The sequence below is a fragment of the Tenrec ecaudatus genome, chromosome 16 (assembly GCF_050624435.1).
Source record: "Tenrec ecaudatus isolate mTenEca1 chromosome 16, mTenEca1.hap1, whole genome shotgun sequence".
Classification (NCBI taxonomy): Eukaryota; Metazoa; Chordata; class Mammalia; order Afrosoricida; family Tenrecidae; genus Tenrec; species Tenrec ecaudatus.
This window is the reverse complement of record NC_134545.1, coordinates 91,148,141-92,301,573: the sequence shown is the minus strand read 5'-3', so window position 1 is coordinate 92,301,573 and position 1,153,433 is coordinate 91,148,141. Positions and strand designations below refer to the sequence as shown.

At 42.2% G+C, this 1,153,433-nt stretch overlaps 1 protein-coding gene, 2 non-coding genes and 2 pseudogenes across 6 annotated transcripts; 2 read left to right on the top strand and 3 right to left on the bottom strand.

Moving 5' to 3' along the window:
* Nucleotides 1–44, bottom strand: part of LOC142429930 (5S ribosomal RNA) — a 118-nt pseudogene extending 74 nt beyond the window's left edge.
* Nucleotides 45–391,584: 391,540 nt separating this feature from the next.
* LOC142429676 (ubiquitin-conjugating enzyme E2 D2 pseudogene) lies at nucleotides 391,585–392,025 on the bottom strand (annotated as a pseudogene).
* A 12,769-nt stretch (nucleotides 392,026–404,794) lies between these two features.
* SORCS1 (sortilin related VPS10 domain containing receptor 1) lies at nucleotides 404,795–1,035,759 on the top strand. 4 transcript variants are annotated; one of them, XM_075534299.1, is made up of 27 exons: nucleotides 404,795–405,352; nucleotides 636,833–636,900; nucleotides 729,435–729,534; nucleotides 799,007–799,165; nucleotides 822,281–822,354; nucleotides 859,880–859,944; nucleotides 875,982–876,100; nucleotides 877,096–877,185; nucleotides 883,947–884,126; nucleotides 895,693–895,839; nucleotides 910,824–910,926; nucleotides 911,174–911,250; nucleotides 913,660–913,751; nucleotides 915,149–915,256; nucleotides 916,944–917,061; nucleotides 918,671–918,801; nucleotides 922,523–922,636; nucleotides 939,382–939,553; nucleotides 967,521–967,707; nucleotides 975,869–976,002; nucleotides 978,050–978,173; nucleotides 983,350–983,462; nucleotides 993,130–993,261; nucleotides 1,010,543–1,010,642; nucleotides 1,030,570–1,030,675; nucleotides 1,030,798–1,030,940; nucleotides 1,035,680–1,035,759. In XM_075534299.1, exons 1-27 carry the CDS (start codon nucleotides 404,795–404,797, stop codon nucleotides 1,035,757–1,035,759), a joined length of 3,594 nt encoding a protein of 1,197 aa, XP_075390414.1. The 4 variants fall into 4 exon arrangements, with proteins under 4 accessions (XP_075390414.1, XP_075390415.1, XP_075390417.1 ...); XM_075534300.1 differs by lacking the exon at nucleotides 1,035,680–1,035,759 and adding an exon at nucleotides 1,032,748–1,032,812; XM_075534302.1 differs by lacking the exons at nucleotides 1,030,798–1,030,940; nucleotides 1,035,680–1,035,759 and adding an exon at nucleotides 1,032,748–1,032,769.
* Nucleotides 956,742–956,885, top strand: LOC142430116 (small nucleolar RNA SNORA48). Its single transcript, XR_012780587.1, has one exon. It is a non-coding gene; the product is annotated as a small nucleolar RNA SNORA48 (small nucleolar RNA).
* On the bottom strand, nucleotides 961,768–961,874 carry LOC142430025 (U6 spliceosomal RNA). The gene has a single exon (XR_012780516.1). It is a non-coding gene; the product is annotated as a U6 spliceosomal RNA (small nuclear RNA).
* Nucleotides 1,035,760–1,153,433: the final 117,674 nt, after the last annotated feature.

Sequence of the window (1,153,433 nt, the reverse complement as noted above, 5' to 3'; positions counted from 1 at the left end):
GATCAGATGAGATCAGGCGTGTTCATGGTGGTATGGCTGTAGACCCACCTCTACTTTTATCTCTTTTTAAAAATGAAATAATCTATAACGTACCCAAAAAATCAAATACCAATTACAAGGAGGGCTTAAACCCAAATATCCCTATTCTACCTTCTGTTGAGAATTTGGATTTCCACCCCAGAAAAAGTCAAGGCTTTCTTCATGCTTGAAAACCCACCGAGCAGGTCTACTGAACTCAGTGACAGTAAGTACCCCAGATGCCCTAATCAGATTCTACATCTTCACAAGTTTCCCCAAATGACATTTACACAGATGTAACTCTCACCGGGGATCCTGTAGAAATGTAGATTCGCATCCATCCTAGCTATGGCAGTCCACGGCAAGGAATGTGGAATATGCCGTGGAGGCATGGAGGCATGGAGAATGCATAAATCTGTACTGGAAGAAGTACAGTCATATTCCATAGAAGCCATGGTGGCAAGACTAGTGGGCATTCTTAGGAGAAGAACATCACACATGCTAAAGTAGAGGATCAGTGAGAGAAAAAAAAAAAAAGGAAGACCACCCCCCAAGAGGAATGAACACAGTGGCCATAACAATGAGCGCGGCCATGGCTGTGATTGCGAGGGGCTCCAAGACCAGACAGGGCTTTGCTCTGCTGTGCACACGGCTGCTGTGGGTCAGAACCATCCCACTGGTTCTGACCCACCAACCCTGAACACTGAGCATGAACTGAAGTTCCTGCTCTGCATAAACTCATCTGATACTCAAAAAGACTATTATATCACTACACCTATTTTACAGAGGACAAAATAATAGAGTTATGCAGAGATAAACTTTAATCACCAAGAAAGAGCAAAAGCCACCTGAACAAGATGAAGTAAACAACTCTGGAACCTATACTCCTATACGCCACACTACACGATCCTTGACGATGAACCTGATGGCAATACCTAATCCTATTTAAACTTCCAGCATTGAAGGACTCACCAACCCACTTCACTAGTTGTTGTCTCCTAACCAAGACCGAAGTTTCTTCTAGGCCTAGACTACTTAGAGGCACAAATCGAGTTCTCAGATATGTTTTTGATGGTACTTGATTTTGATCACCATCAATACAAAACTCCCAGCGTGTAGGCGCGGTGGGGTGGAGTGGGGTGCAGAGGGGTTCTTGCTAAGCTCCACGTTGGTTTCCTAGGATGAAGAAACTTAAAGTAATTTCTCTGAGCTTTGGATGAACTGGCAATGATTGGCCAGCCATCAAAGTCTAGGTTTTATTCTGCAGCAATTAGCACTTTCATTAGCTGGAAGCGTGATTATGTGGCTCATTGATTTCTTCTGAAGAGCAATTTGCCTAAGACATTTGATTCTGCTGCCGTTCCTGATAATAATGCGTATTTCGCACAGTCAGTAATGATGGTTATTGTAGAATGCGCTCAGTGTCCGTGGGTTTGGTTTTGCTGTTACTATATGGCCATGCCAGTACCCCTAAATTCCCTCCCTCCCTCAACAAGAGCACTCTATGGTGAGAGTCTTAGCACCTGCTTCATCCATCATAAGATGTTGGTATTTTTGAACCACTTTTACTGAAAGACGGGACTAAAATATTATATGGTCCCTACTAATAACAAACACAAAAAATGCACCCATTGCCATCGAGTCAATGCTGACTCATAGTGACCCCTAAGGACAGAGGAGAACTGCCCTGTGGTTTTCCAAGAGTGCAACTCTGCACAGGAGTAGACTGTCCCCGCTGACTCTACAGGAGTTTTGAAGTGCCACCTGGAAGTCAGCAGCCCGCTGCGTGACCTCTAGGCCCCTGGGTCTCCCGTTATTCCTTTTAAGTAATCGGTTCATGTTTGAACGGGGGCCCTGAGCCATTCTTCGTTCCTTCTTCTCTTTATTTACTACCTTGGAACAGGGTCACCTGGGCGCTTTTCAGATTGCTTGGTTTCTAAGTAATGGGCTTATACATGGATTTTAAAAGAAAAAAAAAGGGGAAAGAAAATTGGCTCTTTTTTCCCATTTATCCCTTCTAGGTAAATGAAAAAAAAAAGTCAAAGTTTGTCCTTTTTTATACAGAATATCCTCTCTGAACCTGGCTCCCCTACTGCTGAACCGAGAGGAGGCCTTTACTTTGATGGTCAGGATGGTCTGGCCTGAGAATGGAGAGGACAGGGCCCACCGGCCTATGCTGAATGTTTTCATCCAAGAGCAAAACATATACAAAATTCTCCGCAGCTGCAGAGTTGTTATAGTCTCTAGAACTGTTGCTATTGATATTGTTGATTTTCTCATTAGATAGAGGCACATATGCTATACAAATATTACGCCTGAGTCTTAAGAGCCATTGAAGCATGGGAGTGGGGACTTTTTCTTTAACCGAGACAAATCGTTGCAATGTAGAAATGAAGAACTAATAAACCTTAGCCTTCTTGCATTTACACTTCATTGAATGCTGTGAATTCTGTACGTTTCCCTGGCTTTCTGCTGTTTTGTCTTATTTCAAATTCGTCGGGCTTTATGTGATGACAGCAAATTAGCCAGCAAAGCAGTTTAACTCTCATGGGCTGCCTCTCCTCCACCTTTTCCCACCGTGCTCACATTCTCATTCATCTCACCATTGCAATTCAAAAGTGGCCTGTGGTGATAATTCTGGGGGACCCTGGACTCTTAAAAGATATGGTGGAAAGTGCCCCAAACCTTTCCAATAACAACCTGTTGATTTTGCTGTTATGCAGTAAGCTGCCCCTTCAGCCAAGGAAGTGCTTACTGTGGCATGCATCCAGCTAGAGTCAAGAACCGTGGGGTGGTAGAAAAGGGACTAGAAAGACTTTCAGATCATGGCAAGAATAAGATTAACCTGGACTTAATTTCTGGCACTACCAATTGCTCAGTTTTCAAAATTTTTAATAATTTATTGTTAATTGGGAGTTAATATATCATTCCATACTTCAGTCGTGTCAAGCCAAATTAAACAATTGCTAGCACAATATCCTCCAAAGTCACAATTTTCTGAGTTAAATTTCCATATCTAAACCAGTGTCATTGTGACGCCATTCCTGCACAAGTTCGTGTGTGAGAATAAAGTACATCGCTCAGCACAGTCCCTGGCACTCAGTGTGCCCCCTCAAATTCATGGCTAGTACAACAGGGTCATGTGCTTAGTAGCTGCAATTAGTAATAATGTTAATTGCCATGATCAAATATCTTTGTTCTGGGTGCTCAGGTAGTTCCTACCTTTTACTTCTTCTTAAAACATCCTAATCCTGTTTAGTTTCTCATCAAATGTCACTGGAATTTCTCTTGGTGATTTCTGAAGGTCAAAACCTGCCCTGTTGGGACCTACCCTCTTCCAGGAGTCAGGAAATTCTGATAGTATGAGCTTGGCTCAGATCAGTAAGGGTAAATCTCATCAGCAGCAAACTCAGAAAAGCTGTCCCTGCAGAGATGCTGCCTGGATGAGGGTCTCTGCCGAGGGAACCCCCGTCTTGTTTTGTTCAAACAAGAGCTTCCTCATAACTGCTTAGGTCCCCAAACACCTCCATCATCCACCACCCTGATTTAATAAAACACCCTGTTAACTAAAACAATGATGTTCACAAAGGTTATTGATTCTCACTTCCGTCTGGTGACAAGGTAATTTCTTCTGAAAAGGGATTTCCGTAGGACAAAATGAGCAGAACATCCCAGTAGTTCACTTCCCGGCTCATCTAAAGCACAGTGACGCTGGTGCTCGCAGCAACCAGACATTGATGACTTAAACACCAGCAAGGAAACTACTCCTCCAGAGACTTCTGCAGCAAAGACAATGAACACATCTCCAAGCCTGTGGCTCGTTGGAACCCACATTTCTCTAGCGCTTCACTTACTGACATGCGTGGTTGAACGAGAAAAGGAGTCACGATGAGTCAGAATCTGTGACTGTATACAACACCAACAAGCAAAACATAATTCACTGCCATAAAGTCCATTCTGACTCATAGCAACCCGAGGGAACTGGTAGAGCTACCCCGGAACTCTTTCCAAGAGTAGAAAGTCTCATCTTGCTCCTGCCGAGATGCTGGTGATTTTGAACTACTGGCCTTGTGGTTAGCAGGCCAATGCACAACACACTATGCCACCAGGGCTTCATGTGGCAATAGCAGGGCTTCTAAAATGTGGCTCAAAGGCAAATACAACAGACACCTCAGAATTGGATGACAGTGGAGGTCAATGGTGAAAAGTAAAATGCATCAACTGTTACACAGAATTCATTGAGGGAAAACGTCTGTACATTTAGACTAGGAATCTTTTTAAAATAAGCTTAACACCTGACAGGTTTGTCAAGTGCTCTTGGAGAAGTGAGGATGTACCCTTCCCTGTAGTGGATGATTGATTGCTATAATTTTGACTTGTTTTCTATCCTTTTCCTCTCTCCACCTGGGACACATGAAATAAAATGCCGCCTGGGAAATTTACAAAGAATAAGTCTTGCTTTGTGTAGTGGTTACGCATTGGGCTACAAATAGCAAAGTCCGCAGTTTGAAACCACCAGCAATTCTGTGGGAGATAAAGCTGTCTACTCCATAAACAGTTAGTTTCAGAGACCCACAGAGGCTGTTCAACTCTGTTCTATAGAGTCTCTATGGAATTAACTCTATGACAGTGCGTTTATTTCTGTTGTTGTTGCTGCTGAACTCCATTTTCAACTCCTTAGGAAAAAATTTCCTGTGTGGAAAACTGTTGTCTGGTCTTCTACAAGAAAGTTGTTTTTGATTGTTTCTGTTCAGGACATTCCAACTCAAAGTGATGAAGTGTGTGTGTGCAGAAAAATCTAGTGCTTTGTAGAGTTTTCTGTGTCTCTGTTTTCATTTTGAATAATCAATACTTTGGTTAACAATATTTTCCCAGCTATACCACCAGAGACTCTCTGGAAAGGTTACCTTGATCCAAAGTGAATGTTTCATCAGTGCTATACTGCACCCTGACTGGCTCATCTCTTCCCTGTGACCCCTCTGTGAGGGGATGCCCAATTGTCTACAGAGAGGCATTGGGTCTCCACTCCATGCCCTTCCCCTAATTCCAATTCACCTTGGGTATGATTTTGCTCTGGGTCTTGGATGTCTGATACCTGAACCCATTGACACCTCATGATCACACATGCTGGTGTGCTTCTTCCATGTGGGCTTTGTTGCTTCTGAGCTAGATGGCCATTTGTTTATCCTCAAGCCTTTAAGACCCAAGATGCTATATCTTTTGATAGCCAGGCACCATCAGCTTTCTTCACCACACTTGCTTATGTGCCCATTTTGTCTTCAGTGATTGAGTCAAGTTCTTTGGGGCTTCCTTCCACCAGTTATCATGACCTCAAATAGGATTAGGACAGGACATTCACACTGCTACAGATAAGAGCCCACACACAAGGAATCCAGGACAGATAAGCCCCTCAGGGTAAAGATACCAGGAGAATTAGGGGAGGGTCGGGGGACAAAGGAAGAATTGATCACAAGGATCAACATATAACCCCCTTCCAGGGGGACAAACAACAGAAAAATGGGCGAGGGGTGATGGATGACAATGTAAGATATGAAAATAATAATTGAGATAGTTAAGATTTATTATGATATACTGGCCAATAAACACATTTAGGATTAATTGAAGGGTAAAGATAAATGGCTCAGTGATTTTCACCTTTGTAGTTCTCGGGCCTCTTGCTTTCTAATGGTCAGACCAGGGTGCCACTGCCTTAGCCAGTTCCCTGCTTCAGCTGGCAATGCTCACTTCCTGCAAGACATCCCTGAGGAGAAGCCACATATATGGACTTGTTTCTCTAATGTACCCAGACTGACACAATCATCTATAACTTATCAAGGGTTTGTGAGGGAGTGCAGGCAGAGGATGGAGGGGGGAAATGGGGAGCGGATATTAGGGGCTCCAGTGGGAAGAGAATGCTTTGAAAATGATGATGGCGGCACAGGTGCAATAGTGCTTGACACATTGGAGGAATGTGTGGATTGTGATGAGATGTAAGAGCCCCTAATAAAAGTAAAAAAAATAGTGAATGGATCATGCCTTTTTAATTCTTCAATTGATATTTCTGGGATCCTTGGTTACAATCATCATGTTATTATAATTAAGTCATATCTGGTGGCTTAACTTGTTATCGTAGGTAATATTTGAAGCTCCTGTCTGTCTTACACTTGTTTTCTCAGTTCATTCAGCATACATGGTGAGTATTGTTTGCTGCGCTGATCAAAGCCTCTAACAATTTTATTGGCCTTTTTTCTGCTCTCTTCCATGTTTAGTCATCATAGATGATTAATCTTTAAAAAATATTACATATTTCCTTTTATCTGTCCACTTTGAGCCTGTTTCCATTGGTTGGAGAAGCAATTATTTTCAGTGCCCGGCGAGGAAGTATGAATTCAGGGCTTTGTCATTTTTTCTAAAAGGATCATGAATTGCCTTTCTCTAGTATCTGTTCTCCTTTGGCCCAGCTTATTTCTCCACCTCTCTCTCTCCCCTCTTCTCTCTGTCCACACACACACACACACACACACAAAAACCTTTTTCCATATGTGTCCATTTTTAAATTTTCAAGTTGGAAGATGATCGATCTTTTTATTATATCGAATTTATTATTGAAAGCTAAGAGGAATTGAAACACCTTCTGTTGAAAATCAAGGGTTGTAGCCTTTGGTGTGGATTACAATTCAATGCAAGAAGACCAAAATCCTCACAAATGGACCAATAGGTAACATCATAATAAATGGAGAAAAGATTGCCATTGCCAAGGATTTTGACTTGCTTAGACTCGTAGGCGATGCTCATGGAAGCAGCAGTCAAAAGATCACAAGACGTGTTGCATTGGATAAGTCAGCTGCACAGTTTTGAAAAGCAAGGATCGTACTTTGAGGACTAACTTGTGCCTGCCCCAAGCCATGGTATTTTCTATGGACTCATGCATGTGAACGTTAGGCATTGAATAAAATAGACTGAAAAGAACTGATGGTTTGAATTATGCTGGTGAAAATATTCATATAACATGGGCTGCTAAAAGGACAACCAATCTGTCTTAGAAAAAGTAGGGTCAGAGTGTTTCTTAGACTAGGCAAGACAGGCAAGGCTTCATTCTACACACTTGGGGCCTGTTGTCAGGGGAGGCTGGTCCCTGGAGAAAGACTTCATGCTTGGTTAAGTGGAGGGGCAGGGAAGGAGAGGAAGGCCCTCATGAGATGGACTGACCCAGTGGCTGCAGCAATGGGCTCAAGCATAGGAACCACTGTGAGGATGACGCTGGACCGAGTAGTGTTTCTTTCTGTTAGCAGTGGCTTGATATGGGTTGACACCGACTCGATGGCACCCAACAACAACAACAATATGTATTTATTTATGTGAAAGTAGGAGACCCTCAGGACACCTCCTCTAACCCAACCACGGGACATGGTGCAGGCAGGGAAAGCACTTCTTTTAGGGCTCTGAACAAAGAAAAGTCCTTTCATGGAGTTTTTTTCTTTCCCTCAAACAATCAGGTGCGTTAACATCTGGGAGCGCCAGAATGAACGCATGGAAGGTGGAAACAGGTCACAGAAGGAAAACGCAATCAAAACCTTAGCTAGAACAATGGAAAGCCTGCACCCTGTCAAAGGCAGACAACTGTGAGACCCGGAATAACAACAGTCCTCTGGCTCCCGGATCTCACAGATCTCCCTGGACTTGCTCCTTCTACTCATTTCCCACACGACATTACTTGCAAGTTCTTGAAAAGTAAGTAAGTGGTTCACATGTCTTCTTCTAATCACTAAATTCTCAATTTTCGAAAGACAATAAACATGCTATGTTTTGCTTTTAATCTCTTGAGAATTTAGCACAAATGGCAGGCAAAGAGTAGGTGTGTGATGAAGGTGTACTTGAAGTGCCATTCCTTGAAACCTCTGACCATTGCTATTTTCAATCATGAAAGTAATATATAACATTGTAGAAAATTGAAGAAATAGAAAAATTAGAAGAAAAGGCCCATTATATCATACTTGCTGTCATATTTTAACCCAGTAAGAAAAAACTTGGGGAAATAGAATTTTATATAAATAAATGTTACCATAATGTGAGCATTCCTAAATGTTATAACCAACATGAAAGTAAACAAAAATTAAATATCTGAGTTATTCTTTGATACATTTACTTATAAATATTTGATCATTTCCAATTGATTTTAAGACTACACTAAGGCTCTTTATGTAAAATGGCTTTTTGAAGTTAAGAAAAGCATTCTTTTAGAATTTATGTCATACTGAATGGCTGGGTTAAACGATACTAATTAAAAAATTATATTTGTGAACGCGTTGCACATTTGTAGCAACTGTATTTCCTATTACTTTGATGAACACTTCGTCACATTTGAGTATGTATACATAAACTAATTATGCAAATCTTTGCATATTTTAAGGATAATTTTTAAGTTTTCATTCGAGATCAGCCAATTCCTTATGCAACTTGATAGTCTATATACAACACAGATTCTCCTGAGTGAAGAGGGAAGTAGGAGGTACGGTGTTGTCATGCTACACTAGCTGGGCAATTTACGTTAGGCGACCTCTGCCCAGAGAGGCTCCTTTTTCAAATCGATGTGGGTGTACCTTGAAAAATCAAAAGACAAGGGAAGAACGGATACATTTGAATTGTATCGCTGGACAATGTTGAATCTATCATAGAGGGCTCTAAGAGCAGGCAAACCAGTCTTAGAAGGAAAACAACCAGAATACATTTTTATCATGCTCTTACAGATATAACAATCCTTAATTCAATTAGATCAAGCCTAATTGTACAATTGCTGCCACCATCACTTACAGCACATTTTCTTTATTCTTGAGCTCTTTGATATCACCTCCTCTTTATCCCCTCATTCTCCCACCCCACCCTCCAGGACCCCTGAGACAAACAATGATTTGACTAAGCTATAGATAGACTCCTTTCTTCTTTGCTTCTACCATCTTTTCCTTCCCCTTTTCAGTAGATCAGTGTCCATTGAGCACCTATACATTTCAAGATCCAGAGATATTAAGGAATCGTGATTATTTATATATACACCATATCTTACACCAACTAGTGGATCCATTCACCTACAATTCTATTCTTCATATGTGTAAGGTTGGTGAGGCAGCATCTTGATTATTGCAGACACTTCATCAGGGAAGACCATCACTTTCAGTAGAGCATCAAGGAAAGTAAGAGAAACCGTTGAGTTTCTGAAATGATACAATAGCCACAAACATGAACCCAAACTTACCGAAGATCATGAAAATGGCATGAACTGGACAGTGTTTCATTCTGTTATACGTGGGGTCACCATGGCTCAGAGTTTACTCAAAGGCAAACTAACAAGAACAATGTCTTCATAAAACCACTTAACAATCTACTAGAGGAAATGCATTTTTTCCAGTAAGTACAAATATTTATTAACCATACATGTCCTAACCAAGATTATTGAGGCCAGTGGGTATATTTGAATCCTTGTTTTCTCTGTAACTAATACTGTCTGGGTAAAGGAGAAGTGCCCTTAGGGATAAGGGCTGGAGTCAGATACGTTCAGAGGCTGGATAAGAAGAATCTCTCAAGACTGGCTAACCTAGCATTTGGAGGCAGTCTAAAGTGACCTATTCAACCTCATCCTTTATTCTCGTAGATCTGAACTTCCCAACATAGAAGATTATGTCAACTACCCCCTTTGGGCTGATTCCTTCACTCTGCTTCCCTCCTCTGCGTCGCTTTGCCTATCCTTTTTGAAATCGTCCCCATCGCAGGAGAACTGTTTAGCTCTATACTTGACTCATTAGGAGACAATTTCCTATGAATATCCTCCTTTAGTTCTGCATGTCTGTGTTTTCAAGGATGCTTGTATAGTGAACATACTTGGAAGAGAGACAGAGTATCTCCCTCCATGTCAAAGGGTAAGTTGAGTTACAACCTTGGAAAATAAAGTTATGATCTCTCTCCAGAACAAAAGCATAGGTTGGCTTACTGGAATTCTAAAATGTTTGTGTTCTTTACCCTTAGAAGTGTTCTTCTTTAATGAAATATGTGACTATCCGAGATGGGAAATGAATGGGATTTGTGATACTCTTGCAGCTGCTATTGCTGTGACTAATAAAATGGTCCATTGTCTCAGGCTCAGGACTTTTCTGTCTTCAGTAAGTACACATGATTTACTACGGTTAAAGTAAGGTGACATCCTGTATCCTTCACAGTTCTTGACAGGGCTATGAAATTTTCTCTGATCATTACTGTTCTTAATTATCAACGACCTTCTCCTCCTTTAATGTCACAACACTTATATTTTTGACAATTATATTAGATAGTGGAGTGAATGTCCAACCTCTGGAACCAGATAGGGTGGAAAACATCTTACATCACTTATGCACTGTGAGGCATGGAAGCATCTTGAAATGTTTTAGATGCCTGCTTCATGATCTCTGAAATGATAATGAAAAGGTGATAGGAAGAAGTAAAAAGCTAATATTATCACTGCAGTGCAGTTAAGTATTGTTGCTGTTCATTTGCTATTGTTGCTGACGTTTCTTTTTAGTGTCTTGGACCGTGCTGTGCTGAAGGAACTGTATGTTGATGGAGGAGAGAGTTTTTCTTGCAGTTCTTTCCTTCCCCTTCTCGCTGTTTCTGTCTCCCTTGAATTCTTATCAGCCTCTGCTCAAGGAGGACACTACGGATTTCTAAAACACACAGTCATATACATGGGAAAACATTGATTTGACTAAGCTGTAGAAAGACCCCTTTCTTCTTTGCTTCTACTGTCTTTTGCTTCCCTTTTTCGGCAGATCAGTGTTCATTGAGCACCTGTATATCTCAAGATTCAGAGGGATTAAGGAATCATGATCAGATCTCAGGAACAAACACAAGCAAGGCCAACAACAGATGCTTGGAATGAGATGAGAACCGTGCTGAGGCGTGGCCTCACAGGGGCTCTGAGCACAGAAGGAGTGCACCTGACCTAGATGAAACCAAGGGAAATGTATGTACGCAGAAGTGGAACAGAGGTGAGAATTGCAGTTATCCTGTACTGTGCCCTTGTTGTACCTATCTGTGGTTGATGCTAGGTGCCACGGTGTCAGATCCAACCCCTAGTGACCCATGTACACCAGAATGAAACACCGCTTTGTCCTGGGTCATCACCACAATAGTTTCAGTGTGTTGGCGCTCATTGTTGTAGCTACTTTGTCAGTCTAGTTTATTGACGGTCTTCATGGTTAACTCTACCGACTCAACACTGTACTGAGCATGATGTCCCTTACCAGGGACTAGTCTCTCCAGATAACATGTCCAAAGTGGGTGAGACAATGTCTTATAATTCTCACTTCGAAGAAACATTCTGGCTGTACTTCTCAGGCAGATCCATTTGTTCTGGAAGTCCACAAGACTTTCAATATTCTTTGCCAACACCGGAATTCAAAAGCATCAATTCCGCTGTCTTTCTTATTCATTGTCCATCTTTCTAATATAAAGTGATTGAAAATAACATGACTTGGAGCAGATGCACCTTAATCCTCAAAGTGTTCTTCAACCTTTTTAAAAGAGGTCTGGTGCAGCAGATCTGTCCAGTGTAATACACTGTTAGATTTCTTGACTGCTGATTCCATGAAAATTGATGGTGGATCTATGTACCTATCTATGACTAACAAATATAGGAAAGGTGACATTCAATAACTTGGAAACAACTCTGATTGGTAGTGAAAACTAAGGCAGAATTGACAGTGTTTCTTGCACACAGAAGGGCTTAGATGTACTCAACTTGTAGTAATGGTGTTTTCCTTGTGCAGATGCATATCCTAAGGGAAAGCAAAGTAACCAAAGTAATGTTTTGCACATGGTTGAAATTCTCATCAACTTTCACCACAGTGAAATAAAATATATGGGAATGTATTCACAAATATTTTAACTGAGCCTAACACTTTTCTTTCATGTCTGTCTTACAAGAACAAGCAATAGGCCACTTGTGGCATAATTACTGGTTCATATTAAAACATAACAATTTAATGGTAATTAGTGTTATAATAATTTATTCATAAAATGCTAGTACATGTGTTAATTTCCTACAATCCGTTTCTTCCCACCTAGTACTATGTGTGGCCCATTAAATTGTAAACTCCCAGGTCATTACCCTACACTTCTACTAATGATCAGGTTTTTAAATTGTATTTTGTTTTGTTCTTTGGCTAATGTTGAATTGTTAACCATCTTAGGTGATTTATCTTCAGGTATTTATTTTCTGCGTGTCCATCTAAAGGCCACGACTATGGCTAATTCAACATATTTGACCTGCTCAGAAAACAGTTGCTTATGACTCTCTGGTGAGGATCCAGATCGTGTCAGGCCTCTTTAACTTTCAGTTGCCATCATCATTATCTCTGGCTATTTGCAATGCTGAGATCCCAGTAAACATCTGCGTACTTTTAAGTTACGCTATTCATGTTTTAGGGGCCTTTACCAAAAGCTTGTGAAATGTGAAAAGGTATATAAAGGTAGACATGAAAAAGGAAAAATACTACGCTTCCCCCCATGAATTCAGTATAATGTTGGGGTGTCTGTAGTAGTGATGTGGGACTTCACAGCAAGTAGCCTGACAGGAGGGGAGAATCTGTGTTTCGTGAGCACAGAGTGCACACCCCCTGGTCTCTGCCAACCATTGAGTTATTTGTTTGAGAAGGTATGAATGATTCATTCTTAACCCAATGCCACTGCTGACAGAATGACTGTATGGTGGGTAGAACAGAAGTGAAACCCAATTTATTCAGAATCTTCTAGCAATTTATCAGGAAATAATGAGCTAGGGGCTTTCACATCCATGAGCTCAGGGAAAAATCCATGATTCTGCAAAAGATGTATCATTACAAACACTATTTTATAAAGAGAGAGAAACAGATGTGTGTGTAAAAGATAACTTAGGTGGTGGAATCCCAATATAATTTTTAAGGATTCCAAACCTCCATACAGTATATCACACTTTGTTATTCCTCCTTAGCATCATGATATAGAGAACTGTCAATAGTCCAGGAACTATTTATTCTGTTCATGAATTAACCATGTTTGGCCATTTACTTTTCTATTTCTTTTTCTTGATTTCCTCTTCTAAGTGTGAATTAGGTGCGCCTCAAGTAGAGAAAGTGAGAGCAGTGTATTGTGTGTGTTGATTGTGTCACTTCGATCCCCCTTTCAGGACAAAGGCAGTTATTCATTCACATGCAAGGGATGTTGCTGAGGATGGATTCCAACTGCGTTGTCTCCAGAATGGCCTGTTATGTCTCCATTCTCAGGACAGTCCTGGTCTATGGCTAGATTGATTTAGAGGTATAAGTTCATGCCAATGGCCTCAGTGGATTCCTGTTGTGATTGGGTCATCATTGATTTTCTCCCTCTGCAGAGAGGCATTGGAAATTCCCTAGTTGATAGAGTAGGAAACAGGTTGGTCTAGAGGAGTGCAGCAATGCTATATGCTAAAAGTTCACAAGTGTTGACATGGAATGGAATATTTGTGAAAGAGAATGCTCTGGATCACTCAATAGTTCTGCTGATGATAAACTGTCATTGTAGGACAGTGGAATAAGGTGGCTCTCTAGGGTGGATTACTGTATGGAGAGATCACTGTATGGAGAGAGATAATACCATTCTGAGGGTGATGAGTCAGTCACCAGTTAAGGACATAACTCATTCCTTTCAAGCCCCTGCTGAGAATTTACCTTTCCACCCTAGATATACTGCACCACATCGCAATAGGACCTTCTGTGTAGCTAAGGAGTAGCTTAAGTTCTTGTAAAACTATAGATTCTGATACATTATTTCTGGGTGGAACGACAAATTCTTAGAAGTGGTGCAATCAGAATGAATTGGTTTGAAGCCTGCTTTCAAACAAGGGTTGTGTTGGTCTTCCATTCAAAGAACAGAAAGAGCTTACGATCAAATCAAGTACTTAATTATAAGGGTAGCAGAACCCAAAGAAGACTGATTCTCAAAAATGTCCAGTCTCTGGCAAAGGCAAAGTCCTGACCCCATGAGACTTGGGGTGGGGTCATCTAGAATCTCCACAAGTCCCTCAGAAATGGAGTACCACACTAGCTGTGGTACTCCACACTAGCTGTCCTCTGCAGGCCATGTCCAATGGTAGGAGGTGTTCTGCTGGATGAAATTTCACAACAGCGATGTATGGTAGGACTCCAAATGAATGGGAGCCATTGGCAGTTGATAAATATCAGCAAGTGGGCAGAATTACTCTAATGAGTGGTAAGCCAGGCGGACAGCCAGAAAGCCCAACCGCAGTTATAGAAAAAGCTGCCCAGGCAGCATTTCTTTAGGCCAGAAACATGAATAGGTAATAAGAGTATTCTTCAATCTATACAATAAAAATAGATCAAAGGGAAATTAAACTGTGGAAATCCACCCTAATAGTCAAGTCACAATCTTTTGCCCAGTTGATTCACTGAGCCAGTTTTCATTATGTATTTACTGGTAAAGAGAATATATTACTGTTAGGAAGGAATTCTCTCTCTCTCTCTCTCTCTCTCTCTCTCTCTCTCTCTCTCTCTCTCTCTCTCACACACACACACACACACATACACATACATGCACACACACATAGAGAAAGAGATATAGATTTATACATATATAAAAACATATATTCACAGACACTATATATAGAGGCAATATACATGTGTGTACACATACACACAAATATATATGTAATGCCCTAAACAGACATAATTTTAAAAAAACCACTGCCCTCAAGTTGATGCTGACTCATCATGACCCTCAGGGCAGGACAGAACCACTCCTGTGGGTTTTGGAGACTGTAACTCTTTAATGGAGTAGAATGCCCTGTCTTTCTCCAATGGAGTGGCTTGTGGTTTTGAACTGTTTACCTTGTGGGTCACAGTCTAAATATATATATATTTATATATGAATGGTTATTATAGATAATAACCATTATATATTATATAATATAATATGTTATAATATAACATATAATATAACCATTCATATACATGTGTGTATGTATGTGTCCCACTCTATATGCATGTGTCCCACTATATATGTGTGTATGCATGTGTCCCACTCTATATGTGTGTATGTATGTGTCCCACTATATATGTGTGTGTGTGTATGTGTCCCACTATATATGCATGTGTGTATGTATGTGTCCCACTTTATATGCATGTGTCCCACTCTATATGCATGTGTGTATGTATGTGTCCCACTCTATATGAGTGTGTATGCATGTGTCCCACTATATGTGTGTATGCATGTATCCCACTATATATGCATGTGTGTATGCATGTGTCCCACTCTATATGTGTGTGTATGTATGTGTCCCACTTTATATGCATGTGTGTATGCATGTGTCCCACTCTATATATGTGTGTGTATGTATGTGTCTGTGTCCCACTCTATATGTGTGTGTATGTATGTGTCTCACTCTATATGTGTGTATGTATATGTCCCACTCTATATGTGTGTGTATGTGTCCCACTCTATATGTGTGTGTATGTGTCCCACTCTATATGCGTGTATGTGTCCCACTCTATATGTATGTGTATATATGTGTCCCACTCTATATGCATGTGTGTATGTATGTGTCCCACTCTATATGCATGTGTGTATGTGTATGGTGTCCCTTGTTTCTAAACAAACCTAATATATAGAAATCCCCTTGTTGCTAAATAGACCTAAGATGATTTGAATAATCATTTATTTTGTAAGGGAGAATATGAAGACATTTTGAAGAATGACAGACACATGATCTGATTAAATATGGAAATCCTGGGTCCAGAAATATCATTATCGTACCATCAGAGTACCATAATTTGGACCATATACTATATAAAACACTATCCCAGATCCAGATCCTGGTGGATCCATTAGTTGCTGGGACACACCCAATGATTATGTCCCTGATCCCAAGTACATGGGTAAAATAAGCAAAGATGGTCCTTAGCTGGATGTTCATAGTGGCCGCTGGGCCTATGGCAGTAGGGCTGTCACGGTGCAGAAAGCCAAGTGGATTATAAGATTTTAGATAAAAAACTGTTGCATCCTGAGCAGCACAGAGACTTAAATGAAGCAAGTTGTTGGGACCTAATATGTATAATTTAAGAAAACACAGGGTCATGCACTCTATTTCCGGCTCTGATGGATGCATTTTTGTTCCAGTGGTGCTCACACAACATTAAGTTGTTTATTTGTTGTTGTTGTTGAGTTAAAGTGCAAAAATCTGACTTTTAAAAAATGCTCTCACTTGGTATTCACTTGGCATTATTTAACTCCAACCTTAGGTACTTTGGTAGAATTTCAATTAAGCAACATAATTGCAGGACGTGACAGACCCAATCTGCTGTTTTTGTTTTTGTTTTTTTCTCTTAGCCTTGCTCTCTTCTGACTTCAGGGGGGGAAAAGCAGAGAAAAAGGAAAATATATTTGCCACCTGCCTTGAACTGCTCTAGTCACTTCATGTGCAATTTAGACAAATGCAGGCAGCTGTTGTTAGAACCATTTTAAAGATGAGGAAATAGAAGTTCAGAGGCATCTGAATGGTTTCCAGGGTCCTGGAGCTGTAGATGGGAGAGCCTTTTGGATTCCAAGTCACGTGCTCCCTCGACTCTGCTCTCGGTGGAAACACAGAGCAGCTGGCTCCGTGTGAGCAGCAGGAGGCTTGCAGCTCCTGCACTAGCCAAATTTATTTTCTTTTTTCGTACATACTAGTAAATAAACTGCCTTTTGTATATTGAGAAAGTCATTTGTTGCATGTTGCTGCTTACTTCCCAGGTGAATGGGAAGCAGTATTTTGTGGCAGAATGAAAGTCCTAACCATTTCCAATATCTGGTTCTGACCTTTGTCTCTGCGTTGTAGTTAATAACCAGATACAGTCCTCTTACGGGTGTGATCTAGCTTTGCACTTTGCTCCCCTCGTTAGCGTTGCCTGATCTACATTTATCCTTTCACTTGTTCAGTCTTTCCAGGACTAACTATCGGCCAGCTCTCTGCTTCTTCTGGGAAATACGGAGAGAGACTAAGCATGCTTTGTGCCCTTTCTATGTGAGATGGAGGTGGAGACCGAAAGTGGCCAGAGAAAGTAGAAGAGGTTTATAATCTATATCTTTGTGTGTAAGATCCAAGCACAAAATAAGGAGGGCCTCCTCGGAAGAAGGGACAGTAAAATCATGTTGGATTACCCAATCAGCAAGGTAACAAAAAATAAGTAAATCTGCTAAATCACTGCCATTGAGCCAATATGGATACAGCGACCCTACAGGACAGGGTAAACTGCCCCTGTGAGTTTCTGAGACTGAGACTCAATGGGAATAGAAAGCCCAGGGATTTCAAACTGCTGACTTTGCGTGTAGGAGTCCAGCAGGAAGGGCTAACTCTGTTTACTTGTGTTGACTGACTTGTCTGCAGTGAACCATTTCACATTTTTCTCCACGTCAATGATTCTGTGTCTGGGTTATCGGTGGCACCTGCCTCTCTTCCAACCTCACAACACCTATCTACAGAAGAAGCAAAGTCTCTTGTCAAATTTACAGTCCCTTACAGGAATGGAATACGCAAGAAACAAGGTTGGCACCACGTTTTTGCACTTAGAAGTGAAAATGCTCACTAAGAAGTTCAAGGCAGCAAAAGATTGCTTTGCTTATTGGGTAGTGTGCCCCTGAGGAAGAGGTACTGTGTGATTCAGAATGGCTGGCATACATCGGAGGGGGGTGAGGAGCGGTGGGGAGGGGGAGGGGGCCGGTGAAATTGAGAAGGCAAGAAAGGATCTGATAATAAAAAAAAACCTGTGAATGTCAAAGGATTTGGACTTTAATCAATAATTAATGAGGTATGGTGGAAGAGGTTTACCTAAGTTGCTCTATAGTGCCTATGATTAGCAGTTGATGTGTTTGGGCCCCGGGGGAAAGCCATACTCCTCTAGGGCACAGTAGAGCTGCTGTACAGTAGGCATAGACATGTGATGGCCCTGGTTATGTATGACCACAAGCCTGTGCATTTTAAATTAAAATGGTTGGTAAGGGTCTGGGGAATGGCTCCGTTGGGTCTTTTAGTGTTTAACTACAAGGGCGATTGAATTATGTTACTGACTCCGTGACATTTTGTGCAGCCGAGTCCATGGCAATTGAATCTGATCTGCATCTGTCTGGCGACAAAGTTTGACCACCTAATGATGTTGCAGTGACCCTGACCGAGTTTTTGGGCATAAGATTGCATGAGTCTGTGGAGCTGTTCCTTCGGGGCGTCCTCACACACAGAGCTGGTGTTTGTAGCACCACAGTGTGTAACAAGTGGAGCTTGTCTGCAATGTGTGCTGGACATCAGAATCTCCTGGCAGCTTCCAAAGCTTTGAACCACAAGCCACGCCCATTTTTAAGCAAATTACAATATCTGGAAAGGGAACCAAGGCATTCGTAGTCCTCCCACCTGAATTTCCCCAGACATCTGACTTTATGGTCTTCAGCTATATGTCATTTTATCTGTGTAAAATCCGCACTATAGGTATTAACTCTGTTCTTGCTAAACACCCAGCATGATGTCAAGTAGTGATTTAGACAATAAAGGACAAGAGAGTCTCTGCCTCTGGGAGATGACAGTTTAGATAGAGATCACAGTCAAGTAGCAGAAATAGTTAAATAAAAAATTGAGACATTTTAGTATTACACGGTTCCATGTACATATGTCCACAGGAAGTATATTCTATGAAAAGATGACTACACTTCAAGATTTGTCAAGAGGAGGTCTTGGTTTACAATGGGTTTTGTTCGACAGTTATTAGTTATCATTTATTTTCAAATATCCTAGGGTGGCTGATAAATTGTATGTTCACTTTAAACATTAAAGACACTCACTCCTCACAAATCAACATTTTTAAATTACAAAGACCGTGTGTTACCAAAATTGGTGTTATTTAAAAATGACCACATCAAGTAAAAAAATGGAGATGGCCATATCATTATATAACTGCCAAATTATTTCACGCATGTCCAGTTGTATAATTACACAACTGACAAAATACTGAGAAGCATGGCCCAGGCAAACTGGGCCCAGCCTCAACCCTCACAGCCAACTTCAATTACTCTTTCCGTGGAGCTCAGAGTTTATTAACTACTACACCTATATTCTTAATGCACTAGATGGTTGGAAAATAGTTTTATAACTATTGTTGTAAATATGAATGTCAGGTAATGAGAAAGTCAATAATTGAGTAGCAATTGTAACACAGCAATGGACAATCATAAAATGATATTGTTAAGAGATTCTGTGTAAGAGCTAGGCTTTGATGGAATCTGTGAAGGGATTGAATGAGAAATTGTTGTTGAGAGAGGCTGTCAAGTTGGTTCCCACCGTATGTACAGCAGCACAGAAAACATCCTAGTCTTGCCCCTCCTGGGGGCAGTTATGAGGGGTTACCCACCCCACACACATACATACAGACACACACACACACAAAACCATTAAAAAGCTCCAGTAGACAAAACTTTCATAGTACACATTTTTCCCAGCTAGGTGAGCACCAAGCAACTCCCTCTGAGTGAGTCCACTCAGTGGTGTCACCTGGGAAAGTTCTCTCTGGTCACAGTGAATGTTTTCATAAAAGCAGCTTCACTCAAACCTTGTTTTATGTGATCACCAATTTCAGAGAACAGCATGTAGCTGTGAAATTTTGTTTCCTGCTACAGAAAAATGCGACAGAAACTGTTGTGATGCTGAACCCCACTGAAAAGGGCAGGATTATGGGAGAAACTCAAGTATTTGCTTAGTTTTCTCGTTTCAAAGTAGGTGAAATGTTGATTGATTAAAAACTTCATTCTGGTCATCCATCAACTTTCCTAAACAAATGAAAATGTTGATGTATCATACATTTGGAGTTCATTCCACCAGGTCAGACTGTTAATCAAGCTTTCGATTTAGAGGTTCTGAAAAGATTGTATAACAGCATGAGACAAAAAAGGGCCCTATTTGTGGCAGATGGGGGACTGGTTTGGCCACCACGACAGTGCACCTGCTCACATAGCCATCTCAGTGCCCCAGTTTGTGGCAAAAATCAAAACAAAGCCACATGCCTCTCTTGCCCCACACACTCCTAACTCACCTGACCTCGCTCTTGTGGCTTCCTTTTCTTTCCCTGAAGGAAGAGAGAGCTGAAAGGACAGTGATTTGACAATGTAAAAGAGGTGAAGAAAAAACAGAGGGAGGTGCTGTCAGCGATCCAAATAGATGGGTTTGAAAAATGTTTCCACGAATGGAATCTCAGATTTGACAAATGTATTAAGTGTAATAATATTAAATGGAGAGTACTTTGAAGTTGATACTTTTTTTGTTAAAAAAATTAATACATAGGTTTGAAAAAAATCCGGATTTTGGGGGGGTACCTTCACACATTTTTATGCTTGAGCCCATTGTTTCTATTTTTCTAAGCATGATGACCTCCTCTGGCCCATGTCTCTGACATGACTAACCATTCATTCATCTGTCATTCCATGTATGTATCACCTATCCGGCCATCTGTCTATCCAGTATGTTGGAAGGGGTTTTTCTCGTGGAAAAAGTACGTTGTGAGAAGCTGGTTACCACTTATGTCCACTGAACCTAACTGTAGGGTTTCCACATTAACCCATTATTCTTTCATTTTACTCCATGCAATCCAGGGCATTCTGTCCCCTAGCCTGCGCTTCTCATTCTCTATCGTCCTCATCAATTTTCCTGCCACAATTTTTCAAGCTAACTTTTTCACATCCTTCAAATATTAGTTTAAATGAATCATTTTCTTTTTCTTAATCATTTTATTGGGGGCTCATACAACTCTTATCATAATCCATACATCCATCCATGTGTCAAGCACATTTGTACATTTGTTGCCATCATCCTTCTCAAAACATTTGCTTTCTGCTTGAGCCCGTGGCATCTGCTCCTCATTTTCCCCTCCCTCCCCGTTCCCCCCTCGCATGAACCCTTGCTAATTTATAAATTATTATTATTTTTGTCATATCTTACACTGTCTGATATCTCCCTTCACCCACTTTTCTGTTATCCACCCCCCAGGGAGGGGGTTATATGTACATCCTTGTAATAGGTTCCCCTTTCCAGCCCACCCTCCCTCCATCCTCCCCATATGGCTATTCTCACCACTGGTCCTGAAGGGATCATCTGTCCTGAATTCCTTGTGTTTCCAGTTCCTATCTGTACCAGTGTACATCCTCTGGTCTAGCCAGATTTGTAAGGTAGAAATGGGATCATGATAGTGGGGGTGGGGGAAAGCATTTAGGAACGAGAGGAAAGTTGTATGTTTCATCGTTGCTACACTGCACCCTGACTGGCTAATCTCCTCCCCGTTTCCCCTCCGTAAGGGGATATCCAGCTGCCTACAGATGGATCTTGGTCCCCAATCTGCACTCCTCCTCATTCACAATGATATGATGTTTTGTTCTTTGATGCCTGATACCTGATCCCTTCGACACTTTGTGATCGCACAGGCTGGCATGCTTCTTCCATGTGGGTTTTGTTGCTGTTGAGCTAGATGGTGGCTTGTTTACCTTCAATGGACATTTTCCAGGAGACTGTCACCAACTTCCAGATCAGGGTCTGTCTGTGAGGAGCTAGGACTGAATCTGAGAATTGACCTGAAAAAGTATCCAATCTAAGCTAGGAAACATGTAGTTAATCTCTCTCCGTTCCTTTCATGCCTTCTTGCCATGGTGGAAAAGTAGGAAAAGTTCAGTTAAGACACAGTTTGAGTGGCTCTTTCAAAACAAAAACATTAAAAATATGGCAACCATTAGAATTATCTTTCATTTTCAGAGCAGTCAGAATTCATGGTGCATAAATGAGAGAGCAGATTTGACTTCGGCGTAGCATTTTGTCTCCCTACCTCTAGTAACTGCCTCTCAGTGAGGGTGCCACTTCCCTCTCGTTGCCCACAGCTACCCTGGATTCCTGTTTGGCTTTACTCAGTATTGATTGGTTCACCGTGGCTTTTAGGGGATGTTTTGGGTAATGAGATTGTCAAGCCTGAACTAGTGTGATTTATTGAGAGATTCCCAGCTCCATCACTGACGATACAAGGGCCACCTCAGGAACCAGTGGCATCCGTCACTGATTTACACACAGTATTCTTCAGAGGAAGTGTATAGATGAAAAAGTAATCATTTACAAATGACATATTTTCAGGACCAGTGCCTCTTTCTTATAGTGCCAAGGCCACTATGTGGAGTTAATTCATTCATGATTCTGAAATACCGTTGGCGTGTTCAGCTTGGCGCTCCATTCTAAGCACACAACATGAACGTCGGCTCCGCGCGCTCTTTGACGTTATTGTGAGTGGTCACACATCCTAAACAGAGTGGCCTAAGTGGATGTGACCCATAAATCATTCAACTAAGAAGAGCTTTTCTACTCTTTGCCGCTTCTACCTCGCTCCACAGGCCCCAGCATCAACAGTTGGCCTGACAGGAAGCCATTAAGAGATGTTGCAACCTCCTGAGGAGGGTTGGGAAGGGGGAACCGAGTCCAAGGATCTGCATGTGCCCGCCTCCCTGGGGGACGGACACCAGAAAAGTGTGTGAAAGGAGACGTCGGTCGGCAAGATATGACAAAATAATAATTTATAACTTATCAAGGGTTCATGAGGGAGGGGGAAGCGGGGAGGAAGGGGGAAAAAAGAGGACCTGATGCCAGGGGCTTTAACTGGAGAGCAAATGTTTTGAGAATAATGAGAGCAATGAATGTACAAATGTGCTTTACACAATTGATGTATGTTTGGATTGTGATAAGAGTTGTATGAGCCCCTAATAAAATGATTAATAAAACTGCAGATTTATGGTATTTACATATGGAAACATTCTTACATAATTTATTCAACCCATGAGCTTGTGGCCAAGGACAATGTCTATGTTGATATAGGCAAGAAGGCTGAATGAAACCATACACTTCAGTCTGTCTGGAATTGGTATGTCTGGCAGGTGAAAAAAGTCTACAACCAAAGGAAATAAAGTGTTATTGGAAATACCTTGTCTTGGCAAGTCTTCCAATTAGTATAGAATAGGAGTATCAGCATCATAATCCTATAGAAGTCATGTAATCATGATCTCTCAAAAGCTCACTGCCATTGAGTCACTGTTAACTGCCGCACACGCCCTGTGGGTTTCTGGAACTGCAACTATTTACAGGAGTAGACAGCCTAGTCTCCTAGGGAGTGGCTGGTGGTTTCAAACTGCTGACTGTGTGGAGGATCACAGACCAATGTTTAACCACTATGCCACCAGGGCTGATAGGCCATAGTTTCTAACTTCCTATAGGATTGTGGGTTTTAACCTGGGACCCTCTTCAGCTTTGGAATTTTCTAAGGCTCTAAATCTCCTCTACTATCTCTTTTTCTTTGGCATAAATGATTAATTCAGCTGTTAGAGACAAAGCTAGACATTGATCACTGAGAGCAAGCAGGAGGACACATACAAGTGGCAAATGAATAAATAACCCTATTTCCAGCCTAATTCCTCCCCTCTCCCTGAAATACAGACCTGTTGGTGGCCACCTCAGGGTACCGTTTAATGAATGTCTGCAGCAGCATATTACTCCATAAGAAGCAGGCAATGTTCATCCCTGGAGGCCTTCTTTCAGGGAGGAGCTGCTTTTAAGGCTCTTTCTTCTTTGGATGGAGTTAGACAGTCAAACTTTATTATGATTTTGGTGCCTGGTGACAGTAACAAAGCATCCACTCTACAACACCAGCAGCATGGGCAAATGGAACAGCATGACTCCTTCTGCTGGACACTGATTTTGAAAGTGTATGAGAATAATAGAGAAATTTAAATTATAACAACAATTGTTCTATATTTTGGAACCCCTCTCGAGGCAAAAGATAAGCCCTTCATGTAGACAGAGCAGCTGGAGTGTAAGCTATCTCACCATTGCTCAGGGCTGTTTTAATATGGAAGGAACCATGGTGGTGTATTGTGGTAACTGCCGCATTTGCTGCCCCGATTCCTTTCCTTTTACTGGTTCTGATTCTTTGGGAGAGATGCTCGATGCATCCCGCTGGGCCTGGCAGGTCTGGACGCAGTGATTAGAACAGAAGCCCACGCACGCATGCGTGATTTACGTGCAGACTTAGAGTCATGGTCTCCGTGGGTTTCTGCTGACGGTCCTTCTGCCTTTTGGATTATGAAGTGCGAAATCGTGACTTGGAGGTTTCAGCAGTCACTTTTTTATCATGTTGAAAATAAAGGTATCTATAGTCTGAGAGGAAGAGGCCAATATACAGAGAGAAATATAGTCAATTAGAACAGATAGATACATAGGTAGATAGATGATAGATGGATAGATACATAGCTATATGATAGATACATAGATGATAGATGGATGATGGATGGATGGATGGATAGATAGATAGATAGATAGATAGATAGATAGATAGATAGATAGATAGATAGATAGATATAGATGATCTAGCTGATGGAATGGTTAGTCCCAATGGTGTCAGTGTATCAATTAAATCAATGTGTCCCTGAAACTCATATACCTGTGGACCTGCAACAAGGGAAGCCACTGAATTTTCAATTTTGATTAAGCTACCTGAATCAGATTTTATTCACTTGAAGAAGTCAGATATTTCCTATCAGAAGACTGACCTGTGGGGTGAAGTGCCTCTGAGTACTTAATTAGGGTAATTGGCTTTGCTGGATATAAGTGCCTTTCTTGGAGCCACCTATAGCAGAGTGGTTTGCCCTCAGAACATTTGTTGACAACCTTAAAAAGAGTTTTGTAACATCATCCTTACAAGGCAGAGGCGAGGCCAAGAAGCTGCAGTCGAGAGAGAGGTCTGTCTGGAGGCAAGACAGGAGAAATCGTTCTGGCCAAAGAACTGTGTCCTGAGCATCTCTCACCTGTGTTGCACACTGGAATTATACTTTGGTAACGTCCCTAGAGATCCTCACTGTTGTGAGGATCGTCTGTGGTTTGGTGGGGCTCTTTCAACTCATTCATTACAGAGCCAAGCTAACAAGCAGAGGATGCCTAGGGAAGGATGGTTGGAGCATGGCTGACCTGGGCCTCATAGAAATCAGCCTTGGGCATTGCCGATGTGGAGTTTGATTTTTCCTTTTTACAGCAAGTCAATTAACCTCACTGTACTCTCTCGGCTCCTTATAGATTTCATGAGGCGGATGCGATGGAAAGGGGTTGTTATAGTCCTAAAGGCAAGATAACCTAAAAAATTTAGAAAACCAAGAGGCCACAAAAGAAAGCCATTGGTATATTGGAGTACATAAAAGATGAAACATTTCATGTATCAAAAGGCAACATAATCCACAGAAACAATGTCCCACATTATTTGTTGAGTAGCAAGTTAGTTCTTAAAAGCTACTGAGTGGCCATTGAACCCACAGCCATCAAGTCAATACTGACTCATAGTGATCCCTCATGGGGTTCTGAGACCACAATTGTTTACAGGACTAGAAAGCCCAGTCTTTCTCCGGCAGAGCTGCTGGTGGTTTTTAACTACTTACTATATGGATCAATGGCCAACTCGAGTGGCCATCGAAGGTGGAAACCGTTGCCTCTCCCTGTTTGGAGGAAAGAAGAGTGATGAAACTCCAAGACAAATGGAAACAATGTGTCCAAAGGTCTGATGCACCACGTGAACATCTGTCTCTATAACCCTAAGATCAAAAGCAGATGGATCCTCGCTCTTCAAAGGATCATAACAGAAGGTCCCTGAGACAGTGAAAGAAAATGTGCAGCAAAGTTCAGAATCATTAAACAGAATATGATTACTGTTTAGATACAAGCTGAAGTCTCAAGACGATGGCCCTTAGTTATCCTTCTGGTATAGCAATAGGTTCTCAACTGCGCCTCAAGTTTTAGCAAAATAATGTCTTTGTGGGGAACAGCAACACTAGTGAGGTGCACGCTCCACAGAATAAACCATTTGCTATTTAAAAGGGGCACCTCCAGCCACCACTCCTCATTGTGCTGTGTTATCATAATGATCTCGACAGCTGCGGCCTTTTAGAGGGCGTTCTGTGCTCTGCTGATGGAGAGGATTCGAGTGGGGTCAAGACCTGACTTTGGTAGGGGGAGGAGCTTGGGGGTGGGGAGGGTTATGAATTGGGCCAATGAATGAAAAGGTAAGCCGTTCAAAGCACCCATCACTCTGGTAGAAAGACCGCGCTTTCTACTCCCATAAACAGTTACCATCTCAGAATGCCACAAGGGCAGTTTTACCCTGTCCTATAGGGTCACTATGAGTTGGCATTGACTAGATGGCAGTGAGTTGGGTTTGGGTCTGGTTTAGTAGAGCGTATGAACCAAGTTACATACTTTTCCCCAGGACATCTTTAGGACTACTTTACTAGCAGGTGTGGCTTAAGAAATCATTCTTTGCCTTCCTTGGATAAGGTATATGCTGGTACCACAGTACAATTCTTCCATCCACCAACTGGAAAACATACCTCTTTTTCCTTACTGAGTGTTGGTCGAAGCAAGAAAACCTGCCATGACTTTCGGACTTTTAGTCTTCTGGTCCTGAATCTTGCCTTTGGGACACCTATGTTTGACCCTCTGATTTGGGACAAAATATTACCCAGCACCAGTGACATTTCCTTAACATTTCGGTTGAATTTGAAGAGAATAGCAGGCCCAAGGAACAAGAGGGCGGAGTGGGAGAATCATGGAGCAGGAAAGCATATCAAAAGAGTGGGCCATCTTTATTCCCAAACTCCTTGGAATCTGATGCTGGTACTTGCCATCTAGGCAGTTCAAATTCATAGCAGCATGGCGTACAACAGAACGAAGCACTACCCCATCTGCACCATCCTCTTAATTGTTATGTTTGAGACCACTGTTACAGCTACTGTATAAATTCATATCGCCAAAGGTCATCTTTTTTCTCCCTGCCCCTATACTTTGCCAAGCATGATATCTTTCTCTAGGGACTGGTCTCTTATGATAACATGTTCAAACTATTTGAGACAATGTCTCATCATCCTTGCCTCTCAGGAGCATATTGGTTATATTCTACTTTTTAAAAACCATTTTACTGGGGGCTCATACAACTCTTATCACAATCCATACTTAGATCCATTGTGTCATGCATATTTGTTGCTATCATCATTCTCAAAACATTTGCTTTCTACTTGAGTCCTTAATATCAGCTCCTCATTTTCCCCTCCTGTCCCACTCTCCCCTCCCTTATAAACCCTTGATAATTTATAAATTATTATAGTTTGTCATATCTTACACTGTTCGATGTCTCCCTTCACCTACTTTACTGTTGTCCATCCCCGAGGTAGGAGGTATATGTAGATCCTTGTGGTAGTTTCCCCCTTTGTACCCCATCCTCCCTCCACCCTCCTGGTATCACCACTCTCACCACTGGTCCTGAAGGGATCATGTGTCCTGGATTCCCTGTGTTCTCCGTTTCAGGCTATATTCTTCAGCAGTGTGATAAATCAAGTATATTGCTTCTTCTTTCGTTTTCCTTGCGTCAGTGTCAAACTTTCACATGCACCTGAGGCGATTGAAAATGCCATGGCTTGGGTTAAATGCACCTTAGTTTTCCAAGTAAGAGCTTTGTTTTTAACTGCTTTAAAATGCCTTCTGCAACAGATTTCCCCAGTGCAATGGGTCCTTGGATCTCTTGACTGCTGCTTCCCTGAGCATTGATTGTGCAGCTAAGCAAGGTGAAATCCTTGACAACATCTGCTTTGTTTGTTTTTCTCTGCTTATCATGATGGAAAAGCAGATGAATAAACTGAATCTGTTGATCTAGTGGTAAGGATTTTGGTCCTTTTTCCATCGAGTCATAGTCAGTACTGAAGACTGCAATCCCTGGTCATCACCAACAAGTGCTTTGAACCCTCCTTTTGGTCAGTAAACAAGGGAGGGTCATTTCTATATTGAAGTTTGTTAATTAACCTTCCTCCAATCCTGATACTGCAGTCTTCCTTATATAATTCATATTCTCCGATTATTTGCTCAGCGTACACATTGAGTAAGCATGAGAGGGAAAGCCCTGACACACACCATGCAGTATTCCCTTGTTCTGTGCATACAACTGTCTCTTCATCTATGTACAGGTTCCACATAAGCACAGTTAAGTGTTCTGAAATTCCCATTCTTCTCAATGCTATCCATGGTTTGTTATTGTCCACACAGTCAACAAATCACAAGGAAACATCTTTCTGGCATCCCCTACTCTGAGCCAACATCCATCTGATGACAGCAATCATTTCCCTTGTTTCACATGCTCATCTGAATCTGGCCTGAACCTCTGGCAGCTCCTTGTCAATGTACTGCTGCAACCTCTGTTGAATGATCATCAGCAAAACTTTACTTGCACATGATACCAATGATAATGTTCTGTAATTTGAACATTCTGTTGGATCACCTTTCTTAGGAATGGGTACACATAGAAATCTCTTCCAGTAAACTGGGCAAGCAGTGGTCCTTCAACTCTCTTGGCATAGATTGGTGAGTGTTTCCGGTGTTTCTTCAGCTTGTTGGAAGATTTCATTTGATCTTCTATCAACCCCTGGAGTCTTGTTTTTGGTTAACGCCCTCAGGGTAGCTTGGACTTCTCCTTTCAATACCATTCGTTCTTGCTCATATGCTACTTTTGAAATGGCTGAACTCTTTCCTTTTGGTACAGCGACTGTGTAATTTCATCTTCTGTGGACGCCTCCTGCATCATTTAATATTTTTTCCATAGACTCTTTCAATATTTCAAATCAGAGCTTAATCTTTTGCCAGAGTTCTTTCAGTTGAAGATATACTAAGAATGACCTTCCCTTTTTGTAAATTTTCTAAATCTAAGTCTAAACACATGTGATTATAATAGTTTAGTTTGTCTTCAAAGGTGCCTTTTTAAATTTCTGTTCATATCTTTTATTTTATCATTTCTTCCATTTGCCTCAGATGTTCTACAACGGAAAGCAAATTTCAGAGATTTTTCTAAACATCCACTTTGATCTTTGCTTTCTATCCTATTTTTAATGGCTCTAAATATGTGATATTCTTGATGTCATCCCACAGCTCATCAGTTCTTCTGTCATTGGTATTTAACTGATCAAATCTGTTCTTGAATTCAGGTCAAATGTTAGCTCTTATGGACTTTTTATTCTGCTTCAACCTGAACTTACAAATGAGCAATGCATGGTCTTTTCCACAGTCAGCTCCTGGTCTCATTTTAGCTGCTAATCGTGAGCTGCTCCATCATCTCTTCCCACAGATGTAGTCAATTTTATTTCTATGAAGTCCATCTGGAGAAATCTGGCTGTATAGTTGCCTTTTGCATTGTCAGACAAAGGCATCGGGATTGAAAAAGTCGTTAGTTGTTTGAAGTTCTATCATGGACTCCCCAGCTTCTTTTCTATCTCCAATATCATTGTTTCCAACTACTGTTCTTTCCTCTTTGTTTCTACATTTTATATTCCAATCATCAAAAATTGTCAATGCATTTTGATGACATGTTTAATCAATTTCAAACTATAGACAGTAGTAAAATTCTTTAATTTCTGCATCACTAGCCTAAGTGGTCAGTGCATCACTTTGGATAATAAATGTATTTACTGGGTTTCCTTAATATTGGTAGATACTATCCTATCACAGACCGCATTGGATTTCAAATATAGATCTTGAAGTGTCCATTTCGATGATGACTGTGAGGCCTTCCCTCTTGAACTGGTTATCTCAACTAGTGAACCAGGGGACTGTCTGACTCAAAACCACTAATGTCCGTCCATTTCATCTCACTGTATTCGTCTGCGTAGACTTGAGGATTAAATCTGCAGAAGCTCATATGTATAAGAGAGAGTTTTATATAAAGGGTAAGTGTACAGTAAGAAAGAATCCCAACCCAGTCTAGTCCAAGCCCATAAGTCCTCCATTAGTCCATGTGTCTGACACCAATCTACAAAGTCCTCCTCCATCTCACAAAACACACGCAATGATGCTGACTGCAGGAGGAAAGCTGAATCGGTGAGCATGTAAGCATCACAGCGCTGGCAGGGGTCTTCACACAGCTGCTCCAGCACCCAGGGCTGCATTGGGGTAGGTCCATGTGGCAGGTCCATGTAGCTTCTCCTCAGGGATATCTCACAGGAAGTGAGCCTTGCCAGCTGAGGCAGAGAATTAGCTAAGGCAGCTACACACTGGTCTGACCATCTGAAAGCGAGAGACAAGAAAGGCCAGGCTCACTAAGCTATTTATCTCTCTGCCCTTCAATTAATCCCACATGTGTTCACTGGCCAGATTGGCACAATAAACCTATTACACTCACTTTTGATGACTTCATATTTTTCTAGATTTATATTTTGTACATTCCAATTTCCAATTATTAATAGATGTTTGCATTGTGACCTGTGCCCCATCCATAATTGCAGGTCCCAAAGACTGTATTCCTGAAGACATTACTCAGCCCATACTATTATGGTTGACTCTCCTTTGAGATGGCAGCTCTTCCTCAGTTATATGTTGAGTGCCTTCTGACCTGGGGGGGACTCATCTTCTGGGACTAGCTCTGACAATTGGGATTAATCTGGTATTAATTCTTTGAAAATAAATTATTACCGCATCTACTACCCCTCCCTAAATACCACTGAAAAGATAAAAATAGTCACAAAGATGAAAGCAGGAGCTGAGATTGTTAATAAAAAGGGGAGGTCAAGTTGAGAAAGCAACATGCTGACTCTTCCAAGGAAAACTGGAATGTGGTCTGACTGGGCAAGATTTGGGTCAGATAACTTATAGCAGGGGTCCTCAAACTTTTTAAACAGGGGGCTGGTTCACTATCCCTCAGACCCATTGGAGGGCCAGACAATAGTTTTAAAAAAAACTATGAAGAAATTCCTATGCACAGTGCACATATCCTATTTTGAATTAAAAAACAAACGGGGCAAAAACACCCGGCAGGCTGGATAAATGTCCTCAGCGGGCTGCATGTATCCCGCGGGCCATAGTTTGAAGACGTCTGTATAGAGTATTTCTTAGAACATGAGGATTCATTTGGTCAGTCAACAAGAAAACAAAATTACCCTTTGTAAGATTATGGAGATTTACTATTACAGGAAAATGAAATCAAACCTGAAGGCGATTTTGTATTAATTTACTTTCCAATTGCATATCCTTATCTTATTCATTCTATAATTCAATAATAAGATTTGAGTTCTCACCCATGTGCAATATACACTTTCTTCCTTTGTTCTGCCCCTTTATTTTTTCATACCTTAGGGTGCAAACGAATTACAATAGACATTTGTTTACTAGAGAAGATTGTTTATTATTATACTTTATACATGACAGGAATTATGTGGGATTATTTTAGATGTATGTGTTTTCCATATTTGCAAATTCTAGGGTCCAGTTCCACTGTAAGATGCAAATCTTTTGCACTATTTGGCTTCTGGCAAATTATTAACACTTGAAAAACATTGATAATATAAAGTTTGCTATGTTGCTCATATAAACACCAAGCCATTTTGTAGGGAATTTTGTTAGTATCTTTGAAAATGTTATATACATAGTAATAGAGATTATAGCAGTTTTTTCTTCTTTTTTATAAATAATTTTATTGGGGATTCATACAAGTCTTATCCAAATCCATACATACTTCCATTGTGTCAAGCACATTTGTACATTGGTTGCCTTCATCATTCTCAAAACATTTTCTTTCTTCTTAAATCCTTGGTATCAGCTCCTCATTTTTCCCTCCCCACCCTCCCTCACGAACACTTGATAATATATAAATTATTATTATTTTCTCATGTCTTACACTGTCCAACGTCTCCCTTCACCCACTTTTCTATTGTCCGTCCTCCAGGGAGGGGGTTATACGTAGATCCTTGTAATCGGTTCCCCGTTTCCAACCACCTTCCTGTTTCTCTCCTGGTATCTCTACTCTTATTATTGGTCCTGAGGGGTTTTTCTGTCCTGGATTCCCTGTGTTTCCAGCTCTTATCTGTACCAGTGTACATCCTCTGGCCTAGCCAGATTTGTAAGGTAGGATTGGGATCATGAGAGTGGGGGGGGGAAGCATTAAAGAACTACAGGAAAGTTGTATGTTTCAAAGTAGCAATATAGCTTTAAAGGAGCACATCTTTCTTGGAAGAAGCACAGCCAACATACACCCTAGAAGTGACGGGAGACTTCATCTCTCAAACCCGGGAAATGTTATCAGGAGGGACTAGTCTCTAGAAGAAGGACATCATTGTCAAGGGCAAGCACTGACCTTGTGGGTTTCTGAAACTATGACTCCTTATGAGAGTAGAATGGCAGGTTCCAGCTGCCGCTCTTGTGGTTAGTGGCCCAATGTGTAACTGTTATGCCACCAGGACTCCTTGAGAACGCTATAAACCAGAAGATGTTGGCTGTAGAATATTCACAGCTATATGGCGGGCAGAAAGGGCTAGCCCTCTTGATTGCTCATTCCATGGGCCCCTCCGAGTCATCAGGGAAGGAGTACAGCATGAAGTATCTCCTCTTCATGCCACTGGAGATCACAGAGGGGGTGTAAATGTCATGACCAGCTTCGTTATTTATTTATTTGCTCTTTTCTGGAGGGGTGGTATTAGGAGCAGGTGCAAAACAGAAGCCTGTCTATAAATAATGACCTAGGATCAGGAGGAGAATCGCTTCTCTGTACATGGATAGTTTGCTTTGCTTCGATAAATATATGATCTGTTTTCTTCTTGATATTTTATTAATAATGTAAGTGAAAATATGGATCTACTTATACTTTTGGTTGTTTGTGGTTGGGTTTTGTGATCAGTAGTGCTGGCTGCTGGCAAGATATGGGGGCATCAGGAAATCGAATAAGTGACATAGTCTTTGCGAAGTCATTTAGACTTGTCCTTGCTCTTCCCCTCACGTGCCAAGCATTACTCAGGCCTTCAATTACACATCACCCATAGATCAGGATCCAGCACTCCCTTGTTTGTTCAGGAAAGCCCTTCACCCACCTGTCTTTTCAGCATAGGTATTAAGAGCACCCTATTTTATGCTTAAAGAAGCAATGGCCACGCATCATTAGAAGCAGAGAAAATGTAGATGTTGTAAAGGATTTTATTGTACTTGATCCACAATGAATATTCATGGAACCAGCAGTCAAAAAAAATCAAATAAAACATTGAATTTGGTAAATCTGTTGCACAAGATCTCTTTAAAGTGCAAAGAACAAGCATGTCACTTTAAGGACCAAGGTAGGCTTAACCCAAGCCTTGGTGTTTTCAGTGGATTCATATGGATATGCAAACTGGACATGGACTAAAGAAGGCCAAGGTAGGATGGACGCATTTGAATTATGATGTAAGGAAAGAGTAGTAAATATACCATGGGCTTCCAGAAGAACAAACAAATTTGCTTTGGAAGAAGTCCAGCCAGCATGCTCCTTTGAAGTGCACATGGGGACTTTGTCTGGTGTGCTTTGGACATGTGATCAGGAGAGTTTCTGGAAAAGGATAGAATGCTTGGTAAAGTAGAGGATGAGAAAAATAAAATCTTAAAGGACCCCCTATTTTGTAATTATTGGCCCTGCTTTGTTTCTAATTTTAACATTCCAATCACCAACAATTTTCAACACAATTGGGTTGCTTGGAGGAGCTGGTAAAAATCATCAGATTCTTCATCTCTTGCATTACTTGTTGGCATATAGCTTTGAATAATAGTCATAATAACTGGTTTTCCTTAGAGGTGTGTGGATATTTCCTTATGACTGGCAGCTCAGTACTTCAGGATAGATCTTGAAATGTTCTTTTAGTCAATAAATGGGTCTCTATTCATCTTATTATTATTCCAGGCATCACAGTCTATATGACTGTCTGTTTCAAAATAGGCAATCCCAATCCATTTCAGCTCACTAATGCCTCAGATTTCTATCATTACTGCCTTGCAGATTGAGGAACTGGGACAGAAGGGGAGACGGCAGCAGTCTTCTATGACAGTGGAGGCCACTTGCTAGTGGTGATGCAAGATGTAGGCTCAGCTCCCTCTCCACCTCCCCCTGTTCAACCAGACTCTGAAACCAAATATTCCTGCTAAAGCCGAGGAGCTTGGCTTGATGCCCAGCAGGTGGCCTAGCACTTTTGGGTATCACTGCCATCACCGGGCAGTAGGTGGCATGTTGTTCTGTCCTTCTGCCACCTTGCGAGGCTTCTGGACAAGAGCCCTGAGCATTTGCTTTGCTCCATTTGGAGACTGGGAGGCAGCAGAGACTGTGGGTTTGGAGTGTGGGGAGTCTCTGAGGAGCTGCCTTCAGGGGATGAAGAGAAGTAAGCACCAGGAAATCAATGCATTTTGAGGTTCGCCAGCTTAATGACATGGTAAATTTTGGAGAAAGAAAACAATTAACATAGCAAGCTGTTTTATTCCTACCCCTAGATCCTGAAAGGACCGTTTCTACTTATAGGAAGGAACATGACTAAATTAAATTAATAGGTTTGGGTTGCCTAGGACCAGGGAAAATGTCCAACAGTATTTTCTAAGGAAAATTTGTTTGTTTTAATGATACGGATGTCCCACTTCCCTTTGAGGATGTTCTCCTAATAATGGGGATGTGTTTGCATGAGACAGTCTATATGTTCTGATTGAATTTCTCTGTGATGATGAGAAGTGTATGGAGCTGGGCACTGTCTTTGGAAGGAAGGAACGTTGTGCGGCTTAAATAAGGATGATATTCTTCCCCCAAGGTTTACAGGGTTTCATTTTCTGCCTAAAGGTTTAACACAATGCTTGAAGGTCAAGTCCCTACAGAAAGACATCTTGCTTGGTACAGCCGAGGGTCAGTGAAAAATAAAAGACCTTCGAAGAGAAGAGAATCCAACAGACTCAAATGTACCACTGACTATGAGGACACAGGACCAGCAGGGTTTTACTCTGTGGTCCATCCGTAACGTCTGAATTGGAAGCAATACCATGGCAACTAGCAAATCATAGATTGGCAAATGTCCACAAGTAAAAGTACACCTAGCGCTTCTTTCCTCACCTTTGTTAATGTTGTTTAAACAGCTGCATTGATGGACCTCTTTAACTCTTTTCATCTTCAAGCCTAATCCTCATAACAGACATTGTCCAAGCCCTCCCGACAAAGCAGGTCTTTGTGTTTGGGAATGAGTGTCTCCAGATAGGTTCTTCCAGCCCGAGAAAGGAGAACAACTGCACCGCCCTCTGCTGCTTTACGTCGTGTCTCTCTACACAGTGGTGTTGGGGATCCTGAACACTCTCTCTGCCCCTCTGCCCCAAGTCTTCTGAACATATAGCAATCCAGTGGCTCTACCAAGGGTGACATTACAAGGTGCACAGACCCTATTTCTTAGATTTTCCATCTCATCCTATTAGACAATGAAAGAGCCTGTCACTTGCGCTGAATCTCATTTTGGCCATGACAGCTAGACCCAGGATATATCTAGCTGTGGTTCTTAGCACATGGTTAAAAGCAAGAGGACATTGTATTTGTTTTCAGAGGCAATGAAGGGAGTAGCTGTTGGGCTCCCCATAGGTAAATTGCAAGGTAAAGGCTAACAAAGCTCTTACAAGAATACCTGACTCACGAGGTCCAAGAAGAAACACACATTTTGAACTGATTCATGCATAATCAATCTGCTTCCAACTTGCTCTTTTGTATGAACTCACGCAAATTATTTTTTGTGCCTGAGCCTCTGTTTACCGATTCATGAAATGGACATAAATTTTTAGGAAATTTACCTATTAATGTTGTTCACGGAAGGCTGAAGAAAGCTACAGCTGGAAGTGCATCCCTAGCAGCAGTGTATTGACGTGGTTCCAGTCAGTGTGTAGGGCGCAGTGCACGTGGTCTTTGACATCTGGCTTTGGTTGCACGTGGTCTTTGACATCTGGCTTTGGTTTCCTTTACAGATCCACTTACTAATTCTTGTCTGGGGGATACATCCTGCCACTGATTATCTGCTTTCCCCCCAGGGACCACGAATTTTCCCAGTACCTTTAGAAAAATCCCACCTACATTCACCAAATATTTGCAACGAGGGAAGGAAAAGTGTCTGATTGTTTATTTCAATAAACATCTTCCAAAGAAGAGTTTTGATGATAGCTGGCATGGCATCTTCTTGTACTATGGTTTAAAAGAACTCCAAAAGAACACCTCTTGTTCAACATGATTATATAATCCATGTCTTATGATTCGTACTTTGTTCAAGCACATCATGTACATTTCTTCATTTGTTCATCATGGTAGCAAAGCCATTATTTCACTTTCTAGATTAAGGACATTCCATTCAGAGAGGTTATGACTCACCAACAGCAAATCTAACATTAGAGCTCCAGTATTCTCAGCCCTAGCCTTGTGCTCTTTTCTTTTTATCACGTTATTTTTCCATCAATTACATGACTCCTCAGAATCGGGTGATAGTGATGAAGAAAATGATGATAATGAGATGTCTTCAAAGTATTTATGTCTGACCTTCATGTTTCTGATCCTTAAAAAAAAGGTTTTCCTTTATGTTGAAAGAAATTAGAGGTCCTGTATTTCTTGATTTAGAGCAAAACACTTGCTCTCCCAATTTCTCTACAGGCTTTTCCCCCCACATATAATTTTTTTCAATACTGTTTTCTTAACTGTAAATAAGGCCACAAGAAGAAGTATTCAACCAAACCATTATAATTGGCTACAAATATAATCCAATAACCTCATTTCTCCCCTATTATTAAAGGAGATAATTGGACCTACACAACCTCCTAAATATATTGCTGTGTGCAAACAGTGAAGCTGCTTTTCACCATAAGCACCTCGGTACAAAACCAGGGCATCTAGGAGGGCGTGAGAGAGGATTCTGGGGTATAAGTCTCTAAGATCATTCATTCGTTCCAATTGTCTTATCATGTCGGTTTAGAAACAAGGTAAGGGGTGGGGTGCATGTACAGTCATCCATCGGTATCTTTAGAAGATTGGCTCTAGGACCCCAGTAAACACTAAAAGCAGAAGATGCTCAATCCTTTATATGAAATGGCAGATAATTCATTTACATCTTCCAGTGTTGTTAACATGACCCCCACTTTACTTGTAATACCTAATGAAATGTAACTGCTCTACAGAGAGCACTTTACACTCTCCCTTCACATTTAAGGGACAGTTTTGATCACTTAATTGAATTTCTCAGCCCCCCCCCCAAAAAAATACAAACAAAATACAATCACAACACAACCAATGAAGAAGATGCCAACAAAGTGCTGGAGACAGACTGAGAATCATGAAATGATGGGAAGCTGCAGAAACATCTGCCTACCTATCACTTAGTTTCTGTAGAGACAGCACCTTGCTGCGGCAGCAGATTCAAGTCGGACTGTTTGAAATTTTCTGGAACTCCATTGGCCCTCCAACCCCTGCAACATGTTCGACTCAATGTTTGGTTGAATCTTCTAACATAAAACCCATGGTTGGGCAGGACCAGCTGTATTTTTATATGGATGGACGGATGTTTATATTTATCTACCTGGACACGACCTATCTTATGTACTCATCTACTTAGGGTCTCTATGTTTTTTCAGTTGAAGTAGTTAAACAATTTTTTTTTTAAAAAAAACCTGACTTTTACATTGCAGTGAAGCTCCTCCAAATCAACAGAAAAAGGTAACTCCTCTCTTTTGGCCTAGGCATCACCAGAACATTACACCTAAAATTTATCCAAATCCTCTTGAAAGAAATGAAGGGAGTTTTCATGCAGTTATTTCCCCTGTGAGCATATCATTATCTGTGTCTTTTTTCTCATTAAAAGTGAGAATATAGTAAAATGTTGTAACTTTTTATATCTTACAGACTTAGAAATATTGCCATCTATGTCCATAGTGCCTCATCAGAGATATTAAAAGAATCTTGTGTGTCTGGATTTTGGTCACATTGTGCTGTCTCATTCATAGCTGGGGTAAGTCAGGAAGCAGTGTTGCCTTCAAATTGTTTGCCTCCGAAAGATAGGATTAAAGGTGGATCCATTCTTGAAATGTGAAGTAAACAGAGATGTGAGAAAATAGTCAACACTCAGTTCAACCAGTTAAAATATAGGCAAATTAATGCAAGATTTTCTTACTTATGGAAGCCACTTGCTTCATTCTCACTTGGAACATAAACTATATTCCAATGATGAGTTTGCCAATGAAACCTCTTCTTAGTCAGGCCATTCAGGAAGGCCTCTCCCTTGATTGTTTTCTGATAACACTTTGTTAATTCAGATGCTTAATTATGACTCCTAAATACACTTTATAATTGAAGCTCTCCCCAAATTTAAGTTGATGGCCATTTCACCTATTCCAAATGAGCTCCCTCCCTCCCATTCGATTTCATTCATTTTCTTTGTTGAAATTAAAAAATCACAGAACTCAGATTTTGTGCAAAAGCATAAACTCCATCTCCTTTCTAGAGAACAATTAAGTTTCTCTCTGTAAATTTCATTAAAGATGTCTTCTCTTCAGACGTGTATCAATGAAACAGATTTGTGCTCACCTTCTTTTCCTGATAACTTAGACAGGAGAACATATTTTTACAAAGTGGGTGGAGTGGTTGGCATGGGACCTGTATAAGCACATGTGCAGGAAGAGTCATTCCTATCTGCGTTTGGCTTTGTATTTTGGATACACTAAGCAGGAAAATATGATGTGATTTCTAAATAAAAAGTATTTTAACAGTTCCACGAAGATTGGACCCAAATCATATTTCTACAGAAATTGAAAATTGGTATGGAAACATTTTATTGCAGAAGGAAATGAACTCATAGTGCAAACAGAATGCTCATAGCTAGAAAAATTATGCCTAGACTGATCTGGTCATGGCCCAAGGCCTCTATAAGCAGAGGATGCCCTCCCCAAAGGTGGTGAAACCAGGCTATGGTAGTTTATATGTAGGGAAAAGCAATCAGTAGGAAAGTTACTACACAATTTGTAAATACTTTCACAAAGTAGAATACAACTTAGTTTGACATTTCAGAGATGAAAGAATCCACTTTATCTATGAATGAGATATGGATACAGCAGGCTAGCTGAATATGGAACTAAGAGAGGATGGCCTTACTCAGGACATAGCAATTCTTTAGTATCAGAGTTAGCTATAAATACAGCAGCCTCATTGGGTGGTTGGTAAATGGGTGATATATGAAGTTCCTCATCCTATCAACCACTTATTTTGTAGGCAGGTGGGAAATGCCGTTGAAAACACAATCTCTGCCTCTTATTGAGTATAATTTCTTTCCACCCTCTAAACGGTAGTTTGCTCTTCATTTTCTTTATCCACATTATGGAAATAGCATTCTAGTCTCGTTCACCTTAGTGTTGCCTCCTTAGTCTTAGTAAGCAGAGCTGTATTTCCAAATCACAACACATGGGAGACATAGTCTAGCTCTACTCTCAGACTTCCTGAATTCATATTCAAAAGACTACTGCCATTTAATGATACCAGCTCATAGCAACTGTATAGGACAAGGTAGCACTGCCCCTGTGAGATTCCCACCTGTAATTCTTAAGGGATGTAGATAGCTTTGTTTTTGATTGTGGATTGGCTGGTGGTTTGGAGCAGCTGAACTTGCCGGTAGCAACCACCAGGGCTGTGGTAGTTGCGGTAGAGTATGTCATTTTGCTACTTGCAATAGGTTGGGTGTTGGCTCAAAGTGGGAGATTTCTATGTATCTTCAGGTGATGAAAACAATATCCACTGCAGAGAATCCATCTGAATATGGCTTTCTGTTCTAACTCCAGTAAAGCAATTTCCACACAGGTTTTCTATTTTTCTTTTAGTAAATCTCCATTGTCGGCATGGTCCTCACTGCCACCACGACACCAAAAGATAATTATGAAGAGTTACATTTGGAACATGTGCCTCAGGGCACATAGACATTTGTTGAGTGGAAGAGGGGCCAGGAACTTGCTATTGATTGTTTGGTGCTGAAATTTTACATTCATTCTCACAATAACTCTGCGAGGGAGCTCATTTAATAAAATAGGAGAGGGAGGCTCAAAGAAGTTAAATAAATCGCCTCAGGACACACAGCTGGTGTGTTACAGAGCCGGGATTCATTCTAGACTCTCTAGTGCTCCAGAGTTCTTCTAGCTTGCGTCATGGAAACAACAGAAGCGAAAGGGGGAAATGAGGGAGTGATCACCGTTGGGATTGTGCATAGCTATGCCTAGTTTCCCGTCTCTTGAACTTTACCTGCTTCATCATTCTTTCTCTCCTGCTTAGCTGCTATCTCTATGCACCTCTCAGTCATTTCACCTCTTGTAAAGGTAATTCCAACTAGAGGTAGTGACATAGGGATTTTATGCTAACAGAAATACTATGATGAGTTTATGGTTTGCTTACTGGTGATGCCCCTAGTGAAGATGAGGGCTTCTTTTCAGGTATCTTCTTCTATTTTCTTGTTTTAATTTATACATCTTCTAACACATTTTTCTTGTTCTTTTAACTTTTGATGGCAAATTGGGTGAAAGATTATATAGGAAATCTGTTTTCCATTCAATAATTCATATGTATTTTGTTACCGTCATTGATTGCAATCTCCACAGTGGAGCTTCATTCACCCCACTTTCTCTCTGTGTTTCCCATTTCTGTTTCTCCTTTCCCATACCTTCTTGCCTTCTGAACTTCATCCTTGTGCAAATGATGCCCTGTTGATCTTGAACGGTTGATTATTCTAAAAAGTGCAGGCCTCCCTGGCACTATCGTTTACCTTATAGACCTGGCTTTGCCAGCACCACCATTTGAATGCATCAATTCTTCTGTCTTCCTTGCTCACTGTCCAATTTTCACACGTATATGAGGCCATTTAAAATACCATGACTTGGGCTAGGCACACCTTAGTCCTCAGAGTAACGTTCTTGCATTTCAACATGTTAAAGAGGTCTTGTGCAACAGATTCCCACAATGTAGGTGTTATTTGCATATCGCTTTGGATTATAGTGCTTATGAAGAATACTGAAAGTACCATGGACTTTCAAAAGAACAAACTGATCTGTCTTGGAAGACAGCCAGCCAGGATTCTCCATAAAAGTAAGGATGGTGAGAGTTAGTTTGATGTATTTTGGACATGTTATCAGGAGAGACCAGTCACTGGAAAAGGACATCATGCTTGATAGAATAACCAGAAGAGGAAGATCCTTGTGGATTGGCACAGTGGCTGCAATCATGAGTTCAAACATAAGAATAATTGTAGAGATTATGCAAGCTGAACAATGTTGTACATAGAAGCTTTATAGTCAGAACCGATTAATAACAGCAATAGACCTGTCTATTGTATGATTTAACATTGAGCCATGGGGATAAGTTTAGTTACATGGCTGAAGGATGACTAAGGGTTAGAGTTGAGGGGCTTCTATCAGTCTTTGTTATATCGAGAATTTTGGTCATTTTAATAATTTTGGGTTTTGGTCAGCATTTTTCTCACACTCATCCAAGACCCTTTATTGTGATCCCATTCAGGGTGGTCAACAGTTATAGCCAGGTACCATTGAGTGCCTTTAGTTTCAGGGGCATGGAGGCTTAAGTTCACATGGTCAGTTGGACTAATTGTTTCCATGCATCTTCAATCTTTTTCCTCTGGATCGGGGGGACCAAGTGTGGCACCTTAAACGTCCCTCATGAACCCATCAAAGTAGAATGAAGAGTGTTGTCTTTGTGAACTATCTTATGCCATTTGATCTCCGGGCTCTCTCAGACTGTGGTCCTGAGCCTTCTAGAAATGCTTTGTTTTGGTTTTAATGCAGTTTCACATAGGCTATCCAAACCATGCTTGCTCCCATTGAGTTGGTTCCCAATCAGAGCAACCCCACATATGATAGAACAAAGCACTGCTTGCTCCTGTGCGGTTCTCACAACTTTTCTGATGTTTAAGCTTATTGTTGCAGCCACTGTCTCAATCAAGCTTGTTGAAGACCTTCCTCTTTTTTGCCACCCATCTACTTTACCAAGCATGATGCCTTTCTCCAGAGACCGATCTCTCCTGATACCATATCTACCATATTTGAGATGAAGTCTTGCCATTCCTGCTTTGTTCTGGCTGTAATTCTTCCAAGACAGATGTTTGTTCTTTTGGTAGTCCATGGTAATTTCAATATTCTTCACCAGCACCATAATTCAAATGTATTGATCCTTCTTTAGTGTTCCTTATTCAATGTCCAACTTTTACATACATATGAGGAATTGAAAATATCATGGCAAGTAACCATAAGCCTCAAAATAATATCCTTGCTTTGGGTGCTTGCCTTAGCATAGTGGGTTACTTATTGGTATGCTATTCACAAGGTCAGCAGTTTAAAACCACTAGCCGCTCCTCAAGAGAAAGATGAGGATTTCTACTCCAATAAAGAGTTGCAGTCTTAGAAACCGACCGGAGCAGTTCTAATCTGTCCTACGGATCACTGTGTGTCGGAGCCAGCCGACAAGTCAAACAGTCCTGAAAGAGGGAGTGAGGATTAAGGGAAAAAAGAGAGGCAGAAAGTATTGGGAGGGCAACAGTGATTAGTGAAGCCCCAAGTTTAATCCACATACTTCTTTTATCCATGCAGAAACAACCCGGGGTTATAATTATCTCACTGTTAAGCAAGCACATTTGATACACAACAGCAACTCTATCTTCTGCCAAGCCAGACATCCTTGAGAGAATTAAACCACTTTTTTCCCAGACCCTACTTGCTTTCTTGTTCTTGTTCTTAATACTCTGTTCAAAACATTAAGCCGCAGAAGAAATCAGCAAATACTGACACATACATAGGTCATGAGACTTCTCAGCCATTTCAAGTCTGAGTCGTAATGGCCTTCAACAACTGTGTGTTAGAACAGACTTGATAACAGTGAGTTAAAAGTATATGAATATATATATATATATATATATATATATATATATAATGCCAGAACTCCAAATTCACTGCCATTGAGTCCATTCAGACCCATAGCTACCACTACAGGGCAAAGTAGAATAGCCGCTCTGGGTTCCAGGGACTGTAAATCTTTATGGGGGTTAAAACCTCATCTTCCTTCTGAAAAGGATCCAGTGGTTTTAAATTGCTGAAATTCAAACCCAACACATAACTCACTGCACCACTTGGGTTCCTGAATATAAATATCTTATTGTGTGTATATATAATGCATACATATATATCACATACACATATATCACACACATATGTACATATATAAACTATATAACCATTGTTATATATACTATGTGTATGATTGTATTTATCTTTAGAGAAATTATTGATGCATTGACTTTAGTTCCAGTGTTCAGAATCAGAATTAGGTAGGTGTGTGTGTGTGTGTGTGTGTGTGTGTGTGTGTGTGTGTGTGTGTGATATGTCTGCTTGGATTTATGTGTATATTTTGGCATGGCTCCTACTTTCTTAACTGGATAATTATGGTTAAAAATAAAACAGCAGCTTAGAGAATGAGGTTCTAAAGACTGTCTAAACAGTGTTCAGTTTCATCAGATAAACCTCATTTTTATCTCTCTCTCTCTCTCTCTCTCTCTCTCTCTCTCTCTCTCTCTCTCTCTCTCTCTCTCTCCACCACTTCTCCCCACCTCAGCCTCCATATAGGTCTTGTTAGAGTCCTTTGCCAGATCGTGGTGAGCTCGCAAAGGGTGTCCGAGGAGAGACAGTAAAGTCAAACAGAACTAACCTGAGTCGGCTGCGGATTTTGAAACACTGCATTGTGCACTAAGCAAATAACTCCTCTGGGTAAATGCTGTTACCCTGAAATATGATCTCAGAAGGTGGATATTTGAAAATGAGCCTACGGTACAGGGCTATGAACAGTGCAGTGAGCTTGCGCTACAACCAGAAAATTAGCAGGAGGAATAAACATGTCAATGGCTGGGGAGCCCAAGATGCCATCTATCAAGGCACAGTTCTATCCATATTAGTGTATTAAGCAGAAGAGTAAATACTAAAACATTCATGAGGAGATGACAGCAAGAAAGCTGAGTTACAACCTGCAGCTCTAGTTTGATGAATGCTCTCCTGACAGGATAAAGAAAGACAAAGAAATGGGCATGTTCACAAGCAAATCTCTGCGTTAATCCCCCCCCCCATTCTTTTATAACAATCTCTTATAAAATGAGAATACCTAAAATCATGAATACAAACACACAGTCTTCTTAAAAACATGGGCTTCTGGTAGTTACATAATAGGATGTCAATTTGGGACTTCAGAGGATTAAGAATGAAGAGGTAGAATCTAGTCTGTCAATCTGGTTGTAGCCCATGAGGCCTCTGTGTGAGCATGGCCTTTTCCTGAGAATTCTGGGAATTCCTGATTTTCCTCCTTGGAGGTGGGAGACACTTTCTCTCTCAGCTTACTTTCTGTGAGACATCCCTGAGGAGAAGCCACGTGGACCTACTCTGATGCAGTCCTGGTACCTGAGGAGCCACATGAAGACCCCTACCAGCCCTGAGATGCTTTCTACCCAGCTTCGTTGGTTCATTGTAACTTCCTGTGGATAGGAAGGCATTAGATGAGAGCTTTCTGAATTTCTCCCCAAAGTGTAGATAATGTATTTTTGCATACATCACAGGGGAAGGTATTGTTAGTAGTTAATTCAGTAAGAGAGGGAGTAGAGTGACCTCCAAGCTGATGGTGGAAATTGATGTCAGCCCAGCATTATTACCTGATAGCGTTGCTCCTTCAATGCACTCATGAGCAGTACATAGACAACATTGTCCCGAAAGGAACAAAGTAGGTGAGATACACTATTCACAGATGTGCCAGCAATGCCAGGGGAGAAAGTTTGGTGAGGGACCAGGCTAAAGCATCCACAGAAGCTAACCCTTTGATTAGACATAGATATCTGTAATTTTCTCCTTGCTTTGAAGATCTTTCATTTCCTATAAGGGAGTTGAGGGCACAGTAACTATGTAAGATATAATAAATGCACTGATTAAGTTGCCAAGAAAAACACCAGGCAAGTACTATTGTAGTCTTTATTATGAAGATATATGGAAGAGACAATGCATTGTGCGTGGTAATATAAACCGCCTGGCATGCTGAAAGGGCTCATTGAGCATTTACTTAATCGAGGTATGGCAGGGAAGTGAGTTGTTTTCTATTGCATATGCTTTGCTTTTGCATCTAAAGTAGGACCGTTTGAGTTACCTTCAGTGAGTTTTATGCAATGGCAAAAAATACCATTCATTTTTACTCCAGAGTCACAAAATCTTAAGTTAAAGATGAAACTATCCAACACATCTAGGCCATAAGACTCTTCAGCAAATGAATCAACTGAGGGAGAGAAGAACATTGAAAATGAAGTAGGAGTCTATTTGGACTTTTACTGTAAAGTGTAACTCACTCTGCATACGTGCAGGGTTAATTATAGAAGCCTGGTGTGCCATAATAAAATGTATGATGCTAAAGCCGAAACATGTAAATACGAACACCTGTTAATGCACACTAATACTTTAATTAGGATGAGCCAGCATTCTGTTATCACATGATCGGCCTTTAAGGACAGAAGTGTGACTAATGAATTCACTCACTGTTTTTTCGGTTGTAGACTTGTTCTCTCCTGGTGACATGCTTGGGGCTTCAAATAGTTCTTGGAAAATGAGATAGGAATATCATGGAGTTTGTGCACGAACATTTTGAAGCTCCTTGTATTTAGGATGCATTTAAGGCTTGGGGGTGAGTGTTCACCTAGCCTGTCTATACTTTTCGTTTGTGAGAGTCTTCAGTTTGTGGGTTGGGAGTCTGTTTGGTTTTAGCATATTGTGATGCATGGATTCTTGGTTGGTTGAAAATGCTTAGAATCGCCTGCTCTTACCTTCTATATTAAATAGAACTGTATTGCTATATTTCCCCAGTTGTCTCCAACTCTGCTTCTAACTATCACCCAGGCCTTGGGATGCCTGTCAGGCGTTCTCCCTCTTTCTGACCACACTGCAGCTGCTTGGATGCAGACTGAAGCTTATCATCATCGTGCATGAAGTTATGGGAGACCGCAGTCCTCATTGCTTTTGCTCATGAGATTCACCACAAGCATGTGGAGATTCAAATTTGTAGTCAACCACTTACTAGTGTGCAAAACTTAATTTTCATTCTTTTTGGAATGTTTCTTCATATCATTTTATTTTAAAAGTAAGGAATAAAGAAGGGACAGAGAAGAAAGAAAGAAGGGGAAAAAAGGGATGGTGAACGAGAGGAAGAAAGGAGGGAAGAGAGAAAAAGAGAAACAGTTCCCATCTCCCTCTCCTTTGTGATTTTGCCCGTTGTAAAGACCATTACCAAATGTCCTCCTCATCTCCCCCCACCCACAGAGCTCTCTAACCCCCAACAAGGCAAAGGAGGATGGATCTAGCTGCTGTGACTTGTTTACTCAGTTCCCTTTGAAGAAAACCCCAGTTTTAAGGTTGAAATTAGCTCGTACATCATTTCGGTGGTGGAAGACAGGTGCTGTGGCTGCTTGTCAAGCCTTCTAGACACGCTACAAGGTGACAGATGCCCCAGCTGTGGCGGAGAAGTGAAGACAGTCTACTCCCTTCCGCTGTGTACTCATCATTGACAATACCTGCCAGCTTCCCTGAGCCTTCCCTTTGGCTTTCCGAGCGGTTTGTTTTCCGCGTGGTCATGCTGGTTTCCCTCCAGGGCTCCGTTTCCTGTGTTTCCACCTGCCTGGCTCTAAATAGCTTTACACACAAACGAGTCTTAGCGGAGGTGTTATGTACACTCAGGAAGGCAGCCGATTATATTTATTTATTTATTTTGTGATAAAATCTGGGGGGGCAGATGGCATTGACTGCACCGGCTGCGTGGGACTGGAGCAAAAACACCACACTAGAGGGTCTCAGCCCTGCTCTCTGCTGCTCATCTCGGCCACAAGCTTTCCCTGGAGATACCGTCCCTTTGTGCCATGGAGTAGTCCCACATATTTTAATTTTCTTTAAAACCTCATTTATCAGAAATCCAAGGTTTCAAAGAGAAGAGAAGATTCCAATGATAGCCAATCCCCTGAAGAGAAGAACCAGTATCGAGAACAGTTCCCATAACTTTCAGCATCCAATAATTCAGTGCAAGGCTTGTGAAAATGTTGCCAATGATATGTCCCCTCCTTCCTTCACTGCCTGCTTGCCCTTCGCCTGACGCATTCTGCAGTTCTCAGATGCAAAGAAACCACAAGGCAGAAACTCTTGGGCCTGAGCTGAGCCTCTCATTGCTTTGGACTCTCTGAGACATAAGTGACCTCGAATGATCTGCATTACATTCTAGAAAGTTCTTAATCCAGATACACCAACACCAAATGGATTTGAAAATGCCATGTTATTTACTGGAAGTATACTTTGGATGTAAAAATAACTTTCCAATCTATGTTCCTCCTCCTCCGCCTCGTTTTCCTTTGCACATGATATTATCGATTGGAGGTGCCCCACTGGCAGTGGGGTCATGCTTTGGGCTGCTAACTACAAGGTCAGTAGTTCAAAATCCTCACCCTAAGTCAGCATTGACTCGAAGAGAGTGAGTTTTTTGTTACTGTCGACACACCTTGAGTTACCAGTTTTCATTCTTAGAACTTGGATTCTAGAGCCGGTATTCTGCAATTAAGGACTGTCTTCAGGAAGTTTTATCTGACACTTTTTTTCCATGAGAATCCAATGATGCATAGGAATGCATCTGGACCTTAATAATAGTAATCATTATTATAGTATTAATAATTATAATTATATAGCATTTGTTGAGGATTTGAAATTTGCCAGACCCTGTGGTAAGTACTTCTAATCTCATAACAACCCCTCAAAACTCATATTTACACAAACACATATATACATAGAGATGCTTACATATACATACATGTACATACAAGGGAGATTGAAAAAGTGTGCAAAAATTGTCTTTTAACCAGTTTTTTCATCAATTTTTTGAAGTCTCCTTGAATATGTATACATACTTGAAACTCACTGCCGTTGAGTCAGTTCTGACTCATAGGGACCCTCTAGGACAGGGTAGAACTTCCCTTGTGAGTTTCCAAGACTGTAACTTTTTATGGGTGTAGGAAGTCTCATCTTTCTCTCTCAGAGTGGCTGGTGGTTTTGAACTGCTGACCTTGTGGATAGCAGCCCAAGACATAACCTCTACACCCCCAGAATATATGTATAAATATACATGATATACTGCTAAATATATACACTTATATTGTCGGGTAGATATGTACGCATACACTACATATACACACTTACATGTACACGTAAATGTATACATACACATACGAGCATATGTGCACATGTACAGATGTATATGTTAATACACACTCATACATATACAAGTCAATTAAATAAAATTTTTAACTTCTAGAACTTCTGCCAGTTATTTTGTTCTATAGTTTTCATGTGTTCCTCTTACATTTTCTATATCACGAGGGATATTTTTCCTCTGGCAGCCTTACACTATGTATTCATTAAATCCACAGGGTGCAATGTGTAAGATAGAAACAAAAACAGAAGCCTTCATGAATCACACCTAAATCTTAAATTTTAGCTTAGTTACTATTGCTCTTTGAAGGAGCCCAGCAGTGTACTGGTGAAGCATTCAACTGTGAACCACAAGGTTGGAGGTTCAAATTCAACAGTTTCTCTCCAGGAGAATAATGTGGCTCTTTGCTTCCATAACAGTTGTACCTACTCTTCACTTAGAGATTGGTTGGATTCCAAAAGCCAAGCCATTATGCCAAATAGCATTATATGAAAATGGGGGATGGCTACATCATGACATAACTGTCAGACCCCTCAGCACCATGGGCCAGGCAATTTGAAACATGCCCTCAGCCATCACAGCATTGAGCATTGCTCCGTTTCACACCTTGGCGAGTGTAACTGCCAGGCACGTGTTGTTAATGTGCAAAATTGCCAAATATATTTTTCACTATTGTCCTAACTGCAAAATGTTTCATAATGGAGATAGTCAATAAGTGAGACATTCCACTCGCACCTATGAAGCCACAATGAATCAGAATTGGCCCAATACCAATGAGTTTTAGTTGCATACAAAGAAACTGAAAGGTGATACAACTTGGGCTTGAGAGAATAATAGGTTCAAAGTGATCCTGCTCACTCTGAGTGCAGGTGTTTCATAGTCCAGTGGCTCCACAGGGTTTTCAAAGACTACAATCTTGCAGGCAGAGAACACGAGGCATTTCTTATTGGGTGCTACTGCTTGGATTCCAGCTCCAGACGATTGGTTAGTGGCAGAGGACACAACCTGTATATGGGCGTACATGTATGTGGCACCAAGGGACACGCAATTAATTATGGGTTACATGAGGAGATCCCATGGATTCAGATGGATTGAGTGTACAAAATATCCATAAGGTATGGAAACACAAACAGATACACTTTATCTCACCAAGTCCATGTTCCAAACGAATGTGGAGCTTGTAAATTCTGCTGGTGAACTCAGCTCGCTTCCTTAGAAAATTTTAATTGTTGCACCTTGTGAAGGTCAACATCAAGAGAACGATTATTACAGTACTGTTTGTCTCTTTGTATTTGTTTCTAGAAATTTTGACACTTTTCATATTCAACAACCGCTTAGCAAAATGTCACCATGTTTTATAATAAGGAGAAAATATAGAGTTTATAATAAGAAAAATTAAACATCAACTAACACCCAGGAGGTCCCATAAACTATACAATAAGGTGTTTTGAGAAAGATTGAACATAGGAAGAAAATGTGTACTCCCAGAAGGCAAAATGTTGCTGACATTTTGAATAATAATGAAACCCAAAACCTCAATCCATTTTGCATGTCAAAGAATAAGTTGCATTTAATTTGTTTATATTACTTGGTTATGTTTTGAATTTCTTATGGAATCAGTTAAAGACTACTGAAGGTAAAAGTAAAATCTAAAGGATTATAAAGGGACAAATGATGGTTTGATTTTTAACCATACTTCAAAGGAAACATGAGAGATATTTATGTAAGAAGTGCATTCTTTCCTTGTACTTAGAAAATTACAAATCTGTTTCATTTCAGAAGACAAAAAGAAAGGCAAAGATCAGTCAGCTTGAATTTATAGGTTGTATTATTCCCCTGGATATGCTCAAAATAAACGAGTTTGTTCTTATTTCTTTTCCTAACTGGTAAGGTTTAACTAATTGTAATGTATCTAACTTTCCCTCAAGAGAATTTTCCAGAACATTGAGTCCTGACGTTTTGAGATTGACTAACACGTAATTGAATCACTTTCCTGTGGAATGAGGTGAGGAGATAGGGTTGTTATCCCCAGGTCATGTGAGAGTTGACATGGTCCCTGCAATTATTCAATTGATGAAAATATTGAAAGAACATACTAATAATTAAGAATAATATTCTGACATTAATATGCTTGCATTAGGCATTCAATAAGCAAAAGGTTATTATTATGATTAAACAGTTGATATGGTTAGAGAGGCAAATATTCCATAAACTTTCATATGTTAATGAATATCATAATTCGTTCTTACTTTATGAAGGGCGCTGAGAGATTTTTAAGCTTAAAACATTATTTTGATTTAAACAGAAAACATGAAGAAGAAATAGTGGGAAAAAGAAAACTTAGTTTCACTATTAAAGGAGAGAGAAATGAGTTTGACAAGATCTTACATCTCATAAACACACACACATACACCTTTGAAGCTCCCTTGTATATCTCAAAATATTTGTCATTTTAACACTTTTCACATGTACAAATTCAAGATCAAGCTGAAAACCAGGCTGTCCTCCTTACCCTTTGGCCATACTACAGAAGGTCCCTGTAGTGAATGAAATGAGAGTAGAAAGCAGAAATTGAGTGGTATTATTTTATTAAATTCCATTGTAATAAATCATTTTACTGAGGCTATTACAGCTCTTACTTATAACAATCCATACATCAATTTTGTCAAGCGTATTTGTACATATGTTGCCATTATCATTTCCTGAAACATTTTCTTTCTACCTGAGCCCTTGGTATCAGCTCCTCTTTTTTTTTCCCCACCATCCCACCTCGTGAACCCTTGATAATTCATAAATTATTTTAAATTTCATACCTTACATCATCCACTATTTCCTTTCACCCACATTTCTGTTCTTCATCCCCATGTAGGGGTGTGTATGCTGATCATTGTGATCAGTTCCCCCTTGCTCCCCCTTCTCCCCACACCTTCCCCTTACTGGGTAGTTACCCTCATGGTACCACTACTCGCGTTACTGGTCTTGGAAGGGATTATCTGTCCTTGATTCATTGTGAATAGTATTCTTTATCTCCTAAAAGTCGGAGGTGAAGATCTATCCATTTAATCCAAGTAATATCAAATTCAGCTGACACTGGAGAGGGGAGTAAGTATCCCAAACACTGCTGAACAGGTTTCCTGGTGCCTACAAGCAAATACCTGCAATGCAATCTATGGAAAAGGAGGAAATGAAGCACACAGTAGGTTACACACAAACGTTCTAGAGAAGGAAAAGGAGGAGAGGGGGGAGGAGAGGAAGCAGAATCAGAAGATGAGGAAGAAGAGAAGGGGAGGGGGAGGAAGAAGAGAAGGGGAGGGGGAGGAAGAGGAGAAGGAAGGCCAAATCTGTTTTGTGTAATTTGGCTTGAGTTCTACAAATAGATTTTCAAGAAATGTCCATTTTACACAGTCTTTGCTAAATGTTCAGTAGGTGCCAGATTTGTTGCACTGTTAATATCTCATATTAAATAGGCCTCATTATAAAATGATTTTTCATGTATTCTGGTATTATCATTAACTGCTTGGATCAACAATCATTTGACTCTGTAGACCATAATAAACTTTGGATAGCCTTGAGAAGATTGGGAATTCCAGACACTTCATTGTGCCCATGAGGAACTTTTGCATGGATCAAGAGGCAGTTGCGCAAACATAACAAGGGACTACTGCATGATTTAAGATCAGAAAAGGGGTGCATCAGGGTTGTATCCCCTCACCATACTTGTTCAATCTATGTGCTGAGCAAATAATCAAAGAAGCTGGTGCATATGAAGAAAAATGTGGCATCTGGATGAGTTGAAGTCTTCTTAACAGCCGGTAATATGCAAATGACACAACATTGCTTGCTGAAAGGGAGGGGGATTGACGCTTTTGCTGAGGAAGATCAAGAATTGCAGCCTTCAGTATGGTTTAGAACTCGGTGTGCAGAAGACCCACATCCTCGCCACTACACCAATAGGGAACATCATGAGAACTGGAGAAAGATTGAAGCTGTCAAGGACTTCACCTTGCTTGGATCTGCAATCAATGCTCATGGAAGCAGCAGTCAAGAGATCAAAAGACATATTACATTAGATAAATCTGCTGCACAGGACATGATTTTTAGAGTATTGAAAAGCCAGGTTGTGTTTTTGAGGATTAAGGTGTGTCTAACCCAAACCAGGGGATTTTCCGCTGCCCCGTATGTATGGGAAAGTTGGACATTGAATAAGGAAGACCATAGAAGAATAGATGCCTCTGCATCATGGTGCTGGAGAAGAATATAGAATGTACCAGAATTGCTGTCAAAACAAACTGGCCTCTCTCGAAAGTATGGTCAGAGTGCTCCTTAGAGGCAAGAATGGCAAGGCTTCATCTGACATCCTTTGGACATCTGGAGGAGAACGTCAAGCCTGGTAACGTGGAGGGGCGGCCCAAACGAGGAAGGCCCTCAAGGGCACGAATTGCCACCATGGCTGCAAAACGGGCTCAGAAGAACAATTGCAAAGATGGCATAAAACTGGGCAGTGTTTTGTTTTGTGCAGAGGGCAGTTTAGGGCAAAACCGACTCCACGGCATCTAACAACAACAGCAATATTAGACAAGTTTCTACCTTGGTAAATTCATGATGAATAACACGATGGACCTTGGGATCCAGTTCCAGAACACGAATCATTGGAAAGCACAGCATATGTCAACCTACTTTTTGATGTAAATAATCTGTCTTATCAACGTGACGGTACTGAAATGTATAGTATTCCAATTCTTTGTTGTGTGATCCTGTGCTTCTTAGCAACATGTGTGTCCTTTACCTCTTAGATGTCACTAGCAACTCCTCTAGGCATTTGTGGAAACCAAAAATTCCTCCAGACATGGCCCAGGCAACATGAAGACAGCAGAACTACTCAGAACTAGACTAATAGCAACAGCAGGAGAAGTGGTAAAAACATTGAAGCTGTCGAAATTTCAGCTTATTGGGGTTGATAATCAATGTCCATGGAAGCAGCAGTCAAGACATTTGCTGCTGCACAAAACTCTCACAGCGTGTTAGCCAAGACATCCCCTGGAGAACTAAGAGATGCCAGACCCAAGCCATGCTACTTTCAAGCACCTAATATACACGCAAAAGCTAGATCATGAATAATAAAGACTGGAGAGAATCGATGCATTTGAATTATGGTGTTCGTAAAGCATATGCCATGTGTCATGGATTTCTGGAGAAAATAAATGTCTTGTTGGAAGCACAGAACAAATGTCCCTTTCTCACAAGGATGGGAAGGCATCGTTTCATGGACTTGGGACGTGTTCTGAAGAGGGGCCAGTCGTTGGAGAAGGACGGACACCTGGAAAACTGTGGGTTAGCCACAAAGTGGAAGACCTCTAACCAGATTGATTCCGACAGTGGCTGCAGCAATGAGCTCAAGCAATGCGCTCAAGCGTGATTGTGAGGGTGGCCGAGGCCTGGGAACTGTTTTGTTCTTTGGGTCACCATGAGGTGGAACTGACTCCTCCATGGCACTAATCAGCGCCATGTGTCCAAACAGAGATATGTTAGATGTGTTTTGTTCAGTAAATTCAAAACCCAATCACCCCATCAAGTCCATTCCATGTCACGGTGGTCTTACAGGACAGGGCAGAATCGCCCTTGTGGATTCTGAGGCGGTTATTCTTTATGGGAGCAACAGCTTCATCTTGCTCCCATTCTGTCTGATGATAAAAATGTAATCTAGCAATGATCAGAGAGATTTATAGGGAGGAAAATTCATTTCACAATAAGGAAAAAGGCTATATTATCCTTGCTGATTCCTTTTTATTTCTCAATATATTTTTGGTTCTCCAGGAGAAGAATCATATATACTCCTTGTTCCCTGTCATATTAATCCCTTGGCTGGCAGAATGCCTGCTAAGTAATAAATTTTTAATTACATAAATATATAAGTGAATAAGTTTAGGACTTTCCAGATATAAAAGAAATGGGCCCCCAATCACTGTACATATTTTAACACTGCCCAAATAATTATAAAATGCAGCTCTCAGGGTAGCGATTCAGGCATCAGTAAAAGGCTAAGATATATGGCCTGTGGTACTATTCGGCTTTATTTAGCATGATCTGCTTCTCACTGCCACCTGGTCGATTCCAAGTCATAGTGACCCTCTAGGACAGTGTAGGACTGTCCCAGTGGGTGTGTGAGAATGTCACTCTCTAAACAGTATGAAACCTTGTCTTTCTCCCATCGAGCTGCTCATGGTTTTGAACTGCTGACCTTGAGGCTAACTGCCCAAAACATAAGCAAGAGTTTATCATTCAAGTCAAGTACCTGTTTGGTCTACCTGTGAGCCTCTGTCTCCACTCCATGGAAAGCTTTCCCAAGAGAAGCGGGTCCTGGGGCTACAGTGAGGTGAGGGTGCTGGATCTTTCATTCGTATCTCATGCTCTGAATGTCTTATTATGGTTCAAAGACATGAAAAGATCCTGTGCTTTATCCTCTTTCCATAGCTTCTCAGCTCAATTGCCCCTGCACCCCATTTCCTCCCATTCAGATTGTGCATGTTTGCAGGGTCTGTAGTAGAAGCTTCCTTGACTAGAGGCTGCGTGAATACAAATGCAGTTGTCAATGGCGGCTGGTTATGGAGCGTCTTTGGAGAGTTCCTCAGGGAATTCAGGCCATGATCGATGAAACTTAAGGTATGAAATGTTCCTGCAGTGTCGTTCCAGAGTGCCGTACACATAGTAGCTGATGCGCTGTGCTCCCTTCCTGTGGGTGCCGCACAAGAACCAGTAAAGAGCAATAACTGCAACTTTGGGGTGTTTCAGATCCTGTGGAACTTTTTCTGGGGACAAATTACAAATTTACACCAATTGAGATAAATTTTTCTGGTGGAAACATTTTGTTTTTGGAAGACATCCCAGAAGCAGCGTCACCGGTTGCCACAGAAGAGCATCTTTGTTTTAAAAATAGCACCTGCTGAGATTTTCTTAATCTTCTTGGAAATGATTGTGTGTCATTTGGGCCTTTGCCCATTCACTTCATCTCTCATGCACATATTGTTCAACAGAAATGCAATTTACTGTTTTCATTTTTTCTTAATTTAAAAATATTATTAGCTTCTGTGAGGAAATAGAGATAACAATTAGCAGAAAATACAGCGGCAGAATACTGTTGCATGCCAGGGGAACGTAGTAGATTGAATAAATAGCCACAGCTTTTTGCCTCCCCTCCTATTAGAAGAAGCAATCTGTATCTCCAGCTCTTTGGAACGCTGAGGGCATTTTGTCTTCCTTTATGTTAGATGTGACCTTGCTCGGGTTCTGAGACTACGTCGTGCAGTTTCCACGATGGATGCTTTGGGGTTTTTCCACCACGTGTGTGAGAAGTGTAGACCCAATTTGCAGGCCCAATTTCTGCCGCAGATGACAGTCTAGCACATGTCAGATATGAGCATCAGTCCATCCTAAGCCATGCAGCCACCGGTCAAGCTGCCAGTGACTACAGACTTCCAATGGACCAGCTGAGATCACGGTGAGACCCTCTCCAGCTGGCCTCCCCAATTGTGGATTCAATAGATGGCTGTTGTTTTAAACCACCAAATTCTGATGTCTTTGGACAGAAAGCATTAGATAGAAGTCAGGTACTGTGGTGACAGATTCACATCTTGCATCTTTCACATCCTGTCTGCTTCCCTGGCTAGAGTAAAAGCACTTACTTGAACTCCCTGCTCAGTGCTGTCTGCTCGACACCTAGAACAGTGCATGGGACAGAGCAAGTCATCCTCAAGAACTTGTTGACTAAATAAAGAGGTAATGTAGCTAATTTAGTAACAAATACCTTTTGTAGGTAAAAGTGCCTTAGTTGTGTTAGAACTGCCCTCCCTTTTAAAGGAGCCCTGGTGGCGTGGTGCTTACACATTGGGTTAACAACTTGCAAGATGAGCGGTTCAAAACCACCAAGGCACCTCTGGGTGGCTATGAGTTGGCATTGACTCAATGGCAGTGAGTTTTTGTTGCTGTTTTGTGTGTGTTGCTTGCTTGTTTGTTTTTGTCCCAAGACACCAAACCATTATCAAAGATCCTGTCTCCATCCAAGGCAACCCCACAGCTCTCCCTGGTAAGTAGTTAGAAGTGTCCTCTCCTCTTAAAACCCAGAACTAAGGAAAGAATGATGTGCTCTCTCCTCTGCTCCTGCCCTTGCCTGTCCCCGCCCTCTCTTTCCCAGTCCTCCCTCCCCTCCCCGTTCCCTTTGTTCTGTTTCTCCAACACACTTTTCCTTTTCTTCTTTTTATATGTAAAGAAGAAATGAACTTCCAAGAGGACTTGCCCAGATGGTCAGTCAGTCCCAGGAAACTGGTGACAATTGGGATTTCTCTAAAATGGAAATATGATGGTAATGAGAGATCTAGTTCTCAGTTGTAGCTTAAAAATAATTGTTTATGAGCAAGAATAATACAACAGCACCTTTAGAGATTAAATTACTCTTGAGAGGCTGTGTTAAGCAGGAAGAAGTGTATATTTTCTTGGTTTGGTGTGGCCAAAATCGCAAAATATCTTTGCACATTCAGAGAATGCCACATCATCCAATAGAAACTCTACAGACAGACAACCCTGACAAGTCTCAAACTAGCATCACATATATCAATGTGTATGAAAGGAAAGAAAAACATCATGAAAGGAAAGCAAGGAACAGGATCAACTCTGGAGAGAAAGAATGAAAAGTTCTAACTTAGACCTTAACACGATGCTGAATTTTTAAATTTTGAGAATGATTCATTACAGACCACAGTTGGCTAATTCAAGTTATAACCTATTACGTATGAAGTAGGGAAATCACACTTCATTGTGTTCTAAAACTTTGTCATATGTTTTGAAATCAAGAAGTGTCAGTCCTCCAATTTTGTTTCAGTGTTGTGTCTATTTTGGATGTTGTGCATTTCCTTAGGGTGCCTGGTGGCTTAGTGATTGCATGTTGGGCTCCTAACCCAAGTTTCAAACCACCAGCGGCTCCACAGGCATATGTGGGTCTGTGTGTAAGTAGGGTTTTTACTCCCTTAAATAGTAATAGTCTCAGAAACCCACAAGAGCCTTCCTATAGGGCCATCATGATGAGGTATGGACTTAATGGCAGTGAATTTGGTTTGGGTTGCATTTCCATATGTATATTAGGCTCAGGCTATCAGTCTCTGCAGATACGCAATTAGGATATTATTAGTTATTGCTTTGAGTTTCTGGATTTGTTAACAATAATAAGCCTTAATATTAAATCTTCCATTCTATATATGTAGAATATCTCTCCATTGCCTTGGGGTGCTTTTAATTTTCTGGTTTTGAGTTATAGGTGGAAAGGTTTGGGGTTCCTTTTGTTCTATTGATTTAAAATATTTTGAATTTTTCATGTTTCACGTAAGAGTTGATTACTTCAAATATCATTTCCTTATTGCTCATTGTTAAGATAGACATTTAATTTTTTAAATTGAATTTAAAACTTTTTATTGAATTCCATGCATTGACTTTGTATCGTGAAACCTTATTTATTAGGTCTCACTAGTGTTTATTATGTGAGCTCTCTAAAACCCACATGTCTCAGATTTGCCTTTCAAGTTTCTGTATACCAATCAGTGTGGCCACTACTTCAAGTAGTCACAATGTTTAGCCACTGCCTATGATTGCCACAAACTCTTTGGGGAGATAAGATTTTTCTGTAAGTCCTACATTGGTAAATAAAGGCAAGGCTTGTGAATGGCAGTGTTGTCGAGAGTTTCCAAACAAGGCTAGGCGAGGGCATTCCATGAAGTTGTGCATTTGAGGAAGCACACGACTGAACGTAAGGAGCTTGGTGGCACATTGGTGAAGCATCTGGCTGCTACACAAAGAGTTGGCCGTTTGAGTCCACCTAGCACATCTAGGGGAGAAAGACATGACAACCCCTTCCCATGAATGGTCTCTCGGTGGGGCAGTTCTGCTCTGTCCTGTGGAGGCTGTGAGTCAGGAATGACTTGGCAGCACCTAAGAACAACAGCCAACCTTAAGTGTCCTGCATAGTGATTACCAGCGTTCACCAATGCCAGGGGTCTGTGGTTAGCAGTTTTCAAGACTCCTTTGGACCTGGGGGAGAGATAGAAGAATAAGGCAAATTTAACTGTTACACAGCATGCAGGTCTTACTCTCTAATTTCACTTTTTTAAAAATCATTTTATTGAGGGCTTTTACAGCTCTTATCAAAATATATACATGCATACACATATTGTGTCAAAACATTTGTACATATGTTGCCATCATCATTTTCAAAATATTTTCTTTCTACTTGAGCCCTTGAGATCAGCTCATTTCCCCTCTTCCCCCTCCCTCATGAAACCTTGAAAATTTATATATATATATACTTTTTTCCCATGGATTACACTGATCAATGCCTCACTGTACCCAGTTTTCTGTTGTCCATCCCCCTGGGCAGGGATTATATGTAGATTATTGTGATTGGTCCCTCCTCTCTCAACCTTCCCCTTACCCTCCAGGTAGGGCTCCTCTCAATACTGGTCATGAGGGGTTTATCTGTTCTGGATTCCTGGTGTTTCCAGCTCTTATCTGTACCAGAGTACTTGCTCTGACCTAACCAGATTTTTAAGATAGAACTGTGGTCATGATAATTGGGGGGGAGGGGAGAGGAAGCATTAAAGAACTAGAGAAATGTTGTATGTTTCATTGGTGCTATATTGCACCCTGACTGTCTCGTCTCTTCCTTGTGGCCCTTCTGTGAGAGGATGTCCAATTGTCTATAGAAAGGCTTTGGATCTCCACTCCACACTTCCCATCATTCACATTGATATGATTTTTTTGTTCTGGGTCTTTCATGCCTGATACCTGATCCCAACGACACTTCATGATCAGACAGGCTGGTGTGCTTGTTTCATGTGAGCTTTGTTAATTCTCAGGTAGATGGATTGTTTATCTTCAAGTCTTTAAGACCCCAACCATTATATCTTTTGATAGTTGGTCTCCATCAGCTTCTTTCACCACATTTGCTGATGCACCCATTTTGTCTTCATCAATTGTGTTGGGAAATAGAGCATCAGAGAGTGCCTGGTTATTAGAACAAAGTGTTCTTGCATTGAGGGAGTACTTGAGTAGAGGCCCAATATCCATCTGCTACCCTAATACTCAACATATAAATATATATATAGATCTATTTCCCTATCATTATATATAAATATATTTACATATCTACATGTCTGTGTTTAGATCTCTATGAACAGAGGACCTATGAAAAGGTCCTTTGTCTCCTGGTTCTTTATTCTATTTCCTTTTACTTTCCTCTTGTCCCACTCTAATGTTCGGCTTTCATTCAGGTTTCAGTAATTCTTCTGGACAACGTTGCCCTTCATCAAGCCCCACCCCGCATCCTATGCCCTCCTTGCCATCGATTTTAGATCACTTGTTGTTCCCTTATCCCTAGGTTGGTTGACACCCCTCTTCCTTTCCTCCATTGTTTTCTCCTCCAGATTGTTTATCTTGCCTGTCTTATCTAGATAGACATGCAGAGACAATAATAAGCACCTGAACAAGACACAGCAAAACAGAACAACGAAGAAAACAAAACAATAGCAAACTAATGACAGAAAAACAAAAGCCTATAAATAGTTTCAAGTCTGTTTGTTGGCTTTTAGGAGTGTCTTCTGGTCCAGACTGATGGGGTCCCACACCCTGGCTCCAAAGTCTATTTTTTGGTATTTCACAGGGATGTCATTGCATTGCTCCCCTTGCTGCTCTATTGCACCCCCTTAGTGTTTCGCCCTTGTGAGGTGGGGTCAGATTGGGCACAATACCCACACTATGTCTCCAGTGTTGTCCCACACAGTGCTCTGGGTTAGTGAAGGAGGTCGTGTCTCGTGGTGTGGCCAGCCCTATGGTCCTCTGCGCATTGACTGCTCTGAGCAGGAACACCATCCTCGGGGCTTGGTGGTCCAGAATGTGTTCCACTGTCTCGCCTTCCCTCTTCATTTGCTCTTGTCTGTTAAGAAGAACACCTTGAGTTGTTAAAAGGCTTTGGTTAATTTTCAGAGTTCTGATACCAATCTATAAATTCCTCTTCAGTCTCACGAAACACGTTCAATGAAGCCAAATGCAGGATGATCACAGGCCAGTGAGTAGAAAGTATTTGGATCCAGTGGTGTTATGGGCATCTCAGCACTGGCAGAGGTCTCTCTGTGGCTTCTCCAGCTTCCGAGGTCTGGGTGTGTCCATATGACTTGTCTTCTGCAATGTCTCCTAGGGTGTGAGCAAAGAGAGATAGGAGTCTCTGCCTCCAAGGAGGAAGTACCAGATTTCCCAGAATTCTCAGGAGAAAGCCATGGCCACAGAAGTCTCATTGGCTATCTCTAGATTGACAACCTGGACTCCACCCCTACACTCTTAATCCTTAAACTGACACCAGATTAGGTGACTACCCCACCAACCCATCATGATGATGAACAACGGAACAACACACTGCACAGCCTTGTGCCATCCTCACAGTTGTCCCTACACCTAAGCCCATGGATGCAGCTGCTGTAGTCAAGCCATCTTTTCAGAGGCTTTCCCCTTCTTCACTGACCTTCCAGTTCACCAAACTTTTCCAGGGACTGACAATATGTCCGAGCTATGTAAAATGAAGTCTTGCCATTCTTGCGTCTAAGAAACACGCCGGCTATACTTCTTCCAAGAGATCTGTTTGTCTTTTTAACAGTCATGGTGCAGTCAACATTCTTCCCCAGCATCAAAATTCAAATGCATCTATTCTTTGGTTTGCCTTGTTCGATATCCAATGTTAATATATGTATGAGGCAATGGAAAAATACGATGGCTTGGATTAGGCACTTGTAAGTCCTCAAAGTAACATCTGTACTTTTCAATACTCTAAAGAAGTTTTATGCAGGAGATTTATATAATGCAATCCATCTTCTGAACTCTTGACTGCTGCTTCCGTGAACATTGATTGTGGAGCTAAGCAAGATGAAATCCGTGACAACTTCAACCTTTGCTCCGTTTATCATGATGTTACCTATTAGTCCAGTTGTGAGGATGTTGAAAATTGAAAGTCTTCCAAAATGAAATGGAACACATAAAAGTCTACATGTTTTATGTTAGTGAGCTGAAATTGGCTGGTACTGGCCATTTTAAATCAGAAAATCACATGGATTTCTATGCCAGGAGTGACCCAATCAAGAGGAATGTCATTGCATTCATCCTCAAAAAGGGCACTTCAAAGTCTACCATGAAGTACTTATTTTTGTCTTGTTTGTAATGACAGAAGATGTGAAGTCTGTGGAACGACATCAAGAACCTCACTCATGAAGAAAGCAAAGTTCATTTAAAAGACAGAAAGAAAGAAAAGATCAAAGTGGATGTCAGAAGAGACTGAAAATAGCTCTTAATCATAAGAGTAACTAAGGCAAATGGAAAAAAATGAGGAAGTCAAAGAGCGGAACAGAAATTTTTAGAGGGCAGCTCCAGAACACAACGGTAAATAGTAGAATGAAATGGGCAAAGACCTAGAGTGACCCGGAGTCACTGTACCAAAAAGAACTATTTGACATACAACCATTTTGAGAGGTAGCACGTGAGCAAGAACCAATGGTATTGAAGGAAGAAGTTCAAATGGCACTTAATGTGTTAACCAAAAACAGGCTCCTGGGATTGATAGAATGACCATGGAAATGTTTCAGCAAACTGAAGACGTATTGGAAGCGCTCATTAGTCTACATCAGGAAATTTGGGAAATAGCTACGTGGCTAACTGACTTGAAGAGTCCATATTTGTGCCTATTCCAAAGAAAATTGAGCCAACAGAAAGCTCAAGTTATAAAATACTATCATTGATATCACATGTAAGTAACATTTTACTGAAGACCATCCAACAACAGTGGCAGCACTACATTGACAGGAAGCTGCCCAAAGTTCAAACTGATTTCAGAAGAGGACGAGGTATCAGATGCATCTTGGCTGAAAGCTGAGAATACTAGAAAGACGTGTCCTTGTGTTCTATTAGGTATGTTAAGGCATCCACCTCTGTGGAGCATAACAAAGTATGCATAACCTTGAGGAGACTGGAAATCTCAGAACGCTTGATTTGTGCTCATGAAGAACTTGTTCATGGTTCAAGAAGCAGTTGTACAAAATGGATGAGGTTTAAAATAATCAAAGAAGCTGAATTAAATTAAGAAAAGTGTCGCTCCAGGATAGGAGGAAGATTTATTAAGAACCTGGGCTATGCAGATGACACAACCTTGCTTGCTGAAAGTGAGGATGACTTCAAGCACATGCTGATGAAGATAAAGGATTGGAGCCTTGAACATAGATTACAACTAAATGTAAAACAGACCAAAATCCTCACAAGCGGACCGATGAGTAACATCTTGATAAATGGGGAAAGGATTGACGTTGTCAAGAGTTTTATCTTGCTTGGGTCCATAATCAGTGCTCATGGATGCATCAGTCAATATATCAAAGGATGCATTGCATGGGGTAAGTCTGCTTCACAAGCCCTCTTGAGAGTTTTCAAATGCAAGAATATTACTTTGAGGACTAAGGTGTGCCTAACCAAAGCCATGTTGTTTTCAATTGTTTCATACGAATGCAGTTGTTTAAGCAAGTGTCATACAGAGCTGCTCAATTCTACAGTCCCACCATCAGTGTAAAAATATTCAGATTTCTCCACATCCTTTCCAGCATTATTATTCACCGTTTTCCTGAATTTTGCTAAAAGTGCCAGTATGAGTTAGTATCTAGTTATTGTTTTAATTTGTTTTCCTCTGATTGTTAATAATCTCAGCCATTTCTTCATAGTGTTGGCTGGTTGTCATCTTTGGTAAATTGTCTCTTCATGTCTTGTGCCCAGTTATTGATTGTGCTATTTTTATATAGATGCTTCCCTTTTATCTTAAATTGTTGATTATTAAAACACGGGATAGGGGGAAGGATGGGGGAGCTCATTTTGAGACCTGAAGTGTAACTAAAGGCCATAGTTGTGCGGGTCCCACCAGTCACTATCAGACCAATTAGCCCGGTCTCTTGTATGATTTTGAGTTTTATTTCACAATTGTTCTCATTCTATTGAACATCTTGTACTACGATCCTTTTCTGAGCAGTTAGCAATGATACCCAGACCATCTGGTTATTCTGGTCTCAGGGTTGTGTAGACTTACATTCGCATTGAGTTTTAAACCCTTAATAATACCTTTAGTTTTAAATAACATGACTTATAAGAGTGACTAAATTACCTACCAATAAGGACCAGAACTTCTAAAATAGGTAAAGGAGAAGGGAAAAAAATCTTATTTTAGAGGAAGGCTTATACATATTCTACCAGGAGACTTTGGGGTAAATTTCAGAAAGAAATAGAAACAAATATTCTGAATTACCAGTCTAACTTAAGTACACTGCAGCAGGAAGCTGGCTGCTTAACCTGTGGCCTTGCAACCATGGATCCCTGGTAGTGTAATGGTTACAAGTTGAGCTACTAATCACAAGGCCAGCTGTTCAAAACCACAAGCCTCTCTGCAGGTGAAAGGTCAGGAGTTATAGTCTCAGAAAACCACTGGGCAGTTTTACCCTGTCTAATGGGGTTGCTATAAGTCAGAATAGACTTGGTTGCAGTGAACTTTCAGAGTTTTGATGCAAGTATTAAAATGACAATATGTATCTATACTTTTAGACATGGAAAGAGGTAGTATCTTATTCATTGGATTTGTGTCTGGGTGTTTGTGTCATAAAACCATCTTATGGCATCTCTAACTTGTTTAAAAATATCTGTACAAATGCATAGATAAATTTTGTCACAATAAATAACTGGATATTAGCAGTGGTTATAGTTACTCAATGACCGCATATATGAATTTTCTCTTTTTAAATGTCGTATGTTTTATATTATTTTTTCCTTACAGTGAACCTAGATGCCATTTGTAAAAGAAAAAAGTGTTGACACATACATTTTGAAACAGAGCTTCCCATCCCTTTTCCCCGATATGTTGCAGATATTTTACAGATGGTCACAGGCATGTCCCGGGGGGTCCAAGAACAGGAACGAAGTTTCAGGAGCAGAGAAGCATGACTGTGAAAATATTTGAGAAGCAAAGATACTGTCTGCTTTCCCCAATGCAGACATGTTGGCTTGTCATTGGGATGGTTATAAGAATGCTGTTGGGGGAAAGGACTTTTAGAATTATATTTAATTAGTTTCAGTGGCTTTTAGCTACTTTAACCCTTTTTTCTTATGATGGTTGTCAGGAAGGTTGAATCTTGTGGTACACCTTACATAGAACAGGTTTTTAATTCATGCTTATTTTTCTTTTTTCTTTTTATTCTGCTCCGCCCCCCCCCCCTCACACACACACACACATACCCACACCGACAATCACTAGGAAGATAATAGATTAGGTTACTGTTTTGCTATTGTATGATATATTATTTTAGCAGTGCATACAAGACACTAATAAAGAGAAAATTCAATAGTATTGGCATGATAAAGTGAAAACTATTAACAAGAAGAAAGAGTTCATCATACTCATTAGATTTGAGTGTATTGGAAAGAAGCACAGTATGTTCAGGGTTGATGAAATTGCATTATAAAGTCATTCCATTTCTATATGGGATATTTTTTAGTGAGTAATTAGTATAAATAATTCTTACTGGTTTAAAAGCCATGTATACTGACAAAAATAAAAGAGTAGATGACGGGAAGCAGATGGATCATTTAATTTATTTCTCAATTACAGATGACACATCGGGCAAGAATTCTGAAAGTCATCGATTTCTTTATGGCCCATTTTGCAGCTGTGTTTATTGTGACAGTAAATAAATACATTATCCCATTAGTGGAGCAGCAAATAATTTTTATCACAAAGGAACATACTTGCATAGGCTGTACATATTCCAAAGAGAACACCCAGAGGAGATAATATTTACCCAAGTGGGTGCAGTGGAAAGCTAGGCCTGTGTGGGGTGGAGGCGGCAGTAAACCAGCGTAGTCACAGCAGAGGGTAACCTGTGACGTGTTGTTGTTAGGTGCTGTCACGTCAGTTCCACCTCATAGTAACCCTGTGTCAATTCATCTTGTCCAGGGTTTTCCTCTTTTTTCATTGTCCCTCTACTTTACCAAGCATGATGTCCTTCCCCAGGGACTAATCTCTCCCAATCATATTTCCAAAGTACGTGAGTGAGACAAAGCCCTTGTCCCTAAGCAACATTCTTGCAGTACTTCTCCCAGGACAAATTTCTTTGTACTTTTGGCAGTCCGTGGTACTTTAATATTCTTTGCCAGTGCCATATTTCAAATGGTGTGGTTTTTTTCAATAGTCTTCCTTATTCAATGACCAACTTTCATTCAATGCCCATGAGGTTTTCAAAAATACTATGGGTTGGGGTAGGCACACCTTCATCCTTGAGGTAACACCCTTGCTATTCAACACCTGAAACACTTTAAAGGTGGTCTTAGGAGACTTACCCGATGCAATGCGTGCTTTGATCTTTTCACTGCCGCTTCCATGAGCATGGATGGTGGGTCCAAGCAAGAGGACATCCTTGACAACTTCAATCTTCTCTCCGTTTATCACTTCTGGTACCTGCTGGTACACTGGTGAGGATTCCCCCCCACACACACATCCACATTGAATTATAAACCATACTGAAGGCTGCGATCTTTGATCTTCAACAGCAATTGCTTAAAGTCCTCCTCACTTTCAGCAAGCAGGGTTGCATCATCTGCATATTGAAGGTTGTTCGTAAGCCTTCCTCTAATCCTGATGCGGCATTCTTCATTTGATACTTCAGATATCGCCTCTGAATTATTGGAACAATTTCCTTCTCAAAGAGGTAAACTATCAGAGTCATACTTAGAAACCCACGTCCATATCCCAGTTGATGATTATTGGAATTGAGATTTCAGATGCAGATGGGTCATAAAGTTTCTTACACTCCATTTCAGGCTTTCTCTTCAGCTACCTGTGCCAGAAAGACAGGGGAACTACCAGAGCCCTCCTCTCAAGCTGCTCTTAAATTCGTAAAAGCATCACTCAGTAGATCAGGAGCAGAATGGGCTTTAGTCTCAAGGGACTAGCTGGCCTATTATATTCTAACAGCTTCCCAATTAGAAATTGTATCTGGGGTGGAGACCTGGGAAGAAGGGAGGGAGCTAAAATGGGATCACTAGCCTCATGTTTCTACTGTCATGGACCAGAGTCTCCCTCAAGGAGCCATCTCCAGGGCTCCATTGTCAGTCCTGCAAACCCTTTGTCCTTGATCCAGGAGCTTTCTCTGACCTCTGGGCCTGGTGAGTCCCCAAGGCTCAGGCCTGCGAGGCCACTATCAGCCTGATCAGGCCTAGTTCAGCTCACTTTGGGATTCCAATAACCTGGCAGGCCATTCTTCCAAACATCGTCCACTCGAGGTTGCTTCTTTCTTTCCTTCCTATACCACAGCAATTTGGAGCTGAAGGGCCTCCGAGGGCTGCTGGAGGAGATCTCCAGAACAATCGCTGAGTACAGCACCCCTGCCACCAAGAAAGAGGGTTGACTGTCTTCCTGGAGGCCACCCAGAAACCTTCCTAGAGTGAGGGGGCCCTTTGCAGCCCTTTCCTCTATGCTCACCATCAAAATAAGTGGCGTGTAAATAAATACCTTACTGTTTTCTTAATGCAAAATGGCAGGTAATGAGATAGGCAATAGGTGAGGAGTGGGTATTTTCCAAACTAAAGGAAAAGTCCACAGGAACAGAGAATAGAGACGCTAACTAAGCCAGGGAAAGAAGATGGAGTCTATATCCTGAGCTGTCTGGTGACTAAAGAGACCTTCAGAAGGAAGGAAACCGATGTAGTACAACAGGTTGGTTTCTGTGTGGTTCATGATGTTCTGAATAGTTTTGTTGTGCCCCTAAGTCTTGAGTGAAGTAAAAAGATTTTCCATGAGTAAACTGAGTGTGCTGTTAGGATGCAGAAGGGAAACAGAATGAAGGACTGAGTTTTATGGGCATCCAGGTCCAAGAGATAAGTAAGTATATTAGAATTCAAGATGCAAAGGTGGCCAGGTGATCTAAAGTCACCATGGAAGCACATAGAACTACTGTGGGGCTTTATAGACCTAGTTTCTATCTCAAGTCAGAGTTGGGAGTGGACATGAATTTAGTGGAATGTAGGTTTCAAAGATAGTCTTTGTAAGAGTATTAGAATCACCTGCTATAGTAGTCAGTGTTTTCCTGAACATAGATCTTAACATGAATGACAACTTAATTCCAGCAAAGGACATGCCATGGCATTGAGAATTACTTTGAATTTACAGCAATTGTGCCTAGATCTTGAAGCTCACAAGCTCCAAAAAAACAGCTGGTTTATAGATATTGCTTTCTGTCCTTTTTTTTAATGGCCTCCTTTGCTAGAGACGGATGGACAATTGCTCTCCTGCTATTGGACACTTACTTAAAAGTGGTGCCCAGGATGACTCTCCAGGTACCATAGGTTGTTTTTTTTTTTTTTTTTCAAGAATGTATCCATCTACCTTGTTATTTACACTTCCTGGGGCTACTAAGTCAACAAAAAGTCAGGACTTGCCACCAAAGCCTTTCCATAACTCTGCCGTATGAGGTGCCAGAAACATTTTCCCAAGGATTATGCACACTGAAATAACAGTATGAAATAGTGGCTAGTAATCTTAAGCTGTTGCTTAGTGTGATCCTTAGCTCCTGCATCAATTTGGCTAGGCCAGGATTCTCAGTAGTTGGCTGTAGAGGCCTCCCACAAGATGCTCCCTAACATCATGTAAACAACCCCCTGATGGGATCTATTGTGAGCAGCCAAGCACATGTGGGTGGAAAGAAGCTCCTTAGGTCATGGTCTTGCGGTCTTGAGGGTGTGGTCTAGTATAGATAGATAGATAGATAGATAGATAGATAGATAGATAGATAGATAGATAGATAGATAGATAATGTGGAAATTTTTCTCACTTCTTGCAAGTCTGCATAATGCATTGGGCTCAGCAACCTGAGATTCTTTGAACTTAAGTCAATGGTCTGTCATCTTATCTGCCAATCCTGAGAGCACTCATAAGTCATTGGGTGACCTACTCTTATCTACTACTGCATCCATAAGCTTTGGTCTTCTTGTTCATCTTCTTGCTTCCAGGTTCATCAACCCCAGCAGCTATGTGAGTCGGAAAACGTCTCCATTTTTATATTTGACCCATGGACTTGAACCAGACTGGGCTTACTAGTTTCTACAACTGAGAAAGCCACTTCCTTGAAATAAATGCCTTTTTTATATATGATTTCATATCACCAAGTGTTATTTCTCTCGAGAACTCAACTTAAATCACCTAGTATAAAATGGCTGATCACAAGGAAGCCACAGGTCAGTGGTCCTGGGAGAATTATACTGTGCTGTTAGTGATTGTGTACACTGCTGTTTAAGGATAATACACCAAGAGTTTTCAAAGGCATCTTATAATGTATGGGTTCCCTGGTGATGCAGTGGTTACATGCTGGGTTGCTAAAAGCATGGTCAGCAGTTCAAAATCACCAGCTTCTCCTCAGCAGAAACATGAGGCTTTTTAAAAACAAGTTTCATTGGTACTTCATCCATATATCATACAATTCAACAGTCTAATCACATCAAGAACAGTTGCACAATCTTTACCACAGTCAATTTTAGAACATTTTAAATTAATAAATCTTTTGCGGCTCGTACAACTCTTATCACAATCCATACATACATCAGTTGAGCAAAGCACCCTTATACATTCGTTGCCCTTGTCATTCTCAAAATTCGCCTTCCACTTGGGTTCCTGCAATCAGCTCGGTTTCCTTTTTCCCTCCTTCCCCTCCCTCCCCACTCCCCCCTTCCCCATGGTCCCTTAATAGTTTATAAATAATTATTTTATCTTATCTTAAACTGCCCGGCATCTCCCCTCACCCACCTTCCAATTACCCATCTCCCAGAGAGGAGGTTACACATAGATCTCCAAGATCGGTTCTCCCTTTCTACACCCCCTTCCCTCCCGGTGTCGCCACTCCCACCGCTGGTGTTGAGGGGTTCGTGCATCCTAGATTCCTTGTGTTTCCAGATCCCTACTGCACCGCTGTACATCCTCTGGTCTAACCAGGTCCTCAAGGTAGAATTGGGGTCATGATAATTGGGAGGGGAGGAAGCGTTCAGGCACTAGAGGAAGGCTTTGTGTTTCATTGTTGCTACATGAACCCTGAGTGACTCATCTCCTCCCCACTACCCCTCTGCAAGGGATGTCCAGCTGTCTACAGATGGGCATTGGGTCCCCATCACGCACTCCCCTCATTCACGGTGACGTGATTCCCACTCCCCGCCTTTGTTGTTTGAGACCTGGTCTCCTCTGCCCTTCACGATCACCCATGTTCATGTGCTGCTTCCATGTGGGCTTTGTTTCTTCTGGGCTAGATGGCTGCTTGTTTGCTTTCAAGCCTTTAAGTCCCCAGACACTATATCTCTCAGTAGCTGGGCAACATCAACCTTCTTCACCACACTTACTTATGTACACTTTCATCTTCAGCGATTATGTGAGGAAGGTGATCACACAATGATTGTTTTTGTTCCTTGGTGTCTGCTACATGGTCCATTCAACACCTTGTATTCGCTTAGGCTGTGTGCTTCTTCTCTGTGGGCTTTGTTGCTTCTGAGCTAGATGGCCGCTTGTTTGCCTTCAAGCCTTTAAGACCCCAGACGCTATATCTTTTTGATAGCCGGGCACCATCAGCTTTCTTCACCACGTTTGCTTACACACATGGCTGTCTTCAGTGATCATGTCGGGAAGGTGGGTATCATGCAATGACTGTTTAGCAGGGTGAGGTGCTATTGTATTGTGGGAATATGCGTGAGGAGGCCCAATGTCCATCTGCTACCCTACTACTGAACCTATAAATATATGCACATAAGTCTATTTCCCCAAAAATCATAAATATATTTACATCTGTACATGTCTGTATTTAGGCTTCTCTGTATGCACTTTGCCTCCTACTCCTTTCCTCTATTTTCTTTCGCTTTCCTCCCATCCCTCTACCATGTTCAGCCTTCATTCTGGTTTCAGTAATTCCTTTCAGTTACCTTGCCCTTGGTCACTCCCTATGAGTCCTCCCCTCTACTCCCTCCTCTCGCTGTTCCCTTGTCCCTGTGTTGGCCAACACTTCCTCCCTTCCCCTACCTCCCATGCTCTCATGTCCCTCCAGGACCATTGGTCCCGTTATTTTCTTCTCTCATTGTTTGTCCAGCCTAGCTTATCTAGGTGGACCTGCTGATATAGTAATATGTGCATACAAATGCAGATGACTTTGACAGAGCCCAAGTGGCACATATGAACATGGCTTTGACAGCAGCAACACCGACACGCTGATAAACAGAAAAGTCACTAACATACAAAATTTACAAGGTTAAAAAAAAGACAAAAAAAGATAGCAAAAAAATTGCTAGTAGTTCAAGGTCTGTTTGTTGGCCGTTAGGAGTGTTTTCCAGATGAAACTTGTGTGGTGCTATGTCCTGGCCCCAAAGTCCATCCTTTATACTCCCTCGGGATCTCTTTGCTCTGCTTCCCCCGCTGCTCCATTGCACGCCCCCAGTGTTTGCCTCAGTGTGGTGGGGTCAGCTCAGTCGCACATCCCCCACTGTGTCTCAAGTTCTGTCCCGTGTAGGGCCATGGGTTGGTGCAGGATGTCGCATCTCACAGTGTGGCCAGCTGTATGGTCCTCTCTGTATGATGGGCCCTTCGAGCTGGGCTATCGTCCTGCGGGCTTGGTGGGCCCAGGTGTACTCCACTACGTCCTTTCTCCTTCTTTTGTTTCAGCTACCTTCTGGATGTGGTGTGGTGGGTCAGTTCCTTTCCCACACCAGACGATCTATTTTCATTTTCTGTGGTATTCCCTTCGAATGTGGGAGTCGCGCTATTTCTGGTTTGGTCCAGCCTCTTTGTGTAGTCCTCCGTACTTTACGTTGCCCTCCTTGTTTGGTGTGTCATATGCATGTGGTCTGTATGCATGTTCCTGTTCTGTGGGGACACAACCAATACTCTCCCCCTGGTGGGCTAGTACCCTGTTCCCCGCCCCCCCATACCATCCACTCGGATTCTCCCCATCCCGGTTCTCCCTCTCCCTGCCCCACTTCTCCTTCTTTATGCTGGGCCAATTTTAGAACATTTTCTGATTCCCTGTACTCATTGTTATTCATGCATTTCCTTTAAATTTGGGGCAACAGTATAAAGCGACATTCTAATAAAGTGTGACAATTTCAGAAACCTGCAAGGGACAGTTCTCACCTGTCCTATAGGGTTGTTGTGAATCAGAATCAATTCAATGGTTTTTATTATAATTAATAAGGTAGAGTGGAGTGGATTATAAAAGGGCCATCACTCCATCCACTCAGTGGTTAAGTGCTGAGCTGTCAACGGAACGGTATGTGGCTTGAACCCACCGACAGCTCTGCAGAAAAACACTCCTGCCAGTCGGTTCCCTGAAAGATTCCAGCCGTGGAAGCCGCTCTGCCCCATTGAGGCACGGTGATTTCGAATTGACTTGACATCATCATTCGAGCTATTCTTATTTGGGGCTCAATGTTAGTGTTTAGGGCTGCAACCCTTGGGTTGCATCTGGCACGAGTGAGTTTTCCTGACTCTTCACTTACCTGCATGTCCTTGACATCAGAAGGAAGCAGAACCACATGAAACTCCCCAAACAGCCTGCTGCACAAGCTCCATCCCTGCCACACTCTAGGCTAGACCTATTAAAGGTGTCTCTGATTCTTAAAACAATCCTACCAAGCAATTATGATTAACCTCATTGTACACACAAGGAAAGAGATGCAGCATGGCTAAGTAAAATACTCTTGTTAACCTTATGTTTTCTCAGCCAAAGACTTACCAATAACAGTGTGTGTGTGTGTGTGTGTGTGTATAATTCACAAACATGTATACATAAGTATATGTACATAAATGAGAAAAGAATATATACCTTCCTAATATTAATGGGAGGGTTCACGTGTCTTTGTATTTCTCCATTTCTACCAAACTAAATGTGTATTACTGTGATTAGAAAATCCTTTCCTGACTCACATAGCTTAGGTTGATAAACTAGGTAACAGTAAGACAAAGCAGAAAGGCCAAGGCTGGTGGATGCAGAAGTGGGAAAATACTTTTAAAAAAATGTTCACATCCTTTAAAGTTCATCTAAAAGTTGTTATCTTTGTAAATAAAATATTTCTTGATGAGACAACTCAACTGAGACCATTAATATCAATGAATTGTATATGTGGAAAATTCTGATTGGTAAATCTTCTGCATATATGAGGGGGTAGCCCCCCAAAAACAGATGCTTTTTATGTATAAAATTTTTTTGGAAAAAGAACCTTATCACCTTCAAAGTGGTTTCCATTACACTTAAGATATTTATCAAATATGAGATTCCATTCTTGAAAACATTTTTCAAACAAATCTGTTTGGATTGCTGACAGCACCTCTTCTATGTCATCAAATTGTCCTTTCATGTCCCTTTTTAATCACCAAAACAAAACTAAAAAAAGATGCACAGAGCTCAGTCATGTGAGTAAGGCATGCTGGGTTTTGGGGTTTTTTGTTGTTGTTTTTGCCCCAAACTGACACACTGAGCTGGCTATGTGCACAGGTGCATTGTCATGGTGGTAAAGCCAATGCCCCATCAGCTACAAATCAGGCCTTTTTTGGTCCCACCCTGTTATCTTTTCAGAACCTCTTAATAGAAAGCTTGATTAACAATCTGACCTGGTGGACCTAACTCCAAATGTACTATCAAAAAACAAATAAACATCATCTCGATTTCTTTGATTTCACTTAAGGAGCTTTTTTGTGTGTGAGGTGAATTGATGTTTGCTTTCGAGGTCATACGAATGGAGCCATTCTCATCACCAGTAATGACCTTGGAATAAAAAGCCTGGGTCACTTCTGAGCTATTCTTTCAAAGCACAGCATGTTTTCAGTTGATGCTCTTTTTGTTGGTCAGTCAGAACCAAAGGCACAAATTTCACAGTGACCCTTCTCATTCCCAAATCTTCCATTACAATTCACTGAACTGAGCTCCAGGATAGTCCAGATAACTTCACCATCACTTCAATGGTCCATCGTTGGCCTTTGAGCACCAAAGTCAAATTTTGTCAACATCTTTGTTCAGGAAGTTGATAGACATCCAGAATCAATTGACATTTCACTTTTTTGAGTTTTTCCCATAATGCTGTCCTTGAAAGCTGTGTTCAACATCACAATCGTTTCTGCCACATTTTTCCTGAGCAGGAAATAAAATTTCACAGCTACATGTTGTTTTCTTAAATCAATCATCACACAAAAAAAATAGTTTTTTAGCTAAACTTCTTTTACAAAAAACTTCACTGTCGCTAGAAAGAACCTTCCCAGGCAACACCATGGGGTGCCCTAACTGATAGCAGTCGCTGGATGCTTTCCTATTGGGAAATATGTATACTACCAAAGCTCCACCCAGCAGAGCTTTGTACAGGGTTTTGTTTGTTTTTTTTTTTTTTGCTGGGGGTTTGGTGTGTGTGTGTGTCTGTGTACAACAAAAAAAGAAAATATATTTTTTCTGTTCTCTAAGCTGTTGCTACTCTTCCTCTTTTGAAATATACTCCCTAGGCACTGGGAAATGTAAGATAAAACCATAATTTACAAATTATCAAGGGTTCTTGAGAGAGTGGGGAGTGGGGAGGGAGGGGGAGGAGAAAAAGAAAATGAGGAGCTGATTCCAGGAACCCAAGTGGAAAATGAGTTTTGAGAATGATGAGGACAACGAATGTATAAGTGTGCTTTACATAATTGATGTATGTGTGGATTGAGATAAAGTTGTATGAGCCCCAATAAAATGGTTTATTAAAAAAGGAAATATACTCCCTTTCCCCGGCACATTCTATCTTCTTGGGTCATAACACTGTTTTCCTTTGTCTTCTGTGTAATCGCGGTCTCTTGGGTTCCTCCAGACTAGCAGGGAAGAGCCAGGGAGGCAGTTCACACACAGTCATGGAACTGCCTTTACCCTGCCACTGTATTGTGAGAGGCACGGGCTTTTGTTGCCTCCATCTCATCCTGGACTTGTCTCCTCCGGACCCTTGTGACTCAGCTGTACCCTCGCTGCTCCCATTATATGCGGCATCAAGTCTGTTTTCAGTAGTATTTGCCTTTCTGCGTGGTTCCCCCTTGCCTATCACGTGGTAGTGGGATGTTGCTATTAGATACCATCACATTGATTGTGACTCATGGTGACTTCACGTGACAGTGCAACAGGGTTTTCCATGGCAGCCAGGTCTTTCTCTCCTGGAGCTGCTGGGTGAGTTCACTTAGCGGCTCAACCAAGCACTTAATTCTGACCCTACCGGGGAGCCTTGGGAGTAGGTGAAGCCCCTTTATTCTTTCAGGCCCTAGTTGGTTCTAACTCTCTCTTGCCTCTTCTTCATTTTGCTGAAGTAATAAAAGGACCCATCACTGCACCCAGGATGTCCTTTCCCCCATGCTCTTTCTTCATTTGTGGCAAACCTTTGCTGTGGTAACTCTTAGGTTCTGCCATGTGAGTTTTTCCTTCCGTTTCTTTCAGCATCTCCTCCCTAGTTCCCTTGCCGACAGGAACTTCGTTTAAGGCTAGGTCAGGAGTGAGATCAATTGGACCACTCCTTCCCTTTCTTCCCTTTAGCAACAGCAAGCGGGGGGGGGGGGAGCACTATTTCATTCCCTTCCCTCTGGGAAAATGAGGGATCAAGGTGTGACTTTGTCCCATAGTTTATTCAAGCAGTTTATTCTCTCTCCTGGGCAGCCTGTCTGTTTATACCTGTCCAGGCAATCTCTCTTTCAGAACGCCATGCTTTGTACCTGACCCTAATACTTCAGATAGCCACCAACTCGAGTCCTTCTGTCAACTGTATCTGATTCTAAGACTCTCCATTAGCAGAAGCAGCCAATTCCTCCTCCTCGTCTCCTTTTTCTTCTTCTCCCCCATCTCCTTCTCCATCATTTCATTATATTTACTAAACAGAATGGAGTTCTTCCTCACATCTCTTCTTTTTCCTCCTCCTCCTCCTCTTCCTTATTCCTTTCTCTCTCTCTCATATCTCCGAACCAAAAGCCTGTTACCACTGAGTCATTCTAATCCAGTGGTGCTCAACCTTCCTGATGCCACCACCCTTTCATACACTTCCTCATGTGGTGGTGACCCCCAACTATAAAATTATTTTCATTTCTACTTCATCACTGTAATTTTGCTACTGTTATGAATCAGGTGACCCCTGTGAAAGGGTTGTTTGACACCCCCCCCCAAGGGGGTCGCGACCCACAGCTTGAGAACAGCTATTCAAACTTATAGCAACCCTCTAGGGACTTCACGGCTATGTATTTTTATAGGAAGGAAGCCCATCTTCTTCTAACGGAGCAGCTGTGGAGTGTAAGTCTTAGACTCTGTGATTAGCAGGCCAATGCTTACCTAACAGTGCCGGTAGGAACCTTAAAAAAAAAAAACCCATGCTATTTGTTTGTTTGTTTTGCCTTCTCCTCATTCTTTCAATGTTCGTGGAAACAGCAGTCAAGAAAATAAATGAGGGGTGGCATGGGAAAATCTATTTTACAAGAGGTCTTTAAAGTGTTGAGGAGCAAGGACGTCAGTGTGAGGGCTAAGGCACCCCTCACTCATGCTCCAGTGTGTATAGTGAGCTATGCACTGCTCCACTCAACAGCTGCAGTTCCAGCCATGACTTGGGGAGTGGGGAAAGATGGAGCTGTCTGTCCCAGTAAAGTTTTGAAGACGAGGCACTCACGTGGGCTATTTTACCCTGTCCTATAGGGTAAAATGACTCAATGGCCATGAGATTTTTGTTTCATTGTTTTGTTTGTTGGTTCTGTTGTGTTCATATGCCTGTGAAAGTTAGCTGTTGAATGAGGAAAATTGAAGAAGCATCAAGCATTTGCATTGTGGTCCAGGTGAAGAATTGTGAACGTCCTGTGGACCACCAAGCAAATCCATCTTGGAAGTGCATGCAGACTGCTGCTGAGAAGGGCGCATAGCAACATGGTGTCTCGGGTCCTTGGGACGTGTTATCAGGAGAAACCAGTTCTAAGAAAAGGACATCATGCTTGTCCATCATAAAGTAGAAGGTCAGCGAAAAGTAGGAACATCTTCAAGGAGATGGCTTGAAACAGTGGCTGTGACAGTGGCCTCAGACTTAACATTGAATGTGAGGATGGCACGTGGCTGGGCAGTGTTTTACTCTCTTGTACATAGGGTTCTTATAAGTGGCAACTGAGCTGATGGCACCTAACAACAAGAAATGTCCCATGCCAGTTTGTGTCTACTCTCTAGGGATAGAGTTAGTGTTGTCAAGGCATTCCGAGCTGAGAGTGGTCAACCCAGATCTGCCATGTGATTGTGATCATGAGCTTGCCACACTCTGGTGGGGTGGAGCAGCTCTTGTTTTAAACAGCCTCCAAGAAAGAATCACCATAGCAGTGACTGCTTCTGTGGAGATAACTTCACAGAAAATGGTTTGTCCTTGGTCACGTGAGAGAGAATGCAGCTCACCCCACATCTTAGAAGCTCCGCCTTTGAAAGCTCTGAGCATTTATACCTGCTACCCTTTGCCATCAAGTGGAGTCTGACTCAGAGCACGAAGGAGGCGTGAGTGAAAGGGCCCCCATGGGGTTCCCAAGGTGGCAGTCTTTATGGAAGCAGTTGATCACCTCTTTCTACTGGGGAGAAAATGGTGTATTTGAACTTCTAAATTTTGGGTTAGCAGCTAAGGCCTTTAACCACTGGGCCACCGAGACCCCTTCACCCCTTATAAAGCTCAATTTCTTTGAGTTTACAGCTCCCCTTGTTGGCAAGCGCCAAAGCAAGCTTCACTCTCCTGATCCAGCTCCACGGGGGCCTAGTGTGAATCTCAGTGGCGGCAGCAGGAAGGCAGCCTGGAGCCCAAGGGGAGGAGAGCTGGAGGCGTCAGCAATGGCTTCCAGGAGTGTGAAGGGCTGTGTGGGCTTTCTCTAAGATACCAGTTCCCTGAGTCTCAGTAGGTAGCATTTGGAAGAGTAAATAGAGAAACAGGGGAATTTTAATTGTGGGCTTTGGTCACAATTACAGTAGAATATGGGTGTCAGGCAGTTACTGGTCCCCCACAGTGCTTTCAAAGCTCATTAAATTTCTGTTTTAAATGGATGCAACTGGCCATCGGGCAGGGTAATGCTGAAGCTAAAACAGACCCGGCTGTTTCCAGGCCAGTGGTGCTTCCTTCCACACATCACATCTTATCTCCTCCAGTGCGAACAGAGATTTGGCCCACGTGTGTGTGCTGAAAGGCCGCTGTCTGGGTGAGAGGCGAGAACTTGAAATGCATGGCATAGCGGTCCGTGGGCATTCCTCCATTATCGAATTTAACACAAGTGATCGCTTAATCCCAGCAAGGAACAGGATATGATTATAATGTATTCACAGAAATGTATCTGGAGCCCTGTGATGAGTTAGTTTGGGACCAAAAGAGAAGCATTTTCTGTTTGCTACTGTAGTTATTTACTGACTTGTGATCCCATCAAAATGATTAGTGTAAACAATATTTTAGGTGGTATTGGATCTTGATGTCATTAGATGGCACATAGCAGCAAAAGTTTTATAATGACTTAGCCAAATAGTGGATGATACTCCTCATGTACTAAGAGTCCAAACCTAGATAACACGAGGCTGGTACAGGAGGGCAGAACCAAGCTTCTGTCTTCCTGTACTGTAGCATTCGGCTTTCATTTTCAACTTGCAAGAGGGCTTCCCCTCCCTGACACTTATGCCAGCACTGCTGGCAAGGAAAATAAAATCTAAACCAGCGAGGGGACAGGATGGGGATGTTTTCACTGAAGAAGCAAATGTTTTATCAAAATCTCAAGTAGACTCTTATGTATATTTCACTGGCATACACCAGGTCCTTTGGCATCTTTTAGCTGCAAACTAGGAAATTTAATATGTTAGTTGGGTGCATTGCTAGCTAAAACCAACTAAGGATGGCATTCTAGGGAAGGAGCCATGGTGGTGCAATGGTTAACACACTTGGCTGCTCACCAGAAGGTCAGCAGTCCAAACCCAGCAGGGGAAAGACGTAGCCGTGTGCTGCCGTAAAGACTGAAGGGAACTGTGAGGGCACTTCAGCTTTGTCCTGCAGGGTCACTGTGGGCCTAAATGAACTCAGTGGCAGCAGGTTTTTGTCAGTCGGGAAATGTATTAGAAACAATGTTGGGAGCGTAACCAGGGGTTTCTGTGATACCATGGATGATCTCCTGCAGAAAGCATTGACTAGGGATATAATCAGTAGAGCAAAATAATCTCACTTCTACTCATTCATCTACTGCTTTGGCAAATGCTGGCTGAGTTAACAATGAGGAAGTCAAGGCACGGTGTAGCCTCTTCGAGGCACCATAAGAGTGCAGGGAAAGAAACAGACGCTATGAGAGAGGAGCCTGTCATCTCTCTGGCAATGCACAGGAAAAGCCACCTTACCTTGGAAGGAAGCAGCAGAAGGGATTCCAAATGCAGTGTTGCTAAAGAAGCGATTGCACACGACATTTCAAGGGGTGGCCTGGCAGATACTGCAAACTGAAAGATAGGTAGAAATGTTCAAAGCTGGTGGGTCACTTATTGGTGTGATCGTGGGCAAATTGTTTACTCTTTTTGAGCCTGGTTGTCTGGTGTACTGCTTTTCCCAAAGCCGTGGGGCTGATATGAAGATCAAATGAGGTGTCGGATTTATACACATCACTAAATAAGTGTTGGTTGGAAGAACCCCTGAATTCAGATTCTGTTGCTATGTTCATTTCACAGGTGAGAGCATCGACGTTAAGAAAGGCAGGCAGATTTTAGCAGTCAACTGCTAGTCAGTGACCAGACAGAGACCCTAATGCAGGGCATCTGGCTCCAAATCCCATCTGCTCATACTTAGTGTTTCTTAGAAGTTGTACTTCCTGAGAGTGGATGGACTACGTTGGCCAATTTTTATCCATGATGAACAGACCAGAAACTTGATTGCTTTCCTTTGAGGGAATGCAATGTCCAACAATAGAACATGTGGTTCCAGCAAATGTCATTAAAGTCACCTTCATCCATGCTGCAGATGTTTTCGAAGAAGCAACAGAAAAATAAGAAACAGGTTAAATCATAAAACGTTTTGGGGGAGGTCAGTTGGGTTACAGATCTTGCTTAGCACCCCACGTGAAAGGGGATTCTATGTCACTTAGCTTCGCACACTTGAAGTGATTTCTGGCAGAGCTTCGGTAATATTTAGGAAACTGGAAATTTTAAAATGGCATAGAAGTTATCACTTCTTTTAATGTTTTGTTCGCCTGATGTTCACAAGACTTTATAATTTGTTTAACATGTTAAACTGTGGTGTTTACCTGTGGTACAGTGAATCACTTAATCTGGCACTTCTAGCTGCAGGTCCCAATGTTATGATATATTGTAAATCCTACCCTCTGAACCTGTGGTTATGGTCTCACTTCTGAGTGAGTTGCAATTATGCAAATAAGGCAGGACATGGGTGGGATCTATCTTGAGTCACCACCTTCCCAGAGACAGTGACTCAAGTCACTACCCTTCGTTTCCTAAGGGCTGTGGTCCATATCCAATGCATGGGAGTTCTCTGACAAAATTTACTCTCTTAATCTGGACCCTGCGTTTGGTTCTTCTTTGTCTGGCCTCCGAGTCTCAGGACTGGAGACAGCAACCCATCATCTGATCTAATTTACCTTTTGGCACAGCCTTGAAGCTGGTGGCTTGTCACCTGACCCACTGATTTAGGGTATTTAAGCTGTAAAGCCACGGTTCTCCACCTGTTGGTTGAATGACCCTTTCACAGGTGTCACCCGATTCATAACAGTAGCAAAATTGCAGTTATGCAGTAGCAATGAAAATAATGTTATGGTTAGGGGGCCGCCACAACATGAGGAGCTGTATTAGGAAGGTTGAGCACCACTGCTCGGCAGTCATAGATGGAACAGGATTCGTGATCAATGAATTTGAAGTGTGACCCTCCACAACTATGTGAGTCATTTCCCTGGTGGCTTGTGAGTTCCATGAGAAGTTGAAGCAATTACCCTTTCCAATGAGGGGAAAGAGAGTACTGAATGGAGGAAAATTGGTTGATGTCAGAGGTGATCATCAAGTTGGAATAGAGCATCAATTTGGAAAAGCTGGACATTTGGAAAATCTTTAACCTTCATGTCATAAGAACCAGTTTTGTGTTGATCCTTCTAAAATAAATTATTCATGCATTTGCTGATCTCATAGTGTTCTTACATTGAACACTACTGACCGAAGACCAGGTCAGTTGTGAGAGTCCAACAAGAGCATCATTCATGAAGAAAGCAAAGATCATTACAAAGACAGAAAACCTCTAAGTGGGTGGTAGACGAGACGCTTGAACTTGCTGTTAATCATAGAGTGGCTAAATGAATGAAAGAAGTGATGAAGATGAAGAACTAAATAGAAAAGTGTAGTGGGAAGCTTGAGAAGACAAAATAAAATATTGTACAAACAAGGTGCAGAGACTTAGAGCTAGAAAAGCAAAATAGAACATACCCAGAATATCTTAAACTAAAATAAAAAAAGAAACTAAAAGAAAAACTCCAAAGATTCTATGGGCAAAATATTGAATGATGGAGGAAGCATTAAAAGAAGATGGAAAGAACTCAGAGCCATGGTATCAAAAAGAACTAACAGGCATCTAGTCATTCCAGAAGGTACCTTGTAGTAAAGAACCAACGGTACTGAAGGAAGAAATCCAAGCTGCACTGAAAACATTAGCCAAAGACAAGGCTCCAGGAATCGATGGATATTGAAATGTTTCAACAACCCGATGAAACCCTGGAAGCACTCACTAATCTAGGCTAGGAAAATTGGAAGACAACTGCTTGCCCAACTGACTGAAATAGATCCATATTTGTACGCATTCCAAAGAAAGGTGTTCCGAAAGAATATCCAAAATAAATGTTATCTCATGAAAGTAAAATTTTACCCAAGATCATTCAACAATATTTGCAGCAGGACATGGACAGTTAAGAGGCCAGACATCCAGGCTGGATTCAGAGAGGACATAGAATAAGGATTATCATTGCTGACATGAGATGAATCTTGGCTGAAAGCAGAGAATAGCATATAAATAGTGATTTTTGTTTCATTGATTATGTAAAGGCTTTTGACTGTGTGGATCATAATAAACTATGGATAGCCTTAAGAAGAATGGAACTTCCAGATACTTCACTGTGCTCGGGAAGAACCTGGGCATGGATAAAGAGGCAGCTGGACAAACAGAACAAGGGGAAACTGCATGGTTTAAAATTAAGAAAGATGTATGTAGGATGGTACCCTCTCACCATATATATTCAATCTATATGCTGAGCAAATAATCAGAGAAGTTTGCCTACATTGAATAGGAAGCCTTAAGTAACAGCCTATAGTGTTGTTAAAGAACACAGTACCATGGATGACCAAAAGAAACAATAAATCTTGGAAGAAGGACAGCCAGAATATAGCTTAGAAGCAAGGATGCTGAGACACTATCTCATGTATCTTAGACAGGTTATCAGAGACCAATTCCTGGAAAAAGACATCATGCTTGGTAAAGTAGAGGGACAGCAAAAGAGAGGGAGACCTTTGACAAGATGAACGGACACAGTGGCTGCAACAGTGGGCTCAAACATAACTCAAATGAAGAGCATGGCTCAGGGCCAGGTGCTGCTTTGTTCTGTTGCTCATAGGGGCTCTCTCAGTCAGAGTTGACTCAACATCACCGAACAACAACAAAGAGGGAACTCCGTGTGGTCCATTGATTACTTATAGCCCATAGGTTCCTAAACTTATATGGCCTATAATCCCTTTTCAGAAAAAAAAAAAGTTAGTGCCCCTTTGGCAGTTAAAAACTTTGTACTCTAGACCACAAAGTACAGGATAAAGTCTAAGGGTAAAGGATAAAGTATAGGTGTATGCTTTTCCAGGCCCCTGGATGTGTCAAATGCCTCTCAGTGTATTTGACTCTACTTTGGGTAATACTGAATTTTTCTGATATTTCTAAAATAAGACACAATTCCATTATGGAAAATAATATAAAAGCATATTTGTTCCTGAGAACATGGCCTGCTCAAGGGAAGCTATGGGTCTGTCATTAGTAAATCATCGCCCACAAATGCACCCTGTCCCATGGGGTGGGCTGCTGTTCCTGCTGACAGCCCCCATTACTTAATTACTTTCATCACAAAGTTCAAACACAGTGTCTTTCAAAATGCCTTCTCTTTTAATTAATTGAACAAGATCAATTTGCATCAATTTCATGCAGTACAGAATCTGGCAATATTTAGCTTAAAATGTTAAGAAGGACATAGTAGGGAATGAAAGTATTGTTCTTGCCAATTAAATAAAAGATGTCCAACCGATTCTCAGTTTTGCTGAAGTAGCTGTTATGAATATTAACTTTTAAAAACTTACCTATCTTTATGTTATCATTCATCATATGTGAAAAATAAGGTCTCAATCCCAAAATCAGTTGTTGTGGTGGTGGTGGTGATTGTTGTTGGGTGTCATCAAATCATTTCGGACTCACAACAACCAGATGTAAAAGGAAACACCACCCAGTCCTGCACCACCTTCACAATTGTTTTTCATGTGTGAGCCCATTGTCCTGGCAACTGTGTCAGTCCATGTTGGTGAGTGCCTTTCTCTCCTTCAACACCCTCCATTATCAAGCATTATGTCTTTCTCTAGGAAATGGCGTCCCCTGGCAACATGTTATAAGCACACGAGACAAAGTCTCACCATTCTTGTCTGTTAGGTATTTTCTAGTTGTGCTTCTTCCAAGACAGATCTACTTGTTCTTTTGGTACTTTCAGTATTCTTTAATAACACTGTAGTTTAAGTGCATTGAATTTCTTCATTTTTCCTTATTCAATATCCAACTTTCACATGCATAGAGGTGATTGAAAATGACATGGCTGGAGTCAGGCATACCTCAAAGTAACTGCCTTGCTTTTCAACATATAAAGAAGTCTGTGCAACAGGTTTACCTAATGCAATATATCCTTCGACCGCTTGACTTCTGCTGCCATGAGCATTGATTGTGGATCCAGTAAGATGAAATCCTTAACAACTTCAATAATTTCTCCATTTATCATGATGTTGGCTGTACTGGTCCAGTGGTGAGGAATGTGGTTTTCTTTACCTTGAGTTTAATCCAAAAGGAACGTTGAAATCCTTGATCTTCATCATCAAGTGCTTCAACTCTTCCTCACTTTCAGTAAGCAAGATTGTGTCATCTGCATATCACAGGTTGTTCATGAGTTTTCCTCCAGCCCTGAAGCCACATTCTGCTTCATATAATCCAGCATCTATGATGATTTACTCAGTATACAGATTGAGTAAGTATAGTGAGAGGATACATCCCTGACATACACCTTTCCTGATTTTGAAATATGCAATATTTCTTTATTCTGTGTACCCAACTTCTTCTTCCTCCATGTACAGGTTCTGCATGAGCCCAATCAAGTGTTCTGGAATGCCCATTCTCCTCAGGGCTCACTTTAGTTTGTTATGGCCCAGAGTTGAATGTCTTCACGTAGTCAGTGAAACACAAGTTAACATTTATCTTGTATTCTCTGCTTTCACGCAAGATCCATCTGACATCAGCAATGATACTTGTCCCATGTGCTCTTCTGAATCCAGCCAGAACCTCTGAAGCTCCTTGTCAATGCACTGCAACCACCGTTGTTGGACAATGTCAGGGAAAATTTTATTTGTATGTAATATTAATGATATTGTTCTAGAATTTGATCATTTTGTTGGGTCACCTTTTTTTGGAATGGGTGCAAATATGGACCTCTTCCAGTCAATTGGCCAACTAGCTGCCTCCACAATTTCTTAGCATAGATAAGAGAATGTGTCTTCAGCTTGTACAAACATGTCCATTGGCATTCCATCATCTCCTAGACTCATTTTTGGCTAATGCCTTTGATGCAACTTGGGTTTTTTTCCTTGCGCACCATTGGTTCTTGGTCACATGCTACTCTTGAAATGTGGGACGTGGGCTAGTTCTTTTCGGCACAATTGTTTTTTATTATTTCCACATCCTTTTGATCATTCCGGCATCGTTCAATATTTTGTTGATAGGATCTTTCAATACTGCAACCTGAGGCTTGAATTTTCACGTTTGCTCTTTGAATTTAAGATGTGCTACGTATGTTCTTCCTTTTTGATTGTTAACTCTAGGTTTGCACATTTTATTATAAAATTTTACTTTGTCTTCTCTAATTTCCCTTTGGCATGTTCTACTGAACTCCTTGACTTCATCATTTTCTCACCTGTACTCGCTGCTCTACTTTTAGGGGCGAGTTTCAGAGTCTCTTCTGACAAGCACTTAGATTCCCCCCCCCCCGACTTTTTAATAACCTCTTGCTTTGTTCATGAATGATGTTGTCAATGTCATTTCACAGTTCATCAGGTCTTAGTGTTTAATGCATCAGGTATGTTCTTGAGATGTTACTAAACTCAAATTCATACTTGGCTTGCATGAATTTGTTTTGAGTTTCTTCAACTTCAACCTATGATGTCTATGAAGATAGATCTTATGGTATCATATTCAGCATTGTATCTCAAAATTGATCTCGCTATGTCCTTTCAAAGGATGAAGGCAATACCATTCTTCTTTACTGTGTCATTTCCAGCATAGCTAAACCTCTTGGTTTTCTGATTCAAAATAGCCAGTGTCAGTTCATTTCAGCTCACTAATGCCCAGAATATCAATCTTTAAGCATTCCATTTCATTTTAACGACTTTTAACTTTCCTAGATTCTTATTTCTACATTCCAAGTTCCAATTAGGATTTGATGGTTACAGCTGTTTATTCTCATTTTGAGTCATGCTCTATTGGCAAGTGAAGGTCCTCAAGGATCTCCCCCCTCCCCAACCAGGGTTACTCCACCTGTGTCTTTGTGGTAGACTCCACTCGTCCTTGGTCATATTTTGGGTGCCTTTATCCCTGAAGCATACATCTTCTGGCACTATCTCTGACAATGTTCTGCTTCTTTCCATGAGATTTTCCATTTCAGACAATGTATCAATGCTATCCATAGGATTTTCAGGAGTTAATTCCCTTTAATTAGACAGCCAATTATTTCCTTGTTGGTTATTCTTAATCTGGAAGCTCAGCTGAAACCTGTTCTCTTGAGGTGACCCTGCTGGTATTTGAAATACCAGTGACATAGCTGTCAGCATCACAGCAACTCACAAGACAAACTGAGAGCCCAGTGATGGTAGTAGCCTGTGGTGCTAAATATTTAACGGAAGATTAAATAAATGATAACAATGCATTAAACAAATGTTTAGTGTATAAATGCACATGGTGCGTAGAATTCATTAAGCATTGGCAAAATATCCATATTGTGAGGTTTTATCTAAAGTATCATGAGGTTTTGTAAGCATTGAAAAGATGTTTTGCTCTGGAAAACATGGAGGGGAAAAATCCTTCATTTGAGTTATTTAGTAGTCTTTTCACAATTAGTACTAAAAATAGTCCCAGTGTCTTCTTTCATTTCAGATTAGAACTGTGAGCAAATCATCGCTAGGACATCCTTTAAGCCATAGCCATGACTGCCTGTCCCCCGGGAGGACATATAAGGACAAGGAATGGCTGCCTCTTTTAACAAAATACTTTTTAGAATTTTCATTTTAGAAAATTGTTTTAGGAAAAAATACAGCCCCCTCAGGACCAGTAATGTGTGTAGCTATTCCAGGAGGATAAGAAGAAGGTGGGGGATAATGGGAGAACTGATCACAAAGATCTACACATAACCCCTCCCAGGGGGAGCAGACAACAAAAAAGACGGTGAAGGGAGGCATCAGACAGTGTAAGACATGACAAAATAATAATTATTTATAAATTACCAAGGGTTCATGAGGGAGGGAGGATGGGAAAGGGAGTGGCGGGAATGAGGAGCTGATACCAAGGGCTCAAGTAGAAAGAAAATGTTTGGAGAATGATGATGACAACAAACATACAACCCTGGTTGATACAATGGATGGTATGGATTGTGATAAGAGTTGTACGAGTTCCCAATAAAATGATTTTAAAAGAAAAGAAATACCTGTCTCTGTCAGATATGAATGATTCCTTTATAAGTTTCAGAAGTTTTTCCAGTGGGAAAATTTTAAATTGAATCTTCAAAGACACTGTGGTTCTACTACAGAGCCCTGTATCTCAGTAGTTAAAGTCCTGGGTGGCTAGCAGAAAGATAAGTGATTCAAACACAGGCGTGTCTGTCCTCGTGGGAAAGATGTGATGATCTGATTCTATCAAGGTTAAAGTCTTCACAACACTGTGAGCCAGTTTAACTCTGGCCTTCCTACAAAGACCCTGAGTCAGAAATGGCCCAATTGCAATGGGTTTTTGTGGTTTTATTAACACTGATTTCAAAAGCAAAAAAAAAAAAAAAAAGGAGTATATCTGTGATCGAGATTCAAAATCAATCTTATTTCAATGTCAACTGGTCGGTCACTTGCATAGAATAAAATTAGTCTGGTTTTTAAAACAACAAGCAATATCTAATAGAGAGCAAAGTTGAGATGGCTTTTAAAGCAAGACAGCATCATTGCCTAGCTGGCAGAACAACAGAAGAAAATGTTCAGCTCATCTTTGCTAAATTATTAATCTAGCTCCTTTGTACACAATTCATAATGTTTATCACCAAAAAAGGGGGGCTTCAAAGAACCACTTCTATATTCAGCAGCCAGGTCGAAGAATGGAATTCCATTGCCTTCAGAGACATTATATTTGCATTAGTTCAATAAAAGATTTATTTTTCATTAAGAATAAATTTTTGTATGAGAGATATAGCAAGAAATTTAATTAACTTCGAGCTTCTTTTTGTGCTATTTTCAAATCTTCAGCTTTCTTTTCAGATGAGTCATAATAAGTTAAAGAATCCAGAGTCCCTTCCCATTGCTCTGCCATTAACAACAGACGTTGGTGGATTAATGATCATCTGCAGGCACCATATGTGCTAGCAACTGGACCTCTATGGGAACGTGGGCTTTCAGATGTTTGTTAAGTAGTTACTGAAAGCATCAAATGTGAGACGTGGTCATTTTCTAAGTCTAGAAAATGGTAAATCAGGAGTAGAATGTTCACATTCCATGTAGGAGTCCAGGGTTTGTTTCTGACCAATATCCTTATGTGCACTCACCACTTATCTGTCACCGTGAGCAGTGGCATCTCTGCTGCTCTCTTGCCAAACACACACGATTTCAATTAAATGCTTGAAATATCCTACTCTTTGTAAAATTTTTAATTCCTGCTTTTATTGGTAACTTATATTTGGGCAATCTTAAATGGCCCATGTGGATATGCGGGTGTGCTTTGGGTAAATAAATAAGCAAATAAGTAAAACAGAGCAGGCAAAAATCTATGAACGTGGGGCCACCTCTGTTATCTGTATCACCAAAGCAAGACAAGTCTCCCTTGCTTATCAGCAACTTCTTAACATGGCTCTATCTCAACTGTGAAGATACAGGGTATTTGTAGTTGCCATTCAAACCCATTACTCTGTGCAGTTTTGAAAACGAAACCGTCCTTGATACATCCCAGTGTGGTGTCGTGGTGTCTTGTGCAATCTCCATCTTCTCTTTCTGTGGTGTGTGTGTGTGTGTGTGTGTGTGTGTGTGTGTGTGTGTGTGTGTGTGTGTGTTGGGGTCGGAGCATCTTTGATTAGAAATAGATTCGGCCTGTTCTCTCTTGTCTCAAAAATGAGCATCAGTAGCAAGCTGAGGGTGACAAGAAAATAACAACAGTAGGGTCTCTTTCATTAGTGTGATCCTTTGATGTGTTAGATTTCTCTTATGTCAAAGAAATGAGGGAGGGGTGCACTTGCTTCTAATTGGGAAGAATAATGAAGAGCCATACAATGAACTCTGTAGGCCCTGAAACAACTTAAAGAGAACGTTGTGATGATTTTTTTTCATGGTTAAGACCAGTGTCAGAAGGTAAGAAATGGGGTAGGAAGCAGATCCTCATAGTGTTGGCCCCTACAGTCCGTATCTGTAGATGGCAAGAAAGACTAGTCAAGTTCACCAAGGTCCAGGCAAAAATCAGCTGCTCCTGGAAACTCTTTACTCAGGACATCCTCGGTTCCTCATGCTCCCACTTTACTTGCCTGAGCACTCACTGCCCAGAGACCACGTGCACTAGGAGGAGATGGTCAAGAGTGTCATAGATGCACCAGGACCTACGCAGTATCTATGTAGTCTCAGATAATCTAGATGCTGAAACAGAAGCAGCTTTGTGATTAACAGAGACGTCTTGTGGCCAAATTCAGGGCAGCAGGAAGTAACAGAAAAGGATAGAAGTTTGGCACTTAAGTGTTTAAGGTTCAAATCCTGACTCGACCACTACCTACTGTGATGTAATTATCAAAACCAGGGTGTCAGTTTCCTCGTTTCCACAACACCTACCATGCAGAATTCGTGTAAGGATTAAAGGAAGTAATATATTATACATAAAAAGCACACAGTAATGTTCAATAAATTACAGCAATTGTTATAGCAACCCAAATTATGACAACTGGAAGCTGCAGATTCAGGAGTACTGCATGATGGCAGGCTCAGGGCAGGTGTGATTTTCATTGTGTTTTGCATAAAGAATTCTCTGTGTTAGAATGGCAGCACTGGGTATAGAGCCAGATGTGGGAAGCGCATCCTTCCGTGGTAAAAGGTGATGGTGGTGTGATTTTCTAAGCAGCCTATCATTGTTGAGGTTTTGATTAATCTGTGAACAACATTTTCTTTTCTGAATTATGCATCTTATTTTCTTCATTTCCATTTTTCCCATAAAGTTCATTGTTGTGAGTTAATTGTAATCACTTTATAATTACTGTATTACAGCATTAATCGATGTCACATTGAGTCATTAATGATCTTATTTCATATAAAACTCATCAAGCCTTAATGATAAACCGTGCCTGTCGTAGACAATCTCTCTTCTTGGGCTTTTTTGTCTGTTGGGTTTTTTTAATTCTAAAAGAATTGAAAAGATTTGGGGGTATAATAAATGCTCTTTAATCCGACCTGTTGGTAATGCACTGCATCCACAAATCCACCACTGTCTTGTGGAGACTTCTAACTCTCTTCCTCACAGATTAATGTGTTCTTTTTTCCTTCTACCAGCTTAAACTCATTATTTTTCTCTCCAACCAAATAACATCACAAAAGAAGTGTCAGTGTCAGAACCCCCATGCTGTTTCATGAACTCTCTTTGGACTGGCTTCTTGCTACCAAATGTCATTGCTCATGTTTGTCATTCAACTCTTATAACTTTCCTATCTGTGTCTAGATGTGTCTTTGCATGCGTTAGGTCACTACTCTGCTAGAAGAACATTTTAAAACAAAGATGATAGGACTGTCTTCAAGGAGAATTTGATTTCCCTGCAAGGTCGGATCTATGTGAGATCTTTAGTAAGTTCCTCTACTTCCTTTGGGTCTTAGTCTTCTCATCAACACAATGTGGAAACTGGACAGGAGAGCAGTCAAGCCCCATTATTGCTCTATTTTGTTCTATTTAATTCCTTTAGATTTGAATAGACTTATATTTTGTTTTCATACTTATAATGTATGCGCCCCACCATATATCATATATACCAAAACAAAACAAACTCTCTGAGACTCTATAGGGTGAGGGAGAAATGCCCTGTGGTTTTCCAAAACTGTACATCATTAGGGAAGTCAAAAGTCTCGTCTTTCTTCAGAGGAGCCACTGTGGGGTTCACACTTCTAACCTTGAGATGCTCAGCCCACTGTGCAGCCACTAGGCAGCCAGCACTCCTGCAGGTGCACCCACACACGTTCTGGACAGAAAGATGATAGTCACACTGAGTGTGTGTCTGTCCCTTGTAAGGGAAATGTGGGACTGGGGAGAGTGTTCTTTTTTGAGGACCCGTGATGTGGTTCTGAGTGGGCGCTCAATAGAGAGCACCGAAGAATGAACAGATTTTTTAATGCAAATAAGATATTCTAAAGATATACAGCATGCAGTTTAACAGCTGCGTGTGGTGTCCCCATTTAAATATACACACGTTTGACAAAAATATCCGTGACCTTTGTGTTAATTCTGACTCATAGGAGCTGCCTATTTTACAGTGGAGAGTTGTTCCGTTAGTCAGATGGCAGGAATCCTAGAGCTCTGGTAGCACCCTGGCTATGTGGTCCGCAGCTGACCGAAACTTCAGCAAATGCAACCTACGTGTCTCTATGTGGGAGAAAGACATGACAGTCCACTTCCATAAGGTGGAAAAACCCAACCCTCTGCCATCAAGTCAGTTGAATTCCCAAAGTTGTCAATCTTCTACGGGTGCTGAGAGCATCAACTTTTTTTCCTGGGAAGCAGCTGGTTGGTTGTCCGGCACTTCGCCTGCAGTTCCAGTCAGTTAACTTTGGAAACTCTGAGACCACACACCTCCTGTAAGGTTGCAATCAGTCAGAATCGAATTGACTTGTCACCAGTGGGCTAAATCATACTGCCGGGTGGGTTGGAAATATCACTCTTGGAGATAGTACCTGAGGGATTCAATCTCTTGGATGTCCCTAGGAACCCATGTTGTGGGCAGAGGTGAGAAAACAGCTGTCAATCGCTCACATTTTAGCATCATCATACATAGCCATAGACACAGGAACTGAAAAGTCAGTGGCATATTCATGATCACCTCTATTTAAATCCCTTCTGTCTCTCTCATCTTCATTTTGTTCTTAAAAGACTTTATACACCTTGCAGAGCATAATAATTAATAGTGACAATGATGTTGATAAAAATCATAATAGATCTTCAGTCATATAGAAGATTTAGTATTATCCCAAGCACTTTCACGACATATTCCTCTGCGATTTATCTCAATAATAAATTGTACGAGTCCCTTCAAATTTTCCCAGGGGAAAACTACTGCACCGTTAAAATGGCTGGGGTGTTTTCTTTGGAAAGGGAGGCAAAAAATGTTCTGAATGTTTTTAAAAATCAAACGCATAAAATTAAGCCTGCACTTGCTCGTGGTGACTGACATAAATGAAAAGAAACTTAAATCAATTTTGATATTCTTATTGAGCTGCAAACTTTGTTATTGCCCCTCTAGCACGATACTGTCAGACACCACATCGAAGTAGGCAGAGGAAATTGCCTCCATTGGATTCTTTCAGTTGGATGAGGTATGGCATGAGGTTTCTCTGTTCTACATTATTTTAATGTATTTAATGCACTTTATTTTAATGTATTCTTTATAATAGCTTTAAAAAACTCATCTCAAAAACCAAGCAAAAGGAATTAATTTCTAAAGCAATGGTATATTTTAAAAATTCATCCAACATGTTCTTAGTCAAGACCTTTAAATATTCTACTTGAATTAGTTTTTTAAATGTATTTAATTGCATTGTAATTATATGGGGTTTTATAATGGTGGAACGCATGTGATTGCAAGTTTTCAAGGCCCATTTCCAGGCGTATAATCACAAGAATTAACAGGACGTTTACCAAAAAGAGAAGACTTCAGGAAGCAAACTGTCAAAGATTTAGGAAGATGCAAACTTCTACAGATCAAGAAAAAGAAAGTAAATGTAATTAAATACAAGAAAGCGAGTGTGTGAGATAAGAAGCAGAAATTCTAATTTACAAGCAGTGTATTGGGGAATAAATAATCTGGTGAAATAAGGTGCCAGGTTCCTAATTTTCATATTTATGGTAAATCCTCATTTTTGATGCCTTCCTTTTGATGGGCTGGGTAGTCTGCCAGGGAAAGGAGAGAAGGGGGTATTTGGGGCATAGCAGTGACAGAATGAAATGTCATTTCTGGATCTGCGTCACTGTAATGATAAAAGTGATTGATCCCCTTAATGAGTGTCCTGAGCAAGGACAGCAGTAGTCCAGTAGGGTATACATTTTCCCTTGGGGGAATTTCTTAGGTGAAGTAAGCCTATCCTGTCTTACTAGGAAAATGTCCAAATTCTCCCCTGAAAGGGTATTGGGAAAAAAAATCTTAGGAAAGGCCTGAAAACTGATGGTCATTGACCTAGGATGAGTCTCAAGTCCAAATTAGGTCAATATAGAAAGGATTAAGAGAAATGGAAAATTAATTAACACTCAGTGTTGGATACTGTTCTAAGTATACACAAGCAGGGGCGATTCTCATTATTCATGGGGATTGTGTTCTATAAAAGGAATGTTGGATGATGGCACTGTTGAGTAAGTGTTGGCTTCCTAACTACAATGTTAGTGGCTTACACTTACCAACTTCTCACAGGAAAGATGAGGTTATTGGTAAAAGCTTTACAGCCTCTGAAACACTGTAGAGGGTTGCCAGAGTTAGAATCAACTGGATGGCAATGGGTATGTTCTAGAAAGACGCCATTGACACTGAGTTCGTACAGACTGAACTACTGCTCCCGAAGTAGCACAGTGAGTGCTGAGCTGGGATGCTCACATCAAAGTCAGCTATTCGAATCCACCAGGCACTCTGTGGGAGAAAAATTAGGCTTTCTGTTGACCTAAAACCCTAAGGAGCAATTATACTCCCTTGTAGGGTCACTGTGTATCAGAATCAACCCCATGACAGTGAGGTTTTTTGTTTGTGTTTTTTGGCTTTGAACCAGCCCTCCTAGGGGAAATACATGGTGTGGCTCCTGCAAAACTCAGGTTATAACGTTTTGTCAATAAATAAATAACTTTCTTTTATGTGCATTCTTTTTCAAAGACATTGCAAATAGCACCTATTATTGATTAATGAACATTGAATTCATGTCCAGCAAGAGTATAAAACAAAGCTTTTCAAACATGGGTAGTTTTTCTATAAGATACCACATAGCCTTGCATTTAAGAATACCAGACAGCACTCAAGCATTTAAACAGACTCCCAAGAGGGTGCATGTTTACAGAGTGAGAAATGAAACAGAAAGGCAGAGCCTTGTTTGAATTCAGGAGTTTAAAAGTCACTACTGGATCACAGGGGGGCTTCATACAAACATCAGATGCCGCCTCCATAGCAGAGACCATGTGGTCCATGAGAAAGTAAACACCCTGGCTGGTAGAGGTCACTGAAAAGTCTGTTGACTTTTATGGGTGGCATAACTGGGAGATAAGACCAAGCTAATTTCTATTTTACAAAAACAGTGTACACCTGCTTATCTCTGGGCTGTGGAAGCATGGAGCATCAGGTACCCATCAGGACACCTGATTCCCAGACTCCTGTATAGTCAAATGAAAAGGCAATTTCTATTTGCTGGACTGAGTGAAGGCACTTCTCAGAGGCAGTGGACCTTGGTCGGAAATTGAAAAGCAGACAAGGATTAATTAAGACAGAGAAGAAGCAAGTTTTATTTCATGGAGATGGAGCAATATGACCATAGCTCAACTGTTGATAGAAGACTGAGTCTGAAAATGCCAGTAAGTGGGTGAAGGGAGATGTCAGCCAGTGTCAGACATGACAAAATTATAATAATTTATAAATTATCAAGGTTTTGTTAGAGAGAGAGATGGGGGAGGAGGGAAGGGGAAAATTGAGGAGCTGATACCAATTAGGCCATCCAAAGGCCTAATTTTGCCTAATAGAGTCTGTCTAATGTCATGCACACTCTGGCATTGAGTGCCACCCTTTGGGGATGTTTTTGGTTGAGTTAGGTTTCCAGATGCCTTGCTTATGAATCTACATTTTCTTTGATCAGGGAATATGTAAATAAACCTTGATTTTTACAGTGGCAAATTCTGTACAAGCATGGTCCTTAATCAGCCACTGGACCAATTTTTTGCCCTATAGTTACATATGCCCAAGAGGGGATTTGTCATAGTCAGATAATGAAATTTAGGCCTGCCTTTTGAAAACCTCAGATTTTTTTCTTGTAAGCAATGTAAAACCACCCTGAGAAATATGTGGTTAGTATTTTTTCCCTCATTGTAATAGTTTAAGTAATACTTCCATGTTCTGTAGGGATCTGGATTCTGGATTTGTTTTCCAGCAGATGCTTGTAGACTGAAATATAAGGGGAAATGTGGAAGACATGTAGGTATAGGGGGCTGATGATCCTGCTTGTCAAGTTACAAGAAGCAGACTAAATTGAGAGCACTGGAACTTACCTGTAAAGGTTTGTGTTTCCCTCTATGTGTGTAGAGGCGGGCCTCTCCTTGAGCCCCATTAGTTCTTTGAATGCAAATTAAGCCTTTCGTTTGAGTGTACCTGTAACTTTAGAAACAGGTAGAGCCACGAAGAAGACACAGCCATGAAATGCACCCCCATCTCATATGTCTACATGCTACGCATGCAATGCTTACATACTTAGGTCCACCTCTCACTTCCTCCTCATTTCATATCCCTAACCCGAATCGCTGCACGCCAAGCATGGGGTTTTGTCAAAATACCTTATTCATTCCAAATTAATTTTACATCTGTAAGACAAATTAATTTTCCACCATTATCACTAAACAATCCAAAATATTATAATAAGAAAGTGCTCTTGTGGAAGGAGTCACCTTGTGTCCTCTAATGTCAGTGCGCCACAAAGCGGTTCCGGTGATCTGAAGAGATAGCCAGATAGAAAACCGAATACAGCACCAGATATATATATATATTCAATATATATTCAATATAGCCATGCTATTGATTTAATCTCCAGAGAATAGGCCACAAAAATATCTATTTCAGCATGACTTTATTGTAAGAAATAAGGGAATCTGAACTTTTCATCAGAGGAAGCCTTCATTGAATCTAATGTACCTCCATTAGACCTTTTTTTTCTGAAGTGTTTTTTTTTTCTGGTTAGGAAGATATGTAGTATAATTTCATTCTACCAAGATACGTGCATTCACAACTTCAGAAATCAATGTCATGCTGAAGTTAAAGGACAACTCTGAGAATTTTGAGACCAGGTATCTCCTGAAACCAGTACTTGCCAGAGTGACCACCAATGACTTCGCACATCTCCGCGTTACAAGATGCACGCCTTTAGGGCATCATTACATAGACCTTTGTTCTGTAGTCTTAACAAGGCCAGACAGCACTCTGGTGCCTAATGCCATTTGTAGCCATTCCATGTAAGTCAGCTGAAAGAGTAATCAAGTTTCAGTGACTAAAGCTATTGCCTTGCAGGTTCAGAAAGCATTCTCTTCTCCCATGGCACATTATTATATAATTTTCGGAGATATTGTTCAAGCTGGAACAAAATTGCTAAATTACGCAAGGCAGCTCTTAACTCCATATAGGTCACATCGAAGACTTCTGGAAACTTCCAAGTACCTCGCTTGTCTCTACTCCTTCTCCGAAAACAACCTTGGAAATTGTTTACTTTTATTCTTTTAAACTTCCCCTTAGCAACTGGCATTTTTATTTCTCATGAACTATTACTTCAATCCAAATAATGAACAGAAGCCAAATGCTCTAATTGAAGATCCAAATTTTCCTCTTAGCTTCTCTGGTTTCTAAAAATGTAAAATTGAAAAGTCACTTAACTTTTCTGTCTCGCTTATTTTTAATCTTTGACTGGGAGTCATAAAACCTGTCTAGCTTCATAGAGTGCTTGTGAGTAATTTATGTGACAGTACTCTGAATATTAAAAATACCACATGATGCTAAGATTTGGGGAGATGGGAATGTAAGCGCTCAAAGTAGCATGTTTTTGAATAGCAGATTGAGTTTTAAAACAGAAGCATTTTACAAATTGAGAGAAGGAAATATTTTCTGTACTTTGCCTGAAGACTTCTAAATGTTCTTCATTAACCAAGGAGAACCCTTGGCATATCCACAGGTAAAAGAGAGGAGCCCCAAGTCACCTTGTTGGCAAATGTCAGGGAGGAGCACCAGTGCTGGAGCAGAGACAAGGGGCAACTCCAAAAGCTTCCTGTGATTGCGATGAAGCAACACATTTCCCACACCCCAGAGGCAAGTGTGGTGCTTCCTGATGTCCCACATCTATGTCCTGCCGTAAAGCCAAGGGTCTCTGATCTATTTGCAAACATTCTGCAGCTCATAGCAATAATCCAAATGGTGCCAAAGGAGAGGTGGTGACAATAGCACTTCTGTGTGGCAGTCTTGCCCCTAAAATTGTGATGGCTCTTGAAGATATTGGCCTTGTGTCTATCTTTGGAATCAGCAGAAAACAACCGCTTTCCATTCTGAGGCTGGCACAATGACTGATTGGAGTAGGTGTAAAAATCACTTTCTGCTTTATGATGTGTGGATTAATGAAAGTATTAAACCATTCTAATGATAGATAAGGAAATTATTTCCACTGTAGCTGAGAGAAATAAAGCTGTTCCATCTTAAATTAAAGAGGTCTAAAAGTTTGCAAGCTCATCAAAAGTGCATGAGAAACAAAGAGGTACCAGTTTATAACCCATTCCAGAGCACCTTAATTTCCGAACATCCATCATTTTTCTGCTTCATTACTGTTGCTGTGCCTCTCAAAAGCTTCTGGGAAAGCTAATTTTTTGCAGAAAAGAATCATAAATACAAGTCAGGCTAATATCTTCTTTTTATGGGGAATACTGGGATTCCCCCACATTTTATTAGTATAATACACTGTTAATTTTATTTCATCGACATTGCTGCCTTTGTAGCAGTTGTGCCTTGAGCTTGCATGACATGATTTACTCCTCAAATATTAAATCTGGCCTTGGAGAAATCCTGGCAATATCATTCCTGGGAAGAATACAACTTGAGTGCATGTGCCCTCAAAATAGTGAGGTTTGGGTGAGTCTGATTGATAGAATCAGCATAAATCTATTGCGGAAAACAAGATCCATATCTGTTCTCTTCCTCCAAAAGACCACTTCTCTACTTACTGATCTCCTTGCATGACAAGGCCAATATGACTAACTGCAGCTGAAGCTTTAGTGCTTGCTGGCACTCACATTGGATCTTCTCTTCCGGATGAGCCAACCGTCACAGTTTATTGGAGACCAAGGGAGTCCCTCGGAAGTAGGGCTGTCACATCTCACAACTGAAATAGTCTTACACAAACCGGAGCAAGTCGATGCCCCGCCCCTGGTGATGGCACTCCTAATGGAGAAGCATCTCAGGGTTCACAGGCACATAAAGGACAAATGTTCCAGTGATTCACGAGGAGTGATGGGAACATAGTCACTCCCATCTTTACCCCTTAGATTCCAGGCCCCTGTCTGGTACCTATTGGAGCTATCGTACCATATACTAGTTTAAGTTTCAAAATAGTCTATGATATGCACAGAATACCAACTCCAGCTATTATCCTAGCTGTGTCTTCAAGAAGCAGTGATTATTATAGCTTGTTATACTAACACCGCACATTTCGTCTTTTGAAGATATACACGGTTTGTCACCAACTTAAAGGCCTTTTTCTATGAATCGGAGTTAGATTCGACCACAAGTGGAGCCTAGCAGTGTAAGAATTGGACTCCACCACATGCTTCCCTCCTGCTTTATACAGAACAGTTGCAGGAATCCATTAAGTTATGCAGATTTTTTGTGAAAACTTAAAAGTTCAAGGGAATTCAAATTATACGGGCAGGTCCTTGGCCCACCAGGACAGGAGTCAGTAGGTGAATATTCTCCTTTCCCATTCTTGGCACACACAAGAGTAAGCCAAAAAGTATCACTGCTAAGACTCCAGTTCATACAAGCGCAGCTTTATTCCAAATGGCTGTGATCAGTGCGTTGTTGCGGACAAGTTCTCTCAATAATCCGCTTCTTTGGATCTCCTTTAGGAAGCCTTGCTGGCTGTAGTGGATATGCCTGGGGCTGTGATCTGCATGGTGGCAGCTTGAAACCACCAGCAGCTCCTTAGGAGAAAAGGCTGTCTCTTCATGTAAAATCCTCAGAGTGCTTTCAAATAAAGGGTCCGATCAAAACAATGGCTGCAGAGGCATCTACTGGGGCGATTAAATCCAAGGTAGAATGATTAGCTCAGAAGGTTATGCTGATGATTTAGGAGGATTTCAAAGGGACAATCTAGGCCGGGGGGGGGGGGGTGGAGGTTTCAGGGCATTGCATGATCATGGGAATTTAATAGGAAGAAGTTTTCAGAAAATTGAAATTTTCTTTGGTGAGAAAGAGCCAGGAAAGTTACATAAAGGAAATCTTTTCAATTATGACAATGCACCACCTTATTGTTCGAGGGTAGCAGGCGCTGGCCTACGTGAGCCAACTCTATTTATAGCACTGATTTTGCCCCTTTAAGTATCTCTCTGTTTCCAAAACGCAAGAACCTGATTTGAGTCTTTTAAGGAAGTCACGAGTCCTTAGGAAATGGTTGAAAGATGCAAACCCTGCCTTCAGACGTGTGCAAATGTCGATGAGCCCAGAAACAGTATCTTCACATTTTGCTATTTTTGTTTAATAAAAGTTTATATGATTTTGCGATAGTTTTTTACTTACCTTCAGAAATCCTGAGGTTTATTATTATAAATGGCTTTTCACAAAGACTTTCTGGATTTATCTCCAATTGTTTATAGAGGTCGTAAATTTGGCAACACAGTATTAAATTAGTCTCCCCTCTTCCTTGTTTCAATCTTCCCTAGTTCCCCACTTGTATTTCTTGGGATTACGTTTAAAATAAATGATTTGCTCACAGGTTTGGCTTCAGGTGATACTTTCTTGCCGAGCCCAAGACCAGTGCCTTGATATTTTTTGTATATCACATCTCTTTCTGCTAAGGGAAATAAATCTAACCCAGATCATTTAACACACCCTGTGCCTTTTTGACTCAATTAGATAGCAAGCCCCAGTAAGTCTGACTGTGGGGGGACAGGAACCTGTGGGCAGCCTCAGAGGGTTTACTTTGCATTTGGCTCCTTTGCATCTCTCCCGTGTGTTTCTTTTCCATCATGACTTTAGTTTGAAGCCACATTCATGTAGGATGGACCTGAACAGCCACACATTTCTATCACAAAATAGTTTCATATCATTACAAAGAGATGTTTCTTTCATGACAAAGAGTTTCACGTTGGATCTCATTGGCTCACTGTCTTCTGTAAGCCTGAATTGCGTCTGCTCCAGAGAGAATCACACCAGGTCCCAAGAAAATGGGATGCTCCAGTTAGCTGACTCTGAGTTATCTTTCAAGCCTGGGAACTGAGGAAAGATGCTACATTTCACTTCCACACGATGGTTTAGTATTAAGGAAGGGGCGGTTCTCCAGGGGAAATCAGAGAGCATTTGCCATTAAAGTAGGAATGTGTATTGGCCAGACAAAAACAAATGTCCACTACACATGCCAGTCTGAGTATGTCTTACCTCAGCTTTGGAATATAAAGCATTTGAACTTAATATTCATTGTTTACCTTAAACTCTCTCCCTAAAAAAAGTACACCCCCTTTGTTGTTAAAAGCTGCACTTCTCTTCCCTGATCTTCCAGTAACATATAGCCCTTGACATCCCTTCCATTTGTTCTTATACTTACCTCAGTGTTCTCCTGGATCCCATAGGGCCTCAAGGTCTGCTGACACAGCTTCAGGACTGACACTCTGTGGATTTCTTTACAAGGTCATCATTCAGAAAAAAGCCACTCACTTCATCAATATGCTTTAAAACCTTGTGTGTGTGTGTGTGTGTGTGTGTGTGTGTGTATGCACGCGCTCGCTCAAGCAGCATCGGAGGCCTTCTGAGGTCATCAGCATCTCACTGATGTATTTTGTCAAGTACCCGGGACTCTCCACAATAAAGGGAAAATCATGGAACATAGAAGACCTATCAGGCAGGGTGATGGAGGATGTGCTGGAGGGAGAGCAAATGCATCCTACTAAAAATGTATTCGGAGCTTCTTAATTTGTTGTACTTCCTACAGAATTGGAAGTCAAGGAGGCTTAGGGTGTCAGGGTTTCGTGCGACAGTGCCTGGTTTCCAAAGGAAAGACAGTGTCTCTGCCAACTCTGCTGCTTGTTGATTGTGACGTGGGAAAAACCCCGCTCTCTGCGAGACAGTTAGTTGTTGTGTTTTAATCTCTGCCCATCAAAAAATAAAAACAACAGAACACCAAGTTAACTGCCATTGAGTCCGTTCACCCTTATAGCAATCCAAGTAAGAGTAGAACTTCTCCATATAATTTTTAAGGGTGTAAGACATGACAGAGGAAGACTGCGACATCCTCCGCCCGCCCCCCACCCCCCCAGCCCCATGAAGAAGCTGGCGTGCTTGACCAATGTGCTTTGGGTTATCAGCCGGGTGTTTAATCACCACACCGCCTCAGCTCCTCGCATGGTCAAAAGGACTGCGCATGTTGCCTGAAATGTCCGATGAAGTTGACACGCTTGGTCCTGAAGTGTAACATCTACACTAAAGGTACTATCCGTTTAAGTTTACTCTGCGTCCTGGCAACATAAATCCTGAACAATCATTGCACAAAATTGCATCAATTTGTTACAACATGGCTAAAGAGAAAGAGCACATTTATGACAGTGCATAAGGCTTCTCCCTGCTGGAAAGGCAACTCAAGACATGTAATCAATTCATAATGAGCTCAGGAATTTGTTTTCAGGGTAACGAACACCTAGCAACTTGGACATAATTCATATGTGGATAGGTGAGTAGCGCTGCTGTAGAGGGTTGGACGGGTTTCCTATCCTGCTGTGTACAGAGATGGATGCCTAGAAGACTTGAAGGCACTTGTCTTAGTTTCCATCCCAGCTCCCTTCAGGTTCTTCATTAAATGGTTCTATGAAAAGGATGCTATCAATCGTCAGTCATTTTGTCAGACTGTTCCGACTTGTGTTATATAGGTCATGCTGGAAACTACAGCACAGGTGTTTCAAATACCACCTCGGTCACCCAGGGTGAACAGGTTTCAGCAGAGCTTCAAAGCTAAGAGCAGACTTCAAAGAAGGAATGGGCTGTCTGATTCTGAGGGGTCTGTTAAGGAAAACCTTATGAATAACAAGAGAACATTGCCAGATACCATGTTGAAATACATGCCCTTCAGGGTCAGAGAGACTCAAGATATAATAAAAGAGTTGCCTCCTCAAATGAGAGTCAAGTTTATTGTTGTGGATGGAGTGAAGCTTTCATGACTTTTATGTGCAGGAGGCACCTCTTAAAATTAGAAAAAACAGCTCCACACATCTATTAACAATCAAAACATTGAAAGTATGAATCTAGGAAAATTATAAGTTGTCAGTGAATAAATTGAATGCATAAAAATATTGTAGACATTAATTGGCTTTAATTGATGGATACTGGCTATCTCAAATTGGCCAATCGTATGATTTACTGTGCTGGAGATGATAAACCCAGGAGGAATGATGTAACATCCATCATCAAAAAGAGCATTTCAGGATGTATGTATCTTGTAGTGCTGTCTGTGATAGATAATTCTTATATGCCTACAAGAAAATCCAGTGAAGACAGCTATTATTCGAATTTAGTCATCAACCACTAAAATTCATGGTAAAATTGAAGAACTCTACAAACATCTTTAACATGGAAATAACCAAACATACAACAAAATAATAATTACTAATGCTGATTGGAATGTTAAAGTTGAAAAAACAGAAAATATCAGAAATTGGAAAATATGGTAATAGAACTAGTTTGGATATCAAAGGATAGACTTTTTCAAAGCCAACAACTTCTTCATCAAAAATACCTTTTTTTAAAATATTGAGTAATTTTAGATGAAATACACAGGAATCAAATTGACTCTAACTGTAGGAAGAAATATTAGAGAATCACTTTATGATCAGGCAAAACAAGGCCAGGGGCCAACTATTAAACAGATCAATACCTATTTCTATGAAAGTTCATTGTAAAGCTGAAGCAAATTGAAATATATCCAGCAGAGCTAAAAAAGTAACTTGAGTGTATCCCACCTGAATTTTCAGAGCATCTCAGGAACAGCTTTGGCACATTGGTCATTAATGTCTAAATAGCAGATGAGTTGTGGGTTGGTGAACATGCCTGGTGAATATGAATAATCATCAGTCAGATAATATTTGCATAAACAAAAGATGATTACAAAGATAAAAAAGAGATAAAGTGGATGTCAGAAGAGACTCCGATACATGTGCTAGGATATAAAACAACTAAAGCAAAAGGAAGAAGTGTTGAAATAAAAGAGTTAGATGGGGAATTCAAAGGGCAGCTCCAGAGGACAAAATTAAGTAATATAATGAAATGTGTAAAGACCAGGAATTAGAATACCAGAAAAGAAGAATACACTCAGAATAACTCATGCTAAAAGAATTTAATAAATTCATGCCTCAACTTGCTATGTGCCAAAAATATTGAAGGATGCTAGAAGCATCGAAAGAAGATGGGAGGTGTATGAAGAAATGTTCAAGATCACTGGCCATCCAGGAACTACAAATTAAAGCAATGATGAAATACCACCTTACATAAACTCATCCAGCAACAATTACAACAGCACATTGACACGGAACTGCCAGAAGTTCTCAGGGCAGATTTAGAACATGACGTGGAACAAGGAATATTCTTGTTGATGCCAGATGGATCTTGGCTGCAAGCAGAGGTTATCTGCACAAAGTTTGCTTGTGTTTCATTGACTCTGCAAAGGTATTTGGCTACATGGACTGTAATAAACTGTGTAATAAACCTTGAGAAGAATGGGATTTCCAGACCACTTCATTGTTCTCATTCAGAACCTGTACATGACTCAAGAGGCAGTTATGAGAACAGGACAAGGGAATTCCATTTGCTGTAAAATCTGGAAAGGTGTGCATCAGAGTTGTATCTTTCATCATACTTGTTCAATCATCAGAGAAAATCATCAAAGAAGCTGGATTTTATGAAGAAGAGTATGGCATCAGGATTGGAGGGGGCTTTTTAAAATCCTTCTGTATACAGGTTCCACAACCTTACTGGCAATGAGGAGGAATTGAAGCACTTGCTGATGAAGATCAAGAACTGTAGCCCTCAGTATGGAGTACAATTCACTGTAAGGAAGACCAAGAGCCTCACAACTGGACCAACAGCTAACATCATGATAATGGAGAAAAGGTGGAAGTTGTCAAGGATTTTGTCTTACTTGGATCCACAATCAATAATCATGGAAGCAGGGGGGGGGGCAGGGGCGGGGAATGAGGAGCTGATACCAAGGGCTCAAGTAGAAAGAAAATGTTTTGAGAATGATGATGGCAACAAATGTACAAATGTGCTTGACACAGCAGATGTGTGTATGTATTGTAAGAGTTGTATGAGCCTCCTAATAAAATGATTTTAAAAAGAGAGAGAGAAATCAAAAGACATATTGCATTGGGTAAATATGCTACAACACGATCTCTTTAGAGTGTGGAAGAGCAAGAGTGTTACTTTGAGGTCTAATGTGCTCCTGGCAGAAGCCAGGATGCTCTACATTGCATCACATGCATGTGAAATTTGGAGACTGAAAATGGAAGACAGTAGGAACCGTGATGCCTTTGCATTGTGGTGCTGGAGAAGAATATTGAAGTACCATTGACTGCCAAAAGGACAAACCAATCTGGATTGGGAGAAGTAAGGTCAGAGTGCTCCTTGGGGGCAAGAACCATCAGACTTTGTCTTACATACTTTGGAAATAATGTCAGGAGTCCCTGGACCAGTTCCTGGAAAAGAACATCACATTTGGTCAGCTGGTTGTTGGGGAGGGGTGGCTGGCAAAGAAGAGGAAAGGCCTCGATGAGATGGATTGACACCTTAGCTGCATCGATGATTCCAGGCATAGAAGCAATTGTGAAGCTGTCGCAGGACTGTGCAGTGTTTCATTGAGTTTTGCACGGGGTCTCTGTGGTGCGAAGCCAACCTGATGGTACCTAACAACAACAACCAACAATGATGGCCAGAACCCCCTGAATGCAAGAGAGGATGGGGAGAGACTGGGGCCCTCAGACCCTGCTGGCAGGACTGTAAATATGCACAACCACTGTGGAAAGTGAGACGGTGCTGCCTCAAACATCTAGGAATAAAATTTCCCCAAGACGATGGACTCCCAAAGAAATAAGCACCATTGAACAAATAGATACCCGCGTGCCCATGTTCATTGAAGTCCTGTGTACAATAACAAGAACATTAGAACAGCATAAAAGTGGATGAAGGGAGACAGTGGTTGGTGTAAGACATGAACAAAATAATGCTCTATAAATTATCAAGGGCTCGGGAGGGAGGGAGAGAAATGAGCTAATACCAAAGGCTCAAGTAGAAAGAAAATGTTTTGAAAATGAAGAGGGCAAAATATGTACAAATGTGCTTGACACGATGGATGGATGGATTGTGATAAGAGCTGTAAGAGCCCCCAATAAAATGGTTTTTTAAAAAGAAAAAGAGAGAAAGAAGAGTCATGGAACAAATTGCCATCGGCATGGCCGTGTTCATCGAAGCACTGTTTACAATAACAAGAAGATGGAAACAACCTAAATGCCCATCAGTAGAAAGGATAAAGAAACATTGGTGTACACACACACCCACAATGGGAAACAATGCGTCACTTAAAACAAAGAGAAAGGTGAAACTGGAGCACTTCATAGTATTGATCAACCCAGAGAACATTAGGCTGAATGAAATTAATCAATTGCAAAAGGATAAATATTGTACGTGACCAATATTATAAAGAAAACAAACCAAGACAAATTTTCATATCAAAGGAAATAGATTTTGGAGGTTACCATTGGGTGAGGACAAATGAGAGAATATTAAACGACATCCTAGAAGGTTGCCAGATAATAATAACTGGGTGAGGGAGAAGAGAGTGATTCACAAGACAGGAGCAAGAAATCTTAGTAGGGGGTTAGGGTAAGCTTGGGCCCGGGGGGGCTGATAAAAAATTTAAACTGTTGAATACAAAATTTAAATGTAAATCCGCACCTAATATACAATGAAAATTTGTTTCAAAAAAGATGTAAGGTATAAAACAGAATCACCGAGCCCAAAGAATTTGTTGATGTTTAACCTTGTCAAGGGGTAGAATGTAGCCACACTCGATGCTTTTAAAGGAAGACATCCAAGCTGCAATGAAGGCATTAGTGAATATCAAGGCTTCGGATATCGATGGAATACTATTTATAATTGCTCAACAAGCTGATGAAGTATTGGAAGCGCTCCTTCTTCTAGACCAAGAAATTTGGAAGACAGGTACCTGATCAACTGACTAGAAGAGGTTTATATTTGCACCCCTTCCAAAAAGGTGACCTGTCAGAATGCAGAATTTAAAGAACAATATTATAAATATCTCATGTAAGTAAAAGTGTTTTGAAGATAATTCAGAACTTTTGCAGCAGTATGTTGGCAGGGAGCTGCCAGAAATTCAGGCTAGATTCAGAAGAGGAGGTCAAATGATGCCAGACAGATCTGGACTGAAAGCATAGAGTATCAGAAAAGGTTTACTTGTATTTTATTGACTTGTGTTGATAATTTTTTAAAATATGGATAATATTGAGAAGAACTGGAAGTCAAGAACACCTCATTGTGCGCACATGAAACCTGTATGCGGCAAAAAGGCAGTTGTTCAGACAGAACCAGGAGATACTGCCTGGTTTATAATTGGGATGGTGTGTTTCAGAGTGTGATAGTTGGGTTTTATGTCAACTTGGGTGAGCGAGGATTCTCCCATGATGTGATCGAACATTGTGCGGTTAACTCCATGATGGGCTCGTCTGTGAAACAGCCAAGCAGTTGTAGCAAGAACAGGGTAGGGTGCCACCTGCTTAATCTGGTCACAGTCTTGATAAAGTTCAGAGAGGGTCCAATGGGACGTGGCCTACATTGAGTAGGAAATGACAGTATGTGCAAGCAAGCTTATTTCTACTGCTGGATCTGGATCCTGCATCTGGTTAGTTGACCACCCGCCTATCCTGGGACCCATTGGCTGACTGTGGAACTTGGATTCATGCCGCTCTGAACGAGTCAGCCAGCCTGTGGTGCTCCTGCTTCACCCTTCTAGAGGTCAGCTTGCTTGCTACCACTGGCCGGCAGAATCTGACACACAACTTGAATAGGTGCCACAGAGCCAAACAGTAGAAATAGCTCGGCGACGATGTAAGATAGCCAATGGCTACAGCCTTTCTCAAAGATACACATTGGACTCTACAATTTCTGCCTCAGTGAAGGAGAATTTGATAGTTTTAATGATATTGAACAAAGCACTTTGGGATCTCTAACCACAAGGAAAATCAGGAGAAGACTAATATTTTCTGCAAAACATCCGAAATGAGTGTTGTCCTACTTTGTCTTATTCAGAAATATCAAAGTGTGTCAAGAGTTGGGAAGAGATGCATTTTTCAACAACCAAACATCATTTATTTAACTTGCATTTCTGGTTTATGATTTCTTATATAGGAGCAATTTCACATTCTGCTGCTTTCCAGGGAGCCGCTACCTCCCTTTTTTCCCATCCTTCAACTTTTCTGTCCCTTCACCAGTTAGTCAAGCGTCTGGTTGTTACTCAGTCCCCTTGACTCCCTCATCATATTCCAGCTCAGAGGGATACCATTCTAACTCTCAACTGGGTAAGTTATAGGTGACCTAAAAAATTATCTTTTAAAGGGGTTTATACAATTTTGAGACCTCCAAGGAAGGATATTTCTAATCTTCACACCAAAACAAAAAGCAGTGGCTTGCCTGTCTTCTCACCTTAAATGGAAGTAACCTTTATTCCTTGACTCCAGTTTCTCCTGGTCATAACTTACACTAATAAAAGCTGATATCATAGGTAGAAGGGAGGTAAATTTGAGTTTATAATGAGGATGCTCCTTTATCATTCCGACAGTTCTTGTGCTCTGTGCAGGCAATAATTAGATAAGGATCTCAGAACTCATAAAATCATAAATAAGCTTCCAAGGAACAGATCTTCATTGAAACTAGACCGAGGCTGAGCCCAGAATAATTACAGAGGCTTTCTCATCAAGATACTGTTTGGAGGAGATAAAGTGAAGTATGTTGAGGTCCCTGCTGATGGCCATTTCTGCTCTCAAGCACCCTCAGAAATGTCAAGCAGTCTGGAGGGAGCTATCAGAGGGATTAAAGAAGGGCAAGTGGGTTTCTGGAAAAGGCCTTAGACTCAATGTGAAGGTCTTTTACATAGAATTCAAGGTTCAGTTACAGAATGTTATGGATTAAATGACGCCTTCCCCTCAAAAAAATGGGTTGAAATCTGAACCTCTATGTCTCTGATTTTAATCCCATTTCTGAATACTTGTCCTTGCTCTGTTATTTAGGTAGGAATAGTATAGGGCGTATCTTGAGTCAAAAGCTTTTTGAGGTAGAAAAAGATTGAATAATGGAACAGAGGTGACTTGGTAAGACAAATGCCATGACACATGGCAATCTTTGAGGAACCAGAAGAAAAAGCAGAGTTGATACTCTGAATTCAGAGTTTTAGCCTCCTAAATGGTGACCAAATAAGTGTCTTTATTAAAGCTAGCCCTTATGGTTATATATATACTAGATAATTAAAACACTAGGCATAATAAATGTTAAATTCTATGAAAGAGGAGTGAGCTAACCATGCATCCAGATGATGTTAAACTCGCTGCCATCATGTTGATTCTGACTTATAGTGATCCTATAGGCCTATAGGACAGGGTCGAACTGCCTCTGTGGGTTTCCAAGATTGTAATCATTTGTGAGAGTAGATAGCCTCATCTATCTCCCAAGGAGTTGCTGGTGGTTTTGAACTAATAACCTTGCTGTCAAGCAAAAACCAAATTCATTGCCACCAAGTCAATTCAGATTCATAGTAACTTTCCTAAGTAGGCTTACCTTAAGACTTCAGAATGGAATCTGAAAGGCGGTACTTGAAGATCCATAGTTCCATTTCTGGATAGGACATATTCTCTCTCGTGGTCAAAATTCTACAATATCTTCACACAATTACTACTTGTTACAGAAACCAGAGGCTAAAGCACGTGTGTAAAGAGAAGGTATGAGAAGGAACAGATCATTTCCTTCTGCTGCTGCTTATAGTCAATGGCACAGAGGAAGAGACAGAGATGGGGAGAATGAGCAAGAGGGAGAGAATGAATAGATGAAAGGGTGGAAGAATACACTAACGAATGCACAGCAAACAAGGGAAAGCCATGACACGAGGGAAGGAACCGCAAGAGCACACGCGAGAGCAGGAGTGATACAATCAGTTGAAATGGGCGTCTGTAGTGTTGAAGGAACAAAAAGATCAGGAAATCAAGACAAAGGTCAGCCTGGGAACTAGAACACCTGGTCCCTAGGGGACAGGAGGGTTCCACAAAAGCTGGCTGCCCTCATGAATTCTCAGTGTCGAGGATGACTCAGAATCAGAAGTTACTGATCTTCTTTTGAGCATGAAAATAAAATTTAATGTTCTAAATTTTACAACAAAGATAATTTGACATATACTTAATGACATGCATAATAATTTTTAAATTATCTGTTTATTTACTTATTTAAAATCATTTTATTAGGGGCTCATACAACTCTTTTCACAATCCATACATACATCATTTGTGTCCAGCACATTCGTACATATGTTGCCATCATCATTCTCAAAGCACCTGCTTTCTACTTGAGCCCTTGGTATCACCTCCTCATTTTCCCCTCCCTCCCCAGTCCCCCCACCCCCTGAACCCTTGATAATTTATAAATGATTATTATTTTATCATATCTCATACCATCCGACATCTTCCTCACCCAGTTCTCTGCTGTCCGTACTCCAGGGAGGAGGTTATATGTAGACCTTGTCATCTGTTCCCCCTTTTTTCCTTCATCCTCCCTCCACCTTCCCAATATCGCCACTTTCACCACTTACCCTGAGGGGTTCACCGTTCCTGGATTCCCTAGTTTTCCAGTTCCTATCTGTGCCAGTGTACAGCCTCGGGTCCAGCCAAATATGTTAAGTAGAATTGGGATCATGATAGCAGGGGGAGGGAAGCATTTAAGAACTAGAGGAAAATTGTATGTTTCATGGTTGCTACACTGGCTCATCTCCTCCCCACAGCCCTTCTGCAAAGGGATGTCCAATTTCCCCCAGATGGGCCCTGGGTCCCCATTCTGCACTCCCACCCCACCCCATTCACAATGCTATGATTTTGTTGTTGTTGTTGTTGTTTTGATGCCTAATAGTTGATCCCTTCGGTGCCTTGTCATCTCACAGGCTGGTGTGCATTTTCCATGTGGGCTTTGTTGTTTCTCAGTTAGATGGCACCTTGTTTATCTTCCAGCCTCTGGGACCCCAGATTTTATTTATTTTTGATGACTGGGCACCATCAGCTTTCTTCACCACATTTGCCTATGTACCCGCTTTGTCTTTAGCGTTTGTGTTGTGGTAGGCTGGTGTGCTTCTTCTGTGTGGGCTTTGTTGTTTCTTAGAAAGATGGCCACCTTATTGTCTTCAAGCCTTTAAGACCCCTGATGCTATGTCATTTGATAGCTGGGCACCATCAGCTTTCTTCACACACAACTTTTGCTTATGCACCCACTTTGTCCTCAGCGATCGAGTTGGGACAGGTCGGTGTGCTTCTTCCATGTGGATTTTGTTGTCTCTCAGCTAAATGGTTGCTTGTTTATCTTCAGGTCTTTAAGACTTCAAGTGCTATATCTTTTGGTATCTGGGCGCTATCAGCTTTCTTCACCACATTTGCTTGTGTACCCATTGTCATGAGCGATAGTGCCAGGCAGGTGAGCAACCCAGACTGCCGAATTGTTAGAACAGAGTGTTCTTGTGTTGAGGGAGTACTTGAGCAGGGGCCCACTGTCCATCTGTTTCCTTAATACTAAACCTATAAATATATGTACATAGATCTGTTTCCCCCTCATTGTATATTCACAGGTGATATGATTTTATATATGGAAAAATCCTAAAAGTTCCACAAGAGGAGTACTGGAAGCAATAGTGGAATATGGCAGAGTGGCAGGATACAAGATCAACAAACAGAAGTCTATTGCACTACTATACACATCGGACAAGGACACAGAAGAGGGGATCAAAAAGGGGTACCCTTCACAATAGCCAAACACAAAGGGAAATATCTAGGGATATACCTGACTCAAAAAAACAAAAGATCTCTATGAGGAAAACTGCAAAACTCTATTAAAAGAAACCAAGGGTGACCTCAACAAATGGAAGGAGATCCTATGCTCGTGGATTGGAAGTTACTGATTTTTAAGTTTTCATAAAGTTTAATAAACACAATAAGCATTAAGGTAACTATTTTTTTAAGCAGAGGAGCACAGTTTAGTGATACATACTAGTACATTCTAAACGTACCAGCTTATTTTCAAAATCTTATAAAAATCCAAAGTTTACCATCACACAATAAATAATACAAAATTTAGTTTGCCCTAGTTTGCTTATTTTTGGTTAGGGCTGGGGATTGCTTATTGCCTGTACAAGTCTTTGATTCCCTTTGTATCTGTTGGAAGCATCTCCATTTTCTTTGCTTTTATCCCCATTCTCCTCTCTCTTGAATTAATGTATCAGATCATATCATTGTGAAAGTGTTGACGGGTCCAAGTACCCCAGTTTAACACTTGCTGAATGTGGCTGGAAAATCAGCGAGGAAGTAAAAAATTATTGCAAGTGATATGGAATGCAACAGACTTGAGTGAGCTGGCTTGCTTTGCCATCTACAAATTTAGTGGCCTTGACTAGTTTCTTATACACCTTGAGACTCAGTTTCCTCATCTTGAAAATGTGAATAAATGCATTAATCTTAAGATGATACAAAGAATGACATAAAAAAGCACTAAAAATACCCAAGGGACATACGGAAATGGTGGTTTGATACTATTAAGTGTCAGTGGATGATGCCATCACCTAAGACCATGAATGTATGTCGTTCAGACACCAAAAGAAGCAATTCAGAGCTGGCAGATGCCGTTGTTGCGGTGATTGTGTGCTACCAAGCTGGTTCCGACTCATAACGACCCTATGTACAACAGAGGAATCACTGCTAGGCTCCCCCAGTTGTCGTGCTTGAACCCCATGTTGCAGCCGCAGTTTAATCCATTTCACCGAGAGTCTTCTTCCTTTTCCTTCCCTCCTGCTTTACCAAGCATGATGTCCATCTCCAGGGTCTACCCTTTCTTGATAACACATCCAAAGTGCATGAAACGAAGTCTCACCATCCTCACTTCCAAGGAGCATCCTGCTATATAAGAAAGAGTTGCCTGCACGGGGAGAAAGTTGCACAAGGCCCACAAGTTCTCACTCTTCAAAGGACGCTCTCTACATGGCAGCATTTCTCATTGTTTGTTCTCAGGAAGTGAAGGGAGACAGACTTGCTGAAGAAAGGAGATGACCCACAGATACGGTTAGGGAGGATGACAGTCCCCTGTCACTCGGGCAAATGAGGCAGTCGAGACCCTTCCAGCTCTCTTTGCGTATTGATATTTCCCTTCACAAAATCTTTACTCGCTTCCCTTAGAGCTAAGCATTCTGTGGGATACCGAGTGAGAGAACCTTTCCCATCACATTCTGTTCAAATCACGAACCGTAGCCAGAGCGTATGCGCCAAATTCCAGTCACTTACAGTAAACCCTAAATTAATCCTCTAATTATCAGTATTGAGTGTTAATCAACCTTCCCGTTAGTGGGAGAATACATACAGGAGTCCATCTCCACTCATTCGGCGAACAGCCAGCTGACATGCTTCCTCCCACCACCCAAGTTGCACAGATCAATTCTGCTGTCATTTTTATGGCAGAATCCATATAAAACTGAAACTTTTTATTATTTTAGCACTTGCATTGATGAATTTCCAAAATGAGTTAATTTTAAGGTCCTGTAAATCACCACACTGGGGTAATGACGAAGGAGGGTCGCTGACAGAGAATGAGCTTAGCAAATGCTACTGAAACATCAGTCAATCTTTGCTCTCCTTCTGACCACTTTTCCTCCTGTTTAATTTCCTACTTGAGCTGCAAATCAGTATTTTATCAGCCCAGGGATGCCCAAAGATATGTTTCAGGAACTGGGATAGGCTAATAGTGGTAGTCAGACTATGTGTTGAGAAGGATTCTGAGTCCTTGTGTAGACTATATAGAAAGAGTGCTAGAAGCCGTATTATTGACTCTCATGGAATAGGAAAGGATGCCTACATGTGTGTCATTCGTCACCCACTCAGATGCTTTCAAAAGACACTACATATCCAAACAAGGTTTTTTAAACCAGTACTAGAGCTCAGATATCACGGAATCCAGGGCTGGGCGGATGCCTTGGTTTCCATACTAGAATGACACCATATGGAATATGAATTATATCATATGGAATATGGCTGACCCTCAGAACTTTGTCCACAGCTCTTAATCAACTTTTGATGCCAAGTACAATTCTAAGGACACGCATTCTTTAGTCTCCCCCTTTCTCTTTAAACACCTCATGAATTAATTAGAGAATACTATTATAACTTATTTACAGATCAGGAAGCTGTTGCTAGGGAAAGACACTAACATGGCTAGTTAAACAGGAAATATTGGGGCTAAGTCTGTAGGCCTGGCATCTTGAGTCTCATGGCCTTCCCTGTGCTACAGCAGGCCCAGCACACAGGGAAATGACACGGAGTGGTGGATGCAGGACAATCAAGTGGGCACCTTCATTAACCCAATAGCATGCTCCTTTACACCAGCTTCATGACTAGCTTTCTTTTTCACTTTCCTCACTGCCTCTTTTAGGATGCGTATGACACGAAACAGAATTGGGTACGTTCTGTCTCACAGTGACCACACATGTCAGCATAGAACTGCACTCCATGGAGTTTCAGGGGCTGTGAGCGTATGGAGGTAGATTGCCAGGCCTTCTCCCCAAAGCACTGTTGCACAGGCTCAAACCGATGAAATGGGGTAGGGTGATGGCTCCTGAAGACGAATCGTCAAGGTTGTTTGCAAAGAGCCAAGATTATGGTTATCGCATCCACGGGATAAGCTAAATAACGGTCTATCTCATCCTACCGTTAGTAACTTTTGGAGAAGATGAGGAGAAACAGGGAGTCATGTTCATTTGCAAGTCTCTGATACATTTAAACAGTTTTTTTAAGGGGTCAGGTTAAGGAAAAATCCTGGCTGCGGTGGAGTGCTATATTTCTGCATATTTATTGTCACATAGTATCAAATCACTTCATTGCAGGTAAATATTTTATCAACTCATTTGTGTTTATAATTCATTGTGTATCTCATTTCCTTCCTGTCAGTTACTTGTGGTTTATTTGAAAGGGCAAAAAAAAATACGTGAAGATTACAATATTAGCCAAAAAATACATGAAGATTACAACATTAGCAAAACCGTCCATCAGCTGCTTCCTTCTCCCCTAAGTGATTTGTATCCAGAGAATCGGTTTCAGGTTGATTTATTTTTATCAGACCTTTGATTTGAAATGAACCTTTTCTACTTGTGACTAGTGTGGATAAATCTTGGTCTGTTTATCCTTAGCTCATTGCTAGGCAACTTCACATAGACAGTCAAGCATTCACACAAGTAGGCAACAGACCATGTAAACAGCCTTCAAATTATTACTGGCACGTCTTCATAATGAAGCCAGAATTCTGCATAAGGGCTGGCTAGCCATGTCCACCGCCACACTGGTCCTCTTAAGAACAGGTCACAACCCGGTGTCAGCCTGGAATGGTGTGACTGTCTCAGTGGAGAGGCACCAAGCATCCAAAGGAGAGGTCAGAAAAAGGATTGTCAGAAAAAGGATTGTCAATTGTCAGAAAAAGGATTCATTTCCTGCCCCAAATTTCCTGAGCCGGAAAAGATTTCTTTATGAGAAGTGACAGAAAAGGCAAAATGGCAGGTTGCCAATGGAATGCTGGGACAGTACATCTGAACCAAACAAAAGACAAGGGCAGAAGCCCCCATAAAAAGAAGCAAGTCCAAGAAAACAGCCAACCCACGGCCGTTATGTCGAGTCTGACTCACAGCTAGCCAATACTCCTAGTTGATTTACAGCCTTGACTCATAGTTTCCAAGTCTGTCAATCTTTTCTGCAGCTGACCACCTCATCTCTTTCTCGTCAATTGATGGGCGGGTTTGAACTGCCAACCTTGGGCGTAGCAGCCCCAAAGTTTAACTGTGTACTGTACTGCCAGACAATTTTGAAGGAAGCATGGATTTGTGGCAAATACAGAGCCAGGAGCAGACACACTGTACCAGTTCTCATCTGTGAGATGCTGGGCAGGTAGCTTACTATTGCTTTGTTGATTCGATCATACATGATAATACAGAAATGTTCATGATCTTAGTTAATTAGCCCTCGTTCTCCAGGAGGAAGCATGTGACACAAGTGCTGGCTAATGAAAGTTTTCACTGTGGTTTCTATTAAAATTAAGCTTCAAAGGAGATTGTTTTTCCTTCTGAGAGGGTGGACCGGGGATCAACATATGGAAAGTATTTGTCAAAAAGAACCTAACACATGAATGAAGAGGGGAGCGAGGAAATTTGTGTGGTAGAACTCTCATACTTTTATTTATTATTGAATCATTTTATTGGGGGCTTTTATAACTCTTATCACAAACCATCCCTCCATCCCTCCATCCATCCATCCATCCATCCATCCCTCCATTCATCCATCCATCCATCCATGTGTCAAGCACATTTGCACACTTGTTGCCGTCAAAAATCTCAAAACATTTGCTTTCTACTTGAGCCCTTCTTTTCTCACTATCCCCATCCCTCACCCTTCTTCTCACATGAGCCCTTGATAACTTATCATTTTTTTTCATGTGTTACACTGACTGATGTCTCCCTTCACCCACTTTTCTATTGTCCATCCCCCTGGGAGGGGGTTATAGATAGATCCTTGTGATCCGTTCCCGCTTTCTCCCCCACCTCCCCCTTTCCCTCCTGGTACCTCTACTCTCATTATTGGTCCTGAGGGGTTCATTGTCCTGGATCCATGGTGTTTCCAACTCTGATCTGCACCCACATACATCCTCTGGTCTAGCTGGATTTGTGAGGTACAATTATTAAGATCATGATCGTGCAGGGGAGGAAGTATTAAAGAACTAGGGGAAGCTGTCTGCACCCGACCGGCTCATCTCCTCCCACTTGCTTATTTTTAGCTCCTTACCCCTGAACTAAAGGGACCTGGGGGCATGGTGGTTACTGGCTGGGCTGCAGAGCTACCAATCCACTTTGCGGGAGAAAGAAAAGACTTTTTCTCCTGTAAAGCTCCAGTCTCAAAAACCCACAGGGACAGTTCTAGTCTGCCTTGTAGAGTCACTGTGAATCAGTGCGTTTGGGTTTTTGTTTTTATTTTACCCCTTAACTGTGAACGTGGCTGATGTAAAAATGCAAACGAGTGCAGGTAATAAGGTTCCATGTTGCTGAGCAGGGAGAGCTAGATTATCTGCATAATAAACCAGTTTTTAAAATGTTATATTATGTATACATTGACAACAATTCAAACGCCTCTTTTAAAGAAAAGAGGAAAGTGTCACAAAATCTTAATGGGGAAAATAAAAGGGTAATAGCGTTTACTATCAGGAGAATAATTCCAATATCCAACTAGACTTAGTCAAGCATGTTTCCTTCATACAAAACTGTCTTTCAACTGACTCCTCAGCCAGTCTATACTTTAGTCTCTCCTCCCATGCCATGTCTCTTTATTCCTTTAATCTGTTCCATAACACTAACTCCAGAAACCTAGTGGGAAACGCTCCTCATAGAAGCCCAGCCCAACAAGTTCATCTTTGCTTCCGTCAGTGATTTCACAATTAGTTACCAAATGGAATTCAATTAATATTTAGTAAGTGGATGAATAAATTAATATTAATTGAAGTCCACATGGAAAATGCACACCAGCCTGTGAGATGACAAAGCAACGAAGGGATCAGGTATCAGGCATCAAAGACAAAAAAAAATCATAGCATTGTGAATGAGGGGGAGTGCAGTGTGGGGACCCAGGGCCCATCTGGGGGAAATTAGACATCCCCTTGCAGAAGGGTTGTGGGGAGGTGATGAACCAGTCAGAGTGTAGTATAGTAATGATGAAACATACAATTTTCCTCTGGTTCTTGAATGCTTCCTCCCCCTGCCCCCCACTATCATAATCCCAATTCTACCTTACATAACCAGCTTGACCAGGAGATGTACACTGGCATGGATAGGAACTGGAAATATGGAGAATCCAAGACAGATGAGCCCCTCAGGACCAGTGGTGAGAGTGAAATATTGGGAAGGTGGAGGGATTGTGAGGGAGAAACGGAAACAGATAACAAGGTCTACATGTAACCTCCTCCCTGGAGGACGGACAGTGGAGAACTGGATGAGGAAGATATCAGATGATAAAGTAATAATTATTTATAAATTATCAAGGTTTTGGGGGGTGGGGGAGTGGGGAGGAGACAATGAGGAGCTGATGCCTGGGGTTCAGATGGATAGTGGGTGTTTTGTGAATGATGATGGCAGTTTATTTTAAAAATTAATATTAATTGGACATGCTATGACTCATTTATTTCATTTATTTAATGAGTAGTTATTGACAAAACAAAACTCAAAGCAATCCCATTGCCACTGAGTCCATCACCACTCAGAATGACCCTTTGAAAGGGTTTCCAAGCTTATAAAGCTTCACCTTGCTGCCCGGGTGTGACAGGTGAGTTTGAATCATGAACCTTGTGGTTAGCAGCCCAATGCCTACTCCACAGAGCCACGAGGGCTCCTTTTGGTACAGTGGGAATAGAGAAAGAAGAGTCAACCCTTGTCCTCCAGGAGCTCACACCAATGGCTTACCAGGGAACGTTTCACAGAGAGCGCGGTCTGTGGTTCTACGTTTCTAGGTTTCGCTTGTTTATCTTGAGAAGGACAGGAAATATCTAAGACGTGACTGAATACTAGTGGACATACAGTATTCATTCTGTGCCCTGTGAAATAGAAAACAAATTCTCTGTATTGCAGGAGAGGTTCTAAACGTGGGATGATGCCTGTTATAAAACTGAGCCAAATGTGTTGGAGGGACCTTACCTTCATCCTCTTGAAGAGCTCACTAAGGACGCGAGTGCTGTAGCAAAGGATGGTGAAGAAACCACCTGGTGTCCAGCCATGTGATCCAAGGATTGTAAATTATAAAATCCAAATCAAAAGGAGGGAATAGTATCAGAACTTATATTCTGAACACCCAGTTTTCAGAAGTCTATGGATGTCAGTGAATGCCCCAAATCCATTGCAGTGTCCCACGTAGGCTAAGCTTACAATGAATCTCCGCTGACAACATTCCGGGAGTGTGTCTAGCCTTGCTGTGGGACAGAGAGCATTGTAAAGTGCATCATAACAGACATAGTCAGGTTAAAATGTAACACCTTAACATTTGGTCTTCCTTTTGACTCATTTTAAAGTTGCTTCAGTTTTTAATATTGTCTGCTTTCTCATTGATTGTGATTTGTCCGTTTTATCATTATCTTTAGGGTTATTTTGTTGTTGTTGTTTAGTTGGTTGCTTTTCGTATGTTCTCTGTGTATGAAATCTTGAGTGCGTGGGCCTATGGAGACAGTAAACAGGATTCATGGTTACCCGTGGCATGGCAGTGGACACAGGGTGGGGTGGGGGTGGAAATGAAGAGTTAATAATAACGAGTACAAGAAGAAGATGTTCTGAAATGCATTGTGTGCATAAGACTGAACCATTAAAATGGATGATATGTGAATTATATGCCAATAAAACTATGTTGTATAAGTATTGCAGGGCCCTAAAGACAACGATCTGTTCACAATCAAGTTTTCAGTCCCTTCTCACTACAGAGCTAGAGCCGCTCTTAGATCTGGACTCTTGGCCGGGGCTAGTGTTATAGTGCAAAGGGAGCACTGATAATGGCATCATAATATAAATAGCACGGGCAAATATTGATATATTTATAGAATGTTAGTTACACCTCTAGCTTAAATGAGGGATGATGTAAAGTTGGGAGAAGGAAGAATTTTTACTTTCAAGAAAATTAATCTTTAATTCTAAATTGTAAATTACCCTGACATTAGTAGACTCACCTGAGTCATAATTCATAAATCAAACTTGATCAGCCTTGAATATTTTAACTGAATCTGAGTCGGCATGATATGTTCATTACTACATTATGAGATATTTTAATATTATAATTTTTCTGTTTGTGGTGGCTTTTGTGTTTCTATTTCTTCTGAGACAGTGCATGGTAATGAAGTCGATGCCTGGTGAGACATTTCTATCCTCCTTTCCCAGCTGCAAAGGAGCCCTGACAGCATACTGGGCTGTGAAGAAGGCTGCTAACTGCAAGGTCAGCAGCTGACCCCAATTACTCTGTGGAAGAAAGAGAAGGCTCTCTGCTCCCATGAAGATATGCCGTCGTGGCAGCCCCAGGGAGAAGTTCTACTCTCTAGGGGGTATTTGGGTTTGAGTCAACACTTGGGCCGATGGCTTTTAAGTGAGTAGAAATATGTAGTTTCACTGGTCCTCGATCACATCATCTAGATTTGGGGGTAATACGTGTTATATTAACCACAGCCCGACCAAAAAAGTATTTTTTCTTGTTGTCTTGGTTTTTAGGATAAATAACCTGGGGGTTATTTGGAATGCTGATTCAGAACTGTTGCACTATATTGTCACTGTTATGTTATACTAATTTATTAATTTATCATCCCAGTTTTAAATATGGGAAGAATTCAGATCCACCGGTTGCAGGATAAAACAAAAGTGATAAGAAATATTTTGAAAACAAATGAGATATTAAGGGACTTCAAAGGGAATCTGTATATGGACTCATGGTGGCTAGTTGGTTATTCAATAAGCTGTCGGTCATAAGGTCCATGGTTCAAACCCACTGTTCACTCTGCAGTCTTTGAAAGATTTAAATGTTTGGAAACACAAAGGAGCAGTTCTTCTCTGTCCTATAGGGCCACTGTGAGTTTGAGTCAATTAGGTGGCAGTGAGTTCTTCTTTTCGATACGAGAGGCTGTGCCATATACACAGAGACCAGAGGTTGGATGTGGCAAAGTCAGAACACAACTTGAGAGGAGTGGAAAATAAAAAACAAAAATCGAAAAGACATATGTGTGGAAGGAATAAGGGCAACTTACAGTGTCAAAAATTTGACTTCATAGAAATATTCATCAATATGTGTGAGAATTAAATATTTTTTCAAATTAGGCAGTAAACATTTCATAGCACTTTTTAATATACAGAAGTCAATAGATAGCTTAAGTGTTAAATGCTTCAGAGGTGAGATAGACTCAAAACTGATTATTGTTTTTGTACTCATTTTACTGGGGTCTCATACAATTCTTATCTCAATCCATAAATTCATCCATTGTGTCAAGCCCATTTATACATATGTTGCCAACATAATTCTCAAAATATTTTCTTTCTACTTGAGCCCATGGTATCAGCTCCTCATTTCCCCCCTCCTTCCCTACCCCCTCCCTCACGACCCCTTGATAATTTATAAATTATTGTTATTCTGTCCGACATCTTCAAAGCTTATTTATATTAAAAAATCTAACTTTTTTTAAGAGTTTCTATGCACAGGTGAAGTTGTGCCACCTTATAACAATATTGGATTATTTTGATTTAATAACAGACCTATTTGGGGATTCAGAATATTTTAAATTCTATTTATTGTGCCAAACTTACTACCAGTCAATTCTGATTGATATTAACCTTATAGCACAGAGTGGAACTTCCAGGGGGCTGTGAGGCTGCTAATCTTTATGGGAGCAGAAGGTGTTATCTGCCTCCTGCAGAGAAGTTAGTAGGCTCAAATAGCTAAATACATGGACAGTAGTCGACACATCGCTACGCCATCTGAGCTCCTTGTTTATTGCACAATAGAACTCTGTGCTACTCACTCCTAATAAAGGTGAGGTGGCACTTGGGGACAATTCCAAATTCATGTCCTTCGCACTGCTTAAATAGATCTTTGGATCAAAAAAAACCCATGTGAAGGATAACTTGGCTTCAATATTTAGTACAATACAGACTACTTTAAATAAAGCCCGGATGCAATTCCTCTATCTCAGGTAACTAATACTTCATTAAAATATCCTGATTTTTTTCAAATGGGTGAGCAGAGTAAAGAATTGTATAGGGTATATTTTCTGTACCTGAGAAAACTAAAGCCGATAAGGGGAAACTGTTGTAATTTTTTGGAATCAGCAAGTCAAATATATTTGAGGGACCAAAATATATGTTGACAAGTGAGCTTATTGAAAATCTTGTATCTGTGGGGTGATGACTTCCTGCCTGAATCCCTCTCGGACACATTCTCTTTCCTATGTGTTGAGTGCTAAGACATACTCTTCCCGTGTTGTGTGTTCTTACAAGATTTTGCAGTCATTAAGAACAAAACCTAACTCATTCTAGTCACAGCACACAGTAGGGACTCCGGTAATGTATTTGAATGAGGAAGAAGAAAATGCTACAGAATAATGTACTTATTCCTTTACCGTTCAACAAACACGAGTAGGAAAAAGTGGCATATAAGCATCTGGTGTATTTTATGATTTACAGGCAACAAGACAGGGTGATTTCAGCTTCAGACCTCCTTAGTGTATTTCCCTCACTGCCCTCCTTGTGTCCTGTTCCTAAAAGAGCAGTCTGTGAACAGAGTGTCCAGTCTTCTTCAGATGGACATCCTTGGGATCCAAAGCATTGTGGTGTAACTCCTTTGTTTCTTGGGTACTCTGGAGAAAAGAGAACCAAATAGGCAAAAAGGGAATGGTTTGAAGATGATTTGAGTATCCCACAGTAATTTCTCTGATGTGTGCTTGCTGCCAGTATATGTCATCAGGAGTCCATGATGTTCTGGAAAAGACACCCACCCCCAATGTGTGACGGCAAAGGGCTAAAGAGCTCGAGATGAGTAAGACAACGACAAGTTTATGAAGAGAGTAAATCCACAATCCCAGATCATGGTTGTGACTGCAGAGGCAAATGAATCCAAGGTCAGCAGGACAGATGGCAGGCCTGTGATGCCTCCCAGGATAGGTAGGCCACTCAGCAGGTCCTTGCTTCAAGTCCAAAGAATTTGAGGTCTACAGCCAGATACAGGAATCAGACCCAGTAAACAAGCAAGCTTCTCTACACTGTCCACTTACATAGGAGGCAGGCCACTTCTTCCATGAGGTAAATGCCTTTCTATGTTTGGCTGATCATAGTAGATTTCATTATTGAGGTGACTACATTGTGTTAGATCTCATCATGGAGGATTACTATGTCTTAACAGATAAATCATGGAGAATCCTGGCCCAGAGGTGTTTACACAAAACCTTAACGATCACAGGAGTCAAATTTGAATTCTATTCACCATTTTATAAAGGCCAATCCTATCAATCATAATCCATAATGTGACTGTGTCTGTCTTTCTTAAGTTTTTTGCTGGTAGGAGTAGGGTTGTCTTCATTTTAGAATCAAAGTCAAGACCTTACCATCTTCTAGCCTTCCCTGCTACCTCCTAGAATCCAGTCTTGGCAATAACGGTGTTTCAGGAGTTATTCTCAACTGGATTTCACAGTCCTGATAGAAGGCTCCTGTTTCGATAGATGTTAAGAAATGTGGATTGTTCCTTAACTAAGGACTACCTTTGAGAATTGGGACAAGGATTTTCAATCACTCAATACCCTTTCCAAATACATTTAATTGCTCTTTCAAGCAATGCGATCTTGAAGATAAGTGCTTTCTCTACTCTGGGAATTCATAATGGGCAGTAACTAATTACAGGTTAAGAAAATAAAACAGGGAATAGAGTAGTAGTTTTAAAGTTCTGAAAAGAGAAAGTCAAAGGTTGAAACTAAACTAATTGGTTTCCTGATAAAGTTTTCCTCCAGAGGCCCTGAAAGACCTTTTATTTTAATGACTATTTGCGAAGATTAGAGGTTTCTCGAAGGTATCACCATAGACGTTGTATGAAGAGAGTCTAAAGAGTCTACACTCTGGAACAGGCTCCAAGTTTTTCTGAATTTAAATGGAGGCTCATTGTAGAAATCACACTGTGGTGTGAGGTTCATTAGTGTAGCCCTTTCTATACCCCAACCTGAGGGACTTTATTCACATTTAATGAATAGTGTACAGTTGAGACTCAGAGGGGATGGAATTTACTGTGTCAATAACTCCTGGATTAGGATAGAATTCAGAAGTCCTGACCTTTAACTTTGAGCCTTTACCTAGAGCCCCACCCAGATTGGCAATTTAAAATTCACAATGTTTTATCAATTATGGAAATTTCTATTTTAATTATTGACCCACTGACCATTTACCTGTTACTTTGTTGTAGTGTGATTAGGGAAGACATGGCTCTAATATTTTAAATCCCAGGGAGTCAAACAAGGTGGATTAGTTTCAACAGAGATTCTAGATCAACAGTTCTCAACCTGTGGGTCACAATCTCTTTAGGGTCAATGACCCTTTCACAGGGGTCATCCAATTCATCACAGTAGCCAAATGACAGTTATGAAGTAGCAATGAAAATAATTTTATGGTTGGGTGTCACCACAAGACGAGGAACTGTATTCAAGGGTCATGGCATGAGGAAGGTTGAGAACCACTGTTCTTGATGAATATAGACTAGGACATAGAACCTGGTGATTTCCTTCTCAAACACTGGCCAATGAAAGCCTTAGAGATAGCAGTGAAACATTTTCTGATAGAGTGTAGAAGATGAGCCTTTCAGGTTGAAAAACCAATCCGAAGCTCACTACTGTCAAGTTATTTCTGTCAAGTTAATTCTGACTCATAGTGACCCCATTTGATTGATTACAATTGTCCTCATAGGGTTTCCAAGGGTATACATCTTAATAGGAGCTGATTGTCAGGTGTTTATTCTATGGAGCAGCTGTTCGGTTCAAATCAATGATCTTTTGGTTAGCAGTTGAGTGCTTTTAATTACGATCCCACTATGGTTCCTGTAAAAATATGACCAAGGTTGATATTAACCATGTATCTAGAGTAAACCTTCCAGGGACTTCATTAGATAATGTGGTCGGACTCAACGTGAACATGATTGGATCTGTAAAGGGTCATTGAAAAGACGAGGGTGCTCAAGGTGATCGACTGATACCATGCATCATCAGATTTGAACATAGCAACAACTCTGAGGAAGACATAGGACCAGGCTGTATGGTGTTCCACTTTATGTACATTGTTGATGAACAGAAACTCTGAGTGTATAAACCACTAAACAATGAGAAAGGCAGGTGGTTCGAACCTATCAAGAATCGTCTTAGAAAACAGGCCTGGGGACCTGCTTCTGAAGCATCACTATTTTGAAAAATGTAAGAAGAAGTTCTACTTGCACACACTGTGTTGCCAAAATTAAAATGGACTCTTCATCAACTAACAATAATAATTAATTATTGATATAATTAATGACCTATTATTAGTCATTGAATTAGTTGATCAGATGCTCTTACCCTTGAGGGCCTTACTGTCTCTCGCTAGCTGAGTGGATATGGCACATGCTTTCAAAATAATACTTATTGAAGAGAGTAGCTCTGACATTACCTGGGTCTGCCGTGATAAATGCCCAGAAGTGAAGTGACAGTTACCTGTGATGTTGAAACAAAGGGGACTGAGATGCGTAGATAATTAGGGTAATCATGGGAACTGATATATTTATTAACACAGAATGTGAAATGATCCAAAGGTTTGTTTGTGGGTGTAATGATTTTAAACCATGTTCACAAATGGCCTTCTTAGCCAATCCTATGTCATCAGCAAGGGAAACACATTGGGCATCTTCAGTGGGGCTTGTTTTTGTTTCCAGCGAGGCTGTGCAGATCATGAGTTGAAAAGAGGTGGCCAAGGCCAGGTAACAAAAGTACTGGAAAGCTCCAATGATTCACAAATAGCTCAGTACACAAAAGCCCTAAAAATAGAAGTGGTAGAGATGAAGATTGGGAGATCAACGTTTCACTATAAAGAATAGTCCCGGTTTAACACGTGGCCTCTCAAGGTTTTTCTGCCTTGTTTACTCATCCCCATGGGGCTAATTTATAAATAGATTGGTACACAACAAAATAAAAAAATGTAGTTTTAAAAGTTTATTGATTAATAGAAGAACTTGGTCTTATTTTGGCATTCATGATTTAATGAAATTTAAAAATCAAGTAACCTCTATGGGACTAGTTTTCCTTTGTTGAAATTGAGTTAATGTTATCATTCTAACAGCCTTATTACATGCATTTAATTTTTCTTTTAAACTTCTCCCTAAGCATTTATGTCAATATCTTTGGCTTCTGCTATATTTTATATATACAAATACTTTTAAGCATGGGTTTCATCCTAATCTATTCATGAAATAAATGGAGACTAGTATCCCCACCTGAATGGAGCTCTGGTGGTATAGTGGTTAAGCATTGGGCTACAATCCAAATGATTGGCAGTTCAAAACTACCTGCAGGTCCTCAGGAGAAGGATTGGACTTTCTACTCCTGAAAACAGGTATAGTCTCAGAAATCCACAGGGGTCACTATGAGTCAGCATTGACTCAATGGCAGTGAGTGAGTGAGAGAGAGCGAGAAAGGTCCTCACCTGACATCTCCATCTGAATGATCTTAGACAACTCTAAACCAACTTGTCAAAGGTGAAATTGGTCACCGGCCTATTTTGAATTACTCCACCATCACAAACAGTTTTCAAAATTTATTTCCAAGGAACCTTAACTTAATCGAAAGGATGAAAATTTAACTGATGAAAGGTGGCTCCAGTGAGAGGCTATCAGGAAGTAAATGTTTGATTTGGGGAACTAAATGGAACCACTTATATTTCCTTCTAGCATAGTCGCCTATCTCTTCAAACCAAAGTGCTGGAACATAGTAAGTAAATAATACGCATGAATTATAAAGCGTCTAACGTACATAATCACGTGAACAACTCTGACAGCTTAAAGACACATATGCAGCTCTGCTTTGGAACATCTATACTGTGTCGTGGGCTGTGCAGTGGGCAGTTAAACCTTGTCCTGTAGGCTCGCAAGGAGTCCAAATGGACTCAATCACAATGAGTTTTTAGAGTGATTACTAAGAGTTGCTTTCAAAAACGAACAAGGAAAAGGAAATAAAGTGTATAATCAGGATGCTACATGACACTATCAACTGACTAGGCAAGTTTTGATGACTGTAAAGGTATTTTATCTTTTTGCCAAACCCTCTCTTCATTCTCTTTCTTCAGAAGGCACATCACATGCACAGAATGATGAGCACTCCAATTACATTTACCACAGAGGATTCTGAAAAATAATCATTTTTGTTCTATTTGATGAAAAAAATCGATGACAGAATTTAGTCCATTGTTCAGCATCATAGTGTGCATGTGTCCTATATAAAGTTTTGTCTCATTGCCATCAAGTTCATTCCAACACATAATGACCTTCTAATCAGACAGTAAAATTGCTATTATTTTCCCCTGACTTTGATTCCAAAGAGAACTTGGAGAGACATTTTGGGTCTTACTAAGTTCCCTCTTTATCTTTAAAGCTTTGTCACTCTGATATCCTTTATCAAGGAGAACTCTTACCTGGACTTGAAATCAATGTCAATTAAGATAACAGCCATGACACGAACTTCCCTTCTAGTTCTGCATAACTGAGCTTTCACCCAGAATGGACTGTAAGCCTTCTTTTAAATAACAAGAATGTGGATGAGACTGCAGTCCCTCATTCTAGATGTTGTCTCAACGTCATTGGGATGGAGAGTTTTGAAGGGTACCACTTGCCCTCCTCCGTAACAAATCAAACCCGGTGCAGTGGAGTGGCCTCTGACTCATGACTATCCAAAGTACCGTTTCCACAGCTGTAAATATTTGATGAACAGACAACCTGACCTTTCTCCCAAGGAGCAGAAGGTAGTTTATAACCACCAGCCTTCAGGTTAGCAGCAGCCCAACATCTGAGGCAATGTGCCCCCTGGGATCATTGTTCTCCTTAGTAGCTAGTGGTTCAAAAACCCATTGCTGTGGAATCAATTTTAACTCATAATGATGCCATTTGGAGTTTCCAAAACTGTGGATCTTATTGGAGCAGATAACCTCCTTCCTCACACATAGCTAGTGGGTTTCAAGCATCAACCTTGCAATCAGCGATCCAGCACTCAATAGGGCCACCAGCGCTATTTCCTTCTAAATCTGTGTGTTTCTGAGACGGAGACTCTTTTCAGAAGAACAAAGTCTTGTCTTTTTCCCTTGGAGCAGCTAGTGGCTTTGAATTCCTACTCTGTGATGAGCACTCTAACTCTTAACCACTACACAGCTGGGGCTCTTTTCTTCTTCTTAGTTGTCACTATATTGTTTAGCATCCTAGACTCATTTACATAAACTGGATTTGAGAAAGCTGAGGCCTAAGTTTACTGAATGTGATTGGAGAAGTTAAACTGATAGAAAAGCATAAACCAAACTCCAGTCTGCTTGAGACTAGAGGTGGTTGGGACTACCAAAGGCACCAACTGTTTTCAACAAGCACAGACGTGTGTGTGTGTGTGTGTGTGTGTGATCTATGTGTAATGATGTAGATGTGCATGTGCATTAAATGAGTAGGATATAAGGAGAATTGATTCCTTTGAATTTTGGTGCCGATGAAGAATATTGAAAAGTCCCCTGGACTGCCAAAAGAACAAACAAACAAATCTGTCTTGGAAGATGTACAGCCTGAATGCTCCTTAAAGAGATGATGAGGAAACTTCTCACACACTTTGACTATTATCAGGACCTAACAATCCCTGGACAAAGACAACATAGCTGGAAAACTAGAAGGACAGCAGGACAGAAAATACTTTCTGTGGGATGAATTGACATACTGGTTTCAAGAATAACAACCACTGTGAGGGTAGCATGGGATGAGGCAGCTCTTCCTTCAGGTTACGTGAAGCAGAATGGATTTGTTGGCCTAACAACAAGTGTGGATGGAATAAAATCTCAGCAATGCATTTTTTGATGGGACATGATTCAAAAAGATGCAATTTTATCCCCCACCCATCCAAGGGAGATGAACAACAGAAACGTGGGTGAGGAGAGACAGCTGTTGGTGTAAGACATGAAAACAACAATAATTTATAAGCTATCAAGGGGTCACTAGGGTGACAGGGAAAGAGGAAGGGAGGAAAAAAGAGGAGCTGATACCAAGTGCTCAAGAAAGTAAATGATTATGAAATGATGATGGCAACATATGTACAAATACTTTTGAAACAATTGATGTATGGAATGTTTTTGGAGCTATAAGAGCCCCCATTAAAATGACCTAAAGTCAAAAGAAAAAAAAAAGGAAGCTGCCGGAATTCAGGCTGGTTTCAGAAGAGCACATGAAATTAAAGATATCATTTATAGCATCAGCAGGATCATGGCTGAAAGCAGTGACTGCCAGAAAAGTGTTTCCTTGTGTTTCCTTGACTAGGAGAAGGCATTTGACCGTGTGGATCATAACAAAGTATGGATAACATTAAGGAAAATGGGAACTTCAGAACACTGCAGTATGATCATATAGAATCTGTACATCTAAATCATCTGTGGTTGTTGCATAATCTGGTGTCAATTTGAGACTTGAGAGGATTAAGAGTGCAGGGGTAGAGTCTAGCCTGTCAATCAGGATACAGCCAGTGAGGCCTTTGTGTGGACATGGACTTATCCTGAGAATTCTGGGAACTGCTCTTGTATATAAACCTTTTTCTTATATACATAAGCATTTCTGTGGATTTGTTTCTCTAGTCTACCCAGACTAACACAATATCTAAGAGGCAGTTGTGTCAAAAGAACAAGGAGATATAGTGTAGTTTAAAATCAGTTCAATCCATTTGAGCATTTTTTCAACTATCTCACACTGTGTAACAAGGAGAAACTTGTTTATATTACACAATATACAAGGGTAAAGGTCAGTGCTTTAAACTCCCCAGTCACTCTGCAGGGTAAGGATGAGGCTGTCTTCTTCTATAAAGGAAGAAGATGTTTTGACACTGATGGTGGTAGCAATTGTGTAATACTGCTTGATGTGACTGAATAGTGGAATGTTGTACTATCTGTAAGAGCTGCCAATAAAACATTAAAAATAAAATATAAATAAAATCTTGGACACCCCCCCAAAAGACACAATCATTAATAATCAGAATATGAAATATGTGAAGTATAACTAAGAAAATTGAAAATTGCTGAGTTAGTTTATTGTGCCAACTTAGCCAAAAAACACATGGGGTTAATGGAAGGGCAGAGGGATAAATGGCTCGGTGAGCCTCGCCTTTCTAGTTCTCAGGTCTCTTGCTTTGTGATGGTTGCACCAGGGTGCAGCTGCCTTAGCAGTTCCCTGCTTCAGCTTGCAAGGCTGACTTCTTACAAGACATCGCCAAGGAGAAGCCACATGGACCTGCCCCGATGCAGCCCTGGGTGCTGGAGCACCCGTGTGGAGACCCCTGCCAGCGCTGAGATGCTTACACATTCACTGACCCAGTTTTCCACCTGCAGTCAGCCTCATTGCATCCATTTTGTGAGATGGAGGAGGATTTTGTGGATTGGTGTTGGATATATGAGTTAATGGGTTAATGTTGGACTTGTGGGCTTGGGCAGCACTGGGTTGGGATGTTTTCTTGATGCTCACTTAACCTTTATATAAAACCCTCTCTTATACAAGAGTTTCTGTGGATTTGTTTCTCTAAAGCACCTAGACTAACACAATTGTCAAAAGAGAAATTGACCACCTAAAGATAAATCTCATGGGCATTAATGAGCTGGAGTGAATGATATTGGCCATTTTTCAGTAGACAAGATCCTGGCGTACAATGCTGAGAAAGACAACTTCAAGAGGAATGGGTGCTCCATTGTTATCAAAAAGAACATTTCACGATCTGTCTTGAAGTACAGTACTGTCTGTAATAGGATTATATCTACATACCTACTGGGAATCCAGTTAAAATAACTATTATTCAAATGTATGCACCCACCAATAAAGCTAGTGATGAAGATATTAAGGAATTCTTTAGACTTAAATTGATCAAGCATGACATCGAGAGGCATGGACAGTTACTGGTTTGGGAATGTGAAAGCTGGAAGGAACAAAGAGCAAGGAGCAGTAGTTGGAAAGTAACAGGCCCGGTGATCAAAACAAAGCTAGACTTGAAGAAAAAAGTCAAACCTACAATTGCAATAATGATGACATGATAGAATTTTGCAGGATCAATAACTTATTCATTGCGAATATATATATTTTTCAATGAAACATAAAGGCAACTGTGCACACAGACCTTACCAGAAGGAACACAGCTGAATTAAATTGACTCCAACTGTGGGAAGAGCATATGGAGACACTCCATACCCACACCCGCGTCAACGGTGGAGCAGACCATCAATTCCTCCTGTGGAAGTTCGGTTCGAGGCTGAAGAAAATCAAATCAAGAGCACGAGAACCTAAAGGTTTCCTCGACTGTACTTCCCCCACCCCATATTCAAAGAACATATCAAGGACAGAGTGGGTGCGCTGAGCGTTACGGCATAAGACCTGACAAACTGGGATGGCATGGAGGGCATCATACATGACACAAGCGAAAGGTCCTTTTAAAAATAAAATAGAGAACAAAGATCAGAGTGGATGTCAGGAGAGACCCTGAGACTTGCTCTTGACTACAGAGTGGCTAAGGCAAATGAAAGCAATGATACAGTAAATGAGGTGAACTGAACATCGCAAATGGCAGCTCAAGAAAAGACCCAACGTGTTAGAATGAGCTGTCCAGAGTTCCAGAGTTAGATCGTCGAAAAGGGACAACATGCTCAGCAAAGCCCAAGCTGAAAGAACTGAAGAAAAACTTCCAACCTACCCTTGCAATAACGCTGGCCCACGGGGCACAATATTGAATGAAGCAGGACGCAGAAAACAATGGAAAGAAGGCACAGACTCACTGTTCAAAACAAACCCAGAACAGCTGGCAGACATTTAACTATTTCAAGAGGTAACATGTGAACAACTACAATGTACCACAAAAAATAAATAAATAAATAAAGAAGTGTGAGCTATACTGAAAGCATTCGTGAGAAACCAGGATCCGCGATCCGGTGGAATGGCAATTGAATTGTTTCAATAAACTGACGACGCACTGAAAGCATAGACATTTGTCTGTGCCAAGAAATCGGGAAGCCAGCTACCTGACCAACCACCTTCAAGAGGGCCATATTTCTGCTCATTCCAAAGGAAAATGACTCAATATAAACCTATAATTTTCAAGCAATATTATTAATATAATATGCAAGTAAATTGCTCCTGATGATCATTGGGTAATCGTTGCAGCAATACATCAAAAGAGAGCTAGCAGAAAGTCAACCTGGACTCAAAAGGGGGTATGACATGAGACCTGGGCCTGGCCAGAGAGCAGGGAATACTCCAACGATGTTTATTTGTGTTTCATTAACTGTGCCAAGGCATTCAACTATGTAGATCAAAACAAATTATGGATATCCTTCAAAGAAATGAGAATTACGGGCGAGTTCATTGTATTTGGGTGGAATGCATACACGGACCGAGAAGCATTCTTGCAAGCAGAGCAAGGGAATGCTGCCTGGTTTTAAAATCAGGAATGGTGTGCATCAGGATTGGCGCCTTTTGCCATATTTTGTCAACCTGTATGCTGAGCAAAAAAAAAAATCTGACAAACTTGACCCGAGGAAGGAGAAGCAGCATTAGGACTAGAGGAATGAGCCTGAATTCACAGCTTGAGATGTGCAGATGACACAAACTTCCCTGCCCAAAGAGAGGAGGACCAAGGGTTGCAGCCTTCAGTCTGGACCACACCTAAAATAAAGTCCAAACACTCCTACTTGGATTAGTAGGCAATATCATGGTAAACAGAGAACGATTACATTTATCAAGGATTTATGTTACATGATCCGCAATCTATTCTCCTGTAAGCAGGAGTCAAGACATCAAATGCTGTATTGCACTCGGCAAATCTGCTGCACAGACTTCTTTAAAGTGTTGAAAAGCAAGAATGTCATTTTGAGGGTTCAGATGCCGACCTGACCCAGATCCTGGCGTTTTCATTCACAACCTGTGACAGCTGGACGATGAATGAGAACGACCTGAGGAGAAGGGAGGCATTGAAAATGCGGTGTTGGGAAGAATATTGACAGTATACTAGACTGTCAGAAGAACAAACAATTTTCTTTGGGATTAAGTACAGATAAATGCTCTTGAGCGGTGAAGATGGGGATACTTTGGCTCATGTGCTTTGGATACATCAGGAGAGAACCATCTCTGGGAAAGGACATTATGCATGGAAAATAGAGGGTCGGGAGAAAGTGGAATTCCTAAGTGAGAGGAATTGCCGTGGCTCCTACAATGGACACGGACATAACAATTATGAGGAAGGTGCAGGACTGGGCAGTGTTTCGTGTGTATGTCAGCTTGCTAGAAGTATGAGCCATCTGAACAGCCAGCTAACGGCATCAGCTGTGTTAGTGAGGATCTTCATCTTCATTCTCTACTGACGAACTAAGAAGGACATGTCCCAAGCATCATCCTGACAGAACATCCTTTAAGAAAGAGATAATGTTTTGAATCATTTATAAATGAACGTTGTTTTCTTTTACTTTGGGGAAACAGACAGCCTGACCAGTGATGTGTTAGAGACAGCTCTTTTTAGCTTATGGGAGCCAATTATACATATCTCTTTCTATGTCCAGCAGCATCGGGTTCATAGCTTGAAATTGGTAAAAAATAGAGCATTTTCAGTGTAGAAATTGGTGAAAACTACAAACCCAGGCTTTATTGGTCCCCTTTGCAGAGTCAGTTGATAAGTATGACCAGCATTACCTACTTCAATGGCTTAAAATAAGATTGTATTTATCTGTGAACACAAGAAAATACAAGGTGAACTACACCATTATTTGACTCAAGGCTTTGTAGAATAGCATCCATTCAATCTCTCTCTCAAATTAGGCCCCATTTTCTTCCCTGTGTTAGTTCTATTGAAGAAGCATAACCCTCTCTTGGTCTTCCACAACATGTGCTAAGATTAGTTCTGTCTACTTTTATTTCCTAAATATCCGGGTATCCAATTGTATGGCTTAACGAAAAGCTCAGACCTGAGTGTAAACCTCCCTCGGGAGCTGGAAGTGGAGTGTGCCCCGACCAAAGCGCACAATTTGAGATCTGGGGTGCGGCCGCTTGGAAGCATTCCTGGTGGACAGTGGCTAAACCACTCATCTGCAAAGAACATACTGGCTGGTTTAATAAACCTCCTGCTGCTCCCTGGGGAGGGGGCAGGGTGGGAAACATGGCAGTCTGCTTCTGTAAAGGTTTATAGCATTGGGAATCTTATGGGATGCTTCTACTCTATCCTGTGTGGTTCCTATGAATCAGAATTAACTTTATAGCAAGAAGTTTACTTTTAAGCTTTCGGTAGTTCCTTGAAGGGAAAGGCGAGCATTCTTTTCTGAAGGAGAGCGATTCCATGTTGCCTGGCTAAGTGAAAATCGAGCATCCATAATGCCCAGCACATATATGAATAGGTTAAACAATGTTATTTTTTTAAATCATGCTATTGTCTTTAGAATAATATGCATCATAAGGCCAATAATACCTTTTCTCCATCATGGAGACTTTGGCCTTGTACCACATGAAGGTCATATATGTCCACCAGAAGCCTCACCCACAAAACAAACACCTTCTTGGCCACCAAGCCGTTTGACTAAGATCTCAAGCAAATTCCTTAGCAGCCCAGTCTTGTCCAGAGAGTACCTCATGTTCTCTGTGCTTGTGCCATCTGTCATGATCCCAGAGCAGGGTGAATGGATGAAACTGACCCAGTTAAAGGATGAAAACGAAAAGGCAAAACTTTATTTCTCTAATGTTACAAGGCTATAAAAGAAGAACACGAGTTTAATCTTCTGTGGGCTTTTGCAGCGATCCAGGATTTAGCATAAGAAATATTAAACACAATCTGAAGCCTTGAGAAAGAACGTGATTCTATAGTTTAGTCTTATTTAAAATGAATGAGACTGCCAGTTCCCATTTCAGCAACAATATTTTATAAAGCTGCGCCTTGCAGGTTGATCCTGCTGCACACACGGATTACCGGAGAGGGCTGCTCTGGTTTCCAGCACAGACGCATGGCCCCTCGGGGTACAGCTAAAGAGATGAGCAGAGACAGGCAAATCTCTGGCTTTCAACATTTTTCTTTTCCCCTTTTCACACTTCCCACCTTCTCTTTGAACAGGATTGCGTTGATGTCACAAATGATTCCTGCTGCCGCGGATGTGTTTTCCACCTTTTGCACAAAGTGACGCTGGCCCACACATCTTTAATCCAGAGCCTTTCCTGGGGAGACAAGGCTGCTGGTCAAATGCCTAGTCAGATTTTACCAGAAAGACATCCGCTTTCTCTGTGCCTGGTCTCCTTCTTGGCTAAAACACAACAACACTTTTTGACATTGAGGATCTCAGGCATTATTACTATCAATTTGGGGGTGACCTAGCAAAACGAGGGCCCTCTTTCTCTTCAGTCTGCCCATTCAATTATCTATCAGTCTACATACTCCCACTTCCTCCACCTTTATTCATATTGTCCCCTTTTAAAAAAAAAAACCAATGTCACTGCCATCAAGTCAATGCTGACCCATAGTTTCTGAGACTGTCACTATTTATGGGAGTAGAAACTCCATCTTTCTCCCCTGAAGCTACTGGTAGTTTCAAACTGCTGACCATGTGGATTGCAGCCCAGTATGTAACCACTACACCACCAGGGTTCCTTCTTACGGCCCACAAAATGTGATCCTTTTGTCTTGATCCCTTTTTTAAAATCTGACCATATTTGAAGGCCTACCTCACTATCACATTCTCTCCTCCTCAACCCATTATCATCTACACTACTTGGCCTCTTTCTGAAAGCCAACAGCACCAGTTTTCAGCATAATTCATTTTATAGTTATATTCAGTCATACAAGTTCTTATTTTCTCACATATTTTGTTTGTTTGTAGCCAGTACAACCTGTATACTACTAAACTGCTAGTCCTACACCTTGTATTCCTCATATATCTAGTTTATAAATAACCTATTCCTAGAATGATCTCATTTCTTTCTCTAGCTCAACAACCATTCATAAACGATTTCATTTCTCCATCTTTGATTTCTTCATTCTCAAGCTTTAGTACAATTCCATACTATCCAGGGCATCTGCAGAAGAGAAAACAAATGAATGAAGGAAGGCGGAAAGAAGGAACTTAGGAAGGAAAGATGAGACATCCTCAGACCCACTCCACAGGTGATGACAAACGGTCCTTCAGAAGTTTGGGGATTTTGCTTTTCTTTTTATAAAATGAACCCACACTGATGTGAGGCAGATGAGGCAGGAGACCTATGTAAGACAGCTTACACCAACTCTCCAGGGCGGTGCTGAGGCAGTCATAGTAATGTTTTTAAAAATGAAAACCTTTATGCTCTTCACACAACCATATTGTTGTTGGTAGGTGCTGCTGAGTCGGTGCCGATCCACAGCAACTCTGTTCTCAGAAGAACAAAGCACTGCGCAGTCCTGCACCATCTTTACAGTTGTTCCCCTGCCTGTACCCATTTTGCAGCCATGGGTCAATCCACGTCATTGGTGCCTTTCTCTTGTTCTCTGCCCCTCCACTTCACCACGCATGACGTCCCTCTCCAGGGACTGGTCTTCCCTGGCAATATGTTCAAAGTATGTACGTCAAAGTCTTGCCATACTTGCCTCTAACGAACACTCTGACCATACTTCTTCCAAGACATGTTGGTTTGTCCTTTCGGCAGTTTATGGTATGTACATATTAAGAATTCAAATGCATCTATTCTTCAGCCTTCCTTATTCAGTGTCCAACTTTCACATGCATGTGAGGCAATGGAGAATATTATGGTTTGGGTCAGGCACATGCTAGCCCTCAAAGTAACATGCTTGTTCTTCAATACTCTAAAGAAGTCTTGTGCAGCAGATTTACCCAATGCAAAGTGTCTTCTGGTCTCTTAACTACTGCTTCCATGTGCATTGATTGTGGGCCAAAGGAAGATAAAATCCTTGATAATTTCAATCTTTTCTCTGTTTATTATGATGCTATCTACTGATCCAGTAGTGAGGATTTGTATCTTCTCTACATTGAGTTGTGATCCATAGTGAAGGCTGCAATCCTTGATCTTCATCGGCTAATGCTTCAGTCCCTCCTCACTTTCACCAAGCTAGGTTATGTCATCTGCATATCACAGGTTGTTAATAACATAACCACACAGCCAACAAAATCATCAACATCAAAAATATTAAGACAAAAGAAAAGGGATTGTTGTAGAGAACTGGAACCTTGAAGACAGCTGGACCCCTTGGGACTTACAGCCTGCTTTCTCTCACAGGAGATTTTTCCCAATTAATAAGTCAGTAGAGGAAAGACTTTCTCTTGGTGGCCAATCAGTTTTATAAGAATTTTCAAAGGAAAGTAACTTGAATATAAGACTATTAATTTATCTAACAAATCTTGTAATCTCATTCTCTAAAGTTTTATTCTTTATCAGATAGTGTTGTTAATTGGTCAAAAGCATCCAATCCTCCTCTACTCAAGTACTCCCTCAACACAGAAACACTTTGTTCTATTAGCCTGGTATTCCATGATGCTCACCTTCCAAACATGATCACTGAAGACAAAGTGGGTGCATAAAGCAAATTTAAAGAAAACTGATGGTATCTGGCTATCAAAAGATATAGTATCTGGGGTCTTAACAACTTGAAGGTAAACAAGAGGTCATCTAAATGAGAAGCAACAAAGCCCATATAGAAGAAGCACACCAGCCTGTGTGAACATGAGGTGTCGATGGGATCAGGTATCAGGCATCAAAGACACCGAACAAAAAAAAATTCATATCATTGTGAATGTGGGGGAGTGCAGAGTGGAGATCAAAGCCCATCTGTAGGCAACTGAACATCCCCTTACAGAAGGACCACAGGGAGGAGATGAGCCAGTCAGAGTGCAGTGTAGCACCAGTGAAACACAGATTTCCTCTAATTCTTTAATGTTTCCTCCCCACCCCCCAACTATCAAGATCCCAATTCTACCTTACAAATCCAACTAGACAAAAGCATGTACATGGGTACAGATAAGATCTGGAAGCACAGGGAATCCAGCACAGATAAACCCCTCAGGACCAATATTGAGAGTAGCCATACTAGGAGGGGAAGGGGAAGGTTGGGGGAGAAAGAGGGAACCTATTACAATGATCTACATATAACCCCTTCCCAAGGGGATGGACAACAGAAAAGTGAGTAAAGGGAGACATTGATCAGTGTAAGACATGAAAAATAGTAATGATTTATAAATTATCAAGAACTCATGAGGGAGGGGGGGGGATGAAAAGCTAATATCAAAGCCTCAAGTAGACAGAAAATGTTTTGAGAATGATGATGACAATAAATGTGACTGACACAGTGGATAGATGGATGGATTGTGATAAGAGTTGTATAAGCCCAGAATAAAATGATTTTTAAAATATCCAATCATGCTCATAGTCCAACATAAGTGTCATCTCATGGAGGACTGGGATGTTGACGTGTTTCTGTAACTTACCAAGTGCTCTCCAGGCATGAATGGGGCTTCCCCTTGTGAAGCTTCAGAAACTCAGGGGAAGGGAGTCACATGAGACGCAGAAGTGCAGCAAGGTGACAAGGTGACACAATAGCAGGAATCTCACATTAGTTCCAGAAGACATGGCTTCCCGTGCTCAGTGTGCACAAAATAATGAGAACTGGCTTTATTAAACACGCTGCTAAACATTCCCATTAATGTTCTCATGTAGGCTTCCCAGTGATGTTACACTATCCATGTTGCAGATGAAGTAATTATGTCTCAGAAATATCAAACACTTTGCCTAATGGTGCAGAGCAAGTAAATGGTCAAGTGAAGACTTATGGTAAAAGGGCTGGCTCTAGAGACCATTCCAAACTACCACAATACTGTGCTATTCCTTTATACGCTGTTGTTAAGTGCAGTCCACTTGGCTCTGACTCTTAGCAACTCTGTATATAACAGAACAAAACACTTCTCTATCCTCCACCATCCTTATAGTGGTTGTTAGGATTGATCTCATTGTTGCTACCATTTTGTCGATCCATCTTTTTCCACTGACTCTTTGCTTTAGCAAGCCTTGCGTCCTTCTGCAGGGACTGGTCTCATCTGATAACATGAGACAAACTCTTCCCTCATAGCTTCTAGGGAGCATTCTGCTTGAACCTCCTTCAAGACAGATTTATTTGTTCTTGGGGCAGTTCCTGGCACTTTTGCTACTCTTTGCCAACACTGTATTTCAAAGGCATCATTTTCCCCCTGTCTTTCCTATTCAAAGTCCAGTCTTGGCATGCACATGAGGTCATCGAAAATATTGTATCCTGGGTCAGGGATACCTTTGCCTTCAAAGTAATTTATTTGGTCTTTAACATATCAAACAGATCATGTGCAGAAAATGTATTCAGTGTAACACACTGATTTCCTGTCTGCTGCTTCCATGAGCATTGATTGTGGATCCAAGTAAGATAAAACCTTTGACAACTTCCCTTTTTATGATGTTGTCATTCAATTTTATATCTTTTATATTAAGCTGTAATCCATACCAAAGACTATATATAGTCTTTTATCTTCATCAGTACAAATGCTTTTAAGTGTTCTTCACCTTCAGCAAACATGTCGGAGGTTTTTAGTGAATGTTCTCCAAAACTGATGTCACATTCTACTTTATATAGTGCAGGCTCTTGGATTATTTGTTCACCATATGAATTAAATAAATATAGTGCAAAGATAAAACCCTAACACTTCTCCTGCTTTGAATCATGTATTGCCTCCCTGTTCCAGTTGAAATACTGCCCCTTGGTCTGTGTATAGCTTTTGCATGAGCACAATGGAATGTTCTGGAATTACCATTTTCTCTACGTTATCTGCAGTTTATTATGAACCAAATGGCCAGATGCCTAAGCAGAGTTAATAAAAAGCACAAATAATCATCTTTCTGATATCCTCTGCTTTCAGTCCAGATACATCTGATGTCAATGAGCAAAATTATCCCTTGTTCTGTGTCTTCTTCTGATTCCAGCTTGAATTTCTGGCAGGTTCTTGTCAAGCAGCTGCAGCTGGTTTTTGATTAAAAAACAAAATCTTAATTGCATGTATTATTAATGATGTTGTTTGATAAGAGGAAGAAATGTACTCCAAGATCACCCTTCTTTAGAATGCTCAGGCATACAGATCTCTTCCAATTGGTTGGCCAGAGAATTGCCTTCCAAATTTCTCAGCATCGTGAGTGTTTTCTGTGCTGCATCAGTTTGCTTAAATGTTTTCATCGGTATCTGGTCAATTCCTGGACCCTTGTTTTTCACCAATGCCTTCAGTGAAGCTTGGACTTCGTGCTTCAGTATCATTGGTTCTTTATAATATGCTACTTCTTGAGATGGTTGAGTATCTACCAATTCTTTTTTGAACAGTGTATCCTTAACATGTCAGAGACTTAAAATAACTTATATACATCTGTAGGAGTTCTGGTGGCATAGTGGTTACACTTTGAGCTGCTAACTGCAAGATTGGTGGTTCAAAACCACTAGCTGCTCCTTGGGAGTAAGAGGAGACTTTCTTATCCCATAAAACATTATATTCTTAGAAACCCAGAGGGGCAGTTCTATCCTGTGGGCCACTATGAGTCATAATTGACTCAATGGTAGTGAATTTATATATGTGTGTTTGTGTGTGCTAACTCTGCTTATTTCATAGGATAAATCTATAATTAAACTTCATAAATATGTATATGCATATGTATCATATCTATATATAAAAAACCCAGTGCCATCAAGTAAATTCCAACTCATGGTGCCACTAAAGAACACACATTGCCTATGTTGTTTTTCTCTTTTTTGAGCCTGCTAATGTTTGTGGAAGCAATATCTCTCAGGGTTGGGTTTTTTTTTTTCTCCCGACAGTAGTATGTGACTTTTGAAGATCAACTAATAATATATAGTCTATGGTAAATAGCAAGGAGCCCATGTGGCACAGGGTTAACTGTTTGCTGCTAACTGAAAGGTCAGCAGTTGAAACCCACTATCTCCTCCGTGGGAAAAGAGGTGATGGTGTACTTCCATAAAACCGTATACCCTTGGGAACCCACTGGTGCAGTTCTACTCTGTTCTATAGGTAATGGGTCACATGAGTCACAAGTGATTTGATGACAATAGCTTCATTTTCGTATGGGAGATCGAGAAATGCATCTGCAGGCTTTTTACCTGAGTCATATGCATCATGCACATGTAATTTCCTGAGGAAAGCGGCCTTTTTCCTGAAAAGCAGAAGGAAATCTCTTAGCCTAGACGGCCTCAGAGGCCTTACCTCTAAAGTGCATTCGTGCATCCTGCACCCTCTGTTTTTTCAGTGCCATTAATTTTGTCGAAATTCTGACTCATTTGAGTTGTATGTGAAAAATCATAGTTTTGAGGGGGAGCATTTTAGGTATGGAAATTTCGTACATGAAAAAAACCTGAGATGCCTAATACAAAGTTTAAAGACATTAACTTTCATGTTAGAGGATGAAGGCATTTGGATAATTTATTAGAAAATTCAAAATAAAAGCAAGTTACCAGGCACTTGGAAGTACAAGGCAACTGCAACTCTGGCCATAGGAACCAATTTGGCAAGTGGAGTAAGCAAGAGGCTGGGAGGAGAAGGCCTGGGCTTCTGGGCTTCGGTCAAAATGTGTCACCCTAAAGGAGAGAACGCTCGGCCAGATAGGATACCTATTTTCAAATAAATGGAGGTATTTCCGATGGGAAAATAAGTTAAATATGTTTCACATGTTCACAAGGGGTAGAATTAGTATTGATAAATGGGAGATACTGAGACCCACTTTCATTTAGGTTGATGGGACATGCTTCCCATTCTTGTCACAGATCTGTTTCAAGGCATGATAAGTTCACTGTCACAGCAGACATGTCGAGAGGAACACATTTGGGGCTGTGGAAAGAGAGATCTGGACATTAAAAGGCAGTATGGAAGAGGCCTTGGCTCATCAGCATCAACAGTAAGTCTTTTGAAAATATAAATGTAGGATTTTGATTCACTTGTTGTCCCTAGGTGCCTTCCCATGTACACCAGCTCCTGAGGGCCCATATGTATGGAGGAGGAGAATTCCTTGGGCTAACTGAAGGGGCGCAAGGCAGGTTTCGTGAGGCACTTTGACTACTGTCTAAAGGCATTAGTTCAAACCACTCGTCTTTGAAGGAGCAGTTAGGGACTTACATTTTTGCATCTGAGGATTGGTGTTTGGGGCAAGGTAACCCCAGATAATGGGTTGCACAACCACCTGCCAGTAGAACCAGGTGACTAAGTTCTCCTAAAGGCCTCCATCACTCTTTCAGTTTCGAGTATTTTCAAAAGAATAGATATTCATTAATATATATATAATTGTATATAAACATATATAATTATATATTAGCGTGCATTTTCACATAACCCATGCATGCCTTAACATGTAATATTAACGTGTAAATAATATATACCAGGTATAATAAACATATTTATGTTCTTTTAGGTGTTATCTATGTTGTTTTTATATGATAGGTGTGTGTGTGTGTGTGTGTGAATTGAGCACACACTGTTTATTCATTTTATTCCTTGTCTTTTCTAATGCTTGACCCATGTCATAGGAATGCGATTTGTTTTTTATAAATGAGAAAGTTATTTCTTGCTCATCTGAACTTAGAACCCTAGAGACTTTTGTAGAAAAAAAGCTAGTTGAGCAGGAATGTGGTGAATATGTAAAGCAAACCCAAGAACATCAACCCAATCAGGGTGGCCTGCCTTGAAGAGTCAGTGCTCACTGTGAAGGTGATGTGAATTTCAGTCTCCCAGACCTTCATAGCTGTAGCACGGCCCTCTCTGTATTTGGTTTTCCTCCAGCATAGGGTAGTCTAAATAATAAAGTCTGTCTGTTTCATTTCAAAGCAGACCAATTTTTGCTAAATTAAAATCATCTCTGGATATGTTGAGTCAGTCTGGTCTTGAATCAATTTTTTTTTCTTAACAACAAATCAACATCCAACATTGTTGCTATCAGGTTTCTTTTATCAGGGAAGTTGAGATGCCATCAGCAGGGCCACTAGGCTTGCACGACTGTGCCGGAGCCATAAATACAGAAGCAAGAGCCAATTATGGCTTAGTGCAAAAAAATTGCCTTTGCTTTTCACTTAATAGTGGTACAAATTTATTTTCCTGCCCTAAATCTGAACTATTTACACGAGAGAAAATGACTTCTCTGGAAGTAACAATGAGACTATTATATCAGTGGAATTCTGCATATTCAGAAGTTTTGGCTACTTCAGCTCTAAGACTAGTAACAATTGACAGTCTCAGAATGACCTCTCGGATGTGGCAGTTCTTTCTCACCAGGAAGTTTGGGAACAAAACATTAAGAAAGGGCTATCAAAAGAGGATGCCTTCATATGTCACCAACCAGTATTATCTGGACAGCATTTATTATAAACTAAAGGTAATCTGGATGATAGAGGAAGAAATGAGTAGCAGCTTCTTTATAAATTAGCACTAGTTTCTTTATAAAGAGATAACGTACATGTAGTTTTAAATACAAGGGGATTTCAAAAGTCCATGGGAAAACTCCATTATCTTTCAATTCCAATTTTCCAGTACTTTTGAAGCACCCTCAGAAACATAACTCCAAGAGACTTGTGCCTTTGACACTATCAGACAGATAACATTACTCAATACATGTTTGTTTAATTTATTTGAATATGCAGTGTCATTGGACATAAAAATTAGAGATGATTATGCAGCATAAAGCCTACATCAGAAATAAGTCAAGTACTCCATTGGGACCAGTAGCTGACTGTGTTTGTAAATAAAGTTTTATTGAAGCTCAGCAATGTCTATTTCCTTACCTAGTTTCTATGGCTGCTTTTGTGTTACAACAGCAGGGTTGAGAAGACAAAGGCCTTATCGCCTAAAGCTTTTAAGGTTAAGATATGTATTCTCAAAACTTTTGCTGGTTTCCATGATGTGTAACTGTGATGGTGATACTAAGAAACACAGGAGGAGGCATAGTTTTGGAGATCAGTAAGCCCAAATCCAAACCATTCTATGATTATACAATTTGATTTGCCCAATTGGTTTTTTCGATGCTTTTATTTCTATAAAAAGAAAGATGCATAAATGTTACCAACATGTTATCCAAAGTTGGTCTATATTTAAGAGCGTGGAGCTTATTGTTGTTATTGACATCTCACTCACTAACTGTCATTACACTGAAACAGACTCACAACAACCCGATAGAACAGGGTAGAACTGCCACTGTGGGTTTCTGAGGCTATACATCGTTCTCACCAAAAGATAAGATTTATTTTATTCATTGAATTATAATATGATCTGTAATTTTAAAGAATTTGTTGCAGATAGTATTCCAAATTTAACTCTTTGGGACTCTTTTAGTTTCATCAGTTCCCATTCAGTCTATATCTATCATTTTTAATTGTATTTGCGTATTTAATGACACTGCAAGCTGTTCTGTGATTATCATATTTTCTCTTTGGAATCAAGCTTTGTATCAGGGAGTTTGGAGAAGGTATCTCTCAGGAGTGGGATAATACTTCTCTGTAGTAATCATTGCTCAACAATTCTTCATAGTCAGGGTGCTATACCAAAGACCCTGTTTACCTGTTGAGATTGGCAGAGGGGGTTGTCCAGCTGAACTGGTGCTAGTGTGGGGACACATGAGGAGACACAAAGAAATGGCTGGGTCACAGCCCCTTTTTTGAACTGCTCCTGAGAGGGATAGAAGACAAGAGAACCCAGTGCCTTGTCCCCGTCCCTCTGGTGCTGTTCTTCTATTACTAGAACCTAAAAGGAAGCCATCTGTAAAAGAGACAGCTGTTTGGCTACTTCAACCCTAACATCATATTGCAAATCATAAAGAAGCATAGGCAATTAAGAGATAATGGCTTATTACTATAATATAGATGCGCTTATAAAATACTTAATGCCATATTTGACCTAATTTTAAAATAAAATTTATAAGGAATATATCAGCTCAAGTTCAAAGAAAAGAAAGAAGATGTGAATGGAGTCTAGGAGTTTGTAGCAGCTGAGAGAGAACATACATAAATATAATCATGCGTCTATCAGGTACTCCATATGCATAGGCATAATATGTTTATCAGAATGTTTTTATTCCTTATTATACTAGTTAAAAGGAAACCTGGGTTCATGTGTGTTGATATGCCTCTGTGTGTGTGTGTGTCAGAGCTCAGGTATACATATGCATGTGTGTTCTTTTTTAAAAAAAAAAAACTCCCCTCCCTCCCCACTCCCATCTCCCTCATGAACGCTTCATAATTCATAAATTTTTTTTCATATATTACACTGTCAGACGTCTTCCCCTGCCCTCTTCTCTGCTGTCCATCCCCCAGGGAGGAGGCTCTATGTAGATTCTTGTAATTGGTTCCCCCTTTTCACTTCACATTCCCTCCACCCTCCAGACATCGCCACTCTCACCACTGGTCCTGAAGGGGTCATCTGTCCTGGATTCCCTGTGTCTTTTTGTGTTCTTATCTTTCCTATGGTATTTAAGCTTAAACAGTGAGTTTAACTTCTATGCCTATTTGCCGCAAATTAATTTAATCCCCATTAATTTTGTAATAAAATTATCTTATTACGTATAAGTGAGAGCATTATAAAAACTATTATGGAAAATATCTCAATTAAATATAAAACCTAAATAAATGAGGTAATAAGGGCTTATTGAAATTACCTCATACAAGGCTTCCCTTTTCAAAATGGATCATCTCTCATCATGAGTGTATGGAGAAACTCAAACGCAAAAAGCCCTGTTTTCTGTTGAGTAATAAAAGTAAAAACGTTCAGAATGCCTCAGAGTGTCCCATTCCTTTGTGTGTATAAGGCCACAAAAATAGAAGATGGTAAAATATTACTCTCTCTATAGAAAATGAAAGGAAAAGATGGGTTTTTATAGTTAACTATTTTATATAAACCATGTTCATTGAAATAAAGACAAATAAGGAAAGTAGGTTGTACTGAAAAGATTTTAAGAAAAATAAATAAGAAGGAAAACAAAGAGTTAGATTTTAAAAACCAATCTGCACCTTGGCAGGCAGAGATTCTGGACTTCTCTCAAGCTCCTGTATCTATAAATAAATGTGCCGCCAGTTGCCAGATAACCCAACGCAATCAAGAAGAATCGTCACTGAAATCATTTAGATTCAAAAGCAGAGATTTATGAAAATGAGCTTTATTGTACTGAAAAATCCTGCTGGGAAGTTTGGAGTTTGAGTATATTGTTAAATTCAACCCCATCAATGTATTGATTGATGAGCAAGTTCAGGGGATTTGAATAAGAAATAAAAGATAGGGGAAAACAATCTTCTCTACAAATTGCAGACACTGCCTCAAGGTTAAAGAGCATATTTTTAACATAGGAAATTATGATCTTTCTAGAAAGAGTAATGTGGTCAAAGTAATAAATAATTGATTTGAACTCCTGTATGTTTAAGATGGTGAATGGATCTCACTTCTACGTTTGTTGTCCTTAGACATTTAGAAAAATTGTCAGGTTCAACAGAAGTATGGCCATCACATTTTCATCAGATATTGATCATCATAACTTCATATAGTCTCTGAAAAATTTGCTTTCTCGGTGTTAAGATTTTCCACAATAAATGAACCTCTGCAGGATTTCTCCAGTAACAGTGGGTTTGTAATCTATTGAATGGTTTAGAATCAGTCAGCTGTCTTTAGGTTGAGCCAAGGTTTGACTGGACCACAGTTGTGTGTATCCAAGGTCCTTTGGATGCCTAAGTTACCAGCTCCAGCGCTGGTCAGTTTTCAGCTGGCAGGATATGTCCTGGAAGCTGATTGAGTAAATAACTCCACTGAGCCAAGAAATTTCAATCCCATAGCAACACTCATATCTATGGCTACACATCCTCATGCCTCCTAAATCTGAGTCCTAACATTTCATAACTTTACACAAAAGAAGCTCTCATGCACTGAACATCGACAGTGGACCAGACACTGACCCTGGGGATTCATAGTTGAATTAGGCACAGTTCCTGCCCCTATTGTTCTTTTCAGGAGCCAAGGATATTCCAGGCCGGCCCTTCACCAGCTGCAACACAGTGAGATGTGTAGAAGAGCGAGCAATAGTTTATGCTTGTCATTTCAGGCCACTGATTTTTGCCTTTGTTTACGAATATATCAATAACTGACCAATAAAATGATATTTAATTGAAAATTATGTTCGTAGTTTAAGAATGTAATAGAAGACAATAAGAAAATTAGTTCTCAGATATTGTTAGTAACATTTAATATTCAATTATGTGAGGTATACAAGAATCTGATAAATACTTATGACCTGTTGCTGTGTCTTGTTGTTCGAGAATGAGTAAAATTAGCCATCAGAATAAAAAAAGAGCTGTTTTCTGTAAGCCGAATCAATCGTCTCTTAGATGGATTGCGATGCAGACCACTGGAAGCGGCCGTGTGAAGGCAGTCTCCCTCCTCACGCTCAGTATCATTGTGGCTCAGAAAAGGGCCCCTTCACTTTGGATTTTTTCTGCTGTTTTAGACTTTATATAAGCTCGTGGGGTGCTTTTTCTTTATTTTAATGGGATACTTACTCCGTAAAGAAGAGCAAATATATTCAGATAAATTTCCATCAAAATAGGCATAAAAGAATGAGAGTGGATTCATCTGCATCATGAGTCCCCATCCCCTTCAACATTCCTTACAAAAGGCGGGGATCCTGATAAAAGTTATTCCTGAGATCATCAGCTGCTGCTCTAGGGAGCCCAGTGGAACAGAATGAAGGGCGGCAATTTATGCGCAGCTTGACACCCTTTGTTTTAAAACTTTTGGGACACATCTGAGCGATTAAGACATGCATGAACAAGAAAAAGACCCTCCGCAAGATGGACAGGCCCATCCACACGTGGCTGCAAGGAGGGACTCCAACATGATCATAATTCTGAGGATGGTGGGAAGACGCGGCGGGGTTCATTCTGTTGTACGGCGGCTTTCTATGGATCTGAACGGACTTGATGGCGCCTAACGACAGCATTGTTCAAAGTTTCTGAGATCCAACTTTACTAACGTATACCCACGTCTGGCTGACAACACTAATGAAATGAGCAAATTTTTGTAAAGTCACTTAACTTAAGGGACATGTACTTATCAAAATGGATTGACGCTGTGGCTGCAACAATGACACAATCATAGGGATAATTGGGAGGATGGCAAATGATTCGATGGCACCTACAGCAACGTATTCTAAATATTATTTCGTGTTCCCCTGGTGGCCTTTTGTGTCCCGAGGGCAACTCAAAGCCTCTAACATATGCAATCACAAATGACTGGATTTCAGGAAGCAAACATGTGACAACAGGTTGAAACTAACAGTTAAAAAAATCCCTAAGTACCCCCAGTCCAAAATTAAAATGTTAACATGCACAACCAAACCAAAATATTTTGTAAAGTCATTGGCATTCAGGAAAAAAAAGAATGATCAGAAAGACAGATAACAAGAAGTGTTGGGAAGGTAATGGAGAAATTGGAAATCTCTCAGACTGCTGCTGAGAATACACAATTATACAGCCATTTTGGAAAACAATTTAGAAGTTCCTCAAATTTTTATATAGTCATAAGACCCAGTAATTCTACTTTTAGGGATATGCCAAAGAAAAAGTGAAAACAGAATGATAATGAGACCTCTCAACTGAGCCAGAGACATATATAAGCCATAGAGAGGCAAATGGATTGGGGGCTCACGCTTGATTCTAGCCCCAAACTAGGAACAGTTGGTTCTTAGGACATGGTCCTGCTCAATGCCAGCCCCCATGGAGAGGTCAATGAAGATATGGGTGCTGCAGCAAAGTGCGGTGAAAAAGCATAGGGTGCCCAGCTATCAAAAATAATAGCATTTGTGGTCTTAGCCTTGTCTTCAAGCAAGCAGCCATCTAAGTGAGGTGTCAGCCACATGGAAGTAGCACACCTGTCTATGTGATACAAGCATGTAAGTAATAAAGTTCAAATCCAAAGGAAGGAGTGGTATCACAGCTGAAATGGTAAACACCCAATTTGCAGAATTTGCATGGATTAAGCCTCTGAATTTGAATGTATTAAACCTCTGGAAACTCCCTCTGACCATAGTTGATGGATTTGAATGGCCTTCTTATCAGACAGAGGAAATTGTAAACATGATCATGGAATATGCAATTGATTTGTAATGTGATACCTGATCATGTGATCTCCCTTTTGACCCATGATAAATTTGTTCTACTTTTTAATACTTCCTGGTTATTTTCTTGATTGGAGTTTTTCTCTGGTTTATTTTGATGTTGTGGGTCTTTTTTTAAAAAAAAAACATATTCCAGTATGGACAAAATGTAGATTAATCATGGTCTAGAAATGGAGAGAAGGTATAGAGAGATTTCTAGTGATGACTGGAAGATTCTTTCTTGGGGCAAAGAAAATTTCTAGAATTGATTGTGGTGATGCCTACACAAGTCTAATATACTAAAAATATAGAATTATCCATTTAACAAAAATAAAGTGAAACAAACATACTGCCATTTAGTCCATTCCTACTCTTAGGGGTTTCTGAGGCTTTGTAAATCTTTATAGGAGTAAGCAGCCTTGTCTTTCGCCTGAAGAGAGGCTATGGATTTGAACAGCCAACCTTGTGGTCAGCTGTTCAATGCAAAACCAACAGTAACACCATGAAAATCTAATTAGTCCTCCAGAAAGCTGTTTTTAAATGACAACAAAAGGGATTTAAGTTTTTAGAATATTCATTGCAGGTTTCCCTTATATGATGAATTACCATAGTGAATTAATTACCTTTAATGGCTATCAGTTTATAAAACCTGTTACTCTGCTATAAAACAAGATCTCCCCATGGGAGAATAGGATGGAATGCCGTACCACTTGCAGCCCAATGAGAGCTTTTCTGCTCTAAAAGAAAAATCCAGTAAGACTGTTAGCTTTTTCCTCCTCCAGGTTGATCCAGTATGAGACTAATGGATAGCTCTGGAAGCATTTCTGACAATTACCTCTCTCTCCGGGAGTCAGCCTTTTTTAGCTGCTCACTCACCCATAATAGTTCTTGATAGAGGTGAAATTATTAAACACAACAAATGCCATGTCACCCTGGGGGCTAAGCACGCCCTACTGCACCTGCAAGCGGGTGTTGTCTTTAGCTGTTAGTGCTTCTTCTAAGAATTCATTTGGTTGCTCTTTTATAAAAGAAGGAGATTGTCCCTATCATATAAGGTGTACAGTCTTAAAATGACATCATCACCTTCAGAAAAAACAGTGTGTGTCCTTGTTGGGCATCAGGTAAGGATGGCAGCAGGAGGGTGAGGGAAGTAGTTCCAATCTGGTTTAGGGCTTTGAAGCCCATTATTTTAATCCCAGTGAAGCAAGAAAAGAGTTAACTGATCTTTCTTTTTAGTTGCCAAGGAAAGTTTGGCTTCAGCTAATATTGGGCTTTAAAATAGAAACATCTTGCCGTTGATGGGTTACTGGAAATTACACCTATTTACTTCAATATTGGGTTACTTCGGCCTCCATATCTGGTACATTAAGTAATATGGATTATATGGACCCTTGGTGTTCCAGGAAACACTTTAGCTAAGTATCTTAACTCAAGAATCAGAATTTATTTAGGAGCCTTTGGTCAATTGAGCCACTACCTGTAGATGATTCTTTTTCTGATATCAAGCAACTGTCCGCAGAGTCATCCCTCATTTCTCTTTCGAAAAAATCCACCTACCTAGTACTGCAGTCTGACCTGACATAGGATCACTGGGTGCCCTTCCTGAACTTAGGAAGTCTATAGACTCTATTTGTGTATGTGTGTGTGTATGTGTGTGTGTGAAAGTGAGAGAGAAGGTGGGGAGAGGGAGAGGGAGGGAAATTGAAAGAGAGAGCGTGCACGCAAAAAGGAAAGGAGAAAGAGAGAGAGTGTGTTGGGAACCCTTGTGAGGATGGCAGAGTACCGTGGAACCAACTCAAGACACCTACCACCTAGCACCATGCTGCAGTGAATAACCTGAGATAGACACATTTTCCTCTTGTTGGAGGTGTGATTTCAGAGTTCACCTAGAAGTAAAATTTCTGAGTTAAAAGATGAACATATTCAGAATTTTGTTAAATATTGTAAATGTATCTCCACAAGGATCTCTACAATGTAAAAAGAATATATAACAAAGTGTATTGTCCTATTTTTTTAATTTTTCCAATCTATGAGATATGGTATCTCCATGTAGTTTACTTCCTATTTTTCTTCACTATAAAAATTGACTCTCTTTTTATATCCTTTTGATAAGTAATATTTATGCCTTTTGCCTATTTTTCTATCAAGTTTTTAATATGTTTCCACTCACATTTTAAGAGCTAGGTTAAATTATGAATACTGATTTTTTCATCTCTGATACATATTGAGAATTTTAGATTTTCAGTTTTCTTTTGAATCTGTGTATGAAATTATTTTTTCATGCAGTTAATTTATGTAGTACAAGATATTCACCTTTTACTTTATTGTCATTTGAAACAGAACAGAGTTCAGTGGTTATAACTATGATCTTATTTAATAGATGATAAAATTAACCCCCTGAGACTGAATTGTCATTTTTTTAAAAAGTATGTGTGTGTGTGTGTGTATATAACACTCACACACACACACACACACATCTCACACAGGTGAGCACATATATTTATTTGTGTTTAAAATGTATGCATGCTTACTAGTTTCTTGGGATTCACTGGTGAGAATAATTAAGGAGAGTTTTACAAATATTAATCAAGAAAATATCTTATTTTAAGAGAGGTATTATTACAGCACATAATAGAAATGATTGACCCCATCAGGAAGGTTATTTTGAATATTTCAAAAGAAATAAGAATTGAGTTGGATTATGGGGAAGGTGATAGTGATAGAGAAGAGTGTGTATTGGAAAGAAAGCTGAGGTCAGAAGGTGAACGTGAGCAGCAGTTTTGTGCAAAGGGTGTAGTTACAGTCAAGAGAGAAAGGGAAGATGTGGGGGGGAACTGGGACTGGAGAGATAGAGGCTAATTGGTGTTCTTGAAAGTTATCGTTTTAAATTTATTTAAGCTAGGAAAGGGGAGATTGCATGATAATATGTGGTTTTGTCAAGCAATCAATTAAGCAATGAAAAGGGAAATTATTATAATGGGGCTAATTTGGATTGAAAATTGCAATTAGGGTACTCTTACAGATTTTTACTAGATATATATGTTAAAGGCTCTTTAACTCAAAAGTTCCTTATAGATTCCCTACTATACAATAAGCTCTGTGTTAGGTCAAAGCTGGAAATTGAAAGAGATGGGTAAACAAGAATACTCTTTAAGACAGAAAATAGGCAGCACATAGTAAAAGATTGAATATAAAGTATAAAGGGCTATGTTAAGAATTAACACCAGATTTCTGGCTGTTAAAAAAGGAAATTCACAATGCTATGGTGGTGTTGTTTTTTTGGTTCTTTGATGCCTGGTACCTGATCCCTTTGACGCCTTGTGATCTCACAGACTGATGTGCTGCTTCCATGTGGGCTTTGTTGTTTCTTGGTTAGATGGCCCCTTGTTTACCTTCCAGCCTATAGGACCCCAGAGTCTATATCTTTTGACAGTTGGGCACCAGGAACTTTCTTCACCGCATTTGCTTATGTATCCGCTTTGTCTTCAGCTATGTGTCAGGGTAGACTGGTGTGCTCCTTCCATGTGGACTTTGTTGTTTCTTGACTAGTTGGCCGCCTATTTATTTTCAAGCCTTTAAGACCCCAGATACTGTATCTTTTGATAGCCAGGCACCATTAGATTTCTTCACCACTTTTGCTTATGGACCCACTTTTTCCTCAGGGATTGAGTCAGGACAGGCTGGTGTGCTTCTTCCATGTGAGTTTTGTTGTTTCTCAACTAGATGGCCACTTGTTTATCTTCAGGCCTTTAGAATTTTAGATGATATATCTTTTGGTAGCTGGGCACCATCAGCTTTCTTCACCACATTTGCTTGTACACCCATTGTCTTCAGTGTTTGTGCCAGGAAGGTGAACATCTCAGACTGCCAAATTGTTAGAACAAAGTGTACTTGTGTTCAGGGAGTACTTGAGCAGGCCCCCTGTCCATCGGTTTCCTTAATACTAAGCCTATAAATATATGTACATAGATCTATTTCCTCCTCATCGTATATAAATACATTTACATCTGTATATTCCTGTATTTAGATCTCTATAACTACCCTTAGCCTCCCAGTTTTTTCCTCTATTTCTTTGCACTTTCCTCTTGTCCCAATAGCATGTTCAGCCTTCATTTGGGTTTTAGGAATTTCTCTCGGTTACATTGCCCTACATATAAACTCCTCCCTGGGGGGTGGACAATGGAGAAATGAGTGAAGGGAGATGTTGCATGGTGTAAGATATGATAAAATAATAATTTATAAATGATCAAGGGTTCATGGGGGAGGGGAGCAGGGAGGGAGGGGGAAATGAGGAGCTGATACCTAGGGCTCAAGTAGAAAGCAAATGTTTTGAGAATGATGATGTATACAAATGTGCTTGATTCAATGAATGGATTGTGATAAGAGTTGTACAAGCCACCAATAAAATGATTTTTTAATGAAATTTGTGGTGATTTTTGTGGTTTAAGATGAAGCCTATTGGTGGGGAAAAAATGCATGCCTTTGAAATGGACACCGAAAATGTGTGAGCCTTGGAGACAGTTGAGGGGAGACACCAAAAGAAGCTCAGCTGGCAAGCTTGTGCAGAGCTCCAGGAAATGTCAGCACATCAGAGAAGCTTGTGAGTTTCCCAAAAATATATGGCACGTACTTTTGATGACATCCTTTAGGGATCGTGGATAAAAGGAGGAAAGAGAGCACCCTGGTGCTGATCATTCCTTTCCATCAAAAAGTGTTAACTTGTTCCTTGATGCTTGATACCTGATCCCTTCGACAGCTCATGGTCACACTGACTGGTGTGTTTCTTCCATGTGGGCTTTGTTGCTTTTTAGCTAGATGGCTACTTGGTTATCTTCAAACCTTTAAGACCCAGACTCTATATCTTTTGATAGCTGGGCACCATCAGCTTTCTTCACCACATTTGCTTATGCACACATTTGTCTTCATTGATCATATCAGGGAGGTGGGCACCCATTGATATGATTTTTAGTTCTCTGATGTCTGTTAACCGGTCCCTTCTGCACCTTGTGGTCAGACAGGCTAGTTTGCTTCTTCCATGTGGGCTTTGATGCTTCTCAGCTAGATGGCTGCTTGTTTATCTTCTATGATCCCCCAATAAAATGATTTTTTTTAATCTTGAAAAATGGATATATATAAAAAAAATGTTAACTTGGCAAGCAAGAAAGAAGAAAATAGGTTGTTAGCAATGGTGGATAAAACTAGGCTGCATTTTTTTTTAGAAGAGGCAAGGACAGTGTGAATACTTCCAATAAGTCAGTAAATGACTAATCACATCCTTTGCGGTTAGTGACTTGGAACTCATTCTTGATTTCCTGAGACCTCTTCAGGTAGAGAGTTGGGGCCCTACCTGCAGCAGAGACTGCTAGAGAGCAGAGAAGTGGGAGAGACTGGTTGGAGACAGCTGGCTCTCAAGAGGAAAGACAAGATTAATAGAGGGATACACTTGCAACAAAAATATGAACCTTTCCTCTGGGTCTAAGCTTCTAAAGTATTCCCTTGCGAATGCACACCTCAGCACGCCACATTGTGCAGATCCGGGGTTGACAGAGCCACAACCCCGGTTAGGAGGCACACTGTGGTTCTGAAGTGTACCAAACGATCCCACCCTGAGCACATTAGCTCAGGGAATAAGTGCCCAGGTCGTTGTTTGGGGGATTCCCAAGATGAAAAGATAACAGTTGACAACCAGCATATGGATTTTATCTTTATCCACTGAAATGCAGCTCCGGGGAACATCTCGACATGAATAGATGGTGTCTTTGCTAATGCAGCCAGCATTCAAAAGCAACAAATCCACAGCTTGAGATGGCAAGCAACGTGACAGGTCTGTTTTCCTAAATAATCTGTCTCATTAACTGAAGCTGTCTCTTTCCTTGGCATTAACTCACTTAATCCTGCCACTTGGATAAACACAAACTGTCTGAAACCCATATGTGTTTTTTATGATCCCCCAGTCCCTACTTTTCTATGGCTTCTATTGTTTTCATTGAGTGACTTTTATGGTGGTAAAAAGGTTGCAAATGAGACCTGTCACTTTCTGCTGGCAATTATTTACCATCTAATGAGCATAACTCATAACCCTGGAGATATGCTTTGGCTCAGGACAGGGGAGAGGCGGTGGGGGGAGAAGGGGGAGGGGGAGCAGATGAGACTGATGCTGAGAGAATGTATGTGGCTCAGACACGGCAGTGAGCATGAGGAAATGTTCTCCAGGGTGCGCATGAGCAGGAAGAAAGAAAGAGAACACAGGAATCAAATTATTAAAAGATGTTACACTAAAGAGGGGCCATTGATGTCATGGCAGTAATGTTAATAAAATAATAATTATAATTCTGATAATAGCCCTCATTTATCAAGTGCCATAAGCTGTAGCCTCTATTGTACACTGCACTTAGGACTTTATAAGCTTAACTCATTTCATTACTGCCTTATGAACTGTGCAAATAATATTCACTTCTCAGAACTTCTATTAATAAATCTGAAATTTTGAAATAAAAATATTGACTGAAGTCACAAAGCAAGCTTCAAGTCATACAGATACATTTTAAACTCAGGTTCACTGATGAAGCTTATCATTGAATTAGTGATGAGGATGTTGCAAAGCAACTATATAACTCAGTAAAAGAGATTAAGTAATGTGCTCTGAGTTCCAACATAAATAAAAGAAGGACATTGAACTAAATAAATTGTCTCACCCTATCTAGGGTTAATAATTTATACTTCACATTGCTAGATACTTCTGTAGCGAGGCTGTCTCTGAAATTTGTACTTCTGCCACTATGTAAAGTACAACTTAAATAATGCCTCCCGACTGAAGACGAGGGTGCATGAACTAAGTATCATGCAGGTGAATGAATGAATGATCCAAAGCTGACAATAATGACACTGTTGTAGATGCTGTAGAGATACCTTGACATATGAGCACTACTTCTCTCTGATGTCTCTGGCCTAATAAGCTTTCTTATATAAGAACTTTTTTTAACCTAATAAATTATTTGATTTTTTTTAATTTAAAGATAGTTTTACAAGATTTTTAAAAATTTTATTGGCATATAATTCACAGATCATATGTCAGTCATTCAGTCATATTAAAAGGATTATGCAATCTGCATCACATTCAATTTTGGAACATTTCTTCTTTCTTGTACTCATGGTTAGTAACTTGCCATTTCCTCCCAACCTCCTCTGTCCTGACCCTAAGAAACTATTAATCCAATTACTCTCTAAGGATTTACCTATCTTGGATATCTTATACAGAAAACATACAAAATTGAAAGTCCAAACCACCACCAATAGGAAAACTTTGATCTTTCTTTTTGAAAGCAAAAAATTATTAAGAACTGGAATAAATTTCAAATGAATAAAAAGGGAGATAAAATGATAAGATGTTACATTTTTAACCTATTTGTATCTGCAATAATCCACTTTCCATTGTACATCCCTGGTCTATGGTCAGAGGCTTAATTCATGTGGTACTCTGCAAATGCATTCGGGCTTTCACTGTCATCTCTAGCTTTCTGTAAACAGGATGCTCAGCATTGAAGCTCTGATATCATTCTCTCCGCCTGGTCTTAGACTTTATTACTTATAACCCTTGAATTATAAATAAATATGGGCTGGAGTGCTTCTTATGTGTGGATTTTAGCTGGCACCTGCATATTCAGATCATCAAAAGAATCCATCCCTAACATTTCTGATGCAATGAATAACTTCTTTTGAGATTTCCCATTTGGTTTTCCACCATGTAATGTCTCTGGAGACCAGAATATATGTACATTAGAGAGTAAACATGGATGTCATGATTGTGTGAATATTGGTCCAAACTGATGATTTCTTCCATTTGCCTTAGCTACTCTACAATTAAGAGCAAGATTCTGAGTCTCTTCTGACATCCATGGTGATTTTTTCTTGTTTTTCTTTCATGTCTTTTTAATTACTTTTCGCTGCCTTCATATGCGTTGTTCTTGAAGTCCTGTATCTCACCAGGTCTTCTGCCCTTAGTGCATCCAAATATATTCTTGAGATTTTCTAGAAACTCAGGTGGGCCATGCTCAAGATGTACTCACCATACTTACCGAATATTTATGCTGAGCAAATCATCAGAGAGGCTGGATTATATGAAGGACAATGTGACATCAGGATTAAAGAAGTCTTAATAACAGCCTGTAATATGGAGATAACACAACCTTGCTTGCTAAACGTAAGGAAGACTTGAAGCACTTGCTGATGAAGAGCAAAGGTTGTAGCCTTCAGTATGGATTACAACTCAATGGAAAGAAAATAAAAATCCTCACAACTGGACCAACAAGTAACATCACAATAAGTGGAGAAAAGATTGAAGTTGTCAAGGATTTTGTCTTGCTTGAAGCCACACCAACGCTACAGGAAGCAGCAGTCAAGATGAAAACCAGGTTGCATTAGTTAAGTCTGCTGCATAAGACCTCTTTAGAGTACAAAATATCATATCACTGAGGGCTCACCTCCCAGATACAATCACTGAAGATAAATGGGTGCATAAGCAAATGTGGTGAAGAAAGCTGATGGTGCCTGGCTATCAAAGATATAGCATCTGGGGTCTTAAAGGTTTGAAGGTAAACAAGCGGCCATCTAGCTCAGAATCAACAAAGCCCACATGGAAGAAGCACACCAGCCTGTGTGATCATGAGGTGTCAAAGGGATAAATTATCAGGCATCAGAGAACAAAAAAATCATAAAATTGTGTGCTCACCTCCCAGATACGATCACTGAAGACAAATGGGTGCATAAGCAAATGTGGTGAAGAAAGCTGATGATGCTCAGAAGCAACAAAGTCCACACGGAAGAAGCATACCAGCTTGTGTGATCATGAGGTGCTGAAGGTATCAGTTATCAAGCATCAAAGAACAAAAAAATCATATCATTGTGAGTTAGGGGGAGTGCAGAGAGGGGACCCAAAGCCCAACTATAGGCAACTGGATATTCCCTTACAGAAGGGTCATGGGGAGGAAATGAGCCAGTGAGGGTGTGCTGTGTAGCAACGATGAAACATACAACTTTCCTGTAGGTCTTAAATATTTCCTTCCCCCTCCCCCCACTATCATGACCCCAATTCTACCTTACAAATCTGGCTAGACCAGAGGATGTACACTGGTACAGATAGGAACTGGAAACACGGGGAATCCAGGACAGATGATCCCTTCAGGACCAGTGGTGAGTGCGGTGATACTGGGAGGATGGAGGGAGGGTGAGGTAGAGAGGGAGAACCAATTATAAGGATCTACATATAACCTCCTTCCTGGGGGACGGACAACAGAAAAGTGGGTAAAGGGAGATGTCAGACAGTGTAAGATATGACAGAATAATAATTTATAAGTTATCAAGGGTTCATGAGGCAGGGGAGAGCAGGGAGGGAGGGGGAAAAATGAGGAGCTGATGCCAGGGGCTTACACGGAGAATAAATATTTTGAGAATGATAAGGGTAATGAATGTACAAATGTGCTTTATACAATTGATGTATGTATGGATTGCGATGAGTTGTATGAGCCCCCAATAAAATTATATATGTATATATATGTATATATAATTATATATGTATGTATATATATACATATATCGGTAACACAGTTAAAAAATAAAATATACCTCTTTAGAGTATTGAAAAATAAGGAATAATTGTGAAGATGGTGCAGGAGAGGGCCATGTTTCATTCTATTGTACATAGTACCATTATGGGTCGGAACTTACTCGACGACACTGGACAACATGCTCAAAATCAGATTTTTCCTCTCCATCAACATTGTTTTAATTTTCTTCAACTTCACCCGAACTTACATGTGAGTAATTGATGGCCTGATCTATAGTCAGTCCCTGGCCTGGTTTTAGCAACTGATGTTGAGCCTCTCTATCATCTCTTCCCACAAGCAAAGCTAATTTGATTTCTATGTAATCCATTTGGAGATGTCCACGTGCCTTCTGTGTTACCTTCTGTGTTGTTCAAAAAAAAGGTATTTTTAATGAGTCCTGCAAAATTCTATCATGCAATCTCCAGTTTCGTTTCCATCAGCAAAGCCATATTTTCCAAACTACTATTTCTGTTGTTTCTAACTTCTGTATTCCAATTGCCAATAATGAGCAATACAACTTCATTGTGTGTTTTATCAATTTCATACTGAAGATGCTGGTACAATTCTTCAATTTCTGCATCACTAGCTTTAGTGGTTGGCATATAAATTTGGATAATAGTTGTATTGATTGGATTTCCTTCTCTGAGGATAGATATTATCCTATAAAAGACTCCATTATACTTCAAGATAGATCTTGATGTGTTTTTTGACCATGTATGTAAAGCCATTCTTCTGCATTGTGTCATTGATTCAAAATGGCTAATACTAGTCCATTTTAGCTCATCAGCATCTATAATATCAATCCTTATAGGTTCCATCTCAGTTTTTACCACTTCTAATTTTCCTATATTGATACTTTCATCCTATTGACTATTATTACTCATTAGATAGTTTTCATTAGCCTAGTTTTCATTTGTTTAATATAGTTGTCTTTTATTTTGTCAGCTTTTAATATTAGCTTTGAAACGTTTTCTTTAATAAACTATGTTTTACTCATAGTTTAATAAACTATGTTTTAGGCGATCTCTTTATTTTATTATTCTCAGGATTAATATTTCTCTCAGAATATTCTTCAGTTCAAGAAAATTTATCTATGATCTATTGGATATTGACATTCCTTCATTCTATTAGCTAAATTTATGGAAATCTGGTTTGATGGATCTTAAACTCTTTCTAACCTAAATGTCTCCATTTACAGATTTTATATTCCTAAGATATGGGTGGTTATCACTTTTAGCTTTTAATAAAGTTTTTAGTACATACACCACATACACACACACGTATTCACACATTTTTTAGCTCACTTTCCCAAAATTACCCCCACCCAACCCCTTTATTCTCACCCTCCCCACACACACCCCTGGAGCTGTTCCATGCATTAATGCAGCTCTACTGAGAAAGTTCACGATTTCTTCTACCAAGAATCCAGGAATCCTGGAAGAGTTTCATGTTAAAATCTCAAATAGAAATTTCACACACACACACACACAAAAAAAAAAGAAATTTCACACATATGAAGCTCATGAAAAGTTGAGTCCCAAGTCATATGTGTGTCAGTCATGGGTAGGACTTTCTCAAATAATTATTGTCAAAGCTCTTTCTATCCAAATACTATTAAAATACTAGTTATTTCAGCAGCTACTAAGATAGGTATTCATTCATCACTTTGCCAAAGAGAAAAGACAAATGTTTGAAAAAAGTAAATTAGCCTTGCACTGTTAACCTCAAGGCCAGCAGCCCCAAACCACCAGCTGCTTCATGGGAGACAAACGAGGCTTTCTCCTCCCATAATGAGTTGCAGTCTAGGATGGCTACCTCTGCAGTTTGATGGGTCCTCAGAGTCAGAATCAACTTGATAGCAGTAAGTGTTTAAGTCTGATTCATCATCTGGTAAAGGAATTTAAATGAAAGTTTTGTGTTATGTATACTGTCTCTGATTATGTTAAAATTTTAAGTCAGTATTGTGGATAAGTAACGACAGACTTAAATATGATATAGAATGAAAGGAAAAATAATTAGCTTTGTTCACTCTTTACTTACCAAATTGAAATTTTAATTTAAATATGTTTCACATATTTTATGCAATCATTCCACACTAGTAATTTATTCTAAAGATTTCAGTAGAGAGGTATGCAAAGATATAAACATAAGAGTGTTCATTAAACAGATGTGCAAAGGAAAATGAGATCATCCATAAAAGTATGTAGAAGTTTGATGGAGGCTATTTCTATATACATCCACAAATATGCCCATAAATATAGTCGCACATATAGGATGCACAATTTTGAAAACATTTAACCACAGTCAAACACCTCATGGGGATGAGTCCCTGGTCCTCTAGGCTTAGTGCTGTGTTTCAGATGACATTAGGTTCCATTCCATAACATAGTCCACAAAAACAATGCTCTACATTCTACTTTGGTGAATCATGACCAGGACCTTAACTGCTCAAGATCAACCATCTAAGATGCAACTCTTGGTCCCTTTCTATCCAGAGCAAAGAGGGAAGAAAAACAAAGATGCATGGAAACAATTAGTCCAGTGGAGTAATCAGTCAGGGTCAGTATTCCTGACCCTGAAAACATACAAACTAGATGATGGCACATCCACCACTACCTGTTGCTCTGAAAGGGAACGCATAGAAGCTCTCTATGAAAGTGAAAGAAAAATATGAAACATATTTCAGACTCAGAGGAAGACCAGATGTATCAGTCAGACATAGACTGGTGGATATGCCAAGACTTTATGACCTTTAATTATCCCTCAGGTTTGAAGATGACCTCAGCCCTCACACACATATGCCTCCACACTCCCTACTCCCAGGGCTCAACTTTCAACTGAATAATACGCAAGTCTATCAGGAGAACAATAACATTAGGAAAGGATATGCTTCTCCGAATAAGACAATCTGGGACCAATGGGATAATATTTTCCCAAGAAGAAAATTAAGAATGGTTATGAAAGAAAAAGGAATGGAAACAGGAAACATAGGAACAAAGTGTGATAAATGATGTTTCACTCAGCGAATTGCCTTTTTGAATTGCAATCAATGACATGACACAAAATGTGTATGAATTCTTAAGTGGAAAATTGATTTGTTCTTTAAACTTCAATTCATAATAAAAACAAAAAATGCCCATCACAACTCTGTCTACTTGAAGGATCTTCAAAAAGTTAGTGGTAAAATGGAATTAAAAGATAGAGGAATTTCCCCAGGAACTTTAAGAAGCCCTCTTGTATCTGTATCAAACTATAAACAGTCTTGTAACATCAATAGACAACTATTAATTATTTATACAAATTGTGATATATCTATGTAATAGAATATAGTATAGCTACTAAAATTATGTTTATTGAGATAAAATATTTTATAATAAATTGAAATAATGTTGGAATCTTTAGAGACAATTTTATCTCAAACAAAAAATTAAAAATTGCTATAAAAATATAAAATATCATTACAAATGTTTATTTTGAAAGAAAAAGTTAGAGATAGAAAATACATCGAGGCCATACAGATCAAATTTCTCAAAAGTTATTTTTAGGTAGTAGGTTGGAAATAAATTTTATTTTCTTCTTCATAATTATCTTGAGTATTTTATTTTTCCTTAATTAATATATAACTGAAGTAATAAAATAATTGAAAAAGAAAGTACATATTAATAGAGATTTAGAACATTTAAAATATTTTCCACAAGTTTTTCTGGCCTTATTGGTTATAATTGGCTAATAGATATAAAATTTAGGCTTTTCTAACCAAGAGCAAATTAGTCAAGCTAACATCCAGCTGTCAGAGTTAAAATGTGATCATCTGAGTAATTCGAAAATCAATTTTTGTGTATGTGATTTCCTGCTGGGGTCATGTACCCACCCATAGGCTGAACAAAATTGGAGAGAAACTAGATGGAATGACAACTGCCATCTTCCTTCTCATCCGGAGTCTTTCTGCACCCACTCAGGCAAAGGAACACTAAAAGACTCCTGCTGTGAGATTCTGATCGCAGGGAGTGAAAAACCTTCCCCTGAAACCTGCTTCGCCATCAAATATCACCTGGCCACGCAGCGGAGGAAAACCAGCTGTGACTTACTCCCAGAGAACAAGCCCCTTGCCAAAATGGAGGCTGTGTGGCCTCAGGGCTCAGAGTCAGCCTGTCCCACTGTTGGCATCACTGTGCAAGAGGACTTGCCTAGGAGCCATTACTCCACTTCTGTTAAGTTTCTGGAATGGTTTTCCCGGTTCTTGCTTCTCAACACTGGAAGAATTCACGTAGCAGATGCACTTTTGTTATGCAAGTAACTTTTAGGAGGGACGGGGAAGTTCCAGGCAATGCCATCTCAGAGAGTACACGCCATCCCTGAAAAGCATGCAAGGCCGCGTGGCAGGGGGGCCCCAGGAGAGTTGGAAAATGGCTGCTGCAGGGCAGTGTGAAAACACATATGGAAAATGATGATTAAGAGCAATCCACAGAAACGCAAGAGGAGCATGGATCTGCAGAAGGAACCCGAGAGAGAGAGAGAGAGAGAGAGAGAGAGAGAGAGAGAGAGAGAGAGAGAGAGAGAGAGAGAGAGAGAGAGAGAGAGAAGAAGAAGAAGGAGGAGGAGGAGGAGGAGGAGGAGGAGGAGGAGGAGGAGGAGGAGGAGAGGAAGAGAGGAGGAGAGGAGGAGAGGAGGAGAGGAGGAGAGGAGAGAGAGAGGAAGCAGAGAGAGATTGCCCTGAGAGGGTGGGTGTGTGCATACCACGCACACAGGAGATCCCACCCTGGACCTGAGAGAGGGGCCTCCCCTCAGTCGCGGCTATTTATCCCATCCTAGCCCCACGTGGGAGGGACGGGGGAGTGGGGGGAGTTCAAGGTATTGGCTATTCTTGAATGCCCAGCTTTGGATCGTCCCCATATGTGTCTAATGTGTGACCGATTTCTTGTGACATGGCAGCTAATTTTTGTTTAGCGTAGACATTGAGTAGAGACTCTTATTCCTAATCTTCCTACCTGTCATTTCTACTGATCTAAGGCATGCTCAATGTCATGAATCAGCCGATACATTAACTTAAAGTGAATCATTCAATAATGGTGAGAAGGCTGGGACCTTAAAACACTCTAACTGTTCGCCCCAATCTCCCTTTTTTACCTTCTGTCTCATAAATCTCTTGTCTCGGGGCATTTATGTCTTCTGTTCTTGCCCATTTACTTGTGCTATTTGTTCCACTTAGACTGGCTTTCCTTTTTTCATATTGATTATTTACATCATATCCAGTAAAAGTGTTACCTCCTAAAAATATGACTTGATTAGTTTTCCCCTAACAAGTGGGCAAAAATTGTTTCCCTAGACAAAGGAATGCCTATGTCTATCACAAATATACAAGGGTCACCCCCTCCCCACACACAAAAAAACAGATTTTGTCAAAGCTATATATTTAATTTTTTTTAATACAGCAACCTTATCACCTTCAAAGTACTCTCCATTACACTTAATACATTCGTCAAATCTGCGATTCCATTCTTGGAAACATTTCTCAAACTCATCTGTGTGATGGCTGACAGCACCTCCTTCTTTTTTTCTTTACCTCTTCTGTGTTGTCAAATCACGTCCTTTCATGTCCCTCTGCATTCGTGGAAACAAAAAGAAGTCACATAGAAGGAGGTCAGGAGAGTCAGGTATGTGGTGCAAAAAAGGCATGCTGTTTTTTGCCAAAAACATGCAAATCGAGATGACTGTGTGAACAGATGCATTGTCTTAGTGGCAAAAGCAGTCCCCATCTGCCACAAATCAGGCCTTTTTATGTCTGACCCGTTATGCAATCTTTCCAGAACCTCTAAATAGAAAGTTTAATTAATAGTCTGACCTGGTGGAAAGAACTCCAAATGCACTATGAGTTGACATTTTTGCCTGTTCAGGAAGTAGACAAATGTCCAGAACGAGCTTTGCCATCAATCAATATTTCATCTTTTTGAAATGAGAAAAACACTCATACGCTTGAGTTTTTCCCATAGCACTGTCCTAGTAAACTGTGTTCAACATCACAACATTTTTCCCAAGCAGGAAATGCTGTTCTTTTACATTGTCCATCACAATAACATGAGTTTCAAATGAAACTGCTTTCAAGAAAAACTTTATTGTAACAAGAGAGAACTTCACAGGCGACACCACTGGGTGCACTAACTGAGAGCGAGTTACTGGATGCTCGCCTAGGGGGAAAAATGCATACTAGAAAAGCTTCATCCGATGTAGCTTTCCTACATCCCCCAACTTTTGGGGGGGAGGGGGGAGTTATCCCCTTGTAGAATGTAAGGTGGAACCTAATTGGTATCGGTTAAACCAATGCAACAGTGTTTGAATTCAATCATATACAACTTGTGTGTTTTCCATGTCTTATTATTTATTTAGGATACACATTTTATTTCTTATTTGATACTAATTGAGTTGAGGCCAGGGACTGTGTCCTTGATACCTTATAATTTGCCTCTTTCTATAATAGCAACTGGCAAGTTCTTTGCATAGATTAAGAATTCAATGCACATTGATTAGATGCAAGATCTTATAACTTAATGAATAAACCAATTTCCAGGATGCATGTTCTACACCATCCATGTGACACTGTTCCAATATTTCCATGTACTATTTGTCAGTCTTTTCCCTGGTATGGAATAGTAAATAAATTGAAGAGACAGGCTCTATCTTCTGCAGATTTGTGCATGCTTTGCTCGTTGATACTTTTTGATAAAGAACGAGCATCACACACTCATTCATTATTTGTTGAAAAAATATTGGCATAAATAGACTCCCAAACACAGCGAATATATATATATATATATTCTCTGTGTATCTCAAGCACTCAGTTCAGACCTGCTAAAAGTCAAATATGCTTACATATATGCGTATGTGCCCAAAGAGATTGTCATTATTTAGAGAGGACACGTGTTGGAAAATTTCTAGTCATCTTGAAAGGAGAAAAGTATCCACAGACTGTTTTCCTGCCTTGATAATGATGATCAAACATGTGAAGATGATGTTGCTGAAACCTGAGATTCCTGAAAAATAGCCTGGGAGTCTTTGAAACGAACCCAGACATCAGGTCCCCAGTACACATCCAGATAAAAGGTTTCCCAGCCTTGATGTGTTGGAAAAGTAGAGAATTAGAAGTGTGTGGTCCAGGAAAGCAATCTATTTGGGAGGTTCTGGTAGTAGGGAGAAATCTGAAACCGACCTTATTCCAGAAGCGAAGTCAGGTGGTTGATTCTTCTGAGGAGTGTGTACCTCCCCAGGGCTCTATTCACCATGTAGAACATGCTATTATTTGGCTGACACTTGAGTTGCTCGAGGTGAGTCCATGTCCAGAAAAAAGTCACTGAGGGCCATAATCTTGGGGGTTCAACAAGTTTCTATTAAACTAGTAAGTTGGGTCTAATTAATGATTTTGAGTTTTGCTCCGCAGAAAACCAATTTGTTCTGTAAATCAGACAAAAATGTGTTTAATAGACAAAAATTTATATAGGTAAGAAGATGTAAAATCAGTTAGCATTTCATTCAGCGTTTTTACCTAGAGGAAGTACAGAATTTCAAGCCTCTTGAAATTCATGCCCTGCCAGCAAGAAAAATGTCATGTGCGGTACCAAGTTAAGACAAGAGTCGGGAAAAAAAGGTTTGAACAGAAAAGGAGAATTTATTGAAGAGGGTAGATTGGAAAAGAACACCAAATAGACCCTTAGCTAGTCTAAAAGGTCTGAGAAAATGTAATGTTTGACTTTATATTAGCTATTGGTGGATTTTCCTCCAACGGATTGCTTTCTAGTGAGTCTCCTGCTAGTGGCTGGTCATCTCTCATGTCCGGTCTCCTTTTAGGTATGCATATTCTGCCGCCCCATCAACCCAGTACCCCAGGCTTCATGCTGTGCTCCTGTCCACACCCAAGGCAACGCAAGAGTCTATTCTGTCATTGTGTGGGTGTGTGAACAACCTGGTTTTCTTCCCTGGGCCATTTCATTATCTCGGATAGCTCTGGTCTTTTTTCATTGATAACCTTTTCTCCTCTACCCTTCATATTTCTTTTGAGTTGCAGACATGGGGGGTGCTGTCTCCCCTCTTTTGCATTTAAGATTCCTGCCAGTTTCCTTCCACTTAGCACCTCTTCTGCCCTGGCCTTTTTCTGACTAGCTAAGAGCATCAGGGACCACAGCATCGGGCTAGTCTTAAGGTAGAGTTTCATGTTCCAGGATGAATCTTTCCAGGCTAATGCAAGTGAAAATCAAATCTTTGATTTTATTGTGAATCCAATAGTGGATAATTCAGCAGGAAATAAGTTAAGCACTAGGGACATTGATTGTGTCCTGTTGAGAGAATGGGGACTCAAGTTTAAGCTGGCTCATGAGCAAATATATTGAGTCTCTGATGTGCTGAAAAGCTTATTGTGAGGTTGTTCTTAAAGAGAGAGGTAGGCAGATTGTAGGGGGCAATATACTGCGTCCAGCTAGAGTTTACTTGTCCCAAGTACTATAGCACTTGGTGTCACCTTACAAAAGGTCCATGCTCCTTTCTTAAATAATATCAGAGCCCAGGGGAAATGAAATACTCTGAAAAGCCTCATTAGTAACGCAGAATAGAAGGGCCCTTCCCTTCTAGCTCCTGTCTTCAGCTCTCCCTTAAACCATCTGAGTGGCATTCTGATGGTGTTTCTCTGAATCTCTTGTAGTGAGGTCTCAGGGGGTGGGGGATGCTTCCCAGAACACTTAGCTATTGAATGTCTATCTTCTTTACTGGATGGTTTTAATCCCCTTGAGGGCATCACGGATAGTGCCTGCCTTATTCACTTGTTTTTCTATGAATCCTGACATAAACCGTGACAGAGATGGTGGTGGTGTAAGAGGCGTTATGAAGCAAAGGGTGTCACTGAGAGCCTGGGATAGACAATCTGGCAGACCTCAAGTGGAATTAGCTGCTGGGAAGATGAGCTGTTAGTTAAAGGGTGGATGCTCACAGTCTGAAGTAATAGGAAGAAACATTGAGCCTATAAGGGACCAAGACAGAAAAAGTGATCATGGCAGTGGAGAATGATGTTGGGTTTCTGGGGTGGTTGACCTCAGTTCTTGCTTCTCGGCGCTGAAAGAATCCACGCGGCAGAAGCGTTTTTGTAAATCCAAGCAACTCTTATGAGGGAATGGGAAGTTTCTGGTATTACAGTCTCAAAGTACACGCTATCTCTGCAAAGCATGGAGGCCACATGGGAGAGTTCACAACTGAAGAGGGCCTCTTCCGGGGAGCGTGTGCTCGTGAGATGAATACTGGAACAGGAGCGGTAAAACCGAGCGAGGAGAACTAAGAGGAGAAAATCCCAATAGAGCGTCCTGAGAGGCCTGAGAGACACAAGAGCGAGAGAGAGAGCCCAGAGTGGGTACAGAGGCCGTGTGCACCCCTGCCCGCCAACCTGCAAGAAAGCATCCAAACAAGAGAAGAAAGTGGCTTTCCCGCAGTCTGGTGTTTACCCCCTCCTATCCCCGCTGGCTGGGGGGTGGGGGTATGGTTGAGGGCATTGGCCAATCTTACTGGCTGCGTTTAAGTGTACCTGTGTGATGTAATATTGCTACTGCACAGTATTGTGCCCAGGCTTCCTGTCACCTGGGCCTAGGTGACTTGTGACTTGGGTCCGAGCATGCCCAGCTTTGGATTTTCCCATAGATGACTAAATAATGTGCCTTATTTCCTTCCACCCCCTTTAATTAATGAATTAACTTGTTTGTTTTAATAAATCATTTTATTGGGGGCCCTTACAGTTCTTATAACAATCTATACATCAGTTGTATCAAGCATATTTGGACATATATTGCCATCATCATTTTCAAAATATTTTCTTTCTTTTTGAACCCTTGGTATCGGCTCCTCTTTTTTCCCTCCCTCAACCTCCCACCCTCATGGACCCCGATGAATTATAAATTATTTTCATATTTTGTACTGCTCGTTGTCCCCCTACACCCATGTTACTGCTCATCCTACTAGGAAGTGGAGGGTTATACATTGGCCACTTCCCCGTCTCTCCCCCTCCTCCCAGATCTTCCCTATTACTACTCCCATTGTTACGTCCATCGCTGTTCCTGAGGGGGTTATCTGGCCTGGGGTCCATGTGTCCAGAGCTCTTATCTGTACTAGTATGCATACTGAAGTCTAGCCAGATTTGTGAGGTAGAGCTGGAGTCATGATAGTAGAGGGGAAGAATTGTTAAAGAACCAAAGGAATGGGGTGTGTTCTGTCGTGCTGTGCTGCAGCCTGTCTCTCACGTTCTTTCCTTGTGACTCTTCTGCGAGGGAATGTCCAATTGTCTACAGATGGGCTTTGGGTCTCCACTCAGCCCCAACTGCATCATTTGCATCAATATATTTGTTTGTTTGGGGTCTTCTGATGCCTGATACCATATCCCTTCAACACCTCTTGATAATACAGGCTGGTGTGTTTATTCCTTGTGAGCTTTGTTGCTTCCCTGCTAGATGGCCGTTTGTTTAACTTCATGCCTTTAAGACCCAAGACACTATATATTTTAATAGCCGAGCACCATCAACTTTCTTCACCACATTTGCTTATGCACCCATTTTAACTTCACCAATCATGTCTGGAAGGTAAGCATCACAGAATGCCGGGTTATTAGAACAAAGTGTTCTTTCATATAGTGAGTAATTGAGTAAAGACCCAATGCCCATCTGCTACCTTAATGCTTAACATTTAAATATATGTACCTAGACCTATATACCTATCATTATATATTAATGTATTTACATATATGCATGCCTATATTTATATCTCAATAAATGACTTTTGCCTCTTTCCTCTATTTCTTTTTACTTTCCTCCTGTCCCATTATCATGTTCAACCTTCATTCAACTCTCAGGACTTTCTCTCACTTGAGCAAACCCCATCAGGCATTCTACACCCTCCTCACCATCAATTTTAGGTCTCATTTTTCCCTTGTCCCTGGGTTTGTTGGCTCCTCCCTCTCTTTCCTCCACCTCCTTCTCACCCATGCCTCCCCAGAACCCTTTCCCCCAATGTTTTCTCCTCAGGATCAGTTATCCTGCATATCCTATATGGATAGACATGAGAAAAAGAAAGAAAAAGGTGGGAAAGAGGAAGAAAAAACCCTATAAATAGTTTCAGGTTTGTCTGTTGACTCTTCTGACTGTTTTCCAGTCTGATCTGGTGAAGTGTCATGACCTGCCCACCCATTCTGGGGTCTATTTTTGGGATTCCTCAGGTATTTCATTGTTTTGTTCTCTTTGCTGCTCTGCTGTGCTCTGGTGTGCGGGGATCAGACTGGGCGCAATTCCCACTGTGTTTACAGTACTGTCCCATGTAGCCCTCTGAGTCAGTGAGGGGGTGTCATGTCTCATTGTGGGGTCAGTCCTATGGTCCTCTCTGTGCATTGGCTGCTCTAAGAAAGAACGTCATCCTCAATGCTTTGTGGGCCAGGTTGAAGTCCTCTCTCTTGCTCTCTCTGAGTTTACTCCCTTGAGGTCTGGGCAGACCCACTACTCTCACCAGGCTGTATCTTCAGTGCTGTCCTCTGTAGTGAATTCTTCTGGGGAGGGGTCAACATAGCTGGGACTGGGGCTGGCCCGGCAGACCTTTCTGTTAGTATGCTGCTTCATGCCCTTATGTTGCCCTTAAGACTTGACACCAAAGGTTGATGCCTGGTCCCTTTCTCACTGTTCACTGTAGGCATGAAAAATATCCTCCCCCTGGGTGGGTCATTGCACTGTTCCCCCCCATCCACTATCTCCTCACGCTCCCCTTTCTTTCCCTCCTTTTTAGTTGGCTGCCATATGCATCCATAAGTTGGGTCCAACCCTAACTAGAGTGCCTGAACCTCTTCCCGGGAATTGATGCACTTGGTGGATTTTCCACCATGCCCCTTGTGCTTTTTCTATTATTTATATTTTAATCATTTTATTAGGGGCTCATACAACTCTTATCACAATCCATACTTACATCTATTGTATCAGCACATTTGTACATATGTTGCCATCATTGTTTTCAAAGCATTTTCTTTCTACTTGAGCCTTTGGTATCAGCTCCTCCTTTTTCCTCCTCCCTTCACATCCTCCCTTCTTCATCACAGCCTCATCACATTTCTTATCACATTCCTTATCTTTCGTTACTGGTTTGGGGGAGCATACTGAATTTCCTGATTCAGTTTGACTCACACCTGCACAAACTTGAACTCCTTCCTTACTTCTGCTTGGGTCTGCCTAACCATTCCAGTTTTGTTTGCATAAAAGCAACAATCTTCTCTTAGGGCCATGCATAAGCTACCTTGTTTGCCTGTAACAAGGATGGAGGCACCTAGGGCGGAGGAACCCATCATCCCTAGACCTATTAAAAGGTCTAGGAGCGATTCTGCGATACTGTCTGCTTCCAGTGATTATGCCCAGGTGTTCTCTTCCTTCTGCCCCCCTACTTAGGTACACTTGGAGGAATACATGAACAATAAGCACAGTTCAGTAATTGTTTTAGTTGAAAATAGGGACATATAGACAAGAGGTGAGTCCAGAGGTACAAGCAAACTGGGTGGTAGCGAGGCTTTAAATTGGGTACAATGGATGCATAACAATGTTAAAGACAGGAGAGCCACTTACCCAGTGCCAGTCTCTGGAGTTAATTTAGTTAAAGTCTGTTTTAGGGTACAATTCATCCTTTCAACTTGCCCTGAGCTCTGAGGGTGATAGGAGCCGTGTAATTTCTAATTTGTGCTTACATTTTTCTTTAATGTTTGTATAGTTTTAGCAACAAATCAGGGTCCATTGTCTGACTCAATGGTGTCAGGCACCCTCTACCGAGGGACCATCTCATCTAATAACCTTTACCTACTACCTGAGCAGTTTCTTTCTTTTGTTAGGGAATGGTTCTACTAAACCTGAAAAAGTGTCTACAAAATCTAACAAAAACCTATAATTCCATTGTCCTGGTTTAATCTCTGTAAAATCTACTTCCCAATGCTTTCCTACCTCACATCCTCATTCTCTAGTCCCAACAGGGTGTGGTGCACAGGTAGGTTGAATGTTAACTTGCAGGCAACTCTTGGAGGCAGTCACTACTTCTTCTGCTGTTTTGGTGAGCTGGGGGCCCAATAAACTAATTTGACGAGTTCTGCCAGTTGGCAAGAACCTAGATGAGTATAGGCATGCAGCTGCTCTACCAGCCTTTTGCTTTCACTTTCTGCTTAGCTATGTTGACAGTCAGGTAGCCAGTACCAGGTCCATTCTTAAAACTGCAGCTCAAGCCGCTTCATCTGCCTTTTGGTTGCCTAGGGCCACTGGGTCTGTTCCTTTTTGATGGCCAGCACTATGCATAGCAGACACTTTATTGAGCATCCAGACAGCTTGTAACAACTTCAAAATTTCTTCTTTATTTTTATTTTAGTCCCTTCTGAAGTCAGTAAACTCATTTCTTCATCTTTAAAGGGGGCATGGCACTGATGGATTGCCACTGGGCTTGCTCTGGGTTTTAGCTGAACTGCACACAACTGGAGGCATGTGGGCTGCAAGCCCCAGGGGTTATCTTCTGCCCAAACTCCCGGGACTTCAGTCAATAGTCTTCCCTCATATATACGAGAGGAAGGCTCAGTGACTGTCACTAGATAACAGTCATGCGAGAGAAGACTCAGAGACCTGCCAGGGTGCTTCTTCTTTGGGCCCACCCAGTGCTCTTTGGGTATCTGGTTGAAAGCTGATCACCCCCTTAAGCTTAATCCAAGAGACAGTTTCTAATTTGCCTGTTGCTCCTTAAATGGTAGTCTTCAGTGGGTTGACCCTGTGTCTGCAAGGAACAGGCCTGTCCCCCACTTTCAGGGTTATCATGGGCTTCAGGAGAACAGCAGTGCTCTGATGTCCTCATTTCATTTCTAAGACTGGAATGGGTGGAGTTTGCCTTGTAAGGCTGGTATCTGCACTGAGGTCATTTGGGGAAATTGGACTTTCAAAGTCCCTCTTCTTTGCAGTAGGCACAATGGTTCTGGCCTAGTAGATTGCATGTATTCTGTCTGTTCTGCCTGCCTGACCCTGGACGGGGTTCTGTTCTCCTTACGGTCATGGCGAGAATTCTGGACTTTGCTTTGACTTACTTCTCTTCTGGTGGTTTCTATTATTATGTCTTTTCTACTATTTCTAATAATTCACTAATATTTTCCCCCTGAAAACCCTTCTAGTTTCTGTAACTTTTTCTTAATGTCTGGTGTGGCTTGGGACACAAAAGTTACATCAATGGCCTTGCAATATTCTGTTGCCTGCTGGTTATTTGGGTATAGTCGGTAGGCATCAAACAGCCTCTCTAAATAAACTCCTGGGCTCTCATCCTTTCCCAGAATTATACTAGTTACTTTGGACAAATTAATGGAATGATGTGCTGCCTTCAGAGACCACTCATCTGAGTTCAGTGGTAGGCCAGGAGACACTTCCTATCTTTAGGGTGGTTTGGGTCCCGACCAGGGCAGCTCAAGGGGAAAGGAGATTTTAACTCCTGGGAGCAGTCTCCAGTTGCCAGTCTGCTCCAAAGACCTGTTTCTCTCTCTCCCTGTGAATGTGATTGCGCTCCTGGCTGTCCACGATGTCAATCCACAGGGTGATATAGATGAGTCGGTCTGAATATCTGGCTTTTCCACGTATTTGACCTAAAATGAAAGCTCAAACTGGGTAACAGAGAGAGAAATTAAAATTTCTTCAGAGGGTCATCCAAAGTCAAACGTTCCTGGGAGGCCCGAATGAGCACAGATATGGGTGATACACAAAGGACAGTGATGCTGGCACAATAAGCATTGAAGATGTGATACTAAATGGAAAATAGGCTTATCTGGGGACCAGTACTAAGTCGAGGTACAGCATTAACAATATAACAGAGAATCAGAGACAATATTTAAAGCAAAAGGGTTGTTATTTATAATGACTACCGGGGATAGGGGGAATAATCTCAGTCAAAATCGTATGCCCTTCATTTTTCAACTTCACATCATCAATTTCATATTCATGTAGAGAAGCACAGCCTTTTCCAAAATTTTCTCAGGAGACATCCTTTCAAGGTATGGCATGCGAGCTGCATGCATCAGTGCCTACATGGGCCACAAATCCACCATGCAGCTTCTCCCTGACGCCAAGCCTTTTCCACATTATCTTCAGCTCTAACCCAAGTCTTGTCATCAAAGGTGCCTTCATTTGGAAACCAGGCACTAAACTCCTGGATTACTTTCAAACAGTCAATAATCCTATTTCTAGAAACAGAACCCCATGGCTTTTTAACATATGGTAGATAAGTCCAGGGAAAGCCCCTCACTTTCTTTGGGAATTCCCCATGGAGTCAGTACTCCACAATCCCTCACCTTAGGGAAGTCGTCACTCCTTTAAAAAATTCCAGGTGTCTGATAGCCTTGCCAAGTCCCTGTTCCGGGCGCCATATGTACCCCCGTCCACCAGCATGGACCTGCAGTGAGTGATAACCTGAAGAAAAGAGTGGCCAGTGGACTGATGATCCAAAGGCAAATTTTACTTTCAAAGTATAGCTTTATAGAATAATGAGGCAAGGGTACATAGCATGCACAGTGTAACAATAATATTGTCATAAATGTTCTCTAAGCACACACATTCCTTTGGACTAACCTTATTTTAACAAATGCAGCTGTGTTTTCAGTGTACACAGGGCATCTCGGACTATGGGAGAACATCATAAGGACACAGTGTCTCCAAACACCCCAGAGAGTCACCTATACACTTCAGTTAAAACTCAGTGACTCTCTATACACTGTATGTATGTACCGGAGGTTTTTAATCCATTCAACGGTTGATGGACATTTAGGCTATTTTCACCTTCTGCCATTGTGAATTGCACTGCAACGAACATGGGAACATAGATGTGTGGTCACGGGTTGGTTCTTACTTCTTCTGAGTCCATGACAAGTAAGGGGATTGCTGGGCGATATGGTACCTCAATTTCCATTTGTTTTAGGTATTGCCATGTGGATTTCCATAAAGGCTGCACATGCCTACAGGACCACCAACAGTGGATAAGCGTGTCTATCTCACTACATCCCCTCCAACACTTGTGGCTTTCTATATATTTTTTTATCATTCGGTTATCTTTGAGGGTGTTAGGTGGTATCTCATAGTGTGCCAATGTTCTTAGGATTGTGCCAATTTCCTAATTGATGCCCCTAATAGTTTGGGGTGTTACCCCAAGGTCTGTGATCCACCTTGAGTTTATTCTCATGCATGGAGTGAGGTAAGGGTTTTGCTTCAGTTTTCTCAGGTAGAGATCCATTTTTTCTAGCACCACTTGTTGAAGAGGGCATCTGCTTCCAATTTGATATTTTGGGGGCCCTTGTTATAGATCAGTTGTCTGTATGCTGATGATTTCATATCTGGGTTTTCAGTCCTTTCCCACTGGTATGAAGACCTGTCATTATGCCAGTACCACGCTATTTTGACCACTGTGGCTGTATCGTAGGTGCCAAAGTCAAGTAAAGCAAGTCCTTCAACTCTGTCCCTCTTTACGAGTTCTCTACTAACTCTGGGATTTTTCCCTCTCCATAGAAAGTTGGCAATTTGTCCAGTTTTTTGAAGGACATTGGTATTTGTATCAGGATAGCATTAAATTTGTATAGTGCTTTGAGAAAGACTGACACCTTAACTATATTGAGTCTTCCAGTCTACTAGCATGGGATGTTCTTCCATTTATTGAGGTCACTCTTTGTTTATTCTAATAGTGTTCTGTAAATCTCTTCATACAAATCTTATGGGATTTTTTGGTCAGGATATCCCTAGATATTTCAATTTGTGCTTGGCTATTGTGAAGGGTACTACCTTGTTTATCTCCTCTTCCATGGATTTGCCCAAAGTATATAGCAGTCTGATAGACTTGTTTGTTGATCTTGTGTCCTGCCACTCTGTCATATTCCTCTATCACTTCCAGTACTCCTTTTGTGGAGCTTTTGGGGTTTTCCATATATAAAATCATATCATCTACAAATAATGATGATTTCATGTCTGCTTCCCCAAAACAAATGCCTTTGATGTCTTTTCTTTGCCTTGTGCTGTTAGCTAGGACCTTCACTATGATGTTAAATAGAAGTGTTGACATGGGGCGTCCTTGTCTGGTCCCCTTTTTCAGTGGGATTGTTTTCTTTTCCTCATTGACTATCAACTTGGCTTTTCGTATATAGCTCGTGTTGTATTGAGGAATGCTCTTTCCATGTCTATCTTGAGAGTTTTTTGTTCAATAGGAATGGGTGTTGGATGTTGTCGAATGCTTTTTCTATGTCTGTTGATATTATCGTGTGTTTTTAATCCTTTTCTTATCAGTGTGCCAAATAATGGTGAAGGAATTTGGGATGTTGAATCATTCCTGCATCCCTGGAATGAATCACACATGATCATGGTGAATTATTCGTTTTATAAATTTTGTATTGTTTTGGCGGGTATTTTGTTAAAAATTATTGCATCATTAGAGACATCAGTCTGTGGGTCTCAATTCTTGTGGGATCCTCGCCCCCTTTTAGGTATCAGTGTTATGCTAGCTTCATAGAAAGGGTTTGGGAGTTTGTTTTCTTCTGTGCTCTGGAAGAGATTGTGAAGGATTGGTGTCAGATCTTCCTTAAATGCTTCGTAGAATTCTCCAGTGAAGCCATTTGGCCTGGGGGAAATTTTAATTGGTGTTTCATTGATAAACTTGTCTATTTCCTCCATTGCAATGGGCTGTTGAGTTGCTTGATATCCATCTGGGATAGTGTAGGGAGCGATTGTTTTTCCAAGTATTTTTCCATGTCTTCCAAGTTGGGGAATTCTTTGGAGTACAGGACTTTGTATTATTGTATAATTAGTATTTTAATTTAATCAGGGTCCATTGTAATTTCCCATTTCATCCTTCATCTTGACTATTGATATGTATTCTTTTCTTTCTTTGGCTAGGTTTGCCAGCAGTTTATTAATTTCGGTAATCCTTTCAAAGAACCAACTTTTTGCTGCCTTGATTTTCTTGCATTCTTTTTTGCTTTCCCACTCATTTCTTGCTGCCCTAATTTTTATTATTTCCTTTCTTTTGCTATTCATCAGACTGTCCCATTGATTCTGCTCTAATTGCTGGGGGGTTGGTGTCAGCATATCAATCATAAGTCTCTCCTTTTTCATGTGTGCATACATCGCTACCAAACTTCCTCTGATAACTGCCTTTGCTGTGTCTCAAAGGTGTTGGTACGTCATGTTCTCATTCCCATTGGTTTCTAGAAGCTTCCTTATTCCACCTCTGATCTGGGTCAATACCCTCACATTTTTCCATTGCTTTCCCTTTCTTTCTTAATCCTCATTTTGCTGATTTCCATTCTTATGGAGTAGTGGTCTGAGAGGTAACTCTGAGCGACCTCTGTGTGCTTGAATTATGGTCTATCTTCAAATATGTGCCATGTGAGCTTGAAAAATGTGATTTTTTTTTGCATTTGGGTGAAGAACTCTGAAAATGTCTATCAAGTAAAGTCTCTTAATTGTAGAGTTTAGTTCTGTAGCTTCCTTATTAGCTTATTTCCCTGTGATCTATCTTTCTCAGAGAGTAGTATTTGTATGTCACCAACTATGAAGCTGAGCCTGTGGTTTCTCTTTTCATCTTTCAGAGCATTTGATTGACAAGTATTAGAGGTCTCTTTTTGGGTGTGTAGATGTTGATTATGCTTACTGGTTCTTGGTCTACTGATCCCTTGAGAATTATATAGCACCCCTCCTTGTCTCTTTTAATGGCTTGCACCTTGATATCAATTTTGTCAGAGATTAGGATTGCAAACCCTGCTTTTTAAAATTGCCATTCACTTGGTTTTTTTTTTTTTTTTGCTCCAGCCTTCAGTTCTCAGCCCATTTCTGTGTGTATGGTTGAGATATGTTTCTTGAAAGTACCAGATCAATGGTTCTGTTTTCTAAGCCAGTCAACTAGTCTATGTCTTTTAATGAATGAATTCAGTCCTTTGATATTCAGAGTTGTAACATCCAACAATTAGCTCTGTAATTTCAACCCATAATTTTTGTGTTGGGTGTTTTCCTGTCTTCCTTATCAGTGCATTGAGCAAATAAGTGTGTGGTTCATTCTTGCCTTCTTTTCACCGTTTAGACCGTGTTATTTTGGTGCCTGTTTTCAATGTGCTGACCTCTGAATGGAGCTGCCCTGTGTGGTGATCTCCTATTTGTGCTCGGTGCAAGTTGTTCTTCTGACCACAATGGGTCAGAGGAGTTTTTTAGAGCTGGGTTTCTTTTAACATATTCATTGAGTTTTTTCTTGGTCAAGAAGACTCTTACTTCACCATCTATCTATCTTGATAGTTAATTTGGCTGGACAGAGGATTCTTGGGTTTGCATTGTCTTCTTTCAAATTTCAGAAGATGTTACTCCACTCTCTCCTCTTCTTCATGTTGTCTCCTAATAAGTCCAAGCAAATTGTTATTTGGGTACCTTTATAGGTGACTGTGTTATTTTCCCACCTAGCTGCTCTCATGATTTTCTCCTCTCCTTCAAAGTTGGATAGTTTAATTATTATATGCCTTGGAGAATTCTTCCTTGAATTCTGTCTAGCTGGTGTCTTTTCTGCTTCCTGGATGATTGCCTGTCCTCATTAATTAAACTGAGGAAATTTTATTCTGGGAATTCCCTTGCTGCTTTTGCTGTTGACTTCTTTGTTGTGTCTTGTTCTAGTAGTCTAATTATTTATAGTTTTCAGGCATTCTTCAGTTTCTTTTATCATATTGTTTGATTGTCTTTCCTGTTTGTTGGAGTCTGCCTGGTTATCTTGAAGGTCACCATACAATTCACAGCTTCTTCTAATTTGTTGTCAAAGCTTGTTAATTTGGTTATTGTTACCTCATCTCTTAACTCTTCTCTATCCCTTTGGTACTCATTCCTTAAATAGTTCCCTTTGGTAAGTGTCCTTTTCACCTCTATCATCTCATTCTTTTTCTGTAATGCTTCCCTCATGTCCAGCTCCAAACAGCATTCTGAAGATTTCTTTCTGTAGTACCTCAACTGCTTCTCCTATGCCTGTCGCTAGATTCAAGGCTTCCTTTGACAATACATCTTGTTTCCCCTATTTTTTGTTGAGTTTCTTGTGGGTGGTTGCGGTCTTCATTTCTATTCTGGAGGAGCTAGGTGCCATTTTCCATGAGTCTAAGTGCTTGGGCTTTCTCTTTTGGGGACTGGTAGGAATGTGTCTGTGGTTGGTGTGAAGATGAAGCAGAGCATCAGTGTTTTTATCTTAATTAACTTAATTTTAGTACAGAAATTTTTGTGAGTGACACAAAAATGTAAGACAGAAAGAGACTCTAACTTAAATCAACCCAGTGTTATATGGTTACTCATAGACTCATTGGTAGTCTCCTTCCCCTCTCCTTTTCATTTATGTTTTCCGACTACTCTTTCTCTATCTTATTGTCATCTCTTCTTTTCCTGTTAACCCACTCTTTAAGTAACTAAAGTTTTATTTAGAATGAGTGAAAATGAAATTGCTTCAGGGCTCAGACCATGTAGGACAAGCTTCCCCTGGAGACAATATTTACAGCTAAGTGATAAATTGGGATTGTTATCAAGAGGTTGACAGTCTGTTAACAAAAACAGGGCTGGACATAGTGCCATAAGAATCACTGACAATGGCAGAGTAAATGCTTAATGGCTCCTGCAGTAAACTATATTGGTCAACAGCAACCGACACTCTAGGACAGTGGTTCTCAACCTGTGGATTGTGACACCTTTGGGGGTTGAATGATTCTTTCACAGGGGTTGCCTGATTCATAACAGTAGCAAAATTACAGTTATGAAGTAGCAATTAAAATAATTGTATGGTTGGCGGGTCATCACAACATGAGCAACTCTATCAAAGGATTGTGGCATTAGGAAGTTTGAGGACCACTTCTCTAGGAGTTACTCTGGTCAGTTTGGAGATGAGTCTGTTAAAACTCTCACCTGGCCTGAAGACTTGATCACTGGGACTGATTAGGTCTGCTTATGTACTAGGCTATCCAATGGGTCTGAGAGCTACTCCCTGCCTAGGTAGTAATCAAGTGCTTTATTTACGGCTATCAGAATGTCCTATCTTGATGTACTGGAACCACAATAGAGATTGAAAACAAATAGCTCAGTTCTTAGACTAAGCCATAGATTTCCCCCCCACTCCCCCCCAATTGAATCCCAGTGAATCAACAGGAAGCCTGTTGTTAGAGTCAATGAATGAAGCTCAAGTAACTCCTGATTTCAAAGATGAACTACATTTCCCACTCTTCCTTCCAATCAGATTTTGTCATTCACCTGTGTTCTGACTAAAGAAAAATAGGTAGAAGTCATTCATATACACACTTCCCATGTAGTCACACAAAAATGTACTGCTGCATTTCCAGTCCTCCATATTTTTTACAACAGGCCTATTATGAACTAATAATAGAAGAAGGTTGAAACTCTGAGTTACCCCTTGAAGAAAAGTAATTCAGGGTGGGGAGACAAAAAGCATGTAATTGTGTGTACATACAAACCTAATTACAAGCACCAAGAAAACTTGACAGGCTGTAGATTAAGAAATAAGTACAAATTTCATGGCAGTATGTTTATGAATATATTAAACACTGTGTTTTTTGTTATAGAAATCATTATGTTAAGCAGGGTTTTCTAGAGAAACAACACCAGGACTTATTATAATAGATAGGTAGATAGAAAGATAGATACAGCATGAAGGAATATAACAGTTAATTAGTCCACACAGCAGTACAGAGGGCTCAGTTCAACTCACTTCCATGGAACAGTTAATATACTGGAAGTCTTTCAACTCATGAGGGCTGCTGGGTCCAAGATCAAGGAAGCAGACAGCTGAGTCCTCCCTTGGGCAATGTAGGCAGAGTCTGACCACAGGCAGCAACAGCAAGGCAGGTCACCAACAGTCAGCAGCTTAGGAGCTTAGTGAAGCAGGTCTGGATGGGATATCAAACTCAAGAAATTCAAGGTGACAGTGTCCAACAGCTTTAAGCTTAAGCAATGTATACACCAGCAGTGTGGCGGAGCAGTTCTCAAAGGAACCTCAGGCTCCAGTGACAAGATCCAGAGGTCGACTGTTCCAAAGTTAATGTAGCTCACAAATTGAGACCAAGAACTCACCAAAGCAGCCACACACTGCTCTGATTCCCAGAGAGAAAGAGAGGGAGGGACAGGCCTTGCTGAGTCATGTATCTCTTTACAATCAACCTGTGACCTGATTAATCCCACATGCTTTTATGGACCAGGTTGGCACAATAAACCTACCTATCACATGCATATTGTTATTCTATGACCAATCCACAGAATTCTTTTTTTAGTAAAAGTCTGAAGTCATCCATCTATTCTTCACCCAAGTCAAGTTTTTCCTGTGATGATTTTGCCAGTGGGATCTCTCTGAAATCTTAAACTCTTTCCTTTGTTGAAAAATTCTTTCTTAACTGCTCTCTAATGTGCCTCTATTCCACTCAAATTTCACCATTCACTGTTAATATTATCTTTTTTAATTCTGTATTCATGTAAACAAGAGGAATCTGTTGTGGCCCAGGGTGTCTACTCACTGCCACCTACATGAGCCTACCCTTTCCAAATGCCATGGTTTTGCTCAACTTATTCCTGCTTTCAGAGTGTCATTTTCTTCTCTATTGTTCAGGCCAATGTATTCATCTCATGAAGTCCAACGTGTTTCCCTATAAATGGCACTCCTCCATCATAACCCACTCCAATTTTTCTGTTTGAGTTTTTAGCAATTGTTTCAGTATTATTTAAACAATTTGCTGGAAAATTTATCATAAACAGAGATTCCTGTGACATTATGAACTTATTGTTAACATATATTCATGTCTCATTACACTATCTATGCTGCCTGCTCTTGTAGGTTCAGAATTCTATTTTATTTTTTGTCACCTACATTATCTAGACAGAAAAACTGGTGAGCTGAATGATTACTACTGGACTAATAGGTGACATCACAATAAATGGAGAAAAGATTGACATTGTCAAGGATTTTGTCTGGCTTGACCAATGCTCATGGAAGCAGCAGTTAAGTGAACCAAGGATGGATTACATTGAATAAATCTGCTGCACAAGACCTCTGAACAGTAACAATGTTACTTTGTGATCTAAAGTGAGCCTATTCAAGTCCTGGGATTTCCAATAGCCTCATATGCATGTAGAAGTTGAACATTGAATGAAGTTGAACATTGAATAACAAAGACTGAAAAAACATCGTTACTGTTGAAGAATAGCAGAAGTACTATGTATTGCCAAAAGAAAAAAGCAGATCTGTGTGGTAGAAGTACAGCCAGAATATGTTAGGTAGCAAGTAACAGGGATGTCTAAGGGGCATGCTCCAAATTCAGACCCTTGAGCCAGGGAGGTGGTACACATGGGTGGGTCCAAATGAGGCCAGGTGGGCTTAATTCAGCCAATGGGGTCAACCAATACTGTTGACCACACCTCCCAGCCAGAGGTCCTAAAGGCTGGAACCTGGAGACCACTGTCTCCCCCATCTCCCCACCGCTGCTTCTCCTCTTTCTACTCAGTGATGCCATGGTCTCTCTCTCTCTGGCCTCAGCTCGCCACATTTGGGTGTGCAGTCCCATGAGCTTGCCTGTGTTCACTGACTAAAACCTGAAACTTTTTCCATCCTTTATCAAAAGCTACTTGGATCACATACCAGGCTTCAATGTGAATTATTTCTCATGCAAAGTCATGAACCAAGGTATTTCCCACCCAAGAAACCTAACAAATGCTTCTTACAGTTACCTTCTCTAGGTCTTCATTTTGTCGTATCTTGAATTATGTCAGTTGTCCAAAAGTACCTAATAGAAAAGATGGTGGAATTGAGCTTTGGCCTCAGACAGTCTTACTGCAAAGCACACATTTTAAACTATACTTCATATTGCTCCTCGGTTCTTAGTTATTCCTGTGTTTCCTTACACAGAATTGGTATTCAGTAAGAGAATTTTTAGGAACAGAGTAACTGCTTCCGCCATGCCCTTCCCCCCTCTGCTCAGCTCCATGCCTGCCAGTGTGAGTAACAACAGATAATTGGACACTAATATGCTGCAAATAGAGGGCCCCTAGGATATTTACATGACATTTAGTATAGATTCCCGGAGCACAGCCTGTGGAGCTGTGCAGGAGGGAACCTGGATGACATATAAGGGCAGCTGGAGCATTTCAGAACCAGTGGGTCCCAAACACACTCAGCTAATCTTATCCTCCTTTCCTGGAGACAGTGCAGTCCAGCCCCAATACCAGGGCACCCTACAAGACCATTATTTAAAAAACCGAAAAAAATGCTTTAAATCTAAGGCTGTGTTCCTTTGAGTACTTTAAATGCAAGCCACCAGAAAACTGTCCATTAACATAGGTTTAACATAACAAAAACGGCAGACAGAAAATCCCCTGAGTACTGCTTACTGAGTTTTAACATAACAAAAGAGAAAAGCCAGCAGGAGCTGAAAGCTCAAGGCCTGTTCACTTCTAGCATGTGGGAAGCCCCAGGTCTTGAGGTACCCCCACCAGGCCACCCCTGGACCTACAGCTATACAGTCAACCCTACCTAGATTGGCATCCCAGTCTCAATCCAACCCTCACCCCCACCCTGAGGCCTCCCTCTGATGCTCTTCACCAAACCATGTCAGCTCCTGGCCTGATCAGCCTACATAGTGCCACCCTCATGACCTGTAACCATCTAGCCAGAATACCCTGAGAGGACCATCCAACCCAACCTCCAAACAACAGAATAGGCTGGAGTGAGAGGGAGACCCCAGAGGGACAAAGGCCAGAGGGACAAAGCCAATGCCTGACCCCCAGGGCAGTTCAGAATAATTCCTACCAACAGAAGAATTCCTACCAACTTCCCAAAGAGAGCACCCAAGGCTCATTGATTCTTGGGAATATGGTGCTGAGCTCCTCCTAACATGCAGACAGCAAACTGTCTCAACAACATCAACGAAAAATCAGGAGAAAGAAAAAGCCATGTTGGAGGAAGTCTTGAACCTAACATTCTTAGAAGAAGCAGATGTTGGTCGGCCACAGAAAGAAATCTTTAGAATGCTGTTTGGGGTCATACAGGATATGAGGGAAGCAATGCAAAAGAAGGAAGAAATGGCAGAGGAGATAAAGGTGACACACCAAAGGGAAATTCAAGAGGTATGGGATGAGACCAGATGGCTTCACAAAATAATTCAATCAAGCATTCAGGGAAGCTGACACCAATTCTACACAAACTCTCCCAGAGCACAGAAAAAGATGACAAATTCCCAAACTCTTTCTAGGAAACTAGTATAACACTGATACCTAAAGTGGGCTAGGGTCCCGTAAGAATGGAAAAGTACAGACCAATCTAATGAGCATCAATACAAAAATCATTAACAAAACACTGGCCAATAGAATACAAAAGTTTATAAAATGAATAACTCACCATGATCATGTGGAATTCATTCCAGGGATGCAGGGATGGTTCAATATCTGAAAGTCCATCAGCATTCTTCACCACATTGACAAGAAAAAGGATAAGTACCACATGATAATATCAGTAGATACAGAAAAAAACTATTTGACAATATCCAACACACATTCCTGTTTAAGACACTCAAAAAATGGAATGGAAGGAAAATTCCTCAACATAATACAAGCTATATATGAAAAACCAACAGCCAATATAGTGGTCAATGGAGAAAAGACTAAAACAATCCCACTGAAAAAAGACCAGACAAGGATGTCCCTTGTCCCTACTTTTATTTAACATCGTACTAGAGGTCCTAGCTAACAACATAAGGCAATGGAAAGACATCAAAGGTATTCTGGAAAAAGAAGAGGTGAAACTATCATATGATTTTATATATGGAAAACCCCAAAAGCTCCACAAAAGGAGTGCTGGAAGTGATAGTGGAATATGGCAGAGTGGCAAGACACAAGATCAATAAACAGAGGTCTAAGAGACTGCTGTATACATCGAATGAGACCACAGAAATGGAGATGAAAGAAGGTAGTATAACATGAAGACAGCAAATAGCCTTCATAATAGCCAAGCACAAAGTGAAATATTTAGGGATATACCTGTGTTAGTCTGGGTGACTGGAAAAACAAATTCATAGATACTCATATGTATAAGAAAGATATTTATATAAAGAGTAATTATATGCTAGGAAAATATCCCAGCCTAGTTTGGATCAAGTCCTAAGTCTGATATTTGCTCATATGTCTGCGACAAGTCTATAAATTCTTCTTCAGGCTCACATAGCACATGCAATGACACCAAATGCAGGAAGATCACAGGCCAGTGGGTGGAAAATCTTGTGGCTCCAGGGGCAGTGAAGCACCTCAGTGCTGGCAGGATCTCCAGGTGGCTCCTCTAGCTCCAGGGCTCTGCCTCCATTAGTATAGCTCCATGAGGCTTGTAAACAGGTATGTCTCATAGAGAGAGAGTGTGTGTCCTGCCTCCAGGGAGGAAGACAGGAGTTCCCAGACTCCTCAGGAGAAAGCCATGCCCTCACCAAGACCTCATTGCCTGTGACCTGATTGACAGGCTAGATTCCACCCCTCCGCAAGTTAACAGGAGATTATGTAACTGCCACAATACCTAACCAAAAAAAAAGTAAAAGATTTGTATGAGGAAAACTACAGACACTATTATAAGAACCCAAGAATGACCTCCACAAATGGAAGAATATCACATGCCCTTGGGTCAGAAGACTTCATACAGTAAAGATGTCAGTCCTACCTAAGGCACTGTATAAGTTTAACACTATCCCAACACAAATACCAACATCTTTTTTCAAAGAATTGGAAACTCTGACTACCAACGTCATATGGAGAGAGGAAAAGCCCAGAATTAGTAGAAAGCTCCCCAAGAAGGACAAAGTAGAACTTGCTTTTTCTGATTTTAGCACCTATTATAAAGCCACAGTATTCAAACCAGTGAGTTACTAGTATAATGACAAATATTCATACCAGTGGGAAAGGACTCAAAATTCAGAAATTAAATCATCAGCCTACAGACAACTGATCTTTGTTTAAGAGCCCCTAAAACATCAAATGAGAACAAGATGCCCTCTTCAAGAAGTGGTGCTGGAAAAAATGTATATCTACCTGCAGAAAAAAAAAATGAACCAAGACCCTTCCTTACCTCACTCCATGCATGAGAATAAACTCAAGGTGGATCAGAGACTTGGAGGTAAACTTTGAAACTAATAGGACCATTAATGAAGGATTTAGGACAACCTCAAGAACTTTGGCACAGGGAAGACATAGGCTATCAGAAATAGGGAAGGACACAAACACAGAGGAAGCACAAATTGACAAATGCGATATACTGAAGGTAAAAAACCTGTGTACGTCGAAAAACTTTGCCAAGAGAGTAACAAGAGAGCTCGCAGACTGGGAAAACACCTTAGGTGATGACATACCAGACAAAGACCTTATTCCTAAAATCTACAATACTCTACTAGCCTACAATATGAAAAAAAAACACATAGCCCATTGAGAAGATGGGCAAAGGAACTGAACACAAGTTTCAAAAGGACAGAAATCCGAATGGCCAATAAACATATGTGAAAAAGTTCACAATCATTAACCATAAGGGAAATTCAAATTAAAAATCTATGAAATACTACCTAACACCATGAAGGATAGCTGACTTCAAAATATCAGAAAGCCACAGTGTTAGAGGGGATATAATGAGGTAGGCACTTTCATGCTCTGCTGGTGGACCTGTAGGTATGTGCAGCCGTTATGGAGCTCGATTTTGCAATACCTAAACCAAATGGAAATTGAGCTACCATATGGCCCAGCAATCCCTCTAATAGGCATATACCCAGAAGAGGAAAGAAACAGATCACAGGCAAACATCTGCCTTCCAATTTTCATCAAAGCACAGTTCACAGTCACAAAGATTTGGATATAACTTAAGTTTCCATCAACAGATGAATGGATTGAAAAACTCTGGTACATACATACAAGGGAGTACTATATACCCCTAAAAACCAGTGATTAACACATGAAGCACATGGACGCATAGGAAGAGTTGGAGGAAAGTATGCTAATTGAAGTAAACCAAGTACTAAAGGGCAAGTGCAATATTGTCTATTGAGGTAAGCTTAAAAAGCACAAGGGGCATAGGGGAAAAGCCACTAAAATCATAAATACCTAGGGCAAGGCCTAGGCACCCTGGTAGGAGTCAGACCCAAAGTAGGGATGCATATGATGGCCAACTAAAACGGAGGGGGTAGGGAGGAAAGGTTGTGGATAGTGGGAGGAAAGGACACTAACATACCCACAGGGAGGGTATTGTTTATGTTTCCACTGGAAAGGGAGAGAGGGACCAGACCTCAACCTGGTATGCCAAGCAACATGGGCAACATACCGGCATGAATCAGCAAACTAACAGAGAGGTCTGCAAGGCTGGCCCCAATCCCTGCTAGGTCAGCGCCCTCCCAGGAGATTTCACTACAGAGCACAGCATGAAAGATACAGCCCAGGGAGAGTGGTGGGTCTGCCCATACAACATGGAAGCAAACTTAGAGGTGGAGGTGGGGGTAGGGGAAGAGAGAACTGCACCCTGGCCCACCAAGCCCCAAGGACGACGCTCCTGCTCGGAGCAGCCAAGGCACAGAGAGAACCGTAGGGCTGGCTCCACCAGGAGGCACGACGTCTCACTGACCTACAGTGCTGCAGGGCACAGCACTGGAGGCACAGTGCAGGAATTGTGCCTGCTCTCACCCCCTCTCCCCTACAGCAGGATGAAACATGAAGGGAGCCAACAGAGCAGCAAGGGGAGCAAAACCATGAAATCCCCAAGGAATCCTGAAAATAGTCTTCAGACTCAAATGGCAGGACCTGGCACTTCACCAGATGCATTCGGAAAACATACATAAGGGTCAGCAGACAGACCTGGAACTATTTAGGCTACTGCCTCCTCCTCTTCTTCCTCCTCCTTCTCATTCTTCTTTTTCATGTCTATCTATATAACATAGGCAAGATAAACAATCCCAAGGAGAAAACAATGGACCAATGGTTCCCAGGGGAGATGTGGAGGTGGGGGAAAAAGAGGGAGAAGCCAACAAACCAAGGGACAAGGGAACAACAGGAGACATAAAGCTGATGGCTAGGAGGGTATAGAAAGCCTTGTGGTGCTTGAACAAGTGCAATGTAACCAAGAGAGCTGAATGAAAATCAAAACGATAGTGGGACAGGAGGTAAGTAAAAGGAAATAAAGGAAATTACTAGGATGTAAAAGACATCTATAGAGGTATAAATATAGGCATGCATATGTACAAATATATTAATATATAGTGACAAGAATATAGGTCTATGTACATATGTTTATATATTAAGTATCAAGTTAGCAGACAGACATTGGTCCTCTACTCAAGTACTCCCTCAATGCAAGAACACTTTGTTCTAGTAACCTGGCATTCTGTGATGCTCACGTCCCCCACATGATCTCTGAAGTCAAAATGGGTGCATAAGCAATTGTGGTGAAGAAAGCTGATGGTGCTGGTTTATTAAAATATATAGTGTCTGGGGTCTTAAATGCGTGAAGTTAAACAAGAATTCATCTAGCAGGGAAGCAACAAAGTCCACATGGATGAAGCACACCAGCTTGTGTGATCATGAGGTGTTGACAGGAACAGGTATCAGGCATCAGAAGACCCAAGACAAACAATCATATTGATGCAAGTGATGGGGTTCAGGTTGGAGTAGAGACCCAAAGTCCATCTGTAGATAATTGGATATCCCCTCACAGAAGAATCGCAAGGAAGGGACAAGCCAGCCAGGGTTCAGCATATCACCGACAAAACACACAACATTCCTCTAGTTCTTTAGTGCTTGAGAAAGCATTAAATATCATGACTCCAGTTCTACTTTACAAGTCTGACTAGACTGGAACATGTACACGGGTACAGATAAGAGCTCTGGACACACAGAATCCAGGCCAGATAAACCCCTCAGGAACAGTAATGTGTAGCCATACCTTGAAGATGGGGAAGGTGGGGGGACAAGGGGGAGAAAGGAGGAAATGATCACAATGATTGATGTATAGTTCTCCCCCACCCCACCCCCACTCCAAGGGGGACAAACAACAGAAGATAAGGTGAAGGGAGACAGAGGTCGGTATAAGATATGAAAATAATAATCTATTATTTATCAAGGGATCATGAGGGTGGGAGAGTGGAGGAGGGAGGGAAAAAAAGAGGATCTGATATCAAGGGCTCAAGTAGAAAAAAAGTTTTGAGAATTATGGTGGCAACATATGTACAAATGTGCTTGATGCAATGGATGTACGCATTGTTATAAGATTTGTAAGAGCCCTCCATAAAATGATTTTTAAAAGAGAGAGAGAGAGTTTTGTTGTTGGTAATAATAGAAATTGGTGAAATGTGTAGTTGTTAGTTGCCTTTGGGCCAGCTCATGGCATGGTGTGCAGTGTAGAACGGCACCATCAGGGTTTTCAAGATTGTAACTTTTGGTAAGCAGATTCCCAGGCCTGGTTTCCAAACCACTTCTGGCTGGAGTCAAGTGTCTCACGGTCTGGACCACCAGGGACTCTAAGCCAATGCCCTGGAGAACAGCTTTCTCAACTTGATTTCTGGAGTGTAGCTGTATTCTCACCGAGGGTCTCTAACTCCATTTAGTGCTGTCATATCTACAAAGAAAAAATTATATCAAAACACATCTACTTTTAAACCTGCTCCCACAAGTTTAGCCCAGAATCCCCTTTCCAAATTATGCAAAACACGCATACTCCAACAAAGTTAGTAGAATCTCATTTCCCATGCCAGTTCCCTTCTCACCATAATAAGCCAGCTGGCAAATTTCCCCCGAGCATGCTTAAAACATATATTTTTATCTGTAATAGAAATGCCACTTGCCCTACAATCCCCTTAAGCAGCAGGAGGGAGAATGCACAGCCTTGCTTTAAGCCTAGTTAATTCTTCCTGGGAAAAGAAGGGTGTAAGAGAGACAAGATTCTTCTGTTAAATGAACTCTGCTTTTAAAATGTAGGACACTTTCTGCTGCCCCCACCCAAATAAATAGATTAAATTCTGAGAAGATTTTGGATTCTTAGCCCATGCAAAACAATTTTTAATCACTTGCAAAATTCCGTTAGTCTTGGCTTATCTGGTATTCAGGACCGCATTTTGGAAAAGTAGAAAAGAAGGGTGGGAGGGAGAAAGTATTTTGTTGTTGTTTGCTATAAAATGTCAAAGGTCTTTGCTACTGAAGCTCTTGAGGGGCAATGTTGTAACTCACTTCCCTCAGCAGGGGCAGCGTGGCCAAAGACTCCTTTGTGAACGTAACAAAGGACAAGCCAAAAGTACCTATTGCTGTGTCTTCTGTGTCAGCCCACTGGAAGTCAATCGGTATTTTGCAGCCTGGAGATTCAGAACTGAAGAAGTCCTCGTGATTTCAAAGAATGATCCACTCACTGCCATCAATTCAGTGACAACTCATCTGGACACTGTAGGACAGAGTAGAACGGTCCCAGGAGTCTCTGGACCATGACTCTTTATGGGAGTGGACAGGCTTGTCTTTCTCCCATGGAGCATCTGGCATTTCCCAACTGCTGACCTTGCAGCAGCCCAATGCGTAACCACGGCGACATTAGGACTCCTCTCAAAGAATGACAGGGTGAGAAAAAAGGACTGACAAGATGAGCTTTTCTGAAGTTACCTTAAACTCTTACCTGAGTGCCCTCTTATAGCTCAGAACCAACCACATCTCCTCGTGTGTCTCTATTCTCCCTCAAGTTTATTTCATTAAACCAGATATTTTTGGATGATTTCTACTCATCTTTCAAATCTCAGCTCAGACATTGCTATATCTGTCCTTCATTCATGATATTGGCCACCACTTAGTCTGCGTCAAGCACTGCCCGAGTTACCTGTAGAGCAGACAACAGTTCCGAGTGTGTGGTCTTGTAGAGAAAGTTATTAAACAAAGAAGCAAATACATATATATTCTTTTGGGGGTTGAGAAGTTCTTTGAAGAACAAAAAGTCAAAGATAAAGGGCAATAAAGGAGGCGGCGATTGGGTCACTAAGGAAGACTTCTTTGATAAAGTGAGATTAGAATTGAGATCTGAAAAAAGTGAGCACTTGAGCCAGGCTGATGTCTGGATGTTAGGTGCTCAGTGCAAACAGATTAGCAATCAGAAAGGCCTCAGGGCCGGGGCATTTTTGGTGGTTTGAGAACAGAAGGAATGTAGTGTAGCCAAAGGGAAGGGGCTAATAGAAAGGGGTACCAGATAAATCAGAGCAAAAGTGGGACAGCAGAACCCCGGTACTCTACCACATTCGTACTTGGCATAATTGAATTTCGATGACAAATGTTGAGAAATTTTTGCATCGGAGCTCGAACAAAACCTTTTAATCTGACCTGGCACACGTGCTTTTTATAACCAAAAGCAGTTCACGTTTCGGTCACTCAGCATGAGTTGGTGTTGTTAGTACGAGTTGCTTAAACCTTTTGCAGCTGTGTTCCAAGTGTTTTGCTATAATTTTCTTAGTTTTTGTGGCTTTTTGTACTGTTTGTAGATTGAAAACATGGCTCCTGAGAAAGTTTTTGAAAAGAATCATCATAAGGAACCGGTCAAGATTGTTGATGATAATTTAGTAAACCCTTTTAGATAGCAGTTAAGGAAATGCCAACAGCAGACCACAGGAGACAGATTTTTTTTTTTTTTAAAGAGAAAACCAGCCAGGTCCTAGTGAAGAAAGGCAGCAAAGGGAAAAAACTCCTGAAAAGCAGCTTTCCCCTTCCAAGGACTCTCTCTCCATCCCTCCTCTCCACGTCCGCGTCCACAGATCCACATCCTCATCAGTCTCAAGGTATGCCATCCTGTAGTTGTTAAAGACTTTTTAATGTTGTGTTTCTTATTTAAATTATATTAGTTAACTCTGAACTTAGTTACTTTGAAATTTCTTTGTTATGTTTTGTACAAAAAGGCAAGGTTAGGGTAAAAACTTGGTGGTTGAGAAGGGATCCATCCATTTTCGGTTCTTTTTTTTTAACAGTTGTCGAGTCGTTTATTGAGAGGGAATGTCCATTTCGGTTATTTCTTATGGGAAAAATTGATTCAGAATTCGACTGCATTGCATCTCCGTGCTCCTTCTAGAACGGATTAGCATGGAGGCCTGGGGTTCTACTGGAAACAGATTATAAAGAGACCTGCAGACTATGATAAAATCTTTAGTTATCATTCTGATTTGAAATGGGAAATCATTTGCACTTTATGAGGAGAGATGTGGTGTAATCTTTGTGAGATACTGTGAGGATCAGAGCTGGGCTAACCATAAGGTCGGCCGTTTTGTGGGAGAAAGATGAGACTCTGCTCCCACAATGGTTACGAATTGATATAGGATCTCTGTGAGTCAGGATGGACTCAATGGCAGTAGGTTGCTGATGTGGTGCGTCAAGTGGGTTGACTCTTGATTACATGGTTACAAAGAAATCATTGTTATAGCATTGGAATAATACAGGTGAGAGAGGCAGCTAACCTAATCGGGGGAGTAGAGGTGGTGGTATTATGAAATGATTATATTTTGTGATAAATATTCAGTTCCTGCAATAATCAGTTTCTATGTGTAATGTAAGAAATGGAGAGGAATAGGAGCAATTTAATGATTATGACCTATGTAAATGAAATATTTTATAAAAACCTTAAAATGGTGATTTATTGAGCTGGGAAAGAATATCAGTAATGGTGGGTTGGAGTGGAAAATCACAATTTCAATTTTAAAACTATTGAGGATCTGAGAGTTAATAGATACCTAATTAAAAGGTAGCCCCATTGGTTATTTATATTGTGACAGTTTATTAAATAGAATTCTGTAATGAATATATGCTTGGAGTAAATGTTACCTTTCTGTGAGCTGTAAACAGCATAGTTTTCTCCAGAGGTTTCCAAACCTGTTTGTCCATAATATCCCTCAGGGGATGCTGTCCATCAGGTGGTCAGTGGATAATTCCTCAGAAGTGGACAACTTATTCCTTCTTCCCAGTCTTTCTGAATCATGAAGTTCCACTGAAATCAGTTGATTTTAGTGAACCAGCTGGTATTTGAAATATCAGTGACATAGCTTCCAGCATCACGGCAACACACAAACCACCACAGTGTGACAAATGACTGACAAGTGGTGAAAAAGGTTGGCATTCTTAGTAAAGTAGTGGGGCAGTGCAAAAAGACAAGACCCTCGAAAGATGGACTAACACAGTGGCTACAGCAATGAGCTCAATCATAGGAACAACTGTGACAACTGCACAAGACCAGACTGTGTTCCGTTCTGTTGTACGTAGATAGGGTCACTATGACTCGAAGCCAATTTGATGGCACCTAACAACATATTTTTATCTGGGCCAACAATTCTGACATCCCTTGTTTCAGCATGCCACATTGTCTACACATTTTGGATCTTCAGGGCTAATGATATTGAGCATATAAATGAACAGATAACCAATATTTTTTAGAGTATGGATACAAAGTCAGCTACGTAAGAAAAATATATCAACCAGAATTTGGAGGAGCCCATGTACAGGATCCTCATGCTTACCTGCAGGAGTCATGGAGACCACAATCTCCAGCCAGTAGTGAAACACAGCATACACCTTGGCATTCTGACCACAGAGGCCCATTTAGGACACAGGCCCTTGGGTTTAACTGTAGATTGGTCACACAGATACAATGACAAGCTAGAGTAATTCAAACTCCAACATCTTAGAAGGAACAAAGGTGCTCTGTGACCCAGGAGGATTCAAATCCACATTCTTAGCCATCAGCCAAAGGCCAGATCTGTAAACAGACCCTTCTTAAGAGCAGGTCGGCTATGTTTGCTGACTACATCTTCCAGGACGCTGGCCTTGATACAGCTATCACAAGGAATGCAGTGGAACTTGGTTCTTAAGCGATTTACAGCTAAGTGTAATGACCATCCAGTTTGGGAACAACTGATTGGCAAAGTTCAACTGTAACGGCCTCTCCAAACAGTAACACACTTGGAGACAGAGCCGGGGATCCAGTTGTGCTCTCCATGGATTAACTACACGCGTAAGGTCTTAGGCACGTCATGTCACCACTCAGTTTCATCAGCTATAAGAGGGTGAGTTAGATCATCTCAACCTACATCTCACCTCTGACATCTTTGATCAAAAGAGAAGAAAGATATATAATATCAAAACAAACTGAATAGTCATCTTTGTTAATAGCCTTCCACACCCTCTCCTCTCACTTGAAAGCAAATCCTGTTTTTTCTCTCTCTCTCTCTCTCTCTCACTCACTCACTCACTCACTCGGTCGTTGGCTCGCTCGCTCACTCTCCTTCTATACCTGGGCATACCTAACTGAAGAATGCTGCAGGATCAAGAGAAGCTAAAACTGTTTTTTTGGTTTTTTTAATAACAGATTTCCTCCCTACATTAGTGTCACAAGTGACAAGGCAGGCTTGCAGTGGAAAGTGTAAATGTACTTGTTATGTGGGAATGAAAGAGAAAGATTAAAACTTGAAGAGCCACAAGAGCCTTTTGGGGAATTTTAAAGACAAGCTTCCCCCAAGACAATTCTACAGATAAATCTGGCATTTCCAGGGAGAGCTCTGTAGCCTCCTTTCCATCTGTAATCTTTTGTGGCATTTATGAGAAAACTGGGACTCTCTGGTACAGAGCAGAAGTGACTACGATGAAATCAGAAGCGAGAGTTTGTCACGTTCTCAGATATTTCAGAGATCTTGAAGCGAAGACTTTCCTTTTACATTTAAGGTTTACAAAGAAATTGACTAGGCCAAAGCCATCCAGCTACAAAGGGGTGTGTTAGAATGGCTAAAATTGATAGCATCACTGGCAGATTAACCCTTTAATAATGGGCCCGATTGCCAGTAATTATAGAAGAGAAGGCAAATGCTCTGAAAATTCTGTTCCCAGAAAATGTTTGCCCTCCATTTACCCTTCCTTTCTTCTGCCATCTCAAATTTTTTCTTATCAAGGTACAAAAATATGTTCATATTTGTAATTACAAAACAATGTCTTCGGGATCAACATTCACCTCACTCCATTTCCTTGCTTTTCTTAGTTGTGAACATTTTTGAGGGAGTCCTGTAATATGTCAGCTCCACTTGTGACTAACCTACTTCCAAATGGAATGTCTTCCCTGGAGCACCCAGGAAAACCTCCTTGTTATGTAAATACACAACCTCCATGTTGTTTGACCAATGCAGTTTGCATATTATTCACTTTTTGTTACCACACTCAACACAATTCACCATCACTAGCTCCTGCGACACTATAACCCCAAACCAAGCTTTGCTCATTGCTAACAAATCAATTCCGACTCCTAACAACCCTGTAGGACAGAGGTGAACTGCCCAGTTTCCAAGACTTAAATCCTTCTAGAAGCCAATTGTTAACATCTTTCTCCCACAGAGCGGCCAGTGGTTTTTAAACACTGATATTTGGTTAGCAGCTGAGTTATTAATCATTGTGCTACCAGTGTTTCTTTCTGATACTATAGTCCCCCAATTTTTCTTATCATGCATAGGCCACTCCCACTCAGTTATGTACATAGCTGTACACACACACATATGTATATAGAGAGTGGAATAAAATGTATAAGCTCACAAATTGAATTTTTCAGTTCATTGAATTTGCACTTTACTGTACACTCATGTAACGACTGCTCAGGAAAGATGGACTATTTTCACATCTTCCTTAGGCCACTTCCTAGTCATCACCCTATTGCCGAAGGAGTAAATGATATAGTGACATCTGCAAACATATATCAGGGTTCCCAATCGCAGTAAGAGATGATCTATTCATGCGTGCTTCTGTGAGACACGATTTTCTAATATATAATTGGCTAAGTCAAGTAACAGAGCCAGGCTAGAGTATAAGAATGAGAAAAGATCAGCAAGATCATCAAGCTCTTGCAGAGAGAGCTGCTGCCATATGAAGGCATCCTCTCACATTTGCTAGTTCAGTGCATGTGCAGATGAGCTCTGTGTGTAGGGAGCAAAGCCCCCTACAATCCTCCATGGGTGCATGAATCAATCACAGATGCATACATACATACATACATGTATGATAAATATTTACTTATATGTTTCTCGGCATTTACTACCACCGGAAGCATAAAATACATCATATCATATCAGGGTCCAAACTCACTTTGTTCACCAGCCGTTCTCTAGTTCTCAGTCCATGGACTACAACCTGCTGTTGTGCTTGGTAGGTACCTTTGAATTGATCCTAATATATAGAAACCATCCATACAAGGGAGTTAGAATAATTTGTGGAAAATGGAATGAAAAGATAATGGAATTTTTCCATACGGTGTTTGGAGCCCTCTCATACAACTGAAAGAAGCTCTTGTCAAGTCCTGAACTGTCCTTAAGTGTAGCATAGTACGTACATAATAAATAACTTGTTATGAATTGAATTATGCCCCCCCAAATTATGTTGTAGAGCATAACTCCTATATTTGTGGTTATAATCTCACTTGTGAATGAGGCAGTATTAGTGTAGGATCTCTCTATATATTTTAAACTTTTTGCTGTGAATTAGGTAATTGTTGACAGAGCAGGTCATCAGGTTTACCTTTAACACTTTATATATATTTTTGTTTCAACTAATTCATTGCAATCATCTTAATGAACTAACACTTATAATTGTTCCTCCCTGTGTTTCCTGTTTCCAGCCCCACTTCTTTCCTAACACTTTGAACTCTATCCTTGGGTAAATGCTACCCTTTTGATCTTAATTATCGATTATTGTAACATGAACAGTAGCTCACTTCGAGAACTGATGGTTGACTAAGGGCCATAGTCTTGGTGGGGGTTGGGTCTCATCAATCTCTATGCAGTCAGTGAGTCTGGTCTCTAATATGATTTTGGGTTCTGCTTCACAGTCTATCCCTAACTCTGCAAGGCCTTTAATGCAATTATTTTCAGAGCATTTGGCAGTGGTAGCCAGACACTGTCCAGTTCTGGTCTCAGTGTTGTGGAGACATGTTGTGAAGACTGAGGAATGTATGGAGACTAATGATTAGTCCATTGGACTAATTGTTTCCATGTGCCCTTCAATTTTCATCACTCTTCTATCTTCCACATGGAGAAAGATGGCTGCTCACTAACTGTGTTAGTCCAGATAGACTAGAGACACAAATTCATAGACACACCCATATGTGTATACGAAAGAGGTTTATACAAAAGAGCAGTTAACGATTGAGAAAAACATCCCAGTCCAGTCCAGATCAAGTCCATACGTCCAATATTAACCCATAGGTCCGATACCAATCTATAAAGTCCTCTTCAGATTCATGAAACATATACAATGACACCAAATACAGGAAGATCGTAGGCCAGTGGGTGTGAAGTCTTGTGGATCCAGTGGTGTTGTAAGCATCTCAACACTGGCAGGGGTCTCCATTTGGCTTTCCCAGCTCAAGGCACTAATGTAGTTCCATGTGTTTTGTTAGCTGCTATATTTCCCAGTGAGTAGTAGAAAGAGTTTGTCTCCTGCTTCCAAGAAAGAATATAGGAATTCCCAGAATTCTCAGGAAAAGGCTATGCCTATACAGAGGCCTCATTGGCCATGACTTAATTGACTGACTAGTCTTCACCCTTTCACTCTTAATCCTCTCAAATCCCAAATTGACACCATATTATGTAACTACCACAATAACCTTGAAGGTCACAGCCACTACTCTTCAAAGTAGGATGTAGAACATTGACTTTATGAACTATGTTATGCCAATTGACTTCAGTGTCCCCCAGAAATATGGTTCTGATCCCCTTGGCTCAACAATTCTTTCCCTCAAGATGTCTGATTATGTCAAAGAACTTTCCAGACACTTGCTTTCTGGATGCTCCACCATATTCATGGATATACTTATAAAAAGGTAAATGCACATATGCAAATATCCTATTAAGCACATATATGTGTGTACAAACACACGCACACAGAGGCATACTCCCTTTTTCCCTCCCCCTCATACACCTATTAGTCAGAATATCTATCCAAGCATCTCCTTATAAATCACTACTATTGTAGGTTTGTGTACATAATGGTGATTACTTCTATCGCCTTTAACTCTTGCAAACCTCCCAATGTCTTCCCTGACATCAATAAATGTTTGCTAAGTTCTCCTTTTACCAATTGTCTTCCCCTTCAACCATGTTCAACCTTACCCTTCCCCTCTCACTCAGGATTTCCCTCTTACCCAGGTTACCATCGAAGAATATTCTTTTTAGTGTAAAAGGTTTTTCTCTTGATTTTTTTATAATAGCAGTCTCACATGACTAATGTTAACTAATTTCACTCAATGGAATGTTCTCTAGGTTCATCCATGTTATTCAGTGTTTCATAGATTCATCAGTATTCTTTTACATTGCAGAATATTCAATTGTGTGTATGTAACTAAAGTTTATTTATTCATTCTTCATGTAGGATGTATGTTAAATCAGTGTACAAAGTTTGAAACTTGTCTCCAGTATACCTAGCATGTACTTAACTAGTTATGGTTGCAATTTTTCTAGTAGTATAGATATTAACAATGTTAATAGAAATACAGTGCCATGTCTAATTTTGAAAAATAATTTATAATTATAAAATTTTATTTAAAAACACTTGCTATGAAGTTGATCCTGCCCCATGGTGGCCCTGTGTATGTCAGACCAGAGCTGTGTTCCATTGGTTTTCAGTGGCTGATTTTTACAGAGTTGATCACCAGCCCTTTCTTCCAAGGGACCTCTTCTGGACTTGTACCTTCAAACTTTTGGTTACTATGGGAAAGTTTAACCATTTGCTGAAAGACCCAAAGGATCTTCTTAAAATGTTATGTATGCTACCCTGACAATCATTTCCCTTCCTCAGTGCTAACAAATTAGTAGCAGATGAATTAGTAACAAGAGCCTGAGAATGCAGTTGGTAGTGCATCCATTTTATTATTGTTAAAGCTAGACTATGTCTGGTCTGTGTCCTCAGACCTTGATTTAAATTTACCTGTAAGTCACAGTTGAAGAGATTAGGGCATTGACTCACCCCATTGTGGGGTGAGGACACAGAGAAGCTCTGGTCTGGAAGGCTCAGTCATACTCAGTGTGTGCTCAACATTCCTGGGTGCCTGCAGACATCAGAGTGAGTTTGAGAGAAAGGAGAGTCAGGTAAACAGATAAGATGGACCCACCTGCCACTATAGTCCACCCTTCCCATTTGAAATAACCCAATTGATGGCAGATTCAAACCAATTTCCATTATCAGATTAGAAAATTCAATCTTTTCAGAGATATAGAGGGAGAGAATTGGCAAGAGAAAAATTTAAATTCATTCAGTAATGCCTAATTTTGAGTGTGTGTATATGAAGTTTTTTAGAGAGAGCTGAAGTAAAAATATTCTTTCAGAGACATGCAGTATCAGAAATTAATTGCTAACCTCTACCCTAGCACATACTTATACATCCTTACTTAGGAAAGAGTGGAGCTCCCTTATCCAAGATGAGGTAAAGGATACTGAATAGAGGACGGGGTTGTAAGAGGTGATAGTTACTTAGATAAGTGTTGTTCCATCTTTTTCACAGAACATTAGTTTTATAGAACATTAGTATTTTGTCCCTGAAGAAAAAAACTAGAGAAGAAAAAACTGAGGGATTCAATGTGTTAAAATATATAAAAAGCCATTAGTATTGTATTAAAGGATATGGCAAGTCCAATATTTAAAGCAAAGCCAACATTTTTTAACATAACTATTAAAAACCTATTTCCACACAGTAAACATATTGATATATCTTGATCTAGTGTCTGAGAAAACACAGGCTACCATTTACAGTTGTTCAAGTTGTGCATTGCACCACTCTGGACGTGCTTTTCGCTCTCATAGATTTGGGTAGCTGTTATTCCAATTCCCCGGCAGATGGCAATCACGTTTCCTAAAGAAGGAATATCTTTCCCCCACAAAAAATTCTCACACATTTACCCTTAACAGATGCTAGGGAAATGCCATGGTGCATCTCAGAAGCCATGCTCTTCAGTGGCACTGGGGGGAGATTCTGCAAACCATGACAAAGTTCTTGTACAGTAATAAGCTGAATTGCATTCCTTCTGGGTTTTTTGCAAGACATAAAATTGGTGTTCCAAGAAGCATTAAAATTCAATTGCCCTTGGATATCCCTACACCTTCCACTGGAGACATGTTTATTTTAGTCCTCCCACCCCCACTTCAGGACTTAATAAAACCAGTCAGCAAACAAATGGGTTTTGTCTTTGACCTGGGACAATGAGCCATGCCAAACACCCACAGTTCTTTTCCCCAAGGCAGTGAGAGTTCTAGACTTTATTAGTCCAAGGAGTCCAGTTATCTATGGATTTATAGAAGTCACCTGATGCGTTGATTAGATACTGGGCTGGTCAACAGGGCCTCTTGGTTCTAATTCTGCCTTGGTTGGTCATGTGATTTGCCTGCATACATTTGACCCAGAAAATAAAAATTGTGAAATACCTTTATAATCCAGAACATATTATAATAATATTAGAATCATTTCAATTTTATCTTTCAAACAGAGATCACAAACTCTGCTTTCTTAAGGGCCTGGTAAGTAGATGTTGCTATTTCATTTCCAACCTCCTTTTTTGGTGAGGTTTGGGACTTGAACTCTGAAAGCAGCATTTCTGCTTAGTCAACTTAGGCTTTTCTTATGGGTGGGGAGCGGGGGCAGGAGGGTTAGTGGGATCCTGGAAGGCTAAGTTCCGATCCATTCTTGTGCCTGTGAAACTTTGGAGCCTCTTCCGCTCTGTTCCTATATGTAGCGTTCTGTTTCTATCATTCTGGTGGCTCTGTGGATTAGAAGTTAGGTTGCTGGCCACACGATTGACTGTTAAAATCAGCCAGCAACTCTGAGAGTAAAAGAGATCCCCAAAGAATAGATTGGGAATGACTTGATGGCAGTGGGTTTAGTTTTTGAGATGCTCTTATCGGTGTACCAACAGCAACATCCCTTCAGCCCAGCAACAGAATCAGAAGTTGATTTCTATTTTCAGTTTGTCCAACTATCACTGAGTAAACCTCATGACGACTACGCAAAGACAACTCCCCGGCCTGTGTCCCTTCCCACAAAGGGTTTGAGTTGTAACTTCACAGAGGACCTTATCCGAGGTTGACTTGGGCATTGCAACATGTACCTCACAGACCTTCAAATTTTAACAAGCATCATGAGCTCATCTCTGGTTCCTCCCACCAGCCCCGAAGATAATAGCTGGTTCTTGCTTCCTCCGTGTTATCTTCGTGTTCTGTTGTGTACATGTGTTTTCAATTCTTCAATACCCAACTCTCAATTTTTGGGTATTCAATTCTCTGTGTTAAAATAACTAGTACAATTGTTATTATCTCACTTGTTCCTGATTGGTACAAAAATAGAAATTAGTGATGCAGGAATGGTATATGTTTCCCTACATGATTATGGTGCAAGACTGGCCAATGTTTCATTCTGTTCAACATAAAATTGTCCCTGAGTTGAACCGACTTGACAACAGCAATTACTAACAACAGCAAAGTCCATGCCTGGTTCAGTAACCCAAAACACACTGCCATTGAGTCAATTCTGAGTCATAAAGAAAACATGTAACTGTCTTCCTTTCCACGGGGCTACCCCCACCCCACCCCGCTTCCTCCATTCCTCTCTCCTTTGATTGATTTTCTCACATTATCTGATGAACATGTTATTTTCTCTTAACATTAATGTATCAATTAAGCACAATTGCAATGAGAAAGACTATCTTCTCTAAGCCTTGATACTGAGGAATAACAGAGAGGGGTGGGGAATGGACAACTGGAAAAGAAATGCTAAAAAATGAGCCTGACTCACTTGCACCTGATTGATACAAGGGAAGAAGGTGAACCTGGCCTTTCTGATTCCCAAATTGTTTACAATAATAAAATCTTCACAATTTTGTACTGTGACTTTGAATATTGACAACTAACTGGATAGAGATATCAAAGACTGTGCTGGCTAACGTCATACAGACCAAGCAAAATCCAGCTATGGGTCACATGTGGCCCAGCCATTGGTAACTACAGCATCTAAATACTGTTTCTGTCAGCGTGATTTTAATGCATATCCTCATAACAAGGGATGCACGTATCATAGCATAGCTTAGAACAGATTCTTTCTGGTTCAACCCTCTGCTAAAAATTTGAATTTCCACCTCAGATATGCTGAATCAAGAATCTAAGTTTTAATAAAATCCTTAAGTGAGTCCTATTTTCCTAACATGCACCTAGGGATCTGAGAGAACTCTCTATTTGGATTCAGAATATCTGGGGTGGGAATGCACATTTTTAGTAGAGCGATGAATCTAAATGGGCCCATTCAAAGTCCTGGTTACAAAAGGAGAAGAACACATTCCTAAGACCAAGCAGAATACTTAGTTATCAATAGAAGCAATAAATCACATAATCATGATTTCAGAAAGATCTATTAAGGAATACATGTTCTCTCTTAAAACAATTTAGAAAAGACTTGCTGTTGAAAGGCTTTAAGAGATAGACACAGAATTGGATGGAGAACCTTCTAAATTACTATTTTTAAATCACTTAAATATAACTGGCACGTTCTTCAAAATACAAACCTCAGAGTAATAATAGCACAGTCCAGACCCTAGTGAGATAGCAGTTATAAAGTCCAGAATCACTTCTGTTTCGTGGGGGAACTGTGACAGAATTTGATAAATGTTGATGGCAAAATATCATTTTCAGTACCATATTATTTTTGAGTTTTTAATGGTAGTCAATTGAGACCAATTTGGATTATGCAGCATTCTTGTATATGATAGTAGACTGTGAGCACAGTATTTACATTGGGAACATTCCACATTTTGCTTTGAATCCATTAATTTATTAGCAAAACCATTTGTGGAGCAGGACTCTTACTGTGACTTAATTGAGAAATGGTGCAGACGGTTTTGCTCCTTGGCCTTCATTGTGTTTTAAGCTCTTTCAGTTGCCTACAGTCCCTCCCTGCCTTATCCCATTTCCACTTGTCAGCGCGTTACTTCCTGTTCACTGCTTAGCTCCGTAGCGAACGTTTTAATTTCCCTCATAAATCCTATTTAAAAATGGATTTCCCCTTCTTTCCTCCCCTGACAAGTTCCTCATATAGTTGGCTTCCGTGTTTCCATAACTCTTTCTTTTCAGAAATGTTAAAATGAGGCTTTCTCTCTGTGCACCCTCATCTGGGCAGCTTTCCTCACTTTCCTTTATTTAATTATAGGCTATGGACTGACAGCTACAACTTCTTGACCCCTAGAGATCTTCAGCGGACTGTCAAATAGGTGACTCCACTGCAGGGTGATGGTCACAGGTCCTATTATCTTGTCTAAATAAAGGTTTCCGTTGTCCATTGAATCCTACCATCTACCTCAGGCCATAACATGCCTCTACCCTTTCCCTTAGCCCTAAGAGTAAACAGAACACAAAACAACTCAACCCTATGGGGCTTTTGAGAGAAAGAAAGAAGGGGAAAGAGAAGCAATAGAAGCAGAAGAAAGAAAGAAGCAGAGTAGAAGCAAGAAACCACCTAAAATTGCTGTCTGGTACGTGTGTTCTGTGTGGCAATTGCTATCGGTTACTAAGCCCTACAGAGAAGTACACTCATAATTGTTTCCAGTGCTTATTCAGCATGTTGAAACATTTCAATTGATATTCTGTCATTTGCTCTTTTTTTTTTTTTTTTTTGCTAATGCCTTCAGCGCAGCTTAGACATCTTCCTTCGGTAACATCAGTTTCAACAAGCTGATGAAACATTGGAAGCACTCACTAGTCTATGCCAAAAAAAATTGGAAAACAGTTACCTCACCAACTGACTAAAAGAGAGACATATTTGTAGCCATTCCAAAGAAAGGTGACTGCAAAGAATGTGGAAAATATCGACCAATAGCATTAATATCGCAGGCTAGTAAATTTTGCTGAAGATCATTCAAAATGATTGCAGTAGTATATTGACAAGAGATCAGCCAGATATTCAAGCCAGATTCAGAGGAGCAGTTGGAACAAGGGTTAAATAAATTAATTGCTGATAGATGGATCTTGGCGCAAAGCAGTGAATACCAGAAATATTTTTAACTTGTGCTTTATTTATTATGCAAAGATATTGGATGGTGTAGATCATAACATCTATAGATAACATTGAGAAGAAGAGGAACTCCAGAACCCTCCATTGGGTTCATGAAAAGCCTGCTCATAGATCAAGAGGCAGTTATTCAAACAGAACACGGAAAAACCACCTGATTTAAAATCAGGAAAGGTGTCTATCAGGCTTATATCTCCTAACTACATTTATTCTATACTTAACAATTGCAATTTATGTGAACTCCTGCACCATAGTTCTATAATCCTATGGACATATTCCCCGACCTCTGAAAATTTGTAAACTAGCCACTTTATGCCTTTATTCCACCAGTTTGGGTTATCCAATTTCTATACTGCCCACTTATATCAACCCAGGCCTCTGAGAAGACAAGGATGTTATTTTATGCAAAAAATCTTCATTCTAGTTGGAACCTTGTGAGTCTGCATCCATAAGCAAAGTCAAATCAGGACCGGTCCTCCATAAAGTCAGCAGCAATATGCACCAATTTACAGGATAAAAAATCTTATCTTCTTGTGCTCCGTGTTCTAGTCAATTCAATGTGGGCTGCCTCACTTAGCCTTACCAGGGTGCCCATTGGTTGCCTTGCCCTTCTACCATGGCCCCATCACAAATTTTTACTATCTTTATCTCTCTTGGGCTAGGTCATAAACTTCAGACCAGGCAACCTGATCTAATCTTCTCCTCTAGTCCTTGTGAACCAGATCCATGAGTGTTAGTGACCAGACTCAACTCAATCTCTCTATTGCTGCTTTTATCCCACTTCCACTCAATAAGTGGTTCCTGGTGGTCACCTAGCAAGCATTTAAGGCTGCCCACAGGCTCCTTTGACAATCAGTCCTAGAGAGGAGAGTTCTTTTGTGGATCCAGATTTTGCCAGCTGCAGGCACTAGTTAAAATTTAAAAAGCCAAAAGGTTCCTTTTTCTACTTCAGTCTGTTAATAGCTCCCTAGACAAGACTCTTTAATGCAAATGTCCTGAGCATTCAAACCACTAGGTGGGCTTATCTTTTCAAAGTCTTCTTTGCAGGCATACCCTAACCCATTTAAAGATTCAAATTAATGACTGACGATAGTAAGCTTACAAACTATCTATTTTCATATTCCCTAATAATCATTTCTGTCACACATTATATCAATAACAATAGGCAGAAGAAAGCAGTACAAACCTAGTACACCCAAATCCTAAATGCAATTCTTAAAATGGATTCAGTCTGCATCTATCTTGTCATAATTCTTATCTAAGCTAGTCCATTAATATGAAATATGGCCTTCGACCTCTGATTGCATCAAGCCTGCGCTGGGTCTTCTATCGGCCATTTTGACCTTCTATCGGCCATTTTGACCTTCTGTCAGCCATTTTGGCAAAACAGCATGGTCCCAGCGGAAAAGTTCAAGTTGCGATTTCTCTCCCTTAGCACAAAATTGACATTTATCACATTCATTTTGGCCATTTGAAACAGGAATAACCAAAGACAACAACCAAGGAAAAGAATCAAAACTTTAACTTCCCATGTCCTCCCCGAAAACAGCCCAGTAAACTGCATGGCCATGCTGACCTCCACCTAGCCAGAGAAGACAGACTGCCATGAAGCAGAGGTCAGACCACTCACCGTCTTCACAATTTGTTATCTAGTACCCCACTCCCAAGGTACCATTATGTGTTAGACTGGATTGACTAGAACCAAATCCAAAGACAATTTTATGTGTGTAAGAGAGAAGAACTTTATATCAAACAGCAATTGTATATTGAGAAAACATCCTAGTCCAGATCAAGTCCATTAGTATGATATTAGCTTATAAGTCTAATACTAGTTCATAAATACCTCTTCAGATGCACTCAGTCACATTCATTGATGCAAAATTCAGGACTATCATAGGTCAGTGGGTGCAAAGTGTTGTGGATCCACTGGTGGTGGAAGCATCTCAGTGCTGGCGTGGATCTCCACGTGGTTCCTCTAGCTTTCCAAGTGTGGCTCTTCAACAGGAAGATGAAGCAGAGAGAGGGGCTCTTGCAGGTGTCAGCAAGTCTCCTCATGGCTTGTCAGTGGGAAGGCGAAGGCAGAGATAGATGGGGGCTAACCTCCAGTAAGCTATTTATCTCTGTCATGCCTTCAAATGAGATCATCAAGCTATGACCCGATTGACAGGTTAAACTCCACTCCTTCACTCTTAATACCCTTAAGTTGACATGAGATTGTGAAACTATCACAATTATTTATTTAATTAATCTTTTATAGACTTCCTTTCTTGCATTCATAGCATAAAAATTATAAATTTGCTTACAGTTTTTACATTGAGAGGTGGGACGTCATAAACAGTATACATACCTGCCAATTCACCTAGTAGGTAGATATTGTATGAAGCTCTATTGAGAAGATTTTCAAATTTGGGAATCACTGGGGGGGAGGGATACAATCATTAATTATTCAATCTTCTCTGAACAAGAAATCATTGATCACAACTGCTAGAGCCAAAGGGGGTGAACAAGTAAATGTGGTGAAGAAAGCTGATGGTGCCCGGCTATCAAAAGAGATAGTGACTGGGGTCTTAAAGGCTTGAAGATAAACAAGCGGCCATCTAGCTCAGAAGCAACAAAGTCCACATGGAAGAACATACCAGCCTGTGTGATCGAGTGGTCCCGAAGGGATTAGTTACCAGGCATCAAAGAACAAAAAATCATATCATTGACTGCACACCTCCATGATAGGATCGCTGAAGACAAATGGGTCCATAAGCAAATGTGGTGAAGAAAGCTGATGGTGCCTGGCTATCAAAAGAGATAGTGTCTGGGGTCTTAAAGGCTTGAAGGTGAACAAGCGGCCATCTAGCTCAGAAGCAAAAAAGCCCACATGGAAGAAGCACACCAGCCAGTGCGATCATGAGGTGCCAAGGGACCAGGTATAAGGCATCATGCAAAAAAAAAAAAAGATATATGTGTGTATGTGTATATATGTGTGTGTGTGTATGTATGTGTATATGTATATATGTGTGTGTGTGTATATATATATATATATATATACCATATTAAATGAAGGGGAAAGTGCAGAGTGGAGCCCCAAGGCCCAAGTGTCGGCCAATGGAGAGCCCCTCATAGAGGGATTTAGGAGAGGAGATGGGTTAATTAGGGTGCGAGGTAGTACCGATGAAGAACACAGCTTTCCCCCAGATCCTGGATGCTTCCTCCCCCCAAATACCATGATCCGAATTCTACCTTGTAGGGCTAGATAGGGCAGAGGCTGTACACTGGTACATATGAGGGCTGAAGGCACAGGGAATCCAGGGTGGATGATACCTTCAGGACCAAGGGTATGAGGGGTGATGCTGGGAGAGTGGGTTGGAAAGGGGGAACTGATTACAAGGATCCACATGTGACCTCCTCCCAGGGAGATGGACGGCAGAGAAGGGGGGGAAGGGAGACTCCGGATAGGGCAAGATATGACAAAATAATGATGTATAAATTACCAAGGGCACATGAGGGAGGGGGGAGCGGGGAGGGAGGGGAAAAAAAAAGAGAACCTGATGCAAAGGGCTTAAGTGGAGAGCAAATACTTTGAGAATGATTGGGGCAGGGAATGTATGGATGTGCTTTATACAATTGATGTATGTATATGTATGGATTGTGATAAGAGTTGTATGAGTCCCTAATAAAATGTAAAAAAAGAAAAGAGGAGAAAAAAATAATTAGGGCAAAGAATGTACAGATGTGCTTTATACCATTGATGTATGTATATGTATGGACTGTGATAAGAGTTGTATGAGCCCCTAATGAATTGTTTAAAAAAAAAGAAATCATTGATCACACTCTTATATTCCCTAGACAAGATTTGAAGGCTTGGATGGATCATGCTTTTTCTGAGCACTTGCAACACCATGTAAGGCACTGTGTTACAACTCTTATATACAAGGGGCCTTCAAGAAATTAATGAGAAATTGAAGGTTAAGAATAATAGAATTTTTTCATGAGCCTGTTGAAGCCCCTTTTTATAATATTTAGTCTCACAACTCTTCTATGTAGAACATACGCCAGGTTTTTCAAAGGAGAAGAATTATATTGTTAAGTTAATATTTTATACAAAGTTGCATGGCAAATGGCAAATGGTTATGCAGTATTACAATCGTGCCCTCCACCTCTAAAGCCCATATTTCTTTCAGAAATGCATACTACCTTCAATATTTATAGAATTAAATAAACTGAGGGGAATATCTAACATGTATGTGTCAGATATTGTGACATTATGAGAGGAAGGTATTAGCCCTGTACTCAAGGAGTTCCTCAACTAGGTGTAAGAAAATGTAACAGAAAACATAACTGGTAAAAATGCTAAGAGTATTAAAATCTTACCCTACTCTACATCCTGATAGTTCGGGGAAAACCCGTGAGAGAAAAAAGAAAGGCAGGTAAGGCTGCAATGCTGGTAATATGTGTGCATATGCTGTATTGTCTCCCTTGGCGAGTCTATTGCTACTCATTCAGATAAATCTCTCTCCTTGGTTTTAGAAAAACGGAGCACCATATGTCCACCGAGGAGCCCTGGGGCATAGTGGGCTACACGGTGGACTGCTAGCACCAGCCACAAGAAGGGAGAAGAGGAAACTCTACTCTCATAAAGATTGACAAGCTTGTAAACCCACTGGGATTCCACTCTATCCCAGAGGGGCTCTATGAGCTGGAATCAACTCAGTGCCAGTGAATTTTTTAGGTTTTAGGGATTTGTTTCTTTGTTCCTGTCCAACAGGCCTGACTATTTGTGCCATCTTTTAGCTTGCCCTTACTGAGGGCAAGAATGATGGAAATGCTCTCCCTGATTATCCCTTAAAGGCCCCTGACCGAACAAGCCTTGGCCGTCTTCTGTACAGGACAAGATCAAAAAAGGCAGAGGCTGGAAACTAGATAAAAAAATGAGTGTCATCGAACAGATTTAACTGTGATTAATAATAATAATAATACCTCTCCTTAATTTGACCCAAATGGCGGAGAAAGCACTTTAAATTTTCAACTAGGGAACAACCTGAGGCAGATTTTGTGACAGGTAAGGTCTGTGCTACAAAACTAATCCTGAGCACTCTTAGTTATTACTTATATTTAGCAGCAATATTAGTTATCTACTTTGGAGGATCCCTGGTGGCATAGTGGGGTATGCATTTGGCTGCTAACCACCAGGTCAGCAATTCAAAACCACCAGCTGCTCTATGGGAGAAAAATGAGGCTTTCTACTCCCACAAAGGGTTAGTCTCAGAAACCCCCAGGGCAGTTTCACCCTGGCCGACAGGGTTGCAGTAGTTTGGTGTGGACAAGATTGCAGTAGGTTTGGTTTGGGGTTTTGATGGAGTAAGAGTCTTATAAACATACCATGATAGCATGGTAGGGGCAGACTTGGGGGAAGGGTATTATTTTAGCAACTCTTCTCTAAATGTAAAATTATTCCAAACTAAAAAGTTTATTTAAACATGTATGATACATTCTCTAAGTGTGCCCTAGGGAACCCTGGTGGGCTGCTGACCACAAGAGGGATAGTTTAACTCACCAGTCACTGCTCTGGAGAAAGATGAGACTCTCTTCTCTCACAGAGATTTAGTCTTGGAAACCACCTATGGGGTCTTTATGAGTCAGAATTGACTTGCTGGTAGCAGGTGTGGGGTAACAAAGGATGCCTGATACTCAGGGAGAGTATTCAAGAGCAGTTGATATCATAGCTGAAAGATTTTTTTAAAAGGAGTAAATTACATGGGCAGAGGTAGGGACGAATAGTTGTAATAACCCAATCTGTCAGTATCTCTATGAGTCAGAGCCAACTCAACAACACCTACGAATATCTTTCTCTGTTACTAAATAAATATCTGTACCATTTTTACTGGGTGTATAGTAGTTCTGGTAATGGAGTGAGTTACTCATTGGGCTATTAATTGCAAGGTTAGCAGTTTGAAACCACCAGCAGATCTGTGGCAGAAAGATAAGTCTTTCTACTCCTATAAAAAGTTAGTCTCAGAAACCCATAGGAGCAGTTCTGCCCTGTCCTGTAGGGTCACTATCGGTCAGAATGGACTTGATGGTAGTGAGATGATTTTTTATTGTTGGTACAGTGGTTCATAGAACACATTTAACAATATTTATTAATTCTCTATTAAATTAGCATTTATATTCATTCATTATATTTGCATACTATGTATGTTTCCATTTGTGTAACCAAATCTATGAGAACTTATATTATTTCTACATAGAATTCACTGCATGTTCAATTTTCTCCCACTAAACTATAAGCTGTCTAAGACCAAGAGCTATGATTATATTGTTTCACATTTTTAGCTTTAGTTCCCAGTGCATTTTTGATGGATAATATGATATTCAGTTTGCTATTTGTTTGTGAATTTGTTATACCATAGTGACTTACTTGTTGGTGCCATCCTGGAAGCTGGGCCACTAATATTTCAAATGTCAGTAGAGTCACCATGGTAGAGAGGTTTCAGCCGAACTTCCAGATTAAGATAGATCCATAAAAAAATCCATAAAAAAATGCAGACTACTTCTGACCAATTACTCACTGCAAACCTTATAAGCAACACCAGAACATTGTATAGTTCAGTGAAAAATCATTTTTTACATAGAACGGAAGAAGAAATCCTAGAAACCAGGAACAATTTTACGCTACAAAGTAGAGTTGCCCTTAATGCCATGGATGGAGCAAACTGCCAAAAGAAAAACAAAGTTTGTCTTGGAAGAAATACAATCAGAATATTCCTTAGAGGAAGGGATGGTGAAACTTCGTCTCACATAGTTTTTTGCATGTTGTCAGGAGAGGACTTCAACTTGGTTGGATGATCAATCGATGTTTATAGAAGCAGCAATCAAGAAATCAAAGGACTTGTTACATTGGGTAAATGTCTCACACAAGATCTCTTTAAAGTATTGAAGAGCAAAAATGTCATGTCGAAGACTAAGGTGTGCCTCACTCAAGCCATGATATTTTCTATCACATCATATGCATGTGAAAAGTGGACATTAAATAAAGAAGACCAAAGGGGACCAATTGATGTCTTTTAATTATGCTAGTGCAAAATAGTGGAAAAGTATGATGATTACCAAAAGAACAGATCAACCTTGAACGAAGTACAGCCACAATGCTACTTAGAAAAAAGGCTAGGAAGATTTCATCTAATATATTTTAGATATGTTATCAAGAGAGACCAGTGCCTACATAGGACATCATGCTTAACAAAGTGGAGGGGCAGTAAAAAGAGAAAGGCTCTCAACCAGATAGAGTGCCCCAGTGGCTGCATCAATGGGCTCAAACAAAAGAACAATTATGAGGGTGGGACTGGACTGGGCAGTGTTTCATGCTGTTATACATAGGGAACCAACGATGGCACATAACAATAAGTAAGCTGAAATGAACCAGTTTGGACCATTTGCATTAGACAAGCATATGATTTACTATGCCAGGAATGATAAATTCAAGAGAAATAGAATCACATTCACATAAAAAATTCAATCTTAATCTTGGCAACATTATCAGTAGTAGGATAATATCCGTAAGCCCAGAAAGAATAGCAATTAATACAGCGGCTATTCAAATGTACGCATCAACCACTGAAGAATTCTACCAACTTCCTCAGTGTGATATTGATCAAACATGCAATTTAGACAGATTGAGAATTATTAGTATTTGGAATAGAAAAGGTGAAAACAAAGAGGAAGAATTAGTAGTTGGAAAACAAAGCCTTGGTGACAGAAATGACTTTAAGATCACATGATAGAATTTTGCAAGATCAATGGCTAGATTCATGGAAAATACCTGTTTTCAATAACATAAACTCTGTATCTTTACCTTGCCACATAGACTACACAAAAAATCATATCAACTTCATATATGGAAAGACAGGATGGAGAAACTCAATAACACATGATCCAAAAATAAGGCCAAGGCCGACTGTGGAAGAGACCACCAATTGCTCATATGCAAGATCAAGCTGAAGGTGAAGAAACTAAAATCAAATGAGTATATCTGACCCAAATTTAGAGACCATTCCTAGAAATGGCATTAAGAACACCAGAGTGCAATATTCATTAAAAAGCTCAGAAAGAAAAGACCAAAAGAGTTGTCAGAAGAAACTTTGAAGCTTGTTCTTGAATGTAGAGAAGGTAAAGGAATTAGAAGAATTGATGAAGTAGAAGGCTTAAACAGAAAATTTCAAACGGCAGCTCGAGAAGACAAAGTACTAAAAAGAATACACAACACAAGGAGCTTGAAAGCCAAACGAAAAGAACATGCTCAGTATTCACAAGCCAAAAAAAAAGGAAAGAACAATGCAAGGTTCAAGTTGCAATATTGAATGATTTTGTTGGCAATATATTGAAAGCTGTGCAAAATACATTATCAAAAGATGGAAGGAATACACAGAATCCCTCTACCAAATAGAATTGATTGGTGCCGAACCATTTTAAACTCTAGTATATGATCAAGAACCAATGGTATTGAAGAAAGAAGTCCATTAGTGAAAAATAAAGCTCTAGGAATACTATTTGAAAATTTTAAACAAATTACTACAATGCTGGAAGTACCCACTACACTATGCCAAGAAATGTGTAGGAGAACTCCCCTGGCCATATAGGAGCTATCTATATATCTACCCAATCCAAAGAAAAGTGATCAGAGCAATTTGGAAATTATCGATTAATATCATGTGTAAATAACATTTTGCTGAAAGTAATTTTAAAATAGTTGCAGCAGTATACTGACAGGGACTATCAATAAATTTATGCTGAATTCAGAAGAGGATCTAGAATGAGGAATTTCATTACTGTTGTCAGGTATATTCCAGATCAAAGTAGAGATGACCGGAAAGATATTTACTTATGGTGGTAGTTACAAAATTTTGTGTCAACTTGATAAATTATAGGGTGAAGTCTAACCTGTCTGATGGTGCCTCCTTGTGGGCATGGCTTTCCATAAAGAGGATGCTGGGAACTTTCTCTAGGAGACCAGCCAGAGCACTGAGATGCTTCCAGTGTCATTGGAACTACAAGACTTTTTACCAATCCACAGGTGATGTTCCTGCCTTCTGTGGCTTCAAGTGTCTGAAGGGTGACTTAGAAACTAATATCAGACTTATGGACTAGTATTGGACTGAAGTTGGACTAAGCTTTTATGCTTTCTTGCTATATAATGACTTCTTGATTTATTTTCTCATACATGATGATCATCTCTGGATTTGTTTCTCTAGTCAACATGGCCTAGAACACTTATGTAAAGACATCTCACTGTATAGATTATAACAAACTATAGGCAATGTTGCATTTCAATTGCGGTGCTAGAAACTGCGTGTGTGTGTATCTGTAGATATACTCTCATACTCCTGCCTGTACCTGTTCAGCCAATATGTCTGCTCAAGCACCTAATAGTATGTCACCACTATTGCAGAATTGTGTATTTAACAGTAATTTCCTTTGTTGCCTTTAACTTGCAAAACTGCCAGTTTCTTCCCCTGCCTCCATCCTTTTTTGCCAAGTGCATTTAAAAAAATCATTTAATTGGGGGCTCATGCAACTCTTATCACAATCCATACATACATCAATTGTGTCAATCACATTTGTACATCCATTGCCCTCATCATTCTCACAATATTTGCTTTCCACTTAAGCCCTTGGTATTAGTTCATAGCCACCTCCCAAGATAGTCTTCTTAATGTGTGTCTTATACGAACAAGAAAACTGATGGTTTAACTATAAGAGAAAAGTTGAACACTGTAAAGGAATGGACAAAAAACAGAACTCTTTTTTTAATTGTACATTGACTTCCTCTTCACCCAAATCAACACTTGTTTTCTCTCTAGTATTTAAAGTATTTTCAGTAAGATCTTAGAAATGCTTGTCATGGTTATTCTGTACAGAGAGGCCATATCAGCAAACAGAAGTTCAGGGAGAAGTGTGTTGTACCACTCAGGGAAGAAATGAGCACACCCAGGAAATCAGTGCTAGTAGAAGGAGTAGTGAGGTTAGGAGAGGATGAACTATAGTAGCTGCTGACAAAGGGGATTCAAGGTGAATTCAAGTCTTCTTAGTGTTATCTCTAGGAGAGACTAGTTGAACCCACAGAGTTGGTAGTGGTGACTCTGGGACTTCTAGGTGAAGGTGCCCTGTAATGCACTGTTCACTAAAAGGAAAGTTCTGAGCTGAGTATTTAAAAACTAAAATAAATAGTATATGAGTAGCTATTGATTTTTAAAAGCATATCTTCACTCCTTTCCTGTGTTAGTCTGGGTAGAGAAACAAATCCATGGACACACATATGTGTATAAGAAAGATATTTATATACCAAAGCAATTGAACTTAAGAAAATATCCCAGCCCAGTCTAGATCAAGTCCATAAGTCCGATATTAGCCCATATGTCTGACACCAATCTATAAAGTCCTCTTCAGACTCACAAAACACATGCAATGACGCTGAATGTAGAAGGTCACAGGCCAGTGGGTGGGAAGTCTGTATCCAGTGGCATTGGAAACATCTCGGCGCTGGCAGGCATCTCTGCATAGCTTCTCCAGAACCCAGGACTGCATCAGGTTGAGTCCATGTGTCTTGTCAGCTGCTATGTCTCCCAGGGTGTGAGCCCCTAGAGTCTCCCACCTCCAAGGAGGAAATACTGGAATTCCTAGAATCCTTAGGGGAAGGCTTTGCCCACCTGATTGACAGGCTAGACTCTACCCTACATGCTTAATCCTTAAATTGACAATTATATAACTACTGCTTTCCCTGCATAAAACATTGTAAATGAGACTTCTAGAGGAGACTGAGGAGAGAAAGGCAGATCCAGAGTGGACGTTGGTAGCTCAGCATTTGCCATGGAGAAAGATGAGTAGGAGAGGATGCACATGTGCAAGTTGTGATCAGAAAGAGAAGGCTAGAGGATAAGCACGGCCCAGGAGAGTCTACAGAGACAAGTAGAGTCTCAAAGGGGTGCAAATGGTGTGCATTCAACGACTATCAAAATTTGATGGTTCAGATTCAGCAGCATCACAAATAAAAGTCCTGAAGAGCACGTTCCAGAAATCACACAAATGCAAAACAAGCAAAAACAAAAAAAAAACCTATGGAGCAATTCTCCTCTGTAGCATATGATGTCCTCATGGGTTGACATGAACTCGGTGGCAACTTTTCTGTTTGATTTCTTTTGTAGGTGCTTCCCCCCTTTCACACACACACACACACACACACACAACTTTTTTTTTTTAATGAGTACATTTTGGGAACGAAGAGATTTGCATTCACCACTATCAGGTCCAACTGAGTGGCCAAGAAAAAAGCCCCACCAAAAGTAAAAGGTTGGGTTTGTGATTAGGAACACCCCCCCCCCGCCCATAACCTTATTTAGATAAATAGCAGACACTTAGCTGACTACTTTCCATGGATAATTGCATTTAATTCATAGAGCAGTCGATGAAGCAGGTAACATAATCTTAATTTTACAGATGAAGAAACAGTAACTTAAGTAACTGACTCATCCTCATACAACTGGTTAGCCAGCGCTGCCAGATTCAGTCCTGGACAAACGCTTGGGAGGAAGTGCGCTCTGAGCAGCTAAGCTCTACTGTGCCACCCACTGACAGACACTGTGCCACCCACTGACAGACACTGTGCCACCCACTGACAGACACTGTGCCACCCACTGACACTGTGCCACCCACTGACACTGTGCCATCCACTGACACTGTGCCACCCACTGACACTGTGCCACCCACTGACAGACACTGTGCCACCCACTGACACTGTGCCACCCACAGACACTGCGCCACCCACTGACAGACACTGTGCTACCCACTGACACTGTGCCACCCACTGACAGACACTGTGCCACGCACTGACACTGTGCCACGCACTGACACTGTGCCAACCACTGACACTGTGCCACCCACTGACACTGTGCCACCCACTGACAGACACTGTACCACCCACTGACAGACACTGTGCCACCCACTGACACTGTGCCACCCACTGACAGACACTGTGCCACCCACTGACACTCTGCCACCCACTGACACTGTGCCACCCACTGACAGACACTGTGCCACCCACTGACACTGTGCCACCCACTGACAGACACTGTGCCACCCACTGACAGACACTGTGCCACCCACTGACAGACACTATGCCACCCACTGACACTGTGCCACCCACTGACAGACACTGTGCCACCCACTGACAGACACTATGCCACCCACTGACACTGTGCCACCCACTGACAGACACTGTGTCACCCACTGACAGACACTGTGCCACCCACTGACACTCTGCCACCCACTGACAGACACTGTGCCACCCACTGACACTGTGCCACCCACTGACAGACACTGTGCCACCCACTGACAGACACTGTGCCACCCACTGACACTGTGCCACCCACTAACACTGTGCCACCCACTGACAGACACTGTGCCACCCACTGACACTGTGCCACCCACTGACACTTCCAATGACTTTCCGTTCAGGACTTGATAGCTTGGAGTTTGGTTTTATCCTCTCTTTTCCTCATATACACAGATATTAATTCTCCACGGCTATTATAAAGCCTCCCGAGGGATGACTCATATCGTCTGCCTCTCTCTGTTACCTCAAGTACTGAGCCCAAACCACATACCTGTGGGGGTTTTCTAAATCCCATTCAATGAGTGATGGGAAGAAAGTCATGAATAGTTGGTGCGGTCTGTCGAGTAAATGCGGACCGGCCTGCTTAGCTTCCAATGACCCATGCAGCAGATTGCGGTCGGCACAGAATGACAGAGTGCGCGCCCTGGGTCAGAGCACTAGATTCCTGTGCTTTTCTTATAATTTACAGTTGAAGTTCGAAGGCTGTGAGACTAAGCCGTACACACACCTTCATCGAACCAGAGGGGGTTAGGAGCGCTTACTCAATCCACAATGCCCGAGAAGGCAGATGACAGAAATATTCACACAAACGGGGAGGGAGGCTCACATTCTCTGTTTGGCCATTGCTCTGAGCGTGGAGGTGGGAACAAACTATTGTGGAGGCAGAACGGCTTTCATCTTCCGGCTAATAAATAACTCTGCGGTGTTTTGTATTTTAACACATCTGAACAGCACCCCAGGGCTCCATGAAAGTTCCATTCTCCACTTCCACGGGCACGCGAGCCACGCTCTTCATTGTGCATTTAATCGCCCACACGAGCGGTGCCAGGGAGTCTGCCTCCTTTGAAACGTGGGCACCGTAGCTGTGTTTTGCATAAAAGCGGCTGCCGTGGTGCAATTAGAAGGGAGATCAATCTTACTATCTTGATGACCGCCTGCACAACCGGATATAGATGGCTCTGAGAGAATGTATTCTTTGACAGTGTTATTATTATGCACTGTCGGCTTATTCGACTGTTTCATAAAAATCACGTTATACTTCACACAGATATTACTTCTGCCATCAGATATCACTTTGGGAAATGTTAATAATTTAGAAACTTCTATATTAAACATGGCTAATTTAACAAGCGCATGAGGTGCCGTAATCTGAGAGTGCTCCCAACGTGAACGTCTTCTTGGCATGCTTCAGCCCCGAGGAGGGCAGCTGAGGGCACGAGGGGGAGGCACCAAGGAGCACCTGTGTGGGGCTGAGAGGACAGGGAGTCAACACCTCATATAGAAATGACTCAAGAAAAGGATGCAGGGTTTTTTTGGGTTTGGTTTTTTTAGGAATTATTTTTAGGAAGCAGTTTTCCTCCATGGAAAGAGTCTTGTAGTTTATTACAGGCTAATCTTTTAAACCAAGAACTCCAGTGACATAGTAGTTACAGGTTGGACTGCTAACTTCAAAGTCAGCAGTTGAAAACCATCAGCCGTTCCTAGGGAACAAGAAGAGGCTTTCTACTCTCATCCAGGGTTAGAGTCTCAGAACCGCATCAAGGCAGTTCTCCCCTGTCCTACAGGGCCACTGGGAGTCAGAATTGACTTGATGGCAGTGAGTTTGCATTTGAGAATTTTTGAAAACAGAAATTGGTCATTTCATCTTGTGAAGTCGTAGGCCTTTGTGCTAAAGTTCACTGGCGATAGAAATGGTATGTTTCCCTTTCATTCAATTGACATTGTGTTACGTGAAATTCATTCTTTCTGGTGTATAGTATTGTGAGGTTTGACAGACACATTTGGTCTTGTAGCACCAGCACAATCAAAGAACACAACGATTCTAGCACTGTCCCTCCACTGACAGCACCTGCCCTTGTGCTGTCCCCCTAAATTTTCCTCCTTTCCCCACCCCCTGGCAGCCCTGGACCTATAGTTTTGCTTTCTACCCCATCTTATAAATGTAAGTATAGTTTTGCTTTCTACCCCGTCTTATAAATGTAAGTATAGTTTTGCTTTCTATCCTGTCTTATAAATATAAGTATAGTTTTCTTTCTACCCCATCTTATACATGTAAGTATAGTTTTGCTTTCTACCCTGTCTTATAAATGGAATCACACACAGAGCAGGTTTGGGGCCCCAGATTATTTCCATAGCATAGTGCATTTGGAATTCATCCACGTTGTTGTGAATCAATAGCCGTATTACATCCTATGGTGGGCGGCAGCTTGTTTATCTTGAAAAATTCATTTGTGATGCTGTGGTGACAGTGACTGTGTGAAGGATTGCTATGTCGAGCATGATTCTAATCAATGTGCACATAAAACGTGTACATATACTAGTTGCAACCACAGTAGAAAGAGGATGCTGTCTTTCTCCATGAAGATTTAGCCTTGGAAATCCCAAGGAAGAGTTGCATTTGTCCAATAGGGCTACTCTGAATTGACTTGATGGAGGTGGGTCTGGAGTAGTTATTGGACCTAGTTGATTCCAAGTGTCCGCATAGAATTTTACTGCCGAAGGCTCTCACCCGCTGATTTTTTAGAAGTAAATTGCCAGGATTTTCTCCCAAACTGCCCCGGGAGGGCTGAAATCACCAGCCTTGGCAGCCACGTCTGTTAACCATCTGCACTACCCAAGACTCCACTGTGATATAACTTACCATTACTTTGCTGTAGTATAACACCATTCTTCCATTTTGTAGAAGAGAAAACTGAGATAATGATATATGAAATAACCTTCCTAGAATTCTAAAGTTCATATAACTTGCATCACTGCCTATATGAATTTGGGTGGGTCTCAATTCAGAGCTTGCCTTTGTAATCCCTATGTTTTACTGCTTCCCTGTAATAGATACCAATTATGGAGTATTCGCCCTTGAGCTCTGTGACAAGCATTTGTTGAATGCATTTCTGCAACCAAACAGTAGGTTGAAAAAAAATGGAGATGACGGTGATTGCACAACTTCCCTGTAATATGCCCGATAAAATATGAATTTTCAACCAATTCAAGAAACCCGGGCCTCAATGCCCAGGTTTTTCATTTTGCTCAATTACTGAGTTTCTATTATTCTTGCTTCCTCCTCTGACACTGCACTTCCAGTTCATCTCAGCATGCACAGAGCCTATTGCAGCTGGAGTAACTTGGTGGGCATTGGGACAAATCTTCCAGATTTGAAGATTAGATAAGGAAGTGTATTTGGTACAAAAGAGACCTTGTCTCTATCTTGATTTATCCCTGCCTGTAGCAAATTGAAAGGTTGAAAATAAATCTACTGACTTGAATAAAATTGCATGGAGTTGACAGGTGGGATGGGAGGGAGGAGGAATTATATTCATTTCAACTTCTGGTTGTTCCTCAAGAGGTTAAACATTTGTTCCAGAATGAAGATAAAAATAAATCTTGATTCTAGATTGGTGTTGTGTCACCTTATCATGTGCTCTGTAGAATTGGAAGTAACTATCTCCAGTCAAGTTTTCTAAAAGGAGGATGTGGTTTTATTTTCAATTGTACTTATAGTAATAATACTGTACTCAGTTCATATCTTTTAGAAATTGGCCTTGGAATACTTTACATATTTTAATTAACCCTCACTGTATTCAGGATGTTCATTCATATTACATCGATTTTATTGAGGCAGAGAATGTGGAAAACAAATTTGAGGTCCTAAGGTTGAAGTCATACCACGCTGGTAATAATAATCTTTCATAGTGGAGGCAGATCTGTGAAAACAAAGGCTAAGAAGCTACACCAGCAAATGCCTGACCATCTCCGCAGCCAGTAAGCTTCTCATATCCCAGGCAATCTTGTAGAGTATTAATTTCTCAATAAGTCTCTAACAGAAACATATCCTGAATAGTCTTCCCTATCCTCTTTCCTGGGATCCATTTTTTTGGGATGTGAGCTTGGAACAGAAGGATACATGAAACAAAGAGGCAGCATCTCCTCATTGAATGGTTCTAAATATTCTGGTCACATATTAAACACTCGTTCATTAAATATATGGGCACCGATTGAGGTGATCCCACATACGTTGAGCTCCATACAGGAGCTGTCCAATGAGACAAAGCTATGTACTGAGATAGACCTGTACCATTACTTGTCTTCAAAAGGAGATAGTAGTAAATTTCAGGAGTTTGCAAACTTCAGCTTAACAAAATGAGAAAATCATTTAATTGGAGCTTTCCAGAACAGATGAACTTGCCTTGAAGGCAGCGTAGTTAAGAAGAGGCTGTTCCTGCATCCAAGGAGACCCCTGCATCCATTTTGAACAACTAACTAGCATGTTGTTTAAAGTTTATAGGTATAAAGTTTAGGAATTGAGTATCTCAAAGTACTCTTGGTTCCAATGGTGTTCATTCTATTACCAATTATAGATATGAACTCATATACCAAATTTTACCTCTCCTCGCAAGCTTTTCTATATCATAAAAACAATCAACTATTGAACTTACTCTCTGACACTGTGCCAAACATATTTTACTATATTATTTAATTTTCATATATAATCACATAGCCATGATTATATGTAATACACCATTATATTTGATATAATTATGTGAAATACAGTGTTATATGCTATTGTCATATATTCATATATAACAAGTAATAACTTCTTTGATAATTCTCCCTATATGGATACCTTACTTTCCTGTCTCGCTTTCTCATTCCTCTATTTGTGTTTCCTAGGATCACCTCCCAAATATATTTGAACCACAGTTCTTGTCTCAAGTCATCTTTGGTGATAAACAGCCTAAGAGAAGCACCTAATCACTTAATTCTAGTAGATGAAATCTTGAACGAAGAGTTTACTGAATGAACCTACCATAGCTCTTGTGCAGTTAGTTATTGATGGTATTACTAGTCTCATTGTTAAATTCATCCTATGGTGTGAAACAATGATTCATAAACCTTTACTAGCCCCCACCCCACCCCCACCCCACTGCTCTTCTGCCAGAGGGAGACACTAGATGAGTAGTGGACCCTGCAAACTGAGCATCTCACGCTTGGCAGACTGAGCAGCTTTGGGCCATTTTCTCCACGGGTACTAACAAATAAAGGAGCTGTGTCTGAGAGGCTCATTTCCCACCCTCCCTGTTTTCTCTTCTAGTCATTGAAAGATGAGACCTAGTTAAAAATTGTAACCACAAAGCTGGAATTTATGCTGTGCGGGTAGAAAGAGTGTGTGACCGTACTGAGGATGATTCTTGGACAGCAGTGAGTGAGGGAATGTTTTTTTCTGTTGGAGAGCCCCACTTTAAAGACTGGTCTCCTAATGATGAAGGCAATGATTGTACAAATGTGTTTTACACAATTGGTGGATGGATGGATTGTGATAAGAGTTGTATGAGCCCCCAATAAAATGATTTAAGAAGAAAGAGTTTAAAAAAAAGACTGGTCTGAGAATGGGTAGGGAGAGAATGAGTCCTACTTGCAGGAGAATATGGAAAGCAAAAAAATGTTCTAAAACATGGTGGCAAGGATTTTGCAAATCTTCTTGATATGATTGTACTATTGAGTACTATGGATGAAGAATGGAAAAAAAAAGAAGTGTGTTCAATGGCTGTCTGACAGCAACCTCTGAACAATTCAAAGTCAAATTAAAGTTTCCTCATCTTTGTCCTCCTTGTAATTCACCCATGATCAGGTCAAATGCATTCTTCCCTCTTCTGTTTCCATTGCCTTCTGCCCTGACTTCTGCCACAATACGTACTAGCACTCTACATTAAACTTCCCTCTTTTTTCTTCTTTTCTGGGATCCAGATCAATGTTTGGCATAGGCCCATACATAGAGTTTTAATACTCAAGAGCAACTCTGTCTATGTCAGGAATTCAGGGGGACGACTTGACATTATTGTTCCACCAGCACTGTGCTGGGCACGGTAAGACATGCTTTCAAATGTCAATTCACTCAGTCTTTCAGCCATGCTCTCATTTACCTTTTGCTGAAAAACAAACCATTAAAAACCAAGTTACTTACAACACAAGCATGTGTTGTGCTTCAAAGTCTGTGAGTTAGCTCCATGTTTCTGTTGATCCAGAGCAGGGGGTTGATGACAGTAGGTTGCTCGTTTCTGAGAACACCCAACATAGTGACTAGTCTAGGAGAACCTTACTTACCTACTTGGTGTTTGAAAGGCTGTCAGCTGAAATGAAAGGGTGACTGAGTCACACATGGCTCTTAATCCAGTTTGTTAACCTGAGCTTGTTCTGACAGAAGTAGAAGGGTTGCTATTCCTTCTACTAAAATTCAGTCATGCAAGACTTCTTGAAGTTTAAACTTTGAACTAGGAAAGGCCCACTCTCCACCATTCTCTTGGCCTCTTAAAGTTACTAAGTAAGTCCAACTTGACAGAGTTTAGATAGAGCCCACCAGCTAGTGGTAAATATGATGAAATCTCATGACCAAAGGCATGTTTCATGGTTGGGGCCCAATTCTATTTTCTAGGCTTCATTATTCTCAACTTCTCCCCTTTTCTCTCTGCTCCACTCGAAAGGCTCCCCACTCTCGTCTTTGTCCTTTGCTGTAATCCATTCATTCTGACAGGACTCATAGATGAGCAGCTAGCTCAGCTTGCCACCTGTCCGTACAAAGTTGTCTTTAAGCACTTAGATCAATATCTGTGACGTAGTACAATTTGGTAGCAGTTTGGCCTCTTTTCTCCCTTTAAAATTGTGTGGGTGATTTCTACCTGTGCCACGATGATATGACTCCCACCAAGAAAAAGCAATAAAAACTCATTGCTATGGAGTCAATGTCAACTCAGAGTGACCCTGCAGGGTAGCATTGCCCCTGTGGGTTACTGAGATTGTACCTTTTTATGAGCCTGGAAAGCCTCATCTGTCTACCTTGGAGTAGCCGTTGATTTCAAACTACTGACCCTGTGGTTAGCAACCAAATGAGACTGGTATGATTTAAACCATCCTGTGTGTATGTGCATTTTATAACCACTTTATGGGATATTATTTATATACCACACAAACCATTCATTTAAAATGTATATTGACAGAAGTGTGAAATGATCACTGTTAAATCATTTTAATCAATTTTAATTCTATTTCACCACCCCATTAGCAGTCACTTCTCATTTCCTCATAATTCCACACTACCTACCACCTGAGAGCTACTCACTAATCTTCTGTCTCTGTAGATTTTCCCACACTAGATATTGCATGTAAATGGAATCATACAAAAGGTTGTTTTTTTTATTTCTGTGTTTGTGTCAGTCTTCTTAAGTTGTTCTTTATCATGATGTCTTTGTCTGGTTTCCAGTATCAGGATAAAACTGATCTCAAAAAATAAGTTGGTAGAGACCCCTCTGCTGCTGCAGCTGCTTCATTTTATCTTAAGAGTTTATGAGAAAATAGTATTCACTATTTAAATATTTGATATAACTCACCAGTGAAGCAATCTAGGTCTGGGTTGTTGTAAGTTGATTTTTTTTGTTTTTATTTTTGATGTGTTTTGTTTTGCTTATATTTGTTTCTAGTTATGAATGCCCCACTAAATACTGCTTAAGGAACCTTGGTGCCGTAGTGGGATATGCATTGATCTGCTAACTGAAATGTCAGAACAGAACAAGGAACCCCTGCCTGTTTCAATCAGGAAAAGTGTGTGTCAAGGCTCTATCCTCCCACCATACTCATTCAATCTGTCTGTGGAGCGAAGGAGCAAAGGCCCTGGCATGTGGCTTCAGGATGGGAGACAGGGTTGTTAACGCGTGATATGCAGATAGCATGGTGGGTGGATACCATGGTTGCAACAATGAGCTCAAACAGAGGAAAAATGGTGAGGGTGGCAGAGAAAGGGCGGCATTCTGTTCTGTTATATATATAGGGTCCTGCTGAATCAGAACTGACAACAAAATAGCAGCCGTGTTCTATCTCGATAGTGTTCCTAAGACTTATCACAGCTCACCCCTTGACATATGAATGCTTGTAACAGTAGGTCCTAGTGAATGGCTCCCAGATTAGCATCATCAGTAGTAGTGGGGCAAAACACGCACAGAATGCATTTAGGTGTGAAATATACTCTACCGAATATTGGCAGAAATCCACAATGGACTTAGGAACACAGAACAGAGCCATCTACCATCCGTATGCTCTGTGTCACTCTGTTTCTCCCCATCCTCCCTTGAAGAGCATTACTCTCGCATGGTGCTAGACAACAGCATTTCTCCTCCTTATCTAGACTTTAACAAAAAGAACCCTACAGATCCATATTTTGCCGAAAGGCCATCTGATGGCCACTCCCAAGGCCATGCAGCTTTCTTGGCTGCATTCAACTTGCCCACTTTCTTCCCTGGATCATATGCTACATGAGAACAGACACTTATCTGCTGTTTACTTATCCATGGGTTCCCCAAAATGTGTCTGCACATAGTGCAGACATTGTTTTATAGAGTAAAGAGATGAAAGATGCAAAATTAATAAAGAATGAAGGCAGCATGCATCTGTGGAAGTGACTAGAGTTTTTCTCTGGTTAATATCTCAATCATTTCATTCAATGGATGAAGGAAAAGATCAGTAAAGTTAATGAGACCTGGGAAGGGAGCATGGCATGTTCCCAGAAAGAAAATCGTGATCACCTAGATTAATATCTCTATTGGGGGAAATATGAGAACTAAATTTTATGTTTATAGTCTTGTGTACTCCTGTGGAAGATTGTCCTATAAGTTGTTTGTTGTTGATAACTTCTATAACTCCAATATATAGCAACATTATGTATAACAGAATGAAATGCTGTCCATTCCTGTGTCGTCTTTATGATCATTGGTGTGTTCCAGGTATTGTGTCAATTCATTTTCTTGAGAGTTTCCCTTATTTATGCTCACCTTCTACTTTACCAACTATGATGTCCTTTCTAGTTCCTGACCTCTGCATCCAAAGTAAGCAAGCGGAAGTCTCACCAGCATTGCTTCTAAGGAACCTTCTGGAGGTTTTCTTCTTAGACTGATTTTTCTTCCGTGTGTGTGTGTGTGTGTGTGTAAATTATATGCCCTAACTACTTTTGGTGGCTAACCATGAGGTCAGCTGTTTGAAACCACCAGCTGCTGCCTGAGAGAAAAATGAGGCTTTCTATTCCTGGGAAGAGCTACAGTCTCAAAAACCCACAAGGGCAGTTCTATTGTGCCCTGTAGGGTCACCATGGTCAGAATTGGCTTGATGGCAGTGAGTTTGTTGTTCTTAAACTACCTTTGGACGTTGGGAGAGGAAAGAAGATTGAATGACATGAAATGCCAGAAGCGTAAGTACATGTGTCTCACAAACGTACCGTTAGAAGGCTTCTTAGAAACAAGCAGAGTGAGACTTCGGCACTATCACTGATGTGGGCTGACATCATGGCTGTCACCAGGGGTTCAGACGCAGCAGACAATGTGACAGCGGTGCAGGAACGGGCAGCGGTGCACGTACTGTGAGCATGAGCTCCGAGGGACGCTACAGGATGGTATTCTGTTTGAAAGATCAGAAAATAGGCTCAACAAAGCCAGCTTCTCATGTTGACCAAATGAGGGAGGAACAGAGCTGTGGTACATTTCAGATCTCCTGGCTCCACGGGCAGTAAAATGCAAGGTTGCCCAATGTTTGGAAAGTGATTAGGTCCTAAGGTGGCCTTCTCTTTCCTGAAGGGTAGGAGGAGGAGTTCAGAGAAGAAACTAGGAGGTCCAGACTCCACGCAGACCACACACAGAAATGCCCATCGCTCAGTCTGACTCCACCCAGACCACACTCAGAAATGCCCATCGCTCAGTCCAAGACTCTACCCAGACCACACTCACAAATGCCCATCGCTTAGTCCAAGACTCCACCCAGACCACACTCACAAATGTCCAGTGCTCAGTCCAAGACTCCACCCAGACCACACTCACAAATGCCCATCGCTTAGTCCAAGACTCCACCCAGACCACAGTCACAAATGCCCATCACTGAGTCCAAGACTCCACCCAGACCACACTCACAAATGCCCATCGTTGAGTCCAAGACTCCACCCAGACCACACTCAGAAATGCCCATCTCTCAGTCCAAGACTCCACCCAGACCACACTCACAAATGCCCATCTCTCAGTCTAAGCTGAGCGGACAGAGCTTATGGCGCCTATGGAGCCCAGCCTTCTAGGGCAGGTGAACTCGGAGGGCCATCTAATCTCTGGCAGTATCTCTTTCCTCTCGGTTATGAGTAGTTTCTCAGAGAAATCACAGCAGGGGTTGTCAAGGTGGGAAATGAAAATTCTATCCCCAAGCCTGGAAGAAAATGCCATTTTGTCACATAAATATGTCCTTAACAACACTCTAGGCTGGATCTCTGCTCATGTTTTTGGGTCTATGAGTTTCCTACTTGGCTTCTCGCTAGGCGGAGGACCCCAGAATACAGTTACAAAGGAGAGAAGGGGAGAAGTGAGGAACGAGAGGGGATGGGAAATGCACGAGATGGAAGAGGGAGGAAGAGTAGCACACACACACACACACACACACACACACACACGGCTGGGGATGTGATGGCGTCAGTTGTATGGACACACACGAAGCCACTGTCTCTGGGAGTCAGGCATGGGGATCAGGGTGAGGGGACCCACATGTAAGGGGGGTGACAGGAGAATCTTGGAGTTCCTAAAAATTAGACGGAGCTTTTGATGTAGGGAAGGTAAGAAAAACTCAGCAGAAGTTGGACTTTAGAAGCTTCGTAGCCAAGTTGGCTTGGTGGAAGCCCTCGTGAGGCTCTTTCTTTCCTTGTTTCTGGAGGTACTGAACATTCCTGGCTTCTCCCTGACGCGGGAGAGAGCTGTCTTTCTGTCAGCTGAGCGCTTCTCTGAAGATGAGAAATGGACCTCTACACTAACATTGTCTGATGGGAGAGATGGGCTAGGAATGGAGAATGTGGCTCCTAGTTTAGTTCCAGTAAATAATTACACTATTTAGGAACACAGTGGAAATAATTTTAATGGCATAACATTCCAATGTTTTTTTCATGATATTTCCAATGATCTAGACACTGGCCTAAACTATTTTTATCAACTACCATTAATTGTAACCATTTACTTTTTTAGTAAATGTCAAGCTCATCTTGTTTATCAGTAAAAGAATTCAAGGACGAAAGAACTGAGGTGACTTGTTTAAGATCACAAAGCTCAGACACTATTGAGTTGGAATTATGATCCTGATTTATACACCTCTGAAATCTTAACTCACTCCATTGTACACGAAGGTGAAAATTTCATTAACTGAAATAGTCAAAGGCCACTGTTATAGAAGATACTTTTCTAGGTCTCAGGGAAACACAACATTCTGTGTCCTGGTTCCCGGTTGTGAGTTATTGAGGCTTTTGTGTTTTGGCTGGATTTCCCCCACCCCCTAATGATATGTCTGATTAATTTTAGGATTTGTTTCCAAAAACAGGGGCATACATAGCAAAAATGTTATATAGTCATTCCCATCAGATGAGTTAATAAAAATTTAAGCAACTTTTTTTTGTTGCTATTTTAGTATTGATCTGTAAATTTCTAAAAACTATTTCAGTTTACAAAACTTCCCTTTCTCGTGTGTAAGAGGCACGACATTCACAGAGCAAACATAGTCGCGTCAAAGAAAGAGCCCAACACGAACAGAAACATACCAACTGGAGCCGCTTTGCCTCCATAATCAAAGGGGCAATGGATAATTTAATGTGACTCTTCTCCCACCAAATGACCCTTGCCTGCTAGGGTCTGGGTTAGAATGGCGGAAGAGAGCAGTGGCAGGATTCACCTATTGCTGAGTTATTCCAAAGACGGTACGTTGTGGCGGTCTCCCTGCTGCATATCAAGTGAGCCCTCTGAGAAGCAGCTGCGGGGTTAACCGTGCCAGCAGAGCCAGCAGCGGAGCAGGTCCTCGGGACTCTGCCGTCCGCGTGCAACAAGCCTCCTTGGTCAAGACAGCTGCGAGAGCGAAGGAGCAGCAGCAGCCGAGTGATTTGGTGCGTAGCCTGGCTTTTGCAGTGAGATGCCCATGGGCACTAAATTGGTGAATCTGGGCTTGCTGACATTGCAGTGGCTTACTGGAGTGGGGTGCCTCCGGGAGCTGGGTTTGCTGGCCCACAGAACGTGAGCTGAATGCTTTCAGGTTGAGACTTATAGCGGAGTGATATGCCCTTTGGGCATTTATTAGTAGCCCTAAGAGAACTTCTTATAATACCCTCTAAAAAGCTCATCTGGATCCTGAACATTTCTCACGTGCTTTGTAACTTATGATCTGCTTTAATAAGCTGTATAATCATGGATATTGTCATGGGTTCTGTGTAGCCCCTGTCATGAACATTAGAACCTAAAGAAACAAAGTAGAGCGTGTTATTCGAGAAATGCTGTCATGGAAAAGTCACTACATTGGCTCTTTATGTTTTTTTGTGGAGGAGGCAGTCTAGAGAGTGGCGATGAGGAATGATCAAGCGTCTTTGGACAGGGGATTGGGAGACCCGGGATGTAGCCCTAAACCCTTCATTGCTCCCCTAGCTGGCTTTGTGGGGACGTTTTCCCCTCTGGGCCTCTGATGAGTCCCATCCAAAAGAAATAGTTGGTTAATTGACATTTACATCTATTTAAAATTCATTAAAAAGTGCTAGCAAACTTAAATCCTTATTTGAAAAAGCCAAGTACAAATGCATATGAATATAAATGTAAAACAAAATATATGCAAACCCTGTAAGGATTGGGATCTCATTTGCAGGAGTCACCAGTTGGTAAAGGAGCTTTGAGTACAAAATTAAATGTTAGTAAGGAAGGAAATATCCGTAATGACTTCAGCTCCTAAAAGGAATGGGCTGGTCTTGGCAGTAAATTATTAATCATCACTTAGCATAGATTTCCCTTTGAAATATAGTCTGACTACTGCAGAGTTCACATTGTTTTAATACTCTGTATTCAAAATATTAGAATATTAATAAATCAAAGCTAGGAGGCACTGCATGGAAGCCCAGTTAGTTGCACAGACTTCAGAATTGTAGCAGTGTTATCGCTGAGGGTGCTATGAACCTACACAAGATGTTACAGGATGTTAAGGTTGTCAGCACACATGAATATTCAGAATCAATATATTGTATCCCAAACAGTCCTGTTAGCACAGATCACACTTATAGGAATCTAACCACTTCTCTGGTTACAAAGGCAAAATTCATTTAGAATCTGTGTCTAAAATCCAGAGGCTCTAATGAGTTGGGGAGGCTCCCTGGTAGCTTCGTGGTTATGTGCTCAAATTCTCACCTTAGGATCCATGGTTCGACCTCGCTAGCAGGCTCTACAAGAGAAAAAACCCAGCAATGTAATCCTGTAAAAATTATACTTTAGGAAACCCCCACCCCCCCGGACAGTTCAACTCTGTCTTCTAGGGTGGTTCTGTGTGAGAATAAACTCCTGCCATACAATAGGAAGAGCAGGCAGTTGTGGGTTCAGGGGAAGTAATACATAAACCTCAAATACATGGTCAGCCGTAGAATCATAGTGACTTAGGTCAAGCAGCTATTGTGGAAGAATAGTAATTCTTTAGGCCTACAGCGAGCCAGAGTCTCTGCCTTTAGATAGACACCAAGGTTTTCTTAAGGACATTAACACATATTGCGGCACAATTCACAATCACAAAGGATTGGAAACATCCTAAATTGCCATGGATAGACGAGTGGATTAGAAAATGCTGGCATGTACACACAATGGAGAACCACACATGCTAAAAAGCACTGATGGTCACATGAAGCGCATCGTCTCATGGGAAGAGTTGGAGGAAAATATGCTAAGAGAAGTTAGGCAATACAAAAGGACAAGTACAACATGAGCCCACAGAGTTAAGTATAATCAGCAGAACAGTTATTGAAGAGAAGCCACTTATCCCACACTATGCGGGTTGAGGTACAGGCAATCCGGTGGGCAACAGATCAAACCCAAGGGTGTGTATGTCATTCCAGCACAAAGAAGGGGATGGAGGAAGGGGAAAGTGGGAGAAAAGGGAAGAAAACAAAGAAGAGGGAGAAGATGGCACTGGGGAGCAGGACACTAATCCACCTAAGGGAGGGTATTGTTTATGCCTCCACAGAAATGGGAGGGTGAGTGCAGACCCCATCACAGCGTACTAAACCCTGAGAGCAACATGACCACATGGAGCAACTCATGAACGGAGAAGGCTTCAGGGTCAGCCCTCAGCAGAACCAAACTGACCCTCTCCCTAGAAGGATCTGCTACAGAGGACAATACCCAACCTACAGGTTGGGGGGAGGGGCCAGCTTGCCACCTTCACAGAAGCAAACCTAGAAAGAAAAAAAGAGAGTGAGGGACCAGACCCCATACTGGCACATCTGAGCCATGAGGACGACATCTCTATGCGGAGCTGCTAAGGCACAGAGAGGCCTGTAGGGCTGACAACAGCTTGAGGCATGATGTCCCCTCCCTGGAACTTACCATGAAGAGGACAATACTGGGGGCACAGTGTGGGGCATGTGTATCCTCTGACACCCCCCCAACACACACACACAAACACAGTGGGGTAAACCTAGAAGGGAACATACCAGAGCAGCAACGATAGCAAAGCAAAGACGCAAAGCCCTTGAGAATCCCCCAAAATAGACTTCAGGCTAGAAGGGGCAGTTTCCAGAACTCCCCAACCCCGGGACCGGTGGGGAGATAGTCATGAAGGTCAAGAATTATGCATGCTTTTTTTGGGGGGGGGATGTTTGCTAGTTATTCCCCGCTTCTCTTTTTATCCAATCTTTTGTCTTCTTTTTGTTTGTCTTCCTTATTGTTGTATTGCCTGCCTATATAAGATGGGCATGGGAAGCAAGCCCTAGAAGGCAACAGACCGTTGGTTTGGAGAGGGGAGGAGGCAGGGGAAGGGAGTGGTTAGCAAACAATGACATAGACAGGGGAACAACTAGGGAATTAAGATCAACAACAAGGAGGACATAGAAATCCCAGTAGTGTTGGAGCAACAGCAATCTAGCTGACAGGAATTACTAAGAGGCAGAAGAAGGGCAAGGGTGATGGTGGGGTAAGAGAAAGGTACAAGGAAACAAAGGAAATATCTAGGAAGCAAACTATAGATAGAGGTATAAACATAGGTGTGTATCTATGTAAATATATTAATTCATAAAAATAGAGGTATTGGCATAGGTACATATATTTATATGGTACTACATTGATGAAGATGACAGACTTTGGCCCTCTGCTCAAGCCCTTCCTCAATGCAAGAACACTTTGTTCTAACTTCCTGGCTTCTGTGATGCTCACCCTCCCTACATGATTGCTGAAGACAAAACGGCTGCATAAGTAAATGTGATGAAGAAAGTGGGTGGTGCCCACCTATTAAAAGATACAGCATCTGGGGTATTAAAGGCTTAAACTTAAACAAGCAGCCATCTAGCAGTGAAGCAACAAGCCCGTATGGAAGACGCACACCAGCCTATGCAATCATGAGGTGTCTATGGAATCAGGTAACAGGCAGCGGAAGACCCAAAACAAAAAATACGTATTGTTGAGAATGAGGGGTGTAAGAGCAGAGACCCAAAGCACATCTGTAGACAGTAGGACATCCCCTCACAGAAGGGGCACAAGGAAGCAATCAGTTAGTCAGGGAGCAGTATAGCACCAATGAGACACACAATATTCCTCTGGTTGCTTGAGGTTTCCTCACACCTCACTATCATGACCCCAGTCCTGCCTTTCAGTTCTGGCTAGACCAGAGCTTGTACACCTTTACAGATAAGCACTCATGACACAGGAATCCAGGTCAGACACACCCTCAGGAACAGTAATGGGAGTAGCAATACCAGGAGGCAAGGAGAAGATGGAGGGTAGAGGGAAGTAAGGGGGAACTGATCAGAATGATCAACACATAGCACACCCTCCCCTGAGGGGAGGAACAACAGAAATGTGAGTGAAGAGAGGCAGTGGTTGGTGTAAGATATGAAAATAATCATAATTTCTCAAGGCGTCATGAGGGTGGGAGGGGAGTTTAGGGTGGGATAAAAGAGGAGCCGATACCAAGGGCTCAAATAGAAAGAAAATCTTTAGAAAATTAAAATGGCAACATATGTACAAATATGCTTAATTCAATTGATGTATAGATTGTTATAAAATCTGTAAGAACCCCAATAAAATGATCTTTAAAAAATATATAAAGTACATATGAGATAAAAACAGAGAGCTGAATAAACCAATTGATTTCTTATTAGTTAAGAAAGTGGAAAGTAAATGCATGTCCACTTGATTTGTTCAATGAGCAAAAAATATATAAATTGTGATAGTTTCTGTTAATACCATTAAAAAAGAAGAAGAACCTATCTGTAAAATGAAGAAGCAGCTTAAGAAAGAGTATACATATAGGTTTTTCTTGGGGACCTGGCTAAAGATGACAGAGATCATGGGGGTGAAACATGAAGAAGAGGAAGAAAGAATAAAGCCGAAGGGAGTCTTCATTTGTATTGTTAATTATCATTTATTTCCAGAATGCAAAGGAATCTACTAACTTAGTAATTTTACTCATTTTTGAGATTTGTTATTTCAAATAACCCTTAAAACAATCTGAAATCCTGCATCAGGCATATTTTTCATGTAATGTGTGTTGATTAAGTATTAGTGATAAGCCCAAAAACAAACCCACTGCTTTAAGTTGATTCTGACTTTTAGCAAAGTTTGAAGATGAATGACTGCCTCGTAAGGTTTCCCAAAGCTGAAGTCTTTACAGAATCCCACTGTCACATCTTGTGCCTGCAGAACAGCCGGTTGGCTTAGAGTACACGTGGAGAGTAGTTGACCACTTACCCATTGTGCTTCCAGCACAACTAGTGCCACTCAGGGGAACAGCATTACTCAGTTATTATGATTATATTTATACCTAATTTTCTACTGAGAGAAATTTCTTTAAATAAGAAAATATGGTGTCAGACCAGAGCAGATCCTATTATACTGAGACTAAATAATTTATTGTATGAGGGCCTTATTTCATTGGCAAACATTAATGAGGGACTATAAAGATGACATTCACTTTCCAAGTAAAGGAAGGACTAGCACTAAGGAGGTACCTATCCATTCTGATCTTGCTTAATTGAACTGTGTGTTTTAAGCACCATTATCTCTTTTTGAGAATGATTACTACTGACCTCACTGAGTACCTCTGAGCCCTATGACCGCTGGTGATTGTTATTGTTGTTTTACGATTAGCTCACCATGATAGTAACCATCTTCAAACATGAAACCCAGTCATGTAGCTTATTTAAGGGGAGGAAGCTTATTTTCTCTCTGCCCTGTAACTATCCCATTTGACCATCATCCAGGGTCTAAAGCATGTTCCTTTGAAGTGTTCTTGGAGATCAGGGAAGAAAAATAAGCATATAGGGAAAATGCGGGGGCTGTAGGTTAAATAGCATGTGATTTCCCCATGACATTCTCCTAGGTAGCCCTCACTGCCCTCAAAGAACGCGTACATGCATAGCCTTGATGGAAAAATTCCTCAGTGTAATTGTCCTGGTCTTTTCCCAATCATTGCAGTTTTCCATTTTCTTAAAATCTCTTTATAATAAATCCCAGAGTCATCCTAAGTTTTCAAGAAAATCTATCAATATTACACTTGTGAACTTCCAAACAAACCTTCACCATAAACTACTGAGCTTTCCTCTCCCAGTCGATCCCCTAGAAAGTACGTGAAGTGTGACCGAGGGGGAGTGGCTTTCTCAACGTCGAGTCTGCTATGGGGACATGAATGGAGTAAAGCCCGTGGGAGTGGGACCTTTAGGACCATCATTTGCTGATGAGGCATAACTCAAAGTGGGAAGAAGCAGCTGTAAAATCTACTAATAATCAGAACTTGGAATGTAGGGAGTATTGATGTAGGAAGTGTTGTAGTCATCAAAAATGAAATAGAACACATAACGATCAATATCCTGGGTGTCAGTGAGCTGAAGTGGACTGATATTGGTCATTTTGAATTGGATAATCCTGTGGTTTACTATGCCAGAATGACAGAGTCGAGAGGAACGGTGTTGCATTGATCATCCAAAAGGACATTTCTAGATCGATCTTGAAAAGCAGCACTGTCTGCGATTGTCTACATTCAAGAAAATCCAATCAATGTAATTATTATTCTAATTTATGCATCAAACACACAAGTGTGTGATAAAAAAAGAAGAATCCTCTGAATGTTTTCAGTTTCAAAGTGATTAAATATGCCATCAAGATGCATTGTAATTATTGATGATTAATTTTCAAGAGTTTAGAAACAAAGAAGAAAGCACAGTAGCTGGACAATATGGCATTGGTGATAGAAATGAAGCTGGAGATCCAGTGAAATAATTTTGCAAGATGAACAACTTTTTCAAAGCAAATACCCTTTGTCAACAACACAAATTGCAACAATACACATGGGCTCGTCCATATGAAATACAATAGAATTCACATAGACTCTTCTGTGGGAAGAAGAGTGAACAGGAGCTAACTGTGGAACAAACCATCAATTGCTCATGCGTAAGTTCAGGTTGAAGCAGAAGAAAATTAAAACAAATCCATGAGAGCCTAAATACAACCTCGAGTCTACACCAACTGAATATCCAGAACATCTCAGGAACAAATTTGATGCATTGAACATTAATGTCAGAAGCTCTTATGAGCTGTGGGAGGACATCAAGAATATCATTCATACGAAGAAATCCAAGGGTCATGAAAAGATATGAAAGACAGAAATTACCAAAGTGTATTTCGGAAGAGACTAAAACTCTCTCTTAATTGAGGAGTAGCTAAGGCAAATAAAAGAATTAATGATCTCAAAGAGCTGAGCTAAATTTCAAAAGGCAGCTCGAGAAGATAAAGTCAATCATTATAAAGAAATGGACAAAGACGTAGAGTTGGAAAACCCAAAGAGAAGAACATATGCAGCATATCATAAACAACACACTAAAGAAAAAAATCCAAACTTTAAGCCGTTCTTGTCTAAAGAGCAAGGTTACTCACCTCCCTGGAGTGTGGCCAAAAGCGATGAAACGAAACTTCAATCCAGGCAGGGAAGCTGCAAGTGGATTTTGGAGTTGCAGTTTACCCATCTCCTTCTGGGACCTTCTCTTCTGAGTTTAAGCGCTTATGCTGTGGTTCCCCACTATGGATTTGGATTTTATTATTTACAATCCTTAGCTCGCACAGGCTGGTGCGCTTTTTCTGTGTGGGCTTAACTCAAGCCTCACTTTGATGGCTGCTTGTTCTGAGACAACCCTTTACGAGCACAAACTATGTTTTCCGGTATGCTGACATCACTGATTTCTGCACCACACTTTTACACAATTGCCTTTGATCCCTGCATAAGTGCTGCATGTGCATCACTGTTTCAGAATTGTCATTCTTCTCAAGGTTATCTGTGATCCACGTAGTTGAAGGACTTTGCTTAACAAATAAAACGTAAATAAACATCTTTCTGGTATTCTGTTTTCAGCCAAGTTCCATGTGATATCTCCCTTTTCCACATCTTCCGAAACCAACCTGGATCTCTGAGAGCTCCCTGTCAATGTCATTGCTGCAGCTGTCATTGGGTCACCTTCAACAACATGTTACTTGTCTGTGATACTGATATTATTCTATAACTTGGGCATTCTGTGGGGTCACCTTTCTTTAGAATAGGTACAAATATAGATCTATTCTAGTCAGTTGGCCAAATACGGTAATTATCTTCTGACTTTCAAGGCCATATTTTCTACTGTTCTTTATATGTGTTTCTAATTTTTTCACTCCAATCACCAATAATCCTCAATGCATTTTGATAGCATGGTCAATCAATTTTCAACTGACCTCACTGATAACATGATTCCGTTTCCACACCACTTCCTTCAGTTGTGTGTGCATTCATTTGACTAGAGGTTGGATTTCCTTGCATGTAGATAGATATTACCATATCACAGATCTTGAGATGTCCATTTTTTATGATGAATATGATATCATTTCTATGGAATTAGCCATTCCCAGTGCAGGAAACAATAGAATTGTCTGAATGAAAATAGACTGTACCAGTCCGTTTCAGTTCACTATCGTTTAGGATATCAATTTTTATGCTTTCCATTTCATTTTAAATCATTTCCAATTTTGCTAGATTCAAGCTTCATACATTCCAAGCTTCAATTATTAACTGATGTTTTCAGCTGTTTCTTCTCATTTCTAGTCATTCCCTACCAGCAAATTAAGGTCTCAAAGGCTTTACTCCATCTACATCATTACAGTCAACTCTACTTTGACAAGCCAGCTCTTTTTCAGTCACATTCTGAGCGCTTTCTGACCTGAGGACTTCATATTTGGGCACTGTCGCTGACACTGTTCCGCTGCCATTCATATGGTTTTCAGTAGCTAATTCCTCAGAATTAGCTGGACAGCCTATTCCTGCTTTGTGGTCTGATCTTAGTTTGGACACTGCTGAAACCGCTTCACCCTGGGTGACCCTAATGGTGTAGAAAAGCCAGTGGCACAGCTTCCAGCGTCACGACAACGTGCAAGCCATCAATCAGTACAATAAGCTGACAGATAAGTTGTGGTTAGGCATTGCATCCTCTTATAGAATTCATTTTTATCAGGCAGTCTTATGAACACATACAAGGAGAAACGAGCATAAATTGGAGTCCTGGTGGCTTAGTGTGTTACACGTTCGGCTGCTAATTACCACTTTAGCAGTTCAAACTGACCCACTGCTCTTCAGAAGAGAGATGAAGCTTTTGCTTCTGTAAAGATTTAGTCTCAAAAATCCACGGAGACAGTTCTGCTATATCCTGTAAGGTACTTCAAGTCATAACCTATTCGACGGAAGTGAGCATGGATAAATGGAGTGATTTAGTTGAGGTCACCCAGATGGCCAGTGTGTGATATCAGAAACACAAAGAGAGAGCGGATGGAATTCATTGAATACATTTGTTGCCAAAGTCTAAATAACAGGCAGCCATTTCTTATAATCTATGTAATGCTGATGAGGAAAACAAATCTACCAGTTAAACCAAATAGGGAGGAATATGCAATATATGTTTTTCAAGATGTCCATCATCATTAAGCAGCAGTCATAAAGCCCTGCAACAAATAACAGCAACAATACCTCTAACATTAAATACATATTAGACATTTGGAGTGCAGCAGAAATTGCTTAATATTACTTACATATCGTCCTCTCACATGCTAATTCCTCTGAAATAATACATATCGGTGTTGAATTCTGCTTCACATGTTTATAGATTGCCAAAGGAGGATGTGACCTTAGAGATCTTTTCATCTAAATGTTTCTTATTACTCAGAAATAAAAGTGAGGTCTAGTTGAGGTTAAAAATCCACGTTAAATAATACATTTATAGCAGGACTGAGATGAGACCCTTGGTCTCCATATTTTCACAGCAAAATCTTCCAATTTTGTGTATGTATTTTTAACATGCCTTATCACTAGAGATGGCTTACACTCTACCACATTTTATTCTGATTTAAACTTCCATTGGGTTCTTCATAATACAGAATGATACTAAAACAACATAACTTATCCTTTCCAAACAGCCTTGGTCCTTATTCAGCATAGCCAGACAGTGAGAGGCTAGGGTGAGCTGTGGGGAATAGTTACGCAAGACCCATCAGCCATGGATTCTTGTTTTAAGAAATAATTCAATGTAACAATGCTCCTCCCATTTCAAAGGAATCTACAAATGTCATCTGAGCCACAAAGCATAAATAAGAGCAGAAAACACAAGCCATGTGACCATGATCTAGCTCAGAACAAAAGAATGGCAGATGGCAGGGTTAGCCTTTCCTTATACTGCAGGGAGAAAGGAAACAGTGAGGTTCCTCTTGTTGTTCTAATTGACTGTAGGAGAAAGGGGAGCTCCTCAGTGGCTGGACCATTTGTCTCTGGACAAGCTTGCTATCATCATAAAGGCTTTTAACAGGAAGAACCAGCTTAGCTCCATCATAACTGACTGCAACTGCTTTATCATCCTTCCTTTTGCTTTCAGGAGAATCCAAGTGACACAGCCCAGCATGCAGAGGCTTCACCTTGCTCTTTATAAGTATGCTAAAATGACATTAAAATCAACATATAATACAGCTCTAGAAAATGGTCTGTACAAACTCAGTGAGTTTCCAAAATGGACACACCCATGCAGTCATGTTTGATTGTTTCCTAATGCTCTTGTCCTCTTGCTATTTGGGTTGCTTATATATTTGAGCATCCCTTAATCTATTCAGTTTTTCAAGGCATTTTCTTCCATGTGAATCATTTTACCAATTAAGTCATTAGTCGACAAACTCAGGATTTTGCAATGTTCTGAATATCTACAATTGGTGTGCTCAACACTATGCTAAGAGTCTTGGGGGACCCTGGAGAAGACAAGACCACATTCTTTGCCTATGAAGGGCTTGTGATCTATGGGGCAGGAGATAAGTTGTAGCAGTCAATTATGTAAAATATCTTTTTGTCTTAGAAACCTTGTAAGGAAAATGATATTCTATAAGGTAACAATGAGTTGCAATCCACTCAATGAAATGGATTTGGCCTATGGGGAGAAATATACACAGGGATTTCAAAAAAAGTTCATGGAAAAATAGAATTAAAAAATGGGATTTTTCTATGACTTTTTAAAGGTCCTTGTAAGAGTAGCAATCAAGTCAAGACTCAGTAAAGGGCTGATTATAAACTCTGAGCAAGTGTTAAAAATTTAGAGTCCTGACTGCATTAGGACTAATTTTTAATTTTCAATGAATCTTTTTCCACCCCTGGATTTAGATGGTCCTCATAAAGAAAAGCTAGACTCATTGCCATCGATTCATTGCTGATTTATAGCACCCCCCTCTGGGTTTCTGAAACTATAATGGTTTATGGGATTAGAAAGTCCACTCTTTCTCCCTTGGAGCTGCTGGTGGTTTGCAACTGCCAAGCATCGATTGCAGGCCAACTTGTGAACACTACACCACTAGGGCCCCTTCGGGTCCTAAGACAATTGGTTTTGTTCATTCATCAAACCTAGTCCGAAGTCAAGTAAAGAGAATAGTTAGGCAAAAAGAGGTGAACGCTAACACCTACTCAGTTTCTGGTTTAATTTGAGGGGAAAGATCTCCTTTATGATTTTTTTTTAAGAATGGTCAAAAAGCAAGATAGTCAACATTGTTTATTTACAAATATTTCAAGGCCATCTGAAGAAAGACATTGCTCTCTGAAGCTATACTGCATTTGACTTCCCCTTGCATACACATTTGCAGCAACTGATATTTGGATTGTTGGGCCCCTTTGTGTAACTGAGAAACCTTCATATCCCTGTGCCATATGGAAGAGAAGGCAGTGATGAAATACGAAGATGATATTGCTAAGACACTTTGGGAGATGACAAGTCATCAAGGAAAAACCAGACCACATTCTTATTATTGTTAGTGCTGCTCCGTCATTTCCCACTCACGGTGACCAGATGGACCACACGACACTGCCTAGTCCTGCTCTGTCCCCACAGAGGTGGCTGTAGGTGAGCCCATCTTTACAGAAACTGTGTCGATCCATCCCTTTGAGGGTCTTCCTCTTCTTCGACGTTTTACTACTACACCAAGCATGATGCCTTTCTCGGAGGACTGGCCTGCCATGACAAAATGTCCACGGTAGGTGAAATGAATTCTGACCATCTGTGCTTCCAAGGAACATTCTGGCTTAATTTCTTCCAAAACGGTTCTTCTGGCAGCCCATAGTACTTTCACAATTCTTTATTGTTACCAAATTCAGATGCATAGCTTCTTTGTCTGTCTTCCTTATTCAATTTTCACATGCATATGAAGTGACTGAAAAGGATTGGGGTAGGGGGAGACCAACCCAGGGACAAGGAATCAACAAGTGAAATAAAATCAGTGGAAGGAAGGTCATAGGGTGGCTAGTGGGGCTTAATCAAGGGCAATGTAGCAGTGAGGAATTACTAAACCTGAATGAAGGCCGAACATGTTGATGGGACAAGAGGAAAATAAAAAGAAATAGAGGAAAGAACCAGGAGGCAAAGGACATTTTGAGAGGCCTAAATATAGACATGTATACATGCAAATATATGTAAACAAGAGGGGAAAAAACTATGTACTCATATCTATATGTCAAGAATTAAGGTTGCAGATGGACATTGGGTCTTGACTTAAGTGCTCCCTCAAGAAAAGAGCGCAGTGTTCTGACAATCTGGCATTGTGTGATGCTCACCTTCCTGACAGGATCACTGAAGACAAAGCAGGTGCATAAGCAAATGTGGTCAATAAAGCTGATGGTGCTCAGCTAACAAAAGATATAGCATCTGGGGTCTTAAAGGCTTGAAGATAAACAAGTAGCCATCTAGCTGAGAAGCAACAAAGCCCACATGGAAGAAGCACACCAGCCTGTGTGATCATGAGATGTTGATGGAATCAGGTATCAGTCATCTAAGACCAAGAACAAAATCATACCCACTGTGAATGGGGGGATGGGGCATGGAGTGGAGATCCAATGCCCATCTGTAGACAATTGGGGATCTCCTCACACAGGGGTTCACAGGGAAGAGATGAGCCAGTCAGGATGCAGTAGAGCACAGATGAAACACACATCTTTCCTCTCGTTCTTTGGTGCTTCCTTCACCCCACTATCATGACCCTAATTGTGCCTTACAAATCTGATTAGACCAGAGCATGCACACTGCTACAGATAAGAGCCCGCAACACAGGGAATCCAGGACAGACAACCCCCTCAGAGACAACAATGAGAGTAGAGATACTAGGAGGATTGGGGAGGATGGGGGTAGAAGGGTAAATCGATCACAAGGATCAATATATAAGCCCCTCCCAGGTAGATGAATAACACAAAAGTGGGTGAGGGACAACAGAGGATGATGTAAGATATGGAAATCATAATCTATAACTTATCAAGTGTTCATGAGGGAGGGTGGGCAGGGTAGGGAGGAGATGAAATGGGGAGCTGATATCAGGGGCTCAAGTGAGAAGAGAATGCTTTGAAAATGATGATGGCAGCATATGTGCAAATGTGCTTCATGAACTGAATGAATGTATGCATTGTGGTAAGAGATGTAAGAGCCCCCAGTAAAAGTATTTGAAAAAAAGAAAGAAAGAAAAGAAAATACCATGGCTTGGGTCATGTGCACCTTAGTCCTCAAAGTGATGTCGTTGCTCTCAGCACTGTAAATAAGCCTTGTTCAGAAGATTTACTCAATGCAATGTGTCATTTTGATTTCATGACTGCTGCTTCCATGAGCATTGATTGTGCTGCTAAGCAAAATAAAGTACTTAACTTCAATCATTTCTCTATTGTCAGGATGCTACCCATTGACCCAATTGTGACCCAATTTTGTTTTCTTTACCTTGAGGATTGAAAGTTGCAATCCTTAACCTTCACCAAATACTTCAGGTCTTCCTCACTTCCAGCAAGCCACGTTGTATCAGCTGCATGACCCAGGTTGTTAATAAACCTTCCTCTAAGCCCAATATCGTATCCTTCATACCATCCGGCTTCTCAGAATAAATGCTCAGCACCCATATGGTGAAAATGATAAAACTCTCATGAACACCTTTCCTGATTTAAAACCATGCAGCATTTCCTTGTTCTGTTTATACAACTGCCTCTTGATCCAGGTACAGGTTCCACATGAGCATGAATGTGTTCTGGAATTCCCATTCCTCTCAATGTTGTCCATAGTTTGTTATGATACATGCAATTGAATGCCTCTGTGCAATCAATAAAATACAAGTAAATATCTTTCTGGAATTCTCTGCTTTGGATCAAGATCCACTGAACTGCAGCAATGTTATCTATTTTTCCATGTCCTCTTTTGAGCCCAGCATTAGTCTCTGACTGTTCCCCCATAAATGTGCTGCTACATCCATTTTAAAATGATCTTCAACAAAAATGTACTTGCATGCTACATTATTGATGTTTCTATATAATTTCTGATTCTCTAGGGTTGCCTATCTTTGGCATGGGTACAAATATGAATCTATTCCAGTCAGTTGACCAGGCAGCTATCTTCCAAATTTCTTGGCATGGGTGTGTGGGTGCATCATAAGTTTGTTGAAACATTTCCAGTGGAACTCCATGCATCCCTGGAGCATTGTTTTTTTGCTAATTCTTTCAGTGCTGCTGGGACGTCTTCCTTCAGTGCCATCAGGCCGTGATCATACGCTGCCTCTTGAAACAGTTCAATGTTGATATGACTCAATGTGTTCCACCAATAGTCTTAAAATAGTTTGCTGGGACATAAACCACACATATCAGACAATCAATAATGCAATCACATCAAGAAGATTTGTACAATCATTAGCATAATTTTCTTCTTTCTTGTACTAGCTCCTCATTTAGATACTTCCTACGTCATTCAGTATCTTGCCCATAGAATCTGTCAGTATTTCAACTCAAGACTTGAATTTTTTTTCATATTATTCAGCTAACTGTGTTCCTCCTGTGAGAGTTTCTAAATGTAGGTCTTTCCATATTTTATTATAATACATTATTTAATCTTTTTGAATTTTCCCTTGAAATGTTCTGTTCAGCTCTTTGACTTCACCATTTTTTGGTCTCATCGCATTAGCTACTCTGCAATAAAGAGAATATTTCAAAGCATCTTCTGACATCCACTTTTATCTTTTTCTTTCTTCCTGTTTTTTTAAATTATTTTATTACGGGCTCATATGACTCATCATAATCCATACATACATACATTGAGTCAGGCACATTTGTACATTTGTTGCCATCATCATTCTCAAAACATTAGCTTTCTACTTGAGCCCTTGGTATTAGCCCTTGGTATTAGTGCCTCATTTTTCCCCTCCCTACTTCCTCTCTCTTGAACCCTTGATAATTTATAAATTATTATTATTTTGTCATGTTTACGCTGTCCATCATCTTCATTCACCCACTTTTTTGTTATCTCTCCCCCAGGTAGGGGGCTATATGTAGATCCTTGCAATCAGTTCTTCCTTTCTACCCTGCCTTCCCTCCATCCTCCCCGTATCACCACTCACCATTGGTGCTGAAGGGATCATCCGCCCTGGATTCCCTGTGTTTTCAGTTCCTGTCTGTACCAGTATACATCCTCTGGTCTAATCGGATTTGTAAGGTAGAATTGGGATCATTATAGTGGGGGGGGGGGTGAGGACACATTTAAGAACTAGAGGAAAGTTGTATGTTTCATCATTGCTACATTGCACCCTGACTGGCTCTTCTCCTCCCCGCAACCCTTCTGTAAGGGGATGTTAGTTGTCTACAGATGGGCTTTGGGTCCCCACTCTGCACTGTCCCTCATTCTCAGTGATGCTCATCTTCCCAACATGAGCACTGAAGGCAAATCAGCTGCATAAGCAAATGTGGTGAACAAAGCTAATGGTGTCCGGCTATCAAACTATATAGCATCTGGGTCTTAAAGGTTTGAAGGTAAACAAGCAGCCATCAAGCTCAGAAGCAACAAAGTCCACATGGAAGGAAGCACACCAGCCTGTGTGATCACGAGGTGTCGAAGGGATCAGGGATCAGGCATCAAAGAACAAAAAATCATAGAACAAAAAATCATATCATTCTTCCTGTCTTTTTAATGATCCTTTTCTTTTTTTCATGTATGGTGTTTTGATGTCATCCTATAGCTTGTCATTACTGTCCTGAAATGTTCTCTAAATACAGGTGTGATACACTCAAGGTTCTATTTTAGTTTTCATGAACTTGTCTTAATTTTCTTTAACTTTAACTTGAGATTCCATGAGCAATTCGTGGTCTATTCCACAGTCATCTGCTGGCTCATTTTGGCTGCTGAAAAGAAACTTCTTCATTATCTTTCCTCACACATGTAGTCAATTTGATTTCTTTCTATTGCATCAGGGGAATCTCACGTGTATAGTGACTGTTTATTAAGGATATGGAAACCTATGGGGGTTTTGGGTAAGTGAGTTGTGGCATTGGAGTTCTTGATCAGTTGGTCTGCACAGAAGAGGGTCATTTGGAACACAAAACTCAAGGAAAGCACAAACTCCTAAATATACACATAGCCATCACCACGCAGGATGTAGGTTTTGCTCCAGAGCCAGTTTATTGTCTTACTTCAAATAGAAGTTTTACTCAAACTGTGAATGAATTGAGATTTCAGCAGGTAGAATTCATTGAGTAAAATCGCTTTGTGCAATGATATATGATTTATTCATTCACATCCCTGAGCTATTTAGAGGAAATTATCCATGGAATTGTATCATTAGTTTAAAAGCTGCTGCAATTGTTTTTCTGTCAGTATAATTTTAAAACATGTTAGAGCATTACTTTGGAAAATATATTTGAAAAGGCATATAACTCTTACCATACTGCCAAAAGTGGGATTTCAAAAAGTATTTCATTCTTCGTTTGGAAACAGTTGCATGAATGAGATTGAGAACAAACAGTCCCCTCCCACAAGTAACACAAGATATCATTTCCCCTGAGTCCCCCATAGGATCTCCTTAGAGCTTGGTAGAATGATAATATAGCACCATGAAAAAAGTTGCCAAGTTCCTAACTCAAAAGCTGCTCTATGATTGGTCATTTGCATATATGAGTTTCTGAGTTCTATATGAAGGTCAGCTGCTACACCAAACTCCATATGGAACTCCAAGTATCCAAGTTATGAAATGTTTCCTAGACAAATATAAAAATTCATATTTATGAGGAAGGCATTACAAGTACTTGAGAAGTAAGATCGACGAGTTATATATACCTGTGACCTGGGTTTTTACAACGGGGGATTTTTTAAAAGTGCATCAAAGAAACACACGAATAAATGAAAGATTCCTGAAAGAAAAGTAATCACACCTTATTATGTAAAATCAAGTAAAGGTTCTTTTTTAGTTTCAAATAAGCAAAATTTTTATTATATTTATTTTCATTTGTGTTCTGTTGCTTTTTTCTGAAAGGTGAATCTATGTGGTTAGATGGTGAGTATGTAGACATTTTTGCGTTCTTTGCTTATTGCTATGAAGTCATCGTCTTTGGAAATACTATGTTTTCCATACAATGAAAATATCCTAGGTTAATTATTTTATGGTCAGTGACACTTCTTGGAATTCTTTCAAAAATTTTAAATTGCTCATTGTATGGTTGGTTGGTAAATGTTTTATGTAAACTTGAAAAGATTATAAATGTTTTATTTTATCATAAATGCTCTATATTTGTTATTAATTATAACTTGTTTCTATATATATACTTAGAGTTCTATGTGTTAAATTTTCTCCTATTTTCATTAACAGTTGAGTATGTTAGTCATAATTTATTATAAAGTTTTCTAATTTCCTTTTCATTGTATCAAGTATATATGTATAAAATACAAACATGGAGAGAAAGAGAGAAGCTTTGGTATGTTGTTGAGTACCAACACATTTGTTATTGTAACATTTCCCCATAGTTTTTAGGATGTCTTAGCGTTACCTATTTTGTCTCACTGGGTTCTGCTATCCATTGCAATGACTACACATAACTCACAGATAAAATTCATGATTAAAGGCTTTATTAAGGAAGTTAACAATTTGCAATACCAGTGAGAAATGCTTAGTGATAAGTTGTTTTTCAGGTCACCATACAAAATTCTTTCAGATCAGCTAATAAATGCTTAAAGGTGTATACCATTCAACAGTAAACTTCAACTTGAAGAAATTCAGTAAACCCAGCTCCCCGAATTAAGTGCCCAGAGGCACCCCCACTTCAAGAAGCTTTATCCCAAAGGCACTTAGCTCCACTTCTGTGAGTCAGCAAGACAAACTTCTCCAATTAAACACCCATAGATGCTTTACTCTGCAACCTAGCCTCCTGTATAAAAGAACTCAGCTTTTGATGGTGCCCGGCTATCAAAAGAGATAGTGTCTGGGGTCTTAAAGTCTTGAAGGTGAACAAGCGGCCATCTAGCTCAGAAGCAAAAAAGCCCACATGGAAGAAGCACACCGGCCAGTGCAATCACAAGGTGCCAAAGGGCATCATGCAAAAAAAAAAAAGAAATATGTGTGTATATGTATATATATATATGTATGTGTGTATGTATGTGTATATGTATGCATGTATATATATATATATATATATACCATATTGAATGAAGGGGGAAGTGCAGAGTGGAGACCCAAGGCCCAAGTGTCGGCCACTGGAGATCCCCTCTTAGAGGGGTTTAGGAGAGGAGATGGGTTAATTAGGGTGCGAGGTAGTACCGATGAAGAACACAGCTTTCCCCCAGATCCTGGATGCTTCCTCCCCCCAACTACCATGATCCGAATTCTACCTTGCAGGGCTGGATAGGGCAGAGGTTGTACACTGGTACATATGAGGGCTGAAGGCACAGGGAATCCAGGGGTGGATGATACCTTCAGGACCAAGAGTGTGAGGGGCGATGCTGGGAGAGTGGAGGGTGAGTGGGTTGGAAAGGGGGAACTGATTACAAGGATCCTCATGTGACCTCCTCCCTGGGAGAGGGACGGCAGAGAAGGGGGGGAAGGGAGACTCCGGATAGGGCAAGATATGACAAAATAACGATGTATAAATTATCAAGGGCACATGAGGGAGGAGGGAGCGGGGAGGGAGGGGGAAAAAAAAAAGAGGACCTGATGCAAAGGGCTTAAGTGGAGAGCAAATGCTTTGAGAATGATTGTGGCAGGGAATGTATGGATGTGCTTTATACAATTGATGTATGTGTAAGTATGGATTGTGATAAGAGTTGTATGAGTCCCTAATAAAATGTAAAAAAAGAAAAGAGGAGAAAAAAAAAGAAAATGATTAGGGCAAAGAATGTACAGATGTGCTTTATACAATTGATGTATGTATATGTATGGACTAATAAGAGTTGTATGAGCCCCTAATAAATTGTTTAAAAAAAAAGAACTCAGCTTGACATACTTCATGGGTTGAGAAGTTCACCGCTCTGTCCCATGCTTTTGCATCTGTTTCTGCTATCTGTTGCTCCTCTGATGTTGTAAGTATCTTCTGGATCCTGGAGGCTCACTGCGCTGCGATTTGGGGTCCAGAGAACAGGCTCCCCTATTGGCTCTTGCTGCTAATGAGATCCCTTCTCCTGCTTCTCAGAGGCTCATTTTATACACTTCAAGTTGGAATCTCAGAGAATCCTATTCACAATTACTCACAGGTGAATCCTATCAATATCTTTGCCCCACCTTCTTACCAAACCCATGCAGGGAAAGTGGAGAGAATTGAACCGTATTAAAGAATTCCCTGCCCCTGCAATATGAGATGATTTTCATTACGGATGCCTACTTGTCTGTCAATGTACCATACTGTGGTGACTTGCGTGTTGCTGTTTTTTCTAGAAACTATGTCATCAGCTTTTTTACATACCATCCGAGTCACTGCTGGTCAACAGATTTCATTGAAGTTTCAAATTAGGAACAATTGAAACCCTTAACAGCAGCAGAATGCTATATGATATTGTATCAGAATATGATACCCTTAAAGGGACTGAGCATGATAGTGGGACAGGAGGAAAGTCAAGGGAAATAGAAGAAAGAGCTGGTAGGCAAAGGGCATTTACAGATGTGCAGATAAAGACATGTACACATGCAAATAAATTTATATATGAGGATGGGGATGTAGCTCTATGTGCATATATTTATAGGTTTAGTATTAAAGTAGCAAAAGGACATTGGGCCTCCACTCAAGTACTCCCTCAAATGCAAGAATGCTTTGTTCTATTAAACTGGCATTCCATGATGCTCACCTTCCCAACACAATCACTGAAGACAAAGCGGGTGCATAAGCAAATGTGGTGAAGATGGTGCCTGGCTATCAAGAGATAGAACATCTGGGGTCTTAAAGGCTTTAAGGCAAACAAGCAGTCATCTAGATCAGAAGCAACAAAAACCTGCATGGAAGAAGCACTCCAGTCTGTGCAATCACTAGGTGTAGAAGGGATCAGGTATCAGGCATCATCAGAACAAAAAAAACCTTATCATAGTGAATGGTGGGGGGAAGTGCGCAGTGAAGACCCAAAGCCCATTTGTAGGCCACTGGACATCCCCTTCCAGAAGGGTCTCAGGGAGGAGACAAGCCAGTCAGGTTGTGATGTGGCAACTATGAAAAATACAACTTTCTTCTAGTTCCTAAATGGTTCCTCTCCTCCCACTATCATGATCCCAATTCTACCTTGTAAGTCTGGCTAGACCAGAGGATGGTCACTGGTACAAATAGAAACTGGAAACAGAGGGAATCCAGGGTGGATGCTCCCTTCAGGACCAGTGGTGTAAGTGGCGATACTTGGAGGGTAGAGAGAGGGTGGGTTAGAAAGGGGAAACCGAATATTAGGATCTACATGTGACCGCCCTGGGGGAGGGACAACAGAAAAGTGAGTGAAGAGTCATCAGATAGGTCAAGATATGACAAAATAATAATTTATACATTATCAAGAGTTCATGAAGAATGGGGGAGCGGGGAGGGAGGTGGGAAATGAGGGCCTGATGACAGGGGCTTAAATGGAGAGCAAATGTTTTGAGAATGATGAGGGCAATGAATGTACAAAAGTGCTTTACACAATTGATATATGTATATATTGTGATAAGAGTTGTATGAGCCCCTAATAAAATGATTAAAAAAAGATGATACCCTTTGATTAGAAGGCACTTCAAATACAATAAAAGAGCTGCCTCTCAAAGAACAGTTGACACTTGATGTAGAGCTTAAAGGATCTTCATTTTCTGATGGGGAACCACTCAAAATAAGAAGAGACAACTACAAATAACCATTAATATGTGATAGTAGGAAATATCACTCAAAGAAAATGGAATAATTGAAACAAAATAGAACACATAAAGAATCGATTGGTACTGGTCATTTTGAATCAGACAACTTATGGTTTATTTTGGCAAATTCAAAAGGAATTGCATCTCATTCTGTAAAGATAAAAATCTTAGGAGCTATCCTGTAGTGTAAAGATGCCCACAATAATGTAATATGTATAGGCCTACAAGGAATTCCAATTAATAAAGCTAATATTCAAATTCACACACTTCTAGAGTCAATTATGAAGATATTGAAGAATTCTACCAACTTCTCCAGTTTGAATTCATTTAAACGTGCACTCAAGATGTATTCATAATTACTGTCGACTTAAACGGCAAAGTTGGAAATAAAGAGGAAGAGTTAGTTGTTGGAAAGTATGTATGGGCTTGTTTGCAGAAACAAAGCTAGAGATCGCATGGTAGAATTTTGCACAACTACTTCTTCATCTCAAGTACCATTTTCAATAACATAAACTGTTTCTATTCACTTGAACCTCACAAGATTGAATGCACAGGAATCAAATTGGCTACATCTGTAGGAAGAGATGATGAAGGAGCTCAACATCATCATTAAACCAATGTAACTCACCATTTCTTCTTGATTCTTACTGTATAAATACCGTGTTTTGATTATTTGTTGGATGTTTGTAATTGTTTCTTCATATTATGAGTCATGGTGTATCCGCAACAAAAGAGATAAAACGTTTTCTCCATCCACATCATTAACATTGGGGTTATTTCCAGGAATCAGTTCCTCTTCAGTCGTATTTTGAGTGCCTTCCAACCTGAGGGGTAATCTTCAGGACATGTATATCACAGTCATCGGATATTCATGAGGGTTTCCATATCTGACAATGTTCAACTGCTAAGCATAAGGTTTTCAGTGGCTAACTCCTCAAAGTGACAGCCTATTCCTTCTTCATAGTCTTCTCTTAGTCTGGAAGCTCTGCTGAAACCTGTTCAGTATAGGTGACTCTCCTGGTATTTGAAACACCAGTGACATAGCTTTGAGAATCAGGGTAACAGAAAGCCATCAGGCAAACTGACAAACAAGATGTAGATGGAATATATATACACATTTATGCACATATTTAAGTACTAAACCAGAAAAAAAACATTAAAATAAAAACGGATGCTTAAAATTTTCATGGAGCAAGAACTGTCTTTTATTTGGAAAGGAACATTTGATAATTGCTTTGGATAGATGGGAATAGTAGGTGCCAAATTGTCAAGATATCAGAAAGAGATTAAATTGTTCTGCATTATAGACCAAGAAGAATTTTAAACTCTGGGACTAATCCAGGATAAAATAGACAAAAATGCAGAATTGATAAAGAAGAGCCAGCAATATTATAGAATGATGTGCAGTACATAACGTTCATCATCTCCCATTCAGGCTTATTCTGGCACTCAAAAAATCCTCAAAAACTTCTTCCATATTCACAAGAAGGGCCTGAGTTTCACGTTGAGTTGATAGTTGTTAGGGAATGAGGGGACACAAAGAGAAGCAGAAATCTGAAGGTTCACAATGTTCTGTTGGTAAAATCCGCATGGCACCATATAGTTAGCTTGAAGAAGGGCTCAGATCGCCAATGAGTAGAGGTATGAATTAGTTTAACCTAACTCTTTACGACCACCACTTGTCTGTCAGTTTGTTCTACTGTGTTCCTGTGATGCAGAAAACTATGCCACTGATATTTCAAAGACCAGAAGGGTCACCTTAAGAGAACAGGTTTCACCTGAGAGGCCAGACTGGAAACAGACTATGAAGAAGAAATAGCCACTGAAAGCCCTATAGAAACACTGTGAGTTTAGAAGTGGTTCATCTATGGAAATGTATGATATATGAATATTATATCAAGAAAACTACTGAAAGAAAGAAACCAATCTTGACCTGTGGATACCATTGGTGAAGGAAAGAGAGTTTGCTTTGGGGGCATTGAGTTCATTTCCATGGTGATGGAACCATTTGGAGAGGGAGAACAATAATGGTTGTACAACATGAAGAGTATTATCAATGGCACTGAATTATACACATAGAAGTTGTCAAATTGGTAAATGTTGCAAATATTTTGCCAAAATTGAAAAAAATTATATTAACAAGGAGCATGAGGGAAAAGCATGTGTTCTAAAATTAATGGTAAAAATGATGCACTCTTCTTGATATGGCTTAGCTATTCAATTGTATGATATGTGGATGAAATCCCAATAAAATTGGTTAGAAAAGAAATATTATCAGTTACTGAAAATCTGACAAGCAGAAGCAGAACAGAGTTAGAAATAGTTCCAGAAGATGAGCTGCTTAGGTCAGAAAGTACTCAAGATATGACCGTGGAAGAGCTGTGGTCCATAATGACAGAGATGGAATAAAACATGTAGGAGTAAAACCTTTGTGACCTTCATTTGCTGAAGAGGAGAAACAGCTGAAAATGTAAATTATTCATTGGAACCTGAAAGGTACTATGTATAAATCTAGGAAAATTGGAATGCATCAGAAACTAAATGGGAAGCACAATGATCAATATTCTAGGCCTCAGTAAGTGAAAATGGACGGACATTGGCTATTTTGAGTCTAAAATCATATAGTTTACTATGCTGAGAATGACACTTTCAAGAAGAATTATATTTCATTCATCCAGAAAAAGGACATCTATCAAGATCTGTTGTGAAATACAATGCTATCTGTGATAAGATAATGTCTCTTTCCATAAAGGAAATCCAACCAATACAATTATTATTCTAAGTTATGTACCAAACACCAAAGCTAGTGATGTGGAAATTGAAAGAATTCTACCAAAATCTTCCATCTGAAATTAGCTAAGTATACAAACAAGATTATTAATTATTATTAGCGATTGGAATGGGAAAGTTGCAAACAAAGAAAGAAAAATTGGAAAATATGGTTTTAGTGACAGAAATGAAGCTGGAAATTGCATGATAAAATTTTTCAGGACCAAGACTTGTTTGTTGAAAATACATTTTTCAACCACACAAAAGGCTACTATGCATACAAACCTCTCCATATAAATTATCTGGAGACAGAAGCTGAACAGTAGCAGCTAAAACTAGGCCAAGGGAGGACTGTGGGATATATTATCATTGTTCATATGTAGGTTCATGTTGAAATTGAAGAAAATTAAGCCAAACCCACAAAAGCCAAACAAAACCTTGAGGATATCCCACTCAAATTTCTAGAACATCTCGAGAACAGATTTGATACATTAGATGTTAATGACAAAAGACCAGATTAGCGTTAGATAATGTCAAGAGCATCATACATGAAGATAGCTTAGGTCATTAAAAAGGCAGGGGAAATAAAGAAAAGAAAAGACCAAAGTGGATGCCAGAAGAAACTCTGAAATTTGCTCTTAATTTTAACGTAGCTAAGGCATATGGAGGACATGATGGAGTCAAAGCTGAACAGAAAATTTCAAAGGGCAGCTAGAGAAGGCAGTGTAAAATATTATAGTAAAATGTACAAAATCTTAGAATTAGAAAACAAAAAAGAAATAACACACTCAGCACACCTTAACCTGAAAGAACTAAAGAAATAATTCAAGCCTCATAGTCCAATATTGAAAAATTCTGTGGGCAAGATATTGAATGATGTGGGGAGCAGTAGACGAAGATGAGAAGTAAAAGATGATTTTAGAAAACCTAGGCTACATTCAACCATCTCAAGAGGTGATCTATGAGCAAGAACCACTGGTAACAAAGGAAGAGTCCAAGCTGCACCAAAAGAATGAGCTAAAACACAAGGCTCCAGGAATTAATGGGATTCTCACTGAAATGTTTCAACAAGCTGATGAAGCACTGGAAGCACCCACTCATCTATCCTAGAAATATGGAAAGCAACCACTCAGCCAACTGATGGTAAGAGATTAACGCACCAATTATAGAACAATATCATCGAGATCACATGCAAGTAAAATTGTGCTGAAGATCACCCAACAATGATAGCAGTCGTCCATTGGCAGGGAGCTGCCAGGGGTGTGGGTCGGATTCAAAAAGGGTTGTAGAACAAAGTATATCATTGTTGATATCAGATGAATCTTGATGAAAAGCAGAGAATACAAGATGTTTCCTTGTGTTGCATGGAGTATACAGAGGCATTCAACTCTGTGGATCATAACACACTATGGATAGTCTTAAAAAGAATAGGAGTTCTACAACAGTTCATTGTGCTCATTTGGAACCTGCACCTGGATCAGGAGGCCATTGTTCAACAGAGTAAGGGAATACTGTGTGGTTTAAAATCAGAAAGGTGTGCATCGAAATGGAATCTTCTCACCATATTTATTCAATCTGTATAATGAGCAAATAATCAGACAAGGTGGAATATATGAAGAAGAATGTGACGTATAGCTTATTAATGGCCTGTTATATGCAGATTTCAAATCGTGCTTGCTGAAAGTGAGGAGGAATTGATGTACTTGAAGGAGATCAAGGATTGCAGCCTTCAGTATGGATTAAAACACAATGTAAAGAAAACAAAAATTCTCTCAATGGAAACAATAGGTGATGTGATAATTGAAGAAAAATGAAGTTATAAAGGATATCATCATGCTTGGGTCTACAATCAACACTGATTGAAGCAGCAGTCAGGAAATCAGATGACTCATTTCATTGAGCAAATCAGCTACATATGATCTCTTTAAGGTGCTGAACAAGGATGATACTTGGAGCACAAAGGTGCTATTTTAGGCTGGGTTTGCTAGAGAAAAAAAAGTCCAATGACACTCATATATGCCTAAGGAGCTTTATATAAAAATATTTATATATTAAGAAGGCCCATTCCAACACCAGTCTATATGTCTGACGCTAGTCCGTAAGTCCTTTGTCAGACTCACGAAGCTGCAGGCATTGATGCAGAAAGGTGAGGCAGAATGCAGCAAGATCACAGCCTGTTAGTACAGAGTTCTGTGCATCCAACATAGCTGGAAATATGGCAGGGTACAGAGTCCCAGCAAGCAGGAAGGAAACGGGACTGAGAGAGATTGTCTCTGGGACTGAGAGAGATTGTCTCTGTCCCTCTTGTCCTTATAAAAAGTCTTCCAACATCATGGAGGTGTCATCGGGAAATGTCTTGATTGGCAGGATTGACTCCAGTCCTTGCCAAGAGTGTCTAGTTAACACTAATTCCTAACTCCCACAAGTGCACCTACCTAAACCATGGGATTTTCAGTCACCTCGTGTGCATGTGAAAGTTGGACACTGGAAGACTGAAAAATTGGTGTTTTTGAACTTTGATGTTGGTAAAGAATATTGAAAGTACCATGGACTTCCAAAAGAACAAACAGATCTCTCTTCAAACAAGCGCTGTCAGAATGCTCCTTCGAGGCAAGGATGGTGAGGCTTTGTCTCATGTACTTTGGACATTTTATCAGGAAAAACCATTCCCTGGCAAAGGACATCATGCTTGGTAAAGTGAAGGGGCGGTCCCAAAGAACAAAACCCTCAGCAAGACAGAGTGACACAGTGTCTACAGCAATTGGCTCCAACATTGGGATAATTGTGAAGATAGTGTGGGATCAGGTAGTATTTCATTCTGTCATACATAGGGTCGCTATAAGATGTCACTGACTACATGGCGCCTAACAACAACAAGCTAGTGAGGAACCGGGAAGCCCTGGGATAATATTTCTATTACAACAATCAGCAAGAGGAACATAGCTCTACATAGAAGTAACATATGTAAACTTACTTAAAAACGAGCTCAAGGAAGGTATTGCCTCTTCTCCCAAACAGTGATGCTCTCAGAGCAATGTGCATGGAAACATGTGCAGCTGAGTTCATTACAATAAGTTACAGTGACTTTCAGGGGGATTCCAAAGAGCTAAGGTTGATAGAATGTATCAAGTGACTTAGGAAAAAAAAATCGTAGAAATTAATGATGAAGATTTTTTTATGCACAACTGCATTGATGAGGAAAAAAACCTGAACATTTACACCAAGGAAAAATTTTCCCCCCAAATCAGGACAATATATCTGCTCATTCTATGAAATAGCCAAGGCTGCCCTGTGATCATTTCACTGGGACACCTCACTCCCTAACCCTGATCTTGCCCTATTCACAATTACTTGTATGCTCCAAACTCAAGGAACATTTCAAAGGAACATTGATGAGGCGTAAATGGAAAAGCACAGAACTCGGGGGTCAAGGATCAGAGAGAGGGAAACCCCGCCTTCTCAACAATATAATACTCTGGTTCACATTGGAGACCTTTGTTTAATAAAGGTTGGTTATGTGGCAGCAATTTTTTGACTTATCCTTGTTTTCCAGTCTCTAAGTATATTTGGCTTAGTGGTTAAGAGTTATCAGCCAAAGCCATGAGTTGGAAACCACAAGTTGCTTCGTGGAGAAAGATGAGGTTTTCTACTCTTGCAGAGTGAAAGTCAGAGAAACAGAAGTCCTCCTCTTTCCCGTAGGGACACTGTGAGTCAGAATCGTCTCTATGGCAGTGAACTTGAGCGTTTGAGAAGCACATCAGGCTGGGAGAGCTTACTGAAATACACTGCAGCATGCATAACAAGCAGAAGTGACGTTTCAGGAAGGACTATTCCAACAACAAAAAAGGGGGTCAATGACAAACCCAAAAAACCTCAAAACAGTCCGTACTTATCATTAATTGCCAAACACTAAAAGCATATCAGACGAGAAATAAATCAAATGTGTAAGTGGCACTTGGTGTAGGCGCCCTTTGAACAACCTAATCTGAAATCCTCAGTCCTGCTAGGAGACAGTCATCAGTCCGTTTCTTTTCTCTTGTCTACAATGATCTCTTATTTTTCTTTCGAATTGTCAAAAATGCATTAAAAAGAAGAAAATGTTGTTAACACATTTATAACTTCAATTTTAGTAAAGAGAAACACAGCAATGTTTTATTCTGCGTCGCGCCCCCCCCACCCCCGCCCCTCTAATTTTGTCCTCATTTGCTTTGTTCAGCTCTAAAGGCACCACAAGAGGGTCTCTTAATATTGTCGTAATTAATTCATGCTGGATAATGTCTCATTTTACTCAATGCATGCTCATAGTGCACTGCCAAAATGCAATAAAAGAAAATTAAAATAACCAGGGAGGCATAATTTATGGCCCTTTTTTCCTGAAGCATGCTTTTAAATAACATTCAGTGGGAGCGGTGTCATCCACGGCATTTAGGGACTGCACGTTGTCTTATTAAACGGCTCGGTTAAGGTGAATTGTGTAAGCTCCTGCTTCATTGCAAAATGGGAGAAGAATGGCTGCTTGGAGGAACGGTGTGAAGCAGCCCTTGTCTGTCACCACAGGAAGCCATAGAAGCTGATAGAAAAGAGATGTTGGAAATAAAGCTGACAAATTGTAGGGAAGGATCCCATATTCAAATGGACACTGCTGGGAGGGTTGAGGGGGGTCTTAGCAATGATTGGGGTGGAGGGTAGAACCCTAAATGTCCACAGCTTCCATTTATTTTAGGAGATGTTATGATTACAAAAATCCTGTAGGGTTGGATTAATTATCTGTCCCTCCAGCAACCCTGTCCAAGAATACCGATGCCTTCTCTGTGTGTTCTTATTCTTGTCTCTTTTAGTGTCAGGAAATATTTGTCCTTTTGTGTTTGACTTATTTCACTCACTCAGCATAATGCCTTCCAGATTCATCTGTATAATAAAACCTTTCATGGCCTCATCACTATTTGTCATTACGCAGAATTCCAGTGTTTGTGTACCATCGTTTTGTTTATTTGCTTATCCATTGGTGGGCACTTATGTTGCTTCTATCATTTTGCTATTGTGAATTATGTTGCCATCAGCAAGGATGTATATAAGTCTATTTGTTCTACTATTTTTATATCTCTAGGATATAAACCTAGGAATTGTATGAACGTTTTGATCGAATATTCTAACACAAAATTGGTATTTCCCTTCCCTTACATTTTGGCACGTACAATGATTTTGTAGTAGTATCATGTTATAGTTTTACTTGGCATTCCTTTGATGATAAATGAAATTCAGCACTTTTTTGTAGTTTTATTGGCCATTTGGATATCTTATTTTGTGAAGTGTCTAATCATCCTTACGGCTTATTTTTCCGTTGAACTATCTCTGTATATTTCTTATTGAGTTTTAGGAATTAATGAGAAGCATGATTATTCTGTCCAATATACCACAAATATCCTCTCACTCCCTGCAGGCTGCAGTTTTCTCTCTTTAATGGAGTCTTTTAATTAACTGAAGTTCTTAATTTTAATATAGAACAATTTATCTCTTCCTTCATTTTGACCTAAAGCTTTATTTGTCCTAAGAAATTGTAGCCAATCCCAAGGTCATAAGGATTTTTCTCATTTTCTTTCCTGTAATGCTTTTATTTTTCTTTCCATGTTTAGATCCAAAATTAACTGCCCCATCATTCAAAAGAACATCCTTTACCATAAAGTAGAATCTGTGATAAATCGGGTTAGTTAGCAAGAAATGTGGGTCAATTTTGAGAATCTTTACTCTTTTTTTTCACTTTTTTAGTTTTACTTATTCTTATCTCCGGACAAGGCTGCATTATTTTCTATATTTTGATATCTCTGCATTTCATTTTTCTTCACCAAGATTGTCTTAGCTCTACTTACTTAACCTTTAGTATTTGAATATAAATTTTTTTTAAAACCTATTAGAATTCTAGAAAATTACTAGAATTTTTAGAAGATTGCATTGACTATGAATTCCATGTGAATATGAATTAATTTGAGATTTTTTCTTTTAGAACCTAGCCTTCTAATCTTTGAATTACATATCTATAATTGTATTTCTATCTTAATTAATTTTCCCTATGGTGGTTTATAATTTTTCTCTATATTGATTTATATTTAAATGAGGGGATCTTGTATATTTTTTTAGGAGAGTTATTCCCACGTGATTGAATTTTTAGTACTAAAATAAAGGTGACCTAGGGCAAATCAAGATATGCTTGAATAGATAACTGAATGAACAAAAAATGACACACCCATTCAATTAAGTATTTCTCAGCAATTAAAGCAAACAAACAAACAAACATCCATATGAACTATTACCCATAAATATGGACAAATCTTAAGTGCATATTGCCCAGTAAAAGACATACTGAAGAAGGCCTAACACCAGCAATAAGTCGCTGGAGAATGACATCTGCTTGGTAAAGTAGAGAGACAGATAAAAAGAAGAATTCTTCAACAAGATGGGTTGAGGTACTGGCTGCGTTGATGGGCGCAATCATAAGAACAATGGTGAGGACACGGCACAGGAATGGGCGGTGTTTGGTCAGCTGTACACAGCGTCACTCTGAGCCTGCACCAACTAGATGGCTCTGAACAACAACATAGCAATAAGCTGTCAATACGCATTCATAATCAGAAGGTGGTGTGTACAGATTATGAATAAAGGAAAATTGGATGCTGTCAAAAATGAAATCCAATAAATAAAAATCAGTACACTAGACATTGCTGAGATGAAATGGATACTGGTATTGTCCAATCAGACAGTCATATGGTTTGCTATGCTTTGAATGACAAAATCAAGAGAAATTGCATCACATTCATCATAACAAAGAACATTTAAAAATCTTTCTTGAAAATAGGCTGTCTGTGATAGCATAATATTGATATGCATACAAATAAGTCCAATTAATACAACCATTATTCAAATGTACACACCAAACACTAAAGCTAGTGATAAAGAAGGTGAATTCTACCAACATCTTCAGTCTGAAGTTGATCAAACATGCAACCGAGATGTACTGATAATTACTATTGATTGGACTTTGAAAGTTGGAAACAAGGAGGAACAGTAGTTGGAAAATGTGTCCTTGGTAAAAAACATTAAATTGGAGATGCCATGACAGAAATTTGCAAGACCAATGAGTTCTTGACTTCAAATACCGTACATACTCAAGTATAAGCTCACCCAAATATCAGCAGAGGCACCTAATTGTACCACAAAACTACATAAAAATGTACTGAAAAACTCGTCTTGTACATGAGTATGTATGGTACCTTTTCTTATCAACCTAAAATGCCACTATATATATGGTCTTCACCACATGGAACACACTGGAATCAACTTGACTGTGTTTGTCTCCCCATCCTTGCTTGGAAAGAACACTCTAGCTGTCCTTTTTCCAAAACAGATTTATTTGTTCTTCTGGAAATCAATGCTACTTTTACTTTTCTTCAAGAGCACAATTCAAATGCATCAATTATTCTTCTACTTGTCTTATTCAATGTCCAGCTTTCAAATGCATATGAGGTGATTGAAATTATCATGGTTTGAGTCAGGCACACCCTCGTCCTGAAACTAACAGCCTTGTTCTTCAACACTTTAAAGTGATGTTGTGCATCAGCTGATTTCTTTTTGCTTGCTTGTTTTAATCATTTTATTGGGGACTCCTACAACTCTTATAAGAATCCATTCATACATCCATTGTGTGAAGCACATTTGTACATATGTTGCCATCATCATTTTCAAAACATTTTCTTTCTACTTGAGCTCTTGGTATCAGTTCCTCATTTTTCCCTTCCCTCCCCCATCCTCCCTCCCTCATGAACCCTTGATAATTTATGAGTTATATTTTTTCATGTCTTATACTTACTGATGTCTCCCTTCGCCCACTTTTCTGTTGTCCATCCCTCTGGGAAGGGGTTATATGTAGATTATTGTGATCGGTTCCCCCTATCGATCCCCACCTTCCCCTTCCCCTCCTGGTATGACTACTCTCAATATTGGTCCTGAGGGGTTTATCTGTCCTGATTTTCTGTGTTTCCAGCTCTTATCTGTACCCATGTACCTGTTCTGGCCTAGCTAGAATTGTAAGGTAGAAATGGGGTCATGAGAGTAGTGGGGGTGGTGGTTGTTGTAGAAACCTTAAAGAACTAGAGGAAAATTGTATGATTCATTGGTGAAATACTGCACATTGATTGACTCGTCTCCTCCCTACGACCCTTCTGTAAGGGGATGTCCAGTTGCCTACAGATGGGCTTTGGGTCCCCACTCTGCACTCCCCCTCATTCACAATGATATGCTTTTTTGTTCTGGGTCTTTGATGCCTGATACCTGATCCTATCGACATCTCATGATCACACAGGCTGGTGTGCTTCTTCCATGTGGGCTTTGTTGCTTCTCAACTAGATGACTGCTTGTTTATCTTCAAGCCTTTAAGACACCAGATGCTATACCTTTTGATAGCCGAACACCATCAGCTTTCTTCACCACATTTGCTTATGCACCTGCTTTGTTTTCAGCAATTATGTCTGAAAGGTAAGCATCATGTAATGCCAGGTTAATAGAACAAAGTGTTCTTGCTTTGAGGGAGTACTTGAGTAGAGGCCCAATGTCCATCTGCTACCTTAATACTGAACTTATAAATACATAGATCTATTTCTTCATTGTCATATATAAATATATTTACATATGTACATGCCTGTATTTAGATCTCTATAAATAGAGTACCTCGTAGTTCTTTCCTCTATTTCCTTTAATTTTCTTCTTGGCCCACTATCATGTTCAGCATTCATTTGGGTTTCAGTATTCCTCTCAGTTACATGATCTTTGATCAAGCTCTATTAAGCCTCCTACACCCTCCTCACCATTAGTTTTAGAACACTTGTTTAGCTCTTGTCCCTGGGTTTGTTAATACCCACTTCCTTCTCCCCCCCCCCCCCCCCCCGCCTTCCCCTTTCCCATCCCTCCCAGGAACTGTTGGTCCTGTTGTTTTCTCCTCCAGAATGTTTATCTAGCCTATCTTATCTGAGTAGATATGCAGAGATCAGCTGATTTCTTAACCACTGCTTCCATAAGCACTGATCATGGATGCAAGCAGCCTGAAATCCTTGGCAATTCCAGTCATTTCTCCATTTATCATGATGTTACCCATTGGTTGACATATGCAGACTTTCACTTTCGTTACACTGCGTTGGAATCCATATTGAAGGATATAATTTTTGATCTTCATCTGCAAGTGTTTCAAATCCTCCCTATGTTCTTCAGGCCTTCAGGCAAGGTTGCGTCATCTCCATATCACAGATTGTTAAGAAGACTTTCTCCAATCGTGATGCCATCGTCTTCTTCATATAGTACAACTTTTGTATTGTTTGTTCAACATGCATTTTCATAGGAGGATCTATTCCAGACACACACTTACCCTGCTGTTGACCAGGCCATATTTCCTTGTTCCACTTGAATTATTGACTCTTGATCCATGGACAGATTTTTCATGCGCACAAGGAAGTGTTCTGGGATTTCCATTTTCTCAAGGTTATCCATAGTTGGTCTCATTGGGTAATAATTCTGATATAATTATACATAGTCACCAAAATATACAAATTAGGTAAATAGGTGGTGGATAACCTGAACCAGGTTTCTTACTTTTGAAATAATAGTTTACAGATAAGCAAAGAATATAGTTAGAATATTTCATATGGCAATGAATAAATGTTAGAAGCAGCTATATCAAGTAAATTTCATTTAACGTAAATAAAACATGTTTACATGTTTGTACATATGTGTACATATATGAGTTAGTATACACAAATACATATATTTCCTTTTTCTATTAGCTGAAAGGGTTTTGAAGCTACAAAAATATCATAGAAACTAGCACATCTAATGCCAAGAATTTGGTTTCTGATACTATTGTTCAATATAAAGAATTAGGGTACCTTGGACAAATGACATATGCTAAGACTGGAGCAAGAAAGATGTAGGTGAATTTGGAATATTTGTTATAACTAATTATTTTTTAATAAACATAATGCTGGTAGTCATATTTTAAAGAGGCAACAGCACCAACTGAAAAAGTATCCAATTGCTAAAGCTAGAACGACTTAAACAGCAAAATAAACATTGGATCAAACCCAACTTATAAATATCCCTTAGTTCATATGTATGTGTTTACATAAATTTCTGAATAAATTAAAAATAGGAAGATGCACATATCCCATCTGCTCTCAATGTGGGCCGCCTACAGTATGGAAAGGTGTGAAGGGGTAGGGCAGGAGATTAAGTTTACAGTAGAGAACTCTAAGGAACACTACATGAAATAGGCGTTCAAGGTCAACCTCAAAAGTAATATCATGTTGATAGTATGTACTCTTGATATGTGATCATCTCTGCTCGCCTTTCTCACCCAAACCTGGAGTCTAATTATGAGAGAAAGATAATTAAAATTCAAGTTTTGAGGCATTTTACAAAATCAGTATCCTCAAACTTGTCAGGCTCATTAAAAAAAACAAAAATTAGAGAGTTCTGGGAAATGCCATAGAATAAATGAAACAGCCTACGGAGTCATGGTAACTATACCCCAAACCAAGCTCACAGCCATGTAGTCAATTCCTAGTGACCCTATAGGACAGGGTGTAATTGCCCCTATGTTTCCAAGACTGTAAACCTTTATGAGAGAAGAGAGCCTCATTCTTCTACCATGGAGCACTTGGAAGCCAAATGCTTAATCCACTTTGCCACCACAGCCCCAGTAATGTGAAATTCTGGATTGGATCCTGGAACAGAAAAAGTACACGAACTTAAGAAAACACAACAATATGAATTTTGGTGAATAGTAATGTATTAGTGTTATAAGAAATGGATGAACAAATTTAGATGAATATATTTAATATGGGTATTACAAAATCATATAAGAGTAAGTTGTAACTGCGGCAGACACAGCTGTATGCCATTTGAGCACTCTCCAGACTATCTTTGTAATTTTTATAAATCTAAAATGGTTCAATAACAAGTTTATATTGAGTATATTTGTGTACTATTCATATATATATGTTAAGGAATATATAAGTTGTAATATATTTATATACCAACCATGTTCTAGGCCAATTTAAATTCAATTCTACATTTTAAATTATTTTTTCATTTTCTTGCTACAAATATAAAATCACTTGAGAGTAATGATGTCTTACTTCCTCAGTTTCCAACACCTAACACTTCTGTTTTATGCATGTCTTGTGACAGTGGTTAGCATTTGCAAGCCGGGGTGTGATTTCCCCTCTTGTCATATCCTCAGTATATTTTAGATTTCAGGTTATGGTGGACTCAGAAAATATATCATTGGGAATTTGTCCTACTATTTCTATTATCTTGAAAAGTTTTCTTTCAAAAATGATGATATTGTTTTGAAAATAATTTTTTTAACTTCTCCAATAAAGTCATATGAATTTGAGGCTTTGTAGGGAGATGTTTATTTGAAAACATTGCTTTATTTATTTTTATTCCGATTTGGTCAGGTTTTTGCTTTGTTTACTTTGTTTTAGAATTTTTCCAATAAATATATTAAATATATTGGCCTTAATTTCTCCACAACATAAGGATTTTCTATTCTTTGGTATTTTTTATTTTGTATTCCTGTATGTATCATACATATTTTTTGAACTTAAAGAATAGAAATGTGGGAAAGAATAACCACTGAAGGATATAATATAGAGGTATAAATATACATGGGGTATCCCCCCAAAATAGATTTTTTACAAAGCTATGTATTAAAATTTTATACAAAACAACCTTTCACCTTCAAAGTACTCTCTGTTACACTAAATACATGTATCAGTTCTATGATTCCATTCTTAGAAACATTTTTCAAACTCATCTGTTTGGATAGCTGATAACACCTCCCTCATTTTTTTCTTCACCTCTTCTAAGTTGTCAAATCAATGTCCTTTCATGTCCCTCTTTACTCAAGGAAACAAAAGGAAGTTGCAAGATCAGGTGAGTTAGTTGTGTGGGGCAGCAAAGGCATGCTGTTTTTGCCAAAAACTGGCACACTGAGATGGCTGCATGAGCAGGTGCAATGTCATATGGACAAAACCAGTCCCCCATCTGCCACAAATGAGGCCTTTTTGTTGCACACTGTTACACTATCTTTTAAAAACCTCTAAATAGCAAGCTTGGTTAACGATCTGACCTGGTGGAATTAACTCCAAATCTATTATCTCCCTCACATCAAAAACCAAAAAAATGAGCATCATCTTGATCTTTGATTTAACTTGGGGAGCTTTTTTGGGCAAGGTGATGATGCATCTTCCACTGGCTTGATTGACATCTGATCTTGTGGTTGTAAGAATAGCATCATGTGTCTCATCACCGGTAATGGCCTTTGGGGGAACATCTGGTTTGCTTCAAAACTGTTCTTTCAAAGCCCAACATGTCTCTACTCAATGCTCTTTTTTCTGGTCAGTCAGAACAAAAGGCAAAAATTTTGCATTGACTTTCCTATTCCCAATATCCCATTAAAATTCAATGAACCAATCTCCAAGATAGTCTAAATAACTTCCCCATTTCTTCAATGGTCCATTGTCATCGGTCTTTGGGCACAAGTGCAAACATTTTCCCCACGTTTTCACCTGTTCAGGATGTCCAGAATGAGATTTGTCTTCAATTGAAATTTCACCTTTTTTGAAACAAGAAAACCACTCACACACTTGAGTTTTTCCCATTGTGATGTCCTTGTAAGCTGTGTTCAGATTCACAACCGTTTCTGCACCATTTTTCCCAAACTGGAAACAAAAGTTCACAGTCGCACACAAGCTGTTCTCTTAAATCGGCCATCACAAAAAATGAGGTTTGAGCAAAACTGCTTTAATGAAAAGATTCACTGTGACCAGAGAGAACCTTTCAAGGTGATGCCATTGGGTTCACTAACTGCGAGTGAGTTTGCTGGATGCTTGCCTAGTGGGAAAATTTGTACTATGAAAGCTCCACCCCCCTCCACCATATTGACTATCACACAAAACAAGCAGCTATATCTTCATTAAATTGTATCATCTGCAGAAATAAAATAAAATACAATAGGAAATGAAAATATAACATTGTCAGACTTTCAAACTATTTGGAAAGTGATAAACTTACTAATAAAAGAGATCAGTAATAAAGGAGATAAGTTAAAGATGGACCTTTTTTTGTTATTTATATAACCCAGGAAAAGAAATACTAAAATAATTAAATCTAATAAGTTAAATAAAAGAAAATATAAAAATGAATTCATAGAAGAATAACAAAATAGTAGGACAATGTACATAATAGCAAACAAGTCAGTATTGACGTTATTTGTAAAGGAAATAAAAACTCCAATTTAAAAGGAGAAATGTCAGAATGAAATAAATATGTGTTTTGAATAAATTAATCATGCTGACAGGTAAAACACAAAACTCAAATTCACTCTCATTAAGTCATGGACCCTATAAGAATTGGGTAGAACTGCCCAAGTAGGTTTCTGAGATTGTAATTCTTTGTGAAAGAAGAAAGCCTCATCTTTCTCCATCGCAGTAGCTGGTGGGTTTGAACGTTGATCTTGCAGTTCGCAGTCCAATGCAAAACAATAACACCAGGTTAGAGTTAAAAAAGAAGAGCTTTGGTGCACAATGATGGAAGCATTCATCTGCCAATAAAAAGGACGATGGCTTCAACTCACGAGCTCCTCCATAGGACAGAGATGTGGCCGTTGCTAAAATAAATACAATATAAAGTATTCTATGGAAAATAAAGCAGAATTCAGACTCTCTACAAAGCAATATTCCTAATATCCTGCACTAAAGTACAGCCCAAAATTGATAAAAAATGATGTCTTGAGAGTCAAGTAGACAAATTCTAATATAAACTAGATCCTCCTCTAGTCACAGATTTTAAAGAAGCAGTTTAGTTAAACTCAATCAAATAGGGAGAAGACACCTGAAATAAAAGATAAATCTTAGTAGATAGTAACTATGAAAAGAAGCCAAATGGACTTTTGAAAACTGAAAATAACTGAAACATAAACCATTGTTGTATGGGATTAATCAGAATGAAATGACAGATGAAAGATGCAGTGAAATTGAGTCCGAGGTAACTTTTATTCTCTGATCAGTGGACCAGAAGGAAAAGGTTTCACAGAAAGAGATGGTCAGAAATCTACAGAGGTATGCAGTGAGTCTTTATTTTTTATAAGAAAATGACCCAATTGCAGGTAAAGAGTGCTGGAATAGACCAGGGAGAACAATCTGTGAAGGTCACGTGGCACTCCATCAGCCTCAATCGGAAAACACTCCTAAAGTCAACAAACAGACCTTGAACTATTAAAAATCAAAACAAAACAAAAAACCCTGAGTAAGACAAATCAGACATTGAGTAGAATCCTCAAAAGTGTATTATGTAAAGCAGAGGAACCAAATTAGCATTAGATTAAGGCTGCATTAGACCTGCCTAAATAATTTAAAAGAATGTCTGTCTCAAACTGGGTTCACTAGAGAAGCAAAAGCTGTGAATCTTATATAGTCACATCAAAACCAGTGAACCATACATAAATATCAAGAAAATAGGTCATATAATTGTAGAAGCAGGCTGCAGAAGAAGTCCAGGACCAGGCAGGCTGCAAGTCTGTGGGTAAGATATCAGTCTGGAGTCATCCCCTGATTTGAGTTGAGCAGGCCTGATGAAATGCGAAATCAACAGGGAGACCACAGGCTGGTGGATGCAGAGGCAAAGGAATCCAAGGTAGACAGGTCAGGTGTTCAGGCTGACTCCCAGGATCAGCAGACATTAAGCAAGCATTTGGCTCAAGTCCAAAATCAAAAGGTCCATCAGTCAGAGGCAGGATCTAGGTAAAGTGAAAAGCCAGCATGCTTTTCCACAGGGCCCTCTTATATTGGAAGTATTGCATCATGTCTGTGACTTGAGTATAAGGCTATGAGGTGCACCCTCCTTAATTTTCTAACAACTATCTATGATTGCATTGTGCTAGTTCAGGTCAGGGGGATTAACTGCCAAACCACCAATGACCCTGGCCCGGGAAATTTGACATAAAATCTATCTATCATACCTCGAAAAGTATTGAAATACTTCCTGATAACTTAAATGCATCCCAGATATTTTTTAAAGTATTCAAAGTATATACTGTATCCAAATACATAATATCAATAAAAAGTCCAATACTCAAAATTATAAAATCCACTGAGTGGGAAAATCAACTTGATAGTAGTTTGTGGATTTGAATTGCATAAAAATTATGCATCTATGCAAAAATGGTGGTGGTGGGGATTAAGAAGAAAAATCTAATTAGGAACACATTCAGAAATGACTCAGATATAGAATCTATAGATACAAATAAATATGAGCATTTTACTGAGTGAAAAAGCCAGTAGTAAACATAGATTACCTCTGAGAAAATACTATATCTTACAGCAAGCTATATGTAGAATATATAATTTTCAAATTAATTAGAAAAAAGAAGCAAACCAAATATAACATAAGAAATTTTAAACAAGCTGTTTACAAAAGAAGATAGCCTAATATCTGGTAAATTTATATAAAGTCACAATATAATTACTTATTATGGCAATGCAACATGCTAGCATAACACAATACTACTACATAAAAATCATAATGCTGTCAAGAATGGGAACAACTGAATTCTGCATATGTATATATTGCTAGTGGGAATGTAAATCTTAAAAAACTTGGGAAATCTACTTAATAGCATTTCCTAATGTTAATCATATGCCAAACTGTAGTTCAGTATTTCCACTCCTAGGAATGTACCCAAGAGAAATATGTTCACCAATCCATCATAATATCTTCATAAATTTACTCATAATGGCTACAAACCAGAAATACTACACATATCCATAAACCATCGATTCTATCATTTGCTGTATATTCACAGAAAGAGTGAATTATTGATTGGTGCAACATAGAAGATACAAACTTTATATTCAGCAAAAGAAGCCAGACACAAAAATAGTAGTGGTTGGCATATGATTCTATTTAGAGGATACTCAAGAACAACTTAGAAGCATCCACGGTGTTGGATGTTCTAAATCAAGCTACCTTGCATGAAGTATTGATGTAAAGTGAACCTTCTGGGAGTTTTGAAACAGTTTATTTCTTGTTCTTGTTGCTATAGTCTTGTTGCCATGGATATAAGAACATGTTATTGATCTGAGCACATATGATTAGTGTTCTATTTGTGTTAGGCTAAGAAATGCATTGCGTTTCGTGGCTAGTGACTATTGCCCCAGGAATTCCCCTTCATAACTCAGTGAACTTGGAACAGTCACTAAACATCTCCAGATAGCATTTCTTTCACTGGAAAATAAACTCAATGGTATTATCTTGGCATTCTATAAGCAATTTTTTCTATTTTTCTACAAAGGATTGAAAATTTATGCTTCTTCCCTCTTCCCTCTGTTCCTCCCAGGCATGGCCTCTGTGCCACATCAATTTCAAATGTATTATACAAATTATATTTTAGTCAGGTTACTATGGTAATCAGTGAAACTCAAATCCTTACATAGAAGTGCTGGATTTTCTTCCCATAATAAATAATACTTATTGTTCTCACCGCATCTTGTAGGAGAAACCAGAGTGTTGATGGCTGATGAGAATCTGCACACCAGCTAAGATTCTCTGCAGGGGAGGCACAGGAGACACCAAACTGGGGACAATGTATAGTTCTGGGGTGGGAACAAGAATGCAAATGCTATCACAAGAGATTAGTTAAGTATGGATTTGGGGGTGAGGGGAGAACCAAAGTAATTTTTAAGGGGGAAAAATAAGCACACATATTTTCATCACTGATAACTAACCCCTACTGGATATTGCTCTTTGCCTTGAGTTTATTGTTTGTTAAAATGAAAAACAATGCATGTTTAATACATAGATTTCAAATTATGTGGAAAGGTACAGAGAAGTTAAAAAAAGCATCCCATATAACAGCATGCAGAAAGAGCTCTTTGTTATGGTCGCAGTGGTGGTGGTTAGCTCTTGTGGATTAGATTTGGACTCACACTGGTTGACCCACTGACCAATGGGAAAATCAAGTCCTGCTAAGACCAGCACCAGCTCCCAGAACAGTTGCAAATATGATGACTGTGAACCATAGGGTTTTCATAGTACACACAAAAGTCTTTGTTACAAGTGTATATGAAGGAAAGTGTAGGTAGTTACACAGGCTTTTTTAAAAATACTGCTTCATACTGTAACAAAAACCAAACTCACTGCCATCTAGTTGATGCCTACTCATCGCAACCTTATGTGACAGGATAGAAGTGCCCCTATGAGTAGCCAAGACTGTAACTCCTTAGGGGATTAGAAAGTTCTACCTTTCTCCTGAGAACTGGCTGGTGCTTTTGAATTTGACCTTGCATTTAGCAGTCCAACAGTAATTAGGATGCTTCATTTCACACTGTAGGTAATACGCTTTTTTGTGTTTAGTTTTATTTAAATTAATAAGATGAAATTAAGTATAAACGTTATTGACTTTAAAACATTACCAATGAGATTCTCAAGGAAACTTTAAAAAGTACTATTGTCTTTTAATTCCATTTTTGATGAACTTTTTGAAGCCTCATCCTATTTCCTACATTATGATTTAAAGATAAGGTGGAAAAATAATTATGAAGATAAAGATAGCGTGTTTCTTTATACCTCTCAATTTCATATAATACATTTGTATTATACAACCAAAAATCACTCTAGTAAAGGATGAGGACAGAAGACCTCTCACATTTGTTCCTTCCGTTTCCCCCCATTCCACCCGATTTTTAAGTTGAGCTGTTAATTTGCAGTCTATTCTGTAAGCATTACTATAACAATGTGTTCTGTAAGCATAATGTGATTTATTTATATGTATCAATTAATGAACAACTCACCATCAGTTTCCATTTTTATTGCTCTTCTGTTCCTGGGGAATTTTTAAAAAATCATTTTATTAGGGCCTCATACAATTCTTATCACAATCCATACATACATCCATTGTCTCAAGAACATATGTACATTTGTTGCCATCATCGTTCTCAACCCTTTGCCTTCTGCTTGAGCCCTTAATATCTGCTGCTCTTTCCTCTCTCCCTCCTCACTCCCCCCTACCTCATGAACCCTTCATCATTTATAAATTATTATTGTTTTATCATAAATTACAATGTCCAATGTCTCCCCCCACCTTCTTCTTTGCTGTCCCTCCCCCAGGGATGAGGCTATATGTAGATTCTTGTAATCAGTTTCCCCTTTCTACCCCATATTCTCTCTACCCTCCAGGCATCGCCACTCTCACCACTGGTCCTGGAGGAGTCATCTGTCCTAGATTTCCTGTGTTTCCAGTTGCTATCTCTGCCTATGTACATCCTCTGGTTTAGCCAGATTTGTAAGGTAGAATTGAGATCATGATAGTAGGGGCAGGGGGAGAGGGTATTTAAGAACTAGAGGAAAGTTATATGTTTCATCATTGCTACCCTGCACTGTGCCTGGTTCATCTCCTCCCCACAACCCTTGAATAAGGGGTGTCTGGTTGGCTACCATTGGGCTTTGAGTCTCCAATCTGCACTCACCCACATTTTCAATGATATATGATTTTATGTTCCTTGATGCTTGATACCTGATCCCTTCAACAGCTCGTGGTCACACAGGCTGGTGTGTTTCTTCCATGTGGGCTTTGTTGCTTCTGAGCTAGATAGCCGCTTGTTTATCTTTAAGCCTTTAAGACCCCATATGCTCTATCTTTTGATAGCCGGGCACCATTAGCTTTCTTCACCACATTTGCTTATGCACACATATTTCTTCAGCAATTGAGTCAGGAAGGTGTGCATCCTGGAATGCCAATTTAATAGAACAAAGTGTTCTTGCATTGAGTAAGTGCTTGAGTGGAGGCCCAGTGTCCATCTGTTGCCTTAGTACTAAACCTATAAATATATGCACATAGATCTGTTTCCCTACACTCATATAAATTTATTTACATATGTACATTCCAGTCTTTGGACCTCTATAAATACCCTTTGTCACCTAGTTCTTTCCTCTAGTTCCTTTTACTTTCCTCTTGTCCCACTATCATGCTCAGCCTTCATTTGGGTTTCAGTAATTCTCTAGGTTACCTTGCTCTTGCCGAATTCCTACCGGGCCACTCACACCCTCCTTGCTACTGATTTTGGATCACTTATTGCTCCCCTGTCCCTGGCTTGGTCAGCACCACCTCCTTGCCCCTTCTCGTCCTGGGGAATTAAAATATATATATAAATTACAGTATTTTATTATCTAGTGTTTAAAAATGTATCTTAAGTCACAGAATGATTTGTTTTGCTTTGCTTTGCTTTCAAGGGAATAGTCATGGGCATTTTGAGTCCATCTAAAGATTCCTGTGAGCAGATTTTGCCATTTACTTCTGAACAGAGTAGTCATGAAAATCCTGGGGACCTACCTAACAATATGCATTGGAATCAATTTGACAGAAACAGATTTTTTTGTTTTATTTTAATTTCCTGAGTAATTTCGTATTTCAGACTGCATCAATACTGCTGTAGAAACCTGTTGCACAAGACCCCTTTAAAGTGATGGAATCAAGGATATTATTTTGAGGACTAAAGTACACCTGATCCGAGTAATTGTATTTTTAGGCACCTCATGTGCACATGAAAATTGGACATTGAATAAGGAGGACAAAAAAACCCCACCTTGTCCATTTGAACTTTGGTATTGGTGAAGAATATTGAAAGTTTCATGAACTGACAAAAGAACAAACAAATATATCTTGAAAGATATATTTGGTGAGACTTGGTGAGATTTCCTCTCACATACTTGAGACATGTCTGAAGAGGTAAGTCCCTGGAAAAGTATTTCAAAGTAGAGAGGCAACAAAACAGAGAAAGACCCTGGACAAGATGGATCCAGCAAGTGGCTGCAACAATAGGCTCAAACATCAGAAGGCTTGTGAGAATGGTGCAAGACCCAGCAGTATTTCATTCTGTAGGGAATCTCTGCACAAGAAATGAATCCAAGGCATTTAAGACCGCAGGCAAGTTTGGGAACCATTGCAATAGTCTTTTAATTCTTCTTAATAACTCATTTGTTGATAAAAGGATAACCTTTATTTGAGTTAATAAAGGACTAGAATTCTGAAAATATGTATAACCCTCGTGTCCTTAGAATAGTCTGCATTTTGTAATGTTGCTAATTGAATCACATTTCCCTCTCATCAGCCCCAAAATATGTATTGAAGTCATGTCCCCTATACTGATGGATGATATCCTCTTTGGATATAAGATTTATCTTTGTTATGTTAATGAGGGCACACCAGAGAAAGTTGTGTCTTAAGCCTCATCAGCTCATATTTATAAAAAGAATAGATTATGCACAGACATACTTTACAGAAGATGCTGTGATAGGTAGGTTTATTGTGCCAAATTGGCTAATAGGAACATTTGGGATTAATAAGGTCACATTTTGACTGGCGGCAAAGAAATAAATGGCTCGGCAAGGCCTGTCCCTCTCTCTTGTGCTCTCTGGTGATCCAACCTGTATGTGGCTGCTTTAGCTAGTTCCCTACCTCAACTTGTGAGTTACACTACCTGTGGGACAGCTAACCCATGGATCATGTTGCAAGAGCTTGAGTTCCTTCAAGACCTGCTTCACCATGCTGCTGGTGTGTATATCACTTGAGTTTGAGGCTAGTGGATCCTGTCATCTTACATTGCTTGAGTTCAATATCCTATCTGTGCCTGCTTTGCTAAGCTCCTGAGCTGCTGACTGTTGGTGACCCACCCTGCTGTTTGCTGCCTGTGCCATAAGGAAGACTCAGCTGCATGCTTCTTTGACCTTTGGACCCAGCAGCCCTCATGAGTTGAAGGACTTCCAGTATATTAACTGTTCCACAGAAGTGAGTTCAGCTGAGCCCTCTGTACTGCTGTGTGGACTAATTAGTTCTTATATTCCTTCGTGCTGTACATATATAAACATATAATATATATTTACATATACATACATAGATATATATTTTCATAAGTGTCTTGGTTTTTTTTTTCTTTTGAGAACCCTGACTAACACAGATGCCATATGAAAATAGATACAAAACCACAGGTGTATCTCCAAACCCAAGACTTCAAGAATTGGGAGGGATATTAGAAGTTGAATTAGACAAAGAAAAACTTTTCCAAGAACCACTTGCTGAATTCAGACTTTTGCCTTTTGGCATGTGGAAAACTAAATTTTTATTATTTTAATCCACCTACATGTGATACTCTTTTCTGTTGCAGCAGCACCGGGTCACCAAATGCTCTTCATCTCAGTGCCATATTTTACCTCCATTTTCCATGAAAATTCCAATGCAGATGTTTGTGATTTTGAGGTCTTCCGGAGTAATTTTTCTCAAAGTGGTGACTCAGAGAATGAGACTCTTCCAGGGTGGGGTTGCACCGCATTCAACATATGCTTTAAGAACATCATGGTCCCATCCACCTGACAAATGAGCAAGTAGAGAGAGGGTCAAGAAAGCATACTGACTACGTGTGCCTAAAAGAGGTTTTATGTCGCTGAAGACAGAAGACCAAAACGGGGAAGTATGAAAGATCTTCCAAACGCTCATGGTAAATGAATTTTACAAAAAAGCCATGTGTGGATTTCAAAATTGTTTACAGCACCATAAATGTACAAACTCGTTAGAGCAAACATCAGTTTGGAAAGAATCCCTGTCAGAAAACTATGGATTCTGCTAAAATTGAAGAATACATGTCAAATTTATGTTGCAGCTTGGGTGGAAGAAGGGTGAAATCACTGATACTTCATGAAAGGCTTATGGGGACACTTTCAAAGCAATAAGCAGTTGCAGGTGGCCGACTTGTTTAAGGATATATAGGAAGGCGCTGAAGATGAATCCCATAGCAGGAGATCATCCATATCACTTTTCAAGGAGTCTTGTTCCTGCCCTAATTTAAAAGGGATGATAATTAATCAAATAATAAAAGACAGCATCACAGACATCTCCATTGATTCTGTTTACACAATTCTGACTGTAAAATTAGAGTTGAACAAAAGATTTGCTCAAAGGTTGCCGAAATGGTTGTGCCCAGATCCTTGCAGACAAGATCAGGACTTTTGATGGAAATTTTAAACAAGCAAGATCCTGACTCTGAACGAGCTGAAACATGGCTTTACCAGTATAGCCCTGGAGGCAAAATACAATGAAAGCAGAGGCTACCAAGAGGTGGAAGTAGTCCATTGAAAGCAAATTGGTCAAAGACAAAGTTCATGTCAATGGTTTTTTGAGAAGCTCAAGGAATTTTGCTTATTGACTTTCTGCAGGAAAAAAGAACACTAGCAGCCGCTTGTTATGAGCATGCTTTGAGAAAGATAGCCGAAGCTTTAGCAGAGAAATGCCCAAGAAAGAGTCCTTGTCCACCATGACAACACTCCTGCCCATTACTCTCCTCAAATGACAGTTTTGCAAGAATTTCCATGGGAAATTTCTAGGCATCTACTTTACAGCCCTAATTTGACTCCTTGTGGCTTCTTTTTTGTGTCTTATTCTTAAAAAAAATCTTTAAAGGGCACGCATTTTCTTTAGTTAATCATGCAATAAAGATCACATACATGGTTAAAGTCTTACCACCCACAGTTCTTTAGGGATGAACTCAATGGCTGATATCATTATTAATGAAAGTGACTTGACCTTGAGAGAGCTATATTAAGGAAATAAAGCTAATATTTTATAGTAATATTTTAATTCCATTTTCCATGAATTTTTTGAAGTTCCTTAATATGTTTGATGAGCAACCAACCAGCCTCTGCCACACAGAATCTCGTATCTTCATCTTTTTCCACAACAAGTATTCAGGTATTAATGTTATTTGCTGTAACTTAATTTCATTTTGAAAGGAAAAAATACTTAATAACTTTGACAACATTTTGATTTTGTGGCCATAAAAAGATCAGGCAGACTTAAAAAATGAGTGTTTTAAAAATGAAACTAGTAGAGGCTTTGGTAATACAAACCAAACTAGAAGCATGTAGCTATGCCGCTAAAGGAGCTTGAACTGAAATGTATAATTGGCAACAAAAGTCACAGAGGTTATGAGCAGCGGTGGAAGCATTGTGCAGCATGTTGGCCTGAGTTAAAGGGCACAAAATTAGACAAGGTCAATGCCAAATTGCCCAAAGATATTAGAAAATCATAGTACGTATGCAGAAGCCAGCGCTCTTCCTGTCCCAATTTAGTCACAACTTACTGGCAGAGCAAGTCATTGTAACAATCTGCTTTCTGTGTTTCCAAACAATGTTCTTGACCTCTAAATTCCAAAGGAAAAAGTACAAATGTTTACAGGAACAGAAAAAAACATCTAGAAATCAAACTGCCGCATCTCAACAAGTTACCCCATCGTTTGTGGAAAGAATAAAATGGAACAAGAACCCATGTAATTTAGGAAAGACGAAGAGGGCTCTTTTTTCTAGGCAGGTATTTTCAACATGACTTAGTCTCTTGAAACACAGCCTGAGCTGACAATATTACCCAGAGCTTCTATCTCAGAGGAAACTGGTTAAGCTGCTGTGTTCAGTGGGATCAACTCTTGTTCATCCCTGCCATGTACAGGCAGTGCAGAAAACTCGGTTCTGGAGAATGTTGTCATGTGACTTGCAAACTGGGAGCATGATGGGCCCCAGGCCTGAGCACCAGCTCCAGAACTGGCACAGTGGACTCAGCCTCTCTGGCCAGAGGAAGACAGTTGAAATCAATATGATGGTTGCCTTTCTTCCTACCCCCTCAGCTTCCTCTTCCCCATAGGTAGATTCCCATGATATTTCTTTCACGTGGTAGGGGCAGTGTTTTCTAATGATTCTCCTTAATAAATGACTTCTTAAGTTTGCACAAAGACCCTATGTAGTCTAGCTGCAAACCATAACGATTTGGAGCTGTTTTTAGCTGACTTCATCAGAACTGATTCTTGCCTTGTGACAGCACTACAGGTGGGTTAGCCTTGTATCTTCTCATCCTGTCTAGGTTGGAAGCAACATTTGGTGTATCCATCATTTTATGAGACATTTTCTTGCCAACGTTCCCTATGGACGTTTCATGGTTTAACAAGATGTCAGAACAGTGGTTGGTAGGTTGTTTTGGGTTGTTGGTTGTTTTTTTCACTGAAGGCTTAATTAATGCATAATTAGAGTTCAAGTGAGAGCAGGGTATCTTAGTTCTCTTAGTCATGTCAAGGATAATATTAATATTAACCTATTTGAAAAAATTTAGAAGATCTGCTTTCTAAAGTGATCACTTAACATTCATTGGTTTACTTAGATCTTACTTACCATTAGCCTATGAAGTGGTTTTTATTACACTCATTCCAGGCTGAAATCCATGGAAATGTGAGTTTAGATTGCTTGGTAGTATACTGTGCTTGTCATATTGGTGATAAGGTGGTTAGAATTGGGGACCACATTTCTATTACTCTAACATCCAATATCATCTACAAGTTCACTTTAGAATTGCAGTAATACTTCATTGAACTTATGTTTGTGGTATGTGCTGGATTGAAAAAAAAGGAGTCACTGTCTATTATCATTTCCTTTGTACCCAAATGTACAATGATTAGTAGTATGATAGTAGTGAATCTGTCAGAAAACTTCTTTGAGTTCCAGTTGATTCAGCTATAGAGTAAAATTTAACACTCTCTCTCTCTCTCTCTCTCTCTCTCTCTCTCTCTCTTTCTCTCTCTCTTCTTGATTGGACTCCTTCTGAAAAGGTCAGTTTGTCTTAATCAATCATTCCTTAAAAATATTCAATTCAGTAAGTGTCAATAACCTTTCAAATTGTTGGGATAAATGGAAACTAAAGCAATTACTCTCATTTCAATTATATTCTGGTTGGGGAATTTGATACAGAAGACGGGGACAGAGAGTGTCAAGGGGGTACACTTCAATATAAAAGAACATACCCTCTAAGTCAATGACATATAAGCAGAGACCTGAGGCATAAGGGAAGAAACCCTGCTAAGCTTCTGGGCAAGAACATTCCAAAAGAAGTAAGTACAAATTTGAGAGTCATAGGAGACGATGAGTTTGGTATACCTAAGAAACATTGAGTTTAATTAAAACTATAGATACAAAAATATCTTACCATTTATTTCATTTTATTTATTCTGAATTACAGTTAATTTTGGTGGGGGGGGGGAGTGGGAAAATGAACAAGAGACTTATCTCTGAATTCTATATGAAATTGAAACACTAGCAAGAAGGGCATAGGATCCCTGGGGACTAATCCAGGGCAATGTAACCTAGAGGAATTATTGAAACCAATATGAAGGCTGAACATGATAGTGGGACAAGAGGAAAGTAAAAGGAAATAGAGGAAAAATCTAGGAGGCAAAGGATATTTATAGAGGTTTAAAGACAGGCACATACATATGTACATATATTTATATGTAATTATAAGGAAATATATCCATGTACATATGTTTATATGTTATATATTAAGGTAGCAGACAGACATTGGGCCTCTACTCAAGAACTCCCTCAGTGCACAAACACTTAGTTCTAATAACCTGGCATTCGCGATGCTCACCTTCCTGACGCAATCGCTGAAGAAAAAATGGGTACATAAGCAAATGTGGTGAAGAAAGCTGATGGTGCCTGGCTATCACAATATATAGTATCTGGGGCCTTAAGGGTTGAAGATAAACAAGTGACTATCTAGCTGAGAAGCAACAAAGCCCACATGGAAGTAACACACTAGCCTGTGTAATCATGAGGTATTGATATCAGGCATCAAAGACCCAGAACAAGAAATCATATTGATGTGAATGAGGGGAAGGGCAGAGTGGGGACCCAAAGTCCATCCATAGACAATCCATCCTCCCCTTACAGAAGGGTCACAGGAAGAGACAAGCCAGTCAGTGTGCAATATAGCACCAATGAAATATACAACTTTCCTCTAGTTCTTTAATGTATCCTCTCTCCCTCTGTCATGACCTCCAAGTCTACCTTACAAATTTTGCTCGATCAGAGCATGTACACTGGTACAGATAAGAGCTGACCACACAGGGAATCCAGGACAGACAAACCCCTTACAATCTATAATGATTGTAGTGATACTAGGAGGGTAAGAATAAGGTGGGAGGAGAAAAGGGGAACTGGTCACAATGATCTACATGTAACCCCCTCCCAGGGGGATGGACAATAGAAAAGTGGTGAAGGGAGACATCAGTCAGTGTAAGACACTCAAAAATATAATAATGTATGATTTATCCAGGGTTCATTAAGGAGGGAGGGATGGGGGTAAGAATGGAAAGAAGGGCTCAGGTGGAAAGAAAATGTTTGGAAAATGATGACGGCAAAATATGTGCAAAGGTGTTGGCACAATGGGTGTGTGTATGGATTGTGATAAGAGCTGTTAGAGCCCCCAGTAAAATGGTTCTAAATAAATAAAATTAAACTGCAATACCTCAATAAGTAAAAGATGCACAACCCAATTAAAAAGTGGAATAGGGACATGAAAAGACAGTTCTTGAGATGTAAGAGCATTTAAAATAGGCGCAGGGTGTACTACTGGATTTATGGCTTGAGCTATTAAGTGCAAAGTTGATTATCTGAAATGTAAACTCCTACCTAATTTACAATAAAAATTATTTTAAAAATAAAAATGTATTATAAATGACCAATGTATTCAATACCATGAAGTGAAATAAATGACTGTATATTCACTTTAGGGAGAAAAAACTATAGAGGAAATTCCTGGGTTTTCCTGTGGACTAGCAAGTCAGAGTGATTATTTTGCTGATGGTGACTTTGATGTCCTTCAGAATAACACTTTCTTAATAGGAAGACCAAGAACACCCTAGTCAGTGATAGAAGAATGGGATTGGGGGGCACAGTGTGGTTATGAAAAGCAAGGATGCTAGATGGTCCTGTGGGATAAACCTTTGGGCTGCTAACTGAAAGATTGGCAGTTCAAAACCCTCAACAGAACTACCATCCACAGAATAAAGATGAGCTGTCTGCTCTTGTAAAGACTTACAGAGTCTGCAAACCCTACGAAGCAGTTCTACTCCATCCTATAAGGTGGCTATGAGTCAAAATTAACTCAATGAATCTTGGACGAGACTCAGGGAAAGATGCTAAGATTGCTCTTGTGTATTTGGTGCGGTGCTGCTGGTGTGTGTGTGTGTGTGTGTGTGCAAGTGTTTTGTTAGATGGCAGGTCTCTATAATTTCCTATGTAACTTTGGACAACTCTGGAGTATAGCTGTTCTTCGGGGGTTCCTAAAATCCAGACATTCTGTGGTCCTGTCATTTTGCAATTTATCATTAATCTACCTCAGAGTCCATATATGCACAAAAAGAAATTAAAAGAAGAGTCAAAACTCACTATACCACTGGTATTTCAAATGCCAGCAGGCTCACTCTTGGTGATCAGGTTTCAAGGAAGCTTCTAGCGTAAGGCAGACAAGAAAGAAGGAAGTACCAATCTACTTTCTTTAAAAAGGTTGGGAGGGACATTGTAAGCATTAGAAACAGCAGTGGAACCTTGCTGACTGTGTGCTAGAGGAGGGTCCCCTCCCCTCGAGTTGGAAGGGGTTCAGACGATGGCTGGAGAAGAGCAGCCTCCTCAAAGTCGATTCTTGATGTTAGGGGATGTCAACATCATTCCAAGTCAAAATGACCCTGCGTACAACAGTGTGGTTCTGCACCGTCCTCACACTTGTGATTATGTTAGAGCCTATTGGTACAGCCACTGTGTCAATCCAGTGCCAATGTACAGCTAACTTTAAGGATGTGGATGGAGTAAAGATTTGGGGACCTTCATTTGCTGCTATGGCAGGACTCAAAGGAAAAAAATAACAGCTACAAATATCTATTAATAATCAGACAGTAGACTGTATGAAGTATGGACATAGGAAGTGTGAAAGGCATCAAAAATGAAAGTGATACATAAAGATAAATAGTGGCTGGAAATGAACTGGAATTGGCCATTGTAAATAAGACAAGCATGTTTTACTATGCCGTGAATAACAAGTGGAAGAGAAATGGCTTCAAATTTATGATCAAAAAGTCGTTTCAAGATCTATTTTGAAATACAGTGTTGTTAGTGATGGAATAAACTTTCTATGCTTACCAGGAAGACCAGTTACTATTCACTCTCACTCTCACGGAGTCAATTCTGACTCAGCGACCCTATAGGACAGAGCAGCTATTCAAATTTATGTACGAGCAACCAATCCCAAATATGAAAAAAGTGAAGATTTTACCAACTTCTGGAGTGTTAAACTGATCAAACGTGAAATCAAGATGCATAGATAACTGTTAATGTTTGGAAAGCAAAAGTTGGAAAAAGGAAAGATCAGCATTTACAAAAGATTGAAATGACTGCAGAGATCACATGATAGCATTTTGCAAGACCAGTAACATAGCAAATACCTTGTTTACATAACATAAACGATGACCATACATGTAGACCACCCCAGGTGTAACATATAGGAGCCAAATCTACTAGGTTGAGAAAAGAAAAAAATAAAACCGATGGAGAAATTCAATATTAGTCAGAACAAAAATAGAGACCAACTTCAGAAGAGACCAAAGAACAATTGCTCAGGTGAGAGTTTAAATTAAAACTGTAGAAAATGAAAACTAGTCCATGAGAGCCAACGTATGATCTTGAGTATATTCCCGCTGAATTTCGAGAACATATCCAGAATAGATTTCATTATGGAATGACATTAAGGGTATCATATACTCAGAAAGAAACAGGACATTTAAAATACAGGAAATGAAGAAGAGACAAAATGGCATGTCTGAAGGAACTCTGATATGTGCTCTTGAAGATATGGAAGTGGAAACAATGGAAAAATGAGGAAATAAAAGATCTAAATAAAAGATATGCAAGGATATCTCAAGACAAAATAAATTAATAGAAGGAAATATGCAAAAACCTGGAGTTAGAAAACCAAGAGGAAGAAGAGGCTCAGCATTTCTCAAGCTGAAAATACCTGAACAGGAAAAAAAACCTCAAACCTAGAGTTGGAATATTGAAGGATTTTGTGGGTGAAATATTGCTTGATACAGGAAGCATCAGGGAAGATGGAAGAAATGAACAGTCAGGGTAGCAAAAAGAATGGGTAAACAATGAACCCTGAGAAGGCGTGGCATATGCTCAAGGACAGATGACTTTGAAGATGAAGGAATGAGTCAAGCTGCACAGAAAATAATCATGAAAAGCTAAGTTCTATTCCAATAATGGAATAAAATGCTGGAAGTGCTTACTTGCTATTCTAAGAAATTTGGAAGACAGCTACCTGTGTTATATTTGTGCCCATTCCATAAAAAGGTGATCCAGTAGAATATGCTAATTATTAAACCATATCATTTCTATCACACATAAAATTTTTCCCCATGAAAATCAAAAGCAGTTACAGCAATACATTGGCAAGGAACTTCCAGAAATCCAAACCAGCTTCAAAAGCAGGACGTTAAGTTAGGATTCTCTTGCCTATGCCAGATAAGTGTGAGTTTAAAGCAGCGAAAACCAGAATGATGTCTACCTGTGTTTGTTGACTCTGAAAAGGCATTCGACTGTGTGGACCCCAACAAATTATGGAAGACGGTGCAAAACAATGGGCATTCCAGAGCATTGACTGTGTTCAAGCCGAAGCGTCCACAGACCAAGGGGCAACCATTCAAGCAGAACAAAGCGATGTCTGTGCCTTGAAATCATAAAAAGGTCTGTGTGATGGTTGGATTCTTTCAGCATGCTCACTCAATATGTATGCTAGGCAAATATTCCTAAAATTATACGATATGGACGAGAATGTAGCATCAGGAATGGAGGAAAACCAATTACCCCATTTCCCCGAAAATAAGACAGTGTCATATTAATTTTTGTTCCCAAAGATGTACTAGGTCTTATTTTCAGGGTATGTCTTATTTTTCCAAGAAGAAGAATATGGTACACATTTATTCTTTTATTAAAAGAGACCTTGCACTTTCTATTTGCTCCGGCTGCGCTGCGGCCAACAGTGAGCTGCGTAGCAGCGCCCACTGCTACGGTCCAGAGTTCAGAGTTACAGGTAGCTTCAAGGAGGCCTTATTTTTGGGGGGTATGCCTTATATTTCATGGAGAGGAAAAACTATAAGTAGGTCTTATTTTCGGGGGATGTCTTACTTTTGGGGAAACAGGGGAGTAGCCAGATGACACAACTTTTCTTGCTAAAAGTGAAGTGAATCTGAAGTACTTACTGATGGAGATCAAAGACTACAACCTCCAATATAGATGAAACCTGAACACAAAGAAAACAAAATTCTCTCAACTGGATCAGTAAGTAACATCATGATAATTACAGATATTATTGAATTTTTATGGATTTCAGTATACTTAGAACCATAATCAGTGCCCATGGAAGCAGCAGTCAGGAAGTCCATTGATGTGTTGCATTAGGAAAATCTGCTATAAAGGACATCTGTAAAGCATTAAATAACAAAGTTATCACTTTGAGGACCTGATCCAAGTCACAGTATTTTCAATTGTTTCATATGCATGAAAAAGCTGGACAACAAGTAAGGAAGACCAAAGAAAAAGCGATGCTTTTTAGTTACGGTTTTGGAGAGCACTTTGGATACATAGTGGACTGCCAATGGAATGAACCCATATGTCTTGTAAAAATATCCACCAGGATTCTCCTTAGAGTAGAGAATGGGAGGTAGTTGAGTGTACATTGTAGTCCAATGTAGTCTAGGGTACATCAGATATATTATCAAGAGGGATCAGCCCCTGGAGAAGGACATCATTTTTGGTATAATAGACGGTCAGTAAAAAAGAGGAAGACCTTCAATGGCATAATGGCTGGGCTCAAACGCAGCAATGATTGTGAGGATCACATAGAACCAGACAGTGTTCTGTTTTGTTGTACATAAGGTAGCCACGAGCCTACTCAATATCACCTAGCATCAACAACGCATCATCTTTAACCTATCTCAGCAAGATTTAATGATATCTACAACGGACTCATCCATTTCCATTGACATGATTATAGACAACCTTGAAATAATGTTTAGCTTTAAGCTCATCTGAAGTGGTCATTCATTGGTGTATACTGACAATGGAACACTTAGATGAGACGTGCTATATCCTGGTTAGGCTGAGACCCAAACAGCCAACATATTAACATTATTTTGATGGAGAGTTTGAGTTATTAATGATTAAATTAACTGTTTTATCACATTGTTATGACAGATATATTTAGGTTTTGACAGATATATTTAGGTTTTATATGCAGAAGTAACTAATTGTTGATTGTAGCTCAGAAAAATGGGAGCTGAAGTTGTGATCTTCAGCATTAGAATGTGCTGTTTTCCGCTCACTTCTTACCTTCCAGTTGGCTATTACCAGGACCATTAGCAAGCAGGCCAGGGTGTCGTCATCTTTTTCCCAGGCCAGTTCAATGCCCTCCATGTCCACGCAGTATTACAGTCAGATCAGTGCCTCTGGAAACCGTTCATGCTTCCACACAGAATCCAAAAGGAAATGGTTTCAAGTGTTCTGACTCATGGTGGCCCCAGGGGCATCCAAGTCGACCTTTGCTCCATACGGTTTGCAATGACTGATTTTTCAGAAACACATCACCACCAGTCCTTTCTTGTGAGGCACCTCCAAGTGGACAGGAATCTTTATACTTAAGGTTAGTAATAGCCAAGTAGTTCAATATTTGAGTCAATCAAAGACTGTATATATACACACACCCCATATCCATCTCACTACCTTTTGGTCTATTCTGACTCAGTGACTCTATAAGACAAAGTAGAACTGCTCCCAAGAGTTTCTGAGGCTGCAATCAGACTGCTTCATCTTTCCCCCTCAGTGAGGTTAGATGGGTCAAGCTACTGATCTCTCAGTTAGCAGTCCAGTGCTGAACACACAGTAGGCCTCTCCGATCATTGCTCATAAGTAGAACCACCTATGGTTGACCCACATGAGTCATTCTGACTTAATTCCTTGTCTGTTCACTGCTGTCTTCTCTTAGATGGGTGGTAGTTGGAAAACACTAATAGTTTTCCTACAGTGGACTGGTCTTCCTGCACTTTTGTTACCAAGAACGAGGAGAGGATATTTAAAGAATACGGCTCACCTAGCTTATTCCCATCCTTCCCTATGCCACAGAATAGAACTGCCCATGGATTTCCAAGTCTGCAACTCTTTTTTATTTTTTAAAACATTTTATTGGGGGCTCATACAACTCTCATCACAATCTAAATATCCATCCATTGTATGTCAAGCACATTTGTACATTTGTTGCCCTCATCATTCTCAAAACATTTGCTTTCTTAAGGCCTTGGTATCAGCTCCTCATTTTTACCCCTTCCCCCCCTGCTCCCTCTCCCTCATGAACCCTTGATAGTTTACAAAAATTATTTGTCATGTCTTTCACTGTCTGATGTCTCCCTCCCTTCACCCACTTTTCTGTTGTCTGTCCCGGAGGGAGGAGGTGATACGTAGATCCTTGAAATTGTTTCCCCCTTTCTACACCCTCTTCCCTCCATCCTCTCCATATTACTACTCTCACCACTGGTCATAAAGGAATCATCTGTCCTGGATTCCCTGTGTTTCCAGTTCCTATCTGTGCCAGTGTATATCCTCTGATCTAGCCAGACTTGTAATTTAGAATTGGGATCACGATAGTGGGGGAGAGGAAGCATTTAAGAATTAGAGGAAAGTTGTGTTTCATCATCGATACACTGCACCCTGACTGGCTTGTCTTCTCCATGCAACCCTTCTGTAAGGGGATGTCCCATTACCTACGGATGGGCTTTGGGTCCCAATCTGCACTCCCCCTCATTTACAATGAGTTTTTGTTCTTCGGGCCTGATACCTGATCCCTTCGACACCTCATGATCACACAGGCTGGTGTGCTTCTTCAATGTAGGCTTTGTTGTTTCTGAGCTAGATGGCCACGTGTTTACCTTTAAGCCTTTAAGACCCCAGACACTATATCTTTTGATAGCCAGGCACCATCAGCTATTTTCACCACATTTGCTTATGTACACATTTGTCTTCAACGATCATGGCAGGAAGGTGAGCATCATGGAGTGGCAATTTAAGAGAATAAAGTGTTCTTGCATTGAGGAAGTACTTGAGTGGAGGCCCAATATCCATCTGTTGTCTTGATACTAAACCTATAAATATATGCACTTAGATCTAATTCCCCATGATTGTATAAATATATTTACACATGTGCATGCCTGTATTTAGACTTCTATAAATGCCCTTTGCCTCCTAGCTCTTTCCTCTATTCCTTTGACTTTCCTCTTGTCCCCCTAACATGCTCAGTCTTCATTTGGGTTTCAGTAATTTCTCTTGGTTACATTGCCCTTGATGAATCCTGACCAGGCTTCTCACACCTTCCTTGCCACTAATTTTGGATCAATTCTTGTTCCCTTGTCCCTGGTCAACACCACCTCCTTTCCCTTCCCTCCCCTTCTCCCATGTTCCTCCAGAACCATCAGTCCTGTTGTTTTCTCCTCTAGACTGTTCATCCAGTCTATTTTATCTACAGAGACCTGAAGAGATAATAATATGCACACACAAAAAAGACAAGACAACAAAATAAAACAAAAACACAATGAGGACAACAAAAAAACCAATGACCAAATAAATAAATAAACTATAATAATTCAAAGTTTGTTTGTTGACTTCTGGGAGTGTCCTCCATTTGGGGCATGCCTGGCCCCAAAGTCTTTCCTTTGCACTCCCTAGGGACTCCTCTGTTCTGCTCCCCCCCACTGATCTGCCACAAGCCCTTAGTGTTTTGCTTCAGTGTGATGTGGTCAGACTGGGCCAATTCTGACACTGAGTCTCCAATGTTGTCTCCTATAGGGCCATGGGTCAGCAAAGGATGTCATGTCTCATAGTGGGGTCAGCCATCTGGTCTACTCTATGCATTGGTTGTTCTGAACGGTGGCTGCAACTCTTTACAGGAGTAGAAAGCCATCTCTTTCTGCCTCAGTGTGGCTGGTGGTTTTGAATTGCTCCTTGAAGTTAGCAGCCAAATGTATAATCCAATATGCTACAAGGCTCTTCCTGTACTTACAGGTCTGAAAAATTAGGAATGAATGGATTCACTGCAAATTCATAGAGTAGTGCCAAGAATATAATAAGTCAAGAAATGTTTGTTGTTGATACTAATATTGTCAATTTTGATGCTGATTACATTTTGTTCCCTCCTTACCTCTCTGTCTCATTTACCTTCCTGCCTTGCTTTCTCCTTTCTACCATCACGCGTTTCTGTCTCTCACGCTCGCTACAATACACAGAGTGCATTTCTTTCTCCTTGAAATGCACTTTCTTCTGAGGTTTGGAAGAAGTTGACATTCACAGTTCGTGGTCAGTATTATACTTCAAATTAGCTGGACACTTGGAATACACGAAGCAACTTAAAGTGTTGGGATATTTGAAGGCGCTAAAGCTAATTGTTCGAACTGGAATTTATCCAGAACAGCGATGGAAAATGCATCGTGAAGATTTTATTGACTATAAGTGGCAAGGACCTTGATTTTATGTGTCCTCTAAATGACAACGCCTCCCTTCTCTCAGTTGTCTGCAGAAGTAAGGGAAGGTAGATTCTAGCCACATGACTGAGCTAACTTGAACCTAAAGAGTCACAAACCAAATTTTTTCAGGGGTAACCCATGTCTGTTGAGTTGATTCTGACTCATAGTGGCCCAACAGAGAACGATGTACAGAGTAGAATTGCTCCACAGTATTTCAGTGGCTGTAAAACACCCACACTTCTGAGAAGCGGCTGGTGGGTTTGACCCCTTGACTTTGTGATTAGCAACCCAATCTGAACCTACAGTGTCACCAGAGCCACTCTTTCTCAGGGTTCCCAGTAAATGTATACGTGTGTAGGAGGCTTGGTGGTGGAAACTCTGAGTCTTGTTATTTCTTACTTAATTTCCCATCTGCTAATGACTAGCTGTTCAGCTTGGGCAAATGTTATCACTCCAGTGTTTCAGCTGAGGAAACCGAGGCTCAGAATGGGACTGCACATGCCTACATGGCAGTGATGCTCGGAGCAGTAAAATAAGAACCATGGTTTCTGTGCCATGCCAGCCAGGCTCCTTCCTGTTTCAGCCCAGCGGGCAGTTGTTAGTTTAATTCACCTGATTTTAAAAGCTCCTCTCGTTATTTTCAGATTTCACTTTGGCAAGAATCTGTGTGACTAAGTAAGCTCTTTTCTATGTCACAATTCAAGCACCAAAGGAACAAACAATATCCCTGAATGTGAGCAGCAGTTCAAAATGTTCGCTTTTCAAGTATTTCCTCCTGCTGGTGAGAGACTCTTATTGGATGCTGAATAAGTTTCCATTTATTTGACTGATATTTTAGAAAGGCTAGTAACACCTACTCTGGGTAAGGCAAGAAAGAGTCCTGATGGTGTAGTGGGCTACACATTAAGGTGTTCATCTCTAGGTCAGCAATTCAAGCCAACAAATTGTTCCTCAGGAGAAAGATTCTATTCCCCAGAAGTTCAAAGTCTTGAGACCCTGGAATGTTTCTGTTCTGCCTTAGACAGTCCTGTGAGTTGGGATTGACTCCAGGGTAGTGATATATGTTTGGGGGGAGGAAGGGCGGGTTTATGGGTAAGGCAGAGTCCCTGTGTGGTCCAACTACTTGGCTGCTAACTGAAAGGTGTAGGTACTAGTTCACCCAGAGATACTTCAAGAGAAATTCGTGCTGATCTTCTTCTAAAAAAATTAGCCACTAAAAGTCCTAGAGAGCACAGGTCTACTCTGACCCACATGGGTCCCCATGACTAAGTGACTATTACTTGTTTTGAGGGGCAGTGGTGGGGCATCAAGCATTGTTCTAAGAGCCAAGTAGGATGATCAAGGATTCTGATTTCACAGGGCTCTTATCCTCCTGATGGAGGGTCAGAACAACTAAACAACTAGGATAATTAATATCAGCAAAGCAATGAGTAAACTAAAGCCAAGAGCCATGACAGATAATGTCTATGTAGAGATGCAAGCTAATTTATTGATCACTCTGATTAAAACTTGAACAATTTCTAAATGATTAAAATGATGTAGCTTTGTGACAAGCTCTGGGCACGGGGGAAAATGAGTTCAAGGACTTGAAGAGAGATTGAGTTTAGAATATTAAAAGACTAGAAACGAGGTCAGTGACCCTGAGAGAGTATTTGGCAAGGAGCTGGAGAAAGAAAGCAAGAGGCAGGTCTGTCGGACCTTGAGACCAGAAGTCAAATTTGAGTTTTATTCCACATGCAATAGGAAGCTACTGAAAGATTTTACGCAGAGGAAGACTTGGGTCTGGACTGCCCTGATAATCTCAAGCGATCCTTTGCCTGTGAATGGGGAAAAGGCTAAGATTTCTGAGAAGAGAGTAGGCTAATAGATCTTTTGCCCCAAATTTCTCATTTTAATAAATTTTGACAGAATTGAAGCCCAGCAAGAAGTAAAGTAGGATCTGAACACATAGCTCGAGCCCCTTAGCTGGTGTTCTCTTCTTCCTAGGGACCTGGGCTCTGCGTAATCTCACCAAAGTCCTCAAGGCCACCTCTTTATAAGAAAGTAAAGTAGATCAAATATGCCCTCAGAGCCCTTTTTACCCCACCCTCCCTGAAATTTCCAAGAATGTCTCCGTTTTCCGCAGTCTATGAGCATTCTTCTCTGTTCTACACTTTCTCTTCAGTTCTGTCTTAGGACAGTTGTAAGGAAAATATTGCTGGGTCTCTGCTCAAGTCCCCCCTCAATCCAAGAACACTTTGTTCTAATAACCTGGCATTCCAAAATTCTCACCTTCCCAACACGATCGCTGAAGACAAAATGGGTACATAGCAAATGTGTTGAAGAAAACTGATGGCATCCGTCTATCAGAAGATATAGCATCTGGGGTGTTAAAGGCCTGAAGATAAACAAGCAGCCATGTAACTGAGGAGCAACAAAGTCCACATGGAAGAAGCACACCATCCTGTGTGAGCATGAGATATTGATGGATCAGGGACCAGGCCTCAAAGACCCAGAACAAAAAAATCATATTGATGTGAATGAGGGGGAAGGCGGAATAGAGACTTACAGCCCATCTGCAGACAATTGGACACCCCTTTGCCGATGGGTCACAAGGAATTGACCAGCCAGTCAGGGTGCAGTATAGCATCAAAGAAACATACAACTTTCCTCTAGTTCTTGAATTCTTCCTCCCCTCACCCTACTATCATGACCCCAATTCTGCCTTACAAATTTGGATAGACCAGAGCATGTACACGGGTACAGATCAGAGCTAGAAACACAGGGAATCCAGGACAGATAAACTCCCTCAGGACCAATAATGAGAGTAGCGATACCAGGAGGGGGAGGGGAAGTTGGGAGGAGAAAGGGGAAACAGATCACAATGATGTACATATAACCCCCTCCCTGGGGGGCGGACAACAGAAAAGTGGGTGAAGAGAGACATTGGTCAGTGTAAGATGTGAAAAAATAATAATAATTTATAAATTATCAAGGGTTCCTTAGGGAGCGAGGGTGGGGTAGGGAGAGTGAAAATGAGGAGCTAATACCAAGGGTTCCAGTAGAAAGAAAATATTTTGAAAATGATGATGGCAACAAATGTACAAATGTGCTTATATATTGTGAAATGAGCTGTATGAACCCCCAATAAATTGACTTTTTTAAAGGAAGTTAATATTTTGTAATACCAGTTGGGGGGGGGGGGGTGGAGAATACCCATGTCTAGAGTGCCAGTTCTCCGTGCTCTGAAGAGGTCACAGGCTCTGAAGAGGTCACAGGCTTACCCCGCATTGTTAGGGAAAATGGTCCTTTCCAACTGCACACAGCATTTTTTCCTATAGGTCCCAAATTGATGCTGCTCATACCAGCAAACCCCCTTAAAAGTAGCTGACTCACTGTCTCCTGGACTCTCTCCCCCTGGGACCAAAATCGGATAATGCAGTTGGGCAGGGATATGCATCATTCGTTTCCTTCTGCGCTCTCCTTGGTGTTTTCCTGCCTCTAAAACAATCAGATCAATCAGCAATCAAATCAAAGCTTAACCAGACAAAAACCTGCATGTTTCAGTTTATACCATCAGGTAGGGTTTTCACAGAGCACACCTCTGGATCCCCTCCAGGTCACTTACGCGACTCACTGATAAATAAGCATGGAGGGATGCGTGACTGCTAAACTTACGTTGCTGATCCTCCCCAAAAGTCATCCTGGCTGTGGCTTTAGGAGTAACCTTGCTTTCCAGGGAGGTGTCGTTTCAGCAAAGGACTGCCCTGTATTTCTCTGTGACTTGAACAATACGATTATTGCCCAGAGGATGGTGAGAGCAGGGATTTACTGCTTGAAATACTTCTTAATAAGTCACTGGCTTCAGCAAAGGTGTTTCTCCTTAATTTATGGAAGCAATCAATCACTAGAAAATACATCCAGCCCATTAAGTGAGCTGCTGGCCTCCAGCCTAGCCCAGCCCGCTGAACTGGAGAGTCCAGGCCAAGAGCTCCTGGGATGGCCATTGGTTTTTAGGACACAATGCTGAGCTTGGTCATTTCTTCAAACAAAGGAAGACCTGTAAAGGTTCTGGAATTTGGAAAACAGGTTTGTGGGGTCAGACAGGAGGAGAGTGGAGGTCGATGTTTCAAGGGACCTGGACGGAAGTGTCCATGAATTAGTGACTCGTACCCATAGCCAAGAACCTGGTCTTGCAGTAATTAAAGTGCTCAGCTTCTAACTGTCTGGTTGGTGATTCAAACTCACCAGCTGTTCGAAGGTACAATGATGTGGAAGCTTCTGGCTAGCTTCCATAAAGATTACCGTCTCGTAAATTTTATGGTACAATTCTACTCTGTCCTATAGGGCTGTTATGGGACAGAATTGATTCACCAGCAATGGGTTTGATTTGGTATCCCCAGAGCCAGTGATCCTCTGTAAGATTTGGAACTTTGAGGCTGTTTTGGATCCAACTAAGGAATGTGAGATATACACTAACATTTGATTGTCACACATAAAGCTTTTGTGGAATAGGGGAATGGAGCAAGAGGGAAATTTCAGGAAACAATTTATAACCCCCCCCCCCCAAAAAGAGGAATTTGAAAGAAAAATACAAAAGGAGAGAAATCCAGAAATCCAAAATATGTTAGGCAGGGTATCTGTGGAAGCAAAATCAGCGGCATAAATATGAACAAATTTTTGAATTAAATGTGTGTGTATGTGTGTGTGTAAAATATGACTCAGACAGTTGTAGAAACATTTCAGATCAGTTTGGTTAAAGAACTGGAGTCAGATGTTAAGGGGGAGGCTTCCTGGCTCAAGTACCTGCAAGGGCTAACAAACCAGGAAGCAGGAAGACAAACCAATAATCAAGGTGATCACAGGCTGGTGAAAGCAGAGGTAACTGAATCCGAAGTCAGGCACATGGCTGCAGAATAGAATGAATCCAAACATAGCAGGCAAAATGGGAGGCTTCTGATTGATCCCAGGGGCAGCAGGCAACACAGTGGATCCCTAAGCTAGATACAAGTTTTGGACCAACAAGAAGAAAAAGGAAACCTTCCTACCAAGTCTGTTTAAATAGTGAACACGTTTCCGAAAAAACGTCTTTCATTTACACCAGAGCTATGACCTGAGTCAGGAGGCTGCACTCCTTCCTAATCCTCTTACAACAGCTTTACTACCTAGGCTGGATCCCATTATGGAGTTCCTCACATTGTATTAGATCACATGATGGGGAAGACCTCAACTGCCAAACTACGAAGAGATCTGGCCCAGCCAAGTTGACACAAAACCTAACTATTACACCAAGGGGAACAGGAAGTTGATATCTAGGACTAGAATTGGTCTGCAATTGCTCAGTAGACTGGGTAACAGCCCAAACGGAATGTCATTTCTGTTTGCAAATGCTCATGAGCTCTCAGATGCCTGTTTCCTGTCTCATATAATTATGAAAGTAGAAGTCCTATACCCATAGCAGCTCTGCAGTCTGTGTCCCACTGGCCTAGCTTCTTAATGGGTCTTGTGACCACATAGAGGCAGCTGGGGCCATTGCTTCCTGATTCTCCATGAGGGGAGAAAGCTTCAGCAGAATGGAGTGAGTAGGGTCTATCCCACGCTCCTGCTCCCACAGAGGCATAGCAATGAGGGGCACTCTGGACAGAAGTGTGCCATCACCCTCAAGGTCCCTCTCTGAGCCTTTCAGTCAGAGTCCTCATAGCAAAATGTATCCACTCTTCACCCAGTACACCCATGTATTGCCATGCAGTGTCTACCTACCTCAGTGGTTCTCAACCTGTGGGTTACGACTCCTTTGGGGGCCGAACGACCCTTTTACAGGAGTCTCCCAATTCATAACACTAGCAACATTACAGTTATGCAGTAGCAACGAAAATAATTTTATGGTTGGGGGGTCACCACAACGTGAGGAACTGCATTAAAGGGTCATGGCATTAGGAAGGTTGAGAACCACTGACCTACATAAGCATTGCCATCAAGTCCTAAGACCCAAATAATGAATTGCTAAGAGTGGACATTTGGTTAATAGTCAGTCGCATGAGTAGCTGTAATCATCTGGACCTCAGTGAAATCCTTCTTGATATGGCCTATGACCCAATGGGTCTGCCCCTGCCTAGGTATCTCACATGTACGGAGGTTCTAACAAGCATGACCCCCTCTCATCAGCCACAGGATCTTTGCACATGCTCTTCTTTGGTCAGGGACTCTCTTCTACAATGGCACATAGTTAAGTCCACCTTAGTCTCTTCCCTTATGTTACTCGCTCATGGAAGTCTTCCTGGACTTCTTGACTTGGGAAGCATCCCTCCAGGAAGCCACCTCTGCACCAGCTCCTAGGCCTTCCTGCACTGATCACAAATTCTTTGTATCACCTGGCCAGCGGGCAGTTCCTCTGAACACTGCAAGCGGCAGAAAGGCCATCTTAACAACCCTGAGGTAAGAACAATTTTGACATGATAATAGTTTGTTGGTGTGGCTTATGCCCTCACAGAGGCAACTTGGGCCACTGTTCCCTGATTCTCCCTGAAGGGAAGAGGGCGTTAGCTGAACGGAGTGATTGGGAGAGATTCCACCCTCATGCTCTACAGAGGCATTGATGTGAGTGTCAGTCCGAACACAAGCAGAGGGAGCCCATGTGGCTGTACCATGAACAAGAAACAGGAAGGCCAGGAGACGAGAGCAGAGAAGAAGACAGAGACAGTTCATGTAGAAAGGTACCTTAAGAACCGTTCAGGACTTATAGCTAAGAAAATGTTTATGAAAAAATTGTATTTTTATTTTTTAATTTAATAAATCATTTTATTGGGGCTCGTACAACTCTTATCACAATCCATACACACATCAATTGAGTAAAGCACCCTTATACATTCGTTTCCCTCATCATTCTCAAAATTCGCCTTCCACTTGGGTTCCTGGAATCAGCTCATTTTCCTTTTTTTCCCTTCTCCCTCCCTCCACGCTCCCCCTCCCCCATGAACCCTTAATAGTTTATAAATTATTATTTTATCCTATCTTACACTGCCCAGTGTCTCCCCTCACCCACCTTCCCATTGCCCATCCCCCAGAGAAGAGGTTACACATAGATCTCCGAGATCGGTTCTCCCTTTCTATACCCCTTCCCTCCTGGTGTCGCCACTCCCACCGCTGGTCCTGAGGGGTTTATCCGTCCTAGATTCCCTGTGTTTCCAGATCCCTACTGCACCACTGTACATCCTCTGGTCTAACCAGGTCCACAAAGTAGAATTGGGATCATGATAACTGGGAGGGGAGGAAGCGTTCAAGAACTAGAGGCAGATTTTGAGTTTCATTGTTGCTACACTGAACCTATATGGATTATTTTTGTTTTTAGAAATAACTTGAGTCTTATGTTGCGAAGACAATATAGAACATTTCTATAAATTACTCACCTAGTTTTCCCAATGCTGTTAAACACAAGGTCAGTAGTTCTACCTGTAACATGTGCACTGGGAGAAAGGTAAGTCTGTCTTCTCCCATAAAGATTTGCAGTCTCAGGAATTCTGAAGGGTTCTACTCTGTCCTATAAGGTTGCAATGAATTGTGTGACAATGGTTTTTCCACAGATAACAACTTACACAAGAATAATATTAAAACCAAGAAATCGACATTGGTCTGATAAAATTACCTAGACGCCAGAACGTATTAGTATTTCACTACTTTGTACATGCATGCCTATGGTGTATATATGTGTGTGTGCCCTGTGAAGTCAGCATGTGCATATGATTCATTGAATCATGACTCCAAGCAGGATCTAGAACTGTTACGTGATGATAAGAAAACTCCCGCATGCTGCTCCTCTATAGCTTTGGCTACTGAGATACTATCCATCGCTATAATCCTGTCATTTGGAGAGTGTTATACAAATGAAATCATATATCATGTAACCTTTAAAACTGTTTTTTTTCACTCAGCATCATACCCTTGTATTGTACTCCCCTTATAAAGACAAATGAACTTCCCCTCAAAACTTCGGTTCAGATGTTGAAATTAATAAGACCACAAAAGCACCCAGAGGGTTTGTCATTTATTGCTTACATGATGTAAGCTTCTGGGAAGTAGGTCCGGACACCACTGGCAGCTGGCTTTGGCTTTTATTGTGTTTACGGAGTGGGACGGGAGTGAGAGTTTTCTCAGGGAGAACAGGGTTGAATTGTTTAAACTTCCAGGGATTGTTATTGATGAAAGGAGAAGAGGGAAAGAAGGAGTGGTGGGATCAGATCTCAAAAACAGAGTCAGGCTTGTTGTTATAACTTGAGATCCTTCCCACCCATTGTGCTTGTCCCTTCTTTTTCTTGCTGACTGGTCTCCCATGGTGTGGATGTGCCCCAGTTGGTGTCAATGTTGCAGACCCTCGCCCACCAGTAGTGACTTCAAGTTGGCTCATGAGGTTCCCAGTCAGCTTCTGTTTGTCTGCTTCTCCTCTGGAATGATCAAGTCTGTTAGACATCCACTTGTTTCTTTTGGCTTCATCCTGTACATATTTAATTTCAGGCCATGATTACGGCACAATGTTGCATTTTGTAGTTCATACTGGTTATGTTTTTTTGTTTATTACTATGTAGATACTCTGCCTACTTTTATGATACCTTTGGGGAGATTTCAAAGTGATATCATTCTGCTTAAGCTCAATTTTTTATTAGATTATACTATTATATATTATTTAATATTTTAACAATCTTTTGAACTATTATAATTACTGCTATTTGCATGTTATGATGGAGTAGATGAAATCTCTAGTGGTTAGACAAACTTAAAAGTTTGTACTCTCCTAAGAGAAAAATTTCAGAAATGAAATTAGACCTTTTTTCTGTAGATATTATTAACTACACTGACTGGCCAAGTGCAATTGACACTGAATCAGAGGGCTATGCAGGAATTGAACAAGTCAAGAATAGCAAAAATCCATGCGTGTTCCATGTTAAGAGTAAGGATGGTTCAAAGCTCTAATATTTAGCGTCTGAGAAATTGATAGAAGACCACAATGACCAGAGCCTGAGGTATCATGAGAGAGCCATAAGAGTACAGATGAGAGATGCACAGGGCTCAATGATGATAAAGATCATGTAACATAGGTAAGCATTTGTATTTTATGGAAAGTCACCAAGTGTTTTTAAAAGTGTGCAAAAGGGGCCTAAGATCTTAGAAACCAAGGTAAATTAGATATTTTGGACTCTCAATCGTTTGTGGATTATTCAAAATGTCAAGGGCCTGGAAATAGGCACACATTCATAAATCCATCAAACAAATCAAATCCACATCAAATAGATTACAACTCTTAGAGACCTTGGAGGGGAGAATAGAATTACTCCCACAGGGTTTCCAACCTTGTCAGTCTTTAGGGAAGCAGACTGCCACATCTTTCTCTCCTGATGGGAGTGGTTGATGGATTCAAATCCCTGAACCACTTAGAAGTGGAATTGTGAATCACTGAGCTAGCAGGGCTCTTATTAATGGATCAGTAGGTGGTAATCCATAAGTCAAAGAGGAGAAAAGAGTTTATTTCTAGACAGAAGTTAGTCTGCTGCTAATGAGCTAATGAGACTGGAATTAAAGTGATACCCAATAAGGGGAAGAACCACAGGAAGTGAAGTTCAATAGTGAAGGCAAAATGAAGTCCGTGCTTGATTAGGAACTCATGGGAACAATGTCTTTGCCGGCACATCACTTGCTGTACAGAGGAGAAGCAACATGGGAACCACAGAGCCATGAGGTATAATCAGGAAGTAAAGAAAACTGCCGCTGCTGTCCTGTAAATAAGAAAACACTTTTTTCTTCCTTTAAAAAAAAATAAGGCTACATAATCTTTTATAATTCTTAGAGCCCTGACCTCCGAGGTTAGTAGCCTTTGAGTGCGGCCTGCCTCAGCTCTAGAACAGTCACTGGGCCTTTGTGAGTGGCTATTGTACTGTTGCTTACAATGTTTGTACTTCTTTCATTATCATTCAATGGAGTAAATATGTCAGGGGAAACACGTGGAGAAGATACCTGCGACACTAATCTTTATTTTTATGTGCATTCAAATGAGTAAGGATATTTAAATGTGGGTAATGTGGTTTTTATGACACTTAATATACAGCATCATTGAAATATCAATTAGTCAAGTAAAGTCAATGTCACCCTACACCCTCCATTGATCCTTTGCTTCAATAGAAGTTTCGTGTTTCCTTTTAAACTCTGCCTTATATTTCTTTTCTTTCTCTTTTTGCTTCTCTCTCTCTCTCTCTCTCTCTCTCTCTCTCTCTCTCTCTCTCTCTCTCTCTCTCTGCATATAGGTACTGAGATAGTTAAGGTTCATTGTGCCAACACATGTGGGAGATTAATTGAAGAGTGGAGGGATAAATGGCTCGGTGAGCCTCACCTTTCTAGTTCTCGGGTCTCTTGGTTTCCGACCGTTGGACCAGGGTGTAGTTGCCTTAGCCAGTTCTCTGCTTCAGCTTGCAAGGTTGACTTCCTGCAAGACATCCCCAAGGAGAAGCCACATGGGCTTACTCCAATGCAGCCCTGGGTGCTGGAGCAGCTTATGCGCTCACTGATTCATCTTTCTGCCTGCAGTCAGCATCAATGTGTGTGTGTGTGTGTGTGTGTGTGTGTGTGTGTGTTGTGAGATGGAGGAGGACTGTAGATCAGTGTCAGACATCTGGGTTAATGTTGGACTTATGGACTTGGGCAGCACTGGGTTGGAATGCTTCCTAATGTGCATTTACCCTTTATATAAAACTGTCATACATGTGAGTTTCTGTGGATTTCCCCTAGTTGACCCAGACTCACACAGGTGCTATGCACTAGGTATTGCGCTCATAACCAGAAGGTTGATCATTAGAACCCACCAGCCATAATTTTACCTTCATGAACAGATCACTGAAGATATGGGTGCTATTTAAAATTTTGGCAAAGAATTTAGGTGATACCTGGCTATTAGAAAGCATAACATCTGGGACCTTAAAGATTTGTATTCAAACGCACAGCCATCTGAGTCATTAACTGGGCCCACATGGAGAACCGTACAAGGCTGTGACATCCAAGGATTGTGAATTGTAAAATCCAAATTAGAAGGAGGGAATTGTATCAAATCTAAAATTGTGACCATCAGTTTTAAGAAAGCTATAGAGGGTCGGAGCCCCAAATCCACAAATGTATTAAGCCACTGGTGAATCCTTTCTGATCATTGACCAGTGATGTAAATTGTGTTGTTTTCATGCAGAATGCAGTGTTTTTTTTTCTGTACTTTTCTGTTTATGAATTCCAGGATTGAGCAAGCTCTAGAGATAGTGTCTGCATTGATGGTTTCTTTGGGGTATGTTTGTGGGGAGGTGGGGAGCTGGTGACAATGAAAGAAATAAATGTTCTGAAATTGTGGAGATGATACAACTCTTTATAATATGAATGGATTATTGAATCATATTGTTTGTGAAATATATGCCAATAAAAATAAAACATACCAACCATGCAGTCAGAGAAATGAGGCTCTCTTCTCTTATAAAGATGGGTAGCTTCAGAAATTCTAAGAAGCATTTCTACTCTATTGCTTCTCAATCGGGTCACTGTGAGTCAAAGTTGACATTATGGCAGGGGGATATCTGGTAAAAGTCATGTGGCAATTTGATGCAGATCCAGAACATTATTACTTTTAAATTGTCAGTTTTTCAGCAATATTTTGAGTACCTATTTTTATAAAGCCTTATATTATCCTGAGTCATCTCATCACTTCCATGAGCTGAGTGATTATGTCTTATTAAGCTTTACATATTGAACTACGTAGGGTAGACAATAAGGCTCTACAATTATAGATCATAATTGGTATGCAGAGAGATTGTAAGGGTAGAAAATTAGCTCTATGGTTGTCCTAAAAGTATGGGCATCTTTGGACACCCGCTTGATACAAATGCTTTTCTTGATATTAGTGGCAATCAAGATGATGAAGATGTTAAACTCGTCCTTTGTGAGTGCATGTAGTCTCTGGGATTTTGTAAGCAACATTAGATAAATCAAATAACTTGGTGTTGGCTCTAAAGATGTCCAAATCATCGGTAGGAAAGTTAGGTTTTGTTGAAGCTTGGCTTGAGCAGGATCCTCTGTAGCTTGACAATATACCCCCCTCTCCCCACCCCACCCCTGCTAATGTCCTTTGACATAATGCAGCAAGCAATTGTGGGAAGACGTGAGGGTGGTGTCCAACCCTTTTCTCAGGTCATAGAACCAGTGTTTTTGTCTGTTTGAAATGTGGCCTACAATAATCTATATTATCTTATTGCTGGTGACCTGAATCCTGCCTGCATCTGGCATCTTGGGACCTGACGCAGCCCTAAGAGAGACTGAAGCCTCGCCATGTTGCCTGTTGACACTGGGAGTTATCAGAGCCTAGCATCTGACCGGCCAACGTCTCTGCCTTCAGTAGCAGTGGTTTTCCAGCTTCACGGTCCTGCCTCATCCTCCTTCCTGCCTCCTGATTTTACTCTTTCCTTCTAGGAAGGGCCTCCAGCTTAGCATCTGACCCATAGGCTTGAGCTGAACTAGGTTTAGCCACTCTGAAGCTATGTGGACCACGCTCTTGATATAAAAGTTCTTTCTTAGACATATATAAGGGTCACTGATTTGCTTCTCTAGAAAACCCAGGTTAATACATTCTTTGAAGGTCCCGATGCATCTTTTAAAGTTCCTAGACTTTAAAATACTCTTCTTAATATTGTTCAAGCAGACACCTTATTGAATAAACAAAGAAAAACAAGATATAAAGGTTTAGCAATGTTTTGAAAGATATATGGAATATTCAAAATGACAATTCAGGAAAAAAAATTAATATTAATTTACCCGTATTAAACTTTTAAAGACAATATTAGAAGAAATTTTGTAGTTTCATTTCTTGTGGATCTTCTAATCTTATTGAAAATTATCAAAAATAAGCAATTTAGAATGAAATATTTCTAGAATTTCTTTTATTATAAATATGAAAACACTTGGTAATGTAAAAAGTGTTGAAAAGGGCTGAAGGTACAGATTGCTGTTTGGTCATGCATTTCTGCAATCATACAACTTATTCTTTGACAATCAAGTCTAATGTTATCTTGGTTATCTAATGCTGCTACAATAGAAATATCACAAGGAGATGATTTTAACAAGCAGAAACTTATTTTCTCAAAGTTGATTGTTTTTGTTGATGATGTTAATTGCAGTGAAGTAGGCTATGGCTCATGTACAACAGAATGAACCACTACCAAGTCCTGCATCAGCCTCACAGTTTAGGTGGGCAGAAGTCTGAGTTCAGGTACTGCTCTGAATTCAGGAAATGCTTTCTTTCTCTGTTGGCTCTGGAGGAAGGTCTTCATCTCTTTTTCTGTTTGTTTGGTTTTTAATTATTTTTAAAATTTTTCCTATTCCCTTTGAGATTTCCATGTGGTCTAGCATCTATATTCTCCCATCTCAATTGCTTAATCTGCCCCTTATTACATTTGGTATGAGATTAATTCAAGTCATACCCTATATTGTGTCTCATTAATATAACAGTGGTGAATCATTCCCAGGGCATAAAGTTTAAGATTTATATCACATATTTTGGGGAACACAATTCAATGCATAATATAAATGTTGGGCATCAGGTAGTTATATGCAAAGGGAAATACTCAGTACGCAACAAGTTTTTACTTTCAAATCATTTATGTTATAATTCAGTCATGATGTTTAATTTGCTACAGCATTTTGAAAATATTCTGTCCCTATCATTAATAATCATAAGATCTCACGAGGTATCAGAAAGTTCACCCTTTATTGCTTTATCCCTTTGTTACTTAGCAATGATAGTTTTGCTTTCAGGTCCCTCTCTTTTAGTACTGGTGATTTAAAGCACTTTATTAATGCTTTTCTACAAAGTGAACTTTTCTTTAAAATACTAATAAAGGAAATCTCCTCTTTTAATTTGTAGCAATTGGTAGGAGTGACAGGGCCAGGGTTTTGCATCGTGTGTTTTTTCTACTACCCAGTTAAAATTCTCTAGTCTCCATAGACAGTAAATGATCCCTTTACTCTTTTGTGCATTGTAACATTTCTCCATCAACCAATTTTACGAATTCCCACCCCATGTTAAATAATTTATTTAATGCCACTGTTGTGTTTCTTGTCAGTTCCAAGGCCGTCCTCTTCATGTAGAATTCTCCTTCAAGTGTCTTCTGTTTAATCAGTGAGACTTCAAGGCTCTGGTTATAGTGGTCTCATTGTTTTTTTGTTTGTTTGTTTGTTTTCTGATCTTCCCGACTGCCATTGGGGAAAATATGGGCAGCCTGGCAGTAGAGAGAACAAGGCAAAGGAAAACTTCACTAATTACCTTTTCTGATTTCCTATCAGTCATTTTAGGGAAGATTAAGGCAAAGGTGATTGCAGGTTTTGTGGTCTTGGAGCATAAGACAATACAATTTTTTAAAGCTCATTTTATTGGCAGCTCTTATAGATCTTATAGCAATCCATAAATCAATTGTATCAAGCTTATATGTACATATGTTGCCATAATTATTTTCTAAACATTTACATTCTATTTGAACCCTTGGTATCAGCTCTTCTTTTTACCCTCCCTCCCTCCCTCCCACCCTCATGATCCATTAAAATTACAAATTACTATTATTTTCATATCTTATACCAACTGCTGTCTCTTTTCCCCTGCAGTTTCTTACCCCCTCCTCTCTCCACTTTTCCCCTACCCTCCTGATTTCGATGTTCCCATTTCTGTTCATGAGGGGTTTATTGGACATGGATTCTCTGTGTCCTGAACTCTTATCTGTACCTGTGTACATGCTCTGGCCTAGCCAACAGTGAAAGGTAGGATGGAGTCATCGGTGCTCTACAGCACCCTGGTTGACTCATCCTTCCTTTCAACCCTTCTGTGGGGGGGGATGGCTCATTGTCTACAGATGGGTTTGTGGTCTCTGCTCTGACCTGCCTCCTTCTCAATAAAATGGTTTTTTGTTTGTTTGTGGTCTTCTGATGCCTGTTACCTGATCCTGTCGATACCTCGTGATCTCACAGGCTGATGTACTTCTTCCATGTGGGCTTGTTGTTTTTCTGCTACATGACCATTTGTTTAACTTCAGGAGCTATATCTTTGGATAGCCAGACACCATCCACTTTCTTCACCACATTTGCTTGTGCATCCCTTTTGACTTCAGCAATTCTGCTGGGAGGGCGAGCATCACAGAATGCCAGGTTGTTAGAAGAGAGTGTTCTTGTGTTGAAAGAGGGTTTGAGCAGAGACCCAAAGTCTGTCTACTTCCTCAATGTATTGCCATATAACAATAGCTTCAACTGCCCTGGTAAAGTGGCAGGTGTGTTTGAGCTGTCAACCTGTGGCTAGAACAAAACTGATCATAAGTGGGCTTTCTGGATTCATGACATATTTCCCTTCACTGTCTCCAGCTTTTTCATAAGATTTAGAGCTTTCTTTTCTTCTTTGCCCTTGTAACTTATTTCCATTTTATTCTTAAACTACTTTAAGAAGTATCACTATAATTAGAAGCCAAATGTTACCAATGGATCTAGAAAGAGCTTACTCAGGGCAGTGTTATATATTAGATTCCCAACAGGTCTAGCATCACAAGAGGTGAGCAAGGTGAGGCTATATATGACTCTTTCGGGTTTTTCTAGGTTAGAAGCCCTAAAAGAGGACCCATATGAGATCCTACTCTGGTGGACAATTTATTTCATCATCACATTAGTATGTGTTACAAAATATTAGTAAAGACCACCAACAAATGTGGGAATAATTCAGTATACCACCACTCTACCTCCAGAGAAACAACTTCAAGTATATGCCTTCTCCTGGTGGCACTGACTTGCTAAGTATCCACTAGGTGCCTTCTTTCTGAGTCTAGATTTAACCCCTGGGCTTCAGAATCATTGGTTTTGAGTGTGTGTAAAGAAAGAAGAATAAATCAAAGAAGCTGAAAGAATTTATTTTGTAAACAAAGTTGATTTTACAGATATAAATGGTATATGTGCCCCACACTGTTGGGGAGGGTTGGGGCCCAAATCACTTACTGAGAGACAGAGGCACCACCCATTTCACTTCTGCCTTATACGAATGAGACCTTTTTCTTAATCAGAACTATTCTATGGATAGAAACATGAATCCTAGATTTCTCCACACACAGCAGGACAGTCCTCGTACATATGTCTTATACCAGATGGACTACAGTGTTCCCCACTGTGCATCCAGGTGTTAAGCCCAGCCACTCTGTAAAATGAAAAATCAGAAGGTGGCTCCCCAAAGTCTCCTTTCCTCTCAGGTTTTCAGCATTACTTATTTTAGAAAGAGTCAGGATTTAATCTGACGCACACAACTTACTACTTATCTTACATTTGCAAATTACTCAACTTTGTTAAGCCTCATGTGTGAACCATATGAAATAATGCAGCTCCAGGTGGCTGTTGTGCCTAGTATGAGAGATTAAAACATTCTCAGCACAGTGTTTCAAAAACAGTAGAACTTGCTTTTACCTCCCTTCCTATTTTCTCTGACCTTGTCTTGCTACAGAAATACTATACACAGGTGCACCAGGGCTGAGACATCATTTTTAGGAGAAAATAAAAGGCATTTCCTCTTGACATTTTAATGTCCATTGATCTTTATATTTGTTTCTTCCAGGTCCATTCTGTATGATAGCTGATCCACAATTCTCAAGGGTTTTCTAGATTCCTTGCCATGTGTCCATAGTACATTAGTGCCAGAAATGCTTTGAAGTTATTCATGATGCCGATGAAGAAATAGACACTTAAATGATGAGATGTCTTGCTCAAGACCATTCAGCTAGGTAATATCGGAACTAAGATTGGAATCTATTCTAGTCTGCCTTGTGCTTCACCATCCAACCCAATTTCTTAAAAATGAAATAATAAATTTCCATGAGCTGTTTCCTGTTAATTTTCTAGAGAAAAACAATAGTTACAAAAATAATAATGGGAAATCTCTGTTTTCTCCCTCACTTCTTAAATACAGATTATTTGCTTATATATTATACACAAATGGGAGGCAGAAACACCAGTAACTATGAGTAGATTTCAGAAACAGTGTGAACTAAACAAGTTCATAGAGTACATATATTTCTAAAAATCAATCATCTTTGAAGGGGCCTCCCCAGGATCCCCAAAAAAGAACCCAAGAGCTCTCCCCGAACACCCACAAAGCTGAGGATCCAGGAACTTCCAGCAGGAAACCAACAGAAATGATGACCCAGAAAAATATGTAATTAAAGCAAACACCAGTGAACAAACAGACCTCCTGTATCACCAAAACCTGGTATTAGTTCCAAACAAATATAATGGTAGAATCGGGTCAGGGAAGAGGGGAGGAGGAGGATAAAGAATGAAAAAGAAGATGGTATTGCTTTAGTTTTTAGTAAAAGTACCATGTTATGGTTATATGAGAGTAAATCCAAAATTATTACTGTAATGCCGTAGACATCACTATTAAAAATATCGAAATCTGGATAACCTATTCTGCATCTAGGTCTATCCACTTCTGAAGGCAATGTTTCCACCTCTCTTACTCTTCCACAAGATTTCAGTGCTCTGCAGTTTACTCGATATCAAAACAGGATTTGGGCATGCTAAAGAAGCACAAAAATGCGTTCCCTTTCAATGTCATTTGTGTTTGGAGACTAAAAAGAAGTCTGAAGGGGCAAGGTCAGGGTTGTAGGGTAGATGGATTAATTAGCTGTTGTATTCCTTCTTACTATATAAACCTATTCATACACACACACACACACAATCATTAAGTGTCCTGGTTTTGTTTCTCTAGAGAACCCTGCCTAACACAGTGATCGAAATGCAAAAGTTGAAGACCAAAAAGGTGACAGGTATAATTGTAAATATGTTCCAAGAATTTCATGAAACATTCACTTACTTACACACAGTTCTTGGGTGTCATTTTCATATAAAAAGAGTAAAGCTTTCTTTCCATAAAAGGACTCATCTTCTGATTGCAAAGTATTTTAGCCATTACCTTGAGGTCAACTTATTTCTCTCTCTCTCTCTCATAAATATACACTGCTTTATAGAGGATTGCAGACAGCCTTTCTAAACCCAACAGTATAATATGTAAGTATTGTGGCATTGAGGTAGATCGGCGACACTGTCCTTTAGCACTGTAGACCCAAGGAAAGGTAATGTAGCTTTTTATGACAACAGTGAGTGAGAGGAAAACATAGCTCATACTTCCCTCGGACTTTAAAAGAATTCATTATGTCCTCATAAGCCAACGATGCAATGGGACTAGCTCCTATAGTTTATTGGTCTCTGTGGTTGACAAAAAAAAAAGTACCCTATCTCAAAGATGCACACCTTCTAGTCCCTGGAACCTCTGATTAAATTGAGGATGTTGAGATGACCTGATAGGCACACCTTAAAATAATATTTTTTATGCTGAATCAGTACCTACTTATCCACTCTCAATCAAGTGTTACCAGATCTCTTAAACTTTACACCACCAGGATGAAGAAGTTCATCCTCCTAATTCTCCTGGTGATCATTTTACAGGGCCCTCTTGTTTTGTTTTGGGCTCCATTCCTAAGGACCCCACCTCAGTATGAACAGGACAGGGCTCTTAAAGCCATTGCCATGTGCTTTGAGAAAACATGTGGAGGGTTACAACAGTTGATTGTTCTTAAGTGACCAAAGGAGACAGGAAATTTGTACAATTGCACTGTCCTGAGCCCGAGCTATTGCAACTGATTCCTTCCTTTTTCAATCACAGCTAGCTAACAAAACCCTGGCCTAAGAGAGGGCAAGTGCAATCCATGTAAACTGGTAGGTAGGAAATGAAACTATGTGTACTGCGCTCAGAAGAATAGTGTCTCAATAATAAAGTTAGTTAGACTTCTACTCGATTGCCCCTCTACATTCAGTCCTCATCTCTCCCTGATAGGAAGGGCTCTGTTGTCACCTGTCCAAATCATTCTGGTGTCCCTAATCTTCTCCATCTCCATTTTTCCACTTAACAATCCATGTATTGTTGGGATCTGACTTCCTATTTTTTTTAACACAGATTCATTTCAGGAAAGAAAAATAGATCAAAGAACTACTTCTCTCAATTTTTGTTTTGTTGCTCTTTGCTGTCATGGTTCCCTGAGAAAAAGCATGCCTTTGTAGAAAACAGCTGCCTCCATAAGCACAGCCAACAGAGCTGGCATCTCAAATGCCAGGGCAGAGTGATCCAACAAACAACACTCTTTGGATTCACTAAAAGGTGCCAATAGATAGAATATTTAAAGTTACTCAAGCCCACTGTAAATAGTGGCAATGTTGCTATTGGTTCCATAGAATTGATTATGACTCGTGGTGACTATATGTACAACAGAGCCAAACACCCCTGCACTGTCCTTACAATTGCTATGTTTGAGAACGCTTGAGCAGACAATGTCAATCTATCTTATTAACGGTCTTCCTTGGTTTTGCTTACCCTCCGCTTTACCAAGCAAGGTGTCTTTAGAAATAAGTATAATTAAAAACATTATGATAATACTACAGTATTATTTTTATTATTTCCTATGCTAGATGCTATAAAAGGAACATTAGCCCATATTCTTATTCAGTAGTCACATAAGTCCCAATATTTATTAGTATTCCTATTTGTTTTACATGAGTAATGTGAACTTTAAATAAATTAAGTATGTTTCTGAAAACACATCTAATGACGCATGAGTAAAACATGTAAGATGTGTAAGAAGTAAGGTATAAATGACTGTATCTTGTACCACAAGTTGGCAGGTTGAGAACACATTATGAGATCTAGATTTCATAGCTGATAATATTTTGAGCCATGTGTGTCTGATTCCCTTCTGCCACACAATCTCCACCTAGACTAGCAAGGAATGTAAACAGGTTAATCATGGTGGAATGAGTATATAGCATTTGTATGAGAACGGACAAGGGAAATGGAGAAGTGGGCATTATAGAAGTAAATTGTGGCATTATAGAAGTCAAATGGCATTATAGAAGTAAATTGTGTGGAGATCCAGTAACCTAACCAGAATCAATGTACTCAAATAGTCTAGCCAGTCTACATTAGAACGTCAAAAGTTAGTGGGAAGTGGAATTAAAAGACAAAAACATAAACTTTATTTCTCAACATGATTCCATACAATTCCAGACACTTTGGCGAGCAGTGATGTCAGCTGTTAAGTGTGTCCCTAAACAACTATGGCTCCTGAGAATTTAAGCAGGCTCAGTGTACTCATCTTTGGCTTAGTCACTGAGGAACATAGGTGCCCTTTAAAGACTACTTAAAGAATGAAAAGGAAAAAATCAGGAGTCATATCAGGGCTGTAAGGTGGATGCTTAATCATTTCCCATAGAAATTCTTGCAAAATTGTCCTCATTTATGAGAGGAATGGGCAGGAGCATAATTGTGTTAGATAGGGCTCTAGAGTAGCTTTTCTGGGCATTTTTCCCCTGCTAAAGTTTTGGTTACCTTTATTAAGACACCTTCATAATAGACAGATGTTATCATTCTCTGACTTTCAAGGTCAACAAATAAAATGTCTTGAGGACCACCTCAATTCTTCAAAAATTTCTTCAGAAATGGGGTCCCACTTGCTTACTGCAGCTAATCTGGCACAATCGTTTTGTCACCTGTCAAGCCAAAAGTGTGCCCAACTTTAATTTTTTAGTCAGAATTTTGTAAGCTACACCATTTGAAATATCTATAGTGTTTACTATTTTTTTCTGCTGTTAATCAGTCTTCTGATTTCTGTTAATCAGTCTGTTATTTTTTTCTATTAATTAGTCTCCTTCAATTAGGGAATAAACAAGGTTAAATATTTCCTTGAAAATTGATGTAGATAGTCTACTGTGGTGGCTTCAACTTCCACATTGTCTCATACTTTCAGAACTAGTTTTCATCAGTAGAATGCATATTTCTTTGAGACGGTGTGTCCATAAACTTCTCATAAAACCTAAATGATTTCACCATATATTCACCCAAGCATCAACACAAGTTTGATGTTTATTCTTGCTTCAATTTTAACAAATTTTTGTTGCTCAGATACGAGTTCTTTTCAAACTCTCATATCTGTCTTACTTCTCCCAAATAGATTCTGTTCAGATATTTTGTAAAAATTTTTGGTACGATTTATTTTGGTACATATTTTTAAATATATGATAGTAGTTTGTTCGTTTTTAAAATCATTGTATTAGGGGCTCATACAACTCTTATCACAATCCATACGTACATCAATCGTGTAAAGCACATTTGTACATTCATTGCACTCATCATTCTCAAAACATTTGCTCTTCACTAAAGCCCCTGGCATCAGCTCCTCATTTTTGCCTCCTCTCTCTCCACTCCCCAATCCTTCATGAACCCTTGATAATTTACAAATTATTATTTTGTCATTTCTCACACTGTCCAACGTCTCCCTTCACCCACTTTTAGTTTTTTGTTTTTTAATATGTGTATTCCTGGAATTTTTGAAGCCCTTTTATAAGTTCCAGGTAGATTGTCAATATTGGGAAATTCCCAATCTGACAGGTGGTGACAAAGATATTTCCCATCTTACCAAGCTTTTTTTTTCCTTTTTGAATAATAGGTCTTAAATTCACATCTAAATAATTTCAGTTGACATCTATAAAAATAAAGGCAAAATTAATCATTTATAAACCATTATAAAATTATATACCACTGGCTATATGTCAGGAGCTAAGATGGTAGTCATTGAGGATAAATGAACTATATTCCTGACTGTGTCTTTAAGCATTAAAGTAGAATTTGTAGGTGAGTTAGAACCGGTGCATAGGATTCTTGAGTCTTAGTGCAAGACAAAACTTGAAGCATTTTCCATGATTCAAAAGATGCATGTAGAGCAGTTGAAGGTGATTGTGAAGTATTTGTTCCAAGTAGAAGTTGATTCAACTGTTTCAAAGTGGCAGCAAATTTACATTATGATCTGTATTCTGAATGAGGCCCTGGAGTTGTAGTGGGTTACAGGTTGGCCTGCTAACCACACGGTTAGTAGTTCAAAACCACCAGCCGCTCCACAACAGAGAGATGAGGCTTTCTAGTCCAAAATTTTACCCTTCATAAAGGGTCATTATGAGTCAGATTCAACTCAGTGGCCATGAGTTTGTGATTTTTGAAGACCTGGGGGAGTAGTTGATTAAACGCTGGGCTGCTAACCACAAGGGCAGCACTTCAAACCCACCAGTTACTCTGGGGAGAGAAGTAATGAGTACTTCTGCACCTTCAAAATTTCACAACCTCAAAAACACCTGGGAGAAATCCTGCTCAGCTCAATAGTATCTCTGTGCATTACAGTTAACTCAACGGCTCTGGATTGGTTTGTTTGTTTCTGAAGAATTGTCTAAGTAATGTTCTAAAAAGGGTCTGGCTTATATGCAAAACAGAATCTCTTTAAACAAAAATTCACATTCAAGAGTGAATAATTAGGATTATCTTTTAATAATTAAAAAACTCATATTCTAGATAGGAAAATGAAAACACACTTATAATACACAATGGAAATGGTACAGGGCAGTGCATGACAGAATTTCAAGTCATCCTATGGGAGAGTTAACCAATTCATCCTGATGGAAAAAGAGACAGGTAGGGAGGGCTAAGTGCTGTCTTGGAGATCTCTGCCAAGCAGACGAGGCAGGCAAAGCATCGAGGATAGCAAAGGATTATAAAAGATCAGTGTTTGGAATACAGCAAACCTTTCTGTACATGTCTGTGTAGGTAGGCTACGTTGAAGTGGAAGTTAACAGATATTGAGTTACCAAAAGAGCCAGGGACCCAATTACAGGTATTGTTGATTGTATTAACTCTCCCACAGAAAAACAATGATAAAAACACATATATAAGCTGCACAAGCACATGCCATTCAAATTTGCACATATACACATAGCCATATGTAATATGTATGGTTATATTGTTTACATTATAAAGCAGCTAGCTCATAATCTGAAAGGTTGAAATTTTTGAGATAAGGACAATATAAAAGATGTGTTACATATTTTTCAAAATTCCTTATTCTGAGAGGATTCTCCAGTATGCCTTGCATGGAAATTCTCTATTAGATAGTAGAAATTTTCCTGGACTAAAGAGCCTATGAGTCAGAAAACAAACTCTAAGATCAAACTCAACTCATAACCACGGAGTTGTTATTGACTCTGATGATCCCTGTGAAGGTTTCGGAGACGGGAAAGCTTTTGAGGAGCAGATGGCGGGCTTCATCTGTCCCCTACTTAGCTTCGGGTGGGTTGGAACGACTGACCATGGCGCTAGCAGTCCAACCATTGCCAACAGCACCACGAGGCTCCTGCAGGAGCAATAGGAGAGCAGACATCTGAGTGACAGCATCTCTGAAAAGTATTCACAGAAAAATTAGACCCACAATCTGGCGATCCCTAAATATTTATGTGTCAAAGGAAAAACAAACAAACACTAAATGAAACTCGGCAGCAAACATAAGCTGGGAAAGGAACACTGCTCTGAGTTTTCCACAGCCACTCAGTGTTGGAAAATGGAAGTTGGAATTCAGACGCCACCAAGAGGTGCTTTGATAAGCACATTGGGATTTCTGTTGAGCCCCCACAGAGCTTGGCCTAATGGTAAGGGCCTTTACTTAGGAGTAAACCAAAACTGAGATAGATCAATAAAGTCTAGATGATTCTTAAGAGGATAAAACCTACTTGTGGCAACACTAGCTTCCTGACAAGAAAAGGTAAGCAACTTCGCAGGAAGAAAACATCATTGAGCCCCCTTTTTTTAAATTCACAAATTCATTATTTACTCAGTTATTTTTGATGCATAGTAAAATCAAGAATAAGTTATTACAATCGATAGGAAAAATGAAGAAGAAAAAGGCCCAAATTAATCAGAACACTCATATCAGTCACTGTATAATCATTCACTGTATAATGTGGTACACAATCACTCACTACAATCACACAATTGCTCACTACAATCGACCCTACAGCACAGAATGGAAAAGCCCCATGGGTTTCTGAAACATTAAATCTTTACAGAACTAGAAAGCCCCATATCTCTCCATCAAAGAGGCTGGTGGTTTCAAACTGCTGATCTTGCCATTAGCAGTCCCACGCATAACCCATTATGGCATCAGGGCTCCTAGGAACTTTAAAATAATCATAATTGATATATAAAATAGAGAGAAGGTGGGGAGATTCTAGGAAAGAAAAAAATTATGTAATATGCACATCTTAAACTAAATATCATGCAATTAAATACATTGAGTATAATATAAGGTTTTAAAAAGAATATCTGTAGAAAATATCCAAGTTAAAAGTAGAGACCAAAATGGAAAGTGACAAGAAATTGTGGGAAAATATTCCTATAATTTCTTGTCATTTTCCTTGGTTGGAATTATGGGAATATATATGTTATATGTATATTACATATATAAATTATGGGAATGTATAAATTATATATATTATGAGAATATATATTCTTATAATTTCTTAAAATTTTCTTTTTTTTTAAAACATTTTATTCGGGGCTCATACAACTCTTATCACAATCCATACATATACATACATCAATTGTATAAAGCACATCTGTACATTCTTTGCCAGAATCATTTTCTTTTTTTCCCCCTTCTTTTCTCTTTTTACATTTTATTAGGGGCTCATACAACTCTTACCGCAATCCATACAGAAACATACATCAATTGTATAAAGCACATCCGCACATTCCCTGCCCCCATCATTCTCAAAGCATTTGCTCTCCATTTAAGCCCTTTGCATCAGGTCCTCTTTTTTTTCCACCTCCCTCCCCACTCCCCCCTCCCTCATGTGCCCTTGGTAATTTATATATTGTTATTTTGACATATCTTGTCCTATCCGGAGTCTCCCTTCCCCCACTTCTCTGCCGTCCATCTCCCAGGGAGGAGGTCACATGTGGATCCTGGTAGTCAGTTCCCCATTTCCAACCCACTCACCCTCCACTCTCCCAGCATCACCCCTCACACCCTTGGTCCTGAAGGTATCATCCACCTTGGATTCCCTGTGCCTCAAGCCCCCATATGTACCAGTGTACAACCTCTGCTCTATCCAGTCCTGCAAGGTAGAATTCGTATCATGGTAGTTGGGGGGAGGAAGCATCCAGGATCTGGGGGAAAGCTGTGTTCTTCATCGATACTACCTCGCACCCTGACTGATCCATCTCCTCTCCTAAACCCCTCTAAGAGGGGATCTCCAGTGGCCAACACTTGGGCCTTGGGTCTCCACTCTGCACTGCCCCCTTCATTCAATATGGTATACACACACACACACACACACATATATATATATATATATATATATATATATATATATATATATATATATGTTTTTTTGCATGATGCCTTGTACCTGGTCCCTTTGGTACCTCGTGATCACACTGGCTGGTGTGCTTCTTCCATGTGGGCTTTTTTGCTTCTGAGCTAGATGGCTGCTTGTTCACCTTCAAGCCTTTAAGACCCCAGACACTATCCCTTTTGATAGCAGGGCATCATCAGCTTTCTTCGTCATATTTGCTTATGCACCCATTTGTCCTCGGCGATCGTATCATGGAGGTGTGCAGTCAATGATATTATTTTTTGTTCTTTGATGCCTGATAACTGATCCCTTTGGGACCACTTGACCACACAGGCTGTTGTGTTCTTCCATGTGGACTTTGTTGCTTCTGAGCTAGATGGCCGCTTATTTATCTTCAAGCCTGTAAGACCCCATTCACTATCTCTTTTGATAGCCGGGCACCATCAGCTTTCTTCACCACATTTACTTGTTCACCCACTTAGGCTTCAGCAGTTGTGTCGGGAGAGTGAGCATCATAGAGTTCCAATTTAATAAAAGAAGGTATTCATGCATTGAGGGAGTGTTTGAGTAGAGGCCCAAGGTCCTTCCGCCACCTTAATACTTGACCTATAAATATAGACACATAGATCTATTTCCCCATCCTCATATATATATATTTGCATGTACATGTCTTTGTACAGACCTCCATAAATGCCCTTTGACTCCTAGCTCTTTCCTCCATCTCCCTTGACTTTCCTCCTGCCCTACTACCATGCTAATATGTTTTTATAATTTCTTAACATTTTCCTTAGAACCTCGATAAAATAAAAATTTAGGGAAATACTAGTGATGTTTTTTTAACTAACAGTATTCAAGAGACCTTAAGAATACCATGGAACTTTAAAAATAAAGAAAACCATTGCTAAAGAAGACATAAATAAACAAATGTTAAAAACAATGTTAAAAACTTAAGAACATCCAGGGACAAGAGGGAGATGCATTACCTTCAATAAAATAGCTGTACATTTTGGTTGACTTCCCAAATGTGAATGATGAAAACACCAAAACAAGTGAATGACATATTTATAGGTTTAAACAATAGAATCTACTATAGGGAGAAGAAAAATCATCCCAAATGGAATTGTATCAAAGTATGAAGGGTACAGAGATATAAAGATAGAACAGTTAAGCTTTCTAAGAGACAGACAGGACGTTCACTGGGTAGTCATCTCAGAATGGGCTACTCTGGGGAATGAAAGAAGCAGGAAGTATAGGAAGAAATTTGGATGCTGTAACATAAAAACCCTACTTTTCTCCCAGTTTGTAGTACTGTGGTGGCTTGCATGTTGCTGTGATCCTGGACGCTATACCACCAGTATTTCAAATATAAGCAGCATCGTTCAGGACAGACCAGGAAGAAAAAATAAGTAGTCCAATTCTGAGGGCTTAGTCAGTGAAACTTGCGATTAGAGGTGAAGTTGTCTGATAGAGCACCAGAAGATGACTCACTCAGGTTAGCGGGCACTCAAAATACGGCTAGGAGAGCTATCTTTGAGGACAAAGTAGAATCAACCTTCCTGTCGTAGATAGAGCAAAACTGTCAGGACCTTAATTTGCTAATGGGATTGTCAAAATGAGAAGAAACAGCTGTAGCATCCACTAGTAATCTAACCATTCAAGGGACAAAGGATGAACCAGATGATAATATGGCTTATTACGATGAAAATATTAAGTCCAGTAGAAATGGCATTACATTCGTTGTAAAATAAAATAAAATAACATTACAAAGAAGAAAAGTTAATAACATTATTTTTCAAATTTACAAGTCAAAGAAATTTAAGAATGCTAACTTTTTTAGTCTGATTTGATCAAACATACAATTAAAATGTATGTTAAAAGTCATTGGTTATTGAAATGCAGAAGTTGGAAACGGAGGAAAGATTAGTAGTGGGGAGGTAAGACTTGATGATAGCTGACAGATTTTTGAAAGACCAATGATTTCATCATGGCAACTTCACTTTGTCAGTACTATATCTGCTGAGCATAGACAGGGAAATCACCAGATGGAATAAGACCGGCTACATCTGTAGCGACAGACAGTGGAGAAGCTTAATATCAAAAAAAAAAAAAAAAGAAGCTTACTATCATCAGACAAAGCAAGGTCGAGGGTTGACTATGGAGCGAATCATGGGTTGCTCATTCACAAGTTCAGGGTGACTGTGGATTGACGTCAACACCATAATTAATGAAGAAGACAAAAGGTCATTAAAAAGACAAGAGAGGAAGAAAAGACCAGAGTGGATATCCGAAGTAATAAAGTTACTAAAGTAAATAGGAGAAATGATGAAATAAAGAGCTGAACAGAAAATGTCGATAGGCAGCTCGAGAAGACACAGAAAAGCATCTTAATGAAGTGTGATGCACGTGGAAGTAGAAGACCAAAAGGGAAGAACACGCTTGGCATCTTTTCAACTGAAAGAACGGAAGAGAAATACAAGCTTCATGTAAAAATTCTATAGAATTCTGTAGACAAAATAAAGAATGACTCAGAAAGTGCTGAAAAATTGACAGGCGGTGGAGAATAATTTTACCAAAAATAATTGGTTCAAGTTTAAACATTTTAAGTGGCAGCACATGATCCAGGACCTGCTCCAAAGGCCATACCAGAGGGGTCCGAGGTGGAAACCCCACTGGGTAAACTGAACTCTAGCTCCAATGCACCTGAGGACTTCAGACTGAAGCTACAAGGTGCATGAAAATAGTTAAAGACAGTTATAACAAGAGTATCTAACCGTCAGCGGGCAGGCCAACATTTGCCTAGGACATCAATGCCCTCCTTGCTGTATTAAGATATGTCTTATTCTGGCAGACCTGTGATTGACATTGTCAGAGGATATTATTGTAAGTTTTGCCTGACCATCAACTCCCATTGTTTGTGCAAATAGTGTCCAGCCACATACGGATTCCAGTGGACAATCCAGGTATTGCAATATGTTGTGAACGTATACTTGTTCAATCTCCCTTTCTCAATAGTGTTTTAAAAATGAGTACCATGGCCTAATCAATGACACAGAAGATCCTTATGCTCCAGGGAGATAATCGATATGATTCTCTACCATAAATTAACATGGATGTCTCTAAAGTGAGTCAGAAACAGATGAAAATGCAAATTCAGGAATGGATTGAGGGTTCAGATTTAATCCTAGCTCCAATCTAAGGATAATTTGGTCTACGACATGGCCCTGCTCCATAATCAGCCTCATGAAGAATACGTAGAAGATACGGGTACTATGGCAAAGTGCGAAGCAAAAATTAGATGGTGCCCAGCGATCAGATAGAATAGCATCTGGGGTCTTAGAGGCTTAAAGGCTTGTTTTCAAGCAAGTAACTTTGTAAGTGCGATGTCAACCAAGTCCACATGGAAGAAGCACACCAGCATCTGTAATCCAAGGATTGTAAATCATATACCATGTACACTCGTGTATATACCGAGTTTTTAAGTGCATTTTATATAGTTTTTGTGGTAACATTAGGTGCCTAGGCTGTATTCAGGTTGGCTTATATTGAGTGTATACTGTGACCCAAATCTGAAGCAGGGAATAGTATCAGAGTTTAAGCTGTGAGATTTAGGTGTGACGAAGGTTATGAATTACAGTGAAAGTCCATCAGGGAATAAACCGCCAGTGATTTCCCTTCAAACATAATTGAAGGATGGTAATAAACTGAAATCAGATAGAAAGTATTGGAGAAATGACAAGAGTTGGTTAAAATGCTATGTTTTATTTGAATGGTTAAATCTTGTAACTTGATCTTCCCTCTGATACACTTTGGACTTGATGTGTTTAATATTTCCTCTGGGATTTTTTCATATTGGGTTCTATCCCTATTGTATTTTGTCATTGTAAGTAGTGTTCTTAAATCTTTTTAATGTGTTTTTCCTATATTTTCAGCATATGAAAACCAGGATTGGTGAAACTATAGAGATAACAACTAGAATAAGGATTCTTGGGGCGGGATAGGATCCATGCAATATGAACACTACTCTTTCCATCGAGTCACTTCTGACTCACAGTGACCCTTTAGGACAAAACAGGACTGCTCATTTGGTGTTCTGGGACTTTATATATTTAGAGATTTTATATATTGGGAGGTGGGTAATGGGTAGTTGACATCAAAGAGTTCAAGAAGGAAGAAAATGTTTGAAACGGATTTTGGTAGCAATTGTACACTACAGCTTAATGTGTTTACTATGGAATGGTATGATGTCTGGATTAGCTCCCAATAAAATGGTTGTGGGAGAAAAAAAGAACCTCTGATAACAAAGGAACAAGTTCAATCTGTACTGAAGGCATTAGCAAAAACAAGGCTCCAGAAATTGATAGGCTACAAATTGAAGTGTTCCCAAAATGACGTATAGCTGGAAGCACTCATTAATCTAGGCCTAGAAATTTGGAAAATAGCTACCTGGCCAACTGTTTGGAAGAGACATATATGTGTCCATTCCAAAGAAAGGTGATCAAACAGAATGCAGAAATTACCAAACAGTACTGTTCCTAACTCCTGGAAGTCAGTCTGCTGAGGATAATTCAGTACTGATTACAGTAGTGCTGCCAGAAATCACAGCTCCGTCCAGATGAGGATGTGGAACTGGCGTTATTCGTAGATGGAGCTTGGCTCAAAGCGGAGACTCCTAGAAAATTGCTTAGTTGTGTTTCATTAACTATGCAAAGTCATTCAACTGTTTATATTATTAAAAAACGATGGATAACACTGAAAATAATGGGAATTCCAGAACAATTCATTGTGCCCATGCAGAATCTGTACATAGACCCAAAAGGCAGACATTTGAAACAGAAAGGTGTGGTGCATGGAAGTTGTGCTTTTTCCCATACTTGTTCAACCTATAGGCTAAGCAAGTCATCTTAGAAGTTGGGGGGATATGAAGATCTTATCAAGAGGGCTCAACAATATGAAGCGAATGCAGCCTTCCTTGCAGAGGCCTCTCGCACATACTGATGGAGATCGGACTGCAGCCTCCGTGGTAGATTAAAAATCCATGCAATATGCATGCTGCTCACTTCCATTGAATTGATTCCAACTCACGGTGACCCCAAAGGAGAGACAGGACTGCACATTTGGAGTCCTGGGACTTGTTTTATTTAGAGAAGTAGAAAATGGACTGTTGGGTTTGAACTGGTCGCCTGTTCCTAGGAGTTCAATGTGTAGCCGGATGTATTCTCTAGAAAATAACATTATCTTCCAATTGAGTGGCACGCTGCTACTTGGAGATCAAGACTTCTGGAGTTGCAGAGTGTCAGAAATAAGGAAGCAGGGGTTCTTTCTCTCAGGTAGATTGAGTCATTTTGATACTGAGGTGATGGTAGGGATGATAGCTTTTCATGCAATCTGTGTACACAGCCTCCGTGACCTAATGATGAAATTAATTGTTCCAGCCTCCTTTAAGGAAGGAGGGAATGAATATTTCTCATTTCTTCCATCTCAGTGTGAATATTAGAAAGAACAACCGAAGCTGCAAAGCTTTGCAGTCGTTGGAAGAATGGCAGAATACATTACCGTCTCGGAGCTGAAGAGCGCCACATAAAAGTTGCATGAACGTGAGATGTTTGCCACAACAGCTCGTTTCCTTGACAAGGCTCTGCTTCTTCCTGAGATTTCCAGGTTCCAGCTTGACTCCCATGACAAGATCTGCTATTTACCAATGCGCATCAAGACTAATGTGAAAAGAAAATCAATAAGCTGTCCATCCAAAGCCTGATGCTAATGGTATTTGCCTTCAGGTTTATCCACCTCCTCTGCACTGCATGCTCCTGTTGCCTTGCTGCTAGAGACTATTACATCTTCACTTTTCATTTTGGGTGTGTGGTGAGGAAAGTCAAGATTACTTGTTTTCCTCTAATTCATGCATGTTCTCATTTCTAGATCCTGCGTACAGCACATTATTTATTCAATACTGTGTGAAGAATGGCAAGAGGGCAGAATTTGGGATTAGTTTATTTTAGTTCAAGTATCATATACTTCAGAACATTAGGCCCTCATCTTTAAAATAAAGGGGTTAGATTGAAATATTTTCTATTTATCTTTAAGCTAAAAATACTGTCATCTAGGATCACAGATAGTTCAGGGATTCTCATTTCCCAAAGTTTGGCAAAAAGAACTATGTGCTTTAAGTAATTCAGAAACATCCCAAAGTTGAAATAGGCTTGGTTCATTGCTACTAATTTTGTCACATGGAACCTGTTTGATCCAATCTGGAATATAAATATACTAAAAGGTTTGAGTCACCAGCTTCAAGCGCCATAATAAATTTAAATGATATTGAATGAGAGGAACATGGAACTAAGTATAAGGTTAACAATGTGCCACCTGAGTGACCTTACTTAAAACTCATCTTCCTTATCAACAAATAAGAATTGTTATCTCCCTCATGAGTTTTCTATAAGTTTGTCAAAAAAGGCAAATCACAGCCATAATGAACAATCAATGTTAGACGTTTATCATCATCCTGTGTCCCCATTGCCTGGGGCTTCATTGTTGACAAAGATTACAAAACTAACCTTCTTCTCTTTTTGACTAACCAGTCTCATAAAGCAGTGCTTAGAGGGAGTGGTATGGTTTTAAACAGCTATGTTTAAAAATAAGAAAACTTAGCAGTAAATAGCCTACCATTATAGCTTGAAGAATTTTTTTAAAAAGAGGAAAAAAAGCACAAAACCACCAGAAGGAAAAAAAAAATAGTAAACAACCAAGCAGAGAGCAGTGAAATTCAACATGAAATTTTAAAAGACATAGAATCAAGGAAAAGATCATTTGATATTTTTAAGATCAATAAATTTGAAAAATATTTAAATTAATGATAAAAAGGGAAAAAGATGCCTAAAGTCAAAAATAATAGTGGGACATTATAACTGATCATACAGAAATAAATATGATAATATGAGAATACTATGAACACTATGTGCCCACAAAATAGACAAGATGGACAAATTCCTAGAAAAACATAAACTTTAGACAATTGAAGAGCTCAACAGAATTGTTCTTTCATATGTTCTTTCATTCAAATTAAAAACATGAACTAGTAATCAAAATAAAATATTCCAAGAAAGAAAATTCCCAGAGCAGATGGTCCCGCTGGGGAATCCTGAGAAACATTTAGGGGAAAAGTACCTACAACTTTTACTTTTTCCAAAATACACAAGAGGAAGGAATACTTCCTAACTCATCTATGAGACTAGCATTACTCTAAAACCAAGTGAGAGAAATACAGTCCAAAAAAGTAAACTACAGCGCCCTAAACAATCCAGAGGAAAAACAAAGGGACCGACAGTTCAGGGGAACACAGGAGAGGGGGACAGCAGGGAAAGGAAGCGGGTGTTAACAAACTGAGGGAAAAAGGAACAAGTTATCTAAATGATAGTGAGGAGGGTGTAGGAGGCCTAGTAGGTCTTGAACAAGGGCAATGAAACCTAAATGAAGTTTGAGCATGTTGGTGGGACAAGAGGAAATTAAAAGTAAATAGGGGAAGGAACTAGGAGGCAAAGAGCATTTGCAGAGATCTAAATACAGGCATGTAAATATGTAAATAAATTTATATATAATGATAGGGAAATATATATGTACATTTATTTGTAGGTTTAGTATTAAGGCAGCAAACGGACGTTGGAATCTACTCAAGTACTCCCTCACTGCAAGAACACTTTGTTCTAACCACCAGGCATTGTGTGAAGCTCGCCTTCCCGCCATGATCACTGAAGACAAAGTGGGTGCATAAGCAAATGTGATGAAGAAAGCTGATGGTGCCTGGCTATCAAAAGATATAGGCTCTTAAAAGGTTCTTAAAGGTTTGAAGATAAACAAGCCGCCATCTAACTGAGAAGCAACAAAGTCCACATGGAAGAAGCACACCAGTCTGTGTGATCATGAAGTTTTGATGGGATCAGGTATGAGGCATCAATGACCCAGAACAAAAAAATCATATCATTGTGAATCAGGGGAAGTATGGAGAGGAAACCCAAAGCCCATCTGTAGACAATTGGACATCACCTTACAGAAGGGTCACAAGGAAGAGATGAGCTAGTCCGGGTGCAGTATAGCACCAAAAAACCACACAACTTTCCTCTCGTTCTTTAATGCTTCCTTCCCCCACCCCATACCCCCTGCTATCATGACCCCAATTCTACCTGACAAATCCAAATAGACCAGACCATGTACACTGGTACAAATAAGAGCTGGAAACACAGGGAACCCAGAACAAATAAACACCTCAGAATTGCTATTGAGACTAGTGATTCCAGGAGGGGTAGGAGAAGGTGAGGGGAGAAAGGGAGAACTGACCACAATGATCTACATATAACCCCCTCCCAGCAGGATGGTCAACAGAAAAGTGGGTGAAGGGAGACGTTGGATGGTGTATGATATAAAAAATAATAGTAATTTATAAATTACCAAGGTTTCGTGAGGGAGGGAGGGAGGGAGGGAGGGGAAATGAGGAGCTGATACCAAGGGCTCAAGTAGAAAGCAAATGTTTTGAGAATGATGATGGCAACAAATGTACAAATGTGCTTGACACAATGGATGGATGGATTGTGATAAGAGTTGAATGAGCCCCCAATGAAATGTATTTTTAAGTAATAATAATAATTTAATGACTTGTAACAATTTTTAAAAGAACCCCCTGGGAATCTTATGAAAACTCAGATGCTTATTGAGTATTTCTTGGGTAGCAATGTAACTTCTAAGATAATAAACCTGTTTGCAGCCCTGATGAGAAATATGCTGTAGCTCTGAAGATGAAGGAGCAGTTCTTTAGAACTGAGGGAAATCTCATGATTCCTGAGAACTGTTAGCATGGATCTTGGCTGGAGTATCAATTTTCTGGAAGATACAGTTATCAGATAGTGTGGTATTTTAAGGGTTAGATTTTATTTTTATAGATTTTTTTAAGGTCTAACATGCCCTCAGGGGTCGTTGGAATGATCCTCACTCTCACATTTAGTTAATTCCAACTCAAAGCGAAAAGTGACCGTATGATCCATAGGGGCTGAAAAAGCAGATACTGACACTTCTTTCTGGAGTTTTTTCTTTCTTTTAAAAAAATTGTTTTACTAGGGGCTCATACAACTCTTATCACAATCCATCCATCCATCAATTGTGTAAAGCCCATTTGTATATTCATTGCCCTCATCATTCTCAAAACATTTGCTCTCCACCTCAGCCCTTGGCATCAGCTCCTCATTTTCACCTCCCTCCCCGCTTCCCCCTCCCTCATGAACCCTTGATAATTTATAAATTATTATTTTGTCATATCTTGCACTGTCTGACGGCTCCCTTCACCCACTTTTCTGTTGTCTGTCCCCCAGGGAGAAGGTTATATGTAGATCCTTATAATCAGTTCCCCTTTTCAATTCCACCCCTCCTTCCACCCTCCTGGTATCGCCACTCTCACCACTGGTCCTGAAGGGATCATCTGCCCTGCATTCCCTGTGTTTCCAATTCCTGTCTGTACCAGTGTACATCCTCTGGTCTAGCCAGATTTGTAAGGTAGAATTGGGATCATTTAGGAACTAGAGGAAAGTTATGCATTTCATCATTGCTACACTGCACCCTGACTGGCTCCTCTCCTCCCCATGACCCTTCTATAAGGTGATGTCCAGTTGCTTACAGATTGACTTTGAGTCTCCACTCCACACTCCCCCTCATTCACAATAATATGATTTTTTGTTCTGATGATGCCTGATCTAAGGTGACCAGACGTCCTGCTTTTGGTGGGAAAGTCCCAATTTTTAACAATTTTTCTAAAGTCCCATGGCATTTTTAAAAAGTCCCGATTTTGGGAAAGAATGCACGACAAGCTAGGGTATACGGTTTTTGGCTGCCATGTGGCTATTTTTCCAGGACATGAGTTTTATCAATGGTGTCCTGCTGGCATCCCACTTTACCAGTCTTAAAATCTGGTCACCTTACTGATACCTGATCCCTTCGACACCTCGTGATCGCACAGGCTGGTGTGCTTCTTCCATGTGGGCTTTGTTGCTTCTGAGCTAGATGGCCACTTGTTTACCTTCAAGCCTGTAAGACCCCAGATGCTATATCTTTTGATAGCCAGGCATCATCAACTTTCTTCACCATCTTTGCTTATGCACCAATTTGTCCTCAGCGATCATATCAGAGAAGTGAGTACACAATGATATAATGTTTTGTTCTTTGATGTCAGATAACTGATCCCTTCGGCACCTCATGATCACACAGGCTGGTGTGTTTCTTCCATGTGGGCTTTGTTGCTTCTGAGCTAGATGACCGCTTGTTTACCTTCAAGCCTTTAAGACCCTACATACTATATCTTTTGATAGCTGGGCACCGTCAGCTTTATCATATTTGCTTATGCACCCTCTTTGTCTACAGCAATTGTGTCAGGAAAGTGAGCATCATGGAATGCCAGTTTAATAGAACAAAGTATTCTTGCATTGAGGGAGTACTTGAGTGGAAGACCAATGTCTACCTGCTACCTTAATACTAAACCTATACATGCATGCACATAGATCTATTTCCCTTTCCTCATATATAAATATATTTACATATGTGTATGCCTTTATTTAGACCTCTACAAATGTCCTCTTCCTCCTAGTTCTTTCCTCTATTTCCTTCGACTTTCCTCTTGTCCCACTATCATGTTCAGCCTTCATTAGGGTTTCAGTAATTCCTCTTGTTACATTACCCTTGGTCACATCCCACCACACCGCCTACAACCTCCTCACCACTGATTTGGATCAATTACTGTTCTCTTGTCCCTGGGTTTCTTAACACCACTTCCTCTATTCTTGATTTTTTCATTGCCATAGGTGGATTGAATTTTCTTTCTTTCTTTTTTGTTTTTCTGAAAAAGGGCCCTTAGGTACCTGGGTTCTAAATGATACTATGGTATCTAACATCAGATCAAAAATTAATTTCCCAAGCTTGATCCCCAAACAACAAAAATCAGTTATAGAATTATTGATATTGGAAGATTTTAATCTGATAGTGTTTATTTACAGATGAAACGCTTTCGGCCCACAATGACCAATTAGTGATAAAACTATATTTCAAATTAATGCTTGCAAAATCAAACTATTGTCCCCTATCATGTACTACTTTAATATTAGTTTAAAACAGTGGATTTTGTTTACTGAAAGTGAACTGTACTAGAGTACTGCTTTATGGTTCTGTTAGGTTTCTGGAGTGCCTAATACCGAACTAAGTTCTTTGCTTCAAACATTGAAAGAATTAATGCAGAAGCAAGTAGTGTGATCCAAGTAGGTTTTTATGAAAACAAGACATATTTCAGGATGTATGGTCTGAAAGGGGTTAAAAACCAAACACAACCACATAGAAAAGAGCACCCACACATGTGGAACTGGGGGGAGGGAGGGGAATCCCCAGATACCAGAAGCCCAAGAACCCTAGAGGCTAAGAGCATGTGGGCCTAGAGGCTGTGGGCCCCTAGTACACCCGGAGCCAGTGCATGTGTACCAGCACAGGGGAGGGAGATCCTGCCTCTTCACCTCCATCTGACCAGGAGCAGGGTAAGAGCCTGGGGCCTTCCAACAGCCAGGATAGTTCAAGCCTCTGGCTGGAAAGGTGAGGTTTATGGTATTGGTTGACCCCAATAGCTGAGTTAAACCCACCTGGGTGATGTCATGAGCCTAGGCCTAGTTTGGGAGCTCAGAACGCTCCCACCTGGCTCGAGGGCTTGATTATGAGCATGCACAATGTGAGGTCTTCATAAGTGTTTAATGGCTGCCTAATGTATTTCCAACCTTTTTTATGGGGGCCTTTTCAGGCATGGGAGGGACAACACCCTGGATTATAAGCTGGCTACCTAATAGTTCCTTTTCTGAAGTAGAGGATAATCCACAAATGGGATTATATTTGACTATATGTTTATCAAATCAGTATTGGGTAAAATTCTTCTTTATCCTAGATTATTTGAGATATTAAAAGTATACATGAAATTGTTTTTCCTATCTCACTAAGTTAATATTTGATCTCATAAATGGCATATGAGACATGTGTTAGGTATTCCTTGACTTAAAAGAGAGAATTTTGCAACATAACAGGATTAATTGTCCATTGCACAAAAATAATGGTCAGGTGCAGCTCATATATTTAAACCTACATCTTACATTTAGTAATTCTTTGACCTTGTGCAGGCTAGTGGATCACAGTTATCATCCAAAGCATTTGGGGTCACAATGATTTGGAATTGACTAGACAGCAACTGGAACTAGTGTATCAATTATATCAGTTGTTGAGGATATCCACCTGCAAATGAAGAATATACTGTTTTTAAGCTGCCTCACTGGACCCAATTGGAAAACACTCATCAGGATCAGCAAACAGACTTAGCAATATCTATCTTTTTTTGTTGTTGTCTTTCTTTATTTTTCCACCCTATGTCTAACTATGTAAGATAGGCTGGACAAGCAAAGGGACTAGCGGCTCCAGGGAGTAGGGTGGGGGACATGGGAGAGGACAGGGTGGAGAGGGGGCAGTGGGGAATCCAACAAACTCAGGGATAAGGGAACAACAAAAGATCTAAAACTGATGGTGAGGAGGCCTGGTAGGGTTTGATCAAGTGCAATGTATCAAAGAGGAATCCCTGAAAGCCAAATGGAGGGTGAGCATAACAGTGGGGCAGGAGGAAGGTGAATAGAAATAGAGGAAATAAGTAGGAACCAAAAGGTGTTTATAGAGGTATTGCTATATATATATATATATATATATAAATTTATAATGAAAGGAATAGAGGACGATGTACATATATTTATATGTTAAAGTATTAAGAGAGAGGACAGACTTCAGGCCTCTACTTGAGCCTCCCGAAACACAAGGGCACGTTGTTCTAATAACCTGCCACTCTTTGATACTCACCTTCCCAGTATGATCACTGATGACAAACTGAGTGCATCAGCAAATGCAGCTAAGGAAGTGGATGGTGCCTGAATATCAAAAGATACAGGGTCTGGGACCTTAAAGGCTTGAAATTAATCAAGTAACCATTTATTAGGGGAGCAAATAAGCCCACATGGAAGAAGCACACCAGCCTGTGTGATCATGAGGAATCAACTGGATCAGCTATCAGGTATCAAAAGATCCCAAACAAACAATTGTATTGATGTGAATGAGGGGTGTTGGAGTTGAGACCCAAAGCCCACCTGTAGATAATTGACATCCACCCACAGAAGGGTTACAAGGAAGGAAAAATTCAACCAGGGTAGGAAGATAGGCTGGATAAACAATCTGGAGGAGAAAACAATGGGATCGACAGTTCTGGGGGGACATGAGATAGGGGGAGGTGGGGGAAAGGAAGTGGTGTTAACAAACCCAAGGAGAAGGGAACAAGTGATCTAAATTGGTGGTGAGGTGGGTGTGGGAGGCCTGGTAAGACATGATCAAGGGTAATATAACAAAGAGATATTGCTGAAACCCAGATGGGGATGGAGCATGATAGTAAGACAGGAGGAAAGTCAAGGGAAATAGAGGAAAGAGCTGTGAGGCAAAGGGCATTTATAGAGGTCTAGATAAAGACATGTACATATGCAAATATATTTATGTATAAGGATGGGGAAATAGATCTATGTGCCTATATTTATAGGTTTAGTAGTAGAGGGACATTGAACCTCCACTCAAGTACTCCCTCAATGCAAGAATACTTTCTTCTATTAAATTGGCATTCTATGATGCTCACCCTCCCAAAACAACAGCTGAAGACAAAGCGGGTAAATAAGCAAATGTGGTGGAAAAAAATAATGGTGCCCGGCTATCAAAAGATATAGAGTCTGGGGTCTTAAAGGCTTAAAGATAAACAAGCAGACATCTAGCTCAGAAGCAAAAAAGCCCATATGGAAGAAGCACACCAGCCTGTGTGATCATGAGGTTCTGAAGGGATCAGTTATCAGGCATCAAAGAACAAAAATTCATATCATTGGGTGCACACCTCCATGATATGATTGCTGAGGACAAATGGGTGCATAAGCAAATGTGGCAAAGAAAGCTGATGATGCCTGGCTATCAAAAGGTATAGCATCTGGGGTCTTAAAGGTTTGAAGGTAAACAAGCGGCCATCTAGCTCAGACGCAACAAAGCCCACATGGAAGAAGCACACCAATCTGTGCAATCATGAGGTATCGAAGGGATCGCATATAAGGCATCATCAGAACAAAATAATTTTACCATAGTGAATGAAGTGGGGAATGTAGAGTGGAGACCCAAAGCCCATTTGTCAGCCACTTGAGATCCCCTTGAAGAGGGGTTTAGGGGAGGAGATGAGACAGTCAAGGTGCGATGTAGCACCGATGAAAAATACTACTTTCCTCTACTTCCAAAATGCTTCTCAACCACCACCCTCCCCTACTATCATGATCCAAATTCTACCTTGCATGTCTGGCTAGACCAGAGGATGTACACTGGTACAGATAGGAACTGGAAACACAGGGAATCCAGATCAGATGATACCTTCAGGACCAGAGGTGTGAGTTGCGATACTGGGAGGGTAGAGGGAGAGTAGGTTGGAAAGAGGGAGCCAATTACAAGGATTTACATGTGACCACCTCCCTGGGGGACTGACAACAGAAAAGTGGGTGAAGGGAGACGTTTGACAGGGAAAGATATGACAAAATAATAATTTATAAATTATCATGGGCTCATGAGGGAGGGGAGAGCAGGAAGGGAGCAGAAAAAAAGAGGACCTGATGCCAGGGGCTTAAGTGGAGAGCAAATGTTTTGATAATGATGAGGGCAATGAATATACAGATGTGCTTTACACAATTGATATATGTATGGATTGTGATGAGTTGTCTGAGCCCCTAATAAAATGATTTTTGAAAAGATAAGGTACTACACTAACAATTACTTTAAGACCCTTAGTTCACAAAAAAAATTCAGTGTGATTTTGATGATGGTACAGAAAAGTGCAATATGCCACTTTATTAGCATATAAACGTATAATAAAATATTGTAGGGGGAAAAAAGAAACATATATCATTCTTCTAGTTCCTGAATGCTCCCCACACACACACAGTACCACAACTCAGTTCTACCTTACAAATCCAGCTAGACCAGAGTACACACATTGATAAAGATAAGGGCTCCCAACACATGGAACTCAGGGCAGATAAAACCCCCAGGAACAGTACTGGGAGTAGCAATATCTTGAGGGTAGGAGATGGTTGGGGTGGGGCGGGTGGTAAGTGGAAGAAAGGGGGAACCCATCACAAGGTTGGATATATAGCCCATCGCCCAGAGGGGAGGATGAATAACAGAAATGTGGGTGAAAGGAGACAATGGACAGAGTAAGACAAGAAATAACAATACTATATAATTGACCAAGATTTCACAAGGGTAGGGTAGGGAGGGGTAAAAAGAGGAGCTAATACCAAAGGCTCCAGTAGAAAGAAATTGTTTTGGAAATGTTGATAGTAACATATGTACAAGTATGCTTAATACAATAGAGTGATGGATTGTCATAAGATTTGTAAGAGCCCCTTCAATAAATGTCTAAAATAAAGGTAAAACAAAAATATGAATTGTTTACTAATTTATTTCCTCTTATACTTTCTCTTCCATCACCATTGTAACCTTTGTCCCTTCTTTAGGATATTTGTTCACAGGTAACATTTAACTAAGAAGTCGCTAAAAATTATCTGTCTAATATGATAATTTTGACGAAGACCCTGGATTTCAGTTTAAAGTAACCTTTCACACTGATCACAAGCTTAAGATTCTTTATTATAAAAGAATTAAATTTGGCTCAAATCATTCATAAAATTGGATTTTCTATATTTATGAAAATATTATAATCATGTAGTCACCATGCTGCCTCTGATTATTTTTAGACACAACATTCTAGATTTTCAGATGGATGCCATCTCTGGTTTTGACTTGCTTTCAATTGGTTTGAGTAAGTGGTGCATTATGCTGATTCCAAGAAGTCATTCTTTTCATCAAGGGAGATCCTATTCATGTGGTTGAAAGGACTGGGTCAGCAATGATTCCTGAGTATGAAACAAGTTGGCTTGGAAGCCCTTTTTCAGCTTGGGTAATTATTGCAGGAACAAATAAATGAAGAGTCAGCTGCAAAGACAGGAATACATTTATTCCCTTCAGGCTAGTTCTCATTTCTCATGTGAAATTCTTTCTCCCAGAGGATGACTTGGTGTTCTGTTACTGAAAAAAATAATTTTGGGTAAGCAGCAGTCCTCTGGCTTATCATTGTGTTTCGGTGCTGTTGAGTTGGTTCCAACTCATATTGACTCTACGCATATCAGAAAAAGACACTGCTCAGTCTTTTGCCATCTTCATTTTTGCTCCTGTGTTTGAGCCACTGTGTCAATCCATCTTCTCAAGGACCTTTCTATTCACTATCCTTCTACTTTACCCCAAACTATGTCTTTTTCCAGGGATTGGTATCACCTGATAACATGTCCAAACTATCTGAGACAGTCTCATGGCTCACTTCTGAGGAGCATTCTGGCTGTATTTCTTCCAACTCAAATATTTTTATTCTCCATGATAGTTTCAGTATTTGTCACCAGCACCGTAATTCAAGTACACCAATTCTTCTTCATTCTCCCTTATTCCATGTTCAACTTTCCCATGCATTTTAGATGGTCAAAAATAGTATGGCTTGGGTCAGGCACACCTCAGTTCTCAAAGTGACATCATTGCTCTTCAACAGTATCAAGAGGTCTGGTGCAGCAGATGTGCCCAATGCAATGCGTTGTTTCTTTCCTTGACTGTAGCTTTTATGTACATTGATTGTAGTTCAAGCAAGATAAAATGCTTCACAACTTCAATCTTTTCTCAGTTTATCCTTTTCTTTTAAAAATTATTTATGGTATCCTTGAAATAATTTTTAATTAAGGGCTTGTGTCCATATTGATAATCACTTGTAAATAAATTGGTCTTCCTAGGGCTTTAATGCCTTCCGACTTGCTCCACAGCTATAGATGGCCTTCTGATGTAAGCTTTCTGTCATTTCTTTGCTCTTATTATGTGCATGTACTACCAGGTACCCCAACTAGAAAGAATTTCTTCTTGACCCTCATAAGCTCTTCCTCTGTGTGAGAGAGCCGCGGAAGAAAAGGTGACAAAGATTTCTCCATAACTCCAGAAGCAGAATGATCATTCAGAGGCAGTGTCCTGGCACTTGTCAACCTCCATTAATCCTCACAAAAACAGGCCTTCTTCCTAAATGGAAAACATAGTTGTTTACTGCTGCTGGAGCAAGTCTTGCAATTATAAATGTAATTATTAAGAGAAAAAAATGAAAATGATAAAATTCCAAATGGAGTTTTTCAACAGCTTATTGTCAGCAAGCAAGTAGAATAGCTGTCATAAACCCTGAGAACTGGTTATGACATGGTCTGTTTTGTTTGAAACTGGAGAAATAGTCCCTGAATGATGTTGTCCTAACTTCATCAATCCATGAAGAGCATGCGGTGAGTTCAAGTATTCATTTACCATTTAATTGCCAGTAGGTTTTGTTGTTGTTGTTGTTTTGGGAGGTAGGGTGGTCTGCTTCAAGCAGAGATATTCTGGTTATGAGTTTAGGGTATGCAATTATAATCCCAGGGAGACCAGAAATTAAAACTAAACACAACTCAGCATCTAGGATGATTTATATTCTCTTAGAAGCTTTTACAAATAAATCTTATTTTATGTTAAAACACATAGATGTTTTGTAAATTCAAATAAAAAATTCAAATTTCATGAGTTTGAAAAAAATAAAAGTCCCGGTTACAAGGAAATGTGCTGATTGCATTACAATGCTTAGACTAAGCCCCAAACCCACAAGTGTTTACTTTTCTGCTGTTCTGCCTTAGAAATCTCAATGAGGCCCAGGATTAGCTGCCACCTTACTAAAGGACCTTGTCCAGGCCATACAGTGTCTGTTAGCAAAACTAGAGCTGAGTGTCCTTTCCCCTGACTCACATTTGGGTGGAGAGGTGGTATCAGTGCTGAGGGAGAGATACACCCTTGTATTACTGGTACCCAAACATCTTCCAACAGCCAGGCTCCATCCCTGTCCACACAGTTCTGCAACAATCTAGCCTAAAGTAGAATTGAGTTTCCCTTTTCTATGCACAGATCGCTTTAATGAGAACTCATACATTCATCCCTCATTCATTCATTTTTGCACCACAAATGTTTTAAAATAACCTAGTACATATATATCATGTGCCATTAAATCATGTGCCACTTTACAATATATACATGAGAACCTGGGACATAGAACCCCCAAACACACGTAAGAAATGTTCATAGCAGCTTTATTATAGCATCCCATAATTCAATGTGGCTCAAACATCTCTCAAGCCTAAGAATATGCTTATTGATGTAGATACATAGTGGAACCCATATGGTATCTCTTACCTAAGGACGCTTAAGGCTACTCGAACAATAGAGGGAGTGAATGCACATGTTTGCTAAGCACACACTTCTTTCCTGAACTTATTCCCCAATGGAGGTGGTACTTTCTTTTGGGTTAGTATACACTGAGAAACGCCATACATAAAATGAGGTGCCACTGCCATCAAGTCCACGCCGGCTTGTAGCGACCCTATAGAACAGGAGAGATCTGCCTCTGTGGGTTTCCGAAGCTGTAACTCTTTACGGGATTGGAAAGCCTGGTCTTTCTCCTGCAGAGTGGCTGGTGGTTTTGAACTGCTGAACTTGCAGCCATCTGCCCAACATGTAGCTCAATGTTGTTGTTGTTTTTAAGTTAGTAAAGGATACTTTTAATACATTTAAGGCTCTCTGAGCCCCTTCTCTGCTCAAAATCATAGCTAGATTTCACCATTATTTTTATTTACATCATCATAGACAAGTGTGGCCTGTTTTTCCTCTTCTTTTATATTATTTGTTTTAATAGACTGGATTCTTTGATTAATAAGTCACTCGAGTGTTAGTTCATTTTTACGGATTATATAGTATTTTTAGGGTTCCTAGTGGTGTAGTGGGCTACACTGATAACCTACAAAGTCAGGAAGTTCAAATTCACCACTGGCTCCACAGCTAAAGCTGCGTGTTCCCATACAGTGTTAAAATGTGGTGACTCCAAAGGGGCTTTCCCCCTGCTGCTGACTCCACGCGATGGCGGTGAGGTTGCTTTGAGCAGCTGAGCTGAAGGGCTTGGGTTCTTCTGCCTCGAGAAGCTGGTGAGCAACTTGGAATTTTTCATGCAGGTGATATTTGTCTCATTGAGAGACCACCACACCTGTTCGTGTATAGAGACTGTAATTTCGTTCAGGCAGCGCTTTCTCTCTCTTTTTCATTTCGCCATAATAATAGAATTTTTATTATTAAAAGATCATTTTATTGGTGCTCTTACAATTCTTGTTACAATCCGTACATTGATTGCATCGGGCATGTTTGTACATATGTTGCCTTCATTCATTTCTAGATATTTACTTCCTATTGAATCCTTGGCATGAGCCCCTCATCCCCCCAGCCACCTTCATGCCCACTTGATAGATTATAAATGATTATTCTCATATCTTACACCGACCACTGGCTCCTTTCCCCTTGTTTTCTGTTGTTCCTCGCAGAGCTTTACGACACATCAGAATACTCTTGCAACAACTCTACAAGAGAGAAAACAGACATACCATTATCATCATCTGACAGAGATGTAAACTTACTCAGTATTTACTGAGTGTCCCTTATGTGTCATCTTGCTTCTGAATGCTGTAAGCACTGAGGTTGAGTACAGCACATTTTCTTCTCTCAGGAAATTAATAGTCTGTTTCATAATGGCATATAAGCAAAGACTGAAATGCAAAGTACTATATAACACCAATAACGCTATATCATTTTACATGCATGATAATAATAAAGGGTATAATTTATCATTATTATTCTTCATGAAATTTAAAAATTAATTTTACATCGAGAAATCAAAGGGAATGTGAATTAGAAGCAAAAATTGAGAGAAAGGGAGACATTTCCAGTAAGACCTGGGCAGCAGAGGAATGTAAGTATTTTTCATAGAGATAATAGCTTGTACAGAGACTTGGATACATCACTTTTGCACCCTCAGCAAGGAAGGGTGACTTGTCCAATGTCATGCAACAATTTAATGACAAAGCACAGACTTAAATCCACTATCACTCCACTGATGATTGCAATATGATGAGCATAGTGATACGATGACCTTAAATTCTGAACACTGGGTTTGCAGAGGCTAAGGCTTGTAAAGGAGTCAAATATCTACTTTGAGCCTCCACATAGATTCAGCCTCAACTGAATTCTCTCAGACAATTTAGTTGCAATTTTAAAAGCTTTGTCCTGAAGCAGAGTGTGTTTGTTTCCCTCCCTCCTGCCCAGCCCAGGGATCAGTAGTCATGCCCCCAAGAAGTTTCCTGGATGTGCTCTTGATGAGAATTGGGGTGCTAGGGCTGTATGGTCCTGAGTGATACCCCAGACATAGTGGATGGAGGGCTCTGAACCAATCTTGTAAACTTGTCTTATCTGCAATTGTGTAAGTCTGGGTACATTACAGAAACAAATCCACAAAAACTCATGTATAAAAGAGAGTTTTATAAAAGAGTAAGTGCACATCAAGAAAACATCCCTACCCAGTGCTGCCCAAGCCCACAAATCCAACATTAGCCCATATGTCTGACACCAATCCACAAAATTCTCCTCCTTCTCACAAAACACACGCAATGACGCCGACTGCAGGAGGAAAGCTGAGTCAGTGAACATGTAAGCATCTCAGCGCTGGCAGGGGTCTCCACATGGGTGCTCCAGCACCCAGGGCTGCATCGGGGTAGGTACATGTGGCTTCTGCTCAGGAATGTCTTACAGGAAGTGAGCCTTGCCATCTGAAGCAGGGAACTGGCTAAGGTGACTGCATCTGGTCTGACCATCAGAAAGCAAGAGACCCGAGAACTAGAAAGGGGAGGCTCACTGAGCCATTTATCTCTCCACCCTTAAATTGACCCTACATGGTGTTTATCAGCTAGGTTGGCACAATAAATGTTAACTATCTCAGGATTGTACAAATATCCCAATAATCCCTTTCCTGTTTCTGTGGTCCTACTTGTGAGAGTGGAGTTGATCTTATGTCAATCATAATTTTGTGGTGAATTTCCTTTGTTTCCCATGACTTTTAATTTAGCTTATTGGGTGTGAGTTTTTTTACATCATATGTCCTCAGACTCATTTTCTCCCTCTTCCAGATGTTTCATTTTTGTCTTTGTCCTGCTTAAGATTTAATAAACAGGGTCCCTATACCATATTTCAATCCGGGTCTCTTTTCCCCCTGTACATTCTAATTATGAGAATCAAGACCTTAACCAGCACAATGCTTTGGATTCCCTGAAGGAAATGCTGCCTGACCAATGGTGTTTTAAATGGATGCTCAGAGCAAATCATCATGGCATTCTTGATTTTAAGCCATATAACTTTTTAGAAGAAACCATTCTATACTAGCAAATTGCAACTGTTATGATCATAGTAATAACATAACAAGCATAAGAAAATGTAATTAAAATGAAAATGCATCAGTTCAAGCTTGGCTGTGGTTCTTTGGTGTCTTTTATAATTTCTTGGAAACTGGTAGATTGGCCTCTACAAGTGGATGTGTTTGGAAATTCATGTCCTCAGCCTTACAACCTACACAGTGCCATCTGATCATATAAAACTAAGGTAGGGCTAGGGAGATAAGGACTGAGATATATATGCTTATTATTATCATCAGAAATTCCGATGATAATATTCAGCAATTATTTGCACAACAATTGGACCATTTTATCACTTCCTTAATGATGCTATCAGATAATAGACTCTTTCCTAGTGTTGAGGGTCCCCTTCTGGCTGTTTGGGTCATATTTTTGTGATTTTGGTTAGTGAAGATTTTTATTACTTACATTCCACAAAAAGAGAAGCGGGGTGTGGGGTTAGAAAGGAAAGGTGGCACAGCAATTTTTAAGTGCTCAGCTGGTAACACAAGTGGTGGCGATTCAAACCACGTGCTGCACTGCATGAGAAAACTCACTGCCTGCGAGTCGATGCTGACTCATAGCGAACCCGTGTGGCTTTCTGAGACTGTAACTCTTTACAGGGGTAGAAAGCTCAGTCTCTACCCCGTGGAGTTGCTGGTGGTCTTGAACTACCGACCATGCAGAGCATAGCCCAACTTGTAACCACTACAGCCAGACATACTAATTTGTTCTCCTAAAGATTAAAACCTAGGAAACGCTATCGGGCAATGCTACTCTGTCATATAGGGCCACTATGAGTCATAATCAGCGTGTGAGCACGCAACAATGGGGTTGGATGGGGCTCTAGGGTTTATTAGAAAGCTGCATTATTATTATTCAGATTGAAAGGAAAGAGGAGAGCATTTGGATCTCCTAGATAACTCCTGAGAATCACCAATGCTTTCAACCCAAGTGTCCTGTTTTCCATTGTAAATAGGCCGCTCCCAAGGGCTTTGTAAACATGTGGACTGTGGGCATGTCCAGTAAATAACCAAATGAAGGAAGACTAAGTGTTCCTGGGACACCTCACAATTACAAACCAGGACTTAAAATCTCCCTCCTTGGATTCCCACTTTTCATTTGTCCATACAGAGAGCATAAAAGAACTTTGTCCTATCCCTTTTCCATTTAAGGCCAAGCATATAAACCTGAAAACCCGCTCAGTCAACAATTTTCTCCAGTAGAGAAATACACCTGTGAGCACAAGGTTGAGAGTTTTCTATAGAGGACCACCTGTCATTTCCTGATGGGAATAATAATGAATCCACCCTGATTTGCCTAAGTAACTGTTACATCAGGTGTGATTTTAGGTGCCCTATTCCAACCCTGTTGTTAGGAACCTTCGTGGTGTGGTGTTTACGTGGTGGGCTGGGATTCCCTGCATGGTCAGCATTGGAAACCACCAAACCATCTATATTGGAGGATGACTGGGCTTTCTACTTCTGTGAAGAGTTACAGTCTCAGACACCCACAGAGGGTTGCTATCACTCAGCCTTGACTCAGTGGCAGTGAGAGACAGAGAGATTCCACTTGTTAGCCATTTATGGGCCTTGGGCCCGAAATCTAGCCAAGCAATTATATTAATGTGTGTTGTTATTTGTTTACATTTTAAGCACAAATACAGAATTTATTATGGTGCAAAGCATTTAAAATAAAGCTTTGGGTATAAATTGAGGTCCTCCATACATCCTTAATTCTTAGGTTAAAGGGTATGTTTACAACATTTTATCACTTTACTTTTGGTTTTCTACCAAACCTGTCTCATGGTTCACCATTTTGAATTTCAGATTATGTGGACTCACTGTGTTTTTCCTAACTGGCCATTAAATTTTTGAAGTGCACTTTTGCTTTTTTTTTCTCTTTAGACTCCCATGTGAAAAAATCTGGAATAATGGCTTATTAATGTCCCAAGGTTGATTATTGATTGGCTATGATCCACTGTCATCAAGTTGACGTGGCCTCATTGCCTCCTTACATAGGGTGTCTCAGATGGTCCAGCTCTACAGGAGCAGCGTCTCGTCTTCTCGTAAAGCGGACGTTGAGGTTGGCAGACGAACATCTAATCAGGGTTCCTTTCCTGAGTATGTAGGATAACAATTAACCACTGATGTGTGCTCTTTCAAAGAAATTCACCATTTGAATGAGATAATTAACTTTGCAGCACAGTAAATTAGAATCTAAAAACATAACTCTAACAGTTATTTAAAGAATATCTCATCGTAATTTTATGTTGGCATCAACACTGCCATCTATTGGCATCAGAATTGTCTAAGTTGTTAGGTGCCATCGAATTGGCTCCCACCCATAGCAACCCAAGGCACAATAGAACGAAACACTCCACAGTTCTGTGCCAGACTCACTCACAATTATTCCTGTGCCTGAGCCCATTGACGCAGCCCCTGTGTCCATCCATGCCATCAAAACCCTTCCTCTTTTTCACTACCTCCTCCACTTTACCGAACTCCATGTCCTTCTCCAGGGCAATATGACCTTCTCTCCAGACAATATGTCCAAAGAATGTAAAATGAAGTTTGGCCATCATTGTCTCCAAGGAGCTTTGCCTCTCTGGCCTTAATTCTTCACATACAGATTGGTTTGTCCTATTAGCAGTCCATGGGACTTTCAAGATTCTTCTACATCCTCAGTTCAAATGCATCATGTTTTTACTGTCTTTCCTATTCAATGTCCAACTTTTACCTGCATGTGATGCAATCATGAAGAGCATGGATTGGGTCAGGCGCACCTTAGTCCTCCAAGTAACATTCTTGCTCTTCAATTCTCTAAAGAGGCCTTGTGCAGCAGATTCATCCAATGCAATACGTCGTTTGATTTCTTGACTCCTGCTCCCATGAACATTAATTGTACATCCAAGCAAGACAAAATCCTTGACTTCAAGTTTTTCTCCATGTACCATGATGTTACCTATTGGTCCAACTGTGAGGATTTTCATCTTCTTTACAATGAGTTGTAAGCCCTACTGAAGGCTATAATCCTTGATCTTCATCAGCAAGTGCTTCAATTCCTCCTTACTTTCAGAAAACAAGGTGTGTCATCTGCATACCTCGTGTTGTTAATAAGCCTTCCTTCAATTCTGATACCACATTCTTCTTCATATAGTCCAGCGTCTCTGATGATCTGCTCAGCGTATTGATTGAATAGTATGGTGAGATGATACAACGCTGACACACACCTTTCCTGATTTCAAACCGCTCAGTATTCCCTTGTTCTGTGTGCACAACTGCCTCTTTATCCATGCACACGTTCCTGATGAGCACATGGAAAGGTTCTGGAATTCCCATCCTTCTCAAGGTTATCCACAGGTTACAATGGTCCACAGAGTTGAATGCCTTTGCAGAGTCAATTCAACACAAGTAAATACCTTTCTAGTATTCTCTGCTTTGAACCAAGATCCATCGATATCAGCAATGATAGCCTATGTCCCACGTCCTCTTCTGAATCTGGCCTTAGTCTCTGGCAGTTCCCTGTCAGTGCACCCGCTGCAATTGTTGTGGGATGATCTTCAGCAACATTTTACTTGTGGGTGAAATCAAAGTTATTGCTTTATAGTTTGAGCATTCTGTTGGGTCACTGTTCGTTGGAATGGGAGGGAGCAAATGTGGATCTCTTCCAGTCAGTGGGCCAAGCAGCTGTGTGCAGCTGTGCTGACACCTGTGCACATTGGGTGACCCTGCTGACATTTGATAAACCAGTGACCTAGCTCCCAGCATCACAGCATCACACAAGCCACCACAGTACGACAGACTGATGGGCAAGTGGTGAGAAATTGTCCAAGAAAGACTTAAATTAATTTTATTATATAGGTCCTCAGCTTTGGAGTGATATCTTTGTTTCTTACTTGTTTCCTCATATGTTCTGACCACTTTTAAGTACTTTCTAATTAGTAGGACTAATACAGTTAAAACAAGAGGCTAGCCCTCTAGCCAACAAAATTGATTAGGTTCAGAAGAAATGTTCCGTATGTTGTCTTATATGTTGCAATTGTGTGTTGCATTTTAGAAAATTGTGACTAGATGTTCTTAATTTGTTATTGTTGCTGTTTGCTTCAGCTGTTTGATTCACGAGGTAGTGTTTTCAGTCTTAGAGAAACTGCATATTGTGCCCAGACATTTTGAAACACTGTAATATACATTGATATATTTGAAAAATATGCTAAAAGGAATAGTTTCTCTAAAAAATCATATAAAACATGATAGATAAGGCTGTAAGAAAAGGACAGTATCCTATATCCAGATGGTATTATATAATTAGATTGTAGCATTCTTTCAAATAATTTATTCTGATTATTTTAGTGTCAAATAGGTCCTTATATAAGTTTAAAGGTCCAAATATTTCCAAAAATGAATGAAGGTAAATTTTACCTGACAATGATATTTTTGGTCTACAATAAAGTAAAAACCATTTTAAGTTATTTAATCTAAATTAACTATTCAGAATATTTTTAAGTTAGTAATTTTGTCCTAAAATTACTTGCTTGAAGTTCATAAAAGAGGGGGAAATAGACAGGTGGAAGGTTTGAGAAAATCTGAATATAAAGATATTTTAAAAGAAAGATTAAGCTCATGCCATGGAGAAAAACTATGTGCACATATATTGGTCTAATAATGATTTTCTATTTAAATAGTTACTCTATAAGAAATATATAGCAGACAAGATTTTAAAAATTGTGGAACATTGTTTGATATAAGCAAGGGTTTATGTATTATGACAAAAGGCTTGATATGAAAAATCTGAGGATTTTACCTTTAAAAATGTTTCATTTAAAATAACCCCCGTATTATCTCTCAGTGATCTATATTGAACTCCTGGCCACTTCACATTTTAGAAAGCCACAGAAAATGTCCTTGTTTAATAAAAAAGAAAAATTCAAAAAAGTTTTATTCTGTATGTTATGAATTACATACAAAGTTATATCAAAAGTGAAAATTTTTCTGAGTTAATATTTATAATCAAGATTTTAAACAATACTCCTATGATATTATGCCATAATTTGATTATTTCAATTGCTAACTTGATTTCGACCTACAAAAAAATCCAAACTCACTGCCATCAAATCAGTTCTGACCCATAGTGAACCTATAGGAGAGTAGGTTTCCTGTGGGTGTCCAAGATTGTACATTTTTACAGAAGTAGAGAGTCTCATCTTCCTCCTGAGAAGAGTTTGATGGTTTTGAACTACTGACCTTGGAATTATCAATCCAATGTGTAAACCACTACACTTCCTGTTCTCATAATTTCTTTTAGATATAGCATCATAAAAGTTGATCATTTTAACTGGATAATTTATTTTTTATGCATATAATATTTATCACCATATAAATGTTTAGAACTTAATATTCTTCATATATCCTGGCTATATTATACTATGTTTCAGGATTGTTATGTATTTATTATATATAAATCTCTTTGGAAATCAGATTAATCATCATGGCTAGAGATATATTTTTTTTTGTTCCGACCCCAGCCCACTCGGCTAGAGATATTTTTTTCCTAAAGATTTATTGAACATTATTTGACTTTGTATTATTTTTGTAGTCAATTTTTTATAGTTTTATAGTTAGATTTTATTATATTAGAGGTGTCTTTAAAAATTTTAAGAATTACTATTATAAGATAATCATTATTTTAAGCCTATTATTCATAGATAAATTTTGCTGATTTATTGAAATCCACAAGAATAGACAATATCAGACTCCTAAGTAAGACTATACTATGTCAGACATGTATATGAGTATATTAAATCAAGGTGTTTGTTTCATTAAAAAAAACCTTATGTAAAAACTAAGGAAATGCCTCAAATCACTGCCCATCCATAATGGCCTCGATTCAAAGCTAACTACATCGAATTAAGTGAACTGAAGGGGTTTCCATAAGAATTTTATGAAAATATAACTAGTATTTACTATTCTAATTCTAGATATAGAAAATATTATATTTTCCTTTTCCTCTTAATATAAGAATCAGTTATTTAACTAATAAAATTGCATTGTTTACAGAATATCCTATGAGTTTAAATATGTTATGGCCCAAATTAATGTTCTCACCAAAATATATTCAGCAGTGCTATAGACTCCAATAAGTGCATCTTGAAATGGTTGTAATGAAAGTAGTTGTGCCGACTTATGTCAACTCTCGTGTGGTTAAACATCACTAACCTTTATTCTAAAATTATAAAGAATGTTTTTATATGCTAAAAATCATTTAACGACCCAAAACCAAAATTCCAAAATCTGTGTGATATTTTTTCCAGGGGACTAAATACATTAGAAGACACCTCGGCTAAAGAATTTCCCTAAAGTTCAACGGAAAGGATTTCCTCTTTCACCTTTGTCCCGGTGCCACAGAGTTGTCAGGGTTAAGAGAGCTCTGATGGATCTATCCTCGTTAAAAATGCTGAAACATTCCACGGCCACAAAAAGTTACAGCCTTGGGAAACAGTAGGGTAACTTGACCCTGTCCTCGAGGGTCGATATGTGTCAGAATTGACTTGTGGCCATGAGCTTGTTTTTTGTTTTTGTTTGGAGTTAAAGGAAGATCCAGGTCCTAGATGGAACTTAAATTCAAACTGTGCAAGAATAAGGATAAGCTTACATCTGGTCAGAGAGCTTCTTTCCCATGATCTCCAGACTTGACCTGAAACTACCTTTGCATTAAAATTAACAGGGAAAAAATTGCTATATTTATCAGTTAGGGTCTTTGAAATAGTTATTTAAATAAGAACTTTAACTCTTTTTGTATTTTGTCTAGTCAACAGAATGTTCGAGTGTGTGTATTTCAGTGTGTGGGTATTTTAATATATATAATAATCTATCTTGTCTGTAGTCTCCCCTTTGATCATTAGGACTGTTTTTATTTAATTTGAATTCATAAGGTATATGGAAACTTTTGAAATCCTTTGACAAATATCCATTGCCTTTGGAAAACTTTTGCTCTATGAACTCAAGCTTTTAAAATGATAGAAACTTAACAGTACCAGCATTAAGAATTTATTTTCTCATTATCCAAATTATTTTCTGTATTGTCACCAAACTCCAGCTGTGGGGTATTATTTCTGGTTTGGGTATGATTCGTCTTCCCCTGTTAACCCATCTCTCTTTAAATAAATTCTGCTTTTTGAAAATAGTTCTATTTCTTTAGCCGGCCTGGGATTAGAGCCCATGTTAGTTCTTTTGTTTTGGGTTTCTTGCACCCTTTGTAATTATGTCCTTTTTGATGGTCTGTTGGAGCCCTTGTGGTGTAGTGGGTCACACATTGGGCTGCAAAGCACAAGGTCAGCAGTTCAAAACCACCAGATGCTCTGGGGGACAAAGACCAGACTCTCTACTCTGTAAAAAGTTACCATTTTGAAAGCCCATGGGGGTACTTCTTATCTGCCCTCTAGGGTCACTATGAGTCAGAATTGACTCAATGGCATTGGGTTTATAGTCTAGTCCCACTTCCCTGCTAATGCCAATCTTAGATCAATTTAGGAAAAAACATGACTTATGGAAGAATGTTCTTTTTGTTTTAAGCATTTTATCGTATTTACTTCTGATTACTTAGTGACCCTTTTGTTCTTTATTCCCGTCATTTTCAAAGTGAATTTTGTATGAACAATCATTCATACATTAGTGGCTCTTGCTGTGTTTCTCTCCTGAGACGCTCTTCTTCATTGTTCTGTTCACGCTTCTGCTCTTTGCAGTCCCAGTTCAGTCCTGCTATAACTTGTCTAATTAGCTCAAGTGGTAACTAAACTGGCTAACTCCAAATGTTGAATTTGTCATTCTGCTCCTCAGTTCTACATAGCAATTATGAACCACTGGTCTTGACCATTCTGAATTATAGAAGAGGAGGTGCAAGAGCTTTCGTAGGCACATTTTCCTGCTAGGCGAGAATTCAGCAACTCGCTCTGAGTTAGTGCACCCAGTGCCTTCACCTGGAAAGGTTCTCTCTAGTCACAGTGAATTTTTCTGTAAAAGCAGTTTCACTGGAACCTCATTTTTAGTGAAGCGTGATCTAAGAGAACAGCATGTGGCTGTGAGATTTTATTTCCTACTCAGGAAAAGTGCCGCAGAAACTGTTGTGATGTTGAATACAGCTTACAAGGACAGTGCTATGGGAAAAACTCAAGTGTATGAGTGATCTTTCTCATTTCAAAAAAGGTGAAATATCAATTGATGGCAAACCTTTTTCTTGATGTTGATGGACAAAAAGTACACAAAATCCGTGCACTAGTGCTCTAAGAGAGACGACGGACCATTGAAGAGATGGGGAAGTGATCTGGATGATCTTGGAGCTTGGTTCAGTCAATTTTGACAAAAGATTTGGGAATGGGAAGGTCCCTGTGAAAGTTGTGCCTCAGGTTCTGACTGACCAGGACCAAGAGTGTCAAGTGGAAATGTGCCGTGCTTTGAAGAACAGCTCCAAAGCAACCCGGACTTCAGCGTCATTACTGGTTCTGGGACATGGTGTTAGTCTTACAAGCCTGAAAGCAAACCTCCATCAAGCCAGTGCAAGTCGCAGTCTAGACCTTGCCCAAAATCAAAGCTCAAGACCATGCTCTGGTTTGTTTGTTTATTTTTTAATGTGAGGGGGATAGTGCATTTAGAGTTCATCCTACCTGATCAGACTGTTCATCAAACTTTCTATTTTAGAGGTTCTGAAAAGACTGCATAACAGGGTGGGACCAAAAAAAGGCCTTATTTGTGGCTAATGGGGACTCGTTTTGCCACCATGACAATGCACCAGCTCACACAGCCATCTATCTGTGCACCAGGTTTTGTCCCAAAACAGCATGCCTCTCTTGCCCCACACATATTACTCATCTGACTTCACCCCGTGTGATTTCTGTTTTCATAAATAAAGAGGGACATGAAAGGACAACGATTTGACAACATAGAAGATATGAAAAGGGGCGAGGGGTGAGGGGAGGTGCTGTCAGTGAACCAAACAGATGTGTTTGAAAAATGTTTCCAAGAATGGAATCGCAGGTTTGACAAAGGTACGAAGTGTAATGGCGATAGTTTTGAACATGATAAGGATTTTTGTAAAAAAAAAATTTTAATGCATACCTTTGAAAAATAAATCCACTTTTTTGGGTGGGGGTACTGCCCAGTATTCATCTTCCCATTTTCACGGTTAGCTCTAGCACCACTGTCAAGGGGCAGTGCACATCTCGCTATGATGATTCTCCAGCTCTCTTAGTGTTCCTGCAGTGCTTTGTTCCTATCTTCGTCGGGTACTTATCAGGCCTGATGGAATTACGAGAAAGTAACCCCCCCCACCACCACCCCGCTCCTGCCTTTCTCTTTGCCAATAGTGACAGATACCATGAAAACTTAATAAGTAATTTTGACAATAACGGGCCACCAATTCCAGTTTTTTTCTAATTATTCAAGTGCCTGCTTTTTCGCAATAGCTCTCACACAAACATGTGACTTAGAGAAGCCCAGCCAGATTATTCTCTGTGAGGGAGAACGTGACTAATATCCTTTACACATGTGTTCTTATGTAGATCATCAGATTACTTAAAGATAAAGCTAAGACTAAGCCTCTCAGGAGGCCTGATCATATTTAAATGGAGGCAATCTCATTAAGGACAACCAAGTGACAGAATTCTCATTGGTAAGAGTCCTTATTGGGAGTTTATACAGATAGTGTATCATTCCATAGTTCAGTCGCTTCATGCAGTATTGCACAATTGCTACTACCACAATCAGTTTGAAAACATGATTTTCCTTCCTGAAATACCTCCACCCCCACCCCCACTGTACTCTCCTGCCCAGAATCCCTATTCTGCTTGCAGTCCCTTAGGTTCATCAATCCTTGGCTTCATATACTGAAAAATAGAAATACATATAACAAAACTTCAAGATATTGACCCCAATTACATAATACATCGGAGATAAACAAACAAATGTAAACAAACAAATAAAACAAAATACAGAAAATGTGAAAACCAGATGAGGCTTAATGTGCACCAGAGGGGGAATCAACTGACAGATTTTAACTGTTCGAGTCAGGTTTATCTTCTGGAATCATCTCTCCAATGCACTCTGTTCAGTAACCACTTAGCTCGCTTCCTCTATTAAGGATTGAGGGAAATCACCAGAGGCTTCTTTCCTTTGTAGATCCTACAAATGTTTCTTGGGACCTCACTATTATTCATCGCCTTCTGTAACCTGCATTTTGACAATTTAGGCTCTGATACTATTCCCTTCTTCGCTTTCGGATTTTATGATTTTCAATCCTCCGGTGATTTATGTTGGTGGCCTTCGTCCCTATGGACTTAGTTGACATCTCACTTAGTTGGTTGCTAGTTTGGAATTAAGTCTTTCATACCTCTAGGCATTATTTTATCTGATAGCATTTTATACCATATTAACAAACCATTAGAAACCTCCTGGACACCATGGGACAAATAGCAGCTAATGTGGCTAACACTGTAGCTGTTCACAAAGCAAATCCTTAAGTTAATCTGGTGAACCACACTAAATAATACAATTACCTTAGATGTTCTCCTCGCCCAACTGAAAAGTGTCTGAGCCATTTCTCATCTTTATTGTACTTGACTAAATACCTTAGAAGAAGTGGAACAAATGATTGCCTAATTGTGCCAGAAGACCACCCAGGCCATTTCTGACTTTCTTCTTTTCAACATTGTTAATCAGTTGCCTAAAGAAATAAGATCTTGAGTTAGATCACCTTTGTTCATGAGAATAATTATTGTCATATTAAGTAGTACTGATTTTGAAATAATTAGATATGACATCAAATGCATAACTAATGTGGTTACTAAAAAACCAACAGTATAACAAAGCACTATGCATATTAACTCTCCTCAATTTTGTATTTGGATGAAGAGTATTCCCATCCTAGATTAGCCTTTTGAATAGCCCAGTTGTTCTGTTGTGGGCTGCTCCCTCATGTCCAATCACCGCAGCAGTCTGTCCAGCCATCACATGATAAAGGGATTGGTAAAGCCCAGCTACTATAGATACAACCCAGGGACTACAAGGCAGCTTCTCAGAATGGTGGACGATCAAACAAACAAGGAATGTCTGATATCTTAAAACTTTCACCAAATAAGAGAAATATTGCAAAAATAAATAAATAAAAGAATACTGCTACCCAAATCCATGCTAAAGAAAGTCTTCTTGTCGAGATGATAAGATATTCATAGAAATCCTTGATCAAAAGGAGGCAATGATCAAGAGCATTTAAAATAAAGTATGTGGCATAAGTAAAATGATTCATTTAGAACTGGGGAGTAGGCGCATTTTTGCTTCTACTAAGTAAGAAAGTGACCGTGCAAATATAGTATGCCATATCTTATTCCCAGAATGGGTTAGGGCATAACTGATTATCTGAAACCTCCTTATGAGGAATATTTTCAGAAAATGTGTTTCTATAAGCAGTTATTGTCAATGTATCTTACTATATTAAAACAGTGCAGTAAGATCTGTGTATAATATTCTTTTTAAAATGCCTAAAGGAAGGGCTCAAGTAGAAAGAAACTGTTTTGAGAATGATGATGGCAACAAATGTACTTGACACAATGGATGGATGGATGTGATGAGAGCTGTATGAGCCCCCAATAAAATGATTTTTTAAAATGCCTACAGGACATAATCTCAGGAAAATCTCTGTGTGAAATTGACCAATGTCTATTTGCAATCTGATTTCAGAGCAAGTCCTATCCTGACATTGTCCTGTCACCTGTCTCCTGATCTAGCTGTCAATAAGTATATCCTTTAATCCCATGGCTGACACCTGCACTTTGAGAAAGCCGACTTCTACTTTTGAGTATTATATATCATGTTCTTTCTCAAACTCTATAAGCTTCTATATGATTATGGTGCCTCAGATTCATTTTCATGGATCACAAAGTGCCCAATTTGAATAATTTGTTAAGTGTGTAATAAAGCTCTCTATTTTACCTTCATTCAAGTTTTTTCTACAACAAAAGAAAGCAGAGTATATTATAAGGATACAGTGATAATTCACAGATGCTACATGGAAGCTGTCTTTGAAAGATGCTGAAATGAGGCATTACTGCCTGGGGAATTTAGCTAACTCCAGTGCCTGTTTTAAATAAAGCTTATTGGAACACATATATACCCATTCATTATGACCCGAGACAAAGTTGAGTAATGGAGACCACATGCAATCTGAAAAGTCTAAAATATTTACTAGTAATTTACAGAATAAACTTTTCCTATGTTCTACTCTAATAAATTGGGGGCCCAATAGGCTGCTTTCTGCTATTTATAGAACAAAGTAATCATCGGTATTCAAATTTTAGGAAATTTATTTTCATTACACTTCAAAGGAATCAAAGAAAGAATTGAAGGTTATTAATCCATTAAATTAACTCTGTCTTTAGTCAAGGGTGATACAAATCAATGATTTGTATTATCATTCTTATCATCAATTTTTATTTTAAACATCTATTTCCTATATGAATATCACTATACAGACACCTTACAGATGATACCTTATATAATCCCCACATCAACTTTTTGAGACAGAATCTGTTATTATGCCCAATGCACAGATGAGGAAATGGAACACAGCTGTGTTGTATAACTTACACATCACACACTCCCACAAGAATGATAGCCAAAGCCAGAGTCTGAGTCTTCCTGACCCAAAGGGGTGATTTTAACCACAGTGATTAAAAAGTCATATAGACTTCACTACCTTTACTATAATGAAGTTAATGTTTATTTGAATTTCCTACTTACCCAAGGTTCTTTGGTAAACACTGAGGGATTCAGGACCATGAGTAAGATACAGTTAAATCTTTAGGGAGTTCATTCTTGGGCTAGTATGTACACTCCTTTTAAGAGTAAATATTTCCTAAATGCTAAAGCTTCTTTCCTACCGTCAGCTGGAACCTTTTGAAGAGTTTGCTTTCTTCTATCCCTTAGCTGATTAAACTGCTTTGGATGGAGCTGGAAATGACTCATAGCTCTCGCACTTTCCAAGTATGCTTAGGGAATGCAAATTTGGCTATTTGGAAGGTGAAAAGATATGGTTTGGGGTTGAGGCACATCACCATTTTAGCAGAAGGATAGCACATGGATCTGGGCTTGTGGAAAACAGTGTGAGTGCCCTGGGAGACTGTAAAGGAGATCATGAGAGCTCAGAGAAGACCAAGATATTGAACTGGGAGGCCCTTATCTGCAACCTTGACTCCTGGGCAGGATAATCAAAATCGAAGTGTATGCGTACGCTGAGGTTGAATGGGCACAAGCAGCAGTTTTAAGTATTTCTACCCTGTTTGTCTGTGTTTTGAGAGTCCTACTAGTTAGGGGATCACGACAGGCCCTGAATACCACTCTGTACTGTAAGTCATGTAACTGAGATTGCAGAGGAAGGTCACAGAGTGCTACTTTCAGGGAGCCCTTGCCGGGGCAGTCTGGAGAAGCGATGCTCTGGGTGCGTGAATGTCTGCCTTCCAAGTGGGGAAATGTATCTCCTCCTCAGCCTTCCTGGCATTACGTTGGGGCAGAGTTCACAGATTAGTACCCCCACCCCCAATCTCAGCCACAGTGAGGCCATCGCTGGGTCTGGAATTTTCCCAAGCTTCCTAATTAGAGACTTTCAAATTCTTTAAGGGGAAACACATTCCCTTCTGTTAGGGTGCCAGACTTCATTTGTCTGATGTCTTTGCCGCTAGTGTCCCGGGTCTCATCTGAAGATGCCAATCTGAAAATAAAGGCTCAGAAGCCAGCATGACCTTCTTTAAAATTAATGGAAGGGGGCAGGGGATCCTCCTAGTCAGAATGGGTACGATACGAAGCCATCAAGAAAAATGAAGACTGACAGTTTAATTTCACTAACTACTGTAAGAGAGAGGATGTCAGCTACAATGGCTGATGGGCCTGCCCTAGGGGACAGTCATTGACTAAACTGGGGAAAATTAAGAGTTATTTAAAAAATATTTTCAAGATTTCAGATGGTAATGAAATCTTTAAAAAATCAAATCAAATTTTGAGTGTGATGCCTTTGAGTAAGGACTTCGGGATATAATTTGCCCCGATTTCAGTGCAAATTTCCTCAGATTTTAATGTCTTCCATGCAGGCTGAATTAGATTGTTTGTATTGATGCATGCACAAAAATCCAGAATGCCTCTTATTGCTCATGTGAGTAGTCTCTTGTTCAAGTGGGGTGTCCACCCTGTGACATCAGCTCACAGTCTGCGTGGATGATGGTCCAGGTTTCTCCCTTCTTCTCAGTTTAGAATGCGATGTGCGAGAGATTTAACATTGTTGAAATGGGGAAGCAATGCATAGAGATAGGGTCTGCAATCTTGGAGTGAACTGCAGAGAGCAAGTGAACTCAGTGGAGAAAATAGGGCCAGAGCAGGATATAGAAAAGTGGGGTCCTCATAGTGGGGAGGCAAGGATCAGGTTAGAAAATTCAGAATGTTTTGGATCTGTGGCCAAGTAAGTCGCAGAATACATTGAGGATGTTAGTTCCAAAGGGTCGATCATGTAGTTTGGGGAGGGGAACAGAACCTGCAGGAAAGTTTTGAACCTGGGCTTTTGGGGTCAACCCCTGTGGGAGAAGGGAAGAGAGGAGAATTGACTGGAGCAGGCTGCACTTTGCTGCCATCACAGCCAGGAATCCAGTAATTCAGTGGCTCTCCTGCAGAACTTGGAGCCTGGGCTGACCCTGAACAGTTGTCCTAAAAGGAGGTGAAAGAGCCAAAACTTCATAGTCCACATTGACCTCCAGGGAAGTGGATATAACATTAAACCAGGTGTTCAATGTTCACCCCATAGTAATAGCCGAAAGGGCTCACAATCTTCCAAATATGAATCCCCCATCCCTCCCCCCTAACCCCCGAGAGCAACAAGAGTATTAGCTCTGATGTGGAAAAATGAGGACAGAGGGAGGGAGATACAGAATTCACCCTTGTCTTCCTCCCAAGTCCTCCAAGTCACTGATACCACTTGCTTCGTACCTGTTTTGGAACTTACCGCATCAGGGTTTGGATGGACACTATCCTTTATTTAAAAAATTACAAAAGAGCATGCGAGAAATAAATAAACCCAGCCTCTGGAGAATGTGAGCTTTTTAAAGTCTTCATAGGCTAATGCTGATTGAGGGTGATCAGAAATAAGCTACCTCAGGAGGCCTGGTAGAGCACGATCAAGGGTAATATAACCAAGAGGAATTACTGAAACCCAAATGATGGCTGAACATGATAGTGGGACAAGAGGAAAGTCAAAGGAAATAGAGGAAAGAGTTAGGAGGCAAAGGGCATTTATAGAGGTCTAAATAAAGGCATGGACATATGTAAATGTATTTATATATGGGATGGGGAAATAGATCTACGTGCATCTATTTATAGATTTAGTATTAAGGTAGCAGATGGACATTGGGCCTCCACTCAAGTACTCCCTCAATGCAAGAATACTTTGTTCTATTAAATTGGCATTCTATGATGCTCACCTTTCCGACACAACCACTGAGACAAATGGGTGAATAAGCAAATGTGGTGAAGAAAGCTGTTGGTGCCCAACTATCAAAATATATAGCATCTGGGGTCTTAAAGGCTTGAAGGTAAACAAGCGGCCATCTAGTTCAGAAGCAACAAAGCCCACATGGAAGAAGCACACCAGACAGTGTGATCACGAAGTGTTGAAGGGATCAGGTATCAGGCATCATCAGAACAAAAAATCATATCATAGTGATTGAGGGGGGATTGCGGAGAGGAGACCCAAAGCCTATTTGTAGGCCACTGGACATCCCTTACAGAAGGGTCTCAGGGAGGAGACGAGCCAGTCAAGGTGTGATGTAGCAATGATGAAACATACAACTTTCCTCTAGTTCCTAAAGCTTCCTCCTCCCCCAGTCTCATGATCCCAATTCACCTTAAAAATCTGGCTAGACCAGAGGATGTACACTGGTACAGAGAGGAACTGGAAACACAGGGAATCCAGGGCAGATGATCCCTTCAGGACCAGTAGTGTGAGTGGTGATACTGGGAAGGCAGAGGGAGGGTGGTTGGAAAGGGGTAACCGATTACAAGGATCTGCATATAACCTCTTCCCTGGGAGATGGACAACAGAAAAGTGGGTGAAGGGAGACATCAGACAGTGAAAGAAATAACAAAATAATAATTTGTAAATTTTCAAGGGTTCATGAGAGAAGGGTTAGTGGGGAGGGAGGTGTATAAATGAGGAGCTGATGCCAGGGTCTTAGGTGGAGAGCAAATGTTTTGAGAATGATGAGGGAAATGAATGTACAAATGGGCTTTACATAATTTATGTATGGATGGATTGTGATAAGAGTTGTATGAGCCCCTAATAAACCGATTTTAAAAAAATATACTACCTCCAGAAATTATTTAAAAGGTCTATCAGGGCCTCTTCTTCTTCTATCAGCAAATTGTCAAATAATGAAAAGAAGATATATAATTCTACCCACATTTTCTTCTTTCCTTTCACATAATGGTAGCTGTTATGAGATGCAATAGTTGTCATTTATTTTGGAAATGATGTTTTGTCATGTCTTGCTGGATATCTAAAAAAGTGCTCTACTATCATAAGTTAATGAATATTTATTTGCTTTTTCCTTAGACTCTCTGAAGTGCATGGACTTGACTAAGTTCTACTGGGTACTTGTCACTTTTTCCTCATCTGATCTGATCAGCATAATACCATCCATGAGTTGACAACTGTGATGTTTGTGGGCTGTCAAGATGGGCTCAGCATCTTCAGTCTCCAGGTAACACAGAACAGCAGAAGGCAGTGACTTCTAAGCTTCTCTGTGGGGATGTTTCTCAATCACCAGCACTTTACTGATTCATTTACCAATTAATGCTTTGGTACATGGATAATCTTGCATATCTTCTCAAGAAAATTTATTCCTCTGATGAATTTTCCCAGCCTAATGTGGTCTACTACAGTGTGGTTCTTAACCTTCCTAATGCCACAATCCTTTAATATAGTTCCTCATGTTGGGGCGATCCCCTACTATAAAACTATATTCGTTGCTACTTCATCACTGGCATTTTGCTACTGTTATGAATCAGGCAACCCCTGTGAAAGGGTCCTTAGATCCCCCAAAGGGGTCGCGACCCACAGGTTGAGAACCGCTGGTCTCTGGCATTCACTTCTTAGAGCCTTTTCATTTGAATCCCCACCTTGCACCACAAGACACCGGTGGCAATGCAATCTTCCCCCAGTCCAAAGTCACCCGTTCCCAGCTCTTATGCGTGGAGTCTCATAATTGATTTGATGTTTGTCTGTTTGTTTTGGAAATCTCAGAAATTAGTTTCATACCATCTTTCCCTACTTACACCAACATATGCCTGCTAGACCTTGCAGGTCTCTTAGAGCACTGCTCTTCTCCTTCCTCTGGAGGCTCAGCCTGAAGGGCTCCGCTGGGCATTAACCCTCGTTACTGGTTTAGTGCCCAAGAGAAGATGGGCAGGCGACTAAGTCAGAGACTTCTGTATAATCTTCGAGGATGGGAAGTGGTAGCTCTTCATAAAGAGATAGGGTACGCTTCTGTAGGCTCAGAGAGTGCAGGGGAATCTGAGGACTCTGTAGCATTTAGTACATCAACCTAATTCCATGACTCGATGTCCCATTCCTTCCTGCACTAACCTTAACATATCCACTACGTCTGAGGACCCAGCCTCCTCTCCAGTGCTCTTCATCTTTTGAGTGCATCCTAAATTGGGGGTTGCCCTCCTCTTTTCCTGCCCCCAGCTGTAGAAAAGGTGAATCTCTTTTTAAATGCTGACAAGGAGGTCCTCTGACTCGCATACTTAGCTTTTAATTGCTGCATAACTAATCCTCAGTCTTTCGTTATCTTTATTCAAAGTATCGCTTGCTTCTAGAGAAAGCGCCCTTCTAGGTCCTGTTCCGAGTGTGTCTCCATTTTCGAATATATTGTACTTGCCAGTCAGGGATGGATTGCCCAGTAAGCAAGGTAAGCACAGGCATACTTGTGCTTACTCACTAATCAGCAGTGAAAAGTTTCACAGATACAGTGAAAATATGTGAAACCATTCACTACAAATAGGTAAGCCTGTACTTACCTTGTTTGCCGGGTACCCTGACCTAGTGAGGAATTATCAAGTTGAAATGAAGCTCTCATTCTATAGGAAGGCACTGTGGGGTTAGGAGAAAGACCACAGATATCAGTCTTACCTAGAAGCAGAAACTTTGATGTGGCAAAAAGGTGTGAAATTATTCACTGTAGATTAGTAAGCACAAATAAACCCATGCTTACCTCATTTATTAGATGATCTGACTTTTCTGACAATCACAGGTATTTTCTTTCACCTCAACTCACCACAGATTAATGTTTTAAAATTTGTTTGAGAACCCATATATGCTCCTCGTACCTCCAGTGCTCGAGTCCTGATAGCTTGCTAGTGAGTTGGCCGTTCGCCTTAGAAATATCATTTTAGAACCTGCTCATTAAAGGCACTCCCAGCCATAACTGTTTGGATTCTGTTCCTGGAGACAAGGTTCTGAAGAGAAGACTAGATGCAGAGGAAGATTAGATGCAAGAAATTTACTGTGCAGGGATCTTGTACTCCAGCCCTGTGGGTAAAGGAAGGAAGTGAAGCTGGAGGGAGAATTTGGGCTGCCCTGCAGTCAAAACAAAGGCTGCAGAAACTCCTCCAGGAGACCTGGACCTTGGAAGAACCTTTTAAATTATTCAAAAATGAAGCAATTGACTTGACTTTCATACCTCACATCACCCATCATTGTAAGAGAAGATACCCTGGGAAGGGCAATGAAATTTAGGCATACCAAACCCAAGCCCATTGCCACAGGTAGATTCCCACTTGCAGGTGCCCTAGACAGGGCTCCTGAGGCAGTGACAACCAGGCAAGGCAACCTCTGGAGGCTACTCACTCGGTTCTGCCTTGGAGGGATTGAGTGCATCAATTCTTTAAAAAAGGAATCTAGGTAAATGAACTATAGCATTCAACATTGCAGTAGAAACATCTCTCAGGGAATGAGAATGTATTGGGATCATACTAGGGTAAAGCTAGTAAGACTTTAGATCAAAATACAAAATTTAAGAGGATGTTAAAAGAAGTAATTGATCAAGGGAAGTTATATTTTAAATGATCAAAATCAATGCAAAAATATATGGAAGAATATAAAATCAAAGTTTAAAATTTTTTAAATCCTTAAAATATAACAAATTTGTTACAAAAATATAACAAATTGTTCATTAACTTTGGGAATAGTATACCTCTTAATAAAAACAGGCATTTGCTGTGGGTCATTTTTTTCCCAAGAAGAGTTGTACAATCTTTACCACAATCCATTTTTGAACATATTCTCCCCCCATACTTATTGTTATTCATGTAATTTCGCAGCAAACATTCACCAATATGACAACTTCTGCATGTTCGTCCTCTACTGTTCCAAGCATCATGTCCTTCTCAGGGACGGGGTTCTCCAGGTAACATGTTAAAAAGATCTGAGCCAAACTCTTGCCATCTTATAGTGTATTTTTTTTAAAGCATTTTATGGAGTCTCATACAACTCATCACAATCCACACATCCATCCATTGTGTCAAGCCCATTTGTACATTTGTTGCCATCATCACTTTCAAAATATTTTCTTTCTGCTTGAGCCCTTGGTATCATATCCTCATTTTGATCCCCTCCCTCCCTCCTTCCGTCATGAACACTTGATGATTTATAAATTATTATTGTTTCATGTCTTACACTGATCGATGTCTCCTTTCACCCACTTTTCTGTTGTCCATCCCCCAGGGAGAGGGTTATATGTCGATCAATGTGATCAGTTTTTCTTTTCTCCCCCCACCCTCCCTTACCCTTACCCTCCTGGTTTCACTACTTCAACATTGGTACTGAGGGATTTTATCTGTCCTGTATTCCCTCTGTTTCCAGCTCTTATCTGTACCTGTGTACATGCTTAAATGGTGCTATACTGCACCCTGACTGGTTTGTCTCCTTCCCATGACCCTTCTGTCAGAGGATGTCCAGTTGCCTACAAATGGAATTTGGGTCTCCACTCTGCCCTCACCCTCATTCACAGTGATACGTTTTTTTTTGTTCTAAGTCTTTGATGCCTGATATCTGATCTTATCAACACCTCATGATCACACAAGCTGGTGTGCTTCTACCATGTGGACTTTATTGTTTCTTAGACAGATAGCCACTTGTTTATCTTCAAGATTTTAAGATCCCAGATGCTATATCTTTTGCTAGCCAAGCACCATCAGCTTTCTTAACCACATTTACTTATGTACCCACTTTGTCTTCAGCGATTGTGTCAGGAAGGTGAGTATCATGGAATGCCAGGTTATTAGAGCAGTGTTCTTGCATTGGGGGAGTACTTGTGGAGAGGCCCAATGTCCATCTTCTACCTTAATACTAAACCTATAAATATATGTACATAGATCTATTTCCCTATCATCATATATAAATATATTTACATATGTACATGTCTGTATTTAGACATCTATAAGTGGCCTTTGCCTCCTACTTCTTTCCTTTATTTCCTTTCACTTGCCACTTGTCCTGTTAACATGCTCAGCCATTATTTGGGTTTCAGTAATTCCTCTCGGTTACATTGCCCTTGATCAAACCCTATCAGGCCTCCTGCTCCCTTCTCGCCGTTGATTTTAGATCACTTGTTTCCTCATCCCTAGGTTTGTTAACACCAGCTTCTTTTTCCCTGCCTCCCCCTCTCCTATGTCCCACTGGAACTGTTGATCCCGTTGGTTTCTCTTCCAGATTATTCATCCCACGTATCTTATTTAGATAGACATGCAGAGACAATAATAAGCACAAAAACAAGACAGAGCAAAAAAAAGCAACAAAAAAAAAAAAACCCAAACCAACAAAACCAACAATAAAAAAAGAAAAGCCCATAAATAGTTCAAGGTCTGTTTGTTGACCTTCAGGAGTGTTTTCTGATCGAATCTGATGGGATGCCTTGTCCTGGCCCCACAGTCTATTTTTGGTATTCCCAGGGGACTTCATTGGTCTGCTTCCCTTGTTGTTCTGTTGCACACCCGTAGTCTTTTTCCTGAGTGTGGTGGGTCAGATTGGATGCAATTCCTGTACTGTGTCTCCAGTGTTTTCCCCCGTAGAACTGTGGGTCAGTGAGAGATGTTGTGTCTTGTAGTAGGGCCAGTCTTATGGTCCTCTCTGTGCTTTGGCTGCTCTGAGCAGGGATATCATTCTCAAGGCTTGGTGGGCCAGGATATGCTCTACTCTCTCTTCCTCCCCCTTCATTTGCTCCTGGGTGCCCTGATAAGACATGTCTCTCTCCCTGAGCTGTAGCTTCTATACTGTCATCTGAAGTGAATTCTTCTGCGAGGAGGAGGGTCTGTCCAAGTAGTTGGGATTGGGGCCTGGCCCTCAGGCCTCTCCAATGGGTTTGCTGCTGATCTTTTATACTGAGATAGGGCTTTTGTAAAACACAAGCAGTAACATTTGCAAGACCGGTGCTATTATTTCCATTTTACAAGAGGAGGTAGGGACAATCCACAAGATGCAGAATGCTTATACATAAGAGATATTCATTTTTAAAACATGGCCTATGTTTTAAAATAAATGTCATTGTTTTATAATCACACTGAAAATTGCAGAATGACTCAAAACCTTGATAAAATTTCATACCAGCTTTCACAAAATACCAGGTACAAATAAGCATCATGCTTTTTACTTGAAAGGTGATGAAGCGTGCACTAACAACTCTCAAGGCCTTTGCTAGACTTGATCTCGGGGAAAGAAAGTGCTGTGGGAGTCAAGGCCCGTATTAAATGCTCTGCTCCAAGCACCCTTCAGGCATTCCACAACCACTAGGTAAAGTCCGTCTCTTCATCTTTTCAGTAACCTTCATTAGAGCACTTTTTACACAATGTCCAGGATGAGCATTACCAAAGGGCATGGACCTTTTTCTCTATTAGCTTGCGAACTCCCAGAAAGTAGAGAATGGCTCGCTTATCTTTATCCTCAATATGCCTTAGAGAACCAAGGGGATATGTTGAAATTTAGTGAAACAATAAATGCATTGAAGGGCATATATCCCTGTCTCCTGTCTGCTACTTTCCCCCCTCGGTCTCTCTGTGCTTTCTCTTGTTTTCCCTCTCTCTCCTTGTGTGTATAGATACACACAGACAACACACACGTGCACACACATATTCAGAATGTTCACCTGCGATCACTTCAGAGTCAAAGAAGTCACTCGGTACTTTTTACCCTGTCCGGGCTCTGTTTGCGACCTGCACAGAAAGAAGACACGTTGTTGGAAAAAGAAGGTTCCAAAGGAAGAACTGCCTTTGCATTTTCCAGCCAAATATGATTTTTTTAAACATACAATTTTTAAACATCTTCCTGGAAGTGTTAATTAAAGAGGTGTGAAAACATTTAAATAAAGATTGTGTGTGTGTGTGTGTGTTGTTCCCCGGCAGCAGTCCGTAAGATGAAGATTCGTGTTCACAAAATTTACTAAGGACATGCTCCCAGGAGATATCAAGGAGAGAGGAAGGAATACTATCCAGATGGAGAAGGTGTGAGTACCGGCAGAGACCCAGCGTCAGTGTGATTCCTTAGGGCTCCCTGGGCCACAAATGTACAAGTTAGAGTTGACTCCACCTACCTGCAAAGGAGTTGGGGTTTCACACTCCCAGCAGCCAGTGCTACGGGCTGCGGGCTGTGAGTGACAACAAAGAACTGCTGGTTTTCTCATCCTTCAGGTGAATACATTCCAGTAGTCCAAGCTCAGTTCTCTGAGAAAGGTGCATTCATGTGCCACGAGAAGTCACACACAGAGAAGTATATAAAGGGAGTTGTAGAGGAGGGAGTTGCAATACATTACAAGGGATTCAAGGGCATGGAGCAAGACACCATCAGCACCCACTACGAGCCCACGTGTGCCACTGAAATATACTCACCGCTCATATAAAATCCCCTGGCTTCCTCGTGATACAATTGGTCAGTCTGTGGAGACGTTTCAAGAGGTTTACCAAGATGAGATTCGCCCTTATTGCTGCACCCAGTCACAAGCATTAATCTCCTCCAGTGACCCTCCCATTCCAGATTTCACTTTCCTCGACCTTATATTTTGGTTATTAGTCTAGTTGACTTGCCAGTTGATGATACCCAAAACTTAATTGCTGAGGGATCTAAATTCAGGTTACCATTTGCCTTTCTATCGGTGTGTACTATAAATTTCTGTACTAGAAAACACCTAAATGATTGCCCTCTCTCATTTCTGAGAGTATTATGTGTCGAGAAACTCTTGTGGCTCAGTGAGGTAAGTATTGACTTGGTAACAGAAAGGTTATAGGTTCAAGCTTACCCATTTCTCCATGGGAGACATATGAGGCAGTCTGCATCATAAAGATTTATAGCCTAAGAATCGCAAAAAAGCAGTTCTATTCTATCCTATAGGGTTGCTCTGAGTTGGCATCTACACAATGCCGATGGGCTTGGTTTTTGTTTGATTTATGATTTTTTGTTTGTTTTTGTTTGCTTTATGAAGCATAGGTCAGACTAGCCTGCTTCATTTCTCGCTGATACTTTTTACTTTTCTCTTCCCCCACCCCCCACTTTTATGGTCTGTCTTTTTCAAGGGACCCTGGTGGTACTGTCTAAGAAGTGTTGGATTGCTAGCCATAAAGTCAACAGTTCAAATCTACTAGCTACACCGTAGGAGAAAAATGAGACTGTACGCTCCCATAAAAATGTACATCTCCAAAATTCCTATATAGGGTCACTATCAATTCAGTAGCAGTGTTTTATTCTGCACTATCTGACTTGTTGTTTATTACCCAATGAGTTTTTTGCTTTAGGATAGATATGATATTTCTATCCAGATGAACAAAAAACATAGAATTTTCAGCTTTAACCTGAACTTACATATGAGAAATTGATGGTTTGTTTCACAGTCGGCCCCTGGCCTCCTTTCAGCTGCTGACATTAAGCTTCTCCATATATGATGGAGAAATACAGTCAATTTGATTTCTGTGTATTCCATCTCAAGAAGTCCACATGTATAGTCACTTTTTGTGTTATTGAGAAAAGGTTTTTGCTATGAAGAAGTCATTGGTATTGCAAAATTCTGTCATGCTATCTCCAGCCTCATTTATATTATCAAGAGTACATTTGCCAACTATTGTTCCTTGCTCTTTGTTTCCCACTCTTTGTGATCAACTTCTGCATTCCACTGGCTAATATTTATCAATGCATCTTGATTGCAATTTTGATCCATTCCCAACTGAAAACAATCACGCATTCCTTTCTTTTGTCACCATTTACTTCAGCGATGCATAAATTTGAATAATAGCTCAAAGGCAGATACATATAATCCTATCACAGACAACACTGTACTTCAAAAGAGAACTCGAAATGTTCTTTTTGATGATGAGAGCAGTGTCATTCCTTTTTATTGTGTCATTTCTCACATAATAAACCATGTATTTTATTTACAATGGCCAATACCTGTCCATTTCAGCTCACTGACACCTTTGTCCAATCCTTTCCATTTTTAATGACTTCCAATTTTTCCAGATTCTTCCTTCCTACATTCTCAGTCTTGATTCTTAATGCGTGAAACTGCTTCTTCTCGTGTTGAGGGATGCCCATCCGCAAAGGAAAGTCACACAGGCTTTGCTCCCCTCACATCATTATAGTAGAGTCTCCTTTGAGGGAGCAGCTCTTTCTTCGTCATATTTTAAGTCCCTTCCAGCCCGAGGGGCTCATCTTCCGGCATGATCTCTGGCAATGTGCTGCTTCTGTTGATGAGGTTTTCAGTAACTGACCATGCTTTGAAGCTGGCCATGGGTTTTTCAGTGGCTAATTCCTCGGAAGTAGACAGCCTGTTCCTTCTACATAGTCTGATCCTAGTCTGGATGCTCCGCTGAAGCCTGCTCACTCTGGGTGACCCTGCTGGCATTTGAAATGCCAGTGGCATCACGGCGTCATGCACAGCACTACAGTACAGCAAGGTGACAGACACGTGGTGGACCTGGACTGTAGACTTTGTCTTTTTGAAGTATCCAACGTTTTTCACAAACCACATCAAAATTAGATAATTTTGGAACCCCAGTAAAGGAATGAGACTGTACCATGAACACATCTGTTGCAGACCAAAGGAACGGAAATGCTCCTTTGCATTGAAAACTGGAATACCCCATGTATGAAAATCAAAGCAAACTTAGTACCATCGAATTGATGCCGGCAGACTCACAGTGACCTTATAGGACCAGATAGAACCGCCCCTCTGAGTCTCTGAGACTATAAGTCTTTAGGGGCATAGCAAGTTCCATCTTTCTCTCCGGGAGCTGCTGGTGGTTTTGAACTGTGAGTCTTTGGTTAGCAGCCCAATGTGTAATCACTATGGCACTAAAGCACCTTCTTCTTCTTCTTTTTTGTTAATCATTTTATTGGGGGTTTGTACAACTCTTGTCACAATCCATACATCCATCCATTGCATGTCAAGCAAATTTGTACATTTGTTGCCATCATCATTCTCAAAACATTTTCTTTCTACTTGAGCCCTTGGGATCAGTTCCTCATTCTCCCCCTTCCCTCCACACTCCCCCCTCCCTCATGAACCCTTGATAAATTATTATTATTATTTTGTCATGTCTTACACTGTCTGATGTCTCCTTTCACCCACTTTTCTGTTGTCCATCCCCCATGGGGGAAGTTATATGTTGATCCTAATAATCGATTTCCCCTTTCTAGCCCACCTTCCCTCTACCCTCCCAGTATCACCACTGTCACCACTGGTCCTGAAGGGATCATCTGTCCTGGATTCCCTGTGTCTCCAGTTCCTATCTGTACCAGTGTACATCTTCTGTTCTAGCGGGTTCGTAAGGTAGAATTGGGATCATGATAGTTTGGAGGGGAGGAAGCATTTAAGAACTAGAGTAAAGTTGTATGTTTCATTGTTGAAACGTCGTACCCTGACTGGCTTGTCCAGCGCCTTCTATTGTGAACAGAAGCAGAAGGTGGCCATTCTAAGCTTGTCATTGTGGAATTGCTTTTAAGGTTTCCCAATAGTTGACAACTTAAGACTACCATATGGTGGTTCCGTGGTTATGCAGGGGCTATGATCTATATGGTCAGCAGTTCCAAACCACCAAGAGCTCCCAGTAGAAAGACTAGACTTTCTACTCCCGTAAACAGTTACAGTCTCAGAAACCCAGTGCGGGTCCCATGAGTCACCACTGACTGTGTGGCTGTGAGAGATATGCTTGCTCTGGTCATACTCTTTTCTTTTTGTAACATGTCTCAGTCCCACAGGCATACTTTTGCCTTAATGAACGATCGTGATTACAATTTTTGCCTTGTGTCTAACCCTCGTTGCTTTTTAAAACAATGTTCCGTTATTTAAGTATTTAACCCAAATAAGTGAATATCCCATGTATTTTAGCCTTAAAACCTTTCCTATATATGTATTTTTTCCTTTTCTCAATAGTACTTTACAGGCTTTATCATTGACCAGATTAATATCACTATTATTAGAATTGCCAAATGACTCGTGGCAGTTTCTTAGATTATTTCTCAGTTCCTTGGTAATGCTTCCCCTAAAGTAGACCAGAGCTAGAGCTCCTTGGCGTTATGACAGGGATGTTGGAGGGCCTGCATTGGTAACACTCCTGTTGCTCTCCATCAGGACTGCTTACCTCAGTAGTAGCTTAGAATCACAATAGTTTATCATTTGCTGCGTTGTTAACCTTGGTGTGGCTGAAATTTGAGTATTCCAGGAAATCTCCGTGGTCAGTTTGCACATGTGGGTAATTATGATAGGAATCACTGGAAAGAAAATTCCAAAGTTCCCTTGAATTTGACTTCTTTCTCCCCTACAAATGGCTGTCTTAGAGCATAAAGCTTTATTTTCTCTCTCTTCTAGCTTTCACTGGAGTTGGGTACTGGAAGAGAAAGAAAGGAGGTATAAGATGCATGAAATGCTTTTAATCTTTGATAAAACACTTTGCTCAAAGTCAGAGCAAAAACTCCAATCAATCTTTTAAGTCTCAGTAATTTTTTCCCCTCCTGACAATAAACAGCAATTAACTACCTTCTGAGACGTTATGGTAATGCTGAGGGAAAATTGAATACCCACACACAATAATTAATGGGGTGACATGCTTTATTTGATTCAAACTCTCCATTACATAAGATAGAGTTTGGCATGCAGTGGGGGCTCAATAGCTGGATAATAAATAACTGACTGAATATGTTATTAGTGATTTTAATGAGTCTTCTCTTTCTCCAATTGGGAATATGTCTGATCCTCACAACCATTTTTGTAGTGTTTGTTAGATTATGGGTAATGTGAATTATTCATAGTGTTTTATTTTTTCTATGTTTTAAGAAGCCAATTTACCACTTCCATAAATAAACATTAAAAGTCCTTACCCCAGAAGCACAGGGGATGCAGGTGAAACTTACTCAAAGACAGAAATGTGACTGCATGGACAGATTATTTATTGATAAAATTCAGTTTTCCTACTGGATCTTAAAATTCTGTTAATAAAGAATTAAAAGTTTCCCTTTACATGGTACTTTGATTTGGACTGATCTGGTCTCCCTGATTCCAACTCTCACACATAGATTGTTGGACAAGGATTTGGCACATGAAGCAAGTTGAATTAATAGAATAGAGGGGAGGAATATAAAATGTTATAGCTATGAAAAATACAAACCTCCATGAAGCAAGATTCCCAAGCCTACACACACATTTTTAAATGCAAATAGTCCTGGTCCCAGGATGTCAGAGTCCTTGTTTATAGTAGAGTACAGCAGACAATGCCCACCCCTGTTCCCATCGTGGATCCCCCAGTTCTGGGGGGAACACTTCCTGTGACAGGAGTCGGACTTCATTTGGGGAAAACAAAATATATACTAGGAGAAAACCCAAAGCACCTTCCACAGGATCCAGTCCCCATGGGTGAAACTTTTTTGGGGGTGCTGGGAGGAGGGATGCTGAAACCATGGAACCCACAAATTGATTCACCTAACCTAGGCATCATCTGGAAACCTTTAAAAACCTACCACTGTGGCGCTGATTCTGACTCATGGCAACCCTTGAGGACAGAATAGAAATGCCCATGGAGCTCACAGTTCATAAAGCTGAGACACTTTCTGGAAGCGGACTGTTATCTTTTCCCTGGGGGGATGGCTGGTGGTTTCGAATTACACTTTTACTTAGCAGATGCGCCCTTTATCCACATTGCCATTGAAGATCTCTTTTAGTGTCATACCTTTATTGCTTGACCCTGGAAGCAACTTGGCATATCTTCCGTCTGATAAATCTGTGTTTGGTTTCTTCATGTGAGGTGAGCAGATTAGTCCAGCTCCTGCCCCCTGATTCAAGTCTGTGGTTCAGATGGGAAGCTGGAGGAATTTTCAGACTTACATAGCACTGGGGGCTCTTGAACCCCAGATGGGTAGCTGCAGAGATGATGAATCCAAAGCCATCAGGCCATGCATGTTTGTGACAGGAGAGGAGAATGTATCCAAAGTTGTCCAGTCAGATCATAAGCCTCTGACAGCTCCCAGGATCACCTGGCAATATAACGGACCATTGGTTCAAGTCCAAAGAACCAGAGGTCAATGAATCAGATGCAGGGCCCAGACCCAGAAACCAAGGAAACAAGCTTTTCCGAAATGTCCCTTTTTAGCAAAAGTATGTTACACCTCCATGACCACCAACGACCTCGGGGCTGTGACCTGCATAAGGGGGGTACATTCCACACTTATCCTAGAAAAGTACCAATAGGATTGGCTGTGATTACTTTATGGGAGATAAAGTAACAGGTAAGGGAATGACTAGATGTTAACCGCCAAACAACTGAGAAACCCGTATCACTTAAGTTGATACAAACCTTAACTATCACCGAGGGAAATGTGGGAGGAGCATTGAGAGTTGGAGAGCCATCATTCTACAACCACTGTAGTAAAGATTGAATATGCCAACCATCATTAACATATACTAAAACCTAAAGAGAAATTGTGATGAGACCAGTGTACATGCATCTTCGTAAAGCATCTCCCCAAATGATATTTATTCCTTGAAAAAAATTATACTTCACAAAAATCACACCACCATGCCTTAGTAATCAAAATTTATGTCAGGGAGGGAGCTTCATGTTTCCAGATATGATGTCCTGAGATGCACTCACCTTTGTAGTATTTTGGCACAGAACAGATATCATGAATGCGTCATTGATAAGCACATGACAGGAGTGCACGATTAAAGGAAGAAGGGGAATATTTTATTCCAAAATGTAAATGCTCCTAGAGACAAAGGTCTGGTCGTGAAAATGTTCTTGTTTCTTTAAAAGACATGACAATTAAATGTAATAATTGACTGTACCCTGAGTCCTTTATTAGAAGAGAAAGATCTATCCAAATGACATTTCAGATCAGCGGATAGGATTGGAGGGCAAACAGTACTAGGTGACAGTACTGTACTTAGGTGAAATTTACGGAAGTTGATAACTGTTGTGATTATGTAAATGAACCATCATTATTATCCCTTTTTTATTGAACATACCCTGCACAGAAAGCCCTGCATGTGTTATCGCCTTCAATCCTCACCAAAACCGGGCGAGAAAGCCAATTCCAACAGAGGTTTGTCCTGGTAAAGATGTTCCAGTGTGGAACCTCTGGGATTTCAGCCAGTGGGTTATTAAACTGAATGAGGAAAAAGCCTCTGTATTGTGAAATCTGGTTTGATTCTGTTTGAAAACAAATTCTGTCTTCAGACCAAGCACCTCAGGGAGCAGTTACTAAGCCCAAGGCAACAGGCTCCAAAGGATAGACTTTGTGTTCACATGAAGGGGGCCTGGGGACGGGTCACAGAAAGCTGGCGCTGAGGATGTGGTTCCTTGGTTACATGAGGAGAAAGGCAGTGTGGGATAGTCAAAAGCACAACAGAAACCATGAGATGTGATCCAGAGCCGGCTTTGCCACTAATCTGATTTCTTGTATCCCCTCTTGGGGAAGTCACTGGACTGTCGGGGCTAGAAATTTTGTGAATAGATGAAAGAGAGACAAGGAGCAGAGGAGGAAGGAATAGAGGGAGGAGGGAGAGTGAGAAAGCACGTAGCCTAAGATATGAAGTGGGATGACATTGTAGAAGTAGTCTAGAAAAGTTGTGAAGCCAATTTACTTTCCAGAACTTATTTCAAAAGATTAAATCATCCTCACAACTCCTGATTCTGACCTATCCCCTGACGAGTGGCTGCTCTGTGGCCATGTACTTTACCTGCCCAAACATCCAGAGCACGCCCAAGCTGGGTTATGCGTACATCCTGCTTCTAAATAATCATTCTGTTCCAATCCCCCATCGAGGATGCGCCCTTCCACCCCGTGACACTGATTCAGATTCTATAGTTTAACAAGATCACCTAGTGATTCTTATAGATCACCAGGCAATCCTTCAGTGTCTTGTTAAAATGTAAATTGTTTTGTGTGGGGGTAGAAATGCAAATTCTGCACAGAAGAAAGAACCAGAATGAACTAGTTTGAAGGCTTCCTTTTAAGCAACAGGCTAGCATTTAATTGACATAATCAGAAGCTTTAACTTAAAAAAAAAAAACAAGCAATAAAAACTAGTTGTAACCAAGTGAAAGTAGCAAGAGTACCTCTCTGTCATTAAATCAAGTAAGAGCATTATAAAAATGATAGCTTTTAGAAGAAAATTCTGATTGTTTCTATTATTGCCCTTATTATTTTAATTACAATATTTTTGAAAATCATTAAGTATACAGGTTTCTAGAATTAAAGGCACAGCAAGATATAGAAAAGATATTGCTGTTGCCTGAGTTTTATGAAGCTGATATCAATCTTTTGTTTCATAAACTTCAGACTGGTTATTACCTGGAACACAGGCTTTGATGCATTACAAGTGACATTGACAGGAATACAAATGAGAGCATTCCCAATGATTATGAATCAGTGGGGCTGGGTAAGGACTGATGTCCTCACATCCCTAGGGAATGGAATGCAGGGAGGGTCAAACATCAGCCAGACCGGACATAATATTGAGCTCAACTGACTCAATGAAGGTCTCAGACTCAGATGTTCTCTCTTGTTTTTTTGTTATTTACCTCCCAGTGAGAGGAGAAAGTGCAAAGGCTTTGATTGAGATTCAAGCAGCAAACTGGGCGGTGGTGCAGTTGCAAGTGTCCAGAAGAAAACCCTATCATTTCACTTAGACTTGCTTCCATTAGTCATGTGATGCTGGACAAGCCATTCAACTCCCTGGGCCTCAGAGTTATTTCCATTTGGTTCAATTTGATTTGGTTTGGGCCAGTGTGTTTTCCATGCAACCTTTTTCTGATTTCAGAAATGAACAACCCCATCCCCCGCAAAGTAAAAAAAATCATTGCCCTCGAATCAATAGCGATTCATTGTGACCCTATAGGACCCGAACTACCCCTGTGAGTTTCTGAGCCTGTAACTGTTTACGTGAGTAGAAAGCCCCGTCTTTCTCAGAGTACCTGGTGGTTTCCAGCGCAGACCTTGAGGCTTGCAGTCCAACAGGCAACGACTGTGCCACGGGGCTCCTCTATGAAATGGCACTACTGAATACATTCTCAAACATCATCTGGCTTACAGCTTTTATGGGTTTACAGCACAGTACTGAATGGTCTACTGCTAACCAAGATGTCAGTAGTTCAAACCCACCTGCTGCTCTAGGACAGACAGACAAGGCAGATGCCTGCTGTGATCATTATAGCCTTAGAAACCCTGCAGAGCAGTTGTTCTTTGCCCTGTAGTGTCACCTTGAGCAGTAGTAATTGACTTGACAGCAGTGAGGTTATGCAGTATTTTCTATTAGTGAAATGCTTCCGCTCACAGTCCTGAAAAGAATGAATGGGAGATGTAATTATCTCAACTTTACAAATGGCTAAGCCAAAGCTAATCTAAGATATGGACTCATAACAAACCACAAGTTGAAGATTCTGGTTTTTGACCCTTTATCTCTGGGCCTCTAGGCATGCACCTTTCTACTCAACCCACACTCCCTTTCAACAAGAACGATTGTAAGTGAACCTTCAAGGAAACTGGGAAACTGTCTGCTTGGTCACAGGATGATACTCAAATACAGAGGGTGGAAAATATAGTCTGTGATGGGACGTCCCATGTTTGAAAATGGTGCTAATTATGTGTCAATAAACAGTTAGCCGCATAGGGGACAAAAGATACCCCAAATCTCAAATATAAAAAGAATGTTCATGAAGTCTTAAAGATGACAGAGACAAGACAAAATCAAAAAAGTATATCATCCCGATGAGTTAGATCCTAATGGCTTCCAAGGATTTACAGAGACATGACTATTTAACTAGGACATGAGGGGTGGGCGTGGGGGTGGAGAGAGCAAAGGAAGCTGTCACGAAGCATGATTAGCAGAATATTAATACATCACAATTGCAGGTAGGCCTACAAAACTGGGAATAAACCATGATGAGTGCACATATATTATGCCAGATAGAAAAATGTATAAAATTGGTTCAGGGCCCTCTAACCAAGGCAGCGTATGACTCATAACCATGTGATGCTAGCTAGCACCCATATTTCCACTAAGGACACAACCAGGCAAGGGCCTAAGGGCTAGGCTGCCCCTCCCTGAACAGACTAGGCTAGTGGATATAATTCAATGGAGGCTGACTTTATGTGGATAATCATAAATAGATTTGGGGATTCCACTGTAAGCTATCTAGTACTCCAACCTGGCTGCCAGAAAGTCAATTCTGATTCATAGCAACCCTATAGAACAGAGTTGATCTGTCCCTGTGTGTGTTTCCCCAAGACTGTAACAAGAGTAGAAAGTCAGGTCTTTCTCCCAAGGAGTGGCAGATGGGTTAAAATGCTGACCTTGTGGTTAGCAACCCAACACGTACAAACTCAGTGCTCAGAAAACTTAGCTTTAATGCAGCACACCAAAGGCTTTTAAACAAAGAGGTATAATTGGGATAGATAGCTATCAAAGATACTTAAAATATTACTGTGTATATTTAACATTCCTCAAAGCAACTAAATCTGGAAATATACTACATAAGAAGAACATATATATAATAAAAATATAATATAGAAATCAGAGAATACCCACTTTAGGCAGTTGATAAGCAACGTGATCTGTGGGAGCTTGTCCGATCATTGAAGGAAGGTCAAGATGGTCTGAGGAGAGCTGGGCCTCAAATAATGGACAGGATTAGAGAGTAGATCATGACCTATAATTTTTGCTTTCTCTTTAGAAGGACATTCTGTAAAATTTCCTTTAAAAAGAATCAGTGAGAGCTCCCTTAGGAACAAGCAGCTTGATTTTCTGTAATAGACCAGGAAGATTGAGGATTGCTACCTCAGGATGGATTACAACTCAATGTAAAGAAGACCAACATCCTCACAGTGGGACCAGCAGGTGACACCACGATAAAGGAATAAAGGGCTGAAGTTATCCACGATTGCATCTTGCTCGGATCCACAATCGACGTCCGTGGAAGCAGCAGTCAAGAGATCAAATGCATTGCAATGGGTAAGTCTACTGCACAAGACCTCTTTAAGGTGCTGACGTCACTCCGAGGATGAAGCCACGTCTGACCCAAGCCGTGGTGTTTTCAATGCCTCATATGCATGGGAAAGCTGGGCGTGGCATAAGGAAGAACAGCAAAAACAACAACAACAACAAATCAACACATTTGTGTTGATGAAGAAAATGGAAAGTCTCATGGACTGTCAAAAGAATAAACACCGCTGTCTTAGAAGTACAGCCAGAATGTTCCTTAGAAGCAAGGATGGCAGAATTTCATGTTTCATTTAGTACATCTCACATATAATCAGGAGAGGGCAGTCCCTAGAGAGAGACGGCATGCCTGGTCAAGTCGGTGAGCAGAGTCAAAAAAGAAAGCCTTGGATGAAATGGACTGACACAGTGGCTGAGAAAATGAGCTCAAACACAAGACAAGCAGAGAGGATGGCAAGGGCTGGGCGGTGATTTGTTCTGCTCGACTTAGAGCAAGTCTGAATCAGAACCAACGGGATAGCACCTGACAACAGAGATGGGAGGGGGCCAGGGGGCGGGGATGTAGGATTAGGCATGGGTGTTTCTTAGATGCACCCATTTGGAAAAGTATTTACCGCTCTTTGTTTACATTCCATACTTAAAACTCAGGCCTTGTTCCACCAATGGTCTCACTCACACTCTCTGCGTATTCACCATGTTCTTCTGAAGACACAGAGTCCTAACAGATTATGTCCATTTCCTTGCACCTTCAGTTCTACAGAGAGCACAGTTCCCTTCGCACAGCCTACCTGCAGCAGCACAGAGTTGGCGGTCCTTCCTGCAGGAGGGTTTCCTGGTTGAGAGTTTGGAAGAGTACTTGGAAGGTAGTTGATTTTGCCTCCTTTACAACTCTTGAAAGGAACTCAGAATTATTTATCTTTCCATTGGTATCAGAAAATAAGGGAACTATTTTATGCAACAGGACTTCAAGAAATTATTTCATTGCCCACAATTTTTTTTTAAACCCTAATGTTTGACTTGGTTTCCAGAGCCTCCAGTCATCTGAAATTTTCAGTCTCGTCTTCTCTTCCTGCCCTCCGACATCAAGTCTTCATGTTCTGAGATCAGATTTTCCCCAACTATTTTCTTTCAAAAAACATTACCTGGTTTTAATAATTGGATATTCTCCCGATCCCCACCCCCTTGCTTTCTTACACTCTCTCTTATAAATATTCCCTTCTGTATTATAATCAATTCTGAACTTACCTTACTATCCCTATCGAGACATATCCTACTTCAAATGAGAGGGATTTGGACTCCATAAGACATGATATTGGCACATCAAAATAATTTTATGTATACCTCCAAGATGCCAGAAGACCCAAATGGCGTAGTGGCTAAACAGATATGATTGACTAATTAAGAATCTATAATAATAAGTGCTCAGAAGCATTTACTGAATTTTATCTGAATAAATAACTGATGAAATGATTATTTAAGGCAAGTTTAACATTAAAACTCATTTACTGTGTAATGTATTTAATTAAAATTCTGAATACTAGATATATGTTATTTGATACTGTATTAATTTCCTGTTGCTCTTGTCACTAAGCACCATAAACTTTGTTGCTTAAAACATAACAAATTCATTATTTTTACAGCTTTGATATTGATGTGTGAAATGAGTTTCAGTGAACTCAACTTAAGGTGTTGTCAGGTCTAGGTTTCTTCTGAGGACTCTAGAAGAGAAAACATGCTTGCTTTTTCCAGCTTCTGAAACTCAAACTCAAATTCCCAGCCACTGAGTTGATCTCTGCTCCTAGCAACCCCATGGGACAGACAAGTGCTGGCTCTGAGGTTTCCTGAGACTGAAATCTTAATGGAGTAGACAACCTCATCCTTCTCCAGCGAGCAGTCGGTGGTGTCGAACATGAGCAGCCAGCCTAATGCCTAACCCACGACACCACCAGGGCTCCTTATCCAGGTGCTAGGCTGCCTGAATTCTATAGCTTGTGGCTTTTACTTCATGTTCAAGCCCTCAGCATAGTATCTTCAAAACTCTCTCTAACGATGACCCCAGTTCCCATCATCATGCCTTCTTCCTGCCCCTGATCCTCCTGTCTTCTTCTTATAAGGCATTATATTGGCATTGCATTCATATGACTCACTTGGACGATTTACGCATAGCATCTCATCTCATTGCATTCATTTAATCACGTCTACAAGGATGCCTTTTGTAATATAAGATAACAAATATCCTAGGGATTAAGATGTGGACATCTTGGAAAACATCATTCTGTCTACAATGTATGGTCTGGTTAAATATTTTTAATCAGAAGTTAAACAGAATTTCCTTCCAATTAAAAAGACACACACACACACACACACATATATATTGCCTAAAATTTTCCCAGTAATATCAAAGAAGTACTTACCTCTTCGGTATTGCTGGCAAGACTTTAGGTGTGGTTGAAGACATATGTAATAAGATATACTTTGTGAAATATTTTCAAAGTCTCCAGATAAAGACAAAAGGAAAAAGATAAAAGGAATTTTTATATTTTGTGGCTGTAAAACATTTTCAGCTGCCTGCTAAAACACACTTAATCATGGTACATTTATAAAGCTATGAAATATTTACAATCCAATGCCTAAGGCAGATGTCATATAGTGTATTCATTCCACAGTTCAGTAAATTATAGACACAAATGCTCAAATTGATGCTTTAAAGTATGTTAGTAAAAGCAAACCTTTCCTTAAAAGTTGACTTTTTATTGGGGAATTCTAACTTCTCAATCTGAAACATGCTGTTTGCTAGACACTTCTAAGGTGGCATAAATACACTTAGCCTATACAATTCCCCTTGAGCCAACATTCATTTGGTTCTGTCATTTCTGCACAGATAAGATATTATAGATGCTTTTGAACAGAATACAGTTGTACCATGACATAATTAAATTAGATAATTTAAAAAAATATGCTCAGATACATAGAATGACCTAAAAAATAAAGGAAAATTATTTTTCCTCAATTGTTTTCATTAGACAGAGTTCCACATAATTCTCCATTACTGAATTGGTTCAAAGGAAATTCTGGCTGTTTATTATAATAGTTGCACATACCAAAACAAACAACCAAATTAAAAAGGAGGTGGTCATGCAAAGAATCTCTCCTTTATAAATATTGAAACTGTCTTATGAATTTTTACCTTTATATGTTCACCTCTTTACATTATACTGATTCTACTAAATGTTTTCACAATCATTTTCTTTTATAGCAATCGAGAGATTAAAAAGCATTGCATTAGATAAATCTGCTGCACAAGATCTTTTGAAAGTATTGAAAAGCTTGAAGATAAGCAAGCAGCAATCTAACTGAGAAGCAACAATGCTCACATGGAAGAAGCACACAACCCTGTGTGATCACAAGGTGCCGAAGGGATCAGGTATCAGGCATCAAAGACCCAGAACAAAAAATCAAATCATTATGAATGAGGGGAGTGCAGAGTGGAAACCCAAATCCCATCTGTAGACAATTGGACATCCCCTTACAGAAGGGTCATAAGGAAGAGACGAACCAGTCAGGGTGCAGTATAGCACCGTTGAAACATAAAACTTTCTGCTGGTTCTTTAATGCTTCTCCCCCACCCCACTTTCATGACCCCAATTATATCTTACAAATCCGACTAAATCAGAGCATGTACATGGGTACAGATAAGAGTTGGAATCACAGGGAATCCAGGACAGATAAAACCCTCAGGACCAATATTGAGAGTAGTGATACCAGGAAGGTAAGGGAAGAAAGAGGAAACTGGTCATAATAATCTACATATATCTCCCTCAGAGGGGGATGTACAACCGTAAAGTGGGTGAAGGGAGACATCGGTCAGTGTAGGACATTAAATAATAATAATAACTTATAAATTATCAAGGGTTCACGAGGGAGGGTGGGGAGGGGAGAAGTAAGGAGCTTATACCAAGTGCTCAAGCAGAGAAAAAATGTTAATGTTTTGAGAATGATGAGGGCAGCAAATGCACAAATATGCTTGACACAATGGATGGATGGATGGAATGTGATTAGAGTTATATGAACCCCCAATAAAATGATTTTTTTAAGTATTGAAAAGCAAGGATGTTACTTTAAGGACTAAACTATATCTGACCCAAGCTATGGTACTTTTCACTGCCTCATGGGCAGGTGAAAGCTGTATATTGAATAAGGAAGACTGAAGAGGAATCAATGCACTTGAATTGTGGTGCTGGAGAAGAGTATTAAAAATATCATGAACTGCTAAAAGCACAAACTGATCTGTCTTGGAAGAAGTACAGTCAGAGTGCTCCTGAGAGACAAGAATGGCATGATTTTGTCTTACATACTTAGGACATAATGTCAAGAGAGACCAGTCCCTGGAGAAGGACATCATGCTTAGTAAAGTGGAGAGGCAGCAAACATGAGGAAATCCCTGAACAAGATAGGCTGAAACAATGGGCTCAGACATAGGAACAATTGTGAGGGTGGCTGTGTAGTGTTTCATTCTGTTATATTTAGGGTCTCTACAGATCAAAACTAACTCAATGGTACCCAACAACAGCATACATTTAGTTAGGTGTGTGTGTGTGTGTGTGTGTGTACATATACAAAACTTGCTGCCTTTGAGACAGTGCGACTCATAGTGACCCTACAGGAAAATGTGGGAGTCCACGTGGTACAGTGGTTAGGTGTTGGGTTGCAATCAGAAGACTTGGTGGCCGTTTGGAAGCACCAGAAAGACAGGGCTTTCTGCTCCCATAAACAGTTACAGTCTCAGAAACCCATGCGGGTGTCATATGAGTTGGCATAGACTTGATAGCAGTGACTTTGGTTTTGGGGGACAAGCTAGAACTACCCTGTGAATTTCCAAGACTATAACTCTTCACAGAAGAGAGTCCAGTCTTTCTCCCAAGGAGCGGCTGGTGGACCCAACTGCTGACCTAACGTTTAGCCACCCGATGTGTAACCACTCTGCCACCAGGGCTTGTGTGTGTGTGTGTATCTGTATATACATATATTTATAAACAGATATAGACATACATATATTTATATATATTTAAATGCATATTTTACCAATGTATTTCAATTATATATATGGAACCTACTGAATGCCCAATATTGTGCCAGTTACTAAGGTTACAGTATTCGGGGAAGAAATACACATTGCTTCAACCCTCATGGAGCTTTAAGTCTGGTCGGAGAAATAGGCAGTCAAATAATCACAGAAGTCAGCAGACACTTAAGATGTGATAACTACTAAGAAGAACCATAAGATGAAATGAGAGCTTATGACAGAGGGCTCTTGTGCTAGTCAGGAAAGTCTGGGAGAGGTACTCTGGAACCATGTACTTCAGCTAAGACTTAAAATAGGAAGCAGCCAAGTCAAGAAGAGAGGAACTAGATATTCCAGGCAGCATGAAAAGCATGTGTGAGAAGCTTTCAGCAGCAAAACTAAGGTTTGGGAGATCTAAGCAATGAGACGTAGGGTATAATAAGAATTAAGTGTTGAGAAGAAGGGCAACATTAGGTCATAAGTCCCTTAAATCCATGTTGTTGTAGTTAGGTGCCAGTGAGTCAATTCTGACTCGTAGTGATCCTAAGTACAGCCACCTGGCCCAGTCCTGCACCATCTTCTACGTTTGAACTCATTCTTTTTTTTCTTGCTGAAATAATTTTTTAAAATCATTTTATTGGGGCTCACACAGCTCTTATAATAATCCATACATATATCAATTGTGTAAAGCACACTTATACATTCATTGCCCTCATCATTCTCAAAATTCGCCTTCCTCTTGGGTTCCTGGAATCAGCTCCTCATTTTCCTTTTTCCCTCCCCATCCTTCTCTGCTCCCCCTCCCTCATGAATCCTTAATAATTGATAAATTATTATTTTATCTTATCTTACATTGTCCGGCATCTCCCTTCACCTACTTTTCTGTTGCCCATCCCCCAAAGAGGAGGTTATATGTAGATCTCCGTGATCGGTACCCCCTTTCTACCCACCCTTCCCTCCCGGTATCGCCACTCTCACTATTGGTCTTAAGGAGTTCATCTGTCCTAGATTCCCTGTGCTTACAGATCCCATCTGTACCGCTGTGCATCCTCTGGTCTAACCAGGTTTGCAAGGTAGAATTGGGATCATGATAGTTGGGGGAGGAAGCGTTTAAGAACTAGAGGAAGGTTGGGAGTTTCATGCTGCTACACTGAACCCTGAGTGACTCATCCCCTCCCCACTACTCCTCTGCGAGGGATGTCCAGTTGTCTACAGGTGGGCATTGGGTCTCCATCATGCACTCCCCGCATTCACAATGATATGATTTTTTTTACTCTGCCTTTGGTGCTTGAAACCTGATCCCCTCAGCCCTTCATGATCACACATGTTGGTGTGCTACTTCCGTGTGGGCTTTGTTGCTGCTGAAATCATTTTTTAAAAATGGTATCAGCTTCTCATTTTTACCCCTCCCTCCCTGAACTCATTTTTGAAATCACTTGTCCATCCACATTACTGGGTTTTTTTCTAAGAGCCATTGAAAGCCAAGGTAAGCATTGGAATGATATGATTGTTTTGATATATTACAAAGTCAATGTTTTATATTTCAAACCCAACACAGCTATTTTTGAAGACCATGGTACAAAGGAAGAAAGGCCAAAAAAAAAAACAACTACGTTGTCAGAAAATGGAAATACTACTATGAACAGTATTTCATTTATCTCTTAGCATGAGCCAGCTATCATGCTAAAATTTCAAATCCTAAAGAAGAACCTCTTTCAAATTAATTCTTAGTTTATTCATAGCAGTTCAACCTCTCATAAGGAATTTATGGCCTTTAGAGATATTATCTTTACAGTGAAAATGATGGCAATAAGATCATAATTATGGACCCAGACATTTAAAACTGTGATGCTTATGTCAATGATCATATTTCATAAAGTTTCAGATGAAGACTAGACCTTACAGGCTATCTGGTTGCATGTTTCTTGGCCCCATGGACTGACCAGTTTCACTTTATTGTCAAGTTCCAGAATCTCTGCACATATGACAGGCTATGTTGCAAGAGGATACACTCGTAGGATAACATCATGCCTACAGAATCTCAAAGCAAGGACTCATTGAGCATAGTCAACTCCATTACCTTTATGTACAGAAAATATTAGCCTAATTGCTCAATGTTTAAGCCATTGATATCATAGTAACAGAATTCTGAACTCTTCGTTCAGGCTACTGAATGATCTGATGATGTGTTATGTAACTTGACAAATAAGGATTTTTACCTACTTATGACTTTAATCCCCATCTTATAGTTTCTGAGACTGATGTTTAAATTGTAATTTAGTTATGAGTACTAAGTACCAAAGGCATTCAGATTAAATATTTGAGTCTATTACTCTTAATTTCTGTCTTCCTAATTACATTGATTAGACCATCTCTTGAAGAAGGTACTCCATTGTTTGCCAGCTCTGCTATGTTTCTGAATTCACATACTACTTGTTATCTTTGCTTTCTTCCCAATTGAAATCTCATTCCTACATCAAGGTCATGACTCAGTCTTTGACTCTTCTTTGAATACCACTCCCTCAGTGGCTATGATGTCTTCCGCCCCCCCCCCCACCCATTTTCCCCTGTTCCCGCTGAATCTTTAAATCTTGCTAGATCTCCGTTATAAATTGTGATATGCTGCCTTTTATGTCAAATCCTTAAAGGTAGATATTTTGCCCCCCAAAGTACTTAGCACAGTTGTACATGCTCAATACATTCAATGAGTTTGGGGTTAATAGTGGCAGGAACTTCTCACCCATCAGCTAGAAAGCCACCCTCTGAGACAGCTGCTAGAAGGAGACTGTGCCTTTGCGTTTTCCTTAACTGTGAGACTGTATAGTGCTCATGTTAACACTGAGATCGGTCTTATAACGGCCTACCAAATAATAAACATGAACTCAAACTTCTCAACTGAAAGTTTTTCAGCAGAAACAATTTCAATCCCAAGTGTGAAAATAGCCAAAAATAACAATGAATGTCAATTACTGTATATAAAGTATTTCTTTTTTCTTTCTTATTTTTTTTAACAGTTACTTGTTCTTGCAGAAAATAGTAGGAGGGAAAGCAAGGGTTGCTTTTGTTTGTCTGTTTGTTTCATTACTTTCATAAGAAAAATTTTTACTCTCTAATGTAGCAGCTACTATGGAAAATTGAGCAAAGGTACTGTCATGTACACCTTTCAAGTTCACAGTAGATAAAGATTCTCTGAATTGATCAGTTTCTTAAAAGAGGTGTTATGAATATCTCTTTGCTATGTCAGGCCCTGTGGATGTTCTTTTTAAAATGTGAACTATTTCCATAGTACTTAATATACAGAGGGAGCCCTGGTGGTAAAGGAATTATGCATTGGGCTGAAATTCACATGGTCCTCAGTTGGAAACCACCAGCAGCTCCTCAGGACAAACACTGGGCTTTCTACTGCTGTAAACAGTTACAATCTCAGAAACCCACAGGTGGTGACAGGGGTCACTATGAGTCAGCACTGACTCAATGGCAGTTAAGTTTGGATATATATATATATATAATTTTAATTCTCTAAGAACATTGTGAATATCAATCTGTTTTTACTCCCATGGTATTAACTGAACTATACTATAAAGGCATTGGGCAACTTTCAAAGGCTATGCAGCAGATAAATGGCGGAACTAAGGTATGGTATTAAACAGACCAAAGACTTACATTACACTATTTTTTAAAATTTGAAATATTTCAAAAGAAGCAACAGAAAATCAATTCAAAAAACTTTGGTGAACCATTGCTCCAAGACATGGAATCAAGAGTGTAATAAAATTTTAGGGTACAGTTATCAGTGTGGGTGAAACAGGAGTATTGGGAAATCCCTTTAACTGATGTCAATAATATGAACTTGAATTAGACTTTAAAAGAAAATGAGGATGTAGCTCATCAGAGGGCAGAAATAAGGTCACTTCAGCTAGACAGAGATAAAGAAGATTAGAAATTTGGTAAGGCCAAATCTTGTTAGATGAAGAAACTGCTCTTGTGTGGATGTAGAGGTCATAGGAAATCCTCTGAGCAAAGAGGGGAGAGGAGTTTAATTGGTTAATTCTTTCAGTAGATAGGTTAGTAGATATCTATGAAGAAGAAGAAGACATTTTTTCCACAACGTTTTTGAAGCCTCCTTATATAACACACAAGACACTCAGGACCTATATATTTTTAACTTGCTGTTTATATATAACTGGAGTATTTGTGCTGAACATCAGGTCTTACACTGACTGACTCTATAGTGCAATAATTTAGTCACTAAACCCTGAATTCTTGCCAGTATCAGAAATGTAAATTCCCATAGATTGAGACTTAAGATTAAATTTAACTTCAAGCTTAACTCACTTTTTCTGTCTTTATTATGCTTATGCAATAAAAATTCTCATCACTAATATACTTCCAACAAAGCAAATGGAAGCATCAAATGTGTGAAAGGTGTAGATTATTATAGACGACTTATTGTCTCCCTCTGCATTCCTCTATAGTGCTTAGCTCCTCCTTTTTTTAAGACAGTATTTTCATACCTTACACAATGTTTTGTTTCTCCTTCTCTGGGCACATTTGTGAGTATCTGAGGTTATCTTCAAGGTGTGTTTCTGTTCGCACCTTTCTCTTTCGAATGACAGCTCCATGGAGCAATGGTACCCACTATGGCCCTTAGATTCCCTGAGCTCTGATAACAGCCAAGAACTTCAGGGCTGAAAGGAAAAATAGTAAGAACAATCGTCTCCTCAGCCTGGAGTCCCAGATCCGCGTGAATGACCATGGCTAGTGATACATTTGGGCCAAGTTCATGCCATTCAGAGAGCAGCAGCATCACCGACCAGTCAAAACAAGGCAAGAAAGCATTAAGCAAAACAAATAAAGATGAACATTAGGAACCTAGGAGCCCTGGTGGAGCAGCGGTGATGCAGTGGACTACAATCCACATGGTCCACAATGGAAACCGCCAGCAGCTCCTCCTGAGAAAGACTGCACTTTCCACTCCAGCAACAGTTACAGCCTCCGAAATTCAGAGGGGCTCACCATGAGTCAGCACTGACTCGATGGCAGGAAGAGCTGTATCTTTATATGCTACAGGTCACAATGCTGAAAGCACTGAACAATTATATTATTCGATGTAGATATGCCAAAAATATAATATTAAAAATAATTTTAACCAATTACCAAATGACATGAATATCAGAAGAGACTTTGAAGTTTCCTCTTGATTATAAAATAGCCAAAGCAACTAGAAGAAATGAAAAGAACTGAAGAAAAAATTTGGAAAGGCAATTCAAGAAGACCAAGTAGGTATTCTAACGAAATGCAAAGATCTGGAATTAGGAAACCAAAAGGAAGACAGTCTGAAAGAACGATGAGAGGCCAATGGCGGTGCTCTACCTGCCAGAGTTGAGTGGAATTTGCTCCTATAAATGCACTAATCACATATGGAATAGCAGTTGGAAAGGGAATCCCACTTCCTTGGGTTTATGAAAATCCCAGTTGTTCTTGAATATGCACTTGAATTTCAGGCAGCAGTCCCTGCTCTAGGACCAGGAGAACCACAGGAAGGACACAGGAGAAAGAAGACCTACCGAAGGTGTCTCGAACCCGCTGGGAAGCCCTCACAGCAGCAGGCAACTCAAATTTCTGAGAAGGGGGTGCTGCTGTGTCCCAGAGGGATTTTTTCCCTGAAAAAAGGGCTGGTGCACCAAATAAGTCTGGGGTCCTAATGAATGCTAATTCCAAAATAGAAGGTAAAGGCATCCACATTTGGCTCCATAATGCTGTATCCCATTTTATCTTTAAGGAGTCGCATTAAAAGCTACTAGAATCCATTCCGAAGTACATTCTCCAGTTAATTAGCAAAATCTTGAAAAGTTTTTTATAGTACTCACTGCTTTCCCCAAGATCATATTTTGCGCATATTCTCATAGAGGATTCTTAGATATGAGTCTATGGAATATAGAAGCCGTATGGATTGGTTTTATGGTTGAACTTTAGAAAAAGCATATTCCTGTAAGGAACATCCACCCCTGTGGAGTTATTACAACATCTTCAACCAAAATATGTTTAAGCTCTTTCAACACAAAGTGTAAGCTATCTCCATTAGCAAAAGAGGCACAAAATAATTTGAGAATTCAAGATCTTTGGCTGCATCTGAATCTACAAAGATATCCTCAATCCAAAAATTCCAGCTCCGACATTCTCATTGAATAACCTAATATTCATATTGATTTTGGCAAATCTGCGAATGCAACATAAGCTGTGATCTTGCAGCCAACACCATTAACATTTGCTTTTCCACTTATTGGGCTTGAAATGGTAGTTATAAAAAAAATAACAGTTTTTAAGGGGCACCTTAGGACCATTCAGTTCCTCAGCTGTGACCTGAGCTTCTCATATCTTTCCATAAATTCCTGAGCACACTGAGAAGCAGTCACCCCACCCCAAAGTCCTAACTCTTATCATGACTCCTACGGCAAACACAACAAACGCTTCATTTCCCAAAGCCCTGGCTCAGAGGTCCCTCTCTCACAAATGGCCATCACCATATCACTAATGTCATAACCTTTCCATTCCTATTTCAAGAAACAGCACAGCATTCAAATCCAAAGGTATGGATCCTAAAATCCCATTTTCCATCATTTTTCCCCTGAGACTACCCACTTGAATTTCAGGCAGCAGCCCTCCCCTCTAGGACCAGGAGAACCACAGGAAGGACACAGGAGAAAGAAGACCTACCGAAGGGAGGAGGATCCCTGGTGTCTCAAACAAGCTGGGAAGCTCTCACAGCAGCAGGGAACTCAATTTTCTGAGAAGGGGATGCTGGTGTCTCCCAGAGGGTTTTCTCCTGTGTCTTAGAGGGACAGTATGAACCAGTAACCAGAACCTGCTCCTGAGACAGGAGCGAGTCCCCACCGCTCGGATAAAGAACAGTTTCTGGAAGGAAACAAGTAGTCTCTCACTCACTGGTGTTGAGACAGAGGACAGAGCAGAACTTCGCCTTTGGGTCTCCAAAACTGTACGTCTTTACAGAAAGAGATGGCCTCATCTTTGTCTCAGCGACTGCTGCTGAGTTTGAACAGCTGATGTTGTGGTCAGCAGCCAAACACTCAGACCCCTCAAACGCAGTCAAAGGAAGCACACTGCCGTGGAGTCAATGCTGACTCATATCTACCTGCTTATGGGAGTAGAAAGCTCAGTCTTTCTCCAGAGGACTTGCTGGTGGTTTGGAACTACTGACCACAGAAACTCACGAACCTTTTTCATTCACCAGTCTTTCCGGTACCATTGAGCACCCTTCTATTGATCAAGACTCAGGGGCCACGGTGTTGTAGTGTTTAGGGATCAGATTGCTAACCTCAAAGTCAGCATTTTGAAACCACCAGCTGCTCCACTGGAGAAAGAGACAGCTTTCTACTCCCCACAAAGGTCATGCACCAGGGATGTGAATAGGCTTGCTCACACACAGAGAGCAAGGGAAAGGAGATTGTTGCATATTCAGCCAGGTTAAACTTGACCACCCTGTCTTGACCTCCCTGATGATCCATTTAAATTTGCTCTAGATTTTGTTTCCTTCTTTCTTTTTGATTGAGGTGTTTATGTTTTACTTGTTATTTTTGTTAGCTGGTTGTTTTACTTGCTTTGGGGGGTTTGTTTGTTTTTTTTATGTTTTTTCTGTCTATGAAATCCATGACTGATAAATTTATAGAGATAATAGCCAGATTAATGGTTCCTTGGGGGTGGATGGGGGGGTTGCGGGGAAGTTTGGGGGGAAACGGGAAACTAGTAAGGGTGAGTACAAGAACAAAGACAGTGTTCTAAAATTGATTGTGGTGATGAATGTAAAACTCATCCTGCTATAACAGGACTATTGAATTGGATGTTATATGTATGACATACTAATAAAACTGTTGGGTGTGGAGGACCAGCCTCCCACAACCAAATGGGTCCAAGAGGCAGTGCATAATTGAGGGTTAAATTAAAGAGACATCAGACAAAATCAAGCATGCACGGGCTCACTTTCTTCCACGAGGACTTCAACCTGAATGAGACTGTCCTTTATTCTCTCACAGACTTCTATAATCTCAAGCAAACAAGCCACAGTAAATTCATACGTATCTGGAAGGGGGTGTATTAAAAACACACATAACGAGCTAGGGGTCTATGCGAAATAGGAAGGGGTTATACTAGGGGCATACATGTGACAGGAAGGAACATACATAACAAGATGGGTGGGTTTTAAAGTCCAGGTGGCAACCTAATCTTGGTTGTCTGAATTGGCTTGAACTTAGGTGTTTTTGACTGCTTCTCCAGGGGAACAATTTATGATCCTTTTCAGAAGAGAGTGGGACCTATTTAAGGTGGGACAGACAATAGGGTCTGCTTGCTTTTTGATGGCAGACAGCCTTCAGGTAGATAGCCTATAAGTAGCTGACTTTGTGTTTGCAAATGGCACCTTAAATTTGGCATTATTATGCGGGGACATTGAAGGGAATGACTTTTACATAGGAAACATGAGTGGGACATATATCCAAGCCACAAACATGAAGGTTTTCTCCATGAAAGCCCTGGCCTCCCAGACTCCTTGACGTATAGACTTGGCGAATTTGTCCACATACACTCTCTTCCCGATTGTATTTCCCACACAGTTGGGGAGTGAAAAAAAAAGAGAGAGAGAGAGAGAGAATCTCAGTCCTGGAAAACCACAGGGGCAGTTCTAAACTGTCCTATAGGGTCACTACAAGTCAGAATCTATTCGGTGGCAGTGAGTTTGGTTTGGTTTGGCTTATTGGTCAAAACAGGTGCCTTGGTGGTGTAGTGGGTTAAACACTGGGCGGTTGGGAATCAAAAAGTGATGGTCATTGAAAAGCCTCTCCTACAAGAAAACCAGGCATTCTGCTCCCGTGCAGAGCAAGAACCCTGGAAATTAGATAGAATACTTTGACTCTTATACAGTTACCACGAATAAGAATCAATTTGACTGTAGCTACATTCAGCAAACAAAATGTAACTTACATTCCCGAAAGTCCAAAGTCACATGACAAAGTATATGAAGGGGCTTCAAAAATATTTTCCTATGGACTTTTTGAACTCCCTTATTAGAAGGATAGTTTGTGGTTGTTGTTTTTTTTAAATCATTTTATTGGGGGCTCAGGCAACTCTTATCACAATCCATCCATCCATTCCTTGTGTCAAGCACATTTGTATATTTGTTGCCATCATCATTCTCAAAACATCTGCTTTCAACTTTAGCCCTTGGTATCAGCTCCTCATTTTCCCCTCCCTTCCTACTACACCATCCCTCATGAGCCCTTGATAATTTATAAATTATTTTTTTTCATGTCTTAAACTGACTGATGTCTCCCTTCACCCACTTTTCTGTCGTCCATCCCCCAGGGAGGGGGTTATATGTAGATCCTTGCAATTGGTTCCCCCTCTCTATTCCACCTTTCACCCTCCCGGTATCAGCACTATCACCACTGATCCTGACGGGTTCATCTGTCCTGGATTCCCTGTGTTTCCAGTTCCTGTCTGTACCAGTGTACAAGAAGGACAGGTTCTAAGAGAAGGACCACTAACTGCATAATCAGTACAAACTGAATAACTCAAATAATTTCAGCAACAAAACAAATTGCAGAATACCTAAAACCAAGAATAACAACTGTCCATTGGCTTTAGTGCAAAACTTATCTAATGTGGGAAAGTTGTGCATATTAATATGTAGAAATTTTTTCTTAAACTTTATGATAACCACCAAAAATAAAATAATTATGTGCTTTTTAAAGAAGTCTATTCCTATTCAAATGAAATGAATTTCGTTGTAATAAAAACCATGAGATTCTAGATTTGTGACTAAGAATATATACTGAATTTGTGAGTGTACTGTATTTAAGAAAAACATATACCATCTGGACGAGGAGAAGAGTGAGCTGTGGAGGCAGACACGGGTTCTCTGGATTACCTTGAGAGTTCCTCCCGCCACTCAGTACCAGTGTGATATGCATACACAGACAAACATGTATACATACTTCTATATGTAGACATAAATGGTTATTTCACATCATTTAAAATATCTTGATTGCCACCATAACCTTTATTTGCTTAGTATGTTGAATTTTCTAAAATGTTCATGCTTGTAATCGTTTTCTGTGGCAGCCATAATGTATGATCCCAGAGTTAGGAGGTTAAGCAATACAAATTTATTTTGGGAGTTCAGGAGCATAATTGTGATTTGGTGGTTGAAGATGAAACATCAGCAGGGCTGTGCTCTTTGTCAAGATGCTAAGGGAGCCCTGGTGGTTCTGGGCGTTGGGCATTGGACTGTTCAAACCTAGCAGTCACTGTGAGGAAGGAAGGTGAGGTCATCAGCTCCCAGGAAGAGTTGCAGACTCAGAAACCATGTGTAAGGTCGTGATGAGTCAGAAGCCACAAGACCGATGGCAGAGGGTTTGGTGTGAGCTTAGAAGTGGCTATCCAAGGAGATGCAAAGGTTCCACCAACACGTACTTGCCTGCTAATTGAAACACTGGTGATTCAAAGCCACACGATGATGACACAAAAGAATGACCTGGCGATCCCCTCCCAACAAGGTTACGCAAACCAAACCAGATGGAATACCATGGAATTGATTCTCATAGGGACCCTGGAGGACAGGGTAGAGCTGGCCCTGGGGATTTCCAAGACTGTAACTCTTTAAAGAAGTAGAAAGCCATGTCTTTCTCAATGGAGTGGCTGCTGGTTTCTAACACTGACCTTGAGGTACTTAATAGTCCAACCCTTAATCATTATGCCACCAATCTGGGAGAGTTTTATTCTTTCACCTACAGTCACAATAAGTCAAAAATCAACAGCAGAACCCAATAACACTAAGTGGCTGTGGTCAAGTCAAATATCTTACATGGGTCTTCTCTTTATTTTTCTATAATTTTCACCATATGATATAGTGGTACCATACAAATACGTAAGGTATAGAGCAGTGGTTCTCAACCTTCCTAATGTCATGACCCTTTCATGCAGTTCCTCATGGTGTGGAGACTCCCAAAACATAAATTTTTTTGTTGGCACTTCATAACTGTAATTTTGCGAGCTATGAATTGGGGATCACCCTGTGAAAGTGTTGTTAGACCCCCAGAGGGGCTGTGACTCACAGATTGAAAACCACTGGTACAGAGGTTTCTAACATAGAAATTGGTCACTTTTGCTGGTCTAACATAGAAATTGGTCACTTTATATTCCCTTGGATATAAGAATGAGGCATTCCAGAAGTAGGAAGAGAGAATTCCCAGGACCAACAAGGAAGAAGAGCCACCCACAGAAGTAAGGTGAGGGAAAGAGAGACACTTGGTTGCTGACTTAGGAGGGGTGCTTTTATAGACCAAGGACTGTATCCACAATGCTTTATGATCTTGACTTTTAGTAACCTATGAATTTCCCTAATAAACATCTATAATCTTGAGTATGGTCTGTGACATCCTTGGGGGCATTGCAAGGGGTTACTGAACCCAGTAGAGAAGAGGAGTGCTGTGGGGAGAACAATTGATGTCAGACAGGGAGAAACAAAGACGTCTGGCCTCTACCGCCCGGCCATGGGCCCGAGGCTAGTGTAGAGATGGATTTGCTTTTCCCTTTATGTTGCAAGAGGAGGTCAGATATGGCTCCCAGGTCATGTTCTCAGATTCTATCCAAATCCCTTTGGCTGAATGGTCCCCTTGCTCAGCAGCTCTGTACCACTCTTACCAATCCAGCCTTCCTTGAACAGGGCCAAGCATGATTCTTTGGTCTTAAGACCAACCTGCCTGAGTAAACGAGACCCACCTGCATAGCCTGGAATAATCTCTTCAACTCACCGTTTTCAGCTTCATCCCACGTGCAAGGTCCAGCTCCTTTGTAAGGAGACATGTCCACAGGGTCCAGTCATGAACTTGTAGACATCTTTGGGAGCTATTATTGTTTTTTAAACCCACAACACTACGCTTCTTTTCCAGCTGCATAGCCGCCTTTTCGGCCTGCAAGGCAAGCATCTTAGGACAAGGAATTTCAAGTTCATGGCAGGAGTCTGAACTCAAGGCACCTTTCACACATTAGTTTGTTTTGATAATGATGTCACAATATCATAGATGGCCACCATTTATAATGATGCTGCCCAGTTTTTTATTATGTTTAAAAAAAAAACCCAAAAGGAAACTGCGTTCTAAGAAACAGGCATCGCATGCTCGTGAAAGGAAGAGTTCCTACTCCACGGATCAGAAAGAGCAGCCGAAAAATCTACATGTGAGATTCAGAATTGCTCCACATCTCTACAAAGTAACGTAAGCTTGAAATTCACAGTCAATGTTTCTCGCACATCTGGGCATATGCTCTTCGGTGGACTTGCTATGGGACAGGCTTCCCATGCACAGAGCTGGTTCCGTTCTCACTTTCAGAAGTTCTGGACTTGAACCAAACTGTTTAAGATGAATATGTGTGTAACCAATATGTTGAGCAAGCACGACTCCTGACATAATCAAAACACAATTTTATTTTTGTCTCTCACCATCTTTCATAAAGAAATGTGTTCTGTTCTTATAATGTTTCCTGGATAAAAACACCAAGCCTGTGATATGTTTGCTCACTACTGTAGGTAATAGAATATCCTACAGTCATGTTAAGAACCAACTGAAAACCAAGGCCAATTTGTTGGCCACTGGAGATCCCCTTGAAGAGGGGTCTAGGGGAGGAGATGATCAATCTAGTTAAGGTATGATGTAGCACCAATGAAAAATACAAATTTTCTCTAGTTCTTAAATGCTTCTCCACCCCCCTACCCCCCGCCACTTTCATGGTCTGAATTCTTCCTTGAAAGTCTGGCTAGCCCAGAGGATGTACACTGGTGCAGATAGGAGCTGGAGGCACAGGGAATCCAGGGCGGATGATACCTTCAGGACCAGTGGTGTGAGTGGCGATACTGGGAGGAAAGAGGGAGAGTGGGTTGGAAAAAGGGAACCGATTATAAGGATCTACGTGTGACCTCCTTCCTGGGGGACGGACAACAGAAAATGGGGGAAGGAAGACGTTGGACAGGGCAAGATATAACAAAATAATAATTTATAAATTACCAAGGGCTCATGAGGAAGGGGATAGTGGGGAGGGAGCGGGAAAAAAAGAGGACCTGATACAAAGGGCTTAAGTGGAGAGCAAATGCTTTGAAAATGATGAGGGCAAAGAATGTACAGATGTGCTTTACACAATTGATGTATGCATGGATTGTGATAAGAGTTGTATGAGCCCCTAATAAAATGTTTAAAAAAAAGAAACCGACTGGATGGAATCCATGAATTAGAATGTCCAGTGTGGTAGTGACATTTTATGTCAACTTGCACTTGTGGAGGGATGCAGAAGTCCCACCTGTCAATCAGGTCACGTAGTCTTTTGATGGCTCCTGGGAGGTGTCGTCCCTTTATTATAAGAGAACTTCAGACCACTCCCCTCTCTCTGCTCCTTGGCCTTCCTGCTAGCTGGGACTCTGCCTGCCTCCAGGGGCAGCCTCATAAGGACTACCTGACCCTGAGAGCTGTCATGTTTCCACCAACCTTGGATCCACACAACTCTCCTCCTACCAGCCTGTGTTCCTCCTGCAGCCCATTTCACCTCTCTGCATCACTGGCATGCAGCTCCGTGAGTCTGAGGGGGGATCTTGCAAGCATTGAACCCATGGGCTGAGTGGGATTGGGCTGGGATGTTTTCTTGATAGGAATTTGCTTCTTAAGATAACGTTCCTTCTTATAGATGTATGAGTTTCATTGGTTTTGTTTCTCTAGACAACCCAGCCTCACACACCGTTTAAGATAGTAACAGGCTGTCTGGATCTCATTTCACATTAACTGACTCTCTTCTCTCTAGAAACTTGCAATGGAAAGAGGCCATGATTGAGATCTTCTTCTATTTCATTACTGCGTTCTGTCCCCCCCTCCATCCCACCTTGCTAGAAAGTTTCTGTCTACTACATATTTGGAGCATAGGAAAAGGCGGTAGAAACAAAAAGTGAAATTGTTCCCATAAATGGTAGTCTCATTATCTGGTTTTGTGTTCTATTCCTTAGTGACTGTTAGGTACTTAGACTTTCTCTTTGGGTACTGGAAAATACCTTTGAAAAGTTTCTTTCTTGAGTCCCTATGTGGATAGTCCCCATACTCTGGCCAAGGAAAAACATTTGTTCCTTAGTGATAGTAACCCCCTGGATATCCAGGCTGGAACCTTTTGTTCCTGAGACCAGGTTGCATATATGACCTTTCTGTGGTCCGAGAGAAAGATGACCTTGTCCTCAGTCCTGACCCACACTTGGAGAGCAGCTCTATTACAAGGTGACAGCACTTGCCTGGATTTGTTACCACGTCAAGCCTTCACTTGCCGTCTATATTTCATCAAGGGGAACTGGACCGTGAGCTTCGATGACAACATCTTCATAGTTAAGACTTATGTGTTATCTCTCAGCTATTTCTTGGGACTCTCTAACACAATTGGGATGTTGGAATTTGTGTATACCTCTTCAAGAGTTGGCAGGGAAAAATCATAGCCTGTCATCAGCTTTTAAGACATATTTCCCTAAAGAGCTTCCTTACAACACACACTTACACGTGTATGAGGGTCTACAAAACCATTATGAAAAATTCCATTCTCTTTTCATTCTATTTTTCACAAATGTTTTGAACATCCCTCATATATGTGTAAATTATTTAGCTGAAAGTTCCAAGAGTTATATAGCTAGTTTAAAGGATGTCCTTGAAATATCTCTATACAACAATTAGGAAATTTAATTCAGAATTTCCTACCCCTTTGTGTCTTGGTGCCTAGTTGAAATATCACCAATAATGAACCTTCTCATGTGATTCACTGTGAACATACTGAAAGACATATCTGAGAGGAATAGCTCTAAAGTTTGGTTCGTGTCAGCACTCCCGATGAGTCTGGAATAACATCGTCTCTGGTGCAGTCAGTGCGAGGTAGACAGCAATCATTTTCATTGTCCGCAGTTACTCAGGTGGTGCATATGCTGCCACCCTGCTTTGAGACCCACTACTGCTGGGCCGCAGTGTTCACGCTGTAGGTATCTCTTTGGATTTGCTTAGAATGTGGGAGATATGGAAAATTCCTCGGCGTGAAATGATTAAATGAGTGTAGGTAAGCCCTTTTTCTATCACTCTAAGTCCAGTGTTGAATCTAAAGATGAGGCTTCACCTCCAAATCATGGATGACTAACTCTCCGCATGCCTTTGTTTTATCAAGGAATTTCATTATTGTATTGTTTAACAAGCGTTTAGTGGGTAACTATTTTGTGACATGCTTGGGCCATTGTTCCTTAGAGTGTGCTCTCTGGACCCTCAGTAGCAGCAGTGGTTCTCAACTTTTGCATGAATCCAACTCATTGAGAGAGCTTGTTGAGCACATTGAGTTCATCTCCCAGAGTCCGATCCCTAAGAAGGCTAGGTTGGCACAAGACTTTTCATATCTAACAAGTTCCCACTTTTGGTTGAACAAATGCAAGTATCTAAGGCAGGTAGACACTTCTAAATGCTGTTGCATGTTAAGCATTTCTGCTTATTATTTTCAGTTCCTAAAAGTAGGGAAAAGCAATGTCTTTCTTTAAAACTGAACATCTTGATCAGAAGAAAGCACATGGGGGCCACATCTGCTTTCTCCAGCTTCAGTAAGTAAAAGGAGAATCCAAATTCACATCAGCCCATGGTTGATTGCCACCGGGAGGAGGTCAACCATTCTTCCATTCTCCATCCGTCTTGATCCTGTTCTGACACCAGGTGTCCCTCCCATTACTCTGCTTCTCAGTTGGGTTTGAAAATTCATTTGAATGGCCACAAAGAATTCATACAATACTCTTGATTCTGGGGATTTATTGCAGATGTTATTAGGCGACCTCAAATCAGGATTAAAAAAATTATTAAGATCCAGACCTCTTGTTCATAACTCTGCCTCTTCTCGGCCATGCTGGAAGACAGGTCTCTTTCTGGTCTTCTGTCCATCTCTGGCCCTCAGCCTTTTTTCCACACAACTGCTTTGCCTGTTCCCTTTACAAATTTCGTTTAGTGCTGATAAATCCTCAAAGGACACCCTACTCTACAAGGCAGCATCCTGACTGAAAGCACTGAGCTTTATTTCTTGACGTGCTGGGACGTCTACCTCTCATCTCATAGTCTCGTCTTCTGCTGCCTCTGCTGCCTCTGCCACTTCAGGCAGATGTCTTGCACATTCTCAGCTAGTGGCTCTTCTTTCTGAATGATGTTGGAATTCCTCTGTTTCTGCTTCTCAGACGGGTTACTCTGACACCCAGCGGAATGCCCGCACTGACCAGTCCCCACGTGAAAGTCCTGCACACTGTATTTGCATGCGCCCACACATTCACTGGGTGGGAGTTACAAAGGCTATGGGTGGCGTCGGTGCTGGGTGTCATCATGTTGGTTCCAGCCCAGAGCAATCCTGTGCCCAACAGAAGGAGACAATGCCCAGCCCTGCATCATCTCACAATTGTTCCTATCTGAGTTCATTGTCGCAGCATCACTGGCAAATCATCTCATTGAGAGCCTCCCGCTTTTTCACCGCCCCTTTTACCAAGCACGAGGTCCTTCTCCAGGGACTGGTCTCTCCTGACATGTCCAAAGGATGTATGATGAAGGCTTGCCATCCTGGCTTCTAAGCAGCACGCTGGCTGTACTTTTCCCAAGATCAATCTGTTTGTACTTTCGGCAGTCATGGTATTTTCAGTATTCTGCACAAGCACCACAATTCAAATGACATCATTAATTTTTCTGTCTTCCTTATTCAATGTCCAACTTTCACCTGCATATGAGGTTATGAAAATGGGTTGGGTCAGGCACACTTAAGCCATCAAAATCCCATCTTTGCTTTTCAATATGCTGCAGAGATCTCGTGCAGGAAATTCACCCTTTGCAATGCATCCTTTGATCTCTTGACTGCTGCTTCCATGAGCATTGATTGTGGATCCAAGCAAGACAACATTCTTGACAACGTCAACCTTTTCGCCATCTATCCTGATGTTACCTATTGGTCTAAATGTGAGGATTTAGGTCTTCTTTACATTGAGTTGTAATCCTTACTGAAAGCTGCAATTCTTGATCATCATCAGCAAGTGCTTGAATTCCTTATTTTCAGCAGCAAGGTGTGTCATTTGCATATGGTGGTTTGTTAACTAGCCTTCCTCCAATCGTGACACCATGCATTCTTTTTCATATAATTCACCTTCGGTGATGACTTGTTCAGCACCTATATTGAATAAGTGTGGTGAGAAGATACAACTTGCTACACCTTTCCTGATTCTAAATTAGACATTATTTTTTGTTCTGTTGGCACAACTGCCTCATGATCCATGTACACGTTCCTCATGAGGACAATGGAATGCTCTGTAATCCCCATAGTTTGCTTTGATCCAAGAGACACATGCCTGAGCACAGTGAGTAAAACACAAGTAACTATCTCTCTAGCATTCCCCACTTTTAGCCAAGATTTATTGTACATGAGCAATAATATCACATGTTCCATGTCCTCATAAATCTAGCCTGAGGTTCTGACAGCTTCATGTCAATGCACTGTTACAGGAATTGTTGAATCATTTTCATCAAGATTTTACTTGTATGTGATATTAAGGCTATTCTTCTATACTTCGAATGCACTTTGGGGTCACCCTTTCTTGGAACAGGTACAAATATAAATCTTCCAGTCAGGTGACCAAGTAGCTGTCTTCCAAATTTGCTGACATAGACGAGTAAGTGCTTCTAGTGTTTCAACTTCAATTGTTATCCCATCAACTCCTGAAGCCTGTTTTTTGGATAATGTTTTCTGTGCAGCTTGAATTTCTTCCTTCAACACCATTGGTTCTTACTCATGTGCTACCTGTCTCCTGAAATGGTGGAATGTCGACTAGTTCTTTTTGGTACAGTGGCTCCGTATATTCTATCTTCTTTAGATGATACTTGCATCATCCCATATTTTGCTCATCGAACTTTTAATATTGCAACTCAAGGCTTGAAGTCTTGAATTTCTCCTTGAATTATTTCAGTTTAAGATATGCTGAGCCTATTCTTCCTTTCAGGTTTTCTAAGGAGGCTTTTGCAATTTCAATAGAATATTGCACTTTGTCTTCTCAAAATCTTCTATTAAATTCTTTGACTTTATTATTTCTTCCATTTACTTTAGCTATTCTATGATTAAAAGCAAGTTGTGGAGTCTCGTCTGACATTCACTTTGATCTCTTCTTTCTTTCCATACACAAAGTAAAATTTGGCTCTCCTGGACTTGTTTAAATTTTCTTCAGCTTTAAACTGAACTTATATATGTGCAATTGATGCTCTGTTCCACAGTCAACCCCTGGCCTGATTTTAGCTACTGACATTGAGCTTCTCCATCTTCTCTATCCACAAATATAATTATTTTAATTTCTGTCTGTTCCATCTGAAGAAGTGTGTATAGTTGTCTTTTGTGTTGTTGATAAAAGGTATTTGCTGTGAATAAGTAGTTGGTCTTACAAAATTCTATCATGTGACCTTCAGCTTTGTTTCTATCACCAACTCCATATTTTCCAAGGGTTCCTTCCTCTTTGTTTTCAACTTTTAAATTCCAATTGCCAATAATTATCAATGCATCTGGATTGCATGTTTGATCAATTTCTGATTGACGTCATTGGTAAAATTCTCCAATTTCTTCATTACTATTTGTTGTGGTTGGTGAATTATTTTGAATAATCATTGTATTGAATGGGTTTCCTTGAGGTGGCTAGATAAAATCTTATCACAGACAACATAGTATTTCATGATTGATTTTGCAATGTTCTTTTTGTCAATGAATGCCATACCCTTTCTCATGATTGTGTTATTTTTGGTAAAGTAAATCATATGACTTTCTGATTTGAAATGCCCAGTACCAGTCCATTACACCTCACTACTGCCTAGGACATTGATCTTTATGTGTTCCATTTAATTTTTACAACTTCCAATTTTCCTAGATTCATATTTTGCACATTCCAAGTTCCAATTTAGCAGATTTCTGCAGTTGATTCTCTTGACCTCGAGTCACATGAAGAGCCTGATTTCTCTGCTGCCACAGGCTTAACCCAATTTATGTCAGTCACCATGGTAGACTCCACTCCGTGAAATCAGGTTTTTCTCAGTCACATTTTGAGTGCTTTTGGCCTCAAGGATTTCATTCTCTGGCACTATCTACCACAATGTCTGCTTCCAGTCATTAGGCCTTAAGTTTCTGATATTATTTCCAAACTCTACATATGATCTTCAGTGACTCCTTGCTCTAAGGTGGGGAGCAGAATTCTTCTTTGTTGTCTGTTCTCAGTGTGGAAGCTCCCCGGAAACCTGCTCACTCTGGGTGGCCTTGCTGGCATTTGAGACACCGGTGATGTAGCGGCCAGCATCACAACAACACACAGAACACCACCGTCTGATAAACTGACCTAGAAGTGATTGAACAGTGTGGACAGAAGAGCAATATTAAGCAATTTCACTTTACTACACCATCTAAAACGTATTGAATTTTTTTGCCAACTGAAGGAAATGGGGCAATATTTTTAGTGGCACATAGCATACCATTATTAATGAAGAAAAGCTATTAGTATAATTCACAGATCATTATATTTGAAATCTCTTTCTCATTATTCCCCTTCTCCGATTAGCTCATTCGGAGTCCAGTTAAGAGCTCTGGGTCACCATGATGAATAAGAATTTTGATCATCTTGTCAATTCAAATAAATCCTAAGCAGAAAGATATCACATTTTTATTGGCATTAACAGAAACTCAGTTGTTCAAATTCACTCACTACCATCACATACACCCTAAAAGACAGGGTGGAACTGCTCTGTGGGTTTCTGAGACCAGCACTTTACTGGAGTAGAAAGTTTCATCTTGGAAATACCAAAATAAAAGAGCATTCTGATACCTTGGACTTCTGGTTATTGCTAAGATATAACATCTTGAATCTGTAATCCTGCTTAAGAGGACTGGAAAGACATAATTTAATATTCTAAAAACCTGGGACATGAAATATGAGTACAGAACACCAGAGACTATAATTCATAGAAAAAGTTGAATTCCATATTCCTCTAGTTTTTTTGGATTTTCTTCCTGGGCCCATTCATACTGGGCTAAGGACACAGAGGCTGGAGTTCAGCGTGACTGAAAAAGCTAATGCTTCCGGAGCAAAATGTTATAGACAAAGTAAACACGAAAAGTGAGTTTTAAAAATATGGCAGGCAAACTCCCTGTGAGTTGATTGCAATTCTTTATTTGCACCCTGCAAGATAAGACGTCAGGAGCAGCAGCGAACAAATGAAGGATGGAATTGCACGGTGCTTTCCTTCGCCATATAGTTCTAGGAAAAGAGAAGTCAGAGTACAAGGTTACTTAAAGTGAAGTAGTGCCTTCCATGGCCCTCAAAACCATAACTTCATAGTAATTAGGACAAAACTCTTAGGACAAAGTACACTTTTCTCAAACTCCGAAACGAAACATTCAGATAAAGACTCTAAATTTTAGGCACCCTAAAGACGACATGTTTATACACCACTGACGATGAGAACATCCTTCCCAACCCATGCTCTAGCTCTCTTTTCCTTGGGTCCTTGCGAAAGCCCAAGGCCTGCAAAGGAAGAGGGCCAAAAGAAAGAGAGGAAATGGGACAAAGGGCGGATAAAGAGAGCAAGAGTTTTCAGAAACAGACTCCTAGATCATTACCATAGAAGTACTTTAGAATAATGTTGACTATTAGGGCCAAGAAAATAGAGGGTAGATTAAGAAGCCTGTATGCCATAAAAATCATCAATTACCAATTTCAAAATGGAAAACAATTAAATTCTGACACTAAGAAGTTCATAAGGGTAATGGACCAGAGTATCCTTTATCTGGATAGTATGTTGTTGTTCTTCTTCTAAAGAGCCGTAGCTACCTTAAGCACCAAACAAAAGACTCCCGGGTCCTGTGTCCTCCTTACAAGGGTTCTCATACTTGAACCCATTTCTGTCGCCACGGTGTCAATCCATCCTACGAGAGTCTTCTTCTTCTTCTTCTTTGCCCCTCTACTTTAGCAAACTTTATATCCTTTTCCAGGACTGGTCTCTCCGGACAACTTGTCCAAAGTACATGGCATGAAGTCCTCCTGTCCTTGCTTTGAAGTTTAGCTATACTTCTTCAAAAAACAGATCTGCTTGCTCTTTTGTCAGTCTGTGGAACTTTTAAGATTCTTCGCCAGCCAGCACCATCTCTCAAATGCATCAATTTTTCTTTGGTCTTCCTTATTCAATACCCAATTTTAATATACTTGCGAGGATCTTATACTAGACTCTAATAAATAGGTTGATGTTCTGAGGGGGAAAAGCATGGGAAGTGCAGGAAGGTACACAAGAAATAGGTAGAATATGATAAAAATTTAAATAAACTTGCAATTACAGTTCAGAAAGAGATGAGAGAATTATTCAGAAGTCATATTTGAAGATACACTGGTCAATACTTTCCACAATCTGGTATAATAATCAAATGCAGTACCAAGGACAAATTCATACAGAAGACTCAAGACTTTGATCTTCATCAGAATATGTTTCCAGTCCTCTTGGCTTGCAGCAAGCAAGGTTCTGTCCACTGCACACCGCAGGCTGTCAGTAAGCCTTCTCCAATCGATGCTGTGTTCTTCTCTGGTGTCTCAGATGCTTTCCTCAGCTTACAGAATGAATTAAGCATGGCGAGAGGATGAAACCCTGACACACACATTTCCTGATTTTAGTTGTATTTATTTTTTTGTCGCTTTCAGAGTTCCCATATCTTTATGTCTACAGAGTTCCCAATGATGTCTTTAATCACATTGCATACTTCTGAGTCCATTCCCAAGCTATTCTGTTGTACTTTTCTCTGTCACTTTCATAGATCTTAGCAGTCTCGGGCACACGCAGATCAGCTGAATTGGAATCACACAACAGAGATCAGATGGACAGAATCACCTTGGAGTCAATGGTGCCAGAGACCACTGGGACAGCCGAATATCAGGATAAATGTTGCCACTATTGTTAAGTTTTGGATGGTATAATTTTGAAGCAAATGCAACCATAGGTGGTTGGAAGGGGTAAACTGTCTGGAAATGAATTGTCAAGAAAAATCCTCCACTCTGGTAGGCACTGTCATTTGACACCATTATGGTAACTTGCTCATGGAACACATCATTTCAAAAAGAACCCACTGAACACAGCTGGGTGGTCCCGTCCCAGGACGTTCACTTACTTGTGGATTCTCTTCATAGTCATTGGGGGAGGCGGTTTGCAGGCTCCTCCTGGGGTGGGGATGGGGTGAGGAAAGGTACAAAGGGATGCAAAGCTCATGATATGGGGGCTCCAGAACCTGGGCTGGGGCCCACTGAAACAGAGGCATACCCAACTCCTGACCTGATGCATCCGTCATCTACTCACTCCATGGCTGCCCCTTTCTACACCTTTCCTGGGTGTAAGCCATGCAGTAACCCTTTGTTCTGTAACAATCACTGCATATTGCTCTCTGTACAAGCCCCACCTGAGTACGCTTAAGGGCTCGGGACTCCCATTTTTGACAATACTAACCATAGTTTGTTAAGACCAATACAATCAAATGCCTCTGCTTTGTCAATAAAACACATGTAAATATCTTTCTTAAATTATCTGCTGCTAGCCAAGATCCTGCTGATATCCCTTGTACCATGTCCTTTTTTTAATCCAACTTGATTCTGGCAGCTCCCGGTCAGTATTGCTGAAATCGTTTTAGAATTATTTTCAGTAAAATTGTATTTGGATGTGATACTAATAATAACTCATGACATCACTACCCTGAACACACCCAGTCTTGTTTGATATTAGTGATATTGTCTAATAATTTCTGCATTCTGTCAGGGGACCTCTCTTTGGAATGGACACAAGTATGTCTCTTCCAGTTAGTTGGCCAGGCCCCTGTTTTCCAAATTTCTAGGCATAGACTAGTGAGTTCTTCTAGTTCTGCATCATATATTTTCTTTTTTTATTAGTCATTTTATTGTGAGATCTTGCAGATATTATAACAATCCATAATTCAATTAGATCAAGCATAACTATAGAATTGCTACCAGTTTCCAAACATTTTCTTTCCTTTTGAACTTTCCTGTCAGTTCCCCTTTATCCTTCCCTCCTTCCCCTCCCCCAAGGAGCTTATTATATTATAAGAACTTATTATTCTTCTTATATATCTTTATTCTTCTTATTATTTTTTTCCTTATCTTACTCTATCTAATATAGCCATTCACCTACAATTCTGTTATTTGCTCCCCTTGAGTGGGGCTATACAGCCATCCTTGCTAGCAGCTCCCACTTGTCCCCCCTACTCCCACCCCCATAGTCCCATAATCTCAGGAAATCATTACTCCTGTTACTATTTCTGAAGGGTTATCTATCTTGGTATTCATGTATCAAAAAATCTTCGTTATATAAATTAATCCATGCAGGTCAAACAAGACTAATGATGTAAAACAAAGGCCATAATAGAAGGGGAGGAAATATTAAATAGCTGAAGAATGGTTATATGTCTCATCAGTGCCATACCACAACCTGGATGTAGCATCCCTTCCATGTGGCCCTTCTATGAGGGATTGCCAAATTTTCTAACAGGTGGGTTGTGGGTCTCCACTTTGTCCATACTCATTCTCATCAATCTGATTTCTTGATTTTGAACTTCTGGAACCCTATTCCTATAAGCACCTAATGATCACACTACTAGTGTGCTTCTTCCATGTGGGCTTTGTTGCTTTCTTGCTAGATGGCCACTTGTTTAACTCCAATGCTTTAAGACCCAAGATGCTATGTCTTTTGATAGTCAGGCACCATCAACTTTTTTCACCACATTTGCTTATGCACCCATTTTGTTTTCATTAATCCTGTCAGGAAGATGAGTACTGTACAGAGCCACTTTATGAGAACAAACCGTTCTTGTACTAAGGTAAGATTTAAGTAGAGCCCCAAAGTACTTCTGCTTCTCTTTTGTATTTACACATATATCTACATATATATAGATACACTTATAGTTATATATTTACATATATACATATCTATATTTATTCCTATGTATACTTTCTTTTTATTTACTCTTTTTCTTTACTCCTGTCCCACTATCATATTTACCTATCGTTCCCCTCTCAGTAATTCCTCTTACCACATTTCAATTGATCCAACACTACCCGTAACACTACACCCTCCTCATTGTCAATTTTAGAGCCCTTGCTGGTCCCCTGTCCCTATTGTTATTGGTTCAGCCCTGTGTTCGTCTGGGTAGACTAGAGAAACAGATAGATAGAAATTCATATGTGTATAAGAGAGAGTTTTATATCAAGGGTAATTATACATTAGAGAGCATCTCAACCTAGTTCAGCCCAAGCCCATAAGTCTGATATTAGCCCATATGTCTGATACCAATGTATAAAGGCCTTTTCAAACTCATGAAACGCATGCAGTAAATGCTGAATGCAGGACAATCACAGGCCCAGTGTGTAGAAAGTCTTTAGATCTAGTGACATTGTAACCGTCTCAGCACAGGAAGGGGTCTCTTTGTGGCTTCTCCAGCTTCAGAAGTATGGTTGCATCAGGGTAGATCCATGTGGCTTCTCCAGCTCAGGGCACTATAGTAGTTCCTTGTGTCTTGTCAGCTGAAATGTCTCTCAGGGAGTCAACAGAGAAAGAGTGTGTCTTCTGCCTCCAAGGAGGAAATCCCAGCTTTCCCAGAATTCTCTGGAGAAAGCCATGCCCACACAGAGGCCTCATTGGCTATGATCCGATTGACAGACTAGACGCCACCCCTTCACTCCTAATCCTGTCAAGTTCCAAATTGACACCAGATGATGTAACTACCACAACCCATCACCTCCTCCTGCCTCCCTTCCATGACATTCCTCCCCAACCATGTATGCTTGGGATTGCTTATCCTGCCTATCCTATATAAATAGACACCAATAGAAGAAGAAGAAGAAGAAGAAGAAGAAGAAGAAGAAGAAGAAGAAGAAGAAGAAGAAGAAGAAGAAGAAGAAGAAGAAGAAGAAGAAGAAGAACAACAACAACAACAACAACAACAACAACAACAACAACAACAACAACAGAAGAAGAAGAAGAAGACCATATAAATAGTTCCAAGTTTAGCTGGTATCCTGACCAAGCACAGATGAATATCTCTCTGTTAAATTGCTAGCAGGACCTGTTGTAATCCATGAGCCCAATGTCCTTTTCTTTCAGGGTTCAATATCCCGGGTTCCGCTTACCTAACAGCACTTATACCCTTTTAGTTTGCAGGCTTTGTGTCTGAAAGGTGTGCATCCTACAAGTCCCCATTGCTCTTTGTGCCATCAGGGATGCAGACTAATGTCCCCCCACACCCCTTACACCTTTTGGCTTTCAGTGTGGCCCCCTTATGAGTAACCCCCAACCAGTTCAGATACGGTGCCAAGTGCTGCCCCCGGAGTCAGAAGTTAAATCGGGATTCTTCAGGAAGTCGGTGGTTTTGTTCCCATTACTGGTCTGTTACACTCCCTTCTTGGTTTTCCCCCATGTGGGCAGGTCAGACCGGCTGTTCTCAGAGCTGTATCTTCAGGGCCAGCCTTAGTGGGACTGTCATCTGGAGAGGGGACGTCATGTCTCGAGCTGAATGTTTTCTCTGTGAATGAGCTTCTCCCGCAGAATTTGTGCACTGGAATGAGCTCTACTCTTTCTCTCCCATCCCTGTGCCCACATAAACAATACCCTCCCCTTGGGTGGATCAGTGCCCTGTCCCTCATTGCCATCTGTCCCCACCCCAAACACACACACACACACACACACACACACACACACACGGTGGCCCTTAAAGTCACATGAAGGGCAAGCAAGGGCAGGCAAAGATGTTTTCCAGCACAGATGTTGTCTGCACCCTTCACATTTTTAAAAATTTATTTATTGATGGCATATCTGCATCAATGTTTGAAACATTTCCATTGCTATTCTGTCATTTTCTATAACCTTGTTTTTGCTAATGCCTCCAGGGCAGCATGGATTTTTTACTTCAATATCGTCAGTTTTTGATGACGTGCTGCTACCTCTTGAAATGGGTGACCGTAACTCGTGCTTTTTGGTAAAATGACTGTATGTCTTCCATCCTTTTTAGAAGCTTCCTAATCTTTCAATGTGTTGCTCACAGAATCCTTCAATATTGCACCTGGAGGCTTTGTCTCTTTTCTTCAGCTCGAGGCAGGAGGAATATATTCTTCCTTTTAATTTTCTAACTCCAGATCACTGCACCTCTTTTTATAACGTGTTACACTTTGTCTTCTTGAGATGGCTTTGTCAGTTCTGTTCAACTCTTTTACTCCGTCATTTCGTAAGCTACTCTACGTTCAAGAGCAAGTTTCAGAATCTCTCTGGCATTCACGTTTGTCTTTCTATCCTGTATCTTAATTACCCTTTGTGTATTCATGGCTGATGTCCTCCCACAACTCACCTATCTTGGTTGTTAATGTTTGGTGAGTCATCCCTGTTCTCGGGATGATCGCTAGATTCATTTGAGGAATTCTCAAGTTGGTGCTTGGCCCTCCTGGGCTTGATTTCATTTTCTTCGACGTCAGCCTGGATGTGATATTGTTGGTCTGTTACACAATCAGCCCCTGGCCTTGTTTCGGCAAATGATACTAAGCTTCTCCACCACCTCTTCCCAGCCTCTGATCCCTCAAAAGCCAATTTGACTCTTGTGTATTACACCTGTTGCTGTCCACATGGGTAGTGCTGTTTTTGTTGTTGAAAAGCCTATTTGCAATGAAGAAATCACTAGTCTTACAAAATTCTATCATTTGATTTCCATCATCATTTCTTGCATGAAGGCCACATTTTCCAACTACCAACCCTTACTTTTGGTTTCAACTGTTTTATTCAATGACCAGTAATTATCAGTGCAATTTAACTTCAATTTTTAAAAATCATTTTCGGAAGTCAAAAGTTGCTAGAATTCTCCAAGTTCTTCATCATTGGGTTTAGTGGTCGGTGTATAAATTTTAATAATACTTATATTAAATAGTTGCCCTTATAAGTCTATAGATATCACACTATTAAACATCAAACATTGTATTTCAAGATATCTTCAAATGTTCTTTTGATGATGTATTTGACATCTTATCTCTTGAATATGTCATTCCTGGCATAGTAACCATATGACTGCCCAAGTCAACATAGCCAATACCAGTTCATTTCCACTCACTCATGCCTAGGACATTGACCTTTATGTGTTTCAGGTCATTGTGACGATGTTGTTTATCTAGATTCATTCTTTGTATTCCATATTCTGATTTTGAATTGATAATTGCAGATGCTCCTTCTTTCAGAGAAACATATGCTCCCATAGATACTATATAGCCTTGGAAACAAATTGAGACTGTTTAGCTCTGTCCTATAATGTCACTATGCATCAGAATGCACTCAGATGGCAATCAATCTGGATCTGGGGGTTTTATATGTGTGTGTGTGTGTGTGTGTGTGTGTGTGTGCTGTATACATGTTGATGTCAGGCTCCACTCATAGTGACCCTCTGTGACAAAGTAAAACTGCTCCCTCGGGCTTGAACCATATTGTCTGTTCTTTCTCCCAAAATAGAAAAAAAAGAAATAAAAGTAAAATAGACCAAATGAGTAGAGCCAAGACATACTTTGAAAGATTGATGAAACTGGTAAATTTCAAATAAGACTGATTAATAAAAATAAGAGGAGACAGACAGTGATAAAAGTTCCACCTTACAGGTGAGATCACAGGGATTTAGGAAGTCACTGCTGCTGTATAAGTACTGAGATGCAGACAGGATGTAAAATTGGACCTTGGACTTGCAAGTTCAGGGTTGTAAGCCTTCCAGCACCAGAGATACGTGTGATCAACTCCCAGCTTGGGTTGCCTCGCACCCCTCCTCTGCACTGTGCCTCTGTGCCTGTCTCAGAGCCACACACAGCTGGGACGGCTAGACTCGGGAGGGCTCTTTGTACATCTGCTCTGTGTGCAGCTCAAACAGAAAAATGGAAATCAGCGCCCAGTCGTTAATGTCTTCCCGGCTGTGTTGCGTGTTCTTTGCTTTGCTTCTGCCTTTCCTTTGCAAGTTACTCTTCTGCTCAGAGTGAGAAGCCCCAGAGATATTATTTTCCATGACAACCGTACACTTTATAGGGTTGTGTTCTGTTGGAGCCAGCTCCCGAATTTGGCTTTGGTGGTGACCACATTCATATTTGGGTCACTTCTTTGGGAAAAAAAACCCCAGAAAACAAACAAAGAAGCGACCAAAGATTCTTGTGAAATGGGAGCTTTGGGTTGCTCTCTCAGCACTCCTCAGAGAACGTGTTGAGGTATGCTCTCTTGCTGTAGCCTCCTTTCTCCTGGGCCAGCCTCTTGAAGACAGAAGTGAACTCGAGCTCCAGCTCGGAATCGCTGGGATTATGGCTTCCTGCTGTCCTTTCAGAGAGATTGGAAAAGAGGAAATGTGTTTTGAAATTCATTTTGTGATGTCCTGTATCAAAGCCCTTTTGTGTTGGACTGACAGCTACAAGAGGCTCGGAGAGAAAGATGGTAGGAGTTTTGTTGCTGTTGTTGTTTTTAAGGATTTTAGATAATTTTGAGACCTAGAGTGAAGTAAGGTTAATGCACAGCCTTTTGTTAACAGAACAGCATAGAAACGCTAATGCAGTACACTATCTCTACAGAAAGTTACCTAGTCACAGTGCCCATTGTATTGGTTTCACCTTTTGTAACACTAGCTAAAGGGGCCGATAGATCGAGATGCATGTACGATATATCGACAGTGACAGCAGTGACAGTGACATTATCTTGTGCTTCCATTTTTCAATTACATTACGTAAGTCATGCTTGGACTTGAAATGACTGTTAGTACTGCATACTCTCTAAACAAAAATAACGTGTGCTTTTTATTTATGTCTACACAAATTGCAGGGAGTGGGTGTTGGCTCAAATGAGGGAAGAGAGGGATGACAGCATTCTGTGGCAAGGTTTGCCTCTCACTCTGTGACCTTGGATACATTTCTTTTTGTTCTGTAAGATGCAGGCAAAAACTGCCCCCTACCTCTCTTTTGGAGCTGTTGCAAGATTTATTAAACTAGAAAAAAAGACTCAAAACCAGTTTAGAGGTCTGATGAGATAATCGTTACATAAATGCATGGCCATCCTGTTATCTCCAAGAGGTTTACAAAGTTGAATTAACTCCCATAACATCCTGATGAGTCTGATAGATCATCTTAGCCCTATTTTTACAGATAAGGGGACTTAAGTTCTGCTAAAGCCACTTAGAGTGGTGTGTGAGAAGCGATTCGATTAATAGGTTCAGACCTAGGTCCGCATTTGTGGGTAGCTGACTGTATTTCTAAAAGGCAGTTTTAAAAACCACATTCTTTCCTTCATGGACAACGAGAAGAATCCCAGTTTTCTCTCTGATTCTTTATGAAATTGATCTGAAAGCAGCAAGGCACCTTGTCTCAATGGTATCCAAGGGGAGCCAAGTATTTTGAGAGCTATTAAAAGACATTGTTCTAATCATGAAGGATGTAATGTGATTTAGTGCAAGCTGAAGCCAAGGTATCCATCAGGGAAGGAAAGATCAAGTAAAAGAGGCGGGTGAGAGGTGGGGAGAAAGCCAGTGTGACAATGACCTATACCTCATGCAATAAGATTATATTTTAACATTGTTATCACCCACCCTCAAAAGCTAAAATTTAAAAAAGTAAATAAAAACAAAAAAATCAGATTGGCCCCTCTGTCTAAACTGACTTGCTCACTTGATTTCAGAATTGTTCTTTTAACTTTATTAGAAATTATTCAAAGTGCTCATTAAATATCTGGCACATAGCAAAACCTCAATAAATACTTTGTCATTAGTTGCCTGGGTTCACGCTTTGCTTCTTGTTCTAAATTGCAGTGTGATCCTGGTGGCTTCCCCTCATCTGTGCCCTAATAAACAATGGTAGAGCATACCTGAGATAAACTTTAGAACATAGCAAATATGCCATCAAAGAACCCGACTTCGTTAATATCAACCAACTGCAATTTACCATGACCCAACAGGGCAGAGAACGACAGCGCCATGGGGTCTCCAAGGCTGGGTATAATTTTTGTGGAAACAAACTGCCACACCATTCTCCAGTAGATCACCCGGTTGGTTAGGACCTTTTGGTTGGCTGCCAAGGACTTAACCACTGGACCATAAACACTCATGCCAAATCCTTACTATTGTTCCTGGCATACAGCAAACATCTAGATTACCAAGTGTTGGCTACTAGGAGTTGTGTAGGTAGAGCTGCTCCACGTATATGTCTCACGGCCAGCCAGACAATATTTATTGAGCATTTATGAGTCAGACCCTGAATTAGGGACTGGGGAAGAAACAGAGATGGCAGACTTGGTCCCTAAAGACCCTTTACTTTGCTGGGGATTACAAAAAGGGAATGGGGGTGTCAAACAAACTAAATGAAGGCTGTAATATATAGTAAAATAATACTAATTTATCTTACTAATAATAGTAAAATACTAATAATAGACTGACACAGAAAAATGTGTAAGGGATCCTTTCTTCTTTAATGATGAGCCAATGAAGCTCTATAACGTGTAGCCCCCCCCCCCAAAGACAAATGAGCTAGGTGATGTGAGTGGAGTGGGCATTTCCAGCAGATGAGTAGTAAAAATGCTGTCACATTGGAAGAAGTGGTAACCCAGGGTGCTGTGTATGTCAGGAGGGGAGACCTAAGCAGTGTGACAGACAATGGAGTAGGACCTGGCACACACAGCCTTGATTGGCAATGAAAAGGAGATTGATGGACATCTGTTTGCAATGGGAAGCCGACAGTCTTAAGTGACAAGAGATGATATGTTTTATGCTTTGAAAAACCACATTTGTTTCTTTGTAAGGCAAAGTGTCCGAATTTTAAAAAATCATGTATACCAATCCGGCTATGTCTCCCCAAAGTTCTAATTTTTTGTTGGTGCCATGGAATAGGCATTGGGCAGCTAAACAAAGGTCTAGATGTTAGTTATGTCGTAGTTAGTTGCCGTCTAGTTCACACTAACTCAATGGGAACCTTAATGTAATTATGCTGTTGATATGGTTGGGTTCTGTCCAGTCAATTCTGACTCATAGAAATTCTGCATCCCAGGAGAAATTCTTTCCACCCCCTCCCCCCAGTAGAATTTCTTTATAGGGTTTTCTTGCCTGTAATAGTTGAGGCAGATTAGCAAGGTGAAATTTTCACATTTTCTATTAAAATTACTGTGGGTGGTGGTTGCTGTTTGTTGAGTGAATTATGACTCATGGGAACTTCATGTCTACAGAGTAGAGCTACCAAACCCAAATCCAAATTGAACCCAACCATACCAAACTCACTGCAAACAAGCAATTTCAACTCATAGAAACCCAGTGTAGGGCCCCCAAAGCGTCGTAAATCGTTCTGGGAGTGGACACCCGCATTGGTCTCCCAAGAGACTGGTGGGTTTGAACCACCCATCTTGCTCTTGGTACTTACCACACAGTGCCACCAGGGCTTCTGGGGTAGACTTACATCCAATAGCTTTTTTTTTTTTTTTTAAGACTGTGGGTTTAGTGAATTACGGAGTCCTGGTAGTGTAGTGGTTATGCTTTGGGCTGCTAATGACAAGGTCCGCAATTCAAAACCACCAGCTGCTGCATGGGAGAAAGATGAGGCTTTCTATGCCCATGGAGTCACTGGGTGTGTGCAGTGAATTGCATGTTGAGCCACTCACTACAAAGTCAGCAGTCTGAACTCACTGGCCACTCCTTCGGTGGAAGATGAAGTTTTCTCTTCCCATAAAGATTTACAGCCTTGAAAACCCAGAGGAGCAGTTTTACTCTGTTTTTGAGGGTCAGTACAAGTCAGAATTGACTCAATAGCAGTGAGTTTGGAACTCTTGGAAGCAAATTGCAAGGCTTACTAGGAGTCTCTGGGTTGACTTAATCATTAATGCTTTAGTTAGGAGTCTATCAAATAACAATTTTTCATATCTTGGAACCTATATTAAAATGAAATACATCCAAAAAGACTATTATTTGATTTCTGCATAAACGGCAGCTATTCATGCCTCACTTTGGAAATGACTATTCTAGAGGCAGGCTGGAATGAAACAATTGAGAATTAACAAAAGCAATAATAAGACTATTGTCCAGGTGGGAACAATGTTTGCCTAGACTAGGGTGGTAGCAGCGGAACAGTGTGTTTAAAAGCTAAAACATTTAAGAGGCAGTTTTCCCAAGAGTCCTTATAGGAATCGCAGATCTGTAGTCAGCTGACCCATGACTTCAGTTATGCTCCTATGAAATGGCTGATTCTTACTCATACCAGTTGTTGGCTTCCTTCATGGATTGTTGGATTTGAAACACCCTGAAATAGACTAGTCCATATGCATCCGTGATTAGCCTCTTTCTTGAAGACTTCTAGGAACATGGTGTGGGACATTATTGGTACTTTCTCCTCTACTTTGTTGCTAGAATTAAGTGAAGAAGAGAGTCATTGGACTTAATGTAAATGAATAAAAAAGAATACTTGGAGCCGACTTCATTCACATCTGTTTTACCACTTTCTCAATTAGAAAATGAAATGCAGACATTGACAGATGCCCAACTTCTGTGAATTCTCAGCCAAGGGGCTGCAAATGCCTCTACACTGTAGAACGGATAGAGATAGGTGTCTCTGGAAAGATGAGACTTGTAAACTCTGTGTTGAGCAAATAAATAGATCAATCGATCAATCAATAAAATAAAAAAATAAATGCCCATACCAATTTTGTCTTGGTAGAGCTTTATTTTGAAACCTGTTAACAAACCAAAATATCTGACACTTCATTAGGGCAATGCTAGATCAAAGCCAGAAAGTTCCACTTCATCACGTTCTTCTTCTGTCCTTTGCTTTCTCTGGTGGCTTACAACCTCAGAGGACAGCAATTCAAACTCACCCGCTGGTCTTACGGAGAAAGATGAGGTGTTCTGCTCCTTTAAAGATACACAGTCTCAGAAACCCACAAAGGGGCAGTTCTACTCCATACTACAGGGTTGCTATAAGTCAAAATTGACTCAATGGCAGTGAGGGGGTTTTCCCCAGTCCTAAATTCAGAGAGTGACTTGTCTGGGTCATGGCTACTTCATCTGGGTTTCCTCTGTGCAAGGAATTCCCACACATGTATCCCAACTGGACAGGTTAGCAGGGCTTAAAGAGAAGGCAGTCAGTGAAGGATGCTGCAAAACTCTGAACACCTTTCTGAAGAGGAAACAGGCTGCCCAAGGGCTTCGACAAAGAGTCTTTGCAATTTAGGGAGGCTGGATGATTTGGGGGCTCTCCTCTCTTTGTCATAACTTGCCCCACCCAGAGTACCCCTTTCCTGAGAAGGGTGCAGGCCTGGGCAGCCCAGGTGCTTTCCGAAGAACCTAACTTTCTGAATCACAAACAGGACCTTCCTTGGTCCCTCTAGGATCTCAAGCCTCAAGCCGGAAAGCCCCAGCATCCTCATTGGCACATTTCTTAGACCTCATGGTGATTTGGGTGGTCTTTTTATAGCACCCCTCTGGCCTGGAATGATATCAGAGAGGCTTCTTCTCAGTCAGCACCAGGAAGGGATTCATTTCTACAGGACAAATACTCGACAAGGGTGAAGGCACTTCAAGATATTTCAGACACGGGAAGCAAATTGTCTACTTGAAAAAGGCTTGGGTTTTGAGAAATTCTTTGTAATTTTCAAAGCCCATTCGCCTACTATAAATCTTTATCTGAACTTCTGAACTGAATAGCAGGGGAGCTGGGCTGGACGGATATTATAACCACACAACCCTAGAATTTTAGGAGTGGCAGGAACTTGAAAGGTCTACCGATGCCAGCATTTAGTTTGAAGGTGAGAGACTGACTTGTCTGAGGCCCACCAGCGAACTGATGCCCGGGCGCCCTGACTTGAAGTTTGCTAGCCGAGCCAGTAGTTCGGGACTTGGCATGGCTCACAGAAATAAAGCTCGCGGCTTCCTTTGCAGCAGACTGCAACATATTCTCAACCAGGGTTCAGTTAACTGAGGACTATTTTTTCTACTTCACAGGACACCATGCTTAACACTGGGGATAAAACGGCAAACAATGGAATCAGGATCACCTCTTCCTGTCCTCAGTGAGCTTGAAATCTCTTAGGAAAGCCAAGACAATCTTGGAAAACACGTGGGAACAACTTGGGGAAAATGCTCTCTGAAATAAGATGGAAAGCAGGTGACTTGGGTTCGAACCCAGTGAGTGTTCTCTGAGATCCAGACCGGAACCCCACTGGGTCATTGACGCCCCCTCACCACCAGTCCCACACCAGAGCCTTTAATCACATTCCTGTCCGCTGTCGCCCTCCTGGTTCGTCCCTCCGCCAGACCCGCGCGCTGTGCGCCCCGCAGGTCCAGATGCCAACTCCCGCAGGCGAGGGCACCAGATGAGCAGGAGCCCATCGTCCTTTCCCGGCCGCCGCAGGCTAGCAGGAGAGGCGACAACCAGAGCCCCGAGCCGGAGGGGCCTCCTCTAGTCGGGGAGCAAGAGGGAGCCCCGGACACAGCGACGGCCGGGGCGCTCGCGGCCCGCCGCCCCCGGGGGAGGAGCGCGCGGCTCGGCGCGGGGCCCGGCGGCCGCGGGGGCGCAGAGCGGGCGGCGGCGCCTCCAGTCCCGCCGCGCGGCTCCGAGCGGGACGCGGCGCCGGGAGCCCGGCCGCGCCCGCCTCCTGCCCGCGCAGCCCGCGCCCGCGCCCGCGCCCCTCCGCCCGCGCTCCTCCGCCCGCCACTTCAGTTCGGCTCCACCCCCGCGTGGCGGCGGCGGCGGCGGCGGCGGCTCCTCCGTCCGGACAGCGCTCGCCACCAGCCCGGCCGCGGCCGCCACCTGCCCGCCGCCGCCCAACTTGCATGGAGTTGGGGTCCTGAGCGCCTGCCCCCCGGCCGGCCGGCCCGCGGAGAGCCCGCGCCGCCCCCTCCGGGCCGGGACCCCTCTCGGCTGCTCTCGGCTCCGCGATGGGAAAAGTTGGCGCCGCCGGCGGCTCCCCGGCCGGGCTGAGCGCGCTCCTCGCTGGCGCGGGGCTCTTGGTCCTCTGGGCCCCGGGCGCCTGCGGCGGCGGCCCCTGCTGCCCCCCGCAGCCCCTCGATTGGTCTCAGCCCTGGGCCCCGGCCCCGGGGGGCTCCCCTCTCCAGGGGTCGCGCGGCAGGGCGCCTGCCACGCCCCTACCCTTCCTTGGGCGCCCCCTGTTCGCGGTGGCCCCCGGGGACAGAGCGCTCGCCCTGGAGCGAGCCCGAGGCACCGTGGTGTCCGCGCAGGGTGCTACACGCTCCCGCCGGAGGAGACGGAGCGGAGCGGAGCCGGAGCAGGCTGAACGCGGAGAAGGCGCAAGTCGGAGTCCCCGGGGAGTACCAAGGGACGCAGGGCAGCGGGAGCCCGGGACTCCGGAGCGGGATCCTGACAAGGCCACCCGCTTCCGGATGGAGGAGCTGCGACTGACCAGCACCACGTTCGCGCTGACCGGCGACTCGGCACACAACCAAGCCATGGTCCACTGGTCGGGCCACAACAGCAGCGTGAGTAGAATGGGCTTGCGGATCAAGGGGTGAAGGGTGGAAAGGGTTAAAGCTGGCTGTATGATCTGATGGAGGAGGAGAAGGAGCAGGAGGCGGGGAGGGAATAGGACTTATGCACCTAGGGTGGGTGGGTGGGTGGAGGGATTCTGCAAACTAAAGTCTTGGTTACCCACATTCCCCAGAGTTACCCCTGGCCCTCTTGGTGGGTCCCTGGGTCCCTGACCCAGGTGGACATCTTCCCTAGAGCTCTACAGACCCGGCTCAGACCCTCCCACTGAGGAGCGCTCAAATCCGTGTTTCCTGCCCCTGTCGTTGCGTTGGTGTGTGGAACTGAAGACGAGGCAGATGTAGGGTTAAAATATTTTGACCATGGGGCAAAAGGGTTAAATTTCCAAACCAGCGGACATTCCCTCCAGCGACTTTCCCTTTACTTGCTAGACTTACCGATGATGGGGCTCAAGTCCGCTCAAGAAGGCTCATTTGTGGGCTTTTGATCTTACATTAGTAGATGCGGCACGCCTCCAATGTCACCCTTCCCCACAGGGGAGGAGGACTACAGTGGACAGCAGGTGCCTTTGGTGGATTCCGCGTTTCTGGGGACCAAGTGGGTGCAAGTTTCAGGGCGGGAACTCTCCAGCATCTTCTGAGAGCCGTCCACCACCAGGAGTGTGCTTGGAGAGCTGGGGCTTTGCAGCCTGTGAATGAGCTGTTGTTCTCCAGCATGATCAGCCCCAGGGAGATCAGATATAACGCAGGGACAACTATGCCCTGTTTCCCGCTATTGCCTGGCCACCTCTAGTGAAGGGCACATAACATGACTGGCCACCCTCTTATGAAGAGAAGACAGAGGCACCCAGGCTACAGAAGGCTGATGGCGTTAGGGGCACAGTTGGACGTCTGTGTGTTTGGCCATGGCAGCGTGGGCCTTAAGATACACTGCAGGTCTGGAATGGGGTGAGAGAGCCACCGAACCTAGAAACTTCTGAGAGCTGAAACAGTTAAAGAGCCAGCTCTGGTGATCACAGCTGAAGACAATACAAAAGTGTGGAAAGTTGCCCGGTTACCAGGAGGCGGACAAGAAGAGCATTAACGGCAAGGGTGGATAACACGAAGAAGGGCGATTGTAATAGCAATAAAAGGGGGTTCCGCTGCGAAATGGAAATCATGGTCTTTCTACTAGGAGCAGTCTCTTGCAGCGCCCCATACCTTTCGTAGCGTTTTCAGCTGTGATGTAATTGGCAGCAACCTTCGTGGAGAAAGGGCCGCGTCAGTGTCTTGTGTTCGTGCTCATTGTCAGCTGCTTTTTAAGGAAAGTTGTGAACATGTTAAAGTAATTGCCTGTCGTTGTGGATTCCGTGGGTGCACAGACAGTAAATCGTGTTAAGGAAAATCACGATGATAGCGTTTTGTATAGATGCGGTGATCCTGGGAGTACCTGCGGGATTCTCCCTACAACTGAGCATTCCAGAGTGGGGCTGTGGTTTATCATGGTTCTCAGGAGTGATTTAATCCAATCATCGAAGCAGAAATTCTTTCCATTCAAAGCCCCAGAGACCTTTCTGTTCTCATCTCCTACCTTCGCTATCCCGTATTTTACATCATAACCCATAAAAGTAAGCCTCCAACTCGAACCTCGGAGTCTTTGAAACACATTGAATAACTTTCTCACTGCTTTAAGCGATTAACTTCGAGCTTCTGGCTTGAAGGGGAAGATTGTCAGCAGAGCAAGCACTTTAGATCTTGTAACCAGAAGCACAGGACCTGGGACTCAGCAGTTTCTGGCCTTTTAATGTCACTCAGGCCGTAACTTATCACTCTCCCATTAGTCTGCCACGTTGGTCCCTCCCTTGAATGATCTTGGAAAGAGTGAGAGGAGGAGAGTACATTTTTGGCAAAATTGAAACTTCACTTCAGAAATGGCACCACGAGTAGCCAAGCTTTCCCAGCCCTTTTCCCTCCCCCCTTCCCCCCCCCCCCCAAGTGGTGCTCACAAACCTAGTAGTGGAGACATACTTGGGATCAAGGCTTGGCTGGCTGAGAGATCCAGGAACTGTGAGGAAGTGTAGGGACAGTAAACCGAGAGGTGAATGTTGAAAGTGAACACATCCAAATCATGTCAACTCATGTGATTCCTGAAAGCTCAAGGCGGTGGTTCTCAACCTGTGGGTTGTGACCCCTTGGGGGGGGGTGTCTAACAAACCTTTCACAGGGGTTGCCTAAGACCAGGGGAAACACATTACGATTTGCATTACAATTCATAACAGTAGTAAAATGACAGTTATGAAGTAGCAACGAAATAATTTTATGGTTGGGGGGGGTTGTCACCACAACATGAGGACCTGTATTAAGGGGTCATGGCATTAGGAAGGTTGAGATCCACTGCCCTAAGGACCCCCACCTCAGGCCCCACTCGCACACATTTTGGGTTTTTTTTTCCTCAGTAGAAATATACAGATTATGGAGGGAAAGAAATCCTTGTTATCCTGGACCTCTAAAACAAAGCCGAACCTGCTTATATCCATGGGCTGCGTAGGAGACAAAACACTTAACATATTTTTAAAGGGAGGAGAGACCAAAAGAAACTGTTGGCAGGCAATTCTGTGACGTGGGAAGTTGAGTGGAGACCTAAGTTCTAGGTCTGCTTATTTGGAAAGTGACCTTGTCACATGGCTCCATCACCCTCCAGAGCGCGAGCTGCTTCACCTCTAATGTGGAAGCCCTGGCTGCCAGATGCATTAACCCTGAAATTCATGCCAGGATGTGCAGAGAAGATAACGGTTGACGGTTAACTTCTGCACACCTGTCTGGAACTCCTGGAATGCCTCAGCAGCTGTTCTCCTCCAGGGCAGGGAATCTGCTCACCTTCACGGAGGACAGGACAGGAGGTTCTTCCTTGCCCGCCTATTGACACCCTCCCTCGAAGCTGCCTCCAACCCCTTAGTGCCACTGGCAAGTCCCATCCCCTGAGCCTAGCCCACCTTTAGCTAAAAGCTTTTACCTAGAAGGGCCTCTCATTACAATACCACGTGCATCAAAGGTGCAAATGTATGATAATTACAGACTGCCTATCAAGCTTCTGAGGGATTCTGGCTTGTTCTCTTACCTCCTTCTCTTTCCTGCCCCCTCCACAGTTGGACGTGAGCAATTGTGTGAAAGACATGACTGCTTGCTTCAGCCGTGGGTGTGATGTGCCTCCTCTAGACTGCAGTCTGCTTGATGGAAACGGTTGCTAGAGTTGGTGGAGCACCTGGGGGGATCTTTTGGCATGAAAGGTGCTGGCTCTGAGTCATTTGTCATGAGCCTGGTGTTGTATGCAAGAACATATTGTTCCTACCCTACTCCTCTGAGACATGCTGTGCCCTGATCTAAATTTATATAGTAATCTTAGTGCATTAAAATATATATTTTTTGCCTGTGTGTGATATGCGCGTTCCTTATTTCCCAGGCATTTCGAAGTGCTATGTTTATTAATTGTCCCTAAGACCTAGGTGGTGAGTGTTAAGAGCTCTTTTTTATATATTTATGCTGGAGTTCATCTGAAGAATTCACTTCACTCCCCTGCCCCGCGAGCAAGAGCGTTCAGAGAAAATGTTAGCAGTTGCTTCCACGTGCATGCGGCCACTGCTGGCTCTTCTTGCTGCATTTGTGACCAGGCGGCAGGGTCTGACGGATCTCTAGGCACCTCTTTGCCTTTCGGTGTTTTCGGACTTGCTACTTGTCATCCAAGCTCAGTGAATAAATGGAGTGTCGTTCTCCACCAAGTTTGCTGGTCAAGGCCTTATATTCATCCTCTCCCTCAATATTGTTATGACCAGTGTGATTATGAGAAGCTCAGGGGGTGGGGTACACTGATTAAACAATTGACTGTTAGCCAAAAGGTCACTGTTTCCAGGAGAAAGATGTAGCAATCGGCTCCCCGAAGTTTTGCTACCGTGGAAGTCAGTTATACTCTGGCTCCGAAGGTTACTCCGAGTCAGGATGGACTTGGCAGCTACAGGGGTGGGAAGTAGTAGTATGCCCATTGCACAGAGGAGGAAACTGAGGTCCCAGCAGACTTTGTGGCTTGCCCAGGGGATGCAGGACTGTGGTCATGGGCGGGGGGTGGGACCCAATGTGATCTGATCCCCCAAAGCCCATCCAGTGGGTCTCAACCTTCTTCATGCTGTGACCCTTTAATACAGTTCCTCATGTTGTGGTGACCTCCCCCCAACCATAAGATTATTTTCATTGCTACTTCATAACTGTAATTTTGCTACTGTTGTGAATTGGACGACCCTTGTGAAAGGGTCATTCAATCCCCAAAGGGGTCACGGCCCACAGGTTGAGAACCACTGCCTTGGAATGACTTGCATTCACTGATTTTCATGTCGAACAGAGAAACTTAGACCCTATGGAGTCTATTTTCAAATTATCCTACCTCAGGTGGATTTCAGAAGATGGTGGGAGGCATGTATACACTTAGCTGGAAGCTCTAACTCTCTGTAGAAAAGAAAGGGCTCCGACATGTGCCTGTCACATGCACTTCTCTGCCTGAAGTGGTGATTTAGATGTTCTCTCGCCCACCTACCACTTCATCTTTCAGGAGACACAGAATCTGCACCTGGTGATTCATTGAGCACGAGGTAACCTGCAATCATTCAGGTTTCAGATCTGTTGTTCTTCAGTAATGCGTTCTTTTTCTGAGTTAGCAGAATAGCTTGACTGTATACAGAGGTTGGTGATGAATGCCACTTGGTTGACTCTCTCTCTCTCTCTCTCTCTCTCTCTCTCTCAAGTACAATTCCAAAAGAATCCAGCTTTCTCTAGCAAGCCCACATAATGGTTTTTGTGCTATTAACAAATGTAATGCCCACCAGGATGGAGGAAGGATGTGGGTTTGGAGGCAGACAGATGTGAGTTTGAATCTTAACTCACCTGACCAGCAGGTGACTTTGAGCAAGAGACTTAAATTCTTGGACTCTCAAGTCTCCTCATCTGAAATCTGAGGGGAGTACTTCTTTTTCGTAGGTGCCTCCCCCCCCCCCAAGCTTTGACATCATGTGTTACAAGTGCCTGGTATCTAGTCCTTGCTCAGTGAATGGGCCTTCTTATCCTTACCTGAAGGAAGCACTCCCCACGAGGAGTCTAGACTCACCTGATCCAGTCTAGTTCCTCCAGAGAGGAACACAGCGTGAGATACAGAGAACACAGGGATGTGTGCAGCCTCAGTATCAGCCTCCCTGAATTCCACTCAGAGACTGCAGCACTCCTAGGTTCCTGTACAAGTTGACATCAATAATTTGTCCAACCTGTAGATACTCAAAAACCAAGCCACATTCACTGCCATCTAGCCAACTCATAGTGACCCTATAGGACAGGAGAGAACTGCTCCAGTGGATTTCCAAGACTGACTCTTTACGGCAGCAGAAAGCTTCATCTTTCTTCTGAGGAGTCGCTGGTGTCCTCAAACCTCTGACCTTGTAATTACCAGCCCAATGGGTAGCTGCTGTGCCAACAGGGTTCTCCAGCTCAGTGCCATGGGGCTAATGCTGACTCACTGGGAACCCCTGTGGGTTTCCCAGACTGTTAATTGTTAATTGGGTGTAGAAAGGCCTGTCTTTCTCCCACCAGGGCCCCTAGGCACCTCCAAATTAAAAACAAAAACTCACCTCTATTGAGTTAATTACAACTTCTAAGGAGCATATTGTGGAGGCTGGGGAACTTTATGGAAGCAGGGAGCCTCAACTTTTGGCTTCAAATTGCTGACTTTGCAGGTAGCAACCTAACTCATTATCCACCGACCAGGGCTTGTCCTGTTTTAGGGTATTGATCATGTTGGGGACAGAGAGATGGCTCATTGGCCTTCCTCTTGACCTACCCTTGACCTTCCTCTTTGGGAGCAAGCCATATGTTTCAAATGACTGATTCTCTTTCCATGGGGCACATATGCATTTTTTTCTCCCTTAGGAAGTCTAGAAATTTTAGATTGAAGCTGGCCTTTAATCTATGCACATGGATTTATGGTAAAACACAATTCACGGAATATCTTGTATCATCTTTGTGTTAATGATCTTGATAGCTTTGGACAAAAATAATGTCTAAGATTGAAACATAAACACACTTAGATATTTAGTGGCATTTTCTCTACTAATTGGTATAATTATTAATTCTGGGGACTCTGGCTGAATAAAAAAAAAGGCACCAGACATTTCAGCAACTTGGGTATAGCTAATTTATATATAGGAATAATAACTTCCCACAAATAAGGAATGGTTACCATGTGGCCTGGTAGCACAATGGTTAAAGTGGTAGGCTACTAACTGGAAGGTTAGTAGTTCAAACCCACTAACCACTCTTTGCGGGGAGAGATAGGCAGTCTGCTTCCATGAAAGTTCCAGGCATGGAAGCCCTGTTGGAAGCATTCTGCTCCGCCCTGTAAGATTGCTGTAATTAGAAATCAATTCAGTGGCAATGGGGTTTTGGTATTTTTTCAAACTATGTGCCAGCACATTGCTAAGACCTTTCTATAAGTTGTCATATTTAAATTGTATAAAAATTCCTTGAGTATCAAATGGACCCTGGTAGAGAGCCAGTTAGACATACGGGATGGTGAAAGGAATTCACCCTTGATTTCAAAGCATATTAAGCCCCGAATCCAAGTATTCTTGGTAGGGCACCAGTTGAGACAGGAACTCAGAGGTGACTGGCCATCTTCTGGCTGGAGTGGTCGTCTAGCTTTACTGCAGAACTAGTGTGTCTCCATGGAATCCTGGGATGTGGGTGGATTTTAAGCAGGGGGTGCATTTGGAGGTAACAAGGGGTCTGGGTAGAGGTTGAGAGTTGCTAATAGGTGCCACTGAGTCAGCTCTGACTCGTAGCGACCCTCCATACAGCAGAACGAAATACTGCCCAGTGCTGGGCCATGCTCATGATTGTCCTTAAGCTTGATTCCATGCTTCAGACACTGGGTCCATCCTTCGTGTGGAAGGCCCTCCTCTCTTTCGAGCCCCTCTCTTTACCAAGCAGGATGTTCTTTAGGGCCAGAGGTTGGGAGTTAGGGAAATTACAGTGGAAATGAGGCCACTTTCAATGGAGGTTCCATCTGATGAAATCTTCGTCTCAGCGATCCTTTCCTAAATATCTTTTAAGCAAACAAACCCACAAGTCTGTACATCAATCCTCTAATGGGTTTGAATATACTGTCGTTCAAACCCAATAAGAAAACAAAATCCTAAACAGTCACGCAGAGACATGACTGCCCTTACTTACTTGCACACTGCCTTTCTGCCGGAATCTTCATCGCTGCCACTTACCTTGAAATTTCCCACGCTCAACAGTTTTCAAAATAGACATTGTTATCAAAATTTTTGTATCACCATCCAGGTTGCCTGGAGGATCGGTTCACTGGACTGCCTGCCATTTTGTGAAGTCAATGAACATATGTGAAATACGTGTCATATCTTGCCTTGTGTCTCAATTGTTGTCCCTCCTTTCTGGCTAGAAAGTCTGAGGAATGTATCCAGGTCCACTGGAGAAGACCCTGCAGTGAGTGGCCAGAGGCCATGGCCAAGGAGAGGTGGGGTCAGTATGAGGAGACGCTAAGCCAACAGAAGTGTGCCAGGGTCATTCCCGAAGAGTGTGGCTTCTGCTCAGACCGGGCGGAGGCAATTGTCAACCTTCTGACAGGAAACAAAGGCAGATTCTCACTGTGCCAAGTCAATACTGAAGGCACAGGGCCTAGTCGAAGATGTAGGCAGGGGAAAAATGGGATGTGATTCTGTCGGTAAACCTACATGAGATCTTATGCGTGCATAAAAGATATTGTGTCTATTTCTGTCGCAGTCAGGGACGTTGCTATACCCCCTTAGATCTGCCGGAGTCCTTTTCCCCTTTCAAACTGCTTCAGTATTTAAAGATGAGAAAACCACTTCCATCGCTTCCGTTTTATTCTCAGCACCGTCCTATGAGATCGGAAAGACAAATACCATTATCTACATTTCTTGGATTTGGAGTTGAAGACATTGCTGTTGAACAGGCATTAAGTAGAAGTGGGTCAAAATGTTTTGTCACGTTGCCTGATCCTTAATTTTTTTGCCCTCCACTGCCTTGCCACGGCAGGAGGTGAAACTTGGCTGCATCCCAGCCTCCAGGTGTGCCTGATGCTGGAGCATCAGGGTCCTCTGTTGGCCATTGCAGGGAGTAGTACAGATAGTGGCTCAGGATCTCCCGACTTCTAGGCTCAGCTATTTGAATTGTTGGTCTTTGGCTTCGGAGCAAAGTTGGGTCATCAAAAGGAGTTCTCAGGGCACTGTTTAAACCCACACAAAGTGACCTTACAGAGAGTTGAACGTGAGCCCCCACAATAACCCAATGTCCCTCTGGACTTAGCTTCTAAGGCATGTTGGAGACTGAATTTCTGGGATTGTAGCAGCAGGGGATTAGGAAAGAAAAGGGAGTAGGGTTGCCTCTCCTTTTGTCTCCTGCACATTAAATCTCCTTTACAAATACCAGAGGTGTTCTCAGTCGAGGGAACCTGGACTGTCACCCCTGGGGAGCAGCAGAGGTAAAAGCTGGAGGACTCAGGTGTGCTTATTGACACTGATGGCTATCCTATGTTGCCGGGCTATAATTGTATCAGCATTTGCTGCTTTTCCTAGCTTTTGGGGTGGGTGGGGCTTTGCTGAGCCCTAGGTACATCTCTTTATAGCTAGGCAAGCCGTCGATTATAAAAGATGAGCCACTTGAAGACTGCAAAATAAATAACCATCAATTAACTGAGAAAATAACCATCAATGAACTGAGCAGCTTTTTTGCAGTGCTCTAGGATCTTACCACATTATGTTACTTCTGCATCACAGTAGCCTTAGAAGTTTGGCTAAATCCAACAAAACAGGACACCAGAGGGTTAAAAACTTGCCAAAGGCCATCCAGCGGGAAGGCTGAGAAGCTGAAATTTGATTATGTCCCTTAAGACTCCCGTGCTTTTTCCTGATGCTGCTGCCCTGTTGTAGGGGCTTGTTTTTCAGTTCCTTCAGAAGGGACTCCACAAGCCAGTGCAGTTTGGAAGGCGAGCTCTTGGCATGAGTGACACATCTCTTCCACCTCACCCTGTGCTCGGGTCACCAACCTGCTGCTCTTGACTTGATAATAAGCTGCTCCCTGAAGCGGTGTGATCAAAGCCCTCACCTCCGTCTGTCCCCATGAATGGCTCCCCAGAGGTTATTAATGTGCAGTGTCTTGTTATCCTGGGGAGGATGTGTGGGATGTGCTGTTTGGTTTCTCCCTGCTGGCTAATGACCATAGAGTGACAGTGTGGGCAACTTGTACACTTTGTAAAGAAAGTCCTAATAAGAATAACGTTATCAGGCAACCAGCTAATCATGCTGTGCCCTGGAGCCAAGGGACTGAAGCCTCCAGCCATCTTCCACTAAGCGGAGTGGCAGGGGCAGCTGGGCTGCAAACACGTGGCCCATGGAGGGGTTAATATCTCAGCACTTCCCATCACAAGGACTGTTATATAAATAAATATTATTGTATTAATTAATTTATAATATAAACAAGTAATCATTAGTATTATATACTGTTAATTATAATATATTAATATTAATTAATATCTTAATCCGGTTTTATTTTGCAACTTCATGTGTCCTGCCTGGTATTTTGCTGGGTGACATAGGGATTCTTAACACTGGGCAAAGATAAACATCCTCCTGAGTTCCTAAGTTGTGCCTCTGAAAATAGAGACCTTTGGGTACCTGCTTTGATTCAACTGATTGAGGGGCAGAGACCAAGGGTTTTATAAGTTCCATTGAAGATTCTTAATCATTGTCATTTAATTCACGGTGACCCCGTGAATTCCAGAGTCAAACCGTGCTCCATAGAATTTCCAGGGGTTGATTTTGGAAGTAAGATTGCCAGTCCTTTTTTGCGAGGCTACTTAGGGTAGACCCAAACCAGAAACCTGTAGGTTAGCAGTGGACCACTGAGATTGACGGGCCCCTTCCATCGTCTCTAGTTTTGTGTCACCACGCTGGATCATTCCTCCTAGGAGGGCTGAGGCCGACAGTTTTCTTCCGTTCCAGAGAAGCTGTAAGCGCAGCGGTGGACCCTTCCGGAAGGCTCTCTAGAAGAGCAGATTGGTGATGACATGAGTCAATACGCAGTCCTGCAGGCACGGGGGGAATGCCTTTCTTCAAATGGGGATATTTCTATCATGGAGTATATTCTAGCAAATGCTCCTTCCTGGGTATCCGTATACCCATGGGCAAGGGACAGCCTAGTTCATTAAAGAAAGTACAGGTTTTAGTAGTTGGTTCAAATCCCTACATCTGCCATCTCATTGTAAACATGAAGAATTCATGTTGTAATTCTGTGCTTTAATTTCATCATCTGTAAAATGGGAATAATGGGTTAAAGGACGCGTCTGTTGTAAAAGCGTTGGAAGTAGCATCTGGCAGATAGGCCATGAACCTGGGTTGACTGTCATCATTACTGGAAGACTTGGTGGTGTAGTGGTTGCTCCTTAGGCCGCTAACCACAGGTCAGCTCCGAACCACCAGCTGCTCCATGGAAAACGACAGGGCTTTCTACTCCTGTGAGAGTTGCAGGCTTGGAACCTCACAGCAGCAGTTCTATCCTGTCCTCCAGGGCCACTCGAGTTGGTACTGACTCAGCGGCAGTAAGGTTGGCTTTGGCTTGGTTATAGTTACTGGACTTTTGATGGTGTCGTGGGCTGTGAAATAAATTGTTAATCAAAAGATCAGCTGTTCAAACCCACCAACTGCCTAGAGCAGTTGCTGCAACCCTTTAATACAGTTCCTCATGTTGGGGTGACCCCTCCCAACCATAAAATTAGTTTTGTTGTTACTTCACAACTGTAATTTTGCTACTGTGATGAATTGGGTGACCCCTGTGAAAGGGTCGTTTGACACGCACAGGGGTCACAACTGTCAGGTTAGGACTGCTGGTCTAGAGGGAGGAATATGACAGTGTTTTCTTGAGGATAGATTTCCAATCTTGGAAACTCAAAGGAGCAGTTGTGTTCTGTTGTGTAGGGTCACTGTGAGTCAGAATCGGCTTGATAACAGGGAGTGTGGTTTGGCTTTCATTATTGTAATTGCCATCATTTGGCAATGTCAATACTAATTATAATTAATACATATTAATACTAATAAGGCTCAAGTATGGTCTACTATGGAGCCTTTGTGATGAAGAGAGTGAGGTATTGGGCTTCTCACAGACTGGTGATTTAATTCACTAGTTGCTCCAAGGATGCGAGATGAGGCTTTCTGTCCCACCCTGTGCCTTATGGGATCGCCATGGGCTAGAGTTGACGCCATGGCAGCGAGTATGGTCTCAGATGTTTGTAGAATGTAACTCATTATATTACTTCAGTGTCTGCATTGTTGCTCTTTTAACTCTGTTTCCATTTTCTTAAACTTAAGGTGAGGCTCTGCCTTACTCTTTTTGGCATCCTTCTCAACATAGATAGCTATTTTTCATCTTAATCACTTATGACATGAGCCCTGGTGGTGCTATCAGATAAATGTTGGCTTGCTGCTTGCAAGGTTGGTGGTTCAGACCCTCCAGCCGCTCTCTAGGAGAACGACAGCGTTGTCTGCTCCTCTAAAGACTTATAACGGAGAGCAATGCTTTGAAAATGATTAGGGCAAAGAATGTACGGATGTGCTTTATACAATTGATGTATGTATATGTATGGATTGTGATAAGAGTTGTATGAGCCCCTAATAAAATGTTTAAAAAAAAGACTTATAACTGTCAGAAACCTTGCATGTACTTGCTGAGTCACGGCAGTGGGATTGTTTCATTTAATATTAAGTTTTTGGAATCACTTATTAAACATTTGCTGTAACATTTGCAGTTTCTTTGGGTGAAACCGGATTTGTCCCGGGCTTCAACAACTAGTGACCTTCTTCATGTATGCTGTAAAAGACAGGTTCAGCATTCCTTGAATGGAGTACCTTCCCACAGCATACTAGAGGACACAGGAAATAGATTGCACAGACCTACCAACCTAAGCCCCCGAGGGCAGAGAACTTTCTTTGCAGTCCCTCATACATCCCCAGTCCTTCAAAATGTACCTGGGACTTAATGGAAGTACAAGAGGTCTATTTGTGAACTGTTGTTTACTATGACATTCCATATTTTAAAAGGGGGAAAAGACAATGATGAAGACTGAGGAAAGATAGTCCTCAAAATGTTTGCCTGGGGGTATGGCTGGGAGCTGGCATTGTAGGTGATAATTTGTTGTTTCATTTTTCTTGTTCCATGTTTTTAATGGTTTCTCAGTGGACATGCATGGCTTACGCTATTTTTAAAAGTTATTTGAAAGAGAGAGAGAGAGAGAGAATGAGAATAAGAGATAGCTTGGGACCTTGGCATCATTAGAAATGAATTGCAGGCAACTAAACTAGTAGACTACAAATTGAACTGCTAAACACAAGGTCAGCAGTTTGAACCCACCAATTGCTCCATGGGGGAAAGATGAGGCTACCCATCATTGTAAAACTTTTAAGTCTCAGACTCAAAGAGGCCATTCCACCCTGGCTCTATAGCAGTAAGTAAATGTTGGCAGAGAAAAAGCCCCATGTTTGAGTTGCCTGTTTTCTTTCCAAGGACAATTACTGGGGGAGAGAGTTGGTGCTCAGGGTCCAAAAAAGCATTGAGATGATCGCTCTTTCTCCCCTGGGCATCCAGAACAGATGCTGTGAGACCTTTGGCTTAGCATCTATTTGTTAGATTCCAGAGAGAAAGAGACCGGTGGTCAACTTCTAGTAACCTCCGATCCCTAGTCAAAGAGCATATAGTTCCACACACAGGGAGACCACATGATAGAACTTTGTAAAACTAGTTGTAATCTATATTCATTGGCAGTACCTTTATTTCCACAATGCAAATGTTGGAGTGTCCAGGTGACCAGATGATCTATACAGGAATCAAACCCTCTGCATCTGTCCAGAGATGAAGGGAAGCTCAGCATCACTAGAACAAAGCGAGGGGCCACCTGTGGAACCGAGCACCAATTGCTGAGATACAAGTTCAAGGTAAAGCTGAAGGAAATTAAAACAAGCCCAGAGAACCACAGTACAACCGTGAGTATGTCCCACCTGAATTTAGAGAGTATCACAAGGACAGGGTCGATGCACTGAACACTGGAGAGTAAAGACCAGACAGGTTGTGGGAGGACATCAAGCGCATCGCACATGGAGAAAGCAAACGGCCATTGTAAATTCAGGAAAGAAAAACAAGACCAAGATGCATGACAGAAGACATTCTGAAACTTGCACTGGAACTTAGAGTAGCTAAAGCAGCCGGAAGAAATGTGGAACTAAGTGTGAGCTGAATAGAAGATTTCAAAGCATGGTTTGCGGAGACTGAAATGTCATCATGGGATGTGTCCAGACCTGGAGTGAGATGACGAGGAAGGAAGGACATGCTCAGTGTTTCTCCAACTGAAAGAACTGAAGAACAGGCTTCAAGCCTGGGGTTTGCCTGCAGTGCTTATGCAGGTCTCCCTCTCTTTAGAGTCTTTTCCAGTGGGGAGTGCTGCTGATGCTCTGGATGGTAGAAAGGCAACTTCCAACCTTTGCCTTTCTTATGTGTCTGCACTGTTTTGAATTCTTACCACAGGTATGCATTTCGTTAATAATAAATAGACCCAAACCTATTTAAGTGGCTGTTGTGTCAGCACTGTGCTAAGTACTGGACATTCAAAGATGACCGTGACCTGCTCTTTCCCCTGGAGGGTAAATACTCTGGAGGAACTAGACAGACACACAAACTGCACTTTAGTGTCATCAGTGCCTAATAGATGTGCTAGAGTTTTATGCAAAATGCCATGAGAGCAAAGATGAGTAAGGGATGACTAGTTTTGCTTGGGGTGAGGGGAGAGGGTTGAGGGGGGTGGTGAAACAAAGCTTTCAAGTGAAGTGACATTTCAGTTGTGTCTTTATTTCGGCAAGATGAAGCCTTTTCCAAACCCAACAGGGTTGGGTAGGAAGAAAGGCTACTCCTTCCCCTTTGTTACTCCGTATCGCTTCATCTTGGCTTCATCTTGGGTTGTTCGTACAATCGAGAAGCTGTGATGAGTGAGCACTCTCTCTCTCTGTTCATCATCTCCGTGTCCAGCATATCTGGATCTGAGGCTAACGGTGTTTTAAAATACCAGGTTAGAGTCTGCGTCATAGGATCCTCTATGTTAGACTGCCCAGATGAATCTTGAGGCTTTCATGGTCTCCGGAATCTTCTCATTGACACACACACACACACACAGTATTTTTAAAGTATTGCCTCGAGGGCTTGGTGATTTAAGAATTTTTGCCTAGCATTTTTGGCTGGTTTCATGGAGGTATCAACTTAGAGATTCACCCAAAGGGAGACAGAAATGCCTTGGAAATTAGTTCCCCAGCTGTCCTGAATATGCCCTGAGGTGCATGGAAATAATTGTCCCCAAGGAGCTCCCTTCCAGCCCCCACAAGAAGCCCAGGTTTAATGTTTTTACATGAACCTCTCCTTGGCGTTCATTTAATTTCCATTAAGATCTTGGGGAAAGGAGAAAACATGATTTGCCATAAAAGGTCACGAATTTTAGAAGCACCCTAGAACCTACCAAGTATGGGTCTCAAACGCATCTGCCAGGATGCGCCTTGTACATGTCCCATTTTAGGGAGAGCCAGTCCCTGATCTTTCTGTTACAGAGGGGTTTGGAGGTAGCTTACTTAAAAATGTTTTGACTTTGGGGGGGGGGTTTGACTTAAAAAAAGAAAAACAACAAAGAATGGTATCTTGGGAAGTGTGAAAGTGATGGGAGATGACACCTGGGTGCACAAGCACACTTGTTTGCACCTCGCATATGTCTGCTTTCGCGTTACAGTGACAAGATTTGAAGAGGCGCAACAGAAACCTTCTACCCCGGAAAGCCTGAAATATTTACTGTCAGGTTTTAGATGAGAAGTCTGCCAGCTCTTAATTAAGGGATTGTAGAGGATGTAAGCCACGCAGCCCAATGGAGATCCCACAAGAGTCATCTGCAGGCCAGCTTTCAAGTAGCTCTCTGAATCTTGGACTTTGATTTTCTTTCCTCAAAGACACCCAGGCCCTGAGCCCTTGCAAAGTCCCCGTCCACCATGTGCCTCCCTCTTCTCTCATGCGGCTTCCTCTGCCTCGCAAGTTAGCCCGTCACATCTCCCCCAGGACAACCTTGCTCGTCCTTTAGGATGGAACCTGGGTATCATCTCTTTCCTGAGAATTTCTCCAGTTCCCACGAAGAAGCAAAACTTGACACCACCTTGGCGCCACCTGCCGTGCATTCCCTTTATGGTCAACTCCTAAGAGACATGAAGCCCATCCTTTAGTTTCTGCTTGTCCAGTGCTTGGCACACAACCCACAAAAACTCAGCCTGTTGCCATCAAGTGGATGGTGACACAGGCGATCCGATGCCAGTAGAGCAAAACTGCTCCACTGTGGTTTCCTCGGGCTGTACTTTTTATGGAAGCATGTCGGTGGCACTGCCAGGCAGCTTGAGTGAACAACCTTTAGATTCATAGCCTAGAGTTAACTATTTGCACCGCCCAGAGACCTCTGTTGGGCACATACCCATTGCCGTCAAGCCTGTGCTGACCCATAGCAACCCTATAGGACCGAGTGGAACTGCTTCCATGGGCTTTCCCAGGGCGTGAAGCTTTGTGGATGCAGACTACCACACCTTTCTCCAGGGGAGTGGCTGGTGGATTTGCACCAACAACCTTCTGGTTAACAACCCAGCTTAACCACTGTACCAGTAGGGATCCTTTGACACTACCCCAAACCCAGTGCCATTGAGTCATTGCTGACTCATAGTGTGAAATGATCCAATATCACGTCAGTGTTCTGGTGTTTTAAATGCTATTATGAGCCTCCTAGGTGTGTTTTGAGGTGTATGTGGGGGTGGGGGCAGGTATACAGACCTGGCTGCTGTCTACAGTACGTGTTTTGGTGGCACACCTGGTTGCAAATTGAGCTGCTAACTACAACACCAACAGTTCCAATACACAAATCACTCCTCCAGAGACGGTGAGACTTTCTGCTGCTGGAAAGGTTCAGAGCTTCATAAGCAGATGGCGGGCATCGTCCTCAGTGTCGTGGGGTTGCTTCGAGTCACAAGGGACTAGAGAACAGTGGGGGATTTCCTTGTTGAGGTTTTGGATGTGTGCTTGTCACATGGAAGGCACTTAAGCACCTTTCTCAAATATCAGAATATGAGAGCGAGACAAAGAGACAAGCACACATAACCAAGAGCCAAGCCGTGTTGGAGGCTACGGCCTGGTTCTGACAGTGGTTGGTTGGCATGTGGCTTGATTAAGTCTGATATTCCAGCCACCGGAATGGAGGAGATGGCTGGCAGGGGCTAGCATACCCTCAGTGTGAGGCAGAAATGACTTTAAATCTTGATGCAAATGCTGTTACGTAGGGGTATCATAGAAACGTGCGCCAGCTTTTTTTTTGTTTGTAAATTAAAATGCTTGCTTCTGTTGTATGATTAATAAGGCACTTTATGTTCAATTAAAAATTGATAGAACTATTTTAAAGTGCCGTGGTGACTTAAGCACCACATTAAAAGTAGAACCCACCTCGTCAATTCTGAGTCAGTGCCACCCTCTAAAGGTAGAACTGCCCCTAGGGATTTCTGAGATGATCTTCTTTTTTCATGTCAGTGAAGTTTAATTCAGTAGATATAACCAAAGTACCTTGTACAAACAACGACACTTCCCTATTAAAATGACGGTGAAATGTGAGTAGGGCTGTTCTGATGCAGCTCTAGAAAAACAGATGCTCTTAAAGAAACCATGCAGGTTTGTGGGAGAAGGAGGTATCCTGTCCATCTAGTGGTTTCCACCTGCAGCCCAACAATAACCACTGTGCTACAAGGGCTCCTCGAAGTCAGGACTGAAGGACAGTTATTTAGCAAGGAGTTTGGGGTGCTTCCTTTTTCAAAATAACTTCTCTTAGTTGGGAAATCCCCCTCTTGATTTAAGGAGTTATGGGCACCTTTTTTGCAAGCCACAGCCTCTGTACTGTGTGTGTGTGTGTGTGTGTGTGTGTGGTGTGTGCGTGTGTGAGCATTTTATTGTGGTTTGGGCGAGTGTTTAAGGACCAGAGTAGTTTTCCACCCAATAATTTATACACATTTTGTTTCCTAACTGTAATAGCATTTCCTTAAGTGTAGTAACACTCTTCCCTTTCTGGGACCTGCGTTTTCCTTCACCCCTCTTTCCTGCCCCTGTCTGAGGAGTGTGCCCCTCACTTCCTGGGTCTGTCTGTAATTTGGCTGGAAGGTGAATGGCCAGATGGACACCTAATGACCCATCAACCCCCTGCTTCAAATATACTTAACCCTGTCCCCTAACTTCTTACAGGAGGCTTCTGGGTCATTCCACTTGATCTCTTTAACCATGACTTCTTGAGCTGGATTGACTGGGGAGACAGCCTGCTGTGTCTTTAACACCTCCTCGTTGTTTTCATTCAGCCAGAAAGGATTTGCATCCTGTGACCTTGATTTATTATTGAAACAACCCAACTTGTCTGTATTTTTAATGGGCTTTCTTATTTTTAGGCCTGCTTAAATTTTATTTATGCGAAGTTGTTTACAAAATCTATAGCTGTAGACTCATCTGTTAATAATTAAGACCCGTTCACTGTCTTCATTCCAGTATTTGGTGCCATGTGCCTTCATTTCGTGGGCAGTGATTTCAGGATCCAGGTCGAGGCTTCTCAAAATGCAGTCTTTTGACCCATTGAGACAGAAGCCGCGGGCAAGAAATAGCTTTTGGAACTAGTAGACAAGACTGTCTCTGCCTTCTGCCGGTCTGGGGTGCTGGTATGATATTCCCTTCCCAGAAGTTGTGGGTCTCTGGCCTTTGTGCTGTCTCTTCATTTTCTCTTTAGGTGCATTCAATTCAGTGACTTTTACTTCTCCAGTTATTCCTGGTAGTTCCACTAACTTGTACCATCGGGAAGTGGCGGTTAGATTTGCCTTAGATTTTCCTATCAAACACCCTGTTTTATTACATACTTACCCCTTTCTCACCACCCCTACTAAACATGGGTATTTACCACATTGTTTACTGATAGATATGTCAACAGTGAAATTGGAAGTCTCTCTCTATCTCCCCTCACCCCCCACCCCCGTCACACACACACACACACACACACACACACACACACACACACACACACACCATCCATTGGAAGAGAGAGAGCATCACCCCCTTGAAGAAGCAGGGGAGAGAGATTCAATTGCATCCTGATGGCTTAATCCCTTAAAGAGGCACTGCAGAAAGCATTGACATAGTGACATTACCATTTATTTCTTTGTTCCTGTTTCCCTTTTCACAAAACAGGAGGGACATTTGTCACACATATACCCTAATACCCTTGTAGCTAATGTGGACAATGAACTGAATGCAAAATGCCTCTCCTGCCTTGGCTGTGTGACTGTCCTGTCGTTTCTCACAAATGTGTGACCACATCCCCACAGGCTAGCAGAAAACCATGCTGGAGGGGCCCTGCAGAGGGATTTGTAGGAATTCAGCAGGTGGAGCTGTTCCCTCTAAGACAGTGCTGAACCTGGCTCTGCTCTGGGGCTCTACTATTTGGTACTGAATGACAAAGCAAAGGGGTTTTGTTTGTTTGGTCAAGGTCAGTTTGCTGGACGTCCTTGATCTACCTTTTCATTCTGGCAGTGTTTACTATGGGTATGTCTTTCTGTGTGATGAGATAGGATCACTGTCTGAAACTCAGGAACATCATGTTTGGTCAACAAAGTGTTATTAGGAGGGAACCAAAAAGGGAAGTGGTTAAAAATATGGACTGCGGTGCCTTCTACTTTTGAGTTTGGTGTGTGTGAAACTTACTACTTACTAGGGACTTAGTTTTCTGGGAGGGCTGAGGATTTAGAACTAGTTTCTCTAGGAGGGCACTGTGCAAGGGGGGCAGTTAGTTATAAATTTGGTAAGTGCAAAACACAGGCAATCACGGAAGAGAACTTAGCAGATTGGGCTGTGAAGTGCGGTATCAATGTAGACATTCTCAACTTCCAAGAAGAGGCAACCCCACGCCTCCATTGAAATGTGAAGGGTAATTACGATCCTTCCAGTGACACAGTGAGAAGACGCCTGCAGGCAGAAGCGTCAGCAATGTATAGTATTGGAGGCAACGGAAGGAAGAGCTCATGAAAGGAGCCTGGTGGGGGCGCCATGGTAGGCAGGTACAGCTGGAGAGGTGAACTGGTGCCAAATCATGAAGGAGTTATAAACCAGGCTGAAGTGTTTGAATAGCATTTTAAATATATTACAGAATGATGACCTCACACTTCCAGGGAGAAACTGTATATGGCAGCAATGGGCAAAATATTGGAGGAAGAGACGTTAGTCAGAAAGTTACTTGCAGAATTAATTAATTGATTGATCCCAGGTGCCAGTCATTGACTGCTCAGCTGAGTGCCTGGCAGTGGCTACTGATGGGGTCTTATGCTCTTAAGAGTTTCTGAGACTGCAACTCTTGATGGGAGTAGAGAGATTCCTTTTTCTCCTAATGAGTGACTTGTGGGTTTGAACTGCTGACTTTGTGGTTAGCAGACCCACGAATATCCCACTACCCCAGGCAGGGCCAAAGCACACCAACTCTATATGCAACAGCAGCGTCTCTTGTCAGGGAAATTCTTCAGACCTTTTTTTGGCAGTCATAAGACACATCGTCTGAGTCAGGCCAGGAGTGAGCCTGTGCTAGGGGTCAGGGTGCCTGGGTAGTGTCCCAGTCTCAGCATGAATTTCCTGGGTATTAAATGAGAGTCATTTAAATTCTATGCCCCCCTCTCTCTCTTTCATTCCAAAATGAAAATGTCAGACTAGAAAATAGGAGGGGGGCTTCACAAAATTTGAGGGGGGAAATGGACTGAAAAGACAATGACATTTTGCCTCCCCAACTAAAGCCCTCCACCCGTTGCCAGCTGTTTCTCCTGTTCTCTAAGCCCGTAATGTGCTCATGCTTTTGATCCAGGTGAGGCGAAGGTGTTGACATGGCCTTTCAAAGAACCACAGGTGATACTGGCTACTAGCCAGAAGTACTAATTACTGCAGGAATGCAGTGGGCTGGAGAATATCGATTTGCTAAGTAATTTTAATAATGGACAGTACACAGATCACATGCACATATAAGGCTGTGAGTAGATCTTCTTGGACATACGGTTGGCGTTTAATATATATCCTAACTGAATTTTAAACAGCGTTAAAGAACAACCACATCTATCATCTTCTACTCAGGATGCCTAATGTGATGCCCTTCTCACTCTCGTGCTGGCGAAATGTCAGTGGGTGAAGATGATTTACAGTGTCATCTTCTGAACCGAGTTGAACATTTATGCAAGAACAGCACTTGTGGTTTCAGCAGCTCTGGCTGTGCAGCTTCTCTTGACCACAAAATCCAAGCTCCCACCGCAGCCCTGTGTTCATAAACTTAATCCCTGGTAGGAACTCTCCTAGAATCTCGATCCCCCAGGCTCACACTTTAATATCCCCAGCCCTCCCAGCCTCTGCCATAAGCTCTGCTTAGAAACCACGGGGAAATCGAGAATGACCTTTGGCAGGCTGCCAAGGAGCGGGCTAACCCATGATCCCCATTCCCAGAAGTGTACAGGAGAACTCCGGAAGGCTGGTGGGCAGTTGACATGATTGGAGAGAGGTGGGTAATATGAGGTGCCACCATCTCTTTGCCTCCTCGACTGTGCCTGTCCCATTCCTAGAGAGTTTTCTGTTGTCAAGTGCTGTTTTCCCCACAGTGCTGTAAGTCTGCGGAGAAAGAGTGGGGCTATGAAGGGAAGGTGCGCAGCAGTGTGTCAGAGTTCAGAGAAGTTGAGGGATTGTACAGAGAACAGAAAATGACCGTGCTGCCTCAGCAGCGCTCTCTCGATGCTGAAGCACCGCTGCGACAGAGCTGGGCAAGCTCCTGTGTTCAGCATGAAGCCAGGCATCTGGGGAGTCATGATCAAAGGCGAAAACTCCCCTTGGCTGCAGCCAGCCTTAAAAATAGAGCCAATTAGGCCCTTAACGAGGAACCCAAGGGATTCCTCTGCCTCACGCCTGGCGCCACTCCATACTCTCCCTAGGACTTCTGCACGTGGCACAGACCAGAAGCAGTAATAATAACTTCTTGCAGGACAAAGGGCCAGGAATTGTTTGGAGGCAATGATCTGAGCAGTGCCCCAAAGCGAGTCCACCTTACATAACTAGGACCTTCTTCAAAAACTGTCCAGTAATCCCTGCTGGACACATTGCATACTTTCTCAGCTTGTTCCAGTTAGGAGACTAGGAACTTTGTTAAGAATTGGTCCTTGGAGGAATCATTGGAGTTTCTATTTCTACCTGGAGGCGACAGTCGTTTTAATTTGTTTCTGCGTTCAATCTTGTGTGCCTTGCCACCCCCTCACCCTCCACGTGTTGCCCATAGCTACACCAGCGGACAAAACAAAACTTTGCCGAGAGGAATATGTAGGACGATGTCTCGAACTCAATTTGAGGGTGGAGGGGATTTGGCTGGATGCTTCCATTCTCTTCTTTCCCACCAGTGTGATTTTGGTGATTAAGTGCCATCAGCTGCTGGATCCCTTACAAAGCAGAAAGATCTCTGCGGTCATTCCCTCATCTGCCCTCATTTTCCAGATGAGAGACCCGAGATCCGTGGAGATTGAGCTAAATATGGTTGTGGAGGACGCCAGAGTCTCCGTGGCCTTGGCTTGTTTATAAAGGGTTAAAAACACCAGCCATAAAGGACGGTGGTTGAAAAGTGGAACTAAATCCTTGTTGCTGCCAGTTGGGCCACATTGCTCAAGCCTCTTTATTTTAGCAATGATGAAACTGATGCATCCTTGATGTGACCAGTCGGGTCACGTTGGCGAGGACTCTGGATTTCAGCCACAAGTAAACCAGTCATCCCAGGTGTCTGGGAATTTAGCCCTGGCAGCCTGTTTCTGAGAGGTCACCCTCTAGACAGCTTTGGCACGCATGGGGGCCCACATGTTGGAAACGACTAGATGGCAACTATTAAGTTTGAGCTGAATATTGCATGAGGTCAGGTAACGTGTTTTGCACAATGCCTGGCTCAAATTAAGCATTGTGTATTAAGGACATGGTGAGCGAGCAAAAGACCTCCCTGGAAAGAGACAGCTATCCACGAGGGGGCTGCCACTAGTTTGTGGGAAATTTCTATTCTCTTTTAATTCTAATTTTCCATGAATTAGTTAGATTATGTCGTGTATGTTTGTATGTGTGTATTATCACAAGGCTAGGAAAAACAGCTAGCCTTCCTGGCGTTTCTATTGTGTATGCTAATCCAAATGAGCTCTGGTGGTGCAGCGGTAAAGCGCTTGGCTGCCACCCAAGGCCAGCAACTCGGACCCACCAGCCACTCCATAGGAGAAAGATCTGACAGTCTGCTCCTGTAATGATGCCACCCTTGGACACCCAGTGGGGCAGTTCTGTTCTATCCAATAAGGTCATTACGACAATGGGATTGGTTTGGCTTCGTGTATGCTAATCCAAAGCTCAGACTTCTTGACAAAAGACAGGGTGTCGAAGGCCTTCCACTTAAAAAGCAACATTGCAGGCGTTCTGGGAACATTCTCAGCTCTAGCTCAGTTTGCGACAACACGGTCCAATAAGAACAAATGTGTGTTCATTTATTTGAAAAGGCAACACTTCAAGTCAGACCACCAGAAAAGCAAACCACAAAAACGATATCTGGAAGTTATTGCTGACAGTAAGACTGCACATGCCTTGAAATTAGAAGTTTGAATTTCAGCAGCTTTTAACGAAGCACGCTTTGTAAAAGTCTTCTTTAAAATCTTGTATTGCTGGGATCCATGTGCTTGAAGTACTTGTGATGTTTGTGGTAAATTCACCTTCACACTTTGCTAGGAAATGTTGCTCATTCAAGCCAATCCCATTTAATATCAGCGGTATTTGTGTTTGTTTAGATAAAGGCAGATAGACACTTATTTTTGAATGTCAGGCAAGTGAAAGGATAAGAATGAAAGCTGGATTGTTTGAGGTTGTTTTATTAGTGGATTTCATTCGCGTGTGGCTTCAGTGTTATCTTAGGAGGACCGATGGCTTAGTGGTTCTATGTGGGGCGGCTAGCCTCGAAGTTAGCAATTCGATACCACGAGCTTCTCCTAGGAAGAAAGATAGAGCTTTCTACTCCAGTGAAGAGTTACAGTCTGAGAAACCCACGGCAGTTCTGCCTGCCCTCCAGGGTCTCCAAGGGTCAGAAATGACTCTGTGGCCCGGGGTCAGCGTTGCCTTAGGTCCCAGAAAAGAGTGGTTAAGAAACACTCATGAGCAGTGGTTGGCTGCTATCCAGTTGGCCTCTGACTCATGACAACATAGCAAGATCAGAGCTTTGTGAGTATAGGGTTTTCACTGGCTGATTTTGGAAGTAGATTACCAGTCCTTTCTTCCTCGTCTGACTTAAGCTGGCAGACCTGATAGAAACTGTTAGCATAATAACAGGAGGGCCTCCAGTGATAGATAGCTGGCTGTTCATGAAATGCATCCACCAGGAATTAAGCTTGGACCGCTCACCTGGAAGGAGAGAATTCTACCACCTGATGGTGTGTTGTGGCTCGCTCTCTTACAACCATGTGACCTTGAACAAGTCATTTAGGTGCACTAGAGCTTGGTGTTGCCCAGTGTAAAATGGGCCTGGCCAGGACTCCCTCTCATGGGTGTGGTGGGAGGCAAATGCGAGAATGTTTGTGAAACATGGAGTGTTTGGCCTGGTTTGTGGTGGTGCTGAATGTCTTCCAGTGAGTATTAGATGGCATCTTTGTCCATCAGATATTTTCAAGTTCATTCTAATTCATGGCATCATCTGGTGGTGCCAATGATTGATACTTGGCTGCTAACCAAACAGTTGGGGGTTTGTCTCCACCCAGAGATACCTCCGAAGGAAGACCTCATGTTCTATTTGCAAAAAAAGCAGCCATTGAACTATGGCACATGGGTCTACCCTTCTACACGTAGGGAGGGGCACCATGTGTTGGAATCAGTCAACGGTCATTGGCTTATGTCTTGGTTGGTATTGCTAGCCATATGTCTAGATGACTCTTTGCCTTTCAGGAAGGCTTCTGCGGGCACTAGAAGTAGTTCAGGAAAGAACCCAAGAAGCCCAGTATTTGTTTGTTTTCTGGAGATAAGGAGCAGTGCAGAAGGCCTTGGGGGATGAGATCACTTCGTGTGCGCAGGGTTCAGTGATGGCTAAGACTTGGTTATGTGTGTGAACGGACTGTACCCTTTTCAACATATCCCTTCTATTTGTATGTTCTCTTTCTTTCTTTCTTTCTTTCTTTGTTTCTTTCCCTCTCTCGTCTTTGCCCCTCTTGGTGTCTGTCCACTAGGCCTTGCCGGAAGCATACTACTGAGTCAGTTGCAGGGCCAGGCCATGGGTTCTTAGGTGGAAGTGCCCTTATTTTATTTGGAGAGCTCTTTAGAAGGATAAAGAAGAGTGACAACTGTGCTTTGGCTTGGCTTGTTTCCTTTGTTCCGACTTTCCAAACAAGCTAGCCTTCCTTGAGCAAGGGCAAGCCTAAGAACATGCCTCTACGTGTTATCAGCTATAGTTTGTACTTTTAAAAATTATGTTTGTGTATGTCTTTCCAAAGCCTGTGACTTAAATGTCCTCCTTGCTACCTAGAATTTCTTTTTAAGGAAAGGAAGAATATCTAGATGATTTAAGCAAATGGGAATTTAATTCATCAGATTTAATCTTATTTCCGTGCTTAGATTCATAGCTTTAATCTGTAAACAAGCACATCATTAGGGAGCTAGGTAATTACACAAATTAGATTGGAGAAACTTTGCCAGGGGAGATGGATTTTGTTTATCTTCATGGGCTTGGCACTGGAGGAATTTCTCAGACGAACTCCATCTTGTGTGCCTGAATCAGGGGAAAGGGTGGAAAGTCTTGGAAAGGAAAATATTATTCCTATACCACAAAGACCTAGCATGGATAGCCTCTTGCTGCAGCATCTTCATGAATGGAGAGTCAAAGGCCAGCTGAGATCATAAAGCAAATAGAGGAATTGACGTTTCCACCTCCTAAGACGTAGGCATGTCCTTGGTGCTTAAAATGTGTTCTATGGCTTAAACTGAAAGGCTACTAAAATGTTCATGTGTTCTCTGCACAGGATGAAGTGCATCTGTGAACAGTTGATTCAAATATCCTGGGGACCTTTACTCTTAAAAAGAATGTCTGAACTTGAATTAATATCTGTTCTCAAGATATGCATGAGAAATAAAATGTAAATATGAATTGAGATCTCTGTCTACCTGTCTTAAAGGAAAGGCTGATAAGTGGCCAGTGGTCTAGACCACTAGCCATTAGTTAGGTTTACAAGTAGAGGTACTTATGAAGGGTTGGGGCAGCTAGGATACAGTAGAAGAGGGAATCTGTCTGTAAAAATTGGCAGTCTAGGTTCATACATTTATTTGAGACAGATGGAAACTAATAGATAATATGAACAATAAACATGGTAGGATGGTTTGGATATTGGACACTAAGGATTATATTTCTCTTAATAGTTTTAAACCCAAAAGTTTAAAAAGTCCGTTCGTATTCATAGTGGCCCTGCAGAGAGGACACATTTTGCTCTGGAAGAACTTGCACTGGCTGAAATCATGATGAGAGAGAGATGACCATAGCTTGGACTGTTGTGCTTTTATAGAGACAGAAGGAAAACACCATCCATCTGATAACAGCCAACAAACACACGGAGAGCTGTATGTTTTCCAGGAACATAATAGTAGGGGCCGAGGACTGGTAGTGAAGAGGGTACACATGACCCTCACCCTCAGAGAAGAGTGACAGAGGAAGAATTCAATTAAAGAACAGTATTATTTCTTTTTCTTGGTGAAATGTATTAAAGTGTAGCATATGGAAATGTCCTCAGATCCTAAGTGGTACATTTTCACATACTTGTGTTCCCGGCATACTTACTAAGAAGCAGATTGTTATTTGTTACCATCGAATCTGCTACAACTCATGAAAACCTCACGTTTGCAGCATTTCTAGGTCCTATGCCATCCGCATGACAATGCGGCTATTCGAGTCCACTCCTGGGACTCTTAGGCGTGCTGAGTGCCTCTCGACCTAGTGGACTCACCTTCCAGCTCTATATCAGAGGAAATCCTTAGGGTTCGACTTGGAAGTAGATCGCCAGGCTCTCCTTTTGTTGTTTTAATCCGGGAGCTCTTGTTCAAACCTGTCCGCGGTGGGTAACCTTGGTGTATTTGAAACACTGGTGGAGTAGCTTTCATCCTCATCCACACCCACATCCGTGGACTCGCTTCTGACTCGCCGTGACCCCACGTAGGGCTTCTGGGGTTGCAGATCTGTACACGAGCACACGGCATCATCGTGCTTCCTCAGAGCAACTGGTGGATTGGAACCGCTGGCTTTGCTGTTCGCAATCCTACTAGCAACACACAAAACACGACAGTGTGACAAAATGACACCGGGGAGCATTATTAGCTCCCAAGAAATCTTCTTGTACCTCTCCCGTGGTTGCCCTCTCAGGGTTACCATTATCATATGTCTAAAGGCAAAACTGGAATTTTACCCATTTTGAGTTTTATGTCAAAGGAACCATACAGCATGTACGCTACTGTGACTGGGCTCTTTTGTGTGAGAGTCATCCCTGTTGCTTCCGGTAGCACTAATGTGTTCGTTACCTGTGTCGTCTAGTATTCCATCCTGAACACACCAAGGGTTATCCATTCTCCCAGCAACATAGATATGTGAGCAATTTGCAGTTTTGAGCAAAATACTGTTGCTGTGCAAATTCTGGTAAGAACTATCTTGTGACAGTATTAATATGTGTATATATATCATGAGATTTAACCTAAACTGGTAGGGCTAAAAATAGTCATGAGATGAGATGCAGGACCTGAAGGAGAATGGATTGAATAGCCCGGCAGAGCAAGAATGGCTGGGTGGGACCAAGAAGCTCAGCAGGGTGGCCCTCAGAGTGCCCCAGCCCCTGGATTACCTGCTTCCCATACAGCCCCTTCGCTCCCTCCATCCTCCCTGCGGGTCACACCTGGGCCCTGGCCTCTTGTGATTGCATGATGAACGGGGACCTGCTGGGCAGCATCCTTTGAAGGGTATTCCTTTCTTCATAGCATTAGGTGGTGTTGATGTGGTGTCTCAGGTTCATGTCGTAAATGTGAAAGGGAGGAGAGGCTTGGGAGGTGGATTGGGTTAGGGATATGACAGAAAGGCCCAGAGAATATAAATATAGTATGTCAGTAGAAATTTGACCCGGCAACTTGTTCCACTTGAGTGTTTTGGAGAGAACTGGCTGAGTCCACAGATATTGGGTCCTGAGAAGTTGAGTCATAAAAAGGCTAAGCAAATGAACCCTGGGGTTTAAATCCTGACATCCTGCCCACTAACTGTTTAATTTGGGCATGATGCATAATTACCCTGTGATTGTATGGGCTCATATTTAACTTTAAAATGTGGTGAAGAAAGCTGATGGTGCCCGGCTATCAAAAGATATAGAGTCTGGGGTCTTAAAGGCTTGAACATAAACAAACAGCCATATAGCTCAGAAGCAACAAAGCCCACATGGAAGAACACACCATCCTGTGTGATCACGTGGTTTCGAAGGGATCAGTTATCAGGCATCAAAGAACAAAAACTCATATCATTGGGTGCACACCTCCACGATATGATTACTGAGGACAAATGGGTGCATAAGCAAATATGGCAAAGAAAGCTGATGGTGTCTGGCTATCAAAAGAGATAGCGTCTGGGGTCTTAAAGTCTTGAAGGTAAACAAGTAGCCATCTAGCTCAGAAGCAACAAAGCCCACATGGAAGAAGCACACCAGCCTCTGCGATCACGAGGTGTCGAAGGGATTAGGTATAAGGCATCATCAGAACAAAAATATCTTACCATAGTGAATGAAGGGGGAAGTGCAGAGTAGAGATCCAAAGCCCATTTGTCGGCCACAGGAGATCCTCTTGCAGAAGGCTCTAGGGAAAGAGATTAGTCAGTCAGGGTGTGATGTAGCACCGATGAAGAATACAGCTTTCCTCTAGTTCCTAAATGCTTCTCCCCTGTCCCCCTCCCCCTCCCCAATCATGATCCCAGTTCTACTTTGCAAGTCTGGATAGAGCAGAGGTTGTACACTGGTGCAGATAGGAGCTGGAGGCACAGGGAATCCAGGGCGGATGATACCTTCAGGACCAGGGGTGTGAGTGGCGATATTGGGAGGGTAGAGGGTGAGTGGGTTGGAAAGAGGTAACCGATTACAAGGATCTACATGTGACCTCCTCCCTGGGGGATGGACAACAGAAAAGGGGGTGAAGGGAGACGTCGGACAGGGCAAGATATGACAAAATAATAATTTATAAATTATCAAGGGCTCATGAGGGAAGGGGGAATGGGGAGGGAGGGGGGAAAAGAGGACCTGATGCAAAGGGCTTAAGTGGAGAGCAAATGCTTTGAAAATGATGAGAGCAATGAATGTACAGATGTGCTTTACGGAATTGATGTATGTGTGGATTGTGATGAGGGTTGTATCAGCCCCTAATAAAACGTTTTTAAAAAAGATGTAAATAGAAGTGGTCATGCGGCCTGAGGTGTGTGTGCAAGGCTTTTAGAACCGATCTAAGCTTCTTGTGGAATTCTTGGATGATTCGGTAAAAACATTTGCTAATGGGAAAGCTGGAAGTTCATGTCCACTCAGAGGTGCCCTAAGGAAGTGTCCAGCAATCTGCTTCCAAGAAAGTATGTCACTGTAAACCTTAAAGGACGACATTCTAACTCTGGGACACCTCGTGTCACTGTGAGTCAGAATTGGCAGAAACTGGTTAAGCTTTTGGTAATGTTTGATGATAGTGTTAAACAATAGTACTAACTGTATTCATTCACTTAGCATTTGTGACTTTGGGCAAGTCACTTTCTCTGATCCCCAATTTCCTTTTCTGAACCCCAATTTAGAAGTCTTCAAGGCTCCTTCTAACTGTAATGTTTATGATTCCCCAAAGCCACCCTTTTATGATCTCTGAACCTGGTGCTGAAGTATATTTTGTATGTTCCTGAGGTTGGCAATTATTACCCCAAATTTGTCTAGCTAAATTCACTGTTTTCAAACTTTGATGAATCACCCTGTGAACTTGATGCATTTTGTTTTCATTGCAGGGTATGTGTTACCCTCGTTTGGCTCAGAAAAATAACTACTTTATGGTTTGCATTTTGGTTGTTTGTTCCCTTTGGTTTTAAGATTTCAGCAGATCACCTACAGGAAGAAAAGACAGGATGTGTTGCCCTCTCTTGTGCTTATGGGTTCGCAAGTCACTCCTGTGAGAAGTTGATGAAAAATGCCCCATAAGCTTTGCATGAATGATTGCAGGGGCCGCCTCCGTGATTTTAAGCCATCTTTCCTCTTCAACCTATGTGTTTGTTTCTTTCATTATCCTCCCTTAGGACTGCAGAGTCTTGATGACTGCTAATCCCAGGCCATACTCTGCTTTCATCCAGATGAGCAATTTAAAAGAGAAACCAGAGATTATTTATTTATTTGAGAACAAGATCATGGCCAGGGGTAGGAAGGAAGGAATGAGAAGGAGATTGGGGTATGCTTTTAGTTGCTATAACAACCATACGTGATACCTGTGTTTTCTTCCCTCTTTGCTTTTAGTAGCGTATCTAATCTATCTGATGGTTTCTGATTCTAAAAATCACCTGGAATCTTTATAATGGGAGGACATGTGATTTTTACAATACTTGAAAAAGATACCTAAATACAACAATGGCTATCACTAATTGAGGGTCTACTACCTGCCAGGCACTTACCTTGAGGCATGCTATATGTCATTGCACTGGGCATAGAAATGCTTTGTGAACGATACTAGCATTAACCCGATATCCCAGGAGCCATTAAGAAGCTCCTAATCTGTGTTCTAGGTTACAGCTTCCACAGCCTTCTGGATTGGCCATCTGAAGTGATTAGTGAAGAGGGGGAAATTGGATTACTGCCCTTTCATGAATTGTCTAGTGACATATTTTCACTTCACCCAGTGAAATTTATGTTTTATCACGTTAACATCTGGGTGTCTTTCCTTTTGTTGAAGGGAATCCAGAGCCCTGTGTGTGAGACTTTTGGCTCTTGAATGCTTCATTTGAGAGGTTGTTAGACTTTAGTGCATTCCATTTTGCACCTCCTCTGTACAAAACAGAGTCTCTGGATGATGCAAATGGTCCACACGTTTGGCTGCTAACTAAGGGTTAGAGGTCGGAGTCTCCCAAGAAGTGGCTCGGATGAAAGGCGTAGATCTTCCCTCTCCACTGTCAACCCTTGAAAACCTCTTGGAACATAATTCTGCTCCGATCCATGGAGGTGCCCGTGAGTGGGAGTCAACTCCACGGTGATGGGCAGTGGTACCTACAAAGAACAAGGGAAGCTACCCCAGGCAATGAGTAGATAGAATCCTCAGCCTTCTGGAATGTTCCTTCTCTTAGGGGGCTCACCTTGTACATGAAAAATGCAACTAGTCATCCAGTTATGAAAAGTTCCCAAACTGAGGTAACAGCGGCAATAGGGAGCCAATGGCCTTATGTTTTCTGTTTTCAAAATGAAAGCATGTTGAAGACTTACCTGTAATTATGTAATAGTTCTTTATCATAACTCTTGTTTGGACTATTTTAATTACTCCTACTATTTGGGGAGTACCTACTATGTGTCAGATATTGTGTTCAGCATTGGTTTGCAGTGGTAAATAAAATGTCGTACTTGCCTATGTGGTTCTTAAAGGAAAGAACTATTTATAAATATTTACACGTGGGATAGCATGAGTGTAATTTCCAAATCAACGCTACATCCCTTCTGATTTGCCACGTGTGTGTTCCTTATTTTAGACAAAGTCACAGTGGACTTACGCATAGGAGCCATGGTAAGGATGATGCAGAACCAAGCAGAGTTTCCTCCTGTGAGTCACAGGGTCTTTGTGGGTTGGAATTGACACCATGGCACCTAACAACAACAACAAGTTATTCTACTGATTTCCTGAGGCATATATCTGAGCAAATATGGTTTTGTTATTTTCCTTAGAATCTGATGGGATCCCTACTTTTTCAGAGAGCAAAAGTAGACTAGCTTCTGTCTAATTTTCTATTGCCCACTCTGCCCCATGCTTTACTTTATAGTCTTGCTACTTTAAATTAGTGTTGAATGACTGAATGTAAATTGTGAAGAACCCACTCTAGGTGGAGGGTGAGGGAGGAGAAGGCTGAAAATACAACTTGATGAAAAGTCTGGATTATAAAATATTTAAAAAGAAACAATGATCATTTCTTTGTGGAGGTATTTTTCCCCATTTTGTTAGGTTGGATTTTCTAGAAAAAATGAAACCAGCAAGGATAAAGCCCAACCCAGTCCAACTCATGTCCATGGGTCAGATGCTAGCTGAATACCCTGCTAAATTCACATAGCTGAAGACAGATGTGTTAGGCTATGTTGACTAGAGAAACAAATCCAGAGACACTCATATGTGTGCATGAGAGAGCTGTATATCAAAGAGCAATTATATATTAAGAAAATGTCCATCCCAGTTCAGATCAAGTCCATAAGTCTGATATAAGCCCATATGTCTGCTACTAGTCCTTAAATTGCTCTTCAGACTCACACAGCACAAGCAATGGTGCCAAGTGCAGGAAGGCCATAGACTGGTGGGTTTAGAGTCTTGTGAATCCAATGCCGGTGGAAGCATCTTAGCACTGGCTCCTCTGCTGGCTCTTCTGGCTCTCTTGAGTGTGACTCTTCAACAGAAAGGTGAAGCAGAGAGGATGTGGCCCACCTCCCAGGAGAAAGAGAGGAAGTTCCCAGAATCCTCATGAGTCGGCCACACCCAGAAGGACATATCATCAAGTTTTGACCTGATTTACAGGCTAAAGTCCACCCCTTCACTCTATTTGTCAAGTTGACACGAAACTCTGTAACTACTATAGGAGATGAATAGGAATCTGGGAGATCACATGTTGGTGGATGCCTTCCAGGGTCAACAGAAACATGGCAGGGCATCAACATCTTCAGAATCTTCAGGCCAGATGGACAAGAGAGAGGGGTCAGTACTCTACTGAGTCTCCTATAAATAGGCTGTACCCCCAAGGCAATGCCATTGGGCTATGATCTGATTGATAGCTTGGACTCTACCCATATCCCCATATCTTCTTTCCCTTATCCCTTTTTACTAGTCAGAATAGTAATACATGTGAAGAATCTCCATGATCCACACTTTTAGAAAGCTTGTTGAAATCGATAGTCCTGAATACATTTTGTTCCTCAGCAGCTCTTCCACTCTTATCCTGAAAGATTGCTGTTTGTCAGAGAGGCAGAGGAAGAGGAGAGAAAGAATTTAAGGAACTTGAGAGTGAGAGATTTTATTTAGGACTTCCATTCCTTTGGAGGACATAGCTGAAAAATTTTTGAGTTTGCACAGTTGCTGCAATCCAAGTCTTGTTCATGGAGATTTCCCAACCTTGTGGCTGTATTGAGGAATCAACACATCACATACGTGCCCCTGAGGGTAGGGGGAAGAGACAAAGGATGTAGAAAAGGCACCAGGGGCAGGATGTTGAAGGGTTCTTCCCACAAAGTCCTTCACAGAGTCTAGATTGCTAACTCCTCACCCAAACAGCTTATGTTCTTGGTAAGCACGGGATGGGGACAGACCGCAAAAAAGACACTTCCCAAAGTTTGATTGTGTTTCAAGGCAAAGCCACCGTCAGTGTGTGTGCTGAAGTAAATTGTGCAAGGATTCATTTTCAATCTTAAAATAGGTGGGCGAAGGGAAATAATGAGCAGAAACGTGCTCACACAGAGAGCGCAACCATAGGGCTGCCGAAGATGGTAATCTTTGCGAATCATGTTAATGCTTTTGCAAACAGACAATAATCACAATCAGCGCATTGATTCTTTGAACGGAGGCAGCCACGGAAGTGCTGCTTAAAATAGTGTGTTGATTTTCGCTTTAAAGTAGGCCAAATTCTCTGTGTTTATAGTATTAATTTGCCTAGCAAGCCCTTTATCCCATTGACTGTAAGGAGATAAGCTTTAGCCCAGCTGTGGAAGAATTATCAATCAAGCAACAAGTATTGGTTGTCTACTGGCGTCTGTGGTAAAGATGGCTAGGGACCATGGTAAACAAATTATAAATAACATAGAGACTAACTCCAGTTTTCCAGAAGCATGAGTCAACAACTGTGGAGACCGTGCTCAATGAATTAAAAGTGAACTGGCACATTGTACAGATGAGCACGCGGTAGGATTTGAGAACAATGGGGGTGGCATACTGTTCAGTGTACCAGAACGGGATCCACACTGAGTGCTGAAAGATGAGACCCAGGTAGGAAACACGGGAAGAGTTTCAGCAGCGAGGAAAATTGGATGTAGGAATTCGTGAGGACATTCTGGGAGTTAGTAGACACATAAAGGACTCCTTGAGTTGGAAGGATGGGTGAAAGGTGAGGATGATGAGAGAAAGAGGAATTTTTACCTTGAATTATTCTAAATCAGAAAAGAGTACTTTTTGTCCAAGGTGTATCAGCCTTCCAGAGAACACCTGCGGCCAGCCGGTGAAGAGCAGCCGTTCTTGAAGGGAGGCGCTGCAGTGAGTGACTCAGTTCTGGCCAAGGGCGGTCAGACTTGGGAGGGCTGGAACTGAGTCACAGAACAAGGCAGAACTGTGACACAAAGAAACAAACAAATAGATAAATGAATGAATGAATAAACAAATAAGAGACTTGGAGAGGGAAAGCATACGAATAACTGGGCTGACTAGTCATGAATAACAACAAATAAACATAAAGAGCCCAAATGCAGGATGATTATCTGAGAAGGAAAGGTGCACACCGTAGAGATTCCCAAACTAGTTAGCGTGTTTGCAATGGGAGCCATTGAAGAGTGGCTGCAGCCCGCCCTTTGCAGAATCACCAACCTCCTTCCGGAGGGATCCCTGGTGGTGTGGTGGGCATGCTTGGGACTGATAACCCTGCGAGGCCAGCGGTATGAAACCACCCAAGGCCCTGTGGGAGAAAGAGGAGGCTTTCTCCTCCTGTAAAGACTTACAGACTCAGAAACGCACAAGGGCAGCGCTACCTTGTCCTTAGGGTTGCTATGAGTCAGAATTGACTTGATGGCAGAGAGTGAGAGTTTTTGTTTTTTTTTTAGGAGAGGAGAGGAGCGGAGCTTAGGGGCTCTTCATCCATTGAGAAATGGGTTCACCTTCCAGTAAAATAAGGTACAAAAGGCCTTGGGGCCAGAAAAGCTAGAGCGATGATCACCGAGGTCTTTAGATCTGTATGTTTTTGTCGTTGTCCGAGTGCTGGGCAGAAGTTCCTCTTAGCCATGTGAGGCCACAACTACAACCTTGAACTCCACTTGCTGTTCTACACTGTACCTCGTCTTTGTTTCTGGGGTAGATTTGGGAAAAGATTTGATGAACTCTTCTATAAACAGTTTGTTTTTTCAGAATTCTTGGCTACTGTCACTGCTTTAAGAATAGTTCCTATTCTCACTTTAAGAATATTAGAAATATCAAGCTTGATGGCCTAAAATGCTAAGTTCTTTTTCACTGCCACAGTTTGTCCTTTAGGCCAGGTTAACTGATTTAACAGCAGCTATGAAGGAGCCCTGTGGGCATAGGGTTACTTGTTGGGCTGCTAAATGCAAGGTCAGCAGTTCAAAACCACAGGGTGCTCCTCAGGAGAAAGATGAGGTTTTCTGTTCCCGTAATGAGTTACTGTTTCCGAAACTAACGGGGCAGGTGTACCCTGCCCTACCCTGTTGCTAGCAGTCCAAATGGACTCTCTGGCAGTGAGTTTTTCAGTTATAAGTCAAAGTGTGTGTGTGTGTGTGTGTGTGTGTGTGTGCGATATTAGAAAACGCACTTCGCCCTGGAGGACCCGTGAGTTGCTAGTTTTCCCAGAAGTTTGATGTCAGTGGTGGGTCCTCTGAGAAAGCCCAGTTCGCTGACACACAGAGGACTCTCCCAGGCAGGACCGCCACAGAGTGCTTCTTTCCAGGTGACAGTTCTTTCGGCACATGCGGGTGTGACATTGCTCTTCTTCCTTGAGAGTTTGCCCTTTTTCTCTAAATGAAATCATACCCCTGGCCATCGCTGTGAAAACTTCACACGGTTTTCTGCAGTTGTTGGGGATGGGGCCTTTGTGAGACCGAACACAGAGCAACATCACTCCATCTGCATTAGAGAAACCTGTCTGGACAGTCACCAGACTCACGGCAACGGCCACTTGAGCTGAGAAAAGCTTTTGGGAACCCGAGGAACCGATCAGGGTCTTTCCAGTCGACCCCAACAATAGCAATCCTGTGAGTGTTGGGGAAAACGAAAAGTCAATAAAGAGATTTCAGCCTGGACATCAAAGAGGTTCTTAGGGCGCAGCCAGGAAGAAGTAGAAGGTCTTAAGAGATCTCCCGTTGAAGGCGCTTGTTCGGGGACTGTGGAATGTCAGATGAGAAGCCCACGGTACCACTTTCAAGTGGGACAAGCGGACAAATGATAACGGACAGAATGGTGCTTCTGTGGAACATTTTCCCAATTCATAAGTTAAATCATCTCCACCTGTTTTCTTCCTCGTGAACAAAGGTAATTGCATTACTGTTCTGGCTTGTGTGGAGTCTTTGATGACAACAGCTTCTGTAATCGTTCCTTTCTTCCACTTCTTTTTTGCATGCCAGTGAGCAATTGAGCCCGATCGTTGTATTTCTCTCAATGTTGAGGGAACTGGCAGCTCTTGCTTGAGCCTGATGGATATATTCTGTGTTCTTTCATCCCACCACAACTAAATTCCACTTAAAATTTATTTTTGAACAAAGGTAGTCAGCCTTTGAGAGATTCTCTTTGAGATGAATGACAGCAGACAGTTCCAAGCCCATTCATTTACTTATATCTACTTGCTATATCTAGACAGCTATTATCATGCATGTGGTACTTCAGAACTTTTTCACCCAGTCTGCTGTCAGGATCAACCAGCGGAAGAAGCCTGCCCCTGCAGGACTTGTGTCAGGCATCTTGAGACTGATCCCAAACTTTTGGTCTTGTCTTGATGTTTGTCTGAATTCATGCTTAGGAACTGCATTTGGGAAGAGCTTTCTTATTTGACAATAATTTCTTCCTTTAATGAGGGCTTCCGATGTGTGTTGCACACAGTGCTTAGGTTATGAAATGGGACAACTCCTACTTGCTTTTTAAGATTACCTAAATTTGTCCTCACTTTGAAACAACTGAACCAACCCCTGTTGACATTAAATTCCTGATCTCAATCCACTTCCCTTGCTGCGCCTGCACCTTTTAAATCCTTGAAAAGGTTTCAAACCTTTCCCTGCACGACAGTGAGGCTAAATACTAACCATATGCAACTAGTTCCACTTTACCAACAAATTCGTAAAGACACTGTTAGGAGCGGATCTCCTTGGTGTGCCTGTACATGTTTCAAGCCAGTCATCATATTAACTGGCTTTCAGCACTGGATTTGTTCCGCCTCCAGGGGCTTTTATTAAATAGTGGTTCTTTTAGGGGGTCCCGGGAAATCCTATTGGACTCTCACACCAACACCCCAAACCAAACCCATTGTCATTGAGTCCATGTCGGCACATGGTGATTCTATAGGACAGAGTAGAACGCCTTAGGGTTTCTGAGACTGTAACCCTTTTTTTAAAAAAAAAAATCATTTTATTGGGAGCTCATACAACTCTTATCACAATCCATACATACATCCATTGTATCCAGCACATTTGTACATATGTTGCCCTCATCATTCTCAAAACATTTGCTTTCTACTTGAGCCCTTGGTATCAGCTCCTCATCCCTTCCTCCCCAATCCCCTCCCTCATGAACCCTTGAAAATTATAAATTATTATTATTTTGTCATATCTTACACTGTCTGATGTCTCCCCGAGACTGTGTAACTCTTATAGGAACAGATAACCTCATCTTTCTCCCCAAAAGTGGTGATGCGTTGTACCAGCCACCCTCCTTTGAGGGGTCATTGCTAAAAAGCAGCAAGGAGAAATGCCAGGAGTGGTGTTAATAGCACGCATGTGCAGTGTGGAGCAGGCGGCTAGGGAGGTGCTCCATTTCCAGCCTAGAGGAGTTGTAGAATGGATGAAGACCCAGCTAAGAAATGCTGTACTCAGTAAATTGTCTTGACAATTATTTGGTTATTTCCCTGTGCTGTTGTGAAGGTGTCTTGTGGGTTTGAGTTTGTTTGTTTTGAGCACATGATATGAGTTTTAAAAGAAATGTGCCCCTTGCCTCCACCCTAAATTAATCATCACTGGTAGCATTATCTCAAATTTACAGATTTGGAAACTGAGGTTCCCTGAAGTTTCTGAAACATATTCAAACTCAAACAGCTGGTAGACAGCACAGAGAGAGTCAAGACACCTACCGTATATACTCGAGTATAAGCCAACCCGAATATCAGCTGAGGCACCTAATTTTACCACAAAACTGCATTAAAATATGCTGAAAAGCTCAGCTTATACACGAGTATATACGGTGAGTCTAAGGATTCCCGAATCTGAACTATTATGCCGATTGCCCTTCCTCCTTTTCATGCCAGTGAAAAGCCTCTCCTCCATTTTATAAGCTGCCTTGGTTCTGAAAGAGTAACTATAGCTTGTTGTTCCAAGGGACTTTTCAGTGTCTTAATTTTCGTCTGTAAATCCATTACCATGCATGTAAAACAGTGTTGCCCCAAACGAGCACCCCCCCCTTTGTGGGCCCTGGGATGATTCAGAGGTATGACAAAAGCAGATGCCTACACTTCATCTTGGATTGTGGACTATAGTACAAAAGTTTATAATTGCCAGTGGGATCGACGAACATTTTTTTTTTCCCTATAAAGGGCTTGTTAGGTTGAATAAGTTTGGAAACCTATGATGTAGAGTGTGATAGAAATAAACACTCCTAAACAGAACTCTCAATGGTTTGCCATTTGTTTCATTCCTGAAATGAAGAACTTTGAGTCTAGTAGCTATCTTGTAGGAAAAGGAATGAATGTTGAGAACCTCCGGCATTCCAAGCCCTTTGTAGCTATTTTGTAGAACTACTTTTATTTAATCCTTGAAACAGCTAGGAGCTATAAGTGGCTTTGCACAAGTTTTTAGAGAAGCCATTGTTTGCTCGGGGTTCAGTGAGAGAAAGAGCTGAATTCAAACCCCGGTTTGACCGAATGTAAACCCAATCTTTGATTGTTATTTTCACCAAACTCTCGATTACAATAGGCAGAGTAAACATCCAACTCCGAAGTGGAAGTGGGTCCCACATGCCAGCTGAAAGGGAACACAATCAGTGGATGGCTTTGAAAGGGGCTTGAGGAAAGGCAGAATTTGTCACCCTTGCAAGGAAGCAGAGTGGCATGAGAAAGGCAAATCAGAAAGGCGTAGAGCGGGCAGGCATTAAGCGAGCTTTGTCATTTAACCTTACTCTTCTCCTGCAATGTAGTCACGGCTCTTGATCTCGAGGATTCACCCAACAGTAGGCAAGGCCGTGCACTGTAGGAAAGACACCCAGAAAGAACACAAGAGCAATTAAGGAAAGAAACAGAAATGTCCATTTCAGACATGACATGTCCCTGGAGTGTCTGGCAGAGCTGTCCAGGAGAAACTGGATTTAGAGTATCCAAGGGAAAGTGCCTTCATTGGCCCAAGCCACCCAAAGATAAGAAATGGTCCAGAAGGCAACATAGACCCTTAGCTCTGTTCATGATCCCCCACATCTTTCTTACCTGGCAAGATTTGGCTCCTTGTCAGCAAGCTTCCTCATAGAGCCGATGTGCCAATGGGCATCTTTTTTTTTTTTTGCAATTCCAATTCTTCTCTGAATAATTGGCCTGCCACGTCCAAGGATTGAGGTTGGCATCCTATTTGCTGCTGAAGCCACCAATGATCTGTGAATCCTGATAGCCACTGCCGGGCTCACATGAGTGGGCTGGGGGAGGAGGGCACGTGGCCAGGGTGTGATGGTCTACACCGTGCCCTTGCTGCCGCTTGGCTTCTCCCACTTGGCTCAGTAGTTTCTAACATCTTTTACAGTCTCCCCTTTTTTTGTCATGGACTGACTGTGCCCCTTGAAACTGGAACCCAGGGAAAGGCCCACAATTAGAGGAGATAAAATCTACCTCAATCAAAAGAAGAGTTGTGTCCGAACTGTTGTGTTCCTTCTCCTCAGCACTGCACAACGAGGCCAGAGACGTTGAGAGGCCACCCGCGGACAGGAAAGGCAAGTTGGAAAACGTTTCTGAGGAAGACTTCTGCCTTCATCCTAGAGGCTAGATCAAATGATGGGGATTGGAAAGTTCACAGGGGTCTTCTTTAAAGGTCAACAGCAAATCAGATGATTTTTGTTTGTTTGTTTTTCATTAATATTTCATTGCAATGTAAAGTCCAAGAATTGTAATGAATAGAGACCTGTGCAGGGTTTTCCTTGTTCACGAGCCATGACATTCTGAGTGATACAAAGCAATATTCAAAGATGTAGATGCTCTGTCCTCAAAGTCCGAGGAATTCGGTTTATTTAGGCAGATCACAGAATTGTTTTATTATACAAATATATGTATATAGACACATATACATATATGTATCTATGTATGTATGTATATATATCTATATAAAATGAGAAACAGGCATGGGGAGGGCTCTTCTTTCTCTCTTTTTGCGCAGGGTAAAGTGATTTTTGGTTTCCTTGGGAGAGGCCAGCCTTAAAATAAGGTTCTAGTGAGCAGGACTGTTATGTCTTAAGGAACTCATCCACAGAAATGATATGTATCTGAAGAAACTCAAAGGGCAACTAGATCAAGAAAGAGATAATACAGTGAAGCAGAGCTAAATGTGACCTTAAATGAGCATTTAATCAGATTGAATCATGTTTAATCACACATTCTAGACATCTTCTCAACATATTAGTTTATTGGCAAATCAACTTAGGGATGAAGGAAGGAAGAACATTCCAAACTGGAAGCCTTGGTTTCATTTCTTCCGGGGCCGGAAGCGTTGCCCCATAATGATGGTTTAATACAATCTTGGCCAATTACCGTTTCTCTGAGAGCTAGGGATGTGTGCCACTTTTCTGGAAATGTTAAAATCCCATTAAATTTCAGTTATTAGTAGCAGAGGAAAAAAATTACCTGAGTGATTCAATTAAGACATGAGCAACCAGATGTCGGTGGCACTGAATTAGTTTCCCTGGTATGACCAAGAAATACTGATTTTCAAGTTGGCTCCTGGTCCATTACCCCCTTATTGACCATTATTACTATCGCTCCCCAGCCTTCTGAGGCAGCTCTCAGAGCTAGATTGTCAGATTCAGCCCACCTCCAAACACATTCATCAATTTCTCCTACATACAAAGGTAACAGGCACCTCCAGGAAGACAGAAACTGGGGGAGCCGTGTCTAAGGCTGAGTGTCTGACTAGAGGTAGGGAGCTATTATTGGTCGCAATTTTCTACACCTAGGACCAGGGAACTGAATGCAATTTCCTGACTTCTGTGGCGGGAAATTGATCTTTGCTCACTAGCAGTGTCTAAGAAACGACCAGATACCATTTATTCCGGAGGCTGATGTGAAACAAGGTCCACAATCTGTAGTACATGTTGGGGGAAAGGAGAAAACGGCCACCCACATTGTGGAAGTTTGGGACTAGCTTTCCGAGTACAGTACTCGGTGTTGGAGAAATGTTCATCCTGAAGGGTACACTTCTTCCTTCTCTAAGTTTAAAATAAAATTCTGGATGGCTTAAATGGCCCTTAGAGAAACGGCATCGGATAATTTTGTAAAATGAGCCTGCAAACACCAGGAAAGACCAAAACAGACAAACAAACAGGACCGTAGAGTTTGCATATTAGGCACCAGGGCATTCTCCCATGATAATGGCGGCTACATGTTCTCTTCCATGTGGTTTACATGTCTGTGTCTGTTCCTTTGGGAGGATAGCAAGCCTGCATTTACCTTGTTGGGATACCCCAGCTTATGGCAAAAAGATTTTTCTGGTTCATCGTTGGCTTATAACGGTTCGCCTTACATGAGTAAGAGAGCATCCGGCTGATTCGTTAGCGCGATGAAGCCCTTTTTGAGTTGTTTCCGTCATTCACGGGGAGGACAGCGGTGGTTCTAAGGACGGCTCCCAGTAGAGCTATCAGGCTTTGCCCTTGTCCCCTCGTCCCCTGGGAAAGCGAAACACTTGTGTGCTTTGGACTGGTCAGCATCACTAGAGTCCTTGCAAATTCCTGGCTGAGAAAATTGGGAGGCCTTCCAAGCCTTTCAAGAAGTGAAGGAAATGGGCCGGTTTGAGAGAGCTGCGAGAAGGTACCGATTGCTGACAGTTCCTTTGCTCGGGCTGTAGACACACTGTGCGTTTAGCAAAGAGAAAATTACCCGTGGCGCACACAGGCCTGGATCTAGCTCATCACCAGGTTTGACCACTTTGGTTTGTGACGCATTTTTACTCTTTGCTTTACCACGTGCTTTAATCGTTGCCAAAGAGACCAGATTCCCTATTTTCTGTGCTGTCCACCACTCCCACATCAAAACCTTTCAACCCACTACCGTGGACTTGCTCCCTGCTCCTCGGGCCTATCAGCTCTTGGTTTACGCAGAGCGCTGCCTCCTCGGGGAACAAGAGGAGAGTTGCTGCTGTGGATGCGCACTCTCGCCTTCTCTGTGCTTTTCCGTGCTCCAGGATGAGCATTGAGAATTCGTGTAAGTTAAGTTGTCTCCAGGTTGCAGAAAAGACAGGACTCTTTAAACTGAGCCACCCTGATTTCTCTGTGTCTTGCCTACCTGGCTGGTGCCTCATCACAGAGAGCAGAGACAATGGGAGGACATACCTGTCTGAGAGAAGCCACCCCTGCCGACAGTGTCGACTTGGTGACTCTAGAGTTGAAACTCGAGAGCCCTGGTGGTGCAGTGAGTTAGGCATGGGGTTGCCAACTGCAAGATCAAGCCAGAAAGAAAGAGCTGCAACCTCCTCTAACCTAAAACCAGAAGAACTAGATGGCACTTGGCTACCAAAACTGACCGTTCTGCTCAGGGATGGGGTAGGAAGTCCCAGTTAGAGTGGGTGAAATATGAGCAAGTTATAAATTCTTTAAAGGAAAAAAAAATTGTGAGAGACTGCATATCCTAATGTGATAGCGCTTAAGAGAACCCCTGACAGTACTCCCCTAAGACAACCCTCTGACTTGGGACTCCAGGTGCTAAAGGAGCCTTAGAGATTCCTTTTAGCCAAATAATTGACTGGCCCACAAAGCAAACAGTACCCCTGAAGGATATGCTCCTTGGAACAAGCAACTGTAGGAGACCAGAAGGCTGGCCTCATCTCCACCGCAAGATGGGGAAGCAATTATAAAGGGCCAGAGAACCTGGTCAATGGAAATGGGAACCCAGGGTGTGACTAGGAAGAATGAAGACCTATTACGGGGATCCCACGGAATGTCAGGGAGCAATTTGTCTGTGAACCATTGAATGGAAAAGGAAATTGTCATGTAAATGTTACCAAAGCACAATACACTATATATATATTTTTAGTTTCCCAGTGCTAAGGACATCTTCCATTTTTGGCAGACTGGAAATTCTTGTTTTTAATCTCAGCATTATACTTTGGATACATTCTGAGTAATGACTATATACTATGTGCTAGACTCTGGACTAATTACTAGGGGTTTAAAATAAGTTTAGTAATCTTGCTATGCATGTCAAGTCCTCTAGTTGAGTTTGATTTCAAGACTTAATATTCAACCAGTTCTCATCCATCTTTCTGTTTGGAAGCAATCTTCATGACACATGCATGTTATCTTTTCTACAAACCCAGTATTACTTATGGGCAAGACTGGGGATGCAAGCACCCCGTCATCCATTATTTTCATAGGAAGAGGTACCTGTCCTGGGGTCCTTTCCCCTTAACGTCCCATGTCTGTGGGGCCGTCATGGGCTCCTTAATGCAGCACTTCAGGTCTCCTTCAGGTTGGTTTGTTTGAGTTATTTTAACTTTGTTTTTGCCAGTTTGTTTTCACAAATCTGATTTTCTCCCCGCTCCCCACAACCTGATTTTTAAAAGCTAAAAGCAAGGGAAAAGAAGAGAGCAAGCTATGGATGGGGAGGAACACCTTTTATGTGTTGAATGCGAGTGAATCTGTCACAGGGAGGAAAGGAGCGCAGTCACACGGACCAGAAGGGCTGGTCACAATGACCTGACTCACAGCTCACAGTGGCATCGTGTCCAGGTTTCTCAAACACGATCTAGATTGACTTCAGCAGCGCCGAGCATTTACTTATCATAATTCCAAAATGAGTTTTCCCCCTGCCACCTGTTCCCTTCATGCGCCATTCATAGCTTATCTCCAGCTGCAAACTCAGGCTGTAAGACAAGTACTAAATTGGTGGCTCATTTTGGATCGCTAAACAAGCTTCCCCTCTCCCTCATTTTTCACTTTTCTCCACGACCAGATGATAGACATGTTATAATGATATTGAGGTTTGCCTGAAGCTGCCATCGTGCTGCTGCCCTATCAATATCAAAGCTAGAGGAAATGAATTGAGAACACATGCTTATTCAATAATAATAATAATAATAGACCTAAATAAATACGACAGCTCTCCATGTATGCTTCATATAAGAATATAGTCTCATGTTCTTGCTTCATATCTATATCTCTAGATCTGTATATATACACACGCAAACAAACCAATACCCTATTTTTATCTATAATTAATTTGAGTCTTTTCTTCCCAACTGCTCCTGGGTTCATGATCAGAGAAGCAGAACTCTGACATTACAGCTGAGCTCCTGCTACTTTCTGCTTGGCAGGTCTCTTTTAAAATGGAAAGAGAGAAAAAGTAGGAAGGAAGAAAATGTAAAACAAAACCTCCCCCAAACCCAACCTACAACAGTAGACTTCTGATCATTTTAGTTGATGGAAGGTAATAGAGATGTACAGGGAAGACTTTTCGATGGTGGCCAAGGTCAAGAGAGGCGTGGTTATATCCAGCTTATGGGTGGATACAGAGAGGTGGATCTAAGCTGAAAGCATCCTTTCTGAGGTGACCTTTTGTGCCCTCTGGAACAGGTGAGGGTCAAAGCAGGCTCCATGGCCCTCTTGAAGTCTGGCTTGGAATATAGATGTGCACATCTGCATCTGCAGAGCCATCCAGCTGCTTCCTCCTCCCTTACTTCTGGCAAGGCTCTGTCTACCACCTGTTTCTGGGTCGGATGTCCTTGCCTTTATTTCTTCTCTTTTAATTATACAGATAGTGCATGGACGCATTTTTTCTTGTATAGGATAAAATCGTATCTAAAAATGTTGGTTTTCCTTACCCCTCCCTTCTTTCTGTGTCAAATCCATAGCTCTCTACATGGTTATGCAAGATTTCTCTCTTCAAGCTACTTCTTTGAGAATTGCCACTTACAGATCATCTTGTGCTTCATATCTTCAGATATTAAAGACTGTCTGTGTCTTGCAAGTAAGACACACCACTCTTTCAAACAGTTAAGGCTTGGTTACTCGGCGATAGGTTTAAGGTCGAAGTCTACTACACGTCTCCGAAGGAAAACTGGTGCTCTACCTTCGAGAGCTCAGCCACTGAACATCCTCTGAAGGCGGTGACTCCGATGTAGACAGGGTCACCACGAGCCACAATCCACTCAACGGCAAGTAGTTTTGTTCTTCCTTCCTTCTTCTTTTTAATACCACAGTTAGCCATTTTCCCCTTAATACGTTCACTTCCATAGTATTAGCCATATGCCATTAGTGTATAAATAGATACATAAATATATAGAAAAGGTATCAAATGGCCACAGGTACCATCTAGCCTTCTCTACTTTCCTGTCCTTTATAAAACGCAAAAGCTAGATGGGATTGGTCCCAGACTTAGCCACCGTGTGCATGTTGCCCTTTGAAAGCCCAGGTCCTCTCGGAGGAAGCTTATACTCTTCTGATCTTCTTGTCTCTTAGGTTTGAGTTCCTGCTTCATCCAAACCTGCATTTCATGATATTGAATGCATGGGTTCATTTGTGAAATGGCGCTCGGGATACAAAAAAAAGAGGCATATTTTATTGAGTTCTGACCATATGCCACACTCCACTATGACTGATCTTTTGCTGTTCTGCGGTAATTTGGGGAAACATGAAACTGTCCTCAGTACATATCAAGACAATGGAAATTGAGAGAAATCAAGCAATCTCAGATTGTGCACAATTCATAAGTGGCTAAGTATAAATTAAAACCCAGGCTGGTTCCCAAAGCATGTGTGATTTCCACCGGTCACATGACCTTCCATCGTTTTTGTTGTTGTTCTTGCCTCCCATGGCGTTGGTTCCCATTCAGGATGACCCTGTATTGATCAGAGGGAGCCACTGCCCAATCCTGGGCAGTCTTCCTCGTCATGGCTCTGTGAGCCCATTGCTGCAGACACAATGTCAGCTCATCTCCTTGAGGGTCTTTTGGTTTCTTCCCCCAGACCTTCTGCTTTACCAAATATGATACCATTCTCCAGAGATGGCCCATCGCGATCCAATGTCCGCTGTGTGTGAGATCAAGTAATGTCATCTTTGCGTCTAAGGAACATTCTGGTTGTACTTCTTCTAAGACCTATTCTGGCAAATCTCTGTTCCAGTCGATATTCTTTCTCACTCCAGACTCGCTTTCATCAAGTCAGTTCTGACTCACAGCTCAGGTTAAATCCCTGTGGGCTTCTGAGACGGTGACCCTTTATGGGAGTGGAAAGTTCTGTCCGCCCGTGGCTTGGCTTGTGGTTTCAAACTGCTGACCTTGTGGTTAACAGTCTAATGTGCAACCACTGCATCACCCAGGCTCCTCATAATTCAATTGCACCAATTCTTATTGAGTCTTTCGTATTTATTGACCAGCTTTCGCATGCATGTGAGGTGAATAACAATACCAAGGCTTATGGCAGACACACCTTAACCTTCAAAGTGTTATGTTTGCTTTTGATCACTTTAAGGCAGTGGTTCACACCCTTCCTCATGCCGTGTCCCTTTCATACAGTTCCTCATGTGGTGGTGACCCCCCCTTCCCCCACCATAAAATGATTTCCGTTGCTACTACATCACTGTCATTTTGCTACTGTGATGAATCAGGTGACCCCTGTGCAAGGGTCGTTCGAGCCCACGGTTGAGAAGCACTGCTTTAAGGAGCTCATTTGCTGAGCTTTGCTGACTACCATGCACAGTGTTATTTCTGGACTACTGTTTCCATGAGGCTTGGTTGTGGATCTAAGCAAAGCGAAATCCTTAATCACGTGAGTCTCTCCTCCATTGATCAGGTTGTTGGTCCAGTTTTAAGGCCTTTTATTTCCTTTCTGTGGAGGCGCCATCCATACTGAGAGCTGGAGTCTCTGATCGTCTTCAGTCAGTGCTGCCAGTCCTCTTTTTTCCCGCAGGCATAATTTTATTATCTGCTTTTCACAGGTTATTAATCCAATCTGGATGCTGCATTCTTCTCCAGAGAGTCTAATTTCTCTTATCATCTGCTCAGCATACAGATTGAATAAATATGGTGACTAGATACATTTCTGACACATACTTTCTTCCGGTATTAAGCAATGCAGAATTCATGCATATATCAAAGGCTCTTCAAAAATTTCATGGAAAATTTCGATTCCCGTCTTTTAATTCTATTTTTCCGCAGACGTTTTCAAACTCTTTGTGTGTGTGTGTGTGTGTGTGTGTGTGTGTGTGTGTGTGCAGATGCCTGCGCACACACACACCCATCTGGAAGTGAACTTTATTGTGCAAATGCTGGTGATTTGGATCTTCATCCTTTTTATTTCTCCACACAGACCTTGAATGAAAGTAGAATGACCAGTCTCCTCTCCTCTGCACACATCGTTCCTTACTGCTTTTTGGCCTTGAAAGCTGAAATATGGAACTCTAGGGAGTTTCTTCTCTGCGGTCTCCATTACAAGGCACGTGTTACAGAAAGGGATGTGCTATAACATGAAGTGGGTTGGCCTGTTTGCGGTCAACTTGCTTTTGCATTTCCAGTTGTCGAAAAGTATGGTGCCTGAGATGCCTGGCTAGATTGAGCAAATGCTTTTGGCCTCTCAGGGTTGCCATCTGTGGTTTCACGGAAAGAGTTCTCACTGAGAGAAATTGCAGGTGCAGAAGATCTATTAGATCATCCTCTGCCTTATGAGATTGTTTGCTGTTGTAAGTTTCCTAGATCTATGCTTTGTCCCTTTGCAGGTGACCCATGTTACAAGTCTTTGGTCTCAGTCTTAAACCAAGTATTGCAGTGGTAAATTGCTTATTCTCAATATCCTCTCACTTAGGTAATTTGATTTGGCCGGTCTCTTACCATCAGAGAACTGAATACTGTGATCCCAATGCAGTCATCTGGTGCAGGCACTGGGTGTCGGTGGATGACTTTTTTTTATTTTTCATTTGTCTCTTTAGTCGTGCTTTATAAAAAAAATATTCAACAAATACAAATTAAAGGCTGCCATATGCATAGCAGTAGAAGAGATTTGATGCTGGGATGGAAGATAATTAACAACTAGGGCCTATCCTGTGGGGGGGGGAAATGGCGTCTAATTATTCTGACACTAAACATATTTGTTTGTAGAATTAGTAACAATTTGAAATAGAATCAATAACAATAACAATTACTTGAGATATGTTCAAAACAGACTGTGATTGAAAAGCTGATAATCATCCTAAATGGTTTATGCTTTATACACTGAAAAGGTAGATGCCAGAATGAGCTCAAAGGGTTTGCTGCATGACAGGCTTTAGTGAATTAGGATCCGCCTTGGTTCTAAATGCATATAGAGAACTTCATATAGGGAGACTCCCTAGCCTCCCATTTTCCACCAATGTATTTCTTGATAACCAAGATGAACTTTCTTTCACTTACTTGAAAATAATTTTTCCTTGATTGAGCCATGATCTACTTGCTTGGGCCTTGGGGAATATGAGAAATACTCAAGACTTGTGGGAAACCACAAGTTGCTTGGATGGTACAATTTGCGCTGGACTTTTAAGGTGGCAGTTCAAACTCACCCAGTGGGACCATGGAAGAAAGATCTGGCGCTCTCCTTCTGAGAGACCAGAGGTGGAACACCCTCTAGTGCACAGTTCTATTCAGATATGCCTGAGGCGTCCTGAGTTGGAACCAAGTAGGTGGTCCCTGTAAACACATGTTTTGGTTTATGGGAATTAGAGGACTCCCTCTCCCTCAGCTCTACCTACCTATGGAGGTAGAGCTGCAGATGTAGACATTTAGGCTAAGCTTTCTGTAGATTAGACTTCTCATTTGTAAAATCTAAGTTTGAAGTGACCTCTGGGAATTACTGAGCTCTCTCCCAACCCCCACCCACCCCCAGCCCTCTCCTTGGCCAGGGATTTTACTTGGATTATTTGATTCTACCATGCCACAAGCCATACACAAAACTTTCTATATTTTACTACTAATAATAGCAATAAAAGTTGAGGCTCAGCAAAACAAAGCAACTTTTATCACACTTCAGACATGGTATTTTTAATGAAAAATCACATTTTTATTTTACCTGAAGGATTTAATTAGATTACTGCTAGGAACTCTTGGAATTTAAACCATATATTAAACCATTTCCTTTCTTTAAAACCAATGGGATGTCTTGCTTAGTGCATGGAATGTGCAAAACCAGGTACAGATGAATAGTATCTTCAGTCTTTTGTTGTTCTTATCTGCTGTCCACTGTAATCATTTTTGTCATTCGTACCTATTTCTCTTCTAACAGTTGTGTAATTTCGAATGCATGCTTGACTATGTTTAATGTACTTTTGATAGTTTCTGTATTACCACGTTCAGCTACTTTGGAAGCTTACCTAGAATGTTCACTTTACTAGCTGTATGGTGTTCATTATGGTGTGCTAAGTTTCATTGTGGTGAGTATAGATCAGTCAGAATAGACTAGTTGATGCTGCGTTACAAGCAACCACAAAGGAGAGGCTAAAAACGGACTCTTTTATGTTATTTATACAAAATGAAGAGTAAGGGTCATTTCGTGTGTGGCATCTTTTCTGCAGAGTTATCATCTTACAAGGGAGGGGGGCTATGAAGGCTCTCGTATATAATGAAAGGTTCTGACCTGGAGATTGCACTTGTTACTCCTGGTCATTGTCCATTCCCTAGATTCAGTGATGAATCCTCCTTGATGGCAGAGAATTGGGTTTTCTTTGTTTGCTTATATGTAAGAGCCCTGGTGGTGTTGCTGGTTACACACTGAACTGCAAACTGCAAGGTCAACATTTAAGCTCACCAATTGCTACCTGGGAGAAAGGTAAGGGTATCTGCTGCCTTAAGTATTTAATATCACAGAAATCCCAAGAGGCAATTCTGCTCTGCCCTATAGGATCACTATGAGTTGTAATTGACTCCATAGCTGTGGATATTCACGGCATCCATTTGTGTTAGTCTGGGTAGACTATAGAAACAAATCCAGAGACACTCATGTGTAAACTTTATATCAAAGAGCAATTATACATTAATTAAAGCATCCTAATCCAGTCCAGATCAAATCCATAAGTCTGATATTACCCCATATGTCAATACTAATCCATAAATTCCTCTTTAGACTCATGCAGCTATACAATGATGCTGAATGCAGGAAGATCACAGGCTAGTGGGTTGAAAGTCTTGTGGATCCAGTGGTGGTGGAAGCATCTCAACACTGGCATGGGTCCCCCACGGGGCTCCTCCAGTTCCAGGGCTCTGGCTGCTTCAGTGTAGTTCTATGTGGCTTGTCAGCAGGAAGACGAAGCAGAGAGAGTGTGTCTGCCCTCCCGTGAGCTATTTATTGCCTTTGAGCCTAAAAATAAGGTCATCGAGCTGCAACCTGATTGACAGGCTAGACTCCACCCCTTCACAAGTTGACAAGTGATTATGTAACTACCACACCATTGCGTAAACATTTACTGAGCTTGTGGTTTACCAGGCACTATGCCATATTTAGGTCCATTGGTGGTATAAATGGTTTGCACTTGACTACTGACTAAGACAGTTCAAAATTACTGAGCAGTGCCGTAGAAGAAAGGACTGGTGATCTACTTCATGACGGTCCAGCCAAGAAAACTTTGTGGAGCAATTCTATTTTGTAGGCCTTGGAGTTGCCATGGGTCAGAATCAACTTGATGGGAACAGGTTTTAAGCTGGGCTTGGGAAAAAGGAAGAATGTGTGCTCAATGTGCTCAACGTGTAGCTGGCTTGACTGAACAATTATTACCTGCTTGGAGTGCCTGGATAGAGCAATTTAATCTTAGTGGCACCGACAAAAGCCACGGTCAAGTTCTTACTGCATAGAATTACATAAGCATGAGCCTCACATATCTGAATAAGTGAGAACTCTGTTCAGTCATAGGTGAGACTATTGGATGAGGGGAATGTGATCCTAACTTCTCATTCTCAGGCCTGCGAACAGGGACTTTGATCAACCCTGGTACTCCAAGAAAGCCCAAGTCCAGCACAATTCGTGCTCATTTTGCTGTCCTGCTGACCACCTGGAGTTTTCTCCCCACTCCCGTTTCCTACTCTTTTCAGGTCGTGCTTCAGCTATCAAGAAGATGCATCCTTTTCAGGTCTCATCATTCTTAGACTCACTGAAAGGCCCGTACATGCCCTGCCCTCACTTCCTCGAGCATTCTTATCCAGAGATTCTCGGTCTTTCTTTACCTGCCCTTCTGCTCTTAACAGAGATACCACGTCCTGTCCCCAAACTTCCTTGACTCTCCCAATAAGAACGCAGAGCAATGCCTCCCTGTGTTCACCCACAAAGCGCTATTCTGCATCCAGGCTAGATTCTGCATTCCTTTTTTGGGTTCATTTTTTGGTTCATTTAAAATCCCTTTAACTAATAGGGGGCAGGGATTGGGAATTATTCTCAATCTGTCCTCATCTGAGATAGTGCAATTGGAAGAAAGTTAATGAGACATTATATGTTAACGGCTAAAACGTAGTGTGTGGATCATACAGTTAGTTCCCAGGAAATGTTAACTAATTTGATGTTGCTATCATTGTTGTCATTATGCTTTCAAAATATATGTTAATTATTGAGAAAAAAATTAACATTGCTGGCCAGTGTGGCTGTGCCTTTCTTATTCTTCTGGGTGCATCCTTGATGCCCTTCCAACCCTGTTCTTCTAAACTATCATCCATGCGACTCAAGTTTTACCTCTTTTGCCAGCTCCCTCTTTCTTTATTTTTGGCTGCTTACTCATCACCCACCCTTTCTTCAACCTCGCTTCTGATGTGACTCTGAACAAAGGATGATGGCACTCCCTGGGGCTCTGCGTGGAACGGACCTGCACCCCTCAGAGCACTGGGAGAAGGAGGAAGGAGTACAGGCAGGGGCTCATTCAAACTAGTATCTGATGAGGGTAAGTATGTTTCCAACACAGCAAATCCTGACATGTCCTGTGGTTTTCCCGCTCTTGGGTGGAAATCTTTGGTTTGGGGTCTGTCACTCTTGCTTTTCTACTGTGATCATTGAGCTCCTGGTCTTTCTCAACTTCTCTGCTTGAATTCACTGTTTGAAGGTTGAGCTGATTTCCCACTCCAGCTGCTGAGTAGACACATTATTCAGTCAATGGTGATGTAACACATCCCTTAGCCAGAAAACAAAGGTTCAGAAGTAGGAAGGTGACCAAAATCAGATAGTTAAAGAGACTTCTACTGGAACTAATAGAAAATAGAATATCTTCAACAATGAAAGGATGTAAACACAATATGAGAGGATCATCACTCAGTAAGACTTGGCTTGTAAAGGATCCAATGGCAAGGATGGATGAATGAAAGATAGGGAGACACTGGTTCCTGACAGCATCATTTGAGTATCTGTTTCTTTTTCATACCTGAAACTTCAGTAATTGGCCTTTCTGATTGCATGGACAGCATGCCCTCTTTGTTATTTAAGCTTGACACAATTGGATTTCTGTCACTCGAGTTTAAAAGGAGCCTGGCCAATCCACCATCCATTAAAGCAGAGAAAAAAACCACATCTTCCATTCTTTTTCTAAAACAGGCGGTGCTTGTAGTGAGACAACCTGGCTGTTGAGAACTTGAGTTGTAACCTACTCTAGGATGGGTCCCATGGTGATGGCCACAGGTGGTCAGAAAATATTGCCTTCATAGAATGCATGAAAGACCATGAAGGAAACTTATAATGAGTAATGGATATCTCTTTGGAATTCCCGCCTCTGATTCTCACTGAGATGCTAAAGCCTACACAATGCAGATGGCATATTTCATTAATGCAAACAAGTTCACGCAGCAGATGCTTGAGAGACGCAGGGGAAAGGAGATCTCTCTATTTCTCCAACAGCAACAACTCCGATGACAATTTTCTCCCACTGAGCATATTGAACCAAGAGCAAAGAAACATGTATTTTTCAAGCCTTAGGCATGTCATGGTACATAAACGTAGGAAGACCAAAATCAGTATTTTTGGACAAAGTGTGTGTGCGTGTGTGTGAGTGGGAAGCTGTGGCCAAAAGGAACCTGCCTTATGAATTTCACAAGGCGTGGGATGTGCAGGACTTTCACGGAGGTCTAGGGAGCATATTATTAATAAACTGTAGGCAGGGCCACTGTCTTCCACAGTGACAAAAACTTAGCCAGGCCAATTATCCGCCCATCAAGGGCTGGATTAGGATTGTTCCCGTTCCTTTGTGTCTTCTATTGCTGTGCAAAGTACAAACCAGAGATGATTAATTGCCGGGCAGGCCTGGTTCCCATTCTGCTTGTCATCAGTTGAAATCAAACTGCCCAAGTTTAAATTATGAAGCTATGTCAAGGTGTAGGAAGTCAAGAATTATAAAAATCACCCCAGACTTTCTGATCACACATTCCTGAGCTCACAGTGACTTTGAATATCTTCCCAGGAAGGATTCTACAAAGGAGGAAGGTACGGGCATAGAAAGAGTAAGAAAGGCCCAAAATGCCTCTGTTCTAGTTTGGTACCATCTGACCGAAGAAGCAAGATTGATGGTAAGCGTTTGGGGACCATAGTGGAGCGCTGTTGTGACTCCTCTGTAGAACAGGCATGATGTTAATAAAACCGTGTGGACAGTGATCCCAGGACAGCACCCTTTTCACCCACTGTAAGGCTCTTACACTCTCCCTTCTAGTATTGATACTTTCTTTATAATACTTGCCCCTCTAATTGCGTGTGCCTACTCAGCATTTTTTAGTACAAAAGGCTAAATTAGGCCTAATGAACCACAATTCATACCTTTGCATCAAAGAGGTGGAAGCTCGGTCTCCGGTGGTTTTGCATGCCTTTTCTCCCGTCTTTTCTCTTCACTGTGGAATGAAACCCTAATGAAACGATAGAGGAAGTGAAATAAAACATCTTTAAGGAAGCCCAGTTAGATTTTCTTTTTATGTGTAACTCAAATGCGGAATTAGCATGAAAAGTATTGACTGCTTCTGGTTCAGGGTAGCCTTGCGATTCCTACTCTTCTGGGCCAGATCCCAAGCCTTACCGTTTCCTTGGCTTTCCTACAGTTAGAGGCCCTGTCAAATCCAGCCTGGGAAGGTGTGCTGTAGTTTGCTTCAGGAGAGCCACCAGGTTTCCTTTCTGCACTTTGCTTGCTCTCATAGAAAACCCAGCTTCCTAGTGTCTGGATAATGAAATAAAACTGAGAAGTCTTAGTCTGGATAACCACAAAAACCTGCCTTACTGCTATTGAGTCAATTCTGGCTCATAGGGACCTTATAGGACGTACTAGACTTGCCCTCTTGCGTATTCAAGACTGTAACTCTTTATAGGTGTAGAAAGCCTTATTGTTCTCCCTCAGAGAGTCCGGTGGCTTTGAACTGCTGATCTTGTGGTCAGCAACCCCAAACCATAACCCACTTCGCCACCAGGACTCCTCTTACGATTCAATAGCTATTATTCATCTTTCACGCTTTACTTGATGTAAAATACACACTCTGTGATTAATTATACTAGACATAAGCAACTTGTGAACATGTTAGATCTAGGTCTTGAATGAAAAAGTCCTTTCATGCTTTTCCCAATCCATGTTGAAAATGTATGCTGAATAATCTATAACACTGAGCACATATAGCAGGCATTGTTGTTGTAGATCAGAAATCATAAACACAGAGGACTAAAGGCTTAGACAGGCTACATGAATGCATAGATTGGGCCAGCTAAGAGGTGATAAAGCATGAGGGAACATTTACTTAACAGGGGAATATATGCCTTGTGCAAACATATTCATATTCTTTTTATTTTAAAGACCGCCAGCATCCTTCTCCCCATATACAAACACATATTCATGGTGGGGAAATTTAGCCCATTGAACACTTGTTTCTGGAAACACTTAGCATTAAATGCCTTGAGCTTATCCTTTTTCATTCTCGAATTTACATGCCGATACTCATTATTTCTCACCAGAAAGAAAGTATTTTCTTGCAGAGATCTTTGAAATGACATTAAGAATCTTGGCAGATGACATTTTGTTCTTAGAAGGGTATTTCCTAGATCCTTCTCCTGAATCCTCTGCAGGAGTGAGACCTTAAAATAAAACCAGGAGAAAGTGATCGGGAGCCCTCCCATTACACACCCACGTCCTGGGCGGGGTCACTGCTTACTCCCCTGAGAACGTTCAGCTTGAATCGCTGAAGAAGAGCACTTTCTCCATCACCGAGACTGACTTTGAAACCAGCCTAACCACAGGGTAGGGTTCAGTCTCTTCCTGTGAAATTCTCACAAAAGTGATTTTCGTTCGCATCCCTTGGCACACAGTCACTTTGACTGTATCATAAAGCTGCCCCAAGAGAATATTTCTATTTCATAACTGTTGTAATTTTCAATGTATACTCATGTTTGAAAATCATGTTTGAACCTATGGGAGGTAAAAACATTTAAATGCTAATCTATAAATACAAGCCTGGGGATTTACAGGAATTCTTGGGGGAAAACCCTTCCTTTCAGAAGGCCGTGTATATGCCTTGTCCCTAGGGGTGGGTGATGAACTTGAAACCAAACTCACTGCCACGTAGTTGATTCTGACTCATGGCAACCCCACACGACAGGGTGGAGCTGCCCCCATGAATTCTCCAGAGTAGAAAGTCAGTCTTTCTCCTGAGGAGCTCCTGGTGGTTTCCAACTGTGGGCCTCGAGGTGAACAGTCCGATGCATAAGCATTATTTTTTAATGCTGTTGGCTGCTCACCAAAATGTTGGTGATTTGAATCCATCTGCAGTTGCCTCAGAAGAAAGCCTAGTGACTTAAAAAAAAGAAGAAGGAAGGAAAGGGAAACACACACACACACACACACACACACAGAGCCATAGAAAACCCTACAGAGCAGGGATAAAGAACATCCTTCCTGCCAAGGGCCATTTGGACATGTGTGACATCATTTATGGATCAAACTAGCCAACCATTTAATTAACTTACCCTCTTTAGTGAAGTGTGTGTTCTTATCTGGTATTTATGATTTCTAGGGCCTTTCATAGCCCAATGACTGGATGTTGCTCACCCAAGAGCTAGAACACAATTCTCCTCTGACTTTCATATGATAAGCTCTGGTTGGGAGGGGCACTACAAATACAGCAAGACATCAGTGTTGCCATTAGTTGCCGTTGAGTTGGTTCTGTGTTTCAGGAACCCTATACGCCAAGGAACCACACCTATCTGGCCACGCCCATCCTCGCCATTGCTCTTTGTTTGAGCCCATTGCCATACCCTCTATGGCCGTCCATCTTGGGGGGGGGTGTCTTCCTCTCCCATTGCCCCTCCACCTTGCCTAACATGATGTCTTTTTCCAGGGACTCTTCTCTCCTGGTAGCATCTTCTCTCCCCCCTTTAAGAGCAAGATATTGGACGAATGTAGCCAGAAAACAGTAATTTCCCTTTTTCTGTATACTTCGCTGTCAAATGAGACATGCTGACCCAGCATGGCCTTTGTTTTTGTAGCAAATGAAGATCACCTGACTACTCAGGGAAGGAAGGAAACAGCAGCAACCACATCTTCTCTGCATAATCGCTAATCTATACCCTGGGAAAGCTCCCTGGGCTGCATTAGGAACGTGGATTTGTTCTTTCAGATGGCCACCAGCTCCTGGAAAGCAGTGGTTGTTTGTGGAACCATCGTTATTTGCTGAGTGATACTTTGGTTGTTCAAGACAGAGCCACAGAATGAAGGGGCTAGTATGCATTGGCTTGGGAGGACAGAAGAAAAAAAATGGAATACAGAGAATTTGGCAGAGAAAGGCTACCGAGAAATATCACAACTGCCTGCTAATAGTTGTCTAACATAAAACAAAGAATAATCTAGATAGTATGTGTGGCAGTTATATAATCTGTTGTCAATTTGAGAGTTAATAGCAAAGGGGTGCAGTCTAGCCTGTCAATCAGGTCATAGCCAGTGAGGCCTCTGTGTGGGCATGGTCTTCTCCTGAGGATTCTGGGAACTCCTGTACTCCGCTCTGGAGGTGAGAGACACACTCTCTCTGCTCACTCCCTGGGAGACATTGAAGCTGACAAGACACATGGATATACGTTATTGCCCACAGCTGGAGAAGCCCTGTGGAGACCCCTGCCAGTGCTGAGATGCTTACAATGCCACTGGATCCACAAGACTTCATATTATTGCATAATGATATGGAATAGAGCATTTTTCATTAATATAATTTTCACATTGCTTCAGTGTTACAGATTTGAGGATTTGGGGAACATGGAGGATAGTTCACTCAAGTGGAAGTCAAACTCACTGTCATGGAGCCAGTGTGGACCCTAAGGACAGGGCAGAACTGCCATGGTGAGTTTCTGAGATTGAAACTCATTATGGAAGTAGAAAGCCCCATTTTCTCTCTCAAAGCTCCTGATGGCTTTAAACTGTGAACCTGGAGGATCCTACTCCTACATGTAATCATCACATCACCAGAAAAAGAGAAATGAAGGGACTTACCGGTTTAAAAGATGTTAAAGGAAAGTATCTACCGGCTGAGGAAACCCCCAAGTCCTACCACCAACGTGGCACTTAGCAGCTCCAGCCCTGAAGAGGTACAGTGAAAGTAGAGTGACCGAAGCAAGAGGCAACATAGCAAAAGGAGAGGGGAGTTGTGGTTACAGCTAGAGTAATGTGGCCACTGTGGACCAGCTCCCTGGAGTGAAGGAAGTGGAGGGATAGAAAGCATGTGTCTCCCTTTCCAGCCTCTGTGCCGTGAGGAGCCTATGCAACTCTTTGGCCAATGTAGAAATCACAGGACAACAGCCCAGTTGTTACACCTAAGGTCATGTTATCTGCTACAGTGCATAGACAAGGGCAGGAGGGCAATGATGGATCTGAAGGTCCAAGTGGAAATTTTCCAGCCAATTTTTTGCAGTTATTTTCAGATGGGTGCACACCATGCAGTCCAGAATATTTAAAGGTTTGCCTAAAGGCATGCAGTAGAGGGTACATTCTAATTATTTTCAAGCCCAGTTTTTATTTTTTGACTCTCCATGGCTAGTTCACTTATTTAAAGCATAGTACAAATTGGACTAGGTTCTAGGATTCCACCCTCTGAGCGCAGGATGTTCTAGTGCAACGGTTCTCAACCTGTGGGTCACGACCCCTTTGGGGGTCGATCCACCCTTTCATAGGGGTGTCCAATTCATAACAGCAGCAAAATGACAGTTAAGAAGTAGCAACAAAAATAATTTTATGATTGGGGGTCACCACAACGTGAGGAACTGTATTAAAGGGTTGCAGCATTAGGAAGGTTGAGAACCACTGTTCTATTGGGTTTCTTTCCTGGAGACTGTGTCCTGTCATTGGTCAGTAGTTCCTCGGTGCCTTGAATCCATCCCTAGTGAACACTGATGAGAGTGAGTGTATATTTATGTGAATTAAACCAAAGATTTCAATACAAAGAGGATATTTTCCTTAAAAAGAATCTTAGTTTTAGACAACAACAACAAACATCCTAGTTTAATTTACAACATGGTTAAGATGGAGTAACCATGTAAATGGGAAAATGAGATTGATAAACAATTGACCATTGAGTGGGGAGAGTTCATGGAGCTAATCTTGAATAAATATGAATTTCTGTTTAATTAGGTTAGGAAGATGGCTTGTAATAATGATGATAATTATGGCAAATCTTTATTGAACACAAAAGACACGTGAAGCAGGGTACTGAAATTAAGTCTTTATGGACATGATACATACGATACCTGTTAGATAATTAACCCCAGTTATAAGTGAGAAGGAGTCCTGGTGGTGTCGTGGTTATGAGTTGAGCTGCTAAGTGCAAGGTCAGCCGTTCAAAACCACCAGCCGCTCCATGGGAGAATGATGAGGCTTTCTGCTCTCATAAACTGTAACTGACTCTTGGAAACTCACGGTGAGAGTTCCACCCTGTCCTGTAAGTCAGAGTTGACTTGATGGCAGTGAATGAGTTTTATAAGTGAGAAAATAGATTAATAACTTATAAATCATAACAATATTATGTGCTAGAACTAGATCTTGAATTTAGTCATCTACTTTACCTCATAGTCAGTCCCTCTGCCCTTTAATGCTTATGAAAGCAAAGCATAAAACTTACATTTTTACCTCATTTATTAAATATGGGTGATTGGAAATATGGGTGACTAAAAGTACAGCAACAACTTCAGCACACATTCATGTTATCTGTGTTGAATGTGACTTCAAACATTGAGAAGGGCTCATTCTCCTTTTACCAAACATGAGTCACTGTTGTTGAATATGATTTTAATAATGATGGTTTCACTCTGGAAGGAAATGGAAAGGAAGCCACGAGGTCCTCGTAAATTCCTTGGGCAAGATGTGAGGTCCGTCTTCATTGCTTGGGTTCTTAATAAAGGTCAAGTCCTACCAGCCATTGGGAAATAACTACATTGGCATTGCATGGTGTGTTCTGAGCACATGTTATGTTTCATACGTGGCTTTACAATTTTTAAAATTCTTTACTTTTACCATGCCTCTTGTCAGATGAGAGAGAGCTTTTTTTTTAATTCCTTACAATTTTTACCTTATACTTAGCTATTTGGTTACTTTAAAATATTTTAGTGCATGGTAGAACTAGGTAGTGCTAAATCACTTGGCCTCACATGGAGCGTGGGTTTAAAATTTAGACAGTGTGACTCTAGTGAGCTGAAGAATAACATTATTTCTCCATAATGGAAGACTTCTTGCTCACCAGCACCCATTTGTACATAAAGAAGGTAGACTCATGTGCCTTTTGAATTTATCTCACATACTCCCAATTTAAATCTCATCACTTGTACGTTAAATCTAACTTCCTAGAGCAAACTCTCACTCTCTCAAAGTCTCTTGCCTACTTGTCTCTGTCTGTTGCCTGGGTTCAGGGGGATTCTGATTCTGGGTTTAAGGGAGACAGATAACGTGATGACCTGGAAAGGTGGTATCCCGGTAACATGGTCTCTGGTTCTCACAGGTTCTGCTGCAGGATGTCACCCCTTGACTTTTCATGTTGACTCTGTCTCTGATGAAACTGCAGATGAGTTCACTTGTTTTCTGTGTCCTTGGTCTGGGTTATGTATGGGGACCGCTTTCCTGGTAGACTAAGCTCCTCCTTGAAACTTGCTGCTACAGCACTTTGCTCCTGGACTGACTGTGGCTTTCTTTGCATCTCTAACTGGAGCCATCCCCTAACCCTTTCTCCTCTGCTGTTGCTTCTCCTTGTACCTGAGTGACCTGCCCTAGATAGGGTGTGCGTGTGTGTGTGTGTGTGTGTGTGTGTAAGCACCATTAGATAACAACTACCATACACTAGGAAGGATTTCCATATCTTTCCCTATGCTAGTCTTAGGCATTTCCATGTTTTAGAAGGAATTCAGATGATATGGCCCATATGTTCATGATCTTTGACCCTATTCACAAGGCTTTTTACCCCCAAAGAGTGTACGACGGGGTGTCTTAAATTCCCAGGCCTTTTTCCTAACCTGGTTAAATATTACTTCCTCTTCTACGTTGAGGCAGGAAAATTGTTTATATAACCTCCCTTACCCAATACTTACTCTCCTTTCTGATCCCACCAGCTTCTCATACATGGAGTCATTATTTTGAATATTATTTAAAACAATGTTACATTCACTTCTCTAATTATCTAATTATTGTCAGTCTGTCAAAAATCCTGGACTTGAAAACTCTTGGGTAGGATATAGTGCTAATTAAACTAATGAAAAACACTCTAGTTTAGAAGTCACAGCTCAGTGATTATTTTGTTTCTCTCGTTTTTAATCCAAGATTCCTTGGTGGTGCCGTGGGTTAGGCATTGGACTGCTAAACACAAGGCCAGTGGTTCAAACTCACCAGTCACTCTACAGAAGAAAGGTGAGGTCGTCTGCTCCCATAAAGGTGGACAGCCTCAGAAACCTTAAATAGGCTCATCAGGCGTCAGCGTGGTAGGTTTTAACTGGGAGGTGATAAGAATGATCCAACTATTGACCCAGTGACAAGGTGGGCTCCTAGCAGAGATGCAGCCCTGTGGTTTGAAGAACACGCACACACACTCAATGGACAGGTGACAATGGCCCATACACTGTGGAACCCTATGTTACATCCTTGGCTCTGCAGTCAGGCTGCTTGCAGCCAGTTTGTAGTTCAAGTATTTCCAAGCTATAGAACCCCAGGAAGTCCATTAAAGCCAGGGCCATGTGAGCTTATTGTGAGGATTATGTGAGAAACTGCACAAAGTGCACAAGGGCAGTGCTTAGCTCATAAACCTCGAACTGCGAGCTGCCATTAGTATTGTCATGCTTCTCTTTATCACTGAACTTGAGAAAAGCAAAGTTGGAAGCATGAAGTGTTTAAAGTATTTTGTCTCATTGTCTGCTTTCAGCCCACGAGTCCTGGGATGGCTCCCCCAAAGCTGAAAGGACTTAGAGGATTTGTTTGCTCTCGGTGCTTAGAGGTAAAATAGAGAGCTTTCTGCTTCCTGAGCTTTACACTTGGTCCTCATGTTGAAACCCACAAAAAGATGCAGTTGGCACCTAATGGTGATTGAAAAAAGAAGGTGTAAAGATAAAGTGTGATGGCGTTCTCATATCAAGTGGCTTTGTTTTCATACCAGTCATTTGTTGCGATGTGGACTACACAGTTGTTTCCTGGCTAGGGCTTCAAGACAAAGAGTTAGAATCTTAAGAGTCATTTGTAACCTACAGGGAAAGAAAATATAACAAGGGTTTGGGCGAAGAGAGATAGAGAGGGGTGAGGGAGTAAAGAGGGAGGTGGTGTCAAGAAGTCCAGGAAGGGAAAGTGTGTTTTGGAAAACATGTCTGATTATGGAAGAAATTGTACATTTATGTTTGACATGATTGGACTATGGGATGCTATGACATATGTGTTGGACTCCAAGTTACAGCAAATTTTTAAAAGGAGGGAGGGTCATGGATCCAGGAATGGGCTTTGGCCTCACACTAAATCATCACTTCAATTTAAGAACAATCAGTTCTTATATCATGGCCCTGCTTGATACTCACCTTCATGAAATGATCGCTGACGATAAGGGTGCTACAGCAAAGTGTGATGAAGAGAGCAGATGGTGCCTGGTGATCAATCAGAAGAGTGTCTTAAATACTTGTATTCAAAAGAGCAGTCATGTAAGTGAAGCGTCAACAACGTTCACACGGAAGAAGCACACTAGCTCGTGTGATCCAAAGATGACAATTACAAAATTCCCATATGGTGAGGAGAAAAGTATCAGGGCAGAATTTATGAACACCCAATTTTTTTAGGGCTATGGGGGAAGTCGGGAGGCCAAAACCCATCTTCAGAGTACCTAGTCAGACTGAGCCATTGGCAGGTCCACTCTGGCCACAGGCGAGTGTCTCAAACAGCCTTACTATCAGGCAGAGACCATTGTCATCTTGATTATGCTGGATCAAACTCCATACTTGGCCAGGGGACCACCCTATAGATGAGCTCTGAATATATTCTGGGTGCAAGGATCTTTTACTGGTTACATGACAGTAAATTTTTCCCTGGCTTTTTAAATGTTGATGGGGGTCTTTCCCTTCGTACCCGTTATTTGTATTTTTGTCTGCATACAATTATAGTTTTATCCTTATCACCTTAGTGCAGTTTTGTGTTTTATTGTTTACTGTTGGGTCTCCCAGCTGTGAAGCACAGGAGGAGTGGATGCATAATGAGAATAATGGATACAGGGGATCTAGGGAATTCAGGCATGGGGGTAGAGGATAGGGAGGGGAAGGGGATTTTGGAAGTAAACAATGAAGACAGGAGGAGGGAGGGACACTAGACTGGATTATAATTGCATAACTCGGAGAGGGGGAAGATGGCCGACAGGGACACCCGCATACTCTGAGAGCTCCTCCAAACAAAGCGGGATTGGCGACCAGGTAGCTGAATAGTAAGAGTCTGGTGAGTGAAATATCCCCCTGGGACAGCACCCCAGTCCTACCCCACGTATTTGTCCGGAGCAGGGGTCTAGGTCAATGAGGACCGGACTAGTGGGACATCTCTGGCCACTAAGCTGCCGTGAGCTCACTGGCGACCGGCTTAGGCTCCATCCCCAAACGGACGCCAGCCCAGAGCCACTTGCCTGCCCTGCCTACTCCAGCGGCCCACTCCCCACTCCCCATACGCGGATCTCCACTGGGAGAGAAGCTTTCCTCTCCCGCAGTTCCCCTCTCCCCGCAGGGCAGCGATCTGCCCTCGGGCCCACGTCCCTCCCTCCATTCATCCAAGCTCAGGGGAGCGGACCCGCGGGTTGTCTGGCGACCCCCACGGGGGACCATCCACCCGCACCGCTGCCGCGGACCTCTCCACCTGCCCTCCGTGCGCTGGCCTCCCACCCCCGCCCGCCCCCGCCAGCCCCTGGCAGCCTAGTGCCAGCTCCACTCCTGGCCGGGACCCTGCGCTGAGCACTTCCCGCCAACAGGAGCCATAGCCCAACCCGCGCCTGTCCCGGACCCTGAGCTTCCGCGGAGCGCCGCGCCCCGCACTGCTGAGTCTGCCCACCAAGGGCCCCCCCCTGCGCAAGGCACAAGAGTAGGTGCCCTCCCCAGGGTGCTGCGGGGACCCCGGCGGCCGCGACTCTGAGCCTGAGCAGAGGAAGGGTGCCATTGCCCCCTGCGGTTTCGCGCCAAGCCTCCTTTGCCTGCGCCATTACCCCCTGCGGTTTCGCGCCAAAAGGGCGGAGAGCGAACACCATTGTTCCCTGCAGTGTCCAGCCCGGGCAGATCAAACACTCCACCTGCAGTCTAGGCTTTGCAGTCCCTGAGGAGCCCTCAGTGAGCTCCAGCCAGCTCTCACCACCTGGGGCCCTGTTGGGTCCCCAGTGCCAGCCCTAAGCCTGCCGCAGCCCGCCCCAGCCACCCCAGGAGACGGCACAGTGGCCTGAGCCTCCACACAATAAGGTTACTCCTGTCTCCCAGAAGCATGGGGCCTATTAAAGGATCAAGGAAAAATCAACAGACCACATCACTCCCAACAAAAAAATCAGAAAAACGAGGCACTTTAACAGACCTAACGTCACTCATAGAAGAAACAGATATAGATCAGCCACAAAAGGAAATCTTCAGAACTCTGCTTGCAGTAATACAGGAGCTAAGAGAAGAAAACCAAAATAAGGATGCAACGATAGAAGGGATGAAATGCACAATAGAGGGGATGAAGTCCACAATAGAGGGGATGAATACTATCCACCAAAAGGAACTGCAGAAACTAACAGAGGAGGTAGCAGAGGCCACACAAAAGGTCACAGAAGCTATATCTAGGCTTGAGGAGGCTGAGAACCGTATCAGTGAACTCGAGGACGCTCAAAACAAACGAAGCAAGCGAGAAAAACAATCAGATAGGAAAATTAAAGAAACAGAAGACAGCCTGAGATCAATGACAGATGCTATGAAGAGGAATAATATTCGAATAATTGGTCTACCGGAACACAACATAACACACAAATCAACCGCCAAGATAGCAAAGGAATTCCTGGAAGAAAATTTCCCCAACCTAACAAAGGAGAATCCGACTCTCATACAGGAAGCAGAGAGGACGCCGGCTAAGCTAAACACCAAGAAGAACACGCCAAGGCATATAATTGTAAAATTATCCAACTTAGAGGAAAAAGAGAAAATTCTACGAGCATCAAGAGAAAGGAAGACAGTCACATACAAAGGAGCGCAGGTAAGGGTATGCTCAGACTTATCAGCTGAAACCATGAAGAGGAGGAGAGAATGGAGCAGCATCTTCCAAATTCTGAAAGATAAAAATGCCTCCCCCAGAATCCTATACCCTGCCAAGTTATCCATTAAGATAGAGGGTAAGATAAGGGTCTTCCAGGACAAGGAAGAACTCAAAAAATATACTGCAAGTCACCCGACCCTGCAGAACATACTGGCTGACTCACTATGGCCAGAAGATCAAGCTCCAACTAGAACCTCCAGGAGACCACCATATATCCCATCTCCATCTAGAAGCCAACATGCCAGCAACACGTACCAGGACAACACGGTCTCAGATGGAAAAGAGGACAGGATAGAAACCCTCCACTCAAACGCAGTACACTGATATGAAGGAAGATAGGCAAAGACCCAAAACACAAAACAGAATATGGCAACCATGAAGCCAGAGATTGTAATAATCACTTTGAATACAAATGGGCTCAATTCATATGTTAAAAGAAAGAGGCTGGAGGATTGGATTAGAAAACATAACCCATCAATCTGCTGCCTGCAAGAGACACACCTTAAGCAAGCAGACAAGCATATGCTGAGAATAAAGGGCTGGCAGAAAGTTTACCAAGCAAATGGTAACTCCAAGAAGGCAGGAGTGGCTATCTTAATCTCCGACAAAATGGATCTCAAGATCCAAAACATAAAAAGAGACAAAGAGGGACATTACATAATGCTCAAAGGCTCAGTAAACCAGGAAGCAATAAGCATACTGAATATTTACGCACCTAATAATGGTGCGGCAAATTTCGTCAAACAAACTATTAAAAAAATGACAGAAGAAATCACGGAAACAACAATAATAGTGGGGGACTTCAACACTCCACTATCAGAGAAAGACAGGTCACAGGGAAAGAAGCTCAGCAAAGAGGCCAGAGAGCTAAACAATGTAATTAGGCAACAGGGCCTGATAGACATCTATAGAGCCTTTCATCCAAAAGCAAAAGGTTTCACATTCTTCTCCAATCCACACGGATCTTTCTCAAGAATAGATCACATGCTGGGGCACAAGGCCAGCCTGAGTAAATTCAAACACATAGATATTATCCAGACGTCTTTCTCAGACCACCATGCCATAAAGCTGGAGATTAATAGAAGGGCACCCAGAAAAGCAAGGGCCACCAATTGGAGAATAAACAACGATCTCCTGCGACATGAATGGGTTAAGGTCCAGATCAGAGAGGATATCAGGAAATTTCTAGAAACTAATGAGAACGAGCATACAACATATCAAAACTTATGGGACACTGCAAAGGCAGTTATCAGAGGTAGCTTGATATCACTGAATGCATACATGAAAAAAGAAGAAAGGCGTATGACAGATATGTTAACACAAAACCTCCAACAACTAGAACAGAGTCAACAGAACTACCCCTCCAATAGCAAGAGAAAAGAAATAATAAAAATCAGGGCGGAGTTAAACCAGTGGGAAGACAAAAGAACAATGCAAAGGATTAACGCAACTAGAAGCTGGTTTTATGAACGAATTAATAAAATTGACACTCCCCTGGCAAAGCTTACCAAAGATAGAAAGGAACAATCATCAATAGCCAGGATGAGGGATGAATCGGGGGCAATAACAACAGACCCCAATGAGATAAAAAGGATAATCACAAAGTACTATGAAGGTTTGTATTCTAATGAATTCAGAAACCTGGAAGACATGGATAAATATTTAGAAAAACAATCTATCCCTAGATTATCTGAGACAGAGATCAAGAACCTCAACAAACCCATAGCGAAGGAAGAAATAGAGAGTGTCATCAAAAACCTACCAAGGAAAAAGGCCCCAGGGCCAGATGGCTACACAGCAGAATTTTACCAAACATTCAGGGAAGAGCTGACACCGATCCTCCACAAAGTATTCCATAACATAGAAAAGAACGGCAAGCTCCCAAACTCATTTTACGAAGCCAGCATTACTTTGATACCCAAACAGGGAAAAGACCCCACAAGCGTAGAGAATTATAGACCAATATCTCTAATGAACATAGATGCAAAAATCCTTAACAAAATATTGGCCAATAGAATACAAAGGAACATCAAGCATATCATTCACCACGACCAAGTAGGATTCATCCCAGCGATGCAGGGATGGTTTAACATCCGAAAATCCATCAATATCATTCACCACATCGAGAAGAAAAAGGATAAAAACCATATGATAATATCCATAGATGCAGAAAAAGCATTTGACAACATCCAGCATCCATTCCTAATCAAAACACTCATGAAGATAGGATTGGAAGGTAAGTTCCTCAAGCTCATACAAGCTATCTATGAAAGACCAACAGCCAACATCATAGTCAATGGAGAAAAGACAAGAACAATACCACTGAAAAAGGGTACAAGACAAGGATGCCCCCTGTCCCCTCTTCTATTCAATATCGTTTTGGAGGTTCTGGCTAACAACATAAGACAGCGGAAGGACATCAAAGGGATCCAGTTGGAAGAGGAGGAGGTGAAACTATCGTTATTTGCAGATGACATGATCCTATACATTGAAGACCCCCAAAACTCCACAGTTGGAATACTTACAGCAATAGAGGAATACGGAAGAGTAGCAGGATACAAGATCAATAAACAGAAGTCGGTAGGGTTTCTATACACATCGGACAGGGCCATGGAAGAGGCGATTAAGAGGGAAGTACCCTTCACAGTAGCCAAGAACAAACTGAAATACCTAGGAATATACTTAACAAAAAATACTAAAGACCTATATAAGCATAATTATAAAACCCTATTACAGGAAACCAAAAGTGACCTTCACAAATGGATGAAGCTCCCCTGCTCATGGTTAGGTAGGCTGAACATAGTAAAGATGACAGTTCTTCCTAAAGCACTCTACAAGTTCAATGCTATACCAATCCAATTACCATCAACCTTCTTCAAAGAATTGGAAAAACTGACCACCAACTTCATATGGAGAGGGAAGAAACCCAGAATTAGCAGAGAACTCCTCAAGAAGAAGGACACAATTGGAGGACTCGCCCTGCCTGATTTTAATGCCTACTACACAGCTACAGTGGTCAAAACAGCATGGTACTGGCACAATGATAGACACTCAGACCAGTGGAAAAGAATAGAAAGCCCAGGAGTAAAATCATCAGCATATAGACAACTGATCTTCGACAAGGGCCCCAAAAACGTCAAGTGGGAAGCAGATGCCCTCTTTAATAAGTGGTGCTGGAAACAATGGATATCCACATGTAGAAAGTTGAAACAAGACGTCTACCTCACCCCATGCACAAGAATACACTCAAGGTGGATCACAGATCTAGAAGTCAAACCCCAAACCATCAGGACCATTAAGGAAGGAATTGGGACTAATCTCAGAGCACTGGCCCAGGGAGCACATAGGCTCACTGCAACAGGGAAGGGGACACACACAGGTGATCTGGAAATCGACAAATGGGATCTAATAAGAATAAAACACCTGTGCACCTCGAAAGACTTTGCCAAGAGGGTGACAAGGCAACCCACAGACTGGGAGAAGATTTTTAGTAATGACACGTCAGACAAAGGGCTCATTACTAAAATCTACAACACCATCATGACCTGCAAAAAGAGGAAAACAGTTAACCCCCTAAGGAAGTGGGCAAAAGAAATGAGAAGAACTTTCACTAGAGAGGAGATCAATATGGCCAATAAATATATGAGAAAGTGCTCCAAGTCCCTTGCCATAAGAGAAATGCAAATCAAAACAACCATGAGATACCACCTAACACCCCTGAGGCTAGCCCAGATCAGTAAATCAGAGAGCAACAAGTGTTGGAGGGGCTGTGGTGAAATAGGAACCCTCCTCCACTGCTGGTGGTCGTGCAGATTTGTACAGACACTGTGGAAAGCAATCTGGCGATACCTAAAGAAAATGGAAATCGATCTACCTTACGACCCAGCCATCCCTCTACTGGGCATATACCCGGTTGAAGCAGCAAATAAAACACGACCAGTCATATGCGCTCCAATGTTTATTGCGGCACAATTCACAATAGCAAAGACTTGGAAACAGCCTAAGTTTCCATCGATAGACGAGTGGATTAGCAAACTTTGGCACATACACACAATGGAGTATTATGCAGCATTGAAAAGCACCGATGAGCACATGAAACACGTTATTTCATGGGAAGAGCTGGAAGGAATTATGCTAAGCGAGGTAAGCCAGTCCCAAAGGGACAGGTACAACATGAGTCCCCTGAGGTAAGTACAATCAGCATGACAGAAATGGGGCATTAATCCACCCAAGGGGAGGGTATGGTTTATATCTCCACAGGGAAAGTGGGACCAGACTTCAACCCAGTGTCGCAAGGTGTGAATGCATTATCCCGGCGTGGAGGACGGAACCGGTGGAGAGGTCTGGGAGGCAGGCCCCAGCACCATAAATTAAGTGGATTCCTGCCCCTCCCCCGAAAAGAACTTGTTCCAAAGGACGACATTGACCCTGCAGCTATGGGAGATGGTCATATTTGACCAGAGCACACGGGAGCAGATGAAGGGGCAGGAGGAGAGAGTGGAGCACAGCCTGGCCCACCAGGCCGTGATGATGATGTTCCTGAGTAGAGCAGCCAGTCCACAGAGAGAACAACATGGCTGGCCCTACTATGAGACATGATGCCCCTCAGTGACTAAGGGCGATACAGGGGACAGCACCGGAGACACAGTGTGGGAATTGCACCTGACCTGATCCCACCACACCGAGGCAATGCACTGGGGGAGTGCAGCGGAACAGCAAGGGAATGGAGTGGCAAGGTCCCCAGGGAATGCTGAAAGTGGACTTTGGGGCCAGGGCGTGGTGCCCCAACAGACTGGTCTGGAAAACGCTCCTAAGGGCCAGCAAAGATCCCTGAACTAACTACAAGCTTTTCTCTTGTGAACTGTTTTGTTCTGTTCTTTTTCAGTGGTTTGTTTTGGTTGTTTTGTTGTCCGGTTATATACTGTTGCTTTGTGTTCCTCTGTCTAGTTTTCGTGCATGTTAGTGACTCCACAGGTCTGTCTGAATAGGACAGGCTGGATGAACGATCGGGAGGAAAAACAACGGGACCGACAGTTCCGGGGGGACTTGGGGTGGGGGGTAGGGGGGGTAAGGAAGTGGTGTTAACAAACCCAGGGACAAGGGAAAAACATGGGACCCCAAAGGGTAGAGAAGGGGGAGTGGCAGGCCTGGTGGGAAATGATCAAGGGTAAGGTTGACTAGAGAAGAGGTATACTCTAGCCCAGGTGGCAATGAAGCATGGTAGTAGGGCAGGAGGAAGGTCAAGGGAGATGGAGGAAAGAGCTAGGAGTCAAAGGGCATTCATGGAGGTCTAGACAAAGACATGTACATGCAAATATATATAGGAGGTTGGGGAAATAGATCTTTGTGTCTATATTTATAGATCAAGTATTAAGGTGGCGGAAGGACCTTGGGCCTCTACTCAAACACTCCCTCTATGCATGAATACCTTCTTTTATTAAATTGGAACTCTATGATGCTCACTCTCCCGACACAACAGCTGGAGCCTACATGGGTGAACAAGTAAATGTGGTGAAGAAAGCTGATGGTGCCCGGCTATCAAAAGAGATAGTGACTGGGGTCTTAAAGGCTTGAAGATAAACAAGCGGCCATCTAGCTCAGAAGCAACAAAGTCCACATGGAAGAACACACCAGCCTGTGTGATCGAGTGGTCCCAAAGGGATCAGTTACCAGGCATCAAAGAACAAAAAATCATATCATTGACTGCACACCTCCATGATAGGATCGCTGAAGACAAATGGGTGCATAAGCAAATGTGGTGAAGAAAGCTGATGGTGCCCGGCTATCAAAAGAGATAGTGTCTGGGGTCTTAAAGGCTTGAAGGTGAACAAGCGGCCATCTCGCTCAGAAACAAATAAGCCCACATGGAAAAAGCACACCGGCCAGTGCGATCACGAGGTGCCCAAGGGACCAGATATAAGGCATCATGCAAAAAAAAAATATATAAGTGTGTGTATGTATGTGTATTTATGTGTATATGTATATATGTATGTGTATATATATATTATATTAAATGAAGGGGGACGTGCAGAGTGGAGACCCAAGGCCCAAGTGTCAGCTAATGGAGATCCCCTCATAGAGGGGCTTAGGAGAGGAGATGGGTTAATTAGGGTGTGAGGTAGTATCGATGAAGAACACAGCTTTCCCCCAGATCCTGGATGCTTCCTCCCCCCAACTACCATGATCCGAATTCTACCTTGCAGGGCTGGATAGGACAGAGGCTGTACACTGGTACATAGGAGGGTTGGAGATACAGGGAATCCAGGGTGGATGATACCTCCAGGACCAAGGGAGTGAGGGACGATGCTGGGAGAGTGGAGGGTGAGTGGGTTGGAAAGGGGAAACTGATTACAAGGAGCCACATGTGACCTCTTCCCTGGGAGAGGGACAGCAGAGAAGGGGGGAAGGGAGACCCCGAATAGGGCAAGATATGACAAAATAACGAGGTATAAATTACCAAGGGCATATGTGGGAGGGGGGAAAAGGGAGGGAGGGGGGGAAAAAAAGGAGGACCTGATGCAAGGGGCTTAGGTGAAGAGCAAATGCCTTGAGAGTGATTGGGACAGGGAGTGTATGGGTGTGCTTTGTACAATTGATGTATGTATATGTATGGATTGTGGTAAGAGTTGTTGGAGTCCCTAATAAAATGTAAAAGAAAAAAAAAAAGAAAAAAAAATTGCATAACTCACCTTTAAAAAGTGATTTAGCCATGGGGGGTGCTCTAAAATTGATGTGGGACTGAGTGTACAATTCTCCTTGTTATGATTGAATTATTGAACGATTTAATTATATGATAGGTAAATTACTTGCCAATGAAACTGTTGAAAAAACAAAGAGTCATTTGGCTGGGCGCTGTATTATTCAGCAACCTTCTCATGATCAATGAGAACCAGGAGAACCATATCCTATTGAGAGTGGAACAACTGGAGCTTTCACGAATTTCATACTTAGTGTATACCAAACCCCGTGGTGTGTACAGTACCTGCCACACTGTGAGACAGGTGAGCTTATCCCCACATTTCCTAGAAGTGCCAGCAGCTTTCAGCTTCCGTAGATCTCATCAGCTCTCTCTTTCTCATTCTGACTGTTCACGGCACAGGTAGCCAGCCCGCTTCTTTCTTGGGTGACAGTAGCTCTTCAAGAGCTCTTGGCACCTTTCTATCTAATAGAGAATAGAGGCTGCTCCACAATTGGTGATCCTCTGACCCACATTTCTCAGTTGCCACCAGCATGGCTTCCATTCTTCCTACTTCAGAGTGCAGCCATACCGCAGATGCGTGCCTGGGTGTCCTGGAGTTGGCGGGAGCCCTTTCATGGTCTTGAATCAACTTTCATATACTCTTACCACATAGGCACCTCTTAATGGGATTCTTTTGTAGCTACTAGAATCTTCTGGCCTTCCATGTGATCCTAAATGCCGTGCTTTTGATGGTGGTCCTCAGGGCCACACTGCACAGAAGAATCAAAAGGTGAGTGATGGGTCACGAGCAGTTTGGTATGGCAATGACTTGGCTGCTGGAGGACATGGCTTCCCTACTTACCTTTCACCCCTGGCTCGAGAGTGAAATGGGTTGTATAACAAAAAAATGTACCCATATGGACCACTTAGGCTTTGAGGGAAACCGGTCCAGCTGTTGGAGGCAGGTGGGTGGCAGGGGGTCTCCAATGGGTACTGTATCTTCAGCATTCAAAAATCTTTTGGGCAAGGACCTCCAAAGTAAACATTATTACAGAAGGTGATTGAATCTCCGTGACTTATTCTCCACCTGGCACCTGAGTTTTGCCACAGATGAACTCAGTCATTTCGAGTCCATGCCCCTGCATCAGCTGTTAACGATGACTTGCCAGCAGACACTCCATCCATCTTCCAGATTTGGGGCCCTGTCACTGGCCTGAGGCACAGGTGTAGAAACAGCAGAAGAGTTATCTTCTAGGAAATGGAAATTAATGCCCAACCTTAACCTCAGCCATCCCCTCATACTTAGATGACCTCCATGAAATGGTGAAACAGTAGCTTGTCATCATTGGGAGGCAGAGTCCACAAATACAAGAGAGGAAGGGGCATGTGTTTTGACTCTTCAGGCATCCGTCATCACTCAGCTGGGGACTCCGGCAGAGATGGTGAGGATAATGGGGATTTTTGGATTTATCAAGGAGCTCACCAGCTCCTTCGGAAGCAGGGAAGCATCTGTAGAGGATTATGTCAGTGCCAGAGGCAGATAAGATGTGCGACAAAATTGGGCGCAAAGGATGACTGCATGGAACCACTTTGGTAGTGGTTTTCCCACAATACACCATGCCAGAGGCCAGGAACCTGAATTTTCTTTCCCCCACCCCACCAGAAACACCATTGAAAAGAGAGTTGGTTTTCATGCACTTGTTCTCGTCTACCGCATTGACTGTTTTCACTTCGTTGAGCAGATTTGTGGGTGGGTGTGATGGCTAGTTACTGTTAGTGAGGAAATCAGGATAGATAATTGGCAGATTAGAACTTTCTTAGCGATTTTTCTAAATAAGAAGGGATTCTGACCATGCTGTTTGAGTCCAGCAATTCTAGACGCACATTTCTCCTGGCAGAGCCTTTCCGTCGCATCTCCAATGTGAGGGCTTCCTGTAGTGAGGGCTGGAGAGCTCAGGCGGGGACTCCTGACTCATCAGAGGCAGTCAGAAGGAGGCTTTGTAGTCCCATCCCACCTCTTACTGGCTAAGGTTTCCTGGACCTTGGCATCCTCAAAACAAAGGCTTTGGCTCAAAGTAAGTACTCGGCAAATAAAGCTGTTGTCCTAACTCCATGGGTATATCCAGGCTTAGAATGAGAAGGTTGCTCCTAGTAAGAAAAGATAACTAATCTCTGCATGTCACTTTATATTTTCTCTCATTATTTTTATTTTAAATTAAAAAAAAAATCATTTTGTTAGGGGCTCATACAACTCATCACAATTCATACATACATCCATGGCGTAAAGCACATCTGTACATTCATTGCCTTCATCGTTCTCAAAACCTTTGCTCTCCACCTAAGCCCCTGATATCAGCTCCTCATTTTCCCCCCTCCCTCCCAGCTTCCCCCTCCCTCATGGATCCTTGATAATTTATAAATTATTATTTTGTCATATCTTACACTGTCTGACATCTACCTTCACCCACTTTTCTGTTGTCCATCCCCCGGGGAGGAGGTTATATGTAGGTTCTTGTAATCGATTCCCCCTTCCCACCCCACACTCCCTCCACTTCTCTCATTATTTTTAATAGTGTTGGAAGACAGACATTGTTAGAATTGCCATCATCACCACGACTGTCGTTTTAAATACGAGGAGGGTGGGGGCTGGGATAATAGTGACCCAGTACAAATGGCAGATCCAAACCCTTTCGTGTTCTTTTCCTACCTGAGTCATGTCAGAAACAGGTTCGGCATACCAGTAAACATTTACTTTCTCCTCAGCATTTATGGCAATGTGAGTACCCTTCTCCTTCACTCTAGTGCCTGATGAAGCCCCTGTTCTCCTGGATTCCTGTAGGCAGGGCTGGCCTGTGATGGACCACTGGGTGAAATATGTAAGTTCAGGGCTTTGCCGGCGCTTACAATAAAGTGCTTTCAGATAGATAGATAGATAGATAGATAGATAGATAGATAGATAGATAGATAGATAGATAGATAGATAGATAGAAGCTTATTTATTTTGGAAAGTTCTAAGCCCCCTTGAGTCTGGAAGTCTTAGGCTGTCTATCTACCACCTCTCACACTGTACTCCTGCTCTGTCACTGCTCATTGAGTTAGTTATGAAGGACAATCAACACAAACTTGAGGGATTCAGAAAGTCTCTAGAGAATTCTTTTTCCTGAGCTCCTGTTCAGGATTTTGAGACTGAAAGTGCTCTAACAATCTTCATGTCCTTTTACCAGTGGCGGAGATGTAGGCAGGAAGTATTGCTCGATTTTGGTGGGTTTATGTTAAGTATCTAAGTATTCATAGGAGCTTGACTCTAGCTTGGTGCTGTTTCCCTAAGGTCTGAAGCTCCATGTCAATAAACATGGAGGTCAGAAAGGTGTGGAGGTGACAGATCATCACTGTAACCATTTCACACTTAGCAAAAGTGCTGTCCTTTCCACCCTACAGCATCCGACCTAAAATGAAGTTGTCTTCTCGAAGGATTATTTTACCTCCTTTTTGCTTCTTTTTCTTTCCTTAATTCATTTACTTAAGAGCTATCTACACCCCCTGCTCCAGATTTGGCTGAGAGATGAGATACAATGATCAGGACAGAGTTCAGACCCCTCAGAAATAGAAAAGGTGGGATGTTATATAATGGAGTCCTGATGGTATACTGTTTGTGCATTGGGCTGCAATCTACAAGGTCAACAGTTTGAGACCCCCAGCCCCTCTGCAGGAGAAGGAGGAGATACAGTCCCAAGCCCACAGGGGCAGTTCTTCCCTGCCTTGCAGGGTCACAGTGAGTCATAATTGACTCGATGGCAGTGTGTTTGGTGTGGTAGATGGTCTTAAGGTACATAGAAGATACAATTGAAGACAAGGTCAATTTTTCTGTGCTGGGGGTAATTTGATCTGTCCTGTGGGTCCGAGGTATGTTGTTGCTGTGAACCAACGAGTCGATCCTTACTCCTGGTATTTCTGGAGGACGGGGTGCAATGGCCCCATCACATTTCCTAGGCTTTCCTCTACAGGAACAGATCATCGGGGTTTTGTTTCCCACGTCTGTAGAGTTGTGGGCTACAGTCAAACCACAAAACATTGGGGTTAGCTGCGAAGGGTGTAGCTCCTAGGCAGCCATGGCTTCTGGTCCTCTGACAGGTGTGTATTACTAGTGTGGTTTGTGTAAAAATCACACGACAATAGAAAATCAATATCATGTTGTCTGTAGCCCAGTAAGCATTCTGCGTTCTCATCAGAAGACATCAGTTCTACTCATTGTAACTTGAGTCTGTGAAAACACTGGTCTTAGCTTTGACTTTGCTTTAGCAGCAGTGCCAACAAAACAAAATGAGCAAGTTAAAGTCTCAAAGGGGAAAAAAAAAGCCCCCTACAAAAAATGCAGTGTCAAAATTTGGCATTTAATTAAGTAAAAAATATAAGAATTTCTTTTGGGCTGAATATGCCTATTTTAAGGAAATATCAGAGAATTTATCTTTTGCTTGGTATAGCCTATTTTACAGAAGTGATTTTTGTATATCTTGAGGTTCTACGTTAGAATTGAGTTGTAATTTAAATATAATTTTTAAAAACTCTTCAAGAAAGTGCTAGTGAAAATATGACCAACTATGTTATAGCTTGGTCAGATTAATATAATGGGGGAGTCACCTGAAAAGGCCTCCCTTCTCCTAGAAGTGGTACAAAGTTCAGCAGGAAGGTTCCAGGAACCATGGCAGAGACCAGCAGGGATTAGAGATTTCATGGACGTCTAGTCTACTACACTAGCAATGATGTAATTCAAACTCGAGATCCAAATTCCAAATGATTAGGAGAGACTCTGATTATTCCAGTTGTGTCCAATTTCCCATACCTGTTCCAGTCCACCTGGCATACAGGTAAGAGATAAAAAAGATGTTGTTCATCCAGCATTGACTATAGGAACAGATGGAGAAAGGATAGGCCAAGCAATTAATCAAGATGCCTGCTTCAGTATTACTAACTTTGTGGCTGGCATAGCCATTCACTCTTCTCTCTTTATCTGCCAAAGATACCTTCTGCCCATCCAAGGACAACCTGAAGTCTCACCTAGGTGTTATGTAGTGGGTCCCTACCAAAGCTGCTTGTCAGTCATTGGGTTTCCTAGGTGTTGTATTTGTCTTTGTGGTTGTTGTCTTTATGTTGTTCCGCAGTTCTGACTTTTTTACAGTTGTAGATTCAACTACTATTAACTCACCTGGTACAATATTTGAGGAAAACAATGGAAAAAAAAACAATGTTCAAATAATAAAATAATTCACTTGGAGAGGTAATTACCTACCTCAACCCACCTACAGCAACTCAGATACAGAGACAAGAAAGAAAGAAAGAAAGAAAGAAAGAAAGAAAGAAAGAAAGAAAGAAAGAAAGAAAGAAAGAAAACAACAGATGCTACAGAGAAGGTTCCAAAAGAAATTTAAGAGAAGACAAGGGGGGAAAAAGGGACAAACTTCTGGGATAAACAAGGTATAAGAACACTGCCGAACAAAATGAAATATACCCACACTATAGAAGACAAAATAGAGGACTGGAACCTTCTCAAACTATTATACCATGTATGCTCAAGTGAGCCAAATATCAGCTGAAGCACCTAATTTTACCACAAAACTGCATTACAAATGTGCTGAGAAATTCAGCTTATACATGAGTATAAACTACTTATGCACATCCAAAGACTTCCTCAAAAGAGTAAAAAGAACTCACAGATTCGGGAAAATATTTAGCAATGATTTATAAGCTAAAGAGATAATTAAAAAATCTATAGAAAACTACAGCACCTTAATAAGAAAAGTAAAAATAACCTAATGGAAAAATTGGAATGAGACAGGAATAGACAATTCATTGAAGATGATATTTAGAGAGCCAATACTCATATGAGGAAATGCTTGCATTCTTTAGCCCCAAGAGCAATGAAAATTAAAAGAACAACTTCATACCTACACTGTTAGCACAACTTAGAAAAACAGAAAATAATGAATGCCGGAGAGGATGTGGCGATATTGCAACACACATACAATGCAGGTGGATTGTGAAATTGTAAGCCACTATGAAGCTCAGTATGGTGCTTCCTTAACAAACGCAAACACAAATACCTTATGATTCTACTCTCTACTTGGTATATGCCCTAAAGAAATAAAGAACAAAACACAGACATATGCATACCTATGCTTATTGCAGCAATTTCTGTACTATAACAAAAAGATGGAAACAGTCAGAATTCCCTGCTGCAGAGGAAGGGATAAACAAGCCCTGTTACATCCATACAATGGGATATTATGCATCCTTAGAAGCCAACGATGAGCCTGTCAAAGGAAAGAATAGGATGCTCAGCAAAGTTAGTCAATTTTATAAAGATGAACATTCAGTGACACCCTAATTGTAAAGGAAAAGAAAAGAAACTATAAGGTAAGATTTTAAAGGCTACCAGGAGACCAGGGTGAAGGCCAGGAAATGAGCGGGAAAGGGAAGGACAGGAAAGTGAGGCGGGAGGGTGGACCTGGAAAGAAATAACAAAAAATGCAATACATATAGGAGGGGCTAAGGGGGGCCCTGACTCTGATCAAATGGGCTGCACAACTGGATAGAATATATTTTTCTTTGAAGGTATTACATTGCATAAAGGGAAAAATTAAGTGTATTTTAAAAAATTAAAATAAATTCAGAGAAATATGAATTTGAGAGAGAGAAGAGAGAGACAGAGACAGACATAACCTTAAAAACTATCCAGATTCTTTACCCATCGGTTTGAATACCCGCAAAAGGAGGAAAAGTCAAACGGCAATGGATTCCTATCCTTTTGTGGCAGACAAGTTACTTTCAAAGAAAAAAGGGGAAGAAATTTAAGAAGTCTTAGCTAAAATTTCAGTTCTCCTCCACAATCATCCATTCTTTCTTTTCAATTTACGTGGTCAGTCAGGAATTCAGAAGTAATGGTCTGATTCCTTCATGGCCCTGTCTATATCAGTAACCTTCCACCTCATGCTTCATAACGTCATCTTCATCATTGATACTATGTTTTGCTTAGCATCAGACATATGCGGTTGGTATATTCTATACAGTTCCTTTTTCTGTCTTTACCACAACTCAAGCGGTGGGTATTGCGCGAAGCTGTGTTAACATTTTGCCTGATATTGCAGTTAGGAAAGATTACAACCCATCTACATACGTTTTTCGGAATCTGTTTTCCATTATGTTACTTTGCCTTTTACTCATGGAATGAAACGATTTTATGCCGTAAAAACTGGAACTGCGAATCAGGGAGGAGGCTGGTTCACAGGAGGAGACTCACTCGTGTCCAAGTAGAGGGCCGTGTTTTCCAGGCAAAGAACAACAGCTCTGTTGTAAGCCCCTGATAAGGTCCGCGTTTGAGACACCAGCTAGACCCATGCTGACAAGTTCAATGCATCGGGCTTCTTCCATTTTGTACAGGCGTGTCTCTTAGAAGTAAAATAGTGGGAGCTGCTGTGTATTGAAAATAAAAACCCGATTTTGTAACACTTAAGTGATTATTGCATATCAAGTCATATTTTTCTCAGTAGAGTTAATTATTGTGGCTTACAGAGTGCCGGGAAAATTAGTATGTTGTGGGTGGTAGTTCCTTTCTTCCTTCTTGTTTTTCATGAGAAACCGCAAAGTCGAGAGATCCATGCATGTACTCAGCATCTCACGGCCGGCCCAGCCACAGTTTTGAAACTTTATTGATCTAGCTCCTCATGCCTTATCTTCCCCTCTCCCCTGTTTGCACCGTTTTGATGAATTCAGTGTTTGAAGAGGTAAGCAGCTCAGCAGAAAGCATTTCGAAATATTTCACGGATTTATACTGTTTAATATTAACTTTCGTCATTATTATAAACTGTAGGCTCTTCATGACTAGACACCCTCCTGGCTCCCAATGTAGAACCAGTCTGTCATGAAGGGCACATTCTGCTAATGCGGGAGGTTAAGAGTGGAAGAATTTGCATCTGTATATTCGTACGTTGGCCGCCTTGGTGTCGTTGGCTGGGATTTATTCTAATAACACAGGGGATTCGGAATTGTGGGTGGGTTGTGGGACCATTAAGTGATTGTGTGTCCCTAGAAAGCAATGAGCCCGTCGGGTAGTGTGCTTGTGCGCCAGGTTTGCCAGCTCCGCCTTCCCGTCAGTCACGTGTGGAAACAAGCTTGGAACCTCCTTATTTTGAGAGCTTTTGGGGAAGAGCTTTCAAGCCCGAGGCACTCCCAGGCTTTGGACTTCTTTATTCAGTCACCGTCTGCTTTTTTGGACAGTGGGGCTCAGCACTGGGGTGGCTAATGGGGCGGTGGGGACTGAAGGAGGAGGGCGGTTTTGATGTGGCAAAATGCAAAATGCTCATTTTCAACGATTCTTGAGGAAAAAGAAACGAAAAGTCGTAACGCCGCTGGAAAGGAAAAATGAGATTCTGCTTGTCCTTGTCCAGTGTCCGGCTGAGAAGGGTAATGTTCCATTTTCAATGTGCGACACATCAGTGTCACCAAATTTCCGGAGGTGGAGTCAGTGTCCGGAGCTTTCTGGCTTTCCTTACTCCTTGTCGCAGGAGCCCCTGGCTTGGCCCCAGCTCCCACTTCCCCATAGTCACAGTGCATCTTTCTTACTGAAGTTGGCAAGGAGGATGCTCCTTTTTCGTCAATGAATTATTGAAGGATTTAATAAAATAAAACATGGCACGAGGTGTTTCATAAAGGAAAGATGATAAAATAAGCTGTAATCATGTCCTTGGATTGGGCAAGCAAAAGACTAAACCCTTATAGTTCATACACTATGTCCCCCTAACTTGTGGAAACCTGTGTGGAGTCGTGGGGGCCCTGGTGGTGCAGTGGGTTAAGTTAAAAAGTGGACTGCTAATCACGAAGCTGGCAGTTCAAAACTCATCGGCCACTTCACGAGGTTCTCCCACAGGAGGAGGGAGAGGAAGCTGTTTTCCTTTGTAGAAATTTACGGCCTCAGAAACCTTATGGGACACTTGTTCTCTGTCCTAAAGGATCGCTGTGGATTGGAATCACCTGGATGGTGGGTGTAGCATAGTTTAGCTTTTAGCTTGTTTTAAATGTTGAGTCAGTTAAGATGCTCTTTTTTTAAATTGTTTTATTAAGGGCTCATACATTTCTTATCACAATCCATATATACATCAATTGTGTAAAGCACATTTGTACATTCATTGCCCTCATCATTCTCAAAACATTTGCTTTCCACCTAAGCCCCTGGCATCAGTTCCTCATTTTTCCCCTCCCTCATGAACCCTTGATAATTTATAAATTATTATTTTGTCATATCTTTCTCTGTCCAATGTCTCCCTCCACCCACTTTTCTGTTGTCCATCCCCCAGAGAGGAGGTCACATGAAGATCCTTGTAATCGGTTCCCCCTTTCCAACCCACGGTCCCAGTATTGCCCACCATTCACACCACTGGTCCTAAAGGGATCATCTGTCCTGGATTCCCTGTGTTTCCAATTCCTATCTGTGCCAAGGTACATCCTGTGGTCTAGCCAGATTTGTAAGATAGAATTGGGATCATGATAGTGGGGGAGGAGGAAGCATTTAGGAACTAGAAGAAAGTTGTATGTTTTAGTGTTGCTATATCGCACCTTGACTGGCTCATCTCCTCCCCGAAACCCTTCTGTAAGGGGAAGTCCAGTGGCCTACAAATGGGCTTTGGATCTCCACTCTGCACTCCTCACCTCATTCACTATGGTATGAATTTTTGTTCTGATGATGCCTGATAACTGATCCCTTCGGTACCTCATGATCACACAGGCTGGTGTGTTTCTTCCTTGTGGGCTTTGTTGCTTCGAGCTAGATGGCTGCTTGTTTACCTTCAAACTTTAAGACCCAAGATGCTATATCTTTTGAAAGCCGGGCACTATCAGCTTTCTTCACCACATTTGCTTATGCACCCGTTTGTCTTCAGCGGTTGTGTCGGGAAGATGAGCATCATAGAATGCCAATTTCATAGAAGAAAGTATTCTTGCATTGAGGCAGTACTTAAGTGGAAGCCCAGTTCAGATATACTTATATGCCCGTGCTTTTGCAGCTTGGGTTTACTTGGTAATAGCTGCGGACAAAGTAGGCTTTTCAAAAAATTAACTACTGTAGTTTTCAGAATTATAAGATATGTTCATGTGAAGAAGCTTAAAGGATCTCTGGTATACAGTGACTAAGCAGTTGGACTACTAACCAAAATGTTGGCTTGAAACCACCTGACCCTGACGATGGGTGCTCTCGCTTGGGCTATCTGCTCCTGGAAAGAATTCAGCCATGGAAACCCTAGGAGCCAGCTACACTGTCCTATAGGCGCTCTGTCCATCTTAAGGGACGTAACAGCACATGAAAATAACCCTAGCAACAGAGAAGCTAATAAACAAGAGGAAACTTCAGTGTCATTGGTGTCTCTTCCCCTCCTACCTTTCTCTCTCTATGCCTTCAAATGTGAAGGCGCTATTGGACTCCTCCATGTGATGTTAAAATCTTATATTTCTGGACCCCTGAGCTTTCTGGAATGTAGAAGGGGCTCTGAGGGCTTCATGTTGTTCTACTCTCATCAAGACCCAGCTTAAGTACTGGGAGATGAACACACAGTTTCAAAAGCTGTCCTTGTGAAGAATTTCATAGGATAGAGTTGATATCAAGGAGCCCTGATGCCACAGCAGGTTAAGCATCAAGCTGCTAACGAGAAAGTCTGTGATGTAAACCTGCTAGCCACCTCTCAGGTGCAAAGGATGACACTCTACTCCCATGCCTTGGGAATTCTATGGGACAGTTCTACTCTGTCCTATAGGACCCTTCTGATTTGGAAATGACTCATTGGCAGGTTTAATTTGGTTTGGTTTGGGTATAGAGTTCCTATCAGGCAGATAGATCATCAGTCAGTGTCTGAATAAACTTGTAGTCAAGATCTCATGAACCATGAATCCTAGTTGTTTTTTTCTTTTAATGGAACAGATTGGAACCGCAAATAATTTTGGAAGTGGTATTATTTTATATATAGACACCACATCTTTTAAATAATTGACATTTGTGGTTTTTGAGCATTTGCCGAGTCTCATTCTGGGGCAGGAAGTAAGGGAAGAAATATATCAGAGAATGTATTACTGCACTTCTATTTACCATTCAGATAAAAATGAGTGTGTTTAGCTAGCATTTGAGACTCTACTTTGATCTAATGTAGACCAATAATGGATGAACTTACATTTCAGTTTTCTAAGATCTATTTTTATACCAATAAATTAAATGTGCTGCTACTAGAGGCTATGTCCTACATGCATGGGTTTATTACAAATAAAACATGCTTACACATGTCTCTGCATCCATGAAAGGCTGGAGACAAGTTTTCTCACCAGAGGACTGGTCTTAGTCTCAGGAAGGTGGCTCCAGTCAAAACAGTAGCTTTTCAGGGAGGTTTATGGGGTGAGTTAAATTTAAGTCAGAAATGTTAACTCAGAAAGTTATGGCAATTGGTTTTAAGATTTCAAAGGTGAAATCCTGATAGATTTTTCTCCAGGGGCACAGGACTATCAGAGGAACTTTTTATAAAATTTTAAGAAAATTTAAAACTGCCTTAGTGAGAAATAAAGTCAAGAAAATTGGGCTGTGATTTATTTTCCTCCCTGTCATGACAATGTACCTACTTCATATTCTCTGGTACTGGCAAGGACTATCTTCTGATAATTTCATTAGGAAACCTTATCCCATCCATTCTACAGCCCTGATCTTGCCTATTTAAAACTTTTTTCCCCCTCAGACTCACAGAATATTCCAAAGGAACACACTTTGAGCGCTTTGTGCATACCAAAACTGCTGTTGGTGTAAATTGAGAAGTATAGAGTTCTTCAAGGGAGGGTAAGAGAGATGACAATTCTGCCTTCAGAATGGTAGAAACCAAATGGCAGGTATGCTGAGAAACAATACCTTCGCATCTTTGTCTAAATAAAAAAATAATAAATAAATAAATATTCCCAAGGTTTTGTAGCAATACTTTCTGGCCTCACCTCATATGTACACAATAACATACTTGTGTGCGCACCCACACACGCACACACACAACACACCTGTGGGCGGCATTATACAAACTGACTTTTCTGAAAACTTGTTTGGGACAGCATTTATATATATTTCTAATCTATCCAATTTCTTGCTTAAAAAAATTAGGGTTCTGTGAAACAGAAAGATCTTAATTTAGTTCTGACTCCTTTCTAAGGCTGCAGGAAGTAGGGTATTTTCCTTCATCTTCCTTCTGAAGATGAGTTTAATTTTCTAGATTGAGGTGGGGAGTGTGGCTGGTTTTAAGCCTTACTTGTATTTGAAAAACAATGTGGGTGCTCCTGAGCCCTGTCAGATACTGATAAGAAAAAAATATGACCCGTGGCAAACTTGTATTTTGAGTGGTTGTATCTTAGTCATGAAGGGTGTTAATTAAAAAAAAAACTTATTTAAGGAAATGGAATCAGAGTGATAACATTAGACAAATATAAAATGACAATGAAAATTAAAAATATATTTGGGAGTTTAATGGAAAAATGAAACAAAACAAACTTAAAGTTAATTTGAAATGTGACAAGTTGGCTTATGACCAAGAGTCTTCCAATGTTTCTAAGTCCTTGTTGTTGCTGCTGCTAAGTGACACTGAGTTGGTACTAACTCATAGTGACTCTAGGTACAACACAACCAAACACTCCCAGTCTTGGGCCATCCTCACAATTGTTCTGTTTGAGCCCATTTTTCAAGCCACTGAGTCAATTCACCTTGGATGTCATAGATTGTTGCTTGAGGTTTCAATGTTCTCCAGTCTAGACCTGTTCTCTAATATGTCTGGTTCCCCACAGAGATGGTGGGGATGAGCCAGAAGAGAAAGACGCCACTGCTTCACGAATCTCTATGAAATAGTCAAGCACCTGATGACTTTAGGCCCCTTCTCACCTCAGGGATTCAGTTCTTGGAGCTTATTTGTAAAAAGAGAGCCATGCTTATTTCATGGGAGAATTCTTGCCTTTCCTGCTGGAGACCCAGGGCCAATGCCCAGCAGATGAAAATCATACACAAGCACTCCCCACCTATCAGTGGAGACTTGTCTGCTGCTATGATACTGAACAGACCTTAAGGAACTTCCAGACTAAAATTGGAAAAAACTCCAGTGAAAGTCCCATGGGTCCCGACGGTCTAATCCCTGACTGATGATGCAGGTGGCTCCTCACCTGTTGGGCAGGGTGTCATCATGACTTGGCGCTGGTTCTGTCGCAGGCAACCACATCTGTAGGAATAAAGCTACTTCATTGAGTGATGGAGAACGCTTCACCTTTGAACAGAGTGCGTCTAGTCTTTACATTATAATGAAAAGGTAAAAGTGAGAGTGTTACACAAGTTTTTAGAAATTAACGGCTGCTTTTAGAGAGGAGTGCAAGGTAAAGTTCCAAGTATTGGAGGCCATTTCACTTGCACCGCAGAGCCATTGAGGGCAGGCCCAGGCCTTGTTCTGACAGCTGGGACTCAGGGTTTTGAGGAGAGAAAAATATTTGTTCTGGGTGCTCTGGAAGGGCAGGTGTGATTAAAAAACAAACAAACCCTGAGATTAAAATGAAGGGAAACTGCAGCTCCACAACATATTGGGCCCCGTTGAAATAGCGCTTTAGCGTCAAGGATGCCAAATGGGAACGTGCCACTGTCTCTCTGTGGGATCTTGTGCCTGGCTTTTAAACACGTTTTTCTGTCTTCATAGAAGTGGAAAGAGCACATTCTGCATGCTGTCTTTGCTTTGAAAGACAACAAGAGGCTTTTATCCAGCGCTTTCTGGCTGGTCTAGGTTGCTCAGCACTGTGGATTGATTCCCTTTGTGAATTCTTTTCTGTGGCTTCCTGGATCACGTTAACAGCCCATCTCTGATGGTCACTGCAAGGGCCAGTGATATTGTAGCAGCTCTTGTCTTTTTGGTTGCTGATGACACTGTGTGCTTCCTTTTTTCCTCCTCTTTACTCATTTCTGTACCTTTTCCCTCTCTGCCTGCGTACATATTTCCTGGCTCTAAGAATCTGTTGCATCTGGAAGGCATGCTAAATGGTAATAGTGACAAAGGATACATGAAATGCCTTGAACGCTTTCTACTCAACATGGGACTCGGTAGTGAGAGGCAAAGAGAAGAGACAGCACAGAAGAAGGATCTGGATTTTCAAGGCTTTCTACCAGAGTAGGACAGGCGTCCGTTTGGGATTGTTGAGAACAGTTCCCCAGAAGACAAAGCCTGTAGGTTAATGTTACAATATCTTTGTTTTGTAGTATGTCCCCTATTCCATTATCTGTTCAAATCATATACAATGTATCAGCAAACCAACGCTTTCAAGAAATTATAGAAAATGGCCATTGAAGAAAGGCATGATGAATTCCTCTTGTTGTCAGTTGCTGTCAAGTGGGGTCTGACTCATAGTGACCTTGTGATGGCCCAGTCCTCTCCCATCCTCACAATTATTGTGATGTGTGAGCCTCCTGTTGCAGCCACTGTGCCAGTGCATACTTTTGATTGTCTTCCTTTTCACTTCCCCTCTCCTTTACCAAGCCTGCATCTTTATCTTGGATCTGGTCTCCTGATAAGATGCCCAAAGGACATGAGACAAAGTCTCATCATGCTCAATTCCAAGGAACATTCTGACTGTACTTCTTTTTCATATTTTATTGTTTAAAATTTTTTATTTGGGCTGTATTTTGCACAAGGCATATTTGTTTGCTCTTTTGCATTCTATGGCACTTTCAATAATCTTCATTAGCACCATAATCCAAAACCACTGGTGCTTCTTAACCCATCTCTATTCAGTACTCAACTTTCACATATGTGAAAATACCGTGGCTCATCTTTATACACTTTATATCTTAGACGCATCTTAGTTCTCAAGTTCCTCCCTACACTTCAAAGAGGTTTGTGCAGCAGGTTTGCCCAATGTCATGTGTGGCTTGATCTGTAGACTGCTGCTTTATTGAGCATGGACTGAGGAACCAAGCAAGACGAAACCTCACTCAGTGAAAAAAAGAGCTACCAGCATCTATTAATATTTGAATCAAGGAATGTGTAAAGTAGGAATCTAGGGAAATTGGAAGTCATCAAAAAATGAAATGGAAATGGAATACATAGAGATCCATATCTTATATATAAGTGATCTGAAATTGACTGGTATTGGCCATTGTGAACCAGACAGTCCTACAGTTTCTTATGTCGAGAATGACAAATTCAAAGTAGAGGTATTGCCCTCAACATCAAAGTGACCATTTCAAGATCTCTCCTGAAGTACGTTGCTGACTGGGATAGGATGATATCTATATGCACACAAAGAAATTCAGTGAATACAACTGTTATTCAAATTTTCACACAAATCACTCACGTCGGTGATGAAGAAATTAAAGGATTGAACCTATTTCTTCAATCTGAAATTGATCAAACTTGCAGTCAAGATGCATTGATAATTATTGACTATTGGAATATGAAAGTTAGAAACCAAGAAGAAGAAACCAATAGTTGGAAAATATGACCTCCAGAAACCTGGAGATTGATTGATAGGCATGGCCTGGAGATGCACAATAGAATTTTATAAGACCAATGACTTCATCATTGAAAATACCTATTTTCAACACCATCATACAGTGAGTATACATGTGAACTTCTCCAGATGGAATACACAGAAATCCAATTGTTCACTGTGATAGGTAGGTTTATTGTGCCAACCTGGCTAATGAACACATGTGGGATTAATAGGGTCCAAGTTTAATTGAAAGGCAAAGAGATAACTGGCTCAATGAGCCTCACCTTTCTGTCTCTTGCTCTCTGATGATCGGACCAGTGTGTGGCTGCCTCAGCTAGTTCTCTGCTTCAACTTGTGAGTTATACTGCCTGTGGATGCCCAACCTGTGGACCCTGTCACTATAGTTTGAGGTTCCTTTGAGACCTGCTTAGCCACATTGCTGGTATATACATCACTTGAGCTGGGGACTGGTGAACTGCATTATCTGGCTAACTGTTGGTGACCCGCCCTGCTGTTTACTGCCTGTAGCCAGACTGCCTGTGTTGCTCTACAGAAGACTCAGCTGTCTGCTTCCTTGACTTGCACCCAGCAGCCCTCGTGAGTTGAAGGACTGCGAGTATATAAACTGTCCCACAGAAGTGAGTTGAACTGACCTCTCTGTATGTCTCTGTGGACTAATTATCTGTATTTTTCCTTCATTTTGTATGTACCTATATCCATCTATCTATCTATCTATCTATCTATCTCTATCTATCTATCTATCTATCTATCTATATATATATATATATAAAATCATAAGTATCCTGGGTTTGTTTCTCTTGAGAACCCCGTCTAACATTCACATATGTGAGAAGAGATGACAGAAGAGCTTAATATTTTTAGTCAAAGATATTTCACTAATATCTTTAGTCAAAATAAGGGTTGACTGCAGAACAGACAATCAGTTGCAAGTTCAGGTTGAAGTTTAAGAAAATTAAAGTAAATTGAGGAGGATCAAACATGACCTTGTGTATACCCCACCAGAGTTTCAAGAATTCCTTTTAGAACATTTTATTTGGGTATTTTGACTTGCTGACTTGAGACCTGTTTCAGGAATATTTTACAGAAGATAATTTATTACTGTTGCATGATCCACTGAGTGAGAAATTTGTGGTTAGATTGGACTCCTGTAGAGAAAAGATGGATAGAAGAATTGTTTTAGGAGAATGTTTAGAAGTATAGGTTCTAGTATCAGACAGACCTAAAACAGAATTATGATGTGATAATTCCTAGGTTTGTGACCAGTTAACTGACTTCTTTGAACTTCTAGTTCTTCGTTTATCAAATCAATAGTGCTTACTCCTTAATGTAATCGTGCAATTTAGATGATGCATGTAAAGCACTTAACATTACATATTAGATTTGATCTTAAAGCGTATATTTGCTATGATCATAAAATACATAATGGGTAACAGAGGGAAGATTCTAAGTGAAGGGTGTCTGGGACTAAAGGTACCTTTTGAATTTCCTATAAAATTTTATTAGAAATGTTTTTTAAGCCATTGAAATCAATCGATATTTTGAAGTTACAATAAATTTAAGGTGTGACACTTTTTATTGTTTTAATAACCAGGTTGTAAGGATGTACCAATAGACGAACTTGTTAACATTTTCCTTTCGAGACACCATGGGAAGGAGCCCTGAAGGTACAATAGTTGTCAACTCAGAGCACGCACAGTGACTCTGCAGGAGAAAGACTGTCAGTCTGCTTCTGTAAAAATATTACAGGCTAGAGAACTTAATATGGAAATTCTGCTCTGTCACATGATGCTGCTCTGAGCCAGCACACAGCAATGACAAGTGTCATAGCAGTGGGGCAACATTTAAAGCCTGTCTACAAAGCTTCTGAAGGAAGTGCAGTCCCTACTGAATGTATTGGTTACAGACCCGCTGGAGATCTGTCACTTGGAAAGCTTTTAAAATAAACTCATACACTGTTTGAGTACCAAACAGATGATTTATCAAGCACATACAGCTGCATAGGAACTTGCAGAAAGGTTTGGGAGTAGTTATTCAAAAATGACATGATCTTTCTGATCTAAGGAATAAATGGTCTTTGAATTTAAGGCAATATTGAAAATCTCCGTTGGCTTATGTCCGAAGGACCTGGCTTCAAGGAGAATCGTCTCCTTGTGCTAGTTGCCTATAGATTGCAAACAGCGTCTTATGGAGAGATTAAGTGTTGGGAAACTGAATCGAAAGCTCTTCCTCAGAAGTCGGAAGACAACACACTGCAGACAACACTGTGTGTTATTGTCATCTACTCAGACTGATCACTGGGGCTTTTGTTCTTCATTAGAAGACTTTGAGAGAGCTGTTAAAATATATACTGGAAGCAGGTTGCTGAACATGGTTCTGAAAATGGAAAAGAGAAGAAATATTTATTGCAGCAACTCTATTGTGGGGAATCATAGACTTTATGACTACTGTGTTGGTCAATCAATTCAGTTGAATCTCAGGAATTTCAGAGGGAGGGGATTAATTTGGGTTACACGATCATAATTATGTTACAGCTGGAGAACTAAATCTCTCTTTGTTTTTATCACACGTTTTGGTTTATTAATCTTTAGATGGGAGAAACCCACAAGAAAAAACTCAGGAGGCAAAACAGTTCATGGAAGATAGCTACAGATAGCGGTGTGGTCCATCCAAGAGACCGCCATTATTGGCTGGCAAATTCATGTTCCTTTGTCAGCTTTTGAGATGTCCTTTGGTGATGTTTGGGTGGCATCTGTGATGATTCTCCTGGATTTCCCAATCCACAAAAAAATGCCCAGCAGATGAAATGCCTTCCACTTAAAGGTTTTCCTGGTCTATTGCTAGGGAATCCCTTGCCTCAACACGTTATCCTTTTTCCAGAATTGAGAGCAAAGTTTTTTGAAGAAGGTTAATTAGCTGCCCTATCACCAGTTAGAAGCCATTCCCTGCCCCAAATCTTTTTCTTTCACGGAGACGATGTAGAAACACACACACACACACACACACACACACACACACACACACACACACACACCACCACCACCACCACCCCCCAACCCAAAACGTATTCCATGACTGAAAAGGTGAAAATTCCCATATGAGCTCACCATGATTTTTAATCAATAAACTTCTTGAGTAGCTTTTAGCTATCTTGTGAGCAATAACGGAGGGTAAAGTGTGGCAGCTGGCCTCAATTAATTAAAACAAGTTGTAAAGATTACTTGACACAAATGAACCCACAGAGGGGGAGAATGGGCTTCCTTGTGCTTAATGCCAATTTATGAAATGTGGGATATAGTTGCTTTGGAAACTTAGAGGACGGGCTGTTGGCAAGGACTCAGATAATGAAACTCAGTGATGCTTCTGGAAGAATAATCAACTGCAGAGGTTTCGGTCATTTACAATTCCAAACATCCTTTTATGGATGATGCCCATGTATGATGAGAGGAATACAGAGAGAAGTGTGTGCATATCTGCTTGGGGCTGAAGGAGGATTTAGGAACTGGAAGTGATGGGAAATGATTGTCTGGACCAAAGGCATTCATTATTTTTGGAATTGTTTTCATCACCTGAGAGTACTTCCGTCTGGTATTTGGACAATGTGGAAAGAGTTCACACGTACAGCCCCTGCCCCATAATTCAATGTCAAAGACAGACTCCCCTCCCTTGAGTGATAAATTGCCTTCTCAATTCTAATCTTGTTTGAATTCTCTGCAAGCTGAGCTAGACCTAGGCAAAAATGAATAAGTATTTACTTTTTAATCCCAAACACTTTTACAACCCCAAGATGGAACCCCCTTTTCTGCCTGTAAGTTATTTAACCCTCTGGCCACCTTCTTGGGAAAGTTAAAATTATTAAAGCAAAAGTTGTTGTAGGTGATTTGATGAGCATAGAACGCGTTCCTCAAAGCATTTGACAATAGCCATCTAATGTTTCACATCATGCCATTATGAAACTTTGACATTGAGCTTCCTCTAAAATGTTCCGAATTCTTTATTCGCTCATTATTGGGTACGATCAAATTGATTCTGGCTCATGGTGCCACGTAATGAAATGCCCAATAGAATTTCCTAGGTCAGTTTTACAAGAGCAGATCGGAGCAGTACCTTTCTCCCATGGAGCCAATATTGGGTTTGAACCACTACCCTTTTTGTTAGCAGCTGACCAGTGCACCGTTGTTCTGTAGCTTTACTCGTGTATCATCTAGTCCTTTATACTGGTGGTAAATAACCAAGGGACCACAGTTCCATTGAACAAGTGGAAACCACCAGTTCTCTTAAGATACTAAATGGTGGCTTAGAATTACAAAGTCAGTGAAAAGAAATTTAGATTTCATAAATTATTATCCTAATTCTCTTTCTAAATGTATTTTCTTTTTTTATGTGTTGCTTTCTCTTTCTCTTTTTTCTTTATAAATCATTTTATTGGGGGCTCAGACAATTCTTATCACAATCCATACATACATCCATGTGTCAAGAACATATGTACATTTGTTGCCATCATCATTCTCAAAGCATTTGCCTTCTACTTGAGCCCTTAATATCTGCTGCTCATTTTCCCCCTCCCTCCCCACTCCCCCCTACCTCATGAACCCTTCATCATTCATACATTATTATTATTTTATCATATGTTACACTGTCTGATGTGTCCCCCCGCCTTCTTCTCTGCTGTCCATCCCCCAGGGAGGAGGCTAGACGTAGATTCTTGTAATCAGTTCCCCCTTTCTACCCCACATTCTCTCCACCCTCCAGGCATCGCCACTCTCACCACTGGTTCTGAAGGAGTCATCTGTCCTGGATTCCCTGTGCTTCCAGTTGCTATCTGTACCTATGTACATCCTCTGGTCTAGCCAGACTTGTAAGGTAGATTTGGGATTCTAAGTGCATTTTCTCCCCACTGTTACCATATTTTTATTTACGCCTCTTGTTTTCTCTTTAATGTCTGTAGTATATGCACTGGTTAGCATTTTCTTGAGTCAGTGAAATTTTGTGGTTAAGACGGAAAAGGCTAGAGTCAGACTTATATGTGAGACCTGGCTCTGTGTCTCAGAGGAGTGTGGTTGTGGCCCAACTAACTACCTTTGTTTGTTTGTTTTCTCAGCTGTCAATGGTTATGATAAAGGTACCTATAGAATTGATTTGTGAGCATAAGGTGAATTATGTGAAATTCTTAACACTGCATGTTATGGAGCCCTGGTGACTCAGTGGATTATACGCTGGGTAGATAGCCACATGGTCAGTAGTTTGAAACGACTTGCTATTCCATGGAAGAAAGATGAAGCTTTCTACTGTCATAAAAATTTAAAGGCTTGGAAATGCACAGGGATATTTCTACTCTGTCTATAGGGTTGCTATGAGTCAGAATTGAGCCTACGGCAATGAGTTTTTATTCGTGTTATATAATAAGTATTAATTGACATGAATCACTAAAATATGTAAAAGATTTGTGTGTGTTTTCTTGAGTTAATTCTATACTTTTTGGTGGGGGGTGGTATATAACTATCCTGGAAATAACAAAGGAAAATTATACCTGCAAATTTATACATTTAATCATTAACTAGTGGTAGGTACATAGTAACAGTTTAAAATAATGCTATAACTTTATAGCAAGCATTACAACATTTTAAGGTTTATTTTAGAATGTGTACAACAGGTCTTGTTAAATATGTTACCTAATTTGAATGGAAAATGATTATAAAAATAGCCTTTGTTTCTGAGCATTGGATCACCAAATAAAATGTTTGTTTTAAAAACTGGGGAAATAGCTAAGCCACATAAAAGACTCCAGAGCCCGTGAAACCAATTAAAAAATTAAACAGGAACACATGAAATGATAGGTCAATGGAGACATATAGAAAGTATGGAAGAGAAGAATGATTGATGATGAAAGAATAAGGCAAACCCTGTTGAGATGGAGTCCTTAGACGTAAGATGCAAATACAAGTTTGCACCACTTAACAGCCACAGTTTATGCTCTGAAATAGGATGCCGGAGGTTGGGGATATTGTGTGAATGCCATATTAAAAGCCTTTGGGGGGCTGCTTTCAATTGCCCTTGCTGCCGCTGGAGCTGCTGACAAGGCTGGAAGAACAGACACAGGCAGTCGAGAAGGAGACAGGGCTGTAAGCAAGTACGCAGGCAGTAAGTTCGGCAGACCACGCACCACTCCCTGCCCCTGTTTTGCCTGCCTAAGCAGCATGAGAATTCATGCTCCAAACCTTCGCGGCCACTGCTCCTGCAGGACCAAGCCCGCGAGCCCGCACCCCGAGCCAGATCCTCTGTCACGCCTCCTTGTATCCCACCCACTCCTGGCCCAGTGCTGAGAAGAGTCCGTGCCTTTGAGTTGATGCCGACTCACAATGACCCTATAAACCATTGGTGCTGGTGGGTAATAAACAAGAAGACAACGGCTTTCCCTTTCAAGAGGAAACGAAAACAGAATCCGTACAGGACCAGAGACGTACTGCTATTGGAGCTCGTGCGAGTGGATGTTAGGTGACATGCCTACCTGTCAATCATAGGGCTTTTCTTTGTGAAAAAGCATCACCGATACAGTATGTATATCAGGTGTGAGTACTGTAATCTAAGATTTTTACCAAAAGTTAAATCTATTGAATACATAGACTAACTATTGGATGACAATGTGTCTTTCCAGTGTCCCAGTTGCCTAAAGTATCATCAGGACTGCTTTCTGGGGTGGGAGTGGACTGACAGCTAGTATAATTGGAATCATAAAATCCAGAGAACTCTTAGGAAGGTCCAGCCTACCCTGCTGTCCTCCTCGGTAGGAGTCAAAATAAGATAGTTCACTCCATTAGTGAACTATTAGTAAATAGTAAATGTTCATCTCCCAGAGCTTCGTCAGGACAGTCACCAAGTATTTACTCTGAGAACAGCAAATGCATTGTACTTTGGCTGAAGTATGTGAAGAAACAATTGATTGATTTATTATTAATGATCAGTAAGTATTTGTTGGGTGAACAAATTAAGATTTGATCAAAAAAACCCTGGTATGCTGGGTATAGCTCATATTTGTGCGTGTGTGGGTTAGAAGAAATTGCCAGAAGGAATACCAGTGCTACAGGATATTAATAGATGTTAACAATAAGATTAAGGAGCACACCCAATAGCCCAATATATCTGGAATATGCTGGCTTATGCAATAGTACGTAGATGTGTTGACTGTTTGCAAGTGTGTGCAGTCTTCAAGAGAGTATTTTTATAGATCTGTTATTCTACTAAACAAGTCCTCAAAATCTAGCAAGAGATTTTACTGTTTATAGTTCCACTAACTGTGAGTAGTCCCAAGAATCCTGTGATCTCGGGAAATTTGTCATTTTTCCAGCACAGGATTTTAATTGTGGGCACTGTACAGGAAGCCCTGTAAGTTCATTAATTCCCCACATCCTCAAATTTTCTTCTCATGGCGACACCCTTTGAACTAGTAAGGGCCCTGGTGGCAGAGTGGTTGCACATTAACCCCAAGGGCTGTTAACCACACAAGTAACAGTTCAAACCCAGTAGCTGTTTTACTGTAGAAAAACGAGGCTAGGACTCCTGTAAAGATTTCACGTCTGGGCAACTCAAAGAAGCAGTCCTATTCTGCCCCATTGGGTCTCTGAGTCAACATCAACTCAGCAGCAGTGGGCTTTGTTTTGTTTTCTTTGTAGAAAAAACGCACCTGCACAAAAGCTGGTGGGTCCGCTGACAGTAATCAACATAATGTGAAGACCACCGGTGCCACAATTGGGAGGCACGAGGAAGAGTCAAGAGTGGAAAAGAGTTTAACTATGGCTTTGTGTGATGGGTGCACATCTACCATGTGATTTGGGTGGAAAAAGATGATCGAAGAAGAAATTTTCACTATTTCCCCACCGATGTAAACTTTGCTCTTAAAAACCAAACCAAACCAACACCAGCCAGAGCCTGATAAAAAGGTAGCTAATTTTTTGTGTAAAGAAATAACCCCTCCAAAGCATATATCTTTAGAGATTTATTGAAGAAAAAAATGTAGGAGCTTGAAATCCTTTTGTGTATTTGGGAATGTGAGGCTGTCTGATGATTTTCATGAGCTGACTCTCCAGAGGGCACTGATCGATGGTAAAGAACGCAGTCAGGGTTGGCGTAAGGTCCTCACCAAGACCATTGACCCTAAAGGAGGCCTTAACTCCATTTTATAGAAGAGGAGACTGAGCTGCAGAGATATTTGGAAATGGCCACTCCACACCAGGTTGAAGAGTCACACGAAAGCCTCCAAGATTCTGAGCTTTCTCACCTGCATCGTGGTGCTGGGTAGTAAGTGAAGGGCTTCGGAAATTGGAGTTAATTGAAGAGTCACTTTTTCTAATATGATGTCAAAAATTCAAGTCCTATATTTTAGCACATAAAATTCAATAAAAATCTAATTAGTTATAAAACTGAGGAGCCTTGCTTACAACATTTCCAGTGATCATTTTGAAGTTTTCTTTCAGGGGAATGTGCTGAACAAGGTTACAAATCAGTGAGGCTGAGTTTTATAGACAGACACCATCCCACTTTGGGATCCTTATGCCTTGAATACTTACTGCCTAATAAATAACAATCAGGATATATAAGAATTGAACTGACTCCATCTGAGAAGATGAAGAAGCTCGATATCATCAGTCGGAAGAAGGCTGGAAGTCAACCGTGCACCAGTTCATGGGAGACAAGTCCACGATCGCCAAAGTGCAATCTTAAATACATCCCATCCCACCTGAATGTAGAATCGATTTCCCAAACAGAGTGGATGTGATGACCACTAATGACTGAGGACAGTTGAGTTATGGGACAATACCAAGGACACCATACATGAAGAAGCCAGAAGGTCATCACAGGACAGAACATGAAAACAAGGCTAAAATGGATATAAGAAGTGACTCCAAAATGGACTTTTGAATGTAGACTAGCTAAGGCAAAATGAAGAAGTGAAGGGAAGGAGCTGAACAGAGATGTAAAGTGACTGTCCCAGGAAGAAGATATAATGAAGGGGCTCCAAAAATATGTGGGAAATTCCATTATCTTTCAATTCCATTTTTCCACAGACATTTTGAAACCCCTTATATAATATGCAACTACCTGGAAACCCTCTGGCCTCCCCCCCAAAAGTAGCAGGCATTATTACCCTGAACGAACTGAAGCCTTGAATTGTAATGTTGAAGGGACCTCTGAGCAAAGAAATGGAGGTGTCTAAAGATGGAAGGAAAATGCAAAAAGACTTGGTTGATACTAAACTATTCTAGAAGGTAGTACATGATGAAGAATTGACGGTATCGAAGAATTCCAAGCTGTAATGAAGGCATTTCCAACACACCAAGGCTCTGGGGACTGAAATAATGATGGACAATGTCAGTTGTATCAATGAATGACAGTTACTATTGAATTCCCATATCTATCTGCAATTGAACTATAAACTTTTTCAGGATAATGGCCATAGACAATGCATTTGGCACATTACAGGCACATAATAAATATTTTATTGAATAAATACTGCCGAATGACCACGGAGGTATTTCTTGCACAATTTCATATGGCGTGGAGGGTTAAAGAATTGAGAAAGACAGGTAAGTCCTCTTTCAAAAATTAGTTGCATCTCCTTACCTTTTCATTCATGCCCTTTCCACCTGGGCTGATCCCATTTTTCCAACTCGTTTCCTCTGTGTAAAGGAGTATCCTTAGAGGAAGAGTTATGTAAGATTGCCTTGCTATATGTAATTGCAGCTGTAGCTCATTGTAATTAAAAGCACTTGAGAGCACATAGTGAATGGGTCTGAGTGGAAGCACTGCAGGGAGCAGGTCCACCGAGTGTCCTGATGCTTTCGTAGCCAATTGAACTGTAATAACCCTGCAGTGTTGGCCTATAATGGGTCTTTGTATCAGTGTTATCGAAAATCACTGTGCTCCCCACTGGGGAAGTGGCCTTTTAGACAGAGATCTGCTGTATCTTTCTTGGCTTTGAATTGTAGTTCTATAGATAAAAGTGGTTAAGAGCACAGGATTGCTGTCAGAAATGCACATGGGTTCTGGGAAATTATTCAGACTTATCCACGCTTGGTAGCACCATATAGGTATATTTGTATTAAGAGTATTATACTGTTGTTGTTAGCTGCCCTCGAGTCTGTTCTGAATCCTAGCAATCTGATGCACAGCAGAACAAAATGCTGCCAGGTCCTGCCCACAAAGAATTAGTCTCATTCTCTTGCTCTGTCTTTCATCAATCAACTGCTCAATCATTTGTGTATGAGAAATTCTTGACTTGGAAATTAAACAGTATTGATTCAATGAATGAAACCACTCCAGCGTTAGCATTTTCTAAGTGCAAAGTACACGTGATTAGGCTTAGTAAGCCTTCCCAGCCATGTCTAGTGGGTCTGGAGATGACAACTCCTCGTATTGGTAATTTCAGAATTAGAAAACAAATAACAACGAATTTGGGAAGTCTCATTGTGAGTTTGTGGTGGGCTAGTCATGCGATTTTTCTCTGAGTTCCAAGACCCTTTCTTGTTTCTCTGCTTTGGCAAGCTAGAGCTCGTGGCTCTTGGCCAGTCTTCCAAGAGGGGGTGCTAGAGAGAGACAACACAATTGGAAGGGAACTTTCCTTCCTGGCTTCCTTTCTCATTACCAAGGGCATTCTTTGCCCTGTGGATGGCAGCAGCCCTTTCTTGAATCCATCTGGTGACTCCTCCAACTCCAGGGTTCCCTCAGAGAATCGACAGAACCCCAGCAGCAGCTCCTTCCCAGAGTTCTGTGCTTCAGCTTGATGTGCTCTCTACGTTTCCACCCTGTGACCTTTCCAACTGCTTTCTATTGTGCTCTCAGCCCTGCGGGACTCAGTGGAGCCTGCTTTGCTACCTCCATGGTACCTTTAAGTTCTCTTTCTATACTTTCCCTTGTCTCCTTAACAATTCTTCATTTAAAAAGTCTCTGCTCAGTAAGTGGTGTGGTTTCAGTCTTTTGGCAGAGCCTGAATTGCTGTATGTCTTAGGAGCAGTCTTTTTTTTTTTTTTTTAACATTTTATAAGGGGCTCATACCCTCTTATCACAATCCATACATCAATTGTATAAAGCACATCCACACATTCCCTGCCCCAATCATTCTGAAAGCATTTGCTCTCCATTTAAGCCCTTTGCATCAGGTCCTCTTTTTTTTCCCTCCCTCCTCGTTCCCCCCTCCCTCATGGGCCCTTGGTAATTTATACATTGCTATTTTGTCATATCTTGCCCTATCCCGAGTCTCTCTTCCCCCCCTTCTCTGCCATCCATCTCCCAAGGAGGAGGTCACATGTGGATCCTTGTAATCAGTTCCCCCTTTCCAACCCACTCACCCTCCAGTCTCCCAGCATCGCCCCTCACACCCTTGGTCCTGAAGGTATCAATCACCCTGAATTCCTTGTACCTCCAGCCCCCATATGTACCAGTGTACAACCTCTGCCCTATCCAGCCCTGCAAGGTAGAACTTGGATCATGGTAGTTGGGGGGAGGAAGCATCCAGGATCTGGGGGAAAGCTGTGTTCTTCATCGGTACTACCTCGCACCCTGACTGACCCATCTCCTCTCCTAAACCCCTCTAAGAGGGGATCTCCAGTGGCCAACACTTGGACCTTGGGTCTCCACTATGCACTTCCCCCTTCATTCAATATGATATATATATATATATATATACACATATATACATATACATATCTATTTTTTTTGCATGATGCCTTATACCTGGTCCCTTTGGCACCTTGTGATCGCACTGGCTGGTGTGCTTCTTCCATGTGGGCTTTTTTGCTTCTGAGCTAGATGGCCGCTTGTTCACCTTCAAGCCTTTAAGACCCCAGACACTATCTCTTTTGATAGCGGGGCACCATCAGCTTTCTTCACCACATTTGCTTATGCACCCATTTGTCTTCAGCGATCGTATCATGGAAGTGTGCAGCCAATGATAATGATTTTTTGTTCTTTGATGCCTGATAACTGATCCCTTCGGGACCACTCGATCACACAGGCTGGTGTGTTCTTCCATGTGGACTTTGTTGCTTCTGAGCTAGATGGCCGCTTGTTCACCTTCAAGCCTTTAAGACCCCAGTCACTATCTCTTTTGATAGCCGGGCTCCATCAGCTTTCTTCACCACATTGACTTGTTCACCCACTTTGGCTTCAGCAGTTGTGTGGGAGAGTGAGCATCATAGAGTTCCAATTTAATAAAAGAACGTATTCATGCATTGAGGGAGTGTTTGAGTAGAGATCCAAGGTCCTTCCGCCATCTTAATACTTAACCTATAAATATAGACACATAGATCAATTTCCCCATCCTCCTATATATATTTGCATGTGCATGTCTTTGTCTAGACCTCTATAAATGCCCTTTGACTCCTAGCTCTTTCCTCCATCTCCCTGGAGCAGTCTTTTTCCTTTTGTTAAGTCATTTTATTGGGGGCTCTTAAGACTCTGATTACAATCCACCCATCCATTGTGTCAAGCACATCTGTACATTCGTTGCCCTCATCATTCTCAAAACATTTTCTTTCTACTTGAGCCCTTGGTATCGGCTCCTCATTTTCCCCCTCCCTCCCTGTGCCACCCACCTCACAAACCCTTGATAATATATAAATTATTATTATTTTGTCATGTCTTACACTGTCCTATGTCTCCCTTTGCCCACTTTTTTTGTTGTCCATCCCCAGCGAGGGTGTTATATGTAGTTCCTTGTAATCGGTTCCCCTTTTCTACCCCACCTACCTTCCACCCTCCTGGTAGAACCAGCCTTTTTACATCATGTCAAAATCAGTGTCTGTTGGCAAAGTGTTCATTGGATGGTGGTTTGTTAAATTCTGTTCTTACATCCAAGCAAGTAGATTCTTTCCAAGGGATGGTTTTCCAGGGGTGTGATGTCCTCAATGCTACTAAAATAAAAGACCACATTTATTTCCTGAACTTTAATAATCTGGACCTTCACTGTACTGCCATGGGGTAATCTGACTCACCATGAGGTAAGTGTCCTTCAAGAAGTTGATGGGTTGATTCAGGAGGTTCACATACTTCCACACAAATACGTGCCACCTTGGGATGGATAGATACTTTGTGAGAGGACTTGCCTTTCAGTAGATTTTCAATGGATCTCTGATCCATAAAAATTCAAGAAACACTGTTGCAATGGGGTTATTTGGCAAGGAAATATAGCTCTATTAATTTTTTAAGGACTGAGAATTATTTGGGGAATTGCTATGAAAATAACCACTTAAAATAAACACTGGCAAGACAGGATGTCCCCTGCCCTTGAAACTAATTTTGGGGAAGATAGCCACTATTCCCTGCCAAGCCTCATCCTCCTTCCTTTGGCAACATGGTCTGAGCCAGATGAGCTGTGATTCTGACCCAGGCTGGTCTTTCTAGTGCGCTCAGGCTCAGACTGCGTACAGCCGAGGTCAGGCCTTCTTTTGCATCTGGCATCTTGCCATTATTCAGTGTAAGCACTAAGCAGATGCCAAAAGAAAACTTCCTAGTAACTTGACTCAGGTCAGCAGCAAACCTTTTTTTTATGGGACTTTGTTTTTCTTAAAATAATTATTGGTAAGTTTTTATATTCCCAAGATAATTCTATGTGTAGTTCATATGTATCTATCTACAATTAATTTATTATACATTGAAGAATAGTACTATTAAGAAAGTAATATATATTATCATTTTTATTATGAGAATTTTATAATGGCCCATGCGGTCATGCAGGTCATGTAGAATTTTCTGTACTACTAATGCTGTATAGGAGACAGTGTAGTCAATTCATTACAAAGAGGAGTCCATAAAAACTGTGAAATGATAAGAAATTATTGTCTTTCTTGAACTCTGATTTTACAGACATCAAACCTGAATATTGTAGGAGTCCCCTTGCTGTAAGTGGAGGATAAGTCTTGGGAACTGAATGTTTCCCTTCCATTCATTCTGCAGTTATTATTTGTGAATTCTTACTCTCTCAGGGTAAGGAAAGAGAGCAGTTTTTTAGAAAGTTAAACATAGTTATTAGTGCCCCAGAAATTCTGCTCCTAAATGTATACTCAAAACAAACAAATAACACAAACCCCCGAATCACTGCCATTGAGTAGTTTCTGACTCTTCATGACCCTATCGGTCAAGATAGAGCTACCCCTGTGAGGTTCTGAGCCTGTAATTGCTTTTCAGGAGTAGAGTCAATGCCAACTCAGAGTGACCCTGTAGGGCAGGGTAGAACCACTCAGATGGGTTTCTACGAGTGTTACTGTTTCTAGAAGCAGAAAGCCCGCTATTTCTCCTAAAAACATGTAAAAGATATGTTCATACCCAAAATTTGGCATTTGGATTTCACAGCAGCAGCATCCATAACAGCCAAGAAAGAGAAAACACCCAAGTATTCATAGATTGGTAAATGAGAAAATAAAGTAACGTGGCCTATCCATGCCTGGGAAGCTTATAAGGATGCATACTGCAATATGAGTGAACCATGAACACAGTGTGCTACACAATAGTAGTTAGACAAAAGAAAACACAACCTTGTGTATTGCTTCATTGATATGACACTTCCAGAACAGGAAGTGCATGTCCCTGGAGAGCCAACGCAAGTTGATTAGTAGTTGTCTGTGATTGGAAAGTTTGGAACGTGGGGAGGATGCTAATGGACATGAGCTTTCACTTGGGGCAGGCAATGCAACTCTCTACAATGAGACAGTGATGATGAGGGTTGTACTAGGTTGATGTGCTATTAAATATAAAACTGAAGCCTACTTCCATCGAGTTGGTTGGGATGCAGTGAACCTGCAGGACAGAGCAGAACTGCTCTGTGGGTCTCTGAGTCGGCAACCCTTTACAGGAAGAGATGCTCCCCTGTGAGTAGACTAAAAATCACTTGATTTCACGCATTGAAGTGAATTATGTCCTTAAAAAATTTATAAAGAAGCACCTGATTAACAATTAGTTCTTTGGTATTGAAAGGAAAATCATTACATAAAAGAGTAGTCAGCTTCTCCAGGCAAACAGTTTAAAGCAGGGATCCCAAGTCCTTTCAAACAAAGACTGGCCGTTGTAGTCTGAGAGTGGTTTTTTAGGGATGGCCTCATGATTTTAAACAATTTAATCTGAAATTGGATTTCAGAAACATGGAGGTGATAGCAGTGCAGACTGCATCAGCATTGACCTTCTTGCAGTTTTGTGACCGCCTCTTATTTCCCATGTTACAGTGCCCTTCCTGCGCACACAGGCAGCCTGCCTTGCCTTAGCAGGATGGAGTGCTGTCTGGAGGTGCTTGATCAATAGTTAAGCCTCCAACATTGATCTGAATCCAAGACATATTTTAGATTCAGAAGTCAATCTCAAACCAGAAAGGCACATGGAATAAACAGCAACAACAAAAGCTTGGCATATGTGCCCTGGAGACTATTGGGAATCTGTCAGCAGTATTCTCATTTGTGTTTTCTCGCCAGCTGCATTTTGTATAGAATTATTTACTGTACTTGGATAATGCCTTTCTCCCTAAAGATCATGGAGGAGCTTTCTAAGGAAAGAAAATCCTCAAGCTTTAATGTCAGGCGTCCTTGAGTCCAAAGGAATGCTTGTTTAAAGACTAGTCATGTAACCTTCAGCAAAGTATGAACTTGGTATCACAGGCCCCATGAATTTGGTATTGATTTGGTTTAATTGACATAATGCAAGTGTGACTTGATAAGAGATTGAGGAATGGTGTGTGTGTGTGTGTGTGTGTGTGTGTGTGTCGTGGCATAAAGTGCTGAACCGCTAACGGAAAGGTCAGTGATTGGAATTCCCCTACTACTTGGTGGAAGATTAGAGTTTGTATTCTCTCTTCTAATGATTCCAGGCTAGGATGCCTAAGGTGCAGTTCTACACTGTCCCATAGCATTGCTGTGAGTCAGATTGAATGCTGTGGCAGGTCACACTGACCAGGACTACCCCTTTGTTGTCCCTACCGCTCCCTCCAATTCTAGCATGTGGTGTGATCAGTACCCACTGCCTCGGGGAGGGCATTGCTTGGAAGGATAAGGTTTCAGATTGCCCAGGACTTTCTTTCCCACAGCCTAGACCCAGCATGGGGTCAGAATTTGGGTTACAGGGTGCCCCAAGGTGGATTAGGGAGAATCCTTCAAACTGAGGGAAGGAGAGAGGGCAAAGTTCCCAATGGTTACCAAAATCAAAGTTGTGGTGATGGCCAAGACCTTGGAAAGGGAAAGAAGATGAGGTCTTCGGATGGCTAGCAAAGGAACTCTGTTCTGAAGCTGACCTTTGAAGCAGCAGAGAGAAATAGTTGTACACAAAGGAGCTCTGGGTCCCTGCTGCTCAGAGTCCCTCATCTCTCTGCAGCAGTTGATGGGAACCCAAGACTAAAATCCAGAAGCTTTCTTTCCCAACAGCTTAATCCACCTAAGACATGTGACTATGGTATCACTCTGAGTGAGAGGTGGCTGGAAATTCTTTAGATAATGGTGAAGTAGGAGTGCTAATGTCCTCAGCCACCACAGCTTTATAGGAAAGGAGCTTAGAATCATCAGTCATCATTGCACTTGTCCTGTCATAGCCAGCACCATTCAATGAATGTGCCAGTCATTTTCTAAGCCATTTGCATATGTTGTCTTCATTGATACAACTATAGAAGATATACATTGTTATACCCATTTTACAGATGAGGAAACTGAGTGAGCTTAAAGGGGAAGGATGAGTTCTAACTCTCACAGATGATAATTTAGAGAGCAGGAATTTCACCCCAAGCCGTCTGGTCCCAGTTGTTCGTAGGCCTCGTGATATGAGTCTTTCTTAATAATAAAGTCTAAAGAAAGCAAACCAACAACAACCCTATTGCCATCACGTCTATGCTGACTCTCAGAAGCCCCGATTTAAGGTCTCTGAGACTGTAAATCTGTGTGGGCGGAGGTAGCCTCGTCCCCTCCTGCCAATCAGCCAGTGAGTTTGGATTGTCTGCCTTGTGGTGACTAGTTCCAATGCCTACCTAACAACACCGCCAGGGCTCCTTAAATGAAGTCTAATTATTTTAAATAAATAAATTAACAGTTTCTCAAAGGCGGTACTTAAGGACTGAATTTCACACCTGCTCTGCCTGAAAAGCACACAACATTTAATGAATCTTATCAACATAGCTTTACACTTAGAAAAATTACACTAAAAAAAAACAGAAGAATGTCTTAGAGTACTAGAATAACTCGTACCTAAGCTGAACCGTTCGTGTCTCAGGCCTTACTTAGGAGACAAGTCTAAGATGTCAGCCTGTGCCACTGGACTTTCTCCTGGACCACAAGGATCAAAGGTGGCTGCTTAGACGGGGATCCAGAGGCTGGTCAGCATCCTGATGCTGGGTCGAAAAGTAGAACCAACTTGCGACTTTTCTACACAGAAAGATGCCAATCAAATACCATACACTGCCAAATGTAGAGACATTATTAAGGATCTTAGGGGGGCTTTTTAATTTTAAATCATTTTATTGGGGACTCATACAGCTCTCTTCACAATCCATCCATCCATCTATTGTGTCAAGCACATTTGTGTATTTGTTGCCATCATCATTTTCAAAACATTTTCTTTCTATTTGAGACCTTGGTATCAGCTCCTCATTTTTTCCTCCCTCCCTCCCCCACCCTCCGTCCCTCCCGAACACTTGATATTATTTTGTTCATGTCTTACACAGACCAATGTCTCCCTTCACCCACGAGGAGGACTTTTTTTAACTGCAGAGAAATACGAGGGGGTACCTACAAATAACGAAATTGCTTTTTTCAAACCTATGTATTTAATTTATTTTCGCAAAACAAGCTTACCACCTTCTAAGGACCCTCCATTGCACTTAATACATTTGTTAAATTTGCAATTCCATTCTTGGAAACATTTTTCAAACACTTCTGTTTGGATGGCTGACAGCACCTCCCTCATTTATTTCTTTTTTTCCCTTCACCTCTTCTGTGTCATCAAATCACTGTCCTTTCATGTTCCTCTTCATTCATGGAAATAAGAAGAAGTTGCATGGAGCAAGGTCAGGTGAGTAAAGATGCATGGAAAAGAGAGACATGCTGTTCTTTCCAGAAAAAATTGATGCACTGAAATGCCTACGTGAGCAGGTGCATTGTTGTGGCCAGACCAGTCCCCCATTGGCCACAAAACAGGCCATTTTGTTGCACACTGTTATGCAATCTTTTCAAAACCTCTAAATAGAAAGCTTGATTTACAGTCTGACCTGGTGGAACAAATTCCAAATGCACTACCCCCCTCACATCACAAGAGCAAATGAGCATCATCTTGATCTTTGATTTCACTTGAAGAGCTTTTTGGGGGTACGACAAGGGTGTCTTCCACAGACTTGATTGATGTTTGGTTTCAGGGTCATAAGAATAGCACCGTGCCTCATCACCAGTAATGACCATGGACCATGAGTCTGGATCGATTCAGAGCTGTTCTATCAAGGTACACTGTGTTAGTCCAGGATGACGAGAGAAACAAATCCGGAAACATAGATATGTAAGACCACTTGTATGTATGGAAGACAGAGCTTTATATCAAGAAGTAATTATGCATAAAAAATCCCAGCCCAGTCCAAATCAAGTCCATAAGTTCAATAGTAGCCCATAAGTCCAATATTAGCCCATGACTTCCTCTTCAGACTCACTCAGCATGTGCAGTGATGCTGAATGCAGGAAGACCAGAGACCAGTGGATGGAGCGTCCCATGGGTCCTGTGGTGGTGGAAGCAGCCCCAGGGCTCTGGCTGCCATGGTTGTGGCTCCATGTGGCTTGTCATCAGGAATGTGAAGCAGAGAGGGACAGTGTCCTGCCTCTAGGGGGGAAGAGAGGAAACTCCCAGAATTCTCATGAGAAGGCCACATTCACAAGGAGACATCAATCAAGATATGACCTCTTGACAGGCCAGACTCACCCCTATAACCTGCTTATCAAGTTGCCAAGGAATTATGTAACTACAACCCCACAGCATCATTCTGTTCGCTGCTCTTTTTGCCGGTCTGTCAGAACGTGGGGCACACATTTCACAGCATCCCTTCCCATTTCTAAATCTTGCATTAAAATTTGCTGAACTGAGCTTCCAAGATCATCCAGATAACATTGCCATCTCTTCAATGGTCCGTCATCGGTCTTTGAGCACACGTGCATGGATTTTGTTGACATTTTTGTCTGGTCGGAAAGTTGATGGATGTCCAGAACGAGGTTTGTTATCAATCAACATTTCATCTTTTTTTGAAATGAGAAAACCACTGACGTGCATACACTTGAGTTTTTTCCATAGTGCTGTTCTTGTAAGCTGTGTTCAACATCACACCACTATCTACAGCACTTTTCCCAAGCAGGAAACAAAATTTCACAGCGCATGTTCTCTTAAATTGGCCATCACAAAAATCAAAGTTCAAGCAAAACTGCTTTTATGAAAACATTCACTTAGACCAGAGAGAACCTTTTCTGGTGACAGCACTGGGTGCACTAACTCTTAGACCAGAGAGAACCTTTTCTGGTGACAGCACTGGGTGCACTAACTCAGTGTGAGTTGCTGGATGCTTGCCTAGCAGGGAAAATTCATTCTATGAAAGCTCTGCCCAACAGAGCTTTTTCCTATGTTTTGGTTGTTATTTTCTGTTTTTTTTTTTTTTTTTGGTGGAAGGTAGCCCCTTCTATTGTCATTGTGTATGCAGGGGTTCCCAATAGCCTGGTGCTTATGAGGTGGCATCACGACACATTCACACGACTACAGTCAAGAACACCTGATCAGACCACCTGTGTTCAGGGAGATTGCCACCAACTAAATGATTGCTACCAACTAAATGATTCTTGCTCACTGTATTTCATTGCTCTCTAGCCTTGAATCTCCAGTGTCTAACACAGTAGATACATTTGTGGAGACTTGTAACAGACAGCTGGATTTTCACTTCAGATTGCTATTATCTCTGAAAAGGAGGACTAAAGATACAAGTAATATTTCCAGATTTCTTTATAGATTGCATAACACATTTTCATTTCACTCAAAAACATTTTTGTTTAGTAATGCTTCTGAAGGATAATGAACATGACAGCAGCTCTCGAAGCAGTTATCTGCCGGAAGAGATCTGAGACTCTTGGAATATGGGGTACAAAGACCACTCCAGAGTGAAATACAGAAGCTATTTCATGGCTAAATGGTGGTGGAAAGTGCCCGGGCTGGGTGGAACCCTAGGGCTGCAAATTCCCACTCAGTTTCAGGCAAAACGAGAGAAGGAGCCGTCTAGATTGATTTAATAAAAGCTTACGATTTGAAAGAAAGTCATCAGAATATTAATGAACATGAATGTGTCCTCTTCTTTTCAAAGTCGCAGCCTCCCTAAGGAATAAGAACCTCCTGTATCCATATTGAGAAATCTGTTTTCATTAGAATGAAGAGACGGTAAAAACTAGAGAGTCTCAGAATCAAAGAATGTGGATTTGAGTTTTGGCTCTGTTCCTTACTGCATTTAAGGCCTCTTTTTAATTTTTTTTGCATCTGTAAAGTGAGGAAAATAGTAGTGTCTATCCTTACAGTTTTAGACAGGATTAAGTAAGATTATACATGCAAATAGTTGGCATTGTATTAGAAGTTTGTGATAGGGAATTAAAAGATAATGGAGTTTTAATATGATGTGGGATTAGACTATTGTGTCTGCTATGGAATTGAAAGTAACGGAGTTAGACAAACTGTTAGCAGCCCCTCCCATCCCATCTGGTGGGCGGTGCTGTCAGAGATGTTGCATAGGACTGCCAGCATCAGCACCAGAAGAGGTTGGCGGTCCTCAGGGCAGGAAGAGGGAGGCCTGCACATCTGCCAAGAGAGCTTGCGAAGGTCGACTGGGGCTCTGGGTAGATTTTCAGTAAACAGAAGGGCTTCATATGAATAACACTCCCATGAAAAGTGCGGCTAAGTACACGGCAGTGTTTACATCAACTCCAGCTTCACAGGAAGCAGGATGGAGGAGAGGCTTCGGGAAGGAGTCCCTTTTGCTGGTTCTCACCTCTTGCCCAAAGCACTGTTTCCTTGGGAACAGCTGGTAACTGTGAAAAGAGTAGGTCTGCTTTTCTTCACTGCTTCTCACCGTCAGGTACAAACAATAATTCAGCTTTGAGCAACAGGCTGTTGAAGCCAGAACATTTAGTCACAGTAAAATGTATCTCTTGATTCTGGAGCCAAGGATCGGTATAGTAAGGCAAAGGGCTTTCTAATGTTTCCTGCTGTTCAGGCCTTCCGATTCCAAGATCAAGGGTTTAGTTTCAGGTACCCTGGTCCATCTTTTCTATTCTTATCTCAGCTAACTGTTTAGGTATTAAAATAGACATGGCTCGAACTGATTCCTAAAGGGGAATGTAAAGCTACTCCAAACAGTGAGTGTGGGGTTGAAGTAGAGAGGTAAGCAGCGAGAGTTCAAAGTCAAGGTCTTGGGACTCCTTGAGGTTCAGCAAGTGTGAAACTTCTGAACATTTTAAACCTGATACTGTTGCTTTCCTGCCAATTCCTCATTCATTTTAATTGTTTTACAATTCACGCAAATGCCATTGTAAACAGTTATCATGAACTTATACAAGACTCCACTGAGTTTCCATTTTGAATGGTAACTCTGAGGTGGTGCAGGCTGGGCATTGCTTTGGTCGTTAGGCACAGGGTCCCAATGAGTCGGAACCAACTTGATGACACAACAGGGAATACTGAGGAAGAAGTTGCAGTTCAGCTTCTTAACTTTTATATAAGAAAGTTCATAGCATACCTATATCCACACATGCTTATCATACGTGAATTGATAACCATAAAATAGTTAACTCCTTTCATTAATAATGGAAAAATGAAAAGCTCAAATAGCCAGGATTACTTTTGACTCATGGTCAATGAGAATTTATGTTTATTACCATGAGCATGAGGCACCATGAGATTTTGAATTGCCTTTCAAATTATCCAAGGGCTGTTAAATCATATTAAACATCTTTTAGTGTCACACCCGTAATGTTTCAGAATTGATTTTTCTGGATGTGGTATGCATGGATACCTTTTATTAACCAGAATTTAAAAAGCCACCAGCTTTTAAATGGTTTCAGATGGTTGGCTCTGCAGAATTTTGTCGGCTGATTGTAATGCCGGAGTGCTCATCTTCTGTAAAAATAATAATGCAGATATGCTGAAGTCTCTCAAGGTTTATTTTCCACAATGGTTTATTATAAAACTACTTAATTGCTTTAGAAAGATGAAAACATGAAACAAGAGAACCATTTAAAGAAGAAACAAAAGCCCTGTATTGCTACAGGCCAGCTATAACACCACCTAAAGTGTTGGTGTATTTTCGAACTTACCTACATACATGTTTATATATATAGAAACACACATATATGTATTGCTGTAGATATATAAATACACACACACAAGGGTGCTTTGAAAAGTTCATGGAAAATTTCTATCAATTTTCCCAACACCTTTTGGAAGTACATACATACTTAGTTTTATAGGTGTACATATGTATATACAAAGAGTTCAAAAGGTTCATGGAAAATAGAATAAAATACAGCAAAATCTATAAACTCTTTGAAGTGTCCCTTCCGCACCCTGTATGTGCTTATGCCAGGGCTTCAAGAAGTTCATGGATACGTTGTTACCTTATTATTCCATATTTTCATGTACTTTTCCAAACCCATGTGTCTGTGTGTGTGAATGAGGCTGCTTCAGAAGGTTTATGGAAAAATGGAATTAAAGCATAATGGAATTTTCCTATGAACTTCTAAAGACTCCTGGTATGTGGACACATGTGTGTGTCTGTGTATGACTAAATTTATGAGAATTGGAAATACACACACACACACACATCTCTCCTAGCCTACTCTCTAGCAGGGGCCCACAGAGGACATTTATCCGGCCCACCAGCGGTTTTTTGCCCCTTTTGTTTTGGGACTTCAAGATAAGATATGTTGCAGTGTGCACAGAAATTTGTTCATAGTTTTTTTTTTAAACTATAGTCCGGTCCTCCAATGGGTCTGAGAGACAGTGAACTGGCCCCCTGTTTAAAAAGTTGGAGGACCCCTGCTCTAGAATCTAAGGACTGGCAAAGTTTAATTGACTGTGTGTCTCATGGGCCACGGAAAGGTCTTGTTTTTGCTGGCTGATTGTCACACTTCATGGAAGCGTCCAAATTCCTAGGCAATCTGAAACAAGTCTAGGACTGTTTTTCTCTAGGCATAAAGAAAAATTTGAAAAACCAAGAAAATGGAAAACAAAGTGCCCATAAAGCTCTGTATACACACATCCTCACCACTGACTTAACATTGCAAGATTCTGCGTCTTGCTAGATTCTAGGCACTACAGAGAGACAAGAGCCTAACATAGAGTGCAGGCCTGGAATAACCTATGAATCCGTCCCCTACAACTAGCAGACGAGCCCTGATGTCATTGTGCGGTAAGCTTTGGGCTGCTAGCCACAAAGTTGATGGTTCAATGGCCCCTCTGTAGGCGAAAGATGAGGCTTTCTACTCCTGTTAAGGTTTGCTGGCTCAGAAACACTCTGGAGAGGTGCTATGGTTGAAATAGATTTGATGGCCGTGAGGATTGGGGTAGCTCTGCAGTGGCCACATCATCTTTGGGGACCATTTCTGTGGGGTGTTTGAACAACTAAATCCCCTTTTCCTGACCCTGAAATTCTTACCTTAGGTTGCAACTAGTCTCTGTTAATAGCAATTGCCCCTGAGTCATGCCAATAGATTATTCATAGTTCTAACATCCTGTAATGTTTCCACATTGCATCTCCTTTTGGTTTTATTCAAATTGTACTGGGGGGGGAGGGGTTGTCTTTAAGTAGGCTGTAATAGATCCTAACTGTGCCCCCCCCAGTGAATTTCAACCCCTTCTGCTCATTGGCAATATTATAGTTTGCATAATGGCAAAAAATACTACTGAAATGTTAATACATTTTGAAATGTTAATACTAATAAAAAGATGGTGGAGATTAACAAGATGATTTTTTTATTTTACTTTTCTGTGCCCTTTAGAAGAAATTGAATTTAATATTAATTCCTGCTGTGAATAAATAGTATTGCTATGAGCTTGGCTCCTTTAAAGAAAGAGAAGTCACCATTTACATAAAATTATGTACATGCAGCTTGCTAACTCTGAATTTGGACAGATTACCCCACTTCTCTGTGCCTGGGTTTCTTCAGATAAGGAAGTGTATGACGCTGACACCCGCGTAAGAGTTTGTTGTTAGGATTCAGTAATACAATAAATGTGAGTGAAGTGCATTTGACATTGTCTGGTACAAAGTACAATCTCTGTAAAGATTATCTGCTTGTGTTATCCATTCGAGTTAGCTTCGGATACTTGTTTCACATGTATTATTGACTTAATCTTATTCTGGTAATGTATTTCTCTATTGCTACCTAATCAAGATTCCTATAATTTTTTAATAATTTGCTCATGTATTTATTATGGCCTACTTATTTCCACAATAATTGGAAGATACTCTATAATAATTGATACAGACAAAATGAAGCTATAGTTATATGGGAAAAATAAAGCAGATGAATAATTAAAGGGATGGGATGATAATTATTTAGGATGGAGATTGAGGAAAGCTATTAGGACAGGGTCCTGGATTGTGCCCACTGAAAGGCCAAGAGAAAAACAGTGAGTCACAGAGCTTGACTACATCACGTTGGCTTTTCAAACATTTTTTTTTCTTTCTTTCTTGTACTGAAGTTCAAATGGAATGTATTGCTTTGACCTTTATGTAAGGGAGATTGAAAACCCTAATAAATAGTAGGTTTATTGGAAGCATTACTAAAAGCAGGCAAACAAAAAACAGATATCATCTTGAAGTCTTGTTCTCGACCCTGCCTTTCAGAAATGGGAAATGTGCATTTTAATTGCCTGTGTCATAAAGCCATGCAGCTCGTTCTTTGGTTACTTACTTCTGGATTTCATGTTTCATATGGTGAGCTTCCAGTATGAATGTTCTTTTAACAAATTGGCTTTTGTCCTATCATCTTTTGCTTATTTCTCTGTGTATCGTCTTCCCTGATGTGAATGGCAATGAGTGGTCATTTTTTCTTAATCCTCATCAGATCACTTCCATTTTTCGGTCTAATTTTTCTTAACCCTTTCAAGTCAGAATTTTTTTCCTGTTTGAATTTCCTGTTGTTGAAGCTGTGCACTTTCATCGACAGAAAACATTGCAAGTGAAATTAAAAACAAATTCTTTTGCGATATCATGGGTTGTGATGCCATGGGTGGGGACGCATGTATGCGTCCTGCGGTGTCGATTGCTCTGGGACTCAGGAAAAGAGGCCTGTTTCTTTGGACTCAGACAGTTATACAGGTCCCTGCCAGATGGCAGCACACGCAACATTTAAAATGGCAGTTTCCTATTAGATCCCAGAGGGGAACAATGCATTATATGTGGGCATTATACGTCCCGTGGGTCATGAGAATGCTGATGTTGTTTGTCTCTTTCCTTGAGCTGATGCATCACTACCATGGCTCTCACACTACTCAGGCAAGATAACTGTCATTTTTGAGGGGAGACTGAGTTAGTTAACTTGCAAAGAGAAGGGATCACTTGAAAAAGTGGTACATTGAATCAATAAGCATTTGCTGGAAAATGTCGAGGCATTGTTTTAAATGTTAGCGATTACATATGATTAACCTGTGATTCCTTTATGTAAGCCCCTTAGAAATTTATTAGGAAAGACGGACAACTGGACATCCCTATGAACAATAAAAGAAGTGTTGAAAAGGATTTCATCTTGCTTCAATTGGACCCACAATCAATGCTCATGAAGCAGCAGTCAAAGATCAAACAATACACCACCCTGGGTACATCTGCTGTACAAGATCTCTTTAAAGTACAGAAAAGTAAGGAGGTTACTTTGAGGACTAAGGTGCTCCTGAGGCAAACTGTAATACTTTCTGTCACCTCATATGCAGGTGAAAGTTGGACGTTGAATAAGGATGCCCAAAGTAGAACTGATCTATTAGAATTATGTGCTGGCATTGAATGGGAACGTGCTGGGGAGAGCCCCGAGAACATACAAATCTGTCTGGGAAGAAATAGAGCCAGAATGCTGCTTAGAGGCAGCAATGGTGAAACCTCATCTCCTGTGCTTTGGCCATGTTATCAGGAGAGGCCAGTTCCTGGAAAAGGACTTCATCCTTGGTAACGTAGAGAAGCAGCAAAAAGGAGGAAGACCATTGCCAAGATGGATTGACTCACAGCTGCGACATGGGCTCAAACAGAACCACCATTGTGAGGAGGGTGGTCGGGCAGTGTTCTCCTCTGTTGTACACGGGCTTGCTACGAATCAGAACTGACTCAATGGCACCCAACGACAACTATAGCAACATGCTATGTAGAGTGACTTCTTTAATGTAAATTTTAAAAGTGTGTAAGCAAAAAGACACTCTTTGATGTATCTTAAAAAGAAAGGAGAAACTTGTTTGTCAGCCCAGGCCTTGTGTTCCCAATTGCCCTGAAGTAAAAGAGAAGGTTTTTGGCAAAGATATTGAGCAGTTCCTTTGATGATCATAAGGAGATACCTTTGACCCAAAGGAGGTGCTCATGACTGGCATGTTGAAAGCGTGAGGAATGCATGAGGACCCCCTCCCTAGTCAGAGGGCAACGAAGTTGTGGAAGCTTCCAGTTGTAGGTTTGGAACAGCTGAGACTTCACCAAGGATATGATAATAAATGATATAGCAAAGCATTGTTCATGAATGTACATATTAATCTTCAAAGGGTTTTACATCTATTAATTTCAGCCTCATAGAAATCATCTTAGGTACTATTATTCTCACTTTCCAGATTAAGGAGAAAGGGGTTATCCAGTTTATAAAATTATTAAATATATGCTAGGTGGAACTGCAGACCGCAATAGATCCTTCTAGTTGCTCTCAAGTAAATTCCAACTCATGGTGATCCCATGTGTTTCAAAGTAGAGCTGTGCTTGATAGGTTTCCAATGGCTGTGACGCTTTGAAGACCAATGGACACACCTGTCTTTCAAGACATCTCTGAGTGGATTCAAATTGCCAACCTTTCAGTTCATAGTTGATGCTTAATCAGTTGCATTTGCACCACTCAGGGATTCCAGGGTAGAGCTTGAATCCATTGCCTCTTGAATCGATTTCGAATTCTAACAACCTTCTAGGACAGAGCAGAACGGCCTGTAAGGTTTCCGAGGCTATAACATTTATGAATGCAGACTGCCACATCTTTCTGTCACGGAGTGCTTGCTGTGTTCCAATCACTGGCCTTTTGTTAGCAGCTGAGTGTTTCAACCACTGTACCATTTGGACTCTGTGGAGTAGAACCTAGACTTTCCAAATCAACATTTTAATCCATTCTACACTTTAGATGATTTGAGTATAAATCTAAAGTCAAACTTCTTAGAAGTCCCTTGTATGATGGGGTACCCCCCCCCAAAAAAAACCCAGAATTGTGCTGGGCTGAGCGGAGCTTTGGTAGAACGTATTTTCCCAGCTAGGCGAGCATGGAGCAGTTTGCTCTGAGTTAGTGCACACAGTGACTTCCACTAGGAAGATTCTCTCTGGTCTAAGTGAATTTTTCATAAAAGCAGTTCTGCTAGAACCTTGTTGGCCGATTTAAGAGAACAGAGTGCAGCTGTGAATTTTTTTTTTTCTGCTTGGGAAAAATGCCACAGAAACTGTTGTGATGTTGAACACAGCTTACAGGGACAGGCTGTGGGACAAACTCAAATGTATGAGCGGTTTTCTCATTTCAAAAAAAGTGAAATGTCGATTGATGACAAAGCTTGTTCTGGACTTCCCTCAATGCGCGTGTCAGTTGAGGTCTGGTTGGAATTGCAGTGCTACAGAGGAGCAGTGTGAGAATGAAATGAATTCTGGCTATGAGGGCAAGTGACAGACTGAAGTCCCTAATGTCTATCGGAGACAGTCTTCGTCCCTCATGGTAATCGCATCTCTGGCATTCTGATGACTCAAAATTAGATTTTATTTCATTCAGTAGAACATCTGTTCTTAAGTCTGTGAGTAGATTACTGAGATTTATTATTATTATTAATCTCAAATCTGATTTTTCTTGATATCCAGGAACATAAACAAGAGTTGGGTGTCCATTGTTTGGGCTTACGGAGCATAAGCTGCTGGATGGCAGGAGTGTGGGCCAGTGGGACTTCTGAGGTCTCTTTCATTTTCCAGAATTCATTATGGTCTCATCTCCTATTTCTCCAAAGGTCCTTTCAGAGCCAAAGCACTAAACAGGCCCGTCCTTTATGCACATTCCCCTGGACTTTCTACGGCGTCAGGACTGCGAGGCCTTGAATCTGACGTCCACAGTGTTTGGCGATTTTCTCTTTGCATGTCAGTTATGACTGCACAGGAAATCTGCACTTCCTGTTTTATTGGGAATGTGAACATCTCTTCTGCCGTCTGAGCTGTTAGCATCTTTGTCTCAGCCAGAGATACCGCTTTTAAACATGGCAAAACATAGTCAAGTAATTGCATTTGTTTTAAGGCCCTTATCTTGGCACCAGAAAACGTTGAAATGTAAGATAGAGTGGGAAAGTATAGCCCTATCAAGTCTGGTTTCACTGACTTGCGTTTGTCACTGTTACTGAAAGGGCGTCTTTATAATGCCTGCGTGGGATGTGCTCTTGGCCTCCCTGGAAGAGTCACTTTGTGGAGGGAAGTCCCTGGTTTTGAGCTTATTGGCTGGCCTGCCTATAACCCTGGGCTTCAATGAGGGGAACACAAAGACAGGTTTTATGCGCTGTGTTAGAGATGATTTAAGCTTTGCCTAGGAATTTTTATACAGATCCCAGTCATAGCACATTCAGATCAATGAAATATAAAAATGGCTTATTAGCTTCCCATCACAAGATGCATTACAAGGAAGAGTTTTGGCCCATCTTAAAAGTACAGAAATGTTGTTAACGGACTGCTTGTGGGATTACTGAATTTTGTAGTTTACTTTGGAAACGTACAAAATTATCTTTAATGCCATTTGATGTGAAAGGAATTTAAATGTGTGTTCCTTTAGATTCAAAGATGAAAGTAGGCAGTTGGCATTACAGTTGGGATTCGATGTCAGCCAGTGACTTAGGCTTTAATATTTGCACTATTGACAGTGGCAAAAATGCACTGTTTGGTTCCCATCTGCCAGGCACAGTTGTATATTACTTCATCACAAAGTAGGTGAAGTACTAGTCTCACTGCCAATTAACCAATTAGGAAAACTGAAGTGTACAATGTTAAAGCAACTTGCCCATGACTACACGGCAGATAGGAGCAGGGCTGTGAATCAGACCGAGGCGGCCTGACTTGAGCATCCTTGTCCCCTGACGTAGTTCAACACCCTCAAGTGACTTTTGAGTCATCAATGAAAATTGCAGTCAAAATAATGTTGCTGTGCATGGTAGTCATTACCTTTACCAACAAAGAGGTCCAATCCATAGTGGCTATTTAAATAATGAAAGTCTATGTCATTTATTTAAATGAAAATCTCCTCTTAGGAGATTGGTTAATGAAAGATCTCCGTTTCTTTGCTACATTGAATGAGTTAGATTTCAGATGCATGGATTATATGTGACACCACACCAAAGCCTTTGCTGTCGAGTCAATTTTGACTCATGGGAACCTTGTATAAGACTGTGTAACTGTCCATCAGGTTTCTGAAGCTGTCATCTGTAGACTTGAACTGCTGCATCTCTCTCCCAGGGTTCGAACCATTGACTTTTTGGTTAGTAGTTGCTCCATGAAGCAGGACTGAAGGCTATCTCTTGTGCTATAGGAGTGTGCCATTTCTGTAACAACTACAACTGCGTTGTCATGTGGCTCGATGCACTCACCAAAACCAACAACAAGGCATATTCTGTAAACCAAACAGATTTCACTTCTTATGTAGTGAACAGTGAACTGAACCTGATCTCTGAGTGATGGATGAGTGCTATGATCGATCTGCTCAGGCAAGGATTGTTCCAGAACAAATAAGGGATCAACTTGTGTCACCTGTTGAACCACTGTCCCCTTCATGTCGAGTTCCTCATGTCATAATGCATATAATGTTTCAGAGGGAAGAATTAGTGCTAATGGGCTGATTGCAATATACTTTTATTTTTGTGTATTCTTGAAGTACACATTTTAAAATGAATTGACTATATAGAATTTAGAATTTCCAGATGGAAAATGAGTCTTGTCTGAAGTTCAGTGTTTTCCTAATATTGACCCTAAAAGAAATGGTTAGGAGAGGGGCTGGTGGGGGGGAAAGGAAGTGGTTGTTAACAAACCTAGGGACAAAGGAACAACAAGTGATCCAAAATTGATGGTGAGGAGGGTGTAGGATGCCTGCTAGGTTTTGGGGCAATGTAACCGAGAGGAATTACTGAACAGAGTAGTGAGACAAGAGGAAAGTAAAAGGAACTAGAGGAAAGAAGTAGGAAGCAAAGGGCACTTATAGAGGTGTAAATACAGGCATGTACATATGTAAATATATTTATATATGACAATGCAGAAATAAATCTATGTGCATATATTTATAGGTTTAGTAATAGGGTAGCAGATGGACATTGGGCCTCTACTAATGTACTCCCTCAATGCAAGAACACTGTGTTCTATTAAACTGGCATTCCATGATGCTCACCTTCACAACACAACTGCTGAAGACAAAACGGATGCATAAGCAAGTGTGGTGAAGAAAGCTGATGGTGCTCAGCTATCACAAGATATAGCTTCTGAGGTCTTAAAGGCTTGAAGGTGAACAAGCAGCCATCTAGCTCAGATGCAACAAAGCCCACATGGAAGAAGCACACCAGCCTGTGCGATCATGAGGTGTCAAAGGGATCAGGTATCAGGCATCAAAGAACAAAAAAATCATATAATTGTGAATGAGGAGGAGTGTAGAGTGGATACCCAAAGCCTATTTGTAGGCAACTGTACATCCCCTTACAGAAGGCTTGCAGGGAGGAGACAAGCCAGTCAGGGTGCAGTGTAGCAATGATGAAACATACAACCTTTCTCTAGTTCTTTAAAGCTTCCTCCCCGCCCCCCACCCCAACTATCATGATCCCAATTCTTACAAATCCAGCTAGACCAGACCATGTGCACTGGTTCAGATCAGAGCTGGAAACATGGAAATCCAGGACTGATAAACCCTTCAGGACCAACAATGAGAGTAGAGATACCAGGAGGGTAAAGGGAAGGTGGGGGGCATAGGGGAACCATTCACAATGATCTACATATAACCCCCTCCCTGGGGGATGGACAAAAGAAAAGTGGGTGAAGGGAGACATTGGTCAGTGTAAGACATGAAAAAAGATAATTTATAAATTATGGAGGGTTCCTGAGGGAGGGAGGGTCGGGGAGGGAGAGGAGAAAAACTGAGGAGCTGATACTGAGGGTTCCAGTAGAAAGCAGACGTTTGAGAACGATGACGGCAACAAATGTACAAATGTGCTTGACACAATGGATGTATGTATGGATCGTGATGAGTTGCATGATCATTTTAACTCATTTTAAAATGATTTTTTAAAAAAGAAGAAAAGAATTGGCACAGAACCGGGCAGTGTTTCATTCTGGTGTGCTTAGGGTCACTAAGGGTCAGAATCAACTTGGTGACACTGTGCTTTAATGGTGACGCTGGCGAGATGAGATATTCCAGGTCAGTTTTATTCAATTTTATTAGAATCCCAGATTAGATAGAGAAGAGAGTAGAGAGACTTGTCATGTACAGAAACTCTATTTCCTGACTGTTGTTGAGCATGGGAAACGATCTCTTAGTTCTAAATCAAGAATTTGAGAAAAGCTTCAGCCCCATGTGGACTCCTGAATATCTGGGCCTGGTCCTGTTTCATGTTTAAAGTTCAGACCACTCTCTTAACTGATTATTCACAATTGTGCTTCCTGTATCTGTTTATTGGGTTGCGTGTGTTTGTGTGCTAAGGAAAGGTTTATAGCACGTTGTGACAGAAAGCCACCCATGATGATGGGAGAGAGGGATACAGACAGAATGAACAACGTAAAGCATCGCCCTTGGAGGGGTGGTAATCAGATCCCTTGCTTACATACACCTCCCTCACATTGTTGGGTAGAAAGTGTTCATGATAAGACTCACGAAGTATTGGAGACAAAACCTCTATTTTCTCTCTCTTCTCTGAAAGAAATTTGGGTGAGCGGAGAGAGTCTATTTTCGCCTTGTCTCAGCAATTCCATGGACTTATTGCCCCTTCGCTTCTTGCTTTCCTGTCCTTTGCCACTTATAAAGGATGTGAATGAAAAAGAGAAGCCTTTTTTTTCTTTCTGTATATATTAGAGCAACCTCTCCATGAGGATATATTTCTCGGTGCTCACAAATCATTTCTCTGTGCGGACTAAGGTTTCCATGCCACCAGAAGACAGCACATATCCTCACACGTCCCTAGTAATGGACAGAGGACAATTAAAGTTCCACGACCAGCCTATGGCAAGAGAAGGCTCACCGTGGTACTGCTGGATGGCTCTGACTCTCCTACAAGGCGAGCCATGGTCGTGCCCTGTGCCCACCCAGCGAAGCAAGCGAATCGTTGCAGCAAATGACTCGTTCTTCCAGGACAAGGTAGCTGCTTGGGGCCTCCGGAGTCCTGGCCGATTGCTCAGCTCACTGGACCATGCACGTACATTGCTTCCTCTGGGCAGCTTTATGAGGTTCTTTCCCTTTCCTGAGCACATTTTTTTATAGTGGTTGATGGGATGTTTATGGTGATTCAAGCCCCTCAGACATCTGAACTCGGTAACAGTCAGTGTCTATGCGGAGCTAATTCCACAACATCTCACATTCTTTCTGCCACAAGTAATTAAAAACAAAACACCCTACCAGGCGCTGGCGTTAAATAGCTTGTTTCTCCATGGCTGCAGTAATTGTCCAAGTGGGTATGGAAGGAAGAGTAATCTCCAAGTGGTCCTTCACCAGTGGATTCAACCTTCAGAAGAAAAGGGGGGTAATGAATGGGCTCTGGAAATAAGTCCTGGGGACAGACTAGTTCTCCATGTTTCCAGCCTGACTTGACCTGCGCAGAGCCAGGCCTTCTCTTGGTAGCTTGGTAGGTATATCATGATGTCTTCCCTTTGGAAGCAACACTGTAGAGCAACTCCAGGTGTTCCTTAGAGACATCCAGTTATTTCCCTGTCTCCTGTCCCTCTGATGGCTCTCCCTTCCTTTGGGATCAAGCTGTCAGTACGGTTGCCTGATAGGAACAAGGTGTACAGTGCGGTGTGTCCATGGCAGGGTCCCATTGCCAATGTGTGGCCTGCACAACTGCTTGGTGCCTTAGAGAGCAGTCTGCCGTACTCACTGGCAAGGAATTTTTTAGCTATATATTTTAAAAGTTAAGTCAGACTTACCTTTCAAAATATATATTTAAAATATTGCTTGAAGTACATGCCATAAATATGTATCAATCAGTCATCGTTGTTGCAATGAGTGCAGGGAATTTTTAGAGATGTATGAGGGGGGTGGTTCAGAAAGTTTGTGGAAAATGGAAATTTGCCATGAACTTTTTGAAGCCCCCTCCTACGAAGCATTCTTCTTTAAATCCTGCCCACGGTCATTGAACTCACCAACCACCTGCTTGTTGCAATATCTCTTCTCCCCCTGGATCACTACTTTTTCTTTTGCCTTCCCTAAATTCTTGCTTCAGATAAGGATGCTAGCCAGTCCTTTTTGATTGCAAAACAACCTGGAAAACAGAATTGGTGACATGAGCAAAGTAAACCAAACAAGAACAGGAAGAGGCTGTTGATTCTCGGCAGTATCACTCAGGTGACATGTCTCTCCAAGAAGCCTTCTTTAGGCCCAAGATTCCAAATTGATCCTTTTCCCCTTTGTTTCATCGTTCACACTTTACTTCTGGGCCTCTGGGATCCTCCATGCATTCTCTGTTAGCTCAGAGGTAGCTGTGTTCCTGTCCTGGTCTCTGACTATACAGTAGGCTCTTGTGAATACTGAAGAACAATTAACACATATTAGACATACAGTATTAACAGGGGTTCCACAGCATGATATCACTTAATTTTTCCAGTTACCCTAGGAGGAGAGTCTACTACTTACTGCATTTACAGATTAAGTGAAGAGATGAATTATTTGCTCAAATGAGATAGGAAATATTGGGGCAGCTCTTGACAGCCCATGGCCACTCTGGTCTGTACCTAGCATAGCTCTGGCCCTGCATTTGCTGCTTGGTTAGTCAACAGTCAATGTCCTAGGGAGTCGAGTGTGCTGACTTTATTTGACCCACTCCATCCCCTGGCCTGAGCTATCACATTAGTCTTTCAGAAGGGCTTTGACTGTGGCAATTCCGTGGTTACCCTTGACGCTCAGTCAAAGTGTCTCCCTTTGCACTCAGTTCCAGCCAGACCTTACTTTCTTTTCATTCAGTATGCCCAGCTCTTCTCTGCTACATCGGGAAATTTGCACATGCTGATTCCCTGCCTGGAATCCTTTTTTCTTCACCTGTTCCTTACACCTCTTCATTCAGACCTCTACTGAAACTTCCTCCAACAGAAATCTCCAACCACATGGTTTCATGGCCCCATACGCCTATCAAAAATGATCAGTCAGGATTTTATATGGTCCTAGGGCAATGGTTCTCAACTTGTACGTTGCGACCTCTTTGGGGGCCGCCTGGTTCGTAAGAGTAGCAAAATGACAGTGATGAAGTAGCAATGAAAATCATTTGATGGTTGGAGGTCATTACAACATGAGGAACTGGATTCAAGAGTCGCGGCATGAGGAAGGTTCAGAACCATTGTGCTAGGGTCTGGGGCGGGTTTGTCTCACGACTGAATCCTGGTCACTTTCGATGGTGATGCTTTGCATGGAAGGCAACTCTTCTCCCCTCAATGTATTGATAGCCCTTCTTCACCACTTGGTACAGTGAAAGCATTCAGCCGTCTTTCAGTGGCCCTTGTTCCCTTTTCCTCTTGCAACCTAGCCTGTTTTGAAGGCTTCCCCCAACGTTTCCTCCTTTGTGTACCATATAGTGTCCTCTTCCCTGACTGCATCTGTTGTTGAGACATTTCAAGATAAACATGATCTAAATCAGTGGCCTCGCATATGATGCTGCCCACCTAGGGAGCTGTGAAAAGAGTCCTCCTGACTGCTTCCCAAGCGTGGTCCAGTGAAGCAGAATCTCACTGGGGTAGGTCCCGGGTTCAAACAAATTTTTGTTATGCCCTTCAGATTTTCTCAAGTTTAGGAAGGATCGAGAATTACTGATTTAAGTGGTGATTGCGCACCATGGGAGCTCTGTATGGAATTGCTCTTTGCTAAACAGGTGTGTGTATTTCAGAAATGTAGACGTGTTACATGCAGCAGGAAGTGAGGTTGTGAGATGGAAGAGACTCTTGCAAACTCCTACTAGGGAGGATGGAAATCCAAGTCTTAAAAAGACAGCAGGGTTTCTGCTGATTTGTAGTTTTAATGAAACCTGTTTGACTCCTGACTTGTTTGATTTTCCCCTTTCATTCGACTCAGGTAGATTTTTGCAGAATTTTCAGTGAACTTGAGAGTAGAGTTTTGTATTACTACACATGTGTGAATTTCAAATAATGTATCTTTTCAAAGTTGCAGGTCAACTATCTTCTCAAGTTACAGAGCCCGTTGCAATGGAGTACAAAGTGGTTTTCTAATTCAATAAAAAATACACAAATGGAAAAGAATACCTTTTTAATATTTGGCCCACTTTCCAGTTCACCTTGAACTGCATATTCTTACGCAGTACCTACTTAGCCTTTGTCCGTCATCCAACTTCATTTACCTGTGTCCCACTGTGGCCTGCATTTTATTTTTTGTAGAAATAAAAATTGGATAGGCTTCCAGTAATATCAAAGGCCTACTAAAAAGCTATTCTTATTTTAATTCAATGAATCATAAAGGTGTGAAATGTGTTTCCTTGGAAGTATGCATATTAAGTTTAAAGGGGGACCAGCACATCTCTAAAGAGAAAAAATGCTTTCGTTCTCTCTAGTGGAAATCAAAACCGAAGAGTTGAAATAGAAGAATTTGGCTGAAAACAGGGTTTCTAATGAGGTTGAGTGAACGATTAATTGGCTTCTAGTGAGGGAAAAGCAATGGCTTTTGCCTGTAGGCTTTTCATTGACACATCGAACAGTGTTCTCCCAGGTGAGCTGTGTCCTTCCCTCCTGTGTTTTCTACATCTAGTTGATTCCATCTCCGTACATGTAACCTGGGTATGTTCTTAAAATAATAGTCAGCTACATAGCTTTCAGTGAACATGCTGGCGGAGAATGGGGGAAGAGACCCTTTGCTTCCTTTGGGTTTTCTATGAAATTTAGTAGGAAAAGAAGATGATTTTCTACAACCATTAATTTTAGCTTCTTTTGTAGCTTATATGTTCTAACAAGAGTCTATTCTATTACAATAGAATCTACAAAATTCAATGGGATAAAAATTTCCATTGTAGGATAGAAGTTGACACGTAACAGAATAAGGTCCTGGAGCAAATGAGAAGAAATTAGGGAGGGAGGAATTTGCTTGTTTAAGTTTCTTAAAATTCTGTGGTCTTACTGAAAAGTCGTTCTGCGTTCCTGATGGCTGGGATTTGATTCCTGTCTTTTGCATTCTCAGTGAAGGAGAGGGCACAAGTAAATGCCCATGCTACATAGAGTGGTTCTCAGGAAATATGACTTGGATATGAGGATGCAAAGAATGAAGGTAAGCAAAGAATAAGGAATCTTGGTTTGCTCTGGAAGATTCGAGTTGGCATCTATTATCCTGGGCAGTTATGCACAGTACTCCTCTCGCTTTAAAAGACATTCTGGTTTCAATTGATAGTATGAGTGGTCCCCCCTCCCCGTAGAAGCAGTGAGTCCTGCATCTGGGAGCTCGATTACCTGAGATGCAAGTGACTGTGACTGGGTAAACCTCCGACATCTGAAAATGATCTCTGACTTGGGCACAAGTGCCACCTCCATGTTAATGGCTGTCCATAGATCCCCAACTGCTGAGAAATGACAAATGAGGCTGTCCTAAGGAACCAGCATGCCTCCATAGGGGTGGGCCGAAACTAGACTTATTTAATAGCTCCATTAAGTACCTAGAAGAGCTGGGGAAAACAGCTTGCTAATGAAACTTGCAGCCGGCACTAAGTCTGTAGGTGCTGGGAGCAACATTTGAAGCGTACTGAGGCAAGGGGGGAAAAGATCCAAGCTCAGGAAAGGGCTAGAACATGAAAGTCCATTTGGAGTGATTTTGTAAAGCAATTCTATGCAACACTAATAATAGGCCATAAGCTGAAGTGAGGGCAGGGCAAGTGGGTGATTTATGCAACTTAAAAATCGGTGGCAGTAATTCCTTCAGGCTGACCAGAGAGAGTTGGGTAGCAGCAACACCGAAGACCAGCATGCAAGGGCATGGGCTCAAACTCCCCTTTAATGACTTAACGTGTGTTTGAACAACTCAATGATTCTGTAACATTCTCATTTTATTTTCATAAACATTAAGTTGGTAATGTATCTGAAAATGCTCTGTACATGCATGCAATGCTCACGACAAGTTCAAATCAGATTTAAAAAAAGGAAAAACCTTCCAACATAGAAATTCAGTGGTCTACACCAAGAGTTGCTGGATCTCCAGTGAACATGCGGATAGGCTTTCATGGATCTATGGGGCCTCCATAATCACACCTCAAGTATTTGCTGTATTCCTGGGAGCATGGCTGGGTGTTGTTGAAGCAAAGTGTCTGTAGCTATTTATTAGGTGTCTGGAGATGCTGATAACTAAGAAAACATAAGGCACCTCTGGTCTGTAAGTTTTTTGAAAGTTCCTTCAACCTGCCAAAAGGATTCTTACTTTGGGGCAATGGATGTAACTTTGCCATCTCCCAAATATGTTCATAACTAATAAAATTTCAGTCCCTCGGAAAGGTCTCAACAATTGCTCCACGCTCGGGGAACTCTTTCATCACAGTGCCTTGGCTTGTCACTCTCTTTGTCACTATGAGGTTTGAGGTGTTCTGGTTTGTTTTTTCTGGTGGTTTGCTGCCTCTGTCATACAGTCAACTCCTTGAGAACAAGATTCTAGCCTTTCTCATTTGCCATCAGATGGCAGCCTCCTAAAACAGTGCCTGGTCCATAGTAGGTGGTCAATGAAAGGAAGGAAGTATGGATGGTTAGGTGGAACGAAGAAGTAAAGGGGGAGGAGTGGAAGGAGGAAAGGAGAACTTGATATACAACGTATACTACATGATTTGATTAATCATGAAAAAGAAGGATGTATGAATGAGCAATGCTCCCCTAGATTGAGGGAAAGATGGAGAGAAGGATAAATGAATGCCTAATGCACTAGGATTATTCTTCTACTATTCTTAAGCATGATTCAGCGGTTTCTCTCTTAGGTCTGCCAAGCCTCTTACATTGTGGATTCCTGTAGTTTTCAGTGGACTGTTTGGGTTGAGAAAGAAGACAGTCCATATTTCCTCTGTCTGAATAGAATCAGCTGTCCGTTGATCCACTTCTTAGCTACACACAGGTGCTTTGCTTCAAGAGCTGACAGGATGCACCCTTGGCATCTTGCATTTTGTCCAGAATTCAGTTATGAGGAGAGGTTCCAATGGAAGGTATTTTGTGTCTACGTTCAGCAGGACGTGAAGGTTCTAGAAATAAAGCTTCGATGGAATTGTATTTTTATTACCGAGGTTTCTATGGAACTGCTCTACTACCTAAATACATGCTTGAAAGTCAGAAAGTAGTGTCTTCAATTCTTCTCTGATTGTGGACAAGGAATTTTCCTCATAGCCCACGCCTCCACTGAGTGTGCTTTTGATTGATTCATTCCTCACATCTTTTTTTTTCTTTTTCCTGTCAAGTGTTTAAAAGTGACCATTTTCTCTGAAAGGATGTCAGCCCTGGAGAGTAACTTACAGAATAAAAAAATATATATCTGGCCCTTCTCTGTAAGGGCCACCAGTAGAAGCAAATCCTTCCAATTGCTGGGGTTCAGAAAAATAATCTAAAATAAAATGACATTTGTTTTGGCTGGAACTTTCTCTTCGACTTGTTTTATAAGTACTAGTTCCACGTTCATTAGGCCTCTTTCATGTGTTTAGTGGGTCACGTTTCATGAGCTCTTGGGATGTGCATATGGACCTGTGGAACATCAAACAGTTTTATACACTGACATCCCTTATTAAATGGGCTTGGAGTCAGAACCCTAAACTGGAGCATATTGCATTTGATTATTGATGATATTCCCTCTGCAGAAGACTTTTGCCCAAAGTGGAAGTGTAGCAGCCTCACAAAGATGCCAAAAGCGCAGGGGGGAAACAAATTCTATTCCTAAAGATCCAGGTTCCTCTCTAGACTGTTGTAATTTTTGCTGCATAATTAACACTGCTGTTTGACACTGACATCCTCTTGACAGCATCTAACTTGGAGCATCTGGTGTTATTTAGCCGACAGCCTAGCTCTATTCTCCCACTACAAAAGGGTTTTGATTAATTAATCATTGCTCCAGCCTTAATAATACATTAAAGATAAACTTCAATGCTTAGTGAAAAAATAAAGGGGAAAGTTTTCTTGTATTATAGAAGATGGAGTTTCCTATTAATAGAAATGTAAAGATGAATCTATTTCAGGACTAACCCGCCTGAATATGTAGGTCCAAACTGGGCTTGTGGTCGGCATTGTACTTTCTTAGGGCTGTAGATTTGCCTCCCCAACAGCTCACCACTTGCCTGGAGGGTCTTCTTACTTGCTTGCTTATCATATATACTCGTGGATAAGCCAAGTTTTTCAGCACATTTTTAATGCAGTTTTTGTGGTAAAATTAAGTGCCCAGCTGATAATCAGGTTGGCTTATCTTCGAGTATATACGGTCTCTTCTGACTACCTCCTCCTATCCTCAGTGCCCTGTCTCAAGTCTTCCTGGGGTTGTCCTGCTCTGTGAGCTATGTGGTCAGAGCATTGGGGAAAAGGTTGTACATTCTGTACAACTTGGATCTATCTCACTCTTTATTTTTCACACACTGCCCTGCATAGTTTCGGACACCAGTAGACACATAGCTATTTGCTCCATTTATGAATAAAAACCCCTTCGCTGTGCCCGCTCCTGGCGATGTGTTCCCAAACGATCAGAGCCCTCTTGTCATCAGCAGATAGAGGTTGGCCTAGTTTATACTTCCATCTAGTTGTCTCCGTGTGATTGTCCACTGAGAGAATCTGCGGCTCACGAGTTCTACATCCATTAAACTAGAAAGTGTCTGAAATGTCTGGTCTCTATTTGAGAAATACGGCTATGAAAGTCTTAGCAAATGCTTTCTCTTTTACCTCTATGTTTCTAATATCCATTGTAATGGTTCCCAAAACTCACAAGTTCATGATTAAAATGTTTATGAAAAATAAATAAAAACATAAAATATTCATAAAGGAAGTTAGGGAGAAAGATGGGGCTTGTAGTCAAGTTTCTGATTCCCAAAATGAGTTGTTTCTAGTGTCAAAGTTACGAGGTTAATTAAGGGAGCAATATTGTGAATTTTATTTAATATTTAGAATATTCTTCCTGATGATCAGAATTGCAAATTTCATTATAGACACAATAGAACAGTAGAGACCTATTCCTGTGAATTTTACTCATGGACAAAAATAACTCTTTAGGAGAGTAGAAAGCCATGTCTTTCTCTCAGGGAGCAGCTGGTGGTTTCAAACTGCCAACGTTGCAGGAAACAGCCCGACTAGTAACCACAACACCACCGGGACTCCTGGTGATTCCAGAGAGAAGTGAAATAGTGTGTGGTGTTAACAAAGACCACATTGGTGCTGTCGGCCCATGTTTAGAATGTGAAGAGTTGAAAGCAATGATAAGTTCATTGGTATCAGCGACTTTTCGTTATGTTTTGTATTTTTAATCATGTGCTTCTTTGACATCTGGGTTCACTCTATGATAAAATAGAATGCCAGATGAGCGCTTTCTGGAAAGCGCTTAAGGAAAACCAAATATGTAGCCAGCACAATAACTGAGGGACAGGTTAGAGATGCGAAGGCTTCTTTGCCTTAAGCTCTTTGTTGCACCTTCTGCTCTAAGTGGTTGCCCAGATTGTTGTGGGTTCTCCAGGGAACCTGTTCCTGATTAAAGATAACGTTGTCCGGAAAGTTTTTAAATCCCAACAATTAATCTAAGTGTTTAGGAAGCCAGATGACCTGTTCTGTAGAATCACACCCCTTCTTCATTTCATATTCCTTGCTTCCCAGGGGATATGCTAAGTATGTTTGCTTTCACACATTCTGAAATACGTGGATGAGCATTAGCACACGTCAGTACCCAACAGAACGGAGTTTTAATCTTCCATGTTTCTCTCCTTTCTGTTCCAGGCTGCATGGAAGCTTTCCTGGGTCCCGTTTTCATGGGTCCCCCTTTCTCCATAAAGGACTATTAAAATCTTGATATCTTATGACTGTATTGGCAAAAGGCAAACATGATCATGTTATTTATTTAAATATTTCTTTATTTTAAAAGTTCTTTTTTCCCCCTTCTGATTGTAAAATAAATTTAATTCTTCCAGCCAGTCTCTTCAGATATGGCAAACTTCAGCATTGTGCTTACCCATCATAATTGGTAGGTCAGCCACTTCCTTCTACATTTTGGGGGTGAGGTGAGCTGATGATAAGCTGATCTGAAAACCGGGAGGCATGGCTGGGCCCCCAGTTTTGTTCATGGGTCATAGGACTTTCCAAACCTAGGTGTCAAATCAGATATTGCTGACTTTGACAATGCCTCCCAGGTGTGTAACGGGAGCATGGCGAAAGGTCAGGTTCCTTGGCTGACTTTGTCATTTTGGTCAGTGGTGGCAGCTGTGGTCACCGGTTTACGGGGAGCTTAGGAAAAGCATGGACCTCAGTGTGCTGACATGAGAATCGTTAGGAGTACTTGGGATTCAGTTTTCTAGAACTCTTACAATGGAATTGGGTGTTTGGGCTCAGAATCTGTATTTGAGGCATGTGAATCGTATGCCTGCTTTCGCTTGACAGCACCAACCTTGATCAAAATCTGTTTCTTTTTTCTAGAAGCTCTCCGTTTATGCATAAAGTCTACTTCTTTAATCTGGCCTTGAGTATTTTTCTTAAGATGAATCCCGCACCTCTCAAAGCCCAACATCCCATTCTTTAGCATGCTGAAGTATATGTTCATCCGAAAATCCCCTTCTTACACAATTCTCTGAGTTTCTAAAAGTGTTTATAAATGCCATCCCCTCTATGAATTTCTATGGACTCTTTAATATAAAATACCCTTCCTTTGTTTGTGGCCTGTCCATATACCTGATATAACACCCATGGCACATATTTGTGTAGTTACCACTTTCCCATTACAAATTAGGATCCCCCCATTTTTATTGACACACAATTTACATATCATACAATTGAGTGTTTCAGTCATTCAATCATCTTGAGGGAAATGCACAATCAGCACCAAGGATGTTTATTGCTTTAAAGTAGGCCTAGTTCATGTTTATTTATATTTCAACACATAATTCTTGTTTCTTTTTTATTTGTTTACCTTTCTGTTTTTTGAAAAAATCATTTTATTGTGGGCTCATAAAGCTCTTATCAAAATCCTTACATACACCCATTGTGTCAAGCACATTTGTACATTTGTTGCCATCATCATTTTCAAAACATTTTCTTTCTACTTGAGCCCCTGGTATCTGCTCCTCATTTTTCCCTGAGGGGTTAATCTGTCCTAGATTCCCTGTGTTTCCAGCTCATATCTGTACCAGTGTACATGCTCTGGTCTAGCTAAATTTGTAAGGTAGAATTGGAGTCATGATAGTGGGAGGAGGATAATTCTTGTTTCTTAAACAGAGGCCCGGTTTTAACTCCTGTATGTGTCTGTGTACGTGTGCATTAATTCTTAAAGCTAAGCACAATATCTGTCAAATGATTGGCATGCAGTGTACTTTGATTTTTCTTGTTGCTTATTTATTTTTTCAACTAGGGGAAGAGCATGCGTGCATCACATTAAATAAGTTTAAGGTAAAGCAGGGTGAAAACTGATGGAAGAAAACACTGAAAACACATGGTAGAAAAAGAACAACCCCCTGGTTCCAATCACAACAGTTCTCTATCTTGGGATTTTCTATCTTCTGTCGCTACCTTCCACTTTTTTTTTTTTTCAGAAAGAGGGAGAAGTGACCAGATAGAATGGAACCCATATTGAGTGATGTCAGTCATTTATTGTTGGTGTGTATAAGATCCGAGAGACTGAGACTAGAATGTTGTGACTGTCTACTTAGGAGAAGACTCGTGTTGACAAAACGGGGAGTCTCTATGTGCATGGAGCTCACAGTGCAATGCAGAACACATTCTCAAAAGCCAGCTAGAGAAGTGAGCAGGGGAGTGGAGGGACCACTTAGCTCAATTCATTTCTCAAAGGCACACATCCTTCTTCATGGAACTTTGTAAGTCTTATAGAATGGACAGACATGAACAAAATCCACAAAGATGACTGAAATTCTGGCAAGTGTTATCATCGGTTTCTAATGGAAGGAAGGAGCAAATGGAAGCTGATAGTGGTGAAAGAAGACTCTGAAGGCGTAAGATGGACCAGATTTGGACAGTGTTCATGAAAACTTAGAGTAGTGAATGCAATACAATATAATAAGCTTCAGCAACACAGAAGGAAGGGAAGAAGCCCATCACAATGCATGCTAAGGAAGACTTGTCAACGTGTTAAGTAATTTTAAAGAACATTGGAAATACTTTATCACCTTACGTGCTGGGAGGCCAGTTCTTCCTTAAAGCCGTTCTGCTGCTTCCTGTTTCTCTGATTACCAAAAGAACACATGTACCGTATGTACTCATGTATAAGCCGAGTTTTTCAGCACATTTTTAATGCAGTTTGTGGTAAAATTAGGTGCTTTCGCTAATATTCAGGTTGGCTTATACTCGATTATATAGGGGATATATATATATATATTTCAACTGGCAAGGCAGGAGATGAAGTGTTCCAGTGCCAAAATTAACATGACAAGATTTCTTTTCCGATGAGAAACCCACAAGTTAGATGGAAACTTGTGAGAGAATAGACCTATTAAGTCACCCATTCTGAAGTTCTCCTTTCCTGAGGACATAAACGGAGGGTCACCCCACCCAGATGCTTTCCACTGATTAGCCTGACCTAGGTCTCAAGTAACAGAGGATCCACAAGTCTCAGTATTTTTCTGGAGATATTTTCTTATTACTGAATTGGCTTGTCTTGGAGGATTTATTTTCTCTGTGCCAACCATTTCTTTGTTTAATTTAATTCTATTTGAAAAGTGATAAAAGAATTAGAAAGCCTGGAAATCTTTGAGGTAAGTATGAATATAGCTTGAGAAATCTAGTTCAAATATTTTAATAAACTGACTTTGCTTTGAGGGTAAACCCGCATCTCCATCATGGAGTTCCTGTCTACTATACACAGCCTGTTTAAAAGCAGATCATCACTTCTTCATGTGCACTTACTTTGTAAAGTGGAAATCTGAGCTTAGTCGGGGATTTCCTAACTGAAACACAAGCGCTGCAGTTGTACCTTACCAATGGACATAATGCCGATCAGTTACAGGGCATTCCTACTCAGTCAGCATGGACTTAAAAAATACTACCAATAAACCTTGAGTTAGCATAAGAGAAATAACATACTTGCCCGTGTGGTTCTAGATCAGCAGTTCTCAACCTGTGGGTCGCAACCCCTTGTGAGTCAAATGACCTTTTCACTGGGATCACCTAAGACCATCGGAAAGACATATCTTTCCGATGGTCTTAGGAACTGAGACACCGCTCCTCTATCCCTCTACAGGTGGGTCTGCCTGTTTGGGCCGGGTCTGAACTAGGCAGCCCTGTTTGCACTAAGCTGCAGCAGGTCCAGGCCCTGCATGAGCTTCCCTGAACATCCCCAAGGTCAGCAGTGGCGGCCAGATCAGACAACTAGTGAAACCAGAAGCCCCAGGTTCAAAGAAAGCCTCAAGGAGTGGACAAGCAGTTCTCCTGGTTTCCAGACCCGCATGCTAATTGCCATGCTTGTCCTACATTCCTCACCACCCCTATAAAAACCCTCACCCCCAGCCCCCCAGCTGCTGAGCGTGACTTCCCTGACCTGTTGGCCTGGGTCAAGGAATCTCGTCTGGGAGTTCCCCCCCACCAATAAAGCTATTTCTGTTTCTGCTCTCCCTTGTCCTTTCAGTTCTGTCTGACTTCCTCCCTGTACCTCAGTTTCTCCTTTATACCAACAACATGTGGATACGCCTACATACAAGTCCCCAGCATGGGGATTGTTACCCATGCTACACCATGCTTCAAGACAAAATTTCATTTATTTGGAATTAGACATAAATATTTCACAACATAGAATTATATATTATTTTTGTGATTAATCACTATGCTTTAACTATGTTCAATTTCTAACAATGAAAATACACCCGGCATATCAGATAGTTACCTTATGATTCATAACAGTAGCAAAATTACAGTTATGAAGTAGCAGTGAAAATAATGTTATGGTTGGGGAGGGGGTCATCACCACATGAGGAACTGTATGAAAGGGTCACGGCATTAGGAAGGTTGAGAACCACTGTTCTCGATAATATCTTGCTCTTTATGGCATTCAATTCTGCAAGTCTCTTTGAACTCTTTATTTTAGAATGTAAAGATTTTCAGACTCCTCCCTGCTGATGTAAAGCAATTCATTATTGCTCATAGTTCTTGGCTTTATTGAGTCACTGGGTAATTTCTCCCAGTGTAAGGCTAGAACTGATGACACCAGGCTCAAGGGCAGGAACGTTTTTATGTACAAGTTCAGAACCACTGCGTGAAGTCTGTGGCTATCTGGCTTGTTAGTACCTTTTATTTACTGTCGTTTCACACATAATTCCAGACTCTGCTTGAGAGTCTGCTGCTCCTTGGAGCTGGGTATCCCAGTGGGGTGTGGAAGTCACCTTCTGCACTGGAGATAGTGTCTTTGAAGGTTAAGAAAATATTGTGGACTCTGGTTTGAAACTGGAACCGGATTTTAATTTAAGAACACTTTACATTTTTCTCACATGCTTTAAGATCTGTTCTTCACTCTTCTTTACCCAAACCTAAGAGGTAGATAGGTAACATCATATTATTCCCATGTGCATAAGGAAACAGAGGCACCCAAAGGTTAGTTGGCCTGTCTAGGGAAACACAGATCACTCTCTGCAAGCCCTGATTGAAATGCAGTGCCCAACCCAGGCGGCCAAGTCGGAGTCCAGAGTTCTATGATCCCTCCCTTCTTTTCTTCTCGCTCAGTAGCTGCATTTGCACACCGCACTCTTATGTAAAGTTCAAATCAAAGACTAAAAGTGCTTAACTAACATCGGTGTAGTGAAAGGCAAAATGGGCTTAGAGTGGGAATGCATTGCCTTTGCAAGGGAAAAACACCAATGAGACTCAAACTAACCCTCACCCAAGGGCAAATGATTGCTCTAGTAACTGAAAATTTCAGAGATAGACAGAGCTTCAGGTCTTGTGGATCCTGAAGGTCAGGCCACCAGACATCTCTCTTCCCAAAGTTCACCTGGACATTTTGCTGAATGTGTTTCTTTCTTGGTCAAGTCCACTCCGAAGGTGGCAAAGATGATCAGCAGTTAGGGGTGCCTAACCTCCAGAGTATCCTGAGATACACGTTCCCAGGGGCGTTACCTATAGACCTAAGGTCATCAGTCATTGCATTAGACGGGGCTGTCTGCTGTCAGTCATGTAAAACTCAACTCATAGTGACGGTAGGGGACACAGTAGAACTGCCTCTGTGGGTTTGTGAGACTGTAATCCTCAAGTAGAAAGCCTTGGATTTCTCCCGCGGAACTGCTTGTAGTTTTGAGCTGCTGACTTTGTGATTAGCAGCCCAACATGTACTCACTGATGCCACCAGCGCTCCTGGGTCAGTCACTAAGGAGTATATGAGGTAAAAGATCATTAATGTATGTACATTTTATTATTGTGGGGAGTTTATTTTGGTCCTAAATATAAATTACATCATATTGCATATTTTGTCCGCCATGTGTTTCTCCCCCTCTTCATAACACAACCATAGATGCTGTGGTATGTGTGTGTTGATACGTGTTGAACTATCTTAATCTTTTTTAACTCGCATAGGTTTACATTGCTAACAGGATATTGATTTTAAACAATTTTAGAAACAATGGGTTTTAAGTTTTTAGTTTTTTACTGCTTTTATAGCAATTAGCACATAATATTATGTCTCTTACATGCCCTTTGAGCTACACATGAGATTATTTCTTTAGGATACATGTTGAGAAATAGTTCTTGTAGCTCAAAGCCTGTAATATGCATTTTCAACTGTGCTAAGTACAGCCACAACTTTAAAGAGCGTATCCTCTCATATTTTTCAGGCTTTGCTAATGAAGTTGGTGATAACGGTGCCAGTGGATCTTTACGGAATACTTATTCTTCCAGATACTGTGGGTGTTCTGTTTGTATCGATGCTTCCAACCACAAACTAGGCTTGTCCTCAAGGTTCCGTGCTCGTCTTATCCCCCTCATTTTACAAAAGACAGAATCGACTTGCAAAGTTTGGGCCTTTTCCTTACAGTTGGAGAAGTGTTTGTCTTCTCTTTATTAACTAGTGGTGAGCTTTCAAAACTTAAGGTGATGATATATGTTACTTAGAATATCACGGCTACTCAAAGAAGACATTTCTATGAGTTATGGGCCAAGTACTTTAAGGGGTGAGTGCACAATTCTTTTGTCTCTATGTATGTGATTTGAATTTCATACAGTTTCTCTGCAGTTATTGCCTGGCATAATTAAATATGGAGTGAGACACAAACCTAATAAAAATAAATTACTACTGAAACTTTACTGATCTTAGTAAAAGCATCCAGAGAAAGGCAACACGGTAAGGAAAAAGCTGGAAAAAAAGAGGGGCCCATTAATTAAAACAGTGTACTACACATTTTTCATAGGCTAGGGCATGCTTCTAAAGGGAGTCTGGCTGGTGGGTAGTGTGGTTAGCAGGTAAAGATGGTGACTTAGGAATCATTGAAACACATAAACATGATCACTTTGTTGCTGCCTCCTCGGATTCCATTGATGTTAAGTAGCCTTAAAGTTTCACTTAATTCTGTGAGAAAATGTTATTGCAGTTAGATGTTTCACTATGCTTAATGTAGATTTCAGTGGATGAATATTGCCTGGTCTCTTAAAATTATCTATCTATCTATCCATCTATCTATCTATCTATCTAATCAGTTGTTAAGTCCTTGGGAGGTGGTTAATTGGTAGCTGCTGAGATGGAATTGTCCCTCATGTCTCCTACTGAACGCGAGGCGAGCCAGAAAGGCGATTGCTTCCAACTACTCCAGACAGAGCAGGAGGAGCCACATTTGAGTTATAAAACCCGACAATAATAAATGTTGATTATCTCATTTACTTTTCACCACCTCACCTCTTGTTGCCCCCTGGAAAGTTCTACTTTCATTTTTATACCTGTTTTACCAGAAAAGAATCAGATTATACAGTTAAATTATGTTGTCTCTTGTTAGCAATTATGAGACTGTTTTTTGATATATTTGCCGTTTTGAAGTTTCTGTAGAGCAAATGAGAAAGCAGCATTAAACCAGACCAATATGTTCAGAGTCAGATTATAAAGAAGACTGGCATGTTTTTTTACTTCACTTTTTTTGTTTTTGGATGATCTTCATATTGTTTAGCTGAATTTTGTTGGGTTTAATTGATTTTATAACTGACCTTTTTGGGGGGGGGATGTTAACTGTTATGAAATTTTCTTCACATTTTTATGCAATCTGGACCCTAAAGCCTAATGTACTTTTAGATTTGGTCTCTTTTCTCCTGTCCTGATTGGAATAACCGATCACTACAGATCTGTGGGCAGAATTTAGAAGATAGACCACAGTCTTGAATATTCTAAACTCATGAGCTGCCTTGGCCAACCAAAGGCCAACTACTCACCTGCAGGTGAATCCTTTACTTGGGACATATGTGTCACTGTTGATCATGTACACTTACACCACATTCATAACTGAAGTACCAACATTAATAGCAAGAGCCACATGAGTTATGAAACCAGACAATATTAAATGTGCATTTTCACATTTACTCCTTACCCCCTTCACCTCTTGTTGCCCCTGGAAAGTTCTCCTGTCACCATTACACTTGTTTTACCAAAAAAATTTTAAGTTGATGTATTGCAGCTTTCTTTATACTGTGTAATTATCAAGACATGCCCATGGGTCAGAGCTAGAGCGGACTCTCTTGGATCCTACGCACACTACATTGTCACATTAAAAAACAAAGAAAGAATTCCTATAGAAACTTTAGAAGAAAATCAATTTGAGGGGAATGTTTCATTTTTTTCACCTAGTAGAGGAATTAATGAAATCCCAACATGGTATTCTTTGATAAATCTCCTTGTTTCTTAATAACTTCCTTTGTTGATATCTGGGCAGAAGTAACAACAGACTCATGTTGTACTTGACCTTTTGTATTTGGCGTACTTCGCTTAGCGTAACTTCCTCCGGTTCTCCCCATGTGGCGATGTGCTTCGTGTGTTCATCACTGCTTTTGAGCGATGTATAGTACTCCATTGTACGTATGTGCCCGTTTTTAATCCATTCGTCTGTTGATGGAAATTTGGGTTGTTTTCAACTCCTTGCAATTGTGAACTGTACCGTGTTTAACACAGATGTCTGGCCATGGTTTGTTTCATGCCTCTTCTAGGTATATGCCCAATAGGGGATTGCGGGGTTTTATGGTAGCTCAATTTTCATCTGTTTTAGATATTGTCAAATTGATTTCCATAGTGGCTGTATTTACCTACAGGTCTACCAGCAGTGGATGAGAGTTTCTGTCTCCCCACAGCCCCTCCAACACTTGTTGCTTTCTGATTTTTTGAATTGGGCTATCTTTGAGGGTGGTATCTCATTTTTGTTTTAATTTGCATCTATCTTATGGCTAATTATTTGGAACATTTTCTAATATGTTTGTATTGGCCATTCAGATTTCTGCCCTGGTGAAACTTCTGCTCAGGTCCTTTGCCCACCTCCCTGGTGGGCAATTAGTTTTTTGTTTTTTTTGGAAGCTAGCAGAGTATTGTAGATATTAGTAATAATGCCTTTGTCTGATGTGTCATTGCTAAAGATGATTTCCCTGTCTGTGGGCTCTCTTATTAATCTATTGGTGAATTATTTTGATGTACACAGGTGTTTTATCGTCAGTATATCCCACTTGTCAATTTGTGCCTCCTCTGTCTTTGTGTTCTTCCCTATTTCTGATAGCCTATGTAGTCCCTGCGCCAAAGTGCTCAGGTTGGTTCCAATTCCCTCATTGATGGCCCTAACAGTTTGGGGTTTTACCTTTAAGGTCTGTGACTCCCTCAATGCAAGGATACTTTGTTCTATTAAACTGCCATTCCATGATGCTCACCTTCCTGACTCGATCGCTGAAGACAAAGGGGTGCATAAGCAAATATGCTGAAGAAAGCTCATGATACCCGTCTATCAAAAGACATATAGCATCTAGGGTCTTAAAGGCTTGTAGGTAAACAAGTGGCCATCTAGCTGAGAAGCAACAAAGCCCACATGGAAGTACACTGGCCTGTATGATCACGAGGTGTGGAAGGGATCAGGTGTCAGACATTAAAGAACAAAAAATCTTATCATTGTGAATGAGGGGGAGTATGGAGTGGGGACCCAAACCCATATGTAGGTAACTGGACATCCCTTACAGAAGGGTCACAGGGAGGAGACAAGCCAGTCAGAGTGCAGTGTAGCAATGATGAGATATATAACTTTCCTCTAGTTTTTAAATGCTTCCTTCTCCACCCCCCCATCCACTATCATGATCCCAGTTCTACTTTACAAATCTAGCTAGACCAGAGGATGTACACTGGTACAGATAGGAACTGGAAACACTGGGAATCCTGGACAAATGATCCCTTAAGGACAAGTGGTAAGAGTGGTGATACCGGAAGGGTGGAGGGAAGGTGGAGTAGAAAGGAGGAACCAATTACAAGGTCTACATATGGCCTCGTTTCTGGTTGATGGACAACAGAAAAGTGGATGAAGGGAGACATCAGACAGTGTAAGACATGACAAAATAATAATTTATAAATGATCAAGGGTTCGTGAGGGAGGGCAAAATGAGGAACTGAAATCAAGGGCTCAAGTAGAAAGCAAATGTTTTCAGAATGATGAAGGCAACAAAAATACAAATGTGTTTGACACAATGGATGTATGTATGGACTGTGGTAAGAGTTGCATGAACCCCCCAAAATGATTTTTTTAAAGTAACAACAGGCAGCAACAAATAAAGATTCTCTAGAATGAAGCAGAGGGAAAGTTTCTTCACTATTTATTACTCTTGTGTTTGGGACTTGATGATCATGTCTCTCGTACTAGTTTCTCTTAACCAAAGCACTTTGGACTCATGATCCTTTACTGACGCTTACCCCCAAGAGATGTTACGTGAATTGGCTAAGTTATTTGTATGAACACAAAAGAGAACAATAGATTGTTCGATGTTTGAGCACATGCAATACGTTTCCTCACCATTGTTCCTGGAGTGGATTTTGTTTTCTAAGTAAGACATTGGGCTTTCCCTGATCAAATTTACAAAACACGCCAATATTTATTCTCGCTCTTCTGGACCCAGGAGCCAAAAAGAAATGCAAACACATTACAGTTGTTTAATTCATATTGAGCAGCCACTGGTGCTTGAGCAAGCAGCAGACCTTTCTCTGCTTTCTAAGAACTTGCCTAGTGAACCCCACAGTTTGTTACCTAAGTGTCACCATGGAAACACATCATAATCTTTTAGCCTTTTGGAAGACTGCCTTTGTATTTTCCTTCCCTAATTTCAGACACACATGTCCAGATAGAAAATCAGCAGGAATGTGAGACTGAACAATAGGGGTGAGATGGTGAGGCCGCCACTTTAAATGTTCTACAATTCTCCCTCCCCTAGAAATCCCCTCCATTCCATCCAGTGTCGGGTGGTTTGAGTAGATATTTTAATAGATGGTATACAGGAATAGCAAACAAGGCGAGAAGGATAGCCTAAGGGGCATCTCTAGAATCTTGAAAGGTCCTGGACGAGATGGATCGGCACAGTGACAGGAACAATGGGTTGAAATGATTGTCAGGATGGTTCAGGACAGGGCAATGTTTGTGCCATAGTGTACACTGGGGGTTGCTATGAGTCAGAACTGACCGAACAGCCCCCTCACAACAACAACAAAGCCTTGGACTTGAAGTAGTGAATGGTTCTAACTGCTCAGATTCTCACCTGGGTAAAAGTCACCATTAGGAATGGTCAGGTGGAATTTGCTCCTGGAAGAACAAGAAATACCAACACTAAGCAGCCCTTGCTTAGATCATTGGTACTTGTAATCAGTATCAGTAAGTCCCTCTTCTGCATAGCGTGTGCATGTATGAAGAAGACCCTCCATGAAATGGGTTGACACACAAGCTACAACATTTGCAAACAACAATGGTGAGCATAGCAGTATGAGTAGGAACCGACTTGATGGCACCCAATTCCATCAGCCAATGGCCTCGTGTATTTGTGTATATGGCTATGCATTATTGTTGTCAGGTATTATGGAGTTGTTAACTCAGGGACTCTATGACAACAGAACACAACAATGTCTGGTTCTGAGCCAAATATGTGCACATGCACACTTGTAGTGGTTGTGCATTGGGATGCTAATTTCCTCCTTCCTGAAAGTTTGGATGGAACCAGAGGTAGGCTCAGTGTGTGTATGTGTGTATGCACACACTCACCTGTGTACATGCGTTTTCACTTTTCTAATAAGAATTATAATGTTGGTTTTAGGTGATGTGTGAAGAAGGAAAGGTAACAAACTTAAAAATGTCTCGCACTTGAACTTCCTCAAACAACCTGTCTGCCGCTCCTAGACTTCTCTCTGATACTTGGACAGGGCTGTCCTCATGGACAGGACTCCATCCTCCTTCTCAGCTTTTGAGATTGGCTTGCACTATGCAATATAAATGAAGACTTCACCGTAGCTCATCCAGATGTGACAAAAAGAGATTTTCCTGTTGAATTGGTCTGCCTAGCTCTGTTGTCTCCTACCTGTCCTTTGGAAGGAAATCTCTTTCCAAATGTGTTCTTGATGCTCATTAATAGTTTCCCCACCCCACTACCAATGAGCAAGGGGATTAGCCGATGTATAATTGTATCGTGCTTCCTCCAGAGCATCAGGAGCAAGTAATGTGTCACATGCCAGTGCCTTCCGTAACTCGGCGCTGCATTATCTGGGAAGCTCTCCAGCTGCAGATTCCTGTGCTCTACGTGACTGGAACGTTCTCCCAGAAGCAGACACTCACTGCTACTGAGGAGAATGAGCCTCTGAAAATAAGGAGCTGGGCGGGGGGGGGGGGTGCGGTGTTCAAGAAAAGCAGCAACAAAGCGGTCAACCTCAAGGAGGGAGAAAATAGCATAAGCCTGCTGGCTCTGGGACTGGAGCGGTCTCTCTCCTGACTCATTGCAAGAGTTAATCTAGCCGACGTGTGGTTTTTTATCTGTCAAGTAAGAGAATCTTCACTCTGATGTTAATGTATGTGACAATTTGCTCATTCGGTTGGAATAGAACTTAGAATAGGGGGTTCTGGTGGCGTGTGGCTATCTGTTGGACTGCTAACTACAGGGTCAGCAGTTCAAAGCAGCCAGCCACTCCAAGGGGGAAAGATGGGGTTTTCTATTCCCGTAAAGGGTTGCAGCTGGGAACCCTCAGCAGCAGTTCTACCCTGTCCCATAGGGTCCCTAAGAGTCCACATTGACTCAATGGCCGTGAGTTTACTTTGTGTTTGGAAGCGTTGGTATAGTTCTTGGTACATAGAAATTGCTCTTAGACAGCCTGTTTTTTCTCCCTGAGAGCCATGCACATACCTTTTCGTAGTGATGGGACTGAGATCGTGGGCAGGAAGCTTGGAGGAAGGCAAAGCTCGTGACGTTAGTTCTCGGAGCCATGCCTCTCATGAGAACGGGAACTGCTGAGCTTGGTTTGGGGGCAGATTTGGGGTAGATAAGTTTAGTGATGATGGTGACTCAATCCTCCCAGCAGTCAGTTGTGGTTTCTAAAATTGTATCTGCAGCCGAATGAATGTGTGGTGTGCCGAGGTAAGCGGGGGTGGAGGTGATCCGATGGTCTATATCAGCGAGTGATTTCAGGTAACAGCAACTTCATTGACTTTCAAATTAAAATCCACCCATAGGATGGACCCAATTCCTGAGAGCCCTCTTTGTTGGCAGACTTGTTCATATAGCTGGTGGTGACAAGAAGCATTTCCTAGCAGTGCTTTTCATAGTAGGAGACCTTCCTCCTTTAACTCCAAACCACGAGAAGCAATCAGATTCGCGATCCCAGGTAATAGAATTGGAACTAATTCCATTTCAGGGACTGTGGCAGTTTATAAAATCATCAGTCAGGAGGGGAGTTCCGGAGTGACCATGGGGACTGAGCAGCAGGAAGGGCAAAATAATTCAGAGTAGCAGCAAAAAAAACCAGGAAAGATACTGGCTAGCATCACTCCTGTGACTCTGATGGTTTTCACATCCCAGTTTCCGCAGCACGACCCCCCACCCCCCACCCATTCCTCCTCCACCACCACCACCAGGCTTTTGATCCATGCCCTGGGCCTTTATGCATGTAATAACTTTCCTTTATTTTCCCTTTCTTGCTTAAACTAGTTCCAGATGGTTCCTGTTAATTGGTGCAACCACAGTGCCCTCCTAGACTTCTGTGTCTGTGTCTTTTATGTATATTTATGTGTGTGGAATACATTGTGGGCCAACAGATGCAATGGGAAGTACCAGCACTCTGTCCCACAGAAAAGCCATGGGTCTAACTTTTAAAAAGTTGCAAACGGAACTTCTGCTTTGGATGGCTTCTTTCTCTCGGTTGACTCTACTGGATTGTGAGTCCCCCGGGTCCTGGATTTTGAATGGGACAGAATAATATCTGAGAAGAATAACCCATGTGAAGTAGGTGTCGGACATATGAATGCAGAATCACAGTGGATCATAGTAGAGCATTTTGCGAGGGAAATGGAAAGGAAGGTGCGGAGATACTGTATTTAGTGGGGTCCACAGCTAGGGCTTGAAATAGCAAAAGGAAACCCCAAAAGAATGCCCACTGCCTGCTTATAAAGAATGCCCTAGAAACTGGAGCTAGTGGGGTAGATGAGCTGTCCTTCAAGTTTGAGATTATTAATGAAACCAGTATAGAATCTTTCCAGAAGCATCCATCATTTTCTAGAGGAATGGGAATAAAGTCATTCAAGGCAGTTTGCCAAAGGATGTTACTCTCTGCCTTCAAGCCCTAGGCATCAATTCCTAAAATGACTATGGACATGATCAATTGCTTTAGGATTGCTAATTTGATGAATATTATGGGCTGTGGCTAGAGAAAAAGAATGCTTTAGGTATGGGGGTGAGGGGGGGAGTCTGTCAGGAGTGGAAAGTGACTTTTTAATGAAATCCAATGAAGTGGCTTAGCCGGAAGTGAAAGAGGAACCTACTGATGCCCTAGTAGTTCTCACGGCCTCCAGTTACTCCAAGGGCTAGACGGAGGAGAGTTTGTTATGCCCGTTTTTCAAGCAGGGATGGGAAATCTCTGACTTTGGGTCTGACTCCTTCTCCACCGAGATATTAATGGCTCCCAGTTAAGCTTCGCTCTTCTATTCGGAATCAAATCTCTAAAGCTAAAGAAAGAATTGTTTGGAAACTGAGCTGTAGTTATCTTTTGTTTTTTTGGCCAGAGGACGATGGGGACAGGGACGAGATTGTGAGATTCAGGCAACGAGGAGACTTGTTATGGAAGGCTCAGTGCGTCTTCTCTAGCTCCGCCGTATCGCCTGTCTCATTCAGTCTATTGGCATCTCTCCTGTTCCCTTTGTGTGGAGATGGTTTTGTGTTCTTTATCCTGGTTCTTTACCAGCCAGGCCGTCATCTCTCTCTCAGTGTTCTCCCCTTATCATCATTTCTGTTGCACTTACATTTTTAAAAAAATCTTTCCAGCGATAAACTCAGCAGAATGTCTACTTTTAAATCAATTGCACTAACTGAGAGAAAATGTGCCACTAATATTCATCTTCACTGCCACTTCAATTACAAAAAGTGTGGGTGGGTGGGGGTGTTTTGCTTTCCTGAAAATGAACTCTTGAAATCTTGTTATTGTCCATCTGCATTTGTTAAATCTGTGGTTCAGCTTGGACCACATAGCAGAGTCATGAGAAAGGAAGCAGACTGTGACATGGCTAAAGCAGGAGGAACTTGGTGGCTACATACGTGTAGCTTTACATGTGGTTTGATTACCTGATAACAATTTGTATGACCTCATATAGTGAGATATTTAATCCCATTTTCTTATATGGCATTATGGATAAAATAAAGCTAATCTCATGATGTAGAGAGGACTGTTCTGTGATGTATGCAGAGTTCTTGACCCTGGACCTGGGGGTCCTCAATAATGGATAGGAACTGTTATTTATACTGCTGGTATATAGGCTTGCCTGAATTTACCTAGCTCAGCGGTTCTCAACTGTGGGTCGTGATCCCTTTGGGCTTCAAACAACCTTTTCACAGGGGTCACCTGATTCTTAACAGTAGCAGAATTACAGTTATGATGTAGCAATGAAAATAATTTTATGGTTGGGTTGGGGGTCACTACGACATGAGGAATTGTATTAGAGGGTGGTGGCATTAGGAAGGTTGAGAACCACTGGCCTAACTGTTTAAGTATGGAATGTGGGTCTTCTGACTAAAAGAAGCAAAGTAAAGACAATGCTTGGTGGCTTGCATTTTTTTCACAGGCAAAATACTGAAAATAGGGACAAGATCTGGGCACCCCTGGATGACATGCTGGTTCTCTGGACCTGCGCTCCTCTGCAGACTCATCTTGGGCAGCTCTGGGGTCCGTTGCTGCATTTCAGCCATAGGCTCTTCTCTCAGCTCTTCCCCTGTGGTGCCCCTGTCCTTCTGAAAGGCGACACACTAGTTCTTCTTTATACCTGGAGTGCTGTTTCTGTTTTCAACACTACTAAGCCCCAGATAAGGGACCCCAATGGTGTCTGGCTGCTGTCAATGGAAAGGTTGGCAGTTCGCATCTACCCCGTGGCTCTGTAGGAGAAGAACTGTCAATCTTCTCCGGTAGTAATTGTTGTTGTGGATTGTTTAATGGATTCTGGCTCATATAGGCCCCATAGTAGCCTGTTATTTGAGGTTGCTATGCGTCAGAATCACCTCCACGGCACCCAAGAGCAAGAACAAGACCCTGATACAAGGATACAAGGTCCACCCACCAGCCGAGTACTTGGGGATACGCTTGAGCTATGGCCCCAGTAGCTGTGTCTGTGTATTTACAAATAGATGGACGCCTTGCTCCTACCCCTAATTATAAAGGTCATAAAACCAAAGACCACATCTGGAACTGGGATGATACATAGCCCCAAATCTCAATACCATCAAATCAATACATAGTAAGGATTTGATATGTATGTATGATATTAAGCCAATGCCCCAATAAGAATACAGACAATTTAATCCACGGGAGATCACAAATCAATCCCCTTGTTCCATACACCTTATTTCCATGTCCTCACCCCTGCAGAGTTCCATGCACCTGGTTTGTTAGCAAGTTCTGCAATTTCCTTTGTGGGCCTCAGGAATCTTATTTTCATAGAATCCCCCAATCATTTGTTGTACATGAACATGAACAACATGAAAGGCAATGTAAACTTGATCCATGGTACTACAGTGACTAAATCATTCTTTTAAAAAAGAAAATATAAAGCCAGGCTTGCCTTAAGGAATTTAATGTAGCACAATGATTGGAACTACCTATAAGGCATGTAGAACAACATCTGTAAGCCCTGTGGACTTAATGTATATTATCTTCTTCCCATTAAACAAAGTCAAAGAAATTATAAGGCATTATTTGGCTTAGTATCTTAAATTCATATGACTTCTTCACTTGGCATCTGGGAACTCATGAGTGTTCATTTCCTAGAATCCTAGGCCATTGTACTGGAAAGGCTTCAGAGATTGTCCAGACCAACTGATTTATTTTACTGACAAGCAAAGGGAAGCCAAGAGAGGCGAAGTGACTTGATAAAGGTCACGCATGAGCTCCCTTGATTCAGAAGAAAGCACATGTCATCTGTTCTGTCTATAGGTGAAGGAAGGGAAAAAAGCTTAGAGATAGAGTTCTGGGTTACATCAACAGATGTAATAGGTATTAATATACATCACAGTCCTGTTCACGATTGGTTTGTTTGTTGGCTCACTTGTTTATATCATTGTGTTTGCTTGAGTTTTTAAGACGCTTCTAAGAATACAGCCCACACAGTCAACTACTCATGGAACCCAAATGTTGCCACTCTCTCAAGAGACTGGATTGATTAAGAGTAATGCTTTCATTTAATGAAAACCTACTTTGTCCCAAGGAGCCTTAGTGGTGCAGAGGGTTAAAATAAATGGCCAACCTCAAGGCCAATAGTTCAAATCCACCAATCACACTGTGGGAGGACGATGAGGCTTTCTGTTCTTGTGAAGATTTACAGTCTCAGAAACCATAAGGAACAGTTCTGGTCTGCCCTGTAGGGTCACTATGAGTCACAACGGGCTTTATGGCAGTGTGTTTGCGTTTGCTATGCTGCAGGTAAAGTGATAGTTCTTTTGTATACACAGTGTAATATCTCTACAGTTATATGTGATATCCTTGACGATTCTAATTGTACCAAGGAAGATACTGAGATGCCAAGGAGACCAACAGTTTATCTAGGAAGCCCCTCTATTCCCTTCAATGACTGCTCAGTAACTCCAATTCATGTTAGTGAAGTAAAAAGACAAAGAGCGCAGAATTCCATCCCAGTGGCCAGCTTTCCTCGGTAACATAGCCATCATCCCATCCTTTGATTCTCTCATCAAATCTCTTTTAAGGCCTTTTCTTTTCCAGACACCAAGTGTAGAACTTGGGATACAAATGAATAGGCTGCTGTTCTCACCACCACAATGTTAAGTCTTATTAGGGAAGGACAAGCAGGTGAGCACATAATTGGGATGCAGTGATACTGATACCTTGACAGAAATCCGTTTGCCTAAGAGCCGGTGGGTGGGTCGCGCTTGGGGCCTCAGGTAATTCAGTACAGGAGCACCTGCGGGAGAGGTCGAGCACAGATGCCTTTCCCTGCAGCAGTGGGTGATTGAAACTTCTGTGGTGCCCTTGCTGATCCCACTCATAAATCAGGCTGGATCCACCGGGTGCCTTACGGTGGCTGTCCTTGAGGAACGGTGTCATACAGCTGCTCGGGGATGAGTGTAATGGTTTATGACTTCGGCACCTCAAGTCCTATCACACTGCAAGCTCCCTGGAGATGGGGATCATACAGAACGAATATTGCTTAGCTGGTGATAATGTCACGCTGCCATGCTGAGTTACACGGATTGCCTGATTCCTGCAGCTAAAAAACTCCTGGCTGATTAATCCCAGTGCCATGTAAATAGAGTCGGTGTCAAGGAGATCGTAAATGAGAAAACGGATGCTCTGAGGAGGACATTAGTGAGGAACAGAAAGTCACCATCGCCCTGCTCAGCCCTCAGTCAGCCCCTGACAACATCATTATCGAGGTGAGAGCAGGCGCATCCCTCAGCCAGATTCTGGAAGGCTTCCAAGTCTTCCTCCCCCCACCCCTTCCCCCAGGTTCTGTTTTAAACACCAGATATTTTAAAAATCACATATCCAGGTTACGTCTTGATTGCTGTGCCGCTGGAGAGGAGGAGTTATAGAGCGGACTGCCCCAATACATTATATTTTGTTAATCTGAGTATCAAATACCTTAATTGCCAACTAGATAAATTGGAGCATGATTTATTCGTATTGTTAAAAGGCTCATTAAAGGGTTCCTCTAAGAAATCCTTTCACTTTTGACTTACAGAAATTTAATTGCACATATAAGTTTGATGTCAGCTCTTTAATTGGTTTATACTCAGGGACATGTAAATCTGCTCACATCAAGTGTCCGTTGAGTTTGGCAACATCACGGTCAAGGTGAAGGATCATGGTGAGGTGTCATGCTACACACAATGTTGCCTGCTGGCTCTCCTTTTCCCTCTTTTCCTGGTCCATCATTTTCTCCTGTCTCAGAAGAGTCATATATATAAGTTTTAATCAGGACAGCCTTTCCAAAACATCTATTACTCCTTTGCTCAAAACCAAGTAAATAACTCTTTTTTTTATACTTAAAACTTTTTCAGACGTGAAAAGACAGGTTAGCTCAAACTTGCATGTCAGTGGATAGAGATTTATTCCTTACAAAAATGCCCAATATTTTTTTCTAATGTGAGTGGTCTCATTCTTGTGGCAATTGGTGGGTTTCAAGGTTGCCAGCCATGAGGACCTGGGTGGGAAAGAAGAGTTTCAACGTTGTGTGAAGAGAAGCTGATTTGACTCACAAGGCTGACTGACATTCACTTGACCTCCATCAGCCGTTCCTGGGGCTTATCTCTTCAGGCCAGGATTATTTCAGCAATCCCTTCACTGGCCCTCCCCCTTCTCGCCTCTCACTCTTGCTCACCGCTCTTGTCAGATACACCTTCCTGAAGAGCTGTGTTTATCCCATCAAAGACGCTTCTGGCTTCCTACTGACTCTGGAATTAACTTTCAGCTCTTCTCTCTAACATATAGAGTCTTCTTCCCTTAACTACCTGAAGTTATCTTCCTGATATTTGTCACCATTTTTACATTTCTTCTTGAAATACTCTGGAGACTCAGCGCTTGACTAGTGCAGTATATTTTGTGATCAATTGATTTGGCTCTGGTGATGTATCAACTGTAACTGAGTTTTTCATCTCTATATTCAAATATGCTAAATAAAGATGACAAAACAACATGATGGCACCTCTCTCTCCCCTAACCCATAAAAGAGCTTCCCATAATTCCCTTAGTTTCATGGCTCAGCTTCCCATGTAATTTTAGTCACCTGATTCAATGGATAGATTTTGAAGGCCTTTGGGGTGACAAATCCTTGTCTAAATGCCCGGAGTTTCGCATGAGTCCTCAGGGTCTGGCTTTACTCAAGGTGACCTTTCGTGGGCTTGAACCTTCTCCCTAGAGATGCTTCACTTGCAGGTTGATAGTTTTACATCTCTATGAGGTTTATGAGAGGTCAACACTGAGACACTGAATGGAGATAGGATTGAGATGAAGAATGTGAAATTAAGAGTGGCTTTGTTAGGGGAGGGAAACAGTTCCCCTGGGAGGGGAGGGAGAGCAGAGAGAGGGACAGGAGCATCTTGAGCTCCTGGGCGGGTTCTGAGACCCAACGGGTTAGGTCAGGGAAATTGTAGCTTGTTGGTGAGGCGGTGGGAGTTATATAGAGCTCAAGCTAGGGAGGTAGACGTTGACAAGAAGAAGGGAGATTTTTGCTTGCAGCTGCAGGACCCTGAGTCAGGATGCCATCCGTGGGAAGAGCCTTTGTTGTTTGCCAACCTACTCTCTGGAGCACTGGCACAGGGGCTGCACCACCTTGGTCTGGAGAGATGAGCTCCTTGGAATGTTGGGGCAGAAGATGCAGACTTCAATAGGTCACTTATCTTCCCCAGAGGCTGGGAATGGGGGCCTTGAAGTTCTGTCCTCCTGAGGAGCCGGAGAGGAGATGGGGCTGCCTAGTCCAGACCTGGCTCAAATAGTTTAAAAGTCCGCTGGGGTTTTATAAATGTCCCCTTTATACTATCTATTAACAAACATGTTTTTTAAAAAGAAAGGAAAAACCCCACAGCATCTTTTACTGTTTGGCAAGCCCTTGATAATGATATTACCCCTGCTATAGATTGATTTGTGTCTTCTCAAAATATGTGTAACTGGGTTAGGTAATGATTCTCAGTTCTATATAATTAGTCTCTATTTTGTGATGTGATATAATTACGTGTTGTAATCCTAACCTCTACAATATTGAGGAACCAGAATTAGAGGAACGTTTCTTGAGAGGTAGGATACAATCTTGAGACATACCAAAGAGACTAAACAAGCAAGCAGGGTTCAGAGGGACCCTTCATCAAGAAAGAAGAACCATGAGAGAGCATGTCCCTTGAGCATGGGAATCCCCGTGTAGAGAAGCTCCTGGTCCCAGGGGCTTGGAGATCTCTAAAGGAACTTAGGCCAGTGTCACAAGCGGCATGATCAATAATTACTTAACGCTCTCTGACATTTTTTGAATGCTCAGTTTATTCACTTCAAACACACATCAGACAATCTAACAATGTTAAAATTAACTGAAGTCATTAGCTATTAGGATAACGCAAGATTATTTCAGCATCATATCAGTTTCTGGCCCTTAGTCCCGTTAGACATGGCCTTCATCAGTGTACTCACCAGGGCGGAGTTGGAGAAAGCAGGACCTGATGTCTCCCCCTTGGTTGTTAGCTCTCTGAGTTTGGCCTTTCTACCCAGGCCTCTTGTACGTGGTCTTTCTGGCTCTTTGATGTCATTCTGGCATTCGACCAAGGTCTTATCAGGGTTCCCCAGATATGTCTGGGGAGCTTCTAGGAGCTGCCTTACTAAGTGGTTTACTTATTTTCAGTGAGTCTGCAGTGATTCAGCTTTTTTACTGGGCTTTTAGTCTCTCAAAATGGAGTCACTTAAGTTCATAGGTGGTAGGCAATCCAGCATCTTGCAATGAAGTTCCACGTCTTGCAAGGCAGTTCCATGCCTTGTAAGGTAGTTTTAGCATGCTCTCATCGTATCCAGCCCCTGGTTCCTCGGAGTGCAGGAGTTAGAACCTGTACTTCCAGAAACCAAGACATTTCCATAACATTTCTTTAGATTTAGGAGGGATAATAATGCAATGCATATAATGGCTAGCATTTCAATAAAAGTGTTAGAGAGTGTCCTATATTAGAAAGAAATCTCCAAAAGTTTGACTTGGATGGTGTTAGCATTTGTCTAATCAAGGACCCTAGATCACCTTGACAGGTATATTTGTGTGGAAAAAAATAATTTTTCCATGCTTTGGCCCAGTTGCACGTTGAAATCTATGGCGTGTCTTTTAAAAAGTATGTGTTTCCTAGTATGTGGTTTAGGGTTTTTGCCTGTTTTATATCTTCACTCATATGTTTGCTAAGACAGTTGGTTTCATCTTGTAAGTGATTTAAGGCTAGTTGTTGATCTTTTTCAAGGATATGTGGTATAATAACATTCTCAATTAGTGTGTCATCAATATTTGGAATTATATATTCTGACAGTACCTGTGGCGTCCATGTAAGGACTGGGGTTCTATGGATTACAATATGAAGTAAAAGACATGCATCTGCGCACTGATGTTCTGTGTCTCGTAAAGGAGTTCCACGTCTTGCAGGGCAGTTCCACATTGTGTAAGGTAACTATATCACGCTCGCGTCAGCCACTTGTCAAACGGAGACAAGAACCTTCCTCCGGGGGCGGGGAGAGCCTTGCTCACTGTTAGCTCAACCCTTCTCCTGGAGCTGTGTCTGAATGTGCACTCATACTTTCTGACAATGTGAGAAAAGAGTTTTGTTTGTTTTAAAACAACCCACTTGGGGTATTTCCATTATGATTGTACACGACAACCAAGAAAGCCACCCTTGCCCCTGCTCGTTTAGAGTTTGGCTTTGTGTGACTTTACAGAATACCTGACAAAGATCATTTGTCACACTTAAGATTGCTGGAACTTTTCCTTTTGCATCAAGTGATCTTTGGAGCCTTATTGAGATGCCCAACTCTCCAGTGCTGACAACGCTAGCCCTCATCTCCAAACAGGCCGTGTAACCGTAACTCCTTCCAACACAGGATGCCTTTAGCTCTTGCCCATGTTCGTCCCCTAAGAGTTAATGAAAGGCAGGCGCTGTGACATTCTCAGACATTGTCGTTGTCTGACAGTTATTGTTTTGTTAAGAACCCATTTCCTTTAAAGATATACTTTGCGAAGCCATCACAAACGGAATATTTCCTTTAACTTAATCCAAAGAAAACGGGAGAGAGGGAACAGGGCACAAATCACACAGGATTGATTACATCTTGGAAACTGTTGCAATGGGGTGATAGACACCTGAGCACTTGTTATATGGGTGCCTCTCAAAAATTGATGCGCATATAAAACACTTGAAGATCTGAAGTTCCAGAATCTGATTAGGGAAATTGGGGATAAGACGTGAAACCGGCACTAAGACCAAATTTCCATTTGGCGCTGATATAGCTGATCGTCTGAACATGCTTATGAGTTTTAAGAAGCAAGGTGTGCTGTACTGTTCTCTCTTCATTTCTGTGTGTGCTGGGAACTGCCCAGACCAACCCAAACAGTGTTATCGGCAAATGCGCTTTCTATATCTGGGACTACCTCATGGTCCATGGCCTTCTTGAGATCCGCTTGCCTACCCCTCTTTCAAAAGAAATTGATTGCTCTTTGTTGTCTCTTTACATAACACCTAGACACTGGTCTCTTGTATATATTGTGATAGATGACTACAACTATTATGAATTCATTAAAATCTGCAAATGTTATTTTATATATACTAGACATGGTCTCTAGTATACACTGTGATAGATAATTACAAAAACTTATGAATTAGTAATTGAAATCTGCTATTGTTATTATTTTTCTGAGACTACAAAATTTCACCTCACAAGCTATGTCTTGAAGTTTTTTATGCACCTATAGCCTTAGGCTGTGTCTGTGAGGGTTGATTTGGCTTATTTAAACAAAAATAAGAAAAGGGAGAAATTGTCTTAATTTTATCTTTTTATATATTTATTTATCACATATACTTGAAATTTCAGGTTGGCTTATACTCGAGTATATACAGTATTTTTATTAAAAGACTATTTTATTGGGGCTCTTACATCTCTTATAACAATCCGGACATCAGTTGTATCAAGCATATTTGTACATGTGTTGCCATCCTCATTTTTCAGACTTTTACTTTCTATTAAGCCTTGGTATCAGCTTCTCTTTTTTCACTACACTGCCATACTCATGACTCCTTGATAAATGATAAGTTATTATTATGTTCATATCTTACACAGACCACTGTCTCCCTTCCCCCTTGGTTTCTGTTGTCCCTCCCCATCGAGGTTGTGTGGGGGGTTATGTGTCAATCATTACGATCAGTTCCCCCTTCCTTCCCACCTCTCCCCACCTACCCCCGGCAAACTATTTGAAACTTTTGAGAGGTTATTTGGGACTAGATGAAAGAAAACTTCTTGTTTTCCCCAGGGGGAGGTCCTTTTAATAGTTTCAGACGGATGGACAAAGGTCAAGGTTCTCTGGGAACCGTGACTCTGTCTGGGGGCTGGGGGTACACTGAACTGAGAATCGGGAGACTGGGCTTGTGATTGTGGTTCTGCCCATAGCGAGCTTTGCGGTCTGCAGCAAATTGCGGTGAAGCTCAGTGGAAAATGACTAGAATTAGGTGCCAGGCTGGGGCCTCAGTACTTGACCTACAGTACCGAATGTAGGTAAGGTATCATTACTCTCATTTTCCTGAGGACTCTGGAAGTCACTCTGAACACGGACGGGCCACTTGACCTTTTGAAGCTCATGACTCAGCAGGATTCAAGGATAAGAGTTCTGAATTTTGAGTCCAAGGCTTTCACGACTGCAGTCTCCGTCTGCAAACAAGTGTCTGTCTTTTTTTTTTTTTTAATTTTAACAATTTATTAGGGGCTCATACAATTCTTATCACAGTTCATACATATACATACATCAATTGTATAAAGCACATCTGTACAGTCTTTGCCCTAATCATTTTTTCTCCTCTTTTCTTTTTTTACATTTTATTAGGGACTCATACAACTCTTATCACCATCCATACATATACATACATCAATTGTATAAAGCACATCCATACATTCCCTGCCCCAATCATTCTCAAGGCATTTGCTCTCCACTTAAGCCCCTTGCATCAGGTCCTCTTTTTTTCCCCCTCCCTCCCCTTTTCCCCCTCCCTCATGTGCCCTTGGTAATTTATACATCGTTATTTTGTCATATCTTGCCCTATCCGGAGTCTCCCTTCCCCTCTTCTCTGCTGTCCCTCTCCCAGGGAAGAGGTCACATGTGGATCCTTGTAATCAGTTCCCCCTTTCCAACCCACTCACCCTCCACTCTCCCAACATCGCCCCTCACACCCTTGGTCCTGAAGGCATCATCCACCCTGGATTCCCTGTACCTCCAGCCCTCATATGTATCAGTGTACAGACTCTGTCCTATCCAGGCCTGCAAGGTAGAATTCGGATCATGGTAGTTGGGGAGAGGAAGCATCCAGGATCTGGGGGAAAGCTGTGTTCTTCATCGGTACTACCTCGCACCCTAATTAACCCATCTCCTCTCCTAAACGCCTCTATGAGGGGGTCTCCATTGGCCGACACTTGGGCCTTGGGTCTCCACTCTGCACTTCCTCCTTCATTTAATATGGTATATATATACATATACATATACACATATATACACATACATACACACACATATCGCTGTTTTATTTTTTTTGCATGATGCCTTATACCTGGTCCCTTGGCACCTCGTGATTGCACTGGCCGGTGTGCTTCTTCCATGTGGGCTTTTTTGCTTCTGAGCTAGATGGCCGCTTGTTCACCTTCAAGCCTTTAAGACCCCAGACACTATCTCTTTTGATAGCCGGGCACCATCAGCTTTCTTCACCACATTTGCTTATGCACCCATTTGTCTTCAGCGATCCTATCATGGAGGTGTGCAGTCAATGATATGATTTTTTGTTCTTTGATGCCTGGTAACTGATCCCTTTGGGACCACTCAATCACACAGGCTGGTGTGTTCTTCCATGTGGACTTTGTTGCTTCTGAGCTAGATGGTCGCTTGTTTATCTTCAAGCCTTTAAGACCCCATTCACTATCTCTTTTGATAGCCGGGCACCATCAGCTTTCTTCACCACATTTACTTGTTCACCCACTTTGGCTCCAGCCGTTGTGTCGGGAGAGTGAGCATCATAGAGTTCCAATTTAATAAAAGAAGGTATTCATGCATTGAGGGAGTGTTTGAGTAGAGGCCCAAGGTCCTTCCACCACCTTAATACTTGACCTATAAATATAGACACATAGATCTATTTCCCCATCCTCCTATATATATTTGCATGTACATGTCTTTGTCTAGACCTCCATGAATGCCCTTTGACTCCTAGCTCTTTCCTCCATCTCCCTTGACTTTCCTCCTGCCCTACTACCATGCTTCGTCGCCACCTGGGCTAGAGTATACCTCTTCTCTAAGCAACCTTACCCTTGATCGTTTCCCACCAGGCCTGCCACTCCCCCTTCTCTACCATTTGGGGTCCCATGTTTTTCCCTTGTCCCTGTGCGGTCCGCTGAAGACTCCTCAGAGCGACCTGAGGGATTTCAGGTCCCTCCTGCCCTGGAACTGAATGGGGTGGGGGAGGGAGGGATATGGATCTTCATCGTAGCTGGTGCTCGTGTGGATTTTTACATCTTCAGCTCCCTGAACGACTGTTAGGGTGTGGTTCTCAACACTGCTCCACTCAGTAGACATTTTTCTCGGTTTTAGTTATCCTGGAAGCAAAATGAAGGTGGCGTTTGACTATCTCATCTCTAAGGATTAATCTTAAGGGCTTCAGACAGAATTAAGTGATGTGTTTGGCACCTCCCTATCGCTTGTGCCCACTACCTGACTGTGGTACTAGAGTGGTTAAACTTGGAGGTCTAAGCGCTCCATGGGCTGTGTGCCCTTGAATGCGAGCAATAGTCTTAATGAGTTCTGCATGTTTCATACTTACATCTTAGCCTGTAAGGGGCCTCGATAAATGTTGATTTCAGTTCTTTCCCGAATGCTGCCTTTCAGTCCTGCTAAATTGTTGCTCAATTGTACAATAAAGCCACCATTTGCCATGGAACAGAGTTCTGCTTCCCGTTTTGATGAATCATTGGTCTGTACTCATCCTTGGTGTTATAACAAAGACAGCTCAGATACATTAGCCCTGCCTTGCCAGATTTGCAAGGTAGGATTGGGATCATGATAGTGGGGGGGGCATTTAAAAACTAGAGGAAAGATGCATGTTTCATTGTTGCTACCCTGCACACTGACTGGCTCGTCTCCTCCTCATGACCTTCAAGAAGGGAGTGTCCAGTTACCTACAGATGGGCTTTGGGTCTCCACTCTGCATTCCCCCTCATTTACACTGATATGAGAAAATGTCATTCTTTGATGGTGGTTAAAACATTACATTTCATGAAACACCTTAATGGGTATGATTTACAAGAGCTTGTTTTGCTCGCACACTAGCATAGATTAGAAGATCTGAGTTTAAAGCAAAACAAATGAGATTTAAAATCCAACTTCAGGAAGCCATGCTAAATGTGAAATTTAATTTCTGGCTATACTAACTCTTAAATAAGATACTTCATTGATTGTCTATCATACCAAGAGAAGTGATAGAATCATGGCTTTGGACCAAACTGACTCTACCACCTTTGTTCTTAATTAATTTTCAAATCAGGGATAAGGTAAAAAAAGACAAACAAATTGTTTTGAGTTGTACAGCAGCTGAGAGAAGGAATGTGGGTAAGTTTGATAGATTTGATATCAGTAGTCAAAGAGCTTTCCAGTGTAGCAGATCTTCCTAAAACGTAGCCACTGGAGGGCCATATACAGAAGTAGGCTCCATACCACGCTCCAGCATGCAAAGTGGTTGGTTCATGAATTGTTAAGAGTGTATGCAAGCCTTGTGCTTTTTTTGCACTTAAAAGAAACCTCTTTCATTTAGACTCTGAAGTTCTAGAAATGTTTGCAAGCCCTCTGGATCTCTATTCTTTGCTCTGCATAATTGTGACGCTTTATTGTTATCTATATAATATGTGGCACATGGTAGCCATACTGTGCCTAGTACTGCTTCCTCGTTTTTAAAATATAAAGCATTGATTTAGATATTGTAATATGTACTTCAAAACAGCTCAAAGTAAAAAGTTTTTCAAATGAAGATGCCGGAAAGTTTATGAGGAAATGGCAGGGGTCAAGTCTGACCTCCCCAGCCTTTACTAGAGGAAGGTGAGTACAAATCCACATCTACCCATGGAGGATTTCTGTTAGGTGGTGGTCAGACATACCTCCACCCCACCCCCACCCCAACCTTCTGTATCCTATTCTGACAGCAGCCTTCTCCCCCACAGCACTGTACTTTTCTGCTGGGCTCAAAAATCTACTGCAGTGACCATGCAGAACTCACGGGAAATAATCACAAGTATGGACTTTACTAAGAAAGCTAACAGGTTACAAGTCGGGATCAGGAGTGTTAAGGATACAGTTCTTGCATCGGTGCTATCTCTTCTCAGCCATATAGCTCCTTGGCCTCTACCCAGCTAAGACATATTACCAACTCCTTTAATTCTGTAAGTGCCCAAAGGGCACCCTATTTTGCAACTCAGACTCGTGCCTGAAAACATTCAGCTTTCCTTGTGCATGAGTCCCGGAAGCTTGCCACTCTGTCTAGCACTGCTTCTGGTACCATGCTGTTGTCTGCACGGGAATTGTGGGGTCTGAGAGAAACACTCCTCTGTTCATGGCTTTCTTTCTTGATACACATCGTGGGATTTTCCATTCCTTCTGAGCTGCCTCAGTTTAGTGGCATGGAAAAAGAGACGATCTCTTTAGTAGAGTCCCATACACTCTATTACATGCTTCCACCCAGTCATTTGGTGGGAGTGAAAAAGGTTATGGATAGACAAAAGATACCAAGGAATTCAACTGCTTACAGTTTGGTTTCTCACATAAAAGTTCTGTGTACTTTATAAATGTGTGTGCATTTTGTATGTAGAGACTTTGGTAAGAATAAGTGAGGGGGATATAGAGGATGATCAGTTTCCTATTAACTTTCTCATAAAGTTAAGTCAGTGCTCTGTAATGTTCAAAATCCCTCAAAATGATATCCTCTGCATTAAAAAAATGTGGAATATGGTATTATCTCTATTAGAAAGGTGATCTCCTAGGTATTTTGGAAAAGCTATTGTGTCAGTCTGGGTACATTAGAGAAACAAATCCACAGAAAGTCATTTGTATGAGAGAGAGTTTTATATAAAGGTTAAGTGTACATCAAGAAAACATCCCAACTCAGTGCTGCCCAAGCCTACAAGTCCAACATTAACCCATTAACCCATATGTCCAACATCAATCCACAAAGTCCTGCTCCATCTCACAAAACACACACCATGATGCCAACTGCAGGAGGAAAGCCGAGTCAGTGAATGTGTAAGCATCTCAGCGCTGGCAGGGGTCTCCATACGGCTGCTCCAGCACCCCGTGCTGCATCAGGGTAGGTCCATGCGGCTTCTTCTCTGAGATGTCTTGCGATAGTGAACCTTGCTAGCAGAAACAGGGAACTGCTAAGGCAGCTGCACCCTGGTGCAACCATCACAAAGCAAGAGACCCGAGAACTAGAAAGGCGAGGCTCAAAGAGCCATTTATCCCTCCGCCCTTCAATTAACCCCATATGTGTTTATCGGCCAGGTTGGCACAATAAACTTTCTCAGCGATAATAGGAAAAGAACCATGACACACACATTAATGTTTTGATTGTTGTTGTCATACTACTTGCAGTTTTCTTAGGTTAAAAAAAATTTCTGGAACCAATCAATATTAATTAATTTTAATTTAAAAAGTAAAAGAAGGTTCAGAGACTAAAAGACATTTAGCATTAGCCATTCAAAGCAGTTTCCTCACTAGAGGACTTATCTGAGTCTTTAATATGATCCCAGCTGCAGGAACAAAAGTTAATGTTCCCAAGCATATGAGATCAGAAATGTGTTTTGAAAGCATTGCAAGGGGCAGCTATTCCAGGAAATATAATTAAGATCGTGGTTTTCAACAGAATCTTACAGGCGAAGTCGTTTTGGTATTTGCACTCAATTCCTAGGGCTAATGTAAAAACATCACACAAATTGGGTGTTTCATAAGAACAGAAATTTACTTTTTTCATAGGCTTGGAGACTAGGTGTCTGAACTCAGGGTGTCAGCCATGTTGACTCCTTCATGGAGATCAGAGGGGAAACCTGTCCCATGCCTCCTCTCAGAGCCGAGGAATGGCTTGTCATTCTTTGGCTCATGGACGTGCCGCTGCGTCCTCCCAGGGTCATCTTCCCGCTGTATTTGTCTGTGTCTCTTCTCTTTAATAAAGAAGCCATTACTTTTGCAGTAGGACCTACCCTTTTCCATAATGGCTTCATGTTAACTTCATATCTGATAATACCTTCCAAGCCCTACTACTACTACTATTACTACTACCTTTACTACTAAAGTCTTCATCGTCGTCTTCTTCTTCATATTTCTCATAATCGAGGTGTTTTTTTTTTACATTTCTTGTTCTTTTTTAAAACAATCATTTTATTGGGGGCTTGTACAACTCTTATCACAATCCATACATACATCCATGTGTCCAGCACATATGTACATGTTTTATCATCATTCTCAAAATATTTTCTTTCTACTTGAGCCCTTGGTATGAGCTCCTCATTTTACCCCCTTCCTCTCCCACCCTCCCTCCTTCATGAAGCCTTAATAATTTATAAATTATTATTATTTTGTCATGTCTTACACTGTCTGATGGCTCCCTTCACCTACCTTTCTGCTGTATGTCCCCCAGCGAGGGGTTATATGTAGATCCTTGTGATCACCAAACCCTACTTCTAAACAAGACCACATTCACGTGTGCACTGGGGTTTAGAGAGTCATCTATTTTAGAAAACGCAATTTCATTTCATAATGGTTCTGATGCCATACTTTAAACCATTCATTATCTGAACTTCTAACAAAAGTGACATTGTGCCAGTCCATTAGTGAAATCCTGAGACGGAAGGCTGAATATTTAGTTGGCATAAGAGGTGAAAACATCCTGTTCCTGGCTTGTTTTAGACATTTGTGTGTGCCCAGAGTAGTTTGAATACTCTGAAGTAAAAGCGCTTATTCCAAATTCACATCACTTCAGTTGGCCTTACTGTAGAGGACACGGGGTGATGTGTTCTGGTACAAGGGAGCACGGCGATGCATTGCTGAATTTGGGGTTTGCATAATCAATGACGCTGTGACTTCTAAAAGCCTTCTCAAATGTCTGCAATTCCCAGCGAAGGCTGATTTCTTGCAACCGCAGAGCACTCGCTGTGTCTGCAGCCCTTGTTCTGGCATGTGCTGTGCTTGTTGGTCCAACAGTTTCCTGAACTGGAGCGGCCTCCTAAGGAGATTGTAAGTTCCAATAGGGCAGAGCCAGTCATGCCCTGGTGGGCTCCGCATAGCACACCCCATGCCATGCACATCTGACAGCTACCTGCTGCTCAAACGCAATGCACAGCCCATCGGGACTTGACTTTGGCATTTGCCAACTTTCAGCGATGTGTATTGATTGAATCACACTCTCAACATTTGGGCAGCTGGAGCTTGTAACCAGACCCCTCTGGGCCAGATACTGGCCCAGGGAAGGAAATGGCAGAGTGAGTGGGTATACACAGGGCAGACCCTGCCCTCACAGGTTCTCTCTGGAACTTTGCCCCCTGGCTCTTTCTGATTCCAGAGTAGAGTTTGGCTATCTTAATGATAACCACTTCCCCGTGTCCCAAGATCATATTCCTGTGAGAACTGATCTGCGGTTTAAATAAACGGTGATGCTGTGCTGAGCCAGAGGCCCTGGGCCCTGTCAAAGGGGTGTTCCCTGCCACTCACACTGCTTCCTTGCTGCTGTCAGTAATGTGAGCCAAGGTTTTCAATGTTTTCAAATATTAAAAAAAGAAAATCTGGGTTTTAAATGATATATCTTTTTAAAACAAAATTTAAATCATGTGTTTGAATTTACCCATAGTAAAAATAGTATAATAGACAAAGTTACTTAAATGTATCTCAGTGAAAAAATACACATTGGAAAAAGTTCATATTCTGTTATTATCAAAGAAATGCATAATAAAGCAACAAAAAATCCTTTGTTACTTTGTATTATGTTGGCAATCTTTCATGAGATAGTGTTCGGGTGAGCAGATGTTTAGGAAGAAATAATAAATCTTCTATTGGAAATGCTTAATTAATTTATTTTAGTTCAGGTCCAGTATGATGTAGACCTCTACTATCTAAATCTACACATTTTACCTACGAGTCTGCATTTATGTAATGCTTACAAGTTTACAAGGCAATCCACCCATGTCTCTTTGGCAATTTTAACTAGCCTGTGAGATGGAGATAGGAGCCCTGGCGGCATTGGGGGTTAAGTATTGGGCTGCTAACATTGAGGTTGGGAGTTTGAAACCCCCAGCTGCTCCACAGGAGAAAGATGAAGCTTTCTACCCATTCCAGGAAGAGTTAGACTCAGAAACCACTCCCCACCCCACCCCCAGGTAGTTCTCTCCTGCCTTGCAGAGTTGCTGTGAGTCATAAAGGACTTGAGGGCCCTGTGTTTGCTGTGCTTGGAAGATGGAGTGGATACTCTTTACAGATGGAAGGCAGCTGGTTATGAACAGAAGATGTCCTGGTAGTTAGGCACTCATCTGAGAATCAGAAGGTCAATGGCTCAAACTCCCCAGCTGCTCCATGGGAGAAAAGATGTGGCATTCTGTGTCCTAAAAATGTATAGTCTTAGAAACCCAATGCAGCAGTTCTGCTCTGTCCTAATGGGTTGCTATGAGATAAAATCAACTCCAGCGCATGTTTTTTTGTTTTGTTTTGTTAAAGAATAGAGCTAGGGTTAAGCATAGACTTGCCATATGACTAAGGAATTCTACTTTTAGGTATATATCTAAGGTGAAAACAACTTGAGTGCCCATCAACAGATGAAAAACAAATTTGGTATATGCATACAATGGAATTTTGTAACCATTTCTTTTTTACTATATTTTTTTCCTTTCCCCACCTCCTTTTTAAGTTGTCTACCATGTTATCCCTGTATTTGGTCTGGTCCCTGCCATACCACCTGGTCCTCACACCAGGAATGTTTGTATACAGTACTTTTCCCCCTGTGCTCCTTTTGAATTTTTTTTAAGCTTACCTCAACGGACTCATGGTGTACTTGTCCTTTTGTGCTTGACTTACTTTGCTTAGCCTAATTTCCTCCAGTTCTTCCCATGCAGCGATGTGCTTCATATGTTCATCACTGTGTTTTTAGCAATGTGTAGTACTCCATTGTATGTATATACCACAGCTTTTTAATTCACTCGTTAGTTGATAGAAATTTGGGTTGTTTCCAACTCCTTGCAATTGTGAACTGTGCTGCAATGAACATTGGAGCAGAGATGTCTGGCCTTGGTTTGTTTCTTGCCTCTTCTGGGTATATGCCCAGTAGGGGGATTGCTGGGGCATATGGTAACTCGATTTCCATCTGTTTTAAATATCGCGAGATCGATTTCCATAGTGGCTGTACATACTTACATGTCCACCAGCAGTGGATTAGAGTTCCTGTCTCCCCACAGCCCCAGCAACACATGTTGCTTTCTGATTTTTTGAATGGGGCTACCTTTGAGTGTGTTAGGTGGTGTCTCATTTTAATTTGCCTTTCTCCTATGGCTAAAGATCGGTAACATTTTCTCATATGTTTGTTGGACATTCGGATTTCTGCCCCTGTGAAACTTCTATTCACGTCCTTTGCCTGCCTCCTCAGTGGGCCATTAGTTTTTTTTCTTTTTGGAAGCTAGCAGAGTATTGTAGATTTTAGTAATAAGGCCTTTGTCTGATGTGTCATTGCTACAGATGTTTTCACATTGTGTGGACTCTCTTATTACTCTCTGGGTGAATTCTTTCAATGTATACAGGTGTTTTATCTTCAGTATATTCCATTTGTCAGTTTGTACCTCCTCTTTGTTTGTGTCCTCCCTATTTCTGATAGCCTATGTAGTCCCTGTACCAAAGTTCTCAAGTTTGTCCCAATTCCCTCATTGATGACCCTAATAGTTTGGTATTTAACTTCAAGATCTGTGATCTACCTCGAGTTTATTCTTGTGCATGGAGTAAGATCTGGGTCTTGCTTCATTTTTCTGTATGTAAATATCCATTTTTTCCAGCACCACTTCTTAAAGAGGGCATCTGCTTCCCATTGGATATTTTTGGGGTCCTTATCAAAGATCAGTTGTCTGCATGTTGATAATTTTATTTCTGGGATTTCAGTTCTTTTCCATTGGTCTGAGTATCTGTCATTGTACTAATACCAGGTGGTTTCGACAACTGTGGCTGTATAGCATGTGCTAAAATCATGTAAAGCAAGCCCTCCCACTGTGTTCTTCTTCTTGAAGAGTTCTCTGCCAATTCTGGGCTTCTTCTTTCTCCATATGAAATTGGTAATCAGTTTTTCCCATTTCTTTGAAAAAAGATGAGGGTAATTGTATCGGGATTGCATTAAATTTATATAGTGCCTTTGGCAGAACTGACATCTTGACTATATTGAGTCTTCCAGTCCATGAGCATGGGATATTCTTCCATTTGTTGAGGTTCCTCTTGGTTTCTTGTAATAGTGTTCTGTAGTTTTCCCCATATAACCCTTTTGTTCTTTTAATCAGGTATATTCCTAGATATCTCAATTTGTGTTTGGCTTTTATGAAGGGTACCACCTTTTTGATCTCCTCTTCTGTGGTCTTATCGGATGTGTATAACAGTCCAATGGACTTCTGCTTGTTGATCTTGTATCCTGCCACTCTGCCAAACTCCTCTACTGCTTCCAGTGCTCCCCTTGTAGAACTTTTTGGATTTTCCATATGTTAAATCATATCTGCAAATAAAGATAGTTTCACCTCTTCCTTCCCCAGATGAATACCTTTGATGTCTTTTCTTTGCCTTATGCTGTTAGGTAAAACCTCCAGCATGATATTAAATAAGAGTGGGTATAAGGGGTATCCTTGACTGTCCCCTTTTTCAGTGGGATTGTGTTAGTCTTTTCTCCATTGACTACCCTGTTGGCTGTTGGTTTTTCATATATAACTTATATTATCTTGAGGAATTTTCCTTCTATTCCCATTGTCTCAAGTGACTTAAACAGGAATTGGTGTTGGATGTTGTCGAATGCTTTTTCTGCATCTATTGATATTATCATGTGGTTTCTATAGTTTTCATATCAATGTGATGAATAATACTAATGGTCTTTCATATTTTGAACCATCCCTGCATCCCTGGTATGAATCCTACTTGATCATGGTGAATTATTTATTTTATATACTTTTGTATTCTGTTGGTTAGTATTTTGTTAAGAATTTTTGTATCAGTGTTCATTGGGGTTATTGGTCTGTAGTTCTTGATTCTTGTGGGATCCTTTCCCAGTTTTGGTATCAGAGTTATACTAGCTTCATCGAAGGAGTTCCGGAGTTTTCCATCTTTTTCTATCTTCTGGAAGAATTTGTGTAGGATTGGTATTAGTTCTTCCCTAAAAGCTTGGTAGAATTCTCCAGTGAGGCCCTCTGGTCCAGGGGATTTTTTGATGTTGTGGGTAATCCCTTAGTAACCTTATCTATTTCTTCTGTTGCTATAGATCTGTTGAGATTCTTGACATCTGTTGAGGATAGTCCAAGGAAGGATTGATTTTCCAAGACTTTGTCCATGTCTTCCAAGTTTCTGAATTTATTGGAGTACAATCCTTCGTAGTACTTTGTAATTATCCTTTTGATTTCATTAGGGTCTGTTGTAATGTCCCTTCTTTCATCCCTTATTCTTGCTATTGAAATTCGTTCCCTCCTTTCTTTGGTTATGTTTGCCAGTGGTCTGTCGAATCTGTTTACCCTTTCAAAGAACCAACTTTTAGCAACTTTAATTTTCTCCTTAGTTGTTTTATTTTCCCTCTCCTGAATCTCAGCCCTGATTTTTATAATTCCGTTTCTTTTGCTATTAGTAGGATTATTCTGTACACTCTCCTCCAGTTGTTGTAAATTTTGTGCCAGCACATCAATCATGCATCTCTCTTCCTTTCTCAGATGTGCTTGTATTGCTATGAATCTTCCTCTGATAAATGTCTTTGCTGTGCCCCGTAAATTTTGGTATACCGTGTGCTCATTCTCATTGGTTTCTACATATTTCCTAATTTCATCTCTGATCTGTGCCAGTATGCACACCTTTTTCAATAGAGAGTTATTCATCCTCCAATTGTTTGCTCTTGTTTTCTTCATCTTTTGTTTATTTCTAGTCTTATGGCACATTAGTCAGATAGAGAGGCCTGTATGATTTCAATATGCTTAAATTTTTTGTAGATTCACCTTATACCCCAGCATGTGGTCTATCTTTGAATATGTGCCATGTGAAATTGAGAAGAATGTGAATTTATTTGTATTTGGATGAAAAGCTCTGTAAATATCTACCAGGTAAAACTGTCTACTTATAGTGTTTAGATCTCTAGCCTCCTTGTTGAGTTTCTTTTCCTGTGATCTGTCTTTCTCAGAGAACAGTGTATTGAAGTCCCCCACTATAATTGTTGAGACTGTGATTTCTTTTTTCATCTTTTGGAGTGTTTGGTTGACATATTCATTGGGTCCCTCATTCGGGGATTATATGTTTACAATGCTTAGTTGTTCCTTGTCTATCATTCCCTTGAGCAATATATAATGTCCCTCCTTATCTCTTTTTATGGTTTTCACTTTGAGGTCAATTTTATCCAAGATTAGGATTGCAATTCCTACTACTTTGGAATTGCTGTTTGCTTGGTATGCCTTTCTCTAGCCTTTGATTCTCTGCCTATTTTTGTCTGTAGCCTCGAGATGTGTCTCCTGTATGCAGCAGATTAATGGATTATATTTTCTAAGCCAGTCTTGCTAGTCTCAGTCTTTTAATGCCAGGGTTCAGGTCATTGCTATTCAGGGTTATTATCGCCATCTGCAGACTCTTTGATGTCATCTTATACTATTTGTATTGGGTACTTTCCTACTTTCCTTTCTCATTAGTGTGCTGTGCCTCTCTCTCTCTCTCTCTCTCTCTCTCTCTCTCTCTCTCTCTCTCTCTCTCTCTCTCTCTCTCTCTGTGTGTGTGTGTGTGTGATTCTTCTTTCCATACTTAAGCCAGTACTATCTTGGGGCCTGTTTTCTCTTTGTTGCCCTCTGGGTGAGGTTGTTCTATGTGGTAGTCTCTCATTTATGCTAGGTGAGTGTTGTTCTTTTGCCCATACTGGGACTTTTGTAGGGCTGGGTTTCTTCTAATGTATTCTTTGAGTTTTTCCTTGTTTGGGAAGACTCTTACTTCTCCATCTATCTTGCTCAATAATTTGGCTGGGTAGAGTAGTCTTGGGTTTGTGTTGTTTCCTTCGCTTTTTGGAATATGTTACTAAACTCCTCTTCTTCATAGTTTCTACTGATAGGTCTGAGCATATTCTTATTTGGGAACCCTTATATGTTATTGTTTGTTTTTCCCTAGCTGCTCTCATGATTTTCTCCTTTTCCTCAAAGTTGGATAGTGTAACTATTATGTGCCTGGTGACTTCTTCTTGGGATTCACTCTAGCTGGTGTTCTTTCAGCCTCCAGAATGGTTGACTGGTTTTCATTCATTAAGCTGTGGAAGTTTACCTCCAAGAATTCTCTCATTATTGTTGCAGATGACTTCTTTGTTGTGTCTTCCTCCAGTTAGCCAATAAATCTAATGTTTTTCCACCTTATAGCATCAGACATAGCTCTTAGATTTTCTTCAGCTTCTCTGATGATCTTATTAGATTTTTGTTCGTGTTTGTTAAAGTCAGCTTGGCTGTCCTCCAAATCACTGATTCGGTTCTCTGCTTCTTCCAGTCAATTCTCGAGGTCTGTATTTCTGCTACTGGTTTTTGTTATCTCCTCCCTAAGCTCCTGTATTTCCCTTTGGTGCAGGGCCTTTATCTCCTCTATCATTTTATCCCTTTTCTGTACTGTTTCCCTGATATCCTGTATGATTCCAAGCAGCATTCTGATAATTTCTGTAGCCGCTCAATGTCTGCTTCTTCAATGCATGTTATTATGTTCGGGATATCATCTGCCATTGCCTTTTGTTTCTCCTTTTTTTCCTTTGTGGTCATTGGGACTGATGGCTGTTTGCGTTGCATTGTTTTAGTGAAGCCAGGTGTCATTTTTGAGGGAGTCAAAGAGCACTGCCTCTCTCTGGGAGACGTGTAGGAATGCTTCTTTGAACTGTTTGAACTGCCTACTGCTAATTTCACTATGGAGTTAACCTACCACTCTTTCCTCCTGTGGTTTCCCTCTCAGGGGTGTGCCCCAGAAGGCTGGAAGTTTGCCTGTTTTTGTGTCACAAAGGTTCAGTAGAGGTTCCTGTAGCAGCTTGGAATGTTGATGAGTGTTGGCTGAGCTGCCTTAGGGCCCCAGGCACACAGGCAGGAATTCCCCAGTAAGAAGTTGGGCAGAGTATCCCCTGGTGGAGGTCAGCAAGGCTTCACCTAGCCTCGGGCTATCTACACAGTGTGAGGCTCACCTAGCTGTGTGTGGCACAGGTGTAAATGCCCTAGGCTAAGCGGAGTGGTCTGGAGGTCAGCAGTGGAGTGTGAGAGAACAGGAAAGAGACAAAGAGGAGAAAATGAAATTACAAAGTAAGCCTGCTGAGCCTGTGGGGGGATATAGTGAAGAGAGGGAAACAAAATCAACAATGTAGCTGAACCTGGATCCCTGCCTGTGGAGCTGCAAGGGTCCAGTTCTTGCCCTGAGGCAGGTGGTGGCAAACTGTGGCTATGTTGAGAACAAGCTCCCCTACAGGCTCCACATGGTCTCAGCTCCAGCATAGATAGTGGCAGGGCCAAGGTCTAGCCCCAAATGGCCTCCACTGAGGTAAGCCAAAAGCCCCCAGCCCCTCAAAACCCTGTCGGTCTTTGCCTACTTATCTTTATTATGCTCCTCCTGTGTTCTAGCGGTGTTAAATTTCCCTCCAAGCAACTCTGCTGGGTTGAATTGTGTGGAGTCCCTCTGGTATGTGTCACTCCATCGCCTTCTTCCCAATGTCCAATTCTTGATACACGGTTAGATGTACGATATTTTTATTCTTATTTATGTTACTCTTGCCTATTCTTGGCCAATTCTGTTTACAAATTCATTATAATCAACCTTTTTTTTTTTACTTAAGTCTTTTCTAATCCAAAATTGCCTCCTTGATACGTTTACATATTTATCTGATTTTGCCTGAGAGGTGAGAAACATAACTCTAACTGCTAATTCATGCAGAACCTTTCCATGAGATAATGGGGGAAGGTTCCACGAAAAGCATCTGTCGACATCATTCGAGATCATAGATCATCTAGAAATAAGGCCAATAAACTGTGTTAATATGTCACTATATGGTTTTACTCATTATTTAAAATTTCTAAGTCTATGCGCTTTCTCCCCTATTAGAATGCATCAGTTTTTAGTAATGTGATTCCAGGAAAACAGTCTCTAGCTATAGCAGGCGTGCTCCTATATTTTGAACTCCATGTCTCAAAGCCTTTTACCCAGTCTCTGGCATGCCTAATACCCTCATCTTTTAAAAATTCTTCCTCAAATGCCACCTTTTCAATGTAGTCAGACTCTGGTTAAAATGCCATCTCCAATTTTCTTTCCTGCCATTTTTTCCTGTTGCCCTTAATACTTGTCACCTTATTTTTTATAGTCATTGAAAACATACCTGAAACAAAATTCAGACCAATGGAAAAAAATTCTCTATGTCTGATTCAGTTACATTAATTATATTCTTCCAGTTGTGTAACCGGTCTCACTTTCCAAGATCCCTTATAGAAGCTCTGGAGAAGTTGGTTCCGCCTTGAGCTTTAAACTGTAAGATTGCAGTTCAAATACAATAGCCACTCAAAGGGCCAAAGAGAAGGCTTTCTACTCTCAAAAGAATTTACTCTCTTGGAATCACAAAAGGGTAGTTCCTTTACTCTGTCCTACAGAGGTGCTGTGAGTCAGATTTCACCCAATGACTAAGAATTTTTGGGGTTTCCAGATAATCTACTAGGTTCCATTATTTAATGTATATCTCTTGACCGAAACAGAGGTCTCTGTTTTGTTGACTATACTGTCTTCAGTATATAGATATAGAATAGGGTCTGGCCTGTTGATTTCTCAACAGATAGTTTTATAGGAATAAATGGCTGAATGGAAGCTGTCTCTCTTAAACCTAATCCATCTCTGCTTTTGACTTCTATGTCCCTGGGAAGGTCTTTACAGTGTGTAGCTATTGTAGAGCAGCCAGTGGCTCTGAGGGGCTTCCTAGAGTGAACTCCTCTGAATGTACTCCAAGCCTTGCTCACTTTATCATTGGTTTCCAGGGCTGCATAGGAAGAGAGACCCTGACCACAGCCTGACGTCACTTGTTCCTTCCTTTTTTTAAAGATCATTTTATTGGGGGCTCTTATAACAATACAAACATCAATTGTATCAAGCATATCTGTACATATTTTGCCATTATTGTTACATTTACTTTCTATTTGAGCCCTTGGTATCAGCTCTTCCTTTCCCCCTCCCAACCCCCTTCTCACTCCCATGACCCCCTGATAAATTATAAATTATTATTGTTTGCTTATCTCACACCAACCATTGTCCCTCTTCCCCCAAGGTTTCTGTTGTCCGGTGGGGTGTGGGGGTGGTTATGTGTAGATCATTGCAATTGGTACCCCCTTTCTCCCCTACTCTCCCCACCTTCCCTCTACTCTCCTGCTATCTCTACATACTTTTATGTTCCTGAGGGGTTTATCTGACCTGAATTCCATGTGTCCTGAGCTCTTATCTATACCTATGTATGTGCTCCGGGCCAGCCCAAAGTCAAAGACAGGACCGGGGTCATGATAGTAGGGGTGAGGAAGTCTCAAGGAACCAGAGGAATAACATATGTTTCATCAGTGCTATACTGCACCCTGGTTGACTCCTCCCTTTCTTGTGACCCTTCTGTGAGAGGCTGTCCCATTGCTTACAGATGGTTTTTGGGTCTCTGCTTTATTCCTTCCTTTAATAGAATCCTGTCTGCATTCTAGCGTTGAGAAAAAGTAAAGGAAAAATGAAACTTTCTTTTTGAGAGTGTAGAAATCCTGAAAGATAGCCGTTCTAGGACTTGAATATGTGTCAGACTCACTTGGAAGTCTTGTGAAAACAAATCGGTGGGTTCCACTTTTGGTAGTTTTCTATTCTTACTTCAGGCCAGAGAATTTGCATTTGTAATTAGTTCCTAGGTGAGGCTTCTCTGGGCACTACACTTTGATATCTACTGATTTAAAGCAATGGGGGGAAGAGGGAGATTAGTTTCTCTTCTCCTTCATGTCCTTAAAAGAGGAAAAAATATTTCGGAATTCTCTAACTTCCTTCCTCAGCACACACACCATTAAACAAAATGTCATAGTAAATGAGGGGGCAGTGCGATGTGGAGACCAAAAGCCCATTTGTAGGCCACTGGACATCCCCTTACAGAAGGGTCTCGGGGAAGAGATGAGCCAGTCAGGGTGCAATGTAGCAACAATGAAACATGCAACTTTCCTCTAGCTCTTAAATGCTTTCCTCCCCCCTCCCCACTACTATCATGATCCCAATTCTACTTTGCAAGTCTGGCTAGACCAGAGGATGTACACTGATACAGATAGGAACTGGAAACACAGGGAGTCCAGGGCGGATGATCCCTTCAGGACCAGTAGTGTGAGTGATAGTACTGGGAGGGTAGAGGAAGGGTGGGTTGGAAAGGGGCAACCAATCACAAGGATCTACATGTGACCTCCTCCCTGGGGAATGGACAACACAAAAGTGGGTGAAGGGAGACATCGGACAGGGCAAGATATGACAAAATAAAAATTTCAAAATTATCAAGTGTTCATGAGGGAGGGGGAGTGGGCGGGAGGGGAAAAATGAGGAGCTGATGCCAGGGGTTTAACTGTAGAGCAAATGTTTTGAGAATGATGAGTGCACTGAATGTACAAATGTGCTTTACACAATTGATGGATGTATGGATTGTGATAAGAGTTGTATGAGCCCCTAATAAAACGATTAAAAAAAAAAAGATTTACTAGCTCAGGGGAAAAAAAAGTCACTCCAAAGCATAACAGCTCAGAAGCATCTGCACAAGTGGGCAAAAGCACCCAGAGTGGACTAGCTTGCAGTGTGCAGCCAAAAGTGAATGAAAATGGTTGATGTTTCCATGTGGGGAGAAAAAAAAAATTTTCATGAGCATATTTGAGCCACCCCCAGTCACCACCAGAAACAGCTTCGTGGCACTTTTGTGTGGGGATCTGACGATTCTAAACAAGCAAAAATGAGAGAATCCGGAGCGCTAAGGGTTACACATATCTACAGCCCTTTTATCTGCGGAAAGCCTATTGGAAACAAAACCTGCAGCAACCTGGACCTACACCCTTGCCGCCCTTGGAGGTCAGGAGTGTTGGCAGGAGGAGGTCTGAAGGGAATTTATGTTGTCATTGCCTAAGAGATGTTTTATTTAAGTCCATCTTCCCACCACCGGCCAAAGATAGCCTATAAGCTGAGTGGTTGTGCATTCCAATAAATATCCCTAAAGAGCTCCTTAGTCTCACCCAGGCTTAATTACAGTGTGTACATATGCAGACAGCCCCACTGTTGATGTTAATCCTAGGGCCAATGCTGGGAGGGAGGGAATCACTGGGCAATAAAATATGGATGTGCAAAGGCCTCTGATTAGCCTATGCAAAGTAAAAGCGAGACTCCTGCTGGCTTTGTGTGAGTGGAGTTACCACATAACTAATTACCTTCTACCTGGTGGCAGGTTCCTTCCCAGGACTCTGTGGCACTCCAGACTGGGTCAGAACCTTTCCATGCCATTTACATTCGCTCCTGCCAAGCTTCTCACTGAATCTCAACAAGGCTTGGGTTCTGGGTTAAATGGTACCAGTTACCCAACGAGTCCCTACTGGGTTTGATTCCTTGACCTCTTCCAAGACGACTTAAAGGCAGAGGAATTTCAGTTCCATGAAGGAAGTCTGTCAGATGCTTGTATTTGTTCATTTCCTCAGCAGCACCTACTGTGCGCCAGGTCCTCGATATGAAATGAAGCCTTGTTTCTTCTAAAAGGACCTCAGAGGAGCCCAGAGGAGCATAGTGGGTTACAGGTCAGGTGCAGTACCTCATGGGAGAAAGATGCGGCTTTCTACTTCCATAAAGAGTTGGAGTCTCAGAAACCCACCAGGGTAGCTCTGTTAGGTTACAAGATGCTTTTCCTTGTTATTTTGCTTCCTGGCACAGAAAATTCATAGGATAGAAACGCAATACAAAGTTACAGTAAGCTTTCATAAGCTAAAGCAAAGTTTTTGATATTGGTTTGCGTAAACAAATAGGTATCTCCAGAGAGAAAATAGAGAGGGTTGGGAGAGGGGTGGGGAAGGAACACACAAGGCTGTGCCTTCATCTTATATATGGTCTCCTCCTCTATCCACTTGGAGGGCATGGTTGTGTGTGTGTTGGTGGACTCTTAGTGGATGTGCTCAAGTGTGGGTGTGATTCATGACTTAATTGGTCCCTAGCATGCATTTGCGTGTGTGTGTATGATGCCACTGGCCTTTACTGGGCATGTATTTTCCCATAGCCTACTAGTATGTTCTTGATCATTTATAAAGACCTCTTTTCCTTTGGGGCTATTTATTCCTTGCTGATTGGTGGGTTTTGGGGGACCACCATCTTTCCCTAAATTCCATGCCTAGCAGTCCTACCATGTCCTTTGTTTTAGGGTACATAATTGACCCCAACCTCAAATCTTAGTTAAGAAGAACATTCCATTTTAAAAGGGTCAAGGCAGATAAAGGAGGCCACAGCTATTCCATTAAATAAGTCAGGGAATAAAGGAAACCATCACGATTCATGATTGGTGGCAGATCAGTACATCACAGTCACAGGTTGGACTACAGAAGGGGGAACAGGACCACGAATGGGACATGTGCATTGAAATGCTTACAAGATTGGCCTGAGGCCTTCTAACAAAGAAACTCAGGAAATGACTAAGGCATGCGTGACTCATGGCTCTGAGGCCCCTTACTGACCATCAAGGACAACCCCAGTCAAGTCCCTGAGACTGCCTCTCCATGGAGAGGGGTGAATGCGATCCTTTTTCTAGTGCACTCTGCCTGGGGGCAAGGTTATCTACACCCTTAATTAATGATCAGAAGGAATTCAAAGAAGGCTCAGTCTACAGGAGGACTTTGCAAATAGATTCTGGTTTTCCACTGCCTTTGTAGCCTTCTGCAAATGAGGTGCTCAGAATTTAAGCTCTGATACATCTATTGGGTTCCTATGAGGTGGAATTAACATGATGGCAGTGAGAAAGGGGCTAATTCAGGCAAAGGAGAGACTGAGACTCTGTGACAGAAGACAGTCTTGACAGAGACATGAATAGAGTCTTAAGGGATTGGGGTAATTCAGGCCAGGAAGGAAGAAGGGATGGGCTTCTTAGTGGAAGTGATGACTTCAGATGTACCCCAATATTTCGTAGGAATTCATCCAGAAGATGAAAGCGATGGAAGCGCTGACCTCATACAAACTCAAACTCAGTACCATTGAGTCAATGACAACTCTTGGTAACCCCAAAAGATAAGGTGGAACTACCCATAAGTGTTTCCAAGACTGACTATTCACAGGAATAGAGAGCCCCGCCTTTCTCCCAAGGAGCAGCTGGTAGTTTCAAACTGCTGACCTGACCTTGAAGATCACAGCATGACAGCTACACCACCAGGGCTCCTCTAAACTTAGACAAGCTGTTACGAACACACAGAAATATAACTGATTCTTCCATGACGGAGCGGTGTGACTCTGGACAAGGGACTGCTCTTTGCAAGCTGCATAACTCCGTGTGGCTCACGTCTCTCACCTGTAAGTGAAAACGTGATACTATTTTTATAAGATTATTACAAAGAAAATAAATAAAAATAGGGAAATCCTTATGACATTAGAAGCTAAATAAATATGAGCTGGGATTACAATTGGAGCCCGGGAAGTTAACTGGAACATAGGTGAGGCTGTAGCAAAGCCACTTGATTGCTAGCTGAAATGTCAGCAGTTTTGAACCTACAAGCCGTTCAATAGGGGCTGAATGTAAAAAGTCTGCTCTGTAAAGAATACAGCCTTCAAAAACCCCTGTGAAGCAGTTCTCGTATGTCCTGCAGGGTTGCTGTAGTCAGAATTGACATACGTGGGTTGTTCCTTTGCTGGAAGAGGGGATGGCTTGAGTGATGTGTTGGTAGTTAACATTCTTTTCTCTCAGTCAAAATGTTGGAGTTTGGAGTGTACTCAGAAGGGTTTTGAAATAAAGAACCTGGAAATCACAAAGTCCATGAAAACATGGAATGAGTAGATAATGAAATTTTCCCACAAAGTCTTTGAAGCTCCTCATAAACAGGGGATCCCCAGGAGCCAGAATTGACTTGAAAGCAACTTTTTGTTGTTGTTGGATGGCTTTTAAAAGTTATTTATTGGTCAGCAGTTAGCCTGCAGCCTGTCCTCCCACCATAGTGCTCCAGGACAGTTCCAGGCCTCTGGTGAGGTGTCTCAAATTGTTCGTTGAAAAAGAGGAAGCGTGATAAAATGGAAGAAACCAGATCGATACGCAAGACTATTACTTGAAGCTAAACTAAGACTAAGTGTAGACATGCTTCGCTCTGGAATTATTCTGATATTTAAAATCACACACACAAAATAAATAAAAATAATAGAATGGAGCATGGAACAGATTTTTGCATTTTAAAGAAACGTAGACCCTCTTATCTCACTGGTTGTTGCACAAATACAAGAGAGACATTTCAGGGTTTGTAAGGACAGTCTTTCATCTGGATGTTTCTTAATCTAATAGACCCCAAGGTTGATGAATTTGCTGATTCTCGAATCTGGACTTCAATTGCAATGCTAAATAAGGCTGGGAACAGAGAACCCCTTGCCTAAGCAATGATTGAAAAAGGCGATTGTGGAAGTCCAATACAGACAAGTGGAAGTTTTGTAGAGAGAAGGAGGGACATTTTCTTATGTTCTCTGTTGTGTAACTCTGTAGCACCTCATTAGACCAGGTTTAAAAGGGCAAATAATTTGCCAAGGTCCCAGGAAATTGGAACGATGCTAGGAAGATGGGGTAGCTGTGAGGTTAACCTGGTGGTATTAAGAAATTGGACGAGGCTCCATATATTTTCCAAAGATGTGATCATCGGGCACACACTAAGACCAGCCTTTACAAGAGGCAGGCAATCCTTTGAGACTTGGGAAAGTTTGTATGAAGAGAAAAATGGTCTTTTTCTCATTTATGGGGAATTTATTGTTCCTTATAATCTGCTCTGGTGTGTTAGAGCTCCTCTTTCTTTCTCATCTATCTACTTAACACAGAGATTCTCAACCTTCCTAATGCCGTGACCCTTTAATATGGTTTCTCATGTTGTGGTGACCCCCCCAACCATAAAATTATTCTCGTCGCTACTTCATCACTGTCATTTTGCTACTGTTATGAATCGGACGACTCCTGTGAAAGGGTTGGTTGTTTGACCCCCCAAAGGGGTCACGACCCACAGGTTCAGAACCGCTGACTTAACACATTCTTCTACAGGAGCACTCTCTACATGAGTAGTCTCTACATGAGTCAGGAGAGAAGAGAAGATTGAGGAATATGAGGTAGCAGGCTTCCCCCACACCCCCCGCCGAAAGTCAGAGGGCCATTGAAACACGCCGTCAAAGAGAACTTCATTTTGTCTATGGCTGAAGAGGTTGAGCAGTCAATAAACGGAACTGTCACTCATGGGCCCCTGACGTGGTAATTAGGACAGTTTTCCTTTCTCTCTTCTGAGGTTCCTCTGCTCAGCCCAGTTTGGGTAAATTTCCCTTGGCGATCTGGGCAGATTGTACAGTGTATAATAACACCGACAGAATAACACAGCTCCACATGGACCATCCTCTGGTGGGGTCTGTGAAGAACCACTGTGCCCCCTTCTCTGCGGGGATATCTGAATGGAAAGCTCCTGCGTGAAAGAAGTTACAGTGACCCGCAGGATGTGTCAGGACTGCAGAAACAAAACAAAACGTGCGAGGAAGCTCTGCCCGAAGTCCCTGCCATTGCCAGCTCTCTCCCTCTGAGACTGCTCGCGAGCTCTGCCTTCACAACCAACGTTTTCACAGACGGGGGTGGGATTTCCATCCACCTGGGGGCTGATATACGGTGATCTGCTTGCACTCGACTAGAATGTGCAGGTGAGTGCTTTGAAACTACCCAGTACTATCACAAAAGGACGCCCCGGTGATCTGCTTCCATTCAGGCTACAGCCAAGGCACACTGTGGGGACAGTTTATTGTACAACACTTGTGTCACCTTGAGGCAGGTGCATAAGTCCTTCTCACATGACCTCAGCTGATGCGGTTATTCCATCAGCTTCCGCTTGACTTTCCTGAGAAGGACTGGCTTTGTCACTTTGGGGCTTTGTGGATGAAGGAGAGCTTGTTAGAAGCTGATGCCACCCTGTTGACATCACACCGCTCGCTACACATGAACCCATCCAGAGGAGACATGAGCTCAGTGGCACAGTGTGCTTACCTGAATGACGTTTTCTTTACGAGAGTCATTCAGAGAAAATGGGGGAATCGGGGCAGTATTCTGTCTCGGGGGGAGCAAGTGGCGAGGCCGCAGATCTTGGGAGCTTGACCAGGGTGGCTGGGTTGCTCGCTTTATTTTGGTTTGTTTTCATATTGTGTCTTGCAGAGTGACTGCAAATTGTTCTGGCCCAGTGGCTTTTCAAACTTAATTAGCAGAGAACCCATATGAAGCCTTTGTGAAGCCTCCCCCATCATCAAAAACACCCCAAAAACTAAAAACAAAAGAGAAAACAGCTTAAAACAGCATTTCCTTAAACTAATTTTTAAAGTATAAATTCATGTGCACTGTAAAAAATACACAACTTTGTTAATCATTGAGGTTATTTTGAGGAATAAAACTTTGCAACCAGGTATGACAGATGCCTGATTTTTATAAGAAATCTGTTGGATTCTGTGAGTTTTATATTTTAATTTTTAGAGCTAAGAAAATACCATTTCACATAATTTCATAGTTACATGTCAGATCATTTTTTTTCTTACTGGCTGCAATCGCAATTTCCAAATATACTTTCCCTTTTCTACTTTTCTTCATTCCAAGTTGAATCACTGCCATTATTTAATAATTAGTTGCTTCTGGTGCTATTTGAAATCCCACTGTAGAGGAATCGACAGGTCAGTTCCTTGACAACTTTAAAATCTTATGGTGTATCAGAACACAATTTTGTGCATATTATGAGATATTCTCAGTAAATTTTTAAATTTGTCTTTATTTTGGTACCTGTCTCTGTCAGTCACCAAACATTTCAAATGGGCTGATCCTATTTTGCGTGTTGAGTACAAACCTCACATTCTCATTTCTTCTCCATCACTTAACCTCCAGCTGTAAGCTCGACAGCGCTGGGCCCTGCATGGCCAACTTGAGCTTGCTCTGCTTATTAAATACTTCAACAAGATTCCTAGGAATCTCAATGGAGCTCTGTTTTCTAGAAAACACAACCAAAAAAAAAAGTAGTGATTTCTTGTCTTCACCCAAACATTCACACTCTGCCTTGCATTGATCAGGTAAGCTGAAGAACTTAAGTTAAAATAAACGAAAAACTTGAAACTCACTGCACAAATAGTTCTACAATGCCTGCAATTTAGTGTAGCATTGTCCAACACTGTTTTCGTAGAAATGACATCTTAAGAAGTGGTGTTAGTCTGTTTGAACATATTTGGAGACTAGCTTTTACAAAGAGACGACATTTTACAATTTCTCCTATTGTTGTTTTCTTGTCACGCAGACAGACATAACTAGGTTTTATCCGTGCTCTATCCTACATTTAAAAAGCCGATATCTTAAGAATGTCTGTTGTATGAATGTGAACTATTTCATCCAAAATGACAGATCTCCGTGGCATCTCCCTGTGTGGTTGCCACTTATCAAAACAAGCAAAAGGGAAAGTGACCCAATAACCGTTTTCACGTGCAGTTGACTCTAATGGTTCCATGTGGGACAGACGGCAAGCACCGTTCTCCAGTGTCATCCACTTTCTGAGCATTGTCTCGGCCCTACACTAGCAAATGTCATTTCTAACTGTGTTTTTCAACACACCGGGACCATCCATTGAATTGTTGCGCTGGCCGTAATTACGTAACTCACACTAAATAAACAAATATTGAAATTTAGACAGCGTACGAACACTTTGCAGTTGTTCACATCAAAGGACCTACAATCAGCACGGAAATTCCATAGAAATCCTCTAAGACTATACTATGAATTATTTTCCCAGCCATCAAATTCAATAATAAGGGCTTGAGCCTTACATGGCAGCCCTGGTGATGCCTTGGCTATGCATTCAGTCGCAATCTGCAAGGTTAGCAGTTCAAAACCACCAGCGGCTCCACAGGACAAAGAGGGGGCTTTCTACTCCCGTAAACATTTACAGCCTTGGGAACTCACAGGGGCCGTTCTACCCTATCCTAACTCTATGAGTTAACATCCACTTGACGGCAGTGTGTTTGGGTTTGGGTTTGGGAGCCTTAAATTTTACTGCATTTATTACTATAAAATGTATTCCTTGAGAAATGGACAAACATCATCTGATTAAAACAAAAACAAACAACATCATGAAGGGTGTCCACTTCTCTCTTTCTGTGTAAACAACCCTCTGAGACGTGGAGACCTGGAATTCTTGTCGCTGTTCCTTGCTGCTCAGTCAGTTCCATTTCATGAGACTGGCGGGTTCAGAATCGAAACGCCGCCTTAGGGTTTTCTAGACTCGGCTTTCAGAAGCTCTCTGAAGTGTTTCACTTGAATAGGCAACCTTGCAAATTGTAGTCCAGAACTTAACCACATTTTGCCACCCATTTGTTGTGGCCAACGAGGAACTGTGGGTCGAACTTTGTAGTGGTGACACCATGCTATGTACTCTCAGGCGAGAGCATCCAACTCCCACACAGTGCAGTCATCTGTCTGAGAGCTTGGTGCTGGCTACTGGATGGGCGGTCATCCAGGGTCGGTAGTGTACAGTTTCTCCCAGCCACCCCCCCCACCGATAATTCTTTAACGTGGGAGAAAATCATAGTGCTTTGTTCTGAACATTAATATTTGCTATAGAGCATACATGTAGTTATATATTCCATTGTAACCATAACAATAATGAAGGCGTATTTTAAAACAAATGGGAATAAGAGGAAAATATGGGGCTCCGAGGAACACTGTGGGAAATTTACTATTTTCATCTGCGCTTCATTCCAAACCCAGTTCATGCCCCTCGGCTCAAGCTATGCTTTAATGTTTCTGCTTGTCACCCTCTTGTCTTTCTTTAATGCTTCCATTATATAGTGTATGCTGTTGTCTTCTTGATATGTATGTAGTCATTCATTTAAAAAATGTCCTTTGAGTGCCTCCTAGGTTCAGAGTACCGGCCTAGGATGGGGAAACAGTGCTACAAGACCATGTGACTAGTGAGAGAGCTTCAGAACAGTCACGGGGGAAAATGGAATTAAAAGATTAGGAATTTTTCCATAAGCTGCCCCTCCTTTTTCTCCTTCTTTTTCTCTAGTACTGTTTCATTACCAAGACCTACAACATGAACTATTGTTGTAAAACATTTACAGTATTTATTGAGTGCACGAATGGTGTCAGTCTTTTAAGAAATGCAAAAGATGAGACCGAAGTAAACTATAATTAAAATACAGTGTGCTGTGCATTGTAATAGACACACAGGAAGTTTAGGACATATAAAGCAAGAGCAACAAAGCAAATTATTCATAAGTTACAATGGAGTGCTGCTATAATTTCCAATCAGGATAATGAGTGGATAGAATGCGTTTCTTCTAATTCACTCTTAGGCCTTCATCCAAGTAGTTGTCATTTGATGAATTGAAATAGGGGGACTTGTAATTTTATTTGATTTGGTTTCATAAGATAGCTGAGAATCATAATGTTATTTTTCCATACTTATATGATTGCTTAATGGAGCTTTGGTGACATAGTGGTTCCACTTTGGGCTGCTAACCATTAGGTCAAAAGTTTGAAACCACCAGCTACTCTTTTCTCCTCCAGTCAAGAGGTACAGCCTCGGAAACCCACACGGGCGGCCCTACGCTACTCTATAAGTTTGTTGTGAGTCGGCATCAACTTGCCAATAGCTGTGATTTTGGATTGGTTGTATGTTATTCCATTGTGCTCTGAAATTTAACGACCCCACCTCCCCTAATTTCTTTCTTTTTTTTAATATGTAAAGAATTTCCCCCCTTACTGCTATTATAGATAATGCTGGGCGGACCTCCCCTATGTCTATATCTTTGACCTTCTCTTAATTATTCCATTATAATGTGTTGCTCCATATGTTCCCGAGTGTTTGGTTATTTTGATTGGTAGGCCACTAGGAAAAGTTTCCTTGGGGTCACGTGACATTTGAATGATCTTGTTTTTGGGTTACTGCCTTGCGAGTGCTTTGGGAACACTGTCACACACCTTCACGCACACACGTATCCACAGATGGCTTTGTCTACTCCATGTTTTACCAATGCCTTGACAGCTGATCCCTGAGCACAAATGAAAGCAAGGGGCTGCATTGGGTGGGGGCTGGGGGTTTGATCTTTCTAAAGAGGAGGCTCTCCAATGAGTCAGGAAGTAGAATCAGAAATCATCCCAAAGAGAGGACTGACGTATGATTGTAGAGTCCTGCTTAAAAATTTCAGGTTATTTATTGGGATTTATTTGGCAATATGTCAGCACAACTCGATACTTTACAAGGCCTTTGCCATGGGAAGTGTTTTAATCAGGAACCCTGGTGGCACAGGAGTTAAGCACTCAGCTGGTAACAGAAAGTTCAGTCTTTTGAACCCACCCTGGAAGTGGCAATTTGCTTCCTTACAGCCTGGCAGACCTCTGGGGCAGGTGCGCTGTGTCCTGCGGGGTCTCTGTGAGTCAGAACCAAAAGAAATGCAATGCGTTTGGTTTTCATGGTGTTTTAATTGTTAGTTGTAACTACAAGGTCAGCAGTTCGAAAACCACTGGCTGCTCCGTGGGAAAAAGGCGATGCTTTCTACTTCCTTAAAGTGCTGTGGGGGACATGGGGCGGGGAGACGCTGGTATGAAGGACTCAAATAGAAAGTACATGTTTAGAAACTAACAATGGCAACATCTGTACAAATATGCTTGGTAGAGTTGATGTATGGATTGCTATATGAGCTTTAAGAGCCACCAGTGAAATGATCTTTTATTTATTTATTTTTTAAGTGTTAGTGTCGGCAATGTGCAGGGCAGTTCTTCCCTGCCCTGGAGGGCTGCTATGAGATGGCGTCACGTTGCTGTGAGTTCTTGCCATTTGGTGTCGGTGAGATTTTAGGCTTTTGGTTTATGATCAGAAGACCATAGACTTGCTTTCTCCCCGCCCCTTTTTTTCCTCTCTTCCTTCCTTGCAACTATCTAGGGCCATCTCAATTATATAGCAACAGGGACCAGGGTGACATAGCATTACCTGAGCCAGAGTAGGATCTCAAAAGTGTGATGTTCTCACACAGCCTCCCTGGGAGCCAGCCAGACACTCCTCGGGAATTACACAGTCGCTGAAGATAATCTCATTACCCAGAGGGCTGCAGTGCAGGATGATGGTGTGTTTATGTGGCTAGATTTTTTGTAACTCTGGGAGAGAGACCCCGATATTCTTCCTTAGGCATTTATTTTAATCATTCATATCCTTCTTTTCAGAGAGCACTGAAGCAGCAAATGAGTCCCCAGGTTACCCATTCCTCTGGCTATAGCACAGACACAGTATTCTTCTTCCATTGTCACTCCACTGGCAGAAATGTACAGAACAAATGTTTTATTTATGCAGGTATGTACCTTTTTCGAGCAATTTTTATAGTAATGAGTGGGCTGAGTGATACCACCCAAAGCTGACTCCTGTCAGAATATCGTTCTCTTGGTGGAATCTCAGCAAAAAAATAATAAAATAACCAACAAAAACCTACATTGAATGATGCCTGTCAGCAAATAGTAGAAAAAACGGCAGCTGTCACCTTTACAATTTTGTCTCAAAATAACCAGTGTTCGTTCTCGGAGTTTTAAAATCAGCCGTGTTGCCTGATGAAGCGAGGGTAGTGGGGCGTTCTTGCAGCTGAGCCTCTCGTCAAGGAAGGCGGCCTGGATGAGCTAGTCACATTATTTTAGGGATGAGAGTGGGCAACTTCCAGCATGCATCCAATGCAAGTAATAGAGCCTGTAATGGAGCCGACTAGGGCAAGCTAGGCTGCGCTTCCTCAAGTCCTGCCAGCTTTTGGCAGCATAGAAATGGGAACTCATTAGCTAGCATCTTTGGTTCACTCTTCCCTCTGGTCTGGAAGGAGATGCACACGAGGAGGGAGGCTGGATGTCTAAGAGCCCCAAACAGTGGCCGTTTCTCAAACCTTCCTCAACTCCTCTCCCGGACTTAGGCTCTTTCTCAGGGTTTGGGGCTGACAGTGTCATTAAGGGAGACTCAGAAGATTCACTCACTCCACAATTATTTTCAGTTCCAGCATAGTTCATCCTCACAAATTCTGAATTATTGGGAGAGATACTAGTTTGACTTAATGGGAAGCATGAACAATGAAAGCATTTTAAATTGAAATATGGCTTTATTACTTAGGGTGATATTCAAAACCCTCAAGCTAATAGCTTAACACCTTTTGTGGCGATATGCTCCTGTCCTGCTTTAATGATGTGGCCAGAATGGCTTTTAACTTGCTCAGGGCCGTTCTTTCCCTTGGCAGACAGATACAGATCCATGCCTTGGGTGCTCTCTCTCTCTCTCTCTCTCTCTCTCTCACACACACACACACACACACTCTTTTTAAAAGTTATATATTCTTGCCTTTTTAAAACCTTAAAATCATAAAAGTGACACTATCAGAATACAAAGAGTGGAGGAAAGTATCGGAAAAGTTAATGAATTACTTTCGTTTCCACTCGAATGTCAAATGTAACCAACAATAGCAGGGTGGCTTGCATCCCAGTAGAGCAGAGACTGGAAACATGGGGCCTTACGAGCAATGATTAATAACAGCAAACAACACAGGCCCTGGGGGAGGGAGGAGGAGGAGCAATTCCAGCCATGACATGAGGGGTGAGTTAATGAAATGTTTGGCCACCTATCGCAAGCTGATTTTTAAGGTGACAATGGTCTATGGCCTACAAATGGTGTGATGCATTTTAATATGGCATTTGGTGGACAAAAGGTTCCCCACCCTTTTCAGAACCATGCTTCCGGCAGAGCATGCAGCAGCTGCTGAATAAAGAGCTGTCGGACTGACTGGAAGCAACCAGCAGGGACTGTGGAGGGGATGCCGCACGGGGTGACTCTGTGTGCGAGAGCACAGGTGTACCTGGGAGGTTATCAATGGCTATTGCTAAGAAGTAGATCACCAGGCTTTTCTTTCGAGGTACCTCAGACGAGGTTTGGACGTCCTACCTTTTCCTTATCAGCTGGATAATCCATCAGTCTTTGACAGAATCTCCATTTCCATTGCCTTATCCCAGGTTCAGCTTCCTTGGCTTCCCTCATAAGAGATTATCGCCATAGCTGCTACAGGGCTTCCATACCCCCAACACTCCCCCTGAGTCTTTTTTTGCATATGACCCTGGAGTAGCTGCCCTGAGGTGCTTCTGGCCCAAGGTCAATATAATGAACTTTTGTTTTGTGTTCTCCTCTGAAACCACCCTCCTGCCCCAGCACACATTTGACATTCCAGACAAACCATTCCTTTCACAATTCCTTGCCTACACCTTGCCCCCTTCTTCCAAGTATTCAATTAAACATTTATTTTAAAGAACGGCCACACAGATGACAGTAGGCTTACCTCTCCAGGCATAGTAGAGACAGGTAAGATATTCTCATTGTCCCTGAAATCTATTTGGGGGATGTCCAGATAATTTTTAAAAAACAGCCATAAAAATAAAAATGATATTTATCCTATCTTTGTCCATAGCAGTAATAGTCTATTTTCCAGTATTCTTCCAGATTACGCACAGAAACTATCCTTTCCTGCCTTCCCCCAGACGACACTGGTTCTTCCCCCATCCACACTCCATACCGTACCTCCTGCTGTAATTATCTAAAACTGCTGCCATCTGCCATCAGATCAATGCTGACTTGCAGTGAACCCCTGGGAGTTCCAGAGACTTCCATTGTTCACAGGAGTAGAAAGCTCTCAGTCTTTCTCCCGAAGAGCAGCTGGTGGTTTGCAACTGCCGACCATGCAGATTATAGCCCAACATATAACCACGATACCACCAGGGCTCCTTTTGTGTGCATAGCTTAGCTTCCCTGCTAGATGATAATCTTGAGGTCTGGGCTGGTTCATTTGTCTCATGCGGCCCCTGGAATGCAGTCCTGAGAATTGTGCCCCTTGGAATGTGTCCCCTGGAGCGCAGTCCTGAGAATTGTGTCCCTTGGAATGTGTCCCCTGGAGCGCAGTCCTGAGAGCAGCTTCTTAAGAATAGAAGCATCATTTACAAAGTGGCAGTTGTCTGCTCTGTAGAGTCTGCTTTAAACTCTGACACTGGTGAAGCCACGTGCTAGGCTGAGGCTTACAGAAATTCGTATTTGAGGTGGAATTGGCTGTGGTCTCGAAAGCCTTTCCCGTGGTTTCTGTGAGTTCATTTTTTTTTGAGGGGGGTGGCGGGTGGGAGTACCTACGTTCTTGGGTCACTTTGACATTCAGTTCTGGATCTGTGACATGTGATGAAATATCACCTTCCTGTGATTTCTACAATAGCACATTTTTATAACTCACACGTCCCAATTCTGTGTGACTTGTGTGGACTTAATTGGAGAAATTCTAGGAAGGGGATGAGGAAGGTAGTAGAGAGCACACGTTTCTGCCCTATTACCAGTTAACCCTCCAATGCCCCCTTGTCTTCCTTCCTACCTCCCTTTCACCTGGAGAGCCCTGTACATTCTGACTGTTCTCTCCTAAGCTGTCTGTTGCATGTGACAATTAGCTTGCTGATTTCCTCGTCTCCCCTCCAAACAATCAAATATTAAAAACAAACAAACATTCCCTAGGTGTATCTGCAAGGAAAGAGGATCATTTCTCTCTTAAGAGGAATAATGGTGTCAGTTGCTAAGATAATACAATCTTCCCCATCTCGTTACACTTGAGAAATCCCATTTTCATCCTGATGCAGTAAATTTGAGTTCAGCCCTTGGCTGCATTTGTAAAACCTGAATTAAGGAGGTGTGCTCTGGAAACTACGGACTGATTTGGAATCAGGAATGAAGTCCCGGAAGCTAAGTTCCTGTTTGGAAGAGTCAGGGGCCTGGTGATGCAAATGGAAACAGTTTGTCTTTTAAAATCAACTCCATGTGATTTCTCTTCTGACAGGGTGAAGGGATGGGAAAATAAATATGTAGCCCGAACTCCAGGATCCCATTTCTGCCATGTAATTTAAGGCCGGAGACTAAGCACATTTTCTTAAATGAAACAAATGGTGCTATAAATGGTAATGGAAACAATGCATCTTCTCGTTTTGATGTGGCTCTGATGAGCTCCCGTTCATGAAACACGACAGAGCTGCTGGAAAAGGGTCACAGCTGAAGATGGGCAACGGGATTCCATGAGAAAGACAGACAGATCCCAGTGCCTAGAGATCTGATCTGAGAGAGAAACGACGCCTGCCTTTGAGTGAGTGTGTTGTCAGTCTGAGTGTGCTAAGGTTTGGCAGTGGTAGTGGTGTGTGTGTGTGTGTGTGTGTGTGTGTGTGTGTGTGTGTGTTTTCATCCAAATGTTGTGGTGTGTTTTTTCATGCTTTCCATTAAGCCAGTATAATGTAAATCTTGAGCTGTAGAGTTTGGCCCGGCCCTTGGGAAGGCGTTTTAAGACCTGCATTCATTCCCCACATGGGGCACTCTACAAGGTCCTTGTTAGTTACCTGTGCAGGTTTTACCTGGGTTTACGCCTCGCCAAGCTCAGATCCCAGGAATGATTCACTGTCAGAGCTCTGGGGTCAGTGGCAATGAGGGGATGATTAAACAATACAAGGAGCTGCTTTTTCATTGCCCCTCTGCCTTCTCTCTTTTCCACATTTGAGACTATTTGCTGTAATAAGCAGAGAAATTAATTTTGCCAAGTCTCAAATATCAGGAGCAGGAGTAACAGAGAAGTAATTTTAGAAGCAATAAAAGTGCCCGTTGTTTAAAATGAGGCCGTGGTGTATGTGGGGGTAACGCGGTTTGCAAACATTCTGTGCTAAGGGATAATTCAATGTGATTTACCAGCGAAATTAAAAGGGGGTGGCACTGTGCCCTTCTCTTCATGTAAAAGGGATAATGGTTGCTGCCCTTTAATGGTGTATCAGGAGGTATCCAATACGGCTTCTGTTATTCCAGGTCAAGTCATCAGCCTTTAGAAGTAGTTTAAGATGGGCTGTCATATTAAAGGGCTCTTTTTAAAAATAAAAGGAGTCTGAAATGAAATTGCGTTCAATTACTCCATTACCTCTGCTCTTACCAGGTCGTTGCAAAAACAAAATGTGTCTCTTAATTGAACTTTGAAGGCATGAACAAAAGCCAGGGGTTGGGAACCTTAATGACAAGAAGAGCCAAAGTGATTGACCCCACTGGTCCACGCACACAAGCCAGGCCCTTACAGGAGCTGAGATTGTGCTTGTCGTCATGGCTTTGCTTGGATAACTCTATCCTGCTTCAGCCCAGGCACATCTTAATAAAAATCTAGCCATGATGAACATCCACTGGGTCTGTGCATGCAGGAATGTATATTGGAATGTGCTTATAGAACCACAGGCGCTGGCCTTTTCAATTCAAGGAGATCTTGCCCACTCGGCTTCCACTCTTCCTTCTGTCTGGGAGGCTGTTGAAAGCCTTCTGTGAAAGTAGACTATGAAGGTATCTGCTAGATCTTCGACTAAATACTCGTCTTTGCTAAACCTTCCCCCATCTTCCCTCAGCCCCCATGCTGCTGTAAAGAGAGAAGTTGTAGCTTCGAAAGGGCTTTGCAGGTTGGAAGGAAGAAGCAGGATCATCCAGAGTGATGGATTCATGTAGAATTGTTTTCTGTTAAAATAGCCAAAACAGCTTCTTATAAGTCAAAAAGCATGGCGCATACACAGATGTTTAGGGAAGGCTGTCAGTGGAGTACCATGTATTTTTCCACGTTTGGTTGACCCTCTGAGAGACTTCTTGAGAGTGAGAGTGTATTGTCTGAGTTGTTATTTTTCTTCAGGCGGACTTGCAGCATGTCCCCTAGCCTGGTAAAGGACCCACAGCTGAGGTGAGTGAGCACAGTGATTTTTTTTTTTAATCAGGACTTGAAGTGGAGGGATTGCTCTGTGGCAGGATATCTAAGATCGTTTAGTCCAGATATTGCCCGAGAGAAAACCACACAGTCAAAATCAGAGGACTTAGCCAGCAGAGGAAGAGTGCTAGAAGCGTGGCACAGCCACAAGCAAAGAAAAATGAGGCACCGCTTCTGAAGTCATGGCCGTCAGGAGCAGAACAGGGAAACAGGTTAACCAGCAACTACAGACAGGAGGCAATTCTAGTGAAGTTTTATTTTGAAAACACCACCACAAAATGCAATTTTTAATTTTAAAAGGGTGGAAAAATACTTTTTTCATACATTCCTCCTACTTCTTTCCTTTCCCCTAAGTGGAAGGGAAGAACCTATGGAACTCAGCAATGGAAATGAAGTCCCATCTGCTTCTGTGACTTTACTCACGTTTCCTTTCATGTATAGAAAACATCAAGGCTATGCCTCTGCAGGTGCCATCTAGTCAGTGGGCAGCGAGTTTTCCTGGGTGGGAATGACAGGGTGTAAATCCCTTACAAATTTAACTTTGTCATTTCTCCAAAGGGCATCGGCCGTAGTCACATTGTGCACGTGACATGATCAGGACAGTCATCCAGCTGGATCAGCTCTCTAGTGACATTCCTGGGATGCCTCCTTTGTCGGTGGGGGAATCATCCTACCTCTGAAAACAAAAGTTGCCCGATTTCTTGGCAACTAGAATAATTTCTGAGAGGTGCTATGCCTGTGACCGTAAGGTGGAGCTCTAATTACCAGGAGTCCTGGGTTTCTAGTTTGCACTGACAGTCACTGTTGTAAGGGGGAAAGGAGCTTCAATGGAAAAATGCACTGTCTGCTTGTTACACACACTTCTGGTAGTGATGGGAGTCTGATATTTTTACGACAGCAATCTTGCAATGCGCTATTCATAACTCATAGCAACTGCTATTAATTCCTACCTGTCGGTCAACAAATGCCATGTCAGCCAAGCTCAGAGCCGTCAAGTCGATTCGGACTCACAGAGATGTTGTGAGACAGGGTAGAATTAGTCCTGTGGGTTTCCACGGCTGTAACGTCAGGAGTAGAAAGCCAAGGACTTTCTCCAAGGACTTTTCAGACAACAACCTGCTTTGTAACCACTACACCACTAGAGCTCTTTGCCTTGACCTAGAGAGAGGTCTCCTTTCCTCTCCTCACCCTAAGAAACCAGTTCTCCTTCAATTTATACATCCAACCCTCCCATTATCTTTTATTCATTTGTGCTTTTTGATTTGTCCACTGAGTGGTTATAACATCTGCTTGATTTCCACATTATATGCAAAATAGAATTGGTAACACGTGACCATGGTGTATCCGTGTGGGTGTCTTGATGTTACTTATTTGGGAGAAAGCATTCTTTTAGCTCTGAATTGTTATTGGTGTGATTGCTGTTACCACTCATGTTTCAGGAAGTGCTGGGGCCGATCTTCACACGGAATTTTCACTTAGAGGAAAAGAGCAACCTGGCCCTTCAGAAACGCAATACTTCAGGGGGATTTTATTACCACACCTACACTAATGATAAAGAAGGAAAATTCCACATCTACCCAGGCTGCATTGCCCTATCCTGTCCTGATGGAAAGGGTAGGCCTGGCATTAGCTTCCGTGGTGGTAAATCACTCTAGGACCCGGCCGAAAAGAAACATGGAGGGACTGGCTCCCATTCCTTTCCTGCCTGTCCAGATAGATACATAATGCAGTGAGTCAAGATTCAAATTCTGCACTTTCTCTGTTATTCAGACCGCCCTTTTAATTCCTGAGATCCTCCCGTTGGACACATACTGTTTCCTCCTTTAATTATTAATAATAATCACTCGATTGCCAGGTTTCCATTTAATTTTTGCAAGATCCACGGGTCAGTTCCTCTCTGCACAAAAGGTGGAGAAAGCAGAATACATTTTCGTGCTTGCTTCTGCAGAGAGTATCTGTCAAGTCTTAGCCAAATTGCTATCCGTGAGTTATGGCTTCTTCATCTGCCTCTACTACTCAAAAATATGCAGCGCCATTGCAGAATGTTATATATTCTGAGTTTTTAAGCCTTCCCCAGTATTTTCACATCCAAGTAATGCTAAGTAGTATGTTTGCCAGCAAAATTTAAATTGGATCCGAACTATTACTTTTACTGCAGGGCAAAAACAACTTACCAGCATATACTTCAGTCTAAAAGAGTTTTAATCAGCTGCTGAAATCAGAACCACCATTCAAATTGATAGCAGTTTTAAGAAAAATGGCTTCAAAATCTTTTTTCCCCCTGCTATCTGATGGCTTAAATTTGGGTCAGTTGCTGAAATTGCGTCCGCGTAGTTCTTACTTGCTGTTAGTACAAAATAAAGGCTTTGTTGCCCTTCCCTAGAGCTGAATTACATACTAAATAGTGTCATAAACTGGCAGGGAAATAGATGCTTTATTATTATTTCTTTCCTCTGCTATTTTTTTAAAACACATTCAACATATTCCCTGAGGATTATTTGTCATGTGGTCGTCGTTTTACATAAAAAAATTGATGTAAAACAAACAAAAAAACCAGTTCTGTAGCTAGGGAAGGTTCGATATCATGGAAGTGTCTGGAAGCTCCTCAGGACCAGATTTGATTCGAATTTTCATGAACCTGTATTAACAGCCAAGTGAATCTATTTATATATTTGTATCCAGTGATCAATTTCCTCTTTGTTGATTTCACATTCCTAGAAAAAGTCACATGGTTGTGACCTTCCAAGTGTAGACTGCTGTAGATGTCCATGATTATAATATACAGTTTAGCCTCTGTTATAGGTTTTTGGTGTTTATTTTTGCTTCCTCCCTTGTGCACCCCACATTCTTGAGCATTAAATTTTTTACCTCTTTGAGCTGGAAGTACATTATCTGTAAAATAAGTAGACTATGCAGAAATAGGGTTGATTTGAGGATGCTATTTAAGCCTGTGCATACCTGGAACTGAAATATAATCAGAACAACAATCCAGCTTCACGGGAAGCAACGAGGAGCCCAAGGCTGGTAGGTCTGTGGAGGTGGCCAGCCTCTCTCGGAGTTTTACTGAATCCCTTCAAATGTTGGCCCAGGAAACAGTATCTAGGTCACGAAGACCCAAGAAGAGGACACACCATCAGTTGGATCCTGTTTTTTACAACTTCTTATCACGATTTGGGTGAAACTTGATAGAGAAAATTGGTCTTCCAACTCAACAGTTCGTGTGCATTTTGCTCTACTCGATTGATTGCAATGCCCACAATGGAATAGCACTCTTTCCATTTCCTCCCTCTGTTTTCAGTTTTCGTTCGTCCTTCTTTCCCGTCTCTTCCTGCTTTCGGTGCCTTGTTCCTGGGCAAACCCAGTTGACAGCTCTCAGGTGCGTTCCTAGCTGCTAGTCTAGTCGACCTCACAGGCCTGTCTCAGGTTTGACTGAACATTGAGCTACAGAGGGCCGGTTCCCATTCCAGGCTTTCAGGGTGATTAAGAGAAGAGTCCACAGGGAATCTAGGAAAGATGAGCCCCTCGGGAGTAATGGTGAGAATGGTGATACCGGGATGGAAGGGGAGATAGAAAGGGGGATCTACATATAACCTCCTCTCTGGGGGATGGGCAACAGGAAAGTAGGTGAAGGGAGACGCCAGGTAGTGTAAGATAAAATAATAATTTATAGATTATTAAGGACTCATGAGGGAGCGGGGAACGGGGAGGGAGGGGGAAGGCAAAAAGGAAAATGAGCTGATTCCCCGGACCCAAGTGGAAGGCGAATTTTGAGAATGACGAGGGCAACGAATGTATAAGGGTGCTTTACTCAATTGATGTATGTATGGATTGTGATAAGAGTTGTATGAGCTCCAATAAAATGATTTTAAAAAATACATTGAGCCCTTTACAGGCATAATTAAAGGGAGAGAGAGAGAGAGAGAGAGAGAGAGAGAGAGAGAGAGAGAACAGCAGCCCAGATGCACACCATCGTGAATGACTTTCTAGTTGTTCCATGTTGGAGACAGCTAAGGGAATAGAACATAGAATCTCTTGTGACCTGGTCAAAAATCAGGCCCTGCTTTCCTGGGTCCAACCTGTATAGAACACTCCAGATCCTGATGATCATTCCGGGAAGGAAGTCTGAGATGATGGACGGTGCTAAGGAAACCCCAGCAGGCAGCCCCTCCTCCGTCTGCACCCTGTGCTTTTAACCCCACGCAGCCTCAGGCCGTGGTGCACTTACCCCTCAGGTCATTCCAAGCACCCAGCAGCCTGTCCAGTTTTGATCCTCTGGTTAGTACAGTCTCCACCTTTGTATGTCCTGGGTCTGTCTGTGTGCACCCTACGAGAGTTACTGAGACAGGCTGCTCAGCAAGGCATATTATAACATGCTATGTATAATTGCATAAAACATTTCGTTTCTCTCTCTCCCTGGTAGAAGTACAGATAAAAAGGCCCCACAAAAGTACTTTGATTTACCCATCGGAGTCAGATTCTCAATGTAGTCACGAATGAGACATTTGCAGAGTTTTAAAATGAAGCAACAAAAGGCCAGGGCCTACACCTCGACTTCAGGGCCTTCCTCCCTCTTCTTGTTTCTATGGGGGAGGGGGTGTGCTCTTTCTCGCCGCCCCCCTCCCGCTCCTCTCCACATGCTTGTCACTTACCTTCTCGTGTTCTCTGTGGCACATGCCTGGGAGTTAAATCCAGCTCCGCTCCGGGGAGAATGATTTTTTAATCAAAAGACAGATAATTATTAGTGATGCTCAAGGCTGAGACTGTGGATTCGCCCTTTCCTGGTTCTGTTGACTCCACTCCAAGAGGCATAACTACTTTTGTCAGCGAAGCTGGCAGGCATATGCTGAGGACTCACGCCGAGAAGATCTGTTCGGTGAAAATCAATTTTCAGGCTAGAATTTCCAACTACAATTAATATCTGTGCCCTTTCATTCGGCTCGGTTGAGAGCACCAGTTAAATCCAAGGAGCACGGTGTTCTTATTGTTTCAGACGTGAGTTTGAGGACATTTTTGAGGGATGGAGAGGCCGGAATGAGGATGTCGCCTCCCTATCGAGCTTGTCAGACATGACTGTGGGGAGAAATATTGAGCCATTTGACTTCTACCACAGGAGACATGAAAGGTGACTTAACACCCTCTCTTCTGGAACACATGCTGAATAGTCATTGGTTTGGGTGAAAGCTCTCTTGTATCCCCAGAGGCAGACATGTCAAACCAAAAACATAAGTCAAAGGCACTGGGACATAAAGTTCTGTGCCATACCTGGGACTTGACAAGTGGTTGGACATAAACGTAAGTCAGGGTAGTTAGGCTCATAGAATACTGAACAGGTGAAGAAGGAGAGTTTCTTCTGAACCCGATGCACCGGCACTCAGCCCCGGAATCAGTGGTTATGGATGGCGGGCGGGCGCTGTCAGTCAGTTTATCTTAGGAACAATCAAAATGCCCAAAACCTTAATTACGAAGGTCATTTATCTCTTCTCCATAAGCGAAATTTGCCTCGATTAAAACGTGTATCTGTACATCGCTTTAAATTGTACACGCTCTTTTAGTAGAATTGCCATTTTAAAAAAAACACCTTTTAATGGGTTGTTTTTGTTTTCTTTTAAGAATTCTCACAACTTTTCACAATGGACAATGTTGCAGCTAACTCTAGGAATGCAGGCCAAAAGAACAGGAAAGAGGCAGAAGTAGGAAAATGGTAGATGAAGTCTTAGGGTCTCTTCATCCTTCTGAACTAAGGGGTTTTCTTTACTGCAAACCTTTGCTCTTGTGAGTTGTGCCGTCACACATCACATCAGTACTCGTGGTGGCCACATAAGATTAGTAGCCACATTCAGCTTCAAGGAAAAGCAATTCAAAGCATGCAATCGACTTTTAAAGACTGGGTAGAATAAGAAAGCTTCAAGTTTTCTAAGTAGGGTGAAAGTTTGCATTAGAGCATAGCTGGATAGGATGCTGGAGGGTTGAAAGGATCGAAAAGGACAGCACCCCCCCCACCACTGCCCACCGTCCCCCGCGCCAATGACTTTCACTGGAGCAGGTGATCTGAAGAAGGAAGGTGTGTACTTTGTCAGACATAGCCTCATTGCCAAGCGGAACATCTACAAAGTGACACCTTGGGCGCCTGTGTAATGAACAATCTTTGACATTGATAATCACGCGGATGAGGCTGGGTTAACAAAATATGGGCTCACGAAGGCAGTTTTGTTTTAGAACGGACTGTCCAAATAAAGACCTCCCTGCCCAACACCAGTCGCTCCAACGTGCAAGTCCTCTCCTAAGCAGGAGAGAAAGGCAAGGCAAGGATTGGGAGTAGACTGTGCTGGGAAATGATGGGATAGGTGAACCTTAGTAGGTCAGACAGACCCTGATGAATGGAAACAGGGAATACCCATGCTTGAAGAGGGGTCGAGGCGGGGACTGAGAGAGTTAACGCTCTCTGAATCAAGGTTCCTGCTCACTCTTAGTGATCTTGACAGAACGAGGGCGCTGCCAAGGGAGATAGACAGCCCGTAGGGGAGTTTAAGGAAGGTTCTTACAGTATTCCAACATCATTTACATTAGAGAGAAAAGCCCCTCCCCGGGATATTTGATCCTTGTCTCCTCAGTACAAGATTGTATTTTATAGATATTCTTACCACTTCACTCAGAATTCTATAGTTTTAAGTGATGGAAATTCTGGCTGTTTCCCCTGGGAGTTTATTGCAAAGTTTAAAGATTTTGTGTGTGTGTGTTACAGTTGTGTTTAAAAAGGCACATTTTGGGACCTGATTTTACTTATTATACAGTGTTGCAAGCATTTATAGTGCTATACGAGTGATAAATATTAATGCAGTTTTTTTTCTTCTTCTCTGCTGATGCCCAAGCATCTTGAAAGTGTATAATTCTGGAAAGAGAGTCAAATGCTTCCTGAGAGTTGCTCTACTTTACCACTAAAAGCTTATCTTCTTGGTGATAATTATAAAACAATAAAATTATTACCAGACTTTTCTTCAACATAGCATCCGCGTAGAAACAAGATCTCTCTGCACAGGTAGACAGATTTGCTTGGATGCTGAGAAGTCCAGGTGAGAGGGCTGGCATTTTTTTCAACCTTCCAATGCCAAGTTGTGCTAAGTAGTCTTATTTTAGCCAGTTTTAGGTGGAGGTCATGTATATTTTTCATGCACGATCCCTCTTATCAGGTGAGAGATGTATGTCACCTTTCTTTGATATCTGTCTTTGTTAAGCCACACTTTAAAAGTGCATCTGTTTGAAGAGTGTGGGAGTAGATGAATGGATCCCTTTACCCCAGGGCTAGTGTGGGTAGGGAGTGACTCTCATTTCATAGAACAAAGGTGCTCTCTAAAGTTGACATGTGAGATAGAGGTCGACTTCAGCTTTTCCCATTATGTCTTTTGATGGCTTAATTGGAGACAATGCAGAAAGTTCACCAGGCATGGAAGAAATGGCAGATTGATAGCCTCCCATATTCTTCTGTGATACAGTGAAAGGGAAAGAGGATGCATCTGGTGGAATGGCTTTTACTCTAACAGCACCGGTATAATTCTGTTTTATCACTTTCTATGAAAGTCTGGGTCTTCAAAGAATTCACCTTGGGGGGTGGGGGAGGGGAGAAGGCTTTCTAAAGCTTAAGTGAGGTAGTGGCTTTATAATGTATTCATAATGATGATAATAATATCCCAAAGATTGTTTTAACTGGGGCGAAAGTAGGATTCAACCTTTTAAAAGAGTATTTTGTTTAAGCTGGAGGGTAATGGAGGAATAGTTTCTACCCCTTCAGCTGATAATGATAAGAAACTCAGATGAGAAACACACACACACACAGAGAGAGAGAGAGAGAGAGAGAGAGAGAGAGAGAGAGAGAGAGAGAGAGAGAGAGAAAGACAAGAATCAGAATGACTTTAGCCCAAAAAGGAAGAGAAAACACACCGACTGAAATCTATGTTGATACAGATTTTTTTCCTTCTCCCTGAGAGCACTCTCCAGTGTATTGTGGTAATAATTTATTTTAGAAAAATTAATACCAGTAAACAAGCTGCCATCCAGCTCAGAAGCAACAAAGCCCACATGGAAGAAGCACACCAGCCTGTGTGATCACGCAGTGTAAATGGGATCAGATATCGGGAACCAAAGAACAAAAAGTCATAGCATTGTGAATGAGGGGGAGTGCAGTGTGGAGACCCAAAGCCCATCTGTAGGCAATTGGACATCCCCTTATGGAAGGGTCACAGGGAGGAGATGAGTCAGTCAGGGTGCAGTGTAGCAACAATGAAACATACAGCTTTCCTCTAGTTCCTAAATGCTTCCTTCTCCCACCCCACTACCGCCCAGTATCATGATCCCAATTCTACCTTGCAAGTCTGGCTAGACCAGAGGATGTAAACTGGTACAGATAGGAACTGGAAACACAGGGAATCCAGGGTGGATGATACCTTCAGGGCCAGTGGTGTGAGTGGCGATACTGAGAACATAGAGGGAGGGTGGGTTGGAAAGGGGGAACCGATTACAATGATCTACATATGACCTCTTCCCTGGGGGACAGACAACAGAAAAGTGGGTGAAGGGAGACGTTGAACAGTGCAAGATATGCCAAAATAATAATTTGTAAATTATCGAGGGTTCATGTGGGAGGGGACAGCAGGGAGGGAGGGGAAAATGAGGAGCTGATGCCAGGGGCTTGGGTGGAGAGCAAATGTTTTGAGAATGATGAGGGCAATGAATGTACAAATGTGCTTTGCACAATTGATGTGTGTATGGATTGTGATAAGAGTTGTATGAGCCTCTGATAAAAAATGATTAAAAATTTAAAAAAAGAATAATTAATACCACAATAGTACCAACGAGTTGAGAGATTGAAGATGTCCCAAATGTCCAAGTCTTCCAGGAAGCTCTTCTGCCCCTGCCCCACCCTCTTCCCTTGAATATATTCCCTCATGTCCCCTAGTTCTGTAATTTCCTACAGTACCGCATGGAAACCACAAAGCTTTAAGGAAATGTGTTGTGTGGTGGTGGGTGCTGTTCAGTCCCAAATCCAAAGGTCAGGCCAAGGTGGGCCAAAAGCAGGGCCCAGAGTCAGAAGCCAAAGCTGCCCAAATGTCACAGCAGGTCTTCTTGGCTATACCAAAGCTCAGTCAGGAAACCGAAGTATGGCTTTTTAAGTGATATGTGGCAAAACTGTCCAATGACACCAGCACTTATCCCCGGTTCCAGGCAAACAAAGGATGGTGTCTTAAGTCAAATCCTCTAGTTGTTAGATGTGCCATACCGTGCATTCCAAATCATGGTGACCCGTGACACAACAGAACAAAACACTACCCAGTCCTGCACAGTCCTCACCAGTGAGCTAGTGTGGTGAGAGGATACAGTCCTGAAGCCCATTTTCCTCTGGTCGTCTTAAAGATGCCTCCAAAATTGTGATTTGGTTCATACCTCCTACTAAAGTCAGGTCTTACGGCTAAGCTAATCTATGTCAGCTTGATGGCAGTGAGTTTGTTTGTTTTGTTGTGCCATTCTATCCATTTAATATAGTGGTGAATGCACTGCATAACTGGATTATAGCTAACAGTATCTTGTTGTTGTTGTTGTTAGGTGCTATCAACTCAGCTCTGACCCATGGGCCACCCTATACATGGCCCTGTGCCATCCTCACAGTTGTCTTTATACCCAATCCACTGATGTAATCACTGTGTCAGTTTATCCCATTGAGGCCCTTCCTCTGTTTCCACTGCCCTTCCACTATATAAAGGGATAGCTAGGCAGAGTCCAGAATTATAGTGCATCTCCTAAGGAGTTGTGGCTAAAAGAGTCATATTAATTGAATTCAATTCATCTCTAAGGCAGATGATGGTTAGAACTTGAGCAACAAGCTTCAGTATATAAGGTGCTCATGGATGGAATTTAGGGTTAGTGATGATGGAGAAATTTAAGAGACTTTAAGGGGAGCTTCAAAATCCATAGATAATACCTGCTTGACCTCTTAATTAAAAGTGGGTAAAGGGAGACATTGGTCAGTGTAAAACATGAAAATAATAATTTATAAATTATCAAGGGTTCGTGAAGGAGGGAGGGGGAAAATGATGAGCTGATACCAAAGGCTCAAGTAGAAAGAAAACGTTTTGAAAATGATGATGGCAACAAATGTACAAATGTGCTTGACACAATGGATGAATGGATGGATTGTGATAAGGACTGTATGAGCCCCCAATAACTTGATTTTTTAATAAGAAATAAATAACTTGAAGATTGAAATTAGAGTTTCTGCTCACTTAGGGGAAGCGGAAGTTGGAGTTTGAATTCTGCCAACCCAGGACTGGATAAATACCTCAGTCTTCCGTTAAAGCCACCGAAAGGACATGCCTTGTTGTCACACATGTCTGTGTGACAGAACCAAGGATATTTTTATGCCTATAAAAGAAGGGAAAACCCAAACAGACTCATCCTTAGAAGGTATCAAGTCCAGCCTTTGTAAGTCCCAGGTGGTCAGTCTGTGTAGTTGCCTAGAAAGAGGAAACCTCCCTAAGGTTACTCTTTTTAAACCCTGAGGCAAACCTATCCCCTAAGTTCACCTCTCAGCAAAATAATGGATTCACGCACACAGGGTGGTGGGAGCAGCCATGATGGGTCCCCCTCCAAAAAAAGATCAATTCTTTCTTAACCAGACAATGCACGGCCAAGTCAGAAACAGAACAATTAGAACACAATTCAAGAGAATGTTGACACGTTGTGGAAAATAAACCTAGTGTGCCTGAAGAAGGTGTGTAGGAATTATTCAACGGGAACCCAGTTCACTGAGTAAAGTTTCACTGAAGATACAATATCTTTTAAAAGGAAGCATACAAACACATACTCTACAGAAGATAGCAACATTTATATCACTTACAACATGCCACTTCACTATAAAATAAACAGTACAAAATATTTTTCATGTAAAGTAAGTGAAAATGTTAGCTATGATCCAGAGGCAGTGAAGCATTCAGCATGGCACTTTTAGCCAGTTTCTGTAACTCCCACAAAAGAACTTTTCCAGATGAGTCTGGGCCACACAGTGGGGAAGACCCTGATAGCATTCATTTGGGAGTAATTGCGAACAGGATACATTGTGCTGGCCATCCTTTTGGGTATAAAAATGAGCCCTCTGGGAATCAGGAAGGGACGAATCTCATTACCAGCAAGAGGCAGGAGTGAAGCGCTTCCTCTGGGCTCCAACATCCCTACACGGTGAGCCTCCTGCATCCCAGGTGACAGTTGTGATGTCAGAGGAGCAGTAGCAGAACCAGGAGCCAGGGCATGAGACAGTGATGGACTTCCAATCCCTCAGGGCAAGGGCAGTTGAGAGCTCTGGGGCAGAAGGTTATCTGGGGCAGGAGTGGGATGTCTTTGTGCACTGAACTTGGGGGGAATTGGGCTTGCTGACTCAAGGAATTAGACCTGAGTAGCTTCAGGTGGAGGCTGACTGAAGTGGGGGCTGCTTGACATTTAATTGGGGGAGTTGGGTTCACTGACCCACAGAGCTTAAGTGTAATGTGTTTGGGTTGAGGCCTACAGCAGCGTGGCATGCCCTTTCAGTGTTGGCTAGTAGCCCTGAAAGAACGTTGTGATATGCCGCGATGAGCAGCTGTATCCTGTGCAGTTCTCATTTGGATTACAACCTATTTTCTATACTGTGAATCCTTGAATCATGAGTATTGTCTGTGACTTCTGTATAGTCATGGCAATAGGATATAGAATATAGATACAAAAGGTAGAGAATAAAGAGTTGTATGACTCCCTAATAAAATGTAAAAAAAGAAAAGAGGAGAAAAAAAAAGAAAATGATTAGGGCAAAGAATGTACAGATGTGCCTTATACAATTGATGTATGTATATGTATGGACTGTGATAAGAGTTGTATGAGCCCCTAATAAATCATTTTAAAAAAGTAGAGAATATTGGTTGAGACAGAATAAAACGAATGGTCAAGGGAAATATTAGCCAAGAGACATCACACTCATTGTCACTCAGATGTTAGAACCAGCAATTAATTCACCTTTAGAACTAAACTGAAAAAGGCAGATAGTATGCATATTAATGGGGGATATCAGAATAGAAATGGCAAGTATCAAGAAGAGAGCCAGATGAATATGGTAGAACTAAAAAAATATATATGAAATAGAAAATATTTCTTGGCTGCAGTGACTAGTAAACTTGAAGATAGATAAATAGAAATGATTCAATTTGAAGAACACAGAAACAATATTAAAGAAAAAGTGAGTAAGCAAAGCATCAATGATCTGTGGTATTCAGAGCTGCTAAAAGGGAACAAGGAGAGAGAGGGTAGGGGGAAAGGGTGAAATTCCCCAAATCTGGTTACAAATATCTTCTATGTACAAGAAACTGGGAAGCACGACATCTACTCCCCTCCACCACCCCTCACAAAAGATATACAACCGAAACTTGCTGCCTTGTGGCCCATTCTGACTTGGAGAAACCCCAAGTAGGACAAATGCAGAGGAAATCACACATGCTAGCCATGGCCTAGTCAAACTGCTAAGAAACCATATCGCTGTTTAATACTTCCTTTAGACATGGCTCCTGTCTAACAAGGAATTGCCTGTTAAGAATACCTGGACTGTGTGAAGTCATGATCACCCCTGGAAACACAGAGCCTGTGACCAAAATAGAAGATGACTTAAATTTGACTCTCAGGCTTGAGGAGAAGAGGACCTTGGGGGAAAGAAGCTCTATCACCTTCCATAAACTCGACCGTCACCTTAGTTCCCCATAGGGCTGTGGGAAAGCTCCATTGCAATCATAATTCACGAACACACATAGTGTCTCGCATTTGGTAGACCCTCTAAGTTCACTTGCTCCTTTCTTCTGTGCCTGGGAACCTGGTAAAATTAATGAATCCATCTCTAGATCCGTGGTTTCACCAGATCCTCAGCTGATTCCAATAGTCAGCCATCTTGGGAAGCTAGGATATAGGAGGACATGTTTTGTGATGGGGGCAAAAAACAAACCTTTTCCATATAATGCTAAGTTAAAGTTCTCTAGTAATTTCAATTTGGTTACAAAAGCAAACCAACATTGTGTCATTGTCCATGTACAAGGCTTTGGGGGCCATGGTTGGATAACACACCAAGTCTAACTGCTATCAAGTGGATTCCAACTCAGAGCTGGCCCCAAAGAGGGTTTTTGTGATTCTAAAGCTTTCCTGGAGCAGATTCAGAACAGCTGATGGGAGGTTGAACCACTGCTTTCAAAGTTTGCAGTCTGAAACGTAACCCACATGCTACCACGTTCCTACGGGGAACATGAAACTCTCAAGCTATGCGCTTGCTTGTCCGTATTTTTAATCAACTGAAAGGTGATTCACGTTTAAGGATGCTTTCATTCTGTTCTGTGTCCGTGAGGTTTCTGAACAGAGAGCGTCTGTGCAGGGGTCCATGAATGTGTGTCTACAAAGATAAAAATCATGTCTTTCAATGATGCAGTACGAATGTTCGTGAGAGTGACGATTAGTAAGAGTCTGGCGATTGGGGTGATGCTCTCTCCATGGCTGAGAAGTTAAACTGGTTCAGCCAGAGCTCAAGGAAGTCGGAGAAATCCTGCCGAATTGGTTAGGCAATTTACATTTTAGTGACTAAATGAGCTGTTTCTCAGGAAATATTTCTACATTTGTTTAGCTGAAAGAAATGAAATGCTGTTGCCTATAGGTTGGCATTCTATCTTCATGCAGTTTTCATTTTTGATGATGGAAGTAATGTTTCAATGGGACTTCCTGGTTTTCATGATTGATTAAAAACATCAGCCTGTTGGTGGTATGTGGTCCCGCCATTTTTGCAATCACTCTGTCACAAAGAAACCATACCTAATTCCCATTAACTCGGGAATGGGGCCAAAGCCATTAGCTCCAGTAGTTGTAATTCCTTAATTACGGTCTCCTTTTAAGAATTTCACCTGACCTTTTCAGGTACCTGAGTCCAGCTTGGAGGTAGTAGAAATCAGTGCCTCTTGATTCCTCTATGGGCTCCTCCCAGGAGTTGCTACTGTATGTATGCCTTCGGCATCTCTGGCCCTTGCTGATGTTTCATGGTGAATCTGTTCAGTGTTTTGTGGCAATGTTTACCACAAAGGTGGCAATACACTGTATAAATATTTGCCAGAGGCTATTTTTCATAACGATGGAATCTAATATGGCACAGCTAGATTTCAAAGACACTGGGAAGGGCTGTTTATGGAAACTAGACTGACAAAAATCCAAGCAACTGCCACCAAGTCCTTTCTGATTCTTAGTGACACTGTAGGACAGAGCAGACCTGCCCCTGTAGTTTCCAAGACTAACTCTTTAGGGCAGTAGAAAGCCTCATCTTCCCGAGGAGTGGCTGGTGGTTTTGAACTGTGGATCTTGTGGTTAGCAGCCCCATTCTCCTAACTGGGAGCTACTTATTTGGATGATTGAATACATGCAATTATCGCCTCACAGGACAAAGACGGCGCAGCTGTGGGTGTTGTATATGCACATTGCCTAATGTAAATAAAAGACATAATTTTCCTTATTTTCAGTATTATTTGGTGTTAAGAGTCTCTGTGTGGTGCATTCTGGGCTACAACTGAAAATTCCCAGGTCCAAGTCCACCCAGTGCACCTTGAAAGAGAAGCCTCATAATTTACTTCTGAAAAATCAACCATTGAAAACCTATAGAGCCCAATTCTTCTGACTCACATGGGGTGACCATGAGTCAGAGTCAACTCAGTGACTTTCTATATAGAATGTCCTATTTGCTCTGAGATGAAAAAGAAGAAACTAACACAAAGCCCTGCTGGCACTACGCGCTAAGTGAACTACAAACAGGTGGTCGTTTCCAGCAGGGCATCCGTTTGTGGGAACATTTCGATTGGTACCGTGTCACTCCTTGGGGGCTAGATTTTCATCCTTTAGTGCAGTGTGCACTGTTTCCATCAATACCACCCACCAGTTCTTGATCATATATTAATGCCAAAATGCTTGAATTTCAACTCTCCGTGGCATGAGGGCTCTGTGTATTCCTTCTGTTTTGATGCTTTCTGCCTTGTTCAGTTTCTTACCCATCCAATTCTTTAATTTTACAACTCAAGACCTGAGCTTTTGTCTTCAGTTCTTTCACTTTTAGAAATGCCAAACATGTACCTTTTCATTTTCTAACCTCAGATCGTTGCACGTTTCATTCTAATACTTTGTCATCTCAAGCTGCCCTTGGGAGTCTTCTGTTCAGCTCTTTCACGTCATCACTGCCTCCGCTTGTTGTAACTTTCTGTCTGCAAGAGTAAGTCTCAGAGTCTCTTCTGACATCTCTTTTGATCCCCCCCCCCCCTGCATTTTTAATCCTTGGCTTTCTTCGTGTGTGCTGTCCTGTAAGTCAGCCCACAACTCTTCTTCGTTTGGGTCATTAATGCTCAGAGAATCAAATTTATTTTGGAGATGGTCTGTAAATTCCAGTGGGGTCTACTCAAGTTTATATTTTGGTGCTTGTGGATTTGTTTTAAGTTTCTTCACCTTCGAGTTGATCTTTCATGTGAACAATGGTCTATTTCTGTGTTTCTCAATGGCGGTGATGCCACTCCTTGTGTGTGTGTGTTGGAATGATGAAAGGGGACCTATAAAAGCTGATACCTACACTCTATCTTGGATTATGGGCTAGAGCATGACAGTATTTAATTGCCAGGGGGACACTGAGTAATTTTTTCTTTCCTAAAAAAGGCGCAGTAGACCAAATAAGTTTAAGTACCTATGGTCTGCCCTTTACCTTGTTATGATGGACGACATTGTTTTTCCATCGTTTCTTTGCGGGGTAAAGTTCATTATATATGTGTATTTTATCCAGCGATGTCCAAATATATAGTCTGTTTATTTTGTTGGAAAAATAATATTTATAATGAATAAATGACTTTGCAAAATTCTAATATATGATTTCTGGTTTTACTTCTAGTGTCAGGACTATATTTTTAAGCTACTGATCCTTGTTCTTGTCTGAATTCTTAAATTTCAGTAATTATCAGTTTATTTTGATAGCATAGGTGATCAATTTCAGAGTGCAGAAGTTGATTTAAAACCTTTGGTTTATCTTTTGGCCTTCATGGTTTATATGTATAATGAGGGGGGGCTTCAAAATATTTGTGAAAAAAAATGTGACTGTCTCTGAATTCTGTGGATTTGTGAAGCCCTTCCCCCGTGTATCTTTGAATAATAGTTGTGTAAGTGTGGGGGTGGGTGGATGATGCTGTCACTGCAGCGCTGCCCTTCTGCATAATGTTCCCTTTGATGATGAATTCAATCCTCTGTCCTTTTCATTTGTCATTCTCAGTGGAGCAGACCCAAGGACAGTCTGATTGAAATGATCAATACCAGTCCATTTCTGCTCACTAATTTTTAGAATATCGATTCTTATTCATTACGTTTTATCTTTGATGACTTCCGATTTTCCTAGATTCATACTTTGGCATTTCATGTTTCATTACTCAAGGATGTTTGCAATGGCTGCTTCTCCTCTGGTGTCAGGCGCCTCTGCCCACGAAGGTTCTGAAAGGTGCCCTCCGTCCATGCCATTACGGTAGCCTCCACTCTGAAAAGGCAGCTGCTCCCTTGTGGCACTTCAGTCCTGCCACCCTGAAGAGCTCAGTTTCAGGCTCTGCCTGGGAGCATTCAGGAGTTCATGAAGACCTATTCATAAGGTCTTCAGGAGCCATTAAAAACAAAGAGGAAGACTGCAGACCCTCTTCAATCTAGTGCAGTCTGGAAGAGCCCCTGAGACTTCTCTACCGGGGTGACACTGCCAGCCCTCACAATATTTGAATTAATCTCACAGCCACAGCGCTAAGACCAGCTGACAGGAGAGGGGAGTCTGCCGAGCTCAAATGAAATACTTTATTTAGTTATTCCCTGTCTTTAGAAATAACCGAGAGGGAACAACATATTCATTAGTGCTTTTTTTAATGGAGATTTCGCATCTAAACTCTGGAACCATCCTGGTAATATTCAAATGATATTCCGGTAAGCTGCGGCTAGCAAGGCTGAGCTCTGTGTTTTCGAGAATATTTAATGCTCCTGCAGTGTCTTGCATCTCTCATTCAGATCCCATGAGGGGACTCAAGGCAAAGTGAAGCCCATAAGAAACAGAAAATAAGAGATATCGTAACAGAGTGCCTTAAAAAGTTGTTTGATTTTTGTTTTAAACGAGGACTTCAAGTGGAGTTCTGGAAAGGGCTAGAAAACATGAAGAATGTCTCCCTTTCCCCTTTGAAATCTGAACAAGATTGCTCATCCTTGAAACCAGGCACAGCTCTGTTTCCATTTTCACCTTCCGCAGGATGACGTACTGTGGAATCTCAAGCTTGGCTGTCATAACTAATGACTACACAGTAGGTTGAAAAGCATGAGCCTTACTTTGGAAAGAGAAGCACCATTTTATTACCAGTTCTTCTCTATCCATGTTTATTTAGCTCCAGCTATATAGAGAACAGGTGTAGGTGTACGTTGATAATATTCTGGTAAGTCAGTGCAGTTGGGGGGGGGGGGAGGAGAGACGCTGAGTCTGCATTGACTCAAGAGATTCAGAACTTCCTGGACCGGACCTCGGTGTTTCAGTGTCCTGGCACCGAATTCCAGCTGCTATAAAAGATGTAATTCAAGGCTGTGTTCTAACTCTTTAATTATATTGCATGACTTCCAGGTGCGTTACATCCTTATGGAAATAATCGCAGTCCTTTAATACTATATCGATGCCCTGTTCTTCATGACCGAGGCTTCAGAACGATATAAAAACCATAGAAATCACTAGGCTTGCAAGAGGCCTGGGGTCAGAAACTCAATGGTTCTTGGTGAGTGCTTGGTGCTTGGAGTGTTTCCTGGGCTACTCTGAGAAGATTCCTGAGAGTTTGAAGCTTAGTGGACTAGTTTGGGAGGCATTTACTGGGAAGTAGGCAGCCTAAAGAACAAAGTGACCATTCAAATAATCTGCTTTGCACCCACTGCTGTTGTGTTGAGGTGCCCTGCCCTGTCAGTGGTCTCTCCGGATACCTGCTCATTGTCTTGAGGAATGCCCACTCATTGTATGCCTCCATCTAAAGTTATGTCTGGATTTTGATAAGAGCTGTAAGAGCCCTCAATAAAATGCTTTAAAAATACATAAGATGTCAGGCATTCTTTAGCATACTCAGAAATTATAAGTCTTCAGGGGAAGTGAATACACACAGTCCGCGTCTACATGCTTTCTGTTTGGCAAGCTCAGTGGACTGAGAATAAAATCGCCTGCCTCGCTATGACCAAAGTGCTGTCTTGAGAATTAAATCCATGAACTTCAGAGGGGCAGTGATTCTGGGAAGAAATTTGTTTATGGCTGTTGTTCCTTGGAAATGGAAAATGCATTATCCATAATTGTCACCAGCTATTCAAAGAGCTTCCTAGCCCCCCAAAAGAGCCAGGTGTAGTAGGTTCAGCACTCGTTAAGCTCACTAGAATTCCGATCGCATTAGCCTCTCCAATCAAGTGCCGGGCAGTGACCACTTACAGCGGATGAACTCTTAGGAAGCAAGTGAAAGCTCCCTTCATTTCCAGCCCTCGTGCTTTTTAGCAACATTCACTGAGTATTTTATTGATAGGGCAGGTACATGGGGGTCATGCCTCCTGTATACTCATAAAATAGACACATTTTTCAAGAATACTGTTCTCCCCGAGAAAACATACTTTATGAATTGTACTGTTTGGATTGTGGCCTTTGATACATTTAGATGCCTTGGAGCTTGTTAGGGAATCACTTATATTTACCATGCCAATATGTTCTTCCCTCCTAAGCAAACGAAACCTTTAGTGCAAAGTTCAAGGAATCCTGCTTCCATGAAATAAATTAAAGCCCTTTAGGGGGATGAGTGTTGAAGGCAAAGCGTGAAGAGTTGATGACCTATTAACAGTTGTAATTCCCCACCTTGAATTATTGACAGCATGTGACATTATAACCTTACAAATTGCAATCTATAAACAGCTTGGAAAATATGACCTTTGCATTATAATTGGCCTCACTGAGCCTTCAGCTTATTACAAACAGCTGCCGCCAGCATATTTTCTCTGAGGCTGCAGAAGAGGGAGTGCTTGTAGCTAGAGAGCTGGATGCTGTTTGGACATTGCTCAGCAAGACCAAGTCTGGGCGGAAGTGATAGATGATGAGTGGCAGGGAACTTCTCAGCCAGGGCAAAAGTAGTAGAATTTTGCTTGTCCTTGATTTATAGTCACCAAATAGCATTCGTTAGCCCACGTTGGTTGACTTAGTACTCTTTGTCTCCTTCTGAATCAAGCCGAGGTTGAGCATGCGTCCACAGGACGGAGGGGCTTCCCCTTACATCCTTGGTATTGCTACTCTCATTATTGGTCCTGAGGGGGTCATCTGTCCTGGACTCCCTGTGTTTCCAATTCCTGTCTGTACCAGTGTACATCCTCTGGTCTAGCTAAATTTGTATGGTTGAATTGGGATCATGATAGTCGGGCATGAGGGGTGAGAGAGCATTAAAGAACTAGAGGAAAGTTGTATGTTTCATCAGTGCTACACTGCACTCTGACTGGCTCGTCTCCTCCTTTCGACCCTTTTGTGAAGGGATGTCCAGTTGCCTACCGATGGGCTTTGGGTCTCCACTCACACGCCCCTTCATTCACAATGCTATGATTTTTTTGTTCTCAGTTGCCTGATACCTCATCCCATCAACACCTCACGAACACACAGGCTGGTGTGCTTCCATGTGGGCTTTGTTGCTTCTCAGCTGGATGGCCGATTGTTTATTTTTTAGCCTTTATGGCCCCAGACGCTATAGATCTTTTGATAGCTGGGCACCATCAGCTTTCTTTACCACATTTGCTTATGTACCTGCTTTGTACAGACAGCTCTTATTAATGTCAGTTCATTAAATGGTTGTCTTAGTGTACCATATGTATTTCACATTCCTATGCATATAAGACACTTAAAGTCTTTCAAATACAGTAAAACATCTTAAGCATAATAATTCAGTCTACCTTCTCCATTCCTGTCACCACCACCATCATCATCATACACGTAGTTCGTGGCTTCAAAATGACTTCTCTTCCCCTGAGCCTGTCTTTTTAGTAGAATTTACATGTAGGTGAGAACAGTTACGTTCAGTTTTTAATCTAAAATCAGTCAAATGTTTGTCGTAGTATACTATACCTATGCATAAAAACATAAAAAACTTATCAGAGATACGGAAACATCATCAATATAATACATTAATAATTTGATGTGTATTACAAAATACTGCCTTTAAGTCATTGCACATACTTTGAATTTTTACCATGGCAGACATGAAATGATTAACTTATAGCTCTGAGTTCTTTGTTAGCTGGATGCTCATAACCCAGGATGGCCTGTTGGTTTTGCCAAAGCCCCCGTATACAACCTGCAAGTGCATCTGTGGAAGTAATTCAACATATTAACCCATCTTCTGACTCATTCTTTGCTTTCTTTCCTTGATCGAGACTATAAATTTTTCAAAATTTTCTCTTAACATCTCCATTGTTTTTGTGGTGGAACATACGCAGAATATTGGAAAGAACACCAGAGTTCATGACAAACACACTCACCCCTCACCCACACGCACCCACTCCCCACAACACACACACACGCACTCTCCCCCCACCTCTCTCACCCACCGTAACCACACAAAGTCACTGCCATTGGGTCTGTTCCCACTCAGAGCAGACGTGCTAGACCTGCACCTGTGACTTTCTGAGACTGCAACTCTGTACAGGAGTAGAAAGCCTGATTTGTCTTCAGTGGAGCGGCTGGTGGGTTCTGAATTGCTGACCTGGGATTTAGCAGCCCAACTATAACCAGCAATCCACCACAGTCATCTAGTGCTAATTCTGCCAAATATTGAGCAATGAACTTGGACGAGTCACTTAAACTGGCATCCATTTTTAGAAGGAGGAGAATTCTAACTTGTAGCACAGGTCAGTGTCTTACATGAAATGGTTCAGTGAGTGCCCGCAGGAATTCCTCTGAGCTGATTTTATTTCATACCTGGTAGCAGAAGGTGGCAGAGGCAGACGGTGGTTCTGGAGCACAGACCTTGAAATCCAGGGTCACCAATGTGCAAGTCTGTGAGGCCGCATGAGGCATGTCAGGGAGCCTTTGATGGGGACTGTGAGGAGCCTGCACACCAGGGACTGGAGGGAGCAAACACCCTGTGCTGAGCTGCTTCTTGCCTTGGGAAACGGAAGCCCTGTATTTCCAGGTCTAATTTTTTCTCAGTTATTTCATACTTAAACTTCTAATTTTCAAATGCTAAAAATATTCACTTTAATTTTTAAAAATATGTAGGCCCGACCAAAGAGGATTTGGGCTGTTGTAGTTGGCAGGTCATCTTCATGATTACAGATTTCAACACTACAAATCTGGTGCTGTCAGATAAGTTTTGGGCTACTAACCTCAAGGTTGGCTGTTCAAACCCACCAGTCACTTCTTGGGAGGAAAAGGAGGAATTCTGCTCCCAGAAATGCTTAGTTTCAGAATAGAGGCAGTTATAGTCTGTCCTCTGTGGTTGCTGTGAGCTGGAATTGACTCTGTGGCAGTACGTTTGCTGGCAATTTGTTTTGTTTGTATGAGTAGGTATGTTTGTATATGTGTACCCTGCTCCATAATAGAGAGCCCTGAAGGCATTGTGCTTCTGTGTTAGGTTGCTAATTGCGAGGTCAGCAGTTCAAAACAGCTAGCCTGTGCTGCAGGAGAAAGGAGAGGCTTTCTACTCTCACAGAGTCATAGCCTCTGAAACCCACGGGGCAGTTCAACCCTGTTCTACAGGTTCATTATGAATCAGAATCAATGGGCCCTTTCCGTTAGCCCTTGAGCACTTAACCGTTGCAGTCCCCGGGTCCCTTTTCCTGGTACACCCCTTCAGAACGCTAAGGCAGTACTTTTGAGTCACCCTTAATTGTTTCCCTTACCAGAAAGCCCTTTGTTCCTATAATCCTGGACTAGGCAACAGAAGACTGAAAGCCAAATCCAGCCCACGATCTGTTTTTGTAAAAACTGGTCCCGTTATACTGGAATAGCGCAATGCTTATTTGCTGCGTGTTGTTTATTCCGGCTTTTGTGCTGCAGTGCACAGTGAATACGTACTAGAGACCCGGTGTGGCCTGCCTGGTGTTTACTATCTTATCCGTTAAGTACATGTTTGTTGATACCTGCTAATCCACTTTCCTTGCCTGCCAGATTCCATTTTGCATCCCCTTGATGGGAATATCTCTCTCTCTGCTCAGAAGTGTTTCCTTGCTCGCCAGACTTTTGTCATACAAATAACAGTGTTCTAAATGCCTGTCAGCCTGCCTTGAGAAACGGTCCATCCACCTTTCTAGCCATCCATTTTGTTTTTCATTCTTTGTGATCGCTGACTCTTGGTTCAGGTGATGAACCCCAAACATAACATGTGTATACCCTAAGCCCGACCGCTGAAGAATCTGCTGCCATGTTGCCAGGGTGATTTGTACCCCATGCTTTTTGGTAATATGATTGTCAGTGTGCATACTTCCCATGATGCTCACTGTTATCGGAGGCCTTGTATGTATCCAGCAAGGCAGTAGGCCTGACCTTGTTGTAAGCCATCTAATTTGTCCCATATTGATTCCCCTTTTAAACATGGATGTGTGTGCAGTATGTAATTATTCAATGACAATGTATTGAGAATTCTTGTTTGGCACATCTGCGCCTGACACAATGCATTGTTTCAAGAATTAATTCGGTACCTAATGGACAGTAAAAGAGGCAGATTAAAAAGGAACAGTTAGGCTGTATGCAGGTTATCATAGATGCGTACAGTACTAAAGAACATAAGTTAAAAACCCTGCCCAGGGAGGTTGGGATGGCTTCGTGGGAGAAATGACATTTGAACTGATTATTGAAAACTGAGAAAGCCCATGAGACCTCCAATTTCATGGTGGTTCCTGGCATAGCAAGGAGGTCAGTACTTCAGGATTATAGGATTGTTAGGCGAAATGTCAACAGTTAAAACTAGGGGGGGGGGGAGACAGGGGGAAGATACCTGATATACAAAAAAGGGCTGTGGATATCATGTTGAAGAAGAGGAAATTACTCCTATAGCTGGAAAGGGACCTGTACTGCTTCTGAAAAATCAAAAGCCATCTAGATTATAAATCCCTGGTGGCAGAAAGTATATTTTACATATTGTTCTACCTCCCTCAGTATCTACCCATTCTGCTCTTAATGTGGTAAACATTGAATAGTTTGCTCATTGATCGGTTTCTCCCAGAGGCAGAACCCTTTCTGGCTGGCTGGTAGCCGACAACATTTTGAGTTTTCTTTGTGTCTGATAAAATGTTCACGAAAGATAGTTAAAAACAGACAGCAAATATTAAAGAGATGGGAAGTATCAGATTCATGACATGCTCAGTGCCCATGACCTTCACACCAGTAGCCCCAGATATGCAGCTTTCAGAAAATGTTTGGCAAAATGGAAATAGCTAAAAGATCCGGAAAGTTCCTTGTCAGTTAGATGATTTAAAATCGGGCCGGCGGTGCTGGTTCTCTCCACTCCTTGCGGGTGACTTTATCCATGTGCTGATTTCAACCGGAGAGAAACGAGTGCGCTCCAACATCTCCTGGTTACATTGGTAGAATGGAGGAGCGTTGCTTTTCACGCGAGCCCTCCGCCGGCCATGAGTTGTCGGGTAGGAGTGAGTGAACCGCAGGCCTTGCCGGGAGTTGCTGGGAGTAGTGGCAGGCTGCAGGGACTGCTGCTTGTCCTGTCCTCAGGTTAGGGAGTGGCATTGTCCCTTGACCAGAAGAGAAGACATTTTGAATTTTATGATTTGAGATAGTCCAACCCTATGAGACCCGTATTGTTTCCTTCCTCAGAGGAAAACAGAGGACTGCATTTTCATGTTGGGAATTGCGCCGTGCACTGGCAATAGAGCAGCTCTACCCTGACTTGATGAAAAGGGGAGGCCAAAGCAGCGTCATCTTTGCTTGGCCCTGAGCCAGTTTCCCTCAGTGTGGTTTAGTAAATCAGTTACTGAATAGCCCAACTCCCTTGCTTTGAAGACAGAAACTGGTGCCCTGGTGCCATAGTGCTCATGTGTTGGTTGCTGACTGCAAGGTCAGCAGTTTGAAACCACCAGCTGCTCCTCCGGAGAAAGAGGGAGCTTTCTAGAGCAGAAAGAGCCCAGGTCTCAGGAACTAACACACAGGGACAGGTTTACTCCGTCCGAGAAGGTGGCTGTGAGTGGGCATGGACGCAATGGCAGTGAGTTTGGTTTGGGTTGTGGAGGGCTCCCTGCCTAGGACGCTGGGAAGTTATCCAATTGTCCAGCTGACCTCCTTTTTCCTCCTCAAGATCTGTAAACGCCCCCCACCCCATTCCACCCTCATTGGATTGAACCAGATCAACCTATTTGCTCTCCACTCAAGCATCGCAGGGGCTTTGCACTGGTATTTCCCTTGTACTTAATCACTGGTACGTCCTACTGGTACATGGATCTCTATAGTGATGTTTTCTTTCCTTTTCAGGGCCTCTTGGGTAAGCCAAGGCCTGGGTCCATTGACATTACCTTGTGGAATCTTTCCAGATGTGCATCTTCTTGCTAGGTAGATCCGCGTAGCATTGTGCGTGCACTGTATCATGATACTTCTCCCAGTCTGTTGTGTTCTCTGAGGCCCCAGTGATGAAAGTGGCCAAGCGTCATACTCTCCACAGAGTAGAAGTCATTCTTAAATTTATATTCACGAAAATAGTTTGTGCTTGTCTGCCTGCCTGTAGGTTTGCGGTTTTGACCCACCCGATGCAGATGCAGAAGAAAGGCCTGGCAATCTGCTTGCATAAATATTTTAACCTGCAGCTTAAAGTTATGAATAAAAGCCCATGGGGTGGTTCCACTCTGTAATACATGAGCTTGCCTGAGTCTGAATCAACACATTAGTAATAGGCTTGGGCTGTGTGTGTGTGTGTGTGTGTGTGTGTGTGTGTGTGTGTGAGAGAGAGAGAGAGAGAGAGAGAGAGAGAGAGAGAGAGAGAGAGAGAGAGAGAGATATTGAGAGAGAGAGAGAGTTTATGGCCTCCCCCCCCTTGGGGTAGTATTTACACGTTGGACTGTGATCTACAAGAGCAGAACTTTGAAACCACAAGCCACTCCTCCGAAGAAAGGCGGGGCTTTCTGCTCCTGTTAACAATTGCAATCTCTGAAGCTCACAGGGCAGTTCTACCTCGCCCCAGAGGGTCCCTGTGCATCAGAATTGACTCCATGGCAGTGAACTTGTGTTTCGGGTGAGGCCCTGTGGATCCTAAGCTTGTCCCACAGTCATCTCAGTAAGATTCATAATGTAAGTTTTAGGATCCCAACTGAACTTTTGGCGATTCAAACTCATCAAGCGGTTTTTCCGGAGAGAAACTTGGAGATCTAATTCTGAAAAATCAGACAGTGAAATTCCTATGGGACACAGGGCTTCTGTGGCTCCCAGAGAGTCTCCAGGGGGTAGAAGTCAACCCTGGGCAACTGGTTTGGGCTTTTGGTTTATGAACACGTGCAAGTTACTCCGTATCAGCTATTGCATTCATTAGATACGTTCGCATGAGGTCATGCTCATTTAACCCTTACAGACCTCACTGAACCTCAGCCTCGTCCACATCCATACCCCATTCCTAGGATGCAGGGACATCACCTTTATCTTTATTGGGCCCGCCGCCCCACCAGGTACTGCCATTCAATTATTCTGCGAAGTGGTATCTTTTCCTGGAGACAGAGTGCTAAACAGTGATTTATTGCTTGAATACACATTGCTTTCATGGAAAGTGATTTGTTTAAAACAACAGTAAAGAGCTAAATAAATTATTCATTCCATGCTAATTCTTCACTTTTATGTGCTGTAGTAAGCGTCAAAATAAGCAGCCTGTGGGCCATTTTATTTTTTGTCACATTAATCTTGGACAGTTTAAAGGGAATATATATATATAAAGAAGAGATTCCTTTTTTAAGAAAATACATTTCTCTCTTCTGCAGCATTCAGGCAGAGGGTTTTGGCAGGTACATCTGGCCTCCCACAGTCCTCTGTGAGTGACTCAATGAAACCGATGGCCAGACCCTGCCAGGCAACATGCTTCTGGTCAGCACCGCTAGCAGCTTATTCCCTTTTCTCTGCAGACAGCGATTCGCGATGGCCCCATCCTTGCCACCTGGCCAAAAAACAGGTTATTTTCCCTGAGGACTGGCATTTCCTAGAGAAAATGAGGGTATTCTGGATTCTAAATGTCAGTGGTACCGTAGTATTGTTCCCTTACTGTTTTGGTTTATTTTAAGTCACTTTATTGGGGGCTGGTGTAACTCTTATCACAATCCATCCATCCATCAGTCCATCCATCCATCCATCCATCCATTGTGTCAAGCACATTTGTACCTTTGTTGCCATCATCATTCTCAAAACATTTTTTTCTAATTGAGTCCTTGTTATTAGCTCCTCATCCCCCCCTTCACCACACCCTCCCTCCCACATAAACCTTTGTTAATTTATAAGTAAATGTAGTGAAGAAAGCTGATGGTGCCTCACTATCCAAAGATAGAGTGTCTGGGTTTTACAGGCTTGAAAGTAACCAAGCAGCCATCTAGTTCAAAGCAACAAAGCCCACATGGAAGAAGCATATCAGCCTGTGCGATCACATGGTATCCATAGGATCAGGTATCAGGCATCAAAGAACAATAAATCACATCATTGTGAGTGAAGGGGAAGTGTGCAGTGGAGACCCAAAGCCCATCTGTAGGCAATGGGACATCCCCTTACAGAAGAGTCACTGATGGATATGAGCCAGTCAGGGTGCAGTATAGCACCGATGAAACATACAACTTTCCTCTAGTTATTTAATGCTTCCTCCCCCAGACTATCATGATCCCAATTGTTACCTTAAAAATTTGGCTAGACCAGAGCATGTACACGGGTAGAGATAAGAGCTAGAAACACAGGGAATACAAGACAGATACACCCCTCAGGACCAATAATGGAAATAGAGATACCAGGAGGGTAAGGGAAATGTGCGGAGCGGGTAAAGAGGGAGCAGATCACAATGATCTACATAAAACCCCCTCCCTGGGAGACGGACAACAGGAAAGTGGGTGAAGGAAGACATCGGCTGGTGTACTACATGAAAAGAAAATAATAATTTATACATTGGTTTTGTTTTTAATCTGGACTGAAGGACTAGAGGGGTCAATCGCTTGTAGCCTTTCTTATCTTTACCCAGGGGCTTCATTTCCTATATTCAAGTTAGAGAAATGCTTTTTAATTCATAAGCTCCTCCACTAGCAGAGGATCAGATAAGGCTTGTTTTAGTTCCTTAGGAAATTTCTATCCCACCCGTCCCCTGAACATGACCTCTCCAAGCGTGTGATATATCTGTTGCTAGACCAGGAGGGCCCTGTGTTCTCTGGCTGGGGCAAGCCCCAGAGATTTCAACAAGTAAGACACAGAGTAACCCTTTGCCCAGGAAGGAAAGAAAGTTACTTGCATGGGAAAGGTACGTGCCTGTTCCTCCAAGGCCCCAGCTAACGATGGAACCCAAGAAGCGGGGTTCAACATGTGCTTCGTCATCACCCCAGTGTTCTCATCATTGAATCTGGAAAGCTGACCTACCAGGGTTGTAAAGGGATTAGAGGAGATGCTGTGTCTAAGGTTCGTATTAATAATTTGAAGATCCCTTCATCTACCTCCGGCTGGGATGCCTCTCTCCCCTTTAGCTCTTCCTTTCCAGGCATTCAGCTCCGAGCAGAATATCTAGACACAGATTGCATTGGGCCCATCCGTAGCAAAAGACCCCTGGGAAGTGGTCACAATGGAAGCTGTCACTTGAGGTGTGCCAGACCCAAGCCATGGCCTTCTCAAGCTCCTCATCTGCACATGCAAGCTGACAGCCACTCAGGAAGACTGGAGAAGAATTGATGCCTCTGGGTCATTGTGCCATGGCTTCCTAAGAACATCTATTGGAAGGAAACAGCCAGACTCCCCCTTCGGAATAAGAATGGTGAGACTTTGTCTCAGGTTACCAGAAGGGACCCATCCCCAGAATAGGTCATTTTGTGTGTGGGTGGTGGGGGTGGTAAAGCAGAAGATTAGGGAAAAAGAGGAAGACCATTGATGAGATGGGTTTGCAGAGTGAATGTTAACAGTGGGTTCAAACATGGCCATGTGTAGAAGGAGGACGCATAGTGGTCCCCCATTCGCCTGCCAACTACAAGGTCAGCAGCTTGAAACCACCAGCCACACCAAGGGAGAAAGATGAGACTTTCTACTCCCGTCAAGAACTAAAGTCTTAGAAACCAACAGGGAGTGTTCTACTCTGCCCTGTAGATTGCTATGAGTCACTGTTGACTGGATGCTGATGCGTCATAACAGAACAGCAATGGTAGCTACTTGAAAAACAACAATCGAAAGCACAACTGTCTAGATGGTGAAGGCAACAGTTACGGAGATTAACAATAGTTTGTTGTTTATATAAGATTGTGATGAATTGGAATCAACTGGACAGAGGCTAATAAGAACAGATGGTAAACAGACAAATAGAAAGATAGAAAAACAGATAGGTGGAGCCCAACGACAGCAGACTGCTTGAAAGAAACGAGTGTCATGTCCACTCTCTCTAAAACGTTGTCTTTCCCCCTGCAGAGTATAGTGATTAAGCACCTGTCCGGGTTCAGATCACACTTCTGTGCTAGTTGATCGTGGAAAAATCGTTTACCTTCTTATGTGAAAATGGCCACTGCATGTTACTTACAGAATAATTAAGAATACTGAAATGTTATCACATGCAAACTGCCTAGCTAAACAACAATGAACAGAACACACTCAATAAAGAAAGTTTATTATATTAATGCAGCTAGAAAAGGAAATGCTGATTCGATCAGTCCCATTTCATTGGAAAACAAAATCAGGGGAAAGAAGTTAAATGACCCTTTAAGGAATTAAATGAGGCTTTGTAAGTAGAACAGTCCTCCCAGCTTCTCACTGCAGGGCCCTTGCCCTGTCCCCCATGCTTAACTCGCTGCTCTTCAGTTGACTTCAATTCGTAGGGGTCCGATAGCACAGAGTAGGACAGTGCCTTCTCAAGGCTATAGAAAGCCTCATCTTTCTGAACCGCTGGCCTTGTGGTCACAGTGGGGGCCCCACACTCCAACCCCCTGCCCCCACACACAAACCACCAGGGCTTCTCTGGTCGCCCATTAAAAAACAACTTCCTGCCATCGAGTCTGTGCCTATACAGAGTGACCCAATAGGACACAATAGAATTGATTCTGCGCGTTTTGGAGGCTGTGACTCTTTACTAGAGTAGAAAGCCGGTCTTTCTCCTGAAGAGCACCTAGCGGTTTGGGAACCGCTGAACTTGTAGTTAGCAGCCTATCTTGTCACCACTGCTTCATTAGGGCGCCTCTCCTTCCCCGCTCCCCATACACATACGTATTTGGCTTTGTTCTATTATGCATAGGAAGAGATTTTAAGGGTCTCATATGCAAACATTCTGAAACCCAGAATATCACTACAAAGTGTGAGCCACGCTGTGTCTGCGGTGTCTGCCGTGTCTGGGACTTCTGAGATGGAAGACTCGGAGCTCTGCCCTGCCTGGCCAACCTTCGTGTCCTCTGCAGATCTGTGCGTGAATGTGTACACTTTTGAATGGAAACGAGATTCACTACACATCTGGATTAGGCAACGGACCTGCTTGACAACTACTGGGTTCTCACGAAAGCAATTCCCAGCACTGAATTCTCTGTAACATTTAATCCTTTTGTCAGCCTAACCTTTCCATGGGAAATCCAAGCTATTTGGAATGTCATTGCTAACATTCCAATTTGGTGAAATAGCAATGCTTGCTTGTTGTGCTTCCATAGAGTTTTTGTGATTCAGCTCTGTTCTAGAGACTCACACAACTGGAATATGTTGTTTATGCTTGGAAATAATTGCTCGCGTAACTGGAACATGCTGTGGATGGCTGGAAAAGTCTGTCGCCCATACGACCACAGTCAACTAGGCAAGCCATCGATATTAATGTTCCCTGGATCAGCATTGAGAAGGTTATGTCTAAGTTCACCTGGAGTTGTGACAAACGAAGCAGATATTGATTTGACCTTGATGGCAGGAGCCAGATCAGACTTGGCATTGTAGGTCATCTGATAGAATTTACACTTCAGTGTAAGAGAAATGAAAGGTTAGAAATGTCCTTAAGAGTCCTTAAGCTGATAAGTTTGCCATTGGAAGAGGACGGCAGTGGAGCAGTGTTGAGGACCACCTGGGGAAAGCCAGGTCCGATGCAAGCAGAGCTTTCAGAGGCACTGTAGTCCTCTGGGTGAGAGAAAATACAGCTTGCACCAGGTTGCTAGATGGGAGAGGTAGATCCATCTAGTTATTTGGTGGGAGGAATAGGGGCAGGAGAAAGTCAAGGGTGACTTGGGGCTCTGCCTTGGACAACAACAAAAGCATTTACTAAGACTGACAATGCTGGAAGTAGAGTAGGTGGAGGTCTTCCAAATGAGGATTTTGTGGTCTCCTTCCATTCTACAGAGTCACGCAACTGGAACATGTTATTTTATGCTGGGAAATAATTACTTAACTGGAACATGCTGTTTGTGCCTGGAAAAGTTCATCCAAAACCAATGATATGACACAAAAAGAAATAGCGAAATTAGTGTATAGATGGAGGAACTGGAGACTCAGAGATCCCGCTTTGCATATCATTTGCATAAGGAACTGACACTCCAGGGGATTGTGTGGTTTGGAGAAGGGCTTAAGGTGTGTGTTGTTTGTGGAAGATGTGCTACACTGATTTCCTCCATGTGTTACTGTTAACAGAGCCTGGGCTCCTGTCCATACTTCGTGATTCATTGCTCAAAACTGCAGAAATGGATATCTCCACTGGAGACATTTAATGAACATCTCACGATTCGTCTCCAACCCCAAAGTGGATTTACCCATTGTGTTGATCTGGGTTGACTAAAGAAACAAATTTATAGACACTCACAGGTATATAAGAAAGAGCTTTATATACAAGAGCAGTTGAATATTGAGTAAACATCCAAGCCCAGTCCAGATCAAGTCCATAAGTCCAATATTAGCCCATATGCCCGATACCAATCTCTAAATTCCTCTTCAGACCCATGAAACACATGTAATGAGCTGAATGCATAAGATCACGGGCAAGTGGGTGGAAGGTCATGTGGATCCAGTGACTGTGTAAGCATCACAGTGCTGACAGGGCTCTCCACGTGGCTCCTCCAGCTCTGAGGCTCTGCCTGCCATCAGCCTGTCTCCATGTGGCTTGTCAACAAGAATGTCTTGCCGGGACTACGCGTGTGTCCTACTTCCTCCAAATGAGGCCATCAAGCTGTGTGTGACCAGATTGACAGGCTAAACTCCACCCCTTCACTCTGATAAGTCTCAAATTGACAACAGATTCTATAACTACCAAACTCATGAAGGTATGATTCCTATTTTCCTTTCTTCTGCTTCACTCCCTCCACTTTTTCGGTCTTCCTTTCTTTCCGCAAAAGTAAAGAACGATTTCCAAAACACATATTGTGTTCATGGGCCTCTGTAGGTGATGAACATTTCTGGGATTTGCTGAACATTCCAAGTGCAGAAGCCAGCTTGCAATCAGGAAACATTTTTTTTTACTCGTCTACTAAGCACCTGCTGACACCTTAGGGAAAATGTACACGGATCTTTAAGATTTTAATAGTCTGGTGTAGTTTAATTTTTCCTATTTAAAACTCACTTTTAAACCTTATTTAATTCCTAACTCTAATTCATCTGCAATAGAGACTCCAAATTGTAAACTTTCCATTTCCACCAAACTTGAGTCTTTGCCCACTCCTACCTCTCTCACTCCTCAAGCTACCTCTTCCAACTCTTCCATCTGAGACCCGGCCCTATCCAACCTGCTCTTCCATACATAGCAAGCCTGCTTCACGTAGCCACTTGCACTTAGTATGTTCTGATTATTCTTGACTATCACAAAACTCCTTATTCGAGAACTAATTCTTGCGTAAGTGTAAGAGTGTAAGTGTTATCACTTTTCAAATGTCGTGGTTGGTATTAGATGATCGTTCTCATCCCTTCCAAATTGGACGTTAGGGTTTTTTTCCTAATGAAAAAGTCTTTTAAAACCTGTATCCTCCACCATCTACCATCTAGATACTGGTGTCAAGACGTAGAACTAGAATCATCTAGAAGCGTTTTGATTTTGGCACGAAATGAAAAGACCATTCCCCCCGCCCCTAGTAACTTCTATAGAATTTCTCTCCAGGAGAAACTTTTCTTCAATATAGTGAACTTTAGAATTTCAGCATGTTTTTGAAAGTTCAGGGGTAAGGCAATGTTTTTAAGCTTTTGAAATTCATTTTAGGCAAATGGAGTCCCACTTCACTTTAGCACTCTGCCAAGGCAAGGCGAACATCTGCTAAACAAGTCTGCTGCTGTTTGGTTTTTGTTTGCTTGTTATGTGTTTATTTGATATTTGATGTTAAGAAAATAAAAGGTTTCCTTTCCTTCATGTCCCATTTTAAGATTTTCCCCTTAGTAATTGGGGGGGGGGGGGGCGGAAATAGCTTCCTGGCTCTCTAGAGTTTTATCGTTGGTGGTTCCGTAGTGCTATTAAGTTACTATGAGTGGAGAAATGAAGAGGAGAAAAAGGAAGACACACTGTTTTCAACAACAATACCATATACTAAGACTAGCAACCATGACGATAGGATTGTACAGATATTGAGATGGTCTAGTGTTTATAGAGGCTCATGTTGTGACGCTTGGATCACCAGAATATATCTATCTATCCGCTTCCTGTAAATATTCTGTGATAAGCTTGAGAAATAATACTTTTAACAATGGAGTCGACCTCATCAGACCATCCTTGGATAATATAATAAAGACCAAGATGGGAAAGTAGAAAGGGAGAGATGTGCTTCATTTCTATGTATTGGCGCTACATCTAAGGAAGCGTATTAACAGATGGAGCCCCCTCATCATTAGCAAGCAGTTAGCTGCTCAATGGTGTGTTCACTTTGTGTGTGGGTTCTCACATAAGAAGAGCCTTAATATTTAGATAGTGCCTGTAATTCAGACAGATAGTGATTTGAGAGTTCTGAGATCCATCTTCCTCAGCTCATCGCATCAGGGAGTTGAAAAGGGCTTTCTGTATTCCTCTCCTCCCTTCCTCTCCTCTCCAGCCAGGCTTAGGTTGTACATCTCCACTAAATGGTCTCCCTTTCTTCTCGGTTTCCTCGCTTTCAGAGAGAAGATAAGACAATAAACTTTTTCTTTTTCCTGTGTTGCAACTCCACCATGTGAATTCTCTGCATTGTCGGTGCTTCTGCGGCTATGGATCAGATGACCTGGCTTTGAATGAACGTTTAGGAAGATCCAGTCTCCATTCTCTCCTGAGCCTGTAGTGGGGTGTGGGGTTGGGAGAGATGAGCGCATGATTTATACTTTGTTCTTTAACTATAAAAAGAGATCTGGACAAGACCGTCTACATAGTTTCCATGACCTTTATTCTCCCAAAAGTTTCTTGAGGAGCCTGCTTCTCTGCCCCTACTCTGGCTCCAGTTAAGCTCAGGTTGAAGCTTTGGCCTTGTGTCTAAGTCTCCTTCATTTCTCTATCCCATTGTCCGTGTAGAGAGACACCTTGACTTGAATGTGCACCTTTCTCTTATTTCATAAAATTATTTTATCCTGATGTTCTTTTGAGAGAATGGAAGCAAACAGCTGACTCTTCCACAAAAAAATTGTAACATTTTTAAAGCAGTTTAGTATCTTCCACCTTCTATGATGTACTCTAGTGGGTTAAAATAGAGCATCATTTAGGGCAGAGTAATTTACTTAGAGGAAGGAGGACAATGGCCACGTGTAACCAGTAAGTAAGAATGTATGCTTACAAAATTATTCTCCATGTTTACTGTTCAGAAAAGGAGAGAAAGATGGGTGAAGGAGGAGCGGGTGTAGAATGAAAGAAAGAAGGAGTCGAGACTGAAGCGTCATCGCTCCGTCTCGTTTGGCATCTTGAGCTGAGTAGATTTTGGAGGGAAAGCATTTTGTGAGGCTCCGGAATCCCTGGATGTGAAGAGAAGTACAGCCGAAGTTCAAAGTCCGTGCCTTCAAACTGGATTTCCGAAATTCCTCCAGGTCTAGGAGACGTCCCAGATGGATAAACTCGAATCTCTCCCTGTCTCTCGTGCCCTTGTGTAAGGCATGCATATAGGATCTAGCTCTCTGACTGTAGTCTGATGATTACAAGCATTCATTTGATGTTAACAGAAAAGACTAAGTAAAACTTGACTTTGAGCATAGGGTGGGAAGGAGACATGGGTTCTTCAGTGAAAGTTACAGCCTTGCTCCCATGGCAGCTTCAAGAACAAGGTGCCACAGCCAGGCGGTCCAGCCTTGGGCTCCTCCTTCAGCTATAAATGACCTCTAGCCCTACAGAAAAACAGAATCAGAGAAAGAACATAGCAGACCTTTTGTTTTTGGCAGGCAGACAAAGACTTCCTCTATGAATGTTGATTTACATAACTATTGAGGCCACTGTGTACCCACAGGAGAACCCAAATAAACCCACTGCTGAGTCCATTCCGACACTGAGTGACCTGTGAGCGCAGAGCAGAACTGCTCCTTAGGGCTTCTGAGACTCTAAGTCCATGGGAACAGCCAGCTTCATTTTTCCCCTGTGAAAGAACTGGTGGGTGTGACCCAAAGAGCTTGCAATTAGCTACCCAATGCAACCCCACCCCCCACCCCCACTCCATTCATAGACAGGAGAAGGGGAACTTTAGTTCTTGGCCACTCCATGAGAGAAGGGTGTAAATCTCCCATAAAGATTTACATAAATGAAAACCATATAGAGGGTCTCTCTGGGTTGGAATGAATTCAGTGGTAGTGGGTTTGGCTTGGTTCGTTGGCCCTCCCTGAACAGAGTGTTTATGATCAGTCTCTTTCTTTGCCCGGACCATTCTTCCAGGCACTTGTGTACTTTCCTGGTCCTAGACTTACTAGCCTTTGTCAGATTAGCTTCTTGAGGGCTCTGTTGACCTTCTGCTTATGGACGCATTCCATGAGAATCCACGTGTTCGTGAACAAGTTCATCCCTCCCATTTCAGGTACGGTCTGTGGTGTGTGTGTCAGTCATTCTTAGATTCCCACAGGTATGGAAGGCTCCACACATTTACATCCTTGCACAGGAGGACCATGATGCTGATTTTCCAATTCTGGTGCATGTGCTGCTGGAGCAAGCAGGGCAGAGCAGGTTATAGAACAGGATTTTCCAGCTTCCACAAGAGCTTTTTGATACGCTCCTCCTTGTCTGAGTTGATTCCATTATCTGTAGACTCCTATCTCTGTCTGAATCACTCTTGACTGCTTTGTATTCTGCTTCCCCAAAGGAGAAGCAGTGAGTGTTTAAATCACTGTCATTGGGTACCTTGCAAGGGCGTTACCCAAGTAAACACATCCCTAAATGATGTGTAGGTTGCTACAGAACATGAAGGTCATTTGAAGATGAAGGACTTGCCAGGGGACAAAGTCTGTCTCTGTTCTCTGGCTCACGCCACACCCCCTAGTCAGCCCACTCTTTCTATTGTTTTCTCTGCTCGCCAACTCTTGTTTTGATGCATTCTCTTACCTGTCTGAACTCTGTTGGTCCCGGTGCACTTACTTGTGTCCGTGCCTCTATGCATGCATTGTTCACGCAGGCACATGCAGCTCATGTTTGTTAAACAGACCAATCTTTTCATTTCCCTCTGGGGTCTGATAAGCCAGTTGAACAATTATTGATTTCTCTGGTCTTCGATGACTCAAATGTAACCAGACTATATACTCACTTAAATCTTCTTAAGGCAAGAATACCGTAAACCAGTGTGATGAACTCTGAAGACAGATGCTTATCCATTCACGGTTGGAAACTCTTGATCTGGGAATTGCCACGCTCCATAGTAAATTAAATGGAAGGATCAGCTCATAATGAAGATCATTCTAGCATCAAAAATTTAAATAACTAAATAAAAGTGACAAACATGTCATTGAAGAAAGGCTTGTAAAATGCTAACGGCTCGAGGCAGTCTATTATGTGACAGAGCATTTGGAAGGGGGTCAGCATACGACTTAGAAACGGGTTGTGACGACCACCGACCATGTTTGTCTTGCATCAGGTCTGCTATCAATACTTAGGCATTGATCAAAGCCAATGGCTCTTCCTTGCTGCCTACTAACAGGAAGACCCAGCATAGCAAACTATCAGAGAACGACTGAACACAGTGATTAAGTGTCTGATTCGGGGAGATCAGCCTCGATTGATTTTTGTTGTTGTGTCGCTCCATATTTATTGGGTCCACCATTTCTGTACTAGCTGAGTCGGGGAAGTGACTAAGCTGCTTTGTGACTTGATGTGCTCGCCAGAAAGGAAAATGAAGACTAGAGATAAAAATGTCATGTAGCACCCTGAATAAGGTAAGTTGTCTGGTACAGAGAAAAGACATCCATTGGATGCTAGATGTTGTAGATAGTAACGGCGTAATGACGGCGTTGTAATAACTACGCTCCCGCTGCGCTTTAATATTTACAAAAAGCTTTCATGGTGGTTGCCGTGGCTTTATTTTTTGCCTCACACAATTCTGAGAGAAAGAGGGGGGCGATAGTACCTCAATTTTAAAAAAGATGAAGTGGAATCAGTGTTTAAGTGATTGCTCCACAGTCCCGTTGTGCATGAGCCAGGCAGATAGTGCTGCAGCCCCTCGCCCTTCGGTCTTTGCTGGGAAAGCTCAGTTCCCACCATGGGAAATACTGAAAACGCCGAGTCCTCCTTCTGCAGTACGCTAACGGCCAGGTGTGGGCAGGGGGGTCCATTCTGGGCAGTGATACCCAAATAACTTTGCTAAGAGGACTTTGGCGAAAGTGTTGGAGCTCTAATTAAAAAACACAAGCCTGCCGGAAACCAGATAGGCATGAGGACTCAACCATCCTCTGCTGCGTGCAGCTGTATCTGTGCTGGATCCCAGAAATGATTCAGGCTACCCTGCAAAAGGGGAAGTAGCATCAAGTCCTGGCACCTTACGAGAGGAAATAAGGCCATCGTCTGTGTCCTGAAAGACATCATGACCTCTTTCTCTGTTATAGGAGATGTGATTGAGTCCTTGGCTGCCTTTGAGTTGAGTCCAATTCATAGCAACCCACTGTGAAAGAGTAGAACTGTCCCATAGGATTTTATTTTATTTGAAAAAAATTAATCATTTTATTGGGGTCTCTTACAGCTCTTATAACAATCTATACATCTGTTGTATCAAGCATGCTTGTACATATGTTTCCATCATCATTTTCATAGCATTTTATTTCTGTTTAAGCCCTTGCTATTAGCTCCTCTTTCTTTTAATCATTTTATTGGGGGCTCATACAACTCTTATCACAATCCATACATACATCAATTGTGTAAAGCACATTTGTACATTTGTTGCCTTCATCATTCTCAAAATATTTGCTCTCCACTTAAGCCCCTGGCATCAGCTCCTCAATTTCCCCTCCCTTCCCGCTCCCTCATGAACCCTTGATAATTTACAAATTATTATTCTGTCATATCTTACACAGTCCGACGTCTCCCTTTTCCCACTTTTCTGTTGCAGCTTGGCAGGCCTTTCTCCTGTGCAGATGTGGGGTGGTTTCCAGTTAGCACCCACATGCTTCACCCTTTGCACCACCAGGAATTAATGCACCTATGTTGTCTGAGTCACTGTTAGTGTTTGGTGTCTTGCTGTTTAAACCACAGTCACAGATAATGGCCGCTAAACCCGGACCCCAAATCAAGTGTTCTAATCTGCTATTTCTAGGGAAGGCACTGCCACAATGTTAAAACTCTGTACAATAGAGGCAAAAAGGGTTGTCTGTCCTGATGCTCTGTCAGGTCTCACTCATAACCTCTGCTTAATACTTCATGAGCTTCTCCCCCCCACCCCCACCCCCGCCGGGCCTCTATCTTCACACGTGTTTCCCTTGCAATACTCCCAGGGCCTGGGTGGGACATCTGGTGAAATTCAAGTGTGAGACTGCTAACTGAAGTGCTGGAGAGGTGAAACCACTCAGCGGTGCCTGGGGAGCGAGGCCTGACGATCAGCTCTCACCAGCTCCATCACGGAAAACCCTTTGGAATGGAGTTTCCCCACTGACATACATAGAATTGCCCTGAGCAGGAATCATCTTGAATATAGAGACTGGTAGGTTATAGGCCTGCCCATTTGCCTCTGAATCCCAATGAGCTACTCTCATCAGATCTGAATACCTCCTCTTGTCTGAGCCAGTTCCTGGTTACACCTGTCTTCTTGCACTTTTCTATCTTGCGTTTGTAGTCCCTGCTTTGTGCTTAGGTGCGCACAAGCCTGCTTTTCCACCAGACTGAGCCTCCAGGCTCTAGGCCCATGTCTGATTCTCCTTTGGTGGCACATGACACACATTTTTATTTCTGCCTCCTCCCAAGGGCTTAATAAATGTGTATTGAATTAAATGTGTTGAATTTTTGAGCTGAAAACTCTTCTGAACAGAGTTCTCATTTTGAGGGCATTAGAGACCCTTTGTTCTCCTGAATTCATGATCCCAGAGGATTAGGGGATCAGTGATATCATTAAAGTTAAACTCATTGTTGGATGCTCATAACGTGTGTCACATCAGATTCTTCAGAGACTGTGGCTCCCCCAAAAGAATGAGAGCCCTGGTTCTTCTTGGAAAGTTCAATAAATGCTTCCTGGACTGAGAGGCACAAGATGGAACAGTATTATGCTTTCTTGGAAAACCGCTGCCGTGGGATTGCTTCTTTGACCTAAAAATGGTGTGCGGAGAAAACAATGAAAAACGAAGCCAAGTGCTGGCTGTTTAGACCCTCCCTCATTCCCTGTCCTACTCCTCAATCTCCAGGAGAGGTCGTTCCAAGTCTCTTCATGCCCCTGTATGTTTCTGCCCCCATCTTCTCTTTCATCCACGTCTGTGCAAACGCTGACTGGTGTCAGGTTAGCTGCTCCGGTAAAGAGAGAGGTGGCCGCCGCCACCTGAGCTTCAGCAACGAGGAAAGCCCAGCAACCTGCAGCTGCTGCACAGCAGGAGAAAGGGAGAGGTGGCCAGGTACCCTTTGCTCACCTGAGTGGGACTGGGACCCGCCACAGGTGAAATAATGACGATAGGCCTTGTTGGGTTCTGTGCCATCTCCCGGTGTGTTATAATTACAGAAACACCTGGTCAGCTGGGGCCTGAATCACTCATGACTGCTGAGAAAAGCTAAAGGAACATGCCTTGTGTTCTGGTGGAGGGCCATGCAGGGACTGGGCTGTCAGGAAATGTGTCGTCCATCACTTTACGGCCAAGGGACTCCAGACAACCCTTTGAGACTCAATTCTTCTTTCAGAATTAGCCACTGAGAGAGAAAAACAAAGAAGGCAAATTATTAATAATTGAAAAAAATCGAGAGACATGTCCCAGTTTTTTTGAGATTTCTTGAGATGAAGGTGAGATGAAGTGACAGGCAGTGGCCAGACCACGTGCCCTCTTGGAACTTGAGTCTTCAGTATTCACGGGTTCTCTAGAGCTACCCCAAATTCATGATTTAACCAGAAGCATCCACAAGCTAGGCCAACTGAGCCCCTAAGGAAGACTTTTCCTCTTCGGCATCTGCTTCCAACAAGGTTGCTCTCCCGTTCACACCAGTTTGTGCCCATTCTCCTTGGGGGTGAAGGAAGGGGCAACTCTGTGAAGCCACCATCCCTATCCACAGGGGTAAAGTCCTCATTCTACAAGAAGAGGAGATGATACTGCTTTTTCTTCAGAAGATCCTGGAGACTGTCTATGCTAAAAGAGTATGGAATGAATTTTGGTACTCAACATTGTAGGAATTCATACAAAAGTTTTAAAAATGTGAGTGGGCAGTTCCAAAATGGAACTTCCCCCTCAAAGCTATGGATCTAATTTTTTTTTTTAACAAAACAACCTTATCACCTTCACAGTACTTACTCTCCATTACACTTAATATATTTGTCAAATCTGTGATTCCCTTCTTGGGAACATTTTTCAGATTCACCTGTGCGGATGGCTGACAGCACCTCCCTGTTTTTCTTCACCTCTTCTGTGTCGTCAATCGCTGACTTTCGTGTTCCTCTGTATTCTCAGAAACAACAAAAAAAAAGCCCCACAGATGAGGTTGGGTGTAGGTGTGTGGAGCAAGAGAGGCGTGCTGTTTTTTTGCCCAAAACCGGTGCACTGAAATGGCTGCATGAGCAGATGCATTGTCATGGTGGCAAAACCAGTCTCCTGCCTGCCACAAATCAGGCCTTTTTATAGCACACTGTTATGCTATTCTTTCAGAACCTCTAAATAGAAAGCTTGATTAACAGTCTGACCTGTTGGAACAAACTCCAAATACAAGTCCACATTTTCATCCGTTTGGGAAGCTGTCGGATGTCCAGAATGAGGTTTGTCATCAATTGACATTTCACCTTATTTGAAATGAGAAAACCATTCTTCTCCTTGAGTTTTATCCTTATCGCTGTCCTTGTAAACTGTGTTCAACATCACAACTGTTTCTGTGGCATTTTTCCCGAGTAGGAAACAACATTTCACAGCCAAATGCTGTTCTCCTACATCAGTCATCACAAAAAACGATGTTTGAGTGAAACTGCTTTTATGAAAAAAATTCACTGTGACCAGCAAGAACCTTCCCAGGGGACGCCACTGGGTGAGCTATCTGCGAGCGAGTTGCTGGATGCTTGCCTGGTGAGAAAAATGCGTACTATGAACACATTGCTGCACCCAGCACAGTTCGGGTTTATTTGGGGTACACCCTCAGATGCTCTGCTAAAAACATGTTACTTGAAGGTGTTACCAGGATTCTTTAGATGTCGGGTGTATATTCCATTTCAAAATTACATTTCCTATTAATTAAAAACAAACAAACTATGCTGTCACACCAGAAGGTGTTACATGGCAAATAATTGGCATAATGGAGACTGTCAGTGTATTAATTTAGGTTAATTTGTTTTCACACATACTTCAAGATACAGCTTACCATGCCATTTTGATGTGACAGGACACTTTTGACTGGCTTCTGCTAATCCCCATTAGTGCACTTGAACTTTGAAAGTGTTAGAAAGCAAGGGTGTCGCTCTGAGGACTAGAGTGTCTGACCCCACGCCGTGGTACTTTCAATGCCCTCATGAAGGTGAGAGCTGGCAGTGAGCCATGAAGACTGAAGGCGAGTCACTGCCTCTGAGGTCCTGTGCTGGGGAAGACTGTTGCAGAAGGACAGGTCTGTCTTGGAAGAAGTAGAGCCAGAAGACTTCTTCGAAGTTCGGATGGAAAGACTTCATCCCATGGATTTTGGACATGTTCTTTAGACATCAGTCCTTAGAGCAGGACATCAGACTTGGAAAAACAGCCGTAGTGAGCAATCAAACACCTGTAACAAGATGCACCCAGTGACTGCAACAAGGGGCTGAAACATAGCAAAGATTGTGAGGAGGATACCCCACAGAGGAAATTATTTGGGCTTTTGTTGTTGTCGTTGTTGTTACAAAGTCAGATCTGACCTGATAGCAAGGACAGCAGTCACAGAAAAGAGTTTGGATCAGACAACTCCATGTCAAGTGGATTTTCACTCAGTGACCCTATGAAGGATTTCCAAGAGTAGACCAACCTCACATTTCTTCCTCAGAGCATCTTGCAGGTTTGACTGCCAGCCTTGTGACAAGCAGGGCGATCCTGATTCCATAGTGCCACCAGGTTTCCCTGTGGGTTGGACAAGGGTGGCATAATTAGCATCTTCCTTTCATGGGGTCTTTTGTGATGGCTTTTAACCCCTTGTGGAACAGGGGAGTGCAAGAGGTAAAGTTGGTGGGATTACTCACTAAGAGCATTGGGAATCCTTGGGCAAAGTGTTGTTTGAGACTCCTTTGGGAGTCCCACTGATAAAAATTGGCTCAGAACTAGGAAGGGAACCCCTTCCCTCACTCCTTCATGGATGCTGTACAAACCCTTGCACCGTTTCTGGATTATTTTAGGACAATAGGTGGTTGGTGATTGGGTAGCAACATTCTCTACCTAAGAATGACACAGAATAGAGTTCTGTCCAGAGGCTTTATGAGCAATAGGTGTGGATAGGAGGAGCCACAGCAGAAAAGCAGGGCTGATGTCAGTGGGGACAACAGAGACCAGACTTTAAAGGCGTACAGGAAATGCCACTTTGTGAAAACAAACTACCATCTACCATGGTCAGTGCTGACTCACAGCGCCCCTGTTGGACAGGGTAGAATATCCCCTGTGGGTTTCCCAGAATGGAACTCTTTACAGGACCAGAATGCCTCCTAAACAATGGGATGCTGGGATCCTATTCCAATGGAGGCAGTGATGCTGAGCCATAAAAAGGTGCATCATAGATTGCCAAAGAAAACACCCCAAGAATAAGAGAAGACTCTAAATCATCACTATATGACCATAGCTTATGATAATGAATGTTGATACTATGCAATGTTACTGTATAAGTGTACTGGGTCATTTTGATATTTATAAAACAAGATGGAGAAGATACCGAGACACTGATGGCTATCCCCTTCTCTGTGTGCATGTGCATATGTATCGATTCTTCACACCGGCCTTGTTCTCATTGATGGGTTTTATAACGAAACATTAGCAACTGGAACTCATTTAAATCTGGACATGAACATTTTTTCCTGTACAATGGAAACCACAATGCCCATCTACACAAGTGTACCCTTCCTATGTCTAATTTCACTGCCTAAAGTTTCACTGATATTATTTTAAGTTTGCAAGTCACACAAAGGAATAATTACCAGGACTAAAATAGGCAAATCCCCCCCCCCCTCACACACACACTGTTCCAGGTACAAATAGAGGTTCCCAGGTGCTGGGGCTGCGTTTTGGTTGTGGCCAGCGCCTTTCACAGGTGTTGAGTCCTTCCGATAGCAGTGTTAGTTCGTGCACAGAAGAAAAGCCAGCCAGCATTTTCAGGCTCACATAGTGAAGACTCGCTGTCCTGGCGTGGGTGGGAACTAATAGAGGTAGGCTGTGAAGGGGAGGAAAAGGAGAAGAGGAGACATCGAGATCTGAAATAATTGATTGAAAACCCACCTAAAGGTTTGCAGCCCTCCCTGCTCCCATTCCGAAACAGAAAGACTAACCAGATTGATGCCAGCCGGTATACGTTGACGTGCCATCGAGACGCTGGTTCTGGTGCAGTATTGATCAAGTGCCTGAGTATATCACTGGTATTTTCGTTTTGACTAGCCCAACAAGCAGCAGCAAGAAGCAGGTTCCCCCTGCTCGGCGCCCCCCCACCCTCCCTGCCTGCCCCAGGAATTGCTTCAACAACATCCGCACTGCCTGCGGCTCCACGCCATTACACGCAGGGTGAGAGGTTCCCTTCTCCGCAGCGCCTCTGAATTCCGTCGTCAGATGAATGGGGGACACGGCCTGTGACCAGCTGAACTTCATTATTTAGTTTACTGCCGTATTGTATCAGGAGAGCAACTACCTAGAAATGCTTTATGCCCACATCCCCATTTTCTTGGTGGGGGATTTATTGGCCTATTCGGCAAAACCGTACCCAGGTGAAGCGGCCCCATCCGTCTGTGTCTTCCAACAAACAGCACCCCGCTGCCTCTGATCAGTGTTCCTGGGAGGACGGTGATTGAAATTTAGCACGTGGAGCAACTTAATTGGCACACGGACCCGCTAAGCATATGCCCCCACCGCAGGCCCACCATCTGATGTGTCCGCGGGGGGCTCGGCACCTCGCACGTGCTCACGTTTCGCTACTGAAGCACGATTTGAGCTGCACCTTGGAGGAAAGGAAGCTTGTGCTGTGGTTTCGGAGGGGGGCGACCTTTGAGGAGAGGACCTCAGGGATCAGTGTGACTTCCCCACCCTGGCTCTCCATTTCCAAGAACTTGGAACAGAGCCCGGTGTGCTGGCTGGGAAGGCAGGGCTCAGAAGCTGCACATGGATACGGGCACTTCAGTCCATCAAGTCCTGGGGTGGCAGGAAAGGTTCACTGGCTCCATTACCCTGGAGTTCAAGAATCGATCCTTCTGTGCTTGCTCACTGTGGCTGGAAGTGATCCTGGGCCTTCAGAGAGAAGAGCCGGACATGGCTGTCAACAGTTTTTGGTGGCGGTTGCTGAATTGGCAGGCACAGGGCTACGTGTTCTTGGTTAGGACTGTCGTACTAGAAAGTGGACGGACACATCAGGCAAGTGGAGTATTGCATGGTGCGTCAGTGGTCAAGAGAACGCTGCTGTCTCCTAAGCCCACGACCGGTGGTCTTTGGGGACATCAAGGGGAGCCTTGGGCTGCAGTGGGTTTGGAAAGGGTCGTTCAACTCTCAGTCAACTTCATCTTTGATGACTGCATTGGTCTGCAACTGGACCACAGATTCCTGGACCTGGTATTATAATTCTTGACATCTGGCCTCAGACAAAATCTTGAGCTTTTAATGAAGGCTTTGGTTTTTCTGCAGATGAAGTTGAAACTGTGGCCTTGAAAGTCTGAGGAGGGATTGCCTTGAAGCTAAGCACATGGGAGGCACTTGTCCCTGCCCAGGATCTGGTTTGACTTGCTGATTTCTAAATTGGAATTCCCATAGAGCACCTCCAAATTCTAAAAGCTTCAGGATTCTGTGACACCTAGGTTGAAACCTGCTAGACTCATGTGGCTCGCTCACCCTTTGTGGCTTCTGTCCCGTGGCCTTTTTAGACACTGAGAAAACAACCCTGGAAAACTCTGTGCATGGAGTCAATCCTGACTCACTGAGACTCTGTACATCGCAGTGTGGAACTGCCCTGTGGGTTGCGGTAAAGCTTCCCTAGAGTAGAAAGCCTCGCTTTCTCCCACAGAGTGGCTGGTGCTTTCGAACTAGTGACCTTTCTGTCAGCAAGCCAGCCTGTAACCACTACAACGCCAAGGGGGAAAAAAAAAAAAGGTCAAACCTAGCCCATAGAGGAGTTGGGAAGGAACTACCATTTAAGAACTCCTTGCTAATTAAAAGGTAATTTTTATTTATTACTGAATGCCTCACAGCCACCTTTAGAGGGAGAGCGGCATTATCGATCACCTTTAATTGATGGATATGCATCCCTTCAGAGAAGTTAAGTAACCTGCCCTTTGTGGTCCAGCTGTAAGTGATGAGGCTGGCAACTGCATCACTTCATTTTTGTACCCAATGTTCTACTCGGGGCTGCCTTAACTGTTGCCCTTGAATTGATTCCAACTCATAGTACTCGTATAGGACTGGGTAGAACTGCCTCACGGTGCTTCCAAGGCTGTAACCTTGACATGTACCGGCTGCTACATCCCACGAAGCAGTTGGTGAGTTCAGACTACCTACCTTTCAGGTGTCACCGGCCTCCTTTCTGACTGTTCTGGGGGGCGGGTTGCAGATCTGAGAGCCTTCCCCAGAGGGGAAAGGGTGGGAAGTGGGAAAGGCCTGAGGGATTTGGAGGAAAGCACAGGCCAACCCTCTCCCTCCAGTGAAGCAAGGCTGGAACAATCCGTTCAATTATGTTAAGCACCTATTAGCGATTTCCTAAACCCTCCCTTGGGCTCTGTCAGTTCTAAGCGACTGTAATTGTTTGAGACTAACCGTGATGTATTTTTTTCCCTTCTGCCTTCAGGTGATTCTCATCTTGACCAAGCTCTATGACTATAACCTGGGGAGCATCACCGAGAGCTCGCTTTGGAGGTAGGTAGATGCTTTGAGCTAATGCTCACAGACTGACTCTTGCTCTAATGAGCCGCTCTACCCTCTCAGGTGGCTGGTTGAAGGTCCCTCCTTCTTCCCGGGCTGGCTCCACGTTGCCCTCAGAAATGCATCTCCCAAGAGTAACACTTCCCTTCCTTACAGACTGCTGCTCCAGAGCCCTTTTAAACGTGCTTGACTGCTAACTGCAGAGAGTCCTAGAAAATAATGATGGCAACATATGTATAAAAATATGCTTGATCCAATTGATGTGTCGATTGTTTCAAGAGCCCCAATACAATGATCTTAAAAAAATAAATAAACATTGCTTGGCTACTCCCTGAAAGATTGCTGGTTCAAATCCTCCAGGTGTTGCTTGGAAGAAATTTTATTCCCTTAGAGTCACAGCCTGGAAGCCCTGGTGGGCCATGCTGCCTGTCTCAGGGGCTCTTGGAGTTGGACTGGCCCTGAAGGCAGTGGGTTTGGTTTATGGTGCACTCAGGCTGTTCCCTGCATAGGAGGTGGCCATCATGATTCCTGCTAAACCTGGGAGAGGATTGGAACAGAAAGAAAGGAGAGACCTCAATATAGGGAATAGACACCCCACCCTAGGTGTGAAGAACACAGACAGGCTCCCAGTGCAGTGATCTTCCCTTTGTTCCTTGTGTGGTTCTGTGTTCTCAATCACAGCATGCAGGTGTGAGCTCACACACACCTGCAGGTGATCTTCTCTGGGCCCCACCCTGGATTGTCATATACAGATAATTTAATAAAACCCTTTCAAAGGAATAAGTACACATCCTTTAGGGACAAAGCCACTCACTGAATATGGGCGCAGAATATGAAGGGGTCCTCAAAAAATTTGTGTAAAATTCTTTGATCTTTAAATTCTATTGTTACAGACACCCTGGCACCTTAAGGGCCTGAATCCAGGAAGGTGGGAGCAACTGGGGGTATTTTCTGTGGTCATTGGTCAGATGGCAAGTCTGGACACTTTCCTGACTGCTCCATGGGCTTGTGGTGATGATGGCTACAGAGACTCCATGATACATCCAAGCCCCAACACACACACTCCCACAGGGAGCCCATCCTGAAGGAAAATGCACATAGACATCACAGAGTGCTCTGGAAACTGCCAGTGGGGGTCCGGGATATAAGATCAGTGGGGGGTTTCCTCACTCATCAGTTGGTGTGCCCTACCTGGACTGACAGTAACCCTATGCCTGAGGCCTGAGCTCTAGTGAGAAGTGCTGATCTAGTGAGACTGGGAAGTCAGTGTTCACCCCTAGTAAGTTCATCTGCGGCGGTTCTCTTTGGGAGCAGTGGGGTGCATCACAGGTTGACCTAGGAACTGTGTTTGCAGCACCAGCCCATATTGGGGAATGCAGTTCTCATGGATGCTGACAGCCATGAGTTGATCAGACATCCCAGTGGAAGTTACAGTACCCCTACGTCTGGTTGGTGAAATTGTTTTTCACATAACGTCGCTTTTCTGCCACCCGACACCGTGCGTGCACATGATACCTGAATAAATTGTCTTGTGTTTTGGGAGCCCACAGAAAAGGACTGACCCTGTTGTTTTATTTGCTGCCAGGCATTTAGATGGTCTGTTGCCTTCCTTCACTGAGAGGTCAATTATGCAGGTCTGTCCCAAGGAAATTATAACTAAATCAAAGTGTGGGATTTGTGTAGGAGCCTTTAGAAAGTGCAGTTCTTTAGTGCCTGACGCCTCCTGTATTATTTAAAAGCAGAATCCCTTCAATTAGAAACTCCGTGACTCTGAGTAAGCGCATGCTTCCTTAGTAGATTTCTCTAATTTATGTACACATGAGATGAAAATAAATTGTAAGAATTCATTTTCACCCATGAAATAGAATCTGCACAGTGTAACTGTTCAAGCATTTGGTTTGGTCTCCGTGGGATCGAGGGCTTCAGCAGACCGCAGTCTCTCTCTAGGAGGCTGGATGGTGGAGGAGCGGTCATCCTGGGAACTTATCCCTCGGTTTCTCTCATGGGCATTATGCAGATGCTTCAGGGTGAAGAATGCCGCTTTCTGATCTTGTGGGGCCGGGAGTGAGGGAGGGTATCATTTAATGAAATAAAAACGGAGTCACCTGTCCTTACTTTTCATTCAGCCTTCCTGGTGGCACAGTGGTTATATGTTGGGCAAGGTGGGCAGTTCGAAACCACTAGCCACTCTAAGGAGGAAGATGGAGCTTTCTCCTCCTGTAAGCAGTTTCAGTGTCAGAAACTCACGGGGGCAGTTCTACCCTGTCCTATAGGGTTGCTATGAGTTGATAGCGACTAGATGGCAGTGAGCTTGGTTTTCTGTTTGGGATCTTTTGAAAGGTGCAGTCTCCAGAGGCTGAAAGTTGGGAAGGTCCAATACCAATGACTTGATGACCTTTCCATTTCCAGGTCAGTTTCATAGGTGGAGGGCAAAATGCCATTTCTGTTGGATTTGTTAACCCATTTTCCCTCTATGTAGTTCCCATTCAATGGCGAGCACTGTACTAGATACACAAGGATTGGATATTAATCAGCCCCACCGGTGGAGTCAGACAAGCAGGTGCCTGTGCTTCAGTCTGTATGTGTCATGATAGTGATATTGTAGGGAGCTGTGGGACACCTGGTCCAGGCGGCATCAGGCAAAGGATGGGCTGATCTGCTATCCCCTGCTTTTATTGAGGGCAGTGATTATATATATGCAATGGCTTTAAAAGTCTCCTGACACAATGGACTGAAAAGATAGTGGAATTTCCCTCCAGTGTGTTTGAAGCTGTCTCATCTATGGAGTACTGCCCCTGTGCTTTGCTAAGGCTGCATGCTTTGAGCTCTTAGGGGTGCCCAGGCTTCAAACTTAGGGACACTCCCGAAGGGTCTTTCACAGAGGAGGAGGACAGGCTGGGTGTGTGGAGGTGGTTAGAACAGTACACCTCTCCATTGTAGGCCATTAACTACAGCTCTAGTCGCAGAAGATTAGACCAGCCACGGTGAGCTCCTGTTCTTCTGTCCCTTCTTGTATTTTCTTCTACATTCACCCATCTACACCAAAAGCTGGGGGGCTCATTTGGGGTCCAGGCTGTGTTTTAGACCTCCTCATAGCACCATCGTGCCGGACACAACACTTACTGCCCAGACGATGCTCAGTAAATTGCTGTTGTAGACAAATCCATGAATCCTATAGCTTTATCTCCACTGTCTGGTCTTCGATGAATACTTTTCTTCCCCCTTTCCTCATTTCACATAGATGTATTGATTAACTCTGTTCCCTAGAGTCAACTGGTACAGAGAAGGGAAGGTGAGTGGGTACGTTGCATATAGATTCTGTCTTCAAGGTGATCAGCAGCAGCATGGGGACAAAGGTCTATAGACAGTTAATGCAAGAGAGGAAAGTACAGGCAAGTGACCTGCCTCGTGTTATTATGTGGATAAGGTACTTACGCGTCCACCTAGGGCTATCAGGTCCCAGAAGAAGAGAAATCCAATGTATGTAGACAAACCATCATAGAGCCATAAGTGTTGTAATAAAGGTGAGGGATCCATGTCGCTTCTTTGCGTTGCTCAGATGCATATTTTCTCTTCTTGAGTGGACTTGAAGCCCTGAAACGCAGCGCCTCGCTGTTGAAAATCAGTGGTGGTGATGATAGCCATGGTGGTACAGTAAACGCTAGCCTTTATTAAGCCCTCACTTTGCATCAGTTTTCAAGCTGAGTGTTAGGCGTGCATTAGTGCATGCCATCCATTAATTCATCTTTTACAGAGTGTCCAAAGACTCACATCTGGCAAGTCATAGCACATGGGCTCGCAGCTGTTAGTTAACACTGCATATACTGCCCACCTACCTTCCACAGTCCCTCCTGCCTTCTGATGACGTTTTCTGTCCACAACCAGACTAATATTTCATGTAGGTAAGTATGTCCAAGATTGTAGAAATGCACACACGGAGGGTTTGTCCAAAAGTATTGCTGCAAAATCTTAGACATCTTTATTACACAGAAGTGACAAAATGTGAAGTGATTGTTTCTCCACATAGCCTCCATCTAGGTTTATCCACTGCTGAAAGTGGTGTTCCCATCTCTCCATCCCTTCGCCAATGGATGTGGCACTCTTAGATTTATACCACATTCACTGGGCAGTTCTCACATCCCTGAGGGCTCAGGTCGTGTCTCCTTTAAATACCCTTCGAGCTTGGGGAACAAGCAGAAGGCTGAAGGGGCACAATGAGGGCGATAGGGTAGATGGAGTCAGATTGCCCAATGAAATTCTCTCAGGAGACGCTGTGCTTCTCTCAGAGAATGAGCAGGTCCCTTGTCCTGAGGGAAAACATTTCCTGATGCCACTTTCCTGGCATTTTCCTCACCAATTTATTGTTTTTAGTTTTTTAAAGCTTCTTCCTAATGAACTCTTATTATCGTATGCTCTTCAGAAACATTTATGAAAATTGCCCCACTGAACTCTCCCAAATCCAGTCATCATAATCTCCTGAGCTGATCGTGAAGTCTTGAACTTATCTGTGAGGTCTTCCGCCCTCCCTTAAAATATGTGCTCCGTGTGAACCCTGTGAGGCGGCTTCATGTGAGGGAGGATCTATGTAACTGTGGTGTGTTGCAGGTGTGCGCGTGAGTTTGGTTAGACACCTGATATTAGCTCTCACCTCGAGGATGCGCCCCCATGACAAAGAGTCTGTTGTTTCACAAGGGACCCTCGCACGGTCTTAGTGTGATACTGAGAGATCTCATCCACAGCCATCCACTCCGGAAACGTGTTTCAACACACTTAGTTTAGAACCACACGTGACCTGGGACCCTAGTATAATACTGTTTTTCCCTGATCAGAGAGAGAGAGAGAGAGAGAGAGAGCCATTCAGCATCTTTCTGATTCGTCTGCTCTTCTACAGGATAATACTGCACATCAGGAAAACAGTGTTTTGCACCAGTTCCTTTAAGTTGAACCTCCTGCTGAGAATTTGCATTTCTACCCTGGATATACTGAATTTCCATAGATAAGAATAGAATTTATAAGAATCCATGGGGCGCTACAAAAATCTCCTTATTAAATTGTAGGTTCTGATCAGCATGTGATGGGGCTCTAAAAACTTTGCAGAGAATTCCACTGTCTTTGAATTTCATTTTTCCAGGGTCTTTTTGAAGCCTTCTTCAAAATACCAGTTTTCAGTAGGGAGTCAAACTGGGAGGAACTGGTTTGAAACCCTTTGGAAAAATGACTTCATAACTCACAAACAAGCAACATGCCCTTTACAATAAAGCCCTGTTCCTTGTCAGCCTTTACCAGCTGGAGAGTTTACAAAGGGGCAGTAGACTTGACTTTGGGGTATTCACGTAGGGGGAGGCTGAGAGACAGGTGACCTTGCCATAATGTCCCAGGACTTTCAACCTTGAGAGATCAATAAGCCCTGGCTGATGAAGAGGGATGCTGCTAAACTAATGAGCCTTTGCTCCCAGTTGGTCTTGTCATTGATTACACCTTAATCCTAGAGCAGGTTGTTGATTTTGTTTTGTTTTGTGGGGATATTTGCCTGGGAGAGTCAAACTGAGAGGGAAAGGGAGATAATCTAATGCAGAACAATTAAGGGTAACTCAGAATCTTCTCCAATTTATAGTGTGTGAGCTCTGGGACTTGACAGAGCTGGCTCGTTTGACTTCATTGAAAGTTGAATTTTTAAACCTTAAATGTTGAAATATGTAAACTGTAAACATCTAGAACAGTCGTTCTCAACCTTCCTAATGCCGCAAACCTTTCATACAGTTCCTCATGTTATGGTGACCGTCCCCAACCATAAAATTATTTTTGTTGCTACTTCATCACTGTCATTTTGCTACTGTGATGGATGGGGCGACCCTGTGAAAGGGTCATTTCATTCGACCCCCAAAGGCATCGTGACCCACAGGTTGAGAACTGCTGATCTACAGAGAATATTTCTTTCTTCCCTCCTTGACAAGGTCGTCAGAGCTCTTCCAAAGAGTCTTGGCAGTTCTTGTAGGAAGGCCCTAGGCAGTTCTTGAGGGAACTAGATGCGTATTCTCTTTCAGTGACACATGACCCGTTGGACTCTCTTGTCTTAGCTCTTCACTAACAGGACGGACTTCTCAGATTCATGGTCGCACTTTCAGATCCACATACAAAAGGACGACCCAAACCTCTGACTACCATATATACTCATGTATAAGCCAAGTTTTCCAGCACATTTTAAATGCAGTCTTTGTGGTATAACTGGGTGCCTCAGCTGATATGTGTGTTGGCTTTCACTCGAGTATATATGGTATATCTCCAAAATGCTTCCATGGTGGGAACGATAGAGTATGTGGTTAGGGCTGATCTTTGAACAGGTGTGATTCCTTGCTGGGCACCTGCATTTCCAACCCAACAAAGTTCTCATAGGACAGCCCTTGTTACTCCTGAGGATTGAGCAAGTCCATTGCCATGAAGGGGAGTCAAAGAAAATTCTGGGCACAATTTGCCTATCCTTTTCAAACAATTTTCTTTTCGGTTTTCTTAAAACTTGTTCATAGGATGTCTCTGTGATCATCCTTTCTAGATGGAAAAATATCTCTCAAGAGGACCCTTTGGAAATCTAAAGTCAGTCACTATAACCTGAGCTGACTTCTCTGCTTCAGTCTTACTGGCCCAGCTTATTCCGTAGATGGAAGTTATTTTCAGTGGACCTTCCTCTCTGGATCATAGTGGTAAATCCAAGACTCATGCCGAGCTTAAACTCATTCCATAAAATTATCTTCCTTAGCTTTAATCTTGCCGAAAAGATTGATAGGAGGATTAGCTCTTGGAGCTACCTGATTTGTGTGTGTGTGTGTGCAATTCTTTTGGTACCTATCAATCAGAACATTTTCTGAGCTCAAGATGTTGGCTTATAACTGAACATATGGAACGATGTGAGAGCCCAACGTCAGTAGTTATTACACCGGTAATTCTCTGGTCTTGCACGACCAGTCTCTGGACTGCAGCCACAGTTTCTTCACTCATTGGGTCTGATAGTCTCTCATGGCTCATCTTTGAGATACTCCGATCTTCCTTAAAAAGATTGATATGTCTAAAAACTGGTGTTTGTGGGAAAGTCTTCCTAAACTTGTAAAGCTTCAATGGTTTGAGAAGATGTCCACTTAAGTTTTGTTAAAATGTTGTTATACTCTTGACCTCCGAAGAATTTCTTCCCCCCTCATGGCACAGAGTATTCCTTTATTGAAAGCACCCTACGGAAATTAAGGCTGAGAGCACGTGTCTGAAGTCAACCATTGATTGCAGAGCCACGTGTAAACATATTTCATTTTGAATAAAAAATGATGTTTGAACTGGCTCCTTAACAACAAGATATCTTTCCCTTACCATCATACCTCATTAAATAGCTGCATGTGTAATTAACACGCATCTATCCCTTGTGGCATCGTGGTTGCATGTTGGACTGCTAAGAGCAGTTTGAAACCCCCAGCTCCTCCGCAGCTTTCTACTCCAGCTGAGTTGTAGTCTTGGAACCTGACAAAGGCAATTCTGCCTTGGCCTGGAGGTTCACTATGATTCCTACTTGATTTGATGGCAGTGAGTGATATGTGTCAGGAACTGGATTTTTATTCTCATCCCAACCCTGTAAAGTTCCATTGTTAGATGCCTCCCAGTCAGTTCTGACCCATAGCTATCCTGTGCACAGCAGAACCAAATCCTGCCCCGGCCGAAGCCAGTCTCGCAATCATTCCTGTGCTTGACCTCGTGCAGCCGCCGTGTCAACCCATCTTGTCAAAGAGCTTCATTTTTTTTCTCTGACCCTTTATTTTACTAAGCATGAGGTCCTTTTACAAAGACTAGCCCCACCTGCTAACATTTCCAAAGCATGCAAGACAAAGGTTTGTCACCCTTGCTTCTAAGGAGAATTCTGTCTGTGCTTCTTCCAACACAGATTCCTTAGTTCTGTGGGCAATATATGGTATACTAAACACTATTCTCCAGCGTCGTAATTCAAAGACATCAATTCTTCTGTCTTCCTTATTCATTGTCTAGCTTTCACATGCCTCTGAGGAGGCTGAGGTCAGGAATACCTTAGTCTTCAAAGTGACATCTTTGCCTTTTCCCACTTTAAAGAGATCTTTTGCAGCAGGTATCTCTAATGTAACATAGTTTAGATCTCTTGGCTGCTGCTTCCATAGACATTGATCAAGGGTCCAAGTGAAATGCCATTCTTGACGATTGGAGTCACATCTTTGATGTTGCTTATTGGTTCAGCTGTGAAGATTTTTGTTTTCATTATTTTGAGGTGTAATTCATATCGAACGCTCTGGGCTCTGACTGTCATTAGTACAAGTGCATTGAGTCCTCTTTGCTTTGGGCAAGCACGGTGGTGCCACCTGCATCACGCTGGTTGTTAATGAGCCTTTCTCCAAGCTTGATGCCACATCCTTCTACACGCAATGCGGATTTTTAGTTTATTTGCTCCGAGTAACAATTGAATTAATATAGTGAAACACCTCTGACACCTAACATCTCCTGATTTTAAACGAAACTATTTCCCCTGCTTTTTAAAAGAATAGCTCTTCTGTTATACACAGATTCTAGATGTGTGTAATTAAGTGTTCTGTATTTCCCAATCTTGTCAATGTTATTCTAAATTTGTCATTATTCACATAATCTAATACCTTTACATGGCCAATAAAGCACAGATAAACACCTTATGGTATTCTCTGCTTTCAGCCAAGACCCATCTTCAATCAGCAATGATATCCCTCCTTCCTTTTCTTCTTCTGAATCCAGTTTGAATATTTGACAGTTCCTGGTCAATACATTCCTGTAGCCATTTTTTATTTATCTTCAAAAACATTTCACGTACCTGTGCTCACATAACAAGTATATTGTTCATCATTTCTGTATTCTGTTTTGTCACCTTTGTTTAGAATGGGCACAAAACAGATATCTTCCAGTCACTTGGCCAGGCGGCTCTCTTCCAAATTTCTTAGCATAGATTAGCGAGTACCTCCAGTGATGGACCCATTGGTTGGGACATTGCAGTTGACCTTCACTAAATTCCTGAGTCATGTTTTGCACGCGAGCCTACATTGCAGCTCCGAGTTCTTCTTCCAGTTCCACCAGTTCTTGATCATACCCTAGCTCCTGCAATAGTTGAATGCTGACCAATTCAGTGACGTGTATTTTTCCTCTCTTTTTTGATACTCCCTGTGTCATTTATTATTTTTCCCACAGAATTCTTCCTTGATGTCTAGTGAAGTATTTCTTCAGTTCTCTTAGCTCAATAAATACAAACCTTGTTTCCCTTTGCTTTCCTAACCCCAGGTCTTCGCACATTTTATTCAATAAAGTGCCTTCTTCAGTCACTATTTGAAATCTTCTCGGTTACTTTGCTTCAGCTCCTTTATGTTCAGGAGCACATAATAGAGTTTCATTTCTTGTTTTTCTTCTTCAGAGTTTCTTTTGCCATCTATTGTGGTCTTGTTTTCCTCCTTGTCTTTTAAAATGGTCTGTTAGTATCTTCATGTATGAGGCTTATTACCATTCCATGATTTCTCTACTTGTGGTCATTAGTGTTTAATGCATCCAATCGATTCCTGAGGTAATGTCTACATTTAGGTGGTATGTTAGTCCAGGTTGACTAGAGAAACAAATCCAGGGACAATCATATGGATGTAAGAGAGAGATTTATATAAAAGAGCAATTGAATATTGAGAAAACATCCCAGTCCAGTCCAGATTAAGTCCATAAATCAGATATTAGCCCATATGTCAGATACCAGTCTAAAAATCCTCTTCAGATTCATGCAACACATGCAATGATGCTGAATGTAGGAAGAAAGATCACAGGCCAGTGGGTGGAAAGTCTTGTGGATCCAGTGGTGGTGGAAGCATCTCAGCACTAGCGTGGGTCTCCATGTGGCTCCTTTGGTTCCATCAGCATACTCCATCTGGCTTGTCAGCAGGAAGACAAGCAGAGAGAGCGTGTCCTGCCTCCAGGGCGGAAGAGAAGAAGTTCCGGAATCCTCATGAGAAGGCCATGCTCTGATTGGTAGGCTAGACTCCACCCCTATGCACAAGCTGACAGGAGATTATGTAGCTGCCACAGGTAGGACCTACTCGAGGTGGTATTTTTCTCTTCGTAAAAATATTTTAAGATTCTTGAACTTTCACTTGAGCAATGTATGGTCTCTTCTGCAGTTGGTCTCTTGTTCTGACTGCTGTAAAGGAGCGGCTCCTTTGTCTCTTTCTACAAATGGGGTGAGTTTGTTTCCTCTCTCTATTTTATTTGGTGAGGTGCATGTAAACAGTCTTCGTTTGTGTTGTTGAAGGGTATTTGCCATGAATAAGTTACTGGTTTTGCAAAATGTTAATCATTGAATCTTGGTTATTATTTGGTCTCTGGTGTTGTTTTTATCTGTAGAGCCATGTCTTGTCAAGGCTCCCCAACTTCCTCATCCATTCACCGGTAATCATCACTACATCTTGGTTTCATATTTGATCAGGTTCAGGCTACAGACGTTGGTAAAAAAAAAATTCCCATTTCCTCACCTTTAACATTCGTGATCAGTATGTAAATTTGTATGATAGTCTTTTCAGGTCTTCCTTGTAGGTATGCGGATACGATCCCATCACTGATAGCATTGCCTTTCCAGATCAATCGATCACGGAATGTTCTTTCTGCAATCAAAGCGATGCCATTCTTCTTTTTGTCATATTCGGCACATGATTATCCGATACACAAATGGCTGATATCAGCCCATTTCAGCTCACTTACACCAAGGATATCAATATTTATGCTTGCGCTCTTCTTTATGTTCGTTTGAGGATGTCCAAGTTTTCTAAAATGCCTACTTTGTACGTTCCGTGTTCTGGTTAGTATTGGATAATAATCTATAGCTGTTTCCTTTAAAATAATGCTACACCAGCAAATGGAGGTCCTGAAAGCTTTACTTCATCCTGAAGCCAGAAGATTTACCTAATGATGACGAGGCCGCTCTTGCCCCACTGCATTTTATGTGTCCTCCACCCTGAAGGGCACGCCGTGTGATGTGTGTCAGGCAGTGGGGCACTGTTATCCATAAGGCTGTCAGTGGCCCAGTCTTGTCCAGAAATGGATTGCCAGGTCTTTCATGCTCAAACCTGTCTACCATTGATGGCCCTGCTGGTGTTTGGAATGCGGTAGCACAGATTCCAGCTTCATAACAACACACAAGTACCACAACACCACAGACTAGGGGTCACCCTAAGAAGCTAAAGCACTACCAAATGTGCTTTATAGACGAGCCATTGGAGGTTTAGATAAACCCAACACTCCACTCAATAGTCTTGCAACCAGTCTAGCACCTTCGTGTGGTCTCTCTCAGCTTAGGCGGCAGCAGCTTTCCAGTCCATTTCAGATGGGCCTTTATTCAATTTCACTAATTTGTAGTACAACGTAACAATCACTTCAATAAACATTTTTGTTAACATGCCCTTACACTGTAAAAGTTTTGTCTCTATAAAGTACGATAGAATCATAAAGATGATAGTGCTCTGTGGAAAATATACGTGTTTCTGTTAGTACATACCTGAGATTACTTTCCAAGCAGGTTGTAACAATTCATACCCACATGCTGTCACTCAGCGGATTGTGCTTTCCCTTAGTCTCTCACCCCACTGACCGACTGCAGAGATTATGTAATCAGCAGCAGTGTCAGTGATACCAGTGCGTCTTGACCTCAGTGCGTTATAGTGAGCGTTTCCATAATTCCTGCTCATAGGAATACCGGCCGTCCTTTCATGGGCATTGACCTCAGGCACTAGTGTATCCTCAGGGAACAATAAAGGAGCCCCACTAGTGCAATAGTTACATGTGAGACTGTTTATCAAAACATCGACTGTTTCCTACTTGTGGTGCAAGACACATTTCCCTCGTGCTCTCTGTCTGCTTGGGGCAGCCAGGCTGAGTAGAGGAATACAGTAATCACTGTCAGAGAAGCAGGGAGAGAAGTCAAGGTTCCGTGAAAGGACTCATTGGGACAAAACCAAAGTGTTGGACGATAATTTTCCTACACCTGTTGTTAATTTAAAGCTGAGACGTTAACCTATTCAGGTGAAAAAACTAAAAGATAATTCTTTAAACCAGTGGTTCTCAATCTTCCTAATGCCGTGACCTTTCATACAAATTTCCTCATGTTGTGGTGACCCCCCAACCCGAAAATTATTTCCATTGCTATTCCATCACTGTCATTTTGCTACTGTCATGAATCGGGCGACTTCGGTGAAAGGGTTGTTTGACCCTCAAAGGGGTCATGACCCACAAGATGAGAACCGCTACTTTTAACCTTTCTAGCAGCTCAGTGGGAGAAGAGATCTTAGCAGCCTACTTCTGTGGAGCTTGCAGCCTAAGAAACCCTATGGAGCAGATTGTCTGTGATGTGGGACCTCTGGAGTCGATGCAAGGTTCCCAGTCTGTCAGCAACCATTGCATTTGGCATTCGTACCCTGATGGTGTTATGCCTGCTTGTCTTATGTCACTGGTTGTGTGCATATGAATTTAGTTCAGTTCGACCAATAGCTACTGCTGTTTTTGGCACCACCAATTTAATTCCCACTCCTAGCAACCCAGCGTGGCAGAGTAGAGCCCCCTCCCAATCGAGTTCTCCAGGCTCGGCTTCACAGGAGGCATGCACTGCACTAGGTGGACACTGGAGATAAAGCTACAGACAAGAGTTTGTCCCTTCCCTCTAGAAATTGAAACTCGAGTGAAGGGCAGCCGATATGTGGACGTGGTACACACAGGGTAACATTATGCTCAAGTTGTTGTTGCCATTCAAAGCTGGAAAGTCACACACCGTGATCAGGTCTTAGCATTATTTTCTCAGCACCTACAATAGAGCTCGACACATAATAAGATTCATTTAATGTTGTTTCCATGGAAGCACTGGATTAGTAATGGCAGGGTCTTTCAAAGCCATGCCTGTGACTTATGCTTGTTTAAGTCTTCCTTTTTTTTTTAAGGCAATGCTTTCTGTGTAGGAGATTATATTTTAAATAATGTGGTACATGAACTTGTAAATTACCAACATGGGGTTTTCAAAAAGGCATGAAAAACCCAGATCTTCCAGTCAGAGAATCTGGTGATGCCCGGAGAGCTCTGAGCTTGCTGGTCAGCCCACTGCGCTCACTTTTAACAAAATAGTCTCATGTGCTCACACGGGGCTTTCTATACAAGGACCTCGGTGCTCTCTGGCCTGTAAATCCTAAGGACTCCTGAAATCTCTGTGGGCCTCCTCTCAGATTGCCCCTTGTGCGCATCATGCTCCTTGATGATTGAGGATCCCCCTCTTAGTAATCAACTGGATGCACAGAAAAGCAAAGCTTGTCCTTTTGGGCCTGCCAACTTAACACTAAAGTAAGGCATCATGGACAGAGAATTTTACCAGAGAAGCGGTTAGTGTTGCCCAATAAAGCTTGGAGACCCATTCAGGAAATATTTAGATTGTTATTTCCCATTTTACTACATTGTTCTTGAAGACCACCTGGTTCCAGCTTACGCTTACATGATGTAGGTCATCCCCACACAGGTCCTTGATAGGAGGCCGGTCCTTCATCATTCCTTAGGGGAGTGTCTGGCCCACTTGGTCCTGTAGTTCAGGGACTGGCAACCTGGCTTGAGAGCCACAGGTGGCTCTTTCAGTACATGCATGTGGTTCTGAAGTGAAATGGAAACATTTTAAAGGGTATTATTATTCCGATAATGGTGATTTCGTTTGTTTGTAAATATGCATGAATGATTCTGGAATAGTTTTTATCTTTTTGTGAGGGACAGGATTGGTTCTTCCATCTCAAAAGTTTGCCGACCCGTGCTCTAGTCTGCCCTGGACAGTGAGAGTTCCATACTCTTAAGGTGCAGAGCTGTGTAATGTAACCAAAGAAGAAAGTGGAGAGATATCTAGAACTCAGTACTCACCCTCCTGGAACTTTTCATCTTCTTCAGTTATTCAGGGTCTAGCTCCTCCTCACTCTTCAGGTTTCAGCCTGAGTATCACCGCGTGCATGGTTCCAAGGGTATCATGATGTGTACACCCAGTACTTGCTCCATTCTACCGCACCACCTTATTTCACTTGTAGCTCATGTTATCGTCTGTAATGGTTTTATGACTCGTCTGACTCTACCACTAAAACCAAATTCTCAGAGCACAGATACTTTGCCTGGCTTACTTTCCTTCCATCTCAGGTATCGAAGGCAGTGCCTAACCCAGGCAAGCCAGTGAGATTTTCCCAGGTAACCGAATGCATATGGAACGATGTGCTCGTCAGCACAGTAAATGCTCTGAACCCAGGTATGAACACAGTCTGATCTTTGCCCCCGAGGAGTTCACTTTGCAGTGGGAGAGATTACGGAAACGTGTCAAGTTCCCTCTAAGGGGGACTGCACAGTGCATTCAGAAAGGCCTTGGAATGGTTCCTGGAGGGGAGGGGAGCTACCTGAGCTGACTCATGAAGGAGTAGGAATTAGGCCACTAAAGGAAGCTAGTGATCTCCTTAGCAAATGTGTCCGGTTAAGTGGTGGTAGCAGCGTGGCATGGTGAGGACAGTACACTCGATTGGAGCCTGTGGTGTGGCGGAGTTTGGGGAGATGATTTTGCGAAGTAGGAACAGGCTGATTCATATTCTTCAGTGTAATCTGGAATTCTAGGGGAAGTAAGGAGGTCTGGAAAAGTTATCTGGGGCATGGGAAAGACTTGATGACATGTGTGTTTGAGGGGGAAATGATCCTGGTGCATCTGTTAAGAATTAATTCTGGAAAAATATAAAATCAGGGGCCATGGGAGGAGCAGAAAGCAGTAAATTGAGAGCCGGAAAGGGGTTCAATTCTGTTTCTTTTTTCACAGTGATAAGGGGTGGAATGTGATACGTGGTGACATCATTAAATCTTATCAAGTAAAAATCAACAGGACCAGCTGGATGCAGGCGAGGTAGGAGAGATACATATACTTAGGATGACTGTCCACCTTTTTGACTTGGACTGTCCAGTGAATGGCGAGGTGACTCACCAAGAGAAGGAAATGGGCATGAGGAGAGGTTACAGTAAGGCGTGTGGATGAGGTGAAAGAGCATAGGAGTTTGTTTTCTAATATATTGAAGTTTGGCAGATTTAGAAAACACAAGTGGAAATAATCACTGGGTTGTGATAGGAAAAGGCTTGGAATCCAGCCAGAAGGACAGGTGTGAAGTATTTGGAAGCATCAGAATAAGCCATGGAAGCTGTGATGGTAGGACCCTAGAGAGACTATATTAGCAAAAAAAAGTAAAATCAAAAGACAAAAGACTGGTTTCTAGTTAAGCAAGAAGGGAAGTCTCAGAAGGCCCTGAAGAATTGACAGAAGAAAACTAGGTGGCCACGGGGACAAGTGAGAAGAACATTGAAAACCACTGAATGGTCCTCAAATTGCCCAGCGCAGACCTCATTGCCTTGGTGGAGGGGTTGCTGGGAGAGACTAGAGGAGACTGAAAATGTGAGGTAGGATCACAAGTAGCACAGTAGTTAGGACTGGACGGCGAACCAAAAAGGCCGGTGGTTGAAGCCCGGCAGCTGCTGAGAGGGAGTAAAATGTGACGGTCTACTTCCATAGGGATTATATGTAACCTTGGGAAGCATTGGAGGCAAGTCTGTCGTCTTATAAAGGGTTGTTATGAGTCCGAATCCACTCTGCATCGATGCCTTTGGGTTGGAGATTTTGCGTGCATCCTCTCTGCTACTGTCTCCTGAGCACCAATGACTATTGCGTGAGACACGAAGAAATGGGAGAAGGATATGGAGAGACTCGTATGCTTCATGGGAGATATTCTTTTGTGTAAAGAGGTTATAAACTAAAGAAACATTTCTCTCTCTAAAGTGAGAGCAAACCTGACCATTTTCTGGAGGAGAAATCTTCCGTAGAAGATTAAAAATGTAGCAAATTTAAATGAGATTAAAATGCAAAGGGAATTAGGTGATAGGGAGGGAATTAATTTCAGAGCTTAGATGGGGGGGAAAAATTCCAGCCATTGTCTAGATCAGGGTGGGGGTGAGGGGGTGGGCCGATCACGCATCTTAGGTTTCACAGAGCAGGGAGGCCAGAGTGGGGGACAGTACAGCCCTTGTCCAGACACTGGGGGTGGAAGGCACGCCCTGCTGTGCTGCTGGGTGCATGTTGAGCAGGAAACCATGGGCTTGAGAAGAGACTTGATTTCCGCAGTCAGAGCTTCCAGGAGATTGGTGGCAGTGTGATCCAGGGCTCCTTGGCATCTGCTCTTGGTGGTGCTTCAGATGGAGTTATGGACACAGACTGGGCTATCATAACTCCTTCTACAGCGAGGCGTGTCTAACACCCAGGGCAGGCAAAGAGGCTGAGGGGGTTGAGGGGACTGAAGTGGTGGATGAGGGAGCTCAGCGTTCAAGTTCAATAGAGAAGAGAATGGAAGCGGCAGGGTAGAGGGGATGAAAAGAAACAGTAGGTCCCCAGATCCAAGCATGTTGAGAAGCCAAAAGAACACTTTGGAAATAATATCCAGGGCAGTGTGACTTTCTATAATATTAACATTAGAACACATCTAGGCCCCAGGGGACTCTCTGAAAGGGAGAGGTAGCGATAGAGCAGGTAAAGTTAATCAGAAAGCCTCCAATTAAAGCTCTCATGAAGAAAGCCACTTGGCTCTCTAGGAGACCTTGCCAGTTCTCTGAAAGCACGTGGAACAGCAGCTGCCAGGCCTCCAGTTCCTGGAGCATTAGTGACTGACAGCTGCCGCTGCATGGTTGCAGGTGGCCTTCTTAAACCCCCACACCAAAGGCTCATATCTTAAACAAAGCTGATAATAGCTATGTTACTTTGGCCAAGAGAGGGAGACAAGTCCCAAGGTCACAACCAAGTGTCTTTGGATAATTTATTTTTTTAAGTTTACTTTCCAGTCATCATTTATTTTTCACTGAAGGCCATGCCAAAAAAAAAAGGGGGGTGGGTGGGTGGAGTGGGGAGGTTTCTTTTTCATTGAAAAATAATTTGCTTTCTTGGAGGTTAATTATCTGGAGTCCCACTTGACCCTGTCTTAGACTTTGCCTGTGTCCTACCGAATGGGTACTCGTATTCCTTGGCTTTATTCACTCCACTTATTAGAACACTCAGTACAGGACATGTATTCCATGTTCCAGCCGTGGTGAGTTACTAATCATTGATCGCTCCTGCCAAAACAGCGTGCGCTCTTGGAAGGCCCTTCGTGGGCACAACAGGTCAGCCCTGGGGCTCAGGTGTCGGGCTGCCTGGGCATGAATCCAGAAGCTGATTGCTTTCTAGCAGTGGGCCTCCAGGAAGGTCTCTCTGCTACATTTCCTTACCAAGAAAAGGGTTTATAATCGCATTTATCTGATAGCATGATGGGGACACACCCACCAAACCCAGAAATACAGATTACGCATTATAAAACAAAATTCTTGGGTTTTGTATTTCTGTTGTTTGTTTGTTTGTTTGTTTGTTTGTTTTTGCCCAAAATACCTTTTCCCCTTTCTTTGACTTCCCTAGAAAATAAGAAGGATAGCCAATGATACTGATCATATTATGTCGTAGACAGGTCTGTGAGGGCTTTACAGCTATTAAGTAAATTAACCCCCACAGCCCTGTGAGGTAGATGCTATGTAAGACCCATTTTACAGGGGAGGAAAACGCGTGTCAGGCACAGTGTCATCTGAAGTGTAAGTGGGAGGGAGGGGGTCTTCATTCTGATCCCAGAAACCAGACTTTTAATCTCACAGGGACCATCTCGTCGGCGATCCCTTCTCTCATCCGTCTTTCCCCAGCCAGACGGAATCACTGCTTGTCTACTTTTCATGGTGTGCATTTATTTTTTAACATCATTTTTGAATGAATTATTCATACTTGGTGTGCCTTTATCACCCAGACTGAGAGCCATGTGAAGATGTTACATCATTCACTTTTTTATCCCCCGTCCCCAGCTTCGTTCCGTACTAATACAGATCTCAGTTCAAAAGGGAAACAAAACAAAACTGTGGGGAAAGGAGACTGAACAAAGCCCCAAACAATTGTTATCTGTAGATGTAATTAATTAACCTCAAGCTTACCTCCGTGCTATATATCACAGGTAATCAAAGATTAATGGGAGGTGCTCTGTTCCAATGTCAGCTCTTCTAATTTATTGTCTTTGCTCATGAAGGCAGTGACAAATACTAATTTCCTTTCAGCCTATAGATCAGCACTGCTATTGTAACATATTTATGACAATGTTGCTCTGAGTTCTGGAAGCAGGCACGTCCTGTGATTGTCCCCAACTCGACGACTTAGTTCCAAAGGGAACTGGTGTGCTCGGAAGAGATATTCCTCAGCACGGCTTGCTTTCTTTCTCTGCTGGGATGTATTAGCAAGGTCGTCACCTTTCGCTTATTGGCATCAAACAATCCATGATTGCAGAGGATGATGGCTTCTTAGCTCGCAGAGCAGGAGATGCAGTCAGTTCGTGACAGGCACTGCCATCCCCACCCCCTTCGCAAAAAAAAATGTACATGTATTTCTGACAGTATTTCTGGGCACCGAGGCTTAAAAAAGCTTCTGGAAAGGAACTTATCTTTGAATGTCATCTCTCCTTTTCCATGAGAACATTGGGTTTGGCCAATGTGAGTTGAGCGTTAAGTCTTGGAACTGGGAAGAAGGAACGGTGCCTTGATGCAAATCCACCTTCCCCACTAACCCAGATAAATGGGAAAACTCATTCTCATCTGTGAAACACAGGGCTTTTGAAGTAATTGTGGACTTGCATTAGCTACGAGGACAGGTGGAGCAATTGGTTCTTTGGGGGGCAAGGAAAGGATTTTACTGGAAACCTATGGTTGGCCCTAGAACTTGATAATTAACAGGATGTCAAGTTTCTTGCTTAGTTTGCAATTCTTTCCCAACTTTCTAGATTATCTTATTTTTGTCGTTTGCCTTCTCATTGGAGATCTCTCACATCTTACCTGCAGTGATGTCAGAATGTCAACTATCCACTTCTCTCATCTTACATGGGCTATTTCCTATGGGGGGGGGCAGCATGCAGTCCCACATACTTGGCTCTTCTAAATGCTCCATGTGGGTGTTAGAGCACAGAGACTGTTTTGTCTCCTGCCTGGTGGTGGCGCCTGGAGCAGACTTGGCAGTCTCCCCCCCCCCCCCCCCCCTTTGCTTTGCTGGTATCAAGTGCTTTTGTGACTGCTCCACTTTGGAGAGGAGGCTGGCCCCTGAGCCCTGCCTCTTGGCAACTCTCCAAGGGTTATAGGCGGATATTCTGAGGTGATGCTGAGCAGACATAGAAACATCTAGTATCTGTTTATGCCTGCCACTTCCTTGGGGTTATTTTTGCAGTTTCTGCAGAATTCAAAGTCTTACTCAAAATGGTGACAAGTTCCATATTCACGGGGCAGTCCAAGCCCATGATACAATCACCAGGAAGCATTGGGAATGGTGAGGACAGTAGGGAAGTCAGCTGCTGTCTGGAAGACAGACAAGAGGGACCAGCTGAGCATGGCTGCTTCCCTTAATAGTCGTGATTAGCTCAGATTCACTAGCCAGCCTGGCAGCCTCGGGTCCATCAATTTGCCAGCTCTACTCTTGGAGAATAATTCATCTGTGCACCTCATCCTTTCCAGACCTTTCTGTAGGATAGCTTCAGACTGAAAACTGGCCATTTCTCTTATTCCAAGGGCACATTGCCCTAGGGCAAAGGGAAAGGTGAGGTCCCAAGCTAGTTAATAATGTCAAACACTAAGCTGATGAAGTAAACATTAAGCCTCTGATATTGGCCTTGCAAACTAGGAAGACATGGGACCTGTATATTTGGTTCTTGTCTCTCCACTTCCTGAGTTTGCGCTTTTTACCAAGACTCCCAAGATCCATCCAGTCCCTACTCCTGTTGGAAATAATGTTGACATGCCTTTCCTCGTGGATATATTGTTTGTCTGGAAGATAGATTTGATATGATCACTATCAATCCTTGATAGGTACTATCCCCTACAGTCCTCATTTTTATCACCTCTTAAATGGGTCTGTGGATACTGTTGGTGAGAACACACATGTAACTAATGTAAGATCAGATTTAATTACTATTATATTTTAACTGAAGGTAGAAAGTAGAAGCACTGTGGTCACATAGAAATGGGAGGACATAGCTCTGTAAAGATAAAGTGCATTCCTTTATCTGAATATCTACTACCTTAAAGATATATTGAAGCAAATGGGGGTCAAGAACTCAGATAGTCAATTTTGTCTTCAGCGGTTTACTTGTTAAATTCCCATGAGTTTACCCTACCCCTCTGCTCTGCCACGTGTGGATTCCTCTTTCCCTTTACCGGAGTTCATACCTGCAACCTCTTTAGTGAATTGTTGGATCTTCTCTCCCCATTCTCCCTCCCCTCAAACCCCCACTGTTGGTATCTTCTGATGTTCCTTCTGGTATGAAAGACTTTGCTGTGGGAATCCCCCACCCCCCATCTTCTCCTTATGACAGTGACCTCCTACAGTATTTGTCCAGTTGTAACTGATGAATTTCACTCAACATAATGTTCCCCAGGAGTGTCTCACAGGCTTTAGCATTGTGGTTAACATATTTTTTTCACAAAATATTTCATTTTATAGATACTGAGTCTATTCATAATTCATCTGAAACATCTCAGAGAGGCACATGGCTGAAATCAAGGTACTGGCCATGCCGCAGTTCTCATCTGGTAGTCAAAGTCCTTTTCCAAGTATATTTGAATTTTGACCAAATTCAGTGTCATCTGGTTGTCAGTCAACATAATTTATTTTTAAAGGACCTTTACGTTGATGTTCATTGATAGTTGATTGGAGAGAGATCATAAAAACCCAAACCAAACTGACTGCTCTTTAAGTGATTCCTAGTCTACCTATAGGACAGGGTAGAGCTGCCCAGGCGAGTTTCTGAGACTGCAAATCTTCACTGAGGCCAAAGCATTGTCTGCCTCCTGGGGAGCAGATGGTGGGCCTGAACAGCAGACCGACATATAACCCACCACACCTCCAGAGCTCCTGGGGAGGGAGCGAGAGGCTGGGGTGGATGTATTCTAATTTTATCTGCAGGAAGACTGATATTTCATGGCTGATTACTTGTTGTTGGGTGCCATTTAATCCCTTCCTGTTCATGGTGACCTTATGTTGAAGCACTTCCCTGCCCGGCATCCTCCTCCGAGTCATTGCTATGTTGGTGCAGCCGCTTTGTCAAGATGGCTCATTGTGAACAGTCTTCCTCTTCATTGCAAGCCCTCCTTTACCAAGGATGATGGTTTTGTTCAAGAATTGGCCCTTCTGGGTAACATAGCCGAAATCAGTGAGACAAAGGCTCAATTCTAAGGAGTACAGAATTCATAATGCAGGTTAAAATGCCAGAGTATCTTAACCAAGTTAGATGTTTGAACTTTGGTATTCATACCATTTATTATGAATAATAATTCCATCTATCAGGCTCTTTGGGTGATTAAATAAAATGTTTAAAGAACTTTCCAGGGACATTGTAAATTATCAAGAGGTTTAAAGATCACTGAAACTCATATCTTTGGCGTGAAAGGACAGAGAAGGAAGAGGGCTAACTACCATTTACTGAAAAGCCTGTGACCCTCAGTTTCCTCATGTGCATGGCGGGTATTGCAGAAATTCATTCCTTAGCTACAGTGACGACCAATGATAAGCTAATGCTGGTCTACGTGCTTTGCATGTGGTAAAGTGCTTTACAGATGATAAAAGTTGGAACAGATAAGCACTGACCCCCATGGCTGTGTTTTCCTCCAACATATGTACAGATGCACTGTCTGTTCAGGTAATTATCCTCGTAGATCCTTCAAGGACCAAAGTACTTCATTTGCAGCTTCTTCGCCTTTTCACATCATAGCTGAGAACAGTACCTGCCACACGTTGGTTACTCGTATCTCTTTAATGCATCATTAAATTAATAAATTACTATTTTGTACATCCTGCTTTACAACGGAAGAACCCTTGGTGGTTTAGTGGTTATGCATCGGTCTAACTGCAAAATGCTAGCAGTTTGAGACCACCCAGCAGCTCTGCAGGGCAAAGACAAGGCTTTCACACAGACTGGGGCAGTGCTGTCCTGTCCTGTCCGGAAGGGTTTCCCTGAGTCAGAATTGACTTGATGGCAGTGGGGATTCCCTAATGGGTTCAAACAGAACAACAATTGTGAGGATGGTGGGGGACCAGGCTGGGCTGCTTTCTGTTGTACATAAGGTCAGTATAAGGCAGAATTGAGTTGATGACACCTGACAATAACGAAGACAACAGTATATTTGGAAGGGGCCCTGGTAGTGTAATGGGTTGTGCTGTGCTGCTCCTAACGTCATTGGATTGAACCCGCCAGTTTCCCCGAGTGAGAACAAGAAGGCTGTCAGCTCCTGGAAAGAACTAAGTCTGCAGAAACCCTTTGCAAGAGGTCTCCTCTGTCCTATAACATTGCTTGAGGCAGTTTTGGTTTTTTTTCTTCTTCTTCAATCTATACTCTATGAAGGGACCACAAGGGTGCTGGGGGGCAGGAGGGGGGAAGAGCTGATCCCAAAGGCACAATAGAAAGTAAATGTCTAGAAAAGAACGATGGCAATATATGTACAAACATGTCTGATACAATTAATGTGTGGATTGTAACAAGAGTTGTAAGAGCCCCCAATAAAATAATCTGAAAAAAAAAGATTAAAAAATTCTTTTAAAAAAATTTTCTCCCTATGTTTTTATTCTATTTCTTTTTTTAAAAAACATTTTATTAGGGCCTCATACAACTCTTATCACAGTCCATACATATACATACATCAGTTTTATAAAGCACATCTATACATTCTTTGCCCTAATCATTTTCTTTTTTAACATTTTATTAGGGACTCATACAACTCTTATCACAATCCATACATATACATACATCAATTGTATAAAGCACATCCATACATTCCCTGCCCCAATCATTCTCAAAGCATTTGCTCTCCACTTAAGCCCTTTGCATCAGGTCCTCTTTTGATTATTATGTGCCTGAAAGTTTCCCATTTCATACTTAGTGGCCACTCCCCTGCATTGCACAGGCCTCGTGAGGCATATGCTCCTGGAGCGTAGTATGTTTCTGACCCTCCTTGAAAAGGGAAGAGGCCAGGGACAGCAGGAAACTTGAAAAGCTCCGCAGGTATTTGCAGTGTGTGGGAGCCACTGCTGTGAGTGACTCGGTGAGCTCGGGCCTGCTCTCTCCCAGGGTTTGCTTGACTGGCCTTCTCACTAATGTTGGCAATTCCTTCTGGGCATCCACGTTTCAGTGGACGTGTTCTTCCATCTTGCCATTTTTCATGGCTAACATATTCTGCAGGGACAAGGAGGCAGATTTATCATCCACATGGAGAGTGTAATCTCTTTTGCATCTCGTCCTAAAACAGTCGTGCAGTCTATGTACATCATAAATTTAGATCCCTGTATTGTGTGAAAGAAAACGCGTAAGCCAGGCCGGAGCCAATGGATGCTGACAGAGATCCCTGGCATGCTCTAACCAGCAGAAGCGGCCTGGGGTTCACACTAATGCTGGAATTGCAACTGTTTGTAATCACTCCAGAACATTGTGCCAGGAGGGAGTGCCTGGATGGTGGTTGCAATCAGAGACTACCTCCTGTCTAAGGGGATTTGGCTTGCAACTGTCTTGGTACAAACCTGCTAGAAATTGGCAGTGCTGATAGGGGGGCTCAACTTGACAGTTCTGATTCTCTGGAGGGCAGGGCAGACAAGCTCGTCTTGTACATTTCTCACTGATGTTCTCAGAACAAACCTTTCCTGGGTTCGTTGGAAGCCTGTTGTTTTGTTTTTGTTTTGTTTTAACATGACTAGCATTTTCATCCTTGTTTATTCTGAGTATCACGAAGGCATTATTTTACATCTAAGAATTAAACATAAGCCATGCCACCAACAAGCTCGCACACGTGCAGTGGGGGCTATGGGGGAGAGGTTGCTATCACTGCAACAACAACACAGCCCTTTTCTTTGTCACCAGTGACAAAGTAACGACTCAGAACTGCAGTAGTCATGTAAGGCGATAGGAGGGCTCTGAGGTGCTTCAGGAAGGGTGATGAGATGCCCAGTGAATGGTATCTGGGGAGCGATCAGCAACCAAATATGAGGTCATTTTTACGGCAGTGATTTCTGCTCCCCGTTTCCTCCCTGAAAACCTCAGGGAATCTCCAAGGATTTCAACGAATGTCATACAATTCTCAAAAATAATAATGTGCTTAGAGAGGACTTTTAGCAGTGAGTGTGGAGATGGGTGGAAATTCACAAACCACTGCCCTGTAAGTAGAGAACAGGTGGACGGCTGATAAGCCGGACACACCATTTCCTCAGGAGAACACCCCGGAGTGTAACAGTCAGTGCCCCTTCACCCTGTGCCTCCCTGAGCCTCCTGGAAACATGTGAGCCGGTGACCATTCCAACTGCCCTGGACAGATGGGCAAGTGCTTTTCCAGGTGTTTCCTGATCCCGTTGGCTCACGACACCTGGATTTGATGCACATTGAGCAGCGATCGCCCCTTTGAGTCTCTTCTTTCTCTCACTCTTGAATCCAGAAATGTCGTGGCAAGTCATACATGTTAGTTAATAAAACCTCGTGGCAGGCAGGAAGAAGCGAACAGGGACGGGCTTACTGTGATCGACTGTGATGTCTGCAGGTAACTTAGCAGGGCTGCATGGTGACGTACATGGCCCTGCAAGATTAACCTAACCCTGTTCTGAAGCCAGAATCATGCTTGAAGGTTTCCATTATTCATAAGACACATGCATGGAAATGGTGGGAGGCTGTCCTGTGTTGATGCTTCTGGAGCTGGTGGCTTATGGGTTCAGGAGTAAGAAACAAGCATATACCTGTGCATGGCCACTTGAGGGGAATTGCCTGCTTTCAGAGAAAAAATTTTATGGTGGAGCACAGCATGATGGGACCACGTGTTTTCCCTGCCCGCTTCTGTACAGTTCCTATTCTGAGTCCTTGTTCTTAACAGCAGCTTTTAGCTCCATTGTGTTCCGCTTCTGTACAATTCCTACTCTGGGTCCTTGTTCTTAACAGCTGCTTTTAGCTCCCTTGTGTTGACTACATTTCATCACGTTTCTGTCTTCCTGCTCCTCTAAACCACCTTGCTGCGAGGACAGCGTTGCTTTGGATTAGAGTGCCCAGTACATTAGCGAGCTCATTACAATTATTTAAATACATGGGCGAATGAAGACCTGTGTCATATTTCTGGAGAAGCCTAGATGGGGATCTAAGTTTCTTTTTCCTCCTCCCAAATACTACGGAATCTTGAGAGTCCACCAGGGGTGGGAGAGGAACACAGAGCTTTGCCTGAGACCTTTCAAGATCAGGAAGGCTATGAGGACTTATTTTTTCATGGTTCTGCTCCACAATGTCACACTCCCGTAATCTCTGGGGGTAATGAGGCCAAAAGATATATGCACAGCATATCTCAGTCCTTCCCACTACAGTTAGAGCCCAAGACATTTTTACTGCAATGCTCCATTGAGATACGCTGAAACTACCTGGTCTCATAAAGGGGAATCCCACTACCTTTGTCTTTGGTTTATAAGACTTTTGGGAAGGTCTAGTTTCAGGAGGAAGCCATCAGGAAACATGAAGGTACAACAATAGGTTTCCAGAGTTTTTATAGAAATTTCACTTAGGAGCCTTGCCCAGTTTACCATTCAAAGGACATTCAGTAAGTTGATGGAGATGTTCCATATCTTTCTTCCCATTTTTCATGAGCTTTTTGAAGCTGCTTCATAAACATTTAAGTCCAGACTCAACATGTCTTTTGAGATCCCATGGAGAAAAAATGGAATCAAACAAAACGCACCTAATCCACGCAGTGAGACTAGAGACAAAGCTCCCTCCACTGGTGCCATGCTGTTTATTTATAAGCAGACGCACACACGCATGCATCTGCTCACAGGCATAGCCATGCCTGCTTCTGCATCTTTCTGGTGGCCACGTGAGGGTAGCAGTGGCTGATACTCAAATAATTTGTCTTCGGATGCTGGGCAGCCCTGCTTGAGTTTGCAGGGTAAACTGCTGCCTGTTTACTCTCAGTGCTCTGACTGTTGGGAGTGACCTTTCCTGCAGCTGTTCTCACCAGTCAGTCTTGACCCTTTCATTAATTAATTCCCTTAAAAGAAAAGGGCCCTCTCGCCCCTCCCCCCGTGCAGTCATTCATTTTGCACTGCACTGAGAGCCACTAGCTGGGGGATATTAATGACCCCACAACACTTACTCTCTTCTTTCTTGCTGGCGCCTCAGCCAGTGCTCCGGTGTGCACGGTGCACACGCGCGCCTGGGCGTCAGGGCCCACTCTCCAGTGTGTGCGGTCGGATGGTTGCAACGGGAGGCTCGCTGACTGCTCCAAGGCAGTCAAGAACAGCAGCTCAAGTGACGAGTTGGATTTTCCTAGACACTCAAGACAGTCAAACGATGAGACAAGACGAGATGGTGGCGGGAATGAACCAGAAAACCTGCAAATCTGCCTGTTCTTGAGTGATCGCCCTTCCTGGGAGCCTCTGAGGACTCTCATCTGCCTGGGGGGCTTCATGATCAGAGCGGGGTGGGGGAGGGAGTGGGGGAGAAAAGATGAAGTGCCATTTCTTTCTATAAAACAATGATCCTATTAACAGAGGGGGAGACCAAACACAAGCCGGGCCTCTGGGGGTCTCCATGTTCTCCACAGGCCATCCATAGCCTTGTCTGTTCTAATATCCCAGGTGGATTTTTTTTTTCACTTTCTCCTTATGGTTTGAAGGCGGCATGCCACGTGTGGGCATAAGGAGCTTGGAAAAGGATGAGGAATCGATGTCTGTGAAGGATTTTAGAAATCATGTGTTCTGGAAAAATCCATTCTCTCCTGATCGATGGATGTAATCTCCTGAATCCTTCCTCTAAGGGTAATCCACTCTTGAACATGAAGCAGGTCTTCACCAGAGAAGGATATTTATGGAGGCAAAGTGACAAAAAGAAGGGGCCACTGATTCTTTCCGGTGAGAGTCGGTGCTCTTTCTTAGGCTGTTTCAGTAATGTGTCTCACAACTTCAGTATTTTGTAATGGATGGGAAAACCGATGTCACGAGTGACGTAGGCACTTGCCATTGCCATGTGCTCTAGAAATGCTGCAGGATCCCTTCTGGTGGCATACTGGGTTGAGCATTGGCTGCGTAGATGCAAGGGCAGCGGTTTAATTATCCACTCATTTCTCCCAGAGAGAGAGCTGCGGCCTTCTGCCCCTGTGAAGATGTACAGCCTCAGAAAGCCAGAGGACCAGTCCTGCTGTGTCCTCTGGTGACACGAGCTATGTATGAGTCCGACTCAACTCCGTGGCAGTGTATATGTATATTAGCATCCTTCTGAGTCAGAATCACCATGTATGGGACACGTGGTCTAATGCAATCTTAAAACTACTAGAATCCATGACTAATTATATTGTTTCTTAGTAATCCCTTGTTATATTGTGCCCATATTTGCCTCTGGATGGGATTTTACTCTCTATTTTGGCATTGTTTTAGCTTTTCCTTATTTTCTTGTGTTATGGTTAACATAAGTACTCATTCAAATTTTTAACTAGAAAAAAAGTTTGACTGCATATGATTTGATGTCAGAATACTATGCGATTGTGTGCTGCCTGTACAGTTCTCACAGGCAACCTCTCAGTCACTCGTTTCAGAGAGTGAGTCCTCAAATTTCAGATAAGAACCCAGGCTTGGAAAGGTAAAGCACCTAGTTGAATTTTAAAATTGAAAAATTTAAATGGACTTGTTCAATTTTAAATGACTGCTAAATGAGAGAGCCAGTATTAAATCTGTTTTAGTTGTCTCGAGAGTCACGTTTAAAAGTACATACCTGATTTTAAAAGGATAAATTCATAGTGGATTCATAGCTCATTGTATGCCTCTGCTTAGTATTTTTACCTCGAAAGTGCTAAATCTCCCACTTAACATTTAGGTTGCATCTAATTTTTTCAGTACCATGAAGAATGCTAGGATGAACATGCCTCTTAGTATACCTATACTTCTATGAATTAGCTGGATGAACTGAATTTGCTCTATCTAGATCCATTCCAGTTTTTCTGTAGAGATAGCGAATATCCTCCTTTAAGAATGAGCCTTACTATTTATCAATTAGAAACCATTATCTTTGAAGGGAACATCATTCTTCGCATTCCAAGTGTTTTGTTTTCAAAGTCCTGGTACTGTGTTTAAACAGAAGGTTGCATTGAGGCCCCATTGTCTGGGAGCGCAATGCTTTAGGAGAGATCCACCTGTCACTGCAGCTCCTTCCTTCATGGTTGAGGGCATCTCCCCTCCATCTCCGGTTTTTCTCCTCCACAGCACGCTCCTTCCCTCAGCCCCCATGATGACTACCTAAGAGATAGGGTGCATGTTTACCAGGGAGCTGTTTTCCAGGAAAGGAACAATGACATCATAATGACACCATAATAGACTCGAAGCAATTCCATGTGAAATGCGGCATGAACAACTTCCAGGTCATCTAGACACAAACGGAACACTAATTGTTTGGGCTGAATCATCCTCACTTCCTCTCTCAAGCGATTGTCAAGTGGAGGGAGTAGTGACTGACTGATGGGGGGCCTTGCCAGTGAAGTTAGACTGTCTGATGGGGGGCCTTGCCAGTGAAGTTAGACTGACTGATGGGGGGCCTTGCCAGTGAAGTTAGACTGTCTGGCTCTTGTTCTGGGGCCTAGAAGGGTTACCTATCAATAAACAAGCTCGAGGACACCAAGGGGGCTGTTTAAGAGCATCTGGATGTCACACCAACTTCATGCTAAGTAGGGAGCCAGTGTCATTTGGGTGTTACGCTTCTGCTGCAAGGACATCCAGCTAAGTGTCTGGGTGGCCCCATCCAGGAGTCCAAAAAGCCTGAAGTGAAGGTGGTATGGAACACGACTTCTACAGAGGGACCAACAAGAGTGACTGCCGGCATCCAGCATCAGACGCCGGGGTCCGTCACAGGCTGCTCTGGCTGCAGAGGCAGGCAGGCAGGGGCACAGTGCTTGATGCTGAACCAGAAATTAATAAGGACAGCCACGTACCTAGACTTGGAGGCCCTTACCTGTTTCAATCAAACTGTGCTGCCAGGGCTTGGATATTTTTATTTGTAAGATTGCAGCGATTGGAAACATTATTTCTTCAGTGCCTCAGATAGGATCCCGAACCAAACTACTGCAGTCCAGTCAATACCTACGCATAACAGCCCTATAGGATGCGGTAGAATGGTCCTGGGAGTTTCCGAGACTGTAACTGTGTGTGGGGGTAGAAAGCCCTGTCTTTCTCCCCAGGAGGGGCTGGTGGTTTCGAACTGCCCACGTACTGGATCACAAGCAGTCCAACATGTCATCACTGTGCTACTAGAGCTCCTGAAACCACAAAGCAAACACAATACTTGCAGTTATTACTACTACTCAGTGAGGAGGGGATTGCTGTTCATGTTTTGGTCAAGAGCCATGTGATAGTAACATGAGCATCTGTAGAAATGGGAAGAGCAGGATGTGCAAGGCTTGTGACAAGTCCTTCCATCCCACCTAGTCTCTTACTCCGACCATTCCCTTTCTGCTCAGATTCTTCTTTTATACCTCCATTTCAGGAATCGTTTCTGCCTAACAGCAAGATTTGGAAAACTTATATATGTGCACAAGAGTGCTTCAAAGGTTCATGGAAAAACAGAATGTAAGTTTAATGGGAAGTTTTGACTAACTTTTGAGGCCTCTTTGACACAGTTTCTGGGAGCACGTGAGCTGGTTTGGACCCATGATGAAATAGAAGTGGTAGGTTCTGGGTCATCCTTCCAGGCAGTGTCAGATGGCCCAAGAAGCAACATAAGCACAGACTGACTTGTGTCAACTTCTGACTCAGAAGTGAACAACTATGTAGCTTTTCCCACTGTAAATGTGGTAAAACCCATATGAAATTGCTTAGTACAGTTTTATCTAGTGAAACCCCCACACACAGGTATTCATACACACAAGTTCAAGAACTTCAAGGAAAAATCCCTTTCATGATATACATTACTATTACCTTTGAAGCCCCCTCCTAGAGATGGCTAAGTCTGCACATGTGTACATATGTATACATATGTGTATCCGTGTGTAATAAATGTGAACTTTTCATATGAACACATAACGGTTTGATTTTCTGTGTGTGTGTTTACCACGCTCATATCCAGTGGGCTAAAATAGTACTTTCAACCATCAAGCAATTCATTATACTTCTGCACGTTCATTTGAATCCTTTCGAGCTGGTTGCTTTCATGAAAAAGCAGACAATCTCTTAAAAAGGCTTTGAAATATATTATTTGACAATGCCAATCTTTTAACTTTCAGATCAACAGTTTCGGCTGCCAGTCCACATTGTCACTTTGCTATTGTCAGCCCTGCAGGGGCACTTCCGGTCCTCTCCAGGGAACAGGCTTCTCTGTAGCCACCTGGCAGCCTTGTCATTTCTACTTCGCCGAAGGTAGACACTGGTGTTCAATGAGGGTTATGTGCTTGGCACATGGAAGCAGCCAAGGACATAGAAACTGTGTCTGGAGCTCAAAATTAAAGAGCCACAAGTAGTTCACCCCTTTCGTTCTTCCTTAAGCCCTAATGTAAGCTTTGTTCACCACGAGAGGAGACCTGTCTCCCGAGCAAGACTGTCCATTTGCAAGTGGCATTTCAGATCCTTGACCTTTCTGTGTGTTTCTCATTCTGGGACTTCAGAAGTTCAGATCAGTGGGGATTTCTCAACTCGGCATAAGCCAAAGCACTCTGGAAAACTGTTTCTTAGATTGTCTGCATTGGGAGTAAGGTGCTGGGTGTGTACGACGTAGGATCTTAGGACTGCTTTGGAAATCCAGCCAACGCAGGAAAGGAATAACACATCATTCTGATAACATTTGTAATGGGTGGTGGAGGATTCCGCCTGCCTGGTTTTACCTTCCTGAGCGCCCAACTCTTAATATTGATCTTAAAACTCCCAGAGGGTTTATCTAGTCCTGATAATGCTGATGGTGGCTTCTGTTTGTTGGATGTCCAGTTTGGGATATGTAAGATGGACACAGCTTGCCTCCCTGACTTCTGGCTCTCATGTATTGATTGAAAATAGATTGTCCTTGGCTATGTGCCAGACCTTTGCAACCCTTTACTGAGAGCTGTCAGATCGGGAGTTAACAACAGGTCACCAGCGAGTCAGTGGGATAAGTAATGTTACATCGTGGGGACTGCAATCAATGAGATGAAACACAATGTGTATGGATTGTTAAATGGAGAACAGATCTGTTCTATAAACCTTTACTCAATTAACAAGAAGAAAGTAGAAAAACAAAACAAAATGACAGGTTCTAAGGGGGTACAGTGAGAGCATTTCTTTAGGGGATTATCTCCAGAAAAATTTATAGTCGGGGTAGGTGTGTGCCAGGATGATATGCTTTCACTATACTCGTTCAATCTCTGTGCTGAACAAACCTGAGAAAGTGGACCAGATTAAGAGGACTGCATCAGGATTGGAGGCGGATCCATTGATATGGAGGATGCCCTGCAATATGCAAATCCCTTTTAATACGCAAATAACACAGCCTTGTTTGTTGAAAGCCAAGAGGACAAACAGAACTTATTGATGAAGATAAAAGACTTGCCAGGTTTTGTATCTCACCTACACTCAACGTCAAGAAAACCAGACCCTCACAACTGCATCAATGAATACCATCGTGAGAATTGGAGAGAGATAGAAGCTATCAAGGACTTCATTTCATTTAGATCCCTAATCAAGACTCCTGCAAACAGCTGTGAGAAAATCAAACACTGCATTGCATTTCTGCAAACCTGCTGTAAAAGGCCTCTTTAATGGGTGACAAAGCAAAGATGTCACTGTGATGAGGGAGGTCTACTTGGCACAAGCCGGGGGTTTTCTGCTGACTCGTATATATGAACGTTGGACAGCGCATTGGGAGATCGAAGAATTGATGCCTTTGAGTCAGGATGTGGGTGAAGAATGCTCAGTATAGCAATACAGCATATACCACCAGAAGAAGAAGCACATCTGTATCCGAAGAAGTACAGCTAGGGTGATTCTTTAGAAACAAAGATGACGAGACTTCATTTCACATAGATGGACCATTTCGTTGGAAGAGACCATTCCGTGGAGAAGTGCATCATGCTTGGTAAAGTCAAGTCAGCAGAAGAGAGGCCTGTGTTCAATGAGATGGGTTGATGCCAATGTCACAACAATGAGCTCAAACATAGCAACCGTTGTGAGGATGCTCCAGAGCAAGGGGCATTTCCTTCCGTTGGATGTAATGTTGCTGTGAGTCGGAACTGATTGGATGACACCTAACAGCAACGATAGCTGTAATTTCTCAACTAAACTGGAATCTTTCTGAGCGAAGATTTGTTTGAGAGAGTGTTCTAGGAAAGATTCTGATGAAACTAAATAATATTTTCCTGAGCAGACCAGGTATAGATGGTCACTCTATCCTTATTTTACTGCTTCAAACCTATAGAAGAATTGTGTGTGTGTGTGTGTGTGTAGGGGGGGTGGCTAGGAGTGGGAGCTGAAATATATACCCTGCATTTGTACGGCTTTATGACATTTATGATGTAGCACCATTAAGCATTCCCTGGACCAGATAGCTTAGGGAATTTACTGTTTATTGATGTCATGCTTGATGATATTGCGGGTTACACACGCACATCAGGATACAGCAAGGTACTTAAACCAAGGTCGCAGATTATGAAGCAATTGGAATCTGAGCCAGGGCTCCTTCGATGTTCCCAGACCGAGGTCCCAGCAGACATTTTTTTCCGCAAGCAGACCAGATCCAGAAGTAACAGAGGGGCAAACAAAACAAACAAAAGGACTCCTTAGCTGAGGAGGAGATGGGGAGGGCCGTGGTAATAGGCTTGTTCCTTCTTAAAGGTACTGTCATCAGAGTGGACTGTGGACCCGTGTTTGAGTGTTGAACCCTGCTCCTCACTGTCCATATGTAGCAAATATTTAATTTCTTTGGACCTTCTGTCCTCCAGTGAAATGGATGGAAAGTGCCGAATCGATCGGCAATAGAGAGGAAATTAAACTATCTGCTCCCTTATAAACACAGCTCTTATGAATGTCCTTGCAAGGTCTTTTCATTGACCACGAAAATTAAGTGCAAAACTCTTTCAGTCTTGCCTCTTTCACTCTCCATCTGAGCCCAGGTTTTGGGAATTCTGGTGGAGAGATACTTACTTGCTTTTCACTCCTGGTCACAGACCTGAGTACTGCATGCCTGCCTTTTTCCTCTTGTCTCTCCTGCAACTCTTTGATGAGATAACGGACGTGGAAATACATGACAGTTCCACTTATTGCAACGCCGCTCTGCTTAGGTGCTCTTCTCCCTGGCAGAAGGCTCTGCCGTAAAGCAGGTGCAGATTTTTACTCCTCAGGAGGATGGAGCAGACAGGCAGATTTTTTTTGGGGGGGGGGGGGCAGGGAGAGGGATTACAATGATTAGAAGGTAATTTGTGAGTTGAGGGAATAGTAAACAAGATGTAAATTCACCTAAAGGTTCCAGGGAGCTTCAAAATGAGCGGCAGCTATTGAGAAAACAATTACCAAGCAAGGCGTTAGCACAGGCTCCAGGCCAACTTGGCTTCCATGTGGTAGCACTTAAACTGAGCACCACTCATACAAGCTGCCAGGTATTTGTAGATCTTTGTTCTCTGCCTGGCCTATAATGGAGCAGCACTTCTGGAGTTGGAGAGAGTCTTTAGAGCCCAGAGACCGAATGTCAAGCTGGAATGGGATGCAATAATCACCAGCTATTGAATTAGGTAGGTAGCCCTGTGCTTCTGTGTGGGGTTGGAGAGGTTGGAGGGTGATGTAGTGCAGACACAACTTCAGGAGACATTTTTGGCATTGGGCCAAGTTATCGTTGCTGGTCTCTTGGGGAGGAGGGGATGGTGGTGCGCAGGGTGGAGAATTATGCAATTTGAAGAAAGCAGGCATTCCAGCGGGAATCACCGATAGTGTGTTGGAGGTTAATACAAGCTCATCACCAGCAGCGGCAGTCTAATTCATTTACTCAATGAACATGTGTGAGAGCCTTTGGGATGTGCTGTTATTGCCATCGGGTACTGATAAATCGGTTCTGCATCACAGTGACCTTACACACAACAGAACGAACACTCCCCGGTCTTGCCCCAGCATCGCAATGAGTCTGGTGTTGCAGGCACTGTGTCTTCTGTCATCTTGTTGAGGACCTTTATGTTTTTCCCCGATGCCCTACTTTACCAAGGATGATGCCCTTCTCCGGGGACTGATCTTTCCTGATAGTGTGTTGGGACTATGAGAGATGAGGTCAGGCCATTTCACTTGTAGGAAGCATCCTGACTGTCCAGTTCTCTAGGTAGATTGACATGGACTTACTTCTAGGATGTTGATATTTTAATGGGAGAAATTCTACTGAAAAATAAAATTCAGGCTGCCCCTGGGTTAAGAATAACATCCATTTCTTTTTTTCCCAGTTAAGTTTGTGTAGGTAAGTTGGAACAGGTACAACGGTTCTTAAATGGCTTTATTTAAGTGCAAGAAAAGGGATATCTATTGGTACAGTGGGTTGAATGTTGGACTGCTAAACAAAAGTTCTGCAGTTCAAACTCACAAGCCACATATTGGAGGAAAATGAGGCTATCTATTCCTGTGGTGGTTATATAATTCCATGTCAGCTGGATCACAGATAGATGGTACCTCCTTGTGGGCATGGCCTTCTCACAAGGAGGGCCCTGGGAACCGCTCTCTCTCTCTGTCTTTACCTTCTTGCTGGTGAGCCACTTTGGGACCTGCCAGAGCCATGCAGATGTGTCCACTACCATAGGATCCACAAGACTTTGCACCCACTGGCCTGTGATCTTCCTGCATTCTGCATCATTGCATGTGACCTCACGAGTCTGAACAGGGACTTATGAACTTGTGTTGGACTTCTGGACTTGAGTCGGACTGGGCTGGGATGTTAAATTGATGCATAATATTTATTGATATAAAGCTCTTTCTTACACATATAGGAGTGTACCTGAATTTGTTTCTCTAGTCAACCCGGCCTAACACGCATCCGTAAAGATTTGCAAAGCCTCAGAAACCCTGTAAAGGGTTGCTTAAAGTTGGTAACGACTAGATGGCAGTGGGTTTGGTTTTTGATTTACGGTAAAAACGGGTAACCTTGGATGTGTAAACCTGCTTGCTCTCTGTAAGATAAAGATGGGACAATCTGCTTTCATAAGATGTATATCCTTGGTAACATATAGAGCAGTTCTGTCCTCTCCTATAGGGTTGCAGTGGGTCCAAAGCAATTCAATTCAATGGCAGTAGGTTTCGGTGGTTCAATATGCAAAATGGTTCCAAGTAACCTCAGTGATTTAAAAGCTGCATTTCATACAAGTGAAAGTGACTGTGGTGAAGAGTTTGTTGTGAGAAGAGGGGTGGTTTAATCATTTCGAAGTGAGGACAGATTTCATAACATTAAAAGGAGAGTAGACGTTGTTCCTATGTCTGGCATTAGAAACTCAGAGATTTATTGCGTCCACAGTGCTAAGTACGGGTTTGGAAGGATGTTGTCCTTTTGAAAGCCATTGATCAGAAGAACCATCCTGTCACAGGAGTGGCAAGAAGGCTTTTCCAAAGAAGAAATAACCAGAAAAATGTAGAAATGAAGAGGGAGGAAAGGGAGAGTTCAGAAGCTTCAACACTTGGTGAGAAGAAGTATGACAAGAAAGGGAGGCTGCTGAAGGAATCACTTATCAGGCATCAAAGAACAAAAAAATCATATCATTGTGTGCTCACCTCCCCGATATGATCGCTGAAGACAAATGGGGGCATAAGCAAATGTGGTGAAGAAAGATGATGGTGCCTGGCTATCAAAAGACATAGCATCTGGGGTCTTAAAGGCTTGAAGGTAAACAAGCAGCCATTTAGTTCAGAAGCAACAAAGCCCACATGGAAGAAGTATACCGGTTTGTGTAATCACAAGTTATCAGAGGGATCAGGTATCAGGCATAAAAAAAAGTCATATCCTTGTCTATGAGGGGGAGTGCAGATTGGAGACTCACAGCCCATCTGTAGGCAACTGGACATCCCCTTACAGAAGGGTCTCTGGGAGGAGACCAGCCAGTCAGGGTGCAGTGTAGCAACGATGAAACATACAACTTTTCTCTAGTTCCTAATGTTTCCTCCCTACCCACTATCATGATCACAATTCTACCTTACAAATCCGGCTAGACCAGAGGATGTACACTGGTACAGATAGGAACTGGAAACACAGAGAATCCCAGACAGATGATCCCTTCAGAACCAGTGGTAAGAGTAGCGATACCAGGATGGTGGGGTGGAAAGGGGGAACCGATTACAAGGATCTACATATAACCTCCTCCCTGGGGGATGGACAACAGAAAAGTGGGTGAAGGGAGACATCAGACAGTGTAAGACTTGACAAAATAATAATAATTGTCAAGGGCTCATGAGGGAGGGGAGAGCAGGGATGGAGGGGGAAATGAGGATCAGATGCTAAGGGCTTAAGTGGAGAGCAAATGTTTTGAGAATGATGTGGGCAACAAATGTACAAATATACTTTTCACAATTGATGAATGGGTTGTGATAAGAGTTGTATGAGCTTCCAATAAAATGATTAGAAATGAGAAAGAAAAAGGAAGGAAGGAAGGAAGGAAGGAAGGAAGGAAGGAAGGAAGGTTGCAAGTCCTCCAGTGTGATTGGAGTGAAAATGGAGAAGGGGAAGCAGAGTGAGAGGAAACCAGATGGGAAGGGGGGCAAGTAGGGAAGGGTAGTGTTACACAGGATGCTATAAAAACGGTGAGGTGTGACCACCTGACCTCTGTATCGAACCTCAGAGCAGCGAGAAGAATTAGAGGTGAAGCACATCTCTATCCAACTTTTACCAAATCTGGCACCATCTGTCCTTCCTCCCCTTTCTGCTGGGCTCAATAATTCATTGCAGTGGCCACACAGAATTCACACACCATACTTGGGGACATAACAGGTTACAGTTCAGGTTCAGGACCACTCAGAATGTAGCTGCTCCGTGAGAACAACTTCTTAGTTGTGCCTACAAGTGGACCTCCTTCTGGCCTGGGCCCCTTGGGTCTCTCAGGCCTCTGAAGCCTCTTGGGCTAGCTTTTGCTTTCCTCGGTTAAGTGTCATAAAGTTGTCCATCATTAGTGCGCAGGGACGCACCATCAGTAAGACTTGTCGAAAAGGCGCTCAGCTCTCGTGCTCCCTGGGTCCCTGTGTGCAGTATAACCGCATAGGTGCATCGGCTGGGAAGCCCACTGCGCTCTTTCAGGCAGGTTTTCTGGTTACGCTGTTACTGTTTTGCTAGCACTGCTTCTTGCTATAGCGCAGTCTCTGGTGTTACTGTTCTCTCCTTCTGCTTAGGAATCTCGGAGGCTCCCAAAGACAAGGGCATTGAATCTTAAAAAATTGTATCCCACTCTCCTGTTGTCTCCTTAGAAGTTGTGAACTCCTCCCATGTCCACCTCTAGGATGGCTCATTTTCAGCCTTGTGGGATGGCAGTACTGACCGATCCTCTCTTTAGGTTCTACGCACCTTGTTTGCATGGTCGCATCCTCTTCTTGAAAAACTAGAAAGTCCCACAATAAAATAGATGGACAGGGTGCCTGCAACAATGTGCTCACACATCACAGCTCTAAGGACGGTGCTGGAACTGGCAGTGTTTCCTTCTGTTGTCCCTTGGGTCACGTGAGTTGGAACCCATTCCCTGGCACCCAACCGCAACACGCAGGGCTTCCATGCACCTTACGTATATGAATAGCAAGCTGTCACTTTTTTGGGGGGGTGGGGTGCACAAGCACGTCATTTGCATAGTCCTCCATATTCATTTGGAGTGAGTTACAACACCATGACTGAAATGGCTCAATGAGTAGGAGCCATCGTACTGCAGTTTATAGATAATATTAAGAATTTTAATTTTAATAAAAGTTAAAATGATTGGAAGCTTTAAAGGTGATATGTACATCAAATCACTGCCAAGTCACGTAGGACAGTTGTGCAGCAGTTTGGGAGGGGAACATGGCTTAGGTGAAGGGAATATTTCTGGAAATGCTGTGATACTATTCATATTCAGAAAATGCTTAGGTAAAAATACACAGAGCTTAAACCAGCTAAGGTGGCTGGAGCAGTAAGCAAGGATGGCTCCGCAGTCTGTGATAGGATAAGGTAGGTTAAGACTACATTTGCTGAGATAGTAGTCTTGAGAACAGGGCCAGGTTGGGGGAATAGGAACACTAGAAAAGTAGACTTAGCGGTACCTTTACGACAGCCAAGACCACTTAGGAAATACAGGCCTGAAATTCAGGAATGAAGCCTGGGTGAAAGATAAAGCTGCCACCGTGCTCCTGCTTAATTAAAATCAGACAGCCTTCTCTCCAAAGAGCTTGCCATCTGGCCCCTGACCAGAGTCCCATCTCTGTTAATCTGCCGTCTTGAGAAGCGGTGGGTACAGCCTTCCCCTCCAAATTGATAGCACCACTAATCTGCTACCGGACAGAGCCGAGGGAGAATAAGCCCAACATCACTGATGTTCAGTGGGAGAAGGACAGTAAAGAGGGCACTTAAAATCATTTTCTTCCCTATCTCCACCGCATCATTTGGAGAGAAGAGAATTGAGATCCCGCACTGAGCAGTGTTCAAACCCACTGGCAGCTCCATGGCAGAAAGAGAAAGTGTCCGCACCTGTGAAGATTCGCAGTCTTAGAAACCCTGTGCAGGGTCTCTAGGCATTGGAATCAACTTGCTGGCAGTGGGTTTGGCAGTGTTTGGTTTAGAGACCAAGCAAGATGATGCATGCCACCCTGGAACCCGAGCTCAGTGCTTGTGAGGTTTATAGCGTCGAAAGCATAATGTTCTCTAGAGTGATCCATGGTTTCCATAGTCGAGGAAATCAAGGCCCAGTAAAGCTAAGCAACTTATCCCAGGTCACCTAAGATATTACAGACTGAGCTTGGAACTCGTGTCTCAGGTTGATTTCACCGTTTTGCTGGACTCTATCACCCAGGATTTTGAATGTGAAGGAAGAGACATCCAGTATCATTTTACTGCCTAGCCTTTTGAGCATAGACATTGATCAAACGGCCCTGGGCTAGGCCCCTTTAGTTAAAGTAGAAGGGTTTTGGTGGCTCTTTGCAAATACATACTTATAAATGACCCTACTGCAATCTACAGTAGCTGGGACACTGATATGAACCTTAACTACTCAGTTGGCAGTTCCTTACAGCATCCAGCAGTTGGAGTTCCCTTTGTCCCAAGGGGACCAAGGAGAAAACAATAGCAATGACATGGGGGGGGGGGGCGCCATAGAACAAGAAGAAGCTGTGTTTTTTAAAAGGCAGCATTCTTCTCCCTCCCCTTACAAGATGTTGTAAATTCTAGTCGTTTATGGCCTGATTGAGGAAGCAAACTCAATGTCAAAAGTGTTTTAATGGCCTTTGATTTACTTTTTAAGTGCTTATTAGAATGATTGATGATAGTGCTTTGAAGCCAATCACAGACAGGAAGGATGGGGACTTCTCTGCTGTCTCCCTGCTGCCTGTTGCTTGGCTTACTGAGAGCAGCAGACAGAGCCTGCCTTCCTGGCTCAGAGCGGCAGGGGGTGTGTCCCCTCCTGGTTTGTGACCTAAGAGAGTATGGTTCTGACACAAGGGCATCTCTCAGGCAGCACTCCTGCAAATCCTCAGTTCCGATAGCCCCCGCTGAGTGCGAATAAAGTGCTCTGCTCCAGGGGCTTCACCAGACTTCCACATTTAAGGGAAATAGTCCTCCATCTCCCAGGCCTCAAAGTCAGACTGAAAAGCAAACCGGGCAGCTGAGGCAGTAATTGGCTTGAGCTTGCATGTGTTCAGGCTATAATAGCTGCCTCCCATCCACTGCCCCCAGCGGGCTAGCTGTGAAACCTCTCCCTCCTTAATTGACAGAATTAAGTTGCATTTCATCTTGTGCTCTTTCTTTGAATCCCCCAGGGGCAGCATAGCTGAGCAGGCCAGGGAAGTGGGCTTTTGAGATGTAAATACTATCTTCTCTACATGAAAATCTATGAAGTCAGTTCCTGGGTCTTTCCTTACAAGACCTTTAGATGAAGACTCCGTGTGTTTCATTTCCAGCACCATTTTTCTCCCCTCTACACCCAGCCAGTGTTCATCAATTTGTTTAATAATGCCCGGGGAGCGTTCGGTTCCGGCGTTGAATAATGAACATTGGACATGCCCACCGCTTTAAATCCTGCCTCCGTGTGTGTGCCCTTCCGCGCGGAAAGGCAAATTGACAGGAAGGAGGCTTTCTTTGTCTCGCTCTAAAGAGAAGTGACATAAAGAAGTTTGTTTGGATAAGGGCACCTGGAGGAAGAAAAGATGCTTTAGCAAGATCTTCCTTGCGTTTGGAGCCAGCCAGAGAGAGAGCCGTTATCATGGCGGTTCCGACGCACAGTGACCTTCGGTGACAGAGTGGCACGGTCGCATAGGAATTACTGGGCTGCCATCTGTCTGAGCTGGACCCGTGGTGGCCCGGTGGGGAAACACTTGGCTGTTCACTGAAGGATGGATGTGCCAGTCGGCTTCCATGAGGAGCAGCCCCTCCAGCCTCGGAAGACACTAGGGGGCAGTGATTGCCCTGTAGGGTATTTTCTTTCTAATATTTTTCCTAGTTAAAAAAATAAAAGCAAAATCTTTATATTTTGAGTTAGTTCGAGGTGGATAGGACAGATCATCGTGATCACAGACAATCTATACACGTTTTGTTTGAACTCGTCCATTTCAAGTCCCTCAGTGTACCCTCACTTAGCCCACACCCTACCCGTGTTTCCTCCACAAAATCACAGAAACCTTCAAACAAAAATGTTAACAGGTGAAGCTATTACTTCGCCACATATCCTCCAGCTAGGGCTATACACATTTTCTTCTTAATTTTTATTGTGAATTAGGGGAAGGTTTGCACACCGGATCCCAGTTTTATGTTCAACAGTTCCCACAGGGAAGGAGTGGGTTAAGTGATGGTCTAATGACGGGATTGCAGTGGACGAGTTGAATCAAAATGTGTAGGAATTAAAAACAACAACAACAGCAAGATGGGGTAAATCCCCAGGCTTCTCCTCCCACAGAGATACTAGTGAATTTGAACCACCAAGCTAGCCGCTGAGCACTTCATCATTGTGCCACCAGGCATTCTATGCCAGAAGGGTAGAGCGTTTTCAACATCACATGCGACGCCTTAGGTTTGCACCTGGAGGCCAGCCATGGTGCTTCAGAACTTCAGAAGGCTCACTGTGCCCCATGAAGAGGAACCATGGCAAAGTCAATATAAGGACCCCTGGTGGTGGAGCGGGTTCCACATTGGGTTACCGAGGTCAGCAGATGGACCCACCAGCAGCTCCGTGAGAGAAAGTTGAGGATGTATGCTCCCATGCAGGGTTGTAGCCTTGGAAACCTAAAAGGGTGGTTCTCCTCTGCCTTCTTCAGGTAGCTCTGAGTCTTCATCTTTTGATGACGATCGGGCTACTTAATGTGATCATGCAGAGAGCAGAGGGGCTCTGGTCTGGCTCCTAGAGATTTTGATGTTTATAGGTTGGAGGTGAGAATTAGACATCTACCATTCAGTCTTCCAGAGCGAGAAAGAAGGAAAAGTCACCTTGGGAGGGAAAAATCATGCAGGTAGAGTGTCCTGGTGGTTGCTTGTTGCTTTTCTTGCTTTGTTTCTCTCGGATTGTGTTACTCTAGACAGTTGCTGCCCACAGGAAGCACACCAATTGGACTTCGTTTCTGTTTCTCCCCATGCCAAGGAGGTGCATTCATACGGTCTGGCCACTGCTGACTTCATGCCATGATTCCTAGATGCAGCTTCATATTGGATGAACTTTTAATACAAACGGATCCCTGAGCCCGCACCTCTGACAAGGCATGCTAATTCAGTAGACCTGGGACAGGGCACAGACATTGGTACTCACCCAAAGGGGAAAAAAAAATGTCTCTGTCAATCTGTTGTACATGACCTCTTTAAAGTATTGAAAAACAAGGGTGTTACTTTGAGAACTAACGTGTTCCTGCCCCAAGCCATGGTATTTTCAGTTGCCTCATATGCATAGGAAAGTACCATGGACTGCCAAAAGACGACACACATCTAGTACATAGAAGACATACAGCTAGCATGTTCCTTAGAGGCAAGGGTGGGAGAGACTGTTATCTCACACACTACGGACATGTTAACAGTAGAGCCCAGTCCCTGGAGAAGGACATCATGGTTGGTAAAGTAGAGGGTCAGCCCAAAGTAGGAAGGCCCTTGACAAGATAAGATGGGTTAGCAAGGTGGCTGCAACAATGGGCTGACATAGAAGACAAGATAACTGGGAGCAAGGCACAGGACTAGACAGTGTTTCGCTCTCTTGTCCATAAGGTCCCTGTGACTCAGAACTGACTAGATGGCCTTGGACACGCACGTGGACAAGAGTCAAACGAACACATAAAGGGCTAGAAGAGAAATGGGAAGTGATGCACAGGTGTGCTCTCAGGCGGGGTGCGCCACTGGCTGCTGGGAGAGCACCCAGTCACCTGCAGCAGGCTGTTTCAACAGGCTCTTTCTGAGTGGAGCAAGCCGACCTGGGGCCGGTTTCTCAGTCGAGGGAGCTCGTCTGTAGATATTAGCAGCAGCAAGAAAGAGCACTTGGGCATTCCCTGAAAAGAAGCACCATGCATCTGAATAGCGCTCTACCATTTACAAGACATTTCCCCCCGTACACCCCCGCCCCCCGTCCCTGAATATTAGAAGAGATCTGTGGACTGCATTAAATGAGTCAACTGGTACTCAGAGGGTTTTAGTAACTTAGTCAAGGACCCAGAAACACTCACTTCTGTCAAGTTGTTTTCGACTCACAGCAGCCTCATAGGACAGAGCACGATTGCCCTGTTCGGGTTCCAGGGCTGTCCTTTTCACAGACGGCAGGCTGCTGCATCATTTCCTGTGGTCCAGCTGGTGGGCGCACACCCCTGGAATGATAATTCAAGGTCTCTGATTCTACTTAAAATACTATTTTCCCTGTGTAATTTGGAACGTGGATGGGGATATTTAAAATGATAATTATTACTCCTGGTTTTATGCACATTTAAACAATGATTCATAGCATATTAGACTCATGATGTCACATAGGACAGAACTAAAAATAGTGAGTTGATGTCAAGGGGAAAAACGTACTAAGATGTGACTTTTAACACATGTCTGTGGATCTGTAGAATATCGGTGGCAGTACACATATGACTGTCATCCATTAATGCCCTCTCTTTTTGTGTATATATGTTAAATAACCCATTATAAATGGGTATGTCAAGTTGGACAAAAATCCATGCTGGTGAAAACATGGATGCTTTGTTGTGTTAATTGATATCATTGGGAATTTAATGATCTATAGATAGATATTGCATTCTCTTGAAGAGACTAATGGGTGCAGCAAATGGAACGAAACTTGATCTTTGACTTTCCATCTAGAAACGAACATATGGTACATTTCTAAAGTGGTGCAGCCATGTAACTAATGCATGGACTCGATGAATGGGCAGACATGACACAATTATGTATAAAGGATCTGGTATAGCATGGGCATTTATATCCCATGAGTGTCTCCCAACATTTCTAGAAATGGATTTCAGCCACCGTCGTCATCATCCAATGGTCTCAAAATAGACTGTTGGTGATATTTGTATAACAAATGCATAAGGATGGTCAAGAGGACATAGATTGAAGTCGGTGCTTTGATAGTCAGAAAATGAACTATTGAAACTGTGCATTTGCTTTGGGCACTGCCAGGCCAGCCCTTGAAGTGGCGTGAAGTCTTGCAACCTCTGTGTGCCTGGTACCTCAAGCTGGCAAGGGAAGGAAGGCTAGGTGTGACAGCTCAAACACAGGCTGGGTCCCCAGTGGGCAGAGGCCATTGCTCATGAACTCCATCCCGTCCCATCGTCCTGGCAAGATAGTGTGGGTGTGTCCCGCCTTGCCTGTAGGGGACCCTTCAGGTGGCCAAAGGGATTTGTCTTAGCTGAGTAAGTACCTCATGATCCCTCGGGTCCTGTAGCTTTCAGTGCCCAAGCGGCTGGAGATTCAGAGGGCCTGAGTTTAATGTGTGGTCACCTGGAATGTATGCTATCATATGTTGTGCCCCACCGCTGAGCAGCCCTTTTGCCCTGGGGAAGAGTGGCGCCCTCCTGGGCTGGGCTGGTCGCCCACGTGAGCACTTTCTCCAGGACGATCAATGTAACGTCTTCTTGCATTGGAGTACTCGGTCTGCTTTAGAAACTGGGACGTAGGCTGGTGAGGATCTGCTGCCAGGAGCCAAGTCTCTCTCTCCACAGGTACCAAGAACATGACATCCTTTGGGTAGGAAGAAAACAAAATTGAAACAATGAGCAGGTAAAAATACATATATTGGTATAGCATGATTAGGAAAATGACATTTGTATGGTATGCACAAATTGAGCACACATGTTATTTTTGTAAAAATAAATGCAATAATGTACAGGTAAGGGCTTATTCTACGTCAGGAACACAAAGGCCACCCTTCCTGGGTCATTTCCCCACGCTGTGCTTCATGACCATCTTTATTTTCATTTTCAGAAAGAGTGAGGCACGTCAATGTTAAATGACTTACCCAACCTTTTACATTAATGCGGAGTAAAGCAGAGACAAAATCAGGCTCGTTGAATTTAGAGTCCAGTTTTCTACTACTTCCACCACCTCCTTCCCCATTAAAGTAATTTGCATATGCAAATATATTTAAAACATAAAGACAAAAACTAGACTTACTACCATCAAGTTGATTCTGACTCATTGCCTATAGAACAGTAGAACTACCCCTGTGACTTTTGAGACTGTCACTTTATATTGGAGTAGAAAGCTTCCCTTTTATCTCTCAGAGCAACTAGTGGTTTTGAACTGCTGACCTAGTGCTTGGGTACCATCAGGGCACCCTGCAGATGGAAAGCAGAGCAGAAATCAGACCTCAGTTTAGAAGTAGAGATGTATTCTTCACAGTTAATTTAGAGAAGATCTTTCGCTGTGCTAAGAGCAGAAAGGTATGCCTCCCTCCTTGCCTCCCAAAAAGTCAGCAAGTGAGTTAAAATTACTATACAATGATGAAAGCCATTCCCCCTGCTGGGATACATTACATGGGCTCTTTCATACTGTGCCACACTCTGGAGTCTCAGTCCTTTCCAAACATGAGTATCCCCTAGCACAGTGATGCCTGTAGATAGCTTTCATGGATAGGTATTGCTTCATGCGCACGTGTGTGTGTGTATGTGTGTTGTGTGTACAGAGACATCAGGAAAAGTGGACTGGATTTTTATGGACCACAGGGAAGAGGACAGCCAGGTAAAGTAACTTGGAGCAAGCATCACAGTGAAAAGTATACGTTCTGGGAAATACCCTGAAATCTTCGAAGGATGTGGGATAAAGGAATTGAGCTGGCAACTGGGATAAATACACACACACACACACACACACAGAGTTTATACCGGATGGATAGTAACAGAAGAGTCAGACCCATGTGTCACTGAGCAGAGGTGAAGTCAGAAGATGGTTGTTTCGGAGTAGATCTGACACCCTGGGCTGGGGGGAAGAATTCTGTGTGCTTTAACTGTATTGTACGGGCCTCCGCCTGCATCTCTCTGTTCACAGTGCTGACTTCCCTGTCTCGCCCCGTCGCTGTCATTTTGTACTCACCTTCTGCTCTACAGCAGCGACCATGCAAGGCAAAGATGTGGCTTGTGACAAAAGGAAATCAGCAAGGGCCTTCAGCATGAGAGCAAAAGACGGAGGGCGAGAGAAGCAGCCAGGTGGCCAGTGTACAATGCAGTCCTCAAAGACAGTTCCTTCTGTAGATTTTCAAAAGGCCAGGTCAGAGCCTCCCTCCCAAACTCCAAGAAGGGGGTGAGGAGGTCAGGCACCATTTGCCTCGCAACTGCTGTGTGCTTATCTGAGAAGCCAGACAGATTTCTTCCAAAGAACCTGATGGAGCAAGAAAGACTGGGAGGATGCAAGCACTACTAAGACACATGGAAGGATTAGAGATGGCTGGGGGGTCCAGAGTTGGGGGATGGAGCCTAGTTTCCTAGGGAAGATTTTAATGGTTTCTACAGAAGCAGGTTGAAATGCTTCTTGAAGCCATAAAGGAGCTTCCTAGAGGTTGATTGGGAGAAGCAGGGCGCTGCACCCTGGGATGACTTCCATTTCTTCAGAGAGCGATTCTTCCAAAGTTCCTCCAGTTTCCAGGGTACACTGACTCTAAGAACTAGTGAGCCCTTGGATAAAAGATGCATCCAGTTAGGACTTAAGAACAAATTCACCCAAGCAGAATATAGGACATGGTGCAGCTCCTCAAGCTGTGAATGCCACCCAGAGAGGGGCCCAAAACAAATGAAAACAAACAAACAAATACAACACTCAAACCCATAGCCATCCAGTTTATTTTAATTCCTAGCAATCTTATATAGGATTTCTGAGACTGCATTGTTTCTCAAGCTTTACATCAGTGGGACGCCTGCAAACTCAGGGAAAAGGGAACAGCCAGGGACCTCAAATCAATAGTGAAGAGGGTGTAGAATGCCTGGTGGGGTTTGATCAAGTGCAATGTAGCCGAGAGGAATTACTGAGACCGAATGAAGGCTGAACATCATAGTGGGACAGGAGGAAAGTGAGAGGAGATAGAGGAAAGAACTAGGAGTCAAAAGCCATTTATAGAGGTATATAAAGGCATGCACATATGTAAATATACTCATATATAATGATATGGATATTGGTCTGTGTACAATATTTATATGTTAAGTATTAAGATAGCAGATAGACATTGGGCCTCCACTCAAGTCCTCCCTCCATTCAAGAACACTTTGTTTGAATAACCTGATATTCTGTAATACCTTCCCAATAAGATTACTTATGACAAAATGGGTGCATAAGCAAATGTGATAAAGAAAGCTGATGGTGTCCACCTGGGGTGTTAAAGGCTTGAAGATAAACAAGCAGCCATCTAGTTGAGAAGCAACAAAGTCCACACAAAAGAAGCACATGTGGATCATAGTTGTGATCATGAGGTGTCACACTTGTAAAATTCTGAGGTGTCCATGGGAGCAGGCATTAAAGACCAAGAACTAAAAATCTTATCAGTGTGAATGAGGGGGAGTGCAGAGTGGAGACACAAAGCCCATCTGTAGGCAATTGGACCTCCCCTTACAGAAGGGACACAAGGAAGAGACAAGCCAGTCAGGGTTCAGTATAGCACCGTTGAAACATACAACCTTCCTCTAGCTCTTTAATGCTCCCCACCTCCTCACTATCATGATCCCAATTCTACCTTATAAATCTGGCTACACCAGAGGATGTACCTGGGTACAGATAAGAGCTGGAAACACAGGGAATCCAGGACAGATGAACCCCCAGGACCAATATTGAGAGTAGCAACACCAGGAGGGAAAGGGGAAGGTGGGTGACAGAGGGGGAACTGAGCATAATGATCTACATATAACTCCCTCCCTAGGGGACGGACAACAGAAAAATGGGTGAAGGGAAACATTGGTCAGTGTAAGACATGAATAAATAACAATTTATAAATTATCAAGGGTAACGGAGGGAGGATGGGTGGGGGAGAAAGGGGAAAAGAACTGATACCAAGGGCTCAAGTAGAAGGAAAATGTCTTGAAAATGATGGCAACAAGTGTACAAATGGGCTTGGCACAATGGTTGGATGTGTAAATTGTGATAACAGCTGTACGAGCCCCCAGTAAAATGATTTTTAAAAATTTCACTACATCAATGATAAGAACAATCTGTTCGCTTTGATGAGAGTCACGATGAGATTTTTGTTGTTTTCTTCCTTGTGTATGACCTTCATAGTGTCTAGAAGCTGATTCTTTATATTATGGTAACACAGTCAGTGACCTATGCCTCTGTAGAGAGCCCAGCCTTTTCCCCATCATGGTTGGGTTAGCATTTCACACTCTATCGATTAGCACAGCTCTGGAATCCAAGCAGAACATTGGATTTCCTAGCTTTGGCCTTTGAGGTTTGTCTTTTAAATCAGACACACCTGTTGTTCTTATGCCTTACAGTTATCCAGCCTAAATGTTTCCCTACAGAGAGAAAGGTGATAGCATGAGAGGGGAATGTGGTTATAAAAATGATAGAAATTGAGTTAGTAAAACTTGTGAGGTAGTACAAATTAGTTTGCTATAGATTATAGAGTTGGGGGACTGATAGTAAATTGTGGAATGTTTTAAGTATTTCAATGCTTAAGATTAGAATTAGCAGACACTAGATTGAATATAATGTACCTCTCTCTCTTTCCCCTCCCCATCTCTCTCTCACACTCACTTACACATAGGCACACATGCACATACACATACTTATACATGTTGTTATGCATATATGCATCCAAACCTTGGATTACAGAGGGGGAAAAATTGAAATTCTGAGGAGTGGAGCAATTTGTCTCAAGGAAAACAATGTGTCATTAAAAAATAAAAGCAGCCTTAAACTATTAACCAATTTTATATGTTCCCTTTTCCATGATAACTGATCATTTTTATACCAACATTAGTTGGATTAAAAGTAACATTTTTCTTTATTTAAAAAAATCTCTAATAAAATATCTTTCACTATAGCTTTTTGGCAAAAAGGGAAAGAGGGGAGGGTACACACATGATCATTTGACAAATTTTAATAACTGCCACATAATTCTGCTAAGACTTCCCAAAACTTCTTTGTTAACCTTTTGGCTACATATATATATATATATATATATATATATATATTTATTCAAAACAAGCATATATGTGTATCTGTGTACATATTTGTTTCATTTAGTGTGGTAGTTAGATGATTTTATGTCCACTTGAAACTGTGAAAGTAGATGTCTGGAATCCAGCCTGTCAATCAGGTCACGTCACGGTCTTATGATGCTTCCTGAGAGCTGTGGCCTTCGTATCATTGGGGACCCTGGGGACCTCCCTCTTTCTGCCCCTTGTCTTTGCCTCCTTACCCTGAGAGCTGTTGGTGCCCTGCAATGCACCCACTATCCTTGTATTACGGGATTCTGCACCCACCTGTGTCTTCCTGTTTCCAAAGTTCGGCCTTATTTGTCATCAGCCAGGCGCTATGTGCATCTGAAGAGGGGCTTATGGCCTACCATCAGTTTTATGGACTTCAATTGGACTGGGCTGGGATGCCTTCTTGATATATAATTACTTCTTGATATATAGCTCTTTTTTATACATAGATGAGCGTCACTGGATTTGGTTCTCTAGACAACTTAGCCTAACCCATGTAGATTTTCAAATTGACCAATATCAAGCTGAGTACACAAACGGAATTCTCCACTGTTGGAACTCATAGGGACTCTATAAGGTTTCTGAGGTTGTAAATATTTACTGAATAGGGGGATTTTTTTAAGTTGCTTATGTTTCTTCACTTACCAGTTCCTCTACTAATTTTAACTTCTATCAATAAATTTAGTTCATTCATATACTAATTATTTTCCCACAGTAACAACTTGTGGATTTATTAAGGAAATTTAATATTTGTCTTTTGTTTTCTCTCTAACTCCTCGTTTTCTGGCTTTATTTTGTTTCTTCAAGATTGTGGTTACGTAGTTATTTTGAACTCTCTTAAATTGAATGATTATTTTATTTACTCTTATTTTTATTATTTAATTTGAAAATATTTGAGGTTAAGCATTTGTGTTTATCTGCAGAAAAGATTTTTGTATCTGCCTCAAGTTTTAATACTTACATTTGCATTTTCATTATTTTCTAATTAGTCTGTAATTGTAGTTTTCATTCCTTCTTTCACTCAATACTTTTTGTAGAGTACTTTTGATTTCTTAATGTAACCCTGCTTTTACTAAAACTTCTAATTGTTTACCTTTATTTCTTGAAATAGTGCAGTTCAGTGCAGAATTGATGGGACAAATAGTTTCTCCTTATTCTAGACCAGATTACTAAAGACAAGTTGGCCAATAGTGATCTATGTGCTGTACCTACTTATGAAGTAACTGGGTCAGGGTTTTCCGAACTTGGCATTGTTGAGGTGTAATTTTTCTTTCTTATTTTTATGGCTGGGTATATTTTGTGATTTTATACATGGTGGCGGGAATATAAATGTCAAAGGAGTGAGGGGAGATTTGGTGCTATTAAAACTCCCAGATTTTATCAGAAACAGTTCACGATCGAGTTCAAGTTGCTATTAATCCCCACATTACTTCTACCTTTTAGTTCCACATCCCTCACCAGTAAAGGACTGAGATTCATTGTCAACAACCTTGTCTGCAACACTTGTGTTGTACTGAGATACAGTCCCCTCTGTGAAATGATCTCTTTCCTTTTCATGGGGAAGCCCCGTAGATGTTTGTGTGTCATGGTCTCCATTAGAAGATGAACTCTTGAAGGCCAGCTTGGTCAGTCTGCACAATGGGTCAACTCCACCTTTGGGACCAAAGACCGGTGGATCACTCACTGCCAGCTACTGGGCCTTCCTGACCCACTGGCATAGTTGAGGTCATCGTGGCTGCACTAGGTTTGGACAGCCTTCCTACCGAGTGAGCTTACCTCGCACCGCGTGGGGCAGCTTTCTCTTGTGACCTCTTGTTTCCATTGGCTGAGATTTGGAAGCAAATCACTGGGCCTTCCTTTTCAGGGTGTCTTAGTTTAGATGCTGAGCTCTCTCAATCATGGGGGAACCTGAAATGCCTGTGGCCCAACATCCAGCATGAGCGCAAACAACAAGCCATGACAGAATGACGACCTGACAGACGGGCAGTGGGTAAAATGTCTGTTAAGTAGATATGTGGGGTCAAGCTTAAAGTTTAAATGTTCTTGTTAGGTGATGTCCAGGCTTTGCCATTTCCTAGCTATCCTGTGCACAACAGAATGAAACACTGCCCAGCCTGCCTACACTGTGTGGTAGCACTCTCCTTGGGTCGAGGAGTGAAGGTCATCACCCCTTAAGATGCTGGTGGTGGTGCACAGAGTGGCAGCTTTCCTGAATGGAGGCCTTCACTCATGTTGTCTACTGAAAATATTTTCAAAGGGAACTTTCAGGAACTGGGATTATACTCATGATTCCAACAGCCACGGTGTGAATGCAAGTAAAGTCTGTGAGCTTTTTTCCTATTTCATAAAGTGAAGGTATGTTTTTCTGGATGTGGGAATTCTGATTTCTGGACTCCAGGTCAGTGTTGGGAGAAGAGGTGTGATATTTCTGAATCATTAAGAGGCAAACAGTGGCAACGACGCAACCCAACACTTGTCTCTGAGCCCCCACAGGAAAGAGGCAAATAAAACTCTCCAGTCTGACGCCTTCAGCCATGCGCATAAATTGTGAGGTTTGCACCGCTCCACAGTCCGTGCCCTATAACAAATCCAACCGCAAAAAGAAAGGAGACCTATTTCCCAGCTAATGAGAAATACCACGTTTAACAGGATTTGATCCATTTGTCCCACCGAGAATGTTGTTATTAATGTAATTTAAAGGTAATTAAAAATACATTTGGTTTGGTTGCTGCTTTCCCTTCAAAATATCTTGGATTTGTTCTCTCTGTTAAAGTCCTACTGAGTCGGTTTGATCTTCCAAAACAAACAGTGCTCATTAATTTACAGAATATCGGGCAAAATTGCTAAGAGGTGATGGTGTGGGAAATTAGCACAGAGACAAGTCGCATCAGGATTGTCTTGGGTCATATTTTATAACTTTTCTCATTGTTGGTGCTTTTTGTTGTTGTTGCTGCAGTTCTTGGAGGAGACAAGCAGCAACTCACAGGGAACCTCATTTTCTTCATTTTGAGAAAGCAATCCATTATCAGATGTATGGCATTGATTTTCCTGCGTTTTAGTCAATTGCCATCCTCATTTAAGCTGCAAAAACACCTGCCTCCTTAAAAGAGCCCCTGAGACCTTACAGTTAGCATATGCCCCATCCACCCCAGGACTTCTCCATGGCAAGGGGGAGCTAAGGTTGGAAACATCTTAGTGGGAGGAGAAAGGAGGCAGGGACCACCCAGATTCAAATTTGGATGGCAAGGTCCTACAGAAGGAGGGTTACATAAATAATGTTGTTACTTGTGTCTCCTGTTTATTCTTGGCTCCATACCCTGTTCATTCCCCAGATAGAGCCAATCATATTTTAAAGTTATTTCACATCAATATTAAAAAATGTACATCTCCTGTAGAACATTTAGACATTTCATAAATATAAATGAGAAAACAGTCACCTTTCAACTTAAATCGCCAGCTTCTATCACTTTCTTCCTGTCTTCCTGCTGAATTCAACATTCAAAAATCAACCAAATTCATACAAGCAACATGTGCAATTGTGCACCCTACATCATCTCCAGCTTTACAAGTCACCGTCCTGTGCCATTTTGCTGCTTTCAAAATTGCAACTTTTCATGTTTATTTTAAGTAGTCTCACATACGGTTGAAGAGTAATGTATTTATTTTTCTTTTCATGGTGATAGGTGATTTCTTTTTAATCAGCTATTATAAATAATGCTGGGATCGTTTTCAGAGTACATTTTTCCTCATGCGTGCATGTGTGGGTGTTAATTAAATTCCTAAGACAATTCTGTAGGGGAAAATATACCGGATCAAAGTCAGGGACTATTTTAAATATTCCTGTGTCACATTTGGGCACTAGCTTAAGACTTCGATTTTCAAACACCAGGCAGGTTCTACCAACTTATGCTCTCATTAACGATAAAGATAGGCACCAGAGTGTCTACCTTACTGGAATTTAGCAAGCATTGATTATTACCATAGTTTATTCTTTGCTACTTTTGAGGTAGAATAGTAGAATGTCATTTTGAAGATGTGTATCTTGATTGTTTAGGGCATTGAGCATTTTAATATATTCTGTCCATCTCTCGTTGTAAATATGGTTCTTCTCTTGTCTACTATCCTGTATGACTTTCAGGAAGCAATAGTTACTGAATGTATTTGGGTTTACCTGTTGAATGAGGCTGCTACTTAATGATTTTAAGAACCATTAAAATACAAAAGGGTCGAACAAAATAAAATCCATAGGAGGAGCCACCCGGAGAATGAACGAGGGGAAAATCATGTCGATAGGCAGTGTGTGGTATGGGCAGTAGTTCCAGAAGAGGCATCTCCGTGGCAAGCAGAGGACTTGGTAGAGTGTGTTTAGGACTGCATTTCGAGTTATGGTTTTGCAATAGCCTTGCAGAAACAAACAAAAAACTGCCAATGAGGCAAGTAAAGAAAGGACAGACATCTCAGAGGGAAGGTGTATGATGAGTAAATATATGGAATCATGAAGGAAGACCTCTTCTGGGATCTAGAAGTACTTCCATAGACTTGGAAGGAAAATTTTTGCGTGTGTGAAGTTAAAAATGTTGCGTCAGGGAAATCATGTTTGTGCCAGGGTCCGAGGCGCTCCTGAAGGAGGAAGGGGAGGGGTGCCGGCCCTGTGTTGCAGTCTCTTGGGAGCCCTTGAAGGCTCTTACACAGAAAGCTCTTTGAGCGCTGTTCGGAAGATTCTTTTGTAGAAATTAGATTCTGGAAGTCGCCAGGCCAATCCAGAGGCTATTGTAGACACTTTGGCCAAATACCTGGATAAGAGAATGGCCTATGTTATAAGAATTGTGTGGGATGAAAAAAAAAGTAATAACAAAAGAAATGTGTGGACTAAAAAATAAACTTTGTGTGAGTCACGAAGCTGAAGAAGTAATGGGAGTGACACAGAGCAGCCGTGAATGATTCTAGGATTCTAGGAGAGCGATGCCACTCATTAGTGGGCGCCGCAGAGGGTTGAGGGGGAAGGAGACTGCGGGTGTAAGAGGGCAGAGTGTTGTTGCCTTATATGAAGGGGCGTCCACAGTGCATTGAAAGATGGATTAAAAGACAATGGAAAGTTCCCCCCACTGTTTTGCAGCCTCTCGGTTCTTTTGCTTCTCACCACTTGCCCATGTCCAGGCCTCACTCGTGCCAACTTGAACTCTCAACCCGAATAGAGCATCCTGTGCTTTCCTGCCAGACTCACAATGCGAAGTCCCCTAGATTCGAGGGGAATTCAGAAAGCACTGCATGGTTGCCGTATGAGCTCGTTTTTTGATAAATGGGAAAAAACCCAAAAGCAAAAGATTAAGATAGGGGCGGTTCATAGCCATTACTGGAAACAACAAACTAACAAAAAAGAGGGGTGATTTTTAGGTTCTACACTCTTTGGTAACAGTTCCTAGCAGTAGATCCTCGAGTTGGCCCTTCACTACTTGGAGATATGATATGAGAAATAGATGACATTGTCACTAAGAATGTTCCTGGTAAATCTTTAAGGACTCTGTAAACATAAAAGCAATTCATCTAAAATGAATAAGAAATCAATTAGGTCAGAGATCCGATCCACCCTTAACAAAAGGTATCAAAGCGAGGTGGTCGCTTGCTTATAAATGGGGACAAGCTGGATAAAGAATGGGACTTCAAATGTGGTAACAAAGATAGGAGACCGAAATGAGTGGCTGAAATGGAGAACAGAAGCATCAGGGTTGATAAAATCAGGGGCTACTCCTTTGGAAATAATAAGAATAACACAGAGCAAATAAGAAAAATGATGTAATCAGGCTAGCATCCCTCATGTGTCTTCCACTCCCCCACAAGTCTGGCTTCAGCTCCTGTCAGCCGTGCCACACCACCTACATCTCCTCAGTGGTTAACCTAGATCTGCGCCATGACAGCCACCCCACTGCTCTTCCCTGCAGATTGCATCTTCGGAGCAGTGACAGTATCCATTTGTTCACTACTGAGAGGGTGACCTTCTGTGGCCTGATGTTTTGGGAATTGTCCTTTTAAAGGTAAATAGAGGCAGCTGTTTATGGATGTGGGTGGCTAACATGTTCATCATCTACCTGTTATGCTCTTGCATTGAAAGCCCAGCAGAAGGACAGAAATCCTGCTGACGGAGTTGGCTGTCAGACATCTCGTTAGGTAGGAGGGTGATTAGCAGACGCAATGCTGTAGGTGGATTTATTTTAACAGTGTTTGGAACATCGTTGGGCAGAACAGCAGTCGATCAACATGGATTTATAGATATGTGAGGAGCAAAAACCACGAGACCACACAGAGTAGGAGTGGACACACAGAGACATTTAAAAAACCCTTCCATGAAGAACCAAGGGGATGAAAGGCTTGCGTCTGGCTCTAGGACCTGTTCAAGCATTGTTCTGTGCAAGGAGATATGCAAATAAGCATTGTCAGGTGAATTACAGGAGTGAACTCGGGATAATGTAATTGAAAGGGAATTTATTCACAGGGTTACTGATACAGAATCAATGGGGGTGAAGTACTAGCTTAGAAATGGCCAGTGGCCAAGGCTGAACAAGAAAAGGGGAATCAGGGACCTCAGTAACCATCAGGCCAGGAGGACACTTCTAGCAAATGTCCAAACTCTACCATTTATTTCATCCTTGCATTTCTCAGTTTAAGTTAACATTCCTGGGCTAGTTTGTTTCATTCCCTAAGCTATGGTTCAAGAGGTTTCTTCTCCATTCTGAAGAGCTAGAAGTTACATTTCTGACCAGTTTGAGTTTCAGAAAGAGAAACAGCTTCCCACACAAGGCCCTTCTGTTGGTAGAGAGCTCACTCATAAGAGCAAAATTGGATGAAGTAGGGACACACCAAGGGCCACTTCCAGCACTATAATCAGGTGGTAGGAATGTTCCAGAACCAAAGTGGACCATTGATGATGGAATAGTGCGAAGTAGATCAAAAGAATCATTTGTTTATTCTACAGGATACTGGTTAAAGGTAGACAGAGAATAGAAAGGTCATGAATTTCAAAAGCAAATTGACCATGGGCCACTACAGTCCTCGAATTTTTCATTTCATCTCTAGGACACAGCTTGCAAATGAACACTATTTGGAGCACGAATCATGACAGTGAAGGGGGTTGGAGACAGGGTATGGGACCAGCTGCTCCTGGAATCTTGTGTCCTTACGTTGCACTTTTTTAACAAGAGCAGTGAAGTGCCCTGCACTTATATTTCAAATACTTTGAAATTGTTAAAGTGCCTTAGTGGGGAAAGAGTTTCTAGACGAGGTGCATCTAGTATGTCTGCAAAACTGATCTTATATCTTTAAAATAATACTCTAAGCAGCAGGGAGAATAAATGGCAGAATCAGTGGCGATCTGGGAGTAGATGGGAACCATTAGATCCATGGTTTTACATCATGTCCTGAGAAATCCAATGGATTTGATGGAGAAGGTGCAAGGGGGACTTGCAGAAGGTGACCAGGAAACATTTAATTTGGGGGCCTTTCATTGAGCTGACGAAGTCACGGTGAGTACAGTTGAAATCTTGACTCCATCAAGTTTGCCTGTAGGCACCCCTTCAAGAAAGCCCCCAGCTGGCATTTGGATGACATCTTGTGTGAGAAAAGGCGGCATGATGGAGTTCTGACTAAAAGACTCCAGCACTCTTTTCGCATCCCTATGAAGTGTGCACTCTGATTATCTCCATTCACGAGTTCAAGAAGAGTCACTGAGTGGTATAAAAGATTTACACACTGGACTGCTAACCTGAAGGTTGGGAGTTCAAGTGTACCCCAGAGGTACCTTGGAAGAAAGATCTGGGTTTTACTTTTTAAAAATCAGGCATTGAAAATCCAAATTCTATGCATCCATGGGTCCCCCGTGAATGGGGATACATTCAACAATAACTGTGTTTGTTGTTTTGTTTCTAATGAGTTGAGGAAGCTAAAGTTTATGGAGGTATAAATAAATGCCCAAGATTGCATACGCATCTGTGTTTATGAATTCAGGGCCCAACCCTTCATCCAGAGGGTTAAGATCTTGGGTGATATCAAGACTGTCATAAGACAAGTTACTTTTTCAAATTGCTTATTTAGAAAGTTTCGGTTTGCTTGTAGTGCGTACATCTGAGAGTAGATTGAACTTTCTCTGAAAGTCTTGAGCAACTCGTTTCCTTGGTGTGAACCATCAGTTGGACAGCTCCCTCAGTTCTTGTCCTTCCTCTGGAGGCGGGCAGGTTTATCCCACACAGCCCTTGTAATCCTGCCCTCGGGGGCTCCAGTCTCGCTGCTGTCAGGCTTGGGGTTCATTGTTGCAAGGCCATTTCTTTAAAGATCGGGCTTGCGATCTCCACATCTCATTTAATAAAGATGGTCTCCCCAGCCCTTATAATTGCTTTGGACTGCTGTCGACACAGATTGGAACCAGTGTCTTGAAAGAAACTATACCCTGCTCAGAATGTGTTGTGTGTTCTGTCTCTCTCTAGACACACACACACACAAGCTTGTCTACCCCACTAACTCCCGACGTGCTGACAGATTTTCCCAACTTGCTGCTCATTTTACATCACAGAGGAAATAAAACGTCACACGATCCAAGGTTATTAGATAAAAACAAATTTGCCCCCCTCTGCTTCCTACACCCTCTGAAAGATAAAAGGAATAATATTTGCTAAAAACCCTAGACTTGTATTTTTCTCTTTTATTTTTCCATGCAAGAAGCCCCGTATGTTAGGGAGAGAGCCACAGCTGTATCAAGTAGTTGGACATCCATTTCTGTTATTAATGAGGACCTTCTATGCAAATAGAAAGCTCTATTTTATGAAATAAACTTCCTGTTTACTTGCAAACTCATGTTCACATTAGACTTGATGATGTATTCAACCTCATGCTGCTGGCCCGAAAAGCTAGAGATAATTACCCATTTTGAAAGCTATCATGTATTGAATCAAAGTGTTTAGTTTGCTATTTGGGTGAACTTTCCCTTCACTCTTCTTCGCCTGTTCTTTTCTTCTTTCCATTTCCCCCCTGTGACTGTTTGGAAAAAGAGAAAACGTGGTATTTCCTTCACCACTGCAATGATCTGCACTCACCTCCCACCTTTCTACCAGATTGGATGCAGCGTGTTGCAAGAGCATCTTTTCTCTTGAAGGCTTGGTAGGGCTGTCTGCCACTTGGGCATGGAAAGTTATTCATTCATTTTACCCATTCATTTTATGAGAATTTTTCAACCACCGCATATGCTTGTGAAAGTTGGACATTGAATCTGTATGTTAGACAGGGTTTTCTAGAGAAACAAAGCCAGGGAACTAATATATATTTATATAGATATATAACGTAAGAAATAAACAATTAATCTATAAGGCAGTATAAATGGCTCAGGGCACCTCACTCCCATGAGACAGCTAATACACTGGCAGTCCTTCAAGTTTTGAGGGCCGCTGGGTAGTCCTCTGAAGAGCAGTTCAGACTATCTGGCCACAGGCAGCAAACAGCAAGGCAGGTCACCAACTGTCAGCCAGATGACAGTGTCCGAGAGTCCCCAGCTCAAACAATATATCCTCCAGTAGCGTGGCGAAGTAGGTCTTGAAGGAACCTCAAACTACAGAGATACGGTCCACAGGTCAGGTGTCCCCCAGGTAGTGTAGCTTGCAAATTGAGGCAGAGAACAAGTTAAAGCAGCCGCACAGGTGCGATCATCAAAGAGCAAGAGACCAGAAAGGGCAGGCTTGCCAAGCCATTTATCTCCCCGCCCTTCAATTAATCCCACATGTGTTCATTGGCCATGTTGGCACACTAAACCGACCTATCACTATTGGGAAGACCAAAAAAGGGGATAGATATATTTGAATGACGGTGCTGGTGAAGAGTTTGAAAGTAGCATCAACTGCCAAAAGAACAGACACAGACACATCTACCTTGGAAGAAGTACAGCCAGAATGCTCCTCCTCGACCAGGATGGCTGGCCTTCGCCTCATGTCCTTTGGCCATGTCAATCCATCGCCTGGAGAAGGTTGTCATGCTTAGTAAAGTAGAGGAACAATGAAGAAGAGGAATGGTTTTAATAAAATAGATGGACACAGTGACTGCAACTAATGAGCTCAAACATAAGAACGATTGTGGGCATGGTGAGCCGTGATTTATTCTGCCGTGCACGGGATCGCTGAGTCAGACACACTCAACGGCAGGTAACAGCAGCAACACGCAGAGCCCTGTCTTTCTTACTTATCATCAACTTCGTGCTAACTCGTTCCCTTCTCAACGAAATATACTTAAATATTTTTAATGGGGCCACCAGTTAATAGCACAATTTACCCAGGTGCATGGTTAAATCAGCTTCCTACCCCCTCCAGACCAATCATCATCTTGATTAATTAATTTAATCAAACACTCCAGTGTGACAGTTATTCCTAATTAGCTAATAATACTCTATTTCTCAGGACCCTTGGGACCAAGGTTTTTTAAAAATGTAAAACAATAATCTGCATTTTGTCATTCTGTTCTTGGAGGCCTAAGTCCTTCCTACCCAAAACGTGGGAGAAGTTCAGTAGGTGCGTTTCTTTGCTATTGAGTCAGAGAAGGCACTGGAACCTAGAGGACCCAGGAGGACGGATCTCTAGATCTCCTGTACCTGCGGCGGCTAGCCCTTCTGCCAGAGCAGCAGTGCACATGATAGGGGCTCTGTCCCGTGACCTCTGGTCCACAGGATGATCGGGTTACTTCCTGTGGAGATGTAGCCTCAGGATTTCAGTTTCAGCATGTTTGGTTCTGTTGCAGCTGCCGCTCCTCAGGGCAACCCCGTTTGAAAGCAGAATTGGCCCCATAGGCTCTTCGAAGCTGAAATGTTGAGGGGAAAAAATCACCAGATTTTTCTCCCATGGAGTCCTGAGTGAGTTTGACTGCCAGCATTTTGGGGGTCGGGGGTGGGGCGCTGCTATTAGCCAAGGACTTAACTGTTTCTATCTGTATCATCTCTAGCTAGCTAGCTAGCTCGCTAGCTAAGTAAGTGGCACCAGGACGTGGCATTCTGCTTGGGTTCATATTGCCATGAATAGGGACCAGGACCATCATTTTATGTGGGTGGTCTCTACTATCACTAGAGTTTGTTAGTTTCGAGGCTACTGGTAGATACGAATCTGGAAAGTCCCTACTGTTTCTCTTCCCAGATCTGCCCCAGAAACTCACTCATTCATTTGGCCGCCCCCCTTATGCTCCTTTGTCTTCCAAAGAAGTCATGTAGAGACATTTTCCCAGCACTGATGGCACTCAGTGATGGCACTGATTTTACACACTCATCCCCGGCGATCACATTTTAATTACATGGGCTTTTGTTTTGTTTTCTCCTTTTTAATAAGGCTCTGTGGAGGAAATCGGCCCTTTTCTGGTTCTAATCAGGTTGTCAAATCAATTAAAGTAATTGGCAGCAGAGTTCTCACATTCCTTAATCAGGAGTGCAGCCATTTTATTAGAGGAAAACAAGCCCGCAATGACTTGGAGACAGACAAAATAAATAAATAAAGGTTCCCTCTGTATAAATTAGGGTTGGAGTGTATAAGCCACGCTGACATGGCAGACTGTCAACTAGAGAGGGAGGGCATACAGCCCAAGGTCTCTGAAGTAGGGCTAACCCTGAACAACAGAGCAGCCATCTCTCAAAGTTGGTGACTTATAGTCACCGGCAGAGTACTGCTCTCCACCTTCAGAAATATGTGGTGAAGCCCAGGGGTCTATCTTTCTGCCGGCACTCCAGGTGATTCTGGAAATACATTGATGTAAAGTGGAAGACCTAGGTGTCCTCCTATCAAGCCAGCCAGGACGTGGGCAGTGCTGGGCATGTTTTTATGATGTGCGTAGAACCACGTGAGGCTGCTTTTGTTGTTGTCATTTCCCCCCACTCCCCAAGAAGTAACTACAGAAGTGTACTGGGATGTTCTCTGGATCCCTGGTGACTCCGTGGGTAAAATGCTCGGCTGTTAACCAAGAAGGTCAGCAGTTTGAAGCCACCAGCTGTACCACAGAGAAACATGTGTTAGTTTGCTGCCATAACCGCTGGGAACCCGATGGGACAACTCTGCGCTCTTCTTTCTAGTAGGTCTGTGTCTGAATTCCTTTGGCTTTGGTTTTAGCACGTTCTCGGGTGATGCTGTTGCTGCTGGTCTGTGGACCGCATTGGGGGTGACCGGGCCCTAGGTGTGCTCTGGCTAGTTCCCAAGTGCTGTCCTGAAAGAAGAGCTGGGGGCGGGCGGGCGGCCAGGGTGTGTGCCCATTAGAGCTTCCAAACCTTGTTGCAGGCGTCACGCATTCAGCCAGTGCTCGGCCTGCCTGAAGAACCTACGAGAGAATCAAGTCCCAGGATACCTCCGCTGAGTGTTTCAAAAAGTAATAGGACTTTCTCCCTGTTTCTCGGAAGTTCTAGAAGAATTACATCTAATTTCTGAATGCATAGTACAAAGACAGTTATTCTTTTTTTAATAGGACTCTCATTGAAGGCAAGGGTACATTGGCCTGACCTTGCTGTTTTGCAAATAATTCTCCAGTAGTTCTCGTTCCATTGGCCTCCCTAAAAATAGCCACTTGCACTTTTTAATACTTTCCGAATTTCTAAGTCCTTTCACATCTACAGTGAATTCATTATTGACCACCAGGTGCTAATTCATTTGGGTGCAGCAGCGGCTGCCCCAAGGCTTGGTGCGCGGTGTTTGACATGGTTCCTCTATTACCATGAGTTGGCATTCTATTTCAGGAGATAAGATATCATTTTGGGATTTATTTTGATGGCGACTTATTTTTTTCCTTTTGGAAAGCAAATACGGTGTGTGGTTTAGTAGCGAGGAGAGGAGTTCGGGGGTGGGGGGTTGGTTATGGAATGAAACCCGTGAGGACAGCAGGGCAGCACTGTACTAGGGCCATATATCACATGAATCCCAGACTAAAGTCACTGCCATTGACTCATCAGGACCTCATAGGGCTTGATAGGAGAGCAGGCTGCACTTTATCCTGAAGCAGACTGCCTGATGTTTCTCTTGCTGAGTGGCCAAGGAGCTACAACCTCCAACCTTTTGGTTTCCAGTTGAGTACTTTGACCACTGGGTAACCAAGGCTGCTTCTACTTGTAGGGTCTTCAAAGAGTTCCTGGGAAAGTAGAGTGAAAGATCACGGAATTCGTCTGCAAGCTTTTTGAAGCCCCCTTCATACAATTAGGATATAACCAAGGTTCATTGGTTTCACAAGAGTAACCAGCAGAATGGAAAACCTAATTCAGCATCTTTTGTTTCCAGGTGTTCCGCAGATCCCTGGCACGACGCGTGGAGGAAACAGGCCAGTCTGGGTTCTTCCATTAGGCAACCAGGCGTCTGATTTCCTGACTTTCATTTCAGTGCTATTTCTACCATGAACCTCAGAAAAAGACTTTTGGTTGTTGATCAGGCATCATCAGTCACCTGGTTCTGATTAAGGAGATGATGGCTTTTGAGAAGGAGCCATGGTGGCATCGTGGTGAAGCCTCAGCTGCTAACTGAAAAGTCGGCGGTTCTAACCTACCAGTGTGCCTCAAGAAAGAGATGTGACAGTGGAAGGCCGCTTCCCTTACAGATGGCAGACAGCCATGGGAAGCCCATGAGCATTTCTTCTCGGCCCTTTAGGGTGACCAGGCATCAGAAACTACTGGTTGTCAGTGGGGTGTTTACAGGCTTAGAAGGCAGGATTTGAGACCACTACATCTTTGATTCTTTCTTTTACTTACATTTTGAAAAAAAACATAGACACCGCTTCATTACTAGTTTCTGAAGAATGGAAAAGTACTTGCCATTATTCCATGTTCCCTGTGTTTTCACTAATAAATTCAGAGAACGTCTACTAATTCTTGCTACCATAGGGAAAGAGAGGGGCCAGTTCCATCTCCATTTATTGTTCCTAACTCCAAGGCAGAGAGACTGGGAGCTTCTTCTAGCCAAACAATGAGCCACTAATGGGGAAAAAGGTGGAAACCTCTCCTTCTGAATCTGTAGTTTTTAGCTGTTTCTACATCACTTCCTCGTCAGACATAATGTCACTCTGTGGGGGAGGGGACATGAAAATGCAGAACATTTCAATAACTTGTACAGACACTTTAGGAAACAATACATTTATAATGAAAATTATAGTCATTTGAACATTACAGTATGCCGCTTAAGAAAGCAAATCTCAGGAGTGCTCAACGTTTGATTCTATTTTTGTTTTTCTTTCTTAGTGATTCTGTCTTGCCGAGGTCACTCTTGTGAACTGACTCCTTTTCCTGCAAACAGTAACTCAAGACCCATCTCCCTGCCACCGAGTCGCCTCTGACTCAAAGCTGGGACCCTGTAGGACAGGCTAGAACCTCTACTGTGGGTTTCGGAGTCTGGAACTCTTTATGTGACTAGGAACGCCTATCTTTCTCCTGACGAATGGTTGGTTTTGAAAGGATGACCTTGTGGTTAGCGCCCAGTGAGCAAGTTACCATTTATTGGAAGCCTACTATGCTAGCCAAATGAATCAAGCTTTCTGCTGTCAAGTTGTTCCCAACTCATGTTCACCTTATAGGACGAAGTAGGACTGTCCTGAGAAGCTCTTTGGGGATGCAGGCCGTCTCTTTTTCTCTTGGAGTCACTGGTGAACGTGAACTGCTGACTTGTTGATTGGAAGCCGAGCATTTGAACTACTGCACTGCCAGTATGTTCTGTCTTTCTTTATTGAGAGGTTTCATTATTTATAGTTATGGCATTGTGACTGTGTAACTCAGGATTAGTGGTTTTCCATAACTTTCAAACTTATCTATGATTACTGCAATGTGTCATTTCAGCATTTCGATCACTGTTGTTTCCACAGAGTGTGAACTTAATTCACACTACTGATTTTCTTTTATTGACATTTCTGTAATTTGATCAATTGATTGAAATAGTAAAATCATAACCAAGCACCAATCAGCATTTGCTGTTAGTAATATTTGTTAGTGCTGTCTTTGATGATCAATGCGCACAGCTTGGAGCTCCATTGGTGCTTACGAGTCTGCTTGTAACATTAAGTGGAACTGATATTTCTACTTACATTGCAGAAACCTTTGTCTCACCCAGGCGAACCACTACGATTTCAACCAGAGGCCTCTCCGACGTCCCTGGCCTTACCTTCCTGTTTAGTGTGTGTTGCCTAGTGAGTGTGGAATTTTCTTCATGTCACAAAATAAACCAGTAATGAAGAGAAAGGTAGAAACCTATCCCTGTGAACATGCAGTGATTTATATCATAAGTATCTGCTGATGGTTAACTCCAACGTTCCTAGTCCTTGCTTTGCTCAGATGTTTATGCCATCGAGTTTCCTTGTGATGTGTTCAGAGTAGATGCTGCCTTCTAAACCTATCTGTACTTACTCATCTTAGAGAATCGAAGTTCTTAAAAGAGACTGGACCTACTCCACAATCTCCCTATATGCTGGAAAGACAGGGCCTTTAGGTTGCATTTAATGAATGATACCTGCAGAGCAGCAACTCAGGATCTTTAATAACATCCATCCTTCTTTCATGACCAGCCTGTAAGGTTGAGTTGCAATGAGCTGAACAGATCAATAGTAATCACAGGGTGCTTGGCCAAGACAGCCTTCTCTGTAATCGGGGGACAGCTCAGTTAGTGGTGCCACTCAGCCCGAGAGGAGAGAGAGAGAGAGAGAGAGAGAGAGAGAGAGAGAGAGAGAGAGAGAGAGAGAGAGAGAGAGAGAGAGAGAGAGAGAGAGAATAATCTTGGATTTCAGAAAGGTCTAAGAAAAAAGACATACTGCCATCCCTTCTTCTGCGAAGTAGAAGGAAAGCCTGTAACACGTGCAGGTAGCAGCTTCCTACTTCCGCTCTGTTGGGCGATCTGTTTCATCACTTCTTTCCACCAGCGGTGATCTCAGGTAGCTTTCTTCCGGGCTCAAACTGGTGGGGGGGGGGGGTAATTAAAGCAGTCCTTTTGTAATATCTGCCAAATCTCCATCCTTTGCGACAGACCTGCTGGGCAAAAACCATCATTAGATAGTTGGCCAGGAGTCCTTTTCTTGAGAGTAAATTACAAGCCATTTAATAATGGAGGGCCCCAGAGCCAAGAACACAGGAATCCAGGCCTGCTTGATCTGTGGCTGACTGGAGGAACAGAGAAGGGGAAAGAAAACATGTTCTCCCTCTTTATCCAAGGGCACACATGCATCTCCTCCACTCTTTCATTGTGCTTTTAATAAAGTAACTCATGCACACTGCAGAAAATGAGGTAGCATGGACAAGCCAAGAAAGATAAACGGCCACCCTGTGGCTACCAAATATAATCACTATTATAATTTAGGTTTATAGATTGTATGTCTACCTGTATAGCTGTTTCAGAAATCAAAGTGGCAAAGAGTTTCCTGCTAGCCCTCAAAAACATACTACCTTTGGCATAGTATGAGGACGATGATCTTATCCAACTTTGTCCGTGATGATAAGTTTGGATTAATTTCCAACTGCTTTTGCATCCCTGATGAGACTCAGCATCTTCAAAGGGATTTTCAGTCCCCACCACGCCTCCATGATCTTCTTAATAAGAGATGTCCAAATGCTGGTGGCATTGAACTGATTTTAATTATCCTGTAAGATAATGTTTGGTTTCTATTACCATCTTGAGACAGCCTTTCAGTTAAAAAAATCCTACCGCTTGCAAAAATAAACATTCAGATCTTCTTAAAGAAGAAGAAGAAGAAAAGAAAACATTCTGAATGTCTGTAGGCATGTTGAGTGTTAATTTCCTAATTGACAGCCACTGGAGATACTCCGCATTGAAAGTGTTTGTGGTGCAGACGTCGGAGGGAAATTTAATTTGTCTGCTATGGAGTTTAACTGACAAATGGTAGAAACTGACCTTTTCAATAGAAATGTACTTGTAAGCCCTAAGTGTTTGCAAGTCCTAAATTCTGTTTAAAGCTAGATTTGTTGCCAAGACATGAAAAAGTCTCTTCAATGTTGATCAATTGCACATGTTATGAACAAGCATTGAAATCAAGCTCAATGGCACTGATACATTTAACAAAGAGAGAAAAAGGGATGTGAAGGTTGGGAAGGTTAAGGAGCCTCATCCCAGCGACAGGCAGATGAAGTTTAGCTAACCTCATGTGATCTTAGACTTCTACTCAAGGAGAGGCAAGCTGTGGCAAGCCTATTCACAATCTTGACCACAGGGGCTGGGTTCTCATTCTGGCAGATTGCTGGGCTCCCCGAGCAGGGGCTGTGCATGTGTTCAGAATAAGATGGGCAAGGGAGGATTGCAGAAGGAAGGGGAAGCGGTGCGGTTCAGAGACCTTCCGCAGGGTAAGTAGCTCAGAGAACGAGAAGAAGCATTGCGGTGGAGATGTGATTCACCTGGAAAGTGACTGATGTTCTCAGCAGGGGAAATAGTTGATTGGCTCAGAGTTCTAGGTATGGGTGTACTATGAATTGTGAGCAAGACTTTCTGCTTTGATTGCGGACCCCAACATATAAAAATGAAGCGAACAAGCCAGGCTGTGTGCTGCCAGGCTATACAAAAGGTCAGCTCACCTCAGCAAGCTCAGCAGCAGCATCTTTTCTCTGCCCTGGTGAATCAGGGAAGCTTTCTTTAAAGAAATAAGTACAGCTAGAAATCAGATGCAGCAAGATCTTTGGCTCATAGCTTTGCCAATCATTTCGTACGGTGGTGCACATTAGTTTCTCTGGTCCCCGTTCGATCTTGGAGCGGACTTTAGAAGCAGCGTGATGAAAGGGGGATGGAGACCCTTTGTAAAAGGGAAAAGAGAGGGTGCAGGCGCACTTCACATGACTGATAATATATTCTAAACGTCTAAGCTCTCAATCAGAGGCATTTTTACGGTTTATAACATGCTTGTGAAGATCGGGCACATCATTCAGGTTCACTGCAAGTGGCTCTTGTAAAATAAAATCAGATGCAAAGACATCTTCTTCCTCCGAAATGTCGCTGACTTGCCACAAATGCCTGGGGAGCGTGGTGGGGGTGGGGCGCCTCTGCATGTCACCTGGGTACGGTGGAGAGGGTGACATCAGTTCTGATGGACATAATGCTGAGAGTCTCTCAATTTATTCAGAGCGCCTCTTCATTCCATGAAGGAGTAGTTATTTTGGCTTCTAATTGTGCCATTGCATTTTATACCTGACTGTGACACAGGACAATGAGGATAAACCCTTGAACACAGTGAAATTTACTATCTTACTAAACTTCCAGTGAAATTTACTATCTTACTGAACTTCTCCGTTATGAAAAGTTGAAGCCATTAAAGCCCAAAGAAGTTTTGTTTTCCTTGTGTGTATGAAATTACCAGGACAGGAAATATTCATAACAGGCAGCAATTGGGATTTCGAATTGAAAGGATCTACAGAAGTATCAAGAAAGTACAGCTAACTCTGGTCACTACCTCTTTTTGTATGTGCAATTATACTGAAGACAACCACCTCCACGTGTTTCCCTAATGGTCACTGGCTGCTGGTAGGTTTCCGTACACAGAGACCTAAAATAGCCCACAAAGTCAAATGTATTTCGTGACAGCCATTAGAAAACCACAACGTCCCACACCTGACCTAAACCAGACTCCCAAAGGTATGCCTATAGTCAGCTAGTAGAACGGAGTCAATTGAAAACTATTCAGCTGGTATTTTGTTGAAGATGAAAGTGATTCATTGACATCCCAGGAGCAACTGCAGTAAGTCCAGAGGCAGCGCATGGTGATATTTATTGCCTGTATCGAACACCTGAAAGAAATAGTAACTTGGATTTCCTTTTAGATGAGCTGGCCCTCAGAGATCTTGGAGGGCCAGGGACCAAGTCTGTTTTCTCTGTGCGTCTGCGGTCTTTGTAAGACCGATGAGTCCAACAGAAAGTCTAGCACTTGAGGGGTTGGATGAATTCAGACAGACCAAAGACAAATTGGCCCAGTGGTTACTATTCCACTGGGAATAGACAGGGTATCAGATAAAATATATTTTTTAGGGTGGTGAGTAAATAGAATGGCAGCATATTTCAATCTCCTTAAGCCTTCTTATACATCTCTGTCTCTACCTTACCTGTCTCATTCTAGTATCTTCTCTATAAATAGATACTGTATATAGACCATATACTTAAGTTTTGGTAGGTGTGATTTGAAGATGTTTCTGTAATTATTGAAGTCACTGGCACAGATGATTTACAGATGTTAATGAATTTCCTCTTCTGGCCTTCAAAAAAAATGGGACGCAAGCTCTTCTTTCTGAACAGGTTAAAGACCAGGGACTGGATTCGTCAACTTGAATATAATAACCACCTTTGAGCTTTTGCTTCTAATAATGAGCAGTAGGGGGGAGAGATATTTTCTCACTAACAATGTTGTTTGATGCCTTCAACCTCATTCAAATAGGGACCCTTTGTACAACAGAAAAATACCCCACCACCCGTCCCGTGCCATCTCACAGCTATTGTATTTAAGCTTTCGGTGCAGCCACTGTGTTACTCCTTCTTGTCAAATGTCGTCTTCTTTTCTCGGAGCCTTCACTTTACCAAGCAGGATGTCCTTTTTCAGGGATGAGACTCTCCTGACAGCATGTCCAGAGTATGTGAGATCATTTCTCACCATCCAGGGAGAATTCGGACTGTACTTCTTTAAAGACACATTTGTTCGTTGTTCTGGCAGTTCATGAGCTTTTCAGTAGTCTTGCCAACATCCTAATTCAAATGCATCTTTCTTGATTTTATGAGATGCATTATTCCCTTGTTCTGTTCAAAGGCTGCCTCTTAGTCTCCATTACAGGTTTAGGATGAGCACAGTGAAGTATTCTGGAATTTCAGTTCTTCTCAGGTTTATCCATAGTTTGTTATGATTCAGAACGTGGAATGCCTTTGCACAGTTAATAAAACACAAGTAAACAATTGTCTAATATTCTCTGCTTTCAGCAAAGATCCATTTGACATCAGCAATAGCTTTTGTAACATGTCTTCTTCAGAATCCAACTCGAGTTTCTGGCAGCTGTTGATGTACTGCTGTAACTGATTTTGTATTATTTTCAAAACCGAAAACTTGCTTCACAGTAATTATATTAATGTTCAATAATTTCTGCCTTCTGTTGGGTCACCTTCCTTTGGAATGAGCCCACAGAGGAATCTCTTCCAGTCAGTTGGCCAGGTAGCTGTCTTCCAAATTTCTTGGCATAGGCATGTAAATGCTTACAATGTTGCATCGGCTTGTGGAAACATTTTAATTGACATGCCATCAATTCCTCCAGCCTTGTTTTGTGCTTCTCCTTTCAGTGTGGTTACTCAGTTGTGGGATTCAGCTGCTTTGCACTGGTTCAGTAGAACTGATCTGTAATGTTTTTGTGAACATGGCACTTGTAACCAGGATTCTCTCTAAGGTGGGTGGCTGGGTAGTTGCCTAATGTGGAAATCACGAATGTATATTCCTTAATCTTTTTTAATGTCCTTCTCCTCAACAGCATATTCTAAGCACCCGGAGGATGTTCATTTCATTGATAGGTGTAAAAAACTCGACAGAACTATGCTTGTGATATCTATTTATTCATTTCATCAAACTCATTTTGCTTCTAATGAAATACAACATTTTTACTCTTTTACATTTGTTACTTCAGTAAATACACATATAACATAAAGAGAAAGATTGCCAAACATCCAGAAGGTGACACACTGTAATTTGTTTCAGTTTTATGTGATGCCCCAAATTCCTATGAGAGATTATGAATGAATTATTAAAATCCTGAAAGTGTTCAAAGAACCAAAAATATTGTCAGAACAATTTCTGTAAGTGCAGCAAAAGCAGAAAGAGGCTTTTCAAAGATGGACATAATGCGGTCAGAGAAGCCGCCTGTTCTGTTATATCAAACACAATGACTATTGTCTAATCGGCCTACCTCTAGAAGAATGGATCCTACTCCTACAGTGAAGAGATGGCTAAGGTGTCCGTGCTGCCCAAGGCACTGTATGAGTGTAACGCTATCCCCATACGAATGCCACCATCCTTCTTCAAAGTACTGGGAAAACTGATTACCAACTTCATATGGAAAGGGAAGAAGCCGGAATAAGCAGAGAACTCCTCAAGAAGAAGGACCAAGTGGGAGGGCTTGCTCTACCTGACTTTAACATGTACTATACAACCACAGTCGTCAAAACAGTGTGGTACTGGTATAATGACAGCTATTCAGACCAATGGTAAAGAGCCGAAAATCCAGAAATAAAAAATATCAGCATACAGACAGCTGATTTCTGATAAGGGCCCCAAAAATGTCAAATGGGAATAGATGCCCTCTTCAATAAATGGTGCTGGAAAAATGGCTATCTACCTGCAGAAAAATGAAGCAAGACCCTTATAAATATATGCACATAGATCTATGTCCTCACCGTCATATATAAATATACTTACATATGTACATGCCTGTGTTTAGATCTCTATAAATGCCCTTTGCCTCCATTTCTTTTCTCTGTTTCCTTTTGCTTTCCTCTTGTCCCACTATCATGCTCAACCTTCATTTGGGTTTTAGTTCCTCTCAGTTACATTCTCCATGATCAAACCCAACCAGGCCTCCTATACCCTCCTCGCCACTGATTTTGGATCACTTGTTCCCTTGTCCCTGGGTTTATTAACACCCACTTCCCCCCTCCCTCACCTCGCCTTCTCCCATGTCCAGATTGTTTATCCAGCTTACCTTATCTAGATAGACCTGCAGAGATAGTAATATGCACAGAAAACAAGACAGAGCAAAACAAAGCAACAAAAGAAAACAAAACAACAAAACCAACAACAACACAAAAAGACAAAAGCCTATAAATAGTTCAAAGTCTGTTTGTTGACCTTTAGGACTGTTTTCTGTTTGAATCTAATGGAGTGCCACACCCTAGCCCAAAGTCTATTTTTGGTTTTACCTGGGGGCTTCCTTGCTCTGCTCCCTTACTATTCTATTGCACGCCCTTAGTGTTCCACCTTGGTGTGGTGGGATCAGATCGATCACAAGTCTTGCACTTTCTCCAGTGTTGTTCTCCATGGTGCTATGGGTCAGTGAGGGACATCGAGTCTCTTGGTGAGGCCAACCCTCTCTTCCTCTCTCTGCATTGGCTGCTCAGAGCAGGAATATTGTCCTCAGGGCTTGGTGGGCCAGCATTTGCTCCACTCTCTCTTCCTCCCCCTTCATTTGCTTCTGTGTGCTCTTGATCAGACATGTCCCGCTCCCTGAGCTGTAGCTTCAGTGCTGTCTTCTGAAGAGAATTCTGTGGGGAGAGGGGTGCTGTCTACGTAGTTGGGATTGGGGTCAGCCCCTCCTTTTGTGTATCTCTTGTATTGTTCTTATTTAAGTATTCACTGCATGAAATAATAAACTACTTTTATTTTTTGTATTTTTTATACTTAAAATGGTCATTAGGACAGCAAACCAGTTGTTAAATTATTTGAATTCTGCTACTGGAGTTATTTTTTCCTTCCTATCCATTTTTGATCATATGTTCCCTCTTGAAATGGATGAATGTAGACCAGTTCTTTTTGGTACAGTAACTATATCTTCCTTGCATCTTTTTTTATGTATGTACCAATATCATAATAATCCTTTTAGCCTTTACAACAGCCCTCATGGGTAAGTACTGTAATATCTCTGAAGCACATAAAAACACTAAAACTAAGAGGAGAGAGAGACATTCCGCCCAGTTACTTCTCATGCAACCAAGCTAGGTGTGCTTGAAGGTCTGCTATTAGTTGCCATTGGAACATCCACGCACATGGTGACCCTGTGTTTGTCAGAACACAGGGAGCCCTCCACCAGGCTACTATTTGGAAGTAGATTGTCAAGCTATTCTTCCAAGGTGCCATTGGGTGGACTAGAACCACCCACTTTTGAGTTCATTAGTAGCTGAATTTCTGAACTGTTTGCGCTGCCCAGAGGAATAGAAGTTTACTCCTGAAATCCAGGTTCTTTCCACAGGATCACATGCCCTTTCTGTTAGAAAATCATTGTCCCTATTTCATGTACCATTTTATAAAATTTGCTAGTAGTTTCAACCACCCTTTAAGTAATTCCCTTGCTAAAGTCCTTTATTTCCCTAGTGGTGCAATAATTAAGTGCTTAGCTGCTTAACCCAAAGGGCAGAGGTCCGAACCCACCAGTAGCTCCGTGGGAGAAAAGACTTGCTGAGGTAGTTTCATAAAGTTTTCAACCCAGTAAACCTGATAGGGCAGTTATGGTCCATCATCTAGGGTAGCTAACAGCCAGAATTGGCTCACTGAGGCACGAATGCAACAAAGCCCTTTTTAGATTCTTCTAATTCGAGAGGACTTGTTCAAGATTCCTGAGAACTTCTAGCACCCATTGCATTAGCTCTGAAGAAGCTACGCAAGAATAATATGGATACTGAACAGGAGTCCTTTATCCCACACCCTAATTTTCAGGCTGACTGCCCCTTAGAGAATGGGCCACGTAGGGCCTCCCAATGAAATCAGACTTCAACACTTTTCAAGGAGAAATATATTTTAAGTGTATTCATAGATTTTTTTCTTCTTTTAAACAAAAGGCCTATTTAGTGGTGCTTTCGTTCTGTCCTTTCCTTTGTCTTACTTTTAATTATATCTGAATGAAGCATAGATGTGTAGGTAGGTCAGTAGGATAGATAGATAGATAGATAGATAGATAGATAGATAGATAGATAGATAGATAGATAGATAGAGGTCTTGGTGGTGCTCAAGGGTAAATACTGGACTACTAATAGCCAGGTTTGCTGATCAAACTCACCAGTAGCTCGGCTGGAAAAATATGAAGCTTTCTGTTCCTGTAAAGGTTTACAGCAATAGCCTGAGTAGAGTGGCTAATGCGTCAGAGTCCACTTGATGACACTGGTTTTGTGTTGGTTGGTTGTATGCAAATAACTAAACAGATGCATATAATTTATAAATATAAATATACACACACATATAAGCCTTCTAACTCTCAAGGCCGAGCAGAGCCTTCTTGTCTAAGCAGTAGTGCGGCACTCTGTAAACAGAAATGTCATTGGGCACCATCATTTAATCGTGATCCATAGCTATCCCAGTTCCTAATCAAAGATGTCTACTCCACTCATCTTAGCCGGCAACTGCCTACTGTAGTCCTCCCCCTTGCTGGTGAGTTAATATTCTATATGAAATTCACAGATTAAAAAAAGCACCTCACTATATTTATTTTCTATTTCTGTTTCCAAAAGAACTCAATTACCTACCATGGGGTCAATCCTGACCCACAGTAACCTTTAGGACAGGGTAGAACAGCCCCTGTGAATTTCTGAGACTGTAACTCTTTTTTTTTTCTTTATTTGCTTTAGGTTTTTCTTTCTTCTATCCTTTGTTTTAAAAAAAAATCACTTTATTGGGGGCTCATACAACTCTTATCACAATCCATATATACATCAATTGTGTAAAGCATATTTGTACATTCATTGCCCTCATCATTCTCAAAACATTTGTTCTCCACCTAAGCCCCTGGCATAGTTCCTCATTTTCCCCTCCCTCCCCGCTCTCCCCTTCTTCATGAAACCCTGATAATTTATAAATTATTATTTTGTCATATCTTGCCCTGTCCGATGTCTCCCTTCACCCACTTTTCTGTTGTCCATCCCCCAGAGAGGAGGTCACATGTAAATCCTTGTAATCGGTTCATTCTCTGGAGGAGCAGCTGGTAGTTTCAAACTCCTGACCTCGCAGACACCAGGGTTCCTCTCTGTGTAGCAGGTTACCACAAATATAGCATCTTAAAACATGCTTATGCATTCTGTCTGTTCTTTACATCAGAAGTCTGAGTGCACTGGACTAGATTTTGTGCTTAGAGGGCAAAATCTCGCCTTGGCTACCATGTAAAGCCTGCCCTGGAGAAGTCACTTTGATGCTACTTCAGGTCATTGGTAAACTCAGGTATATATATATATTCATTCGGCTTCAAACCATGTTGTGGAAATGGTCTAAGGTAGAAGCTCTGAGTATGGTCTTTGGAGCAGACTCCTGACCCTTGAGGTTGTGTGAGATAGATATGAACACTCCATTCGTTGGTCCATGCAAAAGAGAGACCTATCAAATACCTTGCCAGGCACTGAAGGAGAATTCTCCTGCTTTTTTGTTTTGTTTTGTTTTGTTTTATTTTCATGCATGCTCCCTCCTACTCTTTCTCTTCTATCTACTCCTCAGGAAGTGATTCACCTCTAGGGGAGGATGCTCTCTAAATCTGTAAAAACAGGGGAGCGTCCTGGAGGGATCATACCATTCCAGGACCTGCATATCCCTGACTCCTTTTCTGGTGGTCTACTCAAACAGGTCTTGGCATGATGTGGGGACCAAATATTTAATTGCTCACTGACTGCCAGCCATTGCCTATGCGTCCTTACTATGGGCCATACTCATCTTTTGAAGAGGGTGTTCAAAAGATGCAGATTGGTGCCTGAACTTTCCCATAAAGTCCATGAAGAATCTGGAGTTTTCCTCACTGATTTTTAAAGCAGATTGGTTATTATTCATAATTTGTACAAAGATCCAGCTGTGACTAAATGAAAAGATCTCCCGAAGGAATTGCAAACACATTTTAGATCAAACAAAAGTTGAAATCTCTCCAGAGGAAGGAATATTACAATTGTTTCTCATTAGTCTCATTATTGTCAGAAACATTAAGTAAATGCTTCGCTCTTTAGGGCTATGTCTTAGGCACCATACAAAGGAAATGGTACAGGCACAGCCTCTGTCCATGGGAAGCTCACTCTAGGAAAGCAAAACAAAGCAAAAACAACAACGAACCTGGTGTTTGTTAGAGTTATGTGTTGAGCTGGTAATCTCCTGGGTTGACAGTTCAAATCCACCAGCCACTCATCGTAATGATGTGAAAATACCATACGTCCAAGTAGAGAATGGAAGGACTTGAGTCCCCGGGGAGGCTCAAGTGGTTCAGTGTTTATCTACTAACCAAAATGTTGGTAGTTCAAATCTACTCTGAGGCACCTCAGAAAAAGGAGCCACTGAGCTTTTTCTGAAAGATTTTAGGAATTGAGCATCCTGTGGAGTACAGTTCTGCTCTATTGTACATGGAGTCACTGTGCGTTGGAATTAGTTTGATGTTAATGTGCTTTTTATTTAAATTGCTTTCTGGCTTGTGTGGTAGTATCTACAACAGACACAGCATGTTGCATTATACTATGGGTGAGGAGCTTGGCACTGAGCTTGCCACAAAAAACCAATTGCTATTCAGTCAGTGAGGACTCATGTTGGTGCATGTGCTCATATGTTAGAGGAGACTCTGGTGCCATAGAGTTCTCAATGGTGGATTGTTCTAGAAATAGCTTGCCAGACATTTTGTTTCTGAGGCAATCTTGGGTGTCCTCGAACCACCAACCATTCCTTTAGCAGTGGAGCTCATTAAGGATCTGTGCCAGCCAGGGACTCCAAGGACTCGGGTCTTGTTTCATGGAGAGCTGACAGTGGAATGAATTAAGACATGAGACTTGGAGATGACTTTCTCAAGGCAGCCACTGAGCAGGTCTTTGCAAGGCTGTAACTCATTCTGAGAAAATTGGGCTCATGCGCCCCGATGCCAGAGAACCTGAACACTGTCTGTCATTCCGCCGCCATCCTTCTGTGTAGCTATGACATGCAAGGCTCATTACTGGCCGTTTTTCTCCTGGGAAGCAGCCATAGAGCACATTCCCTTGAGCACCCAGACTGCCATTAATCTCCAGCTGTGTGCCGTATGTCACTTCTTGTAAAAATGCAGCCGTTGGATCCTGTGCTTGACCTAAGGTTAGATGTCAGGGGAACCACATCCTGGTTCGCATTCACATCACAATTGTTGCTAGAAATAGCCAACTTTATAGCCTGATACAGGGTGATGGATGAGCACCTGCTGATTTCCAGGGTGGGGGGAGGGAGAGAGCAGAGTGGAGTTCATAACTCTCAAATTGTAGTGGAATAAAGGATAATAAGGATAATAATAAAGCCCAACGAATATACAGCTGAATTCTTCATGTTGATTACAAAAACAGCACCCTGGCTGTCAGAGAAGCCATTTTCCCCAGAATGCATCTTTACCTAGGAGGTCTCAGGAACTGACAAATTTAGAGAGAAATTATCTGGTGCTGAGTCAGGCTTATGCTAAAGAAGCATTTAAAAGGAAGAAAGGTTTTGGTATTGTGTTCTAGTGTAAGGGATCTCTTGGTGACAACGGACAAGGGTTCCTAACGGAAGAACCAAGCCCTGAAATGACTCCCGGTGTAACTGCCTATTGTGACCCATCCTTATCATGTCCCTGGTGCCTGGCAGCAACTTCTGCCATGTTCTAGTTTAATCTCTACATTACATAGGCAGAGTCATCTATTGCCACTCTTGTCAGTTCGTGGCCAGCCTTTAATCAAATCCCTCTTATGCCTTCCCATCTCACTCATTATAAAACCCAAGCTGCCTATCCTACACTCAGGAAAACCTCACCTGATCTAGCCTTCGCCTGCCTCTCTCTACTCACCACCGTATAAGCTTGAACACCTAGCTCTCACCACTCCATGTTTTGGTTTCTCAAATCTACCTTACCACCTTTTCACTTACAGTTCCCGTGGATGGAAGGGCGTTCCAGTATTTCTTCCGAACCTGTGTGTCTGTTCACGAGGATCTTCCAAACGCATCCAGAATTAATAGGCTGTCATGCTGTCCATTTCTCACTGCGACCCTGTTTTGTTTTCATCTAAGTAATTATATAAACTAGGTAATATCAAGTAGTCATAGTTGGAGTGATTTATTGGCTCTTACCCTAAAATTTCAGGCTCCTTAAAAGTAGGATCCTTGCTTGTTTTATTGAATATTCTATTTCCAGTACTGAAAATAATGTCTGCCATCCATAGTTTTCAATCCATCTGGTTTGGTTGCATGCGTAAGCTCAGTCTACGTACTCTCTCTGAAAAGTATAATACTTTTGCTTCCATATGCAATTTTAACACCTTTATTGGCTAGAACCTTGTTGATTTTTTTTATCTAGTAGATAACTCTAAATCCTCACTGATTAATTGCCTTCCCTTTGACAAGACACCTAAACCATCCGGAATGCAAATATACTGAAGATCTGAGACTTCAAGAGGGAAGAACCATTTCAGTTGACTTATTACTTTGGGGCCACAGGCAGAATTTTCTGTGATTATGCAAATCTCTTGGCTCTAACATGTGGTGAGCTCATTGTATATTAGTAAATATTTATAAAGTGTTCTATACTGACTGTTTCACAATCAAGTTGATTAGTGATTTTTCTCTACAGCCTTGTAAAGTCAATTCGCATTATTAAAACATAGCCCAGAGAGGTTGGGCAACTTGCCCAAGGTCACTCAGCAGGTCATTGGCAGAGCCTGCATTGGCGACTTCAGAGCCTATTACTGTGACAAGCCCTGGCACTGACTCCTCTTAGAAGGGTGACCCCTAATCACTTTTCTTGTAAGGTAGGCACGTAAGCACTAAATGTTCTGCAGTGAGAGAAGCGTTAAGGCCTTGGATTGATGGAGTTATTGGTGCAATTAGAAATTGGAGCCAGGTATTCAAATTGGAATTGCTGCTTGATGGAGGTGAATTAGAGGTCATATTTTATTTTAAAGAAAAAGAGGCATGCCTTTTGAAAGAGAGGAATGTCAAAAACAGATGTACGCAGAAAGTGATTGTAGGTGGCTTTCAAGTGACAAGAAACCCTAAGCTACTAGACAGATTGGAGGCATTTCTGAGCCTCATCTTTTATCTCTGTTACACTAAGGATGCTTGATTACATTGTACAATGCTGTAAGCATGGCACAATGAACCTTGGCAGCACGATAAATTGCTAAGCTTTCAGATGCTAACGGAAAGATTGGCAGTTCAAACACATCCAGTGATACATGGGGGACATTTCTAGAAAACTATGTGAAATTTCTACTTTGTCCCATGGGATCATTTTGGGTTGACGTTGGCTTAATAGCACCTAACTACCACCACCACCACCAACAACACTACCTCAAGCAATACGCGTGATTTTTGAATTTAATACTCTTTAAAGTTAACTACCTATATTTATGTAAAAGTTGGCCAGTGAGTAAAGAAGACAGTAGAATTGATGCATTAGAATTGTGCTGGTGAAGAATATTGACAATAAAGGAGAAACAACTCTGTCTTGGTAGAAGTATAGTCAGAATGCTCCTTTAGAAGCAAGAATAGTGAAACTTATCTCGGGAGAGACCAATCCCTATAGAAGGGCATCATGCTTGATTACGTAGAGGGGCAACAGAAAGAAGATCCTTGTCAAGATGGATCTACACAGTGGCTACAACAATGAACTCAAACAACAATTTTCAGGATGACACCGGACCGATCAGTGTTTCAGTCTACTGTAGGTGGGTTTGCTATGAGTTGGAACTGACTAGATGACACTGCAGGGCAGGGAATGGTTTCATGTGGCTCTTCCAGCCAGAATCTCTAACTCTCATCAACTGTCTTTTCTTTGCAAGGACCTGGTAAGAAAGTGGGTGGAAGATAATGATGAGATTCACCTGTAAGTAATTGCTAACAGGGCTCTCTAGAGCAGCAGTTCTCAACCTGTGGGTCGAATGACCCCTTTGGGGGCCGAATGACCCGTTCACAGGGGTCACCAGATTCATAACAGTAGCAAAATGACTGTGACGAAGTAGCAACAAAAATAATTTTATGGTTGGGGAGTCACCACCACATGAGGAACTGTATTCAAGGGTTGCAGCCTTAGGGAAGGTTGAGAACCACTGCTCTAGAGTGTCATCCTGCTGTGTATAAAATGAGCCCTCTGGGAAGCAGGAGGAGTGATCTCCTTATCAGCAACAGCCAGGAGTGGAGTGTATTCCCTGGATCCAGTGGAGTGAATCTTCCTGGATCCAGATGACAGCTGTCATCAGAAAGAAGAGCAGCAGCAGGACCAAGAGCCAGAGCATGGAACAGAGGGATGGACTTCCCAACCCACGCTTCAAGTTGAGTGCTTTTGTGCAGGTGGCTGGCTCGCAGAGCGGGGTGCCTCTGAGCACTTAATTGGAAAAGTTGGACTTGCTGACCCACAGAAGTGGACCTCAGTGCCTTTGAGCTAAGGCTTACTGGAGTGGGTTTCCTCGGGCATGTAATTCAGGGAGCTGGGTTTGCCGACCCATGGAGTTTGAGTTGAATGCCTTTGGGTACAAGCATATAGCACAGTGGTATGTATGTAGGTCCCTTTGGGCATTTAATAGAAGCACTCAAAGAACTTTGTAACATGCCCTGGTAAACAGCTACCCTCAGGATTTCTCATTGGCACCACAACTTATTAACTGCGTTTAATCATGAATTCCGTCTGAGTTTCTGCACAGCCATTGCAATGGGTATTATTAGAATATAGAGAGGGAAATTATAGAACATTAATCTGAGCAGCCGCGGTGCTGTAGGGGTTATTCGATCATCTGCAATCTGTATGTTTGGTGGTTCAAAACCACCGGAAGCTCTGCAGCAGTAAGACTGGGCTTTCTTGCTCCTTTATGGAGTTACAGCTTTAGAAACCCACTGGGGTCCCATGAGTCAGCAGGGACTCCACGGTAGTGAGTTTGACTAAGGCAACACGGGCATCTAGCAATACCAACAAGAAAGCCCCAGTCTTGGCCATTTACAGAATTAACCAACTTCGATTTTGAGGTATGTCATTCTAAGATGTAAATACACTGTGTCTTATACAACGAAGCCTTTTAAAGAATTATTCTTTAGGTGTGTGATTCTACAAAAAAGCTTAGCATGAGAATCAGAAATCCTGGACATTTATCAAGACTTGGGTCTCTGCTTTATTGTCTATATGGTCAGGGTTGGGATTATTCCGCTATGTGTAAACTGTGCTTTATTGATTCCAAGCGACGGTGTGAATGTGTTGAAAATAAAGGATTTCTCGCTGCTCTGTTGCCTTGAGTTAGACTTGGCACCAGATTTTCCAAGAAAGGAAAGTGTGTGTGTGTTGGTGGCGACAGGCAGGTGTTTCAACGCGGTTACCTTTGCTTTTTTCTAAAACATTATTTTTCTTTCATTTAAATTTCCCCACTGCTTTAAAACAACAATAACAAAAGAAACAAGAAAAATTACTGAAAATCTGAATAAAAATATCTGTAAGACTCTGTTGAAACTCTCACATCTAGAATCTTTTACTTTCTTCAGATAAATAGGTAGGAAAAGAAAATGGAGTTATTATAAGGTATTGTGTGAATAGAGCTTATTTTCTTACCAGGTCAGTTGATTTATACATGAGGACGCTCAGTACTAAAAAGATGTTTGGTAATAAAGATGGGCTTCTATCTTGACTCTCCAATCTTGGGTGGTCTCCTATGACTTTGGGTGAGCCTAAGGTATCGAGCTATGTTGTAGGCTTCCCTATGGATGTAGAATACACCTGTAATGGAAATCTAGAATGTCAGTCAAGCTTCCAGATGAGGACGTAATTCACTCATTTTCCATTTCATTTAACCTAGACCTGTAGGATTTCATTTAAGGACCTATTTTGTTTATTATGGGTTTTTTTTTTTTTTGGCAAGACAGAGTTGGTCTTAAGAAAGGGAGGGAATGTAGGTATTAAGTCATTTCAAAGCTAGAATTCCCAATTATTAGTGTGACTTTGGGTGAGACATTTAAATGTTTTGGATATCAGTTAATCATCTGATAAGTGTGGATGTTCACTGTAACCGTCTTCAGAAGTGTAAATATGAAATATGTCAATAAATGTGAGGTGCTTAGATCAGTGTCTGCAGCAGAATAAGTCATTGATAAAGGTGAGATGCTTCCATTTTAATGATTTAAAGTGGTTTCCTTGTGAACTTATTCTTAACACAGATCTATGCTTTACGAAGGTGAGACAAAGAGGACAGAGACTAAGGCACTATCTGGTCTCTCTGGTTTGTATGATGTAGGGCCAAGATTTCTCTGGAAGTCCGACTTAATGGAAGTTTTTGTAGACCTCAACCGAGATACAGAATCCCCTGCAAAGGTCCTTGCTACTTGAGTTCTGGAATAATAGTCAAAGCTAGAGGTCAATTGGTTTTGTCTTGTTCATTTATTAAGAGAGTAATCCACTGATTTACTACTTCACTTAACCCTTGAAAAACCTAGTCAGCAAAACCTTACATAAGAACCTATCATATAAGGCAGCACCATCCACCCTCTATGAGAAAGCTTGATAAGACTACGTTAGGCACCCAGAGAATGACTTCCACAATCCAGGGCGCTTAGAGCCTCATTGTAATGTCAAGGGATCAAGTACATTTCATTATTTATTAATGTCAAATGTGTAGTGACTGGTGGTTCCAGAATATATTTGTCATAATTTGAATACGTATGTTCTGGGTAAAAGGTTAAGAGGATGGAGTGACATTGGCTTCATTTGAAAAATATTTATGTTTGTATATTCCCGTGGGAGGGCCCATCACATGGCAGCATCTGCCAACTGCCTGTCACATGAGCGGAGACAGAGACTCGGGCAGAACTGACTTAACAGTGGCAGTTGGTGCTCCAGTTAATTTCTGAGAATGATTCTAAGGTATATATATGCCTTATATAAAGATATAATATATATATATATGTGTGTGTGTACATACACATATATAATCTCAACCCTGTACAACAAGGTAGAACTGCCCCATGAGTTTCCGAGACTGTAATTCTTTACAGCAGTAGAAAGTGTTATCTTCCTCCTGATGTATATGCAGATGCACGTATATTTGTATGTGTATGTGCATATGTATATGTGTGCCATTTCTTGCATTGTGTAGTGTGTTCAAGGAACCTGGGTGACACCAGAGTTAAGCGCTCAACTGCTGACTGAAAGTTTGGTGGTTTGAACCCACTAACTTCTCAGCAGAGTAAAGATGTGACAATCTTTTTCCACAGACACATTTAAGTACGTATGACAGCTTTGTACACATTTGGGGAAGTTTTGCTGGGTCTTCTCCTGTCACTGTGAGTCAGAATCAAGTCCGTGACAATATCTTTTTATCATTCATGTGTTTTTCAGAAATAAGGGGACACTGTAAGGGCTTTGGTAAATTTGAAGCCATCTTTTGCTTGGTTCTTGGGCTAGATGTCAACTTTCTAGTAGGAAACTGATTTTGGATGATAACTGGCAGATGTTATGAACAGAGCTGGTCCGTTTGTGGGGAAGCAGGTGACCAGGTTCTGTTGGGAATTACAGCAAGAGCTACACTGGGAAGTAATTTTATTTCCCTCTAGCCAACATATTCTGTTTATAAACAGCAGAGCACCGGATTGTCATCGTGTCTCGGTGTTAAGCAGCCTGGCTTAAAATGACTAACTGACATAATTTGAATCCAGGGTCTTGCCATTATTGTGTTGTGGTATTGGGCTAGTTGGTCATCTTCTTTCAGTCTGCGTTTCCTCCTCAGTGAGATGTAAATCATACCAGTGTTCAACTCACGGGGCATTATGAAAGTTAAATAAGGTAATCCTTGCAAAACGCTGAATCCAGAGTACCATACATTTTACATATTCAGTAGCATTCACTCTTACTATTAACAAACTGCTTGGCCCAGTCTGCTGTTGACTGTAGGATAATTGAAACTATGGAGATATGACCTTAGTAAGCTGATAAATACATATTGTCAGATGACAAATACCTGGGGGTTGGGGAGAGCGAATTTTATAAAGGTAAGCAGCTAGTTGCTCCCCTTCCTAAATCTGTCTCTACCTATGTTACTGAGACAGATAAGGACAGATTATCTTTTCCATAGCTATAATTACATACAGTCTTATAATATCCTAATATACAGGACACATGTATATTTATAGGAGTTATTCCTTATCAAATTCTAATGTACTTTATACTTTATTTAACAACATTACCCCTGTTGGCACAAACTTAGCAGGGTCCCCTGAAGGTTTCTTGTACTCCCGCTGTTTAAAAAGAAATATAAAATACCTGTGTAATTTCTCAAATCAGACTCTAGTAACACAGAAGAGCCTTTTAGGGCAATGTGTTCAAGCCAGTGCATCAGTACTGTTTGAGCGCTCTGGGTGAGGGTGGAAGCAGTGACACTGGGGGAGAGGAACACAAGAGAAGCATAAAGGCACTTTGCTTCCTAGTCCATGACCATCAGGTGAAGGAATTAGGACCGCTACAAGTGTAGTATGTGACGATATATGAGAAGCCAGATAGGAGAGGTGCTAATGAGTTATGGGAGAGTAAAGGAGAGAATACTGGCAAACAGTGGAAGGATTTGGATATATGGACAACCCAGTAAAGGAAGCACTGTTTCAATTCAATCCTGATATATAATCTATATCTAATCTCTATCTCTCTATCTATCTATCTATCTATCTATCTATCTATCTATCTATCTATCTATCTATATCCTTCAATCAGTAGAAAGAAGGGTAAGTGAATAACTATGAACTAACCTGCCTTCCCACAGTCAATGCTCACGGAAACAGTGATCAAAACACTTAATCTGCACAAGATTTCTTTAAAGTGTTAAAGAGCAGCGATATCACTTTGAGGACTACAATGAGCCAGATTCAAGCCCTGATATTTTCAGTCGCACGAGGAAGCTGGACAATAAATAAAGTCAGGAAGGTCAGAGAAGAGTTGATATATTTGAAATAGCTGTTACCCTCTCACCGAAAAGAGAAAAAAAGTCAAAGGACCGTGGACTTCCAGAAGAACAAACAAATCTGTCTAGGAAAAAGCACACTCAGAAGACTCCTGAGGGGCAAGCTCTGACAGGGCTTCATTTCTCATACTTCAGTCACGTCATCAAGAGGGGTCAGCTTGGGAAAAAGAATATTGTACTTGGCCAACTAGCAGGTCAGAGGAAACGAAGCAAGGCCCTCCATGAAATGGATTGACTCAGTGGCTACAGCAAGGGACCCCAACATAGTGACTGTGAGGGGGGAGGGGCGACTGGTTCATTCTCTTGTACGTAGAGTTACTATGACTCTGAACCTAGTAAGTGGCATATGAGAGCAAGCACCACCCTTGCCTTCAAAGAATGCATGCTGCCAATGTGAATATTCACAGACGTGACTATTACCAACCACAGTGCAGCAAGGTCTAAAGTTTCATAGAAGGATGAGTGATTGACTGTCATGTCTGAATTGGCACCTGAGAGTAGGGGGTGCCACTGGTGTGGAAGGCGAAAGCGGGAGGGTGCAGATTCTCTTCCCTCCCCAGTCCCAGCAGCTTCGCTGCTGAGCAAAAGCTATTGCAGTTGTCAGAAATGGAGTGGTTGCATCTGTGAGGTGCAAGAGGGCTGCATCTACGAGAAGGCCTGCCTTGGGGATGGCCCTGGAATTAAAGCCGGAGAAACAGGAGCTGGAATATCGTGTGTGTGTGTGTGTGTGTGTGTGTGTGTAAAAAGGAGATCATGACTATCCGGTAAGATCCTTGTACTGCTTCTGAAAAAGTTAAACAGTAGACCTCTACTCAATTTTCCTTTCCCTTATTAAGCAAATTTGTCAGAGATCCAAATGTCATCGGCAACATGAGTTATTTATAGAAAAGCAAGTTTACCTGCAGCAGGAATGTTTGGCACGTGCATGGCAGTGGCTCGCTGCCACGTTGGCGCCCCTTGCTGGCAGCAGAACATGCAGACAGTTATCATCTAGTGCATTCAAATTTGTGATGCCAACTGACCTCTCTGACTCCAATCATTAGGGACACAGCACAAAGCTTCAAGAAGAAAAGGGAAAGAAAAAGTCCTATCACAGGCCAGGAAGACCGGGGAGAAACCTCACACCTTGTTAATGCACAAGGGTTCCTGGTGGCATCGTGGGCTAAGCATGGAACTGCTAACCACAAGGTCAGCAGTTCAAACCCACCAGTTGCTCCTGGGGAGAAAGATGAGGTTGCCTGCTCTTGTAGCGACTTACAATCTCAGGAACCCAAAAGGGAAGTGGTACTCTTTCCTAGGACGTCACTATGGGTTGCATGGACTCAACAGCAGTGGGTTTTAGTTATTGATTTATATGAACACATGGCTCCCATCCCTTCCATGAAAGAAAGATATGACCACTTTTATGCCATGTGGCAGAGTGGCCATCCTTTAAACCACATTGCCTTATATACCTTCTCCTACACCCATGCTTCAGCCTCCTTTAGCCCCTTCTGCAAGATAACCTGGAAAGCTCGGGGAATCAAGGAGACAGTGTGTAGCTCGTTCAGCTGAGCATGTACCAGAATGTGTCAGGCCTGCACTTAACTTATGTGTAAGCTGACAGGCAAGTGTATTTCAGGGCAGAATCCTTAGAAAGCAGGAGACAATTTCCTTCAGCTCCACGTCATCGTTTGATGTAGATTGCCTGTTTTATTCTCCAGGTATTATGAAAAATGGATTTGGAGATATTTTCTTGACGGTGAGTCAGCTAATGGAATCCGGTGACTGTATTTAAAATGGTGCAGATGTTTGTTATAACATTGTAATAGAAATATCAACGGCACTGACAAGTTTTTTTCTAAAAATCTGTCAATGAATGATAATGAAGTTATTTAAATGTTGACTCACTGCACACATTTTGCAAACCCTAAATTATTCTCCCAGCTTTACCCTCCTGCGTCCTAAGTGATTAAGCACCAGAGTCTGCGGTGCAACCAATGCGCCTTTGGCTTTGGAAGCTGTTTTCATGCAGCTTAGTGCAGCGGGAGCAATGAAGGTGGTTTTCCTGAATGATTTTAGTGATGAAACAAAATACTGAATCCGCAGCTGCTTGATTTAGAGTGAACGCGGTTCTGTTTGCAGGACATCTCCTTGACAGAGTTGAGTAATGCCTGCTTGTTTCCTGACCCCAAGTTTCTCTTTGCAGCCTGCGTCTTTGCTTGGTGACCTTGGCAATCTGGCTCCTTGGGTCTGGGACCTTGGGCTGGCGAGGGAGTGGTCAGCTGGTTCACTATGTTTGACTCCAGGCTCTCTCTGCACTCACCCTGCTGTGAGCCAGGCGCTGTCGTCCTGCCTGGGGATTTCAGGGTGACCAAGGGTGTGGTCACTGCATGCTCAGCAAGTGCATGCCAGGCAGAGGTTTCTGAATAAGAAAGTAGAGAAACATAGGACACGTTCACCACCCTAGTCCCAATTCTCTTCACACGGTTGATGGTATCCACAAAGAGCGAGGCTGCGATGCCCAAATATCTTCACCAAGGCCCTGGGAGATTCTTAATGTTGAAATCCTAAAAATTCAATGGGCCACACAAGGAAACAAAACAATCAACCAGTACCAGTCGATCAGTTAAGGGGAAATCATGCCTACTAGGTTCTTGGCCTGGTTCTGGGTGTGGAGAATGTAGCAGTGAACCAGGCAGGGAAGGTCACAGTGTGGTGAGGGAGGACAGACACTGGCAAGAGATGGGAAAAGTACTATGGTGAGATCAGAGGAGTGTAGGGAGAGGGCGTGGTTACCTGTTGTCTAGTCAGCATCCAACTCTTGAAGACTCTGTCACAACAGATCTTTGGGCTGCTCTGTCCTGCACTGTCTCTGTGTGTGGTTGAAGATGTTTGGCCTATAGGTTTACATTGGCTGGTTTGAGAAGTAGATTGCCAACCCTTTCTTTCTTGTCTTTGTCTGGAGCTTGACAAAATCAGTTCTGCCTCATAATCACCTGCACGTTTTTGTTGGTAGACCATTGGTGCATTGGTGAATCCTGCCATTGAACTACTGGGATGGCTATGTCCTCAGTATGAAATGTGTCCAGAACCCATCAGAGGGTCATCCTGTAGCGTATCTAGGGAAAGCATTTTCCAAGTAAATCATGCTAGCAAGGCTAAAGTGAGTAGGGGGTATGCTAGGAGGCCCAACAAGTTGGGTAATCAAGATCTAAGTATTTCACAATCATATTGAACACTTGTTCGATAGATATGTGCTATGTGACTTGCTATACCAAGTCTGTAGATCCCGGGTAGGGGTGGGGAGGAGGCTTATTGATTGAGAACACCAGACCTTGGAATAGTGACTCCGCCAGCACAGTGCTCCAATGCAAGGCTGGTTGGTTCCAACACTCACTCTTCCTATTCCTCTGCGTGTCCTGGGAATCTTATTGAGGCAGCCATGGGTCATTAATAGCTACTTCTTTTGTCCATATTTGTAGTCTCTCCAGCATCCAAATGGACCAGATAATACAAGTACCTTCTTCTCTCCCTTGGCTTGTTGTCAAGGTTTCTGCTTCAACTTCTTAAAAGGGATTCTCCCCGCCAGTCCTTCTGTCTTTTTTTTTTTCGGGACATGAAGACAAGGCATGCATTGATCTGCCACATTTAAAACCTCAGACACTTTTGCTTGGGGTCTCGTTTACTTGGAGACGTAAGTTTGATTTTGTAAATACATCTTCTCCTCCTGGGAATTGCTTCCGGTGACACTTGGGAGAGGCAGTGAAGCAAGGTTGTGGTGGAGTTTGTGGTGTCAGGCTCAGGCGTGGCCCCTCCCAAGTTTGTGGCTTCAGGGAGGCTGTGAGACATCTGGGCTCCTCTTATCTCCCACTGGTTTAATATCGGTGTCTGATAAGCGGGTCCGCATCAGAAGAGCTGAGATCTCACTGTAAGCCCTCACAGACTTGCTTTTGTAGGCCCTTATCTGTTCACATGCTTCAGCAGAATTGTCTGTTCAGCTGTGGCATCGTGGAGCAGTTTTTATCAGAGTTACAGTGGAATAATGTGCAGTTATTATAAAAGCAGAACATAGACTCGGTTGCTCTGTAGTTCTTATTGTGTTGCTGAATGCTGAGTCAGGCCCCCCAGAAAACCATCAGCCATCCTTCCAAATGAGATCCGTTCAGGTAAGTTGTTAAGAGCTGAAGCTTTAAGACAGCATTTTCTCTTACAAGGAAACTCCATCCAAACAATTTTTCCGTGACTGAGATTCGCATTAAGGGCTTGTAATAAGTTTAGGCAATGACTACAAAGAAGGCCAAGAAAAAACCAAATGAGTTACAAAAAGAATCCCAGAAGCTGTAGTCTGTGGCTCTTTTGTTGGGCACCAGTCATTGCGGTGAAGCACTGTGTATGTTCCGTTAGTTTACAAATGATGCCTGGTTATTATCTCATTGGGTGTTAGAGAAGATTCAAAGACATGCTCTAGTTCAACCCCCCCCCCCCGCGCATGTAGAAATTTGCCATACTGTTATTGATCACAGCTACAAGTGAGAAGGCAGATTTGTCATCTCAAAGACAGCAAGCAACAGGTGTGAGGCCTGGGATGTGGTTTACCCACCCTCTGAGCAAGTCATCTCAGCCGTCTTCATCTAGTGATCACTTAAACAGAGGCACGCCAAATAGACTGCTTAGAAGATGAGCTCTTTTTAAATGCCCCCAAAGTCTCTGTTTAAGACATGCTTCTCAGGAGGGTAGAGGAAGGATTAAGGATCAAAAGCAAGAGGAGGGGAGCTTTGATTTAATCATTTGCATATTTATTTTCCTAGAATGTGTGTGTGTGTGTGTGTGTGTGTGTGTGTGAAGCTTTCAGCTTGTTGAGCACAGTGTAGGTGTTGTCAGAGGCGGTCTGCTTTTCATCTTGGATAAGTCAACCTCTAAACAAAGCCTTGTTTTTTTTAAAAAAACAAACTGGCTTTGGGATTTTTTTTTTAATGACACATGATGATAATTCAAAGCTATGCAAATACTGCATTCAAGAGAGCCCTGGTGGGGGTGGGCCTTGCTCAGCGAACTGCCAATCACAAGGTCAGCCATTTGAAACCAGCAGTCTCTCTGCAGAAGAAAGTGGAAGCGTTCTGCTCTTGCCAAGATTTCCAGTCTCGGAAGCCTGTGGTTCTACTCTGTCCCGAGGCTCACTAGGGATCGGCATGCACTGCATGGCCATGAATTGCTTTGGGTTTTATGGCGCCTCAACGTGTGCTGGTGGCATCATAGGTTGGCACTGTTTTGCACCCACCTGTGTGCGAGGCGCCACAGCAGAAAGATGTGGCATTTTGCTTCTGTGAAAATGCCAGTCGTGGAAACCACAGGACCATCCTGTGAGTCCGAATCAAATCAACCGTGACGCGTTTGCGTTTTGGTTGACACTGCATCTCAAATATGTTTGCGTAGGATACGTGTTTGTTTATTTATTTTAAGATCACTTCTTTACCTTCAAACCAGTGTGAGTAGCCTGTCCTGGCACATCTGTTTGCCAACTTGACCTGTTAAACATACCTGGGTGCTTCTTGTCTTTTAAAATGAAAATATCAATCTTTTTGCTGTATTTTCTGTTTCCCTACGTGTGTTGCTCAGAAGAGTTACCTCATTCGGTTCTTTTCCAGAATGGAAAAGCGTTTGGAAAATGCTGCTTGAAATAGGTGTTTCCACGTCTCCCATTTAGGGTGTTCAATCTCGTGGGAAATCTCTGCAGCGGAGGGACCTGACGTTTCACCCAGTCTCTTATGAGCGGGGAGAAAGCCCACGCGCGTACCCATGGAGACTACGTTGTTTACTGGACAACCCGCGGCCGGCACATTTCACATTTTATTGCACTCTCAGCTCCTGCCTGTTGTACTCCCGACACTGCGAGGTGGCCCTGTGCCAGGGAAGTCGATGGATGTCGTCTGTGGTTGGTTTGTTTTCAGCAGCATGTGCTCACTTTGTGTCTCTGTGGCACCGTCCGGTAATTTGGGCCGGATTTCAAACTTCTTCATCATGCCGTGGCACCTTGAAGGGACCACAGCATGGTGTACACGTGTGTTATAGGCACGGGTGAAGTTTTAAAAATCATGGGACTCGCTTTATTGCAGTGGTCTCGAACTGAACTCTAGAACCGGACCTTCTCCGAGGTGTGCACCTGCTGGTTTATCAGCCAACCTATTGCTTTCTTCGTCGGCATCTCCCTGGTTGCCCAGGTGCCCAGGGGACTACAGGTCTCACCATTTATTGGGTGCAGATAATTGGAAAGTCTGTTAGCTATGAAGTAAAGGATATGGATGGGTGCTGGGAAGAATGACCTTCCAGGAAGAATAATGACCTCTCGGTCAATATCTTCCCTTCTGGGGCTCATGACAGATCCTAGTCTTCCCATTGGAGCACATTTCTTGGGGTGCCTCTGCTGTACTAGCCCTTAACTTTAGTTTGCTACCCTGTGCAGGAGGTCATGGTGGTAAAGGCGGAATAGCAGACCTGTGGGCCTGGTGTCAATGAAGACTTACCAAATGGTTTCCAAGTATTTAATGTTGTGCCAAGAGTTGTGGTACCACTGGAGCAGTTTATGCTAATTGATAGTTCTTCTAGTTCTTCGGGGCACCCTTAGAGAACCACTAGTGTATGTCATTTGACTATATAAGAGTGGATCAGTCCCCTACCCCCCAATACTATTCGATATATTACAACACCATAGTGTTTCACCCATTGGTTCTGCTGTAATTGAGTATTATATCAATTAGCAATTGAGCTTTGTAGAATCAAGGAACTGGAGATGGTATGGAAATAATGGAAGAGACCCGGGAGATGTGGATTGGTGGGCAGACGATTTTATAATAAGAAAAAATGTGACCCAGGTAGCCTAACTTTGCTTAGAGGACATTTGTCAGTGTCTATCCGTGCCGGCCACGCCGAGTCCTCTTGTCACTTTGGGGTTTCAGGGTGTCATTTATATACATACACATGTGTGTATCTCTGTGATTCCACATAGAGTTCCTAAAGAATCATCTTCAGTTGCCCCTGTGGAGTGATTTTTCTGGGAGTGACCATTTTCACTGAACAGCTCAGAGGCGAAATGAATAGGCGTATGAGAAACTCCCTCCATAGCAAGATTCCAGTTATTCCACTTGGGAAATCAAGCTTTTAGCTCCAGAACAGTGCTGTCCTCTCCTTTGTTCCATTTGCTTATGTCGCTGTTGACTTCTTAATTATTGTCAATGAAAGCACAGACCAGTGAAAGGTTGAAATGGAGAGGTTCACGTTACAAGTGTCAAAAGTGCTAGGTCCAAGAGGAGACTGGCTGGCAAAGAAGGTCTCAAACGTGTCATAGAGAGCAGTCCCCTGCATGGTTGGGCAGGAGGGCTTGATGCCATTGTGAATCATGAATAAGCCCTCCTGTGAAATAGATTTGGAATGTTCTTCAAATGATCCTTGTTTTTAGGGTGAGACTTGTTTGACTAGGATGTTCAGAGACTGATCCTGAAGATGACCAATCATTTATTTGAGTTATACCGATCTTTTCTAGTCCAGGGATGTTCCTCTTAACTCTCTTAAAAAATGTATCTCTTTTCCATGCCCTTACTTCTTCCAAGAAGCCTTAAACAATATACTAAACTCCCATCATTTGTAATATCATCTAAACCCTTTAAAGTATTGAGTTGACTCTTTGGTACTTACATTTTACTGAGCTATGTCAGTACTTATTTTAGGAAAGATGGTCTTGAATTCAGCCAAAGAAAATTCTTAACTCCAGAACCTCTTGGTGTATATCTTTCTTGCTCCAGAGTCAGGCCCAGAGTAGACTCTTAATGAATGGTAGCGAAATGGTTAACACAAACATATTCGACTTGATTTTTATGACCTGAAGGTGTTTGCAAATTATATTTAAAAATAATTCTTAAAATTCTGCTGTTTTGGGTTCTCCAAGCATTATAATTCATATTTCCACCATTGTATTTTAACATGCTTTACATATTTGTCTATTTTGTTTTCTCTCAAACAAAGCTCTTCGATTCTTCAGATTAAGGCTTATTCAAAATAATAGATTCTTAGGAGTCCTGCTTATGCGTTGTATCTCAGCATTTAGGAGAACGACTATAATCTTTTTGGAGCTCTCTAAATATGAGTGAATGAATGAATTGTCTTCCCACACACACAAAGAAAGAAGTAGAAATTCTGCTTCTCTCTTCTTTAAGTGACCAACCTCAGAAGCATATGGCCAAGGCTGGTGTTCCTGGATTTAAATTTCAGTGGCCCATTTATCAGCTGTGTGACTTTGAACAGGTCACTTAATGTTTCTCAACTTTTTCATCAATTACAGATAATCTTCCCTACTGTACATGATTGTAATGATGATCTAATAAGAAAATTATTCTAAAATACACAACAGATCTTTATAGAGAAGGTGATTAAAGCTGTTTTATTCAGTTATTGACTAGAAGATGGGCAAAGGAGAAAGAATCTACAGGCATTATAAAGGAAATGCCAAAGACATAAGGTCCTCAGAAGTCTGGGAAAGACCACTGAATAAGGTTGTGAAACTTCAGTTTTCTTCCTTTTAAATAATAGGAAAAGATGGAATGACCTTTGGAGGCACTGGCCTTCCATATATTCTATGACTCATGAACGAAAACACAATCTTAAATAAATTAGGAGAACCTTGTTTTTCACTGTGAATAAGAAAAGTTTAGAAATGTCAGATCTAACTGAAAATACTGTGGTCAAATTCAAGGGACACCCTCATCTCCTAATCTTTTAAAATTAACTACATTTTTAATGCAGTGTGCCTACATTAAGGAGCAGCATCGAGATGGAGTTTTAATTTTTACCAATTCAATTTAAATGCAAATGTTAACCACTCACATGATGCTACTGTGTACATAATTAAGCATCATTATATACTACATGAATCATTCAGAAACCTCCAGAGAGCCATTCCAAAATGTAAAACGTGCATTATTCTGACAAGCAACCAAATGACGTATACTGCTGTCCTCATTAGTGCTCCTTTTGAATTATAGGTCAACTGATTATGGGACAACCTATGAGAAGCTGAACGATAAAGTTGGGTTGAAGACAATTCTGAGCTATTTGTACGTGTGTCCTACCAACAAAAGAAAGGTAAGCAATGACGGCCCGGCATGCCTGTTATTCACACTGACTGCTGTCTTGGTTGGCTGACCTCTCTATCTGCCTCCAAATCCATTACAGTTAAACTGGGATTAGAGATGTAAAGAAGGTTTGATTGAGGCTAAGGTGAGAAACAAGTCTGGCACATCCTAATTTTCAGCTCAGCAGCTGTGCATGTGGGAGGGCTGGGCGTAGGTGGGTCACTCACATTTCTGAAAGGCAGCCTCTGGGATGGGTCTTGTGGAGTGGTTACTGCTGCCTCTCTCTAAGCGCGCTGACCAGTTAGTCACGGGGGTCAGAGGACTCTTAAGAGACAGCAGAAAAGCTGGACCTTCTGTCAGATTTTTTATTCTCCCTCCAACACTCCTGACACGGAGTCAATATTCTAACTAGACTTTATGTGACTCCATCGTCTTGTAGCAAGTTGAAGCTTTCATTTCTAGTATTTGTTCGACCTGGACCCAAACATCCAGATAGAGGCACTGGATTTGGAAGAAGACAAGAGTTCCTTCAAAAGAACAGCATGATTGATACCTTTGGGTAATGGGACTTGGTCAGACGGGAACTTGGAGATCACCTTTACATACATCCCTTATATATAAGCAAAGCAAGGCACAGAGGAAAGAAGGGTAGTACCATTGTGACTAAAATCCAGGTGTCTTTGCTGCCAGTCAGTACTGTTTACACCAGAGCATGCTCCTCCTATTAAGAAGGCTTATCAATGGATTCAGATAAAGTATTGTCCAAGAAGAAAAATGGTTTGCTTTCTAGAAGAAAGATCTATTTGCCTGAGAAGGAAGATGGTGTATATCCAACCTTTGTTTATAAGCTAGCATTCTCAAACTCTGAGCTCTGACATAATTTCCATGTATAACCTGGGTTTCAGGAACTTACAATGGCCCTCCAGAAATTAAAAAAAAAAGCCCTGCGTAATGATATGCAGGATTTTGTTTTAACCATAGGCCCAGTACCTCAACACTCATATCTATCACTAGCTACTATTTGCAATTTTAGGTGGATTATGAATTTCTGAATCTGGAACTACCAAAGATGGACATCCCCAAAGCAGTCCTGCTCCACTCCATTGTACATCAGCAGCAGGAGGTTGTCCCTATGTGTGCATACCCTGGCCCACTCCTCTTTACGGGGAGAAAAGCTCTGATATTCATATCTTCAGGAAGCTCCCAAATGTTCTTTTATGTGGGATCACTAGCTGTTGCAGTAACATGTCATGTTCCCTCTGGCTCTTAAAGACTTTAAGTCCTCTAGTGGAATTACTGTATCTTATTAATAGAGAAGAGACTACAATCAGTTGGCTTGAATGAGAAACACAGCCATGTCACAAACCAAGTGCCTCAACTATGCTGATATACTTAATCTTCCTAAGCATTGTGCCGTCAAAATAAATGGAGATAATTATAGTGCCTACCTTATAAGAGAAATTGCAAAGATTACATAAGATAAGGTACTTCAAATGCTTAGCCCAGAATAGAAAAGGCACAGTCAATGTTCTCCCCACTCTACTTTTCTCTCTTTCTCATTTCCTTTCTCCTACTTCATATAATTATTGCAAGTAATAGTAGTGATTATACTTCAGAAGAGGCAACATGGGTGATGATGGAAATATTTCCCTTAAGTTTTATGATCCCAAAGTCACTGGCCATTTGTGATGATTGAACATGTAAAATATGACTAATGTGAATGGTGAACTATACCTTAAGGTAAAAAAACGTTTAATTTAGATTTAAATGGCCATATGTGGCTAATGGCCAACACTGTTGAACAGCAGAGCTTAAAATTGCCAACCTCACGAGTTTAGAGCTGTATCCTAAACATTCTTATCTGATCCTTACTGGCGGATTACTGGTATATTATCAATAGATCGAGCTACAAGATCTTGGTCTACCATATAAAAATCCATTGATCCCTGGTGATGCGGTGGGTTCAGTATTGGGCTGCTGCTTCCAACGCACCTGTCACACTCTAGGAGGAAGATGAGGCTGTCTCTGCCTGCAGAGATTGACCATCTCAAGCCCAAAGGAGCCATTCTCGTAGGTCTGAAATTGTTGCTACGAATCACAGTGGACTCTGTGGTAGTGGATTTGAGAGGTGCATACCCCAAATTAAGGCACCGGATTTATAGTTTTTATTTTTGTAATGAAATTTAGTTATAGTTCTTGGGCTTGGATTGATTTTTATATAATTCCCATAACATTCTCTTCTACGCCTCATTTTTAATCAATTTAATCCAGCAATCGACCAATTATCATTGGCAATGTGCTACGCTCTGCAGCATGCAAAGAGAATTAAGCCGTTGCCCCATCTTGAAACGGCTTGCATTCATGTAGTAAATACCATATCACTATTTGTAGTAAAAAGATCATGCAACCAAGAGTCAGGAATCTAAGTGCCAGCATTGATTCTGCATTGATCTAACAGGTGACTGGGAGTGAACCATTTAACACGTCCAAGCGTTTTCTTTTCCATTTGTAAAGAGAGAGACACAGAAACACCCCCTTTCCTGTGGGTAGAGCCCTAACAGGATATTCTCATCTGTTGGTGGTTACTATTCTATGCATACAAAATAATAATATTAAGAAGATGCCAATAATGAATGTAATTATTGGTTTTTCTGTAGCTGCTGCGTAGTGTGATAAAGCTTTGGAGACTTGAGAATCATTTGCAAAATAAAGCTAAGACTCTCGTGTCTAGATGTGTCTACTAGGGCTGGCAGCAAGGTGAGGAGAGAATACTGCAGAGAGTCCCACCAGAGGAGCTGGTCATTTCAATAGGAGGTTGTTAGTAACTATTGAATACATCATGACTCATGGAGACCCCACATGTGCAGAGGAGAACTGCTCCCCAGGATTTTCATGGCCTTTTGGAGAAGATTCCCAGACCTGTCTTCTGAGGATCCCTGGGGCATATTTGAACCACCAACCTTCCAGCTAGTTGGTCAGGGCTTAACTATCTGTGCCATATTAATCAGGCTGTATAAAGTGACTTCACCCGCAGGACTTTAAGAAGGGCATCTGGCAGGTCTTGCAGATTGTAGCTCCAGGGTAAAGAACAGTCACTGCCCATGGCTCAGCGCACAGCTTCCCCTGGGCCTGTTCCCTTTACTGAAACAGAGGCAGTCACTTCCAACCCGTTTAAATCACCGTGTTTATGGCTGATACTAAGCAAAGGGATCTTTTCCTCGATAGATAAATGAGGCCTTCAGGGTCACTTTGTGAGATGCTTATAGATTTAAGAAATATTGGGAGATGTTGAAGGTCTTTACAATGGTGCAGAAATCAATAAAGTGGACATTGCAGTATATTTGTGTATAGTTTTCTTCTTACAAGATCACTTTATCACCATGAAATATACACCCCCTCTTTCCAAAGGGACATACTTGAACTAAAGAGAGAGTACCTGCACAACATTTTAAAGTGTGAATATATTTCCTCTAATCAATAGCATGCTCCATGAAAAAGAAGAAGAAAGGGGAAATATAAGACTATTAATTATGCTGGACAAAGACCCGTGTTCACTCCGGTTCTCCAAGGACCCTCTCTTTCCTCCAGGGAATAGGGCAGGTCCCTTTAAGACACCGTATTCATTCCTTTTAGTTCCCTGGGCTGCTATCGTGCAAGTTAACATCTCCTGTACCAAGTACTTCCCTGTGCTTCTCCCATCTGTGGGAACAAGTGGGATAAAGCAGACAGCATCAGGCCCACTGTCTCGTGTTCCCCAGAAACCTGTCTGTGCCTTCCCTTTCATGTACTCTGTTTAGCGGCCTATGAGGACAAGCACAGCTCTTCAGTCAACCGTATCCAAAGTGGGCATCATGCCCTGGCTTCGCAGGCAGCTTGTTTAGGGGCATCCTTGGGCTCAGAGTCCAGAACAAAGCAAGCCATTATTTACGGTTTAAATTGATGAGTTAAATTGGCAGATCCTCCGCAAGCCTGCTGTAAATTATAGCAGTTTTCCTTGGATGCATCTGCTCTGGTAAAAACTGTAATCTCCTCATGTGTCAGTCTGGGGAATCTTGAATAACTGTGAGACAGCGCAAGTCTGCTCGCAGGTATTTATTGGTTCATTCATACTCTCTCTCCTGGAACAAACTCTAAATGTCTGATATATGAGAGAGGCCCAGAAGAACAAAACTACTTAGACTCAGTACCAGAGGAGAAGGCAGGGCAGCCATCTATCACCATGTCTCCAGGGGAGACCATTGCCCCCACTCCGCCCACCCCCCAGTTCGTGATAAATCCCACATTCCTGCATGTCAGCAATGGTTTATTCGCCCCTTACATATAGCCTACTGTGTGAAAGGAACAGTTGGGATGGAAAGGGTGAGGGGTAGAAGGTAATACAAATGGCACAAAGGAAACAAAGGGGGGGTGGGACATATGTAGGGCTGCGGGGGGGAGGGGGGTGGTGGGGTGGTGTCATGGTCTTACACTTACATTTGCAACTGAATGTATTTGTAATCGGCCTATAAAGAAAACATCTTTATACTCTGCTTGCATCTGTCAGCAGTACCTTCCACGCCACCCCCAGCAAGCCTGAGCTGTTCTCCCATCATGAGGTGTTGTATAGCATTTTCAAGGATTAAAGACTACAAAATCACTGGGAATCACTGGGAGAATAGAGAGGGAGGGGGGACTTGTGTGTGCTTGTGTTTTGTTATTGAAGTTGGAGCAGCCAATTCCTTGTCATTGTTCCAGCCTTGTGCTCTGTGTAGTCTGCATTCCTGGTTAAGCAAAAACCTAGAGCGTACTTATTCTTTCTCTTTCCTATGGCCCCTCCATACCCCGGCTCCTTCCCACTGCGGTGTTATGACCACTTAATTAATACCATTACTGCTGAGAGAGCCTTCCGTGACTTTCATCCTGTAAAGAGGACTCAGGCTCCTCAGAGCACATTGATCATTTCTGCGGGTCTCCCGGTACATGCCAACATTAAACACTGTTTGCATTTTCTCCAGATGTTGAGATTTTAATTACCAAACGGTGTGTCACACGTTTTAAATAAGAGTTGGGATATAGACTCCTTGCTGCTTTGATGAATACCCTGGCCATGCTTAATTCCTGTTGTCATTTGGTTGAGCGGTCTGGACCACACACGTGCCTTTGGGGTCGGGGGAAGAGGTCTGGTTCATAAGCTCCACCTTTCTCAGAGGAAGATGTACTGAATCATGACCAAAAATAAACTGAGGATATTAATATTTTACAGTTTAAGAGATAAATAAACTGAATCTTGGAGAAAGAATATAGGGACTTGCCTGAAGTCCAAGGCACCTGGTGAGAGAAAAGCTAGGCTCATTCATCCTTTAAAACACAATTCCAACGCCACCTGCCCTACACAATATTGCCAGTGTCCCCAATGAGATTGTTTTCATCATCTCCTATCTCCAAGGCAACTGCTTCAACAGTTAGACCTCTTCTCTTCCTTTGGATTCTCATTATTAGGCCATATCTGAGTCGATGGGTGGGTGCTAACCAAAAGGTTGGGGGTTCAGGTCCATCCTGAGGCACATTGGAAGAAAGGCTTATGGATCTCCTTCCCCCACATAAGCCATTGCAGACCCCTTGGAGGACAGCTTTACTCCAACATCTATGAAGGCCCCGTAAGTTGGAGTCAGCTCACTGGCAGCTCGTAGACCATTTCCGTTTCCCACCTTCGGAGTGTGTGGTAGTCGGTAAGGATTAAGCATGCAGGGGTGGAGTCGATCCTGTCAATCAGGTCGTAGCCAATGAGGCTTCAGTGTGGGCATCGCCTTTCCCTAAGGATTTTGGGAATTCTGATATTTCCTCCTTGGATGTGGGAGACTCTCTGTCACACCCTGGGAGACATAGCAGCTGACACGACACATGAACCCACCCTGATGCAGCCCTGGGTGCTGGAGAAGCCATGCAGAGACCTCTGCCAGTGCTGAGATGTTTCCAATGCCACTGGATCCAAAGGCTTTCTACCCACTGGCCTGTGATCTTCTACATTCGGCGTCATTGCATGTGTTTCCTGATTCTCAAGGGGATTTTATACATTGGTATCGGACACATGGGCTAATATCAGATTTAGGGACTTGAACTGGACTGGGCTGGGATGTTTCATCAATGTTCAATTGCTCTTGTATATAAATCTCTCTCATATACTATATGTGTGTCCATGGATTTGTTTCTCTAGTCTACCCAGACTAACAGAGTGTAAGCTGCTCAATGGGAGGAAGCTCCTTGGTAAGCTTTGTAGTGTATAGCATGCTTATGCTGGCCTCATAGTAAACTGTAGGAATCTAACATGTGGCGGAGGATTTCCATTGAACTTAGGATTGATCGATCAATGGGTGTTGGACTCCCAAGGAGGAACCTGGAAAGGGGAGCATCCTGTGTAATCAGCATTGAGTCATTTATTTTCTCTAGTTATAAAGTAAATTATTTTAAGTAAATAAATAAGAATCATCCATAATAATAATCCCTGTAGGTTTTAGTCATATTTAGGTCATAATATATCATTGTGTTTTTTATTGCCTAGAAGGATATGATTAATATTTAAAATGCCAAAACCTTTGCATCACACTCATTCCACATTCTCAGGCTGGGCCAAGGGGAGCACGCGTGTTGTATAATGCATCAAAGGGCTACATGACATTTCCCTTGGCGGCCACCCAGTACTTGCTCATTCCACCCTGGCTCTTTTATCTGTGTCTTTGTACACGAGATCATCCGCTTGCCTCTAATCTTTAACAGAAAAATAAAATGAATGTGTGTTTCATTCACAAAGAAGTGAAATGCATGAACTCAGAGACATCATGGAAGTGGCATTTTCCTAAGTGGCTTTTTCTAGTGAACAAATGCCCGCTTCCCTGCACTTGACCTGGACAATGAGGGCTAAGGGAAGGATCATCATCTCTGATCCATCCTGGGTGCACAGCTGCGTGTTTGTGCTGTGACTGTGTACTGAGTGTGGCCCAGCTCAACTATGCTTGAATATTAAATTAAAAAATTCAAGTCAAAAGGCTACATTTATTTTTTTTCCCTTTAGGGTGATTTTTCCAATAGACTCCCTATTCTTTGTGAACATGCAGAAGAGTACAGGAGCACCACCCACCAGGCCACCTCCTTGTCCCGGGGTGTCCCTTAGGGATTCCTCCAGAACTCCTTGGATCTGAGTAAGATGGTTGGCGGGGTGTGGTAAAGGCACCTGGTTGACACCATGCCCCTGTTCCTACACGGAACTACCATGCGCCAAGGGGATTCCCATGTACCATGGGGGTTTCAGAGGATCGAGAAAACAACCATGTATATAGACAGCTTTACATACATACATACATACATTGAAGAACCTGTGATGATATTTATAGTACATTTGATTGTATACCAGGTACCTCAGTTGAGCTTTACTAAATTTTATTTGTGCATTTTTAATACTAATGCTATAAAATAGTCTTCCAGTTAAATGTGGTCATCACTGAGTTACTTCTCCCACCTATCTCTCATCGCCTTCAATAAGAGGGTAAATCAAAAATAGCGCTAAACAATCATGGAAATATCTATTAAACAAAAGTAATCAAAATACGAAGCTGTTGCTTCTCAACACCTCCACCATTTAAACATGTATACTTCTGAAGGCAGCACTTCTGTATCTGTAACTTCCATGAAGAATCTTCGCTCATCGATATGTAAAAAATGAAAATGGCAGTTTGCTCTGGGGACTCTAATCAGGCTCCTTTGCAGTGGTCTTTGCTTTGGGGAACAAAGACAGTTGCAGGGGCAAGGCCAGGGCGGTGTGGTGGATGGGGTGAGGGCTCCCCGCAAAAGGTGCATTGGACAGCTCTTGCTACCTGCAAAGAATGAGTTGGTACATTGTTTTCATGGGGGGGGGGCAAAATCTCTTGGCCCAACTTTCTAGGCCTTTTTCTCACCAGTGCTGTTACCAGTTCACTTTTCTTTTTTAACCTCATTTTATTGGGGGCTCGTACAACTCTTATCACAATCCATCCATCCATCGTGTCAAGCACATTTGTACATTTGTTGCCATCTTCATTTTTAAAACATTTCCTTTCTACTTGAGCCCTTGGTATCTGCTCCTCATCCCCCCCCTCTTCTACCCTCCCTCCCTCATTCTTGATAATTTATAAATTATTATTTTTTCATGTATTACACTGACCAGTGGTACCCTGACCAGTTTTCTTAAAGCTTTATCAAGAGAAGTTCTTATGGGCATCTAGTATCCTTCAAAGAAATCTATCAAGAATGTCCCTTTAGGCTTCCAAAAGTCATTTGTCATGACCTTCTTAGGTGACATATCTGCTTTGAAGTTCTCTGGCTCAGCAAATCCCTTTGTAAGTCAAGGTTTTGATTAGACTTAAGTTTGAAGGCACCCTAATGAGACTAAGAAAAGTATATTACTGAGAGAATGGGTCTGATCACATTTACTGATTACATATACTGATCACTTAAACACATTTAGTTAGGAGGACACCTTTGTATGTATAAACTTGAATTCTAGTTGCAATATTTTTAATTTACCCTTTTATATTCTAATCTGCATGACTTTTAAGGACCGACCAGGTTACATAGTAGTTGTCTAGTTCATGCAGCCTTAAGCTTACTCAATACTTTTTTGTTGGCAGAAAGCTTTTTTGATAATTAAAATCATATTTCCAGTCATGATTTGTCAGGTGTGCCTATCATATATGGTAAGCATCTAATACATTAAATCGCTGCACCAAAAAGAACTAGTTGACGGTCCACCCTCAGGAGGCAGCATATCACCAAGACCCAACAGTGCTGGCTGAAGAAACTCAAGCTACAGTGAAAGCACTGTCCAAAAAGAAGGCTCCAGGAATTGATGGAATACCAGTGAAATGCTTCAACAAGCTGATGAAGCACTGGAAGCACTCACTCATCTATGCCAGGAAACCGGAAGATAGCTACTTGTCCAACTGACTGGAAGAGATCCATATTTTTGCCCATTCCAAAGAAAGGTGACCCACAAAATGCTCAAGTTATGAAAGAATATCATTGCTATCATGCACAAGTAAAATTTTGCTGAAGATCCTCCAACAATGGTGGCAGCCACATATTGGTAGGATGTTGTGAAGGTGCAGCCTGCATTCACAAGACACCAGGGAACAAGGGATATCATTGCTGGTGTCAGATGGATCTTGACTCAAAACAGAGAATATCACAACGATGTTTACTTGTGTGTTATTGACTATACCAAGGCATTGACTGTGTGGGTTATATCAGACGATGGATAGCATGGAGAAGAATGGTAATTCCACTTAATTGCGCTCATATAGAATCTGTTCATCAATCAAGAGGCAAATGTTTACATGGAATAAGAGATTGCTGTGTGGCTTAAAACCAGAAAAGGGATGCACCAGCGACAGGGTTGTATCCTCTCACCATACTTACTCAATCTGTATGCTGAGAAAATCGGATTGTATGAAGAAGAATGCAGCATCAGGATCAGAAGAAGTCTTATTAATAACCCGTGATATGCAGATGACACAACCTTGCTTGCTGAAAGTGAGGAGGCTTTGAAGAAAGCACTTGGTGATGAAGATCAAGGATTGCAGCCTTCGGTATGGATTACAATTTAATGTTAAGAAATCCTAAATCCTGACAATGGGACCAATGTGTAACATCATGATAAATGGAGAAAAGATTGACGTTGTCAAGGATCCCCTCTTGCTGATGTCCACACTAATTACTAATGGAAGCAGCAATGAGGAGATCAAAAGATGCATTTTGCCTTAGGCAGATCTCTTGCACAAGGCCCCCTGAGATTGTTGGGGGGGAAAAAGATGTTACTTTGAGGAAGGGTTCGTCAAACTTTTCAAACAGGAGGCCAGTTCACTGTCGCTCAGACCCGTTGGAGGGCCAGACTATAGTTTTAAAAAAATAACTATGAACAAACTCCTATGCACACTGCATATATCTTATTTTGAAGTAAAAAAAAACAAACGGGGCATAAACACCCGGCGAGCGGGATAAATGTCCTCTGTGGGCCGCATGTGGCTCACGGGCCGTAGTTTGAGGGCGCCTGCTCTGAGGACTAAGGTGCACCTGACCCAAACCATGGCATTTTTCATTGCTCCCTATGCATGTGAAAGTTGAGCATTAAGGAAGACCAAAGAAGAATCTGAATTGTGTGCATTTGAATTGTGGTTCTGGTGAAGGATATTGAAAGTACCATGGACTGGTGAAAGAACAAATTGATCTGTTTGGGAAGAAGTATAGCCAGAGTGGTGAAACATCTTCTTACATACTTTGGCATTTTGCAGGAGAGACCAGTCCCTGGAGAAGAACATCATGCTTAGTGAAGTAGAAGGGCAGAAGAAATGAGTGAGTCCCTCAAGAGATGGATTGCCGTAGTGGCTGTAACAATGAGCTCAAGCATATGACCTTTGTGAAGATGGAGCAGGAACTGAGCATTGCTTCTTTCTGTTTCATATAAGGTTGCTATGAGCTGGAACCAACTTGATGACATCTAATAGCAACCTATTAAATATTAATCATGACTAACTGATTTGAATAAGTTATTTTTTTAAAAGTTTTATCTATGTGAAGATCAAGGTTCTCATCCTGTGTAGAGACATTTGTGTTAATTTTGTTAAATTTAAAAATCATTTTATTGGGACTCCTTACAGCTCTTATAACAATCCATACATCAATTGTATCAAGCATATTTGTATATATGTTGCCATCATTATTTTCTAAACATTTACTTTCTATTGAGCCCTTGTTATCAGCTCTTTATTTTCCCTCCATCTCCCCCTACCATCATGACCACTTGGTAAATTATAACTTATTATTATTTTCATATCTTACACCCACTGTTGTCTCCCTTCCCCACAGTTTCTGTTGTTCGTCCCCCTGGGGTGGGGGTGGGAGTGGTTGTGTGCCAATCATTGCAGTCATTTCCCCCTTCTTCCCTCCTTGGTATTGCTACTTGAGGTAGGTAGTTTATTGTGCCAACCTGGTCGATAAACACGTGTGTGGTTAATTGACGGGCAGAGGGATAAATGGCTCAGTGAGCCTCGCCTTTCTAGTTCTCCGACCTCTTGCTTTCTGAAGGTCAGACCAGGGTGCAGCTGGCTTAGCCAATTCCCTGCTTCAGCTGGAAAGGCTCACTTCTTGCAAGACATCCCCAAGGAGAAGCCACATGGATCTACCCCAATGAAGCCCTGGGTGCTGGAGCAGCCGTGTGGAAACCCCTGCCAGCACTGAGATGTTTACACATTCACTGATTTGGCTTTCCTCCTGCAGTCAGCATCACGGTATGTGTTTTGTGAGATGGAGGAAGACTTTTTGGATTGGTGTTGGACATATGGGTTAATGGATTCATGTTGGGCTTGTGGGCTTGGGCAGCACTGGGTTGGGATGTTTTCTTGGCACACACTTAACCTTTATATAAAAGTCTTACACATGAGTTTCTGTGAATTTGTTTCTCTAAGGTACCCAGACTAACACACTACTCCTAGTTCTGTTCCTGGATTCCATGTGTCCTTAGCTCTTATCTGTTATCTGTGCCTGTGTACATGCTCCGGTCTACTTCTCAGTGAGAGACAGGACTGGGGACATGAAATTAGGCGGTGAAGAAGTTTCAAGGAAACAGAGGAATATTATGTGTTTCATTGGTGCCATTCTACACCCTGGTTGACTCATCCCTTCCTTGTGACCCATCTGTGAGCAGATGTCCCATTGCTGACAGATGGACTTTAGTCCTCCCCACCCCCTCTTGTTCTCAGCAATATGTTTGTTTGTTTGGGGTCTTCTGATGCCTGTTACCTGAGCCCATCCAAAGCTCATGATTGCACAGGCTGGTGTGTTTATTCCACGTGGGCTGTTGCTTCTCTGCTGGATGGCCACTTGTCTAACTTCAAGCCTTTAAGACCCCAGGTGCTATATCTTTTAGTAGCTGGGCACCATCTGCTTTTTCGCTTATGCGATTGGTGTTAAATTTTGGTTGTCATAAAATATATAAATAATCTACTTAGTAACTTAAGTAGGTAGATAGCTAGATAGATGAGTAATAGTTCCAAAAGTATATCTGTCTTAGGATTAATTATGGAGCCCTGGTGACACAGTGAGTTAAGTATGGGGTGGCTAAACACAAAGTTGGTGGATCGAAACCACCAGCTGCTGCATGGGAGAAAGATGAGGCTGTCTGTTCTAAAGACTGACAATCTTGGAAGCCCAATAGAGCAGTTCTACTTTGTCCTGTAGGGTCACTGTGAGTCAGAGTTCACTTGACTGCCCTGGGTTTGGTTTTCCAACTCCTCTTTTAAGTTTAGGTAATGCTTCTTAGTTAAGTCCAAAGAATGGTTCTTTAGCACCCAAAAATAATCAATTTACATTTTTACTTGATCACTCTTTTAATAAGCAGATTTAAGATAAAGATGGCTGTGGCAATTAGATTTTATGCCAACTTGTGTGGAGGGAGAAGTGGAGTTTAACCCTGGTGGTGCCTTCCTTGGAAGTGTGGACTTTTTATGACAAAGAGACTGGAACTAATCTTCCTGTCCACCCTGTCACTCTCTGTGCTGGCTGGGACTCTGCATCTGCCTCCAGGGGTGGCCCCATATGAGCCAGAGACGCTGTGAGCTAACCTGGGAGCGGTGGATACACTTCCATGTCTCCACTGGTCTCAAAGCCACACAATTCTGCACCCACTGGTCTGTTATCTTGTTGCATCCCACTGAACCTTTCTGTGACATTGGCCTTCCACCACATGAGTCATAAGACAGCTCAACTATCATTGGACCCTTGGACCCAAGTTGAACTGGGCTGAGATGCCTTCTTGTTATATAATTACTTTTTGATGTAAAGATATTTCTCATGCCTCTATGAAAGTCACTGGCTTTATCTCTGTAGACAACCCAGCCTAGCACAATGGCCTAAGTTAAAAGTAAAAAAGTAGACCCTCCCACTAACTCCCTAACTCCCTAACTCACTCTCTCACTCACTCCCTAACTCACTCACCCCCCCCACTAACACCCTAATTCACACACTCTCTCACTCTCTCAGTCACTCACACCCTCTCTCACTCACTCACTGTCTCACTCACTCACTCACTCACTCACTCACTCACTCACTCACTCACTCACTCACTCACCCTCCCACTTAAAAAAAAGCAAAGTAAAAAAGTAAACTCATTGCCATTGAGTTGAGGCTTACTCATGATGACCTGTTCGGGTGGGGTGGAACTACGCATATGAGTTTCTGAGTTCGTGACTCTTTAGGGAAGGAGAGCACCCTGTCTTTCTCCCTGGGAACAAGTATGGTGGTTTCCCCCACCGACCTTGCAGTTAACAGTCCAACGAGTGACCCCTAGGCCACTAAGGCTCCTCTGGCCTAAATTAGTCTCCAAATAATAGGACCTAAGATTGATTGGAAACCTGCATGCTTCTTAAACTATTCACTTTCAGAAGGTTGACTGCCTAATAGAGAGTCTTCTTAACTCTGTTTGAAGAACAGGTTATGTCTTGTACATCTATCCGCTTACTTATTTTTGCCTCATCATCCGTCTTTATGAGAGCTCGTGTTTCTTGACATCGGACTGGCCTAATGTTAAGGATTCACCCGTTGCCCTTTCATGAGGGTCACATGCATTATTTCAGGTTGGTTGCAAGTCGTGCTCTGTTGTGGAACCCGATCAGAAGTCTTTTCAACACTCTGGTCTGTTTGCTTGCAGCAGGCTCCCTGTGGTTTCTCCGAGGTTTCCATCATCCGGGGTTTGACACACTATATCTTGAACATTTGTTTCTAGTGGGTAGCCCATGCTGCTCTTGTGATGGAGAGAGATGGATGCTGGCTGCTACAGGAAATTTGCTGTATTTACTAGGGTGGAGATGTTTCACTCCAATATATCAGACCTGCCTCAAGCTTTCTTTTGGTTCTGTCAAGAAAACAAAGTCAATGTCAATGAATTTTTCATAAAGCCACTTTTTCTTCCTTAGAGAAATTAAGAGCCTACCACTAGCCTTGGGGATTAAAGCATATCCGTTTAAATAGTCTTTTTTATCTGCCTTTTTTGTTGACCAAGTCATCTTTTAGTGGTTTTGACTCTTTCCCCTCCATATTGACTGGATCACTAACCTTTATAGACTTCTCATTTCATAACTTTCAAGTCAGCTACTTATTAGAAGGTTCAAATCACCTACTTATACCATGTTTTGTGGGACAAAGAACTATAGATTGGCTTACGTCCTTATAGAAAAAGAATGGCCCCCAGTGTTGAATATACACATTGAAGACTAGGAAAGACAGCTTCTCTTCTTTCTCAGCTTAGGGCTGTCTGTTCAGAGAGCAGAATAGTTAATGCTGCCGTGATTGACAGAGTCTGCTATCAAGAAATGAGCCTGCTGATGGTGTGGAGGTGGGGGTGGGGTGCAGGGGGAAGACAATATAGATGATTTTAAAAAATAAAGCAAAAGTGAAGACAACAACAAAAACCTTGAGTTCACAGCCTCTATCAGATAAGAGAGGAAAGACATGGATTTTAAGCCATGAGGGGGAAAATAGTGGAGATTACGCCAGCAATTTTAAAGTAACACACTCCTGATGAGAGAAAGCTAGCACAAATAACCCAATGAAGACACAGGGTGAACGAAAAAAGAATGGAATCGTAAATAGTTTCCATAGTAGGAGTTTAAGAATCTCTGGGCTCTCTCAGATAGAGGAGGGCTAATTTACCAGGAACTTATTAAGACTTTCAGAGGCAGGACAATTGACTCTTATCTGCATGCTCTCTCTGAGTGCTTCAAGGGGGTAACAGATTTCCTTGGCTGTGACTGAGATTGGCTTTGCCTGGAAGGAAAGCACAATTCTGACTCAAGTGTGGGTGTGTAGCAGTCCTAGATGGAAGCTCTCCAGGGACAGAATCAAGCATCCTTGCTTTCCCTGGCTTTCTTACATACGACTCCATCCCTATGTGCAGTGCCCTCTTATATTTGTGTGGACACCTTATAATTTTAGCACTCATCTGGCTGCAACAATGGGCTCAAATATAACAATTATGAGGATGGTGCTGCACCTGGCAGTGTTTTGTTCGGTTGTGTATAGGGTTGCATTGGGTCAGAACCGACTTGACAGCACTAATCAACAACAAAGGCATTATCAACTGAACACCTAGCCCAGTTTCTACGCTTTTCCATTCAAAGTTGGTCATTGTGAATTATTGCTTGATGGAGGTGTGGAGTAAGAGTTACTATAATGGATTCTAGAACCAGGTTGCCTAGCTTTACATTCTAAATCCTTTGTGAGTTTTGTTTTGTTTGTTTGTTAGGATTTCCATGATACAATCTCTTTCTCTCTGAATTAACATGATATGAGAAAGATGGTGTGTTAGGCTGGGTTGCCTAGAGAAACAAATCCAGAGACATATATAGCAAGAGAGAAATTTTTATCAAGAAGTAATTATGCATCAATACAATATTCCAGCCTGAAGGGAGGGGAAAGGAAGTGGTGTTAATAAGCCCAGGAACAACGGAACAACAAATGACCCAAAATCCACGGTGAGGAGGGTGTAGGAGGCCTGGTAGGCAATGGAACTGAGAGGAATTACTGAAATCCAAGTGAAGGCTGAGCATGATAGTGGGATAAGAGGAAAGTGAAAGAAATTAGAGGAAAGAACTAGGAGGCAAAGGACATTTATAGAGGTCTAAATACAGGCATGTGCATATGTAAATATATTATATGATGATGGGGAAATAGATCTTTGTGCATATATTTATAGGTTTAGTACTGGACATTGGGCCTCCACTCAAGTACTCCCTCAATGCTAGAATACTTTGTTCTATTAAACTGTCATTCCACCCTGCTCGCCTTCCAGCACGATCAATCGCTGAAGACAAATGGGTGCAAATGTGGAGAAGAAAGCTGATGGTGCCTGGCTATGAAAAGATATAGCATCTGGGGTCTTAAAGGTTTGAAGTGCCACCTAGCTGAGAAGCAACAAAGCCCACATGGAAGAAGCATACCAGCCTGTGTGGTCATGAAGTGTCAAAGGGATCAGGTATGAGGCATCAAAGAACAAAAAATCATATGATTGTGAATGTTGGGCAATGCAGAGTGGAGACCCAAAGCCCATCTGTAGGCAACTGGACATCCCCTTACAGAAGGTCACAGGGAGGAGACGAGCCAGTTAGGGTGCAGTATAGCACTGATGAAACATACAACTTTCCTCTATTTCTTTAATGCTTCCCCCCTTCAACCCCCACTATCATCATCCCAATTCTTTCTTACAAATCTGGCTAGACAAGAGGATGTACATTGATACAGATAAGAACTGGAAACACAGGTCATAAGAACCCCTCAGGACCAATAATGAGAGTAGCAATACCAGCAGGGAAAGATGGGGTAGAAAGGGGGAACTGATTACAAGGATTTACATATAACCCCTTCCCTGGGGGATGGACAACAGAAAAGTGAATAGAGACATCAGACAGTGTCAGACAAGAAAAGATAATAATAATTTATAAATTATCAAGAGTTTGTGAGGGAGGGAGGTGGTTGGGGGGAATGAAGAGCTGATACCAAGGGCTCAAGTAGAAAGCAAATGTTTTGAGAATGATGATGCCAACAAATGTACAGATGTGCTTGACACCATGGATGGATGGATTATGATAAGAGTTGTACAAGCCCCCAATAAAATGATTTTAAAATGAAAAAAATATATATCCCAGCCCAGGCCAGATCAAGTCCTTAAGATCAATATTAGCCCATAAGTCTGATATTAGCCCATGAATTACTCTCCAAAATTATGCAGCACATACAATGATGCCAGTTGCAGGAAGATCACCGGTTGGTAGGTGGAAAGCCCTTTGGTTTCAATGGCAGCAGAAGCTTCTTCAGGGCTCTGGCTGCCATTGAAGGCTCCATGAGGCTTGTCAAGAGGAATGTCAAGCAGAGAGTAGCCTAGTTCTTCTGATGGCAGAACCAAGAGAGAGGAAGTTCCCAGAATCTTCATGAGAAGACCACGCCCTCAAGGAGGCTGTGACCTAATTGACAGGTGAGACTCCACTCCATTCTTTTATTAAGTTGACCTGAAATTGTGTAACTACCACATACAGTGTCAAAACGAAGCCGAGCATTTCCTGGGCACACACAAAGCATTGTATAAATGTTAGTCTCAGTGTTGTACTTACGATTAGTTTCAAATTTTATCTCCAGGCTTTATGCTGTCATTTCTGAACTCACCCAACATTTATTAAATGCCTATATTTTGCCAGATTTTTCTTTTAAGGATTAGGAAGAACAGAGGTATAAGACATCGTCCTTGTTCTTAAGGATGGTGCAGTCTGCATGAGATGAATGGATAAGCAATCAATTATAGTGCAGAACTATATGTATCATAATATCTCTGTACATAGAACTCAATCCCTGTGGACTCAGAAAGCCTTCACAGAAAAGCAAATATTTGTCAAAGGAGAAAGGAACAGAAAATGAAGACTGTCTTGTAGCACATGTGCAGTGGGAAAGCAGGGTTCACAGAGCGTGGTGCGTAGCTCTGGGTGATTTAGAAATAATTAAATGAATAAACATACCTGTGGTATTTTGACTATTAAGATGCTAATTCCATTTAATTATAACAAACTAATTATCTTTAAAAAAAAGTCTCCCTGACCTATTTGAATTTTAATGCTAATATACTAAAGCAATTTATGTTCAATTGTTCTGTAAACTTTTTCCTACCCTCCTTATAAAGTCAATAAATGGACTGCCATAACATTACAAATGAGGTAATAGAAGTCAAATTTAATTTATTATAGATTTGATATATTCAGCATCTATCTTAAGTAACTATTGGTCAATCAGAACTGCGGATAGGATGGAGCCATACAGTTTTAAGGAGAAATCGATTGGCACCTATTTTCTTGGACACCTGGCCGGTGCCCAGCACTTGGCAAGCACCATAGTGAGTGCATGGGGGGATGACCCTGTGCATTGCCCTTGAGGCAGTCCTACTTCAAGGACACTGTAAAACATACAACGGTACGTCTAAGTCTACTGACTTCATGGTACAGATGACCGAAGCTGTAAGAGTGTGGAGAAAGACACAGCCTGAGGCGGTCAGGAAGGCAGGATGGATGCCCATTGCATCAGCCTGGGATGGCATGGGTCATGCCATTTACAACAGGAATGCGTATTTGCATCTATTGAATGATAGGCAATGGGGTGCAAATGCACGGCACGGAGGCCATCCTCACGGTGCTCATAGATTGAAGGGAGAGGCACGTAGGTAGAAATGATGAGGAACTTTACATGGTATAGGTACTATTTTTTTTCTTCCCTCAAATCTTAGCATTTAAAGAGGCCAAAGTATACATCCCATTCTTTCCGTCCTAAAGCTAAGAAGTAAGTCATATGTCTTAATTATTAATTGGAACAATGGAAACATATTATAATTGAGTTATTCGGACTCATGAAGAACCAATGTGCTGCAGAGAACTGCTCAGTAGAATGCTCTGAATGGATGCAGATTTGAAGATTTCTCCTTGCGGCCATTCCTTCCTGGTGTTGCTGAGTGGGTTCAAACAGTCAAACTTTTAGGTTAGTAGATGTTCATCTGGGTGCCACTGAGTTGATTCCGGGCCTCAGGGACCCCATGGGACAGAGTAGAACATTCCTAGAGGGTTTTCTTGGCTGCTATCCCCTGAATTTTCTTTTAAAAATAGTTATCTCATTTTAAAATATAATTTTAAAATAGTTTTATTGGCCTGTGTAGCACATATCATACAATTTGATCATTCAATCACAGTATGATTTATGCAGTCATCACCACAATCCATCTCAGCACATTTTCTTCGGATGCTCAGTGTTATTGGCTCTCCATTTCCATTATCCTCTCATGGCATACCCCAGGCAATTATCAACTCAGAGACTGTCTCTATAGGTCTACCTATTTGGATTTCATATGTAGAAAATCATACAAAATACCAACAGGAAGCAAACAAACAGACAAATCAAAAACCCAACAATAATGACACAGCATAGAAAAACCTCATTCACGAAGAAAGCAGAGAATCTGAAACAATTTTCTAATTGGTCACAAAGGAGATCAAATGAAAAGGTCTTTGTGCATTTTGACCTCGCCATATCTGCCATAATGGACTTCACAGTTCCTCTCGCTGTCTGATAGCCAGGCTGTCCGCATCCCTGCCCCATGGTCAGAGGGGAGTCAATGCAGGCTTACTGCATGTGGAGATTGCAAACGGATTGGAGCCCTCCACTGTCATCCAGAGTCTTCTGTAAACTGGGTGTTCATCGTGTAACATCCGATCCCATCCCCTCCTTAAGATCTGGATATTATTATCGACAATTCCTGCATCACGCAGACTGCTATGTTTCTTCCATGTAGACTTAGTTGTCGCCTTGCTTAGATGGCTGCTTGTTTTAAGACAAGTCTTTAAGAACCCAGACGCTATTATTTCTGATTGAGCCATTATCTAAGAAAGCAGATAACTAGTTCTTTGTCCCATGGAGAAGATGGACTGAAATATAATAATATGAGAAGCAGACAAACATCCATAATACAAGAGGAAGACAAAAATATAATAATATGAGAAGATAGACATTCCATTCAAGTGGGACTTCTGGTGTTCCACTAGGTACATGGTCCATCTTTCTTCACTGTGTTCTGCAATGGGCCCACATCTCCAGAGAGCTTATCGATAACTGCTTAACAAATGTTTTCCCCTTCGCAAACACAGCATTTCACTTGGATGGCCCTAGTTGTTACCGGCCATGAAATCTATCCAACTTGACGAAAACAACTCTAGTGTTTGAATTTCAGAGACTGCTCAGGAAAAGAACTGCACTTGTACTGGGGAAAGAGACATTAGATCTTAAGAATGCATGTGTTGGATAATGGAGACAGTCTGCTTTCCCTTGGAATCTATTTTGTGTGACATGTCTGTATGTGGGCACAAACCTCTTGACTTAATTCATGCATTATTGCACCAACGGATTTACAGATTTTCTGGCTTGCTTTGTTCCTTGCTAGTCAGCCCTTTGTGCTTTTATTTGAAAGTGCATTACTGACATTTATAAACTCCCACAGAGGCCTCGGGTAGTTACCACCATAGTTGCCCATTGTTCCAAGAGGGCTGACCTTTGCCCTTCGGCAACAACGACAAGCCATTGCTGTTCACCCCTGCAGTGCTGGTTATGATCCTGGCTCCACATATCAAATGAGATGCGTTCTTCTTCATTGTCTCCTTATTTTTCCAAACTAGAGAGTGGCTTGCAAATGGGACAATCTGCTTCCTTTGGTGGAAGAAGAGGCAAATCACCAAAATTAACAAGAGTTTTCCATGAAATCATCGTTTACATCAAGACAAAGGAAGAGACTAAATAATGAGCCAAAATTTGGGCCCCTGCCTACAGGTTTATCCCAGATTCACAGATCGGCAAGCTCACCAATTATTCCATCGCGATGATTGGTGGCTAATAGCAAGGCTTTTCTGCCCCACAGGGGAAAAAAGCATCTCTAGGTTTACTCTAAGCAAGGCACGCTGGCAGAGAAACCAACAGCCTTGGAAAGTCATGCACTGCCTCTTGCTGTCATTCTTGGCAGGTCCTGGATAGTCCTTTCCAGCTCATAGCGACCCTGTGGACAGAACACGACCGCTGTTTCTTGAACTGTCCTCCCCGTTGCTCCTGTGTTTGAGTCAATGGTGGCCTCCACTGGGCTGCAGCCCTCACTGAGGAACTGCCTACTTTTTCTCTCTCGCCCTCTACTTTCCGAAGCACGATGTACTGCTTCCTGCTCATAACGTGGCCAAAGTATCTGAGCCAAAGTCTCAATAGCCTTGCTTCCAAGCAGCATCTGGTTGTACCTCTCACAGGACAGGTGTACTTGTCCTTCTGACAGTCCGTATCTGTTCTACAGTCTTCATTGGCATGATCATTCCAGTGCATCCCTTCTTCCCTGCACTTCCTTATTCATTCCAGGAAATACCATGGCAGGAGGCAGGGTCCCCTACATTCTCAAAGTGACGTCTTCACCTTTTCACATTTTAAAGAAGTCTTTATCGACAGATTTGTTCAATGCAATCATGTCTCCTCTGATTTCTTGCTGGCTGCTTGGATGGGCGTTGACTGTGGATCCAAGGAAAACGAAATTCTTGAAGCTTTCTCTCTTTTTTCCATTCAATATTGTTACATTTCTGGGGTAGTTTGCCTCAGGTCTTGCTTCTTAATGGGAAAGACTTCACAAGGCAGAAGCCTTTTTGTGAATCCAAATAATGTTTACGAGGGAAAGGAAAATTTCCGGTATTACAGACTGGAATAGTACACGCTATCTCTGGAAAGCATGCAAGGCTTTGTGGGGACCACGCAAGGCTTTGTGACTGAAGATGGCCGCTTCAGGGGAACACAAAACAAAAACAAAAACAAAAACACAAAAACCACGGGGAAGGAGTACCGGAACAGGATCGTGAACCGGATTGGAGCCAAGGGAGCCAAACCAAGAGTACTAAAAACCAAGAGGGGCGAGCAGGTGTGGTAGAAATCCCACCTTTGACCTATAAGAGAGCAGAGCAAACTGCAAGAGGGAGCTGAGAGAGACAGCCCTGAGAGGGTGCGGGGGCACTCCTGTGCCCCATCTTCTGGCCTGAAAACGAGTACCCTCAGAGGCTTGCCCTTCTATTCCCAGTGCCTGGGGGGTGGGGGAGGGGGTGGGCGCGTGGTTGAGGGTATTAGCGGATCTTAGTGACTGAGTTCAGGTGCACATGTGTGAGGTAATGTCACTGATGCCATGTGGGTGTCCCCAGGTTGATCTCCACCTGGGCCTAGGTAGCCTGGGTCTGAGCATGCTCAGCTTTGGATTGTCCCCATAGGTGTCTAATGAATGCCTGATTCCTTTCCAACCCCTTTAGTGTAGTGGCTACGCTGTAGCATTGGGTGGAGGCTTTATCCCCTATCTATCTACCTGTCATTCTCATTGCTGATTGCTAGGGGTGTGTTTTCGTTACATTGAGCTTTACTCCATACTGGAGACTATAAGGGTCTGCCTTGGTCAGTGTGCACTTCTTCGGGCCTCTACACTTGCAGTAAGCAAGACTGTATCACCTACACACCAAATATTGTTAATGAGTCTTCTTCAATCCAGATGAGCGGAAACCACGTAGCATGCACCTTTTCAAATGACTGTCTGTTTGGTCTGTGTTCAGTTTCCACAAGCGCACAATTCAGTGTTCTGGAATTCCCATTCTGGCAGTGTTATACATAATTTGTTATCTTTTGTTCAGTCAGATGCCTCTGTGTAGTAATTAAACCATGGGTAGATCTCTTTTCTGTTATTCTCTGTTTAGCCTTGATGCCCCTTGTTCCATGTCTTTAACCTGTCATGTTATATGCAAGTGCCCAGCACACTGCCAGGATAATGACCTTTTAGTTAAATTTAGATAAACGTAGTTCTTTCCTATAACTGGATTTAGGATTAGAGCATGGAGAGCCGGAGCCACACGGTCTGAGAGCACAGATGCCCATCTTCAGGAGAGCAGTGTTTCTCATAGACCAGGAACCTCATGATATGCTGGTGTGCCTTGACAAACACGGCAGTGAGTTCAAAAATATAGCCTCCTATTTCCAACTCTTTTCTTCCCTTGTGCCCAGGATATAAGGATACTGGCATTTTAATGAAGTTGGAGCCAAAATTGACCTGTTTGGTTATTTTGGTAGACATTGCCACAGTAGAAACACAATCGCCCTGGAACGAGTTTGCCTTCGTTCCGATTGAGACAAGAAGTTCTACTTTGCTAAAAAGTAAATGGAGCTTGAAATTTCCCTTTCCCTGTTTAGTTTAAAATTCCCGATCTAAGCAAGTTAAAACTTGACAGGAAGCAGTGTCCTCTTCTTATAGAAATAGCCTCTGCCTCCCACTTCCTCCCCACTCTGTTGGCGCTGACAATGAAACCTAGAGAAGGCAATTAATTCTTTGATCTCTGCAGAGAAGAGGGTTCCTGCAGTTTTATTATCCTCCTTTCCCTCCCCTCTCTACTGTTTGAGATTTTATAGACATGTGAAGAATATATTTATATGAGGGCTTAAAATTTCCCAAGAGCCACAACAGTTCACTTTTCCGATCCTAGCAGGGCTTGGGATGGACCGGGAATGAAACACCATGAATGCAAAGCCATCTGGCTCCCTGGAGACGCCTGTCAGTATTCTATTATCCAGAAACCAATGAGAACTGGCTAAGCTCAGATGATAAATCCCAGAAGATTGTCAAACCCAAACCATTTGGTTCCATTTATTACAAATACAAAGTCTTGCCCATGGTTCATTATGTTCCTCCCATACACACCCAACTCAGGAGAATTACAAAGACTCCTGAAATAAATACGTGGGAGAGAGCAATGCTGAAATTGGATATTACCGATCTACAACTCAGTTCGCTTTTCCTTTCTTTTCCTTGCTCTTCCCTCACTTCTTCCCCCTTTTTATTTCTTCTCAAAGATAATTTCTGTGAGATAACAGGACCCATTTATATATTAGTATTCTTCAAAGCAGTTATAAAAATGTGTATATCTGTAGATATAATTGCCTCATCCTTATTACACTGTCAGATGGGTAGAAATGGTATTGACATTGCTGATTTAAAGCTGAATTAAATTATTGGCTCCTAGTCTTTAACTTGAACACAGGTTTTTGGGTTTCTGGTTCATTGTTGTTTTCATTAGTGTTTAACAGTTTCCAAGCATTGCTCCTGGCTTTTGTTTTTCCTTACAGTGTGACTTTTCACAAGGGTCCTGGGGAGCTAAATGCTAGGTTCTCTGAAGACCTTCAGTACTTGTCATACTTTCAGTATGTATTACATAGTGTAAGAGAAAATGCAAAACACAGAGACAATGTCAAGGTATACCATATGCTACCTTTTAAGTCTGCTTAGATAGTATCATTCTGCTTTCTTAACATTTCATGACAACAACTTTGCCAGCTTTATCAGGTGAACCTTATGCTTTTAAAAGTCTACAAAGGACTCCGCTTAGCTGGTCCTAAGGGGGGGAAAAATCTCTTTGACTCTACATCCTAGTACTGATGCTTAGAAATAAAAACAATACATACTATTATTGTCACATTGTTTTTAAGGGCTGTTGAGTCATTTCTGACCTTAGTTACCTCTGGACAACAGAACAAAACACTGCTCCGTCCTGCGCCATCTTCAAATCCTTCGTACGTTTGAGCCCATCATAGCAGCCACTGTGTCAATTTATCTTGTTGAGGGTATGCTTATGTGGTTTTTTGTTTTGTTTGTCTCCCCACTTTACCAATCATGGGGCTGATCTCTCCAAATCATGCTCAAAGATCATATTCAAAGAACACGAGGCAACATCTTCCTTTCTTGCCTATAAGGAGCTTTCTGGCTCTACTTCTTCCAAGACACATTTGGTTGTTCTTTTGATAGTCTGTGATACGTTCAGGGTTCTTTGTTAGCACTACAGTTCAAATGTGTCCATTCTTCTTTGGCCTTCCTTATACAATGTCCAACTTCCACAGGTCCATGGCTTGCCTCAGGCACACTTTAGGATTCCAAGTAACGTCTTTGCACTTCACCACCTTAAAGGGGTCTTGTGCAGCCTGTTTACCCGATTCATTGTGTCCGTTGATGTCTTGACTTCTGCTTCCAGGAGCATCAATTGTAGATCCAAACAAGATGAAATCCTTAACAACGTCAATCTCTTCTCCTTTACCATGATGTTACCTATTGGTTCAGTTGTGAAGATTTTGGTTTCCTTTACATTGAGTTATCATTCATAGAGATGGGTGCAGTCCTTGATCTTCATCAACAAGTGTTGCAAATCCTCCTCGCTCTCAGCAAGCAAGGTTGGATCATCTGTATTTGGCAGGTTATTACTACGACTTCCTTCAGTCTTGATACTTCTTCCTTTTTCATGGGATCCAGCTTCTTTGGCTATTTATGAATTGATTAAGTGTGGTGAAAACACACCTTTCTTGATTTTAAACCATGCAGCATTCCCTTCCTCTGTTTGCACAATGACCTCTGAATCTAGGTACTCGTGTCTCATGAGCACAATCAAGGCTGCTAGAATCCTCATTCTTCTCAAGGCTGTCCATGGTGTGTTATGGTCCACCCAGTCAAATGCCTTAGCATAGTCAACATTACACAAATAAATGTCTTTCTGCTTTCAACTAAGAGCTACCTGACATCGGCAATGCTGTATGACCATTGTTGTGTGTATGCTTCTAAATCCAGCCCGAACCTCTGGCAGCTCTCTGCCAAGGTAGTGCTGTAACCATTGTTGGCTCATCTTCAGCACAAATGCACTCGTATATGGTAGCTATGATATACTTCTATTATGTGCACTCTGTTGGTCGCCTTTCTGTAGAATGGGTCCAGCTCTGTATTTCTTCCCGTCAGGCGGCACAGTAGCTGTCTTTCCAATTTCTGAGCACCGATGAATGTGTGCTCCAGGGAGACACCTCATTGTTCCGCCATCAGTGCCTGGAGCCTGGTTTACAGCTAGTGCTTCCCGTCCAGCTTGAGCTTCTTGTTAAATTGGTTCCTGGTCATTTGCTACTTTCTGAAATGGTTGAATGACAACTAGTTCTTTTTGATACGGCGAATCGGCGTTCTTTCCCTCTTCTTTGGATGTTTCCTGCATTCTTCAGTCTCTGCCCCATAGAATCTTTCAATATTGCAACTTGAGCCTTGCGTTTTTTGTTTAGTTCTTTCAGTTAAAAATATGCTGAAGATTTTTGGAAGCTCTTTGCAAGCTTCGTTAAAATAATTGACTTTGTCTTCTTTAGCTACCTTTTGAAATCTGTTTAGCTTTTTTACGTAATCATTTCCTCCATTTGTATTACCTACACTACAATTTGGAATAAGCTGTAGAGTCTCGATACCCACTTTGAACTCTTTCCTTCTCTTTTAATTACACAAAATTGTCATGTTAAATAATTTTGAGTTGAATTTTGACTCACATGGGCTCCATGTGATGGCCTAGAACTATCACACAGGGCTCTTTAAGTTGCAGTCTTTACTGGAGCAGATCTGTAAGCTTTTTCTCCAAGGAGAGGCTGGCTGGATTCTAAGTTCAACCTTTCATTTAGCAACCAGATGTTTTATAGTTGTGATATAGGGCTCCTGAACTCAAAACTATGTGTTAATAATTGAATGGATGGGTAGTTGAATAGAGACGTGTTTTTAAGCTCGTGAATATCTTCCCTCAAGAGTTGTGAGATTCACAGCAACAATTGACAACAATGATCAGGATTGAGTTAGTAACACCCCACCCCCCAAAAAAGGATAAATGACCTAAAAAACCCCTCTGACTCTGTCATGCCATTCCTATAACTGGGCACTATTCTTTGTCTGAACTCTGAGCTTTCCTGATGGTTCGGTGGGCAGACTCGTTTATTCCTAGTACATATTCATGTCATCTGAGTTGATTTTCCCACTAGTGGCAATGTGCATAGGAGAGATGATTCATCACACCTGTTGTCAGTGGCGTGAGGAGCAAGACAACTGGCCCAGGGTTACTATTGAAGGATATCAATCATGCTCATTGGCAACGTCACAACTGAGAAACGCTTCTTTCATTGTTGCATGCTCACACTGGGCAGACGTGGTTCTGGCCCTTGGTTTGGTCTCATTAGACTTTATTGATTCCTCATGATTTTGATCCTGTGAATATTTTATCATTAAATATGTGGACATTCATTTTGTGTGTGTGAGAGAAAGAACTCCCTCTCAATTCCTTCCAAAAAATGACCATCTTCAAAGAAATTTTCTTATAGCTGAAGTTAAAAGAGATGTTAGGTTTGCATTACATTTAAATAATGGACAGGTGAGCCCTCATCAGTAACCTCCTCTTATTCTTTGTTTTGTTTTGTTTTTTTTCCCTCCCCACTTCAAACGCATAAAGAAAATTAGGGAGGCAGAGGTAGAAAGAAGAGTCACAGAAAATAAGTTCCTCACAACTAGACTTAATTGGAATTGAACGTCCCCCTTTGTTTCTTGAGCAAAGGGGTAATTGCAGTAGCCTAGATCCACTCTTTTCCGAGGAGGAATGGCCTCTGCTTTTCCAACCAGTGATTATAATCAAATCCATCTAGTAAGACACCATTAGCCAGAATGCACGTTAGAGCATCCTTGCTCATGATGGTAGTTGATGGTAAAAACAAGAATAGCAACAAGACTCAGGACTCCTCTAGGTGAGTAGTCATGAACTCCATTTTACAGCTGAGAACACCAAGGGTCAGATTACGGGTCGTCACAGGTCAAGTAGCTGGTCAGTGTCTCCGGGAGCTAGAGACACGGAGATTCCCCAGCTTCTTGGTTACCGTTAATTGCCTTTGCATCTCATATTAAGTAGAATCTCCCTCCAGCCAGAGTGATTCCTGTTAAGGGTTCCGAGGAGCTACTAGCATCCGCAAGCTCAACCAAGCGAGCAGTAACAGTGGTTCTGTTTTCTTAAAGATATTTATAGGAGAATGCTGTAACCCGAATGCTTTGTTAGCTCTGGATTTCCGTGCTGTGCATAAAAATCCTAAAGATATGTACATCTGCCCTTTAAGGTTAGTGGGAAAATTAGTATTGATGTTCTTAAACCTCAGTATACCAAAGAATTTTCTAGGGAGCATGCCAAAATAGAGATCCTGCAGACCGGTCGCTCAGAAAGCCTGGATCTGAAGCTTTGAAGATAGAACTCAGTGTATTACTAAGCAGGTGCCACCCACCCTCCCACTGTCCTGTTGAAAATTGAGCAAGGACCATACTTTAGTGAATGGAGAGGGCTAAAGGTAAGGTCGCATTTGCTCTGAACCAAATGCTTTTCTCTTTATAAAACCAAAACGAATCAGTAAGGCTCTGGGTGCTGGCATCCCAACAGTGACCTTTTTTTAAGTTATGTGCTTGCAACCAGCTGCCCTCTACTGGACAGCAAAGGATTTTATTAGACACTAAGCATTCTCTTTCCACTTGTCTCTTTCACATAAAGCAAGGAGTCCGCTTTTCGTCCTCTCAGAAAGACAGCCGTGTTATGCATTTAACTGTTGGATGGGGTAATGTTTGCAAGATTCTCTTAAAGGAGTCTTCTGTAGATTGAATTTTGTCACTCCCCATTATGTGCTGTAAATCCTAAGCTCTCTTAAAGCCCACAGATGCGATCTCATTTGGGAATAGGTCTTTCTTTGCCACGTTTATAGGACCAATTCCTCATAGGGTGTATTTTAAACCAATCATCTCTGATATTTTTTTAAAAAGCAGATTGGTTGCAGAGAAGGCAGCATAAATGGAAAGGAAGAGACACATTTCATGAAGGACTCCCAGAAGCAGAGGGACAGAAGCTGATAAGAGACAAGGACTTTCTCCAAAAACCCACCGAGAAAAAAAACCCTTCTCTTGGCACAGTGGCCTGAGTTCAGACTTCTGGCCTCCTGACCTGCCAGCAAACACCTTTATGTTTGGTACAGTGCCCACCTGTGGTATGTCTGTCCCAGCAGCCCACTGGCATTGATGAGATTTAAGGAAATGGGTTGGCATGGTCTTTCAAGAAGCAGATTAGGAAGCGCGCCATAGAGACAGCATGTGACCTCTCGGTTCTTAGTCTGGAAAGCACAGAAAGCATGGCTGGGATTCATCATCCTGAGTCAAGTCATGGTGTTCAGTTCTTTACCCGCAATTAACTTTGCAGCATGAGGGGAGGCTACCATTCTGGTGTTTCTAAAGCCATTTGTTAAGCTTGAGAAGGGAGCCTTCTTGGGACTTGTCCTCCAGAGTGCCCTCCATTGTTCTAGGTTCTAACTTCATTCCTTGGCACAGCAAGTGGATCTGTTCCGGTATGAAACTCAGGCAGCCCACACGGACTTATTTAGATGGAAAGTGCTATTCAAAGAGTCTGTTTTGTGAAATTTGGGGGAAGACAAAGCCGTTTCTTTCTTTTTTCGGTTGTTTTTAAGCAGCTTCAAAAATAAGCCCTAAGACTATGTATCATGTGTGCAAGATGAGAGAAGCGGGCCTCAGGAATTTTCCTTTGGACCCATGACAGATGACTCATGGGTCAGTGGGCTCTAGACCATCACTGAATTTCACCCCTCCTGAAAGAAAGCTCCAAGCCCCAGACCCCTGCCACCCAGTGGGTTCCACCCCCTAGTGAGCCAATTGCCCATTGCATTTCTGAGACTGTCAGTGTTTTGGAAAGTAGACGGCTGATTTCTCCTTTCTTCTGTGGAGCTGCCGGTGTGTTTGAACGGAGCATCTTGCAGTTAGTGGCCCCGTGCTTACCTCACTCTGCCACCACACCTCCTTGAAAGAAGGAATATACGGAAGATTTATGCTTTTTATGTTATGAGCATAATGCCCCCATTTCCTCTCCAACACACACTAACTGTAGCTGAAGGAGAAAGAGCAAAAACAACTTAGGGGGAAAGGACTTGTGTTTTAAGCAAGCCTTCTAACCAGTTCATTTCAGTTTGGCCTACTGAGAATCTGCCTTTCAATGATCCTCCTCTCCCCCTCCACCCCCCACACCAGAAAAATAACAAAAACAAACTCACTGCCATCTAGTCGATGCCAACTCATAGCAACCCTACAGGGCCAGTGAAGCCCTGCCCCTGTGCGTTTCTAAGACTATCACTCTTTACAAGAATAGAAAGCCCCTTCTTTCTCCCAAGAAAGAGCTGGTGCTTTTGAACTGCTGATGTTTCAGTTAGCAGCCTAACACCCCTGATCTGCTGAAGTAGAATCTACCTTTTAACAAGATCCCTAAGTGATTCTTAGATAGGCCCTCAAGTAATTCATCCCACACATGCGTTGTTAACAGGTGGATTCTAATTCAGTGGCTCAGGGATGTAAATGTGTACTTTCAGCTGGGGTCCATCCTGAATGAAGCATCATAAAGTCCTGGTTGGAGGAAACAGATATGAACGTATGGAAGCAGGATCTTTCCACTTCAGTGGAGCCAGGGGCTCCTATGGGCCCAGTGAAGGTGGTTCTGTGAAGGCCATAGCGTTAAGGGACGCCACTATTTGCCAGTTTCTTCTGTGTTCATCAGCTTAGCCTTCCTCTGCCCTGGGGTGGCTAAAGCTGAGCTGTCAATCACCTCCAGCTTGCAATTAGACTCCTTGTCTTTCAAGTTCCCTGCAGTCACTGTGGAATTGAACAGGGCGAGCAGAGAGGTCCTGCAATGAAAGCGGTCTTGCTGGGAGACTAGAGCCGATCAGATCCTGCTGTTGCTCAGAAGGCTAGCCTGGCTGCAGAGCATCTCAGCCCAGAGAGAAATGAGTTACTGCATTGCCAGCACCTTCTCTCTCTGTGCAAAGACACAGACTGTCTAGCCTAAGGTCAAATTGCATTCTCAATATCCACGAACTTGTAGGGCCCTTATTCTGTGGAGTGTTGTCTTCCTGGGGTTTTCTGTTTGCTTGTTTCTTTCTTTTTAATTGTATGTCTTCCTATATTATCCACATAAAAGAAGGACATAGGGGGAATTTACTTTGGGAGGGGGCATGCAAAGACTAAATCTGAATCCACTGAGTTGGTTCAACCCAATGTCTTTTTTCTTTACAGCTGGTAGTAAAATGTACAACTGCCTCAAGACCCTCTCAGTGTTTTCCCTGAATAAGTTCAATATCCTTTTTATTTCTTTTGCTCCTCTGGTTTGTCACTAAAGCCGTGTTGGGGGAAGAACAGTGGGGTCATAGTATATGGCAGGGGAAGGAGCTGATTGAATCGAGGGTGTTGTAGCTCCTTTCTAACTGCACCGGAGTCAAGTTCAGAATGTGTCACTCAGTCTCCATTCACATGCCAGCCATCAGCATCACTCTGTGGTCTAGAGAGCGGACCTTTCTCTGCAGGAGACAATAGGCAGCGTGGTGAGCATTACAGAAGATCCCATGCATGGAGCATCAGCCTTGAGTCCGAACAATGCGCGCCACACCGAGCTTCTATCTAGTACATGGTCTGCCTTTTCTGAACTCACAATTCATTGCGTATTTTCATCCTCACGGGACCTTCTGAAGAGGAAACTTAAAGTAGAGTTGCAGGTGGCAATTCCCCCCCCCCTCCCTCCATTGGTGCATTTTATGCAAGACAGTCTACACCTGCAGTTTCAAGGGTTTGTGCTTGCATGGGCCTGTTTAGGGGAGGTATGGATTATGGGGTCTGGCGGTAAAAACACAAACAAATCAAACTTATAGAGATTCCATAGGATAGAGTAGAACCACCGCTGTTGTTTTCTGAGCCTGTAACTTTTCATGGGAGTAGAAAGCCCGGTCTTCCTTTTTGTTGGAGTGGCTGGTGGTTGTAAACGAATGACCTTTTGGTTAACAGCCCAGTGTGTAGCCATTGTGTGCCAGGGTTCTGGACACCTCTGAGAACCTTAGAGAAAGTAAAGTCCAAGGTTTAACCTGTTTTTTGTTTTTAAGTTGCCGAGGTGACCTGTTCCGTTTAGAACCAGTAGTAGATGCCTGAACTCCTTTCCTCTGAAAAAGGGAGAAAGTAACTTTCTCCAGCTTATCTGTCAGTGCATGTTGTGTGTCAGCACATGTTATCATATTTAAAGGGACACTTTGAAATTCAAAGTGCAAGCAAAGCTCAGCCATACAGAATGTGCTGTTACCATTATTTTCAATAGAAGCCTTGATAAATGCACCCCGTGGACGTAGGGTGGTTCCTTTGCCTGGAAGAGGATTGGTTGAGCTGTGGGAACATGTGGATTTAATAATAATAATAATAAAAGTATCGGAGGCTGAATCCTTCCTGGAAGCTATCATTGAATAGATTTCTTCAAAGATATAAAAGGACAGTGGCATTTGTAAACTACAAGAGGCCACACAAAGTCCATGGGAAAATGGGATTAAGCAATAGTGAATGTTGTCGTCAAACTTTCTGAAGCCCCCTTTTAGAGGGAACCCCAGAGATAGAAGTTCTTAGCCAGGAGGTAGCCAGCCCAGAAGTCCCATTCTGTTCTCCCCATCAGCTAACACATAGGTTTCTGAATGGTGCAAATAGCAGTTGACTGATCATGAAATTGTTAGAAATCCATGTCTACTTAGAGGCATCTCAGAAGAAAGGCCTGGCAATATATTTTAAAAAGAGAGAAAAAAAAAAGTAGGCTATTGACCACTTTGTGGGGCCCAGTTCTGTTCTAACACACCTGGAGTCGTCACCAGGCTTGGAATTAGCCCAAAGACAACTGGCTTGGCGTTTGAATGTACCAGCCGAGCCGCACAGCCTGTATCCTTTTAACAGTGCGCGTGGCACAGGTGGGTTGATTCTCCACAGAATCGACTGACACAGTGGCTGCAAAGATGGGCTCAACATAGCGTAACCATTGCGGGGACGGCTCGGGATAGGGTAGTGGTTTGCTCTGCGGTGTATAAGGGGCACTATGAGTTGGAAGGGACTTGATGGTACCTTGCATCAACATGACACAGAGGACCCAGGGCATCACAAATACAAGGAGGTGCATATTGGATGAGAAATAAAAAATTGAAACTGCATTAACACAGCACAGAGGACAACTTAGGGGAGGGGGTCATTGGCCGCAAAACCCAAGTTTCCGAAGGACCCTTTAGAAGAAGTGAGATATGAGATAAAGCAGCACCAACTGTTATTCCATTGACGCTAACTCACCGCAGCCCTATCATGGGAGGACCAGAGTCAGGAGCCAGGGAAGAAGTGGTGAGGGGTCAGGCCCCAGAGGACGGGTAGATGACACCGAGCCACCAGGCTGAGAAGGTACATCAGGTTTTTAAACTCTACACTAAAGTCATGCCTGGTTACTTTCAGACCAATACTCACGCTGGCGGGATCAAACACAAGCTAGACGGGGCAAGCCCTCCCTTTGAAATGCCCTTAAAACCACAAAGGCTGGCTGTGGCTGGGTGGACCTTTGGGGTCCCTGGGCATGCTCCCAAGAGTAGAAACTGCTCACCAGGTGCCCTGCCTGGTCTGAGCTGCTGGAAGCAATAGAATTATGCTACCTCGAAATCTTCCTTCTGTGATGCTGTCCAAAAATAAATTTAAAAAAATAAAATCAAACTCGCTGCCATCAAGTTGATTCCGACTTACTGTGACACTTGGGATTTCTGAGTGTGTTAGGCCGGTTTGACTAGAGAAACAAATTCAGCGACACTTTATATGTGTCACAAAGCACTTTATTCAAGAAGCCCAACTGAAGTCCATACATCCTTCTTCAGACTCACGCAGCCACGTGCAATGGTGCAGGATGCAGGATGCAGGAAGATCACAGGCCGCTGGGCACAAGCATCACGGGGCTCGAGCAGGTCCCAGAGTGGTTCCCTGGCAGGAAGGTGAAGGTAGAAGCTAGGCGGGGAGGTGGGGCGGGGGATGACCTCCAGAGAGCTGTTTATCTTGGCCACACCTCCAAAACAGGTCATTAAGCTGCAACCTGATTGACAGACTAAACTCTGCCCATATCTTCTTACAGGTGCCACGTTGGCACATAAAAATCCTAACCATTGAACTGAGCTTGCAGGCCTTGGGGGCCGACAGTCTCATCTCTATCTTATGGAAGGGGCTGGCGAGTTCAGACCACCATTCTGCAGCTAGCAGTTCAGTGAGCAACCCTCTACACCACCAGTGTTCCTGAGGTGCACGTTCAAAACTAAGACACCCAGAATTATTTGGCATTGCCAGCCAGTCAGGAGAATTACTACTGATGGGATAGAACTGTCTGACACAGAACAGTGACTGGGGCTCAGTGTACATATTCTCCAGGTCACTTAGCTTCAGCAGCTCTGTTGTGACCTAAATTAGATGATGCCCACAGCTGGTATATTACTTGTCCAGGGGCCCCCAAAATGGCCTGGACTTTTCGATACAAACTGCTTGGTGGAATGCAATTACTTGGAGTGGAATCTGGCCAGGGCAATGGCTGTTAATATCATTACCCCTGCAGAGAATTTCCAGGGAGTTTTAATGACCCTGAGGGGTCAGGACCTTTCTTTTACATCTCACTTGGAGGCCAGCAAAAACCACAGCCAGAAATCACCAGCCAAGAGAAAGCAGGAGTCTTGCAGGGACCTGCAAACAGCATATCTCAGCTCAAAGGGGAGAGACAGTCAATAGGGCCTTCGGGCTGTGGAAGGGGAACGGTAAAGCAAAGTCCTGGTACTCAGTCAATGAAACCGTTTATTTTCTCATGTCTTAAGTGCCGTTTAAACACAACTTCATCTTTTTAAGAAAGGCAGGTCCTTATTTAGTCTTGCTTCTCGGTCTCTATCCAGACACAAAGACGACGGAGAGGAGAAAGTTCTTTAATTTGATCCTCCTATCTGCGGGAAATCCGCTCTCACTTCCCTCCCACATGGTGAGGCTTCCTCCTTCTTCCACAGCAGATCCTCCTGTTATGTAGGAAGCCTTTGGTAGAGCTCTTGAGCGACATTACAGTAGATGTTCAGCAGCTCCGGCAGTCATCTAAAGACATTGAGAAAGACAAGGAAAGCTACTGGGGTTTCTCTAGCAAATCCTATTGCACCAAGTTGCCAAGAGGAGTGGGGTGGTAAACATATGTGCTTTGTCCCCAGACCTTGATTGATATTCCATTCAGGATGATGGAAATTAAAACCCTTGAGTCTCAGCTCCACTCAATTCATGACAGTAAGTGGGTAGGACAGGATGTTGAAAAGAGTCAAGTAATTATGCGTTTGTTATGGGTAATAGGGAAGGTGGTGTTTTTCTTCTGTATTTGAAAGGCTTTCTCCCCCATCAAATGGGCTCCTGTCCCACAGGACGTTGGTTGCCGTCTACTTTGTCAATTCTGTCTTGTTCTCAGGACCCCAGGGTAAAAGCTGTCTCTGAAGCTCTCTTTTCTCTATTTCTTTTATGGAATAGACATCACACACACACACACGTATGCGCGTGCGCACATACACACGCACACCCTGGGGGCAGGGGCTTTCAAAAAGTTCATGGTAAAAGTCTGCTATATTTCTATTGTATTTGCACCTGTAATTGTTGAAGCCCTTCATCTCTACATCCGGAAAAAGGAATGAATATTGTGCCACACACAAATGACAGGCACATGGATGCATAAATCCGTTCTCTGGTGACCTGAACCCTCTGGATGGCAAGTCAGTCTACAGGCTGAGTGGCTTTGGGCAACTTTTCTGATTTTCATGGCCTGTGGGACTAAAATACTTAACATCCTAGGATTTTTTAAATGAGTTAAATGGGTAGTTACCTTAAGATCTCATATAAATATCACATGGGTCCTTCCTACTGAACATATTCTAGTTCCTTTGATGCCTACTGCAATCTGCTCTCTCCCTGACCTTTGCTTTGTAAAACTAAGTAGTAATTTGCAGCTGCTGGCTTTCTGCATGGGGCCATCCCTGAAGGTGATAGATTCCAAGATTTACAGAATCCCAATTTACCACTTCAAGGAGTCAGTTAATCCTTTCAAATCTCCCAGTAGTTCCTTATCATCTTTCTCAAGCATTGTGATACTTGCTTGATAATATCCTTTAATCTAACCAATTGATTTGTTATCTCTAAACACCATTTTATCTAATTTGTAGCTATGATGTCCATTAGTAAGTGATTATAGTGAATGAACTTAAGTGCTGTATATTGCGATAAAGTACCATTTCAAATCCTTAGGAAGACCTGGAGGGAGATAAATCTGTAGTGCTCAGGAAGGCTTAAAAGGTTATGACAGTGGGATCCCAAGGTTAGTACCAATGGTTTTGAAATTCAATTTCTGATATTTATAGTTTGCACATCATCTTAGGACATCAATGGAAGGTCATTCTGGAAATACTGAATAACCAGAAGCTACTTTGCAAAAGTAAATAGAAAGGAATGACCTTTTTAGTGCATTCCGATCCCATTTACTGAGTAATCTATCTTTAGAGGCAATGAGATTCTTTCCAAGACCACCTGCTTTAATTCTGAGTGTACCTCTGGGCTGTGAGTTGCTATAAAATATGTTCTATAAGAGACTCATACATTTTCATCTAGGGAATATCTAAATGTATTTTCTGAGTAACTGAAATTCATCTTTAGAAGACAATAGGTCTCCCCCTTCTTGTTTTACTTATAACATATTTCAAAATTACAATTGCCCATCAGGGTCCACTGGGGAATTATTCCAGGACCACCCATACACAATGAAATCCACAGGTGCTCATATAAACTAACATATTTGCATATAATCTATGCATAGCCTCTTGTATGATTTGGCCATAGATTTCTTTATAATACCTAGTGCATGCAAATGATATGTGAGTAGCAATTTACTCTTTCTGTAAGCCTTTGAGAGATTTCTTTGACTACTTAATTACTTTTATTCTGTGTCCCCCCACCCTCCACCCCCACCTCCCCAGTGATTTTCAATTTATAGTGAGGTGAATCTGCAGATGTGGAACCTCTGGATACCAAGGCACAACTGTATATTACCATCTCTCTCTACTTATAAAAGTATACCGACACTCCTTCGTTATGTGAACCTTGTCGTTACTTTTTGCCATAGCTGTGGTATGTGGATGATAGAAATATTCTGTCCTTAATTGATTGCTGTGTTCTACATTTCTACTTTTATTTTTCACATAAAAATAATGTATTGGTATTTGGATACACATTTTATTATAACTACATTGTCAAGATTTTCAATTTGCTATGTGGAATCAAGTGTTTTCAACTCTGAAATGTGAAACAAACGAAATGTGTGGGAATACTTCATCGGAGACATTTATGTCTTGGATTGCCCTCTGAGCCAACTGAAGGAAATCTGTGGACCACTAATCCAGTGACCTCTACAGGAGCCTATAGAAGCTCTCTTATTAATGCCCGATTTTTTTCCTGCCTGCCTTTCAATCTCATAGCACTTGCATTCACAATGGTCTTTTCTCATCATCTGACTTTTCAAATATTTACAAAACCTTCTCAAATGGAACCTTTCGAGGGTGGCGTCTACATTTGAAGTTCAGTGTTGAATCTTTAGAGTAGAGTGGCCAACTGTATCTGAACAGGAGAAAGTGGGTGCCGTCTAAGTAAAGGGGTGAGGCATGGAAAGAATGGAGCGACAAGGAACTACTTTCCTATGCCAATTCATGTTCTCCCTTTCACCTCCAAAGTGGACAGAGTGCTTCTACCAATGTGGCATCCCTCGGTTGGGTAAGAACTGTCTGTTGAAGAGGAAATATGGCCTGCGGTCACCCCTTGTTCTTCCACTAGTGATAGCAGTCAAGGTAACTTGACCTCGTTCATCTAGGATAGCAATACTGATGAAGGGGCTTAAAATGTTAATGCTGTATACTACATAATGCACTAAAATGTTATAGAATATAATAACTAAAAGGAGAAGGTGGACCCTACATGTGTTTTCAGATTGCCTTAAAGATATGTATCTAATGTAAACAGACTTGTAGCAAGTGCCTGGCTTGGTTCTAGCAGCACTTTTTGAGTATCTACTATTTGTGAAGAAGTGTTCTAGGTATGAGATTATATGGGCAGGCTATATCTTCTCTGTAAATTACGGTCTACTAGGAAACCACCAACAACGCATTATGGATTGAAAAACAGACTTGAGCCAGCTGCCATTGAGTCTATTGCAGCTCCACCCAAGAATGTGCTCAATCTTTGCGACCGTAGGAAAGGAAATATCCAGATCTTTCTTTTGAGGCATGCTGGTCAGATTCAAAGCACCACCTTCTGTTGGTAGCCAAGTGCTGAAGTCTTTGTGCGACCCAGGGATTTCATGAAATTATATAATTGATGATTGATTTCTAGAGACGATGACAGGTAAGAGAGAGTATTTCTTAAAATCCCAGGAGAGAGGCACCCAGGCCAGGAAAAGCATGCCATTCTGAGTAGTGTGAATGTGGTGCTGAAAGGATAGCAAGGTGCTGGAAATCTCAGACGCAGAGTGAACATGAACAGACACTCATTTAGGAGAATCAGAGAGGAGCGGGAGTGGAGGTGACAGAAGTCTGGAGGAGCCTGATGCAGTAACCTTTACAAGAGAGAATTCATTTCTGTCTCCCAGGCAACTGGCATTGAGAGAAGGAACATGGAATATATAACCTTCTACCTACTGAAAACACGAGGGCCTCGTGGGCTACCTGTGGGCGTGAAGAAAAATCACCGGCAGTGGAAGTTGTAGAATCGGAACCGGGTAGTTGGGCCACGGTAGAACTGCAGGATCTTGAAATGAGATTTAGGAAAACCAAGACGTAATTTACCAAATAGATTTTAGTACATTCTGATCTAACAGGCAAAGGGATAGCGGACTGTGAGCCCAGAAGAATTTCAAGAAAATCCACATTTCTATGTGTCCATTGGAGAGGGATCTCCCCACCGACAGATCTTTATTGAGCCACAAACTTGGAAGATGATTTTTAAAACTTTTTTTTTTGGTTAATGGAATGAAGGCATATGGAGCAGATCATCAGGTTGACATTTAAGTAATCATGTATATTTTCTATCACCTCTTTCACTGCAATGCCGTCCATCCATTCCTCTTCCTTCCTGATTCCTGTTTCTAACCCTCTTCCTTGCCTAACTCTTCTGAACGTAGTTCTTGGGGAATGCTGCTCACTTTAGCCCATATGGGTAATTTTTTTCCTGCTGTGCACGCATCAATAGGGCTTTTATCTTCCATCCAGGCCTGTCTATTGTCTGGCTGAAAAGTGAGCCACAGAGTGAGTTCAGTTCCAGACTCAGGATGACCAATGACTCTTCTCAGGGGTTCCCCCTGTCTCACGCTGCACAGCGAACCTGGCCTGTTTCATGCTTTTGAGTTTTGTCCCATAGTTTTTCTCTCACTCTATCAAGGACCTTCTAATGGATGTGATCTCTTTCGGAGCAGTTGATAGAGGTAATAAAATAAAAAGGCATTGAGTTGATTCTAACTCATAGCTATCCTATAGGACAGAAAAATGGCCCTGTGGATTTCTGAGATTTCCATTTTTTATCAGAGTATAAAGCCTCATGTTTCTCTTGCTGAGAAGCTGGTGGGTTCATACTGCTGATCTTTCAATTAGCAGCCCAAAGTATAACCCACTATGCCAAAGGGCTCCTTCTTCTGGTTTCAAGGTTGTGGAGATTAGTGCATGGTTCCTTCCTCCATGGATTAGTTATCTCCCCGCGTATTCAGTGCTCATCTTGCTTCCTGTCTCTAGATAGGGAGAGGGAGATAGTTGCACCTTAGATGGGTGCTAATGAGCTGCTAAGACCCCAGTCTTGGCAGAGATATCTGTGCATTAATTGTGACTTGGTCATTAAAACCAAAAATGTTCTAATTTTGAAAATAGTATTACTTGATGTTGTGTTGAAGAGGTATTTGGGGAAGCTTGGATTATTTTTATTTTTTTGCATTCTTAGAACTGAATAATTTCTTAGTTTTGGAGTGTGTGTGTGTGTGTGTGTGTGTCCAACAGTGTGTGTGTGTCCAACATCAAACACCCAAGAAAACATGCAAACTTATTCCATGACCTCAGTGACCTAGGAGTTGTCCTTCTCAAGGAAGGTTTCCAGATGTCTGCATTCGGAAACACAATCTTCCATTGTCTGTCCTGACAAACATTTCCCTATACAATTTCCCCAAGAGCACAAAATTAATTATCTCCATACACATGGTCGTTAATTATGTTTCCGGCAACGAGCTGAATGAGTCCCCAGGCTCACTTTCCCCCTTTTTGAATAAGACGAGATTGTCTGTGATGCAGCATTCATGATGAGTTCCCTGCGCACACTCTCCTCCCATGAATTTATTGGCATTGCCCGCACCCTGCTTAATGCATTTCAATTTTCTAATGATACCCTGACGTTTCTGCATATCTCCATCTTTGTGTAATCCCACAAATGGGCCCTGCATCCTTCTTAAATTTAACCTGTAAGACAGGCTGATTGCTAAATGGTGGCATGTCAGTTGCTTTCACTTCAGTCATCTGTACTATCGATGTTTGGAGATTTTGATATGAAAAATGTTCTTGTAGGACTCAACTGTAATAGGAAACTTTGCCAAACAGTTCTCTGCTGCACGCCTCATTTGGGAGCAAAGGAGAAGATGCACGGTGATCTATCTTCTTGTACCCCTTGACTGTGGTGATTCTGACAGACACGCCACTCAGAACCTCTTCTATTAGTTGCTCATAACTTTCAGAGAATGTTCTACTCTTCCTACTCATTCATATCAATCAATAAACAATCTACATGCTGGAGAGAGGCCAAGATATGGTAACAAAAAGACCTGAGAGATGCGAGTGAGTAGACACTTAGGTGTGTTGTGCCCACAAAGCTTGGATCTTGACTAACAGCTGTCCGCCAAGCTCCCACCCAAGAGGCCAAGTGTGCAAAAGGGTTGTGAGAATTGAAAATAATCGGTGCTGAGCGTTAAGAAGCTTCTCTTTCTCTCTCTCTCTCTCTCTCTCTCTCTCTCTCTCTCTCTCTCTCTCTCTCTCTCTCTCTCTGTGTGTGTGTGTAGAGAGAGAGAGAAGGTAAAAGATTATTGGTTAAAAACATCTCTTAAGATAAAGGCACTGGTATAGGTAGTATCATGCCTATATTTTGCATGTTTTCTCCACTATTTTCCAAACAATTATGTAGACTTTCAAAATTTAACAAAAAGGTACTCCATCAATATCTAAAAGAATGATTGTGTTGGGATACTTTTGTTTTTATCAGCATTAGGTGGGATCACGGTTTATTCTTGGATGACCAGTTCATCTGGTTCTCTATTAGCATGTTGGTTACTCTTCTTATGAATTTTGAAAACTCAGTTCACCTGTGCACCTTGGGTTATCTGAGTTTTGTGGCAGATATGAGGGGGCTGGGAAAAGTACGTGGAAACATTGAATGAAAAGATCATGGACTCTGCCGGTGAGCCTTGTGCGACCCTTCATACATGTGATCCGGTGAAGAGAAAAGAAGCCGCAGCCTCCACCCCAAAGAGCAAAGATCATCCCTGGGTGCAGCACGGGGCCTCCTTGCTGCCGCCACCAGCATTCGCACCAGAACCACCGTGCAAGTTGTTTGTTTTCTGAATTCTACAAAGCCAGAGTTTCCCCAGCCTCCCTTACATCATGTATGGTTTTTTCCCCTCTCAACTTCTTCACAGGAAGATTTTCCCTAAGGCCAAACCAATATAAATAATAAAAAACAAGCACACTGTGATTGAGTCAATTCTAACTCCTAATAACCATACACGACAGGGTAGAACAGCCACTGTGGGTTTCCAAAACTGTATATAGCTCTTTCTGTTAGTAGAAAGCCCAGTCTTTCTCATGCAGAGCTGCTGGTGGTTGGTGGTTTCCAACTGCTGATCTTACGGTTAGCAGCCCAGCTCAGAAATGCTACGCCAGCAGGGCTCCTTCTTCCGAAAACTAAGCTCGCTTTCTCTCTTCTATTAATACTTTCTGGAATATTCAAATGCTGCTTCTGACTCTGCGTTCCTACCGTCGCCATGCCCTGTTTAAGGCTTTGTCAAGATGCTTGTGTCTGTGTGACCATCCTGGCAGTGCAGTGATTATGCTCCGGACAGCTAATCACAAAGTCAGCAGTTTGAAACCAGGAGCCTCTCCATGGGAGAAAAATAAGGCTTTCTAACCCCTGAAGAGTTATACTCTCAGAAACCCACTAGCAGCTCTATCTTGTCCTATAGGGTCAATATGGGTAGAAACCAACTCAGCAGCAGTGAGGGTTTTTTTGGGGGGGCGTGTTGGAGGGTGGGGTGGACTTTGTATTCAGTAAGAGAACCAACTGACATGATGCATCAGTTAGCTGACAAGTTTTCATACTTGATAGAGTGACTTGAACTTTGCAAATGTTCGATAAATGCTGGTGGATTTAAGACCAAGCTGAGCTGTATAGCATCATGGTTGAAAACACTTGAGTTAGGCTAAAATTTAAAAAAAATCAAATTAAGACAAACCCATCAATATCAAGTTGATTTCAGCACGTGGGGCTCCTGTAAGATCAAACAGAACTGCCTCAGAGCGTTTCTGAGAGGCGGCAGTCTCTAGAGAAAGCAGACTTTCGTGTCTTTCTGTCACAGAGTGACTGGTGGGTTTGAACCACTGACATTTTGGTCGGCAGTCAACTGTGTAGCCCTTGTGCCGCCAGAGCACTTTTGAATTATATTAAAATTAAAATATTAAAATCCTTATATTAAAATCCTTGTTTGGTGAGCTAATATTTGTCAGGCCTTTGGCCAGCCACTCAACCTTCCTCAGTGTGTTAGTCTACAAAACGATGATACTGCTAGTATTGACTTCAGTGAGTTCATATCCATAAAATATGTGTAGGCGAAGCCTACTGCATAGTGAGGGCTATTGTCATTTGCCTTTAGCATGATCAGGAACCCTCATGGGGCTGTGGAATAGACGCAGGCACTCCACAGAGAAAGGCGAGGCTCTCTGCTCTCCTTCTGTTTCTCCTCTTTCTTTTCTTCCCTTTTCCTTATTTCCTTTTCCTACTTCCCTCTCTTCCACGTCACATGTTTCCTTCAAATTATGAACAATAACCATAGCAGTGTATGATATAATACTATCTTAGTATTACTAAAAACACTTCATGAGGGCATTTACGATCAGTTTATCTTAAAATGCCCCTAACATTCTGTTCTCCCTTCTATAGACAAACATTGATTACCAACTCACTATGTAGAAGGCACTCCAGGTAAGTGCTCATAGGTCAAAGACAAAATATTTGGTCTCTTGTTTCTACAGTCTGGTATAGGAGACATACGAATGAAGCAGCGGCAGTAACATACAGGGATTGGTTGTGGGACAGCATTACATCAGGATGCTTGTGGAGAACAAGAGAGGGCCACCTAGCCTAGCCTGCAAGAAGCAAGGAAGTTTCCTTCTTCATTATAATATCATTCTCGAACCTGTTTACTTTTTTACCTTAAGTATATCGTGTGTTGATTTGTTGGGGGAACCCCAACATGGAGGTAAGTGACCCCTCATATTGAATTCTATACATAAGCCTAGATATGGTCTCAACAGCGGGGTACCAACAGTTAGGGAGACCAGCATGCCCATGAGGATCCCTGCTGGCATAGTGGTTACACAGTGGGCTGCTCACCACCAGCTCAGCAGCTGGAAAGGCTCAGCCCTCTGGAGAAAGATGGAACGTTCTACTCCCTTAAAGAGTGACAACCTTGGGAGCTCACGGAGGCATCTCTACCCTGTCCCAAAGGTCACTGTGAGTGGGCGTCGACTCACTGACAGTGAGTTTTTGGTTTTGTTTTTAATATTTACATGTGGGCCTTATGTTGTCATTATTTAGGCAAAGTTTATTTTTCAAAATCACTCATTGGTCTGAGCAAGTACCTAGTAATTTACTATTAACATGATATGACATCCTGGTGTGGTTATCTCTGGGTATTTAATAACTGATAAATAGAAATTTCTTGCTTAAGAAATTGGGAGAATATCTTCAGGCCAAAGTATTAGAAGGCATCAGACACTCTAGAACAAGGGTTCTCAACCTTCCTAATACTGCGACCCTTTAATACAGTTTCTCATGTATGGTGACCCCCAACCACCAAATTATTTTCGTTGCTACTTCATCACTGTCACTTTGCTACTGTTATGAATTGGGCGACCCCTGTGAAAGGTTTGTTCGACCCCCAATGGAGATGCAACCCACAGGTCTTGGACATTTATAAAGTAGACAAGATATTCATGTTATGATGGTGTTACATTAAAAGGGGCGCCCAATCTCTCAAGTTTTATCCAAATAGAATGCGGATGTGACATCGACTCCCTCAAACATGGCCTGCTTGCCTCTGTAGTCACGTGGCGCCTTTAGGGGCATACATATTCTAATTCTTCTTTCAGATCTAGACTCTACCTTGACTGTGGGCATGCTTGGCTTCCCTGTGCACGTGGGAGACTGAGGTGGCAGAAGACCCTTGTCCTTTTAGCATCCTGAGATATAATACCTCAAGAATGATCCATACATTTTTATTTGTTTTATTTGGGGGCCTATTTGTAAGTTGCACTTCTTTTTTAACTTTCTACATCTCGGTGTCACTCTGTTGTCACTCAGGTTGGACGGTTCACTGGGTGTCCAGAGCTCTTATCATTGGCCCAATTTTTAGAAGTTCTTAGCTGGGAAGAGCTGGCTGAGTGGACTTCAAGGTGGGAGAAACAGATTAGCCACCTGTCTGGGGCTGGTGTGGACACGTAGCAGAGATGGGACAATGCTAGCTCACACTCAGAATGATGTCTCGCCCCAAGGAAGGGGAGGGGTTTTGTTTGGCATGTTGTTTAGTGGCCCGGCTTTAAACATGCATGGATGAAACTCGTTGTTGGTTCCAGCCCTCTGCTTTTCTCATATCCTGGTGTAGCCCAAAACTCCCTTCTTTGGAAAGAGGCAAAATTGGGAAAGGATCATAGCTAGAGCTCAGACAGAAATCTATGCAGTTTTCATATAAATTGCCTAAGTATAGGTGCTGTGAATAGAAAAATGGAATGTTTTTTGGGTTGTTTCTTGAGAGGAGCATCATGCAATTTGCTTTTCAGTCCATCTTAGAGCAAAACACCTTTTTGCCGAGCAATGCATTTGACAAATGGAAATTTTCATTGGATCCCATTGCCTTTGATTTCCAAAATGCTTGGAGGTGTTTGAAGCACTAGATGCAGACAAAAAGAGCCCAACTAAAATGGCCAGATTTCCCCAGTAAATAGTCTTACTGAATCTTTCAGAGAAAAGAAGATACATCAGCTGGGAAAGCACCTATTATCTTACTCCAGCAAGGTGATGTCGTGTTAAGTATGATTTATTTTTGGTTAGAAGCAACAATTTTGGGCCAAGTTTGGAAGAGCCAAATTATATTTGGTTGGAGTCCAGGGAACTAAGTTGCAGATCAATTAATCAGTATGTTTCTATTTCCAAGTTTCCCACTCCCACTGAGGAAAAGTGCAAACAAGCTCTTTTGCCTCAAGGCTGAGCTTTAACAAACAAAGTGACCTTTCCATTTGAGCTCAAAGAAGTAAATATAATCTTAGAGGTATCATTTGCAATTGAGCCTTGGTGGAATGAGACTTATGAGTATAATACAGCACTAGAGGAGTTTTACCTTCGGGGGTGGGGGAAATCAAATTTGAAAGCGTGGTGGGTGATTACCCTGTGTACGTTAAGGGGATCTACATCTTCTGGATAATGCACAATCAGATGTGGAATAGGGCTAAAGTTGCTCTCATTTAAAGCTTCCATTCGACACAAACTTTCTGTCTGCTATGCTTTTGTGAGTATAGGTCTCCCTTAATTTCCACCAATCCAAACTGGCCACGTGTAAATTAGAAAATGTTTCCTTTTATAAAAAGAAATAGCATACTCTGATTTAAGTAGGAAAGGTCTCTATGCATTCTTCTAAACCAGGGAAACACATGCGGCCCAACTGGCGGGCTCCAGTGCTTGACAAAGGGTGACTAAAGATGAAGATGGTTCTTCGAGGTACCTAAGATATGATTCACCAACATTTGATTTGTCCGTAGCATCATCCAAATGTATCTTTCACCCAAGGAATGGCATAGGATGTTTGAATTGGAGATTGCCTTTCTGTTGCAACCCAACTTTTGAGATGCAGGGGGAAAAAACCCACATTGGCCTCCAAGGTTCTTTGATCAACTCTTGTATGGTTTTATAGTAATGACACCTGCCGATAGAAAGCAGGTACCCACCTCCCTTGTCGATGAGGCATAAGTCTTCTCAAATTCCTGCTGATTAGGCCCATATAGCAAGGGAGTCTCAGTATGGCTGGGTGCTGCTGGAAGATCTTCTGATAAGCTGTTCTCATTGGGTCAACACTTTCTTTTTTTAATATATTGTGAAATATTTATTTCTAATTACAAGTGAATAAAATTTTGTCTTGAAGCAAGGTATAGCATGGGTAACAGTCTTTTTAAAATAATTAAATAAAATAATTAAATTGGGGCTTTTATAACTCTTATCACAATCCACACATATATCCATTGTGTCAAGCACTTTCGTACGTCTGTTGCCCTCATCATTCTCAAAACATTTGCTTCCGACTTGAGCCCTTGGTATCTGCTCCTCATTTTCCCCTCCCTCTCCGCTCCCCCATGAATCCTTGATAATTTATCAATTATCATTATTTTGTCATGCCTTACACCGTCTGACGTCTCCCTTCACCCACTTTCCCCCTGTCTGTCCCCCAGGGAGGAGGTTATATGTAGATCCTTGTAATCTGTTCCCCCTTTCTCCCTCACTTTCCCTTGGAGGATGTACAGTGGTACAGAGAGGAACTGGAAATGCAGGGAATCCAGGACAGAAGAACCCTCAGGAGCAGTGGTGAGAGTGGGTCATCCTTTTCTATCTCAAAAGGAACTCAGGTGCTAGTCAGAGTCATCCTGAGCCTTGGTGTTTTAGCCTCTGCCTTTTACTACCCACCTGCCAAGGGGAAAAACGTCTCCCTGAAACCACACTCTTTAGCCTGATGATTTCCTTTATGGAAGTTTCAGAAAATTTTGAACATTGAAAGAGCACATAGCCATCCAGCTCAGAAGCATCAAAGCCGACATAGAAGAAGCACACCAGCCTGCATGATCATGAGGTGTGGAAAGGATCAGTTATCAGCCATCAAAGAACAAAAAACCGTATCAGTCTGTGCTCACCTCCCAGATACGATCGCTGAAGACAAATGCGTGCATAAGCAAATGTGGTGAAGAAAGCTGATGGTACCCAGCTATTGAAAGATACAGCATCTGGAGTCTTAAAGGCTTGAAGGTAAACAAGCGGCCATCTAGCTCAGAAGCAACAAAGCCCACATGGAAGAAGCACACCACCCTGTGTGATCATAAGGCATCGAAGGGATCAGGTATCCAGCATCAAAGAACAAAAAATCATATCATTTTGAATGAGGGGGTGTGCGGAGTGGGGACCCAAAGCCCATCTGTAGGCAACTGGACATTGCCTACGGAAGGTTCGTGGGAAGGAGAGGAGCCAGTCAGGATGCAGTGTAGCAATGATGAAACATAAAACTTTCCTCTAGTTCCTAAATGCTTACTCTTCCCCTTCCCCCAACTATCATGATCCCAATTCTACCTTACAAATCTGGCTAGACCAGAGGGTGTACACTGGTACAGTGTGGGGGGAGGCCAGATGCTCAGACATCCTCCCAGAGCAAGATCAGTTGCCAGAATATTTGGCAGGCCCCACTCCCTGCTGTTAAGGACAATGGATGCCTGCAGACATCTATTTGGTTCCAAAAGGTGGGGTTTACACCCTACTGATAATGGTTCCTAGGGAGATCTAGGGAATGGGTCAAAGTTAAGCAGCCATCCTAAACCTAGAATCTGCCTATCTTGTCACATGTATAACCCCAATCCCTCCCCTTTCTATTGCGTGTATATTCCTAGACCACCCCCCTCTCACTACTGAATTACCCATAGGACAGTCCCTTCCAGTGACTTATGTCCTCACCTGTAACTAGGGGGCTTGCACGTCCCCAGAGAATATAAAAGGCCTGGGCTAGCATTAAATCACTCTCTCTCTCCCTCCATGTGGACCATCATGCGGGGCAGTGGTGAGCATGCTACCATGAAACGTGTATGACTCCATTTACTTCAATACTTCACTTCTATCTCTCATGCCCTCTATAACTTTACTTATTATTGCTGTACAATTGCACCTACTGGACCCGTAATGATGTGTTAGGGGCTGGCTTCCCCTGACAGTACAGATAGGAACTGGAAACACAGGGAATACAGGACAGATGATCCCTTTAAGACCAGTGGTGAGAGTGACGATACCAGGAGGGTGGAGAGAAGGTGAGGTAGAAAGGGGGAACTGATTACAGGTATCTACATATAACCTCCTCCCTGGGGGACAGACAACAGAAAAGTGGGTGAAGTGAGACATCGGACAGTGTAAGATATGACAAAATAATTTATAAATTATGAAGGGTTCATGAGGGAGGGGGAGTAGGGGGGGATAGCCGATTCCAGGGGCTTAAGTGGAGAGCAAATGTTTTGAGAATGATGAGGGTAACGAATGTACAAATGTGCTTTACACATTTGATGTATGGATGGATTGTGATGAGTTGTATGAGCCCCTAATAAAATGATTTTAAAAAAAAGAAAAGAAAGAAAGAGCACATGAGCTCATTTACAAATGTTGCTTTGAGGAGACTTAAGACTTTTTTTCTTCTTTCCTCCTGTTGGATTCTTGAAAGATGCTGGCCACCAAGCTCAGCTGTAATCTATCAGCTTTGTGGTCTCGAAACTCTTTCTCATCATCTGCTGAATTTATCAATTACGTTGGAAGTAGCTACGAAGTCTAGTTAGAAGCCTAGTTGATTAAATTTTAAGTAATGTTTAACTCGTTATCTTCCCAGTGTATGTGTATATGTGTGTTTGGTCTATGTCCTTGTGTGTGTGCACCAGGAACATGCCTCTCAGTTAACCCATTGCAATGATGACTTCTTATTTGGTCTCCCTGCCTCCACCCAACCCTCCCCCCTCCCCAAATATCCTCTTCTCTTTAATTTTTCCTTCACAGTACCTTAAAACTGATCTTTCTAAATGGGATCTACTCATCCTGTTTCCCTTCATCACAGATCTTGATGCTGTAGAAACCTCTTTCTTGGGTGGTGCAGATGGTTCATGTACTCCATGACTGGTTGAAAAGTCAGAAGTTAAAATCTACCCAGAGGTGCCCTGGAAGAAAACGTGATGATTCACTTCTGAAAAAAAAAAAATCAGTCATCGAAAACCCAATGGAACACAGTTCTCTTCTGACATGATCCAGATGACTTCATGGCAACTTAAAAAAAATATGCTTAGTGCTACAGCTTGTCACGTCAAAGACCCTTCAAATTTCTGCCTTACCTTTTGTCAGGCTGCAGAACTTGCTGATTATATAACACGTGGTCACATCACATGTTCATATAATACATGATCATATAACCTGATCACAGAATGCATGTTCACTATCCTCTATGTGTTCATGTGGTAGATCCTTAATCAGGAAACCTTTCCTTGCCCTCTGTGAAGTACCTGCTCATCCTTCCCCTGACTGGGATGTTGGTGGTCCTTGTCCTTCCCCCACAATATTTTGTATGTGTCAGAAGCTCTTCATTGCTACCGTCAGTTTGCCTGTTGTTTTATGTCAGGGCTGTGATAGATACATTCAGAGTCTAAATAATCCCTTTAATGTCATGTGCACTCTTAAACACAGTGACTGTCATAAAGGATGTAATGATACTTTAAACACTAAATAAATTAAGAAGAAATAAATGATTGAATAGTGTACATCTGGTCATCCCACAAGGAGAGAAGAATTCTTCCCAAACATTTCCTCTACATTCCCAAACCTATGCATTTCAATTTGTTCTTGAAATCATAAAGGGCTTTCAAGAATTTTAAATGTTGAAAGTATTTCTGTAATTTTAATTAAAATAATGTGAATAATAAAGATCTTTCCAGTGTCTCATTGATGAATTATATGTTAATTGTTTCAGGGAGTGAAAATCATTCCTTTTTTTTTTCTTATGCATTTTAGACAAATTAAAGTGTGAGGGCTAGTAAGTCTCCAATTGCTATGCTCAGTGGTTGTAGGCCTGATCCTATGTCATTTCATGGCTAGAACTACTGGCCTTCTTGTAGTGTTCTTCTTTAGTGTCAGACCATTGTTGATGTCACATGGGTTTTGCCTGAAACTAATGAATGCCAGAAAGATATTTCTTTGTGCCGTATTGACTATGTGAAGGCATTTGACTGTGTGGATTATCATAAAGTATGGATACTATTTTGAAGAATGTGAATTCCAGGACACTTAATTGTGCTCCTGTGGAGCCTGTACATAGGCCAAGAGATGGAACAAGAGCATACCGCGTGGTGTGACATGAGGAAAGGGTGAATCAAGGTGACATCCTTTAACCATACTTCTTCAGGCTGTGTGTTGAGCAAATCATCCTCAAAGCTGGACTAAGTGAAGAACTGGACTAAGCATGAAGATTGGAATAAGGCTTATAACTCCCTGGACTATCCAGCTAATACAACCGTGCTTGCAAAGATTAGAGCATTCAGTATGGATTGTAACACAATGTACAGAAAACCAAAGTCCTCACAATATACCAAGAGATGACATCATGATTAGTGGAGAAAAGACCAAATTTGTGAGCAATTTCATCAGTGTGTCTGGAAACAGAAGTCAAGAAAGCAAAGATTTCACTGGGCAAATCTGCACAATACCTCTTTCAAGGCTTAGAGAGCAAATATGTCATTTTGAGGATTTAGGTGTGATTGAACAAAGCCATGGTCGTTTCACTTATCACATTTGCAAGCTGGAAATTAATATGGAAGAGTATAATAGAGCGATACATTTGAATTATAGTGTTGATGAAGCTTATTGAGAGTACCAGGGACTGCCAGAGGAGCAACAAGCATGTATTGTCATCTCACGTACTTTGGATGTTTTACGGGGAGATCAGCCCTTGCAAAAGGACTTTATGCTTGGTACCATATCTGTGAAAAAGGGGAAGGTTTTGGGTAGATAGATATAGATAGGGGCTTTAACAGTTGGCTCAAATACAACAATAGTTGCTAGCGTGGCATCTGACCTGGTTGTGTTTCATTGTGTTCTAGATAAGGTTGCTGAGTCAGCTCCACTCAAGAACTAACAAAAGCAACAGTGGCTCACAATGTGGGCCAGGGTAGTGGGGTCTTGGCTATGAACCAGAGAAGTGCCCCAAGTGTTCTGGAATTGTACTGGATAAACGATGGTGTCCCCTCATGAGTCATTTTGCTCCTTTGAAGTTTGCTTCAGTGTCCAGTTGGAGCATATTAATTAATATTTAAAAAGCTCAGGGTAGTGCTTACATGATAAAGTCATGTAAGTATACCTTCTTGAAGAATGGTTTTCTTTGTATAGTGTATAGTGTAAAAGACATTTTTACAACTTATCCTAATGGGTCAGATAGAGAAGTCACGCTGTAAATTGACAAGCTAAACAAATGCGGAGAAATGCATTTTTCTCACCGCTGTTTTGTCCTGGCAGCACAACCAATCACTGAAATACTGTGCGAGTTACAGTTTCTAATCTCATCTTCAAACATGGAATAGCACATGAGGTCATGTATATGTATGTGGGTACAATATGTATAAGGTGATAGTTTATTGGCTTTCCCAAAAAGCAAGATAAAGGTTGCAAATGCACATAAGTGGTTGTAAATAGACTGACTATAAAGTAAGAACAGTTATGTATGCAAATCAATATGAGAAAAATAACTATAATCTTTAAAAGGCTAATGAATACGAACTGGCAATCCATCAAATGGAGCTACTTCAGTGATTAAACACATATGAAAAAGTAAGAAAGGGGAAAAGGAAGGAGGGAAACATTCAATATCATTATTAAAGAAGGCAGTGCATCCTGACACAAAATGGCCTGTTTTTGCCAGTTTAGAGAGCATTATATAAAGAGAGAATGGTTGGGCCAGGCAATGGCAAGGTCACAGAGAAGAGGCGAGCATTCCCTTTTTCTGAAAGACAGTTGGTCATAAGTAGCAGAAGCAGCTATGAAACCCACAGTCATTGATCCAGAAACTTTGCTTCCTGGAAATTATTTATAACAATAATTGGTGAACAGAAATAGTCTACAACGTTGTTCATGGGATCATAAGATTATATTAGTGAAAATTGGAAACCTTCTAACAGGGGAATAATTAAATAATGTAGCCATAGAATAAAATTCTATGTAGCTAATTAAAAAATTGATAGCACAGAGGAATATTTAATAGGTTAGAAAATGTTTGCAGTGGAGCTTTAAAGAAGAGGAGCTTATTAAGAAATAGAAGGTGCTGCATAATACTCTGGTATCATTTTATTCACACACACACACACACACACACGGGTGTGCGCACTCAGCCGCACACACACGCTCATTAGGTGTGTCCATAGAAACAAGGATTGGAAAAGCAACTTTCAAAATGTTTATCTTAATTATGTTTGCTCAGTGAAGTTTGAGTGTTTCGTTTTCTTTGTTCTGAATACTTGCGGGGGGCTGTTTCTCAAATGTCCTCATAATGAATATAGGCTAACTTTTGCTCGTGCTTAAACAAAATCATTCTTTTCTGAGCAAGTGCAATGAATTCATTTGAAGGAGAACCACCGTTGCAGCTTGGATACAAACACTTGTAGTTAGCAAAGCTGGCCTCCTGACAAAGAACGTTAAAACCTGCTCAGCAAGAGTTTAAGGTGGGAGCAGTCTTCTTCAGTAAGGGAACCAGGTACAGTGGCAGAGGTTTGTGACCCGAGGAAGGGGGATGTTGAGGGCTCCCAGGTAGCAAGGCTGAGTTGCAGCCTGACACAGTTCAAGTGCCTGAGGTGCCTGGGGCCCTAAGCGGACAGAATTGCTGCCTTAGGTTTCTCTGCACTGAAGAAGTACAGCCGGCGGGGTCCTTAGAAGTGTGGATGGTGAGACGTCATCTCACATACGTTGGGCATGTTCTCAGGAGAGACCAGACCCTGGGAAAGGCCATCTTCCTTGGAAAAGTAGAAGGATAGTTAAATTAAGAATCAAAAAGGCGGGGGAGGCCCTTGCTAAGATGGTTTGAAGCAGTGACTGCAGCAATGAATGAGCGTGAGCGTGATCGCGTTTGCGAGGAGGGCCCGGAGCGGCGGCGTGTTGTTGTGTTGTGCGTAGGGTCGCTATGCGTTGGAACCATGGCACCAAAGAGCAGCGCACAAGTGAAAGCCGAGAGGGTGAAGAAGAGGAAGTCACTATTAGGCATACTTTCCTGGCCAGATATTTAAATTAAATTTCTATGAAAATTATAAACTGATGTTAAAACAGGTTTTGCGTTGAAAAATGGAAGGTGTGGTGGTGGTGTTTGTGGTAGAGAGGATTATTACAACTAAGATATGCATATATATTTCATAAATATATATATTTCTTGAGAAGCAAAACTATATTGCATTACCTTAATTCATTGAGGAACTCCTATTTTCTTAACCCTGGCTTTTAAGAAAAGATAAATACTATATTTTCTATTCCATGGATTATGGTGTGAATCTGCCAATGAATTTGAAGGATTTTTTTATTAGACATGATGATGATGATTTCATTTGCTCAGTTCTCTAGAAAATTCACTACTTCCTATTATCACATAGTAGCTTTATGGTCCAACTATAACATATTGCAAGTCAGTTGTGGTTCTTAAGATGGTGGAATAGGAGAGACCACAGCTCTGCAGGGGAAATCTAGCACGTATGCTCCCCCAGCTCAAGAGAAGCCAAGCTGTGTGTGAACTTCGTGTGGTTGAAGAAGTTCCTGAATCAATACCAATCAACTTCATAAATGATAGCTATCTTTTGGGATTATTTAGCCCATAATAAATATGAACCTTGGCATGAAGATGCTTTTGAATAGTCACAAAATGGAGTCAACACTTTTAGTGGACTGCATGATAGCACCTGATGGGGGTGATCAGATGCTTAACACACTTAAGTCCAGATGTAGAAAAGATTCTGTTCATTGCCAAGGCTCCAGGGAGGCCATTTTCTTGTTTTCGTTTTTCAATCCCAAACATTTTGACCAGGGTGCTGAGAAATACCGCTGACACTGAAATACTTATTTTTGTGGTGATGTCAATACAGTAGGACTACCTGGCGATAAGAAATTGGAGCACATGAGTTTTGAGGGTTGGAGCGGCAGCAGTAGGAATTGAGCCGTACAGCGGTTGGAGCTGGTGTCCTAAACAATTTTTTCTAAATCATAAAAATTCTGCATGGCTTTACACTGGTCTTGAATGATTAAAAATTTGAACTTGCTGTGTGTTGGATGCACACATTTACCACTTATCCTCAGGTCCAAATGACTTTCATTCATTTCTTCATATTTGTCCGTCCAAGTGGCAAAAAGTCAAAAGGTCTATTTTAAGATTCAGTCTTCAGACTGAAGAGAACATTCCATATCCTGTTTGTAGTTGCTGGGCTGTGTTACAGTTAATATTGTTGCCTTTGTTTTGAACACAGGGGCATAAGACTATTTGGTCCTTGTACCTGTTTTTGATAGTCTCAAAATAGGCAGCTAGGTCAGATCCTTAGCTAAATGAGATTGGAATGCCTGAATAGGAACTCTAATACTAGTGAATTAGTTATATGCATGTTAATGAATATTTAGCAGACCAACCTGTAGTTTAATCTGTATGATTTATGCCTCTAAAAGTCCACATACAGTTATTCCACAACCTTGTTCCCGTTCCTATCTCTGAATCTGGTAATGAAATTAATGAACTTTTCAATAATTAACCATCTTGATTTGATGCCAGATTAGCGTACATAGCCTAAGAATATTTAACAGAAAGCCGAGACCCAATGAGAAATATTATAACTTCCAAATATATACATTCCATGTATACTAAGATTTTGAGGTAATCTTGTTATTCATATAGGATATAATAGTTTTTCAAAACACTCTCTCTTTTCATTATAAGTGACACAATTTGAAGAAAATGCTGTGGTCTGCCTTTCTCCAAGCTAGTGCCAGTCAATCCTTGCCCTTCTAGTGTGTGTAGGACAGGGGTGCTGGCTGCACAGTGCTTCAGGACTCAACTGCTAAGCCTCCGCTTGGAGGTTTGAACCTACCACCTGTGCCTCGAGAAAAGACGCGGCAGTTTGCTTTTGGAAACATTATTATAGCCTCGGGCATGGGCACTGGAGGACAGTAACCACCACTCAGAAGTCTGAGTCCTGTGAGACAGCGTGCTGTGTGAAGTTCTAGGAGAGGTACTGGAGGATGGAGGGAGTGAGGCCAAGGGACCTAAAGGGAGGGACCAGGCTCAGGGAAGAAGAAATCACCTTGAAGCGGAACTTCCCTCCAGCTACCCAGCATGCATCATTTGAGTGTGAGGCCAGCTACCCAGCTGAGCTCTTGAATTCCTGACCCACCAGACCATGAGCAAAAGAAGAGGGCTTTTGCAAGCTCTCCTCTGGGACTAGTGTGTTAGGCAGCGAGCAGTGAGTGCACCAGTCTCTTGTCCTTTCAACGTCCGTGACCAGTGCTGCGTGTCTGGGATAGGGCTTTATCTCAGGTGGGATTAGTAAAAGATAGAAAACTGCCTAGGAAACACAACTGTGAAAAATGATTTATTTCATTAAAACACACACAATTATATTCTCAGCTATGAGATAAAAGAAGTTGAGAGAGAGAGAGAGAAGGAGAAAGTACCAGTTTAATGTAATGACGCTTGCAGCATCTCAGTTAGACACATTCACCCTTTTCTGCCTCTCAATAACAGCTTGAGATGATCAATGTCTATCATTAAATCAACGAAGGAAGGCGGCGGCGTTTTACATGAAATGGGTCCCTTGCTAACGGGCGGCACTTCTGCTTGGATGAGCTCCCATCCTCTGGTCTCTCCCCTGTCCCCTCCCAGTCTTCCTGCCAGCTCCAGACTAGAGGTGCAAGGGCCATTCTCACTCCTCTAATCTACAAATTCTGTTGGAGAGAAACCCCGGGAGGTCCCAGTAGTCTTCTCTGGGTAGCTTTAATAGCCAAGTGCATTAGCAAGGTCTCAGGCGGCTGACACTTCATTAATCTTCCCCAATATTCCCTGGTTTATGTGCCCGTTTACCATGAAGCATTAATATAAGTAAGTAAAAGTAAAACACGCTTGTCAGAATGATGATAGAAGTGGAGCAGGGAAGGATGGATGTGGGTCCATTCTGTTCGCTAATTTTTTTGGGGGGGGGGAACTGAGTTCTCCCAACTGGCTCCTCATCCTCCTGCCTTAGAACTTGACATTCACTCAGACTCTAAAATCCCATTCACAACAGGAGCGCGTCGCGGAAAATGTTGTGTCCCTCATCTAAATCAATCTTCAAATTTTGGGATAGCGTCTTTTTTTCCTGCTCCCTCTCTCAGCCCACTTCCTTATCACTTCTGGAGGAATAAAGAGAGTCCTTATCATTAAATGAACATCGTTTCTTGTAAAGTTTCCCAGGCGCAAAGATGAATGTCCATTTCTCTCAGCATGCCGGCTTCTTGCGATAGGAGCTAACGTTTTAAAATGATATAACCTCTTGGCATTTTAGAGATCTTTGGGGCTTTGTGAGAGAAGTTCCTCTGGGGCTTGTACTGCCCAGGGCAGTGTGCTCTGATTGTGTTTGAGGAAGGCTGTGGGATATTGCTGGAAGTTTTAAGCACCTCAGATATTCTCAAGGCATTTCATTAGTCACTTTTGTGACCTCAATAAATAGGGATGTCCCTTGAACTTGCACAGCGCACTTTCCCTGGAAAACGTTGCTTTGGGTTTTTAAACCAGATGCATCGATGCTAAGCATCAGTCGATATACATAAATTCAATCATAGCTATTTATCTTACAAATGAGTTTATTTTATAGATGCCAATTAGATATAGGAGAATGTCTTTATTCAGAAACCCAGTTCTATTGTCATTGCTCTTCCCAGTTCTTAGTATATATATTTTTGACTGTGTGTGTGTGGGGGGGGAGGGATCTAGTATGTGGGGAAAAGCTTCTTTCACCACCCATAGCATCACGGAGAGAGCTTTGGCCTGCGGAGGCCTCCTCTTCTCACTCATTTAGTGTATTAAAGTGTGACATCTGTCTTCTGGAGGAGGAAGGCTCGCAGGACAGGTGAGGGCAGGGGAACTCTGACAAATGTGGGCTACACCTACATTGGCTGTTCTGATTGTATTTATTGTTTTGGTTGACCTTTCAGCTCTGACTCATAGCAGCCTTATATATATAATGGAATAAAGCATGGCCCTTTCCTGCACCATCTTGATAATCATTTCCACGTTTGAGCCCCTTACTGTCATCACCGTGTCAGTCTATCTTACCGAAGGTCTCCTTTTCGCCGTTCCTCTCCCAAGTAGCTCTTCTTGCCAGATTCTTTGGGACTCCCAACATCAGATTGGGTGGGATCATGCACACTGGCTATATTTTCTCCTTTTCTTTCATGGGTCTGGGAAAAAGTAGGTGGGAGTAGGTGGAAGTCGGAGATGCTGGCAGGAATGTATAATTCAGTTGTGAGTGAGTGAGTATTGCCAGGATTGATCGTGATCGTAAGAACTTGGAACTCTACTAAGCGGGCTGGCCATGCTGCCCTCCTGCTGGCAGCTCAGAAGCTGGAAAAGGGCCACGGCACCACCATCCAGAGAGGTGACTCAGGAATGGAGCACTTGTTCTTGACTCAGAGAGTCCTGCGCATTGAACTTCCTTGATTCAGAGACAAAGCTGTGTCCCCAGAGAGCGGCAGTGGAGTGGCAGCAGCAGGAACACAAGTAGAACTTATGTCCAAGTGGTGGGCCCCCTGGCCCTGGTGTGGGTAAACCTGAGTGCCTTTGGGCTGGAAGCTTGCTTGCACAGTGAAGTTCCTGCAGGTAATTCATCAAAGCGTTGTTTACTGACCCACAGGAACGAGCTGAACACCTTTGGGCTAAGGCTCATGGCAGAGTGACATGTCCTTGGAGCACTTTTTTGGAAGTGCTAAAAGAGCTTGGTCACTTGCCTGAGCAGGGGAGAGGCCAAGAGGTCATGTGGCAGAGAGGTTACAGTCCAGAGAGGAATGATTATAGGCTTGCTAGGAAGAGAGTATCCTGATCTAAGAACTGGATCCTGAGCATTTCTCGTTTCAAAGTATAACCTATTGATTTCCATAAGAAGCTTTATAACCCTGAGTCTCATTTGTGCGTTCCATGTGGCCACTGCTATGAGTTATCAACTCCAGCAGAGACCGTCAATGCAGTGGGAGAGAAGGCTGCTGTCAGAATTGGAAAGACGTTTGTAGGCATGAAGGCCTATCTGACTCCTGCCTACAGGATTGGCCTTGGGCTGATTCTAAGTTTGGTTTGGGGGCTGATGCTCCATTTCGTTTTCTTTCTCCCTCATGAATTCAGGAGAACATCAGATGTGACCCCCAGGCCACTTTTACATGCTTGGCATGATGTCCTTCTCGAAGGACTGGCTCCTCTCGGTGACATGGTCAAAGTACGCAAGATGAAGTCCTGCCATCCTCACCTCTAAAGTGCATTTTAGTTCTGACTGCACTGCCTCTAAAACGCACTCATTTATCTGGCCATCCATGGTGCTTTCAATATTCTTTGCCAACCCCGCAACTTTATATTTAAAATCATAAAAATAGCTTCTCTGTATTCAAGACTGTCTTACTCATCATCTCGTGGTTGAGAGCCTCTGTTCTCCGGCTCCTTCCTCCCTCCTGGTGGTGCTCTCTGTTTCCTGTCAAGGCAATGTTTACATGAGATTTGCGATGCAAGACTTACTTCTTTTGCTTTTTGAGAACTCGACTGTCACGTTTGAGCAGAACATAGAGTACTAAATGTGCCATCCTTTGTCAAGTGAGAGCAGTAACATGTGCCCAGAATGTAAGCAGATCGCGTTCACGCGGCTGATCTTAGATGATCTTAGATGCCTAAACCCAGGCAGTGGATGGTATAAGTAGCATCACCGCTAACTAAAGGCGCACTGGGGGCAGGAGGCTTAAGCACGTGGCTACACAGCTAAAGTAGGCCAATGTGAGAGGACCTGCAGGTGTGCTGCTGGAAAGCTGCAGTCTGGGAAGGGCAACCTGTTCTACTTTGTCACATGAGGTCTGGATGATTCCCAATCAACTGGACAGTCCCTTCACTTCTGTAAGCCTCAATTTCCTCATCTGTCAAATGGGCGTAATGCTGTCCACTGAACGGTTTGTTGTTGTGTTTTTTCAAACCATATGAAAAAATGCTTTAAGACTTTAGTACCCAATCCATGGTCAATCAATAGGAAGTTGCTTTTGTTGTTGTTTGTTTGTTTTTTCAAGATAGCATTTTTATTGTCCAAAACGTTAGAAGCACATTTATTTTTTTAATCATTTTATTGGGGGCTCATACAACTCTTATCACAATCCATACATACATACATTGTGTGTCAAGCACATTTGTCTATTTGTTGCCCTCATCATTCTCAAAACATTTGCTTTCTACTTAAGCCCTTAGTATCAGCTCTTCATTTTCCCCCTCCCTCCCTGCTCACCTCTCCCTCATGAACCCTTGATAATTTATAAATTATTATTATTATTTTGTCATATCTTACACTGTCTGATGTCTCCCTTCACCCACTTCCCTGTTGTCCATTCCCCAGGGAGGAGGTTATATGTAGCTCCTTAAAATCGGTTCCCCCTTTCTACCCCACCTTCTTTTCATCCTCAAGTATTGCCATTCTCACAACTGGTCCTGAAGGGCTCATCTGTCCTGAATTCCCTGTGTTTCCAGTTCCTATCTGTACTAGTATACATCCTCTGGTCTTGTTGGATTTATAAGATAGAATTGGGATTATGATAGTGGGGGGGGGGGAAGAACCGTTTAAGAACCAGAGGAAAGTTTTTGTTTGTTTTATTAATATCACTGTGTTACTCTGGGTGGAGAAACAAATTCATAGACATTCATATGTATATAAGAAAGAGCTTTACAAGCAGTCATCTAGCTAAGAAACATCAAAAACCACATGGAAGAAGCACACCAGCCTGTTCTGACTCGATCACTGAGGACAAAGTGGGTGCATACGCAAAAGTGGTGAAGAAAGCTGATAGTGCCCGGCTATCAAAAGATATAGCAACTGGGGTCTTAAAAGCTTGAAGATAAACAGGTGGCCATCTAGCTAAGAAACAACAAAGCCCATACGGAAGAAGCACCCACATGGAAGAAGCACACGAGCCTACCCCGACATGAATGCTGAAGACAAAACGGGTGCATAAGCAAATGTGCTGTAGAAAGCTGACGGTGCCTGGCTGTCAAAAGATACAGAATCTGGGGTCCCATAGGCTGGAAGATAAACAAGGGGCCATCTAAAAAACAACAAAGCCCACAAAGAAGAAGCACACCAGCCTGTGAGATCACAAGGCATCAAAGGGATCAGGTATCAGGCATCAAAGACGAAAAAAACACAAAATCATAGCATTTTGAATGAGGGGAAGTGCAGAGTGGAGACCCAGAGTCTATCTGTGGGATATTGGACATCTCTTTGCAGAAGGGCTGCGGGGAGGAGACGAGCCTGTCAGGGTGCAATATAGCATCGATGAAATATGCAATTTTCTTCTAGTTCTTGAATGCTTCCTCCATCCCACTGTCATGATACCAATTCTACCTTACATATCCGGCTGGACTGGAGGATGTACACTGGCACAGATAGAAACTGGAAATACAGGGAATCCAGGACAGATGAACCCCTCAGGACCAGTGGTGAGGGTGGCAATATCAGGAGGGTGGAGGGAAGGTGAGGGAGAAAGGGGGGACAGATTATAAGGTCTACATATAACCTCTTCCCTGGGGGACAGACAGCAGAGGAGTAGGTGAGGGGAGACGTCAGATGGTGTAAAATATGACAAAATAATAATAATTTATAAATTATCAAGGGTTCAGGGGGGAGTGAGGAGGGAGGGGAAATGGGTAACTGATACCAAGAGCTCAAAAAGAAAGCGGGCGTTTTGAGAATGATGATGGCAACATATGTATGAGTGTACTTGACATAATTGATGTTTGTATGGATTGTGATAAGAGTTGTATCAGCCCCTAATAAAATGCTTTAAAAATAATTTTAAAAAAATGAAAGTTTTATATACAAGAGAATTTGAATATTGTGAGAACATCCCAGCCCATTCCAGATCAAGTTCATATGTCCAATATTAGCCCGTATGTCTGCTACCAATCTATCAATTCCTCTGAGACTCATGCAACACATGTAATGATGCCGGATGCAGAAAGATCACAGGCCAGTGGGTGGAAAGTCTTTTGGATACAGTGGCAGTGGAAGCATTCACGTGGCTCCTTCTGCTCCCGGCTCTACAATAGCTCCAAATGTCTTGTCAGTTGCAATGTCTCCAAGGGAGCCAGTGTGTCCTGCCTCCAGTGAGCTATTTATCTCCTTAGCACCTCCAAGTGTGGTCATCAAACTGTGACATGATTGACAGGCTCCACTCGACCCCATTCACTCTTAAGGCTCAAAGTGACAACAGATTATATAACTACTGCAATCACTATCTTCAATGAGCATACTGAGTTTGCATCAGAGATTCAAAACCAGCATGGTGATCCACAGGAGGGAGGGAGAAGGGAAAGCAGAGTCAGGGAGAGCCAGCTGATGGGGTTTGGGAGGTTAGGCAGGGTACATTCGACTTTGGAATATTTCATTAACGATCCAAAATGTCAACCCGACCGAATCTACAATTATAAAAGAAAGACGAAAATAATGGTAAGTGAGCTCTGAGCTGTTGAAAATGGCAAAATTGAAGTGAAACCCAAATCATAAGACAGAAGCTATGAAGCTATGCCATTTCCTGTGATTGTAGCATATACTTGTTAGGTGCAGGTAAAGCTAACTCAGCAATTCCTTGTACTATAGAAAGGCTGCCCTATCCTATGCCATCTTCACAATCATTGGTGTGCTGGACTTCATTGGTATAGACATTAGATTTTGAGGGCCTTATAACCTAGGGGCTCATCTTTTTTATTTTTTTTAGGGGCTCATCTTTTGCTATTATTTTAGATATCATTTTATTATAATCCATGAGGTTTCCGTCACAAGTAGATTGGCAGGCCTTTGTTTTTAGTCTGCCATATTCTAGAAACTACACTGAAACCAACCAGTGATGTGTGTTGATACTGGTGACGTGGATGCTTGATACGATACATGGATGCTTCAAGCTGTCCTAGCAGCATGCAAGATAGCCCCTTGGAACAAATCAACAAACATTTGGTAAACATGTTTAGCCCATTATTTGTCCTTCTCATGACTTGAATGACCTTCACCAAACACACTCCCATCCTTTTCTACACAGAAGGACTGTAGAAATGGTCTGGAGGCAGTTTCTTACCTCCCCCCCTTACTTCATAAAGGGGGAGGGAAATTAAACTCAATGTCCATCCAAGGATGATTCCAATGAGGCGGAGGTCAGACCTACTCACACTCTCTCACCTCCTTTAGCAATCTGACGCCAGCTGTCAGCCTGTTTTCTTCTGGGTTCTATAATTCATTGCAGCGGCCACCCAGAACTCACAGACAACACTCAAAATGATGGTGTCTTTAAGGGAAGTCCGTTGGAAGTTTACAATTCTTGAGTAGAAGTGCTCAGGATACACATCTTCCTGTTAGGATAGAAGGCACACCTCTCTCCGGTGGTGGTCCTCACTCAGCCACATGGCGCCTTGGCCTCTGCCCTGCCCATGCAATATTATAAAGCACTCTGAGTGCTGCCTGCCAAGTGCACAAAGGTCATGCTACACTGCCCTAAACCTCAGCCAGAAAGTGCTCAGCTCCAGCTCCATGAGTTGGCAAAACTAGCTTCCCCAGTTAGGTTTCCAGAGGCACTCAACTCTGCAAGTAAGCCGCCTCCCTGAAAGTACTCAGGTTCACTCAGCCCATGGTCCAGGAAGCCCACCTCTCTTGTCTTGTGTTTTCCCCTTCCTTCTGAGGCTGCTGCCACTCCCCTGCCGCTTCTCTGAGGTCACCGCTTTCTGTCCCTGGATCAAGGAGGGTCACTGTCCAGGAATCTCAGCCTCCAGAGGAGGGGATCCACACCTGGTTCTTCTTTATCGATGGTGGTGATGTCACTAACCTCCCATGCCAGTTCTGAGATGGCTCCTTGTATACCTATCAGGTTGGCAAATTGACCAAACCTACATTTGAACGACAAGTTTTTGCCATCACAATGAATTCTGTTAACAACCACTCCTAAGGAATCATATCATCCCACAAGTATCTCTCACCTCAATCCTTCTCTTAGACCTATCAGGGAAAGGGGACAGACACCCAATGTGCATGGTCCCACCCGGTCATTGTTGAGAGATAAGAAGACTATGACTAGAAGAGTTATATTGAATATTTGGGGGCACCCATTCGCCCCCAAATATTGGCTAAGGTCAAAACATTGGCCCTTCTTTGTGGGAAGCACATTCATAGGCACCCGCCTCTTGTTCCACACCAAAGGTCAAGCTGTCTGTACAACAGCGTATGGTTCCCCTGTGGAGGATCGGAGCCACTCACAATGCTTCTAAGGACGAGGTGCTCTAATTTGTCTCAAATGAAGGACTGTGTTCAGAAGGTGTTAGAGAAATGAATTCTCTTATACATTTTCTCTCTTGGATTGTCTTCTAAGGGCTGCAACCTGATGCACTTTAAGTTGACATTCCAGGTGAGCCTTACTTAATTCCTGTGTACTGTGTAAGGTTGGGCAGACATAGTATTGAATTAATTATTGTTCCAAGTAACTGTTACTAGGCATGGCGTAACAGCTTAGTGAGGCTGTTTAGAGTCACCTGCAAGGCAGACGTTACATGCTCCTTAAACCAGGTGAATGGTAAGGCTGTCTGATCACTAAAAGATTGATATCCTGGAAACCCTATGCCCCCTAGGGTCACTGTGAGTCAGAATCAACTTATTGGCAATGAGTTTGATTTTTGATTTTTTTGGTATGCTCCTTGGAAGCTTTTCTTCTCTGGAAATGTCAAATCTTTGGGTTTGGATTCCAAATAAATATAGTTTAAGCAAAAACATAAAGCAGAAACTCTCGTAGAATACACTGCCAGTTTCCCAGAGTTTCCACTAGCTCACCTTTCGTGTCACAAGAAGGTCATCTGTTGCGGAGATGAGCTCTGGGTTTCTTAATGTGGACTGACCCCACCGTGTGTTAAGGAACCTGAGCTTATATCAAGTGAGCGTCACTGAGTTTGCAGGAAGGGGAGGATTTAGGACAGGGGGTTTGCACTGAGCTGGACTTTCTACAGACTCATTTCCTTCCATGTAAACTTGACTGAACTTTTCTCAATCTAATCACTTCCCTCTTCTCTCCCTATTGTTTGACAGCAGCGGTTTCCTTTTCATGGATCGTTCTTGGATCCTGGGTAACTTTCCCTAATTCTGCCCTTCCAAGATCTGCCAGTTGATGAGCACTCACTGCTCTCCCCCTGAGCCGACCTGGGACAAATGGATGCTTAGCCCACTTTGGGAATAGGCAACTCTTTCACCCAGCTTGGTCAGCAAATTGCTTGCTCCCTCTGATTTCATTTTGTTTAATTCATTTTTAATTTTGAGCCCAGAGGTTTGCAAATAGCCTCTTGAACTGTTGATGCATGGACATACTTTTTTGGCTTGAGTAAAAATGAGTAGACAACTGCAGTTCCTAATTGCCATGAGTGTGGTCTTTCGTTGTCACTGTCATTATTGATCATTATTAAAAACACCTATTATGCACCTGCGGTATCAGCATCCGAAGCCAAGTCACCGTGTGAGCGAAGCAAAGGTATCCAGGTGGCTCTTAGGGGTCATCAAGTCTGCTTCTGCTCACGGAGCCCCTTTGCCAGCGTCAGAATCATTGCCTTGTGAGCCCCTGGTGGCAGCCAGGGCGGCCCTCCATAATCTTGAGGACATTTCCCGTTTTCTCAGGTTGCCTCTCCTTAATTCTAGCCATGAACAACAATGAGAAAGTCGACAATGAACAGCACTTACACGAATGGTGTTTACGTTACAAATTAATAAATGACTGGCAAAAAGTATATGCCCAGAGGTGGTGAAGCTGTCCCCTAGACCCTCTGTTTCATCTAAACATGCTGATGAGAGAATTCTACTAGCACCTGGAGGAAAAGAATCTGAGGGAATTCTACAAGCACCCAGAGGGAAAGACTCTGGGACTCTAGGGGGTCAGGTAAAAGTCCCCTTCCTCTGGGAAGAGCTTCCTCAGTAGACATCTGGAAGCGTCAGGAAGCTGTCTACCAACGTTCAGTAGGGTGCCATCAAATAGCCATGTGTTGAGTCTGCAACACGTCCAAAGGAGTGAAGATGCATTTACCTTTTGAAGACAGCGAGCTGTCGGGAGCACTAATCCCCCACAAAGGGGAGAAGTGACGTGTTTGAAATCTATAAATTCAAATACGTGTTACATTTCATGTTCATTCGTTATCCCTAGGAGAAGCAAATAAAGGTTCTTCCTCTGCTCAAAGTGGACGATGAACAACTGTTTTAGCACTGGGTGGCGGGAGCCCATGTTGCCATTATTGACTTTCTATGGAAAAAAATTCATCTGCGGCTGCAGTCAGTGTCCCCTGCAAGGCAGAAGTAAACTGGTTCTAATCACTTGTGGGCTGATCGGAACCCAGGATAATTGCTCTCCTGTTAAAGGCAGACTTCCACCTTGCTTGTCCCCAAATAGAGAACAGATATTCCTTCAGGAGGATTGGGCCTCTGAAAAGTGCAGGGTGCTGTGGGCTGCATTCCACAGAGCGAAAGAATGAAAAGGACTCCCTGCTCCAATCATGTCTCCATCTGTTCACTTATTAATTTACGGCGATACATTGACCTGCTGTGGACCCCGCTTTGTGCCAAGTGCACAGTGGCTCTCTTTCCAGGTAGTTCACCAAGGCTTGGACTCAAGGGGCTTTTAAAATCCTCCTAAAATTCTGTTATTCTGGTCATAGAGCAAAAGCGTATTCACACCAAATTTTGTGATTGAGTCCACAGTTATTCAAAGCCAAGAGAAGTACAGGAAAGGCTGGAAAGCCATTCGGAACTAACCAAACCAAAAAAAAAAATCCATTTATATTGAGTTGATTCCAAAAACTAGCAATAAGTGGCTATTTAGAGGCCTGAGTAGGAAATTCTATTATTTTTGAAGGACATTCACTACTAAAGCTTAATATTTAAAAAATATTTCCAGGGATGAGAACATAAGTCTTTGTCACATATAAACAGCACCATCCATACCACCATCTGTGTCCAAACACCAAATCAAATATACTGCCATCAAGTCAGTTCTAACTCACAGCGACATTATGCACTATGGGACCGAGTAGAACTGCCATTGTGCGTTTTTGAGACTGGAATTGTTTGTGGATATAGAAAACCAAGTCTTTCTCCCTGTGTTTAAAGGCTAGATAACATTTAATATATACTTACATTTTTCTTAAATAGATGAATCATTTCCTATGTAGACCCTAATTAATTAATTAACCTTTTAAATTTCTTAACCTACAATATAACAGGTCTCAGTCCAACTCATTTAAGGTTTACTAAAGAATTTCTACTTTCAGAGTTAAAAAATAAGGCTTTATTTATTCAGTTAAGAAGCAGTAACAAGTAAGTACACAATCTATTTCAACTACTGCACCAATCATAGACCAATTACTCAATTAACATGAAGGTTGTGATTGAGTACGTTATTCTGTGGTGCATGCTAATGTGTTTATATGTTTAGAGTTCAACTGAAGATGGCTATAGGTTTTGGTGTTCATTTAAAACAGAACAAAACAAATGGAAAGCTTAAATCCAAGATGTGATCTATAGATATGGAGAAAGAAACACAAACATGGCTTAACACATCGGAGTGACGGGGTCATGAGCAATTTATTTTGTAGCCTTACAAAATTGGTTGTACAATAAAAAAAGGCTAAACAGAAATGCATCCAGACTGACGTGTTTGTTTTGAGTGGATTTGAGAAGAGATTTGTGGGAGGGACCGCTGGATGCTCTGTGTAGTGCAGACATGCCTGCAAATCTCACAGGACGCTGTTGCTACTGTCTTCTTCTCTTTCCAAAATATCAAGTGCCTAAATGGAGCATTTGGGGTGACAGGAACAGAGAGGAGAGGAGATTTGGGACTGCAGGTTGTCAATACCTAGAAGAATCCAGAAAGTCAGAAGCTATATTTCTATAACACTAAGTATCCATATAGTTGAAGAGAGTTGGGATATCCCTCCTTCCCCACTACCCTTCTACTCTTACCTGCCTACATAATATCTTACAGGTACAATCACCTCACCTAGAATAGAAATGAGTATCCAGAATATGGGCTACATGCCAAAAATAATCCTCCTGATTTTCAGATCGTCCGTCGGTCCAATGTTGTTATTTTGATGAAGCAATCTGCCAGTGGAAGCAGGTGGTGCTGTCTGTCCTCATGGGAAGAGAGGAAGCTTATTCTGGTTAACAGGGACATAGAAAATTAGAGGAGTGGGGAGAAAAATCCGCCTTGCCTGAGACAATAGATGTTCTATAAAATTGAGCCTCTTCATATTATTATGGAAATTACTTTTCGGCGGTAGTGCAAAAAGGTTGTTGCACATTATTTTTAATTGTGGTTGGAGACACAAAGCAATATGATCATTTGATGGCTTATTTGTTATTCAAAAAATGACAGCTTTTATGTGCCAGTAAATATGAAATCACCTGGAAACAGCCCTGTGGATGTAAGAGCCATCTCAACGTCCTTGCTTAATGCATACAATGGATTTTAATGAAGCCATGTGAGTGTATCCATGGCAGATTACCTGATGGCTCTGTCGTCGGTCCTCCAATCAGAGCACACGGTCGGCCTTGTGACTGCCAGGCAGAGAAAGCCATAACTTTGTCAGAATTTATAGTTGGTGGGTGGTGGCTTCACTGGAACCCGATCCGAGAGGCAATTAGTCTCCAATTCCGTGCATGCTTTTCATCATGTCCAGACTGCACTTGACAGCCCCCCAGCCCCCAGCGTCCCTTTTCTTCAAGAAGGAGAGGTTGAAAGACAGCAAGGGACCTTGAATTCAACCTGGCTAACGCAAGCACAGTTCAGACGAAGTGTGTCTTGTATAGATCCTCAAGTGCCATTTTCCTTGACAGGACACCATTTTCCAAGATGACACGAACTATTGGGAGGTTTTAATATGATTGCCTGCAAATGCATGAGAATGCTCCGTGTGTTTGTCATGCATTGTGCTCTTTTCGGACTTGACTCTCTTCTCTTCCTCCCTCCCTCTTCATCCCCTCCCCCGCCCCACGCAGGGCCTCTCTCCCTGTCCCTGTCTCTCCCTTTCTCTGCCTTCACTGCCACCCCCCTCAACCCCCACCTCCCTCCGCCCCACACACACAACACACCTTTTCCTGGAACTGCTGCATCCTTTAAACCTGCAGTGCTTTCTCTTCACACAGCCACACATTCAGCACATCTTTCATGCTTCCCCGAACCATACCCAGAGCGTGCCAATTAATAAGCTGATGGGGGGGAAAGTCAATGGGAAGCATTAAGGCCTCCTGTCTGAAGATATCAGGTGTGCGCTTTGACGGAGTAAAAGGAGACCTGCCGAGACTTGAGAATGAGGCACTTTATCACACATTCCTAGAGTCATAATGCGCGAGAATAAAACATTCTCGGGCAGCTCCTCCAGCCCCTGCTGATTGTGGGTGGCTAACGCCGCCCGGGCGGAGATCCCTGGAGCATCGGAAGTGGAGTATTTTCACCCAAGTCTATGGGAGTCAGGCCTGATGATCTGCACCTAAAAGAGTCAACCAAACCAGGCACCATCCGATCCATTCTGACGCGTCGCCAGCCAAAGGACAGAATGGAATTGTCCCCGGGACGTTGCCAGGGCTATGTTCTTCATGGAAGCAGATTGATGCGTCTTTCTGCTGCTGGAGTCAAACCTCTGACCTCTGAGTTAGCAGCCACACACTTCAAGCTGTGTCCCTAGGGTGCCTTCCTCCTCCTGGATGCGGGGCTTCGATGAGTGAATCCACTGATTGGCATTTAACGCAGCAACAAAGACCGTGTTCTCTTGTCAGTAAGCGAAAGGCCGAGAGGCCGTCCGATTGCTCTGTCTAGGGAGCCTGCGTGGGCATCATCTCAAAACGGTTGCAGACATCTTCCTAGGATCACGTGACTGTGCGTCAGCTCCTCCCATGCTTCTGCTCAGTCCTTCCCGGGACACGCGCTCGTGTTTACGGAGTTGATGAGATATGCTGGGCTTTAGTGCAGCTGCTGAGCGTTTCCTGTGAACAATACAGATCAATAGGCCAGTTCTCACAGAGCTTGTGCTCCTGTAAAGGGGATTTCAGAGGGTAAATTAAATAAGCAACCGGTGTAGTAGGCTAGAGGTTGATATGGACGGTGGGGCGCGGATGAAGGACTGGAGCGGGGTGACAGATAGGGTGTCTACCATGAATGAGCCTTTTGATCATTCGGTCTTAGATTCAAGATTCCGAAAGTTGGGCTCAGAATAGCATGGCATAGAATATTGCTGATGAAGTGGAACCAAAGCGTTTGTGGCAGAAGAGAAACATTCTTTTCCCGCCACGTGTACACAGACTGGGACACATCTTGCTCTTGAATCTGCACCCCAAATGGACAGGAGACAGGGCCTAGTGTGGAGGAGAATTGGCATTTTAGGAAAAGAAGAAAATATTCCAGATGAAGGAAGTCACCTTAGAAGGAAACAAGGGGTCCCATAGAAATGATTAGAATCCAAGCCTCAACTCAATTTTCCTTCTTCACCAATTCTTCTTCCATTTCTTAGTGAAAATTGCTTCCTGACTTTGGGCCAAGGTCAGGGAATAAACCAGATGGAGTTGGAGGTCTGTGTTTAGCCACAGATCCCTTGGCTGCCCTTTGACCTTCCCTTTGTCAAAAACATAGATCATTTTCAAATTTGATAAATATATAAACTAAACACTCTCCGGTTTCCTTTTATCAAAATAAATATTTTCTTTCTTTCTTTCTTTCTTGGCTGCAGATTATGTTGCTCACAGATCCGGAGATTGAAAGCAGTTTATTGATCAGCTCAGATGAAGGAGCAACCTATCAAAAGTACCGGCTGAACTTCTACATCCAGAGTTTGCTTTTCCACCCCAAGCAGGAGGACTGGATTCTGGCCTACAGTCAAGACCAAAAGGTCAGCTGGCTCACCTTGCTTGAGAGAGCAGGCCATGTCCAGCAGCGGGGAATCAAATCTCAAGGCCATTCGGATACTGTTGGTTAACCATCTCTCCATGTCTTTTCAGCCGTCGTGTTTGTCCTGTGAAGTCAGTGCCAACTATGCAGGGCAGGGGTGCTGAGCAGCAGGGAAGACCTCAGGTGGCTGGCTTGAGCTATGGCAGTGGCTCAAACAGCATAAGAAGTAAAGGTTAGGCAAGGGGATGCTTCAGGCAACTAGGGCCTCCTTAGCTTTTTGCATAGAATTCAAGACAGATTTATGCATGGATGGATGGCTATAGGTGATTTGTTTTCCCTGGGTCAAGAACCGTAGCTTTTCTTAGACCCTCATAGGGAAGCATGATCCCCAAAAAGCTTACAACACTAGCCTGGGATTTGCTGAACAATGACAGAAGATGCCAGATTCATGACATTTATTCAAACCTGCTTGTCTCGGGACTTTTTTCCACTCTTGATGCTTGGGTTGAAGTTCTTCAAATCTACTTCCTAAGGAGCATTAAAAGCGAACCGAACCAAACTCACTGCCGTTGAGTCCATGCCGACTCTTAGCAACCGTACGGGACAGGGTAGAACTAGTCCTGGGGGGTTTCTGAGACTGTCACTGTGTATGAGAGTAGAAATTCCTGTCTTTCTCCTGCAGGGTAGCTGATGGTTTCGAACTGCTGACCTTATGGTTTGCAGTTCCACGCATTACCATGATTCCACCAGGGCTCCTTAATGAGCATTCAGTGGGTTTGTAATATAAAATATATGAATTCTGTAAGATAAAATGCCAACACTCATATACTATATGCTGGGGTTATTCTCTAAATTAGATAAAAGTAACTACCATGAACAGCCACTTAAATCCCAAATAGCTAATTAAATTAAGAGCAAGAAAGTATACATGAGTAAATGAGAGAGCGTGAGTCTTGAGATAAAAAAACAAAAGGGAATGTAGTGCGACATGTTGGAAAGCACTGTGTGAAAGGTGTCAGCAGTCAAATTAGCTTGAGACTTCTACCCAAAGTGATCCTGTGTGTAAAATGACATGCACTGACCCGAACACTGGGCCGATGGGCGAGAAAGGAGAGTGGAGGTTTGATCCAGCCAGGCTGGCGTGATGAGCGGGCTTCTTCTGAAAGGCAAGGCAAGGGTACATGCTGCTTCCCAGAGTCTCCTCTGATGTGAGCATTTTGGAAGAAGCAACTTAAAATTCTTAGGATTGGAATTTTATTCATGCTGCCCTTGCTGCCAAATAAAATGCACATTAAGCCTAAAAATAGAAAGGATTTACAATTAGTATTTTTTTCCCCTTGAGCAGGCTGGCTACCCTTCCAGCCGGATGTACAATTTCTTTCCTGGAGTCAGGCCAGGGTGCATCTGTTCCAGGATGATGCTGTGAGCAGACGCAAGAGCTGAGTGGCTCAGGACACAGAGCATGTGTTGTTCAATCCACATTCCACCCTCTGCACACACCCCACCCTGAGGCTAGAGGCATGGCAAGGGCCAGAATTGCCAGGCGAAGTGAAAACTGTGCATCTTTGCAGTTGTGCAGCAAAAGAAGCCCAGAAGTAGAACCCTTCAGGTCCCCGCATGTCAGGCAGAGCCTCCCATCCTGACAGGGGCTCAGCAGCAAGCCCTGCAGACTTGAACAGCTTGGCTGTAGCCCCAACTCACCCAATAACAGTGAACCGTTATTTAATATGGTCTTCCTTCATCTAAAAGATGTATGAATGATAATAATGCAGATGCACTTACCACCATGCAGTTGTACAAGCATTACATCTCACTTCGGCAATCGGTTTGGCTGTATATGGAGTCTTGGTAAGACATTGTGTGTGGTACACTGCCGACCTGACAAACAAAAACAAAAGTTTATCGGGGAGCTTTCAATCCAACTGGAGAAAGATTAATCCATCCACCAGTGTTCTAAGATGCCAACAGACAGTGATCAGATGGATACATAAGGGACCCACAATGCAAGTGGGTTCTATGAATAATATGGGCTATAATTTACAGTGTTCAGAAGATGGAGACCTAGTCACCTGTTTTCTATCATTGTGTTGTGTAATGATTGCACCCAAATCTTAAAGAATATAGAGGCTTTCTGTGAGGGTGGGATACATTTTAGAGAAAATGTCATGACTGAAAAATCATGTAAAGTTAAATAAGCAAACATGTTTACAGGATTGTGAACTTCTCTGGCTGGAACTGAAATTTGGTTTAGCTAATTATTGTGGGCATGAGGCTTCGGTAAGCGAGTCTTGAGTGCTTTGGATTCTAGATAAGAACTTTTTGTTACCTTAAATGGTAACCTTTGAAAAACTTGAACCTGAAAAATCATGTGTTCAGAGCTGTAGATGATAAGGGTTACCCACTGCCACCAAGTTCAGTTCGGACTTGTTAGAGGTCATCAAGTCGGTTCCAATTCAGAGTGACCCTGAGCACAGCAGAAGGAGCCTTGCCTGGTCCTGCACCATCCTCACCATTGTTCCCATGTGTGAGCCCATTGTTGCAGCCAGCGGGCCAGGCTAGCTTGTCAACGTTCTTCCTCTTTTATGGGTCCCTTCTGCTTTTAAAAATCATGATGTCCTTCTGCAGGAACTGGTCTCTTCAAAAGTATATCTGAAGTGTGTGAAATAAAGCCTCATCATCTTTCCTTCTGGCCATATTTCTTCCAAAACGGATTTGTTTATGCGTTTGGCAGTCCATGATACTTGAAATCTTCTTCACCAGCACTGTAATTCATGGGCATTGATTCTTCTTCCGTCTTCCTTCTCCTGTGTTTCACTTTCATGACGTGCTTGAAAATAGCGTTTCTTGGATGAAGTGAACCAGAGTGCTCCAAGTGACCTTCTTGCTCTCCAACACTTTAGAGTGGGTTGTGCAGTAGACTTCCACGATGCAATGTGCTCTTTAATCTCCTGACTGCTGCTTCCCTGAACCTTGATGTAGATCCAAGCAAGACGGAAAGCATTCTTGATGACTTCAATCTTGTTTTATTTTTATTTTTGTCTGACTCAGCAACTCTACCTTAACTTTTTACAATCAAATCTTTATAGGAGCAGAAGGTCTCGTCTTCCTCCCATGAGCAGCAGTAGGTGTGAACACCAGCCTTGTGGTCTGCAAGAGCCCTTTATGGTCCTTGTTCAGTGTTTATGGAACCCGAACCTTAAAGGGATCTTCTGTTACCCAGAGGAAAACCACATACTTCCACCACCTGTAGAAGTCCTGTGCATGCATTAACAAACACCTTACATGAAATTGTGAGACCTGGTGGCATGGCGAGTCAAACATTGGACTGCAAGCTGGGAGGTCAGCAGTTCAAAGCCACTAACATCATCGTGGGAGGAAGAGTAGACTTGCTGCTTCTGTGCAGATTTATAGTCCCCCAAACCCACAGGGGCAGTTCTACTATGTCCTCTCGGGTCCCTGTGAATCAGGTTGGACTTGAAGGCAGGGCGTTTGGTTTGGATTTGGCTATTCTTGAAGGTGATAGTTTGAGATGAACAGATGAGTAGAAGGCCAGCCATCTTTTGGCTGACTCCCGGTGTAACCCGAAGGGCATGATGGAGCAGTCATCCTGGGGGAAAACGTGGAGACCCTGCTACTCTTGAGTGTCAAGCAAAGCTCCCTACCTTTAGGCCTTGGCTTAGAAAATGTGGGGTGTGGCATGTGGGGGGAAGGGAGTGGCCACTAGCCACCAGAGGAGGAGCCAGTAGTTGATGGTGTTGGCTTGAGGTCAAATTGGAAAGGGCTGTGGCCTTTCCGGTGGGTCAGTGACATGGAAATAACAGCTGGCAATCACCCCTATATCATGGCACTTTCCGCACCGATGAGAGGCCATTCTGGCACCATGAGGCCCCTTGCTGCTGCTGGTAGAGCAATGACTGTTTGCCCCGGGAACGAGAACACTTATTCTTCCGTGAAATTGTCACTCATCAATTTTTCAGTGATGGCTGCTGCTATTACTGCTGCTGCTGCAGAGTGTCCGACTACTGCCGTGGTCTTGGCACTGGGATTTGCTATGCGGGGTACCATGTTACACCAGATTCCAGGGAACAGAATCCTCAGCCCAAGGCTACTGTCTCTTAGGAGTGTCTTGTTGAGGTGCCAATTCTTTCTGACTCACTTGGGAGGACAGTTGTCTCCTCTCCTCTTCTCCCTTTGGCATGCTTGCTGCTGTTGCTCTTTCAAACCCAGTCCCCGTGTGTTGGTTGTTCTCGTTCTGATGGCCACTGAGTGCACTCTAGCCCCGTGGTACACAGCCCGTGTGTAACCAGCACAACACAGTGCCCACTGAGCACACCCTAGCTCTGGACTAAGATCTTAGGTTTCTTTCTTTCTTCTTTTAAAAAATTTAATTTATTTATTAATTTTAATTTTATTTCATTATTATTATTTAAAGATCATTATATTGAGGCTCTTACTGCTCTTATAATATCCATACATCAACCGTATCAAGCGTATTTGTGCATATGTTGCCATCATTATTTTCTAAACATGTACTTTCTTTTTGAGTCCTTGGTATTAGCTTCTCTTCCCCCATCCCCCCCCTTTTGTGACTCCTTAATAAATTACAATTTTTAATTATTTTCCTTTCTTACACCAACTGTAGTCTCCCTTTCTGTTGTTTGTTTCCTTGGTGTGGGTGTGGGGAGGGTTATGTGTTGATGATTGCAATTGGTTCCCTCTTCCTCCTCTTCTCTCTTCCCCCTATCCTTCTGGTATCTGTACTGCCATTTCTTTACCTGAGGGGTTTATCTGACCTGGAGTCTCTGTGTCATGAGCTCTTATCTGTACCAGTGTATAGGCTCTGGTCTGACTCAAAATAGGGTCATGATAGAGGGGGTGCAAAGCATGTCTGCACTGGATCTTCCAAAGGTAGGCTTGGGTGGATTTGAACCACTATCCTTTAACCTTACAGCCAAGCACTGCTTAACTGTTTGTGCCACTGAGATTTTTATGGACTCAGAGCTATGGCTTTCTGTTTTCCTCTTCAGTGAAGAATGGCCCCAAGGACCAACTCTGTGTCTCAGCCGTGTGGACTGCTTTGCTTTGATGTTCTGACCCCAGTTTACCTCGGATGCATAAACATCCTCACTCAAAATTCAATGTCATCCAGTCAATTCTGACTCTTAGTGACCCTATAGGACAGGGTAGACCTGCCTTTGTGGCTTTCCTAGGCTGTAACTCTGCAAGAGTAGAAAGCTTCATCATTGCCCTGCAGAGCGGCTGGTTGTTTCATACCACTTACCCTGTGGTTAGGAGCCCATGCCTGGATGCCCTCTGAGATCCTGCCTAACCACCCATAACAGCTTTATTATTACTATTCATGTTATTATTATTATTTTCTATAAGTGATTTAATTAACTCAAGGAGTTTTGCCAAGCAGATAATCATTTCTAGCCCAGGATAGACTATATAGGAGGGCAGATTTTAAAAGTAAATTATTTTAAAATAAATAATTTTAAAGTAGATTGAAATTAGGAAGAAATGCCTATGGCCCCAGGCCCTCAGAGTCCACAGAATGAGATGGTGGTGTTATTTAATATCTTATTCTAAGAGGGAGAGATTTATTTGTGATATTCAGCATCTATGTCACTGCCAAGATGTAAAGGCTGTGCTAAATGGACATGTAGCTACTCAGATACAACTCAGAAATATGAATGAGGGAAAGGTTCAGAACCCTCTCTCTGTTCAAAGTTTGTGAAGAAGTAGCCTGGCCACTTGGGTAATCCAGGCCTTGGATTTAACTAGGCTAGAAGTAAGAATGTAATTCCTCAGCTTCTGAAGGGTTTTGCAGCCCGCTGCTCTTGAAAAAGTGTCCTGGACTTTCCAGAAAAAGAAATGTGAGAGCCAGTATGGAAATTGCATTTCAAGTTGGCCGAGGGGTGCTAGGCATATAAAGTCATATTCCGTAGATAACTTCGTTAGATCAAGCTGATGTGAATCACTTCGGGAATAGCAGCTATGCGGAACCCCAGAGCAGTTATTGAAGAATCCACGCCATCTTGCTCTCCTTTTGTACTTCCTGTAGTTTCCGTAGTAGAGAACCAGGCTGTCCTGCTCATTCCTTGTTTCTTGGCATTCCCTTTGTTGTCCTTGGAACATAGGCAGCAGGAGAAAGGAGATGGAGTCTTTTGTTTTGTCGCTTGCTTTCTTCGCCTTTTTTTCCTCTGTACAGGAAACCGCCCAAGAAAGGTTTAGCAGCAGGCTGAGTCTGCCAGATTACATCTTCATTTTAATTTGGCAATAAACTTCTGTACAAACGGTGCTATAAAACATTGCTTCCAACGGCATCTCTCAGTCTGTCTTAAACACCTCACTAAACAGGGATGTGTTGGGAAACAGTGGGAATGAGAGCAAACAAAGAGCAGCTGTCACTGAAGGTAAAGACAGGAGAAAAGTCTGAGCACGTGCCTCAGTCCAAGCTGGGTGGGGTGTTCTGGGGCCCTGGGATTTGTCCCTTTCCATTACGGAGTCCAGGGGCTTATTGGGGAAAAGAAAATCGTACCTTCCGGGGGGGGAGACCGGCATTTGATCTCTGGCCAGTATTGCATGTCTCATGACAGATACTGGAGGCTCTCATGTTGCTGTGACCCTGAAGATATGTCAGCAGAGCTTCCAGACTAAGAAAGACTTGGAAGAAAGACATAGTAATCTAATTCTGAAAAAAATCAGACAATGATTTTTGAATATTGATCCCAATCCCGAATTTGTAATACACTATGACATGGTAATTACATAATCTGGTGCCGGGGCACTGTCAAGTCTGTCAGTCGGGTCATAGCCAATGAGGCCTCTGTTTGGCCATGGCCTGACCCTGAGAATTCTGAGAACTCCTGTATTTTCCTTCTTGGAGGCTGGAGACTCATTATCTCTGGGTTCACTCCTTTGGAGACTCTCTATTGACAAGACTCATTCCCTGAGAGACACTCTATTGAAAGGACAGATGGCACTACACTGATAGACCCCATGCCCTGGGAACTGAGGAGCCAGGTGGAGACCCCTGCCAGTGCTAAGATGCTTACCACTGGATCCACAAGACCTCCAACCCACTGGTCTGTGATCTTCCTATATTTGGCATCCTTGCATGTGTTTTGTGAGTCTAAAGAGGACTTTATGGATTGGTATCAGACATATGGGCAAATTTTGGACTTATGAACTTGATTTGGAGTGGGTTGGGATGTTTTCTCAATATTCAATTGCTCTTGCCTATGAAGCTCTTTCTCATACACACGTCTATGAATTTGTTTCTTTTTTTATGTTATTATTACTTGATTGCACCAGTGTATGCATCTTTGAATTTGTTTCTTTCGTCTGCCCAGACGAACACATGGAATTCCCATGATTTGGGGAGCAGGCATTATAGCAGTTGTGAAGGAGTGAGTCGAGGATGGGAAATAAACCTGAGAACGGCTGGCCTCAGGCTACAGAGCAGACCAGTAGCTGGGTCCTACGTCTCGTGGCCATGCTAAGTAGCTCTGGAGAAGGTGCACCTGCCATAGCCACAAGCAAACGTGGCTTCTTTTCTCCAGCCTTGAACAATGTGGCCCACCCTCTTTGGGTTGGTCTAGGCCAGTTAGGTCCAGACCACGATGTCTCCTAGGGCAATGTCAACAAGCAGCAAGCAGGGACGTTGGAAGGCAGGTTTTCATTGAGAAGGGGCGGAGCTTCAGCTCCCACATGCTCTTCTTGATATGGAGAAGGATGAATCGGATGTCAGATTGGTTGAGAAAAAATTGTTCTGCTTTTGTGTAAATATACTATTTTCTTATTTGCAGTGTTTCTGAATTAAAAGAAGCAAGCAAACTAAAAAGCACGGTGCATAGCAAGTAAACTTTGGCTTCAGCCTTGTATGAATCCCCAGGCCATTTTTTAAATTACTGATCACAGAAAACTGAGCTCTAAGGCATCAATTAGTAAGCATTCTTCACATGTGTTTACTTTGCTCAGTTCTCTGGCCATCTTTCCTTTCAAGCAAGGGTGTTAGAAGGGGCACACAGGTTTCTTTTAGAGAGCTCTTGTTCACAAATAATTTTTTTAAACCTAATTATGGACAGTCAACCTTTCTGATAGAAATTATGAAGTCTGATTTTGAGTGAAAATTATATATTTATAGCAAAGGGGAATTTACTGTTATTTTTCTTGATGGCCAAAGAAATATATAGTGACATATACAAGTCAATATGAACAATTCAGCATTATTTCTATATCTCTCCCTTGGCTGCCTATAAATTCTGTGGGTTTATTTAAACAATTCCATATCTATTATTTCAAATATGTTTTTCTGATTATTATTTTTTATAAATCATTTTATTGGGGCTCTTATAGCTCTTATAACCATCCATGCATCAATTGTATCAAGCACATTTGTACATGTTGCCATCATCATTTTCTTTTCTTTTTTATTTTTTTTAAACAATCATTTTATGTAGGGTTCTTACCAATCTTATAATAATCCATCATCAATAGTATTTAGCTCACTTGTATATATGTTTCCATCAATATTTCCAACACAATTTCTTTTTACTGAGTCCTTTGTATCAGCTCATCTTTTTCCCCTCCCTCCCCTATCCTCTCATCCTCAAGAACCCTTGATAAATTATAAATTATTATCATTTTCATACCTTACACCATCAACTGCCTCCCTTCATTCATATTTCTGTTCCTTGATCATTGTAATCAGTTTCCCCTTTCTCCCCCTTCTCTCCCAACCTAACTCCTACACTCATGGTAATGCTATTCCCATTATTGTTCCTGAGGGGTTTGTCTGTCCTGGATTCCATGTGTTGAGAGCTCTTATCTGTACCAATGTACATGCTCTGGTCTAGCCGGATTGTAAGTAGAACTGGGTCATGGAGCAAAGTGGGGGTGAGGGAGGAAGCATGAGAGAAATAAAGGAATGTTCACATTGGTTGGCTCATCCATTCGTTGTGACCCTTCTATGAGGGGATATCCAGTCATCTACACTCCAGCCCCCCCTCATTTGCATCGATACAATTGTTTGTTTTGAGTCTTCTGATGCCTGATATCTGATCCTGTGGACACCTCGTGATCACACAAGCTGGTGTGTTTCTTCCATGTGAGCTTTGTTGCTTTCCTGCTAGAGGGCCACTTGTTTAACTGCAAGCCTTTAAGACCCCAGATGCTGTATCCTCTAGCAGTGGGGCATCATCAACTCTCTTCACCACGTTTGCTTATGTATCCATTTTGACTTCAACGATCATGCCGAGAAGGTGAGCATCACAGAATGATTATTTTTAAATATTTTTTTCCTTTTGTAAAGTAGCTGGGTAAGAGCATCAGCTGTGTTCCACCAGCCTTTAACACTAGAGATGTGTCATCAGCTCGCTGCTAAGCTTTATAATTTCTCCATTGACATGCTCACTGCCATTGAGTCTATTCTGACTCACAGGGACCCTGTGGGTCTGGGTAGAACTACCCCTGTAGGTTTCTGAGACTGTAAGTATTTATGTGAATATAAATCCTCATTTTTCCCCAATGCAGCTATTGGTGGCTTTGAACTGATTATCTTGTGGTTAGCAACTCAACACATAAACCCATTATGCTATCAAGACTGTGGAAGTAATAATCATAATACCTGTTGCAAAGGACTGTCTGAGGTTGCTGAAATGATGTATGTAAAGCACAACACAGAACAAACAGTGATGTTGAGAATCCTGTGTGATAACTGAACAGATGTGGTGTAGCTGGAATGAGACACGATGTTGCTTAGCTTGAGACCAGCATCTTTTCTGTACCTGGATGTTTGGGCACTCTAGTCAAAGGTTAGTCAATCACTAAAAGGTGTTGTGGAATCAGAATGAAGGAGCTTTAAGAACTATATATTGGTGTTCCAAAAACATTATTGATATGAATAACTACATCATTAAATATTAAAAAGTTTTTAAAAAATCTTCACAGTAGCTCCATTTGCTTTTTAATAAATCTAGTAGCATCTTAATGTGAGAGGGCAAGATTGAAGGAGCAAATAGATCCTTGAAACTCAACTCCCTGAGGATATTTAAATGATTTTGCTTGAACAAAAATACTTAGGAATCTGATAGCTACCTAATGCCTTCATGCTTCCCCAAGGAAGCCTGATTAAGTAAAAAGGCACTCACTTGTTTGTAACAAATGTGGTAAACATTTCCCTAGATCCCATGCAAGGTTAGGAGGATTTCCATGTGGGAAATTTCCCAGTGTCAGAGCTGATTTCTAATCTCATGAATATGTATATAATTTACGTATCCAAGTACAAGTCTTGCAATTAGCGTAGAAACCAGGGAGCTTGCTAAATGTCAACCCCAATACTTGTTTATAAAACAAATTCTCATGCTGAAATGTCATCCTATGCAAACAAGGAAGGCTTGACTTCACCCTCGATACCATGTCTAAGCATGTTGTACCAGAAGCTTCCAGTTGCTAACTGGAACAGTTGGATCTACCTGTGTCAAATAATTGGAAAGAAATAGACTACGGGGATATGGAGAATTAAACATTTTGAAACAAATGATTGAGATTAAGGTGGGAACAGTCACAATTGTACTTGGCAGCTATTTAGGTTTAGAAATAGAGCTGCCTTTTCTGGTGCAGCTTCCCAAGGATAGCTGGCAGTTTGATCTGCTCCGTGCCACCAACACTCTCGTATTAAAGTGAAAACTATTTATGATACCTTTTAAATCTTGACACTAGTTTGGTCAACTTTAAAGGACGTTTCATCTTACAAGAGAGCATGGATCTCTTTCTTAAGTGAGTTCGAGAAATAGTCAGCCAATAAACTTTTCTAGGAGTTGTTGTTGTAAGGAACCACCAGGTTCGTTCTGACTGAGAGGGAACTATGTTGAACAGAATGAAATGCTGTCTGGTGCTGCTCCATCCTCACAATTGTTTCCCTGCTTGAGCCCATTGTGGTCGCCCCTGCATCAGTCCATCTTGTCCATGGCCTTCCTCTTTCCCTTCCCTTTCTGCTTCCTTCATAGTCTCCCTGACAAAATATCCAGTAATGATCCATTTTCCCAAATGTTTCCTTTCCCAAAGTATTTACAACTAAGCATCTTGTCCAGGAGGAGAGTGGTTTGGGGAGAGAAGTCATGATTCTGGGAATAGATGTTTTTTATGGTTTTTATACGCTGAGAAAAGAGGAAAAGGAACCAAATCTTGGTGCCCTGGCCCACAGTGTTGGTTCCTCCACCAGTGGATGCCAGGCAATGAAGTGGCATGGGAACTGAACTCCGTGGCTCTCACTCTTCGGGCTGACGTGCCGCTCAGACCTCCCTGCTCCTCTGACCACAAGCAGGAGAGAAAATTTCCAGGAACAAGATTTGCTTGATGAAGCCAAGCTGTATCATCAGCTGCTGCAGGAGAAGCCAGCCAAGGGAATACTCTTCTAGGCCGGGGACATGCGTACATTGTTTGGGATCATGTATGATTCTTTGTTTCTGAAGGTTTGGAACCATGGTTCTCAACTTTCCTAATGCCACGACCCTTTCATACAGTTCCTCACATTGTGTTGATCCCCAATGATAACATTATTTTTGTTACTACTTCATAGCTGTCATTTTGCTGCTGTGATGAATTGGGCGACCCTGTGAAAGGGTCGCTTGACCCCCAAAGGGGTCACGACCCACAGCTTGAGAAACATTCGTCTAGAAGGAAAAACTAAAAGCAACAACAAACTCATCATCTCCTCTCTGCCAGTCCTCACTGCTGGGGCATCAATTGGCAGCCTACCGGAAAAAGAAGAATATTCCCTTGAAGGAAGGGTGATGCTATTTTGTCGAGCTCACTTTATGGCAACATCATGAAGAAGGAGCAGTGCCTATAAAAGGGCATCATGGTTGGTCAAGTAGAGGTGGGTAAAAGCAAGGAAAACTCCCAATGATGTGAATAGGTACAACTAGCCCTAATCATAGACTGAAACTTGATCATGAAGGTGGCTCAGGGCCTGGTGATGTTTTGGTCCAGTATACTTAGAGTCTCCATACAGCAATGAGTAGCAGCAGCAGCAACTGTGGGGGATACTTTGATAGTATGGTAATTAGGTATATAAAAGTGGAAGGGTGGGGTCTAGCCTGTCAATTAAGTCACAGCCTGATGGTGCTTCCTTGTGGGCATGGCCTTCTCTTAAGGAAGGTCCTGGGAACCTCCCTGTCTGTCTGGCTCTCTCTGCTTCCTCTTCGTATTGGCAAGCCACACCACTGTGACCTGCCAGAGCTTTGTGATGCTTCCACTGTCATTGGATCCACAGGACTCTACACCCATGGCCTGTGATTGGCCTGCGTTCTTCATCATTGCATGAGGCTGTGTGGGTGTGAAGAAGGATTTCTGGACTAGCAGTGGACTTATGGACTTGAACTGGACTGGGCTGGGATGTTTTCCTGATAAATGATCACTTCTTGACATAAAGTTCTCTCTTACACATATATGAGAGATTCTGTGGGTTTGTTTCTCTAGTTAACCTGGCCTAACACCGATAAGCACTTTATATCTGTTCTCTCACTTCATTCTAGTATCACACATTAGATAATATCTGTTTGCATACGAGGAACCCAGTGGGTTCTAGACTGGGCTGCAAGCGTCATGGTAAGTAATTAGAAACCACCAATGGGAGAGAGAGAAGGTTTTCAACTCCAATATACCAAGGGCTCAATAGAAAGGAAATGTCTAAAAATAAATGACGGCAACCTATGTACGAATATGCTTGAAGCAATTGATGTGTGGATTGTTATAAGAGTTGAAAGAGCCTCCAATAAAATCTTTAAAAAAAAGTCTTTGGCCCTTCCATCACCTTCTCTAGGAACCCTGGTGGCGTAGGGCTCAGCAGTTCAAGACCACCTGCCAAGGGCAGTTCTACACTGTTCTATGGGGTCTCCAGGAGTCAGACTTGACTCCAGGGCAGTGAGTTTTGTTTTGTTATTTTTAGTTTCTCACCTCCTTGCCCCAACTCTGTTCCCCTTTTCTTGTTTATTTGTTGGCTTTTTGTATGTAAAACTTCCTCCTGCCCAGGTAGAACCCCTTTCAGATGCTACGCATCCAATCAGATGTTTATCAGTTTTGTTTTTGTTTATTGAAAATGTTTTTCCTTCCCCCCACACCTTTCCCAAGGGCCCTGACTAATCTGAACTCAAAACCAAACTCTTTGTTGTCAACTCAATTCTAAATCATATGAACCCTGTGGGACAGAGTTGTTTTCTCAAAGGCTATGAAGCTCGATGGAAGCAGACTGCCACCTCCTTCTCTCCCACGCAGAAGCTGCTGGGTTAGGAGCAACACCAATTGGGGTAGCTGACCAGGACCCTTCCTGATGAATGCAGAGGGAGTCTCTTTCTCTCCACTCTCTCTCTGCCATGCCGCCTCAACACTGATAAAGGACAGTCTTCGTAAGGATCAGCTCTCTTTATGTTCTTAATGCTCATTCCCTCGTCCACTTACATGTGTCTCTCACTACTGCTTAGCCTCATCGTCTAGGCACAGAAATAATAGTGCAATTATATAGTTACCAAGGGCTATTTACTTTTGATCAGTGTCTTGATACTGAAAGATTTGTAATATAGATCCGGAACTGAGCTTCTAATTATTCAGTTTGTTTGATATTTATGTCTCCATTTATATGGGAGAATCTTGAAGACCAAGATTTTTATCTTATCCTTTTCATGTAAGAGGGGAAATAAAAAAGGATAGAGATTGGAGTTTCATGCATGGGTTTATTTCAATCAAAATATGTGTAAACATGTCTCTGGGATCGGTGGCTGACTGCAGACAAGGGATACATATGTCTTAATCTCTGAGCCTTTAAAATGAAGCTCCAGTGAAAATAGTGCCTTCTGGGGGGGCTCTTCTGGGGGAATCTTCTGGGCCAGGTAAATTCATGGCAGAAGTCAGTTCAGAAGGTTCTGGTGATTGGGGGGTTGGGATGGTCAGGGGTGATCTTGGTGTATTATTAGGAAGAAGGTTTCAGAAAATTGGAACATTATTGCTCAGGAAAGGCTGGAGAGTGGCTCTGAGGAATTTGTTTTTCCATCGGGACAAGGCGTCTGCTCCTCTTCAAGGCTCCCCAGGACTGTCCAGAGAGAATCTCTCAGTGATGCCTTCCCTCACCCAGTCTACGGTCCTCGTCTTGCCCCCTCAGACTTCCTGCGGTTCCCCACATGCAAGCAGTATCTCAAAGATGCACTATTTGACTCCCCCACCCCCACCCCCGGATGCAGACTGATGTTTGACCTGCTGCATGTGGAAGCACCCGGCGTTATTTGCCGGAAGGTTAGAGAGAAGGACACACCGCCGCCTGAATTGTGCAGCCCTTGATGGAGGAGATATTGAAAAACAATAGCCTAGCAATGTTTCTATGTTGATTGAATACAGACTTCTATGATTTTAAAGAAATACTTGTTGATTCACCCTCAAAAACCTCCAGTCCTGGGTGCACAGGGGCGAATGTACATCGGTTGAACTGTCCACAGTCAGGACGTATTGACCCTTCCTTCCCAGACAGCCCCTGCTCCACATATCTACTCCCCCAGGCCTGAGTGCCAAGCCAAGCTGCAGGACATTTGACAGACGTCAGTGACAGTTGGGGAGCAGCCAGTGACACATTTGATAAATCCAGCCCCGGGAGAGATGGATGGGCCAGCCACATGTCATCGTTTCTGCTCAGTCCTCGTCAGCAGAGCCTGAACATTCAATCCTGCTGCTCTTTTCTGTTGACCTTGATATTTGGATCCAATCGCATTAGCTCCCCAAATGTTTCAGAAGTGCACCCATCCAATCTTGTCTCCCCTGGTCGGTAGATCAGCTTCCCCTACGCTTCCCTTGTTGAACTCCAAACACACTGGATCCCTTGCTATCGACAAAACAAGAACACAAACAATGAACTGCTTCTGCTTTTCTCAGACTTGCTCATTCTCCCAGAAACACATTCTGTACCTCTTGGCATTAAGAGGTTTTAACTGTTCCCCCAAGACCACGTCACACGGTCTTTTGAGCTCCCAGCTCATCCTCTCCTGAATAAGCCACCAATGGACTCAGGAAAACCTTGCAGGTTATAATATGTTATCCACTGTAACCGCTGCTCAGCTGGTTTTCCTTTTGAGAAGTCGTACTCTATTTGCAAGGAGGAGAGTCATCTTTGACCCTCTCAGTATCAAGCCCCTGTGTCCACCAGACACGATCTAAACCCTCAGCACCTGGTCAGGTTTTGTGGAATGGCTTTCGATAGTGTGGTTTCTCTCAAGAGCAGGGCTGGGGAGCCTTTTGTTCTGCCCAAAGGACCCTGTGGACATTTATTGCATCATCTGTGGGCCATACAAACTTAGTATCCATTTAAACATTAGTCTGCTCTATGTGGTCAAACCTTTCATGAACTCTCTGCTAATGTGCTGGCCCCAACTGGTTCTCCTTGGTGCAGTGCGTGACCCAAGCTGGTATGCATTATCTTACATAGGCCTTGCCTGCTTTTGAGTGAGTGTGTACACCCCCTCCTGTGCTATGAAACCAAACATATCCGAGTGTGCTTCTGAAACCTGGGAGGATCTCAGAGGGAGGGCGGATTTTGTTCTTTCTTCCTACTCAGGCTGGGGGACGAAGGAGCCTGCTGGTTGCCATGCCTCGGGTCAGTCAGTAGGAATTTATTTGAAGTCTTCAAGGAACCACCTCTGGGTTGCTAAGCAAAGAATGTGGAAACAGCAGTGATGACCAGAGACCCGTAGGTGGACGAGTGCAGGGCAGTGTCCCACACAAACCAAACCCACGGCCTTCTGGGTCAGTTCGGCCTGGTAGCATCCTTGTATCAAGTGGCTTGGAGGCAGGCCAAGCTCTTAATCACTGGGCTACCTGGGCTGGCTCTTCAAGGCAGGGGGCTTGCTCATTGCATTTCTTGGAAAGAAAGATGCTTTGATTTTCCTTAGCTTGATATCGCCCTCCTTGGGCCTCTATGAGTTTGTGAGGGTAGTGTTAGGATTAGGCAGAAAACATAGGGCTGGTGGGGGTTCTGTCAGCCTTTTTAATAAATGTAATTTTCAAGTCCCCCCTGTACCTCCAGAGTGTTTAGGGCAGGAAAGGAAAGAGGGGTGAGCAGGCAACCTTGAAAACAGCCCGGAGCAGGACGTGTTCTGTCCAGGCGGATGCCTCTCCAAGCCGGTATGGAGTAGATCCATGAGCCTGCCTCCCGACTGGGAACAGGGCCCCAGGAAGCTTTGAAGTGAACAGAATCAGCTTCATCCGCCAATGCTGTTGTGCCTCTTCATATCTGTCGCTTTGTATTCTCAAGCCAATTTCCTAACTGGAAAAGAAAATTCTTTATTTTATTTTATTTTATTATTTTTTGTTTTGTTTTAATCACTTTATTGGGGGCTCGTACAACTCTTATCACAATCCATACACCCATCCGTTGTGTCAGGCACATTTGTACATTTGTTGCCCTCTTCATTCTCAAGACATTTGCTTTTGACTTGAGCACCTGGTATCAACTCCTCACTTTTTCCCCCTCCCTCCCCCACACTCCCTTCCAACCCCCTGATAATTTATGAAATCATTATTTTTCCATGTCTTACACTGACCGACATGTATTTGTCTAGCAACTTGAAGAGTTGGCTTCCAGTGATCTGATTTAGGAATATTGGAAAGTCTTGTCAGGGACGGGCCGTTGCAAACGTTTGTACCAATGCAAAGAAGTGGAATTTCTCATCCAAGAGCGAGAGGGGCTCTTCTTCTCAGAGCTCATCCACAGTGTGAGCAGCGAGAGGCTGGGACATGACATTTTGAATATGGTCTCCTTCTTTCACCCCAAGCAAAGTCAAGATCTCCCCTCTTGCCCACTCTCAAGCCATTTCCTCCCCCTTGGGCACCCTTTCTCATTTGCCATGGATCCAGTGCCCACCATTCAACTAGCAGTTCTTCAGGCCTCTTGAGATGGCTCCAGAGATGCCCAAGCCGTCATTTACATCAAGAGCTAACCCTTGCAATGGCATCCATCTCAATTTAGGTGTATTTTTATCCTGCCTATTTTTACAGGAGACAGAGGGAGATTGCAAGCTTACAAGCCAATGTGAGAGAGGTCTTTATGAAGCAAGAGTCAGGAGAACAGCGTGGCAGGCGGATGTGTTGACAGTCTCAGGCCAGCCCCATGACAGTGTGGATGCTGTAATGGAGCCTGAGCTGGACAGGACGTGGTTCTGTGCTCAGCCCTTTAGATTTACGCTGGAGAGGAATGGTCTTGGATACTTTAGGATGCCTCTAGATAAGAAGGAGCTTGGAGGGCCTTTTTTAACCCCTACCCCTCCCTTTTCCCTATCTAAGATTGGGGCTGCTTCCAGCAGTATCAATCTTTGGAAAACCAAAAACCCGTAGAGAATGGCACATTTTAATGCCTGATAGAAGGCTAATCGGTGAACATTGCCCTCCGGAAATGAGTTCACATGCTCTTTCTTCCATTTCCTAGGCTCCCCCTCTCTTGCTCCCGGCTTAGCTTCGGTGGAGAATGGCGCTATTGCTTTCTCTGATGGGACAGATAGTAATGATACTTCTCAGCTCTGTGTCCTGACCCTCAAAAGAAACTTTGGAACCAGAGACAGAGAGTGAAAGAAACCAATCTTATTTAGAGCCTGCCAACACTATGAATTTTATTAAAGGACACTGACTCATTTTACACAGAAAGCCTTCCGCTGGTGTCGGAAGCAGCCACTGGATAAAATGCTTTCACACGGTTTTTCCTTTGTGAAGGAGAACTCTGCTGTTCCCTTCTATAGGGATGTGAGTTGCTGTCTCTCCTGTGCTGGATATAACAGTAGGCTGACAATTAACCTCTTAGAAGAGTTTGGAGGAGTGGGTGGCTACCCAGACTAAGCGTGTAAGGATGCATATGTATTGAGGCACTGCTTGCAAATCCTTGGGAGTTGCAAGTGAACTGATATATATAGAGAGAATGTATTTGTTTTGTAGGCATAGCGATGGATCCAAGAAAGCAAAGCCTCGACCTCTGATAAGAGTGCTTAGTTCATCATTCCTTGGGGAACCTTATTCGCTTTCTTAGTAGGTAGATTCATTACTAGGGGATTTGCATGGCGTAAAATCAAAGAGGTTTTCTTGATGGTCTATAATATATTAGGCATTGACTAGATATAGAATGATGGGATTTCCAATAGCGAAACACTTTGCGGTGTCCTGAAAAAGATTCTGAAGCCTCTCCTAAGAGACGCCTGAGACAATTAAATAGGAATTTCTGCACTGTACATTGATCGGGGTTTCTTGAAACCAGTGGGCAAAGTGAAGTTTATGAGAAAGTAGCATTTGCTCTGGGCCAGCGAACAAACTGGGGTTGGGGTGGGCAAGGTTTGAAGCCACCCCTGCTTCATTAAGAACGACCACTGAGGAGATATCGCCAGGGCAAAGTCCACCGAGACCAAAGGGTACCTTTCAAGAGATGAAATTGAAAGGGGCTGTTATTGAGCTGTATGTAAGAGGCTTGGTTTATTGCATTGTTCAGCACCCACTCTGCCCGAGGGACCTCTGGATGCTCACAAATCAGAAAGCGGCTCCACGAAGAGGATACAAGCAAGCATCACGGGAGATAACCGTGCCGTCCAAGGTTCCAAATCCGAGCCTAGGGGATCAATTTTAAAGGACATAGAAAAAAAGGCGGGGGGGGAAAGATCGGTACGAGCACCCAAGTGTTCTTCATAGCAAGGACTTCTGTGTGGGAGCAAGGATGCTAATCCCCAAGGGGAGTCTTAGGGGCCCTCAGACTTTCTCTAAGACTCCTTTGAGACAGATAGACAGACCAGCCTTCACACACAGGGAGAGGTTCTGACTCGGTTACATTTGCATTAATCTTTATACATGGGTATCACAGTATATTTATGTATTGATCGAAGCACCTGACTGTATGTCCTCTTTATGTCCAAAAGAGAGTGAAGGGAAAGGGAGAAACAGATGCTCCCACATTAAGGACTCGCTGCAGGCAAGTATGTATTAATTGCAGATGCTCAGTGCACTCTGGGATGCAGTAAGCAGGGCGGATGTGAACTGTAGCTGCCTGGGCCCCGGATTCATTTCCAACCCTGGGTGATGTCATGAGGGCAGCTGTCTCCCTGTCTCTTCTTAAACCAAGCCCAGCACTTGGCTGCACCTAGACAATTATGATAGGGCATGAAGGGGCAGAGAAGAAATATTGAAAAAGTACTTCATTGTAATTTTTAGCTTCTGTCAAGCTAACCCAAACTCATGGGGAAGCCCGGCACAGTAGAATAATGAACACAGCAGGTTGTTACATCATCCCCAGGCTCAGCTGCTAGATTGGGTTTTGATGAACCATAGGGTTTTCGTTGGCTGCCTTACAGAAGTAGATTAGTAGGCATTTCTCTTTCTTCTGTCTGTCTGTCTGGAAGGTCTGCTGGAAGGTCTGCTGAAACCTGTCCAGCAGCACTCAAGCAAACAACAACAAAAACCAAAAAACCAACCCCACTGCCATCTCTTTGACTCCAACTCTATACAGGACTTCAGAACCATGGTGGTGTAGTAGTTCCGTATAGGGCTGCTAACTGCAAGGTTAGCAATTCGAAACCTTAGCAGCCACGCCATGGGAGAAAGTGGAGACTTTCAACTCCCATAAAGCGTTACGCTCTTGGGAACCCCCAGGAGCAATTCTCCCACATCGTATGGGGGGGGGGGTATGAGTTGACATGGACGCTGCAGCAATGGGTTTTTGTTTGTTTGCTTGCTTTTCTGTTTTTGATACAGGATTTCTGAGAATGTGTAAATCTTTCTGGAGCAAACAACATCATGGTAACTTATAAACTTTCACTGACGAGTAGGAGGTAGCTGCACATGTGGTCCATTGGCTGGTAATCAAAATGAGGTCTCTTGTAAGAAAGGCAATATTTCTATCATGCAGTACCAAGTCTTCCTCACACCTAAAAAAAAGACGTAGAAGAGTATTATTACGTGATAAAAAAGAAATGAGTGGTCGAGGTAGGCAAAATATGTAGAGGAACCTCAAATGCATGTTGCTAAGGGAAGCTACTCCAAAGAATCTACATAGCATGATTACAACGACCGTCATGTGTCCCATAATGTTCTGTGGACTAAGGTGCTAGGTGATTAACATGTGTGTAAATACCAGTTCTAAACCACCTTCATTCCTGAGTCTGGGATTTGCATGTAAGCTGGATGAATGACAGCTGGCTGTTGTTTATTTCTAGCATCAGTCAAATACTTGTCTTAGTATGAAATAAATAGAGTGTAACATTCTACCTCTGTTGCTGCGTTGGTAGGCACCTCCAAGTCAGTTCCCATTTATGACTTTATGTGCAGAAGAACAGAATATAGCCAGACCTGGTGCCCTCCTGCCAGGCCTTACTATGTTTGTATCCATTGCTGAAACCTGTATCAATCCATTTCCTTACCATTGTCATCTCTTTTTTCAGCCCTCTATTTTACCCCCAGGGACTGGTCCATCCCTCCTCTTAAAATGCCCAAGCTCTAAGGAAGTGTTTTCACATTACTTCTTCCTAGATTTGTTCTTTCTTCTGCCAGGCCACATTATATCTCGTGTTCTTTTTCAGCAGCATAATTCAAAGGCAGCAATTCTACTTCAGTCTTCCCTACATATAAAAAAGGTTACAGGTTACAAAAAAGCTTTCAGGTAAATTAAAACCTCATTAACATACAGTAGAGCAATAATACTGTTTTGATGCCGGCCTCAAAGTAGTGTCCATTTATTGGACGCTATTCAAACCCTCATGCACACCTCAACATTTTAATAGAATAGACTTTCCAAGGATTGGGTTGATAAATGGATAATGTGCTTGGGCCATGACTCTATGACTTTCCAGAAAAAAACAAAGCAAAATGATGTGTTTCATTCTGTCTTGAAAGAAGTATAGCCAGAATGCTGCTCAGAAGTGAGGATGGGAGACTTTGTGTAATGTACTTTGGACCTGGACCTGTTATCAGGAGCCCCTGGAGAAGGCTCTCATTGTTGGCGAAGGAGAAGGGCAGTAAGCGAGGAAGATCTTTAAAGAGATGGGTGGACACAGTGGCTCTAACAATGGACTTATACAAAACAGCAATTGTGAGGATGGTGCAGGGCCAGGCCGTGGTGTTTCATTCTGTTGTACACCGGGTCACTATGAGTCACAACAACTTGATAGCACCTAACAGTAACAGCAAGAGAGTACAAGATCCGTGGTTGTCAGAGGGAAGGAGGGGGCCAAGGATGGATAGAGAGGTCACAGGATATCCGTAGGGCAGTAAAATTATTCTATACGACACTCTAATTCTACACATATGTCATTATGCTTTCAGGTTCCTGGTGATATAACTATGTACACTGTACAGTGTATCAATATGTTTCCCCGGTATGTGTTTGGAACACATATACCATCAGAATGCAAGGTGTTAATAATAGGTCAACCAGGATGCAGTGAGGAACTGTGTACTTTCTACACAACTTTTCGAGAAACCTAAAACTGGTCTAAGAAATGAAACCAAAAAAAGAAAAGGCATAGAAATCAATCGCCCCAGCTATTCTTTGGCTGCCTGCCCAAGTTCTGCTGTTGAAGCCATTCAACCTGCTTGCTTTAATAACCAGAAAAGTCAGCCTTTTTTTTTGTATTAGATATATTTTCCTCCAAGAGACACAATGCTGCAGCAAGCTCTTTCAAGGGTCAGCAAATACGCAACTGGAGTTCAGTTGTACCTTGGACGTGCTTGATGCATTTGCAGCATTGTTGAGTCATTTGGTGAATCATTTGACCCCTCGCTGAGTGCTGGGCTTGGGGAGAGTGGAGAAGCCTTGGAAACTGGGAAACACAGAGCAGCGTGACTCACCAGCCATTCTCTGTGGGAGTTGGCAGTGAGATTTTGGAAGATAGGGGTGTAAATGGGTTCCAGACCAGGCTTGTAGAAGAAAGGACACATTCCGATTGATTCCAAGTGGTAATTTTTGAAGCATAAAATGTGGCCATGAGCCCATGAAAACCAAAGCATCCAAAACAGTAGGAATCTACAGTTATTTCAGAGGAAACTTCTGGAGGCAGACAAGAGTTCCCTGGTGCTGAAAAGTTGATCCGAGAACAGCAGCAATGGCAAGGGAGTGAGAGAGATAAGGATTTAAGAGAAGGGAGTTGTATTTGGGAAGGTCAGTGCCCATCCCACAAACCATGATTCTGTGGAGGACTGAAGGCAGAGTCAGCAGGTTTGGGGATGTCCTGGCTGTGTAACTCATTGTAAAAGGACCATGATCAAAAGTCCTGTAACCCCGGGGTGGTGCAGATGAAATCAGATAAACACTCTGAGGCCCCTGGATCATAGAAAGAACGTTGTCTGTCTCTTGTCGTCGCTGCAACCTGAGCTTCCTGAGCTCCCTCTTCACACGGGCGTCTCTTGGTCTTCAGGATCAGCGCTGATCGCCTTAATTTGCAAGCTGGCCTTTCCCCAGTTGCCTAAACCTATTCATCTGACGTTATTTTATATTTACCAAAACAGGACCTTCGCTTTAGCTAGACATATTCATACCTTTCCACTGGAAATTGTTCTAGGCTGGGCCATTTTTTGTTGTTGACATTTTGGCATTTTGACAGCTGTCATTCTTTCAGATCCCAACTGTGGCTCCACAGCCTCAATCAGCTGCCTTTGGAACCTTTGTCCTCTGCCTCCCTTTCTCATTGACCGCCACATGCATTTCTCCTTGTGTCCCGTAGGCCCAGGCTGCACTGTGCTCACCAAGAGTCTAGGGTTTTACAGTTCTTTACAGCCCCCACCATGCTTTGCCACATGCTCAGTCAAGCGGCAGAGCTGACGTTGTCACCAGGCAGAACTGGGTTCTACTACTCACCTGGTGTGTGATTTCCAACCAGCCACTTCATCTTTCTGAGCCTATTTTCTCAACTGTAAAGTGAAGGTATTAGTAAGTGCCTTGAAGATTTTATGTGAGGACTGGAGGTGGTGTATATAATGCACTCACCTGTCGTGTGGCAAGTTCTCCCTAAATGGACGATATTAGCTTTATTTCTGTTGATTATGTGAATTGATGTGTGTGGAGTCCACATGCCGCAGGATCATGATGCTGAGTACTTTCTCTTCTCTCCAGTTATACAGCTCTGCCGAGTTTGGGAGAAGGTGGCAGCTTATCCAGGAAGGGGTCGTACCAAACAGGTTTTACTGGTAAGTTGTACTCCATTTCGTATCACATTAGCATAGCCCCTGCTGGGCGAGCAGTCAAACTTTATTTCCACCTAGATCTTCTACACAACCACAACGTCTGTTGTTATCGGGCCTGACCAGGGGCCAATGGGAAGGAATGTGACATTGGAGTAATACTCATTTTGAGGGCATATTAAACGTGTGCCACAAATTTCTAAGTAAATGCCGGAGAGGTCATTGAAATTAGCATCCATTGGGTGTTCCGTCACAGTTGCTTGGTTCCATTTCAGGGCCGTGCAAGACTGACATTATAAAAAAAAATTATAATGGCAATGTTAGTAAAATAATTAAATTATACAAATATACATTATATGAGTTTTTAAAGGAGGCTTTTGGGTTAAATGAGTAGCTATGATTTCCTCTAAAATAAATCACATCCCCACTCCTTATTTTAAGTCATCTTGACCCTCACCTCGTTACGTCGGAGGTGTACAGTATGCTCACTATTTAGTTATCTTTCTGGAAATGTTCTATGAATTATCAGATGTGCATATGTGTGTGTTCATGGAACAACTTTTAGTTTGTGTACACTGCTAGGTCCAAGCTGTAATGCGTCCCATGCCTTGTTATCTTAAGGGGACAGGGTTTTAAAAAGTTGTCTTCATTTTTAAACAGCTGTATCACATATCTAAGGATGCAGATGGGAATCAGACATAATTAGCATACAAAAATAAGCTGCATATGATGATGTGAGGTGTTTTTCGGGGAAGAGAAATCTAAAGAGAAAGGAAGAGAGGGAAGCAAATGGCAGAGAAAGGAGACAAGGAGAATAATTTCTTTTAAATCACCTCAGCATCTACTCATGAAGTCAATTTCAGTGCATACGGACCATATAGGACAGGCTAGAATTGCCCCAGGGGGTTTCTAAGACTGTAGATCTTGATGGGCGTGGCTCCATATCCTTTGGGTACCATATTCAGTCATTGAAGTTGCCTTTGTCGGTATAGCTGGATTGTATCCCTACTCAGTGTTTTCTGCTCTGACTTCACGTGTGGAGCTTTTATAAGAAGGAAGCAGTTCCTTAGGCTTTTGTTAATACAGCTGGCTATTAGAAAAGACACAGCACAGCAAATGCACTCTCTGTCTGTCTGTCTCTGTTTCTGACACACATCCCTATCGCTTGTCCCCGAGTTATTGCTGAACATTACTGCCTAGTCCATTTCTGACTTTAATTTTGTTACTGCTTTTTGGTAGTTTGTTTTATGGACAGCAGGTCATTATTGCCCTTTTTTCCCCTTCTCCCAGTAGTTTAGTCACTTGAAAAAGCTCAGTTTGAAAAATCAATAATAAGACACTGGAGCTCTGTCCTTTTCCTATCTTGGGCTCTGCATACTGGGAATGGGATGGAATCCAATCATGTAGCATAAAACAGAACAAATCAAACCCTATTCTATCAAGATAATCTCTGTTCATCTTTTGCTCAAGCTGTGAAGCAGCCTATAGAACATTTCTAAATTCATATCATCATTCACTATCAGTTTATGGTGAGGTGACAGTAGAGAATCTCGTAATTTAGAGTCAGCTTTTCTGAAATACTTCCATATCTCTATTTTCCATTTTAATTCAACCACAGCATTTTAGAGTAATATTTAACTCTGTGTTCTTACTCACCTCTTAAAATTTGGAGTTTACGAATCCCATGGATATTACTACCATGCTCTTGTGCTTGCCTACTTCCTGTCCCCATTCTCCCCGGTTATACTCGTTCACTACCTATCCTTACTGGAATACTGAAAAAGCTGTTTCATTTTCCTCCTACTCAGCCCCACTCCATATCACTGGCTAAGAAATTTCTAAGTGTTTCTTAGACCAAGTGTTTGCTGTTTCTCAATGCTTTCAACATAAATAAGAAAGAGTAATAATAATTTAACTAGAAAAGTGGGTGAAGGGAGATGTCGGACAGGGCAAGATATGACAAAATAATAATAAATAAATTATCAAGGGTTCATGAGGGAAAGGGAGCAGGGAGGGAGGGGAAAGATGAGGAGATGAGGCCAGGTGCTTAAGTGGAGAGCAAATGTTTTGAGAATGATGAGGGCAATGAATGTTCAAAGGTGCTTTACACAATTGATGTATGTATGAATTGTGATAAGAGTTGTATGAGCCCCTAATAAAATAATTTAGAAAAAAATAATTTAACTAGGTGTATTTCATTTCTCATATTACTGCATTTTGGTTAATCAACAGAAGTTAGTCAATTTACTCTAACCTACTAAGATATAAGGCGCGTTTTTCAGTACTTTTTAAATGCAGTTTTTGTGGTAGAAATTAAGTGCCTCTGCTGATATTCTAGTTGGCTTATATGCGAGTGTATGTGGTAATCACAGAATTTCCAATTCTATGTGTTAAATTAACAAAAGACAACATATTGTAAGCACTGATTAATCTATGGCCTCAGAGTTAGCATATCCATTATCCAATCTATAGATAGCTTTGGGTAGCATTGATATTTTCACAATGTAAGTCTTCTTATCTGTGAGCATGGTACATTTTTCCACTTATGTAGGTCTCAGTGTCTTGTAAAAGTATTTATTTAGTTTTGTTCATCTAGGTCTTCTGTATTTCCAGTTAAAAAGAAACTCATGAAAACCATACCACTAATCTATTAGAAATGGTGTGGATTCTGTGGATTTTTTTCACAGTCAGCTAATGTAGAGGAGACTAACTAGTTTTTATATATTGACCTTATATCCTGACACTTTGCTGAAACTTTTTCTATTACTATAAGTAGTTTTCTAATTGGTTCACCACGATTCTGTGTATATATGATCATGTCAACAACAAATATAGTTTTACTTCTTTGCCAATTTAGATGCCTTTTATTCCCTTGCTTTATGTTCAGGCTAGCATTTCAAAAAGTTAGCACTGACTTAATGATATTGAGTTTGAATTTTGGGGGGGTATGGTTCTATGATATTATGGAAGATTTTTTTAACAAATTGCCTCAAATTTTTCTCTGCTTCTCCAATTCTTGAATTTTTTGTTTATATTTTTTAATTTATAAATCATTTTATTGGGGGGGGTAATACAATTATTTTTTAAATCATTTTATTAGGGACTCATACAATTCTTATCACAATCCATACATATATCAATTGTGTAAAGCACATTTGTGCATTCATTACCCTCATCATTCTCAAAATATTTGCTTTCTACTTAAGCCCCAGGCATCAGGTCTTCATTTTTAACCCTCCCTCCGTGTTCCCCACTGCCTCATGAACCCCTGATAATTTATAAATTTTTTTGTCATATCTTGCCTTGTCCAACATCTGCCTTCACCCACTTTTCTGTTGTCCGTCCCCCAGGGAGGAGGTCAATGTAGATCCTTGTAATAGGTTCCCCCTTTCCAACCCACCCTCCCTCTATGTTACCAGTATCGTTACACCACTGGTCCTGAAGGGATCATCCGCCCTGGATTCCCTGTGTTTCCAGTTCCTATCTGTACAAGTATACATACTTTGGTATAGCCAAACTTGCAAGGTAGAATTGGGATCATGATATTGGGGGAGCAGGGAGGAACATTTAGGAACTAGAGGGAAGTTGTATTTTTCATCATTGCTACATCCCACCCTGACTGGCTCATCTCCTCCCCTGGAACCCTCTGCAAGGGGATCTCCAGTGGCCTACAAATGGGCTTTGGGCCTCCACTCCGCACTTCCCTCCTCATTCACTATGGTAAGATTGGTTTTGTTCTGATGATGCCTGATACCTGATCCCTTCGACACCTTGTGATCGCACAGGTTTGTGTGCTTCTTCCATGTGGGCTTTGTTGCTTCTGAGCTAGATGGCCGCTTGTTTACCTTAAAGACTTTAAGACCCCAGACACTATAACTTTTGATAGCTGGGCAACATCAGCTTTCTTCACCAAATTTGCTTATGCACCCATTTGTCTTCAGTGATCATATCAAGGAGGTGAGCACACAATGATATGAATTTTTGTTCTTTGATGCCTGATAACTGATCCCTTCGACATCTTGTGATCGTACAGGCTGGTGCACTTTTTCCATGTGGGCTTTGTTGCTTCTGAGCTAGATGGCCGCTAGTTTACCTTCAAGCCTTTAAGACCCAGATGCTATATCTTTTGATAGCCAGGCACCATCAGCTTTCTTCACCACATTTTCTAATTCACCCACTTTGTCATCAGTGGTTGTGTCGGGACGGTATGCATCCTAGAATGCCAATTTAATAGAAGAAAGTATTCTTGCATTGGGGGAGTACTTGAGTGGAGGCCCAATGTCCTTGTGCTACCTTAATACTAAACCTATAAATATGTGTGCATAGATCTATTTCCCCATCCTCATTTTTAAATATATTTTCATATGTACATGTGTTTATCTAGACCTCTATAAATGTCCTTTGCCTCCCAGCTCTTTCCTCTATTTCCCGCTCATACAATTCTTATCACAATCCATACATACATCCATTGTGTCAAGCACATATGTATATTTGTTGCCATCATTTTCAAAACATTTGCCTTCCACTTGAGCCCTTAATATCACCTCCTCATTTCCCCCCTCCCTCTCCATTCCCCCTTCTCCCTTGAACCCTTTATAATTCACAAATTATTATTATTTTTCATATGTTACACTGTCTTACATCTCCCCCGCCCTCTTCTTTGTCGTCCATCCCCCAGGGAGGAGGCCATATGTAGATTCTTATAATCACTTTCCCCTTTCCACTTCACATTCCCTCCACCCTCCAGGCATCGCCATTCTCACCACTGGTCCGGATTCCCTGTGTTTCCAGTTTCTATCTGTACCAATGTACATCCTCTGGTCTAGCCAGATTTGTAAGATAAAATTGGGATCATGGTAGTTGGGGGTAGGAAGAATTTAAAAACTAGAGGAAAGTTCTATGTTTCATCGTTGCTACCCTGCACCCTGACTGGCTCATCTCCTCCCCACAACCCTTCAGTTAAGGGGGTGTCCAGTTGCCTACCGATGGGCTTTGAGTCTCCACTCTGCACTGACCCTCATTTACAAGGATATTATTTTTTTGTTCTTTGATGCTTGATACGTGATCCCTTTGACAGCTCGTGGTCACACCGGCTTGTGTGCTTCTTCCATGTGGGCTTTGTTCCTTCTTAGCTAGATGGCCGCTTATTTATCTTCAGGCCTTTAAGACCCCAGATGCTATATCTTTTGATAGCCGGGCATCATCAGCTTTCTTCACCACATTTGCTTCTGTACACGTTTGTCTTCAGTGATCGCATCAGGAAAGTGGGCACCCACTGATATGATTTTTTCTTCTTTGATGTCTGATAACTGGTCTCTTCCATACCTCGTGGTCAGACTGGCTGATATGCTTCTTCCATGTGGGCTTTGATGCTTCTCTGCTACATGGCTGCTTGTTTATCTTCAAGTCTTTGAAACTCAGACGCTGTATCTTTTGATAGCTGGTCACCATCAGCTTTCTTTACCGCAGTTGCTTATGCACACATTTTTCTTCAACAATTGTGTCGGGAAGGTGTGCATCATGGAATTCCGATTTAATAGAACAACGTGTTCTTGCATTGAGCAATTACTTGAGTGGAGGTCCAATGTCCATCTGCTGCCTTAATACTAAACTTATAAATATATGCACATAGATCTAATTCCCCACCCTCCTATATAATTATATTCACATATGTACATGCCAGTATTTACACCTCTATAAATACCTTTGTTCTTTCCTCTATTTCCTTTTACTTTCCTCTTGTCCCACTATCATGCTCAGCCTTCATTTGGGTTTCAGTAATTTCTCTCAGTAACCTTGCCCTTGCTGAATCCCTACCAGGCCTCTCACACCCTCCTTGACACTGATTTTGGATCCCTTTTTGCTCCCCTGTCCCTGGACTGGTCAGCACAACCTCCTTGCCCCACCTCCTTCTCTCCCGTGTTGCCCCAGAGTCATTAGTCTGTGTTGTTTTCTCCTCCAGACTACTGATCCAGCCCATCTTATCTAGATAGATCTGTAGAGACAATAATATGCACCATAAATCAAGCCATAGCAAGATAGGTGATGAATGAGAACATAGCAATGACAGCAAAAAAGAAAACTAATGACCCATAAAAGAATAAATTAATTAAAAGAAAAAAATTAAAAGAAAGAAAAACCTGTAAATAGATCAACATCTGATTTTTGGTCTCTAGGCGTGTCCTTTAGTCAGGTCTGATGGAGTGCTACACTCTGGCCCCAGAGCCTGTCCTTTGTACTCCCTCGGGGCTCCCTGCTCCGCTTGCACAGTTGCTTTGATGCAAGCCTTTAGTGTTTGCCTCCGCGTCGCGAGGTCAGTCTGGGCCAGTTCCGACCCTGACTTTCCAGTGTTGTCTCCCTTAGGACCCTGGGCCAGCAAGGGGCAGCATGTCTCATAGTGGGATCAGCCATATGGTCCACTCTGTGCATTGGCTGTTCAGAGCAAGGATATCGTCCTCCAGGCCTGGTTGGCCAGGGTGTGCTCCACTCTCTTCCTCCCCCTTCATTTGCTCCCATGTGCTCTGATCAGACATGCCCCTCCCCTAGCTGCAGCTTCAGTGCCATCCTCTCAAGTAAATTCTTCTGGGGGAGGGGCAGTTGTCCACGTAGCTGGTATGGGGGCCGAGCCTACAGGCCCCTCCATTTATTGCTTATTTTTAACAACTTATTTCTTTTAAAAATCATTTTATTGGGGGCTCTTACAGCTCTTATCACAATCCATTCATCCATCCATTGTGTCGAACACATTTGTACATATGTTGCCGCCATAATTTTGAAAACATTTTCTTTTTATTTGAGGCCTTGTTATCTGCTTATCATTTTTTTAACCTTCTATTCCCCGCCCACCCTCCCTCATGAATCCTTGATAACTTATAAATTACTATTTTTTCATATCTTACACTGACTGATGCCTCCCTTCACCCACTTTTCTGTTGTTTGTCGCACTCAGGGGGGGGGTAACTATATTTTGATCATTGTGATCAGTTTTTCCTTTCTCCCCCAACCTTTTCCCTGCCCTCCTGATATCGATAATCTCACTATTGGTCCTGAGGGGGTTTATCTATTGTTGGTTTCCTGGTTTTCGAGCTCTTCTCTGTACCAGTGTGCATCCCCCGGTCTAGCCAGATTCCTAAGGTAGAATTGGGATCATGACCGTGGGGGAGGAGGAAGCATTTAGGAACTAGAGGAAAGTTGTATGTTTCACCGCACTCACCACTGGTCCTGAAGGGATCATCAGTCCTGGATTCCCTGTGTTTCCAGTTCCTATCTGTACCAGTGTGCATCCTCCGGTCTAGCCAGATTCCTAAGGTAGAATTGGGACCATGACCGTGGGGAGGAAACAGTTTCAGTTCTTGTAGTTGGGTCACTCGCTGGAGTCATCTTGCTTCTTTTCCTTTCTCCTTATTAACATGACTTGCTGTTCTCTCTAGTCACCAAGGTAGCCATGGCTTACATATTGAATTTATTATACCTTGAGTTTTTATTTTGTTTTATTTTAATATATCCTCATAATGGTTTGAGTCTACTATTCTGGTCACTAGGTTGGCCCTCCTGTGTCACTTGCCACCTGTCTTTTTGGTGAATCTGGGAGGGAATGCAAGTGTTGGCACAAATGTTCCTCTTGTATTACAGAACTTGTTAATTTTTTCACCCTGGTGACACCTTTTCATCCAAGCTACATTTATGTAACTCCACGTATATAGGTATATAAAATATGAATATAGATTTAATAATTATCAATAATAAGTGATAAGGAAATGTATTTTAAAACAATTTTGGAGAGTACATAACCAGATGTGGTGAAGAAAGCTGATGGTGCCTGGCTATCAAAAGATATAGTGTTTGGGGTCTTAAAGGCTTGAAGTTACACAAGTGGCCATCTAGCAGAGAGGCAATAAGCCCCCATGGAAGAAGCACAGCAGCCTGTGTGATCACGAGGTGTCCAAAGAATCAGGTATCAGGCACCAAAGAATAAAAACAAAGCAAACAGAAAAACACTGTTGAGAACAAGGGTGCCAGAACAGAGACCCCATATCCATCAGTGGATAATAGGACCTCCCCTCAGAGAATGGTCACAAGGAAGGTATGGGTCAATCATGGTGAAACACACAATAGTCCTGTGGTTCTTTGAGGCTTCATCACCCCCCGCCCCCACTATCATGATCCCAGTTCTACCTTTAAATTCTGGCTTGACCGGAGCTTGTACACTGGTACAGATAAGAGCTCGTGACACAAGGAATCCAGGTCAGATAAACCCCTCAGGAACAGAAATGGGAGTAGCAATACCAGGAGAGTACGGGAAGGTAGGGGTGGAGGGGAGGAAGGGGGAACCTATCAGAATGATTGACACATAGTCTCCCCCGCCACCCCAGGGATGAACAATAGAGGTGTGGGTGAAGGGAGACAGCGGTTGGTGTAAGATATGAAAACAATAATAATTTATCACTTATCAAGGGGCCACAAGTGTGGGAGGGGAGGAGGGAGGGAAAAAAAAGGAGCTGACACTAAGGACTCAAATAGAAAGTAAATGTTTAGAAAATAATGATGGCAACATATGTACAAATATGTTTGATACAACTGTTGTATGGAATGTTGAAAAGGGTGTAAGAGCCCCCAATAAAACAATTAAAATTTTTGGTATGCCTATAATTGAGCATTTATTAAAGACAAACAAATTTGTATACTAATGAAATAACCATTTATTTATTTAGTTTACTTATGTTTTCCATAAAAAATTAAACTTAAACATTTAATATGGTGTATGTGGTTGTTATGAGTCAAAATTAATGGTTGTTTTTGGATTGGGGGCAGAATGTACTGTGTCTTCAACATTTTTAAGCATTGATTGATATTTTATCATCATCAATGCTGAAATGCTGCTTCACATAAATTTGTAGTACAAAGTAGAAGGAATATGCTTAGGGTCATTTCATAAATTGTTGGTAATTTTGCCCTGGTCCTAAGCCAAAATTTTTTAATGTTTTTGTTGTTGTTGTTTTGTGTTTTTAGGAAATCCAAGATGTAAAACTACGTTGCTTGATAATGACAAATAGAACATTTAATAACAGATGACTAACTTTTTTCTTTTAATTTCAATTAAGTATGACATATAAACCCTATTAGTTTTGTTTTCATGAAAATGTGTAGGGGATTATTTCTAAAACTGTGTCTCCAGGCACTTCAGATAATCAATTATAACTTACAATTAAGTCTATGGAAAGGTTATTTTCAACAGTAAAATCATCTGTAGCTATAAACATTTTTAGTGAACCATTTCCACCGTATTCTTATGTATGTTACATTTTTAGTAAAAGATTTAATTTTATCTTTTAACATAAATATGTTGTAATTTTAACTTAAAGCAACATGTTTAATTTTTCAAAAATATCTAATAAATAGCAGTTTTGAAAGCCATATATCATTATGAAAAAATGATCAATTTTAAGCAATCTATAAAACAATACAACTTCATCTTTCAATTCTAATTATCTGTTTAAATTTCACCCTCGTGAGAGCTGCCTTACTGCTTCATGTAGCAATAAGCTTGGGTAGCGGTTGTACATGTCTTTGCAAAAGTTTTGAAAACAAACAACTCTTAAAGACACGGATATTTTTACTATAAATTCTTTTATTAGGGCTCCTACAACTCTTATCACAATCCATCCATCCATCCATTGTGTCAAGCACATTTATCCATTTGATTCCATCATCATTTTCAAAACATTCTCTTACAACTTGAGTCCTTGGTATCAGCTCCTCATTTTTCTCCTCCCTTTCCCTCCCTCCCTCATGAACCCTTGATAATTTATAAATTATTATTATTTTTTCATGTCATGCACTGTCCTATGTTTACCTCTACCTCCTTATCTGTTGTCCATCCCTCAGGGAGGGGGTTATAGGTAGGTCATTTTGATCGGTTCCCCCTTTCTACCCCCACCTTGCCTTCTTCTCCTGGTATGACTACTTTCAATATTGGTCCCGAGGAGTTTATTTGTCCTGTATTCCCTGTGTTTCAAGCTCTTATCTATACCCATGTACATGTTCTATTCTAGTCAGATTTGTAAGGTAGAATTAGGGTTATGATAGTGGGTGGGGGAAGCTTTAAAGAATCAGAGGAAAGCTGAATGTTTCATTGGTGCTATACTGCACCCTGACTGGCCCATCTTCTCCCCACCACCCTTCTGTAAGGGGATGTCCAAATTGCCTACAGATTGCTTTGGACTTTCACTTTGCACTCTGCCTCCCATTCTGCGCCCCTCCCCCCATTCCCATTGACATGATTTTTTGTTCTGGCTCTTTGATGCCTGATACCTGATCTTGTCGACAATTCATGATCACACAGGCTGGTGAGGTACAGCTTTTCAAAAATTATTTACTGCTTTTAACAGTTTTATCAATATACAATTCACATATCTTACTTTTTTTCAATCACATTCATAAGAGTTGTGCAACCATTACATGACCAATTCCCATATACTTCTTCTTCCTCGTACTTGGTTATTATTAGTGCTCTAATTCTTGCCCATCTCCCCTGCCATGGTCCCTTTGAAACTATTAATCCATTTGCTGTCTCTATAGGTTTACCTATCGTGGGTTTCATACACAGTAAAACATAAAAATAACAGAATGAAAAAGGAAAACTCTCAATTAAGTATAAAGTTGAAAATATAAACCTCTGGAACAATTATATATTGGATCAAGAGGGAGATCAATTGACCAGATGTCCCATTTGAACCTAACTACAACTATAGTAATATTCCTTACAATATTGTCTGTCTTATAACAAGGGCTTTCTCATCCCTGGTTTGGAATTAGAGGGATTTGCCCGAGTCATAATCTACATGGGGAATCCTGCAAGTGGGTTTGGGTTTGATTGTCATCCATAGCCTTCTGCAAACTGGGTATTTGGAATATAGGCGTGGTAAACAGAAAGGTTATTCCCAGGTTGCCCCCCCCCCCCCCCCCCGCCCATAGTATCTGCCAAACCTATGGTGCTGCTTGCTAATACATGGTCAAAGGCCATACAGTTGGAGGTCAACTGCTTAAAAGTTATCTCCCCGAGGGTTGTCAGCATCTAGAGCAATCAGACCCCACTGTCTGCCCCACCCTAAGTAGTCCCTACTCCTTTCTGATAAGTATATAAGATTGTTCCCCTCAAGGAGAGTCCAAAGACAAGGTCAAGCTAACTCAAGGAGGATCAAGGTTAGACTGCCATCTTGACGTTAGAAGCTGCCTATCTTGTCACATGTATACCCCTAGTTTCTCCGCCTCCTATTGCATGTACACACCTTACTTGTCCCCCTCCTGTTGCATGTATGCCTATGGTACAACCCTTCCTGTTATGATGTAATTAGGGGTCTTGCATGTCCCCTAAGTGTATATAAGCCATGATTGCAATATATTCACCCTCCCTGTCCGGACCTGGCTGCTGAGATGATGGCCGTCCAGGAGGTGAGCAATTTCCTGCCTTATCTTGTGAGCAATTTCCTGCTTTATCTTTAATTTGACCCTTCAATTACACAGTCGCCTCTTGGACCCATTCAATTATGGGAGCCTGTACCCCACATGTAGGCTCTACTATCATTCCCTTCTCTGGGCCTGCTTTTCATTATTTACAGGTCCTGGATCATTTCAGCTGGTACACTTCTTCCATTTATACTTGACACCTACTTAGGTGGGTATTTGTTTTAAGACAAACGGTTAAGACCCAGATGCTAGTTTCCCTGATAGCTGGGCACCAGCTGCTTTCTTCCCACACTTTGCTCTAGCACCCATATCTTCAGTGATCATGTCATGGGGACACTTATTGAGCAGGGAAGGACATGGCTTTTAATGAAGTTAATGATTTTGATGTAGCACAATACCTAACATCTAAATTTGGTGACTTTGGGGAGGCTATGAGTGCCTCCTGAGGGATCATGCAATGAATACAAGTGTTATATTTGTTGCCACCAACTTCCCCTTTTGCTTCACATCCAACATTCTCACCACCCATTGCTCCAGCATTGTCTGCACAGACTCCAGTGGAATTTTTCCAATGTAAGTCTGTGTTAGTCAAAAATTCACTTTGAGATATATATCTTCCAAATGAATACAAAACAGTAATTTCTCATTTATGTTTTATTAACCTATCTTACATAAGTCACTGTGTGCCATGTAGGAAATATCAGCTGTTTCATCTAACTGAATTAAAAATGTTAAGCTGCCCTTAAGCCTGATGATAGATTGTGGAAATCAGTTATTACTAATTTCAGAATTCCTTTTGGAAACGGTATAGCTCAATAAAAGAATTTTACAAAGTTCATTCCCATACCCTTTCCCATCAACTTCTGATATTTTAAAAACAGCAGGCAGCATGAATCTTCTATCACGTAGGGTTTTTTTTGTTTTGGAAAGTAAACAAGAATTTTCATAAGAAGCAAGTAAACTTTTCATCGACAGTAACAAACTTCTCAAATCTTCATTTTTTTTAATATGAAGATTTTGAAAACCCTTGGCTTAGTATGAAGCTTCATCAACTACTAGCACTCATTGATTCCTGTTCCTATCTTGATAAGGGCTTAGCCTCATGGCTGCAGCTCCTTCACCTCGCACCACCTGGACCTCGGTCACTTCTCTGACTTTCCACTGACAACTTATAATGTCCTCTGGAGCACATTGAATGACTGAGACGAAGAGGAGAAGAGAAGAACAATTCTCATAGTATCGCTTCCTAATGGGGAATTTTATTCAAAGAAATTGACTTATGCCTTAGTGAATAGACTTCATTTATTCAAGTTTAAGTGTCTCTGGATTTCTATAGTGTCTGAGTGGCTGTCTATACTTTAGTTTTGTTCATTCAGAGACCACCTTTGAATGTTGCCTTAGTCAAAAAAAGCTGAGATGTTTTGTGGTTAAGAGTGAGAGATTAAGAATCATATTGGGTTTGTCATAATTCTACTGACAGAGTGTGCTATTGAGCTATCTAATAAATTTTAAGTCTAGTGGACTTCATCTATAAAATAGTCATCGCAACAGTGTCTCCTTCATTTGCTTCTGAAAGGGTTTAAATAAACAATTTAGACTTTCCTTTAAACATGCAATTGTGATGATGGTAACGACTAAGTGTCATTAACCATTATTAAAGAAAAGAATGAGAGGTTGAGTTTTATGAGCTTCTGTATATAGCAATATTTTAAGATTAAAATTTTTAATTTATATTTGCAGTGGAGTTTTCAATGTAGACACACCTTTTAATGGCTTGTTTCAAAACCATGACTTAGAAAAACCAGCATCGTGCTTTACTTTGTAGCCTCTAAAATAGCTGAGAGAGGTGTGGTCCCCAGTTCACTGAATAACAGTTGAGTCATGTTTGGAGCTAAATCTTGGCCATGAAGGTAGAGGACACACAGTACCTGATGTCAAAGCCATTGCAGTTGCTGAGTAGAACTGCACAGGGACCCGATGTAGCAGTATATGGAAGGATTTCACCCCTCCTCACTTCCTGGTAGTCTAAAACTGCGTGGAACATGGAGTTGGGAAGGGAAGAGCAAGGACAAATGAACCTGCCGTTACTTCTGAATAATTTTTGTGTTGCCTGTAACCACTGTGAGCTAGAACCATTGGTACTGAAAGAAGTCCAAGCTGCACTGAAAGCATTAGCTAAAAATAAGGCCTCAGGAGTTGATGGAATACCAAATGAAATGTTTCACCAAGCAGATGGTAAACTGGAAGCGCTCAGGCATTTATGCCAGGGATTTTGGAAGACAGCTACTTGGCCAACAGACTGGAAGAGATCTATATTTGTACTTATTCCAAATAAAGGTGACCCAAAAGAATATTCAAATTATAGAAGAATACCATGGCTATTATATGCAAGTAAAACTTTTTATAAGATTGGTTGTAGAGCTACATTGACTGGGAGCTGCCAGAGGTCACACCAGATTCAGAAGAGGAGACAGAACAAGGGAAGTCATTGATGCTGTCAGATGAATCTTGGCTGAAAACAAAGAATACAAGAAAGACCATCGCTTGTGTTTCATTGACTGCAGAAAGGCATTTGACTGTGTAGGTCATTAAAAACTATGGATAGTGTTGAGAAGAATGGGAATTCCAGAACGCTTCATTGTACTCATGGAGAACCTATACATGGGCAGAGAGGCAGCTGTGCCCACAGAACAAGGGAATACTGCATGATTTAAGATCAGGATATCAGGATTGAAGGAAGGCTTATTAACTACCTGTGATATGCAGATGACACGACCTTGCTTTCTGAAAGCAGGGAGGGCTTGAAGCACTTGATGAGGATTAAGGGTTGCAGCTTTCAATATAGATTAAAATTCAATGTAATTAAACCAAAATCCTCACCACTGGACCAACAGGTAACATGATAAACTGAGAGAAGACGGAAGTTGTCATGGATCTCATCTGCTTGGAGCCATAGTCAATACTCATGGACGCGGCAGGCAAGAGGTCAAATGACATATGGCTTTGGGTAAATCTACTGCACCAGACTTCTTTGAAGTCTTAAAAAGCAAGGATGCAACTTTGAGGACTACCATATACCGGACCTCGTAGTATTTTCAATGGCCTCTTTCACATGTGAAAATTGAACATCGAATAAGGAGGACCAAAGAACAATTGAATTTGAGTGATTTTGCTGGTCTGGTGTAGAATAATGAAAGGGCCATGGTCCATCAGAAGTAAAAAATAGATACAGCCTGGGAGAAGTACGGCCAGAATGCTCTTCAAGGCAAGGATGGCTAGACTTCATCTTGTGTCCTTTGGAAGTGTAGTCAGGAGAGACCAGTTTCTGGAGAAGAGCATCGTGCTTGATAAAATGGAGGGGCAGCAAACAAGAATGCCCTCAGCAGGAGGGGTGGAAGCAGTGGCTGCAACAGTGGACTCCAACATGACAGCAACGATGAGGATGGCTCAGGACTGGTGGCGTGTTCTTCTGTTGTGCACAGTCGCTTTGAGTCACAACTGCCTTGGCGGCAGCTAACAACAACACCATGACCTTCAGAATAAACGACAGCTGCTTGCCTCTTGCCTTCCAATTCTCACACTTACTATTTGGTCAATTCTAAGTTAAAAGCATACCAAGTCAAAAAGCAAACCATTTGCTGTCGACTGTATATACTCAAGTATAAGCCGACCCGAATATCAGCCGAGGCACCTAGTTTTACGACAAAAACTGCATTGAAAATGTGCTGAAAAACTCGGCCTATGCACGAGTAGTTAATTTCTGCTTATGGAAAATCTATGTTTTTCAAAGTAAAACTGTACTCTCTGGTCTTTCAGGAGTGTGTCCTTTTGGAAAGCAGATTGCCAGGAATTCGATTCCTGGGACCCCTGTGTGGTAAAAACTACCAACCTTTCAGATGCCAGGAGAGCACCTAACAATTTGCACGCACCACCTCGAAAGCACGCCCGGTCTGGGATAGACTCTTCTGCTTCATGGACTTGATGAAATACAAAATCACAACAGTCCAACCTTTATAAACTTGGCAACTCAGCTTATCTTTTAAACCTATGCATAGCTTCCACATAAAAGCAAGAATGAACCCATGCTTCCACCTAACATGAATTATCCGTGGTCCAACATGGACCTAAAAGAGGAGACCTATTTCCATGCCATAGTTTCAAAATTTGAGTTGTATTCCTCTTCCATTTGAGTCCTTTGTCCCCTTCCAGTGTCCTTTAACCGAAACCTGGAGAGGTGAGGTCAGCAACTATTACCACATCTTATGCTGAAAAAATAGGGAAATAAAGGAAGAAACATGACTTTTTGAAGGCGTTTCTAGGGAAATGTTCCTAGTGAAAGAGCTTTATTGATAGGTGTAAAAAGATATATAATTGTCCAAAGAGTATAATTGTCCAAAGAGTTACAGCAGTGAATTGCCTAGAGCAATGTATGGCAAGTACAACTGCCCCTCGCCCACCTAGTGCCATCAAGTCAGTTCTGACTCAAAGTGAAACCTCAGGATGGAGGAGAAATACTCCTGAGGGTTCCTGACAGTGCACATCTTTACCGAAGCAGACAACGTCATCTTTCGCCCTCACAACTGGTGGTTGGTTTGATCTCCTACACTTTCTGTTAACATCGAACTCATCATTCCACCAACTAGTCCTCATATGTACTACCAATATACAATTTCATAAAATGAAGGTGCACCATTACTTTATCCACCTCTTGAAAATTTTGTAAGTTAAGCCATGGCATTTCATTAATTTTGAGACACAGATGGATTGGTCAGAATTTAAAATGAGGAGAGGGAGGGTGTGAGCATTTTTGAATTGATAAAATTGGTGATTGATTAAACAAATATTTCTTTAGTTAGGAAGGAATCAATATTGGGGATGATGTAGCCACATGGTTACCATTCAGATGAAAGGTAAGATTGTGTTATCTTAATAAATAACTCTGAAAATACAGAGTGGAACTCTCTAAGCAGGAAGGCAGAGAAGACCTAGAAGCTGAGGGGCTTGGCTCATTTGACTGGTAAGATTGCAGTGTGGAGAGGAGTCTCTGAAACCAGACGCAAGACTAATGAATGCATGTGGGGACATCCTGGTGTGCTTATTCAGCCGAATCTCAGATCCTGGAGATCCTGGAGGTCATTCATGTGACCCCTATGGCCTATAGGAATTCCTTCTATAAAGTGCTGCATAAGTGGCTGGCAGTGGATATTTGGATGTGGATGGGACTTTGTTTATCTGTCCACCCAGACCGATCTTTTTCTGAAGAGACTAACCAGAGTCAATGGACCGGGTCTGCTGTGTTTTATTGTTGACTCTGACACTCCAAATATCAACACCTCCAAAGAGAGCAATCCCATAATTTAAAGAAAGCTGTCAAGATTTCCCAGGCATGGCAAGATGTGGCCTGGGGTTGGGGACAGAACCTGCTGCAGCATTTAGGAGATTTATGGCAAGGGTTTTATATGAGTGAGGAAGTTTAAGGCAGATAAATCCCAAAAGACAAATACTACCAATAATTGAATTACAAAGCCATTATCATGTGCTGAACGGAGCAACTTTATGACTCTATTGTGACAAAATGAAACTTGTTAGAATATTTATGTGCCTGGCATGCCTTCTGCACCACCATCCCAGAAAACAAACCAGCTCTTCCCTGTGCCTCCCACGCACACTGCGTCTTCCTGAGTGATTTAGGAGCCAAGGAACACAAGGTGCTTCGAAGAGAAAAATCCATACTAGACATAGCAGGTAGCCACATCAGGTCCAGCTTCATGTTTGACCTCACATTTCGACAGCTCCTGGGCCCAACATATTTCTTTTGTCAGCTGAAATCAGCCTCTTCCCATCACAACCAGGCAGCCCCAGAATAAACACGAAATCGACCTGTCAGCATTGTTTACAACATGTGAACCAAGAGAGAGTGGGAACATTTCAGTAATAGGGAGCACTATTCTATTCGTAGCATTTTTTTTGGTGGGACTGCGGTTGGGAATAGCTAACTTTTTTTGGTGATGCTTGGTGAAATCCATAAATCAAAATGATGACAACTGAATGATGCAGTAATTCCCTTGCTTTGTATGATGAAATGACAACATGACCAGGCTGTTCCCACGTGATGACATTGACTCAAATTACTAAGTTATCATAGCTTGCTATCATGGAGTGTATCCTTATAAGAAATGGGTTTAATTGAAAACTTTGTATTTTAAAATAATGTCTGGATTAGAGAAAATTGCACAGGTATTCCAGAATTCTTGTATGTTTTCCTAACTTCCTTCAACTTGACCATTTTATGGGGCTCTGGAACACTGATCAAAACGAAGAAATTAATGTTGGCATAATATATCAACAAAACCACAGACTTTATTTGGACTTTCCAGATTTTCTACTGTTTCACTTGATTACAGAGTAGTTGATTTTAGGAAAACTATCACAAAAAGTATATGCCTTTTCCATCACCGCATATCAGAGTGTGTGGTGCCTATGTGTTTTATTAATGATGCTCATTAGACTTCTTGCTTACCATTAACCTTTATCGCTCTGTCACTTGGCCAGTTTTCACTTTTTCAAAGTTGCCCTTTATCCTTGCCCACACCTTTTTTTGTTAGAAGTGAGTCATGAATCTTTCTCTCACTAAAGGGATGGGGAATTAAGCTCTGTTCCTGGAGCAAGGAATGTAAAAATAAATTGCGAGTATGTGTTCAAATCACCAATAATCCAGAAATATTTGCCGAGATATACTTTGCAGCTATTGGGCTTTACCTACCAACTGTAGTGCTTACGAATATCTCCTGAGGGTAATTGTCTATGTCTAGTCTTCCTTCTATTTGTGATATGATATTCTTCTCTAAGGAAAACCTGTACCTACTTGAGTGTTTGCTTATTTTTTTATGCCATTGTTTAATTGCCTATCCAACTGATTGCCTAGAAAAGGGTGAATAGACTCAATTCTAGGCTAAGCCTTAGTCTCTCTAGAGTAGCGCGCCCTCTTTCTCAAAGAGAACACTTTGGCTTGGTTCTTAGCTGGTGCCAACCTCTGCTAGACCTTAAGATGCCACTTGCTTATTCAGAGCAAATTTCGGACCCTCGAATAAAATTCTGGTGTTCTTGGTAAGGGCCATTTAGGATGAAGACATCAGAAAGAAAATACTTAAAAAAAAAACTCCTTAACAGATTTGTTTGATTGGTCAGGAACCTGGGACTTATAGTCCTGTGAAGTCACCCATGCTTGTTCATTTAGACACTATACAAGGCCATCACCATGCAGAGTGGGTACTGTCCAGTATGTGCACACAGACACACACAAAATTGATCTTCCCTGGCTCTCCTCTGTCAGAGCCATGGGGGGGGGGGGGGGGAGGTAGGGAAGAAAGCACTTGTCCCTTCCCCCAGATTAAACAGATTGTATGAAGGGTGCTGGCATGGGTTCTTAACATTAACTTCAATTACTTAAGCCAACAATGCAAATTCTAAGATGGGCCAATTGAAAAGTTTATGAAAAATTTATAACAGGAAATGAAGTCAATATCTTAAATGTGTGAAGCACGCTTATAACTCAATATTATTCTTGCTATTAGGTGCCATAAAGTAGATTCCATCTCACAGTGACCTTATGTACAACAGAATAAAATGTTACCTGGTCCTCAGCCAGCCTCACAGGTGTTGCTATATTTGAGCTCATTGTGGCAACCTCTGTGTCAATCCATCTTCTGTCGGGGCTTCCTCTTCCCCCCCCCCCCCGATCCTCCAGTGTATCAGGTATCATGTCCTCCGGAGACAGGACCTTCCTGGTAACAGGTTCAAAGTGAGGTAGAGCCTCATGATACTTTTGAATGAACAGTCTGGGTGTATTTTTTCCGAGACAGATTTCGTTGTTCTTCTGACCATCCATGATACTTTCAAAATTTTCTCCAATCCCGTAATTTAAGAGCATGAGGACTTCTTCCATCTTCCTTATTCCTCATCCAGCTTTTGCATAAATATGAGGCAATTGAAAACACCACAGCTTGGCTCAGATGCACCTTAGTCTTCAAAGTGACATCTTGGCTTTTTAACGTTCTAAAGAGGTGCTTTGCAGCACCCATATTTGCCTGTGGTCTGATTTCTTGACTGCTGTTTGTATTTGTTCCACTGGGTATCCAAGTAAAGTGAAATCCTTGACAACTTCAATCTTTTCTCAGTTTATTATGAGGTTGCTTATTGGCTTAGTCTTGAGGATGTTTGTTTTCTTATGTACAGATGTAACCCACACTGAAAGTTGTAGCCTTTGATCTAGATCAGTTAATGCTTCAAGTCATCTTCACTTTCAGCAAGCAAAATATTTCCTTGTGTTTTATTGCCTATGAAAATGCATTTGACTGTGTGGTTCATAAAGAATTATAGATAATATTATAAAGAGTGAGCATTTCAGAACACTTAATTGGGCACGTGCAGAACCTGTACATAAGCTGAAAGGAAGCTATGCGAACAAAATCCTTTCATCAGATATATTCAATCCTTTTGGGAAGCAAATAATCTGAGAAACTGGACAATGAAGACGACTGGCAGCATCAGGATTGAAGGAACATTCATGAGCAGCTTGTGCTCTGCAGACGACGTAACTTTATAAATCAATAGCTTTAATTGAAATATCTCTCTGCATTTTCGACCCATAAACACGAGCAAACAACATATAAAAGACCAAAATAAAAAGAGATGGGAATTCACATAAAATGCTTAATTTCACCATCAGAAAGTAAAAAAATATATATCAAAACTAAGATAGCATTTAAAATTTACCAAATGGACAGAGTTTTTTAGAAGGTAATTTTTGAAAAGGTAAGCCTTTAGGAAGGGCTTAAGAAATAGACAGTCTTATATTCTGTTCCTGTAAATGTAATTTGTATAAAATTTCTAGAAGACAGTTGGGTAATATATATTAAGGGTCCTACATAAGTTCCTATTGTATTCATGCCCGATTTCCATTTTAAAATAATTTTTATAATTGAAAGATCACAGATTAAGGCAAACGTATATGTAAAAAGATAACCATTAGCACCTGTGTGTGAGTAAAAAGTTAGACACTACAAATATGTGCAAATTGGTGAAGCAAATTATAGAATGTTCTATAACTAGAAAAAAATCTATATAATGCAATATATAAAATTATACATGATATATATGAGTATTGTATAAAATTGTATAATTATAATATTTTATAATCTGAATTGTGGGAGGAAAAATAAACAAATTCCACTGAAGCATAGAGTACTAAGCAGTCAATGACAAAATATTATAAAGTACTAAACAGTCAATAACAAAATATTTTATTTGGTTATTTCCAAATAGAAATATTATGTGCAGTTTATTTTTCTTTTTACATTGTGGTAAACATTTTAACTGTCTTTTAAGTGTGCACATAATAAATGTACAGTTATGTGAAGGATGATATTATTTAAATAAATGATACTAGTTAATAAGGAGACAGCCACATTGATTCCCCGTGGAGAGGTATTAAGAGATGGATGGGAACAACCCCCAGCAGCAAAACTGTGCACAACAAGGTCTGACTCACACTAGACAGCACTGTGAGCACTGACTAGCACTGAATACTCACATTTTTTTCTGCCTTTCCTCCTCCTGTCCCCTACCCTCCTGTCTGTCCTTCTCATTGTCCCTAGCTTCTCTTCCTCATTTCATCTCTCCCTCCCTTTTTGATCACTCCCCACTTCTCCTCTTTCTGGCCTAGGTGGGGTGGTGGCCATGAGCTGACCAAAAGGTTAGCAGTTCTGAGCCATCAGTTGCTCCAATGGAGAGGGCTTTCTACTCCTGTAAGAGGTACAATCTCGAAAACTCACAGGGAGAATCTAACCCTGCCCTATAGGGTTGCTATGACTTAGCATCCATGCAATCTCCTTCCCACTGCTTTGTCTTCTCCTCTCCCTTCTCTGGCCCTCTGTTGGTATCGTTGATACCTTTCAGCTCTCCACTGTGATGTAGTCGAGTTCTGGTTTTTAAAACATAAAATAAATCAGAAGATGTGTTCTCATTCCCAGCATCACACTGGATTCCTTGTCCAAGCAGTTGATGAGAGTTCAAAGGCAAACTGGAAGCTCCTTCAAAGTATTTTTGCAGAATAGCACCCCTGTCTTTGCCCAGCTCCAAATGCCATCACACCTTGTACTCAGAACTCCAGACATTCTTTGTAAATAAATAAAGATAGTAAGGAGCGCAGCTGCTGTTTGCAACCCCAGGAAGTTGTGTCTCTCAGTGAAGATGAATCTGATATCCTCAACTCTCGAACCTGATTCTCTGCTCTTCTGACTTCCCTGGAAGCTTTACCCAACTGAATCACCCTGCATTTTCAAGAGAAATGTTCATGACAATGGTCTCTTAGGGAAAATACCCCCCAGAAGTGCAAAAGCCCCGAGATATTGCAACAGAGCAATTTCATACAGCCCAGGAAAGTGTGGAGGTTGATTAGAAAGGTTGTCTTAACCGGTCTTGCATTAAGTCCATTCCACTCCAACACAATGAGATCGCCCATCCCCTTTGCCTTCTTTTTAAGTGTAAGACACACACGGGCCCTGGTAGAGTAGTGGTTACTGGGAGAGAAAGATGGGGGAGAAAGATGGGGTTTTCCTCTTCCATAAAGAGACGTGGGACAGGGGGAGGCAGGGGGAAGGAAGTGGGTATCAACAAACCCAGGGACAAGGGAACAACAAGTGACCCAAAATCAATGGCAAGGAAGGTGGAGGGAGCCTGGTAGGGTTTGATCAAGGGTAATGTAACCGAGAGGAATTACTGAAACCCAAATGAAGGCCCAACATGTTAGTGGGACAAGAGGAAAGTAAAAGGAAATAGAGGAAAGAACTAGGAAGCAAAGGGCATTTATAGAGATCTAAATACTGGCATTTACATATTATACATATAAATATAATTATATATTATGATGGGGAAATGGATCTATGTACATATATTTATAGGTTCAATATTAAGGTAGCAGATGGACATTGGGCCTCTACTCAATTACTCCCTCAATGTAAGAACACTTTGTTCTCTTAACCTGGCATTCCATGATGCTCACCTTCCCGACATGATCACTGAAGACAAAGTAGGTACATAAACAAATGTGAAGAAAGCGGATGCTGTCTGGCTAAATCAAAAGATATAGCATCTGGGGTCTTAAAGACTTGAAGATAAACAAGCAACCATCCAGCCAAGAAGCAACAAAGCCTACACAGAGAAAGCATACCAGCCTGTGTGATCATGAGGTGTCATTGTGAAGGAGGGGGAGTGCAGAGTGGAGACCCAAAGCCCATCTATAGGTCACTGGACATCCCCTTGGAGAAGGGTTGCGGGGAGGCGACAGCCAGTCGGAGTGCAGTGTAGCAATGATGAAACATACAGTTTTACTCTAGTTCTTTTATGCTTCCCACCCACCCATCCACCCCAACTCTCATGACCCCAATGCTACCTTACAAATCTGGCTAGACCAGAGCATGTACACAGATACAGGTAAGAGCTGGAAACACAGGAAATCCATGACAGATAAACCCCTCAGGAACAATTTTGAGAGCAGCCATACCAGGAGGGGTAGTGGAAGGTTCGGGGGGGATATACGGGGAACTGATCACAATGATCTACATATAACCCCCTCCCAGGGAGATGGACAACAGAAAAGTGAGTGAAGGGAGATACCGGTCAGTGTAAGACATGAAAAAAAAATTAATAAAATACCAAAGGTTCATGAGGGAGGGAGGATAGGGAAGAGGGGAAAAATGAAAAATTGAAACCAAGGGCCCAAGTAGAAAGAAAATGTTTTGAAAATGATGATGGCAACAAATGTATAAATGTGCTTGACACAATGGATGGATTGTGATAAGGGCTGTATGAGCCCCCAATAAAATGATTTTTAAAAAAACCTTCTCCAGAAGTATTTACTTCAGTGGACAGCACTGAAGCTACAGTTCAGGGAAAGGGACATGTCTTATCAGAGCACATGAGAGCAAATGAAGAGGGAAGAAAAGAGTGGAGTACATCCTGGCCCATCAAGCTTTGAGGATGATATGCCTGCTCAGAGCAGCCACTGCACAGAGAGGACCATGTGGCTGGCCCCATTATGAGACACAACACCCCTCACTGAGCCATAGCCTGAAAGGGGACAACACTGGAGACATGGTGGGAATTGTGGCTGTTCTGACCCCACCACACTGAGGCAAAACACTAAGGGCGTGCAACAGAACAGCAAGGGGAGCAGAGGAAGGAAGTTCTGAGCGAGCACCAAAAATAAACATTGGGGCCAGAGTGTGGCACCCCATCAGGCTCAACCAGAAAACACTCCTTAAGGCCAACAAACAGACCTTGAACTATTTACAAACTTTTCTTTTTGCTGTTACTGTTTTGTTGTTGCCCTTGATTTGTTTTCTTTTGTCGCTTTGACTTGCTCTGTCTTGGTTTTTGTGCATATTATTATCTCTGCAGGTCTATCTAGATAAGATATGCTGGATAAACTAGCTGGTGGAGAAAACAACAGGACAGATGGTTCCAGGGGGACATGGGAGAGAGGGAGGTGGGGGAAAGGAAGTAGTGTTAACCAACCCAGGGACAAGGGAACAAATGATCCAAAATCAGTGGCGAGGAGGGTGGAGGAGGCCTGGTAGGGCTTGATCAAGGGCAATGTAACCTACACCAATTACTGAAACCCAAATGAAGGCTGAGCATGATAGTGGGACAAGAGGAAAGTAAATGGAAATAGAGGAAAGAACTAGGAGGCAAAGTGCATTTATTGAGGTCTAAATACAGGCATGCACATATGTAAATCTATTTATATATGACAAGGGGGAAATAGATCTATGTGCATATATTTACAGGTTTAGTATTAAGGTAGAATATGGACATTGGGACTACACTCAAGTACTTCCTCAGTGCAAGAACACTTTGTTCTATTAAACTGGCATTCCATGATGCTCACTTTCCTGAGAAGATCGCTGAAGACAAAGTAGGTACATAGCAAATGTGGTAAAGAAAGTTGATGGTGCCAGGCTATCAAAAGATATAGTGTCTGGGATCTTAAAGACTTCAAGTTAAACAAGTGTCCATCTAGCTGAGAAGCATAAAAGTCCATATGGAATAAGCACAACAGCCTGTGTGATCACGGGGTGTTGAAAGATCAAGTATCAGGCATCAAAGAACAAAAAATCATATCATTGTGAATGATGGGGAGTGAGGAGTAGAGACCCAAAGGCCATCTGTAGGTAACAGGACATCCCCTTACAGTAGGATCATGGGGAGGAGACTAGCCAGTCAGGGGGTAGTTTAGCACCAATGAAACATACAACTTTCCTCTAGTTCTTTAATGCTTCCGCCCCTTCCCCATCCCCCACTATCATGGTCACAATACTACCTTGCAAAATTGGCTAGACCAGAGGATGTACACTAGTACAGATAGGAACTGGAAACAGAGAATTCAGGACAGATGAACCCCTCATGACCAGTGGTGAGAGTGGAGATACCAGGAGGGTGGAGGGAAGGTGGGGTAGAAAGGGGGGGCTGTTTACAAGGATCTGTATATAACTTTCTCCCTGGGGAATGGACAACAGAAAAGTGGGTGGAGGGAGACGTTGGGCGGTGTAATATATGACAAAATGATAATTATAAATTATCAAGGGTTCATGAAGGAGGAGGAGTGGGGAGGGAAGGGCAAAAACGAGGAGCTGATACCAAGGGCTCAAGTAGAAAACAAATGTTTTGAGAATGAAAATGGCAACAAATGTACAGATGTGCTTGACACCATGGATGTATGTATGGATTATGATAAGAGTTGTATGAGCCCCATTAAAATGATTTAAAAAAAGAATTATAGTCTCAGAAACCCCGTGGGGCAGTTCTACCCCATGGTGTAGGAAGGCGATGAGTCAGCCTTGACTCCGTGAAAAGTGAGAGAAGATACTCACGTTACCTTAGTACTTTCTTTCTTGGATCAAGACTGGGGATATGAAGAAAATGTTATTCATTGAGCTGTGTGTTTGTCTGCTTGTTTGTTACTTTGCATACTCATGAGTGAAAGGTCACAGGGCAAGAGAGGGGAACCCAGTTAGAAGTCCCAGGCTGGCGACAGGGTGAGTGGTGTTATCTTGGAAACACATTTGCTCTCAGGAGGCCTGGGTTTCCTTCACTGTGATGGGAGGAGCTTGGACTAGTTCATCTCTAATTGACTTTTCATCTCTAAAAATTCCTGCACTCGTGCTGTTGACACTAGTTGTAGCTGAATATACTCTTCCTTTGGGCCTCGATGCAATCTTATTATGAAGTACTGTGATGAGCCTCACTTTTACCGACAGGCAAGGAACCTTAGAGAATTCAGAAGGCCAAGGCTCAAATCAGATTCTGCCTTTTATTCACAGGATGCCCTCAGACACACAGATGGCTCTGAGCGCTGCCTTTCTCGTCCTGATTATTCCCTGAGTCTGTGTGTCGTTTGTGAATTTTCTAGCCACACCGTGTGCAGGTTTATCCAAGTTGTGATAAAGAAGACAAGCAGCCCACTGACAAGGCCACAGCCTCCGCGTCCTTGGTGACATCAATCCCACACGTTCCAGGCCAACATTCGATGGAGATCAATACCACGTCACCACGGTCTTGCCGCTCCCGTTTCAACCTCTGCTGTTTAATGTGTTCTCTACAAGACGTTTAAAGGCTTTTATTATATCATCAATGAGAAATTATATATCTGTATGTATTGGCAATTTCCATGTTTCTTCTACTGAAATAGAAGAAACCTAGGAAGCAGAAATTGTCTTGTGGCTCATCCACAGCTAACCCTCCATGTCTAGAAATACATCTGGCACATTTTAGGCATTCCATAGCTGTTAGGTTAGTGAAATAATTTGTTTATCTATTAGTTAAAAACTCAGAGCATCAGCCACATGCCCTGCCTGGCACTCAATGATAAGAGTGTCGTAGGGATTGTAGGTGTAAAGCACTATTCTCCGGGTGGACTTACTCCGATTAGTTAAGGTATAGAGAGATGATATTAGAACTTCTACCTTTTCCTCTTAGTTCATGTTCTAGTTCGTGCATATATTATAAAGTTCATGTATAAGCCCTCTAGTACATTTCTAAAACTTATAACCAATGAGGCATCATATACTATGCGTGTGTTTTTTAATTACTTTTTCTTTTGAATAAAAATTTTTGAAAAGCTGTTCCAGGGATCATCTGATGGGACATCGCTTCTCTGAGTCAGATCTCCTGCAGCAGTAAAGGGCTCAGGCTTCAGTTCCTTTGCCTTGATATTTCCTTGGCCCTATAGAAGATTTCTTTAAAGTATTCAAAAGCCAAGATGGCACTCTGAAGATTTAGGTGCATCTGCCCCAAGATATGGTATTTTCAATCACCTTATATGCATGTGAAAGCTAGCCAATGAATCAGGAAGACCAGAGAAGAATTGATGCATTCAAAATGTGGTGTGGGAGAAAATATTTCATAACACGGTCTGCCAGAAGAATAAACAAATTTGTCTTAGAAGAAGTATTGCCAGAATGCCCCTTAGATGCATGGATTGCAAGCCTTTTCCTAAGCTGTTTTCAATGTTTTGTCAGGCAGGTTCAGTCTCTGAAGGAGGACATTATCTTGGAAAGTAAAGATCAGGGGAAAGATGACAGCCTTCAACAAGGTGTTCACTCTCAGATGACACATGATTGTGTGAAATTAACTAACTGCTAAGACTATGTAGTTTCTGATACCTCTAGAGTTGAAATAGTAAAAAAAACCCTTAGTTTAAAAAAATTTAATCATTTTACTGGGGTCTTATAGGGACTTGTATAATTCACATCACAATCCATCCCTCCATCCATTGTGTCAAGCACATTTGTACATTTGTTGACATCATCAATCTTAAAACATTTGCTTTCTACTTGAGTCCTTGGTATCAGCTCCTCATTTTTCCCCTCCCTCTCTGCTCCCCTCCCTCAAGAACCCTTTATAATTTATAAATTATTATTATTATGTCATATCTTACACTGTCTGACATCTTCTTTCACCCACTTTTCTGTTGTCCATGCCCCAGGGAGGAAGTTATATGTAGATCCTTGTAATCTGCTCCCCCTTTCCACCCCACTTTCCCTCCAGCTTCCTGGTATCGCTGCTCTCAGCAATGGTCCTGAAGGGAAGATTATCCCTTATTTTAATAGATAGTATGTTCCTATTTTATCTCAACCATAAATCCCCTGGTCATTGAATATGTGCCTCTGTACGTCCCTGGCACTGCGATGTCTGTTTGGGGAGGAGGCACAGTAGTCTGGTCATAGGCCTGAGGTTCTCCAGACCTGTGCACAGGAAGCAGCAAAGACAGCAAGAAGTCTGGAGAGAGGGAAGGAAACAGGAAATGCAATCAACGGCGGAGAGAACGAACTCCTTAAATTAGAGGACCAGGGCAAAGTGGGCAGGAGGAGGTACCGCTGCAGAATGGGTTGCCAGGGGCTTTTTAGAGCTGGTCCCTGATGTCTCAGGAAACAGGTTGCTTGTTTGAAAATTGTTGCTTCACCTGCCAGCTTTATTTCTACCCAGTAGTTTATGCAACTGAGAGCCTTCCGTTAGACACACACACACACACACACACCACGTGTACACAAGCACGTAATGTAATTAAACATTAGGGCTTCTGGTTAGGGAGCTAAGTGGACAAAACATAAAATGTGATGGCCTCGAGGATACTGACTTTGCTACATTTTCAGTGGACTACTTTGCTTTCAGGAATGTGGTCATTATTCATTAGGAGATTGCAACCCCAAGGTCAGCACTTTGAAACCACCAGCCACTTCCTGGCCACAAGTGGGGCTTTCTACTCCTGTAAAGAGTTACAGTCTTGGAAACTCACAAGGAAGGATTCTCCCCTGCCCTATAGGGTCACTATAAGTCAGCATCAATGCAATGGGCAGTACACACACACACACACACACACACACACACACACATACATATTTATGCCTTCAGGATCTTAAGCATGATTTTTATTTACCTCTCTATGTAAATGTCCATGGATGTTCATTATAGTGGAATTTCGGCTCTGGGAAACCACTGCACTGGTGTAGAGGAATGGACAAAAGCCCAAAGCAAGTGTGTTTCTTAGACTTAAAAGAGGTGAAAATGATGTCTTTGGGCTGCCTTTTTGTTTACTTACCCCATTTCTCCTGTGTGGGCAGGAGATGAGAACTCAGAACAAGCGCCTTTGCTCAATAAAGAATCTTGGTGTGGGCCAGGGCTCTTTGGAGGGGTCTCCTTTGAAAGGCAAATACTTGGGCCTGGGGAGAGGCACTTCCTTGACCACAAAAGAGGAAGTTAAGGAATCTAGCTGCGAACACTCCCCAAGCCCTCTATTTCCTCTCTCCGTGGCCTTTGCTTCAACTAGAGATACATTCATCCATTTCCTGAACCAAAAAGGAGAAAGGCAGGGATCTCTGTCCTCCAGCATCTCTTCCTCTGCAGATCCTGCCCAGTCCTCCATATTCCATTAGCTTGCAATTTTAAATCTGAGTAAATAGACACTGTCATGTCACGGTGATTAGTTTTTAATACTTTCTCTGCAGTGATCTACATCAGGATATTTTGTGGCTCCGTGGCACTACATTAAACTGGGACAAATGCAGATAAAATGCCAGAAAAATGATAAACTGGTGACATCTCAGAGATTCTCTCTAGAAAACATCTACACAGGCTGTATTTTGGCTGGTAGTATTTCAGAAAGCCGACATTGCACTGCAAACACCACCATCACCTACCTGCTATATCATGGTGTGGTTTTTCTTCTTCTTCTTTATAAGCTTGTTAATCCTTCAGTGTTATTTCAAAATGAATTCTATATGTGAACACCGGGACCCTGGAGGCATAGGGTTATAGAGGCGTTGCCATGTTTTTCACCAATAGAATTGAAGGTAGTATGACCTGTAGGCATCTACCTCACATTTTTCCTAGATGGGGAAACCCACATGTGGGAGGTGTTACTAACAAGGAAAAGGGGGCCTAGATTTAGTATTTTTCATCTTGCATCAAAAATTATTAGTAATGCATTATTGTGGGAAAGATATTTTAGTGTGTCTGGGAGTACAGCTTTAAGGTTTTTATGCACAGGAAAGGTAATTATATGAGGAGGTTTAAACGATTATGGGCCAATGGAATTAAATTATAATGAAAGGGCTTTTTTATAGGTATTTTAAAGCCTCTTGTACATTAATAATACAAGGGATTTGTGTTAGTCTGGGTACATTAGAGAAACAAATCAACAGAAACTAATATGTATAAGAGAGAATTTTATATAAAGGGTACGTGCACATCAAGAAAACATCCCAACCCAGTGCTTCCCAAGCCCACAAGTTCAACATTAACCCATATGTCCAACACCAATCCACAAAGTCCTTGTCCATCTCACAAAACACACACTATGACACCAACTTCAGGAGGAAAGCCGAATCAGTGAACGTGTAAGCATCTCAGCGCTGCCAGGGGCCTCCATCTGGCTGCTCCAGCACCCAGGGTTGCATCAGGGTATGTCCGTGTTGCTTCGCCTTGGGGATGTCTTGCAGGAAGTCAGCCTTTCCAACTGAAGCAGGGAAACTGCTAAGGCAGCTGCACCCTAGTGCAACCATCACAAAGCAAGAGACACGAGAGCTAGAAAGGTGAGGCCCACTGAGCCATTTATCTCTGTATCGTTCAATTAACCCCACATGTGTTTATCGGCCAGGTTGGCACAATAAACTTTAACTATCTCAGGATTCTTCTACCCTAATGAGTGAAAGTCTCAGAAACCTATCAGAGTAGTTCTAGTCTGCCCTACAAAGATTCACTGTGAGTTTGAATTGACTCAATGGCAGGGAGTGTTTTTGAGTTTGTCCATTCTATACTGAGGCCAACATTTGACTCACTGGCTTTAAATACTAACTGCATATAACTCTTTCAGCTTCCTTACAGCTTCATCTCAGAACCCCACTTAGGAAGTGGACCTGTTCATACTCTGGGGACTGTCTCTACCCTCAGGCCTTCCTCGGCCATCGTCTTGCTTACAAGGTCTCTCTCTCTAAGGGAAAGGCCTTCTGTGGCTTCATACAGCACCTTAACCTTAAAGCTCTGTTCAGTTAAATTGCTGTCTCTTTAGTCACCCTGAAGCTTTGAAGGAAAGGAGACACAAAGCTCTGTTCTTATCTTGTGATGGGGGCTTAGGATGTTTCATTGAATACATAACTGTATTGGACAGGGTTCTCTAGAGAGACAAACCAGTTTGCTAGTAATTATATATAAATATATTTATAATAGATATATAATTCAAGAAATAAACTGTTAAATAATATACAGATAGATAATACAAGAAATTAACAGTTAAGTTATAAAGCAGTGAGACACTAGCAGTCCTTCAAGTTTTTGAGAGCTGCCAGTTACTAGTCCCCTTTTGTAGAGAGAGCTGGGCTATATATACCCAGGCAGCAAACTGCAGGGCAGGTCCCCAACTGTCATCAACTGTCAGTCCCCAGCTCCAGAGATGAACATTCCAATCGTGTGGGCTTAAAGGGACCTCAACTTATAGCGACACAGTCCACATGCTAGGCATCCTACAGGTAGTGTACCCCTTTAAACTGAGGCACAGAACAAGCAAGCCATTTATCCCTCTGCCCTTCAGTTAATCCTACTTGTGTTTATCGGCCAGGCTGACGTTTATTTATTCAGATACCTTATCTCTGGACCTGTGACTTCTAACTTTTTCTTATTTTTGACTTAGGATAAATGATTTGTTAGTACAGTAGCACCCATGATATCACAAGACCTTTTGATAACAAATGCCGATTCCCGAGTTCAGGTGGACAGCCTTGCTCCTCCTCTGTCTCCTCAAGTCCAAAAGGGTAAGAAAGAGAGGAAAGAAGTCAGCTGCATCCCTGGGTCCCTGGTAGACACAAAGATTTTGCTCACCTTTGTGGTGTAGTAGGAATTAGCATGTACAGTATGGGAAAATGTATAAATTATAAAGTCCAGGTGTGGAGATTTTGAGGAACTTGCCAAATAGCAACATTGCAGGTAAATTAATAAATGCTTCGTTATCCCAAAGCATTCAGTCAACATTCTGTGAGCATACTTAGACAGCATTCACGGTGTCTGACCCAGAGATGCAGAGAGAGTTCAGCTTGTCTGTCAGCATAAACGAAATGGACACGTGAGTCACCATGTGCCAAATGGCCTAATTTCTGATGTGCAAAAGTATGTGCATGGCTCTGGAAGACTCCCTGAAGGGGGTGGACCAACCGAGCTAAAGTGGCACCCCTACCGGGAAGTCTATTTCCCACCCTTCAATCCTTTACAACTGGGCCGTAGATCAAGCAGGCAGAAGGAAGGTCAGTGAGAATTCTTGGAGAGACACCACCTATGCACTGGCTGAAACGGACATGAAACGTCATTTCCCTTCCACAAAATTCACTCCAGAAGAGGAATCCATTTCCAAAGGTGCCTTAAAGGCAATGTAAAGAGCAATAAACTATGGCCCTTTTACATAATCATGGGCTCCCACATCAGAACTTTTAATGCCATGATGATAGACAGGCCCTTTTGAAGTCCAGATATGAATAACTCATAAACACATATTAAATCTAAAGATAAGTATTGACCAGTGTACACCTGTTGTCAGTGTGTTCATCGGGAACACATGCTTCTTTATGCTTTGGAAAGCACAGAGAATTCAATGGCCAAAGAGTGACACCTGCATTCTGGGAAGTCAATCTAGCTTGAAAAATATTTATGCAGAGCGATCTCATACACTCTGATAAAATCTATGACGGGGATGTGTGCAGGGCAGAATAGAAACATAAAGCCAAGGCACCCAATCATGTATGCTTAACAAAACAAAACAAAATCAGGCTTAGTGGCATATTTCAGTAGAGATCCTGAAATTCTCATGTCACAAATAAGAACATCCAGAGAACATTTTTTATTCCCTTTTATTCCTCTGCTGCTTCTTTTTTGCCTTGCAACGCAACAGTTGTTCTCGATGCATCCAGGAAATCTCCAACATCTAGTTTTCCCCCTAAATTGCAAGTGTACAAGTGGGCCAGAGTATTGATGCCCTGAGGTCAGCTACAGCGGTGCGCTCCCCCAAGGTTTCCGGTCAATGGCAGCACCATGAAAACCAGCACCTCTACTGGCATTGAACATGAGCGGCTTCCCCTCTTAAAGTCACCAGAGCCCCCAAATGAAAGCAGCAATTATTATTGATAAGCTGCCAGAGGCATCAGTAGCCCACCATGAGAAGCACGGGGCACATCAGCAAACAGTGCTTGCGCTCTAGCGTTGGAAATTAATTTTGGGTGTTCTTGCTTTACAACATATGGTAACAGTTTCAGTCAGGAGCAAGGGAAGTTGGTTAGCCATCGAGTATCACTTGAAAATAAGACTCCATTTGACCCTTGCCTGTTTTTAGTTAGTTGGTAAGAAAAAAAAATGTCACTCAGAGCAACAGCTCTTGTCCTCAGAGGTGATCAAAAACCTTTTTTTGAGGACTATGAGATTATGGAAAGATGACCCTGTGCTCAGCGTGAGTATTTTGCCTCCCATTGACATTCACCATATGCCATACCTAAAAGGTGTGCAAGCTAGTTGCTAGCATTGTTTTAGTTGTTTTTGTTTGTTTGTTTGTTTGTTTTTGAGAGGCCAGCCTTCTCCTGGATATAAAAAGTGTGATCCACTTTAAGGAAGGAACTCTGAACATCAAGCAAGATTGGTAGATAAGCAACTTTGAACACCATGCAAACTTCTTAACTGCTGGCCTGTCTGTCCAGAGACCTGCCCCACAACACATCCCCCTTTAAATTTCACGACTGTAACACTGTCAGCTGACATCACATCCGGAGCCAGTCAGTGTCACTTCAGTGTGGACCATGGAGAGCCGCCATCTCCGGACTCTTGTTATGAAGTGCCATCAAGTTCGTCCCTACTCAAAGCATCTTTACGTACAACAGGATGACTCTCTGCTTGTTCCCCACAATGGTCTCTGAGTTTGAGCACATGGTTTCAGCCACTGTGTCCGTCCATCTCCTCAAGGGCCTCCCCACTTCCACTCGAACCAAGCATGATGTTCTTTTTCAGGGACTGGATACTCCTGGTCACCTAGCCAGAGTATGTGAGAAGAAGTCTCACCATCCACCCTTCTTAGACGTAGTTGGGTTGTACTTCTTCTAAGATAGAATTGTTTGCTCTTGGTGAAGTATGTGGCATTTCAGCATTCTTGCCAACACCACAATTCAAATACACAAATTCTTCTCTGGTCTTTCTTTTTCCTGATCCAGCTTCCCCATGCCTATGAGTTGACTGAAAATCCCATGCCTTGAGTCAGGCACACCTTAGTTTTCCAAGTGACAGCTGTGCTCTTTAATAATTTAAAGCAGTGGTTCTCAACCTTCCTAATGCTGTGACTCTTTAATACAATTCCTCATGTTGTGGTGACCCCCAACCATAACATTATTTTCTTTGCTTTCTTCATCACTGTCATTTTGCTACTGTTATGAATGGAGCAACCCCTTGAAAGGGTTGGTTGACCCCCAAAGGGGTTGCGACTAATAGGTTGAGAACCATTGTTTTTTAAAATCATTTTATTGGGGCTCATACAATTCTTGTCACAATCCTTACATACATCCATTGTGTCAAGCACATATGTACATTTGTTGCCATCAATCATCATTTTCAAAACATTTGCCTTCTACTTGAGTCCTTAATATCAGCTGCTCATTTTCCCCTTCCCTCCCCCCTTCTCCCTCCTCCTTAATGAATCCTTCATAATTCATAAATTATTGTTCTTTTGTCATATGTTACACTGTCTGATGTCTCCCCCCACCCTCTTCTCTGCTGTCCATCCCCCAGGGAGGATGCTATACGTAGATTCTTGTAATCAGTTCCCCCTTTCTACCCCACATTCCCTCTACCCTCCAGGCATCGCCACTCTCACCACTGGTCCTGAAGGAGTCATCTATCCTGGATTCCCTGTGTTTCCAGTTGCTATCTGTACCGATGTAGATCCTCTGGTCTAGGCAGATTTGCAAGGTAGAATTGGGATCATGATATTGGAGGGAGGAAGCATTTAAGAACTAGAGGAAAGTTATATGTTTCATTGTTGCTACCCTGCACCCTGACTGGCTCATCTCCTCCCCACAACCCTTCAGTAAGGGTGTGTCCGGTTGGCTACCAATGGGTTTGTTTTCAAGTGATTTTATGCAGCCGATTTATTCAAGGCAATGCCATTTGATTTCTTGAGCACGATGTCCACGAGCACTGATTATGGATCCAAGCAAAATGTGCATCCTTTATGTCATGACACTCTGTTCTCTGTGTGTTATGTTGGTGCCTGTTGGTCAGAGCGTGAGGATTTTGGCTTTCTGTACATTGAGTGATAATCCATAGCAAAGGCTACAGCCTAGTTGCTAAAGTACTTTTGCGATAGTGGGAGTGCCTCTGTCTGATCATAGTCAAGTAGATTTCAGTGTCTAAATGCATGTCCTTGTCTATTGGGAGAAATTGTGAAATTCTCCTGAGGAGCGTTATTGCTGTTTCATAAAGAAAGAAGAGAGCAGGTTCAATGTTCTGAGGGCAGACTGCATTCCAGGCCATGTGTTAATCATCGAATGTTTTTCTTCTTTCTTTCTTTCAACAGTTCTTGATTTTTAAAAATCTGTTAGCACTTCATCCCTGCCTATTACATGCAAAGAACCACGATAAGAGTATAAAGAGTTTAAGACAAAGCTTCTCTAGGAGTTCCCAGTTTGACGTGTGTATACAAGCATGTGTCTGCATATGCCTTTCAGGGAAGGCTTGCTGGTTTTTGTACTGGGAAAATACAAAAAATAATTGTTTACAGGACATGGGGATAAGGTATATATTTTGGGATTTTAGAACTTATGCTCTCCTCTTCAAGGCTTTGTTGGTAGGAGCAGAGTATTCTGCCTGGTGTGACTGAGAAATCTTTAACAGAGGCAGTGGCTTTGCTGTTTCTTAGCATGGCCATGGTGAAATTGTCAAGCAAGTGTTAGATTAACTGCAAAGCCAGTGGTTCAAATCCAGCAGGCATTCCAGGGCAGAAGGCTGAGGCTGCCAGCTCCCTTAAAGATTTACAGCCTCAGAAATGCTGCTAGGTGTAGTCAGAGCCAGAATGGACTTGAGGGCAGTGGGCTGGACTTTGTTTTTGAGAGGAAGCTGTAAGGAGCCCTGGTGGCGTGGCTGGTTATGCGCTGGTCCTGAAGGGATGCCCTGTGTTTCCAGCTCTTATCTGTACCATATAGACCCTCGGGTGTAGCCAGGTTTATAAGGTAGAATTGAGATCATGATATTGGGGGGAGGAAGCATTTAAGGACTAGAGGAATGTTGTATGTTTCATCATTGCTACCCTGCACCCTGACTGGCTCATCTCCTCCCTGCGACTCTTCCTTAAGGTGATGTCCAGTTGCCTACAGATGGGCTTTGGGTCTCCACTCTGCACTCACCCTCATTTACAATGATACGGTTTCTTCTTCTTTGATGCCTGATACCTGACCCCTTTGACACCTTGTGGTCACACAGGCTAGTGTGCTTCTTCCATGTGAGCTTTGTTTCTTCTGAGCTAGATAGCCGCTTATTTATCTTCAAGCCTTTAAGACCCCAGATGCTATATCTTTTGTTAGCTGGGGACCATCAGCTTTCTTCACCACATTTGCTTATGCACACCTTTGTCTTCAGTGATCATATCAGGAAGATAGGCACCAACTGATAAGATTTTTTTGTTCTTTGATGCTTGATATTTGGTCCCTTCTACACCTTGTGGCCACACAGGCTGCTGTACTTATTCCATGTAGGCTTTGTTGCTTCTCAGCTAGATGGCTGCTTGTTTACCTGCACGCCTTTAAGACCCCAGATGCTATATCTTTCGATAACCGGGCACTATCAGCTTTCTTCACAATTGCTTATGCACACATTTATCTTCAGTGATCATGTAGGGAAGGTTTGCATCGTGGAATGCCAATTTAATAGACCAAACTGTTCTTGCATCGAGTAAGCACTTGAGTGGGGGTCCAATGTCAAATTGACAGTTTTTCAGTGTCGCCGAAACATAGGCTATCGTGGCAGTAACAGGAAAAGCTCGATGGTGCCTACCAGCGTAAGATCTTGGGTACCACACTACGTCCTGACGGTGATGAATAGTTTCAACATCTGTATGTTCCATTCATGGGTTTGATGTCTGTGTTGAATGGCTTGAGGGCAGGCAAAGAGACCAGTCTGGAGGCATAATGAACGATTATTTTTCTTACGGAAATGAATTCAATTCAGTGAGAGGTATGTAACATCCGGTGGAAGGGAAAAAAAGTACAGATGGTTCCAAGTTTTATTAATCTTACTGTATAAAAAATACTGAAGATAGAAGATGATTGCCCCTGATAGATATGTAACAGAATAATTATTTTCTATTTATTATGTCTCACTGCAAGATGACACTAATAATATGTGTGTCTCTAAGGCTTTTCAATAGAGCTCTGTTTACATATATGTTAGGCACATAACACAAAGGGAGATATGCCTTCGGTTTTCTCTCTGTGGTTTGCTGAATCGGGGCATGCCAACCATGGACTGCAGGTACTGATGCACTGGGTTTGCTGTGGGGAGTTGTGCACCTATCTAATGAAGAGTTAATGAGATCAATCTGCTAGGCAAACAACTGCTCAGTATCCAGCTCCAGCAGCAAGCTTGGCATCTTCATGACGAGTCTTGAAAGGTAATTACATTGTCTGGGGTTGTTCCAGGAAAGCACACAAGGAATGGGTCAGACTTATGTGCAAGCCGGAGCTAACTGCACACGGGATTCTTGCCCACGTTGCGCCTAGTCAACATCCATATAATGGCTGGGCTGTTGTTTTTATGTGAAGTATAACTTTTACTGCCAAACCGTATAAACACAGTGGGTATATTCCAAGTTTAATGATCTTAGACTCCTGTGGAAATTGTAGCGCCATGGCACAGCTCATTTTCTTTCATGTATGGGAGAGAAACATTCATGTTCACATTCCTTCTCATGGTTTTTCATTTTTCTTTTCTTTAGGTCGGTGATGGGGTCAAACAAGGAACCAGACCTTGTGCATCTCGAGGCCAGAACAGTGGATGGCCGTAAGTACCTCCACTGTGCCTGGATTTCATGGTCATCGGAGGTCTACCAATCCAGTCCTGAGTGAGCATGGGTGTGGGGCAACTACAGGGTCAATAATAAGCCGAGTTATTTGGACAGGAAGACATTTCCTTTCCCAAATGATTCAGAACTGGCTTACGGAGGGCAGCAGTAGTCCATGTCAACAAAGCACATCCAGAGTGAATCCTCACCATCCATGGGTTCCGTCCTTCTCTGTTGGGTTACTTGGTTCAGTCTTCAGTGGAGCTCGGCAAGCACAGAACAGCGACACTTTCAGTCCCCTGATGTGCCCATCCCCAGTTGAGCTGCTGAGTTGGAGGAAGGCTGTTTCAGTGTTCAGCTGTTCAGGCTTTCCAGAGATTTTATAGAACATTACTACTGCAAAGAGCAAACCTTGACCAGGTGTGTTTAGATAATGGTGACATTCATGCCCAGCCCTCTCATGCAATCCAGGTATGGTACTTTTATTCCAAATAAAGGGAGACGCCTCAAATCCCTGATTCTTAAAGCACTGTCTTGTAGTTGTTCGTATTACTGGGGTTTTGTTTATGTTTGGTTTTCATTCCCCTTACATGGTCAGATACCAGCCAGGCATGGCCTCTCTCTCTCTCCTAGTTGAGGATTCACTTTTTGAAGGCAGCGGTTATTACACACACACAAAAAAGCAAAAAAACCCAGGAGAAAATGAAAATCTTCTTGTGTGCCTTCCACTGAAAGAAGCAGGAGTGGGGAAGTCAATTGAGGCATGCACTTGACTCTTGATCTTCCAGAGTTCCTGACACCCTTGCATGAGCCACAATGAAAGGGTAGTCTTCGTGGAGATTATGATTCAAATGCCTAGTAGAGACGAAAGTAAGTCTTAGATCCAGAATTCAAATCCACGTCTGATCAACTCAGCAGCATGCTTAATGATGGTTTGACCTTAAACAAGCTACTTAAATCTACAAATACCAGAGCTGTCAGGCTGGTGTAAAGGGCCCATCAAAGTGGAGAGTGACAACTGAGATCCTGACACATTCCCTGTTTTCAGAAGATCCCTCATGATCCAAATGTGCCAGGAAAGCGTGTCCGCTCTTCCCCTGACTGCGAGGCAGCAGATACTGCTACTTGACCAGCTTAGGCCCAAGGACCTCTGTGGTAAAGCCCCAGTACTCTAGAAGCCCCGCCTACACTCCTCCTGTGCACACACCTTCAGATTTTCCTTTTCTTGCCCCACCCCCTTCAGTTTTTCTCTCTGTAACAATTTTAGTTCCCTTAGGGGGTTGAATACATTCTTTGGTAGAGTTGGTGACAGACAGATCAGAGTTCAAGCTGGCCATCACCTTCTTCCTCTGTCAACTCAGGCCTGGCTGCCATACCTGACCTACCCAGCAAAAGCTGAGAAGTCTACTGCCTTTCTCGCCCTTCCTCAATGGGTTTTCTCTGGCAGTTACCCTCCGAAACCCTGCATCTTGGATGCCCGTAGCCAGAATAGTCTCTTCCTCTGGCAAAAATAAATCTTGTCACGTGTTTATGTGTTTAAAACATGTTTACTTTCTTCTGGTTTGATAATGAAGACCAACAGTCTCACCTTGCCCTTTAGCTACCTCCAGGTCACCTGGTGCCTACCCATTTCTTTAGTGAATCGCATGATCTCTTCTTACTCCTTGCCTGCAGGCCAGTGGGCTTCCTTTCAACTTTTAGGATTTAAAGTTCCATACCTTTCTGTGAGACTCGGATACCTGCTGTTTTCTCTGCCTGAAATATCCTCTACTCTCCACTTCCCTGGCCAAATTAGTGCAATTAATCACTGTAGATGCCTCAGACCTCGGGTTAAGCTGCAGTCTCTCAAGGAAGGCCTTTTTGAAAAAAAAAAAAAAGAAAGAAAGAAACTCCTAATTTAACTTTGTTTGGTTTTGTTTGTTCTCATTGAGCACTGCTCTTTTGAAACTTTATTGGACTCAATACAGTTTAAAATTGTACAGTCCATTTGCACAAGTATTTGGCTGTAACTGTCCCTCCAGAGCAGCCTGTACGTTCCCTGAGAATAGGGACCATGCCTAACTTTGTATAACTTCATATATCTCTAGCACAAGTCCCATTTTTCCATGTGCAGGTGGCACTTAATACCTATTTTCCAAGTGAATGAATATATACCCGTATTTGACCCACCATCAGTCACCAACTGGCTACCTACCCTCACTTATCAGGTGACCTGGACCTTCCAGAGCAGTGACTTCACACTGTGATATGCATTTAATACACCTTGCTTTGATGGGCGAATAACTCACCCAACAATATTAGAATGTGGATTCTGCTTCCTCAGGGGCCGAGACTGCAGACCTGGCAATGCTGCTGGCTGCTGAACGGACTTTGAGTAGCAAGGGGAGACTAAGCAGAGCTGGAGGGTCTGTCTCCCCTGACTACACTTCTTGTTTAAAAAACTCTGGGGATAACTGGTAGCATCCTAGATTGTATCCATTGTCCATCTTTGGGCTTTAGGGGATCATGGTATGTTCTGGCTTGTGACATCGGATGCATATATCCCCAGGTCCTGAAACCCATACGGCCATCAGTCGCCCCCGTGTGCACGTGTCCTTACACCCAGCATCGTTGTGTGATCCCTGCAGATCTGGAGGTTGATCACATCAAACTGTCACCTCCATTTCAGCTTCCCTAGGCGTGGTATATATCCGTTCTGATTTTATTTGTTTTATTTTACTTTCTGCAAAAGCAGCAGCTACAGGAACTGTCCAAGGGTGAAAATTCAATAAAGGGATTTCATTTGAGATGTTATCCCCGTCAAAACAAGCCAAACCGAAAAAAAGCACCAACAATTGAAATAAAGAATCTGAGCATAATGCTTGACCCATGTCTTAAAAGAATGAGATTGTCTCAGTATCATAATCTCTCTCTCTCTCTCTCTCTCTCCACCTCTAGCCTGACCAGTGGTTCCATGAATTCTAAGACTATGACATTCACACCCACCTCAGTTTTCCCTGATTCCTGTCCTCCTCTTGTTTCTCCATCCTTTCATCCCTATTTATAAGGACATTTAAATATCTGGAACGCATTGTTTATATTCTAGATCATACACCTGACAAGATATCTGTGAATAAGATTTATAGCTTTGAACAAGGACTTTTTCCCTGAGTTGAAGGTGTACAGGAATGTTGCAGCTAAGACACGGAGGCCTTAGACACAGAAAAAAGAAATCTCAGACTTTGGTAGTTGGCTCATCCACAGGAGGTGAGCTGCAAGTGTTTACCTAAATGTGTTATTCAAAGTGAAGTTTTGGTCTTATTTCACATGCACCTGGATAACTTGTATAATTAATTTGGGTCTCACTTGAAGCCCCCATACCTGGGGGAAGTTGAGCTCTGGAAAGCTTTTGTTCTATAGGACCAAGGACAGGCACAGGCATTCTTGACAGCTGTGTGCTGAAATGGGGGTGTCATGTTTTACAACTGTGACCAGGATGTGATTCTCTCTTGTACTTCTCCACATTGGGAGGTGAGCTGAAGAGAGCAACCTCAATTACAATCAATCAGAGGACATATTATTGGAAAGTCTTGCGCATATTTATTGGACGTGGCCCTTGTTTTTGGCCCCTGCTTTTAAACCGAGGGCAGATTGACAGGTCCTCATGCAGGAAACAAAGATTCTTGTGGTTTACTTGCTATCCCTCTGTGTGTGTCTTATATGTACACAACCCATTGAAGCTGCAGATCACAATGAAAGGACACCTACGTTTCATTGCTTTAACACCCACAGGTATGTCTGTGTGCATGTGTGCATGTATGACGGATAGAGCGAGAAAACGTGGAGCCAATGTGGATTAAAATTGTTTGACAAGCTGGATCTTATTTACTCTTGCTTGTCTGTCTAAGCCATTTAAAGTGAGTTCAATAAATAAGCGCGCGCGTGTATAAGCTGTGAGCTCTTTAGCCGTTAATGTGTGAGCTCAAGAATCTGGGAATCAGATACTGTGTGAATGCAATTTTGGAGGACGCAAACACCCGTGACTCTTAAGAACTTGGCAGGTGCACATGGGTATGTAGTCACAGGTGCACATGGGTGTACAGTCACATATTTATGTTCATCTAGAAACATGTATCATAGGAAAACTGGCAGTGCCAACTTGGCCATTATTAGTTCTCCCATTTACTGGTGAAATGAATGTCCTGGCTGGCGACCTGAGGGCTTCTGTCCTGGCGGTGACCCGTGCCCACACGGACAGGGCACAGGGGACAATTTACATGAGCCAGGGACCTTGCATCAACTTTCCCAAGGACTAGTGTCCTTCGTTGTGAAATGCAACCGTGGCTCTTTAACCAACTGTGAAAATGACTGCCCGAGACGCTTTATGAAATGGACTTCGTGCTAGCGTTTTACAAGGTGGGAAAACAAAATGAAAAGGCGTCACCACAACTTTATTTAACTCCTTACTCCACTAATTCTGGATTTGGGTGCCATCTGAAAGCTACATCTTAGTCTTCTTCTTTTTGCTCCCCAGCCCTGCCATCTATTTCCCATAATTTAAAAAAATCCATAATACCAGTACCTGGACAGAGCTAGCCCCGTTGAAATACTAGAGAGACATGCTCGCGCCCTCCATTCTTATGAAGCCTCAACATTTTAGCCACACAGATACTGGAATTTTTATTATGAGCATAGATTCCTTTTGTATTAACAAAAGTTATGACAACAAGAAGAGAAACTGAACCAAGTTTATGAACTGAAACATAAGAAATCCCTTCCTGGGAATCCAGGTGGACGATACCTTCAGGACCAGGGGTGTGAGGGGCAATGCTGGGAGAGTGGAGGGTGAGTGGGTTGGAAAGGGGGAACTGATTACAGGGATCCATATGTGACCTCCTCCCTGGGAGAGGGATGGCAGAGAAGGGGGGGGGAAGGGAGACTCCGGATAGGGCAAGATATGACAAAATAACAATCTATAAATTATCAAGGGCTCATGAGGGAGGGGGGATTGGGGAGGGATGGGGAAAAAAAGAGGACCTGATGCAAAGGGCTTGGGTGGAGAGCAAATGCTTTGAAAATGATTAGGGCAAAGAATGTTCGGATGTGCTATACACAATTGATGTATGTATATGTATGGATTGTGATAAGAGTTGTATGAGCCCATTTAAAAAAAGAAAAGAAAAGAAAGAAATCCCTTCCTGACCTTCATTTTATTCTTGAGAGATACTTTTTAAAAAAAGATATTGCTAGTGTAATCTTCCAGGAGTTATTAAAGCTTATAGAGTCGAATAAGTTTGTATATACAAGCATACACAGATACAAACAAACAGTCATGCTGTAAAATGCTATGTCAACCATTAGGTTGGTAAGATATAGCAAGTTAAAGATCTCTCCAAATCAGCCACCTAAAAATTGGCCACTTCTTAGCTAATTACAGCATGGAATCCATTGAACATCCAAGTGCCCTTTAGTTAATTGCTCTCCTATTAATAGGTGTATACATGATTGGCTATTAAAAAACCCAAATAACACTGATAACATATACAAACACATTTTTTATAATGGTTTGTCTAGTGTTACGGGTCAAATTGTGTCCCCCGACAAAAGAGGTTCTATAATTCTAAGCCCTATACATGGGAATGCTATCCCATTTGGGAATGCCATTTTCTGAGCTATGTCAATGAGACCCTCTCAGTGTAAAAGGTGTTTTAAGGCAGTCATTTTTGAGAACAGATTAGGCACAGAAGAAGGGACCCCGGTGGGGCAGTGGTTAAGTGTGCAGCAGCTAGCAAAAACACCTATACCAAACCAAAGTAAGGTGCCTGTGCGAACCCACCGGGGCTCCATGCCAGAAGAGACCGGATGGTCTATTTCTGGGTAGATGTGTCTGCTCTGTCACATCAGCGTCACTGGGAGCCCACCAATGGATGTGATGACATCTAACAACGGAGAGTGAGTGAGCTGCCTTCTCCATATTTATGCTCATCTAGAGGTTTTCGCTCAACCTCCCTGATTTAGTAACCTAAAGACAGCCCCGAAAACCAGCCAGAATAGCATGAAACAAGATAACACGGCCTCCACACACGTCCATGAAAAACCTGATAGAGACAGTGCAGCAATGGGCTCAGCGGTGCAGCTTTCAAATTGGCTCTTTGTAGCCATTGTGTGTTACTTCCTCTCCCCATGTCCAAGGAAATCTGTGCCCTATCTCCCATGCCTAGGATGAGAGAACAGAGGAGCATGCATGCATGTGTACACACACACACACACACACACACACACACACAAAACCAACTTGTCATCCCCTAGTAGTCTAGGTTTCTATTGTGTCCTTAAGATTTTTCTGATCTGTTCATGTATTACCTGCCCCTGTAATACATACTTGTGGTTATTGCTATGTGATTGGAGATCTACTCATGCATCTGACTCCTGTTTTAAAAATAATGTGGCACAATTAAAACCCTGCTCAGACACTTCCTTTCTTTTTCCTGTAGCCTCTCAAGCAACAATAATACTATAGTACAATAATAACATCATATGCATTGTGATCTTACGATATACATTGCTTAGCACGGTTATGCTAGATCCTCCATATCATAATTTCTAGAGGGATGCATTATTTTCTTCTTCATCCTGAAGGTTTGAGGGAAAAGAAGCTTAGGCAGATCGGAATAAAATCTTTCATGTTTCCTAACAAGTTTCTGAAACCAGGTCTGGTTTACTTGAGACTTACGACTCATTCATTCATTAAATATCATTGATCTTCTCGGTTATTTCTGGTGTTCTTCTAAAAATGAGGACTGGCAGGAGATGTCACAAGTTCCTGATCTCACACAGTTGACCTGCTGGTAAGGGGGTTGGTCTGAAGAAACGTTGATAATGCCAGTCAGTAATGAACAGAGGGGAGGAAAACAGCTGAGGAGGGAATGGGGAGTGTGATGGGCATGGGTGAAGGGGACACCTGAACCAGGGGCATTTGAGAGGGAGTGGAGTCCTCATGGGGATTCGGGAGAGAGTTGCGTATCTGCCTGATGGAAGAGCATCCCAGACTGATGGAACTGTGTGGATGAGGGATTTAGAGTACAATCCCTGCTTGCCATGCCTGAGGCAGAGCAGGAAGGCTAGTGTGGCTGGATTCTGGGAGGAGGCAGCCATTGTGCTCGCTGCCCATGGTTGCTTCGCTCTGCAAGTCAGGGATTGGCCCTGGTTGATCTTTGCCAAACCTCAACCATGTTCCAAGTCTGATACTCAGTGTGGAAATTGATAAAAATACTTATCAAATGGACATCTGTTTATTTGATTGAGCGACAGTTGTCGGCATTGCTCTTTCCTCCTAGAATCAATTATATGACATATATATATGTATATGTATACATATGTATATATGTGTGTATGTATATATATGTATGTGTATATGTGTGTGTATATATATAATACCCCCACCACAGAAGGAGCCCTGGGATGTAGGGGTTACACATTGGGGTTGCTAACTGCAAAGTATGTGGTTCGAAAACACCTGCTGCTCCACAGGTGAAAGCGGAAACTTTCTACTCCCATGAACAGGTACATCTCAGACACCCACAAAAGCTGTACTCTCCTGTCCCTTGGGGTCCGTTATGAGTCAGAATCAACTTGATGGCAGTGACTTTGAAGGTGGTTTTGAATAGACAAAAAGCAACGACAACACTTTGGAGAGCTAATGTTTAGATTTTCTTTCCCAGAGGCTAACTCTCTCCTACCCTCCCTCCATGGCTCTCTTCCTCCCCTATGCTGTTTTCCTTCATGGTTCTTTCCTCCTTCCTGCCCTTCCTTCTTTCCTTCATGCTCTGTTCCTTTCAATCCTCGGGCTCCTCTAACTCCCCTTCCTTCAACTTTCCCTCTCCACCCCTTTCCTTTGTCAACTTTATTAAGGAGGTTCTGTGGGCAAGCATGCTCAGTTTTTGCAACTAGGTATGACCTATGGATAAATTGGTGCCATTTTCACCCATATTGACTTCCTCTTAAGGCTTCCCTAGAAGGCAAACGGTGTACCCCCATCCCACCCCCCACCCTCCACCACACGTGTCTGGCCTTCTCTCATGCCTTTATGCTCTTGCCCCAAGTACCCAGTGTTTTTCTGGAGTCAGGATTCCACTATATCAACAGTCATCCCCCGCTCAGCTTTCCTGGCTTTTCTGAGCCCTCCCAGGAAGTCTCCCCTGTGTGTTCCTGCCCAACTCTTCTAGGCAAACATTCCCTCTATCACATGAAGGGATTCATTGATTCTCCAGGGTTCTGTGGAATAGGAGGAGCAGGTTAATGGCTCCACAATTCTGTGCCGCAGAGAGAAGGAAGCATTATATCACAGCAGAACATTTCGAAGCTTCTGAACATACAGGGTACAAAGATGAGGTGGAGGCTCCTCATCTCTGGTCCCATGGTACCCACACACCATCTGGGAAACAGTCACCTCGCTGGGTTGTAATTGGCAGCCACTGTTTCCTGTAGTTCTATTAAATTACTATAAGCTCACATTCTCTCTCCTAACTCTTATGTTTCTTAGAAAGCAAACAATTTTATTTCCTTGGTCGTCATCCTGGTCTCCCAAATGATCAAAAATCAAAAATAGAAGGCATTTCTCAAGTTACACTGAAAAGTAAATAATGTACAAGATAAACATCAAGTCCCAAGTGCAGCATGTCAAAGGAGACCGCCGTGGTCTGGGTTTATAATTTTCACAGAAAAGTTGTGATTTCTTCTTGGCAGTAGGGGGCAGGTGACAGAGCCTTAGTTTTGAAGAAATCAATGTCTAATTCGCAGAGGTTTCTAGAATTCTGGTAAAATTGTGGCTATATGAATGCAAATGGGTACTGGTGTGTGTCTATGGGGAGAGGGGCTGGAGAGGTGAATGGACGGATGGACGATTGGGGACATTTGGCAGGAGGGACCTAAAGATGTAAGTAGAGTAATGGAGCAGAAAGCATGTTACATACAGATGGGCGTTAAAATGACTGCTGTAAAGCAGAAGATGGATGAGGGATGGGAAAGTATTTGAAAATGTTTATGTGAGCCTCCGTTGTTTATGGTGCTGTTTAAAATTAAACTTCTACAATTTTCGGTGTCGTTAAGTACCTGGTGTGAAATGGGTGCTTGTGGAATAATGGAATGAATGGCTGGAGCTGCAGAGACTTGTGGTACCTTGGGGGCTCTATCATCTACCACTGTACAAAATCACACACTTCCCATCGAGAATCTCAGTTACTGACTTCCAGAGGAATAGCTCACCTGGCACTTTTTATACCTGACTCCGGGCCAAGGTTGTCTTGGAGGGTGCTTTTGCTGAGTGATGTCACTAGGGTTGATGCCACCCAGTGCAGAAGGCCATTGTGACCCCTGCCACGTCCCCCCATGGACCTTCTCCTTTCGCAGATCATGCGGAATCCTTCTACTCTTTATTATCGATCATAACCCTCAAACATAGGTGAGCTTTTAAGTGTAATATTGCTGGGATCGCGTGAATACCAATAGCAGAATCATTTTGTAAAATGAGTTACTGCGCCGACGCCTTTCAGCCTTTTTTCCTTTTGCTTTCCTCGCCTCTTCATTCTCAGGAAAGTTCTTGGTAGGGGTTCACGAGTACCAGTGACCCCAACCCCAGAGCTAACGCCCTAGAAAGATGGACAAAATCCGTGATTGTAAAAATCACCTTCAGCAGCAAAAATGGCAGCAGGTGCTTGTGGCACTTGGAGGCCAGACCACGTGATTGGAAGCCTCCCTGTCATTGGGTAGTAACAACAGCCCCGATGGGAGCACTTTAGAGAGGTCTCAGAGCAAATTAATCGAGAGCTTTAGCCCTGCAGGAATGTGGATACATGTGACCCGGGCTTCCGGGGAATGCGTTCGTCCTTCTGATTCACTAGAGAGACATGTCCACTAAGAGAAGTGAATTCCTACTGCAACACTGCATAAAAGTCATACAGCCCTTGTAGCGCCCCCCTCTTTGGTGGCGTCATCCTGGGCAGTCTGCCCTCCTGGCCCCACTGCTGAGGCTCCTACGGATGGTATCCCTGGGCACGTGCTGTGAAGATGGAGGCCTGGGGGAGCCTTAGGAAAGACCCCACTGAGGAAAGTGCAGGAAAATGTGCACAGGGGATCGAGCAAAGATATGGCTGTTCAAAGCAGGGAAACCATGGGCATCGGGTGTCAGCCAGTGAACCAGGACCAGCATCAGCGGACAAAGGGTGGTAACGACCTGTGAGATCTTTGAGGAAGCTGTCTTATTTTATTTATGAATTTACTTACATTCTTTACAAAATTCTATATTTTTTTACATTCACTGGTTTAAATATGTTAAAAAGAGTTGTGCAGTCATCCCCACAATCCATTTAAGAACATCTTCTCTATCTTTTTTTTTTAATTTTTAAAATTTTTTTTTATTTTAACAATTTATTGGGGCTGATACAATTTTTTTCACAGTTCATACATATACATACATCAATTGTATAAAGCACATCTGTACAGTCTTTGCCCTAATCATTTTTTTCTCTTTTCTTCTTTTACATTTTATTAGGGACTCAAACAACTCTTACCACAATCCATACATATACATACATCAATTGTATAAAGCACATCCATACATTCCCTGCCCCAATCATTCGCAAGGCATTTGCTCTCCACTTAAGCCCCTTGCATCAGGTCCTCTTTTTTTCCCCCCCTCCCTCCCCATTCCCCCCTCCCTCATATGCCCTTGGTAATTTATACCTCGTTATTTTGTCATATCTTGCCCTATCCGGAGTCTCCCTTCCCCCCTTCTCTGCTGTCCCTCTCCCAGGGAAGAGGTCACATGTGGATCCTTGTAATCAGTTCCCCCTTTCCAACCCACTCACCCTCCACTCTCCCAGCATCGTCCCTCACACCCTTGGTCCTGAAGGTATCATCCACCCTGGATTCCCTGTACCTCCAACCCTCATATGTACCAGTGTACAGCCTCTGTCCTATCCAGCCCTACAAGGTAGAATTCGGATCATGGTAGTTGGGGGGAGGAAGCATCCAGGATCTGGGGGAAAGCTGTGTTCTTCATCGATACTACCTCACACCCTAATTAACCCATCTCCTCTCCTAAACCCCTCTATGAGGGGATCTCCATTGGCCGACACTTGGGCCTTGGGTCTCCACTCTGCACTTCCCCCTTCATTTAATATGATATATATATACATATATACACCTACATATATACATATACACATATATACACATACATACACACACTTATATCTTTTTTTTTTTTGCATGATGCCTTATACCTGGTCCCTTGGGCACCTTGTGATCGCACTGGCCGGTGTGCTTCTTCCATGTGGGCTTATTTGCTTCTGAGCTAGATGGCCGCTTGTTCACCTTCCATCTTCTCTATCTTTGTACCCATTGCTGCTAGCGTCCACCCCCTACCCCTCCCACCTCCCCTGCTATAACCCTAAGGTTCATGCAGTTACTATGTCTATCGGTTTGCCTAACGTCGATTTCATATAAAGAAAATCATATGATTAAAATAACACAACAACTTGAAGCGCAGAAAATCCTCCATCTGCAGGAAAGCAGCAATTACAGATCCACCACCCCCACAGTTGACCGAGTCTACCCCAGCCAGCCACTAGGCGTAAGCGCAGTTTGACATTAAGGGCTTCGATCTCTAGAGCCCCGGTGAGACGGACCACGATTTAACGCTGTTTTAGACAGCAGAGGAATTCCAGAGGTGGAGCGATATCCTTGAGTTTACCAAGCTAGCAGACCTTGAACTTGAACTGCCATCTGTACCCTGTTCCCTAGCCCATGCCTGGCCTTGAACGGCAGCTTCCCTTCTCTTGATCAGCACTGATTGTAGGGGATGCGATTGTGTTTTTCCAAACAGCAGCTGTTGCCGAGCATGCGAATGCTTGAAAACAGAAGCGCAGCATCCTAATTACCTATGGCAAGGAAAACATCTGTGTGGGAAAAGTAATGAAATTAATTCTAAAGCCTAGCAGTTGCATACATTAATTGACGTTAATTAATGCTGAATTACAAGATACTTCCTATGGAATCGCATCAAGCCCTCACCGAAATTGAATATGGAAAGAGTTCATCGTAACTTAATGTGATTACAGCAAGCCCCGAGGGGAATAAGCGTGATTGGGCCCTCATTACGCATGCAGCCGATCCCCCTCTGTTTCCCTCAGGAAGAACAAGGGAACAAGCAGGGAGCTCTGGGGCTGCCCCTGCTGAAGTGATCGTTGCCCCTGGAGCTGGCACCGTTCGCTTTGGGCTACTCTGAGAGAAGAATTGGAATCTTCCCGTGGTTTGTTGTTGTTTGTGTGGCCCAGTTATACAGGTTACCATCCTCCGTCCGAAGGCTGGTTTAATGCGCACTTCGATTTTGGGATGTGGGGCCGAGTGGAAGAGGGTCGAACAAGCAGAGGGATTTGGGGACAGTTGAAAGCAGCCCCTGCAGGATTTGCCCCCCTCAACTAGCCTGGAAGTGCTAGACCAGGGGTTTGCACCCAGGAAGTCTGGCTTTCACATTGCCTCCTTTAACTGTTGTTCTTTTTTATTTTTTGAGCTGCATTCTCACCATCTGTAAAATCAGATAGTGGATTGTATTTAATATCCATTGTTAGATTATCATGCATAGTATTGAGGAGGATAAGTAAAAGTAAATATACTCTTGACTAACTGGCAGATAGGTACCTAGTAAAGATTAGTTTCCTTTCCTTTATTTCAATCATACTTTCCTCTAATTTGTATTTTCAACATAGTTGAATTACAAGGATGAAAAGTGTATATTTGCACGTTCCTTCCTCTGCCTGTTGAGGATCCTGTAGAAAGAGGTTGGCATCTCAGGAAGAAACGTGCTCTATGTGATCACCAGTAAAAGGCTTCAGTGGGAGCGAACACCACGTATCCATCAGGAAGTCCTCGTTAAGTGTCAGAGCGAGAAATTTTAATTGGAAATTTTGTATGTGATTTGAAGCCCACGGCCACCTAATCAAGAACCTTTGACTTAATTTGGCTTGATACTTGTTTTTGTTCATTATCTCAAAGAAAAAGCAGCACAGAGGTAGGGCAACTCTGGACTCAATATAATCAGTAGCTCCATGATGTCATCGGGGAACAAGTCGATGTCTTTGTCATATGAATTCTATCAGCTAAACTGTCAGGTTCGCCATGCCCCCACAGGCTAGAGCAGCTCTCTGGATCTCATGGAGACACGGCCATGTGACAAGGCATTGACAAGAGGATATGCTATCATATGCTCTCATATCTCCTGAACACCCCTTCAAAGATCTTCCCTCATTTCTCATTTGCCAACACTTGGTTTAAATGCCATCCCCTAAGCCACTGGTTCTCAACCTTTCTAATGTCGTGAACCTTTAATACAGTTCCTCATGAGGTGGTGACCTCCCAACCATAAAATTATGTTTGTTGATAACTCATCACTGTCATTTTCCTACTGTTATGAATCAGGTGACCCCTGTGAAAGGGTAGTTCGTCCCCCAAAGCGGTCTCGACCCATAGGTTGAGAGCCGGTGTCCTACAGCAAGCAATGATACGAGGAGGAGAGAGACCTTGAGAAGTCTTAAACCCAACAGGATTGATCTCTGCACATGGCAGTGGATGAGTCACATGGAAGACAGATGAGTAAACAAACCTGAAGTTGGCTTGTAGTAAAGAAGCAAGGAAGAGTGTAAATATCGGGAAGGCTATCAGCAGCACTGCTGTGGAAGGGTAATGGGAATATGCCACTTCCGCCAGGTTTTTAAGGACACCAATTGTGGCCTGTGAAAGATAGCAATAAAGACAACCGGAATATTATTAGTGTAATAACAGCTAACATTTATACAAGGTCTTTCAGGTTTCAGAACAGCATGTATATCATTTCAACAGAGGGTGGCTTAAGAAATGATATCCTGGCGGGAGGGGTAAAAAGAGGAGCTGACACCAAGTGTTCAAGTAGAAAGAAAATGTTTTGGAAATGATAATGGCAACCTATGTATAAATGTCCTTGACACAACTGATGTGTGGATTGTTATAAGAGCTGTAAGATGATATAATATAAATAAATAAAATTTATAAATAAAATGATTTATTAAAAAAATTGCTATCCCTCTCTGAAGGATGAGGGAAATAAGATACAAGACAATGAAGTGATTTCTGTTGAGCCAAGTGACCAATTAGTGACATCATTTAAATTCTATCTTTGGCTTCATAGTTAGAAAAATCATAGTATGTCTATGACCCAAAACCACCGATCTAAAAACCAGAGTCCGTTTAAAAGCTGTGAAAGTGACCTCCAGAGTGTGAAATCTACAGGAGTGGAGGCTGTTTGTGTGTTGTCGTAATTGAACACAAGGGGGACCCATTCATATATCCACTGGTGTTCCTCTCCTTTTGACGGAACTGATTTCTCCCCACATGTTACATTCGGGAAAGTGGATTTCCACCTATGTCTTTGATATCTATGCAGCCCAGAAATTGCCTTTGAGGAGAAAGCTCTTGAGGTGCGCCCTAGTGGAAGTACAGGGATTTTTAAGAAAGGAGACGGAGAAGGTGACTAGAGGACTTGAGGTTAGCACGGGGAGGTGGTTTCATCATGACGAGACGACTTAACAAATTCACAAGCTGTCCACACACCCACAGAGGGTGCAGGATGAAGGAAGATTATGGGCCAAGTGCACTTCCACCCACCAGTCTTCTGAGGGCTGGTTGGCAGCTACATCAGTGTTTGGCTTTTCATTGCTAAGATAGAGTCACTGTGCATGCCGCCCCCTGCTGTCGATCCTTGTCAAATTCCCTTATACCAAAGTAGCACAATGAAGGTGTTTCGGAGTTTCCCAATTTCCTTTAAGGGACATCATTAATGGATTCAGGCGAATTGTTGCTTACTTCCATTGTCAGACTTTGTCCTAAGTAAAAATTGTCTCCTGATTTTTTTTTAAGTGGAAGAGTGGATTTCCGCTGATGTCTGTGGTATCTGAAATCAAATCCACCAATTCATTAAGCAACGGCAAGATTAAACTCTTGCTCCTTCAAAGAGATACATTTCACCAGAAAATGGATATTCTAAGATGTATTTCTCCATAGTCCACTCTGTGGCATGTGGCAGGAGAACCGGGGTTATTAACACAGCGAACAAAAACAACACAGCCTCTGTCATCCTTGGGTAAAAGGCAGGGAGGAAGTATTAAAAGCAGAGGGGACCCCAATTGAAAACTCTCTAAAGTGATCGAAATGGTGGGCAGGTTTCCGAAGCATAAACTAGGCCTGATGAGCTGCAGCTCAAGGAGAGAGGAAGAGATGAGTTTGGGCATGAGGGGGACCCGGGAAGAAGTGTGAAGGGGGAGAGGCTTTGAATTGGTTCTAAGGCCAAAAAGCGTGTTAGGGAGGGGAGTAAGCACTGTGATGGTGCAGAGCGGCCAGGCCAGTTGAGAAACAGGGTCAGGCCGCCCAGTACAAGTCACTTCCAGGAATAAAAGTCCATTCTCGGACTCAGGTGCGATTCCATTTCCTCATTTGTAAAACGAGAGCCAAGTGTTGCTTCCAGATCGGGTTTGGACTCTGCGTCACTTCTAATTAGTGGGAGACGCAAACGTTTATCTCAATGGAATCGTCTTATTTATAGCCACTGCACCACCAGCAAGAGATGACAGTGATTGAGTTGATATGGGTCCTTCCACAGTGGAAAATCAATGTTTGGAGGTGACCCCTTAATGAGAAAGCATATCTCTGAAATCTTAAGTGTTATTGCCAGTTGTTGGGGGAAACTTTCCCTCCCTACCCCCACCACCCCCACCCCAGGGGAGAAAAACTTCATTGACAAGAATCAAGTGCTCTAAGGTAGCGAGAGTTGGTCGAGTTCCGGTGATGACAGCGCGGAGGGAAAAGAACAGCAGTAATTTGGCCCAGAGTAGAGATGGAGGCCCTGGCGTGTATGAGAAAGCGTGTGTGAGGGTCAAGCGAGGGCCCCAAGAAGACTTTACAGTGTCCGCTCTGCTGCGCAGGCTCCGTGTGTCTGGCACCGCTGATCCCCGATTTCTTTTTCTTTCAGATTCTCAATACCTGAGTTGCCGAATGCAAAACTGCACAGAGACCAACCGAAACAAACCCTTCCCGGGCTACATTGACCCGGACTCGCTGATTGTCCAGGATGATTACGTGTTTGTTCAGGTGCGAAGGATCTACCTCTATTGATACTCGTAGAGACAGCTCTGTCCCTTTGGGTCTGCCCGACCGCAGTCCCTTCTGTCCACTTCCCGTCCCTTCAGAGTGTAGGAAAAGATGGGGCACAGTGAGTAAAGAAAGAAGAAAACTAAGAGTGCTGTCTTTTCAACGAAAAACATTACCACACGTGGAAGCTTTGGTGCCAATGGGCTATTCGTGAGCTCCTCTGGGCAGTGGGCGTGGGCAGAGCACCTCTTTTAGCTCAAGGTCAGCCTGGCGGTGTGTGGAGTCCTGAGCCTGTCTCCATGTCGCCTCCAAGTTCCCTCCACAACACCCCCCTCCACCCCCCACCCCTGCCATCTGAATCCTGAAGCCACTGAGGCAAACACAGGCCTAAGCACATGTGAAGACACTGTTGGGGAGAGCAGCTCTTCATTCTGTCTGAGAGTGTGAGATCTAGCTTGCCTATGGACTACAGCCCTGGCTCGGCTCTCTTAAGATGTCAGCCCTGCTGTTTGCATGGTCATTGCCATGACAATGTCAAGCTGTAGTTCAGTGCCCAGAGAGATGAGGCTCTCTTTCTGCCCCTGTGCAACTTGGACCATTTCCCCCTGATAGAACATCGGGGGAAGGGGGGCTGGGTGTGGCTGTCACCTTGGAGCTAGATAACTGGGATGCTGGTGGCTAGTAAGCCAAGCAACTCCAAGGCATGCATCATTTGAAAGGTAAATAAAGCATTGACCATGTGTCAGCCTCGGGCCACCATGCCAGTGGAAGAATTGCATTTGTGTCCAATGGGTTCAGGTTCAGTTTGGGCATCTGGCTAACTCATATACGCTGTTGAACTTGTTTTGGAGTTGAATGCCAACTCCGTAGGTTTGTCTCCGATGGCTGTCCTCGCTGCGTGTTGGCAGCTTCCTGCCACTGTTCAGGTGGCTGTTGGACTGGCATCTGTAACTCTCACAGTACTTCTGCTCATCACTGTTGTGTTTGTGACCCAGCTGACATCAGGAGGGCGGCCACACTACTACGTGTCCTACCGAAGGAGCGCGTTTGCCCAGATGAAGCTGCCCAAGTATGCGCTGCCCAAGGTATGGCCCGAAGCACATGATTCGGTTCGCATGTCTTCTGATTCCCTGTTCCTGCCTCCACCCCGAGCTCGGGATCCCGTTCAGGTCTGGGTCACCGCTGGCTTCTTTTTCTTTTTCTCCCCCATTTCGCTTGGTCAAGCTCACGCTACCTTTCTGGTTTTCCCAGTTTATGTTTTATGTACTTTACCCTTTTAATTTTTTTTCACTTGTCTCTCTCTCTCTCTCTCTCTCTCTCTCTCTCTCTCTCTCTCTCTCTCTCTCTCTCTCTCTCTCTCTCTCTCATTTCTGTCTGGAAGTCTTGCTATAGGAACTTTGGAATAAATTGAGTGGCTTCCCCCTCCCCCCCCCCCCGCCATGCCTCCTCTCCCCTGACCCCGATTTTAAGTACTCTGTCTTGATGTCCTATTTCTTTATTTCTTTCATGGGGTGGGTGGGGGCAAGGTGTCTGAGCATCGCACTGTATTGTTAGCAGTTATTTTCTTTGGAGGTGATGCAGGAATACGGCATCCAGCATTTGCTTTTCCTCAGTTGTAATTATGACTGGTTTTCTTTAGAGTTTGAGATCCAGCCAGTGCCTAGATTTCCCCCAAAGACATGCAGCTTTGAAAACGTTGTCGGGCAAGGTTAGAGACCCTCACCTGCTGAAGTCCCCTGGCTAGCCTTCCAGCCGTCCTCCAGAACTGCATTAATGTGGAGCGCCACCTAGTGGACATCAGGCTGACACGGGCGCTCCTGTTGTATTACAGCCTTGCTGTACAGGAGTTTATCTTAAATCGCCAGATGATTAGTTTACTGTATCTTAGTCAGCAGCCATGGTGGCCTCGTGGTTCCCTGTTGGACAGCTCACCACAAGGTCAGCAGTTTGAAATCACCAGCCATTCCAAGGGAGAGAGACAGGGGATTCTATGCCTGTAGAAAGTCTGGCAAACTCATAGGGGCTGTTGTGCCTGTCCTGTAGGGTAGGACATGAGTCAGCATGGACTCACTGGCAGTGAGAGAGGAAGAGAGAGAGAGCGAGAGAGCGCGTGCATATTGGTCTCAGAGCAGAAGTGCGTAAACCTGTAAAAGACGACTTTGTAGCTGTAACTGGGATGGGAGCTCTGCTTTGAGCCCTTGCACTTGAACAGCGAAAATGCAGTCTGGGTCGTGTCTCTTGCTCGTGTACTTTTCATCTGTGATTGTGCAGTTTGCCATCTCAGACCAAAGGAAGCTGGCTGCACAGAGCACCCTGGCTTCTCCTGCTGGAGTTCCACTTTTTGGTTAGCACTGTGCCCCTAAGTCTACCAGAGGACAAGTGGTCTTAAACCTCAGCCCATTTGAGGAAATAGCACATCACTGACTCCAAAGCACCACATCCATATCAGCAGTTGCTCTTATTTTCTGATGAGAAGAGTTTAAAGATAATGGCAATTGTCCAGGACTATGGATCTGTGATCTTGTACATGTGTGGGCTACTTGCTCCTGATTTGGCTTAGCGTTTTCCCCAATAAGACAAGAATGGACAACAGCTGTGTCTCAGACAAGACATGGATAAAATCAGTATGTAAAAGGAAAACAGAGTGTTGTCAAAATTTCCTTTGGAAACCTCTTAGGAATGACCATAAAAAGAGATGAGCATAACACTGTGTACCCCACAGTGTGTGTGCGTGTGTGTGTTGTTTCTCTTGCTCTGTGAATTGAACCGCTGTTCCTGTGGTTAATCAACAATTCAATACTTGTTTTCAAGATACAGAAGTTAGAAAACGAGACCTCTATTTAATGCATTGAAATACTCCTGCTCAAACCACACACGGAAGTTGAGACCAAATCTGGAAACAGTGCATTAGAATGGCCCATCTCATGTTCATGCTTGGGAATATGCTCGTTGAACGGAATAACCCTTGGCCAAGAGTGGCCAGCTGTGTGAGGAGGAATTGAAGCTACAAACAGTGCCTTCCTGACTCCCAAGTTAATGCCTGATGCATTATGCATTGCTTTCTTAAAATAAGTTAGCAATGTCTATGATTGAAATGTAGCAATAGATAGATAAAAGGTTAAATACATTTTCAGGGCATTAAGAATAATATATATTAATATATAATATTAATATATAATAATATTAATTATATCTGTATCCTGTTAACTTCAAGAGCCCCTGCAATGAGCGCTTAAAATCAAAGGAACGTGTGTGGCTATAGGGTAATTGGCTAACAGGAATTTGCTTGGCTTGTTTATAAGCGTCCCATGGATCCCTGCAGACAGCTGCTTCCAGTAGCAGCCTGTCCATCTGAAAGGAGGAGAGTTACTATGAGTCATATATCCTCCTGCCCCACTCCTGTTCTCCTATATGAACATGATCGGCTATTTAGCCTCGTTTGAGGTCTGAGGCTAGAACCTAGTGATTAGTTTAGCTTGTTCCCAGAAATAAAATAAGAGCCCGTACAGCAACTGAATATATCATTTGATCCGAGGAGGTATTTGTTATTGAAGGCAACGAGGTGCTTCCCTGTACCCCCATGCCTCCTGCAAAGAGAAGCCACAGCTTGTGAGGTGTGAGCTACCAGAAAGGCCAGTGCATTTCGTGGCCTCCCATCAAAAGCCAGGACTGCTGGGACTGGGAATAAACAAAGCCACTCCCCAACCAAAGGAAGTGATGCAAGCCAGCACTTTGCTTTCAAGCTCAGATGTCTTTAATTATCCACTGCCATTGTTATCAGCTCCTGAAAGACCACAGCCATCAAAAAATTAAAGGAGAGAAATTTGATTACAATGTAAAAGAATGGCCAGAGAGGGTGGGGTGGGCTGGGGTGTGAACACTGCTATGGCCATGAAGAGCCTGTGGCCCTCCAGATGGGACATCCAGCAACAGTCTTCCTTCCCTTAACTCACTTGGAGCTCATTCTGAGCTGCTGAAGTGAGATAAATGAGGCAATACATATGAAAGTGCTGTGAGCATTTTGGAGGACAGATACTCTATAAAAGCAAGGTAATATTATTATTAGTATGGATCTAGTTGTCTCCGTGGTGGAAGATCGATGTGGGCTGCGATGCAGGTGGTGTGAAGGCCGCTGATCCGCAGCGGAAGACCGGCTGTCCAGGCCTCGATCTGTCACCAACCTGCTTTGAAACCTTAGACCAGCTCATCAAGTTCCCTTTTCCTTTATTACAAAACAAAACAAAACAATTTTAATGGAGGAATTTAGATTCAGAACCATATCCCTTTCCATGTGTTACTCATAATAGAATGCCACCCACGATGCTCCACGAAAATGAAAATGAAATAAACTTCTAAACAAGGAGCAGATACTCGTTCTGGGCCCTCAGCTAGAGCAGCAGATCTCAACCTGTGGGTCGCGGCCCTTCTGGGGGGTCGAACGACCCTTTCACTGGGGCCACCTGATTCATCACAGTAGCAAAATGACAGTTATGAAGTGGCAACAAAAATAATGTTATGATTCAGGGATTACCACCACATGAGGAGCTGTATGAAGGGGCCATGGCCTGAGGAAGGTGGAGAACCGCTGCTCTAGAGCGGTCACCGCCATGTTGAAGTCCTGAGGAGGGCCCCAGCCCAAGGAAGCCGTTTCATTCCACGCGAATCCCGATGTCTGACCAAGTCATGATTCGTTGGGAAATTCAGCAGTCTTGGCGTGCCCTGCAGAGCCGACCTTGGGAATCACTAGAGTAAGATAGTCAGCACAAAGTGTCCCTTTGGCAGAGAGAGTGCCCTCTCCCGAGGAAAGTGACAAGAAGACGAAAAAAAGAATGATGCTTTTTCCACTTATCAAGGCTTTCGTTGGTGCAAAATGCTTTAAACTGATCTCATTTGAAAGGATGCTCTCTGAATGTAATCAGATAATAAGGAGACCGTAGGACACCAGGCCCCGGCTCTTCACAGGGAGCAGCCACTGTACTCCGTTATGGTTTTGTGAGTAATTCTCTGAATAACCTTCAGAAAGACACTGCAGGCGCTGTGGATTCCCTCCTGTTTCTACAGGATCAAGAGGTTTGGGCGAAATGGATAGTACAAGGGAAGGCCTCTAGCCCCGGGGTTATTCAGTGAAATGTCTGTGGAGGAGAACTCTGAGGTGCTCCCGGCCAGGGGTGTGCTCCCAAGGCACAGGGGTGGTAATTGGCTGTAGGGAGGGGGTCTGGTTCATAGTGAAAGACTCTTAACTCCAACTCAGAAAGTCTGCTCCCTCCCATGGACAAGAAGGAAACACAAATTGGGATCCATTGTTTGGCAACCTAAAGCCACAGTTAGTTGGTCTTTGTTCTGTAGGAAATGGGGCGCTATGGAAGGCTATGCCCTTTCATTCTTCAGTGGCTCCTGGTCTAATTTCCATGGCAAATGCTCTCCACTGGAAAGAAACAAAACACCCAGGTGAACCGCCTTTGCTCCTGACGCTATTAGTTAGGATTCCAATAGATTTAATAGGCAGAGAGGCCAAATCAATGTTCTGAAGCACCAGAGGGGATTCAGGGACTCGCTTAAACAGACAATAGCTAGCATGCACAGAGCACATCCTCAGTTTCCAGTGTGTAACACTGATTAACAGATTTAATCCCCCATCATGCTGTGTATCATATTATTTCTCTTCTCTAGGTACATTTCTGGAGGACTGCGTTAGTTCACACAGCTAAGTTAACAGCCGGAATCTGAACTACAGTACCATTCCTTAATCACTTACAAGATGCCCTCTGTTAACTGAGAAGGCCGGCAGAAGAGCTGAGTTCTAGAACTTGGCCTAATTCCCTCCATCATTTGATTCTATTTTACTTAGACTTAGCTTAATTCTCTGGCTCCAAGATGTAGCCCTAGCCGATCCTGACTTTTAAAGACTTTATGCAAAGTATGTTTGCAAACTCAGTAGTAAGATGTCTTCCTTCCTTTCTCTATGCCAGCGAAGTTCTAGAAAGTCATCTTCAGACTCGGGTCACGCCCCCACACCTCACTCAATGACTGCCGTCAGGGAATGGAATACGACCTATCCTGAATGCTGGGACTGAGGTACAAATCCACCACTGGTGCTTATCATGGAGGAAAGCTGAGACGTGGGAAGAAATAAATGTGCGAATAGGTCTGAGGTGTCTTGTATTGTTTTCCCAAAGAATACCAAACTCTGCTTACCGGATGAAAACTGGCATTACACTAGCATCAATACTGGCCCCCCTGTACGCCTACCTGTGGTTTGCTAAGTGACCACCGAGAAATCATGGACCAGACGCACGTTTGCCTTCCTTTCACCGAGGAAGGCACCGTGGCTTGTTCTGTGGTACACAGGGTCACTGGGACTTGGAATGGACTTGACAGACCAAACAAAAACAGTAACATTGCTGGATTATTTTTGCACAACCTCGCCAAGGTCTAGAGCGCCCCATGTTATTATTCCCTGAGGGGGCAGAAATGTGCAACTCTGGGGAAAGACTGTGTTGGTTTTTTTCAAGTTTCCTAAGAGCTCATGGTGCGACAGGAAAAGAGTCTTGATCTTATGTGATTAGATCAGAGTTGGTCTCGATTGCTGATTGGTTGATGGAGGGAGCTCCGACATACATTGCCTACAGTAAGATATTTCCGGTAGAAGTTAGGAAGACTTTTCCAGCACTGAAGATGTCATTAATGAAGGTTCACAAATCTCTTGGAGCTCTTTGCAAGGGGAGAGAGTAGTGTCCTTCTTGGAAGGTTTGAGTACTGAGCTATCAGAGGCCAAGACTCTTCCCCTATTGTCTATCTTCCTGCTTATGGGCAATCCGAGGGTGTTTGTTGTGGCTCTTTTGCTCTGGTATTTGTGGTTGTCCCAGAGCTGCACCCGGCTTACTGCCTTAGGTGAGGCTGAGTGGCTGCAAAGGGCAATGGAACAGGAAAAAGGAGGCCTTAGTCTGGGTCAGCCTCTCAGCACAGCCAAGCCTTCCGGAGTGCTGAATGGGAGGAGGGGCTTTGGGATTCCCACATTGCTTCGGGGGCAGCTGCTCACTGCCTCCGTCTCGCCTTGGCCCTATTTCTCTCTCCAAGATAAGCAGGGTCTGAAAACATCATCAATTATGCAAACCATTTTCCTCCTTCCTACTCTTGAGATTTCCCTCTGGGCCTGCTGGAGTCAAGGTTGGGATGAGCAGCTAAGTCCTTGCCTCCTCATTAATGCTGAGCTGGGTTCTTTGGGATTCTCCGGTGAAAGTTTTCTTCAGGGGCCAGAGGTTGCTGAACCTAAGGACAGTCCTGCTCACATTTCAACGTGCTTTTGAATCACCAAGGGACCATATTGAAATGCTGATTGTGATTTAGGAGTTTGGGCCTGACGTTCTGCATGGCTAACAAGCTTCCAGGGAAAGCCATGGCGTGGAGCCCCTGGCCCTAAAGAGAAATGACAGGCTTGTTTCTCTCTCAGCCAGTTCAACTTCTCTGTGTGCTTGTCCCATTGAGGCTACCTGAGAAAGTGCCATGATTGTGCTTGGCAACTATGTCAGGATGATGAATTCTCCAATGTCGGGCATATTTGACCGAATAGTCTGTACATTATCTAATGAAGCAATTAAATTTTAGCTCAGCTACCAAATATCCCTTTGTCCCCTCTGCTCATTACCATACTGCCTCACCCCACAGGGACAAAGGCAATGGATGATAAACAAGTAACCAATTCATTGTGAGTTTGTGCCTCTCTGAAAGGACGATCCCTATCTTGGATTACGGGGCCTGTGGTGGTATGTTTCTCTCCGGATGCTGCACTCCCAGGGCTTCTGCTGGCTAATTATACATGTCTTCCCTTCCCTGTGTCTTCTCGCAGGACATGCACGTCATCAGCACCGATGAGAACCAAGTGTTCGCCGCGGTCCAAGAGTGGAACCAGAACGACACGTACAACCTGTACATCTCGGACACACGTGGGGTCTACTTCACCCTGGCTTTGGAAAATGTGCAGAGCAGCAGAGGCCCTGAGGGCAATGTCATGATCGACCTTTATGAGGTATGTCGCCGAGGGATCGGTGCTCCTGAGTGGCAGCCATGCCTAGACTGGCCCACGAAGGCCCGGCCATGGCTGTTTCCTGCCTTATTCTCATAGTGCTTCCCTGCATAGCCTCATTTCACTTGTGAAACAACGGGCTTTCCTTAACCTGATTCTTTTGTTCATTGGTAATCTGCAGAATAGCTCTGAACGGATCATTACTTTTATTTTTTTTGCTGTTGTTGCTTTGGAGGATGTGCAGAGTCAGAGGAGGAACGGGTTGGATCCCGAGGGAGCTGAGTGAGTGGGGACTGTACAAATCGTCCTGAAGACCAACAGGGGGGGGGCAGCTCTCCCGGAAGGGGGAAGGAAGGTGAAGGATGCACCTTGCACTGCATCAGCAACCACTCTCCTTGAACTTAAGACCCTTCTAACTAGATAACTTCCTGACTCACTGCCAGTGGGTGAGATAAGAGTAATCCGTCTTTCTCTCCTAAATCAAGAGAATACCAGAGCTTATCAGGCTCCCCTAAGCCTACCATGGGCCCCTTACAGCTCAAAGGGATCAAGATTCAAAATAAAGCCCTATCGGGTGGATGAGTCCATTTCGCACAAATGCCGGTGCTTTCAGGGCTGTTTTGGGCGTTCTTATGCAGAAAGCAAGCTGCCAGTGCCATTTGTGCATCTCAGCCTGTGCGATGAAGTATTCATAATGGGTTATCAGGAGCCATTAGAAAGTATATTCAGAATTTGCAGAAGTGTAATTATATACCTATATTCCACGTGAAGAGAAAAAAGTAATGCATTCCATTATGTGCAGCCGTAAGATACCGGGGTTCGTTGGAGGATTCAGTTCAGGGAATCAAGAGGTGGTTTTTCCTATAAGCAAGAGCGTCATCGATGTTAAAGAAAGAAAATAATTTCACTTGAGAAAATGTAACCTATCGTCGTATCACCTCCTCCTGCGATCTACCTTTCTTCTCCTTTAGAAGTTCTAGGGAATTTTTTAGAATCCAAATGTCTCTGTATGTATTGCAGCATATTAATAAACCACATGCCCAGTTTAGAGCCCATGTGTTTTTAGTGGAATCATAGCTGGCCAGCATGGCATGTATTTTTGTGTGTATATATTTAGAAAACTGGGCTGCAAAATTTCCACACATTCACAGGGTTTTGCTTTTTTTTGTTTTATTTTTCACTTCTTCTCCTACTCATATTTCAGATAAATATAGCATCTATAAGATAGCTCAGCCTCAAACTCAACAAGTAGCCTGGGAAAACATTTACATAGGCTGGCAATTTGGTTTTAAATTTGTGTTGGATACCATTGTGAGGTAGAAGATAGACTTAGAATGAGTCCCAGCTATGCCGCTTATATGTATTCCTGAGGCAAACCCCATGCCTTCTGAGCCTCAGCATCCTTGTATAAACCACGAGGAGACACAGGGAGCCTACCTGAGAGGATTGCTTTGAGCATGAAATGAGCTACTCCTTGTCTAGTGCTGAGTACTGGGCCTGAGCCATAGTCACGCCCAACATGTTGTAGATGGTTTCATTCATAGGATGTTCTCATGTGTTTGAGCACCTATGCCCTTTTCTGTTCTGATAGTCTTAAAACCAACCTCCATGATTAAACGCCCAGTACAGTCTGCTACTTGGGATTTCTGCCTTTCCCCATGTTGCAGTCAGCTGGCCCATCAGACACTCTTTAACACTAACTAGCTGTCTTCTTATAAACAAGTGTATTTTTTTCTCACCTTTCTGCTCCCATTTTAAGCGTTCATATCGTAAGACTGTAAGGTTCAAATGTCATGCGCTTTTTAACCTTGATCCGGAACTTAAAATATCTTGCATTCAGGGTCCATTTGAGGTGAAATCCAAGCAAAGCTCCCACTGAATAACCTCCCGGTCTTCTTTCCTTAACTTGCCATCTCTTCTCGGTCATTCCAAACTGTCTTCTTCATTTTGACTCCAACCCCCCCCCCCCGCCTCCAACCTGATTATATTCTCCCACTTTTCCAATCCATATGGAAGCGTCTATCTGGATATATTTTGTATTATGCCAGAAAGAGACCATTGTAATTGGTCCCTGAATGATGAAAGAAATGACAGATTTGGACAGGCATGGCGGCACCCTATCATTTGCAGTTGTTTTTGTGAGTGGTTTTCCTAGACTCAAAGAGGTAACAGGTCCAGAAGGAGAAGAGCAATCAGGGTGACCCCTGGAGATGCCAAAATGTATTTTCGCTAATCTTTGAGCTTCTCTTTTGTGCCTCTCTTGCAGCTGACTGTGTGTAGGGAAACTGCTGGCTCCTATTATTGTCACTCTGAACTGTGGTGTGACTGTATTATGTAAAGGTGTTCTGCATCCTGGGGCCTGAGGAGAGACGTCTTTGTTTTATTAGCCTGGCAGTTCACCGCAGCCTGAATTGAAATGGATGTGATCAGATCAGCAGTGCCATGTCTGCTGATTACCTAGATAGAAAGAATATTGGCCGACACTGAACCTGGCACAAATGTTCCCTTAAATCGGATTGTTCTGGCTAGCAGGAAGCTGAGAGCCATTCAGCTGGAATTCCCCGGTAGGTTTGCAAAGAAGGATGAATCCTTGGAGATAAATGAAAAGTAAAAAATCCAAAAATGAATTAATAAGAAGAGACGGGGTGGGGGTGACAGAGATAGAATACATGGAGGGCACATCTGCTTAGATTTGGAGGTGCCTGAGGAAGGTGGCATTCTTGCTCCGTATGCTTCTGCATCCCAATCACCTGCTGCACGTATCTTCCTCATGCGACTTTCGCATGTGCGTGCGTACAGTGGGGGTCTATCCTTGACGAGCCTTTGTGGGAAATATAAAGGAAGCACAGTTCTTCTTGAAGCGAATCTGCTAGCTTGCACACACACTAGGAATGCTTTCTGAGTTCCCCAGTGCTAGAACGCAAATGGAAGAGGCGCTGGCACGAGGAAGTACAGAGAGGCACAGTCTTAGGGGACCCTCACATGGTGTAGTTCTGGAAGATCTCCCTGGGTGTGAGTTGGTCTTTGAACATGTGATGCATCAAAAGAGTCAAGAGCTGAGAAGCAGCAAAGTTCTCTACAGGACAGACAGGCTAGAAAGTTATTCTTGTTGAGGAGACTTCTTAATAAAGAAAGCTAGTGTGTTGGAATGCCTTGATGTGTACAGATACTTCGGGAAAGACTTTGGCATAAATTCTTCATTCCATCCTTTGATTAACTTAACGGCACAGAAACCATAATCACGCACATATCGACGTAAGTAAATGCAGACAGAGAGGAGTGCCGTCACAGTCACTAAAAACGACAAAAGCCAGTCACGTGGCAGAGTTAGAATCCCAGTCCCGAAGTGTGCAAACTCTCAACCACAAAGCAAGAATGGTTTTTAGTCACAGCCAAGTAAGAGCACCAGAACCAAAGGACATCGACACGGAGGAGCGAGAGCGTTAGACTTGACCTGGCTGTGGAAGAAACCAGACCAGAAACAGAAATTGGGGCGGGAGGTGGTGGTTGGGGGGGAGGGGTGCTATTGGAGATGAAGGCAGTAGTTGATTGCTCTGGACTTTCCCATCACTTTCTGAGCCATGTCCTGAGCTTCCCGTTAGAGGTCAATTCGGACAGTGTCAGTGCATGGCCGCCAATATTAGTTGGTGTGTTTGCCTAAGAAAAGTCTGGGATAAATATCTTAAAACTCTTGTCTTTTCTAAACAATCCTATTCTCCCAGTGGCATCATGGGGAATGGGTACCAGAGGGCACCCGCCTGTCTGATGGTGATCAAAACAAAAAGAATCTGATGACCATGCTGAGACCCGTGATTTTGAGTATATTTGTGTGATATGGATGATGATCAGGAGTGTGACAGCTTTGCATAATAACCCCTCTCCTCTGGGGAGAGAACATTAATGATTATTTTGGCATGATGGACAATGACAGTTACCCCATCCGAGTGGAAAGGATTATGTTGGGAGTAAAGGTAACTGGTGACAAAATCAAGATGCACATTCGGCGTCTGTACACGAGCAACTTCCACAGGACCTCCTGGAAACCATAGCCAGTGACCAGTGCATGCTCCAGCATGCCTTCTGTACACCGAGTATCCCCTCATTAAAGGGGAAAGCAAAGCAGAGATGGCAGGAGAACTTGCATTTCTGTTTAGTTTGCTCTTTTATCGAGAAAAGAGAACTATCTTGGGGGAAAGATCACCACTAACAGCCTGGAGAAGAAGCTAGAGAGGAAACAGACTCAGCCACCCCGGGCACATTTATCGTAGAATTATAAAGCAAAAAGCCTCATCCCATCATGGAAGGCCACCGTCTTCTTCGGAGGCGAGTGCCACCTCATCAGAGCATCAGAAAAGAAAGGAAAACTTAGAGACATTTTAGCAAATGGGTTCCTTAATTAGAATGACACCCCAAAGGGCTGCTGAATATGTATCTCTTGGTTGGGAGGCAATACTTTACAAGGACAAACTCTGCCCCTAAAGTCCCAACGAAACCACGGTCCCAAAAGATGTCCCGTTGCTGGGGGAGGGGGTTGTCTCATCCTTTCACATTATTTTCAAATCTGGGCACTCAGGATTTGTCATTTGAACCCGAGAGAAAGAGAGGGAGAGATCCTGTTTCGTTTAGGTTCAGAAGCCGACACGAGGAAAGGCTCCAGGAGCAAGGGTCCTCTCCACTCGGCCTCCACATACAACATCCGGATGCTTGGAGCAGGAGAGGCCGCTCTAGAGAGTAACCATCACAAAGTGAAGATGATGTCCTGGGTTCTTCCCTTCAATCACCAAAGGAATCAAAATTCCCCATGAGTTTTGAGCATGATTCCCCACTCTCAGGAAACCCCGGCTGAATGCATGCCTAGTTATTTAGATGTTCTAGGAACTTTATCGTCGGCGGTTACAAGAGTGCACGCGCAGTTGATGCCCAATGAATATTTATTGGCTGGATATTTACAGATGTACTGAAAGATGAATAAAATAGTATCCTGTAAGTATATTTCTCTCCAGGAACTCTGGGACAAGAGAGAATCCTGAAGAAACATTAGACTGAGAGACTGAAGTTAGCCAGGCTGTCTTGAGGTCCGCCTAAATGCACCCTAAGGATTTTTATGTCTTTTGCCAACTTTTAATTTGGGTCATTGGTTATTCTCTGATGGCGGTGTTGTAGAATTCTATAGCTTTTGGTAATGACGCCCCCTGGTCCTCGGTCTCATTGCTCAATCCCTCCCCCACTCACTCCCACCCAATCTGTGAATTTTTGTTTTAGTGTTTGAAGCCCTTTGATGTGCGGCCCCCTAAGGTTTCTTAGAGACAGGATGTTAGACAAGTGGTTGCCCTCATCCAAACCTCAGTTTTCGCATCTGTTCAGTGAGAATTATATTGACTGTATCCACGAGGATGTGGCCAAAGTGACAGGTTCAAAGCCCTTCACATCGCATAGAACACCTCACACTTCCTAAACACTCAGTGAACTACTGTTATTACTATTGTTACATTTCTTAAGACAGAACTCTTCCCACCTTCCTGGGAACCCACAAAACAGAGCCATCGTGTTCAAAGTGACTTTCCTACCGATGTTTTCTCAATTTTTATAATGTCACTGTTAAGAATATGCGCAGCAGAGCATACAACTGCTATGTGTACATTTTAGGGACAGTGCTTACACCCAAGTTGTATGACCGTTCTCACTGTCCATTTCCGAGCTCTTCCATCATCGTCAGTGTATGCTCACTACTAACCTGAAGTTCCCGTCTGGTCTCCCGAGTGGCCGCTGTCAGTTTCATCCCATATAGATAGTTCTCAGGAGAGCGCAGGACACAAGGGAGAGCTCTGTGCTACTTAAGCTAACTGATTATTCTGTTTTAAGATGACTTCGGGGGATACATTTGATTTAAGGTTTAAATATTCTCTTAAGGCAGTAATTTCAGGAGTTTATCCAATGCTCCATGGCTCCAGAAAGTCTGAAATAGGTAATGACTTGAAATTCTGGTCTGTATTTCCCCCCGCCCTTGATGGAGATTCTCTTATGTAATCTTTGATCAAAATATTCAGGAATGGGAGCCAGGCACCATCCAGTTCTTCCGGTCTCATGATGCAGTTGTGTTCCTGGTGGCAATCAGCAACACATTTGCTGTTCCTGACTCTCCTCCTTTCTCTGTTTCTCTATGTGCTCTGTGTCAATTGGCATGCTTGAGAAACGCCTTGCCAGATTTTAAGATCAATTATTAATTCAATTTAATTATTCCTTTTGGTATGACTGGGTCCAGCCCTGCCGTTTGTAATTGCCTCACATGCATTCAGAAGCTGGACAATAAGGAAGGCCAAAGCAGAACCAATATCTTCGAGTTGTAGTGTTGGCGAAGAACAGCAAAGTGCCATGTATGACCAGAAGAACAAACACCACTGTTTTGGCAACATTACAGCAGAATGTGCCCTAGAAGCAACGCTGGGGAGATGGCCTCTCTTGCACTGTGGACATGTTCTTAGGAGGAGCCGTCCCTGGAGAAATGCATCAGACTTGTCGAAGTAGAGGATCAGGGAAAAAGAAGAAGCCCCCTGACAAAATGGACTGACACAGCGACTAGAGCAATGGCCGCAAGCACAGCGACATTGGGAGGCTGGCACAGGCCTGGGCAGTATTCTGCTCTGTTGGGCATTGAGACCCTGTGAGTCAGAATCAACCTGACAGCACCTAATAGCAACAACAATCAATTTTAAAGAATATTGTAGATTGATGAACCACTCAAGGACAAGGGAGCCATAAATTTAGACTGATCACAGAGAACAGCATGATGAAGCCGCCTGTGATAAACGGCTTAAGGAGCACTGGAGACATTTCCACGAAGATTGATTTCCTAAAGGAACCCACGATGCTATTGACAGGCGAGATGTGGGTGCCATCTTTACAAGAGACAAATTGGAGTATGGAGTAGAAGTGCTTGGGAAAGTTTGGATGAAAATAGATTTTTGTTTCTAGAAAAGGGCTATGGAGCCTCAAGGCACGACTAGGCATAGAGCAGGCAGGAGGTCCTCCGAGGGAGTGGGGATGTGGCTTGTCTGTATGAACAAAAGGAAGAAGGGAGTGCTTTGAGCCGCTCCTACTAGGACACAGAATGTGTACGGCTGTGCTGTAAAATAAGCTTGAGTTATCATACTCATCTGTGAACTCCAATCAGAATAACATTTTGCCCCATGACATTTAAAAAAAACCCAAAACACATTACTGTTGGCTCAATTCCAGCTCATAGTGACCACGTGGCACAGAGTTGAACTGTCGCTTCGATGGCTTAAAGTGCAAATCTTTTTAGAAGCAGACTACTGCATCTTTCTTCCAAATCCATAGGGTGACTGATGGGTTTGAACCACAAACTTCTTGGTAAGCAGCCAAGTGCTTGCTTTACCATTGTACCACTAGGGCTTCTAGATGATTCTAGGAAATAAGAAATAACTAGTGATTACCTTCAAGATTTTCTTGCAAAGTTTCCCCACACGAGAGGCAACGAGAGAAAAGTGACTTTGGAACACACTCCGTCCTTCGGACCATCTTGATGCAGAATTCAGAAGGGCAGACAATGTAATCGCCTTCCAGCAGGGAGACAACCTCTCAACAGTGGAATGCATCATTCCTATGGCGATATCTGCCCTTGGAAATTCTGCGTTTCTATGAAAACATTCATAGAAAGTACTATTTTACTCATCTTGTCCCCCAAGTCCATTCCCCTCCATAAAGGCACATGTACTAGACACAGAGAGTTGATTGGCAAGATAAACATGCCTCCTTATCCAAATGAAACTTTAGCCCTTACCCAAGCACCTGCACACACATTCCAATACATGCCACATAGTTATCAAGAGCAGCTGTTGAGTCTGGGAACCCCATTCACAATAGAGCAAAGCACTACCTGATCCTGAGCCAGCCCTGAGATCCACTGAAGATTAGACCATCGTGATCCATAGGGTTTCCCCCGGTTGGTTGTCAGAAGTGGATTTCCTGGTGCTTCTCACCGGGGCACAGGTACATGTGTACATGCATATGTAAAAACATATATATATGTATGTATGTGTGTTTGCATACACTTACATATATATATGTATATATGTATATATATATTTTTTAGACGCTAACCCCGTGTCTTACAAATTTGAGGGTAGAAGTTCTGAGATTTTACAAAGACCCCTGACAACCTCCTGCCTACAGGTGGCAGCAAACTTGCAGAAAGATGGATTTCTCAAGATCAGGCCAGGGGACCAGTGAATGGCACAGAAGCCCAAGAACAGGGCTGCCCATCATTGTAGACCTGGAAAGGGCTGGGGGGTTGGGAGTCTGGGGGGCACCTAAGCTGGCATTTTCATTTTTATACGGTGCCTTGGCTTCCAGAGGAGTCTAAGAAGACTCTCTTCAGCTATGCCCCCTGTTGTCACACATTCCCTCGGCTTTGCCAAGATTTTATTCCTCAAGATAAACCTGAAGGCCAAGTTGCCAGCCACCAGCTATGAATTACAAAGTGGAGCTCTCTGCTCAAGTGGCATTTGATAATGCCAGGCAGCCCGGGGCCACTAAAGTCGCCACTGCTGCAAATCAAACAGACCAGCTCCTGAGCAGGCTTTTTTTTTTTAAGTCATTTTATTGGGGGTTCGTACACCTCTTATCACAATCCAAGCATCCATCTGTTGTGTCAAGCAGATCTGTACATTTGTTGCCGTCATCAAAACATTTTCTTTCTACTTGAGCCCTTAGAATCAGCTCCTCATGTTTCCCCCTCCTTCCCCTACCTTCCCTCCCTCATTAACCCTTGATAATTTATAAATTATTTTTTCATGTCTTACACTGACCGATGTCTCCTTTCACCCGCTTTTTTTGTTATTCATCCCTCAGGGAGATGGTTATATGTAGATCATTGTGATCGGTTCCCTCTTTCTCCCCTGCCTTTTCTTACCCTCTTGGTATCGCTGCTCTCATTAGTCCTGAGGGGATCATCTCTCCTGCATTCCCTGTGTTTCCAGCTCCCATCTGTACAAGTGTACATCCTCTGGTCTAGCCAGATTTGCAAGGTAGTATTGGGACCATGATAGTGGGGGATGGGGAAGGGGAGGAAGCATTAAAGAACTAGAGTTGCTATACTACGTCCTGACTGGCTAGTCTCCTCCCCGTGACCCTTCTGTAAGGGGATGTCCTATTGCCTACAGATGGGCTTTGAGTCTCCACTCCTCACTCCCCATCATTCACAATGATATGATTTTTTGTTCTTTGTTGCCTGATACCTGATCCTTTCGACACCTGTGATCACACAGGTTGGTGTGCTTCTTCCATGTGGGTTTTGTTGCTTCTCAGCTAGATGGCCACTTGTTTATCCTCAAGTCTTTAAAACCCCAGACACTATATCTTTTGATAGCCGGGCACCATCAGCTTTCTTCACCACATTTGCTTATGTACCCGCTTTGTCTTCAGCGATCGTGTCGGGAAGGTGAGCATCATGGAATGCCAGTTTGATAGAACAAAATATTCTTGCATTGAGGGAGTGCTTGAGTAGAAGTCCAATGTCCATCTGCTACCTTTATACTAAACCTATAAATATATGCACATAGATCTATTTCCCCATCGTCATATATAAATATATTTACATATATTTACATATATGCATGCCTAAGCAGGCTTTATCCTACTCCTACAACCTGGTCAGAAAGGGAGAGGACGAAGGAAAAGAAGAAGGGCAGCCTCTTCCTGACTAAGCAGTACCTCTGTTCCTGTTGTCCTTACTCTAACCCGCTGGAGTGGGGCACGGCGAAGGCGGAGCCCTTTCTCAATCCTGAGAACCTTCATTTGCCCAGGGGAGGGAAGGCTGGTATGACTTTGTGAAAATTCTGATTTATGACACTCAGTTTTTAAACAACTGGCAGGTTAGTTGCTGGTAGATGTGTAACAGCTTCTTGAACATATGCAAAACCAACATGAGGTTCCCTGATGAGAAGGCCTTATGGACCGTGTACAGTGATAACTCAGTCTTATTTGTAAGAGCAAACCATCGTGGAGAGGTAGAGCGCTCTCCGAGTTCCTGCCATCCACACTGGTGGAAGATCGACAATGTGCAGAAGAAACGGTTGTGGCTGCGGTTAATTGCTCAGAATGGGGCTTGTTTTCGTAAGCAGTTCAAAGGACTCCTCTTAGAAGCTCACTTATACCATTTATTTGCTTAACCAACTTCCCGTTCCAATAGCGAACAAAGCTGGCCCAACTCAAAATTCTCCCAGAAGCCAAAGCAGCAGGTAGAGACTGATGAGGTCTGACTGTTTCAAAAACAAAGGCAAAATGTGCATATGCTATTGATCGAAACCCAACCACTGAATTGAAGATGTCAGAGCTATTTGTTGGACATATTTGATTGTGAACCCCACTCTCTGACCTTCATCGGTTAAATTCGGCCTCCACCTCAGTTTCCCAATCCTTGCCAGGGGGATCACACATGATACATAGGCTTGCTGGCTTTTTCCTTGCTTGCTCTGACTTCCAAAAAGTCACCTCATCTAACTTTTCACTTCATCTTCCTCCAAATAACCTCATGCTACTTATACTTGATGCTTAGCTGGAAGATTCAACAAAACACTGAAGAAGTCATTCTGGCAGGCAAGACTCAGCTTCTCTTGTCTCTCCTTCCCTCTCCTCTTGATCCTCCAGTTTCCGTGGTTATGAAAATTCCAAGCAGAATCAAATATGCATGAAGCATTTAATAAACACTCAAGCAAAACACCTGGAAAACAGAATGCACGGTGACTGACTTGTCACTGCCCGGCTTTGACAACTTGTCAATTAGAACTCATTTCCTAACACAGACAGAGATGACTCATTTCCAGGGCCATACCCTTAGTAAGGGCTATTTTGGTGGCATTAATGGGGTGATGGTAATGGCACAGGGCAACCACTGATTGTTTGAGTTGGAAAGTTTTTTTTCATACATTCTGTGTACTTTGTGGCTTAATCGAGCTTTCTTTTATAGGGGAAAAAGGGGCAATAGTAATTGGATCAGGATGTTTACTGTTGCTTATATCGTGCATTTAAGAGCCCTGACAGCCCCGCGGTTAAGGGCTTGGCTGCTAACTGAAAGGTCAGCAGTTCGAACCCACTAGCTTCTTCTGGGAAATCTACTTCTGTAAGCATCACAGCCTGGGAAGCCCTTGGGGGGTTGTTATACTCTTTTCTATAAGGTCATTATGAATCAGAATCAACTGCTGGGCAATGGGTTTGGGGATCATTACTTAGCATGTACTGTCAAGCAGGACTGAAACCATTGTCTTTTTGTTTGTTTGTTTACTCTGGTGACAACTGCAGGCTACTTTACCTTAACCTGTGTTCTGACCCTTCATCCCTCAATATCTCCAATGCATTAATCTCTGGCTTTCTCTTCCAGCGCTCAGAGAATCATTAAACCTAACACTCCCTTCTCTGTCTCCATCCTCATCCTCCCTGTCCTCCAGCCCCATACCCCAAGGGAACTCAACAGTCTGTTTTGCTTGGAGGTAAACAAATCAGTCTCCATTCTCAAGTGAATGTATTTTTCAGCCATGTCCATTTTTCCCAGGTAGCAGGGATAAAGGGAATGTTCTTGGCTAACAAGAAGATTGACAGCCAAGTGAAGACGTTCATCACGTATAACAAAGGCCGAGACTGGCGTTTGCTGCAGGCTCCGGACTCGGATCTGAGGGGAGACCCTGTGCACTGCTTGCTGGTAAGTCTTCACACATGAACCAAACACCCTGGGCAGTGGGAGGTAGCAAAATGGGGGTTAACAGATGGAGGGCTTGCTCAGGGGCTTCCTGGACTGAAGGATAGAGGAAAGAACATGGGGACATGGGGCAGTGTAGGAAAGAGACTTGACACTGCATTTTAGGGTGGGCCAAAGAGATGCAGAAGAAAATAAACTTCTCACTCAGGCCCAGGATCCAAATTCTGAGAAAGACCTCCAGGGGTAGGTTGAGGGAAAATATGATTATTTCCATAAACAGTAAGATTATGCTCCAAAAACTTATAAGCTCCTATCAGTGATGTGTTACATATCTAAGGCTGTATGAACTCAGCTGTAGAAGTGACTGGGCCAATGCAGAACTGTATGGAGACACCTTCCAGTGGAGTCATCTAACTGCATTTTCAGTGGAGATCATGCCTCAAAAGGATAAGGACCACTGATCTAAGCCTATGTTGTGACAGTTTATCATTGGCCTCATTCTATAAGCAGTGGTCAGCAGACTATGACCTACAGGGAAACACAGCTCTAGTTTTTCTAAGTATCATTAGAAATAAGATAAGAGCCACTTCTCTATACCTACATTGGTATTGTTTACAATAATTCATATGTGTCTCATTCTACAATCGACCACTGACCAAATGATGACGTACAGGAGAAGCTGGGTCCACTTGACGTGTCGTTGGAACAGAGTCACACATTCATCCGCGCACTCTCCGTGACTGGCTTTCTCTCCTGTGGCAGAGTTACCTAGTCAAAGCAGAGCGCATACAGCTCAAAAAGCCTTGGATATTATTGGTGCCCTTACTAAAAAGCGTGCTGTTGACTGCAATAAGATACAGTTGAACAATGAGGGTTCAAACAACACGGGTCCCGCTTACACACGGATTTATCCGTCTGTTCCTTTGGCCATGACGGTGAGCCCAAGTATATGCTGACTGTCAGTGTGAGCAGGGGTCATTCTTGGGGGATGGAAGGGTCAGGCTAGCAGTTACTGGAAAAAGGAGCAGCAGCTCATGAGGAAAAGCTTCGCGTCACACTGTGTCTGAAGTCGATGTTCACAACACTAGAGCTCACCAAAAAGAAGAGGGGGAGATAGGGAGTGGGGGGAGGGGGAAAAAGCCCAATTGTGGGCCCAGGCCATTTAGACCCATGTTGTTCAAGGGTCCACTACTGTAAAGTGACCGGGACTGGCACCACTAGCCCCCATGCTGTTCCAGGACCATCGGTAACTTTGAGTTGTCTTTCCCTTGGCCCATAAGTAGATTCAACAGGAACATAGAGTTTGATCATATAAGGTCCAAGAGAAATATCAAAGATCATTCTTACCTTCGAGGAGGTGCTTGTCTGGTTGAGTGTACGTAGATGAGGAGATGGAAGACAGTCGGGTTACATATGGCACTTTGTGCAGCTTTGGTGCTGACTCAGAACCTGAGACGTAAGTAAACAATGAGAATACCGAAGCACGGGAGGGTGAGATTGTTTGTAAAAATTACAGATATTTATGAATTATGAAGGGCTCATGAGGGAGGGGGGAGTTGGGAGGGAGAGGAGAAAATGAGGAGCTGATATTAAGGGCTCAAGTAGAAAGAAAATGTTTGAGAACGATGATGGCAACAAATGTACAAAAGTGCTTGACACAGTGGAGAGATGGATGGATTGTGTTAAGAATTATATGAGCCCCCAATAAAATGATTAAAAATAATAATGACAAGTATTATAAAATGATTCAAAAGTTATGGTTGGATTCAAAGAAAGAAGAGGCAAGTATGTAAACCCAAAGTGGAGACATCCTGGGTTAGCCATAGGGGTGTGAGTTTGTATGTGTGTGTGTGTGTGTGTGTGTGTGTGTGTACACTTTTCAAATGGTTCAGACTGTGACGTTGTTCACACGCAGCTTGCTCCCATCTCAAGAGGTCTGGACACTACGTAGGTTCATTTCACACAGCCGGAGGTGGGTCAACCTCCTGCCCAAAATGCTGCCAGCAGCCTGCGTCCGACCTTCTTAGCTGGTATTGCACTTGTCACCGTGCGTCAGGGAGTCAGTCTGCAATGCAGCCTCCCACTCAGCTCCCATCCGGATAACTGGCAACGCACAATGGGCAAAGCCAGTTGTTCCCGGAAGGGCACAGAGGAAGGGACAGTAGCAGTTCGTACCGAATGCCTACCCGATGCATGGCCCAATGCAGTGGCGTTTTAAAACCCAGACCAACTTTCTAATTTAGCTGTCCCTAGATAAAACATAGTGGTTAGTGCCATTTAACCAAAGATGCATAAGATGTACCAGGACCTTAATGAGGTTCTTGGTTCCCAGCATGGACCCTGGCAAGACGAGACTACGAGAGAACATTAACTGTGCCACCTAAGGAGGTTGGCTTGGGCACTCCAGCGTAATGAGCAGACCTTTAGAAATAAATGTTGTATACATCATATTTAGCAAGGTGTTTCCTGCTCCAGTCCCTACCCTTTTGTCAGGAAGTAGTATTTCTGTACTTCCAAAATAGAAATGCAGTCTCAACTTACCTCTCCATCTTCCCTGTGACCATCTTTCCGAATGGCCTGGGCGTGGCATCTGGCTCCCTCTGACTTCACAAGAGGAGAGGAGAGTCAAACTCAATGGCAGCCCAAACTGAGTGCTTTGAGCTGGAGACGAGCTGTGTGTCTACCTGCCTTCCAAACGTCGTTACCAATTCTGACATCAACCATCCCTCTCAAAACTCTCTGGGACTTATGATGGACAGTAACAGGATACAACAGAGGACCAAAAGCATTAACATTACATTTCTTTTCTTCCCAATTGTGCCTGAAGGCCTGCCACACTCTCTCTCAAATTCCTCAACCTCTCAGTCATATGCCCCTTCGACCTTTGCTCTGCTCACCATGGCTAAAGAGTTCTTTAATCACTACCAATAAGTGTCCAAAGGGCATGCAGTTCCACCAAAAGTCGCAACCCAAAGGTGCTGTAGGTCAGCAAACCTAACTCCTTGGAGGCACCCGACTCCGCAATGAGCTTTCTCCTTGCAGGCTCTCTGCTTTACTGCTGGGGCTGGGCAACCCGCCACTCTGTCTTGTGGTCTAGCTCTTGGTTCTACGGCCTCTGTTTCTCTAGGGATTCTCTGGTATCGCATATTTATTTTTCTGAATTGAAGCGGTTCATCTGGCTGACATTGCGGGGGCGGGGGGGGCGGTCAACAAGATGTGCGTCACTCCTGGCTCTTGTTTCTTGATGGCAGTGAGATTCCCCATTCCTGCTTCTGAGATGGCTCATTTTATATCCAGTGAGATGGAAAAACTGACCAATTTCTCTGTTAAAGTTGTACATGCTCCGTTTGCATGGTCCCACCTAATAATTCAGGAGCCAGGATGGGGCTGTCAGGTAAATGCTGGCTGGCTAACCACAAGATCCGTTAACGAGCAGTTCCCCCAGAGACGGAGGAGGCTAGCTGTTCCCATGGAGATTTAGAGTCTCGGAAACTATATAAGATTCCTATGAGTGTGAATTGATGTGATGATAATGGGTGTACTCACCTCTTCATAGATATAGCTAAAAGAGCCATGCCAAGCAATTCAGTACAACACAGCACACCATTCTAGGTCAAGTCACCATCATTTCTGAGCTGTCCTACAACAATGGGGGTCTCAACTGGTCCATTTATTGCTACTGTCCACCTCCTGGTCGTCCATTTTCTAGACAGCATTGTTCCTTTCATTTCTGTCAACATTATTGACATGACACATATGCAAAATGTACTCACTTAAAAGGTATTTAATGATGTGAATCAACTCATATCCATGTATCTACTAGAGCAGGGAAACCTTTCCAGCACCCTAAATTTTTTCTTGTGCTCACTTGTTGTCAGTATTCAAATTCCTGGTGAATATATTTACTGAAATTTTATATAAGTAGGCTTGAACAACATCACATGATAAGCTTCACTTAAACCTTCCAGTGACTTTCTAACTCAGGTGGAATAGAATTCAGATCCTCCTTCCTGCCTGCCAGTGGCCAAGTAACCAGTCCTTTTTCACCTCTGCCTTCTGTCCAGCTCCTCTCCTTCCTTCTTTGTGTGTGAACTGCCTGGAGGGGCTTCGCTATACGCCTTGACTTCCCCATGCCCATTGATGTCTTCAGTCCTTTGCATCTGCCACTATTCCGCTTAAGCTCCTCCTCCCCTCCTGAAACGTTGAGATCCGTGCTTCCTTTGTCTACAGGGAGGTCTTTCAGATCTTCCTCGGAAGTTGTGCTTGCCCCACCTCTCTCTGCTTCGTGACCTCATTACTCGGAAGGCATCACATGTATTTGGCGGCTTTTCTCTCTCTTCCTCTGGTAGATTGTAAACTCCATCAGCATATGAGCAGTGGCGGCTATACAGACTCTTTTGGCCACTCTTTGGCCATCTTCAACTAGTGTACTTGGCATTTGGTCGGTACAATACACCTGTTGGTGTTTCGAGAGTTATATAAGTTTGGAGTAGGCCCTGAGTTGCACATTTGCGCTCTAGTAGCAGGCTTGGATTCCCTCCGATAAGCACACTGAAGGATTCATCATTATACCCACCTTCTGAAGGGCATAAGCTTAGGTTGGCTCCCAAGTTAACAGAATCAGTAGGCTCATTAAGACTGGAGAAGATGAATTAATGGTATATAGATATATGGTACCCAGGAGCTCTCCAACTTTCCTCCCTCATTAACCCTGGTGCTTAATGTAGTTCCCATCTGAGCTTTAGAAAAATGGGCTACAGGGTGAGGAGGGATAAAATGACAAAGGGGGAGGGTGGGGCGAGGAGAGACCCCAATCACTTTATAAAAATCTGCCAAAGGCACGAAATAGGAAAGGAAATCTTTGAGCTCCAGGAGACCCAGCCGGTTAAACAACCTCCTTTAAGCCCGGCAGCTGGTGGCAGAGGAGACACAAAGTGATGTTAGATTGTGAATGCCTGGAAAGTGACAGTTCACCGAAAGCACAGACAGGTGATTAGAAAAGAGATTTTCTGGCAGGGCTGTTACAAATGTGGAACAAGTTCAGAATTGCAGCCCCAAATGGAAGGTTCCTGGTAAAATGTATTCTATAGAAATAAGACATCCAAAGTAATTTGAGGCCGTATTTTTAGTACTTTTAGACTGATTGCCTGCAGGGCTCAGCTGGGGTTTCTTACCTCTGAAGGGACTGCAGTGTACAATTAGATGGGATGCCGCAAGTCAGGGCCCACCTGCCTCCAGAACCTCGGGACTTGGGACCCAAGAGGCAAAAAAAAGAACTGAGCTACGTCTGTCATAACTCCTTGGTTCCTGAGGAAAAGTATAATGTTTCCTGGAGAGAGGTCCCGCCTTCTTTGTGCATTCTGATGACAGTGTTCTACCAAAGTCAGGCATCGAGTTGCCCGGGAGAGTCTTGGCTCTTGTGTGACTCACCATATGTCTGCATCAAAGACACACAGGATTCCCCATTCCGGTGCATTGGTCAAGGGTCTCCAATAGAGTCTTCGCTTTAATTCATTGTTAGGAATAGCAAGAATGAGGGGCTAAGCTGTTGCCTTCTTACATAGGAATTTTCTAGACCAGCTTTTCAACTACACTATTTGGATTAGGAGCCCTGTGGATAAAGGAGTCATGACTAAGACATCTGTGAACTTGATACAAAGGTAGGGAGGAGAGTGGAAGTGGCATGTAAAACTGGTTGATGCATAATTAATCTGACATTTTAAGAGTTGATTGACTTCCTGGATGGTTGAGGACATGGCTCCTGTCACTTAGTAATGCCCAATTTGCCATTCATCGGGCTGAGAGTTCACTTGCTAGTTGATGGTTCCATTTAGTTCAGCATTTCTTGAAGACTTGCAGTGAATGGCTAGTGGAATTTGTTAGATGAAATAAGCTCTAAAAGAATAAGGCAACAAAGTGATACTGAAGATCTAAAGTCTATTGATGGGTGCAAACTCTATTAATGGGATCAGCATGAAGTTCATAGCTGACCTTCTCTAACTCCCCAGGCTGATTATCAAAAGAGATCGGGTACATTTCCTCCCTCCACCCTTTTTTTAACCCTATTTTGACACACTGTCCCTCCCACAATCCTTCATTTCTATGGCTGGGTTCAATCATTCATTACAATGGCCACACAAAACCCACACACAATGCTCATGATTATGGGATTCATGAGAGAAGTTAACAGGTTAATACAAAGCTCTTTTACGGCTACCAGTAAATGCCAAAAGGGCATTCCATTGCTCCATACACCTCAATCTGAAAACACACATCTCCAGTTCAGTTGGGTCGTAAAGTACCCAACTCCCTCAATTAAGTTTCCAGAGGCACCTCACTCCACAAGCCAGCCTGCTGCCTGAGGGCATTCAGCTTTACTTACTCTGTGGGCTGGGAAGCCCACCACTCTGCCTCCTGCTCTGGCTTCTTGTCCTGCTGCTGCTCCTCAGCCACTCCTCCTGTGTCAGTGGGGTGTGTCCTACATCACTGAGGTCCCTGAACAGGTATTGCAGGTTGCCAGGATGCACCCCACTCAGGACTGTTCTCACTCGTAGTGAGAGCCCAGCTTCCTGCCTCTGAGATGGCAGGTTTTAGACCCAGTAGGAAAGCAATCCCAATTAGTCCTGGTAGCCGTCACTCACAGCTAAGGATATACTTTAGTCAATATCATCCCTCCTCTCCTCACCCAGAGCCTTCAGGAAATGAACGTCGTTTGGTGGGCGTAACAAAGGAAGGCCAATCTAAGAGAATCATATTCAATAACTTGCTGCAGCACAATGAAGCTTAGAGGTTCAGGAACTTCCAGAAATTGAAGGCAGAGCTTTGTATATACTTGCCTGTGTCAGCTTTTCTTGGGAAAGGGTCCTCCAACATGTATCAGAATTTCACATTTTGTGTATGACTTAGAAAAGATGAAAGACTAAGGAGTTAGTTCTTCCGATGTTTGGTCAGTTCACTGCATGTGGTGTCCTCGGCTTGTGCCTTACTAAGGGATAAAGGCAATTTCAAGCCAGGAAGATTCCCAGTGGCTCAGTGGGTTGGTTAAGTGCCGGGCTGCTAACGGAAAGGTCTGCAGTTTGAACCATCTACCTTTTCTGCAGGGGACAGATAAGGCAGTCTACATCCATAAATTTTACAATCCCAGACTCTAGAGCAGTGGTTCTTAATCTGTGGGTCATGACCCCTTTGGGGGTCGAACAACCCTTTCACAGGGTTCACCCGATTCATAACAGTAGCAAAATTAGTTATGAAGTAGCAACAAAAACAATCTTATGGTTGGGGGTTGGTCACCATAGCATGAGGTGCTGTATGAAAGTGTCGCGGCACAAGGAAGGTGGAGAGCCCCTGCCCTAGTGGCAGCTCTCTGTCTTAGAGGGTATCCATGAGTCAAAACCGACTGAGCCGAGCAGTGGGATTGGCTCTGGCTTCAACAAAATGAATACTGGTCCCTCCATTCTCTTGGAGCTTCTGAGAGCTACCAGATAATTTATGGTTTCAATAGTTGGTCTTATATCTTTCTAATGGGGGAAGGGAAATGAAGATTGTACATATTAACTTGGCGATAAATACTGAAAGGGTAAAGGAAGAGCTGTGACTAGTAGCTCATAGTAGGTGGTCAGTATATATTTGCTAACAAAGGAGAGAGGACGGGGGAAGAGAGGTTGATAAAGCTCTCTTGGCTGGTCAAAATGTGCAGAATAATCAGAATACAGTCATAGGAACTTTAGGAGCTGACAGTGGCTTGAGACACTCTTGAGATAATAGGTATGATCATAAAGTTCTCTAGTCATTCCTGGTGGTTTGGCCTTGACAATTTTCCTCAACTGTGCACCTAAACTTTCTTCCCTGAAAGAGGGAAAAAAGCTTAGTTTAAAAACAAGATAAATTACTTACCATAGTTTTCTTCACACACGAGTAGACTATATATATAACTTCTCTGAAGAAGTGACAGGGAGGAAAAGAAGCTACAGAATATTCTCCTTGTACCAGCTGGGGGCAATCCAGTACTACAAAAGTGAGAGCCGAGGAAAAATGCACCCAGAAGTCACTTCTAATGTGGCTGCCACAGCGTGAGCTTGTGCCTTTTCTTCTCACGAGAATTTAACGTGGTTCTCTGAAACAACAGTGCAGTGCTGTGGGGCAGATTGAAGGCAACCACTTTCCTTTCAAGGGGCAGGTCCCCCAGACCGAGGGATCTTGGGGTTAAGTGGCAGCTGAGGCTCACAGTCTTCCAGCCTGCTGGGTGCTGAAGTCTCCATGGGAGCAGCTGCCTCATGCTCCCCCTTAGTCAGACATGCCCTGCCAGATTGGGCGGTGCAGCAGGCATTCGGTGAAGCCTGTATGTCTGTGTCTAACCCCCACAAAACCATACATTTCTTAGGAATGTCATGAGGGACTCACATTTCTCTGAGTTTATAATTTTTAAGTGAGCCCATGAACTCTGGTAAGCAGAATAGTTCAGCAATACATCTATGTCTTAGCAAAAGTCAAAACAGCCTCCCATAGAGAGGTCTGAGGGGCTGTCCCCAATCCCTCCCCACAGAAGAATTCACTTCAGAGGACAGCACTGAAGCTACAGCCCAGGAGAGGGACATGTCTGATCAGAGCACACAAGAGCAAATGAAGGGGAAGGAAGAGAGAGTGGAGCACATCCTGGCCCACCAAGCCCTGAGAACAATGTTCCTGCTCTGAGCAGCAATGCAGAGAGAGGAAAAGAGGGTCAGCCCCACCACAAGACTCGATGTCCCTCACTGACCCATAGCACCACGGGGACAATACTGGAGACAGTGCAGGAATTTTCTTGATCTGACCCACCACACGGAGGCAAAACACTAAGAGTGTGCAACAGAACAAACAGCAAGGGAAGCAGGGCCAGGAAGTCCCCAGGGAATACCGAAAATAGACTTTGGGGCCAAGGCGTGGTGCCCCATCAGGCTCAACTTGAAAATATTTCTAAAGGTCAACAAACAGACCTTGAACTATTTATAGGCTTTTCTTTTTTCTGTCATTGGGTTTTGTTGTTGTTTTCTTTTGTTGCTTTGTTTTGCTCTGTTTTTGTGTGCATCTTATTATCTCTGTAGATTTATCAAGATAAGATAGATGGGATAAACAATCTGGAGGAGTAAACAAAAGGATCTAAGTTTCTGAGGGGACATAAGGGAGAGGGAGGTGGGGGAAAAGAAATGGGTGTTAACAAACCCAGGGGCAAGTGAACAACAGTCATCCAAAATTGATGCTGAGGAGGGTGTTGGAGGCCTGGTGGGGCTTGATCAAGGGCAATGTAACCGAGAGGAATTACTGAAACCCAAATGAAGGCAGAGCATGATAGTGGGACAAGAGGAAAGTAAAAGGAAATAGAGGAAATAACTAAGAGGGAAAGGACATTTATAGAGGTCTAAGTCCAGGCATGTACATATATAAATATATTCATATATGACAATGGGGAAATAGATCTATGTACATATATTTATAGGTTTATTATTAAGGTAGCAGATGGACATTGAGTATCAAGAGCCAGATGAGCCTCTACTCAAGTACTCCTTCAATGCAAGGACACTTTATTCTATTAACTTAGCCTTCCATGACACTCACCTTCCCCACACGATTGCCAAAGGCAAAGTGGGTGCATTAACAAATGTGGTGAAGAAAGCTGATGGTGCCTGGCTATCAAAAGATATAGCATGTGGAGTCTTAAAGGCTTGAAGCATCTGGGGTCTTAAAGGTTTGAAGATAACCAAGCCAACATCTAGCTGAGAAGCAACAAAGTCCACATGGAAGAAGCACACCAGCCTGTGTGGTGATCATGAGGTCTCAATAGGAACAGGTATCAGGCATCAAAGAACAAAAAATCATATCATTGTGAATGAGGGGGAGTGCAGAGTGGAGACCCAAAGCCCATCTGTAGGCAACTGGACGTCCTCTTACAGAAGGGTTGCAGGGAGGAGACGGGCCAGTCAGGGTGCAGTGTAGTACTGATGAAAAAAAACAACTTTACTCTAGTTCTTCAATGCTTCCTCCCCCCCCCCCATTATCATGATCCCAATTCTATCTTACAAATCTGGCTAGACAAGAGGATGTAGCACTAGCTGGAAACACTGGGAATCCAGGAGAGTAGGCATACCAGGGAGGGTAAGGGAAAGGTGGAGGGAGAAAGAAGGGACTGTTCACAAGGGTCTACCTATAACCCCCTCCCTGGGGACGGACAACAGAAAAGTGGGTGAAGGGAGACGTTGGACAATGTAAGACATGACAAATAATAATAATTTATAAATTATCAAGGGTTCTTGGAGGGAAAGTGGGGGAGGGAGGGGGAAAACTAAGAAGCTGATACCAAGGACTCAAGAAGAAAGAAAATGTTTTGAGAATGATGATGGCAACAAATGTACAAATGTGCTTGATACGATGGATGGATGTATGGATTGTGATGAGTTGTACAGCCCCCAATAAAATGATTAAAAACAAAACAAAAAATCAACTTCCCACTCCCCTACCCTGCCCCAATTTACCTAATCTTTCAAGTACCTATTGAATATCTTTTTTTAGATTCACTACCAGGTTTCACAGAAGATGGAAATGTAGTGCTTGATGTGTTGTCTTTATTAAGCATATCTCCCAGAAAGATAAAACTGCACATACCTGAAATGGATAATAGGAATTTATCCATAGCAGGTGGCACGTGATAGATTAGAGAATAGGTGATCCTCGTGCCTTCAAGTCGCTTAGAGTTTCTGGAGAAAGAGCGTGGTTGTGCTTAATGCTCATCACATCTTTCATCCATCCGAGTCTCACGCCACATTGTTCTGGGACTCCATAATACAAAACAATAGCCGCTCAAGTCTTTCTTTGGGGCAAGAGGAAGTTAAGTGTTTGAAATGGGTTTTCTCTCATCTTAGGAGCTGCCTTCTCTACAGTCACAGAGCATCATGAAGTGAAAATGCCTTTTTGCAGAAGCTTTACCTGAAATTTCAGTGGAAAGCCAATAATGTATTGCTATTATTATTCTAGGAGAATCTTACTTGCTATCCTGGCAGTGAGGAGAAGACCCTGTTGTGATCTGCTGTTTTATTTCATCAGTGTTTAGGCTGCTTTTATTCCCGAGTTTCATTTTAGTTTGTCATTTACTCTATCCCATATAAATTTAATCATTGTATCTCCGTGGCTCTCTGAATATCTGCTGGCAGAGACTTACAGAGAAGAATAAAAGTAATAACAGAGATACATTGGTGATTCCAAAAACCTAAGTCGATAAGATTAGAAAGTAATCTTCCTGAGAGATGAAAAAATTGTCGTTCAAACACAAACTTGTATTTTTCGACAACCCTGAACAAGAACTATTTTAAAGGAAATTCATATAAAATGTATTACCCTTCAGGGGGAGAGGGGGAACTGTTGACATCTTAATCAGAGAATATGATCAAAGTTTTTTTTTACACGGAAATAAGTCCCATAAATTTTTTTCATTCAAATGAGTATCACTACTGCAGTTTGTCTGCCAGGAAGACATTTGCATTGAATAATACTGACACTGACAATATCCTAGTACAGCCACGATGTGAATTGTTGTGTGAAGATTAGTGCAGTTTCATATGTCACACAGCCTTTTCTCTATAGGTGGCACTAGCATGGTCTCATAACGGAAGGAGACTCAGAGGAGGACTGACTTCATCGAAGTCCACTCAGCCTGACCCAACCTGCTTTCCTGACCCCATCTCTCATTTCTCCTCTTTAATCGCATCTGAATATATCGTACTGATCAACCCCTCTGTTTCTTTTTTCCACGTTATTGGTAATTCCCAGGTCGAAAAAGCCTTCTATCTTCCTCACCATCTCAATCTCACCTGTATTTCATACCTTTCAGATCTTTCGTTTCGGTAGCATTTTCTCCTGGGTGTCTTCTCTGATGGAAAGTTGGACTTGGTGTTTGTATGTGCTGCAAATGTATCCAAGGATATTGTAATGCATGCAGGGGACACAGCTTGAAAATTAGCCCCCGCTAAACACCTTGAGAGAATGAGTCACTGGGTTTGGGAGTTAAGGCCACAGCCTTGGGAAGACAGATCAATCGGGGTAACGCAGTCCACAGAGGCAATGTTCTCAGTCAGGCTTTGGTGAGTATGCCTGGGGTCCTACAAGCTTGGGAGACTCCAGCTAAGACACCAACAACTATCCTTCTCTCACCCAGAGAAAAGCGGAGTGAAGAGGGTCAGGCACTTAAAAAAACAATTAGTCAATGGACAGATGGTCCCCACAAACCTGACTCTTCACCATCCTGAGACCAGAAGAAGTAAATGGCACCTCACTACCCCTACTAATCTTTAATCAGAATCACAATAGGGACCCTGGAAAGAGAGGTACAAAAATTTATGGAACAAAATTCAAAATCAGACCAGACCGGCTGATCTGGTTGAAATTGGTGAACCCCCTAAAACTGTGGTCCTGAGCTTTCAGGGATCCCACCCTAGAGATAAATTTTCAGCTAATCAAGCGGTCTATAAAGTGAGTAATAAGACCGGAGAGAAAAGTTCTCCTTAGGACAACCATCATAGGAGACAAAAGGGTGTTCGATCAAGACCAAAGCTCAAAGTCAGGGAGGAAGGGCGAATGGAAAGCAGGAACCAGGGTGGGAACATGGAAAAGAGGTTGTTACATCTAAGAGATTGCAACCAAGGCCACAAAACCAATTGCATACAAATTGTTGAAAGGAAAACTTATTTGCTCAGTAAACTTTTACCCAAATGATAATAAAAAGGTACCACTACAAACACAAAAAAGCCGGCTATGGAATCTCACAAAATATATCAAAATTATAGTTCCCTTGGCAAGTAAAAAAAGACAACCTAGGTGAACAAGCAGCCATCTAGCTCAGAAGCAATAAAGCCCACATGGAAGAAGCACACCAGCTGGTGCGATCACGAGGTGCCAAAGGGACCAGGTATAAGGCATCATGAAAAAAAAAAGAATATATATATACACACACACACATCATATTGAATGTAGGGGGAAGTACAGTGTGGAGACCCGAGGCCCAAATGTCGACCACTGGAGATCCCCTCATAGAGGGGTTTAGGAGAGGAGATGGGTTAGTCAGGGTGCGATGTAGTCCAATGAAGAACACAGCTTTCCCCCAGATCCTGGATGCTTCCTCCCCACAACTACCATGACCCGAATTCTACCTTGCAGGGCTGGATAGGGCAGAGGTTGTACATTGGTGTATATGGGAGCTGGAGGCACAGGGAATCCAGGTTGGATGATACCTTCAGGACTAGGGGTGTGAGGGGCGATGCTGGGAGAATGGAGGGTGAGTGGGTTGGAAAGGGGGAACTCATTACAAGGATCCACATGTGACCTCCTCCCAGGGAGATGGACGGCAGAGAAGGGGGGTAAGGGAGACTCCGGATAGGGCAAGATATGACAAAATAACAATGTATAAATTACCAAGGGCCCATGAGGGAGGGGGAGCGGGGAGGGAGGGGGAAAAAAAGAGGACCTGATGCAAAGGGCTTAAGTGGGGAGCAAATGCTTTGAGAGTGATTAGGGCAAATAATGTACGGATGTGCTTTATACAATTGATGTATGTATATGTATGGATTGTGATAAGAGTTGTATGAGCCCCTAATAAAACGTTAAAAAAAAAAGACAACCTAACGCGTTTCTACATACAACCATAAATACTCGTGTATAAGCCGAGTGTTTCAGCACATATTCAATGCAGTTTTGTGATAAAAGTAGGTACCTCGGCAGATATTCGGGTCAGCTTATACTTGAGGATATACAGTAGTCTATATGCAGGAGGAAACAGCTTTGTTTAATGAAACTGACCAGAATCTGTTGAGAGTGCCGTTGCTTCATTAGCTATTATGAATCCAAGAGAAGCAAATAGAGACATATATGTTTAAGAGTTCCTTTTTTATCAACATTATCATTAAACTGGGTAGAAATTTGGAATCAGAGTATTATCAGTATCCTACGAAAATTATTCTGCCAAAATATAGTTAGGGTTTAATTTCGGTGCATTAGTCAAATATGATGTTCCAAAATCTTTAAACAAAGCCTTCCCTACTGCCATCGAGTTAATTCTGAATCATGGCAACCCTATAGGGTTCCGGGGATAAGAGCATTTTTGGGAAAACGTAGCCTCATCTTCCTTCCTTGGAGTGACTGGTGAATTTAACTCTCGTACCTTAACATTCCAAAGTTTACCAGATATCCCCACCAGGGTGCCCTTTGACAATGTATTTCTTAAAATAAAAGGCTAGATATAGACCATTGCAAGTAAAAAAAGAGAAACATAAAAAAACATGACAATAACCCCCCCAGAAAACAAAGTTGGACATAGTCCTTTTACCCTCTAGCATACTGGTTCTCAACCTTTCTAATGCGACGACCCTTTCATACAGTTCCTCATGTTGTGGTGACCCCCCAACCATAAAATTATTTTTGTTTCTACTTCGTAACTGTCATTTTGTTACTGTTATGAATCGGGTGACCCCTGTGAAAGGGTCATTCAACCCCCAAAGGGGTCGTGACCCACCGGTTGAGAACCGCTGTTCTAGAATATTATAACACTTTATCTTATGAAAATATAGTACTTTGCTAGCAGTTCTGTGGCTGCTGAAATATTCTCATTTTATGGTACTCAATAGATGTACCTAATATCTTCTCTTTTGAGGAGGAGTTTTCTATAAGCTACATGAAACTCATCTGTATACATTTTACAGTAGAGACAAATGCCTTTGTTGAATGACTAACTGACAATGAGGTCAGTTTGTTGAATGACTAACTGACAATTAGTTCAATAGATCCAACTGAAAATGAAAGTCTTTTCTCTTTTACAAACTTGGTAACTACATTACACTTAGAAGAAACAAAATGTTTTATTAATTGTAGATAGATGGATGGGTGGATGAATGGATGGAGACTCTGAATCTGAGCTTTACATATGAATTAATATTTTGTCATTTTATGATACTCATTTCTCCTCTTCGTAGCCCTACTGCTCCCTCCACCTTCACCTGAAGGTCTCTGAGAATCCTTATACCTCAGGGATTATTGCCAGCCGAGACACAGCTCCGAGCATCATAGTGGCTTCAGGTAAGGAGCTTGTTGTTGTTGTACAGGGTGTTTGTTTTAAGAAGCTAGTACTTCTGTACTTGGAACTTAGGACGCAAGCTAAACACAGTTCTGAAAGGCACCCAAACCATGGACTCTGAAGCGGGTATGCTGCAAACCTCCGCTTCGATGTGTTTGCAGTCTTCATCCGTGTCAGGCAGCACAGACTCCAGGAGAGCCCTGGTTTGCAGGCAGTTCCCTTCACTCATGGTGATGTGCTCTTTTTCAGGTAACATAGGCTCTGAGTTGTCAGACAGCGACATCAGCATGTTTGTCTCTTCAGATGCTGGGAACACTTGGAGGCAGGTAAGAAAATACTGGGCCGAGTTGCTGCGGTTTCAGTGGCAGAAATACACTTGCCCGATACGGCGCGATGCTGCAGAATTATTCCGCAGTGCCAGGCGGGACTCCTACAGCTGGCAAATGTGTCTCGTTTCCTTTCTGTGAGTGAAAGTCTGAAGGCTTTGAGTTGAGCAGGTATTTAGGCAATTTGATTTTTATTTTTAATAAAGATATTCCTTATTCAGCGATGATGTGGTAAAAAAAGGTTATAAATGACAAGGAAACCGAATGAACTCAGATTCGCTTCCCATAAGAGAAAGCCAGAAGCCGACTGGGCTTTTCATATTGAGGACGAGGGGCCCATAAACTCTCCTTGCCTTGAAGTCAGAAAGTGGAGAAATACAGTAAGATTGAAATGGCCATTTCCCAGGTAGTGCTCTTCGTGTTTTAAATCTCCTGTGCAGAAGACAGAGTAATAACCATCAAGATACATATGCTAGGGGAAATGGAAATAGGATCACTCTAAACCAATGTACTTTGTGGAATGCCTCTTACCTTTCTTCTGAATGAAAATTAGAGATGGAAAGTTTATAAAACAGCCGTTTAATGAGGGTTCGCAATCCTAAGAAGATATGCGCCTAATGCATAGTTGTTATACTTCAATAAATATGTTTTAATAACCTGCTGACATTTAATTATCTTATGATCACCGGCACTACAAGTTGAAGTCTATTACACAGGTAATCACACTAAGCAATGAGAATGTTCCGCTTTCAGTTTTAGGCAGAGATGTCCCCTCATTGTGGGCCAGTCTTGGTCAAGGTCTTTGATTGATTCTCATGGGTAGGCTTATGTTGCGAGAGTAACAGGAGAGGAAAGACATTTGCTTAAGACACCAGGGTACATGATCTTGGAGGCACGTGGGAAGAAGGACTCCTAGAAGCAAGCTTCTTCTGGAGGATTCTTGGGGAGCCTAGATCCCCCTTTCTTTCCTCAATACCTCAGAGAGGCAAAGAGTCTGCTGGTCTCTACTTGTATAATCCTTGGGTGAACCTTGGCTATACAATGTGTGCAGAGGGACAAGGTCACATCTGCACTGTGATTGCAGATAAGACCGTGCCAACAGATAGATGACTCTGAGAAAAGAGTGGGCATCTCACGGGAGAAGATGGAGAGATTGTTCCCAGCTTGTCCCCATTTGACTCTAACCTGGTTTCTCTACATTTGGAGAAAGATCTGATGATTTGTGTGTCAAAAGATAAGGCTTTCTTTGAGGTCAGAACTGCTTTCTTACAACCTTATTATAACCCAAGCATCTCCGAATTGAAGAGGGACAGCTTAAGCTCGTTAACACAGGAAACACGTTAAATGACTGGTTGTGAAAAGGACACCACACTGGCACAAATCGCAGCTTCCCCAGTGACTACGTGCATTGTCTCCAGGAAGTCACCACATAGCTCTCAACCTTCATCTCTCTGATGAGTAAAAGTGAGAGCATCAGGATCCATTATCTCCAAGATTCCTTCCATTGAACTATGTGTAATACATGGCCCCTCTTGTATTTGAAATTCCCGTGACACACAGCACACAAGCCACACATCACAGTGTAACACAGAGGCCACCGCAGTACAAAAAACTGGCAAAACACATGACAGTTACTCAATAGTCAGACATTATCAAAATGGTAACTGATGAGATTTACCATAGAACGTAGGTTTTAAATTTCCTTCATGTCACATGTAGCTCATGTTACATAACACCAGCGATGCCTGCATTGTGCCTTCGGAAGCAGTGTTATTTATGAGTGCGTTTTCCTGGGACTCACACTCACTCACTCCATCATATTGATTCCAACGTGGAGTGACCCTGTAGGACAGGGTACAGTGGCCCAGGTGTGTTTCTGAGTCTGCGTCAGTTTATTGGAGGAGAAAGCCTTAATTTTCTCAGGCGCAGCAGCAGCTGCTGATTTTGAGTTGACAGCCCAACCAGCATGTAACCCACTGCACCACCAGGACTCCGGAGGATAAGACAACTTACAACTACTGGTGGCATGGCATTTATGTTTTGGTCTGCTAACCATGAGCTCAACAGTTCAAGACTACCAGTTGCTAGTCCTGTAAAAGTTACAGCTTGTAAGGAACTCCAGTGATACTGCATTTAAGAGCTTGGCTGCTGACAGAGAGTTCAGCAGGTCAAACCCAACAGTAACTGCACGTGTGAAAGATGTGGAAATCTACTTTCAGGAAGATGTGCAGCCTTGGATATCCTAGGGCAGATCTCTCTGTCATGTAGGGTGTCTATGGAATAGACTTGATGGTAGTGGGTGCTTGTTTCTGCTTTAGGTAAGATTTTTTTTCCTTCAATGAAGACCAGTTCTCTGATATCTGGTTGCATGGGACTGTGTGTCAGCGTGTTTATGTTTTCCTCTTCCAGATATTTGAAGAAGAGCACAGTGTTTTGTACCTGGATCAAGGTGGAGTCCTGGTTGCTATGAAACATACATCACTCCCGATTCGACATCTCTGGTAATGACACCAGCTGCCCGCCAGACATACATCTGATGTTCTGACCTGCTCGGACCAGTTTAAGAGTCAGGCTGTCCACAGGCCAAGTGGGACTGTATATGTAGTAACGTCAAGGTCTACTGAACATAATTCACTCCTATTACAATAAGATTGCTGCCTGCAGTTTTGAGAGGGGGTGGGAGGAGCAAGCTGAATAGAGACAGTGAAATAAGGGGACAGAGAATATAAAGAAAATTGAGCCTAAAATGTGTGCCCTTAGGAAAATGCATATGGTTTTCAATCATGTGAAAATTCCATTCTTCCCATGCAATCATGGGTAAAATATGGTCCCTTACAGGTAGGGTCTGGTCTGCTTAACCTCTTGCAGTCACCTTTTCCAGGATGATCCTCGGGAGTTGGGTGTTCACAAGCTTTATGTGTGTTCACTTCCGGATAGTAGTTCCTGACACTTCCACCACCTTTTATGACCCTGCCTCTTCTGGGAGGTCGTTCTGCTCTGTGGCTCATGCAAAGCCTTGCTTCCAGAGAGCTTCTAATAATCACCTTCATCTGGTTTTGTAAATGGCTTTCTCCATGTCTTCATTCATTCAAAGTCCAAAGCCTGGTGTTTCCCTCACCATTCATTACTTCCCCCATAAAGACTGCAAAGTCATCGTGATGACCATTTAGGAAGTGGGATTCAGGAACAAGTGAAACAAAGATGTAGCTTGGGGGAAGGCATTTTAAGAAAAGGACCAGAGGGACATTTTTGTATGACCAGCAGCACAGCAAACTTATCTCTTGCTTTCAAGAGCCTGCCCTTTTGTGCCCATCCATCCAATATGGTCAACCAGAGTTTATGACACAAGGCGAAGAGGATGCTACTTGGAAATGGGCAGATTGCAGCCAAGCAGGGAAGCTCAGCAAGACTCAGTAAACCACATGAGGTCATTGATCCTCAGGAATACGTGTTAGGCTTTCTGTTAGACTGAGGGTTTGGAGGGGGTCATGGATGGGATATATGATCTGATTAAAATCTCTGATCCAGATTAAAATGAAAACTTTATCACAGAAAGTATTGGTTTCATTGAACTCCCTTCTTCTTCTCTTTTTCCTTTCTTGTAAAAGCACATTTGAGCCCCAAATTGCGTGGCTAACTACTCTAGGGGGCTTGAAAAAGTTTCCCCCAAATTCCATGATCTTTATACTCCTTTGCTCCAAGGATTTTCGAAGGTCCCTTTTATTTCTAACGTAATGAGGAACACTAACTGCTATGAACGAATACTTAGACAAGGCCCAAGGGGCTTTAAGAATGCTTTCCCTCTTGGCTCAGAGTGTCTGCCCTTCAGGAGGAATTTGCTATGCTTTGTTGTTTTCCTTTTGAGATTTGATGACTCTTTTTTCCCCCCTGTCATTAGGTTGAGTTTTGATGAAGGGAGATCTTGGAGCAAATACAGTTTCACACCTATTCCCCTTTTTGTCGATGGGGTTCTGGGTGAGCCTGGGGAAGAGACACTCATTATGACGTAAGTGGAAAACATGTGATTTCTTAATACATGAGAGGAGACCCAGAAAGATGTCTGATAGCTAAGCCTGTGTGATTTGCGGCTGTGAAATCGGAAGTTGTTAGCAGAGTTGGTACACCTGAAAGCAAGATCCCCAGCAAAGGAGGATACGTGGACAGCAGTTGCCTTGCCTTTGTACTAATTATTGACAGACAACAATGATGACGATGACAACACAGCGAGTTGCCCTCCTGTGTGTCAGAGTAGAACTCCCCTCCAAAGGGCCTTTGGCGGCTGAGGTCTGGAAGGAGTTTGCTAGGCCCGTGTTCTAAGGCCACTCTGGGTGGACTTGAACCATCCATCTTTTGGCTGTTAGTCAAGTTGAAACTCCTTGCTGGGTAGTCAAAACTCCAAATGGATGGGATGCCAGCCAAAGGAGAAAGCCCCTTTATCTCTTTATTAAATGGTCTTGGGGAAATTAGAAGTGATTTTTTAAGATAGTGTGAATGCTATAAATTTAAAGTTTGAATAATTACAAATCTAGACACATATAAAATCTCAGGCAAGTAAGACTGGTTTCACTTTAAGGCAGAACACAGGGCTTGATCACAGGCACACGAAGGGTTTTATTTTTTCCTGGCTCTTTACCTAACCCAATTGTGAGGCATATTCGGGAAACCACAGAACAATCTGTTCTTACAAAATTGAATTTGCTCTCCTTCTTGTCTGGAAAGTGATGATCATTAATTTGTGAAAGATTTGATTAATGACTGTTGCCTATGGGTTTGAAATATGGCCTTGTAGTTGAAATATGAAGCTGTGTTCCCCCTTTCCCCCCTTCCCTTGAAAAATTATATTTGGAAAACAGAAAAAAACTTTAAATACTTGATCTTGTCATCAATGAAAATTTCAAAAACCAAGTGGGGAGTTGGCACATACTCTGTTGTTTTGGTTTCTATGGCAAAAAGCAACAACAGAGGTCAATAAACATAAGTAGAACGCAATTCCTTACAGGATTTGGATTTACCCTGTTTTTATATCAGTACGACACAGATGAACCGAAACAGGGCTGATGAGAAGGGCTGCAGTGTGGTTTTACCCCACGACAGGTGGTAGGTTCCAACATGTAGGAAACGCCCAGTTCCCTCCATGTCAGGAAAGGAGGACACAGAGTCTAAGAAATGCCCAATCCTTCTGTGTCAGGAAAGGAGGATGCAGCTTAAGAAAAGGCTGTAACTATTTTGCATGTCAGCCTACTTTTCCGTTATACCTTGTAGGAAGTAAAAAAAAAATGTCATGGGAATCATGTCTATTAACAAGAGAAACTAAAAAAAAAAATATCTATAACTCCAGACCACATAGAATGCAGCATTTATAGTTTTGTTTTTTAACATATTCTATTTGTTCAGTCTCAGTGGCCTCTTGACGCTAAATGCATGCGATCTGACTCTTCACATTAGTAGTGGCTTGCCTTTGAATTTTAGCAAAATTCTTATTAAGCCTCACAGTTCCCGTCTTGGAAGTGGAGCCAAGAATCTGAGTGGTACTTCCCTTCTACGTGTGCTTGGAGGATTAAATCCTATGCTCCATGCGTTCCATGTTAGCCTTGTGTCAGACTCACACAGCACATGCTAAGCCAACCTTAGCTGCTGTTGGGACTGCTGGTGATGTGATTATTATGATTATTTTATCATCATGGGCTCTGCAGGGTGTTTGGACACTTCAGCCACCGTTCAGAATGGCAGCTGGTCAAAGTAGACTACAAGTCCATTTTTGATAGGCGGTGTGCCGAAGAGGACTACAGAGCCTGGCAGCTGCACAGCCAGGTAGGGGGAGAGCTGGGGTTGACCTCTGGCTGGGAGGCCTGGCGGCTGGGTTGAGGGCAATGCAAAGAAGGTCATAAAGGTGTAGGAATTGCTGATGATGGCATGATATATACAATTGCGCTTGGTACAATTGATGTATGGGTTATTATAAGAGCTGTAAGAGCCCCCAATAAAGTGCTTTATTTTAATTTTTGAAAAAGATGCAGGACTTGGGGTTTCCTAGACCAGAGTGCTCAGCTAGTGCTTCCAGGCTTGTTTTGTGTTCTCTTGGAGTAAACAAGCTCAACATTTATAGCTTGTTGTGAAGTCATTTCTGGTTTTATTGTGCTAGGATATAATGAGATAAAATTTAAATGTGCTTGGCGTCATCTTACCACTCCAAATGAAATACCAACTCAGCACCGAGATCGGAACATACCATAATTCATCTGAGCATGTCATATGGTTGGGTGGGGGCGGGGGTGCGGGAGTGGAGACAGTTCCTCAATTTTCTCTCATAGAGCAAACTATAGAAAGACATAAAAATAACAACATTTTGCTGGATGTTCCCTGTCTAAGAAACCCATTCTCCCCACTGCTGCGATTCCATGGGCTAGGTAGCTTATTCTGCCTCCATCCCGGGTACTCCTGGGGCAAGAATGCAGACTTATTCATAGGAAACACTCCCTCCCCACTGGCCCTTCAGCTGTTCAGCTCATAATCAACTCTGTTTTGAAGACATCTCTCCGTTGATTCCCTTGGAAGAAATTATCCTGAGGGCCTCTCAGGAGATGTGGGAGAGGTTCTTGCCATCAAGTCACCACCATTTCCAAGCAGTAAAATAGCATAGACCCGGGCCCTAGGCTAAGTAATGTGTTATGGAACTTTAACCAGTTAAAGTGAGTTTGCTCAAAGAAGACACTTTAGAATAGATTAAACACAACTTTGTTCTAGTGCATCCGGCACACAAAAGCTGTGCCTGACAAGAGGGGCTGCACCTGCTAGAAGCCCCCACTCTCTTCAGCGAGTCTGCAGTAGAAAGATCCCTCATCTACATCATGTGTATTTCCTCTTTTGGGATGCCCAAGCATTGTGCTATGTGGAGGCTTGGTGTATTTTGTGGAAGGACACTGAATGCAGTTCCCGGGGATACCTGGTAGATGAACATAAAATCAGTGCTATAAAGTGGTGTGGGCAGAAGCATAATAAATAAAGACAATTCTAATGCATACCCTTCTTTCCGATGATCACAAATGACTGGATGTGTACATCTTTGATTACAGGAGCATTTAACTTAATTCCTATAGATTTGATGGTAGGACGCTTTATCCTGCACGGTTTCATACGGACCCTCCTAGCCCTGTGCCCGCCATCTTGCCAAAGCAAGGTGTGCTGAGCACATAAGGAGTGAGGGCTTAGTTGGACGCACTGTCAATGGTGTTTACACTTTTATTTATGGTCACAGCCGATGGTAAGGCTCTAGAGACCCTAAAGAAAAATGCTGTTAGCCCAAAGCAGACTCCGCCAGTGCCCAGGTGGCACTGAAGCTTGAGAGGCTCCACTTGATGGAACACAGGGGGAAAGCCCAGGGTAATCGCCTTAATTGCATGTCAATCTTGTCTTCATTTAGGGGGAGGCATGCATCATGGGGGCAAAAAGGATTTATAAGAAGAGGAAATCGGAGCGGAAATGTATGCAAGGAAAATATGCAGGGGCCATGGACTCGGAGCCCTGTGTCTGCACAGAAGCCGATTTTGACTGGTGAGCCTGCCCTGTGAACGCAGAGTCGTGCATGCGCTCACTGCAGTAGACGGCTGGCAGAGGGACATGCGTGGGGCTCAGGGACAAAGTTTGCTTTTGCTTATTTGTTTGATTTTGTGAAATTTCTTTTTGAGAACATTGGGACTTAGCAGTTATAGATGCCAATGCATATGGGAAAACCAAGGGTTGTTTTAGAACTAGAAAGAATGTAGTAGGTTTCTAATAATGATCTACACATACCTCACAGGGTCTCAGGGAGAAAAGAGAGGCCCCGTCCCATTGGTGTTGTTTCACAGCACTGACAACAATAAGTGGACTTCTCAAGAAGCCAACAGATCTATGCCCTTGATGGACGCGTTCTAGAAATGAGGAAAAACGTCCAGTGAAACAGTTACCTTGTATGGTAACACATTCTTCACGGAGAGTTTTTAGCAGCAGTTAGTGGGCTATTCATGGAACATTGCCAAGTTCAGAGCGAGGATGAGTCCAAAGGTCTTGTGCATACAAGTGGTGGAATGTAAGGGGATTTCACTCCCCATAGGACTGAGTAGGTTGAAATCAACTCAAGGATCCCACCATGATTTTCCTGCTGCATTTGCCTAGGAGAAATCTTGTGAGTGGGGCCTGTGATAGCCAAGCCTTGGTCTAGGCCAGTTTCTAGTGTTCAGATGAGATGGACGAATTATTGAGGGCCACTGGTCATCAAAATTCCCTTTATGCCACATTGCTTTTATGAAAATCACCATCAGCACCTGATTTCACTAACCAAAAGAATATCTGCAGAGGATTTTTGCTTTTGCAAAAATGGACCAAAAAGCAAAACTGGGGGTCAGCTTTTTTTGTTTGATCTACTGAAGAGGTAGTATTCAGCTGAGTGAAAGCGTTCCCCTTGAAGCACATTCAGCATCGAGCCGTCTTCACTTTAATCTGTTATTGTAGGCTTTATATTTTAGTTATAATCTGCATCCAGGACACTTAAAATATCTCATCTACAAGTTAATGCTACTTACTTCTTTGCTTTATGTCACTTTGGTTTAGAAAAGGTTTCACAGAAATGTTGGATTGGGGGACAACCCTGCAATACTCTTTGGTTACTTCTATCTAATTTCCTGTGCCTTTTCCCCCTCTTCTCTTTCTTTCTTTTTTACATATCTATTCATTTACAGAAAACAATTGCCAAATATGTATATATAGTATTAGGCGATTGAAACTTGATCTGCATAAGAACTCCCTGTTATTCCTTTAACAACATAATCATTTACTTCTAACAATGTAGTACTCCCGGATGAAATTTCTAGTCATGAAATACCTGTGATCAGGGTAAGATTTCACAGAGACACACACCTCTGAAAGGGAAAGACTTGCTTTGGTCATCTATAAAAATTGACTCTGAATAAGTCGTAATGGGCAGGTCTGGCTGAATTGGCCACCGGCAGATAGACCCATGACCCAAGGCAGTTTCTCTCTTGGTGGACAAGAGAAGCCAGAAACGAGTGTGTCAGTCTGGGCGTAGCCGAAGGGCAAGGGGCCTTCAGTTGTATTAAGCCTTGCTGGGAAACCCGCAGTGGCCCACCTTTCTGAGACTTCTGTTTTAGTTAGTGCATCCTCACTCTGTTACAATGTCAGAATGATTTTACTTCAGTCCTGCCATTCCGAAGTAGCACCCTGAAATGTAATAAGGTAAATATCCCTTGGGACTGTAAAATATTCCTCAATTTCCTTTTTCTAATCTTGAAGTCTTCGATGTCTTCTTTAAACTACCCCCATTCCAGGAAGATGTATAAAAATAAAACATCACATTTCACATTAACAAGTGAGTTTTGCCATTACCAAATTGCAATGCAGAGAGCAGAGAGCAAATTCATCCTCTGTTAGAAAGCCAGAGGGGAAACGGGGGTGAGATACCCAGTTCCCCCTTGCTCCTGGAGACATTTGCTTCTACGGGAATCAATTCCTCCAGCTCCCCAAAGAAGTCACTCTTTGTTATTATTGTTACTTTTAAGCTTGTAAACTAGCCGAGGAGCTCTGATGGAGCTGTACCATAACTGTTGGACTACTAACAACAAGGTCAGTCGTTCAAGCCCACTAGTCACTCCTTGTGAGAAAGAGGAGGCTATCTGTTCCCCCATAAATATTTGTAGTCTCCAAAGCCCTGTTCAGAGTAGCGAATGAAGCTGGTGCAGGAGGAAGAAACCACAGGATAAGGAGAGCAGGTAGGTTCTTCCTCCCCCATCACTCTCCTCTATCTTTGCCCAATGTTGGGGTTCTGTTTGGGTTTGGAATCTGCTGCACAGTTGTACAGTTTTCTGGTCCAGTGAGATGTGTATATCTGCAGACAACAGAAACTGTCTCGGAAGGCTTCCAGTGACCTTGCTGGCTTTCTCCCAGTGGCTAATGCTTTGTGGCTCCACTTGCCTGTAGCAAAATAAAAGGTGATTGGTACCGAATGTTCCCTTTTGGCTCTTCCAAAGGACAGTCCGCCAGATTACTTTGCCTGTCATTCTGCAATGTTTGTAAGCAGATTCCCTGAAGTAGGCTCTGGGTGTCCTGTAGGCCGCAATGCAGAATGAAGTCTGCTTTCACATGCTGTATCAATTTGGCACCAAATCTACCGGGTATGCGCAGCATTCGAAATGCCAGCTGCCTGGTGGCAGACCCCTCAGCTGATCCTTTTCCTGCCTTCCCAACCCTCATGTGCCAGCCCCTCATCACCATTACACAGATGGAGATGGTCCCCTGCTGACCTTATGCCTGCTGATTGCTGCCTGTGATTTGTCGGTGCACGTGGAGGTGCACTTGACTGTCATTCTGTGTGCTCAAGTTCATCCTCTGGAAACCAAGAGCATCGGGCTACTCAGTGGCCTCTGGAGGGAAGAATGAGAGGAGAGTGAGAGACAAGTATGTGATGAGTTCTGAAGAGAGAGAGGGTTTGGAACAGTTAGTTCCTGTGATAAGAGTTGGATGAGCCTCCAATAAAATGATAAAGAAAGAATGAGTGAATGAAAGAAAGAAAGAAAGAGGGAGGGAGGGAGGGAGAGAGAGAGAGAGAGAGAGAGAGAGAGAGAGAGAGAGAGAGAGAGAGAGAGAGAGAGTTAGTTAGTTCCAAAGGGCAGCACTCACTGGGTCCTATGACGGGGTGGGTGGTAGGTGATGCTTGAGACACTCGTAAAGGACACTCCTTTCTCTGCTGTGACTTTGAAGCATATGGCATGTGCACAGAGAGACCTGGCTCAGCTCCGCTCAGGAGATCCAGATGTCTTGGAAAAGCAACCCAAAGACATCGCTGTAATGAGCAGCCGACCACGTGTGACTTGATAACACCCTGCCGGGACGTTTGTCTCCAGGGTTGGGCTTCCACCACCTCCTATTTTCTAATCCCAGCTTTAGCTGGGGACCAGGCAACCATCAGTCTGGTACATCCTCCTGAGTGAACAGAGTCTTCTCTGTCATCATGAAGGTGATTCACCTGAATGATTGGACATTGGCCCTCCGTCTATCTCCACACTGGCATCTCTATTTCCTCTGACTCAGCACTTTCCCTACTGGGTTCTGCAGAGGGTGTTCATGGGCAGATCATAGACTCCAATTTCAGAGCACACTGTCTCAGCACATGACTGGTTTATGAGGAAATAAGTACTTAGAGTAAGCGTTGTCTGGAACTAAGACAAAGCTGTCCCCCATGGTTTTGCCACTTACTGAAGGGCACTTCTTTCTCCCACAGCGACTATGGTTATGAGCGACACAGCAATGGGCAGTGCCTGCCAGCCTTTTGGTTCAATCCATCCTCTTTGTCAAAGGACTGCAGCTTGGGGCAGAGTTACCTCAACAGTACTGGGTAAGTGCCTCTACGCAGGGACTTTGTGAGGACAGTGTTTGCTGCTTTTCAGCTTGTGGTAAACTAATGGATTGACTTCGCCAAAGACCCTACTTATTTACAGGAAAGTTGATTTTGTAAACCTGAGGAAGGCCACCGAGTTATGCATTAGGAGTATTAGTTTCATCCACGAAGACACCAGCTGCAAATAAAGAAAAGGACACCAAGTTCCTTGGATGAAGATGCTATCTATACGTGTGATTAATGTATGTGTGCCCATCTATGCACAAACAGATGTATACACATACAGATGTGCCTATATATATTTCTTTGACTTTTTAAAGACATTTCTGCATGCTGGTAAGAAAGGCTATTTAGATCGTTCTAACGTGGATTTCCTGTTTTATAAATGGGGAAAACAAGACTCAGAAAAGAAACTCATTGACTTCTCAGTGAAGCCTTCCTACTAGTGTTAGTAGAAATGTACTTGATGAGCTTCCTAGATCAGCTTTGACACACCTTGGACCTGCATTCTGATCTTTATAACCCTTGGATTAGATAATACAATTAGGTGTTTAACATATTGTCTTGGGACTTGGCACATAATATTTATTCAAAAGCAAAAATCAAACAAAAGGGAAACTGTTTTGTGATTTTATCTGTGAACATAATTGATGCTCGTAGTCAGAAAAACAGACAGTAGCCCAGGAACCGCATTTGGATTCTGATGCCATCAGATAATCTATAGAAAGACATTGTTTAAACAATTGGGAGAATTTGAATGTAGCCTGGGTACTGTGTGATATGATGCGTTCAGGAGTGAGCTTTGGTGATGGCATTAACTAAAGAAAAAGGAGCATTGTCTATCTTATATATAAGATGTGTGAGATCTGTTTTAAGTGCTGAAGCAATTGGGAAGTCATGATAATTTTTGAAGAAGAGTTCCTTGGAAACATGGGAAGTTATACCATTGTTTTACCTCTTTTGTAAATTTTGGAAGGTGCTTATTTTAAAAACTTAAAAAGAAAGACTAAAATGGAGGTACAGAGCTAGATTCCATGCGACATTGTCTTTTCTCAAGTCTAAGAAGCCCTCATGGTGCTGTAGGTTTAGTTATTGGGCTCCAAATTCTGAAGACAGGAGTTCGAACCCACTAGCCACCTTGCAGGAGAGTGATTCGACTGCTCCTGTGAAGATTTACAGTGTTAAAATCTCCATGTGGAATTGACTCGATGGCAGTAGGTTTTGTGTGTTTTCTCATTTGATAGCTGGTTGCAGTTCTGAAGCTACAGATCCACATTTGTGCAGGCACACTTCTGCATTTGTATGTTGAAAGTCTTTTGATCTCTTCTAAAATAGCACATATTATCATGTTAAAAGAGGGGGGAAGCAGGGGGGTACTCAGATACTCATATCTCTAATGCTAGAATTTTTGAACGAAGGAGTGGTTATCATGTATTCGGACCATAGCTCAAACTTGGAGGAAAGTACAAACACCTTTTTGGAACAATGGGCTAGTGGGGGTTTCAGTAGCTAGTACACAGAGCGGCAGAGGGGATAAAAGGGCTGATGAAGTAGCTAAATGTAGTGATGAAGGAATGCCAATGATGGGAATTTATTACCTGCGTGTAACAACATCATGTCTAGATGTTATAAAGGGCTTTGGAAACCCCTAAAGCTAATTTCAGCATCGATTTCCCCCCAACTGAATCAATTAAAGAAGTTATATTTTTCTCTCTTTGGTATTGATGAGAGGAGGCCAAAGTACAAAGAAGTCAAAACATATTCCAGATGGCCCTACAAAGAGTGGAAGAAGCACAGTACAGAAACATGACCCACAACTTTTCAATTTATCGAGTACACACACGGATACATATGACGCATGGTCATTTTTCATTCTTTTCTTGTGCACAATAGCCATTGTAGGGACTCTGGTGGCCCAGGGGCTAAAGCATGTGTCTTCTAACTAAAAGGTTGGCAGTTCACACCTAGCAGTTGCTCTCCAGGAGAAAGATGCGATAGTCTGTTTCAATAAAGATTGACAGACGTGGCACCCCTGTGGAACACTTCTGCTTTACCCTATAGAGCCCCTGGCCGTCAGAATCACCTGGATGGCAGTCGAGTTTGGTTATGTTTTTGGAAATATATATGTAACACATCATTTCCTGTTTCAACAAACTCTGCACGCACCGTCCATGAGTTGTTAGGTGCTGGTGAATCCTCTCAACACCTCGCGACCCAAAGTGCAACAGACTCCGGCAGTGCCTGGTGCTGGGCCGGCCTCTCCATTATTGGGATCTTTGAGCTTCTTGTTGCAGTCGTGGTGCCAGTTCATCTCGTGGAGGGGCTTCCTCTTTTGGTTGACTCTGTGCCTTACCAAACATGATGTCCCTTTTCAGGGACCGTTCTCACTTGATAACAAGTCCAAAGTCTTTGACCTTAATTGTGTCTGCTGTCACCTTTATCCACCCCCACTTTTCCCTCATCTTTCTAAGTAGAAGCTTAATGTTCCTGAGCACTGCCAAACCTCTTCCTTCCCACTCACCCCTGGCAGCTACTAATAGATTGCACTCTCTAGACACGTGCCTATTCTAAATCTTTTATATAAGTTGAATCATTCAATATTTATTCCTTTGTAATGGACTTATTTCACTCAGAATTCTAGGTGAACTTTAAATACACTTTTTTTAAGATATCCATAAATTTATCTGTCCATTCCTTAGGCAAACGTAGGATATGAAAATGAAAATAAACCCAATTTATATCAAATTAAACATCAAACAAGATTAGATTATCATTTTGTGTTCAAAAGGATTTATCATCCATGCCCTATAAAACAACAATGATAATTAAATTTGTGATTCATCAATAAATCAGTAAACATCCAGGTATATCAAATTGCATATCAATGCAGGTTTTGTTTGGTAAACCTGAACATATTCCTCATACAAAAGAACAAACTCCACCTGCTCGGGATTGACCTCCACTCTCAGGGCTTCGTTTTGTTTTTAACCATTTTATTAGGGGCTCATACAACTCCTCACAATCCATACATAAATGGTGTAAAGCACATTTGTACATTCATTGCACGACTTTGTTCATATCAGTAGGTATGCCATCCGAACATCTGACTAAAACGGATGATTTTTGCAGAAAAGCACAGGATCAGTGCAAATATGAAGCAAAGAATACCTGATAAATACCAACCATCAGGTATAATAAATGTCTGCTCTCAGCAGTATGGTTCTCACAGCTGGACGAGTGCATCATCACACAGGGCTAAGGCACCGGTTCCTCAACTTGTGGGTTGCGACCCCTTTGGGGGTCAAATGACCCCTTTGCAGGGGTCACCTGATTCACAACAGTAGGCAAAATTACAGTTATGAAGTAGCAATGAAAATAATTTTATGGCTGGTGGTCACCACAACATGAGGAACTATATTAAAGGATCACAGCATGAGGAAAGTTGAGACCACTGGGCTAATGGGTTGGTGGAGGGTTCTGTAGTGTTGCTGCTGCTACATTTGTTGTGAAACTCTCATGGTACAGTGGTTACATGCTGGACTGTTAACCACAAGGCCAGCAGTTCACAACGACCAGCTTCTCTGTGGGAGAAAGATGAGGCGTTCCACTCCCATAAAGAGCAACACACTCGGACATCCCTGGGAACAGTTCTGTTCTGTCCAATAGGGTCATGATGAGTCAGCATCAACTCCATGAGACACCTATTGATCAACATAGTCTAAGCAACCCATTTTACATTTGGAAGAGGAAGACCATCCAGGACCCCAAATCCGAAAGTTGATTAGTTGATTCCAACTCATGGCAATGTGGTATGTGTAGAGCAGTGCTCTGCTCCAGGGTGTTTTCAGTGGCTGCTTTTTCAGAACTAGACTACTGACTTTTGTTTTCAATCAGCTCTGTGCTGGTTTCAACCCCCAATGTTCTGGTGAGCAGGCAAGCGCTTCCCCACTGGCACTATCCAGTCATCACTGCCATCTAGCACGGGGCTGAGATATTCAAAGAAAGTTTCCCACCATCAAATTCCCCTTTGTCTTCTCTGCAGCCAACTCTGCAGGCAGCCAAAACAACATATCAAGGGAAATGGAAATTAAAAAGAACTTTCTGTATTTTTTAATACCACTCCAGTTCCCCACCCCAAGTATCACTTGGTCACTTTATAAACAAATTCAATACTTAATATTTTAGCCAGGAAGATACTGCCATTAATAAGTGTTCACTTTTCATTTTAAAATGACTTGCCGTATATACTTGAGTATAAGTCGACCCAAATATCAGCCGAGGCACCTAATTTTACCACAAAAATTACATAAAAATGTGCTGAAAAACTAGGCTTATACACTAGTATATATGGTAAGTATAAAAGAAACATACACATGATTGATACATTAATTTAGTTCATCACCGCCAATCTGGCCCCCTCCTATGCAACTGTAATCAATTTGATGTCTTCCAAATTTTTCCTTTTCACTTGGGAATAAATAACTGTGTCATGGAAAAATATATACAATGAACCTGAGGGGAGTTTTTATATGTGATGTCCTACCGTAGGGATTGCTAGGCTGCTTCGTTTTTCAATTAAAAAAAAAAACCCAATATCTTGCACAACATTCCAAGTTAGTCCATGTAAGGACTGCATTTCTCAGACATAAGCATGGCATTCCGTAGTGATGACATACGCGTGGATGATTTCCTTATCCCTTTTATAGACATTGAGGGCGTTTCCTATTTCCCACCACTATCCACAGTGCTAAGAAACCCTGGGAGTGCGGTAGCTAAAGCCCTAGGCTTTTAACCTAAAGGTTAGTGGGTTTTTTTGCTCCTCAGCCATTCTCAGTGAGAAAGATGCAGAAGTCAGCTTCCGTGCAGATGTAGGCAGTTGGAAACCCTGCCGAGGCTGCGCTGCCTGGATCTAAGGGTCACCGTGACTCCGAATCCACTCAGTGGCAGTGGGTTTGGGTAAAGAAGGCTGCATGAAACCTTCTCATAGCATGGTCATTATTCCAAACAGTCAGACAAAGAACATTAGAGTCTACCTTGGTCATTGGAGCGGTTCCGCTCCCATGTCGAGCAAATTTCAAACGTCAACCACTTACTTCTTAGGTCCAATATCCTCCAAAGATTTCGACACTTGCTTCTTGCTCATGTGCTTCCGATAAATCACATAATTTACAGCGTCACTGATATACGCTGGCCTCTTTTTAAAAATCATTTTATTGGGGCCTTCTACGATGCTTATGACCACCGATGCATATCCATTATGGCAAGCACATGTATACATTCGTTGCCATCGTTCTCAAAACATCTGCTTTCCACTTGAGCCCCTGGCATCAGATCCTCAGTTTTTCCCTCCCTCCCCCTTCCCCTCTCCCTCATGAACCCTTGATAATTTACAAGACATTATTATTTTGTCATACCTAAAACTGTCCAATGTCTCCCTTCACCCACTTTTCTGTTGACTCACCACCAGAGAGGAAGTTACATGTAGATCCTTGCAATCAGCTTGACCTCTTTAAAAATATGAATGCCAATGGATTCAGCAAAGGGGAGGTAAATTGCCCCCACCCTCACAAAGCGACATAAATACTCCCTGTCAATTACAAATCACAGTGACCCTATGGAACATGATAGAGCTGCCCCTGTGGGTTTCTGAGATGATACCCCTTTAAGGGAGTAGAAAGCCTCATTTGTCTCTTGAAAAGAGTGGCTGGTGGCTATGAAACAGATGTTGTGAGGCAAAGGTAATTAGCATTTTGCCAAGTGATTCAGCAAAATTGGGGAAGAAGATTTCAGGCCTAAAGAGAAGAGATAACCCAAGTGAAAGGGTCACCCTAGACGTTTTTGTTTGTTTGTTTTTTAAGGCAAACCCGTTTCTGGAGCCACCAGACATCTAAATCTCTCCATTGGCAGTTTTAACATATCAGTGGCAGCTCAATCAGCAGAGTGCATCTGACCTCAAACCTGAGAAGAAATGCAAATGAATAGCTAATGTAGGGTCAGCCCTAGAGCCAATTTCTTCTTAAATTTCTCTCTCTCTGTGTCTCCCAGACAGCAGGGTCAGCAATTCAAAACCAGTTGCTCCATGGGAGAAAGATGAGACTTTCTGCACCCAGTAAAGAATTACAATCTTGGAAACCGACCCAGGCACCCTGTCCCATAGTGCCACTATGAGTTAGAATATGAGTGAGTTGAGCCATATCCACCAATGACTCATCAGCCCCATCTCTTAGAGTACAGAACACCATGCAGAGCCATGCACAGCCAGTTGGACAGTTTCTAAATGATCAGCCTTTGTCAGTCTGGTTTAACACGCAAGCCTCCCGCAGCCCCTTTCTGAGTGTCACGTGGAAGTTGCAGTTCCTTGGAGCATTTTTTTTAAGGTGCACACTATAATGGTTATGCTTGCTTCACAATCAGCTGGTGACACTGCAAACATAACTTTTTGGTGCATTCACCAGCCTTGCTCTGATGGAGAAGGTCTAGCATCCATTATTTTTATGCCCAATAGAAATGCTCTTCGGAGGACAGCCCATTTTTCTCTGCAGAAGTAAACAGTTGGATAATTTGGATGGTGGTTAGACTAAGAAGATTTAGTTGGAATTAGAGCTGAAATGGGTCCAGCGTTTCCCTCTAGGTGGCTACAACCCCAAATTCTTGCCCCTCTCTCTGATGGCGACAGTCTCTAATGTACAATGGAGGCAGTCAGTGAACAACATGTGAACAGTCTTACTCTGTTCTCCATACTCAACTCCTTGCCTCTTGTTAGCCTTTGCCCCCACCCCTCGCCCCAACTTGCACAAGTCATTTTCCATCCAGATGGACAGCAAGACACGTGGCACAGGGGGCTCTGCTGGATGAACTTGCACAACAAGGGAGTGAAATATGAAGAAAAACATGTAGAGTGGTAACAAGAATAGTAATTTTAGAAGGCAACAAATGCAGATCAGAATCATGGCTGTCATTTATTACTCTCTTTAGCAAGTATTTTTGAGCGTTAGTGTCCTGACCTATGAAAATCTTTCTATGCGAAGCATGTAACACAGTGCCTAGCACACAGTAGGTGCTTTACAGGGTGCAGCTGCTACCACCAGTAGTCATCCATTACAAGTTTCTCCAGAGTGAAGAAGAGAGGGAATTAAGTCCTCTCTTTATTGCCCTCTGTAGTCCAGACATGTATTCGATGATTTCATAGTCAGAGGTACTGAGATGTAGGACATAGTTCATCGAAACCCCTGCTTTCCCATCGATAAAACAGAAATAACAACTTGCATCAACTCATAAAGCCACATAATGAGAAGAGGTTACCCAAACAGATGCCTCTTCCTCTCACCACACAACCCAGGGATGAAGGAATGAGAGTCTTTTGCTTAAATAAAATAGATGCTTAATTCATTTGCATATCTGCATATCATATTGCATGTTAGGGTTAAAAGAACCCTGAATGCGTTCTCTCTCTCTCTCTCTCTCTCTCTCTCTCTCTCTCTCTCTCTCTCTCTCTCTTTCTTTTCCTCTGGTCTCCCTGAAAATCGCAGTTTGGACATACGCAAACACCAGCGCGTTTTGTTGTCCTTGAGTATGGTTAAATCTTGTTTATACTGTTTTGGAACCATGGAAAATGCTACAAATTCAAGTTGCTAAATTAACTAGAACACTTCTTGTTTTGTGGCAACCATAAAAGATTCTATAAGGTCAAAATCAAGTGGGCATTGGGCTGTTTTTTTCTAGGCAGCCATGATAATCTTATCAAGGACAGATTTCTTCTTGCTGAGATATTTCTAGATGTGTTGAAAAAAAGAAGAAAGTGTGTATAGAAACTTCTGTCTGCAGAGTCTCTCAAGAGGAACCATTAATCCCTCATGGAAATATGTGCAGACCGTGTTGACGCTTCCTCGGGCTTAGTTTCTCCATAGACGATAGAGCTATTTACTCAAGAAGCTGAAAACGATTTTAAAATAAATTTGGCATGTATATATGAATATTTAGTAGGTTTAAGGAAAAAAACAGACATAAATTCTAGCAGAATCATAATCACTATGCCTTCAACATATAAGGGGGGGGGCCTCCAAACGTTCACTGAAAAAAAATCCGTGATCTTGCCATTCGATTTTTACCCACAAAATTTTTGTAGCCCCTTGTGTCCATTTAAACCTTTAAAAAAATGCTTTCCATAAACCTACTCCTTTCGACACCAGCCACAGAAGCACTGAGACATTGGCTAATGTGATGTAGTCCTGGATTTGCTAGTCCCAACGTTTGGGGGTGGGGAAGGTGGCATTGTTGATTCCCAAGTGACTCCATTTCTGGGACCTTGTGGGGATTTTGATGTTCCATCTGATCTCTACTCTGGGAGGCTCGTCCATGTGCATCAAGGAGGAAAATTGGTCTTAAAAGCAGTGCATGTATTTAAAATCCACAGAAAGAGACCATTTGCATTATTTACAGACTCAAGGCTTCGGCATCCTGTGCAGGTCTTTTCTAGCAAAGAATCAGGAGGATTCACAGCAGACACTCGGTAATTATTCGTTGGCACAGAGTTGATGCTTTGCCGGGGGAATTTTCTCAGAGGTGGTTGTCTTTTCTTCTTATTGGATGGCCTTGAGGCTGTAAAATGCAGTGTGGTGAAGGCCATTCTTCATGGTGGACTACTTCCTGCCTAACGTAGCTGGTGTTCGGGATGATGGCAGTGACATTGACATTTCAGAGCCAGTGGCATGGCACAATGGAGAGAGAGCATCTGACTCAATCTAGACTGGCCCCGCATGACCATGGGAAACACTGTGAAGTGATGTCTCTTTCCTCTCGTGTGGAATGAGCAGGTTGGGTTGAAGAGCTTGTGTGATCCCTTCACGTTCTAATATTCCATGACAAAATGATTCACTCTTTGGATTCCTTGGACTGCAAGCACGCAAGAAGAGAGGGAAAATCATTAGAGAAATAATTTGTACAACTCGCGGACCCAGATAGTGGGTTCCACGGCCCATCCTATGGTTCTTGATATAGAGTCATTTAGTTAAGTATAGCCATCTGCCCCATTTCCTCAGGTTGGAGTTTCAAATGAAGTCACATTCCATTTACTCTTCAAATTAATGATGCTGTGCCTGGTCAAATGGAGGAGCAGTGAAAACCAGGAAGGCCCGCCACGGGACAGAGTGGCACAGAGCCTGTAATCATTGTGTGTCACCTACGAACAACTGTTAGGTTGGCGCAAGGCCGGCTGGTCTTTTCCTGTTTTGGTCCTATGGTCACTGTAGGTTGGAACTGACTTTTTAGGAATTTTATTCCTAAGAAAATACATTTTAAATATTGTGTTCTTTGCTAGAGCCTAGAACAGGCAATGTTAAAATAAAGGTTCAAATTTTTTTTGATAAAAATATTACCTTTGAAGGAAGAGTGGAACTTCTTTCTCAAGACGGAGAGCCTCCTTACATCACACAAGGGTTAAACAAGAGAAGAAGCAGCACACCAGCCAAGATGTCTGAAGAACAAGCTGCCATCGGTGGGCTGATTTAGGCACAGATGCAGGGCAGATTATTTCACAGGACAGCTTTACAGATGTTAGTCCCACTGGGTTTTCTCAGAACCAGTGTCACTGTAGGTTTCTCCTTGTATCCTCTTCCTGATTATTCACATTATTTTCTCAATCCACTTCAGGATTATAAATCAAAAGATGTAACAGTAGTCCCCTGATTACTGTAATAGACAAAGTATCATAACTTTTCATTCCCCCCCTACATATCTGAAGAAGAGACGGTGTGAAGCACATGAATCCCCTTTTTCATTTACCGTTTTGTAAGTGAAATGTTGCTGCCATGAGGGCTGCAGTTGTTCACAATTGGTTAGTTGAATCTTCTGGTTTCCTTAATTTTCTTGTTATATTTCAATAAAAAGCAGCAACTTAGTTTCAAAATTAAACAGTTATCTTTCATTAGAAAAAGAATTAATGATGCTGTGTTTCCATTGTGTTTAAGGCAAGAACGCTTTTCCCTCCCTGTGCCTTGCCTTTTATCCCAGTAGCCTCTCAGCCCCAAGTCTACTTACCCAGTGGAAGTGAGGGCTGAGGGCTGCTCCCACGAGGGGAGGGACATGAAAAACCTGTGTAATGAACTGTGAAGCTAAGAATGCCACTCCTTTTTTCTTTAATTTTTTCTTTTTATTTATATCTTTCCAAGTTTCAATCACAACAAGCAGAATATACCATTTCCACCACAATTCGTTTGTAAGCATTCTTTTTTCAACATGGACTCCTTGATGTCATTTCCTTGATTCCTCACCTCCACCACTCTGCCCCTTTCCCCCCAAAACCCTTATTAGACTTGTCCCTCGAGATTCATTGATTGTGGGTTACATCTACCGGAAAATGGAAAAGCATGAAGCACAGCTTCAAGAGGGTGACTCCACTGGGAACGCCTGTCTTTCTGAATGTTGATGTTATGATTGTGGACATGTCCACACAAAATCTGAACAGTCCTTATAATATTGAACCCCTATTAAATCTTAATTGTTCAGCTTTGGGCGATAGGTGTCTACTGATCAAGGGTCAACGTTGATTTCTTTATGACCACTAAGCAGGGCCTTCCCCTCAAAGTTGGGCCCCATCCTGCTCACGGGTCATCTTGGGTTCCGGCTCACCAACACCACTGTTTCCTTAGAGGTTTCTTTAGGTTCAGGATTGGAAGCATATATCTCTATTCATTTATTAAGTCATGCTACTGTAGTCCCAATTCTTTAGTGTTAGAGATCATTAATTATACAACTCTTTACATTTATATTCATAAGCTATGAACATGAATTAAATAAGCCTTGGTGCATTATGGCACACCTGCATGGCCTAAGTGATGGGTCTGGAAAGATCTTAACTCTTAGTCAGACCCTGTAACCAGAAGTAGCCTCCTTCTCTCTCCTCAAGGCTTACTTCATTCCTATTTTACAAAGTGGAATGTCATTCTAACAAGGTAGGATTTAGCTGTGAAAGCAAGACTCATAGTACAATCTAAGAAATTTAGTTGTTTCCACACTTTTTGTGAATACAAACAAGGGTTACCATAGTTCAGTGGCACTAAGACCTGCCTACCCCGGGGGTCAAGGGAAGTTGGACTTCCAGGGCTACTTTGGTCATTGAACCTGAGGACCACTAAGAAACCAGGGAAGAGACGACCTCACAGAAAAGCCTGGTGTGTGGGCATAGACACAGTGGACACATCACAGATACCTCGGAGCCAGGTGTGGACTTCACTTTTAAACCTGAACATTGCACTTTATGAACAAGCCTATAGGACGTCTTTGAATTATTTTAAGGAACAAAGAGATGTGGTTGGATTTGAATTTCAGGTAATCCTGGTAATCAGAGTACATCTCCTATTTCCAGGAAGTGTTTTAGATTGTAACAATTTACTTTGAATACTAACTTTTGAAACACTAAATGTTTTATTACCTTCTTACCATATGCCAAACGGAGTGCTTAATAACCTTTTTAGCAGGTATTATCTTCTTTAAACCTCTTAAGAACTTTATTAAAAAGATCTGTGATAATCCCTCTTTTAGAGATAAAGAAGTTGGGAGAATTGCCAGAGTTCATACAGTAAGTGAGAGCTTAAGTTTAAGCGCAGACAATGTCGTTACACTGTAGACCATTGAACCATGAGGGTCAAAGTCAAGCACACTCACGGCTATGAATTCATTCCAACCCTACGGGGCAGACTTAAACCGAGGCTGCACATCTTTTCAGGAGCAGACAAGCCCCATCCTTCTCTATCAGAGCAGTTGGTGGGTTTAAATTGCCGAGCTGGTGGCTACAACCCCAAATGGTGACTGACTATGTCGCCAGGTACTCCTCATTCTGAGGACATATTAGAATCATTTGTGGGGAACTTAAAAAGCAAACAAGTAAGCCAACAAAACCCCACCAGAGCAAGACTTTCAAACACAGGGGAACAGACTGTGGAGTGTGCCAGAGGAGGGCTGGGCACGGAGGGAAGCTAATGCAGTAGACTAGACCGTTGGCAGGTGTTCGCTTGGGTGAAGTAGCAGGTGGTGGTCTACACGAAGAAGTAGAAAAATCAAGGATTGGGGGAAGAGTAAACCATCGGGGGCGGCTGATTAGTAATTAAAATGATTAATTACAAAGTTGATTATCTGAAATGTAACCCCCTTCCTAATGTACAATTAAACATTGTTTTAAAAATTACTGATGCACCTATTTCTCAAATCAACCCCTGGGGTAGGTCTAGGTCAAAGTCTCCCAAGTGACTGTAAATGGTAGATCGGGTGAGGTTCACTGAAGTAGTCGTACACATCTGTATCCTCCCCAGCCAAATGCCACAAGAAAAAACATCCTGCCAAATACAATCATAGAATATGAGAGTTTCCATGCCTTTTTCTAGATTTACTCTCCAAAGAAGAGCTGTGGCCTTCATCTTGAAGAGGGGCAGGCAGCAGAGAAGCAAAATCAAAGAGGGTGACGGTAAAAAGGAAGAGGTGACAAAGACTTATCGGGCTTGGATGGAAGAGCATAATTGAAATTAGGATGTTGAAGGAATAAGACACTATCTAGTATGAGCCATCGGTAATCTCAAAGGCACAGTTGCAGAATGTTTTCTTCTCGGTAATTGTACAAAGACTCCCTTGCCATTACAAAGCACTTTTCTCCTCGGCAGATTGAAGAATGCTTTACCAACTAACTGCATCCCAGTAATATTCAGAGCTTAGGTCCAACATAATCATAAGTTGCCTTGCTATTATCGAGGTAGCAGCCCCTTTAATAACCTATTAAATGCATTATTCATTTATGTAACTCAGGCCCAGGGACAGCTGCTGGGATGAAAATAGATCCATTCTGTGATGCAAAAAGCAGGTGTGTGCTTACCTGAGTAAATGAACTCGGTATTTCTGCACAATTTTCTTCTACATTTCAGGGACCGGTCTGGAAGGCTAATGGGATGCCATTTTTATCCGGGAAATAAAATAGTTTCTGAATGGCTTTTAATGAGTGGTTAAAAAAAATACCAACCATCTTCTCTGTGGCAGTATCCCAGGGGGATGGGTCGTGTTTTGGATTCAAGCAGAACTCCCCATTGATGCAGGAGTCAGAAAAGCCTGGGGCAGTGATTGGTCAGAATGATTTGGACAAAGAGAGTGAAGGTTCTCCAGCTGCCAGGGTTGGTGGCTGATGCCCACGCTTCTGGATCCAGGACAGAGTCACCGATGTGTTGAGTTGCTACATGATTAAAAACCATACCCTGGCTTTCATTTGCACGGTGCCTCGTTTCTGAAGCATGGTGAAACTCACTGGGGGAGGTCATGATGACTATGTGGCATGACTGACTCTTTCTTGTAACTCTTCTCCGGTGTCAGCATCATCTCTCTGCCCTTCTCACTTCCCTTTACCTGCCTTACTTTCCTCTCTTAATCAGTATATGCTCAGAAAAACTTACCAGGGATCTGTATAGATACATGGAAAGATGTGCAGAAGGCTCAGACATGACCGTGACCAATCCGCAATCAGACATGACAGTGACCGATCAGCAGACCTCTTAGAACAGAACAGGAGGCATCTTGGGGCTCCCCAACCTTTCGCTGCTGGACTGGAAGGAGAGCTAGGCTCCAAGAATAGTGATTAACACAGTTGGCTTTCTGCACTAGGGGCTTGGAGGGCTCCAGCCACTGGTAGTAACCAACTACCCTGCTGGTATTTCAACATTTCGACTGGTCCAGCATATAGATGTGGCCCTCCTGATTACCTGGGACAGACAGAAGCCCCCTGAAGCTTAAAGTCCACAAACATACAAAAGAAGAAAACTGTATAAGGCCTAGAAGATGCGTATCGAAGAAATCATACAGATTCCTTGAAAAGCTTAGAGGAGAGATGTGTGTGGTGCTGTGCTGATTCTGACTCACAGTGACTCTGTTCGACACAGACCCCCTTGCCTCGTTGAGATGGACAGTGAAGTATAGGTTCCAGGGCCACTCGCTGGAGTCCTGGGTGTGTGATTGTGAAAGAACGCACGAAGATCTCCACACCTTAAGATGCTTCATCCATAGATTGTGAATCCTAATGTCGACCTCATGCATGCCATTGTGAAGCGAAACAAGATAATGCACGTAGAGAACTTAAAAACTAGAAAAGAGTGACCGCTCTCTGACCATGGACTTCTTACTCTGTTACTGTCACAGTCCCGGAGATTTCTTAAGAATGGGTAGGTGTAGGCAGCGAATGGAGCGGAAAAGAAGGAAAAGCAAAGAGGAAGAAGTCCTTTCAGGAAAAACTGGAAAGAGGGTGGGTTAGAGTAGAATGAACAAGTCAAAACAAAAACAAAAAACAGAAGTTCACAAATGTGGGGGGCTTCCTGGACCAGAAATGGGATTTGCAATTTATCTTAAAAACATTTGGAAGTCATGAAGGTTGTGAGTAGGGAAGATAATTATTTGTACTAACGGTAAGAATCAACATTTCATTAACATTTCAGGCACACGTGTCAGTTTCAGGGAGCATGAAGTACGCTGTGTGCATTCATCCGTTTCATCCTTGCAACACCCTATGGGATGAGCACTGCGATGGCCCCCATGTGTAGACCAGGAAACTAGTCAAATAACTGCCTCATGTCACCTCATCAGGAGGTGAACAGGGTGGATGTGAAAGTGGCACTGTAGGAAGCATGTCCTGGTATTTCTATCTAACATGGAGTTGAAGAGCAGAGGACTAGATAGGAAGTTGTTAAGCATAAATATGGACCTCAGAGTGATATGTGGCATTGCAAGCACTTTCCCGACATTATCGCATCTGAATTTCTTTTTTTTTTAAACATTTTATTAGGGGCTCATACAACTCTTATCACAATCCATACACACACATACATCCATTGTATTAAAGCACATCTGTACAATCTTTGCCCTAATCATTTTCTTTCTTTTTTTTCTTATCTTTTTTTACATTTTATTAGGGGCTCATACAACTCTTATCACAATCCAAACATATACATACATCCATTGTTTAAAGCACATCTGCACATTCCCTGCCCCAATCAATCTCAAAGCATTTGCTCTCCACTTAAGCCCTTTGCATCAGGTCCTCTTTTTCTTTTTTTCCCTTAAACATGCTCTCCAGTGTTTGATGCTGAATCTCAGCAACTGGAGAAAGAGCATTTGTTAGACTTGAAGGGATTGGACAACTCAAACACATAGGCAAAATCTGGCTCACCACCCAAAAAAAAGAAAAACCTCACTGCTGTTGAGTCAGTTCTGACTCATAGCAACCCTATAGGACAGGGTAGAACGGCCCCTGTTAGTTTCTCAGACTGGAACTCTCTAAAGGAGTTAGAAAACCCAGTCTTTCTCCTGGTGGTTTTGAACTGCAGTGAGCAGTCTGAGTGGCCACTACAGCACCAGGCTTCCGACCACCAGTTGTTATTAAGAGCGTTCACTGGAGCCCAGCTGCACCTCTTTCTCGGTGTCTTTCCCATGGCTTCGTTCAGTCTTCCACCTCAAAGCTCAGCACCTTCCCCAACCACCAAACAGTCCAAGAAGCCTAAACTATGTGTGGCCCCACCATTTGTATACCATTATCCATCGATCTAGAGAGTAGAAAGGCTTTGATATCTCCCAGTTTGGGTTCTACCCCTCACCTTAGACAAGAAGACTTGGCAAATCAAGATGTGAGGAAATAAAGTGGCTGCTGTGAAGCCCCCATAAACGATAATGAGCCGTAAGTCATAAAGATTAGCCATCCTAATCCCACAGATTCTACCAAGCTGTCAATCCAGTAAATAAAACCCCAAACCAAACTCCCTGCCATCGAGTGTGTTCCAAGGCATGGTGACCCGATTGGGCAGAACACAGCTGGCCCTGGAGTTTTCTGAGATTGCAACTCTTCACAGGAGCAGAACGCCTCCTCTTTTTCTCTGGGAGCACCTCGTGGTTTCAAACTACTGACCTTGTGGTTTGTAGCCCAAAGTCTAAGACAATACACCACGAGGGCTCCTATAATTTGAAAAATAGAGTAGAATAATCTGTAAAGTGGTTCCCCCGCCTTCCCCCCCCCCGCCCCCGCTCCATTGACTCTGAGCAAGTAGTGTAAGCAAAGGAGTAGCAAGGGTTTATTCAGTCTGTGCCCTTGACATAGGGGTGTATCAGACTTGCTAGTAATGTAACCCCTCATGAAAGATTCGGTAGAACCTTCCAGATTTAGCCGAGTGTTTTTGAACTGCACCACCACTGGCACTTCTTATATGAAATCTAATGTTGAACTGTAATGGTGATCAGTGACACCGTGGTCATCTCTCCCTTATCTGAATTGCAAATCTCGATTTAACGTGTATGACTCATTCATGCCACGTAAGATTTAGGCTTCAAATGATGTCTTCGATGTTCTCTGTATGTGTCTGCATCGAGGTTATAAACTCATTGAGAGCAGGGATCCACTTTGTCCACACCTATTGGGGTTCAGTTGGATTTAACCACCTACTGTGCATTTTGCATCGCCACCAAATGAAGAAATGATTCATCAGTTGATGAGCTGACTAAAAGGGTAAGTGAGTGAACTGGTTGGTTAACAACAGGTACAATTTCTTCATGACCGGCCCATCATCTCTCTGTTGGGTGCTATATGGAAATTGGCTCTGATCCGCTCCGCATCATGAAAGGCGTCTGTCTGTTTATATCCCTCTGGGCTAGACAGTAAGTCTAGCTTCAGAGCTTGGGAGCGACAGGATCTAGAGGGAGCTGAGCCATGACTTGAGCTTCTCTCCATTTAGGTATAGGAAGGTGGTTTCCAATAACTGCACGGATGGAGTCAGAGAACAGTACACCGCCAAACCCCAGAAGTGTCCTGGGAAGGCTCCACGGGGACTCCGCATTGTCACCTCGGATGGAAAGCTGACTGCGGAGCAAGGACACAATGTGACTCTCATGGTGCAACTGGAGGAGGTAGGGCGGGCTTTCCCCTTCCCCTGGGAAGAAGCCATTTTCGGGAAGACGTTGTGATTCTCTTGATGTGTTGCTCTTACCCTTATCAGTGTTCAATGCTCAGTATTTTTTGAAATTGTCTTCTATTTTTATTTTATGTTGTTGATGCTGTTGCTCATGTTATTGTCTCCAATTCCCTGACATGTTTCTCCAATTATTTTACTTTGCTTTGATTTCAGGCTTTTTACCTCGCGGAGTTCAGTTTGGATTTAACCTTGTCTTCTGAGAAGCTTTAGCAAAATGGTCTTGCTTTGTTTTTAAGAATATATGAATGGTATTCTTGAAATAGGCTTATCACGCAAACATAACGATTGTAATATGGTGTGAAATCCTCCATTTTTGAGCTGAAACCTGGGCTTTCATTTTCCAGTGGTGGTGATACGCTGGTCACGTCCAGAGGACTGAGGCCAATGTGAACTTAATTGAACACAAGTTCTTGGGCAACTGACAGCTCCTGTTTTTTTGCAGCCCCCTATGGATAGCACCATGCGTAGCCACTATTTCTCACCCAGTTACGGTTGCCTGCAATCTCTGATCATATAGATGCTACATAACGTGCCATATATTGTACCTTTAGAAAGTACATAGCATTTTTTGGGTCATTTTGTGAAAAGGGAGGATGTCCCTGAAGAATAAGTATTCTTATTATTTGACCAGATGATCCTAGCTGCGACAACATTACTTGCACAACTAAGTGAAGGCTAGCACTGTGCTGTGTCCCATGAAGACATTAAAGGGATTTAAAAGCCGGTCGTGAGATTACAAAGGAGATCGGCAGCACTGACTTCCAGCTGCCTCGTCAGCATCCCAGTAGCTCTCAATCACTAACCTGCATGGGAGTCACCCAAAGAGCTTCTTAAGGCAACGTTTTCTGGGCCCCCTTCTCCACAGATCTAATTCAGTAGGTTGGGGCAGGACCCAAGAAGAGGCATTTCTAATAAGAGCATAGGTTATATATACTGTGTTTCCAAAAGAAAACAATACAAAATCTAAAAGGCCAAAGATGTTCAAGAAATCTCCCAGGTTCTAGAAATGGCTAGAACTGTTTCCTAGGGTCTGATATAACACTGTTAATATTTGAATTTCTTTAGGAAAGGTTATCGTGAAATAATGAATCTGAATCTTGGGCTCAGATGATATCAATGTTTCTGGCTTGAAGACAATACACGGAAAATTAGGTTCTCACCTAATTTTCTTGTTTCTCTAACGAGTGCCTTTCAGTCACATCCACTCTTCTAAATACTGTTTCCTCCAAAATTTTTCAGTGGGAACTAGAAAGACACTGGGCTATTTTGGCCAACTGGGATTGCTCACATTTCACAGAAATCATCTCTGTGGAGACGTTCGCTTGAGGCTGTGACAGTAGCTTGAAGGAGCCCAAATATATCTGCAGATGGAGCAAGCGTGGGAGAGAAGGAGGGAGGAGGGGAGGGGAGAAGCAAAGGGAGAGAGAGGAGCATGGGAGAACTGCTAAGAAGATGTGAGTAGTTAAAAGGTTTTTTTGTGTTTTTCCTGAAGACATGGGGACTCATTTGGGTGAGCCTAACCTTTCTCGCTAAGAACTCTGCTAGTTCACATGCCACACAGAAGAGGTGCAGATTCACATTAGAAGCCCACACAAAAAGGGTTGACTAAGTAGACACTGGTACACTTGGACTGACCTGGGAGGATGAAAATCAGATTTCAGGGCTAATAAGACAGCTTGGTCTCAAATCTGGGCCCCCAAGGGAAGGGACGCATGGAGAAAGAGCACAATAATACTGTTTTTTCTCTTTGAAGTGTTCCCAAAGGCCTAAATGACACTAGTGAAATACAAAGTAATTACTCAGAATGTATAAAGTTAAGCAAAGTCTTTGAAAGCGTTACTTTTTTTTTTTTTTTTGGAGAGACAAAAACTGAGTTCACAGATACCAGGGAGAAGAGCCCTGATACACAACTCCTGTCCTAACCCTTGGATTCCTGGAAACCTCTATCCCAGGAGAAGGGACAATCCAGAATTGGGCCAGCTTTTCTCAACGCTGACATCCAGCCTCACATCGATTTAGTTCCTGAGTGGATCAAAGTGGCTTAAAGTGGTTCACACTAAACTCTATACCTGATAAAAACTACAGTAAACATTCTTTGGACTAAAAAAATAACTAAGAACTAAGGTCTCTACCTGAGTTTCTTCCTATTAAATGTTGAGTAGCTCCTAAAACAAGAAGCATCCTAAGATTGGCAAAAAGCAGGATAAAGAGAGGAGAAATAACAAAAACGATCAGCAATTGTCTGAGATACTGGCTTCATCAAAATTGACCTTTAAAACAACTGTGATGAATATGTTCTTGAATATAAGATCAAAACATTAATGCCAGGGTACTAATTAGTAGTAACTATCAGACGGATGCTGTAGATATGGAACTCGGATCATCAAAATGAAGGAATCATGTAGTTTGATAGCGGATGGAACTCCTGTGAGCAGCAGATCAGTTAACTGGGAACAGGGCAGCTGGAACTGGCACAGCTGCTGCATGCAGAGGAGAGGGAATGGCACTGAGCAAAGACTAATGGGCGAAAGGTAAAGCAGGATAACACAGCTGACAGTTAAAGGCTCATAAGGGAGAGAGAGAGAAGTAGCCAGAGCCTATCTTGAGAGAGAGACTGACTGGGGATTTTCAAACTGCTGAAAGCTATCAACACACACATTCAAAAGAATCACCAAGCTACACGCAGAGTAAATACAAAGAAAAGGCACTAATGAGTGCATCATATTCAAACTACTGAAATCTAAAGGCACGCAGATATGTGAAAAGCTGCCAAGAAAAAGGAACAATATCTTTGATGTATGAGGGGTAGGGGTGTGGGGGATGGGGACAGAAAACCTGTGTTCGTCTGGGTAGACTAGAGAAACAAATTCATAGAGACATATGGGTATAAAAAAGAGGTTTATATAAAGAGTAATTGTACATTAAGAAAACATCCCAGCCCAGTCCAGATCAAGTCCATAAGTCCAATATTAGCTCATATGTCCAATTCCAATCTATAAATTTCTCTTCAGACTCACGAAGCACATGCAATGATGCCGAATGCAGGAAGATCACAGGCCAGTAGGTGGAAAATCTTGTGGATCCAGTGGCAAGGGTCTCCACGTGGCTTCTCCGGCTCAGGGCACTAGCCTAGCTCCATGTGTCTTGTCAGCTGCAGGGTGTGAGCCTTTGTCAGTAGAGAATCTCCAAGGGAGTAAGAGTGTGTCCCACCTCCAGTGAGCAGTTTATCTCCATAGTGCCTCCAAATGAGGTCATCAAGCTGTGACCTAATTGGCAGGCTAAACTCCACCCGTTCCTAAGTCGCAAATTGACAACAGATTATGTAACTACCACAAAACCATTGAGGTAAAATAACAACTTTTTTCAGATTAACAAATGCACAGAGGAGTCATAGGAGATTTCTAGAAAGAGACATACTAAAGGAAATTCTTCCGACAGAAGTAACTTGATCCCAAACAGTAGCACAGAAATAATGGGGGGGAAATGCGCAAGATAGACATATGTGGGCAAATAAACCAAAGCTCTGCTGAGCGATGATTCCTGTCAGCTGCTCATCAAAGACTAGGGGTTCGAACTCACCAGCTTCTCCCTTCCTAGTTTCAGAGACCCGGCTATCCACTTCCAGAAAGATTGCAGCTCAGAAACCCAGTGGGCTGGTTCTACTCTCACATAAGGTCACTCTGAGTTGGAATCAGATTAAAGGTATACAAAAACAAAATGCTCTAAGGTCTAAGAAATGTCTGCAAATGGGTAAAAGTACTTATTTATATTAACAATAACCAAAAACCCTGAATGAACAAATAAAACTTTGCCATCACGGTGATTCTGACTCATGGCAACCCTAAAGGATAGAGTAGAGCGGCTTGGGGTTTTCCAAATATGCAGATGCACAAACTTGCTTGGTGAAAGCTAAGATGAAAAGCTCTTACCAATGAAGACTGCAGCCTTCACTACAGATACACCTCAAAAGGAAGAAACCAGGAACCCTCACGACAGGGCCAAGTATGCACCATCTTCACAAATGGAGAAAACATTGAAGTTGTCCAGGGTTTTATTTTACCTTGATCCACAAGCAATGTCCACAGAGGCAGCACTCGGAAAACACAGTGACACATGACGACATTGAGGAAATCCGGTGCAAACCCCCTCTCTAATGGCTTACAAAGCAAAGGTGTAATTCTGAGAGCCAATGTGCCCTTAACCCAAGCCACAGTATCTTCTCACCTGCCAGGGAAACTGGACAATCCATAAGGAAGACTACAGACAAATTGATGCCTTTGAATTATAGTGTTGGAGAGGAGCACTCGATCTATCCTAGACTGCCAGGAGGGTGGCGGATCATCAAAGAAGGATGGTCAGGTGTCCTTTAGAAGCAGGGCTGCAACTTCAGCTCCCCTGGAAAAGGTCTTTGTGTTTGGAAAAGTAGAGAGTCCACGACAACCATGAAGATCCTCAGGCAGACAAACGGATCTGCATATTGTCCCCAACAAAGGCCTGAAGCACAGGGACGGTGGGGAGAATGGGGACAGGCTGGGCAGGGCTTTGTTCTGTTGTCACGGGGTCACTGTAAGTTGGAAACAACCCGATGACATCTAACAACAAAAGCAACCATTTTTATGGAAGCGAACTCTCACATCGGTATCCCGTGCAGAACATCTCATTAGCAGCTAAGTGCTTGACCCCTGGGTCACTTGTTCACAGTAGACACCAAAACGCGCTGAATGTCTCTCCTGCTATTCACAGGAAGAGGAAAAGAAGGGCCACCTGTCCAGCTGTTGGTAGGGGGGATGGGAATGATATTTTAAACGCTTGATTAATTAAAAACACACAAAAAAGAATAGGGAAAATAATACAGCTGAAGCTACTGGGAAATAAATATTAAAGCAGGTAGAAACCACCTAAATAGTCTCATAATACATCATGATTTCTGTGCCTTCTTAAAGAGTGTATAGCTCGCACAATCATGAGCGTCCTGTGCATTCTTCTGTAGCCTGCCCTATGACACAGTATTTGTCCACATAAATATATAAAGCCAAACCCATTGCTCTCCAATCTGTTCTCACTCATGGCCACCCTAGGAGGTTTTCAACACTGACATATTACGGAAGCAGTCTGGCTGCCGCACTGACCATCCACAGACCAACAGGTGGGGGTGAACCGTTGACCTTTGGGTCACAAGCTGCCCACTTTGACCACGGTGCCTCCCATGCCAAAGTATGTGCTCATCAAACACGCCTACACGTGTGCATCAAAATTACGTGCATAGCAGCGGTATTCCTAAGAGCTTCAAACTGAAAACAACTCAACATGCTAAGAGTATGATGGAAAAATAAAATATATTTCGCAATGGAATACCATACAAATAAAACCAAGCCCATTCCCACTCACAGTGACCCTCGAAGACAGAGTAGACCTGCTCTGTAGGGTTTCAGAGGCTGTAATCTTGATGGAAGCAGACAGCCCCCTCGCTCCTGCAGGACCACCGGTGGTTTGAAAACCACAGCCTTTGGGGTTACCAGTTCAACACTTCACGCACCGCACTTCCCAGACCCCTTTGGAATACATAGCCATGAAAAAAAGCAAATACCGAACAAACAAAAGTGATGTCTCCGTGTAAAGATGAGTCTCACGCCCAGTAAGCTAAATGCATCGTAGTGAAAGCATATATTTTATGATTCTATTTCCTTACATCGAAGAATAGGCAGACATAACTTACAGCGATAGACATGAGAACAATTGTTACCATTAGCAGGATACTGAGTGGAGGCCGCTTAAGTTGGGGTCCTGAAGTGCTGGTTATTTTCTTTCTCTTGGTGTGTGTGGCGGCTGACGGACATGGTGACTACACCAAGCTTCACTATGCAGTTAACGACGAGGGGAAAATTCCTGTAGTTATGTTATACTTCATTCATAAATTCACATAAAATTGTTTTGAAATTCGAGTGAGATCCAGTACTCGTGTTATATCTTTAGAAGTAAGAAAAAGTAAACCTTTTCATGATTTTTCCTTAAGTCGGCCTTTTAGAGATTCACACGGAAGGACTTGTTTTCCTGGCAAATCTTCTGCACTCTGTTGACCTGCGTGGTGACTGTAATGGAGAGATTGTGTCGCGCATACTGGGGACATGTTGTCAGGAGTGACCAGTCCCTGGTGAAGGATGCAATACTTAAGAAATCGGAGGGCCAGTGAATAAGAGGAGGAGCCTCGAGGAGATGGATTGACACCGTGACTGCAACAATAGGCTCAAAGATAGGAATGGCTGTGTTGTGTGCTGTTGTATGTTGGGTTGCTATGAGTTGTAACCAATTCCAAAGTACCTGACAGCAGTAAAACATAGAAGTCGAAGAATTTATTCAGAAAAGCAACATCTTCTCAAGCAAGGCAAGTTTCTGCTGGGGCAGGCATCAGCATTGATAGGGCAAGATATGGAAATCTAAAACATGAATTCACTCGGTTCAACCTAACTGAGGTCAGCCCTGACCTTGGTTCAAATGATGGAGAACATGTTCCTTGGCAGGGCTACGCTCAGCTCCCGTCCACTCCGTTCTCCCGGTAACAAAGATCGTCGGGCACATTGAAGCAGGCCCAGTGATGTGGGAACAGATTGGAGAATCTGGTTCTGAGATGTGTGAATTCATGCCTTCTGGGAGCAGTAGGGAGAAAAAATATAGCAAGTCAGTTTGTTCCACTTGAGTGAGAAAAGCTACCACAGAAGAGCTGAAATTTGCTGCTTTCAGCGGTCGGAGTTGGCCCCTGGATGTTCTTGCCTCTGGGCTCAGAGCATCAAACCCAGAGGCCCAGCTCCACATCAGGAGGCCCTGGATAGCTCAGCTTGGATGGGGAGGTTCTGGGCTATAATTTTAAAAAAATCATTTTATTGGGGGCTCATACAACTCATCACAATCCATCCATCCATCCATCCATCCATCCATCCATCCATCCATCCATCCATTGTGTCAAGCACATTTGTACATTTGTTGTCATCATAATTTTTAAAACAGTTTCTTTCTACTTGAGCCCTTGGTATCAGCTCCTCATTTATCCCTCCATTCCCTACCCTTCCTCCCTCAAGAACCCTTGATAATTTATAAATTATTATTTTGTCATGTCTTTTACTGTCCGATGTCTGCCTTCACCCACTTTTCCATTATCTGTCCCCCAGGGATGAGGTTATATGTAGATCATTGTGATCAGTTCCCCTTTTCTCCCCCCACCTTCCCCTTTCCCTCCTGATATCACTACTCTCAATATGGGTCCTGGGGGGTTTATCTCTCCTGGATTCCCTGTGTTTCCAGCTCTTATCTATACCAGTGTGCATGTTCTGGTCTAACCAGATTTGTAAGGTGGAATTAGGGTCACCATAGTGGGATAGAGAGGAAGAGAAAGCATTAAAGAACTAGAGGAAAGTTGTAGGTTTCATCGGTGCTATACTGCACCCTGACTGGCTCGTCTCCTCCCCGAGACCCTTCTGTAAGGGGATATCCATTTGCCTACAGATGGGCTTTGGGTCTCCACTCTGAACTCCCTCTCATTCACAATGATATAACTTTTTGTCCTGGGTCTTTGATGCCTGATACCTGATCCTATTGACACCTCATGATCACACAAGTCGGTGTGCTTCATCCATGTGGGCTTTGTTGCTCCTCAGTTAAGTGGCTGCTTGTTTTTCTTCAAGCCTTTAAGACCTCTGGGCTATAATTTAAAGATAGGTTCTCAAGTGTATTCGATCTACCACTCCCTTTAGGAAACAATCAAAATAAATTACTTCACATCCATCTGGCATTGAAAAACTTTTTACTATGGTCCATCATCTGAGATAAAGTATAGGTATCTGCTTTTTTTGCTCCCCTGGATCATTCCAGTGCCCCATTCCTTAACACACACACACACACACCCACACACACACATCCACACACATCCAGGGAAACACTTCAGAAAACACTGTTTTAGAGTTTTGCGGGGGGAAAAACAACCCCAGTCTGGCTTCTCTGTTGATCTTCAGATTGTGTACATAGATGTGAACAACACATAGGACCACCAAGGCAGAAGTTTTCAAAAGCAGAGTAAATTCTAAAGAGATGGAAAGCTTGGAATTAGACCAAATGCTAACAACCATTTAGATCCCAGCCTTACTGGGCACAGGATGTGTTTGGGGGTGGGAGTGTTTTCCATGGATTATTTCATTTAACAATCACAGAGCCCAAATGGTGGTTTTAGAAGGGCCAGGGGGGGGGTGTATCCTCATCCTTGCCATTTTATAAAGGGCACAGCTGATAGATACCCAGAAAGGCAAAGTAGCTCTACATAATACCAAGTAGGCGCTAAGTAGGAGAAACTCATTGCTGTTGAGTCCATTCTGACCCATAGCGATCTATAGGACAGGGGAGAGCTACCCCACAGGGATTCCAGGAGCAGTATCTTTTTTTTCTTTTTTTCTTTAAAGTGTTTTAATTTTTTATCATTTTATTGGGGGCTCTTACAACTCTTATCACAATCTATGCATACATTTATTGTGTCACGCACATCTGTACGTATGTTGCCATCATCATTTTCAAAACATTTTCTTTCTACTTGAGCCCTTGGTATGAGCTCCTCATTTTTTTCCTTCTTCCCCCACCCTCCCTCCCTCATGAACCCTTGATAATTTCTTAAAATTTTTTTTCTTGTCTTACACCGACTGCTGTCTCCATTCACCCACTTTTCTCTTTTCTGTCCCCCTAGGGGGAGGTTATATGCAGATCATTGTGATCAGTTTCCCCTTCCTCCGCCCCCCCTCACCTCTCCTCCTGGTATCTCTACTCCCATTATTAGACCTGAGGGATTTATCTGTCCTGAATTCCCTGTGTTTCCATCTCTGATCTGTACCAGTGTACATGCTCTGTTCTAGCAGGATTTATGGGGTAGAACTGGGGTCATGATAGTGGGGAGAGTCCTACATTAAAGAACTAGAAGGAAGGTGTGTGTTTTGTGGGTGCTGTGCTGCACCCTGACTTCCTGTGGCCCCCCTTCTTTAACAGATTTCTAAGAGCCTTAAGACATGACCGTGTACAGGACTTCTCAAAAGGGAGATTGAGTGGGTCGTGTTTCTGATGCATAAGGGGGCTTCCAAAAGTTCGTGGAGAAATGGAATGAAAAGACAATGGGATTTTCTGCTGAAACTTTTTGAAGTCCCTCAATCTGGTCAGACCCATTCTCACAGAGTTGAAGGACACCCCAAATCATTTCGTTCAGTGGGTCTCACACTTTGAAAAAGTGATCAAGGCCGGTTAGTAAATCCTCCCATCATCGTTTTGGGATGACACATTTATTTTAATGGAGTTTAATTTGGATTGTGTATAAGATGTCAAAATGCTGTTTAAATAAGAGCTCTAGCCATCATTTGGCGTGTTTTTAGCGTGCTAGATGCTGTCCTAAATACTTCACATACATGTTTATATTTGATGGACGCAGCAAGAGCGTCTTTCCCCCGTGGAGTAGTTGATGGGTTCCAACTGCTGACTTCTTGGACATTGACACTGTACCACCATGGCTTTTTCTCGGTAGAATAACCAGAAATCCAATGCAGGTTAGCCTGCATCCTGCCCTTTCTATTGCAATTCTGTGGCAGAAAAGACCAGTTTCTGGGAAAGAAGTTCACACGGTTCCACAGGCTCCCTCGAGACCGTTGGCCAGTGGCAGGGTGCTGGCGGAGATCAAGAACTAGAAAAGTATTTGTGCTCAAGCTAGTCTGCCCTAGGCCTGCCCCTGCATTCTGCTAATTGGCATCTTCTTTGACACCAGTCGATAAATCGACCAGATTTTCTCCCAAGCTTTTCTGAGACTACTCACAGCAGAACGATATTCCAAATGCCCACCTCCTTGCAATGTGTCCTTACCGGGTGCCTACTGCGTGTCTGGCATTTCTTGGCTCACTCCAACGAATACCGGGAGACTTAGGTTACATGGACAGCACTCCCAGAGGTAAGAATCCCTATCAGCCATGCTGCCCAATGGCGGGCATAGGAATCGTACTGCACTAACTTTGAAATGAGATCAAAAACCAAAACAAAGCAGTCTGGCCTGCACTAATGGCTGGGCAGCCTGAGATCACTACCTGTTTGAATTTGAAGCTTCTGAACCACATTGAGAAAGCACTGGTGGTTCCTTGCCTTTGCCCTGGTGTCCTGAGATATTTCTGAGGACCCCAAGGTCCAACCCCAAGGTTGACCAAGGGACAGAGGGACCCAAGAGTTCCCACTTGCCCTTGATCTTAAACCATGCGTGATTAAAGCTCAGTTGAGCAGGACTCTGTCCCCCACAATTTATGATCTTAGGTCTTATTTTGGACACCACCGAAACTTGTGCCTCGATATCTCTTGGTTTACATGTGGTTACATTTGCTGCTGTGGTTTAATCTTCCAACAATGGACCTACATTGGACGCAGGACTGACAGAGCCCTCCTCTCTTGGTCTTCAGGTGCGTGTACAGGAAGCTCCTCAGGCTAGGTTCAATCTCCTCTACACATCAAATAAAGCCCCCGAAGGACCTGCTGTGTGGGTTCCTGTATATCTGTTGTTGTTTTGGTTTTTTTTTTCAAAAACCCTTTCTACTAAAGGCTTTGCTTGTGTAGTGTGCTTTATCTAGGCGTTGAAGAAGTTTGCCAAGATTTCGGGTTAATTAGGACCTCTGCCATCTCAAGTCCTAAATAAAAATGTAACTTTGAAGCAGAGAGTGCTAAATGCCTTCTCTGTATTCAAAACAAAAAGAATATATATATACATGTATGTGAGTGTGTAAAGTTATCTTTTTGACCTTTCCCCATAAGCTTTAAATACTATCATGTAGAAATCTTTCTGTTCATGATTCCTGCTCTAGATGTTTTACTTCCCTTTCCCTTGCTGCACTGATTGGTAAGCACTCAATGAATGTGTGCTGATTTGGGAAAGGCTTCCCAGAAGAGTGTAGGGATAAAGCTCAAACCTGAAAGGAAAAAAAAAATCCTGAGAATTTGCATAACAGCCCACAAGCCTAGCACACATCTTCATCTCAACCCTTAATCGTGCTCTTTGTCCTGTGCTAGTGTACATCCTACTTCTAACTGAAGAATATCAATGAAAACATTTGCTAGAAACAAAACAAAGAACTTCATATTGACAGAAGATAATCAAAGTTAGGGCACACGGAAATTGGCTTATAACTCTATGTACAATCGTAGGAGGCACCTGAGTCAGAATTTTGTAGATTGAGTATGTGCAAGAAATGGAATTTCTGCCTTAAAATAGCAAAAAACAACAACAAAATAAACCACCCTATAAATCCAGGTAACTCCATACATGGCACTGATCTAGAACCCATAGCTCAGCGCATTTGGTGTGTTGTGAAGGAACTTGCTGTTGTTGGGTACCACCCAATCGCTTGCAACCTGGAGCAGCCCGATGCACAACAGAGCGAGACACCACAGGGTCCTGCCCTATCCTCACCATGGTTCCTGTGCCCGAGCCCATGGGTGTAGCCCATCTGGAGGGCCTTCCTCTTTTTTGCTGGCCCTCAATTCTACAAAAGAGGATGTTCTTCTCCAGGGACTGGTCTCTTTTGCCGACATGTCCAAAGTAGGTGAGACACATTGGCCGTCCTTGCCTCTAAGAGAAAGAATTCTGGCTGTACTTCTTCCAAGACAGAGTGGCCTTTCCTTCGAGCAGTCCATGGGACGTGCAATAGCCCTGGCCAGCACCACAATTCAAATGCATTTACTCCTCTCCAGGCTTCCTTATCCAATGTCCAACTTTCATAAGCATACGAGGCAATGGAAAACACTATGGCTTGGGCACCTGAGTTCTCACAATATGATCATTGCTTTTCAATATTCTAAAGGAAATGTGTGTAGCAGATTTACTTAATGCAGCTGATTTTGGGATCTCTTGACTGCTGCTGCTACCACATGCATCGATTGTGGGCTCAAGCAGGACAAAATTCTTGACAACTTCAACCTTCTCTCCATTCATCATGATGTTACCTATTGGTCCATTGTGAGAATTTTGGTCTTCTCTGCATTGAGTTGAAACCCATACTGAAGGCTGGATTCAGAGAACTACATAACTCTGTTGAGATTAAGCCTTTTCGGGTCTACTACTTTCAGAGCTCCTTCTAAGTATGCTCGAAAGAAAGAGCCTTTCTGAGAAGCATCAAGGCAAGGGGGTAGTCATGGTTCAAGGAATAGAGAAGACCGCAGAGGAACTGATGATTTGAATGGTGGTGTTGGCAAGTGTGTTAGACAGGGTTCTCTAGAGAGACAAAACCAGATTGCGAATCATTATATATATATTTATACAGATAGATATATAATACAAGAAATAAACAGTTAAATTATAAGGCAGTACAAATCGTTCAATGCAACTCACTCCTGTGAGACAGTTGAGACACTGGCAGTCCTTCAAATCTTGAGGGACACCAGGTAGTCCTCTGTAGAACAATTCAGGCTATCCAGGCACAGGCAGCAAACAGCAAGGCAGGTCACCAACAGTCAGCCAGATGACAGGGTCTGACAGTCCCCAGCTCAAGAGATGTAAATTCAAATTGTGTGGCGAAGCAGGTCTTGAAGGAGCCTCAGATTACAGTGACACAGTCCATGGGTCAGGTGTCCCACAGGTAGTGTAGCTTGCAAATTGAGCCACAGAACAAGCAAGGCAGCTGCACACTGGTCCGATGATCAAAGAGCAAGAGATAAGAAAGGCGAGGCTTGCCAAACCATTTATCCCTCAGCCCTTCAATTAATCCCGCATGTGCTTATTGGCCAGGTTGGCACAATAAACTACCTCAGCAAGGAATATTGAAAGTACCATGGATGGCAATGAAGAATAATCAAATTTTATCTTACAGTCTGATGCTCTTTAGAATTGAGAACAGTGAGAGACTATGTCTCATGGTCAGTGGATATGTTACCAGGAGAGACCAGTCTCTGGCAAGGACATTTTAAAAATATTAAATCATTTTATTGGGGGATCTTGCAGATATTATAACACTCCATAAGTCAATTATATCATGCAAACTTATACACATGTTGCCATCATTATTTTCAAGACATCTTTCTTCTTGACCCCATTGATATAAGCTCCTCTTTTTCCCCTTCCTCCCCCACCCTACCACCCTTGAAAACCTTTAATAAATTATAAATTATTATTTTTCATATCTTACAACGACCACTATTAATCATCCCCCTTGAGGGGGGCTCTACATCCATCATTGCTAGCTCATCCCCCCAAGCCCCCTCCTTGGAACCGTTACTCCCATTACAGTTTCTGTCCTGGATTCCGTGTGTTGACAGCTCTTATCTGTACCCATGTAGATACTCTATTCTAGCAGGATTTGTGGTTAAAACTTGGGTCATGATCATGAGGGGGAGGAAGCATTAAAGAACTAGAGGAATATTGTGTGTTTCATCTGTGCTGTGCTGTACCCTGGATGAATCATTCCTTCCGTGTGTCCCTTGTATGAGGGAATGCCCAATTATCAACAGATGGGCTTTGGGTCGCCATTCTTAGCCCTCTCCTTCACATCAATATAATTGTTTGGTTTGGGTCTTCGAATAACTATTCTCATCAATACAGGCACACAGCCAGGTGTGCTTCTCCCATCTGGGCTTTGTTGTCTGTCAAGGACATTATACTTGGTAGTGGGTCAGTGAACAAGAAGAGGATGACCCTCAATGAGATGGATCGATGCAGTAGTTGCAACAATGGATTCAGGTAGCAGTGATTGTAATTATGGTGCAGGACTGGGCAGTGTTTCGTTCTATTTTGCATCAGGTTACTATGAGTCTGAACGGATTCCAATGGTACTTAAGCACAATAGCAGCATTGCTGTTACTGTAAGGTAAAGGACAGGTGATCCAGAGGTCAACTAAGGAGGATGAGGAGGAATCCATGAAGTTGTGTCTAAGAAACAGATTTTCCTACTATACCTGAGTTTTAGAAAACCTATATTTTGCACTGAGACCCAGGTATCCAATGAGAGGTGGTATCTCTCTGGGGACTTGTTCAAGATGATGCCTTCTGGCTCACTAATGTGCTCCTAATGAGCCTATAGACTTTAAATGCGATCACTTGGCTTCTGGGAGAAATCCGATGCGAGGGCCTGAAGGAGCTGCATGGACGGAGAAGGGCCTAATCAATCTCAAGAACGCAACAACGCCAATTTGGAAGGCATTCATGTGAGAAGACTGCTCGGCAGAAGTAGTGTCTGCGTGTTACGGAAGATAATGAAATCCGTTTTAAACAGCTGTAAGAATAAAGAGATGCAATTCACTGCATAATTTAAGACTTTCCAATTAAATCTGAGGCAAGGGACTAAAATTAAAACTTTGATCTGTATCTCGTTGTTTTAATACTTCAATTTACATACAAAGCCTGGAACTTAATAAGGAAAATTCATGATTACAACTTTGTCTGTGAGATTTAACTCCAAACTGTGAGCCTGCAGCCTCCTTAGCTGGGTTGCAAGTGATCCATGATGTCACATACATCAAAATACTAAAGAGAGCCCAAAAGGAACCACCCTGGACTTACGCTCCATCAGTGCTGCAGGATGTGGGCCAACACTGGATGGTAGACGTGGTGCCTCTGGATACAATTTTCTGTGAGGCATTCATTTGCCTGAATCCCTGGAAGAATCCGACCTACTTTTTCATCTGGAGGAAAGAATACTTGGGCCTCCTTGAGGAGCACAGAAAGTTAGCAGGCAGGGTTAAGGGGCAGCAGGTAGCTGTTCCTAAGCCAGCGTGGATCGGATGCTGTTTTCTCCTGCCACACAAGGGAGCAGGAGTTGCTTTCAGTGAGCCGTAGAGATTTAAGAGGCCTTCTCATGCATTTTTCTTTACTCCATTTGGCTTTATTATTCTCTTTGACTCTAGCAAGGTCTTTTCTTTCCCCTTGTTGCTTAGGGTTGAAAAGAAAGGAAGTGAATGAGGCAGGCAATGGCCTGTGGTTGTCATCAGCCAGAGGTCACCTGTCTAAAGTTCAGATTGAGTTGGTTAGGCTTTCTAAGACTTTGTTTTTCTTTCTCCTCAGTCTGGTCTATTTGAGGAATTGCTCTGCCTTACAGTCAGGTTTGCGGAGAGATGCTCAGTTTGTTCTGACACGCAAAGGGGGCTGTCTGGTTCACGATGGAGACTTTGGGTTCAGAGAAGGTCCAGTGACTGGAGTCAGGCAATCGATTTCATTTCAGACTTTCAATCTCTGAGGTTCCGGAAGCCTGATGCTCCACTTCATCCACCTGGATGGCCACTGGCCTTGAGTTAGAGGTTGAACCCATCACACAATCCTTGCCGGAATGTGGAACTTCCCTTGTTTCTGGGTGTGTATTTTATCATTCATTATTCCACGATTCTGTCGCAGCCCTTCCCTCATGCGCCCCCACCGTGGATGTACAGTGGGGTGGAGGGGTCTCCATCACGTGACAACAGCACTGGCTATGTGTGGCATCTTCACCCGAGATGGTCTTCGTGGCCTGAAGGGATGTCACAATGTATGTGCGTAGTCAGTAACACCAATAACAAGAATGACAGTAATTACAAAAGTCACAGATTTCCTGTCCAGATAGCAAAATTGAGGTCCGCGTGCAAAATGCTTCTCAAAAGGCAGACTATTGGGTCTTCTCACTCCTGGGTTACCGGCTGCCTTTTGTGAGGTATCTCTTCCACATAGAACTAGAGCACATAGAACGCATCTCTGTCAACTCACTTCAAATTCACAACAACTTACTCACTTGCGAAAGGGATGGCGTAGTTATGTCAGAGTATGAAATCATTCCATTTCATTGACGTCCTCCAAGTGTTTGCTGCTGCAGGAAAAATGTTTTGTTTTCTGGATTTAAATACACAAAACATTTCACATTTCAACACCCTCCTCACATGCACACATCAGTGACAGTTATATTTCATCATCTTTTCCAACCATTGTTCTTGTTCAGAGCCCGTTTTCCCACCCCTCTTATCAAAAGTCTCTCCCTTTACCCCTCTTTCCTATTCTTTTCTGGTAACCACTTCCCTCTTCCAGATATTTCTTATAAGTGGGATCTCAAAATATTGATCTTCTTGTGACGGACTTATTTTCCTCAATGCCATCTTTTAGCCTTCATCAAGCAAAACAAAGCCCCGCGTAGCTGTCAGTTTGCCGTATCGTGGTGGCTCGCACATTCTGTGCTGTGAAGCTGTGCCGTTGGTGTCTCAGACACCAGCAGGGCTGTTCAGCCACGGTGAACCAGCTTCAATCGAGCTTCCAGAATAGGAATAGCCTAAGCAGAAATAGGCTGTCAACTTCGGAGGGATTAGCCACTGAAAACTTCATGAATAGCAGTGGAAAATTGTCAGCCGTCGTGCTGAAAGATAGGTGCTTCTTAGGAGTAGGGGTGGCATGACCTCACCTCACCCTGGGCAGGAAGCATGTATGACGTCTGTTCTCACCAACGATGGCGGGGGGGGGGGCTTCGTTGCCGCAGGGAATGCAGCTAGAAGGCATTGCCTGATTGGAAAACCTGCAGTTTTTACAAAACAGCGATTGTGAGGCTGCTGCGGGACCCAGGGATGTTTCATTGTGCTGGGCACAGCGTGGCTGTGAATGGGCACCGATTCTAGGACACCTAATGCCAACATTTTCAAGGCTCCTCATGTTCCCTCTTTTCTCATCAAGGCTAAATCATATCCCATTGTATGTGGGGGCTTCATGAAGTCCATGGAAAGATGGAATAAAAAGATGGAGGAATTTTCCCAGGAACATTTTAGGCTCCCCTCCATCTGTATGTAGCACGTTTTGTTGATCCATTCATCTGTTGCTTGAAAGCTATTCTGAAATGTTGACTCATAATGCCAAAAACATATTGCTCCAGTGCTGTCAGTGTAAGTTATTGTGTGTGTGTGTGTGTGTGTGTGTGTCTGGCAATGCCCTTATATGTCCTCATTGATTAAAAAGGTATTCACCACTCTACTAAAAGTATAATCTTTGTATGGTAAAACTATGGGTACCTTAAATTTTCCTATTCATCATTTTATAGATTGAAAATGAATTTTCCAATGAATATATCATATGTTTCTTCTTTCTTCTAGTGAGGCTAACATATTTTTATTACACATTTTGGTACTAAGAAACAGTACTCCCCTGGCTATGAGCAAAGAGACACCTGATTGGTGGTGGTGCTCTTATATCAGTCAGGGCCAGAGCAGACTGGCAGCCCTTTGTTCATCCTAGCTTGATGCCTAGATCGTGGCCAGAGCTGTTTCATGCCTAGGGCACATTAAAAAGAAAAAAAAAGAAAGAAACAGTACTAAAAGTCACTTGCATGGGTTTTTTCCTAAAGGGATCTTTCTTTTTTTTTGTTTTGTTTTAAACGTTTTATTAGGGGCTCATACAACTCTTATCACAGTCCATACATATACATACATCAATTGTATAAAGCACATCTGTACATTCTTTGCCCTAATCATTTTCTTTTCTTTCTTTTTTTTCCTTTTCTTTTTTTACATTTTATTAGGGACTCATACAACTCTTATCACAATTCATACTTATACATACATCAATTGTATAAAGCACACCCATACATTCCCTGCCCCAATCATTCTCAAAGCATTTGCTCTCCACTTAAGCCCTTTGCATCAGGTCCTCTTTTTTCCCCCTCCCTCCCTGCTCCCCCCTCCCTCATGTGCCCTTGGTAATTTATACATCGTTATTTTGTCATATCTTGCTCTATCCGGAGTCTCCCTTCCCCCCCTTCTCTGCCGTCCCTCTCCCAGGGAGGAGGTCACATGTGGATCCCTGTAATCAGTTCCCCCTTTCCAACCCACTCACCCTACACTCTCCTAAAGGGATCTTTCTTGTACTCTTTAAAAAATACAGTTTGGTTCCTACTGCACAGCTGAGTGTTTCCCTTTTATAGGGGGTTTTTAAACACCCCTCAAAAATATTTATAAGATATATGTCATTTGGCAGCCCCATAATTTTCCTGTCAAAACCTACAGAGGAAGTTCCTAATTCCACCATTCAGGGGTAACAGAATAACTATAGTCTAAATTGCCAAAATACATGATTCCAAAGGTTTCCAACCCCTCTAGCCCACCATGGCTAGATGGCATCGAGTGGCTCCAGCTGAAAGCTGTCCATCTGCTTCTACAAGCCAAGCGCCCCTCCTGCCTTATGGTATTTGTTCCACGCTCAGCCAGACACCAAGCTTGGAAGACATAAAAAGGAATTTTGGAATTTTTCTGTGCAGGGAAACACATGCTGCTGTGTCTCATTTGCAAGTGAAGGATTAAACCATTTTGTGATGTTCCAATTGGAAGCCCAAGATCTGGGCATTCCAGCCAGAAGTATTTGAATATTTTGTTAGGCAAGTACCAAGACCCAGAATGCTCAAAGAAAAATGGGAAAAATCAGCCACCTGTTTTTGCACTGGAGAGAAGGTGAAATGCCAGGTATCTGGTCCAGTGCTTTGGTTGGCCCATAAACTAGTCTTCGTCACACCACTGACTTTGTCAGATCTGCCATCTCTGAGTAGGAGGGGCCATTAAAGCCTGTGCACCTTCCTCACTCACTGTGTGTGGGGGGAGGTGTGGGGGGGTGTGGGGGAGGGTTCACTGTGCTCACTGACTCGGTCACTTGCAGAGAAGCCTACGGTTCTGCACCTTTGGAGAGCTACAATTGCTTGGAAAATCAGCTCTGAATAGGAATGAGAGGAAACTGGATGTTATCTTCCATGATGCTGGGCACTGAAGCTCCTGGGACCATTGCTCAGAGCACGATTTTGTAACTAAAGAGAAGCTAATAAAGCATGATTCACAGCCAACCTCCGAGAACCATATTCTCTGCAGATCTATAGAGACAGCCAGATAGCAACTGTAAGAAGGGATACCAGAGAGGATTAAGAACTTGCTTAGGAGCAGAGGATAGGGGATGTGCGCTTCCTTTTATCATAGATTGCCATTGCCCTGAACTAGCAGGGTTCAGATCACCAACATACAATGCACTTGGGTATGTCCAATACAGTTCAAAACCCACTGCCATGGGTTAATCCCATTCATAGTCACCCCAAGGGCCAGCGTAGAACTGTCCCTTTACTGTAAATCCTTATGGAAGCACATAGCCTCCTCTTTCTCCTGTGGAGCAGCTGGTGGGGTTGACCTCCTAACCCTGGGACTGGTTATCAGCCCCAATGGGAGCTCCTTCTAATCCAGTTAATTAGACTGGTTTCTTCCTTAGTACCACCGTACTCTTTGTTTGGAGCCCTGGTGGTGTAGTGGGCTACAAGTTGGGCTGCTAACCACATGGTCAGCAGTTTGAAACAAACCAATTGCTCCTTGGGAGAAAGATGCAGTGTTCTACTCTTGTAAAGAGTTACAATCTAGGAAACCACAAGGGGCATTTCAACTCTGCCTTATGAGTCTGAATTATCTGGCAGCCCAAGGTTGGGTGATCTTTGTTGTGACCTTACACCACCAGGGGGCGTCACAAGCACCCTTCCTTGCATCCTTGGTATTTTATGGAGCTTGGCTGATTACACCTGTATCCTCTTACATGGAAACAATAAGCTCCATCATCATGTTCCTTTAAAAGGTTTTTGTTATTGAAGTTTACAAAGAAGCTCTCTGGTTCCACACAGGAGGAAGCTGCACTCTAGCTCCCACTAAGAAATGCGCTTAATAGAATAAGCGTCATGTCTTTTGTGAACCAGCACTAGGACTTAATGTTCAGAAGAGCTTAGTTCAAAATAGGCAGAGTTTAACTTGTCTGAGTCTGTCAGGGTGGAAGATTAAACGTGATGATATATACCAAGTGGTTGTTATTACATCTGCCACGGTAAACATTCAAGAAATGCTCTCTGGCTAATAGACGATAGTCTCGAATCGTCTTACTCACCCTCCGGATTTCTGTAACATGCCAGGATTTGTTATAAGCCAGGATTCCGTTCTATTGGAAAAGCACCGAGTGGGTAATATTTCTCCCTAAAAAAGAAGGAAAGCATTCTCCTTGAGTACTCCTTTCTATAGGCAGATGAAACCTGATCTTTGAAGGCCAAAGTCAAAATAACCAGCGTTTTCTGCTCTCTTGCTTCTCACCCAGGCCTTGCTAGTCTTAGTCTAAACCTATCATAGGTTACATATGCAAAGCAATGGCTGAATACTTTTATTTTAAAACCTCCCACTTCTTCCTAAATGTTCTTAGCCATAAGATAAAGGTACTGAGCTACTTGAATTTTTTCCTGCCACACAGTGCTGCATAATTATATACATATAAAAAAATCTCACCATGTGTTCAGAGAAACATTAAAATAACAATAAAAATTCAAGACCAGTGTTACTGGTTCATCAATCAAAATAAACCCATCTTTGTTATCTTTTTATTATTTTGTGTATGCCTAATTGATGTTTCTGTATCTTCAGTAAAAGTCAAGAGTGTTGCTGTGTTTTTCAGTATCATGTTATGCCTTGTCATGTCCTCTTTTTAAATTTGGTGATTCCTTCCCCCACCTTATCATTTACTGCCTGCCCCTCCTCATCCCGCTGACACCTTATCCCACCCTAGAATAATCAACCTTAACTGGTGAGGTTATATTTCCTAGCACTTTTCTCTATTTCCATGCAAATGGGTATATGTATGGAGTGCATATGTATAATGTGTAATTCTTTGCTCTTTAGAAGTTTTTAAATAAAAGGACGTCATACTCCATCAATGTACTGTCTGCAGTATGTTCTTTAAAGTGCCTTCGGGGACTTTATTTCCATGAGCCCTGAGTCAGGCCCGCTCTCTAGCTTTGCTCGGGACCTGGCCCGATATGTGTGCCTGGGTTCCTTCGACAGTGGCTTTTTAGGAGCATCTAAGAGCCTCATTTTCTGGGCTCAGGCTGTCAGGATTGAGTTACTGTGGGATTTGTTTTCTCATTCTGCTCCAAAGCCATGTCACAGGGGCTGATGGGTTCACACACCTTTCATTCCTCAGGTTAATCTTGGCTTCATTGTGGGCATTTGAGGCATTTGCCTTTCTATTGCAGGAGGCAGTGATGCCCCGGAGAATCCTCATAAGACTCCCTGTCTTTCCAGGGCACTTCTTCGGAGCTAGCAGTCTCAGTGCTTCTTCTTCATTAGACTAGGTCACTAAAGACCATTCCAGCTGTAGAATTGATAGGACAGTCTGGATGCCAGCCAGCCGGGTGCAGTTTCAGACTGATGACTTTTTATCAGACTGAAGTAACTTTGGATTGTACACGAGGTTTCCCTGAGTACAAGTTGTGGCTACTTAGAGTTTTTTCATCATCTCTGGCTTCTGTCCTCACATACACATGATTCGGCTTTGCTAGAAAGCCAGCAGAGAAGGGGAGTACGGAGGCCAGGCAAACCTGGCTTGAACTTCTCAGCAAAAGTCTTGACAGAGGGGGGAAGAGAATCCAGCAGGAAAGTCAAATGATTTTACCTTTGTGAACACCCTGATGTCACTCTGAAAGGACTCACGGGAGCTTTCAACCAAAGAAGCTCAATCAAGAATAACAGTGAACCCTTTCTTACTGTAGCCATCGCTTCCACAAAGATTTACAGCCTTGCAGACTCTATGAGGTAATCCGACTGTTTTATAAAGTCACTATCACTAGGTTGGTTTGGTTCTCCTAGTCAGTCTCAACTAACTGCCTGTGTGCATGTTATTTATCCTTTCTGGGCTCTCCCAGAAAGAATCCAATAGGAAAGCATCTGATTTTCCTAATTCACAGGCCTCTTAAAAGCCAAATGAAGTAATATATGTCTGTGAATGGTTAACATATATGTTTAACAAATAACCCCAGGTGAAATGTACACTGTTGACAGGTGTTTTCCTGCTCATGCATAGTCTGCAGGCATTGGGTTGGGTATGGCAGATCCAGCCATGACCCAGGGTCACCTTGACCCTGGTGAGTTGACACATAAATGAGCTCAGTATCATCCAGCCAGCAATTTTCTGCAGATGTGAGCTGATCATGACTGCAGCCAGCATGGAACTTTCTGTTGTTGTGTTGTTTGATGCTATTTGATTTATTTGAATTCATTTCTAATTCGGGGTTAATGCGTGTTATTTATCTTTCCATAGTTCAGTCACATCAAGCGGGCTTGTACAATTGCTCCCACAATCCATTTCCAAACTGTCTTTACCATCCTGGGCTCCTTGACATTGTTCGCTTCACGAATTTGCGTGTCATCCTTTGTACATGGGGCCATGCTAATCTTCGCGGTACCTCATGTTTTAGTCTGTGTGCTGCCGAAGGGAGCACGGTGGAACTCTAGTTTGGGTTTGGGCTCCAGGCCACGTGAAATGACCAGAGTTCTTCCAGCACCAGCTTTTTTAATGCACCGTATACATTTGGATTCCTGAAACACATCATAGCCAAATGGAACAAGAATATCATTAGTTTGTCTCCCCCGAATTCCTATTCAGAGGAATCCAATCACAAGAATGGCTAACGTTCAGCAATTTGAAGCAGAGAGCCTCAACTTTGGGCCCAACCCATCATCAGCTATGTGGCTCCTCTCCCTTCTCCCTAAAAGCTGTGCTCTAACAGGTGGGGCTTAGGTAGGAGATGAATGTCCACATTAAAAATAATACTAATTCTCTAAGAGAGGTTGATAGACTGGGATTAGCTGATTTTATTTTTACGCCAGTAAGCTATGGGTGTTAATGTTGGCCTGATCATAAGGTCAGCAATTTAGTACCAGCTACTCTGCTGTAAAGAGTTGCAGCCTTGGAAACATAGGGGCGGTTCCACTCAGCCCTGCAGGCGCACTCGGAGTTGGATGGCAGTGAGTCAGGTGTGTCAGGCTGCCCTCGCTGCTCAGGTCCTTTCCTTTTGTTCTGCTTTCAGCTCTTTGTGCACTCAGATCCCTCTGTTACTTCCACCTGGACTTGCTCATCTCCAACCCTCTCGTTCATGACCTTTGTCTAGTCAACTCCCACTCTTTATTCAGGTCCTCTCATCTCAGTCACTGCTTCCTATGGGAAGCCTTCCATGATGGTCCCAGGGAGATCAGACCTGCAGCTCTCCCTGTTTACAAGCTTCATACCTGTACAGTTCTCCTTCCTAGCACCCGCTCTCATATTTTCTGTTTACGTATTTGTACAACTTTGTAATTAAAATTCATATATTTCATTAGTAGTCTGGAAACCCATGAACTATTTTTATTTGGCTGATTATTACTTACTTGTCAGGGTATTTGCTGTCAGTGCCTAACACTTTGATAGCTACAATAACTAACACCCCATTGGTTGATGGATAGAGAGAGGGATGGATGAATGAATGAGTGACTAGAGTGTCAGATAAAGTAAGACAAACTCAGCGAGGTGTGGCAAGACAATTCTGACTCATAGTAGCCCTGCATACAATAAAATGAAATAAACTGCTGTGTTCTGAACCATCTCACAATGGTTGCTCTATATGGGAGCCCATTGTCACAGCTAGCTCGTATGTCAAGCCATCTCATTGGAAGGCTTGCTCATTTCATTGACCCTCTACTTTGTCAAGAATGATGTTCTTCTCTAGGGATTGGATCCTTCTGAAAATACATCCAGCGTCCATTAGACAAAGTCTCACTATCCTTACATCTAGGAGCATTCTGGCTGTGCTTCTTCCAAGACAGGTCTGTTGATTTGTCTGGCAGTCCATGCTATTGTTAATAGTATCTGCCAACACCATCACTCAAAGGCATTCGTTCTTCATTCTTCTTCTTTCATTATCCAGCTTTTGCCTGGATATGAGGATATTGAAAATGATATCATTTGGGCCAAGTGCACCTTAACCCTCAAAATGATATATTTGTACTGTTTTAAAGGCATCTTTTGCAGAAGATTAACCCAATTGAACAACACTTAGATTTCTTCACTGCTGTGTCTGTGGATGTTGGTTGTGGTTTCCAGTAAAATGAAATGCTCGACCACCTCAGTAGCTTCTCCATTTATCACGGTGCTGCTTACTGGGTCCGTTGTGAGGATTTTCGGTAATTTATGTAGAGGTGTAATCCATATTGAAGGTTGTAGCCTTTGATCCACATCAGTCAATGCTTCAAGTCCTCTTTCCTTTCAGCAAGCAAGGTGGTGCCAATTGCATCCCTTATCAAATGGTATTTCAGGACAGACTCTTTCTTCCCCCACCATCCAGTTCTTATTCTCTGAAAGTCACCATTGAGTCGATTCCATCTCATAGAGACCCTGTACCAGGAGGCTTTAAATAGTTCATGGAAAATGGAGTTGAGGGATAAGAGGTTTGTCTTAAACAGACTTTTTGAAGCCTCCTTGTAGAGCAGAGTGAAGCTGCTCCCTCCAGTCGAGGCTGTAAATCTTCGCAGAAGCAGGCTTGCCTCATCTTGGTCTCATGGTGCCTGATGCATTTGAACCCCCGACCTCTCAGTTAGCACTCCACCCACTGTGCCACCAGGCACTCTTTATTCTGTGAAAGGGATTGACATTCCTGATGCCTAACACTGGCAGCTCAAGGAAGCCAGAGACTGAAGAGGAATCAATTCCAGGATGGTGCGCTTCTAATAATAGTAGCCTTACCACACACCGGAAAACCCCTAGGGCAGTGGTTCTCAACCTTCCTAATGCTGCGACCCTTTCATACAGTTCCTTGTCTTGTGGTGACCCCTCAACCATAAAATGTTTTTCGTTGCTACTTCATCACTCTCATTTTGCTACTGTTATGAATCAGGCGACCCCTGTGAAAGGGTGGTTGAACCCCCAAAGGGGTCGCGACCCACAGGTTGAGAACTCCTGCCCTAGTGCAAGACTACAACTAGGAGGAGGTAACTTTTCCAACATCTCTAATGGACGTTTAACTGAGGCTTAGTGCAAACACTGCGCTGTTGCTTTCCTTTCACCTGCTACCCATAGGAGACGTTCACATGCACGGAGAACTGTGTCTCCTTCCAGGTCCAACTGAGCCCCAGTGGTGAAGGGGTTAAGATGCTTGGCCAAGTGAAGAGTCAACTGCTGGAGGGCCAGCTGCTCTGCAGGAAGGGAGATGTGGCCATCTGTTTCAGGAAGATTTATGGCCTTGGCAACCCGACAGTGTCTTTCTTTGCCATCAGATACGGTTACTATGAACTGTCACCACAATTTTCCTTCTCTTGCTCTTTCTTGTCCTCCTCCCCCTCTGCCCCCAGCCTTCCTCTCTTCCTTTTGCCTAGTTGATGAAATGATGGTGCTTGCTTTCTGCCATGCTTAACCTGCCAGTCCCAACTACTCCTGGTACTTCTCTGTTACGAGCTGGCGCTTGCTTTAAATGATCTGTGAGTACATTAACAAGTGGCTTCTTCCTCCAGGCCCACTCCTAGGGCTGGTTTAATAATTATTCTATTGGAAAGTCGAGGAACATGGGAGGGGAACCCGACGAAGAACAAAATGGGAAATTGGGGAATTAACTTTGGTTGTCCACAGAAAGGCGCAGTTAGCCGGGTGGTTCACATTTTGAGGGGAAGGGGATTTCCAGGGAGTGCGCCAGGCTCGCACTGACGGGCATGCTTTGTAGTTTTAAACGCAGTTCCCATTTCCCCTGGGAAGGGTTTTTTTTCGCTCATGTGTTTTCTGACAGGAGCTGTCGCACGCACCTTGCCCAGTGCTTGGCTGGGCATAGATCAGAGATGTAAGTCACAGATATTCAGAGAATTTGAACTGCATTTCCTTCTCCTGTGAATTAATCTTTTAAATGTCACCATTTTCAACTTGGCCTTTTCAAAAAATAGGATACCGTATGAACCCTAGTTAATCAAAAATACATTTCCAAGATCCCTCTCCCCAGAAGATGGGCCTCGTAGGAAAAAAAAATGGCTTTTCTCACTTGGGACTAAGCAACTTGGTTCCTTGAACATCTGAACGGGTTGTTCCTGGGCTGGATATTTACTAAGGAAAATGTATATTTTCCTGGGTTGACACTCACTATTCAACCGAAGGTTGGTGGTTGGACCCCACTGAGCAACACTGCTGAAGAAAGGCCTGGAAGCTGTGGCAACCCCGATGGAGCAGTCGCCGTAACAGGAGGGGCCGCGATGAGTTGAAATTGACTCCAGGGAAACGCGTTTGATTATGGTTGTTGGCTACCTCTAGCAAATGTAGAATCCTGTGATGCCCATCTGGCTTTGCAAGGAAAAGAAGGCTTTCACCACTGTCCGTAGAGTTATTTGTTTGAACCTTCATCTTAGAGATGACAAGTTCCCTCTGTTTCTTTTATATCAACCCCTGGAGTTAACACGGGAAGACCTTTGCATAGCCTTTCATTGCCTGGAGACTGAGCATGAAGGAATGGTAAACGTCACCCATCTTCTTCATGGCCTGCTGGAACTCAAGCCCGGAGGAGCCTTCAAACCTTTCCCCACAGCACTGGGTTCCACCGGTAATAAGGAAGTGGAAGTCCAGAGCAATGCGTTTGACCCTCAGGAATGCTAACCAGCTGGGTTAAACTTGACCAAACAGTTCCATTGTCTTTGATTCAGACTTCCTCATCTGTAAAATGGGAACACACCGTGTGCAATTTGTTTTTCCCAACCAAAATGTTATAAAGAATAAAAGACAAGCTGTTTGATAACATTTTATTAAGTAAAACATACAGAGAGAGAAAATGATTTCCCATTATTGCCTCGAAAAATAATAGGGCTGAATTCAAAGTCATGTCAGATGTCCAACACAAACGAGTGGGTGATTCGGAGCTCCGCATGATGCTGGAAATGGTCCATGGCCTTTTCAGATAGGTTATACTTTAAAAACTGCGTGCATTACCCTTTTCTTTATAGGGCTACCATCATACTCATACTATTCCAAGTTTTCAGAAGAACTGCAAAATTAATTTCTTCTAGAATGATTAGTACCCCGCTGGTCCTAATGAGGTGGAAGTTAAAGATGTCCACCTTTTCCAAAATACCATACCAGTGCACTGTCCCTGATGTCAACCACTACTTCTCCCTTTGCCGTGGTCCTGCGTGTCGTGTGGTTCTGCAGTTGGCTGCAACATCTCACAGAACCCATAAGCTCTCACTTGAATGGAAGTGGGCAAGTCTCAGACCTGAAGATTAGACATCCATCCGGAGAATCTTCCTCTTTCACCCCCAATTGAACTGTTTACTCACAAGGCTGTGGGTGCTGGGGATTCTGGTTAGGCAGTAGGCTGCAGTCAAGAAGGGGGGGAGCACCAAGATGGAATCTTACTAAGATATTAGCTATGATGGAGACATGGTTTTAACCTCCTGATGTCAAAAAGTGAGTTAGAGGAGGACACACCAGGTCTAGGTTCATCCTGTTCTGTGACCTTAGCCTCCCGCTTTTCATATGAAACCAGGTAGCGATCAGTTTGCCTACTAAGGGGACAGCTTAAAGCAGGAAACTCTTATTTTAAGACCAAAATAGAAGATGACAGCTAATTTTCCAAACCACCCCTCTAAAGCAACTAAATAGAGACTTCAGTCACACCCTCTAGTAAGGCAGGGACTTGAGGTATCCCTCCCCTTACTCCTGCCTCAATAGCAAATCCAGTAACTCACTCTAAAATAGGAGTGTAACCATACGTGTAGAGGCTAGAATGTAGAATGTATCACAAAATGGGGGACCACGGCTAGATGGGCTATGTTAAGTAATTAACCACACCACGAGAGCTGGTAATCAAGCACTGTGTATTTTTAAACCCTGAAAACTTTTGGTAGTCAGTGCCCTTCAAATTCGGAGAGCATCTGTCTCAGCAGCCATTCCTGGCTGCCAAGGGATGTCACGGGAATCCTGTCAAATATAGACAGATGCTCCCAGCTTAGGGAAGTTGCCAAGGCAGCAGTTTATCCCTGAGCCAGGGTCCAGAACAAGCCCCAGGCCCTGCACACCTAGAGCGGAAGCTGCCAGGCCCTCTGATGTCTTCCTCCTTTCTCTGATCTTGGGCTGTGTTTTTCAGGGGGATGTCCAGAGGACACTCATCCAGGTGGACTTTGGTGATGGCATCGCAGTATCTTACGTCAACCTCAGCTCCATGGAAGATGGGATCAAGCACGTCTATCAGAACGTGGGCATTTTCCGAGTGACCGTGCAAGTGGACAACAGTCTGGGGTCTGACAGCGCCGTCCTGTACTTACATGTAACTTGTATGTTATTACTGTTGTTGGTTTATGACATATTGCAATTATTGTGTTCTTGAAAGCAACTCCAAATGCCTTAACTAGACAGAACTCACTGTTAAGAAAAGAGAGAAGGGGAATGTGAGAATGAGAGAAAAGGCGGGAAGAAAGTCAGGGAGGAGACAGTGAAGGAATGGAGACGCTGTGGGTCTCTCACTGGCTTTAGATTTTTCCCGTTACCCAATGCCCTCTTCAGAGGCTTCCGAGTTACTCTGGGTCTGGGGGCTGAGCCTCGGAGAGCACAGAGCTGCTGGTTGAATTTATCTTTGGAGTGAGGGTGGAGGAGCCAGAAATACTTGCTACCATTGCACATTTCTGACTCTATGTCAGAATTCACCTACATAAGTGAACTTCTCCTCTATCTACTTATATTTCTCTCCCTCATTATTATTAATCTTTGCAGACTCGGGCATCTGTGAGCTTTCCTTTGGTCTTTTTTGAATGTGTTTTGGAGGCTCTTGTCTTGTGGATGATCTGCCCTTAGGGAAGAGGTCGGTTTAGGCAAAGAGCAGAAATAATGTGCAAGAAGCTTCACTAGGATATCTTTCTAAGAACTGCTACAACTCCCCCCCACCCCAATGAGAAATAGAAAGTTGTGATGGAATATGATGAGATAATAATTACTCTAAAGTTAAGTTTGATGACAAGTTAAGTCAGAAATGCCTCTTCTGTTAGGAATGTGGGTATCCCCCAAACAGTCACACAGCTATTTTGGCTGTTAGAGAAGTAGCTTACTGTGACACGAAAGTTGCTCCTGTATTTAGATGATCTGGTTGAAAGGAATTTCCAGATCTCCATCCACAGTATTAAGCCGATAGTGCTCCATGCCTCTCCCCAGGACTTTGCTCATCTGATCCAACCAATAAAGAAAAGCAACAACTGAACTATTCTTTTAAAAAGCTACCATGGTGGTGGCAATGGGAGGGCAGGGTGTTAAGGACCCCCACTGTGTCAGTGATTCTTGACCTTTTATCTCCCGTGTCACTCAGGACAGAGGTGTTTCAAAGGAACACAAAAGTCGATTGGGTGTAAATAAGATTTGCACAGGATTTTCCATGTGTCAGCACCACCTCATCCTTGCAGCTAAAATTGATGAAGTGGAGATTATGTTCCAGGCTGAACAACCCCATGAAGTCAATGGGACTAGAAAGCCTGCTTTACATGAAAATTGGGACCGAGTGCTTAGGTCGCCCATGTGAAGATGCATGCCATCTCTTTGGCACAGCCAGGTTTCAGCCTGAGGTCTACCCGTCTCCGGATTCCCATCTCTCAATCATGAAGTAGGCTTAGAGCCTTTCTATCTTTGAGGATCCCCTCCAATGGTCCGTTTAGAAGCAGTGTGTTTGCTGTCCACCAGCACACATTCAAAGCACACTTCCTAGGCCCATTTATAGATGACTGCAACCCCCATGCCCATGAGTTGGGTGTCATTAAGACACTAAAACCTGGTGGGAGAAGGTTGGGTCCAAGTTGGTGTTAGGTGCCATCAAACTGGTGATGGCTCCTCTCCAGCAGAATGAACCCCTGCTGCACTTGCACCGCCCTCGCCATCTTTGTCATGTGTGAACCCCTGCAGCCCTTAGCCACCCTCGAAGGAGAGGTTTTCAAGAATGTGATCCCTTAGGAATTAAAATAATTGTGTCCCACAGCCCACAGGTTTCTAAACTCCAACCACGGGTAAACCTGACTTCAAATCCAGCAGCCCCTGTGTCGAAATGGCTCAGCATCTCCCACCAAGTCTTCTAAACCTTGCTTTCTGGCCTGTCCCCTATTCCCTTTCTTGCCCCTCTGCACACTCATATTGCTTAAATATCCCTGCAGACAACTCCCAGGCATACCAGCTCTTGGGAAGGAAAGCAGCTTAGGGTTTCCCTGTGCTCAAGATAAAGGGCTCATTGTTGAGCTCTGTGCTTGAATGCCTTTCGAATGGTGGAGTGGGTAAATGATGGGACCTTACCCACGCTGGAAGGCAATTTGCATATAATGATACCGTTTATGTTCCGATTTTAATTTTGTAGATTCGCCTTGGGTTAAAGGGTTGGATAAACAGGTCTCAAGCAATGGGACCCCTTTCTTGCCAGGTCCTGAGGATAAGATTTAATTTTTGAACTATCCACATTCAAACAAGATTAGGTTGCTAAGCTGCCTGCTAACTTACACACACCCAACGCGCACTCCATAAACGGCAGCCTTCCTCTCAGTTGGAGAAAACAAAGATTAAGCAAGTACTATGACTTTGATCTCATTTTATACTAATTGAGAATTAGATCAAAACCTGAGCAGTGTTGAGAGCCACCTTCGGAATGAGGTGTCAGGATATAAAACAACAAGTCATTGCCATCGCGTCACTTCGGACTCCTCGAGACCCTGGAGATAGAGAATTGACTTGTGGCTTTCCAAGTGTGCTGGTTCGGGTAGACCAGAGAAACAAATTCATAGACACTCATATGTGTATAGAAAAGAGCTTTATATACAAGAGCAATTAAATATTCAGAAAATATCCCAGCCCATCCAGATCAAGTTCATAAGTCCGATTTTAGCCCATATGTTCAATATCAATCTGTAAAGTCTTCATCAGACTTCTGAAACACATGCAATGACATCAAGTACAGGAAGATCACAGGCCAGTGGGTTGGAAATCTTGTGGATCCAGTGGCACTGTAAGCATCTCAGTGCTGGCAGAGGCCTCCACGTAGCTTCTCCAGCTCCAGAGGTCTGGCTCCATCAGCCTCTCTCCTTGTGTCTTCCCCACAGGGATGTCTCACAGGGAGTGAGCATGTGTCCTGCTTCCAGCATACTACTTATCTCCTTAGCGCCTCCAAATGAGGTCATCAAGCTACCACCTGATTGACAGGCTACACTCTACCCCTTCACTCTGAATCCTCCAATCGACCCCAGATGGTGTAACTACCACACCAAGTCTGTCACTACGGACAAGAGTACAAAGCTTCATCTTTCTCCCATGGAGAGAGGCTGGTGTTTTCCAGCCACTAACCTTGCAGTTAGCAACCCAATACATAACACCTTGTGCCTCCAGAGCTCCTGTAAGGATATAGAACCCCCAAACTAGCCCCCTGTCACTGAGTATTAGGCTGTACATCTTACCAGAGCAGAGAGCTTCCTCCTTCTCCTGTATAGTGGCTCTTAGGTTTGAACCATCAATCTTGCCATTAGCAGTCCAAGGATTACCAGACAGCCCACCATGGCTCCTTGTAGCACAGAGAGGGAGGGAGAAGTAACTCTGTAGAATTTTTTAGGAGGAATTTAAAAAAAGCATATGCAAATATTGGACTTCACTGAGCAGTCAGGTTTGGTCCAAAAGCTGCCGCAATCCCTCCCGGAGTCACTGCAACTCTTGGAGCCTAGACTTTGACCTCGGTCAAATAAGGATGACAAAGATCCCAGCAGAGAGGACAGTCTGTGCCCCGTCAACCAGTCCAGCTCGATTTGCCCAGCACCCTAGAGCCGCATAACCCTCTGTACTCATTGCTTTGTGAACAACTCAAAATTAGCAGCAACAAGCGCAGTCGACCAAGGCTGCCCTCTGTCCCCCCAACAGCTGTGCACCTTCCCTGAGCTCTCCGAAAGCCTTCAGCCTGTCTTCCACCCACTCCCTCCTCTCTCCCACGCAGCAAGGTGATTTGATTCCAAATCAGGTTTTTTAATGTGGATTTGCAAAGGTCATCAGGCAGAAGTGGAGACAGGGTTTGAGCTGCAAGCTCTCCAGGAAGGGCCGGCCATGCTGCGGGGTCATCTGTCCTAGTCTGACAGGCAGAAATCCCTTGGCGAGAGCATGCACCCAGGGCGCTGCTAGTTTGCAAACTAATGAGACCCTGTGTGCAACCAGGGCTGCCTTCAACCAGCCGGGGAGTGGTGGGAGGGCATGCGGATTTTTATGCCCAAAGCAGTCCTGCAGGAAAACGCCAAATATCCCTGAAGGTTGTACATCCTTGCAGAATGGGAAGTGGGGAAAAGGGTGAGGTGGGAATGCCAGCCCTTCCTGACCCCTCTTCTTGGGGGCACAGGGGACCCTAAGCATTCATGCGTGCTCTGCAGTGACTCCTGCATCCTGATGTTGGGCAGTATAGACTGGCCCAGCCAGGTGTTTTAATTAGCCACCTGCCTCAGATGTTTGTAATGATGGACAGACAGTGTCCAGACCTACAGAGACAGAATTCCCTATGGGGGTCCAGGGCCTGCTGTGAACAGATTAGTTACAGGAGGATGCCTGTTCTAGGTTCTAATCTCTGATACACTTTGATTTGAGCATTATATGTCTTCTACTGGACTTAGATAGTTTTTAATTTTTTATTAAATATGTGGAGCAAGTGTTATGATACCTAAGAAGACAGAGGAAGAATCCATGATGTAAATGCTAGATAGGAGAGGAGAGGAGAGGAGAGGAGAGGAGAGGAGAGAGAGAGAGAGAGAGAGAGAGAGAGAGAGAGAGAGAGAGAGAGAGAGAGAGAGAGAGACAGAGAGACAGAGAGAGACAGCGAGAGGGAGAGGAAGACAGACAGAGGACACACAGGAAGAACAAAACAAGGCGGCAAAGGGAAACCCAATTCTCACAATTCCCCCATCTCTCCACTGCCTAGAAAGATTCATATGAAGTGATTCAGCGCCATCTACTGCTCCTTTAGTGCGTCGCAGACACCTGTATGATGGTGTGGTGCACAGCATGATTGGCTTTCTCAGTGCAGCTGGCCAGCTCTGTTAGGGCCAACTGCACCCTCTGTACACAGTAGAAAAGTGTCATAAAAAGACTGGGAAGCAGGAATCAGGTGTATCAAATGTCTCAGAATTAATGGAAAACAAGGATCTGTGGAACTCCCCAAAACAAATCCCACACACCCACCGTGCAGATGCATACTGCCGATGCTCGGCCCTGGTGCTACCGTGCTTTGCATGAGGCTCTCAACAGAAAGGGAGTGACTTGGACCCCCTCCGTAGGGGTCATTTGTTGGATACCTACTACCATGAGATTACTGCCATTGAGAAACACGTGGGCTCACTGTGAGTCACAATGGACTCCATGGCAGTGAGTATATATATATGTATGTATGTATGTATGTATATATATATGCAAGAATGAAGCCATATATGTATGTGTATATATATATATATATATATATATATATACATATGCAAGAATGAAGCCATGCCTACACTCATGTACATCCTTCAGAGCCTAAAGGCTGACCTGCTGTGGGTGCTGACGACCTCTAAGATTGTGTTAGCTTCTGACCACCACCCCCCATCTCTCTCTCACAGCCATTTGACTGGCTTGGTGTGTCTCACCCATGGTAACACATGCCCTTCTTGTCCTCACCCAGGAGAACCCCAGGGACATCCTTGGCACATGACTTCACCCCATTCGGCCAAATGCTGTTTTCCCAACGAGGCTTCCTTGGGCACCATTCTCTCTCACCTGGTGCGCCCCCCACCCCCCTGAATCACTAAGCTCCACCAAGCCCCAGGTGTCCTGTGCACTGAAAACAATGGCTGCCAGATAGTAGCACTGAAGAGACACTGAAGGAATGAATGGCCAGGTGTCATTAGCGTTATTTTGCTTTTGAATTTATCAAGCACCTAGTCATTATCCTTAAACCATTGCAGTTGCCCCTGTGTGAGAGACAGAAGAAAACCAACTCCCTTGGATTCAAACTAGATATTTTACAGAGCTCACCCAGTTCCTGGATCCCACGTGATTCACTTTAGCGACTCAGGCCTGGGAGTCAGGAAGAGCATCTGGGAGGGTCGCAGGGATGAGCCTGGAAGATTGACAGGGGCCTGAGAAAAGGATGGGAGCAGAGGCCCGTGGCGGCCGGGGCAGGGCCTCCTGGCACAGAAGAGAGCCAGGCAATAAAGTAGAGCTTACGCCGGCGCTTCCCCAGTGCCCGGAACCTGCTGATCCGTAAGTGTTGCCTCACAAGGGACCTTTCGCTAAAGCAAGACTGGAAAGGTCTTGTGCATTTGCCTCCTGGGAAGCACGTGGGCTCTGCACTCCCCCCACTCGGGCTCACACCTGGAATGGAGATTTCTCAGCTGTGTGCCCTAAGCCAGCACCTGTTCTTTTTTCTTTCTCTTTTTTGAAATCTAAGTAGGAATGAAGTAGCGCCTACTTCATAAGGTTGTGGAGAGGGTCGAAGGAGAAAAAATAGAGCCCTCACAGAATATGTACCATATACTTATCACTCAGGGAAAGCTATCCTGGTGACCTGGTATTGTGTCACACTGTTCTGACTTACAAACAACTACTTTCTCGCATGTAGTTTATGACCCAGAGACGTTGTTCTATCCTCATGCCCGTCACCCAGCCTCTTATTCGCCAGAGATGGCAGAGGCAGGGAAATGCAGCATTTCTGCATCTGCCCAATTCACCCTTACATGTCAGCTGTGGGCCCGAACTGTGCAGCGTTCGTGTCTCACCCTCTCTTCCGTCCAGTGGATGCTGACTCATAGTGATCCTCCGGCCAGGGTAGGACCACCCGTCCCGTGAGTTTCTGACACTCTTCCCTCTTCATGGGAGTAGAAAGCCCACATTTGGGCAAAGAGGTAAATGGGAAGCTTTCTTACCAGAAAGAACTTGGAAGCCTCTGACCAATGTTCCAGAAATGTCACATGAGCCTGGTGACTTTCGTTCTCCCAACGAATCCCTGAGGATCTTCATTTTGAAACCGTGGTTAACACGATGACCTTGGCTTTCTTGAAAGACCGGTCCCGTTCATAATGGTTGGGGGCTGGATGAGAGAGGCGAGAGGCAGGGAAATCAGCACAGGCGTTGTAATGGACTGAGGAAGAGAAGTTCTTGGCGAAGGAGCCAGGGCTCTGGAGGGGGGAGGACAAGAAGGATAGGGAGGGTGCGGGGAGTTCGTGCCGGGGGGTGGCAGCAAACAAGCTCTGCCTGACTTGCCACTTCGGGAACCAGCCCGGGATGCACGTGGGTATTGTGTACCATCGGGAGGATTGGGTCTGGAGGCCAAAGGGGACTTTGAAGCCCTTGACATCCTCTCCTCTTTGATACTCAGGGGGTGGGAGATACTGCCCCCAAGAAGATGTTAGCGATAGGGAGAAAAGGGAAGGTTAGGTCCCTGCTCAACACATTCAAGGGTAAGCAGAAGAAGAGATAGTATTAATGCCAGGAAAGGAGGCCACAGATACGAGTCTCTACCAACCTCTGGGAAATGGTGATGTCAGACTTGGACCATGCCCACCTCAAATGCAGCCACAGTTTTCAATGAGAGAGGGACCCAAACAACAGATGTGTTGTTGTAGTGAACGCCATTATGACACACATGAGAACACAACAAAAACATTCTCACCACCAATGGTGACTCCATAGGACATGGTAGAAATGCCACTGAGGGTTTCGGATCTTTACCATATTGAGAGCCCGTCTGTCTCCTATCGCCCACCGTGTAGTTCTCAGGTCAATGGGCAACCCACTCCACCACCAGGCTCGCTACTCACTCAAAAGGGAGCATTGACAGCCTTGTGCAGTTCATATTTTGGTTAAGATTTGTGGTTTATATGAGCCTTCCAGGGTGGAAGCTGAGCACCTCTTGAAATTTTCACAACTGCAGCTCTCTCTTCCCATTCTTGTCACCTTTTTCCAGGATAAGCTTCACGCAATAGCAGAGTTTGTTTCTTGCTTACTCAGTTGAATGGCTTTCTACACACTCACACAAGAAAACAACTCTTGCACACCCTCACACGCAGTTACAGACACACAGGCTCACACACACACACACACACACACAGTAGTCAGGAATAAGTATCTATAGAGTAAACTGATTTATTTTCTCTTTGAACATTGATTCTCTGGGCTTGTCACCATCTGGCTTACCACCTGTGAATTCTGAGATTATGCCTGTCGTATCAAGGACTTCATCAATTACTTCTAAATGTGAAGCACGAATAACTCCGGTTTTTTGACTGGTAGAAAGATCAGTAGATAGAAAATGCTGAGACAGTTGTTCACAGTATAGCCTTTTCTCGTAGGCAGGGGAAGCACTGAGCAGGGTACAAGCCTTGAAGGCTTCAGGGTGAATAGGTTGTTTCCTTCAGAACAGAGAAGTGAATCAAAAAAGCCCTTCCTTTGGTCCCTTTTTCTCTTGTGCCTCAGGTCCCTTGGAACATGTGCACCTGTCTCTTCCCTTCGTCACCACAAAGAACAAAGAGGTCAACGCAACTGCAGTGTTGTGGCCCAGCCAAGTGGGCACCCTCACTTATGTGTGGTGGAAAGGAAACAATACAGAGGTGGGTCAGCTTTCTGGGGGTGGCCTAGTAACGAAAGGTTAACTCAAATTCGCTGAAGCAGAAAAGAGAATGAGTTGGCTCACGAACTTCAGATTAGGGCAGGTTCTAACTTCAGGGACCGCAAGAACTCACTACTCACATTATTTCATCCGTCTGTACAATCAACCAATCTCTCTTCCTCTCACTCTCCACCTCCACCTGACCTCTACCATCCTCTCTCCATTGGCTTTCTTTTTTGGCTGTGAGCCTGAGCATCCCAACCCCCAAAGCTCAGGGGGAAAGCAGTAGAAGAAAAACCCTCTCTGAAAAATTCCAATAGAATGGTGTCCTAGTGGTCCAGCAGAGCAGGATATGGACGTTGTCTTCAGACAGCCCCAGGGACAAGGAGTAAGGGAGAAGGGGTTACCAGTAGAAGAGCCGGATGGATGCTTGCCAAAAGAACAGATCCCCAAGGGAAACCCACCCACAGAAATTCATTAATAGGCAGCAGGAAGGATAAAACTGGTAGAAAATGTTAACCTTCTAGATGATAAGTCTGCATTAGGCAAATCAGAATAAGGAATATAGGGGTGGTGAAGTGGCTCCCTCCAATCTCCATCGGCCGCCTCACACTGAGGCCAAAGCCAAGGCCTCTGATGCCTCCGTTGATGGCATCACCAGCTGCGGTCTCTGTTTCTTCACTCCCTTCTCAGAAATTAAAACGTTTGCACTCACACATTGGGCAGTGGTTCTCAGGCCCCAGAGTGTCCCTTCCCAGAGGGCACAGGAATGAGTTGCTTGGGATTAGACTGGGAAGTCTGATCTTCTTCAAGCAAAGTTGCTTCTTCCACTTGATAGCTTTGCTTTTTCCAAGGCCACGCATCTTATATTAATCAATCTTCTCTGCCCCAGAGCTGAATTTTGACTCTTACTGGAGTCATAACTTTGCCAAGACCACATCCATGGAATCCAGACTTGCCCCCGGCCTGATAATGGAAGGAATTCTTCATCTCTACAGTTAATGTGACTAAACTTAAAAGAAGCCTGCTCCCCTCCTCTTCGGCCTATTTCCTTTCCTTCTTAAACTAGGCATGTCCATTTGGCTTCAGTTGGGCCCGTTGCCCACAGCTGAAAAAGACAGAATCTATGTGATGAGCCTGACAGCACAGGCTGGAAGGTGAAAGTACTAAACAACTTTTCTTTCCTGTATCTTCCTTTATTGCATTTTTTCTTTGAAAAGAAAACCAGATTCTCCGCTGCCTCAGTTGAGTAAACTTCTAATGCAATCATGCAGGGAGTTGAGTGAATTTGGATTTTACAATTAATTAAGAGAAGATGGGAAGGAAAGGTTGGTGTGGAGGGAGTCAAGGGAGGCCAGTAGGCTAATCATCATTTCCTCCCGGCCTCGGGCGTCCGTGTGTAGCACAGGCATCGCTCCAACTCTTTTTTTTTTTTCACCCCGAGTCCCTAAACCACTGTCCAATTAGTACTTGTTCCCATAGCAGCTGCTTCCAGGAAACTGCTGATAGAGCTTTGCAGAGGAAACCAAGGGACGCAAGGTCACCACTGTCTAACCATGTAGCTGTGTTCCATCCTCATGCTGTTTATATCCACAGTACATTCCAGAAGTGAACAATGGCAGTTTATAGATTTTCCAGTGACAGTGACTTCTTGGGGATTACAATGGACTCCCTATTCTGGTTTGATCTTACAGTGTCCTTGCATTCATAGACCTGTGTGGTAGGTACAAGACGGCTGTACAGACAGATACATTCTCCCACAGCCAGGGAAATCCAGCCACATATCCCATCTCCCGAGCACGGAATCAGGATGCTCTTGGAAAAGAGCATTCAGTTCACAGAGGAGAGGCAGATTCCCTTGAGCACACTGCTCCAGTGACTTCCCTGGGCTGCCCTTGAGGTGGGGGAGGCAGGGATGGAGTCAGTTCTGCTCTGGTACCCAGGAAGAGTTCCCGATGGGTTCAACTGCTTGCTGGTGGTTCAGGGTTGGAGCCGTGACAGCAGCCCCGAAACCACTTTAACTTCTCCCTGCGCCCTGCTTGTCCTAGCCCTTGATCACCTTGGAAGGAAGCATATCAGTGAAGTTTCTTTCCGAAGGGATGAACACCATCACCGTGCAGGTATCCGCTGGGAATGCCATCCTGCAGGACACAAAGACCATTGCGGTGTATGGTAAGTGCTCACCAGCATAGATTGAGCAGCGCCCCTGTGCCCACCGGAGGTCCTCAATACCAGCTGCTGGTCTTTCCAGCCTGCCTCCTGTACCTAAAGCAGAGTAGGTCATGGTGGAGAAAGAGCCAAAGGAAGGCTGTTCTCTTGTAATGAAGATGTGGACCCCAGCAGCACAGTCTTTCTGTCATGGCCACAAGACTCCTGGGGGCACTGATTGTTTAGACCCTTGTGTTGACTCTGTTACATGTAGGATAACTTGTGGCTCATTCATCCTGGGAGGGTCCAAAGGGCTTCACTCGGTGTCAGACCCACTAAGTGCGTTCAGAGTTCTAGTTGTCCTTGAACAGTGAAAATTGATCACGATAGGAAACACTCAATGGAGACTTTTTTCTACTTCAACTTTAGAGTTCCTGATTATCAAGAGGAACCTACAAATAGCTAAATACTCTCCAAATCTCCTCTGCAAAGGAATATTATTAAAAATTAACCTTGCTAAACAAAAAGCAATCAATGGGTCCTAATAACCAGATAAGAGGCCCAGTCATAGATCAGATATTGGTAGCAGGGAATAGCTGTACTGAACAATTTGAGGATCAATTGGGAGGAAAATGGAAGATTGAAAAACCGTTTATACAAATGGACCTCATTTTTTTATGCATAGAAACTATTCAGATGAGGAGCACTCGACGTGACTGGGGGATGATTAAAAAGTTAACTTTTATTATTAATACGGAGAGAAAATGCATAGATGATGAAAGGTTAAAATTTGAAAAATCGGACAAGAATTTCTAAGTGCAGGGAATCCTATGGTGAGAGAAAGACAGAGACAGACAAACTAGTTTGTGGCCCAACTTGTAGTGAAGGCCTCCGTTCCTGAATTAATGGATCCCAATTAGATGATTTTAGACTAGGTTTGTCGGGCGCAACCCCACCCTGTGTTTCATTTCTCACCTTGCTGGCTTGACTTTCACCTTCTGAAAGTAAGCGCAGAGGGATGTGGCTGAGGATTCAGTGGCCTTAACCCAGTTCTCCTACAGCTGAGTATTAGATTCGCAGTGTGTTCCTTCTCCCTCCAGAGAGGCTTTCTGGCACCGAGTAGTGTTTGGAAGTCAGTGGGGTTGGGGTGTCCTAGGAGCCCACACAGTTACTGTGTGTAATGGGGGAGAGCTTTTGGTGCACTTTATCTCCCTTCCATGTGCCGGAAATGCACTTAATCCTCTCCGATCCCAAGGATGTACTCCTGGAAACTATACCCATGATGTGTGCATAATTTTTTTCAAAATACCCAGTTTGTGAGTTGTGGAGGTTGGCTTTCAACCCAGCCATCCAGCCCCAGAGCCCAGACACTGGATTACTGCTAATTGGCTCCTTCTGGTGCCGTCTTTCTTTCCCATCCCCGTAGACCTCACCAGCGGTATGGGTGAGCACTGACCCATGACCCCAGAGACTTCCTCTTCATGAGGAATATTATCAATGGCCTTCATTAGAATTCCAGAGGAAGCTTAGACTTACCTGTGCCAGCCCCATTTTATGTAAATGAATCTGGTCCAGACATAGACATTCCTGGCTTTCCATCATTCTGCTGTTTGGGGCCAGATGCAAGAATAATCAGGATAGTTATTAACATTAAAGCAGCCCTTTTCTAAGCATTTTTTAATGAGAGGCCTTAAACTATTTGTGGGAAAATTCCATTATATTTTCATTTCATTTCCCATGGACTTTCTGAAGTCTCCTATATGATCTGTTGCATTGAATTCCCTAAACAGCATGATGAGAAATATTCCATAATTATCCCTGTTTTACAGATGAGAAGTACTAAGTAAGTCTATTAAACAAACAGAGCTTCAGAATGTTGGATCAGAGGGGATTTTCCATATTACCTTTCCCCCTCTTACCATCTCTTTAAATGACTTATTCAAGGACGCGTTCCCCATCCTCTGGCAGGCTACCACCCTTCCCTTCATTAAGAGCTTCCTCAAGAAGTCATAGCTCCGAAGCCCCACCCCAATGAAACTCCTCAACCACCAACCATTCTCCGTGGGCCCTTTCTGATGCGCTGTCTGGAGTTCCATGCGTGTGACTAAAACCCAAACCAGTTGCTTTTGAGCCAACTCTGAGTCATGGCACAGATGTGCACATCAGAGTAGAATCCTGTGCCATGGGCTCTAGTCATTTCCAATGGCGGGTTTTTGTTAGTTTCTAATTTCCAGGTCTTTCTTTCAAGATGCCTCTTGATCGACTCCACCACCAAGCTTTTGGTTAGCCGCTGAAAGCGTTAACTGTTTATACTGCTCAGGTTCTCCATGCTGGTGAGGCGCAGCTTGAATGAGAGGTGTAAATGAGGGGACATTGTGTACAGGGAAGTTGATGGAGGAAGGGTTGTCTACACAAAGCCACACGGAAGATTGCAGGGAACAAAGTTTACTCTCTGCTTCCCCAGTTTGCTCTGGGGCATCGACTTGCCTTCAACTGCTTAATAAAAAGAGCGTGGGTGTTTGTATTCATCTCTTTAAGCTGCTGCAAAAATAAAAAGGAAAACAACTATTTTATTGGTGTTTAGCCTTTCCAGCCCTCCCGATATGTTGAGTAGACTCAGCCTAGCGTTCCCCTGCCATCCTCGCCATTGCCTCACTGTTGACACGCTAAGTAATTTTGGGGAGCATGGCATCATTCTCCTCTGTGTCTCAGCCACTGGATGAAGAACTGTGGGCATATGAGAAGGACAGCAGCTCCCAGCTACAAAGCCCACAGTAAGGGCTCAGTGGTTGGCTCCATTCACTGTGGGGACTTATTAATATGCCTTTCATTATTCTCCATCACAGTGGAGGCAGTGATATTCATGTAGGTGGCCAGTGACTCATAAAATAGTCAAGCTTTGAAAAACACTTCCTTGGAATATGGTAACTGCTTCAAACGCGAATGTCGTGATATACAAATCCTCAGAGCATGTGTTTGGTAACACTTCAGCATTGTTAGGAAATGCCCCAGTGGGCTTTGCTGCATCCTGGATGTCTAATGGGCAGTGCCGACGCCACGTAGCCCCTTTCGAAACACAAGGACATGCTTTCTACTGTGGGTTTGAAAATAAAGAATATGTATTTGTGGAATAAGTACAGGCATGAGTTCCAGAGTCTCCAGGCAATTTATACAGGTATTTATTCAGTAAACATGCGTTCATTAAATACATCATCGAGTCAGTGAATGTCTGTTATGTGTCACACACTGCCTCAAGTGTCAGGACTATAACATCCCTGCCCATGTGGACCTTATAATTTGTTATATTTCAGGAAAATGCAGACATCACATAATTAAAAACTGGGAGATGCAATCAACAGCATATCTGGCCGCCTCTGCCTTCCCTGTTGCCAAGAGGCAGAGGTCGGACATGCCCACATCTCCATCCCCCTTTCCCTACAACAGTGACACCAGGCACACTACTTCCGTGCTGGCTCCGGTCACTTGTTGCAGTGAACACACAGACCTCATAGACAGGACTCCCAATTCTGGGGTTGTATTGGGGAAGTTAAAAGTCAGAATCAATCGTGGGTCCATGGAAACTCCTCTCCTCAGCCAAAAGCCAAGTCTCTCTGTGGTCTTCTGCCTCCTAGCCATGTGGTCCTTTGGCCTCTGGCCTCCTGGACCAGCAGACCTGCCTATTGCGCTGTGTCAAAGGCCCATAGCCCCAAGACTAGACCCTGCTCCTCTTGCTCTGTCCTGGAGTCCCCATGGCCATCTCTTGTACCTCGGGTCTTGGCCTCCACCCCTTTCAGAGAGAGAGATCAGGAATGATCAGTTCCGTGCCTCTCTGAAGGGCCTAGGGAAGCGATTCTCAACCTGTGGGTCGCGACCCCTTTTGGAGTTGTACAACCCTTTCACAGGGGTCACCTGGCTCATAACAGTAACAAAATTACAGTGATGAAGTAGCAAAGAAAATAATATTATGGTTGGGGGTCACCACCACATGAGGAGCTGTATCAAAGGGTCCAGGCATTAAGAAGGTTGAAAATCACTGGCCTAGGGCTTCCATTTGCTGCTGCAACTTCAGAGATCCTGCAAATCCTTCTAAGCAAAGGCGTCATCATGAAAACTGACCAATCCCCTCTGTGAGTGTTACTCCACTCTCACTGTGAGAGGCTGGAATAGCACTTCCTGCTCTGTGGTTCCTAGACTAACCATTTATGGGAATTACTCCTCTGGAGCAAGTAGAGTTTTGAACTGCTTGCTCTTGCAGTTAGCAGCCTAACACACACCCACTACACCGCCAGGGCCCATACGCTGCCCGGTTTGCATAGTCCCAGTCATTTGGTGGGAGTCACAGAGACTTGGCTAGAAGAGCCATATGAAGAAATTTTACTCTCCCACAAGAGATAATCATAAACAATTACAGAAGGCCAGCTAATGAAAGATGCTTGGGCAGGGGGGTGGGGAGCTATCTGAGGTTAGTCATTGAGAAGGCCTCTCTGTGGAAAGACTGTATGATGAGAATGGAATGAACAGAAGAAGCCCCGTGGGCTGCTGGGACCTGCTGGCGGACTTGCACAGGATAGATAGGAAGGAGCACCGTCTGATAGGGGAGGAAGGGCAGGGTCCTGGGGCAGAGAGAACGCAGGGAGGACTGCAACCTGTGGGTTTTGGAAACTATTATTGGGAGTAGAAAGGTCTGTCTTTCTCCCATGAAATAGCTGGTGGTTTTGAACTGCTGACCTTTTGGATTGCAGGCCAATGCGTAACCACTATGCCACCAGGGTTCCTGTGCAAGATACAGTAATGTCACAAAGAGAAAATTAAAATATGGGACAGGTAGTCACCCAGTAAAGGCTTGAACTAGAGTTGAACAATTGTGTGAGCTGACTGTAGGGAAAAGGAGCTTTCTAGGTGGGGGATCAGTGGGCACAGAGTCATAAACCTGCCAGAGATTTAGGGCAGTCCAGATCCCTTAAAGCCAAGAACTAGGAACAAAGCCAAGGTTATAGAGGTAGGTGTGGGCCAGAGTGTGGAAGGTCAAAGGGTTAGGTTTGGAAAAGAGGAAACTTTTGAGAAAACTGAGGCAAGGTACTTTACAAGCCTTGAGAGACTGCAAATGTAAGAGAAGGGCTTTGTATACGATACAAATCCTCATGGACTTTTTCGGGAGAACACTTCAGTGGTGCTGATTCCCCTGCTATTGTGTCCCCAGAGGAATTCCGGTCCCTGCGACTCTCCTTCTCTCCAAACCTGGACGACTACAACCCAGACATCCCCGAGTGGAGGCGGGACATCAGCCGAGTCATCAAGAAAGCTCTGATGGAAGTGAGTGCAAACAGTTCCTTCTTCTGCCCGTGCACGTTTCCCCTCTGTCCTCGGAGCTGCGCAGAGAGGGCCCCTTTGGCAAAGAAATTACAAGAAAGAGCTGAAGTCCATGGGAGGTCATAGCTTTCCTGAGAGCTCCAGTCTGATACCTTCATTGTGGAACCCCACAGATGCAGACTTAGCACTGGCGCCGTGGTGGGCATGCACCATGTCATCGGTCCCTATGCCTTACCCTCTGTGATGCTCTTTCTGCCTGGAGAGTAAGGGGAAAAATAGACATTTATGACACTTTTATAGGAAAATCTACCATCAGGTCATTAGTAAGGTCAGGGGTAGGATATACTAATGAAGGGTAAAGGTATTCGGGGCTGAGTACAATTCATAAGAGCATCGAGGACATCCAGCTTTACAAACTATGCAGCTACCACCGAGAAACCTCGGGGATGTCACCGGCCATGTTTCTGTGTGCCAGTTCTTTTGAGAACGCCTCTCTCCTGTGAGCTTCAAAAGGGAAGCACATTCTCCTCATCTAATAAAGCAGCTGAGAATTAGGGTTTCAAAACCTCATGTCTAAGAGGTGGAACATCTATAATTTTTAAATCCATGTCCAAATTTCATATACACACATTCTAGTAGAAAACAAAGGATGTGTGGCCTAACCTCAGAGAAACGCTCACCGAAAATTTGAGAAGGCCCTTTCTTCTAAGCAAGTCTTAAATATATATTGAGGTACACTCCAATTTCATGAACAAGCAATGGGTTAGAGCAGCCACCCATGGGCATTCTCAGGCTTATTACTCCAAAGTAAAGAAATGATAGAAAAGCTACATCTCCCCAAGGTATATTTTTTAATCCAAAAGGAAATATAGAGTTTTCAGTACAATCTCTTCCCCTGGTGGCACCCAGTAGATGATGCCACATGACGTTAAGAGATGAGGAAAAGCAGGTACTTAGATAATTCTTGCTCCAAAAATAGGTTCTCAGCTCAGTCTCTTGGCAAAAGGCTGGTTGTCCACCTCTTCAGAACTGTTGTATTTCTTGTTGGGTTAGTCTGGGTTGACTAGAGAAACAAATTCATAGAGATACTCAAATGTGTATAAGAAAGAGGTTTATTTACAAGAGCAATTGAACATTGAGAAAACATCCCAGCCCAGTCCAGAAGTCCAACATTAGCCCATATGTTCTATACCAATTTTTAAAGTTCTCTTCAGACTCATAAAACACATGCAATGACATAGAATACAGGAAGATCACAGGCCGGTGGGTGGGAAGTCTTGTGGATCCAGTGGCATTGTAAGCATCTCAGTGCTGGCAGGGGTCTCCATGTGGTTTCTCCTCCTCCCAGGACTTCATAAGTAGGTCCATGAGGCTTCTCCTCAGGAATGTCTTGCAGGGAGTGAACTGAGAGAGAGAGTGAGTGTTTCCCACCTCCAAAGAGAATATATGGGAGTTCCCAGAATCCTCTGGAGAAGGCCACGCCCACAGAGAGGCCTCATTGGCTATATCTTGATTGCCAGGCTAGACTCCACTCCTACATTCTTAATCCTCAAATTGACAAATTATGTAACTACCACACCTGTACTGGCTTGAATTTAGAATTTACAATGTTCCAGGCATTCTGCTCAGTGATTTGAATTTTTCATACCTTTCCTCTCTAATATAGGCTTATAAAGTTGATGCCCATTCCATAGGTGAGGAATTTGAACATAGAGACATTAAGTTGCATGCCCAAAGCCATACAGTGAACAAGCAGACTCTGAACTCAGACCATCTCGGTTGAAATCTTGATTTTGGTTTTTAAACCACTCCACTCTGGGACCATCTTTTTTCAGTGTCACAAGGAATAACAGGGGCACATGGAGTAACACTGGGGCTGAAGAACATATCACATGTCATTGGGTAACTGACATCTCACCATCTCCATGCCTCTCTCAGCATCCTTGTCATGACCAGTGACTAAACACTTTGACCACCAGGGAGGCCTAGCTGCTAAAATATTGGCCCAATTGGAATGAGCCCTCCTGTCCTCACAGCTGTTTATCCCAGGCGTTTATCTCCTCTGCTGTCTAAGAGAGATGACGTATACCTTCATTGAACCCAATGCCAACCTCCTTCAGTGTGCAGCATTCTGGAGATTCACATCCCTGTAGATCTCCCAGGTGGTGGTCCAACTCTCCCAGGTGATATATCAACCAGGCGCCAGCTCATCAATAACTAGGCTTCCAAGCTGATATTCTCCACACTTTTTATCCAGGGATCAGCTGCTCTGAGTCTTCACCTTTTCACCAGCTGCCCAGCAGGCTGGAAATCATCAATGTTTGTAGGCTGATGCCTAGCAAACACAGCACAGTATAGAGTAAATGACCCTTCATGACAGGGCAGTGAGAATGGTTACATGAATTCCCTCTCGTGTCCATGGCTCCCTGATTTCCAAATCCCAAGAGGCAACTGACTCAGCCCTTAGTTCCCAGTGTCATGTTCTGTCCTTGAAACCAGTAACTATTTGATATTTAAATGCACTGCCACTTCCTTAAATCCGTGGCCCCACATGGTCAAGAGTACCCTAGTGAACCCATGAAAGATACAACTTGGAGTTAGCTTATTTCTAACTTTCTTCCTACCCATTTTCTTCAAATGAATTTAGTTCAGAACTGGCATTTATGCAATATATAGTTTGGCAGTTATATGCAATGTGGTAGTTATACATGATGTGACCATACTTTATGATGTGATCTAATGACTTGGGATATGACTTAATACTTTCTCTGAACTGACACGAATTCCTGTAGACCCAAAATGTCAGGGTAGCCCACCAATCAGAGTGGAGTGTAATGGAGATCAGATTCTAGATTTATAACTCAAGTTTGTCTCAAAATTGATCCAGTACACCCTAGAACTCATCCTGCTGTGATCTTTCTTGTGCAGAATGCATACTTGGGACAAATATACACAACAACTGGTAGAACCCACACATGGGATCTTCAATAGGTGGAGTAAAGGTGAATAAATATTAAAAAGCCAAGAGGAAGCCATTAGAAATACTCCATCTAGGAAAATAGAAACCTGAAAGCAATACTTCATTCCTGTAGGCATTGCAGGGATTAGTGCCTCCATGAAGAACTTTCAGAGTACAGGAGTAATGATCCCCACCATATTCCCATTTTAACTTTCCTACTGTCTTGTAGGGGGGTGGGGGGTGGGGTGGAAAGCCAGATCAATTTTGGAGAATGACAGTGGTTTATTGTAAACTTAACCAGGAGGTGACTATTAATACAACTACTGTTCCAGATGTGGTTTTATTGCTTGAGAAAATTAATATCTCTATGTTCCTGATAAGCAGCTATTGATCTGGCCAATGCCTTTTTAGGTGTTCCAGTTTCTAAGGATAACTAGAAGAATTTTTTTTTCAGCTGGTAAGACCAGAAATTCACCTCTCTATCATAGTGATTACATTAGTGATTACCTCTCTGGCATAGTGATTACACATCTGGCTGCTAACTGAAAGGTCAGCACCTTGAAACCACTAGCCAATCCTCAGGAGAAAGATGAGGCTTTCTACTCCCATACAGTTCTTACAATCTCAGAAACCTTTGGGATGGTTCTTCCCTGATATATAGGGTCTCTATGAGTTGGAAACAACAAATAGTCTGTTTTTATTTTATTAAGTATGGGTGTATCAACTCTTCAGCGTTATGTCATAATTTAATCTGATGGGACCTTGATCTCCCTTAGACTTCCACCCTTGTTCATTATATTTATGGCATTATGCTGATTGGACCTTGTATGTAAAAACTATGAGTGACTATAGGGTTTTTTTTGTATGATATTTGCATGCTTTTGGTAATGTTGCAAGTTGGTTTTGGCTGATAATGACCATGAGTGTAAGGCCGGGTTGACTGGGAAAAGAAATCCAGAGACAATCATATATGTAAAAGAAAGAGCTTTAGATCAAAGAGTGATTGTATTTTAAGCAAACAGCCCAGCCCAGTCCAGATCAAGTCCGTAATTCTGATATTAACTCATTATTCTGATACTAGTCCATAAGTTGCTCACACTCACACAGCACATGCAATGATACAAAATAGAGAAAGATTACAGGCCAGTGGATGTAAGATCTTATGGATCCAGTGGTGGTGGATCCATCTTCAGGGCTCTCGAATGTCTCAGTGTGGCTCCACATGACTTGTACACAGGAAAGTGAAGCAGACACACAGTGTAGGGTCCGCTTCCAGGTAGAAAGAGAGGAAATTCCCAGAATCCTCATGAGAAGGCCTCACCCACAAGGAGACATCATCAGGCTGTGACCTGATTGAAAGGCTAGACTCCACCCCTTCCCTCTTAGTACCCTCAAATTGACATGTGATTATGTAACTACCACACCATGTGTACAAACAAAGGCCATAGCCTGTGCCATCCGTCCAATGTTTGCACTCACTGTTGAGTCCCTATCTCTGTCCATCCTGTGGATGACCTTCAGCTTTAACAACGGTGATGTTCTTCTCTGGGGGTGCTCCCTCTTCATGACTTGACCAATGTGTATCTATAACATGAGATCGTATCATCCTGGCTTCCAAGAGTTATTCTGGCTACATATTTTCCTAGGAAGAAGTACTTGAGTTTCAGGCAGTCCTTGTTATATTGAATATTCTTTGCCAATACCTAAGTTCAAATATCTCAATTTTTCTTCAATCTTCTCTTTTCATTTTCTAGCTTTCACATGCATGTGAAATAATTTAAAAGACCATGGCGAGGGTGAATGGGTGCTTCTGTATTCTCTCTAGCACTCAATTCTAGCACTCACTCTCAATTGTGACACCCTCCACTTGTGGAGCTTTGGTTTTCAACAAAGCCATCAGGGCATCTTGCACTTCTTCCTTCAATAGAAGCCATTCATGGTGATGTGCTGTCTTCCAAAGTGGTTAAATATCAACTATTTCTTTTTGTCACAATGACTGTGTATTACTAGCATTTTGTATGTTTTCTACTTTTCTCAATAATTTGCTCATAGAATCCGTTAATATTGCTACTTCAGGCTTAAATTATTTTTCAGTTCTATCAGCTTGAGAAATGCTGAGCATCTTCTTCTAGTCCAAAGTTTTACACACACAATTTCTTACACATTTCATTATAGCACTTTGTTTTCTCAAGCTAGCCTTTGAAATCTTGTGTTTAGCTGTTATTTTATTATCTCTTCCATTTGCTTTAGCTACTCTTACGTTCAAGAGCAATCTCCTGTTAGCTTGTGAAAGGATAGAGTCTAGCTTGTCCATCAGGTCACAGTTAGTGAGGCCTCTGTGTGGACATGGTCATCTCCTAAGGATTCTGGGAACGCCCATCTTCCTCCCTGAAGGTGGGACATACACACACTCTCTGCTTGACATTCCTGTTGACAAGCCACATGGAGCTATGCTGATGACAGTCAGAGTCTTGGAGCTGGAGGAGCCAAGTGGAGACCCAAGCCAGCACTGAGATGCTTCCACCACCACTGGGTCTACAAGACTTTCCACCCAGTGGCCTGTGATCTTCCTGCACTCAGTGTCATTGCATGTGCTATATCAGTCTGAAGAGGAATTTAGAGATTATCAGATTTATAGTCTTGAACTGGATTGGGCTGGGATGTTTTCTTAATATACAATTACTCTTTTATGTAAAGCTCTTTCGTATACACATATGACTGTCTATGAATTTGTTCCTCTAGTCCACCCAGAGTAACAGCAAGTTTCAGAGTAATTTCTGACATTTTGTTCTTTTACTTTTGTCTATCTTTTTAATGACCTTGTGCTTGCTTTCTTGCTTCATGAATAATGATGTCATCCCTCAACTCATCTGGCCTTTGGTCATTGATGTTCAAAGATCTGGAATGTAGATAAGATATACTCAAGGTTGTACTTTGGCTCTTGGAGACCTGTTTTAGTTTTATTCAGCTTCAACTTGAATGTCCATATGAGCAGTGATGTGGTCCCTGGTCTTGTTCTAATGGATTGTATTGAGCTTATGCATCATCCTTTTCCATAGATGTAGTTAATTTGATTATTCCATATTCCATTTTATGATGTCCCTGTGTGTAGTCACAATTTATATTATTGAAAAATAGTATTTGCAATGAGTGAGTCATTGGTCTTGAGAAAAACTCAATCGTGATTATCAGCCTTCTTTCTGTCATTAAGTCTGTGTTTTCTGATCCCTTTTATTAATTTCCAACTTCACATTGCAGTCACCAGTAATTCTCCATGTATCTTGATTATATGTTTGCTCAACTTCTAACTGAAGAACTAAAAGTTTTAAATTCTTTTATTTTAGGCATTAGTGCTTTGGATATTAACTGGCCTTTTTTTTTTTGTAATAGGGGTATGGATAGTATCCTATTGTTGACAGCATTGTTCTTCCAGATAGATATGGAAATGTTCTTTTTGATGGTGAACATGACCCCAATGGACCATATGTTTGTTCAATTCAAAGTGGCCAAGGCCATTCAATTTCAGCTCACCATTACCTAGGATGTCAATCTTTATGCGTTTCATTTTTGACAACTCCCGATTGTCCTAGATTCATACTTTAAACATTCCCCATTCCAATTACTGATGGAAATTTGCAGCTGTTTCTCCATGCTAAAGGATGGGAAATTAATTCAACATCAACAGAAAATGCAGTGCCTTTCATCCCAGTGAAATTTCCAGGGCTCTCGTGGTTGTAGGTAGGGTCATGTTGACACAATTGTCATTTAGTAAATGTTTCTTGAACCTTTTCTGAATCATTAAGTTGATTCAGACTAAGTCACCAAATTTAAAATTCGTAGGTGCACAAACACACATGATAGGAGCTGGTGTACGGTCAGTATCAGAAGAAGGGAGGGATAGGGTTAGATAGAGGGCTTGATAGTCAGACCAGGCTTTCAAACTCAGCCTCACTAGGAATCCTAAGGAGGGAACAGATTCCTAGTCAGGTGGGCCTTTTCCCAGCTCTTGGGAGTGAGGTGTTAAGGGCAGAGGTTCCAGTCATAGTTCCTTCATGAGTTGTCTTAACTGCAGTGAATCACCTTGTTCCACGTCAGGCCTCTTTCTCAGGTTTCCCATGCCCAGTATTGGTCTGAAGCAGTTATATAAAGGTTTAACCATCTCATCTCAACTTCAATCCACTTCAGTGGGCTCAGGAGCTCCCCAAGACTACTCTCAGACTTTCATTGGTAACTTCTCTTCTCCCTCTCTTACTCCTATAGGTGATTTCAAGAGCACTCCGTAAGAGACCTGCTTATACTAAGCAGTGTCAGCTCCCTGAAGCCCCTACCTTCTGCAGTGTCTTTCCTTGCATGCTAGACAGAGCAATATCTCTTCTCAAAGGATTTTGTGGGGGTTGTATGAAAGAATGCTACATAGTAAAGGCCCAGCCCATGATATTTCTTGCCACCATTTACTCCTAAAAGTTGCAAGAGTGGTGTTCAGAGACAAACACCTAGGTGCGAAATCATGAAAAATGTACTGAAATAAGGACACTTTAAGAAGAGTCTTAAAGTATAAGTAGGGTTCTATCAATGTAAACACAAAGTGTTCTTGGTAGAGATGGTATACATGAAACCATACGCAGGAAAACACTGAACTACTTAGAAATTGTGCGTTATTCCCTTCAGCTCCCGTAGAGGCTGTCTATGTGAATTTTGTGTGCTTTGGCTAGAGAGAGCGTGGGATCGTATTGCAGAAGGGCTTGAATATATACATAATCCATTTAGTAAAGGGTTTGTTCTGACAAGAATTTTTATTTATTTATTCTTAAAATCGTTTTATTGACGGCTCATACAACTCTTATCACAATCCATCCATCCATCCATGTGTCAAGCACATTTGTACATTTGTTGCCATCATCATTCTCAAAATATTTGCTTTCTACTTGAACCCTTGGTATCAGTTCCTCATTTCCCCCTACCAACCCCCACCTCACAAACCCTTGATAATTTATAAATTATTATTATTTTGTTATGTCTTACATTGTCTGATGTCTCCCTCCACCCACTTTTCTGTTGTCTGTCTCTCAGGGAGGGAGTTATATGTAGATCCAATCCCCCTTTCTACTCTACCTTCCCTCCACCTTCCCGGTATTGCCACTCTCACCACTGGTCCTGAGGGGTTCATCTGTCCTGGATTCCCTGTTTCCAGTTCCTATCTGTACCAGTGTACATCCTTTGGTCTAGCTGGATTTGTAAGGTAGAATTAGGATCATGATAGTGGGGGAGAGGAAGCTTTACAGAACTGGAGGAAAGTTGTATGTTTCATTGTTGCTGCACGGCACCCTGGATGGCTTGTCTTCTCCCCACAACGCTTCTGTTATGGGATGTCCAATTGTCTACAGATAGGCTTTGGGTCCCCACTCTATACTCCCCTTCATTCACAATGATATGTTTTCTTTGAAGCCTAATATCTGATCCCATCAACACCTCATGATCTCACAGGCTGGTGGGCTTCTTCCATGTGGGCTTTGTTGCTTCTCAGTTAGATGGTCCCTTGTTTATCTTCTAGCCTTAAAGACCCCAGATGCTATATCTTTTGATAGCTAGACACCATCAGCTTTCTTAACCATATGTGCATATGCACCCGCTTTGTCTTCGTGATGTTGGCAAGATAAGCATCATGGAATTCCAGTTTAATAGAACAAAGTGTTATTGCATTGAGGGAGTACTTGAGTAGAGGCCCGATGTCCATCTGCTACCTTAATACTAAACCTATAAATATATGCACATAGATCTATTTCCCCATCATCACATATAAATACATTTACATATGTACATGCCTGTATTTAGACTTCTATGAATGTCCTTTGCCTCCTAGTTCATTCCTCTATTTCCTTTTACTTTCCTCTTTTCCCACTCTCATGCTCAGTCTTCATTTGGGTTTCAGTAATTCCTCTCGGTTACATTGCCCTTGACCAAGCCCTACCAGGCTTCTTACACCCACCTCATCACCAATTTGGGATCACTTGTCGTTCCCTTGCCCCTGGGTTTGTTAACTTCCTTTCCCCTGCCTCCCTCTCTCCCCTGCCTTCCTGCGACCGTCGGTCCCATTGTTTTCTTCTCCAGATTGTTTATTCCCTGGCAAGAATTTTTAACAGGGACACGTGATCGGTGTTGGTCTATAAGAAGACAAATCTGGAAGGAGTAGCAGGTCTCTCGGAAATGAAAAGATTATTGTATATCTTCAGGGAAGAGAGTGTAATAATGAAATCAGGATCATAGCAGTGGCTATTTAAACAAGTTCTGATAGAATGATTGATGTGGATGCCAACTCATGAAGCGAGCACACACTGATTATAAATGATACATGAGGGAAGTGTGATGTCAAGGTAAAGAGAAGACTTTAAGCTAGGTCTAGGAAAGGACAGCTTCTGCTCACCTAACTCTAGAAGAAAGGTGCAGGTAGCCAAAGAAGAACCTTTTTGGTTTGCCTTTTGACTTGTTTGTTGGAAGGTCTCATGTCGGTGGAGCTGGAACTCGGCTTCCGAGTCTGCCTGCAGAGCCACCCTCTAGAGGACTGCTTCCAGCAGCGCCTTTCTGCCGTGTGCTCAGGGCTCTGCCTTCAACCTCGCCCAGCTGTCTTCCTTGCAGCTCATGGCCCCGTGACGAACACCTGGGCCCTTCTCATCATGCCTTTAGGATTTACTTGAGCCTCTGTCTCATCCCCAGGCCACAGGAGTCCCAGGCCAGCACATCTTGGTGGCGGTGCTTCCCGGTCTGCCCACTGCTGCCGAGCTCTTTGTCTTACCCTATCAAGACCCGACGGGAGAGGGCAAAAGCTCAGCTGAACATCTGGAGCAGGTGAGTCCCAGCAGTTGGCAAGGGTTTCTACGGAATCTGGGTTGAAAAGGAGGAAGGGAAGTTGCGGTTTCTTAGTCTCTGATCTTCAGCTCCTTAAGTTCTTGTTTGTAAGCTGGTGATCTTAACTACATCTGCACAAAGAAACATGTACAAGAGAATTTATTTTAGGGAACGCGAAGTCATAGTTTGTATTCGCTCCTTGATCTCTAGGTATAAACCATTTCAGTGGCTACACAGACCTCACAGGCCAAATTCACGATTAGAGGCTTATTAAGGAAGTCAACAAGTGGTAAAGCTAGCGAGAAATGCTCAGGGTTGAGCTGTTTATCAGGCCACATGACAAAGTTCCATCTAGTCTGCTGACAGATGCCCAAAGGGTGTGTCACTCTGCTTTAAGCCGCACCCTGCAGGCATTCAGCTTGAGCTCTGTGGATCAGCAAACCCAGATCCATGAAGTCAGTGCCCACAGGCACCCTATTCCAGTAAGCCTCAGTGCAAGGTACTATCTCTAAATCTGTGAGTAGCAACCCCACCTTCCTGAATTCATTGCCTCGATGCGCCCAATCCAGCAAGTCAGCCTCTTGCACAAAGCCTCAGCTTTACTTGCTCCATGGGGCGGGAACCCCATCACTCTGTTCCATGCTCTGGCTCCTGGTGCTGCTGCTTCTCTGGTGATGTAGCTGTCCTCTGGATCCAGGAAGTCCCCTGCTCGGAGGATGTGCTCAACTCTTGGATCTGGCTGGTAATTAGATGCCTCCTCCTGCTCAGGTGGCTAGTTTTATACACAGCAGGTAGGCATGCCAGGGAATCTATCACCAATTGCAGATGAATCCTATCAGTATCTCCCTCCACCTTCTGACCAGACCCATGAGGGGAAAGATCATTTGGTGGGAGTTACAGACTTTGGTTAGAAGATCAACATGGAAGAACTCACTGCCTCAACTAAACTTATCGGTGTATTTAGACCAATGGTTCTCAACCTGAGGGTCGTGACCCCTTTGGGCATCAAATGACCCTTTTGCAGGGGTTGCCCGATTCATAGCAGTAACAAAATTACAGTTATGAAGTAGCAACAAAAATAATTTTATGGTTGTGGGGGGGTCCCCAAAATATGAGGAGCTATGTTAAAGGATTGCAGCCTTAGGAAGGTTGAGAACCTCTGATTTATACGATGGAATACTCTAGTGTTTATTCTGAATTAGATAGATCTGTGGACATTAACACGAAAAACTGTCCAACACAGTTCAACAATACACAGAAAATGAACCCAACACATCGCAAAACTTCTATACCAAGCGTGCCAGTGGAATCAAATGAGAAGAAATGCACGTTATTTTTGGGAAAGGTATGATGATACATTTTGGAACAAAGCATTAATTCTTGTACCCCTACAGTGTTACTCTGGCCTAATTTGGTGTCTAGTAATCTCCACTGACTTCAGAGTACCTCCCCTGTTTGTGTGATGATCCATGTTCTCCCCATCGCCACTATTTTCTGGAATTGTGTGTGTGTTTTTCTTTCCCTCTGCCATTTGTCGGAGCCTACCGACAAGTTGAACTGTCCTGGAAGGGGGAGTGAGGATTAAGGAAATAAGAGAGAGAAAAAATATTGGGAGAACAAACTGAATACTGAAGCCCCGAGTTTATTCCACATACACCTTTTATCCATGCAGAAGCAACCTGGGTTAACTATCTCATTGTTAAGCAAGTACATTTGATACACATAGCAACTCTATCTTCTGCCAAGCCAGGCATCCTTGAGAAAATTAAACAACCTGTTTTCCCAGACCTTGCATGCTTTCTTGTTTTTGACCGTCTGTTCAAAATGTGAAGTCACAGAAGAAATCAGCAACACTGGCACATCGGTCATGAGAATGCTCAGTCGCTTCAAGGTTGAGTCTTAATGGCCTCCAACAGCCATTCCTTTTACTCCCTTTTCCATCCTTTCAACTTCAAAAGATTGTCCATCTCCATAGAGGTGATCAATAAGTTGGTGGTGATGGTCTCCTTTGTTCATTCAGTTAAAATGATTGGTCTTTTAACTGGTAGATGCATCATAATTCAAGTTTCTGAATTATTCCAGACAAATAGGCCTAAAATAGGATTCTTCTCAGCCACTCAATCAATATTGGCGTTTCCCCCTCTAGTACGGAGAACTTGTCAATTTCCTTTCAATAAGCCCACAATCTATTCCTGTGACCCTTAGCCTTCCAAGATGGCATTAGAGCCTCCTATAAAAGTCTTATTAACAACAATCCCAAATCACCCCATGACCCACCTCCTAGTACACACGCCTTCTTTCAGCTGCTGCTTTCTCACCTGGCAGAGGACCAGCCTCTATAATTTTCTCCAGAGACACCAAGGAATGCCGTATTGAACCCCATTTCCTAGTGAACTGCAATTGGAGGACAGGTAACAGGAAACCCATGTGATTTGCATCTGACCTTTCTTACCCCTGAACTCAACTTCCTATTATTCTCTACAAATTATTATCTACACCTGCAATTTTTCCCAAGAAAAATGGGTTATATCTTCTCACAGCTCTGCTGAGTGCCCAGAGAAGGAAACCCTTACACCAGACCTTTGGTTATGCACATTTACAATTACCCTTCCTCTGAAAATCTTATTGATTTTCCCCCTGAAATCCACCTTATAATTTTTTCAAGTGTGGATGAGAATTCAAGTGTTGGACAAGTTACTTTCCTAGGCATTAAATCATATGTGCATTTTTATTTAGCACACTTTTTGGTTTTTCTCTAAAAGTGTAATGACTTCTGGATGTTTCCTTGAGAAGACAGGTGGAATAGACCAGTGTGTTCTAAGAAGCTTTGATTGATTATGAAGGGATAGGTGTTGCCTTTGTCATTTTTCATGGATATATGATCCTTTCTTCTCTCTCTCTCTCTCTCTCTCTCTCTCTCTCTCTCTCTCTCTCTCTCTCTCTCTCTCTCGTGCCTCTTTCAAAGAAATGCTCAGATGGGGATTGTCCTTGAGCCAGCTGGCATCAGTCATTGATAAACCATTTCATCAGAGATCTGAAGGCAGCTAGCTTTCTTGAGCACTATGTGGCTTAGCACCTGGCATACATAAAGGGAATCGAGCCATTTCAGTAGGAAGCACACCAGTTTGGAGAAATATATTCCAGGTTCCCAGATTCAGCTCTGCTATCCATTGCTTCTATTTGAGAAATGAGGAAATTGAGGACCAAAAGAGTTGAGTAATTTAGTCAAAGCCTTCCAATCTATGATACCGTGCAAAAGGGCACTTGGGAATTGTAAGAAATGATACAGCGAACTTAGGGGATGCCCCATAGAGGGTAACTAGATGGAAGTTATGGTGACAGTTTTGATCTGTTTATGGTAGGCAAAGAAGATATGGAAGATGGACACACACAAATTTGTATTGCTTAGACAGGTGTTGATGCTCAGGGGCATTACCAAAAGAGAATATTAGGGGTAAAGATATTGATAAAATGAAACAAAATGGAGAAGAGAAGATGGAAAATATGAAAAAGGGCTTACATGAATGCCCCTGTCCTGGAGCAAGGATGTGAGACCTTAGCGCAGTGGTTCTCAACCTTCCTCATGCCGCGACCCTCTAACACACTTCCTCATGTTGTGGTAACCTCCCAACCATAAAATTATTTTCTTTGCTACTTCATAACTAATTTTGCTACTGTGATGAATCATAATGTAAATATCTGATATGCAGGATGTATTTTCATTGTTACAAATTGGACATAATTAAACATAATCAAAGCATAGTGATGAATCACAAAACAATATGCAATTATATATTGTGAAAATATTTATGTTTTCCGATGGTCTCAGGCGACCCCTGTGAAAGGGTCGTTCAACCCCCAAAGGGGTCGTGACCCACAGGATGAGACTCGCTACCTTAGAGCCTGCACCACGGAGGCACAACAAAATAACCGAACTAGATCATCACTTTGCTAAAGGAAATCGCATTTACCAGCCTATTCCAGGATCCAAATCAAAGTAAATGCAAAAACCAAACAGAAGCTCAGCCTACTGCATAAGAAAATAGTTCCTCCTTGCTTAAACAGCACAGTCATGAAATCAACTGGTGACAACCAAGCCACCAGTAAAGACCTGATGAAATAAGAACTTCCCTTGGAAGCGAGTGATGGTCCACCCAATAGGAGCCCTTCTGTCCCGCTCCTGACCGAGGCCACATAAAGTGAGCAAATTCAGGCCACAGTGCGGAGAAGCTTCCTGCTTGGGCTAGTACAACTCTTTAGGAGGACCCGCTTCTTCTTCTGTCTGTGTCCCTAATCCCAAGTCTAATGTTCCTAAATACCAGTTTGACACCATTTAACTTCTTTAGGTCTGAAAAACCAGGTGATAGCATGAAAGTTTTTGTTTCGTGCTGAGTTTGTGTGTGTGTGTTATATTATTTTCTAATATATAAGAAAATTTCCAGATACCAAATTCAAGTGCGTTTTAAAAGACAAAGAGAGAATTAAATTTTCAGGCTTATTTAAGTCGTTAAATGGAAAGTCCAGAAATAGTGTAAGCATGGACTAATTCGGTGCCACTCAAAAGTGAGACCAATGTCTCCGCCTTGGTCCTCCTCGTATGTCCCAATCACTGCTCTTTGCTACTACCTGGTAAGCGTGCCTGAGAACAAAGTCAACACAAAGGATTGCTAGAATGTCCTTAGGAGTTCCCAGGTTCCCTTGTTTATCCACCCTCCCCTTAATGGCCAGCCAGAGCCTCACCAGATTGCCTCTGCAAATACATCGCATCGATCTTTAAGATAAGTGCAGAGCCAAACCAAACCACAGAAAGGATGCCCTTCCCTTGAAGGTTGTAATCTTTGAAGGATGCTTGGACGGGTGGGCCTTATCTCTTCCCTTAATAGTTTAGCCCATTTCTTGTACAGATAAAGCACAGAATCCCCAGCAGGGGCAAAAGTGGCTTTCCCACTGCAGAATCCCAGGGCAAAGCCCTCGGAGGGGTCTTGGCTTTCCTCGCTTAACTTCCTCAGATAGCCTTTCCAGGGCAGCAGGGATGCTGGCTTGACTGGAGCTCTCGTGTCTGTGAAATAAATTGAAAATGCCTCTCCGTGAGAAGAACTTGACCTTGCTATCAGGATGACGCCGGCTGGGTTAATCAAGCGAGCCCTGTCTGGAAGGGTTGCCCCCATCTTCATTTCCGTTCTCTGGCCAGTGGGAAAAGGCTCACTTGCCCTTAACTGGCCTCATCAGAGAGAGAGACTTCCCTGAGGCTAGCCGCTCAAGGGTGGGGCAGCCCTTTCCCTGGCCCGCCCGTATTCCATAACTTTGCTCCGAATCTGCTGTGGTGAGCAGATTTGTCCCTGGTTCTCTTGGAGGAAGGAAAAGATAACACGCTCCATCTTGTGACTAAGGTGTTGGATGCTGTGCGGGGGAGATAGGGAACATACATGTTCCCTTTCAGAATCCTCAAAGGACATGGCATGTAAAGTGGGCCATAGGAAAAGGCCATCCACAGATGCCCACAAAATGTCCTCCTACAATTTCCTCCTCTGTTATTCCTATTTCCATTTGTATTTGGCCTGAGAGTCCAAAATCCAGGAACAGGACGGCACTGCTATTGGCAGAATTTAAACAAAATTAAAAGGTCCATTATTTAATGTAATGAATAACCTTGGACTATTTTCTCTCACCCCCCTGGCATTGTCTACCCTCTCAGTCAAGATTTTTTAAGACAGGGGTGCTTAATGATAGCAATCATCTGGTGTATAGATATTGTGTGCACCCTGGAGTTCCCAAGAACATCATTAAAGCGAAGAAAGATAACAAAGTAGAGCAGGTAAAAGTATGACTAGTGGAATGTGACTTCAGAAGATAAGACTAGAACTGGAGATGAGGACTCCAGGAGAGAGAAGTATTTACAGACAATTTGTTTTTCACATTCTGCCCCCCATCATCCTGTGGATTCTTTTGTACATGAATCTTGCAGCTACTTTTGTTCTGAGGAAGGATGAGACTGGGTGGGCTCTTGTTTCTCAGCACTAGGTTATTGGCTCTGTGGACTACCCAGTGACCTAATCTAGGGGTGTCCTTGAATGAATTTGGAATGTTCACCTCCTGTGATCAACTCAAAAGGAAGATGAGCTGCACTAGCTACTGTTTGACGGGATCTCAAGACTGTAAGAGGAGTAAGATTGAGCACGGTCATTTAGGGCACCACCATGCCTTTGCTCTGTAGTGCTTATGTTGGTGCTGTCAGCCTCAAAGACAAGCATTAACATTTTGGCCAGAGAAGCTAAATTTGGTGAAGTGCACTTGTAATATGTATTTTCAACCTGAATCACCCTCTGAGTTGTGTGTTTCATAAATTTACCAACTGCTCTTCTTTTTTTCAACTCCTTTCTCCCCATTTCATGGCCTGACACTTCCATTCTAATAAACTGGAGTTACATTTTCCCCTACTGATGTCATTAAAACAAGCTTAGCTGTTGAGCGTGTACCTTGTGTATCATTGCTGTAAATACACATCTTAAGCCTCTTCTTCTTGGGATACGGTAGGGTTGCACCTTATAAACCTCTTCTGGTGGAATGTAACCAGGTGGCCAAATCACTTACCTCATATACTTAAATGCCAATTGAAGAAATTTAAAACATACCTTCTCCTTCAGTGATGCAATGAATGGAAATGTTTGAGGCACTGGCTGTTCCATTGGCCCGTGTTCTCAGGTGCCTGTGATGAGCTCTATTTTCTGCCTGCAATGCTCAGGGAATGTTCACAGGAAATAGTTTTGTTCTTTTGAGGCCCTGTGATTTTAATATTGTTACCTCAAGATAGCCATAGTCTCTTCTGATTTTTGCTCTTGATATGGAGAATATGAGGGAAATACCATTCCCTCCATAGTAGGCGCCATATTCCATGTATTTTTTAAGGGTTTATTTTCTAGTTCACCACCCTCACTTTAGTTTTTTACTGAATTGTGATTACATTTGAATCAGAGGAATATTCCAGCAAATTGGCAGATACCCAGAACAATCTGTTATTTCTTTAGTCCTGATTATTTAGCTAACCCCTTGCCACTGAGTTGCTTTCAACTCCCACTGACCCTCTGGGAACAGCTGGGACAGCCCTCTGGGATTGCCAAGGCTGTCAACTTTGTAGCAGCGGACTGCCACATCTTTCTCAGGTGGAGTGGCTCGTGGATTTAGACCACAGACCTTTCCGTCAGTGTCTCAGTACTTGACCTCTGTGCTGCCAGGGCTCCTGTATTTAACCAAAGGAGCATTGAACAAGGACGATCTAGAAATGCGACAGCTGAGGGATGAGGAGTACAGAGGAGAAATGAAATTTTCCAAGACAAGATACTCTTCACTGGAACGAAACAGAAAAAGGGATACAACCTACTTGTTTCAGGGGCTGCAGTCTCCCAGCGTCACAGTAGTTCACCAGTATCTCAATCAGGCAACTTTATGCTCCTCTTCATCGGCTGTTACCAAACTTTCCTGTAGATTACTAGAGATTCTATCCCTTGCTTAGCCAGCTAGAGATTCTCCCAAACATTACAAAGTCTGGTGGACAGAGTCTGGTAATCCTAGTTCTGGTGTTAGGAATTATAATTCATATTGATTCCTGGAATTCTTATTGATCAGCTGGCAGGAGGCTGGTGTTCACATGCTTTGCGGGTGAATGAAATGCATCAGTATAATAATTGAAATGGTTCTTCTTAATTTTCCCCCATCTCTTGTCCTGCTCGACCAGATCACACTCCAAATACCTCTCCCTTTCACTTTGTGAATTGAATAAGTGAATGTATATTTGATGGGAATACTGCAGGGTTATGAGTGAAAGCTACAGTCTAGGCTCAATTATTCAAATATTATCTAGATAAATATAGGCATATCCTTGAAGCTCCATGTTTTCTTCCACGGAGGTCTCAGCACTATCATCTAGAAACGTGCGTTGTTAATAGGAAGACATAAGTAACTTTATCAATCTAAAGCATTTGATACATCTGTAATGTGCTTACAAATATATGTAGCAACTCATAATCTGATGAACTGTCAAACTCTGTCAACAGTATCTCATAGTCGTGTATTTGAGTAGGGAAGTACTCCGGTCTAATTGGGATTAATTTTGTATGCAATGTAAATTTCCTGTAGTTTTATTTCTTGTGTATAATTTCTTTCTAGCAAAGTGTGTGTTTTTTATTGCCTGTCCTGTGATGCAAGTTAAATACATGAAACTATTTTATATACCAGATTATTTTTTTCAAAGCCTGCCTAATTTTGTAAATGACACAGACAAAGCCACTGAAGCAATATCATAAACCACAACAAATCTGGGAAGTTAATTGTTTTCACAGGGACTCTCCTGGTGATTGTAAATTAGAAGTATGTTGTTTTGATGAACTCTATTTTCTGGTTTAGTTATTTGTATCTCTCACTTGCGGGGGGGAAAAATTCCCAGACAAGAAATAAATATCTCTTCAACTGGTTGAAACAGGGAATTTCTTTCTGGCAAATCCATTGTTTCGCTTTGTCCCCATGATAGACTTGCTGAGTAGGAATGTTCCTTAGTGGCTTCTGCCAGTTTTTCTTCATTTTTTAAGCAAAACATTTTTATGACATATATTGATATAAACATACTTTTTTAGAATACATATATTTATTTTACATATTAAAAACCCTCACTGCCATTGAGTCATTGTTGATTTATAGCTGCCCTTTAGGAAAGGTTGAACTGCCCCTCTGAGTGTCCGAGACTGTCATTCTTTACGGGAGTAGAAAGTCTATATGAGTGTCCGAGAGTGTAATTCTTTACGGGAATAGAAAGTCTATATGTGTGTCCGAGCGTGTAATTCTTTACAAGAGTAGAAAGTCTAGTTCTTATCTTGAGGAGCGGCCCTGTGGGATTCTGAGGCTGTGACTGTGTACAGGAGTAGAAAGCCTAGTCTTAGTCCAAAGAGCTGCTGGTGGTTTCAAACTGCAAACCAAGCAGATTGCAGCGTGAAAGCATAGCCACTAAGCCCCTCTGGTGGTTTCAAACTGCTGATCATACAGGTAGCAGCCCGACTCATAACCACCATGCCACCAGGGCTCCATTATTTCACACTGATAATATATCACATGTAGTTCCATGTTATATTTAACGTATATTCATGTTTTATATGTGTGTATATATATATATATATAATCATACTACACACATATTATGTTGTGTGCCCATATTTCAAAGCCAGCAACTTTTAGATCCAAGTCTACTAAAAAAGATCTGCTCTCGGATTTCTATAAAGATCTGATCCACTGAATAATCAGAGTAAGGTGAGACAAGCACTGGTGCATGGAAATACTTCAGCAGAACATGGAGAAAACTGTTGTACATAGTTTGTTGGACTGCCCACTGCAAGAACCACAGTTCAACTCCACTAGCCGCTCTGTGAGGAAAGACGAGGCATCATGTCCCATAAAGATTTACAGCCTTGGCAACTCAAACAGGAATTTCCACTTTACTTTAGTGGGTGGCTGTGAGTTGGAATGGAATGAGTGGCAGGGGCTGGTTCAGGGCCTGGAAGTCTGAATTTCCTCCAACCCTGGGCCATTTTGATGCAAGCAGGGCATCTAGGTAGGATCTGAAGAACACTTTGAGACTGCTCTGGAAGACTTCCAGTGCTGAAGAAAAAGTGTCTCCTAAAATGGACAATAAAGTGGTTTTCAGAAGAGTTTCATCAGTCTCATTTTTCCTACACCACTTGCAAAATGACAAGGTTGGAAAGGCTGAGCTTGCACCACATTCCAGATGCTGAGGCATAGGGCACGGCCGGTCATGCCAACTTCCTCTTGTTCAGCAAAGAAGTTCATCTCCAGGGAAATCTACTTGTATTACCTCTCAGGGGCTCTGCACGAGAATAATGCCAGACAAAGCCAATGGTGGCATCTGCCCCTTTGGTGATGGGCCAAAGGTTTCTTTGGACCACTCAGTGGACTGAATGGGTATGAATGAAAACCTTTAATGAGGTGAATGATGTCTGAAAGTGTATAATTAGACTTAAATAATGCTTTCACATTAAATTGATAGCCAGACCAAACAAAAAATCCATTAAGTAATGAATTAGCTAGTTATTGTTTCATGCTTGGGAACGTGCGCTGAACTGATCCTCAGGTGGATATGTGCTGCAGGCCATTGAGGTTGTTGTCAGGTGCTGTTGGGTCCATTCTAATTCCAGGTTGATTCCAACTCCTGGCAGCTTTGTTGGAAAAAGCAGAGCTGCTCCCTAGGTTTCCTGTGAGTGTACATCTTTAAGGGAGAAGAGAGCGTCATCATTCTTCCCCAGAGCAGCTTGTAGATTGGAACCACCAACCTTGGGGTTAGCAGCCAAACACTTAACCCACCAGGGTACTAGGACTCCTGAAAAGGATGATTAGTCTATTAAAAATAAGACAAGAAGACCATATTGAAATATGTGTGTAATTTTCCCTGAGAGATTTTCAGGAATTCCTCAAAAATATAAGCAAAGCAGAGCAAACTGGGTTGTGTTTTCTACTATAAACAAGTGAACAGTTTCCTTTATCTATAAAACCTTAACTTTGTATCCCTATTATCTTACCAGGGTTCTTGGTCTTGTGGTTGTGCAAAAATACCCCATGACCCAGAGTTTTTTAGATCCGTCCTGCATGGGAAAGTTGGACATTGCCTAAGGAAGACCAAAGGGACAATGGGGCATTTGCGTGATGGAGTTGGTGTTGAATATTGAAAGTCCCAGGGGCTGCCGGAAGAACAAGCAGATCTGCCTTGGAAGAAGTGCATGTAGAATGCTCCTTAGAGGCAAGGGTGGTGAGAGTTGGTCTCACAGACTTTAGATATGTTATCTGGAGAGAGCAGCCCCTGTAGAAGGACATCGTGTTTGATAAGTGGAGGCACAGTGAGGAAGAAGCCCCTGGATGAGATGGATTGGGACAGTGGCTGCAACAATGGGCTCAAACATCAGAACAATTGTGAGGATGACCCAGGACCAGGCGGTGTTTCATTCTGTTGTACACAGGGTCACTGTGAGTCAGAATTGACTCTCTGTCACCTCACAGCAACAACAACATACTATACACCTATGTCCACTTGAAGATCAACCTAGCTCGTGTCACAAAATAAGAATGAGATCAGTCATTACGTAACTTGAGGCTATACTGTGCCTCAGCTGCCACCACCTGCCTTTCAGTGAGCCATACTGTGGTGGCTCAGATGCTGCTGTGATTCTGTATTTCAAATACCAGCACGTTCACCCAATGTGACCAGGTTTCATCAGAGCTTCCAGATTTAAGAATAGACTGTGAAGAAGGTGTAGACTGTCCACATCTGAGGAATTAGCCAGTGAAATGTTATGGGTAACATCGAAACATTGCCAGATGCTGAAAATCGCCTGAATGGAATCTGCAGAACATTGCCTGCTGGGCTGTGAGTAGAAACCATCGCGAGGGCACCTCACCAAAACCATAATACACAATACACTTCAGCTGTAGCAAGTGATCACCTTGGCAAAACTCTGCTCCTCCCCACTGTGTACGAAATGCCTGCATTATGAAAGACACAAGTTGTGGTTTAAGGAAAGAAGGAAAGCCCAAGGAATCATGAAATGGAGGTCATTAGTAAGTGCCTGCCCCTCAGTGGCGCAATGGCATGACCTGCATATGTCACTGAAAGCCTCTCAGTTCGAGTCCACCCGGAGTAATTTGTACTTGCAGTATGTCAGCCATTGACAATCCCGGGGAGCCCTGTTCAACACACAAGGGATTGCCATGAGTTGCAACTGACTTGATGCACCCAACATTTTTTTAACCATTAAAACATAACAAAATATTGGATTGTTTTCTGTTTTGTTGTAGTTGCAATAATATTTGAAAAGAAGTAAAGGAAATCTATATGACTCTCTTAAGGGATCTTCTAGTTCTGTTTCAATGGCTACCTTCTGGTTTGCACACAGGCTCCTCCTGAGCATAATAAAGTGTTCTGGAAAATGAGGGATGCACTGGGGCTTTGAATCAGGAGAGGTGTGGGCCAAGGATGCCTCCTTTCACTACACCAGTTTAATCTGCATGCTGAATGCATAATCAAAGAAGCCGACGAAAGGAAGAGGAATATTGGGGAAGACTTACTAACAGTCTGCAATATGCAAGGGAGACAAGTTCACTTGTGAAAGTTAAGAAGATGATGTATTTCCTGATGAAGAACAGATTAGAGCCTTCAGGATAGATTACACCTCCACATGAAGGTAACAAAATCTCACAGCGGAAGCAATAAACCACTTCATGATATATGAAGAAAATATTAAAATCAAGAATTTCATTTTATGTGGATCTTCCATCAGTGCCCAAACAGGCACTAATCAAGAAGTCAAATGACCTAATGCATTGGGAAAATCTGCTAAAAACCGCCTCTTTAACGTGTTGAAGAGAAACGATGTTCCCTTGAGCACTGAAGTGTACCAGGCCTAAGCCATGCTGTTTTCAGTAACTGCATATGCATTCAAGAGCTGGGCAGTGAATGCAGACAGCCGAGGAAGACTTGGTGCGTTAGGTCAACGGCACTGGTAAAGAATATGAACTGTATCATGAAGGGCCAGAAGCATGAACAAATCTGTCTTGGAAGAAGTATAGCTAGAAAACTCCTGAGACATGAGAATGGGAAGACTTAGTCTCATGGATTGGGGATGTTACCAGGAGAGAGCAGGCCCTGAAGAAGCACATCATGCTGGTTAGCGAGCCGGAGGAAAAGCAGAAGGCCCTCTATAAGATGGCCAACAGAGGAGCTGTGAGAATGGACTCACACACCCCCTCAGGACATGAGACCATCACGGGATCAGGCAGTGTTTTCCTCCACTGCCCGTAGAGTCCTTATAAATCAACAGCACCTGACAAGTACCATCAGATTACGTAAAATGCACACATGCACTTCTTTGACATTCTTCGGTGTACGAAATAGTTTTCCAAAGAACTGTGGGCAGCTTTTCTAAGCAAATACGAAATTGCGATTTAAAGAATATAAATTCTTTGATTTACTAATTGTTTTATTTTGTAACACGTAGGATGTAATAACAAGTCATGATTAGAAAGAATTATCTCTTCATATTCTTGAATAGAAAAAACCCATATATAGCTAATTTATCTGATCCACAGCTGTAGCTCTGAAACAGATGCCTTGGCAGTCACGGTGACTATTTCTCAGCCTACACGGAGGAGGCATGGTGGCTTAGTGGTTATTCTTTGCGCTAATCAGCAAGGCCAGCAGTTAGAAACCGTGAGCAGCTCCCTGGGAGCACAGGCTCAGAGAGCCCTGCGTCACTCGATGGCAGTGAGAAAGGACTGCTGTTGATACGAGTTGTGTTAGCCCCTAATAAAACGATTTAAAAATAAAAAATTTTTAAATGTTCAACTTAGTTTCATAGTAAAATGCTAAGATATGCATGCAGATAAATGACATAAGTGAATGGAAATGCATATAATGTTCTTAAAGGAGGTTTTACGACCATAAGCATGTTAATACTCAACAAGTAAATAAAAAATATTATACCAAGCCTTAAAACACAGAGAGAAAGGACTGCTGCACAGCTGCTGTGGTTAGGTACCACTGAGTCCGTTCTCACTCAGAGTGCCCCTACGGACAACAAAACCAGACAGCACCTGGTCCTCCTCCATCCCCGCAATGGTTACATGTACGCCGATTGTTACAGGCACTGTGTTTGCCCATCTCATCAAAGGCTTCCTCTTTCCACCACCCTCTACTTTACCACCTGCGTTGCCCTTTCGCAGAGGCAGGTCTCGCCTGAGAACACATCAAAAGTGCATGCGACGAAGTCTTCGCGTTTTTGCTTATAAAGCTATACGTCTTCCAAGAAAGATCTGTTTGTTCTTTTTGTTTGTTTTTCAAAACAGTTCTGGAACGTTTATCTATAGCTCTTTTACCATTTCTTTGTTAAAAAAGCAGTTTGACTGGCATATAATTCACATAGACAATTCAGTAGTTCAATCATGTTAAAAGGAGTATAATCACCACCATAATCAATTTTAGAGCATTTTCTTCTGCTTATACTCATTGTTATTAGCTCCCCATTTCCTTCTCTCTCTCCTCTGATATACTCCCAAGAAACTATTAATCCAGCTATGGTGTCTGTATATCTATCCATCCTGTATTTCATATACAGAAAAGCATACAAGAGAAACTCAATACTAGCAAAAATAGAGCAGAAACTATTAAAAACTAGAACAAATTTAAAATGAGTCAAAAGGTAAGGTATTAATATGATAAGGTATCAAAATTTTGTTTTGTTTTATTTTAAAATCATTTTATTGGGGGGCTCATACAGCTCTTACACAATCTATGCATCCATCCATTGTGTCAAGCACATTTGTTGCCATTGTCATTTCCAAAACATTTTCTTTCAACTTGAGCCCTCTGTATGATCTCATTTTCCCCCACTTCCATCCTCCCTCCCTCCCTCATGAACCCTTGATAATTTATAAATTTTTTTCATGTCTTACATTGACCAATGTCCCCTTTCACACACTTGTCTATTGTCCTTCTCCCTGGGAGAGGGTTTTATAGATCCTTGTGATCGGTTCCCCCTTCCCCACCATCCCCATATCCTGCTTGTATCCCTACTCTCATTATTGGTCCTGAGGGTTTTATCTGTCCTGGATTCCCTGTGTTTCCAGCTCTTATCTGTACCAGTGTATATGCTCTGGTCTAGCTGGATTTATAAGGTAGAATTGGGGTGGCTCATCTCTTCCTTATAACCCTTCTGTAAGGGATGTCCAATTGTCTACAGATGGGCATTGGGTCTCTACTGTGCACTCCTCCTCATTCACCTCTATATGATTTTTTTCCCTGGGTCTTTGATGCTTGATACCTGATCCCATCAACACCTCATGATCATATAAGCTGGTGGGCTTTGTTGCTTCTCAGCTAGATGGCCCCTTGTTTATCTTCAAGCCATTTTGTCGTCAGCAATCCTGTCAGGAATGTGAGCATCACAGAATGTCAAGTCATTAATGCAAGTGTTCTTGCTTTCAGGGAGTACTTGAATAGAGGTCCAATGTCCACCTGCTGCCTTAATACTTAATATATAAATATATGTATATATAGATCTATTCCCTTATCATTATATATAAATATATTTACATATGACCATGCCTGTATTTAGAGTTCTATAAATGCCTCCTAGTTCCTTCCTCTATTTCCTTTTACTTTCCTCTTGTCCCACTATCATGTTCTGCCTTCATTCGGGTTTCAGTAATTCCTCTTGGCTACATTGCCCTTGATCAAGCCCCACCAGGCATCCTGTGCCCTCTTTGCCATTGATTTTAGATCACTTGTTGTTCCCTTGTCTACAGGTTAGTTGACAAACCCCTTCATTTCCCCTGCCTCACCTTCTCCTGTCCCTCCGGAACAGTCCCATCATTTTCTTCTCCGGGTCTCCAAATTGTTTATCTTGCCTATCTTATCTAGATAGACATGCAGAGACAATAATAAGCACAAAAACAAGACAGAGCAAAACAACATTAACAAAACAACCAATGACAAAAAAGAAAAGCCTATTAATAGTTCCAGGTCTGTTTGTTGACCTTTATGAGTGTTTTCCAGTTGAGCCTGATGGGGTGCCACTCTCTGGCCCCAAAGTCTATTTTTAGTATTCCCTGGGGACTTCATTGCTTTGCTCCCTTTACTGCTCTGTTACATGCCCTTAGTGTTTCACCCCAGTGTGGGGGGGTCGGATAGGGCACAAGTCCCTCACTGTGTCTCCAGTTGTTGTCCCCTATAGCACTATAGGTCAGTAAGGAATGTCATGTCTCATGGTGGGGCTGACTCTATGGTCCTCTCTGTGCATTGGCTGCTCTGATCAGGACTATCCTCTTTGGGGGTTGGTGGACGAGGGTGTGTTCCACTCTCAATCCTTCTCTTTTCGCTTGTTCCTGTGTGCTCTGATCAGATGTGCCCCTCTCCCTGAGCTGTAGCTTCAGTGCTGTCCTCCGAAGTACATTCTTCTGGGGGGAGATAGGGTGTCCATGTAATTGGGATTGGAGCTGGCTGTAGATCTCTCTATTGATTCCCTGCTTCATGCCGGTATGTGGCATTCACATCTTGGTGCACCAGCATTTTTGTTCTTTGATAGTCCATGGTACTTTGTTCTTTGATAGTCCATAGTACTTTCAGTATTCTTTGCTAGCACCATAATTATTCTTCAGTCTTCTAAATTCAATGTAAAAAATTTCACATGCATATGCAATCAATATTTCACACATAAACTTTTATTCAACAAAAGGGTCAATATATGAAGCTATATTTTATATGTCCTCCTTCTAAGTCAATACAATTCTGAATGTAGTAATTCCTTCCTCAAAGAATTCTTCATTTTTACATATACACCACATCAGAATGACAGTTTCAGCATTCTCATGGGACTCAAGTGTGTTTCCTTTGAAATACTCTTTGAGCTTTAGTAAGAAAAATAATTCGGAAGAGGACAATAAGGGCTGTAAGTTGATGGGTAAGGTTTAATAATGTCATTGAAAAATGAGCAAATGATTTGAAAATGATGGCAACATATGTACAAATGCACTTGATACAAGGGATGTATGTATGAATTGTGATAAGAGCTGTAAGAGCCCCCAATAAAATGATTTTTTTTAATGAGCAAATGATTCTCACTCTCTTCCTGCCATTAAGTCGATGGTGACTCACAGTGACTTTTTGGGACAGGGTAGAACTGCCCCTGTGGGTTTCTGAGACTAACGCTTTCCGGGAATAGAAAGCCTTCCCTTTCTTCCATGGATCCACTGGCTGTCTCGACCTGCTGACCTGTGGTTAACAGCCCAACACATAACCACAGGGTTTATCAAGATGGCAAGCAAATTTCAGGGCACAACTTTCCTGACCTTTTTCTCACCAATATAATTTTCAATTTCCTTAAAATTTCTTCATGAGAAACTCTCATTATTTCCTTGTGCTGTTTGAGGAAATCAATCAAAATAATGTCTTTGGAGTCCCCCGCCCCTCCAAATAGTTGTGATCACATATGACTGTCACCTTTCTGCCTTGAATTTCATTGGCCCCGTAGATCCTCTTAGAAATCACTGTTTTGATTGAACACCTTTTTTGGGGGGAAGAGACTCTAATATGACTGAGCCATAATGTATCTGTAGCCATCCATTGAATCCAGAGATACGTGTTCAGAATATCTGTGTATACTAACTAGAAATGGCAATGCTGTGTGACTTCCCCTTGGATACTGATGGCGCTGACTATGACACCTCTCTGTTTCAGATATCAGAACTACTGATCCACAAGCTCAACCAAAACGCAGTGCACTTCGAACTGAAGCCTGGGGTCCAAGTCCTCGTCCATGCAGCTCACTTAACAGCAGGTCAGCGTCCATGTGTCCGGGTTCGAGCTTGAGTCTCTGAGAAAGCGAGATCCAAGTTTGTGTTTCCATTCACCTGAGCAAGGAGAGATGGCGCCGTTGCTAATCAGAACAGCTGTCCTGTGGAACCCCTTGCTTGCCATCTCTCCCTTAATAATAATCCACTTAGAAGACAGGGTACAGTGACATGTCCCACTTTATTTTTGGTAAAAAACATCAGGGAGTTGCCTAAATTTGCACCACTCAATTCAGCCGATAACTTTTTTATCGTTTCATCTTAACAGAAATCTTGAAAATAAAGTTAAACTTAAAATAATTTTTTCTGCTCTTTCTACAAAACTCTGTCTTCAAATCATTCGTGTTCCTAGGATATGTTTCAAGTCTCAAGATACCATTGTGCAGAGGAAATAGCAGGGACTTAAGGGTTTACATGGGGTTATAGCCAGGCCTTGCTCATGACCCTGCAGTTTCTTAATCTCATTGAGCTTCTGCCTTTTACCTATAAGTTAAAATTTAGGTAAAAATCTTCCTTCTAAGATGATGCTGAAGTTTCATGATAATGCAAGTAAACTCAAGCACATGAAATTAATTATTACTGTGTCAACAATAATTTAGCAATAAATATTTATTACTTTTTTGCAGCACATGGTACAAAAGTACAAAGGATGGAGTCCAAGGGCCAGTGTGAAAGAGTCTTTATCCTCAAAGAATTGAATCCAGTTGTAATGTGTATCCATAGCACAGTTGTGACTGTGTTGTGTTGTGTTTAGGGAAGGGAATGGAAATGAGTGGAGTGACTCACTCCATAAGTAACATGCATAAAAGCTTATGAAAGAGGTAATATAGTACTTGAAGCCTTGGATTTTATAGCCAGACCATTGGTTTTAATGTTGTTTTCATCACTAACTCATTCTATAGACTTAGAGAAGTCTCTGGACTTCTGTGTACCTCAGTTTTCTCATCTGTAAAGTATAAATTCTGATTTATAACATGCCTGGAAAGTGGAGCGGGACATCCTATAGTTTTCAGGGTTTTCATCTGTAGGGAAGCCAGCCACCACATCTTTCTGTAGAGGAAATGCTGATGGGTTCAAGCTTTGGCTTTTTGGTTACCCGCCGAGTGATGAATCACTGTGACACCAGGGCTTCTTCAGAGATGCAGAGGCACCTTGTCCTTGTGGTTGTTAGTGCAGGGCTGGACTACGAATTAAGCAAGGAAAGCATCAGGCTTACTTACTAATTTGTAGCAAACAATTTCCCATGGCACATCAATGATGTCAAAACCACGTGGAACTGTTCACTACAGATTAGTTAAGTAAACACATATAAGCCTGTGTTCACCTTTCATACTGGGGATCCTGTCGCTGAGTGATTGTAAATTTGAAAAGAAGCTTAATTCTATAGATGGTATTGTAAGGGTGTGAAAGAGACCGATGCCAACCATACCTAGAAGCAGAATTCTTGATGTGGTGGAGAACATATGCAAATCTTCCTGCAAATTAGCACCAGGGAGTTGTGCTTGCCTTGGTTATTTGGTAATTCCACGTGGGCCTGGAGGATGGCGTTTAGATAAAGCCCTTGATTAGTGTCGGGGAACCAAGTAGACTATTATTTTTCTTTTTAATCTTTTTATTAGCAAACATTAAAGATCTGCAGGAAATACACAGCGGAGAGGATTTGGCTCTCGCATGAAAATGGCATGGCGAGGCTGCATGGAGGAGGTAGTCACTGGAACGGGCTTCAAAAGATAGACACTGGGGAGCTAACTATGTTGTTCCAAACACCGGCACAGAACTGTAAAACACCCAGGGCTCTGGGAAAGATGACTCCGTGGGGCAACTAGCTTGAGTCTTTGATTCTACTTCCGGATGGGGGGACATCCTGGAGGTGTCCATTCTTTAAGACCCAATACACTGGTTGATGGCTTCTGTTCTGATTGTGCTTTATCTTTTTATTTTGTGGGGATTTAAAGATGCAGTTCACTAAGGTCCCACTACCATAGAGCAATGCACATTTTGAGCATCGCATAGGAAGGGAAGTGTGGGGGAAATGTCAGGGTGATGAGTTAGACAACTACCTTAGTTATCTCTGGGAAGCCATTCAGAATGTTGAGCACAGGTATGATTGATTCAAGGAGTTCTAATGGCTCAGAAGTTAGCACTTGACTGCTAACCCAAAGGTTCTTGGTTCAAAGCCAGCAGCCACTGGGCAGGAGTAGGATGTGGCAGTCTCCTTCTATAAATGTTTCTCGGACACCTGATGGGATAGTTTTGCTTGCTCCTAATAGGGCCATTATGAGTCATTCTCTTATTGTCATTAGTAGATTGGGGGAGTTCTGTACAAGGTAGTACTTGAAAATATGACTCTCAAGACCTGGTAGGACAGAGTACACCTGATTCGCTTATCCCACTCAGAAGTTCTGATATGTCTATTGAACATATTTACTGAGGACCTGCCTATTCTGGGCCAAGAAATGTTTTCCACACTGAAGATCAGATCCCTATTCTATAAAGCTTCTGTTACTAAGTCAGAAGCAATTTAACAAATGCCACTTTCAGAGTTGTATTGCTGATGAAAGTGAGAGGAAGGAAACGAGGAAATGCAAGAGCATGTAGAGGGATTGTTCAGATAATGGCAAACACCGTGGCGCTGGGACATCAGCAAGGATCAAAGTGGACTTAAGCGGAAACTGATATGGTAGTGGCTCGATGGGAAATAATAACCCGAGAAAGCTGTCTGGGGATCCCTGGTCCCATGTGAAGAGTAACATGCGTCCCGATTAACTTTAAAGGGTAACTCCACAAAGGTAAACTCTGGAAGGCAAGGAATACTACTCAGTAAGGAACAACTTACAGGTCTCCTTGGTGGAGGCGGACAGTTGGGCAGCAGGCCTCAGGTCCATGGGGAGAAGGGCAAGCAAAGGGATACAGGTTGCCAGAAATCCAGACAAGCATGCTGAGATTCAGAGGAAAGGTGCTATAATATAGAATCATGAATAAGCCCCAAAGCATTTCTAAAAAATCACAGCCCTCTTTCTGAAACAAGATAATGCAATGGGAAAGTGTGGCTTCTCAAAATTTCCTCCATCCACGGCAGTACACTTCTGAAGGTGGGGTTTCCAACCCTTTGCCCAAAGAACTCTGAGTGCCCAGTTTACACCACATCAAAAGGACAATTTGAGCATCCTTGCGTGATTCAAATGATGTTCCTTTTACATGTGCTTTGGGTTACAGGAACGAAACGAAGGACAGAGGGCAGGTCCACGCTGTAAGTTGAATAGGGTAAAGTTTCCGCAAGCAATTCTGATAGGACAGCACTTGCTATTTTGAAATAGGATCAAGTGAATTGTTGTGAGGGGAAGACATTCCTCAGTGCCACTTTCCGGCTTTGTTATCTCTAACCGATGCAGTTTTTCATTCTCTTGAAACGTTTTCATAACAAGCTCCCAGGATCATGCGGTGTCCTTCAAGATCTAATCAAGGTTACCCTCTGGGAATCTCAGAAAAAGAGTTGCCTCAACCTTGTCAGCTGACAGCGCTGCCTAGGATTCCCCAACACCTTCTCAGCCTTTCTTAAACACTCAATCCATTTAAAATGTGTTGTCTGTGGGGCAGCATCCCCATAGACACCTTGCAGGCACCAATGATTTGGAAAGATGCCGCTTGTTTTGTTAAGAATTTAATATGTGTCTGCCTGCCACATTGCTTCCTCCCAGGGCAGAAAAAGTAGCCCTTTCTCTGAAGATAGCCCAGTAAGATAAAGACAACGTACTCGTGAGAGACTTGTCTGCAGCCATCCACTGACTCGAGAGACATGTTACATGTGTTCCGACTGAAAAAAAAAACACAGGCGTGTGTGAGCTGCAGGCCTGGTAACAGTACTTTTTGACTTACCCTCCTCTATGTAGAAGACAACCAAATGAAAAGCCACAAAAGTATAATTGTAGACCGAGCCAATATGGGGAAAGTGAGAGGATGTTTGGCTTCAAACCTTTGTGTCCATTCAGGCCTCTGCCTTGTTAAATCTTAGAAGACTACTTTACAAAGTTCATTGAAAACTGGAATAAAGTAATGGAATGTTTCCCTATACTTTTGAGACCCCTCTGTGAGTAGAGCATTTTATTATTGTCCTTCTAAACTTAAATCACCTGGCACAGTAGCTGGAGTAAACATAGACTTAGATATAAAAAAATCTACTCCAGTGGGAAATATGAGAGAACAGAACAGCAAGGGCTAATGATACAGTTGAAAGAAAGAAAGAAAGAATGAATGAATGAATGAATGAGAACAATTGTGAAGATGTCACAGGACCAGGCCATGTTTTCATTCTGTTGTACAGAGTCCTATGGCCACCGCCATGAAACCAGTGAGTCTTGGAAACTATTGTTTTCCAGTTCCTCTCTGGCTGACAAGGTTTTAGGGGCAACCCCTACTGGCTCTCTATTGTTATGTAAATTGGCCCTCCTTTGAAAACAATTGAACTACAGACTCTGCTTGCACCACAAATTCTGCAGTACCTTTCCCTTCACTTGCTTAATAGTGGTAAAGGCTGCCAGCCTTTTCTGGCAGTCCCCAAAAGAAACAACCCAAAAAACTCGCTACCATCAAGCGGATTCCAATGCACAGTAGCTAGCCCTTTAGACAGGGTAGAACCGCCCTTGTGGGTTTTCACAACTGTAACTCTATGGCAGTCAGAATCATAGCCACCTACAAATTCAATGTAAAGACAGATCTAAAGATGGGATCTTGTTTGTAGCCAGAGAGGACCTGCACTGAGCTTGGCCATGTTTGGCATAACGAAGTTACAACCGGCCAGGTACGCAGAGCAGAGTCATGCTGGACCAGACTGACTTGCAAATACAAAAGACAAGACTGGCAGACACCAGTGGTTCTGATATGGAAGTTACAATGTGTGTGTATGTTATACATTCTATGCATATTGATTTATATTCATATGGAATCACTTCCTCCATTAGCTGTATCTGATAGGGATTTTCACAAACTTGGAACGGGGTGGAAGACAGACTCTGTCTACTGAAGGTAGTGGAGGGAGTACACTTTTCCCACTGAGAAAACTTGACGCTTTAGGTGGTGGTGGGGAATAGATGGATTCACACCTGTGGCCACAATGCCTGGCCTGGAAGAGGGGAGACCCCTTGGGGTGAGGAATCTACACTGTGGAAGAGAAGGCAATGCACCGCTTATCCCGCAAGGCCCCTCCCTTTCCTGTCAACCATCGGGAAGGCAGGAGCAGGGTCTCAGTTTGCAGCATTTCATGTCTCATAAGCAGGGTTGCTAATACCGTCCCAGGGACCATTACAGCCCTGCTGCCTTCCATTAATTGCTCAACAGATGTTCAGCAGCCTTATTTAAAAAAATGTCTGAGCCCCAGTGTGTTGCTGGTGAGAGGCAATGCATAATTTGGTTTGTCTCAAAGGGCAAAGCTGTCTCCTGTCAGGAATTACTAGTCTTATTTTGGTTTTCAAATTCCATGTCCTGTTTGCTTTCATGAGTCCACAAAGTAGGCATTTCTAGATACCTAGCAGTCACTGGAGAATGGATTTTGTGGGTTTCCCCCACTTGTTTGGGAATTCACTAACTTTAAGCTGAACTAAACTTTGAACTTGGTCCTTTTTTTGTTCTTAGCCGTCCCTGTGCTTCTTGGTTTCTATGCAAGTTAATTCCTCTTGAGTCCCTAATACTTCTGACAGCGATCATTTCAAAATTCTCTTTGTGGAAGGAAGAGACTTGAAATAGTATTTTGGTAGGGAGAGACTGAAGTCCTGGTATCAAGAATGTTGACGGAGGCTTCCTTTGGCTTTTAGGACCTGGCTTGGTCTCCTCAAAGCACACACAGACTGTGTGGTTGCAAACCAACCCGGAGAACTGGAAAAGGCAGTTTGGGAAGACTAGTTCTGATTGAAGTGAACCTTTGCTCACACTGCCCCTGGTGGGGTCATTTCTCCCCTCCTCCCTTCCTCTCCCCATCTCCCAAGTGTATCTGGAGGCTTGGCTTGTGACCGTCATTCAGATGGATCCTGTCCAGAGGCCCTTGTCCTGGTCTGTCGTCTTGCTCCCTAGTGAAGGCTCACAGATGTTAAATCTTTATCTGTCCAATGTCTGTGAGCCTTATCATCATCTATCTGATTAAACTTCTTAATGGCAGAGGGAATCATATTTTAATATGGTCATCACTGCTGCACCTAGCATGGATTCCACAGATATTAGATGCTCAAGAAACATTGCTTTTGTAGCTTATTAAGTACACAACCACTTTTGACCATGCATACAAATAGTCAAAGCCTCAAACGGTCTGTTCCTCTGCAGCTCTAGTTTACGTCGCTGGGAACCTGTGTTCAGGACATGATACAAGTTACTTATCACCAGAAATTTTCATTCTTACATTCTTACACTCACTTACCCATAAAGCACCCCCCAAATGAACCTATCTCCACACCTTAGAACAACAGGCATCCTTTTGGCTTTAAGGTGTATGATCACTGAATATACCCATGTGAAGAGTAGGTGGGTTAAAGAAAAATTGTACCTACCCTCTGTGGAGTCCTGGGCCCTGGAGCATAAGCTTCAAGATAGTATCAGGAAGGACTGCAAAGGGAGCTGTTAGTCAAGTAGCCTGCAGAAGGTATCACGTGTTCAGCAATATTTTCCTCTCTGCTCACTTTCAGGAGTATTCTCAAAATCAGAGATCAGCCTCCCTCCTAGTGGAGCTCAGGGTCACACACCTCAAGGTGCACCATCCTCATCTCAGCAAACTAGCCAGACCTTTTCATAGCTTTTGTGACATCGACCAGAGGATCTGTCTTCCCTTGCCATCCCTCTCATCCACGTTTTCTCCCTGGCTTTTACTCTCGGATATTTTAAGAGCTTTGGCATAATTTTAGGGGAGAGTTCTCACAGCAAGGCATACAGGAAGGTTTGGAACTTACTTTAGGCCATTTTATCTCTACAGATAATTAGAGAAGAACAGGCATAAGCTGTTAAGAAAATATCTCTAAAATGCCAATGATTTTCCCCGGAAACTTGGAATTTACTGAAGGCAAGGACCATTTCCGATTTATCTTCTTACTGCTTGCTTGACTCAGTGCCTCATTCTGCAATTATTTGTTTAAAACTGTGGTTCATCAAGTGGAAGGAGATGAATTAGGACCCTTCCTCCCTTCGCCCAGGCTAGTTTGAAGGTGCAAATGCCAGCTGCATGACTCGTTGCTAATTCTATATGAAAAGAATAAAATAATTTGTGCCGGAAGTTCAATAAAAGGTAAGCTTTAATGTTCAATAGGAAAGAATTCACCACAAAGTGAGAATTATGTATGCTAGTTTGAGGGCTTGTGTCAAGCAAAGTCGAGGGGCCCTGTTGGTGCAGTGGGCCTGTTAACATCGGTCTGTTAACCGACAGGTTGGTAGTTCAAACTCACCAGCCACTCTTTGGGAGAAAGATGAGGCTGTCAGCTCCCATCAAGATCTACAGTCTCAGAAACCCTATGGAGCAATGGGAGCAATTAACAAGATGACACTGAGTGGGCCAACCAGGGTGCAACAGAGGGGCATTGTCTGACATAAATGCAAACTGACATGGATTTGGACATCTTGAGTGTGTCCCCAAATATTTCTGTTTTGATATATTCACTGAATACAACATTATGGACAGGGAAATGGATAAAATCCATGCCAGTGTATTATGGACTTTGCTCTCGGCCACGCATGCATGCTAGCGAGGACGCGCTTATTAGTGGCAATCTGTGATTTGAAAGTACAATACATATGAGACAGGGAGCCCATCATGACTTTTACATTACGGGTTTGGGGAGCGGTCAGTAAACCTTTCTAATTTTTTAACAGTGTATTTGCAATGAAACCACGGAGTGTGAGTCTCTTGGTTGCCAGAAATGATCACGTTTGTATCTCCCGTTGAGTTTTAGGTCTCAGAACATAGAAGGGAAAATCCCTTCTCCCAGTTGATAGGGGCTTGAGCATGGATGAGAAGACCAAGACCAGAGGCGACAGTAAACTGGGGTGTCCTCCTCAGCATGGGGCTGACCGCAGGAGCTGGGACAGAGGAGTAGCTCCCTGGGGAGGGTAGAAAGAGAGAGCCAGGGATCCAGCCAGCAGGTGGTAAAAGAGACCCCTAATTGATGCCACAAGTCTCTCCATCTCCACTGCACTCTGTATTTTTGACACGAGGACCCATGGTCATAAATTCAGTTGGCACATATGGGGTGAGTTAGCTTTAAATCTTGATTTGTCTATGGTACACTAGATCAGGAACTATACAAGGATAGAGATTACAGATTGAGAAAGTAAAAGACAACACTGGATTTTTTTAAAACCACAAAAGTAGTTTTATTTATTTTTAATCATTTTATTGGGAGCTCCTACAGATAACATAACATTTCATAGTTCAATCACATCAAGCAGTATTGTACAATTGCTACCAAAATCCGTTTCAAAGCATGTTCTTTCTTCTTGAACTCCTTGATATCTGTTCCCCTTTATCCCCTCCCTCCCTCCCCTACTCTACCACCCGGGAACCCTATTTATTTCTTTTTTTCCTATAAGACTTTTTTTTCTTTTGGTGTACCCTACGCAACCCAACATATCCATTCATATAAGTCATCAATGCTATCAGCTCCCTATTCCCCAGGACCCTCTCTTCCCGTGCCCTCTGGGAACCATTACTCCTCTTACTGTTTCTGAAGGGTTATCTAGGTTTTCGTGTACCAAATATCTTAAATATGCAAATGAACCTACACAAATCTAACATGATTAATGAGGTAAAACAAATTAAAACCAAAATATTGAAGTGAGGAAATATTAAAGAACTAGAGGATAGTTATGTGGTTCATCAGAACACTGGCATTTTATGGGAGTGAGTACACGCCTAACCAGATTAATACATAAGCAGGTTGCTGGTGAGTTTGTTCTGACTCCTGGCAGCCTTGCATGTGAGAGACTAGGAGAAGTGCCCTCCATAGAATTTTCAGTGCCTGAATGTGGGCACACGGGTCGCCAGGCCTCCTTCGACAGTACCTCTGGTAGACGCGGAACTGCCAGCGTTTCCGTCAGCAGCCTATAGGATGTGAGCCATTTGCACCACCCAGAGTAAACCATCCTTTGGCGATTATTTGCATTTTGTAGGAGTTCTTTACTGAATCAATAAGCTCAAGAATGTGAGGTAGGACTTGGGCACAGGTGAACTAGAAGACTAGATGGTTTCGTCAACCCCCCTGGGGGCAAGTAAATCCCTACTCTGTGTTTGAAAAGCCCTTCCCAACTCAGTAGAAAAGATGCTTGCGAGGAGGCCTCTCAGGAGCCCTGGTGGCATGGTCGGCTACACATTGAGCTGCTAACCACACAGCCTATGTTCGAACCCACCAGCCACATGATGAGAAAAAGATGAGGCTTTCTGTTTCTATGAAGATGTACTGTCTCAGAAATGGAAAGGGTTAACTCTACCCTGCCCTGTAAGGTCCCTTTGAGTGGGAATCAACTCAATCGAGGTGAGTTTGCTTTTGAGTTTAGCAAAGCAGGTATTCATCAACTCAAACTGTGTTGCAGCGCACTTGGAAAGGTTTTGAAAGTGCAGATATTAAGTCCCCTTGGCATGTGTCCTAGCTTTAAGTCTCCAGGGGTGATGCTCAAGACTGTGATTCTAGCAAGTTATCTGAATGATGCTGAGCGCCTAGCCGCTTCTATCACATCAGCCCCTGCTGTAAAGCACTCACCTGCGGAGCCGGGAGATGTGTGTGTGTGTGTGTGTATCCATCTCCTGCCATCCATCTGATTCACAACTCAGGACAGCCATGGAAACAGAGGCAGGGATCCGATCAGGCGGGTCTGTGATATTACGTGTAGCAGTAATTAGTAATGAACATTAAAATCTAATTTGGGGGCACATTTGGAACTAACCTAATTGATAGGATGGGTAAAGGGCTATAGGAGAAAGGGCGGGCGTATGAAGCGCTTCTGAGTTCAGGACATATGAGGGGGCCTCTCCACGTCCATGGAAAACGTAATTACAAGATAATGGCATTTTCCCATGGAGTTTTGAAGCCCCCTCATACTACCACCAGGATCTAGATGAATGATAAAGATTACCCAAGAGTTGAGGCCAAGAAGCAGTTGGAAATGTGTTATTCGAGGCTAAACTGGAATCCTAGGGGCAGCTATAATTGCGTAGCCATGAACTTTATGGACATTAAACACGTGATATTATCTAGATGCTATTCATGTGCTAATCTGAGCAAAGAATGATACTTAACATGCGACAACAAAAACCAAACCTCCCGCCATCAGTTCGATTCCTCTTCCTAGTGACCGTGTGTGGGGTTCTGCAACTGTCAATCTTGAGATAGGCTCACTGTCCTACTGCAGAGCCTTATGTACAGACCAACACTCACCTGCCACTGTCACCACGGCTCCTGATTCAGATATTAATGATTAAGAAGTTGTTCTTTTCGCTTTGCAACTGGATCATTGCTCTTTTTTTTGGAGACACAAGATAAAAAACTGAGTCCTTGGGTGGCACTAACAGTGAAGAACTAGACATCTAGCTGGAAGGTTGGTGGATCCAACCTACATCAAGGTGCCCGTTGTTAAGAGAGGACTGGCCATCCGCTTCTGAAAAGTCCCAGCCTTGGCAACTCTAGGGTCCAGCTTTGTTCTCCAGAGATGGGGACCCCGTGAGTCCACTTTCACTCAACAGAAACTAGCAACAGTAACGGGTGGTAAAAACATGGATAAAGTTATTATTTCTCAAAGGAAAGGTGCACAGTCTCAGGTGAAGCCAAACTCAGTAAATACATTTCACAGGAGTCCTCCTTCCAACCTCCCCCGTCTGTCGAACAGGTGCCTTGTTTACACTGATATGTTTACAAAAATAGGTCTTTTTCAAAATTAAGCTCTGATGAGACAGTGGATTAAGTACTGAACTGCTACCTTGAAGACAAGGAGCTCAAATCGACCAGCTACTTCCCAAGAGAAAGATGAGGCCGTCTTCCGCAATAAAGATGTAGTCTTGGAAAGCCTGCGGGTAGTTCTGTTACATCCCACAGAGTCACTATGACAGGAGTCAACTCAGAGTCAAAGGATGGGAAGGAGTTTTCTGGTCAAGGCTATGTGTGAGTATTTAAGGAAACTACTAGCTCTCTTGTTCTCCTGGCTCCTGTGGTAACTGTTGCCTCCTCCTGCCATTTCGTTTGCAGGTATAATAAAACAGATATCATCATAGAGGTATGAGAGTTCATCTTCCCAGGCTCAAGTTGAATTTGGTCTGAGTGAGCATAGGAAGGCATAAGGGGCTGAGAATTCAGCCTAGGTCATAATATGCCGTGCTTTTAGCCTACCATTTAGTGTTGAGGAAGACACTCCACTGAAAGGCAGCATTAGCAATAGTCAAGAAGCCTTAGAAAATACCGGATAATCTAAGCTATCGTTACAGATGCAGATGCCAGCCAGGAGCTGTGGAGCTCTGCACTGTAAAGTGAAATAAATTGTTGCAATAACATTTTCCATTTAGGGATGAAATTAGTACTAGTGAAACTCTTCCACAGCCAATAAATTTATCTGTCTCTTTAGTCTCTGGTTGCCTCATTATCTACACAGATTTCGTTTCCAAGTCTTTTGTGAGTAAAGTCATGCTGGAGGCATTTTTCCCCACAATAAATATTTCTTTTTCCCCCTCTCCAAGTAATAGGGGAGTTCACAGATTCATGAACCTTTGATGATTATGAAATCATGATGGTGTTCTGATAAGTGCCATGAGATCTAAACATATCCCTCCTCACCATGTGAGAAAAGAATGACTTCCATAAATATACCAGAAGCCAGCAAGGAGGTGGTTCTACAGTGTCTCACAGACTCTTGCTTCACCATTTTATGTACAAGTCCCTGCTCTCACCAAAGGGACCGAAGGGGTGTACGTGTGTGTTTGTATTTTATTAATCTTGTTTGGCTTTGGTCATTTTGAGAAGTATTTTTCATAATGAGCAGGGTCCTTCTTGTTTGTAACTTAACTACACCGAAAGGCATCCTTTTCCCCCGTCTGTCTGCCAGACACCGTGATGGAGTGTCGCCATTCATTATTGTTTCTGCTTGGCAGCGCACACGCAGTGCTCTGTGGCTGGGTGTTGCCTAAGATTCATCCCCAGGTTAAACCCAGCAAAGGGCTGAATGGCAGTCACCAGAGCCTTCCCCGGGCCTTCCGAGCCAGCCTGATCTTTGAGAGCCTGGCTTTTATCACAGTCAGGAAAAAGGCTCCTCGGGACTCCTGTGAGTGAGTCTAGATTGGCAGCAAAGGGGTCACTTGTTGGCTCTATAAATGGAAATCTTCCAGCCAACTTGCTCTTTCTGCACTTTAGATCACCTGACTCTGACAAACAATTTCAGACGACATAGGCTTTGTGATACTCTGGGCCCATATGAAAAACTTCTCTTAGGCCTATTTGGGGGATCAGGAGAGGTAAAATCAAATCCAAATATGGTGATCTGGCTTCCGCAACTTCCTGCTGGCAGTAAGTGTGGCATTAGAAATGTAGGATGGAAAGATCAAGTTTCAGAGTCTCAGTGCAGCCAGAAGTTCTGGAGGAGAGACCCTTCAACAGAATTAAGAGTAAAGATAAGACAGTAAAGATAAGACAGTAAAGATAAGACAGTAAAGATAAGAGTAAAGATAAGACAGAATTAAGAGTAAAGATAAGACAGTAAAGATAAGAGTAAAGATTAAGAGTAAAAATAAGAGTAAAGATATTCTGCAGGTGGTGCTGTCAGGTAATCTATTTGAAAACATGGAAACAGAGCAAGCACAGAGCAAAACTGCACCGTTTGTTCCAAGAGAACCGTTTGCTCTTGGGAATGGTTATGTGGTCGTAGCTCTGCAGAGGGACTGTGCTCAGAGAAGTGTGTGAGACCCTGTGGTTCAATGGTATTCTTCCCTGAAGAACATCCGTGAACCTGGACTGAGACGTTCCAAGACACGAGCCCGGTGCTGCATACACTACTCCCCACAATGATTTGAGCCTGCAACTAATTTTGTCATCTGTGAGCACTCGCTTTCGCAAACATGGCCGCAATCACACTGACTGCTGACTTCGTTGGGTTTGAACTATATGGCAGGCCCGGTAGACCCGCACTTCACAGACTCCATCTCATTTCACTTGCACAACTTCCTGTGTACCTGCCTTGTCTCCATTTTGGAGATGAGGACATGACGATCACCTGGCCCATGAATGACCCCGTCAGGATTTGATTCTGAGATGCGACCATACTTAACCCCAAATAGAGATTTTAATGTTTAGCATCTACACCCTGTCATTGTTCGCTGTCATCAAATCAGCTCACATTCATGGCAGCCTTGGGATGGAAAACATGTTGTCTCATGTAGCCCCATGTTTATTATTGTTGGCATTCTGTGTCCATTGCTGCAGCTGTTGTGTCATTTCCTCTCATTGAGGTATTGCCTTTGTTGGTCCATGACTTGACCAAACAGGATGTCCTTTTCGAGCGATTGGTCTTTCTTAATGATGTGCCCTAAATACGCAAGTGGAGGTCTTGCCCTCCTCACTTCTAAGGAACCAAAGACTGAGGTGTTCACTCTATTGACAGCCTGTGACATAGTATCCCTCGTCAACACCACATGTGGAATGCGTATCCTCCTCCTCCTCCTCCTCCTCCTCCTCCTCCTTCTTGGTGTCAGCTTTCACATGCATATGAGGTCATTGAAAAGATAGTGTGTTCCTTGGCTGTTTATTTGGCACTGACTATACAATTCCAAGGAGCCCAGGTGGTGTCGTGGTTATGTGTCCACTGCTCAGGAGAAAGATGAGACTTTCTTCTCAGTACAGAGTTACAGGATTGGAAACCCATAGGTCAGTGCTCCCCTGTCCCATAGGGTCATTGTGAGTCAGCACAAGCCTGATGGCAGTGAGTTGGAGACTGGGTCGCTATGAGTCGGCATCGATTAGACATCAGCGAGTCGATGATTCCAAGGGGTCCATTTGGCACAGTGAGACACGTGTTGGGCTACCAACCACGAGGTAGGCAGGTGAGCAGTTTGAGTCCGTCAGCTGCTCCGCTGAAGGGGAAGAGGCCATGCACTGGATTTAGTTAATAGGCACCGACCCTAAACCGGGGTTTGCTCTTCTAAATACCTGCAGCTGCAGGAACCCCAGGGAGCAGTTCTACTCTATCCTATAAGGTCACTGTGAGTCACAATAGACTCATTGGCAGTGAGAGATGATGCCAGGACAACGAACAACAACATATTGGGCATCATAAGCAGACCGATGCTATAGGGGTTATGAGTTGGGTTGCGATCTGCTTGGCTGGCAGTTCAAAACCAGCAGCTTCTTGGGAGAAAGACCGGGCTTTCTGCTCCAGAAGCAGTTACAGTCTCGGAAACCCTCAAGGCAGTCGCTCTGAGTCAGCATCGACTCAATGGCAGTGACCTTGGGCTGTCTTACTGTAAACATTGCTCTTTTGAAATCAGTATTATTACAGGAGAGCAGCACGTAATAATAATATACATTTCTGTTTCCCCTAAGACTTTGTAAACTTGGTGTGCCCGTTCCCAACACGAGACATGTTGAATTACATGAAGCACTGCTTATTTTCTTGCTTTCCTCTGAGCACAAGGAATGGCCGGTCGACTGTTCAGCACATTTCCCCACACACCCACTTTCATTTAGGGTGAAATTGGAGAGGGACTAATTTATGTCAATTCCACACAACAAGCAAAAGCCCATTTATCACAAGTTTCCATTCCTCAGCAAAACACGCACAAGCACACCTGAGTGTGGGGCAGCTGAAGAGATGCAGCTGCTGCGGAGAGGCATAATCATGGCCCATTTATATTCAGGTGCAGAGCAGAGGCCCACAGCAACCAAGGGACACACCCAGTGGGCAGTAGGTCCACTGGGTCTCAGTCTCCTGCCTTCACCCCCTCTGGCCATCTTGCCTGGCCGGAGAGGGGAAGAGCTAGCACACATTTGGAACTAGAGGTACAAAAGCTGCTTGTTCCAAATGATTTTATGTTAAGTACTTTGCAGTGTTGATGTTGCTTGTGTAGGCAGGATGGTTTGAGGGTGCGTGAATTAGAATGGGAAGGCGGGTCTGGGGTCTTAAAGGCTCAAAGATAAACAATCGATCATATAGCTCAGAAGCAACAAAGCCCACATGGAAGAAACACACCAGCCTGTGTGACCACGAGCTGTCGAAGGGATCAGGTATTAAGCATCAAGGAACATAAAATCATATAATTGAAAAGGTAGGTGAGTGCAGAGTGGAGACTCAAAGCCCAAAGGTAGCCAACTAGCCAACCAGACACCCCTTGCTGAGGGACTGTGGGAGGAGATGAACCAGGCAGGGTGCAGGGTAGCAACGACGAAATATATAACTTTCCTCTAGTACTTAAATACACCCCCCCCACTATCATGATCCCAATACAATCTTGCAAATCTGGTACAGATAGCAACTGGAAACACAGGGAATCCAGGACAGATGACTCCTCCAGAACCAGTGATGAGAGTGGCGATGCCTGGAGGGTGGAGAGAATGTGGGGTAGAAAGGGGGATTGATTACAGGAATCTACACATAACCTCATCCCTGAGGGAGGGACAGCAGAGAAGAGGGCAGGTGGAGACGTCAGACAGTGTAATATATGACAAAATGATAATAATATATGAAGGATGAAGGGCTCACGAGGTGGGGGGCAGTGGGGAGGGAGGGGGAAAATGAGCAGCAGATCTTAAGGGCTCAAGTAGAAGGCAAATGTTTTGAGAATGATGATGGCAACAAATGTACATATGTTCTTGACACAATGGATGTATATATGGATTGTGATAAGTATTGTACAAGCCCCCAATAAAATGATTTTTTTGAAAAAAGAATGGGAAGGCGGGTTTGCCTTGTGATGAAGGAAGAGAGAGAAGAGAGGAGGGAGGGGGAAGAGAAGGAAATAATGCCCCACTGTGTGTGAGAGAGATGAGAGATAGTGTGCGGGGGGGGGGGGGGTGGCTGCCTGCTGGGTTACCCAGAACCTTGCCATTGTCATCACCCTCGCTTTAGATTTTCCAATTATTTCTAATGCCAGCCCTTTCCAGCAAGCTCCGTGTCCTTAATTTCGCTGAAGCGCTGGTCTTCTGAATGAATGCTTGGTAGGTTGGCAGTTATCTTTATTGCAGTCTCTGACGAGACATGATGGGGCCTCAGTTGGATCCCCGTCCATTTCAGAGTTTATGTGGGAAAATGACCTTAAAAATATGTGTTGTTATTCATTTGGGTGTGCTAATAGTATTGATTAATATTAAAAAGGGATAACCTGCCTGTTAGAGTTACAGATGAATTGATAGGATTTATAATTATTTGCTTCAAAATTGAGTGGGAGCAGAGTTCAGGAAAACTGGCGCTACATTGGTGGCTGTTGAAGTGGAGTGATTGACCCACGAGTGCTCATTTCTCATGTCTGTCACCACTGTATGTGGCATGTGGGTGTGTGTGCATGTGTAGATGCACACACGCCCACATGTCCATGAACACACACACACACAGGGGAGTTTCAGAGAGTGGGTGGAGCAATGGAATTAAAAGAGAACGGAATTTCCCCACGAACTTTTTGAAACCCCCTGGTACACGTGCGTGTACATGTATGTTCTATTTCTATGTATACAATCCAAGGTGACGTGTTCGGATTCTAACTGCGTCTTTGCAAACTTGATCATTGTTTTAAGTTGTGCCACTTGTTCATTTGCTTTCTTGTGCTATAGTGTTAGTTCTAATCCACTTGATTAAAAATATTTGGGGGATTTACTAATATCCCCAATGAATTATCCCACGGTAAAGTATATAGAAAATGACTGTCTCTGAGAGAGGGGGGGGGACAGAAAAATGACTCAGACAAAAGCCTTTAACTCTTTTTGTGAGTAGAAAGCCTCATCTTTCTCAAGCAGAGAAACTGGTGGTTTCAAACTGCTGACCATGGGATTCATAGCCAAAGTGTAACCCACTATACCACCAGGGATCCTATACTTACAGAAGCATCTGTGACAAATAGAAGATATTCACTTTCTTCCCGGAAACCCAGGGCAGTAGGAATGTGTTGTAAAGTACTTCTGGACCCCTTTGCTGATGGTGTTGTGCTTGCCTATGTAGTTAAAAGAAACTTTTCTTTTTTTAAAATCTACTTTTACTGGGGGCTCTTACATCTCATCACAATCCATACAATCATCCATTGTATCAAGCACATTTGTACATATGCTGCCATCATCATTTTCAAAGCATTTTCTTTCTACTTGAGCCCCTGATATCAGCTCCTCATTTTTCCTCCTCCTTCCCCCGCCCACTCTCATGAACCCTTCATATGAGTCATAGATTATTATTTTCATATCTTAAATCATCCTCTGTTGTCCTTCACCCACTTTTCTGTTACTCATCCCCCTGGGAGGGGGCTTATATGTTGATCCTGTGATCGATTCCCCCTCTTTCTCCGCACCTTCCCCTAATCCTCCTGGTATCTCTATTCTCATTGTTGGCCCTGAGGGGTTTATCTATCCTGGATTCCCTGTGTTGTGGGCTCATATATGTAGCAGTGTGCATGTTCTGGTCTAATCCAATTTGTAAGGTAGAATTGAGGTCATGATAGTGGGGGAAGGAAGCATTAAGGAACTAGAGGAAAGTTGTATGTTTCCTCAGTGCTATACTGCACCCTGACTGGCTCATCTCCTCCTTGTGACCCTTCTGTGAAGGGATGTCCAATTGTCTACAGATGGGCTTTGGGTCTCCACTCCATGCTTCCAGCCTGTGTGATCATGAGGTGTTGATGGGATCAGGTATCAGGCATCTAAGACCCAGAACAAAACCATACCCAAGGTAAAACTTTTATCTTCTAACTTTGAGAGTAAATTTGCCTTGGGTACCACCCTGCCGTGGGGCCACGTACTCTTCCCACTCCGCGTGTACTTCAGTGCTCACGCAGTGCTTGCCTTCCAGGGGAGAGAGGTTTGCAAGAGGTCTTGCATTGCGGCGCCTTCCAAAAATCAGTCCAACCCAACTTTCTCAGCCTGTTTCCCGAGAAAGAAGGGTGGATTTTGTGTTCGCTGGAAGCATAGACGTGTTAGAAAGGGTTGGTTTTCTGGTGGTGGAATGTCATCTCTGAGCAGCAGCTGCCCGAGACCCTTGCTATTCTCGTCACTTCCCCTTGAACTCTGTGCCTGGGCAACAAGAACAGGGCCCTCTCAGTTCTCGGCAGGGAAAAGCCCCCGGAACGGTGTGTAAAGGTCAGCCCTATCTCTGGGTACGAGACTTTGCTTGAATTGATGGAAGGTAAAGGTCAGCATCCAGGCTTGCACAGGGTACATGTGCTCGGTCTTTCATGCTTGGGCAATGCTGTCTTTACAAAATGTCAGCTTTCTAGAGGGTGGAGATTAACTGCAAACAAAATCATGACAAGTCCAACGGGCTTGACCCAGGTATCGGGGAAGGTGTGGAGCTGGGGGGCCAGCCTTCAGAGAGCTACACTCCAGGGGGAGCTCAGGGAGGGAGACTCTGGGGTGATAACCACAGCTGCTTTCTCAGAGGACGGAAGAGCTTACGGAGGAGAACTCACTGCAGATGGGAGGTCAGGGGCCAGGGCATGTTGGCAGGGGCTCCCTGCACTTTGGGAGAGCAGAGACAGTAAAGTTACACACAGCCCTCCAACAACAGAGCCTTGCCAGATCTCCAGGTAGCCCTCAGTTTCTGCATATAAATAGAGACAAGTTCTTTCTCAGGTGCTAGGGGAATAATGAGGGAGGGACAGAAGCGGGGTTCATCCCTGGTGGTTTTACGGATTAGCTACAGTGCTTAGTGGGGAACATTTGTCCTCAGAGTATGGAAACATTTAAGAAATAGCATAGTTAAAAATTAACATAAACAAATCTAAATATTATTAGATGAAGATGACACTACATTTATCAACATACATGTTATATATACATACTATTATTGAAAAGAAATATTGCAAATGTTCACTAATAACAATAATAAAAACAGTAGCCATAAAAGCTAACACAAACCCACTTCCATCAAGCCAATTCCAACTCATAGCAATCCTATAGGACAGGCCAGAACCCCGATTGTGTTTCGAAGTTTGAAAATCTTAACAGAAGCAGACAGCCTCGGTTTTCTCTAGTAGAGTAGGTGGTGAGTTTGAACCACCAACCTTCTGATTAGCAGATGAGTATGATTCTTATTGCTTCTCATCTACTGGCTTATTTAGTCTCCACAGCAAACCACTGAGGTAAATAAGCCAATGTAGATATATCGGGGGCTTCAAAGTATCTGTGAAAGAATGGACTTAAAAAGAATAGAATTTCAGCACAAATGTTCCGAAGCCCCCTCTTACTATTATCCGTCTCCTTGTGCCACGTGCAGGCAAACCGTGGTAAAACGAGGAGATCCCCTTGCCACGGTGGTTAAGCAGTGGACTTAACAACTGAAAGAGCAGCCTTGGGACCCACCGGCAGGAAACGTTTTGGTTTCTGTAAAGACTAACAGCCTTGGAAACCTTCCAGGGAAGTTCTCATGTGTTTTTAAGGCTTGTTACAAGTTGGGATGAATTCGAAGGCAATGGCTTATGGTCAAGTGTCACATCCAGGGTCCCAGAGCCAGCACATAGCCGAGCAAGGCTGGAATCCATGCAGTCCGGCTCCGAGGTCTTTGCCTCCGTGTTCCACTGTGTTTGCTTGAATGGTTGGCTGGAGCATACCAGGGCCTGGAATGAGCTTGGGTGAATCTCCACATCCCCTGTGTGACATGGTCTGGCTTGTACATCCCAGGAACTGCCTTGGGACCCACAATGCCTGTGTGTGAGGGATGCGGGCCCCTCCCAGCATCTCGCTGCCAGCCTCTCTGCTGATGACCTTGCATTGTTTTCTCCCCTAGCCCCTCTGGTGGACCTCACCCCGACCCATAGTGGATCAGCCATGCTGATGCTGCTCTCAGTGGTGTTCGTGGGGCTGGCAGTGTTCGTCATCTACAAGTTCAAAAGGTGCGTGCCCAGCCCTGCCCCCCAGCTCCCCTCCTGCTCCCCCCCCAACAGGTGCAGAAGCACAAGTCCCCAGCGACGCGCCTGCCCCAGCACCGCAGTGACAGTCTCTGTTGATGTTTTAGGAAGATCCCGGGCATTAATGTGTATGCCCAGATGCAGAATGAGAAAGAGCAAGAGATGATCAGTCCCGTCAGTCACCCCGAAAGCAGGCCCAGTAGCCCTCAGAGGGAACTCTTAGATGAGAAGGTGGAAGCCCAGCTCATAGGTAAATGCCTCCCAGTAGCGGCCTTCGACTGTTCAGCCAGTCGTCCCTGACTGAGCCTCGCTCTAACCCCTCTCTGGCTTCACGTTAACCACTTTCTTCTGCTCTGTCGCCCCTGAGAGAAACTGCTGCGATTCCTCCTTCCCTGCTTCTTTCCGCTGGAGAGGAGAAAAACAAATCTTGTTTGCTCCATATCCCTTTAGTTTATTCTCCCTTGGGTAAAATCGCTTGCTCTCCAAACCTGGGCTTCAAATGTTCACAGGCGAAGAGCCAAGCATTTGCTCTGAGTATGCACGAAAGAGAGACCTCCTAGGCTGGAAATGGTGCACTGGAAGGTCGGGCAGGGAGTGAGGGGAAGTTCCGGAAGGATCAGAAATGAGCCACGGTGGCCAGAACTTGACCGAGAGCTGCATTGCTCCAGGGCCCAGCCAAACAGGGATGGCCTGAGCGTGGCTAGCCTGAGCACCCTCAGACTGTGTTGTCTAAATCTAGCAGAGATCTAGACACCCTTTCCCCTACCCCTACCCATGCTAGGAAGATGAATCTGGAGAATTTGAGCTCAAGGGGCTTAATGTGTGCAGACCACGCAGGGCGTAGGCCCCCCAGAGAGGAACCAGCTGCTGGAAAATCAACCCGTAACACAGCAAACTGGCTGACATTGCCTTCCTTTTTGTCCGCGTCCTGTGTCAGAAGTCTCGAAAGAGTCTTCATATTTCAATAGCACTCACTCTCCGCCTGTGAAGGAGGCACCCGGGTCTGACAGCTAGATTCGGAGAGCCTGAGCTTTCACTGCCGGGTCCTCCTCCTATTTATTACAAGGGGACATTCCCAGGAAGTTAGAGAACTCCACGGGACCTCCACTGCAGAGTGGTCGCGCCCCCTGGTTCCTCCTGTCTGTCCGCGTCGGAGCTGAAGCTGTCACTGTTTCCATCTGGGCCCTGCTTTCCCGGCTCCTGTGGCAGATTGATGTCTAACGATCAATGCTTCATTCGGAACGAGATCACGGCAGCCCTAGAAGGGCCTTACCTAAGGTTTCTCACCTGTTGCTCCAGGGCGAGGCAGTGATAGGCCTGTCTATCATTGGGGACGCTCTGTGGCTCTGTGGAAGGGGAAATTTAAATGCAGACACTGACTCATATTGTGGTTGTAATAACAGCTTCTGCCACACCTGGGGTCCAATTTTTGCAGTCCACTTTCTTGTATTTGGGGCGACAGAGTCAACAACGCGGACTGGCTCTGGGTTAAACAGAAAGGAAAAAAAAAGGCTTTTCTCTCTTTGAGTTCAGAGATGGTACCACCTCCTCCCCACCTTCCCCCCAGCTCTTTACTTCTAATGCATCTTTTGGGGTCACTGGGTTCTCCATGCCATTGCCACGGGTAGGGAGCGCAGCTGTTCTTGACTCGATTCATGTGGCCGTCCCTCTGTCACCAGACGCGCCACCCCCCAGCGCGCTGCAGTCTCTGACACCTTTCCACGTCCAGTGTCATCCGATGAGTAAAGTGTTACACGTTTTCTCTTAGGAGAGTAGCTTTGCCCTCCCCCCCCTCCCCTTCTACGCAACCGGGTGACTCGACTCTCCGATTGCAAAGAGCAAGACACGCCACTCCACCTTCAACGCCAAAGCGGGGATCCGCCGGTCCACCCTTTGCAATTTAAGGAGAGCCCCCCCGAGGCTACAGGCGACCTGCTGATCAGGAGAGAAGTGCGCTCTGGTCAAGTGCATCATCCTTCATGACGACTAACTTTGTTCTTGTTTTGTTTTTTCTTCCCCCTTTCTTTCCTTTGTTATTCTGTTTCCTATTTTGCCAGGAAGTATTTCCATAGTTGCTGAGACTCAAAGCACAAAAGAAACCCCTACCTATGTAAATGTATGAATGGAGGACGCCAGTAAAAACAAAACAAACAAAATAAAATAAAAAACAAAATCCAAAACCAAACAAGCAAACACTCACTGCATCGGGACTGTTTAATTCTTCAGACCCAGACAACAAGGGTCGTTAGCTTGACGCCTGTGCATGTGGACACGAACTTGAGACCATGTTTGGAGGGGCAGTGTACATACCGGTGCTCTATTTTATTGGAAAACACTCCCCTCCCCGTTTCTCCTCCTTCTCTTTTTTCTGATCGGTCGTGTTTGTAGAAACTTCATAACATATAGAGGCCAAGGAAATCTGCATGTATTTTTGAAAGTATTCTTGGCTCTAGATTAAACAACTCTTTTAGCACTACCGGCTCCTGGGTGGATTAGCCACCCAGACCATTCCACGAGACACACACAACATGCACAGGACTTGAAACCCCGGCCCGTTTCTCTGGGCCAACTTCCTTATTGCCATTTCCCCTCTGAGTTGACCTTGGGAGCTCTGCGGGGCAGGGGTAGCCACTGGCTACTTTCTCAATGATGTGTGACCCCGAGGACAGGGAAGAAATTCATGTCTGCAGGGAGAACAGGGAAGGCAGGCAGCAGGGAGACAGGCGTGTCAGACGTGGACACACTTGATACGTGCTCATCTCCTCCCGCCGCTGCTTCCCCTTGCCGCTTTCCCTGTTCCTGTCCGAGTTTATGTGGAAAAATGGAATCTCATGACCCTTCTTCCTCTTGCCCTTCCATTTGTTTGCCATCCACGTTAGATCATACGACCTGTTGATGTGTCTGAAGGTCTCTCTCCCATACCCCCAATTATCTAACTGCTTCCCCTTTTTTTTCTTCCGCAAACATGTGGCTAATATTTGGATATCAATTCTGACATTTCCTAAATACTGGCCTAGCCTCCTCCCTCCTTGCACCTTCTTCCTCCCAAGTTCCCCATCTCTGGTCAGCTTTGTACACTTGCAAGCATGCCAGCTGCCATGCACACTGACCAAGCTGCAGCCTGCCCAGCGGGGTTCAGCTCCATGCATCCTTTGTCTCCTCCTTTAGAAACTGCCTCATTCAAATATCCCTGCCCTTTCCCTCCTGGAAACATATCAAATGTGTGAAAGCGTTTATATATGCAAAGCAATTCAAATCTGACCGTGAACATTGGGAAAGAAAGCATGGAGACGGATAGTGGTGCTCTCAGCACCTTACAAAAAGATCTCATGCAGTCAGACAGAGTCCAGAAGATTCTTCCAGGGGCGATTTCCTCCTGTGAAGGTTGCTGGAACCCAATATTTCCTCTCTCCGAGTGAAAATATGTGTGGGATACAGTGGGTCTTAACTAGAAGGAGAAGCAGGCCAATAGATTTAATAGCTAAGAAGGTCAATGACTTTGAAAGAGCCCGTGGAGATCTTATTCTTTAGGAGGATCCTAGTTATTTGACATGCAACCTGTCTGACCGTTGAGGATCAGTGAACAAAAGATAAGGATAAATAAATGTACAAATGGCAGCTCATTGACGATAGCAAAGTAGATTGGCTTCAAAACATGAGGAAATCCCTCAACTTTCTGAGGGTCATCATAAAAAAAGTGCAGACTGTAGCAGAATGCCCTTTAATATTATAAATTGGACACACTCAGACCCCATTGTGAAATATACATGAACGTAGTTCCCGCAAAGTACACGAAGAGCTAAGCCATCTCCTTGGCTGTATTTGCAAGCCAAAATAGTGTCTAACAGGACCTGACATAATATGGGTGCCCCAAACATCTGGCTGAACCCTGTTGTTACGTAGCTCAGGCTCAGCAAGAGCAGCCATGCTGCTATCAGAAGTTAATCAAGCAGGCTTTTTTGTTGAGGGTGCCCAGTATGAATCTGGGAAATGGATCGTGCCTGGAGCAGTCAGCCAACTGTAGAACGCAGCTGATCCCCCATCTACCAGGCTTCCTGTCCCAATAGGAAACATCGCCATTGATTCTCTTCAGTTGGAGCATCCCAAATTTAATCCGCAAAGCAAAAGCTGCTTACCCAAAATAATACAGGGAGTTTTCAGAATTGCCATTCAAATACTAATCCTTTGAAATTATGAAATTCAGAAGAATAATGTAGCACAGTGCCTTGCCTCACGGAGTTTGTTGAAGAGATAAATGGGTGACTGTGGTAAGCGGGTAGAGAGAAGAATGGACCTCTAGGTCCTAATGACTATGGAGGCAAGCAAGAGATGCTTGACACTTGGAAAGTGACCCCAAAGGGACACCTGTCAGTTCTATATGTACTGCTTCCTTCTGTGCCACCCCTCAAAGCTCTATCTCACCTGTAGGAGATTGATGAGGCAGGGTGCTTCCCAAAGGGCACCTCGTTTTTCATCTGACCCAAACCCGTGGTTCTCAAAGTGTGGGGACCGAGACCAGCAGGATTAGCATCATCTGTTCATGTGTCAGAAAGTCTTGGTCCTCATTCAGATCTACTGCATCCGAAACCTCGGGTGGAAACCAGCATTCTAATTTAACCTGCCCTCCAGATGACTCAAGTGTTCACTAAACTTTGAGAACCACGGGATCAGGGCATTCGAGCTCAGTCCAAAAGAGATCGCAATGTGAGCCTACAAACGGGAGGGACCCAAGTGCCTACCTACTCCCTAACAGCAGGTGCAAACACAGGAATTTGGTGGGCTTAGGGCCAGAGTGATTGGTGAGGAAGGATAGATGTGGAAGGTAAGATTCAGGACAAGCTAAAAATCTGATATTGCAAGGTTTTCACAAATCCCAGAAGGCAAACCGCAGGTTCGACCCTGAACTATCCAACCAGTGCTTTCTCCCTTGCGTACTCCTAATTGGATTCACTGTCCAAAAAGGCAGAGGTTTGCTTTGCTTTCGTTCAGAAGTTCCAAACAGCAACTTTAAGAGCAGTGGGGTGCTTGGCAGCTGTTCTGTGTTTTCCAGGATTCCAACTGAGCATTGAACTCCCTCATTTGCCAACTTATTTTTATAGGAAGCCAATTTAAAAAACAAAAAAAATAAAGTTTTCTTATAGTATTGGAACTACTTCTAATTTTAAAATGACTTTTTTGATGTATTTTTTTGTTAAATACTATGTAGTGTAATGTATAATTGCTCTTGTTTATTGCTTTTACAATCATATTTATTAAACAGATAATGTCTCTAAAACTTCTGCCTCGGTATTTCTTTTATCCAAACTTGGGTGTACAGTCTATACACAGAAATGATATATTTCTTAAGATTTCTTCATAGCTAATTGCATGAAAAATCCAGCAAACAACACAGGTTCAAGGTTTTCCTGGAAAAATAGAATATATCCTATTACTTGAATTCTACCTGCATTTCAGTTAGCTATAAAACAATTCTTTACTAAAGTCGTTTACTCTATTTAAAGAACACTCCAGGACGTTTGCTCTGGCATGAATGACACGCTGATTCTTTGTCCAGGTTTTGAAATGTTGAGTGGGCAACATACCTAAATCTCTTCATAGTCCTGTGGCCACTAACAGACTGAGGCGATCCCCGATGATCTGAAACCATAAGGCTGGAGGCTGGATGGCGAGTAAAACCAACTTTGCACCTGGATTGAGGAACTTAAGAGTTCTCCAAATTCCAACTACGCCAGCTGTGTGATCTTGAGCAAGTGACTTTAATAAAAAGCCCGTGTCCTCATCCATAACATTTGGAAGAAGACTCCTTTTGGCTCTCATACTGAGGATGAGTCACTCCCCAGAGCCCCATATGGCTGAGTTCAAGTGGATGCGAAATAAGCGCATGGCTGGGATCCGAGTCCTTTAGGCTGGATCTAAATCTTATGCATCCTCCGTAAGTGGCATCTCACGTTGGACACCATTTTGTCATTGTAGTTGAGTAAAACATTTGTGTGCACAGCCAACCGAAAAGCTGGAAATTCCAAACTTCCTAGAGACACTTTGCTGATGTACTTCCAGAGAAAGAGAAAAAACAAAGCAAAACAAACAAAAACAAAAACCCAAGAAGCCATTGAAAACACTTCAGAACCCAGTGCTCCTCTGACATGCATGGGATTCACAGGCGTCCGAGTCAGCTCCAGGGCAATTCATTGGTTGTTCAGTTGAGTAATGGAAGGGGTAAAGTGTGAGGCGAACACCGACAGGAAGCTTTTTCCTCCCCTGGGTTGGAGCTACCAGGTTGAAGCTGAGGAGAGGTTATGTCTGTCAGGAGCTGGTGCTGTGGAGGGGACATGGCCCAGTGCAAGTGACGCTGTCCAAGCAAAGGAGAACGGAAGAGTAGCATGATTCTTCCCTTGCTCCGCTCTGGTCTCCCTGGGTCCTGCCAGTGCTTGCTCTTGACCAAGCCCAGCCACAGGTAGGCAGTCGAGCCCAGAAAACATGTTCTAACATTCAGAGCCGAGCAGGGAAGTGTTGGACGTGATTTAGAGCATCCTGAGGCTGATGCTAGACACGGTACTCCTCCAGGTCAACAAATCTCCCGCAACTCCAAGGCATGAATTAGGTGCAGCTTGTTTGTGTCATTTTACATATAATTCCCTCTAAATAACTCTTATTTACATCTCGGCATTATGCCTACATGGTAGGCTTCATGCCTTCCTCTGTCAGGTTCACACTCAGCTAAAGGAAGCCCTGTATTTCTTATTTCCTTCCTCACATCTAGTGTTCGCCATTTCCATTAGGGGGCACTAGATAAATGTTTGCTGAAACTCAACCCCTGATTTTTTCAGCTCAGTGTTGTGAGCAGGTCCATTTTATTTAGCAAGGATCTCTGAGGTGGCTGCTCAGGTCCGATGTCTCCTTCCCCAGCTTGCACCTCTAATTACATTTTCAATTGGTGTTTGTCAAGAATCAACACATCCTTGCCCTTCGTCTCTGTTACCACTTAAGATGCTATATTCAGGGAGCTATTCTTAGACATTGATTTAACTAAAATGATTTCTGTTAGAAAAAAACTGTCTAGAAAGTGGCATAAGAAAAACAAAGGTTTAAGTTTGGCTTCTGAATCATTACATAATTTGTTTACCTATTTCCCTTTGAGCCTGATGGTGTTTTGATAATGTTTTGTTAGGCTAAAGCTTTCACAGTGGGAACACCCTGAACAATTCTAGATGAACAGATGAAGAAAAGGGCTGTTCTAGAAAGTTAATATTAAGCCCATGGAAAGAGATTCAGGGTTACAGCATGCAGATAATGAATTGATAATTTAGGTGGTATCACTATAAAACATTAACTGTTGAACAAAGCAGATACGCTTTCTGCCTGCATGAAGCCTGTATTCCAGTAGGACCCACGAGCACACAACCTAATTTGACAATGCTGTAGCATATATGACAACTTTGACATGTAAGAATGAAATACAACATGGCAGGACAAGAAGCACAAGAGGGAGGGTTGATGGGAGAAGGTGGAGTGGTCTAGGAAGGAGCGCTTCATGGATGCTCTCTGGGATCTGAAGGTCCAACAGGAGCTAGTCATCTGAAGATCCATAATTGCTCCAATGGACTGAATGTCAGTCTTTGACCGATTTCCACCCCCGCAAAACAAATACTTGGGCCTGTCCAATAGCTAGAAAAATTTCTGAGTTTAAGGGAAAATAAACTCTTACAAGGCAAAAGTGTTTGTCCCCAAGTAATAAAGAACTATCATTAGAAGTTTTCCCAAGGAATTCTCTAAATCCAGTCCTGCTATGAGGTGACATGTGCCTTCCCATACACCTCCCCCCATGTCTTGAAAAATAACACAATAAAAGACCACATTGCTTAGAGGGAAAAAAAATAGGGCAAGGTCACATAGCAATCAAAAATATGTCAATGAAAAATGAGATACAAGCCTAAATACACATGGTGGCACCAATTTACACGTGTTCAATAGAAAAGGAATATGTAAATGGAGCACTTTCCTTGAAAAACTACTAAGGTGTGTTTCTAAAGGTGGGCCGTGGAAGAGCTGCAGCAGGTCAGATACCTGTGAAGGGGTGGAAGGTGGCTTATCGGAAACCAGCAGGCGGTCTTCACACCAACTGTGAACTGTGACTAATAACAGGTGAGGTGTACTGAGATAGCTGGGAGAGAGGGTTGTGTGTGTGTGTGTGTGTGTGCATGTGCACATGCATATACACTTTTGGACTGTGTATTTCATATAGCTGAGTCCAGTTGGGTACAGTTTACTGTACTCACCTTGTGGTTCTCACAGATAAAAATCAAATGTCAACAATGTGACGTTTGCATTATGCTCAAAATTTCACTTACTTTATCAATTGCCTCAAAACACATTGACATTTTCAAACTGAGTGTTAATAGCAGAAATTGTACATGTATATCCGATTATAGGTGAGAATTAATTCATACATTCAGGTAGAAGAAAAAATGCCGATTGGACAGCAGAGAGAAGACATGGAAAGACATAGTGTGTGCTCCTGTTCCATCATCACATCTCAGCCTGAGCCCTTTGGGCGTGGGCACTCGGGGGCCTACCAACTCCCACAGTCTTGGGGATATCATTCAGTTTCTAGAAAACTCCACCTGAGAAGCAATATTCAGATATATGATTTGGGGCCATGGTCAAACTTCTTTTTCTTTAACAAGGAGACACTATAAAAATGCTTTTATAAATTTTCATATTAAAAGATAAACCTAAAGCTTTGATATGTTTAATTTTAATAGATACTTAGGAAAAAGCTGTGTGAACAGTAGCAAATAAGATATTTCCATATATACATAGATATACCCTCACAAAATCATCCTGCCTATATGAACATTAATAACGTGGATAAAGAATGGAATTGAGTAAACAGTATATGCATTTATGAACTATACATGTACGCACATAATAAGTTTAATGATGCTTCCATGAAAGCCAGTTTTCTAAAGAGTAATTAATAGCATAAGCACATTATTTTGTTACGCTAAGACAAAGCAATATTTTGTCTTTTATGTAGCATGATAACAATTTGAGGGAAAATATGTAGAGGCAGAAAGAGGCAACAAAATGGTAAAAAATTATGTGTGTGGAATTATACACAATATTTGCCTTTTAATCTTTTTGTACATTTCCCATTTTTTCTACCAAGCACATATATTAGCCAAATTATCAGAAACATGCTATTACAAATTTAAAGTTGTGATGTATAAATGTATATCATTTTTATATAAATAACAGATTTAATAGATGTGAAGGAGCCCTGGTGGCTTATTGCATTACATATTGGACTGCTAACCACAGGGTCAGTATTTTGAGCATTTTGAAATCAACAGTCACTCTGTGGGAAAAAGGTGAAGCTTTTTACAAAAGATTCAGGGTCTCGGGCACCCAAAGGGGCAGTACTGCTCTAGCTGCAGAGGTTCCCTAGGAGTGGTAGCGGTTTGTTGTTAGGAAGTGTATGAGGAATAAAGCTCAGTATTACTTACAATACATACTTACATTTCTTTACTATGTTAAAAGATAGCCTCAGACAATTTTAGATTTATTTTTATTAATTTAAACACTGAAATCATGCATTGCTATTTGGGCATTTGCAGTTGAATTCATTACATTTGGGAGGTTGTGTTCTTGTACAAGAGACACTCCAATCTCAAGTATAATTTAAGGAGAACATGGATTAATTCTTAAAAAGTACAAAGAAAGCACACAACCCAGTCGTATCCAAATTGAATGAGGGAGGCCATTAGCATGAGGTCAAAAGGGCAAGTGAGGATTCAGAACCACGATACTAAATAAATCAGGTGTGGGACAGCAAGAACTGTCACAAATTGCTGATTGGTGATAGATCAATACATCATAGGGCCAGGTGGGACTACAGAAGCAAGGGACGGCAACTATGATTGGGGCCTGTAAATTGCTAGCTAGAAGGGCTTACATGGTTAGTCCAGGACCTTCTCACCACAGCAGTCAGGACAAAATTCATGACCATTCCAACTCTTGTACTGCCCACAGTCCAGAGTTCTCCATCAAGGACATACCCAGGCAAGCCCTTGGGAAAGACTGTCCTTCCCAGGGCTGATCAGAGAGGGGCAGAGGTCATCCACTTTCCAAGACACTTTGTCTGAGGGCAAGATTATTTACATTCTTGGTTAATGGCCAATCAAGGATTAAATGGAGATTTAACCAAGGTGTGGAGCCTGCAAAGCATTGTGGGCGGTCATTGCCATCCACAGCACTTTGCAAACCCAGGTGCTCAAAGTTTAAGCTCTAATAAAATGTTTCAAACTTCTAAAGTTTGTTGACTATATTAACTATGTTTACTTTATGTATGCCTATATACACCCATACAAGTACATAATTTTTAAAATGTATAATATAAATAGGTACATAGGCGTATATATATATTATTTAGTGCATATATACACATATGTGCACTTTCACAGAGAAGTCACACACATAATAATGAGGCAATAGTACGGTTTTAGGGTAAAAAAGATAGCCCAAATCTTAAATAACTTGAAAGGAGAGCATTAATTAAGTCTCAAACAGGATAAAGACAGGAAAAGCACAAAAACATCACCCAGATGAGGGAGAGCAGTAGCTGAAGTTCACAATGGCATCGGAGGATTTGCTGAGCTGCTGAGCTTTGAAAAGGACGTGGGAGGACAAAGGAAGCGGTCACTAAGGCGTGATTGGTGGTAGATCAATACCTCAGAGTTCTAAGTGGGATTACAGAAGCAGAAACAGGACCAGGAGTGGGGCACACACATTATGTGAGAAGATGTTACAAGATTGGCTCAGGGCCTTTCGACCAACGTGGTCAGGGCATGACACGTGATTGGGATGATCACTGAAGGGGCTCTGGTGATTAGGATGACCATTGAAGGAGTTCTGGTGATTGGGATGACCACTGAAGGAGCTCTGGTGGCATGGTGATCACAAGTTGGGCTGCTAACCTCAAAGCCCACAGTTTGAAACCACCATCTGCTTTTCAGGAGAAGGACATGGCTTTCTACAACTGCGATTGCGCCTCCCAGGGCTAGCTGGAGAGGTCAAGGGGGTAAGTCACCTTTCACTGCACTCTGCCTGAGGGCAAGACTATTCAACTCTCTAATGATGAGGGGGAATTCAATGGAGGCTTAAGAATCTGCAAATCGATTTTTGACTCTTGTTGTCATCCACAGTCTTCTGCAAATGGGGTGGTGGTGGTGGGGACGACTCAGAATTTAAGCTCTAATATAGTAGTTAGTTTTTATGACCATAAGTGGACAAAAATACGTCCCATCAGTGGGCTGACTCTCTTTGTATCCAGCCAATTCTGAGTTATAGTGACCCTATAAGACATGGTAGAAGGTGGGGGGTGGGGGTGGGGAGGTGCGTTGTGAGCTGATACCAAGGGCTCAAGTAGAAAAAAAATTTTTGAAAATGATGATGGCAACATAGGTACAAATGTGCTTGACACAATGGATGGATGGATGGATAGATTGTGGTAAGAGCAGTTACAGCCCCCAATAAAATGATGTTTTTTTAAAAGAAGCCAGGGTAGAAGCCTGGGTGAATTTCCAAGCCTGTAACTTTTCACAGGTGCAAATTCCCTGATCTTTCTCCAGTGGAGAGGCTAGTAGATTCAAACTGCTAACCTTATGACTAGCAGCCCAGTGCATAATCTACCCAAGCTCCTTGCTTAAACAGTACCTCAAGCAGTGCTGTCTGAAGATTGTTATCATGCTCAACATCCATGCTGGTGTGTACAGATAAGTCATTTCCAGAGGAGAAGATACAGAGCACGTTGTGGAAAACCCTGTGTCATTACATTGTCAACTACCTAACCATCAGCTGCTCAGCCTCCCTGTTATCTTCTGGCTGCAAGAAGAAAGCTGCCAACTATCTATGAATAGCAACAATGTACCCCAGCTGTGGATACATCATCCCCACACACACATATCCATTTAACAAAAGAGTGGGACTAACATTTCCAAATGGAAGCCAACTGCCAGACTAAAACCTTGAGAGTATGAGGTTTTCGTTCTCCAAGGCTAGAACACAGAGGCAATGCCAAGAATCAAATATATAAGTAAACTAAAATTCAGAGTGTAAAGTCCACATCCAAATACTGGTGTGATCATAGGGGCCAAAGGCAGATACCATGAATTTAATTCTCAAGCCAAAAGTTCAGAGTTTGCATGCCAAGTCAAAACTTGAGTGAAGCAAAAGTACAGACTGAGATCCCTGTGAATGGGAAATAAGCTACCATTAAATAAGAGTAAGGACAGCTACCAACTTTTAGACATCAGTGGCTTGCTGGGTGCGGTCTACCTACAGGCTTGCATTTAATTCATATAAGTTCCCCAAGTGGCGTTTCTTTTCTTTTTTTATACTTGGTTATCAGGGGACTCCTGAAGCAGAGTGACACTCTTGAGCCCAAAGTAGGATTTCTGGTAACACCTAACCATTGCCTAACCTCTCCCTGCCACCGAGTCCATTCCAACTGCTGTGTTATATTTCTTCCTAAGAGAGAAGCAATATCTGGGCCTCATCTTTATGGTTAGTAGATGCAACCATAAACAAGAGGAGATGGTCAAAGCTGGCCTCCTGTGGCTCCCCTATTGCCTCCCCAGCCTATCCTTAGTCCCTTTTCGGACACCAACAATTCCTCTCTGGCCCCTCTGCACCTATGCCAGGTCTGATCATTTGTTGTAATGGCCACACAGCTCACACACAATACATTCAATGAACGGGGTTTATTCGGAAAGGCAATAGGTAAGGATCAGCAAATAGTAAGGATACAATTATTGGTCTCCTCAGCCAGCAGCCAAGTCTCTCCCCAGTTCCTCAGCCTCTCAGTCACGTGGCCGTCAAGTTCACTCTCCCACACTCAGTCTATGAACCACGTAGCCCCCTCAGCTTTGCCTCCCATGGGTCAAGAAGCCAGCTTACCTATCACCCTGTCCCACAATTCCATTGTCTGGGGCCAGAAAGGAAGGTAGCTCCTAGTCTTGTGCTTTTCCTCGGCAGAGAGTCCATGCCAGTCTCTGACGTGTCTGGTCTCGGCGGCCTCCCCCATTTTAGACAGATCTTGAATGTGCTCTTCCAAGGGCCCCTGGGTTTCTCTGTTCTAAACTGCAGAGATGGCTTGTCCTTACAGCCTGACCCATCCCCTCTATTAGTGTTCTACATGCCTTGTTTGCATATTCCCAGCCAATCCTTCCATGGGCATTGTAGAGTCTTGGATTGAAGAGCAATGTAAGAAATTTCACTCCACCATCCCGGTTAATTGATGGAAAGCCTTGGGTTTGGGAAGCTTAGAAAAACCACTTGCTCTGTTCTATAGGAAAATCTATTTCTTTCTTTTTTTCCCCCTGATAATCAATCTATTTATTTATTTATTTAAACATTTTACTAGGGGCTCATACAACTCTTATAATCTATACATACACATACATCAATTGTATAAAGCACACCTGTACATTCCTTGCCCTAATCATTTTCAAAGCATTTTCTCTCCACTTAAGCCCTTTGCATCAGGTCTTCTTTTTTTCCCCTCCCTCACGATCCCTTGATAATTTATAGATTGTTATTTTGTCATATCTTGCCCGATCTGGCGTCTCCCTTACCCCTCCCCGCCTTCTCTGCCGTCCGTCTCCCAGGGAGGAGGTCACATGTGGTTCCTTGTAATCAGTTCCCCCTTTCCAACCCACTCACCCTCTACTCTCCCAGTATTGCCCCTCACACCCCTGGATTCCCTGTGCCTCCAGCTCCCATATGCACCAGTATACAACCTCTGCCCTATCCAGTCCTGCAAGGTAGAATTCGGATCATGGTAGTTGGGGGGAGGAAGCATCCAGGATCTGGGGGAAAGCTGTGTTCTTCATCGGAACTATATCGCACCCTGACTCTTTCTTCGACTGAATTAAACAATAGAAAGCTTCCCTATTATTTCTGGCCTCTTCCCTGAACCCTTTGGTGTACCGTGTTTCAGATGGCTCAAACACAAGGCAGACAGAGTTGTCCTCGAGATATACCTGGCCAAGTTTCTGTCTGGAAAGTTGCCCAGAGAACATTGAATTCTCCTTCTTGCTCTGCAGAGTTTCCCTCCTACTTGGAATGGGAGCAAATGTCCCCGGAGGGTTTGGGAAGCATATTTTCTGGGCACCCAAGAAGGGAGTATGAACATACAAGTTAGTAAAATGTCTTTAAAAAATTTTTAATTTTGGATGGTTTGTTAAACCAGAAAGCACAAGGAGAGTAATTTACATGAGACGAGCTATTTCCATTGAAATGATCTAACAATGCTCCCAGGAAATCTGGCGGGGCAATGCTGTTTTCCGTTTCTGTTTTAATATCAAAACAGATGAAGGAGAAAGTTGTTAAGTTGGCCGAGCATGTCATATCCAGTTGATCAGTATATTTCCAAATGTACCATAAATAGTAAAGAACTTTTGGCATAGTGTGCTACACACTGAGTTGCTAATCACAAGGTCAGTGGTTCAAACCCATGAGCTGCTCCATGGGAGAAAGATGAGGCTGTCTCTTCCTATTAAGATCTAAAGGCTCAGGAACCCAAAGAAGCAGTTCTACTCTCCTAGAGGGTTTCTGTGAGTTGGAAACAAATATCAACTTGATGGCAGTGAATGAGTGATGTGAGATACAGACAGATTTCTCCCACGGTGTCTCTCCCAAATATGTCAAACCCAAGACGCTGCTTGCTACATAGGTAAATGACTGTACACTAGGTCAATGAAAGTGGGTCAGAGGTTATTCTCCCTAAGGGTTATCAGCCATCTAGAGCAACCAGAATGTATAGTCAGACCCTCCCTAAATAGGGCCCACTCCCTTCTTTATAAGGATAGTGATGGTTCCCTGAAGGAGCCAAAGGCAAGGTCAGGACCTCTCAAGGATGACTAAGGTTAGGCTATTATGCTGAGTCTAGGGTCCACCTTTCCTACCACATATATATTCCCTACTTTTAATATTGCGTGTACACCACCACTAGCCATCCCCCTCTTATTGCTTGTATTGCCTATGTTACAACCCCTTCCTATAATGTAGGTCATTATCTGTAATCAGGAGGCTTGCATGCCCCCAAAGATATAGAAGCTTTGGTTAGAAATAAATCCAGCTCGCTCATGCCCTCTCGTTCCCACCTCCATGTCTACCACCAAGAGGAGCTGAGATGAACATGCTACTATGAAATGTGTCTGACTTCCCTATTTCACTCTCTCTCCTAGACTCTATGACTTTACTATAATCTTTATATATCATAACCGTACAATTGCACCTATCGGTCCCGTGATATAGTTGTGTAGGGCTGGTTACCCCCAGAGAGTGAGACTAAAAATGGTATTTCTTCTTTTTAACCTCCCATATAAAGGGGAGGGGAGGTAAGAGACAAAAAGATGCAAAGGACCTTAGTACAAGTAGAGGATGATGTTCCATAAAGGAGAACCACTAAACAAACAAACAAACTTGGTGATGTCTGATTGTGTGTGGTACTTTGCTGTGTTATGAGGAGTAAGTGCCTCAACACATGCAAATATGTTGTTGTTTGGTGCCAGAGTGTCAACTTACCACCACACAGGACAGCGTAGAACTTCCCCAGGTGGTGTTTTTGTCTGTCCTTTGTATGGAAGCTGATGTCCCTGTAGTTCTCCTATAGACCCGTTAAGTGGGTTCTAGCTACCAACCTTTCAGTGACTGGCTGGGCACTGACACACTGTGCCTCCAGGGACCTTAATGCAGAAACAGTCCATGTAGTAGGAGTCTCGTGAGATTGGACAGGAGAGTTGTAGGGTCAGAATTTGCACCCAGGACTTCCAACAGGCCTATGTGCTTCTCCTCCTGCCTTTGACTGGCCTGGCCTCTCTCCACGTCAGTCCTTCCAGGAAACCAATAGGAAATGACCACAAAAACACGGTCCTACAGCTCGGAATATGATTTAGAGAAAGAGCATACTCAAGGAAAAGAGTTATCATTCTTCTGAAAGCAGATAGCAAAACCAGCCTCAGCTCTCACTGTTGTTACACAAATAAAGATTTATCCCTTTTGACCTTATTTGATATTGTGCACAGAGAAGATAGGCCATCTAAGCTCTCCCAAAGGAAAGAACTGGTATTTGCTACTAACTTTGGTAAACAAGTGGATATAGAGGAATGTTTTCCAAATCCCAACACAAAGTCGTCTGAGACCCAGCATCGCACACTGCACCGAGATTGCTGCATTTGAACCAGAGATAGGATTGGATTAACCCACCGTGGATCGGATTCCCTGGTGAATTCGAATGCTCCTGCATGAGGGTTGTCATCCACAGCTCCTTGGAGTGCAAGGCCTTCGCCATTGGCCCGTGAAGAGAAAAGTTTCCTGTTACATCTAAGAATGAAATCTTGTGCCTCAAAAAAAATTTATATAGATGTGTATATATATATATATATATATATATATATATATATATATATATAGTTTATTTGATTGTTTTGTTTTTAACTGATGAGAAACAATATTATTGCTTCCAACAGGAAAAAGAATTAGAAGTGCCTTAAAGCAATCTGTGACTAGGGAAAGGAAGTGCAAACCAGGACTGGCGTGAGATCATGTGACAGGAGTGTTCAAGAGAGACCAAGAGCCTTGCTGGTACAGCAGTTGCTAACCACAAGGTCAGCAGTTTAAAACCTCCGGCTAGTCCTTGAGAGAGAGGTGAGACTTTTGATCCCCTTATGGAGTTGTACTTTCAGAAACCCAGGGAGGTTCTACTCTATCTTATAGGGTCATTATGAATTGGAATTGACTGAAGGCATTTTATTTACTTATTTTTTAATCCAAAGATGTCATCTAATCATCTTGCCTGGACTTTCTATTTTCTCCCCATTATTCCTCTACCTCTGGCCTTCACAGTGCCCTGAGTCCTTGCTCTATGTGGAATGGAGGGCCAACAAATAGATCCACTGGGCATGTACCCCACTCACCTTGAACTCTTTTGCAGACAAAACATTTTAGGGAACAAGTAGGTCTATGCATATGCACCTGTGCTTTTTTGGTATAATGTGTTGTCGGCAGTTTCTTGGCATTTCCAGAGCAATGCCAGAATGCTTTATTAACCGTGCTGCGTGGGCCCACTCTGCATAATTTCAGAGGCGTTACAAGTGGGACTACCATTCCCTTGTGGGAAGCAGAGGCCGAAAGTAAGTGTGAATCCCAATCTGCAGTGCTCAGAGGTTACTGGTATGAAGAACTGAGGCTGCCAACATTGTTTCGCCGCAATCCTGCGCAGAATTCCCCAGATGGCAGGGCAAATGAGAAATCACTCTCTGAAGTTTGTCTTGATTGCTGACTATGTGCTGAAGAGCCTGGTGGCACGGTGGTTACCTGTTGTAAGGTCAGCAGTTTCAACCCTTCTCCTTGGGAGAAAGATGGGGCTTTCTCCTTCCCGTAAAGAGTTACCCTCTCAGAAACCCACCGCAGGAAGGGCCAGCTCCACCCAGTCCTATCGACTTGCAGAGTGAGCATGCCTGCCTCAGTAGCAGGGAGCTATCAAGCTGTCATTTGACCAAAGCTATGCATCAAGCCAGACCAGGAATTTGACCAATCACCCCATTCCATCACTGACCACTGACCCCAGGCCCAGCTCTCTCAGGGACACATGGCGGGAAGCTAACAAGAGAGCCGTGTCTCTTGTGTCAAGATTATACCGCTTTCCTACAACACATTGTAGTCCCTGTGCTTTTCGCTGTGATATAACTGCCCACTTCCTGACTCGTGCGAAATACAGCCAGGATCCTGGGAATGCACAGGAAAAGATCCAGGAATACCTCAAGACCCACACTCGAAGAGCATGTGTGTTCCTCACATCATGAAAAATGGCACATTTGTTTATTCATTCAGTCATGCCCCTCACAACCAGCCTGACTATAAGAAGTCTCTAACCGATGTAACATAACGAAGCCATCTCTTCATCAATGAGAATCTTAGTATCTCAATGCTGGTCTAACAAACACCTCAAGTGGGTTGCATACATAAACATAAATGTAATCTCTTACATACTAGAAGGCTAGAGTCTCAGTTCCAGGCACTGACTTTATGAGAATGCTCTCTCCATGTCCCCAACCAACATCTCTGCCATATAGTCATAGTGACTCACAGTGACTCTATATAGGACAGGCTAGAACGGCCCAGGTGAGGTTCTGGGACTATTCCTCTCTGCAGACATAGAAAGCCTCTTCGCTCTCCCACTACTGGGAGTGGTAGTCCAGACTGCTGGCCTTGCAGATAGCAACCCAACGGGTCCGCACTGCACACAGGGCTCCTTTCCCCCTGCCCACTGTGGGGGACAGCCCTGTCCATCTTTCTCCCGAGAGCCTCTTGCTTGGTTTTTTTGGCAATCTGCATGAACTATCTTTGTGCTTCTTATCTACTCTTTTAGATCCCAAAGCTGCTTTCATTGAAGACTCACCCTGCACAATATGCCCTTATAAGCATAGCCATTTTTTTCTTTTCTCCAATGGCAACTACACCAAAGGGTTGGTATTAGGATTCCAGCAAATATTTTCAAGGGATACAATTCAATCCAGAATAACTAGTTATTTTAAAAGTAGAACAGTAATCTTAAAATTTAATTGCATTTCCAAGAAATATTATTGGCAATAAAATCCATACCTCGATTAGCAATTCTCAGAAGTGCCTTCATACTTCCCCATGTCTCATGCTCCCTGGTCTGGAATCTCTCACATTGAAACCTAAACTTCCTGCAGATTTTTTCATTTTTATTTTGCCCTTGTACATGTGTCCGACAAGAGCCCTGGTTGTGTAGTGGTTACGAGTTGGGCCGCTAGCCACAAGGTCAGCTGTTTGAAACCATCAGCTGCTCCATGGAGGAGGCTTTCTACTCTCATAAAGAGTTACACTGTCGAAAATACACAGGGGCTCATCCACTCTGTCCTACAGGGTCTCTGTGAGTCAATCCATTTGATGGAAGTAAGTCAGCCAGGTCTTTGCTTGTTCACCAGGTGTTGCATTACAAAACAATTATTTTAGACAGCTGAGTAAGGAGGAGACCTATTTTAATAGGTCTCGATTGCAAATGATATATATGAGTAAGCTGCATAAGAATTCATAAGTAAAATCAATGCAATTTAATGACATGTTACACATGAGAAATGGAAAAAAGAAAAATTAAACAGTAGTGTTCGATTTGAGGAGTTGAGGAGAATAGTGCTGTTTGAGATTGTGGATCTTGGCAAAGGCAATGGTTTAAATTTAGATACATTGCACACGAGAGGAAATAGGAGCCATGGGCAGCAGTGGTGAGAGGTACCACCTGATAGTATAAGGAAATTGAAACATTATAAGAAGCTGATGAAAATGTAAAATCTCAGACATCTAGGGCTGGGAGAAGGGGAGGTGGTTCCTAGAGAGGGCAGGAAAGATGCTAAACGGACCATTAGCACAGGAAGGAGTTCTTAGGAGTGATGGTGTATAGTCCTAATGGTGATCTTAATTTATGTCGGTGCACTGAATTATTCTCGGTGCCTTTTGTTTTGGACAAGCAGTATAATGTTTGTTGCAGTGTAGTATTGACATCTCAAAGATCCATTGACAATGGTCTTTCTGTTTGTCTTTTAGAAATTTGTCAAAAGTGATAGGGCTTAAATCTTAAGCTTAAAAAGAAAAAAAAAGTTCAATGATGTTACTACACAAACAAAAATGTGGTCAGGTAAGCTTTCTGTATTTCACTTGTTTTAAAAGTAGGAAAACATGGAAGCCTGATTTGTCAACTACCTTTTGATTATAAGGAGCTGCAGTAGTGTAATGGATTACTAAACTCAGTCACCCCTTTGAAATCATCAGCTGATTCCCAGGAGAAAGATGAGGCTCTCTGCTTGATGTAAGTTTATTGTACCAACCTGGCAGAAAACACGTGTGTGGGGAGAGGAGGGTCTCCAACAAATCATCACAGGTCCAGTAGGTGCAATTGTACAGCGATAATCAGTAAAGATTATAGTAAAGTCATGGGGATAGAAGAGAGATTTAATTAATGGAGTAAGACACAATTCATAGTAGCATGCTCACCTCAGCCCAACTTGGCAGTCCTTGTCGGGGGAGCCCAGCCACGAGAGCAGGAGAGAGCCCCAACTTTATTGCTAACCAAGGGTTATATCTCCTTTGGGAGCATGATTAGAGGTAACCACACATCACAGGAAGGGGCAGTACAATAGGCATATACATCATAGGAAGGGGATGTATGATAGGCATAAGCGTGACAGGAAGGGGATGAGCTAGGGGTGTGCCCATAGGAATGGGAGGGACTAGGGGTAGACATGTGACAAGATGGGCCCACCCTAGAATCATGATGGTGGCCTAACCTTGGTCACCCTTTCATGGGTTTGACCTCTCTGGGGTCTCCTACAAGGAAACAGACAACTATCCTTATCAGAAGGGAGTGGGCCCTACTTGTTGCGGGATAAACAGCAATTATTGCTTGCTCTTAGATGGCTGATAGTTCTTAGGGAGAATAATCCCTGATCTACTTCTGATGGCCTCCAAGTGTATAGTCATTCACAAGCAGTTAAATTTGGCATATATTTGGGGGAGACAACTTGCGAGAAATCCTTCTGTTTCCCACAATTCCCCCTTTTGTTTTACGCATAAAATTCAAAAGAGCCATGGTGGCTATATGGTTATTTTATATACACTGAAAGCTGTCAAGACCAATTTAATAACCAAATTAATATCGCTAAGCTCCAAACTCAGGCTTACGGCAAGTATTTTGAATTCAGGCATGGGGGATAAAGTCCCCCTATATCCATCTGCTATTGGGGAAGGTAGGAGCGGTGCTGGATGCCACGGCAGGAAGAAAATGAGCAAATAGGAATGTCAGCTTCTATAGGGAGCATGAATCAACCTTGTGCTCACTTTAAGGAAGTATAGCTTTAAGGGGAGAAACTGTGGAAAATGATAGACTACTGCAGGAAAATGTACTCGGACTATATCTCCAACTACCAGAGTGGCAGTCTTCCTGCCATGGAATACTAGTCTTCCAGACATGTGGGGTTAATTGAAGGGTGGAGAGATAAATGGCTCTGTGAGCCTCCCCTTTTGAGTTCTCATGTCTTGCTTTCGGATGGTCGGACCAGGGTGCAGCTGCTTTAGTCAGTTCCCTGCTTCAATTGGCAAGGCTCACTTCCTGCAAGAAATCCCCAAGGAGAAGCCACATGAACCTACCCCAATGCAGCCCTGGGTGCTGGAGCAGCAGTGTGGAGACCCCTGCCAGCGCTGAGATGCTTACACATTCACTGGTTCAGCTTTCCCCCTGTAGTCGGCGTCATTGTGTGTGCTTTGTGAGATGGAGGAAGATTTTGTGGATTGGTGTTGAACATATGGGTTACTGTTGGACTTGTGGGCTTGGGCAGCACTGGGTTGGGATGTTTTCTTTGTGCACACTTAACCTTTAGATAAAACTCTCTTATACGTGAGTTTCTGTGGATTTGTTTCTCTAATGTACCCAGACTAACACACTACTCCGGTACAGAATTATGGTCTTAAAAACCCACGTGGGCACGTCTACCCTGATTAAAGGGTCGCGATGAGTCGGAAACAACTCAACGGCAGTGAGTTTAGTTGTTCTGTTTCATTTGGGGGGAGGGGAGAGGGTGGACTGGAGGGTCTGGTAATGACTAGTGTTTCTTTTAGTTTGAGTTCAGGTTCGACCCGTTTGTCACGTAGACATTGCCCTCATAATGCTGGTGACCACCATTACCACACTGCATCCTGATCAATGTGCTGCACTTCTAGTCACCAGTTACTTAGGGAATTCCTGGCTCCTCAGGTTAGTTCACTGTTCAAATGGAACCTTGTGACTTTGATCTGGGTTCCTCTCCACCCTCTTTCTTCTTGACTGATGTGTGTGGGCTTCTGTGCCTTTGCCACTTTGCCTTCCCTTTCACCTTATAGCCAATTTTATCATAGGACATTGATAGCAACTTTAAATGGTTAAAAATGGGAAATGGTGTAGAGCCTGGTATGGACTTGTGTGGTTGTTAGTTGGCTCTAATTCATAGTGATTCTCTGTAAAAGAGAAGAGAGTGAGACTTTGCCCAGGCTGCACGCGTCTCCTGGTGGTAATTATGTTTAGGCCCGTTGCTTCAGCCACTATGTCGATCCATCCTCTTGAGGGTCTCCCTCTTGTTACTAACACTGACGTCCTTCTCCAGGGGTCAACCCCTTCTGACAAGCTGCCAAAGTACAGGAGACAGTCTAATGAGCATTCTGGCTATAGTTCTTCCAAAGTAGATTGGTTCACCCGTTCTTCTGGTAATCCATGGCATATTGGACATTCTCCACCAACACCATCATGCAAATGCATCCATTTTTCTTCATTCTTCTCTATTCATCATCAGGTTTTCACATTAGGAGACGGGGCATCAAAGAACAAAAATCTTATCATTGTGAATGAGGGGGAGGACGGAGTGGGGACCCAAAGTCCATCAGCAGGCGACTGGACATCCCCTTACAGAAGGGTTTTGAGACGAGCCTGTCAGAGTGCAGGGTAGCAACAATGAAACTTACAATTTCCTCTAGTTCTTTAAAGCTATTATGATCCCAAGTCTACCTTACAAATCCAGCTAGACCAGAGGATTGACACCGGTACAGATGGGAACTGGAAACACAGGGAATCCAGGACAGAGGAACCCCTCAGGACCAGTGTTGAGAGTGGCGATATTGGGAGGGTTAAGGGAAAGGTGGGGTAGAAAGGGAGAACCGATCACAAGGATCTACATATAACCCCATCCCTGAGGCACGGACAACAGAAAAGTGGGTAAAGGGAGACGTCAGACAGTGTAAGACATGACAAAATAATAATGTATATATTATCAAGGGTTCATATGGGAGGGGGTGAGGAGGGAAGGGAAAAAGTGAGGATCTGACACCAAGGGCTCCAGTAGAAAGAAAATGTTTTGAGAATGATGATGACAACAAATGTACAAAGGTGTACACACGATGGATAGATGTACAGATTGTGAGAAGAGTTGCAGGAGCCCCCAGTAAGATGATTTAGAAAAAGAAAATACTATGGGTTGGACCAGGCCTAGATACTTAACAATGTGATTTTTTTCCTTTTTAAGACTTTAAAGAGATCTATTGAAGCAGATTTGCCCAGTCCAATATGTTATTTGATTTCTTGACTACTGACTCCATGGGCATTGATTGTGGATACAAGTAAATGAAATCCTGTTCATCTTTGCTCCATTTATCGTGCTGTTTCTGCTCTTATAGTCCTAAGGGTTTTTGTTTAATGACGAGGTGTAATCCATACTGAAGTCTGCAGTCTCTGATCCTCATCAGTAAATATTTCAAATCCACTTTACTTTCTACAGGAGCCCTGGTTGGATATCGGGGAGCTTATTTATCTTCTAATTAAAAGGTCAATGGTTTGAACTCACGAGCCACTCTGTGGCAGAAAGATAAAGGCTTTCTGATTTAAAGATTTAAAGTATCAGAAACCTAAAGAGGCAGTTCTACCTGGTCCTAGTTGGCCCTAATGAGATATAATGAACTCCGTGGCAATGGATTTCCTTTCTTTTTTTCTTTTTCTAGTTTTACTTTCTACCAATGTTGTATCACCTGCACATTGCTTTTAACAAGCATTTCTTCAATTCAGAGACCATTTCTTCATATAGTCCAGATTTTAAAATTATATGCGAAACATCCCAATTTATTCACAGAGTTTTGTCCCTGACTACTCCAGAGAGACACAGTTCTGGAGGGATGGGGCTCTGATCAAGGGCAAGAGGGAAAGCGCACACTCCTGACCAACCAAATGAAGGTATGCCAGTGTCCTTGCTGCACAAGGACCAGAGAACTCACAGCACAGCCTTATGCTTAATTCTGAGGTTCTAGCTTTCTGCTACCCAGCATTCATGTCCAGCTTTCATTAAAGGAAGGGCCTTTGAAAGGATGGTAGAGCTAAGCATCTCAATGATCACCATGAAAAAGCAACTCTAGTCCTCTTTCTCTTCTAGGGTACCCTTTGAGCTCATTTGAAAAGTTAGAAATTGCTCTTTTAAAATGGATCGCACATCATTCTTTCAATATGGATTCAGTGCCCACCAAGAGCAATCATCTTGCTTCACAGACTTTTTTGCATTTTCCGTTTAGAAGGTGTGCACAAATATACTGTGACCATCTCTATGGCAGCTTCTGCCGATGGTCTTTCATAGATGTGGTCCAAGGTGTTTGAGGGACCCAGACACGCGTGTCATTCGGGAATTTCAAACTAATGTACTTGCTCTTCATCACTCACACAGACTTTCAGGAATTTTTGCAAGTCTTGGCAACATGAGAAAATGGGCCGGCAGCCACCTCTTCCCTCCTCCAGTTTCAGTAAAGGAGGAGACTCCAATGAGCTTCATACTATCCCCAGGCTGACACCACATTCTCTGTCCTTCTTTTACCCATTTAGCCACCAACTGCCTTCTACGTTTCTGCTGGTTCATGATCTAGATAGCAGTGGCCACACAGAACTCAGTGAAATTAATAGGTTTCCGAGGAGCTCTGGCAGGAAAAAAGCTGAGACTGTCCATCCCATAAAAAGTTAGAGTCTAGAAACCCCATAGGAGCAGTTCTGCTGTTTCCTAAGGACTCGCAATGAGTTGGAATTACCCCCATGGCAGTGAAATTTGTTGTGCTTTGGAAGAGCTCTAGTGGCATAATGGGCTACACACCGAGTGGCTAACTGCAAGGTCAGGGTTTGGAACGAACTAGTTGCAAGAGAAAGATGTGACTGTCTATTTTGGAAAAGATATAAACTCTCAGAAGGCCAGGGGGCTGCTTCTCTTCTGACCATAGGGTCAGTATGAGTCGGAACGGACTCGATGGCAGTACGAATAGGTTATCACAAACCAAGATTCAAGAACATTAAGGATAAAGCCCTTGGCCCAAAGCCATGCTTCTTCCCAACTAGTGGCCAAGTCTCTTTCTTATCCTCAGCCTCTCGGGCACGTGCACTCTTGGTGTCTGTTTCGGACTGTTCTCAGCAGCCAAGTTCTTCTGGTCTTGCTGGGACAGGGACAGCATCATCTCTCTCTGCCTCTCACTTCAGGCAGGAATCTCATGGATGCTCTGCTGATGGCTCTTCTTCCTTAATGATCCCAGGAACTCCCCCTGTTCCTGTTTCTGGGGTGGCACTCTTATATACCAAGAAACATAAACACTAACCAATTCTGGAGTTAGAGTTCTCTACCCCTTATTTGCATGGTGCCACCCCATCATTTGATGAGAATGACAGAGAAATAGGTAAAAGAGTTGTCAGTAAGCAATTTCACTTAACTATACAGTGGAATAAAATAAGTGAAAAGAGTACATATTGGGCCACAAAAACAAAGCAAATTGAGAGAAAGAGCCAATGGAGAGAAAGGGTTAGAGGCCTTCTCTAGGAGCGATATTTTGAGCCAGATCTTAAAGGAAGGTTGGTATTAGGACCTGCCTACACTGGTGTAAAGGACAAGGGATTTGAAATATAGAACATGTTATTGAATGGAAAATATTCTAGATTTGTGGTAGCAGATTAGCAGTAAAAGAGAGTTCTTTTGAGGGGACACAAGGTTTATGGAATATATTGATAATATATTGTAGAGGGCTTTGAATAACAGACTAAAAGGAACTTCATTTAATAAAGATTTCAATTTCAAAACATTCAGATATTTTTAGCATTGAAATGCATTATCAAAATAGTATGGAAACATTTTAAGTGTACTTTGGAACAGGGAATCTACCTTCCACCTGATGCTTTGTAGCCCAACATGGATGTGAGCCAGGTAAACAAATTAGGCATCTAGTGCAGTGGTTAGAGAAACAATTAGACCTTACTTAGGGCTGCATGGCGGTGGGAAGAATGTCAGAAGTGTCCTGTGTGAGACACATCATGAAGAAAAGTTTAGCAAAGCTTACAGTAAATTAGAAGTAAATAACACATTTTTTGAAAGCTGGAGATTATTGAAACAATCAACAGCACCTAACAGCAACATCATCTCAGGAAGGGTCATCGGTGGGAAGGGTCATTGGTGGGAAGGGTCATTGGTGGGAAGGGTCATTGGTGGGAAGGGTCATCGGTGGGAAGGGTCATCGGTGGGCACAGCCACATGGATCTGAGTTGCGTATCCATGTCTAGGAGGAGTTCAGTGGAATCTGGGAGTAGAGAGGAAGGATTTGAATGGGCAGCAGTTGCTGATTTCTGTGTGGTAAATCATTTCACTGAGGCACATTGAAAACTACAGATTATTTTAACAATGGCCTTGCATCACTTCTAAAATTTTAGCAGTTGGCTATCACAAACTGGGAGGCGCTGACTCATCACAGGAAGAACAGAAAGACGATGGCGGCATAGACAGACTAATTGATTTTTTTAACCTTTCCCTTATGTCTCACAAATTGGGAAGGCATGATATCCTCTCCAGAAAGCTTCCAGTAATCCTCAAAGTATCATTGAACAGAGGAAATCTGTCAGCGTCAGAATCAAGGCACATGGGCACGGGGAGTTGACCCTGCCTTTGTCTCTCTCCCTCCTTCCCTTTCCATAACTCTATCATTGGCTGACTCCACTTTCTAGCAGCTACATTTCTCTAATAGGAATTTGCAGTACTTTGATAGGTTATGCTTAAAGGCAAGATCCTAATGGTGCAAAGTGTTTGTGCTTGATTGCTAACCTTAAGGGAAGAGGTTAGAATACACCTACCAGAGCTGAGGAAGGAGAAGATTGTGGATCTGCTTCCCCAAAGTCCCAAACCAAAATGCATCCATGTAGCCTTTCTTCTCTGTACCATGTGGACATACTATGAGTTGGAATCTATACCATGACTGTGATCAGCAGTTAAGAATGAGAGGAAGAAAGAGCCCACAAGGGAAGGAGAAGCATGCCTCTCCACGCTTTGGTGTTGGTAGGTGCGGTGGAGTTGATTTCGCCTGAGCAATCCGATGTACAAAGGAATGAAACCTCTCCCGGCTCTGAACCATCCTCATAATGGTTACGTGGAGTCCATTGTTGCAATCACTGTGTCACTCCGTTTCCTTCTGGCTCTTCCTCTGCTTGTTTGACTGACCCTCTACTAAGCATGAGGTCCTTTTCCAGGAGCTAGTCTCTCCTGATAACATGCTCACTTGGAACATATACAATGGAACTGTATACTTAAAATCTAGCTACCTATGATCTAGGGAGCCCTGGTGGTGTATTGGTTACATGGTGGGCTGCTGGCCACAAGTCAACAGTGCAAAATCACTAGTCACTCTGCAGGAGAAAGACGAGACTTTCGAATCCCAGGCTCAGAAACCCCTAGGGATATTCAACCTTATACTACAGGGTGGTTATGAGTCAAAACCCAAGCAATGCGAGGGCATTTACCCACTACTCCCTACTGTCTGAACACTTGTGCTCAGTGTGATTATGATTTTGGAACCCTAGTTGTACTGCAGGTTAGGCAATCGGGCTGCTAACCACAAAGTTCTTTGGTTCAAACCCACCAGCTGCTGTAAAGTAAAAAGACGAGGCAATCTGCTCTCACACAGTCTCAGAAATACCATAAAACCCTCTGTAGGGTTGCCACGAGTCCATATCAACTAGATGGTAGCTTGTTCTGTTTTGGTTTTGGCTTGGTAATTTCACCCAGCTCTAACGATGGGCCTGACACACACATTCCCATATACTTTGGACATGTGAGGAGATACCAGTCCCTGGAGAAGAACATCGTGCTTGGAAAAGTACAGGGGCTTAGAAAGAGAAGAAGGCCTTCAATGAAATGGGTTGAGACTACAACAGTGAGCTACAACGTTAAAGGCTATTGCAAGGATGACAGAGGATGGAGCAGTGTTCCCGTCTGTTGAACACAGGTTCCCTATGAGTCAGAGCAGCCGGGATGGCACCTAACAACGGCAACATAAAAATCAGGGAGTTCTTTGACATAGACTAATGCATTTACTGTGGAGTTTCAAAGAAACACAACGCCAGCTTTATGCATGATATATGTACTTCCCTAGGGAAACAGTGAATTACACATTGGGTTGCTAACCTGAAGGTGAGCAGTTTGAACCCACAAGTTGCTCTTTGGGAGAAAGATGAGGCCCCGAAAGGTTTAGTGTCAGAAACCCACAGGAGCAGTTTTATTAGGGTCACTAGAGGAGCCCTGGTGGTATAGTAGTTACCAGTTGGACTGCTAACTGCAAGATTAGCAGTTCAAAACCACCAGCTGCTCTAAGGGGAAAGATGAGGCTTTCTACTCCTGTAGAGTTAAAGACTTGGAAACCCACAGGGGCAGTTCTACCCTGTCCTGTAGGGTGCCTATGAGTCAGAGTGGACTCCATGAGGTTGAGTTGGGCTCACTATAAATTCATGTGCTTCCCAGGGTGCCATCCTTGTTCATTATGGGTTAGCTCCTGCTAAGGATTTGCGTGTCCAAAAAAGTCACCTTTGGAGCTTGTTAAAATTTATATTATGAATCAGTCTATCTGGGGTAGAAAAACAATTTCTCATTTGAAGGTCAAAAGGGCATGGACCTGTTCAAAACCTTGGCTCTTCTAAGCCCAAGAATAATAGCGTTAGAAGTAGTGTGATTTTAAAGTACATTGACAAAAAACATAACTGTCAATAAAATGCAAGAATACAGTTTGTGTATTAACTGTGATCTTTGAGGAAATACACTTGGGAATCTCACACTAGTATTTTGCACTTGAGCTTAGCATCCTCATTTTTCAAATATGAAACTTTATTGTTATTATTAACCTTCCGAAATTTTAATTAGCGGTTGAATGCTTGAAGGTTTTTAATGGAGAGGTGCCAAAAAATCCCAATGCTAATTAAATCCAGCTGAATATTTCCTTTACCTGCAGGTACAAAAGTGATTCTTGTTTGTCAAATCCCTTTCAGCCAAATAACCACTTAACTAATCTCAAATTGAATATCTTATTTAAGAATTTGAATTATCCTTTCTCTCCAGGGAGCTGCTGTTGAATATTGTAATAGCATCATCCAGGGAAATATTTCTTACCCTTTTGACTGGAAAAAGGAAAGAAAAAAAACAACAACCTAACAACACATGTTTCTTTATATCACTGGGTAGATTGAAATCTGGGAGAATGAGCAAGCTGACATTTTTAAACAAGAAGAGCATCAGTAGAAGACAGAAATGTTTTTCATCTCTGCATATAAACCTTGGGTTTGAGCTCATAGAATGAAAAGATTAGATTAATCAGACACTTCTTACTGAGAATTTGAAATTGTAGTCCAAGTAATCATGACTACAGGTCACCAAACCACGGCCTGGAGACCCTACAGATCAATAAAGGTGACCTGCACTTGAGCAATATTAGGCGAGGGAGAGAATCCGATTTGGCTCCTTTGTTCGTGGCCTTTGACAAGTCATGTCCACGCTGTGAACTTCATAGCTCAAGTGCTATCTATGACAAGTGTGAAAGAGTGCCTGCTTTTTCACCTGTCTTGAAATAATATCCATGAAAGCATATTGCAAAATTGACTCATGCCGTTTCTCTCTTCCCACCATGGAAGAGTTTGCCATTTCACATGGATTAAAGCCCGATTCCCTTTTAGAGGTTTATGATAGGACTCCCCTCATCTCTGTCCTCAGCTCCTGTTCCTCTCTGGCATGCTCTCGATGCTCTGGCCTCACTGGCCACCTCCCCTGGCCGCCGACACAGGAACCCCTCCATGGGGACCTCTGCGTTCTTAGATATGTCGTCCTGGAATGTTTCTACAGAGCCCACCCTCTCGATGATCTCAGTGACGGGTCTTCTGAAATTTCAGCACTTCACTACTGCTCACACTTCCTCCCTGTCTCGTTGAAAGGTAATGGGCAAGTTGGTGGGGAATACGTGTCACACAACATTAAAAGAAGAAAGTGTAAAATATTTTATTTAACGTATTAGGTCAGTGAGTGATCATCCACAAAATGCTGAATGAGGTCGCAGGAAATACTGGACTTGTGGTTCCTGAGGGTGCAAATGTCAAGCATGGCTTCACCAGGCCTGCTGCGGAGTGTCTCCCAAGTCTATAGTCAAGGCCTTGGCCAAGCTTGGGATACCATATGGAGGCTGGACTAGGAAAGAAACCACTTCTAAGCTTACTCAGGGGATTGTTGGGATCCACTTCCTGTGGATGTATGATTGAGCTCCCTGCGTTCTTTCCAGTTGTCACAGTAAGACCACTCCATCGAGCTCTCAGGGAATCTCTAAAGTATCTGCTAGCAAGACAGAAGCTTACAGAACATCATCACACAAGTGATGCTATCGCCATAGTTTATTCCCCAAAATAAAGGTCTGCAAATTGAGGCTCTGGATCATCTGTTCTTTTGGTTCCAAAGTAAAATTGAAAATGAAAACAAAACTATCGTAGTTTCATTTATAAAAATTGTAAAGGATATTATTCTGGTGTGATTTCCTTTGTTTGTAAGGAGATATTTTTGGCCCTTGAATAATTTTTAAATTGTGAGGGACAGAAATGGTTGTTCTGTCTCAGATGTTTGTCCACTTCAGCCCTAGAAGCAACTCACAGCTCCCACCTACACACAAGGGAAAGGGATTAGGAAAGAACATGAATTCTAGGCAGTGGGTATCACTGGGGTTCATTTTAGGTTCTGCCTGTCACAGAATCCAAAGTCAATCTAAGGGTCTGATCTCTACTGAAACAACAACAAATAGAGAAGACTCAGAACTTCTAGCCTTTCAACTAGCTGTTGAACTTGCTAACTATTTGCACCACCCCAGGCTCCATTTCCTGGCATTGGACCCTTTTGTCAGGGCTCAAGACCCCTGGTAGCATGGTGGTTTTATGGTGGGCGGCTAACCACAAAGTCAGCAGTTCGAAACCACCAGAGACTCCTCTAGAGGAAGCTGAAGATTTCCACTCCCATAAAGAGTTACAGTCTCAAAAGTCCACTGGGCAGTCACTATGAGTCAGCATCGACTTGATGGTTGTGGGTTTTAAGGAACCCAATACCTGGAGAGTCCACTGTACACCATTTAGCATAGCACTGAATAGCTACCCAATTATCTTTTGCCTCATTTCAAATTCTCCCCCAAACCCACACCTCCTTTATTTTTCTCATTGCTTACAACTATCTAAATGATAGTAACCACTACCATCACCACTGCCAAGAAAGATAAAGTTATTATATTTCTTCCTTTAACAGAATGTAAGCCCGTGTGGGCAGGCTTTTGGTGTTGTTGTTGTTGTTTGTTTTATTTATAGCTATTCTATCAACATCTATAACAGACACTCAATCAATATTTGTTGTGGGAACAAATAAATTATCAGGCTGGAAACAGCCTCTGTGAGGTTTGTTGAGGGAAGTTTAAGACTTGCTTCAAAGAACCCCGGGTTAGACTGCTGTAATTCTAGGCATGAGACTTGCTCGTAAACAGATCACCAATGCAGCAGTTTCCCTTCACCTTTTACTCAGTTGGAAATGAGAACGGAAAAATCTTCAGAACCAAAGTGTCGTATAAATAAAAATTTTAAAACAACCACAAACCCACGGCTGCAGGTGAATTCCTACTCATGGCGACCCTGTCGGACCGAGCAGAACTGCCTCACAGCGTCTCTAAGATCGTAATTGCTGAAACCCACGGCCACATCTTCCCCTAGTTGAGTATCGGATCAGTTCAACCCACTCACTTTTTGGTAAACAGTCAAGAGGTGTAACCACGAAACCATGAGGGCTCCTTATTCTATGAATGAAATAAATACAATTGAGATTTCTGGTTTCAACTCTGACCTCCAACGTGTTTGCAAGTTGTGAATCCCATCCTTCAACAAGATTAATAAAAACAAGCAAACTGAAAGTCACTGAATTTTCTTGGACCCATAAGACAACTGAGATTGCAGGGCACACTGCCACCCTGACATCTGGAAAGACAAGTGAGTGCCAAGAAGTACCGTTAAGATCTGCTTCCCTGGAGCGGAAACTGTTGGCATCAACTAGTAGGAATACTTCAGTGATAATCATGATGAATCGCTGGAAGTAGATTAGGGATTAGCTTGGGAACCACAGTTTTGGGAAGCACACTTGTGTGGGTTTTACCTCCTGAAAGAAAACCCTCCTGGCTCTGGCAGAGGGAGGCAGAATGTAATCAGCCTGAAAAAGCCAACAGCTTCTTCTAACAAAGGCAGTCACCAAGGGAAAAGCATCTTGGAGTGCAATCCTATCTGCACAGAATCCTGGTGGCACAATGGGTAAGTGGTTGGCTACTCACCGAAAGGTCAGCAGTTCAAACACACCAGCTGCTCAGAGGAAGAAAGAAGTTGCAATCTGCATCCATAAGAATGTATCGCTGTACCGTCCAGTTGATTCCGACTCACACAACAGATCAAATCACTGTCTGGTCCTACTCTATCCTCACCATTATCCTTACGTTTGAGCCTATAGTTGTAGGCACCATGGCAACCCTTCTCATTTCTCTTCCTCGCTCATCCTCCACTTTCCCAAGCATGATGTCCTTCTCCAGGGTTCTTCCTGGTAACATGCCCAAAGAATGTGAAGCAAGTGTTACCGGCTCACTTCTAAGGAGCATTTGAGCTGTGTTTCTTCCAAAAGAGAGTTTCAATAGTTGTTGTTCTGGCAGCTCACAGGATAGTTCATGGTTTTCAACCCCTTCATTCAAAGGCATCTACTCCTCGGCAGCCTTCCTTGTTCAATTTCCAGCTTTCTCACACAGATGAGGCAATTGAACATATGGCTTGAATCAGACACACCTTACTCTTCAGAGTGGCATCTTTGCTAGACTTGGAAACCCAATGGGGCAGAGCTACTTTGTCCTGGATGCTAACGCTGAATCAAATAGACCCACCAGCCATGGTTAATCCTATCTGCTAGAAGGACCTACCTGTCACACCAGAGCCCCCTGGCCTTCCTATTCATCTAAGGTGGGGGGGCGGGGGGGGGAGGACCCTTAGAAACACTGTGAGAGTCACAGCACAGAGCCTGAGATGTACTCGTAAGATCATGGAATTCTTTGTCTCCCATACCTCTCTACCACACCACGTGCTGCCTGCCAACACGTCAGTTTTACTTGCGACCTATGAGCAAAGGGGAACTATTCGTAGGATTTTCCAGGCTGTCCTTGTTATGAGAGCCAATCCCCAGGTCTTTTCTCCTGTGGGGTTGCTGGTGAGTTTAGAATCACAGACCTTTGGTTAGCGGCCAGGAGCTTAACTACTGCCTCAGCAGGGCTTCTTCACACCAATTGTTGTTGTTGTTGTCAGTTGTCAATTTGGCTCCAACTCATTGCAACCCTGTGTAAAACAAATGAAATACTGCCCAATCCTGTGCCACACTAATAGGATTCCTGAATAATAACAGATTCAAGTTGAAAGGACAGTAGAAGCTAAGGCAGAGTTCTTACAGAACCAGTGGCACTAGAGAAATTTAAACACTAACATTAAGCACAGCTCAATACCTTGCCACATGAAATAAGCATCACACTAAAGAATACGCCTTTACCTTGCTTTCTATTACCGAATACACCATGTCTGGCTTTCAACCTCTGGTTATCACAGGGCCAGGGAGGAGGAAGGGTTGAATAGATGAAGCACAAATAATTTTACTTATTTTTTTTTAGAGTGGTGGAACTATTTGGCTAGATATTATAATTGCGAATCGACATTATACATTTTTCAAAATCCATTAAACTTTACCGCACAAAGACGGAGCCTTAATGTATGCAAATATCATGTAGATATCATTTAGAATTTTGTGGGAACCGTAGGATGGAATGTAGAATGTGAAATGAATAATTTATTCCCAGGTAAATTACCACTCTTTTAAATGATGGACTAGGTGGGGGAGGAGGGTTGCTTTGTGTCTGGCAAGACACAGGTCTTCTTCCCATGTGGCCGCTCTTGATCATCATGTCAAGTATGAGAGGATCGTCTTTATCACCCCTATCTTATAAATCAGGAATTTGAGTCACACGGAGTGTGTTATTCCCCCAGTGCTATAGGCCAAGTAATGAACAGAGCTCTGATGGGATCTGGAGAGCTCCAGCAGTGTGCCTGAATTTTCCATTCCAGTGGATCTTCCTCATATTAATATCAGAGTTGTATTTATTCCCAGAGACTTGTGAAATTCATTTTTTCTCTTTCTTTTTCAAATGGTCAAATTTAACACCATCGCTCTAATTTTGGTTTCTCTGAAATAAGCCTTAAATTCTATCTTCATTCTTCTAATAAACTGGTAAAAGAAATAATGGAGAAATGACCATTGAGGGACATGGAAGAGGGAAGTACACATTTTAGGGCATGAAGACAGACAGTGGGACTAGAGCCATCAATTTAGGAATGAGCAGACTGATTTCTTTTTTTTAAATCTTTTTATTGGGGCTCATAAGGATCTTATCACAGTCTGTACATACATCAATTGAGCAAAGCACCCTTATACATTCGTTGCATTCGTCATTCTCATAATTCACCTTCAACTTGGGTTCCTGGAATCAGCTCGGTTTCCCTTTTTTCCCCCGTTCCCCTCCCTCCCCGATCCCACCCCTGGTCCCTTGATAGTTTATAAATAATTATTATATCTTATCTTACACTCCCCGGCATCTCCCCTCACCCGCCTCCCCATTGCCCATCTCCCAGAGAAGAGGTTACACATAGATCTCCGAGATCGGTTCTCCCTTTCTACACCCCCTTCCCTCCTGGTGTCGCCATTCCCACCGCTGGTGTTGAGGGATTGTCTGTCCTAGATTCCCTGTGCCTCCAGATCCCCACTGCACCGCTGTACATCCTCTGGTATAACCAGGTCCACACGGTAGAATTGGGGTCATGATGATTGGGAGGGGAGGAAGCGTTCAGGAACTAGAGGAAGGTTTTTAGTTTCATTGTTGCTATACTGAACCCTGAGTGACCCATCTCCTCCCCACTACCTTTCTGGAAGGGATGTCCAGCTGTCTACAGATGGGCATTGGTTCCCCATCATGTACTCCCCCTCTTTCACGGTGATGTGATTCTCACCACCACCCCACCTTTGTTGTTGGAGACCTGGTCTCCTCTGCCCTTCACGATCACCTATGTTGGTGTGCTGCTTCCATGTGGGCTTAATTGCTTCTGGGCTAGATGGCCGCTTGTTTGCTTTCAAGCCTTTAAGTCCCCAGATGCTATATCTCTCAGTAGCCAGGCACCATCAGCCTTCTTCACCACACTTACTTATGCACACTTTCATCTTCAGCGATTATGTGAGGAAGGTGATCACGCAATGATTGTTTTTGTTCCTTGGTGTCTGCTACATGGTCCATTCAACACCTTGTATTCGCTTAGGCCGTGTGCTTCTTCTCTGTGGGCTTTGTTGCTTCTGAGCTAGATGGCCACTTATTTGCCTTCAAGCCTTTAAGACCCCAGACGCTATATCTTTTTGATAGCCGGGTACCATCAGCTTTCTTCACCACGTTTGCTTACACACACGTCTGTCTTCAGTGATCATGAAAGACTGATTTCTTTGGGGTGAGTTGGTGAGATGATGAAGCCCAGAAGCAAAGCTTCACCACCATACACACCAATGCCCAGGAGGGCGCTCCATCAGGTTCCAGAGTGGCGCAGGCTCGGTCATTGTCTGCTGGCAGCCATTGAGCAGGCACTGCGGGAGGAAGCCTCCTGCCTACGCCAGCTGTCCATTTCCCTATCGGTCACATGGGTCACTGGCACGCAAACTAGAAAACAGAATCCATGATTATCTCAATGTCTCAGGAAGCAGCACTTTGCTATCATCAATGAAAAAATTCCAAACAAGCAGCCATCTAGGGGAGATGTCAGCTCAGTTCACCTGGAGGAAGCACGTCAACATCAGTGACCCAAGGATTGTCAAACATAGCCTCTGAAGGAGGGAATAGCAGCAGAGCCTAAATTGTGCGACTCTGGTTTGCAGAAGGCTATGGATGACAGTGGAAACCCAAGATAAATTTATGAGATCTACACAAGAAATTAGTCTCCAGTGACGTCCCTGTATTCACAATGGAGGGATGGGTATAAAGTGATTACCAAGCGGTAGATGACTATAGGAGATCGAAATGACAAACCTGACCTGAAGAGTTAACACCTTGTCATTTGGTCCTCTCTGATGCATGTTAGACCTGATCTGGCTTTCAACACTTTCAGTGTTTTCTTGTTTGTTTTCATATTTGGGGTTATCTCTAATGGATTTTGTCATAGATTGTAGCCGTCTTGAATTGTTCAGTGTTTTCCTGTTTTCCGTTACATGAACCCCAGGACTGATGAACCTATAGAGACCACAAGTAGAATAAGGGATTCTGGGGAGGGGGCGGGGTGGCTTACAGTGGGGAAGGGAATAAAGGGGAGCTGAAAGCAAGGAGTTCATGAAGGAAGAGAATGTTTTGAAACTGTGGTAGCAATTGTACAAAACTGCCTAATGTGGCTGAACTACGGAATGATGTATCAGTCTTAGCTCCCAATAAAGTGGTTCGGGGAAAAAAAAGAGAAAACTGTCTATTTCCACCAATAATGGTGTTCACCATTCTTCTAAGTGATCAGCATATAAAGTCCAAGGGGCCACCTCAGGATATGCCTGAACCTGGGGCACTGGCGCCGGGATTCTGAGCATCTAGAGAGATATGCAAGAAGTTAACAACAGACATCTCTCATACTTATTTTCAGAGCTGCCTTTTTTGTTTGTTGTTTCCATTATGGAAGGGAGGGAAGGGAAGACCGCTCTGGAGGAAATGGGAAGATCTTCCTTTTATTTGAATCTTATTCATCTTTCATTCAGAGGGATTTTCTTTCCCCGTGGGAAAAATCCTCCACAGGCCTCTACAATGTGAAGTATCAAAAATAATCTTTATTGAGAATTTACGACGTGCGCTTTTTAGATGTGTCACATGTATCATTGATTTATTTAATATTTGCCATAAATTGTTGAGGCACATACTATTTCTGAACGAATTTAACTATGAATAAGACTAGGTCAGAGATGTTACAGACTGTATTTAAGGTCAGACAAGTGTTGTGGAGGTGTGCTAATGGGGTCGTGGTGGGTTACGTGCTAGGCTGCTAACAGGGAGGTTAGCTCTTCGAAACCAGCACCCGCTCCTCAGGACAAAGATGAGGCCCTCTACTCCCCTACACATTTACACCCTTAGACCCCCCAGGGGGAGCTTTAGTCTGCCACAGGCTCACTGTGAGTTAGAGTTGACTCCATGGCAGTGAGTTTGGTTTGGGGAATGTCCTGGTTAATAATGGTGACTTAAAATACCAGCAGTCTGTGATTGGCAAGTCTTCACCACATTAGACTGCAATAGACATAAATAGACTCCTCTATGAAATCACCTAAAAGACTTTTCTACCTAAGACAACTGCTCTTCCTTTTGTCCTGCATGTAATTTAAGAGAAAAATCTATTGGATTCAGTAAGCAAATCCTAATGTAGCTGAGCAACTTTTTCTTAGAGCCCTCTTTCCTCAGGATCTTAAAATATCAATCTATCACCTCCCCTGTATTTCCTGAGAAATAAAAAAAGAATGTATAGGAATATCCAACCTTAAAAACATTAATGGAAACATCGAGTACATTGGAAAACCACTGAAATCTGTATGCTCATGTCAGGATTCCTTGAATTCAGGACGTGGACATGAGGTCCTCTCTGCCATCAAGGTTCTGGAAAGTGGGGCTTAAAAGTTTCTTTAGGGGCAGGTGGGTTGGTTTTGATATGAGGAAAAATGATGTACAACTTTCTAAAGACATATGCTCAGAGGTCCACACTGATAAGAAAAGAAAACGACAAAAATCAAACAAAACATTCCAATACCTCCTTCACCATATTGTTCATGTCTGGCACTTTGGACTCCCAAACTCAGGCCTTATCCAATTGACCAGAGATCATCAAGGGCAATAGGGATTAACCACCAGTTATTTCGTGAGCACACCTTTTGTTCCAGGGTGTGAACTATGTGTTGAGATAAATAGCAAAGAAGGAAAGTTACAAACCAGGTGGTGACATGACATCTAGATATATGGAATGAGGGAATGAGGGGGAAACGCTTTGGTGTTTATTTAACTTGGTATAATATTACTTTGGGACCTTTTTCTAGCTATAAATTACATAACGTCAACTCAGGTTGACTTGGCACAAAAGGAAGATTTAGTGGCACAAACTGAAGATCCAGAGGTTCAAACTCTAGCTCTGTCTTCTTCGTTACTTGGCAGACTCTCCCAGGGAGGGCCCTGGGTGGCCTCTAAAGCCTACATTCATCTACAGTCATCTAGCCTAGAAACGACAACTCCGTCATTCCAGACACTTTGGGTCTGGTAAATGTTGCTTGGGTTATGTCAATCCCTAAATACATCTTTGGCTGGTAGGAGCAATTCTGTAAGTGCCAAGGCCTTGGCCACCATTTGCCCTCGTATTGGGGTAGATCAGCTTCATCCAAACCACATGGCCTGTGATTGGTAGTTTCCCGAATGAAAATAAGATGTTCTAACCAGATAATGGGGAAATGAATACTATATTATTGTATCCAACTGAGGCTATTTATATGAATACAGGATGCTGGTGTATAGTATCACATGGCTTAATTCGGGGGGCTGTCACATTCAGTGCACACAGTATAGCTCAACTTGTGGATGCTTCAAAGGCTTTCTTTCATCTGAGCCTAGTATGCAGCTTCTTTTGGACCCAGTCAAGTTAAGGGCATTAATTTTGGCCATACAATGGTCTGAGTCAGCTTCTCAATTCAACTCAAGGTATTGCTTTTAATCCAATATGGAATTGTCTAAGTCCCTGACCACTGCTGTGGGTAAAAATGGACTCTGTGTTTGCATACGTGGTTGCTCCAGCTGGTGCCTAAATGATCACTTCTTTTGAATGCCCGCCATGTTTCTAACACCTCCTTTTCACTCACGCACACCCTTTACTCTGTTGCCCAGTCAACAGAGCTCTGACCAAGGATTTGACTAAGACATATTTACTGATGGCAAGACTTAGCCCTGGAGTCAACAGAATGAAAATATCCTCATGAGTTCTGGAAGAGATAGCCATTTGTTGTTTAATATTTCAACCAGATTTGTTACATGAGTCAAAAATCATTTTGATTGTAGACATGGCAATTCCTCCCACCCTTTGATCTTTCTTCCCATTCAATTAGCTCCATATTCTGCATCATTAACTCAGTAAGAGGTCACACAGCAGAAAGTAAAATAAAGAAAAGGAAAAGAAATAGAAGTACACAGAACAGAAGAATTTTGCATACAGAGATATTTTGGGGGCAGATTACAAAAATATAAGAAAAAATGTCAGGGTTTTGAAACTAGCTCGTTGTTTGTTTGTAGAAAATGAGAGAGAAGTGTCCGAGAAAATGAAAAGAGGGCAGTGGATACAAAAGAAGACCTAGATATCAGATCTGGAGGGAATAGAGTCCTCAGTTAGTTTGAATCCCCAACTGCTCTAACTCCTGAAACATCACCCCGGCCTGGGTACATGTTTAGTAGCCACAGCCTCTTACTGTCTCAAGATGCATGACCAACTTCCATTATATGCTTTAAGAAGCATTTTTGGAACACAATACTGTTATGTCATGGATTGATCACTCAACAAGAGTGATTTTCACCTGTGACCCACATGCTAGGGTTCCAAATATTTTACCCAGTATGTATAATCTCCACCAACCCTCTCTTATCCATTTAGTGCTCCCAGATACACAGGACTCTGAAAAACTGGATTAGTACAGACCAGGGCTATAACTGGGTGGTGCTACGTGGAATCAGTTCTACATTCCCTGAGTCTGAGGCAGCATCTTTGCAATTTGAACCTATGGAAAGACTTGGCTTTGGTTTGCTAAAGACTGACAAGCAAGAGACCATTCAGACATTATGCAGGGATTAATTTCAATACCCTCTTGATTCTATGTTAATATTAACCTATGTCCCTGGAAAGCTAAAGACTGATCAGTTGTTTCATATGATATAAATACAAAATTTGGTGTTTCATATTATAAGCTGCAGTAAGTTCAGATTCCAATTTTCATGATGCATGAATGCTCTTAACAGTTATGGATAAAAGCCTCTACCCTGGAGACAATATAAATGTCTATCAACAAGTGAACTAATAAACAAATTATAGTGCATTAATTCAAGAGATATATCCCCCAGAATACAAACAACCCGACTAAAGATACAATGAGCAGATCTCAGACTAGTGAGTAAAAGAAATATCCTGGGCGACCCATTTTACCTAAACTCTAGCAAGATGAATTCAGTCCAGGGGTCCTCAGACTTTTTAAACAGGGGGCCAGTTCACTGTTCCTCAGACCATTGGAGGACCGGACTATAGTTTAAAAAAAAACAACAGAAAAGCTATGAACAAATTCCTATGCACACTGCACATATCATATTTTTAAGTAAAAAAACCAAAATGGCCACCCCTTCCCCCTCGCGGGCTGGATAAATATCCTCGGCAGGCCGCATGTGGCTTGTGGGCTGTAGTTTGAGGACGCCTGATTTAGTCAGTAGAGATGCCTGCGACCTGCTGAGGGCTGGCCTTGTTGGTGTTAAGGAAATACCCCTGATCTTGATTATCAAGTGTATACTCCTGAGAAAACTCTCCTGAGGTGCACTTAACGTATGCATTTAATTGTAGGTAATTTCTATCTCAATAAAGTTGATATATAAAAATCAAAACAATGTGTGCATTCAGGAGATAAAAGATATGGTCAGCAAAGTTCTGCTCCTAAGCAACCAAAGCCCGTCAAATGGTTGCCGTGAACATTAGCATGTGTTTCCAGAATACAGATGTTTCTCCTCTGACCCACTATTCATGCTTCCCAACCTTAAAGCTGGTCCAACGGCATCATCTACACTCTACACTCTCCGTAGCCTGTAGCAAACAGCTGTAGACTCTATGGCCCTGAGTTTGGCTTTTTGGTTTGGGTATGATGGGTATCGATGACGCTCTTGGATTGCTAACTGCAAGGTTGGTTGTTAAACCCCACCAGCTGATCCATATTACGCTCCCATAAAGCTTCACAGCCGCTTGGAATTAACCTGGTGGCAGTGGGTATTGGGTTGGGTTGGTTATGACCAGGCTGGTGGTACAGAGTCAAGCTTCCATCAGAAATCAAGCCCAGGACTTCGATCTCTCTCTGAGTCCCAAAGAAATAGTAAGGTGAATGGCTAGAATTTCTGAACTCCTGAGAGAGAGAGAAAGAGAGAGAGAGAGAGAGAGAGAGAGAAAGAGAGAGAGAGAGAGAGAGAGAGAGAGAGAGAGAGAGAGAGAGAGAGAGAGAGAGAGAGACCGTGCCATAATACCTAGTCTCTATACCTGGCTCCAAAACGCACAGTCAAGGTTTGACCCCCAGCTTCTCTGGTCTGTGCAGGTCATCTAAACTTGTTCCATTTAAAATCTAAGTAATAAAGTTTCCGACTAATTCAGTGACTTGGTTATAATGTGGTTTCCTAAAGTCTTTCACACTCAACCTTGGTCTCTTATCTGCCAGCAGTAGAGATAATACTTTCGAGTCTCTTTGACCTCCAGTGTAGAAAGGCATGACTTCAATAAAGCTCAATGGTCAAAAGCCACTCATTGATCACATTTGACTGTGCTAACATGTCGTCTTTGTCATCATAAAGAATGTTCTCTTGGATTAATTAATATACTTATCATTGCATCATGCTTATTAAATTATCTCACTGCTGGATTCTAGCTTACATTCCTGGAGAGGATTTACAAATTGGATTTCTGCAGCATCTCCCTATAGGTCAGTGGTTCTCGACCTTCCTAAGGCTGCGACCCTTTCATACAGTTCCTCATGTGGTGGTGACAGCCCTGGCATAAGATTAGTTTTGTTGCTACTTTATCAATGGTCATTTTGCTACTATTATGAATCAAGCGTCCCCTGTGAAAGGGTTTTTCGACCCCCAAACGGGTCGTGACCCACAGGTTGAGAACAGCTGCTATAAGTGCTATAGGTGCTACGGGTGCTGGGTTTGGTCTTTGGCAATAGGCCAAGTATTTGCATCAAGAAGTTGGCTTCTCTTGCACTACTGTACCAGCCTTGAATATTCCTCACGGTAAAAGTGTCACGGCACTTTCCCAAGGAGGGACGTATTTCTCCCTGATGATAAATGTTCACTCTCTGATGCTACATGGAAATATTTTAAAATTATTTCCTAGTTCAGTTTACTATATTTATAAAAATGTAAGCTCAACTTCCACCTCATAATTTCACAGATAATAATTTTTAACATACACATTACAGAAATGGAGTTTAAAATAACTAGCTATAAACAGACATCTTAATTCATGTTCTATAGCACTCACATTTTGGATATAACAAAAATCATAAGAGTGGTGTGTCGAAATGCCTGAATTTGAGGGACACTATTGTAAGTTGCTGACTGGCAAGATTTATTACTTAAAATGATATGCTCCGGATCTCATGAACACAGCCGCTCTACTACGCTTACCCTCCCTCCTATGGCCACTTCTGCAAACAAACAACCCCTCCTTGGCCACCACCACAGACACACACTCAGACAATTTCAATGGTGACCCTGAGCAGGCCAGTGTGTTAATTACCCGAATCACTTTCTCATGAACCTAATGAGTCCTTGGAGGAGAGCAAAGTTCTTGGAGTGAATCCCCTGACCTCCCACAGGTAACTAACTCCGTGGTTTAACAAGAGGAGGGGCAAGAGAATGGGGTTCAAGGAGTTTGCCATGATTTATGAGCTTACAAAGTAGGTCATCGGTAGGAAATAAATGCCATTTATCAGCTTTCTAAGTTCATGGCTCAGAGTTGGGGTCAGAGCTGTTTTCTGGGTCCAACGAGGAAGTAGTTCTCCCTTTCCCAGAGCAGACCGGAACGATGCTCAGCTTTATCTAGACATAAGAACCCCACTGTATTGCTCACCCAATGCTATTTTTACCAAGTAGTTTTCAGTTTTCTCTATTTTTTAAGAGCACGTCAAAATTAATACTGAGAATTGATGATGTGAATAAAAAAATGTGCCAAATTAGCACTTGAGATTTAATTGTATGTGCAGTACATTGCCAAGCAACTGGGAATGCTGCAGGTTTTTGGGAAATCGTTACAAATGCCACAGAGCTTCCTCTGCCCAGAGCATCTCCTCTGGGAAAGACACTGATCCTGGGTGGTGGTGGTGGTGGTGGACTTTTGGAGACCTGATACCATCAGGTGTACCTGTGCTGCATTTCTGGTTGTTTCCAATCTGCTTTTCTTCTGCAGAGTCTCAGTGGCTGGATTTGAAACTATCCCCCGGTTCCTGGATTCAGACTCCAGTGTTGAACCCACTTTCCTTAGAAAGCAAACTATGTTTCATAAGCTGTTCTCTCCAGCAGTGTGTAGAAGCAACAGCGTACAGGCTTTCTCTCACCCTGTTCACAACCATTAAATAACAACGGTGAAGGGAAGGGGGGGAGGGGATTGAAAAAAACATGGGCTTTCCCCCTAGGATTAAGATAGGTTTTAAAACAAGTCTTTCAAAATGAAATAAAATCCGTTAACCTGTATACTTCCTCTCCATTGTGCATGAATATGAAATAGCTCTGATTTGTGTGGCCAGAAATACACCCTCTTTTGCAAGCTTCTTCCCCCTCACCTCAGACTTCAAATCTGCTCATTTTAAATCTTGGCAGTGAAATGTGACATTCCCCGCCCCCTGCCCCCTGTCCCCAAGGCCTTCCCCAATGTGGGCATCAACATGCTTCTAGAATGAAAACTGTGAGAGCTAGAACTTGATGGGAATACCTTGTTTTGGGAAAGTAAATCTTATATTGGACAATATAGAAGACAGAGATGCAGCTATGGCAGAGCTGAAAGTAGAGGAATGATTTTAGAGTTAAACAGCATGCCCTCTTTTCTAAGGTGTTTTAGAGAGATGTCGTTCTTAAATTTGACCCTGAATTCCATCCCCCTCTTCACAGAGAAGGAAAGTGGAAGAAAGGAAGACAAATATTTTTGTGTTTTGTTTTTTTTTCAGGGTAATGCAGATGTCATTGACAGAACCAAAGTGGGTCTACAGATCTAGGTTCTCCTGGGGTACCAATTGACAAAATACTTGTTAACTATTTCTGTCCAATTACATAAAGAGTTTCTGGAGCTGGGACCAAGTCTTCGCCACTTTAGTGCATGTTAGAGTCTCTAGCACACACAGGAGAAGCCCTGGAGTCTCAGTTAAATGCTAGGCCGATCAAAAGGTTGATTAGAATGCACCAGCACCCCCCCAGGAGAAAAATATAACAATAAGTTCCACAAAGATTAAGCCAATCCCAAACCCATCCCAGTACTTTTGAGTTATTCTTGGAAACCTTAGGGGGCAGGTCTACTTTGTAAGGCACTGTGAGTTGAAGTTGACTTGATGGGAATCTTTGGTGGTGGGGCGTGGGGGGTTTGAAGCTCACATAAGACTTTAAGCTAGAATGCCCTCCGGGGTTGTTGAGTGAATAATCAGATATGCCTGTGTTACTGAAGAAATGAGGTACTGTGATGGTGGTTGAGAATGTGTAGGTAATGAGCTAGCAGATCTGGCTCTGATATTTATCAATATTTTAATCTTTATAATTCTTGGATTTTAAAAAAATCTATGAGAGATAATGATACAATTTACCTTGAGTAATTCTTGTGAGAATTGAAGATTTATGTGACATGGTGAGCACAGTTTATGGGAAGAGTAGGAACGGGTGGATTGAACCAGGACTATCTAACTCTGCTCAGGTTAAGAAAAACACGAGTCAACTGGTCTTGCCTCGTCAAGTTTGCGAGAGTAACAAGTCTGAATATGCAACACTTCCATTTAATCAAACCCAATCCTCTTGAAAGCAACCAGGTGAACTGAGCAAAATAATGAGCATTATCTTACAAAGTGCATTCAAGACACAGCCTTGAGTTTTCTGTATTGTCTGCAAGCCAATTTCCTGATGGAATTACCTGTAACAAATGCAGGGTAAACTATTCTTCTAGCTTTTTTCTCCCTTTTCACTGTCGTAACGCAGGGATAGTTACCAGTGCTGATGATATTGAATTGACGACAGAAGCCAACTTCTCTCCCTGCAGCTCTGAATCTCTGTTCTGTGTTCAGATCAGTGGGTGAACGGTCTCCCTGCTCTTCAGAATGACATCTACATTGCCAGTAATTATGTTCCTAAAATGGAATTGGAATTAAAATAAAAGCACGAGTGTAGAAGGGGGTGGCAGGTTTTTGGAAGAGTGTATCGGCAATTTGAAGTATGAATAATTAATTTTGTCTTGAGATTAAGTTCAGTCTGTGTTTATGATCTGTTGTGGAGGGGGGACTCTAATGGGTTCTAAATAAATTCAGTATCAATTTAAACTATTAGAGGAAGTTAAATCAAAATAATTAGGATATTAAAATACTTTGTGCATTTCCAATCACTGACTTATTGAGGCCCTGGATCTTTTCCAAGGAACAATAATAGCATGAATATATTAGGATGTTTGCTTCCCTTAGAATGTGACTGTTTGCTCATGTAGAAATGATTGAGAAATTGCAAGAGACAGAAAGGCAGATTGATGTGTTGCTATATTGAAGGGATAGGTGCTATATAAATGATAAACTATTTTGTACATATAGATACAAAATAGTGACAGTTCAGTGATATAATAGCTGAACTTTATTATTCCTTACGTATACTAATTGCTAATTTTACACCATAGGAAGGAAGACATGATGTTTGTGACATCTGAAATTACTATAGAATGGGTTGGTAAAATCTGAGTAAGGTGACTTCGAAATCAAAAGATCAAACTCCCTGCCATTGAGTCCATGCTGACTCTTAGTGAACCCCTGTGGGTTTCCAGGACTGTAACTGTTTACAAGTGTAGGAAGCCCAGGCTTTCTCCCCCAGTAAAGCTCAGCACCCGCTTATTTTGTATTATGCTGCCAAGACCGTAGTGCCGCGAAGTCCATATCGATTCAAAAGAGCTGTCACATGGGTCTCCCAAGGCTATAAAATTTAATGAAAGAAGATGGGCACCCCTACCATGGAATGGTTGGTGGGTTCCAATCACTGACCCTTTGATTAGTGGCTAAGTGCTTGATCATTGCATCACCAGATACCCCATACTCACTGTCGGGACTTACTGTCATTTAAATTGCCATCAGGAATTCACACTCTATATTTCTATGACACAGGGAAAAATCTGAAAAGAAGCATGTGTTAGACTGGGATGAATAGTGAGACAGATCCAGATAGATAGATAGATGCTTTATATCAGAGTGATTGTGTATTAAGGAAACATCCCAGACAGTCCAGCTCAAGTCCATAAGTCCGATATTAACCCATAAGTCCAATACTAGTCTTAGCGCCTGCAACGATGTAACATGCGGGAAAATCACAAGCTAGTGAGTTCAAAGTCTTGTGGATCCAGTGGCTGTGGAAGCATTTCCAGGGCTCTCACAGGTCCCAGCATGGCTCCACATGGCTTGTCAACAGGGAGGTGAAAGCAGAGAAAGGGCTGGGGTTGTTTCATAATCTCATGTCAACTTAAGGTACTAAGCGTGAAGGCATAAAGTTTAGTCTGTCAATTAGGTCACAACCTGGTGATGCCTCCTTGTGGGCCACGGCCTTTTTATGCGGACTCTGGGATCTTCCTCTTTCTCCCTGGAGGTGGACCACACTCTCTGCTTCACCTTTCTGTTGAGGAACCATAGTCAGAGAGCTGGAGGAGCCGTGTGGAGACCCACACCAGCACTGAGATGCTTCCCCTGGCATTGGATCCACAAGACTTTCCACACACCAGCCTGTGATCTTCCTGAATTCAGCATCATTGCACGTGCTGTTTGAGTCTGAAGAGGAATTTATAGACTAGTATTGGGCATATGGCCTAATATCAGACTTATGGATTGATTTGAATTGGGCTGGGATGTTTTCTTAATATACAATTTCTCTTTGATATAAAGCACTTATATAAAGGACATATGAGTGTCCCTGGATTTCTTTCTTTAGGCAACCCGACTAACACAGGGGCTCTTGCAAGTCTCAGCAAGTCTCCATGTGGCTTGTCAACAAGAAGAGGAAGGCAGAGAGGGAGAAGTTCACAGAATCCTCATGCGAAGGCCACACCCACAAGGAGGCATCATCAGGCTGTGACCTGATTGACAGGCTAAACTCCACCTCTTTACTTAGTTATCATGTTGACCTAAAATTATGGAACTACCACAAAACACTTTCCCTAACTTAGATTCATGTCAATAGAGCAGGACTGATGTTATCTTGACTCATGTATGAGCTTTCTGCAAAGCCCCCTCTCTAGTTTTGAATATTGTTAAGTACAAGAGATACTAGTAGAGTATTTTCATGGATTTCAGAAAATATCTGTACCCATGTACTGTGGTTGGCTGATTCTTAGAAGATGCCACTTGAACTCCTTAAGAAAGTGTTCTTTTGACCTTCTTAGACTAAGTGATAGAGGAGATCCCTGGTGGCATAGTGGGTCAAGTATTGCGCTGCTAACCTCAAGATCGGTAGTTCGAGACCACCCCTCACTCCTTACAGAAAGAAGATGCTGGCTGCTCCTGGAAAAGTGTGTTCTCAGAAGCCTTAAGCAATGGCTCTAATCAACAGGGTGAGTGTGAGTCGGAATTGACCCATGGCAATGAGCTTGGCTTTGGTCTCTGTGCAACACTGTAATTTCCCATTATCCGGTTCTTGCCAGCCCAGGGATGATTCCAAGCAACTTAGTTCAGCTCCATGTGCTCCAGCTGCTTGCAGACTGCAACTTTTGCCTTCCTGAGTCCTCTCCCTCCACTCCACAGTGAAGCAGCCTGTCTCCCCTGTAACATCCACTACCTTTTCGGACTCGATGGCCTCAGTGCTTGACCTAATGAGATCTCGACTTGAAATGGCGAGGACATTTTGCATTGGAGCTCCAGCAAAACATCAGCCTCCAACCCGATGCACAGGATTTTTGTAAACAACGGCAGTTCATGTTTCGGTCACTGGGTGTTAGTGGTCGTTGCTAGTGTGCGTTGTTTAAATATTTTGCAGCTGTGTTCCAAGCCTTTTGCTATAATTATCTTAGTGTTCTGTGGCTTTTTGTTCTGCTTTTAGATTTAAAAAAATGGGTCCTAAGAAAGAGTTTTTTTTTTTTAAAGAATCATCATGATAAGGAACTGGTTAACTGTGTTACAGATATTGTTGAAGATAACTTAGCAAACCCTTTTAGAAAACAGTTAAGGAAATGCCAACAGCAGACCACATTAGACAGATTTTTTTTTTTTTTTCAGAGAAAGCCAGCTAAGTCCTAATGAAAGAGGGTGAAGAAACTGGGGGGAGGGGGAGGAGAGGAGGGGGAAGAAACTCCTGCAAAGCAGGACAGGGATTCATCTTCCAAACAATGACTCTCTCCATCCCTCCTCTCCTCGTCCGTGTCCACAGATCCAGATCCTCATCAGTTTCAAGGTATGGGTCATACTGTAGTTGTTAACGACTTTTTAATGGGTGTTTCTTATTTAAATTATATTATTTAACTCTGAACTTATTTACATTGAAATTTCCGTGTAATGTTTTGGGTCAGGTTAGGGTAAAAACTTGGTGGTGGAGAATGGATTAATCCGTTTTCAGTTATTTCTTATGGGAAAAATTGATTCAGAACTCAGCCGCATCGCATCTGGACGCTCCTTCTAGAACAGATTAGTGTTGAGGTTCGGGGGGGGGGGGGCAAGGTTTGTGCTTTCAATGAATCTCTCCTTATTTAATGTGTTTGGAGTCTAAGTTTTAGTCGTGACCATTTCTTTGGCACAATAAGAGGTATCGGTAGGTGTTGACTGGCAATGGCGCCAGGAATTGGGAAGACCCCGCTTCGGTCGCTCTCTATTCCTCCAACCCCATGAGCTCCCGGGGGGCGGCATAGTTAAAACCTAGACTGATTCATCTGTTCTTGTAGCGCTCTCTGGAGAGGTTTGTTGACACACGTTTTCCTCGAGTTTCTTTTCCGGATGATCTTTCTGAGCGGCTTAATGACTTCATTGGAAATGGGTGAGAGCTGGTTGAGCTCTTTCATTCCTAGGCACCTGCTAGCGTTCAAGCATGATGGCAGGATTCCCAGTTGTTGTTGGAAGCTGGCTTTTGGGCCAGAACTCCTGCACATCGCTGAGGATCAGTTGTTGGCAAATAGTGCTTCGTGAATAGATGGAGAATGCCACATGGAGGACTGTGGTAGGACATTTTTTTAAGGAGTTCTTGAATGTTCTATGTTGAAAAAGCATAGCCCTGGCTCAGTCTTGTATCAAGATGATTAGCATGCGCTCACTAAAAGTGATGGGAAAATGAATGACTATTATGAAGAGTATTTAAACTAAGTAATTCTCCACCCCCCGCCCCTCACCCCCACGCACAGTACATTGGAATGAAGTACCCTAAGGCTTAGTTGCTCACCTACTGACTCTTGCTTCTGTGTTTTCCCACTCCTATTTCCACATTCGTTTTTCCACGCAAAGCCACCAATTCAAATTTTTAATGGGCTGCTGCCCACGCCCATAACGGATACCTGTGGGAAGTTCCCTGCCTGTTCATCCCCCTAGGAAGCCTGTGCAGTTGTGATTGGACGTGGAAAGTCGCCCCACCCACTCATGGTTTGTTGCTGTATAGACTGGGGTTTGAGTGGTGCTGGTCTCTCTGCGAGACCTGGAGTCCAAGCGGACTCCTGGTAGCCAGTGTGTCCTAAGGCATCTGGGTCTCAGTCAGTCTGTTCGACGTGGTGCTGACTGAATCAGAAACCAGGTACAACTGTTCAAACAAGGTTCCTGAATTAAATAATTCCCATTGAGTACACATTTAAATGATTGTATTATGGCCTTTTAAAAGACACTAGTGATAACTTTAAGAGTATTTTTAACTAAAGAAACTAATATTTTTAGGATCGAAAATAGGAAACTAGGTCTCTACTCCATTAATTTGGTGAAGAATGAATGAAATTAAAAGCTTTCATCTGAAAGTTTAACACCTTTGATAAATAAACCTAGATTTCTCTCTACAATATTCTGGTTTAAGATTCTTATTTAAAAGTAACTCAGAATCTCCTGATCATATTGAAAAATATATAGGTTCCCATTTGCAAAGTATTTTTCTCACTGACAAGGGGTTCCAGGACAGCCTGCCACCCTAGCCCAAAACAGGCCAGGTTGATTCCAGAAAGTAAGTTTTCCCTGCAAGCTCAGACAGAAGGCAGCAGCCAGGTTTCTCTTTCTTTCCTGTTTCAGAGTTCAGTGCCCTAACATCAAGTTATACACCTTAAAGAATATTACAAAAAACAGGTTTTGACAATGACTAGAGGACAAAAGTTGGTCAAGGTTCACAGGAAACATTTTACGTTTCCCCTCAGGGGATTGGAAAGATCATCAATTGATGTCTTCCTTACTCCAAGCAGTCTGGAGCTAAGGTTTCCATCTAGCTTATTTAAATGGCTCTGCACTCTTGAATATGTAATAGACTTTACTGTTGAGGAGGGACTGTGACATTCTGGGCCCTTTATATTAATTTCAAAATATAATTATGTAAGCATTTGCTGATTTTTTTTACTTTCAGGAGTCCTTTTAAAATAAAGATGACGATTTTATTTAATACATGTAACCAAAAATAAATAAATAAAGATGACTTCTTCTTGGTTGGATTTCCAGCAACTACATTGAAACTTTTCTACTGTCTAATAGATGGTACAATGAAAATATCAAGATTGTTTATTTTGATTAATATAACAGAATTTTAAAGTAATAAATTATCCTGAATTGCTTCTTTCAAAAAGCATATAAGACATACAGAACACAGGGTTATAAAATGATAACAATTTCTTACCTCTGGATGGAATTATTAAATTATAACATTCCTCGAAAAATGTACTCTGATCAGTGGAATGATAATAAGAACTTACATGAATTACATGATTTGAACTTTTTCAGGACTCAGTGAAAATACATTTGCTCTGATGACTAATGTTTAGATTAACCTGAAAAACAAAACTTTTCTAAGTAACTTTAAGATAAATATTATATAAAAGATGTGTTATTTAAATAATAGTTTTTATCATCAAGAAGAAAGAAGGTGATACTTCTTACCAAGAAAATCAGATAAATAATATAGACATCAATAACATTTAACAAAAATGTGTCTTCATACATGAGACAGGGCAACGGAGCAAAGGTGGAGATTTGGTTACAGCAGCCAGGAGCCCATGGCAACACCTCAGACTACATTTCCCAGAATCCAGTTGCAACCTACATGGAAGTTCTGGCTAATCTTTTGATGTGGGGTCTTTTTTAAAAGCTTGATGTGTCCCAGAGGGAGGGGTGGAATAGGAGGCAAAAAATACCAAGTCTGTTCATATGGTGGGTAAAGCTTTCTTCCTTCTTGGAGCTCGTAGGTAAAATGATCTTGTCTTCTAAATACATAAAATGTTCTATATTTTCCAAAAGTAAATCTTCTGGTAAGACAAGGACCTAATTCCAATAATAATAGTTACTTGAATTATGTAATTCATCCACATAAAATCTAAGACAAATCTACGGTAGATTGAAAAAAATAAGTTTCTTGTTTGAATAACAAAAGTTCTGTTTTTTAGTTTGAAAGTAGCCTGTGTGTCCAAAAAAAAATTTAAAGTCAGTATCAACTTTTGCTGTCCTCCTTTGTTCAGGTGTGTTGGGTAAGGAATTTGTTACTTTTTTAAGGTTGTGGGCTTTCTATCTCCTTTAAAAATGTAAGCTTATTCGACATTGTTGTTATTTTGCCATGTATTTGTGGAATATAACACACACACACAAAATGCTGTATGTTGTCCTCGTCCATTTCACCAAAACAGTGACAGCATCCCAGTAAACTCCTCCTACACGCGGCTCTTGTCGTCTCTGCTCCGCCCTCTCTTCCTGCTCCTGCTTTTCTTTTCCTACCACCCTCCATCCTTACCTCCTATCCTTCCTCTCGGCCTCCTCCCCATGGACCCTAGCCTTGTCAGAGGCTTCAAAATCTGTGTCTTTGGTATGAAAACCAATCCACCCATTTCTTCCTTTTAGTGTCATAGAATATTTATTTTTATGAGCTTCACTGCCTTTCCGAGCATCATATCCTCTAGTTTTGACAATATCATGAGATATTTGACAGTTTATTCCCTAAAACCATTTTATTGGGAGTCAATCCAGACATCATACCATTCCATAGTTCAATCACATCAAGCAGTATTGCACAATTGCTGCCACAATCAGTTTCAAAATATTTTCTTCCTTCTAGAATTTTTTTATATCAGCTCCCCTTTACCCCCTCCTCCCATCACCTCACGCACTGTACCCTCCCCACCCCCGAACCCTTATTCTACTTGTTGTTTCTATAAGTTCATCAATCCTAGATTTGATATCGTAAAACCAGTAAAACACCTAACAGGTAGAGGCTACCCACAATGACAGAATGCAACAGAAATAAGCCCCGGTATGAAAAAAGAACACAGAAAATATTGAAAATGAGATCAAGCCCAAAGTATATCAGAGGGGAGATCAAGCGTCAAGGTTTTAGCTGTTCGCATTGGGTTTATCATTGCAAACTATTTTCTCTGGAGTTCTATATCGAACTGTCTTCTGTAGGCATCTATCCAGTACTCTGTGTCTGCTAACCAGTTTATTCCAGGCTCTCAATTATGGTTGGAGGGAAATCATCAGAGGCTTATTTCTGTTTAAATCTTGCAAGTGTAGTTTAGGCATCCACTGTCATCTACAGCCTCCTGCCAAAAAAATCTCACATTATCAGTGCTGCCACTATTTCCTCCTTCATTTCTGGATTAAGTCATAGATATTGGAGTGCTTTTTCCATGTTGTCTTAATTGACATCTCACTTAGATGGCTGCTTATTTGGAAACAAGCCTTTAAGACCCCAGGCACTATTTTCTTTGATCACTGGGCACCATCTAATTTCATCAACACACTTTGCTAAAGTACCGATATCATCTGTTTTTCCTTCACGCTTTTTTAAAAGAATGCACAATATTCCATTTTGTGAATGTACCAGAGTTTATCTGTTCCTCTACAGACAGAGATTTAGTTGTTTCCATTCTTTTGTATAATAGAATTGCTGCAATAAGCATGAGTCCATATATGTGTTTGTGTTTTGTTCTTTATTTCTGTAGGGCGAATACCAAGTTGAAAGATTGCAAGGTCATAGGTATTTGTGTTTGCATTTGTCTAAGAACTGCCAGACTGTTTTCCATAGTGACTGTCCAATTCTGCAATCTCGCTAGCAATGTATGAGAGTATACCAATTTCTCCACATCCACTCCAGCATCTACTATTATTATTTTAAATTTTCCCAAGGGTTTTTACGTAGACAATATGTCATTGTTGTTGAAATTTCTATTCTTCTTAGGACAAGCGTTGGCCATCTTGTTGTTATCTTTAGTTAGTTTTCTATTCATGTTCTTGTGCCCATTTTTAATTGGGTTATTTTTCTTATTTAGATATTGTTTTCCATAGAATTTTGAAATTAAGTCTTTATCTGATATATTATTGGCAAATATTTTTTCCAAATCTGGTGTTCTCTTTTACTCTCTTGGTGTATATAAATGTCATATTTTAAAAATGTTTTAGTCCTCTATCTTGTCATTTGTAGTATTTTTCATTATGTCTAGCAGTATACTTATTCCTTGTATCAGGGACCTTAAGTTTATCTCTGGTTTTTGTTTTCATATGGTACTAGGGGTTTTCTAGTACTATAAAGAATTAGAGTTACAGTCTTGGAAACTCATAGGAAAGGCTCTCCCTTACCCTCTATTGTTGCTGTGAGTTGGCACTGACGCAACAGCAATGGCGTTTTTTAAAATACTTTTATTGGGTGCTCTTACATCTCTTATCACTATCCATACATTCATCCAGTGTGTCAAGCACATATGCTGCAAACATCATTTTCAAAGCATTCCCTTCCCTCTTGAGGCCCTGATGTGCGCTTCCCATTTCTTCCCCCTCCCTCCCATGCCTAACCTACCTCATGAACCCTTGATAAGTTATAGATTATTATTTTCATATCTTAAATCATCCTCCATCTCCCCTCACCCACTTTTCCATTGTTTGTCCCCCTGGGAGGGGGGTATAGATTGATCCTGGTGGTCAATTCCCCCTTTCTCCCACCACCCTCCCCTAGTCCTCCTGGTATCTCTACTCTCATTGTTGGTCCTGATGGGTTTATCTACCCTGTGTGGCCGGCTTTTATCTGTAGCAGTGTTCTTGTCTAATCTAATTTGTAAGGTAGAATTGAGGTCATACTAGTGGGGGTAATGAAGCACCAAGAACTAGAGGAAAGTTGTGTGTTTCCTTGGTGCTACACTGTACCCTGACTGGTCACCTCTTCCCTGTGTCCCCTCTGTGAGGGGATGTCCAAGTGTCCACAGAAGGGCATTGGGTCTCCACTCCATGTCATCCCCTCTCATTCTCATTAGGTAGGATTCTGTTCTGGGTCTTAGATGCCTGACATTGATCCCACTAACACAGGCTGGAGTGCTTCTTCCATGTGAGCTTTGTTGCTTCTTCAGCTAGAAGGCCACTTATTTATCTTCAAGCCTCTAAGACCCCATATGCTGTATCTTTTGATAGCCCAGCACCATCAGCTTTCTTCACCACATTTGTTTATGCATCCATTTTGTCTGCACCGATAGTGTCAGGGAGGTGAGCATCACAGAATGCTGGATTGTTAGAACAAACTGTTCTTGTGTTGAGGGAGTACTTGAGTCGAGGTCAATGTCCATCTGTAACTTTAATTCTTAACATATAGATATGAGTACATAGTTCTATTTTCCTCTCATAATATATATATTTCCATATGTACATGCCTGTATTTAGACCTCTATAAATGTCCTTTGCCTCCTGGTTCTTTCCTTATTTCCTTTACTTTCATCTTGTCCCACCATTATGTTTTGCCTTCTTCCGGGTTTAGTAATTTCTCATTGGTACATTGCCCTTGATTAAACCCCAGTAGGCATCCTACACCCACCTGTCTCTCCATTGATTTTAGTTCACTTGTTCCATTGTCCCTGGGTTGGTTTCCAACCCCACCCCACCTTCCTATCTCCCACCTCCTGTGTACCCCTAAAACCATTGGTCCCATTCTTTTCATTTCCAAATTATTTATCCCGCCTATCTTATCCATATAGACATGCAGATACATTAATAAGTGCAGAGACTGGGCAAAGCCAAATAGAACAACAAAAGAAATCAAAACCAACAAAACAGCAATACAAAGTTACTGACAAAAATGGAAAAGTCTGTAAATAGTTAAAGGTCTGTTTGTGGACCTTTATGGGTGTTTTCCAGTTGAGTCTGATAGGGTGCCACACTCTGTCTCAAAAGTCTATTTTTGGTATTCTCCAGAGATTTCATCAGTTTGTTCCCCTGGGTGCTCTGCTGCGTGCCCTTGGTAGTTGGGCCTAGCGTGGTACAGCTGGATTGTGCAGTATTCCCGCACTGTGTCTCCAGGGTTGTCCCCCTCAGTGCTCTGGTTTAGTGAGGGACATCATGTCTCCTGGTGGGGCTGGCCCTATGATCCTCTCTGTTCTTTGTCTACTCCCAGCAGGAATATCGTCCTCTGGGCTTGGTGGGCCAGGATGTCCTCCCGTCCCTCTCCATCCCTTTTCATTTCTCCTGTGTGCTCTAATCCAATGTACCCCTCTCCCCCAGATGTAGCCCCAGGGCTGTCCTCTGAAGTGCATTCTTCTGAGGGGGGGTTGGGGAAGTAGTGTCCACATAGTTGGGATTGGGGTCGGTACATGCTGGTATGTTGTATTCAAGTCCTGGCTCATCGGGTTGAAGCCTGGTGTCTTTCTCCCTCTCCTGTGGAGATATAAACAATACCCTCCTCTTGGGTGCTTTTAAAAATCCATCTTTAGTTTGAGACATGGTATAAGGTGTGAGTCCTGCTTCCATATCCTATAGGCGGAGATATAATTTTTTAGCATCACTCATTGAAATGGCTCTCCCTTTCCATTTAATGTTTAGTCCTTTATCAAAAATAAGGTGTCTATAGGTATTGGGCTGTATTTCCAATCTTTCTAATTTCAAAATTTAAGTATTAATTTTATTTTCTACATAGTCTGCCTTGAGGGCAAGCATTCATTAAAATAAAGTCCTAGATAAAAAGCAAGTCACAAGACTTTTGAAAAAGCTAAAAAAAAAATAACCTTTAAGATCTTTAATTAAATAACTCAGATATTACTGCTCAATGACATATCAAAAACTACTGACACCTATAAAGTTTTGTGAAAAGCCAGATATTTTTATTCATTTTATTAAAAAGAAAAACATTGTAAGAATTTATTTAATGTTATAAATTACATAAAACATGTCAAATAAAAATTGTTGTCACATTTTTCTTTAAATTAAAATTTATAGGGCAATAGTTGCTTAATATTATTAACAACAGATATATAATATTGCTATTTAAATTACTGTTATAACTTTATGTTTTTTCAATCTACCATCATACTATCATTAAAGGTAATGGTTTAACTAGAAAATGCACATACTTTACTCATACTTAAAAAAAAATTAGTCGTCAGAAGTTTATAAACTTAAACACATTGGTATATTTTTTATATATCTGGGCTATTGAATATTATGTCTCAAGATCATGATAAATTATGTCTGAAGCTCTTTGAAAATATGATTAAGCATCATGTTTAGAAATATTTTTATCTAGGGTTTTTCTTAACTCTCTGCTTCACTTTGAACAACGACTATATTTTAGTCATTGTCACGGAACCCTCGTGGTCTAGCGGTAATGTGTTGCAAGGGCAACAGTTTGAAAACACCAACCAGTCCTTGGGAGAACAATGGGGCTCCCACTCCTGTTGAGGATTACAATTAAGGGTTACAAATCTCAGAAACTCACAGGGGCAGTTTCACCCTGTCCTATTGGGTCACTATGAGTCAGCATTGACTCCATGGCAGTGAGTGAGTCATAGTCCTCTTTGGGTTTGTCATTTGTGAAATAATTCTGTGCTGCTTACTAGTGAAAAATCCTAAAGAAAACTCCAATTAAACAAAAATGTGCTATAGTGGACTTATTAGGGAATGTATAACAATTGAAATGTGGATAACACCGGACAAGTTAAAGATTTCTAGAACCCTCATGAAGAAAATGAGGTTTTCAGATTGCTACTGATCTAGAATTGTATGAGAAAAATTGACCTCATAGGACTAAGTAAACTATAAAGTTTCAATAAGAATATTACCTATGAAGTGCACCAGTCTGTGTGATCACGAGTTGCTGACAGGATCAGTTATCAGGCATCAAAGAACAAAAAGTCATATAATTGTGTGCTCACCTCCCTGATATGATCTCTGAAGATAAAGCGGGTGCATAAGCAAATGCGGTGAAGAAAGCTGATGGTGCCCGGCTATCAAAAGATATAGCTTCTGGGGTCTTAAAGGCTTGAAGGTAAACAAGCAGCCATCTAGCTCAGAAGCAACAAAGCTCACATGGGAGAAGCACACCAGCCTGTGTGATCACCAGGTGTCAAAGGGATCAAGGATTTGCCATCATCAAAACCAAAAAATCCTATCATTGTGAATGAGGGGGAGTACGGCTTGGGCACCCAAAACCCATCTGTAGGCAACTGGACATCCCCTTACAAAAGGGTCGTGGAGAGGATATAAGCCAGTGAGGGTGCAGTGTAGCAATGATGAATCATACAACTTTCCTCCAATTCCTAAATGCTTCCCCTCCTGCCACCCCTCCCCCCCTTCACCACTATCATGATCCCAATTCTACCTTACCAATCTGGCTAGACCAGAGGTTGTACACTGGTACAGATAGGAACTGGAAACACAGAGAATCCAGGGAGGTTGATTCCTTCAGGACCAGTGGTGAGTGTGGCAATACCAAGAGGGTGGAGGGACGGTGGGGTGGAAAGGGGGAAACAATTACAAGGATCTACATGTGACTTCCTCCCTGGGGGGACTGATAACAGAAAAGGGGGTGAAGGGAGACGTCGGACAGGGAAATATATGACAAAATAATAATTTATAAATTATCAAGGGTTCATGACGGAATGCGGAGCGGGAGTGGGGGAAATGAGGAGCTGATGTCAGGGGCTTAAGTAGAGAGCAAATGTGTTGAGAATGATGGTGGCAACAAATGTACAAATGTGCTTGACATGATGTATGTATGTATGGATTGTGATAATAGTTGTACGAGCCCCCAATAAAATGATTTAAATAAAAAAGAATATTACCTATGTTTCAATTTCTACTTTATAGTCACAAGAACCATCATTAATTTTCTTTTCCATTTTTAATGCCATTACGTTAACTGCAGAATATCATGTAGATTACAAGACATTATGGCGCATGTCATAGTTCAGACTAATCATCCTCAGAATAATTTAAATTATTCTGCCCATAGACTCCAAGAAATCGATATGAACAATGGTTATGATGAAAGAAATATCGTTTTACAATCAAATGGCCCTCAACATACCTATCCTGCCCCTTCCTTAATGAACATTATGAGTAATTAATTTTCCACGTAAGAGGAAAACGACCTATGATAACCTGAGATTAAAATTTGCTAACATTGCCAAGAGACTGTACATTGGAAAGGACAACAGTGTAAAAGACTTTCTCAAATCTAGATGACAATGAGCATACTTGGCCCCTCTGACAACACTTGTGCTACCAAATTACGGGGGGTCAAGGAAAACCTCTCCCCCTCTTAGTTGAAAAAGACTAGAAAAGCTACCTGGAATGTCCAACCCACAGAGGAACGCAAGCTCAAATTTTGACAAGCTGGAGCTCAAAGGTAGATCACAGTGAGAGGAAATACCTCTTACCCAGACCATAGGATCCGGCCTGTAAAATGCACAACTTCCAATCAAGTTGTACTTTAATTAAATAACTCTCCTAGGCTGGTTATTGCTATCTGACCATTTATTTCAGATTCATAATCATTATTTTTGAAAATTACTTTACTGGATCCTTAGCTAATCAACTATTTCTTCTATTGTGGCACCTGATTCTGCACCAAAGCCTACAACCCCACTCATAAACAATGCATCATATATTGTTTAAATGTCATTTATTTAACTTTTTAATCATTTTATTAGCAGCTCATACAACTCTTATCACAATCCATACATACATCAATTGTGTAAAGCACATTTGTACATTCATTGCCCTCAACATTCTGAAAACATTCGATCTCTACCTAAGTCCCTGGCATCAGTTCCTCATTTTCCCCCTCTTTACCCATTCCCCCTTCCCTCAAGAATCCTTGATAATTTATAATTATTATTTTGCCATATCTTGCCCTGTCTGATGTCTCCTTTCACCCACTTTTCTGTTGTTCATCCCCCAGGGAGGAGGTCACATGTAGATCCTTGTAATCAGTTGCCCCTTTCCAACCCACCCTCCTTCCACCCTCCCAGTATCGCCACTCACACCACTGGACCTGAATGGATCATCCTCCCTGGATTCCCTGTGTTTCCAGTTCCTATCTATACCAGTGTACATTCTCTAGCCTAATCAGATTTGTAAGGTAGAATTGGGATCATGATAGTGGGGGAGGGGTAAGCATTTAGGAGCTAGAGGAAAATTGTATGTTTCATCCTTGCTATATCGCACCCTGACTGGCTCGTCTTCTCCCCAAGACCCTTCTGTAAGGGGATGTCCAGTGGTCTACAAATGGCCTTTGGGTCTCCACTCCACACTCCCCCCCTCATTCACTATGATACAGTTTTTTGTTGTGATGATGCCTGATACCTGATCCCTTCGACACCTGATGATCACACAGGCTGGTGTGTTTCTTCCATGTGGGCTTTGTTGCATCTGAGCTAGATGGCCGCTTGTTTACGTTCAAGTCTCTAAGACCCCAGACACTATATCTTTTGATAGCCGGGCACCATCAACTTTCTTTACATTTGCTTATTCACCCGCTTTGTCTTCAGCGATTGTATGGGGAAGGTGAGCATCATAGAATGCAAATTTAATAGAAAAAAGTATTCTTGCATTGAGGGAGTACTTGAGTGGAGGCCCAATGTCCTTCTGCTACTTTAATACTAAATATCATATATTTAAAGTAATAATTGAGACTTCTGTTCCCTGTTAAGCCTTTGGTTCCTCTTTTAATCTAGCCTTTTTTTTTTCTAGTGAACCTGCCTGTGGTGATACTCAGGTATCTCTAAAATGACAACTGAACCTCATCATCTTTTTGATAGTGTCTAGGGTCTTAAATAGCTTAAAAGGTAGGTGGCTATCCACAACCCATTTAACCAGCAAAACATTTACAGAATATGGGTTATTCCATTGTAGGTGATGTGAGACTTGCTTTCTTTAAAGAAAAGACCCTACACACAGCGAGGTACCGGGCTGTGTAATAGTGATCTTTGTTCCCTGTCTCTGAGTAGTGGTCTGTCTTACCCTTTTGGATGGATTCACTACCCCTCACCTCACCAACTTAATAAAATCACCACTTAGCCTCACAAATCTCTTGTAAATTTTTAGAGGCTGGACTTTAAGCCATTTAGGATTTTGTGTCCCAGAGTAATGTCTGCCTGAAACTTAGCATGCGTGGAGTTTAAGCAAATCCAAAGGAGTCTGAGATATTTTTCTCCCTCATTTTCAAGTGACACCTGATGTTTGGAAATAATTTTGCTAAACCCACTTAATGTCTGATGCAGCATAACACCCTGCACACTCACAATCCCAGGAACTCTGTGGGTTTAATTCTGGAATATAAGAAAATGAGTCTTCATAGATCTCCACCACAATCATCTCCCAACTCATCCATATTTAATATTGTTCCATGAAAAAGATTATTAATTAATTCAGAATAACTATAATTTGATAACTGAATAGCTGATACTGTCAGAGCTGCCTGATCATGAATACAGGAACTTATGATTTGCTTCTTCGTTTCCAGAATAAAGAAATAGAGGAGACAGCATGTCAGGACAGCTGAAACAATTTGTTCTGAAGCTGAAGCATTGCACTGAACACTTGGCCTAGAGATTGGAAAACATAATCGAGATATGCAAGAGGAAAAGGGAAAAGAAACCACCCAGACACACAGAGAAAACACCCCCTCCCTGTAGTAGTTGCATTAACTCCTGTCAGCTTGAGCAAAGGGGTGGAGTCTAGCCTGTCAATCAGGTCATAGCTTATGACCTTATTTGAAGGTGCAATGGAGTGGCCAGGCCCACTCTCTCTTCCTTCCCTTTCCTGCTGTTGAGACACTCAGAGAGCTGGAGGAGACCTGTGGAGACCCATGCCAGCATTGAGATGCTTCCACTGTCACTGGATCCACAAGACCTTCTACCCTTCGACCCACTGGCCTATGATGTTCCTGCAGTCAGCATCACTGCATGTGCCACGTGAACCTAAAGAGGAATTTATGTACTAGTATCAGACATATGAGCTAATATAGACTTAAGCACTTGATCTGGACTGAGCTGGGATGTTTTCTCAATATGCATTTGCTGTCTTATATAAAATTCTTTCTTATACACACATGAGTGTCTATGAATTTGTTTCTCTAGTCAACCTGGACTAACACCCTCCCCAACAGATATCATGATGTATAATCCCTAGTGAATTACAAACAATTCAGTAAAACAGTAGCTTGAGGTCCAAAAAGCTTAATGAAACTCTGAGCAAGCATTAAGAAGCAACTGTTAAATTGTTCTAGTAAAATTGAAAAAATATGCTTGTGAGGCCTCCTCGTAAGAATTAATAATGAAAAAAATGAATAATGAATACTTAATCATCTCTGCATACATATGTAGTGCGCTTTCCTTTTCTTGGGAGGCCCTTGACATTGGCTAATGTTAGTGGACATGCAGTTTCTCTGGCCTGTTAGAAAGGGGTGTTACTATGTTTTGAAAACATATGTTTCTATAATCGGCTGAACAATAGGAATCGAAAAATGGCACCTCTGTCTTTTATGTCACTCAGAGGACCCTAAGAGAGTAAGGACCCTAGAAGAGAGGGGGTGACATTCTGTTTTTCTGATTAATTTTTCATAGTATGACTAAAAAGCAGTATCTGAATGAGTTCCGCTTTATAGCTCCTTGCCTCTGTCATGTTCCTCCTTTGGGATCTGCCTCTTGTTAAAAGATAAATTCCGCCTATAATAAGATTTTGGTGATTTTATTCGCATGCACAGGCTTCCCGCATTGTGGCAGCAATCTTAGGTAAATGGCTGTGTGCTCCTCCCAGGCATGCAATGACTCAGATCTACCCTTATGACAGGGTAGAATTTCTCCGTTGGGTTTCCAAGATTGTAAACTTTTGGGTGAGTAGGAAGCCGCATATTTCTCCCCTATAATGGCTGGTGGTTTCAAACTGCTGACCTTGTAGTTAGCAAGCCAAAGCATAACCCAGGAGGCCACCAGGCCACCTCTAGGAATACAAGGGACCTGCTTTAACTAGCAAAGGCAGAGCCCTGGAAGCTAACATTTGATTGGTTGAAACTGATTTTTAGATGGTTAGACTAATTGGCAGAATCCAACTGGTTAGCCTTAAGTTTCGAGTTTTGTATTGTAAAATATTGTTTTAGACCCCTATCAGTTAGTTGAATGACTGCTTACCATCCATGTGTATAAAAGATAACTAGTCAGTCTTTTTCAAGCTTCCTCGGGATGTGAAAATATACTGGGTGAGAGGACTCAGGAAGTTGGGCAGGAGAAGAAAGATTAAGGTGGAGAAAGCACTGCGTTTCGAGTTGGATAGCTCTGTGTTTGTGCCTGTTCCCATAATATCTACCTCGCGAGCTTCTCATAAGCACTAGACATAATAGAACGTGTCTCTTACGACAAACCAGTCTCTCAGGAAGTCAATTCTTTTTCTTGCTTCAAGATAATAAAATAAACCTATCTTATTATCTTGAATTGTAAAAGCCATTCAAGAATACCCAGTTAGGAAGTCTTGTCCCAATGCTACTCAGTATACCCAAGAAGCAATTAAAGACTTTTACTTTAGAAACAAGGTCATACAATAGAAAAGAACACATCCAGGCAGTGATTCAAACTCAAAAGGAGCAAGGATTCCGGTCGTGGGACTTTTTCAGGTAAGCAGAGAGCGTATGGTGCGACCAGAGCTTCCTGTCAGGTACCACAGCGCTGCGACCACGCAGCGTGGAGGTGTAACCGTGCCATTTAAAGTTGAGGAGAAATGAAGATGTGGCTGCTTTTGTTTTGTGAGTCTAAGTGAGGGGAATTTTAGGAACAACTGCCATTCAGGATAGCAAGATGCGGGACAAAATGTTTATTGATTAGAAAGAAGTTTATACTCCATCAAGTTTTCATTAAATCTTCCCAACAATCGAATTCCTCACCCTCTCCTCAGCTGCTGTATAAGATGCCGTCTTAATCTGGGCGTTAGTCGCAAACTGTAGGCGCTCCTTCCACGTGGCTTTGAACTGCTGCACAGGGAAACGAAAACATGCTGTACCCTCCATATACTCAACCACGCTAAGTAGGGTTTATTATTGCTCTAAAAATCAATGCTTCTGCAGTGTCCAATCCTGACTCATGGTGACCGCGGGACTCCGTAGGGCTTCCCAGGGCTGGCTTTCAGAAGGAGGTCACCAGGCCTTTTCTCAGAGGGGCTTCTGGGTTGACTTGAACCGCCAACCTTTTAGTTAGCAGCTGAGCTAACTGATCATAAAAAAGGAGATATGGTTGTTTTCCTTTTCTCCCTATTGATATCACTGATATTATTTAAAAGGGAAATTTTAAGTTCAACTCAGGTGAGCTGACTATGAGCCAATGTATATTATTTAGAAAACAAACAAACATGAAAAGTCTGCGTTGTGGTCTCCTATATTAATCCTAAATCACTGTGCCACATCATTTATTGAAGTAAAGATATTTCAGCAGTTAATGCATAGGGAACTGATTCTTGTCATGATATTAGTTGTTACTATTCTTATTATCTGCTAAATGGATCTCCAAAATTTGCTTTGAAAACCCATACTTCCTGATTTATTTTGGTCATTAGTTTCACCTGAGATATGGTGCTGGATTCATGAAATCTGACAAGGCAGAACTTTGGACAAACACTGACGGGGACCTTGTATTTCAGAATCAGTTTCTGAGAATCTATTTATTTGCTGCCATAATTTGCTGTGCTAGATCACAACTGTAAAAATTGTCAACCCAATTTTCTCCATCAACTAGAAGGCTTTCAAACACAAATTACATTTTAAAACACACATTTCTTATTCTTTCTCATTTCTCTCCTTTCCACTTAATTTTCACTCAGGGGGTGGGAGAATGGTTCAAGAGGGGGCTGTCTTTGAAGTTATTTTAATCTTTATCTAGCCCTTTCCTAGACTCATTTAATCTGCTTGATTTTTAAGTCATGATTATATCCTCCAGATACCAATTCATGACATCCTTCCAAAGAATTGTTCATTAAAATCTAATTTTTACCTTTGAATGCTGGCTTTTTAGCTAATGAAATCTGTAGTAATTATAAATATCCATCTTGCAAAACCTCAGAATTATTGGCATTTATATATGAACTCAATCATTGAGAGAATGATATTCACGTTGAAGGGAGAGCTTTCCTTTTGCGTCCGACGAAGTGGAGTGGGTACATGGATAGTTATGTATATTTAAATAAAGGAATCTCATTTAGCTTCTTTCAATATTTTTACACTTTCATTAGAACTTATTTGAATAGTACCCACGGGAAACTATGTCTAATTTAAACCTCATTTCAGGGAAGACATCAGGAAACTTCAGATTCATTATTCATCTTGATGATCTGAATAGATTGATAAAGAAGTTTCTTTGGTACTGGGCTATGATCTACTCAAGGTTCCCTGTCAGCTTCCTTTCCATCCCACCCCCCACCCCCCTGAATTAGCAAATGGAATTTCATCAAAATGACGAATCATTGATGAAACATTGGAGCAGTTTCCTGGCTCATGGTTTTAAGTTCCTTACAAACAGAACGATAGCTCTCCGTTCCTTTGGTGCTAACAATGCGTCCAGAGTCGACTGCTGAGAGCTCATTGCTGACGACCGTTCCACTGCTGCAGCCTGTGCAGTGACCAAGATGGAAGATCAGAGACCAGATTTGCAAGCTCCACACAACTTGAGTTGCCATTGAAGTTAGCTGCCCATTGGAGGGGGGGAATGGACTTATATGGTGTTGTAGAAAGATCATGAATGGATTTTGCCCAAGGACAGATGGTTAGAAACTGGAAAAACCAACACAAAATAAAAACCCCTGCCATTGAGTCCACGATGCCACCACGGAGTGGAGATGGCAACCTGTGGGCTTCTATACCGAACTTCTGCCTTGTCAGGGCAATGGAGGTCACGATCTCATCGAAGGCATTGATGTTGTTAAGTGCTGTGAGTCTGTGAGCTCGTTGTGACCGTGTGTGACAGAACAAAACACGGCGTGGCTCTGCACTGTTATCACAGCTGTCGAGCTGTGCGAACTCCCTGTTTCAGGCTCTGTGTTGTTCGTTTCATTGAGAGCCTTCCTTTTCCATGGACTTTCTGCTTTACCAAGCACGATGCTCTGGTCCAGGAACTGGCCCCTCCTGAGAACATGGTCAGACCTGCCTTGCTTCTGTGGAGCAATCTGACTCTACTTCCTCCAACCAAGATAGATCGTTTTATTCTTTTGGCAGTCCTTGGTATTTCACTGTTCTTTGCTAACATCCCATTCCTAGGTGTCCTTTCTTGTGGCAGCCTCAGTTTTTGTAGCCAGCTTTCACATGCAGATGAGGTGACCCTGGCTTGGGCCAGATGTGCTTCCCTTTGCTCTTTAAAACTCTCAAGAGGTCTTATGTAGCCCATCTCCCCAATCCAACCTGTGCTTTGGTTTCTGGAGTACAGCTCCCGTGAGTATTCATGATGGATCCAAGTCCAATGAAATCCTTGACAACTTCAATCTTTTCGCATTTGTCATGATATTGCCCATTGGTCCAGTTGTGAGGATTTTAAAATGCTTGAAACATTACTTTGATCTAAGACCCAGAACAAAATCATAGCAATGGGATTGGGTGGGGCAGGCAGGGGGAGGTGTGAGTGCATAGAGTGGAGACCCAAAGCCCATCAGTAGACTATTGGACATCCCCTTATAAAAGGGTCACAAGGAAGAGAAGAGCCAGTCAGGGTGCTATAGAGCACCAATGAAACACACAACTTTCCTCTAGTTCTTTAATGTTTCCCACCACACACACTCACACACTATCATGCCTTCAATTCTGTCTTACTTACAGATCTGACTAGACCAGAACATGTACACTGCTACAGATAAGAACCCCAAACACAGGGAATCCAGGACTGATAAACCTCTCCAGATAATGAGAATAATGATACCAGGATGGTAATGAGATAGAGATACCAAGAGGCTGAGGGGAAGGTGGGGAGAAAAAGGGAGACTTGATCACAGGATCAACATAAAACTCCTTTCCAGGGGGACAAACAAAAGAAGTGGATGAAGGGAGACAGAAGATGATGTAAGATATGAAAATAATAATTTATAATTTATCAAGGGTTCATGAGGGAGGGAGGGAGTGTGGAGGAGGAAGGAGGAAAATGAGGAGCTGATATGAAGGACTCAAGTGGAAAGAAAATGCTTTGAAAATAATGGCAACATGTACAAATGTGCTTGACACAATGGATATATGTATGGATTGTGATAAGAGCTGTAAAAGCCCCCAATGAAAGTATTTTTTAAATTAAAAAAAACATTACTTTGGATAAATCTTTATTATTTCTGATCATCTCCCTTCTTTCAAGTAAACATAGGTCAAAATTACCAAGTCAACATCTTCCCTCCTTATTCTACAGTGAACCAAACGCCTGGTTAATTCCTATAATTTCATATCTAACATTTCCTGAGGAAGTATAGTGGATCACTCCTTTGAATACTTTACCAAGGAGACCTGGTAGTTCTGTGGGATAAGAGTTGGGTTGCCAACCTCAGTAGTTCAAACCCATCAGCTGTTTCATGGGAGAAAAGTGAAATTGTCTGATCTCATAACGATTTCTGACCTTGGAAGCCCTCTGTAGAGTAACTGTGAGTTGGAATTGACTCTATGGTAGCAGTGGATTTTTCAGTTTAAGGAGAAATCCATCATAATATTTAGATTATTTTTTCTGTTTCAGCATTAATAGGAAATAAATGAAATAATCTTTTTATGCATTTCTTTGTAAGTGCCACCGCGTTGATTATGGTTCATAGTGACTCTGTGTGTCAGAGGTGAACCACCCCATAGGCCTTTTCAGATGGTAATCTTTACAGGTTTAGGCAAAGAGGTCTATTTTCCCCAAAAAGGTTCAAAGGGACGTCTTCTGGTAGCAGTTTAATTGTAAGGATCCTCGAGCTTTCTATACACTTCATCAAATTAGTCTTAAGTCAGAATCCATGATCTTAGAGTTACTAGCCTATACCATTTTTGAGGCCCAGTGGTACCTATTCATCAGATTTTTAGATGGGGTATGCAGAAAACACCAGATTTATTTACAAATTTATTCATTAGAATAATATGTATGTAGTGATATTTAGGTTACACTTAGCAATGTGAAGCATATATAGCATGAGTATAAATAAGTATTTTTTCTTGTCTTCTAGACTCTTGGAACTTCTTTAGTCATTTCACCTTGCTGCAACAAGTCCAAAGTAGGGTTTCAGCCATGCCAGCTCCTTTGTCACCTTCTCTCTTAGTACCTGGCACCTGCTTGTCATCCTTAACATTCCTTTGCTTTTAGATAGGTCTTCAGTGGGTATGACTTTGTGTCTATTTTTATTAACTCAAAAAATATTAGTTTGCCAGCTCATTCTATTGTAGTATGACTTCATTAAGTACCAAAGACCTTGTTGTTTCCAAACAGGATCACATCCAAAGTTACAGAGAGCCATCTTGTGTGAGGATATATGATATCTGTGATATAGATCATTTGACATGTGATACTGCTGTCCCATCTGAGGAACAGGAGAGAGAAATGTACCAAATAACATGGCAAAGTAGACAGATTAAAAACTGTCAGGTCAATTCCAAACTCTCTCACTTTTTTCTTGCTTTTGTTCTTCATCAGTTTTCCTCACTACCTTCCCTAACATGCATATGGGTACATGTATGTACAGGTGTATGACACATGGCAATATGTGGCATACACATATGACAGGAGCCCTGGTGGTGTTATGGCTATGCATGGCTGTTATCCACATGGTCAGCTGTTCAAAACCTCCAGCGGTTCCCTGGTACTTCCAGAAACATTGACAGTCTAGGAAACCCACAGCAGGGTCCATTTGAGTCAGTATTGACTAGATGGCAGTGAGTTTGATTTTGGCTATATATATGAGGGGCATCAAAAAGTTCCTATAAAAGTTTGAATTAAAAGATAATATAATTTTTCCATGAAAATTTTGAAGACAAGCACACCAGCCTGTGCGATCATGAGGTGTCAAAGGGATCAGGTATAAGGCATCATCAAAACAAAAAATCTTACCGTAGTGAATGAAGGGGAAAGCTCATTTCTCTGCCACTGGAGATCCCCTTGCAGAGGGTTTAGAGGAGATGAGTCCTTTAGGGTGCGATGTAGCACCCATGAAGAATACAGCTTTCCTCTAGTTCCTAAATGCTTCCTCTCCCCCCGCCCCCTATCTTGATCTGAATTCTACCTTGCAAGTCTGGATAGCGCAGAGGTTGTACACTAGTGCAGATAGGAGCTGGAGGCACAGGGAATCCAGGGTGGATGATGCCTTCAGAACCAGGGGTGTGAGGGGCGATACTGGGAGGGTAGAGGGAAAGTGGGTGGGAAAGAGGGAACCAATTACAGAGGATCTACATGTGACCTCCTCCCTAGGGGATGGACAACAGAAAAGGGGTGAAGGGAGATGTCAGATAGGGCAAGATATAACAAAATAATAATTCATAAATTATCAAGGGCTCAATGGAGATCCCCTCATAGAGGGGTTTAAGAGAGGAGATGGGTTAATTAGGGTGTGAGGTAGTATCGATGAAGAACACAGCTTTCCCCCAGATCCTGGATGCTTCCTGACCCCCAACTACCATGATCCGAATTCTACCTTGCAGGGCTGGATAGGACAGAGGCTGTACACTGGTACATATGAGGGTTGGAGGTACAGGGAATCCAGGGTGGATGATACCTTCAGGACCAAGGGTATGAGGGACGATGCTGGGAGAGTGGAGGGTGAGTGGGTTGGAAAGGGGGAACTGATTACAAGGATCCACATGTGACCTCTTCCCTGGGAGAGGGACAGCAGAGAAGGGGGGAAGGGAGACTCCAGATAGGGCAAGATATGACAAAATAACGATGTATAAATTACCAAGGGCATATGAGGGAGGGGGGAATGGGGAGGGAGGGGGAAAAAAGAGGACCTGATGCAAGGGGCTTAAGTGGAGAGCAAATGCCTTGAGAATGATTGGGGCAGGGAATGTATGGATGTGCTTTATACAATTGATGTATGTATATGTATGGATTGTGGTAAGAGTTGTTTGAGTCCCTAATAAAATGTAAAAGAAGAAAAGAGAAAAAAATGATTAGGGCAAAGACTGTACAGATGTGCTTTATACAATTGATGTATGTATATGTATGAACTGTGAAAAGAATTGTATCAGCCCCAATAAATTGTTAAAATAAAAAGAAAATTATCAAGGGCTCATGAAGGAGGGGGGAGTGGTAAGGGAGGGGAAAAAAGAGGACCTGATGCAAAAGACTTAAGTGGAGAGCAAATGCTTTGAAAATGATGAGGGCAATGAATGTACAGATGTGCTTTACACAACGTTTTTAAAAAAGAAAATTTTGAAGACCCCCCGTATATAAATAGACATCTTTTAATGTTTACTTCAGAATTCCACCCCCAAATGCATAATATAATAGAATGTTGACCAGAACAACGACTTGTCAGTTCACTATTGAATCCCCAAGAGGGTAAATGAAGGAAAGGAGCTTTTTGTTTGTTTGTTTAAATTTTCTTTTTATTCTGAATTGGCTGAAAGTTTTCAGAGCAGGTCATTCGCCATTCAACAATTAGATTTTGCTGTATCTCATTGTCTGAAATCCCAAGATGAAACAACACCTCATATCTCAATTCCTCTCTGTGATTGTTATTTTCATTTATTTTTATTTCCTAACTCCTATAAACTTTGTCCTTGGGCACATGCTGCCCTTCTGATCTCAAGTGGTTGGTTATTCTGAGATGTGTGTATCTCCTTGGTGTTATTGTTTCCTTTATAGCCTGTCTATTCTTTGACTGAAGAGTAAGCCCTGTGGGTTGAGTTCATTTCCAGACCTGCAGGGTAGCTAAAGGCTGTCATCTCAGGGGTTCCCTCATTTTCTAGAATGAATACATCATTGATAATGTTTCTAAGGCACAGTGAAGGAGCAGTGTGGGGACTGTGAGTTCAGCATTGGGATGTAACTCAGAGTTCAGTGGTTCAAACCCATCAGCCATTCTGCAGGGGAAAAAATAAGTTTGTAAGCTACCGTTACATATTTATAGTCTCAGAAATCCTATATTATTAGTTCATTATGAATTGAAATGGACTTAATGATATTAGTTTGGGCTTTGAATACTTACCTTTAGATTTCTTATAATGTTAGATTAATGATCATTTATTATTATTTAAATGAGTTTTCCCTGAAGTTCCATTTTTTAAAGACATACATAATTAATACAAGGCAAGTAATTATGGGCAATATCAAGAAATAGATGAGGAAAATTATGTCATATGCAATAATATCTACTAAGAATGAATACAAGCATATATTAGAGAACACAAGTAGGGTTAACATAAGTGCTTTAACCTATGAGAGAGATGATGCTATAGAAGCAAGGTACTTAGTGTGGCTCAGGCTTCACTGATGGAAACTACGTGAGCGTTTTTATTCCACATAATGAATTGAACTTGCTGACTCTTCCTAAAAGTAGTACAAATAATAGAAGAGGCTGGACAGAGGGCTGTTTGTATTAGTTTAGTCTATATGTAATAGTAAGCAATAGAGAATATTGGTGTCAATTTTTTTATTAAAAAGAAGACGGAACAGCAGGATATTTCTTAACTATACACATTTGAAAAATAAATAGCCCATCTGCTTATGGCTTCCCCCCCGTAAAGATTCTTACTTCGCAAATTGAAGAATGAATAGAAAACAAGTCTCGTATCCAACAACTCAAAGTGCTTTCCCTTTGGTTCAAATTGCTCTAGCTTAGGCACATATGGAATCACTGTAGGTTTTATTTTACTTTCAATTTAAAAAATTGGGGTTTCATTTTTAAAGGCCAATTCGAGTTGGTAATTAGTAACAAAACAACATCAGAGATACACAAAGGAAAAATAGAAAATCTAAACATTATCAACATTATGGCTAACACACTTTCATATTTTCTGAATTTTAATCCATTACTTAAATGCATAATTTTTATATAGCAATATCATCACTGTACAGTGTAGTTATTTGTATTCCTGTTTATATTCCTGGAATGTAGGAATCTTAAATCCTGAGCCTCTATAATCATATTAGTATTTGCATCTGAGCAGAGCCAGACAACAGAAGGGCATAAGTAGATGAGAAACTGTCTGATAAGGAACTGTATCCTGAGTTACTCCAGTTACTTCTAAGTGGTTGTTGACCTTCAGGTGAACCCTATTACTTCCCTTTTAATTCACTTTAATGGTAAGTGAGGCTCATGAGTTCTGTGGGATGTTGCAGTGAATTACTGAACCCAAAGACCCCAGAGTACTGGGAAAGAGGTTTAGTTGATGTTAAAGATGAAAGAGTGGTACACCAGTTTGGAAAATTGGACAGTTAGAATGTCTTTAACCTTTATCTCATAGCAATCAGTTTTATGCTAATCCTTATAAAATAAATGATGAATTTAGCACTTTTAAGATTAAAATAGTCAATAGACATTTCTTGAACATATATCACATGTTAGGCAATATGAAAGTTATGTCCTTACTAACGAACTGAGTAGGGTCCGGAATGAGTGCACCGAGTCTCCAAATGTTTAGCCCAAATCCCTAATTAATTTTGTTTAATTTAAATCACGGAACCTTTCTGTTTGAGATGGCTTGCCTTTGATACCAGCCCACCACAGTTATTTCTCAGCTGTGGTGGGCTATCATGGCGCACCTCTTTGGGTCCTGTCTGATAGCATCGCTGACATGAGTGGTAGCTGAACATCAGGTATCATCCCAAATATCGGTTTTCTAAGAAGATGGCAATATTTCCCATTGCAATTCTATTTTGTAAACCACAGAGATGGAAAAGAACTGAGCGGCTTAAAAATATGTCACTTTGCTACTGTTGTTGGTTTCATTCTTCTTACGATATAAAACTGTGATGGAAATGTCAGCATGAATTAATGGGCTAAATTCTTCTGGAAATTGGAGCATGTCTAGTCGATCTGAAAGCAGCACAAGAAAGCAGAACATTAGATAAGAGTTATCAATACTCCATGGATAGGTGAACTAGACACCTGTGGCTGGCTAGTTATGTTCTTGGTCTTAGGAGTCTGTGTTTTTATGGATGTCGTGGCCTAGATTGCAAATATTGAGATAACATGAAAGATTATTATCCAAGTGATTTGGCAAAAATTGCTCCTTTAAGGGAGAAATAATACAACATAGGATATCCATAGCATGCTTATGCACATATACGTGATGCTCCGGAATAAAAACATGGGTGCACAAAAACTGTAGTAAGAGAGTTTTGTTGTGGTTATGATTTTTCACAAATTCTTCCTGATTTTTAGGAGATCCTAAGTGAATTATATTTGCTTGAATTTGTGATTTCCCCCCTTCTTCCCCCTAGAGTGCTTATATATTATGCAGTTCTACTGCCACAGTGGCTAAGTAACAGACTGTTGACTCAAAGGCAGATGACACCAGTCACACTCGACACCAGTCATGCTACAGGAGAAGGATGTGACCATCTACTTCCCCAAGTATTACAGCCTTAGAAAGCCTGTGGGGCAGCACTGGTCCAGCCGATAGGGTTACCATGACTCAGAATCAACTCAGTAACGCTAGGTTTGCACTAGTAATGCATTGGTTCATGCATTACTGATAAAATAAAGTAAAATTGTACAAAAATTAACTTAAGCTAGAAGCATCTCCGGGGTGTGTCTTTTAAAATAATGATTAATTTAGCACTTTTAAAATTAAAACACTCAATACATATTTCCTAACTCCTGCAAACTTTGTCCTTGGGCACGTGCTGCCCTTCTGATCTCAAGTGGTTGGTTATTCTGAGGTGTGTGTACCTCCTTGGTGTTATTGTTTCCTTATGTTTGTTTTTGCTCTCTTCTGTGCCATTCTAGACAACATTCAGAGCGAAGTTTATGGAAAGTGGAGAAACAAGCTGTGATTGATCCATACTCCTTACCATCCAAGATCAAGCTCCCTCTTCAGCATTATCCTGGAGGAAGCTTGTGCCAGTCAATTCTTTTGTCTCTTGAGATGAGTTATTTCTCATATCCATGATCAAAATAGACTCCTGGAGGACCCATCTCACCCATCTCATCTATCTGCAGACATGCTCAAACAAATCTGAAGGTCTTAAGAAGTAAAAAATTGGAAAGCAGAATGTAAGTTTTGTCATGACACATGGGTGCATCTTTATTAGTGTGTGAGTTGTACAGTCCCTATGCCATTGTGCACAGCAAGTAAATTTCAACTCAAATGTTTCACAGTGGTCCGGAATAATATATTTTTCATGTATGTCTATTATCCATTTAATGGTTAATTATGAACAAAGTGGGGATGAATTCTGGATCATTTACTTTCAATTTAACATTTTAGCTATATGAATTTTTATTGGTAGGCGAATACTTTATTTGAATCTAGCAATCTGGGCATGTACTTTCATCAAGGTCATACATGTTGTCAGTATCTTATTTAAACAGGCATCAGGGAAAATAGGGGTTGGTGTAAGCAGAGCCATCTCGTTGCTAATCCTTGTAACTGAACGGTGAGAGAATGTGTATTGATCATACTCTAACTCAGTACTTAATCTTTAAAGCGGGCATCGCAGGTGCTGTTATATTGGGTCAAAAATCCAAACTCTGTCGTCGATTGAATTCGTTACTTGGGCATCGCGAATGTAACCTCCATATGAACAGAGTCTACATGTTCTTGAAGATCTATTTGCAAGTTTATAATTCTGTAAACTATGCATCCTTTAAAACTATATTAAGTTGAAACTTGAGAGCTAGGTAGAAGGTACATGTTGTTAGATTCTGAAACTAGCACCTACCCACTCTCAGTGTAGGTCTGATTTCTTATGCAAATAAGGAGGCAGAATAATGTATTCTGGGTAATCATGCAGATTTCTTTGTTTGATGGAGTGTCCAGGCATACAAATGAATCCTCTATGAATCCAAAATATGTCTTCGAGAGGAAGGCATTTATATGGGGCTGTAAGATCAAGGTGCCAAGAACTGTGATTTACAGAATTCGTTGATCAATTTTAGAAACAGTCTGTCTTCAAACAACTGAATTTTATAATGAGAAAATTATCAAAAGCTTTTAGCTACTCAGGTTATTTCAGTGAAAGATGAATTCATCCATTATGAGCTATAAAACCCATTGATTACTTGACTTGATTACTTAAATCTTAAGGCCCGAAAATCCTTGTCTCACTGATATATTCCCCCTTCACCCAGAATGTCTTATTGAAGAATGATTTTATGATACTGCAGCATTTCAGGTAAGCGCTGTTCTTTCAACAAACATGAAGAGATAATTCACAGAGGCAAACGGTAATATATTTAGAGGCCATGAGTATTTCTTGGCAGCCGTTAACCATTCCCACACCCGTGCCAAAACGCATTTCTCAAGTCAAAAGCCTGAGTTTGTGGGCGAACCATGACTAATTTGGTTTCAAGGTTCAAATACCTTTCAGAAAACATTTTCTTTCGTTAGATATGGGCTAATACAGATAGTAGAGAAGAACGATTGGGTGAATGGTGACTCTAAAAATTATTGCCAGGGCTAAGTTGATATGGGTTGTTTAGGGACATAACCAATAGTGTAAGCTTCCTTCATTCCTTTATGCTAATACTGTAGTTCAGCAGCATTACTCTTATTGTATATATAGGAAATCATCAAAGATGTTGGGGAACTTTTCAAAGGACCATCAGGTGAGAACTGGCAAGGTTAAAGTTTCAAAATGAATTCTCCTTTTTTAATTTGTGTTCTTATCGAGGTACTGGGGATTACAGAATTTGAGTTTCAAAAACTATGAGGAGGCTTCATAAGACGAGTTAGGGAAACAGCTTCCAGAGAATATGAAGATGTCACTAATATATTGTTGGCATGCCAGCATACTGTGGACCTGAATGATTTTATAATTGCCCTTTAGTTTATGAGGTTGATTTCAAAAATCAGATCCGTGATGATGACTACGCTCATGAAGAGCACAATAGTTGTCATGATAAAAACCCAAACGGAACACACTCACTCCAGATTCCCTGCCCTGTCTCCCATCTTGGAGAAACTGATAGAGTCTTTCAAGGAGAACATTTCCTGATTTTTTTTTAAAGAAAAAAGAACATAAAATGATACAGCTTGCACTCAAACTGGCAGATTTTAAAGATGTGTGATTTGTAAGATCTGAATGAAACCATGGCCAGGATTAACTCATGATGTTCTAAATATTATGCTGACCATCTGCCTTACAGTCTGTTAATTCAGAGCCAGTCCCCAAAAAGCAATCCTCATTACTGAAATCATAATGCAGAGGGTTGTGCAAATTGTGTTTATTTGATTTCTGCATCTTAAAGAGCCTTTGATGCTTCAGGGCTATCTCAAAGAACATGTCCCATAATATTTTGAAATATTTCTCTCTATTTACTACCTCAATCTTGATTATATTCTTCATATTAAAAAATATTCTTCCGGAAGGCAGTTGAATGAAAACATAATTTGTACTTTTTAAAGTTCATGTACTCTACATGGTTCTTACCTAGAGTTTTAAATTCTTTCTGTTTTTAATCATTAGTTTCCATGGGGATGCGTGAGCTGCATGTCATCTGTGAGGGGACATTTTCCAGCTCTGTGACTAGGGGAGGACGAGGATCAGATTTCCATAACCCCTTTCAGATCCTTGTTTAAAACAAGGCCAAGAGGAATCTAAATGGGAAACGGATTCTTTTATGTAGTTGCCCAAATGGATTTTCATAGCTCTCTCCTCTTGTCTCTTTAGCTGTGATTCTATGAACAAATATTTCTCTGGTGCCAAACGTGTAGGCATGGGGCAGGGCGTTTTGGGATACAAAAGCATGGAAGTGGGTTTGATTGAGAGCCCAGAGTTGATGCACTCATGCACTTGTAAACTTTAGCTGCTACACTAAGGCCACTGCCTTGTGTTTCTAGTGCTGAGTGGATGGTAGCCAATCATTGATTTAGGAATTAGGGGGTCAGCTCTACTCTCTTCTCTGTGTGGAGATGTGCTCACACCAGCAGGTCTATGGCTCCATAGAAATTTCCAATACATAAGTCAGCAGAGAAACTAGAAAATAGTACAGGTGTACCTCCGTTTACTGAGCTTTATTTTATTGCTTTTTATAGATATTGTATTTTTTATACATTGAAGGTTTGTGGCAACTCTGAATCCAGTTAAGTCTACCACCGCCATTTTTCCAACCGTGTGTGTTTGCTTCATGTCTTTGTCACATTTTAGTAGTTCACACAGTATTTCAAACATGTAATGAACACAATATTTCTATGCACTGGAAAACAAAACCCCCAAATTCTGCTAAAATCAAGCAGAAAATCATGCAACTCATCTTACCATGCTCTTTGCTTTATTGTGGCAATCTGAATGCAGAGCCAGATATTTCTGTACTTTCTGTGACTGTTTGGATGAATACTCTGGCCTCTGTTCTCACTGTAGCACTGTCTCTCTCTTGGGTGACAGAAGACTGAACCTCCTGGACATAGATTTAGTCAACTAAATGATTGCAGATCATTTTACAGAGCTCCGCTGGGTTCCCCTCGGTCTACTAGAAACACTCCAGCTGCTGTCTAGTCCTTCCCACGCATGGAGACACCATATAGATCTGACGAGAACTTTGCTCCATAGGATTTTATTGGCTGTGACCTTTATGGAAGCAGATTACCAGATCATTTTTCCAAGGTGCTGCTGGATAGATCCGAAATACTAACAACATTTAGATTAGATTAGATTAGATTAGATTAGATTAGATTGGATTAGTATATGAGCTGAAAACATTTATACTTCCAAAGGATCTTTTATTGTCCGTTCCTAATGGCACCAGATCGTATATCCCAAGCTGGCTGCTCAGTATTCCGAAAATCCTTTCTATCAGACCCCCTACCTAAAACTTCCCAAACCCTGCAGGGAGTGTTGGATGGACAGGTCTACAGTGAACAGAGTGAGTATGGAAACCAGAGAGAAATTAGCTTTAGAGATTGAATACCCCTTTTTAATTCACAGAGCGCACGACCACAGCTCTACAAGTAGGGCACAAACCACACAGCTTAATCTCAGTCATACTTTTGTAATTCTCTCTCTCTCTCTCTCTCTCTCTCTCTCATACACACACACAGCCAAAGTATGATACAATTCATAAACCTGTCTAAATAAACATGGACTGGAGGGTGTGTGTGTCCGGACAGCGGCTATTCAAAAATATTGTGTTAGTTACTAGACAGGCAGGGCAGGAGCAGCTACAATGTAAGGTGATTATAGAGGTAATTGACAACACAAGTGCATGGAAGTTGTGTTCAATTTGTTTCAATTGTGTTTAATATAAGTGGCATTCTCTATTTTTCAGCAAGCGAGCCTTCTAATCAAGGCAAAAGTGATCTAATTAATTTCCTTTGTTTGATTCTCTGGAATAAAATAGAATTTTGTTTAGGGAGATGAAGAAGGTGTTAGAATTGTCCCAGAATTTATCAGGAGGCTTCTCCTTGCTGATGACTTCCTTACCAGAACCACAAAATTAGTACTTATCCATTGCAAGTAAAGTATCTTTACCAACCAGGCACATTACAAAATTCAGAATGGTGATTTTGCCATATTTCCTCATTGTTTCCAGCGGATGTCATTGTGACCACAGTCAATTTGTAAAGCTACTTCCTAGCCAGTGACTTTTTAAGCCTGACTTCATATTAGAATTATCTGAGATGTTTTAGCATAACACTAATGTCCATGCCCACATCTATTTAATAATAATCCCATGGTGATTTTTCATGCATCACCATTGAGAAATATTGACATATATCAGAAATTGTCCAATTTTGTTAGTACTTTGTTCTATGGCATGGGTACCGAACGCCGTAGAAGAATAGATTCATTTGAATTGTGGTGCTGGAGAAGAGTGTTGGAAGTGCCATGGACTTCTGAAAGGACAAACAGATCTGTATTAGAAGAAGTAAGGCCAGAGTATTTCGTAGAGGCAGTGATGGCAAGACTTCATCTTACATACTTTGGGTATATTGTCATGAGAGACCAGTCCCTGGAGAAGGACATCATGTTTGGTAAAATGGAGGGGCAGCAAAAGAGAGAAAGGGCCATGATGAGATGGACTGACAGAGTGACTGTATCAATGGGCTTAGCCATAGGAGCAGTTGTGAGGCTGGCACAGTGTCTGTCATGCAGTGTTTTGTTCTGTTGTGCATAGGGGTGCTATGGGCCAGAACCATAGGCCTCACATCACCTCTGATTGTTGCAATGATTCACCTCTGCTGTGAAGGCAGCCAATTGTAATATATGTATATAAATAGTGGTGGCTGTAGTCCCATAGGGAGCCCTGGTGCATAGTGGTTACATGTTGGACTGCTATCCCAAAGGTCAGCCGTTCCAAACCACAGTAGTCACTCAGCAGAAGAAAGTTGGAGCAACAGTTACAGCCTCAGAAACTCATGGGGTGGTTCTCCCCCATCCTATAGGGTCCCGATGAGTTGGCATAGACTCGAGGGGAGTGACGTAATCGTGTAAAACCCTTCTGGCACAGAGTTGAGCCCTGGTGATGTAGTGTTTATGCCACAGACTGCCAACCACCTAGTCAGCTGTTCAAAATCCACCAGCAGCTCCACAAGCAAAAGATTAGGCTTTCTGCTCCTGTAAAGAGGTACAGTCTCCATGGCAGTGAGTTTGGTTTTTGATTTGGTAGCTCAGTAAAGCTTGATAACACAAACAGAAATCCAGACTTGGCTTAAAACTTAGGGCTTGGATTTCTATTTTAAGTTATGTAGGAGTTACAAGTCAAATATATAGTAACACTGGCCGTTGTATTTCTCTCCCACTCCTCTGCCCTTCGTGCTTAGCACAGGTTCTGTGGAAAAGAAGACTCAATGAGATGAATAGACACACTCGCTTCAACAATGTGCTCAAACATAACCGTGATTGTGAGGCTCTCACAGGACTGGGGAGTGTTTCCTTCTGTTTCACATCAGACTGCTCTGAGTGAGAACTAGCTTGATGGTATCTCACACCACCACCAAAACTACCCCCAACCACCACTACCAACTACCCCCAACCACCACCCCAACCACCACCAACCACCACCAACAACCAACAACCACTACCACCAACCACCACCAACCACCTCCACCACCACCACCTATACCTTACATGGCCTTTGAGATAGGCCATACTGAGATGAGGACCTGCTTCCGCCCTTCTGCAGCCCTTCTAGAAGGTTCAAACCCTGGACAAATGGAGTGTTCAATGTTCTCTCTGTAGGCAGAGTCAGGCGCCCTCTCTAGGAAAGTAGGCTGCCACAGTTTCAATATGACAGAGCCTCGGTGTGGGTGAGACACAATCACAGAAAATCAAAGCTTCCCTATTGTTTGTTTAATCATTGTATTAGGGTCTCATACAACTCTTATCACAAGCCATACATACATCAATTGTGTAAAGCACATTTGTACATTCATTGCCCTCATCGTTCTCAAAACATTTGCTCTCCACTTAAGCTCCTGGCATCAGCTCCTCATTTTTCCCCTCCCTCCCCATTCCCCACACCCTCATGAACCCTTGATAATTTATAAATTATTATTTTGTCATCTCTTACACTGGCTTCCCTGTTGTTTTCAGGTGACCTTTTTCTAGATTCAGTGCTTTCTTGGTTACTGTATAACCCATTGATTTCCAGAGTTTTGATAAAATTAGTCTCTCAGTTTCTACTTGCATATGTTATTACCATATATACTTGAGTATAAGCTGACCCAAATATCAGCCGAGGAACCTAATTTTCCCACACCAAAAAAAATGTGCTGAAAAAGTCAGCTTAAACATGAGCATACATGATATTATGATTTGATGTTTTGTGGGGCACGGGAAAGTGGAGATGCCCATGCCACCACTTTACAGTGGATCCTAAAGGACATTAGAGCAAAGGCAGGACCTGTGCACCAGGAAACATGGCGATGGCCTGTTCGTTAGATTCTTGTGTGAAAGTCCGCCAACCTGAGGTGCTTGGCGTGATCCAGAATGCCTGGCCTGGGTTACAATTGGGAATCCTTATTCCATGTTGTCTTTTTTAGCTTAACCATAGCTTGTCTTTTCAGACCCCCTAAGAATAGAGCCTATGATTTCAGTGTTGTGAACTTCTTGGAAAGCAAATAAGGGAGAGGGCAAAGATGTGGTCTATGGGGCAATGTCATCCAAGGTAGTCCTGGGAGTGCTCATGTGATATTCTCTGGAAAAATGCACGTTTAGCTATTTTGAGGGTGGCTTAGCTAACCTTCTAATATTTTAATTATCCCCGGTGGTGCAGGGAGTTAAGTATTGGGCTGGTGAGTGCAAGGTGGACAGTTCAAACCCATCAGCTGCTCCATGAAGATTTGTTGCCTCTGAAACCCGAAGCATCAGTTTTACTTTGCCTGGAGTGTCTTTAAGAGCCAGAGCCTACTTACCCATCGGAGTCTTTTGTCTGGTAACTGTCAATAAGCCCTGGGCCCCTTCACCGCAGTCTGAGTCACCCCTCCCTGCTTTTCCGGACGGGGCGCACCTCTGGCTCAGACTGTTAGAGCAGCTGGTTTCACTTCAGGGACTCTGTGTCATCTCAGTATGAGCTGTGTCTACTCCACAGTAATCCTCTTTTCTCGACTCCTAACACAGCCCTAGGACTTTCTCCTGCAGCCCTGGCTAGCTCAGACATTCTAAAACTCCTAGCTATCACGATGATAGGAGAAATGTAAAAGAGGCCTCTAATCAAAGAGTCATTGATACACACAAACCAGTAAGAAGCAGAGGACTAATAAGTAGAAGAAACTACAGAAGAAGTCTAGAACCTAAAGTAAGCTTTTTCGGATTACCCAATAAGCACGGTAAATATGGGGTTATTTTTGCTTACTTACCAACCTTTAGTGAACAATCCCACATTCTTTCACCACCTCAGAGGTTCTGCTTCTAGGTATGGCTGGCATCTGTCTTTCTTCCAAGTCCTCAGTGTCTTCTTATAGAACCATAGCCTATTTCAGATTCACAGTGTCTAAGAGGGTCATCAGACTCCCTGGTAGTGCTGTGGGTTAAGCACTGGGCTGCTAATTGTAAGGCCAGCCGTTCAAACCCATCAGCTGCTGATCTACAGGAGAAAGACGAGGCCGGCTGCTCCTGTGAAGAGGTACAGTTTCAGAAATCCCAGGGAGCAGCTCTACTCTGCCTTGCAAGGTCCCAATGAGCAGATACTTACTCAACATCACACGTTTTGGTTCGACAGATGTGAGTACCATAAAGGGAAGGTAAAAGTGAATTTATTGGATAATTTGCTGCTGAAAGCAGGATATGACTTGTGGAGGTGGTAGATTTGTCTTAAGTTCAATATGACTGTCTCTTAGGAGGTCCTCAGAGAAGAGCTATCTTAACAGTAGTTGGAAACATATGGGTTACTCAAAACCATACTAGACCTGTGTTTCCAGAAATTAAATAACCATGAAATCCACAAGCGAAGTTCTATGTTGCATTAGCTGGTGACCTCTTCCTTCTCTGTTGGCTACTTAAGACTTGATCTCAACAGGGCAAACAACAAAGGATGGAATTGCTCGTGCTTGAAGCCTAATTCACACCAAGAAATTATTAATCTGCTCTTACTTTCTGTGTCGATGGAAGGGTAAGATATTTTCAATTTAACCATCCCATTTTGGAGAGAATTTTATTAATACTTCTTGGTGCAGATCCGTGTTTCATAGAAAGCTAGTTATATTTCCCTGTTTTCTCATTTCATGCTTGGTACATTTGATGTAATTATTTATTAATCTAGAAGAATGAAAAGCAAAAGTTTGAAGAAATCAAAACAATCAATCATGAAATATGAAAATGTGCACAAACCCCACCCAGCTCTTTGTCCTTTTTTTGGGGGGGGGTGTAGGAATACAGTGGCTCCAAGCTCCCTGGGTGGTTCAAGCAGTTTGGGTTCACCCCGTAATTCAAGATTGGCCTGGCTGGCCCACATAGCAGTGCCACAGAAGAAAGCGTTGGAAATGAGCTTTCCTAGAGATTATAGGTAAGAAAACTCCATGGAGGATTTCCACTTTGTCACACATAGGGCCACCATGAGTCAGAATTAACTCAGTGAAAATGGGTTTTTGTTTCCTATTGTGACTTTTTTTGTGATATCGGGTAATGCTAGTGCTGGCCAACGGTCCTTTGAGAATCACTGTGGATATGAGAGAAGGTTAGGAGACCTGAAAGTAATTTTTGATGGAAATTGAAAGCCGGGGAAAGTTTCTGAGATGATTATTTACACAACGATATTCTTTTAAGGGTGTTGTGTGTCCCATAGAATGGAAAGAGACCCAAAGTTGGGTAGATGCGTTAGGAGGCTCCTGAAGTGAAACATGATAAGATTGTGTCTAACGGGGAAACAATATACAAATGAGGGGCAGAAAAGACTGGATAATGCTTAGCACATGACTGCTTGAAAAGAAGAGAGAGGGAGAAATGTGAATCAAAGATTGCCTGATTGGGCCTGGATAGGACAGAGGCTGTGCACTGGTACATATGGGGGCTGGAGGCACAGGGAATCCAGGGTGGATGATACCTTCAGGACCAAGGGTGTGAGGGGCGATGCTGGGAGAGTGGAGGGTGAGTGGGTTGGAAAGGGGAAACTGATTACAAGGATCCACATGTGACCTCTTCCCTGGGAGAGGGACAGCAGAGAAGGGGGGAAGGGAGACTCCGGATAGGGCAAGATATGACAAAATAACGAGGTATAAATTACCAAGGGCACATGAGGGAAGGGGGAAAGGGGAGGGAGGGGAAAAAAAAAAAGAGGACCTGATGCAAGGGACTTAAGTGGAGAGCAAATGCCTTGAGAATGATTGGGGCAGGGAATGTATGGATGTGCTTTATACAATTGATGTATGTATATGTATGGATTGTGATAAGAGTTGTATGAGTCCCTAATAAAATGTAAAAAAAGAAAAGAGGAGAAAAAATGATTAGGGCAAAGACTGTACAGATGTGCTTTATATAATTGATGTATGTATATGTATGAACTGTGATAAGAATTGTATGAGCCCCTAATAAATTGTTAAAATTAAAAATAAATAAAGAAAAGGAAAAAAAAGATTGCCTGATTGACTTGAAGGATATCATTAAACCTTCCAGAAAAGCTGCCAGGAGAAAAGGTGATTTTGTTCTTTTTTTTCTGCATGGGGGAGGGCTTTGAACGTGAATGCTAGATTGTATGTTAAAGACATTTAAAGAAAGGAGATATGAGTATGAGGCAATGTTTAGGGGAAGCAGGTGGACTGGAGCTACTCTTGGGCTGAATTTGAAAAGGCAGATGGGAGCTGATGCCAGGGACTTAGGTGGAGAGCAAATGTTTTGAGAATGATGAGGACAATGAATGTACAAAGGTACTTTACACAATTGATGTATGTATGGATTGTGATAGGTGTATGAGCCCCTAATAAAATGATTAATAAAAAAAGCAAAACAAATCAACAATGAAATATAGGAGAGTTTGAAGAATGAGGATGGCAACAAATGTACAAACGTGCTTGACACAATAAATATATGGATGGATTGTGGTAAGAGTTGTATGAGTCCCCAGTAAAATGATTTTAAAATAACAACAAAAAAGAAAAGGCAGATGTGCTATCTTTGATTTGTTCACACACTCGCAACCCACCGGCAGACTCCAAGTTTTCATTGTTTGTGGATGTTTCTTGGGTCCATCTGCTGAAAAGTTTCTTTCTAGGAATCAGAGCACCCAAGATAGTCTTAGTCCAGTGATCAAGTTTCAGAGTGAAGAGGTTCCCACTGCCACAGGAGCACCAGGGGCACGCCGGAAAGTGAGTACCTGGAGGGCTTGTATAAAGACATGTACAGACCCACCTGTCACCACTGTTGGAAACCTGTAGGCTATTTAGTCAAGGTACATCTTATCTCCTCTTATTGTCTGGCTGCTTCTGTTCTTATTTTGCCTTTTCTTCTTAGACAGTTCAAGACCACCAGAAGCCCTGGTGGTGAGGTGGCTCCATGTTGGGCTGTGATCCCCATGGTTGACAGTTCGAAACCACCAACTATTCCATGGAGTAAAGACTGGGCATTCTACTCCTGTGAAGAGTTACAGTCTAGGAAGCCCCCAGGGTGTCATCATGAAACATCATTGGCTCAATGGCAGGAGCAAGTAGCAGACACATCAATAGTCTGAAGCAAATGTCTGCAAACATGGCTGGAATAATTATAGAAAAGTACCAGATTTGCTGTGCTTCTCTTTCACACAGTACCTCTGACGGACAACTGTGTTCATCTCCCATTTCACAGAGAAGTGTGTTCTTTTGTTTGGGGAAAGCTGCTTTTTCAGTTTGACTTTATTCTACACCTGCATCTAGCTGGGAAATGCAATGGCTGCTAATTGCTGCTTGTGGGTAAATTAGTTGTAGGATATGTGCCTCTGATGACCTCTAAGCTGAGGGTGATTGAAATAAATCCTCCATTATTCAGTGGCTGAAATCCCACTATCCAACCCACCAACTCTGCACAAGATACCTGCACAAAGCAAAAGTATACACAGAAAATGTAGTTGAGCACATAAATTCCTACACACAAGCAGCTTTGCACAGTTAGTATGGGAATAAATTCAACTTGTTTTTTTTTAGAATTATGCTTACCTGGAGAATAATTCTGAATTAATAACAAAGCTGATGCTGGTATAATTCCCCCCCCCCCCCTGATAGTTATACGTAATTCTAAGTCAACCTTTGACCCTTTTGAAAACTCATCCTTCAAATGAAAAAAAATGCTGAATTCTTTTCTCCATAATATTTCACAACTATGTCTTGGTCCAGTTTCTCTTCAGTGGTGGATAGTTGAAAACAAATAATAGTTTAACTGAACTAACCAGACGGTGTTAATAGCTGAAGGTATTGTTTCCTACTTAAGGTGGATTCATGCTCTGATAATGAAAACCATTTGAAGTGATAGCTGCAAGTACCTTCTATTATCTTCTCACTCTGTTCCGATCAGTGTTGTTAATTACTCCTGGGTTTCCAGTTCAGTAACAACGTTCCCTTCTGCCATTACTCAAAATACGCATGTCCTCAACGTAACTGTGTCTTTATCCATTTCCCTTAAAAAAAATGTAGTTTCCAGGTTCTGGGAGCAGAAAAATAGCTTGCTGAAGAGGGAGATTACATAAAAACCATCTCTATTTTGCTGCAACTATCAACTTCACAAGCAGGCGCCTTCTCACCAGTAATTATTATGTGACCGCTTTCATTTCAGAAGGTACCAATGAATGGAATCACACCAATCCATCGCTAGCACACCACTGGCATGTCAATGAAAATAAGAGAAATTGCAGAGGGAGGAGGGGAGTGGAGAAGCAAAAACCCAAACACCGAAGAAAGCCTCTGGCAGAAACAAAACAGGCAAAGCACACAGGGTTCCAAAGAGTGTTTTCATCAGCACAAAAAGCCTCATAAAATAATATGACGCACAGGGTTAGAAAGAAGGAGGCCCTTGTTCTTCGTAGCCCCGACGTAAAGGAAGACTATGCTGCTACATGCCACTACATGCCAGGCGCTGGCGGTGACCCAGCAAAAGCAAACCCAGCTCATTGCTGCCCCTCTAGGGAAGAGTAGACCTGCCCCTGGGGTTTCAAGGCTGTAGATCTGCACAGAAGCAGAGACGGCCACATCTGCATCCTTTGAAGCAGCCAATGCATTTCAATCACACCTTTCAGCCAACAGCCAAGCGCTTAACCATTGTACCGCAAGACGGTGGCAGTCCTATCAAGGTACAGGTTCTCTCTGAGAGAGACGATATTTTTTTTTTCTGTTCACTTGGGTCTAACACTACCTTCTTAGGTTTGGATTCTGTCTGGAAATTTGAAAATGCCATAATGAACTCCTTATCTCACTCAAGGCTCTGTACAGTCGTACAAATACCCAACTCAACGATGCTCAAGCAGAAAGATACTATCTGCCTTCTGTCTTAACTTTGTTTCCCTGAAAAGCCCATTGTTGGACTGGGCTGTGTTTCATAGCCGCCTCCAGGATCTCAGATCCTGTCAGTAAAGCTTAGTCTGTAGCTCTCTGTGTGTCAGAATTCTTAGACAGGCTGCCTCCTTGTGATATATGGGCCTCTTCTACCTTTCATCCTATCGGCTGAGGAAAATCACTAGTGAGCTTGCTCCCTGGTGCTGCCAGCAAATTCCCACACCTGCGTTTCATGGGTGTTGGTCTAGGTCCATCTCTGAAGCATTCATTCTAACTAGATTGGATTGCATAGAGTACACCTAATTGGCCAGCCGTTGGTTATGTTTCAAAACAATATGAGAGTTGAAGTGGGGTAGAAAATCAGAGTGTCGTGATGAGAGGCATGGCAGGCTCCCACATATTATGTGTAAACTGTACCAGCTTTTGAAATTTCTTAACCAGTACTTTTCCTTCTTTTGGAAGCAAGGACTCTGCAGTCACGAGGTAGGTCAAAGCCCTCAACGGTGTGTCGATACTTTGAGCAGCTGGCGTGACTTCCCCAAACATCTTTCACTCCCACGGAAGTGTGAGGTTCATGAAGATAGGAAAAAACAAAGCATGCCATCCCTTACTCCTCCTCTTAAAAAAGTAAGCCCACAATATTTATGATTAAATACTTTTATTGGGGGATCTTACATCTCCTATCACAATCCATCCAACCATTTTGTCAAGCACCTTTGTACACATGTTGCCATCATCATTTTCAAAGCATTTTCTTTCTACTTGAGCCCTTGGTATCAGTTCCTCATTTTTCCCGCTCCCTCTCCCACCTTCACTCCATCATGAACTCTTGATGAATTATAAATTATTATTTTGGTGCCTTTGTTTGACGGGCAGCAAGGCCAAGCTTTTCTTCCCACAAGATGACTACACAAATAGGAGCAGTTGTGCTTCCTAATTTAAACAGCTCCATCAGCCTGCAAGCCTCATGCCATCTCACCCATGAATCCTTTCCCAGGAACCCTGTTCTTTATAGACAGTTTTCTGTTGATCACATATGTGAACTAATAACGCCGATTTATGGTAATTTGACACCTTTGTGTACATTTACAAGGGGCTTTGGGGGCACAGTGTCAAAAGCTCTGGGATAGTCATTGGAGGGGTGAGTTTAGAAACACCTGGTTGTCCTGGGGAGCACCTGGTGGCATCCACTTCTGTAACCACCGCAAAGTTGGAAACCTCATGGAACCATTCAACTCTGTGCTACGGGGCCTCCGAGAGTTGGGAGCAACTCAACGGCAATGGATTTGTGTGTTTGTGTCATTTCTCCTCAGCTATAGTGCTGTGTCTAAGCGTTACCTGACATTTTTAGCAACATTTCAGTTATATAAATGTCTGGTTAAAATGTATAGCATGGAAAAGGGTGAAACACCAAAAAAAGAACAGCAGAAGCAGAAAATAGATTGCAATCAATCTTTTAACAACACAGGTTTGCACTTCGTAGGTCCACTTGTACCTGAACAGGTTCCCCCCGTTTGCTCTTGCAATGAGGTCACGTGTTAGACATATTCACTCAGAATGCCACGTTATCCCAAAGGTTGAAGTACATAGGAATAAGTCAAACCAGAGAATCTATCAAAAGACCTATCAAAAGAAAACTGTAATACACTAATACAAGGAACCAAATGAGATCTCCAGAAATGGAAGACTATACCATGCTGCTGGATAATAAGGCTACATTGTGAAATATCTACAGATAAAATGTAATCGTAGTCTACATTCCAACATTGTTCTTTCAAGAGATGGAAAAACTAGTCACTAACTTCAAATAGAAAGCAAAGAGACCTTGAATAACCAAAGAACTGCTAAAGAAAAATTAGCAAAGCTTCATACTTCATGATCTCAAAATCTACTCCACAGCTATGGTAATCAAAACAGCTTGGTGCTATCAGAAAAAAATAGCATTTGGGGTCTTCAAAAGGAATAGTGTCTGGGGTCTTAAATGCTTATCTTAAAACAAGCAGTCATCTAAGTGAGCCATCAGCTAAGTCCACATGGTAGAAGCTCATAAACCTATGAAGTCTGAGGATTTTAATAATAAACTTCAAATCTGAAGAAGAGAATAATATTAGAGCTTAAATTCTAAACATTTAGTTTGCAGAAGGCTTTGGATAATAGTAAAAGTCCCAAACCTGTTTGCAGGGTCTCCCCAAGAGGATTAAGCCACTGGCGAATCCCCTCAGACTATAAAGGAGGGATGGGAAGGGCCTTGTCATCAGACAATGTGCATTACAGGTGGGTTACTAGAGTTGTACTTAAGTTCAAATGTGACCCTGTCGTTTGATCTCTCTTTTGAATCAATGTCTACCTGTTCCAGTTTGAAATAGTTTCTGCTTTCTTTCTGATTAAAATGTCTCTATGTTATTCTATCATAGATGCTGAGTTCTTTGTTGTTTATGTTTTGTTTTGTTTTTTTCTGAAAATGACATCTAGGGTAGGGCAGCAAATGGACTTTTGTTTCCTGGGAGCATGACAGGGGAGGTTGGCAGTAAATGGGGAGCTAACAAGAACAAGGAAGAAGAACAATGTCCTAAAACGGATTGTGGTGCTGATTTCACAACCTCTTTGGCTATGATTAAGTTATTGAAATATATTCTATATGAATTATATATCAGTAAAACTACTAAAAATGCAACAACAACAACAACAACAAACCAATAGCTTACTACTGGTACAGTAACTGACACATCATCCGATGGAACATAACTGAGAACCCAGAAGTAAATCCATCCACCCTTGACAGAGGGTCAAAGCCCTCTAAACGGGGAAGAGAAAACCTCTTTAACAATTGGTACTGGCAAAACTGGCCCCTGTCCCCAAACTGTAGGTTGAGTGTTATCCTCCGTAGCACATACATTGGTGGTGGTGACGGGCTGTAGGGAGGGGGTCATTTTGACTCTGACTGGGGCTGGCCCTGTTGACTTCTTTGTTCATGAATTACTCCATGTGGGTACGTTGCCCTCAAGGTTTGGCATGCCATGGTGGAGTCTGCACTCATGACCCCAGTCCTGCCTTTCAGTTCTGGTTAGCCTGCAGCATGTACACTGGTACAGTTAAGAGCTCACAATACATAGAATCCAGGTCAGATAAACCCTGAAGGAATAGAAATTGGAGCAGCAATACCAGGAGGGCAGGGGAAAGGGGAGCAGAGGGAATCTATCAAAGTAATTGATGCATAACCCACCACCCCCAAGAGGAACAAACAATAGAAAGGTGGGTGAATGGGAGATAGCAGTTGGTATAAGATATGAAAACAAAAAATATTGTATAATTTATCAACAGTCCAGAGGGAGGGAGAAAGAGAGGGAAGGGGAAAAGCTACTAATAAAGAAATTGATGTCTTCAGTCTGAAATCTATCAAACATGCAACCAAGATGCATTGATATTTATTGGTGCTTGGGATACAAAAAGTTGTAAGCAAAGAGGACGGAATAGGAGCTGGAAAATATGACCTTGGTGATAGAAATGGAGTTGGAGATCACCTGGTAGAATTTTCAAGATTAACAACTTCTTGATTTCAACACCTTTCTCCAACAACACAGAGGAGACTATATACTCGGACTTCTCCAAAACTGGCTATGTCTGTGAGCAGAGGCGATGGAGAAGTTCAATAGCAGCAGCTAGAATGAGGCCAGTGCTGGATTTGGGACAGATCATCAATAGCTCATATGTAAACTCAGGTTGAAGCTAAAGAAAATGAAAACGAGTTCATGAAAGCCAAAATACAACCCTCGTATTCCACCTGGATTTCAAGAGCCAAAAGGAAGAGCAGAGGAGCCTGTTCCTCAACAGAAAGAAATTAAAAAAATTCAAGCTTCGAGTTGCAATATTAAAATGTGCTATATGATCAAAATATCGAATGATGCAGGAATTATAAAAAGAAAAGAAAGAGACTATACAGAGTCACTGTACTAAAAAGAACCATTTCAAGAGGTAACATGATTAAGAACCCATGACACTGAAGGCAAAAAGCCTAAACTGCATTGAAGGCGTTAGTTGAAAAGGAGGCTCCAGGAATGAATAGAAATGTTTCAACAAGCTGATGAAGCACTGGAAGCACTCATTCATCTATCCCAGAAATTTGAAAAACAACCACTTGGTCAGCTGACAGGAAGAGATCCATATTTGCATAGATTCCAAAAAAAGGTGACCCAGAGAATGCTCAATTGATAGGACATTATCATTGATATCACATGCAGGTAAAATTTTGCTGAAGATCATCCAACAATGGTGGCAGCAGTACATTAACAGAGAGCTGACAGAAATTCATGCCGGGGTCAGAAGGGGATATAGAAGAAGGGATATCATTGCTGATGTCAAATGAATCTTGCTTGAAATCAGAGAATACAGAAAGATGTTGATTTGTGTTTTATTGACTATGCAAAAAAATTCAACTGAGTGAACCATAACAAACTATGGATAGCCTTCAGAATGGGAATTCCAGATCACTTGATTGTGTTCATCTGGAACCTCTACATGAATCATAAAGCAATTGTGCAAACTGAACAAGGGAATAGTGCATGATTTAAAATCAGGAAATATCTGTGTCAGGCTGTGTCCTCTCCCCATAATTATTCAATCTGTGTGCTGAGCAAATAATCAGAGAAGCTGGTTTATATGAAGAGGGCAACTTCAGGATTGGAGGAAGGTGCATTAACAACCTAAGACAAGCAGATGACACAACCTTGCTTGTTGAAAGTGAGGAGGACTTGAGCACTTGCTGTTGAACATCAATGACTGGAGCCTTCGGCATGGATTACAACCCAATGTGAGGAAAACCCAAATCCTCAGAACTGTACCTGTAGTGAAAATGTGATAATTGGAGGATTGAAGTTGTCAAGGATTCATCTTTCTTGGATCCACAATCAATATTCCTGGAAATTACACTTTGCATTAGGTAGCTCTGCTGTAGGAGACCTCTTTAAAGTGTTGAAAATAAGGATCTTACTTTGTAAACTAAGTACACCTAATCCAAGCCATCGTATTTTCAATGTGTAAGAACAATTGTTACGGTGAAGCAAGACCCATGTTTTGCTCTGTTGTATATATGGTCTCAATGAGTTTGAACTGATTGAACACGCAATTGCACAATAACCATGATCTATGTGGAGAGATCTGTATAGAGTCTATTCTATAGACACACAGGCTACACAGGGATGTACCAACAATTCCTTTCTCTAGTAACTATTAGCTCCTCACCTGCATAACTGGAGAGATGTACAGTTCAAATGTAAATGATTAATATTACATGACTACATATTGTAATACCATAAATCCATTGCTTGCTGTCGATCCAGACTCATAGCGACCACATAGCACAGAATAGAACCACTTTGTAGGGTTTTCAAGATCACAAATGTGTGTATAAATGAATTTGTGTAGTTTAAATCTGTGCTTTTTAATGGTCAAGTATAAAATGTACACTTATGTTTGACTGTCAACACTCCCTAAATATTGCATTGTTCAAGGGTCAGTTGTATTCAGTTTGAGGTATATTTTCTTAATGCGAAAGATTTTTCTTTATATAGGTTTTGAAAAAAATCCAGTAGTTTGGTTTCATACTATTCATATTTTCTCAATACTATAATTTTAGAAATAATGGTGTTTCTGTTACATGTTTGTCTGTGTGTGTCATGTGAGTATATATTTGATGTCCTAAGGTTTGTAATGATTTGGAGTAAAAACTGAAACTCACCATCTGGTGTATTGTTGATGTTAAATTAGTGTAACTTCAATTTCATAATGGCTTCATACTTTTGGAATGAGAAAGTCTTTTTCTCAACATCCTTTTAAATCATCTTAAGTTCTCTCCTTATAAGGACAAGGACCCTGTGATTGCCCTGTGTCCTCTGAGAGAACCTATCCAAACAGATGACACCGAGTTTGGTTTGATGCTTTGGGGACCAAGTGAAATGTACAAAAAGGTTCTGAGCTGACCTTTCTGTCTGGATTTGATCTCTGAGGTCAGCTGTACCTTTGTTGAAATGCTTGATCCATCTGAAAACCATTGTGTATGGTTGCTGGTAAACTTATTGCAGTTTTAATGATTTATAAAACTTTCCACTGGACTTGTCTTAGAAAATTTGATATTAGCACTGATATCAACATCAATTTTTCCTTTGATACAAAAAGCATCATTTTTTTACTAAGACAAAAATATTACTGAGAAAATTTGCCTGCAACTAACCTAGTTTCTGAAATAGAAATGTGTAAATATGCTTTGCTTGGAATAAGCCCACTCATGTATGAACTTGAATCTTAGCGGCAATACTTTTTGACTTACTCTTGTATCTTCTTGGTTGACTAAATAAATAATAGTAGAACAGAAAGGATAGAGCATTTTCCCCCCTGGATAACTCTTAACTTGAGTCTTTTAGGATTTTGGAGTCTAGAATGTAGGAAAGGGAGTTCATGCTTGAATGACAATGTCAGTCATGGGTATTTTCAAGTAGCTGCCTTAAATATTTGATTATCTTAAGTGATCAGGGCTTACATGACCATTGGAGAAAAAAAATTAATGATTGCTTATGTTTGGCTCACCCTGAGGAGGACACTTGAGGTTGGCCTTGAGGTTGGTCGTAAATAATACTTCGTGTCTGTCAATAGAAAACAGATAAAAACAGTAAAGGAAATTGACATAGTAGTCATTTTTAAGTGAAATTAAGCTGGCTTTCTACTCCTATAAAGATTTACAATATGGTGCCAAGAAGTCTGAAGAGCGCTGTGTTACTTTTCATATTGGCCATTTACTCCTTGGGATACTTCTAAATACAGCAGTTGTGTTTTAATAAAATGACAGACCTGAGGTCTGTCTTCTGCTTTGATGTATTTTACCAATGACTGTTATATTTAGCATTGAGCCCTGGAACCATAGTGATTAAGCACTGGGTCGGCAGCCTCAAGGTCGGCAATTTGAAACCAGTCGCGGTTTGAAGTCGTCAGCAGTGGGAACCACTAAGCCCTTTGCCGGAGAAAGATGGGGCTTTCTCATCCGATGAAGAGTTACAATCCGGGAAACACACAGAGGTAGTTCCACCCTGTCCTATAGGTTTGCTGTGAGTCAGAATTGACTTGATGGAATGACACTGTAGTTAGCCTTGATCGCATCAATCATCCATATAACTTCAAGCCACTGTTTTTCTCTCACAGGCACCATCAGTTGCTTTCTGTAACTATTATCCCACGGCTTCCCATTGAGATCTATTATAATGCAATGATGATTCAGAAGTTTAAATTGCTCATTAAGAGATTTCAACACACAGTTTTATATTAGCTTTATTTGAAGTGTTATTTTGCTGTATGTATCTAGTGATAGGAAAAGCATTTACGTAACTCCATAAATAGCACTTGAATTCTATTAAAATGGTATGGTTCAGAATTCGGGTTTTGGAGCCAGACTGTTTGGGATTGAAATCTCCTCTACATTTTGCTAGTTTCATCTCTGCCTGCTCTTCTTTACCAATAAAGAGAGTCAACGGGTACACTCCTTCATAGAGTTGTTCTTAAATGAGTGACTAGATGCAAAATACTTACATAATACTGAATTCATTGTGAAGACTCCGTATGCAGGGGAGTTCAAGGAGTTCATATAAAAATGGAATAGAAAATGAGGAGCTGAGGCCAAGGGCTTAACTGGAGAGCAAATGTTTTGAGAATGATGAGGGCAACGACTGTACAAATGTGTTTTACACAATGGATGTATGTATGGATTGCGATAACAGTTGTATGAGATCCCAATAAAATGATTTAAAAAAAGAAAAACTGGAATAGAAAGATAATTAGTTTTTTCCCACAAACCTTTTGAAACTCCTTCATATGCTAGGTAGTTTTTCAGAGGATTAGAAAAAGATATCATGATGTTGTTATTATTTATTGTCAAAGATTACACCCAAAATCATACAGAATCCAAGGGTGACAGAAGAGAACTGCTCCATAGGATTTTTTGTCTATAATACTAATGAGAGAAAATCACTAGACAGTTTCTTCCATAGTACCATTATAGCACTGTGATAAAATTGATCCATCAATAATTGTGGGACATGGAGGCCTGACTAGGAATTTCACTCCTTGGAATGAATCATTGAAAGAAAACTAATAAGATGATCAGAACTAGAAATGAGTCTCTTAAAACCAAAAGGCCATCAGGTAGATAAGAAGGAGAGAGAGAATACGAGTGAAAGGACTCCCTGAGTGTTGTCTCCTGGAACAACGATTCTGTACACTTCAGGTCAAGAACAGGCTAGTTGTCCACAGGATCTAGTGGCCTGTAGGTTATTAACACATGTGGACATAAGTGAGACGTAAACTGGTACCTAGATGATGACTCCAGATGTGACAGCAAAAATAACCGTCTTTTGTGTTAGATCTGTTAATATATTTATTTTCTTCCCTTAAATCACAAAACCCAGGGTCATTGAGTCACTGTTAACTCATAGCAACCCTATGTTGGGTTTCCAAGACTAAATTCTCCTAAGACTTAGTATATGTTGTTTAATAAAGGCTAGTCCTGAGAAGGAGTGAAACGGCTCATCACAAAAAAAAAGGTCCACTGAAGTTTCAAACTAATAGAAGTAGAGCCTGCATAAAGAGATGACAAAAGCACCAGATTACAGAAAATCTATTGCATCATTTGGATGTGAAAGTTGGTCATTGAATAAGGAAGACAGAAGAATACCGACTTATTTGAATTGTGCTGGAGGAGCATCTTGAAGGTACTGAGGACTGCCAAAAGGACAAGCCAGTATGTTTGGAAGTCCGAAAGAAGTATGACCAAAGTGCTCCTTAGAGGCAAGGATGGTGAGAGTTCCTCTTACATACTTTGCACATGTCAGGAGAGACCAGTCCCTGGAATATGGCATCATGAAGTCGAGGGGCAGCGAAAAAGAGAAAGGCCCTCGAGGATATGAATCGACACAGTGGCTGCAAAATGGGCTCAAGCCTAGGAACTATTCTGACCATGGAACAGGACAGGGTTTTGTTTCATTGTGCACAGTGTAGCTGTCAGTCAGAACTAACTAATGGACCCTAACAACAGCAACAACAATAACCTACTGACGTGCTAATCAACCTGTTTGAATATTGGCAAAATGGTGATTTTATGCATGGGGATGCTTTTTCTCTTTCTTCCTCAAGGCTGAGCATCTTTATAGTACCTAGATCACCTGTAAACTTTAATCCAATTTGGGGTTAAGTAAATCCCACAGCTCTCAATGGAGATGGCCCAATCAAGGACCTCGGTCGCAGACTGTTTGGGGGATTTAGTAACAGGCACAGCGTGTTCAGTGATAATGTTATTTGTCAGAGTGCTCTTCTCAGCGAACCTAGGGGGTCTCTGAGGGCAGTTGCCTGATTCTAGAAAGCAACCTAACTTCACCTGGTCTCTGACCCCATCATACAAACTGAATTAATAAGTTTGCATCAGTGTTACCAAGGAAACAGAGGATGCTGTTAGGGCTCTTCATAGAGGGGACTTGAGATCATCTGGAGAGGGATATTTAAACTCAACAGAATGAATAGGAGTGAAACAGAAAAAAACATGGAAGAGGAAGCATTAAAGGTGGGGACCTCTTATGATACTGAAGATTGCTAGAAACCTTTCCCTGCTTTACGGGATCGGATCATAGGAGACCATCAAGTGATCAGAGTGACACTGACTAGAATTTAATAGCTCTTTATAACCAAGGTTAGAAGTTAGAGTTAGAGTCAAAGTTAGAGTCTGTAGCAGAAGTCAGGCAACCCGCAGATTTTACCCCTTTTGCTTCCAAAGGTTTCTGTTTCTCTTTCTAGGCCCAAATGAATAAGTAAGGCAATGGAGGTCATAAAAGAAATGAAGTTATGCTAAAAACTCTAAATCCACCCGCCCCCAAAAAAACACCTCTTAATCCAAGCTTGAATTTCAGGTAGCTTTTTAAAAATCATTTTATTAGGCGATCATAGAACTCTTATCACAATCCATACATACATCAAATGTGTAAAGCACATTTGTGCATTCATTGCCCTCATCATTCTCAAAACATTTGCTCTCCACCCATGTCCCTGACATCAGGTCCTCATTTTTCCCCTCCCTCCCCACTCTCCCCTCTCTCATGAACCCTTGATAATTTATAAATTATTATTTTGTCATATCTTGCACTATCCGACGTCTCCCTTCAGCCACTTTTCTGTTGTCTGTCCCCCAGGGAGGAGGTTATATGTAGATCCTTGTAATCAGTTCCCCCTTTCCATCTGACTCTGGTAGCTCTTTTGAGATGTCCTTAAATGATCTTATATTAAGTTACCATTAAAATTATCCATATTAGATAAAGCTTAGTCATCATTCTATGATTCTTTGGCATTTCAATACCTCTTCCTGAATAATACCATCTTTTTTAGTATATTTTTTCATAGAATATTGTTCTCTTATCAGAAGCAGAAGAATCAACTATAGAAGGATCCTAATGTAACCATGAATTTACATAGACTTGCTTTCTGTGGGAAAGACCCAATGAGCAACTAATGTCAGAGTTTGGCTGAATTAATGAAATCAAGAAGGTAACTCAGTGGGAGGGGTTCACACTCACAATGATCTATCAAGCCAGTAGTGTACAGAACATTCTATAGCTTTGGGAAAGGTTCGCATTGACTACCTTTGCGTGCAGTATTACTCGCGTTGGGCGCCATTGCCTCAGTGTGAGCTATAGTCACTTCTACATAATAGCGCTGCCCAGCAGGGGTTCCTTAGCTACAATCTTTATGTGAGTAGATTTCATGGTCATTCTTCCACAGAGCTTCTGTGTGGCTTTGAACTGCCAACCTTCTGGTTTATCTCTCACACTACTAGAGCTCCTTTAATTTCCAGTACTGGGATACAAATGCAAACCTTGGTAAACACAAGGGCAGTCATTCATTTCTGATGTAACCCCCATTGTGGGATAAACTCAAGAACATTCAGACATTTTGAGGTAACCAATACCATGCAAAAAAAATATTATGTTCCGAAAGGAAAAAAAAACCCAACAAAACCAAACAAACAACCTATTCCTGTGAATTAGATTCTCTATAAGGGACAATACTATTTCCTTCTAGTCAGTTGGTGGGGCCATACTCCTTACACATAAAATCTCAAGGCAGCATGTTTAAACCCAGAGCAAGTTCTCTGGTGATGTTAATGACGTGATCAGGAACAGAAAGCACTTTGGATGGATTCCAGGCAAATTCAATAAAGTGAAAACAGGGAAGCCTTTATGATACAGTGATACTAACATGATTACTTCTGAATGACATAATCAACAGAATCACAGTCAACTGGAGTAATTTGGGGAAGGAAAATTGTGTTTTATTTTCTGTGTTTTATCCTTTCCAAAAATGTTTGTTTTGGGTAGATAGAAGGCACCAATCAGATTTATGTGATCCAGGAGACAAAAAGCCCATCAGAATCTGTCTAACCAGCACCTTAGCAATCTGTATAACCCACACTGTAGCATGGAGAAGGTTCTGTATTCAAACTTACACATTTTTGTTTTGACTTTTCCAAAAAGTGACTGTAATGTATACTACCACCACTGAGTTGATTTCAAGTACACTGAGCTATTAGGCAGAGAAGGACTGCCCCGCTGGGTTTCTGAGACACAGAAAAAAAAATTATCTACAGTCATAGGCAGCAGCCTCATCCTGCTTGCTCAGAGCATCTGGTGGGTTCAATCTGCTGACCAGGTAGTCAGCAGGGCACTGAAACTCACTACCATCTACTCTATTTCATTCTTAACACATTTTCTTGAGAGCATACGTGGCTCATTCAAGTTAGGGCCCCAAGAAAGATTTAGATTCAGCTTAAAATGCACATCATACTAATTTTATGGTTCAGTCTTTGAATCAAGGAACAAAGAATGAGAAAGGAATAGAGCAGAAGGGGGAGTAAAATAATGCAGTGAGGTAGTAGTGAATGAGAGGCAATATGGACAGAAAATAAAGCAAAAGAACAAGAAAAGTAAGATTATTGATAGAAAAAGTGTGTCTCTTCCATTTTGGGCAGAGGACTGACTAGACAAGGATAGAATAAGACAGTTTCTTTTGGAAGTCTCTTTTGTTTTTTTCTCTCCCTCCTTCTGATTCTACTTGTCACTTTAGACTTTCATGCAGTCCTAAAACATGTTGCCAATAAGTTGATTCAGATGAATCTGAAGATGAATTATTTGTGTTTTATTGAGTATGGAAAGGTCTCTTAAGAGTATTGAAAAGCAAGGATGTTACTTTGAGGACTAAGATGTGCCTGACCCTCACCTTGGTATTTTCAATTGCCTTATATGCATGTGAAAGTTTTGGACACTGAATAAGGAAGCCTGAAGAAGAAGCAATGTGTTTGAATTGTGATTCCAGCAAAGAATGTGCCATGGACTGCTGAAAGGACAAAGCAATATGTGAGAGGTAGGTTTATTGTGCCAACTAGGCCAATGAGAACATGTGGGTGGCGATTAATCCAGGTCCCAGGTTGACTGAAGGGCAACGAGATAAATGGCTTTTCGAGGCCCACTTCCTCTCTCCTGCTCCCTGATGATTGGATATCGCTGCTTTAGCTACTTCTTTGCCTCTACCTATGTGCTACACTACCTGTGGGCCAAGTTAACTTGTGGATCATGTTGCTAGAGCAGTGGTTTTCAAACTTCCTAATACCGCGAAGCTTTAATGCAGTTCTTCATGTTGTGGTGACCCCCCCAACCATAAAATTATTTTCATTGCTACTTCATAACTGTAATTTTACAATGTTATAAATCAGGCAACTCCTGTGAAAAGGGTTGTTCAACTCCCAAAGGGGTCGCAAATCACAGATTGCGAACCGCTGTGCTAGAGCTTGTGGCTCCTTAGAGACCTCCTTCATCACGCTGCTGGTGTGTACATTGCTTGAACTTGAGGCTGGTGGATCCTGTTGCCTTTTATTGCTTGAGTTTGAGATCCTGCCCAGGCCTCCTTCACTAAGCTCCCAAGTTACTGACTGTTGCTGACCACCCTACTGTGTGCTACCTGCGAGCAGATTTTGCCTGTCTTGCTTGAGGGAAGACTCCACTGCCTGCTTCTTGACCTTGGACCCAGCAGCCCACTGAGTTAAAGGTCTTCAATATATTAACTATTCCATGAAAGTGAGTTGGACTGAGCCTTCTCTAGTGCTTTGAGGACTAATTAGCTGTTTTAGGCCTTCTCATTGTACAAACCTCTCTATCTATCTATCTATCTATCTATCTATCTATCTATCTATCTATCTATCATCTTCATAAGTGTCCTGTTTTCGTTTCTCTAGAGAACCCTAACACACAGTATGTCTTGGAAGAAGTGTGACCAGAGTGCTCCTTAGAGGCAAGTATGGAGAGACTTTGTCTCACATACTTCGGACATGCTATCAAGAAAGACTAGTTCTTGGAGAAGGACATCATGCTCAGTAAAGTATAGGGGCAACAACAACAACATAAAAAGAAAGAATCTCAAGGAGATGGATTGACACAGTTGCTTCACCAATGGCCTCAAGCGTACAAACAAGTGTGAGGATGGTGCTGGACCGGACAGTGTTTGGGTCTCTTGTGCACGGGGTCACTGAGGGTTGGAATCTACTCCACAGCATCTGACAACAGCCCTCATCAAGATGACTTTGCTATGAAATGTTCTTTGAAAAGATGATCAGTTAACTTGATGCTCAATGTGGCCTGTCAACAGGAAGGTGAAGTAGAGAGAGTGCTTGTCTCACCTCCAGGGAGGAAGACAGGAGCCCCCAGGATCCTCAGGAGAAGGTCATGTCCTCACAGATGTGTTATTGGCTATGACCTGATTGACAGGCTAGACTCCATCCCTTTGCTCAGGTTGACAGGCGATTATGTCACTGCCACAGACTACAACACATCATTTTGTGTGTGTGTATGGTGGGGGGGCGGGGGGCTCACAGTTCACGCTAACATTTTCTAAGAGAAAAAGCATTAAAATATTTTATTGCTATTTTCCTTCTAAAAATAGTAGTAAAGTTTCTAGTTATATTATTATTTATCTGTGATTGAAAAGGGAAACTTCCAATGAAAGTTTATATACACATGCTCAAAAAAAACCCAAACCAAACCAGCCAGTTCTAACTCAAAGTGACCTTCTAAGACAGAATAGAATTGCCCTCATGTGTTTCTGGGCCCGTAAATATTACTGGTAAGCTTCACCGTTCTCCTGTGGAGCTGTTGGTGGTTTCAAAAGGCCGATCTTGTCTTTAGCAGCCCAATTCCTAACCCACTATACTTGGAGGGGATCTGCTTTTATAACATAGGCCATTTGCCTGAAATTGAGACAATGTAAAATCCATCTCCCAATTTTGTTACCTCTGCAGCATAAAAGGAACTTTGTGATAGAGATCCTTTAAGTAATCAAAGGGCTCAACTTTTCAAAGAGCCTCCCTGTCATTCTTAAAGCAGCGGAGATAAGAGAAGCTGGGTTGGCAAAGTGAGAGTTATAGTCATTGAAAATACTTGTGTCCTAAAATGGTACAGGAGGGATGCGATAAACAAGGAGGGGCGTGGGGAAGATGAAAAGACAGTGACTTGGAAACACAGGGGCATTTTGATTATTTCAGCATGTGGCCTGATCTACAGTGCATTCAGCAAGATGAGGATTAGCCTAATGTAATGAGGCCAGAATTAAGGAACCAGAAAACCAAAAAGTAACCCGTGACAAGATTCCTCATTGGCAGACAGATCAGGGTGGAACCGAGAGAAAGGGAAAAGTCCGAACAACTAGACACCCTGGTCCCAGAGAACCTGGCTCCAGTCTGAATAGAGAATGCATAGGAGACAGGAATACCTTGAAAGACAATTAATCCTGTATAGACAGTTCCTTTCTTATATACTTCAAACCATTTAGGGGAAATTGGACTGCTTTTTTTCTTTTTTCTTTTAGGACTAATTAAATTCCGTTTGAGGATGGATCAGGGACAATGCCAAGTTGTCAGCATTATAAAAACGGTGAGGAAAGATGGAGGACATTTGCTGCGCAGTGATGGGAATTTGGGTGACATCATTGGATGTTAATTGCCTCTTCAAAACTGAAGAAGGGGCTGGTTAAAATCGATTTAGTTGGACTTAACACACATTCCAAGAATAGGTAAATGGAAGCGTTGTGCTCTATCAAGGAGGTTCTGTGGAGGGAAGTAGATTGTACTTCACGAAGAGACTCTGTAAAAAAGGCATAAAGAAGTGATAATCATTATAAGCTGGGAACAATTTAGTCTTGTCCTGAGAGAAAAGCAGAAATACATAAGGGACTTTTGAACTATTAATCGGGAATTCATAGATATTTTAATATGCGTTTGATTGTTTTCCTTTATTTTAAAAATATTTTTTGACTTTTCCTTGTTTCTTTGAGTGTTCTTAATGAGTTCGTTTGTTTGTTGAGCATTTCTGCAAGAAGGGCATCACCGTCATGGTCAGTTGGGTAGAGGTTAGTTTTTTTACATCTTTATCTTCTTCCATGAGGTTGTTTACTATAGAGCACTTTATTTCATAGCAAGATTATATTATCAACAACAAAACTCACTACCATCCAGTCAATGCCAACTCATAGTGACACTGTAGGACAGAGTACTACTGCCCTCATGAGTCTCCAAGATGGTAACTCTTTAAGGACGTAAGAAGTCTCATCCTTCTCTCTAGGAGGAGCTGGTGGTTTCTAACTGCTGACCTTGGGATGGTAGCCCAACATATAACCACGACAACACCATGGCTTCCAAAGGGGGTATTAGGTAACCTTTGTTTTGTTCTTGAATTCTACCCATCTATCAGTTTGTCATGCTTTGGTGATTTATGTATTGTAATAATATTGGAAGGTATGCTAAGGGAAATTTTTAAAAATAACAGCAGATGGATAGATTGCTAGACTTAGTGGAGCTTCTAGACTAAGACATTCTAGGAAGAAAGGTTGACAATCTACTTTAGAAACTTCACCAATAAAAGCCCTGTTCATCGCAACAGAATATTGCCTGAAAAAGTTGTTTTCAGCAAGTCACCAAGAGGAACCAATTTCTGAGGATGATATCTAGTTTGGTGAGGCATAGACCAGTGAGAATGAGGGAGACACACTAGGAAATGAAATCATTTAATAGCTTCAAAGTTGGACTTGAACATGCTGGTGATCATGAGGATGAGGTAGCAACAAGTAATATCTAGTTATGTTTTATATAAAGTTGCCATGAATGGAATTGACTCCGTGGAAGCTATCTATCTATTTATCTATCTATCTATATCTATCTATCTATCTATCTGTCATCTATCTATATATCTGACTGTCTATCTATCTGACTATCTCTCAATCATCTCCCAATTATCTATCTATCTATCTATCTATCTATCATCTATCAATATCTATCCTGTTACAATAGTGATTATGACTAACTATGCAATATGCCCATCAGATAGGCTTTGGATAATCTTGACACACACACGTTTGGAAAGATAATGAAAAGTTTACCATAACTCCTATGATTGACAGCAGAGACTAGAAAATGAAGTTAAGAGAAGCAGGCTTAGCAAAGTTCATGCATCTTGTTCTTTCTTTTCTTACTTTGAAGAATGAGAAAACTGGGACAATTTCATTATTTTATGTGAATGTTGTTCACACATGAAGGAGCCCTAATGGTGCAGTGGTAAAGTGACCGACTACTAACCAAAAGGTTGATGGTATGACCCCACCGGCAACTCCGTGGAAGAAAGCTGTGGCAGTCTACTTCTGTAATAATTACAACTTTTGAATTCCTCTGCCCCATAGGGATTCTGTTAGCTATAATAGATTCAGTGACAAAGGGTTCCGTTTGGACATTTTAATTCTGTATCAGCTCAGTCTCAGAGCCTTTCTCTGTGATGTCGTGGAACAGTAGTGAGAGTGTACTGGCCAATTTCATAATCTGAATAAAACATACTGTGGCAGTTACATAATCTGGTGTCGATTTGGGGTTTAAGAGGATTATAAGTGAAGGGGGAGAGTCTTTTCTGTCAAGTGGACTATAGCCAATGAGGCCTCTATGGGCATGTCCTTTCCCTGAGGAATCTTGGAAACTCTGGAATTACCTCTTTAGAGATGAGAGACATTGTCTCCTTCAGTTCACTCCCTGGGAGATATTGCAGCTGGCAAAACACATGGAACTACTCTAGTTCCCTGAGCTGGAGAAGCCACATGGACCTACCCTGACGTAACCAGACCTCTGAAGCCAGAGAAGCCACGTAGAGACCCCTGCCAGCACTGAGATGCTTACAACGGCACTGTATCCAAAGACTTTCTATCCACTGGCCTGTGAGCCTCCTGCATTCGGTGCCATCTCATGTGTTTTGTAAGTCTGAAGAGGACTATAGATTGGTATCAGGCATATGGGCTAGTATCTGACTTATGGGCTAGAACTGGACTGGGCTGGAGTGCTTTCTTAATGTACATTTGCCCTTTATATAAAACTCTCTCTTTACACATGAGTTTCTATGGATTTGTTTCTTTAGTCTACCTGGACTAACACACATACACAGAAGAATTCTGGGATACCTTTATCAGTTATGAAAAACAGCCATATTGTTTTTCTTGGTGGAATTATCATTCTATCTTTCTTCATGTGACTAGGGTTAGCATGCATATTTTACTCCTTTTATTTACTAATTTAGTGATCAAGTATCAGATGACATACTAAATGAGAAGCAACTCTAGATAAAAAAATTGGGGAAGATAGGTAGCACATTATTTCATGTTCTTTTATAGCAGGCATTAGGAACCTTTGTAGAGAGGAAGACGTGGAGCAGTGTGTTAAGCTGGGTTGACTACAGAAACAAATCCAGAGACACTCATATGTTTATAAGAGAGAGTTTTATATCAAAGAGAAATTGTATATTGAGCAAACATCCAAGTCCAGTCCAGATAAAGTCCACAAGTCTGATATTAGCCCATAAATCCTATACCAGTCCATACATCTCTCTTCAGACTCATGCAGCACATGCAATGGTGCACAGTGCAGGAAGATCACAGGCCAGTGGGCGCAAAATATTGTTGATCCAATGGTGGTGGAAGCATCTCAGTGCTGGTGCAAGTCTCCATGAAGCAGCTCCCGCAGCTCCTCCAGTTCTCCCAGTGAGGCTCTTTAACATGAAGGTGAAGCAGAGAGAGAGTGGCCCACCTGCAGCGAGAAAGAGAGGAAGTTCCCAGAACCCTCATGAAAAGGCCACACCCACAAAGAAGCATCATCAGGCTGTGACCTGATTGGCAGGCTAGGTTCTACCCCGACACTTATTTATCAAGTTGACGTAAATATGTGGAATTATGTAACTACCACAAGCAGCTCAAGGACATAAAAGAACTAGCTGAATAAATCGGTTTTAGGGTGGCCAATGTCAGGCCTCCACTCAAGTACTTCCTCAATGCAAGGATACTTTGTTTTATTAAACTGGCATTCCATGATGCTCACCTTCCCGACAGAATCGCTGAAGAAAAATGGGTGCAAAAGCAAATGTGGTGAAGAAAGTTGATGATGCTGGGCTATCAAGATATAGTGTCTGGGGTCTTAAGGGCTTAAAGGTAAACACGCGGTCATCTAGCTGAGAAGTAACAAAGCCCACATGGAAGAAACACACCAGCCTGTGCGATTACAGGTGCCAAAGGGATCAGGTATCAGGCATCATCAGAACAAAAAAAAAAATCGTATCATTGTGAATGAGGGAGAATGCAGAGTGGAGACCCAAAGCCTATCTGTAGGCAGGTGGACATCCTCTTACAGAAAGGTTGTGGGGAAGAGATGAGCCAGTCAGGGTGCAGTGTAGCAATGATACAACTTCCCTCTAGTTCCTAAATTATTCTTCCACCCCACTATCATAATCCCCATTCTACCTTACAAACCTGGCTAGACCAGAGGATGTACACTGATACAGATAGGAACTGGAAACACAGGGAATCCAGGACAGATGATCCCTTCAGGACCATTGGTGAGAGTGGCGATACTGGGAGGGTCGAGGAAGGGTGGGGTGGACAGGGGGGACCAATTACAAGGATCTACATATAACCTCCTCCCTGGGGGATGGACAACAGAATAGTAGGTGAGGGGAGATGTTGGACAGTGTAAGATATGACATAATAGTTATAAATTATCAAGTGTTCATGAGAGATGGGGAGCGGGGAGGAAGGGGGAAATGAGGAGCTGATGCCAGGGGCTTAAGTGGAGAGTAAATATTTTGAGAATGATGATGGCAACAAATGTACAAATGTGCTGGGCACAATGTATTGATGTATGAATTGTGATAAGATGTATGAATTGTGATAACATTGATAATATGAATTGTGATATGAATTGTGATAAGAATTGTGATAAGAGTTGTATGAGCCCCTAATAAAAAGATTTAAAAAAAAAAAGACAGAATGGCCAATGTCTAGGTACATGCAGGAAGACTTGATAGAGAGCTTCTTTAAAGTTTCCACAATTAGGACTGAGCTATCCTTGAATTATTTTCTGTCCTTCGATTACTTTTTTCAACAGAGAAATGCCCAGGGGAGATATTTAGATCAGCCTGTCCTAATTTGGGCCCCCTAATGACATGCAAGGGCCCTGGACTAGAAAGCCCTCCTACCAAGGTCACATGTAATGTGAAGTTAGATAACTTCTCAAACAACAATAGCAAAAGGCTATGGTCCTGTTCCCAAAAACTGCGAGGGGGGAGGAAGATGTTGGATAGGTAAAGATATAAAGACTTTCTGTAGGCATGATTTAATCAGGAAGGTTGTCATGTGCAGATTTTGTACAAAAGTGAAATAAAGACAAATCTATGAAAGAATAGTGGATTTGCTATACAAATGTGACCCTCTATCAAGGATTTTAGTGGCTAATCTGCAAAGTAGCCACTTGGTGTCACTTCGATATATGTTTTCATTCTTTGTCACCCAGAAATACAGAATTAACAGGTATAGTTATACAAGCTAAATCTTTTGCTATAATTCTATAATATATAGCTCAGCAGCCCAGCCAGTGACAGTAGCATGAAGTAATTTTTCTATGTAGCAGAGTCTTTGAAGTCCATGTGTAACCCATATGTGTGCTTAGGACAGATGCTAAATCCTCTAGTAATTTTGTGACCCTCTTTAGTGTTACAAAGTACTGTGCAGGGCTGTTTCTCTGGAGCCTATTTTTCTCTCCTTTATTTGACAATGTATATATGTGGAATAAATTAACAGCCTTCCCATACTACAACTACCACCAATCAAGGAGTGGGCTGTATTTAAAATGTTTATTTAGTAAGCTATAGATTGATCTATAGGGCTATGTATAATTCTTTTAGTTGAAGACTAGATACTTTAGCAAATGAATGTCTATTTCTGTCCATGTGTGTGTTTGTGTCTGACAGAGGTAAAGAGTAAGAAGGGAAAGAGAAAGAGAGATATAGGACTTTTTCCACTTAAAAAAGACTAATGATAATTTTTACCAGGGACAAATTGTCACTGAGATTTGCTTAGATAGCCCATACATGTTTTAATTTAGGGCAGTAGTTATCAAGCTGTCAGTAAGCTGGGTCTAGTTTTAAAAATTAAGTTGCAACTAAAATATATGCAACATGTTAGTGTCTAGAGTTCAGCTCAGCCAAGAAGATCAGACGCAACACCCAGCCAACTAGTTGACAGAGCCACGAGTAAAACAAAACCAAGGAATATAAAACAGCAAAACAAACTACCCCATGAACCATAAATCTCCATGGGAGTTCTTGACAAGGGAGAATAATTAGCCTAGAAAAAAGGTAATGCTACTATGGGACTTCAAGAAAGTAGAAAGTCTTAACATTCAGAACAGAAACTCAATAACCTCTTGAAAATGAATTGAAAGCACATCTTACATCTCTAGTGGAAAAAAAAGGCAATATTACGGTTATTTGTTCTGCAAGACTATGAATGTAGGACTCCTGGTTCAAATACTGGCTCTTTCATTTTCTAGACTCATCATCTTGGACAAGGTATGAAAACTTTCCATCTCATATTTTTTATGTGGAAAATACTGATAACAATACAGACTTGACTGTTATTTTTTTCCTTAGAGGGTTCAAGACAGTAAGATATAATATAATATTTAGAAGAGTGCCTACTTTTATTTTTGTAGTAATATTATACCATATGCACCCTCAAATATCAATAATCAAGTTTTTACTTTGGGAAGGTCCGTTAATTTCTCTGAACCTGAGTTGTTTCTCCAAGAAAAAGATAAATATTATCATTCTCTATTTGATAGATTTTGGTTTCCAGAATCATTTTAAAACATGATTTTATGGGACCCTCCCAACAAGCCTAGCAGGTAGGGAAGGATAAGATTATTTTCCATTTTATGGGTGAAACAATGGAGGTTCAGAGAGAGTCATTGACTTACCCCAAATCATATAAATAATAAGTAATATAATCATGACTTAAATGCCGTGTTTCTAGCATAAAGTCCTGTGCACGTTCTACCATGATTTATAGAGTCTCTCACAACATAAAGATGTTTATAGAGTTTCTAGTCTTGTTGAAGCTGTAAATTTGGCAGGCAGGCAGTCATTCATTAAAGCATTCAATCTTTCTGTCTCTCTCTGAGCTATAGGACTATATAATATGGCCATTGCGTTAGCTTTTACTTAACTCAGTTGAGCATGAGCCCTTGATGTATTGCTAAGAGCACTAAAGCCATGTGATCCTGCTCCTCTGGTTTACACAGAGACACTTGTTTTCCTACATAAACCAATGTGATTATTTGCAAATGGCCCTGGTGTCAGTGGATCTGGTGATGAAGCCAGAGCAGGTCACTTATAACTGCTATGAGATAGCACCAGCTGAAGATCCTTGTGAAACTTGCTCACTCTAATTTTTAATGTCATGAATATTCTTAACTACACAAACTACAATGCCCAAAGCCTTTTTCAATGGTTTATTAACGTGCCAGAGACTTCTCTATGAATGATCATGAAGTCAAGGACCCGTGCAGCTAAAAGGGTGCTCTAGAACTTTTCCTGTCCTCAAGTTCATCCAGAATATAGTGAAGTGCAGTATCTCCCTCAGTCCCCTCCCCAAGCTTTGTTGTTGCCCTACCATCCCTCAACTACTCAACATTGGTGTCCAGTGACCAAAACAATAGTGGCATCAGTTGCTCACCAATAACTTGTTAAGTCTCAGCAAGAAAAGAGTTCTTTAACTCCCTCACAGCACAGCCTTGCTCTCTTTATCAGCAGGGACTTCTAAAGTAGTGTCCGCTACGCTGACAGACAAGCCCAGATTGACAAGAAATGTCACGCATCAGCTTCTTGAAACTTTCTGAAAGATTTTCTGTATCATTATTCACCTTTAAATAAAATACAGCCAAGGCTGCTACTCAGGTTTGTAACGAGACAAGTACCATTGATGTTTTCTGTATCGGAAGACAGATAACACACTCTGAGAATTCCCAGAGAAGAAGATCCATAATTTTTAATGGGACGTTGCAGTCGCTGGGAATTTGTTGGGTACTCACTTTATTCAGCCTTTGGCTACACACTGTGTGGGGGCCTAAGAATAAGTAAATGAAGTAGGCTTCCTTTTAAGAACTCATGGCATATCTAGGAGGCAAATCATATATACTGGAACTATATATAATTAAATAGGAAACAGTGCTACAATGAATATAAGCAAATAACTGTGCATAGGTGGATGATAAAGAGAACAAGTTTGCAATGGTCAGGAAGGGGGAAAGGTCCTGGAATTACAATTTATGGTCCAGGGAGGAGAGTGAAAAAATTCTGTCATCACCATCATACATAAAATGCAATGTGCCTGAGATTTTGTTTATATTAGAAAGAGTGAGAAGAGAATAACCTCACGAGGCTCCCCAGGTTAACTGAGGTAAAAGTTTCAGTTTATCCCTCCATATAGTAAAGTTATGCATCTACACTCTTGCCCTAGCCTATAGTAGGAGGCTGTATTCCCCTTTACTTTGTCATTGCTATGTGACTTCCTTGGGTGAATGAGTTATTTAACCAACCAGCCCACTGCCACTGAGTTGATTCTAACTCACAGTGACCCTCTATTGGGTTTCTAAGGCTGGCAACCTTAATAAGAGTAGGTAGGCTTAACTCTTTCCCACGGAGCAGCTGTTGGGTTTGAAGAGCTCACCTTGAGGTTACCAGTCAAGTGTTTACGCAACATGTAGTGCCTCTAATGAGTTGTTAATGGATATTAAAGGAGCCTAAGCTTGAAATGCCCCTGCTATGTTATACTTGCTGTCCCGTGCTCTTCTTTCTTCTAATTAAATGTGATGCCTGGGTACTGCCTTTCTTCCAGTTCCCACGAAGAACATGTATAAACCTGAGCTTAGTCCTGATCCTATATCCAGCTGGATTGGCACCTGAAGTAGAATTGCCAGCAGACCTCAGGCTAAGTCAGCTAGTCTGTGGCTCGCCAAGATAATGCATCATGAAAAGAAATGTTTATGCTTATAAATCATTGATATAATGGAGCTGTCTGCTACACCGAAAAAGATGATGAATCTAGATAGTAAGTTTGTTCTTGGATGTCTTTCAATCAAGAAGAAAGGAATAGTATTTTCTTAAACCACTAACTACTCAGTAGATAGGATAGGTGCTATGGGAGAGGCGTGCATTCTTTTGGAAAGGTTGACGAGAAAAGAGCAGAGCAGAGGAAGAAGGTGACCAGTTCATAAAAACTGTATAAATGTATGAGATTGCTCTTGAAGGAAGGAAGGGATTTGAGCAAACTGACATGGGGGTCGGACAAGGGTGATTCTGACTCAACGTGGTTCTGTAGGACAGGATTAAATTGCTCCTGAGGGTTCCCAGACTAACTTTTTGTTTGGTTTGGTTTTCTTTTTAAAAAATCATTTTATTAGGGGCTCATACAACTCTTATCACAATCCATACATACATCAATTGTGTAAAGCACATCTGTACATTTTTGCCCTCATCATTCTCAAAACATTTTCTCTCCACCTAAGCCCATGGCACCAGCTCCTCATTTTCCCCTTGCTCTCTGCTCCCTCCTCCCTCATGAACACTTGATCATTTATAAATTATTATTTTTTCTTATCTTGACTTGTCCGACGTCTCCCTTCACCCACTTTTCTGTTGCCTGTCCCCCAGGAAGGAGGTCACATGTAGATCATTGTAATCGGTTCCCCCTTTCCAACCCACCCTCCTTTTACCCTCCCAGTATCACAACTCATACCATTGGTCCTGAAGGGACCATTCTCCCTGGATTCCCTGTGTTTCCAGTTCCTATCTGTACCAATGTACATCCTCTGATCTAGCCAGATTTGTAAAGTAGAATTAGGATGATGATAGTGGGGGAGGAAGAAGCATTTAGGAACTAGAGGAAAGTTGTATGTTTCATCATTGCTACATTGTACCCTAACTGGCTCTTCTCCCCGAGACCCTTATGTAAGGGGATGTCCAGTGGTCTACAAATGGGCTTTGGGTCTCCACTCCGCACTCCCCTCATTCACTATGATATGATTTTTTGCTCTGATGATGCCTGATACGTGATCCCTTCGACACCTTGTGATCACACAGGCTGGTGTGCTTCTTCTATGCAGGTTTTGTTGTTTCTGAGCTAGATGGCCACTTGTTTACCTTCAAGTCTTTAAGACCCAGATGCTATATCTTTTGATAGCTGGGCACCATAAGCTTTCTTTGCCACATTTGCTTATGCACCCATTTGTCTTCAGAGATCATATCATGGAGGTGAGCACACGATGATATGATTTTTTTGTTCTTTGATGCCTGATAACTGATCTCTTCGGCACCTTGTGATCACACAGGCTGGTTTGCTTCTTCCACATGGGCTTTGTTGCTTCTGAGCTAGATGGCTGCTTGTTTACCTTCAAGCCTCTAAGACCCCAGATGCTATATCTTTTGATAACCGGGCACCATCAGCTTTCTTCACCACATTTGCTTATTCACCCACTTTGTCTTCAGCGGTTGTGTTAGGAAGGTGAGCATCATAGAATGCCAATTTAATAGAAGAAAGTATTCTTGCATTGAGGGAGTATTTGAGTGGAGGCCCAATGTCCTTCCGCTACCTTAAAACTAAACCTATAATGGAAATAGATATATTTCCTCATCCTCATATATAAATATATTTGCATATGTACATGTCTTTATTTAGACCTCTGTAAATGCCCTTTACCTCCTAGCTCTTTCCTCTATTTCCTTTGGCTTTCCTCTGTCTCACTGTCATGTTCAGTCTTCATTTGGGCTTCAGTAATTCCTCTTGGTTACATTACCCTCGATAACGCCCTACCAGGTCTTCTACACTCTCCTCACCACCAACTTGGATCACTTATTGTTCACTTGTCCCTGGTTTTGTTAATATGACTTCCTTTCCCCCCACTTCCCCCTATCTCATCCCCCCCCAAACTGTTGGTTCCATTGTTTTCTCCTCCATATTGTTCATCCAGCCTATCTTATTTAGACAGACCTACGGAGATAATAACATGCACAATAACAAGACAGAGCAAAACCAAGCAACAATATACAACAAAACAACAACAAAAACAAATCAATAACCAAAAAAGCCCCCCAAACACACCAAGAAAGAAAAGCTTGTAGTTAGTTCAAGGACTATTTATGGGACTTTAGGAGTGTTTAGGAGTGTTGGACTTTAGGAATCCAGTCTGTTGGGGCACCATGTCCTGGCCCTATGGTCTGCCTTCAGCATTTCTTGGGGATCTCGCTGGTCCATTCCCTTGCTGTTCTGTTGTACCCCCTTAGTGTTTTGCCTCGGTATGGCGGGATCAGATCAGGCACAATTCCCACACTGTGTCTCCGGTGTTGTCCCCTGTAGGGCTATAGGTCTGTGAGGGACGTCATATCTCATAGTGGGACCGGCCATGTGGTCCTCTCTGTGGACTGGCTGCTCTAATCAGGAACTTTGTCCTCAAGGACTGATGGGCCAGGATGTGCTCACTCTCTCCTCCTTCCCCTTCATCTGCTCCCATGTGCTCTGATCAGATATGTCCCTTTCCTGGAGCTGCAGATTCAATGTCGTCCTTTGAAATAAATTCTTCTGCGGAGAGGGGCAGGTGTCCACATAGTAGTTGGGATTGGGGCCAGCCCCTCAGACTTCTCCACTGGTTCCCTACTCCACGCCGGCATGTTGCATTCACATCTTGGAGCACTGGGTTGAAGTCTGGTCCCTCTTTCCCTGTGGCGATATAAACAATACTCTCCTCTTGGGTGGGTTATTGCCCTGAGCTGCTGCTACCCATTTCTTTTTTATCATTACTTTTTTTCCTTTTCCCACCTCCTTTTTAGTTGACTACCATATGTATCCCTGTATTTGGTCTGGTCCCTGCCATACCACCTGGTCCTCACCCAAGGAATGTTTGTATATGGTAGCTTTTTCCCTATGCCCCCTTTGAATTTTTTTTTTTTTTTTGTAAAGCTTACCTCAGCAGACTCATGTTGTACTTGTCCTTTTTTACTTGTTTACTTTGCTTAGCATGATTTCCTCTAGTTCTTCCCGTGCAGCGATGTGTTTCATGTGTTCATCAGTGCTTTTTAGCGATGCATAGTACTCCATTGTAGGTATGCACCACAGCTTTTTAATCCATTCATCAGTTGATAGAAATTTGACTTGTTTCCAATTCCTCACAATTGTTAACTGTGCCGCAATGAACATTGGAGCACACATGTCTGGCTTAGGTTTGTTTCTTGCCTCTTCTGGGTATATGCCCAGTAGGGGGTTTGCTGGGGCATATGGTAACTCTATTTCCATCTGTTTTAGATATCGCCAGATCGATTTCCATAGTGACTGTACATACTTACAGGCCCACAAGCAGTAGGTGAGAGTTCCTATCTCACCACAGCCCCTCTAACACTTGTTACTTTCTGATTTTTTTAATTGGGCTATGTTTGAGGGTGTTAGGTGGTACCTCATTGTTTAATTTGCATTTCTCTTATGGCTAAAGACCGGGAACATTTTCTAATATGCTTGTTGGCCATTTGAATTTCTGCCCCTATGAAATTTTTGTTCAAGTCCTTTGCCCACCTCCTCAGTGGGCAATTAGTTGTTTCTTTTTTCTTTTTGGAAGCTAGCAGAGTATTGTAGGTTTTAGTAATAAGATCTTTGTCTGATGAGTCATTGCTAAAGGTGTTTTCCCAGTCCATGGACTCTCTTATTACTCTCTTGGTGAATCCTTTCAAGGTACACAGCTGTTTTATCTTCGGTATATCCCATTTGTCAATTTGTGCCTCCTCTGTGTTTGTGTCCTTCTCTATTTCTGATAACCTATGTAGTCCCTGTGCCAATGTTCTCAAGTTGGTCCCAATTCCCTCATTGATGGCCCCAATAGTTAGGCATTTGACTTCAAGGTCTGTGATCCACCTTGAGTTTATTCTTGTGCATGGAGTGAGATAAGGTTCTTGCTAAATATCATTTTTTTCCAGCACCAATTGTTAAAGAGGGCTTCTGCTTCCCATTGGATATTTTGGGGACCCTTAAAAAGATCAGTTGTCTGCATGCTGATGATTTTATTTCTGGGTGTTCAGTTCTTTTCCATTAGTCTAAGTACCTGTCATTGTACCAATACCATGTGCTTTTGACAACTGTGGCTGTATAGTATGTGCTAAAGTCAGGTAAAGCAAGTGCTCCCACTGTGTCCTTCTTCTTGGGGAGTTCTCTGCTAATTCTGGCCTTCTTCCCTCTCCATATGGATTTGGTAATCAGTTTTTCCATTTCTTTGAAGAAAGATGAGGATAATTGTATTGCGAGTGCATTAAACTTAAACAGTACCTTTGGCAGAACTGACATCTTTGCTATATTGAGTCTTCCAATCCATGAGCATGGGATATTCTTCCATTTGTTGAGGTTCCTGTTGGTTTCTTGTAATAGTATGCTGTAGTTTTCCTCATATAGATCTTTTGTTTCTTTAGTCAGATATATCCCTAGATATTTCATTTTGTGTTTGGCTATTGTGAAGGGTACAACTGTTTTGATGTCCTCTTCTGTGCTCTTTTCCGATGTGTATAACAGTCCAATGGACTTCTCTTTGTTGATCTTGTATGCTGCCACTCTGTCAAACTCCTCTATTGCTTCCAGTACTCCCCTTGTGGAACTTTTGGCATTTTCTATATATAAAATCACATCATCAGTAAATAACGATAGTTTCAGCTTTCTTCCTTCCCCAGATGAATACTTTTGATGTCTTTTCTTTGCCTTATTCTGTTAGCTAAAACCTCCAGTACGATATTAAAAAAGAGTGGGGACAAGAAGCATACTTGTCTGGTCCCCTTTTTCAGTGGGATTGTGTTAGTCTTTTCTCCATTGACTCCTATGATGGCTGTTGGTTTTTCATATGTAGTTTATATTGTCTTGAGGAATTTTCCTTCCATTCCTATCTTCTCAAATGTCTTAAACGGGAATTGGTGTTGGATGTCATAGAATGCTTTTTCTGCATCTATTGATATTATCATGTGATACTTATAGTTTTTCAGATCAATGTGATGAATGATACTAATGGTCTTTCTTATGTTGAACCAACCCTGCATCCCTGGCATGAATCCTACTTGGTCATGGTGAATTATTTGTTTTATATACTTTTGTAGTCTGTTGGCTAGTATTTTGGATTTTAGGTAAGGATTTCTGCATCGATGTTCATTAGGGATATTGGTCTATAGTTCTCAATTGTTGTGGGATCCTTTCCCAGTTCGGGTATCAGAGTTATACTAGCTTCATAGAAGGAGTTCGGGAGTTTGCCGTCTTTTCCTATGTTCTGGAAGAGTTTGTGTAGGATTGGTGTTAGTTCTTCCCCAAATGCTTGGTAGAATTCTCCAGTGAAGCCATCAGGTCCAGGGAATTTTTTCTTGGTAATCCCTTGATAACCTTGTCTGTTTCTTCTATTGCTATGGTTCTGTTGAGATTCTTGATGTCCACCGAGCACAGTCTAGGGAGGAATTGTTTTTCCAAGAATTTGTCCATGTCTTTCAAGTTGTTGAATTCATTGGAGTACAATTGTTTGTAGTACTGTGTAATTTTCCTTTTGATTTCATTATGGTCTATTGTAATGTCCCCTCCTTCATCCCTTATTCTTGCTATTGAAATTTGTTACCTATAAATTTGGTTAGGTTTGCCAGTTGTCTGTCGATTCTGTTTATCTTTTCAAAGAACCAACTTTTAGCAGCATTACTTTTTCCTATAGTTTTCTTACTTTCCCTCTCCTGAATCATAGCCCTGATTTTTATGATTTCATTTCTTTTGATATTAGTAGGATTGTCCTGCTGACTCTGCTCTAGTTGTTGTAAATTTTGTGCCAGCATATCAGTCATGAGTCTTTTTTCCTTTCTCAGGTGTGCCTGTAATGCTATGAAACTTCCTCTGTAACTGCCTTTGCTGTGTCCCATAAGTTTTGGTATGTCGTGTGCTCATTCTCATTGGTTTCTAGCAATTTCCTAACTCTGATCTGAGCCAGTATGCACTCGTTTTGCAGTAGAGAGTTATTCATCTTCCAATTGTTTGCACTTGTTTTCTGTGTCTTCCTTATGTTGATTTCCAGCCTATGGCACAATTGTCAGAGAGAGATATGTATGATATAAATGTGCTTAATTTTTTGTAGATTCACCTTATGCCCAAGCATGTGATCGATCTTCGAATATTTGCCATTTGGGCTTGAGAAGAATGTGACTTATTTTGTATTTGGATGTAAAGTTCTGTAAATATCTATCAGGTCAAATTGTCTGATTGTAGTGTTTACATCTCTAGCCTCCTTGTTGAGGTTATTTCCCTGTGATCTATCTTTCTCAGAGAGCGGTGTATTGAAATCACCCACTATAATTGTTGAGACTGTGATTTCTTTTTTCATCTTTTGGAGTGTTTCATTGACACATTCAGCGGGTTCCTCATTCGGGGAATATGTGTTTAAAATGCTTAGTGGTTCTTTGTCTACCATTCCCTTGAGCATTATATAGTGTCCCTCCTTATCTCTTTTTATGGTTATCACTTTGAGGTCAATTTTATCTGAGATTAGGATTGCAACCCCTGCTAGTTTTGAATTGCTGTTTGCTTGGTATACCTTTCTCTAGCCTTTGATTCTCAGCCTACTTTTGTCTGTAGCCTTGAGATGTGTGTCCTGTAGGCAGCAGATTGATGGGTTGTATTTTCTGAGCCAGTCTGCTAGTCTCAGTCTTTTAATGCGTGAGCTCAGGCCATTGATATTTAGGGTTATTACCTCCATCTGCAGACTCTGTGGTGTCATCTTATACCTTTTGTGTTCCGTGCTTTCCTACTTTCATTTCTCAGTGTGTTGTGCATGTGTGTATGTGTGTGTGTGTGTGTGTGTATCATTCTTGATTTCTTTCCATCCTTAAGCCAATGCTATCTTGGGGTCTGTTTTCTCTTTGTTGCCCTCTGGGTGAGGTTGTTCTACGTGGTGGTCTCTAATTTATGCCTGGTGAATGTTGTTCTTCTGCCCATACTGGGTCGGCTAGGATCTTTTGTAGGGCTGGGTTACTTCTAATGTTTTCTTTGAGTTTTTCCTTGTTTGGGAAGACTCTTACTTCTCCATCTATCTTGCTCAATAATTTGGCTGGGTAGAGTATTCTTGGATTTGCGTTGTTTTCCTTCAATTTTTGGAATATGTTACTCCACTCTCTTCTTCATAGTTTCTGCTGATAGGTCTGAGAATATTCTTATTTGGGAACCCTTATAAGTTATGGTTTGTTTTTCCCTAGCTGCTCTCATGATTTTTCTCCTTTTCCTCAAAGTTGCATAGTTTATGCCTTTGTGACTTCTTGGGATTTAGTCTAGCTGGTGTTGTTTCAGCCTCCTGCATGGTTGCCTAGTTTTCATTCATTATGCAGGGGAAGTTTTCCTCCAAGAATTCTCTCATTATTGTTGCAGATGACTTCTTTGTTGTGTCTTCCTCCGGTTAGCCAATAATTTTAATGTTGGGTGGAGTATCCCCTGGTGGAGGTCAGCAGGGCTTTCTCCAGCCTCAGGTTAGCTGTTCAGGGTGGAGCACACCTAGCTGGATGTGGCACAGGTATAAATGCCCTAGGCTAAGGTCAGCAGTGGAGTGTGAGACAACAGGAAAGAAACAAAGAGGACAATGTTTTTGGTGTGGGGATATAGACAAGACATGTAGCTGAGCCCAAATCCCTGCCTATGGATCTGCAAGGGTTTAGTCCCTGCCTTAAGGCAGGCATTGGCAAGCTGTGGCTGTGTTGAGAAAACGCCCTTGCGCAGCCCTCCGAGAATGTGGGGGTATAACTAGAAAGAGGGGAAAACAAAAGTAACAGTGTAGCTGAACCCCGATCCCTGCCCATGGAGCTGCAAGGGTTTAGTCCCTGCCCCAAGGCAGGCGGCGGCAAACTGTGACTGTGTTGAGATTAAGAGCCCTCTCAGGCTCCAAATGTCTCCTGCTCCGATAGAGGGAGTGGCAGGGCTAAGGTCAAGCCCTAGATGGCCTCCACTGTGGTAAGCCAAATGCTCCAGCTCCTCAAAACCTTGTGGGTCTGTACCTACTTATCTTTATGATGCTCCTCCTGAGATCCAGCAGTATTGATTTTCCCTCTCAGCAACTCTCCTGGGCTGAATTCTGCGGAGTCTCTCTGGTGTGTTTTACTCCATCATTATCTTCCCAGAAGTCAGACTATAACTTTTTATGGGAGTAAAAAGCTTCATTTTTCTCCCTGGTAGTTGCTGGTGATTTTGAACTGCTAACCTCAGGGTTAGACCCCCAAAGTGTAACCCACTGTACCACCAGAGCTCTAATATGTAATTATACTTCCTTCAGACTCAGAGAATGCTAACTGTAGAGACCTTTCTGAGGATATGTTTTGATAATTACCTTTTCCTTATTATTTTGAATTATGTCCAGGACCACTTGTAAAAATTTTCTCCCACTTTTCTTTTGACTGGTATCCATAATTACTGTTTGCCATTTAATCTTCTAGTCATGAAATTTTAGAAGTAGAAGAGGCCTTTGACATAGTGATCCAACTATGTTGTCACTATATATAGAAGAGGATAGACTTGGAAGAGATAAACTATTTGCCCATGTCTCCATGCATTGCTGCTGAGAGTGGCAGTAATAGATAAGTAAATGGTTATATTGTGACTCAAAGCCTCTTGCTTGAATACTAACTCTGCTTCCTCAATCTTTTTTTTTCCCAAATAAAAAGTTTGATTTCAGAAACTGAGTTCACCCTACAAATTTTAAGATGAGTGACATCACCTTACATATCAGGAACACTAACTCATGTCGTGTTAGGTCATCTTTACAGAGCTAGATCTATAGGATACGTGAGGGTTAATTCATTCAGTTAATTCAGTTAAAAGAGCTGTAAAATATTCACCTGAGTTTTGATCATGTGTTTCAGTGGTCTTAATTTCTAAATTAAAAGAGGCTCTGATTCCATTTCATAATTCTATTAACCGGAGAGCCCGATGCTACAGAAGCATAGAATTTTGTCTTTTAGGGGGGATTCAGGAGTAGGATTACTCTCCAATAGAATACAGAAATTACATCCTGCTTTCAAAAGTAGTTGGAAAGCCAGGAAAAATTTTGCTCAACAAATAATATACTGTATATTAATGGATTTTCAAACTAAATAGTGTATTGCTGTGTCAGAAATTTTCCTTGAAAATGATTCTTTTTAAAATCAGGGATTTTTTTGGGGGGGGTAAGGGGGAGGTATCCCACCATGTCCCTTAGACGGGAGTTTAAACCTATAAAAATGAGTCTCAAGCATAAATATTAGAGAGCTTGTCAACTTCAACCGGGTCATGTTTATGACCCCCCAAGACTGTCTTGACTTTCAACACTGCCATAATCCTTATACCCCAACTTCAGAAGGAGTTTAGACATCCCACAGTTTCTCTGTGAATTCACATATACTTTTCAGAAATTCTGCTCTGATTACCTGGGGAAAAAATTGAATGGAGGTTAAGGCCACAAAAGCGTTTTCTTTATGTATAAAATTATTATATATTTTTAGTACACTGATCAAAATACATTAGTGTATCTTTGGACTGCATGCTGTTATTTTCACAGAATGTTTTGACAGATGTCAGACCTAGGGCATAGCCTTATGATATCAGGAAGAGTATTAGTTATTCATACAATATGTAGGTAGAGTGGTGCTTGTTATCTATACAAGACAATACTCATATTTGGGCTTTGTTTAACATATAGCCACGAGGATAGCTATTTATTTCTAAGGAACTTATCAACCTTGACATAGCAAATGTCCTGAGATGGTTTAATAATGCTTGTAAACAACACATTTTTTCCATTTGTACTTTGTTATATTACAAATTTATGGGCAGGACTCATAAAAATGCTAGGTAGATTAGGTAGGCACAAGATAAAGGGTGAAGCTCACTTGTCAACACACTACTATTTAGATTTGCAGATTTCACACATATTTGAATTTTAATAGTTTTTTTAGCAGATTTTCATCTACAGAAAAAAATGTACAGAAACCAGTGATTCTTTAATTCCATATACCATACCCCTCTCACAGGCTTTCTCCTGGTAATAACATCTCACATTAGTGTGGTCCATTTGTTACAGCTGATGAACCAATATTGATATATCACTAATGATCAATATATGAAATGATTTGATATAATTATCAATTAAAATATATCTACAGAAGAACTAGGCTTTTGATAAATTCTTTGACATCACTGAGGGCTCAAGGGTGTTTGGATTCTTAGATATACAATCGTACAAAATACATATGAACAGCACCTATTTAATCAGAATTATATATAGTAGGAACTCTATAAAAAGAGACTATGAATTATGGAGAGAGAGCAAAGAAAGGCCACCCCCCCTCATCGCACACTGCTTTATATTGACATAGTAGCAAAGAGTTAAGAGTTTAGTAGCCTACCAAGTAGTTGGAGAAAGCTTTGGTTTGCTTCCAATTCATTTGGGAAATTGACAGTCATTTTATTCCAATATAGACATCAAATGAAAATAATTCTTTCCTTAAAATGTTGAGTTAATCCTTTGATAATTATAGTAAAAAGATGTCCAATTTGTTGTGTGAATGTGCATGTGTGCATTTGCTGCGGCATATCATTGATAAGTGGAAGTCTTTTGGTTTAGTTAAAATGGGTGGGAATAAGGCTACCATGCTGGACAGCAGGTGTTTAGAGAGTATTTTTTTGGAATGCTTTGGGCATGATTATAGAAGACATGTATCCAAATGTGTAAGAGGTACAGAGATCAAGTGGTCCTAAGACAGGCTCAGTGACATCATTAAGGATCAGGTTCTTTTCATCTTTTTGTATTCCTCCCAGACCGGACTCTTCCTAGAAACCAACTTACAAAACAGGCAGAATTTCACGGATGATTTAAAAACCTTTTAATTTAATGTATATTTATGTGCAAGTTTAAAAATAATAATTTAATCTAAATATATTGAAGGGATGTGGCAATGTGTCTTCTAATTCAGAATATCTCTTATAGCATATTTCTAAACAAACTACAATCATGGAGCTATTAATTTCTAGATATTCTTGTCTGAAGGAAGATACATTTGACAGAAATAGGACGATGGACATAAATGTAATTGCACCTTAATGTAAGTGAAAATAATTCACATAAAACTAAAATGGATAAGTAAAATTATTCACTCATTGATACCGTCATAAAATAACATGAAAATGGAATGAAGGTTTAAGGTCTCCATCAAACCCCCAAACCAATTGCCATTGATTTGACTTTGATTCACGATGAGCCATTTATATCAGAACTGCGTTCAATAGGATTTTCAATAACGGTTTTTGAGGGGAGAATTCAAGTGCTAGGCTTTTCTTTCAAGGTCCTTGGGTTAGCACTGAATGTGAAACTGGTGTGTAACCACCCAAATATTCTTAAAATGCCCGCAGCTGAGATTTAATGTGTAAAACCTGTTATACATCAACAAGCCTTGAATTTCACTTACTTTCTAACAAAAAGGTCAGCAAAACTTTTCATTTTTATCATGACAGCCCATCCCACATGTCCAATGACACTGTTACAGGTAAATAAACTCATCCAGTATTTAAGGTCAGGAATGTATACGGTATTAGCACTCTTCTGGCTCACGTGAGGACGTAACACATATTTATCATTTTTTTGGTATTTGATCAATATGCATGATAAGTAAATAATCTGAGAATCTGGAATAATAAAAATGCATAATTGGAATTGGAAGACTCATTAACTAACTAACCTATAATATCCAGTCTCTCTTGTTGAAAGCAAATAAGACTTGGTGTACTGACTGATGAAGATTTAAAGACTATAGCCTTCAATATGGATTACACTTCAACAATAAGAAAGAGAAAACCCCCACTCCTGGAACAATAAGCAAAATTATGATAAATGGAGAAAGACTGATGCTGTCAGGGAGTTATTTAGCTTGATTCCACAATCAATGCCCATGGAAGCAGAGGTGAAAACATCAAATGTATTGCACCGGGAAAATTTGCTACAAAAGATCTCTGCAGATGGACATTGGGCCTTCACTCAAATACTCCCTCAATACAAGAACACTTTGTTCTATTAACCTGGAATTCCATGATGCTCACCTTTCCAACACAATAGCTGAAGACTAAGCAGGTGAATAAGCAAATGTGGTGAAGAAAGCTGATGGTGCCCAGCTATCAAAAGATAATAGTGTCTGGGGCCTTAAAGGCTTAAAGATAAACAAGCAGCCATCTAGCTCAGAAGCAACAAAGTCCACATGGAAGAAGCACACCAGGCTGCATGCTCACAAGGTGCTGTATGGATTGATTATCAGGCATCACAGAACAAAAAAATCATATCATTGTGTGCTCACCTCCCTGATATGATTGCTGAAGACAAATGGGTGCATAAGCAAATGTGGTGAAGAAAGCTGATAGTGCCTGGCTATCAAAAGATATAGTGTCTGGGGTCTTAAAGGCTTGAAGGTAAACAAGTGGCCATCTAGCTCAGAGGCAACAAAGTCACATGGAAGAAACACACCAGCCCATGCAATCACGAAGTGTTGAAATGATGAGGTATCAGGCACCATCACAACAAAAAATCATATCATTGTGAATGAGGGGAAGTGCGGAGTGGAGACCTAAAGCCCATCTGTAGGCATTTGGACATCCTCTTACAGAAGGGTCGTGGGGGGAAAAGAGCCAGTCAGGGTGCAGTATAGTAATGATGAAACATACAACTTTCCTTTAGTTCCTGAATGCTTCTTCCTTCCCCCACTATCATGATCCCAATTCTACCCTACAAATTTGGTTAGACAAGAGGATGTATACTGGTACAGATAGGAACTAGAAACACAGGGAATCCAGG

Excerpts from the sequence above, each read along its gene's own strand:
- SORCS1 (XM_075534299.1), top strand. The coding sequence starts at position 404,795 with ATGGGAAAAGTTGGCGCCGCCGGCGGCTCCCCGGCCGGGCTGAGCGCG. Across the intron at positions 915,257-916,943 it reads GAAGAGACACTCATTATGAC|GGTGTTTGGACACTTCAGCC; the intron begins GTAAGTGGAAAA and ends TGGGCTCTGCAG. Across the intron at positions 1,030,676-1,030,797 it reads GTCATCTACAAGTTCAAAAG|GAAGATCCCGGGCATTAATG; the intron begins GTGCGTGCCCAG and ends TTGATGTTTTAG.